Source organism: Sorex fumeus, unplaced genomic scaffold, assembly GCF_029834395.1.
Source record: "Sorex fumeus unplaced genomic scaffold, SorFum_2.1 ptg000054l, whole genome shotgun sequence".
Lineage (NCBI taxonomy): Eukaryota > Metazoa > Chordata > Mammalia > Eulipotyphla > Soricidae > Sorex > Sorex fumeus.
Genome location: NW_026606111.1, coordinates 35973667 through 37056818, shown reverse-complemented (window position 1 = coordinate 37056818; position 1083152 = coordinate 35973667). Strand labels below are relative to the sequence as shown.

At 39.3% G+C, this 1083152-nt stretch overlaps 5 protein-coding genes and 4 non-coding genes across 10 annotated transcripts; 3 read left to right on the top strand and 6 right to left on the bottom strand.

The window, feature by feature from the left end:
- Positions 1–160147: 160147 nt before the first annotated feature.
- On the bottom strand, positions 160148–692873 carry SLC35F1 (solute carrier family 35 member F1). The gene is made up of 8 exons (XM_056125018.1): positions 692489–692873; positions 380927–381102; positions 285289–285416; positions 226828–226987; positions 216333–216489; positions 214543–214595; positions 200873–201027; positions 160148–161401 (listed from the first exon to the last, which is right to left on the bottom strand). Exons 1-8 carry the CDS (start codon positions 692731–692733, stop codon positions 161177–161179), a joined length of 1299 nt encoding a protein of 432 aa, XP_055980993.1. The 5' UTR covers positions 692734–692873; the 3' UTR covers positions 160148–161176.
- Positions 188137–188347, top strand: LOC130033902 (small nucleolar RNA U3). Its single transcript, XR_008794007.1, has one exon. It is a non-coding gene; the product is annotated as a small nucleolar RNA U3 (small nucleolar RNA).
- Positions 243472–243681, top strand: LOC130033903 (small nucleolar RNA U3). The gene has a single exon (XR_008794008.1). It is a non-coding gene; the product is annotated as a small nucleolar RNA U3 (small nucleolar RNA).
- A 124903-nt stretch (positions 692874–817776) lies between the features above and the next one.
- LOC130033924 (U6 spliceosomal RNA) lies at positions 817777–817885 on the bottom strand. The gene has a single exon (XR_008794027.1). It is a non-coding gene; the product is annotated as a U6 spliceosomal RNA (small nuclear RNA).
- A 35784-nt stretch (positions 817886–853669) lies between these two features.
- Positions 853670–878283, bottom strand: NUS1 (NUS1 dehydrodolichyl diphosphate synthase subunit). The gene is made up of 5 exons (XM_056124996.1): positions 877701–878283; positions 865046–865171; positions 863901–864050; positions 857677–857776; positions 853670–854249 (listed from the first exon to the last, which is right to left on the bottom strand). Exons 1-5 carry the CDS (start codon positions 878113–878115, stop codon positions 854159–854161), a joined length of 882 nt encoding a protein of 293 aa, XP_055980971.1. The 5' UTR covers positions 878116–878283; the 3' UTR covers positions 853670–854158.
- Positions 878284–908746: 30463 nt separating this feature from the next.
- LOC130033344 (nephrocan-like) lies at positions 908747–929303 on the bottom strand. Its single transcript, XM_056124993.1, has 3 exons — positions 929115–929303; positions 918318–919219; positions 908747–909194 (listed from the first exon to the last, which is right to left on the bottom strand). Exons 1-3 carry the CDS (start codon positions 929301–929303, stop codon positions 908747–908749), a joined length of 1539 nt encoding a protein of 512 aa, XP_055980968.1.
- Positions 920439–920545, bottom strand: LOC130033915 (U6 spliceosomal RNA). Its single transcript, XR_008794019.1, has one exon. It is a non-coding gene; the product is annotated as a U6 spliceosomal RNA (small nuclear RNA).
- A 13160-nt stretch (positions 929304–942463) lies between the features above and the next one.
- GOPC (golgi associated PDZ and coiled-coil motif containing) lies at positions 942464–984844 on the top strand. Of its 2 annotated transcripts, XM_056124994.1 has the most exons (9): positions 942464–942994; positions 963843–964007; positions 965673–965696; positions 969554–969729; positions 970812–970977; positions 972251–972346; positions 973759–973923; positions 977958–978138; positions 981714–984844. In XM_056124994.1, exons 1-9 carry the CDS (start codon positions 942707–942709, stop codon positions 981833–981835), a joined length of 1383 nt encoding a protein of 460 aa, XP_055980969.1. In that variant the 5' UTR covers positions 942464–942706; the 3' UTR covers positions 981836–984844. The 2 variants fall into 2 exon arrangements, with proteins under 2 accessions (XP_055980969.1, XP_055980970.1); XM_056124995.1 differs by lacking the exon at positions 965673–965696.
- A 13700-nt stretch (positions 984845–998544) lies between these two features.
- On the bottom strand, positions 998545–1077804 carry DCBLD1 (discoidin, CUB and LCCL domain containing 1). The gene is made up of 14 exons (XM_056125218.1): positions 1077592–1077804; positions 1055863–1056075; positions 1033580–1033714; positions 1032348–1032399; positions 1027183–1027255; positions 1019799–1019932; positions 1011311–1011351; positions 1010408–1010623; positions 1009190–1009311; positions 1008401–1008560; positions 1002797–1002881; positions 1002331–1002380; positions 1001322–1001441; positions 998545–999076 (listed from the first exon to the last, which is right to left on the bottom strand). Exons 1-14 carry the CDS (start codon positions 1077701–1077703, stop codon positions 998613–998615), a joined length of 1977 nt encoding a protein of 658 aa, XP_055981193.1. The 5' UTR covers positions 1077704–1077804; the 3' UTR covers positions 998545–998612.
- Positions 1077805–1083152: the final 5348 nt, after the last annotated feature.

Below are 1083152 nucleotides of genomic sequence, written 5' to 3'. Positions count from 1 at the left end.
CACTGCATGGCAAGCTCCCTACCCCCTGTGTTATCTCTTTGCCTTGGGGTTGGGAAGTGGGAGGCCCTATTGTAATGACAGTTACTATAAGTACAAAGGTATGCCTCTATCAGTTTTAACTATTGGCTATGTGGTTCCTTTTGAATTCCCAAATTCCTATTTAAATTAAAATTCTTTTTATTATTCTGTATTATTTGTATTGCTGAATGTTTCTTGCCCTCCCTTCTAGTCAAAGGTTGAAGCTTAAACACAATAAGGCCTTGTTAAAAACTTACTCTGCAGGGAGAGGCCTTGACATCTCTGCTTTGTAGTATTCCAGCCACATCCTAAGAGTGTCTCTGTGGATAATGGCCATGTCCTTGTTCTGACATGCCCGGGGTGAAGTCTCAATATATTTAGGAACTGGGTTCATATTTGGGTTAATAAAATATATTTCCAGTTCCTCCACGTTGGCACTGCTTTATCACAATTTAAACTAGACATATAATTCAGTTAACATCTAATTCAGGTGGTAAGAAGTACCACTATGAAAAGTGCATCACAAAGTATTTGGTTGTAAGCTAATGACTTAGGCATAGCAGATAATATAAAGCAGAGTGAATAGAGTCCTAAAATATTTCTAAGGGTATGTCTAAGATTGTAAAGTTATTTCTCCTTTAAATAAAAGGATTTTTCTTTTGATCTGTTGAAAACAAATACCAACTGGAAAAAAAAGTGGTCAAGAGCTTTTAATAGGGTATATCCAGTGATCTTGCCAGCAATTTGGCTTCTTTTTATACTGACTCACTCTGCAAATACCTTATAAAATAGCAGATACTTAAAAAGTGTGAAAATGGCAGAGTGAATTCAGTAGAGCTAATATTTTACAAATGAATAGCACTCTAACATGTCATTTAAAACATTTTCTTTGATTAGAGAAGATTCTGTTTGAAGCCTAAGTTATCAGTTTCTAAAATGTTTAAATAAAGCTGTTGTCCCTGATAAAAAATTGGCATATAACAAAAGAGAAAAATCTATTTTAGCCAGCCTGGTTTTATTTGAACATGATTGTACATATATACTGATTCCCCTACAATAGAAGTTTTATGACCCAGAAATCTCACTCTCGTTGTTTTCTTGGGATAAACACAGGCATAGGCCTCAAAAATAGACTTGTAGAAGAATGCTTACAGCAGTTTTATTCATAATAACCTCAATCTTGAAATAGTTCAGATAGACATCTGTTGGTAAGAGTTCTATCTATATCCAAAGTTCTGTCTTTATTCTCTTAGTAAATTTGGGTGAAATTGTTAATTCTACATGGTTTTTGGAAAATGGCATGTTTTGATACACTACTAAGCAACAGATAATGGCTAGGGGAAAAAAGGCAATTTTATTTTCACTTACCCCAAAATATTGCTCTTTGTTATGCCGCTACATGTGATTCATGTGTCTCTATAGTCCATCCTTCTAAAACTTGGGGGGCAGAGGGGAAAGCATGCCAGGCAGTGCTCAGAGCGTACTTCTGGCTCTGCTCTTAGGGCTTATTATTGCTGGAAATCAGGCTATCATATGTGTTCTGGGGGTCAAACCTGGTTGGCCATTCACAAGGCAAGTGTCCTTTTCACTGTACTATCTTGCTGGCCTAAAATGAAATTTTATTAGAAAGGAAATTAAATTGTTTACTTGCTGGCTTCCCATCAGACTGAGCTCTTTTATGACAGACACATTATATTTTATTGAACTTTGTATTTAATGAACAACAGGGGTATACTAACTTCCAGAGTTGTGCAAATATCTGTCCTTACCTCTTGGGAGGAACAGCTCTCTCTCCAAGGAGAAAACTTGGTCTTTAAAGCAAGTTTGTTATAACAAATAAATGTGTGGTCATGTTCCAGGGGCGATAGGAAAGAGGTCGCTCTTAAGGCTATGGAACTTTTTGTAGAGCCACAATAACGTGATAGGTCCTACTTAACCAAGCTCCATTTTTCTTCCTCTTGAACTGCTTACCAATTTGTCGTGTAGCTGCACTCTTCTTTACCTTTATGGGTACAGGTTACAGAATCAGAAACAGATTCTCATCCCAGAGCTGCTGCAGCAGTGCAGTCTTATCAGACCTCAGGTTAGCTCTGTAGTTTTTTTAAGGCAAATCCATGGTCTGACTTAAAAGAGGAAATCAATGTCAGCTTGAAAACTTAGTGCAGGGGCCAGAGTGATAGTATAGCATGTAGGGCTTTTGCCTTGAACATGGCCAACCTGGGTTCGATCCCCAGCATCCTCTGAGCCTTGCCCTGGATAGACTGCAGAGTCAGGAGTAAGTCATGACTGAGAATAGCCAGGTATGACCTCAAAAGAAACAACAACAACAAAAAAATGGAATGCAATTGTGTCTAATTTAAGTATCAGAAATGCACAAATCTTAATAATGATAATTTAAACAAATGGTAAAGCTGACATCAATACCAAGATAATTTATTTTTTTATGCCTACATGGATTATTTTGACATAACACAAATAGTTAAAGTTGTTTAATGGCTTGTGATGACTATAAAGCAATGTGCAGGAAGTATATCTTCCATATTGTCATTGTTATAAATTTAAATTTGAGCACATGCCAAGTACCAGGACCTTGCAAAAATTATCTCAGTTATCTCTTAATGTAATATTCTATAACATGGCATCCCTACTCAGCCAAAATGTTTAAGGAACAGGTGTAATATCTTGACTAAGCTGAAGTTTCTTAAAAGAGATCAAACTAACGTAAGAACTAGCCAAGACCCCAAAGTCTGACTCTGATACTAGTCTTTCTTTTGTTGCAGTTTTGTGTATTTACAAAATAAACTCCTGACTCACCTGATTTCTCAGCTTCTGTAACTTTTACTTTATTTATTTATTTATTTTTAATTTATTAATTGAATCACTGTGGGAAAGGTTACAAAGCTTTCAGGTTTAGGTCTCAGTCATGCAAATATCAAACACATTTTCCTTTACCAATACTTATTTTTTACCATGAAGAACCCCAATAAAACCCCACCCCCACCCCCACCCCTCCCAGTCCCTGTGAGGCAGATGAATTCTAGTTAACACTCTATCTGCTTTGATTAGATTCACTGTTTCAATAAAAGATTCACCACTATTAATTAGAGTTTACCCCCCCCCCCAAAATCAGACATGCTGAAAAAGCATTGTGAAGTGATTTGCTTTCTACAGCTGGGTTCAAGAATTAAATGTTGGTTTTGGATTTCTGCTATTTTACCTATTGACCCTGGAAGTATTTCTACTGAAAGTCAGATAGTTAAGAAATTGGTTTCTGTGCTCTGGAGTCGTGGCTGTGCTGGAGAGCCGCTCGTGGGGGGCAACTGGTGGCCTCAGTAGGGTGTGAAGGGCAGACCGAAACGCCCCCCTTCCCATGAGGTTTTAGTCGTCCCCACACCCCCGGCTCATACCTGCTGTCCACAAAGCTCCCATGCGGCCGCCATCTTTCTTTCCAGAGAGGAGAGGGCGAATGGGGCAACACCCTTTCCCCTCCGGCAGACTTGTAACTTTTACTTTATTCCAAGGAACCTGCTGATTTTTTTCCTGAGTCACTATTCATATTGGTTTCCTATCACCTCTGGAACATTACCACACATTAATTTGTTACAACAAACTAAGTTATAAAAACAAATAAAAAACCACCTTCAGTTATCTTCCAGCTCTGCAGTTCAGAACTCTGCAGTGGTTTTTGTTTAATTTAAATGAAGGTGTTACAAGACAATTTTCTCTGGAGAATCTACCAATATATGTCTTTTCTCATTCCATCTTATAAAGGCTATCACCCTTACAGAGAGTCGCATAATGGCTTCATAGCCTATTGTCTCTTCAAAGTCAGTAGTATTGAGCCAAATTACTCTCACACTACCATTTATATTTTTCCCCCTTTCTTCCAACCTTTTTTGGGGGTAGTTAATGTGGGCCACATGTGTGTGTTCAGTCCAGCAGTGCTCAGTATCATGGTGATAGAAAGCAAGCCCACGTTACTCACATGCAAATTGCATGCTCTCACCCTTTGAGCTATCTTCCTAGCTTTTATCTGTGTATATTTCATATTATTTAAGTCTTAGGCTCTCAGTTTTGATATATTTTTAATTGAAATAACATGACATAACTTTCAGCTGATCTTTTTTAAAAAATTGTATATTTGCTACATTAAGTTCATCAATAAGTTTATTTTCTTATGCCAGTTATTTTTCCATTGTGATCTTTATATAAGAAAACCTTCAAGCATGATTTGATACTCTGGATCACACACTTATCACACTTAACTTCCCGTTAGTCGTCGATTTGCTCGAGCGGGCGCCAGTAACGTCTCCATTTGTCCCTGTCGCGTGCTAGTGTAGCCCAATGGCATCTCTTCGCTCCGGGAACATGGAGGGCCTCAAACCGATCATTCATGACCTTGACAAAGAAGTCTGACCATCTGGTAGGTGGGCGGCCACGCGGTCTCTTGACATCCCGTGGAATCCAATCAGTAACAGCTCTAGTCCAACGGTCGTCTTTAAATCTCATTACGTGACCAGCCCATCTGATTTTCGACACCTTGGCAAATGAAACAGCGTCCCTGATCCTTGATCGTCGATGGATGTCAGAACTCCGGATTCGTTCTCTCATTTGAGTGAAACGTGATATTCCAAGCATAGCTCTTTCTATTCTTCTTTGGGAGACCTGAATGGCGTTCTCATCTTGTTTGCGTAGGGCCCAGGTCTCTGAGGCATATGTTAATGCAGGAAGAACAGTGGAATCAAAGAGATGTGCCCGGAGCCGGAGGTTCTTCGTCCTCTTAGCTATTTCTTCGACGTTCTTGAAGGCGTTCCAAGCCGCTCTCTTCCTCCTGCGCAGCTCGGGTGCCAGGTCATTTGTCATGTTGACCTCTCGACCTAGGTACACATAGCTGTTGCATTCGGAGATGGTCGTTCCATTGAGAGCGAATGGGGCGTCAGGAACAAGGCTGTTTCTCATAAACATTGTCTTCGTAAGATTCAGCTGTAGTCCTACCTTTCCACACTCACGGTCAAAGTCGGCCAGCATTTGTGCCACTTGGCTGATGTTTGGTGTTATTAAAACAATGTCATCAGCAAAGCGGAGGTGGTGTAGTTGCCCACCATCTATCTTCACTCCCATTCCTTCCCATTCCAGTCGTCGCATGATGTTCTCGAGGGTGGCACTGAAGAGTTTTGGTGAAATGGTATCACCCTGCCGCACCCCTCTCTTGACATCAACGATCACTTCTTTGTAGAAGTGATCAAGTGAATCTTTTGAGCTAATTGTGCTAGTTATGCCAATGACAAATTTAAATGTTTTATAAAATAATCCAACATTATCCAGAGTACCAGTAACTACAACTGGTCTCATTCACCTGATACTCTGGATAATGTTGGATTATTTTATAAAACATTTAAATTTGTCATTGGCATAACTAGCACAATTAGCTCAAAAGATTCACTTGATCTAGAAAAATCTAAAGTAAGTCATTTTTCATGGCTTCTCTTCCTACGAAAGTTGTGATTCCCACTTTTTCCTCCTAACCCAGGAAATTATGAGCTTTGTCCTATGGGACATATCTAGAGTTTACCTGGTTTTGTAAGAAATGTTTCATTATTATACCATTATACCCATTTATTTATTTATTTATTTATTTATTTATTTATTGCTGAAGACCACTGCAATGGCGGAAGTGGTCTATTTTTAGAGATTATGTAACAGTCTATGCCAAAATTACATGTTATTTATTATTAAAATTATAATATAAATTTAAATGATGGTTCATATCATGGAAAAATTTTACTGACTTCTGTCGTAACTATAAGGATAACTGAGCTTCTCTGTTTCTGATATACTCCAGATACATCAGATATCCTGAAGTATGATAGCAGCTCCAAAACCCAGAATAACCACTTCTAGTTGATTTCTTCTTCAGGATCTTGAACTGTAAAAAAAAAAAAAAAGAATTATTGCATCATTAGCTCTCTGATGTCTTCAAGAAGATTTTTACTGAGTCTGTTTATTTTCTGTGGGATGGTGATAGGAACTTATAATTTGCCATTAATTTGCCATTACTAGAAGCAGAATTCTATACTTTGAACACATTTTGCAATCAGTTTCTAAACAAATGTAAGCTGAACCATGAGTATTCTACCATCTTTTTATTAGTTTAAGTATTGTTTTTCAGGAATATTGTTGTTTGTAATCTTAACCTTCATCTTATTATTTGCTACATTAAGGTAAGGTAGACTTACTCTGGACTTGATTTTTGTACTTAAAAGAACTGTTATCACCACACAACATTCACTTTCTAGATTTTAATGATGCATTTAAGATCTTCCTTCTTTCTAATCTATCCTACACAGAATAATATTCAAAATGGCCTCTCTAGTCAGGTGCCTCTAGACCTTTCAGTGATTCCCCATTATTTACTTTTACTTGTATTGTCTGGAACATAAACGTCAGTCAAAGGGGTTGACTCATTAATGCTCAAGAAATCCTGCCCTCCCCATGCAAACTTAATACTTCTTTCATATTTAGAAAGAAACCCTTTTATTTCCTATTTTAAAAATTAAGTTCATATGGGATTTTGTCTAATCATATCTTTATTTATGCTTGCCTCAGTTGCTTGTACTTGGTGCACATAAGCAAATGTGTTCTTCACTGGATCCAAGGTCATAAATATTTGTTTTGAGAAACTTATTTTTTTAACATTTATATTAGAGGAAATCTATAAACTTCTATTGGGAGTATGGTCAGCTGTATTTCTTCACAGTGTTTAAATCCATAAAATTAATAAAGCTATCTCTAACTTTGGAATGGCTAGGTAGTAATGACTAAATAAGGTGGTTATCAGATATGGTTTAAATAGATTCCTTGTTGATGTTCTATACTTAGTAGCAGTTGAATAATTTAAATGTTAATTCCTATTTTATTTTAATTAGCAAGATGAACTATGTGACCCGTTAGAATTGTAGTATTCTAAACATTTAATACCCATCGTCCTACTAATATTCAGGTAGTTTGTTCGTTTAACGACCATACCCAAGAATGCTCAGGACTTACTCCTGGTTCTGGGAATTAATGCTTGGGGATTACACTTGATGGGGTTTGGGGAATATATATAATATAATTAATATAATATATATGCCAGGGGTTAAACCCAGGTTAGTTGCATACCAGACAAACACCTTAACCACAGTAATATCTCTAAATATTTGTTGTCTTTTTCTTTCCAATTTTGGGGGTCACCAGCAATGTTCAGAAGGGACTTCTGGCTCTGTGCTCAGGGATCATACCTGACAGGGCTTGGAGGAACCAAATGTGGTGCTGGGGATTCGACCCAGGTTGACCTTGTGTAAGGCAAGTGCCTTACCTGCTGTACAGGTCTCTGGTCCTGTTTATTTGTTCATTTTTGTCACTATTAATGTGGTATCCATACCCATTTATGCTCAGGGAACATGTATTGCTGGGGATTAAGTCACAGACCTGGTACATTCAAGGCAAGTGTTTTTATCACTTTAGCTACATCCCTGACCTCACACTATGGACAATTTTATCTGTTATAAACACCTGTTAGAATGATTAAGAATCCAGAGGAATAGGTACATAGTGTATGCTTGAAAGAGTATATAAGCTTTAAAATTTTCTGTTCTAGGCTAAAATGACCAATTTCCTAATGAGGTCATCATCAATCTTCTTTGTAAATAACTTTTGTGGGTTATTTGAGTCATTAATGAATGGTGCTGTGAGTTTTGACCAATTCATAGTGTTATATCCACTGTATGTCATAAAAATCCTCCGTACTCCATCTATTCTTACTCCCAGAAGTCCTCTGAAGTCATAGACATTTTGACCTACACTATTGTATTAATTTTTCCAGTATGTCACATGGTTAGAATCTTATGTAACCTATTGGACTGGCTTACATTACAATGAACATTTTTTTTATTAGTGAAACACCATAAGGTACAGTTGTAGACTTACAAACTTTCATGCTTGAGTTTCAGTTAAACAAGGATCGAGCACCTATCCTTTCTCCAGTTCCCATTCTCCACTACCAATGAACCCAGAGCCCTCCCACTCCCCTACCCCATCCCCCCACCCCACCCCACCTCTGTGTTAGGGCATTCCCTTTTGTTCTCCCTTTTCTTTGGGCTGTTGTGGTTTGCAATAGAGGTATTGAGTGGCCATCATATTTGTTCTATAGTCTACATTCAGCACACGTCTCACATCTCAAGCGAGTACTCCAAACACCCTTTACTTGGTATTCCCTTCTCTATCTGAGCTGCCTTTCCCCCTAGCATCTACTGAAAGCTTCCTAGCCATGGAACCGACTTCCTGGTACTTATCTCAACTATTCTTGGGTGTTCATCTCCCATTATGTTACTTTATATTCCCCAGATGAGTGCAGACTTTCTACATCTGTCCCTCTCTCTCTGACTCATTTCACTTAGCATACTTTCCATGTGGAACCACTTGTATGCAAATTTCATGACTTCATCTTTTGTAACAGCTGCATAGTATTTTATTGTGTAGATGTACCAAAGTTTCTTTAAGCAGTCATCTGTTCTTGGGCACTTGGGTTTTTTCCAGATTTTGGCTACAATGAACATTCTTTAAACTTCCAGCACTCGATAGCTTATTTCTTTATCATTGAATATTCCATTACATGGATATACCACAGTTTTTAAATTCACTTTTCTAAAGATACTTGACTGTTTCCAGATTTGGGAAATTTTGAATAAAGCTGAAATAAATGGTGTGCAGATTAGTGTGTGGATATACATTTTCAACTACATATTGGGTAAATATGTGGATATGTAATTATTGGATCATATAAAAGTAAATAATATTTACCTTTTTAAAATGTTTTCAAATTGTCTTTCAAAATAATTTAACATAGATTCTCAACAGCAATGAATGAGACCACCTACTGCTCCATTTTTTTAAATTTTATTTTATTTATTTTTTATTAGTGAAACATCACGAGGTACAGTTATAGACTTACAAATTTTTGTGCTTGGGTTTCAGTTATACAATGATCAAGTACCCATCTCTCCACCAGCACCCATCTTCCACCACCATGGATTCCAGCATCCCTCCCACCCCCCATCCCCCGCATCACACTCTGCCACTCTCCCGCATGACTCTGTGGCAGGTCATTCCCTTTTGTTCTCTCTCTCTCTCCTTTTGGGTTCTGTGGTTTGCAAGAGAGACATTGAGTGGAAATCATGTTTGGTCTATAGTCTACTTTCAGCATGCTTCTCCCATCCTGGGAGGATCCTCCCAACAACCTTTATTTGGCGCTCCCCTCTCTTTCTGAGCTTCCTTTTCCCCTAGCACGTGTGGCTGGCCTCCAAGTCATGGAGCAAAATTTCTGGTGCCAATCTCGGTCACTCCTGGGTGTTATTCTCCCATTATGTTACTTTATGTTCCCCAGATGAATGCAGTCTTTCTGTGTCTATCCCTCTCTTTCTGACTCATTTCGCTTAACATGATACTTTCCATGTAGTACCACTTGTATGTAAATTCCATGACTTCATCTTTTCTAACAGCTACATAGTATCCATTGTGTAGATGTACCAAAGTTTCTTTAACCAGTCATCTGTTCTCGGGCACTCAGGTTTTTTCCAGATTCTGGCTATTGTAAAGACTGCTGCAATGAACAAACAGGTGCAGATGTCATTTCAACTATACTTTTTTGCCTCTCTGGGATATATTCCCAGGAGTAGTATTGCTGGGGCAAATGGGAGCTCAAATTCTAATTTTTTGAGAATCGTCCATGCTGTTTTCCAAAAGGGTTGAACCAGTTGGCATTCCCACCAGCAGTGAAGGAGGGTTTCTTTTTCACCACATCTGCACCAGCACTGGTTGCTTTTGTTCTTTTGGATGTGGGCTAGTCTCTGTGGTGTGAAATGATATCTCATTGTTGTTTTGATCTGCATCTCCCTGATGCTTAATGATGTAGAGCATTTTCTCGTGTGCCTTTTAGCCATTCGGATTTCTTCTTTGCGAAAGTTTCTTTTTATTTCCTCGCCCCATTTTTTGATGGGGTTGGGTGTTATCTTCTTGTGGAGTTCAACGAGTACTTTGTATATCCTTGATATCAACCCCTTGTTGGATGTGTGTTTGGCGAATATCCTTTCCCATTCTGTAGACTGTCTTTGTATTGAGAAGAAAGTGACATGAAGAAAACAATCCCATTCACAATTGTGCCCCAGAAAATCAAGTACCTAGGAACCAGCTTAACTAAGGAAGTAAAGGACCTATACAAAGAAAACTACAAAACGCTACTTCAGGAAATAGAAGAGGACACGAGGAAATGGAAAAATATCCCCTGCTCATGGATGGGGAGAACTAACATTATCAAAATGGCAATACTTCCCAAAGCACTGTACAAATTCAATGCGATCCCTATAAGGATACCCATGACATTCTTCAAAAAAATGGACCAAACACTCCTGAAATTCATATGGAACAATAAGTCCCTACGAATAGCTAAAGCAATTCTTGGGAAAAAGAAAATGGGAAGAATCAACCTCCCTAACTTCAAGCTCTACTACAAAGCAGTAATAACTAAAACAGCATGGTACTGGAACAATGGTAGAGTTGTAGACCAATGAAACAGAGTTGAATATATTGACATCTCCTCCCAGGCATATGATCATCTAATCTTCGATAAGGGGGCAAGAAAAGTGAAGTGAAGCAAGGAAAGCCTCTTTAACAAATGGTGCTGGCAAAACTGGATGGCTATATGCAAAAAAGTGGGCTTAGATCTCTGCCTAATGCCATGTACAAAAGTAAGGTCAAAGTGAATTAAAGAACTCAACATCAGACCGGAATCCATAAGGTACATTGAAGAAAAAGTTGGCAAAACCCTCCATGACATTGAAGCTAATGGTATCTTCAAAGATGTCACGTCACTGGCCAACCAAGTGAAAACAGAGATAGACTGCTCCATTTTTTGACTAACATTTGGTGTCACTGTTTTAGATTTTTAACGTTTTTGAATTTTAATATAGATTTTGTGTTCCTTATTACTGTTGTTTAAATTTTAAATTTTATGTTTATTAATGATGCTGAGAATTTTTTTCATATTCTCACTTGTCATCTATATAACTTCTTCAGTATGATATATACTTAGATTGCCTATTTTTTTAAATTGGGTTATTTGATTCTGTTGAATTTTAAGTTATTTATATTTTTGGATATAATTCCTTTATTTAATAGGCATTAATGTTTTCTCCCAATCTTTTTTATTCTCTTAATATTGTCTTTCTCAAAAGAGAAGTTTCCAAGTTTAATTAAATATAGCTTTTCTATTTTTTTCTTGGAGGTTATTGATGTTATTATTATCTAAGAGAGCCATCACCAAACTCAAGGTTATATAGATATTTTTCCCTATGTTATATTCTGGGCTGGAGCAATAGCACAGCGGGTAAGGCATTTGCCTTGCATGAGGCCAACATGACTGACCTGGGTTCGATTCCTCTGCCTCTCTCTGAGAGACCAGCAAGCTACCGAGAGTATCGCACCCTCACGGCAAATGCCTGGCAAGCTACTCATGAGGTGTTTGATATGCCAAAAACAGTAACAAGTTTTACAATTTGTCATGAGACGTTACTAGTGCCTGCTCGAGCAGATTGATGAATAATGGGAGGACAGTGCTATATGTTATATTCTGGAAATTTCTAGTTTTGTGTTTTACATTAGATCCAGAACCTTTCTGAGTTAATTTTTGTTAAAGCTTTAAAGTCTATATTGAGATACTTTGCATGTGGACATCCAGTTGTTCAAGAATCATATTTTGAAAATATTATTCTTTCCTCATTAAGTTGACTTTGCTCATTCTCAAAGATAGTGTTGCTTGCTATTCTATTTTTAAAATAAATGCCTTCCTCCTGGGAAAGATAGCAGGTTGAAAGTGATCAATCTTTTAGCATAAGAGAATTATTCAAAGTCAACTGCCAGCAGAAGCTGGGTTAGAGAACACTAAGTATGAAGAATAGCTATTGTGAATTGGTAGAAATTTACAGCTAAGATATACCAAATAGATAGTCACTAGTTTGTTTTCAATTTTTCTTGGGCGAGGGGGTGCAGGGTTACCTGAAGTCAGAGTTTATCTAGGTGAGTTTCTTTATCTTACAGAAACTATTAGACTAGAAGATACAGTTACAATTTACAACTGTAACATGTAAATTTTGAAGTTATTAGTAAACATGGTAGTTATTACATTGTCATTCAGTGATTATTTAAAAAAATTCCACTACCTTTGATTTCAACTTTGTTGTGATAATTCACAAAGCAAGCCAAAAGAACTCAACATTTTCTGTTGGTTACAGCCCAGGGTTTTTTTTTTTAACCTTGGAGTAGTGTTAGTTTAGAAAAACTTTCCAGGCAGAAGTAATAAAAAGTGGGGATACTATAGAAAAAATATATATTAGCTATGATTTATTTAGCAGGTTTAAATTAGACAACCAGAAAAAGTATACTCCAAACATATGTATAGATTTCTACTAAAAATACACAGTTACCATTTTTGCAAATTACAGACTTTTCTTTTATGCTACAGAGCATTTGTATCATGTCAAAGATCCTTCAGATTATTTGTCCATGAAACTCTTTCTTCTTACTGTCAATTCCATATTCTTTGATGGATTTTCATTGCAGTGCTTTAACATTAGTGGAATTCCAATCCAATGAAAAGTGATATTTAACTTTAATGCACCATCTAGTGAAAAGGCTTATTATTGTTTGGGGCTAAGAGGGTTGGGCCACTCAGGGTTCACTCCTGGTGGTGCTCAGAGGGGGTTGGCAGCAATTGAATCAGTTGGATAAGTGCAAAGTTGGATATGTCCAACGAGCTAAATCCTGGTACTCCATCTCCACAAAAGCTTATTTCAAAAATACATTAAATATCTCCTTTCTAATACTGATAGCCCAACTCACAAGAAATCTGTTGACTCTAATAATATTTTATATCTAAAATTGTTCATTTCATTTCATTTCATTTCATTTCATCATCCTGTTATTCGTCGATTGCCTCGAGCAGGCCCCAGTAACGTCTCTTTCATCCTAGCCCTGAGATTATATTCAAGGCTCTTTAGGAGAATGAGACCCATCATTGTTACTGGTATTTGGCATATTTGGTACGCCACTGGGTGTTTGCCAGACTCTGCCCTGTGGGCAGGCTACATTCGATAGCCTGCAAGTTTGTCCAAAGTAGGAATGAGACAATAAGATGTCATAAAAAAAAGTTCTGATAAGATGTCACGTGGCCGCAAATGCGGCCGCGCGGTTCCGGGATCTGAATTTTATAGTCTCTGAGTCTTGGCCGCTGATGGGATTACACGGCGCCAGGGGGCAAGGTGGTGGGTGTGACCCCCGCCTACTCCGGCAGCCGAAGACCTCCAGGACCAGCCACCACCATGCTGAGACCACTCTCCGCACACATGAAGGTACTGGCAGAGGGACAAAGCCACGCGGGTTCCGGGGCCGAGACCTCCAAGCCTACTCGGATTGGAGTCGAGCATCTTCCACTCAGATCCTCTAAAATTGTAGGCATAGCAAATAGAGTGAAGAGGATGATAGCTGCCGTACTAAGTTGGTTAGTGGCTCCTGCTCAGAACTTATTTGGAACTAGGGTCTTTGCAGATATAGTTAGTTAAGATGACTAAGATAGGTCCTGAATCTTATTTAAGAAAGGAAATAGAAAAATAGACCAGAGAGAAGAAAACCAAGCAAAAGTGGTCAGAGTAAAGTGATTTATCTCCAAGTTTTGAAGTACCAAATGTTGCTAATGATCACCAAAAGCTATGAAGAATTATGGAAAGATTGTTTAGAATGAGAGAGAAAAAGAGTGAACACAAAGGGCTCAAATACATGCTTTACATTCCAGAGACCTCTAAGGTTTTACCCCCAGAACCTCCAGGAACAACCCCACCTCACTGAGTCAGTATTCCCAAGAATCACCCAAATTTGTGGCCCCCAAATCAGAATAAAACCTTTGAAGAGAGCATGTTGCTACAGACACCTTGACTTCAGGCTTCTAGTCTCTGGAAATGTGAGATAAACCATTTCTGTTCTCTTAGGTTTCCCCTCTTTGTGGGACTTAGTAATGGTAGGCTACCAATCTAGTACAGCAGCCTTAGTCAAAATAGAGATGTGCACATACCCTGACTTCTTTGTCCCTGGCACCTCTCTTTCTTACTGTTTGCATATTACTATAAGGCTTTACATATCACATTGGGAGGCAGTTTCAAAGGAATGAAGTCCTACAGTGGCGAGGACACTGTAGCACTAGGATGTGAAGATCCTAGGTTAGGCAGAAACATTTCCAGAAGCTATGGAAGCCTCCTTTGCTCTGGAATAAGAGCTTCTCATAAGCCACACTAGGCCACCACTCCTCTTTTATCTTAAAGTAAATAGGAAGGGGTGGCAGCAGAATTGCCACCATCTGCCCTCCCTGACTGGACTGTAGCCCAGGCTTGCCCCCTCCCAGACTAGAACATCCCTGACACCCCAATGATCTCAGGCATCACAATACTGCTAAATTTGCCTGTGCCTTTGGTTCCTGTGCTGCCCCTGAGTCTCATATGTAGCATTCCTGAGTAACAGGCTGCTCAAATTCATCTAAAATGTTCAGTGCAGTTACCACACTGAAAACTTGCTCAGAACCTTACTCAGAAGCTATTAATTTCTCCTATTGATGGCTAAATTTTGGCAGAGAGTGGCATCTTCCTGTTAAGGTCTCCTGATCCTATGGATTGGTTGAAGAGTGTGAAAATGATTAGAAAAGGTAGTTCTGACTATCAAGCAGGACACTAACAGGGAAATTGGATATGATGGTGCTTGCAGTGATAGCTGTGGGTTCTGTCTCACCCAAAGACAATAGTGAAACAGAGTCCAGGCATTGTCCCCAGGCATGCAAGGGAGTTTCTCTTTGGGTCTGTGGTGTCCTTCCATCTAGTTACTTTGCTTTGAGTCATTAATTCTAGTTTATCTGTTAGAAACTACCATGGGATTTTCAGAAAGGATTTTGGAACAGAGTTTTTCCTTCCCAAAACATGTCTCTGCCATTTCTAAGTCACAGAGAGGAAAAAAAATACTCTTACTCTTTCACCAGGCTAATAGGTACTGCTCAATGCTCTGAAACAAACAAAAATTTCTTGTTACTTCTTTTAGTAGAATGATAACTTATTTCCTATTTTAGACCATAGCGATGTTTCGTCTTATTCCTGACCCTGTGCTCAGAGTTCACACCCGGAGGTTAGAGCTCAGAAGACCATGTTTGGTGCCTGAGATTAAAACAGTCTCAACAGCATGCAAAGGTAAGTGCTTTAACCCTATACTGTCTCTCCAGCACATCCACTATGACAGCACTTTCACTTTCACTGCAAACACCTTCACACTCAACCTACCTTAAAAAAGACTTTTAAAAAATGTCACCTTTCTTATTTATGTTTAGGGGGGATGAAGTGCACACCTGTCAATGTTCAGGGGTTTCTCCTGGCTCTGCACTCAGAAAAACTCCTGGAGGTGCTTGGGAGACCTAGTGATTGAACCCAGGCTGCCTGGTGCAAGGCAAGTGTCTAATCCGCTGTATTATCTCTCTGGGCCCCTCCCTTTATTTCTTAAGAGTGACCATATTTACTCAATAATCTATAATAAGCCACTTTGTAAAAAATACTTTAAATCTATGAAAGGATGATGTGTTTATTGAAGAATAATCCAAAATTTGAAAAAGCTATGTATGTGTGTGGACAGCTTTTCTAAAGTCCAATTTGGAAAGACTAGGAAAAGGCCAGACAACACTTGCCAATATGACATCCAAATCATGGCTGGAACTTTTCATTTTGGACTGAGACCAAAGCAGAGGAGCCTCCAACATCTTAAAATGTTCAAACTTGGAAAGAAATCCTACTTTTGTCTGCAGGAAGAATATTAAGTCCATAATAGCTCCCCTGATGGCAAAAGAGAGAATAGAGACACAGAAGCTCAGGAATTCTGGCTAATGCAATCATCAACCAAAGACAAAAGTGTAAAACACCAGGTGGTAGAAATCTCCAATTATGGCAGGCATCATCATAAATTTCAACATTCAAATGATTCTCCCTGATAAGGTTTCCATTAATATGCAAAAATGCAACCCATTTGCCTATCCAGCCCCCACCACTAGTTTTTACCCATTCATCTTTTCCCTATCTATTTTTTCCCTATCCATTTGTGTGTGTGTGTGGAAGTAGCACTTGGAGATTGTAGTTAAATGTCCCTGAACTAGCAGAACTTGATGAGACAATAGGTAAATTTGCTTTTGTAGTTGTGGCACAGATAATTTATGATTTAAAATGCTTGCATATCCAAGAATCCAGCTAGTAGAACTATGTAGGTTTAAAACTATACTGGTGCAAGCCTGCCTGGAGGGGAAAGGGTGTTGACCGGCCAGCCCGCTCCTCTCTGGAAAGAAAGATGGCGGCCGCACGGGAGCCTTGTGGACAGCAGGTTTGAGCCGGGGTTGGCGGGAGCGGCAGGGACCTCATGGGAAGGGGGGCTTTGTGGGCCGTCCCCCACGCCCCACTGAGGTCGCCAGCTGCCCCCCACGAGCGGCTCTCCGGCACGGCCACGACTCCAGAGCACAGAAACCAATCTCTTAACTAGCTAACTTTTAATAGAAATTCTTCCAGGGTCAATAAGTAAAATAGCAGAAATCCAAATGATGTCGGCCGCGCGACATCATTTTATTCTTAAACCAAGTTGTAGAAAGCAAATCATTTCACAACACTGTTTCAGCATGTTTGATTGTGGGGGGTGGGTCGTAAACTCTAAACAATAATTGCGCATCTTCTATCAAAACAATCTATCTAGTCAAAGTAGATAGAGTATTAACTAGAACTCATCTGCCTCACAAGAATTGGGAGGGGTGGGAGGTGGGGGTCTATTGGGGTTCGGGGTTAAAAATAAGTATTGGTAAAGGGAAATGTGTTTGATATTTACATGACTGAGACCTAAACCCGAAAGCTCTGTAACTTTTCCCACAGTGATTCAATAAATAAATAAATTATAAAAAAAAACAACTATACTGGTGCAAATGTAATATGACTGCCCACCACTGGGTTCACAAAACAGGCCATCATGGGATAAATAAATACACTTATCTAATGTGCATTTATAATAAAAGTTATAATTTTATAACTAACATAATTAAATTATAATTTAAATATAAAAACTTTACATTATAATTAAATACCTTAAGAAAATACAAATGGTACAAAAGTGTCTAAAAGTGTAGAAATACAAATGGTTTAAAAGTGTAGAAATTCTAACAATGTGACACTTGTTTATTGTATTTTTCCCCTGGTAAAATGAAAATGAAGAGCCTTTCTTTGCTTTCTTTTGTTTTCTTTCAGTGCCTAGATCAGGACCTGGTAAGAGACAGTGGTCACTAGGAATGGTTGAATAAATGGGTGCTCTATACATAATTATGCATCACTGCAAGACGACCGGTAAATACTTCTACTCATCACTAAGTACCACTTAATTAGAATATAGAAATTAAAGTCTAGGAATTATAATTTATTTTCCCTATTAAGTTAGCCTGCCCTGCCTATATCTACTTCAAAATTCATGGATTCAGACTAAACAGCATAGCATTATAATGCTTTAAGCTTTGCATCACAAAGTATGGATGAAAAACCACCTAATGCGTCACTGGGAACTTGTTAAAAAAGCAGAAACTCAGTAAACCAAAGTCTACACTTTTACAACATCTCCAGGCAATGCACATACATACTCAAATTAGAGAAGGCAGCTTCTTTAAAGACTGTGTTCAATATTGTATTAGGAGTAAAGTTACCACAATATATTATGCCATATTAAGTCCCAATATAGTATTGTGAGTAAAGGATAGTGTATCGTGACTTGAAATTGCTGAGAGTACATCTCATGTGTCTTCACAAATCCTCACCCCTGAAGATAACTTACTTATGTTGGTAATCATTTGCAATGTATATGTCTATGTTTATGATTGCTCTGTGATTTTGTGAACAATTTTTCTTTAGTTCAATGACGGACACATCATGTGTGAGTCTCATTGATAGCAGGTTATCAGCTCATCAGTTCTTATTATGTTAAGCTGATAGTTGTTAAAATATTTCAAAAATAAGAAAATATTAAAATTATTCCACAAAATAAATTCCCTCAAAAGAAGCCTGTGGGTTTTCCTCACTAAACATCAGATGATTATGATGATGAGCTACTGCTGACATTTTACTCCTCTTCAATCAGTAACAGACTATCAGGATACAACTACTTCCTTAAAGCAAATATTTATAAAGCACTATTAGATTCCTCTTCCATCCCATCTAGATTCTCTTCCATGCTTGAGCTCCAACCAGCTTTCCTAGGTGCAAGATGGCCACATTGAGTGACTCCCTGCTGTTCTGTGCCCTGGGAGCTTGAGACCTTTGCTGGTGTCCAAACTGTGCATTATGCACAACCCAGGAACGCAAGGACGCCTGCAGGAAGTTGGTTTGTGGATGGATTTTTCTTTCTTCTCTACTTAGAGGTTTATTTTGAGATGAAATTGCAGAGGTTGGTCTCCTTGGATAGAGCAAACGTTTTCATTTAGGACCCTTTTCCTTCATCTTTTCTTTTTTACTCACTGGCAAACTAGTTAAATGTAAAGTTTTTTGCCTTGGGTTCTACCTTCTGGGGACTCTAGATTAAAACAAGTACTTACTATATTCCAGGCACTTTTTGAGAATCCTGGGATATAGGAAACAAAAGCTACTAAAATGCGTTGCCTAAAGACTTTTATAATCCCTCTGAGAGCTGGGGAAATTGTCTCCTTCAATTTTTCTCTAATATTTTCCTCCAATGGTCTTGGCTGCAGCAAGGAAAAAAAGTGATCTTAGGGTTAAATAAGTTACATGTGGTATAATTGGGGTATGTACAGCTTTTTTTAGTAAAGGAGAAACAGAAAGACAGTGGCATTACAGAATATATTATACTATGTGCTGTGTCCCAATTTTTTCCCTTATATTTTGTTCCTCACCTTTTTTTTTCTAATTGCAATCATTTCCATCATGATTCCTTTGGGTCAAAGGAGCAGGTGATGTTTGGGCAACAGCCAGCGAAACTCAGGACTTACTCCCTGCTCTGTGCTCAGGGGTCACTCTTGGAGCTGCTTAGGAGAGAGATGCAAAAAAATTTAACGAAGATTGGCTGTATGTGAGGCAAGCACCTTACCCTCCATATCTCCCTTACCCCTTCTTTATTCCTGTCTTGAAACTGAACCTCTCCCTCAATGTTTCTTTATTATTTTCTCTTTAGAATGCCAACTGGTATATGTTTTCATAAGACTAACCTTTTGAGAGATTTGGTTAGCACATAGGGATGTCTTCTCAGAGTCTGTTTTAGGAAAAATGAGCATCACTTAAAATCTTTATCTCAAAATTAAAGGTGAATTTTACATACTTATTTCAAGGGAACCTCATCACAGTGCTTAGAAGTAAGTTCCACAGGCCCTTTTTGGTAGTTCTTATATAGCCTGGTTGGTGGTTCAATGCGAGAGACCTAGAATACAGTATCTGGAGGACTATGTAGCACCTAGGATTGAACTGTATGCAAAGCATGTGCTTTAACTGTAGCACTGTAGCACTGTCCTCCCGTTGTTCATCGATTTGCTCAAGCGGGCACCAGTAAGTCTCCATTGTGAGACTGTTTTTGGCATATCGAATATCCACAGGGATCTTGCCAGGCTCTGCTGTGCGGGCGGGATACTCTTGGTAGCTTGCTGGGCTCTCCGAGGGAGGTGGAGGAATCGAACCCGGGTTGGCTGCATGCAAGGCAAACGGCCTACCCACTCTGCTATCGCTCCAGTCCAAGTGCTTTAACACCTATACTATTTCTCAGGCTTCCATTTTTACATTTGTAATTCTCAGTAGCTTAACTTTCACAATGTCCAAGCTAATGACATGATAAAATTTAAAAAGAATTCACTGCATTTTGGAGTCACCCCCATACCAGGTGTGAGGTATGTACTTTTTCCTCCCTTCCTCCTGCCCTCTGTCCTTCCCTCACTCCTTTCTTCTTTCACCACTCAAATTTCAAAATAAACTGTAAAGAAGAAGTAAAATAAAATTAGTCAAAGGGAAGATACTTAAGTCTCACTGTAATCATTATGTCCAAGCATTCTACAGCTGATAATAATTGTTATTACTTGAGGTATTCCTGAAAGTCTTCCAAACCTACATACCTATATTGAGCTTTATATGGTTTATATGGTTTATATGAGCTTTATACCTATATTGAGGTTTATATGGTTTATATGGTCACTCCTACTCTCACTTTTCCCACACCCTTTTTTGCACTCTTGACTTTCCTCATTCTAACAACCTTTTGCATATTTTCTGTGGTGAACCCATATGAACGTAACAAGCCCTGTGGAGTTCCATGTAAGTATTTTCTATTTTTAAGAATTTCATTGACCTGAGATCTACTGTCAGGATGGAGAAGAACACTGGGTTCTGCTGTTATGTGGATTGCTTTTAATGAAAACAGCTCTGGTGACGATTACAAATAATCATCAATACTTTCTAATCTTGCACCTCCAAGGGCAGGAGAAAAGTCAGATGACAGAAGATGATGCAATCAGATGGACACTGCCTAAATTTTTTCTGAGGCAAGAGTAGCATTGAGGATGCAAAGAACCCCAGTGGATCCCTCATACACAGGGTCCTAATGGCACCACATTCTGGGACCCTTGAATTCAACAACATGGCTTGGCTCATCACTGGTTGTGATGCCTGGAGCCCTGAGCACTGCTTTGGAGACAAATCCCTTCCTCAAAAATGTGGCATTGATATACTAAAAATGTAAATAGCTTATCTCTAAGAAAAGCAGTGTTAATTCTTTTTACCTTCAGGTTGAGTGGATCTTAATGCCAGTGATAGATTCTGGCCTTGTAAAATAAATTAATAAGTAAATAAAAATAAAAAATAAATGACCTTGCATATAAAAATAAAATAATCAAGTGCTTCTGCTTTTCAGAAAGCTGTGGGAAAGCAGTGGGAAGTTCTATTTATAAAGAAAACGATTCAAAAAGACTAAATTGTGGTTGCCACCTTAAAGTAGGATTAAGCATTTCATGCAATCATTTTTGGCAAGAGTTTGGCTGGTTTCTTTCCCACCCAGAAATTGGGCAGCAAACCGTTATTTGCTGTGCCTGCTTTATTCTTAAGTGCTTTGTCAAGCAGAGCTCCCACTGTTTTTTTGCATCACTTGGAAAGCAGGGTTCCTATTCTCTCAGCTTCTTGAACTGAGCTGAAATTTGTGGTTTGGTACTAGGAAGTGTGTTTTCTGATTTTTTCCCCTGGGATGTATAAAAATGAAATGCAAATAAAAGTTAAAAGTACTTGGTCTTTAATACATAAACAGTTCCTACAGAAGCACTATAGGGTTTTTTTTTTTCAATTATTATTTTTTCTCTGTTGCTCAGGGCTTATTCCTGGCTATGCACTCAGGGATCACTCCTGGTGGCCACAAGGGGACATATGGGTACCAGGGATTGAACCCAGGGCAATTGAGTGCAAGGCAGATGTCCTCCTATACTATCGCTCTGGTGCCAAACAATATTGTTTTTTAGAGAATAATAGGTGACTATTGTCTCCAGTGAATTGCAGGGAAAACTGACTTCAAGAACCACATTTTTAGAAGTTTGAGGTGACTGAAGAAGAGCTGTATATTTCAGCTGAAGACCCTTTAGAAAAGTTCTGTTTGCAGACTGAGAATTGCTTTATAATTATGTTTTCCCCAACAATATAAAGTCTGATAATGACCTCATACATCCATGCGTTGCTTTTAATTCTTCCCTTTCCCAGTGATCTCCCACATTTGCATAATTTTAATCACAGTTCAGGCTTACTTCCGGTGATTGAAAGCCAATCACTGACTTTCCATATGGGATAAAACCCTAGTAAAAGTCAGTTGGCAGGACCAGAACCTGCATGCATTTGCTACCCTTTCCTGACATGAGCTCTTGGTTGTTGGTTCTCTTGTGAACACAATCTATCTTGTCTAACCCAAACTCTACCCAAATCCCATTCTTTCATTGAGAGTCTTACCAGGAATCTTATTTCCATATTGGAAGGAATATATCCCCGTTTCTCACCAGGTTAAGTATCTGGATTAGATTTTTTTTGTTTTTTTGTTTTTTTGTTTCTGGTCTCTCCATCTCTCTATTCATCCCATCTCTGAAGGGGAGAAGAAGCTAGTAATCTGGCTAGAACTTGACATCTTGAGTTTGAATTAAATTTCAGGTGGAAGACTAAGAGCCCTAAGAAGCAAGAATCCAGCCTAACCCATGCATTTATTTCCTTCCATCTATACTGCCTGAGGATATTTATACTTTCCTTTTCACTTCTGCATCCAGGTACAGGGGGTTGCTCATTTACTTTCTGTGTACAAGTTATATACACACCTGAATAGGGCTAAGGATTGGGGCATATATTCTGTGTTTCTGTTTTACAATGACTAGGTAAGATTTAAAATTGGTTCTTTGGGCATATTACAACATGAACTGCTGAGTTAAAATAGTTATCATAATGCTGTAAAAGCTTTGACATTAACAAGATGGTGCTATCCTAAAAATGGAAGTAGATGGGAATTTTGTTAAAGCCTTACTTGATTTATAAAAGTAGAATGACCTAAATAAAATATAGATATTGAAATATTGAAAATTTAACCAAAGTCCATGAGAATCACATTCTCTAAACCAATTTCCAGACTTGATTTTCATTTGTCTGTTTTGGGGTTTATTTATTTTTCTTACATATGTATAAATATATATATACATATTTATTACGTTTTGAGGTACCATGATTTACCTTATTGCTAATAAAATATGTGGTAGTTTTTGGGGCCACACCCAGTGGTGCTCAAGTATTACTCCTGACTTTGTGCTCAGGGATATTCCAGGAGGGGCTTGGGGAACCAGATGGGCTTCAGAGAATCAAACTTGAGGATCCGTTGCATGCAAGGCAAATGTTCCATCCACTATTCTATTTATCTGACCCCATTATTTTCATGCATTCATTCTTCCAACTAGAGTCACCACTTCCCTCCATGAATGTCTCAAAGACTACTCCCTTCCACCTATTATTCAGTTTTATAGACCAACTCTTCAAAAGTTCTGTCACCTTTGGGGAGCTCCAAAAATTCTGTCACCTTTGTAGCTCCCATTACTGTGTATATTTCTTTCATTTTTCTGAGGTTCTGTTTTCACTAATTTATTTTTAATTTCCAAGTATTGGAATTTTTCTCTATTTATGTTTGAGATTAATTTCCATTTTCAAAGCATCATGGTCTGAGAGGATAGTTAATTCAATTTCTATCTTCTTGATTTTATGGAGTATTTTTTATAACTCAGCATGTGGTCTATCTTGGAGAACAGCACAAATACACTGGAAAAAATGTATAGTCAACCTTTTTTTGGATGATGGTCCCTTTATATGTCTGCTAGGCCCATGTTTTCTATTTGATCCTCCAAGGACTTCAGAGTCCTTGTTGACTCGTTTTGTCTAGTTGATCTGTCCAACAGTGATATAAAAGTGTCAGAGACTCCTTCTACTGTTGTGTTGCTGTCATAATCTTCCTTCAGGTTTATTAGTGGATGTTATAAATATTTTAATGGTACATCATTCATTGCATATATTGTTAGCTGTGTGAGTTTTCTACTAATATTGATCCATTGATGATTAAGTACTAAAAATTTTTAAAAATTTTTATTAGTGAAACACCATGAAGTACAGTTGTAGACTTACAAATTTTTGTACTTGGGTTTCAATTATACAATGTTCAAGTACCAATCCCTCCACCAGTGCCCATTTCCCACCACCACTGATCCCAGTATTAATCCCATTTCCTCCCACCCCTCATCCCCCCCATCCCACCTTGCTTCTGTGGCAGGGCATTCCCTTTTGTTCTCTCTCTGATTTTGGGTGCTGTGGTTTGCAAAAGACGCATTGAGTGGAAATCATGTTCGGTCTATACTTTCAGCATGCATCCCCCAACCTGGGAGGATCCTCCCAACACCCTTTACGTGGTGCTCCCTTCTCTATCTGAGCTACCCTTTCCCCTATCATGTGTGGCTGGCCTCCAAGCCATGGAGTGAACCTCGTGGTACTTATCTTGGCTATTCTTGGACGTTAGTGTCCTATTTTGTTACTCTATGTTCCCCAGATGAATGCAATCTTTCTATATCTGTCCCTCTCTTTCTGATTCATTTCACTTAGCATGATACTTTCCATGTAGAACCACTTGTATGTAAATTTCATGACTTCATCTTTTCTAACAGCTACATAATACTCCATTGTGTAGATGTACCAAAGTTTCTTCAACCAGTCATCTCTTCTTGGGCACTCAGGTTTTTTCCAGATTCTGGCTATTGTAAAGAGTGCTGCAATGAACAAACAAGTGCTGATGTCACTTCGACTATACGTTTTTGCCTCTCTGGGATATATTCCCAGGAGTGGTATTGCTGGGTCAAATGGGAGCTCAATTTCTAATTTTTTAAAGAATTGTCCATACTGCTTTCCAAAAGGACTGAAGCAGTTGGCATTCCCACCAGCAGTGGAGGAGGGTCCCTTTCTCCCCACATCTGCGCCAACACCAATTGTGTTTGTTCTTTTGGATGTGGGCCAGTCTCTGTGGTGTGAGATGATATCTCATTGCTTTGGTCTGCATCTCCCTGAGGATTAGTGATGTAGAGCGTTTTCTCATGTGCTTTTTTGCCATCTGGATTTCTTCTTTGAGAAAGTTTCTGTTCATATTGTCACCCCATTTTTTTATGGTGTTGGATGTTTTCTTCTTATGGAGTTCAAACAGTACTTTTTATATCCTTGATATCAACCCCTTGTCAGATGTGTATTGGGCGAATATTCTTTCCCATTCTGTAGACTGTCTTTGTATTATGTTCACTGTTTCTTTGGAGGTGCAGAAGCTTCTTAGTTTAAGATAGTCCCATTTATCTATCTCTGTTTTCACTTGTTTGGCCAGTGGTGTGACATCTTTGAAGATACCATTAGCTTCAATGTCGTGGAGGGTTTTGCCAACTTTGTGTTCAATGTACCTTATGGATTTGGCTCTGATGTTTAGGTCTTTAATCCATTTTGATCTCACTTTTGTACATGGTGTTAGGCAGAGAGCTGAGGGCATTTTTCTGCATGTACCTGTCCAGTATTGCCAGCAAAATTTGTTAAAGAGGCTTTCTTTGCTCCACTTCACATTTCTTGCTCCCTTATCAAAGATTAGATAATCATATGTTTAGGGGGAGATGTCAGTATATTCTGTTCCATTGGTCTGCAGCTTTGCCTTTGTTCCAGTACCATGCTATTTTAATTATTACTGCTTTGTAATAAAGTTTGAAGTTAGGGAGGTTCGTTCCTCCCACTTTCTTTTTCCAAGAATTGCTTTAGCTATTCGTGGGGGTTTATTGTTCCATATGAATTTGAGGCATGTTTGCTCCATTTCTTTGAAGAATGTCATGTGTATCGTTATAGGGATAGCATTGAATTTGTACAGTGCTTTGGGAAGTATTGCCATTTTGAAAATTTTAAATCTCACGATCCATGAGCAGGGGATATTCCATTTTCTCATGTCCTCTTTTATTTCCTGAAATAGCGTTTTGTAGTTTTCTTTGTACAGGTCCTTTACTTCCTTAGTTAAGCTGATTCCCAGGCACTTGATTTTCTGGGGCACAATTGTGAATGGAATTTTTTTTTCATGTCACTTTATTCTCTCTCTCTGTTTGCATATAGGAAATCCATGGACTTTTGGGTATTGATTTTATAGCCTGCAACTTTACTATACAAGTGTATTGATTCTAGGAGTTTCTTGGTAGAGGTTTCAGGGTTTTCTAAGTATAGTATAATATCATCTGTGAATATGAGAGCTTGATTTCTTCCTTTCCTACTTGAATGCCCTTAATATCTTTTTCTTGCCTAACCACTATTGCAAGTACTTCCAGTACTTTATTGAACAGCAGTGGAGAGAGTGGGCATCCTTGTCTCATCCCTGATCTTAAAGGGAAGGCTCTCAGTTTTTCCCCATTGAGGATGATGCTTGCTGTAGGCTTGTGGTAGATGGCTTTAACTATACTGAGGAAAGTTCGCTCTATCCCCATTTTGGCAAAGGTGTTCATCATAAATGGGTGCTGGATCTTGTCAAATGCTTTTTATGCATCTATTGATGGTTTTTATCTTTTCTTTTGTTTATATGATTTATTATGTTGATTGATTTCCAAATGTTAAACTATCCTTGCATCTCCAGGATGTATCCTACTTGGTCATGGTATATGATATTTTTGATGATTTGTTGGATTCTTTTTTGCTAATAGTGTGTTGAGGATCTTTGCATCTGTGTGCATCAGGGATATCAGTCTGTAATTCTTTTTCTTTGTGGTATCTCTGTTTTTTGTATCAGGATGATATTTGCTTCATAGAAACTGTTCAGAAGTATTTTTGATATTTCAATTTTGTGGAAAAGTTTAAAGAGGATTGGCAGTAAGTTCTCTTTAAAGATTTGGAAGAATTCTCTAGTGAATCCATCTGGGCCAGGACTTTTGTGATTGGGGAGACTTTTTCTTACCGTTTCAATTTTCTTGATGGTGATATGGCTGTTCAGATATTCCAGGTCTTCTTGGTTCAGCCTTGGGAGGCTATAGGAATCTAGGACTTTATCCTTTTCCTCGAGGTTTTCGTGTTCCATGGCATAAACCTTCTCAAAGTACTCCCTGAGGATCCTTTGAATTTCTGTAGTTTCTGTTGTAATGACCCCCTTTTTCATTTTCATTTCTGATTCAGTTTATTAGGTTTTTCTCTCTCCCCTTCTTTGTGAGTTTTGCTAGAGGCTTATAGATCTTGTTTATTTTCTCTAAGGACCAGCTCTTGATTTCATTGATCTTTTGGATTGTTTTCTGGGTTTACAACTCAATCTCTACTCTGAGTTTTATCATTTCCTTTCTCCTATTCGAATTGGGCTCCTTTTGTTGGTCATTCTCCAAGCTCTTAAGCTGTGAGGTTAGGTACTTATGTGGGCTCTCTCCTCCTTCCTGAGCAATGCTTGTAGAGCTATAAACTTTTCTCTTAACACAGCTTTTGTTGTGTCCCATAAGTTTTGCTAACTTCTGTCCTCATTTTCGTTCATTTCCAGGAATCTATTGATTTCCTCTTTGATTTCCTTTCTAAGCCACCTGTTGTCCAAAAGTAAACTGTTTAACTTCCAGGTGTTTGATTTAGTTTTCTGTGTGTGTGCGTGATTTACTTCTAATTTCAGCGCATTATGGTCTGAGAAGATTGCTGATACAATCTCTATCCTCTTAATTTTATGGAGGTAGGTTTTGTGGCTCAGCATGTGGTCTATCTTGGAGAATGTTTCATGCACACTTGAGAAGAATGTGCATTCAGCTTTTTGAGGATAAAGTGTCCTATATATATATATATATATATATATATATATATATATAGTCCCTTTCTTCCACTTATTTTCCTCAGATGAAGTGTGTGCTTGCTAAGCTTGAGTCTGGTTGATCTATCAAGAGGTGATAAAGCAGTGTTGAAGTCTCCCACTAGTATTGTGTTGCTATCAATGTCTTTCTCCAAGTCTATGAGTAGTTGTTTTAAGTACTTTGCTGGTCCCTCATAAGGGGCATATACATTTAGTTCTTCCTGTTGTACAGATTTCTTGATCAATAAGAAATGACCTTCACTGTCTCTTGTGACCTTCTTCAGTGTGAAATCAATGTGGTCTGATACTAGGATAGCTACCCAAACTTTTTTATGGGAGTTGTTTGCCTGTAGGATTGTTTTCCAGACTTTGACTCTGAGCCTGTGTTTTCTTTGACTATTGAGATGTGTCTCTTGCAGGCAGCAGAATGTTGGGCTCAATTTTCTAATCCATCCTGCCACTCTGTTGTCTTTTAATTGGTGCGTTTAGCCCATTGATATTGAGAGAGATAATTGTTATGGGGTTTTATCCTATTTTTCTGTTGAAATTTGGTGTATTTGAAGGGCCTGTCTTGTCTTAAAGTAGGCCATTTAATTGTTCTTGTAATCATGGTTTTGAGACTATGAAGTTCCTGAACCATTGTTTGTCTGTGTAACTCTGTGTTTTTCCTTCTGTTATGAATGAGTGTCTCGCTGGGTATTTTTTTTTCGTGAGGCATTTATTTCATTGAGTTCTTTCACTATATCCCACCACTGTTTTCAAGCCATGAAGGTTTCACCAGACAAATCAACTGTGAATCTTAAGGATGCTCCTTTATAGGAAATTTCTTTCTTTGATCTTGCTGCTTTCAGAATTTTGTCTCTATCTAAGGTTTTGGTCATTTTGATCAGGATGTGTCTTGGGGTATTTTTATTCGGGTTTCTTCTATTTGGTACCCTTTGGGCCTCCTGAATGTGGTTGCATGTTTTCTTCAGCTCTGGAAACATCATAGCAATGATGTCTTCGGCAGTTTCTTCTTCATCAGAGTTTTCTTCCTGTCCCTCTGGGACTCCAGGAATTTTTATGTTACTCCTCTTGGCTTCATCTTGATCTTCTCTTGCCATCTTTTCCTGAATTGTGAGTCTCTTTTCCATTTTCTGCTCTTTTCTGGAGAGTCTCTGGACTTCATCTTCAAGGTCACTGATTCTGTCCTCATCAGCTGTTACTCTGCTGTTGAGGCCTTCCACTGAGTTTTTCAATTCGCCTACCAGGTTTTTCAGGTCTGACATTTCCGTTTCTAATTTTGTTTGCATTTTCCTCATTTCTACCTTCAAATCCTCTTGTCTTTTATTGGCATTGCTTTCCTTTGTTTCTTTTAGCTCCTTAAGCATCCTCAGTAGTTCCCTTCTAAATTCCTTGTCAGAGAGGTTGTCTAGCACTTCATTACTGTTGGTGTCTTCTGGGCTAGCATCTTTAATAAGTAAGCTTGGCGGGCTTCTGTGTTGCTTCGCATTGTTACCTGTGTAGTTTAGACCTTCACACTCACCGTTACTATTCTGCTTGAGATGCAGAATGAATTGAGATTGGCTTAATGAATTATAGGCTAATGTGTTTGTGGTGGTTAAGCTAACCTAGTGAAAGTTCCATCTAAGAGGGTAACTTATGGTTCCTATGGCATATGTAGGGGAAGAATAATGTGGCTGCGGCACTGGGAAGGGGCTTTTCTGCCGGGCAGGTACCTGGATGAATGTGGAGAGGGTGCCCGTAATGGTTCAGCTTTGCTTTCATGCAGTGTGCCTCAATTCTCATCCCCCGTAGACCAAGGGTGAAAACCAGCCATTCTCAGGGGTTCTAGTTAGCCATGCAGCCCTGGGAAGGGGCCCTGACACTGGGCGGGTACCTGGATGAATGTGTACTAACCATTTCTATCCATGAAAGCCTTTTAAAATTTGAAATTTGTTTTCTAATATAAATATGGACACTCTAGCCAATTTCAATGGAGTTTTTTTTTGCCTATATGATTGTTTTCCATCCTTTGACTTTGAGTCTGTGTTTTCTGTGAACTGTTCAGATGAGTTTCTTATAAGCAGGAGACAGTACAAGTTTCTGATCCATCTTCCATCTCTATATCTCTTGATTTGTGAATTCAGGTCATTGACAATGAGTGATATTATTGAAATGAAGAGTATATTGCCATGGTTTTATATAATTTCTGTGAGTTTGTGAAGTTTTTCTTATTTTTTAAAGAGATTCTTTTTATGCTTCTTGTAAATATAATTTGGAAACAATGAGCTTCCAGAGCTATTGCTTGTCCATGAAGCTTTGTATCGTTCATTAAAACCAGAATTACAATATAGCTGGAGAAGATTTCTTGGTAAGGGGTTCATTTAATTTTTTTCTCTGTATCCAGACATTCTCTTCTGGATTCTAGTCTCATTTACTTGTTCTACTATGAATGTTATGGAAGATTCTTTGTATGTAAGTTTCTTCTTTGTTCTTACTGTTTGTAATACTATATCTTGATTGCATAGTTTTTCTATTGTGTTATTTTGTCTGATACCCTTTAGGCCACTTGCATATGGGGGCATGTTCTCTGTATCTCTGGGAAATTCTTATTTATAATTTGTTTAACAAGTGGTTCTTTGTTGAACCACTGTGAGTTTTTGACTACTAGTTATTATTGACCAATATTTCACCTTCCTAGTCCTCAGAGATTCTGATTATTCTTATATTGTTCTTAAACTCATTCCAATTTCTCTGCTGTTCTTTAATTTTCAAACATTTTTCCCATCTAATGTTTACTAGAGGTTTCCTGCATCTCATCGTAGAGCTCACCCATTATTTTATTCAGCTGTTTTCACTCTGCTTTTTAGACTTTCTATTGAGTTTTTGATTCGCCTACCATAATTTCAGTTCTGTCACTTCTGATCACTGTTCTCATTTCTGAGTTTATACTTTTTGGTACTTTATTGATTACCTATGTTTCATTGCATGTCCTCATCATAGTCTGTCTATAGTCATTAGCTGAGAGGTTACAGAGTTAGTGACCACTGGAAGAGCCTTTTGTGCTATTATTGTTACTCACTGAGCTAGGTTGGTTTCTATGTGACTTTGCTACTGTGACTGCTGTGCTTTGAGAGTGGATCTTTGTGGAAACTCTGAGGGATTAGGTTCTGTTGCTCTTCTTCCTTACTGGTCCTCACCCACCCACAGGAGCTGTAAGTAGATCTGGTGTGGGCTACAATGGGTAGAGTTGTCCTGTGGCTGTGCCATGAAGGGTACAAGTAGAAGCCAGCAGAATTGAGTGCAGGTTGTGTCTGTGCGCCTGGAGAATTAAAGAGCAAGCTCTGGGTGTGGGCCTACAAAGACAGCAGAGGTCAGGCCCGTTTTTTCTCTTTTTAAGCTGGGAGGGCAACATATTGCACAAACATGCAATAGATCTACCACTGAATTATTGGCCCTCAAATTTGATTCTCTTAACATATTCAGAACCCCTTTAGTTAAGGATACTCTAAAAAGAAGGATACTTGAATACTAAGTTCCATAGAGTAAAAACCCAGCAACATAGAAAACATACTATAATATTCCTCCTTGACATGTCAATATATACTCTATTTCCCAAGGTGATTCCAGTGGGGTGAGGAGGATGATCAGGTGTTACTCTCATCTCATCTGGAGGCACAAGGGCTACGACTCTAATAGTCAGGATAGAGTTAATGATGCCATATAATACGCTATTGGCTCATGTTAATCTAACGATGAACCCAGGAAATTCCTGAATCCACCCTGCAACTAATTCCCTAATTCTAGATTTTATTAATAGACATATTCATCAGCCAGTAAAAGCCCCAAATTGGTCATGAGATCTTTGGAGTAAAATTGATTGTAATATGAAAATAGATACCTCTAAAAGTATTTCCACATACCAAATTAGTAATCCAACATTAATGCTGTATTCTTAGATGGACTGCAGATGTTAATGTCACCATTAAGGAGTAGGAATATTCAGGTGGTTATTTCTACTGTTTCAATTACTATGTATCTAACGAAAAAGACAGATGGATCATGGGGAATGATGGCTAATTATGATTAATTTAGTCAGATGGTGACTCAAATTACAGTTGTGGTTCCATATGTGGCTTCATTGCTAGAGCAAATCAGTGCATCCCCTGGCACCTGGCATTTAGCTATTGACATGGTGAATGCTTCTCCTTTGAAGCCTGTTATAAAATCACAGCAGTTTGGCTTCAATTGGTAGGCCTAGCAATATACTTGCAGACTTACCTCCATGCATGACAATTCATAAGATCCTAGTTAAAAATCTGACTCATGGGATTTCAACCACTATTCATAAGACCTTGATCACTGAACCTATCCATAAGACATTTTATTCATCCGTTATATAAATGATATTGCACTGAAATAGGACCAAACAAATAGGCTGTAGTAAACATTCCCAAAACCTTGATAAGACATAGATATGTGATTTAGGATGAATAATAAATTCCACAAAAATTTAAGAGTGCTGATACCCAATGTATCTTATGGTGTTCAAAGGGTCTAGAGAAGTGGGAGTTGGTGTAGATGCCTTAAGGTTGATTAAATACATGCCTTGTATTGAAGCAAATTTATGACATTGTCTATACCTTTTTTTGTGTGTGAGGGGTGGGGGGAAACACCCGCAGTGCTCAGGGATTACTCCTGACTGCACTCCTGAATCACTCCTGGCAGGCTTGGAGAACCATATAGGATTCTGGTGACAAAACCCAGCTCTGCCGTGAACAGGGAAAGTGCCCCACCTAATGTACTATTACTCTAGCCACATAGAGATACCTACTTTTACTTATATAAAAATAATTCCAGTCTTTCCCTGGAAAATAGTAAATACTTAATACTTGTCATGGATCACCAAACTACTATAAGGTCTGAGTTCCTTGCCATGAATTGGATTTTTCTTCTTGTCCCACTAAAAATATGAAGCTTGAAAGAGACAGAAGTACTCTATCATAAAATAAAAATGTTATCTATGAGACTGGGCTTGAACTGTTGATAATTAACAGTTATAAATTAATATGGGTATTCATAATCTCTGCTCTTGCTATTTCGCTTTGTTTTCTTTCAACCTTTACTAATACCTTATAGAGGGTTTTTGTAGTTAAATAACTTAGAAAAATAGACTAGTTAGTATGAAGATAATACTTCATGATATTCTGACTATATTAAAATTTATGACTTATAGTCTTATGTACCCTCTATCTCTTGAAGTACAGCAATGGACTCAAGGAGATTCTTCACTATATTCAGAAGACATGGTCAAAAGTACAGTGCAGACTATATAGACTCATAAAGGTGACTGTTATTTATATACATTGTCAAGAAATTGGAAGCAGTAGGGTTTGAAGGAGGTTTGTGATGTAAGTCTACGGAGAAATTTGTCAAAGTATGAAGGTATATAAAATTCTAATCTGTTGATAATAAGGTGAAATAAGAACAAGATCTCTTTCCAGGTTCTATCCTTAAATGCATCCAGCCAAGAGTTTAGAACCTTCTCCTAAAGTATTTTGCTTGGTTAAAGAAACTCTGGTACATTTACACAATGGAGTATTATGTAGCTGTTAGAAAAGATGAAGTCATGAAATTTACATAGAAGTGGTACTACATGGAAGGTATCATGTTAAGCGAAATGAGTCAGAAAGAACAGGATAGACACAGAAAGATTGCATTCATCTGGGGAACATAAAGTAACAAAATGGGAGACTAACACCAAGGAGTGGCTGAGATTAGTACCAGGAATTTTGCTCCATGACTTGGAGGCCAGCCACACGTGCTAGGGGAAAAGGAAGCTCAGATAGAGAAGAGCGCACCAAATAAAGGGTGTTGGGAGGATCCTCCCAGGATGGGAGAAGCATGCTGAAAGTAGACTGTAGACCAAACTGATTGCCACTCAATACCTCTCTTGCAAACCACGGGATCCAAAAGGAGAGAGAGAACAAAAGGGAATGCCCTGCCACAGAGGCAGGGTGGGATGGAGGGACGGGGGGTGGGAGGGATGCTGGAACCTGTGGTGGTGGAGGATGGGCACTGGTGGAGGGATGGATACTTGATCATTGTATAACTGAAACCCAAACACAGAAATTTGTGAGTCTATAACTGTACCTCATGGTGTTTCACTAATAAAAAAAAATAAAGGGAAAAAAGTATTTTGTTTGCCTATTATCTGAAACTTCACTTCTTCACATTAGGTAATTTTTACTTTATTTCTCTCTATCTCTGCCTCTGTCTCTCTCCATTAATCTTATTCTCCTTGGGTTGAAAAAAATCACTTCTTACAGATAGAATCGTCCTTTGTTTTACCTTTGGCACATAAAGGATTTACTAGGATTTTTCATGACTTCAGCTCAAATTTTTGGTCTATAATCTGTACCATAAAGGGCTCTTGCAAAATCTTCATAATTCTTTCCATAGAGGCTATGCTAATATTTACATACCTACCAATAGTGCATGGTGGTTTATTTTCCTCCAATAATGCATGGTGGTTTATTTTCCTCCACATCCTCCCAATATTGTTGTTTCTTGTCTTTTTTTGAGAATAATCATTCTCACAGGTGTGAGATGATAGCTGATTGTAGTTTTGATTTGCATTTCCCCGAAGAAAAGTAATAATGGGCATCTTTTTCATGTGCCTGTTGGTTGGCCATATGTGTTTTTTCTTTGGAGAAGTGTCTATTCAGATCTCCTGCCTATTTTTTAAAGGGCTGTTTATTTTGTAATTACAGAGTTACATGAGAAGAAATACCATATGCTTCTGCTATCCCACTTCTGGATAGTTATTCAAAGAATGTGAAAATATTAATTTGAAGACATATATACACCCTTCTATATTATCAGAGAATTATTTATAATAGTATAGTCAATATTTGGAAATGATCTAAGTTTCCTGGATAGAAACTTGCTTAAAAAATATGTGCTTTCAAGGACTTAATGCAGAACCCGGCAGCTTGGAGCAGAAAAGTGAACGGACTATGCGTTAATCCAGGCCATCATGTCTGTATGGAGGGGAAAGGGTGTTGCCCCATTCGCCCTCTCCTCTCTGGAAAGAAAGATGGTGGCCACATGGGAGCCTTGTGGACAGCAGGTATGAGCCGGGGGTGTGGGGACGACTAAAACCTCATGGGAAGGGGGGCGTTTCGGTCCGCCCTTCACGCCCTACTGAGGCCAGCAGTTGCCCCCCACGAGCGGCTCTCCAGCACGGCCACGACTCCAGAGCACAGAAACCAATTTCTTAACTATCTGACTTTCAGTAGAAATACTTCCAGGGTCAATAGGTAAAATAGCAGAAATCCAAAACCAACATTTAATTCTTGAACCCAGCTGTAGAAAGCAAATCACTTCACAATGCTTTTTCAGCATGTCTGATTTGGGGGTGGGGGGTAAACTCTAAATAATAGTGGTGAATCTTTTAATGAAACAATGAATCTAATCAAAGCAGATAGAGTGTTAACTAGAATTCATCTGCCTCACAGGGACTGGGAGGGGTGGGGGGTGGGGTCTTATTGGGGTTCTTCATGGTAAAAAAATAAGTAGTGGTAAAGGGAAATGTGTTTGATATTTGCATGACTGAGACCTAAACCTGAAAGCTTTGTAACCTTTCCCACAGTGATTCAATAAATAAATAAATTTAAAAAAATATGTGCTTTATATACACTATGGAATACTTCCCACATATTAAAAATGATGGAATCTTGCTATTTATGACAACATGGACACACCTGGAAGGTACTGTAATAGGTGAAATAACTCAGAATGAAAAATACTTTGTTTTCATTGTTATCAGGAAGATAAAATAAGATAAACAGGCAAAACCTTTGATGACCTTCATAGCGTAACGTATAGAAAATTCAAATTATTATGTTGTATATATAAAATCTACACAATGTTGCATATAATAATCACTTCAAAAACATAAAAATAGCACTATTTTTAACATAAGGATATGACTATTATTTGTAAAACGATTTATTTTTATTTTTACCTTTCTTTCTTATCTATTTACTGATAGTATGCTTTTCCTGCCATGGAAAGTTTATAACCACATTCAGGACTGTGGTAACATATACAGAATAAAATTGGAGCAACATGCTAGAGATGATTCTAGATACCTGTTGTGAAGTTGTCTTAGCCATCTCCCTTAAAGTTTTGTATTTATCCCTGATTATAGTTCAAAGCAAAGGTGAACAGAGTTTGGTCTCAGCATAGGGAAAGAAAAGTCACAAATAGCAAGCAGCCCCAACTACTATAATACATCTCTCTATCTTTTGACCATATCAATACCAGCCATTTTATAGACATATTCCTGATGACCATATGAATTTTAAAATGATTTTTATAAAAACATATTCTTTAACATCTTTTAATTTTACTTTTGTTTTTATTGTCATTAAATAAATTGTTATAATGGAGTTACCTTGCATGGTTTTGATGAGCAAAGTTACTGTCCCTTCACCACAATAAAAGTGCCAAAGCCTCTCTACCACTCTCTCTGTCACCCTTAGTTTGGTCTCTCCCTTTCTCTACTTCCCACTGCTTGATAATCTCCATTATATATTCAAGAACTCAGAGTTTTTCCTCATTATATATTGTCTATTTGATTATGTTTGTATATACAACAGATGAGTAAGATCTAGCATTTATTCTCCTTCTGACTTATATCACTTAACATGATACTTTCACATTCTATCCAATTTGACAAACTGCAAGTTTCATCCTTCCTTTTGACTGCATAGTATTTCACTGTTTATCTATGATGCAAGTCAAAAACTATTCTTATTTTTTTTATTAAGGAGGTGGAGTGGAAGGGCACACTGGGGGTATTCAAAGCTTATTCCTGACTCTGTGCTCAGGCATCACTCCAGAAAATTCGCAGGGGACCACATATGGTGCTAGGGAATGAACCTGGATAAGCTGCATGCAAGACAAGTGCATTACCTGCTTTATGATCATTTTGGATGGAAGGGACATTCTTTTTATTTCTACCTTCAGAGGCTCTGGTGACCCTGAGAGACAAACTTTGCCAATAGAATCAGACATGTAGCTTGGTGGGAGAAATAGATTGAATCCACAGCACTGCAAAACAAATACACAAGCCAAAAATTTGCAAGTGTTTTCTGGGCTTTGTCCTTGAAGTCCCTAAAGAAGCAAGGTCACCACTTTGGTCTGAGTTCTCAGAGACACCCTTCTTCAATATAGAAATAGATCTCTATGCACAAGAGAGATCTCATCCAGCTTGGTATTCTAGCTAAGTTATCTTGATTCCTCAACAAACCCTTTTCCTACAAACAAATTGTACTTTAAGTTACCAGGTAAAATTTTAATATTCAAATAGCAAAACTTTAATGGGACTATGACAATTCATTGCCATGAGCACCTGCCTCAGGTGATGCTCCAAAATTCTGGGTGTGGGGTCAAAAGTGAGTAGGACATTTGTCTTTCATGCGGCCAATTTGTCAATCTCCAGCACCCCATGTAGCCCCTGAGCCCACCAGGAGTGATCCCTGATCACAGAGACAGGAATAATCCCTATATACAATGGGTGTGGCCCCCCAAACAAGAAAACAATGCTGAGTTTTGCATATGGTTCTTTGCTCTTCAAATTCTACTTCCTCTTAGCAAGTTTAAGGAAGCAACTTCCTTAGCAAGTTTTCCTTGCTAAGCATATTCCAGGTTGGTAAATAGAATGTTAATCAATCAAAATTCTTTGGGTTTTAGCCAATTGATTACAGACAACAAGAAGTTAAAGTTCACCTGCCAGTAGAGTTCATCCTTGCTGACTTGGTAGCTCTGATCAGTGATGCTAGATGGTGTGCTTAGACTGAACTGGGGGTCAAGATTTCCTCCTTTCCTCCCAGTCTGGTCCTTGTCCCTATCTGTGCAGGGAACTGTTTCCATAAAGAATGCATCAATCCCTAAAATTCACACAGAAAATTATAATAGTTTATGATTCAAAACAGATAGTACTGACTAAAATATGAATATTTCAGTATTTCCTTCCTTTGCCTCACTTCACCCTGGTCATCCTTGTAAATATGTACCAGATTATTCTGTCTAATAAAGCAGATTTGTTTATTACAGTGAGGAAGAATGAGTAAAGGAGCAGAGGGAAGATACTTTTGGATCTGTCAACTTCTGCATCTCTATGGAAATGTGAAAGGGAGGCAAATGCTCCTCCAAGAGATTTTAACTGAAATGAGGACAGTGCTCTTGTTTTGACAAAAGCCTTATGCTTGATATTACTGTAGGCCAAAAAAAACTTAAAATTTTAAAAGCTTAGTTTTAGTTTTAAATTACTTTGAAAATAACCAGTGGCTTAACCCTGTTTTGCTTGTTAAGAGTATTTCTATTGCTTGGTTCTTTTGAGCCTAGAGATTTAGAAGTGGGAAAACAGGTTTGTACAGAAACAACTTTAACTTTTAAGGTCAAACAGCATACTGATGAGATAGAATTTCTTTATTTATTGAATCTGCTTTCTCTGCCTCACATCAAATAGTCTTGTCCATATGCCTTTCTCACGAAGAAAGCAGAGGGGTATTGCATAAAGTAGCTGAGTCAGCAGCACAGTATGGCTGAATGCACAGTTTTCAAAAGACTGCCTTTTTTTTTCCCTTTATTTTATTTTATTTTTTTTTAAAGTTGTAGATTTACAATTTTTTGTGCTTTGGTTTCAATTATACAATGATCAGATACCCATCCCTCCACCAGTGCCCATTTTCCACCACCATGGATAATATCCCCCCACCCCCATCCCCCCATCCCCCCCTCTCTCTGTGGCAGGGCAATCCCCTGTGTTCAAGACTGCCTTTTTATCAACAAAGATTTCCTGAGCAATTTTTTAATATAACCTATGTGAGGTTATGTGAATAAATATTACATTCCTTATCTTTTGTGTAATTTAGAGATCACATAAATATTTACTCCCTTCTATGAATTATCATATATTTACAAAAAATGTTTCCTATTGATAAGTGTAGTAGAATTCTTTTACAGAACACCTTGTTGATCTGCAGGTCTGGTTATCTTGTTATTATACAGATCAAATCACAACATAAATGTCTCTCTAACTTTAAGAAGAAATAATTAAACTCTTGAATTATGTTTGAATTATGTTTGAATATGTCATATTAGGTTGTACCAAACATAGTTCTTAAAATTTTTTTTTCTTGATCATACAGGGGAGGAAATATACTATCTGTGAAGTATGTCTAAGGGATACCTGGTTTCAGCTAAATTTCCAATAATCCCTTCTGTTTTCTGCTTCCTTTCATATATCTATCATCACATGCCTCAACTCTACATCTGCTGCTTCTAACCACAGCCAGCACCCTTTTCAAAGAACACTACTCATTTGTCTCATTTGTTCATGACTGAACCCATTACTGTATCCAGTTCTTCGGCATACTAATTGGTCAAACTCTAGATTCTATGACATATCATAAGAAAGAGATAATTTCACAGAAAAAAAGAATGATAATACAAGTGCAGGGAAAAGGGTGCTGAGTGGTGAAAACAAGAAGTATCTGGAACTCAAAAAACTTTTTAGATGGGCTCTTTTGATCTACTTAAATGTTTAAAGAACAATATTCTTAGGCTGTCATGTGGTAGTGTGCTAGGAAATACTATAAAAACAAGTTAAGGTTGGTGGTGGGTGAGTGGTGGGGAGTTCTGATAACATTTGCCATACTCAAGTAATATCCAGTTAGACTGATATTGAGCTTCTAATCTTGCATGGAGCTGGGAGGAGATGACTAGTAACACAACTTTGTATACTGTGTGTATCTCACAGATACAAGTAAACTGCAATAAGTAAATGAAAGGAAAATGTGGTAAAATAAGTAAGAAATGATAAGGTTTTGTATGATATATTCAATTGAAAATTTGTATCATTTAGCTTTCAATAATGTTAATAATAGTTCCACAGCTTCTATTTCCCTGCTCTTCTGATTTTAAATCCACATCTATAAGTCACTCTGTACCATGAGTAATTTACATTTTAACTTCTCTGGACTCAAAAAGCCCCCACCAAGAACATGGTTATTCAAGTTCTATTTCTGACAAACCAAAGTATTTTTTCCCTCTGTCCTATTTTTAAATAAAAAGCAAAGAGCTATGTTATGAACTCATAAAATCTTGCCTTCTTTGGTAATCAGTATGTCTAGCTACACAAAAATAGGGAGATAAATTTTGTTCATTGTTATCTTCTTTTAGATAGAGTTTGAAAAATCTATACAAAACCTGTTCCCACAGAGAGTAGATCAAACACAACTGTACCACTTAAATGAATAAAATACCGTCTTAGAGGAACAAAAAATAATAAAGTCACATCATCAATTTAAACCTAGGGCTCAATATAGATATGTCAATTAAATAAAAATCAAAGCAACTCACTGCAGACTACTATTCAAAATTCAAGGGAAGAACATGCAAAAGTTCAAAGCCTTGCTAACAAGCAACTCTTATTCCCTCTCTAGGGAGGAGGCCAGAAAGAGTTCAGAAAGATTTCATTTCATGTTTTGACCTATATCTAGCATAACTTCTTCTGCTGGGAAGAAGGCCTCAGAGAAAAGCTGAAAATACTCAGCAAGAAGCAACTGGATTTTCAGGTGAGTTGTTTTTGACATAACATGCTAGCATGTGTTGGGATGAAGGGGGTTTGCAGGGAAACTGTAGTGAGGATGAAAGAACTTTTTTTTCTTTTTGGGTCACACCCTGAAATGCACAGGGGTTACTCCTGGCTCTGCACTCAGGAATCACCCCTGGTGGTGCTCAGGGGACCATATGGGATGCTGGGAATCGAACCGGGTTGACCGCGTGCAAGGCAAATGCCCTACCTGCTGTGCTATTGCTCCAGCCCCGAGGATGAAAGAACTTTTTCTAGAAAATAAGTCACTTGTACTTTTATTTACACAAATTACAGGTCACATTGAATCATTTTTAGAGGCAAATTAAAAAGCATGGAGTTACTACTTGTCATTACCAATCATTTCTTTAGGGAGAAAATTCATCCATCACCTTTTCACTTTGGGGGTCAAGAGCTATCATTTGGAACATTTGTTATCAAAGAATCAGAGTAATGCCAATTGCAGCAAAAATTTTGGTGCAGAACCAGATCATGAGAATGGGGTCCTGGTTCTTCTTCCTGCTGCGGGGCAGTGTCCAAGGACTCATTCTCATTACCTGGGCAGCAAGCAGGAAGCAGAACCAGGACCCCATCCTCATGATCTGCTTGGGCACCAGCAATCAAGCTTCACCATGGTCATTTTTTTAAAAATTATAGACCAATACTTAATCTAGTTTTCCTGCAAGCTGTATGGATTTGATTTTTCCTAATGTTTAGTGGATATTTGCTCTCTGTTTATTCCTTCATTATTTTCTCGAAAAATTATCATCATTTTATTCGATTGTCTCGAACAGGCCCCAGTAACGTTTCCTTCATCCTAGCCCTGAGATTTTTAAGAAAGTACTATATTCAAGGCTCTTTAGGAGAATGAGACCCATCATTGTTACTGGTATTTGGCATATTGGGTACGCCACGGGGAGTTTGCCAGACTCTGCCGTGTGGGCAGGTTACATTCGGTAGCCTGCCAGTTTGTCCAAAGTAGGAATGAGATAATAAGATATCCTAATAAGATGTCCGGTTCCGGGAGCTGGGTTTTATAGTTTCTGAGTCTTGGTTGTTGATGGGATTACACGGTGCCAGGGGGCCAGTTGGTGGGTGTGACCCCCGCCTACTGGAATTCGGAGGATCTGGGTGGAGGATGCTCAGCCCCGATCCTAGTAGGCTTGGAGATCTCAGCCCCGGGACCCGCTTGCCTTTGTTCCTCTGCCGGTACCTTCAGGTGTGCGGAGAGTGGTCTCAGCATGGTGGTGGCTGGTCATGGAGGTCTTCGGCTTCTGGAGCCGTGGTCAGGGCGGGGAGGAAAGCTCAACCCGCTCCCCTCCAAGGGGCCCTGGCGAGGACAGCCAGACACGGGGGCAGGAGACTGCACTGTTCTCTTCCAGGAGCATTTTATGATGAAGTTATAAAGTAGCAACTACACACAAGACAGGATAAAGCAAAATGGTTTCTCACATATTAGAAAATCCTTTTGAAATGCAAATACTCTCCTAGGAGTTTGTAAAAGATGGCAACTCTATGAAACAAAATGCCTCTCTTATCATGAAGTGACATCTTCTTGAAATGAGTTTGTCTGGGCTGGAAAACTAGCTCAATGTGTTGTAAGCATGCTTTGTATGCAGGGGGTCTGGGTACACTGTACCACATGATTCCGGAAGTAATATCAGGAGTGATTCCTGAGTAGACTTTGCCCAAAATCCAAGCAAAATGAATCAAACTAATTTGCTTCGAGATGATATGTTCTAAATGTTCTTTATCACTCTAAAGTTTCTCAATTTGCATAAAATTGTTTATAGACAAAGCAGGAAAGAAGTGGGGATGAAATAGAATAGAAACAGTATCTGATTAAGTAGCTTCGTAGTCTGTTAATAAGAGCTAAGCAGAGAACAGGAAGTAAGAAATCACGCTAAAGAAGAAATGTTTAAGAAGGTGACCCATGATGGATTTAAGAGCCCTCTCATCTGTTTGGTGTGCTAGCAGGTCATAGAGATCCATGGTGAAATATTTTCATTTCCTCTTTCTTTTTTTCCTTGCTCATTTTAGCTTACAGAAGCCAGTCTGTAGTCTCACATTAGAAACCCTGGTTGGTCAAGTCAAGAGAATAAGACAAGGACTCCATGCATGTCATAAGGACCTTTGTATAGAAATAGGATCTGTTTCTGTTTTAGTAGAGATCTAAAGATGGGACCGTATATAGAACATTTTAAAAGATGGAGTTTTAATGCCATAAGGTGCAACAGTAAGTAACTCCACTGCAGGAAGTAGTTTATACCAAGGTCTGATGTGGGCTTGATGCTAAAGCAATAAATACGTGCAATGTAGCAAGAGACTTTTTTAAAAAATTAATTTTATTTTTAAAAATTTTCTTCTATAAAATCAATTTATTTATTTTATTTTTTATTAGTGAATCACTGTGAGGTACAGCTACAGACTTACAGACTTTTGTGCTTGTGTTTCAGTCATACAATGATCGAGTACCCATTGCTCTACCAGTGCCCATTCTCCACCACCAATGTTCTCAGTATCCTTCCTACCACTCCCAAACTGTCCCCCCGACCCCATCCCACCCCGCCTCTGAGGCAGGGCATTCCCTTTTGTTCTCTCTTTCCTTTTGGGTATTGTAGTTTGCACTAGAGGCATTGGGTGGCCATTGTGTTTGATCTATAGTTTACATGAGGCTCGCATCTCCCAACCGAGCAGGTCCTCCAAATGCCCTTAACTTGGTACTCCCTTCCTTATCTGAGCTCCCTTTCCCCCCAGCATTTGAGGCCGGCTTGTAGGCCATGGAGTAAACGTCCTTGTCCTTATCTCTACTATTCCTGGGTGTTAGTCTCCCATTCTGTTACTTTATATACCACAGATGAGTGCAATCTTTCTATGTCTCTCCTTTTCTGACTGATTTCACTTAACATGATACTTTCCATGTTGATCTATTTATATGCAAATTTCATGACTTCATCTTTTTAACAGCTGCATAGTATTCCATTGTGTAGATATACCAAGTTTCTTTAACCAGTCATCTTCTTGGGTACTCAGATTTTTTGCAGACTTTGGCTATTGTAGCAAGAGACTTTTATGAATTAGTAGGGTGAAGTCTTGACTGCTGGTAGTTAGCTCTTCTGATCTAGATAATATCTTCATAGATGAAGACATTCTCATAGATCTTCACGTGGTCCTCTGTGAGGCATGAGGGAGGCTTCTGAAGGTTTTTACTGACTTGTGTCAGCTAATTTACAGATTCCTAAATGTTTGTAAATATCTACAAGGTATCAAGCACTATTCTGGACACCAAGTACATAGAGCAGATACACAGGCAAACATCTCTCTGTTCTCTTACATCTCATTGGTTTGTGTCTCACTGCCGGGGAGTGACAATAAAAAAAGAAACAAGACTAGTTTAAGAATAAGCAATAAACTTTTCATCATTGTTGTTCAGAATAACATATACATGTGGTAAAACCATGAGGAACAGCAAAAGAAAACTCACCAAAAAGTTGCTGGTTTGGTAGTAAAATGAAATGAAAGTGGCACAGACCCATATGGAAGTCATTCTTAAGATTTCTCAGGCCCAAGGTGGGAGGGGTAGACCGAGGGGGTAAGCAAGGAGGGATGGAGCAGGCACCATACACTCTATTGTAAAAAAATTTTTTTTTAAAGATTTATCAGCTCGAGGCCAGGTTAGTGGTGCAGCCTATCTCATATAAAACCCACCTCAATTGTGGAACTGAAAAATATTGTGCTTCAGCTTTAGAAGCAAGCCTCATATGCTGAGAGAAAAGGCAGCTCAGCTAGAGAAGGGACCACCAAGTAAAGGGTACTAAGAGGGCCCGCTCAGGATGGGAGATGTGGGCTGAAAGTAGACTATAGACCAAACATGATTGCTACTCAATGCCTCTTTTGCAAATCACAACACCCAAAAGGAGAGAGAGCAAAAGGGAATGCCCTATCACAGAGGTGGGGTAGGGTGGAGGGGATGGGATGGGGGTGGTGGGAGGGAAGCTAGGACCATTGGTGGTGGAAAATGGGCACTGGTGGAGGGATGGGTAATCGATCATTATATGACTGAAACACAAACACGAAAGTTTGTAAGTCTGTAACTGTACCTCATGGTGATTCACTAATAAAAAATTTAAAAAAAATATTGTGCTCGTATTCTAGTAATTAAAAATATACTCCTAAAGAGAATTTGTGCATTTAGAGTTGGGAATAACCAACATCTTGGGGTAATCCAACAGTCCAACCTCTGGACAGGCTGTCCACAATCCAGGATCTGTTGTTGTGACCCATTCTTGGGATGATGTGCTCAGAGAACTAAATTCACAGACAAATAAGAGCTTGAGTCATATCATTTTTTAATCCTCTCCTTCTGAAACTTCATTATGTTGCTACTGAACTTTCAGATGAGATCCTATATCTGTACAGTTAATTCTAATTTATTTTTTACATAAATAATTTGGGCGGGGGAATTCAGCCCACACTTGGCAGTGCTTAGAGATCATTATTGACTCTGCACTCAGATATGACTCCTAGTGGTGCTTGAGTACCATATGTGGTGCCAGGGATGAAATCAGTGTCAGCTATGTGCTTGGCAAGCAGCAAGCTGTACTGTCATCCAGCCCTGTATCTCAATTTTTAAAAAGTTACCGTTAAGTACTAAAGGAAAGATAACTAATATAAAGGTATCAGCATATTTCTTGGTAACATACTCATGTGTAACAATGGTAGGTAGTTTAAAAATGTTATTCAAATATCTTTTACTTCACTTTTCCTTTGCTATTCTCTGTAGAATGTATGTATTTTATTCAGGTTTCACGAAACAGTATATTTTAAACACACTAAAATTAGAATCAAAGAATGAGTGATAGTTAATATGAATAAAAAGCTACTGTATATTTTAACTTCTTTCCAGATACTAGTTCCAACACTAGATGTTTTCTAAAGTTTTCTTGCTTAAGCTATAGAGCAACTGATGAGTTATCCATATTGCATTTGAGAAAACTGAGGCTCTTTTGTCAAAGACTGAACAATTAGTTTCTCTGGAAATAGTGCCAAGAACTTTTAAATTCCTAAACTACTTGTTTCTGCTACCCTTAATTACACAAATGTGCAAAGTACTGTGGGGAAATTCTGAGAATATCTAAGAACATTACGTGGCATTTTAATCTAGTAATGTGTTCACATCATTTAATAATAAATCTTTCTATAATCAATGCATTTTTCTTTGAACACTAAAGATTTAATTTCATAAATAGACAATGACTTGTGGTAATGGTTTTGCTCCTGAAATTACTCCAAATATCTTTTCATATACAACACAAAATATGGATGAACTTAGAATGTGGAAGAGGAACCAAATTAGTCATGTAAATGTCAATTCTGTGAAAGTCATTTTAATCAAAGCAAAATTCAAAATTCCCTTATGATTCATCACAGCATCTCTTAATTAGTAAAAGCTCTGTGCCTGTAATATGGTGTTAGAAAAGTTTGTAATTGACAGCATATAACTGAAATGTCATCAATAAAAATATCAGACTATAAAATCATTGAGAAATGTAGTCTTTGAGAAAGTTGGCTTCTATGAACAAACATCCATAGAGGTTTTATTTTTAAAACCTCCCCGGGCTTTATTTGATTTACTGGCAACCACAGGCCTTTGAGTTAGCACTGAGACATCACAAGAATAGCTTCTTTCAGGGTTTTTTCCCCCTTCTCATCATTATACTCAATTCTCCCAGACATTTCTTCATCAGAAGTCTGGTACTTGGGGTCACCAAACTTTCATAAGAAACTTTGAAACAAAGCCAAGGGCATTTAAGTAGAAAGCAAAATTTTTCTTTCAACTTTGGCAAAGTGTATTTCACATGTAAGAGCCAGTGTTTTTTGGAGGAGTGAGTCCTTTATGATGCCGAGCAGAAAGTGGATGTTCCCCATTGCCGTTGAGGATGCCATTGAAATCAGCAAGATTTATTATCGTTTTAAGAAGAAACTAACTTGTTCATGCATTCTGCAGGGTACACACTTGCTGTTCATACACTATCTCATCAGCCAGTGTCATGGTTCCTCTTTTGTAGATAGGACATTGAAGCTTAAGGTGATTGACACAGTAAAGCTGCTAAGTAACTTGCACAGTTGGTCGGCAGAGGGTTGAAGATTACAACTGATCTGCTATTATCCAAAATCTAGACTGTTTTTCATAACATTATGTTACCTCTCAGAGAAATAAATAGAATGCACAAGAAAGAATATTAGGAACTTAAGAATGACCTACGTTTTGTTACATAACACACTCCAAAGTGAGATTCAAAGGCACACACTAAAGAACTATTCTGTTTTTAAAATTAAGTATACTGGGCTGGGGAAATGATTGAAAGGGTCACATGTATGCTTTGCATGTGGGAGCAGTGGATTTGATCTCCACACTGTAATGCTGCCAAGTACTATCCTTTCTAGACCCATTTTTCATTCTTTTTTTAACATATACTTATTTTATTGGTCACGATGGTCACGATCCTCCTGTTGTTCATCGATTTGCTCGAGCGGGTCCAGTAATGTCTCCATCATGAGACTTGTTGTTGCTGTGTTTGGCATATCGAAGACGTCATGGGTAGCTTGCCAGGCTCTGGCGTGCGGGCGAGATACTCTCGGTAGCTTGCCGGGCTCTCCGAGAGGGGCGGAGGAATCGAACTCGGGTCGGCCATGTTGGCCACGTGTAAGGCAAGCGCCCTACCCACTGTGCTATCAGCACATATACTAAAATTGGAATGATACTTATTTTATTATGTATACTTATATATTCATCCCGCCAAATGGAGGAGACATTTGCTTTCTGTTTCATTGACGCTGATTTTTGTTTTGGAGTCTCACATAGTATCATAAATGTTTTACAATCATCCATGTGGAAAAGAAGTTAAAATTAGAGAAAGAGAAATAGAAGCTCTGACTTAAGATTCTGATTGTGTATCTTCTAATTATCTTCTCAATTTTTTAAAATTTATTTTTAAAATGAATCACTGTCAGATACAGTTACAAAGCTTTCGTGATCAGGTTTCAGTCATACAATGTTCCACTACCCATCCCTCCACCAGTGTACATTTCCCCCCACCAATATTTTCCATATCCTTCCTGCCACCGCCACACTCCACCTCCACCCCCAACCCAAGCCTGCCTTGGTGTTAGACACTTTTCTACTCTCTCTCTCTCTCTCTCTCTCTCTCTCTCTCTCTCTTTCTCTCTCTTTCTCTCTCTCTCTTTCTGGGCATTATAGTTTGCAATACAGAATCTAAGAGGCCATCATGCTTGATTCTTTTCCCACTTTCATCATACATCTCCCACCAAGAACAATCCCTTCCAACCATCATTGTCATAATGGCCTTTCTCTATCCCAACTTCCCTTTCCCCCCAGCCCTTGAGGCAGGCTTCCAACCATGGACCAAACCTCTTGGCACTTGTTTCTATTGTCCTTGGGGTATTAGTCTCATACTATATATTTTTTTGTTCTTTGTATATATATATATATATATATATATATATATATACACACACACATATATATCCCTCAAACGAGTGCAGTCATTCTGTATCTCTCTCATTCTGATTCATTTCACACAGCATGATACTCTCCATGTCTATTCATTTATAAGTGAATTTCATGACTTCATTTTTTTCTAACAGATTTTAGACCTGTTTTTTATTTCCTCTGGCAGGCCTCACAATCTTTAAGACAAAGTTGAGCTTTTTTTTTTTAACAGAAAAAAACTTAAAATGCATTTTCCTGATTCTTCTGTAATAGGAAGTAAGGGAAAGCTGGAGATGTTGATGGAGTATGCTCAATATTTGTAAGCAATAGCATACCTATAGAAAGTCTTTGAATAGAATTAAGTTTCTGTTTTTTAGCATGGCCTTACAAAAATGAGAAATCAGCAAGTTATTTGTGAACAGAAATGAAAATTTTAAAATTAGAAACTAATAATAAAATAATAGCAATGAATCATATTCATTCTTTTTTTTCATTAAGCAAATATGTTCCAGGGTCTTAGAATAAATCAATGAATTAAACACACAGAAATCTGAGGAGATAACACAAGGGTTAGGGTGTGTTTCCTGGTTTGATCCTTGGCACCACATAGTTCCTAACCACCACCATGCACCGATGTGCAGCCCTGGAGATTTTTGAGCACTATTGGGTGTGCCTCTCCAAATTTTAAATTATCATTTGACCATGCTTACTACCAGTGATAAACACTTGAATGTAGTTAACTAATGCAAATTACAATGTTTCTTTGAGATTTATTTCCCTTTCCAGGTTATTGAATGGTGATAATGAGAAGATTCTGGAAAAATAGGGTAGTCACTAATTTGGGACTATAAAACACCTTCTCTGGACAGTTAAAGGAGGCAACTGTAGCACTGTAGTACTGTCCTCCCATTGTTCATCAAGTTGCTTGAGCAGGCCCAGTAATGTCTCCATTGTGAGACTTCTTGTTACTGTGTTTGGCATATCCAATACGTCACGGGGAGCTTGCCAGGCTTTGCTGTGTGGGCAAGATACTCTCGGTAGCTTGCTGGGCTCTCTGAGATGGGTTAAGGAATGTAACCAGGCTCAGCTGGGCCGGCCATACACAAGACAAACGCCCTACCACTGTGCTATCGCTCCAGCGACAAAAACAAAAAATGTCATTCTTTAAGTCGCTTGATATTTTGGTACCATTTTTCACTTTGGCTTATAGAACCCATATAGCTATTTTGTTTGAACATTGTTAATTCTTCAAGGTTCACAACTTTTGAAAGCAGTAAATATCTTCTTTGATGTTGAAACAAGTTCTACCCTTTGGAATTCTAGTACATTTTCTTCAAAATAAATTTCATCACAGATCAGGGCAAGCAAGTCTTCTGGCAAGTTTCCCTGTAAATGGCTGTTTTGTAAACACAAAAATCTTTGCTCGAACTAGAAACTACCTCTCTCCTAAAATGTGCTGTATGATATTTGATATCAGTTTTTACTTCCACTGCTGCTTTTAAGATCAGAGAGATAGTGTCTTGGCAGAAATTCTCCTCAGAAAAGTTTGGTTCAATCTTCTCCTCAATTTAACCTTGCTGTCCAAACGGACTCAAAAAAATATGATGAAATGGAGGTACCTGAGGGTCACAGGATCTGAGCTGTCTTTATATTACAGCTGCACTCTAGAAGAGAGAGGAAAAGAACATGAGCAAGGGAGGGTGAGTCCATGACCTGAGTGTCAATGAGAGAATGAAAGCTTTGTGAAGAGGCATGAGGAGAAAGGTGGTAAGAAATTGAAAAGGCAGCACAGGGTTGGAAAGCTCTAGAATCAGTCCCTCCAGGGTACTTAAATTTCCACTGAAATGCATTTCTTTGTTCCCTGTGTTCCTCAGTTCCACCAGTGGGACACACTTTAGCTAATTTGTAAAAATTTCTCCTTTTCTAACCAATCCTTTCCCATGTTTCAACAGTTGCCATATACCTACCTGAACATTGCAGGTGAATATAAGGTTAATTTGTTTTTCTTTTCCTATTACAAACACTTTGATTAAATGCCTTTATTGTGACCTTATAGAAATGTGTTCCCTCTATCTACCTTAGTACAAAGTTGTCAATTCCTATCAGGAAAGCCCCTGTCACTCAGAGCTGTTTTCATGCTGGACTCCCCACCCCAGGAATGGTTACTGAAATACCACGATGAATTGCAGTATCTTAAATACACAGGGTGTTAAAGCATGGACCAATTTTCGGTTGCAAAAACTTATCACAACTTGACAACAAAGCATGTTCCACTAAATTCCTCGTTCCCCAAAATCAAACATAATTTACATGTTGGCACATTGGAGGTTCAGACAATAAAGTGACATGAACTGTCTATGCAAGAAACGTTTATAAGACTCTTCCATGGGAAAGATGGAGGGGGAGCAGGTGAGATGAGAAAATGTGAGCTGGATCAACCTGTCCATTTGCCAAAAAACTATCAGCAGAATGTCTTAAGCTGCAAATATGGGATGGAGCTTTTAACTTGCTGAGAAGGCCAGCTGTAAAAATGCCTGCTCATTTTAATCATGTCCCTTTTTTCATCCCCATGCACTCTCTTTGTTTATCTTGCTACAATTTGCTTGTCTTCTGACAAGCTGCATCGGGGTGTAAATGCTCCAAAAGATATATTAACAACACGGGTAGCTTTTCCCACTAGAATTGTCCAGCACCAAACAGAATGGGGTACCATGTCCTGTAATGGTCTGGTCTACTTTCATTAATGATAACAAAAAGCCTTTTGTGAGTGAACTGTATACACACGCACCATAGAAATGTAAGAAAAAATGAGAACATGTTTTCTAACAAAAGCCTTGGGCTTTTTACAACCAGTTCTTTCACTCAATACATCAGCAATTGAAAGCAAAATTTTGTCACTGGCCTCTACGACTTGCCCTGTCATCTTCAAAGATGGTGTTATTGATTTATATTGATTTCATACCTGACCTGAGACACCCCAAATTGTTGATTGCTTATGATTAGGATGCACAAGAGATCAGAAGGCAACAGGGAAAGAATGGATCATTTGCTTCTCTTTTCAGAATATCACAGATTGCTTGCCTGTTCCTTTGCTCCCAAGCCACAGCTGTGGAGGCAGAGAGAACCTGGGCCCGTGGGCGGCGTGGTAAAGGAGGCTGCAGCATGCTCTCCTTTGGAGAACGCTGGTCTTTTACACTCATTCAGGTGCCAGACCCGAACTGACTTTTGTATCCTCCTTCATACTTTTTCAGCAAGTGGATTCTATTTTAGGCCAAGATAGAAAAATTCTTTTAACTCATACTAAACCCAGCTTGCTGTCAAAGGTTCTTTTCTCAATTGTGTATGCCTCCAATATGCACTTTGAAAAATTCCTACTGACCTCTCCCATCTGTACAAGCAGAGGAAAGTTCTCATTTACCTTTCAATGTCAATTTGTTTGCTTCCTCCCTCCCTCCCTCCCTCCCTCCCTCCCTCCCTCCCTCCCTCCCTCCCTCCTTTCCTTCTTTCCTTGGATGCTGGGAATTGAACCTGAGTAGGCTGCATGCAAGGCAAATGCCCTCCCCTCTGTGCTATGGTTCTGATCTTGAAAAAATGAGGTACATAGCTGTAGCAAAATGGGATGAGTGCTTTGATATGAACTTTGGCTAAACTGAATTAAATGAGAATCTGAACTCTGACTCATTCTGATTATTGGAATAGCCAAGTAAGTCACTTAGTATCTGAGAGTCTGAGTTCTTAATTAAGAGATTTTAGTAATAATAACCAATATCAGATTCAGCAGGATGTATCCAGGAAAGAAAACTATGATAGCTAATGGTATGGTGAACTAAGAAAATGTAAGACTCACAGGTGGCATTGAATACTAAATATTAGGGGAAATAAGGAAAATATGTTTCTGGTCCATCTCTAGTTGCCCCAGAACGTGAAAGTACAGAATACTCATCTGGCTTAATGATAACAGTAGAAATAGATGGACAGATATTTTTGGTTTAGGCTCATACCTGGCAGGACTGGAGGCTCCTTTTGGCAGGGTGCTGGAGACTCAACCCAGGTCCCACGTGAAGAAGAACACTTCAGTCCTTTGAGACATCTCACTAATCTCTTAATACTTTTTTTAGCATAACAAAACACACATAGCTTCTAAGAGATGAACTGACCTAATTTTCAATAATTTTCCACCAGAGACTGCCCATGTGCCCCAGATCCCTGATTCCAGTATCTCTGTACCATGTTGCCTCACTCCTGATCAGACAATTTTTCATTACCAGGTTGGTTTTCCTTTTAATTCAACTTACTTTTTACTTGAATATAGCAATATAAACTTCCAAGTTCTTTTGAAGATGATGTAGTACTTAGGGCTTACTCTTGGCTCTGTGATCAGGGATCACTCCTGGTGGTACCCTGGGGACCATGTGTGGTACTAGCGATAAAATCCAGACTGGCTGCATGCAGGACAAGTGTCTATGTCTATCTCTCCAGCTCCAGCTTTGGCATAGGATTTTTAAAGAGAGGAGTAAATATTATTAAGTTTTTAAGCTATATGTGTTGCTGTTATGTATACTTCCCATTGTAGTCTGTAACCTTCAGTAAGTCAGTTTTTCATCCAAGACTTTAGAGGAGCAGTTTTGAACCCTCTGAAAGGAGTGCAGATACATTCATGATAGGTCTTGTGTGGTGGGTTGAACTCTTCACAGGCACGACCTAACTTGATCAGGTGACCCACAATGAGCCCCCCTTCTCACAGAATCCCTCGGAAACTCAGGAAACTCTTTCCAGGGGCAAAAACTCCATAGATAGTAGAGTTGGGAAATTCAGTTGTTTAGACAATCAGGTATGAGAAAAACCTGACTGATTTGATAATTAAAACATACACACATATGTATATATATATATATTTTCAAACCTTCCCCATGAAATAATAAAACCAAAATTCCAGCATCATTTCTGGAAATCTTGTACCAGAAGTTACCTGTTTCTTAGCTGTTTCTGGGACTTCAGAGAGTAGTAAGGCAGTGACAAGGAAGGAGAATAACATGATTCTTTCTCCAATCTTGGTAAAAAACTTCCTTCCTCTCCTTGGAAAATGACCACAGTATTTGAATTATTAGAGGCCCCCTTCCCACACCAAAATTTCCTCTCCTTGGTGGATCTTCCTGTTGCCATGACCGGAAATCTCACCCACGAGACTGTGGTACTCTGAGGACCACAGAGTTTAGAGCTTGCAAGTGCTCACTGGGGCTCATACTCCTTTAGTTGTGTGGCTCACACACATACTGGGTACAGTGTGTGTCAGTGACCATGCATCTGTGTTGTGTGTGATACAAGACACTTGGAACTGCTGTATGTATTGTATCACAGAGATCGATCTATTATAGTGTGTGTGATGGGTTGATGGAGTGGGGAGAATTCAGACAGCAGAAATGCTGGGATAATCCTTTGTCACATGGGCAGCAATGGGAAAAGAACCTGTGAACTCCACTTGCCAGGCCAGGACATTTGCCACCAAGTTCCGCGTGGGCCCCTGTGTGTTCCTTTGAAGCCCTGCCCTACTCATAAATGCACCTTATCTCTTGGGCCTTATCCTGTGCAATATATAAGACAGCACATGTCTCACTTCTGAGTGAATCAGTGACAAATGATTGCCGAGGGCCAAGGCTGAGGGAGAGCACACTCTCTCAAAACTTGGTTTGCATCTCTGTCAGACATATATGAAAGGTCATAATTACAGTTTTGTGGGAGCCAGCAAAGGCTCTTAGGCAATGGTTCAGGGGCCTGGGCAGCTTCAAATGACTCTTTACCAACCAGATCAGATGGTTGTACATAGGAACCCAAGAATGAGGTGCTGCTCAGGTCCTGTGGTGTTGGGGATCATCAGGGCCATCTCAAGTATGCTTGGGGACCCCTAGGGTTAGTCCTGGTTCTCAGACAATCATACAGTATTGGGGGGTCAAGCACATTCCCCTCCCCCTTGCTACTGTTCTGGTCCCTGAACACAATCTTCATAGATGAGTCTTTATGTAATATTTATTTACATTTCAACACTTTATGCAGATTTGGTAAATACTTGAAGATGATCTATATATCTGGAATATTGAGTGATAACATAGCAGGTAGGGCGTTTGCCTTGCACATGGCCAATCTGGCCAACCTGGTTTTGATTCCTCCACCCCTCTCGGAGAGCCCAGCAAGCTACCAAGAGTATCTCGCCCTCCCCGGCAAAGCCTGGCAAGCTACCTGTGATGTATTTGATATGCCAAACATAGTAACAACAGATCTCACAATGGAGACGTTATTGGGCCTGCTCGAGCAAATTGATGAGCAATGGGAGGACAGTGCGACAGTGCAACAGAAGAATTCCTTCTATCACTCCCAAAGACTAAAACTGGACCAGTTTTAGGCCTAGTCTTAAGTGAATAAGGAAAAGGATGGTGAGATATTAGAGTGGTCAGGGCACTTGCCTTGCATGCAGCTGACGTGGTTTGATCACTGGCACCATATATGATTCCCCAAGCATCACCAGGAGTGATCCCTAGGCAGAGAGGCAGGAGTAAGTCCTGAGCTGCAAGTTGTGCACCCCCCCCCAAAAAAAAAGAGAATATAACAAGGAGCAGGGAGTCTTTTCCAGCGTATGATCGAGGGATATCTGATCAGAGTTCTCTGCACAAATTTCCGCCAAATGAGAAGACTCAATCCTTGCTAATCTCCCAGGAAGGCAGAGACCCTGAAGAAAAACTCATCAGACCTCCCTGGGAATTCTGGATGCTTCCCCTGAAGGCAAAGATGCTTCCCCCGAGGGCAGCTGTGCTTGCCCTCCACAGAAGCTGGCCCCATTCTGTGGGAATGCAGAGAATCCGAGGCCCGTTCAAGTCAAGGTCAGTAGCTGACACTTCCCGCCTCCTCTACTGAGAAATTAGCCACACTCAGCCCACACAGGCCCACGCAGCGGGGCTACATGTCTTTTCTTATTCTGTGTTTGTTCTTGCCTCCTTTGGGAGGTAGCATAGAAACCCTGTGCAACGTCCCGTCCACACTCCACACCCATCCGCTGCTCTCCATCCCAACTGTTAATGGCCGCCTTCCCCTCAGGCCTGGCTTCCGGCACAAACACCCCTGGGTAGGGAGCTCTGCCCTTGGCTACCCCCACTGTTGTTTCTGTCTTCCTTGCCTGGGATGATCCAACCTACTCTTACTTCTCTGTAAATTTTTTATTCAACCATTAAGACCCCACTCTAGCACCATTTCTGACTTTCCTAAGGATAGTTATGTCAACTTTTATGTTTTCATTAACACCTTGAGCAAACTGTTAGACACTTTTTATAGTTATTTTGTTGTTGTTGTTGTTGTTATTTTCAATGCCCGATAGCACAGCGGTAGGGCGTTCGCCTTACAAGCGGCCAACATGGCCGACCCGAGTTCGATTCCTCCGCCCCTCTTGGAGAGCCCGGCAAGCTACCAAGAGTATTCGATATGCCAGACACAGTAACAAAGTCTCCAGTGGAGACGTTACTGGGCCCGCTCGAGCAAATCGACGATCAACGGGAGGGCCTTTACTTTACTTACTTACTTAATCAATTACCCCAGAACAAGACTATAATCATCTTAACAACCCCTTCCTCATACACTCAGAACAAGAGTAGTTCCTGCTTCCTAATAAGTATATATTGTTGAGTCACTAAGTTGTAATAGTTACTAAAAATCTAGTTAGAAATGCTTTTTAAAAAATTTTTTTTCTAATTAAAAAAATATTTTTTTTTTATTAGTGAAACACCATGAGGTACAGTTGTAGATTTACAAGTTGTTGTGCTTGGGTTTCACTTATGCAATGATCGAGTACCCATCCCACCACCGGTGCCCATTCTCCACCCCCACTTATCCTAGTATCCCTCCCAACCCCCCATCCCCCATTCCACCCTGCCTCTGTGTCAGGGCACTCCCTTTTGTTCTCTCTCTCCTTTTGGGTGCTGTGGTGTGCAGAAGAGACATTGGGTGGCAATCATGTTCAGTCTATAGATTACTTTCAGAAGGCATCTCCCATCCTGGGCAGATCTTCCCAGCACCCTTTATTTGGTGCTCCCTTTTCTATCTGAGCTACCTTTACCCCTAGAGTGTGAGGCTGGCCTCTAAGCCATGGAGTGAACAACCTGGTATTTATCACAGCTGTTCTCAGGTGTTAGTCTCTTATTTTGTTACTTTATGTTACCCAGATGAATGCAATCTTTCTATGTCTGTCCCTCTCTTTCTGACTCATTTTCGCTTAGCATGATATTTTCCATGTAGTACCACTTGTATGTAAACTTCATGACTTCATTTTTTCTAACTGCTACATAGTATTCCACTGTGTAGATGTACCAAAGTTTCTTTAACCAGTCATCTGCTCTTGGGCACTCAGGTTTTTTCCATATTCTAGCTATTGTAAACAGTGCTGAAATGAACAAACAAGTGCAGATGTCACTTCGACTATACTTTTTGTCCTCTCCAGGGTATATTCCCAGGAGTGGTATTGCTTGGTCAAATGGGAGCTCAATTTCTAATTTTTTGAGAGTCGTCCATATAGTTTTCCAAAAGGGTTGAACCAGTCGGCACTCCCACCAGCAGTGAAGGAGGGTCCCTTTCTTGCCACGGGACAACAAAATGAACGGAGACTTTCTCAAAGAAGAAATCTGAATGGCTAAAAGGCACATGAGAAAATGCTCTACATCATTAATCATCAGGGAGATGCAGATCAAAACAACAATGAGATATCATTTCACACCACAGAGACTGGCCCACATTCAAATGCTATTTTTTTTTTAAATTTAGAATACCTATCCCTCCACCAGTGCCTATTTCCCACCACAACGGATCCCAGTATCCCTCCCACCCCCCATCTCCCCCATCCCACCCTGCCTCTGTGGCAGGGCATTCCCCTCTGTTCTCTCTCTCCTTTTGGGTGTTGTGGTTTGTAAAAGAGTTAAGCCTGATTTTAAGGGAGAAACGTTGGATGATTTACTTTCCATTGATCACTTTGTATATAAGGAGATGTTGCGTGGCCACTTTTGTGGCCACGCGGTTTGGAAAAAATGTCCTGGTACCCACATGCAAGAGCTATGCTTGTAGTGGCTCATGGCCACTGGGGTTCCATCTGAAGAAGGCGGGATGCCGCACCTACACCATCTGGGACCTCCCGGTGATATCAGCTCTGTTTGGGACCTGGAGCATTCTCTGGGAGCTGTGGGGCCCTCCAGCCGGTTTTCTTCTTTGTTGCTGTGTGCTGTAAGATGGCGCTGGGTTGTGGGTTGTGGGTGTGACTTCCGGAATCAAAGGTTGCCTGGGAGCTGGGGCGGTCCCATTGCAGTTTGAAAAAAATGTCCTGGTACCTGCATGCCAGAGTTATGCTTGTAGAGGCTCATGGTCACCAGGGTTCCATCTTGAGAAGGCGAGTTAGAAGTGCTTTTTCCCCTCTGGAGAAGTCTGAGCTCTCTCCTAACCATCTCTCTCTCTCTCTCTCTCTCTCTCTCTCTCTCCCCCCCCCTTCACATCTCTCTAGGTTTCTTTCCTTTTTGGGGGGTGGGGTGGGTGTGGGGGTCAAATTAACCAATGCTAACAGCTTACTCCTGGCTCTGCACTCAGGAATTACTCCTGGTGATGCTCAGGGGACCATATGGATGCTGGGAATGAAACCTGGGCTGCCTGCGTGCAAGGCAAATAAATGTCCCATGCCTTGTACTGTTGTCTTCACTCATCTTTAAATTTCTTTTAATAAAAACTATTTTGCTTTACAGGAGAGAATAGTAAAGGAGGAAGGAGGGAGGGGAGGAGAGGAGAATGAGAAAAAGTAAAAGAAAAACTGGTAGCTAGCTCAAAGAACTGGAGCCAGTGTTTTGCATGAAGGAACCCTGGGTTTAATCCCCAGCACATGGCCTCTCTCACTGCTCCATGTGACCAGTACCCACCCCTGCAAGCTTTATTATATCTTTTACAGTTGAACACTAAAACTCTGCATTCATAGGTCTAATACTGCTTACTAAAATCATTCCTGGATGTTTCTTAAAGTTTTCAATGTGCTCCAAACTGAACTGCATTCATCCTCAGTCTTTTTTTTTAAACATCCAAGTTTTATTTAATTTTATTTGGTTATTTTTGGGTCACACCTGGTGATGCTCAGCTCAGGGATTGCTCCTGCCTCTGCACTCAGGAATTAATCCTGGCAGTTCTCGGGGGACCATATGGGATGCTGAGGAATCAAACCTGGGTCGGCCACATGCAAGGCAAACGCCCTCTCTGCTGTGCCATCACTCCATCCCCTTCAGTGTCTTTTATCTTCCTGTTTTTTTCCCACTGTGAGTTAGTGGTACTTGTATTCTTAGAATTGCTGATGGCAAATGTTTTAAAAGATCCTTAATTTTCCCTTACACTCACACCCAGATCACGGTCAAATACTTCAAAACAAGCATTAATACCACATCTTGGTGCAAGCCACTGAGCTTGCTTCTCTTCATTGCAACAGTTTCCTCATTGTCTTCCCTGTTTCCTTGCTTGCTGACCTTCCACCTAGAGGCACAAACTCCTTTCCACACAGAAGCTTGAGTGCTTGTTTAGATAGTAAGTCACTATCATCATTTGATTCCTTCCTGATGGCATCAATTTTCCTGCTCTGAACTTACCACTGGCATTCTGTTTCCTGCTTCCATTCACAAACAAAAAGTCCCTGGTTTATATATTGGGTAGTAAATATTTGATAATTGAACCTTAGCATAAGAAGCAGATATGAAGAGATTGCAACATGGAATGACATTGTTTGGTCACCAAATATGGCCTAGAATCTGCATATACTATGTCACTGTCACTGTCCTCCCGTTGTTCATTGATTTGCTCGAGTGGGCCCAGTAATTGGAGACTTTGTTGTTATTGTGTTTGGCATATCGAATACATCATGGGTAGCTTGCCAAGCTCTGCCGTGCGGGTGAGATACTCCCGGTAGCTTGCTGGGCTCTCTGAGGGGGCGGAGGAATCAAACTCGGGCCGGCCATGTTGGCTGCTTGCAAGGCAAATGCCCTACTGCTGTGCTATCACTCCAGCCCCAATATACTATATTTACTATATTTTCTAAAATTATTTTTAATTAAGAGCAAAATGGTCCAGAATCATCTTGAGTCCCAAAGAGCACCTCTTTCTTTTTTTTTCCCTTTTTAAAAATTGAATCACCATGAGATACAGTTACAATGGTTATAAAGTTTTCATGTTTGAGTTTCAGTCATACAATAATCAAACATCCATCCCTCCACCAGTGCACATTCTCCACCACCAATGTCCTGCCCCTTTTCCAGCCCATCCCCTGCCTCCATGGCAGAAAACTTTCCCCATACTCATTGTCTCTACTTTTGGACATGATGGTTTGCAATACAGATACTGAGAGGTTATCACATTTGGACCTTTATCTACATTCTGCACACATCTCCCATCCTGAACGATTCCTCCAACCATCATTGTCTTAGTGATCCCTTCTTTATTCCATCTGCCTTCTTCCACAGCTCTTGAGACAGGCGTCCAACTATGGGAGGAGCACCTCTTTCATAAATTAACAGCACAATAACAATTGATCCTAGCCAGTTGCTTTTCATTCAGGGGATTGGCTTCTGCAGCACTGGAAGGAATCAGATTCAAAGATGCTTATAATTTCTTACACTTGGAAATGTTTGATATTGAGGTAAGCTTCAGCTCTCTCACTTCTTGAAAATATAGATGGTTTGTCCTGCCTAAATATCCCTTCATTTAATCTAATTTCTAAACTGTACAAGTTAGTTTGCCAGAAGAAACCTATATAGAGATTTGGGAGAGGAAAGCAGACTGGTGGGTGGGACAAAAACACCCCCCCGCCCACCACCACCACACACACACACACACACACACACACATGCACACAGAAATAGAACCTAATTTGTTAGGCTGAATGGGGTGTGGAGTTGGGTGTGCAATGTATCACGGCAAAGATAAACCTTTCTGACAATCTCTGCTCCTTTTATTTCCTGATACTTGGGTCAGGGGGCTTTGGAAAGTGTCCTTTACTTTGAAAAGTAATGACAAGGAATGAATTTTCAAGTGCGGCTCATTCACACTTGTTTGAGAGATTGTGTTCATGAGAAAAACTGTTTTAACACGGCGGTTGTTTGCAGTAATTGGTTCGGAGGTATATTTAGACAGGAAGCTAATGTAAGATGAAGTCATTGGTGTCAACTCTAACAGATTTTTAAGTGATTGGGTAGAAAGGTTGCTCACCCAGCCTTCGGGTGGAAAATTATGACAACAAATCAAATATGAAAATTATAACAACTTCACCTTTCAGTATTTTAAAATTAAATTGAATTTACTTTTCAAAACATTTATGGTCTAGGTTTCAGATGCAGTTCCTTATAACCTGCAATTATTTGCGACTTTTAAATTCATCATTTAAGAATTGAAAACATTGCCTGCTTATGTAATTTTAGACTTTAATAATTTAAGCTCTTACTCAGAATCAGAAGATAGCAAATAGCATACAAAAGCAAGACAGTTCAAATTCCTTAGCTGAGCCTAGCAGCTAACCTTCATCATAAATTGTTCAGAACAATTTTCCAACTCATTGACAACATTTTCCAGTTTCTGCTGAGTGATTTTGCAAATTGCTTCCACCATCCCTGTTCCAGGTCCCCCCAAACAAAATGCTTTTGGGAGCTAAGTAAACACTTGCCGTTGGCTCCTATCATGCCCAGATCCTAAGTTAATAAAACTTCATGCACCAGTCCTTGTAAACACCAGGCCTACATAAAAATGACTTGTTTAGATATTTAATTAGTAATGCATGATAACCATTTCAAGGAATACAAATAATGTATAACTGTTTTAAAAATACAAAAATTATAGAAAAGTAGTAAGTTTTATTTGTTTTTTGCACCACACACAGTGGTGCTGGGGGCTACTATCTGTATGGTGCTCAGGTATGGTCCCTTTCTGTAGTGCTGGGAATCATATGGTGCCAAGTAGAAGTCGGGCCTCCCATTCTAGCCCCTCAGATAATCTCTTCAGTCTCTAAAAGTTCTTTTTTCTTTCTTCTCACTAACTCGAACTAACAGCTGTGTTTATAAATACAAATACATGTCGAAATATACACAGTATATATAAATATTAACTCCTTTTCTTTTTTATTCTCTTCCTTTCTTATTTCCTTCTTTCTTTCCTTTATTCCATCTGCTCTTCCTTCCTTGCTTCCATTCATCCTCCTTCATTCAACCTTCCTTCTTTTTTTCCCTTTTTGCTTCTTTTATTCTTTCCATCCTCCTTTTCATTCTTTCTAAAATGGTGATGTTGCTTTAATAATTTTCCTGCCAAATCCTAATTTAAATTCAACAATCACTTTGAGATCTTTCTGTGACAGCACATAAAAGTTTGTTTCATTGAAAAAGAAAAGTCTCTCCAAAGCATTTCAAAATGTTGTTTTGTTAACTTTCAATTGTTGGGTATTTAGGTTGCCTACATTTTTCTTGGGCCCACACCGGACAATTTTCAGGGGTTACTCCTATCACTCCTTGGGGGGATCATGGGACAATATGGGATACTGGGTATCCAACACCAACTGACTACGTGCAAGGCAAGCACCCTACCTGCTGTACTATTGCTTTAATATGCCACCATTATGTTATTGTTGTTTTAGTTTGGGGGCCAGACCTGACAGTGCTCAGGGCTTACTCCTGACTCTGCACGTAGGGATCACTCCTGGTGGTGCAGGAGGGACCATTTGTACAAGGCAAGTGCCTTACCCACTGTGCTATTGCTCTGATCCTGCCACCATGTTTTAAAGGTCACTAATAATGTTGCCAATGTGTAAAGATGGGGAAGAAAGCAGGAAAGAGAGACAGAGCAGAAACTCAATCTCTGCTATGTGATAGTTTAGGACTCAGATGCTAACTCATCATCAAGAAACCTCCTTAGCCAGGCCTTAGATAGCAGAGAACTGACATTTCAGACATCATGCTGGCAGCCATTGGTGTTTGCAGGTCGATGCCCGGTGAGTATTTAGAAGGGGAAGTGAGTCAATAGTAGCTCCGAACACATCACACACACTCACCAAATAATGCATAAAGATCCTTCCACGTTAGAGGGCTCCTTGGCCAGTCCACACCTCATCATTCTCTGATGGTCTGTTAAGAATCCTGGCTCAGAACGATGGCTCAAATTGCTGATGCATAAGCTTTGATTCGTTGGATCTGGTGTTTGATCCTTGAGTCCCCAGCACCATCGAGAGTCATCCCAAGCACCAAGTCAGGAGTGGTCCCGTAGTGTTGTCAGGTGTGGCCCCAAACTGAAATCATCATCACCACCATCACCACCATCACCACCATCATCATCATCATCATCATCATCATCATCATCATCATCATCATCATCCTGACATTGGAATTCTGAAAAGGCTGAGAGTCTCTGAGAACCTTGGGATTAATCCAGTCCTCCTGTGCTTCTCATCCTTTCCATCGACAGCCCCCAATGCAAAAACTTCTCTACTAAACCAGATTTTATGTTTTGTTTCTTGTTTCACACTCCCAGGACTGTTCTCCCTCCCAGCACTTTTCACATCTTCTTTTGCACTCACATAAATTGGCATCAGAGTTCTCTACCCCCATCACATCTTCACAGAACAGTCCCTTCTACTTCTTCCCATACTGACACCTGACTCTGAAGGAATTATTAACCTGCAGGCCTTTCAAGAACATATAGGAGCTGATTATCTTTCATCTACACTATGTTTGCACTTGGGTCTGAGAACGAAGAGATCAGCAATAAGAGAATATTTGGTATTTAAATAGCATCTTGAGCTGTAGCAATAGCACAGTCGACTGAGCAAGGGTTTTGCCTACAGGACCCTGGATTCTATCTGTGGTACTGCCTGGTCCCTTGAGCACAGCTGGAGTAATCTCAAGCACTGCTGTATATAAGCCCAGACCATAAAAAACTAAATGTGCATGGATTCTCTAATCTGTGCACTCATGTCTTTGGGTGATAGCATTCTCTTCCCTTCCTTGTCACTCTTGTGTTATAAACTCTTAAGACTGTCCCCCAAGTAATGGAAAACTTAGATTTCCATGTGCATCACTTTTATTTTAAGTCCCACCTTCATCTTAGGAGATTGCTACAACATGGGGACTCAGTGAAGATCTCGAACACCTTGACTTCCTCCGAGAGTCTGTTTCCTATGTGGCACCATTTCCACCATCCCCATTCCTGCACAGTCAGGATCCTATCAGTCAGAATCCTCCTCTCTAGGATCTGAAGTTTTTATACTCCACTTCTGACTTCCTCTCCACCACACATGCTTTACATCCTTATCAGGATCCTCACATCAATATCCTAAATCTGATTTTATTTCTTAGTCTAATAAGTCTTTGGTCAGATTCATTTTTTTTACTTTCTATTCTACTCTTCCTATCTTCTCCCTCAGCCTGTGCTCAAATGTTTGTCCAAAAGTCACATCCCATGGTAGTATTACTTTGAAGGACCCATCAGCATCTAACTTTTCCTAGTTCCGTAGGTTGCCTTAGACTTTGTACCCCTGGCCCCCCAACATTCGCCCCCCCCTCCTTTGCAGGGTACTTGTAATTTTTCTTTCTACATCTCCCACATGATAAAGGACTCTCTCAATGGTGACTTACACCACCTTCAAGTTTCAACCTTCTTGTCCTTTGTTTTATGCTCATTTGGCTTTCTCTATACTTTCCTGGGGTGATAGACTTGTCATCCTCCAACATCTTTAGTTCCCAGGCCCACAATGCCCACAATGACTGTCAGTTTCCCAAATTTATTTAAGCTAATTGCTCTCTTTTCAGAAAATAATGTCACCCAGCACCCCACTGGACACCTTCCTTATTTAAACCCATAAACAGAAAAAGCCTCCTGATATACCCAAGGCAATACCTTCATCTTACCAGCACTCCCCTAGGGAGCAGTATCACCCACTTTGGGAAAATGTCATTTTGTTTTATTTTATTTATTTACTCCGGGGGTTGGGGATGTGGAAAGGAACAGCTGACTTACTCAGGGCTTACTCCTAGCTCTGTGCTCATGGATTACTTCTGGCAATCTTGGGGTACCACATATGGTGGTCAGTGTTATAGAAGGCAGGCACTTTAACCCTTGTACTATCTCTCCTACCCCAACACTGCTTTTAAAACTGATAGTTATAATTTTGATTACAGTTATAATGTTCATGGCTTTAATATACAAAGTACTACATACCACCACCATAAGATGCCAAATATCCTCCACCAATGTTCTTATATTACTTTTAGTATCCTTCTTTATTTCTCCCCAAGTTTTACTTTTCCAAGTTTTGTAACCAAAGCCAGAGGTTAGCCAGGGTTCAGTGCTGTCTATTTCTTTGTATTGTCTCTACTACAGATGAGTGAGATCATGTCTTTTCTTCTTCCTCTGACATATTTTGCTTAACATGATGACCTTTAGTTCTATCCAAGTTGCAGCATACTGAATGTTTTAATCTTTTTTTATATCTGTGTAGTATTCTAGTGTGTATACATACACTGCTTCTTTTTCCATTCATCTGTCTTTGGGCATTTGGGTTGGGTAAGCACTTCTTTCGAGGGTATTTTCCAATTACTTTTTTAATACTTTATGTCTTGAACATTGGTATTAAAATAACTTTGGCAATTATGATTTTCAATGTACATTTGCTACAAAATAGAAAATCAAGGAACACAAATAGAATTATAATAATAATTCCTCACAGTTGTATAGTGCTTTATTATAATCATAAAAGTATTTCTGTTTGCTATCCTACTTGATCCTTATATTAATTCTTGGCACCATTGTTTTCTCTTTATAGATGGGAAACTGAAGTACAATGATGCAGAGTGATTCCTGTTCATTAAAATATTTAATTTATGAGCACAAGGTGTTATTAAGGCACATGATTCCTAAATATAAACCTCTTTCTGTCCTTTCTGACTTGTTGGCCTTTATGACAATACCTAAATATGCTCCAAAGTGGTGGTGGTGGTGGTAATAGCAGCAAGGTTTGTTTTAAAGTCCAAATCTTTGAGACCTAGAAAACCTTCTGTCCTTGGAAAGTAGTAGTCTGAGGCATTACAACTGGCCCACTGTCCTTGAACTTTCCTAAAGTTCAAGTAAAGACCTGTTTATCAAAATACAAGCTCTAATTTTAGAGTAGACAAGAGGGAGAATGGGCAAAGATGTGAAGTTTAATCAAAAGTGCTATCGTTTAGCAGTGTGAATAAACCAGTTATCAGGGTCTCAGTGGGTCTAGCACATTTGACCTCATTATCTGGGGAGCACATGATTTTGCATTTCAGCTCTTGGTCACAGGCCGATGACTCAGATGGCTGCTGAAAGCCTGTTGAAAACAGAATTCCAGGATTCAATAGAAGCCAAGAAACCCTTCGACACACTCTCTAAATAGCATGCGATAGCTACTTATAGAAGACCAGAATAGCACTTGAGTTGTTTGGGAGAGGGGGCAGAGCTGATCCGTCAAGTCCAGGTACTCTAAAGGTGGAGTGAACGCTTAATCAAGAAAATAACATTTGCCCTGCTTTCAAACTCTTCTTAAAGGTATCCTTTGAAAAAGGAGCCTATCCTGTTTTTAAGATGAAATTTGTTACCCCCAAATCCAGGCTGGGGGTAGAAACAATTTAATAACCTGATTGAACATGCAAACCTAAGTCTAAGAAGTAAGATATACAGTAATTTCTCTAGGCAGGAAATCAAAGATGACAGTGATGCTGGGGAACTGGAATTGTGACACCTTGGTCTACAGTCTTAATGAAAATATTCCAGATGGCTTCGACCATACAGTCTTTATTCATTTTCAGGAGATTTAACTATGGCAAAAGGAAACTTCAATTCCCAGAAAACATCACCACTTTTTAGGATTTTCTTGGATTTAGTCTAGTCCTGGATCTGTGGATCTAGAATGAGTAAATATTGGCATCTTCTCCAACTCAAAGGAGATGAAGCAGCCCAAATCTGAGCTGGAGAATGCTGAGGGTAGAATCAACAGTGCTGTGGTCTTCTTATTTGGCAGCAGGAAGTCCTTATGATCATTGCCTTCTTTGGTTGCCAAGGGTTTGTTTGGCTTTGGAGGAATGCAGTCACTTCTCTAGAATGACTCCAAATAGTTTTTAGATGCAGAGCTTGGTAGAGCTTCCAGGAGTGCCAGCATGCCCTTAGACATGGAACATTTGAAGAAAATGAGATGTTGTACTGCTGAAAAATCACTTCTTAAGTTCTGTGGGTTGAATTGTGCCTAAGTCATTGAGAGTTAGTGTCTGAACCTTTCCTATCAATTAACATGATAATACTCCAAGAATGCTTGAGTCTATTGAGGGTCTTCCTAAACTGAATCTGAGTGGTGTTCGAGTATTCCTTTTGGTAATCAGAGATGCCTATAACCATTTTGTTTGCTTTCTCTTAAACCCTGGCCAAGTAAAACAATCTTGATCAGTCTTGATGGCAAAGACATACACCTAGAGCATCCTACCCCTGCACCTCTCCCATACCACTGACCATCAGCTGTCTAAAATGTGGCTATTAATAGCAGGAAAACCCATACTCAGATTAGGTCTTTCTCCTAGAGCTCAAATATATACATGATACATGAGTTGCTGCCTTGTTTTCTCTGAGGAACACCCTCCTGAATCTGATAGCCTGAAATAGCCCAGGCATGTGCAACTCTTTATCTGCTTAAGAGCCAGGGCTGGGAGCACAACACAAAACAGAAACCAGGTCATTCTGTTTCACATCATAACTTCCACTATTCTACTCATCGAGGAAATGCATGTTTGAAAAGATTAAAATACTAGTGGACCAAAGGGCACAATGGCTTCCTTCTTCTCCTACATCAGCATGTCCTGTTATAAGTGCTGTAGGACAAGTGATCAGGAGTAAAGTGGAAGTGACTATGAAACAGGATCATTCCTCTGAGCTCTCTGACTTCTTGTGATTTGTAGGTGTGCAAATTGATCGCATTTAGATGTTTGACACTTTTATTGCACAGTTCGAAGAAATTAATAATTTAATTTTCATTCTTTGAAAACCATTGAGTAGATTTAGTTAAAAAATTATTTGTAGATATTTTTTAAAAAGCTAAACATATATCTAGTGTATATATTAAAAACTTCACATCTATATGCTAATTCAAAAAGGAAAACATCTATCTACAAAGTGCTTCTTATAAAAATATTTCTATCAGTTTCACTCATCATGTCCCAAAACTACAAACAATCCAGTTAGTCTCTCCAAGAGTGATACTATTCAAAGTGAATTATGGTATCACCATATAATGGGATACGAAACAGAAAGGGATAAACTGGGATAACTTAAAACAATATGGATAAATCTCCTAAAGAGTGAAAGAGTGCATGTAGTCTGACTTAAATACATTTAAATAAAATTCTAGGAAAAATCAAACGTATGATAATAAAAAATCAGAGAGTCATGAATATAGCTCATTGGTAGAGAGCACTTGCTTTCCATCTGTAAGACATTGGGTTTGAAAACAACCAGAACAATAGTTGTTTGGGGTGGTGGATGAAAGGGTGGGTGGTAAGAGACACAAAGCAAATCTCTGGGGTGAGGTAAATATTCGATAGCTTGATATTAATTCATTTTAAAGTTTAAGTGGAATAGTTATCTTATTTTTTGGTATTTTTAACCTTATAGCATGTCAGATCTATATAAATTATGGAAATGTGAACTTAGAGATTTTAGTGGGACTTTTCCCTGAAGTTATTCAAAATTGCTGTTGCAATAGTCAACATTTCTTTGAACACGAAATTGAAATGATAGGTCCCAGGAGGCACCTTATGATTCAAGCAGTCTTTCGTAGTACAGATTCAGGTATTAGTTCTTGCTACATACCCAGAACTGATCTCATCATTAAAAAAGGGCAGGTTATTATTCATATGGAGCTTATAGTCTAGTCGAAGGAGACAGGAAGGGGAAAAGCAAAAGAAAATGACCTACATTGGTTTTACATAGTGAGAACTGAGATAAGGGATAAATAAGGTAGTGTGATGAAGAGGTTTTTGAATGTGAGAAGGAAATTTGGTGTAGTGTAGTAGGCTGTTTCTACTAGGAAGTGACATTCTAAATGATCGGGAACCAGTTATGCAGAACAGTGAAGACTGAGGGAACAGTAGTTTTTCCAATTGTGCCAACTGGTTCCAGTTGTTCTGCATTCTCATTGACACTTGTTTTTATCATCACCATTTTCATCATTCTTTTTATTAATAGTCATACTAACCCATATGAGGTGAATGGATGTAAAATTTTAGTTATGCAAGGTAAGTTGTAGAGATTTTTCTGCCAGTATGGTGTGTATGCTTGATACTGTCTTGTACTCTGACAACTTTGGTTAGAGAATAGATTTCAGGATACCAACACATAGTAGATGGGTAGGAGTGAACTTTGGTATATAAATTGTACCTTAACATATTTTATTTTAATTGAGTTAATACTGGTTTATAAAAATAAAAATGTTTATATGTTTTAGGGGTACAATATTACCATGCCATATTCACCATCAAAGTGTGTATGAGCCTCTACAACTCTCCCTAGGAAACTTCCCTACCATTAACTTGTGCCCCTTGATAACTTCAGCTCTTGTTGTCAAAGTCTAAGGATTTTTTTCATGCATCATTGTCTAGTTCGTTGCTTTTATTCTATCAATAAAGATTATTTGAAGAAGTGAGTGAGTTCCCTTTGGATCTTTGTTGCTACCTTAAGTGTCTTTAAAGTCTCATATATGAGAGAGATCTTTCTGTGTATGTCCCTTTCATTCTGACTGATTTCACTCAGAATGATATCTTCTAGGAAGGGACAAACAGAATTGAGTTGGGGAGTGGTGAAAAGTGGGGTCCTCAGGGGAGGGAGATAGATACACTGATGATGGGTGTGATATTGGGACTAAGAAACCATTATTAATGGTACTGTAAACCAAAAAGTAAGTGAAAGCAAGAGAGAGAAAGGAAGGGAGAGTGGGAGAGGGATTGAGAGGGAGAGAGAATGAGAGAAAGAGAGAGAGAGAGAGAGAGAGAGAGAGAGAGAGAGAGAGAGAGAGAGAGAAAGGGGGAGAGGGAGAATAGGTTTTGAAATAAGACCAGTCCAAATTCAACGTCTACCATTTGTTACATTGTAGACTGTCTTGGGAAAATAAATTTACCTACAAAACAGAAGTAATAACACCTTACATAATATACATTGCATAGATTAATATTACTATGTATAGGTTGTTAGCAGTGTTTTGTAATTGTTCCAAAATGGTGGATTAATAATCAAAATTAATATTTTTATTTGAAGATTATACATTTATATGAATAGATTTTTACATGATGACCAAGATGGCAAAGAAAAATTTGTATTGAATGCTTGGAAAAAAATTGTATAAATGGTAAAGTTTCTGAAGGTGAGGTGCTCTTTGTTGTTCTAAGGAAAATATTTGGGACACTTTCTGATCTGAGAAAGAACTCTAGTTCTACAAATATACTACAAATAAAACTGTTGGCAACACTTCTTCCTAGTCACAGACTGTTTGCCCATTGTTGAATGGACAAAATTGTTTTGACTTCTTTTTCTGGCTGGGACATACCCCATGATTTTATTGGTTACTCCCAACTAGCTGCTCTGGGGAAGCACTTAAGGAACCACATGGTGCTAGGAATTAAATTTAGGTCTCCCACATCCCTTCCTGGTCCTGTTTTGACTTCTTTATGGAAGTCCTTAAAAGTATTGCCAGCCTATTCTCAAATCTTTAGGACTGCTGGAAAATCAGTTTACCTCAGGATATGATACCTCATGGTGATGGCTCAACATCTAGACCAAAATCTTCAATGTTTTCCTTGACAGGACTTTTCTAATGTTGTGGATGTGTTCTGATTCATGAAAAGCTATAGATCTTAGCAGGGATGTCATGTTTTCATTCATGATTGTATGTATCTGCATTCTGATCAGAGAACTAAGACAGAAAACTTCTAAATTATTGTTGAAATAGTTCCTAATTAAATGGATGTAGCACCTGCAGTGTCAACTCTATATGGACGAAAGAAGAATCCTGACAAATACCTAAAGCATTGTATGGAAAAGTACCAGAAGCTTCCATAAACATTTTATCTTAGCCCTCTCAAATTGTCACTAGGGAAAATCTCTTTCCTTAAGAAGTCACTCTTTTTGTTTTAAATTTTTTAAATTTTTTAATTTTTGTTTTCTTGTTTTATTAGTGAAACACCATGAGGTACAGTTGTAGTCTTACAAGTTGTTGGCTTGGGTTTCAGTTATACAATGATCGAGTACACATCCCACCACCCGTGCCCATTCTCCACTCCCACTAATTCCAGTATCCCTCCCACCCCCCCCCATCCCCCATCTCACCCTGCCTTTGTGGCAGGGCACTCCCATTTGTTCTATCTCTCCTTTTGGGTGTTGTGGTCTGCAGAAGAGTCATTGGGTGGCAATCATGTTCTGTCTATAGACTACTTTCAGCATGCATCTCCCATCCTGGACGGATCTTCCCAGCACCCTTTATTTGGTGCTCCCTTTTCTATCTGAGCTGCCTTTGCCCCTAGAGTGTGCGGCTGGCTTCTAAGCCATGGAGTGATCAACCTGGTATTTATCACAGCTGCTCTTGGGTGTTAGTCTCTTATTTTGTTACTTTATGTTACCCAGATGAATGCAATCTTTCTATATCTGTCCCTCTCTTTCTGACTCGTTTCGCTTAGCATGGTATTTTCCATGTAGTACCACTTGTATGTAAATTTCATGACTTCATTTTTTCTAACTGCTACATAGTACTCCATTGTGTAAATGTACCAAAGTTTCTTTAACCAGTCATCTATTCTCGGGCACTCAGGTTTTTTCCATATTCTAGCTATTGTAAACGGTGCTGCCATGAACAAACAAGTGCAGATGTCACTTCGACTATATTTTCTTCCTCTCTGGAGTATATTCCCAGGAGTGGTATTGCTGGGTCAAATGGGAGCTCAATTTCTAATTTTTTGAGAGTCGTCCATACTGTTTTCCAAAAAGGTTGAACCAGTCGGCATTCCCACCAGCAGTGTAGGAGGGTCCCTTTCTCGCCACATCCACGCCAACACAGGTTGCTTTGTTTTTTTGAATGTGGGCCAGTCTCTGTGGTGTGAAATGATATCTCATTGCTGTTATGATCTGCATCTCCCTGATGATTAATGATGTAGAGAATTTTCTCATGTGCCTTTTATTTATTTATTTTTTTAAATATTTAATAGTGAGACATCATGAGGTACAGTTGCAGACTTACGCATTTTTGTGCTTGGGTTTTAATTATTAAATGATCAAATACCCATCACTCCACCAGTGCCCATTTCCCACCACCACGGATCCCAGTATCCCTCCCACCCCCCATCCCTCCCATCCCACCCTGCCTCTGTGGCAGGGCATTCCCTTTTGTTCTCTCTCTCTTATTGGGTGTTGTGGTTTGCAAAAGAGGCAATGGGTGACAATCATGTTTGGTCTAGAGACTACTTTCTTTTTTTTTTAGAACTTTTTTTTTAATTTATTTTTTCCCTTTATTTATTTATTTATTTATTTTTACAGTTGTAGATTTACAATTTTTTGTGCTTGGGTTTCGATTATACAATGATCAAATACCCATCCCTCCATCAGTGCCCACTTTCCACCACCATGGATAATATCCCTCCACCAACCCCATCCCACCCTGCCTCTGTGGCAGGGCAATCCCCTGTGTTCTCTCTCTCCTTTTGGGTGTTGTGGTCTGCAAAAGAGGCATTGAGTGGCAAACATGTTCAGTCCATAGTCTACTTTTGACATGCATCTCCCTTCCTGGGAGGATTCTCCAAACATCCTTTATTTGGTGCTCCCTTCTCTATCTGAGCTGCCCTTTCCTCTAGGATACCCGGCTGGCCTCTAAGTTATGGAGTAATCCTCCTGGTGCTGATCTCAGCTATTCTTGGGTATTAATCTCATACTTTGTTACTTTATATCCCCCAGATGAATGCAATCTTTCTATGTCTATCCCTCTCTTTCTGACTCATTTCGCTTAGCATGATACTTTCCATATTGTACCACTTGTATGTAAATTTCATGACTTCATCTTTTCTAAGAGCTACATAGTACTCCATTGTGTAGATGTACCAAAGTTTCTTTAACCAGTCATCTGTTCTTGGGCATTCAGGTTTCTTCCAGTTTCTGGCTATTGTAAAGAGTGCTGCAATGAACAAACAGAAACTTTCTCAAAGAAGAAATCCGAATGGCAAAAAGGCACATGAGAAAATGCTCTACATCATTAATCATCAGGGAGATGCAGATCAAAACCACAATGAGATACCATCTCACACCTCAGAGACTGGCCCACATTCAAAAGAACAAAAGCAACCGATGCTGGCGTGGATGTGGTGAGAAAGGGACACTCCTTCACCGTTGGTGAGAATGTCCACTGGTTCAGCCCTTCTGGAAAACAGTATGGACGATTCTCAAAAAATTAGAAATTGAGCTCCCATTTGACCCAGCAATACCACTCCTGGGAATATATCCCAGAGAGGCAAAAATGTATAGTCGAAGTGACATCTGCACTTGTTTGTTCATTGCAGCACTCTTTACAATAGCTAGAGACTACTTTCAGCATGCTTCTCCCATCCTGGGAGAATCCTCCCAACACCTTTATTTGGTGTTCCCTTCTCTATCTGAGCTCCCTTTTCCCCTAGCATGTGTGGTTGGCCTCCAAGCCATGGAGTAAAATTCCTGGTACCAATCTCGACCATTCCTGGGTGTTAGTCTCCTATTTTGTTAATTTATGTTCCCCAGATGAATGCAATCTTTCTATGTCTATCCCTTTCTTTCTGAGTCATTTCACCTAAACATGATTCTTTGCATGTAGTACCACTTGTATGTAAATTTCATGACTTCGTCTTTTCTAATAGCTACATTGTACTCCATTGTGTAAATGTACCAAAGTTTCTTTAACTAGTCATCTGTTCTCAGGCACATAGGTTTTTTCCATATTCTATCTATTGTAAACAGTGCTGCAATGAACAAACAAGTGCAGATGTCACTTCGACTATACTATTTTGCATCTCTCTGGGGTGTATTCCCAGGAGTGGTATTGCTGGGTCAAATGGGAGCTCAATTTCTAATTTTTTGAGAATCATCCATACTGTTTTCCAAAAGGGTTGAACCAGTCTGCTTTCCCACCAGCAGTGAAGGAGGGTCCCTTTCTCGCCACATCCGCGCCAACACAGGTTGCTTTTGTTCTTTTGAATGTGGGCAAGTCTCTGTGGTTTGAAATGATATCTCATTGCTGTTTTGATCTGCATCTCCCTGATGATTAATGATGTAGAGCATTTTCTCATGTGCCTTTTAGCCATTCGGATTTCTTCTTTGAGAAAGTCTCTGTTCATTTCGTTGCCCCACTTTTTGATGGGTTTGGATATTCTCTTCTTGTGGAGTTCAACCAGTACTTTTTATATCCTTGATATCAGCCCCTTGTCAGATGTGTATTTGGAGAATATCCTTTCCCATTCTGTAGACTGTCTTTGTAGTTTGGTCACTGTTTCTTTTGAGGTGCAGAAGTTTCTTAGTTTAAGATAGTCCCATTTGTCTATCTCTGTTTTCACTTGGTTGGCCAGTGGCATGACATCTTTGAAGATACCTTTAGCTTCAATGTTATGCAGGGTTTTGCCAACTTTGTCTGCAATGTGCCTTATGGATTCTGGTCTGATGTTGAGGTCTTTAATCCATTTTGATATTACTTTTGTACATGGTGTTAGGCAGAGATCTAAGCCCAGTTTTTCGCATGTAGTCGTCCAGTTTTGTCAGCACCATTTCTTTAGAAAGGCTTTCCTTACTCCACTTCGCATTTCTTGCTCCTTTATCAAAGATTAGATGATCCTATGTTTGAGAGGAGATGTCAGTCTTTTCAACCCTGTTCCATAGGTCTGCAATTCTTGGGAAAGGAAAATGGGAGGAATCAACCTCCCGAACATCAAACTCTACTACAAAGAGGTAATAATTAAAACAGCATGGTACTGGAACAAAGGTAGAGCTGCAGACCTAAGAAGTCACTCTTGAGCTCACTTCAAACTTCATTCTCTGTAAAGTGCTGATTTGACATTCAACCTTCCACATTCTTTTACAAATACATACGGTATCTATCTGCATATTTTATGCCAAGAAAACCCTGTCCAATTGAAGACCTCATTTCATTGTTCTAACTAATATTTATGAACATCTATCAAACAGTAACATTTTTTTTTCACTTTATGCTTGAGACATTCGTATCTCGCTTCCTGAGTGTAAGGCTTGGGATCAGAAATAAAAAACAGATTTGCTTTATTACTATTAGTGAGGCAATCATTATGAACCACTGATGAAATATACCTTGTAAATTAAGCTGTTTCTGTACATGTTCCAGTGGCTAGTTTTTCTTCACCATAAATTTAGAACAAGTCCAATAAATGCCAGAAATGTTTATTAGCTCCGTGTTTAAACTACAAGTTTAATTATCAATTCAAAGAATGAGTGTGTCATCATCTTTGCTAGACAGAGAAGCATTTCTAAGGGCAGTCTCTACTTTCTTCTATTTGTTCAAGAGATTTGAAGGTGGATTTTTCAGAATATAACTCTACATGAAAGGGCTGAGATCATGATTTGGGGGCCACATCCAGCAGTGTTCAAGGTTTATTCCTAGCTCTGTACTCAAGGATTATTCCTGGAAGGGTACAGGGGACCGTATATGGTACCGGAATTGAACTTGGTCAGCCATATGCAAAACAAGTGTCCTATCCACAGTATTATCATTCCAGCCCTTGATAAAACTTTTAAAAAGAGACTTCTAAAAATATTTGCCTTCAAAAGAGAATTTTATTTCCCTCCCTCCTTCCATCCTTCCTTCCCTCCCTCCTTCCTTCCCTCCCTCCCTCCCTCCCTCCCTCCCTCCCTCCCTCCCTACCTCCCTCCCTCCCTCCCTCCCTCCTTCCCTTCCCTCCTTCCCTCCTTGTAGTGAGTGGGCTCTTGGGTACATAGCTTTTGCAAGATATTGCTTATAGAATAGTTACAGGGTTAAGAAAGGCATTTTATGAGAACAGGATGTTTGGCCAACAGGAACTAGAACATTCTTGATGTCAACCTGTGGTTTAAGGAGTAGCCTTCTGAAGAGCCCCTGATAACCTGTTATCTCCCCCATCTGTCCCATGACTACCCTTTTCTACCCTTTATTGCCTGTGCCCTGAAGCTATGAGGGACAAAGCTTAAGCTCAATGTATATAAGTGCTGTTGAGTTTATAATAAAGCAGCTTCAGCTTCTACTCACTATACTCTAATCCTGCTGTCTGTCTTTTTCTTTCACTCTCGCACCTTCTCCCTGTTACCCACATTGACTAGTCCTGCGGAAAAGGACACCTCCCTCCCTCCTTCCCTCCCTCCCTCCCTTCCTTCCTTCCTTCCTTCCTTCCTTCCTTCCTTCCTTCCTTCCCCCCGCCCTCCCTCCCTCCCTCCCTCCCTCTTTCTGTCATTCCTTCCTTCCCTCCCTCCCTCCCTCTCCCTCCCTCCTTCCTTCCTTTCTTCCTTCCCTCCCTTCCTCCCTCCTCCCCTTCCTCCTTCCCTTCCTCCTTCCTTTCCTCCTTCCCTCCTTCCCTCCTTCCTCCTTCCCTCCTTCCTCCTTCCCTCCTTCCCTCCTTCCCTCCTTCCCTCCTTCCCTCCTTCCCTCCCTCCCTCCCTCCCTCCCTCCCTCCCTTCTTTCCCTCCCCCTTCTTGAAGATTTAATTAAAATAACATCTGGGGGAATGTTCTTGGCTAATGAATGACTTTTTGAGTGGTTGTTCAGTGAAAGTGCATCCTTGGCAGAGACCTTCCTGGTTGCGGTTGACCACTTAGTTTCATCTTTCAGTTGATGCAGATTTTAGATTTTCTTTCAGTTGATGCAGTATTCAAAGGATTTTATGAAATCATGTCAAAAATCAACAAGAAAGAGGATCATAATCATCATTTTCTACACAGGTGAGAGGGAAGTGACAGGGTGAGAAAAGAGGTCTTTGTTGAAAGGAACACCAAACTGCCATAAAATATAGTGGTCCAACCCCCAGTTCACATCCTTTAATAGTTGTGTCTCTGAGTCAAGTCTCATTTTCTGTGTTTCCAGTGATTAGCCTGGTTAGAAGTTAATCAACTTTACTGATTTTTATATTAAACAGCTTTTGATTTTAGTTTTTATTATTATAAAATTTCTATTATTATAATATCGCTGTTATTTTCCTCTTTGTATTTCATTGATTTTTGTACTCTAATTTTTATTATTTCTCTTCTTTGCTTGCTTTAGGATCTCATTGCTCTTTTTTCTTCTATTTTCCTAAGCTTCCAACTGAGATTATTTGATTTCGATTTTTATTCTTTCTACTTTGTTCATCTAACACTCTCATTACAGTTCTAAACTCTTTTAGTGCATCCAACAAAATGAAGTTATTATTTCATGTACTTTAAGTATTAAATTATCTTGAGAATTATTTGACTCACTTGTTACTGTCTTCCCATTGTTCATCGATTTGCTCGAGCGGGCCCAGTAACGTCTCCATTGTGAAGCTTCTTGTTACTGTGTTTGGCATACTGAATACTCTCGGTAGCTTGCCAGGCTCTCTGAGAGGGGCGGAGGAATTGAACCTGGCTCGGCCAGGCTGGCTGCATGTAAGGCAAACGCCTTACCGCTGTGCTATCACTCCAATTATATTACTTAATCTTCAAATATTTGGATATTTTCTGTAACTTCTGTTATTCATTTATAATTTTATTTCGTTATAGTCTGAGAGCACACATTGTATAAGTTCTCTTTTAAATATTCCTAGGTGTGATTTAATTGGCTAGAATGTGGTATTTTTATGATATTCTCATAACCCTGTGTCATATACTATTGTAGTTAATTTAGAATATGAAGTTATTAAGGTAATAGTGCTGCTCAGTTGAGTCATGTTTTTTTCTGATATTCCGATAACTGAGATTCTCAGTTACTGATAAAGAGCTGTTGATATTCTAACTAATCAAGGGTTTATTTCTCCTTATAGTTTTATCAGTTTTGACACTCACCACTATCAGTCTCCAAACCTGTTTCATTATTCCAACATAACCTGTATACCTATTAAATAATAACTTTCTATTTCCACCTATTTCCCTGTGCCTTGTTACTTCTATTCCATTTTCTGTCTCTATGCATTTACTACATTCTGAGTACATTACATAAGTGGGATCATACAATTTTTCCTTTTGTGCCTGGAGTAAATTTGCATTGTATCCTGGGTATTGTGAATGTTACATTGCAGAAACTCTACTTTCAGTTAGGGTTCTAAAGAGTGTTGATGATTTGATGTAAATTGATATTGATGATTAAGTTAATTAAAGTAAAACTTGGAACTCTCCTTCTTTCCAGACTTTCTGATCTCCATTCAATTCTTTTATCCTCTCTGGTTTGCTTCCAGACTTTTCTACCCAAACCATGATTTAGGGCATAGCTAGAAATTTGTTTAAAACTTTAAATACACAATTCAAGGCATCTTTCCTTTTAGTGTATATTTTCTGTTAATCCCTCCTCTCACATTTTTTGGTTATGGTTCCCCAAACTGTCGTCCTAGAGTTTAAGAATTGTGTTTTGGTTTCTCTTTCTGGGATGTATGTAGTTGTTATGGCCACTTCTGGCTGTTGCTTGGGGAATTCCTGACTCTCTGCTCAGGAGTGACTTCTGATGGAGCTTGGAGGACAATAGGTCGTGCTGAAGGTTCAAATCAGTGTCAGTAGCATGCAAACCAAGTACTCCCAGTCCTAGAATTGTGGTAGTTTTAACTACCTTGCAAAGTAGATTCCAGCATGACAGATCTGAGGCTACACATCGCAAGAAAGAAAAAGAAATCTTTTTTTTCTTTTTTTTTATTAGTGAAACACCATGAGGTACAGTTGTAGACTTACAAATTTTTGTGCTTGGGTTTCGATTATACAATGATCAAATACCCATCCCTACTCCAGTTCCCATTTTCCACCACCTTGGATCCCAGTATTCCTCCCACCCATCCTCCCTATCCCACCCTGCCTCTGTGGCAGGGCATTCCCTTTTGTTCTCTCTCTCCTTTTGGGTATTGTGGTTTGCAAAAGAGGTGTTGAGTGGCAATCATGCTTGGTTCATAGTCTACTTTCAGCATGCATTTCCCATCCTGGGAGGATCCTCCCAACACCCTTTATTTGGTGCTCCCATCTCTATCTGAGCTGCCCTTTCCCCTAGAATGCCGGGCTGGCCTCTAAGCCATGGAGTAATGCTCCTGGTACTGATCGTGGCTATTCTTGGGTATTAATCTCCTACTTTGTTACTTTATGTCCCCCAGATGAATGCAATTTTTTTATGTCTATCCCTCTCTTTCTGACTCATTTCGCTTAGCATGATACTTTCCATGTAGTACCACTTGTATGTAAATTTCATGACTTCATCTTTTCTAACAGCTACATAATACTCCATTGTGTAAATGTACCAACGTTTCTTTAACTAGTCATCTGTTCTTGAGCACTCAGTTTTTTTCCAGATTCTGGCTATTGTAAAGAGTGCTGCAATGAACAAACAAGTGCAGATGTCACTTCGACTATACTTTTTTGTCTCTCTGGGATATATTCCCAGGAGTGGTATTGCTGGGTCAAATGGGAACTCAATTTCTAATTTTTTGAGAATCGTCCATACTGTTTTCCAAAAGGGCTGAACCAGTCGGCATTCCCGCCAGCAGTGAAGGAGGGTCCCTTTCTCGACACATCTGTGCCAGCATTGGTTGCTTTTGTTCTTCTGGATGTGGGCCAGTCTCTGAGGTGTGAGATGGTATCTCATTGTGGTTTTGATCTGCATCTTCCTGATGATTAATGATGTAGAGCATTTTCTCATGTGCCTTTTTGCCATTCGGATTTTACCATTTCCTTCTTTCAATAGTCATCTCCCTTTCAGAGTCTACTTTCTTTTATTATTTTCAAAAATCTTTAGGTTGTTATTTATTCTACTTCTTCATTATTATAATTTTGTATTGGAGGGTCAATCTGATAGAGCTTATATAGTAATTTCCCCATTGCTTTTGAGTATAGACACAATCAGAAACAGCGTCTGAGTCATTCTTTGGCTTACCTTATCTTCCTGAGGCGAACAGTCAGCTGGGATGCTTATTGTGTGTGCAGATTACCATCCTCCTCTCATGAAAAATTTGGTTCAGTAGCTTTAAGATGGGAACAAACATCCTCATAGCTGCAAAAAAACTGTAAGGGAGAAACTTGTCACTGAGCTCTAGGCTGGTGTTTCTCAAACTTTCATGCAATCAGAGTTATCTGAGCAACTTTTAATGCTCTCCAATACTGAGCCAAACAAATTTCTGGAGGTGGGTATCAGACATAAATCATTTTATAAAGCTTCAAATGATTCCCAGATACGTCCTAGTTTTGGAGTAGATGTTATACACCAATGGAGGGTAATTCAGGGTTCAGGAGAGGTCCCATTTTGGCTAAGACCTGGAGACACCAGGGAACTCCACTTCTAGAGTGGGGTCAGCAACTGCATGAACGCTGAGGACAGAATATGGATGATGTAGCAGAGGAATCAAAAGGAGGTAGTGTGGTTCTAGTATGGTATTAAGATAAAGTTTAGGCCAAAGCAATCTGAATCCCACTTAATAGGTGTTTGGTGAATACAGGTCTATCAATTTTCCTTATGTTAAAAAATTGTCAGATATGTTTTAAAATTTTAAATTAAGAGTTGCAGTGAATGATATGTAATATTGACATCAATCTAAGGTTTCTTTATTCAGCTCACAGATATTATCTAGGTTTGGTTTCACATAAAGAGTGGATTTCTTTTCTTTTACTCTACTTCTATTTTATTAGAAAATTACAACTTGTCATCAAGAATGGCAGCAAGAGCTTGATGGTTCAGATATAGATTTTTGATATTCCAATGGAACAGAGAAAGAGAGAGAGAGGAAGAGAAAGAGAGAAATTTAGGCTGATTGCTCAAGAAAGATTCACTAAAACAGAAAATTTTAATAGCAATATCCTGATCCTCATCTGGGTTATTTACTCTCTACAATTTATGTAGAGAACAGTGGTCAGTTCTATCTTATTGCAGATAATCCCCAGTTATTAATAAAAACTGAAATATTTAGAGTTTTGGGCTGCATCTATTGTTCAAATCTACACATATCCAGCTAGATGCCAGACTGAACATTGACAGTTTTTAATTTGTATACTGCCTGCTAGGTTTGTAGAGAACTGTAGTGTTAAATATCAGAGACGCTTCCCTGATTTTCTGCCACCAGTTCCCTGGAAGTTGGTGGAAATCACACGCCAGTTTCAGTGACATTCCCTCCCTTTCAAAAATATCAGAATGAGAGTTTATAAATTCCACAGGTACTTTACATTTGCTTCAGCAACTGGCTTATAACTCCCACATTTTCCCCATTTTTCTTTTGTTCTGTAGTTGAGCTTGTTGATTTGTCTAGTTTTTATGGGTACTTTTTTTTTTTTGGCTGAGGGTGTGCGGGGTGGGGATAGGGCAAAGGGTCATATTCATTTGTGTTCAGGGCTTACTCCCAGCTTCATACTCAGGGCTTACTCCTGGTCGTGCTCAGGGACCCACATGCCAGGCTGGGGATAGGAACAGAGTCAGCTGTGCGCCAGGTAAGCTCCTGCATCTTTTTACTATCTCCGTGGCCAGAGTTGAGCCTATTAAAAATATACTTCCTGAATTACAGTGTTAGTATTGAAATGATTTGATCAAAGGACATCAAATTTATTTGAAGATTCAAATCAAATTGCTGTATTTCTTTCAACAAAGGATTTTTTTGGCTAGTTTTACACTCATAGTTGTCTTTAAGTATCCATTTCACAAGTGTTACTGCAAATTTTACAATCTAGCAAATACATTTTTTTAAAAAAAATTTTTAATTTTTAAAAAAATTTATTAGTGAGACATCATGAGGTACAGTTGTAGACTTACAAATTTTTGTGCTTGGGTTTCAATTATAAAATGATCAAATACCCATCCCTCCACCAGTGCCCATTTCCCACCACCACGGATCCCAGTATCCCTCCCACCCCCCATCCCTCCCATCCCACCTTGCCTCTGTGGCAGGGCATTCCCTTTTGTTCTCTCTCTCTCTTATTGGGTGTTGTGGTTTGCAAAAGAGGCAATGGGTGACAATAATGTTTGGTCTATAGTCTACTTTCAGCATGCTTCTCCTATCCTGGGAGGATCCTCCCAACACCTCGCTTTTCCCCTAGCATGTGTGGTTGGCCTCCAAGCCATGGAGTAAAATTCCTGGTACTAATCTCGGCCATTCTTGGGTTTTAGTCTCCTATTTTGTTACTTTATGTTCCCCAGATGAATGCAATCTTTCTATGGCTATCCCTTTCTGAGTCATTTTGCTTAACATGATACTTTCCATGTAGTACCATTTGTATGTAAATTTCATGATTTCATCTTTTCTAACAGCTGTGTAATATTCCATTGTGTAGATGTACCAAAGTTTCTTTAACCAGTCATCTGTTCTCGGACACTCAGGTTTTTTCCAGATTCTGGCTATTGTAAAGAGTGCTGCAATGAACAAACAAGTGCAGATGTCACTTCTACTATACGTTTTTGCCTCTCTGGGATATATTCCCAGGAATGGCATTGCTGGGCCAAAAGAGAGCTCAATTTCTAATTTTTTGAGAATCGTCCATACTGTTTTCCAAAAGGGCTGAACCAGTCGGCATTCCCACCAACAGTGAAGAAGTGTCCCTTTCTCACCACATCATTCCCACCAACAGTGAAGGAGTGTCCCTTTCTCACCACATCCGTGCCAGCATTGGTTGCTTTTGTTCTTGTGGATATGGGCCAGTCTCTGTGGTATGAAATGGTATCTCATTGTTGTTTTGATCTGCATCTCCCTGATGATTAATGATGTGGAGTATTTTCTCATGTGCCTTTTAGCCATTCGGATTTCTTCTTTGTGAAAGTTTCTATTCATTTCATCTCCCCATTTTTGATGGGGTTGGATGTTTTCTTTTTTTGGAGTTCAACCAGTACTTTGTATATCCTTGATATCAACCCCTTGTCAGATGTGTATTTGGCAAATATCCTTTCCCATTCTGTAGACTGACTTTGCATTTTGGTCACTGTTTCTTTTGAAGTACAGAAGCTTCTTAGTTTAAGATAGTCCCATTTGTCTATCTGTGTTTTCACTTGCTTGGCCAGCGGTGTGACATCTTTGAAGATACCATTAGCTTCTATGTCATGGAGGGTTTTGCCTACCAGAGGAAATTTTTGTACTAATTTTTATTTAATCATTCTTTAGTAAGACCTTTTTTCATACTTCTTTTGTACATGTGTCCTGTGTAATTTTTTATTAATTTCTCAGATTGGTTCTTGATTTATGAGTTATTTATGCTAAAAATATCAAATGAGGGGCTGGAGCAATAGCACAGCGGGTAGGGCATTTGCCTCACACGTGGCCGACCCAGGTTTGATTCCCAGCATTCCATATGGTCCCCTGAGCACCGCCAGGAGTAATTCCTGAGTGCAGAGTCAGGAGTAACTCCTGTGCATCGCTAGGTGTGACCCAGAGAGCAAAAAATATATATATTCTTTTTAAAATAAAAAAAATCAAATGAACTATTGTTCATGTTATAAACATTTTATTTTTTGCTATTGTATCTAGCATGCTTTGGTGGTACTTATAGTGTATTGAACCTTTTAGAACAACTTTTTTTTTGTTTTGTTTCTGGGGTCACACCCAGTGATGCTCAGGGGTTGCTCCTGGCTCTGTACTCAGGAACTACCCCTCATGGTGCTTTGGGGGACCATATGAGATGCTGGGAATCAAATCCAGATCGGCCACCTGCCAGGCAAATGCCCTACCCACTGTGCTATCGCTCCAGCCTCTTTTAGAACATCTTATATAGTAAATAGTACTTCTCTTGTATACTTTTTAAATATGTGCTTAAACTGAGATATAAAGAAATATTAAAATTTCCCCCAATTTTCTTGCTTTCTTTTTATCTTTTAATTTGGTAACATAAGGAATTTTTGTAAGTAATTTCTCATATCTTTCTTCCTAAGAGAACTGTACATATTTAGTAAAGCACTTATTTAGGGTTAGAAAGATAATACAGAAAATAAGGTACTTGACTTTCATGTGACTGACTCTGGTTTGATCCTTGGTATCACAAATGATCCCTTGAATACCATAGGAAGTGACTCCTGAGGACAGAGTCAGGCATAACCCTTGAACACTTTCACGTGTGCCTTTCTCATCCACCTCCAAAAAGAGTTTGCTATCTCTACCCCTTAGTCATTTCATTATTTTTTGAAAATTTTTATTAGTGAAGCACCATGAGGTACAGTTGTAGACTTACAAATTTTTGTGCTTGGGTTTCAGTTATACAATGATCCAGTACCCAATCCCTCCACCAGTGCCCATTCTCCACCACCACTGATCCCAGTATCCCTCCCACCCCTTGTCCCACCCATCCCACCCTGCCTCTGTGGCAGGGCATTCCCCTCTGTCCTCTCTCTCCTTTTGGGTGTTGTGGTTTGAAAAAGAGGCATTGAGTGGCAATCATGTTTGGTCTATAGTCTACTTTCAGCATGCTTCTCCCATCCTGGGAGGATCCTCCAAACACCCTTTATTTGGTGCTCCCTTCTCTATCTGAGCTCCATTTCCCCTAGCATGTGTGGATGGCCTTCAAGCCATGGAGCAAACCTCCTAGTACTAATCTCGGCCTCTCTTGGGTGTTGGTCTCCTATTTTGTTACTTTAGTTATTTCCATTATTGATCTGTCTGGTTACCCCTCAAGTAGATGAGATTTTCAAAAAGACAAAAAGACATATCTAGTACTTAAATATTTTACGTAGTAGATAACAGATTGCATTATGTTTATTTTATGTCTTTCATAAATAGCATATGTAATATTTTTCATAGTATTTGCATACAGATTGTAAATCCATGTTCTTTATATATGTGCATATATATATATATATATATATATATATATATATAGTTAACACCACTTAACTGTTACAAAAGAAAGCTTTTTTTCCCTTTTGGGTGCAGTGGCCTCTTAAGAAGTGCTTGGGCACATGCAGTCTCAGAGTTGAATCCTGGTCCCTATTCATGTATGGTGGTCCTGAACACCACAGGGATAACCCAGGTCATCTATGACACCAGACATCCTCATGCCCTCACAGTGAACTCCCAGCACAGTTGACTGAGAATTGCTAGAAGGGGCCCCTGAGCTTCCTGAGCAAAATTAAAATAATTAAAAATTAAATTAAATTTAAATTTAATACTAATTTAAATATAAATAAAATAATACCATTAATAAAATTTAGTTGCTTTAATAACCCGTTTTATTAGTTCAAATATTTTTTTCAGACATAGCAATAATCTACTTGTATAATTTATGAACAATTTTGACATTGTATCCTCATGTTTAATAATTGTGCCTCTAATTTCTGTCTCCAGCAGACCAGTGGTGCTTCCAGAATGTATTAAAATAATGTGAGAGGAGGAATCTTTTTTGTGCTTCTGCTTTTCAGTGTTATGTCTCTGGTCTTGTACTAAATTTAAATGTTGGCTATTCTGAGTGGATAAAGATGTAGTTTGGATTGGAATAAAATGCTACAATGGCAGGCTGCTCCTCTGTTAGAAATGATGAAATGTTGTCTTTTGCTTTAACATGGATGGAATTGGGGGGATTATGCTAAGTGAAATAAATCAGGAGAAAGATAAATGCCAGATGATCTCACTCTAATGTGGGATATAAAGGAACAAAGCAAAGAAACAAAGGTCATTGAAATAAAACTCTTAGAGCCAGAGTTTCCCAATCCTAGGATATACTGTCCCCTTTTCATAAAAAAAAAAGAAAGAAAAAAAGAAAAATCACACAGCAATGTCTGAGATATATCTTCTATTTATTTAATTTATTCATTACTTACAGTAAAATAAACAGAAAGTACCCTCCAATTATACCTGAGGCTACTAAGACTGACCACCTCCAACCATTTTTCTTGAGGTGGGAAGGGGTGGTATTGCCCAAGTTGAAAAACACAAAACTGAGATTACTGAAGAGGGTGAAGAAGATGGCCCGAAAGGTGGAATCACTTCAGTGGATTGTGGGGTGGTGTTCATATGGTGTGGTAATACTACACTCCTAAAATATATAAACGTTTCTAATCCTATCAACCAAAGCTACTGCCATAAAATAGTATTGCTAACTGAATACCTGTACCTGTCCTCCCGTTGTTCATCGATTTGCTCAAGTGGGCCCAGTAACGTCTCCATTTTGAGACGTTGCCATAAAATAAAATAAGGAAAATTGTTGCTTATTTTTTAGAATGTTAAACTATTTCTTTCATTGTTACTTATCAGTGATTCCTTTAAAAATATCAGGGAGTTGGTGCATTTCTAATGACAACTTAGAATGGTTAAGATAAATGTATTAAGCCAAACACATTTTCTCTTATTTCATTTGTTGGTATTTTAAATGTTGATAAATAAATCGGAGATACATTAAACCTCTTCGTAAACTTATCTTTTCTCACATTTTTGTGACAAATACTACTTTATTATATTTTTCTAGTGTTTGAATCTATATTGACTATACATATATAGTATATGTATAGTCAATATAGATATATATATTGGATATATATCTATATTGACTATATTGACTATATTGAATATGTTGAATATATATATTAAATATATATGTATAAGTATATTTTAGGGAGATGCCAGGCTCTCATATAGCAAGCATGTGCTTTCACACTGAGCTACAATGCCAGTACTAAATTTATTTTTGAGCTTGCTTTCCTGGTGGTTTGAGAAAGAGTTTTACACTATGTTAAAATTTTAGAAAGTTCAAATATTGCAATAAAAGTAGTAATTTCCAGGTTTTTAGAATTTAGAATATTTTAGCTCCATAACATGTTCTGTAGAAACTTTCATCATTTTGCTTTACCTATTGCAATTAATGATTATGTGACAGTTTTAAATAGTGGCCTATAAAATAATCACTGCACAGAACCTTTGAGAATAATTTCTGGGCTGCCTTTTCTCTTTCATTTGCCTGCTCAGGTTTCCAATTTCCCGATGCAATATTGTAGATGTATATTTTCCATAAATTTCATTAATATAATGAAATTAAATATTAATATATTAAATAAAAATTAGATTTAAAGTTAAATATTAATCATTTTGTGCTTAGGATGTACTTAAAATTGCAAAATACCCCACGTTCATTGTACTGTTGTTATATCTTAAATTTTTTTCTATTTCTTTGATTTTGTAGGCAAAAGGAAAATAATGTACTATATATTTGTCTATTTTGGTTTTTTGTAGCCTCACCTAACAGTACTCAGGGTTAACTTCTGGATTTGAGCTCAGGAATCACTCCTGACAGAGCTCTGGGGGACCATATGGGGTGCCAGGGTTCAAACCCAGGTCAACTTCATGTAAGCAAAATGCTCTAACCACTGCACTATTGCTCTGGCCCCTATTTCTCTATTTTTTTGTAGAAAATCCAAGTGACGTTTATTTATTAACAATTTTATTACTCTTATTTCTATTTTTAACAGTGTGTTACTCTTTCTTCCTTCTAGCCTAGCAGAGTTAGTCTCCTCCTAATCCCCCACTCTTCATTGTAGAAATTTTGCAGGATATGTTGACCTGTGAATTCTATTCTATTTTTTTAAAACTCTGATAGTAAGTTTGTCAATATTATTCAAAATATGTAACTGACTTACACTATAGGTGAGAAAGTAAATTGGGGCAATCACTACGAAAAATTGTCTTAATAAAGTAAAACTATAGTCTTTATAAAGTAAAAACTAAAACTTTTTGATTTAGCAACTGTATTTCTATCTAAAGGCTATGAAAACACTGATTCAAAAAGATCTATGCAGCATTGAGTATGGAAGAGAGATTTGCAATAGTCAAGAACTATTCACAATACAGTTTTGTTTGTGTTTTTTCCATTTTTTAGGCAAAAGAAAAATAATGTACTATATATTTCTCTATTTATTTGTTTCTGGCAGTGTTTAGGTGTTACTCCTGGCCAGGAACTCAGGAATTACTCCTGGCAATGTCCATTAATACTTGATGAATAAAGGTTATGTAGTATATTAACACAACAGAATATTACTCAGGTCTATATAAAATTTAAACATTACCATTTGGGGTAACATAAATTAAAACCAAGAGGTTTATGCTAAGTAGAATATGTCTGAAAGAGACTGCCAGCTAATTTTTCTCATATGCAAAATACAAAGAAGTAATGCCAAAACAAAGAAAAACAAACCCTTGGATTCTGTAAATAAAACTTTATCAGAGGGAGAGGAATTGGGGAAATAGTGCCAAAGAGGGAGCTTTGAACTATGGTGTGGCGTTAGTAGAACTTTAGTGGTGAGTGTGCTGTGCTGTCATACATTAAGAGTGGTGTGAACATGAAGAACTGAATCACACCATAAGCAATGGCAACGCCATGACAGGTGGCAAAAATGAGAAAAATCAGCTAGACTTCTGGTTCATTTTCTAGAACTGAAACATTTTCATTTTCATAGAAATCAAACAATGCGTAACTAGCCAGCCTGACCCCACCTGGAAAGTTCCTGGGCCTAGCAAGTGGGCTCAAAGAATTACCATGTGCCAGAAATTATCTTTTGTTAACCGCAGAGAATGAGTAGCTTATGTAACCATATGCTATATAATGCCCTCTAAAACTAGAGTCTGGGTCCTCTTGAAGCCACTGTGTCAGTGTGGACTTGGACCCTAGATTGAGCTAGCAATAAAATTCCTTGCTTTTGCATCATGAAAGTGGTCCGTCTTCCTTATTCCAACACCCGGTAATACATTTGGTATAACAAACACACACTCCTAAAACTTATATGCTATTGTAAACCAATGGCATGTCAATTAAATTTTCTAAGTAGAGAAGAAGGGACCAGGTAGATAGCTCAAAGAACTGGAGTATGGGCTTGGCATGCTGAAGTCTCAGATTCATTCCCCAGCATAATATGATCCCCACAGCTATTGCTAGAAATGACTCCTAAACACCAACCAAAGAATAGCCCCTTAGTACATCAGATGTGACCTCCTTGAAGCTCCTCCATATAGTGATAATAAAATAGAATCACTGTAATACTATATAACTTTCATCCCATTGTTCATCTATTTACTTGAGTGGGGGCTACTAACGTCTTCATTTGTCCAAGCCCTGAGATTTTAGCAGTCTCTCCTTACTCATCTTTCCTAACGCTGCTCTATTAGAGGCTCTTTCATGGTCAGGAGAATGAGACCTGTTATTGTTACTGTTTTTGGCATATTGAATATGTCACGGGTAGCTTGCCAGGGGTCATATATATATATATATATATATATATATACATATATATATATATATATATATGGGTCCCGATGTGAAGTTCTTCAGCTGATCTTCTCGGTCCTATCTTGGCATTAAAATCACCCACAATGATCTTGTAGAAGGTTAGAAGGTGTGGTCTTCTTTATAGAACTTCTCCAGCTCCATGTAGAACTTCTCGATTTCTCTTTCATCATAATGAGATGTTGGTGCATAGACAACGAAGATAGAAACTGCTGGCAGTGAGCCACATCTATTCAAATGCAAACGTCCAATTCGGGTTGTTAGGCATTCGAATGAATCAATGCTCATGGCCAAGTTTGTGTTGACAAGGACACCCACGCCTCTGACACCTCTTTTATCGCATGTTCCAAGGAACAATTCTTCTCCAGTGTCAAAAATGGCATGATGAGATTGGTGCCTTCTTGTCTTGGTCAGACCAATGATGTCGTACTTGATCTTTCGCACTTGTACCATCAGGTCCTCAATGGATGCATCTGATGCTAGCATATCCCTGGGTGGTTGGTGGAAGCAGACAGGGCACGGTAGGGTGGGGCTCCTCATTAGAATCCCTTTGTCACCTTGGTTGGTGCGAGCAAGCAGAGAATCTCTGTCCCTGGGTCTGTTGAGCCTGGAGTGCTAGCATATTGAAAGTACAGACGATCATTTTTGTCTTCCTTCATTGTGGCAGCCTAGATTGGCCTTGAGATTTTATTGACCTCTCCTTTCTTATCCTTCTCAGGGCTGCCATGTTGGTGAAGCCTTCAGGGTCAGGTGAATGAGACCCATTGTAATTACTGGTTTTGGCATATCGAATACACAACAGATAGCTTGCCAGGCTCTGCCGTGTGGGCGGAATACTCTCGGTAGCTTGCTAGTCTTTCCGAGAGGGATAGAGGCTTTTGGGGCGACCTCTAATTGCCCTCGTAGGTGTTACCATATTTTAACCCTATTAAATATGGTACAGCAATTCTGGAAGATGGGTATTTAGTGTCTTATGATGTGTTGCGCGGCCACAAAGCGGCCGCACGAGTCCGGAAAGCGTCCTGGAGTGTAGCAGCGGCTGGGTAGTGGAGGTAGTGTCGGTAGTTGAGGTCTGCCAGTGGGGTATTTATCTGGTCCCGGTAGGGGTAGTGTGGGCCTTCTGTGCACAATCCGATCCCTGGGCCTCTGGTGGTTGGTGGAAGCACACAGGGCAGGGTAGGGTGGGGCTCCTGATTAGAATCTCTTTGTCACCTGTGGTTGGTGGGAGAAAGCAGAGAGTCTCTGTCCCTGGGTCCGTTGAGCCTGGAGTCCAAGATCTCAGAGAGTTCTGCTTATCTTATTCTGTGCATCTTCAGTTGTGCGTGAGTCTTAGCCGGAGCTGCCACGCAGGTCCGGAAAGCATCCTGGAGTGTGGCGGCGGCTGGGTAGTGGAGGTAGTGTCAGTAGTGGAGGTCTGCCAGTGGGGTATTTATCTGGTCCCGGTAGGGGTAGGGTGGGTCTACTGTGCGCAATCCGATCCCTGGGTGGTTGGTGGAAGCAGACAGGGCACGGTAGGGTGGGGCTCCTCATTAGAATCCCTTTGTCACCTGTGGTTGGTGGGAGCAAGCAGAGAATCTCTGTCCCTGGGTCTGTTGAGCCTGGAGTCCAAGGTCTCAGAGAGTTCCGCTTATCTTGTTCTGTGGGTCTTCAGTCGTGCATGAATCTTGGCCGGAGCTGCCACGTGGGTCCGGAAAGCGTCCTGGAGTGTGGTGGCGGCTATGGTTGGTGGGAGCAAGCAGAGAATCTCTGTCCCTGGGTCCGTTGAGCCTCGAGTCCAAGGTCTCAGAGAGTTCCACTTATCTTGTTCTGTGGGTCTTCAGTCGTGCGTGAGTCTTGGCCAGAGCTGCCATGCAGGTCCGGAAAGCGTCCTGGAGTGTGGCGGTGGCTGGGTAGTGGAGGTAGTGTCGGATGGCCTAGAATGGAACGAACAGGGTGAGAGACTGTCTGAGTTCATCATGTCGACCAAGACCATCCATGGTAACTCACAGATCCAGAAGGCAGAATCTAAACGATGGACATGGGAGTCTCTCGGTGGATGATTCCACAACGAAATAGACCACATCATATTCAATCAACGGTTTTGCCTGACCAATGTCGCTGTTGTCCCAAAATTCTGAACGGGATCGGACCACCATCTCCTTCGTGCAAAAGTCTACTTCACAGAGCGGGGAGAAAGGGCTGCAAAGTTTAAAAAGAGAACTCCCAGAACAACCACCAACTGGGAGCTCTTTGGCACTATTGCGGCAACATGGGAAGATGCCATTGTTGACAACATTGACGAGGAATACAATCGACTGGTTCAGCACCTCCATGAATGTGCGAGAAACGCCAAGAGAGAGATAGCCGCAAAAAAATGCCTGTCTTCGAAAACTCTTGAGCTTATTCGCCAGTGTGGTTTGGCGCATGCCTCAGGCAACCGCAAGCTAACGTCCGAGCTCGCAAAGCAGTGCAGAGATGCGATCAAGGAAGACCTCAAAGAGAGAAGAGCAGAAGTGCTGGTAGATGCGGCAGAAGCCGGGAAAAGTATTCATAATGCCCTCCTGTCCTTTGCCAAATACAAGACCAAGATGACTGCCCTCCGACGTCCTGATGGATCCATCACATCCTCCAGAACGGCAATGGAGAAGATTATCCGTTAAACATCATGATTTCTACTCAAATCTCTTTGATAGCCATGTCCACTTGCCAACATACCAAATTCCACAGGATGGATATGTCGTTCCCAACGTTCTCCTTTCCAAAACCCGACACGCCATTTCATCAGTAAAGAAACGAACAGCACCCGACCCAGACAAGGTCAGACCTGAACATCTGAAGAACCTGCCGTCAGTACTCATCAATACACTGGCTCAGCTCTTCACACACGACCTGTCTGAATGCAAGGTTCCGTCCCAATGGAAAACCAGCAGGACCGTACTACTGTTCAAGAAGGGAGACATCCATGACATTGGCAACTATCACCCGATCTGCCTATTGTCTGTCATCTACAAGTTGTTCACTCGAGTCATCCTAAATAGGATTGGCAGAACACTAGATGAAGGACAACCATGTGAGCAAGCAGGGTTCCGCAAAGGATTCAGCACCATCGACCATATCCACACGATAACCAAGCTCATTGAGGTTTCTCGGGAGTTCAAGATGCCGCTCTGTTTAACGTTCATTGATTTAAAGAAGGCCTTTGATTCTGTTGAGATGGAAGTGGTCATTGAAGCCCTAGCCAATCAGGGCATTCAAACCCAATACATCAAGATCCTCCGTGAGCTGTATTGCGGATTCACTACCAGGATCTCACCATTCTACAAAGAAGTAATCATCGATGTCAAGAGAGGGGTTCAGCAGGGTGATACCATTTCACCGAAACTCTTCAGTGCCACCCTCAAGAACATCATGTAATGACTGGAATGGGAAGGAACAGGAGTGAAGATAGATGGTCAGCAACTACACCACCTCCGCTTTGCTGATGACATTGTTTTAATAACACCAAACATCAGTCAAGCGGCACAAATGATGGCCAACTTCGACCGTGAGTGTAGAAAGGTTGGACTACAGTTGAATCTCATGAAGACAATGTTTATGAGAAACAGCCTCGTTCCTGATGCCCCATTCGCTCTCAATGGAACGACCATCTCCAAATTCAACAGCTATGTGTACCTAGGTCGAGAAGTCAACATGACAAATGACCTGGCACCCGAGCTGTGCAGGAGGAAGAGAGCGGCTTGGAACACCTTCAAGAACGTCGAAGAAATAGCTAAGAGGACAAAGAACCTCCAGCTCCGGGCACATCTCTTTGATTCCACTGTTCTTCCTGCATTAACATATGCCTCCGAAACCTGGGCCCTACGCAAACAGGATGAGAACGCTATTCAGGTCTCCCAAAGAGGAATTGAAAGAGCTATGCTTGAATATCACATTTCACTCAAATGAGAGAAAGAATCCGGAGTTCCGACATCCATCGACGATCAAGAATCAGGGACGCTGTCTCGTTTGCCAAGGTGTCAAAAATCAGTTCGGCTGGTCACGTGATGCTCAGAATTTTCTCCTGAATCCAGCTGAAGGATCACAGGATCATTACTAGTAGGACTAAGGGGACTACATGGGGTTCAGGGATGGAACCTAAGTTGGGTGTTCAAAGCAACCATCCTCCCTCCTGTACTTGTCCAAGGAATGTTATACATTTTTTCTTTAAAATGTTGTGCATCTATTATTAATTTATTTATTTGATCTTTTTTGAGGGTCCCTATGATCTTTTTGGTTACTATTATCTACAAAATATTCTTGTACTTTATAGCTTTTAATCAGGTTTCCTATGTGTTAAAATCATTAACTTATTAGATATGGGTGGGGACAGGGTTGGGGCCATGCCTTGTTGTGCTCAGGGCATTCTCCCAACTCTGTCCTCAGGGATCACTCCTGGTAGAGTTTGGGGAATTATTTGGGGTGCCAGGGATTGAAACCTGGTTGGCCACATGCAAAGCAAGGGCCTTACCACCTATGCTATTGCTCTGACCCCTAACTTATTCATTTTGCATTTCATCCTATTGGTAAATTCACTCATTATTCATAAGTTAATTCATATCTTAGGTCTTTTGGAGAAATAACTACATCATCAAATTCCGAAATTCAACACGCCATTTCATTGGTAAAGAAGCGAACGGCACCTGTTCCAGACAAGGTCAGACCCGAACACCTGAAGAATCTGCCGCCAGTACTCGTCATGGCTCGGCTCTTCACAAACTACTTGTCTGAATGCAAGGCAAAACAATTCTGTTGTACAAGAAGGGAGACATCCACAACATTGGCAACTATCACCAGATCTGCCTCTTGTCCGAAGTCTGCATGTTGTTCACTCGAGTCATCCTGAATAGAATAGGCAGAACACTACATGAAGGACAACCATATGAGCAAGTAGGGTTCTGAAATGGGTTCAGCACCATCGACCATATCCACACAGTGAACAAGCTCTTTGAGGTGTCTCGGGAGTTCAAGAAGCCACTCTGTCTAATGTTTATTGATTTGAAGAAGGCCTTTGATTCTGTTGAGACTGAAGTGGTCATTGAAGCCCTAGTCAAACAGGGCGTTCCGACTCAGTACATCAGGATCTTCCTTTGAGTTGTAATATGAATTCACTACCAGGATCTCACCATTCTACAAGGAAGTGATCATCCAAGTCAAGAGAGCAGTTTGTTGGGTTCTCTAAGTATAGAATCATATCATCTGAGAATAGTGAGAGCTTCATTTCTTCCTTTCCTACCTGAATGCCCTTAATATCTTTTTCTTGCCTAATCGCTATTGCAAGTACTTCCAGTACTATATTGAACAGCAGTGGAGAGAGTGGGCATCCTTGTCTCGTCCCTGATCTTAGAGGTAAGGCTCTCAGTTTTTTCCAGTTGAGGATGATGCTTGCTTTAGGTTTGTAGTAGACGGCATTAACTATGTTGAGGAAAGTCCCCTCTATACCCATTTTGGCTAGGGTTTTCATCATAAAGGGGTGCTGGATCTTGTCAAATGCTTTCTCTGCATCTATTGATATAATCATGATTTTTATCTTTTCTTTTGTTGATATGATGGATTATGTTGATTGATTTCCGAACATTAAACCATCCTTGCATCCCTGGGATGAATCCTACTTGGTCATGGTGTATGATCTTTTTGATGAGTAGTTGGATTCTATTTGCTAGTAGTTTGTTGAGGATCTTTGCATCTGTGTTCATCAGGGATATCAGCCTGTAATTCTCTTTCTTTGTGGTATCTCTGTCTACTTTTGGTATCAGTGTGATATTTGCTTTGTAGAAACTGTTTGGAAGAGTTTTTCATATTTCAATTTCATGGAAAAGCTTAAAGAGGATTGGGAGTAAGTAAAGTTGCAGGCTATAAAATCAATAACCAAAAGTCCATGGCTTTCCTATATGCAAACAGTGAGAGAGAGGAAAGCAACATGAAAAAAACAATCCCGTTCACAATTGTGCCCCAGAAAATCAAGTACCTAGGAATCAGCTTAACTAAGGAAGTAAAGGATGTGTACAAAGAAAACTACAAAACGCTACTTCAGGAAATAAAAGAGGACATGAGGAAATGGAAAGATATCCCCTGCTCATGGGTCAGGAGAGTTAACATTGTCAAAATTGCAATACTACCGAAAGCATTGTACAAATTCAATGCAATCCCTATAAGGATACCCATGATATTCTTCAAAGAAATGGAGCAAACACTCCTGAAATTTATATGGAACAATAAGCCCCCACGAATAGCTAAAGCAATTCTTGGGAAAAAGAAAATGGGAGGAATCAACCTCCCTCACTTCAAACTGTACTACAAAGCAGTAATAATTAAAACAGCATGGTACTGGAACAAACGCAGAACTGTAGACCAATGGAAAAGGGTTGAATACACTGACATCTCCCCTCAATCATATGATCATCTGATCTTTGCTAAAGGTGCAAGAAATGTGAAGTGGAGTAAGGAAAGCCTCTTTAACAAATGGTGCTGGCAAAATTGGACGGCTACATGCAAAAAAAATGGGCTCAGAATTCTGCCTAACACCATGTACAAAAGTAAGATCAAAATGGATTAAAGACCTCAACATCAGACCAGAAACCATAAGGTACATTGAAGACAAAGTTGGCAAAACCCTTCATGACATTGAAGCTAATGGTATTTTCAAAGATGCCACCCTACTGACCGAGCAAGTGAAAACAGAGATAGATAAATGGGACTATCCTAAACTAAGAAGCTTCTGCGCCTCCAAAGAAACAGTGACCAAAATACAAAGACATTCTACAGAATGGGAAAGGATATTAACCCAATACCCATCTGATAAGGGGTTGATATCAAGGATATACAAAGTACTGGTTGAACTCCACAAGAAGAAAACATCCAACCCCATCAAAAAATGGGGCAATGAAATGAACAGAAACTTTCTCAAAGAAGAAATCCGAATGGCAAAAAAAGCACATGAGAAAATGCTCTATATCATCAATCATCAGGGAGATGCAGATCAAAACCACAATGAGATACCATCTCACACCTCAGAGACTGGCCCACATCCAAAAGAACAAAAGCAACCGATGCTGGCGTGGATGTGGCGAGAAAGGGACACTCCTTCACTGTTGGTGGGAATGTCGACTGGTTCAGCCCTTCTGGAAAACAGTATGGACAATTCTCTAAAAATTAGAAGTTGAGCTCCCATTTGACCCAGCCATACCACTCCTGGGAATATATCCCAGAGAGTAAAAAACGTATAGTCAAAGTGACATCTGCACTTGTTTGTTCATTGCAGCACTCTTTATAATAGCCAGAAACTGGAAGAAACCTGAGTGCCCAAGAATAGATGACTGGTTAAAGAAACTTTGGTACATCTACACAATGGAGTACTATGTAGCTGTTAGAAAAGATGAAGTCATGAAATTTACATACAAGTGGTACAATATGGAAAGTATCATGCTAAGCTAAATGAGTCAGAAAGAGAGGGATAGACATAGAAATATTGCATTCATCTGGGGGATATAAAGTAACAAAATATGAGATTGATACCCAAGAATAGCTGAGATCAACACCAGGAGGATTACTCCATAGCCTAGAGGCCAGCCGGGTATTCTAGGGGAAAGGGCAATTCAGATAGAAAAGGGAGCACCAAATAAAGGGTGTCTGGAGGATCCTCCCAGGAGGGAGATGCATGTTGAAAGTAGACTATGGACTGAACATGTTTGCCATTCAATGCCTCTTTTGCAGACCACAACACCCAATAGGAGAGAGAGAACAAAAGGGAATGCCCTGCCACAGAGGCAGGATGGGATGTGGGGGATGGGGGGGAGAGATGTTATCCATGGGGTGGAATATGGGCACTGGTGCAGGAATGGGTATTTGATCATTGTTTAACCGAAACCCAAGCACAAAAATTTGTAAATCTACAACTGTACCTCATGGTGTTTCACTAATAAAAAAAAAAAGAGAGCAGTTTGGCAGGGTGATACCATTTCACCGAAACTCTTCAGTGCCACCCTCAGGAACGTCATGCAATGACTGGAATGGGTAAGAATGAGAGTGAAGATAGACTGTTAGCAACTACACCACCTCCGCTTTGCTGATGACATCGTTCTAATAACACCTAACATTAGCCAAGTGACACAAATGCTGGCCGAGTTCAACCGTGAGTGTGGAAAGCTCAGACTGAATCTCACCAAGACAATATTCATGGAAAATGGACTCGTTCCTGACGTTCCATTCATTCTCTATGGAACAAACATCTCCGAATGCAGCAGTTATGTGTACCTGGTTCAAGAGCTCAGTATGAGGAATGACTTGGTGCCAGAACTGCACAGGAGGAAGAGAGTGGCGTGGAATGCCTTCAACAGCGTCCAAGAAGTTGTTGAGAGGATGAAGAACCTCTGGCTCCAGGCACGACTTTTCTACTCCATCATTCTTCCTGCACTAACATACACCTCAGAGACCCGGGTCCTACTAAAACAGGACAAGAACACTATTCGAGTATCCTAAAAAGGAATTGAAAGAGCTATGCTTGGAATATCACATTTCACTCAAGTGAGAGAAAGAATCCGGAGTTCCAACCTCCATCGACGATCAAGAATCAGGGACGCTGTCTCATTTGCCAAGGTGTTGAAAATCAGATGGGCCGGACACATAACCTGATTTAGAAATGACTGCTGGACTAGAGCTGTTACCGACTGGACTCCACAGGATATCAAAAGTACACATGGCCTCCCACCTATGAGATGGTCAGACTTCTTCATCAAAACCCTGAACAAATGGTTTGAGGCTCTTCATGTACCTGGAGTGAGCAGATATCACTGTGCTGCACTAGCACATGACAGGGATGAATGGAGACGTTACTGGCACCTGCTCAAGCAAATCGAAGATCAATAGGATGACAAGTGATACAAGTGATTAGCTGTGCATCTATATAACCTGTTTGATATCCTTATTTTTACTTAATTCTATTAGATACCAAAATTCAAAATAATTTTATGCAATAGTGGTGGGCGTTTGCCTTGCACGCAGCCAACATGGCCGACCCGAGTTCGATTCCTCCGCCCCTCTAGGAGAGCCCGGCAAGCTACCGAGAGTATCTCGCCCGCACAGCAGGGCCTGGCAAGCTCCCCGTGACGTATTCGATATGCCAAACACAGTAACAACAAAGTCTCCAATGGAGACGTTACTGGTCCCGCTCGAGCAAATCGATGATCAACGGGAGGGCCTTTACTTTTACTTTAGTGGTGATCATACAGGTCACTTTCTCATTCCTGATGATAATGGGAATACGTCCATGCTTTTTTACTTACACCCAGTAAGTAAAATATACCTATATATTTTAATTCATGGGCATTTTTATGGGAGTCTTGGAGGTGGTTCATTTATATTTTACTTGCTACCAGTTTAATCCAAAAGCCTGATGGATTTGAAGGTGTATAAGAACTTGTCACTGAATTTATAAGTCTATAAATTGGATTTCTGAGCATAATTCTGAAAAACATGTGTTCCCTTTTTTAGGCAAAAATGGGGGCATATAAGTGAAATAGATACTCATGAAATATAAACTATGAGGCAAAAAACCCTATTTTAATTCTGTTGGGTCGAAGGAAAGTTCTCCTTGGAGAGTAGCGAGGTAAAAAATTACTCAGGCTAACAAATCGAAATATGAAAACTGGTTTTCATTTTAATGTTACATTTTTAACAAACAATATCTCCTCTTGATTGTATCCATTATGGGTGGCTAGTAGAAAAATGCCAATGACATGAATTTATTTGAATTTAGAGTTTCTTCCTTTATCATAAATCACTTCTAAATCATAGATAACTTACTATATTTATCATTATGAATGTTGATCTTGTTTTGGATGGAATGTTTTCCAAGAAAGGTAAGATACTTTATGATGTATGGGTACACATGTCATATTTTGGCTGGACCTTGCTCTTTAAATAGTGTTTCTATTTGGGGACATTCCTCTTGAGTCCTGCTACCCTAGCTGTAGGAGTTAGAATTCTGTTTCCCAGACTTTGCTGAATTAGGATGAACCCTTGGGTGTCCCTTGGATGGCAGCATGTGACCTAGCCACGCTAATGAGCATGCCCACACAAACTTTGCTCACAGAAGTGGAAGTGTGGAATTGTTTGTCAGTGAGGGCTGTTTGAGAGGAGGTAAAGAGGTAGCAGCTATTAGTGGCCCCAGTGACCGCAGTCCTAAAAGTGGGGTTCTAAACTCAGGTCTGTGCCAGAAGTCAATCACAGGTGCTGCAATTTAACACAAAGTCCCATGCCCTTGCCTTTCCAGGAAATCTGAAACATTATGTCATGTTCTTTAAGAGGTTACTTTCTGCTCAAACTAGCTGCTTACACTTCTGTGCTTTGTGACAACAGTCCTGATTAACAACTGGTCCTGATGGAAAAATGCAGCAGAGATCATTGTTCATTAAGAGCATAGTGGGCAGGCTTTCTGTGCATACGTACCCCAGGCATCCTCTAGGACCCTGGGACACTCATCATCCCTAAGCCTCTTCCTGTTCATCCCCAACTCTGTGCTGGTCTTCTTCCTCCCCCAGGTTGTATCCCCAACACACACCAAGTAGGTGGCGTGGCCTCTTCAGAAGTGGGCGTGGCTTCTGTGGAAGTGGGTGTGGACTAATTTTGGGCTGCTGGAGGCTCATGCTCAGGTAATCTACTCATACCCAGCAATCTCAAGTAACATCTCAGTCTCCATACCTCCACACCAACGTGAAGAAACAATGCAAATCCCCACCACGTGTGGATGACGATGAAAAGAGTCCAGAAGCCTCAGTAGGTGCTACTCACCTCAGCTACCTCTCTGAGAAAGAATTCAGATATGAAGTAATGAAGCTGTTCAATGAACTCAATGAAATAGTGAGGCAGATAACCAGTAAACTTAAGGAGGACATGAAAGAAATAATGGACCAGACAATCAAGAAAATCCAGGAAGAAATGAGAGCAGAAATTGGAAAGCTACGCACAGAAAAGTCATGAATAAAAGATTCTGTAGATGAAATAAAAAACTAAGTCTGTGCCCTCAACAGTAGAATGGCCACAGCTGAAGACAGAATTATTGAGCTAGAAGATCAGCTGCACCAAGCCTACAGGAAACAACAAACAATGGCAAAACACCTCAAGATAGCTCTAGAGCGAATCAGAGGTCTAGATGATTCCAAGAGGAACAACATTAGAATCATTGGAGTACCAGAAGCTCAGGGAAACAATCCCAATGAAAAAGCCACAGTTAAACAAGTCATTGCTAAAAAGTTCCCAGAGCTGGACAATGCAGCCTTTCAGAATCAAGGAGCCCGAAGGGTGCCAGCTAAAAGAGACCCACAAAAACACTCCAAGACATTCTAACATAGTTAGAATGATGGATGCCGCAGATAGAGACACAATACTGCAAGCAGCAAGGTCAAAGAAGGAAATCACATACAAAGGAGCACACCTTAGGTTCACAGCAGACCTATCAGAGGAAACCCTCCAAGCCCGAAGGCAATGGTGGGAAACAGTGAAAAAACTCACTGAAATGAATGCTTCACTGAGAATTCTCTATCTAGTTAAACTCTCACTCTACCTCGAAAGAACGGTGCACTATTTTGTGGATAAACAAAAGTTCAGGAACTTCATAGACTCAAAACCAAAACTTAAATTAGGGCCAAAGGGGCTACTGTAAGACAAGACACACCCTACAAGCACAACAGACCCTTCCAGAAAGATGACACAAACCACCATAAAAATAATCTCTCTCAAGGTCAAGGGTCTAAATTCACCAATTAAGAGACACAGAGTGGCAAAATGGATTCAGAGACAGAATCCAATGTTCTGCTGCATACAAGAAACTCATCTGAACAGTCAGAACAAAAACAGACTCAAAGTGAAAGGATGGAAAACAATGCTGCAAGCAAACAGCTTCCTCAAAAAAGCTGGGGTGGCCATACTAGTATCCAACAACACAAATTTCAGGTTGAAAAAGATTAGAAGGGACAGCAAAGGCCATTTTCTATTCATCAAGGGATATGTACAACAGGAAGAAATTACACTCTTGAATGTATACGCAACTAATGAGGGAACAGCTAAATATTTAAAACAACTACTAACAGATTTTAAGGAATACATTGCTAGCAACACAGTAGTAGCCGGAGACTTCAACATCGCCTTATCACTTCTGGATAGATCAACAAGAACAAAACTCAGCAAGGAAACATTGGATTTGAAGGAAGAAATAGAAGAGAGAGGGCTTATAGACCTATATAGGGCTTTACACCCCAAAAAGAAAGAATACACTTTCTTCTCCAGTGTACACGGAACATTTTCCAAAATTGACCATATGCTAGGACACAAAACATACCTCAATAGAATCAGGAAGATGGAAATAGTATCAACAATCAGACCACAATGCACTAAGAATAGAAATGAATCACACACATAAACGGAGAACCAAATCAAACACCTGGAAATTAAATAACTCAATCTTGAACAACGAGTGAGTCAGGAATGAAGTCAAGGATGAAATTAAAAGATACCTGGAAACAAATGAGAATGAAGACATGAACTACCAGAACCTATGGGATGTAGCTGAAGTCATGTTAAGGGGAAAATGTATAGCTCTGAAAGTGTTTCTCAGGAAGGAAGAAAGGGCCCACATAAACAACTTGACTTCACAGTTCAATATCTTAGTAAAGAATCAGTAAAAGGAGCCCAAATTAGGCAGAAGGAAAGAGATCATAAAACTTAGAGCAGAAATCAATGACATGGAAAGCAAAAAAAAAAAATACGAAAGATCAATGAAACCAAGAACTGGTTCTTCGAGAAAATAAACAAGATAGATAAACCACTAGAAAGACACAGAAAGAGAGAGAACCCTAACAAACTGAATCAGAAATGAGAAAAGGTATATCACAACAGAAACCAAAGAAATTCAAAAGATCATCAGAGACTACTTTGAAAGTCTGTATGCCATGAAACAAGAGAATATAGAAGAAATGGATAAATTCCTGGATTCCTATAATCTCCCAAGGCTGAATCAAGAAGATCTAGAGTGCCTGAATAGACCTATTAACATCAAGGAAATTGAAACTGTAATCAAAAGTCTTCCCAAAAACAAAAGCCCAGGTCCAGATGGATTCACTAGCGATTTTTCCAAACATTTAATGAGGATCTATTGCCAGTTCTTCTCAAGCTTTTCCAGGAAATTGAAGAAATAGAAACTCTCCCAAACAGTTTCTATGAAGCCCTTATATCTCTAATACCAAAAGGAAACAAAGACACCACAAGAAAAGAAAACTACAGGCAATATCTCTGATGAACATGAATGTGAAGATATTCAACAAAATACTAGCAAATAGAATTCAACAACTCATCAAAAAGATCATACACCATGACCAAGTGGGATTCATCCCGGGGATGCAGGATGGTTTAACTTTTATAAATCAATCAACATAAAATCCATCATATCAACAAAAGAAAAGATAAAAACCATATGATCATATCAATAGATACAGATAAAGCAGTTGAGCAGATCCAGCACCCACTTATGATGAAAACCCTCACCAGAATTCAATATAGTTGGAACCATTTACCAGAAACCTACAGCAAGCATCATTCTCAATGGGGAAAAACTGAGAGCCTTCCCTCTAAGATCAGGGATGAGACAAGGATGCCCACTCTCTCCACTGCTATTCAATATAGTACTGGAAGTACCTGCAATAGAGGTTAGGCAAGAAAAAGATATTAAGGGCATTCAGGTAGGAAAGGAAGAAATCAAGCTCTCACTATTCTCAGATGATATGATACTATACTTAGAGAATCCTAAAACCTCTACCAAGAAACTCCTAGAAACAATAGGCTTGTATAGTAAAGTTACAGTCCACAAAATCAATATCCAAAAGTCCATGGTTTTCCCATACACAAATAGTGAAAGAGAAGAAAGTGACATGAAAAAACAATCCTGTATACAACTGTGCCCCAGAAAATCAAGTATCTAGGAATCAGCTTAACTAAGAAAGTAAAGGACTTGTACAAAGATAACTACAAAACGCTACTTCAGGAAATAAAAGAGGACACGAGAAAATGGAAAGATATCCACTGCTCCCGGATTGGGAGAATTAACATTGTCAAAATGGCAATACTTCCCAAAGTGTTGTACAAATTCAATGCGATCCCTATAACGATACCCATGACATTCTTCAAAGAAATGGAGCAAACACGCCTGAAATTCATATGGAACAATAAGCTCCCACGAACAATTAAAGCAGTTCTTTGGAAAAAGAAAATGGGAGCAGTCAACCTCCCTAATTACAAACTCTACTACAAAGCAATAATAATTAAAACAGCATGGTACTGGAACAAAGGCAGAGCTGCAGACCAATTGAACAGGGTTGAATATACTGACATCTCCCCTCAAGCATATGATCATATAATCTTTGATGAGGGAGGAAGAAATGTGAAGTGGAGCAAGGAAAGCCTCTTTAACAAATTGTGCTGGCAAAACTACATGCAATAAAATGGGCTCAGATCTTTGCCTAACACCATGTACAAAAGTACGTTCAAAATGGATTAAAGATCTCAACATCAGACCAGAATCCATAAGGTACATTGAAGACAATGTTGGCAAAGCCCTCCATGACATTGAAGCTAATGATTTTTTCAAAGATGTCACGCCACTGGCCAAGGAAGTGAAAACACAGATAGACAAATGGGACTATCTTAAACTAAGAAGCTTCTGCATCTCCAAAAAAACAGTGAACAAAATACAAAGACTGTCTACAGAATGGGAAAGAATATTCTCCCAATACCCATTTGACAAGGGGTTGACATCAAGGATATACAAAGTACTGCTTGAACTCCATAAGAATAAAACACCTAACTCCATCAAAAAATGGGGCAACGAAATGAACAGAAACTTTCTCAAAGAAGAAATCCAAATGGCAAAAAGGCACATGAGAAAATCCTCCACATCATTAATCATCAGGGAGATGCAGATCAAACAACAATAAGATATCATCTCACACCACAGAGACTGGCCCACATCCAAAAGAACAAAAGCAACTGGTGTTGGTGTGGATGTGATGAGAAAGGGATCCTCCTTCATGCTGGTGGGAATGCTGACTGGTTCAGTCCTTTTGGAAAACGGTATAGACTATTCTCAAAAAATTAGAATTTGAGCTCCCATTTGCCCCAGCAATACTACTCCTGGGAATATATCCCAGAGAGGCAAAAAAGTATAGTCGAAGTGACATCTGCACTTGTTTGTTCATTGCAGCACTCTCTACAATAGATAGAATCTGGAAAAAACCTGAGAGCCTGAGAACATATGACTGGTTAAAGAAACTTTGGTACATCTATACAATGGAAAGTACTATGTAGCTGTTAGAAAAGATGAAGTCATGGAATTTACATACAAGTGGTACTACATGGAAAGTATGCTAAGTGAAAAGAGTCAGAAAGAGAGGGACAGACATAGAAAGGTTGCAATCATCTGGGGAATATGAAGTAACAAAATAGGACACAAACACCCAAGAATAGCTGAGATAAGTGCAGGAGGTTTACCTCATGGCTTGGAGACCAGCTGCATAGGCTAGGGGAAAGGGAAACTCAGATAGAGAAGGGAGCATCAAATAAAGGGTGTTGGGAGGATCCTCCCAGGATGGGAGATGCATGCTGAAAGTAGACTATAGACTGAACATGACTGCCTCTCAATGCATCTTTTGCAAACCACAACACCCAAAAGTAGAGCGAGAACAAAAGGGAATGCTCTACCACAGAGGCGGGGTGTGATGGGCGGGGGGATTGGTTGGGAGGGATACTGGGATCTTGGTGATGGAGAATGGGCACTGGTGGAGGGTTGAGTACTTGATTATTGTATAACTGAAACCCAAGCACAAAAATTTGTAAGTCTAAAACTGTACCTCATGGTGTTTCACTAATAAAAATTAAATAAAAAATTCAAAAAAAACCCCCCAAACAAACAAACAAAAAAAGAGCATAGTAGGCAGCTGACTTTCAGAAATAGAATGTTTTTGTTTGATACGTGGACTTTCTAGGAACATGTCAGTCTATATAATTGCTGAGCAAGTAAACTAAAGAAAACCAAGTGGCTTGCTCTATCTTTACTGGAATATAACCTACTGTATAGTTTTCTTTTCTTCTTTTCTTTTCTTTTTTTTTTTATTTTTTATTTTTATTTCTTTATTGAATCACCGTGGGAAAGGTTACAAAGCTTTCAGGTTTAGGTCTCAGTCATGCAAATATCAAACACATTTCCCTTTACCAAAACTTATTTTTTACCATGAAGAACCCCAATAAAACCCCACCCCCCACCCCTCCCAGTCCCTGTGGGGCAGATGAATTCTAGTTAACACTCTATCTGCTTTGATTAGATTCATTGTTTCAATAAAAGATTCACCACTATTATTTAGAGTTTACCCCCCCCCCCAAATCAGACATGCTGAAAAAGCATTGTGAAGTGATTTGCTTTCTACAGCTGGGTTCAAGAATTAAATGTTGGTTTTGGATTTCTGCTATTTTACTTATTGAACCTGGAAGTATTTCTACTGAAAGTCAGATAGTTAAGAAATTGGTTTCTGTGCACTGGAGACGTGGCCGTGCTGGAGAACCGCTAGTGGGGGGCAACTGGTGGCCTCGGTAGGGCGTGAAGGGCGGACCGAAACGCCCCCCTTCCCATGAGGTTTTAGTCGCCCCCACTCCCCCGGCTCATAACTGCTGTCCATAAGGCTCCCATGCGGCCGCCATCTTTCTTTCCAGGGAGGAGAAGGCGACTGGGGCAACACCCTTTCCCCTCTGGACAGACCTGATGGCCTGGATTAACGCATAGTCCATTCACTTTTCTGCTCCAAGCTGCCGGGTTCTGCATTAAGTCCTTCTGCTTCTGGGGCTGTGGCCGTGCTGGAGAGCCGCTCGCGGGGGGCAACTGGTGACCTCGGTAGGGCGTGAAGGACGGACCGGAACGCCCCCTTCCCATGAGGTTTTAGTCGCCCCCACATCCCCGGCTCATACCTGCTGTCCACAAGGCTCCCATGTGGCCGCCATCTTTCTTTCCAGAGGGAGAAGGGCGGAAGGGACCAACACCCTTTCCCCTCTGGGCAGACATGATGGCCTGGATTAATGCATAGTCCATTCACTTTTCTGCTCTAAGCTGCTGGGTTCTGCATTAAGTCCTTGTGCTTCTGGGGCTGTGGCCGTGCTGGAGAGCCGCTCATAGGGGGGCAACTGGTGACCTCGGTAGGGCGTGAAGGACAGACCGAAACGCCCCACCTTCCCATGAGGTTTTAGTCGCCCCCACACCCCCGGCTCATACCTGCTGTCCACAAGGCTCCCATGCGGCCGCCATCTTTCTTTCCAGAGAGGAGAAGGCGACTGGGGCAACACCCTTTCCCCTCCGGACAGACCTGATGGCCTGGATCAATGCATAGTCCATTCACTTTTCTGCTCCAAGCTGTCGGGTTCTGCATTAAGTCCTTGTGTTTCTGGGGCCGTGGCCGTGCTGGAGTGCCGCTCGCGGGGGGGCAACTGGTGACCTCAGTAGGACGTGAAGGACGGACCGGAACGTCCCCCTTCCCATGAGGTTTTAGTCGCCCCCACTCCCCCGGCTCATACCTGCTGTCCACAAGGCTCCCATGCAGCCGCCATCTTTCTTTCCAGAGAAGAGAGGGCGAATGGGGCAACACCCTTTCCCCTCCGACAGACTTGATGGCCTGGATTAACGCATAGTCCGTTCACTTTTCTGCTCCAAGCTGCCGGGTTCTGCATTAAGTCCTTGTGCTTCTGGGGCTGTGGCCGTGCTGAAGAACCGCTCGTGGGGGGTAACTGGTGACCTTGGTAGGGCGTGAAGGACGGACCGGAACGCCCCCCTTCCCATGAGGTTTTAGTTGCCCCCACAGCCCCGGCTCATACCTACTGTCCACAAGGCTCCCATGTGGCCGCCATCTTTCTTTCCAGAGGGAGGAGGGTGGAAGGGACCAACACCCTTTCCCCTCCGGGCAGCCATGATGGCCTGGATTAACGCATAGTCCATTCACTTTTCTGCTCCAAGCTGCTGGGTTCTGCATTAAGTCCTTGTGCTTCTGGGGCCGTGGCCGTGCTGGAGAGCCGCTCGTGGGGGGCAACTGGTGACCTCGGTAGGGCGTGAAGGACGGACCGGAACGCCCACCTTCCCATGAGGTTTTAGTCGCCCCCACACCCCCGGTTCATACCTGCTGTCCACAAGGCTCCCATGCGGCTGCCATCCTTCTTTCCAGAGAAGAGAGGGCGAATGGGGCAACCCCCTTTCCCCTCTGGCAGACTTGATGGCCTGGATTAACGCATAGTCCTTTCACTTTTCTGCTCCAAGCTGCTGGGTTCTGCATTAAGTCCTTGTGCTTCTGGGGCTGTGGCCGTGCTGGAGAGCCGCTCATGGGGGGCAACTGGTGACCTCGGTAGGGTGTGAAGGACGGACCGGAACGCTCCCCTTCCCATGAGGTTTTAGTCGCCCCCACTCCCCTGGCTCATGCCTGCTGTCCACAAGGCTCCCATGTGGCTGCCATCTTTCTTTCCAGAGAGGAGAGGGCGAATGGGGCAACACCCTTTCCCCTCTGGACAGTCATGATGGCCTGGATTAACGCATAGCCCATTCACTTTTCTGCTCCAAGCTGCTGGGTTATGCATTAAGTCCTTGTGTTTCTGGGGCTGTGGCCGTGCTCCAAACTTAACTATGATTTTCAGAGAGAAACGTTGGGTGGTTTACTTTGTATATATTGATCACTTTGTATGTAGAGAGATGTCGCGCGGCCGCACAAGCGGCTGCGCGGTTTTGAGGAAAAGTCCTAGTTCCTGCATACTCGAGCTGTGGTTGTAGAGGCTTCTGGTCACCGGGGTTCCATCTGGGGGAGGTGGGATGCGAAACCTACCCCATCTGGGGCTTCCGGATGATCTCGGCTCTTTGTGGAACCTGTTTTTTTTTTTTTTTCCCTTCGGGATCTGCGGGTCCCGCCCTCCATGTTGTCCTTCTCTTTGGCTGAATGCTGTAAATATGGCGCTGGGGGGCGGGCTGTGGGTGTGACTTCCGGAATCAGAGGTTACCTGGGAGGTGTAGTCCCGGGAGATTTGAGGAAAAGTCCTAGTTCCTGCATACTCGAGCTGTGGTTGTAGAGGCTTCTGGTCACCGGGGTTCCATCTGGGGGAGGCGGGATGCGAAACCTACCCCATCTGGGGCTTCCCGATGATCTCGGCTCTTTTTGGAACCTGTTTTTTTTTTTTTTTTTCCCTTCGGGATCTGCGGGTCCTGCCCTCCATGTTGTCCTTCTCTTTGGCTGAATGCTGTAAATATGGCCTTCTTTTCTTTTCTTTTCTTTTCTTTTCTTTTTTTCTTTTCTTTTCTCTTTTTTGCCACACCCAGCTGTACTCAGGGTTTACCCAGGGTGGGGCTCAGAGAGGATATGAGAAAGGAGGGATTGAACCCTGCTGGCCACATGCAAGACAATCACTTTATCCACTGTGCCATCACTTAAACCCTACTCTGTTTTCTAAGATGTCAAACAGTAAGCTTAGTTCATTTGTTTATGGTCATTAAATCTTCCCTTTGTTTTGGCACCTGCACAACAGAGCTTACAACAGAAAACAGACCTTTTAAATTCCTAAGTTTTTAAATCTGAGCCAGATAAAATTTTATAAATGCAGATAAACAAAACTCATCTGTTTAAATTTGCTAATATAAATACTCTTGCCTATAGGTTTCTGAAGTTTTGTGCCTGCAATGTGCTTCTTTGGATGGTGGTGGGGGAGAAATGTAACATATTTATATGATGTGCCATCCTGTTTTCAAAATTTATTTTCTTTGGAATTACCCTATGGTTAGAACATTTTCTTTGTCTCATTTCCTTAAAGATGGCATACCATTCAAATTTCCAATTTACTTAGTTATAAGTTCATTTAGATATTAGAGCAGGAATAGTAGATTAGCTAGGATTAGAATTCTTAAGGGCCTCTCAGCTGATTGAAGATAAAACTCTTCTTTGGTAGAATTTGTTATACAAGAAGAGAAGTGCTTGCTATTGAGACAGGGAGTGGAGGGGGTGGGTTAGGAGGGAAACTGGGACATTGGTGGTGGGAAATGTATACTAGTGAAGGGATGGGTATTGGAACATTATATGAACAGAAACCCAATCATGAAATAAAAAAGTTATCTATAATACAATAGATATAACTAAACCAAAAATACTTCTGACCTGAAATGGAATAACACTTAATTTACTTGGTTGAAATTCTATAAGAAAAAGTAGTCAGACCTTTTCCCAATATGGAAAGGTTAGCTACATTTTGAATAGATGAAGAGTAATCGATACTACAGAAATTTTGTAAGTTTGGTAATGAGGCCAAGCTGACAAGGGGCAGAAACAAATCATAAACTCATGTCTGCCTGACTGCAGGTGTCACTCTACAAGGCTCCCAATACCACAATTTATACCTTTACTCCTTTTTTTTGCCACGAGGGTGAGGGTTCTATGTTTGTTGTGAGAAGGGTCAAGATAACATGGATGTGAACACTGCTTCCCATGACCATCTGTTGCTCATTTAACGCTTGCATGCAAACTTGGAGCAGATTCAGCAATTTATCCTAAAAAGTAAGAGTCTGACTCTTACATCTTCAAGGATTTCTTTGAATATACCATAAACCAACCGTTCTTGTTGGATAGAGACATGCCCAGGATAGGCTTCTTAGAGAAATATTTCCTCTATTTTTTAAATAACCACAAGTGACAAGTGAAATTATCTCTAATTACATTGCTTTATAAAATTTCTACTGCAGCTTCCCCACCCACCTCATAATTTTCTTAAGATCAGGAATTTAAATGGTTCAATCACCAGGCAAGGAGAATTTTTAAGGCACAGTAGGTCTGTTTTTTGTTTGATTTTATCATTTTAGTTAAATCAGTTTTTTTCTTACCAGTTTGTTTTTCATTTTTGAAGAAAATAGTATTATTTAGGAAATATAAGGTAGGAGAGAGTCTGAGAGGAGAGAGGTAGGGAGATTAACAAAAATGAATAAAATAAAGGAGGATGTCCCATAAAGAGAGGGGAGAGAAGCTTATTCTCTGAGCTGGGATGGAGGCAACTCCAGAATGGAATGCACCTCTAGTGTTTTTATTTTAATCTCTACATATAAACAGGCAGAGATACTGTTAAATTGAACAAAAACCAGCACAGTTTCAAAGGCAATGGGCCCTGAAGACAAAAGAACTCTAAATTAAATAAACTATCTTACAAATTAATCAAATTCCAGTAACATGAACATGGCTGTTAATCAGAATGGGGGCTATTGTATCTGGGTGAATCAGGACCGTTTTATACTTTTTTTTCCCCAAAACTAAAGCATTGTTAACGTTCTGATCTAGTGGTCCAGCTATGCAACCTTCACTTCCACTGAAGATGTTTATGCCTTGGCAATTTTCAGGAGAGGCAGTTCCCCTCTTTAAGGTCACTCTTTAAGGTCACCCAGGGGCCTCTCTGTGGCCCTGACTAACTGCTATTACTAAATCTTCTTTTGTGTCTTCACAGCTTTGACTGAGACCACTTCCTTTCACTGTTCAATCTTCCTCTGCCCTTTGATGTCTGAGCTTTGCTATTTACCTTCTGTTTCCCTAGATAACCTGATCCTCTTGCCCGAGGTTGCATTTAGCATGCCACTCAGAGGCAAACAATGCCAGTTCCTGTACCTTCTGCCTCCACACCTGTAATCTCTTCTCCTCTGTCACACCCTTCACTGAGGAATTTGTCATATTTTGCCATACGTATAATAGCAGAGCTCTCAAAATGGTCTTCCTCTCCCCCCACACCCCCAGACTAATATTTGTTTTTCACTGCTACCAGGGCATTTCATGTTGGGCTCTAATGCTTTAATGGCTTTTTATAATGTCAAAGATGAAACACAAACTTGTTAATATGTCCCTGAAGGTCCTTACTTGGCCTGGCTCCTGCAGTTTCCTGGTGGCTCTTTCCTCACTCTGACTTACTCCCCCACCAGTCTTGATGTTAGAGTTCCTTCACCTCCTTTCAGGTCTTCCACTGTACTTACTCTACTGGTCTGGAGTTCTTCCTCCTCCCGCTTTACCTCAGCCTTTCCTGAGAGAGGCCGCTTTCTGTTGTGATACCAACACTCATTTATCTACCCCCCTGCAGGAATGGAGAATGAAGGCTAGTACAAGGGAGAGACCACAAGGCAGAAAGTTTAGTGTTTTTAGAAGTTTAATTTTTAGCTGATTTAACTGTATCATTCCTTAAGTACACTAAATTTCCGTCAAGGGTCCAAAAGCTTCACAGATTCCAAACAGAAACAATGGGCTGGGGTCCTACAGGGATATGATTAAGGATGCCTAATTGTGTCATGCACTCCTGCTATAATCACTTTTTCTCTCACTTCTGTAACAATTCTTTGCTGCATGTGAATTAAATGGGCACCAGGATGTGGACCCTGGTTAGCAAAAAAAGTTGTGCAGGTTTTTAGGAAAGTACTTGGGGCACCAGGATGGGACTTTTCCTAAGGAAAGGCCAGGGATTCTGCTATGAGGCTGCCACCTGGGCCTATCTGGACAGCCCCTCAACTGTGTCAACAAAGACTCCTCCAAATTCTAATTTTTGGTCTCTAGTAGTCTTTTGATGGTGATCCCACAATACAGTGTTCACCTCACCCTTGGATTCCAGAGAGCACAAAGTACATATATTCAGTGGCGTTGAATATATACATTAGAATATTTATTGGAACTCTGACCCAGGATTCCCACCTCCTGCTGTATTTTGGACTCTGTTCTTCAGGCTAAAAATCTTAGCACGCAGGCACTCAGTCACTCCTTTGGCCTCATTTAGAAATATAAAGAGAAGTCTTAAAACTCTCCCTCTTGAATTTTTCCCTTTTCCCTTGAGTTAGTAGCAAGTGACACTCTGTTTTTCAGACATTTCTAACGTGGTGTATACTTAAGAAGTTTTACTAGGTCTTTATCTTTGTATTCCCAGTGTGTAGCATAGGACTGGCTCGTAGAGAAGCCTGATCACAGTGTACAACATACTTTCACAGCACAGATGAGGGGTCTGAGGTCTGTAGAGATTACTGATTTTGAACGAAGCCAAAGTTGCTTTTTGATTTTCTCCACACTTGCTGGGATCATGTGTTGCATTTCATGATAATAGTAATCTCTGAGAGAAGCATTGAGGATTTTTCACAGTACACATGAACTGGATTTCTATGGATATCAGCCTCTGTCCTCTTACCTCACAGTTCTAAAATTCTATCCTGAAAATGTTTCCACAGAAACTTAGTACGTATGTGTTAGGCATGCTTGTCTTGGTAAAGTTTGTAAAGTCTCATCTATTTTCACTCTGCTTCTGTAATTAAGGTAGGTTAAGATGCTATGAGGACAGCAAATAATAAACGTAATAAAAGTATCTTTTTCACTCTTGAAAGTTCCATGGTTAAATATTCCCTGTAAATGGAGTGCCAGAAATTCTTTGTGTTTTTTCAGTCTGGACATTTAGCACTCTCATCTTTAAAACACAACTTATAAGTGTGTTGAATTTAAGTATCTTTTTAAATAGCTGGAAGGAGATAAACCATGGAGGAATGAAGAGAGCATGGGCTAGTCTAGGAAGTTAAGGTGATAATGTACTTGGACTGGTTTTTCCTGAATTATACTAACTTATAAAGTTCCATAACCTGGGGAAACTGCTAACTGGTTACTCTGCAGAAAAGATGTACACCTAACCTATACTCATTCCATTGGTTAAAACTCAAGTGGTCACACAAGATTTCAAGGGATGATGGAAATACAGTCTATTTGTATGCCCAGGAAACAGCCTCACAGTTAGTGAATGTTTCTTAAACACTGAGTTCAAAGAGCCAAAATTAGTTTATAGGAACAAATTGAAAAGGAACTCAGTATAAACCAGAAGGTGATGCTTGACTAAACCTTTGTTGGCAATTGCTAACCAATGTTCTAGTTCAATCTTAGCAAAGTTTAGAATGATTAAGATAAAATAAAGTTGAATTTCAAAATCTCTCCTCTCTTGACCTGTCTGTAGGTTATCAAGAATTCATTTGATATTGTAGAGGCCTAGAGAACTTAGGTATAGAGAATTTAGACAAAGTAAGCTTCCCCTGATGTTCAGCTGCATGCAGTTTTCAGGAATATGTTCCCTGCATCTGTTTTCAGAGAACCTTGCTTGCTCAATATATTCTAGCAGAAATGCTTTATCTATTGAATATTTAAACACTCTCTCTATTAATCTTGACAGCATCTTTGTAAGCAATTTATCTCCTAGGGAGTTTTTTAAATGCTTTACTTACATCATCTCATTTCATCTTCACAACACTGTAAAAGTACTTCAGTTTTTCCCTCTTAGCAAGTGAGGAAACTGAGACTGAGAAAGGCTGTGATTGGGTTGTGGTTTTATTTGCAGAATTGGGATTTATTTCTGGTTTGTCTCATTCCAGTGTCTGACAGCATATTCTATGCAAGAGAAACAACTAGGAAAGGATTATATTATTAATTTGGGGATAAACTAGAATCTACCCTAAGGATATTATGCTTCTCTGGGGTGGGATTAAAGGCTAAGAGAAATGTTCCATGCCCTAAATAGCCAAGGCTATTCTGAAAAAAAGAAGATGGGAGGTATTGCACTTCCTGACTATGTTATACCACAGGACTAGACTGATAATTCAGGAGGTCAGATATATTCTTGCATAACTCGTAGACAAAAAATAAACAAACCCTTGGCCTAAGATACAAGATATTACTGGATGGGAGGGAGGAAGTGTTTTTCACTTTGACCATAAAATAAAGGGCTAATGTCCAAGATATATAAAGCGCTCACAAAAGTCAGCAATAAAAAATAATATTCCATCTGACAAAAATAGGAAAAGGAGATTAATAGAGCCTTACCCAATGAAGACATACTGATATACAGTAATCATAAGAAAAAGAGTTCATTGTCACTTATTTTCAGGGAAATGCAAATCCAAACAACAATGAGATGTCATATCACACCAGTGAAAATGTCATGTAATTAAAAAGACTGAAAACAAGGATTGCTGTAGGGGAGGTGGTGAAAAACATTTATACTAAAAAACATAAAAATATCTACGCGAATATACATGCACACCTATGTTCATTGTAGCACTAAGTACAAAGACATATTATGAAAACCCAAATGTCCAGTATGGATAAATAGGTAAAGAAATTATAGTACACACACATACACACACACATACACACACAGAGGAGAACTATGTAGCTGTAGTATAAAGTCTTACACATTTCTGGAAGTTGGACGGGACTGGAGATTATCATATTAACTGAAATAACTCAGAGGGAAAAGGGCAAATGCTGAATTATATCACTCATCTGAGGTTATAGAGAAAAAAAACCAAGGGAACAGATAGCACTGAATGACACAAATCTTTGGTTTTGGATTATAAAACTGAGTGTAGTGTGGAAAGATAGTGGGAAAGAATAAAAAGCACAACTAGAAATAATATTGGAACAATTATGGAAGGTCTTGGGTACTTTAAGGATGCAATAACTTTGTACACCAGAACACTATATATATATATATTTACACTACTATAATTATGTTAGCTAAACTATAATAATAAGAAAGAAAAAATGCTCTAATAAAGTGTGCATTACAGTAAGTGCCATATAGTAAATATAATGAACTGCCTATTTCCTGGAACATACTCGTGTGTGTGTGTATGTGTGTGTGTGTGTTGTATGCATGCATGAGTGTATGTGTGTGAATAGTCAAGGGAAGAAACAGTCCGCAGAATCTGAGGGATACTGAAGTGTGATGCTCCAGTTCTTTCTTTCCAGAAAAGAAAGAAAGATACTTGTTGCTTCACTTTACAGGACTTTTGACAACCCTTAGCTCATATCCTCTAAAACTTTCCTTCACCTAAATATAGACAAGATGCCCAAAGTCTTTTCCCCTTCTGCTATATTCAGTATGTCTGGTAAATACAAGAGTACAGAAGTCCTGTCCTCTTGCTCTAATTTAGGACAACTCTGTGATGGTTAATTCTGTGTTAATTTGACTGGGCGAAAGGAGGTCCAGATAGTTGATCAAACATTTTTGGTATACCTATGGGTGTTTCCAGTCTATATTAGGATTTAAACTGGTGGACAGATTAAATCAATTGTTTTCACCTATCCAAGAAGGCATCAGCAATTTGCTAAGGGACTTAGCAAAAAAACAGGGCAGAGGACAGTAAAATATCCTCTCTACATACTATATATACATATGTAAGTATGTATATATATGTTCCTATTTTTTCCTCTATAAAGAGATATAGTTTGTAAAGAAATATGAGGAATTTGAGATTTTACTCTACTTGTCCTTGCATCAGCCAACCCGGGTTTGATTCCTCCATCCGTCTCGGAGAGTCTGGCAAGCTACCAAGAGTATCTCACACCCACGACAAAGCCTGGCAAGCTACCTGTGATGTATTTAATATGTCAAAAACAGTAAGAAGTTTCACAGTGGAGACATTACTGGTGTCCACTCGAGCAAATCGATGAATAACGGGAAGATAGTGACAGTGACAGTGACTCTACTTGTATGCTAGCTAACCATACTCTCATGTATGTTGGCAGAAAGCAAGAGACTCCTAGGTCAGAGAATAAACTGTTACAGCAAAAATGACATAAATGTACCCTTACACATATGTTTATGTATATAGGGAATTTAAATAGAGATAATATATTTCTAAATGTGTACATTTATATATCCATATATTCTATTTGTTCTATTTGATTGGGCCAAGGGAGATCCTGATATATTTGTTTGGTACAGATCAAACACTTTCAGTGTGCTTATGGGTATGACTGACTTACTGGTCCACTTGTTTGAATCTTTGAGTGACACTATATCATTCTGAGGACTGGTTGCTCCTAAATTTAGGCTCCCTTCATAACACAGAGTTATCATTAGAAAAAAGCACCTACATTGACAGGCTCTTTGATTTTCAGTGTGACTATATTATTTTAACTCTTGCCAATGATATGTCAAGCACAAATGATATGTAAAAGGTCTAGACTTTTAAGAAATCAGTGCATATTTCTATGCTTTATTCTCATCTCCTGTGACTGATGCAGGTAAGACACTAGGGGCTAATGGATCCAAAGATAAAGGAGGCTGAGTTTCTGAATCTCCACATAAAGGAGAACTTCTCATTGACAAGAATTTTCTACCACAACTATTACATAAATGGAAAATAATTTTATATACTCAGCAGGTAGTCCTTTCAAATTAGTAGGTTAGGGGGTATGGTGCCTCCAACAGGTTAACCTGTACCTGTGGGGCGAGTGCATCAGCAGCCTGATGGTGCCTTCAGGCTTCTTGATACCCCCAAATGGCCACTGTGCCTTTGGCCAGACCCCAACAACTTAGGACCAAGTTTACCAAGAAATTGAATGGCCAAAAGCTAGGTATGTGGGAGCCACACCCACAAACCAGCTATAAAAGCTTATTTATTGGCTTTATTTCAGAGACCAAAAGCCGCAAATAAGCTCGGACCCGCACATTGCTGAACAGACTGGGGTAAATCGGACTGGCCTGGGTTGGCCTGGTGGCCCGCCCAAGCAGAGCCCCCAGAAGCCACTTTCTTCCACAATCCAAAATTGCTACCATAATCCCACCCTGACTCCACTGTCTCAGAACGAACCTCACCAAGATACAATTGGCTGAAAATTTTAGTTTGTGGTCTAGTGACTGAAATCTCCAGGCTCTCTCAGAGTGAGGATGTGCTACCTCCCCCCACTTCCCAGTACACATGGAAGTACTGGCAGTCACCCCCATGATCCAATTCCAGCGCCACCCTGTAAGCTTTACTACTGGCCTTGCTTCAGAGACCCCTAAATAAATCTCAAAAGATATCAAAAAGCCGCAGTTAAGCTTGGATCCATGCATGGCCGAACAGACTGGGACAAATAGGAGGGAGGCCAGTTGGTCTGTACCTGCCCAAGCAGAGCCCCTGTGGAAGCAAGTGGATTCCACAATCCAAAATCGTTGACATACCCCCAGCCTGACTCCAGTCTCACGATGGACCTCACCAAGATATAATCTGCTGAAAATTTTGTAATGTGAATCTTAGTGCACCAACAGCCCTGACCCAGAGACACAGCAGTAAGTCCCGGAAGATACCACAGCACTGAAGATCTCTCTGGGCCCCATACTCACCCAGTTTCACCGAGTAATACCAGATGGAGCAGGTGCAATCTCCCCACCTACTCCAGATGGAATCCTGTTGACCACGAGCTTCCACAAGCAAGGTCCCCCATCCCGGTATACAGATTCCAGGACTGAATCTCCAGGCTGCATGGTGGCAGAGGACCCAGGCTCTTTCTCCCTGTGTCCCCGCCCACCCAGCAGACTGGCTGTCAAGCCCACAATTTGCCTCCGGGTGACATCTTGGTGCACCAACAGCCCTGGCCCAGAGACTCACGATTGAATCCCAAAATGGATCAGTGCCATACAGAGATGTCTCTGAAACCCAACCATTTACAATCTTGAAATTTACATTCACAATCATGGCCACATGAGCTCTCATGATTTTCAAAATAAGCAATGGAAAATAAATTATCTAGTGTCTGCCCCTGGTAGGTAGGCTTGAATGGTGGTGGGAAAATTCAAACAAAACATAATGCCCAAAATTAGAGAGAGAGTATTGGGGAAATTGTCTGCCATAGAGGTAGGGTGAAGACTGGAATATGGGGGGCGGAGGATACTGGGAACATTGGTGCATATAATTAGTGTTGCATTGTGGTTAACAAACCCTGCACTGGTGGAGGGATGGGTGTTCCATCATTATATGGCTGAATCTCAAATATCAAAGCTCTGTAACTCTATCTCACAGTGATACAATAAAATTAAACAAAAAACGTAATGTGGAGTTCATCCCCAATTCAAGCAGCTTAATCAGTGACTGAACAAATAAATAGCAGTATTCCTACATCATTAAAAATAAACAAATTAGTAGGTTACTCATTGCTCCTATGATAAAATTTAAATTCTGCAACACAAATTTCAAGATCCATTCATCTTATCACTGATGTTAACATCACCATCTTTGGAGTTTATCCACTTGGGTACATATCCTAGCTCCCTTATTAGCTATGTGACCTTAGATAAAGCACTTAACCTTTCTGCATTTCCATTTCCCTCAGAGAAGAAGGAGATAACATTTGTCAAGAGGGCTGAAGAGTCTGGAATTTGACTTTATTTGATAGCTAGCTTGGATGTTGTGCAGAGACCTGATATTGTTGGTTCCTAGAACAGTCTTTCTCACAGCACAACAGATGGAATTAACTTCTTGTTTACCTTGGTTTCCTTTGACCTCCAAGATGCTGCAATAACGCCTCTACACAGTCAGGTAGAAGCTGCACATAACTAGGGTTGCATTATGGTTAACAAACCCTGAGCTTAGAAATCCCGATTCCTCTGCAATGGGTTCTAAGAAAATAATAATAAATTTTGCACCTGAATCAATAATATTAAACAGCAAACAGATCTGCTCTTGGTCCAGAGGGTATACAATCTCTATCTTCCCAGGAGGTTTGTTACATCCTTGGAAAAACAGTCTAGGTTAAAATGTTGAGTGCCTTCACTCACAAGCTGAGGAAATGCAAAAGACTCAGAGAGAGATGTCTAACAACTAAGTCAGTTGTTACCTGTAATGATTTTGATGGAGCAATAGCACAGCAGTAGGGTGTTTGTCTTGCGCGCAGCCAGCCCGACCCAGCTGGGTTTGATTCCTCTGCCCCTCTTGGAGAGCCCAGCAAGCTACCGTGAGTATCTCACCTGTGATATATTCAATATGCCAAACACAGTAGCAACAAGTCTCAAAAAAAATGGAGAGAGAGAACAAAAGGGAGTGCCCTGCCACAGAGGCAGGATGGGATGGGGGGGGAGTGGGGGGTGGGAGGGATACTGAGATTAGTGGTGGTGGAGAATGGGCACTAGTGGAGGGATGGGTATTTGATCATTGTATAACTGAAACCGAAGCACAAAAACTTGTACCTCATGGTATTTCACTAATAAAAATTTTTAAAAAAAATAGAGACGTTACTGGGCCCGCTTGAGCAAATCGATGAACAGTGGAAGACAGAAACAGAACAGAACAGGTACAAAATTACAGGGACATGCAGGTACATAATAAACTTTCCATTAGGGAACTATTATTTTATTACCTCCTCATTTACCTGTTTTTCTGTGAGCCATTCTGAGTCATTTGTACTGGCTAAACTACATCATACTTACTTTTTTTTTCTTTTTATTTATTTATTGAATCACTGTGGGAAAGGTTACAAAGCTTTCAGGTTTATGTCTCAATCATGCAAATATCAAACACATTTCCCTTTACCAATACTTATTTTTTACCCTGAAGAACCCCAATAAAACCCCACCCCCCACCCCTCCCCGTCCCTGTGAGGCAGATGAAATCTAGTTAACACTCTATCTGCTTTGATTAGATTCATTGTTTCAATAAAAGATTCACCACTATTATTTAGAGTTTACCCCCCCCCCCCCAAATCAGACATGCTGAAAAAGCATTGTGAAGTGATTTGCTTTCTACAGCTGGGTTCAAGAATTAAATGTTGGTTTTGGATTTCTGCTATTTTACCTATTGACCCTGGAAGTATTTCATCATACTTACTTTTGCCTTTCAGACTCCCAACTGATCTCTGTTTCTGTAAGATTTAGTCCTGTTCCTTCCCCCATTTCAACTTTTCCCCACTTTTGACCTCAGTTATAATGCAGTTGACTGACTCTAGTCATACTCACACAATACATACACTTTCACCCTTCTCATAGAATCCTTAGCAACTCTGTGATACTTGTTTTCTATTTTATTGATTTTTAATTTATCTTTGTTAATTTTCATTGATTATAATACTCTTAATAATTGTTTCTCATGTGCATAATTTCAACACCACACCCATCACCAGTGTATCACTCCACAAGGACCCTGATGCCTCTGTCTCTCAATCCTGCTCCTCCAACTTGATTAGGTGAATTAGTTCTCTGTTATATTACTTTGGTCCAAAGAAAAACATCTCTGTGTATCTTTAAGTCCCAGATATAAGAGACTTAAAATTATACTTTATTTCTTTCCTTCTTTCCTTCAAACGTTCCTTCCAACCTACCTTCCTTCCTTCCTTCCTTCCTTCCTTCCTTCCTTCCTTCCTTCCTTCCCTCCTTCTTCCCCCTTCCTTCCTTCCTTTCTTTCTTTCTTTCTTTCTTTCTTTCTTTCTATTTTGGGGTCACACCTTTTGGAGAGCTTACTCTTAGCTCTGCACTCAGGGATCACTCCTGACTGGCATGGGAGACCATATGGGCTCCTAGGGATCGAACCTGGGTCAGCTACATGCAAGATAAGCATCTTACTTGCTGTGCTATCTCTCTGGCCTTTTTTTCTAAGTGACTTCACTTTCCATGATATTCTCTAGCTCTTAAAGTTTTCTGAATATAAAATTTGGGAGATCAGAAAAAGCATGTGTTGACAGAAACTAGTTCTGACTAGTTAAGGAAAAGAAATATTTTGAAAGATTTCTGGATTATCTCCTAAAATCAAAGCTGAAACTGAGCATGCCAAGAAGAGGGGAAGGGGAGGGTCTTATATGCTCCAGTGTTGCTCAGAGGCAGGCGGACATAGATCTTTCACTTCTTTCAACTTCAGTGATTCTTATATTTCAGGTGCTTCTTTCCCAAGTTTCCAAGTTTCAAAAAGAATCTGAATTAAACTTGCTCTTGGTTATTCCCTCAGAGGTTGCAGTTATTTTCAGAAGAGACACTTGCTTTCAGTTTGCCACTTTTCTAACAGAACTGGTCTCGTCACAGTTGGACTGCCCACCAGCAGTAGCCAAACAATGACATTCCTGCTTCCCTTAGTGAGGTCCAGGCATATTGGGACCTTCCTCTAAGCTCAGAGAAACTAACAGAGCCCCTCTGATGTGATTGGAGATTCCCAAGACATAAAGACTGCTTCCAAAGCTAGTTCAGCAGAGCTTCTTTTTTTCATTATTATTATTTTTTAATTTTTGTTTTTCATAATTTTTCCTGGTGAAGGTGTTTGATCAGCAGAGCTTCTTATATGGAGTGTAGAGTTTCATTTCTGGAGACCTTCCATCTGAGCCAGGAGAAAGCAGCACCATGGAACTGCATTTCTTCCTGAAAGCTCTATCTGAGTTTCAGCCCTATGAGCTCCTTCCCCATCATGGAAATTCCAACCTATTTTTCCTGGATCCTTCATCTGGATCCTCAACTGTAGGGATAACAATGGCTTTCTACAATTCCTGACCTTGTGATAATTTATTATTATTAGTTGTTGTCATAATCGTTGGGCTGGAGCGATAGCACAGCAGTAGGGCATTTGCCTTGCACGCAGCCAAGATGGCTGACCCGAGTTCGATTCCTCCGCCCCTCTCAGAGAGCCCGGCAAGCTACTGAGAGTATCTCGCCCGCACGGCAGAGCCTGGCAAGCTACCTGTCATATTTGATATGCCAAACACAGTAACAACAAAGTCTCCAATGGAGATGTTACTGGGCCCGCTCAAGCAAATCGATGAAAAACGGGAGGACAGTGACAGTGACAGTGATTGTCATAATTGTTAAATCACATGGAAAAGTTTATGAGAACAACTGCTTTGATGTCTGTTTCTTATTTGTATTCTGACTGATAAAAGTGGTGATATTTTGTAAAATATAAAAAAAGTATGATCCTATTATTCCTTTGCTTAAAATGCTTCAATATTTTACTTATATTAGCACAGCACTATTGAAATTGCCAAAAGGCAAAAATTATCCGTGTGTCTTTGACAGATGAATAGGAAGAAGCAAATGTGGTATAGCCACATTTCAAATTGAAAAGGAACACAATTCTGAAAGATACTGTATCATGAGTATTTAGTGTCTTATGATGTGTCTTCAAAATCTCTTGAGCTAATTCGCCAGCGTGGTTTGGCGCATGCCTCAGGCAACCACAAGCTAACGTCCGAGCTTGCAAAGCAGTGCAGAGATGCGATCAAGGAAGACCTCAAAGAGAGAAGAGCAGAAGTACTGGTAGATGTGGCAGAAGCCGGGAAAAGTATTCGCAAGGCCCGCCTGTCCTTCGCCAACTATAAGACCAAGATGACTGCCCTCCGACGTCCTGATGGATCCATCACATCCTCCAGAACGGCAATGGAGAAGATTATCCATGACTTCTACTCAAATCTCTTTGATAGCCATGTCCACTTGCCGACATACCAAATTCCACAGGATGGGTATGTCGTTCCCAACGTTCTCCCTTCTGAAATCCGACACACCATTTCGTCGGTAAAGAAACAAACAGCACCCGGCCCAGACAAGGTCAGACCTGAACACCTGAAGAACCTGCCGTCAGTACTCATCAATACACTGGCTCGGCTCTTCACTCACTACCTGTCTGAATGCAAGGTTCCGTCCCAATGGAAAACCAGCAGGACCGTACTACTGTTCAAGAAGGGAGACATCCATGACATTGGCAACTATCGCCCGATCTGCCTATTGTCTGTCATCTACAAGTTGTTCACTCGAGTCATCCTGAATAGGATTGGCAGAACACTAGATGAAGGACAACCATGCGAGCAAGCAGGGTTCCGCAAAGGATTCAGCACCATCGACCATATCCACACGATAACCAAGCTCATTGAGGTTTCTCGGGAGTTCAAGATGCCGCTCTGCTTAACGTTCATTGATTTAAAGAAGGCCTTTGATTCTGTTGAGACGGAAGCGGTCATTGAAGCCCTAGCCAATCAGGGCATTCAAGCCCAATACATCAGGATCCTCCGTGAGTTGTATTGCGGATTCACTACCAGGATCTCACCATTCTACAAAGAAGTGATCGTTGATGTCAAGAGAGGGGTGCGGCAGGGTGATACCATTTCACCGAAACTCTTCAGTGCCACCCTCGAGAACATCATGCGACGACTGGAATGGGAAGGAATGGGAGTGAAGATAGATGGTCGGCAACTACACCACCTCCGCTTTGCTGATGACATTGTTTTAATAACACCAAACATCAGCCAAGCGGCACAAATGCTGGCCGACTTTGACCGTGAGTGTGGAAAGGTAGGACTACAGCTGAATCTTACGAAGACAATGTTTATGAGAAACAGCCTTGTTCCTGACGCCCCATTCGCTCTCAATGGAACGACCATCTCCGAATGCAACAGCTATGTGTACCTAGGTCGAGAGGTCAACATGACAAATGACCTGGCACCCGAGCTGCGCAGGAGGAAGAGAGCGGCTTGGAATGCCTTCAAGAATGTTGAAGAAATAGCTAAGAGGACGAAGAACCTCCGGCTCCGGGCACATCTCTTTGATTCCACTGTTCTTCCTGCATTAACATATGCCTCAGAGACCTGGGCCCTACGCAAACAAGATGAGAATGCCATTCAGGTTTCCCAAAGAAGAATAGAAAGAGCCATGCTTGGAATATCACGTTTCACTCAAACGAGAGAACGAATCCGGAGTTCTGACATCTGTCGACGATCAAGGATCAGGGACGCTGTCTCATTTGCCAAGGTGTCGAAAATCAGATGGGCTGGTCACGTAATGAGATTTAAAGACGACCGTTGGACTAGAGCTGTTACTGATTGGATTCCACGGGATGTCAAGAGACCGCGTGGCCGCCCACCTACCAGATGGTCAGACTTCTTTGTCAAGATCATGAACGATGGGTTTGAGGCTTTTCATATTCCCGGAGCGAACAGATGCCATTGGGCTACACTAGCACGCGACAGGGACAAATGGAGACGTTACTGGCGCCCGCTCGAGCAAATCGACGACTAACGGGAAGTTAAGTGATTAAGTGATTAAGTGACTGTATCATGAATTAACATGGCAAACATGCTAGGCGAAATAAGCCAAACACAAAAAGACAAATACTGCATGAGTACCCTTTTATGAGATACCTGGAGTAAGGACATTTATAAAGACAAAGTAGAATAAAGGTTACTAGGGTCTATAGGACTGGGAGAGTGGGGAGTTATTATTCTATGGATACAGAATTTGTGTGGGATGATAAAAAAAGATACAGGAAATTGATAGTGGTGGTGATGGTTGTATAACATTGTGAATGTACTTAATGCCACTGAATTTGTTATGTGGGAAAATGATTATAATTGTCAATTTTGCATTATGTTTATTTTATAACAATAATAGAAAAATAAAGGAAAGGTGTTTGGAGGCTCACCTACCCTGAATGATGAGAAGTGTGTGAAGGCTTTTCTTTGGCAGGTTCCTGCTGTGGTGCTGCCTGGCTGATGCATTTGTTAATCACATTGGTGGGATGCCCCCTTCCATTGGGGCAATGTGTCATATGTCATGTGTGCATAATAGTTGCTGCTGCAATTGTGTGCAAGCTTCTCAGCTGACCTGTTTTTCTGTTTTCATTTTATAATCTCCTGAGATAACACCTCTCTGAGTGACTTCCTACCAGGCAATTTTTTGATTGTACTTGTTTCATCTGCTTTGGCTTTCAACCGAGCTTTAACTTTGACAATCCTTTCCCTTCATTGTGATTTAATGTATGTATAGCATTATGTAAGTTTAAAATGTTCAAGTGTTGATTTGAACAAAACTATTCCCAGAATCTGCATGGTTCTGAGGAGGATACTAAGGGCCTCCACATGCCAGGAATGTGCTATGCCACTGAAGCACACATTCACCCTCACTTTACTATTTTGGATTAAATTTGGTAATTCACTTAGAATTTCTCTTTTTGTCATATTACTTAAAGCTTACATTCCTAATGGTCAGAAAAAATCTCATCATATAAAAAAGTAGAAAGCACAGGAATGATGTAAATGAAAAATCTCCAGCCTAATGCTTTGATGGTGTTGTGTGAATACATTTTAAGACCAAAGACTTAGCATCATAAATTGCCCTAAGACTTTCAAATAATGAAAGAAAATGGAGAACAAATTGGTATTTTTCAGGCCCAGAGGAGTCTCCTTCACCTCACTTTTAATTATCTTCTTAATGCATTATTTCAACAAAGTAAGTTTTGATGGCAATAATTTGAAGTTTTCTTAACATCAAGAAATGAGGGCTGTTTTGATATCTTGCTTACTATTAAGAAAAATAATATCAACAAATGTGAAAAGAGTCTGTGACTTTCATTTTCTTGGCAAGGCATGTCAAGATATGCTCCCTAGCGGTCGTCAGACTGTGAATCGTGCTAATCTTCCTCAAAGCACTTTCTAATATTTCTTCTCAGATCCTAGAAAGCAGATTGCCCCTGCTGAATTCAATATTGAGCTAATTGGATTGACTGTGTAATATTCAAGGGAGATGATCTCCATAAAATTTATTTATGTACTGCATTGCCTAAATAGTGACAGAGTGAGAGATTTTCTGCTTTTATTTTTCTTTCTTTTTTTTTTAAATTACTACTTTGTTAATCTTCAAAAAACAAAATATTTTAGGACTCTTTGGATTTATTGTTTTTTGTTTTTGGTTTTTCTTTTTGGGTCATACCTGGCAGTGCACAGGGGTTACTCCTGGCTCATGCACTCAGGAATTACTCCTGCTGGTGCTTTGAGGACCATATGGGATGCTGGGAATCGAACCCGGGTTGGCCACGTGTACGGCAAATACCCTACCCGCTGTGCTAACACTCCAGCCCCTATTTAGATGTATTAAGGAAAGAAAACTTTAGTCACAGAACAAAACAAGGAGGAGTGAAAGGAGAGATAAATAGGGACAGTAAAGGAGATGGAGGAGGAGAAGGTAAGAGAGAGAATTAACTTCTAATGTGAGAGGTAGATATTTTGACTTCTGAGGAAATGGCATCTAGGATCCTTTCTTTTCACACACTCCTAATACCTCAAAACATGCTCATCAACACACATGGCACAATAACTGGATGAAGTACATTTTAAGCATCATATGTTCACCCAGGGTTCAGATGGGTGTTCTGTATCAAACAATGAAAAAGACTCATCCACTGTTAGTAAGAATGTCAATGGTTTAATCCTGAGAGAATCCTTTCTCTCATCTTTCTCCATCAATGCTACCACCAGCAACCCAGTTACTATGTCTGATGGCCCAGAGTCCAGACATGGAATCAGACTCCAGCTCTGTGAGAACCTGCCTTCATCATCTGTGAGATCTTAGATAAGTCACTAGCATATAAGCCTTTGGATATCTGTTTTTACCTCTTTATAAAGGAGATTAAAATAGTCTCTGAAGAAATTTCTAGGAATTAAATGAGTTAATACATGAAGATCTTAGACCATTTCCTAATATATATGAAACATTCAATAATTGATACTTTTTCCCTCTTTTATTTCTATTCATTCATTTATTTTATTGAATTACTCTGAGATAGAGTTACAAAGCTGTTCATAATTGGTTTTTAGTCATATAGTGTTCCAACATCCATTCCTCCACCAGTGTACATTTCCCTCCACTAAGGTCCCCAGTATCTCTTTTGCCACTATTCCCCTGCTTGTCTCAATGACAGGCACTATCCTGCTGCTCTTTGGGGCATTATGATTTTCAATACTGAGAGGTTAACCTGTTTGTTCCTTTACCTATTTTCAGCACACAATCTTATCTAGAGTGATCATTTCTAACTATTTTTGTCATAGTGACACCTTCTCTTTCCCAACTTCTCTCTCCTCCATCACTTGAGGCAAGCTTCCAACTGTAGACCAATCCTCCAGTCTCTTGTTTTTTTTGTCCTTGGACCTTTGTTTCTACCATCTTTGGTATAATTGCTAACTCTTTACTAGCATACTTCTGTCAAGTTAACAGCTTTGGGGGACTGGCACTGAATATAAATGCAAACAGTCCGAGAAAGTAAAAAAAGAAGAATATCAGGGCCTTAGAGTGCCTTAGAATGCCACCACTTTCCCACCTTGTGCCTATAAGTGTCCATTTCAGATAAGTTGTCCAGGCTGAGCACAACTTATCTGAGAATTATCTCTATGCATTTAGGGAGTCGGACTCTAAAGGTAAGAAAGGGGTTAGAATCTTCTCAGACCATAATGCACTGAAATTAGAAGTAAATCACACATAAAAACAGAAAACTAAATCAAACAGCTGGAAATTAAACAGTGCACTATTGAACAACGAGTGGCTTAGAAAGGAAATCAAAGAGGAAATCAAAAGATTCCTAGAAACGTATGAAAATCAGGACATGAGTTACCAAAATTTATGGGACACAGCAAAAGCTGTGTTAAGAGGAAAGTTTATAGCTCTACAAGCATTCCTCAGAAAGGAGGAGCAAGCCCACATAAATAACCTAACCTCACAGCTTAAGAGCTTGGAGAAGGACCAACAAAAGGAGCACAACCTGAACAGGAGGAAGGAAATAATAAAACTCAGAGCAGAGATAAACGAGATGGAAACCCAAAAAAACAAACCGAAAGATCAATGAAACCAAGAGCTGGTTCTTTGAGAAAATTAACAAGATCGACAAGCCTCTAGCAAAACCCACAAAGAAAGGGAGAGAGAAAACCTTAATAACCCGAATCAGAAATGAAAAGGGGGTCATTACAACAGAAACTACAGAAATTCAAAGGATCCTCAGGGAGTACTTTGAGAAGCTTTATGCCACGGAACATCAAAACCTTGAGGAAATGGATAAATTTTTAGACTTCTACAGACTCCCAAGGTTGAACCAAGAAGACCTGGAATACCTGAACACACCTATCACCATCAAGGAAATTGAAATGGTAATAAAAAGTCTCCCCAAGCACAAAAGTCCTGGCCTGGATAGATTCACTAGTGAATTCTTCCAAATCTTTAAAGAGGACTTACTCCCAATCCTCTTTAAGCTTTTCCATGAAATTGAAATATCAAAAACACTTCTGAAGAGTTTCTACGAAGCAAATATCATCCTGATACCAAAAGCAGACAGAGATACCACAAAGAAAGAGAATTACAGGTCGATATCCCTGATGAACACAGATGCAAAGATCCTCAACAAACTACTAGCAAATAGAATCCAACTACTCATCAAAAAGATCATATACCATGACCAAGTAGGATTCATCCCAGGGATGCAAGGATGGTTTAATGTTCAGAAATCAATCAATATAATCCATCATATCAACAAAAGAAAAGATAAAAAACATGATTATATCAATAGATGCAGAGAAAGCATTTAACAAGATCCAGCACCCGTTTATGATGAAAACCTTAGCCAAAATGGGTATAGAGCGGAATTTCCTCAACATTGTTAAAGCCATCTACTACAAGCCTACAGCAAACATCATCCTCAATGGGGAAAAACTGAGAGACTTCCCTCTAAGATCAGGGATGAGACAAGGATGCCCACTCTCTCCAATGCTGTTCAAAATAGTACTGGAAGTACTTGCAATAGCGATTAGCACTGTAGCACTGTCCTCCCGTTGTTCATCGATTTGCTTGAGCAGGCACCAGTAACATCTCACAACAAATTGTGAGACTTCTTGTTACTGTGTTTGGCATATCGATTATGGCACAGGTATCTTGCTAGGCTTTGCCGTGCAGGCGAGATACTCTTGGTAGCTTGCTGGGCTCTCCGAGAGGGGCGGAGGAATTGAACTCGGGTCGGCCATGTTGGTCGCGTGCAAGGCAAACGCCCTACCCGCTGTGCTATTGCTCCAGCCCGCAATAGCGATAGGACAAGAAAAATATATTAAGGGCATTAAGGTAGGAAAGGAAGAAATCAAGCTCTCACTATTTGCAGATGATATGATACTATACTTAGAGAACCCTATAAACTCCACCAAGAAACTCCTAGAAACAATAGACTTGTATAGTAAAGTTGCTGGCTATAAAATCAATACCCAAAAGTTCATGGCTTTCCTATACACAGTGAGAGAGAAGAAAATGACATGAAAAAAACAATCCCGTTCACAATTGTACCCCAGAAAATCAAGTACCTAGGAATCAGCTTAACTAAGGAAGTAAAGGACCTGTATAAAGAAAACTACAAAATGCTACTACAGGAAATAAAAGAGGGAATGAGAAAATGGAAAGATATCCCCTGCTCATGGGTCGGGAGAGTTAACATTGTCAAAATGGCAATACTTCCCAAAGCATTGTACAAATTGAATGCAATCCCTATAAGGATACCCATGACATTCTTCAAAGAAATGGAGCAAACCCTCCTGAAATTCATAGGGAACAATAAGCGCCCACGAATAGCTAAAGCAATTCTTGGGAAAAAGAAAATGGGAGGAATCAACCTCCCTAACTTCAAACTCTACTACAAAGCAGTAATAATTAAAACAGCGTGGTACTGGAACAAAGGCAGAGTTGCAGACCAATGGAACAGGGTTCAATACACTGACATCTCCCCTCAATCATATGATCATCTAATCTTTGATAAAGGTGTAAGAAATGTGAAGTGGAGTAAGGAAAGCCTCTTTAAAAAATGGTGCTGGCAAAATTGGACGGCTACATGCAAAAAATGGGCTCAGAGCTCTGCCTAGCATCATGTACAAAAGTAAGATCAAAATGGATTAAAGACCTCAACATCAGACCAGAATCCATACGGTATATTGAAGACAAAGTTGGCAAAACCCTCCATGACGTTGAAGCTAATGGTATCTTCAAAGATATCACAGCACTGACCAGCAAGTGAAAACAGAGATAGATAAATGGGACTATCTTAAACTAAGAAGCTTCTGCACCTCCAAAGAAACAGTGACCAAAATACAAAGACAGTCTACAGAATGGGAAAGGATATTTGCCGAATACACATCTGACAAGGGGTTAATATCAAGGATATATAAAGTACTGGTTGAACTCCACAAGAAGAAAACATCCAACCCCATCAAAAAATGGGGCAATGAAATGAACAGAAACTTTCTCAAAGAAGAAATCCGAATGGCAAAAAAGCACATGAGAAAATGCTTTACATCATTAATCATCAGGGAGATGCAGATCAAAACCACAATGAGATACCATCTCACACCTCAGAGACTGGCCCACATTCATAAGAACAAAAGCAACCGATGCTGGCGTGGATGTGGCAAGAAAGGGACACTCCTTCACTGTTGGTGGAAATGCCGACTGGTTCAGTCTTTTTCGAAAACAGTATGGACCAATCTCAAGAAATTAGAAATTGAGGTCCCATTTGACCCAGCAATACCACTCCTGGGAATATATCCCAGAGAGGCAAAAACGTATAGTTGAAGTGACATTAGCACTTGTTTGTTCATTGCAGCACTCTTTACAATAGCCAGAATCTGGAAAAAACCTGAGTGCCCAAGAACAGATGACTGGTTGAAGAAACTTTGGTACATCTACACAATGGAGTACTATGTAGCTGTTAGAAAAGATGAAGCCATTAATTTTACATACTAGTGGTACCACATGGAAAGTATCATCTAAGAGAAATGAGTCAGAAAGTGAGGGATAGACATAAGAAGATTGCATCCAACTGGGGGACATAAAGTAACAAAATAGGAGATTAATACCCAAGAATAGCCGAGATCAGTACCAGGAGGATTATTCCATGGTTTAGAGGCCATCCGGGCACTCTAGGGAAAAGGGCAGCTCAGATAGAGAAGGGAGAACCAAATAAAGGGTGTTTGGAGGATCCTCCCAGGAGGGGAGATACATGTTGAAAGTAGACTATGGACTGCACATGATTGCCACTCAATGCCTATTTTGCAGACCACAACACCAAAAGGGAGAGAGAGAACAAAAGGGAATGCCCTGCCACAGAGGCAGGGTGGGATGGGGGGATAGATGTGGGAGGGATACTGGGATCCATGGTGGTGGAAAATGGGCACTGGTGGAGGGATGGGTATTTGATCATTGTATAATCAAAACCCAAGCACAAAAATTTGTAAATCTACAACTGTACCTCATGGTGTTTCACTAATAAAAATTAAAAAAAAGAAAAGGGTCAGACTCAGTAGATTTGGAAAAGAATAGTCATCATTTTCAGCCTGCCTATTTAGATATACACATATAAGTTGGGGGCTAATGGAGCAGAATTGGGAGTCAAAGTGCCTGGTTTTATAACCAGTTTAAGTTCAAATTCATCAGCTATTTACTTACTATGTCTGTGCAAGAGGTAGATCTTGTGTAGAGTTAATAATTGTTTCTAATGTCTCATTGTTATGAGCATCAGAGATCTTATTTGAAGAACACTTAAAATGTTCCCTGAAACATAGTGTTGCTACAGACATCTATATTGTAATTGTCATTTCTGTGTGATTTTAACTCTACTCTGGCCTGCAACAGCAAGTTTTGGAAATAATTTTAAGCCAGAGCATCCACCAATGTAACATATTTCTGAATTACCTTGAATTTGGCTTTTTAGATTCTGTAATCATGGTGAATTATGTGCCTTCAGTGTAGATGATTTATTGGTAAATGTTCAATATGTTTGCCAAACACAGAAATGAAAATGGAAAGAAAAAGTGCATCATAGCTTAGTGAGAATGAACCAGATGCTTATGAAAACAGTGTGCTTTTAGGATGAAGAAAAGAAAGAAATATTGAAGGCAGTGAATGAGAAAGAAGGTAGGAACTGTAGGAAAGGGATAAATTTGGCAAAATATCTATCATCAGTTTTAGACACTGCAACACAAAGCATCACACCTGAGGAGGTAGTATGCACTGAATGCTGATACTTGCACTTTTTCCATTTCCAATCTTTCTGATTTTAGCCTGTGGATCTGGAATGAAGAAGCCCAAGTAGGAATTGCATTAGAAAATTTTCTTGGCAAAATGGAAGTGATGGTTGGCAGGTATTTTCTAAGATGTAAACAAATTATCCACCTTCATTAGGGAAAAATAAATATGTTATCCCTGATTCAATTCAGTATTTTCACCTGCTATCCTTTGCAGTAGAATCCTCTCCACGTCTAGTACTATAAGCTTTTGCATCATGGTGTGAAGTAAGTACTCCACTGTCTGAGAAATCTTGGGGCTGCCACTGCTAGACTCAAATAGTCAGACACACCACACAATATTAACAAATTAGGTGGGTATAGAAGAAGTGACTTAAGGGTTTGGATTTTTTTCTTGGTTATGCCACCAATTGCCCCTTCGTATATTTCTGCTTTTATAGTTATTAGAGAAAGATATGGGATTCAGTGGTATTTAAGATACTAATTCTGCTGGAGCGATAGCATAGCGGGTAGGGCATTTGTCTTGCATGTGGCCAACGCAGGTTCAGTTCCTCCACCCCTCTTGGAGAGTCTGGCAAGCTCCCCGTGGCATATTTGATATGCCAAAAGCAGTAACAACAAGTCTCACAATGGAGATGTTACTGGTGCCTGCTCGAACAAATCTATGAACAATGGGAGGGCAGTGCTACAGTGCTACTACTAGTTCTGCAGAAGGAAGTTTCTTTTTTTTTTATTTTTGGATCACACCCAGTGATGCTCAGGGGTTACTCCTGGCTCTGCACTCAGGAATTACTCCTGGAAGTGCTTGGAGGACCATATCCATATGGGATGCTGGGAATCCAACCCGGGTTGACTGCGTGCAAGGCAAACGCTCTACACGCTATGCTATCGCTTCAGCCCCAGAAGGAAGTTCTGACATTAATATTCATGATCCTCCCACCTTTAATATATACCTTTCTTCCAGATTCATGCAGAAAGTGCCTATATCATGCTTTCTAGATACTTCAGGCTTTCTACAATGGTGTGTACAGATTCTGTTTCTCACCATCCATCTCAGGCTTGCTGTGTTCAAGAGTGTATTATTTTCTTTTTTTCCATTTTTATTTTTTTAGCTTTAGAGATCACAATGGGCAATGCTCAGGGGTTACTCCTGAATTTTCACTCAGGAATTACTGTAGCAATAGCACAGTGAATAAGGTGTTTGCCTTGCACGTGGCCAACGTGGCTGACCCGGGTTCGATTCCTTCACCCCTCTCAGAGAGCCCAGCAAGTTACCAAGAGTATCTCGCCTGCACGGCAAAGCCTGGCAAGCTACCTGTGATGTGTTTGATATGCCAAACACAGTAACAACAAGTCTCACAATGTTACTGGGCCTCTTGGAGCAAATCTATGAACAACAGGAGGACAGTGCTACAATGCTAGGGGGTCCTTGAGTTCACAAAATATGCATGCTAGTGTAGCCCAGTGGTGTCTGCTCGTTCTAGGAACACAAAGAGACTCAAACTGATCATTCAGGGTCTTGACCAAGAAGTCTGACCATCTCGTAGGTGGGTGGCCATACAATCTTTTGAAATCCCATGGAATCCAATCTGTAATGGCTCTAGTCCAGCGGTCATCTCCAAATCTCATTACATGTTCAGCCCATCTAATTTTTGATGCCTTGGCAAATGAGACAGCATCCCTGACTCTTGACCATTGACAAAGGTCAGAACTCGGGATTCTTTCTCTCATTTGAGTGAAGCGTTATACTCCAAGCATAGCTCTTTCAATTCCTCTTTAAGACACCTGAATAGCATTCTCATCCTGTTTTTATAGGGCCCAGGTCTGTGAGGCATATGTTAATACAGGAATAATGTGGAATTTAAGAGATGTACCTGGAGCCAGAGGTTCTTCATCCTCTTAGCTATTTCTTCAATACTCCTGAAGGCATTCTAAGCCGCTCTCTTCCTCCTGCACAACTCAGGTGCCAGGTAATTCGTCATGTTGACTTCTCGACCTAGGTACACATTAACAGTTTCATTTGGTTATGTTTGTTCTGTTGAGAGTGAATGGAACATCAGGAACGAGACAATTTATTATAAACATTGTCTTTGTGAGATTCAGCCATGGTCCAACCTTTCCACACTCACGGTCAAAGTTGGCCAGCATTTGTGCCACTTGGCTAATACTTGGTGTTATTAGAATGATGTCATCAGCAAAGCGGAGGTGGTGTAGTTGCTGACCATCTATCTTCACTCCCATTCCTTCCCATTCCAGTTGTCACATGACATTCTCGAGGGTGGCACTGAAGAGTTTTGGTGAAATGGCATCACCCTGCCAAACCCCTCACTTGATATGGATGATCACTTCCTTGTAAAATGGTGAGATCCTGGTAGTGAATCCATAATAAAGTTCACGGAGGATCCTGATGTATTGAGTTTGAATGCCCTGTTTGGCTAGGGCTTCAATGACCACTTCTGTCTCAACAAAATCAAAGGCCTTCTATAAATCAATGAATGTTAGACAGAGCGACTTCTTGAAATCCCGAGAAACCTCAATGAGCTTGGTTGTCGTGTGGATATGGTTGATGGTGCTAAATCCTTTTCGAAACCCGGCTTGCTCACATGGTTGTCCTTCATCTAGTGTTCTGTCAATCCTATTCAGGATGACTAGAGTGAACAGCTTGTAGATGACAGACGACAGGCATATCGGGTGATAGTTACCAATGTCATGGATGTCTCCCCTTCTTGTACACTAGTACAGTCCTGCTGGTTTTCCACTGGGACAGAAACTTGCATTAAGACAGGTAGCATGTGAAGAGCCGAGCCAGTGTATTGATAAGTACTGATGGTAGGTTCTTCAAGTGTTCCGGTCTGACCTTGTCTGGGCCAGGTGCTGTTCACTTATTTACCGATGAAATGGCATGTCGGATTTCGGAAGGGACAATGCTGGGATGACATATCCATCCTATGGAATTTGGTATGTGGGCAGGTGGACATGGCTATCAAAGAGATCCAAGTAGAAGTCATGGATAATCTTCTCCATTTCCCTTCTGGAAGATGTGATAGATCCATCAGGACGTCGGAGGGCAGTCATCTTGGTCTTGTAGTTGGCAAAGGACAGGTGGGTGTTAAGAATACTTTTCCCGGCTTCTACCGCATCTACCAGCACTTCTGCACTTCTCTCTTTGAGGTCTTTCTTGATGGCATCTCTGTACTGCTTTGCAAGCTTGGACGTTTGGTTGCGGTTGCCTGAGGCATGCGCCAAGCCACGTTGGTGAACAAGCTCAAGAGTTTTTGAAGACAGGCGTCTTTTTTGTGGCTATCTCTCTCGTAGCGTTCCTTGCACAATCATGGAGGTGCTGAATCAGTCGATTGTATTCCTCGTCAATGTTGTCAATGACAGCATCTTCCCATGTTGCCGCAATAGTGCCAAAGAGCTCCCAGTTTGTGGTCATTCTGGCAGTTCTCTTCTTAAACTTTGCAGCCCTTTTTCCTGACTCCGTGAAGTAGAATTTTGCACAAAGGAGACAGTGGTCCGATCTTGTTTGGAATTTTGGGACAAAGTGACATTGGTCAGGCAAAACCATCCATTGAATATGTTGTGGTCAATTTTGGTGTGAAACCGTCCACCGGGAGACTCCCATGTCCAGCGTTTAGATTCAGCCTACTCGAATTGTGAGTTACCATGGATGGTCTTAGTCGACATGATGATCTCAGAAAGTCTCTCACTCTCTTCATTCCATTGTAGGTCATGGGTCCTTATGTGGAGTTCTTTGGCTGATCTTCTTGGTCCTATCTTGGCATTAAAATCATCAACAATGATCTTGTAGAAGGTGTGGTCTTCTTTAGAGAACTTCCCCAGCTCCATGTAGAACTTCTCAATTTCTCCTTCATCATAATTGGATGCTGGTGCATAGACAACAAAGATAGAAACTGCTGGCAGGGAGCCACATCTATTCAAGTGTAATCGCCCAATTCAGGTTGTTAGGCATTTGAGTGAATCAGTGCTTAGGGCCAGGTTCATGTTGACAAGGATACTGACACCACCAACACCTCTTTTGTTGCATGTTCCAAGGAACAGTTCTTCTCCAGTATTGAAAATGGTGTGATGTGACTGATGCCTTCTCATCTCAGTCAAACCAATGAAGTCCTACTTGATCTTTTGCGCTTGTATCATCAGGTCCTAGATGGATGCATCCTATGCCAGCATATGTGGATTGAAAGTTCAGACAGTCATTTTTGTCCTTCTTTATTTAGGGAGCCTTGTTCGGCCTTGAGATTTTATCAGCCTCTCCTTTCTCATCCTTCTTAACGCTGCTGTATTGGTGGCTCTTTCAGGGTCAGGGGAATGAGACCGATTGTATTTACTGGTTTTGGCATATCGAATACATAACGGATAGCTTGCCAGACTCTGCCATGTGGGTGGGATATTCTTGGTAACTTGCCAGGCTCTCTGAGAGGGATGAGGCTTTTAGGGCAGCCTCTAATCCCCCTGCAGGTGTTCCCATGGTTTAAACCATATTTGAACCCTATCAAATATGGTGCGGTAATCTTTTATTAAGTGTCTTATGATGTGTTGCGTGGCTGCAACGTACAGTCCAGAAAGTGTCCTGGAGCGTGTTGGTGGCTGGATATTGGAGGTAGTGGAGGTAGTGGAGCCCCACCCTACTCTGCCCTGTCTGCTTCCACCAACCTCCAGTGACCCAGGGATTACACAAGAAGACCCACCCTACTGGTACCAGGTAAATACCTCATTGGCAGACCTCTAGTTGCATAAGTTATCAATACTTGCAGTTGTTTGGATAAACAGGTAAGAGACAAGGATCCCAACAATTAATTCTCTGGGCTGAGAACAAGCAAAGCTTTTAAGCTTAGTTCTCTGGGCTCTGGGGGTGGGGTGGTCCTATCTCTTAAGCAATAACAGCTTGCATCAAGATCATGCATTTATGCTTTATAGAATGTCCCATTTTGATGCCAGGGTAGCTTTGCCACTTGCCCGGGGTCCATCTCAGTCCCACTACATGTTAGGAACTACAGCAACTGAAGCCTGAGTCAAGAAAGTATGGGGGCTGGAGTGATAGCACAGCGGGTAGGGCATTTTGCCTTGCACGCAGCCAACATGGCCGACACAGGTTCGATTCCCAGCACCCCGTATGGTGCCCTGAGCACCGCCAGGAGCAATTCCTGAGTGCATGAACCAGGAGTAACCCCTGAGCATCGCCGGGTGTGACCCAAAAAGCAAAAAAAAAAAAGAAATTATGACCAAGTAATTATGCCTAGGGTGTCAGGGAAATGAGTCCCATTGTTTTAACTGTTCTGCACTAACATATGCCTCAGAGACTGCCCGCTCCAGCAAATTAAAGATTAACGGGATGACAAGTGATGACAAGTGACAATTATGCCCAGGAATAGATATAGTTCAGAGTCAATCAACTCCCAATTATTAGGAGCATAGCATTAATGGTCTTTCTGTGTTTAACCAAAGAACACTGCTGTATAGTAAAATATAAAATGGCTATAGGGGAAATTGAAAAGCAAGTACAAATATAAAGCACTTCAAATACAAAGCAGTACAAATACAAAGTTCAGAATTACCAGAAACTTTAGGCTTATAAGTAATCAATACTGACTTGGGGTACTGAGACAATGAAAAGTAAAACACAAAGGAAAGGTTAAGGATAAGCTTTAACTAAATTAGGGCATGATAAGTTCTCTTGGAGGAGGAAAAGGGGCAGTTCACAGATGAAGTTTAAAACACTTTGGGTTATCCAAGAGAGAACCAAATAGGATGCTGGGGATTGAACCTGGATCGGCTATGGGCAAGACAAACGTCCTACCCACTATACTATCACTTCGTCCCCATAGAGTGTATTTAGTTTTGAAATATAGTGGATTGTTAGATAGTGTTAGTTTATTCAATGCTGATTCACAGTATCATTGTTACAAAAAATAAAATTTATTTCCTGCTAGAGTCACTGTTTGTGTAAACTTTGCACATAATCCTAAATCTGGGTAGGTTATTATCCATGTATAAGAGTTTTCTTTTACATCCCAAAGATGTGCAAATTAGATTCAAGTGTCTAAATTGTGTCAGAGTGCACATGTGTAAGTGTGTATATGTGAGTGTATAAGTATGTGCATACACTCATGAGAGCATCCTTCCTGAGTTGGGTCACCCCTTATTCCTGGAGCTACTAGAAGTGGTATGGTTAACAATAACTTTGTATCAGAATAAATACTGGTGCCCCCTCGAGCAAATCGACGACTAACGGGAAGTTAAGTGATTAAATGATAAGTGAAATTGACTGAAAAGGAAGGAATGAATATTCATTAATTTATATATTTTTGCTTTTTGTGGCCACATCCAGCAGTTCTTAGGGCTTGCTTTTGATATTATGCTCAGAAATCATTCCTGGTAGGGCTCAGAGGATCATATATGATAGGGAGAATTGAGCCCAGGTGTGGTGTGTGAAAGAAAAGTGCTTTACCCACTGTACTATTTCTCTGGCCCCTAAATTATTACTATTATTATTATTTTTATTTGGTTTTGGGGCCACACTTGGTGATGTTAGGGGTTATTCCTGGCCTGCACTCAGGAATTACTCCTGTCAGTGCTTGGGTGGTTATGTGGGATGCTTGGGTTGACTGCATGCAAGGAAAACACCCTATCCACTATACTTTCTCTCCAGTCCAAAATTATTACTTAATATTAGAACTATTATGGTTTCTTTAAATTTTTGTGTTTGATGATGCTTTGCTACCAGAAATATCTATAGAAACTCAACCCTTGTTTTTGTTAATTGGCTTATAATAAAGTTAACTTGATTGGACCTTTTCTTTCCTTTTAAGTTTCCAAGAACCTATTGATAATGTTAAATAAGAATTTACTATATTATCTCTCTCCTCCCTTTAACCTCATCTTTAAATTTCAAATTCACTTGTTTTGTAGCACATTTTCCTGTATCAATACTCTCACCTAAATCATTTTAAAATTATGCATGAAAATTTTCTCCATTAGGATAAGACATCAGTCTTATAATGAGGGCTGATGGAGACAGATTAACAAAAAAGAAACATGCACATTTTTGTAATGTAAGCTTTAGAAGACATAGGAGCCATCAAAAGGCAATGAAAATTTGATAGAGTGGCAAACCTGAGTACTCATGCTAGGTTATATGAAAATTAGAAGATTTGGTAGAAAAATGATATGCCAAAGGAGGTAATTTTGCTAGATATGATAATCTGAGGAAAATTAGAAAATCCTTTTTGTGTTTTTCTTCATGTCTCTTCATCTCAATATCAAGATGTTCCTTTCCTTAGGGTATGGGACTTTCTCACACGAAAGTCTTAAACATTGCTTTCAGGAGAGAAAGACAGGGCAAGGCGGCTAGTCCAGCCTATTTGGAAAACAATATGGACATTCCTCAAAAAACTAGACATTGAGCTCCCATTTGACCCAGCATCACCTCTTCTTGGGATATGTCCTGGGAGTCCAAAAACACAAAGCAGAAACACCATCTGCACTCCTTTGCTCATTGGAGCACTATTTACAATAGCCAGAATCTGGAAACAACTTGAGTGCTCAAGAACAGATGTATGGATAAAGAAACTATGGTACATCTACATGATGGAATGCTACACAGCTGTTAGGAAAAATGAGGTCATGAAATTTGTAGATATAGAATGACTGCATTTATCTGTGGGATATTAAAAAATCAGTATAAATCTAATGCCCAAGGCCAGGGAAAAAAGGTGAGGAGGACAGTTCAATGGCTGGAAAGCACCACAAAGGTGCTGAGGGTAGAGAGGAGGGTCCATTAAGTAGAGGAGGGTCTATTATGACAACACTAGTTGGAAATGAACAGTCTGGACAGGAACTGAGTGTTGAATGAAGGTAAAGGGATATTCATGATAACCTTTCAGCATCTGTATTGCAAACCATAATGCTTCAATGGGACTCCGCACCAGGCTGTTTCCACTCAGGGGGCCCCAGAGAAGGGGCGGGTGAGAGCCCTTCCTCTCCCAAGGAACCCAGCTTTGGCAGCTGACCTCCACTACCCAACAGCTGCCATGCTCCAGGCCACTTTCTGGACACATCATAAGACACTTCCTACTCATTTTGTATAATTACCAGGCCATGTTTGATGGAGTTCAGACAGTAGGCAACAGATCATAGAGAGAAATATATATATATATATATATATATATATATATATATATATATATATATATCTCGGAGAGCCCGGCAAGCTGCTAAGAGTGTCCCACTCACATGGCAGAGCTTGGCAAGCTACCCGTGTCGTATTCAATATGCCAAAACCAGTAGCTACAACGGGTCTCATTCCCTGACCCGGAAAGAGCCTTCAATCATAGGGAAAGACAAGTAAGGAGAGGCTGCTAAAATCTCAGGGCTGGAGGAATAGAGATGTTACTGGCACCTGGTTGAGTAAATTGACGAACAATGGGATGACAGTGATACAGTGATACAATGCTACAATAAGAGAGAAAGAGAAAAAGAAGATAGGTGCCTGCCATATAAGCAGGCAGTTGGGGGGAGGGTTATACTTGGAAGATTTGGAGGGAACCTAGGGTCCCCAGGGCTGGGAAATTACACTGACGGTGTTGGAACATTGTATGACTAAAACCCAATCATGAACAGCTTTGTAAATTAATTAATTAATTAATTTGAAAAAAGAAATGGGAAAAAAAGACAAGGCAAGGTCAGAGTGACCTTTCATTTCCTTAAAGTTCAGCTTAAAATACTCAGCAAACCAAGATGCCTTTTTGGTAGGTGGCATATTTCGAATATCAAAGCTGCTGCTTATCTTAAAGTAAAAATTAATGCAAAAAATAACTGAATTAATACTGGATTTTACTTGACATGGTATAAAATAGCTTTATTTAATAGTTCTTTCCAGATTTGCTTTATATTCAACACAGTGTATGTTCTAAAAACAACAATATTGGAATATGAATTGTCTTTCATGCTAAGGGACCAATTATAATAGTCCTGTCACACGAGGATTGAAATCTAGTAGTCTTAGTCTTTTCTGTAAATGGAAAAAACAAAAAGGAAAAAATCAAACAAGCAAAAACAAAAGCATAAACATCTCAGAAGTGGTAAGATTTTCTAGTTACATAAACTGAATTGAATTCCCTTCTAGTAGTATTGATGAAAAGCAATTGAGGTTTTGTCAGCTTGACTTTTGTTCTGAAATAAATGTATCCTCACACTGAGAAACAAGTTTCTGGAAAAGATTTAATGTAAATTATAAAATATGAATTCTAAAAAGCACTTTCATCACCTTAGTGATTCATCAGAGATTTCAGAGACTTTGAGACCCTTCCAGGAGATCTTCATCTTTTAGAATGCAAAGAAAAGGAATAAATTTCATAAAAACCAGGAAAGCCTGGAGATAAATAATGGGCAAACCATTCATAATTTCTAATGTCTTTCATAATGTCCCCACATTCTAAATTTGGACGCATTCTGAAATTTCCAAAATTTGAGCATAAAAGTGATGCCTCATTGCCTGTCAGCTGAGAGAAGGGATTTTGAACAGGTCAGAAAAAGTGGAGGGGGCTGGAGCGACAGCACAGTGGACAGGGCATTTGCTTTGCATGCAGCTGACCTGGGTTCGATTCCCAGCATCCCATATGGTCTCCTGAGCACCGCCAGGAGTAATTCCTAAGTGCAGAGCCAGGAGTAACCCTTGTGCATCGCCGGGTGTGACCCAAAAAGAAAAAAAAAAGAAAAAAAAGTGGAATTCACAATAGACACTAGACACCTCATGTTAGTCAATGACTTCAAGATTTTTTTTCACAAAATATTTTTCCATACACATGACAAAGTTGGCTGAAGTGAGTTTTGATTCTACTCCCTTCTTCAACCTACCACTGATAGTTCTCAGAATTCAAGGAGATGCAGGCGGTCTGCAGTTAAGAGCTGACTGTAATTTCCACATCCTCTTCTGTCTCTTGAGAGCACTTTTAAGAACACTTCATATTGCATATTAAGACATCGGATATTGCAATTCTCTCTAAGAAAATGTGGGTGCCCATTATAGTCAATCTCGTTCTTCAAGGGTAGCTCCAAGATAAAGGGAATTTATGACCTATGAAAGGAGAAGAAAGAGTGTCAGGTAATATCAGGCCTTAATATTTGAAAAAAAATGGTTTATAAGCAATGTGAATCAAAATAATAGTGGCAGGTGGGAATTAAATTCTAAAATGCTAGAGATACTGAATGAATGTCTTGCAGGCATAAATATGGAATATCTCTAGATAAAACAACCATAGAAGTAAGAGCTCATTAGAATTTATTTTTCATGCTATAAATAAAAGAATGGTAGCAGTCTTAAGAAAAGGGAAAATGAGGAGCTTTTTCTCTCTAGTTTGCCATGCAGGAAATTAAACTGAAACTTTTCACTGGGAATAACGGCAGGAAGCTGAGTAGCCCTGATCCCAGTGCTTAGTTTTGGCCTGATGCTTCTCAACACTGAGGATCTTAGGGAGAGGGAAAAGAACTTTGTCTTTCAGTCACCACTGAACCAAAAACAACACCAGCTCTTGTCAGCACTGAGGTTAGCACGGATGCCAAAAGGGACCAACTATGCTTGTGTGGATATATCAGAAACCAAGTAGCACTATAGTAGCTTAAATGGTGACCTCTTCAGAACCTGTGAAGACAATAATTATTTGAAAAAAAATCTTAAAAATTGTAATTAAAGGTAATTGAAGGTCATGAGAAGAAATCATCCTGATATACCTTAGTGGAGATAATGTCTTTTTAAGGGCAGAAGAAAAGACACAAAAAAGAGCATGTGGTAGGGGAAAAGGAAGCTCAGGTAGAGAAGGGAACACCAAGTAAAGGGTGTTGTGAGGATCCTCCCACCATGGGAGATGCATGCTGAAAGCAGACCATAGACCGAACATGATTGCCACTCAATTCCTCTTTTGCAAACCTCAGCAACCAAAAGTAGAGAGAGAACAAAAGGGAATGCCCTGCCACAGAGGCAGGATGGGATGGGGGGATGGGAGAGTGGGAGGGATACTGGGATCACTGGTGGTGGAGAATGGGCACTGGTGGAGGGATGGATCATTGTATAACTGAAACCGAAGCACAAAAACTTATAATGTCCACGACTGTACCTCATGGTGTTTAACTAATAAAAATTGAAAAAAAGAGCATGTGGAAACAAAAACATAGATGAGGATTATGCTGCCACTACAAATAATAATAAATATATGAGATAATTTTATGGAAGCTCATATTTTGAGAGATTACTCTTTGAAATTCGCAAATTAAAACCAACCCCCAAGTGGTTACTATTTGTATAGAAGAAAACTATGGTTTTTTCTCTGTCGTTCAAAGTTCTTAGATTGGATCTCTCTAACAAAAACAAATTGGGCCAGAGAGACAGCTCAATGCATGGAGTGCATGCACAGGCCTAGGTTTGATACCAAAATATCATTAGGAATCACACCCAAGAACAGAGCTGGGAATAGGCCTTGAGCATTACTGAGTGTTGCCCCCAAACCAGCCAACCAACCAACCCAAAGACAGATTAAGAGAAAAATACACAAAATTATGTAATGTAAAGTTTTTGATAACATGAGACATTTTATAGGAAATAAAAGACCAAAAGAAATGGTTTGACCTAAGTTGTTTTTGCTATGTTTGATGAAGAATGTGAAGCCATGGAAAGATGTTATGGGACAAAGGTAAGCTGAGTGGAATGAGCTGGGGCAAACTTTGCAAGGCCTGTTCATTCCTATTTCTTTGTGTCCCCAGAGATAAAAATACTTCTTTCTGGTCAGAGAGATAGTACTGTGTATAAGATGCTTGCCTTGCATGATGCTGAGAGGGATTTAATCCCCTGCACCACATATGGTCCCCCAATGCACTGGTAGGCGTAATCCCTGAATGCAGAACCAAAAATAAATCCTTAGCACCATTGGATGGAGCCCAAGAAACAAAAACAAACAAAAAACCCAATGCTCCTTTTATCCAAGTGTAAGGAGGCACTTCTCATACCAAACTTTTCTAGCTTGCTTCAGTGAAGATCAGAAAGTCCTTTGTGCATATTCCATTCTTGCACCTTAAGATATTCAATATGCTAACATGACATATTTTGGGGTAATGTTTCTGGAACTCATCGATTTGCTCGAGTGGGCCCAGTAACGTCTCCATTGGAGACTTTGTTGTTACTGTGTTTGGCATATCGAATACGTCACGGGAGCTTGCCAGGCTCTGCCATGCGGGCGAGATACTCTTGGTAGATTGCCGGGCTCTCCGAGAGGGGCAGAGGAATCGAACTCGGGTCGGCCATGTTGGCTGCGTGCAAGGCAAACGCCCTACCGCTGTGCTATCGCTCCAGCCCTGGAACTCATCAAAATATTTAATTCTATGTTTTCCACTTGATTATTAAACTTGAGTTAATTGTTTCCTCTTGGAGGTGAGTTTCTGCACCTGGGAAATGTTTGAGGACAACTGACAAAGTCAACCTCCTTTGCATCTTTCATTTTACCTTTATCACTCTACATAACAGAAGTGGCCTCTCAACTTAGATCCTGAGTAGAAACTTAATTTTGGAGGTGGGGGGAGATGAGACATGATTTAGGCTGTTTGTGGTGGTACTCAGGACTTACTCCTGGCTCCACACTCAGGAATCACTCCTGGAAGGGTTTGGAGGATCATATATGGTGCCAAAGATAAAACCTGGGTACAGAAACCCGACAATACTTCCTTAAGATTCTCATGTTATACGTATAAAGGTAAAGGTAAAAGGTAAAGGCCCTCCCGTTGATCATCGATTTGCTCGAGAGTGCCCAGTAACGTCTCCATTGGAGACTTTGTTGTTACTGTGTCTGGCATATCGAATACTCTCGGTAGCTTGCGGGCTCTCCAAGAGGGGCGGAGGAATCAAACTCGGGTCGGCCAGGTTGGCCGCTTGTAAGGCGAATGCCCTACCGCTGTGCTATCTAATAATAGCTAACTGTGGTGCATTCGATATGCCAATCTCAGTAATAAAAACAGGTCTCATTTCCAGGACCCTGAAAGAGCCACCAATATGGCAGCACTGGGAAAGACGAGTAAGGAGAGATTACTAAAATCTCAGGGCTGGGACAAATGGAGATGTTAGTGGCACCCGCTCTAGTAAATTGATGAATAACAGGATGACAGTAATACAGTGATACATTTTTAAGGCAAAATAAATTAAATATAAGCAGTTGTTAATATATAGGCATATACTTGGGGATGTGTCCACCTGCCCCATCTGTCTGAAGTCATTTTAAGAACAGAGGGCATAAATATAAGTGTAACTTCATTCACCCTGAACCCTCTAAAATTTGTTCTAGGTTGTATCAGAGCAGAAGAGAACTGAGCACTGGAACCACATTATCTTTACTTTTAGGCATTGACGTTAGTCTTCATAAATGTCGTTAATAAGAGACAGTCCATAATAATTCACTCCTATAGACCCTATGGATGGATGTGGCTCATTATATCACACATAGCCTCAGTTGCAACCCACCTGAGAGCTTTCTCTCTGATTCAAGGAAAGCTATGTGCTTTTAAACACTTGTTTTTGTTTTATGCCTTGTGGCAGGACAATGTGAATCTTGTAATGGACCCTATTTCCATGCTACACTGGCTCTGGGAGCAGTAGAATACAATTTGATGCCTGTCTCTAATGTGTTTATGGGACACCACTGCAAGGTTTCCTGTACTAACCTCGCATGTGGCTCCATCCCACTTTTCTACTCTTATGTTCTTTGACAGAATTCCATTATCTCATACTGTTGTGTTTTATGTATTTTGGTAATCCACTTTATATCATTTTATAAATAGAAATGAAATAGAAGGAAGAGAGGAAGAAAGAGGAGAGCGTGAACAAGAGTAAGAAAGCTTGTGCATGAGAGAGAAAGAGAAAGAGAGAGAGAGAGAGAGAGAGAGAGAGAGAAAGGGAGAGAGAGACAGAGATAGAGACACATAGACAGAGACCTGAAATTTTTTTACTTATCATATAGTGTTCAGTGCAGTTTACCTAGATGATAAACTTTCTAAAGTGAGGAGTATGACTTACTCAATACATACTCAAGCTTATGACTCTCAATAAAATGAATATATTATTATGAGCACAAAAGCATCATACTGTGAATTTACCCAATGCTACTGCATTATACACTTGAAAATGATTAAAGTAGTAGATTTTTATGCTACATATCTTTTACCATAATAAAGTTTTAAGTGCTCTATTAAGGTAAAAAATATTTTGCTGCGCTACTCGTGGCTGGAGCAGTAATAGCACAGTGGGTAGGGCGTTTGCCTTGCAAGCAACCGACCCTGGTTCGATTCCCAGCATCCCCTATATTCCCCTGAGAACTGCCAGGAGTAATTCCTGAGTGCATGATCCAGAAGTAACCCTTGTGCATCACCAGGTGTGACCCAAAAAGCAAAAAAAAAAAAAAAAAATTGTAGCACTACTAAATCTTAAGATCCATAGAAAAAGAGCTGTCTTATTTATTTTTGTGAAATGCCATTCATCCTACCTATGCAATAAACAATAAAATGTAAATATCTGTGTCTGATATGTTTTCTGAATCAAATTCACTAAATATCTGAGCACAAGTTAGGATTTCCAAGATTTAGGGTATTAGTAGGCCTCCATCACTCATAGTAACTGAAACCTGGGTAAAGACAGTAATAAAAGACATTCTTTTTATCCTGGATGATAAAGAGGACTTTTTTAATGTTTGATTTTTTGAAGGGTAATTGTTTTTTCACATGTCAACTACTTATTTTGAATTCACTTTATAGTTCTTTGTGGCTCTTTCACAGATCTTTTGTGCCCCAATTTTGAAGACAAAAATAATATCAAGTCATCAAGATGAAGCATTATTTGGGCCTGGAAATCTTGTGGTGCCCAAGAAAAGATGAGCTACTGAAAGACAGGCCAGGCCAGAACTCTAGGGATAGGGCAGGAATAAGAAGAACTTAGGTAGATGGGAAGGAATGGAAGAGGGGAGGAGAAACAGTGCAGATGGATCAGGAAGCCGCGGATTTTATACAGCAGAGGTGGGAAGGATCAGACGGTTTTAAGGACATTTAACAAGTGCCAGTGATGCCAGTGCCACCATGCATCTGTGTCCCAGTGTCCCCACACTTGGTTCACATACACAACTGGAGTGATGCAGTTTCAAATCATTGTACCTGTAATACAGACCAGAAGCTTCTCAAAGAGAGCATTTAGGCAATATTCTCCAGGGCACCCAGCAAAGAAGTAATAAAGAAAGAATAAAACCAGACTCTTCAAAAGAGCATGGGATGCCACTTCTGTCAGTGCGCCGGAGAGTAAGCGGTGGTAGAGTCAGGTCAGAAGGACCTTGGAATGCCGGCAGAAGCATGACCGTGGGGTGTGAAAGTCAACAGGCCTTTTGCCAATGGGGTTGGAAATTCCAACGCAGGTGCATTTGGATGCTGATGGGGTTTCTTTGACTAGTGGCTGGAACTAAGTTCTGTGACGGAGGGTTTACAGTGCCCTGTCAACTCCTTGCCCTGCAAGCTACCGAGAGTATCTCGCCCGCACGGCAGAGCCTGGCAAGCTCCCCATGACGTGTTCGATATGCCAAACACAGTAACCACAAAGTCTCCAAGGGAGACGTTACTGGGCCCGCTCGAGCAAATCGATGAACAACGGGAGGGCCTTTACCTCTAGCAATTCTTTATGACCTCAATGGAGGTCAGTCACTGAAAAAGAAGCATGCGTCTCAAAGATAGAGGAGAGAATGGGAACTGACAAGTTAGCTTCACTGAGGAATCATTATTAATTTTATGTGTGTCTTAAAAATTTATATTTTTATTTTATTGTAGTTGAGGCAATATGGTTACAATAGTGCTAAGATTATGCTTTTGATGAACAAAGTTGCTACACTTTCAACATCATCATCATGCCCAAGACCCTCCATCACTATCCTGTGTCTCTTCTAGTCAGTTTTCTGCTTTGCCACCACATATTCCTCCCCTATTACTTGGTAACCAACATGCAAGAGTCTATTATTATTCAACACTCTATATTTATTTCCTTGTTTGTTCATTCATATAACATCTAGGGGCGCTATCACCTGGTATTTGTTCTTTTTCTTTCTGCTTATTTTGCTTAACACAATACCCTCTAGCTCTCATCATATTGCAGCGAAAAGGAAGATTCCATCTATTCTTAAAGTCTCATAGTATTCTATTGTGTATATAAAGCAGAACTTCTTTTTAAAATTTTTTAGAGGGTGGTTCAGTGCACATCTGGTGGTACTCAAGTCTTACTCCTGGCTCTTCACTCAAGAATCACATTTGGAGACCAGCTGCCCCCCACGAGCGGCTCTCTGGCACGGCCACGGCCCCGGAGGCACAAGGACTTAGCACAGAGAGCCAGCCGCTTGGAGCAGAAAAGCAAATGGACTATGTGTTAAACTGCACCACCAAGCCTGCCCGGAGGGGAAAGGGTGTTGTCCCGCTCGCCCGCTCCTCTCTGGAAAGAAAGATGGCGGCCGCACGGGAGCCTTGTGGACAGCAGGTTTGAGCCGGGGGCAGGGGGCGGCAGGGGCCTCATGGGAAGGGGGGCGTTCTGGGCCGTCCTTTACGCCCGACCGAGGTCACCAGCTGCCCCCCAAGAGCGGCTCTCCAGCACGGCCACGACTCCAGAGCACAGAAACCAATCTCTTAACTATCTAACTTTTAATAGAAATACTTCCAGGGTTAATAAGTAAAACAGCAGAAATCCAAAACCGTGCGGCCGCTATGGCGGCCGCGCGACATCATTTTATTCTTAAACCAAGCTGTAGAAAGCAAATCATTTCACAACGCTGTTTCAGCATATCTGATTGCGGGGGGGGGGGGTCGTAAACTCTAAACAATAATTGTGCATCTTCTATCGAAACAATGTATCTAGTCAAAGTAGATAGAGTATTAACTAGAACTCATCTGCCTCACAGGAATTGGGAGGGGTGGAAGGTGGGGTTCTATTGGGGTTCACGGTTAAAAATAAGTATTGGTAAAGGGAAATGTGTTTGATACTTACATGACTGAGACCTAAACCCGAAAGCTCTGTAACTTTTCCCACAGTGATTCAATAAAGAAATAAACTATTAAAAAACAAAACAAAACAAAACAAAACAAAAAAAGAATCACATTTGGAAGTGCTCCAGGGAGCATGGTGCTGGGGATTGACTCTTACGTGGTGCTGGGGAATGACCCTATGTGGCCACATGCAAAGCATATGCCTTAACCCCTGTACTATCTCTCCTGCCTCATACAAAAACTTCTTTATTCATTCATCTGTCTAGACATTGGGATTATTACCATATCTTTTATTGTACTAAGTGGTGCAATGATGTTTGATTTGTATTTATATATTCTACATTAATATTTTATATATAATTAATATCTTATAGATTAAATCCATTAATATTAAACATACAGTACATTAATTTTCTGTAATAACTAATAATATTAAATATACTGTAACCTTTCATATATAATATTTTATATACATTAATGTATCTATGTTCTTAGAATAGATGCCATGGCATGGAATCATGGGATCACATGATATTTCTTTATTCTTTGAGAAGTACTTACACTGTTTTCTGTAGAGACTGACCCAGATGCCATCTCAAACAACAGTGGTTTCTTTCTTGCTGAACCCCTGTTAATACTCGTTGTTTCTGGTCTTTTTGGATATGCTATTGCCATTGGGGTGAGATGCTATTTTGCTGCTCTTTTGCTTTACATTTTTCTGATAATAAGTAACGATAAATACTTTTATTTTTAAAAATTTTGGGCTAAAAAGAAATCCTCAGTGGTGCTCAGGGATCACTCATGAATTTGCACACAGGGATTGCTCTAGGCAGGCCTCAGGGACCATGTGTGGTGTCATTATTGAATCCAAGTCAGCTGCGTGCAAGGGAAACACCTGATCCACTGCACTGTTACTCCAGCACTATGTCAAACACTCTTTTTTATATGACTACCAGACATCCACATGTTTTTCTCTGAACAAGTGTTTGCTTATTCCTTCTCTCCATTTTTTGATAAGTTTATTGTTTTATATTTTTGAATTTTTTGAGTGTTTTATAAATAATGGCTATTAACCCTTGATCTGGTGTATGCTATGAAAATACACCCATTTTATTTATTTATTATTTTTTATGTAGGAGTACTGCTATTTATTCAGCCACTTTAGCTGATTGAATTGGGCATGAACTCCACCTTACTTTTTTTTTCATTTTTTATAATTTTAATTTATTGAATCACCCTTACAGCAGTTACAAAGCTTTTGGGTTTAAGTCTCAGTCATACAATGAAACACCTGTACCTTCACCAGTGCCCATTCTCCATCACCAAAAATCCCAGTATACCCCCATCCCACACCCTCCCCCTACCTGTGGGGCAGATGATTTCCACATTACTCTCTCTCTACTGTGATCACATTCAATATTTTGACACCAGACCCACCATTATTATTTGGGATTTTACCCCAACACTCAGATCTGCCAAAAAGGCAACAGTAGACAATTTGTTTTCTATTGCTGGTTAAGAATAACATATGATGTTGCGCAGCTGCAGTAGTGGCCACATGATTTTGAAATTCCAAAAATTTAACACTTAAATCTGGAGGGGTTTCTGCCCAAATCTGCTGGGTTCTGAGATTTGTTCCTGAGTCTCTGGGATCATGGCCATTAAGCAGCTTGATCAGGAGCCAGAAAGGCTGTTCAAAGCATCAACTCGGGGTCTTGTTGGGGTGGGGAGGAAAAGGCCGGCTCCACCCCCATCCTGTGAGACCCCCATGTCTTGTCACTATGGGCCAAGACTGTCCAGTGTCCTCTGGAGGATGGCGGCCACCAGGCCGCCTGGGGGAACAGGCCAAGACACAAAACCTATCCACACCTGAGTTGGCCCAGGGCCTGTAACCTATTGCAGGGACCAGATGCACTTCTGCCAAAAGCCGCTGGGTTTCAAGATTTGTTTCTGAGTCTCTGGGATCATGGCCATTAAATGGCTTGATCAGGAGCCAGAGAGGCCGTTCATGGACAGCGACTCAAGGGCTTGTTGGGTTGGGGAGGAAAGGGCTGGCTCCACCCCCATCCCATGAGGCCCCACATGTCATATTACTGTGGGCCCAAACCTGACTGTCCAATGGCCTCTGGAGGATGGCGTTCACTGAGCCGCAAAGAGGGAACAGGTGGAGGGATAGCACCCTTTCCCCCCTGGGGTGGCCCAGTGACAGTAACCTATTGTGGGGTCCAGACACATTTCTGCCGAATGGGTTTCGAGATTTGTTTCTGAGTCTCTGGGATCATGGCCATTAAACAGCTTGATCAGAAGCCATAGAGGTCATTTCTGGGCGACAACTCAGGGTCTCGTTGGGGTGGGGAGGAAAGGGCTGGCTCCACCCCCATCCCGTGAGGACCCACGTATCTCATCACCGCGGGCCCAAACCTGACCGTCCAGTGGCCTCTGGAGGATGGCAGTCACTGGGCTGCCAGGGGGATCAGGCCAAGGCATGAAACCTATTCCCACCTGGATTAGCCCAGCACCAGTAACCTACTGCAGGGAATGGACACATCTCTGCCAAAAGCCGCTGGGTTTCGAGATTTGTTTCTGAGTCTCTGGGATCATGGCCATTAAGCAGTTCGATCAGGAACCAGAGAGGCCATGCCTCCAATTATATAGCTGACCCTGAGGTGGTTTGTGGGTGTGACTCCCACATACCTAACTTTTGGCCATTTACGTTCTTGGTAAACTTTGCCCCCAGTTTTTGGGGTCTGGCCAAAGGCACAGCAGCAATTTGGGGGTAGTTGGAAATCTGAAGGCACCATCAGGCTGCTGATGCACTCACCTCACAGGTGCAGATTGACCCGCTGGTGACACCATACCCCAAATACTCCCATTTTAGCCAGAGCAATTTGGAGAGCTGAAATATGAATGAGAAGTCACAGAGTTGCAATGACTGAGGGCAAAAGTGTCTTCAGTAAATAGGGTCAGGAATGAAATTGGTCTGCTGGAGAGACAGCTGCCTGCACACTAAGTGAGTGAGGGATGAATAGAAGAAATGTGGCTGAAAACTCAGCAGTTTTCCTTGGGAATCTATATTTTTCATATTACTTTTCAAATTTTATCATATAAAATTAAGTTTTACTAAGTAAACTTTTTTTCTAAGGATAAAGTAATGAGAAAAAAGCTTTCAGTCTGTTGTAATCAGAATATAAATTATTGCTTACTATAGGTTGTTCTTTTAAATTTATTTTTATTGAGATAACTGGATTAAGAGATTATGGATGTTTAGGCATTTTAGGGGTACAGTGATTCTACACCATTCTTACCACCATAGTTCCAATATTCCTGTACTATCTACTATACTTTGTTGGAAATCTTCCTCTGTTTCAGCCTATCCGTCTCTCTCTGTCTTTTAGTAACCTCTTTATGGACAGTATTGTCATGTAGTTCTATCTGGTCATTCTCAAGAATTAGTAAATAACAGTGTAAATTTTAAATTTTGAAAGTAAAAATGTGATAGAAAGAGGGATTAAATTATCTGATCATTCTGCTCAAAAAAAAAGTCTTGTGTGACATTATAAATGTTATGAACCAACAACAGTGTTAATACATTTTTCTGTATATCCTTAATGTGAAAGTCTTAAGGTATAATGTTGAGAGGGAAGGATGTTGCCTAAAATAATAATTTAGAATTTTTTATAAACCATAATTTGATTTTAAAATCATTGTTATTTAGGGCACAAAGTGTTTATATTTAATGAATATGCAGTGTGATATTAAAACACCTAATTGTATTCTATTTTTTAAAACAAGTGTTTTTCTAGTCAAAAGAACATATCCTTGATATGACCATTCATGTTGAGTAAATTTTTTTTCCTTTTATAAGACAGTTATAAAGGCAAGATGAAATACAGTCCAATGCTAAAAAAAGAAAACCATTTTACTAAAAAGTTCCTAGAGACAGTATCAAGAATAAACTAGTAAAGTAGAAAGGGCAAGCTAAAAAAGATGGTAGCATATTTGGAATGTTTCATGGAGCTGGACCAATTATTTCAGGAGCAATTGTCAGGAACAATCAAAATAGAGATAGCTAATACAATCTCATTGAAATTATGGGAATTATGAAACCTGAAGAAGATACTCTATTTTATCATCATAATGTAAATATTAAAAATATTATTTATATATAAAGGAACATTTCATCACAATGTGAAGAATCAAGAAGAGGAGGCTATATTACAAGAGAAGCAATCTATTCAACAACCACGGGAGAAATAGTAGAAGGATACTTGAATAAAAATTGTCCAGTAAGATTGAGGCCAAAGCAAAATAGTACAGGGGCTGGAGCAATAGCACAGCGGGTAGGGCATTTGCCTTGCACTCAGCCAACCTGGGTTCAATTCCCAGCATCGCATATGTTCCCCAAGCACCGCCAGGAGTGATTCCTAAGTGCAGAGCCAGGAGTAACCCCTGAGCATCAGCTGGGTATGACCCAAAAAAGCAAAAAAAAAGCAATAGTACAGTCGGTAGGGTGCTTACCTTGCACCCAGCCAACCCAGGATCGATTCCCAGCATCACGTATGGTCTCCTAAGTACCCACCAGACAGATACCTGAGTACAGAGCCAGAACTAATGCCCTGAGCATTTGCAGATGTTTTCCACCTCCCTTCCCCTATAAAACAAAAAGAAAAACAAACCCAAAATCCTCTAAAACAGCAGTACATGGCAATGGTCCTTAAGTACCACAGGTTCTACAACGACTCTGCTCTGAATAGCATCATGCACTACTTACAACAGACAAGGCAGGTTTTGCTTTTAAAATTTCAACTCTCCATTGATCACAGTCTCTTGATAGTTACTTTCATTTCCCTACACCCTTGATTCAAAGTGGCCACTCGACTGAGTGGTTCATGTTGATTCAATGCTCAAGAGAAACACTTCTGACTCTACTTCACCAGGAAATCAAGTGTGCTCTTTGTTCAATAGCAAAACTTTTTTGAGGTCCATGGCCTTAGGTAATAACCCAACATAACTAATAGGAAAATATAGAAATAACAGCCAGTGTGGTCTGGAGGTAGAAATCTTCTCAATGACACATGAGTTCTCAACCCTGAAACTGCAGTAAGGCATGGACCATTGTTCATTGTAGCTCTTAATGGATTTGGGGAATCTCATGGGCAACGTCAATCCCAAAGACCCATCTTATCAATGTGCATCGAAGAGGACAAGAAGAGAAAAATTCCCAAAAATTTTCCGTGGATTGATAGAATCAATCCAAATAAGTAAAGGCATTTTACCTTTCTTTTCTCTTTGGGAGTGCTCTAATGATGTTGGTCAGTGACAGGGATCCTCCTAAGGATCATGTATCCCAACTTCCAAACAAGCTACCTTTTCCCTCAATAGACATGATTTAGCTTAGCTCATTGAGTTTGATTTCTGGTGACCGAGGAACATCTGTAACTGGGAAATCACCCCCTGTGGTTATGTCCACAAAATGTTGCCAGTAGTGAACAAGTCTTCAACTTTTTCCAGGCTGTCTTTCTTTCAACAAATTCATTTCCACACTTAGAGGCTGTAAAACAACTTGGGATTTTGAGCATAATAATCTTCAATGTTCCCTCCAGCCCTCAGCTTGTGACTAAAATGAAAATGAGCTTCATTGTTGTTTGGGAGTCGTGATTATGAATTGAAAACTGATTGCCAAGTGAAGTCTCAGTTTTCAACTACGACACCAAACTCCCCATATTAAGTTGTCCTCTATGCCTGACAATTTTCTTTTTAATTAAAACACAGCCTGATAGGCATAATCTTGGGGCACGTAAAACAGTTATGTGATTCACTCAACCATTTGTATGCATGTGTGACCTATTTAGCTTTTAAAATCCTATTTAATGCCAAAAACTACATTAGAGAATTCAAACAAAAGCTCACAGGGAGTCCCATAATGAGACTGTTTTGATTATTACAGTGATTAGCCCATTTCCTCTCTCTTTAGTAATTTCATTTAGAAAAGTAGTCATTTTAAGAACAAGTCGATTTTTTAAATGCTTTTCTAGTTTGCTGAGGAATTGGCAAATAGCCAGCCATCTGTGAAACTACAATTATTACTATTACTTAAAATTTATCAAACCTTTTCAGGTACTCTGGAAAAAATTCTCCCTGATTACAAAGATGAGGCCAGAAAAAGGCATGAAGAAGACCCAAGTTTTCAGAGAACTAGTTATCACCCCAGATTTCAACCCTGGAACCCCCATCCCAGAGGTGGTATTTGTGAACACTGTAGAAAAAAGATTTGGGGTACAATTATGGAGTGGTTAAGTATTAAGATACCTGATACTTAATCAGGTATCTTACTAGCAGCCGGTGAAGTATCTTTCCCATACAAAGAATGTGTATCCATTCATAAGTGCATTTACCTGACATCCAGAATTTCTTGAAAAGTGTGTGTGTGTGTGTGTGTGTGTGTGTGTGTGTGTTTGTGTGTAATCTTCTATCTTAATTTATTTGGGAATAATTCCAGCAGCACTCTCTTTACTTGCTTCACAATTTTGTTTGTTGTTTTATTTTACTTTTTTTTTTTTTTTTTTTTTTTTTTACAAAATTCACAATGACAGCATTGAAGATGTTTGAGTGTTTGAAACAGTATCTTTGGAATGCCTCTGCCCTCATCACCACTCCAGGCTTAGCTTGTTTCCAAGGAGGACTAAAAACTAAAACGAAAAATTGATCCAGCACTGCCCTTCGGGAACAGTCCAAGAATAGCCTTGGATGGGTGGTTTTACCCAGACATTTCACCTCAGATAGTGACATCTTGTGGCAGGAAGGTACCCAGGGTGTAGCCAGCACCACTGGTGAAGGATGATTTACCTGTGAATCTCTTCAAGTCCAAAAGAGAACATATTCAGATTGGCCTAGGATAGGTTACATCTGAACCTGCTGTCCAGGCATAATTATTATTAATGTCTGTGTTCAGTCTGGAAGTGTTAAAATTTGATTATGAATTACATGACTACTTAATGCTCCATTATAGATCTACCATTTATTAGATGACTGAATTCACGGGAAAACATTTAAAGAGCTATAACTTACAGAGTTATTTTTTACTTTTTAAATGTTTTTGCTTTTTGAAAAGTCACACCCGGCGATGCACAGGGGTTACTCCTGGCTCTGCACTCAGGAATTACCCCTGGTGGTGCTCAGGGGACCATATGGGATGCTGAGATTCGAACCTGGTTCGGTCGCGTGCAAGCTAAACGCCCTTACCCACTGTGCTATTGCTCCAGTCCCTTACAGAGTTATTGATAGGTGAGTTTTAGACATCTAAATGTTCTAACATCTGTCCCATCACCAGTGTCATCTTTCCTTCACCAGTTTTCCCACATTCCCCATCCCAACTCCTCAGAATGCCACATTGACAAGAACATTAAAAAATTTGGTGAGTGAATGTGTTCTAATCCAATACCTTCACTTTGGGGAGGTGGATTCAGGAAGATTACTCCCTTTTGTGTAATATAGTTTTTATCTTTTTTTTGGCTTTTTGGGTCACATCAGCGATGCACAGGGGTTACTCCTGGCTCATGCACTCAGGAATTACTCCTGGTGGTGCTCAGGGGACCATATGGGATGCTGGAAATTGAAGCTGGATCAGCTGCATGCAAGTCAAACGCCCTACCTGCTGTGCTATCACCCCAGCCCCAGTTTTTATCTTTATATTCCTTGAAATTATCCTATAAGCACTCTGGGATTATTTCCATCTCTGAGGCTGAGACTGGGTGAACAAGCTTATTTCTCATGCTTGTGTTAATTGTGGTCTGGTCCATACCAGGCCTTTGTGGAGTGAGATGGAGGCCCCTAATTTCAGTTTATTCCTAGAGATCTCTTTCTGATCATTAGTACTCCTTGTTAATCAGTCTGTAGCAGTATTGGGTGGCAACTTATCTGGCTGTCTGCAAAATGACACATAATGGCTTGTCCTTTCAGGCGTGATGAAAGGCCATCTGGCAGGTGTGGGGCTCTCCAGCTGTATTATAATTTCTTTGAATCAAGCATTTTTGCCCATATAAAGGGCAAGACACTGACTAGGTGGCCCATAGTGACCCTTCTGCTTCCTGAGAGGGAACAGAAAAAGGAAAAAAAATCAAAGAAAAGAAGGGAAGAAAAAAAAATCAGTACACACAATTAAGAGGCAGTGTTATACATTCCAAAACACTATTTGCAAGTAAAAAGAGCTTTTCTTTGCTTTATATCCCAAGGCCAACCTGAGGGGCCCAGCATTTTAAGGGTCTATGGAAAAAAAATTCCCATGGGTGTCAGTTTAAAGTGGGCCAGTAATTTATTCCTTTCCAAGGACAATCTTCTTATGCAAAAGAATTCATATGTTGTAGAAGAAAACAGGGAACATTTTGCTGTAGAATATCTTACTCAGATGCTTTGTAGATTTGGTGTAGAAGTGAGAACCCACTTTAGAAAAAAAAAGCATGAGTTCCTTTGAAATGCAGGGTGCTGGACATGCAGAGCTCAGAGCCCCCTGTGTCTGATGTCAGAACTTGCTATTTCAGACATTCCCATTGTTTCCTATGGAACATAAAGAAAACAGAGCAAATTACAGCGATCTTGTGATCTTGTTTAATTTTCTCTTTTCATTTCTTTTACATATTCATAGTCCCAAAATCAGTCAAGTGGGGCCTCATCTTACCTTTACAAGAATTTCCTCCACCCTCCAGGTGCCAGGGATCAAACCCAGAGCCTCACAGATGTAAGGCTAGTGCTCTATCTCTTGCACTTGTTCCTCCAGCTCAGTAAGTAGGTTTGTGTATCTAGGAAACTCAGCTGTCTGAGAAAATCATTTCATGGAACAAGAAACCAAACATAACATATACATTTATTGCATAAGCTATTTGGGAACTCGTAAATTAGAATTGCTGAACATTTAGACACAGACTGGGTCAATGCTCACCTGTATTAAAGAGCTTACTAAATAAAACTAAACAACACTTGAGAAGAAATTATGCTCCTTTCAAGGAAAAATAGTTTCACTCAAAAAAAACCTCCAAATCACAGTTCAAGTAAATCATTAGTTCTGTACATGCTATTCTGTCAAAGCATATTATGAGTTTAATTTTCTCAAAGCATAAACATGTGGCTGTTTCTTGTTTACCAGAAAAAAAGTATTTTGGGGAGCAGGATGATGACTCAAAGGGGCACAGATTTTACATGAGGGCGGCCTGGGTTCAATCCCTGGCACTGCTTGATCTCCAGTACCAGCACTACAAAGGAGAGACTGCCCTATCCCCTCTCCCATCTGGAATGGCCAAAAAAAAAAAAAAAAAAGAAAACAATTTAAATCCGTGATTTTTATACAGGGACTGATATTGATTTTGTTCAATTTTTTTTTCTTTTTGAGTCACACCCAGCGATGCTCAGGAGTTACTCCTGGCTCATACACTCAGGAATTACTCCTGGCGGTGCTCGGGGGACCATATGGTATGCTGGGAATCGAACCTGGATCAGACATGTTGGCTGCGTGTAAGGCAAACGCCCTACCCACTGTGCTATTGCTCCAGCCCCCAATTTTGTTCAATTTTTGAGGTTTTATTGTGAGCACAAATAACAATTACACATACCCACAATTACTTCTAATTATCCAAGGGTTTGCAAATGATAGCAGTTAGTGAAGAAGTGACAATGACAAGATAGTATGTAAGTTTGAAGAAATATAAACAGCCCTACTTTATAGCTCTACTTTATAAATGCTGTGCTCAGGAAGAATTGTCCAGCTTTTCAACTGGGCATTATGCCAAGGGCAGCATCAATGTAGCTTCCTTCTTTATGAGAAACTATTTTGGGGGAATAAATTCATTTTGTTTTACACGTGCTTTAAATTTCAACATGGGCTGGGAGGTAATAGCTTTGAGCTCTGTAAAGTACACATACAAATTAATTTTGCAAATTATAAATGTATTCACTCTGACTTCTTGAAGCTATTGATCTGAGACAAACTGTGACCTTCCTAATTTGGAAATATTTTCTTTCTGGTTTATTTTTTGACATGTACCTGCTATTTCCTTTCATTGCTATTTCTAGCATCCCAGGGGAGCTGCTTCCATGGTTGTCATAGTGCAGACAAACACTCAAGAAAACCAAGAACTCAGTGCTTTCATAAAGCATTTATTTTTATTTGAAAACATTATACAGGCATTACATTGCCACAGCCAGTCCATTGGGGAGCATGCAAATATCAAAAAACAGAGAGTTTGTTCCACTTATCGACGTAAATTTCCTTTTTGGTTCATATGTTCCATTTGTAGTGTCTGGATTAGTGTGCTTTGTTATGTGGCCTGACAATAGCATCCTACCCATGGGGTAAAATCTGTACTGGTAGCTAACTGAGGACTACTAAGTGGTTATAAATCAAAAAACAAACTCAAAACAATACTACACACTTGTCAAAAGGTTAATAGCACAAGTTAGCAATATCTAAACTAAACATTGAAACATCTTTATGGGACACAGTGGTGCAATTTTTTCCTTGCCTCCTCCACCTGGTGGTATATTCCCGATTTTGGAGCTATGGGTTGGTGGGACTAAGGCAAGCTCTGTCCCCAGTGCAAGTTTTCATGGAAGAAAAGAGAACCCCCAGTGGTCTCTAGTGGGTTTAGGAAAGCTGTGGTTTGCTTACCCAAGCAAATGCTATGCAAATGGCAAGTGTCTCATCTGTGGAGGGGAGAGCAGTTGTGGGCTGAAACGCTGCAAATTTTGCTGGTGTCTACAGAGGTTATGAAATTTCAGAAACTAAAACAGCTAGAGTTAATATTGTCCTACTCCCACTTCCCACCCCACTCCCTAGGATCAAAGTTATTACACAGAAAAAAAAGGTTTGTTCCTGCTATTTTTTTCCCTCCAAAAGGCCAATTGGAAACCCCTGATCTCAGATAATTCAATGTATTATCAGCCTTTCTAGATGGAGATAAACTGACAAAAGGAGGTACCCCAGTGATATGAAAGTCTTATGTGCAGGACACAGAATGATAGGGGTATAATGAAGTCATTTTAGAATTTATACTTGATTTCCACACAATGGAGTTCATTAAAATATCAAAAAAAAAGTTCAGGTTGCAGCTTTTAGCCATATTTTGACTGCAAACCATTTGAAATTTAAATTAAAAAAAATTCCCAGTTCACTGAATTGACTTAGAAATACTTTCATTCACTTATCTCTCATAAGACTTTACTAAGTGCCTACAAATTAGTATCATAAAAATGAATTAAAAGAGGATAAAACATTTGGCTTAAAAATAAATACTAAAAAATGCAACAAATCAAGTAAATTATGCAAACCAAAGGAGTGTAAACACAAAATAAAACCACAGTCTTTAAAGGTCTTCAGATGTGAATGGACTAAATATTCAGAGAAAGGTATTTAATTGGTTTAAAAGGTAGCAGAGAGCACATATTGGCAAAGTTGTCAATGACTCAATATAGCTTTGACATTATTACCACTCCCTCACCCCCACCCCCTTGCCCAAGAAGAAATTTATTGTCCCCTTCTCCACTGATGCGTCTAAACGCCTGGGTAATAGGCAGGCAGAGAGGCCACATGGATGTTGACTGATAGCCTGGGACACTCTTGATTGCTGTGTTTAGGCTTTATTCAGGCTCTATGGGAATCCTGGCTGAGCTGTATTCCATCCTTCAACTTTACAGAGATACCGTCTAGAGTTTTGCCCTGCTTACTGCTTGCTTTGGATGAACTGACTTGAATTGCCAAAAGCATAAAAAATATTAATTTATTAATATAAATTCTAACTCCACACAGGATCTTTCTGAATGGTATTTAAGCCAGACTTGAACAGTATTAATATGACATGTAGGATCTATTCTAAATGATAGAGATCAGCAGTGTTTCTTGATTTACTATATTTGAAAGTAGAACTTTTAAGAGCAAAGAAGTTAGATTACTGATCCAAAGAAGGTAAAAGAAGTTAGATAAATTACCCAAAACCTTATCAGGAAAAATGATCCAAAATCTTATCAGGAATCCTGTTACATTCTCTGTTTCCATCAGAATGTCAAGCTGATATATTCTGCAATTGAACTGATGCCAACTATGACTTGCATGCCAGATTTTTCCATTGGTGACATCTTTACCACCACACTGTGGTCAGTCAGTTAGTCTCTTGCTGGTACTCAACACCAGGCACTTGACTTGTGATGAGACTATGTTCCACCAAAGATATACCACAACAACAACAACAAAAAAAGTCCATACTGCTGTGTGCCAAACAATTCACACAACTGAGAGGACAGAATGCCATGGCTTTTTTCTTTGCCTTGATTAATTATTATGTTATCACCAAAGAAATCTAAGAAAGAATGGAAAATCTGACCTTTTCTTGAATACAGGTCTAGGGAGGAGCAGAAAGATTTTTGTTTTTGTTTGTGAGTCACACTGATGTTGTTCAGGGATCACTCCTGGAAGGCTCAAGGAGCATATGGGGTGCTGTGGATCAAACCTGGGTTGGCCATGTGCAAGGTAAGTGTCCTTCCAGTTATACTATTATTCTGGCCCCACATAAAGATTTTTTAAAAATATTTATTATCCTGAACATGTATGATGTTATTTCCAGGATCTCTCATAAGACTTCCTTAATCTGCTATAACAGGGACTTGATTAGCATAATCACGTGGCATAACAGAAAGGCAACGGCCTGGAGTAATCAGAGATTTAGATATAAAAAGGCTAAAATGTTTTTTTCATATCTATTCCTAGAATAGAAAATTGTATGATCAGTTGCCCTTCCCGACAAGGGTTAGCACAGAATATTCATTGAGCAGGTAATCCAACAGGTAACAGAGAAGAAACCATTAGCTACCCGGTCCCGGGGACAAGGAAACTTCTCAGGGGTAGAGTTCCGTGGCATGCAGCACTCACGGACTGTGAGACAAACAAAGAAAGGATGATTCTTCCAAAGGGACTTGCCATAGAAAAGTGGGATTTATGTCAACTTCATGGAGATCTGGCAATAGTTCCCAACAGGAGTACAAAACATCCTCCTGAAGGTGTAATAAGAGTAACAATAATAATACAAATAATAATAATACTTGCTTTTGATTAAAAAATTTCACAGTAATTGACGTGGGGTTGGGGATGTGGTCAGGATACACGCTAACTAGATTTTTCTCCAAGTCAGGTGGATCTGAGACTCTGCCTCCTGGGACGTTTAGCTCGTGCATTCTCCAGGTTTTCAGATTTGCTACCTTGCAGTCCACCTGTGTAAACTGCACCTAAGAAATACCTTTCTCTATGTACAATACAGAGACGATGGGCAAGCACATGGCCACTGAGATGCCCTCAGTGGGCAGGGAGGGCCTTATTTAGGCCACACGCACGTGGGGCTCCTCTTCTGTCTCCTGGCCCAGGCTGGTATAGGTAACCGAAGGCTCCACCTGGGCTGTGGTTGGTAAGTCCACAACAGGTCCTGAAGAGTTGCGGAACTGCTTGTATACCCGAGGATCCTGGGCTATGTATGTGGACGTGGAGGAGTAGAGCACCAGCCCGATGAGAATGGTGAAGAAGGACAGGAGGTATAGTCCTGAAAACTAAAAAGCACAAAAACAAAGTCATTCAGCAACCACAACAGAATCACTTCTACAATAATGAAGCCCAGAAATGAGAGCAGAGCTGCTTCCGCTGGAAACAGGCAGCTTGATGAGTTGCCAGTGCACTTGATGGAAAGTGAATGTTCTCTTCCTAAACTGGCTTGGTCTTATTGATTATCCTTATCTTTTTTTCCTCCCCTGTGGCTTACACAGAAGAACACTTAGCTAATTGTCCCTAAAATGCCAGTCTGAGTACCTGATGTGGGAGAGCTAGTTAAACACAAATTAAAATACATCAAGTTAAAAGCAAAAAAAAAAAACCCTCCAATCTCACTCAACCAAGAACAGGTTGTTTGTGACTTCATTAAACCCAGAAGAAATATAGATATTCCATTTAAGTTTGTAATGAAGCCATAAAAATAGCTTCTCCCTGACATAACCGTGTTGCATGCTCTCTTTTCACCTGAATCCAATTCTCATACCATTTATGTTCCTAGGAGGAATTATTATTAACTTCAGTAACTATCTTTGGAAGATTAGCTTATCTTTGAATGAAAAACAATAGTCTGAGGCCCTATTTTGTCCCCTTTATCTAAAAACCAAACCCAACAGAGCTGTATATGGGGCATTCCAATTCTTAAAGTACTTGATAATTTGTAGAGTTTTATAGGGAACAAGAGAAATCCCAGGGCATTTCTTTGGGAATTCATATGCAGAGGAGAGCGACTCTATTCAGCTTTCACCCCTGGCACCATATGCTGATGCCTGTGCAGCACCCCATCCTTAGACTCTGGCACTGAACTGCCAATCTAGTTGACACTTGCCAAGAATTACCCTCAAATCCTCCCAAGAACCACTTGGAATGTCCTCCCTATGGTAAACACTGTGTTGAGTTTTCAATAGAGCAGGGGGTGGGGCACTATCTTCAGTTCAGTTGAAAATCTTCTCATAACTTGGACCCTCACCAAACTAAATTGCTAATAACTTGCTGTTATTAAGCATTTACTGGTTGTACAAATAGTCAATTAATATACATTTTGTATATTACATGCATTATAGAATAAACTAAGCTATAAACTGTTATTGTGGACTGGAGCTATAGCACATCAGGTAGGGTGTTTGCCTTGAACATGCCAACCCGGGTAACCCGAGTTCAATTCCTCCACCTTCAATTCCTCCGCCCCTCTTGGAGAGCCCAGCAAGCTACCGAGAATGTCCCACCTACACAGCAAAGCCTGGCAAGCTACCTGTAAAGTATTTGATATGCCAAACACAGTAACAAGTCTCACAATGTTACTGGGCCCACTCCAGCAAATCCATGAACAATGGGAGGACAGTAACAGTGACAGTGATAAAATGTTACTAACTATAAGAGAAGATATACTTACGGTAGCATACTATACTTATTAATACCATAAATGTATATTGTCTACTTACAGAAAAATCCACATGTAAGTGTACTCCCACTGCACATACCCATATTATTCAAGGATCAACTGTGGGCAATTATATACATGTCCAAGAATTTGCATATTAAAAAAATACTTCAACTTTTGTATTGTACTGAGTAGTCACACAAGGAGTAGTTGCTGGAAGAAAGAAAGGTGGCAATATGATTGTTGCCATTTCTGCTTTCACTCATTCATTCACATATACACTCCTTTAATTGTTTCTTCTATCACTTCTCTACATATACTGGAGAATGAGAAATGAAAAGCCTTCAGCCAAGCGGCACAAATGCTGGCTGACTTTGACCGTGAGTGTGGAAAGGTAGGATTACAGCTGAATCTTACGAAGACAATGTTTATGAGAAACAGCCTTGTTCCTGATGCCCCATTCGCTCTCAAAGGAACGACCATCTCCGAATGCAACAGCTATGTGTACCTAGGCCGAGAAGTCAACATGACAAATGACCTGGCACCAGAGCTGCGCAGGAGGAAGAGAGCGGCTTGGAACGCCTTCAAGAACGTCGAAGAAATAGCTAAGAGGACGAAGAACCTCCGGCTCCGGGCACATCTCTTTGATTCCACTGTTCTTCCTGCATTAACATATGCCTCAGAGACCTGGGCCCTATGCAAACATGATGAGAACGCTATTCAGGTCTCCCAAAGAAGAATAGAAAGAGCTATGCTTGGAATATCACGTTTCACTCAAATGAGAGAAAGAATCCGGAGTTCTGACATCCATCGATGATCAAGAATCAGGGACGCTGTCTCGCTTGCCAAGGTGTCAAAAATCAGATGGGCTGGTCACGTAATGAGATTTAAAGACGACCGCTGGACTAGAGCTGTTACTGACTGGATTCCACGGGATGTTAAAAGACCATGTGGCCGCCCACCTACCAGATGGTCAGACTTCTTCGTGAAGATTACGAACGATCGGTTTGAGGCTCTTCATGATCCCAGAGCGAACAGATGCCACTGGGCTACACTAGCACGCGACAGGGACAAATGGAGATGTTACTGGCGCCCGCTCGAGCAAATCGACGACTAACGGGAAGTTAAGTGATTAAGTGATTAAGTGAGAAATGAAAATGAAGTATGTGGTTTTTACCATCAAGGACTTAATAATCTCAGTGGAGAAACAGAGGTAGTAAGAGATAAAAATAATAAATAATGGCATGCAATGTCATTTTAGCCATATTGTTCCAGTCTTGACCACATTATTCATCCATGGAAAAAAGAAATACATTTAATTTTTCCATTTTATTTTGGAACAAAAATTGTTCCAGTGAGGGGGAGAGACATGAGTGAATGAAGAGAGGATTGGAATAAACTGCAACTAAGACCAAAAAAAATTGTTCCAGTGAGAGAAAAAAAGAGAGAGAAATTAATTGGCAACAGGAGATAAGAAAGAACCTAGAGGAGTCTATATAGTAACTTGTAGACTATGATTTAAAAAAAGTTAAAAGATGGCTATACATGGTAGTTCAATAATAGTAATCAATAATAATAATCAATCAATAATAATCAATAACTGGATGTGTAAAGGAGATCAGAAAGTATAGACATCCAGTTATAAAACAAATAAGTAAAAAATTAAAACAAATAAGTTATGAAGATTCAACATATAGCATGCAGAACACAGTTAATAATACTGCATTTCATATATGAATGTTGCTAAGAGAGAAAACTTTTCTCTTCATAAGATAAAGTTGGGATGTTAATTAGGATTGCTGTAAGGATTGTTTCACAATACATGAAAATACTAAATCACACTGAAGACCTGAAACTACTGTTATATGTCAATTACAACTCAATTATTAAAACAGGAGAGACAATCTTGACAATGGAATGTAGAAAAGATAATCTTGTTGCCAGAAGTTCCTGCTGTGATGGTGAGTACAGATCCTTCCTCTCTTCCCCATTCCATCTTTTCTCCATTCTTTTTCATTCTTCCTTCCCTATCTTTCTCTAGTTCCCCTCCATCTTCTTATTTTTCTTCTTTGAGTGCCGTTAACTAAGAAGATGATTTTCTCATGTTCTTTTTAGAGTACAACTCACTTGTGCTTCACTTTCTTTAGTCTTCACATTCAAACCATATGGTAATACTTTCAAAGACATATGTCTATAATACACTCAGATTGCAGCAGCTTTATTTAACTGACTAGAAATAATTCTTTTTCTGATAAAAAATAAGTTTTTTTATGTTATTTATTAGTTTTTTTTGTAAAATGAAATTGTAGAAAATGAAAATCACTAACTCAGTACTGTGGTGTATGATCTCAGAAAACTATCTCAGCTCCAAACTTGTTCAAGAGATTCTATATAAAAAAGCTTTATCTTTTACCTGAATCTTTGTCTAAGATTTTCCTAAGTTTACTATCATTTTAAATTTTTCTTTAATGAACTTCATTTCAAAATGAGAGCTGAATGCAAACCTGACTCTCCAGAAGTTGGAGGCAGAGTTAAAGAATGGTAGCACCGTCGCCCATCAGAGCTGCTTCCTTGTCCCCCATCCCCCAGGTTGGTCTTTGCGACTCCCCGCTGACCTGGGACTGGAACCCTACAGCGCAAGTGTCTGCAGGCGCCCCCCCCCCCCACTCGGAGGAAAAGGGAATCTGCATCCCTCTCTGCCTGTCCCTTTGGTTCCGCCGCCCATCAGAACTGCTTCCTTGTCCCCCACCCAGTCTTTACTTCCTGGACAAAAAGGCGGTATCTGCGGGGGCGTGGCCACTTCAGAGGTGGGCGTGGCTTTAAAAAGTGGGCGTGGCTTAATTTTCAACCAACAAATATTACCCCTCCACATACACAACAACATGAGGAAACAACGCAAATCCCCACCACAGGGAGACCATGAGGAAATCTCTCAAGAAGCCTCAGTAGGAGCTAGCCACCTTAGGGACCTCTCTGAGAAGGAATTCAGATATGAAGTCATCAAGATGTTCAATCAACTCGATGAAACAGTCACACACATATCCGCTAAACTGAAAGAGGACATGAAAGAAACAATCGATCACACAATTGACAAAATACAGCAAGAAATGAGAGCCGAAATTGGAAAGCTTCGCACAGAAATGGCATGCATCACAGATTCCATAGACGAAGTCAAAACCTCACTCACTGCCCTCAAGGACAGAACGACCACAGCTGAGGAAAGAATCAGTGACTTGGAAGATCAGCTGCACCAAGCCAACAGACAACAGCAAACGATGGCAAGGGACCTCAAAATAGCTCAAGAGTGAATCAGAGTCCTACGAGATGATTCCAGAAGAAACAACATTAGAATCACTGGACTACCAGAAGCTAAAGGAAACAATCCCAATGAAAAAAACCTGCTGAAACAAATTATTGCCGAAAAATTCCCAGCGCTCCATGATACAGCCATCCAGATTCAAGAAGCCCGAAGGGTGCCAGCTAAAAGAGACCCCAACAGAAACACCCCAAGACATATTATAGTCAGAATGATCGATGCTGCCAATAGAGACACAATACTGCAAGCAGCAAGGGCAAAAAAGGAAATCACATACAAAGGAGTACCCCTGAGATTCACAGCAGACCTCTCAGAGGAAACCCTACAAGCCCGAAGACAGTGGCGAGATATAGTCAAAAAACTCACTGAAATGAATGCTTCACCAAGAATACTCTATCCGGCTAAACTCTCACTCCAAATAGATGGAAAGCTACATTATTTTCTAGATAAACAGCAGCTCAGGAACTTCATAGACTCAAAACCAAACCTAAAACAAGGACTAAAGGGGCTACTATAAGACAAGACAAACCCTACAACCACAACACACCCGCACAGAAACATGACACAAAACCCATAACCATACTCTCTCTCAATGTCAACGGTCTCAATTCACCATTGAAGAGACACAGAGTGGCAAAATGGATACAGAGACAGAAGCCAACATTCTGCTGCCTACAAGAAACTCATCTCAACACTCAGAGCAAACACAGACTCAAAGTCAAAGGATGGAAAACAATCCTGCAAGCAAACAGCTCCTGTAAAAAAGCTGAGGTGGCCATACTAGTATCTGACAACATTAATTTCACCCTGAAAAAGGCTAGAAGGGACAGTGAAGGCCATTTTCTATTTATCAAGGGATACATACAACAGGAAGAGATCACACTCTTAAATGTATACGCACCTAATGAGGGAACAGCCAAATATTTAAAACAACTGCTAACAGACTTTAAGGAGGACATTGCAAGCAGCACAATAGTACTTGGAGACTTCAACATTGCCCTATCACCTCTGGACAGATCAACAAGAACAAAACTCAGCAAGGAATCATTGGCTTTGAAAGAAGAAATAGAAGAGAGAGGGCTTATAGACTTATACAGGGCTTTACACCCCAAAAAGAAAGAATACACATTCTTCTCCAGTGTACACGGAACATTTTCCAAAATAGACCATGTGCTAGGACACAAAACATACCTCAACAAAATAAGGAAGATAGAAATAGTATCAGCCATCTTTTCAGATCATGATGCACTGAGGATAGAAGTGAATCACACACAGACACGGAGAACCAAATCAAACACCTGGAAATTAAACAACTCGATGCTGAACAATGAATGGGTCAGGAACGAAGTCAAGGACGAAATCAAAAGATACCTGGAAACAAATGAGAATGAAGACACGAGCTACCAGAACCTATGGGATGCAGCGAAAGCTGTATTAAGGGGAAAATTTATAGCTCTGCAAGCATATCTTAGGTCTGTAGAAATGGTGCACATAAACAACTTGACGTCACAGCTCAAGTCCTTAGAAAAGGATCAACAGAAAGAACCTAAATCAGGCAGAAGGAAAGAGATCATAAAACTTAGAGCAGAAATCAATGACATGGAAACCAAAGAAACAACCCGAAAGATCAACGAAGCCAAGAGCTGGTTCTTTGAGAGAATAAACAAGATAGATAAAACCACTTGTAACACTCACAAAGAAATAGAGAGAGAGAGAGAACCCTAATAAACCGAATCAGAAATGAGAAGGGGGATATCACAACAGAAACCAAAGAAATCCAAAAGATCATCAGAGACTACTTTGAAAGTCTGTATGCCACGAAACAAGAGAACCTAGAAGAAATGGACAAATGCCTGGACTCCTATAAGCTCCCAAAGCTGAATCAAGAAGACCTGGAGTATCTGAATAGACCTATTAACATCAACGAAATAGAAACTGCAATCAAAAGCCTTCCCAAAAACAAAAGCCCGGGCCCAGATGGATTCACTAGCGAATTTTTCCAAACATTTAAAGAGGACCTGCTGCCAGTCCTTCTCAAGCTCTTTCAGGAAATTGAAAAAACGAAAACTCTCCCAAACAGTTTCTATGAAGCCCATATCTCTCTAATACCAAAAGGAAACAAAGATATCACGAGAAAAGAAAACTACAGGCCGATATCCCTGATGAACACGGATGCGAAGATTCTCAACAAAATACTAGCAAATAGAATTCAACTACTCATCAGAAAAGATCATACACCATGACCAAGTAGGATTCATCCCAGGGATGCAAGGCTGGTTTAACACTAGGAAATCTATCAACATAATCCACCACATCAACAAAAGAAAAGATAAAAATCATATGATCATATCAATAGATGCAGAGAAAGAATTTGACAAGATCCAGCACCCATTTATGATGAAAACCCTAGCCAAAATGGGGATAGAGGGGACTTTTCTAAATATAGTTAAAGCCATCTACCACAAGCCTACAGCAAGCATCGTCCTCAATGGCGAAAAACTGAGAGCCTTCCCTCTAAGATCAGGGACGAGACAAGGATGCCCACTCTCTCCACTGCTGTTCAATATAGTATTGGAAGTACTTGCAATAGCAATTAGGCAAGAAAAGGATATTAGGGGCATCCAGGTAGGAAAGGAAGAAATCAAGCTCTCACTATTCGCAGATGATATGATACCATACTTAGAAAACCCTAAAACCTCTATCAAGAAACTTCTAGAAACAATAGGCTTGTATAGTAAAGTGGCAGGTTATAAAATCAATGCCCAAAAGTCCATGGCTTTCCTATATGCAAATAGTGAAAGAGAAGAAAAAGACATGAAGAAAACAATCCCATTCACAATTGTGCCCCAGAAAATCAAGTACCTAGGAATCACCTTAACTAAGGAAATAAAGGACCTGTACAAAGAAAACTACAAAACTCTACTTCAGGAAATAAAAGAGGATATGAGGAAATGGAAAAATATCCCCTGTTCATGGATCGGGAGAATTAACATTGTCAAAATGGCAATACTTCCCAAAGCACTGTATAAATTCAACGCAATCCCTATTAGGATACCCATGACATTCTTTAAAGAATTAGAACAAACACTCCTGAAATTCATATGGAACAATAAGCCTCCACGAATAGCTAAAGCAATTCTAGGGAAAAAGAAAATGGGAGGAATCAACCTCCCTAACTTCAAACTCTACTACAAGGCAGTAATAATTAAAACAGCATGGTACTGGAACAAAGGCAGAGCTGTAGACCAATGGAACAGGGTTGAATATACTGACGTTCCCCCCCCCCCCAAGTATACGAGCATCTAATCTTCGATAAGGGGGAAAGAAAAGTGAAGTGGAGCAGGGAAAGCCTCTTTAACAAATTATGCTGGCAAAACTGGACGGCTATATGCAAAAAAATGGGCTCAGATCTCTGCCTAACTCCATGTAAAAAAGTAAGATCTAAGTGGATTAAAGACCTCAACATCAGACCGGAATCTATAAGATACATTGAGGAAAATGTTGGCAAAACCCTTCATGACATAGAAGCTAATAGTGTCTTCAAAGATGTCACACCGCTGGCCAAGCAAGTGAAAACAGAGATAGATAAATGGGACTATCTTAAACTAAGAAGCTTCTGCACCTCAAAAGAAACAGTGACCAAAATACAAAGACAGTCAACTGAATGGGAAAGAATATTCGCCAACTACACATCTGATAAGGGGTTAATTTCAAGGATATACAAAATACTGGTTCAACTCCACAAAAAGAAAACATTCAAGCCCATCAAAAAATGGGGAGATGAAATGAATAGAAACTTTGACAAAGAAGAAATCCGAATGGCTAAAAGACACATGAGAAAATATTCCACATCATTAATCATCAAGGAGATGCAGATCAAAACCACAATGAGGTATCACCTCACACCACAGAGACTGGCCCATATCCACAAGAACAAAAGCAACCGGTGCTGGCGCAGATGTGGTGAGAAAGGGACACTCCTTCACTGTTGGTGGGAATGCCGACTGGTTCAGCCCTTCTGGAAAGCAGTATGGATGATTCTCAAAAAACTAGAAATTGAGCTCCCATTTGACCCAGCAATACCACTCCTGGGAATATATCCCAGAGAGGCAAAAAAGTATAGCCGAAGTGACATCTGCAATTGTCTGTTTATTGCAGCACTCTTTACAATAGCCAGAATCTGGAAAAAACCTGAGTGCCTGAGAACAGATGACTGGTTGAAGAAACTCTGGCACATTTACACAATGGAGTACTATGTAGCTGTTAGGAAAGACGAAGTCATGAAGTTTACATACAAGTGGTACTACATGGAAAGTATCATGTTAAGCGAAATGACTCAGAAAGAAAGGGATAGACATAGAAAGATTGCATTCATCTGGGGAACATAAAGTAACAAAATAGGAAACTAACACCCAAGTATGGCAGAGATTAGTACCAGGAATTTTACTCAATGACCCAGAGGACAACCACACATGTTAGGGGAAGGGGGAGCTCAGAAAGAGAAGGGAACACCAAATAAAGGGTGTTGGGAGGATCCGCCCATGATGGGAGAGCATGCTGAGGGTAGACTGTTGACCAAGCATGGTTGCCACTCAATGCCTCTTTTGCCGACCATGGCACTCAAAAGGAGAGAGAGGGAAATGCCCTGCCACAGAGGCAGTGTGGGATAGGGGCTGGGGTGGGGAGGGGATGCTGGGATCCGAGGTGGTGGGAAATGCGCACTGGTTGAGGGATGGGTGTTTGATCATTGTATAATCGAAACCCAAGCACAAAAATGTGTAAGTCTACAACTGTACCTCATGGTGCCTCACTATTAAAAAATAAATAAATAAATAAATAAATAAATTTAATAAAAAAAACTAGAATAGATCACAGCTGTTAGAAAGTACGTAGGTACGTGTGGCAAAGAAAAATGCCTGGTTAGTTTTGTTTGGAAAAGCCAATTAAAATATTGTGTATTTCAATATTTTATATTGACAAGAAAAAATAAACATGCTGGTGTTTTGTTAGAAGAACAAGAGATCTTTAGGTGGCAACTTTTTGGTGGTTTTGTTTTTTCTTATTCCTATTTTCTTACATTAAAATTTGTTTTAAAGAATCTAAAAGAAAAAAAAAAAGAATGGTAGCACTGGGCTTATAATAGCATTCAAACCACAAGCTGGATTTGAATCTTAGCCCAAATACTTTCCAGTAGAAATTTTAGACATGTTTCCTAACCTCTCTAGTCTACATTTCCTTATCAGCAAAGTAAGGATAGCAGTGGTAACTACTAAATAAAGATAAAACATGCAAAGAACTTATCTTGGTGCCTGACTTGAAGAACATTCAATTTGCATTAATTTCATTGTTATTGTTTTGTTGTCATTATCCCAGCAGTATCTTATAATCAATGATTAAATAAGTGTTATGATACTCTCACAAAATCCTTGAACAGACTGATTTTCTCATACAGTCCCTTGATTACGGCATGTAGTCTTTCTTGACCACTGCCAAGTACAAAGACTAATAAAGGGGAAGAATCTACTAAATGCAACTTACTGTTTATTACTTACTTTTATTTTGGATGAATAAATGAATTTAGATATGTAGGAGTTTCAGACTAAAGAAACATAATAAAATGGCCTCATCAATTGTGGATTTCAGCTCCTTTTGGCTTCAAGATAGATAATCTAATGTCATCATATAAAATGAAAAGTCATTGAAGGAGAAGTCAGAGTGTATATCCTTCATTATTTCAAAAGACATCTTCAAATGGAGAGTCAATCAGAAGATAATGGAAGAGAAAAAAACTGACAGGATTTGTGTGGAAGGGCGAAGACTGAGGGCTGCTGATCACTGGACCCACATAGGAGATATCATAAACTTATAATGGACAGAATCTGGCAATTGAGATCATAAAGCAGTAGTTACAGCAAAGGGATGTAATATATGGGGGCAGGAGTGGTAGTACTGTGGGTAGGGCACTTGCCTTGCATGTGACCCACCTAGGTTTGATACCTTGCATCCCATATGGTCCCCCAAGCTCTTTCAGAATGAGCCCTGAGTGCAGAGTCAGGAATAAGCCCTGAGGACCACCAGGTGGGTCCCCCAAACAAACAAACAAACAAACAAAGGATGTGATATAGGATATTCAGCACGAAGAATGTAAATTCCTTTCAAGTTTTATTTTAGTTTCCATATTCTGATTTGATCATTCTGACAAATATTTTAAAATTCATGTTTTGGAGGCTAATGCCTTTGTCATTGTAAGAAATAATGCCTGCATCATTTCTATTTTTGGACATGGAAACTTCAAATTTATAATGGGATGATTTATCCATTACAAAGTGTTTTTTTCTGGCACATGGCCTTAGGATAACAACACGCAATCTATTGCCAATGCAGTTTCATTTAATTAATACAGGATTCACCCCAAAATTGCTTAAAATATGGATAGTGTGTAATTTTATATGACATGGACATCTTGGAAGTTACTCAAGAAGTTTTATTAAGAGTTGGCAGAAATCGTTTTTCTGAATACAAAAATCTAAACAGAGAGCAGTTTGGCAAGAATTATGGTTAATCTGGATAAATACTGGGTGATATAAATAAGATGAAAAGGTTGTTTTTTTTAAAAAAAGGAAAGTTTCATTTTCCCTCTCTCTTATAGATAAGAAAGAAGATATAATTGCAGGGGGTGGTGTGCGGGGGTACCTAATAGGATGACCCTCAGCTTTCATGCTGTCCTAATTCTGGTAGGGCATTTATTTATAAAAAAATAAAAACAAAAAAACATAATTTCTGTATATTTTTGCGTGCTTACTTATTAACTATGAAGAAATTCACATTTATATTTCAATAAAGGGAGGACTGAAATCGCACTAAAACTCAAGAGGAGGAATTCAGCCATCTCCATGTAAAGTGTGAGGCAAGTTTCAAGTCGAGGCTTGCTAGGTCTCCACTGACCAACAGGGTCTTGCTGTCTGAAATTGCCCCAAAGCATACCTTGTGATCCTTCCCCAGCCAACTAAGCCCATCTGAAAATCTGTAGCATTCTGAGATTTTTGCCCTCATTATATCTGATTTTTAGTTTTGAGAAAATGAGCAAGGTTGTGCCCTACATTAATACAGCCCAACAGCACTTCTCTTTATTTTGCTGCTATCTTTTTCTATTTTGGAAGTCTCTTTGGTAACGAAGGTCAAAAAGGACTTGTTCAAAATGAGAAGGCCTATGCATTACTTGAGTAGTCTAACTGGGACATAAACCATTGTCCAGAGGGGGTAACCTGGAAGAATGATGATAATACTCCAGTACTATACTCTATAACGTCCAAATAAGATTAATCTTAATTCTTTGTTTGGAATCAGTATAAATCACTATTCAGCTCAACATTCTTCAATTACTAGTCCAAGGGTCAGCTGATCACATGCATAGAAAGGTTGAAAAACACCAGTCTAACTCTCTTGCTTTTAACTGCTTGGTCTGTGCATGGATATGCAGGGTAGGAGTTTTCCTGAAGGCAGAAAAAGTTAAGGACACTGAATTAGCTAATTAGCATTCCGGCACACTAGTTAAGGAGAAACCTGATTTAACTGGGCCTAAATCTATTTTAGTAGAAACCCACATGCTTTGAAAGCCATCTCAAAATAAATTTATAAAAGAACCAGGGAGACTATTTCAAAAAGGCTGGAACACATGCTCTGAATGTTCAATCCCAGTGCCTCAGGGTTCCCCCAAGCACTGCCAAGAGTAACACCTGAGCCTCAAGTTGGGAGTGTTTCCCGACCATTGCTGTATGTGGACACCAATCCAACCAAGTACATTTATAAATAAATCAGCTAACGTATATCAGAGTGAGGATAGCTTTCTTTTTATAACTTGATTAAAAAGATGTCAGGGGTGTCTAGAGAGAACATGGAAACATAAGTACAGGATGAAGTGTTTCTGGGATAAAATTTTATTGTTCTTGAATGTAGATATCAAGTACTCTATATAGTGGCTCTGGTTTACACTTCTTTTCAAAATAGGGCATGCTAAAAGAGGCCTTTTATGCCATGTGCTTTCATATGTTTTTTTGTAAGTTTTTTTTTATGCTCTTTGGGTCACACCTGGTGCTGCTCAGGGATTACTCCTGGCGGTGCTCAGGGGATCTTAGGGGATGCTGGGAATCGAACCAAGGTTGGCCACATGCAAGGCAAATGCCCTACCCATTGTGCTATTGCACCAGCCCCTTGGTAAGGTTTCTTAACAATGAACTCTGCTCATGCCTACCAAATAGATTTACTAGTGATCAGAACCAATATTTAATAGATAATAAAAGATTAAAGAATGTTTTTTTTTTCTTAAAGTAGCTGTGAGGCTTCACAGAGAGGTGAATGATATGGAAATGAGCTTTGGGTAAAATCCTGGAGTTATCCACCACATTACTCAGTGATACCTGTACTTGGCATCAATCCTCAAGACAGAAAAAATAATATGCAAGGATATATGCACAACTATGTTCATTGCTGCACTGAATACAATAGACCAGGCATAAAAACAACACAAATACCAACTACTGATCAAGAAAATGCAGTACACATAACACATGTGCAGGTACACACACATACACACAGATGCTGTGTAGCTACAAGAAAAAACAAGATTGTGATTTGCAACAATATGGATGGAACTAGAGGATATCATGCTGAGTGACATCAGTCAGAAGGAAAAGGATAAATATAGAAGGATCTCTTTCACATGTGGGGCATAAAGATACCAACAAAAGGCCAAAGACAACATAACAGGAAAACTTATACAATTGTGTGGAGGGAGTGGGGTTGATAGAAAGTGGTGTTGGGGTCCTTGGGGAAAGGAAGTGATTACACTGGTAATGAGTGTGGTATTGAAATTGTGGGGTTGAGAAGCCGTTATTAATAGCATTGTAAACCACAGAATCTCAATTAATAAAAAATTTCATTTTTTCCCTTCTTTTTGGGTCATACCTGGCAATTCACAGGGGTTACTCCTGGCTCATGCACTCAGGACTTACTCCAGGCAATGTTCAGGAGACCATATGGGATGCTGGGAATTAAACTCAGGTTGGCCGCATGCTATCGCTCCAGCCCCTAAAAAATTTATTTTAATCCTGATTTTATCTGAGGAAAAACAAGGTGAATATTTTAATATAAATTATCTAATTTTGAAAGTGAAGGAAGCCTAGAAAAAGTACAGTTGTAAGAAGAAAGAAATTAAAATCAAATTAGAAATTAAAAAGCCTTAGGTAAAGAAAAATTCTACTATGTCAGAGGAAAGAGACTAAGGAACTGAATTAAAATATATACATATACATAAATGTATATATATATAGTTTTAAAAACTAAATCAGCATGTATTTGTTGTCTTTTTTTATGTGAACATATGTACACATGCATGCATACACACACATACTTTTTGCTAACCTGGTGTTATCTGCCTACTGAGCTTTTCTTGGAAAAGTTGAGTCAACTAAGAGAAAACTAGTCCAGAAGACTTCTCGTACAGGGTAGGTGAGTGCTCAAGCCCTCATTTGTTTCAAGAGCTCTGTCTATTATGAGTCACGGTAGGGAACACCAAATATCCTTGGTCATAGCTCAAAGATGATGTCAGGAATGCTAAATCTGCAAAAGACAAGTTGTCTTACCCAAGCACCAGGGTTCTGTTGGATCTGAGCCTGCCCTCAAAAGAGCCAAACAGGAAATATGATAATGGTAAATTGAAAGTGATTTTTGAGTTGCATGAGAATGATGATGACCATCCTGTTGTTCGTCGATTGCCTCGAGCGGTACCAGTAACATCTCCTTCATCCTAGCCCTGAGATTCTAAAAAGTGCCATATTCAAGGCTCTTTCAGGGTTAGAAGAATGAGACCCATTATTGTTACTGGTATTTGGCATATTGGGTATGCCACAGAGAGTTTGCCAGACTCTGCCATGTAGGCAGGTTACATTCAGTACCCTGCCAGGTTGTCCAAAGTAAGAATAGGATAATAAGATGGGAGCTGAGTTTTATAGTCTCTGCGTCTTGGCTGTTGATGGGATTACATGGTGCTGGGGGTCAGTTGGTGGGTGTGACCCCTGCCTACTGGAAGATGGAGGATCTGGGTGGAGGATGATCAGCCCCAATCCAAGCAGGCTTGGAGATCTCAGCCCCGGGACCCGCAGGCCTTTGTTCCTCTGCCTGTACCTTCATGCGTGTGGAGAGTGGTCTCAGCATGGTTGTGGCTGGTTCTGGAGGTCTTTGGCTGCCGGAGCTCTGCTCGAGGTGGGGAGGGAAACCCAACCCACGCCCCTCCAAGGGGCCCTGGCAAGGACAGCCAGGCGCGGGGGGAGGAGACTCTGCATGAGACTCTGCATGAGACTTTGCATGAGAAAGGTGCTCAGAAATGAATCCAGGGCTAGTTTTAAGTTCTTAGACTCAGTTTTTGATATCTATCTCAAGGATACAGAAGATAACTAGTAACAATAACTTGCTTTTTATTTCTTTTCAAGCTTTATCTTAAATATGTACAGGTGTAGTGATATATTTTTGTATAATTCAAAATCTATATTCTAAGACGTCTGGGTAGGGAGAGTGAAAATTTGCCCTTAGTGTTTGTTTGAGAAGTCAATACAAATGTGGGTAAGTCTTAAAATTATGACTGGTTATTCCCAGGTTATAAGTACAGAATACTAAAAATGAGCTTGAAGAGCTGCAAGGAGGACAGGAAAGATAGTACAGTGGATGAGATTCTGGTCTTGAATGCAGTCAAACCCAGACTGATTCCCGGCACAGCAAATGATTTCCTGAGCACTTCTGGAGTGATCCCTGAGCACAGAACTATGTTTAAGCCTTGTGCAAAAAACACAAAAGCAAAAACAATGAAAGTTGCCAGAAAGGATTTTCATGCAGGGGTATTAACTTGGCAAATTTTAAGAACAAGCCAGGCATTAGAAAAATCGGACTTGCAATTAAGTTTGTGAGAACTGTCCTGAATATTTGACAATGTAGAACAAAGTGTCCTTTCATTTATACTTTCATACTCTGGGCTGGAGCGATAGCACAGCGGTAGGGCGTTCGCCTTACAAGTGGCCAACATGGCCGACCCGAGTTCGATTCCTCCGCCCCTCTCCGAGAGCCCGGCAAGCTACCGAGAGTATTCGATATGCCAAACACAGTAACAACAAAGTCTCTTACTGGGCCCGCTCGAGCAAATCGACGATCAACGGGAGGGCCTTTAATTTAATTTAATTAATTACTCTGGGACACAAAGTGCACAAATGAAGAGAAATGAACAGGTGTATCTGACCATGACTTCTAGAAATAAATAGGTACAAATAAATCTAGGGTTGTTTCAAAAAGAGCAAGATCACACAATTTGGAGATCCTAGGCACCGATTTAGCTTAAAACATGATGGTAACTAGGAAGTGCAAAACGCCACTCATGCGAATGAATCATAATTAGATATAATGCACTGATAGTGGAGATTTTATGCTAAAATGTTAAGTGCAAAATCCCACTCATGCGAATGAATCATAATTAGATAAAATACATAGATAGTGGAGTTCTTATTCACAAATGTTATGGATGGATAAAAGTAGATTTTACATGTAACAGGGGAGCCTATGCCTCTTGAAATCCCAATTTAATTGTGGTTGCAGCAACAATTGTGCAAGTGCTCTGGGGGGAGGGTGGGGGGTAGGGAGAAGACATGCCAGCAGCAGCAGTATCTTCCTGGTAAAAATCAGGCAGCCTAGCGATCCTTGGGGCTCTCATACCTAGAGCCTGGGAATAGAACTTTGGGAAGCAGCACGCTAGGAAGCTGGTCAAGCCTGCTTGGGATCCTGTCACAAGGGCTATGCTTGGTCCTGATGTATTTTGTTGGGAAGGAGCCAATGACTATTCAGGGCAAGGAAACTAGGCAGACCTGGCTCCACAGAAAAGCCAACATAAATAAATTGATGCCTGACCTCCTAATTTTGGCTCTCTACTAAACAAACAAAATCATTTATATTATTATCAAGAACATAAAAATGTAAATGTTCAGCATCTGAGTTTTGTGAAATGGAAATGGGTTGCCTGGAGAGGCAGGAGGTGTTCTTTCAAATTCTTTGGAACTGTATAGCTATTGCTGTCTGTTCTTGTCTCCTCTCCTTTCTCCTAGTTCCCTCTTCCTTCTTATTTCCTATTTTTTTAAAAGAAAAACAGGACAAGGATCTCTACTCAAATATTGCAGTGATTTTTCTAAGCTATAACATAGGACTGTTCAAATGTGATATGGCACAATCACCTGCTAAATAAAGAGCACTGGCCTTCAGTGACCACAAATAATGACCCCGACCTCCCATCTTTCTCCAGCTGGGAGTGAGAAAATAATCCTAAATTCACACTAATTATAACAGAAATCAATGAGCACCTCAAGCAACATGCCAAATAATCTCTCTATTCATATCAGAAAGCCACAGTATTGCTCAAATTTAAATACTTGAAAAATGATTTATGTTCCAGCATCACAGTGTCAAAATGAGATTCAGCAGCCAGAGCCTGGTTCCTGACATGGTCACCCTGGGTAAGGCTGTGGCCCCCCACTACGCATTGCAAACCCAGTTCAGTTTCTGAGGCATTCTGTTCGGTTTGCAAAAGCAATTCATCTTGGCAGTATAATTTGTGCAGCCAATCACATCTAATGCCAGTAAGGGTTCTTTTACAGGCAAATATCTTCTCCTGTGGGTAATTTCACACATGAGTACAGCACCAGGGAGCTAAAAATAGATTTCTGACATTATCTTCTAGATGACAAACACTTTTACTTAGCTTGATGAAATGATATGAAAGGATATGAGGATACATGCAAATTTCTATTCTTTGCCATACAGCAAAAGAAGACCACATAAGTCAAAGCACTAGTGTAACAGACGGGGCCTACCCTGTGGGTGTATTTAATTATAGAATCAGTTACAACAGAGGATATGAGACAGTTCTTTTGTGTCATTCTCCCATACATCCTTCTTATCATCACTAGTCAAAAAGGAATTTGTGGGTGAAGCTCGTGGAGCGATCCCACATTCGGACTCTTGCATCTCTAGACATCTGTTTTCCCTCTACACATGCAGAGGTCACAAACTGGGCTGAGGTAATTTTGCAGTACTGGACTTGAAAGCCAGTGAAAGATAGTTTATAGAAGCAGTAGCCCTACACCTCAATCACACTTTAAATCTTTCTGTTCCATTAGAGTGGAAAAATATGTGGAAACGAAAATCACCACAAAGGTAGACCAGCAAATTTTTTTACTTCCAGTCGCTTCAATCTAATGCTCTGGAGGTCTGAAAATCTTGGTTCCAGTACCAGAATAAACAATTCAGTAAATAGAGTGCTTGCATTGCATGCAGGAGGTCCGGGTTCAATCCACAGGACTGCATAGACTCCTGAGCACAATCAGCACTGATGACCACTGTTCCCATTCCCTACATATACCCCAGCACAGAGCAGGGGTTAGCTCCCAATATCAGCAGGTGTGGCACAAAAACAAAACAAAACAAACAAACAAAACCCTCAACAACCTTAGTTCCAAAGAGAGAAACAATTCCACTAAGAATACAATGATTGCATTGAATTGCTACCATGTCCCCTTGAGGTTTCTGGTGACTCAAGAATAGACAAAGAAAGGAGTTCTTGCCCCTGTATTGATGGGGGTGATTAATCTGGGAAGTTGACTGTTATTTCCATGTATGTGATCTTATGTCATTAAAAAGCCTACCCCTTAGAGACTTGGAGAGGACTGTGACAAGCATCTTGGAGCTGAGGAAGCCTGAGAAGTGGGCAGGGTATAGTAGTGCATTTAGGATTCTGTCTTGTGACATTTGACACTATACACAGATAGAAAGAACCACCATCCACCAACTACCATTCCATATCCATTTTTTTAATTACATTGCAATGTGGTTTTTTTTTTTTGCGTCTTCTATTTTCTAAGACAACCCTTATCCATACTGCATGTGGGAAAGACTCAATTTTAATAAAAATATCTTGGGACAAGTTTAATGAAGTATTGATGAAAGTGGAAGCCATTCCTTTTCAATTCACAGAAGTGAATAATCATCAAGAAATACCATGACTGTGGGAGGGGGAACACCTTGACATGATGAAAAATGAGCTTCCTTGCAACATATTGGATTTCTTTATTTCCTTCTCTCACAGGTAACTGGAGGAGGCCAGAGATACAAAAAAAATGAAATAAGAAGACAAAAAATTATTGTAAAGAATATCTAGATATGGCAGTTGTCAAGAAAGAAATTGTATCATGGTTTTAATGGTTAATCAATTTTTTCCAAAGTAAGCAGTTTGGAACCTGATAAACAGCTGTCACCTTTTCACAAATAGCTCTCACCACTCATCTTTTTAACTCCAGAATAACATGGGAAGTATTTTCTTTGGGTTCAGACTATCTGGTTATTCAAGAACAAATCCGTCAACATCATTATTGATGATGAGCCTTTTACAACAGTATACAATCCTTGAAATCCATGGAGTCCTATAAAAAATGTGATTGAAACACTCAATCACACTTTTCACTATTTAAATTGAACTGTGAACCCATTGTAAAAGTAAAATTTAATTATACACTGTCTGAAGGCTTGAAAGTGAATTTTGGATTACGTTACTACTATATTGACAAAAAATTGAAAATCAAGATCTAGCCATTTTCCTTAAGCTTAACATCCATAAACCAAAATATCAAAAATAATTTCCCTGTCTCTCTGGATTTTTGAGGGGAATTGGGTTGATGAGACACCATCAAGCTATAAAAAAACTGTCACTTGGGAATGACATTCTTTATTGTCAAATTAGCCAGTATAATTAATAGCACTTTTCTCTGGACTCATGTGATTATAGGAAAGTTAATTGGATACTACTATTATAACCTGACATTGTTGTTATCAGATTCTGGTGTACATTCTATATAAAATATCATTCCAATCTCTTTTGAGGTGCCCTTGCTTCATCCTTCTCTCTACACTCTGGATTCAATATTCCTTCCATTTCACAGCTTAACTCTGGGCAACTGTTTTGTACCCTACTAACTCCTTTATGTAAAATGAAAACCAGTAAATCAAAGATGTTTCACTGTATTTTTAGCATGCTTCAGATAAACTTGTAATAAGCCAATGTATCCTTAGTGGTCATCAAGAATTCTGAGGAGGAAAGTTCTCTACACATTCTAAAATTATCATTATTATCCATAAAAATAAGACCCTACAGTCGAAGTATCAAGAAATTCGTAGCACTTGTGCATAACTTTTAGAGCTTTATTACTGTCACACTTCAGAAGAAATGTGGGTTTTCTGGTACTGAACACTTGAGAAAATTTCCAAAGACAGAGTCTACATCAAGGATTAGTAAGCTAACAAATGTGGCAGCTGTTTTTTTTAAAATAAAACTATTGGAAGACAGCAATATTATGACAGATTGAGTTGTGACAGATTGGTCAGCAAGGCTTGGCATATTTATAACCTAGCCTTTTATAGAACAGTTTGTTGACCCTGTGGATACAGACCCATCTACAAATAGTGACACAGAGGCATAGATAGGAAACAGTTTATGATAATAACTTGTTTTATAATTTTATTGGAGAATTACATAAGAATAAACTGCTAATATTAGGTGGTATTTGCTCTAAATAGAATAGTGACAGCAAGTTTGGGTATCCCAGTCAGTGATAGTTTTCAGCATCGTATTTTGTCTATTTCTTCATCCTATCAGGCTATAAAATGCCTGTCTACATCTCTGAATGAGATAGCGTTATTTATTTATTTATTTATTTATTTATTTATTTATTTATTCTTGGGTCATACCTAGCAATGCTCAGAGGTTACTCATGGATCTGCACTCAGGTATTACTCCTGGTGGTGCTTGGGGGACCATATGAGACGCTGGGGATTGAACCCAGGTGGGCCACGTGCAAGGAAAATGCCATACCTGTACTATCGCTGGCAAATATACTATCGCTCCGGCCCCCACATTTTTATTTTTTAAAAAAACTGTGTTAGAGCTTTAGAGATAGCTCAATGGGTCGAACTTCATGCTCTACATGCAGGAGGCCTGCATTTGATTTCCAACACTGCATGGCCCCGCAAGTACTATCAGGAGTGACCCCTAAGTAGCAAGCCAGGAATAGCCCCCTGAGCACTGCTGGTTGTGAGGACTAAAACACAACCAAATAAATCCCAAATTTATGTCAGGAAATTTTTCCCAACTATAAGCAAAAGTAAGCATTCAGAGCACACTTAAGTAAGCTAGGCTGTACTGTAATGTGTAGTGTGTCTATTAATGCATTTTCAACCTGGGTTATTTTGAATTGACAGACAATATACTGATATGTAGCTCCACTGTTAAAAAAGATTTGTGCTTACATATGAGAGACAGTTAGTCTATTTATTTAAAGATGAAATAGGTTTGTATACACAGGAAATGACAATATGATCCATAACTTCTGAGAACACCATGAAGCAATGCATATCAGCTACACTTTCTATACATAAATTTTTCATTCCATGGAGCATTAGAAAGAAATTGGATATGAAAATGGTAACCAAAATTTATGTTCAAGTTACATTTAATTATATTGCTAAATTTGAAGCACTTATAATGTATTTTTTTAAAAAAACTATGGAAAAATGCAATGACTAAGGGCTTAGCAATCTAGTGAGCAAAGAGTTTTAGGTATATAAAATTAATTAGGAAAATGAAACATTTTTAACAATGTTAGTGTTTTCAACAAAACAGAATAAACCATGAGAAGTTACTGAGAATAAACTATTTGAACTTTCTAATTAGGGTCTGATTGTGATTTTTTTTTTTTTTTGGTGGGGTAGGCCACACCTGGTGGCCTATCCTTGGCTCAGTGTTCAGGAGTCATTCCCAGGGGTGCTGGGGATCATATGGGCTGGTACCACATCAGGGTCACCTGCATACAAAGTATGTGCTTTCGTCTGTGAGCTCTCTTTTGGACTTAGTTGCAATTTTGTCCTATTTTTCAATGGCTGAGATTCACATTTAGATTTCTATTTCAAGGGGGTGCTAGACTTATGCATTTTTAAATATAAAATAACTATTGTTTCCTTCTTATAAAAATAATGTTTGAGTGGGGAAGTAGTGTCGGAGACTTGGCTGAAGTCCTTCATTTCCCAGTTGAGAACCCCTATCACTACTGCCTGTGTCCTGAGGGCTCAGAGTGCCACAGAGCAAGAGCAGCAGAAGCTCCCCTGGACCAAGCACTCAACCCTGTTGATCAAATATTGCCAGGAGTGACCTCTGGTCCCTTACACCAATTGGAAATCCCCAATAAGTAAAATGAAAAGGAAAAAAATGTTTATCTGATATTTCAGCAGTTCATACTATGTCCCACATTTGAAAGTATAAAGAACATAAGATGTAGGCATGAGATATCACAAGCTTTTACAATGCCATATTTATTGAGTGTTCATTTGTCAGGTACTGCTATAAGGCATTAATTCATTTAATTCTCTCAATTAATCCTTTTTTTGCAATTAATCTTATAAAATTGATACTATTATGGCGTTCATTTTGCTGATAGGGAATCTAGGTTGAGAGAATGTTAGTGACTTTTGTACAAGGTTTTAAAATTGATAGCAAGAGAGATTTCAGCATAAAATTTAGGGGGTGGTGGCTATAAATATGGTAAAGAAAAATGGTTATTTTTCTCTTCTTTGCACTGACCTCTGACATTTAGCATCTCTTTGACTATCAATGTAAATAATGATATTTACATTGTATTGGTGGTTCCTTAGACTTTTCACCGATAGAGCCACTATATTGTGATAACACATTCTAATTGCAACAGACCTCTTCAAATGTTGCTTATATTTATCTGCTTTGAAATTGCAGAAGTTATTAGATATGCTTCTATATTTTGTAATTTGTAAGGTGCTATTCATCACATCTAAAGATTTTGACTTTATTTCAGCTGCTTTGTAATATTATGGATTTTATTTTAGACATTTAAAAATTGCATGAAAAAGATTGTAAACTTAACTGGATTGCCAAAGGGCCCAGTGACAAAAGAAAGTTTTGTAGCTCTTTATAGGGAGTGAGTTGAAACTGACAGCCATGTGGCCTGACACCATAAATAGGCCATCTACCCATTCTGCCTGCCCCTGAGCTTGGATTCATGCTGTTGTGACTGAACTATCAGGTATCTTTTCAACCTGGAGAAACTGATCAAAATGGTGGCTAGATAAATTCTGGTAAAAGTCAGGAAAACATTTTGAGTTACAGAATTCCTTGCCCACTTTCTTATATTATCAAGGAGGCAAGAGGGGAGTTGTTATCTGAGGACTCTGTGATGAAGTAAAGTAGGGAAGCTTCAAGCTACCAAAATACATTTCTGGCAGTGGGGTAGGTCATAGGCTAAGTTACTATAAGAGTAAATGCATTGGCATTCTCTGTCTCTGTCTCTCTATCTCACACACACATACACACACACACACACACACACACACACAGAGTCTTAGTGAGAGTAAGACACTGTGCAGTCATTTAAAAAATACTCCCAATTTTATAATAATAAACCTAATCACTCATACTGGGGAGATATATCAATGAGCTAGTATTCATGATTTACATATGGGAGGCCTGGGTTCAGTCCCCCAATCCTGTGGTGTCCTCCATACCATGAGGAGTGACCCCAAACATTGTGCCAGCAGTGGTCCCTGAACACCACCAACTATAGTGCAAACAACAACAAAAAAAATTGTTTTTGTGGTCACAACTGGTGGTGCTTGTAGGCTACTCACAGTTCAGTACTTGGGGGTGACTCTAGCCTGTGATGGGGGCTATGGGGCTCCAAGGATCATTTCTGGGCCTCTCACATGCAATAAAAGTGCTCTAGCCCTTTGAGTTTTCTCCCTGGCCCAGAAAGTTATCCTTTAAGGAGCTGGAGAGATAGTACAGCCTGTAGGGTATTTGCCTTACATGCAGACAATGCAGGTGTGATCTCCACATCCCATATGGTTCCCTGAGCACTGCCAGGAGTGATTCCTGAGTGCAGAGCCAGGAGTAACCCCTGAACATCACAGGGTGTAACCCATAAAAAGCCAAAAAAGAAAAAGTTAACCTTTGAATACAATGTTTTCAAGGAAGCGAAGAATTAGAAAACACAACCCCTGTTAGGTCTTATAGACTTAACATTCAATGGCACTTTGGCATTCAATGGCACTTTGGTAACAAAGTCTCCTCTTCATCAAGGTGTTTGAATAGCATTTGCTGGGAAATATAACCTATAAATCAGCAAATATAGTTGTGCACTCAAAGCTAAACACAGCAGCCTTATTTCCTGATAATACCTATAATGAAATTTGCCTCATTAAAAGATAAGACAAAATAAAAAAATTGGAGCGAAATCTGCCTTCATTTTATAGTGTGGACAGATAGCTAAAATATCACAGGGTTCAATGTATATGGAAATAACTATTGGAATTGATAATATAAGAATAGTAAAAGTCAGGAAATATGAGAGGAACAGTAATAATTCTCTTCATATTCCCCAAAGTTTAGAGAGTTGAAAAATATTTCCTGCTGATGGTAGTCCCATGAGATGTAGCCTGGGATTCAGGCTACATGGGGTCACTGTCACTGTCACTGTCCTCCCGTTGTTCATTGATTTGCTCGAGCAGGCCCAGTAATGTCTCCATTGTGACAATTGTTACTGTGTTTGGCATATCGAATACCAGAAGTAATTTTCATTCTCCAATCTTAGTTCTTTTCCGAAGTACACCACACCAAGGCTTTCAGAGACTCTGGGTTATTGAGTATAGTCCTAGGGAGATGGAACCAGACAGGCACAAGGGTCTCCTAACAAAAGTCCAGGTGTGTAGAAAGGGGCAGAGGGTGGCCCTGGGGAAATCCATACCCCTGCAGTCAGCAGAGAGACAGTTCTACCCCTTTTCTTATTTTTCCTCCAAACACAAGTCTTTCCATTTTGAACTTCCACATCTCCAGCACATTCCACTTCCTCCTTCCAGTTTGTCCTGATGTGGGTTCAAAATTTGCTTGTGATAGAGAACTTAAGAATGAGTTTGTATACAAGGAACTTTGTGTTCTGTAATGCCAAAACAGCACACAATATATTCCCCAACTTCTTTAATTTTGTCAATCTTTCTGGTAAATGAAAAGGGCTAATATGGCAGAGTCTGGTTATTTGTTCATTAACTTATTTTCCTCTTCCTTTCTTAAGATTTAAAATTAAATTTTTACAGTAGTGTTAATGTTGTCCAACCTACTTTCCCTACCCCTTAGTTTCCCTGTAGATACCTCAGTACTGTTATAGTACCAGAAGTAATTTTTTTCTCCATTGTCCATTCCTCCCCTCTCCTCCCCTGCTCCCTTCCTCTCTCCTCCCTTCCCCTCCCCTCCTTTCTTCTGTATTTGAGTTTCAGGCATACATTGCTCCAACAACAACCCATTCACCACTGTCTTCTACCCTCCATCAATGGCCCCAGTTTCCCTCTGGCCCCCAGCCTGCCTCTGTGTCAGGCACTTTACCCCCTCCACTGTTATCCTAGTGTTCTTTTCCCTAACTTATCCCTTGTACCCACAATACCTGCCCCTGTGGCAAGTTTTCTACTGAAGACCAGTTCTCTGGCTCTATTTCTATTGCCATTGGGCATTTGACATTCACATACAAAATTTCTTTATATCCTACATATGAGAGATCATTCTGAGTTTGTTCCTCTCCCTCTGACTGTTTTCACACAATATGATCTCTCTAGCTCCATTCATATTTCAGCAAATTGCATGATTTTATCTTTTCTTATGGAATAGTATTCCATTATGTGTATGCACCACAGTTTTTTTTTTATCCAGTCATCTGCTTGTGGGTACTTGGGTTGTTTCTACATTTTGGCTATTTTATATCACTTGATCACGTGACTTCCCATTAATAAACAGGAGTGCAGGTAACTTTTCTGCTTTGTGCCTTAGGGTTCTTGGGGTGCATTTCCAGAAATGGGATTGCTGGGTCATAAGGTAGATCAATTCCTAATTTTTTGAGGAATATCCATATTATCTTTCAAATAGACTGGTCCATTCTTTTTTCTTTTTTGCAAATATTTTCTTTTTCTTCCCGTGCAAAATTAGCAAGACTACATTTTACAGCTTTCCTTGTGTGGTCACATGACTAAATTCTGGCAAATATAACGGTAAGGAGATTCTGTATACCACTCCACATGTGTTATAAAAGTCACTAGACTGGTGTCAGAGAGATAGTGTAGTGGATAGGGTTGCCTTTTCTTATACGCAGCTGGGTTTGATCCCTGGCACCCCAAATGGTTTCCTGAGCCCACCAATCAGGATCTCCCAACTACCTAAAAGAAAAGTCTCTAGACTTTCATAGAGAGTCCTGTAGAAAACTCTCCTGGTAAAGGGTTAGACAAGAAATATTTTAGGAGTGTGACCCACACAATCTCTCTCATGACTATTCAATGCTGTCATTGTAGGGAGAAAAGCAGTTTCCCCCTACAAGGATATATAAGAACGAATATATAAGTGCATAGCTGCACTACAAAAAAATAAGAAACTAGTACACAACTAATGGTCTATTGACTCCTGTCTTAAAGGACAACAAATTCACATGATGGAAGGAGCCTGGGATCTTCAGTGGTGCATGGAAAACATCTCTTTCCCATTTGTGGTAGTTTGTCCCATGAATTCCACAAAATGAAGTCCTCAAAAGATGCTGCATTGAGCTGCCATGCATGGGGAACTGAGCGGAATCATATCTCTATCAACTTGATATTTCATGCTAAACGCTTTGGGACCTCAGTGATATTAGTTTCCCCAATTCTCCACTTATCAGTGACACTTTTAAACAATGAAAATTTAAACTTTTTAAAAACTGAATATTAATTTTAAAACCTCCCATTTATAATTATGTATGGCACTAGGAACATGTCACTCAAGACATTGCAAAGGTACATTGTTATTTTGAGAAGCTTCATAAATGACTTATGAAATTATTTTCATGAATAAGATGAAACTATTTTCATGTATTAAGGCTATACTTTCAGGGATCATTTTTATCGTTCATTACTAGAGAAATTTCTCTGATCATGTAGAGCAACTGAAACCATGAGGAGGACCCAGATTCTCTTCAGATTGTGAAGCCCATTTAAGGTGCTGCTTTTGCAAGTGCCATTTACCACTGATGATTGTTCTTCTCTTCCTCTGGAAGAGTTAGAGGGAGAGGATGTAGTCTGAGTGGCTTCAGGAAAAAGAAAAAGAAAGAGATGCATAGCATTGCATTTATGCTTCCTGTTGCCACAGGTCAAAGCTTCGTGGCCTGGGTTTTAAAGGGCAGTTCTATAACTGAAATTGCTTGTGGCAGCAGAGTATCAACAGGTTGACTGGTCCAAAGCTAAAGGAATCTCCACTCACTATTAATACAAACTTCCCAAACTCCCTGCTATCCCCATTCAGAGGTTAAAGATGATTGAGACACGAGACTAGCCAATTTTCAATGGTTTGGAATCTCATACTTTGCATTCATCTGCCTAGTAATTTTGATGTTCTTGTCATCTTTATTTAGAAATAATTAAATAATAAGACACTACCTGGAATGTAAAAGGCATAGTATAGGCATAGTATAGTCAGAAAAGGATATTTGCTAAATGAAATGCTTTCAAATTTAGTGCAGCATAATATGTAGTCTCAGGTCCAGAATTATTAACTTTTCTTGTCAAATCACTTATAACAAAAACTAAACCAGTAATGGCACTTGTGGAGTGTAATTCTTAGTGACTGACAGGAGGATCAAGGAGAATCACTAAGCTCTATGCCTATTCATGTCATAGACTGAAAATAGGGTTGCTAGCATAAGCAGCTGAAATGCAATCAACTTCTCTGATTATTTGTCAAAAATAACAGCAATTATTTTTAAAAATTATCTGGTATAACTGACACTAAAAGACAAACTTTTTTATTTAATGATCTCTCACAGATGAAATTCTAAAAAATTCACATGAATCACATTTTTAGAAGTAGAATGAGGAAGGATTTACTAAGCCCCAATTACACACCGAATCAGAAAAAAAATGTAGTGCTTCAGCAACAGTTGAAGAGGTAGCCTCCTTATGCAAATAATTTTGGAATCTCTCTCCCAACTTTTTAGTAGTGAATATTTGGATAAGAAAACAATCTCCCTGATGTAAGAGTGTAAGTATTATAGAGTGTCTATTTTCCTAAATTATTTTATTTTAAATAGGATTAACTGTGGTTTCAGAGTGATCATTAGGGGATTCTAAGCCAATGAACTAAACAGAGAACTTCAAGAAGACTTAGAGAAAATTTATGTCATTTTATCAATTTCTAGTTTATTATAATTAAACTGTAAATAATCTTTTCTACATATTCCAAGGGCTGGAGCGATAGCACAGCTGTAGGGTGTTTGCCTTGCCGCGAGCCAGCCAGCCAAGCCAGGTTCGATTCCTCCGCCCCTCTCAGAGAGCCTGGCAAGCTACCGAGAGTATCTCACCCGCACGGCAAAGCCTGGCAAGCTACCCATGATGTATTCAATATGCCAAACACGGTAACAACATGTCTCATGATGGAGACATTACTGGGCCGCTCAAGCAAATCAATGAACAACGGGAGGACCATGACCGTGACATATTCCAAACTTTAGTAGAACAATTCTATAGCAATATTAAACTTTGAAAAGGCGATAGCAACTGTAGAGTAATTCTTATAGTAAATGTCACACAAGAGAGATGAATAACCTGTAATCAACTTGGTTGCAGTTCTCCTGAAGAATGTGTAGCATACGATGGCATAAATGAAATAATTTATTGGTATTTTATTATTGTTATTGAGCAGAGTAAGATAGTTTTTATTTAAACTTAGAGTGATGTGAGTGGAGAGAAAACGAGGATGTGCTCAAGAGAGAACATGGGCTTTTCCAGAATAAAAGCAAGCAAAGATACATAGAGACAAGCAAGTGAGATATGTGTTTGAAGGAGAACATGAATTGAACAACAAGCCTATTTTAATTTAACAATTTTTGTATGTTTATGCTTAACACCGAAAAATTTCATTGTAAGCAGTTAAGGAATCAAGGAATGCAGTTGGAAATTGAAACCCAATTCTTTATAATTTTGTGCATAAAATTCCAGTTTTGTTTTTTCAACTAAGGAATGAGAAAAGTTTCAGAAAATTTGTTAAAAACTGCCAATCATATAGTTTTTATGGATCCTTAAAATTAAGGTATTCTTCTTAAAAATTGAGCAATTCACTAAAGTTGATTAACAATTTATTTTAATCCCAAATCATACATTAATCAAAAAATATTTCACTGTTCTTCTCCATTTATAAATTATTTAATCCCTTCAAAAACTTCAAAAATCGAGATCTATCTCAAACAAGAATAGAACTATCATCTGATTCAGTGACATAACTATCTGGCATCTGTCCCTCAAACACAAAACACAAAAACATTAATTCCAAAGGACATACGCACAATTATGTTGATTACCATACTTCGTTCAATAGCCAAGATATAGATACCACTCAAATGTTCAACTACAGGTGAAAGAATTAATGGTATATATACATAATAGATTACTATGTAGGTATGAAAAAGAATAACATTGCACAATTTGCAGCAGCATGGATGGAACTAGAAGATATCATGCTGAATGAAGTCAGTCAGAACGAAGAAATAGATTCAGAACTATCTCCCTCATATGTAGGTATAAAAATAAACAGCAAGGCTGAAACAAAGGTCCAAAGGCAATTCAAAGGAAGAACTAACCCACACAATTGAGTTGGTAGGGATTTGAAAGGCAGGGGCACTGGGGTCCTTGGGAGGAAGGGGTTGATATACTGGTGATGGATGTGGAATTATGTGCATGAGAAACCATTATAAATCATGCAATCACAACCAAAATTTTTTAATTAAAAATTAGTGATTAAAATAAACCTCCATAAGCAAAGTCTCTGAAGGTAGGGGAAAATGTATAACTGACCCAATATAATTAAATAAATGCATAAAAAACACAGTTTATGTTTTTCTTCATTTTTTAAAAATTCCCTGTTACTGCTTAGGCCTTACTCCTGGTTCTGTGCTCAGGGATCACTGCTGGTGAGGGTAAAGGAACCATTTGGGATGCCAGGGAATGAACCCAGGTGGAACACAAGCAAGGCAAGAAGCCCATTCTCTCTCTGTACTATCGCTCTGGTCCCAGAAACCACAGTTTAGATCCAGTCTCTGTTACTAAAAACATACCACCACATTCATGTTTTGTTTGGAGAGTCTAAGGAAATTTCCCCCACCCACTTCATTCCCTCCCCAGCATAAATAGGATTGTTTTCTTTGCTAAGCAGCAAAGACTGTTTTCTTTGCTAAAATAACATAATCAGGTAACCAGAAACACTTAAAATCTGTCTGTATCTTCATTGCCCAGATGAGGTTTTTAAACAGCACATTCATGTATACCAACTCACCTGGTTTAGAGCCCAGGTAGTCCTTCTAGTCCTCCCGTGATAGGCAGAATAATGCCTCATTTCATTAAGGATGCTTAAATTTTAATCCTTGGAATATGGAATTGCTTTTTTTTAAAGCTGGTAAATGGAACTTTGCAGATGTGATTAAAGATTTTGAAAAGGGGAGATTCTTCTGGATTACCTGGTAGACATACTATAATGACAAGGGTTCTTACAAAGTTGAAGGAGACATTGTAGTCAGATTGGAAGATGCTTTACTGCTGGTTTTGAAGGTAGAAGAAGAGGGCAAAGCTCAAGGAATGTAGGATGCCTCACAGCTAGGAAAGCAACATGGTTCATTCTCCTCTAGAGCCTCCAGAAGTCACCCTGCTCTGCTAACAATTTTATCTCAGTGAAACTTCTGGCCAGTAGAACTTTAAGCTAGTAAACTTGTGTTGTTTATAGCAACCAAGAATATGGTAATTTTATTTATAAGAGTCACAAGAAATGAATACCCTTTCGATTTCAAAAGTGTCCTTGTTCAAAACCAATAAAGTCCTGACCTTGAAAAGTCAGTACACCATCAAATTCAAAAGCTTTCACAAAAATCTCTTTTTCTGTAAACTCTGTGGTACCCTCAGGAGTGGGGTAGGCCGAGTTCCTGAAACAAAACCCTGACAGTGGTACCCACATCCCACAGCTGCCACTGTGGCAATAGCACAACTCCATTGCTTTGCAGCTGAAGGAGGAAAATTCCAGGTACACTGATTTTCCAGGCTGAAAACTCTAGGGTCCTCTTGGAGTGGGAGAAGGCAGCCTCCTCACACACTTTATATTTTCAGAGGCCCCGGCAGCCACACCCACCACTCATAGTAGCCACCATGTAAACTCACTGGCCCAGTTCAAAAAATCATGGAATTCCTCGAGTACAACAACTTCAAATCCCACAATACTGATATCCCAGTAGAAGCACACCAAATTTGATGTGAAAGAAAAAGAAGCCAACTAAGCTTAATAAACAAAGGTAATAAACACAAAGGACTCAACTAGCAACAAGGAGCTTTATAACTCCTCAGATAAACAATTTTATGGTGAGATACAACAATTTTCACAAATTTACTTTTACTGAAGTGGTTTTTTTGATAGTTCCACTAGAGATTTAGTTGTAACAAACAAAATAGAACAAATTATATTGTGCCTGTTAAGGGGGAAGGCTTGGGAAGTGCTTGGAAAAATGGGGATGATGGTAGAGGGAAGGTTACTCTGGTGGTGGGACTGGTGTTACAACATTGAATACCCACAACAATTGCATTATGAATAACTTTGTAAACCACAGTGTTTAAATAAAACAAACAACAAAAAAACCCTTTCTGGTTTTTTTTTGGGGGGAGGGGTGTATGTGGCAGAAGTGTGGTGATCTCTGAGGCCCAGAAAAGGTCATTTTTTGTACTTTTTATGGGCTGCTATATATGTATTATCATGAATTCAATGTAAGGTAAAGACAGAAATATTTAACCAATTATAAGATTAGAATTTATAAGAGCATTTCCCCCCCTCTTGCCCTGCCAAGACCACGAGTTGCCCCTACCCCCAACTCCCATGTGCGGCTCTCAGGCATGGCCATGGTCCCAGAGGCACACGGACCTAATTCGGAACCCAGAGGCTTTTGGCAGAGATGTGAATGGACTATGCATTAAGCTATGGTGCTGTGTCCCACCCCCCCCGGGGCAGGGGAAAGGGTGTCTCTCTCTTCCGCTCCCCCTCACCCTGCAGCATGGTGGCCACTGCCTCAGGGCTTATTGGACAGCCAAGTATGAGCCAGCAATGGTGATGGAGCAACTGCAGCCTCGTGGGATGGGGGGCAGAACTGGCACATCTTTCTTGCCCTGCCAAGACCACGAGTTGCCCCCCATGAGCAGGCTCTCCAGCAAGGCAATGGCCCCAGAGGCACACATACTAATCTCGGAACTATGAGGTTTTGGGCAGAAATCCCTCCAGACTTAATTAGTAAAATATCAGAAATCCAAAATCTCCATAGCGGCCACGCAACATCATATGGTCTTCATAACCAGCAATAGGAAACAAATTATTTCATGATACCTTTTCAGCAGGTTTGATTGTTGGGGGAAAATTCCAAATAATAATGGTGCATCCTTTGTAGAAATAATGAATGTAATCAAAGTAGAGAAAAAGTTAAGTGGAAATCATCTGCCTCACAGGCATGGGGAGGGGTGGGATGGGGGGTATATTGGGGTTCTTGGTGGTGGAAAATATGCACCGGTGAAGGGATGGGTGTTTGATCATTGTATGACTGAGACTTAAACCTGAAAGATTTGTCACTGTTCTCACGGTGATTCAATAAATATATATATATATATATTTTAAACAAGAGCATTCCCTAAGCCTACAGATAGATAGTTTAACTCAAAATTAGGTCATTTGCTTCCCTGAAAATTGGTATTTTATTATCCAGTTCCAAAAGAACTGCAAAAGAAAAGCCGGAAATCTGCAAAAGACACAGAAAGCTTCAAAATATAAGCTAGTGGGTGAGAAAGGGAACAGATTTTCTCCCAAGTGGAAAGTGAGAAGAGTAAAAAGTCAGTGTTGGGCAGGAGAGTTTTATTTAATAATTCAGGTTCGATTAGATAACATTTATGAGTAAACAGCACTTCCATTTTCAACTTATAAACAGAGCAGCAGGTGTTTTAATGAATACATAATGATTAAGTCAAAGAGTAAAGTCTAATAGCTCAAGCCAAAGATGGTTTGAGAAGTCACTAGCAGTTTATAACCTAAAGTATGCAGCCCCACCCTCACCCACAATTCCCCAGCTCCCTCTACAACCCATCTCACACTTTAGCCAGTTTCTTGCAGGGATAGGAACTCTCCAATCTAGTCTGTTAGAAAACCAATGGTTAGCAACATTTCTTGGTATTTAGCTAGACTCTTACAACCTTCACCTTTTTTGGCCCTAGTTCCACCTACTTGCAGCCAGATAAACTAAGTCTGAACCAGTGGCCCTCAATCCTGACAGCATATTCAAGAATCATCTAAGGAACCTTTGAAGTATACATAATGCTATAGTGGCAGACCAATGAAATCAGAATCAATGAGAGTGGACATCAGTATTTCCAGAGTCATGCTGCAGGTGACTCCAGTGTGCATCATGTTTGAGGCTTATCAGCTAAAACTGGAATTCATACTATACTATTTTACGTGGAAAATCATACTTAAATCTCTTCCTTAGATGTGACTTTCAACTATTCCAAGAGTGAAAGATGTAACAGTGGAAAGGAGCAGCATTAGGAGGCACCAGGTTAGACTTGGTGAACCAGAGACCAAGGTAAGATTAACTTGGTTCATGTTTTAAAAACACATAACTGGCTAGCCTGGGAGATAGCTCAACAGGTTGGAGTGCATGCTTTGAACGCAAGAGCCTTGGGTTTTACACTTCCAGGTGTGCCATTTTTTAGTTGGTCCACACAGACAAACAGGACTACACCAAAATTTAGAACTTCACTGCTTTAAAAGGCAAGAAAATGAAATGACAACCAAGTTGGGCAAAAATTCTTTCAAATCATATATCTGATAAGGGCCCAAATACATAAAGATTGCAATCCAATCATATTATAAAAGACAAAAAGTATTAGAATAAGGTATTTAAATAGATATTTCTTCAAAGATGTATAAAAACATAACTATTTTCTCTCATTCACAAAATCTATTACCATGTAATTTCATTGTTTTTTAAAATTTTGCAAACCTTGCTGAATTTTTGCATTGATCATTATGAGCCATGGCATCTGCAGTATTACTGAAACCTGCCAGTCATAGAGAACTCTTTCTGGCTCTAGAAAGCCTCCCATCTGGGGATCCTAGGGACAATTTCAGAGGTAAATTATGAGAAAAATAAAGCTCTTGGATTTTCCAAACTGAAAATTCTTATTGTCTGGAAGATGCTTTGAAAACTTGCTTAGCAAAGGAAAGGGTTTTGTTTTTATAGGGCCTTCCTATTGAGGCCTGGTAGGTTCAGTGTGTGGGTATCCTGCAGCTCAGGGGATGGAACTTGGAGACTAGCTTAAACAAGGAATGTCCTCCCTTCCCTTTTGGTCACCTCCCGGTTCCAGGAAAATTTTTTTGCTTGTTACTTGGTTTTAATTAAGTAATTAGCTTATTTCTTTGCAGATGTTAAGTACAATTGTTCATAAAACTGTTAGACAGAAATACAAAGCAATGATTATTCAAGAATTAATTTTGAAATATTAAGAGACTAAAAGGAAAGGAGAGAGAGCATTTGTCTAAATCCTAACACTGTCTACCAGGATTTGTCGAATACTATTTATCTGAAGGAGTCATGATTGGTCAGTTGATCTTTCAAATTATTGAAAGACCTTTGAATTTTGTTTCAAAATAAAAATTTAAAAAATATGTGAGGTTTGATTTATTTAATACTGGGAATGTAGCTTAGTGGTAGATCATATTGAGGCAGGCAGGTAGAGAGATAAGAGGCTCCCATGGCAATGAATTCCTGGGAAGCAATAAAACCAATAACCCAGAGGCTGTGAAAACCCACTTTGTGGACACAGGAACTAAGGTCTGTTAAGACTTTTACCTGGTACCGGCTCAGACCCAGGGAAGGCTGGGCCCTACTCTGAGAGAAGCTCCAGCAGGAACAAAGGCCAGGAAACAAATATCAAAGACCATCAACTAATCCCAATTCTACCACTTAGCGGCAAGCTACCGAGAGTATTCGATATGCCAAACACAGTAACAACAAAGTCTCCAATGGAGACATTACTGGGCCCGCACGAGCAAATCGACGATCAACGGGTGGGCCTTTACCTTACCTTTACCACTTAGCAACCACCTTAGCAATGGACTCTTACCTAGGTAGAAAGCCCCATGTGGGACAGCCTGGGAGAAACCCTATAAAATCCAATTTGAACAAAAGAAGCATGTGCACATTCTGCATGAACCTATGTGCTGCATGTGCCCATGTTTACTACAAAGTGCATGTGTTTTCTGAGCATGTGTATTGCCCTCACCTCCCATCTTAAGTTGTGTACTTTCAGATCGAATGCTGGGATGTACTGGGGCTCCCTCTCCACCCTGAAGAAGCCCCAGTATGTTCTCTCTTGAGCACATATTCATTCTCTCTTTCACCCTGACTCCCCCTCCTCCCATACCTCCCTCCCCAAACTTCCAAATAAAATCCGTTATACTTCACTGCTCAACTTCTGAAATTCTTTTCTGAGAGAAAGGCAAAAACCTGAAAGGCTTGAAAAGGTCTAGGATTGACTTTCCTCTCCTGCAAGGAGCAAGACTAACAGTCCCTGATCTCCCCAGCCATTCCCTGGTAGCAAAGGTAGAAAGAAAATGGCAGATCCCCTTCTCAAGGCTGCTGTCTTTCTCCTTTCCACTTCACATAAGTCACCTGGGGACCCTGTTGGCCTCAATATGCTTCATATGTAAAAGGTCCTGGATTTGGTTCATAGCATCCGCAAATAATTATTTTAAAAAAAACCATATTATTGAATGTGAGCAAATGTTTAGTGCATAAAAAATAAATTATTGCATTAGCTAAGAAGAAAAATCACCTGAATGCAATTATCATAAATTGTTATGACTCTCAACAAGTAGCAGTATGTGGAGACAGACATTTTTCTTAGTTTTGGAGGTGGAGGACAGGTGGTTGGGACATACCTGGCAGAGCTCAAGGATCCCTCCTGGTGGTGCTTGGGGACCATAAGCAATTCTGGGAATCAAACTGAGGTCAGTCTCATGTTAGACAAGATAAATGCCTTAGCCCTAGTGCTACCTTTTCATACTCTTAAAGACATTTTAGAATACCTTGCTCTCAATCAAGTAAAGAGAGATTTTCTGGAGTGGGACCAGGACTTGACCATGCCTCACAATCTCTCCATATAGTTGATACGTTGGCTACAGTTGAGATTCACTGTCATGCTCACATGCTATGTTTATCTTAAGTAATAAGGAAATATTTACCTATGAAGTTTTAAAGATCATGTAACAAAATAATAGTATGCAATAAAAATGTTATTAAAATATATCTGAACTATAAGACAGATAAACCATAGAACTATATGTACTGTAAAATGGTACCAATGTATAGTAGTACTTTCAGTAATTTTTGACTTTCTACCATTATGTATTCCTTAGTAATAAAAACAATAGCTTAACCTGGAAAACAGCTTAAGTTTCTCATAAAACTAAACATGCCATGACCATAATATGATCCAGCAACGGTGTTGTTAGGTATTTATCTCAGAGAATGAATACTCTGTTCTAAGAACTTGAACATGAGTGTTTATAGCAGCTTTATTTATGATAGCCAGAAATAGAAACACCCAAAATGTCTCTCCTTGGGCTAATGGTTAAATAACCATGGCACATCAATACCATGGAACTGTGTTCAGCAATAAAAGATGAGCTAGGAATATACAGAAGAACCTAGATGACTCTCCAGAGAATTATGCTGAGGGAAAAACGTCAATCACAAAGGTCACATATTGTATAATCTCATTTACATACTGTTCTTGAAGTGGCACATTCAGAGAAATGGAGAATAAATTAGTTGTTTTTAGAGAGTGAAAGGCTGATAAGTATCTCTAAAAGGCAACATGTGCAATCCTTGGGTTGGAACTACCCTGAATGCTGATTGCATTGATGTGAAGTCCTGCTATTGGATAATAGATTTGTAATGCTAACAATGGGGGATACTAGCATAGGAGTAAATGGGCTGTCTCTGCATTCTTTCTTTCTTTTTCTGCATTATTTCTTAAAATTGCATGTGAACCAACCACTACTTTGAAAGTTTAATTTCAAGAGGGACAACTGGAATCCATTTTTAACCAGAGAAAATACCTATTGTGTTGAATCAATTGTTGCCTCTAGAAATGCATTTATTAGATAATAATAAAAAGCATGTATTTAGTTTCTTAAAACATTGGTTTAAGAAAACAAAAAAGAAATTATGGCAACTTCAGATTAGTTAATATAAGAATTTAATTTTCAGAAAACATGACTTCCCTTATGTGGGCATGATGAGAGTTACTATATGAGGGGTTGCTACATGGTTTCCTCCTAAGCAGTTACAAACCCTAAGTAATTTTACCACTAAATAATATTAATACTGAATAGAACCAGTATATTACTAGTACAAATATTATTTAGTGAATAACAGGAAATGTATTGAGAGAATTAGCATTTACCTGTTTTGATAGCTTTTTTAGTTTCTAATGTTTACAATGATGGTAAGCTCCACACAGTTAATCAAAAGTCCTTTGTAAACCTAGGGAGTGAAACTGAAACAGGGGCACTTCCCAGGTATTCCTCAGATATTTGTTCTTAGATTCAGAGAACATCAGGTTTATAGACAGGCCTGTCAGTGATGTGCTCACAGACCCTAAGATAAGTCATCAAATACAGATTCTCCCCTGGCCTAAGAGACACCGTGAACTCGACTGAATCTAGAGTGGCCAGAAAATGATCACAGTGCTAACAGAACATTAGGTTTCAGCTGTCTCCCTAAGAAGTGTAAAGGATTGTTTTAGCTGTAGCTGCAGCTCCGTGAAAGAGCACTTCTCTTACATTGTTTGAGGACCTGAGTTCAAGTCCCAGCAGAGTGGAGGAGTGGGGTGGGACTGATTTTAGTATGTGACTTATAAAAGTTCGGGAACGCATCCAGAAAACTGGGCTCAAACTTAAGAATGAACAGACTGTGGATAGTTAGCTTCAGAGAATAGAAGAAAATGATAACCACCACTCTGTATCCATGAGACCTCACCAGAGGGTCCCCAGGACTCTGGGAATAACTGAGTAGTATGCAGGTGGCTTCTGAGGAAAGCCTAAACTTCCAGCTCTGAGTTTCGAGCTTTGAGGGGAAGTGATTTTTTTTTAATCCATATGAGGAGCAGATTGCATTTAGGAAACAGCGAATGCACTATACAAACAAAATGAGGGACAATGCACCAATATTGTTCATGCACTGACCGTTTCTTTAAGCAGTTTTTTTTTTTTAACCATAATGTGGAGCAAATGGTTTCACCCAATCTAAGAACAAGAGCTCTTTATTCCCATCTGAGGCGTTGGCCCCACTTTCCACCTCTCACCTTCTAGTCCTTCCCAGATTGGTCTTTCTTGTTACCTCTTTTCAATTCTGTCTGACATCCCTGTTTCCAAAGTCTATGACTTTGACTTCTCTCAGAAATATTTTGGATTATTCCCTTCAGTTGCTTTACTTCTAGTCCTGTCAAATACATACTCTTTCCATCTCAGCATTTCTCTGGAAACCTCCCAGCCCACTTTGATCCTGATAAAGATCTTCTGTCCACCCAGATCCCCATTAGCTGACCACTTGCATGCTGTGATCTTAACTGCAGTGCCACAGGCAAAGCAAGGGACCAGAGCAAAGCAGAGTTAAAAGTCTCTTTCTTCTTTTCTTTTGCTGCTCCTAATTTGATCCCTTAGTCCAGATAGTCCTGACCTGCTCCTTTTCATGGAAGGTCATAGCCTCTTAGATCCTTATCTTATAAGACTAGTAAAGAAATATCCAGAGGGTTTCTTCTCACAAAACAATTCTGCTCAACTGTTAAGGGCTGCAGTGAGTGGATTGTTTTAAAAAAATAGCATTTAACTCCAGTGTTTCATAACCAATTAGCAATGACTGCCTAGGGCTAAGATGTGGGCAGAGTCTTGCATTGGATAAAGCCTGCCATCTTTGGATTGTATAGCTTCCTCTTTCCTTCAGGGCTGATATATTCACTGAAAATACTTTACCATACATCTGTGCATTCCTTTACTAAAAAATACACTTTTAGTAAAGAAACTATTTATAATGCATTAGCATTTTCCCTTTGTATTTGTTATAAAAATATCTGCAAAATTGCCATTGCAGGAATTGTGTCTTTTCTCCAATGAGAACATACCTGCCAGGGTCCTTGGTAGACATAGGCTTTGCAGATAGAATTTAGGAATTATAAAACCCTTCTAGCGTTAGGCTGGAAAAAAAGTAGCTTCTGGGCTGAATGGTATAATAAAAGCTGCCTCATTATTTAAAAGTCTTTCCCTCTCTTTTTGGTCTTTTCCCATTAAATGCTGGGTCTCAGTACAAAAATCTCTGTCTTAAAGATGAATAGCTGTCAATACCCAGATCATAGAAATTAGCATATGTGAGCAATTAGCAGTTAGCATAGAGTTACATTCCTACTTCTCTATATAAAATTAGGGTCATCCACAGGAAGGCATACTTTGCTGTAAGTATCGTTGGCACAAATACCCACTCAACTTACCTTGTAGTGGAAAAGAAACAATCCGCAGAACAGGCTGTACAAGTCCGCTGTGAGCAAGGAGAGGTTGACTGAAGTTGCACTGGTTTTCTTTATGACAATGGGCATAAAGCTGTAAAGACCAAACATGCAGGCACTAAAGCCTACATAGAGCAACCCTGTTGGGGAGAGAAAGAGAGTTGTTAAGAGACCCCATGGGAACCTTCATGCATACACAGTGGGAAAAGAAGTGGTAGGAACCATACCACTCATTATTCATAACGGGGGTCTTTTTTTCTATTGCATTAAATGAGGATTTGTTTTTGTATTTTGCTTTTGTTTCTTTCTTTGGGGACCACACCTGACAGTTCTGGGGTTGCATTACTTCAAGTTCAGTGCTCAGAATTGCTCCTGGAAGTGTGAGGGGGATCCTGAGGAGCAAGAGATTGAACCTGAGAGCTTGTATATGCAAATCACATGCAGTAATACTTTGAGCTACCCTTCAAGTTCTTAAGAGAGACTTATAATTGAGTAAAACAGAAAAACAGCATAAAATACAAAGCAAGATAGAAATATTATGGAACATAATATTTCTGCTTTTTATGACCTAGTTGATATCTGTTTCATCTGGGAAGGAGTGGCTAGAGTCAGATCAAAAGGACAAGGCTTTTGCATTCTATTCCCAATTGTGCTTTGGTGAACTTCCATAACCATGTATGTTAAAACTTTTGCATCTCTTAGTTTATTTTCACAATAGGGACAAAAATCAAGGTTTGGTAGCTTGTCTTGCTCAGAATGATGAATAGCTGCATGGACCTGAAAATGGAAAGGCTGACATGTCAAGAGATTTGGGCCAAAGAGTTCTAAATTGGAGTCCTAACTACATGACCTTGAGCAGACCATTTCATCACTCTGAGCATGAAATGATCTGGCAATTACTCCGAAACTGTGAATCCTGCTTAGCTCTGCCCCAGACACATAAAAGTACCCACTACACCGCTTTCCTAGCATCCTATGGCTCTTTTATAAAAGTTCTGTTGCTTTATAAATAAATAGGTAAATGCTTTATAGACAAAGCATTACGTTTTATTTTAGGAGTAAAATTAAAAGGGAAAATACCTTCTAAATCTAATGTGATCCGTTCCTCATCTTTTTATTTTCTAAAATTCTCTCCTTCCTGTACTCCTTTTTCTTATAACTAAAAACACAATTAACAATAGTAATTCCATGAGTACACAATATTGTTGACTTTCAAGTAGGAATTTATAGTTAAGTCTAGAGTTTGTTTCTCTTTTCCCAGATACTGATGCAATATAAGCGTAGGAAAAATAACATTCATTTCTCTTCCTTGGAAAACTAAGGCGTTGACTAAGCTTAAGCAATTGATTACAATGGCTCTTTTGACATTAAAGTGAAAGTAATCAGCCGTCCCAAAGTGATTTATAAATAAACGTGTGTAGTGTGGGTCTTTAGGAGATTGCTGTCCTGAATCTTGTTAATTGTGGAGAACTTGATAGGTCTTGGAAACCCAATCTCTTTGACTCTGAATATCAGTGATTCTTCCAAAGAGAAATTTTAATTTTCCATATGGAACTATTTAAGAACGCACTCCTAATTTCTGGTCCTAAGTTTAAGAAAAGCCATATCAAATATACACATATATATTTATAATTATTTTGAATATTAAGCAAATCAAGTACAATAGCCCCCTCTAGTGTGGTGGAAGTGCCCTAAAGAAAAATGAATAACCACTTCTTTAATTTGATCAAGTTTGTGGAGTCCTCTTCTAGGTATTTTGTCATACTAATATCAGGTGAATTGTGGCTCTCCATTTGAAGTAATAATACTCTAAAAACCATAAACTTCCTGTGTTTGGTTATCATGGCTCTTATAATTCATTCACTACAAACCACTAAAAATAATGTATTTTTAGTGCCATCAAATGCACTAAAAATACATTATTTGATGCAAAAGATTAATACATGAAAAGACATAAAAATACATCAGTATTTATTTAAAGAATTGGGGATTAATAAAACTATTGTCAAGATATATCCTTAAATTAATCTATTCACAGTAATAAAATTTGATCAAAGACTCCTTCCTTCCTTCCTTTCTTTCTTTCTTTCTTTCTTTCTTTCTTTCTTTCTTTCTTTGCAGCACTGATTTAGATTATGCATGGTTGAATCAGAAAGTTCCAGAGTCTACCTTTGCAAAATCTGATCTAGCACATCAGGGACCCTCATACATGGGCTCTGATGACTATTCACTGAAATATTTAAACAATTTTTAAACAAATATTTAAACAAATATTTAAACAATTCAGTGAGTACCTACTATACCTCAGGCTTTCTCCCCTGGGTTAGCAATACAATAAAAAGCTGGATGAATGGAAAATTTAGGGTTGGTATTAGACATAGAAGAAAGAAGAAAGATGTTCTTTATCTTTTTTTTAACATTTCAAGATGATTTTATTTTGTTTTATTTTATTTTTTCTAATTTTTATTAGTGAAACACCATGAAGTACAGTTGTAGACTTACAAATTTTTATGCTTGGATTTCAGTTATATAATGATCGAGTACCCATCTCTCCACCAGTGCCCATTCTCCACCACCAATGATCCCAGTATCCCTCCCACCACCAAGAAAGATATTTCTTACAGATAATAGCAGGGGATATGTTTAGGAAAAGTGAGTAGACAAAGCTTCTTCACGAAGATGGCATAATCTGAATACTGAAGGCCTAAAAGGAATTGCTATATGAAGAGCCAGAGAATATTTTAGGCAGGAGATGTGCAACTAGAAAGACCCTATAAATGGACAGGACCTGATGTGTTCCAGTAGCTGCCAGAGGTCAGAATATCTGAACAGCATGAAAAAAACTGAGCAGTGATAAGAAATGAGGCTGAAAAATTATACAGAGGATGGATCAGGTAGGGTCTTAAGGGACTTAGGAATAAATTGAAATCTTATTCTAGTTGTAATAGGAAGTCATTGGAGCAATGTAATAGGTTACTAATAACTGTTCTACAAAAAAAAAAAGTTTTGAAGGAGACTTCCCAAGCAGTGCTCAGGAGACCTAAGAGCCACTCACTGTGATTCTTAGTCAACCCATGCAATAATTCAGTGCTAAGGACTGAATATATGGTGTTCCTTGGATGTTTCAGTGCTGGTGTTGCTTGGAATCTCCAGGAGAACAAGGCAATGCTTGGAAGCCTCCAGGTCTACACCTGATGAAGATGGGAAGGCATCTGGGGCTGAGATTAAACAGGGTATATGCCTCATGACCCTCTACTATCTCCCTGGCCTCTGCTGTAATTCTTTCTTTCTTTCTTTCTTTCTTTCTTTCTTTCTTTCTTTCTTTCTTTCTTTCTTTCTTTCTTTCTTTCTTTCTTTCTTCCTCCTCCTCCCTCCCTCCCTCCCTCCCTCCCTCCCTCCCTCCCTCCCTCCCTCCCTTCCTTCCTTCCTTCCTTCCTTCCTTCCTTCCTTCCTTCCTTCCTTCCTTCCTTCCCTCCATCCTTCCTTTCTTCCACCTCTCTCCTCTCTCTCCTCTCTCTCTCTTTTGCTTGCTTGCTTCTGATTCTGTGCTCAGGGATCATGTCTGGTGAGGCTTGAAGGACCATATGAGGTGCAGATGATTAAACCTGGGTTATCTGCATGTAAGGTAAGCACTCTGCTCCTGTACCATCTCTCCAGGGCACCTGCTGAACATTTCTAAAGATTTTTTTTGGGCTGCCCAGAGAATGGCTTAGAAGCTGAAATACACGGGATGTCACCAGTTAGAATGTAATGTCATAGCACAGGCAAGACATGTTAGTGACTTTGCTGGCAGAAGCAGCAGAAACAAAAGAGGCAGTGGGTCAGTATTGGCATCAAAGATACATAAAAATTCCCAGGGGACACTGGCTAGAGTAGGAACTAGGTGAATTGTGCTATCTATTTATAGGTGGATAAAACTGAAAAAGAACCAGATTTTTAGAGAAAATTTTTAAAAATCTTCATTTTGAATGTGTTAAATTTTGGAGGCTTTTACATCATCCAAGAGAATTTGTCTAGAAGGAAATGGGATATGCAATTGGCAGTCTCAGGGAAGAGGTGTGATTTTACAAGCACAATTGGTGAGCCAAGGCAGATAGGAAAAGAGAAACAGCAGTTTAATCTACTCATCAGAGTTTCTCAAGATGCTTCAAGCCTTAACATTCTAAATATAGTTTTTTCTTCTTTTTTTTTCTGACCGCAAAAATTAAATTTAGGAGAATCAGAGTGCAATACACACGACATCACAATTAATCACTTTGTGTGGTCAACCAATTTTTTAGTGTGTGAGTATTCTGCTTTGGGAGCTAAGCAGATAACCAAATGAATACATGATTAAATTGAGAATAGGAAAGCAATATTGCTGCAGCTTGCTGATTTGATGCTCTTAGATGGACATAAGCTAGTTAATGGATGTTAGCAATGCTTCTGAAAGCTCAACTTGCTGTCCATGTAAGGTTTTTAAACAATCAATCAACATGATCAAACAAGTAAACTGAATTACTTTTTGACAGATAACTACATAATGGCTCCAGCAATTGAATTTATATGCAGAGTATGTGTACATTATCTCTCTTATTTGGAAAATTTTCTCTCTCACTAAAGATAGAATTTGGTCAGTCTTCTCCTTAGGCACTAAAAAAAAAAATCAGAAAGAATAATATCCTCTCATACAGGTAAAAAATCAGTCTTATAGGGAGACCCAAACTTTAATAACCAAATTTAAAAGGTGCCTGTCAAGATGGCAGGCTGGTGCTGGGGCTGGCGGGGATGGGTGGTAGGAGAGGAAACCTGGAAATACTGGTAGAAGGAAACTGACACTGGTAGGATACACTGGTGGAGGGACTTGTGATGGAACACTGTATGTCAAAAGCCCAACTATAAATAAATTTTAAATTTAGGGTGCTTTAACAAAACTAAATTTGGGGGAGAAAGAAACAATTTAATAGCAAAGAAACAATTCAGGGCTAAGGGTGTAGCTCAGCTGAAGACACTCACTTTGCATATGAGCCCCTTCATTCAAACCCAGAAAGAGGAGGGTGGGAGAAGGAAAGGAAAAGACAACAGAGTACCAAAACAAACAAATAAAAAAGACTCAATAGGGGAAATATAACTTGAGGCACAAGTACAGCATATTTGAGAAAACTAGTGGTGAGGCAACCCAGTGATTAACAAGGCAGTAAGTTACTCACATCCCTGGACCTAGAGAAATGTAGGGAGAAGGACTCCTTAACCGAGATCAGAGAGAAGAAAATCCAGCAGAGGTAGAATTAACAGAGCACACTCAACCATTTCTAGAGACCTGACTCCGAGTGGAGAAACCAAAAACAGTCTGATTTCTTTCTCCTGCCGTCCTCTAGTACATCCATGCTGCTTATTTTTCTGCAAAGCTGCAAGCCAGAGGGCAAGTTGCCTGGGAAGTGTAGTGTGTTTGGGCTACCTCTGCAAAGCAGAGCAAAGTAAAGCAGAGCAGAGCAAGGGCTGGAAACAGTCCTTGAATAAACAAAACAGAAAGAAGATCAGTACATCGAGAATAAGCAACTCATCCTTGGATGATTGTTTGCGCAATTGATTGTTTTGCACAATTAAACTATATCCTTAAATTACTATGGGCCTCCTCCACCCAGATCCCCCTCTTCCAGTATGTAGGCATTACACCCACCAACTGTCCCCTGTGCTGCTTAATCCCATCAACGGCCAAGACCCAGAGACTATAAAACCCAGCTCCCGCAAGTGCGTGGCCGTGACATCTTATTATCTAGTTCTAACTCTGGAGAACCTGGCTGGCTACTAAAAGTATCCTTCCCACACGGCAGAGTCTGGCAAACTCCCCGTGGCGTATTCAATATGCCAAAAACCAGCAAAAATGATGGGTCTTATTCTCCTGACCCTGAAAGAGCCTCAAATGTGGCACTTTCTAAAATCTCAGGTCTAGGATGAAGGAGATGTTACTGGTGCCTGCTCGAGGAAATTGATGAACAACAAGATGACAGAGATACAGTAATACTATACAGGAACATAAGACTCTGAAGAAGTATATATTTGACCCTAATGTGTTTCACTTTATATATGATATATAGATGAATGTGTATGATATGTGTTTATATAAAATGCATGATGTTTAAATAAGATGTATAAGATGCACAGTATGTGTTTATGTCATGGTCCTCCCGTTGTTCATCGATTTGCTCGAGCAGGGCCAGTAACGTCTCCATTGGAGACTTTGTTGTTACTGTGTTTGGCGTATTGAATACATCACAGGTAGCTTGCCAGGCTCTGCCGTGTGGGTGAGATACTCTCGGTAGCTTGCCGGGCTCTCTGAGAGGGGCGGAGGTATCGAACTCGGGTCAGCCATGTTGGCTGCGTGCAAGGCAAATGCCCTACCGCTGTGCTATCGCTCCAGCCAAGAATGTGTTTATGTATCATACATACATATATATATATATATATATATATATATATATATATTATCTCCTCACTTTCTTAAAGATCTCACTCCTGTGTCTTTTGCCTTCTTATGAATCTGGGTGTTGGTGTTTTTCTAAAATTGTTGTTTGATTTGGGGCCATATGCAGCATTGGTGACAGGGATCAAACCCATAGCTCCTACATGCAAAGCATGCATTCAGTCTGTTGAACTATTGTTGTGGTCCCATGGTATTTTTAAATTATTACTTTTAATCTTAAAAGTAGGGTGTTGGTAATATTGTTTGATAAGGAAAATCCATGTGTATATTTGTAGTTGCAATAAATCTACAAGAAAATTTTTAGTGATGTGCACAGGAACCTACCAGAAGTACCGACAAAGAGAGTTTTGATGGCAAGAAACAAAAGAATAGCATCAAGAAGTAAAGATAGAGGGAGAGAGGTAGAAATGTCCTTGGCAAGAAAGAAACCCCACCTCAGATCAATAACAAAATTAGAAAGAGCTTTCTAAGATGCTTGGCGAACAGAGTTGGGGTAATGAGGAAGTTGTGCCAATACCTGTCAACCTAATCTTACATTCTATACTTAGAACCTTGGAGCAAGAGTTAAGAAGATACAAATTATAAGCAAGAGTTGGAGTCACGGTCAGGAGCCATCTTGGCAATCTGTCTCAGTCTTCCTGGAAGCAGTACTGGTGCACAGACCATCACATTGTCCCTTACTCTTTTCAGTAATAGATACTGAGAGCAAATTCCTGAGGCCAGCTCCACTTATCTTTTAGCACAGGCCTGAGCTAGCCAGAAGCTGAGAGAAAATTATCAAGAATGTTGACTCCTAACAGGCAAATAGATCTGGCCACTGCCAGTCCACAGCTGACTGCTAGGAAGCTAGTTACACCCCTAGAGACAGAAAGCACCCTGTGGCTCTCCCAAAGCAAAGCCAGTCATTGGTGGGGTGAAGGGTGGAGGAACATGCATACTGAGCTCTACTGCTTGCTCAAGGCCAGCCATACTCTGTCCCAACCATCTCTGGATGGCTTATTTTGTAATCACCTGGAAAGAAGGCCCCAGGCACTCCCAGGTTAGAGGAGCTATGACTGCCCAGTGGCTGATGGGAAATGGTTACCTCAAATGCCTGGTCACTGACCTGGACTCCCTGAACTCAAGCCACAGCAGGTACATGTGATCTTGATTGACTGATGACTACCCAGACATACTTGAACTAAGAACACAAATACTGCAGAGGCAATCATAGCCTAGAAAGTTTGGCTGCTGCCTAGCCAGCTCAGACTTGGTGACACAGACCTTGCCAGGCACTCATGATTATGACCCTCTAGTCACTGTTGAGACCTACCTAAACATGGACACTCTAAGTCGGGTCTTTAAACAGCGTCACACATAATGAAGTGATGAGTACTAATACTGAAAATAACTCCAATTAAAACAAAGTTATGTAATTGCTGAAAAAGTTTTCAAAGCAACAGTCCTGTGACGCTCATGAAAACAAGAAGATCAATGCAAAGGAATGTCAACAGGCCAAAGAAAGTATGAGAGAAAAGTTTGGAAAAAGACCAAAAAAAATTATAGAGATGAAGAATACTGTAACTAGACTTAAAAATAGGGACTCGACAGAAGGATTGCTGAAATTGAAGACCAAATCAGTTCAAACACAAAAAGTTAATCTATGAAAATATATGCATTTCTATATTAATTGCAGTACTCTTTACAATAGCTAAAATTTGGAAACAACTCAAGTATCCAACAAATGATGATGAAACACACACACACACACACACACACACACACACACACACACACACACACACCAGAGAAAGTTCCCTGGGTTGTAGTGCATGCTTTGCATGCAGAAGGCCCAGATTTGATCCTTTCATCACATAGTTTCTTGTCCTTTTGTTAAAATGTAAATGGAACTGGAGGGTGTCATGTTAAGTGAAATAAGTTAGAAGAATAACTACCAGGTGATGTCACAAAAATGCTGGATATAAAAAAAATCAAGGGAATAGAAAACAGCCAGTGGAAACAAATATGTCAATTCTGATGACAGAATTGAGGTTACCTAACTGGAATAGAGAGGGAGAGAGTGAAAGAGAAGAGGATTATAGAGTAGTGAAGGGATAATGAAATGTTGGTGGTCAGTGTGAAATAATAACACTAAACATATAAACAACTTACATTCTTGTTTATGGAACATTGCATCAATAAAATATTTCATTTTGTACATCTTTAAAAAAAAACCCTTTCTACTATTAGATGGAATGCTGCATGACTTATGAATGATTTAATCAAATTAATTATATATATAAAATTAAAAATTCAAGTCTAGGTAAATTGTTATTTAGAATAACAACCTGGTCAGTAAAGGTTACTAGCCAGGCAGGGCTTATTCAGGTAGTCCATGGTGCTCCCAGCACACAGAACTCTGAATCTGCCCAAGTTGCTTCAAACATCATCTCTTTAATTTAATGCTGGTAAAAATACAAGATATATTACTTTTAGAGGGTTCAGAGCACAGAATTCAGGGCCTCATATATGCAAAAATGTGTTTCACAGAACTGGAGTGATAGCACAGTGGGTAGGGTATTTGCCTTGCATGCTGCCAAACCTGTGTTCGATTCCCAGCATCCCATATGGTCCCCTGAGCACCTCCAGAAGTAATTCCTAAGTGCATGACCCAGGAGTAACCCCTGTGCAACGCCAAGTGTGACCCAAAAATTAAAAAAAAATGTGTTCCGCAACTGATTCACATCCTTAACTAAAGAGGGTATATTCCCGGTTACCTTTAAGGTCTTTTCTGATCTATTGTCCCAATATTCCATTTTCAAAGAAAAGACAAGTCTCCTTCTTTGACCTCCAAGCCAAAAGCTAAAACCAATCCAAACATCACCACCAACGGGAAAAGTGAAGCCTCTCCTTATAGGTGAGCTTACATTTGTACATGTCCTTGAACACATTATAGTGAATGAGCTAAAGGGAATGTTTAAGCTATTTATTAGATTTCCAGTTGTAACTCCAACACACCACTCTAGATGTGAATTTTTCAATTCTATTAAGTTATATTTTACTTAAATTTAATGACATTTCAGCTCAATAGAGTAAAATGAATAAATAAAAACAAATAATATTTGCTATTTTCTTCCTATTAATATTTGTTTCTTCCAATTGGCCAATCATAAAACTCTTTAAGAATGCTCTCTAAATCCAGAAATCATAAAACATTTACTTTTTCTTATTATTCAGTAGAAAAAATGTTTAATTTAATAAAGAGCAGCCATATAAACTATCCGAGAAAAGTTTGAGAGAACTTACTGATGTAGAGAGACAGATGGTGGGAGATAAAGACCATTTTAGAATGCGGTTTCTTAATTCTGCACTGTGCTCTGTGATCAGAACTCAACACTTCTCAAGTAAAGCAGTGAATTTTAGGATGTTGACTCCATCCTGTCATCTCTCTGTTTCTCTGGTTCACAAGTGCCAACTGCTGATATTTTATTGCCATTCTCCAGAAAGTGCAATGTCAAGCCTTAAAGTCTTTGCCCTGGTCTCCACAGCTTCCTTTCTGTTTGTAATTTTTTTGGGAAAAGGAGGCAGGTGTGCTTATCCCTTAACTTTTGGTAAATGATATAGAAAAGAGAAACATACAAAGAGCCACATCCAGCCTGGGCAAGAACCAGAGTCAGGAGGCTGCGAAGCAGCATGTTTCAGCACACCCAGATGTGCATGCTACTGAGAAGAAAATGAAAGAACACTGGCAAGCAAGCTCCCTAGGATTGAAATCTCACAAACTGCCACTTGACAGCTTCCCACCAATTAGAACACTGACTGAAAAGTTCATTTGCATAAGAAAACTGTATAGTCCACACACTGAACCTTGCCTGCCCCCACATCTCTGTCTCTTCTGTCTGCCCCACCCTCCTCCATTCCATCCCCACCACATTAGCATGTTCCCTGCTGTGCTACTTGGGTGGCTCAAGTGTTTCCTGGGTCTCATTCTGGGACTGCAATACTGAAACCCCAATAAAGATCTGCCATCCGGCAAACAAAGAACAGCAATTCTTACACTATAACACAGTTGCTGCAACTTGACCAGGTTTCCTTCCACCGTCTTTCAACCCTTGCTTATTTAATAAATATTCATTTACTGCATTCTATGTGCTTAAAATGAACTTAAAAAATGGAAACTTGTAGGCAGTCAGGATAAGGTAATGAAGACAAATGTGACTCTGGTATAAAAAAGTTCAACCCAATCCTTCCAATGCCTCGTTACAGAACATGAATGGATACTTGGTTCCCTTTCTAGATCATTTTAGTCTCATTTCAAGTTAGGGACTAAATGGATAGCTTTACAGCATGTTCATTTTATACAGCCTTTCTGCATTCCAAACAACAGGAGATTGCTATTCTAATGGCAAAAGGAGAGCTCAGAATAGAACTGTGTTTGTATGATACATTTAACTAGCACTAAATTACAACAGGACTTTAGTGAACCTGCACAGGACATGCACATAATTAGAGAGCACATTATTTTTATGACTGCTATTGCTATTAATATAGAATTAATTTATGCTCACAGTCCACTGGATATGAAATGTTAGTGATCCAGTGAGAATAGAAGGGTGGAGTGCCAGATAAACTCATTAATCTAAGGTTAATCTAATCCAGTTTTAATCTCACCTGCTGGAAAAAGGTATCTAATCAAGAATAGATGATAGGATGACTAGGGTGAAAAATAGCAGCTGGCGAAAGGAAGTCTCAGCCAGGAAATGGGGAGAATGACAAAAATAACAACGGGATGAATTAGAAAGCTCTTTATGGTCTCTGCTTTCCTCATCAACACCCAGACAGAAGGTAAATCAAGCAGGGCTGGAATGCACAGATAGCCACAGATAAGGTACAGAGAGTACAGGGATCTCGCCCACATGACTGTGGCTGGACACTAAGGAAAACCTAGATGACAAGGAACTGCTGGGATACAGTATGAGAGAGAACCAGTGACGGGTATAGAGCGGCAAGTCCCAGCCAGGGAACATAGATGACAGGGTTCCTCTCATGTAGACAGAATCAAGATTAGGAACATGAAAACTGAAGGTGAGATTGGCATAGACAAGACCAGATCATTGTACGCTGGAGGTGACCAGAACATAGTGAGACACATCAGAGAGAGAGAGAGAGAGAGAGAGAGAGAGAGAGAGAGACAGAGAGAGAGAGACAGAGAGAGACAGAGAAAGAGGAAAGAGAGAGGAGAGAGAAAGAGGAAAGAGAAAGAAAGGGAAAGAGACAGACAGAAAGATAGACAGACAGATGAGATATGAGTGACTTGACCTGTACATGTGGGAAAGACTAGACCAACTTTTTTTTTTTGCTTTTTCTGGGTTACACCCAGTGATGCTCAGGAGTTACTCCTGGCTCATGCACTCAGAAATTACTCCTGGCAGTGCTTGGGGGACCATGTGGGATGCCGGGGATCGAACCCAGGTCGGCCACATGCAAGGCAAATGTCCTACCCGCTGTACTATCGCTCTGGTTCCAAGACTAGACCAACTTTTAGGTAGCTAACAGTCATCCAGAATTTCAGATCCCACTTGTTCCTAAAATCATTTTTCTTTAAAATTATTTAGGATGATTTAAGATGTTGGGTGATGGGACACATCTTTTGAAACTGTATAATAAACATTATCTTCTTAATGATCTGAGTTTTGTATGCAAATCTCTCAAACATTTTTCAAGTGCAGGAAAATCCACTTTTACACTAAATTTATCAGATGAGGGTGACAATTTGTTTTCTATCTTTGGGCATCACAAAGGCAAATACAGCTTTAACTTGTGGCTAATTTCTTTTCCCAGCTTCCCTCCTCTTCCACTCCATACCCTCCTCTCTATAGATTTTCATTTCATTGTAATAGTCCATAGCAAAACTTGAGAGAAATGAAATGGCAGAGTCTGTGACAGACTCGGGGCTGATCAGCACTGGAAGACACTTTGAAGTCACACATAACTGTGAAGCTCTGTATGTCTTTGTCCTGGGAGAGAATCAAGTTTTCCTTGGATACTTGGAAGTTAGGGGGAGGACAGTTATGGTGAGAGGTTGATATTATTGCCCATGCTGGTGGATGTAAAAATAAAATTTGACTAAAACTTTGAATCCATTAAAGGTCATTTAAGCAGGACCTAAGCAGATAGGGTTTGTGGGGTGTGTGTGTGTGTGTGTGTGTGTGTGTGTGTGCGCGCGTGTGCGCACATACGTGTGTGTAGACTGCCTGCATTTTTATCCACTCTCCTAATTGCATTGGTTGTGCTCCCATTTATGAAGTCCCCTCCCCCAACAGCCAAGTCCTATGTACATTGCTCAAATCCAAGTATGATGGCATAAACATGGAGGGGACAGCTTATTGGGTACAGAACTTGGACTTATTTAGAACATCATCCTAAATAATTTTAGAGAAAAATGATTTTAGAAACAGGTGATATCCAGGGGATTGCCCTGCCACAGAGGCAGGGGGGGATGGGGGGATGGGGGTGGGGGGATATTATCCATGGTGGTGGAAAATGGGCACTGGTGGAGGGATGGGTATCTGATCATTGTATAATCAAACCCAAGCACAAAAAATTGTAAATCTACAACTGTATCTCATGGTGTTTCACTAATAAAAAAAAATTTTAAAAAAAGAAATAGGTGATATCTGAAATGCCTGGATGACTGTTAGCTACCTAAAAGTCTGTCTAGTCTTTCCCACCGTGTCCATTTGGAGATCAGTCAGCCATTTCTTATGTGCAAACTGTTCCCTTCTGAAAGGTTTTATGAGTTCAAAAGCTTATTATACTGTTTGCTTTTATGCCTTTTTGTTAAGTTCAGGTTTTTCCTTTAGTAAAGTGCATTTTTTTAACGATCACATCAGTTTTGTGATTCTTGGCTAGAGCAAATTACTGTCATTTTGTCCCCCCATAGCTTCAGGGCATTTTTTTTCTTTCTGGTTGGTCTTTAACCTAATAACGTATTTTGTGTCTACACTAATGGCATCTTGATGATGATAATGGGAGAGTAAGCTCAATTAGGAAACATTAGGAAACATCCAGCTCAGATTCTTTCAGCACGAAAGAATTTCTTAAACTGACAAGGGATTTCACTTTCTTTTTGTTCTTTGCATTAAAAATCCTTTCAAACATATTTCTCAGGTTTACGAAGTTTAACATCTTAAGGTGAACACCCCTTCCTTACCTATTTGCCAGTCCCAGGGCACCTTTAACAGCTCCTTGTGCTCCATTATAGCTCTGGAAATTTAAAAAATAAAAAGTACACTGATCAACAAGATTATATCACAAATGTTAAGGTTCAAGCAGGTTCTGTGCTCAAAGCTCTAACCATTTTCTGAGTGAGTTTTCTCTATGGTAAGGATTTTCAAATTTAAAATGAATAAAAGTTAAAATGCTCAACAAAAATTTAAAATGTAAATAAATTCATCTGTAGAATGTGTTCAAAACAATGTTCTGGGCCTCCTTTTTTTACGGAATCTGGTTTTTATATGAGATTCGGGGGAGGCCCTTGGATGTGCATAAGGTCTTAGGTAATGCCAAGTGCTGTGAGAAACCATTCTTGGAGAGCCACTGCTCTGTAAGAGGATGAGGAGGGGAGGTTGGCACCATACCTCTAGAGCCTCTTTGCTTCCAGTACACTGTCAGGTTATCTCTTTCCTCCAAACACACCTACTGCTATTATTTTGGCAGCAATGTTCCCTGAAGGACTCAGTTTTTTCTAATGGACTGTAACTGACACAAATGTGTGCTAGAGTTTGGGATACGTATTTTTTGAGACAAGAATAATAATCCATAAAATGAGCTATCCATCTATATAATGTTGGTTATAAATAGTTGAATGGGACAATTTCTTTTCATTTCACCAAGCTGAGTACCAAGTTTTGAGCTTTATAATGCCATCCTACTTTTAAAATGAACCCTAATGAAATCTTTCTCTGTCTTTCCATCTCTGTGCTTTCTTTGTTAAAAGCTTTCACCTGTATCTTAGAATAATGAAATTGAAAAATATTTTTGAAACAGATTATATGTGAAAATAAGTTTAAGTTAAGGGCAAGTTGTCCTCCATAAATAACTTCGGACAGTGACACATTACACTGTACCAGTCTGCAGAAAGTGATTTGGTAAAGTTAGAATTACTTGCTTTGTAGAAAAGGATTTGGTGAAATTACACTGGTGATCATATTATTATTCTCTACTTCTTGTAAAGTTTTAACTATGGATTTTATTGATCGGAAGTATGCTTTGTTGAACACTTACTTGCACAGCAATTTCATAGGCACTAGTCAGTGATGCGCTCAAGTGTCAGAATTATTGTGAAATTGTCTGCATTTTATCTTTTTATTTAAAGAAATATGAAATTTCTAAGGATGAATTTGAAATATAGTTCACTCATGTATATGTGTATATGTGGGCAATAAAAGAACATATTTATAAAAGGGTAATTTAACCTATAATTTTTTATTAGTAAGTAGAATATTTGTTTTTAAAAAATACATCAAGAAGGCAGAAAAATAGTACAGTGGGTACAACTTGTACAGAAAGTACAGTTTGCCTTGCATGTAGTCAATTCTAACTTGATCCCCCGCATCCCATATGGTCCCCTGAGTACCATCAGGGTCAGGAGTAATTCCTGAGCACAAAGCCAGGAATAACCTCTAAGTGATGCTGGGTATGGCCCAAATCACCCCCCTCCACAAGAAAACAAATAAAAAAACCCATCAAATCATGTGTTTACACTTAGTTTTTAATTTTCTAAAAAAAATACCCTTGGTTGAATTAGAATAATCAATTACCTCTAATGATTTCCTGTAAATTATCTACAAAGTCCATATTTGTTTTAATCATAATTTGTAATAAACTTGTTAAATTTGGGATAAGTTAACTAATAAAGATAATGAATTTTCAAGATTTTATGGGGAAGGGACAGTAAGAACAAGCACTGAAAATATCTACTTCTGGATTCCTTTTACTCACAATTGAATTCCACTGAAAAATGCACCAAAGAGTCCAATCATTCCCAGGAATTCCACTCGACTGAGGGTTCGGATGATATATTCTTCCCAGACGTTAGAGATCCCATATAGAGTGGCTCCTCCTAACACCAGAAGGTCCCCTACCAACTTATTTTCCCCTAGGAACAAAAACACACAAACAAAAACAGAATAGAGAGACATTAACCATTTTCTAAAGAAAGCCAGGCACCAGCAAGTTGAACTTCTTTTGCCTATTTACATTGTGATGTATATATAAATAAATTCTATGTTTTGACAGCTGAGATTTAGTAATATTCATCCTGGTCTGTATTGTTATTATCTATATTGTTATTATATTATTATTATATTATCTATAATAATTTCTATATTGTTATTATCTATATTGTTCTGGTATAAAAATATTTCTCCATCCAGGGATCAAGAACCTTGGTTTATGTTGGCAATGTGGGAGAATGGTATAGCTACATATCCAAACCAGCATCAACCACGCTGAAAACATAAGATCCAAACTACAACGACCAAAATTTAAAAAGTGCCTGTCATATAGTCAGGCTGATGGGAGTGTGTGTGTGTGTGTGTGTGTGTGTGTGTGTGTGTGTGTGTGTGTTGGGGGTTGAGTGGCAATTTGAGAATACTGGTAGAGGGAAGTTGACACTGATGGTAGGATTGGTGCTAGAACATCACATGCCTAATATTCAACTATCAATAGCTTTGCAAATCATGGTTCTTTCATTAGAAAATACTGTTGCATATATAAAACCAGAAGTTGTTTTTCTGTGGGATAGGTGGGCTAGCCATGGCAGTGCTCAGGGGTCACTCACTCACTGGTGGCATTTGGGGGAACATATGTGGTGTCAGGGATTGAGTTGGAATTGGCCATGTACAAGGTATCCCTGTACTAACCCACACCCAGAAATTATACCTCCTGAAAAAGAGCCAAGTTTCTTCTGGATTTCTCTGCTTCCACAAAGCCCCATGTCTTCTGTACAGGGATGTGTCTATGAATATATGCTAATATGTGGACATGTTACACTTGCAGCAGGGTACTTTCCAACAGCTCAGTGAGCATGGTGTCAAACAAATGGAATGAGTCTCTATTTCCACCCTGTGCTGTATTAGGAGAAAAACGAATATAGACTCAAGAACTTGGGTGAAATGTGTATTTGTTTAGAAATTAAGACTGTTTGCTTGGAAAATAAGAGTGAAAAGAAGATGGACTGAGATTTTTGACACCCCTCGAAGCAAGTAATATAGGACTGAAATATATGTAATTCACTATACACATTTTCCTTGTTCACATTTATATATGGGTTGGAGTGATAGCATAGCGGGTAGAGCGTTTGCCTTGCATGCGGCTGACCCAGGCTTCTATGTTATATCAGCTGTAATACACTGTTTTGGTTAGATAAATTAGAAAAGTCTAGCATTGAACAGCTATGGTGCTGAAAAAGATAGGCTTTAAAATTTTCTCCATATAATTATAGACTTCTTAGATTCAAAAATAAAACTTAGTACAGCCAGGTGTTTGAAAGATGCTACAATGTGGAATTGGGGAGTCTATCAATAAATCTTCCATACTCTCTCCACTCATGAGGAAATGAGTGTGAAAATGAGGAATGAGTGGCAACATCATATTATCTGAAAGTAGTTTTGACCTTAGGTGTTCTCTGAATCATATTGAAGCTATTCACGGGTATCTGGACCACACACCAAGATACACTGGCCTAGACTTTCTGCTTCTTAAGACATCAATAATAACTTGTCTTATGACCCACCTTAACCATCACATTTGTTAACATACACTATCATTTAATTGACTAGAGAGAGGAAAACATCAACAATAACAAAAATATCTACAGAGAAACATCAGGAGTAGGGTATGTTCTGCTTTAGGAGAAATTCATAGTGAATGTTAGCATATATATATATATACATATATAAATTTAGGTCAGTTTTAGTTTATTTTTAGCTTTTTAATATTTTAATAAATGGCCCACTTGTTTACTTCCTAATAGGCAAACCATTACAAAAAATGTGAATTCTGTTAAGAAAGAAGAGCAGAAATCAATAACTGGGGATACCTCACTGGTGAGCTTGATGCTCAAGAAGTTTGTTGATTTTCTGCAGCGTAGATGAGTTGTTTCCTGCTCTGTCTTGAGCAGAGAAACTAGACAGACAAATGCAGCTCTGGGTGGAAGAGTTGCCAGATAAGAATGATATTCTCGGGATGAAACCATAGTACCTAATCTCAAATTGTGAGATTAGGCTATTTATTTGAATTCTTTTTTGTTTCCTGATATATGTCTGCATTTCTCTGAATTTTCCCCTCAGTACAGCTTTTGCTGTCCCATAGGTTCTTATAATTTATGTCCTAATTCTCATTTTTCCTGAGGATCTTATTATTTTTCCTTTGATTTCCTCTTTGACCTCCTGAAGGATTTCTCCATGGCCAGTGCCAATTTGAGGATGGATGCTGTAGAGCAGGTCTGGTAGCCGTGACTCACTCCAGGATGTCTGCTCCCTTCTCCAGCTTCTGGGGCACAATAACTCTTAATTCAGGTAATCGTGTATATATATATATATATATATATATATGTGTGTGTGTGTGTGTGTGTGTATACATACATATATATATTCTTAATTCAGGTAATTGGGTTTTATATATATATTTTTTATATATGTCACTGATTAGTAAATACAGGCAAACTTCTCTGCAATTGAATTTCCTTATTTATTCAATGTTCACATTATTTATTTATTTGGGGGCCACACCCAGCAATGCTACTCTTGGCATAATACTTAGGGTGCACACAGACAGTACATTGTGTGCCAAGGCCTCTGGCACGCAAAACATTTGCTCCAACTCTCTAAGACAGACTATTCTCTCAGTCCTTAAGTTACTTTATTTTATACATTTTGTTTTGCTTCGTTTTTTGGTTTTGGGCCACACCCGGTGATGTTCAGGGGTTATTCCTGGCTCTGCAGTCAGGAATCACTCCTGGCAGTGCTCAGAGGACCATATGGAATGCTGAGGATCAAACTCAATTCTACCATTACCATGTACAAGACAAGTAATAGCTGTATCTGCTCTCTGGCTTCGAGTTTCCTTATTTTAAAAAGATACATTTCTGAAAATAAATTGTTATATGATGTGAAATAATGTAAATAAAATAATATAAAATGTCTAATATGTGCTGTATTATCTAGTATATATTAAATATTCACTAAATGATGGCTAAAGAGAATGAATCAACCAGTCCCTTTAAAGAACCACTTGTCACTTTGGGTTGGGTATTTCTCATTTTGGATTGTATTTGGTTCTATACAATCAAGTTAAAATTGCTTTGCAAGAATTGGTTTCCTTTATTAACGTTTTTTCAAGTTCTAAAAAAACTTGAAATGTTTGGAGGTATATTTGTGTCTCTGTAACATTGGTAGGTAAAAAGGGAACATTACTTAACATTGCTACTTGACACTATATCAAGAAGCAAACAGTAAATTATACTGTTGTAGAAAGCTGAAAGACAACTAATGTGATTTATGAAAATGAATCCATCTCGTTGAAAATTTTTGAGTTTTTAAATGGAACCAATTGCCTTGCTTTTCTGGAACTTGCTGAGTTTTAGCACCAAATCCTACATCTGGGGAAAGCAGATCTGGGACATTTGTTCACTCTAATTTACCATAATAGAACAATTATACATTACTTATAAGAATCACAATTATGGAAAAATAAGTACTAAGTGGTGTAACAGAAAAAATACTGACTGAACTTCACATCTACGTCATACCATTTGCAAGTGTGTCCTTGTACAAGTTTCTTATCTTCCTTGAACTCTGATTCTTTTGGCTTCAAAACAGAGTAAAAAGATTTTCTTTGTAAAGTTTGGAGGATTAAATGAGTAATGCACGGGAAAATGTCTGGGACCTTTGAACACTCGGTAAAATTGTTAGTTTCATTGATCATATTTAATTATCTAGTCCCTTGAAATATTTGCTCTTCCATGGAATAAAGAAAAAAAGAACTCTAATCATAATTGTTGTTTTGGATATTTAACAACTCTAGGGAGAAACTGTAAGACATAATCAATGTGTAATGTTAGAAAGAGGATATTTTGAATAGCAAACATTTCTTTAAAAAGAAAAGCTATTTTATCAAAGTACTGAATAAAATTTTAAGATGGGTTGTCAACATAACATCTGAATCCTCAGGTTTATTTTCCTATAAAGCTTCTTTTATTCTTTAATGTGTCCGTGCAATTAAAATATCTCTTCCTTTAAAAAAAAAAGAAGCTATTTTTATTGAGTCGTATCTTACTAGTCTTTCTTATTTAAAGTAATTAATAATTAATTAATTAATTTAGGGGGTCAGATCACAACTGGCAATGCACAGGGCATATTTCTGGTTCAGGAGTGACCTCTGGTGGATCTCAGGGACTATATGTGAGCCAGGATTTTGAATCAGGGTCACAGCTGAGATGGCTGTACCATAGGCAAATGATTTGTTTGATGGTCTCTTCCAAGAGAATTATGAGTCTCTGGCCATTGATGAGATTATCTGGAGACAGTCAGAGGTGACATGTGGGCATGACTGCCAAGTTGCTGAAAACAGGGGGACCTCGCACTCAGGAGCAGGGCAGGTGAGGCCTCTTCTTGCCCCAAGGGACCCAGCCCAGGAGGCTGAAAACCTGCAGACCTCAACCTCTGCCATGCTCGCAGCCACTTTCCTCACTTTGCACTTTCTGGGGCTCCCTGAGTGAGGCCGAGCCTCATCCATGAGTAAACCTATCCCCGGACATCTCATACCTCACACCACTCATATTCCAAGGTAGCACAGCACACTTGATGGGGTTTAAAGCAGAAGGTAACAAATTTTAGGGGAGAAATACACTTATACATACATTACTATATATCTATATATCTCTCTCTATATATATCACTGTATCACTGTCATCCCGTTATTCGTCAATTTACTCAAGTGGGTGCCAGTAACGTCTCTATTCATCCCAGCCCTGAGATTTCAGCAGCCTCTCCTTACTAGTCTTTCCCAATAATTGGAGGTTCTTTCAGGGTCAGGGGACTGAGACTTGTTATTGTTACTGGTTTTGGCATATCGAATACACCACGGGGAGCTTGCCAGTCTCAATATTACCACACCATATTTGATGGGGTTCAGACAGTAATAAATCTCTATGATTTGTTGTCTACTGTCTGAACCCCATCAAATATGGTATGGTAATTATGGAAAATGGATAGGGAGTGTCTTATGATGTGTTGCGGCCGTGCAGTCCAGAAAGCGGCCTTGAGCATGGCGGCAGTTGGGTAGTGGAGATCAGCTAGTGGGGCTGGGTCCCTTGGGGCGGGGAGGGCTCTCACCCGCCCCTCTCTGGAGCTCCCTGAGTAAAAACAGCCTGGCACAGAGTCCAGTGGCATGGTTATGGATCCTCATTTTATGCTCCTTTCCTGGAGAAGCAGCCTTGAGTTGTATATGCACACAAGGCTCAACCTTTAACAACATGTTAGTGATCTCTTATAGAAGGGCTTAATGACCCCTGGGTGAAATACAACAATCTTTACACACTTTCCTCTAAGGAAAATTTTTTGGAACATTTTCAGCAGTTTATTCATAACAAACAATACAAAATAAGTTATTTCAGTTCTGCCTTAGGGCAGAGGTTGGGGTTCAGAATGCAAACATCCAAATTGTGGTGATGGGAAGGTGTAATGGTGGTGGAATTGGTGTTTCAATATTAAATGTAATCAAATATTGTGAACTATTTTATAAAAATAAAATAATTTTTTTTAAAAAAAAAGACACACGATTTACTTTCTGTACTGTCTCCAGCCCAATACTCTTACTTTCCAATCTTCCCTTTCATAACTACACATTTTCTGAGAAAAAGTTTAAATTCAATGGAGAGGATTGTATTAAGCAACCGTACACACCCCAACATTTACCACATTCTTAGGAGTCATTTCTATTCCTTGTCTCTTCCCCTCCTTATCTTTTCCTCTCCTCCAACAGTTAACAAAGAGATGGTCTGTATTTTTAGGAAAGCCAATAATGCTGTTATAGAGACAATGTACACATTAGGCCCATTGATTTTGACAAAGTTGGAAAAGATATCTCCCTTCAAGTGAACTCAAGCTTCCGACTGTGAGTGATCAGTTGTATTGTGACAAGCACCAAATCAAAACACAAATAATTGAGTTTTCCCATTTTGCATGCTACTCCATTGGTACAGTCTCCAAAGCCACTGGGATCCTCTTTCCACTTCTGTCCACAGTGAGTGAAGTTACTGGTAAAGTTTTTTTTTTTTTAACTAAAAACATTATTTGTGGCACATGTTCTGTGCACTGACATTTATAGTTGTATTTGGAGTACCTAATGTCATCTGAAAGGTTTCCCTCAGAAAGATTTAAAACAAAATGAAGAATTCTTAGATAGTTGATAAAAATAAGCATTCTATCACAGCAGAATTAGAGTAATTGCATCCATAAGATCAAAGTAAATTGGAACAGCCCAATCCCAATCTGCCTGAAGACAGAATTTTAAGAATCCTAAGATAAAGTGAACCAAACAATATGAAAGGATCAAGACAACTATTCTCTTTCCCTATTAAAAATCTCTTTATATGATAGCAACTTTTATTGAGTGTATGCCTGAGTAAAGTCATGGTGGATGCCTGAGTTATTTTATAAAGTTCTGTTGCTGGCAAATTAATGCAACTGAATAAACTTCTGTAAAAGTAAAAGTAAATGAAAAATATTTTATGATGATGTCTACCAAGTTGCAAATTATACTAACCTCAAAACCACAATGATATGCTTTATTTTATTTGTTTTGAGCCACACTCAGTGATACTCAGAGGTTACACTTGGCTCTCCACTCAGGAATCACTCTTGGCTGTGCTGGGAGGACCATTTGTGGTGCTGGGGATCAAACCTGGGTCAGTTGCCATGTGCAAGGCAAACACCCTACCTTCTGTACTATCACTCCAGATCTGATTTTTTCCTTTTTTATATTAGCTTATATAAACTGAAGTTTTAATTGCTACCTTATTTAATGTTTTTATAGAGATAAAATATTTCTAATCATTACACCATAAGATGATCCCTGATATCCTACCTTTGGGTTGCCCTTAAAACATTATACCATGTATATAGATCCCATTAAATTAGCTCTAAAGATACTTTACAATAATAAGCTATAATTTTTGGGGGGTGGGGATTGAGCACATCCAGCTGTACTTAGGAATTACTTTTGGGTGGGTTCTCAGGAGTCACTCCAGGTGGTATTCTGGGGAATACCATGTGGTGCTGGAGGTACCACTCCCACTGATGGTATATGCTCAACCTTTAAATTATCCCCATAGCCAAAATTTTGATTTTTTTAACTGTAGCACTGTCACTGTCCTCCCATTGTTAATCGATTTGCTTGGGCGGGCACCAGTAACGTCTCACAACAAATTGTGAGACTTGTTGTTACTGTTTTTGGCATATTGAATACACCATGGGGAGCTTGCCAGGTTTTGCTGCGTGGGTGAGATACTCTTGGTAGCTTGCCAGGCTCTCTGAAAGGGGTGGAGGAATTGAACCCAGGTTGGCCCTGTGCAAGGCAAACACCCTACCCGCTGTGCTATGGCTCCAGCCACAGGTTTCAAAAGGGATGGTGCTATGGGCCTTAAATAGATTCATAAAAAGATATAAATACCACTTCAGTACATTTTATTTTTATTTTTTATTTTTTATTTTTTTTGCTTTTTGGGGTCACACCCAGTAATGCACAGGGGTTACTCCTGGCTCTGCACTCAGGAATTACTCCTGGCTGTGCTCAGGGGACCATATGGGATGCTGGGAATTGAACCCGGGTCGGGCCGCATGCAAGGCAAACGCCCTACCTGCTGTGCTATCACTCCAGCCCTAGACTTCAGTACATTTTAGATATTTTTCATTGTTTTACAAAATGGCCACTATTGAAGGTCTGTAAAATGAATATAAATGAATTTAAACTAGTTTAAACTCTTTTCCTAAGATTCACATAAAATCCAAGAACGTTTTTTTCTCACAGGATTGATGAATACAACCAAGTAAAATCAGTTCAAGTAAGCATAAAATTATGAGCTTAAATACCCAAATCCATAAAAACAATTGTCTTCCTCGACTATGGGATTCCAGGTGATAGCCAGTATAAATGGTGAGGGTTCAGCAGAGTCTGATAAATACAGGCACATGCTTCTGCTTAGTCTGTGTTTACTCAGCTCAAACGAAGCTGATAATGTGTAACTTAATTGTGACTGAACAACAACTGGTTAATGTTATATTACATAAATATACTGGGATTTATCCAAAGAAACCATCAATATCAGAATCATCATATCCATAAAGCATAAAATTGACCCTTTCATATGATATCTACTGCTATCCCATGGAACAATATTTCCTAGAAAAGGAAAAATAAAATGCATGCATTTCAGTCTGCAGATAGATGTGGGGATTGATTTTGTCACATAAGCAGGGGGGCTGTGAAAGCCAAGGCTGCTCTTTTCTCTTTAAATCTTTAGTTTACAGCAAGAGGCAAGGAACAGAAGCCTGCCCTGGCAGCTGGAATCTCAGGTTCTGATCCTGACCCTCTCAACTCTGTGACCTTGGTTGATGCAGCTGACTTACCTTCATTTGGGATTTCTTTTGTTTCATTTTGTTCTTTGGACCACATCCTGCAGTGCAGGGAGACTACTCCAGGCTCAGTGCTCCAGAGTTGCTCCTAGCAGTGCTCAGGATCATTTGGCACTGGGGGTCAAACCTAGTGCTCCATTATGCAAACCACACACACCAGATCTTTGGGGTGGCTCCCTCAAAGTCCTTGAATGGTCCCATTTCGGCATTCTTATATGTCAAATATAAAGGACCCATGAACATGGACCTTTTAAATTATAAATGCCTATTGTACAACTTAAAGTGAATGTCACTCATTTTAGGTGCTTCTTATAATCTTATCTTATAAGAAATAAATGATCTAATTTTTACAATCATCTAATTTCCTAAAAGGATAGGTTAAAAACAAAAATTACAGAAGATTGGGGTTACTTTCTATTCTGTTCCTGATGTTAACAAAGGGGATCATACTGCTCCAATATCCCACCCCCCAGATTTTTAGCAAATGCATTTGGTGCATTTTAAATCTAAACATTATTTGTCTAGAAGCCATTTTGCATCAGGGTTTCCAGGAGATTCATAAAAAATTGATGATTAAATCTTGAAAATTTAGTTTGGAGATCCACAAACTTTGATACCAGAATTCTTCCCCACAAAACAAATAAACATCGAAAAACATAAATGAGAAGACTAAATTTAGCTCCCCTGGTAAAATCTTCAGTATTTATAATTTAGTTTTCATTCTTGGATTTGTTTTTATTTTTTAGGCCTCACCTGGCTGTGCTCAGGGCTTACTCCTATCTATGAGCTCAGGAATGACTCCTAAAGGTGCTCAGGGGACTTTATAAGGTTCCAGGGATCAAACCCAGGTCTGCCATATGCAAGGCTTTACCTTCTATACTATCTCTCAAGTTCCCTAAATATCTAAGTATTCACTCTTATAGTGTTGTATATCAGTTTTCACCCAGTAGCTTGAAAGCTTAATCTTTGTCTGAATTGGGAAGACAGAGTTGGAGGCAGAAGGTGGGGGTTGGGGGGGGAGAGTGAGAGAGAGAGAGAGAGAGAGAGAGAGAGAGAGAGAGAGAGAGAGAGAGAGAGAAGAAAGAGAGAGGGGAGACAGTGTGTGTTTTTAATGGACTAGAGCACATACTTTTCAGGTAGGAGGCCCAGGTTTTATCACAGGCCTTAAATGGTCCCTTAAACACTGCCAGATGTAGTTCATAAGCACCACTGGGTGTGGGCAAAGAAAATAATTTGGAGGAGTGGGGCATGAGGTGTTGGAGAGACCCTGGGGTTTAGGAGTGAAGCAACCCAATGACATCCTCTTTAATGAGTTGGTCCAGTTAGGTAGCTGGAGCCTCACAAACATTTTGCAAGTTGGCTCTCCTCATTTTTATTTGTAGTCTAAATGTTTCTGAATGTATGTAGAAAGGAAATAAGACCTGCATTTTGCTTTCTTCATTCACTGAAAAAGAAAGATTTATTTTTAGCTTTTGGTGGGGGTGAGGAAAAGGTCACTCCATAATCAGTCATGCTCAGGGGCTGCTTTTGACTTTGAGCTCATGAGTGACCTCTGGGGGTGTTCAGGGGACATATGCACATCCAACCAAAGCAAAAGCCTTACTTGCCTCTATTATCTTTCCATCCCAAGAAGCAAGGAGGAAGCCCTCTAATGTGTCACTGTTCTCGTGGAGAGAACCAACACTAATGTATAGTCACTGGGAAGAACATTTCCTTGTTTCTACCCACCATGAACTTTCACTTCTTGCCTTGGTCTCAGCTCTAGGAGCAAGTAATGTGGTGAATACCCAGAGACTCACCTGCTCCCTGATGCCTTCCCACAAGCACATCTGCTCCGGCCATGCAGCCCATTCCAAGGATGCAAACAACGATGCCAATGAAGTGCACAGCCTTGTACCGGATCAACAGGAAGAACCAGGACAGCAAAATCACCACCGGGATGACAAAACAGTCCAGGAGCTATTGGGAGAAAGGTAAAGAACAAAATGAGGTTCAAGGGGGAGGTTTCCAAAAAATGAAATGGAGAACTGAACTCTTTGGAAAGGGTGCTTGGTTCCTTTGACTCTCAATTTCTGTGTAGACCCAGAATGACGCAATTAAAACAAAATCTGGAACAAACACAAATTAACTTTACAAAAACACCTCCCAAGCTTAAAAGGGGAGAAGGCCAAAGGGCAAGAGCAACTGGTGAGGAAGATTCTTCTGCCTCTGGAACAGACAGCTCTATCTCACTCTTCCTTAGTACCTTGGCTGCCTTAACCTTAGTACCTCATGGAGAGGGCCAGGGGGATACTGAAGTATTTTAGATGGTCACACTCTTTAATGTATTTATATGGAAATGGGAGGTGTAGGGGACAGAGATCTTAGAATTTATTTCTTTGTATGGTTTTTTTGGGGGCCATACCTTGCAGTGCTCAGAAGTTGATTGTGGTGATTCTTGGACGGCTGTTACAGAATTGAGACTCTAGCATACAAAGCAGATGTTTCAGCCCTTTGGTCTATCACTGGGCCTTCATATTGTTTTTATTCCTTGTTACAGTTTAGACAGAAGTTAAACTTGATTTTCCCCAGACAACTGTTTACTTATTACAAGTTACTTTAGTTTATTCTAGACATTCTAATTTAAAAGAAGAAGAAAAAAAACCTTCTCTAAATATATGTACAAACATAAGTTCAAAATTTAAAATAATTTCAAGACTTTAAAAGAGAGCATTAACAACTATAGAAACAAAACCACTTTGATTTTACTCCCTGTATATTTTGTACAAATAGTGGGATTTCATCTGCCATGGTATTGGTTGATGAAATCTACCAATTGTAGATTTGGTAAAGTTTTCCCTAATTATGTAACAAGAAAACATAAGACTTCTGTGCCAAGAGTCAGATCTGAATTTTAGTGCCAGATTGATTTGATCTTTTATTAGAGAAAAATGGCCTGGGTCAAGTCACAAAAACCGGAAGCTTCAGTTTCATGCTGGTAGAACAAAATGACTCTCACCATTTGTCCCCAAAGGATATTTGGAGCTCAGAAATAAAACATGCAGAAGTGCTTATGAAGTATGAATTATGAAGGCCTTCAATGCCAGCCTTTAGTCCTGCTTTCAAAGACACTATCTGGGGTCCATAGAAATGGCTCAGTTTTTACCAATTTGGTTAGAGGCTGCAACTAACAGCTACATCATCTAAGGCAAGGGCTCTGATATCACACAGGACTTTAAAATACATATATTTTGGGATTACGGTGATAGTACCACAATTGCCTTGCACAAGATCAACTTAGTTTCAATTCTCAGCATCTCATATGGTTCTCCTCATGTGGTATCACCAGTAATGATGCCTCAGCTTAGAGCCAGAAGTAAGTCTTGAGCATAATCAGGTGTGGCCCCCAAACGAAAACAAACACAAAATCCACATGTCAAATTAGAAACTAAGCATCTTCCCCCCCCCCACTTCTCACTACAGCTCCTCTGAAATAATTCTAAATAGTCACCCCCTATATCTATATATGAGGCAGTGGTACCTAATTCTCCTTTACTCCCATCGCCTACATCCTAACTACATCTAATTCTGTCAGTTACATTTAACTCTCTCAAATCTACTTACTCCTACCACCTGCATTGTTACCAGCATTGTTACCAACCTCTCCTATTTGGTTCTTGGAACAAATACTTTCTTCTTCATTCAAGCATCTCTTCCTACACTTCACCATAATTTTTTAAAATTTTCTGGATCAATTTATTTTACCAGTTGTTGGCTGTGATTCACTGTCCCTTTATTCCTTCTGTTTTGAGTAATTTTTATTGAGTAAATATAATATTGTTTCTTTATTTGTCCTTTGTTCTTGGAAATGGGTTGGTTTAGGTTTTTTAAAATTTATTTTTTAATGGATCACCGTGGGGTACAGTTACAGACTTACAATTTTCTTTGCTTATGTTTAAGTCATACAGTGATCAAGTGCCCATTCCTCCACAAGTGCCCATGCCAGTTCTCCACCACCAATACTCCCAGTATTCCTCCCATCCCCCAATCCCCACCCCCACCGTCTCTGTGACCAGCTCATTCCCTTTTACTCTCTCTCCTTTAGGGTGTTGTGGTCCGCAATGCAAGTATTGAATGGCCATCATGTTCGGTCTATAGTTTACTTTTGGCACACATTTCCCATCCCTAGTGGGCCCTCTAAACACCCTTTACGTGGTGGTTCCTTCTCTATCTGAGCTGCCTTTTCCCCCAGCATGTCAGGCCAGCTTCCAAGCCTGGAGCAAACCTCCTGGTATTTATCTCTACTATCCTTGGTGTTAGTCTCCCATTCTGTTACTTTATATTCCACAAATGAGTGCAATCTTTCTATGTCTGTCCCTCTCTTTTTGACTCATTTCTCTTAACATGATACTTTCCATGTGGATACACTTATATGCAAATTTCATGACTTCATCTTTTCTAACAGCTACATAGTATTCCATTGTGTTTTATGTACCAAAATTTCTTTAATCAGTCATCTGTTCTCAGGCACTCAGGTTTTTTCCAGATTCTGGCAGTGCTGCAATGAACAGTACTGCAATGAATATACAAAGATACAAGTGCAGATGCCATTTCTACTATACTTTTTTTCCTTGCTTTTTGTGTCACATCCGGTGGTGCTCAGGGGTTACTCCTGGCTCATGCACTCAGGAATTACTCCTGGCGGTGATCAGGGGACTATACGGGATGCTGGAAATCGAACCCGTGTCGGCCACGTGCAAGGCAAACACCCTACCCACTGTGCTATTGCTCCAGCTCCCTCTACTATACTTTTTTGCATCTCTGGGATATATTCCCAGAAGTGGTATTGCTGGGTCAAACGGGAGCTCAATTTCTAATTTTTTGAGAAGTGTCCATACTGTTTTCCAAAAGGGCTGAACCAGTTGGTCACCATAATTTTTATATTCCTTGAATTCTTCTTCTGTATCAGGTCAGCATTGCCTCCTTGACAAAACCTTCCTATTCCAGGCTACACAGGGCCTCCTTAATTCCCTTATATTCCTCACTGCTCCTTTACAGTGTAAACTGCAATAGTACTTACTTAATATAGGATTATTGTATAATTGATGACTTTCCCATTTGACAATCCACAAGTTCAGAACTATACTCTTGGCAGCTTAAATTCTGGTAAGCTCACTAAAAATATCCAGTGAGTATTGAATAAATACATAGAGGTTTAATATATAAAGTTCATATATATACACATATATATATATATTTGTTTTGTGCCACACCCAGCTGGGTTCATGGCTTACTCCTGGTTCTACCTCTGAGCTCAGGGATCACTCCTGACAGTGCTCAGGGGACTATTTGTGATGCCAAGGATCAAATTGAGACCAACTACATGCAAGGCAAGAGAATTAGCCCCTGTACTGTCACAAGGATTTTTAATAATTAGAAATATTCAAATTGGCAGTGGGTAGACAGAGAGATAGTACAGCAGTGGGTTACTTACCTGCACACAACCAACCTGGGTTCAATCCCCAGCATCTCATATGGTCTCTTGAGCCTGCTAGGAGTGATCCCTGAGTTGAGATAGGATAAGCCCTGAGCATCACTGGATGTGGTTGCCCCAAAATAAACCAAAATGAAATATCCAAATGTTGTCTCTAAGTGTGTGTGTGTGTTTCTGGTATCAGAAATCAAACCAAGAGCCTCACACACACGAGGCATGTGCTATAACACTGGGCTTCATCCCATTCCCAAGAGTTCTTTTTTTAATTTATTTTTTTAATTTTAATTTTATCCCACAAGGAGCGATAGCACAGTGGGTAGGGCGTTTGCCTTGCACGCAGCCAACATGGCCGACCCGAGTTCGATTCCTCCGCCCCTCTCGGAGAGCCCGGCAAGCTACCGAGAGTATTCGATATGCCAGACACAGTAACAACAAAATCTCCAATGGAGACGTTACTGGGCCCGCTCGAGCAAATCGATGATCAATGGGAGGGCCTTTACTTACTTTACTTTTACTTTTTTAATTAAATAACCATGATTTATAAAGCTACTGATAGTTGAGTTTTAGGTGTACAATAATTCAAGATCAGTCCCACTACCAATGTCAGCTTCTCTCCACCAGTGTTTCCAGATTCCCTCACCACCCCAACCCCCACTCCATCCTTTCCTGTCAACTTGACAGGCACATTACAAAGTTTCAGTGGTTGCAGATTTTTCAGTTTTGTTGAGTCTGTTTTGGGTATATACCACATCACTGTTACAACTGAAACCCTAATGTTTCTTTACCCAATACTTCTCATTCTTTTCTTCTGCCCTTGATTTCCTTCCTTTTCTGTTCATCTCCTCTCTAAACACTGGGCTCCAGAATGATCTAGGCATCCCCCTTTACTATAATACATTTAAATATTTGTATATTCTCCAAGCATCCCTGACTGGTGGGGTAATTTTTTACATTGTAAAAAACTCATAGAATTCCTTAGAGATAGACTTTTTTGTGACCTGTGCAGACCCTCAAACTTTTTTTTTCTATGCATAGGTCTTCTCCTTCGCAAACTGGAAGAATTGAACCACAATTCCAAGTTATCCCCCAACAGCTGTGATGTGATAAGATGATGGAGAGCTGTGTGAATGCTAAGTGACACCATTAGCTGGAAACGGAGTCCAGAGGTCACCACACTCCTCAGGGGACTATGTGTAGGGGTGTTGGTTGGTAGCATTGTACTACAGCACAGTGGATTACTGCACAGTTAATTAGCAAGTTAATGATCCCACTTGTGGTAAAATGCTCTAAGGCAGGTTTTACAACTGGCCTCAAATGCCATTTCAGTATATTAGGAAATGTCAGGTTGCCAGTGAAAACTGTTCACTGGGCATAAAACAGTTGGTGTCTCATTTTAAAATCAGAAATGATTGAATCAATAGTTAAAATATTTTGCTGTGTTTTCCACAATTGGGATATCATTAGTTGGCTGGAAGCCCTCAGTCAGAGAAGCTGAAGGCCTCTATTCCTGAATAATTGAAAGCAAATGAAGCCATCATCCAATCTTTGGGGAGGATTGAAGTGAACCTACTTGGCTCTTGGTGTCATTAGAAACCTACAAATCACTTGAGACCTGGGATCTATTCCCTTAATGGATAGTTTAATAATTTAAAGAAATCTGTATTTGTAAATGTCAGAAAGCCTATGGGCAAGAAATAATTTTATGAAAACAAAAGAAGGGTCTATTACAAAGCCAGAATTTCTGGGACATGCTAGAGAATCCTGGTTGCTCATAAAGGAGAGATCTATAGTAGGAGGCTGAATAAAAGAATGAATGAATGAATGAATGAATGTATATGTACTTGATATCACTAATAGCAATGTCAGAAAGGACATTAGAACCAATCCATTTTGCTACTGGCATTTTAGGATGAACAATTCTTTATTGTACAAGACTGCCACATGTTCTCTTGCAGGACAGTTAGCTTTGCTGGGTCTTGACGACTTAAACAAAGCCCTTCTGTGCCTTTACAAAGGTGCCTCAGGGGCATTATTTCTCAGTTTTGAATCCCCACGATCCCTTTATTTAAAAGCTGGAGACTCAGAAGTTTCAAGAGACAAAACAATGACTCAAGGTCACTCAAATTGTTTGTTCTGTGACTATTTCTGTCATGATTTTCTTGGGAAAGAGTATTTTAATGGAGATCAATGGCAGGCATTACTACAGGTAAAAGTCTAAACACTACATCTGTAACCATAAAAACAGAAGCTATTTGATAACTGTTAATAATAAATGGGTTATTATTATTATTTTTAGTGGTTTTTGGCTCATCTTTCTCCTGTGGGCATATAACATAGAATAAACTGACAAAATAATTTTATAATTTTTTAGTAGATTAACTCCTTATGGGCTGGAGCGATAGCACAGCGGTAGGGTGTTTGCCTTGCACGCAGCCAACATGGCCGACCCGAGTTCGATTCCTCCACCCCTCTCGGAGAGCCCGGCAAGCTACCGAGAGTATTCGATATGCCAGACACAGTAACAACAAAGTCTCCAATGGAGACGTTACTGGGCCCGCTCGAGCAAATCGATGATCAACGGGAGGGCCTTTACTTTTTTTAACTCCTTATGAAGCAGTTTATAGAATAAAAAGGAAGTGAAACATGATGCTAAATTATTTCTACTGAAACTTTAAAAAAGAAAAAGAATAAAAAAGCCATCTAATTCAGTTAACCTGTTTTAACTCACTAACTTGTCTACCTTTCTTTTGCAGATTTGGCTTTCTTTGCATATATTTATCTATCCAAATGGAAATTATAAAATATCAATGGTCTCAAAATAAACAAGTCCATTATATTTTATAGTTTTCTTAAGCTTTGAAGAATTAAGAATATTGGATAGGGTCGAAGAAATGGTACAGCAGAGAAGACTCTTCTTTGCACACAGACTATCTGCATCCAATTCCTAACACTGAGTGGTCTCCACAACACTGCCAGGAGTGATCCCTGAGTCTGAGCCAGGAGTAAGCCCTGTGAACTGCTAATTGTGACCTAAAACAAACAAAGGATACTGAAAATAGTCTGGAAAGAAAAATATTCATGGGTGCCAGGGATGTGGGTTAAGTGGCACAGAACTAACTTTGTAGGCATGAGTCACAAGTTTGACACCTGGAACTGCCTCTTCTGTGGAGTTGATATTAATATCTATTGTCTGAAAAGCCATATCAGCACAAAAATTTTTGCTATCCTGTAACTTTTGGACCTTATTTGAACTCTAATTTTGGACACCAGAGGCTAATATTATAGCCCCAGTTGTGACACTAATTTGTTTTACTCCCAGACCCTCAATTTTCTTATCTGTAAAATGAGACTTAAACGAATTTTACTCCTTGGTGTCCTTAGTTCCCAGGGAAAACATGCAGGGAGCTCTAGATCCCAAGTTACTTGACTTCATTGAGGAGAGAACGTGTATGCACCAGTGAACCACATGCCTGTGGAGACCCTGGCACTGGAAAAGAAAACAAAAAATATATACCCCTATTTTTTCAAATGTAGGAGTACTGCTATTTATTCAGCCACTGATTAGCTGATTGAATTGGGCATGAACCCCCACCTTGCTTTTTTTCATAATTTTATTCATTTATTTTTCTTCTTATATTTATTTATTGAATCACTATGGGAAAAGTAACAAAGCTTTCAGGTTTAAGTCTCGGTCATACAATGATAAAACACCTTTCCCTTCACCAGTACTCATTTTTCACCACCAAGAACCCCAATATACCCCCCTCCCACCCCTTCCAATGCTTGTGAGGCAGATGATTTCTACTTAACTCTTCTCTACATTGATTACTTTCATTATTTTGACAAATGATGCACAATTATTGTTTAGAATTTCCCCCCAACAATCAGAATTGCTGAAAAGGCATTGTGAAATACTTTGTCTTCTATAGCTGGTTATGAGAATCATGTAATGTCGCGTGGCTGCTATTGCGGCCACAGGGATTTTGAATTTCTGCAAAGAGCCAGATAATTACGAGATTGGTTTCTGTGCATCTGGAGTTATGATTGTGCCAGAGAGTCGCTCATGGGGGGCAACTCATGCCCTCGGTAGAGCGTGAAGGACGTGCTGGTACCGCCCCCCTTACCATGAGACTGCAGTTGCCCCATCAACACCAGCTCATACCTGGCTTTTTAATAAGCTCTGAGGCGGTGGCCACCTTGCTGCTGGGTGGAAAAAAGGTGGAAGGGAGCAACACCCTATCCCTGCCAGGGAGGCATGGAGCCGTAGTTTAATGCATGGTCCATTCACTTTTCTGCCGCAAGCTGCCGGGCTCTGGATTAAGTCCTTTTGCCTCTGGAACCATGGATGTGCCAGAGAGTCGCTCGTGGGGGGCAACTCGTGACCTCAGTAGGGCGTGAAGGATGAGCCGGCACCATCCCCCTTCCTATGAGACTGCCGTCACCACTGGCTCATACCAGGCTTTCCTATAAGCTCTGAGGCAGCAGCCACTTTGCTGCGGGGGTGGGGGGGCAGAAGGGAGCAACACTCTTTCCCTGCCGGGGAGGCATGGCACCATAGTTTACCACATGGCCTATTCACTTTTCTGCAGCAAGCTGCCGGGCTCTGGACTAAGTCCTTTTGCCTCTGGAGCCATGACTGTGCTGGAGGGTCGCTTGTGGGAGGCAACTCATGACCATTGTAGGCATGAAGGATGAGCTTGTACCGTCCCCCTTCCCATGAGACTGCAGTTGCCCTGTCACTGCTGGCTCATATCTGGCTTTCCAAAAAGCTCTGAGGCGGTGGCCACCTTGCTGCTGGGGGCGAAAATGGTGGAAGGGAGCATCACCCTTTCCCTCCCAGGGAGGCATGGTGCCGTAGTTTAATGCACGATCCATTTACTTTTCTGCCACAAGATGCCGGGCTTGGATTAAGTCCTTTTGCCTCTGGAGCCATGGATGTGCCGGAGAGCTGCTTGTGGGGGGCAACTCGTGACCTCAGTAGGGAATGAAGGACAAGCCGTAAATCCCCAATTTTTGCTTAAAACTTTGTGATAGTTCTTTAAGGGACATATAACAATACCCATTTTACGGATAAGAAAACTGAGGGTCTAAGAGTAAAATAAATTAGTGTTACAAGTGGAGCTGTAATATTAGCCTCTGGTGTCCAAAATTAGAGTTCAAATAAGGTACAAAAAAGTTTTTGCTGACCTGGCTTTTCAAACAATAGATATCAATATCAAATTAAGAATTTTTAAGCTAAAATTATAATTTCTTTTAAAAATTAAAAAATATATATGACAGTCACTGAATCATTTAACTATTTGTTCTCTCTTTCTTTCTCTTCTCAGTTGCAGCAAATGCTTAATTCTCTCCGTCTATCTTTTTTTCTCTCATACACATACAGACACACAGACACACACAGATACAACCACATACACACACACACTCATTCCATTCCTGTTTGATAGTATTGGTTCAAGCTTCTCTTCCTTTCTTTGCTACTTCACTTACCAAGACTCCATGACCCTGTATCTGGCTTCAGACAACCAGGTGTATGAGTGTCCTTTCCCACCATGATAAGGTCCCACTACTCCTTTTTTTTAAAAAAAAAATGTAGTAGTACTGCTATTTATTCACTGTCACTGTTGTCACTGTTCTCCCGTTGTTGATAGATTTGCTCGAGCGGGCCCAGTAACGTCTCCATTGGAGACTTTGTTGTTACTGTGTTTGGCATATCAAATACATCACGGGTAGCTTGCCAGGCTCTGCTGTGTGGGCAAGATACTCTCAGTAGCTTGCCAGGCTCTCTGAGAGGGGCGGAGGAATCGAACTCGGGTCGGCTATGTTGGCTGCGTGCAAGGCAAATGCCCTACCGCTGTGCTATCGCTCCATTAAGCTGATTGAATTCTTCATGAACTCCACATTGATTTCAAAATTTTTTTTTAAAACTGGATATCCATGAGATTCAGGTAGAACAGTGGAGTCAAAGAGATGGGCCCTACAAAAACAGGATGAGAACACTATTCGGGTCTCCCAAAGAGGAATGGAAAGAGCTATGCTTGGAGTATCACACTTCACTCAAACGAGAGAAAGAATCTGGAGTTCTGACCTCCATTGATGGTGAAGAATCAGGGACACTTTCTCGTTTGCCAAGGTGTCGAAAATCAGATGGGCTGGACATGTAATGAGATTTGGAGATGACCGCTGAACTAGAGCCATTACCGAACTGGATTCCACAGGACATCAAAAGATCATGTGGCTGTTCACCTACAAGATGGTCAGACTGCTTCGTCAAGACCCTGAGTGACTCAGACTACAGTGCTCAGGCCAGGTTAATGTTCCCAGGAGAGTTGCCCTACAAGTCTCAATGTTATCTCTTATTGTGTCCATACAAAAATAGCTAGTATTGATATGCTGATAGTTATTGGACTGAGGAAAAGAAAAAATACACATTGGAGGTATTTTGCTCTTGGGCAGTCAGAAAGGGCTTTGGAATACCCCAGGTGGTGTTTTCTTTAAACCTGGTGGACCCTCAGGAAGGGCTTTCTTATGTTGATTTTGCTACCTGACTGGGTGCAGTGTAAGCCCAGATTGCAGGGAAGTTTGAGGCAAGAGAGCTGGAGAGAGGAGAGAGCAGGAAAGCAAGATGGAAGGCGGAGAGGCTCGCAAGGGGGAACATGTGTTTGAGAGAACCTGGGCCCTCCATAACATAAATTTCTTCTATGGGATAAACTTCCTTGTAATAAACTGCTACTAAGACAAAAATAAAACCCTGAACTATCGGTTTGAGGCTGTTCATGTTCCTAGAACGAGCAGACGCCTCTGGGCTACACTAGCATGCAACAGGGATGATTGGAGACGTTACTGGCACCCTCTCAAGCAAATCGAGGAGTAATGGTATGTCAAGTGATCAACTGATCCATGAGATAGACCATTAAAAAGCAGTTCATGATGGGTTTCAGTCATACTGTGATCCAGCACCCATCCCTGCACAGTGTACATTTCCCACCACCAGTGTCCCCTGTTTCCCCACCACCATTCCTCACCCTCTATCCTTCTACCCCCAGCATCCCTCTATGTGAGGCACTTTTCTTCTTGCTCTCTCTCTCTCCTTTTCCTTTTGTGCATTATAGTTTGAAATACAGGTACTAACAGGTCAGGGTGCTTGTTCAGAGCATTCGGTATTTTTATCAGGATGGTAAGGCTGGAGTAGCTTTTCAACTGGGTGGCAGCTTTGGGGTATGGATATGACTGCCGAGGCTTCTGGAAGTACAGGGAAGTGGGGGTAGGTAGCCCATCCCAACTCTGAGAACGCCTGTAGATTTCTGGCACAAAATCTGCATACCAGAATTTTCAGCAGATTATATCTTGCTGAGTTTCATCCTGAGACAGTGGAGTCAAACTGCCGGTATGGCAGCAATTTTGGATTGTGGAAGCAAGCAGCTGCCAGGGGCTCTGCTTGGGCGGGCACAGGACAACCTACTCCCCTTTGATTTACCCCAGCCTGTTCAGCCATGTGCAGGTCTAAGATTAACTGAGGCCTTTGATCTCTTTTGAGATTTATCTATGGGTCTCTGAAATAAGGCCAATAAAATGAGCTTGCATAGCTGAGCCGAAGGTGGTTTGTGGGTGTTTTGACCATTTAATTTCTTGGTGAGCCGAAGGTGGTTTGTGGGTGTTTTGACCATTTAATTTCTTGGTGGGCTGGAGCGATAGCACAGCGGGTGGGGCGTTCGCCTTACAAGCGGCCAACATGGCCGACCCGAGTTCGATTCCTCCGCCCCTCTCGGAGAGCCCAGAAAGCTACCGAGAGTATTCGATATGCCAGACACAGTAACAACAAAGTCTCCAATGGAGACGTTACTGGGCCCACTCGAGCAAATCGATGATCAACGGGAGGGCCTTTACCTTTACCTTTTAACTTTTAACTTCTTGGTAAACTGGGTCCCAAATTGTTGGGGTTCAGTCAAAGGAGCAGTGGCAATTTTGAGGTATCAGGAAGCCTGAAGGCACCATCAGGCTGCTGATGTACTCGCCCCACAGTTACAGGTTGACCTGCTGGCGACACCCTACCCCTTGTTACTAAAGTGCCTCATGGAGATTGACTTTTCCCGTGTGTCCATGACATCTGTTTTCACTGGACCTCCCAGAGCTTGTGGCTAAATGGAATGTTCGGTCCTTTTGACTTCACAATTGTAAAACAGATCTGCAGGGAAAGCATAGGCCCTACAGTAGCTGCGTGCTGCACACATTCCTTTCCCTTACAAACCCTCCCCAGCACGGCTTTCTGAAAGCCCAAAGCTGAGACATCCTGTTGGGAAGAAGGGCTATACAACTGGTAAACAAAAGTGTCAGGAGTGTGCGTGTCTGTGTGTGTGTGGGGGGGAGAAGCGTGATGTGTGTGTGTGTGTGTGTGTGTGTGTGTGTGTGTGTGTGTGTGTATGCGTAGAAGTAGCTTTAGGTAAGGAGATGCACAAGAAACGAAGATACATTGGAGAAATACTCAGGTGGCAAAATGAACTCTAGGTTTTTCATTTAAACCACTGTTGCTGGCATTAGTCACTGCTTTCCTCCTTCCCCATAGCTCTCAGCAGCCACCAGTTAATTTTGTTTCAATGGATTTGGCTATTTTGAGTATTTCAATATAAACTCGGGCCACACAATATTTGGCCTTTGTGACTTGCTTCTTTCCCTTAGCAGGATATCTTCTATTCTTCTTTGTTCTCCTCCAACCCCACAATCTGCCTGCCCACACCCAGAATTGCTTAGGGACTACTCCTGGCTTGGTATAGATTGCTGCTGGGAACTAAATCTGGGCCTCCTGCATATAAAGCATGTATCACAGTCCACTGAGGTATCTCTTCAGCCCTGGTTCATCTATATTGTGGTGTGCATCTTTTTATAACTGAATAATATTTCATTAAGTGGATAGGCTACATTTTATTTCCCTATTCCTCAGTTAATATACCTTTGTGTTGCTTCACTTTTCTGGCTATTATTGATGTAGGCAAGTAGACATGAAAGAATCCTCATGGCAATGGGATTCCTAGGATGTAATAAAACCAATAGCCCTGAAGCAGCAAAAAGCTCACCTGTGAGCATAGAAATCTGGCCTGATAAGACCTTCCTGATGCCAGTAATAGACTCAGAGAAGTCTGGTCACCACTGAGAGAAGTTTCAGCAGGAACAAAGGCCGAAAAAGGAATTTCAAAAAGGACCATTGACCACTCCCAAACCTATTCCGTTGGCAACCACATTAGCCAACTACTTTTATCTAGGTAGAAGCCTCACAAAGTAGCAGGTTGGAGAAGCCCTATAAAAGTCACATTGAACAAAGGAAGGACACGCATATGCTGCTTGAACCCGTATGCTGCTTGTGCCTACATGGCCGAGACGTGTGGTGCCTGAGCATATGTGTCTCCTGCATCTCCCCTCTTGAGATATGTACTGAGCACTCTCTGCCTCTGGAGAAGCCCACGGTCTCCCTTATACGTGTTTCTCTCTCTACCTTTGCTCTTTCACCTTCCCTTTATCCTTCCTAAAAGCCTTCAAATTGGGTAAGGCATTTGCCTTACACACAGCTGACCTGGGTCCGATTCTTCCGTCCCTCTCGGAGAGCCCGGGAAGCTACCAAGAGTATCTCACCAGCACAGCAAAGCCTGGCAAGCTACCCATGACGTATTCAATATGCCAAAAACAGTAACAAATCTCACAATTTGTTGTGAGATGTTACTGGTGCCCGCTTGAGCAGATCGATGAACAATCGGAGGACAGTGACAGTGATAGTGACTTGTCCACTCCAGAGATTCTTTTCTTCGCGATAGGACAAAGTATCTTGGAAACCGTGGGTAAGTCCTAGGACTGCCTTTTCTTTGCTGCAATGAACAATTCTTCATTCTAGCCTCAGTCCATGGCTCCCCAAGAGATCAGGTGGTAGGGATCAACTCCTGTGCTGGGAAGACACAGCAGATGTCAGCCACCTCATGGGGTCTGTGCTGTGTAGGGGAGCATTACAGATTTTATTGGTCCAAGCCTATTCATCTGGTCCCGGGTGGCAGAGGCAGATCAGGAGAAAGTGACTTGTCTCTCTTCCCCACCTCACACAAGCCACTTATGTGGGCCCACTGACTTCATTATGAAAAACCTCAATTCTATGAAGCAAGAAACTTGAGAACATATGAAGGGGAACATATGTTTTCACTTCTTTAGGTAGCTTTGGGGAAGTGGTATTGTTGTTATCTGGTAATTTTTTCAACTTTTTGAGGAACTGTCAAGTGGTTTTCTAAAGTGGCTGCACTGAATGACAGTAGGCTGACAATCCCACTAGCAATGTATAAAGGATCTAATATTTTTACAACCCTGTCAACATTTGTTATGATCTATTCTTTTGATTTTAGCTATTCTAGAGGGTGTAAAAGGGTATTTTGTTAAGATTTTAATTTGCAATTCATGTAATTTGCTGCCACAAGGATGAAACTGGAAGGTGTCATGCTGAGTGAAGTCTTTCAGAGGAGAGACAAATATAGAATGATCTCCCTCCTATGTGGAATTTAAAAAAGTACAGGGTGGTAGCAGGGGGATAGCAAAAGGTCAAGGGCAGTGAGTTTAAGATTTAGTCTACTGACCTGAACTTACTATGGCATGAGATACGGTGGAGTTGGCGGTGGAACCCTGAGTTAACAGTGGAGGGAAACAAACTCTGCTGGGGAACTGTGGGTTGGGACGTATCCTTGAAACCCTGTCATTGACAGTATTGTAAATTACAAATCACAATGACTAAAATTTGCATTTTTCTAATGACAGATGATACCACACATCTTCTAATCACCATTTCTTTGGTCTTCTCTGAAAAAATTCTATTCAAATACTTTGTCTATTTTAATCCGAAAATATTGATTCATAAAACAGTAGGTTTCAGGAATGCTTTTACACCCTTGCCACAAGTACTTTGCTTTACCGTGAAAGTGCCAAGCGCTTTCCTCCTCCATCTAAGGGCTTTCTCTATGATCTATGTCTTCTATCTTTGCCCCGTCTGCATTTGCTCATTTTAAATCTGGATACTTCTCAATATTTATTTAAAGTAGTGCTATAATTTTCCCCAGTTTTGAACCTTTTATTTATTTCAAGTACATAATTACAAATGATGCTTCAAAGGCCATACTTCATGTAAATCTCTGCCTTTTTCTATTGATGCTTCTTTAGGATAGAACCTTTAGCCAGGAAATTGCAAGGTTAAAGAGTATAAACTTTTAAAAATTCTTGCATATTGCCAATTATTGACCCAAAACCTAAGAATTTGAAAGCTATTTACTTGTCTAATTTTGGAGTATAAATATTCCAATCTTAGTGTATTTTTGCCAATGTGTGCATTATATTTTTAATACTTTATTCCAAATGTGATTATGTGATTACCAATGAAGGGAAAACAAACACAAAAAAAATCTCCAAAATACCAACATATTTATATTTATACTCTTTCTTTGGGGAAATATATATCTGGGCATTTTAAGGTCATTTCTACTGAAGTATTGATCTGGAATATTTTCTTGTATAAGTTTAGGTCAAAATATAATTTTGATAGCTAAGATAGCCAATTTTCTTACTGTATTTGTTAAATAGGCTGTTTTTTGCCATGTAGTGTTTTCCCTATAATACATCTAATATATATTAAGATGTCTTAGGACCCTCTTATATATGATAAGTAATATTATATTGCTTTAATAGCTGTAGCTCATGGTGTTCAATAAAAAATAGAAAATAGCTGTTGCTTTACAAATGCATTTTAATGTGTTCAATGACAAAGTGGTTGTCACTATTTTTTGTCTTCAAATTTAGCTATTCTTATCTACTTTTTCTCCCAGATGAAATTTATAGTCATATGTTAATTCAACTCCTCCTTCCACTTTAAAAAAAGCCCTTAATGATTTTAAAGAACTTTTACACTTTCATTTTCTCATGATCAAATATTAAATGATGCCTTTGGAGAAAATCCATATTTTTCTCCAAATTCTTAAGGAATTCTAATAAAATTTTTAATTTATAGATTTTTATTATAATTGAGAAAAAGTATTAGTTACAGACAAACTTTACTTTCTAAAAGTGGCAAAGTGATTTTATCAGAAAATGATAGAAGCTTTGTTTTTTTTAATCAAAACAAAAATGTTAGATAGCCACACAGTACTGAAAGTAAAAATATTTTAGGATTTTTTTATCTTGGAGTTGGCTATACAGAATTTCACCAATTTAATCTATAATAGTAAATTAATTATGTTATTAATATTTAGTAGAAATACATTAATATTTGGCATAAACAAAATATATTTTATTAAAAAATAGAGTAGTAGTTTTGTCAAAATATGTAGAAAAAGATCAGCAGCATGTTGCTTATTTCTGAAACACAAGATACGATTTTAAAATGTTTTCTTTATTTTAATTTTTCATGTTTTTTTGGAGGGGTTAGAGGTTCCTGGAATTGAACCTAAGGTAAGTGTCCTACTGCTGGTTCACATCCTCAACCCATGTCATCTCTTTCTAATGATCAAAATCATGTAATTAAGATTTTACCCTATTATGAGAGTTGGTTTGAATTATGAAAACAAATACCCAAGCATCATAAAGTTAGCAGATCATACTGCATGGTTTCCTGAGCACCCCACAGGTGACCTCCACCCTTTCAAACAAAAAGAAGTGGCCTGAGGGGCCCAAGAAATATAACAGTAGGCAGGAGCCTTGCCTGTGACCACTCTGATTTCAGCCCTGGCACCACATATGTTCTTCCGAGCTCTACCAAGACTGATCTCTGAGTGTAGAGTCAGGAGTTAAGCCCTGAGCATTGCCAGGTGTGCACTCCCACCCCCCCCCCAAAAAAAACACCAAATTTAGCAGATCATGACTTTTTTGTTTTCCTACTCTTATATGTTTTATTATATGGTGGAAGATGATTAGGAAATCTAACATTTGCAAATCGCTTCACAAATTAAAAATGTGTGTTAAGACTATACTTTTGGGGATCGTTTCTATAGTTCATTACTAGAGAAGTTTCTCTTATTGTGTAGAGCAACTAAAACTATAAGGAAGAGGAGCTGGAGCATCTCTCCTGAGCATGAAGCCAGTTCTAAGTTTGCTTTTGCAACTGCCTTTTACTGTTGATGAGCATTCTTCTCTTGGAAGAATGAGAGGAAGAGGATTTAGTTTGAGCGGTTTCATTTTTAAAAAAAAAGAAAAAGAAAAAATTAGGTGTTTCACTAAATCTTCAGCATACTCCCATTTTGTATGTTACAGGCTCTAAAATTTAGCATGACTTATTCTTTGTCTTCAATTTGCAGCTTTCAGATTTTTTCGTAAATGCTGAATTTAGTATGATATTTTAACTGATAGAACATCTATATTTAGAGTCTGCCTTTTATGTCTAGGAAGCTATATGCACTGTCTTCTTACTGCTGGAGGCTTATGGTCCCAATTATTTCTCTCTTCTGGATTTTATCTGGCAGAGAATAATAGCTTGATCCATTTGAATCGGCTATTTTTATAGGTCAATTAGGTTGACTACTGACAATTTCACATGGTTCCCCTATGAGAAAAGAACCAAACGGAAATCAGACCCTGGATTAACTTTAGGGGGACTGTAGAAAGGTGTGGTACCTCTTGTTTCCTCCTCCTTAGCCTAAACTTTCTTTGGCAGATATACTGGGGGACATGGTCATTAAACCTGGGTCTGTCCCAGGAACTCTGCATCAAGGGAAAGTCCTTACTATTTCATAAAGCCACATGAAGCGAAATAACTGGAGATATTTGTCTGGGTTTGGGGGGTTCACCTGGTTGTGCATGAGGGTTATTCCTAACTTGATGTTTCTCAGAGTTGCTTCCGGCAGTGTTTGGAGAACCAAGTGGTGTCAGAAATGAAACCCAGTGTCTCACACATGCAAGGCAAATGCTCTACCACTAAATACTGAAGATGTATCCCCCTTCACCCTTCACCCCTTGTTTCATGATATGACAACCCCAGCATATGGTAAAGTTTTGCACTGGAGACCTAATGAGCAATGTCTCCTTTGTGGTAGAGAAAGAGTGGAAAAAAAAAGTATTTCTTTCACTATCCCAGAGCTTGGAAGGGAATGAATATCCCCTGGGGCTCTGTCAATATCAGAGGGAGAAAGAAAGAGTCTCTTTTCATCCTTTCTCTGCCAGGCTAGGGTGGAATGACACAGTTCATGTAAAGACTCATTTAAAAGATATTTTATTTATTTCTATTTGGGTGCCACACCTGGTCGTGTTTAGAACTTACGCCTGGCTCTGTGCTCAGAGATCACTCCTGGTGGTGCTCAGAGGACCATATAAACCTGGGATGGCCTCTTGCTAGGCAAATGTTCTTCCTGCTGTCTCTATCATTCCAGTCCCAAGATTTATTTCTTAAAGATTTACATATCATCAAAGTAGGCATAAAAATCTTTGAAAGCAGGAAATCAGACTCTCTAAGAATAAAATGTTAACAACGGGTGTCTTTGAGTGGAATAACTGAATTTTCACAGCAGTACTGGTGCCAGATTCTCTGTTGTTTCTAAATTTCCTCTCCAGTGTACATACTTCCTTGAGAATACATAAAACAACACATGTTATCAGAGTATGACATCTCTACCAGCGGTAGAGCAGTGTTTCTCAGGGGACATGGGTAGTATGAGGGGAAATATGAAATGAAACAAACAAAAAAAACCCCACAACTCCACTGTTCCCAATCCAGTATAGCATAATGAGGAGGTGACCTCATTCCTCTTTCTGACTCTCTCAGCCCAAAAGAGACTCTTCCCCCAGCCTTCATCTCCTCATTAACGTTTCCCTCTGGCTATTTACAGGGAGAGAGCTCTCCTCCTGGGGCCCAGCTGTCAGAGGCTAAACCTGAGGCAACTGGTAGGTAACTCCAGGAGACAACATTTCCATACTCTCAAGTCCTCTGCTCTAATTGGCAGTTCTCCCTTGTTTCTAAAGGAATATAAATTATAAATTCATCTTCAGTGAGTAAAAGTGAACTGTGAAAAGTAAAGAATCTTAAAGAAGACAAACTATAATAGCACAGGCACAACAAAAGTCCTCTTCTGGCTGCAGTTCAACGTAAGAGAAGGAAGTTTAATATGGTAAATGCACGTTCACACCGTCACCATGTTAGTTCACTGGACTGGACCAAAATGTCAAACCAGAGGCAGTGGGAAATCCACCTAATCGAATAATTCTGGGTTGCAGCATCCCACTATCTTGAACAGACATTGGATAAACATCTCCATCCATCTAATTCTTCAGATCCCCCCACCCCAAACTCCTTTATTCAGCAATACTACCCCTCACCCTGGGTTGGAGCGATTGCACAGTGGGTAGGGCATTTGCCTTGCACGTGGCCGACCTGGCTGACCCAGGTTTGACTCCTTCACTCTTCTCTGGGAGCCCGGCAAGCTATCAAGAGTATCTCGCCCACATGGTAAAGCCTGGCAAGCTCCCCGTGACATATTCGATATGCCAAACACAGTAACAAGTGTCACAATGGAGACATTACTGGGCCTACTCGAGCAAATCGATGAACAATGGGAGGACAGTGACAGTGACCCCTCACCGCATTCCAAACTCCTTATTCCAGGACTTAAAGGTTTAGGTTTTACTGTCTTAAAATACTCATTTCAAAGAAGTCATGTTCTGCCATGTTGCCCAGAAGACCCAAACTAATCACTTATCACTTAATCACTTAACTTCCCGTTAGTCGTCGATTTGCTCGAGCGGGCGCCAGTAACGTCTCCATTTGTCCCTGTCGCGTGCTAGTGTAGCCCAATGGCATCTCTTCACTCCGGGAACATGGAGGGCCTCAAACCGATCGTTCATGATCTTGACAAAGAAGTCTGACCATCTGGTAGGTGGGCGGCCACGCGGTCTCTTGACATCCCGTGGAATCCAATCAGTAACAGCTCTAGTCCAACGGTCGTCTTTAAATCTCATTACGTGACCAGCCCATCTGATTTTCGACACCTTGGCATATGAGACAGCGTCCCTGATCCTTGATCGTCGACGGATGTCAGAACTCCGGATTCGTTCTCTCATTTGAGTGAAACGTGTTATTCCAAGCATAGCTCTTTCTATTCTTCTTTGGGAGACCTGAATGGCGTTCTCATCTTGTTTGCGTAGGGCCCAGGTCTCTGAGGCATATGTTAATGCAGGAAGAACAGTGGAATCAAAGAGATGTGCCCGGAGCCGGAGGTTCTTCGTCCTCTTAGCTATTTCTTCGACGTTCTTGAAGGCATTCCAAGCCGCTCTCTTCCTCCTGCGCAGCTCGGGTGCCAGGTCATTTGTCATGTTGACCTCTCGACCTAGGTACACATAGCTGTTGCATTCGGAGATGGTCGTTCCATTGAGAGCGAATGGGGCGTCAGGAACAAGGCTGTTTCTCATAAACATTGTCTTCGTAAGATTCAGCTGTAGTCCTACCTTTCCACACTCACGGTCAAAGTCGGCCAGCATTTGTGCCGCTTGGCTGATGTTTGGTGTTATTAAAACAATGTCATCAGCAAAGCGGAGGTGGTGTAGTTGCCGACCATCTATCTTCACTCCCATTCCTTCCCATTCCAGTCGTCGCATGATGTTCTCGAGGGTGGCACTGAAGAGTTTCGGTGAAATGGTATCACCCTGCCGCACCCCTCTCTTGACATCAACGATCACTTCTTTGTAGAATGGTGAGATCCTGGTAGTGAATCCGCAATAAAGCTCACGGAGGATCCTGATGTATTGGGCTTGAATGCCCTGATTGGCTAGGGCTTCAATGACCGCTTCCGTCTCAACAGAATCAAAGGCCTTCTTTAAATCAATGAACGTTAAGCAGAGCGGCATCTTGAACTCCCGAGAAACCTCAATGAGCTTGGTTACCGTGTGGATATGGTCGATGGTGCTGAATCCTTTGCGGAACCCTGCTTGCTCGCATGGTTGTCCTTCATCTAGTGTTCTGCCAATCCTATTCAGGATGACTCGAGTGAACAGCTTGTAGATGACAGACAATAGGCAGATCGGGCGATAGTTGCCAATGTCATGGATGTCTCCCTTCTTGAACAGTAGTACGGTCCTGCTGGTTTTCCATTGGGACGGAACCTTGCATTCAGACAGGTAGCGAGTGAAGAGCCGAGCCAGTGTATTGATGAGTACTGACGGCAGGTTCTTCAGGTGTTCAGGTCTGACCTTGTCTGGGCCGGGTGCTGTTTGCTTCTTTACCAACGAAATGGCATGTCGGATTTCGGAAGGGAGAACGTTAGGAACGACATACCCATCATGTGGTATTTGGTATGTCGGCAAGTGGACATGGCTATCGAAGAGATTTGAGTAGAAGTCATGGATAATCTTCTCCATTGCCGTTCTGGAGGATGTGATGGATCCATCAGGACGTCGGAGGGCAGTCATCTTGGTCTTATAGTTGGCGAAGGACAGGCGGGCGTTACGAATACTTTTCCCGGCTTCTGCCGCATCTATCAGTACTTCTGCTCTTCTCTCTTTGAGGTCTTCCTTGATTGCATCTCTGCATTGCTTTGCAAGCTCGGACGTTAGCTTGCGGTTGCCTGAGGCATGCGCCAAACCACGCTGGCGAATTAGCTCAAGAGTTTTCGAAGATAGGCGACTTTTTGTGGCTATCTCTCTCTTGGCGTTCCTCGCACATTCATGGAGGTGCTGAACCAGTCGATCGTATTCCTCGTCAATGTTGTCAACAATGGCATCTTCCCATGTTGCCGCAATAGTACCAAAGAGTTCCCAGTTGGTGGTCGTTCTGGGAGTTCTCTTTTTGAACTTTGCAGCCCTTTCTCCCCGCTCTGTGAAGTAGAATTTTGCACGAAGGAGACGGTGGTCCGATCCCGTTCGAAATTTTGGGACAACAGAGACATCAGTCAGGCAAAACCGTCGATTGAATATGATGTGGTCTATTTCGTTGTAGAATCGTCCACCGGGAGACTCCCATGTCCATCGTTTAGATTCTGCCTTCTGGAACTGTGAGTTACCATGAATGGTCTTGGTCGACATGATGAACTCAGACAGTCTCTCACCCTGTTCGTTCCATTCTAGGCCATGGGTCCCGATGTGAAGTTCTTCAGCTGATCTTCTCGGTCCTATCTTGGCATTAAAATCACCCACAATGATCTTGTAGAAGGTGTGGTCTTCTTTATAGAACTTCTCTAGCTCCATGTAGAACTTCTCGATTTCTCTTTCATCATAATGAGATGTTGGTGCGTAGACAACGAAGATAGAAACTGCAGGCAGTGAGCCACATCTATTCAAATGTAAACGTCCGATTCGGGTTGTTAGGCATTCGAATGAATCAATGCTCTTGGCCAAGTTTGTGTTGACAAGGAAACCGACGCCTCCAACACCTCTTTTATCGCATGTTCTGAGGAACAATTCTTCTCCGGTGTCGAAAACAGCATGGTGTCATTGTGCTGAGCATACAATAGCTATTTTATAGGAAATGTCCTATTTTCAGAATTTAGAAAAAGATTTCCATCAACTATTTTTCCTTTTTCTACAGATAGGAAATTAAGCATGTGAATTTTGAAAGTTCCCTTGTGCCAGACCATCATAACTTCCTAGTTGTTCAAGTATATTCAATTTTCTTTTATGGCTTCAATTCTCAAAAGCAAAGACGAAAGAAAGAGATGAAAAATGGACACTAGCATACACGGAAAATATGGGACAAAGACCTAGAATTCTAGGTGACCATTGGAAAACACAGATCATTAGGAGACAAGGGCTCTGGGATCTTGTATTAATCTGCCTCGAAGGAGAGTAGGGCTGTCCTGCAGGGCACATTCCTTCTGGGTAAGCTCATAGGAGCATTTGGGAGGGGGTGGAGGGTGAAGGTGGATGTGGGGGGATCTTGTGATACTCAGAGGTTACTCTTGGCTTTTCACCCAAAGATCATTCCTGGTGTCAGAGGACAATATGGATGTGGGGAGTAAACCTGGGTCAGCCACATGTAAGGCAAATGCCCTACCCGCTGCATACTGCCCTGGTCCCCCTCACTTGAATTTTAATCAGGCATAAGAACAAGTTCTGACTATCAGCAAATCAGGCTCCAAAAGTAGAAACTAAGTAATTAGGATTCTTTTAGTGTCTCTGTACCTATACCAGGCACTGAGCTCAGTTTCTTTTTCTCACATTTTACAGATAAAATAACAAAGTACTGAAAATAATAGGTAGCTTTCTGTAAGAGTCATCAGATGATCTAAGGTCAGCCACACTCCTGACACAAAGTGAGCTTAACAGCCAAGGTTCAGGTAAGGAGAGAAAATGGGCCGTTAGTTATAGTAATAATAGTCCAAGCCGGGCCAGCCTTGGCTCGGCTTCTCTCTCACTCTCATGCAGAAAAGCTCTCTGAGAAGGGAACACTAAGTAAAGGGTATTTGAAGGACTAGCTCAGGTTGGGAGAAGCTAGCCGAATGTAGACTATGGATTGAACTCAATGGCTGCTCAACGCCTCTAGTGCAAACTACAACACCCAAAAGGAAAGAGAGAACAAAATGGAATGCCCTGCCTCAGAGGTGGGGTGTGGTGGGGGGATGGGGTCGGGGTGGTGGGAGGGATACTGGGAACATTGGTGGTGGAGAATGGGCACTGGTAGAGGGATGGGTACTCCATCATTGCATGACTGAAATGCAAGCATGAAAGTTTGTAAATCTGTAACTATACCCCACGGTGATTCACTAATAAAAATTTTTTTTAAAAAAAAGCTCACTAAGTTAGATGGTAAACTTAGAGGGCACTGCAAAATAATCACTGGTTGCCCTTATTTTTTAATGTTAAAAGTAGTGGAAGTTAAAAGAAAAAGCATACAAGAATTACAATCCTTTGTTTTAATGGCAGGTCTCTGAGTGTTTCTTTTGAGGGTTTTTGGAGAAGTAGTTGTTTTAAAGGCAGCCAAGCCCACACTTGTATTACTCATTTATAGAATTCATGAACACAGGATCTTTAACAATAACAGTACAGAAAGTACACATTTTCAAAGTGCATATTGAAGGAAATGAAAGTTTTCTGATAAAATATTAATTTGACATTAATTTTGCATTACTTCTGATTCCTCCAAGCATTAAAACAGCAGGGAGAAATACTTTCAGAAGTAGAGGCAAACATCTTGTAATTTTATGGATCTGTTTCTAGTTATAACTTGACTATTCCAGGTTGTCTTTTTTTTTCCTGCGGAAAAGTCAAAGTTTCATTACCTCGAGTTGTCATTTATTCATTCGACAGGAATTTACTGAATGCCTCTTACATGTTCTCATTGTTACAGGTCCAGGAGTTCTACCAGAGTGAACAAAACACCCTGGATTTAGGTTCAAATGCACAAGCTGTGCACATATTTTTTTTTCTTTCCCTAAGGACTTACCCTAAGAACTCTGATAATAATTCTGCACTTTGTCCTTTCCATTCATTTGTCAGGTCATACCAAGACTCCCTTTGCAATCACCACCAAAACTAAATTGCACGGCCCCTTTTGACCAGGCTGTTCTGTAGCATTTGACATTATTAATCACTCTCTTCTTGAATTCTTTCCTTTCATTTTTATCTCCTTCCTCTCTTTTCTCTGCCTTCTATCTTTAGGGAGTCATTTTATTCTTCTTGACCCTCAAAGCTGGTTTATTTTGTTGCTCTTTCTGTTTCGCGTTTTACATTTCCCACCTTTGGATTCTCCCCCCACCTCTTACTTCATTCCTGACCAAAGTTTTTTATTTTGCAGTCCTGATCTCTGTGTCTTCAACATGTTGTCATGATCTCAACTCAGCAATCTTGTCTTTCTGGTGCAGTGCTCACTATAGAACTCTGCTGTGCTTGGAGGAATGTAAGGTGTCTGAAACTGAGGCTGCCCATGCACAAAGCCTGTCTCTGACTCATCCTTCTCTTTCTTTCTGAACTGATCATCTCAGATCTCCTTTTCGGATTCCTTTATGAGTTTCTGGTCTATGTGCTCCTAGATCTATTCTCATGTCTCAAATCCTATCCTCTCAGGACGCTACATAGCATCTTTTCATTGACCTCGACTGATTTCACTTACTGTTTTGGATTTGTAGGTCACGCCACCATGGGGCCAGAGTGCGCACTCAAGAGAATATATATTATCTGTGGAAGACTGAGGTTTGATCCTTAACACTTTTAGGTTTGCTTAGCATTTTTAGGTACTACTGGGAACAACTCCCAAACAACAACAAAATAATACTATGATAATCACTTATCAACCTTCATCCTTAATATGATTCATATTTTATTTTTCATTTCTTTTTTGGGGGGCCAAGAGGGTGTTGCTCCAAAGCAGGGCCCAGAAGACTTGGGTCCACTCTCAGCAGTAAGTACTCTGAGAAACTGTATGAACCTGCTGGTTCCAATGCTCAGACCATGATGCAGTGTTGCTTGTGTCTGGTGGTTCTGGGGCTCACCGAGGCCATATCTGGTGGTTTTTGGAGGTCCTCTGAGTTATGCCTAACAGTGCATACTGTTGGGTTGAGTGTGGTGCTGGGGATCAAACTTCATTCCTTAGGTACGAAAAGCATATGCTTCAGTCCTTTGATTTATTTCTCTGACTTCAATTTGTCTCTTTGCTTTATTTTAATATTTTACATTTGATCTTAAGCAGTGTAGTTTGCACTATTACTGGTATAATTTCATACATAAACGTTCCAGTATCACACGCTGTACCAGTGTCCACTTTCCTCCACCTTTGTCCTTGTGTCACCCTCACCTCCATTATCCTCATGGTAAATTTCTTACTGGAAGCCAGTTTTCAGTTTCTGTTTCCTCAGTACATATTTTAAACTTCAGAATAACAACACTATATATGTGGATGTACCAGTTTTCCATAGTTCACATAATAGACACATGCCCTATACATACTCATACCTCTGTACTCAAACAACCTCCTCAGGGAATGGAACCATGAGTTACACAGTTGCTTAGGTCGGAACCCGCAAGCCTGACATCTGGAGATCATCCCGTCCCTCTTCAAACACTTTATTGACTCGCTTCCAGAACTTCTCACATTTTCCTCAACAGACTTTCTCCAGCCTCTAAATAGTGGTGTACCCTAAGACTCAGTCTTCACATCTCTTTGCTTTTTCTTCCATCTGTAGTCACTCCATTGGTGTGATCTAATCAGATCGTGACTTTCAGTATCATCTATATGAAAATGACATGTACATTCATTATTTCAGTTTCTGACTCTCTCCTGAAGTCCTGATGCATATGCCCAGTTATCTGTGCCAAGCTATCTTAATACTTAACAGGAAGCTTGAATGCATGTGGCCAAAGCAGAACTTTTGGGTTTCTGCTTCACATCTGTTCTTCTTCACTTTCCTTCCATGTACCATATGGCATAGGTTGGCCAATTACTATAGAATTATTCTTAACATTTTTTTTCTATGAAACTCCCTCTATACTCCCAAGTAAACACAAGAAAATTCCATGGCTTTTAATTTAAATAAGTTTCAGCATCACAGCTTCTACCAGTGTCCACTTTCCTTGAAATGTATTCAAACACTTCTAAGCAGCTCCAAACCTAGATCCGTGTCGCATTTATCTTTCAGCCAGTAACTCCTACTTTTTAACCATGTCATTTCCTCTTTTTAATCAGATCCTCATGCTCACAGTAGTATGAACATCATTTCTCAGCCATGAAATGTGGGTTCCCAGTATATTCCAAAGGGGTCACAGATGGAAATCACCTAAATGAAAGCCACAGCATAACACTAAGGGGCTGACTGTAGGAGGGAGATGGGAGTGCACACAAAGAAAGCAAAGTTGGAAGGGATCATGGCTGAAAAAGGTTTATAGACACCAATACGAACATCCAAATTCATACTCTAAACAATTCCCTATTCTTCACATTCAAATGATTTACCTCAGAAGTCCAACCTCCTTTCCTTGACCTACATTGCCTAAATAATCTGATCCTCTCTCCTTATTTAATGTAATTTTTTAAAAAAATATTATTTTATTTGGGGGCCAGACCCAGCAATGCTCGGGGGTTACTCCTGACCCTGCACTCAGGAATTACTTCTGGCAGTGTTTGGGAATCGAAACCAGGTTGGCTGTTCAAGGCAAATGCCCTACCATTGCACTATCATTCCAGCTTCTAATGTCATTTTTTAATGCTAGTGACTTCATTTTCATTTCATAATTAGACCAAGTTCAGAGTTCTGGACCCTTCCACCACTCTCTATGCTTATAACTCTCTTCCCCATTACTTTGTATTGCTCACATCTTTGAGGCCAAGTGGTAGAGAGAGAAAATAAGTTAGGTATGATTTTGAAAAGAAGTTTGTGGAGGGAGATCTGTGCTGAAAGTAGATAAAGGAGCAAGCATGATAACCTCTCTGTATCTGCATTGCAAACCATGATGCTCCAAAGTAGAGAGAGATTATGGGGAATGTTATCTGACCTGAAGGAAGTGGGAGGGTAGAAAAGAGGGGGTATACTGGGGATATTGGTGGGGAATGTGCACTGGTGGAGGGATTGGTGTTTGATCATTATGTGATCGTAAGTCAAACATGAAAGCTTGTAACTATATCACGGTGATTCAATAAGATAAAAAAAAAAGTTTGAGGAGGGTACAGCACTATCCCATTTTTGCAAATATATGAGTGACTATGGCAAAAATGCATAGCATATGCATAAATATTTATTAAGTTCATAAGCAAACAAACATGAATTGATCCTTTTTTTAACTACATATCAAATAAGTGATATAGGCTCTTCTTTTTAGCTGCCTAAATTTCTTTAGTATCTCCTTGTTTGTTCTATTCTTATCCTTCACCAGGCATGTGGAAAGTCTTAAATGAAAATCTCATAATTTCATTCATCAGAAGTATTTCTTGCTGAGTTCAGTTTAGATAATAATATCTCCAGGACATCCTTTTTGACTTCCTAAGTCTGGAGTAGGTGGCCCTTTGGGAGATGCCATGGATCTCTACAAACTGACTGAAGATAGAAGGAAAATGAAAGATATAGAATGAATTCCCTCCTATGTGGGCTATAAAAAAACTAGTAAGAAAACTTTATTTTATTAATTTTTTATTGTTATTGTGTTAATTTAATGTGCCTTATTGATTTTATTTATGTTATTTTAAATTGATTAAATTCAATCATTAGTCTCTCAAGTTTATACCATTAAGGTTGGTTTCTCAAGAATTTTCATTTTCATTCATACTATTACCAGCTTTAAAGCTTATTTTGGTGGGGGTAGATTTTCTCTACTTTTCCAGTAGAAGGAACTACAACTTTTGATTAGAAATCTGTTTTGTGTTTTTCAGAATCTAAGTGTGTGAGGAGGAGAGATAATGTTAATCTATCAAGAAGTTTTCAAACAGCTATCCTTTGTGAGGAGGACCAGCCTGGGTATGAAATCCTTAATTATTCTCTCTTCTGTCACTGGTTTGTTCTCACTATCTGAGTTCAACTACTATGGTCCTAGATTCTTCCTTCATGGCCAACCATGGATATTCCTTCAGTAACTGCCTTCCTCTGTACCCATAATAGACTGGATTTCTAGGGATTGGGTGGGGCTGGGTATCTCAAACTTCTAAGCTATTAGAGTTGAAATAATTGAAATAGAGTTTAAGCCATAGGATAGGTATTTTATCCTGAGATTCTGGAGGCTCAGGAGTATCACTGATGGTGTTGGGACTGGGAACTCATTCTGTCATAATTACCCATGTTGAGAGACTAGTAGTAGCACCAGGCTTATGCTATAGAATGAGCAGTTCCCTTATTATAGCCTCACTTAGTTCCTAGAGAAATTTTGCCCTTGCCTTATCTGGTATACAACTCACACTTTGATAGGTCCAGTGTGGGTGTAAATTTTCCAGGCAGCAGAAAGATCTTTGATGTCTCTTTCCAAAATCTGTTAATACCAAGGGCTTTTAAATACATCCACCTTCAAGAATATAGGTTCTTGGATTGATTAAACATCTGATTATGGTAAATTGACATGAGTTTTATGAGCTACATATAGATGGTTTATTTCTTTTAAAAGAGAATCTTTACTGGGTCTATTTCTCTTATGTTTTATGGGTATGTTTTTGTTGAAGCAATAAATAATTTCTTTTATTATGAACTATTTATATAAACTTGTTGTCACTGAGGCAATGAGTATTGCCTAAAGGCAATAAGCAGATGATTTTGACCATGAGGAGCAGAAGGGAAGTGCCTTGTATAGAGGCTAGTTTCTGTCATTCTCCTATCAGAAGGTATCACAACTTCTGAAATAATGACAGAGCTCTCACTTATGGGAGCCAGGAAATACTCAGCCATTCTCTCTGATTTCCTGGTCAAGGGTCTTCAAACTGTAAATGACCTATAATTCATAATATGGTAATATAAATAGCTTTTGCCATTTTCACATATGTTTGAGTTCTTAGTACTTCTCATTTTCTGATTCTCAAAGGAAATCTGAAAATTTTGATCTTAAAGCAGTTCACAGACTTTTTTCTGACTTATAATTTGTAAATAAACTCATTGGCAAAACAAACAAACTTTACATCCTCAAGTGCTTTGCCAAGGACAATATACACACTTTCCTTTTCCAAGGGCACTTTTCTACTTTAATCATGTATTGTAAGTGGACTTTTTGTAGTGATTGAGCTGAAATGAGCACTTCAGCAAATACAACCAGGTTTGGCATGGAAGTATTTTCATGTATGTCTCTGTCATAGAAACACCATTTTTTTCCTTCAATGAGTTCATCTGGGCAGCATTGGGAATATTGACACGTTAGTCACTACAAAGTGAGAAGAATTGGGCTGGACTGATAGCACAGGGGGAGGGTCCTTGATGTGCATAAAGCTGAACTGGGTTTGATCCCTAACATTCCAAATGGTCTCTTGAGCACCAGAAGTACCTCTGAACATCACTATGGCCCCAAAAGAAAATAAACAAACAAACAAACAAAGCATTGGGAAGAGCTAACAAGTAGGATCCTCTTCTCAAAGGATGTAAAAACATAGATGCGGGAAGCCAGGGAGCATATCCCTTTCCCGCACCCGTGTGTGTGCCCCTTTTCCTAGTGTTGGGCCCCCACCACTGGGAAGCCAGAGGAGACTTTGGGGAACATCTGCTGGAGTTCCGCAAGACCTCCAACCCACTTCTTCAGGGTCCTGCCCTCCTTTGCAGGTCCCTAGGTTAGCATGGCCATGCGACGGGCTGAGGGCTTGGCCTGCACATAGGGAGTGTGGCCTCCTCAGAAGTAGGCGTGGTCTTATCTGAGGCCACGCAGTTATATTTCCCACTCACAGCACTCTCGACTCACATACCAGCCTTTATCACCTAATTCTGTGGAAAAAATCCTGGCTGACTCAACTACAATGCAACAATAATCCACAGGCCTATTCCAATTCTAACATAAGACCAGTACACAAGAAGCTGTACAAGCCCAATATAAAAGAGCACTTCCTGGGGCTAGAGAGATAGCAGAGTGGGTAGGGCATTTGCCTTGCACGTGGCCGACCTAGATTCCATTCCCAGCATCCCATATGGTCCCCTGAGCACTGCAAGGAGTAACTCCTGAGTGCAGAGCCAGGAGTTATTGTGCATCACCAGGTGTGACCCCAAAAGCAAAATAAATAAATAAATAAATAAAAATAAAAGAGCACTTCCTCCAACACTTTACTAGATGCACGTCATAAGCCACAGAATAATGCCTGAGAGGAAGGTCAGATTCTAGAAAGGGAGAAAGGTGACCACTATTGACTGACCTTATTCAGAGTCCTTTTCCATGATAAGAGGGAACAGTGCTAATGAATTCCAAGGTTTTACCTCTTGACAACCACAATAGCATGAAGAAACAGTGCAAATCTCCACTACAAGGAGAGGACAAAGAAAAGAAACCCGAATCCTCACAGGGGTTACCCACAAATATGCTCTCTCCAATAAAGAATTCTGAGATGAAATGCAGAGGATGTTCAAGAAACTACTCAAAGAATCAATGGAGGAGACATCTAGAAAATTAAAGAAAAAAATGAAAGAAACAGTGGAATGGATAGTCAAGAAAATACAGGAAGAAATTAAAGCATAAATAAAAAAGCTACAAAAAGAAGTGTCACAAATAAAGGATTTGGTAGATGAAATTAAAAACTCAGTGGGTGCCCTTAGCAGTAGAATGTACACAGCTGAAGACAGGATCAGTGAGCTTGAAGATGAACAACAGAAATCGGATAAGAAATAACACACAATGGGAAAAGACCTCGAAATGGCTCTAAAAAGAATCAGAGACCTAGGGGATGACTCCAAGAGGAACAACATTAGAATCATCAGAGTACCAGAAGGATGAGGAGGCAACCCCAATGAAAAAGCCACAGTCAAAGAAATCATTGCTGAAAGGTTCCCAGAGATAAATAATGCAGACATCCAGATCCAAGGTGCTAGAAGAGTGCCAGCTAAAAGAGACCCAAATAAAAACACTCCAAGGCATATCATAGTCAGAATGATGGATGCCATGGATAGAGACACAATACTGCAAGGTCAAAATGCAGCAAGGTCAAAGAAGGAAATCACATACAAAGGAGTACCCCTTAGATTTATAGCAGACCTATCAGAGGAAACCCTCCAAGCCCGAAGACAATGGTGGGATATAGTGAAAAAACTCAATGAAATAAACACCTCACCAATAATACTTTATCCAGCAAAACTCTCACTCAAACTCGATGGAACGATTCACCATTTTATAGATAAACAACAGCTCAGTAACTTCATAGTTTCAAAACTGAACGTAAAAGAAGGATTAAAGGTGCTCCTGTAAGATAAGAAGGAAAACACTTATAAACTCAACCAACCCCTAAAGAAAGATGGCACAATACTCCATGACAATAATCTCTCAATGTCAATGGTCTAAATGCACCAATCAAGAGACACAGAGTGGCAAAATGGATCCAGAAACTAAAACCAACATTCTGTTGCCTACAAGAAACTCATCTGAACAGTCAGAGAAAACACAGACTCAAAGTTAAAGGATGGAAAACAATCCTGAAAGCAAACAGCTCCTTCAAAAAAGCTGAGGTGGCCATACTAGTATCCGATAACATTAATTTCAGGCTGAAAAAGATTAGAAAGGATAACGAAGGCCATTTTCTCTTCATCAAGGGATACGTACAACAGGAAGAAATCACACTCTTAAATGTATACGCACCTAATGAAGGAACAGATACTTAAAACAACTGCTAACAGATTTTAAGGAGGACATTGCTAGCAACACAATAGTAGTTGGGGACTTCAACATCACCTTATTACTCCTAGATACATCAACAAGAACAAAACTCAGCAAAGGAAAAAATAGAAGAGAGAGGGCAAATAGACCTATACAGGGCTTTACACCCCAAAAAGAAAGACTACACATTCTTCTCCAGTGCACATGGAACATTTTCCAAAATAGACCACATGCTAGGCCACAAAATATACCTCAATAGAATCAGGAAGATGGAAGTAGTATCAACAATCTTTTCAGAACACAATGCGCTGAAGATAGAAGCGAATCACAAAAAGACACTGAGAAACAAATAAAACACCTGGAAATTAAACAACTCAATGTTGAACAACGAGTGGTTCAGGAAGGAAGTCAAGGATGAAATCAAAAGATTCCTGAAAACAAATGAGAATGAAGACATGAGCTACCAGAACCTATGGGATGCAGCTAAAGTTGTGCAAAGAGGAAAATTTATAGTGTTGCAAGCATTCCTAAGGATGGAAGAAAGGGCCTACATAGATAACCTAACCTCATAGCTCAAGATCTTAGAAAAAAGGCCAACAAAAAGAACCCAAATTTGGCCGAAGAAAAGAAATAATAAAACTTAGAGCAGAAATTAATGACATGGAAACCCAAAAAGCAATTCGAAAGGTCATTGAAATCAAGAGCTGGTTCTTTGAGAAAATAAACAAGATCGATAAACCACTAGCAAGACTTACAAAGAAAGAGAGAGAGAACCCTAATAAACCGAATCAGAAATGAAAAAATGGACATCACAACAGAAACCAAAGAAATCCAAAAGATCATCAGAGACTACTTTGAGAGTCTTTATGCCACAAAACAAGAGAACCTAGAAGAAATGGATAAATTCCTGGATTCCTATAATCTCCCAAGATTGAACCAAGAACACTTGGGATACCTGAATAGACCCATTCATATCAATGAAATTGAAATGGTAATCAAAAGTCTTCCCAAAAATAAAAGCCCAGGCTGAGACGGATTCACTAGTGAATTCTTCCAAACATTTAAGGAAGACCTTTTGCCAATTCTCCTCAAGATTTTCCAGGAAATTGAAAAAACAGGAACTCTCCCAAACAGCTTCTATGAGGCACATATCATCCTAATACCAAAAGCAAACAAAGACAGCACCAACAAAGGAAACTATAGGCCGGTATCCCTGATGAACACAGCTGCGAAGATCCTCAACAAAATATTAGCAAATAGAATCCAACAACTCATCAAAAAGATCATACACTACAACTAAGTGGGAATCATCCTGGGGATGCAAGGATGGTTTAACATTCGGAAATCAATCAACATAATCATATCAACAAAAGTAAAGATAAAAACCATATAATCATATCAATAGACGCAGAGAAAGCTTTTGACAAGATCCAGCACCCATTTATGATGAAAACTCTTACCAAAATGGGTTTTGAAGGAACTTTCCTCAAGATAGTCAAAGCCATCTATGACAAACCCATGGCAAGCATTATCCTCAATGGGGAAAAACTAAGAGCCTTTCCTCTAAGATCAGGGACAAGACAATGATGCCCACTATCACCTCTTCTGTTCAATATAGCACTGGAAGTATATTGAACAGAATATTGAACAGAATATAGCAATAGCGATTAGGCAAGAAAAAAACATTAAAGGCATTCCAATAGGAAAGGAAGAAATCAAGCTCTCACTATTCACAGATGATATACTATATCTAGAGAATCCTAAATCCTCTACCAAGTAACTCCTATAAAAAAATATACTTGTACAGTAAAGTCACAGGCTATAAAACTAATGCCCAAAAATCCATGGCCTTCTGATACACAAATAATGAGACAGAGAAAAGTGACAGTAAAAAACACTATCCTGTTCAAAATCATGCTCCAGAAGATTAAATACCTCGGAATCAGCCCAACTAAAGAGGTAAAGGACCTCCACAATTAAAATTGCAAAATGTTACTCCATGAAATAAAAGAGGACAAGAAGAAATGGAAACATATCCCCTGCTCATGGATAGGAAGAATTAACATTGTCAAAATGGCAATACTCCCAAAAGCATTATACAGATCCAATGCGATCACTATAAGGATACCCATGAAATTCTTCAAAGAAATAAATCAAGCACTCCTGAAATTCATATGGAATAACAAACGCCCACGAATAGCTAAAGCAATTCTTGCTAAAAAGACTTAGGGAGGCATTATCCTCCCCAACCTCAAACTGTACTACAAAGGGTAATAATTAAAACAGCATGGTACTGGAATGAAGGCGGGGTCATAGACCAATGGAACAGGTTGGGATATCCATACACACAACCCCAAATGTATGAAGATCTAATCTTTGATAAGACAGCAAGAAATGTGAAGTGGAAGAAGTAAAGCCTCTTCAACAAATGGTGCTGGCATAACTGGACAATCACATGCAAAAAATTGGGCTTAGACCTCGACCTAACACCATGCTCAAATGTCAGATCAAAATGGATTAAAGATCTCAACATCAGGCCAAAATCCATAAAGTACATTGAAGACAAGGTCGGAAAAATCCTCCACGATATTGAGGCTAATGGTATCGTCAAAGACAACGCTCCACTGACCATCTAAGTGGAAACAGATTTTAAAAAATGGGACTATCTTAAATTAAGAAGTTTCTGCATCTCAAAAGATGCAGTGACCAGAATACAAAGACATTCTACATAATGGGAAAGGATATTAACCCAATACCTATCTGATAAGGGGTTGATATCAAGGATATACAAAGCACTGGTTGAACTCCACAAGAAGAAAACATCCAACCCCATCAAAAAATGGGGTGATGAAATAAACAGAAACTTTCTCAAAGAAAAAATCTGAATGGCTAAAAGGCACATGAGAAAATGCTTTACATCACTAATCATCAGGGAGATGCAGATCAAGACAACAATGAGATATCACTTCACACCACAGAGACTGGCCCATATCCAAAAGAACAAAAGCAACCGGTGTTGGCATGGATGTGGTGAGAAAAGGACCTTCCTTCACTGCTGGTGGGAATGCGGACTGGTTCAGCCCTTTTGGAAAGCAGTATGGACGATTCTCAAAAAATTAGAAATTGAGCTCCCATTTTACCCAGTAATAATACTCCTGGGAATATATCTTGGAGAGGCAAAAAAGTATAATCGAAATGACATCTGCACTTCTATGTCCATTGCTGTACTGTTGTTCACAATAGCCAAAATCTGGAAAAAATCCAAGTGCCTGAGAACAGATGGCTGGTTAAAGAAATTTTAGTACATCTATAAAATGCTATACAATGGAGTACTATGCAGGTTTTAGAAAAGATGAAGTCATGAAATTTACATACAAGTGGACTACATGGAAAGTATCATGCTAAGTGAAATGAGTCAGAAAGAGAGGGGCAGACATAAAAAGTTTGCATTCATCTGGGGAATATAAAGTAACAAAATAGGAGACTAATATCCAAGAATAGTCGAGATAAGTACCAGGAGGTTCACTCCATGGCTTGAAGGCCAGCTGCACATGCTAGGGGAAAAGGCAGCTCAGATAGAGAAGGGAGCACCAAGTAAAGGGTTTTGGGAGCATCCTTCCAGGATGGGAGATGCATGCTGAAAGTAGACTATAGACCGAACATGATTGCCACTCAGTGCCTCTTTTGCAAACCTCAGCATCCAAAAGGAGAGAGAGAACAAAAGGGAATGCCCTGCCCAGAGGGGGGATGGGATGGGGGGATGGGGGGTGGGAGGGATACTGGGATCATTGGTGGTGGAGAATGGCAACTAGTGGAGGGATGGGTACTGGATCATTGTATAACTGAAACCCAAGCACAAAAACCTGTAAGTCCACAACTGTACTGTATGGTGTTTCACTAATAAAAATAAAAACACACACAAAAAAACATAACATAGATGGGAAATAGAAGCTACTTTTACTAGCTTCTATTTTGAAGAAGGCTCTCAAAATGTTAGTGCTTTCAAATCTGAAAGGAATAAGAAGTCTGACATCAGACACCATGAGGGTCATTATTCTGCTTATAAACCTAAACTAAAGCACAATGAAAGCTAGGCCTTAAAAATGAACATTTTTGGTGGGTGTACAAAGAAAACTTATTATGCATGGTGTGTATGAATTTATATACTTAATATTTAGTTATCAGAATTCATTCATCTCAAAAAAGTTTTCAAGTAGTTACTGTGGAAAATCATAAGAATATATTTTCAAAATTTATTATAGCTGTACAACAGTGTTGACACTGATGGTTTCAGTGTACATAGACACCTCACCTCGCTACCACCAAAGATTCCCCACCCTTGGGTGACCTTCAGTTCACCTTCTCCTTTCCTAATCTTATACTCACAGTTCATATTTTAATATTCAGGATTTGAAGTACTCATCATTCAAATACCTTTAGGACTCTAAAATTACCTTGGTGGCACTCACTGGTATATCTTTATTGCAAACAACTGTTCTTCTTTGAGAGTAAGGTTTACTTTTTTGTGAATAAATTAAAATATGTAATTAAACTTATAATATTCTGGATCCAAAAGAAGAATATATCATAAGAAAAACTTCATGTCAGAGAGATAGTACAAAGGTTAAGTCACTAGCTTTGTATTTACCTGTCTCCCATTTTATCTCCTGTGTCCCATGGTCCCCTTAGCACCACTTGGAGTCAACATGAGCTTAGAGGGGAAAAGGCAGCTCAGATAGAGAAGGGAAGAAAAGCCAAGAAACCACAAACACTACCAATGTGTCCCAGACCCCTTCAGCCTGCCCACACACACACAAAAAGATTGCCCCTGATGGTTTCAAATGAAATCTCCTAAATTATTTTTAAATGATAGTCAAATCTAGCAAGTGTAAAATAACAAAAGATGAGCAGTTTTGACAATTAAAATCCATTTGTATGTACAAAATTTGCTATTTAAATAAGTTACTTTTATTTTATGTATTATAAGTAATTCATATTTTACATATGTCTTAAAATACTGTATTATTTCAAGGACATTAGCACTGTCCTCCCATTGTTCATCGATTTGCTTGAGTGGGCACCAATAACATCTCCATTGAGAGACTTGTTGTTACTGTTTTGGGCATATCAAATATGCCACCATGCTCTGTGGGACGGGATACTTTCGGTAGCTTGCCGGGCTCTCCGAGAGGGGTGGAGGAATATAGTATGATACTGAAGCAATATTTCTACTGTAATCAAATCATCTTGTGAAGGGCTGGAGCCATAGCACAGTGGGTAGGGCATTTGCCTTGCACATGGCCAACCTTCCAGCATTCCATATGGTCCCCCAAGCACCGCCAGGAGATAATTCCTAAGTGCATGAGCCAGGGGTGCATTGCCGGGTGTGACCCAAAAAGCGAAAAAATAAATCATCTTATAAAAGACAAACAGACCTGGCTTTACCATGCAGCTTCCATTGGTAAAAGTTCCCTTCTCACTTGGGGAACGACCATCAACTCTCAAAAGGCTCATTATCCAGCCTACATTTTATCCACATTCCCTACTCCTCCTGACCCTAACTTTTCCTTACCAAAGTTACCCAACAGCTGTTCCTAGAAACACCCACAAATAGAAGGGCCTAATTTTCAAGACCAAGGAAAATACTCGGATTTTGTTCAGCATTCATTTTTCATTAATGCCCTGAATTCCTTTTTCCAGTTACACCTAACGTTATTATCTGGAAAATAAAGAAAACTGTAATATAGAGAGGGGATTCTAATGAAATTATTCAGAGTTTGTTTTCTCTTCATTATCATGTTATTACCTAATTATAAAAACTATTTGTAGCTATATTATTTCAATTACATTACTGGGTCACCTCAGTTTACCTATCATCCTCTCAATACTTTATAGAATGCAATATTAATTTAGTTTGGTGGGGTAGGGGCTGGGAAACACCTAGTGGTTCTCAGAAGTTATCCCTGATTCTCTGCTCTAGTGACCTCTGACAATACTCAGTGGACCACATATGGTAGCAGGGCTAAATCAGGTCAACAGCATATATGACTTTCTTACATGCTGTTGAAACTGATTTAGCAGAGAATCAGTTTTTTCAAGGGGAGCAATATTAGGTTATTATTTTTGAATCTGTAAATGTGTTCATCAGAAAAAATGTATGATTGTTTCATTTTATTAATAATCTTTAATATTTATAAAATGGAGATTAATTACTTGAAAACCTTTGAGAATGATATTAATAATGCAATTTTAAGTCAAGAAGAATGACATAAAAATATAATCATAAATTGTATAGATATGGGATAAGTTAAAATCAGAAATCATAAATTAAAATCATAATAAAATAAACAAAAATCATGTAAAGACCAAATCAGCATGTTCATTCAAAAAGCATACCTTAATTAGCTCAAGATATGGAACATGGCTAATTGAAATACCCTGATTTTTTTTTGCCTTAAATTTTTATTAGTGAAACACCATGAGGTACAGTTGTAGACTTACAAATTTTTGTGCTTGGGTTTCAGTTATACAATGATTGAATACCCATCCCTCCACCAGTGCCCATTCTCTACCACCACCAGTCCCAGTATCCCTCCCACCCTCCTTCCCCCCATCCCACCCTACCACTGTGGCAGGGCATTCCCTTTTGATATCTCCTTTTGAGTGCTGTGGTTTGCAAAAGAGATACTGAGTGGCAATATTTTTCAGACTATAGTCTATTCTCATCAAGCGTTTCCCATCCTGAGAGGAACCTCCCAAGACCCTTTATTTGGTGCTCCCTTCTCTATCTGAGCTGCCTTTTCCCCTAGCATGTGCGGCTGTCCTCAAAGCCATGGAATAATCCTCCTGGTACTTATCTCGGCTATTCTTGGGTGTTAGTCTCCTATTTTGTTACTTTATGTTCCCCAGATGAATGCAATCTTTATATGTCTGTCCCTCTCTTTCTGACTCATTTCACTTAGCATGATACTTTCCATGTAGTACCACTTGTATGTAAATTTCATGACTTCATCCATTCTGACAGCTACATAGTATTCCATTGTGTAGATGTACCAAAGCTTCTTTAACCAGTCATCTGTTCTTGGGCACTCAGTTTTTTTTCGAGATTCAAGCTATTGTAAACATTGCTGTAATGAATAGACAACTGCAGATGTCGCTTCGACTATACATTTTTGCCTCTCCGGGATATATTCCCAGGAGTGGAATTGCTGGGTCAAATGGGAGCTCAATTTCTAGGTTTTTGAAAATTGTCCATACTGCTTTCCAGAAGGGCTGAACCAGTCGGCATTCCCACCAGCAGTGAAGGAGGGTCCCTTTCTCGCACATCCACGCCAGCACCGGTTGCTTTTGTTCTTTTGGATGTGGACCAGTCTCTGTGGTGTGAAATGATCTCTCATTGTTGTTTTGATCTGCATCTCCCTGATGATTAATGATGGAAATACCCTGATTTAAAAATTTTATAAAAATTAGTTTCTAATAAGGTGCACCCACAATTTATCAGTTTCCAAAAAGAAAGGGCTGGAGAGTTGGCAAAAGGGTTAAGGCACATGTCTGGTCTCTGGCAACACCAATTGATCCCCAGCACATTTCACTCCCTGAGCACTGCCAGATGTGAACTGAAAATACAAAACCAAAAAAACACAGTAAATGTGAGTTTGAATTATCAAGTCTGATTTACTTGGGTAGTACAAACTTTTGTTTTCAGTCCTATCTTTCATATGTTTATTTAAGTTCTTCTTAAGTCTCCTCCTCTTTTTTTATGTTTCAGTGACAGGTTGTGATACTTACCCACATTAACTACAGCTCACACATTTCAGGTCAAGTCAAGGATCTTACACTGGTGGAGGGTTGGGTGTTAGAACGTTGTATCACTGAAATGGGATCTTGAGTAGATTTGTAACTAACTGTGTATGTCATGATGATTCAAAAAAGGAAAATAGATCCCCAAAAGCAGAGCTTCTGGACTTGTACTAGTGCATGTCCCACAGTATTGGAGTATTGGGGATTGAATTCCTGGTTTCAGCAGTCTCTCCAAGACTGAGGCAGATAACATTGCCCTTAGGCTATCACTACCCCCTCCCCATCTTTTTTTTTCTTTTTTGCTCCTAAATTTCTCTGTGTGCTTTATTCTCTCTCTCTCTCTCTCTCTCTCTCTCTCTCTCTCTCTCTCTCTCTTTCACACACACACACACACACACACGAGATACTTAACGAATTTATCTGCAAATTTTTTTGTGTGTGTGACTTTAAAAAGTATTTAAAAAATTGTATTGAGGGGCTGGAGCAATAGCACAGCGGTTTAGCACATCGTTTGCCTTGCACGCGGACGACCGGGGTTCGATTCCCAGCATCCCGTATGGTCCCGTGAACACTGCCAGAAATGATTCCTGGGTGCAGAGCCGGGAGTAACCCCCGGCTTCCCTTGTGGAGTAACCCCTGAGCATTATAAAAAAAATAAAAACAAGACTGGATTAGGACCCCATCCTACTGGAGCATGGCTGGGTGTGACCCAAAAATAAAAAATAAGTAATCACTTAATCACTTAACTTCCCGTTAGTCGTCGATTTGCTCGAGCGGGCGCCAGTAACGTCTCCATTTGTCCCTGTCGCGTGCTAGTGTAGCCCAATGGCATCTTTTCGCTCCGGGAACATGGAGGGCCTCAAACCGATCATTCATGATCTTGACAAAGAAGTCTGACCATCTGGTAGGTGGGCGGCCACGCGGTCCCTTGACATCCCGTGGAATCCAATCAGTAACAGCTCTAGTCCAACGGTCGTCTTTAAATCTCATTACGTGACCAGCCCATCTGATTTTCGATACCTTGGCATATGAGACAGCGTCCCTGATCCTTGATCGTCGACGGATGTCAGAACTCCGGATTCGTTCTCTCATTTGAGTGAAACGTGTTATTCCAAGCATAGCTCTTTCTATTCTTCTTTGGGAGACCTGAATGGCGTTCTCATGTGTTTGCGTAGGGCCCAGGTCTCTGAGGCATATGTTAATGCAGGAAGAACAGTGGAATCAAAGAGATGTGCCCGGAGCCAGAGGTTCTTCGTCCTCTTAGCTATTTCTTCGACGTTCTTGAAGGCGTTCCAAGCCGCTCTCTTCCTCCTGCGCAGCTCGGGTGCCAGGTCATTTCTCATGTTGACCTCTCGACCTAGGTACACATAGCTGTTGCATTCGGAGATGGTCGTTCCATTGAGAGCGAATGGGGCGTCAGGAACAAGGCTGTTTCTCATAAACATTGTCTTCGTAAGATTCAGCTGTAGTCCTACCTTTCCACACTCACGGTCAAAGTCGGCCAGCATTTGTGCCGCTTGGCTGATGTTTGGTGTTATTAAAACAATGTCATCAGCAAAGCGGAGGTGGTGTAGTTGCCGACCATCTATCTTCACTCCCATTCCTTCCCATTCCAGTCGTCGCATGATGTTCTCGAGGGTGGCACTGAAGAGTTTCGGTGAAATGGTATCACCCTGCCGCACCCCTCTCTTGACATCAACGATCACTTCTTTGTAGAATGGTGAGATCCTGGTAGTGAATCCGCAATAAAGCTCACGGAGGATCCTGATGTATTGGGCTTGAATGCCCTGATTGGCTAGGGCTTCAATGACCGCTTCCGTCTCAACAGAATCAAAGGCCTTCTTTAAATCAATGAACGTTAAGCAGAGCGGCATCTTGAACTCCCGAGAAACCTCAATGAGCTTGGTTACCGTGTGGATATGGTCGATGGTGCTGAATCCTTTGCGGAACCCTGCTTGCTCGCATGGTTGTCCTTCATCTAGTGTTCTGCCAATCCTATTTAGGATGACTCGAGTGAACAGCTTGTAGATGACAGACAATAGGCAGATGGGGCGATAGTTGCCAATGTCATGGATGTCTCCCTTCTTGAACAGTAGTATGGTCCTGCTGGTTTTCCATTGGGACGGAACCTTGCATTCAGACAGGTAGCGAGTGAAGAGCCGAGCCAGTGTATTGATGAGTACTGACGGCAGGTTCTTCAGGTGTTCAGGTCTGACCTTGTCTGGGCCGGGTGCTGTTTGCTTCTTTACCAATGAAATGGCGTGTCGGATTTCGGAAGGGAGAACGTTAGGAACGACATACCCATCCTGTGGAATTTGGTATGTCGGCAAGTGGACATGGCTATCGAAGAGATTTGAGTAGAAGTCATGGATAATCTTCTCCATTGCCGTTCTGGAGGATGTGATGGATCCATCAGGACGTCGGAGGGCAGTCATCTTGGTCTTATAGTTGGCGAAGGACAGGCGGGCGTTACGAATACTTTTCCCGGCTTCTGCCGCATCTATCAGTACTTCTGCTCTTCTCTCTTTGAGGTCTTCCTTGATCGCATCTCTGCACTGCTTTGCAAGCTCGGACGTTAGCTTGCGGTTGCCTGAGGCATGCGCCAAACCACGCTGGCGAATTAGCTCAAGAGTTTTCGAAGATAGGCGACTTTTTGTGGCTATCTCTCTCTTGGCGTTCCTCGCACATTCATGGAGGTGCTGAACCAGTCGATCGTATTCCTCGTCAATGTTGTCAACAATGGCATCTTCCCATGTTGCCGCAATAGTACCAAAGAGTTCCCAGTTGGTGGTCATTCTGGGAGTTCTCTTTTTGAACTTTGCAGCCCTTTCTCCCCGCTCTGTGAAGTAGAATTTTGCACGAAGGAGACGGTGGTCCGATCCCGTTCGAAATTTTGGGACAACAGAGACATCAGTCAGGCAAAACCGTCGATTGAATATGATGTGGTCTATTTCATTGTGGAATCGTCCACCGGGAGACTCCCATGTCCATCTTTTAGATTCTGCCTTCTGGAACTGTGAGTTACCATGAATGGTCTTGGTCGACATGATGAACTCAGACAGTCTCTCACCCTGTTCGTTCCATTCTAGGCCATGGGTCCCGATGTGAAGTTCTTCAGCTGATCTTCTCGGTCCTATCTTGGCATTAAAATCACCCACAATGATCTTGTAGAAGGTGTGGTCTTCTTTATAGAACTTCTCTATAAAGAAGACCACAAACTTGGCCAGTAAAAAATAAGTAAATAAATAAAAATTTTATTGAATCACCGTGAGATAGTTACAAGCTTTTATGTTTGGGTTACAATCACACAATGATCAAACACCCATCCCTTCACCAGTGCACATTCCCCACCACCAATATCCCCAGTATACCCCCCCTTTCCCACTCTCCTCCTGCCTCCATGGCAGACATGATTCCCCATAATCTCTCTCTGCTTTTGGGCATTATGGTTTGCAATACAGACCCTGAGAGGTTCTCATGTTTGGTCCTTTATCTACTTTTGGCACACATCTCCCATCCCAACCGGTTCCTCCAGCCATCATTTTCTTAGCGATCCCTTTTTTTTATTCCAGCTGCCTTCTCGCCTTTGCTCATGAGGCAGGCTTCCAGCTATGGAGCCATCTACCTGTCCTGTGTGTCAGCCTTATGTTATGTTGTTTTATATTCCACAAATGAGTACAGTCCTTCTATGTCTGTCCCTCTCTTTCTGACTCATTTCACTAAGCCTGAAACTCTCCATGTCTATCCATTTATAAGCAAAGTTCATGACTTCATCTCTTCTGACAGCTGCATAGTATTCCACTGTGTAGATGTACCAAAGTTTTTTTAACCAGTCATCTGTTCTAGGATCTTGGTTTGTTTCCAGATACATTGATTAAAACTGTTCATTTATACAATTTTCTGCTAATAATCGTTCTCAGCTATATTCTGCACAGTGCAACAATTTCATGTTTTGAAGGGCAAATACAGATGTATCTGCGTTGACCAAGAGATTTGGGGAGATATCTAAGGTTTGGTCTCTGGTCTTTTCCCATTTGGTCTACTTACCCTTATTTGTCAAGTATTCCAAGATTGATATAGGTATAATAACTGTATATTATATAAAACTGAAATTAATTTCTTCACAATCTATATATGGAAATCATAGCTAAGAAAGAAATTATTTTTCATAGTACATGATTATTTTTCAGCATACAGGAAATACTATGCATTTACCATTGTGTTAAGAAATATAAACTCTTTCCAAAAACTTATTTGGAAATATTATGTCACGAACATATTTATTGCAAAAAAAATGTGGTATATTGTTGATTTTACATATCAACCAACAGCATTCCAGGATTTTGAGGTTAATTTTGCCCCTAATGCTGTAAACTAGTGTGATTACTTACAGCCATACTTGGTTGTACAATTTCTCTTGATATTTTCACTCCAAATAGAGTGGGTTAGAAGACTAGTTTGTGCCTAGCAGCAATCTCATTAATCTTTATGAAATTTCACCTCTGTTGACTGGCAAATAGTCTTACTTGAAGTAACATAGCAATCAATCAGTGGTAAAAGCTAATTGGAATATGGTTTCCTAACCTTCTCCTTGTGTCTCAAGAAACTCTGTTGATCTAGAACACTGTACGCAGCAGTGAAATTTTCCACTTTAAATTTCCTGTCAAAGAATGAGAATGTGTGGGAGGATGAGATGATAAAGGCAACATGTATCTTCTTTACTTATTTCTCTTAAGTTGAATCAATACAAAGAATTGAGTTAGAAAATATATAAATAAAAGGAGCTGCCATTTATCGAATACCTATAGTATGTTGGAGGCATTGTAAAGATAGTATATATATGGTGAAGGGGAATTCCCAACTTGGCTGATTGTCACATGAATCACAGACAAACTGGGAATGTTAAAAAAAAACTTGCAGAGATACAATTGAAAGGCCTATTGCTTGCCTTACATGTGTAAAGACTTTGGGTCAATGCCCAACAACACAAAATAAACCAAAACAGAACAGTAAACAGTAGCGCATAAACAAACAAGCCAATCAACAAACAAGAAAAGTTTATTTGAAGGAAGGACAGAGGAAGTTCCCTAAAGAAGCTATGAAAGTCTATAGTATAAGGGGTAAGGGTAGGAACAACAGAACCAACAAAACTAATTATTTTTGTCTCCTAACGTAGAGACATGGTCATGGAGAGCAGTGTTCAACTGTATACCCATTATTATGTGGGAATTCTGAAGTTCAGAGGGAGAAAATATGTGTTCAATTAAAATATCCATCTAAAGGCATCTCACTTATTTATAATTTGTCAACATGAGTTGCTGGAACTGAGAATCACCAGGGAATCAGATGACTCGGCTTTACGGTCAGAATCATGTTGTCAATGAAACCTGGTTTTATAGACTCCACTCAATTGTCCTTTTGAGAATCCTTCTTGTCATCAACAAATTCAGCTACCTGCCTCTCTATAATTCCAAGGCACACTGGAAATAGTTCCGTTTACTACCTTTCACCTCACTCTGTGATTTGCTTACAGATCTGCCTTCCAATAAAATGGAATAAAATCTTGTAAATTGATTTTCCCTTTTTACATCATGACCCCTCTCGGAGAGCTTGGCAAGCTACCTAGAGTATGTCTCCTGCATGGCAAAACCTGGCAAATTACCCGTGACATGTTTGACATGCCAAACACAGTAACAACGAGTCTCACAATGGGAATGTTACTGGGCGTGCTCGAGCAAATTGAAGAACAATGGGAGAACAGTGACAGTGACAGATCATGTCCCATACAGTTTTCTATCTATAAACCATAATCATGAGAAAAAGAAAAGGTTCTTTATAGGCCACTTCCCAGAGGTATGGGCCGGAGACATAGCATAGAGTGTAGGCTGTTTGCCTTGCATGAAGCCGACCTGGGTTCGATTCCTCCGCCTCTCTGAGAGAGCCCGGCAAGCTACCGAGAGTATCCTGCCCACACAGCAAAGCCTGGTAAGCTACCCGTGATGTATTCGATATGCCAAAAACAGTAACAACAAGTCTCACAATGGAGATGTTACTGTTGCCCCCTCGAGAAAATCGATGAACAATGGGAGGACAGGGCTACAGTGCTACAGTGCCAAGAGATATAAGATAGTCCAAGGGGGGTTGGGGAGAGGGGCCCATAGGTGACAACATAAATACTGGCACAGCAAAAGACTAAGGAGCCAATCAATAGGACAAGGGTGCATATAGGAAGGAAACTAGGTCAGAAGGGGACCTAGTCAGAAACAGGCTGAGAAACACTGCTCTATAGATAGGCTTTCATACACAAAGCTGACTTTTACGACTTCTTTAGCTAGGAAATGTCCAGAGAGACAGATCCCTGCAGTGAGAAGGGAACCTAAAGTCCATAATTCTTCCACAAATAGATAAAAGTTTCATCTTACCAATTGTATATCAATTTCTTTCAAAATATCTAAGATTGCCCCATGCAGAACAAAGAAGCCTGGAATCCCAGAGAAGATGTGACTTTTGCATGAACTAGAAAGTTAGAACCACTTCCCACTCGAGGACTGTGGGAAGAGGAAAGGAAATTGACACAGGAAAAATAATGTGACATTATGTGTGTCCAGAGGGGTCCCCTCTGAAGTTCTAGAGGGGAAGAAGAATATCAAGAGTTTGAAAGGAAGTCAGAAAGCACAGTGCCACAGCAATCTGGCTAGGTCACATGGGGGAATGATAAGTGGTGACATATCGTTCGTAGAACACTCTAGCACACCAGAATCTTGCTTAGCTTCTGGATGTTGTCTAGAAGTCCAAGTGCTCCAGAAAGGGTTGTAGGCAGGTTTACAGGGATTCTGTGTAGCAGCAACCCTCAAGCCTGGAGACCAAATATCTTCACAGTTGAGCATTTGGATGTTCACAGCAGGAATGGAGGTGACTGAAAGGAGAGAGGTCATTACCGGGGTGGAGGGAACAAACCCAGTGGCAGCCCCATGTTCAGTTCAGCAGGAGCACATGCAGTAATTGACTGGCTACCCATAGAGCACACAGTGGGCCCACTAGAAACGCTCATTGAGAAATAAGCTTGGAAAAGGGAATGCTGAGAGGCTAGCCATTTTCCCAAAGAAAGTTTTTAAATGGGAAGAAATCTGTAGGCATTACTTTTTAAAAATCAGTCCTTTTACTCCACCCACTATTATTTAGCTAGCTTGAGTGGTAGAGAGGAAAGGTAGAGAGGATTAGGTTAATTATAGGATATAAAGAAGGTCTAGTTGTTTGAACATGGAGGCATAGCACAAATAAATCTGTATCTAGGCTATACCTACAACACACAAAGCCCTTGGCACTTGGGTCACTTTTTTCAACTTTACATTTCTAGAGCACTATAGAATACTTAAGAGATATTTAGAGTTCCATATGTGGTCCTGAATGAATATATACTCCTACAAAGACAAAATTGATAAAGGTCACTGGTGTTACTTCTCTAAACAGTTGGCCTTTAAAAATTTGTTCCTTCACTAACTTATTTTTTCAACTGCCCCAAACATGTTGGGCATCAATATTTAGGTAATTTGTGAAGGAAGTAAAGGTGAATTGTTTTTTGCATTTATTCTAGCATTAGAAATTTATTCAGGGCTTATTATATACCAGATACACAGTTTTCACCTGCAACATACTCAAAGGAGAGTGGAAAAATGTAAATCACATTATATAAATTAGAAAGTAACTGCTACTATTAAAAAAATAAAATATTATTCTAGTTCTGCAAGCATGGGTGTTCCAAAATGCCATGAAAATAAGGAAAAGACATTCCTCTTTTTCCCAATGACTTTAACTGGTAACATATGAAGGACATTCCCCTCCCCCCACCCACACAGAGGCCAGAGCCAATTCTTCAACATCTGTAGAAGGACAGAGGTAAAACATAACATAAAAGTTTCCTCTGTAGGAGGAAGTCCTACAAAACATATTTAATGTCAGGTTTAGGAATGGACAGAGAATAGAATAATAGGAATGTTGAATATAGTTTCAGAGTGATCCTCTGATAATGTTTAGAGTTTACAACTCATATTAGCTTATTGGAGAACTGAAGTATCTAATAAAATATTAAGATTTCTGTTCTTTTAAACTATGAGGATTGGCAGTTCAGATCGAGGAAATCTAGAAGAGATTTAGAATATCATGTTCCCTTTTAAGTTACAGAACATTGCTTTAATTTTTTTGCCTATTAATGTACTTAAAGCAGTTCATGAATAATCATCACATTGCTATCATCCTGTACCATAGATAGATGAGAACAGCAAGAATAAAGAAGGAAATATAAACTCAAGACAGTGAGCTTATAAATTTAAATTCTTTTTTTTTCTTTTTATTGAATCACCGTGAGATACAGTTACAAAACATTCATGTTTGAGTTTCAGTGATACACTGATCAAACACGCATCCTCCACCAGTGCACATTTTCCACCACCAATGTTCCCAGTATTCCCCACCCCACCCATCTCAACCCTCCCCCTGCCTCTATGGCAGATAATTTCCCCTAGGCTCTCTCTCTACTTTTGGTTATTATGGTTTGCAATATAGATACTGAAAGGCTATCACATTTGGTCCTTTGTCTACTTTAAGTACACATATCCCATCCCAAATGATCCCTTCAACCATCATTGACTTAGTGATCCCTTCCCTATAAAAGTAAATTCAAATTTATAAACCTGTTCCTAATGAACCTGGAAAATTTTCCCTCTGGACTATTCAGAGATGATAATGGAGACTGGCTACAAAAAGTTACGCTTAGTGACTTTTACTAGTGTTAGAATTTCTGGACCCAGGATCTGGAGATTACCATCAGAAGAATCCTGATGGCGGGGAGGAGGACCTCTCCTCTCTCTCTACACATCGTACTGAATGTGTAGTTCGCTTCATTCCACTACTATACTACCACATTGTACAGAGTGTTCGTGTAAGTGTTGATTGGCTCCAACCAGACTCAGGTCTACTCAGTAACTTTGTCTGTAACATCTACCCACAGCACTTGTATTTTTATTTTTTCAATTTGGGGGCCATAATTGGCCATGCTGGTGGTCCATTCCTGGCAGTGCTCAGAGGACTTAATAGTGCTAGTGACTGAACCTGGGCATTGCACATGCAAAGTATACACTTCAGCCCTTTGAGCACCTCCGTGGCCCCCACACTGGCAATTTTCAAAATCCACACACAAAAAAAGAACCATGTGCGAAGCTATTCACATGGCTTAAACTTCATACTCCAGTGATATATAAGATACAAACTTTTCAGATTTTCTCTCTATCTGATATAGCTTATATATGAGTCTAAAGAAATCCAGGAGTAAATCCAGAAAGTCTGATCGTTATGTAAAGCAACCACATGAATTATTGTATACATATGATGTTTCTATTTCCTATAAAATACTGCTGGGAGCTGCCCGAAGAATGGTCTCAGGTAAGATATTACAAAGCTCACTGAGGGTACTGATTTGCTCTCTGGAATAATTTCTCCTAATATGCAGTCAGAGGAGTTGGGTGAAAAGATAATAATCAGGGTTATTTTTCTTGGTTTTTGTTCATGATGGAAACTATTGGAGAATAGGAAGAGCTCTGACAAATGTACTCTGTGAAGGAGAGAATATGTTAGAAGCACAGACGCTTAAGCAAGGCTAGCAAGAGAATTAAGTAAGTTTCTTTCCAATGCTAGTATGTTGACTTAGTTCCAGACCCCTTGCCTTGCGTGTGTGAGAACCTGAGTTTGAATCCCAGCAACACCAATAACTAACTAAATAAATAAATTGGGTTTTACATTTGTATCTAATGTGAGATTATTTTAATTACCAAAACTATCATGTTTGAATAAATTGTTTTTTCTATCATAGAAGTACCAATTTCATCTGTTTGCATTTTTTTCTATATGGCTGAAGAAAGATAATAACAATAATTTTGAGTGAGAAGTTGTAAAGCTGGTATTTTTACAAAAATGGTTCATATAGTACAGTTATAAAGATAGTACAGCTTTTAGAATTTACCCAAATGTCATTGCTAATCTGTCTCAAAGTCACAGGAACTATCTATTTATTCTGTACAAATCATGAGATACAAATCCACAAATGTGTCTTCAGAATAAAATCCTTATGAAGCTAACATGATACTGTTACTATCTTTATTTTACATAAAAGATAACATCTGGATTCTTTCACTCCAATGTCTGCCTTTCATCATACTTTCTTTTTTCTAACTGCTAATTTTTTTCTGATGATAAAGGCAAATAAAATTTTTTTCAAAAGATATCCAACATTATTGGCCAATATAGAAATAAAAATAGAACCACACACATAACTACATGCCTTTTAGGATGGCTTAATTTAACTCTAATGATAGCACCAAGTCTTTGAGGGTCTTTCATAGTATTGCAGAAATATACAATACTCAGCCATTTCAGAAAGCCAGATAGTTATTGTATGATTTAGCAATGGAAACGTTGAGCATTTATCCCAAATAAGTTAAATCTTACATTAACACCAAAACCTCTGCTGCTTTTTTTGCAAAAGGCTAACTCTGACAATAAAATAAAATCAAATGTTCTTTAACAGGTGAATGGATAAACAAACCCCAATGAATTCATACTGTGAAATATCACTGTGAATATCACTCAATGACAAATAGGAACAAACTCTTGATATATGTTAGCAATTCAGATGGAACTAAGGTCATTAAGCTTAACAAAACAGGCTAATATCAGAAGATTAATGCTGCCCAATTAAATTTTCTATATCTCCTCAAGATCACAAAATTATATAAATGGTAAAATATTTGAAGTAACCAGATGTGAAATAGTTCTGTGTACTGGTTATAGTAGTGGTTATCAATCACATGGAAGACACACACATGCACATGCATATACACACACAAAGAAGTAAAGGGGAAAAAGCTGAATCGGGTCTTCTTTAGTTAATAGTTACCCATGTCAATATCTTTATTTCAACATTATACTAAAGTAATATAAAATGTGATGATTAAAAAACAAAACTGAATAGCTCCATAAATTAGATGTGTTTGTAAAATTCCCTGTGGATCTACATTTCAACACAATGTTTAAGTTTCACCCATCAACATGACATTATTTGGTAACTGAATTGAAAAGGCCAGAAGGTAACGCAAGGAAAGTTTCATCAAGTCTTTTTGTTCTAAACCTGTTTTGAAGAGAATCAGAAAATAAAAGTCTTCATTTCTCTAATAAACTATGAATGAAGACTCTTGCCAGAATAAAACTTTTTTTAAGGGTCTGTTGGATCTCATTGCACTATTTATTTCCTAAGATACTTTGATGCCTCCTATTTACTTAAAAAATTAAGTCATACTTTTTATACTATCATTGATGATGTCTTTAACTCCTTAAAAGTGAAGGAGTTAACTTGTTAGCTCTATCTTCCTCTTTCCCTTTATAAGCACCCCGGCTTCACTCTATTGCTCTTAACATGGATTGTGTTGTGGTGGTGGATTAGTCATGCTCTATAATAAGAGCTGAATTATAAACTGGGACTGGGAGATTGATTGTAAGGAATCAATTGTCACTAGTTACAAACAGATAGTTTGAAAACACAATGACATTACATAGATTCAATGTGATCCCTGTAAAGATACCCATGACATTCTTCAAAGAAATTGATCAAACACTCCTGGAATTCATATGGAACAACAAGCCTCCACGACTAGCTAAAGCAATTCTTGGGGGGAAAAATAAGATGGGAAGTATCACCTTCCCCAACCTCAAACTGCACTACAAAGCAGTAATAATTAAAACAGCATGATATCGGAACAAAGACAGATGTGCAGACCAATGGAATAGGGTTGAATATCCATACACACACCATCAAATATATGATTATTTAATCTTTCATAAGGGAGCAAGAAATATATAGTGGAGCAAGGAAAGCCTCTTTAACAAATGGTGCTGGCAAAAATGGACAGCTACATGCAAAAAAAAAATAGACTCAGTCAATACCTAACACCATGCACAAAAGTCAGATCAAAATGGATTAAAGATCTCAACATCAGACCAGAATCCATAAGGCACATTGAAGAAAAGGTCGGCAAAAGCCTCCTCGACATTGAAACTAAAGCTATCTTCAAAGATGAAACACCATTGACCAAGAAAGTGGAAACAGAGATAAACAAATGAGACTATCTTAAACTAAGAAGCTTCTGTACCTCAAAAGAAACAGTGACCAGAATACAAAGACAGTCTACAGAATGGGAAAGGATATTCACTCAATATCCATCTGATAAGAGATTGATATCAAGGATATACAAGACACTGGTTGAACTCTAGGAGAAGGAAACATTCAATCCCATCAGAAAATGGGGCAATAAAATAAACAGAAACTTTCTCAAAGAAAATATTCGAATGGCCAAAAGGCACAGGATAAGATGCTCTTCATCACTATCATCAGGGAGATGCAGATCAAAACAACAATGAAATATCATCTCACACCACAGAGACTGGCCCACATCCAAAAGAACAAAAACAACTGATGTTGGCATGAATGTGGGGATAAGGGGACTCTCCTTCACTGCTGGTGGGAATGCCGACTGATTCAGCCTTGTTGGAAAACAATATGGATGTTTCTCAAAAACCTGGAAATTGTGCTCCCATTTGATCCAGCAATACCACTTCTGTGAATATATCCCAGACATGTGCAGTAGAAATGACATCTGCACTTGTATGTTTACTGCAGCACTATTTACAATATCCAGAATCTGAAAAAAAACATGAGTACCCAAGAACAGATGACTGGTTAAAGAAACTCTGGTATTGGGGTATGGTGCCTCCAGCAGATCAACCTGTACCTGCAAGATGAGTGCATCATCAGCCTGATTGTGCCTTCAGACTTCCAGATACCCCAAAATTGCTCCTGTGCCTTTGGTCAGACCCTGGGGCCAAGTTTACCAAGAAATTAAATGGCCAAAAGTTAGATATGTGGGAGCCACACCTACAAACCACCTCTGGCTCAGCTATATAAGATCATTTATTGGCCTTATTTCAGAGGTCTATAAATCTTAAAAGAACTCAAAAGACACAGGGCCGGTGACATGGAGCAATGCAGGTGAGCGGCACACCCTGAAGGGCTTATGCCAATAGTTTATTTCTCTGGAGAAGATGGAAACAAAGGCCATGATCAAAATACACACAAAAGAATCTCTGAACCAACTAGCTTGCTTCAGAGATACCTCCAAACGTTAAGCAAGGCCAACTTCACTGGGGTGCCTTAGATGGGGGCAGGCGTCGTCTGTCCATCTGTCCCCTAAAACCCTGGCAGCCACCAACTTTCAGAACCCAGTGAGAAGTGCAGATACGTGGGTTCGTGACAACAAACTCCAGACCTCAAGGGATAGATGATGGTCTGGTCCCTCTGAACCCCCACCCCCCAACTCCGGTCCCCATGGAACCCTGGAGGACATAACCACAAGCTGCCTCTGGCTGCTACTTAAGCTCCTTAATGGCCATAATCCAGAGACACACAGAAGAGTCTCCAAACTGAGCAGCTCACTGCAGAGAAGCTTCTGGACTTTAAGCCAGGCTGACCTCACTGGGGTGCCTCAGACAGGGGCAGGTATCATCCCTTAGCCTGTCCCTTAAAAATCCCAGCATCCGACAGATTCCAGAACTCAAGTTCAGGCTGTCAGAATTGCAGGCTGTCTTCATTGGTGCATTTCAGAGGGGGCGAGTTGAGTTTCCCTCCCTGCCCCAAGCATAACCCTGGCAGCTGAAAACATCCAGAACCCAACCACTGCCATGCCCAAGGTCATTCTTCACCCAAGAGGGGAGGAGCCTCACCCAAGATGGGATGAACTTCACCCAAGAGCAAATTGGCAGAAAAACCCAGGCAAGCAGGAACTTGTGACTGAGATCTCCAAGTCTGCTTGGATCGGGACTGGGTCTCCTCCCTCCAAGTCCCCAGTATTCCAGTAGCTTGGCAGTCACATCCTCAAACTGCCCCAGGTGCCATGTAATCTCATCAATGGCCAAGACCCAGAGACTCTAAACTAAAGCACCCAGAAGAGAATGACACCGAATTTCTTGAACATTATATTCTATCCATAAAAAGAAATACAAAACAAATCATCTAGCATTGCCTTTTTGGCAGGTTTGAGTGGTGGTGGGACTGGTGTTGAAATATCAAATGTAACCAAAGTAGAGAGAGAGTATGGGGGAAGTTTTCTGCCACAAAGGCAGGGGAAGTATTTGAATGGGGTGGAGATGGGGGAATACTAGGGATTTTGGTGGTGGAAAATTTGCAATGGTGAAGTATTTTATGATTATATGACTGAAGCTCAAACATGAAAGCTTTGTAACTGTATCTCATGGTTAATCAATAAAAGGGGGAAATAATAATAATAAAATAAAATTAGCATTCTGAATATAAAAAAGCAATGTGGAATTTATGCCCAATTCAATCAGCTAAATAAATGGCCGAATAAATAGCAGTACTCTTACATAACAAAAAAGACAGAAACTCTGGTATATCTACAAATGGAATACTATGAAGCAGTTAAGAAAAGATAAGATAATATAATTTGCTTATAAGTGGTTCCGGGGCCGAGATTTCCAAGCCTACTCAGACTGGAGTCGAGCATCTTCCACCCAGATCCTCCAAATCCCAGTAGGTGGGGGTCACACCCACCACCTAGCCCCCTGGCGCCGTGTAATCCCATCAACGGCCAAGACCCAGAGACTATAAAATCCAGGTCCCGGATCCGCGTGGCCGCTTTCGCGGCCGTGCGATGTCTTATCAAGACATTTTTTTTTATGACATCTTATTATCTCATTCCTACTTTGGACAAACTTGCAGGCTATCGAATGTAGCCTGCCCACAGGGCAGTGTCTGGTAAACTCCCCGTGGCGTACCAAATATGCCAAATACCAGTAACAATGATGGGTCTCATTCTCCTAAAGAGCCTTGAATATAATCTCAGGGCTAGAATGAAAGAGACGTTACTGTGGCCTGCTTGAGGCAATCGACGAATAACAGGATGATGAAATGAAATGAAATGAAAGTGGATGGGAATGGAAAGTGTCGTGCTAAGTGAAATGAGTCAGAGAGAGCGGGACAGACATAGAATAACTGCACTCATATGTGGAACATAAAGTAACATAGTTGGAGACTAACACCCAAGGGTAGTAGAGATAAGGGCCAGGAGGATCATTCCATGGCTTGGAAGCTGACCTCACCTGCTGGGGAAAAAGGCATTTGGGATAGAGAAGGGACATCCAAGTAAAGGATGCTTGGAGGGCTTTCTTGGGATTGGATATGTGTGTTGAAAGTAGATTATGGACCAAACATGATGGCCACTTGGTACCAGTATTGAAAACCACAATGCCCCAAAGGAGCAAAGAGAGTAAAAGGGAATGTACCTGCCATGGGTGCAGTAGGGGGGAGCAGGGAGGGAGGGATACTGGTGGAGAATGGGCACCGGTGGAGGGATGGGTACTCGATCATTGTATGACTGAAATGTAGTCACAAAAGTTTGTAAGTCTGTAACTGTATCTCATGGTGATTCATTAAAAAAATAATAAAAAGTGTAAAGTTAAAAGAAAAACACAATGACACCAAAAAATTCTATAGAACTTAAGAAACCAACAATTGGTCAAGAATTTTCAGTGCTTAATAGAAAACAATAGACACAAGGGGAACTCTCTCTTCATGCTCCCCAGGCTTAATAACACTTTTTTGACTAGGACTATGGGCCAGGTTCTGTCATGAAGCCAAGAGTTCTCTCCCATTTCCCACTATATCTGTATAGATATCCTGGAAGCCTCTGCAATTAGGTAGGGAACTGCTGAGAATTTCTATGCTATCCTATTACTGGAAGTCAATGTGATTTAACCAACTTCTTTAAATATGTATTAATATATTTATGTGCTAGTTCTTTAACATACTAGAGATTCAGAGGTGAACAAAAAAACACACTTGTCAGTCTGGTGGCAGAGATGGGAATATTCAACCATTAGTCTCTTGGGGGAAGGAGTTAGAAAGGTATTCTTTTAAAAAATTTTATTGAATTTTATTGACTGGAGTTAAAACCAAAGGGACCTGGAAGTACAGGAAAGGTAGAGGAGTGGGACAGAGACAGAGCTGTTCTCAATGTGGGTTTGTTGAATTAATGTGGCAACCTGGCTGGATGTTACCCTAGGATCCATCCTCCATTTACTCCTCCCTTAACCATGTGGCTGCAGGCCTTAATTTGATACTGCTCCCAGGACTGAGCTCTGGTTGGTAAAAAAGTGATTCTCAATCAGTGAGTTGCTTTTTGCTGAAAGAATTCGGAAACACACAGAGGACACTTCTGCTGGTTACAAAAACTCACAAAAATGCTATTAGCATTAACAGGAAGGGGCCTAAAAGTAAGAAAAAATCATAAAAATTTTTCTCATTCAAAATGCGAGTATTTAGGGCTGGAGAGACAGTATGAGGGTTGATGTTTGTTGTATAAGTAGCAGACCAGGGTTTGATCCCCAATACCAGATCCTGGTTCTCTGAGCACATAGGCAGGAGTAAGTCGTAAGGACTATTAGGCATGACACAAGAAACCAAACCACACAAAATGTCAATAGTATTCTTGTTGAAATGCATTTTCTGAATCTATCATTCATATCACTGAACCACCCATGCATATCCCACATGTCAGAGTCTGGCAAACTCCCCGTGGCATACCCAATATGCCAAATACCAGTAACAATGATGGGTCTCATTCTCCTAACTCTGAAAGAGCCTTGAATATGGCACTTTTTAAAAAATCTCAGGGCTGGGACAAAGGAGACGTTACTAGGGCCTACTCGAAGCAATCGACGAATAACAGGATAGTCGTGATTGTGACCGTGATCATTCATATCAATATATCATATTAAAAAAATCCTACATTTATCAGAGACTCCAGGTCTAAGTACCTTAACTCATAGAAATCAGTGCGCTCTAAACAAAAGTGCTCTGTTCAGTGGTCACAGGCAAGTAACCTTTTTGTCAATCACTGGATATGCAGAAAGAAACATATATCCCATATAAAATTGGTTTGGATGCCTCACCCATCTAATCAAAATTTAATCAAGTGCTGTGTTTTCTTATTTTCTTTTCTATTATTTATTTTAGAGGGGAGGCGGACATACTCAGAGGTGCTCAGAGATTACTCCTCACTCTGTGATCAGGGTCGCTACTGGTGAGACTCTAGGTGCCAGGAACTGAACCAGAGCTGTTCAGTTATAATACAACTGCCTTCCGGATTGTATTATCTTCCCTCCCCCTCCACAGCCCCCACAATTCTTATTAGTTTTCTCCTCATTTTTTAAAAGAACTGTGATTTACAAAGTTATTGACAGGTGAATTTTAGGCATAAAATATTTAAACCCCAATTCCATCACCAGTGTCAACTTCCCTCCACCAGTGTTCTTATATTCCCTCCCCACCCCTCACCCACCCCATCCCCACCTGTCAACTTGATATACACAATGCAAAGCTTCACTGGTTGTAACTTAGGTCTCATGTTTTAGGTTTTATTGAGTCTGTGTTTTGGATTATATATTGCTATACCACTCACACTTATACCAGTATAACTGAATTCCTCATGCCTTTTTACCTATTCTTTTCTCCCACCCCTAGACTTTTTTCCTTCTCTGTCCTCCTCTCTAAACACTGGGGTCGAGGATGAGTGAGGCATCCTCCTTTTACTACAGTATATTTCCTTACCCAGTATTCCATGTTGTCTCTAAGCAAGTTATATATAGGCAATGTCAAAGTACCAAAGTATGTGAATAATATTTACATTCATCTAACAGCTTCAAAATAGCTGTAAAATTCATAATACTGTCATAAAAAGAGAAATAAGGGTAAAATAAAAATAGTCAAATATATTGTTTATTTTTATGGTACAGTAAGAAATGAGTGAAAACCTAAGCTATTTTGCAATTTGTGTGAGTATGTGTGTAATGGAATGGGAGAGAAGGGAGAGAGAGAGAAAGAGGGAGAGAGAGAGAATGAGAAAGGGAGAGGGGGAGAACATGGTAGCTATCTTTATGCATAATATTCTAAAAATTTAAGCATTGTCCCTTTAGGAAAAATTCTGTCTCTTCAGAATACAAAAATCTACACAACAAAGAAAGCTAAAAGACTATTGAGAATTGTGATACATAATCAAAGTCCATCAATATATTCCAAGACTTTTAAAGCTGTGATTAAAATAGGGTTTTGGGTTTTTTTTTTGTATTTTGGAAGACATACCCCTTGTTCATGAGGGCCACCAGAGTCACACCCACTCTACTCAGCAGTATTTCAGGGGGCCACATCGTGCTGGGTATCTAGCCTAGGGTATCACATGCCTATGCACTCTCCCACTTGAACCACATACCGAAAATAGATTTATGTTGTTGTTAATTCTCCTACTGACATAGATTATTGCCAATATTTAGAGATGAACATAATTTTACTATATTGTCAATAGTTGTTATAAATTTTAAAGAATAAATAGAAAGGAACTGGAAAGATAGTACAGTGGGCAGGGCCCTTGCCTTGTACACAGCTGACCCAGGGACCTGGGTTCAATCTCTGGCACTCCTTAATATGTCCTGAGTACTTCCAGATGTGATTCCTAAGTACAGAGCCAGGAGTAAGGCATGAGCACCACTAGGTTGGCCCAAAATTCCCCCAAAATTAATGAGAGAATTTTATATGCCTATTTTACCTGTTTTTGCAAAGCTTATAGAGCAATATTTAGGTGATTAAAATAAAAGAAACCTACATTTGAAAATTAAGGACGTTAAGAAAAGAAGATGTAGTGCATACCTGGATACTGGTTAGAGTTGTATACTGGTAAGCCTTGACCACCAGGTAATTTGCTTCCAGGTCTATAAGTCCCAAGATCATGTATTTCCACCATCTTCGTCGTAAAATTGCCAGGAGATTTTCTTCTCCTGTGATACAAAGTCAAAAATAAACAGATTAAGTTTGTGCTGTACAATAAATATATATTGAAAAGATTCTAAAGTATTGTACTATTCTATTTTTAAGCACACATTACCAGCTATTTAATCAAATAAACTGATGTTTCATAGTAATATGACATGATTTACTTAGCTAACAGTACTCATTGTAGACGTAAACCTTTTAAATTATTTGTGTTCCAGAAAAAGACAAGAATAATAGGATTTTTTTTGTTCACTATAAAAACATGTTCTCACTATTTAAAGCAAAAAGGTTATGTTATGTAATTATAAAGAAACAGAAAATTCTGCACTGACATGTTCAAAATATATGTTCATCTATATGGGTTCAAAATCACTTTTAGCTATAGGATTGTGGTATAAAATAGAGAAATGAAGATGGAATTTCAACAACAGTGGCACGAGACTTGACCCTGAGATGCCATCTAAGTACTTACTTTATTATGAAACTTAACATGCTTTAAACATCACACTCTGGTTGTCTGTGGATAGTGGAAGAGAAGTTGAGAACTTAACTCTCAAACAAAAAGGAGTACCACAGACTCATGCTCTTTATATAGCCAAAATTGTAATACTCACCATCTTGCCTCATTAACTGATCATATCAGAATAGACTTTGGCTCTCTTAGTTGTTCATCCTTAATTTTATAAAGTTCTGTAATGAAGTAAAATCTTATTTCTCAAGGTAGTACAATTCTATTATTAATAATATAGTTCCCTGGAGTCAACCTGTGAATAGAGGATGTGGAATGTGCAGAAATTCTAAAAGAATGGGGACTCTATTAATTATCTATCATTGCATTAAAATCATCCTGAAGTATGACTGCTTCAAACAACAAAAATTTTCTCATAATTTTGTTAGTTAAGAATCTGGATGCAGCTTAATTAAATGCCTTTGATTCAAGATCTCATTAAGTTGCAGTCAAGCTGTCAACCATGAATGCATTTCATCTGGAAGACTGACTGGGGATGTTCGGCTTCCAAATTCACACACGTAGTTACTGGCAAGCCAAGTTCCTCTCTTGAAAACTCCCTACCCCTCACTCATAGGACTCCCTAAGAAGTATAGCTGCTTCCCCCTAGGATGAATAATTTGAGAGACAGAGACAAGGGAAGGACAGCAGAGGGAGACTGGGAAGGAAACAGAGGAGAAAGGAGGAGAGAGAAAAGAGGAGAGAGAAGAAAGGGTAAAGAAGGAAAGAGGGACTGTGAGAAAGAGTGAGAAAGGGAGGGAGAAAAGGAGAGAGAGAAAGGGAGAGAGGGAGAGAGTGGGAATCAAAACCTTACCAGATTCCACTTCTTCGCCTATCTCTGAGCCACTCTCAGAACACTGAACTCATAATTCTCACCTTTAGTCTTATGGTAATAACTTATGCAGGATGTTATTCTCGACATGGCATTTTCAGTTTTATGAAGACATAAAAAGAAAGCTTTCTAGACACACAGATAATGTCAGAGTGTAGATTGTAACTAGTTAGTTGGCAACAAGTTTTCTTTGTGGGAAATCTGATTTTCTAGACTCATTTTAGATACCACTTTTGTCATATCCTTTGCATCAGTTATACGAAAAATTTTGTTCCAAGGAATTGTTCACTCTTATTCACTCTTAGAGTTTAGTTTTTCCTTGGCTATTTTGCCTGACCCCAACTCTCCAATTAGGCAATGTGTACCCAACTTTATATAATCTTTTCACATGATTGCGATTACTTAAAATTTGTCTCTCACCAGACTAGTGGTTTGAGGGTGGTAAGACATCAAATATCTTACCAGACTAGTGGTCTGAGGGTGGTAAAAGTAAAAGTGAAAGTAAAAGGCCCTCCCATTGATCATCGATTTGCTCGAGCGGGCCCAGTAACGTCTCCACTGGAGACTTTTGTTGTTACTGTGTTTGGCATATGGAATACGTCACGGGGAGCTTGCCAGGCTCTGCCGTGCAGGCGAGATACTCTCGGTAACTTGCCGGGCTCTCCGAGGGGGGCGGAGGAATCGAACTCGGGTTGGCCATGTTGGCTGCGTGCAAGGCAAACGCCCTATGCTGTGCTATTGCTCCAGCCCTGAGGGTGGTAAGACATCAAATATCTTAGGAAGTCACGGAACCTAATATAATGAATATTATATATTAATTCGTTTCAATGTAACTAAGTTTCAACATAACTGTTTTGGAATGAAAAATTGAATTGAAAACATATCGAATGCTAGTGAAATGAATATGTCAAGAGCCAGTTCTAGAATATGATTCATACTTCTTATGGTTTTGCACTTAAATTCACAGCTGGTGGATATAATCCCTAAGGTCCTTTATTCATAGATAGCTAATTTTGGCAATTTCCTTGCACAGCATTTCTGCCTTTCTTCCTTGCCTACATGTTCAATAAAACAACATATTTCTCAGGATTCATTTTATAAATTAGTGATCTCAACTTGACTGAACAACCATAATTTCTGGAGCTATTTTATTTTTTGTTTTTTTGGGGTCACACCCAGTGTTGCATAGGGGTTACTCCTGGCTCTGCAGTCAGGAATTACTCCTGGCAGTGCTCAGGGGACTATATGGGATGCTGGAAATAGAACACGGGCAGCTGAGTGCAAGGCAAACACCCTATCTGCTGGGATATTGCTCCAACCCTTCTGGAGCTAATTTAAAAGTTTTAGTGTTTGGGCTGAGGAGAGAGCTTCTAGGGCTAGACTGCATGTCTGGCATGCACTGGGCCCCAATTTATTTCCCAGTACTTCGTGGCTTTCCAAGCACTGCTGGGAAGGTGGCCCAATTAAAATTGAACCAAAAGATTCTGATGTTTAGTACCAATCTCCACACATTCTAACGTTTTGGGTGAAGCCCGATATTGGGCATGGTATCAAATCCAGGATTTTCAGATGTTTGATACACTTTCTCAGGATGTCTTCTGCTGATGAACTAATTCCCAAGACACATATCCACAACATACTAAGACTCTCCATAAGAAAAAAAATTTCTCAGCATTTAGTCCAAAGTATGCAATTTTTAACCTCTGAGTCTTTGACATCCATAGACACTGCAACCAGGAAATCTCCCTTGATCGTGAACTTTGGTTTTCCTTGACTTGATTAGGTCCTACCTCTAGGTTTTATTATTCATTAATTTTAGAAACAATTAAAGAGAACAGAATATTCAGTATCATCACTTTATCTGTAGGATATAATGGTGTATTGTAAACATCCCATAAATCAGGGTGACCATTTAAATACAAAACATATGCATATATACACAGGACATAAAAAAGTCAATGACACATTTATCCTCAAATCTGTAATTTCAAGTAGTAGATCATAAATTAATTTCCAAAGTGAACAAAAATTGCCAAACATGGAGTATACCAGCTAATTTCAACATGTATGACACTAAAAATCTGGGTCTGTTCACTTGACCAATCAATAACATATTTAAAGTGCAATTCATATTATAATTCAAAGGAATGATTTTTTGCCTTGCTGTTCTGTTGAAGGGGTTTGCAAAGTAAAGCATCCCAAGTTACTATTCATATTGTTTTACTCAAAGCACATGAAAAAGTTGCCTAGCAGATTTATCCAAGAAAGCATCAAAGCACTTAATTATTTTTTAAAATTTACTTTTTAGTTTTTCTTGGGGCCACACCCAGGGTGCTCAGGGGTGACTCTCATTTCTGTTCTGTGGGAAGGTCAGTCTCTGCGGCGAAGGGTGCAGCATGACATGCTGAGGTCCTAACCCAGCCTCTTGCATGGAAAGCCTGAATTCACTGAGCTATCTCTCGGGCCCTGAGAGCATTTTCTAATTTTGGCTGAGGAAATAAAAAAGCGTCTCTTAAAAGGACTGTGTAGGGATTTATCAAATGAGTCATTAACACTGATGTACAACAGTCCATTAAAATTATTTCTAGAAAAATGTAAGAACATTTTTAGAGCTTTTGTGCCAAAGTGTTCTCCAAACAGTACAAAATAGGGAAATCCATAAGCAACATAAGCACAAATGACTGTATGTTAACAATATTCTGAAGCTTAAAAAATTAACTAGGAGAACTGGAGAGATAGTAAAATGAGTAAAGTGCTTAGTTTGCATGTGGCTGACCTGGGTTTCATCCCCAGCACCTCATATGATTCCCTAAGCACCACTAAAAATGAACCCTGGGTGCAGAGTCAGGAATAAATTCTGAAAACTGCTGTGTGTGACCTAGGAACAACAACAAAATTAACTAGAAGAAGTAATAAAAATCCATTGGTGGAAACTTTGGAAGTATGATTTAGCATTTGAATGCATTCTGATAACTATTATTTTTGTGATTAATATGTTAAGATATAAATAAAAAGATAAGAAAGTAATGTAATGAAGTAGATTCCAACCTTATTTAATGTTAACACCTTGCCTTGCTCACTTCAAATGTATTTTGAAAGAGAGAATGTTACAGATAAAATTACATCCCTCTTTTTACTCTTACCAAATTCCTTTCTATTCCTCCTTCAAATCATTATCTTGATAAATTGTGTATTCTTCATATTTGTGATTTTGTTTCATATTTTCTACATATGTATTAATTCAAAATACTAATCTCTGATGTATTTAATTTTTTCCATATAGGTTGACTGTATATATGACATACTAAGTATGACATTATTAGAGAGTTATTGTTGTTGTCTTTTAAACTGATTTATCATTAGTTTAAGAATTTAATGGGGGTAGTTTAATGACCCACCTATATTTGCATAGGATTAACCACAACTACCGCCAAAATTCCAGTGCCATTTTATCACTAAAATTGGGTTCTTTATCATTAGCATTGATTTTAGAAATGCACCGACACAGTTTTATGTGCCATTAATTTGCTTATTTGAAATAGTGTGTATTATCACTCAATGTGTAGTCACAGTTTATGTATCTTTCCTATGACATACATCTAAGTTGTTTTCATTTTCTCTTTATTAGGAACAATGCAGTAAAGAATATCCTTGTACATGCGATTCTCTATTATTGGTATAGAGCTTAGTTTTGCTTTTGCTCTCTTTTTAAAGGATCATGGAGTGTGTAAGTAGAAAAAATATAAAGTTATTCTAATTTGAAGAAACAAAGCCTTCCAGCAGCAAAAGCTATATTAATAAGTGGGAAAGAGGGAAATTATTACCAATCTTGATCATGTTATCAATTCCATTAAGTATGAATAGAATGATCAGTCAGCTGATTAAAATCATTTTGCAGCAAATATTTTAATTATAATATGTATCAGGCAGTGTCTACTGTTTATAATGTTTCCATAAGCTTTACAACTATTAACTAGTTTTCATAATAATTCTATAGACAGTGCAGTGCCATTAACACTATTTACTGAAAACAAGACTGAAGAAGGGTTGAAATTGGAGTTAGTGTCATAGTACAGCAGGTTGGGTGTTTGCCTTGCATGCGGCCAACCTGGGCTTGATCCTCAGCATCACATATAGTTCCCTCAGTCTTCCAGGAGTGATCCCTGAGTGGAGAGTCAGGAGTAACCCCTGAGTGTCAAAAAGTGTGGCCCAAAAGTCAGAAAGAAAGGAAGGAAGGAAGGAAGGAAGGAAGGAAGGAAGGAAGGAAGGAAGGGAGGGAAAGAAAGAGAGAGAGAGAGAGAAAGAAAGAAAGAAAGAAAGAAAGAAAGAAAGAAAGAAAGAAAGAAAGAAGAAAGAAACTTGCCCCCAAATTCACACAGAGGAGCTGGGATTTGAGCCCATCACTATTTTATATTAGATGTCATACTCATATGTACTGCATTATTTTGACTCATTGATTTTAAATTGCACCATTGTCCTCAACAATTATTCACTTCTTAGTACATAATATTTTGTGACTTACCACCTGCAGCCTGCCCAAACTCACCTGCTGCCAACTCAGTGACAGCCCATAATATTAATGCAGTTGTGCTGGCATCCCTGGAGTTGCCATGGCCACTTGCACAGCTGTGTGCCCAACCCTGAAATGGCTTTGGGATGAAGATGGTCAATCCCATCAGTATGGTATCAATGACTTGATGTTTCCACGACTCACTGAAGTTCATGACAGTTTTCTTTATTAATAAAATATGGCTTTCCTAAAATAAATTGTATGACTTTTTGAAAGCCTAGTTACAACATTACTGTTTAAGGAAGGCAACATTACTTGTTGAACCCTTAGGTGTAACAATGGTCACACATGGGGTAAGGACTGTTGGTGGTTAATGAATGTTGAATGAAAGGACAAAAAAGTTCTGCACAAAGAACAAAATATGGTCTGTGCTCTTGACAATGAACAAAAACCAGAAATGCCCTGACTCGTAATAATCTTGTTCACATCTAGGGGTGGTTTGAATGGAAAGTTAAAATGCTGCAAGATAGCCCCTGAGATGAATTCAGCGAAGGGAACAAGATGCTGCATCATTATATTGCAGCTGGAGAGAGTGCTGCTGCATTATTCTTTGCACTGCATTTTCATTGAGGGTTCTCTTAAATGGTGTGAACTTGGATGGTGTTTTCTATGCAAGAACTGCACAGAGTTTGGGACAAGAGGGAAACCCTCAATGCTGGGGTGAGAACCTTATTGGATGGATGTTTCTTTGGCTTGCAATTTGATGCCATCTTGCATTTTGGGACCTCCAAAGGAAATATTCCCCAGTGAATGACTCCACAGATAGGTTTTAATTTGTCACCTTTAAAAATTGAAAGATCATTAGGATATTTTTAAAAAGGAGGAATTCAAAATAATTCTCTTTATTCAGAAAAGTGAATATAATTAATGTGATCATTAAAAATGAAAATGTCCATTTATTGCAAAAAGGCTGCAACCAATTGCACTTCATAACATGAACTTTAGTGTAAAAATAAAATACAAAAAAATTGAGTTTAAATTATGTTTTACACTTTTATTATCATCAGGGAAATGTGAATCAAAACAACAGTGAACTATCTATCACCAGACACCAATGAGAATAGCACGTGCATCACAAAGAACAAAAACAACAGGTGTTGGTGGGGATGTGGGGATAAGACACCCTTATCTACTACTAGTAGGAATGTCAACTGTTTTGGAAAATAGTATGGATGCTTCTCAAGAAACTGAGAATTGAACTTTCATGTGTTCCAGAAATTTTACTTCTTGGCATCTATACTACAAGTCCCAAAACTCTATTCAGAAAAGATATTCACACTTCTATGTTCATTGAAATACTTATTCCAGCTTAAGAACTTGTATACAGGTAAGAAAAATATCAGTATAATCAAACCCCAGATTCTTCCAGGTCTATATTCAAAATAAAACAATTTCCTTTCTAAGTGACTTTATACAATATGTGTTATTATCTGATATCTTAAGAGTGTCAAAATGTTATGCTCACAGCTTAATTTTCTGTCATTATCAAAGTATCATTTACAAAGGAAAATGCTATCAGTAGCTCAAAATGGTTAATGATAGGTTGCTGTGAGGGTATTGGATGCTTTTATTTGAAATTATTCAAAGCAATGATAATGAAACGATGTACTAATATAAATCTCTCTATTTTCCTGTGGTGAGCCTGCTGAGAGGAAAATGCATTTGTCCTTTCTAATGACAAGACTATTTTCCTTTTCTTCATCCCATTTTGTAAAAAGTGACCCTATTTGCCTTTTGGAGGTTTCCTGTAATTGGCTCTGATGTCTTCCAACATTAGCAGATGAATCTGTCAGTTTTGTGAATTTTGTTTTGAACAAAGTGCTGTGTAGCAGCTAATGACACGCGATGTAAGGGGAAGAGGCCAAAGCGGGTTTGCCTCTGGACTTCTGCCACTTCAAAAGACAACATGACAGAAGGTGCCAGGCTGAACTCTTGAGGGCTCACCTTGAGCTCTGACACGAGAGCATCTGTCATAATAGACACATAGGTTCGACCTAACACGGTAAATTAGCAAGAGGGTCACTAGGCCACAAGCCCTCGTAAAGCAGACAGCTGGTATACCCCTTCTTCTCTGCCTACCACCACCACCACCCCTCCCTTGCCATCTCCCACTCCTAAAGCCACACAGTGAGCCACATAAGCCCCCTAACATTACCTGACATTTATTTTTCACTGAACACCATTTGTCAGGCACTGGGCCAGTGGCACCATATATTCATTCTCTCATTTAACTGTCACCCGATACTCTAGGTTAAAAGCATTGGAGTCAGAGAGACCTGTGTTTAAGTGCTCACTCTACCACTTAGCTGGCTGTGTCACCTTGGGAAAGTTTACTCATTTATAAAGTGGGGCAAACCCTACTTGAAAATGTTGCTATAAAGATTAAAGGAGAAAATGTATGTAAAGTGCCCGACTCCCAGTAAATGCTTAGTAAATGTTAGCTTATTATTAGCAATCTTAAGAGAAAATTATTTTTCAGATTATGAAATTAGGTTTAGAAGAGGTTGAAAATTTGTCCACGATTTCTCCTGACCTTTTTTTCTCTTCTCTGGCTAAGTACTTACCACTCTTAGAATGGTGCTTTTTGTTCACAGGTATGTTTAATAAAATAAATCAGAAATATTTCTACTTATATTGTGTTTCTGAAATTAAGTTCAGTAGAAACAGGCAGCATTTCCTTAGTAATGTAACAAAAGAATAAGCTACTCTAGAAAATACCCATTATCAGCATATTATGAATATATGTGCATATTTTGCTGTGAAAACATTAAACAATCTACTTCCGGGATACAGAACTTTCCACTTTACTAACCTAGCAGAAATAAACACTATAGTCCCAGATAATCATCTTAAAATACCATTTTCCACCAAAAGAAAACATTGTTTTGGAGAAAGACGTTTGATCCTTGAGCTTAATCAGTCTGTTATACAAGCCAAGCCTCTTGTTACACCAAAGAACAGGGAAGCATTAAAAGACTACCAGGATTGTGTCAATGTGAGAACTTATCCTGAGGTTGGGTGGGGACTGAGGATTCTTTGTGGGGAGCATTAGGATAATGATGGAGGGAGATGGACATTCTTGTGGAGTGTATGATGTTAGAACATTGTAGACATGAAACACTATCATAAACAGTAAATTGGTGAGTCTCAAATTGTTTAAAAAGGGAAAAGGAGGAGAACTAAACAGGGAAGAAGCTAGAGAGATAGCTCAACTATTCAGAGAGCATATTTTGCCTGTAGCAGACCCAAATTGGCACCTGCACTGAATTTAGTCCCCTGAGTACCACTAAGAGTGACCCTGGGCAATAAGCCAAGAGTAGCAACTGAGCATCACTAGATGTAACACATGCACAAAAAAAAAGAAAAGAAAAGAAAAGAAAAGAAAGAAGGAAGGAAGTAAGGAAGGAAGGAAAGAAAGAAAGAAAGAAAGAAAGAAAGAAAGATAGATAAAAGAACTTGAGGACCACTTCAAGAGACTTTCATTTGATGATCATAACTGAATGGATTTACATGTGTCACAAATTGGCCACCAATGAAATATATTAGCAAACCAACTCATTATTTTAAATATTGATAAATAAAGGAAAATAATCAAGTATTTCCTTTAGGGATTAAGGTAGCAGTCAAGAATGGTCCTTTGGAAAACAATTTCAGAAAAATCATAAAATTTTAATGTGATTTAAAAAGGAATTATCCAGCCCAGCCCTGCATCCTTGTCCTGCTCAAGACTTTCACAATGTCCAAATTCATATTTAAGAGCATCCTGAGATTCCAATTTAAGGCCCTACTCAGTAGATAATTCATTTGGAACAAAAGTCTATGATAAGATAAAATACAAATCTCTAGAGCTCAAATTTTGTTCTCCTTGGCAAGCACCAGAAAAGAACTCTTATCTGAAGAAAATCCTAAACTGAGCAGTTAGGAATATATATTTAGTTTTCCACAACAACTTAGGGTACTTCACTCTGGGGTCTCCTGACTTCCAACTCTCAGTGCATTATCTCTCCTTTACTCCATAGCACTTGCCATTGGACTTGCCTGTGTCCTTCTGGACACAAATTTCCTTTCCTTTACCTTCGCTCTCTGCTTTCTGTCTCTGTCTCTGTCTCTGTCTCTCTCTGTCTCTCTGTCTCTGTCTCTCTCTCTCTCTCTCTCTCTCTCAGCAGAACTTTATATTCTCCTTAGAATCGGTTTCCTTCTTCAATAAAATTATTTCACTCCAGTATCTGTCTTATCCTGAAATTCTTTTCTGTGACGAGAGACTGTGATCTGTACCTGGGTGAATATTGGAACTGGTGTCTATAGAGAATAGCCTAACCTATTCTCAATCAGAGGACTATAGCTCCTCCAGAATTTGAGTCCCCACATTGTAGGTCTCAGATTAAGTAGGTCTCAGGTGCAAGCTGACAGCTCCTTTGTGGGACTGATGGGACCAGATAAAAGAGTAGACTTTATTCAGTCTGTCCACCCTAGACAAACACCTCACCCACAACAGGATATTTTTTTTAATGAACTGTACCAGTAACTAAGCATAGATAAAGGAAGGTTTGTTTTCTGATAAATTAATTTCTCTGGGTAATAACTTAATAAATGAAAGTATTCAAATGTCATCTGTTTTGTGCTCACTAATGAATTAATGAATATAGGTCCTGAATGTCAAGCAATTAGCATTACAAAAAAAAGAATCAAGGATTACTCTTTTTGTGCTTCTTGATGGAAGAACAAAACATTGTGTATAGAAGAATAAGGGTAAGAACCTAAATTTCAACAAGCCTCTGAACACAACTACTAATTTGGAAAATACAGAAATCAGAGTACTATAGTGACTGCAGACTCTTGGGTTCTTGTCCTCAAGCAGTCAAGACTGATCACACGGGAGTGGAAATCCAGTGGCCAAATTCGGAAAAGATTTTTAGAGAAAGAAAATGAAAGGAAAAAAGGCAGAAAAACTCCCAGATCATGAGAAAGATCTTAAAAAGGATTCCAGAGAAAGGCAGAAAGCTTTCTTCTTTTATATTATTTTAACAATGGTGAGTGAATGAGTGAGTGAGTGAGTGAGTACTTTTTATTGACTTAAAATCAGGCAGGTTGGTAAAATAAGGGTTAAGATACTGAGATAATTATCTTCTGGTGTCTGGTCATCTATGTTATTCAGGTTATTGGGCACATCTTGTGACATTCCATACCAGTAATTCCTTTTCTTAAGGACATATTCCTAATCCTTCTCTATTCCCCTTTGTCCCTTTCAAGAGCATAATAAAAATACCCTAGAAAGAGCCAATTTGCAATATCTACTAGCACAGCGGGTAGGGCGTTTGCCTTGCAAGCGGCCCACCTCCCGACCCAGGTTTGATTCCTCCACCCCTCTTGGAAAGCCCGGCAAGCTACCGAGAGTATGTCACCCGAACGGCAAAGCCTGGCAAGCTCCTCGTGATGTATTTGATATGCCAAACACAATAACAAGAGTCACAATGGAAACGTTACTGGGTCCACTCAAGCAAGGTGATGAACAACGGGAGGGCAGTGACAGTGACAGTGACACTGTCTAGAACATGAAGTTTCAGGAAGAATAATAAATGAGAAGTTGTCACAAATGCAGAATCTCAGGTTCATCTAAATATCTCAAATTTTTCATTTTGGTTCAAAGGAATTACATGTATTTAGTTTGAGAAGCATTGATCACATAGGTCATGAAATTGTTTCTTCAACATATTTCAATAGAGATGAGAAATCCATGGCTAACAGAACTTAAAAAAATGTTCATTTGTAACTTACAGACCTTATTTGCATTCTGATTAAACAAACTATAGGGCAGGAGAGAGATTTCCAAAAGCTAGACTTTATCTTTTGCATATGAGAGGATCATGTTTGAATTCCCCAGCATCACATGCCCCTCTGGGAAACTGTGGGATCAACTAAGAAGTAAAGCATAGGTGTGGCCCCAAACTTCAGTGCCCCCCAACCAGTACGTTCTTGCCCTGCCAAGACCACAAATTGCCCCCCACAAGCAGCTTTCCAGCACGGCCATGGCCCTAGAGGCACACAGACCTAATTCAGAACCCAGCAACTTCTGGCAGAAATGTGAATGGACTATACATTAAGCTATAGAGCTGTGCCCTGTCCCCTGGGAGGGAAAGAGTGTCTGTCTCTTCTGCCATTCTCTTCCCCCATCCACTGGCAGCACAGTGGCTGCTGCCTCAGAACTTATTGGACAACCAGGTATGAACCGGCGATGATGGGACAACTGTGACCTCATGGAATGGGGGGCGGAATCGGCACTTCCTTCTTGCCCTGCCGAGACCACAAGTTGCCCCCTACAAGCGGCTCTCTGGCACGCCCATGGACCCAGACGAACACAAACTAATCTCAGAACTATTCAGCCTTTGGCAACCTTTGGCAGAAATCCCTCCAGACATAATTGTAAAATATCAGAAATCCAAAATTGCGTGGCTGCTATCATGGCCACACGCATCATATGGTCTTCATAACCAGCAATAGAAAACAAATGATTTCATGATGCCTTTTCAGCAGGTTTGATTTTGGGGGGAAAATTCCAAATAATAATGGTGCATCCTTTGTAGAAATAATGAATGTAATAAAAGTAGAGAGAAAGTTAAGTGGAAATCATCTGCCTCACAGGCATGGGAAGGGGTGGCATGGGGAGGTATATGGGGGGTTCTTGGTGGTGGAAAATATGCCCTGATGAAGGGATGGGTGTTTGATCATTGCATGACCGAGACTTAAACCTGAAAGCTTTGTAACTGTTCTCATGGTGATTCAATAAATAAATTTTAAAAAATTCGCCCCCCCCAATAAATATCTATGAGACGACTGGAAATTTGAACACTGATAGAATGTTTGAAATTGCTGTTAATTTTAAATGGCATCATGGGAAACATGGTTATGTTAGTTTTGAGTCTTATCTTCAAGAAATACATGCTGGAATACTTACAGGTGCATTGATATAACATCTGAGATTTGATTTAAAGACAGGGAGAAGGGGGATTGGTGAGGGGGAGGATTAAAGAACTCTGACCATAATTTTAAATGTTACTGATTTGCACATTATACTATTCTATCTATTTTTTAAAATATGTTTGAAAATTTTTAGAATATTACCAGAAGAAGGACAGAAAGAAGGAAGGAAGGAAGGAAGGAAGGAAGGAAGGAAGGAAGGAAGGAAGGAAGGAAGGGAAGGAAGGAAGAAGAAAGAAGGAAAGAAAGAAAAGAACGAAAAAAGGAAGGAAGGAAGCAAGGAAGGAGGAAGGAAGGAAGGAAGGAAGGAAGGAAGGAAGGAAGGAGAGAAAGAAAGAGAGAATGAAGGAATGGAAGAACGAAATAACGAAAGAAGGAAGGAAGGAAGGAAGGAAGGAAGGAAGGAAGGAAGGAAGGGAGGGAGGGAGGGAGGGAGGGAGGGAGGGAGGGAGGAAGGGAGGGAAGGAGCGAGCAAGGGAGAGAGGGAGGGAAGGAAGGAAGGAAAGAATGAAGGAAGAAGAAAGAAGGAAAGAAAGAAAAGAAAGAAAAAAGAAAGCAAGGAAGCAAGGAAGGAGGAAGGAAGGAAGGAAGGAAGGAAGGAAGGAAGGAAGGAAGGAAGGAAGGAAGGAAGGAAGGAGAAAGAAAGAGAGAATGAAGGAATGGAAGAAAGAAAAAACAAAAGAAAGAAGAAAGGAAAGACTTAATTGTCCAGCCAGAGTAAGGCTAATAGCACCGCACTGGCAGGAACATATGAGTGATATTTTCTGTGTGTTCACAGACCTCTGAAGCATATAACTGCTGTTACGTTCCTCCATACAGTGCCCTTGAGATATCTATGATATCATCCGCTTTAGCAGAAAGCAAATGCAGAAGTTTGAATTCTATCTCTTCTATGTCCTTATTTCAACTTGAAGGTCAGGAGGAAAACTTGGCAACTTATCCAGCAGAGCTTTGGATAAATTCCTAATAGCTGAGAACTTTTCTTTTTCAGTTCCATGCATTCTGTGTTTGAGGAAGTGCCTTAACCTGGTGTTAATGGTCATCATAACTCCTTCCTTTGTTGCTGAAAAAAACTGGATAAAGCTTAACTGTTTGGCTATAAAAAGCCTTGTAGGGAAACTTTTGTTGATTGTGTAGTGTAGCATCTGTACAAACCACTTAAGGTTCATATAGTTGCTGGTAAGGAAATCACTCTTCTCAAATGTTGGGAATGCTATATTAAGGTAGATGCTTTTAAGGTTGAGAACAGTAATATCTAATACATTTTAAAGACACGGCATAATTTGAATTGTGGTTGCCAAGAACGAGGAGAGGAAATGATGGGAAATAATAATCTAAGATCTATTACAAGCTAAGGCCCTGTGTGTATGGAAAAATTTTTTAGAGACACAGATAACACTGGATAAGGCAGGCCCAAAAGGGACAGGATGCAGGGAGGTGTATCGAGTGCTGTTAACCTTATCCATATGTATAGGCCTACAATAAAGTATTCAGCAGTGCTAAAGTATTTGAACAAAACAACAAAATGATACAAATCATAGTTCCTCAGTTTCAATTTTGAACAACCACCAAAACAATTATGGGATTTGAGGTTGTTCATTTATGGGAAGAGAATTCTTAGGAGGGAAAAACTGATCAGCATAAATCATGAGATATACAATACTTTTATGTGGTCTTTAATTTCTGTGTAGAACACAGAAAAATCGTAAGAGCCTGAAGGTGAATAACATAAAATTCTTTAGCTTTCTAATTAGTAGTCAAGATAGGAAGTAAGACAGAGGCAAGGGCTAAAATTAGGATTCCTACTGTAAATCTGGAAGAAAATTCAAGCTATTCCCAAAGCAGTTTTATCAACCTTTCAGTTCTTTTCACTTCTCATATCTTGGATCTAATTCAAAGACCAAACTTGAAGTATCCACCGCCCACATCCACTAAATCCAGGCTAAATTTAGATCTGACTTCAAATGAAACAATAATTTTACTTGATTGTTAAGGCTGATGTCTGAAGGGTGCCTGAAGGTTGTGAATTTTCACCTAGCTGAGAAATAAGCTACGAACATTGCTAACTTCTTCGTAGGAAATTTGACCATGAGCAGGCAGGACCAATTCAAAGGTTTCTTTGCTCTGATCCTTTGAAGGCACAATGCTGGTAAGCACATTTTCTGCCTTCTTCTGGCTTAAATACTTCCCTGAGGGGCCTCTAAAATGCTATTTCTTCTTTGATAACCAAAAGTTAGACTCATCGATAGTCTGATGTAATTAAATTAAAATTCCAGGACTTGTATTCGAGTTCAGAAAAAAGATTGGGCAATTTGTCCATCTTGTGGAGTTGCTGATTATAACATTTATGTCCTTCCAATCTAGCCAGGACAGGAAAACTGGACTTTTCTCTTGATGCCCTAATCTGTGACTGGCCCTAAGCAAGAAAACAGATAAATAAATAATAAATTCTAGAAGGCAACAGAAAGAAACCTTTCCAGAAGGGGAAGTTATTACACTGACCTTGCAGTATCCTATCAGTTTAAATTAAAGCCAGGACTACCGTTGAAATTTTGCCTTTGAAGTCAGGCAGAGAAAAACCAGAAGGGAGCAGTTTCAAAAAGGAATAATTCAAGTGTTGAATTAGGATGAGGTAATAATCTTTCTCTTATCTGTGGTTACTATTTTATTCTGTATGTGGTAAAAATTTTCATGACATAAATTATTCTGTTGTGATAATTTTTAAATGAGCAGGTTAATGGTATTAAGTACATTGACATTGTTTAGCAGTCACTACTATTACTCATCTACAGAACATTTGTATAGTTCTGAAATTCTGTACTAGTTACATAATATCTCTCCACTCCCCTCTTCTTCAGGTATTGGAAACCTCTGTACTACTTGTTGTGTCTATGAATTTGATTATTTTAAATGGCTCATATGAACAGAATTCTATAATATTTGTTCTTTTCTGTGTGGCTTATTTCATTTGGGTAGATGTTGTTCAGGTTGTCACATGTGCCTGACTTTAATTCCTTTTTAAAATTAAACAGTCCATTCCATTACATACTCACAAATGAAGTCATTACTGGAAATCAAGGAAATCGGTGAACAATGGGATGACAGTGATACAGTGAAGAATTCTAAAGGCTATGGAGGTACAGAATAAAATCCATGATTACAAAATATTCAAAACTTAAGGATTCCTAAGTATTAATACTCCTATGATAAAACTATGATGTGAGGGCTGGAGAAATGGTTCAGTGTGTAAGGCACTTGCCTTGCATACAGCAGGCCAGAGTTTCATCCTATATGGTCCCCAAGCACCACCAGGAGTGATTCCTGAGTGCAGAGAATGGAGTAACCCCTTGGCCTCGCCAGCTGTGGCCCCCAAACAAAATCTGTAATGTAAATTACACTTTAACATTTACCATCATTTATCAAATAAAATTCAATTTTAAGTAGCAATCAAATTTTTTTCAGAGGCCAATGAAGAACTGAATTATATTATTCAGAATACAATGTATTTATCCTACTAAAATAGTCAAGCTTTGATGCTACCCATGATAGCTATCCTAAAGACTGAAATCCTGCAGCTCATTTCATTAATAAAGATATCAAATACAAACAAGAAAGTTGGAAAAATCTTTACTAGCATAAAAAGATGACTTGCGTTAACAAAAAAAATTAACTGCATCATGAAAGAATTGAATATAATGAGCAAATAAATTAAGATTCCTCACCTCACCTCAGTATGTTATATCTTTATTTTTGCCATTTCCCATTATGGGAGAAGCCTGTCAGCCTATTGTGAGAAAAGTCCACACTAAAATACTCATGAGTTCTGCTACCGTCCTGGCCCACTATTGTCTCAGTGTCCCTGTTGCCTAGCAACAAGGCCATCTTATGTATGCAGGCAAATAACCTTTAATACATATGACTTGAAAGCACTTCTTTTTTTCCAACTTTCAAAACACCCTTTTCACATGCATTTTAAATCGCATCATGATTTTGAGACATAAGACCCTAAGAGAAAAATCACTGTATAGTTTTCAGTTCTCTTCTGTTCACTTACCTCAGTGCCATGCGTTCTTACCAAATATAAAAATCCCAAGGAAGGAAACATGGCTGAAAGCTAAGGAACACGAGAGCCAACAGGTTTTTTTTTCTAATTTAGCAGTGACTTTCTGATATCAAGGCCCATTTTGTCCAATCCATATATTCCATGACCATTTCCAGGAGGGAGGCAAGAACCCTCCTTTACTTGCTAATACTAGAGAGTACACTCTCATCAAATTCCTTGGAGAAAGGTCTTTGGATGTATAAAAAATTACTGAGGCAGTGCCTAGTCAAACTCCCAGTTGATGGGATTTAAGAAAAGTGATAGGAAAGCAAAGCTAGCACTCAAAAGTCATAAATCATATAAAGAACCAAGCATGTCATTGGTTCTCTGTTTCTGCTCCCACATTGTATATTTTCCCCTTCCCTTTCATTTGCTGATACTACTGTAATGAAAAGAATCAGCTGCATACAGATATACAACTTTTTAATTGTGCTGCTTGCTAGGGTCATACCTCTTATAGAATGTCTTGGTGTGACCAGAAATTGATTGTGGTGCCAGGGATCACAGATAGAAGAGCGAAAAGCTACCAGGATCTGTCCTTCACATGCAGGTAGCAAACTTATGGTCTCACATGCATAAGGTAGGCACTTTAACTGTGGGGCTGTCTTTCAACATCTTCATCTTTATTTTTCTCTCCTTTCTCTACTTCTGGACACACAGTCTCTCTCTCTCTCTTTCTCTCTCGCTCGCTCGCTCACTCGCTCACTTGCTCTCTCACACAACATACATATTACTCAGACCGCCAGCTCTGTGATGCCTGAGTATCTTTCATTTTGAAACTTGGCTCCTCAGAGAAAAGAAACATTGAAGGATGAGCACATTGAAAGTCAGTTATTGAGAGAATGAATTCAGGACTCTGAGAACCAATCCAGTCTTTAAGAGCTGTGACCTTGTGAACTTTGGGACTCCACCCATACTCTCAGTTAGTAAGGAGTATATACTCTGCCTTTAAACTTCCTCTTGATGCCCAAGAGGGTCAATGCACATAGAATGCACATAGAATTCAACTCAGGACTTCAACACACTGAGCTTCTGTTGAAAATGCAGGTCTTGATGGACCATATCTTATACAGTACACTTGAAATCTACTAGTATGATCTAGCATCCATATAAATTCCTGCTTCTTTCACAGATTATTTTTTCTTTTCCCAATTTTCTCCGTGAAAAATGCATACTGTATTTTATATTCTGCTTCTACTTCCAAAGCTCATCCATCATCCCTTTATCAGTCAGGCAGAGGTGTGATTCTTCAGTTTCTGGGAGACAGCTTGCTTATAACTTGACTTGACATCCTTTACCTTCCTTTGCCCATGGGCTGGCATCTGCAATAATCTGCATGTTCTATCCAGTGGTCCTTATGATGTCAGCCTAAAGTGCTTCCAGCTGCTTCAAGGAGAGACAATGCAAAGGATGCCTGTCCATTGGTTTTCTACTCATGTTTAATCTAATTTATGAACCTGAATTTCAGAACAGAACAACTGTGAGGGTCTCTCTGCATGTGTCTGGGCATGGAGATACTCTGCAAGCAGGCGAAAAGCATTTGTCCTATGTTGGTTTTCCTTACTTTGGTGAGTGTATTACCTAAAATGGTGGGCATAAGGAGACTTGTAAATACCATCACATTTTATATGTGCAGGGAAGAGGCTTACAATGAATCATACTTTTAAAAAGGGAAGAATTCCCGCTTAAAGTGCCAATCACACCCTAATTTAATCTTTTGTAAGTGGTGATTTTCTCCTTATGTTTTCATGGTGTGAAGCCCACCCACATGTAACTTCATGACAACTGCAATAATTTCATATCACAAGCCTATTGAAAATGTTTCCACATTGAGGCATATCTGAGCCCACACATATTGTTTCCAAAAAGAACTTTAAAATTATAAAGCTACAAAATCCTTGAGGGTAAGACCATGTCTTCTATGCCTCTGTTGTTTCCTATTATAGCCACCATAATGCCTTCTTTAAAAGAATGAATTCTTATTGAGGTTGTATTGGCTTATAACATTTTATAAGTTATAGATACATAACATCATACTCAATAATTAAATATATTATATAACAACCATTGGCAAAATTTAAATATCTATCCAATGTCATACTATATACCCACTTTACCTACTTTACTTCTCTCCCAGCATTTCTCTCTTTAGGAGTCATCCATTTCTTTTTTATAGCTAATGGTGTGTTTTTGTTAATCATAATGTTATCTATATAAAAGCAAGTACATATAGGTACTAAACAGAATGAATAAAATATTTTCTGTCAATATGTATTATTAATGGTTTTGAGAAACTTAGTTTTATTGATTTATTTTGTTTTGTGGGCCATATCCTGTGGTGCTCAGGGGCTCCTCCTGGTTGTGCTTTGGGTATCCTGAGGTGTTGGGACAGAATCCAAGCCTTCTGCATCCACTCACTCAGCCCACTGAGCTAGCCTTGGGTCCCAAGAGGGCTAGCTAGTTTTTTCTCTATTTTTCCTTTTTAAGATTTTGGGCTGGAGTGATAGCACAGCGGTAGGGCGTTTGCCTTGCACGCAGCCAACCTGGCCGACCCGAGTTCGATTCCTCCGCCCCTCTTGGAGAGCCCAGCAAGCTACCGAGAGTATCTCACTCACACGGCAGAGCCTGGCAAGCTCCCCGTGACGTATTCGATATGCCAGACACAGTAACAACAAAATCTCCAATGGAGACGTTACTGGGCCCGCTCGAGCAAATCGACGAACAATGGGAGGGCCTTTACCTTTACCTTTAAGATTTTGGGCAACACTTGGTGGTGCTCATTCCTGGATGTGTTTAGAGGAATTCTGGGTGTTACAAATCAAACCTAGACCTCCTGCATTCAAAGAATGTGCTCCAGTCTGCTGAGCTATCTCTCTGACCCTGAAAATTAGTTTTTCAAACAATGAAAATACAGGAAGATAGTTGCCAACATCAATGTATATATAACAGAAAACAGGTAATTTTATTATTTTCTAAACTGTGTCAAAAAACTTTTTAAGAACAAAATAAGTGAAGACTGGAGAGACTCTACAGTGTATCGGGTGCTTGAATTGCACTCAGCTGACCTGGATTTGAACCCTGACATCCCAAATGGTCCCCAAGTACTACCAAGATGATTCCTGAGTGCAGAGAGAGGAGTTACCCGAGCATTGCCAGGTGTGGCCCAAAGAAACAAGCAAACAAACAATAAAAGAACAAAGTAAATGGAAAAATAAAGTACAACACATCTCTCTACAGAAACAATGACATAAACTTATACATGCCTCAAAATAACCACATGTATATGCAAATAGATCCATGTCCACAAATAACATGTTTTATAAAAGTGTTATAGTAGTTATAATATTGATAAAATACTCTGATCATTTTCTACTTGATTTTTTTCAGTTTTCACTGTGTTTATGTTATTCATGTAACATGCAAATAGATCTAGCTGTTTAAAATTATGCTGAAAAGCAGCTGTAGATTATTTTATCCTTTCCTCCCATTCCTGGACTTTTGTGCTAGTTCCAACTTTCACTATTATAAACAATGCTGCAATAAATATATTTCTATATTTGTGTAAAATCTACCAGTTCCCTAACTTACTGCTCAAAGAATCAGTACATTTGTTTTACATTTCTATCTACAACCAAATAACTCTTGACAATTTTTATACCCATTATAACTTACTGGCAGTATATAAGTTTTCTTTCTCCCCATCCTTGCCTACACAAAACACACACTTCCTGTTTGCTATTCTATCTCACAGCAGTCAAGGAAGCTTCTCTCTCAGCCCTGTTTCATTTCATGATGAAGACAATGACATTCAACTGTCCTTAAATAATTGCTCATACAGTTCCAATAATTATAACATGTCATAGATGTGTTAATTTTAATATCATGAATTCTAATTAAGAGCTAAGTAAGGGAAAAAAGCTCCGAGCAGAGAAGTGGTAACTTGCAGGAAGTGGAATGCATCTTTATGCACTGCTACTTGCCCAGATACATGCAAACTTGCCTTACTTGTATTAGCATATTTATAAAAATGGTAAAATATCCCACTTCCAAGTATTTTTTTCAATATTTATCATTTTAGCTTTTTTTAGGCAAGATCCAGGTCAGATATAAATGCCTTCTTATTTAAGTGGTGTTTCAACAATAGGAAATTCCCAAGATCAGTTATGGTATCTGTTTTGGTTAATAAAAGAAACCTAAATTAAATACGGCTCTAAATAGTTTAAAATAGAGTAACAGAGAATTTGGATGACCACTATGATACAATTTTTCTGCATCATGATTTTTATTATGAAAGTGATAGGCACCAGCTGTGACACCTGTAAGTAGAAAAGGAAATTGCTGGAGTGCAGGAGATTTGAGTTTGAAAAAATCCTTAAAGAATCTGGACTTCTAAAACATCTCTGTAATAAAAAAAAGTCTTTTAAAGATTCCTCTAATGGGATAAGTCAAGAGCAACTATTACAATAGTTTATTCCACACCATTAAAAATTCAAAGCTCACATACGGTCATAAGGTCACACACAGAATGCATACGTTAAAAAATAGTTTATTTTCAGAAATAAAAAAAGGATAATCTAGCTAGGTAGAGGCAATGGGATATTGACTGGCAAATCAAAACAATTAAGATATTACCTCACATCCGTGAGGCTAGCATACTCACAAAGAACAAAAACAGTCAGTGTTGGTATGGATGTGGGAAAAAGGGACCCTCAGTCACTGCTGGTGGGAATGTCAACCTGTCCAACCTTTTGGGAAAACAATCTGGATGGTTCTCAAAAACATAGGAACTGAGCTTCTATATGACCCAGCAATTCCATTTTTGGGTATCTACCCCAAGAGTCCAAAAACTCAATTTAGAAAAGACATCTGCAATCCTATGTTCATTGCAACATTATTCACTCCAAGTCTGAGAACAACTAATGTGTCCAAGATCAGATTCCTGAATAATGAGACTGGTACATATATACAATGGAATATTACTCAGCTATAAGACAAAATAAAATCATGAAATTTGTTGCCACATGCATGGAATTGGAAAGGATCATGCCGAATGAAGTCAGTCTGAAGAGGGACAGACATATGTGGGTTATAAATAAACAAAATAAGGGAATAACAAATACCCAAGGGCAAAATAAACTGAGACTTTGTCTTCAGTAGGAACCTTAGGGAGAGAGGGTGTATGTGTGGGGTGTGGGGAGGAGTATAAGATGAGGTTTGGGGTGAAGAGCGGGTGAGGGACATGGAGACAATGGAGGGAAGCAGACACCTGGTGGAGGGTGTGTTGCTGGAATATTTCATATATAAAATACTATCTATAAGGTTTCAACCCACAGTGTCCAAAATATATATATAGTATATATAATTATATAACTATTTTTATAAAACATTTTATGTAAAAATAACTGTGTGATCTATACACAATTATAGCCAAATAGTACTTTGTGCATTGAAATTAATTCCACAGACTTTAAGTACAAGGAAGGCAAATGGTAGAACAGACTTGCAGGAACTGGTCAGTAGAAGATAGATATAAGAAACACTCTCTAATGGGTTATCTCAGTGTTGAGGCCGTAGAAGATAAAAATCAGAGCCTCATTGGATACCTTCCACTCATAATCCGTAATAGGAAGCAAACATCTTTGCAATAAGATCCAAATATTCTCAAAAGGGATTGTTTCCCCTACTGGTTTGAGGGAGTTCCATCACAGGCAGACTTTTATTTTATATATTAAATAATATCTGCTACACATGGATTGAACACATATATGCAATATGTTATATGTATTTAATATAAAATAGGTTCATGTGATTATATGTACATATATAATAATATACTGTGCTTATGTTATTTTCAAGTTTACTATCATATTATACTATTACTCTCCCCAAAGAGAGATGGTCACTGTGCTCCAATGGGCTTGCACAAATTCTTTTGAGGCTCCAAAGATAATTTGAGCTTATTTGTATAAATTCCACCAAACTATAATTCCTTAGCATACCCAGATGTCTTCCCCCATTCCACTGAGGTATCCAAAAGCATATGTTATGAAAAAGTAAATCTATTTCTTCAAAACTGAATTCAAGCATCCTTTACCATGCAAATAATATTTTCCTGTACACTTCACATTCTTGCTAATGGCATGAACAAAATCTCAAAGCTTAGAACCATCATTTACTTTTCCCACTTCCATGACTAGTAAATTTTAAATCTTTGTTCATTTTCTTTATTTTTCTCGTTTTCAATTACCATTTCTATGATCTTGCTATGTTAATTCTAGCCAAGTATTTTACACTTCTCACCTAAGCTGTTATGCTGGTCTCCTGTCTATTGTCATTATCTCTAATTTGAAACCATTTGGTTCTACTGTAAACTAGTACTAGATTACTTGTTCTGAATGTTTTGTCTGTACAAGGAGAAGGATGAAGGTAGAGAGAAAGAATAATTTTATTTTGGGTCTAAAAGTGTCACATGCTTACTGTGATCTCCTGTTTGAAAAAGCTGCTCACATAACCTGACCAAATCTCTTCTCTTCTTTCCATTTATAGAAACATCTGCATCTAAATAAAATGCAGGTATTATTCCTCACCCCCCCTAAAATAGGAAATAATAAAATGTCTTATCCAGTTATGAGGTTAAAGTGTTATTTAAAGACTGATGCTGAAATGACCTTTATCAGCATTAAACTTGGAATACAAGTTTAGATCTAGATAAAAAATAAAACATAAATCTACATTTAGATCTACATAAAAAATACCTAGGTATGGGGTCAGAGAGATAACAGTGGTTAGGGTTCTTATCTTGCATGCATTCAACCAGGGTTTGATCTGTGGCACCTCATATGGTCCCCTGAGCACCATCAAGACTATTTTGAGTCACAATGAGAACAGTTGATTGTGACTCGAAAACAAAAAACCAAAACCCCAAACCAACATAATTAATGAACAGTCCTCTCAAAGAGACTAAAATGTGTAACGTTTAAAGTATGACAAACTATCCAGAGGCACATAAGCCAATCTCTGAACTCAGCGGCTTCTGACAGAAATGCATCTGGACCGTGAACTAAGCTATGGCCCAGTGCCACCTGGGTGGGAAAGAACCTTGACCCTTCTGCCTTTCCCCCCCCCCTCCCCCGGTTGCATGGTGACTACCATCTGAAGAGTCTATCAGACAGACAGGTAATCCTTCGGACTTAATTAGTAAAATATCAGAAATCCAAAATCGCATGGCTGCTGTTGTGGCTGTGCTCTTCAAATGCTCTTCATAATCAGCAATAGAAAGCAAATTATCTAATGATGCCTTTTCAGCAGGTCTGATTGTTGGGGGGAAATTCCAAATAATAATGGTGTGTCTTCTGTTGAAAAAATGAATGTAATCAAAGTAGAGAGAGAGTAAAGTGGAAACCATCTGCCACACCGCCAGGGAGAGGAGTGGGATGGAAGGTATACTGGGGGTCTTGGTGGTGGAAAATGTTCACTGGTGAAGGGATGGGTGTTTGATCATTGTATGACAGAGACTTAAACCTGAAAGCTTTGTTAACTGTTCTCATGGTGATTCAATAAAATAAATAAATAAACAAATAAACAAACAAATAAATAAATAAATAAAAGTAAATAAAGTGTGACAAACTTCCTCTGAATGATAACGTTCAACGTTCAATCACTCCTCTCTGGGTTACACAACAAGGGAGAAAAGCATAACTACACTGAAATTCTCATTTGAGACAGTGGATAGTTTTCTGCACTGTTATTGAAGTATTTTTGATCTGTCAAAGGAGTTCTTCTTTCTGGTTGGGGAGGGCTTCTTTTGGCCCATGCCTTTCATTTTCCTTGATGTTTCCTCGGGAGAATGTTCTTTGTCTATTTAGCTTTGCAATTACATGTGAAATGGGCATACTGGAGAGGATTTTTCTGTAACCTAAACCTCATGAATAATCTATTTCCTGAGATGTGAATTAGTATAGAAACAGACTGTAAAGACATATTACTTCTTTATGTCAGGGCTATACAAATGCTATGTGGAAACTTAAGCTTTTAATCTGTTTCGTGTTACATCCATTAACAAAGGTTCAAAAACGTAGAGAAGAGTGGTACATTCATTATATTTTGGTAATGCATCTACTCTTTGACCCCAGGACTAAAGTTCCCTGATCTAGATTGAAGACAGGGTGGATTTCCTGGCAAAAGTTGGGTTTCTGTCAGTAACAAGTTTAATGAATACTCTGAGTGAAAAAATAATTAACAACAGAAGGTTTTGCTGTATTCAGTCTTAGTTCCTTTTTATAATCTGTGACTGCCTCTGTATTAAATTTAAACAGCTAATATCCATACTTGGGAAATACAGTTATTAAGGTAATAAATCAACTAAGTTCTTAAACTCCTATCCACTTAGCTGTGAACAGATCTGGCTAAGTTAAGACAGGAATTTATCATAATTATTTATTAGCATTAGTAAAGTTCCTAGTTATACAGGGTAAGTAACATGAAAATACTTAAATGTTATAGTTAGCATGACACATTCTTTGCACTAGTTCTCTTCTTTAAAGGTCATCATGTTATTCATGGCTGCTCTTCAATTGACGATCTCTTCTTTTTATTTTTTAATTATTAATTTTTAATAATGCAGGAGTACTGCTATTTGTTCAGCCATTGATTAAGCTGATGAATTGGTCATGAACTCCACATTGCTTCTTTTAAAAATTATATTACCATGAGATAGAGTTACAAAGCTTCCATGTTTGACATTCAGCCATACAATGATGGAACCCCCATCCCTCCACCAGTGTACATTTTCCACCGCCCACATCCCAGTCCTCACCCTGCCTCTATAGCAGACAATTTTACCAGTACTCTCTAATGTTTTGCTTGAAATTTCCCACCACCATTCAAGCCTACCTGGCATGGGCAGTCTCTAGATATTTTATATTCCATTGTCAATTTTGAGTATCATGAGAGCTCAAATGGCCATGATTGTAAATGTAAATTTCTAGGTTGTAAATGATTGAGTTCTAGAGGTATCTCTGTATGGCACTAATACATTTTGGGATTCAGTTGGTAGTTTCTGGGCCAGGGTTGTTGGTGCACTAAGATGGAGCTCAGAGGCAAATTGTGGGCATGACAGCCAGTCTGCTGGGCGGGCAGTGACTCAGGGAGTGACAGCCTAGGTATTCTGCCACCATACAGCCTAGAGATTCAGTTCTGGAACCTGCATTAACATGGCCTCGCTTGTGGAATCTCTTGATCACCAGGACTCCATATGGAGTAGATGGGCAGACTGCACCTGCTCCATCTGGGGTGCCCTGGTGAAACTGGCCTGATATGGGGCTCAGAGCATCTGTTCTTTTTAGAACTGACATTCCATAAACGTTATTCTCATCACCTGCCTATTTGTGTGAGTCACATCTATTCATTTAGTTTAAAAAAAATGGAGAAGTAGTAAAATTGTGCTATACTCATGGTATATGGTAGGGGTACAATGCTTTTTGAAGAATTAATGCAATATAGGCAGAATGAAATAAATTAAATTTAGAACTTGTGCACAACAATCCCATGGTCTAGAAAGAGAGTCATAGAACAGTAATATATGCACAACTGTAATAAAAATGTAGAGAGTAAGAAATAAGAAATATAGAGAGTTCTTTCCTCAGATAGTAATCTACTTTAAAAAAAACTTAAAAATCTACTAAAAAAACTCATAAGTTTAGGAGAAAAGGGTCTTATTTGAGGGTGGTATATTAATTTTGATAGGCTATCATTATGAAGTACAACAGACTGGGAGGTTTCAATAAATTATTTTCTTACAATTATGGAGGGTAGATGTTTACGATAGACGTCAAGAGAGTTGATTTCTTGGATTGTAGATGTCTGTCTTGTTCTTGTGTGTTCACATGGTACTTCCCTCTTTGTCCCAAACCCTTATTGTATGTTTTCAGAAGGTCCTGCGTCGCTCTTTCTCTCCCACCACCTGCGTTCGGTAGTCTCAAGCCCTTTCCCCCACCCCGAGAAAATCAATGGCGATGGGCAGGTGAAGGAAGGAACGAGGGCCATGCTGGTTGGTATCAATTGTAGTTTATACCAATCTTCACTCTCACCTCTGACTCTTCCCTCTGGAGCCTGAGCTCCAGAGCTCGAGCCAGTGCCTCAGTTCAGTGTCCTTAGGAGGATCTGATCTTACAAGCTAACAGGATCTGATTAGGGAGAAAAGGTGATTAACTGGCTGGGGAGGAGAGCACAGAGAAGAGTTTACAGATAAACAGAGGAATGGGAGTGACTAGGGACCACTGTGATGGGTGTAACCCGATAAACCTAAGCTCCCTGTGGCAATGTTATCCTACACCTTATAATGATGCTTGTCAAATTATATTAAGACCATACCATCTAATTTTATGTAAATTACACCTTCAAACGTTCTGCATTAAATGTAGTCATATTCAAAGGTATGGGGTTTTAGGAATTAAAAATATAAATTGAGGGGAGGTATATAATCTAGGTGTTAAAGGTAGATTGATGACAGAAGGTAAGAAACACATAGGTTGGTTCCACTCTGATTCAGATATAGGGCAATTAATGTGCAATGCAGAGTCTCCTGCTCCTGTGCCTGGCTGTTCTCGCTGGGGCCCCTTGGAGGGGGCCGAGTTGAGTCTCCCTCCCAACCCCGAGCAGAGCTCCGGCAGCCAAAGACCTCAAGAACCAGCCACCACCATGCTGAGACCACTCTCCACACACATGAAGGTACCAGCAGAGGAACAAAGGCGTGTGGGTCCCGGGGCTGAGATCTCCAAGCCTGCTTGGATCGGAGCTGAGCATCCTCCACCCAGATCCTCCATCTTCCAGTAGGCAGGGGACACACCCACCAACTGCACACCCCCCCCACACACACACCTTGTAATCCCATCAACAACCAAGATCCAGAGACTATAAAACTCAGCTCCTGGAAGCACGCAGCCTCATTTGCAACATCTTATTATCTCATTCTTACTTTGGACAACCTGGCAAGGCTACCAAATGTAACCTGCCCACATGGCAGAGTCTAGCAAACTCCCCGTGGCGTAACCAATATGCCAAACACCAGTAATTATGATGGGTCTCATTCTTCTAACCCTGAAAGTGCCTTGAATATGTCACTTTTTAGAATCTCAGGGCTAGGACGAAGGAGACATTACTGGTGCCTGCTCGAGGCAATTGACGAACAGGATGATCGTGATTGTGAACATGCAAAAACTTCTTTCAAAATGGTTCACTTATGTTGGACACAGAATTTAAACAGAGGACGGGGGAAACAATAGATTTTCAAGTGAGTGACAAGGAAGAAGCTTTATTCTCTCCTTAAATGCTGAACTTTTAACATTTAAAACTGGAAGTCAGGTAGATTTCTTGCAATCATAAAAAGAGAAAATGCTTGCTTGAGAATTAGATCTTACTCAGGGGAAGCCTAAATAAAGAGATGTAAAATGGAACTTGAATCTTGATGCATAATTTGAAACTGCCATAAACTTTCAATATTTCTATGGATTGCATTTTGTTTTTATTCAAGCAAATTATAATCAGACTTATTTTTTTGTCTCATTGCTATATGAGTACCAAGTTGGAGTGAGCTCCAAGTAAAATTTCTCACAGATCAGGAGACAAAATCTTAGCAGAAAAACAGATCTTTAGAAGGAACAAGAAAATGAGGGAAATGGAATGTTTGAATATTCGAGGGGCATAATTTTTAATTGTTGAAAATTGTCAGAGAAAATCATAATAATCATAATGAGGTCTGATTTTAATTATAAGGAGAGGAAATAACTCAGGCAGAAAACAATAAGCCTGACACTTTTTCCCACTTTAGGCCAACCTCCTCAAGGTGGAAGAGCACATATTTGCATAATGTCTTCCTTTTGTTCTTTTACTTCCTCCAAGTTTCTGAGAATATCATTGCTACTGTTTCTAACGACATATAAAGTAGATATAACTTACTTCTCACAGTAGACCAGTGATATTCTCTTTCCAGAACAGTTTAAAATAGTGTGGGATCAATAGACCTAAAAGAGCTCCTAAGTAGATTTTCTTAGTAAATTCAAACTAGGCTCTTCCACAAAGTATCATCTTGGTATTGGGAACTAAAGGTCAATTTGAGGTAAGAGAAACTCTAGAAAACTCAGAGGAAGAAACATCCGGCACATCTCTTTGATTCCACTGTTCTTCCTGCATTAACATATGCCTCAGAGACATGGGCCCTATGCAAACAGGATGAGAATGCTATTCGGGTCTCCCAAAGAGGAATTGAAAGAGCTATGCTTGGAATATCACGTTTCACTCAAATGAGAGAAAGAATCCGGAGTTCTGACATCCGTTGACGATCAAGAATCAGGGACGCTGTCTCATTTGCCAAGGTGTCAAAAATCAGTTGGGCTGGTCACGTAATGAGATTTAAAGACGACCGTTGGACTAGAGCTGTTACTGACTGGATTCCATGGGATGTCAAAAGACCGCATGGCCACCCACCAACCAGATGGTCAGATTTCTTCATCAAGATCATGAACGATTGGTTTGAGGCTCTTCATGTTCCTAGAGCGAACAGATGCCATTGGGCTACACTAGCATGCGACAGGGACAAATGGAGACATTACTGGTGCCCGCTCGAGTAAATCAACAATTAATGGGAAGTTAAGTGATTAAGTGATGACAAGGAGCCTACACAATGAAAGGACCCGGCACCCCTTTTTTTTCCTTCAATAAGCCTGACATATATGTTAAATAATATCCTCTAGCTGTAGAACCTACATGATCTTGCACTGCCAGATTAGCCCAGCCCCTTTATGAATATTCTACACATGTGTTGATTCATCCTATACAACTGTTACTTCTCAGAGTCTGGAAAGATAGGTACAGTGGATAAGGTGTTCACTTTGTATCCCCTAACACCAAACATAGTTCCATGAGCACTTCCACGAGGAATTCCTGAATACAGAGTCAGGTGTCAGCCCAGAATACTGCTGGGTGTAGTCCCAAAATCTCCAAAAAAAGAGTTATTACCACAAATGCCAGTAGACTTGACTCTTCCCTAAGACCATCCACACCCACGCTTTAGGGTGTATTCTTAATAAATCCTTTTGATTTTTTACACTCTACCTTGTCCTTCAGGATGATGAAGACAAAGAACCTGGTGTTCAGCTTTAGTGAGTCCTTTGCTTTCATCTCCTTTGACTGTAAAGAACAGAGTAGAATCTCCCCTTATTCAAGTTCCTAGTACCACTGTGTCAGTCCTCAGCTTCAGGGTTTCAAGGACAAGCTCACAGGTCAATGCAGATCAAGCAAACTAACATATAGCCTAACAGTCTCCTCTGTGGATCTGGCTGGGTACTTGCCGTGTAGAACAGATATAAATTCCTGCCATCTCCCTGAGCCTGAGTTCTCAGGAGCAAATCTAGTCCCTATAGACCCTAAAGAGATACTACTACTCTAAATAAAAATGCTTATTAAAGAGTAGTAATTGGATGAGGAGCTGTGTTGTAATTAAACGGGGATGTCTAGATTACCCTTGACTCCCAGGGTTTAGAAAGGAGGACAGAGAAGCAAAGAAATCAATGGGGGAAGAAGTGAATGAGAAGTTATGAGTGAACAGGAATCAGGACTTCATTTATACCAGTGATATGAGTGAGGGGTACAGCCACTTGTCCAAAAAACACATTCACCAAAACTGAAAACGTGAGTTTTTGTTTTTCTAAGCTGCAACTTTGTAATGTGCCTGTCAAGTTAACAGGCCGGGGTGGAGTTGCCTTTGGGATGGGAAGGAAATATGAAGACACTGGTTGAGGGAAGGTGACACTGGTGGAGGGGTTAGTACTGACTTATTGTATGCCTAAAACTCAAGTATCAGTAACTTTATATATCATGGCTCTTGGAAACTTTTTAAAAATTAAAAAATAGTAAAAAATTTAGAGATGGGAGGGAGAAGTTTTTGTTCTTGACTTAGTCCTTTGCCTTTTCCTAATCTTAGAAACACTCATACCCACCTCCCATCCCCCAACACACACATTTTATGATCTAAAAACTTATAACTTGGTGGGGTTTCATACAGGTCTCAGTTGATGAGTAGACAGGACCTCTCCATAGGAGAAACCCTCATTTTACTCTCAGAGGAAATAAGAAACCACACAGTAACAACAAAGTCTCCAATGGAGACGTTACTGGGCCCGCTCCAGCAAATCGATGATCAACGGGAGGGCCTTTACTTTACTTTTACCCTTCTTGTAATGTAAAATCTCTCTGCTTTCTTCTTCATGTGCCAGGTTCCTGATAGGTGTAGAGTTAAAGTAAATATTCTAGGTGTGCCCCCATTTCTTCCCTAGAATTTACTGTGATACAAATTCTCCAAACATGTTATTTGTGTTTCCCTTGTTAGCCAGTCAAATGTTGTTTTGATGATATTTTCCAAGTAACCTATTTGCCTAGAATTCAGGTGGATGGGAAAATTTCCCTAAGTACCTGACCCTGCAGAACTCATGGCTGCTTCTCCTGGAAGGAGCATAAAATGAGGCCCCCATAACCATGCCACCGGACTCTGCGTCCGGCTGTTTTCACTTGTGGCTCTCCAGAGGGGAGCTGGTAAAGCCCTCTCCACCCCAAGATACCCAGCCCTCCTCCACTACCAGCCAACCTCCACTACCCAACAGCCGCCACACTCCAGGCCACTTTTCACATGCTCGGGGCGAGCCTCACATATGAGTGAACATATTCCTGGACCACATGGGTGTGAACACATCATAAGACACTCCCTGCTCATTTTCTGTAATTACCATACCATATTTGATAGGGTTAAGACAGTAGGCAACAAATAGTAGAGGGAAATATATATATATATATATATATACATATATATCTCCAAGATATATATATATATATATATATATATATATATATATATATATATATCTTGGAGAGCCTGGCAAGCTACTGAGAGTATTCTGCCTCCAAGGGAGAGTCTGGCAAGTTACCCGTGGTGTATCCTATATGCCCAAACCAGTAACAATAACTGGTCTCATTCCCCTGACCCTGAAAGAGCCTCCAATATGACAGCGTTGGGAAAGACGAGTAAGGAAAGACTGCTAAAATCTCAGGGCTGGGATGAATGGAGACGTTACTCGAGCTTGCTCGAGTAAATCAATGAACATCGGGATGACAGTGATACAATGATACTCTAACAATAGTGAAGATAAACCCAGACATTACTTTTCTTCTTCATATGGATTATTCTGGAAAGTGGAATGGAGAAGCTAGAAAAGCTAACAGATCACAAAATATTTGTGAAAACTTGAATAGGATATTGGTGGACTCAAAAAAGCAGGGAACTCTTCTGGAGGCCCAGATGGCCCTTCAGGTGATTCTCAGTCATGTGGGTTTGGTTTAATATGCTTTGCTTCTCAGGCCATGGAGCTCGGAATGGAAGCCCAATGGGACTCTGGGGAGCAGGTGATGCTGCAAATATAATCAGGATTGGCCATATACAGGGTACATCTCAACCCCTGAACTAGCTCTAATGTCCCCTTTGGAGATTATTTAATGTAATTTTATTATTCTGCTGCCCAGGGCTCAATATTTTAAAGCATTAGCGGTAGGGCGTTTGCCTTGCATGCAGCCAACATGGCCGACCCGAGTTCGATTCCTCTGCCCCTCTTGGAGAGCCTGGCAAGCTACCGAGAGTATCTCACCCACACGTCAGAGCCTGGCAAGCTCCCCATGATGTATTCGATATGCCAAACACAGTAACAACAAAATCTCCAATGGAGATGTTACTGGGCCCGCTCGAGCAAATCGATGAACAACGGGAGGGCCTTTACCTTTACCTTATCAAGGTTTCAGAAATGTTATGGTTACTAAAAAAGGGGAAAATAGATTCTGGTTCCTGTAACAATATTCAACGATTTTGACTTTTAATATTCTGTCTATCTAAACTCAATTGCTCAATTGTAACAGTAAATTTCAATATACCCACTTGCTATAATATCATAGTTATTCTTAAATGGTCATTTATAGAACAATATATCAATATGTGAACCATGGTTGCTTAAGCACAAAAATGTTCTAAAATAACATCAAATATTAAAAGAAGAGTTTGTGACTGTGTGATGTCATAATGATACTTTCCCCCGAAGTAACATGTATTTCCATTTTTTTAAATATCAGCATAACTTCTTTTATAAATAAAAAACACTTGCTACCTAAATAATTCAGTGTACTTCAAATAGTACAAGGACTATTCTAAAAACAAATTTCTCTTCACAAGTTAGAACTTCCATAATTTAAAAATGATTGATAAGAAACGAGAGAATGATTGAATAGACCATAGCAGACAAGAACTATCTGGGTCAAAAGAAAATTGCAAAGTCATTTATCATTATTTTATGATCATTGAGTACACTCAGCAGCAGGTTCTCATTTTATTACTAGGTACTTCTGGATTTGAGAGATAAAATTGCTTCCTAGGGTCACATGTGAATGGAATGTACAGACCTGCAGATCTCATCACAGCTTGGCTTCCATTTCTTCTTCTAAGGAATCTTTTGTCTCCTTTTAGGTGCCATAAGCCTTCTGCCAGGGTAGAAATTATCATTCTAATTGCCCTTATCCTTTAAACTTAATGGATTCCTTTCAGCCTGGGGCTAACTCTATTAACTATTAAAATCTTGATGTTTTTTATGCCTAACAATGAGAAGAGTCTTTATTTCCAATTAAAGAACTTCTAGATATGGTCAGTAGGTAGTTTAGATGAAGGGAGTGGATAGGGAGGGCTTTTAAGAACAAAAGCCCTTGTTCCTGAAATCAGATTACAACTTTAATTTGAAAAAAAAATCAGCATCAGCTTTTATAAGTTACCCCAGAAGGTCTGTTGATAGTTTCAATTTTCTTCCTTCTTACCCTGAACTTCACATGCCTCTCCCCATCATCCTATCCCAAATTTCTTTCTATACTTATCTCTATCACTTTGTTGCCTTTGGGCAGATCAATGGATTTTTGTGTATCATAGCTGCCCAGAACATTAAAAGAGGGCCAAGTCAAATTTGATAGAATCTATCTCTTACACCTTTAAGTTGTTATATATGAATATTTCCGGAGTATTTATTAAAATTAACCATTGAACTAATAACAAATTTACAAGTCATTTAATGAATCTATCACTGATATTAAATGCATCTTTTTATTCTAACGCATACAATAAACCTAGTTTTAATTAATGGATTCAACCATTTCTTCCCTACAAAGGCAAGCAAATACTTCTGAAGGCTGCTTATGAGGTCTGCGCTATATTCTATGGTCATATATTCTTCCTAACCTAGAAAAAATGTTTTTGCCTGGGCTTATCGTTAGTGCAAATATAGATTCTATTATTCTCAATTTCCATTTATTTCACCTTAAGGATACTTCGTTCTGCTTCTTTCTTTTCCACTTTTATTTTCTTAATTAAGAGATTCCTATTTATTAGATGCAATTCAGTCTGACTAGCCCTACATGACAAAATTTGTTATACCAATCATTTAACATTTTTAACCTTTTGAAGAAAATAGGACAATTAAATTCGTCAAAACATCTACTACACAATTGCAATAAGCAACTAAATCCTTGAATCTTAAATGCTAAGAGTTTCAATCATGAAAATAAAGGTTCAAATGTAAGTGTTGTTATCCTGCCAACTTCACTGGTAACCAAGTTCAATTTGCCTCTTGGTCTCTGTTGAAGGAGGAGAAGAGTTGGTTGGTACAGAGACAGCTTCTGTAATATAAAAGGCAGGTAACACCCCATCTTATAAGACCAAACTACATGGTGGATTATATGAGTTGTAAAAGTTAAGGTATTTTTATGTTTTTAAAACTTTTATATTTAAGTTTAGGTTTAGAGATGTTGTTCCTTTATTCACATGATGTAAGAATCCAGAAATGATTTCTAAAACTTTTCATTGAATGAAAAACTCAATTCTCCTTCTATGAATGAGATTTACTCACTTCAAATTTTGCTTTCATGTTAAACGTTTTGTCTGCAAGTGGTTCAACACTAGAGCCCTGTGCCTATGGGCCTCTCTCTGGGAGGGATGGGGGCAGGAACGATAGAGGATGATATGACCTCTAACTCTCTCCAAAGATGGGTACTTGTTAAAAAAATATTCTAAAGATTTCATGTTAAGAACACGATTAATAAGATGAGAAAAAAATATATCCAATGATTAATATTGAAGTAAGGACATCAGATATGTAGAGAAATGAATCTTTGTTTTTAAATCATGTTTATTTTATTGTGGGAGAGTCCACTCTTGATGGTGCTGAAGGCTCAGCTCAAGACCACTCGAAGTGGGCTCCAGGGGACCATATAGGAAGCCAGAGATCAAATCTGGGCCAGCCATGTGCACGGCATTTTGTCCACTGTATTATACTATCTGTCTAGCCACAATTTTCTTTACATAAGCTGTGGTAGGATACTTTAACTATTTTTTATTTCATAAGCCATTTCAACCACTTGCAAGTGCACAACTCAAAGCTTTAAAATGTTGTTTTGGGGCTGTAGTGATAGCACAGCGTGTAGGGCATTTGCCTTGCACATGTTCTATCCAGGTTCTGTCCCCATTATTCCATTTGGTGCTTTGAACACCAACAGGAGTATTTGATTCCTGAGTGCAGAGCCAGGAGTCACCCCTGAGCATTGCTGGATGTGACCCAAAATGCGAAAAACAAAGAAACAAACAAACCAAAAAAACCTTTTAAATGTTGTTAGAACCATTAGCACTATCTATATCAAAGCATGATTACTGTCCCCAACATAAAATCTGTGACCATTAACAGATACTTATCATTTTTCTCCCTTCATTCCCTAGAAATTTCCATTTCACTATCTGTCCCTATCAATTTGCCTATATTAAATATTCCATATACATAAAGACATACATTATTTGTTCTTTTGTGTCTGGCTTATTTTATTTGCTCGAGCGGGTGCCAGTAATGTCTCCATCTGTCCCTGTCGCATGCTAGTGTAGCCCAATGGCATCTGTTCACTCTGGGAACATGAAGAGCCTCAAACCGATCGTTCATGATCGTGATGAAGAAGTCTGACCATCTGGTAGGTGGGCGGCCACGCAGTCTTTTGACATCCTGTGGAATCCAGTCAGTAACAGCTCTAGTCCAACGGTCGTCTTTAAATCTCATTACGTGACCAGCCCATCTGATTTTTGACACCTTGGCAAATGAGACAGCGTCCCTGATTCTTGATCGTCGACGGATGTCAGAACTCCAGATTCTTTCTCTCATTTGAGTGAAACGTGATATTCCAAGCATAGCTCTTTCTATTCTTCTTTGGGAGACCTGAATAGCGTTCCCATCCTGTTTGCATAGGGTCCAGGTCTCTGAGGCATATGTTAATGCAGGAAGAACAGTGGAATCAAAGAAATGTGCCCAGAGCCAGAGGTTCTTCGTCCTCTTAGCTATTTCTTCGACGTTCTTGAAGGCGTTCCAAGCCGCTCTCTTCCTCCTGCGCAGCTCTGGTGCCAGGTCATTTGTCATGTTGACTTCTCGACCTAGGTACACATAGCTGTTGCATTCGGAGATGGTCGTTCCGTTGAGAGTGAATGGGGCATCAGGAACGAGGCTGTTTCTCATAAACATTGTCTTCATAAGATTCAGCTGTAGTCCTACCTTTCCACACTCACGGTCAAAGTCGGCCAGTATTTGTGCCGCTTGGCTGATGTTTGGTGTTTTAAAACAATGTCATCAGCAAAGCGGAGGTGGTGTAGTTGCGGACCAACTATCTTCACTCCCATTCCTTCCCATTCCAGTCGTCGCATGATATTCTCGAGGGTGGCACTGAAGAGTTTCGGTGAAATGATATTACCCTGCCGAACCCCTCTCTTGACATTAACGATCACTTCTTTGTAGAATGGTGAGATCCTGGTAGTGAATCCGCAATACAGCTCACGGAGGATCCTGATGTATTGGGCTTGAATGGCCTGATTGGCTAGGGCTTCAATGACCGCTTCCGTCTCAACAGAATCAAAGGCCTTCTTTAAATCAATGAACGTTAAACAGAGCGGCATCTTGAACTCCCAAGAAACCTCAATGAGCTTGGTTATCGTGTGGATATGTTCGATGGTGCTGAATCCTTTGCGGAACCCGGCTTGCTCGCATGGTTGTCCTTCATCTAGTGTTCTGCCAATCCTATTTAGGATGACTTGAGTAAACAACTTGTAGATGACAGACAATAGGCAGATCAGGCGATAGTTGCCAATGTCATGGATGTCTCCCTTCTTGAACAGTAGTACGGTCCTGCTGGTTTTCCATTGGGATGGAACCTTGCATTCAGACAGGTAGCGAGTGAAGAGCCGAGCCAGTTTACTGATGAGTACTGATGGCAGGTTCTTCAGGTGTTCAGGTCTGACCTTGTCTGGGCCGGGTGCTGTTTGCTTCTTTACCGACAAAATGGCGTGTCGGATTTCGGAAGGGAGAGCATTGGGAACGACATATCCATCCTGTGGAATTTGGTATGTCGGCAAGTGGACATGGCTATCGAAGAGATTTGAGTAGAAGTCATGGATAATCTTCTCCATTGTCATTCTGGAGCATGTGATGGATCCATCAGGACATCGGAGGGCAGTCATCTTGGTCTTGTAGTTGGCGAAGGACAGGTGGGCGTTACGAATACTTTTCCCAGTTTCTGCCGCATCTACCAGCACTTCTGCTCTTCTCTCTTTGAGGTCTTCCTTGATTGCATCTCTGCACTGCTTTGCGAGCTCGCACGTTAGCTTGCGGTTGCCTGAGGCATGCGCCAAACCACGCTGGCGAATTAGCTCAAGAGTTTTAGTTTATTTAGCATAATGTTTTATTTTATTTAGCATAATGTTTTTAAGATACCTTCATGTTTTAATGTATATAAAAATTTTGTTCTTTTTACGACTAAGTAATACCCCAGTGTATATGTATATCACATTAGTTAACTAATCAACGGATGGACATTTTAATTATGGGGACTAAATCTGCTATGGGCATTGGCATACAATTAGCTTTTCAATTATCTACCCTTGACTATATACAAAAGGGTAAAATTGCTGTCAGCTTTGTGTTTGATATCTTCACAAAATTTCTGCTCAGCTGTTTCTACAGGAACTCCATGATTTTCACATTCTCTCTAATAACTGCATGAAAGATCCAATTTATCTACATCCTTGTCAACACTTATTATTATCATTATTTTAATCATCATATAGTCATCACAGTGTATAATTTTTTTAATTGTCATATGGTCATCCTAGTATGTGTTCAGATTATAATTTTGGTTTCTGGGCTAGAGCGATAGCACAGTAGGTAAGACGTTTGCCTTGCACGCAACCGACCTGGTTGGTCCAGGTTCGATTCCTCTGCCCCCTTGGAGAGCCCAGCAAGCCACCGAGAGTATCTTGCCCACACAGCAAAGCCTGGCTAGCTACCTGTGACGTATTCGATATGCCAAACATAGTAACAACAAGTCTCACAATGGAGTCATTACTGGTGCCCACTTGAGCAAATGGATGAACAACTGGAGGACAGTGCTACAGTGCTACAGTAGTTCCCGAATAACTAGTTATTTTGCCCGTTTCCTAGGTTTATTTGCTGTATGTGTTGTATATTTTCTTTAGATTCATTCCCAACAGTTCCTGAGTCTTTTAAGATATAAAACTAAGAATTACCTCATAGTCAAAAATCAAAAGTTGGCACTTCATTGGTCTAAACATCATCAACAGACAGTGACAATTTTTTCCGCGGTATATTCGATCATTTCTTTATCCAATGTCAAACATTCCATAACTTTCCACTGCACTTACACTAAAATCTGCACTTCATACCATGGTTCAAAAGATTCCACATGGTAGCCTGCCTCATATGTTCGGGAAGAAGGCAGTTGGGGTGGAGAAAGGACCACGAAGTCAATGATGGTTAGAGGGATCACTTGGGATGGGAGATGTGTGCTGAAAGTAGAGTAAAGACCAAACATGATGGCCTCTCAGTATCTGTACTGCAAACCATAATGCCTTCCACAGAGACAGGGGGTGAGACAGGGTGGGGATGTCAGGAGGGATACTGGGGACATCGGTGGTAGGAAATGTACACTGGTGGAGGGATGAGTATTCAATCATTGTATAACTAAAACTCAACCATGAAAACTTTGTAATTGTATCTCATGGTATTCAATTTAAAAAATTTTAAAAATTAAAATGACAACAAACAAACAAACTGTCCTCCTGTTAGTCATCAATTTGCTCGAGCAGGCCCAGTGACATCTCCATTTTGAGACTTGTTGTTATTGTGTTTGACATATTGAATATGTCACAGGTAGCCTGCCAGGCTTTGTCATGCGGGTGAGATACTCTCAGTAGCTTGCCGGGCTCTCCAAGAGGGGCGGAGGAATCGAACCCGGCTCTGCTGGGCTGGCTGTGCACAAGGCAAATGCCCTACCACTGTGCTATCGCTCCAGTCCTTTGTACAAAAATTAAAATTAGAAAAAAGAATTCCACATGATCTAGCACTGGACTTTATCTTGTACCACTGGTTTCCCAAATTAAAGTGCTGTGGGATCACTGGTTTCCCCTCTGCCCCTCAAGTCTGCCCAGCCACTCTCCTCTCACTATCCACTAGTCTGGGCACTCCTTCCCTGCTTGTTCCAACTAACACACGCTATACCTCTGACACATGGAACCTTACCTCAAAGGTCACTTCCTGGATTCATAGAACGCCCAGAGGCAAAAGTGCGCATTGTGCAAGCCTGAAGTCAGTGAGTGACAGAGTTCACAGCTTCAGTGCCAGAATGCAGTTCTGGTAACTCTGCGGTTTGGGATTCCCAGGGCCACATGTGTGCACCCCCTGGAGAGCATTGCAACCAAAACATGCATGAGCGTCATAACTGAAGCTTGTGATTCCCGGGTCATAATGTGTAGGTCACACCACTAATAAGTAGGTGTGACCTCTAGGCACTGCAACAACACTAATAGTAACAGAGGGAAGGAAAACAAAATAAAAATTTTAAGGTTTTTATTTAAAAGTATAAGAGAAGTTACTTCCTTAAATGAAGTCTTCTCTGATCATCTTACCTAGAGTGGGCTCTCCCACCAATATTACTTTCTATATTTTCCACTTTTTTTCCTTTATGGCATTCATCATTGTGAGACTTGTTACTGTTTTTGGCATATCGAATAAGCCATGGGGAGCTTGCCAGGCTCTGCCGTGAGGGCAGGACACTCTCGGTAGCTTGCCGGGCTCTCCATGAGGGACAGAGGAATTGAACCTGGGTCAGCCACGAGCAAGGCAAACAAACGCCCTACCCGCTGTGCTATCGATCCAGGGACTGGAGCGATAGCGCAGTTGGGTAGGAAATTTGCCTTGCATGCAGCCAACACGTCCCACCGGAGTTCGATTCCTCCGCCCCTCTCGGAGAGCCGGGTAAGCTACCGAGAGTATCTCGCCCGCACAGCAGAGCCTGGCAAGCTCCCCGTGATGTATTCGATATGCCAAACACAGTAACAACAAAGTCTCCAATGGAGACGTTACTGGGACCGCTCGAGCAAATCAATGAACAACGGGAGGACAGTGACAGTGATGGCATTCATTATTATTAGCAATTATCTTGTTTACTTGTCTTTTCCACTAGCATAAAATCTTTCATAAAGTCCAGGACCTTGTCAGTCCTGCTTTCTACTTTATTGCCTGGATGTTTGCACCATTCAAAGCATGTAGTGCTGCACAAATGCGTGTTTGCTACATAAATAAATGAAGCCACGAATGGCTCGAAATTAATTGGTGAGAAACTGGGTCAGAGTTGGGCACAAAAAACAGCATGTCCTCCCCTAGGATGGATTCTCTAGTCCAATTTGGATTACATGGCTATTCAGTTAGGAGTAATGGAGAGTTTGTAGTTATTTCTCCTTTAACAGCTCTCTGTGGACAGGCTTGCTACAAGTCTTGGCAGGAAACAAATATATTCCTCCCAATGGTATGGTTCCCTCCACTTCACAAAGCAAGGCTTCACTCCAACAGCCTCTGATGCTTGTCTAATGCAATCAGAGACCTCAGAGAAAGACAAATTAAAGCAATGTAAAATTTTGAGGGGCCCTCTTAAAAGGTAGAAGATGGAATAAATGAATAAAATGAAGGCCAGCCACTGAGACAATAGGGTTATGAATCCCCAACATTTGTCCTACTTTGACTTAACAAGAGGTAGCCCTAAAGCAAGGCATCACAGGCTTTTGGCCACTTATTCATTCAAATGATCTTCACGAACTATCCTCTTGTTATATGCAAGAGGACACAGCTCTTCCTCAGAGCTACCATATGACCCAAAAATTGCACTCTTAGGTATATATGAAAGAGAAATGGAAATAACTGCCATTAAACACATATAAGCAAATGTCCATAGCATGATGATTATTTATAATATAAATAATCAAATAAAGCTCAAATTCTTATCAACTGATAAAATATAGGAAGTCCACACAACTACATACTGTTTGGTAATATAAATGAAAGAAGCTTGATACATATTATGACTCAAAAAAAAGTTATGTCTATTAAGATAGAAGGTAGATTTAATGGATACCTGGGACTAGAGAAGCTGGTTAGAAATAGGAAGTGACTGCTAATTAATATAGATTTTTTTTAGCAGGTAATGAAAATGTTCTGAAATTGCAGAGGATGATTGTACATATCTTTGAATATACTAGAAACTGTTGAATTGTAAGCCTTAAATGAGTAAACTGCATGATATATGAGTTACACCCAGAAAAATCTGTTTAAAAAGTCTTTGGCCATACATGATACCTGCTGTCATTCAATCTTTCAGCTTGTATTCATTACATGCCTTGTGATGTGCTCATATCTAAAGAAGGGAGATGCACAGGCAACAATTCTCAATGCTACCTTAAGGAGCAAATAATCTATTGAAATATTTTCAGTCTCTGTACCAACTTCTACCTTATTTCACATTCTGTAGGAGAAATCTGATTACAAGAAATGGTGTGCAGTAGAGACTGCTATCTGTTCAGTACAATCTACATTCACTTATTTGTCCCAGGCACAAAACTAAATTACATTTCCCAGCCTCCTTTGCAGTTGGGTGGCCTTGTAACTGAGCTTTAGCTAACAGTTTGTGAGTGGAAGCAATGTATCACTTCCAAGTCTGGCACATAAAATCTTCTTTTTCCTCCTCTTCCATACATTTCTTCCCTTCTGCCAATGGAATAAAAATAAGCATGCCGGTCTAGAAGCCAGAGTTGATGAAGATGGTAATCTTCATCAATTTGGGTTCCTGAAGTCCCTAGTTGATTCATAACAACACTGCTGTTATGCTAGGAAGAATTGATTCTCTAATACTAAGGAAAATATGATGTTAAGCTAAATAACACATCAGAGTATAAATAGAAAAGTGGAAATACTGGAGCCGAAAAGAAATTACTGAAATAAAACACTTGTCTTGCATGTGGTCAACCATGGTTCCATCTCCAGCACCCCATATAGACCTCTAGACATCACCAGGAGTGACACCTGAGCAGGAGAAAGTCAGGAGTAAGCCCTGAGCACTGCCTAATGTGGTCTCCAAACACACTCCCCCAAAGAAGGTACTGGAGGCTATGAGGCCTTGATAACCCCTTTAAAATCTAGGTACTATTTACTTTCTGATGGAAAGTGAACATTTTATCAGACATTGATTAAGCATGTATTGTTGCCTTTATTACATAAGCTGGGCTGTTTTCTCCTATTCCTTAAAGATTCTTTAGCAATAAGGTACCTAGAAGGCAAATGATAATGGGTGCATAGTTGTTGTTAAATACTATGAAAAAAAGTGGGCAGTGTTAAAACAAAGACAAACACACACAAACATCTAAACTGTTCAGAAACTACTCATGTCAAATTCATTAGCTAAATTATGATATCTGCTTCCATGTCCCTCACTTCCTCTCCTGATTTATTCCCCAATTTCACCTTTCTATACAACTTTACGTCTCACCTTGACTGTAATTTAAACCAGAATGTATTCATTTTTTCATCCCATATGGCGAAGGACACTCAATGATGAATTCTGACTCAGGGATTGCCAACAACATTTGACATTTGTTAAAATAAACGAACATGAAGAGGACAGCTCCCATAAAAATACTGAAAAAGCAAGGATGCAAACAGATCAAAAAAGAGTTCTCCTGGTGGGATTTTAGTGGAAAAAGACTGAAAATCACTTGGTCATTATTGCCAAACCCCATCTCATTACTACACAGAAGCAAGCTATAGTGCCTTTAAGCAAGCAAGGAAAAATCTTCACCTTTTACAGCTTATCGGTTATTTGGACCTGTGTCTTAAACACTAAAAGAGGGAAACTAAAGAGGGTCAAATACAGAGGGAGAAGAGCAGATGAGATAGAAAAAAGTACCTCTAAACAGTTAGACCAAAATCCTAACCCTGTACAAAGTGACAAGTTCTGTATTGAAGACTCCCATCAAAAGCTAAAGATTAAAACAAGAAGCTAGTACAGTCAGTTTAATCAGTGGCACAATAAAAAATAGCATTCCTACATTAAAAAACAAACAAACAAATGAAAAGTTCAAGAAGCTAGGGTTTGTCTCTAACCAAACTAACCAACAAAATCAAAACAAAAAACCATAGAAAAAAACAAACAAACAAGGATGCCCCAAAAACCTCAGGGGAAAACTTAAAGGACACAGAAATAAAAGAGTATCCTATCTAGCAAGCTGAAGGACTTTGTGCCATGCTAGCATCTTCATTGAGACCCTAGGAAGTTCTGCTTCTCCAAACAGAAAGGATAAAGGTGTGATTCCAGGGAGCTTAAAAAAAGATGCCATGGAGCAAAACTCCTGGTACTAATCTTGCCACTCTTGAGTGTTAGTCTCCTATTTTGTACTTTGTGTTCCCCAGATGAATGCAATCTTTCAATGTCTACCCCTCTCTTTCTGACTCATTTAGCTTAACATGATACTTTCCATGTAGTACCACTTGTATGTAAATTTCATCTTTTCTAACAGCTACATAGTACTCCACTGTGTAGCCCCAAGGCTTGGAGGCCAGCCACACATGCTAGGGGGAAAGGGAGCACCAAATAAAGGGTGTTGGGAGGATCCTCCCAGGATGGGAGAAGCATGCTGAAAGTGGACTATAAACCAAACATGATTGCCACTCAATGCCTCTTTTGCAAACCACAGCACCTAAAAGGAGAGAGAGAGAACAAAATGGAATGTCCTGCCACAGAGGCAGGGTGAGGTGGGGGTAGTTGGGGGAGGGAGGATACTGGGATCCGAGGTGGTGGAAAATGGGCACTAGTGAGGGGATGGATATTTGATCATTGTATAATTGAAATCCAAGCACAAAAATTTGTAAGTCTACAACTGTACCTCATGGTGTTTCATCAATAAAAGTTAAATAAAAAAAAAGATGCCAAATGAGCAATGAAAAAAATCTGAAGGATATATTTTTCAGAAGATTTTTAAAGCCATGTCACCATCACAAATTGAAGCAATTTATGAGTGAAATAAGTTTTGGTGGTAATTGGCAGGGTTGGGAGTGGGGGGATTGTTGAAGGTGCCTCAGCTGCCCAGTGGTGGGAGTGAAAATTGTTCAGTCTTTCTGGAGGGGATCTTAGCGTGAAGCATCATTTTTTTTAAGTGTTAGTAGTCATCTAACCATAAAACTGTTCTTTTGACCTAGTCACTTCATTTTGAGAAATTAATCACAAAGTTAAAAATTAAAGAGAATATGGATTTGATTATTAGGCTATTTGTGGTGTAAGTACTTTATTAAGTAATTTTATAAACCTCCATAGCTGGAAGCCTGCCTCATGAGCAAAGGGGAGAAGGCAGCTGGAATAGAGAAGGGATCACTAAGAAAATGATGGCTTGAGGAACCGATTGGGATGGGAGATGTGTGCTGAAAATGTGTATTGCAAACCATAATGCCCCAAAGTAGAGAGAGAGTATGGGGAATATTGTCTGCCATGGAAGCAGGGGGAGGGTTTGAAAGGGGGGATATACCGGGGATATTGGTGGTGGGGAATATGCACTGGTGGAGGGGTGGGTGTTTGATCATTGTGTGATTGTAACCCAAACATGAAAACTTGTAGCTATCTCATGGTGATTCAATAAAATAAAAAAGACAGTCTGTGTAGAAGGTCTTCATTAGAAAAGTTATAGTGATAATTGAGAACTAGAGGAAATTTCTCCCTAACCTTATAGGTTCTTCTCAGGTTAGTCATGCAAAAAAAATTCAATATCAGATTTATATGGAAAAAGATAAATTTAATTTCATACATATGGAGAATTTACACAGACATGTGGGTTATAAAATCAATGGGGCAAAATTAGGGTCAATTTTCTGAGGAACTGATTGAGATAGGTGATTAGAATTTCAAGAGAAAAGAGAGGGATTCTTGAGGAACCTGTAGGGATGGGAGATGTCTGCTGAAAGTAGATAAAGGACCAAACATGATAACCTCTCAATGTCTGTATTGCAAACCATAATGCCCCAAAGTAGAGAGAGAATATGAGGAATACTGTCTGCCATGGAGGCAGGGGGACGGCGAGAAAGGGGTGTATACCAGGGATATTGGTGTTGGGGAATGTGCACTGATGTAGGGATGGGTATTTGATCATTATGTGATTGTAACCCAAACATGAAAGCTTGTAGCTATCTCACAGTGATTCAATAAAATTAAGAGAGAGAGAGAGAGAGAGAGAGAGAGAGAGAGAGAGAGAGAGAGAGAGAGAGATTCGAAACAAAGGCCAGGGCTGGAGTGATAGTGGAGTAGGTAGGGCTTGGTAACTTGTTTTTAATCTCCAGTATCCTATGTGGTCTCATTCCTGCTGGGACTCATCCCTGAGCATTGAGCCAGTAGTAAGCCCTGAGCATTGCAGAATAGAGTCCAAAACCCAAAAATAAATAAGTAAATGAATCAAAAAAACAAAGACCAGATGTTGTATAATTAGATGTTTTTCCTACCACACAGAAGGTTGTTTCTAATTAAGACCAGAATATTGGGGTATATTCTGGATAATAATCAACTTTTATTCTTCTAGGTAGTTAAGGGAATGGTTAAAGTTTCTCAAGAATCAGCAAAGTTTCAACTTACTTCAGTTGGAAATTATCTATTTGTCAATATGATACTTCCCAGGAAGACCCATTTAGAACAACCCAGGGGAGCCCCAGCATTCATAATGCAGTAATTCCACAGAAATCAAAATGTATCTGGAGGCTTACTCTTCAAGTCTGTGTTCTCCCTTGAACACATATCATACTTGCTTGTTTGTATGTTTCTTTGCTTACTTATTTCTGCTCTGTATTCTCTCTTGAACATACACTTCTCTCTTTCTCTCTTCTCACATCTTTCTATAAATAAGTTTCAAAAAAACTTTATTACACACACACACACAATCACAATTGTATCTTGAGGGCTACAATTACAATTGACTATTTCCCTGGGTTTATGCATTTTTGTTGTTATTAAAAAATTTATTCAGCATTATTTATCTGCTATAAAGGTAAGTTAATATAACATCTTTCAAAATGGTTTTAATCTCTTATTGATTCTTTAGTAAGTTAGATAAAAAAGTCTTTGACATGTGCTCATTTATAATTTCTATGGGAGTCATGATTTTACATAAACATTGCACAATATTACATTAAGAAGCTTCTGCACTTCAAAGGAAATGAAGACTAGAGTACAAAGACATCTCACAGACTGGGAGAAATCATTTTCTCAACACTTATCTGATAAAGAGTAAACACCCAAGATATATAAAGTACTAGTAGAACTTTCCAAGAAATAAACACTCAACCCCATCAAAAAATGTGGAGAGATGAACAGAAACTTCCTCAAAGAAGAAATGAAGATAGTCAAATGGCATATGAAAAAAAATGCTTGCTATCACATCACTAATCATAAGGAAAATGCAAAAAACACCAATGAGATATCGCCTCATATCACAGAGAATGGTACACATCAAAAAGAACAACAACACTCTATTGGCATGAATATGGGAGTAGAGGATATGGAAAGGAAGCTCATTCATTGCTGGTGGAAATATCAACTGGTCCAGCCTTTTTGGAAGGCAATATGGACATTCTTAAGAAAGATTAGGAATTGAGCTTCTTTATGCCCCAGCAATTCCATTTCTTAGAATATACACTAAGGGCTCAAAAAGCGCAATGCAGAAAAGACATCTGCACTCCTATGTTCACTGCAGCACTATTCATAGTAGTCAAAATCAGGAAACAATCCAAGTGCTCTAGGACAGATGACTGAATAAAGATGGTATGGTATATATACACAATGGAATATTACTTGGCAACACACACAATGGAATACTTCACTAATTTCAGTCGTGAGTATTTTGCCTGATAAAATGCAGACATGCCCAGCTGAATTTGAATTTCTAATGAAGTAATGAATAGAATTTAGTAAAGTTACAGGACAAATTATTATATGGGACATGCTCCCCCTCTTGTCCCAAACAATAAATCCAAGTAGAATTTCAATGCAATTTGCTGCTACATGGATAAATCTGGAGAGTATAACATTGAGTGAAATTAGTTAGATGGGAGAGGGACAGATTTAGAATGATCTATGCCATTTGTAAAATATAAAGAAACTTTATAGGGGAATAGAAAGGCCCAAAGGCAGTAGAAATAAAGAGCAAGAGAACTAGTCTTCAGTAGGAAGCCTGCCTCTGGGGTGAGGTTAGAGGGCACGTGGATACATAATATAGGGAAGAGAACCCGTGGACAATGGTGGAGGGAAAACTGCCTGTCCTATAGGCAGGCTAGAAATGTGGACGGAAACTAGGGACATTGGTGGAGGGAAATGAATTGTTGTTGGAACAAAGTATGCCTGAAACAATAAGAAATAGGCTTTGGAACTCTGCAATTCATGATGTTCTAATAAAATTTTAATTAATAAATTAAAACTAAAAAATTATACCTCAATGTGATGATTAAATGAATTATGATATATTCATATGATGGAACACCATGTGATCTTTAAAGTTGCTGCCACAGAATAATATCCATTAACAAAGAACAAGTTCAGAAATATATGCACAGCATGACTTTTCTTCATAGGTTTTAGAGTATGTTACCCTAAAATACCACTGCATGATGAATATTTTAAGCTGAGGGAGTTTGCACAAATAATAGGAACAGGAAGTCCTCCTCTGTACTATGCACACAACTTTCTACTCTGAATCAAGTCAGAAATACCCTCATATGAGTGGTGCTCTACCCAGAGAAAAGGAGTACCCTTTCTTCCAAGATAGAAGGACACCAAGAAATGGAATAAACAGGGTTGGCTAATTTTTTTCTCAATTTACCACATTTTGTTCATGTTCTGCCTGATTATGTATCTTTCATGATTTTCTGTTCCCCATTAAGCCTTGTACCCCAAGCCCCTCATATTTAGCTATCGCCATCTCCTTATAAAGTCCCCATCTTGCATAAAAGTATGATATACTTTTATATGCTTTCCCCCCAGAAATCTGGTTTTGGTCAGTTTGACTTCCAAGTTCAATCTGGAACCCTAAGAGGGTAAACTAATACTTTTTCGTTTCTCCTTCTGTGCCTCTAGATATTGATTTAGTTCTAGAAAGATAAAACATGTTAATCTAGATCTAGAGAAATAATAATATATACATTTCAGGTCTGGAAAGTATGTAAATATTTCAGGACTGGAATGATACAACAAGGTAACAGCAGGAATGTTCTCTGAGTATTGAAATATATTTGTTAAATTCTTGTAATATGCATATATATATATTTCCTCATTTTTCTAAAACAATTTGCATCGGCATAGGAGATGCTTTAGTGCCAGAGAAAGAGAACAGGGGTGAAGGCATTTGTGTTTCACACTTGCTTTGTACATATACAACCCTGGTTCAATTTCTGGAACAGCGTATGGTTCCCTGAGCACATGCATGAGTCATTCCTGCACACAAAGTCAAGAGAAAAGCCTGAGCACAGCCAGGCGTGGACCAACTCCCCCTTCCCCAATTTTTTTAAAAAATAAATGCAGTGAAGCAGGAAGGAATTGTTTTTATCTTGCACTAGATTTTGCTTTTTTTAAAAAAAAAAATATTATCAAAAAAAATTCAATCCCTTATGGGTAGAGTAGTCTAGGACAGATATGGTTTCTATCTGCTTGTTCCCTCAAGACAAGCACAAACACAGGGTCAACTTCTCATCCTTAAAATAATTGTAGTTTAAAAGAAAAAAAGAAAATTATGTTTTTATGACTTCTATATCAAATCACAATATCTGAAACAAGTCATGTCCTTAGCATATGAAGTACACAATATAAAGAGAAACTAAAATGCCGGTAAATAATTTCATAATTCATCCAGTACAAAATATGGATTTTTGTTTGTTGGTTGGTTCCTTGCGCTCAGGAATCAAAAACGTCATCTGTGCTCAGTCCTTTAAATTATCTCTCTGGCCGCCAACTCTGAATTTTATCAAATCCAGATAAAGCTCCTTACAAAGGCACACAGGATACTAGCCATCACAGGTTGAACACTTTAATTTCCAGCTGGTTTAATTGTCTGAATGGATGGGGGAAAGGATCACAGAATTTCTTGTTAATTTACATTTACTGCAAATCACTTGAATATTTAAGAAGGGAGAAAATTTTCAGAAAGAATATCTATGATGTAAGAACTGCCTTAACCAAAGAAAATTTTTTTCCTCTGTAAATTTTACATAACAACTTACTGATTTTTGGACTGAAAGGGGCTTCAGATTTAAAGCAGTATTTATCTTGTCTGCAAGTTTATTAGAGTGATGCCTTTACAAATCCACTGTCAGCCCCAGCCAAGGCTCTCCCAGTGGGGAACTAGCCGTTTCAGAGTGAGCTTTTCAAATGTAAAGTAGGTTTTTCTTCCTGCCTTCTCTCCTAGAGGAGACAACATTAAGTCTTAAAAACTCAACCATGAGTTGTTACAAGGGCATCTGTGAAGGGTGATTATAGTTTGGTCTCAGGCCATGGTCTATATTAAGGTGAAAGCCTGGGGAAACTGGAAATCAATTTTTTATAAGTTCAGAGTTTGGTATTTCCCTGAATCCTCTTTTACCCTATTACTACTAGTTAGGAATCAGATAGGGAGACTTTTACTTAATCCCAGAAATAGTAGAGTTGTTCGCATCATCTCTCTAAGACATGGGAAAATAACTGCATAATTAGGTAAAACGTCCTTTTATTAAAGTATTTTGCAATAATACCAACATAGAGACTCAGTGAATTTTGCTTGCTTATTTTTGTTTTGGAGGCACATCCTGTAGTGGTCAAGGTTACTTCTGCTGGTCATGGTACCCTGGAATCCCTCATGGTACACAAGAGACCACGTGATGCCAGGAATCGAATCCTTTGCTCCTTCATGCAAAGTGAATGCTCTATCTTCTGAACTATCTTCCTGGCCCTTACTGAATTTGTTGTTATTGTTGTTTCAATAATAACAACACCACATAGGTTTTGGGCCACACCCATAGGTACTCAGGAGCTCTTTCTGACTCTTGCTCAGGTGTGACCCCTGGTGGTGTTCCAGGAACCATATGAGGTGTCTGGGATTAGGATGAGGATTATAATAAGTGAGAAAAAACTCAAACATATTTAGTTGATATATTTATATCAGTCACAGACATTTCTTAGAATCTAACAAAGACAAGGGAAGAAAGGAAGAAAAGGGATGAAGGGGGAAAAAAAGAAAAAGAAGAAGAAAAAGGAAAACAGAAAGGGGCTAATAGTTAATTGGATTACAAAGCAAAATAAAACAGGCTGGGATGTCTACCCCCAGGGCTCTGAGTTGCCAAAATTCCCTCAAGTTTTGAAGACTTCAAACAGAAGTATAATTTTTCTTGGGCTGGAGCGATAGCACAGCGGGTAAGTCATTTGCCTTGCACGTGGCCGACCTGATCAGTCAAGGTTCGATTCCTCCACCCCTCTCAGAGAGCCTGGCAAGATACCAAGAGTATCTTGCCCATACGGCAAAGCTTAGCAAGCTACCTGTGACGTATTCGATATGCCAAACACAGTAACAAGTCTCACAATGGAGATGTTACTGGGCCCACTCCAGCAAATCGATGAATAACTGGAGGACAGTGCTACAGTGCTACAGTACTACAGTACTATGATATTCTTTGGCTGGGTTTAACTAAATGAAAATGATTTGAAAGACAGTAGCAACGGAACAAATGTAAAAGGAATTTTTTCTGAATCAGAAGAACAGTCCCCAGGAGAGATTTAATCATTTTACTGAGAGCCCAGCTGGCATCCACAGTAGTAGATCTCAGGAATCTGCAAGTCTGTGTCCAGTTCTAAGTGATGCTGAGGCATTATTGCCTTAGTTAAGGATAGTTACCTCTAATGAAGTAATCAGATCCCGCACGAAGCTCTCTGGGTAAGAGCTGATTGTCACTAAGTGACTCGACAGAATGTGAATTAGATATGTTACGCTGTGGTCTTCAAGTAGCTGGGCAATTAAAATTTACTGTTACTTTTGAAATAACTCTCTCTCTCTCTGGTAGGGGGGCAGACATGGTGTTCTGTATCTCTGTCTTTTCTTTGTGGAGCTGGGGAATAATTTATTAACTAGCAGGGAGAAAAGTTTCTCCCTTGCCTGTAACGAAGATTATTTTTAACTCTCTAGTTTGAGAAAAATTCTGTTTTCTGGCTCAGGCATCTTTCAGATTAAAATGCTTCCTAAAATTGAAATGACTCATTAGGTCTGTACTTTGAGTGGGTTGGAGGTTTGTATCTCATATCTCTTCAGAGACCCTTTCAGCCAGCAGCCTGTGGAGAAGCACCTCCAGTCACCCACGCAGCAGATAGAGGGAAAACCTGATTAATAGGCAGGCAAAGGGAAAAGTCCAAACAGAGCTGAGCATTCACTCCCTTATTACAGAAGAAAGACTTTGGAGACCAAAAGGTGAAATAGTGCTCTCAAATTTCAACTTCTTTTTTTTTTCTGTTTCGTTTTACCATATACTATAGAAAACTTATTTTTTGATAAATGGGTTACAGTCCTCAGGCCTTTTCCACTTTATAGCCAGTGGAAGGGATTTGGTATTAATTGGAAAACTGGTCAACCTCAATAAAGGTACTAAAGAAGAAAGAAATTTGTAAATAAAAACATGCACCCTAGATACGAGTGCTCCCTTGGATAGAAAAGCAATGTCAGTATTGGCATTTCAAGGAAAGGGAGAGATAAAGTCTTCTTAGGCCTATCTTGTATGGGGATCAATTATCTCACTTAAATGATTCTGACTCATTGACAAAGAGCATGGGCAGTAAACAAACCCCAACTGGTACATATCAGGAAAAAAAAGAGATTTTTCCAAAATGCGACTGGTTGAGTTGGAAGAAGAGAGACAGCTGAGCACAAAAAGAGGAATTGATCTGGGAAAAAAAGAAGATGTCTGCAGGGAAAATGGAAGTTTATAGAAAGTATCTATCCAGGCCCTCACTGGAAGGTAGCCCATAGCTCTGGGCAGCTGGCTTTCGTTCAAGTTGTCTAGGAAACCTATCAGCTCATTGCAGTCAAAGGACAGGAAAACATGGGTTGTGGATAGAATCTTGCAAATTACTTTTTACCCTGCAGTGAATCACTTACAACTTCACCAAGAGAATACACACTCTGTTTCATTTACCTTTTCTCTCCTAGCATCTAGGTGAGTACCTAAGAAAATATCAACACCAGGGTCCAGAGAGATAGTACAGTGGGTTAAGTGCTAACCTTGTATGAGCCAAAACTAGATTTGGTCCCCCACACTGGATATGGTCCAGAGAATATGGCCAGAAATGTTCTCTGAGCACAGGGCCAGGAGTGAGCCCTGAGCATAGCTGGGTATGGCCAAAAGACAAATAAGCAAACAAGCAAGCAGCAGTTCAACAAATATATATTGCTAAAAACATGGTAGGTTAAACAAACTATCTATTTCTTATTTAAAGGCTGGGTAGATTGTCACAGTAAATTTAATCAATTTGGAATACTTATAGTTTAAGTGAAAAAAGATTGGAGAATGAAAGATTGGGGAAATGTGACCAAGAAGGTACAACAGGAATAAAAGCTTTTACAAAGCAGCCTTGGTTATTGTGCAAGACAAAGGAGTCGGGAGTTAAACAAAATTCTAATGCCCAAACACTATGCTTCTGAAAGAGACTGTTGGTCTATTATTTCCATTCATATGTACTGAAAGCCCTTTTCTTTATAGGGCTGGGGAGTACAGTGGAATAGGAACTCTTTTATTTTCTGGAGATTATTTTTCAGGTGTGGTGACTTGCATTATAAAATGTATCTACATTTTTAGCAAGGATATTCATGCTTGTGATAGTAGTGATGCGTGTGTGTGTGGTGTGGTGTGGTGTGTGTGCGTGCATGTGTAGGCAGAAGGTAAGATTGGTTCTGAACAGAGTGACTCAGTGAGACCAAAAAAGAGCACATGATATATTATCTAGGGTGTACACTCAGGCATGAAACCATTGCAGATAAAAGCTGCCTTATTTTGTACATTGCAGAAATGGCAGAATAGCACTGCCATGTAGACACTTCTTTTGATGGGAAAGATACAAAGTAGAACTGAATTTAAAAAATGTCAAGGGTTATCTTTTGGGTGGAAGTAATGTGATGTGATTTATTCATTCTAAATACATCTATCAACCTATACAAACTTAATACAAGGTTCATAAACTTAAGTGTTTACCAGATGATAACAGAAACTGCAACCAGCTAGAGGGTGTCATTGCGGCAGTGAGCTAGGAGGTAAACCCCAGTTTACTTCATGAGGTTTTTTCATCAACCATGACAACTCAAGTTGCCAACTCTGACAAAAACTGGAAACCCAGAGGAAAAGTCCCTGGTAAAGAATCAGTGTTTTTTATTTTACAACACCCCTTATCCGTCATTAAAATATTTATGAACCACCAGTGGACTAATGGCAATATTGTGGAGAAATCAAAGTGTAAGACACTGATATCCTCATGCCCCTGATCTCTGGATGAAAAGCCAAGGCAGACTCTCAGATTATATCCTGGCAAGAAAACTCCAAACATCATTGAAGATGTCTTCACAAGTTTTTGTGTATACTATGGCATATTTTTTCCCTTCTGCTTTTTTTCAAGTCTGCATTACACACAGTGATATTTTGTTTTGCCTGTGAGCCATACTGTTTATATGGAAAGGGATGCACTCTTTTAGATGCATCTTTAAGGTATCAAAAATACTCCCGCCTCTTTTGTCTCACACCATAACCAAAGCTGCTCTGTGCAAGCTTTCATTCCTGTTGTATACTGATGTTAGTGTTGAAAACTTGTTGCATCATAGGAAACCCTTAAAAGTTCAGAGATGAATTAAAAAACCTGTTGATTTTAATCTAACTTGGAGGGATGTAATGAGCATTCTAACTAGGTGTTGAAAAAGTGAAGAAATAGGTCGGATATTGCATTAGGCCTGGAAGTTAGCAAGTGAGCCTCATTACACAGATATTCATTTAGGTTCTATATAGAAAACCCCTGCCATTCTGGATCTAAGTTGAGACCGAAATACTAAAGGAGACATGGAAGCCATGAAACCATTCATTGCCTAACTTCTTGAGGATATGACAAAAACTATCAAGTAGACAATTAAGGAAGACAAACTTAAGGAAGCAACCCAGAATTATGATAAAGATCTAACCTTACTTCTAGTCAGTGACTTTCAAGAACTTTGCCTCACTTATTTCAATAATTTTAAAGCAAGGGTACTCTCAACCGATTTCATTCAGTAGTCAAGCTACCCATGATATTAGAAGGAAACTATAAAATGAGGAAAGGGACCTGAGATTCCCATTTCAGGTGAAGAAGACAAATAAAATTTTTTAAAAATAGGGACAGGGAGGACATGATCAGAATGGAAGAATGGATAGGTGCCTAGAGAAGCAGGTAAAATTTCTGGTTTTTAATAGGATTCTATTATGACCAAGAGAAAAGGAGAGAGGAGATGAATATTTAGAAGAAGATGAAACTCTCTTGGATACACAGCCTTCAAGAAGGAGGAAGAACACTAGACGCAGTAGTGCCCCCTTTCTCCTAAGCAAAGGTAGGGGCCAGACTCACACCATGCCCTTTTCTCATGGTCATAAACCATTAAGATTAAAGAGGCTCAGAGGTCAAGATGCTCATAAATAGTGAGATGACGGTCACTCCTCTTGACCACTGGGTCTCAGAAACAGTGGAGAGTTCAGAGATAATCTTTTTCTTCAACACAGGCAGTGCCGTTCATGTGCTGCCATTCTAAGGAGACCCTTTTAGTGTCTATACCAAGATTGAAGGAACTCCCCAATCTAACCCTTTCACCAGTTCCTTTCACATCAATGGGAGCCTGGCAAGGCATCCATGCATAAATTTTTTTTGTGTATGGGAGATAGCCTCCTCTCTCTCTCTCTCTCTCTCTCTCTCTCTCTCTCTCTCTCTCTCTCTCTATATATATATATATATATATATATATATATATATTCAGAGTCTCCTGCCCCCGTGCCTAGCTGTACTCACCAGGGCCCCTTGGAGGGGGGCGAGTTGAGTTTCCATCCCCGCCCCAACCAGAGCTACAGCAGCCGAAGACCTCCAGAACCCGCCACCACCATGCTGAGACCACTGTCCTCACGCATGAAGGTACTGGCAGAGGAACAAAGGCATGCAGGTCCCGGGGCTCAGCTCTCCAAGCCTGCTCGGATCGGGGCTGAGCATCCTCCACCCAGATCCTCTATCTTCCAGTAGGCAGGGGGCACACCCACCAACTGGCCCCCTGGTGCCGTGTAATCCCATCAATGGCCGACCCAGAGGCTATAAAACCCAGCTCCCAGAAGCACGTGGCCGGCCACATTTGCGGCTGCATGACTGGCAGGCTACCAAATGTAACTTGCCCACATGGCAGAGTCTGGCAAACTCCCTGTGGTCTACCCAGTATGCCAAATACCAGTACAATGATGGGTCTCATTCTCCTAACCCTGAAAGAGCCTTGAATATGGCACTTTTTTAAAAAATCAGGGCTAGGACTAAGGAGACATTACTGGGGCCTACTCAAGGCAATCGATGAACAGCAGGATGATCGTAATCAAATCAAATCACTGTGAGATACAGTTACAAAGCTTTCATGTTTGAGTTTTAGTCATACAGTGATCAAACACCCATCCCTCCACCAGTGCACATTTTCCACCAACAATGTCCCTAGAATATTCCCACCCCCACCCAGACTCTCCCCCTGTCTCTATGGCAGACAGTTTCCCCCATACTCTCTGTCTGCTTTTGGGCATTATGGTTTGAAATATAGATACTGAGAGGATATCACATTTGTTTCTTTATCTACTTTCAGCACACATGTCCCATCTCAAACGATCCCTCCAACCATCATTGACTTAGTGATCCCTTCTCCATTACAACTGCCTTCTACCACAGCTCATGATTCAGGCTTCAAACTATGAAGCAATATTCCTGGCCTTTGTGTCAACTGTCCTTGAGTGTCAGTTCCATATTATGCTATTTTATACTTCACAAATGAGTGCTCATTCTTTATCTGTCCCTCTCTTTTTGACTCATTTCACTTAGCATGATATTCTCCAACGCCATGCACTTATAAGCAAATTTCATGACTTCATCTTTCCTAACAGTTGCATAGTATTCCATTGTGTAGATGTACCAATGCTTATTTAACCAGTCGTCTCTTCTCAGGCACTCAGGTTGTTTCCAGATTCTGGCTATTGTGAACAGTATTCATGTATATTTAACATCCCCTTCCCAGCCTCCTTATTGAGATGAGACCTTCTTTGTCACCTCTGAGCAATAGTTTTGAGTCTACTCTAGAGAAACATCAGAGTGTATTCCTGATGGCTGACACTTTATAGACCCAGCAGATCTTGAGCCTTACCCCATGCTGAAAGAGGAGAAAACTGAAGTTTGGGAAATCTCTAGATCTTCACCAGTCCCAAAATGCTGCTACTCTAGAGAAACATCAGAGTGTATTCCTGATGGCTGACACTTTATAGACCCAGCAGATCTTGAGCCTTACCCCATGCTGAAAGAGGAGAAAACTGAAGTTTGGGAAATCTCTAGATCTTCACCAGTCCCAAAATGCTGCTACCACATCATTTTCCCTCCAGTTCAGCAAACGATATCCATCTAAGAATATTTTTTAAAGCTTGAAACCCACATAGATAATGGGAATACTAGTGCCAGCCTCACACCTGTGCAACACCCAAATTTTGCCTATTGGAAAGTAGAATTAGACTTTAGATTTCATCAGGATTTACTGCTTTATCAGTACAAGTGAACTTCTTGGCCAATGAGAAGTTGTACTTATTCACCCTGAAGTACCTAACACATATACCTTTTTGTCTCAAATAACAGGGTCAGCAGTCTTACACCCTTCTTTTATATACCACTACATTATGATTTTGTTTAATTTTTCTTTTGAGTGGCAAGACACATAAACCTGGTGACCCAACATCTCACTTCGACAATGTTATCCCAAGTGCTTAGAGATAGCTTCCATAGTTTTGAGAATGCCCTTACATCACAGACTTGGTATTTACTCAAAGTTACATTGTGAGTTCACAAAGTGTGTGGGTACTGCACAATGTGTGCATTCGGTGGGCAAGAACTACCTCCCGGTCCTCCCTGGGACTCCCCAGCAGAGAGACAAAGAAATGGGGGACCGCAGATTGATGTTGAAAATGGCCTGTTTAATGCAGGGCTGCTAGCATACTTATAGAACATTTGAAGAGGTCAGAGGTATAGGACTGAATGTCTGTGTGATTTATTGTTTACAGAGGTAAAACATTCCAGCAGAAGCAATTCTCGGCAGAGATAAACTCTAGGAGACGCTCTGTCTCCCAGAGATATCTATATTGCTTTTCTCTTTCCCTCTAGTCATATATATCAAACAATTAAGTCAAACAATTAATCAAACAATTAAGTCAACTTCTTACCAATACTTGCAGTTGTTTGGATAAACACAGGAAGAGATAAAGATCCCAAACTTAGTTCTCTGGGCTCTTAATTGTCTGAGAGCAACCAAGGCTTTTATTGTAAATCCCAGACAAAATCCTCAGGCCAATTCAGATTGTCCTTCCCCATGGGGGTCCTGTCTCTTAAGCTATAATAGTTTGCATCAAGATCATGCATTTATGATTTCTAGACTGTTCCATTTCAATGCCAGGATAGCTTTATCCTGGTGGGATAAAATCACACGGTGGGACTTCCCTTTTGGGGTGTTAGGAACTACAGCAACCGAAACTTGAGTCAAGTAATTGTGATGAATGCCCAGAGGTAGATATATTTCAGAGCCAATCAACTCCCAAGTATTAGGAGCATAACATTAAGGTCTTCCTGTGTTTAAGCTAAGAACATTGCTCTATAGTAAAATATGAAAAGGATATCGGGGAAATAGAAAAGCAAGTAATTCAGTACAAATACAAAGTCCAGAATTACCAGAAAGTTTTGGCTTATAAGTAACCCAGGAGTGACTTGGGGGACTGTGACAGTAAGGGGTAAAACATAAAAGAAAGGTTAAAAATAAACTCAGTAGATTAGGGATGCCCAGAAGAGCACTGTAAGCTTCTCTGGGAGGAGGAAAAGGGGCAACTCATAGATGAATCCTAAAAAACTTAGGGTTAATACCCAACATCACATTATCTCTTTCAATTCCTTGATACTGAGTGTCACCCCATCCCACACCCCTGCTGCTGAAAAAGCCATATCTGTAAAATCCAAGTGTCTGGGACTAATTATCAAAGCAGGAAAAATAATGCAAAAAAAAAACTCGAATTAAAGGAACTTCCATTCCATGGACCCAGAAGATGGAGACTATAAAGATCTACAGATGGACTACTACACTTGGAAGTTAATGACAGCAGTGTTTGCAGCCTGACTTCTTCCATTCAAATGTATCTCTTGGTTTGAAGAAGTAAATGCACTCTCCATGCCTGTTGTAAGGTTCGTCTTACTTCAATGGACAAAGAACCTACCAGCTTGGAAAATTTCTCACGAACAAATTGGGGACACAAAAAGAAACCTCATCATACTAGTTCTCGCCTGAGTTCTAGAGAGAGAGGAAAGGACGTGATCATCAATGTTTATACTAACTCTAAATATACTTTCCTTATCCTTCTAGTCAATACCACAATCTGGAAAGAAAGGGAAATGCTTACATCAAACATTTCCCATAAAATACAGAAGACCTCATTGTGAGGTCAATAAAACTGTTATCCATTGTTGGAGGCACCAGAAGTTTGAACCATTGTGCCATAGGGAGATTCTTGTACAGACTGAAGTCTTACAGTCCTCTTGGAGTCCCTTGTGTCCACAGTTACACCTAATATCTAAATCACATATTGGAAAAAGAATCTCAAGATTGGTTCCATACTGGGGCTGGAGCGATAGCACAGCAGGTAGGGTGTATGCCTTGCACGCGGCCAACCCGGGCTCGATTCCCAGCAGCCCATATGGTCCCCTGAGCACTGCCAGGAGTAACTCCTGAGTTCAGAGCCAGGAGTAACCCTTGTGCATTGTCAGGTGTGACCCAAACAGAAAAAGAAAAGATTGGTTCCATACTAAGATCAAGTTGTCATCTTCATAGCCTTGGTTTCAAAATCAGTGCATAACTCCTAGCAGTACTCATGTAGGCCTGTTAATTCCTGTGAGATTTGCTTCCACGACAATCCAAAAACTCATGTTCTTGAAAAACTTTAGGATTCTTATCAAGAAGATTGGTAGATTAACTGCCACTTTCCCAAGGGCTACTCACTTAATAGTTTTCATAGAACTTTTTTTGAATGGGTTGAGACTTTCCCCACTTCCTCTGAGAGATCAAATGAGGTCTGTTGAACCTCGTTATTATTTATTAATTTATTTATTTATTTGCTTTTTGGGTCACACCCAGCAATGCACAGGGGTTACTCCTGGTTTTGCACTCAGTAATTACTCCTGGTGGTGCTCAGGGGACCATATGGGATGCTGTGAGTAGAACCCGGATCGGCTACATGCAAGGCAAATGCCCTATCCCCTGCACTATCACTCCAGCCCCTCTTGGGTCTCTTTAAATGAAATTATCCCCTATTAACTCTATAAATCTTTCTAAAGTGATTTGGAAAACAACTCAGCCTCATGACACCTGTATTCTAGGAAGTAACCTGGGAATTCAGTCTCACCTACGTGCTGTGTGGTGGGCATAGTCCTCTAGAAAGGTAGATCGAACTAATAGTCAGACCCTGAAATGACATCTGGTCAAATTGTGTTAGGAAACCTATCACCACTAGATTCAGATGTTACATTTATTTTCAAATAAATTTTTTATGAGTGATTATTGGTAAATTTTTGTTTTATCCACCTATTATATTTACATATTATATTGACCTATTGTATCTCTAAATAATATATATTATAAATGGAATATATGTCTACTATATATTATATAACTATATAATATATTATAATCTATATAATACATCTGTATGCATGGAGGGTGTATAAAAATTTCTTGTACAAAAAGGGAGCCACAAGTGCAAAAGTTCAAACATCCCTGACCTATGATGAAGGCTGACACTAAGAAGGGTATTGTAGCCAAGGGGTTGGGGACGTCACAAGTGCAGAACACAAAAAAGCTTTTCTTCTCCTCAGTGGTTGATTGGTTGACTCATAAAGAATATGAAGATAAATTGTTTCCTACAAATCTGAGCACCTGGACAAAGATTACTATAGTTTGCTTATAAAAAAGCTCTTCCAGTTAGTTTTGAGGAAACAGGGACTTCCCAGGTGGTGCTCAGTCTGGTGATGCTTGGGGGACTGTGTGGTTCTGGGAACTGAATCTGAATTGGGTACATGCTGGGCATGTGTCCTAACCTCTAGACTATGTCCCAGCCCCTCCAATGCAGTTTTTAATTAGAGAATTTTCAGAAAATCTATACCATAGATGGTAAAGTCAAGATCGTCTCATACAAAAACACTTTAAGAATTGTTTTTATAATAATGGTCTCAGGACATGAGTATGTATATTGCCATATGTCCCAAAAAACCCCATGGCATACAGACTTTTCTTATTTTTCATAATTATCTCATGTTACATGTTACATTGTGAGTTGATCTTTGCATTTTGTTAGAAAAGTATCACATCCTCCTAAAAACCTGTTGGCATTTTATACTATAAATTACCATGAGAAATTTGAACCAATAACCACATAAACTGTGGTTGCCCACTCACTAGAGAGTCAGCAAAGGTCTTTTCTGTTTTAAGATTTACTTAAATACATAATATTTACTTAAATACATACTTACTCATACTGGAAGACTAGGGAAGGTGTAAAAGCTTAAATAATCGAAAAAATTTATTTCTAGTTTGTAAGAAGGAATTAAAATAAATAACCAAGAAAAGAAATAATAGAAGATTATGGTGGGAAAGAAGGCGGCTTCGCAGTAATTTTATAAAATGTTTGTGCTGGTGCCTAATTGTGGTGTAGATAGCAACCCTCTACCATGTAGATCCACTTAGGTCCAATTCTAGGAAGGCTTCTTCTAGCTAAGTTGCTCTTCTTTAATTAATTACTTCAATATCATAATTATAGAGAGCTTATTGGGAAGTACATGTTTTTAGTTCCTAGCATAATTGAAAGTGGGTGCTTCCTGATGGCCACTGTTAAGTACTGATATCTCCTATTGTCATTTCAGGGGATTGAGATGACTTTTCTCTTAAAAGCAATTTCTTCTTCCATGAATGTCTTAGTACCAAGAAAAAAATTTTTTCTCTGGCACTTTTCACCTGCCATCAATAATGACTTTTCACCATCCAAGTGGAATTCACCTTAGACCTTAACTTTAGAGTAGAGTTTTAGTTTAAATGGAACCAAAAATATACAAACTCCATCCAATTTGCTATCTGTCATGAGTTTCCAAGTTCCTTGAACATTTGAAAAAGTAAAGATTTTCACTTCTGGAAGTATTTCAAGACATACGAGTTAAAATGATAGATTGTAGTAATCTGGGCTACATAAATTTCTATTACTTTGACATAGATTTGGAGGGAATTATTTAAAGTTTTAGGGTTTAATCCAATAAAGTTTCCCAGGTAGGAACTACAGTACAGCAGCTTGGGCACCTGCCTTGCGAGTGGCCAACCTAGGTTAAATATCTGGCATCCCATTTGGTTCCCTGGGTCCTAGTAGGAATGATTCCTGAATGAAGAACCAGGAGTAAGCCCTGAGCACCACTCAGGGTATGACCCAAACTTCTAAACCCTCTCTCACACCTCTCTTTCTAGGTAAAGCATTTCCAAAGCAAAACAAGAACAAACCAAATCCAAAAACAAATCAATACATTTTATTAAAACAGAGGAATCTGGGCCTGAGAGACCGTCCAGGGCTTAAGGCACTTGCTTTGTATGTGGCACACTGCTCCAGGTATCAGAGTAGTCCTGAGCACTACAGGTGTGACCCCAAACTCTTCTTACCTACTCACATACACAAAAGCACAGAAGAATCACGAGAATTGCCTTTCTGTAAGTCTTACTGTACTAGGCTTTAAGGATTAAATTTAGTCATAAAAAAGGCATTATTATGAAATTTTACTTTGCAAGGCTAGTAAAACTATAAATCTTTAATTTTACTTAAATAAATTAATCCATAATATTTATTAATTTGCTCGAGTGGGCCCAGTAACGTCTCCATTGGAGACTTTGTTGTTACTGTGTTTGGCATATCGAATACGTCACGGGGAGCTTGCCAGGCTCTGCCGTGCGGGCGAGATACTCTCGGTAGCTTGCCGGGCTCTCTGAGAGGGGCGGAGGAATCGAACTCGGGTCAGCCATGTTGGCTGCGTGCAAGGCAAACGCCCTACCCGCTGTGCTATAGATAAATATATAAAATATAAATATGTAACGATTTTTGTGCACACACAGTATACATATGCAAATATGCATATATATGGGGGATTGAGAAATAATTGGGCTGGAGCGATAGGACAGCGGGTAGGGCGTTTGCCTTGCACGCAGCCTACATGGCTGACCCGAGATCGATTCCTCTGCTCCTCTCGGAGAGCCCAGCAAGCTACCAAGAGTGTCTCGCCCTCTCGGCAGATCCTGGCAAGCTACCCATGACATATTTGATATGCCAAACACAGTAACAGCAAAGTTTCCAATGGAGACGTTACTGGGCCCGCTCAAGAAAATCAATGAACAACGGGAGGACAGTGACAGTGACAGAAAAATAGTACAGGGGGTAAGACACTTCTCTTACATCCTTTTGGTCCCTGTTTTACTCCCAGCAACTGATATTGTCCGCTGATCACTGTTGGGGTCACTCCTGATCACAGAGCCAGAATTAGCCCCTGAGCACTACCAGATGTGGTCTCCAAACTCTCCAAAAACAAACAAAAAAACCTCATCAGTGTCATTTCATAGCAATAATACAAATCTATATCTATTTGCATATTGATTTCAAGTTACTTTTTATGTTTTGGTTTATTAAAGCCTTATGTGTATTCTATAATCTATTACATTTCTTAAGCCCCAAGAAGAATAACAAAGAAGATAATGATGATTGAGCAGAGAAAACAAGAGTTAATAGAAAACATCACCCATTTCAAAAGCTGCTTATTAAATATTTCTTTAAACTTTAAAACATTTTAGAAATATTAAAAATATTAAAAAATATGACTTGCTATAGCAATTCTTGAGAAAAATCTTAACAATCTTTCACTTTGATTACATTTTATTTTACTATTTCAAATCTTCATTACTAGGTATTTGCAAACTTAAAATTGCTTAACTTTGTTTAGCTGATGTGGGATCATATCTGGTGTTCACGGGCAACACCTGGCTTAGTGCTTGGGGGAATCACATGGTAACAGAAATTCTGCATGTAAAGCATATGCTCCAGTCCATTGAGCAGTTTATCCAACAGCTTCAGGTAAGCTAAACTTTTAATAGATAATGTGCTTTGTCATCATGAAGTAATTTTGTGTCGTAAGGATTTTTTTTTCTTTTTGGATCACACCCAACAATGCACAGGGGTTACTCCTGGCTCTGCACTCAGGAATTATTCTTGGCGGTGCTCAGGGGACCATATGGGATGCTGGGAATCGAATCCGGGTTGGCCGTGTGCAAGGCACACGCCCTACCTGCTGTGCTATCACTCCAGCCCCAAGGATTTTAATCAAATATTCTCAGTCACAGTCTTTGTATATAGTGCTTTTATGGCTTATTTTTTTTTGTTCATTTGCTTTCCATCTTTCATATATTTTCAATTTTATATGTATATATAAATATATCTCTTGTAAACACCCAACAAATAGAATTTTAAAAAATAATTATTACTTCTTTAAGTTTTAAGTGGAATGATTTATGAATTTACTTGGTTGTGATTTTTCATATCTCTACTCACTTATTCCATTTGTGTGACTATTCTACTTTTTAATTTGTTTTGTGTATTATTTCTGCTCTACTGCACGTCTTCCAATCTCTTCTTCTTATTAAATTTGTTCTTTTATTTCATTGTTTTCTTTCTAATGGTTTTTAAAATTGTGCTCTATTTTTATTTTTTCTAGTGGTTACTTAAGAAATGCAATATTCCACTCTATAAAGCTTACACTCCTTCAGATCAATACATAGACCTTTAAAGGTTTTAGTTCCAATCATGACTTCCTCACTTAATGGCTATAGTGGCTCACAAATAAACATCATCATGTTACAATCAATATTTGTATATAATTGCCTTCAGTTTATCATCTACTTACCATTCCTTTCATCTTAGTTAGCCTTACCCATTATATTTTCCTGAAGAGAATATTTTGAAAATCCCTTACTGAAGGTATCTTTTAGCAGTAACACTATTTTTCTTTGTAAGAAAATATTTTTAGAACATTATTTTTAAGTGATAATTTTATTGTGCAAATAATTGCAGGTTTTATTTTCTTTGAACACAAAGGCATTATTAAACTATTTTCTAGATGCCATTGTTATTCATTTAATTGTTATTCTTTTGTGGGTTATTTAGTTGAGTTTAATATCTTTTTTCTTTGGCACACAACAGCTCTATTACTCTGTGTAAATACATAGCTTTATTTTTATTGCCTTACTAGATATTTAGTAGAATTTCATAACTTATATAGCTTGTCTTTGATTAATTAATTATTTGCTTAATTAATAAAATAATGGTTGCCTTTTTCTCATTAATTCTTCTTTCCCTTTTTTACCACAATCTCCTTTCACGATCTCAGTTCATTCCACATCAATTAATGTTATATACTTTCATCCTTATCATTCTGTAATGCATTCTGAAATAAATCCTAGAAACTTAGTTCGGTTTACAACATGTCTCTTCAGTGGCCTTGAATCTGTTGTGTTACCTCTATAAAGAGTATGTAATTTCTATTATTAGGTTTTTCATCTCTAGAACTCTTTTCTCAAATCTACTTGATTATTTGCTGATAGTCTCTTTATCCTTTGCCATGTGGTGAAAGCTCCAGTTCAGTTCTTTAAACACTTTACACATACTCATTTAAAATTCCTGACTGGCAATTCCATTATCTGCAATTTTGCAGGTTGGTTTCTGTAATTTACTGTTATGCTGATTTTTTTCCTCAGGATGGTTTGTTTTCTTTTTTGTTTAACAGTAAAAGATCTATTTGTTTGTATAAATTGAGGGGAAAAGAAAGAAGATGAGGAAGAGAAGTACTAGGGGAGCAGAGCTGCATAGGTAATGTGGGCAATGGTGGAGCTATATATACAAACCACAGCATCAACATTATTGAAAACAAGATCCAAACTACAACAATCAAACTTTAAACTATGCTTATCATGGTGGTGGGCTGGGGATTTGGGAGTGGCTGTAGGTAACTTGAAAACACATGACACTGGTGGTGAGATTGGTGCTAGAACATTATATGTCTAAAAACGCAATTATCAACAGTTATACAAATCTGTTGGCTGCATGCAAGGCAAACAGAGCACAGCGGTAGGGCGTTTGCCTTGCATGCAAGCCAACATGGCCGACCCGAGTTCGATTCCTCCGCCCCTCTCGGAGAGCCCAGCAAGCTACCCAGAGTATCTCGCTCGCCCGCACGGCAGAGCCTGGCAAGCTCCCTGTGACGTATTCGATATTCCAGACACAGTAACAACAAAGTCTCCAATGGAGACGTTACTGGGCCCGCTCGAGCAAATCGATGATCAACGGGAGGGCCTTTACTTTACTTACTTTATACAAATCTGTAATAAACTGAAAAATTAAAATGTAAAAAATCTACTTGTTTGTATTCCTAGGGCATTTTCTGTGGTGATATTTTGAGATTTCAGAGGCTAGTAATTTCTTATGTTCAAGTAATAGGAGAACTTCTGAGATTACTATTTAATTTGTAACTGAATTTCAACCTTCATGTTCTTATTCATATGAATAAAATGATTTCTGGTCCTGAAAATATATGATTATGGACTTATGGTCAGAAATTTTCAGAGGAAAATTTATTTCTATTTCTTGCTTTTGTTTTGTAGCAAGAAAATCAAAGTTCATAAAACTTGTATCCCTCCTTCAATTCCTTCTATAGGGAAGATTCATCTGAGAAATCCACTGAAAGGAACTCCCTTGGGTTGTTCTGGATTTATTTGAAGCCTTTGTGCCTATAGTGGATGCTTGTGTTCTAGGCTTTTTTCTTTCTGAATACTGATGACCAGCAAACTCTAGATGACTAGATTCGGCCATTACATTCCCAATGAGAAGAAGCAGCAGTGAAAGTGGATTCATTCAGACAAGCTTCTAACCTTCAGTACTTGTTTAACCTGCATAAGACAGATAAATTAGCTAGGTTTCTTATGTGATCAATTATATAAATCTTAAGGGTGTTGTTCTGGCAAAAGTTTCTCAAAACATTTATACTCAATCATATTTGTAAATAAAAATATCATAAGTCCTAATTTGATCATTTTAAAACATATTTTAAAATGATCAAATTTAAATGATGAAACTCTATCCTCAGTCACCCAAAAACACTCAGGAGGAGGGCCTGAGAGATTTGTAGTACGGAAGTTAAGGTGCTTGCCTTGCATGTTGTCATATCTCTGTTCAATTCCCAGCACTGCATATGGTCCCCTGAGGACCCCTGAACACAAACCAGAAGTATCTCTTCACACTGTCAGATGTGCCCCAACATCCCCAAGGCTAGAAGGAGAGAAGGGAAAGCTCTTATTGGGGTTCTTCCCACAGATCTATGTTTAAAGAAGAAGCGTAGTAGCACCCACATCCAACAAACCTCTGAGATCAAGTGAATACAACTTTTTATTCCAAGTATGGAAAATTTTATATTTATGTAGATATAAAAAAGAAAAAAGTTCTATTGCTTTTTTGAAAAAAAAAAGATAAACCAATTTAGTCACATAAGCTCTACATTGAAAGACTTCATATAAAAATTTTAGTAATATGAACACAGTCTTGTTTATTATGGGCTGCTGTAAAGAGATTCTTGAGGGAAGTATTCAAAATTATGCTACTATTATCTAAATTTACTTTTAAGAGACTCATTTGCAGAACCACCATAGGTGAATCAGATTATGTGTCAATTACAAACTTGAGTTGTTAGAGCAGAAATCCCTTCACAGAGGTGTTGAAAGATCCTGAGAAAAAGATAAGAGTTATCTTGGGGATAAATCTTATATTTGTCTCATGATTTAGTTTTGTAATGGATGCTGTCAGTCTCTTCTAGTTGATTCTGTTTAGGAGAAGAACTTCACTAAGTTCCAGTGCAGAGAACTTTCTCTGTATCTGGGGTACAGTTGAGTAAAAAAAGCAAGTAATAGGTAAAAGATACCATGAGAAAGGAAAATAATGTGCTGGAACTGCATTTAGTACTGAAAAACCAACATTTATGAAAAATAAGTTCTCAAAAAATAAGATGAACTGTATACAGAATGGGAAATGTAAAACAGGATAGAGGCGATACTGCTGGATTAAAAGAAAAAACACTTTATTCAAGGGATTCTTTCCTCTTGCCACTGATCATAGCAGGTCTACATCATAATCTGGATTAATCTACACAGAAAATTACCAGAATCCTGGAAGAACAGAGCTTCTCCAGTAAGGACAGAGAGACAGAGTTCATGTGGAAAACAAACAGAGAAACTCTCCTTACCAAGAAAGAAACCCTACTTTGTGTAACAAGCTACAATAAGAATTTTTTTTTCCACAGTTGCAGAACTCAACTTGGGAACCAACAAATGTGTGTACTGAACAGCCTGATCCCACACTCATAGCACTGAAAGAAATTATAGGGCATAAAGGGGGCCAGAGTACCAGATAAGCACCATCTTTGATCTGTCACAAACTTGCTAAGAGCAAATACTAGCTAATGCTATATCAGAACTCACGTGGCATACTAAAGACCTTAACTGAAAAATAGCTAAGAGAACTCCACTTCCCCCACCCCCCAAGTAAAGACCTAAGAAACTGGGGCCTCAGGGACAGCTATAAAGAAGAATTATTCCTGGCAAACAAACAAATCTGGATCCCCATGTGACTTCTGGCAAATAAGCCTAATCTCTATTGCCATGAAGCACCCCATTAACTTGGCAAAGCATAGTGAAGGGACCTCATTGCCTGATCTGCTCTCTGGCCATACCACAGCCAGCAACACTGCTCCCTGCTAGCCCTCAAGTGAACTCTGTGAACAGCTTGGACTGAGACCCAGATTCCTTTCCAATTTCCCCATTGCGCATTAAACACACAGGTCAGTGCGCTGATATAGTTCCCACAGGCACTTCTGACTACAAATTTTCCTGTCATGCTCAATTCTGACATCATAGCTGTACCAGTCCTCCTAGCCTTAATTTCTATTATCTTTGAGCCCCATACTATTTTTATATCTCCCAAACAAATATAGTCATTTTATGTCCCTGTCCTGTACTGGTAAAACAAAAAAAATTGTTCATGACTGCAAATGTGTGCACTTCATTCAGAGCTCACATTCTGGCATCATTGTAGCTGCCAGATACTCGGAACCGTGTAACCTTTTTCAGTGGCCCCGTCACTGGTGCTGCAGATGCTATCAGTCATTTGCAACCTTGCCCCTTTGGTCATTGCTTGGGACTGTAAAAACATGTACATCCAGCTGACCCAAGGATAAATAAGTGGTTAAGGAAGATGTGGGATATACTCAATAAAGTATTACTAAACATTATGAGAAGGTAAAAAAAATCAATTTTTTGAGAGATTATAATTTACAATAGTGTTTATATTTATGTTTTAAGTTTATCTTGCTACTACACCACACCCATCACCAAAGCATCAGATGATGATAATCCATTCCTAAGTAAGCAGAGACCATTTATCAGAGTTCATAATATACTCTGAAGGGATTTGAAACTTACAGTAGCAAGTTAAATCACTACCTAAACAAAAGTGAGAAAAATTCTCCATAAAGTATGATCATTAAGTATTAAACATAGGACAAAGAATTCTCTGCAAGTTATAACCTATTCATCATAGATCAATAATAAAAAAATGTTTAGGGGACAATTAAAAAAAAGGAGCATATTTGGGGGCTGGAGTGATAGCACAGCAGGTAGGGCATTTGCCTTGCACACGGCTGACCCGGGTTTGATTCCCAGCATCCCATATGGTCCCTCGAGTACCACCAGGAGTAATTCCTGAGTGCAGAGCCAGGAGTGACCCCTGTGTGTGACCCTCCCCCCCCAAAAAAAAGGACCATGTAAATAAATAAGATTAGAACAGAGATAATTCACTGTTCACAATTTGAAGTTGAACTTTCAAATTCAGAGGAGGAAAATTTTATTTTTATTTACTTATTTAAGTTTTTTGGGCAACACTCAGCTGTGCTCAGAACTTACTCCTGGCTCTACGCACAGGTATTATTCTTGGTGATCTCAAGGGACTATATGGAGCTGGGGATCAAAGCCTGTGTAGGTTGTATGGAAGGCAAATGGCTATCTGATGCCTATCTGATATACTATCACACCAGGACTAGACAAGAAATGTTTCAAGTTCAGCCCAGGGCTTGGAAGCACTCTCAAAGCCTGAAGCACAAGCTTTTCATACTGGGTTTGCCGCCCAGCTTCACCAGCAATGGCTCCTGAGTAACACTGGTATAGTCTCAAAACAAAACAGCAACAAAAAATAAATTCGATTTTAATCATTTCTTATTCTGAGTTTTCATGATGAAATAACTATTTGGCAGAGCGACCATTTCACGGGAATTGTTAAGTTAGCCATTCCAGTAAGTTTTGATTTAGTAAAAGAAATTAAGTATAACAAAGTTTGTCTGAGAGCAAAAGAGTAAGAAGGCTTGTTCAAAAAGATAAACTTCTGTTAGGTATTCTATATTTAACAGTATCTAATTTAGAGTTTCATATTTTTAGGAATGTGGAGAGATCGAAGAGAATCTGGAGATACACAGTTGAAAAGCTATATGAGGCTTTGAAAATAGGATTCAAAGTGTGTTCAGTAATAAAGTAACAAAATAGGAGACTAACACCCAAGAGTGGCTGGGATTAGTACTAGGAGGTTTGCTCCATCGCTTGGAGGCCAGCTACTCATGCTAGGGTAAAAGGGAGCTCAGATAGAGAAGGGAGCACCAAATAAAGGATGTTGGGAGGATCCTCCCAGGATGGGAGAAGCATGCTGAAAGTAGACTATAGACCAAACATGATTGCCACTCAATGCTTCATTTGCAAACCACAACACCCAAGAGGAGAGAGAGAACAAAAGGGAATGCCCTGCCACAGAGGCAGGGTGAGATGGGGGATGGGGGTTGGGAGGGATACTGGGATCCATGGTGGTGGGAAATGGGCACTAGTGGAGGGATGTGTGTTTGATCATTGTATAATTGAAACCCAAGAACAAAAATTTGTAAGTCTACAATTGTACCTCATGGTGTCTCACTAATAAAAATTAAAAAAACAAACAGTGTGTTCAACAGTCCTTAATCATAGGTAGAAAAGTTTGGGTCATTTAATGTGACTTAGGGTGTCTCTTTGAGAATATAAAAGACTTTTAAAAAGAAACAATTTTATAATACAGTTGTAGAAAATTCTGCTCAAATGTTAGAAAAAATAAATTTTAGTAACTTAAAAGTTGTAGAATTCATTACTAGGGAAAATTCTTTCCTACAGTAAGGCTAGAGAAATATACAAGGAAATGAATTATATTGTCACTAAAATTTATATGTACTGTGACTATAGGAGAGTAATCAGAATAAAGAAAGGGTGACTTTTGAGGGAATGGCCATTCTTAGCCTAGAGAAGAAAAGGTCATTAAAATCTGCTTCCAAATATTTTGCAACTGTTTCATAGAAGAATAAAATACTTGTACCCAAAGGGTATATTTCTGGACAATGCAGAAAAGACATTTGCACTCCTATGTTCATTGCAGCATAATTAACTATAGTCAGACTGTGGGAGCTACCCAAGTACTCAACAACATATGCATAGATAAAGAAACTGTGATACATCTAAACAATGGAATACTACAAAGATGTTCAGAAAAAAATGAAATCATGAAGTTTGGTTTTTACATGTATGGACATGGACAGTATCATGCTGAGAGAAATGAATCAGAGTAAAAGGGACATAAAATGACTATATTTGTTTGGGAGATATAAAAATAGTATGAGAATAATGCTCAAAGATAATAGAAATCAAGGATAGGAGGACTGGTACTTAGTAGGAAGCTAGTCACAAACGGGCAGAGTGGGGGGTGTGGGGAGTTTGCTTAGGACAGAAAAAGGACCACTATGACAATGATAATAGGGAATGATCACTCTGGACAAAAATTGGGTGCTGAAAGAAGGTAAAGTGATAGGCATGATACCTTTCAGTAGTAATAGTATTACAAACCAAAGTTCCTAAAAGGTAAAAAGCAAAGAAAAAAGAAGAATAAGAAGAAGGAGGAGGAAGATAAAAAGATAAGGAGGAGGAGAGGGGGGAGGAGAAGAAGAAGAAGAAGAAGAAGAAGAAGAAGAAGAAGAAGAAGAAGAAGAAGAAGAAGAAGAAGAAGAAGAAGAAGAAGAACAAGAAGAAGAAGAACAAGAAGAACAAGAACAAGAACAAGAACAAGAAGAACAAGAAGAACAAGAACAAGAAGAACAAGAACAAGAACAAGAACAAGAAGAACAAGAAGAACAAGAAGAGAAAGAAGGAAAAAGAAAAAAGAGGGAGAAGAAGGAGGAGAAGGAGGAGGAGGAGGATAATCTAGGTGTTGGAAAATGCCCAAGGACTATGCCTATATTTTGCTTCCTAAGAAGGGTCACCGTCACTGTCACTGTCCTCCTGTTGTTCATCGGTTTGCTCGAGCCGGACCAGTAATGTCTCCATTGTGACACTTGTTACTGTGTTTGGCATATCGGATCTGTCAGGGGTAGCTTGCCAGGCTTTGCCCTGAGGGCGAGATACTCTCAGTAGCTTTCGGGCTCTCCAAGAGGGGCAGAGGAATTGAACTCGGGTCGGCCATGTTGGCTGCATGCAAGGCAAACTCCCTACTCATTGTGCTATCGCTCCAGCCCAAGAGGGGTCATTTATTTTATTATTTTTTGAATGGAAATTTGGGTTAAACTCTTGATGAACTGACTCATGTGTTTTGGTTCACATGATGTGCTAAAGTCATCATTATTATTGATGCCATTTATGTGATCATAAGCATGTTTAGATCAAGAAAGAAAGCTAGACTTGGGTGGAATTAGTAGTCCTACTAGTTACACCACTATAAAAGTTTTATGGTGATATACATTTATACATTTATTTATGACTTCAATGCACTAGAAGTGACATTCTTCCAGATGATTGCATCTCCAGGATGATTTGTTTTTCTTGAAATCATACACAAGGAGAAAGAAAAAAGACTGCGTGGAAGGGGAAAGGAAGGAGTCCATTGCACATGCCCTTAGACCAAGAATAAATGTTGTGATGGGATATTAGCATTTTCGTGTTTTTATTCTAGAATTAAAAGGTAAATTATCTTGCTATAAACATATGAAAGGATGCTCATAGCACTGGTAATTACATAATGACACTCAAAGCAATGAGGTATTTTTCACCTTTTTTAAAAAATTTTTTTAAATTTTTCACCTTTTAGGTAGAGAAAGAATAACTGGAAAATTCCAGAGTCTATAAGTGGAAAACAGATACTCTCAAATACTGTAAAGAGATGGTGTTATTTATTAATATTAAAATAACCTTGATCCAGAATTTACATTTTATAAATCTAAACTATTTTTTAAATATGCTTAAAACTGCATCACTTTTAAAATTTTTTTATTTTTTATTGTATTACTTTTTTTTGAAAATGGATAGAATTAATAGAAATTAGAAACAGTCTAAATTACCCTTAACTGTTAGTTTATCAGTACTGTAGCAGCAATTAAAAACTCTAAGGTAATGTGTATCTACTGAGACAAAATGTTTTCCATGACATATTATTAACTGAAAAGGGGGCATGTTTCAAAATAACAAGCATAGTTCCTACTATTTACATAAAATATATTTGGTTCTCTCTGTAAGTACATATGCATAGAAAATATCTTGAAAGGTGAATAACAATTTTTTTACATTTATTTGAAGAGACTGGAATTTATGTGGCAAATGAAAAACCCAACTGCTCTCCTTTTAAATGTCTATAAATATCCAGTTGAAATACATATATTTACAAAGGTGACTATATTCATGCATTACTTGGATAATTTTAAAATAAAAGTACATTTTTAAATAGATATACCATTGTCACCTCAAACATCTTAGAGTTCCTTGACTTTCCCCGGGGATCTTTCCTAGAATTTAGCAGTTTTTCTAAAGTGTAAATCTTCCCTGGAAGCAATACAACAAAGAATTTTGATCAGAGATATAGTGAGAAGGAGGTTTTCCAATTTATTTTACCTTTCATTAAAATATAATATATTGGGGGTACGGTGCCACCAGCAGGTCAATCTGTAGCTGCAGGGCAAGTGCATCAGCAGTCTGATGGTGCGTTCAGGCTTCCTAGTACCCCAAAATTGCCTCTGTGCCTTTGGCCGGACCCCAGCAACTCGGGAACAAGTTTGCAAAGAAATTAAATGGCCAAAAAATGTGGGAGCCATGCCCACAAACCACCTTTGGTTCAGCTATACAAGCTCATTTATTGGCCTTATTTCAAAGACCGATAGATAAATCTAGAGAGAGATCAAAAGCTGCCCGAGTGGCTTGTTAGACCTGGGCATGGCTGAACAGACCAGGATAAATCAAAGAGGTGGCAGGTTGGCTTGGGGAATGCCCAAGCAGAGTCCCTGGCATCCTCTTGTTTCCACAATCTAAATTGCCGCCATACCTCCGACCTGACTCCACCATCTCAGGATGGACTTCACCAAAATATAATCTACTGAAAATTCTGGTAGTAGGATTTTGTGACTGAAATCTCCAGGCTTTCTTGGGGTTGGAATGGGCTGCCTCCTCTCATCTCCCTGTACTTCCAGAAGCCTCAGCAGTCACATCCACACCCCAAAGCTGCCACCCTATTGAAAAGCTACTCCAGCCTTACTGTCCCAATAAAAATACTGAATGCCTTGAACAAACACTTTGACCTTTTAGCACCTGTGTTGCAAACCATTATGCACAAGAGGAAAAGGAGAGAGAGAGAGCAAGAAGGAAATCAAGGGAAGGGAAGAATGCAATGTGACCATCAAGGGAAGCTGTGGGTGGGGGATGGGGAGTTGGGGCATGGTGGTGGGGAAATGGGGGACATTGGTGGTGGAAAATGCACACTAGTGGAGGGATAAGTGCTGGTTCACTGTATGAGTGAAACAAATTATGAACAGCTTTGTAATAGTCTATCCAATTAGAAAATTTTTTTAAAATGTAATGTGGAGTTCATGCCTAATTCAATCAGCTTAATCAATGGCTGAATAAATAACAATACTCCTACATAAAAATATATAATATATTTTAATTGGAAATTCTATATTGATAATATTATTATTTTTAGTTTTGCAACAGTACAGTAAAAACTATAATACTCATAAAATTAGTACTTAAAATGATAAGTTAACTTTTTAGCATTAGGGTAATTAGTTCCCACTCTATAATCCAAGACAACTTGGCTTGCACTTTAGAGGAAATTCTGCTCAGTGAACAAAAATCAGAGTATTGCATAGTTGGCCTTATTTTCTTACGAAGATAGTTTAATTAGAAAGCAGGAGTTGCAATACTTTAGTATCCTAATTTTGAGTTTTTAAAAAATCTTTATTGAAAGATCTTACTTCACCTTGAAGAATGAAGCTGAAAAGTACAAGTTGATTCCATGGATGTAAAAAATAATCACCTTTATAATTAACTAACTCCTACCCAATGATTTCTTATTTGATATTTTTTTTGATTCATGACTTTATTTCTTTTTTTTCATTTTTTTTAATGAATCACCGTGAGGTACAGTTACAGACTTGCAAACTTTCATGCTTGTGTTTCAGTCATACAATGTTCGAGTACCCATCCCTCCACCTGTACCCATTCTCCACCACCAATTTTCCCAGTATCCCTCCCACAACTCTCACCTCATCCACCCCACCCCACCCAGCCTCTGAGGCCTTTTGCTCTCTCTCACTCCTTTTGGGTGTTGTGGTTTGCAAACAGAGGTATTGAGTGGCCATCATTCAATCTATAGTCTATTTTTGCAGGCATCTCCCATCCCGAGCAATCTCTCCAAGCACCCTTTACTTGGTGGTCCCTCCTCTATTTGAACTGCCTTTCTTATTTGATTTTTAATTATTTTTAAAAAAAAACTTTATTAAGAGACTATTTTTTTCTCTTTTGGTGTAGGGGAGTGTGCTTTGGGACACACCTGGTAGTAGTCATGGCTAATTCTAACTCTTTTCTCGGGACTAACCTTTGATGGTGCTCAGAGTTCAGAAGGTCACATGAGTGGGAGATTGAGTCAGGGCCCATCACATAAATGCCAAGCACTTTACCTCCTGTACTATCTCTCAGGATCCCCAACTATTTTATCAAGCACTCATTTCAACCTTAATTAAATATAAAGAACTATCATCAAGTGCATGGCGAATGATTGCACTTTAGCTTAAACCAAATAAAGTGACTGGGGCATGGGAAAGGAGGGAGGGAAACTGGAGACAGTGGTGGTAGAAAATGTACACTGGTGAAGAATGGGTGTTGAAGCATTGTAGGACTGAAACCCAGTTGTGACCAACTTTGTAACTGTATATCTCATGGTGATTTGATTTTTTTTTAGAAAAAGCAAATAAAGTGTTAAAATAGAGAATACAATGGGGAACTTGTTAAGGAGTTAGGGAGAGGAGAGGCCTAGGGGTGGTAGCAGCAGTCCATTTCAGAGGTGTAGAGTATCTTGGTTTAAGCAATGTTAGAAATGAGGGAGAATGAATGCTTTCAGAGTTCTCATACAGTATCTGACAAATAGTAACATATATATATATATATATATATATATATATATATATATATATATATGTATATTGGCTGGAGTGATAGCACAACGGGTAAGGCATTTGCCTTGCAAGCGGTCAACATGGACGACCCGAGTTCGTTTCCTCCACCCCTCTTGGAGAGCCCAGCAAGCTACCGAGAGTATCTTGCCCACACGGCAAAGCCTGGCAAGTTCCCCGTGACATATTTGATGTGCCAAATACAGTAACAACAAAGTCTCATAAGGAGACATTACTGGGACCGCTTGAGAAAATCGATGAACAACGGGAGGACAGTGACAGTGAGTATATATATATACATATATATATATATATCTGTAAAATTTAACTATGAAAAAAATTTGTATCATTATATATAACTAAATCAAACTCCAGAAGATTATGAAGTTTAATAGTGCGTAGGATGTTTTTAAATTTTCACCATAGGAGCTGTAGATTTATAGTTAATAGCTGGAGTTAGAGATATTTTTGCTAGGGTAAGTTATCCTACTTTGATGTTCAAGAGCAACCATGAATGAATAGATTTAGACACGGATTTTGCTACAGGATAAATAAGATACACTAGTGGTTTCTTCAAAGAAATCATAGTCATGATTGCATTCAACTCCAGATATTTGTGCCATTTTCTGAAATGAATTCATGCTGCAGAGAATAACACATATTGAGACTTTGGTAGAAAAGCATCATTAATTTACTCCTATAGTATACAACTATGTGATATTTTTTGTTGTTGTTGTTCACTGACAATGATTTCCTCTAAAGTAAAAACCTAATTCCTTAAAAGATATGATGTGTACCTGATAGGGAGAGCAGGCTGCATCAGAAGATATAGTGGTTGATATTTGTTCTTTTCTGTTGTTCTGTAGATGCTAATGACCCTAGTGAGTGATTAGAAGTTTACTTTCCTTTCTTAATACTGTGAAAAAATTCATGATCTCTGATACCCTTCAGTATTTTTCACTTTATAACAATAAATTATTGTTTCATAATATTTTATGTGGGTTTTGAGAATCCTGGGGACAGTTTAAGTTCATACACCGGTAAATATAAATATTTCTAAATCACAGAGAGGAATCTCTTAAAGTGATGAAAATAGAAAAGTTGAGGACTATTTGCTGCAATAAAGAAGAGTTACCTAAATCAGCTAAACAATGAAGACTTTTATAACTTATCTAGCTGCTTGTAAGAGATGAGATCTTTGATGATCTCAAAAATAATTAATGATAATAAATAAATTGGTCTAAGTCACCAAGAAGTGATCACAGTAGCTTAAGTAAAGTTTCAATAAATAATAATAATAAGCCCTCCCGTTGTTGATCGATTTGCTCGAGTGGGCCCAGTAACGTCTCCATTGGAGACTTTGTTGTTACTGTGTCTGGCATATCGAATACATCACGGGGAGCTTGCCAGGCTCTGCCGGGCGGGCGAGATACTCTTGGTAGCTTGCCAGGCTCTCCGAGAGGGGCGGAGGAATCGAACTCGGGTCGGCCATGTGGGCTGCGTGCTAGGCAAACGCCCTACCACTGTGCTATCGCTCCAGTAAAGTTTCAATAGAGGAGATTAATGATGTCTGTCGTATATTTTCCCAAGGACAGAGTAGGATTAAATGGTGCAAAAACTAGAGAAACATCTGTATCATATAAGGGAGCAAAGGGTACATATACTTTCAAAGAAAGGCAAAGGTGAAATCCATGAAACAGAACAGTATCCACTCTAACTGCATATTATGCCTTTTTCTGTGAATAATTGAGAAGGATGCTTTGGTGGAGCAGAGTGGTGTAATGGATAACAGAAGAGAAGTAAGTTTTTTAGTAAAACTTAGTGGAAAGAAAAGTGAGAACCTTGGATATCCGGTCTTTCAATTACAGGACTTTCCTTGTTGCCCTCTTCCTCTTGTCTGTGAATTGAGAAGATGTGGTAGAGGATGTGCCTCTAAATTTAGTGTTTTTAACACATTAGAGTGCACCAGAAGAAAGTTCTCAGAAAGAATTTTTCTGAATAAGTGAATGAAATAATAAAAGGTAAAGGTAAAGGTAAAGGCCCTCCCATTGATCGTCGATTTGCTCGAGCGGGCCCAGTAACGTCTCCATTGGAGACTTTGTTGTTACTGTGTCTGGCATATCGAATACTCTCGGTAGCTTGCCAGGCTCTCCAAATGGATGGATAAATACAGGAAGGGAGAAATAAGTGTGAAGGAGGCAACAGAATTTAAATTTATATAAAAGAAATTTGAATAAGATGCAATCAGGTTAGAGTATTCTAGAAAGTTCTGTATGAATTAATCTTGGGCAAACTGAAACTATAAGACTGTAGCTTGGGGAGAGGTGGCATCCTTAACTTGTGATCTGAGTTGATTTTTTTAGTGAAGAGATCCTCATTAGTATAGGGACACATTAACTGAGACATTCCCACCAAGTATCGAAATTAATGTATTTTATGCCAAAACAATAGAAATGAGAAACCTATTAAGTTTCCATATAGTAAATAACTCACTATTTTTCCTAGTGCAGCGACGGCTACATTTATGTCACTTACATAAGCTCTGCCCACACATTTCTCTGTTAAAAAGAAGTTACCAAGTTCCCTAACTTTATTTTTAGAAGTGGAGTTCTTTTCTTGCTTCTGAATGATCTGTCTTAGTTTCTTTCAGCTTGACAAAAGTTTAAAATCAATAGCTTGCTTAAAGCTCTGCTATAATGGTCCCAAGTTTAACACAGTTCAGTTGGAATTTTCTACCTCAGCAAATGACACCCACTAAGCCAAAAGTTTAAGTGTGCTTGTAGGTTACAATATGCTGCTTTGAAATTGGTAAAACCCCAGTTAGTCCACTGAGATCACCTTTGGTTTGTTCTTCTGATGAAAGATAGATGAGCAAAGGTTCCATGATCTATGACAGCAGGTCATTTCCCTATTCTGACCTATAGGCTGACAGATATACAGAGGCTACTTCCCTGCCTATTGGTCTTGAATGCTTTGTGCTCTCTAAGAATTCTGCAGTTCTTTCTTGACTTTCCTCCAACCCCTGGCCCTGATTGTATATTTAAACCTGAGTTACAAAGAATGTTCTTAACCCTTCAAAACTGGGATGGAGATTCCTTCAAATAAGAATTCAAGGACATTGCTTGTGCTCATTAATAGTAGGTTATTAATAGGACAGCTTAGCCTTTTCTTACTATGATTTCCCTGAAATGGTCTCAGGAAAATGTTGGACATTGATTACTCCAAATAACTAATGGGGATTTGCGATTCTGATGATAAAATAATAGACCCTTGGAATGCTTCTGAATAACTTTAATACTGTAATGATGGCATTTTCTAAATGGTACTGTCTCAAGAAATGATTTTTTGCTGAAAATTAAGAGGGATAGCATTACTGTCCCTTCCTGACTCTGACCAAATAACACTTCTTTTCCCTTAATTTCTCCAGCTGGCATGTGCAGCAGGTCACATTGGAATATGATTTTCCGAGCTGCTTTGGATGTGTTTGCTTTCTTTAAGTGTCTCCAGTTGGTTGCTGTTCCCAGGTGCAGTCTCTGTATTGTAGAAAATAAGCATTGTGAAAAAAGGTAGTAACGCTCAGTTTGCAACATACTAGATCTTAATTGATGTTCTTGTGCTCTGGGATTTTTCCTTGAGCAAAGAGTAGTAACTTGGAGTGGTTATTTGTAGTCAGGCTTATATTGAGGATTAAATTCAGACATTACAAATCTTCTTTGTAATGTCTGAATTTATAAGGACGGCTCTATCTCAGCAAAAATAACAAGAATGTTTTTCTTCACATTTCCTCCCATTTGTCTATCAGTTTTAACTGTATGAGAAATAAAAGGCTGTTGTGAAAAGAGGAAACAGAAGAAGAGATAGGGAACACAGCATACAAAAACAAATTCGAAAGCAATGGTGGGAAGTAATTCTGCCTTGAGATTTCATGGTATAATCAAAGTTTAGAACAAAACACTTATTTCTAGAGTAAGTACAAGCTTAAGGGACTTTCCTTTCAATTTTTTCCTTTGGCAACACTCCCATCCTCTTCCTGATTGCTTTAAGTTTGGATCAGTTAGGTGCAGTTATGCCTGAAAGTAGAAAGATAGCTTGGGCCCTCTCTGAACAGATTTGGGTGTCCACTGTTTCCCTTGGTTTGACTATCTTTAAAGAAGGACCCCATCCACTCCATACTTAAGGAAAGAGATACTTCAACAGATTCATTTTGTATTTATGAAGCCAAGAAAAGTACTATATTCTTTCATTTATAAGTGAAATTAAAACAAACAAACTGCTAAAGAGAGTGAATTCTAAGAATTCTGAGTGAATTGTAAGTAGAAATTATTTTTCTTTATTCCTTTTTTCTGCCCCTCTCCTCTCAGTTTTCAAGAGTCATGCCATAAATGGAGTTCAGTGCGTCTTTTCAAAATTATATTTATATTAGAAGATTAATGTTAGCTGATCCTACTAAGGTATCATTTTATGGTACAAGTAGATCCAACCATCATTCAATATACCTTGAGCTTGTGTAATGATATGTCAACTATCTCTTATTAAAACTGTAAAAAAAACAATTGATCACATAACAGAATAAAAGTTATAACCAATAAATATTTCATTCACATTGAATGCCATAGTAGTAAGAAAGATTTAAAATATCTCTTCATTTTGATCCCTTTCTAGGTCATATCAGTGCCTATTCAAGCATCCAGATACAAGTTAAATGAACAAATGTTGAAATATTCCAAAGAATTCCAGGGTCTTTGTAGTAGAATTTATTTAAATTAAGGATTTTATATATATTAAAAACTCACCTTGCTGGGGAGGAAGATCAATATTCATTAACAAATGTAATGCTGATGATGGCAGATCTAATTCATGAAATGTGTTCTATGTGCCTAGCACTGTATTAGGACATTTTCCATTTATTATCTCACTTACTGTCTACAAAATCTGTAAGGATAGTTTGCTCATCCTTGTTAATAAAATAAATAAAATATAATACAGACAAATTATAAAAATTTGCCAGAATGGTTTCTGAATTTTTATTTAATTTTGAAATTGAAAAGTCTAGGCCCAATTCTTTAAAATAATCTTAATTTGTTTGACATAAGATATAATTCAAAGTATTATTTATAAGGGGGCTGGAGCGATAGCACAGCGGTAGGGCGTTCGCCTTACAAACGACCAACATGGCCGACCCGAGTTCGATTCCTCCGCCCCTCTCGGAGAGCCCGGCAAGCTACCGAGAGTATTCAATATGCCAAACACAGTAACAACAAAGTCTCCAATGGAGATGTTACTGGGCCCGCTCGAGCAAATCGACGATCAATGGGAGGGCCTTTACCTTTACCTTACCTATTATTTATAAGGCTAGACATTTTCCTAGATATTACTAGTTGGCAGTTACTGGTAAATTCATGTGTAATATTTATGCTATTTTATAAGCAGAAAGGTCAAGCAGTAAAACAAGAAAAAAGATCAGAAACAAACTTCGATTCTATTTTCTTTGGAGGTCATGTCCTTTAACTCACATAGGTCCCTGAAGGGCCCACTTGCTCCAACTTATAGTCAAAACCTACCATTTGTAAGCAACATATTTAAATTTGGATAGTTATATGATATTCCTGCTACCAAAAAAATCAGATATGAAAGCCAGTGAAACCAGATGCTCAACAAATGCACAGACAGAGAATTCTGATCTGAAGAGAATAACAACATAATTCTAATACTGTGAAGGGAAAAAAAATCTTTGCTTTTTAAAATAAAAATTTCTGCAGATCTCATGCAGCAGACTGCAATAGTGTCGGCAAGATGGTTAACTGCTGAGTCTTTGATTTAATGAAAACTTCAGGAAAGCAATTCAATTCACTGCAGGGACTGCTTTGTTCTTCCATTATGATTCTTTTTTAATGAGAAAGATGATTGTAAGGATAAACTCTATTCCTCTGAATTTTTACACTAATTACATACAAAGCACTATTTTGGCAGAAGGAGACTTATCTCCTTCAGGCAATACAGTTATCATCTTGTAACCACCCTTCAATCTCCCACAAGAATGCAGTAGTGCGTGCCAAGAATGAGTATTGCTCCATGCCAGCTCTCAGCATGGGTAGATGAATGCCTAAAGATTCCCAGAATTAACAGTTAACACGGACTCCAGATCAACTAGGGAGACAGTTCTTTCTTCCAAGCTGATATGCTATTTATAATGAAAGAATCAGAAAAGCATAGATTAATGACATATCTGACATGGGAACTAAGGGAGGGTTTGATGTATAGAGTGCATGTGTCTAAGTTTATTGGAGGATTTATTAAGTAGAAAAGGTGATGTTGCATGTTCATATTTTTAGACTAGAAGTCATTTGTTGCACTAAGTGATACTGAAAGTCCTGTGTGAGTTTCATTCTCTGAGATTAATTCATTTTAGCACCAGCTGATAATGCAATAAGTTGATTTTGGGGAGAGGAAGGAATCTGGCAGTGGTCCATCTGGTGGTGCTAGGGAATACTACTGGCTCTGTACTCAGGGATCATCCTGGTGGGCTCAAGAGACCATATGGGGTGCCAGGGATTGAACCCAGGTCGACTGCATGCAAGGCAGTCTACTCACTGTCATGCTATAAGTTTGACTGAAGCTCTGAGAAAGTTGATTTGGTGCTGAATCATCCTCTAAGTACTATATTCGTGTGAAGTGGATACACTTTTGCATTATTTAAAGGAATAAAATTAATAAATTTCAGTTCATTTTCTATTAGTAACTTCTCCAATGGAGTTACTTTCTGTTGAAAACTATTCTTTTATTTTGGAGGGGGGCAGATTGAGTATTGCTCTGGAACAACTCCTAGCTCTGTTCTCAGGAGTCATTCCTGGAAGTTGTAAGGGGACCATATGTAGTGCTTTGGCTTGAACCTGGGTCTCTGGCATAGAGAGCATACTCTCAGTCCATTGAGATGTCTTCTGGCACCAAAAATTCTCCTTCTCACCATGGCACAATAAAATGAGAATTTTTAATGGTACTTTTCATATACATAGGTAACTAAGAGAAGAACAACTGATTAGAAATTAGACTTGATGATATATTATTCAACCACAGTAACTTCAGAGAAGTCAATAATTGTAATTGCTGACTCAATTTTTTGCCTTTAGTCACATATACACAAAAAATTTTATGTATGATCAAACTCTTCCTCTTAAATTGCATGGTTTAAAAAGTTTTAGCAAACGTAGTTATATAATCTCTACAACAATCAGTATACTAAATAATTCTATCACGCCCTAAGTTTTCTCTTACTTATGTGGTCAGTGTCCTTCCCAACTGCTAGGATCTGGCCACTACTAATTCTTGATCTTATAATTTTGTCTTTTCTATAACTCATTAATATGTGTTGCTTACTTGCATAGCATCAAAGCTTTTGTATCTGACTTGTTATTTTGAGCGTTTGAGATTACTCCATATATGCATATTTCATAAGATTACTATTTTATTGTATTATTATTATTTTATTATTATTATTTTATTGGCTGAATCCATAACTCCATTATATGATTCACCACACTTTGTTTAGCATTTCACTAGTAGATGAGCCTCTGGGTGACTTAACAGTTTGAGGTACTTTTGAGAAAAGCTGCGTGAACATACACATATTGTTCTTTATGTGGACTTAGACTTTATTTCTCTTGAAAGTATGTAAAAAGTATGTGTTTAATTTTGTAAGAAATTATTTCATTTTATAAATGTGGTATCATTTGATATTTTCAATAATAATACATAAAAGTTTCAGTTGCTCCATATACTAGCAGGCGGTTTTACAAGAATTGGATTCTAATTTTCTCTTATATTTTTCCCTACTAATCTTCCAGTATGGTATAACATGCCTCCACCCGGTCCTTTCTTCCATCACTGACAACATGGAGTAACTTTTACAGAGTGCCTACTGAGGATTCATCATGAATCCCAGAGGTACAACCTTTTTATATCATGGGGAATAAAACTCTCCAATCACAGTAAAGAAGTGAAAATAAACGCAACCTGACAAGGAATAAAATGAAGGCTTGCCAAGTAATTTCCCACAAGGGAGACATTAGAAGGCTCCAATGAATATTGCCTCACTAGACTTAGGTAAGTGACAGTAATATTTTCCCCATGACTCCCAAGGGAATTACAGTTCAGTATTTACATGTGCCAAGTGCTTTTTTATTCTGCCAACCCACTAGCAGCCTCTGCTCCTCAGTGATTTAGTCAGAGTTATCCAAAGGAAGTGGAAACTGAGCTATTTTTGAGTAGAATTCGACCTTATACTCTGAGAAATTTCCAAGCGCAAAACAAAAACCCAGTTTTTACTGGTTTGGTATATTTTTTTTAATTCTATGGTAAATGTCAAAGAAAATTCCAACAAAGGCCAGAACAAAGATTATGAAAGTTGTGACACTAGAAGTGAGGAAGCATGAACTCTATTGACACTAGCTACTGTGGATTGCCAGATACCTGTTTCCAAGACCCTATGGCCTTCTGAGAGATCTAGATTACTCTGTATGAAATCCTAAACTTATTTTAACAACACAGATATTTTAAATTTTGCAATATTGGTAACTAACAATTTGACCTAGGTAATTACATGTATGATGTGTAGTTTTTCTACAAAAAATAACTAGGAAGTCTACCTTGGGTTGAAAGAGGGAAAATCTATCTTTTGATTTATTTCCCTATGCAGGTCTTAAAGGAGATAGCAACTGGGAGCACCAATCATGAGAAAATCATTCATGTGTTGTTGGACCTTTGGGCCATGAATCACACTTAGTTGCTGTGTGTATAGATTGCTGTAATTTTATATGTTTCTGCCTCAACTTTTCTGCCATATTTGGGTGAAAAAAGAAGATGTTGGGTATAGGGGCTAAGAGAGAGTATGAGACTGAAATACGTGAGCAGATTTTATCTTTCAATCTCCTTACTTCAAAGTAAAATTAAACTTATGATTCATCTTCTGGAATTTAATGTGTGAAATATATGTGTTTCTCACCAAGAAAAATACACATTTATTTTCAGTATTCTCTCTTTGGAAAAAATCCAAGGGATCATATACAATGATACCTTTATGAGCTCTGCTTATTACTTTTATAGACTTGTTTCATTTTCACACTCACATAAAGAAATATGTAAATGGTTCAGTAGTTTATCTTTCAAGAATTTGCTCGAAAGCAAATGTATGCAATACACATCACACTGCTTATAGCTAGAAGCTTGTATTTTATTCAAAATTGGAAGAGTTTGTAAAAAATATAGTTCAATGAAAAAGCAAAATTTGTGAAACCACTGACCAGAAATATATCTAATCTTGCTCAATAGAGTCAACATTTTATTTTCTTTCCGGAGTCTTTGTATAAAAATGTTTTTCTCATTCTATTCACACTTCTGTTAAGGATACAGTTTTTGTTCATCACTATGAGTTGGAGAGGAAAACAAGCAATTAAAGCATTTTCCTTTTACCACAGCATCCCTGCTTTACCCCACAATACTTCTCCCATCCAGAATATATTGTTTATGGGAAAACAAAGTAATTATAGACAAGAACAGAGAAAAATTGGCAGAAAAAAGTAGAAGGAAATAATTGATTGCTTCAAAATGATATAGTTCAGACACACTCAGGAGTTAAAAATTTCCAAAAGAGTAACCACCAGTATCTATTATTTAAAAGCTCCTGGAGGTTGCTGAGAGAAGCACTAAGTATTTTATAATACTGGGTAAGAAAAACTTATAGGTGGAAAAGTTAGTGACTTTTTTTTTATTTGAAGGATTACCTATTTTCACTTTTGTTTGTAAAAGTCTGCATAGTTCTTTTTTCACATTACAGATGTATGATCTGTTTGTGTTTCAGTTGTATCTGGGCTTTTCTTCTTTCCTTTTGTTTACATTTTTTGCATTTCATTTCCCCAGCTTCCTGATTCAGCATTATATGAAATGTTAAGGAAAAAAGTAATGGCTCCGTAATCAGGAGTCACCCCTAAGTAGTACTCAGAGGACCATATAGGATACTAGGGATAATACCCAGGTTGGCTAGGTGCAAAATAGTGCCTTACCTAATAGATGTTTGTCTTCTTTTAAGAATTTTTTAGGTAATTTTCTAAGTTTTAAGGAACTCCACTGCACTTTGTTAGATATATTTTGTGAAATTATAAACATATTATATTATACAACATATATTACATTATAATTTACATATGCAAATAAGGTTTTTGCCTCTGGTTAGCTCCTAGAACTCTTCTAGTCTCACAAGATTAAATTACTCTGTGCTTCTTTTAAGTTGTGATTTGATCTTCTATTTTTGTACCCCAGTCAGAGTTACTAAACCCACTTAAATTTCCTGGGTCACAACAATGCTTTTTGTTCTAATAAGATGATTTAGGGTGGGATCTGCATCTAAGTTGGTCATCAAAAAGACCAAATCATGATTAAAAGCTTGAAATTTTCAGCACTTAACTCCTCCAATTTATTTGAGAAAGAAGATGATATGGAATTGGAATTAATGGTTAATGATGCCTCATAAAAGAATCACAGAAATGTGATGTTCAGAGTTTCCAGGTTGAGAAGCATATGGAGTGTTGGGAGAGCAGTGTATATGGAGAGGACCTGGAAACTACAGTGTGTCCAGCATACCACATACCACTTCCATTTAGATACTCATGTGTATTTTTTAGCATAGTGTTTGTTTTGTTTTATTTCAGGGATACAACTGGAGGGGCTCAAAAAAGGATAAGTGGGCTTTTCTTTACAGTTCTTAAAGCCCTACTATGTATATTCAGTTTGATTAGAGTCAATAAATTAATAAGTATAACTTACTTGCCTAAACAATTTCTCAAAATAGTTTGAATTATCTATTAAAATAATATATATCTAGATATTACCAAAATTCTCAAACTTGAAACAAAGCCAGTGGAACTTTATTGTGGTGTTGTTGGTGTTGATCTTTGTGTGTGGTGGGGGGTGGGGGGGTTGGGTTGCATCTGGCAATGTTCAGGTGTTATTGTTGGCTCCGTAATCAGGAGTCACCCCTAAGTAGTACTCAGAAGACCATATAGGATACTAGGGATAATACCCAGGTTGGCTAGGTGCAAAATAGTGCCTTACCTGCTGTGTTATTTTTTTGGCCCAAGTAGAACTACTTTTTTTTCTTTCATTTTTATAAAGTTGTTCATGATTGTTTATTACATTTAATATTCCAACATCAATCTCACCACTGTTACCCCTTCCCATTATACCCCTACACCATTATTTACAGTTTTCCCAACCACCACCCAGGCCTTTCCTAAATAATTTATTTTGTATTGCTTGTTATGAATAATTCCCTAAACATGATCAAAAAAGATTTCCTTGGAAGAAAGTGTGTGATGATTGTTGCATCTCACCCTTGCGCCATTAAGACTTTGTATAAGAAATTACTAACATGTCAATACAGGTTAATCCTTGTGTGTTAATATTTTCTTAATCAAGATTGGTTGCCTCCTACTTTACATCCATCCAGTGTGGTGTGCTACTCCTGGTCTATCAGTGGTGTCGAGTTTGAAATGTCACTGTCACACATTCCAGGAATTCTAAAATTTTGAATGGGGAGATACAGCTGGAATTAAATTTTTAATTGGATGGTGACTTTGGGATCTAGAGCCATCTCTGCAGCATGTTGATCTCTTCCAAGATTTATTTATGAGTCTCTGGATCAGGGTTGGTCAATGAGCTTATATGTTGCCAGAGCAGTTTGTGGGCTCCTAGGAGAAAAGGGTGATGCGGGGAGGACACTCATTCCAGACTCCACGAGAGCTTTGGAAATTTCAGTTACAAAACTCTCATACCTGAGTTTTTCAACAAATTCATTCCTCATCCTGACCTGTGGAGTATTCCATGGACAATTAGGTTATTGGATTATGGAGGTTTTTGGCTGCTAAAGTTCTGTTTGAGTGGGTGATGGGCTCAGCTGGATGAGAGTCAGTTTGGTAGGGGGTCTGGAGGCATCTCTGAAGCTTCAGTGGAACTAATTTTTAATGATTTATTTTATTTTTTTTTTAATTTTTATTAGTGAAACACCATGAGGTACAGTTATAGACTTACAAGTTTTTGTGCTTGGGTTTCATTCATGCAATGATTGAGTACCCATCCCTCTACCAGTGCCCATTCTCCATAACCAATGATCCCAGTATCCCTCCCACACCCACGCACTCCAACCCACATCCCATCCCGCCTCTGTAGCAGGGAATTCCCTCTTTTTCTCTCTCTCCTTTTGGGTGTTGTGGTTTGCAAAAGAGGCATGGAGTGGCAATCATGTTTGGTTTATAGTCTACTTTCAGCATGCTTCTCGCATCCTGGGAGGATCCTCCGAACACCCTTTATTTGGTGCTCCCTTCTCTATCTGAGTTCCCTTTTCCCCTAGCATGTGTGGCTGTCCTCCAAGCCATGGAACTAAATTACTGGTACTAAACTTGGCCACTCTTGGGTGTTAGTCTACTATTTTGTTACTTTATGTTCCCCAGATGAATGCAATCTTTCTATGTCTATCCCTCTCTTTCTGACTCATGTCTCTTAACATGATACTTTCCATGTAGTACCACTTGTATGTAAATTTCATGACTTCATCTTTTCTAACAGCTACATAGTACTCCATTGTGTAGATGTACCAAAGTTTCTTTAGCCAGTCATGTGTTCTTGGGCACTCAGGTTTTTTTCAGATTCTGGCTTTTGTAAAGGGGGCTGCAATGAACAAACAAGTGCAGATGTTACTTTGACTATACTTTTTTGCCTCTCTGGGATATATTCCCAGGAGTGGTATTGCTGGGTCAAATGGGAGCTCGATTTATAATTTTTTGAGAATCATCCATAGGAACTACTTTTAAAGTACATTTTCCCTACAAAATTATATTGCTAAAGATTTTCATTGTATCATTAAGATTTTTTTAAAAAAATTAGTAAATCTGGAGGAAAATATAGTTCTAACCAAGGAGAGGGCTAAACTTAAAACCCATTCAGTAAGATATAAAAATTTTAAGATGGATTGTTCTCAAAGCTTTGTTGGAATCAATATATAACCAGGAGCAAGTTCAAAACTCTATTATAAACTTAAGTTATACACAGAATTTAGTCTAGAACCTGTTGTTTCAGAGTCTGTAATGATTTGTCTGGTGCAAATTTGATAAAGATAACTTAGCTGAACTCTGGATTCAAATTTTAGCAAGGTCTTTTATAACACGACCTTTAATGTTTTTGTAACATTTATTACCTTGTGTTTATATGTAACAGTCACAACTTTTTAGAAACTGTATTTTTAAAATAACAAATATTTGCTAAAATACATACATACATACATACATACATACATACATACATACATACATATTCTTGACTTCTGCTTGCTGCTCTGCCCTTCCAGATGAAGCTTGCCTCCAGCTGACATCACTGGGCCTATTCCAGCTAGGCTCCAGCAGCCTCCACACCCGAGCAGCACAATATTAAGGGCCTACACCACAACTACAAAAGTGTTCATTCAAATCCACTCAACAAGTTACATTCTGCTCATAATTATACTTCCTATCATTCTGTGAAGATGGGCAAAGAAGAAAGAGAGAAAACCCCAGCATAATCCCCTAACATTGTCCAAGGGTCTAACTACAGACAACAGCGTTGCCTTAAAATTCATGGCCTTAAAACCAATTTTCTCCACCTGCCCCCTAAGAATTCCAGTAACTGCCAACTTCCAGAACCCAATGAGAAGTGCAGGTACAGAGGTTCAGTGACAGCAAACTCCAGGCCTCAAGGGATAGGGGATGGGTTGGTCCTTCTCATCTCCTCATCCCTATAGGACCCTGAAGGTCATGCCCACGAACTGCCTCTGACTGCTATTTAAGCTCCATTTAATGGCCATGATCCAAAGGCACACAAAGAATCTCCGAACCAAGCAGCTCACTGCAGAGATTTCTCCAGACCCTAGTAATCTAATATTTTAGAATTCCAGGAGCATGTGTCTGCTCTCTTGTGGCCATAAGACACCTTTATGCTATTCATAACTAGCAATACAAAATAAATTATCTAGCACTTACATTTTTGGCAGGTTTGAGCGATGGCAGGAAAATTCAAAATAATGGTGGTTTTAAGGTGCAATGGTGGTGAGATTGGTGTAGAAATATTGAATGTAATCCATTATTGTGAAAAACTTCATGAAAATTTAAAAAAACAATTTTGCAAGAAGTGTTTAAAGAGAGCCTTTAAAGAACAGGAGAGACTTTAAAGACTGGAAAAACTTCCCATCATGTGACATTGAGTATAGCACTCACTAGTGGTGCATATGGTTGGCCAACACTAGATTAAGAAAGGTCAATATCATATAGCAGTGATATAGGATATAGCACTGTAGCACTGTCCTCCTGTTGTCCATCAATTTGCTCGAGCAGGTCCAGTAATGTCTCCATTGTGAGACTTCTTGTTACTGCGTTTGGCATATTGAATATGTCATGGGTAGCTTGCCAGGCTTTGCCATGCAGGGCGAGATACTCTTGGTAGCTTGCCAGGCTCTTCGAGAGGGGCAGAGGAATTGAACCTGGCTCAACCAGGCTGGCCATGCACAAGGCAAATGCCCTACCACTGTGCTATTGCTCCAGCCCAATATAAAATATAGCAAAGGTTAATATCATATAGCAATCAATCATCACATAAACTGACTTTATTTATTAATTTCCTGATAAGTCTATTTGCCATTCCTTTAAGTTTTCTTGGAGCAAATCTTATGAAATAGATTTTTTATGTACCTGCCAAAGGGGCAGGCTAGGTGTGGGAGGGGACACTAGTGGAGGGAAGAGCATATTGGTGGTGGTGTGTTGTTGGAACATTGTATGTCTGAAGCAACTCTATTCTGAACACCTCTATAAATCACAGTATCTTAATAAAAATGAAATTTAAAACATTTAATTTGCAAATTAAAAAATTATATTCCCTGATGTAACATATTTTTATTATGTGATCTAAGGTGACATCAGAATCTATGGTGGTCCAGCAGGTCAGTGAGGTCTGCACCGAGAGAACTGGAAAGACAGACACCTGGTTCAGTCCTAGTCTGTGGACTTAGAGAGTGAGGTCGGGGAACACCAAGGGAGAACTATGAGAAAATCTCCCACACATATACTAGACTTTCCATCTTTTTATCTCTTTGCTCTGTTGTTCACTCCATGAAAATCCTGAGGTGCATGAGGAAAGAGATTATTATGTCTCTACACATAGTACTGAATCCGCTTACACAAAATTAATGTAATTACTATGTTGATTTCCAGATGTTAGCTTAATGCCAGCCTATTAAATTTATTTCCAAAGATGATGCTTAAAACAAACATTGTGAGTAAACACTCAAATAAAGTCATGCCAACAAATTTAGTGATAATTTGAGGTAATGGAAACAATTTCCTACTAGGGCTCTTACCCATCTCTGTGGCCCAAGTGGTGCTTATAACCACTTCTTCCCTCTTTCTTAGTAGACCACACTAGACTTTGCACCAAGGCCAGGTTCCAAATTAAAGATTTTGACATTTAAGATTTTTTTGTTTAGGGGCTGGAGCAATAGCACAGCGGGTAGGGCGTTTGCCTTGCATGCCGCTGACCCGGGTTCGATTCCCAGCATCCCATATGGTCCCCTGAGCACCGCCAGGGGTAATTCCTGAGTGCAGAGCCAGGAATAACCCCTGTGCATCGCCAGGTGTGACCCAAAAAGCAAAAAAAAAAAAAGATTTTTTTGTTTAAATTTCCTCTTCTTACCTCCTATAGACCTAAATAATGTAGGAGATGTGTGTGTGGTGGTGGTGTTGCAGGGGGTGGGGGGGAGGGTACACACACCTAGAAAGACACAGAGCCCTGGCCTAGATGGAATCTCTATACTTCCTAGGTCTCAAGAGATAGTACAATAAATTGGGTGCTTGCCTTGAGCACAGCTGGGTTGAGTCCATCAGGATGGATCCCCAAGCACAGAGCCCTAAGTATAATGAACGTAACTGAAAAACTAAAACCAAAATATACAGTAGGCTCCTAAACCTGAGTGGGGCCTCAGTTTCCTAATTTACACAAATGTGGGTAAAAACACAGTCTGTGGATTTGAAAGAAAATAAAAGATAATTCATAGACATATGCAGCCACCTTATAAAGGCTCAATAGAATTATTGATTTTGGAGTCACTCCTAGCAATGAATAGGTGTAAAAAAGTGGGGGTCATATGGTGCAGGGACTGAATAAGGACCTCCAATATGTAAAGCATGTGCTCATCCATTGAGTAATTTCTCCAGTCAAATATAAGTACTATTGTTAACTTTTATTAAAGCATTTTGTGACATTTAGTTCCCTTAGTTTTTTGTCTCAACCTGTAACCATGAAATTCTCTTTCATGGAATACTTTATTGGATGTGGGTTTTTGTCAAATCTCCAGGCTCCTAGAAAATAAAATGAATAAGAACCCAAAGATTTAATTGCAATTCACTGTACTGTAATCTAGATGGCTTGGTTTTTAAAAATCCCTAGAGATTAGCTGGAGTGATAGTACAGTGGATTTTGCATGAGACTGACCTGGGCTCAATATGTGGCATCCCATCTGGTCCTACAAGTACTGTCAGGAGTGAACTATGAGCACAGAGACAGGAGTAAGCCCTAAACACCACTAGGTATGGCTCAAAATAAAACAAAAAGTAAACATTTTTTAAAAAATGAGACTACATGAGTATAAGGAACTGCTTTTTTGTTGCTGTTCTTGCTTTCTGGATCACATTCAGCTGTGATATATAACTGCTTTGGGTCATATGCATGTGCTTTGAGTGTTGGAGGCCAGGGTTCAGTCTCTAGCACCTTATAGTCCCTTGAGCTCAACCAGGAGCAACTCCCAAGTGACCGCTCCTAGCAATGTTTAGTAGTCCCCAAAACCACTGAGTTTATTAAATTAAAAAAAAACTAAAATAATGTATTTTTATTAATTATGTCTACTGGTTCAGAAAAATAATAAGTCTAGATGTAAGGCATTTGTCTCACACACAGCCAACCCAGCTTCTATCCTTGGCACTGTATATGGTCCCCTGAGAACCTCAAAGAATGATCACAGATCACAATAACAAGCATGGTCTCTTCCAAAAACAGTACAAATTTTACTTATTTTTTTTAAAAAAGCATTAATAATACCATTTTTTGAGAATTAAATCATAGTAATTTCTCTAGAGTTTTAAACAAATTGCTACGATTCAGTCCTAACTTGCTCATATTTATTCTCCCTCAAAAATGAAACCTAAGGGCCAGGGTAATAGTACAGAGGGTAGGGTATTTGTCTTGCATGTGGTCAACCTGGGTTTGATTCCTGGCATTCCATATGATCCCCCAAGTATCACCAGGAGTAATTCCTGAGTGCAGAGCTAGGAGCAACCCCTGAGCACTGCTGGGTGTTACCCAAATAGTAAAAAAAATATTTCTTAATTAAAAAAATGAAACTAGTACTGATCAAATATTTCAGTTTAATAATATTATTGAAGATAGTTATCTAATAGGGAAATCCAAAAATTGAAACAATTTTTATAAAAGTTACCAGCATGGTATAACTATTAGAAATATATGTATCTATATATTCTTTTTTTGACTTTATAATTATTTTAAAGTCTATCATTGCTTGTTTTTTTCAAAACAAGTTTAATAGTTGACAGACACTATTTGGGTGAACTTCTTGGCTATTTCTATATGATGGATTGAGTGTTAACACCCAGTGGTACACTTATAAAGCTTTGAAGAATACATACAGGAATAAAACACAAGGTATTCAGCTATAACTGACCTTTTAAATATTTTTTGTTCAATTGACTTTGGAGAAGGACTTGTTTTATTGCTTTAGCTATATTTTTGGTGGGTGGTGGGACCTCCCAGTGTTGCACAGGGGACCCAGAAAACACTCCCAGAAATTTCCAGCCAACAAGGCTGGCAGATCAATGCTAGGGCCTGAGAATGCTAAGCTGTTCAGATCCTATTGGTATCCAGGACCACCAGAGCCATGCTAGCAGTACTCAGGTCTCTGAGATACATTTAACAATAAGAGGTTATGAGGGTATGTAATGACAGGGACTGAACTGATGCAGGTATACTCAACTTACATTCCCCTACCCTTGAAGTATCTCCCTGACCCTGCTTTATCTATTTTAAGTTTGGTCAGAATAACAGGGATAAAGGGAAACAGACAGGGCAGATTAGGAGAACATGATTTTAAGAAAGAGAGTTAGAAATATGGAATGTCAGAGGATGGGCCAGGGTGATGCCTGATAACTTGGATAACAATAATTTCATACCTGCATCAGTGGTCTACATTCTTAGAAGACAATAAAGAGGTGTGCTCCCCCAAAGCTCTTTGTTAAAAAGGTATAAAAGTGGAAAGGTTTTTGCCTTTCTCTGGGGTTCTTCTTAGGAGATCCTTCCACAATTTTGGAGCTTCCCTGCAATTCTTTCCATACCTTTCCCTTATTTAAATAAAGTCTTTTCTGAATTCAGCCACTTGATCTTTGCCCCTTGCTTTCAAAATTGACTGCATGAGGACAAGAACTTGAGTGTCTGTATCTGCTTTAACAAGAGCATCTCACCAAAGATAAGGTTTGTAGTTTTTTTTCTTTCTTCTCCCTTTTATTACTAGTGTTCTTTGTGTTGCCATTTTTGCCTTTCTAGTGTCAGTTTTCTAAAAATCATATTTTTATCTGAGATACCCTTAACCTTCTCAGGGGTGACATTATTTAGGAGAGTCAGATCAGACTGCTCCAGGTTCCAGGGGAGCATTCTATTTAGATTCACTGAGAGACTCAAGAAAATCTAACAGGAATTCAAAGAGTGAGCAATTGCACATTTCTGCCTATACATGCATTTCTTACTTCCTGCTGAATTCACACAATTTATAAATCAATCTTTGTGATTTATTCATTCATTTTTGGTTGCTGTATTACTGCAAAATAGAAAAGTGAGACTTGGGGTTTTGAATTGTCTTATAATATTGTAAGCATAAAAAGTTATCAAATTATGGCTCATCATTCTTCTAGATGTTTTAAGAAGAGAAACAAAGCCATTTACCTTGTCTGACAGCTAGTGTGGTGGTATAGACCAAGAAGAGAAGAATGTAATTGAGGAAACTCTGGAAAACTGGTGTGTTGGCATGGAAATCTTCTGACAGGTACTTGCTGGTCAAGCCAATTCCACAAATAAGGAGGGATAACACCTGGCCCAGAGCCACGGAGATTAACATCTCTCTGATAAATAAAAAGAAACATAGCAAAGATCAGCAGAAAATCCATTTAAGCAATAGCAGTTAAAATTAATTAAGCACTGATACCATTTTACTAGGCTAAGTACAATAGATAGCTTTTAAAAATCTGTCACAGTAGTCTCATGTGGAAGGTACAATTATTACAGAGATTTTATGGAGGAAACATCTAAAGCTCAGAGAGGTTAAGGAATTTACCCAGTCACATAAGAAATAGCAAAACTGGGACTTGAAACCAGATGATGGGATCCTGTTTTCTAGTCACTGACCCCTAGAGGCCAAGGTGGCAATAACAACATCCTGCTGTGCATTAAGAGAGCCCTTGAACAGTGAGCAAAACATAGTAAGAGACTAACACCCAAGTTCAGGACTAATGGTTCGCAATTGGAAGCCTGCTTCAAGGACTGAAGGATAGGGTAGTTGGGTAGTTGGAACATAGAAGGAATCATTATGACAATAATGGTTGGAATGGATGGCTCTGGATTGAAGATGTGTGCTGAAAGTGGGCAAACTATCAAATATGATGGTCTTTCACTATAAGTATGTCAAACAATAATGCCCAAAAGGAGAGAGAGAGAGAGAGAGAGAGAGAGAGAGAGAGAGAGAAGAAAGTGCCTGCTATAGAGGCAGGCTGGTGGAGGGGTTGGTGGGAGGGAAAGGCAGGAGGCAGGAGGAGGGGTTTAGTGGTGGGAAATGTATACTGGGTGTTGGAACATTGTATGATTAGAAATCATAAAAGCTCTGTAACTATTTCATGGTGACACGGTAATTCAATACAAAACATAAATAGTTTTTTAAATGAACTGAAAAATAAAAACAACTAAAATAAAAGAATAATTCTTGGTTAATAAATTCTTATTATATGTCAAGTCATGGAAACAGACTAAATATACTGTTTCTTACACATAATCTTCAAAATAACCTTATAAGGCAGATATTTTTATTTCTCCATTTCATAAATAAATTCATGCTTGCAGAGGTTAAGCAAGAAGATCAAGGTCACAGAAGTAATAAAACTTTGTATGGAAACTAGATATGACTCTAAATCACATCCTTTTAATAACTATTTTACACCATCATTATGCTGCAAAAAATATATTTTTCTTTTCCACAAAAGACACAGAACATGGTTCTAGAAGACTTAGTGACTTGTTCCAGAAATATTGTAGCTGAGGTGAGGACAAACAAAGGTTAAGGAAACACTAACTGATGGAAATCCACAGCCAAGACAACTGTAATGTATGCCTTTCAAAAAGAGGTCAGCGCATGCCTATTCTTGTTCCTTTAATGCAGTAAAATGGCAAATTTGCTGTATTCAATTTCTGCTTTTAATTAGCGTTCATGTCATTCAGTTGCTGCTGGTATGATTTGCTAGAAAATGCAAATTGTGGTTTTACTGGTCATGCCAATAAACATGGCTTGTAAAACAGGAAGAAATGGAACTTTTTTTTTCTGGTAAGTTCATCGGTTCTTTCCCCATTTCAAAAATATAGACACTATAGTCATTACAGTGTGTGCACCAATGCAATTAATAGTCACCAAAGTTTAGTATATAAAGTAAAATATAAAGTTAGAGATTGACAGTTAATTCCACCTCTCTTATTCCCCACACTTCATTTTTCCCTCATTGAATTCCCATCTTCCCCTTTATTGTCCCAAATTATTTCGGTGGTTTGTTTCACGGAATGGTCTCCTCACCACTTTCTGTCCTAGGATCTTTTAGATCATTATAGATAATTTTAGTTCATTATAGATGCTCCCCTTGACCACTTTGTACTCATTGAGACTGAATTATGTGTCCTCATCTATATGCATGCCCCTCTCTATATTCATATTCACCATACTCTTTAATTCATGAGCTCCTGAAAAGAAATACATACTCAATAAACATAGAATTAATGAAAACTAGAATTAATAAAATAGAATGAAAGAGAGGTATGTGGCTCAGAAGTACAGCATATGCCTGACCTGTGTAACGTGCTCAATATGATCCTTGGCATAGGATCAAATCGAACGAAAAAAACATATAATATATGAGTGAACCAACACTTATAAAGGTACAACATTAAGTATATAAAATAAGTCATCTTGAAAAACTTTTAGCTCTGAAAGACAAAAATCATCTTGCTTTCACTCTTAGTTAGACACCAAGTGTAATACACTATTTTCTGCTGCATTTCTCTGACCAAGCCTAGTAAGGTGCTGTCTTGCAAAAACACTAAATATGACAGGGGGTAGAATTCTTGAATTCTTCACAGGGAGCTATTTGATAGTCATGTAGTATATATAATAGCATACCAGATGCATTCTAACACAGGACACACAGTTCCTATAATTTTAGTAGCAGAAATGCAGAAGAGACTCTGATACACATTTTCATCATTGTTTGTGCATTTAAAAGGACATCCTCTCTACTTTAAATTCAGAATGACTAGACAATGAAAAATGCATGAGTCTCAGAAAAAACAGTGTGGCTAGAAGCTGAATATTATAACAGCATTTGTATTCATAAAGACTGACATTAACTATTACCAGTAGTACTTTGCTTTGTTAAAGTAATAAACTTAGAGTTCTGTGACAAAACTTGTTCCTCAAAATAGATGTTCAAAATAGATATAAAAATAAAACATAGATTATTGCTTTCTCCTTTTAATTATTATAAAAATATTTTATATAAATGATACAAAAATATTCAATATAATGGCTGGAGCGATAGCACAGCGGGTAGGGCGTTCGCCTTACAAGCGGCCAACATGGCCGACCCGAGTTCGATTCCTCCGCCCCTCTCGGAGAGCCCGGCAAGCTACCGAGAGTATTCGATATGCCAGACACAGTAACTTCATCATATACTTTGCAATTCTGTGATATGAGAATGAAGCAATGAAGTCACCGTTCTGAAATTAAACACACCAGCCTTTGTGTGGAGACATCTTCATACTGGTAATTATTCTCACCTAAGTCATGTCAGGCCTAAGATAGCATCTCCAATTTAAATAGGCATCGATGAGTCTCAAATACCACTGACTACTGAAACAAATACCACTGACTACTCTGTGATCAACTACATCCTTTGACAAGATTGTTGTTTTCAAAAGTTAGACCATTGACTTGAGGCTCTTTGCCAAAAGGTGCTTTCTTCTTTCTTTATAATTTTATTAAAGCACTATGATTTTACAAAGTTATTTAAAGTTGAGTTTTAGGCATACTTTGTTTCAGCACCAATCATAACACCTGAGTCCACTTCCTCCATAATAGTTTCTAACTAAATCACATTTGTATTAATCAGATATCCGCAAAAAGCAAAATAGAAAATACTATCTTCAGAGATTTTGCATTAATTGGAATTTCCTTACCTCAGATTTCATAGTCATAGAATTTAATGTGTTCTTTAGCTTCATGGGTTGGAGCGATAGCATAGAGGGTAGGGCGTTTGCCTTTCACACAGCCAACCCAGGTTTGATTCCTCCGCCCCTCTCGGAAACCCTGGCAAGCTACCGAGAGTATTTGCCCACATGGCAATGCCTGGCAAGGTACCCGTTGATGCATATTTGATATGCCAAAAACAGTAACAACGAGTCTCACAATAAAGATGTTACTGGTGCCTGTTTGAGCAAAATGATGAACAATGGGAGGACAGTGCTGGACAGTCCTGACAGTGCTTTAGCTTCATGGCACTGAGGTTTATTGTGTTTGTTTTTTCTCTTTGTTTAGAGGAAACTGAATCAGCAGTAAGAAGTCTTCCTAAAGACATCACTTCCTAAAGTTGAGTCTATCAAGTCTATGCTTATAAGAGATATTAAAAACCCTGCACTGAGGTAGTAAGTCACAAACACGTGTGTGTGTGTTGTGTGTGTGTGTGTGTGTGTGTGTGTGAGTGCCATTGAAGAGTGAAAATAAAAAATGTCCCTAATAGGCATTTCAATTCTACAAATTAAGCTCTAGGGTTATTTACAGTTTCTACTTTGAATATTGCATTGGTGAATAGGACACTATAACAAACATAAAATTTCTGTTTTTCCTCTCCTAGAAAGACTGTCCTGAGAAATCACATTTCTATAGAAGTCTATAGACAGTCTATAGACTGTCCTGAGAAATCACATTTCTCTGAAGATGGTCCCTTTTCACAGGCTAATTGATTGTGTACTTTGTGCTATTATGTTGGTTTTGCCTCTTCCCTACTTTACTTTTGTACCAAAGATTGCAATTCCTAATTTGTAGCACATAAACCATATTTCCTGGGGAAATTCAGACCAATACCATAAATCTAATCCTTCCCTGTGCTCCATAATTCTTATTTATTTTAATTTTACTTTAATTTAATTGCTTATTTGGATTATACCCTGCAATCAGGGGTTAATTCTGGTTCTGCGCTGAAGAACTACTCCTGGATGTGCTCGGGGACTATAAGGGATGTTGGGGATTGAGCCCTGGTCGACCTCGTGGAAAGCAAACACCTTCCCTGCTGAACTATGGCTCCAGCTCCTCTCAATTATTTTTAGAAAACACTGATATGTAATCATCAACTCTTAAAATCTGTTTCCTCAAACTTAAATTCTATTCCTGTTGTGTATTTGACTTAACTTTTTAGTAACTGAGTTAATTATTTGCTCATTTATAAAGTGTAAGCACTATGGGTTTTGGGACTAGACAAAGAAAAAAAATTAGTAACATTTTCCAAGGCCTGCTAGTGTAAATAATGAGAAAGGAATATTTGACTCCTGCATCTAATAAGCTCAAAGAGGCATAGAACATAAATAAGTAACCTATATAGGAAAACATCACCCTTCTCTATATAAATCTATATAAACATGCTAGAAGTTATTGGAAAATTTTCAGTTCTGATAATTAAGCAAAAAAAAATCTAAAAATGTTATGAAAACACAACAAAACACAGTTTTAAGTCTGTCTCTCTTTTTCTCTCTTCCTCCTTCCTCCCTTTCTCCCTTTGATGATTTTGTTATTATCTTGTCTTACCTTTTGTATAAAAGTCATTCTTAAGTAAAAGCCAATTCTTGGTGAAGTTTAATAACCAAGATGATATATATACATATATATAATTGATAATTAAATACTTTAACCTGACCCATATAAACAAGGTGAGTGATGGGCCTCCCATGAACCCCCTTTGAAAGCAGAACAACCATTCCTCTCTCAAAGAATTCTATATACCTTCAAAGATCAATAAAGACCACAAATAACATGATTTCACTTATACAAAATATTGCGAAAAGGCAAATAAATGGAGATTAGAAGTCAACAGCTGATTGTTTAGAGACAGTGGAGTTTGGAAACAGAAAAGTGACAGTTAAGGTGGTGTTATGCAGGTGATGAAATATTCTAACGCTGACTGTGATATTTGCTTCACATATTTGTAAGTCACATACTAAGACACTAAGGTGCATTGAGTTGTACACTTTAAATGAGTGTACTGTATAGTATGTGAATTATATCTTAACTACTTAATAAAAAATAGAAAGGAAGGAAGAAAGGAATAAAAGAGAAGAGGAAAAATAAAGAAAAAATTACAGGGTAGTTGAAAATTTCGTATAGAGTGTAGGGTTTGAGATGCTTGCCTTGCATGCATCCAACTCTGGTTTGATTCCTGGCATCACATATGGTTCCCTGAGCACCACTAGGAATGATCCCTGAGCATATAGCCAGGAGTAAGTCTTGAGCACAGTTGGGTGTTGCTCCCGCAAACAAGCAACACAACAGTTTGACCACCTGATCTTTAAATTAAGTGAATGTGCCACAGTTAGTTTATACATTAAAAAAAATTAGTCAAGCTGGGGTAGAGTGTTACTTCAAAAGGTTGACACATGCCTGGCTCCACATGGTCTCCTGAGCACCACTGGAGTGAACCCAAGCACTGTGCTGGGATTTGTTCTGAGCAAAACTGGGTATGGCCCCAAAGCAAAACAAAACAAACTAGAAAAGCTTCATTACTTTCTTAGTTTTGCTGTATATAAAATATAGGATTTTTTCCCCTTTCATATAGTGAAAGGGAAATAGAAAAAAAATCACTATTTTTTTCTTCATGGATCCCAAGAAGAGGAAATCCAGAAAGAATATCTTCAGAAATTGATTTATGATGATGATCCTGAATCAGGGCTAGAGACATTCTTCTATAAAATGGAGATGATAATATATGTCTTACATATATTATCATATAGTCAGGAGAACTAAATGAGAGAACTTAGACAAACTGTCTTTACAGTAACTGGTTTATTGCAAATGTTCAGAATAAAACTGCTTACTATTTTTCATTTTAGTATACTTTGTAAGTACCAACATGAACACCTTTACTGGTTATCCATATAATTACATTAATACATATAGAAAAAAATCGATAGAAAATATTTTTTAGATACTAGTCCAGATTTATTTGCACAAATTTGAATTAATATATGTACTCTCAGTTTACAAAGTTAAATGATTCCTGATCTTCAGAAATTGGGGAAAGCAAAAAGGACATGAGGAATGTTTATGAGTTTCACTTGACATGACTATTATGAAACTAACAGAAACTAGTTTTAAATAGTAATTTCTGACTTGAGTTCTCATACTTAATAACATCTTCTTAGGGAGTAGAAAAAGGTGATGACATGTTTTTTGTTGATGGTGTTGCTGTTTTCCTTATGCACTTTTAAATGACTAAGACACTTTGCATTACAAAATGCTTTTAACTTTGCATTTTGAATTATGTTAGTGAACCCTAAGGCTAAATGGCAAACATTTAACTTTCAAGTCTATTGAATAAATAAAAAACAAGGAAACTATGTAAGTGTGCCAGTGACTCACCTCTTTTCAAATTAAAACAAATGTCAAATTCCATTATTTTATCACATATTTACCAAATCTACATGAACTGCAGTGTATTTGAAGTACAGAGCAAATTGGAAAAATTAGATTCCACTAAGAGCTGAACTTTTCCACACATAATTAAAGCCTTCTTGAAAAATGTATAATCAAATAAGATAATCAATTATGCCTTTTACTTGGAAGAACATTCAGAAAACTTAATAAAAGTAAACAAGGAAGTCATGCCTCATTTTAAATGGCAATATATCTAGCTTTTGCTTTCAAGTAATAAAAGGAGGCAGGCTGACACTTTTCATTAATATTCTTTGTGTCAAAAGATGATCCCAAATGCCTCATTACAAAGATATAACAATAAAGGAGCAGTTTTATCCAAGGACCTCTAACAGACAGCACCTTGAAAAATAACTCAAAATTATATCAAAATCCAACTTGTATAGCCTGAGTTTGAACAAATTTACTTTAGAGAAAAGGATCTTCATTAAAAGTTAAAAATCTGATACATTTATCATAATCAACTGCTAAAATAATGCAGAGAAATTTGGTCTGTTGAAACTTCTAAATTTCATGTAGAAATGAGGTAATTAAGAGAAAAAATATAAAATTGAGACTCCCATTTAAAAGATAAAAGAGGAAGTGACTAAAAGAAAAAAATCTATAATTAAGACTCCCATTTGAGAGTTAAAAGAGGAAGATCATCAGATGGTTGGCATGTCTTATAAGATATCCCACATAATGTTCTTAGTTGCCTTTAAGATGGAAGATGACAGGATAGACTAATGGAAGAGAAATACTGAACCAAGGGGAAGTTTTTTCTAATTAATTAAACTTTTGTAAATGGGCCACTGCCTCTGATGCTCAGTCCAACTGCACAAGCCTGATGGCATGCTACTCCAGCTTGCTTGTGCTTGAAACCATGCAGTGCTTAGGACCAAGAGTCTGGAATACACTGGAATGTGCTTCACAACTTGAACTAACTCCTTGGCTCATCTAAAGAACATTTTTAAAGACTTGATTGGGGGCTGGAGTGACAGCACAGCAAGTAGGGCATTTGCCTTACATGCAGCTGACCTGGGTTAGATTCCCAGCATCCCATATGTTTCCCTGAGCACTGCCAAGAGTAATTCCTGAGTACAGGGCCAGGAGTAACCCCTGTGCATCTCCAGATGTGACCCAAATAGAAAAAAAAGATGATTAGGTTTGTATGGTTAGTAGAAAAGGTGAAATACAGAAAAATCAAACTTGCAGGAATTTTTTCTTTGGGGGGGTGGCGGTTAGTGTGTTTTAGTTTGGTTTGTTTTGAAGCCACACCTGGTGGTGCTCAGGGATCACTTCGTGGTGGTGTTAGGGGAACCATGGAGACCCAGGGATCAAACCCAAGTTTTCCAAACATAAAGCAGCACTGCAACTTTTTAAGTTAAATCCCTGGCCCAAAATTGGTGAAGTTTTTAAAATATTAATCAGATTGGTTCATGAGGTTCAAAATGTTCCAACTTTTAAAAACGCTATCAAGACTGATGTAGGCAAGTAGAAAGGGAAGTGCCCATGGCAATGGAATTCCTAGAATGTGAAAAAACTAACAGCCCAATGCTGCAAAGCGCACACCTTGTTAGCTCAGGCATGATAAGACTTTCATGACCTTCCATCAACAGACCCAGAGAAGGCTGAACCCCCTCTCTGAGAGAAGCTCCAGCAGGGAAAAAAAGAGACCAGGAAAGGAGTTTCTAAGAAGACCATCAATCACTCCCAATTCTAAATCCTTGGCATCCTCCCTAGCAATATACTTTTATCTAGGTAGAAGCCCAAGAGGGGGCAGTTTGGGAAAACCGTATAAAATCCACCTTGAACAAAGAGCAGGCACACACATATGCTGTCCAAGACCGTGTGTTGCTGGTGCCCATATGGACCAGCACATGTGGCACCCACATCTCCACTCTTGAGATGCGTACTTTCATGTTTTCCTGTCTAATGCTGGGGGGTGGGGAGTGGAGGGGGGAGGGGAGTGGCTCTGCATTTGGAGAAGTTCGAGTTCTCTCTTGAGCATGCTGCTACTCTCCTCTCTCACCTTTACTCCTCCTTCCCCTTCCTAAAACCCTTCAAAAATATCTGTTTTGCAGACCTATCACCATCAAGGAAATTGAAATGGTAATAAAAAGTCTCCCCAAGCACAAAAGTCCTGGCCCGGATGGATTCACTAGTGAATTCTTCCAAATCTTTAAAGAGGACTTACTCCCAATACTCTTTAAGCTTTTCCACGAAATTGAAATATCAAAAACACTTCCAAACAGTTTCTACGAAGCAAATATCACACTGATACCAAAAGCAGACAGAGATACCACAAAGAAAGAGAATTACAGGCCGATATCCCTGATGAACACAGATGCAAAGATCCTCAACAAACTACTAGCAAATAGAATCCAACTACTCATCAAAAAGATCATACACCATGACCAAGTAGGATTCATCCCAGGGATGCAAGGATGGTTCAACATTCGGAAATCAATCAACATAATCCACCATATCAACAAAAGAAAAGATAAAAAGCATATGATCATATCAATAGATGCAGAGAAAGCATTTGATAAGATCCAGCACCCCTTTATGATGAAAACCCTAGCCAAAATGGGTATAGAGGGGACCTTCCTCAACATAATTAAAGCCATCTACCACAAGCCTACAGCAAGCATCATCCTCAATGGGGAAAAACTGAGAGCCTTCCCTCTAAGATCAGGGACGAGACAGGGATGCCCACTCTCTCCACTGCTGTTCAAAATAGTACTGGAAGTACTTGCAATAGCGATTAGGCAGGAAAAAGATATTAAGGGCATTCAGGTAGGAAAGGAAGAAATCAAGCTCTCACTATTCGCAGATGATATGATACTCTACTTAGAGAACCCAATAACTTCCACCAAAAAACTCTTAGAAACAATAGACTCGTATAGTAAAGTTGCAGGTTATAAAATCAATACCCAAAAGTCCATGGCTTTCCTATACGCAAACAGTGAGAGAGAAGAAAGCAACATGAAAAAAACAATCCCATTCACAATTGTGCCCCAGAAAATCAAGTACCTAGGAATCAGCTTAACTAAGGAAGTAAAGGACCTGTACAAAGAAAACTACAAAAAGCTACTTCAGGAAATAAAAGAGGACATGAGGAAATGGAAAGATATCCCCTGCTCATGGGTCGGGAGACTTAACATTGTCAAAATGGCAATACTACCGAAAGCATTGTATAAATTCAATGCAATCCCTATAAGGATACCCATGACATTCTTCAAAGAAATGGAGCAAACACTCTTGAAATTTATATGGAACAATAAGCCCCCACGAATAGCTAAAGCAATTCTTGGGAAAAAGAAAATGGGAGGAATCAACCTCCCGAACTTCAAACTGTACTACAAAGCAGTAATAATTAAAACAGCATGGTACTGGAACAAAGGCAGAACTGCAGACCAATGGAACAGGGTTGAATACACTGACATCTCTCCTCAATCATATGCTCATCTAATCTTTGATAAAGGTGCAAGTAATGTGAAGTGGAGTAAGGAAAGCCTCTTTAATAAATTGTGTTGGCATCACTGGACGGCTACATGCAAAAAAATAGGCTCAGAACTCTGCCTAACACCATGTACAAAAGTAAGATCAAAATGGATTAAAGACCTCAACATCAGACCAGAAACCATAAGGTACATTGAAGATAAAGTTGGCAAAACCCTCCATGACATCGAAGCTAATGGTATCTTCAAAGATGCCACGCCACTGGCCGAGCAAGTGAAAACAGAGATAGATAAATGGGACTATCTTAAACTAAGAAGCTTCTGCACCTCCAAAGAAACAGTGACCAAAATACAAAGACAGTCTACAGAATGGGAAAGGATATTCACCGAATACACATCTGACAAGGGGTTGATATCCAGGATATACAAAATACTGGTTAAACTCCACAAGAAGAAAACATCCAACCCCATCCAAAAATGGGGCAATGAAATGAACAGAAACTTTCTCAAAGAAGAAATCCGAATGGCAAAAAAGCACATGAGAAAATGCTCTACATCATTAATCATCAGGGAGATGCAGATCAAAACCACAATGAGATACCATCTCACACCTCAGAGACTGGCCCAAATTCAAAAGAACAAAAGCAACCGATGCTGGCGTGGATGTGGCGAGAAAGGGACACTCCTTCACTGTTGGTGGGAATGTCCACTGGTTCAGCCCTTCTGGAAAACAGTATGGACGATTCTCAAAAAATTAGAAATTGAGCTCCCGTTTGACCCAGCAATACCACTCCTGGGAATATATCCCAGAGAGGCAAAAATGTATAGTCGAAGTGACATCTGCACTTGTTTGTTCATTGCAGCCCTCTTTACAATAGCCAGAAACTGGAAGAAACCTGAATGCCCAAGAACAGATGACTGGTTAAAGAAACTTTGGTACATCTACACAATGGAGTACTATGTAGCTCTTAGAAAAGATGAAGTCATGAAATTTACATACAAGTGGTACAATATGGAAAGTATCATGCTAAGCGAAATGAGTCAGAAAGAGAGGGATAGACATAGAAAGATTGCATTCATCTGGGGGATATAAAGTAACAAAGTATGAGATTAATACCCAAGAATAGCTGAGATCAGCACCAGGAGGATTACTCCATAACTTAGAGGCCAGCCGGGTATCCTAGAGGAAAGGGCTATTCAGATAGAGAAGGGAGCACCAAATAAAGGATGTTTGGAGGATCCTCCCAGGAGGGGAGATGCATGTCGAAAGTAGACTATGGACTGAACATGTTTGCCACTCAATGCCTCTTTTGCAGACCACAACACCCAAAAGGAGAGAGAGGACACAGGGGATTGCCCTGCCACAGAGACGGGGGGATGGGGGGATGGGGGTGGGAGGGATATTATCCATGGTGGTGGAAAATGGGCACTGGTGGAGGGATGGGTATCTGATCATTGTATAATTGAAACCAAAGCACAAAAAATTGTAAATCTACAACTTTAAAAAAAATAAAATAAAATAAAGGGGGAAAAAAAAAAGAAAAAAAAATCTGTTTTACTTCAATGATTGTCTACTCCTGAAATTCTTTTCTGGAAGAGTGAGACAAGAACTCCCAGATGCTGGTTAAGGCTTAGGACTGACTGCTTTTCTGCAAAGAGCAATTCCTTGTCCCAAAATGAATGTCCACCACCCAATTTCTTGGGTGGTGGGGATCAACTCCCATACCTAGAAGACCAAGTGGAAATCAGGTGTGGCTTGATGGCCACCTGGTGGGGCTGGCAGGGTATGGGGGTGGCGGGGGGGGGGGACTCTGCCTTGTGCAGAGCAGGGGCTCATCGCAGACTTTATCAGCCCTGATCTTCCCTCCTGGTCCTGGGGTGGCAGAGGTGGATTGGGAGAGAATGACAATCTCTTTAGCCTCTCGGGCTCTCATCAGTCACAGTGGGCCCACTGACTTCAAGACCAGACCAGTGAAATAGTACAGCAGGTAGGGTCTTTGTCTTACATGCTGTTGATCATAGGGATCCCCTATGGTCCTTTGAACACTGCCAGGAATAAGCCCTGATCATCACTGGGTGTGAACGCACAAAAAACAGAAAGCAAAAAAGAATGCATGCCAAACAAAAATATCAGGTGAATTACAAAATAAGGGAACAAAATTATTAAATTCACATTTCTTGTAAAGGAGATTAATTTGTTCTATAAATGGAGCCAAGGCAGAGGTTTACAACTGAAAATCAGCCTCCAGCCCTCAAGCTGTGGGAACCCACGACACTTTTTTTTAAGAACAAAGAAGGGGAAAAGAAAATGAAGGACCAGTTCAGTGAACATAAAATGTGTGCTCAGCATCCTATGAGCTAACTGTGAAGTGGTAATCTGTTAACACAATAAGGCATACTCTGATATACCTTGCTTGGTGGAACCCAGTTCCTGAGTTGGCAGGGATGAGACATGAGATGCCTTCCTAAATTTACCAGGGTTTCAAGCTAAACTGCCAGGGAAAGCAAGATTGCCTACCAGGATATCACCCAAATCATTTACAAACCACCTTTTTTCCCTTCTTTTTTATTTTTTTAAATGCCAAGACATTGATAAATCCATGAAGCTAGATCTTTAGCACTTCTTACCTAGTCACCTATCTTCTTTTTAAATTTTTATTAGTGAAACACCATGAGGTACAGTTGTAGACTTACAAATTTTTGTGCTTGGGTTTCAGTTATACGATGATTGAGTACCCATCTCTCTACCAGTGCCTATTCTCCACCACCATGGATCCCAGTATCCCTCCTACACTCCCATCCCCCCACCCCACCTCGCCTCTATGGCAGGGTATTCACTTTTGTTCTCTCTCTCCTTTGGGGTGTTGTGGTTTTCAATAGAGGTATTGAGTGGCAATCATATTCGTTCTATAGTCTACTTTCAGCATGATTTTTTTCAAAACTAGAGCAAACCTTGAGGGCTAAAACACATTGCATGTTAACACTCACAATATTTCCTTACCACCTTCTACAAACTCAAAACTCCCTAAATTCTTGGAACCATTTCATACTACTTATGTGCATCAGGTGAAGCAATGCTGTGTGGTAGCTGAGGATAATATGGAGTACTGTGACTTTTAACAGCATCCTGGAAATCCAAGAGAACATCAGACTCATCTTCTAGTTGTAAATGACTCAGCAACAATTTAGGCTCAAGAAAATATGGGGCAAAGACACTTCTCATTTCAGATTTCCCTTTGTTAATTAGCTCAGAAGCATACAACATGAAGGGTTTCTGCTGCTTCAAGTGATCAAGTCAACCAATAACCCAAAAGGCAGTTCCATTACTGGAAAATAAACTATTAAGTGAACATTTTCCTCTTAGAGCTTAAGTAGTACCAATGTGATTTCAGCTGTTTGAGGACTGCGCTACTAAGATAAATTATATCTTTTGTAGAATATCATATTTAACAGATATTTAACATTATAGCATATTTAACAGAAAAAAATAAATCTTTGAATTATTCCTAGAGCTTCAAACTCCATTCTTGGTTCTCATGATACTTGGATTTTTTGTTTGTTTATTTGTTTCAGGGGTATATCCTGTTGATGCTAGGGGCTACTTACAGCTCAGTATCAGTGCTAAGGGTTGTTCCCAGCAGTGCTCAGGGACCATTCAGCTCTGGAAATTGAATCCAGGGCTCCTGAATGCAAAGCACACACTCCAGTTCTTTGAGTTATATCTAGATGCCTTTTTAAAAAGGCATCCTGTTTTATTGACATAAGATCGACAAAACAATTGTATATATTTAGCTTGTATAATATGATCACTTTAAGGCACCCACATAATTACTTAAGTAGGCACTCTTAAGTATGTTTGCAATCAATTTAATTCATATATTCACCACCATGCCTAGGTACTCCATGTGTGTTCAGTGAGAAAAGTTAAGATCTATTCTTGACCATTTCAAGTATCACTGTAGTATTAACTATAACTCCATGCTGGACATTATAGCCCCAGAATTTACTCATTCTGCAACTTTTCTTTTTTAAAAAGAAAGTTTTGCCTCTGTAACCAGCATCTCCACTTTACCCATGATCCATGAGCTCTCACTTTACCCAAGGCAATCACCATTCAAACACAGTTCTACATTCTAGTTATGTATACTCAATGCTTTTTTAGATCTCACATGTAAATGAGTCATAAAGTATGTGCCTTTCTCTCTCTAGTTTGTTTCACTTAACACAACGTCCTCAAGTTTCATCCTTACTGTCATAAATGAAGAAACTTTTCCTTCTTCATGGCTCCATAATATATCACTTCTTTAACCAATCAACCACAGTCGCTTGGTTGTTTCCATACTGTATCTATTGTGAATATCACAATGACTCTGGTAGCTCAGATTTATCTTCAATATACTGATATCATTTACCCTGGATATATAAACCCTAAAGTGGGATTATTAAACTGTATGGTAGTTCTGGTTTTTATTTTCTCAAGAACCTCAGTACTCTCAGGTTTTCTTCCCAGTAACAGTATATAATACTTCCTTTTTCTCCACATCATTGCCAACACATGCTCTCTCTTGTATTTTGATAACACATATCCTATCAGGTTTAAGGCAATATGTCATCATGCTTTTGATATAAAATTCCTAATGATTAGTGATATTAGGCACCTTTCATATACCTACTTTTTTACTTTATATATATATTTTGGAAAAAAATTCTATTCAGTAACTTTACTCATTTAAAAGAAAGATGGTTGTTGATTTTTGCTACTAACTTGCATGAGCCTTGTAATTTTTGGATGGAGATTAGTCCCTTTTATCAGTTATATAATCACAAATATGTTCTTTCTATTTGTATTTGGTCTTTTCATTTTGTTTCTTTTGTTATGCAGAAGCTTTTTGTTGTTTAATATAGTTCCTTTTATTAATTTGCTTTGTGTGTGTGTGTTTGGGGGGTACACGTGTTTGCTTTGGGATTCTATGGTTTTGGATTAACACTTTAAGGTTGAGGGGTCACACCTAGATGTGCTAAAGGTTACTTTATTATTTCTGGCAGTTCTTGGGAGACTATATGTGCTGCTGGGTATCCAACCCAGTTCAGCAGCATGCAAGGCATCAACTTACCCACTGTTTAATCTCTCTGGCCCTAAGAGATTTTTTTTGGATGTATAATAAAATTGATAGTAAAGGTTCTATTTCAAAAGTGTATACCTTGCCAGAGAATAATTCGAATGAGTCATGCACAGCATGCATACTGATATACAAATTTAGTTTTCCTTTTAGTTACTAAGGACCAGTTAGCTTACACAAGGAATCACTATCTTCAGTAGAATACTGTAGAGCCAAATAATGTCACTACACCTTTAAAACAAATACAGCAAATAAATGCATCTAGGTGCGACATGTAAAATGGTGTATGGATTCTGCAAAAATTAATTAAATTCTAATGAAATTACTTGGAGCAAGATAAATTAGATTGTTTTTAAAGCAATTTTTAGATAAATGTAATGAAGTTCTATGAATGAAAAAGGCAGACTGGGTTTGGCTTAATGACTTGGTGAGTGATACCTATTCTTGGAGTAAATAAGAGGTCAGGCTGACCTTGGGTCATCTCTTCTTTGATGTTACATTAACCTTAGACCATCTGGTTTAAAAGGGACTAGAATTTACATTATGTTGTTAGTAATTTATTTGGGCATTTAGTTAGGTGTCTTTTCCCCTGTTACTTTTTTCTTTAAGTTTCCTTTCAGTTTTTGAGTTATCTGGAATCAGAACAATTTTTATTACTTTTTTTAAATATAGGAATTAAACGAATGTTCCTCTTGATTCTGGAATCTCATGGAGGGGATTATGCAGGGAGGAAAAGCAGACATTAGGTCATATAAGTATCAAGTTGGAGAAAGATGCCCTATGATCAGGATAGGTTCTTCTTTAAACATTTTTTTATTTAGACATCTTTCATTATATAGTTGTTAATAATGAATTTTCAGGCACACAATGTTCCTACCTCCACTCTACCCACATGTTCCCATCCCTCCACCACTTACTCTGGACTTCACCCACCCCTCAATCTGACTCCTTTGACTGTTACATTTTTAAAATTTTACTGTTGTAGCTTGGATCTCATGTTTACAGTAGTGTTGAATCTAGTGTTTTGTACATATACGGATGCCTTGCCTCTATGTCCCAAGGCCCCTTATCCTTACCCATATATTATTTCTAGTTCTCCTATTTTTCTTCTGCCCTCCCTTTCTCTATTTCTTTGTTAATTTTTTATCTGTCATCTAGAGCCAGTGTTCTGTCCACCTTTGATATCTATTACTCCCTAGACCACAGATTAGTGAAACCATCTAGCATTTGATCTTGTCCTTCTGATTCACTTTACTTGACATAGAATCCTTCAGTTCCATCCATGTTGCTGCAAATTGCATTTATCCGTCAGTCCTCATGGGAAAGCAGTTTTCTATTGTGCATATGTATCACAACTTCATTATCTATCAAGTGGGTTTCTTTTAAGTGATAGGGAATCAGATTCATCCCTCTTAAGACATTCTGAAGGAGAGGGTTATAGGTTTCCAGGCAGAATTACCTGCTAGATCATTTAGAGAATTTGTTGGTAGAATTTAAGTTTCCAAGTTTGTGTAAATTTCTGTATCTATATCTGGCACAAAGTCTGCAAAGCTTCTGGATTTCAGGAAACAGAATATCTTTGGAAAATATATGTATTGGCACATATATTCAATGTGCTTTGGGTTGAGGAAAGGGAACTCTCTTCCCAAATAATTTCTCCACTGAATCCATAGCTAAGAGAGCTTGGAATTAGATTTAATTTGTTTTGTTACAACTTACGAAACAAAAATGTTTTCAGTTTTTCATTTTTTCCAGCTAAGAAATCATTCATGACTAAAGGGTCTTGCTAAGTAAATTCCCTTTTTCCACTCCTTTAGGAAATTATTGACATTTTCGGATGGGCAATGAATATAGCTCCTTCAGTTTATGTAGAAGGTGATGAGAGAAGTCCGAGATATAAAATAGTCAAAAATCTTCAGGCAAAAGAATAAAGGTTAATGAAGTTAAATGGCACTTAAATGATGTGCTGAAATATTAGAGTTGATAAGAGATCACATATAATAACATCTAGAGATACAAACATATATATGAAAATAGCTTGGTCTTTTAAATTGAAGGAGAATGGGCTAAGAACTTAAAGTTATTTAGCCATGAATGAAGTGACACTGACTAATCAATATTCCAGTTCCAGAATCAGTCTTGGCAAGGTGAGAAATGAGGTACTTTGAAGAACAGAACATGATGGCTGGTGTGATACATATTTCATAAAATGTTTTCTTACAATGAGTTCTCCTCTGCACATTCTCAATACCGTATGAGATATATCAGTGAGAAAGATGAGAGGCAGAATTTTTTTCACGAGGTTTTTCACTGCCTCATATTTTTTATGTTAGGCACATAAACTTTAAATTCCATAAGCAATCTCAGGAAATATACGCAAGCATTTCCCACTTTATACTAATGGAAAATATTTATTTAAAGTTTATTACTTGACAGTGAAACAAAAGTCCTGTTTTAGAATTCTTGTAGAACAAAGTAAGAAGAGGTAAGAGTGAAGAGGTTAATGAGAAAGAAACCAAGGTCCAATCTTTAGATATAAAATTTCATTTAAGATACAAATATTATGGTACAACTATTTAAAAAATGAGACTAAAAGAATGAAAGTTTTATTTCCACCAAAGTTATGCATGTTAAAGCAGAGAACAAAAGTCCCAAACAGATATGCAAGTAAACCATGCAAGAAAGATATGCAATTTTTAAAAAATGAGCTACCTTAAATGTCTTAGGATTAGAGAGACAATTCTATATCTACTTATTTTCAGAGATAAAACAGATATAGACATATAATGGTTTTTCCAATGAGTTATTAAATACAGACTATATATAGTATAAGGACAGAGAGTTTCACAAATATTCAAAGGCAAGTGTAGACCAGTGCTAATACCAGGTGAGCTATTTTTTAAAATGCTAACCTATACAAGAGACAGATAGAAGATGTCACTGGTAAAGAAATACCAAATGCTATGGTGGGACATTGTGGCTGGAAACACCATAGGAGAATCTTATCAATTCCAACACTGCAGGTATTTGCTTATCAATTCCAACACTGCAGTCAATAAGATAGTAATGAACCAAGGTTTTGTGACCCTCTATAATTTGTTTTTTTCTAAGACCAGGTGCATGGACAGGGCACCCAGCAAGCTTAATATTTTATTAAATCTCTAGAAGAAGCAAATATATGATTCCTGGGCCTATGACAAAAGTCTAATTGAAGGTGCTACTTGCCCCAACTATGCAAGACAGGTGGTCGACACCTGGTGCTATCTCTTCCTCTACAGAAATACTTGGAGGATAATTGATAAGGGAATTATGCTGGAAAGTGTGAATTTTGAGCAGTACATATAATTGTAGTAAGTGTCAGAAATCATCCAAATGTGCTGTTTACGTGCCAACTCCCCTCACGCCGTGGGCAGTAGAAGCTATCAGTGTGTTTAGAAACCAGTAGGTGTTAAATCTGAGCATGCAGAGAAAGATACTAAAATCCAAGTGGACTGTGGTGCAGTCATTGGGAAGTTCAGCTGGTATACAGAGCAGCCAAGTCAAATTAAGGACTTAGATAGGGTCCTGCACAACAACCAGCACAGATGGCTGGCACCCTACATCAAACTGCTTCCAATAATGTAGAGCTTACTATTCCAAATCTCTCCTTATTTTTATCAAATAGTATACTTTTTATTAAATAACATAAATAACACATTAAATAAACATAATGTTTCAGGTGTAAAATAGTAACAGTATTCAAGTAGTCGGGCTGGAGCAATAGCACAGCAGGTAGGGCGATTGCCTTACAAGCGGCCAACATAGCCGACCTGAGTTCAATTCCTCCGCCCCTCTCAGAGAGCCCGGCAAGCTACCAAGAGTATCTCGCCCGCGGGGCAAAGCCTGGCAAGCTACCCGTGACTTATTCGATATGCCAAATACAGTAACAACAAGTCTCACAATGGGGACATTACTGTGCATATTCAATATGCCAAACACAGTAACAAGAAGTCTCACAATGGAGACGTTACTGGGCCCGCTCGAGCATATCGATGAACAATGGGAGGACAGTGACAGTGATTCAAGTAGTTGAAATTTCTTGACTAATACTTTTTGAAGACTACAAGGATTGGCAAAGAATTAATTAATTAGAGAATAATTCTGGAGGACACAAGGATTATTAATTTCTTGGTTTATTAGTATATTGGAAATAAAGAGTCAATTAAAATGACCTGAAGAGTCTATTTTGGGGCCAGAGAGAGATAAGAGCAGATAAAGCTTTTGCTGTATATGTAGTTGATCGGGGTTCAATCCCTGGCATCACATATGGTCCACTGAGCACTGCCAGGAATGTTCCTTGAGTGTAGATCCAGGAGTTACCCTTGAATACTTCTAGGCATGGTAAAAAAATGGAGTCAATTAGAACTTGAAATTTGGCTATTTGGATCTGTAATGACTCACTGGTAAATTTATGTCCTAAGTGTGCTTGTACCTGAGGATGGAGGTATATAATGGAATGCTTTTCAGTTTCTCACGTGGCTCATACCTATTTTATAAATTCAGATCCCATTAGAGAGAATAATTGTTTACTCCTAAACCAATAGAAAGGTGACCTTGTTCTAGACACCTTCTCCTTCACATTTTCATCTACTCATGGAGATGCCTTGTGCAGTCTGCTATGAAGTAAGTTTTTTGACATTGTCTTTTTGACTAATAATATAGGAAGTAAAAAAAATCAAAATTTATTTGCTGCTTTGATAATACAAAAATAAAAACTTGAAGAAGAAAAAGAAAAAGGAATGAAGAAGAGAAAGTAGAAGAAGTAGGGTAGAGAAGGAAAAAATAGGAAGGAAAGTGGAAGGGAAGGAAGGGTACAAGAAATAAAGATGTTCCTTTCTGCTGCTTTCTGGAGGGAAGTGACCATAAGTTTCTAAAACTGCAGTTTTCATCTCTTCACATCCAGCTGCATGAGGTCTTTGTCAGGAATTTAGAGACAGATACAAACGACCTTCATATTATGCTGTTCATATCAAATCATCTCAGTATAGAGCTCAACTTCACTTCAGGATTATATATGTTCAACTGTGCCTCACACATGGTATCATTCTGGGACACTGCACTATTTACTTACACGACACCAGCCTCCTGCATTATACTTGGAGCAGTATACTTATGACTCCAGTGCCTTCAGAATGCTACCACAGAGTTGGAGAATGTCAACAAAGTTTCTACTTTTCAATCTCCAATTGGAGTAGACAGATGATAAACCAGTGTCCCAAGGCAAGGAAGTAAAGTAATGACATAATAAGCAGTCTAACTGCATACCCCCTTGAAACACCATCCTGAACTTTTTTAACAATGTTCTTTTATAAGTCTTAACACTCATCTTAAGCAGATCGCTTTAAAATACAGTCAAGACTTGTTTTACACAGACACTTTTTTCCTGATGATGATGCAGCCCATGATTATTATTTATATATTTGTATTAATTCAGATTTCAGAGATATTTAAATTTTCAAAAGTGGACTGTTTTATTTTCTAGAAAGGAACACTCAAAGACATGACATATTAGACTACAGTGATGGTCTCAGGACATTTAGAAAAAAGAGGTTGGAAGGACAAAAAAATTTAAAAATGAGCTATTTTATTTTATTTAGAGGTTCTCCATGGATGGAAAATTCAAAGCTTTTGAAAGTAAAAGCCTTGGATTTTTTTTATATAAAAAAAATGCCACGAAGAAATGGAGCATCAAATGAGTGCCCATAGCCAAAGTCCTAGATACCAAGACTGTGGAAAAGGAGATTAAAGTCAACCAACCCATTAGGAAATAAAATAATTATTTGTATATTAAAAATCCTATTTTATATTAAAACACCATCAGTAACAACAGCAAAAACAATAGTAGAAGCAAATCATAGACTCCAGGGTCTCTATTATAGGATAGAAGCAAATGAAAAAAAAAATAAAATCAAAATTATTTTTTCTCTGAAGAGTTGACTGTTTTCTGTAATTTTAACCCAAAAATGAAAAATCAAGAGAAAATATTCTTCCTTCTGGTAATTTTAAAGATGGAAATATTTCTTTGTGGTGAAATTGGTCTATTTTATTTCATCAATTTGCTATCATTTTTATAAATATGCTCTAGGTAGAAATTCTTTTTTCCCCTAGTCATAAATGTTATCATTTGCGAATCTAAAACTTGGATTTAGTTGAGAGACCTAGTGTTTTTAGAACCTAAAAATAGTTATGTCACTTAATTCTGGAAAAACTTTCAAAGTCACTAAAATCTGTGCATTGGAACTGGATTTATTAAAAGTTCTTTTCTTTCTTTTTCTTTGCAAGCCTCTGACTGCAGACTTTTGTGGACCAATTCCTATGATTCTAAGGAAACATCATTTTGAGTGTAACCTACTGCTCATATAAATCAGATAGATCTTAAAACTGTCTTTCTAAAGTATTCAGATCCATTCTAACTCATCTAAGTTCCAAATGCAGCCTCCATGGAAGTATATGAAGCCATATGTAAACCTCCATCCCCCCATTACCCCTCTCTACTCTTCTTCTCAAGCGTTCCTCTGTAAGTACTGTGAGCACCTGAGTTACCTTTACTATTTGAGGAATCTTAATAACCATAGTGATGCTTTGGAAACATTGAGGTCATATAAATTTCAGAAGATGGATTATTTTTTAAATGGCTATATTTTTTAAATGGCTAAAATTATAGAAAACAGTCAACTCTTCAGAGAAAAAGTTTGACAAATTAGTGGAAGATCAATTTGAGGCTAAAATTTTCTAGGTATTGTTCAAATTATCCCCTAAGGGGAAATATCTTGGCGTGGCAAGAAGATAGGACACAAAATGATAGAGAAACTGTTTCCACCCACATATTCTATATTAAGAGAAATAAATCACTTAGTTCAGTTCTTATTATATAAAGATAATAATCATACTAACATTTATCAAGCAGTTACTATGAGCTAGGTACTCTAAAAGTTTTACAAGAATTAATCTTAACAATAACCTCTTGAGGTAGAAAGTTTAATTATCTCCATTTAGCCAATGAAGAAATTGAGGTTCACATGTTTATACATTGCCCAAGGCTACAGTTAGCATGCATAGAAATGTGAGATAAATTTAATTTAATATCAATTCCTGAATTTTTAACCAAACCCTTGGAGCTACACATAATAATCACATATACACACACCCTACATAGCACCACTGCTTTACTTGTATGACTACCTTAATTTGCATTCTATTTTCTTTTTTTTTTTTTTTTTTTTTTTTTTTTTTTTCCCTTTATTTTATTTTATTTTTTTTTAAAGTTGTAGATTTACAATTTTTTGTGCTTTGGTTTCAATTATACAATGATCAGATACCCATCCCTCCACCAGTGCCCATTTTCCACCACCATGGATAATATCCCTCCCACCCCCATCCCCCCATCCCCCCGTCTCTGTGGCAGGGCAATCCCCTGTGTTCTCTCTCTCCTTTTGGGTGTTGTGGTCTGCAAAAGAGGCATTGAGTGGCAAACATGTTCAGTCCATAGTCTACTTTCGACATGCATCTCCCCTCCTGGGAGGATCCTCCAAACATCCTTTATTTGGTGCTCCCTTCTCTATCTGAATAGCCCTTTCCTCTAGGATACCCGGCTGGCCTCTACGTTATGGAGTAATCCTCCTGGTGCTGATCTCAGCTATTCTTGGGTATTAATCTCATACTTTGTTACTTTATATCCCCCAGATGAATGCAATCTTTCTATGTCTATCCCTCTCTTTCTGACTCATTTCGCTTAGCATGATACTTTCCATATTGTACCACTTGTATGTAAATTTCATGACTTCATCTTTTCTAAGAGCTACATAGTACTCCATTGTGTAGATGTACCAAAGTTTCTTTAACCAGTCATCTGTTCTTGGGCATTCAGGTTTCTTCCAGTTTCTGGCTATTGTAAAGAGGGCTGCAATGAACAAACAAGTGCAGATGTCACTTCGACTATACATTTTTGCCTCTCTGGGATATATTCCCAGGAGTGGTATTGCTGGGTCAAATGGGAGCTCAATTTCTAATTTTTTGAGAATCGTCCATATGGTTTTCCAGAAGGGCTGAACCAGTCGACATTCCCACCAACAGTGAAGGAGTGTCCCTTTCTCGCCACATCCACGCCAGCATCGGTTGCTTTTGTTCTTTTGAATTTGGGCCAGTCTCTGAGGTGTGAGATGGTATCTCATTGTGGTTTTGATCTGCATCTCCCTGATGATTAATGATGTAGAGCATTTTCTCATGTGCTTTTTTGCCATTCGGATTTCTTCTTTGAGAAAGTTTCTGTTCATTTCATTGCCCCATTTTTGGATGGGGTTGGATGTTTTCTTCTTGTGGAGTTTAACCAGTATTTTGTATATCCTGGATATCAACCCCTTGTCAGATGTGTATTCGGTGAATATCCTTTCCCATTCTGTAGACTGTCTTTGTATTTTGGTCACTGTTTCTTTGGAGGTGCAGAAGCTTCTTAGTTTAAGATAGTCCCATTTATCTATCTCTGTTTTCACTTGCTCGGCCAGTGGCGTGGCATTTTTGAAGATACCATTAGCTTCAATGTCATGGAGGGTTTTGCCAACTTTATCTTCAATGTACCTTATGGTTTCTGGTCTGATGTTGAGGTCTTTAATCCATTTTGATCTTACTTTTGTACATGGTGTTAGGCAGAGTTCTGAGCCTATTTTTTTGCATGTAGCCGTCCAGTGATGCCAACACAATTTATTAAAGAGGCTTTCCTTACTCCACTTCACATTACTTGCACCTTTATCAAAGATTAGATGAGCATATGATTGAGGAGAGATGTCAGTGTATTCAACCCTGTTCCATTGGTCTGCAGTTCTGCCTTTGTTCCAGTACCATGCTGTTTTAATTATTACTGCTTTGTAGTACAGTTTGAAGTTCGGGAGGTTGATTCCTCCCATTTTCTTTTTCCCAAGAATTGCTTTAGCTATTCGTGGGGGCTTATTGTTCCATATAAATTTCAAGAGTGTTTGCTCCATTTCTTTGAAGAATGTCATGGGTATCCTTATAGGGATTGCATTGAATTTATACAATGCTTTCGGTAGTATTGCCATTTTGACAATGTTAAGTCTCCCGACCCATGAGCAGGGGATATCTTTCCATTTCCTCATGTCCTCTTTTATTTCCTGAAGTAGCGTTTTGTAGTTTTCTTTGTACAGGTCCTTTACTTCCTTAGTTAAGCTGATTCCTAGGTACTTGATTTTCTGGGGCACAATTGTGAATGGGATTGTTTTTTTCATGTTGCTTTCTTCTCTCTCACTGTTTGCGTATAGGAAAGCCATGGACTTTTGGGTATTGATTTTATAACCTGCAACTTTACTATACGAGTCTATTGTTTCTAAGAGTTTTTTGGTGGAAGATATTGGGTTCTCTAAGTAGAGTATCATATCATCTGCGAATAGTGAGAGCTTGATTTCTTCCTTTCCTACCTGAATGCCCTTAATATCTTTTTCCTGCCTAATCGCTATTGCAAGTACTTCCAGTACTATATTGAACAGCAGTGGAGAGAGTGGGCATCCCTGTCTCGTCCCTGATCTTAGAGGGAAGGCTCTCAGTTTTTCCCCATTGAGGATGATGCTTGCTGTAGGCTTGTGGTAGATGGCTTTAATTATGTTGAGGAAGGTCCCCTCTATACCCATTTTGGCTAGGGTTTTCATCATAAAGGGGTGCTGGATCTTATCAAATGCTTTCTCTGCATCTATTGATATGATCATATGCTTTTTATCTTTTCTTTTGTTGATATGGTGGATTATGTTGATTGATTTCCGAATGTTGAACCATCCTTGCATCCCTGGGATGAATCCTACTTGGTCATGGTGTATGATCTTTTTGATGAGTAGTTGGATTCTATTTGCTAGTAGTTTGTTGAGGATCTTTGCATCTGTGTTCATCAGGGATATCGGCCTGTAATTCTCTTTCTTTGTGGTATCTCTGTCTGCTTTTGGTATCAGTGTGATATTTGCTTCGTAGAAACTGTTTGGAAGTGTTTTTGATATTTCAATTTCGTGGAAAAGCTTAAAGAGTATTGGGAGTAAGTCCTCTTTAAAGATTTGGAAGAATTCACTAGTGAATCCATCCGGGCCAGGACTTTTGTGCTTGGGGAGACTTTTTATTACCATTTCAATTTCCTTGATGGTGATAGGTCTGTTCAGGTATTCCAGGTCTTCTTGGTTCAGCCTTGGGAGTCTGTAGGAGTCTAGGAATTTATCCATTTCCTCGAGGTTTTGATGTTCCGTGGCATAAAGCTTCTCAAAGTACTCCCTGAGGATCCTCTGAATTTCTGTGGTTTCTGTTGTAATGACCCCCTTTTCATTTCTGATTCGGTTTATTAGGGTTTTCTCTCTCCCTTTCTTTGTGAGTTTTGCTAGAGGCTTATCGATCTTGTTAATTTTCTCAAAGAACCAGCTCTTGGTTTCATTGATCTTTCGGATTGTTTTTTGGGTTTCCATCTCGTTGATCTCTGCTCTGAGTTTTATTATTTCCTTTCTCCTGTTCGGGTTGTGCTCCTTTTTTTGGTCCTTCTCCAAGCTCTTAAGCTGTGACGTTAGGTTACTTATGTGTGCTCGCTCCTCCTTCCTGAGGAATGCTTGTAGAGCTATAAACTTTCCTCTTAACACAGCCTTTGCTGTGTCCCATAAGTTTTGGTAACTCGTGTTCTCATTTTCATTCGTTTCTAGGAATCTTTTGATTTCCTCTTTGATTTCCTGCCTAATCCACTCGTTGTTCAATAGTGCACTGTTTAATTTCCAGGTGTTTGATTTAGTTTTCTGTTTTTGTGTGTGATTTACTTCTAATTTCAGCGCATTATGGTCTGAGAAGATTGTTGATACAATCTCTACCTTCTTAATTTTATGGAGGCATGTTTTGTGGCTCAGCATGTGGTCTATCTTGGAGAATGTTCCATGTACGCTTGAGAAGAATGTGTATTCAGCTTTTTGTGGATGAAGTGTCCTGTATATATCTACTAAGTCCCTTTCTTCCATTGTTTCCCTCAACTGAAGTATGTCCTTGCTAAGCTTGAGTCTGGTTGATCTATCAAGAGGTGACAAAGCAGTGTTGAAGTCTCCCACTAGTATTGTGTTGCTATTGATGTCTTTTTCCAAATCTATGAGTAGTTGTTTTAAGTACTTTGCTGGTCTCTCATTAGGTGCATATACATTTATTATTGTAAGTTCTTCCTGTTGTACAGATCCTCTGATCAATAAGTAATGGCCTTCACTGTCTCTTATGACCTTCCTCACTCTGAAATCAATGTGGTCTGATATAAGGATGGCTACCCCAGCTTTTTTATGGGAGCTGTTTGCCTGTAGGATTGTTTTCCAGCCTTTGACTCTGAGTCTGTGTTTGCTTTGACTATTGAGATGCGTTTCTTGCAGGCAGCAGAATGTTGGGTTCAATTTTCTAATCCATCCTGCCACTCTATGTCTTTTAATTGGTGCGTTTAGCCCATTGACATTGAGAGAGATTATTGTTATGGGATTTTGTCCCATTGTTATGTTAAAATTGGGTGTATTTGAGGGGCCTTTCTTGCCTTAAAGTAGCCCATTTAGTTGTTCTTGTAACCATGGTTTTGAGTCTATGAAGTTCCTGAGCTGTTGTTTGTCTGTGAAACTGTGTGTTGTTCCTTCTATTATGAATGAGAGTCTTGCTGGGAAAAGTATTTTGGGGGAGGCATTTATTTCATTGAGTTTTTTTACTATGTCCCACCACTGTTTTCGGGCCATGAGGGTTTCATCAGAAAAATCAGCTGTGAATTTTAAGGATGCTCCTTTGTAAGAGATTTCTTTCTTCGATCTTGCTGCTTTCAGAATTTTGTCTCTGTCTAAGGTTTTGGTCATTTTGATCAGAATGTGTCTTGGGGTATTTTTATTCGGATTTCTTCTAGCTGGTACCCTTCGGGCCTCCTGAATGTGGTCACAAGTTTTCTTCAGCTCTGGAAATGTTGTAGCAATGATGTCTTTGACAGTTTCTTCTTCATCGAGGTTTTCTTCCTGTCCCTCTGGGACTCCAATAATTCTTATGTTACCCCTCTTGGCTTCATCACGATCTTCTCTTGCCATCTGTTCCCGAATTGTGAGTCTCTTTTCCATTTTCTGCTCTTTTCGGGAGAGTCTCTGAACTTCATCTTCGAGCTCACTGATTCTGTTCTCAGCCGCTGTTACTCTGCTGCTGAGGCCTTCCACTGAGCTTTTCAATTCGCCTACGAGATTTTTCAGGTCTGACATTTCTGATTGCATTTTCCTCATTTCTGCCTTTAGATCCTCTTGTCTTCTATTGGCATTGCTTTCCATTGTTTCTTTTAATTCCCTAAGCATCCTAAGTAGCTCCCTTCTGAATTCCTTGTCAGAGAGGTTGTCTAACACTACAGTACTGTTGGTGTCATCTGGGCTAGACTCTTCAATATGAATGTTTGGTGGGCTTCTGCGTTGCTTTACCATTGTGAGAGGTGTGGTTTAGTCCTTCACGTTCAGTGTTACTATTCTGCTTGATATGCAGTGTGAGTTAAGATAGGCTTATGAGTTATTGGCAACTGTATTTCTAGTGGCTGAGCTAAAATAGAGAAGTTTCCATCTAAGAAGTTAGCTTATGGTTCCTATGGCATATGTAGTGGGAAAATATTTCGCGGCCGCGTTAGCGGCCGCGGCTCCGGAAAGAGTCCCTGGCACTGGGCGAGGAGTTGGGAATGTCTCCTGTTTGGAATTGGAGCCGTTCAGCTTTGTTGCCCAGAGCTGGGCCTCTGTGCCCGTCCCACGCGGCTCAGGGGTTGAAAACCGGCTGTCTCGGGGCTGTTTCTAGCTGCGCGTGCCCAGAGAGGAACCCAGGCCCTTGGGGGCGGGCTGTACCTGTTGGAATTGGAGCCGTTCAGCTTTGTTGCCCAGAGCTGGGCCTCTGTGCCCGTCCCACGCGGCTCAGGGGTTGAAAACCGGCTGTCTCGGGGCTGTTTCTAGCTGCGCGTGCCCAGAGAGGAACCCAGGCCCTTGGGGGCGGGCTGTACCTGTTGGAATTGGAGCCGTTCAGCTTTGTTGCCCAGAGCTGGGCCTCTGTGCCCGTCCCACGCGGCTCAGGGGTTGAAAACCGGCTGTCTCGGGGCTGTTTCTAGCTGCGCGTGCCCAGAGAGGAACCCAGGCCCTTGGGGGCGGGCTGTACCTGTTGGAATTGGAGCCGTTCAGCTTTGTTGCCCAGAGCTGGGCCTCTGTGCCCGTCCCACGCGGCTCAGGGGTTGAAAACCGGCTGTCTCGGGGCTGTTTCTAGCTGCGCGTGCCCAGAGAGGAACCCAGGCCCTTGGGGGCGGGCTGTACCTGTTGGAATTGGAGCCGTTCAGCTTTGTTGCCCAGAGCTGGGCCTCTGTGCCCGTCCCACGCGGCTCAGGGGTTGAAAACCGGCTGTCTCGGGGCTGTTTCTAGCTGCGCGTGCCCAGAGAGGAACCCAGGCCCTTGGGGGCGGGCTGTACCTGTTGGAATTGGAGCCGTTCAGCTTTGTTGCCCAGAGCTGGGCCTCTGTGCCCGTCCCACGCGGCTCAGGGGTTGAAAACCGGCTGTCTCGGGGCTGTTTCTAGCTGCGCGTGCCCAGAGAGGAACCCAGGCCCTTGGGGGCGGGCTGTACCTGTTGGAATTGGAGCCGTTCAGCTTTGTTGCCCAGAGCTGGGCCTCTGTGCCCGTCCCACGCGGCTCAGGGGTTGAAAACCGGCTGTCTCGGGGCTGTTTCTAGCTGCGCGTGCCCAGAGAGGAACCCAGGCCCTTGGGCCATTCTATTTTCTTTATTATATATTTTGTCCTCACTGTCTTCACTGTTGTAGTTACTATAGTAACTTATACATAACTCCAATCCAAAGGGCTATGAAATGATATGATATGGGATGGGAATTCAGGAAAGAGGAAAAGAGGTGTGATTCAGTCTGGAAGACCTTGATTAATCTGCCTGTGCTTATCAAAACAACAATCTCTTTCCCTTTCCCTTCTCCTTTTGTTGTTATTGCTATCATGGCTAGAAGTCACACAGTTGATTGCAGTGCTTCTGAGGGTTGTATTCTTAGTTCACACACTCTGTTGTGGTACTGCCAGTGATTGCCAACACTTTGTTGTTTTGTTTGCTCACACTTGATTGTGGGAGTGTGGGAGGACACACACTTGAGATGCCAGGAATTTCAAGGGAACTCTCACTCTGCATTGGGGGTTGATTTGGGAAATCAAACTCACTCCCTTCACCAAGGCACTCTATTTCTGAGCCATATCTCTGAGCTCCTCGAAATAACACTTAAGAATATGGATTGTCCATTAAATTATTTATAAAATATGTATGTATATAACAATTTCTTGAGAAGCTTACTATATAGAATTATAGGGGATGGAATATATAGCTGATCTTTAGAAAGTTTAATGAAAAACTTAACCAAATATATTTGGTATTATTTATTTTTAGAAAAGCCTGTTTAAGCAAAAATATTTGTCTTAGTATGAAGTTGAAATAATTCTTGAGGAAGATAATATACATTATTTATATCAGTGTATATTTATATATTTGCATATGTAGATGAGTAATAGAATGCAATATAATGTAGAGCAAATTTACCTGAATTTAAATGTAAAAATGCCAAGTTTAAAGTTATTACATTAGTAAATATAAACAAAAGGATGAGAGCACCTATGTTTAGTAAATGGGGCAAAAGTTACATTATTCTGTATTGTTGACAACAGTATGAAATGAATTCATATTTATAGACATTCCCAGTAAACTCTAGAGAATTCATTATGAGGAAATAATCCAAAAGAAGGAAAAACTGAAAACTGCATCATGAATATTATTCATAATGACAAAAATTGGGAAATGATCTAAATGTCATTATAACTTTATTAACAGATAGTGCATAAAATTGATAGACAAGCTCTATACCAAAAATTATAAAGATCAAAATATTTAAAATAAAATAAGTAAAAATCACTATAACAAAACATTTCTGTGCCTTAACTACAACTGCAGAGAATTATTATGTGCATATTGACAGTAAATTTTGCCCATTTTTTTAAACATGTGTTATGGTTACTTTTGAGTCAAATATCTGCCACTAAATCAATTATGGAGTAACTCGAGATTGCAGGAAAATATAATTGATGAGAAATTATGAGCATAGTTTTGGATAAACCAACATATATGCTCAACATTTGACATGACATTTCACATTCATGGCATGAAGATAATTTTTGCTATGCTCCCATATTCATATTTTATGGAGATTAATCATAAAACTATAAAAAATGAAATAATTGCATACAAATTCTTAGTTACAGAAATATTTTTACAATCTTTACATACTTTTCTGCTTTCTTTTTTGTTGGCTTTTGTTCTGTTACTTTTATTTAAATGATTTATGATCTCTGAGCCCTTTATTATAATCCACCTCAAATCCTTTTTGACTGTTACACAGTGTAAAAAGGTAAGAAGTAAGAGTGATGCTTTATGCATACAAAGTAGTGACTGTTCTATGCATACAAAATTGAAGATAAAATTGATAAAAAAATTAACACCCTTGAGGAATATGTTTCTCCACATTTCTGAACATTTGCTATCATGTTACTAAGTGTCATGCATTTGGTGTGATCTATGGGAAAAAAACTAATACTTTGTTCATAAATTAAAGCGTCCATAGAAGGATAGAGTCTGCTCAATAAACCAGATACTCATTTGATTTCTGAGAAAGAAAGCATCTGTATTTTGCAGATTAGAGACATGCACACATGCAAATGCTAAGAAGCCTGTCTGACTACAATACAAGCTAAAATGGACTGAAATTCTACCATGAGAGAGGCACTTTCATTGTACTTTACAGATACTAAATAATTTAGTCTTCACGATAGCCTTCTGAGGAAGGTTTTAATAAATAAGTCGCTATGGAAGGAGACTAATACTTTGCCCTTGGTTTAAAGCTAGAAAAGAAAATTGTTCTTAACACAATACTTGGAAAAGTATTTTGCAAAGACCATGAAATTTAGAGACCATAACTTGCATTATATTGGGAGGATGGAGAGTTTTGGGGTGAAGGTGGTGCATCTGAGGCAATAGGTGACCTAGCAAAGTAAAATTCATGAAACTTTGGTAGTGTTCTTATATTCATTTTCCATATGACAATATGAAATTCTCTGTTTTGCAGAATTATATGAAAATCATTTCTTAAAAAGGATATACAAGGTACTGGTTGAACTCCACAAAAAGAAAGCACCCAACCCCATCAAAAAATAGGGCGAGGAAATGAACAGAAACTTTCGCAAAGAAGAAATCCAAATGGCAAAAAAGGCACATGAGAAAATGCTCTACATAACTAATCATCAGAGAGATGCAGATCAAAACAACAATGAGATAATATTTCACACCACAGAGACTGGCCCACATCCACAAGAACAAAAGCAACTGGTGCTGGAGTGGATGTGGCAAGAAAGAGACCCTCCTTCATTGCTGGTGGGAATGCCAGCTGGTCCAACTCTTTTGGAAAACAGTATGGACAATTCTAAAAAATTAGAATTTGATCTCCCATTTGACCCAGCAATACCACTCCTGGGAATATATCCCAGAGAGGCAAAAAAAGTATAGTTGAAGTAACATCTGCACTTGGTTTGTTTATTGCAGCACTCTTTACAATAGCCAGAATCTGGAAAAAACCTGAATGCCTGACAACACATGACTGGTTAAAGAAACTTTGGTACATTTACACAATGGAGTACTATGTAGCTGTTAGAAAAGATGAAGTCATGAAATTTACATACAAGTGGTACTACATGGAAAGTATCATGTTAAGCGAAATGAGTCAGAAAGAGCGGGATAGACACAGAAAGATTGCATTCATCTGGGGAACATAAAGCAACAAAATGGGAGACTAACACCCAAGAGTGGCTGAGATTAGTGCCAGGAATTTTGCTCCATGACTTGGAGGCCAGCCACACGTGCTAGGGGAAAAGGAAGCTCAGATAGAGAAGAGAGCACCAAATAAAGGGTGTTGGGAGGATCCTCCCAGTGTGTGAGAAGCATGCTGAACGTAGACTATCGACCAAACATGATTGCCACTCAATGCCTCTCTTGCAAAACACATGATCCAAAAGAAAAGAGAGAGAACAAGGGGGAATGCCCTGTCACAGAGGCAGGGTGGGATGGGGGGGATGGGGGTTAGGAGGGATGTTGGAACCCGTGGTGGTGGTGGATGGGCGCTGGTGGAGGGATGGGTACTTGATCATTGTATAACTGAAACCCAAGCACAAAAATTTGTAAGTTTATAACTGTACCTCATGGTGTTTCACTAATAAAAAAAGTTATTTATGCTATAAGTGTTATAATTATTTTAATATTAAGAAACTTTGATTAAGCTTTTATAATGAGAAAATATTTTCTCCAGGATCTGAAGCACTAGTATAACTGGTAGTGCACTTGCCTTGTATGTAGTCCACCCCATTAAAAAACAAATGAATAAACTCAATTCAATTGAGCATTCAAAAGAAAAAAAAGTAGAGGTTGTTCTTTCAGAGTCATCAATTTTGTATTCATCAGATTTATCATCAAAGTGAAGGTAGGGAGTTTCAAGGGATAATATTCTTGATTCTTTCCTACCTTTCATATTCCAGGCCCAATCTGATTTTCCCCTTTGTTCTCACTTTTATCTCATTCTATTCTATCACTGATCTTGGCAATCCTTTAGCATTAGGGACTTTAAGTCTTCTTCCTTTGCCTACTGTTTGTAATCGCCCCACGTCTTTTGCCTTCTTCTGTTATCCCAAATATCATCACCTCAGAGAGCCAATTATAGTCTCCATAATTATCTTAAAACCATGCCAGTATCTTTTTTTTTTTTTTTTGCTTTTTTGGGTCACACCCAACGATGCACAGGGGTTACTCCTGGCACTGCACTCAGAAATCACCCCTGTCGGTGCTCAGGGTACCATATGGGATGCTGGGAATCAAACTCTGGTCGGCCGCTTGCAAGGCAAATGCCCTACTAGCTGTGCTATTGCTCTAGCCCCGACCATGCCACTATCTTGTTGGTTTCCTTTAAACACTTATAATAATCCACAATTATTTCACTCATGCATTTACTTACTGTGTGTCCTACCAGCTAGAGTTTCCCAGCTGGAAATTTCAACTCTGAAAAGTAAGGGATTGGGCTTTTTCAGTGTATGTTGCTTCTTGCTGCTTGCAATCTTATCTCTAAAATAAGAGACATGTGGGACTGGAGAGATAGCACAGCGGGTAGGGCATTTGCCTTGCATGCGGCTTACCCGGGTTCGATTCCCAGCATCCCATATGGTCCCCTTAGCACTGCCAGGAGTAACTCCTGAGTGCAGAGCCAGGAGTAACCCCTGTGCATCTCCAGGTGACTCAAAAAGCAAAATAATAATAATAATAATAATAATAATAATAGTAATAAAATAAGAGACATGTAAGAGTCAATGAATGGATAAATAACAATCCAGTGAAATATTAGAAAGGGGCAATCAAAGTGTTTTATATGTATGATGGAATTTTTAATTTTCCCAAAATTAATTTTCACAATTTTTTGACGTTAAAATACTGCAAGATTTTAAAAAGCAATCTGAGGCTGGGAGATATCTCAAATGCTAGAACATTTACTAGCATATATGAGGTCTGAGTTGGATCCCTGATACTGTATAGTCCTCAGTATATAGTCTGAGTATATAGTATATAGTCCCAAGACATGATGTTTTAGGTCTGGTTATCACCTGAATTAGGAGTGACCCTCGGTCCACTGAGCTTCACTGGAGGAGGTCCTTACTTTTAAAAGTATTCTAATGCAGCATTTATTATGTGGAAGAGTCTTTTCTAAATAATTTTACATGAATTGATTGATCTAATTTTAACAACCAGCTTCTAAGGAGGAATTATTTAACCTTGTTTTATAGGTAAGATGCCAGACCCAGAAGTCAGTGGCTACATATTAATAAGGGGGACATTGGGGATTTTATAATTGAAGCTATGACCACTATTTTGTTTCTAATGGTAAAACTATGATTATATGTGTTCTGAATATATTTTCTTAAAAGTTCTGACCCATTGTCATTTCTAACTCAGTGTTTGCATGGCCAAATGCTAGCACAAATGTCTATGTGCTAGGAATAAAGCCAAAAAAACTGGAAAAAAAGAAAAAAAAAGAATTGTGATTATGTACGGGCAATAGTCCAAGAGTCTCTCCAGGCCATGGAACTAGCCAGAACTCCATCCTTGGTCTGGCTGACTGAGAGAGAATGTAATGACATTAACAAGGTCATGTATTAAATATGTTTTTCCTCCAAAATCTCATCAAAATCACAGATGTCATCCGGCTTGGTTGGCTCATTGCTGGTGCATTAGCAAACTCTTCATCTGAGAAACATGGATGAATAGAACCAGTTTAGGGTTCAAGTTATGAAGCTGCCATTACACTGCATATCTGAGATCTCATATTGGTGAATGCTATTTAAAAAAGGATAAACTTTGGAAGAACAAGGCTGATAAGGTTTGACTTGTACTGTCCAGGTAGGTCCACCAACACTTGTGATATGTTAACAAATAAGGACAATCAGAGTCTAGTTCTTTCAACAGTCAGCATTTTCTCAAGACTTGCTAATTTTTATCTTTTATAAAAATGTTAATAACATATAATATACAAGAATAATATTATCCATGGCAAGTATTTGACCAAAAATAGTTATATTCCAATTTTGTATATATATAGTTGACATATTTTCCCAAATAACTGTTCTAAAATAGTGATAACATGGAGGGAAAATTGACATTATCCCCCATAACAGTAGGTTTTAATTTGTGGTTTAGAACTAGAAACTAGAAACAAAACCTGAGGAGTTAATTTGGAATATACATTTTTTCTCTATTATTATTGGGCACTTAATTTTTTTCTTTATTTAGTGTACATGCCCATATATACAAATGAATATATTTATGTGGTCAGAGGCATAGACATTTGTGCAAATAGTCTCCTATTCTAAAATATAAGAATAAATATAAGAAGTTAAGGACTGGAGAAATAGCATAGAGAATAAGTCTCTTTCCTTGTATACATACATGCTGATGCCAATACAGCGCCACAGATTGTTCTCTGAGTGCAAAGCCAAGAAAAGCTCTGAGCACTACTAGGTGTGGTCCCAACCTTCATCCCATCCCTGTCCCAAATTATAAGAAGTTGAGCTATCTTTTCAGCAAATTTTAGCTTATAGTTCATGTTTAACTGAGTTTACTTCATTATAATTTACTATTCATTCATCCTGCTACCATCTACTTTGCACATTGTGAAGAAAATAGAGTAGTGGAAAGAAACACTAGATGTCATAAATAATAGCATTTATAGGATAAATATCAGTCCTTTTATAGTTTAGGTTTTTAGTGATACCTTGAAAATAAATGGATATGTTAATATGTTTCTGAGACAAGATTTAAAGACAAATTTGAGTCCAAGCCAAGAAGAAAAGAGGAAAAGGTTTTATAATGTGGCTTTGGTGCTTTTGTTGGGTTCAATATCTCCTGATTATCAATAAAGATGACCTTGGGATGATAATTGACAGTGGTCAAGTCATCTGGTAATAACATGAGTTCTCGAGATACAGCCCTTACAGGGAAAGAAAGAAAGGGGAGTGCCTTTCTCCTTTCTAGCAAGATGACTGGTGGGTAATATATTCTTTCCTGTCCAATGGTGAAAAGGATATGAAAATCTAGTACCAAAGAAAGTACGTCTAGATTTCAAGACATAGAATTAAGTTCAGAGAATTATTTCCTAAGTAATTCAATGATTTTATCTTTGTTGTTATTGTTGTTTTAGAAGGGCCACTCCTGGTGGCATTCAGGCCTTACTCCTGGCTTTGTTTTCAGGGATATCTCCCAGCAGTACCTTGGCGATCATAGGCAGTGCCAGGGATTGAACCAGGGTCAGCCACACAAATGAGAAGCACCTTAACCTCTTTACTATCTCTCAGTGTCCCACAATTTTATCCTTTAAAACAAATGAAATATATTCAACAGCCCTTTTCTTTTAGACTAAATGACTATACATCAACGCAAAGTTAAAAGGATTCAGAAGATGAAACGGTCTTCAATATCATATTTCCATCTTTTTCAAATGAAGGCTGAAGAAAATAAAACTGAAAGAGACTAAAAGAATGATCCCAGGTCACTACTTGCTAGTGAGAAACTCAATTCTGAAGTTCAGATACTCTAATGCTTACTTCAGATGTAATCTCTTTTATTTTTCCAGTTTTTTTGGCCTTGAGAAAACTGCAAATACTATGAGATACAAAAACCTCAAAAATAAGTTCCACTCAAAATGCATGTTGCTTCAGTCCTGTGTCTGGGCTTGTGCTCGGGATGCATTTACAGAAACTAGTTTTCAGTGTCTAGTACTAAACTCTCCACCTTTAAAAACACAGGCAAATGTGGCCAATATTGCTTAAATCAGGAGAAAAAGTACCCTAAAAGTTCATTACAAAGGATTACTTAGGGCATTTAACAGTAAATTCTTCTTGAACTGTCATTTCCTTCAGAAGTTGCCAGAAACTCTAGGACATTAATTCAAACAAGATGACCCAGAGAATGGCAGGCTGTTTTGACAATGATAGGTGCTCACTACAATCTTCTGGGTGTCGGTCCAAAAGGGTTTTCCATTCTAAATTTGGAGTGTGGCACTCTTTTGAGAAAATAGAAGAGTTGTGGGTATTCACAGAGCATTTTCAAAAAGGATTAACATTCGGAATATGAAGGACAGAGAAATACACCTCTCTAAAAGAAGTGTACATAAGCAATTTCCTTTCAAGCCTTTTATTAAATAGCTTTTTCTGTCTGCTTCTTTGGAGCACATTCAGTAATGGTAGGATGTACTCCTGGCTCTTTACTCAGGGATCACTCCTAGCAGGGCTGAGGATCATACAGGATGTTGGAGTTGGAATATGGGTGGGCCACATGCAGGGCAAGCACCCTACCTACTGTACTATTGTTCCATCCCTAAATAACTTACATGTTTGCTAGAATACATCCCCCAGGTAACTTTGTTATACAATATAATCTGCTATTGGGTTTCTAAGAATACTCTTGCAATACCTACCAAATATTTCACTTTTAACTGAGAATTCTGGCCAATAGCAGTTAAATACTAGTGTTAAAGCAAAGCGTGAGCATGGGGTTGAATAATTATACATTAATTCAGGAAAAAATGAAATTTCTTTCCTTTAAATCTTCTGGGGAATTGCTTAACCTTTCACTTTAATTGAACCTGGAGTTTGTCAGAAATGTATTTCTCCCAGGATTTTATCTTTAGTTTATATATAGGTATTTATTCTACAACACAAATGGAACATAAAACAAGCTTTCAAAAGACCTTTTGAGAAAAAGCCCTGTTCAAAACTACCAGTTACTCACCATCTCATCATTGAAAGTAAAAACTGATCTTTTTTTCTAGCTATGAGATTAGTCTGCTGTTGCCAGCTAGACATCTTATTTCCTCTTTCCTATTTGGGGTTTGTGTTTCCATCTAACTTCCTGCACTCGCCCCATAACCTTACACTCCAACTAGGTGATAAACGTCGCACAATTTTCAATGCTCTTCCCTGTGCTCTATTCATTATCAAGCTTCTATTAGGTGCTGGGTATTTTCTTTTAAAGAAGCTCTTAATTATTTGGATGCCAATTAACCAAGGTCTGGAATTAATTTGACTCTGCTCTTTCTCCTTTTCTGTTCTGCTGCCTGCCTTTTGGCCACAGCACAGCTTGTTAGTTCCTTCATGGGGGAATGAGGGGCAGAAGAGAGATAGGAATAAAGGTCTAAAGACTCACATAAACTTATTTTTTTATTTGTTGGCAGCTCTGCTTAAAAGTTTGGCAAGGTAGAAAGTATTAAAAGCACACAATGAGAGTAAACTTTCTTTATCATGGACATCTCATTTATCATGCCCTTCTATTACATGTGTTAAATTGGGTGTTGGCAGAGGTATATGTGGTACATTTCTCTGATGGCAGAAAAAATTAAGTTCCTCTGACTTAGCAAAAGCTTATTTAATGAGCAGCTTTGCTTAGTACTATTTCCAGATCAGCAAGCACAGAGTAATCAGCAATTGGAGATCAAGCTAGCATATTATCACACACTCACCACAGCTGAGCTACAACAATCCTAGTAACAATGGAGTTTATGCTTTTGTTAAATTTTAATTTTTTCCTAAAAAGTGAAATAAAAGAAACATAATTGAGGCAATCAAAATAAAGCTGATCTGATATTGAACACACAAATATGCCATGCTAAAAATCTTCAGAGTAAATTATTGCATTATGTTGCCTCATTTGAGATAAATATAAAGATATCACCTGAATTTCAATCTAAAAGAGGGTAAAGTTTATTTTTGTCATATTGCCATTTAATGGCATGACTTCAATTCTAATGAAAATGTAAATTTGAAATGGGGACATTTCTAATAAGATTTGATTGGTAACATTGGATTATAAAAGACTCGGAAAGGAGTCAGAGAGACAGTACAGCAGGTGGGACATTTGCCTTGCAGCATCCTATCTGGGTTCAATTCCCAGAATCCTATATGGTTCCTTGAGCACCATGAGGAATGATTCCTGAGTGCAAAGCCAGGAATAAGCCCTCAGCACTTCCAGATATGGGCGCCCAAACAAACAAACAAACAAACAAAGATTAGGAGAGCTATTTTAATAACTAGATGAACTTACATAGAAAAGACCAATTGCTCTGTTATTAAATAATGTATTAATTTTATTCTATAAGTACCTAAATAACTGGGAGCAATATTTTCCCTAAGGCTACAATGTAACATGTTTTAAAGTTCTCTCAACTAAGGAAAAGTCAAAGAAGAAAGAAATCGAGAGATAATATAGAAGATAAATTAGAATGAGGGATTTTACTCCTTGGAAGAGAATGTTAAGTATACAAATGGATCATTAAATGAATAGTGGGACTGTCTTCCAAGGCAAAATAATTTCCCATTTGCATAGATATCATAAACGTGATTCAGTGCAATGAGAGGGTAGTTGGATAAAATGGTCCATAAGGGGGATGTATGGACACAGGGAAAATAGTCTGGCCCATTAGTCTTAAGTACAAATCCTATTCTACAATTTAGTGGGATGATCTTGGGCAACAAACTAACATTCTTTGGTTGCAATATTTTCAAGCAAAAAATGAATCATGGCAATTTACAGTAGCTTTGTATAGATTAGATTAGAATAAAATGTCTTCATTGTAGTTTCTGTATCATAACATGTTTTCAGAAGATAAGCAACATTTTTAAAGTGCCTAATAAAATAAAGCAGTAAACAGCTCCATATAGATGATTATTATGCTATCTGGAGACAGGAACACAAGAAAGACGCTAAAACAAATCAACTTTTGCCTGATTCATGACAATCGGAGGCTCATGGTGCTAAACCACATTCTATTTGTTTTGTTTTGCTTTTGTTTGGGGGCTATAACCCGCAAATCTTAGGGGTTATTCCTGGCTTTGCACTCAAGAATCACTCCTGACGGGTTTGAAGGGACCATATGAGATGCCAGGCATTAAACTCGAGTTGTCTCCACATGCAAAGCAAGCACCCTACTGATTGTAATGCCAATAGGCCTCTAAACCACATTTTTATTATTTTTACCTATTTTTTAAGGTAAGTCCCTAAGTCTGCTTTCATAAAAGCTTTGACATCATAAGATTAAGACCAGAGAGATAGTATAAAGGGCAAGGCACTTGCCTTGACTGTAACTGGCAGGTTGGATCCCCACCATGATTCATGGTTTCCTGTAGCCCGCCAAAGTAATCCTTAGGCACAGAACTAGAAGAAAACCCCATTCATGTGTGCACCTTAAAGACCCCAAAATATACACTAACAACACACATATTTTGTAAGTATGTATTTATGCTATTTGAATGTTCAGTTCTGTCAGTAAAATATACTATGTATAACATATAGAACTGGTTTTATGAAAAAATGTACATATATGATGTATCATTGATAAAACTGCTAAATATTTACATCAAAATTAGAGTTTAAGGGACAGCAGTTGCAAAGAAAAACACATTATGCCAGAAATGAAGCTAAGCATTGAGTTACTGCTATTGAGGGTTAAATTTAATAGTGTCTAGGCAGCCAAACAAAAGATCTCCTTTTTGCATTAAATTTCTAGACTCAGTGGAGTGGATTGTGCTTGTCTCACTTTGTTAAAGAATATTGCAGAGGAGCTGCTGCTTCCATTATAAGATTTCAATCCAGCTATCACCCTACCTCATCAACTTTTCTCCATTCAGGTCCTTTTCCTTTATGGAGTGAATTAAAGATTTGAGCCTTTGGTCATTATTTTGAATTACCTGAGGTTAAATTGTGGGTAAATACATGCATTCAGGAAACACAAGTTCACAAGTCTAGACATGGAGAAAAGCAGGATATTGGACCTGAGAGATAATAAAGGGGTTAAGGTGCTTGCACTACATGCAGCTGATTCTGGTAGATAACTGACACCATATAGTCTCCCAAGCACCTTCAGGAGCCACCCTAGAGGCTTCTGGACATCACTGGGCGTTGGCCTTGAGGTTCGCTAGCACTGTCAAGGTGATTCACCAGCTCAATGGGCCAAGAATCATCAAGGCAGGCCTTGGAAGATCCCAACTCTCACCCAAAGAAAAAGAAACTGAGTTATTTTATTTAAAGAATAATATTCCTCCTTATGCTTATATATGTAAATATAAAGAGAATACCCAGCTTTTAAATGTATTTTAGTGACCCCCTCATGCTGCGCTGATCTCGTCCGAAACCCAGGTCAGTCCATCTGCCGGTACTTGAACCCGGGACTTGTATCTCTCCCTGCAAGACCCCAGGCATTCTCCCAGACTCCTGAAGAAAAGCAGTTCTGAGCGGCTGCCTTCCCCTCTTCACTCCTCAAGCTGTGCTCATCTCCTCCCAAACCCAGATTTCTGTGGGGGCGTGGCCTCTTCACAAGAGGGCGTGGTTTCTGTAGAAGTGGGCGTGGCCTATTTTTCAGCAGGCCAATGCTCACGTGGCCACAGGTAGTTTAGCCATACTAAAGAACCTTCTTCAAAGAAATGGAGCAAACACTCCTGAAATTTATATAAAACAATAAGCCCCCACGAATAGCTAAAGCAATTCTTGGGAAAAAGAAAATGGGAGGAAGCAACCTCCCCAACTTCAAGCTCTACTACAAAGCACTAATAATGAAAACAGCACAGTACTGGAATAAAGGCAGAGCTGCAGACCAGTGGAACAGAGTTGAATATACTGACATCTCCTCCCAAGCTTATGATCATCTAATCTTCGAGAAGGAGGCAAGAAAAGTGAAATGGAGCAGGGAAAGCCACTTTAATAAATTGTGCTGGGAAAATTGGACAGCTACATGCAAAAAAGTGGGCTCAGATCTCTGCCTAACGCCATTCACAAAAGTAAGATCAAAATGGATTTATGACCTCAACATCAAACAGGAATCCATAAGGTACATTGAAGACAAAGTTGGCAAAACCCACAATGACATTGAAGCTAATGGTATCTTCAAAGATGTCACAATACTAGCCAAGCAAGTGAAAACACAGATAGACAAATGGGACTATCTTAAACTAAGAAGCTTCTGCACCTCAAAAGAAACAGTGACCAAAATACAATACAGAATGGGAAAGAATATTCGCCAAATACACATCCGACAAAGGGTTGATATCAAGGATATACAAGGTACTGGTTGAACTCCACAAGAAGAAAACACACAATCCCATCAAAAAATGGGGCGAGGAAATGAACAGAAACTTTCGCAAAGAAGAAATCCGAATGGCAAAAAGGCACGTGAGAAAATGGTCTACATTACTAATCATCAGGGAGATGCAGATCAAAACAACAATGAGATATCATTTAACACCACAGAGACTGGCCCACATCTACAAGTACAAAAGCAACCGGTGCTGGCATAGATATGGCTAGAAAGGGACCCTCCTTCACTGCTGGTGGGAATGCCTACTGGTCCAATACCACTGCTGGGAATATATCCCAGAGAGGAAAAAATGTATAGTTGAAGTGACATCTGCAATTGTTTGTTCATTGCAGCACTCTTTACAATAGCCAGAATCTGGAAAAAACATGAGTGCCTGAGAATACATGATTGGTTAAAGAAACTTTGGTACGTTTACACAATGGAGTACTATGTAGCTGTTAGAAAAGATGAAGTCATGAAATTTACATACAAGCGGTACTACATGGAAAGTATCATGTTAAGTGAAATGAGTCAGAAAGAGCAGGATAGACACAGAAAGATTGCATTCATCTGGGGAACATAAAGCAACAAAATGAAACACTAACACCCAGGAGTGGCTGAGATTAGTACCAGGAATTTTGCTCCATGACTTGGAGGCCAGCCACACGTGCTAGGGGAAAAGGCAGCTCAGATAGAGAAGAGAGCACCAAATAAAGGGTGTTGTGAGGGTCCTCCCAGGGTGAGAAAAGCATGCTGAAAGTAGACTATCGACCAAACATGATTGCCACTCAATGCTTCTCTTGCAAACCACAGGACCCAAAATGAGAGGGAGAGAGAGAACAAAAGGGAATGCCCTACCACAGAGGCAGGGTGGGATGGGGGTGATGGAGGGTGGGAGGGATACTGGGATCTGTGGTGGTGGAGGATGGGCTCTGGTGGAGGGAGGGATGAGTACTTGATCACTGTATAACTGAAACCCAAGCACAAAAATTTGTAAGTCTATAACTGTACTTCATGGTGTTTCACTAATAAAAAAAATTAAAAATTACTACTAATAAAAAATAATAATAAATGTATTTTAGTAACCGGTATCCAGGAATTGTAGTGATGGTACAACGAGCATAGGGTGCTGCTCTTGCACATAGCCAACCAGAGTTTGATTCCAGGAACACTGTAGGGTCCCCTAAATCCCACCAGAAATTATCCTTGAGCATAGAGCCAGGAGTAAGTTCTGTGCAGTGCCAGGTATAGTCCAAAATCAAGCAAAATAGATCACTATTCATCACCTCTGTCAGGAATTACAGAGCTAACTTTAAAGAACAAAAGTATCTCAATTATTCAAATAACTTAAATTTGAGTACATGTGATCCATAGATGGTTGGACTAAAAAACTAATAAAGGAGGCTCTTACACAAAAGTCAGCAGATTTTCAGAAATTATTTAGAAAGCCCAGACTTCATTTGTCTAGACTCAGAAAACTCTATTTTTAGTATCATCACTTGACAACAGATAATATATTTTTGAAATTTCTTTGAATATAATTTTTTGACTCTTTGAGAATTTCCCAGTAGCCTATCAATTTGTACCAACTGCCTGTTACCAGTCTGGCAATGTGCACTGTAGGAAACCACCTGTTTATTACTGGTGTCAAATTAGTCCAGGAAAAAAAAGGAGAAAATGCTCTTGAATTGGAGGGTCGACTGCCGCAGGCTGAAGCAAAAAATCAGAAGCTTATTACTTTTTAATACCATTTGTTTTTCCAGGTTTTCATTTCAAACACTATCCTTTTCAACAAATAGCCTTATTATTTTCACAAAACCTTCATCATACTTGTCTCACTATTTTATTTTATCTCTTGTTTTTTTCTATTCCCTGTGTGCTCAATTTATTAAGCTCAGCCATGCAACATGTAAACCATTGCTGTAATATGAATTGATAATTACAAAATATTATGTAATAGTAGTATAACTGTCCCTCAAAAATTCATCTATTATTTTCTCCCATTTAAAAATGAGCAAAATATTGAATGTTTCTAACACATCTTATGAAAACTTCTAGGATTATTTGGATTTGGCTGTGTAATTCTCATGGTTATCTCACAATATGCACAATGGTATTAAATAACATGTGATTATGACTTATTAGTACAAAATTATTAACATCATTGTATGTTGTCTAATGATATACAGATTTTCCTCTCTAAAGAAATATTTCCACTGTAGGATTGTTTTATGTCATTTTGTGTGTAAATATTCTGTGTTTAAAATTCAGAATTCCAATACTGTGTTCCTTTTTAAATTTTTTTTTATTGAATGACCATAAGATACACAGTTACAAAGCTGTTTGTGATTGTGTTTCAGTCATACAATGTTTCAACACTTGTCTCACCACCAATGTTCCCAATGCCCCTGCCACACATCCACCCCAGACTGCGTCTATGACAGATACTTTACTTCTCTCTGTCTCTGTCTGTCTGTCTGTCTGTCTCCTCTCTCTCTCTCTCTCTCTCTCTCTCTCTCTCTCTCTCTGTCTGTCTCTCTCTCTATTTCCTCCTCTTTCTTTCCACACACCCTTTGGCATTATGGTTTGCGTTATAGACACTGAAAGGTATCATGTTTCTCCCAACCTACTTTCAGACTTAGTTTTTGTACAAAGTGATCATTTTCAATGTTTTTTGTAATAAATGATTTAAATGACTACTGAAATAAAATCATTATCTTATTTTAAGAGCACCACACATTTGCTGAAGGATTAGCAGTCATAGCCACACCACACTGCTGTCACCATGCCAACGGCTGAACTCTATTGCTAACCATGAAATTTCCAGGTATCCAATGGTTAGCTGAGAATTCTGGGGTCTTCTCAGAGTGGAGGCGACAACCTTCCTCCACACGCCCTAGGCTTCCCAAAGACCTGGCAGCAATTACCAGCTCTCATAGCTGCTGCCATGTCAATTCTTTGGCATGTGTCTACAGATTCTTCAATTCATGGACTATGTAGACATCTCCAAATTTTACTATATTGAAATCCCACTAGGAGCACACCAAATTAGATGGGAAAGTAACATAGAAGTCAAGTAAAGAGGGTTGGCACGATAGTACAGTGGGTAGGGCGTTTGCCTTTCAGGGGCCAGCCGGGATTTGATTTTCAGCATCCCATATGGTCCCCCAGCATGATCAGGAGTAATTACTGATGCGAAGCCAGGAGTAATCCCTGTACATTGCTGAGTATGACCCCAAAAGAAAAAAAAGTCAAGTAACATCAAGAAACAAAAGCAGTAACAATGGTTCAACATTGTCTGAGGACAATTGGCAGATTATCAACTTCCCTATATATGCTTTACTCAATGGGCCTACTGAGAACTATGACTGAACATCCTGTCAGCTCCTTTCTCATCTCTTCCACAATCTTCCTTGCCCCACTTTTTCAGACAACTGTATACTCTAACCATCCTGCATTTCAGCATGGCAGGGAGGGTGTCTGGATAAACACTGTATTTGTGGAAACCACACAAGGGTGAATTTAGGCTGACATTAGTTGCATATCTGAATTGTTTCAAGAAGGAAGAAAAGGGTTTCTTTTATTTTCAACAGCTAAACATTAAATCTTCAAATTTAAAAAGACAGTTATTAGATGGGATTTGATGTATTAATTTATTTTTACCAAAATTATAGGGGAAACATTTTACCAACTTTAAAACATTTTAAATATTAACATTTTATTCCTTTTAAATATTCTAAATATTAGAACTTTTTTACCCACAATTACCTATTGGATACCTTTGTGTTAGTAACTGAATGACTGTTAGAAAAAAGTCAGTTGATTGATATTTTTGTCAACCAATTTATTGCTCATTTATTTCTTCTCACTATTTTTAAGATTTATCAAGCCAACAGATGTTGTAATTAGTAAGTTGTGGTTGTGGAAAATGTTCCAGAGGTAAGATTAAAACTACCTGAATTATTTCAGGTTCAAAGTGTCAACTGGTATAGTATGAAGAGAGCACTAATGTGGTGTGTTTTCAGTGTCTGTGAAATGCTTCAAAAGCTTAAGAACTTTTTTCTTGCTCTTGAGTAAACAGGAAAAAGGTGAGGTATAATCATTAAAAGTGACAAACTCATCAAAGTGGAATTATGGATAAAGTTCTACCTAAGAAATTCTTCTGGATTAGGCACAGGTTTAAAACAAAACTATTTTTCTGAACACAACATATAATAACCTCAATGAAGAGGCTAAGTTCAAGGCTAGCCTTGACAAAGAATTGCACATTCACTATAATTCTATTTCACCACAAAAGCCAGGTTATCATATGTGTGGTTTCTCTAAAGTCTTTTTTTCTCAGTTGAAAATGTAATTCCTTATAATGGCACCACAATGTTCTGCAATTTGAAGAAATACATTTCTAGCATTATAACCCACTACTTGATTAGAAAACAGAACCAAAGCACCTGTCAGGAAATGTAGTACATTTTAAATGGTATTTCTTCTTGTTTTGTATAACTGTAGAACTGGACTAGCAGTAAAAATCAGCTGATTGATGCTCAGCATTATCTAAGGCAAGAACTGAGTTTCTAAAAGAGAATTGTGAATTTTAAAGTCAACTAATAACCCAAAGTATCTGTTTGGAAGAACAGTTTGGATACCAAATTAGTATCTAAAACAAACACCTTCTGTGCCAAGTGGTTTCTATATTTATCCAGAATTATTTTTTGCATAGCTATAGGGTACTAAAGCTTATGTGTGTCTTAATCTACTATCTTTTACATTTGAATATTTGTTAGTGTAAACTTCTAAAACTGAAATTCAGAGAGAACAAAAGGGGGAAAAGACCAAACACAATATCCAAAAACTGTGTAACAGTTATGAAAGGGCTGGCATGCAAATAGAAGGAAGGAGAAGAAGAAGAAGAAGAAGAAGAAGAAGAAGAAGAAGAAGAAGAAGAAGAAGAAGAAGAAGAAGAAGAAGAAGAAGAAGAAGAAGAAGAAGAAGAAGAAGAAGGAAGAATATGAAGAAGAAGAAGAAGAAGAAGAAGAAGAAGAAGAAGAAGAAGAAGAAGAAGAAGAAGAAGAAGAAGAAGAAGGGAGAAGAAGATGAAGAACAAGAAGGAGGAGGAGGAGGAGGAAAAAGAGGAGGAGGAAGAGGTGGAGGAAGAAGGAAGGAAAAAGGAAGAGGAGGAGGAAGAGGAAGAGGAAGAAGAAAGAAGGAGGAGGAAGAGGAAGAGGAAGGAGAAGAAGGAAGAAGGAAGAGGAGGGGGAGGAGAAGAAGAAGAAGAAGAAGAAGAAGAAGAAGAAGAAGAAGAAGAAGAAGAAGAAGAAGAAGAAGAAGAAGAAGAAGAAGGAAGAAGGAGGATGAGAAGAAAATGGAGGAGGAAGAGAAGAAAATGGAGGAGGAAGAGGTAGAGGAGGAAGGAAGGAAGAAAGAAGAGGGAGAGAAAGAGGAAGAAGAAGGAAGAAGAAAGGAGGAGGGAGAGGAAGAGGAAGAGGAGGAGGAAGGGGAACGAGAAGAAGAAGAAGGAAGAGGAGGAGGAGGAGGAGGAGGAGGAGAAGAAGAAGAAGAAGAAGAAGAAGAAGAAGAAGAAGAAGAAGAAGAAGAAGAAGGAAGAAGAAGAAGAAAGAAGAAGAAGACGAAGAAGAAGAAGAAGAAGAAGAAGAAGAAGAAGAACAACAACAACAACAACAACAACAACAACAACAACAACAACAAGAACAAGAAGAAGAACAAGAAGAACAAGAACAAGAAGAAGAAGAAGAAGAAGAAATAATTCAACCCTGTTCCATTGATCTGCAGTTCTGCCTTTGTTCCAGTACCACGATGCTTTAATTATTTTCGCTTTGTAGTAGAGTTTGAGATTGGGGAGGGTGATTCTTTCCATTATCTTTTCCCCCAGAATTGCTTTAGCTATGCGTGGGGGCTTATTGTTCCATATGAATTTCAGGGGTGTTTGCTCCACTTCTTTGTAGAATGTCATGGGTATCTTTATAGGGATTGCATTGAATTTGTACAATGCTTTGGGGATTATTGCCATTTTGACAACGTTGATCCTCCCGATCCATGCGAGGGGATATCTTTCCATTTCCTCTTTTCCTCTTTTATTTCGTGAAGTAGCGTTTTGTAGTTTTCTTTGTACAAGACCTTTATCTCCTTAGTTAAGCTGATTCCACGGTATTTGATTTTCTGAGGCACGATTGTGAACGAGATTGCTTTTTTCATGTCATTTTCTTCTATCTCATTATTTGTACATAGGAAAGCCAATGGACTTCTAGTTATTGATTTTATAGCCTGCCACTTTACAAGTCTATTGTTTCTAGGAGTTTCTTGGTAGAGGTTTTAGGGTTCTCTAAGTATAGCATCATATCATCTGCGAATAGTAAGAGCTTTATTTCTTTCCTACCTGAATGCCCTTAATATCTTTTTCTTGCCTAACCACTGTTGCAAGTACTTCCAGTACTATATTGAACAGCAGTTCAAGGACATTTTTGTCTCATTCCTGATCTTAGAGAGAAGCCTCTCATTTTTGCCTCATTGAGGAGGATGCTTGCCATAGGCTTGTGGTAGATGGCTTTGACTATACTGAGGAAAGTCCCTTCTATATCCATTTTGGTAAGTGTTTTCATCATAAATTGATGGTGGATCTTGTCAAATGCTTTCTCTGCATCTGTTGATATGATCATATGTTTTTTATCTTTTCTTTTGTTGATATGATGGATTGTGTTGATTGATTTTCGAATGTTAAACCCTCCTTGCATTCCCAATATGAATCCCACTCAGTCGTGGTGTATGATCTTTTTGATGAGTTGTTGGTTTCTATTTGCTAATATTTTGTTGAGAATCTTTGCATCTATGTTCATCAGGGATATCGGCCTGTAGTTTTCTTTTTTAGTAGTGTCTTTGTTTGCTTTTTGCATTAGGGAGATATGTGCCTCATAGAAACTGTTTTGGAGAGTTTCTCTTTCTTCAATTTCCTGGAAAAGCTTGAGAAGAACTGGAAATAGTTCCTCTTTAAATGTTTGGAAAAATTCGCTAGTGTTTCCATCTGGACTTGGGTTTTTTTTATTGGGAGGGCTTTTGATTACAGTTTCAATTTCCTTGAATAGGTTGATTCAGGTATTTCAGATCTTGGTTCAACTTTGGGATATTGCAAGTATCCAGGAATTTATCCATTTCTTCTAGGTTCTCTTGTTTTGTGGCATACAGACTTCCAAAGTAATCTCTGATGATATTTTGAATTTATTTGGTTTCTGTTGTGATATCCCCTTTTCATTTCTGATTCAGGTTATTAGGGTTCTCTCTCTCTATTTCTTTGTGAGTCTTGCTAGTGGTTTATCAATCTTGTTTATTTTCTAAAAAAACAGCCCCAAATATATATTCATCTAGTCTTTGATAAGGGAGCAAGAAATGTGCAGTGGAACAAGAGCAAAGAAAGCCTCTTTAACAAATGGTGCTGCAAAACTGGACAGCTACATGCAAAAAAAATGGGCTCAAACCTCTACCTAACACCATGTACAAAAGTCATGTCAAAATGGATTATAGACCTCAACATTACACTAGAAACCATAATGTACATTGACAACAAGATCAGCAAAACCCTCCACGACATTGAAGATAACAGTTTCTTAAAAGATGACATGTCACTAGCCAAACAAGTGAAAACAGAGACAAACAAATATGACTATCTTAAACTAAGAAGTTTCTGCCCCTCAAAAGAAACAGTGACCAAAATACAGACAATCTACAGAATGGGAAAGGAAATTCACCCAATACCCATTCGATAAGGGTTTGATATCAGGATATACAAAGCACTGGTCGAACTCTACAAGAAGAAAACATCCAACACCATTAAAAAATAGGATGATGAAATGAATAGAAACTTTCTCAAAAAAGAAATCCAAATGGCTAAAAGGCACATGAGAAAATGCTCTACATCACTAATCATCAGGGAGGTACAGATAAAAACAACAATGAGATATCATCTTACACCACAGAGACAGGCCCACTCCAAAGGAACAAAAGCAGTATGGATGATCCTCAAAAAAAAAAAATTAGAAATTGATCTCCCATTTGACCCAGCAATACCACTTTTGGGAATATATCCTGGAGAGGCAAAAAATTACAGTTGAAATGACATTTCACTCATATGTTCATTGCTGCACTGTTTACAATAGCCAAAATCTAGAAAAAAATCGAGTGCCTTAGAACAGATGATTAGTTAAAGAAATTCTGGTACATCTACACAATGGAATACTATGCAACTGTTAGAAAAGATAAAGTCATGAAATTTGCATACAAGTGGTTCTACCTGGAAAGTATCATGCTAAGTGAAATGAGTCAGAAAGAGAGGGACAGACACAGAAAGACTGCACTCATCTGTGGAATATAAAGTAACAGAATGTGAGACTAACACCCAAGATTAGTTGAGATAAGTACCAGGAGGTTTGCTTCATGGCTTGGAAGCCAGCAGCACATGCTGGGGGGAAAGGCAGCTTAGAGAAGGGAATACCAAGTAAAGGGAACAGCACGCTTGGGATGAGAGATGCGTGCTAAAGTAGACTATAGAACGAATATGATGGCCACTCAATACCTCTATTGAAAACCACAACACCCTAAAAAAAAAGAGATAGTAAAAGGGAATGCTCTGCCACAGAGGTGGGGTGGGGAGGATGGAATGTAGGGGTGGGAAAGTTACTGGGATTATTGTGGTGGAGAATGGACACTTGGTGGTGGGATGGGTACTTGATCATTGTATAATTGAAACCCAAGCACGAAAGTTTGTAAGTCTACAAATGTAGCCCATGGTGTTTCACTATTAAAAATTAAATTAAAAAAATAATAAAGAACATAAAGTTAAAAGAAAGAGGCGGAGGCGGAGGAGGAGGAGGAGGAAAAAGAGGAGGAGGAGGAGGAGGAGGAGGAGGAGGAGGAGGAGGGAGCACCAGTAATGTATCCATTGTGGGACTTGTTGTTAATGTTTTTGGCATATCGAATACAACACAGGCTCTACTGTGCTGTCTGGGCGGGATACTCTCGGAAGCTTGCTGAGTTGTCTGAAAGGGATGGAGGAATCGAACCCGAGTCGGTTGCATGCAAGGCAAACACCCAACCTGCTGTGCTACCACTCCAGACCATGAGAAGAAATTAGGGGAAACAAAATCATTAAGTCACTTTTATCTAAAATACTCCAAGAACATAACATAAACGTAAGAAGCAAAACTGAAATATTGTGATATAAAGAGTTTTAACATTCATTCTTAGAATGACTATTGATAGTTGGGCTGATATCACGCATATTTGTAATTATTTTCTGTCTCCTGCCCATCTTCGTTGTCACATTTTTTATCATACACTCTTTTTATTTTTTTTTTGTTTTCCCTGGCTCTAACTGGACACTACGTAATTCTATTTTCTCTCGACATATACAAGTTATATATTTAAAACTTTTAAAATATTTTTATTATTAACATTTGGGTGGCATTTGGGAAGCAGATCATATCTGATGATATTCAGAGGTTCTTTGCTCAGGGGTCGCTCTTGGGTTCCATCCCCATAGTGTACCTGGAGCCCTGCCAGGAGTAATTCCTGAGTACAGAACCAGGAGTAAGCCCTGAGAATTGCAGGGCATGGCTCAAAGACTATGAAAAAACATATTTTTAGAAAGAATAAAGACTTAAAAGTCATTATTTTGCTTTCATGTCTTTCTTCTCTAGTGTTCTTCCTTTCTTTTTGTTATATATATATATATATATATATATATATATATATCTCCTTAAATTTAAAAGATTAACTTCCCTGGGTATAAATTCTACTTTGGTAGCCTTTTCCTTTTCAACACTTTTAAGTATTTATCTCTGTTTTCTTCTTCTTGTCATAGTTTCTGGGCAAGTCTGATGTAGTTTTTACCCTTTCTCTCTAATAGGTAAGATGTCTCTCTGTTGTATGGCTTATCAAAATATTCTCCTTGTTTTTTATTTTCTGTAATCTTAATACAAACAAACCTAGGTGACATAAGTGTAGCTTCTTATTGTTAGTGTTCTCTGAACTTCTTTGACCCATAGTTTAGTGTCTATCAATAATTCTGAAAATTTCTCAACCATAATTACTTTAGTTTTCTGTTATTTTTCCCTCCTACTTCTTCTAATATTTCCATTACATGCATACCAACCCTTTCATAATTGTTCCACAGTTCTTGGATATTATGTTTGGTCTCTCCCCCCCTTTTTTTTCTTTGAATTTCAATTTTAGAAGTTTAAGTAAAAGTAAAGGCCCTCCCGTTGATCGTGGATTTGCTCGAGCGGGCCCAGTAACGTCTCCATTGGAGACTTTGTTGTTACTGTGTTTGGCATATCGAATACTCTCGGTAGCTTGCCGGGCTCTCCGAGAGGGGCAGAGGAATCGAACTTGGGTCGGCCATGTTGGCCGCTTGTAAGGCGAACGCCCTACCGCTGTGCTATTGCCCCAGTCCCTTTAGTATTTTCTTTAGAAGTTTACACTGACGAAATCTTCAAAGTCACTTATTTTCAGCTTAGATATGCCCATATTACTAATAAACCAAACAAAACATTATCTTCATTTTAGATTTTTAATTTCTTGTGTTTTCTTTCAATCTTTTCTCAGTTTTTCTATTTCTTTGTTTACACTGTCCACTTATTCTTACATGCAATCTGCTCTTTTATTAATAGATTCCTTATGCCTATTAATCATAGCTACCTAAAATTCCCTGCCTTATCTGAATATGGTCATGATACTCGCTTTGTTTCCACAGATGCTGTTTTTTGCTTTTTTAAAATAGCTTGCAGTTTTTAATTAAAAGCTGAACATTATAGGTCTGATAAAAGGAACCTACGTAGACAGGTCTTTAGTGTGAGGCTTTATGCTTGTCTAGCTAGGAGTTAGTACTTTCTATATGCTGTAGATATAGTGTCTGATGCTAAAAGTTTTTCCAGTGTCCTTATTTTTATGTCCTCTACTGTATTCAGCTGTGCTTAGAGACTCAGTAAATAAGGTTCAAATTTGTAGTTTTCACAACTACCACCCTCTGATTTTTATGCAGAAATTCTTCTAATATACCCCCAGTACCTAAGAGTTGCTGCCAGAGCAAAGGACCTAATGTGTTAAATGAAAGACTGAAAATGTAGGCAAATATCAGATATACAGATGGATTTTCTGTAGGTTGTCAACTGTTGAACTGGGTGATGAGATCAGGTGATGAAATCTCTTTTCCCTTCTGCCTTCAAAGTTGCCTCACTCCTGACACATATGACCAGTTTTTCCTCTCAGAGGTTGAGAGTATGGAGCACCAGTTTTCCAATGGCCTTTGTAGGTTCTTTTTATGTTTTCTTATTTGTGCCTTTCTTCTAGGACATCCTGAACATCGGTACACTTCCTCAGAAAAACTAAGAAAGTTTTCATAGTTGAAGAAAAGATTCTCTAAGTCAATATTTTAGAAATCAGAGAGCTAAATAGAATTCCCATAGTCACTCCACTCCTACACACTGGGACTTTGGTCAATGTCTTGGCACAATGTTAGACCTTTACATACTGAAATTTATTCATATGCTCCGTGTACATTTACATCATCCATTTTTATTCTGAATATTAAAGCCTCTAAAATTCAATTACTTAAAATATTCAGTTTATAATGAGGCTTTGACTTACTGTTTCTCATTGCAATCTCATCTTTCCTCTGAAATCTCCTCTGAGTATCATCTTTCCTCTACTTGATTCTCTATTAATGAGGAAGTTGTTCCTACATGTCAAGTTCTAATTTAAATTAATCTGTTCTTTTGATATTCTTCTTCATTAACTTTTACTATGTTTTCTCCATTTCTTTGACTTGAGCTGTTATAATTTAGCCATCAGAAATGCCTTCAAAGGAAAATGGGCATAGAGGACTTTATTAAATTCAAAACAAAGAAAAGCTGTAAAGAATTGCAATTTAATCTCGGGAGAAGTTTAATTTCTCTGAAGTGAGAAAATAATATATCTATAAAGTGTCACTGTAAGGTAAGAAGCTAAACTTATTTCTCTTTCTACATTTTGATAAGGAAAAAATATTAATAGATAGTAACCAATATGATAGTTTCCATCATAGGAAAGACACTCTTTAAATGCATTGCAAAACAATTTCTCAACACATACTCTAGTAATAACATGGAGCAACCACAGATATGATACTTTTTTCCCCTCATAAACAACTTTTCTTCAAAAATGATTCTCTCGTAATTTCCTTTCCTTTAATTAACATGAAAGGTATCCTTATGCATGTGCATTAAAATCTATCTGTAACAATGACTTCCTAACACTTTCTGCATTTTGTTTTTGCCTCCACTTAAAGGGCTTTCTAACTTCTCCCATCAAAGTGAACGTAGACCTAAGACAACATTACCATAGCAAAACTCCACAGTGACTCCTTCAGTTTCTTTAGGATGCTTACCTGGCATAACCTAAGAATCATTGTCAATATGATGACTATGACCGACTAGTTTGATTATGTTAAAATCTCATTTTGAAGTTTCTAAATGAAAGTTTTTAAATAAAAGTACTATGGGTATAGTAAATTGGTGCAGTTAAGTGTCAAATGTCAGAGAGATATTGAACCAACACTAACACAGTGGGTTCTTTATTATTTAGAAGTAGCAGTTTTCTTTTTTCTTTCTTTTTATTAAATCAAAATAAATATAGTTACAAAGCTTCCATGTTCGAGTTTCAGTCATACAATGATCAAACACACATCCTTCCACCAGTGCACATTTTCCACCACCAATATTACCAGTATGCCACATGCCCCATCCCAACCCTCCCCCTGCTCTATTGCAGGCAATTTCTTCCAAACTCTCTCTCTACTTTGGGGCATTATGGAGTGCAATATAGATACTAAGAGGCTATCATGTTTAGACCTTTATCTACTTTCAGCACACATCTCCCATCCTGGACTACTCCTCCAACTATCATTGACTTAGTAATCCCTTCTCGATTCCACAAGAATTATGCAGATCATACATCAAAATGTTTGCACAATGCATTCTTTTTTGAATGGTTTAGAAAGTATTTTAAACCATTATGGAGTATTAGGGTAGAAGATAAAGTTTTCACTGTGCAAGAGCTGTGTAGAAGTTGGAGAATAACAAAGCCTTTTGTGGGTAAATCTGGAGGCAAAGTAGAACTTGACCCTGAAAATGTTATCACTTTTTTTCTTGATCACCAACAGCATTCAAATTATGGTTTCCATTGATCCATACCTGGTGGATAACATTGGGTTTTCCTTGCTTCTCCCACAAGAAGTTTAGGTTTATTGAGCTACTCCCATAACAGTGTCACTGAGGAAAACCCAGTTCCATAAAATATTAATAATCCTACATCACTTTTCTCTTTGCTTTATGTAATTTGCATGGCTTAACAATGTCCTTTTTGTGTAGGTAGGAAGACAGTTCATGCTATGCTTTGTAACATGAGAGTTAATTGACTCCAAAATAATACTTACTCTTGGGGATCCACATTTAACTTGACTTAAGCTTAGTTGCCCTTAGTTCCTAACACTGCAAAAGCAGAGTTCTGACGAAGGGACTGGATGGACCCAGGGAAAGCTACCCTGGCATAAAAAAAAAAAGCTAAGCTCCATAAGTATAATAAGTTAAGAGCATGGTCATGAGACAAACTCTGTAATGACACAAAATGAAGTAAATGAATAAGGACACTGCTGGGGTTAGGAAAGAGTAACCTGGTCTGAGGACTATTAGTCTGGTATATATAAAAAGATGTTCCCAGGAAGAGCCAACCTTTAAGCTTAATATATATCTTACTGTGTTCATAAAAAATGACTAGAAATATTATAAGAAGTAAATTTATTATGATTACTAGCTGAGGAATGGATAAAGTAATACACCCTGGATGGAATCCCGCCCTTGAGAGGATCTCCTAGTAATCTGTAGTGCTGAACCCCAGATGAGATTTTTGTCCTTGAGTTTATCCCCTAGAACTTCCCTGAAAAAGTGGCTTTATATCTGTATGTTGCTATGACAATGTTTAACCTCACCTATGTGTACCCCCTCAATTAATGATTTTTATATGACTGTAAAGGGAAAGCGGGGACTAAGACTAGAAAGACAAGGACTAGAGAGAACTTTGAGGTTGATGGAACTATAATGACTGGGACTAAGACCAAAACTACAACTACAATTGTGCTGTAAGGGGAGAGATCAGACAATGCATCAGACAATTGCTGGGGAAGAGAGAGAAATAAACTGACTACTGACCACCCTGGGGCCCAGGCCCTATTTCTCTGTTCCCCAAGACCTTCGTTTGTCCGTTGCTGTGGGCCGGCAAGGGAATGGCTCTCAGCCACCGAATGATTTTGTTTAGAAACTCACACATATTACCAATTCTGATCCACTCAGGAATATATGCATACATACATCTTACCCATGTGTGTACAAAGGTATGTATGTCCTTTGCACAAATCCAAAACTGGCCATGATTATTTTAAAAGACTCTGCATATGCACAAAAAGTGATCTAATCTTGCCCCAGGGAAACACACAATCTAACATTGATGGTCATGTGTTCATTTTCTAGTAAGACAATAAATAATATATTTATTGACATATAAATTATTGTAAATTCTCAGCATTCTACCTCAGGGGCAAAATATGCAAAGAAAAGGTACTTATAAGAGCTCCTCAATTCTCTCCCAAGGTGCTACATATGCAACACATAGAAGAATGAGAGGGAAAGATTTTGAAGCTCTTGGAAGGAGACTAATGCAACTTTTTGCTTGTTTGTTTCTGTTTTTCATTTGAGGAAGCACATGTGTGGCTTTAAGTATGTGTTAGAAAAAGGGCTAGAGAGATGGTAAAGCAGGTAGGGGGCTTGTCTTGCAGGCAGCTGACTAAGGTTCAATTCCCAGCATCCTATATGGACCAAGCATTATTCCACCAGGAGTAATTCCTGAGTGCAGAACAGGAGTAATCTTTGAGCATCACGGGCTATACCACCCTAATTTAAAATAAAATAAAATATAAATATATATAGGAAAGATGCAGTATGATTGCTTAGCCATTCTTTCTCTGAAAAAACATTTCTTGAGAATGTCCTATCTATCAGACACGATTATAAACACTAGAGTAAAGCAACAAATAAAATAGGCTGGTGTTCTTACTCAACTTGCAATTGTACTTAGGGAAAACAAAGCAATTTTAGTTGGTGACACATGAAAAACAATGATAATGGTGAGGTATTTGTATAGAGTGATTAGAAAAAACTTCTACAGGAGATCACATTTCAATAAAGACAAAATGATGAGAAGGAACCACTGAAAATATTATAAGACAACTTCTCAAAAGACTAGGATTGTGTTTCATATAATCCAGTAGCTCCACCTCAGAATTTATTCCATTGGCCCAAAAACCCTATTCAGAAAAGTCACTTGTGCTCCTATGTTCCTTGCAGCATTATTCACAATAGCAAAAAATCTGGAAACAACCCAAGTTCCCAGGAACAGATGATTGGACAAAGAATCTATGGTACATACGTAATGGAATGCTATGTGGCGGTAAGGAAAGATTAAATCATGCGACTTGCTGCTGCATGGTTGGATCTGAGAAGTATCGTGCTGAGTGAAGTTAATCAGGAGAGGGTTGGACTAAGAACAATCTCTCACAAATGTGGGATATAAAAAAAATATTAAAGAAACAACAAATTACCAAAGGCAAAAGGAACCAAAACTAGTTTCTAAAGGACATAAATTACATGTTGGAGGATGGGGGGAATAGAAGATTGGGAGGGGGACATGGTAGTGATAATCTAAGAAACTAGTGGAGGGTGTAGTGTTGTAATGTTTTTGCAAAAAAACTCTGTCATTATCAATATTTCAAATCATGGTGGCTAAAATAAAATTTTTGGAATGTTTCATTATGGTTGAGTCAAGAGAAAACATAAATATTACTGGTAAGAGTATGCAAACGAGGAAACTCTAAGGCAGGAATATATGACTTACTGTGTCCAAAGGGCTAAATGACAGTGAGTGAGATGAGGAAAAGTTGAACTAAAATCTGGAAGGCAGGCAAAGAGTATCAGCCATAAAAAGAGATTTCAATTTAGACGAATGTTTTTGAAACTTTCCATACCTATGAACAGTAAAAATAGAAATTTTTGTAGACCACTAAGAACTGAAAAATACATTTATAATAAGTATACTTATATGTCAAGATTTAAATAATGCTCCTACATGATCCAGGAATACCATATATTAGGCAGCAGTAACTTACTTCATGGACTGACAGGAACTTTCCATGATCTAGCAACAGTTTGCAGACCTGGGGTTGAAAACCACAGTTACTGGGGCCAGAAAAATATTACAGTGGGTGGGTGTTTACCTTGAACGCAGCTGCCCCAAATTCAATCCCTGGCATTCCCGATGGTCCCCCAAGCACCACCAGGAGTAGTTCGTGAGTGCAGAGCCACGAGTAATTTCTGAGCATTGCTGAATGTGATTAAAAAATATATAAGAATAAAACAAAATATAAAGAGAAAAGAACATTTTGTATATTAAAAATATACAAAAAAAACAATAGTAACAGAGTTTTAACAAAGATTGTGCATGTAAAAGAGACCTAACACCACACTGGTGTGTCTTATTAATGGATATAAGGCCAAAATGACTTGATAGTACACTGTACTTCCTTGAAATGAAGAACAAGGATGTCTGAGGATTCTGCCATGAGCACTGGGTGAACGAAGCTATTATGAAAATACACAAGCATCATCAGGTTGGTGTGAGGAGAGGAATCAAGAATTCTGCAGCAATTTATGAATTTCTCATTGAAAGAAATATACCAAGCATAATGAGAGAGAATAGAGAACTGAAAACTTGTGGTTCTAGAGAGAGCAGTTATAGATAGCACGTAAAGCTTAGCTGGAAGGGTCATTGCTACTTTAAGGAGGGTCGCTCTTGCATTCTGTGGCAGGAAGGGAGGAGAGGATGGTTCTCAGCAACTTAGTTGTAGGTTTGATATTTCATTCTCATAGCTATAATTTGTCTATAAAGTACGGGAAGGCAGGGACAGAGGGGTAATTAAGACGAAGAGCCTATAAGTAATCTGAAATATTAATTGTGAGGTCTGGGAGAATAAGTTGAATAGAAAAAATAGCAGGGTTGACAAGTCATGCTAAGGGTCCTTTTGTGGTTAGTGGCCAAGAATAGGTCATCATATCATCAATTTTGATTTGTAATTTTTCTTTCTCAGCATGCTACAGGACAGGCACAGGCACAAACTGAGCAGAAAAAGTGTGTTTCTGCAGAGTTCATGTTTTATCTAATGGGCATGATGAGACAGGAGGAAATCAGTGGAAGTGGCAGAGGTCCTATAAAAAACAGACTTTAGAATATAAAGATGCTATTAAAAGATGCATGGGTACAAATACAGAGGTCAAGAATCAGAAAAAAGGAAACTATCAAGCAATGGTCATAACATGAATGGTGGAGCAAATCAAATAGAATGAGATGGTTTCAAAAAAATTTAGAAAGTTTGAAATGTTTGTATTGGAGATAGTGCTGGAAATGTGCAGAGGAAGACATGGGGTCATGTCTGAGATTAATTATAGGCAAGGAAATAGGCACAGGAGATAAAATGGACATGTATTTGAACCCTAAGGTGTGCAATGAATCACATGTGCAGATAGTGAAAACATCCACCCAGTCCTCACTGGAGATGCAGATAAAAAATGAGAACAATTATCAGGCTCTTCAATGAATGAGCAGAATCACAGAGCAGATAACAGAAGGAAGGACAGGAAGAGGTGGTACCAGTATGTGGTATGTTCACAAGATAAGAAATTAGGACGTAGTTTAGTTAATAAAGCAAATAGATCAATAGATATGCAGACTCTACTTAGGAACTGCAAATATGAAATAATACTGATATACCCTTTGGAAGACTGTAAGGAAAGTGATGTTTTCAGCACAAAGTAAGATGTAGTGGAGTAAAATCCATGAGAATAGCAGTGGAAATAAGGAATGAAGAACAGCACTGGAGGCCATAGGGGAAGGAGTCAAGAAGGAAGGAACAGTAGTCCTAGACTAGTAAAAGATGAGTGGAGATGAAAAAGGCCGCACTTGCAGTGGGCTTTAGAAAGAGAAGGAAGAAAGAATAAAGTTATAGACTTAAAGGTCTTTTTTGGTGGGGAGGGGTCCCCAATACTATATGAAATCTGGTGGTATATACTGGTCTGACTATTCAATACAACAACATGGTGATTCTCAGTCCTACAGTGTTGAAGTGTGTGAGGCAAACAATGCCTGGGATGGAATAAAGCATCCTTGCACATGTCCACTCTTTTGAGCTATTTCCTTTGTTCTTTAAGAGACTTCTTTTCTTTTTTTTTAGTGAAATCATCATGAGATACAGTTACAAAGCTTTCATGATTGAGTTACAGTCATACAATGATCCAATACCTATCCTTCCACCAGTGCGCATTTTCCACCACCAACGTCTGCAGTATGACTACCACTATCCCCACTCCATCCCACACCCTGCCTCTGTCTATGGCAGGCACCTACTTTCTTACTCTCGCTCTCTACTTTGGGCATCATGGTTTGCAATACAGATATTGAAAGGCCATCATGTTTGGTCCTTAGTCTACTTTCGGCACATATCTTCCATCCTGACCACCCATCAACAATCCCTCCAACCATCATTAACTTAGTGGTATGTTCTTCATTCCAGCTGCCTCCTTCTACCCCAGCACTAGGCAGGCTTCCAAACCATGAAGCAATCCTCCTGGCCCTTGTCTTTAAGAGACTTTGAAACTTGGGAAACCACTAGCCTAAGTGGTCAAAGATCACCAGGAGATGGGTAGTGGGAATATATTGAGACTTTTCAGAATTAAACATTCATTTTATTTTCAACTATTTAAATATATATTTATATATTTTTTCACTTAGTGTTATATATATATATATATATATATATATATATATATATCCCTCTCGGGGAGCCCAGCAAGCTACCGAGAGTATTCTGCCCTCATGGCAGAGCCTGGCAAGCTCCCCATGTCATATTCAATACGCCAAAAACTGTAACAAGTCTCACAATGGAGATGTTACTGGTGCCTGCTCAAGCAAATCAATGAACAAAAGGAGGACAGTGCTACAGTGCTATAAATATATATATACACACATATATGAAGATGTATATCTTCATATATAAGCACTGTATATATACAAAGATATGTATATCTTCATATATAAGCACTGTACATATATGAAGATATGTATATCTTCATATATATATAAGCACTGTATATATATATATGAAGATAAGGTTGGACTTGGACTTGCAGTTGGGGACTTATTCTCTGGGCTCTAGAAAGAGAAGGTAGAACAGATATAGTTAGTTTTATATATATTTCATATGTGTGTGGGTGCATGTGTGTGTGTGTGTGTGTGTGTGTGTGAGTGAATGGTCACATTATTTCTCCCTTTCAACTTCCTTGGTTACATTACAACTTTCATATGTGAAGTGAACCACAAACATCAAGAATGTTACTGAGTCAAAGCAATAGTACATAGTATTAGGTACTTATTTTGCATGTGATCAGTCCAGGTTTGAGTACCAGCACTCCATGTAGTCCCCTAGGACTGCCTTTAGTCTTGAGTGATTTCTGAGCACAGAACCAAAGTAAGCCAGAATCACAGTCAGGTGTGGCCAAAAAAGTTACTAAAATTTATAAAATTCAGAAATGTCAGTAATGAATAATGAGATGAAAGTAATGAATGGAGATGAAAATGTCTGAACTTGCAGTGTGGAGTTATTCTATAGGTTTTAGAAAGATAAGGGAGAACAAATAGGCTTAGTCTTAAAAAATCTTTTGTTGTGGGGGTAAGAATAAAAAGTAGCCAACATTTACTGAGTATTCATTATGTGTTTGGCACTGTGCATCATGAATTTTTCTAACACGTGTAATTGCTCGAGCGGGCCCAGTAACGTCTCCATTGGAGACTTTGTTGTTACTGTGTCTGGCATATCGAATACGTCACGGGGAGCTTGCCAGGCTCTGCCATGCGGGCGAGATACTCTCGGTAGCTTGCCGGGCTCTCCGAGGGGGGCGGAGGAATCGAACTCGGGTCGGCCATGTTGGCTGCTTGTAAGGCGAACGCCCTACCCGCTGTGCTATTGCTCCAGCCCAACACGTGTAATATTCCTTGACATTAAACATCGTTATTTATATTACATTTAACTATGAAATAGGGGTTCAAATAATGTGCCAGGACCTTATAGTTATAAGGTAAAGCAATGATTTGGCCCTAATAAAGTCTTTTTCTAAAATATTATATTAAGCAGACTCTGAATCAAGCTACACCTGGAAACACCAAGAAAATGCTAAAAGAAAAAAATCTTTCTAAGTATCCTTATGCATAATTTGTACTATTTAACCTATCATATTTCTACATGACTTCCCATATTTTATTATACTGAGCATTAGAAAACTTCCACTTATCTGTTTCTTTATTTCCTTATGAACTCTCCTATACCAGGCAGAGCTCATATTGGTACATTTGTAAGCTCTTCTGTTAGTCTGAACTTGAAATGGAAAGACTCTTCTCATTTGTCCCTAGATGGTCCACACAAAAGGAAAGGATAAAAACTAGAACCTGAATCTGAGCTGGTCTACATGTCTTTAAAAACACTACGTGAAATGGCTAAATGACTCACTTGGTGGGGGATGAAGCTGTGTTTCAGGGTATTTACTTCCTCAGTGTAAGTTCAGGAGGAAGCAGCTGCTGAAATATCATTTAATGCATTCCTCATTTAATGCTTTTGAGAGGTTCTTGGACTTGTGACTTTAAGTGAAACAACATATATTGAAAACAAATCTTCAATTATGTTTTGTTCCATGTTGATAAAAATGGTATTTTGCTCCTCATCATAATCTATAAAAAAAAACATTGAATAAAACTACCTTACTAGTATACTGGCTATAATATACTTTAAATGTTGAGGCTGTATTTTTTAGGTGACAACCTTGGTTATAAATAATGCCGACTGAAGTGAATGATGTAAAATAAAAACACTAGAGCGATAGCACAGTGGTAGGGCGTTTGCCTTGCACGCAGCCAACATGGCCGACCCGAGTTCGATTCCTCCGCCCCTCTTGGAGAGCCCAGAAAGCTACCGAGAGTATCTCGCCTGCACGGCAGAGCCTGGCAAGCTCCCCGTGACGTATTCGATATGCCAAACACAGTAACAACAAAGTCTCCAATGGAGACGTTACTGGGCCCGCTCGAGCAAATCAATGATCAACGGGAGGGCCTTTTCTTACTTACTTACTTAATTTGAAAAGCCGAAGTTGCTAGAACAATTATCTGTGTTTGGACTAACTTTCTATAACTCATCCTACAAGGTCCACGTCACTACTGCAAGGGAACAGGAAAGGGTAGTAAGCTGGGCACTCTCAGACATCTTCCTTGCATAGATGTTGACATTTTATTGAGCAATAAACACAATTTGGATTCTTTGGCGCAATGTGGTTCCTCTCTGCCATCTCTAGGGTAGTATGTGTGGCAAAAGGATTGAATGTGCATCTTAGAATTCCCAGTCCTGGGCACAAAAGGAAATGGCGTGAGTGGGTAATCATGAGGTTCATCTGTTTCTCTCACTCCATATACCATTCTATGAAAGAACTGGCCTTCTGCTTATGCAGGAATCAAGGCTGGAAAGTCAAGGACACTACATAGAGTGAAAAGCTGACATTTGTGAAGCTGTTTGCAAAGTGGAGCTGGCAGTCATTACTGAGAAATGCTTTACCTGTCTTATTTGAAAAGGCTCAAGATCTTTGAACTGGGTTAAAGCAATTATTTTAAGACAACATCAAACAATTGTTTGAGAAGTCACCTAGATCATAAGGACTTATGATTATTAACTTCTTGCCAAATGAACAAATCATTAGCCAGTTAGCATAGCTAAGAATATTTTATTGCTGATTAATACTTGTTTTTAACTATTTCCCGAACCTTCATGTTTTCTTTCTATAAAACTCCTGACATTTGCTTTTCCTTTAGGAACATTTAAGACTTTGATCTGAATCTGTGTAATCCACATTGCAATTCTTTGATTCCAAAAATTGAACTTTGCCTGAATTCTTTTTTTTTCTTTTACCTGAATTCTTAGGTTAACACTAGTAATAAATGAGAGTTCTCAGTTAGACTGTACAAACTTTCCAAACAAGCATAAAACTAAACTGGGAGTTCATAAGATAAATCAGATATTGTAAGGTTGTTGATTTGTAATAAGAAATATATATTTGTCTTTGACCACAGTAACCAGCACATAGCTCCTACAACTTTTATAATTTCCTGAGGTAGAAGAGCTAAGGATACATCTTTTGTTCTCAGCTCCTGAAATAGCTCTAGAGCAATAAAGGTGAAATGAGTATTTATTATTATTCATAACCTCCTTTGAAGCATACCTGAGCTTAATGTTAATGAAGTAATTTTTCAAAAGCCCAAAAGGGTGGGTCCTGCTTATTAGGGGAACCTAACTTATGATTAGAGGGCTGAAACCTTCTTAGTACATTCCCTACCATCTTCGTACACCCTTCCAGGGGAAAGACTGTGGGCTGGAAGTTGAACTATTTATGAATGTCCAATTACATAATTAATCTGTGTCATAAAGTATCCCAAAAAAACCCTCAGAGGATGGGGTTCAGAAAACTGGGTTGATGAACACATGGAGATACCAAAAGGGTGGTATGCCCAGTGAAAATATGGAAGCTCTGAGCCACTCTCCCAATGCCTATATATCTCCTCCATCTGGATGTTCCTCAGTTTTCTTCATAATATCCTTTTAAAAACTGAAAAACATGAAATAGTGCTTCCTCAAGTTCTAGGAACCATTCTAACAAATGATTGAACATGGAACAAGTTTGGGCACAATTCAAATTATAGTTGATGGGTCAGAGGGACAAGTGACAAATTGAGATTTGTGTTTGATGTCTGAAGCGTGAGCAGAATTGCAGCCCCCAACTTGTGGTATTTAATGCTAATTCTGGGAAGACAATGTCAGATCTAAGTAAAATAATAGAATCCTGAACTACATCTAACTACCCTGCATCATAGTGGGCTATGTTTAATGGAAGCATCCTTTATAGTTTTGTGGATAAAGAGCCTTGCCTCCAAGAAAAACATCTTCCTTTCCTGCCAAGTATTGATCTTATCCCTGGCTGCTGGAGACAGGTTTAAGAAAGGAGATTCAGAGAGGACAGGTGGAAACTCCATGAATGAGCAATTGGGGTAACCCAGTTACAACTTTGTTCAGATATAGCCCAAATTATTTTAGAAAAAAAGCTGCAGTATCATGATGTATTTAGCATCCATTGACATTTTAAATTTCTTATTTCTCAGCAAAGACATATCATGGTGATTTAATAAAAAGATAAAATATTTTAAAACCCACAGTTGAGTATCACATCCAAATATTAGTTCATTTTTTCTTTAAACAAATGGAAAAGTGCATGCTATAAATCACTATTGTGGATAGTTGTAAATTGTGTTATTGTATAAGTTGGTGTTGTTTAAATAAGCAGCATTGAATCTGTAGTAGGTGCTCCCACAGTTCAAAAATTGCCTACCTATCAAAAACCTTATCTTTTTCAGATTTCTGGTTAATGAATGAAGTGTAGAAGGAGTCTGGCAGTGAGAACACATAAATAATCCATCTTGCATATATCCAGAATACTCAGATGTATAGAGTCAGGCCAAATTAAGTATTTCTTCAGCTTTCTTCTTCATTTTGGAAATCCTGATTTTACTCATCAGATTTGACAGGTTTCAATTTAAGAGTAAAGGTTTGAACATAATAGGAAATCCTATGTTTTGAGTGAGATATAAACATAAGGGTGTAATGTGCATATTTTTATAACAGTCAGCACCTTAAAATAAAGCCTCATCCACGCATAGCATGCTTCCCTCAGAGCTTACTCTAGCCTTCATTTATACTTCTTTGCCATTTTCTCATTTGCTTGCTCTCATTTGGAAAGACATACTTTAATGGCACACAGGCAGATTTTCATGGAAGATTGCTTCTTCTGATGTTGCACCCTCCCCTACCCCCATATGCCCCTCATTATTTTTAATTCTGGAAGTCCCTTGGAATTAGAACAACACTCTTCTCCCTCCCTATTATTTTGCAAGTACCTCAGTACAATCTTTAGTTCCTAGATAACAATTCTTTTCAAAGGTGGACTCTGTTAACACAAGCAGTTCCTCATTTACATGTGAACCAGCTCCAATTCACAAGCATTGCAATTTATATGTTGGGTGTATAAAAGATTCACAGCCACAGCACAGAGTTCTGTGGCCCTCAGTTTACATAGTAGACACTTCCTTGCTATGGAATTTCTATCTGGTTTGTCTGCCAGTTAGTTCCTTTCAAATTACTGCTGGGCTATGCACTCACAAGCAGCCTCTACCACTTAGAACTCTCCACTTCCTCCAGATCTATATTTTCTCCCATGTTATTTTTTCTGATTTATGCTTGATTATTTTCAGAAACTTCTTTCCTTTTCTGTGTTAGTAAGACCATTGTTTGGCACAGAATTAGTACTGCTGACAAAAAAATGCTATAAATTTATGTCTGAACAGGCATCTTTGTTTGAATATCTTGTGCAGTATTTTTGTGTAATAAAGTATTTAGCTGGCATTTCCCCCAGTTCCTGAGTGCCAAAACCCTTAGTGTTATTTCCCTGGTGAATGAGAATCTGTTGTTTATGGTGTGTTCCTGGACTAAACCTGACCGTTTTTGCTAAGGGTCTGACACAGATATGGAAGAGGCTGCCAATATTAGAAACTTCAATTGTATTCTAGAGGACTGACACTTGAAGTCCTCACCTCTGGGGAGTGGGGCTTCAGATTGATTCAACCATGTGACCAGTGATTAGATATGTCATACCTACACAAAGATACACCAACTAATAAAAACTCTAGGCAAATCTGTTCAAATCTACATAAGGAAGTATTTAGATGAGCTTCCCAAGTTATCAGTACTCTGTGTATTTTCACAATCAGAAATGGCAAAGGAATACCACTTGTAACTAACAACAACCAGCTCAGTAAATCCTAAGACAATAGCTTTAGTAACACCACTGTGAGATATAAAATTTTCTTAAATTGATTGTTATTGATCTATCTGTTGATAGTCCCATTTGTCTTTTTGTTGAAACAAGCAATTTTGTAGAAACAAAAGGCACTGGAAATCTTGCTAGACTTATGTGCCTATTCTAAACAGGTGTGCTTTTGCATTACTAAGATTAAGAAAAGTAATTCATAAATTTTGAGTCATTCTAGAGAATTCTTGAAAAAAATCTTGAAACAGAGGAGTATCCACATTTGGAGATTCCCCCATATGTGTAACTAACAAGACTGAGGGTAGAGAAACCACAAGGACACCGAAGCTGGTCTGGGCTGGTCAGAAATAAGAGCAGTCTTGCAGAAGGTCATGACATTGAAGTTTAGCTAATTTAAGTAGCTCTCAGGAGTTGTTTGATTCATAGAAGCAAAGAGCCATTTTTCCCAGCAGCTGCAACCCTCATTTATCACACGTTAGCATAGAAATGGCCCAGTTCCAAAACTAATCTTGAAAAAACTACAAAGCAGTTAAATTGTCCCATGTGGACTGGTCTCCAGTCTGAGAACTTTTGGGTCTTCTTTGGATTGGGGTTGATAGATTCCCCAACCACCACTACCCCCCACTCCGCCACAGGAAGGTTTAGTAGTCCCTTCCCACACTGAACATCTTACAGCATAGAAATGGCCCACCTCCACCACTAATCTTGAAAAGAACATGTTGCCATTTAATCATCCCAGGTATATCCATCCTGGCTGAAGACTCTGGGGTCTTCTCACAACAGGGATGGGCAGATTCCTCTTTCTGCATGAAGGCCTTGTAGTCACCATTCACACCCTACATTCTTTGGCAAGAAATGGCCCAGCTCCATTTCTGCACCATATCAAACTGCCAAACCATCAAATTGTCCCAGGTCCACAGCTCCTAGAGAACAAGACCATGAAATAACTCCTAATTTCTTAGCACTGATGGCCCGGTAGGAGCATAGCAAACTTGATAGGAAAGTTTCATAAGACGACCACCAAGCTCAGTGAGAGAAAACATACATATACAGGAAGCATAACTTCCAACAACCAGCTCAGTAAAATCTCAGACAATAACTTCAGTAACAACATTTTGAAATATAACAATTTTCTCAAATTGACTGTTATTGATCTATCTGTTGATAATTCCATTTGTCTTTTGTTGAAACAAACAATATAAAGTAAATTTGTCTGTGTCTGCTAAAGAGTCAAGTTTGGGTTATGGATAAGAGAGGGACTTTTGTGAAGGAAAAGTCATACTGGTGGTGGGATTGGTGTTGGAATGTTGAATGCCTGAAACAACTGTATTATGAACAACTTTGTAAATCATGCATTACAATGAAAATGCTCTAACAATTTAAAAAGAAACATTTTGCAAAGAGGCACAAAATGTCACTCTTTAAGAGATATACACAAAATCATTTGACATAATTAGTTAAAAGCCGAGGTTAGGAGGTATGGTGCCTCCAGCAGGTTAATCTGTACCTGTGAAGTGAGTGCATTAGCAGCCTGATGGCACCGTCAGACTTTCAGAAACTCCAAAATTGCTGCTGTGCCTTTGGCCAGACCCCAAAAATGTGGGGCAAAGTTTACCAAGAAAGTAAACAGCTAAAAATTAGGTATATGGGAGACACACCCACAAATCACCACCAGCTCAGCTATATAATTGGGAGCATGGCCTCTCTGGTTCCTGATCAAACTGGTTAATGGCCATGATCCCAGAGACTTAGAAATGAATCTCAGAACCCAAAGGCTTTTGGCAGAAATACATCCTGTTCCTGCAGTAGGTTACTGGCGCTGGGCCACTCCAGGTGGGAATAGGTTTTGTGCCTTGGCCTGTTCCCCCTGGCGGCCCGGTGACTGCCATCCTCCAGAGGCCACTGGACAGTCAGGTTTGGGTGCAGTGACGAGACACGCAGGGCCTCACCAGATGGGGGTGGAACCGGCCCTTCCTTCCCATCCCAACGAGACCCCGAGTTGCCACCTACAAACGGCCTCTCTGGTTCCTGATCAAGCTGATTAACAGCCCTGGTTCCAGAGACTCAGAAACAAATCTCAAAACCTAGCAGCTTTTGGCAGAAATGCATCTGGACCGTATACAAGGTGGCTGCTGCCTCAGAGTTTATAGGAAAGCCAGGTATGAGCTGGCGGTGACAGGGCAACTGCAGTCTCATGGGAAGGGGGGCAGTACCGTCTCATTCTTCACACCCTACCGAGGTCACGAGTTGCCCCCGACGAGCGGCTCTCTGGCACGGCCATGGCTCCAGAGGCAAAAGGACTTAATCCAGAGCCCGGCAGCTTACAGCATAAAAGTGAATGGCCCATGCATTAAACTAAGGTGCCATGCCTCCCCGGGAGGGAAAGGGTGTTGCTCCCTTCCACCTTTTTCCCCCCGGCAGCAAAGTGGCCATTGCCTCAGAGCTTATAGGAAAGCCAGGTATGAGCCGGCGGTGATGGGGCAACTTCAGTCTCATGGAAAAGGGGGTGGTACCGGCTTGTCCTTCACGACCTACCGAGGTCACGAGTTGCCCCCCACAAGTGGCTCTCCGGCACAGCCATAACACCAGATGCACAGAAACCCATCTCGTAATTATCTATCTCTTTGCAGAAATCCAAAATCATTATATGATTCTCATTACCAGCTATAGAAAACAAAGTATTTCACAATGCCTTTTCAGCAATTGTTGGGGGTGGAAATTCTAAACAATAATGCTGCATCTTTTGTCAAAATAATGAATATAATCAATGTAGAGAAGAGTTAAGTAGAAATCATCTACCTCACAGGCATTGGGAGGGGTGGGAGGGGGTACATTGGGATTCTTGGTGGTGAATAATGAGTACTGGTGAAGGGAAATGTATTTGATCGTTGTATGTCTGAGACTTAAACCCAAAAACTTTGTAACTTTTTCCACAGTGATTCAATAAATAAGTATAAGAAGAAAAATAAATAAATAAATAAAATTATGAAAAAAACCTGAGGTTAAGCTGTAACACTTGTCTGCCTTGGTTCAAACTATGTTTCATTATTTAGATTCTTCATTTATAGGAACAGTAAAGTAATAACAATTTCTAACGTATTGGGTAGTTTTGAGAATAAGTATTATGCATGAAAAGTGCTCTAAACTGCTCATAAATGTTTCTTATCCACAAATTAATGCATTTTCTATTATAATAATGCCAAAGTAGGTAAATTCCAATGGAATCTGATATTATTTACTACCTTATCAAATCACAGTTTCAGACATTTAGCCAGAGACTGTTTCCATTGCTATTGTTCTTTGGAAGACAAGAGAAAGAAAGTTATCTATGTCTACTTCACTCATGTGAGACTATGAGCCAAAGATACTCACGGAGTATTCTCTTCCAAAGCAGACTTATAAAGTGATATTCTGCAGGTATGGACAGCACAGATTGTTTCAAATTGTAGCTAATCTCAGATATTCCCATGTTCAGTCACACAGTGAGCCCTGCAATTGAAGAGATGTGGGGGTGTCTCCCTTCAGCTTTCTCTCTGACAATCAACTCCACTTACATGATAGACTGCGTGACTTAGCATTTCAGTCTCTGAAAATCAGTTATAACTATTGGGCAAAATAATTTTGAGGATGGAGAGAGACACATACAGATAGGGAGAGATAAAGAGAGACAGAGGCAGGAGGGGAGGAGAGAGAGGATAGAGAACACACAGTGGGTTCATCTCCTTTGTTTTCAAAGTAAAGTCACTCAACTAGTAACATCACATATACTGAATCAGATACCTCGGTTAAGTCCAGTAATCTATTTTAACAAGACTTCAGATGATTCTGTTGCCAAAGTTCAAGAACCACTCGTTTAAATGACTTTGAACATGGGTTACCACCAGCTAAGAAAATCCTGGAATGTAGTCATGTCACTGTCATGCTGACCTCTAGGAGCTACAGTTTTGTCCCTCACATCATGATCATTATTTTCTCTGAAATCTCATTCATCTCACTTCCAAAGCAGCAGTACTGTTTCTAATGCCAGTTTTTCTCTTCTATCCATGGCCCATCTCATTCATAGATAAACGTAGAAACTGCATAAGGCAGGAACCCTATAGAATAAATCAAACTCAGTGGCAAAACATGAAAACAATGAGAACCGGATAAAATTGATGACTGCTTTAAGTTACAAGAGTTACGTTCCTTCTAACTCTGTGTGCCATTAATAAAAACAATACATAAAACAAATACATTAAAAGTTTTATGTTATTTCTCCCACATCAACAGTACAATTTGTCTGATTAGCAAAAACAAAATTTTACCCAAATACAGAAGGAAGAGCCACATCCACCTGCCCACATACCAAATTCCACAGGATGGATATGTCGTTCCCAACGTTCTCCCTTCTGAAATCCGACATGCCATTTCCTCGGTAAAGAAATGAACTGAAAGTAGACTATAGACCAAACATGACTGCCACTCATTTCTCTTTTGCAAACCACAGCACCCAAAAGGAGAAAGAGAACAAAAGGGAATGCCCTGCCTCATAGGCAGGGTGGGATTGGGGGGCTGGGGGGTGGGAGAGATACTGGGATTAGTGGCGGTGAAGAATGGGCACTGGTGGATTGATGGGTACTCAATCATTGTATAACTGAAACCCAAGCATAAAAATTTGTAAGTCTACAACTGTATCTCATGGTGTTTCACTAATAAAAATATTTTTAAAAAAGAAGGAAAAAAATTAAATAAAGAAAAAGAACATACACAACAACATGAGGAAACAACGCAAATCCCCACCACAGGGAGACCATGAGGAAATCTCTCAAGAAGCCTCAGTAGGAGCTAGCCACCTTAGGGACCTCTCTGAGAAGGAATTCAGATATGAAGTCATCAAGATGTTCAATCAACTCGATGAAACAGTCACACACATATCCGCTAAACTGAAAGAGGACATGAAAGAAACAATCGATCACATAATTGACAAAATACAGCAAGAAATGAGAGCCGAAATTGGAAAGCTCCGCACAGAAATGGCACGCATCACAGATTCCATAGACGAAGTCAAAACCTCACTCACTGCCCTCAAGAACAGAACGACCACAGCTGAGGAAAGAATCAGTGACTTGGAAGATCAGCTGCACCAAGCCAACAGACAACAGCAAACGATGGCAAGGGACCTCAAAATAGCTCAAGAGCAAATCAGAGTCCTACGAGATGATTCCAGAAGAAACAACATTAGAATCATTGGACTACCAGAAGCTCAAGGAAACAATCCCAATGAAAAAAACCTGCTGACACAAATTATTGCCCCAAAATTCCCAGCGCTCCATGATACAGCCATCCAGATTCAAGAAGCCCGAAGGGTGCCAGCTAAAAGAGACCCCAACAGAAACACCCCAAGACATATTATAGTCAGAATGATCGATGCTGCCGATAGAGACACAATACTGCAAGCAGCAAGGGCAAAAAAGGAAATCACATACAAAGGAGTACCCCTGAGATTTACAGCAGACCTCTCAGAGGAAACACTACAAGCCCGAAGACAGTGGCGAGATATAGTCAAAAAACTCACTGAAATGAATGCTTCACCAAGAATACTCTATCCGGCTAAACTCTCACTCCAAATAGATCGAAAGCTACACTATTTTCTAGATAAACAGCAGCTCAGGAACTTCATAGACTCAAAACCAAACCTAAAACAAGGACTAAAGGGGCTACTATAAGACAAGACAAATCCTACAACCACAACACACCCGCACAGAAACATGACACAAAACCCCATAACCATACTCTCTCTCAATGTCAACGGTCTCAATTCACCATTGAAGAGACACAGAGTGGCAAAATGGATACAGAGACAGAACCCAACATTCTGCTGCCTACAAGAAACACATCTCAACACTCAGAGCAAACACAGACTCAAAGTCAAAGGATGGAAAACAATCCTGCAAGCAAACAGCTCCTGTAAAAAAGCTGTGGTGGCCATACTAGTATCTGACAACATTAATTTCACCCTGAAAAAAACTAGAAGGGACAGTGAAGGCCATTTTCTATTCATCGAGGGATACGTACAACAGGAAGAGATCACACTCTTAAATGTATACGCACCTAATGAGGGAACAGCCAAATATTTAAAACAACTGCTAACAGACTTTAAGGAGGACATTGCAAGCAGCACAATAGTACTTGGAGACTTCAACATTGCCCTATCACCTCTGGACAGATCAACAAGAACAAAACCCAGCAAGGAATCATTGGCTTTGAAAGAAGAAATAGAAGAGAGAGGGCTTATAGACTTATACAGGGCTTTAAACCCCAAAAAGAAAGAATACACATTCTTTTCCAGTGCACACGGAACATTTTCCAAAATAGATCATGTGCTAGGACACAAAACATACCTCAACAAAATAAGTAAAGTAAAGTAAAGGCCCTCCCGTTGATCGTCAATTTTCTCGAGCGGGCCCAGTAACGTCTCCATTGGAGACTTTGTTGTTACTGTGTCTGGCATATCGAATACTCTCGGTAGCTTGCCGGGCTCTCCGAGAGGGGCGGAGGAATCGAACTCGGGTCGGCCATGTTGGCTACGTGCAAGGCAGATGCCCTACCCGCTGTGCTACCGCTAGTATTAGCCATCTTTTCAGACCATGATGCACGGAGGATAGAAGTGAATCACACACAGACACGGAGAACCAAATCAAACACCTGAAATTAAACAACTCGATGCTGAACAATGAATGGGTCAGGAACGAAGTCAAGGACGAAATCAAAAGATACCTGGAAACAAATGATAATGAAGACAGGAGCTACCAGAACCTATGGGATGCAGCGAAAGGTGTATTAAGGGGAAAATTTATAGCTCTGCAAGCGTATCTTAGGTCTGTAGAAATGGTGCACATAAACAACTTGGCCTCACAGCTCAAGTCCTTAGAAAAGGATCAACAGAAAGAACCTAAATCAGGCAGAAGGAAAGAGATCATAAAACTTAGAGCAGAAATCAATGACATGGAAACAAAAGAAACAATCCGAAAGATCAATGAAACCAAGAGCTGGTTCTTCGAGAGAATAAACAAGATAGATAAACCACTCGCAACACTCACAAAGAAACAGAGAGAGAGAACCCTAATAAACCGAATCAGAAATGAGAAGGGGGATATCACAACAGAAACCAAAGAAACCCAAATGATCATCGGAGACTACTTTGAAAGTCTGTATGCCACGAAACAAGAGAACCTAGAAGAAATGGACAAATTCCTGGACTCCTATAAGCTCCCAAAGCTGAATCAAGAAGACCTGGAGTATCTGAATAGACCTATTAACATCAACGAAATAGAAACTGCAATCAAAAGCCTTCCCAAAAACAAAAGCCCGGGCCCAGATGAATTCACTAGCGAATTTTTCCAAACATTTAAAGAGGACCTGCTGTCAGTCCTTCTCAAGCTCTTTCAGGAAATTGAAAAAACAGGAACTCTCCCAAACAGTTTCTATGAAGCCCATATCTCTTTAATACCAAAAGGAAACAAAGATATCACGAGAAAAGAAAACTACAGGCCGATATCCCTGATGAACACAGATGCGAAGATTCTCAACAAAATACTAGCAAACAGAATTCAACTACTCATCAAAAAGATCATACACCATGACCAAGTAGGATTCATCCCGGGGATGCAAGGCTGGTTTAACACTAGGAAATCAATCAACATAATCCACCACATCAACAAAAGAAAAGATAAAAATCATATGATCATATCAATAGATGCAGAGAAAGCATTTGACAAGATCCAGCACCCATTTATGATGAAAACCCTAGCCAAAATGGGGATAGAGGGGACTTTTCTCAATATAGTTAAAGCCATCTACCACAAGCCTACAGCAAGCATCATCCTCAATGGCGAAAAACTGAGAGCCTTCCCTCTAAGATCAGGGACGAGACAAGGATGCCCACTCTCTCCACTGCTGTTCAATATAGTATTGGAAGTACTTGCAATAGCGATTAGGCAAGAAAAGGATATTAGGGGCATCCAGGTAGGAAAGGAATAAGTCAAGCTCTCACTATTCGCAGATGATATGATACTATACTTAGAAAACCCTAAAACCTCTATCAAGAAACTTCTAGAAACAATAGGCTTGTATAGTAAAATGGCAGGTTATAAAATCAATGCCCAAAAGTCCATGGCTTTCCTATATGCAAATAGTGAAAGAGAAGAAAAAGACATGAAGAAAACAATCCCATTCACAATTGTGCCCCAGAAAATCAAGTACCTAGGAATCACCTTAACTAAGGAAGTAAAGGACCTGTACAAAGAAAACTACAAAACTCTACTTCAGGAAATAAAAGAGGATACGAGGAAATGGAAAAATATCCCCTGTTCATGGATTGGGAGAATTAACATTGTCAAAATGGCAATACTTCCCAAAGCACTGTATAAATTCAACGCAATCCCTATTAGGATACCCATGACATTCTTTAAAGAATTGGAACAAACACTCCTGAAATTCATATGGAACAATAAGCCCCCACGAATAGCTAAAGCAATTCTAGGGAAAAAGAAAATGGGAGGAATCAACCTCCCTAACTTCAAACTCTACTACAAGGCAGTAATAATTAAAACAGCATGGTACTGGAACAAAGGCAGAGCTGTAGACCAATGGAACAGGGTTGAATATACTGACGTCCCCCCCCCAAGTATACGAGCATCTAATCTTCGATAAGGGGGCAGGAAAAGTGAAGTGGAGCAGGGAAAGCCTCTTTAACAAATTATGCTGGCAAAACTGGAAGGCTATATGCAAAAAAAATGGGCTCAGATCTCTGCCTAACTCCATGTACAAAAGTAAGATCTAAGTGGATTAAAGACCTCAACATCAGACCGGAATCTATAAGATACATTGAGGAAAATGTTGGCAAAACCCTTCATGACATAGAAGCTAATAGTGTCTTCAAAGATGTCACACCGCTGGCCAAGCAAGTGAAAACAGAGATAGATAAATGGGACTATCTTAAACTAAGAAGCTTCTGCACCTCAAAAGAAACAGTGACCAAAATACAAAGACAGTCAACTGAATGGGAAAGGATATTCACCAACTACACATCTGATAAGGGGTTAATTTCAAGGATATACAAAATACTGGTTCAACTCCACAAAAAGAAAACATTCAACCCCATCAAAAAATGGGGAGATGAAATGAATAGAAACTTTGACAAAGAAGAAATCCGAATGGCTAAAAGACACATGAGAAAATGTTCCACATCATTAATCATCAGGGAGATGCAGATCAAAACCACAATGAGGTATCACCTCACACCACAGAGACTGACCCATATCCACAAGAACAAAAGCAACCGGTGCTGGTGCGGATGTGGTGAGAAAGGGACACTCCTTCACTGTTGGTGGGAATGCCGACTGGTTCAGCCCTTCTGGAAAGCAGTATGGATGATTCTCAAAAAACTAGAAATTGAGCTCCCATTTGACCCAGCAATACCACTCCTGGGAATATATCCCAGAGAGGCAAAAAAGTATAGCCGAAGTGACATCTGCAATTGTCTGTTTATTGCAGCACTCTTTACAATAGCCAGAATCTGGAAAAAACCTGAGTGCCCGAGAACAGATGACTGGTTGAAGAAACTCTGGCACATTTACACAATGGAGTACTATGTAGCTGTTAGGAAAGACGAAGTCATGAAGTTTACATACAAGTGGTACTACATGGAAAGTATCATGTTAAGCGAAATGACTCAGAAAGAAAGGGATAGACATAGAAAGATTGCATTCATCTGGGGAACATAAAGTAACAAAATAGGAAACTAACACCCAAGTATGGCAGAGATTAGTACCGGGAATTTTACTCAATGACCCGGAGGACAACCACACATGTTAGGGGAAGGGGGAGCTCAAAAAGAGAAGGGAACACCAAATAAAGGGTGTTGGGAGGATCCGCCCATGATGGGAGAGCATGCTGAGGGTAGACTGTCGACCAAGCATGAATGCCATTCAATGCCTCTTTTGCTGACCATGGCACTCAAAAGGAGAGAGAGGGAAATGCCCTGCCACAGAGGCAGGGTGGGATAGGGGCTGGGGGGGGAGGGGATGCTGGGATCCGAGGTGGTGGGAAATGCGCACTGGTGGAGGGATGGGTGTTTGATCATTGTATAATCGAAACCCAAGCACAAAAATGTGTAAGTCTACAACTGTACCTCATGGTGCCTCACTATTAAAAAACAAATAAATAAATAAATAAATTTTTTAAAAAATTAAAAAAAAAAGAAAAAGAAACGAACAGCACCCAGCCCAGACAAGGTAAGACCCGAACACCTGAAAAACCTGCTGTCAGTAGTCATCAATACACTGGCTTGGCTCTTCACACTCTACCTGTCTGAATGCAAGGTTCCATCCCAATGGAAAACCAGCAGGACTGTTCTACTGTACAAGAAGGGAGACATCCACGACATTGGCAACTATCGCCCGATCTGCCTGTTGTCTATCATCTACAAGCTATTCACTCAAGTCATCCTGAATAGTATTTTAAGGACATTAGATGAAGGACAACCATGCAAGCAAGCCAGGTTCTGAAAAGGATTCAGAACGATCGACCATATCCAAACGATAACCAAGCTCATTGAGGTTTCTCAGGAGTTCAAGATGCCGCTCTGTCTAACGTTCATTGATTTAAAGAATGCCTTTGATTCTGTTGAGACTGAAGTGGTCATTGAAGCTTTAGCCACACAGGACATTCAAACTCAATACATCAGGATTCTCCATGAGCTGTATTATAGATTCACTACCAGGATCTCACCATTCTACAAGGAAATGATCATCCATGTCAAGAGAGGGTTTCTGAAGGGTGATACCATTTCACTGAAACCCTTCAGTGCCCCCATTGAGAACATCATGCAATGACTGTAATGGGAAAAAATGGGAGTGAAGGTAGATGGTCGGCAACTACACCCCCTCTGCTTCACTGATGACATCATTCTAATAGTACCAAACATTAGCCAAGTGAAGGAGATGGGGAGGAGAAGGAGGAGGAAAGAAGAAGAAGAAGAAGAAGAAGAAGAAGAAGAAGAAGAAGAAGAAGAAGAAGAAGAAGAAGAAGAGGAAGAGGAAGAGGAAGAGGAAGAGGAAGAGGAAGAAGAAGAAGAAGAAGAAGAAGAAGAAGAAGGAGGAGGAGGAGGAGGAGGAGGAGGAGGAGGAGGAGGAGGAGGAGGAGGAGGAGGAGGACGAGGACGAGGACGAGGACGAGGACGAGGAGGAGGGAGAAGGTGAAGGTAGGAGAATGAGGAGGAGGGAAAAGGAAGAGGAGGAGAAGGAGGAGGAGGAGATAGATATCATAGGAGGAACCAAAAAATTCACCTGAGATAGATAAGAGCAAGATAACAGGGGCTTCCACTCTCATGATTGGGTGCTTTATTCCCAGTATAGGCTCTCTGGCTCTAGGAACTAGATTGCCATGAGAAAAAACAACAGTAGAATCTACACTGGCACTAGCATAAGGATAACTTGAATTTGATCCTAAATGTGGCACTTACTGGCTCTGTGTTCTTGTTAAAGTCAGATATTCTGAGTTTAGTTTTTCTTAATTCAGGTAGAGGATAATAGACTTGTATACAACACTGTGAAGAGTCAATGTAGCTAGAGTGTATGTGCATGTGCTTTTCCACCTTCTTTACAATTTTTACTTTGTTAAATCTTGGAATGATTTGTATGTTATATCCTCCAACTCTAGAATCATGCTAGCATATAATACATAATGAATAGTCAATGGATCAAAGTATTGTTATTAAGAGTATAGCAGTGAGTGAGTTTTTGACTCACATTGTGTCAGAGCACAGCAGATAGATTATCTCTAGGCATAATAGATTTATTTTAGAAAAGAAGTAGTTTTGGAAAATAAATAATTTAGGGCTGGATCAATAGCACAGTGGGTAGGGCGTTTGCCTTGCATGCAGCTGACCCGGCAGACTTGAGTTCGATTCCTCTGCCCCTCTTGGAGAGTCCGGAAAGCTACCGAGAGTATCTCGCCCACTCTGCAAAGCCTGGCAAGATACCCGTGACGTATTTGATATGTCAAAAACAGTAACAAGTCTCTCAATGTTACTGGGCCCGCTGGAGCAAATCAATGTACAACAGGAGAACAGTGACAGTGACAGATGTAAATCTATTTATAAGTTGATGTACAATGAATAAGGAATATGTAAACCACACCTTCCCACTTAGCAAGACTCATAACTTCACTCTCAAATAATTGCTATGTAACTGGTAATTACTGGAATACTCTGTCTCATTTGCCAAGGCGTCGAAAATCAGATGGGCTGGACATGTAATGAGATTTGGAGATGACCGCTGGACTAGAGACGTTACCGACTGGATTCCATGGGATGTCAAAAGACTGTGTGGCCGCCCACCTACCAGATGGACAGACTTCTTCATCAAGACCCTGAATGATCGGTTTGAAGCTCTTCATGTTCCTAGAACGAACAGACCCTATTGGGCTACACTAGCACGCGACAGGGACAAATGGAGACGTTACTGGCATCCGCTCGAGCAAATCGATGATTAATGGGAAGTCAAGTGATCAAGTGATCAACTGATAATTGTTTGGGGGTGATTAGGAGCGATAGCACAGCGGTAGGGCGTTTGCCTTGCACGCAGCCAACATGGCCGACCCGAGTTCGATTCCTCTGCCCCTCTCGGAGAGCCCGGCAAGCTACCAAGAGTATCTCGCCCACATGGCAGAGCCTGGCAAGCCACCTGTGATATATTCGATATGCCAAACACAGTAACAACAAAGTCTCCAATGGAGATGTTACTGGGCCCGCTTGAGCAAATCAATGAACAACGGGAGGGCCTTTACTTACTTTACTTACATTAAGGATATAAGCTTACTTCTATTTTAATGGATTATTGTATTTTGCTAAATCAGTATAAAGAATGACCACTTGTGGCACTATTAGCTGAGGCAACTGAGATTGGGAGTAAAAATAACTCTCTAAATAAAATCTGTGATTTGAAGACTTGTTCCTGCATAAAGCAATCATCACAGAAAAATATCACTCTGTCAGGGTTACTTTTGGCCATGCACTCAAACAGTTCATTTATAATCGCTAATATTTAGACCAAAATGGCTCCCACCACCCTCTGGGTCCATCAGGAAAAGAGACAAAGATAAATGAACACCTGTGGAAACTAGTTGGCTGTAACCTTCCAAAGCAGAAGAAAAACAAGGCCTTTAATCCTCTGATCCAGGAAAACTGGAAATGCTTCTGGGGTATTTTAAAAGTGAAGGGCAAATCCTCCTGGTTTAGAACCACTTTCCCCTTAAAAGCTGACATTTTCTCCCCCATCTCTCCTTTTTCTCCTTCTCTCTCCTAATATTCCCATCTCTTTCCATCCCTCCTGATCTTTCCTTCCACATAATTTATTAAGCTATATTGTATGTGGGGCTGGAGTGATAGTGTGTAGGGTGTTTGCCTTGCATACAGCCGACCCGGGTTTGATTCCTCTGCCCCTCTAATTCCTCTGATCCCAGTATCCCTCCCACCACTTCCACCCTATTCCCCGCACCCAACCCCACCTCTGTGGAAGGGCATTCCCTTTTGTTCTCTCTCTACTTTGGGGTTTTGTGGTTTGCAATAGAGGTATTGAGTGGCCATCGTGTTTGGTCTATAATCTACTTTCGGCATGCACCTTTTGAAGAGGAAATCCTGAACTGACACAGAGAAAATGAAGACATAGAGAAGATAGAGTCAGCAATGCTAAAGAGGTAGAAGGAAGGTTCTACTACTAATTTTGTTGGAATGAAGGGGAGAGGTAAATTCTGCTTGTGTGAAGATCACGATCACGATCATGATCACGATCATCCTGTTGTTCAGCCTGGCAAGCTACCAAAAGTATCCTGCCTGCACGGCAAAGCCTGGCAAGCTCCCCGCGGCGTATTCAATATGTCAAAAACCATAACATGTCTCACAATGCAGATTTGCTTGAGCAAATTGATGAACAATGGGAGGATAGTGCTATATATGTAGATATCTATAAATATAGATATAGATATCTATAGAATATAGAGCAGAGTGGTGAGAACAAAAGATGAAATAAAGGTAGAAAGAAATAAAGCCAAAAGGAACAGGGAGGATCCAACAACAAGGGAAGACTGTGTAAGCCAGCCTGAGAGTGATCTTTTCAAGAGAAAATAGAAGCAGTTGTATAATTTCTTTAATTAATGAATCATAGTGAGGTACAGTTACATACTTACAAAATTTCATGTTTGCATTTCAGTCATAAAACAATCGAGTACCCATCCCTCTACCAGTGCCCATTCTCCACCAACAATGATCCCAGTATCCCTCCCACCACTTCCACCCCATTCCCCGCACCCAACCCCACCTCTGTGGAAGGGCATTCCCTTTTGTTCTCTCTCTACTTTGGGGTTTTGTGGTTTGCAATAGAGGTATTGAGTGGCCATCGTGTTTGGTCTATAATCTACTTTCGGCATGCACCTTTTGAAGAGGAGAGTAATACCCTTGAAAGATAACATGGATTTCTGTGAGAAAATATTAAAGGAATAGTAAAGGAGACCAATTAAGAAGTGGGACTGTAAGATTTTTGAAATCCTGAACTGACACAGAGAAAATGAAGACATAGAGAAGATAGAGTTAGCAATGCTAAAGAGGTAGAAGGAAGGTTCTACTACTAATTTTGTTGGAATGAAGGGGAGAGGTAAATTCTGCTTGTGTGAAGATCACGATCACGATCATGATCACGATCATCCTGTTGTTCATCGATTGCCTCGAGCAGGCACCAGTAACGTCTCCTTCATCCTAGCCCTGTGAACTGCTCTTTCAGGGTTAGGAGAATGAGACCCATCATTGTTACTGGTATTTGGCATATTGAGTATGCCACAGGGAGTTTGCCAGACTCTGCCCTGCGGACAGAATACATTCGGTAGCCTGCCAGGTTGTCCAAAGTAAGAATGAGATAATAAGATGTCGCATGGCTGTGGATGCAGTCACGCGCTTCTGGGGGCTGGGTTTTATAGACTCTGATCTTGGCCGCTGATGGGATTACCTGGTGCCAGGGATAGTTGGTGAGTGTGACGCCTGCCTACTGGAAGATGGGGATCTGGATGGAGGATGCTCAGCCCCAATCCGAGCAGGCTTGGAGATCTCAGTCCCGGGACCTGCGTGCCTGGGTTCCTCTGCCGTTTCCTTCATGCATGAGGTTTGTTCGGACATGTGGAGAGTGGTCTCAGCATGGCTGTGGCTGGTTCTGGAGGTCTTTGGCTGCCGCGGCTCTGCTCGGGGCAGGGAGGGAAAACTCAACCTGCCCCCTCCAAGGGGCCCCGGTGAGGACAGCCAGGTGCAGGGGCAGGAGACTCTGCGCTGTTCTCTTCCGGGAGCTGGGTTTTATGGTTGTGTGAAGATAGATAATATTATATAGTGTTGAAGGAGAATTCTATAAGAAAAAAATAGGATATGCTTCTCCTCGTGGTTCTGAATTTTTCATCAATATATCCTCATACCTACAGTTAAATATAGTATGAGTCAATAGTTAAAGAGGGAGATGATTGGTGAGTCTTCCTTGGCCCATTGAGATATTCTCAGTAGGAAAGTTCTCAAGTGAAGAGATCAAGAGATGATGTGTAATGCCTGCTTTCAACCCATAAGATATCGAGATATCATGAAGATACATCTTAAGTATATTTGAAGGCAACAAACTCAATATGTATCCAATCAGAACTTTGAAAACTTAGCCAACAGAAATATAATTACTTATAGCCCTTCCTTTTCAAAAACGATTTGAGATAATTAAAAGAGGAAGTATATCTACAAAAATTTTACAAGTTGTTTTGTTCTTTACAATTCACAAGTTCTGCCTTATGCTCAACCATAGCTAAGGAAATCAAGTGAATTTACCCATAGGGTGCAAATTTGTAAGTCAAATTATACAAAGACTTAGGTAAAATAAGTTTGTCTATATACTTCACACATATTAGTATTTTTTAATATATTATATTTGCCAACATCAAATTTAGTCCTGAATCAACAACTATAGGATTAAAGGAAAAGGATGTGATTGGGGATAGAGAAACTTCAAATAAAGTATTTCACAGCTATATTTTAGTTGTTTATTGATTCACTTGTTTTATTTTTTATTCTGTGTACAGAATACACCTCTCCCATGTGCTACTTTTTCACATCAGTTACATAGAAAAATTTGTTAATAGAAGATTCAGTCTAAAATTTGACATCCAATGATGAGAAGTTTAAGAATGATCTGAATCCTAAATTGAAATACTGAATTAAGTGTGTAAATTTCACCTATTTTACCACCTCATTCTGTCACATTTTGGTCTTTCAACCCTTTTCCTATGTCTAGTTACTCCTTTCCTCCCTAGTTCCTTCATTATAACTCCAACTCCACCCACACATCATCTCAGTTATTTATCATCAATGAAATGATACTCTATTTCTTGCGTTTTTCCTTACCCTGTTGCTAGGTGCAATTTGATCAAAGACCACCAGGATGTTCCTTTTATACACATATCAAAGTGGCAGGGCTCACTTTAGACCACACTCCAAGCTGCACAGATCATATTAATCACTGATCTGCATAGCTGTTGACACAGTAACAAACAGACTGAAGAAGATTGATTGTAAGCTTTTAGAAACATAAATCCATTGACCATGATTTTTAATTTGAAATACAAAATTATCCTGTTGGGTAGGTACAACATTAGACTATTATTTAATAATGTGCCCAAAATCAAAATGCTAAATTCTGATTCTCTACTGCCTTATGGTTTTTTCAAATACCATAGCTTTGAGTCACTGAGATATTTAATAATAAACTTGTTTTAATTAAATAGGATAGACTCATATTAAATATTATGGTCCTCTTCAAAGCATTACAGATGACCAGTAATTTTATCATTACCCTATAATATTAGTTTTCTTTCTCTTGATATATTTTCAACATCACTTTCAGCCTTCCATACACTCAAATGATGATCTTTATGCTTCACAAAAAAATTAAAAACACTTATTCATTACTTATCACACTACATCATTACTTATCACATCCTCACACACTAACTTTACTTAGACCTATTTATACACTTAGAATACATCCAATAAATACAATCCATCAACATAGCCTGACAATGCCTCCTTCAAACTCTAGCCTATTTCTAAGCACTCTGAATACCATCTTAACCAAGTTCACCATCTTCTTTTGCCTCAACAACTACAATCATCTCCTACTTAGCTTTTCTCTTTTGCTATTGCCATAGTACATTCTGAACAGAGCAAACAGAAGCATGTTTTAGAAGCATTAATTTAATCACTCAAAAATATCGATCAAATATAGTCTAAAATTCTATTTAAAAATACCCATTGATTTTTTCCATAAAAACTAAACCAATTCTTATGCTCTAGAAAGCAATGCCATCTGAATTCTGTAACCTTTACTTTATTTTTTTACCTTTGTCCTCACTCCACTAACTCCAGTTTCACCTATATTCTTTCTTTTCTTCAACTATGTCAAGTTCATTTTTACCTCAAGGTCTTTACTGTTTAGCATTTCCCCAGGTTTTATACTGAAATATCCTTCTCTTTCTCATCATCAAAGTTTCTGCTAAAAGGTTACTTCTTTGAAGATATGTATACTTATATTTTTATATTAAGAAGTATCTCACAAATTAAGCTTTATTTCCAGCATAGAACTTATTTCCATAGGAATTTGTGGATTTTTTTATTTACTAAGTTTTTGTTCCTACTGAGTGACATAAGTTCAATGAGGATTCTTTTTTATTCACAACTTAATCCCATAAATACCATAAGCACTCAAATTTGATTTGCTGTGAATAAATGATATAGGATTTTTTAGAGTTCCTCACCAGTTAAACAAGAATCACAATGAGTTTTCACATGCTAAAACACTTCTAAAATTTACACCCCATATTGGGGATAAAATATACTAACAGTTGCCCTACAGAGATGCAATCCCTGCCAGGTTTTAAATAATTATCTTGACATCTTTGGGTTCTAAACACCCACTCTTACTTTTTCATCGGTATTTCCTCATGGTGCTCAAAGACATTCTCAAAGGAATCTGGACAAAGTTTAAGGTATTCCAACTGATCAATCTGTTCCCAAGACTTTACCAGCAGTCACTTTAATCATTTATGGGAACATTTGAGTTTTTGCCTCTGAGTCAAGAATGGAGCATTGTTTTTTTGTTTTATAAAATTGGCTTACAGAAGGAAGACTGCTTCCAAGTTTGAAAAGTCAAATTGCAGGCTGATTGTTATCTGTAGAAAGCTATTGACAAAACACCTGATTATACATAGATACCCCTAGAATCTAAAACTTTGGAAAGGGTTCTTTTTTTTTTTTTTTTTTGCAAAATTGGTGTGAAAAAAAAACCCTATAAAATTATAGTACTTCAAAAAGCATGATACTGGAATAAAAACAGACATACATGTCAATGGAATAGGAGTGACAATCCGGAAAGACCGTGAAACATATGTAGGTGTCTATAACAAAGCAGTAAAAGGTGTGTTCAAGAATTTATGAAGCTGAAGTGAGAGTACAGCAAGTAGGACACTTGTTTTGCATGTAGCTGACCCAGGTTAAATCCCTGACATTTCACATGGTCTATTAAGCCCACCAAAGAGTGTTTTATCAAAGCATGAAACTTTCATCAAAATGAGCAGACATACAACAGAATAAAAAACATGTTTGCATATCATACATCTGGAGTGATAGCACAGCGGGTAGGGTGTTTGCCTTGCAAGCAGCCCACCCAGGTTTGATTTCTCCGTCCCTCTCGAAGAGGCCGGCAAGCTACTGAGAGTATCCTGCCCGCATGGCAGAGCCTAGCAAGCTCCCCGTAGCGTATTCGATATGCCAAAAACAGTAACAACAAGTCTCACAATGGAGACATTACTGATACCCACTCGAGCAAATCAATGAACAATGGGAGGACAGTGCTACAGTGCCACATCTCATAGGGGATTAGTATTCATCATATATAAAGAAATCATAAAGCTCAATAATAAAAAATAATTAATTCAATTTTAAAGTTGTCAAAAGACCTAAAAAGACTTTTCCAATTAAGACATAGATGGCCAATAGTCACATGACACTTAATTTGTCATCTCTTTCTTATTGAGAAAACTGCAAACCAAAACAATGTGTTATCACTTTACACCCATGAGAGTGCTATTATAAAAAAGACTGACAGATTGAGGGGAAAAAAAGGTGATGCTGGCTAAATGAGAAAAATGGAACAAATGTATGCTGATATCTGGAATTAGAATTTCAGCAGTACATTTAATGAAGTAAATGCCCATAACAATTTTCAATTCTGCACATCCAAAACAACATATAATGTTATAATACAGTATCACCTGTGTTGTAAAATATGAAAAATTCTCAAACAGTACCTAGTGAGACTCCTCAAAATGAAACTGCTGAATTTTCCTTGTACCTATGGTCCTAATTTCCAGTATTCTCTAAGTTAATAAATGGCAAAAATAATTATCAAATGCTCAAACTAACTTCTGTGGTCCTTCATCATCCCTCCCTCTCTTTTCTACACTTTCCATATACAATTCCTCAGAGTGTTCATCAGCTCTATATCCACTGCCACTTATTTTTGTCCTTGGAGCCAACGTTTCTTTCCAAGATTTTTTCAATGACTTGTTAAATTTTCTGCTTCCATTGTGTTCCATTATACCCTTTCATATCCAACTGGTCAATATGTGGGAGATCCATCTGCCTTGAATCTACAGGAATATTGCTATTTCACAGGCTATTTTTATATAAATTATAAAAGAGGTGCTGCCTTTAGCTGGATATAATCCTATAAATACAGACCCTGATGAATATACAGTGTAATTATGCTTGTTAGAAACAGCTTGCCTGTTTATCTGGGATAACACTTAACTTATTCCTCCTACCCAACTACCACCTTTATTCTATTCCTCTCCCCATTCCTTTACCTTTGTTATTGCTGTTGCTTCTTTTGCAATACCAGGTAGTATACACATGCTTGACTGTGAAGCTTACCCTCTAAGCCAAAGTGCTTGTCTAAGTTCACACAACACTTTAGACATGGTGCTTGCACACGGATTTGCCAAGAGCACTTTCCCTACTGCAGTGCTCAAACATGTTTTTTTAAGTGCTCATTGGAGTGACTGTGGTGCTCACACAGATGCTCACTGGAATTATACACTTTTTGTTATCTACAATCTTCATAGTTACCTACCTGCAATGTGATATTACACACGGTTCTGGCACAGCAGTTTCCAAATAGCAGAGCTGTTGATTCTACATTTGGTACATTTAGGAGCACCAGGGATCAAACCTGAACCTTCATGCTTGTGAGGCAGGCATGATTTGCCATTTAATGATCCTTGGGCCTCCATTACCACTATTCTTTTTCAAGATGTTCTGGTGCTGGAGGAACAGAGGGCAGAGCATTTGCTTTACACATGGCCAACCAGGTTCAATTCCCAGCATCCCTTATGGTCCCCTGAGCACAGCTAGGAGTAATTCCTTAGTGCAAAGCCAGGACCATCCCCTGAGCATCACCAGATGTAGCCACAAAACATTATATTTCTTTCCAAGTTTATATATATTTTGTAAGTACTATTAACTATTCCAATATAAAAGATGATGGATGAATGTTCAATAACCATCATGTGGATGAGTCAGAGTAGGAATAAAGACTACCCATTAATAAGAAGCTTCTGCACATCAAAAGAAACAGTGACTAAAATACAGAGAGGTCCCACAGAATGAGAAAGAAGATTTAAGTAATACCCATCCGATAAGGGATTAATATCCAGGATATACAAGACACTAGTAGAATTGTATAAGGAAAATCCTCCAAACCCATCAAAAAATGGGGAGAAGAACTGAACAGAAGCTTCCTCAAAAAAGAAATACAAATGGCCAAAAGGCACATGTAAAAATGCTCTATGTTGCTAATCATCAGGAAGATGCAAATCAAAACAATGAGATATCTCACACCACAGAGACTGGCACACATTCAAAAGAACAAAAGCAACCAGTGATGGCATGGATGTGAGAAAAAAGGGATGCTCTTTCAATGTTGGTGGGAATGCCAACTGATACCCAAGGACAGTAGACACAGGGCCAGGAAGATTGCTCCATAGTTGGAAGACTGCCTCATGAGCAGGAGTAGAAGGGATCACTAAGAAAATGATTGTTGGAGGGATCAGTCAGGATGGGAGATGTGTGCTGAAAGTAGAGAAAGACCAAACACGATAACCTCTCATTATCTCTATTGCAAACTATAATGCTTCAAAGTAGATAGAGAATATGGAGGAAATTGTCTGCCATGGAGGCAGGGGGACTATGGGAAAGGAGATTATACTGGGGAGATTGGTGGTGGGGAATGTGCACTGGTGGAGGGGTGGGCGTTTGACCATTGTATGATTGTAACTCAAACATGAAAGCTTGCAACTATTTCTCACAGTGACTCAATTAAAGAAAGGGGGAACAAAGACTACTAGTTAAACTATGGAAAGCTGACTGGTCACTGGACCCAATGCTTCTTTCAAATTGGTCTGTTCTCAAGATACTATTTTTTGGAGCCATAGTTAATGAGATCCCTACATAGCTAATGAGAGTAACATTCTATTCCTGTCTTGTTAGCGACTCTTTACTGTACCAGTGTCATGGGTGAAAATGACATTTACCAAGCCAATCCATCACCATTTTAATAGCAGGTACCAGGAAAAATGGAAAAAGGGACATGACATCAACAGCAAATGTAAACGATGTGCTAGGAACAAAAGTGCTTCTGAAATTCATAAGATGACATCTTGAAAAATTTATGAAAACATACTCTGTAAAACTAAATATTTCAAGTAACTGTTAAGTGTAACTATGAAAATAAGCCAACCATTATTATATTAGCCATACCAACAATTGTCATATAAAATGTAAAAATGTGCTCAACTATAAAATACAATTTATTTTTAAATAAATTTTATTTATTTATTTATTTAAAGCTTGAATGCATTATAAATCTAAAAATTCAAATCAATTTAATATCTTTTGAGTGATTGCTGGGTATAAAAATTTGTCCTTTAGGGTGCATAAAGATGAACAAGTGTGATAAAAGAGCTTCTATGAAACCCGCATCAGATATGAACAAGAAGGGCTCAATGTAAACAATATTAGCACAACAGAAGCAATCAATAACTGAAAATTTTATTCTATTAGAGCAGGGTTATGGCAGCATCGAGATGGAAACAACAATAGTGATATCTGAGTGGAGTTTGATGGAAGATGAATAGGATTTTGACAGAAGGAAATGGGCAGAGGCACATATTTGAGCTTTTTTCTGAGAAGAATAAGAGCATCAAGAAAATACAGTGCAGAAACGGGATGAACTTAGTCAAGAGCAAAGCAGTAAGGAGAATCTTGACTGTTTGCTGACATTGAGATTTCTAAAACAAAAGCAAACAAACAAAAAGGCCACAGACTATTTCTGTCTACACTAACAGTTAAAGTGGAACACAGCTCATTATAGATTGGATTTACCCATTCTCATTCATATGCTACCTCCAAGAAACTCAGAATGTAGCTGTATTTGGAAATAGCATCTTTAAAGAGGTAATCAAGTAGAGATGAGGTCATTATGGTGGGATCCCAATATAAATAGGATCCTTAGAAGGATACTAATAAGAGGGAATGGAGAGATACTATAGATGTTAGGCAGTGTACTTGTCTTGCATACAGCTGACCTGGGTTTGATCCCCAGCATCCCACAAGGTACCTGAGCACTTCCTGGAGAGATTCTTGAGTGCAAAACCAGGTGTAACCCTTGAGCATTGAGCATTGCTGGGTGTGGTCCATCCCAACCCGTAAAAAATGAAGGATACTAATTAAGGAAATTTGGGTATTGATGGTTAAAGAGGAAAACCTCTAAAGACATGGGAAACTGCTCATCTATAATTCAAGAAGTCACTGTCACTGTCCTCCCATTGTTCATCGATTTGCTCAAGTGGGCCCAGTAACATTGTGAGACTTGTTACTGTGTTTGGCATATCAAATACGCCACGGGTAGCTTACCAGACTTTTCCGTGCGGGCGAGATACTCTCAGTAGCTTGCTGGGCTCTCCAGGAGGGCCGGAGGAATCGAACTCGGGTAGGCCATGTTGGCTGTGTGCAAGGCAAACGCCCTACCCGCTGTGCTATCGCTCCAGCCCAATTCAAGGAGAAATCCCTCAAAAGAAATGAATTCTTTTGACACCATGATCTTGAACTTCTTGCCTCTAGAACTATGAGAAAAAATAACTTCAGTTGCCTCTAGAACTATGAGGAAATAACTTCAGTTCTAGTCTGCTGTACATTGGTAGAGCAGCCCCAGCACACTCAGACAAAGCTAGCTCAGCATTTCAGTTTCTGGACGGTGAAGAGCAGGAAGAATATATACATCTCTGATGAAAAGCTGTTGGTAGATGGATGAAAGTCTAAAAAAAAAAGTCAATCTTGATACACTTTCCATGTAATTCTGAGTGATTCTCTAGAGAAAGAAGGGAAGGAGATTTTAAGAGCACAATAAGTTTCCTGTGTTTCAGTGGACATGCAGAAAATGTGGAGAAAAGGACATCACTGTATCACTGTCATCCTGTTGTTCATCAATTTACTCGAGCTGGCATGAGTAACGTCTCCATTAGTCCCAGCCCTGAGATTTTAGCAGTCTCCCCTTACTCGTCTTTCCCAACACTGCCATATTGGAGGCTCTTTCAGAGTCAGGGGAATGAGACCCGTTATTGTTACTGTTTTTGGCATATCCAATATGCCATGGGTAGCTTGCCAGACTCTGCTGTGCTACTCTACCCGCTGTGCTATTGCTCGGCAAGCTACTGAGAGTATCTCGCCCGCACGGAAAAGCCTGGCAAGCTACCCATGGCAAGCTACTCTCAGTAGCTTGCCAGGCTCTCCGAGAGGCATGCATGCATATATATATATATATATATATATATATATATATAATATATACACACATATATGATATTATTATATATATATATTTCCCCCTCCCCTATGATTTGTTGTCTATTGTCTGAACCCCATCAAATATGGTGTGGTAATTGTAGAAAATGGGTAGGGTGTATCTTATGATGTGGTCCAGGAATATGTTCACTCACGTGTGAGGCTCGGCCCGAGAATGTGGAAAGTGGCTTGGAGCATGGTGACGGTTGGATAGTGGAGGTCAACTGCCAGAGCTGGGTCTCTTGGGGTTGGGAGGGCTCTACCTGCCCCCCTCTGGGGCACCCCAAATGAAAACAGCCTGGCACGGAGTCAGGTGGCATGGTTATGGGGGCTTCATTTTATGTTCCCTTCTGGAATAAGCAGCCATAAGTGTAGAAAATGTGGAAAGGACATACTCAAGGAACTGTCCTGAGAGACAAACCCATCAGGAAGTTCAGGGAAAACTGGAGACCACAGTGAACTGAAATTTCTGAAAATTAGGTAGGTCAACAATAAGAGCTTCCTAATTTGGAGACAATATTATAGTTACAGGGGAGAGCAGAGTTTGGGCTGGAAGATGATCTAATGCTAACTGCATTAGATGATCTAAATGCCAGAAGCTATTTCAGTCTTTGTCATGAGGAAATTTTGAAGGAAGAGACAGAAATGAGCCTTAGTGAAAGGGAATGGATATGCAAAGGAAGCATAGGGTGGTAAAAGAGCATATGGCTGCTTTGAGTTCAAGAATCCTGACCTTGATAAATAATATCTCGAGGTAATGGCAAAACTTGAAAATGAGAGTTAAAACTGCTGATGCTGACCTTTGTAAGAGCAGAGGGGGGGAAAGGAGTGGGAGATACAATAGGAGATGAGCATCTGCTGACCTGGTTTTCACCAAAACGAAGAAAGAGGAGTGTGAAAACTAGAAAATGGCCAGTTTGATAGCAATTTCAGGAAATAATTCTCAAAAGAAGAAATTTGATTATTAGAAGTCAACAGAGATACACTATGAAAAAAAATAATAGTTGGGGTAAGAGATATGGCTCAGTTAGTGCTGAATTCCTGACCCCATAGGTGAATCTCACAAAAATCTATGTGTAACATGTATGAGGCTCAGGATTTGATTCCTGGTACCTTGTTGCTCCTAAGCACTATGAGGGGTGGGGTGGGGGAGACCCAGATTGCAACAATAGCAACAACACAGAACTACAGAATTTCAGCATTGGAAGGGTTCTTTAGAGAATACCAGCCCAAAAATATCTATCAAAGGCTTAAACTGTCACAAGTTTGTGATCATCTTACTATTTGAATATCATCAAAGGTTAGAAATTAATGTCCCTTTCAAATGATATCATTCAGAATCACAGTGGGCATAACCCTATTAATTCAGGATAAGTGGTAAGATTGGTGTTTTAGGGTTTGGCAATGCATACCTTGAAGAAAATATAGAAAACTATTTGCTAGATAGTTTCACACGGAGGTAGATTTTACACACAGACTTATGATGCTATTCTGTGAGAAGGATTTTTTTTTGTTTAATTTGCATCAAGAAGATCTCAAGGAATTTAATTCAAACGAACAACAGGACCAGAAATATGTTGGAACCAGCTGGCGGCTCAAAAGTAGGTCACTTTTGCTACAGATTTTTTTGGAATGTTTTCCTAGACCAGAGAAACATCCTCCAAGGAAAACAAATTCCTTAAAATCTTTTTGCATGTGAACCAAAATTCTAGGAAATCGTTGATGGCTACTGAGTAGGAAAGCTGTGTGGTATGCCAGGAGCAAGGACACTGAAGAGTGACCTGGTTTCTAACTACACGTCCGGCATATGATCCCTACATAGGCTCCAGCTCTCTGACTGGAAGAGAGACAGAGCAAACAAATAAAAACACAGAGATGCTCAATAAGAAACTTCCAGTTAATGAGACACTGGCTAATGGCTGGGAAAAGAATAAAGAATGTAATCACTTTCTTTCTTTTTGGGGTTAGGAGAGGGATACTTCTGGCTCTGCATTCAGGGATCATTCCTGGTGGTACTGGATGACCAAATGTGGTGCCTGGTCAGTTATAAGCAAGACAAGCACAGAATAAAAAAAAATTAGGTCAAGAAATATATAAGATCAAGGAAAGAGGCTGTAACACATTGAAGCCACTTTAAAAAGCTGTCAAGTTCCCTGACTGACCCCCTTGGATCATCTTGACAAAAGTAATGATCTCCAAAGGAATGGAAAAGTTCCTCAATTTTCCCTAAATACCTATCCATGTTTATCCCTTCCCTAAATCTTTAGTTATTCTACTGATTCTTTAAATTACTTCTGTATTTGATCTTCCTCATCACCTAACTCAGAGGCAAGTAGAAGCCAATATTTTTGCAATGGTACCATATTTGCTTGTTCCTTAGAATATCCCATATACTGTATTAGCAGTTTCCTTTGTATCTGCCTCATCTATTCATTTAGAATTTATGAAGTAAATGTACCCCTAGACCCCCATTCATATGCTGAAGACCTAATTCCCAAAGTGATGGTATAATAAGGTACAGCCTTTAAAACTGAATTGATTGAATGAAATCATCAGAGTGGTACTTCCAAGACAGAATTATTGACTTTGTTATAGATGAATGAGACCCTAGAATGGACTTTCTCTCTCTCTCTCTCTCCTCACATTTTTCTAAATAAGTTTCAATAAAAACCTTTTTTTTTTGTAAAGGTAAAGGTAAAGGCCCTCCCGTTGATCATCGATTTGCTCGAGCGGGCCCAGTAACGTCTCCATTGGAGACTTTGTTGTTACTATGTTTGGCATATCGAATACGTCACGGGGAGCTTGCCAGGTTCTGCCGTGTGGGCGAGATACTCTCGGTAGCTTGCCGGGCTCTCCGAGAGGGGCGGAGGAATCGAACTCGGGTCGGCCATGTTGGCTGCGTGCAAGGCAAACGCCCTACTGCTGTGCTATTTTTTTTTAATTTTTAAACTTTTTTGCTTTTTGGGTCACACTCGAGGATGCTCAGGAATCACTCCTGGCGGTGCTCAGGGGACCATATGGGATGCTGGGAATCAAACCCAGGTCGGCCGCGTGCAAGGCAAATGCCCTACCCACTGTGCTATTGCTCCAGCCCCAATAAAAACCTTTTTAAAAAGTCCTCTCAGAAACTCAACCTTTCACAACATAAGTAAAAGATGAGGTCATCCCCTCAATTGTATTGTGAAGTCTCCCCCTCTTTCTTCTTCATGCTCCAGATCTCTTGATACAGAATATATTTCCCTCATCTACCCCATTTTACTTTTAAATTTATATAAATTTGTCACATGTATGTTGTTAAATCTAAGACTTTTCTCCTCCTAATCTGTCTCATGCTAATTTGTCCAGTCTCAAAAGAACCCAGATGGGGAGGAGAATTTTTCCCATTTCCTAGAAATGTGTATGTGTAAAACTAGAACTGAAATAGAAATAAACTTTTAAAGTGTCTCTCCCATACAATCTAGAGAATAAAAATTTGAGGAGCAGAGGTGATTTGTATGATAGATTACTCCACTTTAATCCTCCTCCAGCATTAAAATTTCTTCCTTCTTCTCTCATATGAAATTCTAAGAAGAAATAAAGGAAAGAAGAGAGGAAAGGGTCTGGAATAAAAAATTTGTACTTTGAAATCAGACAAAACTGGCCTGGAATCCTGTTGTGAGAATTTATAAACTGGATGACCTAGGAAAAGTTAGTTAAACTCTGTAAGATTCAGCTCTTTGTATATAAAATGGGGCAATCAGAGTATCATGTCCGGCTTTTATGAGTTAAACAAAACAGAAGTCAGGCTCAAAATATTATCTATTATGCAGATAGAGATCAAAAGTGTTGTTATTATTATGTGTCCATGTGTAGAGAAATAGCAAGCACCTAAAGGTCTTAAATTCTAAGTAGCCTCAGTATAAAGGGTGACATCCTGGGAACAGCACAGAGGGTTTGTATTTATGAAGCTGAGAAAGGTGTCTTTCTTAACTTGAATTGGGTATTAAGATTGCCCTTAAATATTGCTAATTAGTGTTAGTTAAATTGCAAATTCGTCTTTTCTGTCGCCAGAAGCCAGCCATATACTGCAAGTACCAATCAAGAGAAAACACAGAATAACTTTAAGGGCACATTATACAACAGAGATTCCAGTATAAAATTACGTTTTGACCTTGACTTCACAGTAGTGATGAGAGCATCATTGGATTTAGTAAAAAAAAAGAATTCTCCCTAATTATTTGCTCTTAATATCTAGGAGGGAAGAACCTTAGGGAAGATTTTAATGATTTTTGAATTACATATTTTTACTTTAACATCTCCTCATTATTTCTTTTACAGTTTTGGTAAGCTGTGGGTGGTTCAAGTTCAAGGTCAGTGCTTTTGTACAGGAACATATCTGCATACAAATATATTGAAATAGAAAAATCCTTATTACTTTATCACGTAGGCCAGCCCACTTATCTTGAAAAGTCTTATAAATTGCATTTTGAGTATCTGCCTACACATTTATTTACTTCATTAATTCAGTTTGATCATATAAGATAGAAGAAAATTTAGTCACCATTTCAATCACATATTTTTCCCAATAGATCATTTAATATGCACAGTAGATAAGAAACATTCTTTCCCCAGCAGTGCCTGAACCGCAACATTTCAGACTACAAAACATAGTGAATACTAGAGTTTGAGGAAGACAAAGAAACATAATTCCATTCATTCTCTAGAGAACACATACTGTTGTCACTCTCCTTCCAATAACTCTACATTGTCATTGGGGGAATCACTATTCTATCCTTAGTAGTCCTAGGAGATATGCTACCAACTCCATCTACCAAGGCTAGACTTTCAGAGTCCTCCTTCCCCAGGCCACAATGTAAATTCTGGGATGTCTGTGAAGGAGAGGCAGACCAGTCTTTTTTTGAGATAAGAACTCTAGGTACAGGAGAGAGGACTTTCCATTTGAATTTCCAGGGGATTATGTTCAGAATGGCCAGAACCACTTTCTGCCTGCCATTTGTGCTTGTGAAAAGAGAAGAAGAAAAAGAAACAAGTTTTCACAAAGAAAAAAAAGAACTAAAAAAAATGAATAAATGTTGTTCTACCACTTTTTTTTTGTTTCTAGATATAACTACACTTAAAATGCCAGTTTTTGCATTAGATTTGAATTTCTGTTACTTATAACTAAAAGATATCTGATCATGATTGTTCAAGGAAAGGACAGATATCATGGTTTTCATTATTCTTTCTTCAATTTTCTAATTTTGACTCTTTTTTTAAAATTTTTGGGTCACACCCAGCGATGCACAGGGGTTATTCCTGGCTCATGCACTCAGGAATTACTCCTGGAAGTGCTTGGGGGACCATATGGGATGCAGGTAATCGAACCCAGGTTGGCCGCATGCAAGGCAGACGCCCTACCCACTGTGCTATTGCTCCAGCCCCTCTAATTTCAATTATATCAGATATGAACCCCAGGGACTGCTTGTGCCTACGACTTTGGAAAATTTCTACATGTCCTTAAATTTTAGTTACTTCTATCACTGGTCAGGAGCTTCTTATAATAAACACATACATATAGTTTAAAACAAGACAATTCCTTTAGACATTTTAAAACAAGGCTTTATTCTCAAATACATGAAGTGGTTTTTGAGACACTGAACTATAGACAAGTACCAGTCTATAGAAATTACCTGCTGGTGCTCAAAGAGGCTATTAATGCTTATACAGTTTTGTTTGCTTTAATTTTTGTTTAGGGTCAAGCCCAGCCAAGCTCAGGACTTATTCCTGAATCTCTGCTCAGGGATCACTCCTGGCAGGGCTCATGGGACCAAGTAAGAAACCAGAGATTGAATCCCAGTCACCAAATGCAAGGAAAGCATATTACCTGCTGTATCATCCAGTTTAACACAATAGTTTTTAACCAATGGTTTGCAGGTTGCTGCTGTTTTGCAGGATTAAGCAAAGGCTGAAAATCACTGGTTTAGATCAGTGAGTTTCACCTAGAACTAGAATTTGAACTAGAATTACCATTTTAGTATCTAAGAAAAAAAATTCCCCAATCTCAATGAGCTATCTTGAAATATCAGAAATGAAGTCCTTTACATGTAGCCAAGGTTTAGGAGCCACCTACAACTGTTTTAGGTAGGTGCTTTCTAAGCCTTTCTGTTACATTGGGAGTGGAAGGGTGGGTACAAATAAGTTAGTTAATTTAATTGATTGAAATCCTACCCACTGAAAAAGTTATCTATCAAGATAGGAAATGGGATGGGTTAGAGTGGGAGATAGTATCAGATAAAAAAAAAAACACCAATCCAGGTCAGATTATCTTTGCCCTCTCACCTATGCCCAGATGGATGGTAGGCTAGCAGAGGTTCTCAGCCACATGTGATCAGAAATAAGAAAGGTCAAGGGTGCAGAGAGGCTCTTGGGTACAGTCATGGAGAATACACATGACAAATCAGAGCAACAAGCCCTCATAAGGTGACACAGATGACAGGGTTCCAGTTACAGATTCTAGACCAGAAATAAGTCATTACGGAGACTGATGTAGGGATAAGTCCAGGGCATACACTGGAATTGGGTAGATGGCTAGAGACAGACAGGACTAGCACATCATCATAAGAACCAGTCATCAAGGGACAGGATGCGTGAGATCATACCTTGGTAAAAAAGAGAGAACAGGGCCCATCTACTTAAAGTGTACAGTAAACTTTAACTTCTTAATCATCTGATTTTCATATGCAAATGTTCATATAATACTTAAGAATACACAAGTTCAGGAAAAAAAATCCATTTCTGTGGTAGCAAATTCTCTAGAGAAATGCACGAAGCTAATGAATGCCAAATCTGAAGAGTTCTACAGATTTTTGAGACAAATTTTGGGCCCCTAGGCCCCTCCCATAAAATGGAGATGACCTTATTTAAACAAAATAAATTGCATGTACACATCTTTCTGAGGGGCACCTCTCTCATCTGAAGAGGAAGGCATCCTCTCAGAATTTAAATCTGCATGTCTTTGTTTAACAGTACCTTCTCTAATAACCTTGCTCAGTGATCTTTCCCTTTCTGCTTCCTAGATTCCTGAGTTAGATAAGCTTTGTTAAAGATTGCTTTGAAGTTAAGAGAATTACTTAACTTTTCTGGGTTTCTATCATGTGTACAGGTAGTTATGGGATCATAACCTCAGGATTTAACCAGGGATCTGTTCTGAAAATAAATAACATAGATAATAAAGGGATAAAAGGGCAGAAGTTATTATTCCCTTGCAGACTTTGGAGAAGTAACTAGAATAGCACTGATGCGCTGATTCCTTCGTTAACTTTTTCTCTCCTCACTGAAGAAACTTTTTCTCTTTCCTCTACCTACTGAAGTCAGAGAAAATGCTGAACAATACAGCTCACTCTTTCCTAGCAAGGTGGTGATGCATTTAGCTCTGGAGCCACTAGAAATCCGAGCACATCAGTAAGGACTCCCACAGACTTCTCAATCACTATTTCAATCAACCTAGAAGAGCGCCTGCATATGCTACAAATGCTTTCATTTTATTTCAAACCCATCTTAGCTTCAAACAGCTTGATTATGGTCACAGTAAAGTCATTAGAAATCAATAATCACCCAAAATAGTAGTCTGAACTTCTGCAGTTCCTTTTACTATGCAACTTATCATTTTTGCCTTTATCATATTAAGACATGTGTATTAAAACTTCAGCTATGATGTTATGATCTGAGAATACTCATCTTTTTAAAAATATGCATATGCTATTGGAGAAAACTTTAAAGCAATCACAAAAGTTTGTAAGTTTGTAACTGTATCTCATGGTGATTAATTTTAAAAAAAGAGAAAGAGCAAAGAAAGAAAGAAAGAAAGAAAGAAAGAAAGGAAGGAAGAAAGGAAGGAAGAAAGGAAGGAAGGAAGAAAGAAAACAGGGGCTAGAGAGTACAGTGGGCAGAGCACTTGCCTTGCAAGTGGCCAACCTGGGTTCCATATCCACTGTACTATCTCTCTGACCCTCAAGTAAATACAAAAATGTGGTTTTATATTTAAATAATAAATATCTTTTATATAAAAAATCTGAAAATATTTTTTCTTAATTTTTGTTCAATTTTACAATTTTTAAATGATTTACTTGTTATTTATTTATATAGGGTAGCCTCAATAGAGCCTCACTATTTTTCACGTGCCTATTTTAGCTATATCTCTCCCAGTCTTTTTCATCCACCTGCTGTATATTAAACAATAATAGTACTTGCATTTTAAAGATAATACTAATAAAACAGATATAAATTTTTAAAAAAGAAAACTTTAAGGACACCATATAGAACTTATAGAGCCAAATGTGATACTATTGACTCCATACTACACAATGACCTCATCAGAGTAAGATCTTGATTGTAGACCATGAAACAGAGCAAAAGAGAGAAAATAGTGTGAAATTAACTGGATAAATGATGTTGATAATGTAATCTCAATTGGTGATAGTAATTTGGCACAGTTCATGGATGTATTTTTTTCCCTACCCTGAAATTTCCTTACATATTGAATTGAGATAACTTACTACTTCAGAATTTGGCAGATGTCATCTAGGAAATAGAAGTTCAAGCTCAGTTTTGAGTTGGAAAACTAAATGTTTTTAATGCTCACTTTGAGTTAATAGGACTGAAAACATGGCTTTGTTCAAAATAAGCAGCTTTTTTCACTCAAAAAGGATTGCTTTACATATTAAAAGCAAATTTTGGGGATGAGCACTCCTACTGTGGGAGAGGTGTGTATGGGGAATGAAGGGTCTCCTGCACAGTGTTCAGGAGGTAGAGGAGAGAGTATGGGAGGGCGAGCAACAAGCAGGGCAGGAATTCAATGAAAGAGCCCAGAGGATGCATTGCTGCTCAGACCCTGTGGTGTCAGGATACCTGAGCAATGCTGGGGGTCTCCAGAGCCACACACAGGTGCTCAGGAGCTGCAGGGCTAACCTGGCTGACCAGATGTATGGGGGTACCTTGTGGTGCCTGTAATCAAGAATCAAACCTAGTTTGGGTGCATGCAAGGGATGCACCTTAACATCCCTTAACAACTGCACTATCTCTTGGTTTTGCAATGATAATTCTTTAAAATGTACATAGAAGACAAGAAAACAAGATCATGAAAATTTTGACAAAACCATCCTTCTACTACTGGGTAAGAAGACATAGTAGAAAGGATATGAAGGGCAAGTGTTCAGATGCAAATGTCCTGACTCTCCCTCTATTAAGTCTAAAACCCTAAATTAGAGTCGTTGGAGGAAACACAGAACACAAGTTGTTCTTTTGCATAGCAAATATTGCATAGCAACATTTTAAGTCTCTACATTCACCTGGGTGAGAGAAGAACAGCAGAATAAGATTGGGGAAGGTGTCTAGGCAATTTGATTGGACAATAGCCTTACTATGTCCTGACTACTGCAACAAAAGTATAAAATAAGCAGCTGAAAGTTCTCAGATCTCCAGTGGGTACTAAAAAATACCACTAAGATAAACAGTGCACCCCTCACACTTAGGTAGCACCGTCCTCCCATTGTTCATCAATTTGCTTGAGCAAGCACCAGTAACGTCTCAGAACAAATTGTGAGACTTGCTGTTACTGTTTTTGGCATACTGAATACATCATGGGTAGCTTGACAGGCTTTGCTGTGTGAGCGAGATATGCTCGGTAGCTTGCCGAGCTCTCCGAGAGGGGCAGAGGAATCGAACCCGGGTCTGCCATGTTGGCCGCGTGCAAGAAAAATGCCTTACCTGCTGTGCTATCGCTCTGAGGTACATAGCCAAATGAGCCAAATAAAAGAACACAGAAAGATAATTATATACAAATAATAATAGTAGCATTTAACAAAGGTAAAAACTAGGGATGTCCAAGAGTCCACTAATAGCTGAATTGAAAAGCTGAATTGATTCCACTGTTCTTCCTGCATTAACATATGCATTAACATATGCCTCAGAGACCTGGGCCCTACGCAAACAGGATGAGAACGCTATTCAGGTCTCCCAAAGAAGAATTGAAAGAGCTATGCTTGGAATATCATGTTTCACTCAAATGAGAGAAAGAATCCGGAGTTCCGACATCCGTCGATGATCAAGAATCAGGGACGCTGTCTCATTTGCCAAGGTGTCAAAAATCAGATGGGCTGGTCACGTAATGAGATTTAAAGACGACCGCTGGACTAGAGCTGTTACTGACTGGATTCCACAGGATGTCAAGAGACCGCATGGCCGCCCACCTACCAGATGGTCAGACTTCTTCGTCAAGATCATGAAGGATCGATTTGAGGCTCTTCATGTTCCCAGAGCGAACAGATGCCATTGGGCTACACTAGCACGTGACAGGGACAAATGGAGACGTTACTGGCGCCCACTAGAGCAAATCAAAGACTAACGGGAAGCTAAGTGAAGTGATTAAAAGCTGAGATGTACAATTGAGTAACATGCAATCATAACATGACTAAAATTCAGATAACATACTACAAAATGGAGAATCTGTAAAGACATATGAGTAATAAAGTACAAATATTATGTGATCCTAATGACATGGGATAAGCAAATTCACAGCAACAGAAAGTAGAATAGAGGTTACCAAGAGCTGCTGGGGAGGAAACAATGAAGACTTCTTATACAACTGGCACAGAATTTGTTTAAAATGATGATAAAATTCTGGGGAAAAATAATGGTGAATATGACGCATGTAAGCAGGAAGATAGGGAAATGGATACACACACATACACCCCTTACACCCATGGCAATGAGTTCTTGGGAAAGAATTGCATTAGCCCTAAGGCTGCCAAAAGCCAACTTGTGGACACAGGAACTAAGGCTTGATAAGAACTTTAACAGATGTCTACACCGACCAAGAGAAGGCTGGAATCCCCCTCTGAGAGTTCAGCAGGAAGCAAAGTTCTGGAAATGAATGTCAAAGAAGAACATCACCTGCTCCGAATTTTCTCCTTGACAACCATCCTAGCAATGGACTTTTACAAAGGTATAAAGTGCCATGTGGGGTAGGTTGGAAGAAACCCTATATAAGCCAACTTGAACAAAGGGAGGGCATGCATATGTTGCCCGAGTACATGTATCACCAAGGCACGTATGTTGTCTCAGGACATGAGAGCCCATGTCATACACATCTCTTCTTTCAAAATGTGAAATTTCATATTTTAACACTGGATTATGTACTGGGGCTTTCTCTCTAATTAAGAAGCCTGCATTCTCTCTTGGGGGCATTATTATTCTCTCTCTCTGTCTCTGTCTCTCAGTCTCACTGTGTCTCTCTGTTTCTGTCCTTCTGTCCCTCTCTCTCTCCTGCCCCCTTCCTCAGAATTTCCAAATGAATCTTGTTCTGACTTCACTGCTTATCTCCTCTTGAAATTCTTTTCTTCAAGGAAAAAGTCCAAACCCAAAAGACCTGGGTAATGTCTAGGACTGACTTTCCTTCCCTGTTAGGAGCAAGGCTCACAGCCGATTCTTATTACCACTAGATTTTCCCCAGCTATTTCAGGATAGCAGAGGTGGATAGAGATAGAGTGGTAGACTTCCGTCTCAAGGCTGCTATTTCTCTCCATTTCACTTCACATAAGTCATCTGGGAATCTCCACCAGGAAACTTTTTATTGAACATTTTGAGTGTATTTATTTAATGTCACTGAACTGTACAATGGAAAATAAATTAAATGGTAAATTTATATTATGTATATTTTCCACTGCAAAAAATAAGTATGTTTTAAAATAAACCTTGAGTAATCTAACCAGAAGGACCAGGAGACTACACAGAATTCAAAGGCCATGATGTTTATGGTAATAAACATCAACTGTGAATACCTCTGGGGAATGGAGAGATAAATCAAGAGGTTAGGCTACTACTTCTCATGCATCTGATGCCAGTTTCAAGCACAGAAGTAATCCCTGAGCCAGGAATAATCCCTGAGTACCACTGGGTGTACTCCTTTGGGTCTCTAAAAACACAAAACAGATGAGTGAATATCCTTAAAACACACCAAAAGTCAACTCAAAAGAGATATGGCCAGTGGCAAGATGCCCAGGGTTCAGGCTGGCTGAAGGATCTTTCCATACATGTCAGCTGAGAATCAAAAATATTGTAGTTCCAGGCCCACAAAGGCATCAGAAATGTTCCCATGAAGCTGCACTGATGCTAATTCAAACACAACCTTCCTCCTATACCCTGATGTGAAGTTAGGGTGGAGAAGTGTAGAGGAGACCCTCTGAGTAACAATAAAAAATCTTAGCAGAGATTCAATTCTGAATTGATAGGGTCCGTATTGTGTAGGGCACTTGCCTTGTGTGAGACCAACCAGGGTTTGATCCGCAGACCCCATATGGCTCTTTATGCACCACCAGTGGTGAACCCTGAGTACAGAGTCAGGAATGAGCCCCAAGCACCACTCAGGTGTACCCTTGCAAAATAAACAAATTCTGAATTGATAAATTATCCCTATGCCAAAGTCACAGTAGTTTCCAAGATCAAGCTAAAACCACTATCATGGGAACATAGGTTCAATGGTGTAAAACAAGATTAGTTATATGTCTTTCTCATTTTATGATGTGAATTAATATATATCATTTTATTAAGGAAAAATAAATACTCAATTGTTGCAAGTTCCAATCTCCTACAGAACATTATATGTGAAACCTCTAGCCTCAGGCTGACATCATGAGAGACTGTATATTGTTATTTCCATCTCATTTTCAATGAATGTATTAAAGACTTTTCACAAAGAAACAAATATAACAGTTGATTCTGCCCATTTCTGTCTCCAAATTCAATCCATTCTTCTCTTGATTAGTGTCCTACAAACACGGTTCTTCCTCTCTCCTGCTTTTTCACTGCATTCAGCTCGGATGGCCTCTATGTTGGATAAACTTCAGGCTTTACAATTTTTTAATTTAATTTTTGGACAGAAAAATAGAAAGAATACAACCCTTTTATTCACCTGTGCATTGTAAAAATATTCCTCTAATTTTTTCATGTGATGACATCAGTGAAATCATTTAAATATGCATTTCCATTACTTCTGTCTTTGCATAGCATTAATTAGACACACTTTTTTCTTGACCCTTTTTTTTCAACCCCAGAAGAACCTAAACTGGCTAGCTTAAGTCTTCATTGAGAAAATCTTAGTGAGATAGAAAATTAATGGACAATCAGAGTAGAGAAAAATGGTTTCAGTAATAAAGTTATAGTGAACATCTTTGGACTGTGTCTTCTTGCTGTTTCAGAATTTTCTGGGAATTTTTTCCCTCCACTATTAAATGCAGTTTATTTCTTTTTCAGTGTGCTGATCCTGCCTGCCACTCGAACCTCTGGGGGGAGTTGCATGCTCTGCATTACTTACAAAGCTCTGAAATAAAACTATCATAAATTTTCAATCATTCATTGTTCAGCAGTTTGAGCATATGTTACTTTGTTGAAGTTGAATACTGCTTACTCCTTTTCATGTTTATGACAATTAAACTAAAATTCCCCAAACACTTGGAAGGTCAGTTAGACAAAAATTTGTCTTTAAAAATAAAGTTTGAAAGAATTTTATCCATTTCACTTTAGCAGTGATATCATAAACTTTCAGAATGGGTTCTCTGAGGGTATCTCTACCTCTCCTCTGGACAGGGTCAAACAAACAGCTATGTCTGAACCAAGCAAAGTGCTATATTGGAAAACTATGATAGACAAGAGCGTTCCATACAGATATATTGTTTTGTTTCTGTTCCTTATTTTGTACTTTCAGGCAAGAATTCTCCCCGCAGAGCCTTTCTGGAGCATCCAGGCCTTGACTGGGTTCACTCTGACCCTAGATACACTGAGCAGGATGTTACTAAGAGTCTTTCTTGTTAGTACTGTTATTTTCTTAAAATGAAGAGCATATCAATGCTTTACTTACACACATGCGAAGATAGATATCAGTTCTTCAAAGATTAACTGTCACCTCAGTAGAATTCCATTGTTGATTAGAAAAGAAGAAGCTGGGAATAGTAGTACAGGTGACGAGGAAACCAGAATAAAAAAATTACACGACTGGGGAGGTTTATTGAAGGACTAGTCAGATGTAGAAGATTTGGGTTTGATTCCCAGTATCACCTGGTGCCCTCAAGAACCTCCAGAAGGGCATTGGGAGTATCTGAGCACTGTACTAGGAGTGCCCTTGAGCACTGATGGGTGTGACCCCCAAAACAAAGTAATAGCTGCACAAAAATAAGCAAGGTTTTAAGAAAGAGAGTACCAGTCGTACATATATGATAAACTAAATCTTACAAGCCTATAGTAATGGAAATAGTACAATGAGGTTAAAAAAAAGTCTTATCCCAGGAAAGGCTGGAGGAAGGAGCAGTGAGGACTGAAAGGGGCGACCAGGAGACCGCTTCCCCGGATTCCGACTTAGAGTTCGTAGCCATCACCAAGACTCGGGTGAAGGAGTTAGAGGAAGAGGCTGAAGAAGACTTTTCAAGACCACAACCTGCGGGCCAGCCAGTAGCAGCCTCACAGCCTGATAGACGAGGCGCAGCTGCTTCCCCTGTAGTTCATGAGAAGCTCACGGAGTTTCACACCCAGATCCCGGAGGAGATGTTTCCTCGCCAAGAGCAGAGTGGGGTCTGAGGCCCCGCTGGGGGGCCTGCCCGACGGCGAGAAGAGCGAGTCAGCAGAAGGAGCATCCAGCAGTAGGGCCCCTCGGCGGAGGGGCATCACCTCCCGCCGCCTGTCATGCATGGCCAAACGGAGCTTAGAAGATGAACTGGGCCTGGAGGGTGATGGACAGTGTTGTGTGAATAGCACAGATCCTTGTCTGAACAATATGCTTCAGCCTTTAGCAGCTGAGGCAAAATGCGGTTCTCCCACCCATTCCCACCACAGCACTCTGGACCCAAATGCCAGTCTTTTTCAAAGGCAGGATGAAGTTGAAGACAGTGAATTTCCAAATTTGGATGATGTAGCTTTTATGGATAAGGAAGAATTTGAACCTTATGAATACGGAGGAAATTTCCCAAGACCTTTTGACCTGGATGCATTTTATCCTGCTGGTGACATGCCACACATAGACACTATTCATCCACCCTGCTGGGGACATGCTTTATATGGACTGTGCTGCGGCTGCCATGCCCTTCCCTTATCCAGACCCAGAGCAGAAACGAATAGAAGACAGACAGGCAGAGGAGCAGTTATGGGAATAGCAAATGAAGCAGTGCAGACTGAGGGAGGAAAAACGGCACAGCGAATGACAAGAAGCATTGGAAAAGGAACGGAAAGAACTGGAACGGCTGGAACAGGAACGGAAATTGATCGAGCAAACGCTCAATCTGAACATAGAGAAAGAAAATGAACCCAGCATGGAAGAAACGAAAGAAGAATCTGCTTGTGGTGATAACCCTCTAGAGAAATACATGAAGATCATCCAGCAAGACCAACAACAGGAGGCTGAAGATAAGAATGATAAAAAGAAGACCAAAGAATTTTCCAGAGTTGACACACCACCATCTAGTGATAAAGAAGGAAGTTTCACAGGTTTTTCTCAAGAAGATGTGGATGAGTTTTGGTAACCATTTTCAGCCTCTGTGCCTATAGTATTAACATCGTAACTAATCTGTAATAAGGTAGAACTAGCAATAAAAGCAATGCATGAGAAAAAAAAGTCTTATCTATAAAAAGAGCATAATAACAGTTCAAACCAAAAGATAGTATTTTAAATTAATTGTGACAATACTGAACAATTGAAAACAGTTTGCTGAAATCCCCACCTCATACCTCATCATATTAATTATTTTGGTTGGGGAGGAGTGGGTTCAGAGGGTCAGGACCACAACTGGAATTACTCAGGAGTGACTTGGCCTGTGGTTAGAAGTCACCCCTGGAGATCATATGTGATAATGGGAATTTAAATCAGGTTCAACTTCATGAAAAGCAAGCGCCTAAATTCCTATACTATCTCTCCCACACTTGTCCCTTAAATTTTTCTTCCTCTTCCAATTTTACTTTCATTGTTGTTCTTGTTTGGGTTTGGAGCACATCCAGGAGTGCTCAGAGATTAACTCTTGGCTCTGAGATCAGGGATTACTCCTGGCTGTGCTTGTGGGACCATATTTAGCCAAAAATTTTCCGACCATTTATATTGAACCTGGTTCAGTTACATGCAAGACAAGTGCCTTACCTGCTGTAGTATCATTTGGGACCCTTTCCCTTAAATTCATAATCTAATAAATGTCTCAACATAAAAATCAGGTATAAAAATGCTCTACAGAGCTGGAGAGATATTTCAACAGGTTGAATGCAGGCTTTATGTATAGAAAGCCTGGCATTGATCCCTGGCACTGCTGTCTGACCCCCTGAGCACTGAGCTATAAAATAGACTCTGACCACTGCCAGGTATAACCCTAAAAACAAAATTCAAATTAAAATACAACAAAAAATTATGTAATTTGGGAGTGCAAAATGTTTTCTAAGGCTAATTAATAACAAAAGCCTACAAAGCAGAAATCATCAACTCAAATATGTACAGTGACTAAAAAGATATTATAAATGAGCAATTACCAGACTCAATAATTGTTTTTCCCCCAGTAAAACTATGTTAGGCTTTGGGTAGTGAAAATGATACTCAGTTTCATTGTTGTAGATTTGGAGGGGGAGATGGGCTGTGTAAAGACCTAGAAGATATAGGCTTTATATACTGGGGTCACTGTCTGTGGATACAGAGACTTCAGTTGCCAGACGTTTTTGGCATTTAAAAAAATATTTTAATTGCTTAATACTCTGTGTGACAAAGAAAAATATTCGATATAAGTCATAAACTACTACTTTGCTGTGAAAGAAAATATTGATAGATTTTCCAATAAAACCTCAAATTTACTGCCCATAAAAGCTGTGTGCATAAATAAATAGGTATTTTTTCTGTCTACATTAAGACCACAATCATCTCCCAAAAGCCACCAGGTTGTTTCCAGCAATAAAATGATAATATATTTAAAATACTGCATTTGTGAAACAAGAATGTCCTGTAATTCAAAGACTAATGTGCAAACAAAAGCACAATGCAATTTTAAATAATATATTAGTCAAGTTTTCCTGCTATTTGTGAATCTAATTACAATATTTATCATTTTAATCTTTGCATTAGGTTTCAAAGTCCTCTTGGTTTACACCTAGGAAAGCGTTTCTGGAAGAAAAAAAAATTGTATGTGAGACCTCAAAATCTGATGAATTATTTAGTAATTCTAAAAAGATGCCAATATAAAACTAATATCTGGTTTCTTTTGAAAATCACACAGTTTCTATTTGTCATGTAGATTTAAACTCATACCATTGCTATTAATAAACCAAGACAATTAATGCTAAACCATTGAAGTAACAAAAAAATTTCCTCCAAAATGCAATTGGAAGTGATAAATGTTCTAAGTCCCAAGGATTTTCTGACCATTTATATTCTGACCAGCATATAAAGAATCTGATTGCAGATTCAAGACTTAGCTAAATGGACAAATTTAGCTAACTCTTCTGGGTGTGCCCAACTCTCACTAAATCAACACCATGTTATAAGACAAAACACACCTGTACCATCACATCATTCATTCAGACAGCACACAGAAACAAAAGGTCAGTGTGAAGAATGCCCTGGAAAGTAGAGCTTTGGCACTTAAGATGCAAGTTGAAATTCAAAGGTACCCTTACCCAAATATGTACTTCCCAAGATCCACATCTCTAAGTAACTGGCTAACTACCAAATCACTACTTGGAACTATGCAGAACCACCAGATTCTCATATTTACATTCCAATCCTGAAGAACATTCTGAATTGAAAATAGGACAAGGAAGAGAATTAATACCAGCTTAAATCCAGCTTATGCTGCTTTTATAAACATGCAGATTTAAAAAATCACCTTTATTGTGGTACTGTGATTTACAATACTTTTAACGGTTTCATGCATGCTTCATTTCACACCACACTCATCAACCAGAGTGCCCACTTCATTCTACCATGTTCCCAAAGGCTCTCCTTTCAACCTTTGAACTCCCTTTCCTTACCTCAGTTCTGTGGACCAACTCTCCAGTTTTGCTCTTTGGCCCTTTGTTACTACTCTACCATGTATCTTTATAGTCCGCATATTAGAGTGATTATTCCGTATCTGTCCCTTTCCTTTTGTGCGACTTCACTCAGCATGATACCTTCTAGTTTCATCCATGTTGTGGAAAATTGGATGATTTTTGCATAGATAGATTTTTACAGAGAAATTTTGAGACTGAAAAAAAGAAACAGTCAGCCTTCCATGCCAGTTACATTACTATGTGTTACACACTGTCACAGTCACTCCTGTTTTTCATCGATTTGCTTGAGTGGGCCCAGTAACATTGTGAGACTTGTTGTTACTGTGTTTGGCATATTATTGGTGTGTTCGGCATATCGAATATGTCACGAGCAGCTCTACAAGAGGGGTGGAGGAACCGAACTTGGGTCGGTCATGTCTGCTGTGTGCAAGGCAAGCACCCTACCCGCTGTGTTATCGCCCCAGCCCCAAGTGTGTTGCACAGCATAACCTAAAGCATTCCACATCTTCTTTGAAGACGCGTTGGGCCACACACACCTACTGGTGCTCAGGGCTTATTTCTGGCTCTGTGCTCAGGGATCACTCCTCATAGTGCTTGGGGGACAATACATGGTGCCAAGGATTCAAACCCAGGCTGACGGCATGAAAGGCAAGCACTTTACTTCCTGTAGTATTCTTGGGCCCTATTCATTTCTTTTGAACAGTTGGTAACAGTATCTGTGTAGCAGTTTAAGATAAGTGTAACAATGTAGCTGGAGCAATAGTACAGTGGGGAGGTATTTACCTTGTATGCAGCTAACCCATTTTCAATCCCTGGCATCCCATATGGTCCCTTGAGCACTGCTAGGAGTAATACCTGAGTACAGAGCCAGGAGTAACAACTGAGCACTGCTAGGGGTGACACACACAAAAAAGAGAGAGAAAAATAACTGTAATGATTCTGAAATAAATATTCACGATCACGATCACGACCATCCTGTTGTTCGTTGATTGCCTCGAGCAGGCCCCAGTAACATCTCCTTTGTCCTAGCCCTGACATTTTTTAAAAAGTGCCATATTCAAGGCTCTCTCATGGTTAGGAGAATGAGGCCCATCATTGTTGCTGGTATTTGGCATATTGGGTACGCCACGGGGAGTTTGCCAGACTCTGCCATCTGGGCAGGTTACATTCAGTAGCCTGCCAGTTTTTCCAAAGTAAAGGTAAAGGTAAAGGCCCTCCCGTTGATCGTCGATTTGCTTGAGCGGGTCCAGTAACGTCTCCATTGGAGACTTTGTTGTTACTGTGTCTGGCATACTCTCGGTAGCTTGCCGGGCTCTCCGAGAGGGGCGGAGGAATCGAACTCAGGTCGGCCATGTTGGCCGCTTGTAAGGCGAATGCCCTACCCGCTTTGCTATCGCTCCAGCCCAAAGTAAGAATGAGATAATAAGATGTTGCGTGGCCGTGAATACGGTCACACGCTTCCAGGAGCTGGGTTTTATAGTCATATATATTATAGAAATAAATATTATTGCCCTACATATATATATTTATATATCTATTTATACAGCTTTATACATTTTAGAAATCAAGATATTCCAGAGTAGTAGAACTAATTGAAGTAGGACTAGAGCTTGTTTCTCAACTTCTCTCTCAATGCTCCTTCCTTACTGCCAACCTAAATATTAAACTTGCTACAGTAAATGTAAAAAATTTAAAAACGTCGTCTATGGAGAAAAACTAAAATAATTGATTTATGTAATCAGCAGCAAAAATTTTTCAATTTTGACAAGAAGTTTTCTGGATTTGCTGACATCAGAACATTTAAAAATGGGTTATATTTCTTTCCCTACATTTTAATGTGATAAATAATTTTACATGATTTTGTTATAAATCAAATTGAAATATCCATGAACTAAATTAACAAACAAAAGACTAATTTATCATTTGTTATATAAATCATTGGATAGTAAATGGTGTTCTTAAAATATATGAGACTAAAAGTAAAAACATATATTGATCATTATTTAAATAAGAATTGCAATGTTTGCACAAGAAAAATAATAAAGGATTAAGGCATGTGCATTGCATGCAGCTGATTCAGGTTTGATCCAGAGAACTGCATAAGGACCCCTGCCAGGAGTGATTCCTGAGTATTACGAGTAAACCTTGAACACAGCTAGGTAAGGCCCACAAAACAAACAGAAAAAGGAAAGCAAAAAAAGAAAACTATGGCAATGCTGCAAACAAATGTCTAAAAGTAAAAATTTAAAATTATACGTTGAAAGAAATGTCAATATGTATCTCTATGATACTGTGACTTAATATTCCACTATCTCATTTTGATTATAAATAATACAACGAAATATGCGATATTTATCATCTTAATTCATATTCTATTTAAAGTGATAGAAAGCATTTTATTTGTTCTTTGTTCCTTACAATGAAAATGTAAGAGATAAGACTATGTTAATAAGCAACAAAAATGAATAATTATTAATTTATTATGCTCTTTTCAGGCATTATCTTATTTAATACCTTGAGGTGGTTATTATAAAGATGCACAGTTTACAGATATACTGGAACTTTGGGGGAGAATCAGCAACTTAGAAGAAGTCTGAGTTATAACCAGTAGAACTCAAATCTAGGTTTTTTGACTCCAAAACAAGAACTCCGTCATTTACATTTCAGTCATTTCCATAGTTTGGTGCTATTTTTAAACTCAAGGATACAATTAATGTTTAACTCGCTTACAGCCGAACTTGGCTTCTTTTTGTTCTCCATCTGTCAATGTATTGCCTGATCTTAGGTCAGTGATTCACAAACGTTAATGTGAAAAATTCCTCATGAGAATCTTATTAAAAACAGAGTTCAGAACTTTGGGTTAAATATGAAGATTTTTTAAAGTGCATCTATCTTTGCTTCCTCTAGAGTCATCACTTAAATAACTTTATAAAAGATTAAAGCTACACAAAATAATGAAGCAAGCAAGAGAGGGGCGCCCAGAGGACAGGGATCAAAAAATTTTTGGAGAAAGAAATTGCATGAAAGAGTAATGGTATCTGATAGGTAATAAGCAATCTACCCATTCTCAATGATATTTCCTGGAGAAAAAGTGCAATGTCACAGAGGGAAAAAAGAGATCATGAGGTTGGACCTGGAGAGAGTACAGAGGGTAAGGTGCTTGATTTGGTTCATTGCTATCTACAAAACTGCATATGGGCCCAAGTCCTGCCAGGAGTGATCCCTGAGCACAGAGTTGGGAATAAGCTGTGAGCACAGCCAGGTGTGGCCCCAAAACAAAACAAAACAAAATTATAATGTATGATTCTATATATTTAATGAAATAATTAGTGAAGAAGCTCATATTAAAAAGTCCTCTAAAAATATGTTCAACTTACATGAACAGAGCTCGAACTTGGCTTTCTAATACCTCATACACAAAATATATAAGGATAACCAGGAGATATCATGCTGAGTGAAGTCAGTCAGAATGAAAGAGAAAGATACAGAATGATCTCTCTCATGCATGGGATTAAAGATACATAGTGAGTTAGCAACAAAGATTCAAAGGGACATAAAGGGGGCCTTGGTCCACACAACTGAGTTGGGGGAATGGGAGGGGGGAGGGCTGAGGTCCTTGGAGAAGGAAAATGGGTACACTGGTGATGGATGTGGTGTTGGAAATATGTTCTCGACATGAGAAACCATTATTTATATTATTGCAAACCAAGAAATGATTTTTAACAAAATTTAAAATAAAAGAAAAAGGAGCCAGATATTATTAACAGATACTGGTTCCCAGAAAGCTAATTATAGAAGACAGTTTTCAATAGTGTAAAGAAACATTGTATTTTTAGATACATGTGTATATAAAAAGAGTATAAAAAGCAGGTGATAAGAATTAAAAAAGGGGGAAAAATCTAACTTGTATGCTCAGAGACACTTGAGTAAATATATTCAAACAGGTGATAAGAAAAAGTCTTAGAAATTAAATATTTAAACACCAGTTTAATTTATGGTAAGAATTAAAAAGTTGTGAGACAATTAAGAAAATCTTTAAGTAAAAAATATTCAGGGCTGGAAAATATTCAGAATAATGTGACATAAAAATCAGCATTAGAGGTCTACCATCCGAGCAATAAAAAAATTATAATTAAGTTTGAAAGAAAAGAGGAAAAATTAATAAAAAAGAATATATAAGAATCAGCAGAGCCTGGAAAGCTCCCTGTGGTGTATTTGATATGCCAAAAGCAGTTAGAAGTCTCACAAAGGAGATGTTACTGGTGCCCACTCAAACAAATCGATGATAAACAGGAGAACAGTGCTATAGTGCTACATTGCTACATATAAGAGTATTCCAGAACTGAACGGTAGAGTCTCCAAGTTGCAAGTGGTCACCAACGAAGAGAGGGTAGGTAGTAAGTGGGAGCCCCTGGTCAAAGTGAGAAGAAAGGTTTTGATTAAGTAGGTTTTGATTAAGACAACACAGTATATATAAAATATTCAAATATCATGCTAATAACCTGGAACCTAGATAAGTTTTATCAATAAATGATTTTTTCTTGGAGCCAGAGCAATAGTACAGTAGGTAGAGTGCTCACCTTATACATGGCCAACCCGTGTGCAATCCCTGCCAACCCATATGGTTCCCCCAAGCCTACTGGAGTAATTCCTAGCTCAGAGCCGGGAGTAAGTCCTGAGCGCTTCCAGATGTGGCCCAAATCCCTCACCAAAATAAATGGTTCTTCCATAAATATTATTTTTAAAAGAGGAGATATATAGAGCCAGAGATACAGCACAGTGGGTCAGGAACCTGCTTGATTGCATCTGGCTGACCCTGATTTAGTTCCTATCACTTCATAAGGTCCCCTAAGGCCTCCGGAAGTAAGAGTATAGAATCCAGAGCATTGCCAGTGTGGCCCAAAAGTTAAAGCAGAGAAAGGGAAGAGAAGAAGAGAGAAGATGAGAAAATTTGCAAAGAAAACAATGATATACCATATGGCGTCTGCTTAAAAACAGCAGATACTAAAAGACAATACATTTCTTGTGTTATCCAGAAAAGTAATTCTTCCCATATGATCCCCTGTACAGCCAAATTATCCATTTGATGGTGAAATAAAGAGATTTTTCAGACATGGAAAGAGTCCTGGAAATTTACTTTCATTCTGAAGATGTGCCTTGGGACAAAATCAATAAATCCATAGAAAAGGAATAAAACTGTACCAATCCAGGGATTTCAGAATGGATTTTGAATACAGAATGTAATAAAAAATTATAACAGTGGATCATGACTGTGTAGCTGACTAGCGAATATCTCTGAGCTGTAGCTGGAAGATGGTAGGGCCCAGAAAAAGGAAACTGAGTGTGGTTGTACAGGGGTTGCCATACCCAACAATGCTTAGGTGTTACTCCCAGTGGTACTGGGGACTGTGTAGTGCCAGGAATCAAATGGGGTTGGTACCTCAACCATGTACTATCTCTCTGGCTCCAAGATAGAAAATATCTGATACAATGAAACTTAAAAAAATAATAATAAAGACAAGAAAAGGGGAAGAAAAGGCAAGAAAAGTAAGAATTAGAAATTTTAAGAGAGCAAAAGTTTAAATAGAAAAGAAAATACCACCATAAAATATTGCTGTGTGAATAATATTTACAGCAGTACACAAATCAGTAATGATTAATTCAAAACAGAGGCAGACCAAATGCGCAATTCAGTGGTATGGCAGAATGCATGTCTGATATGTGTGAGGCCCATGGTTCAATCCCCAGTACTGAATAATAAGTAAGTAAGTAAGTAAAGGCCCTCCCGTTGATCATCGATTTGCTCGAGCGGGCCCAGTAACGTCTCCATTGGAGACTTTGTTGTTACTGTGTCTGGCATATCGAATACTCTCGGTAGCTTGCCGGGCTCTCGAGAGGGACGGAGGAATCGAACTCGGATTGGCCATGTTGGCTGCGTGCAAGGCAGACGCCCTACCCGCTGTACTATCACTCCAGCCCTTAATATCAATAAAAATAGTAATAACAACAATAATATTAATATGTTAAGAGGTTATAGAATGGAAGATGAGCTAGTATGAAAAAAAACAAGGCTTCATCTATTATAGCAAGAAATTAGTAGATGATATAAAATAAAAAATAAATAGCAGGAGTATATTATTTAGAAAAATGACATAACTGGGGCTAGCATAGGTGGATATGTTGCTTGCCTTGAGTGCAACATATTCAATCCCTGGCATCCCATATGGTTCTTTGAGTCTGCCAGGAGTGACCTTTGAATAAAAATAAGAAGAAGGAGAAGGAGGAGAAGAAGGAGAAGAAGAAAGAAGCAAATGAAGGAGGAGGAGGAGGAGGAGGAGGAAGAGGGGAGGAGAGGGAGGAGAAGGAAGAGGGGAGGAGGGGGAGGCAGGGGAAGAGGAGGAGGAGGAGAAGAAGAAGAAGAAGAAGAAGAAGAAGAAGAAGAAGAAGAAGAAGAAGAAGAAGAAGAAGAAGAAGAAGAAGAAGAAGAAGAAGAAGAGAAGGAGGAGGAGGAGGAGGGGGAGAGGGGGAGGAGGAGGAGGAGGAGAAGGAGAAGGAGAAGGAGAAGGAGAAGGAGAAGAAGAAGGAGGAGGAGGAGAAGAAGAAGAAGAAGAAGAAGAAGAAGAAGAAGAAGAAGAAGAAGAAGAAGAAGAAGAAGAAGAAGAAGAAGAAGAAGAAGAAGAAGAAGAGGAGGAGGAGGAGGAAGAGGAGGGGGAGGAGGAGGAGGAAGAGGAGGTGGAGGAAGAGGAGGGGGAGGAGACAGAAGGGGAGAAGGAAGGGGAGAAGGAGGGGCAGAGAGCAGAGGACACAATCGAAAAAGAAAAACAAGCACAGAGTTTAAAATGAGTTACTTAAAAAACGAATAAAAAAGAATGGAATAAGAAGCAATAAAATAGAACCATAAAAATAATTGGTCAGAGAGATAGTACGGAGGGTAAAACACTTGCTTTGCATTCAGCTAACCTGAATTTGATTCCTAACACTGCATATAATCCCTGGAACTTTGAATGGAGTGATCCCTGAATGCAGAAAGAGGATTAAGCCATGAGTACCACCAGGGAGGGTAAAAAAATGATATTATTCAATTTTTAACATATGTACATGTATGTGTTTAATTGTATTGTATCTGCACACTTTTTTCTTATAGGATAAGTATAATTCCTGGTCTGAATCCTATCCAAAAAAGATATAACATATTGTCATTATTTAAAGAAAACAAGATTCTTCAAGTAATATTTATGTTCTCATACTGTTAGGCTAAAGAAGACACAACTGATGGTTGGTAATAAAATTCTTTTTATAAAATTTAATGCAGGTTGCTGTTCCTCTGAAATTTAAATCCTTCTATTGCTCTCAAAATGGAAGCTGTTCTCTCTTTTTCACCGTGTGAGATTTCCTTAGCCTTCACTGCAAACCCATTATGCATCAATTAAATTATCTGTAATTAAATGAACATTCTTGCACAAATGATCTCTTTTTAAGTAGCTGAGTCCTGGGAATCTGTTCTTTTAGACACAGAAGGGAAGAAGGGACAGAGTTCATTTTTAGTGCTTCACATTGGGTAAACTATACTTCTCAATTGTTCAGAACTGATAAATAAGTATAATTATTCCTGCTGCAAAGAATAGCTTAATAGCTAGATATTAGCTAGAGAAGCCAACAATGAGGTTTGCTAATCACTGCTATGACAATCTTCTGCTTTATTTTTATATGTGTCTCATAAAACTGTCAAAGTTGAGTGGCAAGATAGAGCTTAGAGAAAATAACTCTACTAGCCTAGGAGGTTTGAATAAAAGAGGGAATTTTAACAGAAAATATCTTATCTCTTTATACCTTATCATTTATACACTCCAGGAAGAGGAAACTTAGCAATAAAACCCGTCTCATCTTTCTCTCTTCTCTCCTATCTCTTGCTCCTGCTCTCATCACTCTCCCTCTCTTGCAGACTCTCTCTCCCCTCTCTCTCTCTCTCTCTCTACATATATATGTGTGTGTGTGTGTATGTGTGTGTGTATTGATACATATTTGATTTATCCAATGATGACAAATTACATTACCTTGGCACTATGGGTGTATCTGTCACTGTCCTCCCGTTGTTCATTAATTTGCTCGAGTGGGCCCAGTAACGTCTCCATTGGAGACTTTGTTGTTACTGTGTGTGGCATATCGAATACATCACACGTAGCTTGCCAGGCTCTGCCGTGCAGACGAGATACTCTTGGTAGCTTGCCGGGCTCTCTGAGAGGGGCGGAGGAATCGAACTCGGGTCAGCCATGTTGGCTGCATGCAAGGCAAATGCCCTACCGCTGTGCTATCACTCCAGCCCCATATATATAACATATATATATGAACCCTTGAACTCTTTCTCTGATATTATATTCTTAGGTTTTTTTTTTTAGGATCTCCAAAGAAGCTGTTTTCCAAAGAATATGAACCAATAATAATCCTACTAGCAGTGAATAAAAGTTTCTTTTTTTTACATTTGATAGTTTGTTGCTTTTTCCTGTTGTTGAGTCTTGTGAATACTTCTGGTATGATATCCCTTCTTCTGTTATGTGACATGTGGATTCTTCCATGCAGTGGGGTGTCTTTTTATTCTAGGCTTCAGTTCCTCTGCAGTGCAGAAGTGAAATGTTCCCTTAAGACCATATTCTAAGAGAAAGATAATGAAATTGGTTTTCTATTTAGTGATACTTGTCACTCCTTTGTAAATTCTGGTCAGAGAGCAACCTTTAAAATTAAGGCCAAACTAAAAAAAACTGCTTTTCAACACTATCCCTTGAACTAAAAAGATAACATAAATCAAGTTAGTATCTCAGAGTAGGATATGAACAAGATAGAATAAGTACATTTCCTCACAAGATGATTAAGTACAATAATATATGGAGAATGCCTAACACATGACAGGTGTTCAGGAAGTAAAGATGATCTTCAATGCTGTATTTTCATTTGGAGGTAATTTACTCTATCATCTTGAAAGAATATAATGAAAAGAACGGGATTCTGAATAAATCTCATCTCCCTTACTTTTCTTTTCCTGAAAAGTGATAAAAGCATTACCAGCAGAACTTTTCCTAGTAGCAAAGGTCAGCTTTTCTGCAAAGACGGGAAAGGCTGAAAATCAAGAACATTTGCTTTCTACCAGCTGGAGAAAGTTTAAAGGAGAGCTTATTCAATCCCTATGGCCCCCAATACATATCTTAGTCCCTATTTTTAAGGCATTTAATTCCCATGAGACAGGAGAAGGAATGATATTTTCTTTGTAAGAATCTAATCTCAATAGAAACTAGCCTGGGATTTCACCCTATCTATACTTGCCTTAATAAAAAACAAACCAAGAAAAGCATAACCTCCAAATATGAATTTTAAAAAATAAATAAAATCATGTTAATCATCTTCACGAATGAATTCTTTGATTCTCATTTTCAAGCCCATCCCCCCACCCCCAAATCGAGTACATGGACTACAAAGTTCACTGTGAATATCAAAGCTACTTTCCACTTCTGAAACTAAATATGATCCAGTTCTTGAGTGCTGCACTTGTTTGGCCTTTCTAACATACAGATAAGTCTGCATTTATTGTCGTTATGTTCAGGCATCCACCTGATTATTTGCCAGCAGTGAGAGCTGAAATTGGCCTATCCATATTTGCTCTTCTAGGTCCCTCCTGTGATAATATTCTGGGGCCTTAGTGTATATAATACACACACTCCAGACTATCCATATAAGGCCTACACTATCATAGTTATGTAAGGCCTGCACTCCATCCCACTCACTAAGGCATGTACTTCAGCCCACCCATGTAAGTCACGCGTCAAACCAGGAGTCCATGGATTATTTCCTTTAAGGGAATAAAATTGATACCTTCTTCAGTGGTAAAGGTAGAACAAGTAAGTTGACACAGATATTGCCAGTTGCTCTTGTAGCCTTTTGCTGCCTACTCTTACTTTAAAAAAAAAAAACATAATTTTGTTCAAGCACCAAGCAGCAAGCAACCATGTACTGTCATAGTTGGGGTCACCTCCAACACAGCGGTTTCAAGAAGTGATCTCCTGATCACATTTGCACAAGCAACATTTGGAAATTTTTGATAAAAGCAAATCATACCCCCCCATTCCCCCCCACACACACAGTTGAAGCAGAAACTTTGGAGCCGGAAAATGCTCGGCATATATGAGAACATATTTTTGTTAAACTTTTCTGAGTCTAGCATTTCTTCCTTGTTACAATCATCTGCTCTCCAGTCTAAAACCCCTTGCCAAGATCCCTTAAGACATTCAAACTCTAAATATCCCCTCACAGCAAAACTTCTTGAAAACAGTGTATATTAATGGTGTTTAATGCACAATCCTTTATCTATAGCGTCTGTATTATCTGGTGCTATAGTCAGAATAAAGTCAAAAAGTTTCAGGTAATGGTCCTTGGAACCAGTGACTAACTTATGTTAAAGGGGATTTTGCTATTGTTTAATACTTGAGATGAAGCAATACCCTGGATTTTCTAGGTGAGCCAAACTTAACCACATGATTCTAAAATTTGATAATATTTTCTGGAGTGAAAAGAATGTAACCAAAGAAGAACAGGCAAGGGAGTGATGTTGCAGGCTTTGATGGAAGAAAGATGACTATAAGAGAAGGAGATTGTATAAGGTTCTAAAAACTCAGGTCTGTCCTAAGTCCTAGAAGCTGGAATAGGAAAAGAAACATATTTCTCCACTAAGATATTTATTTCTAAATAAAGTTCTATCAACAACTTGACTTTACCCCACTGTGACCCCTATGCTAAATCTATGACTATAAACTGCTAGAGAACAAAATTGTGCCATTTTAAAGAATTAAATTTGCAGTAATTTTTTTTATAACAGTTAAAGGAAACTTACATTAACAGGGAAATGAAAGTTCTTTGACCCTGCCTTAGACACACTGAATCAGAAACCACAGAAATCCATGTTAAATCTTCCAGGTGATTTAAACACATGCTGAAGTCTGGACACTTTCCTGCCTTCACTTCCTCACCTACCATGTAATTTTACTGTCATAATCTTAAAATCTCCCATATATGACTCACTGCACTTGCTTTCAAAAAATCACCTAACTGCCTATTGGAATCATCTGCCTCTGCCTTTGTTTCATTTAACTTTAATCACCCTCTGGGACAATTTGCCATGCCTCTCTAAACTCACTTTCTACTTGCACCCAAGACATCACTCCTACCTAGCTTGTTCATATTTCACTCCTTTTCTGTTGGTGTATCTTTAGACATCCCATAAGTGTTGGATGTTCTAATTTTCTCTCCCTCAGTACTCTCAAGTCGTCCTTCAAACCTAAACCAAAGACTAAAGTCTCCCAATATATGGTTTTTTTGCACCAGTCTCACTTGCACTCAAGCCCTTAAATTTCAAACTGCCTTCTTCATCACTAACTATATGTATGTAGAGCAACAAATTCAATATATCCCTTCCCCAATTTTAACGGGAGGGCCTATCACAACAAATCTGATAATTTTTTTTATATTTTCTACTCATTTACTGGCTGTCATTACACTGACTGATCATCTGTGCTTCTTTTCACAACTGTTCACAAATATTTTCAATTCTATTTAAACACTACAGGCTTCCTGCAGCATTCTGAAACCACGTAGCAGAATCACCTATAGAGTCTGTCAAAATTCCTGGAATCCAATCTAGACTCATTTGAATTAGGCTCCAGTGGACCAGGAATCTGGGAATCTGCTACCCAATAATGCTACTAAATTTTATGCTATCAAATTATAAGAACTTTTACCTTAGTCAATTTTCACTGCTGATCTGATTTCTCTTTCTTCATTTTTTATTTATCTTTCTCTTGCTGTTAAACTAATCATCACAAATTTGGTTGCTTAACACAACACACATTTATTATTTCATAGCTTCTGTGAGTTCAGATTACAGACAGGAATTATCTGGATTTTTTTCTCAGTGTCTCTCCAGGCTATAGTTTTTTCTTCATTTTATCATAGAAACATATAGATATACTAAGAAAGAGTAAAATCATGCAATTTGTAGCAACACGGATGGAACTAGAGAATATTACAATGAGTGAAGTCAGTCAGAAAAGAAAAATGGCATACCCAGAATAATTGCTCTTGTATGTGGGACTTAAAGATACACAGAAAGGTAGCAACAAAGGGTCAAGGGTAGTATAATTTGAGAACTAATCCACACAATTGAATTGGAGGGAGAGATTGAAATGGAGGAGAGATGGGATCCATGGGGGAGGAAGAAGGTTATACTAGTGATGAGTGTGGTGTTGCAATTATGTGCATGAGAAACTATTAATAGTATTATAAACTACAGTCTTAATTAAAAATATTTTTAAAAAATTCAAAGCTTCCTATGTTAAGACATGGAAAATGTGCTATGATGTTCTGAGGGTCAAGGACATAGTACAGAGGTCAAGGCCCTTGTCTTGCTTGATGGCAACCCTGGTTCAATTCTTAGAAGTATATATAGTCTCTGAGCATCAGTGGATGTGCTCCCTGAGCACCAAAAGTATTCCTTGAGTATTTCCAAGTATTTCTCTCCCCCCACACCTTCTCCCCCAAATTTTACAATTCTGTATTTCAATAGAACTCCATATTAATAAATGATTTAAATGTCAAAAGCAAGTCAAAATACAACAATGCCCTCTAGAAGATTATTGTATAACTTGGTTGGACTGTATATAAGTATCCTAGGAGTGCTGGTTAAAATCCACCTTCTGGAATGCCACCTCTCACATGCCTTATAAAGTAGGTCTTCATATTAACAACCCACCAACCCCAATGTAGATAATTCAGATACTTTAAGGACTACACTAGGGTAACCACTACTATTCGAAAATATTGAAAAATAACCACATATATGTTTATGTCACATTTAATATCATCAAAAGGAAAATTTGAAAATTTGTATTTTTTAAAGGTACATCCAAGAGAAAAAAATCTTCAATTACACTTCTATCAACCTATCTACTTTTAAACTAATGCAAAATGAATAGTCCAAATTAACAGCCTAAGTTTATAAGATTCTATGGTAATAGCTACCAAGCTTTTATCATATTATTCCTATTGTTATTGAAAATAAATTTGCTTTGAAATAACAACAAAATTTTATTTAATTTAACTGAAATTGTGAAAACTTATATTTTCAAAAATTTGAAAATTTCAGTAAAACTTGACAACTGAATTTGATTAAAAACTCAGCGAAAAATTTTAAATGTTTAAATAAATTTTTTAATTCATAATCAGTTCACAACTAGAGAGAGAGCTCAAAGTGCTGGAACACAAACTCTTCATGCAGGAGTCCTGGTTTTGATCCCTGGCTCCACATGATCATCCCAGAAATGATGGGAGTGATGCCTGAACATCAAGTCATCATCCAACTGCTAAACATCAGGTGAGAATAGAGTAGCCTCCAGGCACCACTGGGTATTGTGTAAAAAAATTTTGAAAGAATGTTCCCATTAATCTGTGGTATATAGAATAACATGTCTAGAGAATGGAAGGTAAAAAAATAAAGGTGACCAAAATACTGGCTCTAAATCACACAAAATATAACATCCTGGAAAAAGAGAAATGAAAATCCGAAGCAAGAAAGGTCTAGAAGTAACAGAAGGGCAAGGGGAAGAGGACTTTGGCTACACAGGTGAAGTATTAGTACATATCTAAACTAGATAAAACATAACCATAGGAATGAAACCAAACTACAATAATTAAACTTAAAAATTTAAGGGGCCAGGTTAGGGGGAGGTGGGTGGGAGAGTAATGAGATAAATGGAAAAGGGCTGGGGACTGGGGTAATGGAATTGGAAGTGGGAACATTGTATGCCTGAAAGTCGATTGTAAATAGCTATGTACGCCATGGCATCCACATAAAAAAAAATAGCACTGCACTGTAGCGCTGTCCTCCCATTGTCCATCGATTTGCTCAAGTGGGCACCAGTAATATCTCCATTGTGAGACTTATTGTTACTGTTTTTGGTATATCGAATACGCCACGAGGAGCTTGCCAGGCTCTGCCATGTGCCTGGGATACTCTCGGTAGCTTGCCAGGCAATCTGAGAGGGATGGAGGAATTGAACTCGGGTCAGCCGCATGCAAGGCAAATGCCATGCCCACTGTGCTCTCTCTCCAGACCATAAAAAAAAATCCAACCTTTTAAATAAAACAACAATACTTTTACAGTTCTCTGTTCTACATTCAAAGTGTCATCTATTGCTGCTGACGTGAGCAAGGCCTGACCAAAGCAACAAAATGCAGTCAAAATCTATCAACACACAAAATCAGTGAGCAAAAAAGCCTATGAAGTTATTTATAAAAATCAAATCAGGGGGATGGAGATATGACTTAAAAACTATATGCATGTCTTCCATTCAAAAATTTGATACCTGGATTTAATTCCCAGTACCTTCTGAATCCAGATTACCACTGGGAGTGACCCCTGAACACTAAACCACTTGCAACACAGCCTGCATGACCTAAAACAAACCAAAAAAATAAACAAACAAAATGTCAATCTAGTCTTGTATATACTTGAGTATCTTGTATATTACTGTAGAAAGAAGATTTCATAGATTATTGGGATATGAATTCATGTTCTGAGTTTCCTATCCTGCATTAAAATCTCCAAAAGCAAAAAGTTTTTTTTTCTGAGCTGTCTGCCTCAGAAGTACTATGTGGCCACATTTAGGGAATATAACACTAACCTAGAAACTGGAGACAGAATTTTTTCCCATCTTGCTGTACCTCATTATCAGCCTCTTCTGGCAGACCATACAATAATTTAGTACTCTTTCCCACAATGAACCCAATTAGTTCAAATAATATGGTGACCTTCTTTACCAGTTCCATCCCAAATTACCTATATTAGCTGTGTAATTGTTCCCTAGGCTATCACTTGGATGTGGTATAAACTTTCCTAGGTTTTCTGTGTTTGGGATAATTCAATTCACTACATGGATAACAAGTAGCCAGTAAGTACAAAACACTGAAAGTGGTATGTGTGAAAAAATATTCAAACAACATTCCTTAGTACGAAAAGTAGAAAAGTAAAAACAAACATGACAGTGATATACACAGTCATGTGATATAAAATAGAGAAAGACAAAATCCTCAGAACTGTGAAAATGTTCACAGTATGAGTTCAGAATATTTCCTTTATTATTTATGAGTCACAGAAAATTGGATCTGAAAATTAAAGGTAGCTTAGATGTCTGGCCGACTCCAAGAAGACCAGGATTTCCTAATAGAAATTTTCACTGTGCACTCAGTGGTTCTGCCAAAGTGTAGCTTGGGTCACTCATATTTACCTTCCAACTGTCATCCTGTCATCTGCACATCTACTAAGACTCTTACAGAAATACATATGAAAATTCCACACTCTGAGGAGTCCTAGAAGGTATAATAGGTATTGTAGGTGTGCAGAGGTTTTGAATTTAAGTTCTAATGAATGTGTCAGAGTACAAAACAAAAATATCTCCCAATTTGTAAAGGACCACTAAAATAAAAGTCAAATTTATTCCTGCAAAGGAACAAATATTTCAAGCATTTCTTCAGTATGGGAACATACTTTATTTACATGATTTGATCATGTCATTTCTGATTATTTTTAGACATTCTGGGTAATCAAAAAAAAGAGCTTCTGTAAGATTTCTATAAAACAATTCTACAATAATCTCAAATTTCTTTTCAAGCATTTGGTAGAGAAATCATCATACTGATTCTTAAGAATGGAACCACCAGATCTTAGGTCCGTCTGAATGAAAAATGGAAAGGATTGTGTTATGCACATTAGCTACTCACAGCACTCATTCCTCAGTGATTATTGAATAAAAGGAAGAATGACTTCACTGTATTAGAACACTGAGACTAGCAGTATATGAAGCTTTGATATTGGAGGGATAAGGGTGGAAGTAATGGAAGGTGACTTTTGACCCATTTCTGAATTTCAAAACAATTAACTTTTCATACAGAAAATAACTAAAAAGCATATTAATAAAAATATGGGAAACCCCAAAAACACATTACATAATTTCCATTTAAGACATTTTCTCCATTTTTCTAATTCTAGATCTTTAACCTTATAACACTTCCAAGAAGGAGTCTTGATGGGCAATGGGTACACCTTCACTGATAAACAAGGAAGGACATAAAATATTTGTGCAATTAAGATTTTCTCTTCTTTATTTTCATTTTATCCCCCCTAAAATACAGCAATAAATCTTTCTCCACAGAAAGTTTAGTGGGAGAAAAAAACTTAGAATACTTTATGAACATTTGATAACAAATTAAATGTAAAAATTTAGGAAAAATATAAAGCAAACAAGAATTATGTAACACATGCCCCTAAAACCTATATATTAATGAGGTCCTGAGTTTAATTTCCAGTATGCAAGTAAAAATTTCAACATCAGTGAAAGTGCCAAATATTATTTGTTTAGTGAAACATTAGGACCTGTTTTTTTCCCTTTCTAAATATTATCAATTATCTGAACATCATGAGCAATCAAATTCTTAATTAAAATCAGTACTTTTTTAGGGGATAGGCTAAGTCACCCCGAGTAGGGCCTTGAGGTCACTCCCAGCATAGTCCTCGGGGTGTTGCTCCTGGCGGCTTCTGGGTGACGACCATGTGGGGGAAAGGATTGAATTTTGGCTTTCTGTATACAGAGCAACATCCCAGCCCTTTGAACTAGCTCCCAGCCAAAAATCAAAATATTTTTAACAATTTTTATATGGTGAGGTTTGCCCACTTATTTTATAAGGTATTTCCATTATTTATAACTACTATAGCACTGTAGCACTGTCCTCCCATTGTTCATCGATTTGCTCAAGTGGGCACCAGTAATGTCTCCATTGTGAGAATTATTACTGTTTTTGGCATGTCAAATACACCACAGGGAGCTTTCCAGGCTCTGCCATGCAGGCGGATACTCTCGTGTAACTCGCCAGGCTCTCCGAAAGGGACAGAGGAATAGACCCCAGGTCAGTTGCGTGCAGGGCAAATGCCCCACCCACTGTGCTATCACTCCAGCTCTGGCAATGTACTTTTGGGAAATAATGAAACTTAACAATTGAGATTGCCTATCTCTGAAGTAGCCCAAAAGGCAAGAAGACTTTTGACATATACAAATCCTGAGCTCTGAGAAAAGGAAACCAAGGCACCACTAGAGATGATTGGACACCTCAGGAAAGGAGAAGTTAGAGAAGAATCCGGGAGATTACGAGGAGACCATCAAAAGTACAAAACTGCCCTGTGACAATGGCCAGGCTGACTTTCATCTATGCAAAACTCTAGAAAAGCGCATTTGGAAGAAAAGATTTAAAAAGCTCCTTCCAAAAGCCATTCAGGGCTTGCTGTCCAAGTCCTGTTCTCCTTTGAACAAGTATCTCACTTGCTTGTCTGTTTCTTTGCTTGCTTATTTTCACTCTGGAAAAAACTGTGTTCTCTCTCCAACACGTACTTTTCCCTCTCTGTCCTCTCACATCTTTCTAAGTAAGTTTCAAAAAAATGTTCTTGCTTCACCATTTGATCTCCTGAAATTCTTTTGTGTGAGGGAAAGGCAATGGATCCCAAATGTCTGAGCTGAGATTAGCACCTAGGCACAGCACTTCTTCAAACATCTGTTTACTTCTTTATCTTTTTCTGTGTGTCATAAAAAACACAAGTTGATGCTGCTAGTCAAGCACTATAGAGTGTATGCTAACCTTCTATCTATTTTTTTAAATTTTTTTTAATGAAACAAGTTTATTCAGGAGAGAGTGAGAGAGTGATAGAGGTGCTCAGGAGACTATGGAGGGATGGAGAGACAGTACAATGGGTAGAGAGCTTGCCCTGCACACTGGGTTCAGAATCTGGTACCCCGTATGGTCCCTTGGTGTTCTTTGAGGAGTGGTCCTGGAACGCAGAGACAGGAGGAAGCCCTGAGCACTGTCGGGTGTGTCCCTGCCTCCTCTCCCTGCAATAAAGACCGATTCTCAGCCTTGGGGAAAAAAAGAGAAAAAAATCAATCCTTTGAAATAATTTCTTTATAAAAGTCTGCCTGAATCCAAAAGAACAATGGCATTTGTCCTCATTTTGATTAGTAAGTATAAATTTAAGAGAGTACTTCGTATTTAGATTTAGATACTTAAGCACTGAAGACTACTAAGTACGGTCTTAGTACAGATCTCTGTATAATTACTATGTGCTTGAGCGAGCCCAGTAACGTCTCCATTGGAGACTTTGTTGTTACTGTGTTTGGCATATCGAATACGTCACGGGGAGCTTGCCAGGCTCTGCCGTGCGGGTGAGACACTCTTGGTAGCTTGCCGGGCTCTCCGAGAGGGGCGGAGGAATCGAACTTGGGTCGGCCATGTTGGCTGCATGCAAGGCAAACGCCCTACCGCTGTGCTATCGCTCCAGCCCATAACTACTATAGTTCATGTAAAATACATATTTTTACTCCTGTAAGAAATATTATTTTTTATTTTTGGACCACACCTGGCTATACTTGGGGCTTCTCATAGGGTGTGGATAATTGAATCTAGATTCTAACACTTGCAAGTCAATTGCTCTACCACTGAGTCACATCTCTGGCCCCCCAAATAACATATTTTCATGTTGAAAATCATGCATTTTTCAAAAGTCACATTCTGAAAAATAAGGGAGATCTTTCTTAAGACTTTCAGGTCTTTGTTCCTATTTTTAGGACAATTATGCTCAGCTAAATGAAACAGTTTTGAATTTGTTTTAGAGAGGGAATTTGAAATGGATGAAAATATAAGGCATCTCAAAACTCATTTAAAGTTGAACTCCTTTTAGATCTCATTTTGAGAATATGTAATCTCAAAAAATAATAGCCAATCAGACATGTGTTGACAACGACAACAGAATTGTTTTCTTAAACTCTGAAAGCCTTGTAACTGAAGTTTGGGTGTCTTCTCAAAGTGACAGATTTTAGAGGCTATTATTGTTATAAAACTCAGCCATTAAAGAAAATTTGGAGTTATATATGTATGCATATATATAATTGAAATGTATTTGCATGTCTTATCACATTTATATCTCTACATGAAAAGTCTTATGAGAATAATTATGTTTTTACTTTTATGATAATAGTGTTTGTTGGAAGCTATCAAGCAAACTACCTTTAGTAGATCATTTTTGTTTTCAAATTTACAAAAATAGAAACAAAACCCATCAAGACAAAAAGCAATTTTAGAGGATAGGAATTGGGGCCAAACAGGTTGTCCAATCTATTTCCTCTAAAAATAATCAACAGAAGGTCTGGCAGACTGTCTTAGTTATCAACAGCTTCCCTTCATTATATCTAATTGCTATGTGGAGGCCATTTCAATTGATGCATGTAAAAAAGCAATTTCAAGTCCATGATGGTGGCCTCCAGCTTCTCTGGGGAGTAGGTGATCCATTCTGCTCCTTTACATGCTCTCCTTAGCTTGGGAAGGCAATTAGTAAATGACTGTCCATTCTGTGGCCATCACTTGGCCTGAGTTTGTTGATAGTTTATCAAGAGGATTTGATATACGTTTGTAACAGCAAAACACAAATGATTCTTTGAGAAGGAAATGCATGCATGCATGAATGAGTGAGTAACAGAGTTAAGGGGCCTGAATTTGTGTTTAAGAACAACTGCCTGATTTCACTCTCTGCTCAACCTCTGATTCTCTGTGAAATCAACAGCAAGCTTCTTAATTTAGTGTTTCTACCTAAAATGTGCAAACAAATAGCACTAGCAGGCACTTAAAGAGTTAAGCATGTCAGCTATTTTTATTAAATGGACAGTTTCATGTTACAAAATGGAAGAATTGTGAACTATTTCTCAAAAAATACTGTCACTCTAATTCAACCTTTGTCTATTTTTTATAAGCCCATTTTTATAAGCCTTGTATAAGCATGTTTTGCGTGTGAAAGAGTCAAAATCTTGGGGCTGGAGCAATAGCACAGTGGGTAGGGTGTTTGCCTTGCACGCAGCTGACCTAGATTCGATTCCCAGCATCCCATATGGTCCCCTGAGCACCACCAGGAGTAATTCCTGAGTGCATGAACCAGGAATAATACCTGTGCATTGCCGGGTGTGACCCAAAAGCAAAAACAAAAACAAAAACAAAAACTTCTCAAGTGAGGCAAGCACTTGAGTTTTCTAACTGTTTAAAGGCAAACTAAATGATAGCTAACATGGTTACTACAGAGTGATGAGTACAATAGGAATGTGGGTATCCTTTGTGCAATGCAAAGAGCAATGTTTATATATCATTTTTAAACCTACAGTATCATTGAATTTATCTTTGTAAAACTAATGACATCAAAAGTTGATTTGGATTTATATTAACTAGAAATGAAAATTTGCTGTATGTGATAAAATTCATCTATCAATACTTAAAAACTACTTGTGTATTATGTCAAAAGTATAACATTTTGCAGAATTTCTAAAATTCATTTATGATCAAGTTTCTACTATGTAGTAGGTTCTTTTAAAAGTTGGTCACCCCAAGTAGGATTCATCCCAGGGATGCAAGGATGGTTCAACATTCGGAAATCAATCAACATAATCCACCATATCAACAAAAGAAAAGATAAAAAGCATATGATCATATCAATAGATGCAGAGAAAGCATTTGATAAGACCCAGCACCCCTTTATGATGAAAACCCTAGCCAAAATGGGTATTGAGGGGACCTTCCTCAACATAATTAAAGCCATCTACCACAAGCCTACAGCAAGCATCATCCTCAATGGGGAAAAACTGAGAGCCTTCCCTCTAAGATCAGGGACGAGACAGGGATGCCCACTCTCTCCACTGCTGTTCAATATAGTACTGGAAGTACTTGCAATAGCGATTAGGCAGGAAAAAGATATTAAGGGCATTCAGGTAGGAAAGGAAGAAATCAAGCTCTCACTATTCGCAGATGATATGATACTCTACTTAGAGAACCCAATAACTTCCACCAAAAAACTCTTAGAAACAATAGACTCGTATAGTAAAGTTGCAGGTTATAAAATCAATACCCAAAAGTCCATGGCTTTCCTATACGCAAACAGTGAGAGAGAAGAAAGCAACATGAAAAAAACAATCCCATTCACAATTGTGCCCCAGAAAATCAAGTACCTAGGAATCAGCTTAACTAAGGAAGTAAAGGACCTGTACAAAGAAAACTACAAAACGCTACTTCAGGAAATAAAAGAGGACATGAGGAAATGGAAAGATATCCCCTGCTCATGGCTCGGGAGACTTAACATTGTCAAAATGGCAATACTACCGAAAGCATTGTATAAATTCAATGCAATCCCTATAAGGATACCCATGACATTCTTCAAAGAAATGGAGCAAACACTCTTGAAATTTATATGGAACAATAAGCCCCCACGAATAGCTAAAGCAATTCTTGGGAAAAAGAAAATGGGAGGAATCAACCTCCCGAACTTCAAACTGTACTACAAAGCAGTAATAATTAAAACAGCATGGTACTGGAACAAAGGCAGAACTGCAGACCAATGGAACAGGGTTGAATACACTGACATCTCTCCTCAATCATATGCTCATCTAATCTTTGATAAAGGTGCAAGTAATGTGAAGTGGAGTAAGGAAAGCCTCTTTAATAAATTGTGTTGGCATCACTGGACGGCTACATGCAAAAAAATAGGCTCAGAACTCTGCCTAACACCATGTACAAAAGTAAGATCAAAATGGATTAAAGACCTCAACATCAGACCAGAAACCATAAGGTACATTGAAGATAAAGTTGGCAAAACCCTCCATGACATTGAAGCTAATGGTATCTTCAAAAATGCCACGCCACTGGCCGAGCAAGTGAAAACAGAGATAGATAAATGGGACTATCTTAAACTAAGAAGCTTCTGCACCTCCAAAGAAACAGTGACCAAAATACAAAGACAGTCTACAGAATGGGAAAGGATATTCACCGAATACACATCTGACAAGGGGTTGATATCCAGGATATACAAAATACTGGTTAAACTCCACAAGAAGAAAACATCCAACCCCATCCAAAAATGGGGCAATGAAATGAACAGAAACTTTCTCAAAGAAGAAATCCGAATGGCAAAAAAGCACATGAGAAAATGCTCTACATCATTAATCATCAGGGAGATGCAGATCAAAACCACAATGAGATACCATCTCACACCTCAGAGACTGGCCCACATTCAAAAGAACAAAAGCAACCGATGCTGGCGTGGATGTGGCGAGAAAGGGACACTCCTTCACTGTTGGTGGGAATGTCCACTGGTTCAGCCCTTCTGGAAAACAGTATGGACGATTCTCAAAAAATTAGAAATTGAGCTCCCATTTGACCCAGCAATACCACTCCTGGGAATATATCCCAGAGAGGCAAAAATGTATAGTCGAAGTGACATCTGCACTTGTTTGTTCATTGCAGCCCTCTTTACAATAGCCAGAAACTGGAAGAAACCTGAATGCCCAAGAACAGATGACTGGTTAAAGAAACTTTGGTACATCTACACAATGGAGTACTATGTAGCTGTTAGAAAAGATGAAGTCATGAAATTTACATACAAGTGGTACAATATGGAAAGTATCATGCTAAGCGAAATGAGTCAGAAAGAGAGGGATAGACATAGAAAGATTACATTCATCTGGGGGATATAAAGTAACAAAGGATGAGATTAATACCCAAGAATAGCTGAGATCAGCACCAGGAGGATTACTCCATAACTTAGAGGCCAGCCGGGTATCCTAGAGGAAAGGGCTATTCAGATAGAGAAGGGAGCACCAAATAAAGGATGTTTGGAGGATCCTCCCAGGAGGGGAGATGCATGTCGAAAGTAGACTATGGACTGAACATGTTTGCCACTCAATGCCTCTTTTGCAGACCACAACACCCAAAAGGAGAGAGAGAACACAGGGGATTGCCCTGCCACAGAGACGGGGGGATGGGGGGATGGGGGTGGGAGGGATATTATCCATGGTGGTGGAAAATGGGCACTGGTGGAGGGATGGGTATCTGATCATTGTATAATTGAAACCAAAGCACAAAAAATTGTAAATCTACAACTTTAAAAAAAATAAAATAAAATAAAGGGAAAAAAAAAAAAAAGTTGGTCACCATGTCTGTGGGTTCTGTAAAATAGATTCAACCAACCTTGAATCAAATATACATACTTTGTTTCCTTACCACTATTTCTAAAAAATATAGTACGAAGATCACTTACATCACACATTTACATTTTAATAGATAGCACTGTAGCACTGCCTTCCCATTGTTCATCGATTTGCTCAAGCGGACCCAGTAACATCTCCATTGTGGGACTTGTTGTTACTGTGTTTGGCATACCGAATATGACACAGGGAGCTTGCCAGGCTTTGCTGTGTGGGCTAGATACTATCAGTAGCTTGCGGGGCTGTCCAAGAGGGGCGGAGGAGTCAAACGGGGCTCAGCCGGGCTGGCCGCACGCAAGGTAAACGCCCTACCGCTGTGCTATCTCTCCAGCCCATTTTAATAGGTATTATAAATAATTTAGAGATGGTTTAAATATATATAGGAGTATGAGTGTATATAGGCTAATACAATGCCACTTTGAATTAGGAACTTGAGCATGCCAAAGGGGCCTAGAACCAATTTTTAAAAAATACTGAAAGATGAATGATTAGCCATCTTATCAATATTCACAATAACCCAATGATACAGATGTTGCTCCAGGTTTATAGACACAAGGACATTAAACCACATGGTTAGTAAGCAGGACGGAATATGTTTAAGTTCAAGTCTAGAGCACATTTTCTCCCTATTTCTTATATGGTTTTTAACTGTCAAATTTAAGTTATTTACTTCTCACTAGGTGTCTTTAATTATACATAATTATATCTTTAACTTCCCTTTTAACATACACAGTATACAATGTACTTGAGGGCATGAACAATGTTTGTTTTATATAGTTTTGGTTTGGGGGTAGCACACCCAGCTGTAGTCAGTTCTTATTCCTGGCTTTGTGCCCAGGAATAACTCCTGGCAGGACTCGGTTGGCGAGCACCTTACCCTCTGTCCTATCTCCTTAATCCCAGTGTTTATTAATAGTCCCACACAAGGCAGTGCTAAGGGGTTTACTCCTGGCTCTGTGCTCAAGGATCACTCCTGGTGGTACTTGGGAGACCATACATAGCGCCAAGGATTGAACCCTGGTTGACCACGTGCAAGGCAAGGGCACTACCTGCTGTACTCACTCCAACTCTGTGTGTTATTTTTAAGCTGCTATTACGGACAAAGCAAAAGGAATAAAGTTTTCCTCTTTGTGTTGCTACTGCTACCAAACAAGATCTAACAAGCAAAACAGTGATAAGTCATTCTTATCATTTTGCTTTCAGGTTTTTTTTTTTTTTGCCTAGCAATTGATAGACTATATTTGTACCTCATAGAAAGGAAAAAGAGTTAAGATACAAATAGAAAGTCTGACCAAATTACTCTTCATTGTGCCAGTGATATCCCCTTTTGCACTTTATGAGTGACTTTTTCCCACCTACTCACAAGTACAGGGTATTAGTAAACTTCTTTTTTTACATGATCAGTCTGACAGGTACACAATAATATGTCAACGATGTTTAAAATAGATTTTTTTCTTTTTTAAAATTTTTTATTAGTGAAACTCCATGTGGTACAATTGTTGACCTTACAAATTTTAGTGCTTGGGTTTCGGTTAAAGAAACTCTGGTACATCTACACAATGGAGTACTATACAGCTGTTAGAAAAGATGAAGTCATGAAATTTACATACGAGTGGTACTACATGAAGGTATCATGCTAAGCAAAATGAGTCAGAAAGAGAGGGACAGACAAACAAATGTTGCTTTCATCTGGGGAATATAAGTAACAAATTGGGAGACTAACACCCAAGAATAGCCGAGATAAGTACCAGGAGGTTCACGCCATGGCTTGGAGGCCAGCGGCACATGCTGAGGGAGAAGGCAGCTCAGATAGAGAAGGTAGCACCAAATAAAGGGTGTTGGAAGGACCATCCCAGGATGAGAGATGCATGCTGAAAATAGACTATAGGCCGAACATGATAACCACTCAATGCCTCTTTTGCAAACCACAGCACCCAAAAGGAGAGAGAGAACAAAAGGAAATGCCCTGCCATAGAGGTGGGGTGGGGGGTGGGAGGGATGCTGGGAGCACTGGAGGTGGGGAATGGGCACTGGTGGAGTGATAGGTACTCAGGGGTTTTTTTTAATGCAAAACAGGTACAATATAAAGACAATGCTGTACTACTCTGGGGCAACGATTATCAAGATAGTGATTATCAAGCTCAAGAAAGTCTCATAAAAAATCTTTTTATAAATACAATTTTCTCTTCCACAGTTGAATACACACACTTTTCTCAGGTTCACTGAACTAGAATACAAGGTACTAGCTTCAACATTTATTATGATAGAGTTGGCTATGGTTGTTTTGTTTGCTAAAATAGCAAACAAAACCTGGCCTCTATCAAGGCTTTCTAGATTGATTTAGTATTGGTTGAATATTTATAGATTCAAGGCACTACCCAGAATATGGAAGAGCAGTGCCTTTCTGTGGGAACTTGTGATAATTGAAGTAAAAAATCAAAATGACCCTTTAATGTGTCCTTAACTTGAAACTTTAAAGACATTAGCCAAGATATATATCTCTATATATATGTATATATAGAGATATATATCAATCTTTCTGAAGTGAATTTTTAATAAAGGCAAGAGAAAGATGTTATAGTTAAAGGATATAAATGAACAAGACTATTTTTAAGAATATTTAAACTTTTATTTTTTTAGAATATTTAAACTTTTAAATTATATAGTTTAATATATTAAATGCAAAGAATATTTTATTTTATAAGTTTTGGAAGGGTTATTTATTTTATAACTAAAAGGATATTTTATTTTTTAAGTGCTCTGGGCTTCTTCCAGCTCTGTTCTTCAGATTTGCTCCTGGTGATACTCAGGGAACCATGTGGTGATGGGGCTTGAACCTAGGTTCCTGTAAGCAAAGAGTATGTTCAGACCATTGTGCTAGCTCTCCAATTTTGCAAAGGTGATTTTAATAATATAAAGCTTCAAGATACTCTTATATGCTGGAGATAATAATGTAAAGGGGAAAATAATGACTTCTGATATATAGTGTCTGAGACAACAAACTTTAAAAAATTCCATAATTGGTTCAAACAAGCCACTGACTACTTACAATTTTATTTTCAATGGCTAGTTAATAATCTTAGTACTCCAAACTAGGGTAATCATCATTGCTAAACAGAGGATGATTAGACACAGATGATCAACAATTGATTTCAAAACACAAACTCTGAGTATAGGATTCTGGTCTCTCTACCTTCGCTCGAAGACCTCCCTGACCTTCTTCCATGCGTGGAGAAGGAAATGGTGATCTGGCCTGGTGCCAGGAAACTGACCAAACCAGGCTTTAGGAAATTCAGAAAACACATTTAGCTCATTTACATCATTCTTCCTTCTTTATTGTAGCTGGATTGAACAATACACTGGGCTAAAGGCTAAAGGCTGCTCTAGAAATAGCTTTGACTTTCTTCCTTTCTCCTTATCTATGCCTCCTTTAACGGGTCCTTAATTTGAACCCCACTGGAGCTCTCATCTAATTATCCCACTGATGATAGATCCTGAGATTTAGTGTCAGGTTTAGGAAATAAGACTACTCTTTTGGGTCTGATTTTTAAGTTTCACTTAGCCCAGTGACCTAGCATTCAACTTTTGACGATCCTCAAAAGAACTTACTACTTCAAATGAAGCATTTTCATTGTTCTCTGAAGATGTGTATCAGTTTTTCCTAGCACTATATAAATTGACTGAAATCCCGTCTCATACTGCTCAACTGGAGGCAAAAACTAAGCATACACCCCTTTAAAGCATCTTTAAGTCAGTACCTTAGGAATTTCTCTAGTTTCCATTTATAATGGAATATTCCACGTTTTCTCATAGTGCTAGTAGCACTGTAGCACTGTCCTCCACTGTTCATCGATTTGCTCAAGTGGGCCCAGTAACATTGTGAGACTTCTTGTTACTGTGTTTGGCATATAGAATACATCACAGGAAGCTTGTCAGGCTTTGCTGTGTGGACGAGATACACTCGGTAGCTTGCCAAAATCAAAAATCCATAGTTTCTCCCTTACTGTCACAGTCTGCCTATCTTCTACCCTTCTGATTAGCACCAGTTCCATCTGAAATGGCTTTGTCCTGAGCTAGTTTCCTGATCTGTCCTGTATCATTACTGGGAAAATTTTATGAAATTTCCCCATGCTCATGTGTTGACCCTAAACCCATTCTTATCTAGAATGAGACTTAAAAGAGGAATGAAAAGTTCTTGAATAACTGTGAACGCATCTCTACAAACCAGGGGATTAGGACTGATTTTTATATCTTTAAAGTCAAGGAAAGTTCCAGAGATAAGACTAGTAGTAAGAAGATAAGCCTTCCCAGAAAAAATCACACTAATTCTTCTTTCTCTGACAGTAACAAAAGTGGTTCCTATGGGTATCTTCCTGCCTCTGATTTGTGACTCTGGATACAAAGGCAAACAACCGTTGTTGGAATTGTCTCTCACCCCATATCTAGTTTGGTCATGGTGCCTGTCAACGGCCACAGAACTGCTTCGTTCAGAGACTTTCCTTTTCAAACACAGTATCTTCGCTCAAGTCTTGTCTACTATTTCCTTCTGCCTTTGCATTCTATTTTACCCCCAGTCTTGAAGTGTTCAGGTATCTAATGATTCGAGGCGTCGCCACCCAAACTAATAACATCGCATCCCATAATATCTTATTGAATTGAAGGTATCTTCTAACATTTTATTTTATTTTTTTTTATAATTTATTTCTTTATTGAATCATTGTGGGAAAAGTTACAGAGCTTTCGGGTTTAGGTCTCAGTCATGAAAATATCAAACACATTTCCCTTTACCAATATTTATTTTTAACCGCGAACCCCAATAGAACCCCACCTCCCACCCCTCCCAATTCCTGTGAGGCAGATTAGCTCTAGTTAATACTCTATCTACTTTGGCTAGATACATTGTTTCTATAGAAGATGCACAATTATTGTTTAGAGTTTACGACCCCCCCCCCAAATCAGGCATGCTGAAACAGCGTTGTCAAATGATTTGCTTTCTACAACTTAGTTTAAGAATAAAATGATGTCGCGCGGCCGCAATAGCGGCCGCGCGGTTTTGGATTTCTGCTGTTTTACTTATTAACCCTGGAAGAATTTCTATTAAAAGTTAGATAGTTAAGAGATTGGTTTCTGTGCTCTGGGGCCGTGGCCGTGCCGGAGAGCCACTCGTGGGGGGCAGCTGGTGACCTCAGTCGGGCGTGGAGGACGGCCCAGAACACCCCCCTTCCCATGAGGTCCCTGCCGCTCCCACCACCCCCGGCTCAAACCTGCTGTCCACAAGGCTCCCGTGCGGCCGCCATCTTTCTTTCCAGAGAGGAGCGGGCGAGCGGGTCAACACCCTTTCCCCTCCGGGCAGGCATGGTGGCGCGGTTTAACACATAGTCCATTTGCTTTTCTGCTCCAAGCGGGTGGCTCTCTGTGCTAAGTCCTTGTGCCTCCGGGGTCGTGGCCATGCCGGAAAGCCGCTCGTGGGGGGCAGCTGGCGACCTCGGTCGGGCGTGAAGGACGGCCCATTACGCCCCCCTTCCCATGAGGTCCCTGCTGCTCCCACCACCCCCGGCTCAAACCTGCTGTCCACAAGGCTCCCGTGCAGCCGCCATCTTTCTTTTTCTTCTAACATTTTAAAAGATAACCAATAACTACTATGAACAATGTTGCTATTCTCAACTTAGAATAATAACTGTTTTCTGTTAAACTAGCTCCTTTTTTAAATGAAAAACTCCTTTTTGAGTATGTAGGAGAGGCCAACAATGACTTCTAAGACAAACAATATCTAAGAGGTTTTTCTTCCAAATGTTCAGTACATCTGCAGAGCCGGGACTCCTAAATAAAAATATGATAAATAAAAAATTCTTACCTAAAAATAATTTTTACCAAGAATGAAGAACAATGCTTGTATTGTAAATATTTCATCAACAAATCCATTGGCATAGTACCTGGACTGCATAAAGATATTTTGCTCATTATTTAAACAAAGATCTTCAAGAATATTTCTACCTATTTACAATTTCAGATAGAATCTATTACATTTGTCACACATTGCCAGAATCTAATATATACTAATTTTCTAAACTAGCTGCTAATATTTCTATCAATAAGAGAATAATAATTTTCAAACTAGATGTGAACACTTTCAATATCCAGATATATCCAAAGACTGTTTGTAAAGAATGGGAAATTATCTTAAGCAATTCAGCAGCTGGCTTCTCTCATACCAGTGGGAAAATGGAGCTTGTGATTATGTAAAATTTTCTATCCATCAATTCTAAATAAATAGATAAATTTGTGTCAGAGAAGGAATATAGCGACAGGTAATGTAATATACAATGGTAAATGGCAAAACAACAACTGCAAATCCATATCATCTTTGGTGCCAAGATATCATAGGAAGAATCCAAAATCAAAAAAAAAAAAACTTCTCTTAGTAATATCAGGTTTAACTGTGCCAAGAAAAGGTAATTACATTCCCATATGGAAAAACTTGTTATATATTTTCTCAAAATAAAATACTTCACTCACACAATCAAAAAACATTTAATATTTCTGATATTTCAGTATGATATATGACTAAAACAGTATTTCTTTCATTTCCATTTACACAATGAACAGACATTTATAGGAGGAAATTTTATTACTATGCCCTCTTATCTCAGCCAAATAAATTCTGTTCCCAGGGCTTTCTTTCATTGAATGTCTCATTGTCTAGAAAGCACTTCTCTCCCCAAAGCCTTGCTCATTGCCAACCAACTGCAAAAAGTTATGATGAACATAAGAAATAAATTAAGACTCTAAAGATAAGTCAGTAAGTGAAACCAAAGATAAGAAGCAATCAAAAACACACGAGCAGTTTTTAGTCTTACTAACTGTAAGATATGTACGTTAACACAAAATGCCATTCAGTATATATAAATTAGGGGACATAAAGAAAATTCTTGGTGCTATCAGTGTGGTACAGTATAAAATACAATGCTAATAATGACATACTAAATTTCTCTTTTGGAACATAATCCATAAACTCATACGCAAAGTAGTCTTGCTTTTCGACCCAATATTATAGAAGTCACATTTTTTTAAAAAAAATCTCAAGCATAAAATCAATATGAACATGAAAAGATGTTTTATTACAACAAAGTCTTTACTAACAAAAAAAATAACTAAAAATAGATATCTGTGTATATAAATTCTGGTGTTTCAATTCAGAAAACTAGAATACTGTCATTGAAAGTTATAAATCTGAACATGATAAAATATTTTTATAGTTAATGGAAGGCAAGGAGAACTAAGGATGGGGTCAAAGTGGGAAAACTGTATCTGTGAAAGTAAATGGAAATTAAGCTTTTCATGATGATAATATAGTAAATATAGATGCTAAAGCATAACATTATACTTGAAATTTGTAAAATGTGATAAATTGTAATTGACTCAACTAAAAATAAAAACGTAAAAGTTACACTATTAAGTGGAAAAATTACTAAGTTATATGTTCACTGTGATTACAACTGGTGAAATATATTTACATCGGACAAAGAAGGGAGAAATATTCTAATCTTTTTAAATATTAATAAATGTGTGAGGACATGGGAGAATGTATGAAAAGGTTTATACAATATTAAGTATTAATATTGTTATATTAATATTGTGATAACTTGAAGTCAGAGTTTGAGAAAATTAAGAAGATACTTTACAAATGTTTTAGTTGTCATACTAAAGGCCAAGCTATGTTTGTTTGTTTGTTTGTTTGTTTGCTTTTTGGGTCACACCTGGAGATGCACAGGGGTTACTCCTCGCTCTACACTCAGGAGTTACTCCTGGCAGTGCTCTTAGGACCATATGGGATGCTGGGAATAGATCCCAGGTTGACTGCATGCAAGGCAAACACCCTACCCACTGTGCTATCTCTCCAGCCCCCAAGCTATGCTTTAATTCTTTCTACAAATTCTGTACCCAGTCCCTATGCCATAATTACAGACCCTCATTTTTAGAAAATACAGATTTCTTATTATTCTTCAATCCTATTATGCCTTAGAAAAAGCAAAGTAATATATTCTTGTAGGAATGACAGAGGGCACAAATCCTATAAACTGAATTTGGAGTTACTGAAAACTTTGGAATTAGTAGTTTTAAGTCCTTTATTGGAACTAAATTGGAATGCTTTTGAGTTCTTAACTTTCTTGAGTGAGTTTCCTTAAAAAAATTATTTTTACAAAATAACATCTTCACAATATTGATAAAAAAATCCAATTGGAATGCTATAGTAAAGGGTAATTATTTTTGTGCACCATTGACTTAGAAAAGATGCTCTGAGAGAACAAATATGCTTGAGTATAACGGAACTTACAAAAAAAAGTTCTAGCTCATTGAAATTTTCTATTTGCAAATGCACCATAGGAAAGAATCAGTGCCTTCCAGAAAAGATATTCATGGATATTATGTATTAATGGTGATCAAATATTTTCTCAAAAAATTATAATATTGTTCCACAACTTCATATTATGGCCTTAGTAATTTTTTATATAAATAATTTATCTCAAACTAGTAAATGTAATGGTTAGAAATATATGTAGTTGTTAATGATGATGTTTTTTATTAAACCTCATTTTTGCTTTTGTCAGTCATCAGATATAAAAGTGATCTGAAAGCAAGATGATTGATGTCCCACCACTGCTGCCACATGTAAGCTCATTTTCTGGCTCTGTTTCAGAGACTCAGAAATAAATCTCAAAAGAAATCAACTAGATACAAAAATTTCTCAGCTACTCACTCCCAGCTTATATTGCCAGGGCAGTCTCTGGAGAGAATCTGGCCAAGTTCCCACCTACTAAAGCCCTGGCAGACTCACACCCCAAAAGCTGCCACTATGTCTCCGGCAAATGGCCCACTTAAATATTCTGGATTTTCTGGAGAGATTATATCCAAACTCTATAATACTAACATTCCAGTAGGAGCACACCAGGATAGATGGAAACACAATGAAGAAGCCAACTAATCGCGACTACCAAAAACATAAACACAGGAGGCTTAACTTGCAACAACATCTAAGTAAACCTTCAGACAAAGTCTTAATGATCCCATGGTGAGTTGCAATAATTTTCACAAATTGACTTTTACTGAAGCATTTTTTGATCATTCCATTAGCCATTTAGTTGTAACAAACAATATAAGATAAATTATTGTGAGCCTGATGTGGGGGGCAGCCTTGAGGGAGGATTGAGAAAATGAAGACAATGGTGGAAGGAAAGTGATATATATATTTATATATATACACACATAAATATTCATATATACACATATATATGCATATATAATGTCAGGGCTTATTTAAAATTTGATTTTGAATGTTTTGTATTTTTAACTTACTTTTTCTTGAAGCATCCCTGTGTAACAATTAGGTATTCCATTAATTTATACATCAGAAAGAGAAACAGAGTCTTAGGGGTAATAAAATTTCAGATGAGAAACTGTTTAACTTTTTCAGTCTCCTATTAGCAGTTAGGGAATTATTTTTAATTAAATTGCTTTAGCTCCTTTTAATTTTTAATTCTGTTTTAATTCTTTTGACAATTTGAGATGACATATGAGCAACAATATCTGGGGGTAATAGTTTTTCACTGGTAGGGTTTTTTACCATAAGGTTTTAGTCAAGGCTGGTAGACTAGAGGGATGTTGTTGCAAGTTGTCATTTCTAATCATCATCTCTAGAATAGAGAAGTCAGTCTCTATTCCATAAATGGATGCCTAAGAAGAGGTTTGAAATAAAAGGAGGCAAGATTTATCTCTTGGGGTCATGAAGTATGGATGACTGGTAGTAGTTAAGTCTTGGAGTGATAATTTCTTAGTAAGATTAGCAAGTTTTGAACCAAATTATGGCAAAGTAGTACCACTAGGTTTGGGCCTGTAAAGGAAGGATAAAAAAATAAAGAATAAGGAAGTACTGTTTCTCCTAGTCAGCACTACTCTGACTCCCCTTATCACTATGATATGTATCAAGATTATTTTCAAATGCAAAAATATCTCTAACAAAATGAGCCATTATCTTTGAGGTCAATTTGCAAACTGATTCTGACATTCTTCCTTAGATAATTACTCTGGTTTTAACTGTGATCCTCTTGCTATTTCACTTTGTGGTTTCAGTCATAACCCTGAGATATTTACAATATTTGCTTTCTATTTCCCCCATTTCAATGTATAGTCTAATTCTAAAATAATATTATGAATAGTAAAGGAGTAATTCGCATTTCATATTTTTTGTGTTACCCTAGAACAGAGAAGTTGTTTAGTAGGTGAATGTCTAATTTATACTTATTATTACTAATTTATTTGTCTTCTAACTAAAAGAAGTTGGATAAATTTACTTGTCTTTAAAACCACACACACGTCCAAGCATCATGACAATGTATAATTAGAAAATTATTCAATTATTCAGTGAGGCACTGAACAATAATCAAGTGCAAAGCTGTCAACAGGGCTGGTTCTGCAATGGGTGTTCAGCAATAATGAAGCAGACTGACTAGAGGAACAAAAGAAAATATACTTGAAAATTCTTTTTAAAAAAATTAAATAACATGTTTCTAAAAGAAATGGATTTAAAATATTAATTGAATCAGTACAATTAATTCTTAAGTAGGCCATGCTTTATAAATAGTATTTAACAACTCACTAAGGAATGTACTTTGGATTAAAATTCAAATCTAGTATGCAAAAATTCTTAACATAAACAAGTCCTTTTATAGAGTATGTACACATTTTCTACATATTTGATAGGAAAGGAGACATCTTCCAGATGACAGTGATTTCATCTTCAAAGTTAATTGTATGCCAAGGGATAATCAATTCTCAGAGGTCTCATTGGCTCAAAATATTTGTCTTGCCCTACAGCTGCCAAGAGCCCTCTGCCCATTGTGTTCTCTCCCCATGTCTCTCTAGTCAAGGTCAACAAGAAATGACAGAATCACTTTCTGCCAATAATCACTATCTCCACTTGAATGCCTACCCAATCTTCTCAGGATTAGAGCCAAGCTCCAGAAACATGCTCTCTACAACAGTCTGTCTGGCCCCAACTTTTCAGCTTTCACTAATTCTGCAGCCCTCTTTCACCTTGGATTCAGCATGGAATTTCATTCAGTTTCTCAAGTCTTATACTTGTTCTTCCTCAGTCCCTTAAATATACTATTCCCACTGTCTAAAACACTTACTACCCCTTCTTCCTTTGTTCAAATAAATGTATTTTTCCTTACCTATCACTCCAAGTATTCTTCTCTGGGAATAGTTTAGGGGCTTAAAGCACCTACTTTGAAAGCATATCATCATGAGTTCAAATACCCAGTGCTCCATATATGACAAACATGATTCTTTAAATTGCTCTGTGGGATTTCTGACTCTGAAGGCAATAACTGGCTGCACCAGGTATGTATGAGCACTGCCAAAACGGTGAAGCCCTCGGGGAGCACCACAACTGAAAAAAGGATGCAGGGACCAGAGAGATGGTACAGCTGGTAGGGTGTTTACCCTGCATGAAGGCTGACCTGGGTTCAAACTTTGGCATCCCATACAGTCTGCTGAGCACTGCCAGAATCAATTTCTAAGTGCAGACCTAGAAGTAATCTCTGAGCATTGCTGGCTGTGGCCCCAAAACAAAAACAAAACAAAACAAAAAAGGCATATATATATAATCTTGGGAAAAAATTCAACCCTTCAACCTTGATGATCATATGTGCAAGCACTGTTGCTAGGGAAATGAAACCTGGATGAGCACCATCCAGGTATGTGAGCACCTTCACCAAATGAGTGTGTGAGCACCTTCACCAAATGCATGAACCCCAGCAAGCATTACAGCTAACTATGGTCATTACAAAAACAATAACCTCTACCAAGGGAGGATGTGGAAGGAAATAAAAAGAAGGATCTTCTCTAGTTCTCTTATACAGCTGAAGTTAGCTAAACTAATCTCAGAATTTCATTGACTCTGGATTTGTATTGCTGAATTTATTGCAGTATATTATTGTCAAGATTTTAAAACTTTTGTCTTGATCCTCCCCTCCCTTGCAACACACAAAATGTAGTAAATTTCATGGGGATATGCACCTCCTTGCTTACTGTTATTATTTTTGGTGCCAGCTGTAAATTTTTATTATTAGACTTACCCTTAGAAAAGGGCAAAGAAGTAGGTGATCCATAGTCACTGTAAAGATTTATGGATACTTGGATATCTATTAGTAAACTTCAGGGAGAAAGGAAACACGGGCATTCAAAGAAGCACCACGCTGTCTCTCAAGAAATGTTTTATGAAGCTAGATCAGTCAGCTTTAGTGCTCATCTAAGAGCGTATAAGAACAACCAGGAAAACTTCATAGACATCCAAAATTATTCAAATGCTTCAAATAAAACCTAATGTCCTAGAAACATTTAGTAATTGGAACCATCCCTCAAGAGCCCAAAGCCTCTACAGAGACCCAAATTTGTAAGATGAATGTGCTAGATTTATGTCTACAAACATAATTCCCTTTTGAACTTGGAGAGGATGTTATAAATTCTTTGTACCTAACATTTGTAAAAATAAGAATAGAAGAAAAGCTGCCACAACCCACCTTGACATGACAACAATAGAACTACCCATCAGTCTGAGCAAAACACAGGTTTAATAACTAAAATAGAACTTTCTTTCTTTTCTTTTTTTTTTTTTTGCAAAATCATCTTGTCTTCCTGCAAGCAGTTAGGAAGAAGAAGTCTGTGTGTAATAATTACTAGGGTCTCTGAAAGACTATCTTTTCCTAAATAATTTCAATGCTTACCTAAGAAAATATCAAGTCTCAACTTATCAAAATATCAAGTCTCTTGGTCCTAGTCGTTCTTACATCATTGGAATCCCAGTAATCTCAAAATGTTATCAGTATGTGCATGTGTGTGTATGCATGTCATGTGGGGGAGGCCAGGGGCATGAGGGTTAGATGGGGTCTAAACTTTTATTTTGAAAGTTTCTATTTTATTATAGAAAAAAAACAGAAATTTAAACTATCTGAAGGCATTTGTTTGGTTGATTTTGGTTTGGGGTGACACCAGCTATGCCCAGGGATTTCTCCTGGCTCTGTGTTCAGGGATCCTTCCTGGTGGTAATCAGGGAACCATATATGGTGACAGAGATTGAAGTCTTGCTTGGCTGTGTGTAAGGCAAGTGCCTTGCCTGCTGTACTGTCTGTCCAACTCCAGCTATCTCAAACTTTATTTTTATGTGGGACAAAGAAAGCTACTGAGATCATTTGGGTTATCATTCTCCAAACACTTCAGATCTGAGGATAAAACATGAGATCCAGGACAATGGGCCTCAGTCATTTAGATTTCTGTTTCTATTTCACCAATTAATCATTCTATGACTTAGGACAACATCTATGTTCCTCATTTTTCCTCATATTTAAAATTCAGACTAAAATGTTACTCATTTTCTTTATTGCAAAACATCTTACTTGTCTTTTCTTTTAATTTAAATTTGGTTTTTTGGGGTGGGATATTTGGGGGCCATACCTAGGAGTGCTTAGTGAGTTAGCCACATTCAAAAAAAGGCAAGGAGTAGACACTGTTAGTTAGCTGGTGTACAACCATAATCCCTCTCTGTTCCGTGCAATTTGGAAGCATACTTACAAAATTTTATTAAATCTGTCTGCCTTGAGTTTGCTCCCTATTTAGTTGCCATCACTAACTCTCTAGGCCCTTAAAAGCAATAATTCTGAAGCATATTTTAAGCAGTTCACAGAGTTCAAGGGTGATTGAATCGCAGAATAATGCTTACATTCATTAACGCAACTCAAAAAAAAAGTCTATTTTAGAACAGTTTAAGGTTCACAGCAAATTAAGCAGAAGACATAGTTTCCATATACCCCCTGCCTCCACATAATTCTTCAACATCCCCTAGCAGTGTGATAATCTACCTCGACACATCATTACCACCCAAAAGTCTATAGTTTAGAGTTTATTCTGGTGTGATAAATTCTGTGGACTTAGACATATATATAACTGTGTGTATTCACCATAATGGTATCATACAGAGTAATTTCACTTTCTTAAAGTGTCTCTTACTAATTTAGCTTTTATTAGACTTCATTTCTTCACTTTCTCTTTCCTTTTCTCTCATCATGCTTCCAGGACCAGTTCACATATAAAATGCCATACTGCAATTCTAATTACGGGAACTACTTTGGGATAAATTATTACCTCCTTTCTCCAAGTCAGCCATTACTGGAGGTTACTGAGTTTACACAGCTCTCAAAGTACCAAAGACCCCAACACTCATCACTCTTGGACAAGCATCTGAAAGCAGGTAAAGGGATATACCTGATAACTTTTCAGAACCCATGGTAAATCTTAAGTCCCTAATGGAGAGAGAGAGACAGAGACAGAGAGAGACAGAGACAGAGACAAAGAGAGAAGAAGAAGAAAAGTTCCTGTCCAGAGGGTATTAGGGTATTTGTGGTGGAAATGCACACTGGTGAAGAGATAAGTGTTGAAACATTGTAGACTAAAATAAAATCATCAACAACTTTGTAACCCTCATAGGGATTCAGTTAGAGAGAGAAAGAGAGAGAGAGAGAACAATCACCTTTCCAAGACTAACTGCATCCATTCCAATGATCTGCCTGTCTTGTGAACTACTGAACTCATTATCCAAGATAATTTTATGAAGAAACTCACGGACCACAAACACAAGCAAAGAATTATCTAATCAAATACAAGTTAAATCTGAACTAGAAGTCAAAACTTACGGCTACTACTACTCCTGGTCTCTAAAATATCAATTTTCTCTGATATAATCCTGCTGGCCACTGAATTTATTGAAGCATATGTTTCTATGTTTTTTCCTATGTTCATTCGTTGGAGAGTCTTTGCTTCATCTGCATTTAAGGTGGACAAAGTTTGAAATCCAGTGAATATTCCCAAGCAGAGAATATTGTTGAGACTCAAACAGGAAGGAGCTTTTTTTTGAGGATTAAAAAAAATTTTATTCAGGTTCAGTGGTTCCTCCAGTGGGGTGGGTGTGAGAGTGACTTGCAAGTCCTCACTTTCTCCTGAATCTTCCACCCGAAATCTCCTTCCTTCCTTCCTTCCTTCCTTCCTTCCTTCCTTCCTTTCTTCCTTCCTTCCTTCCAAGTTTTTTATTAGCATTCAAAGGCCCTCCAACCTCTTAGACTCACTGAAGTGTCATTTCTGATGAATAGCAGAATAATGAAGTATGCTAGTTAACCTCAGATACAGAACAATGAGAGAACAGATGACATTTTGGGAGTGTGGGAGAGAAGAGAGGAAAGAAACAGAGAAAAACAAATTTGCAACAAGATTATTGCTATCTCAAAATCTAATTTTACTATATGGACTAATTCAATCTAATATTTCTTAAAATTAGGAAATTTTGCAATGGAAAACTTAAGTGAGAGCCACAGTTTCCTCACTAAAGATCTGTGTAACCTTTGACAAGTAGCTTTAATACTCTGATACTTAACCACCTCCTCTGAAAAGGGTTATAACAATAACCCCTGCTTTGCTAGAGACAATATTCAGGCTATTAAAATAACCCAAATATTCAGTAACAGATGAGTGAATGAATAAGTTGTGGTATATATATACACAATGGAATACTATGCAGCTTGAAATCTTGTCGTTTGCTGCAGTGTGGATGAAATTGGAAGGTATGATGTAAAGTTGAACATGTCACAGGGAGAGAGATAGATGATCTCATCAAGTTTTTGCATATAGAGAAATAAAACAAGGGAATAGATAACATCAAATGGTGATAAATCCTTAGTCTTTGACTGAAAAACTGACGTTACGATGCAGTGGGGAAAAGCAGCTGGGATGAGGAGGAAGAAAGAGACTAGAAGTGAAATCAGGACTGAAGAAGTAGGACCTGGGCAGTTTGGTGGTGGTAAGGTGCAACAACTTTGCTTATCAAAACTGTAAATATTGACACTGTTATAACCACATTAACTAAACTACAATAAAACTAGGGAGTTTTTTAAACCCTGCTTTGGGACCATTTAGTACAGGGATTGATGTTCTTTCCTTGCATGTGATTGACCCTGATTCCATTCCCAGTCACTGCATATAGTGGCCAGGGTGATTCCTGAGCACAGATCTAGGAGGAAGTCCTAAGCATGTGGCTCACCCCAACCCCAAATAAATTCCCTAATTCCCTTATCTCATTAGGTCATCGTTAAGATCAAATAAAACTATGCTTATAATAGTTACTATATACAAATATCTGTAAAATTTCAGACACTATATAAGTTTTTCATTTTTTCATTTAGTTCTCACAATTATGAGCTTATAGATGCCACTGCTCCTTTTCTCATTTGCTGTTTGTTAGTCTGGGTGAACATGCCCTCTTGTGTTCGAGACTTACTACTGGATGTGGGCTCAGGGATCACTTGTGGAGAAGCTCAGAGATCATATGCTGTGCAGGGATCAAATATAGTATAAAATCTACAAGACAAGTACTTTATTCACTGTACTATCTCTCCATTTCCCTATTTTTCAAATAGGTAAACTGAAGCTAAATGATTGAATCGTTTACATACAGTTGTGAAGTGTCCAATGTGAAGTCCAAATGCAAACTGTTCAATTTCATAACCCATGCCCAAATTCCTATGTTGCTCTTTGAAAAAGTACTTTCCAGTAAGTTTTCTCATTATGAAACCTGCATCATCAAGTGTATTTCTTATTTTCAGAAATAGACAGGTATATAAAGAAACTTCATTAACAGTACTCATTGATTTCATGGTACCATGAACTTTGACTACCAGTACAGGTTTATTGGTGATATGCCAGTGAATTTTGAATGGGGTCACATCTTGCCAAGCCAAATTTTACTTTTTAATAAACTGAATGTGAAAATGTATTAGCTCAGTCACGTTATAAAGCTGCTAGGCTCTGCTTACAAAATTGATTTGTTTTCTAAAAGGACAGGTATCTGTAGGTCACTATATTATTTTAAGAAAATATTTACCTTTAAAAAAATCCTATGCATTTCAAGTTTTCAGTTTCAAGTAATTAAAGTAATTACTCCCCTGTCGGAGAGCCTGGCAAGCTACCGAGATTATCTCACCCGCACGGCAGAGCCTGGCAAGCTACCCGTGACATATTCGATATGCCAAACACAGTAACAACAAAGTCTCCAATGGAGATGTTACTGGGCATGCTCGAGCAAATCGATGAACAACAGGAGGACAGTGACAGACAGTGACATTATACATATTTATAACAACCATGTTGAATCATAATTCTACAGAGGAAAATGTTGTTCTGCCTATCTACCTACTTTCTTTATCCATTAACTTGTCTCAGACTTATGCCCAGAAATAACTAACAAATAAGTGGTGACAATATCCAATGAAGAGAAAAAACAATCAAGATTTTTAAGAATATTATAGCATTTTTGTCCCATAAAAATATTGTATATATATCATATATTATATATATGTAGGATAAAGCCCTCTGTATCATTTGAGAACACATGGCATGGGCTCCATGCATTGAGACACTGTCCATTTTCCCTCATTCCAGATGCTCACATTCAAGGCAGAAAAAAACCCCCACTAAATTCCAAGGAGTAGGAATCACACAGAAGGACATTTTGTAGGGGATTTATTCAGAATAAATTAAAAAGGGTGGATGCAATAACAGGCATTAGGATAAACAGTTATAGAGGGTAAATGTCCAAAGTAAATTTCTGAACTTGAAAGTTTCTATAATAGCTTATATAACTGAACACCTACCGATAAACTATGTTATATAAGTCTCTCCTGTCATCCATAAACAGTGTGTGTTTAGTAAACCTCATCTTTGAATTCATCTCAGACAACCAACAAACCGTTTTGTTCATAACTAGCAGTCTAGAAATGCTTTCTTGTAAGATTTTCCTTTCTGTTAGCAAAGCATTAATTATCTCAAAAATTCTTCTCTACAAGTAATGGACTCTGAAAAAAACCATACAATTCAGAATGCCAAAAGTACAATTATCTGTCACCACAAAGCCAGTCCTAGGACATGTAATCCCTAGAAGTTCATACTTTGCTTAAGAGCTTGCACTGTAGCACTGTCCTCCCGTTGTTCATCAATTTGCTTGAGCGGGCCCAGTAACATCTCCACTGTGAGACTTGTTGTTACTGTATTTGGCATATCAAATACGCCACGGGTAGCTTGCCAGGCTCTGCTGTGCGGGCGGGATACTCTTGGTAAGTTGCCGGGCTCTCCAAGAGGGGAGGAGGAATCGCTTATGAGTTTAATCTATGAAATATATTTTTCTAATTCTTTTGAAAATCCCTCTTCCTATCTATCCAGTATATGTAAGGCTTGATCTTGAAGTATTTATGTAGAGGAGATTTTTTTTTATTAAATAGTATAACAGCATAAAATTATCAGATGAAGAAATTTCACAACTTTCTCCAACAACATCTTATTCTTTCCTCTCTAAATTAGAATTACATTTGTGGAGAGAAAAAGTTAATGCTGCTACATAGACAAAGTGCTAAGGACAAAAATGGGAAGATTGAGAAATAAAGTGAGAAAGCAGTTTAGGAAGTAAAGAAAGTGCACAGGAACAATTGCACATGGATTTTATTTGTGCAGCTGTGCTCTAGTTTTCCCCAATCAAAACTCTTCAAAGATATGAATAATTCTCATTATTTTTTCTATTCACTGTCACTGTCCTCCCGTTGTTCATCAATTTGCTCGAGCAGGCCCAGTAACGTCTCCATTGTGACAATTGTTACTATGTTTGGCATATCGAATATGTCACAGGTAGCTTCCCAGGCTTTGCCATGAGGGCGAGATATTCTCGGTAGCTTGCCGGGATCTCTAAGAGGGGCAGAAGAATCTAACTCGGGTCGGCCATGTTGGCCGTTTGCAAGGCAAGCGCCTTACCCACTGTGCTATTGCTCCAACCCAATGGACTATCATAAGGAGAAAAAATATATAATTTACAACAATATAATTTACAATTTATACTTTAAAAAGTGGGCTGGAGCGATAGCACAGTGGTAGGGCGTTTGCCTTGCGTGCAGCCAGCCTGTTCAAACCAGGTTCGATTCCTCCCCCACTCTCGGAGAGCCTGGCAAGCTACCGAGAGTATCTTGCCAGCATGGCAAAGCCTGGCAAGCTACCCGTGACTTATTCAATATGCCAAACACAGTAACAACAAGTGTCACAATGGAGACTTTACTGGGCCCACTCGAGCAAATTGATGAACAACGGGAGGACAGTGCTACATTTTTCCTATTCAACAATGATCTTGGCTGCTGAGCTGCATATCTGACTATGCTGCCTCACTGAGGTTGAACCTTATCACACATGAGAGCATGATAAGGGCAAGAAAGAAAGCACACAAATATGGGTCCTCCCAGAAGAACCCTTCAATTTTGGGTGGGTTCAATTTTGAGAACCCTTCAGAGAACATCTTCCTGGTCCACAGGGAAGCCCCTAAAAAGAACCTCAAATCGATGTAAGAGATGTGAAGCATTCAAAGCAACGGATCAAAAATAGAGGATAAAGAGCTATTTAGGCACAGAAAAAGAAAAAGAAAATAAGGTTGGTTAGAAGGGCATGAGAGATCAAAGGACACATGTGATCCAATAAAATTTCAGTGCAGTAGACAAAGTTGATCACAGGTAAGTAAGCAGCCCATAATTGCTGTGAGAATTAAGATACACTTTAGCCTTCAATTCCTGTAGGGCTTTTCTAGGAGCTACCCAAAAACTTTCTCTTCACATTCAAACAGAGAAGGACTAGCACAATGCAAGGGTAATTATGGCATCAAGACACCTTCAGTTTCCAGGATTCATGTTAATCAAGAGACCCACAGACAGTCTTTTTTGCCCTCTTCTATCAGTAATTACAACAGACTTGTCAAAACCAGGGGGAATAGGTCATATCTTATACAGACTATAGAGAAAATTGTATTCTTTTAAAATAGTCAATGCAAAAATGGATCTGATGTATGGGCCAGAGAATGTAAACCAGTCATCATACTGACTTCTTGTTAACTGAAAAAGGCCTGAAAGTTAAGTTTTCTAAAATCATTTAAGTGAACAATAATTGTACATACTTTTCAAATAAAAAGAAATGAACAGAGGTTAAGGCACTTGCTTTACATGAGACTGACACAATTGGATCCCCACCACTAAGGACCACTCCCCAGTTCAATCTATAGATTCTACAAAAATTATATCTTTCCAGTCAAATTCAGGCCAGACCCACTGACTTTTTTTTTATAATTGTCTGCAGGCTAAGAAATTTTTTAAGTGTTGTTTATAAAAAATGACAGAAACTATATGTGTTTCAGTCTAATATATTTACTCTGACTTTACAGAAATCTGCTTTCCTTGTTAGAGACGCATATTTAGGATGTTAAGCAATTTAGATATTCTATCAGGAGGAATGTCTGCCCAGTACACAGAGGCTAGCAATTGCCTGGCCTCTTTTCTCTATTTCTTTCAAACCCTTTTGAGCGATTCATTCAACAAATACGACTGAGTCCTATTATATATTAGTCATTGTATTATGTCTACAATCTAATGATGAAAGAGAGATATCCCAGCATTCAGTGGACTGACAATTGTGTAGAATACGTCTTAATTAAAAAATATATTGTTTCACTCTAGTTTACCAGGACCTTGTGGATAACAGTTACTTGGAAGCCTAACACCTTCCTCCCTTTCTTTTCACTGCTGAGGTTTATTTTGCACTCTGCATGACATTCAATGCTTTTTAAAGATTCTTATCATTATAATAAAGATTTAACAGTACACTTCAAGATAAATTATGGAAAATCAATTAATGCATACTGATACCAATGTAAGAAATTGTAGTCATATTTTCAATTGGATGTCTCAAAATCAGTTCTTCCCTTAAATTGAAACACCTTTTAAAATCTCACATTTAATATTAAACTAACACAGCTGAATATTAGGGAAAGAAATGCCTAGGAGGTTTTGTCAATGTATCCAAAAATAACTCCCTATTTTAAAATTAATGTAAAAAAATCCTCTAAATCCAAGTATATGCATCTTAATGTGCTAAAAAGCATTAGCTAACATTTACTTAGCTACTGATAATTATTTAGGTTCTAAATCCACATGGTGTAGGAAAAATTGCCAAAAGGAATATAGGATAGCATGAATAAGGAAAGAAACTAATATGCCATTCAATAAAATACAACTGAGGATAATTATTTTGCTTAGAAACAATTATTTATCTCATGAAATAGACAAATCTGGTGGCATGAATGGGGATACACACACATCACACATACATGCAGAATGCTGAATAACATTATCATGTTTATAAGACAACACAGTGACCAAAATAGAATGATTTGGAGTTGTAGAAAAGATATCACCAAGGAGGCAAGAGAACTAAAACATCATCTGTAAGACTCAGATCCCAGGAGAAATTTGGAAAAGGTGAGGAAAGCCAAATAAGAATGATTATAAGACACAAGAACTTAATTGAAAGAGAAAAGATTTCGATTTACTTTAAATATAGATAGGAAAAATTAAGGTCAAGAAACTGAATTGAAGTAGGAACAAGGGCCAGGAGTGCTGGTTTATGGAAGCATGTCACAAGTTGGGGGGGCTGGGTGGGAATTAAGTTAGGACAGAAAAGGGACCACTACGACAATGATAATTGGAAATCATCACTCTGCACAAGATCTGAGTGCTGAAAGGAAGAAAAGTGATATACATGATAAGCTTTCAGTACCTGTATTACAAACTGTAATGCCTAAAATAAAAAATAAAGGGGGGGGGGGAGTGTTTGCCATGGAGGCAGGCTGGGTGATGGATGGTGGGAGGGAAACTGGGGACATTGGTGGTGGGAAATGTACACTGGTGAAGGGATGGATGTCGGAACATTGTATGACAGAAAATCAATCATGACCACATTGTAACTGTGTATCTCACAGTGATTCAATTTAAAAAATATTTTTTAAAAAGAAATTTGTCAGAGTTGACTGAAAGGTATTTAATAAATAAAGACCTTAAAAGTCAATATCTTTTCTATAACAGAGGAGCATAATATGACAAATTATAACCTATGAGAAGGAATAGTCTGAATAATATCAAATAGCTTCAGAAAAAAACTTTCTTACAACAATTTTTATTACACTGGAAACACTTTAAACTGTTAAATCAGTTTGAAAGAGATAAAAATCTATGTATATTTAACTTGTTTAGGGTTTGATACCTATTATTATTTCTAGATACAATGAGGGGTACAAAAAAAGACAAAAGAAAGGAGGAATGAAAAGGTGGAGAGAGACATTTGAAGCTGAAAGAATATTCACACTTTGCTTCCTTGAGTGTATAGAATGTGGCACACTCCTTTATCAAGCTCCACTGTGTCTAACATATATAAGTTCAAATCAAGATATTTAAAAGATATGCGCTTACTCCACTAATTAAGGACTGACTAATGTATTTTGCTTTGTTTTTTTATATACACAAAATGGATTTTGTTCTGACCCTTTACTTGTCCTCTAGTTTTTATTAGAAGTTCAATAAGTATAGAAGTTAGACTTAAAATATGAATCATACACTTTTCCTCTAATGAATTATAAAGATGGAATATAACAAAGGACAGAAAATGTGTTAGAATTTACTGGATAATCATCCAAGTATTACGAATTCACTACCAGCATCTCATCATTCTACAAAGAAGTGATCATCAATGTCAAGAGAAGGGTTCGGCAGGATGATACCATTTCACTGAAACTCTTCAGTGCTACCCTCGAGAGTGTCATGCGATGACTGGAATGGGAAGGAATGGGAGTGAAGATAGACGGTCGGCAACTACACCACCTCCGCTTTGCTGATGACATCGTTCTAATAACACCAAACATTAGCCAAGCGGCACAAATGTGGCTGACTTTGACCATGAACCTCCATCGATGGTCAAGAATCAGGGATGCTGTTTCATTTGCCAAGGCATCGAAAATCAGATGGGCTGGACAACGTAATGAGATTTGGAGACTACCGCTGGACTAAAGCCGTTACCAACTGAATTCCACGGGACATCAAAAGAGCATGTGGCCGCCCACCTACAAGTTGATCAGACTTCTTCGTCAAGACCCTGAAAAATTGGTTTGAGGCTCTTTGTGTTCCTAGAATGAACAGACGCCATTGGGCTACACTAGCACGTGACAGGGATGAATGGAGACATTACTGACGCCCACTCGAGCAAATCGATGATTAACGGGAAGTCAAGTGATCAAGTGATCAACCATCAAAGTTTAATATGTTATAAAATACTTTATACACTATCAAACTTTATCTCAAATGTGTTAATACATGTATTATATATATATGTGTTTACATGCCTTTATATGCATACTTTTATATAAGATCACATGTATAATATACAACATTTACATGATTATATATATGAAAATATTTTAGTTCATTTATCAAATACCCATTTTGAATCAACCTTAGATTAACACAATACAACAATAATTCTTTGGTCCAACAGAAGCTTCCAGCAATCCATCTAAATAACTAAGAACCTGGACTCCTTTTCATCTCAAAGCCTGTACTCCATCTCAGTCATGTGAACGATTTGTTAAAAGCGGTAGGGCGTTTGCCTTGCACGCAGCCAACATGGCCGACCCAAGTTCGATTCCTCCGCCCCTCTTGGAGAGCCTGGCAAGCTACCGAGAGTATCTCACCAGCGCAGCAGAGCCTGGGAAGCTCCCCGTGATGTATTTGATATGCCAAACACAGTAACAACAAAGTCTCAAATGGAGACATTACTGGGCCCGCTCAAGCAAATCGATGAACAACGGGAGGACTCATCTTTAAATCATCTGCCTATGTAGTGGATCCCAAGCCTGTCTTTGAATTTAACATTTTGTTGTATAAATAATACATTTTAAGATATATATTTATTTAAAAATTACCACTACTATTACTGTGTTTTTGGTGTAAGAGACAAGAAACCAAGCTTAAACAAAACATCAAATCATCTTCATTATAACACTCTCCCAACTGAGCTATTTCTGCTCTACATCCCTAATCATCAGGAAGATATAAATCAAAACAACAATGAGCGGGGTTGGGGGGTGGGAGGGATACTGGGATCCGTGGTGGTGGAAAATGGGCACTAGTGGAGGTATGGGTATTTGATCATTGTATAATTGAATCCCAAGTACAAAATTTGTAAGTCTACAACTGTACCTCATGGTGTCTCACTAATAAAAATTTTTAAAAAATGAGATATCATCTCACACCACAGAGACTGGCACACATTCAAAAGAACAAAAGCGATCTGTGTTGGCATGAATATGGGGAGAAAGAGACACTCTTTCACTGTTGGGGGAATGCCAACTGGTCTAGCCATTTTGGAAAAGAATATGGGCAATCCTTCAAAAACTAGAAATTGATCCAACAATACCACTCCTGGGAATATATTCTGAGGGTGCAAAAAAGCACAGTAGAAATGACATCTACACCTGTATTTCCACTGTAGTATTCACTATAGCTAGAATCTGGAAACAACCCAAGTGACTGAGAACAGATGACTGGTTAAAGAAACTTTGGTATATCTACACAAAGGAATACTATGCAGCTGTTAGGAAAGAGGAAGTTATAAAATTTGCTTGTAAGTGGATGGTCATGGAGAGTATCATACTAAGTGAAATGAGTCAGAAAGAAAGGGACAGACATAAAATGACTGCAGTCATTTGTGAAATATAAAATAACTTAATATGAGACAGACACCCAAGGTCAGTAAACACAAGGGCCAAGAATATTGCTCCATAGTTGGAAGCCCACCTCATGAGCTGGGGGAGAAGGCAGCTGGAATAGAGAAGGATCACTAAGTCAATGATGGTTGGAGGGATCTTTCAAGATGGGAGATGTGTGCTGAAAGTAGAGAAAGGATCAAACGGGATATTCTCTCAGTATCTATATTCAATCCATAATGGCCAAAAATAAAGAGAGAGTATGGGAAAAATTGTCTGCCATAGAGGCAGGAGGAGGATTGGAAAGAGGGCAGTGATAATGGAGACATTGGTGATAGAGAATGTTCACTGGTGGAGGGATAAGTGTTTGATCATTGTATGACTGAAACTCAAACATTAAAGCTTTATAACTGTATCTCACGATGATTCAATAAAATAAATAAATAAATAAATAAACATCAAGTGATTAGAGGGCATTCCAAATCACACCAGCCTTAAAAGACACCAAAATTAAAAGAAGCCTGTCAAGGTTGGGGCAGGGGAACAAGAGAAGAAGTCTGGGAAACTGATGAAGGGATTGGTGATAGAATATTGTATTACAAATCCAACTACGCATAACTTTGTAACTCACGGTGCTTTAATAAAATAAAATTTCAGGAAAAACACAGAAATAAAGTTCTCAGAAGAGAGCAACATAGAACAACACACCTCAGAGATGCCTCCAGGCCCCGTGCCAACCGGGGGGGGGGGGGGCAGGTGAGTTCCCCTCCCTACCACAATACAGTCTCAGCAGCCAAAAATCTCCGGAACTCAACCACCACCATACTCACTGCCGCACTCCACATGCTTGGACGAGCCTCATCCATGAGTGAATTTCCTCTATTTTAAAATTTTAGAATTCCTGGAGTGATATCTCATACTTTACACCAAAAGTAGCATACCACATCTAATGGGATTTAAAGTAGAAGGCAAGAGCAAGTGAAAACAGAGAGAGAAAAATGGGACTATCTTAAACTAAGAAGCTTCTGCACCTCAAAAGAAACAATGACCAAACTACAAAGACAGTCTACAGAACGGGAAAGGATATTCACCCAATACACATCCAACAAGGGGTTGATATCAAGGATGTATAAAGTACTGGTTGAACTCCACAAGAAGAAAACATCCAACCCCATCAAAAAATGGGGCGATGAAATGAACAGAAACTTTCTCAAAGAAGAAATCCAAATGGCTAAAAGGCACATAAGAAAATGCTCTACATCATTAATCATCAGGGAGATGCATATCAAAACCACAATGAGATATCATCTCACACCACAGAGAACAAGATCCCACATCCAAAAGAACAAAAGCAACCAGCACTAGCGCGGATGTGGCGAGAAAGGGACCCTCCTCCAAAGCTGCTGGGAATGCGGACTGGTTCAGCCCTTTTGGAAAATAGTATGGAAGATCCTCAAAAAATTAGAAATTGAGCTCTCATTTGACCCAGCAATACCACTCCTGGGAATATACCCCAGAGAGGCAAAAAAGTATAGTCGAAGTGACATCTGCACTTGTTTATTCATTGCAGCACTCTTTACAATAGCCAGAATCTGAAAAAAACCTGAGTGCCCAAGAACACATGACTGGCTAAAGAAACTTTGGTACATCTACACAATGGAGTACTATGTAGCTGTTGGAAAAGATGAAGTCATGAAGTTTGCATACAAGTGTTACTACATGGAAAGTATCATGCTAAGTGAAATGAGTCTGAAAGAGAGGGAAAGACATAGAAAGACTGCATTCATCTGGGAAACATAAAGTAACAAAATAGGAGACTAACACCCAAGAATAGCCGAGATAAGTACCAGGAGGTTTACTCCATGGTTTGGAGGCCAGCCACACATGCTAGGAGAAAAGGCATCACAGATAGAGAAGGGTGTACCAAATAAAGTGTGTTGGGAAGATCCTCCCAGGATGGGAGAAGCATGCTGAAAGTAGACTATAGACCGAACATGATTGCCACTCAATGCCTCTTTTGCAAACCACAGCACCCAAAAGGAGAGAGAGAACAAAAGGGAATGCCCTGCCACAGAGGCAGGGTGGGATGGGGGGATAGAGTGTGGGAGGAATACTGGGATCCGTGATGGTCAAAATGGGAACTAGTGGAGGGATGGGTACTTGATCATTGTATAATTGAAACCCAAGCACAAAAATGTATAAGTCTACAACTGTACCTCATGGTGTTTCAATAATAAAAATTTAAAAAAGAAAGAAAAATAAAGTAGAAGGCAACATATATATGTTTGTCCCCTGAGATATATGTGTTAATATATGTATATATACATATGTATATGCACACAAGGCTCAACCTTTACCAACATGTTAATAATATCTTATTTGAAGAGCTTTATGCTCCAGGGTGAAATACAACAATTTTCACACACTTTCCTCTAAGGAAAAATTTTTGGATCATTTTTAGCAAATTATTCATAACAAGCAATGCAAAATAAATTATTTCTGTTCTGCTTTGGGGCAAGGATTAGGGGTTCGGAATGAAAACATTCGAAATAAGGTGGTAGGAAGATGTAATGGTGGTGGGATTGATGTTCAAATATTAAATGTAATAACTTATTGTAAAAACTTTATAAAAGTAAAATAAAATTTTAAAAATTTCAGGTAAGGTAAAAAGGTAAAGGCCCTCCCGTTGATCATCGATTTGCTCGAGTGGGCCCAGTAACGTCTCCATTGGAGACTTTGTTGTTACTGTGTCTGGCGTATCGAATACTCTCGGTAGCTTGCCGGGCTCTCCGAGAGGGGCGGAGGAATCGAACTCGGGTCAGCCATGTTGGCCGCTTGTAAGGCGAACGCCCTACCCGCTGTGCTAAGAAAATGCCTATCATTATCCATCATTACTAGGAATATGCAAATCAAAATCACAATGAGATATTCCCAGTAGAAATTGTTCTATTGCGTAAGAATATGGCTTAATAATCAAGTAACTTCATTATCTTAAACTAGATTTTCATCCTAAATTTCCAAATTCTTCCACTGGACATACTATTTTTCTGTGCACATGGTTTGACATCTTAGAATTTATTGATAATAGCTGTTCTTATTTTCTCTGTCTCTCTATATCATATAGTTATCTTATTTAGAGCTCTCACACATTGGGGTGATAAAGGAATACTGGCTATGAAAAACAGTTTGGCATGCTTATCTAGTTAAACAGACATTTACCATATGATACAGCAATCCCACATCCTGGAATTTATCACAGATAAAAGGAAACATATGTTCAAACAAAAGCATATACATGAACATTTATGGCAGCTTTTGTACAACTGGACAAAACTAAAAACAACCTAAATGACAATCAAGTAGTGAATGAATAAAAAAGTACAGTATAATATTTATACAACAAAAAGGGTATGCTGCTCATACATGACACAGATGGATCTCAAAGCACAAGGCTAAGTAAAAAAATAATAAAGCAGCCACACCAAAAAAAACCTACAAACTTTATAGTCTTATATGTATTCTATTTATATTTCAATTCAGAAACTTCAGAGTAATCTAATCAGGGGTAGCCAGGAACTCTCATTACAAAAATGAATTGACTATAAGATGGAATCTGCAAATCATTTTGATATGATTGAAATATACTGCCTATCTGTGGTAGTGGTTTCAAAACTAAACACATTTGTCAGAATCCATTCAATTTAAGCCTAAAGAATAATTGTATTATATAATATATTTTACTTCTATAAGCCTGATTTTTTAAAAAAATTAACTCTTGTTCTAAAATCCACAAAAGACACAATTCAGATATTTTTCTCATTTCTTAATTTCCAAGCTAGCATCCTATCCTCCATTCCTTCCACACTGAAAATAATTTCTCAATTTCAATGAAATGACAAACTTTTAAATCTCTCAAATAATAAAAAGAGGTTAAAATTGGGTTTAAAACTTTCCCAAACTAATGAAACAGTTAAAAATCAACACTGTGATTCAACAACCCCGAGATTGACATAAAAAAAAATATTAACAAAATAAGAAATAGAGTAGAGCACCAGGAGTACATTATAATTTAACTAAAGTCAGAATGACTTTTTAGCATTAAAAAGTTATAAACTGCAATTGAACTCCATCTATAAATGAAATACAGCTGCCCACTTAAACTGAGTATACTATCTATAAATCCTCGGTGAAAAAAAAACTAGCAGTTCCAGTGAAACAGAACTGATTGCCTATACCCTCAGTGGCCTCTACCAGCCATCCCTCCCATCCTGCTCACTGTGTCCCTTGCTCAGGTCATGCTGTCCTCCCCACATCATCACATCTGAATCCTGTATGTCCTTCAAGTTACCCCTCAGACACTGTAATAATCAGGATCCTTTTAAACACTCGTAACTGACAGTGCTCTGCTATATGTAAACCACCTTTTTCTGAATATCTCTTGTAATTTATAAATTTGTCCTGTAGTTATTAGGGTATTAAACAATTGACCTTGTTGTAAACCATGGAGAATAGAACCCAATGTCTGTAAGTTCTCAGAACTTCCCAATGTCTGGCCTAGTGCCTTTCACTGACAGGGAGTGATGACAAAGAATTAAATTTAGAAATTATTTGACATGACCACAAAATTTTTGGCATTATCATAGAACATTTTCTGCTTGTAACTTTTACTAAGTTTGGGGGGTATGATGCCACCAATAGGTCAACCTGTACCTGCAGAGCAAGTGTATCAGTAGCCTGATAGTACCTTCAGGCTTCCTGACACTCCAAAATTGCCTCTGTACCTTTGGCAGGACCCCAACAACTTGGAACCAAGTTTACCAAGAAATTAAACAGCCAAAAGTTAGGTATGTGGGAGCCCTGCCCACAAACCACCTCCGGCTCAGCTATACGAGCTCATTTATTGGCCTTATCTCAGAGACTCATAATAAATCTCAAAAGAGACAAAAAAACCACAGTTAATCTCAGATCCATGCATGGCTGAACAGACTGGAGTAAATCAGAGGGGCCAGGTTGACCTGTGCCTGCCCAAACAGAACCCTCAGCAGCTGATTTATTTCCACAATCCAAAATTGCCACTATCCCTCTGGTTTGACTCCAATATCTCGGAATGAACCTCACCAAGATATAATCTGCTGAAAATTCAAGTATGCAGTTTTTGTGTCTGAAATCTCCAGGCTTTCATGGAGTTGGGGTGGGCTACCTCCCCCCACTTCCCAATACACATGGAAGCACTGACTTTCACCCCCAAAAACCAACTCCAGCACCACATTGTAAACTCTATTACTGGCCTTGATTCAGAGACCCATAAATAAACCTCAAAAGAGATCAAAAGCCAGAGATATTGCAGGGAGTCCTAGAAGACACCAGAGAGTCGGAGATCTCTCCAGACCCCATAACCAAGTCAATTTCACCAGGGCAACCCAGATGAGCGGTGCACCCTCCCTGCCTATTCCAGATGGAATCCTGACAACCAAAAGCTTTCACAAGCAAAGCCCAGGTATGCAGGTTCTAGGATTAAATCTCCATGCCACATGGTGGCCAAGGCGCTGGGCTGCCCGTCCCGAGCTCCCCACCCATTCATCATCCTGACTATCAACCCCACAATGTGCCTCCTGGACAAGATTTGCATGAAGTATAAGATATATCCTTATGTTTTCTTTTAATGTGCATCATATTTTTTTAAAACTCTCAGATGAAATATAAACAAATTCAATTTAAAATGTTCCCAAAGGCTAAAGCCAAAATTCTTGGAGCAACAAAATTAACAAAATCTTATGGAATTATAGCATGAAATACAAAATAATTTATCCATGAGTTCAAAGTGACAAATATTTGATTTAATAAATACACAGGAGAGAATAGCCAGTCTTTCATGCTGAAGTAATTTATATAGATACTCTATTCCCAGAAAGTGAAACATAACAACTGTACTTTAAGAGTGAGCTATTCATAGTAACTCCTTTAAAATGTATTGTGGAGTAATGAGAGAAAAATCTAACAAACATCACCTTAGTCAATTCATCAAAATATCACTGATGATAAGTAATGAGAGCAGTATGTACAGTTGATATAATTTGATGATAAGAATTGTAACTTTGCTGCCCAAAAACATATGTAAGAATAATAGGAAAATCATCAGACACTTCTCAGTAAAGATCCATCTACAATGCACCTGACCAGTTCTCTTCAAAATTGTCAGGTCATCAGATACAGCCTAAGATACTGCCACATCCAAGAAGACATTATGGAGATACACCACCACAAGAAATGTACTGTTCTAAGTAGCACTCTGTAATCATAAGAGGATGGTAGAGAAAAACAAAGAAAACCTGAAGTTTGGAATTTAATTAATACATGATCACTTTTTACTAATTGTAACAAGTTAATATGGGTGGTAGCAACAGGGAACTTGGAGGTTGATGGAAATTCTACCATTGTAACTTTCAAAAAATTTCTATGATCTTAAGACGAAAGTTTATTTTAATTTTATAAAAAAAAGTAAATATTAAAAACATCTTTAAATACAAATGATTCTGGGTAATAAGTATCTAAATTATGTCATATATGAATAACATATAAAATCAAAGGGATAGTACAGGAATTGAGGCATTTGTCATGCATGTGGCCAAACGCAGTTTGATCCCTGGTGCCTCATAAGGTTCCCTGAACCCCACAAGGAGTGATACTTGATCACCATTGGATGTGGCCCCCAAAACAAACCTCAAAATTTACATAGTAACTATGAAATATTTTTCATTCAGGGTAGAAAATTCGAGTAAATTTTTCAAGTATATATATTCATTCTTAAATGAACATTATGTTTTATGAAAATTAATATTTTAAAATACAAAATAACTATTTCTTATTTTACATGATTTTCTTTGTCTTAAGTTCACATACAAGTAGTCAACTTTTGTGCTATAGGTCCCTGGGAAATGTATGACTAAAGAAATTCACTATGTGGTCAGATTTTAGCTGAAATAAATTCCACTTTGATCAAGTTGATTAATTTTCTTCCTCCTTCCAAGTAAAGAAACATTATAATTTTCTATTAGCATGGGTAAGGGTGTGGGAGTTATGTTCTTAATTTTCACAGCTCTCTTTCCAAAACAAGTTGGAAAGATATTAAATACTGGTAAATTAAAAATAAAAATTTTATTGCTAAATTTATACACTTTTTGTCTTAAGGAGCTTCTTTGCTTCTGTGTTGGAGACAGTCTATTACATAAAACTAGAAGACAAACTGGAGCAATAGTAAGGTAGGTAGTACTTTTGCCTTGCATGTGGCCAACCTGGGTTAGATCCCTGACATCCCACATGGTTCTCCTGGCACTGCCAGAAGTAATTCCTGAGTGCAGAGCCAGAAGTAACCCATAAGCATCTCTGGGTGTTAGCCCCCTCAAAAAAAAGAACTAGAAGAGGGCTAAGCATGCATTCCAAGTGGTAAAGCAGATACCTTGTATGTGCAAGACCCTGGGCTTAGTCCCTAGCACCACATTGCCCTGTGAGCACCACCAGTATTGGTACAAGCCCCCCAAGTCCTGCCAAACGTGGCCCCCACAACAACAGAAAAAAACTGGGAATTTTTTGGCTTATTTTTGCTAGTTGGATTTTGCACTGGAAGACAGCAGAGCATACTGCAATACAGTGTCACCTGATATACCCATCTAGGTGACTGATCTGGAGCAAATCACAGCTCTGGGTTTCAGATTTCTCACTATCACTGATCCCTAAACTCATTTTGGATGTAAAAATTAAAAATCTGAATATAATTCTATATTTGACTTCCAAACAAGTATGGTGAGCTTAATTCCCCAATAACCCCACAGTCCCTCAGGTGCAAAGTCGTGAAATTAATGGAAATAAAAGGTAAAGGTAAAGGTAAAGGCCCTCCCGTTGATCGTCGATTTGCTCGAGCGGGCCCAGTAACATCTCCATTGGAGACTTTGTTGTTACTGTGTCTGGCATATCGAATACTCTCGGTAGCTTGCCGGGCTCTCCGAGAGGGGCAGAGGAATCGAACTCGGGTTCGGCCATGTTGGCCGCGTGTAAGGCGAACGCCCTACCACTGTGCTATCGCTCCAGCCCTTGGATGGGAATGGAAATAAGAATGTTTCTATCTCTACAAGAAAAATTGTGCTATGGGAGATATGACTCATGGAGGCCAGTGTGTTAACTCAACTTTGATTTTGAAATATGTTTCTTGTTTTCTTGTTTCATTTACTCTGGAAATGTTCTTCACAAATTCAAGACTAGATGCTCTATAGTACAAATAAAACCACATTCATTGAGATTCAAAGGAAAAAAATAAAGGATAAAGAATAGAGTTTCATATGTTTGTAAAAAAAACAAGAGGATTTTGGGGGGCGCCTGCCCGACTTCCACTGGGAGCACGAACCTGGCAACAACCCGCGGCCCTTTTCAACAGGTCTGTTGGTCTGGAGACTAGCATCTAGACCGGCGGAGGTTGTGGCCTCCACTGTAGGGGCGTGGCCTCCTCAAAAGTGGGCGTGGCCGTCTGTGTGACTGACAGTGCAGTTATATTTCTCTTTCCCAGCTCTCTTGACTCACATCCCAACCTTTATCACCTAATTCTGTGTAAAACATCCTGGCCACCTCAAACACAGTAAAGTAAGTAAAGTAAAGGCCCTCCCATTGATCATCGATTTGCTCAAGTGGGCCCAGTAACGTCTCCATTGGAGACTTTGTTGTTACTGTGTCTGGCATATCGAATACATCACAGGTAGCTTCCCAGGCTCTGCCACGCGGGCGAGATACTCTGGTAGCTTGCCGGGCTCTCCGAGAGGGGCGGAGGAATCGAACTCGGGTCGGCCATGTTGGCTGCGAACAAGGCAAACGCCCTACCGCTGTGCTATCGGTCCAGCCCTCAAACACAATACAGCAATAAACCAATAACTGGTTTACTTTAATTCCAACAAAAGACCAGTGTATGCAAGAAGCTATACAAGCCTGACATAAAAAAAAAAAGCACCTCCTCCAATGCTTCACTAGATGCCAATCACAGGTCACAGAATAAAGTCTGAGAGGAAGGACTTATTCTAGAAGGGGAGAAGGGTGACCAACATCAACAGACGTTATTCAGAATCCTTTCCTGCCATAAGAGGGAACAGTGATAGTGAACTTGAAAGTTTTACCTCTATACAACCACAACAGCATGAAGAAACAGTACACATCTCCACTATGAGGATAGGACAAAGAAAAGACTCACGAATCCTCAACAGGGGTTACCCACAAATATGATCTCTCCAATAAAGAATTCCAAGATGAAACGCTGAGGATATTCAAAGAAATCAAAGAATCAATGGAGCAGACACTCAGAAAATTAAAGGAAAACATGAAAGAAACAGTGGAATGGATAGTCGAAAAAATACAGGAAGAAATGAGAGATAAATAAGAAAGCTACAAAAGGAAGTGTCACAAATAAAGGATTCGGTAGATGAAATTAAAAACTTAGTGGATTCCCTCAACAGTAGAATGACTACAGCCGAAGACAGAATCAGTTGTCTGGAAGATGAACAGCAGAAATCATATAGGCTACAACAAAAAATGGGGAAAAAACTCTAAATAGCTCTAAGGTGAATCAGAGACCTAGGGGATGACTCTAAGAGGAACAAGATTAGAATCATCAGAATACCAGAAAAACAGGGAAGCAACCCCAATGAAAGAGTCACAGTTAAATAAATCATTGCTGAAAAGTTCCCAGAGCTAAAGAATGCAGATATCCAGATCAAAGGTGCCAGAAGGATGCCAGCTAAAAGAGACACTAATAAAACACTCCAAGGCATATCATAATCAGAAAGATGAATGCCATGGATAGAGACACAATACTGCAAGCAGTCAGGTCAAAGAAGGAAATCATATACAAAGGAGCACCCCTTAGATTTACAGCAGACCTATTAGAGGAAACCCTCCAAGCCCAAAGACAATGGTGGGATATAGTGAAAACACTCATTGAAATGAACACCTCACCAATAATAGTTTATCCAGCTAAACTCTCTCAAACTTGATGGAACAATATACCATTTTATAGATAAACAACAGCTCAGGAACTTCATAGACTCAAAACCAACCTAAAAGGATTAAAAGGGCTCCTGTAAGACAAGAAGGAAAACACTTATAAGCACAACAAACCCTTACAGAAAGATGGCACAAAACCCCACGACAATAATCTCTCTCAATGCCAATGGTCTAAATGCACCAATCAAGAGACACAGAGTGGAAAAATGGATCCAGAAACTGAAACCAACATTCTGGTGCCTACAAGAAACACATCTGAACAGTAAGAGCAAACACAGACTCAAAGTTGAAGGATAGAAAGCAATCCTCAAAAAAGCTGGGGTGGCCATACTAGTATCTGACTAAATAGATAACAGGTTGAAAAAGATTAGAAGGGACAGCGAAGGCCATTCTCTATTTATCAAGGGATATGCACAACAGAAAGATATCTCACTCTTAAATGTATATGCACCCAATGAGGGACCAACTAAATACTTAAAACAATTGCTAACAGATTTTAAGGAGGACATTGCTAGCAATACAATAGTAGTCAGAGACTTCAACACTAACTTACCACCTCTGGATAGATCAACAAGAACAAAACTCAGCAAGGAAACACTGGCTCTGAAGAAAGGAATAGAAGAGAAAGGACTAACAGACCTATATCGTGCTTTACGCCCCCAAAAGAAAGAATACACATTCTTTTCCAGTGCACACAGAACATTTTCTAAAATAGACCACGTGCTGGGTCACAAAACATACCTCAATAGAATCAGGAAGATAGAAATTATACCAACAACCTTTTCAGACCACGATACACTGAAGATAGAAGCTAAACACACAGATGCAGAGAACAAAATCAAACACCTGGAAATTAAATAACTCAATGTTGAACAATGAATGGGTCAGAAAGGAAGTCAAGGAAGAAATCAAAAGATGCATAGAAACAAATGAGAATGAACACACGAGCTACCAGAACCTATGGAACACAGCTAAGGCCATGTTAAGAGGAAAATCTATAGTTCTGCAAGCATTCCTCCGGAAGGAAGAAAGGGCCTACATAGATAACTTGACTTCACAGCTCAAGATCTTAGAAAAAGACCAAGAAAATGAACACAAACTCAGCTGAAGGATAGAAATAATAAAACTTAGAGCAGAAATTGAAGACATAAAAACCAAAAAAAAATATATCCAAAAGGTCAATTAAACCAAGAGCTGGTTCTTTGAGAAAATAAACAATATTGATCAAACACTAGCAAGACTCAAAGAAATAGAAAGAGAGAGAGAGTGAACCCTAATAAACCGAATCAGAAATGAAAAAGGGGACATCACAACAGAAACCAGTGAAATTCAAAGGCTCATCAGAGACTACTTTGAGAGTCTGTATGCCACAAAAAAAGAGAACCTAGAAGAAATAAATGAATTCCTGGATTCCTATAATCTCCCAAGACTGAACTAAGAAGACTTGGAATTCCTGAATAGAGCTATTAATATCAAGAAAATTGAAACTGTAATCAAAAGACTTGCCAAAAACAAAAGCCCAGGTCCAGATTGATTCACTAGTGAATTCTTCCAAACATTTAAAGTAGACCTGTTGCCAGTTCTTCTTAAGCTTTTCCAGGAAATTGAAAAAACAGGAACTCTCCAAAACAGTTTCTATGAAGCCCATATATCTCTAATACCAAACGGAAACAAAGACACCACAAGAAATGAAAACTACAGGCCGATATCCTTGATGAACATGGATGTGAAGATTCTCAACAAAATACTAGCAAATAGAATTCAACAACTCATCAAAAAGATCATACACCATGATCAAGTGGGATTCATCCTGGGGATACAAGGACGGTTTAACACTTGGAAATCAATCAACATAATCCATCATATCAACAAAATAAAAGATAAAAATCATATGATCATATGAATAGATGCAAAGAAAGCATTTGACAAGATCCAGCACCCACGTAAGATGAAAACCCTTGTGAAAATGGGGATAGAGGGGACTTTTCTCAATATAGTTAAAGCCATCTACCACAAGTCTATGGCAAGCATCATCCTCAATGGGGAAAAACTGAGAGCCTTCTCCTTAAGATCAGGGATGATACAAGGATGTCCACTCTCTCCACTGTTGCTCAATATAGTATTGGAAGTACTTGCAATAGTGAGCAGGCAAGAAAAAGACATTAAGGGCATCCAGGTAGGAAAGGAAGAAATCAAGCTCTCACTATTGGCAGATGATATGATACTATACTTAGAGAACTCTAAAACCTCTACCAAGAAACTCCTAGAAACAATAGACTCGTATAGTAAAGTGGCAGGCTATAAAATCAATACCCAAAAGTCCACGGCTTTCCTATATGCAAATAGTGAAAGAGAAGAAAGTGTCATGAAGAAAACAATCCCATTCACAATAGTGCCCCAGAAAATCAAGTACCTAGGAATCAGATTAACAAAGGAAGTAAAGGACATGTACAAAGAAAACTACAAAACACTACTTCAGGAAATAAAAGATGACACCAGGAATTGGAAAAATATCCCCTGTTTATGAATCAGGAGAGTTAACATTGTCAAAATGGCAATACTTCCCAAAGCACTGTACAAATTTAATGGGATCCCTATTACGATACCCATGACATTCTTCAAAGAAATGGAGCAAACACTCCTGAAAGTTATATGGAACAATAAGTCCCCACGTATACCTAGAGCAATTCTTGGGAAAAATAAAATGGGAGGAATCAACCTCCCTAACTTCAAACTCTACTACAAAGCAGTAATAATTAAATCAGCATGGTACTGAAACAAAGGCAGAGCTGCAGACCAATGAAACAGGGTCGAATATACTGACAACTCCCCCCAAGCATATGGTCATCTAATCTTCGATAAGGGGGCAAGAAATGTGAAGTGGAGCAAGGAAAGCCTCTTTAACAAATTGTGCTGGCAAAACTGGACAGCTACGTTCAAAAATGTGGGCTCAGATCTGTCCCTAACATCAACTACAAAAGTAAGATCAAAATGGATTAAAGACCTCAACATCAGACCGGAATCCATAAGATACATTGAAGACAAAGCTGGCAAAACTCTCCATGACATTGAAGCTAATGGTATCTTCAAAGATGTCACGCCACTGGCCAAGCAAGTGCAAACAGAGATAGATAAATGGGACTATCTTAAACTAAGAAGCTTCTACAACTCAAAAGAAACAGTGACCAAACTACAAAGACAGTCTACAGAATGGGAAAGGATATTCTCCGAATACACATCCAACAAGGGGTTGATATCAAGGATATACAAAATACTGGTTGAACTCCACAAGAAGAAAACAACCAACCCCATCAAAAAATGGGGCAATGAAATAAACAGAAATTTTCTCAAAGAAGAAATCCAAATGGCTAAAAGGCACATGAGAAAATGCTCTACAGCATTAATTATCAGGGAGATTCAGATCAAAACGACAAAGAGATATCATCTCACACCACAGAGACTGACCCACATCCAAAAGACCAAAAGCAACCAGTGCTGGCGCAGATGTAGCGAGAAAGGGACTCTCCTTCAGTGCTGGTGGGAATGCCGACTGATTCAGCCATTTTGGAAAACAGAATGGACGATCCTCAAAAAATTAAAAATTGAACTCCCATTTGACCCAGCAATACCACTCCTGGAAATATATCCCAGAGAGGCAAAAAAGTATAGTCGAAGTGACATCTGCACTTGTTTGTTCATTGCAGCACTCTTTACAATAGCTAGAATCTGGAAAAAAAACCTGAGTGCCCGAGAACAGATGACTGGTTAAAGAAACTTTGGTACATCTACACAATGGAGTACTATGCAGCTGTTAGAAAAGATGAAGTCAAGTGTACAAGTGTTACTACATGGAAAGTATGCTAAGCAAAACGAGTCAGAAAGAAAGGGACATATATAGAAAGATTGCATTCATCTGGGGAACATAAAGTAACAAAATAGGAAACTAACACCCAAGAATAGCCGAGATATGTACCAGGAGTATTACTCCATGGCTTGGAGGACAGCCGCACACGCTAGGGGAAAAGGCAGCTCAGATAGAGAAGGGAGCACCAAATAAAGGGTTTTGGGAGGTTCCTCTCAGGATGGGAAATGTGTGATGAGAGTAGACTATAGACTGAACAAGATTGCCACTCAATGTCTCTTTTGCAAACCACAGCACTCAAAAGGAGAGAGATAACAAAAGGGAATGCCCTGCCACAAAGGTAGGGTGGGATGGGGGGATGGGGTGTGGGAGGGATACTGAGACTGGTTGGTGGTGGAGAACGGGCACTGGTGGAGGGATGGGTATTAGATCATTGTATAACTGAAACCCAAGTACAAAAATTTGTAAGTCTACAACTGTACCTCATGGTGTTTCACTAATAAAAATGTAAGAAAAGAAAAAGATACCAAAAATTTTATATTTCAAAAGAAAATATTATAAATATTAAATGTTATCAATAGAAAGTAATTTCCTGTTTTTGTGATTCACTAGTCTAAGTTATATTAAATCAAATTTACCAGTCAAAGACAAGTATTATGTTTACATAATTATTATTTATAAGAAGCAAGATGTGGAAATATTAATGTCTACAAAATTAGCAGTTTTAATTTTGAAAGTATTTTATAACTTGTAAACAATTTCTTGAAATGTCATTTGAGTATGCATTACTATAAAAGGGTTTATGTTTAAATAATAAAGCTGTTACGGAAAAATTGAAACAAAAAAGAAAAGATGAAGTCATGAACTTTGCATATAAGTGGATCAACATGGAAAGTATCATGCTAAGTGAAATGAGTCAGAAAGAGAGAGACAGACATAGAAGGATTGCACTCATCTGTGGAATATGAAGTAACAGAAAGGGAGACTAACACCCAAGAATAACAAATATAAGTACCAAGGAGTTTGCTCCACGACTTGGAAGCCAGCCTCACATGCTGGAGGAGAAGGCAGATAGAGAAGGGAAAGCCAAGTATAGTGTGGTTGGAGGACATGCTGTGGATGGGAGATGCGTGCTGAAAGTAGACTATAGATCGAACAGAGTGGCCACTTAATACTTCTATTGCAAACCATAACACCCAAAGGGAGAGCGAGAACAAAAGGTAATGACCTGCCACAGAGGCAGGGTGGGTGAGGGGGGATGGGGTGGGAGGATCGTAGGTGGTGGAGGGTAGGCACTGGTGGAGGGACGGGTACCGGAGCATTGTATGACTAAAATACAAGCACTAAAATATGTAAATTTGTAAATATAGCTCACGGTGATTCTCTAATAAAAAATTAAAAAGAAAACAAAACAAAACAAAAACAGAGGATTTTGGGAAAACTGTAGATGAAATGTTAACTATTATTAGCATTGCTTGAGAACTCACCATGACTGTCATGGAGCAGACACTGATAAAGGACCTGAGGCCAAAGATGTCAACTTTTCCATTTAAATAGACATAGATGAATAGCAAGGGTCAGTTCTTAGATCATACCACCAAACTCTTTCCTTGCCCAATGCTTCCCTAGAATGCTTCACATTTATTATCATATTTATATGTTTGACAAAATAAAGGTAAGGAAAATAAGATTTATGTCCAAAGAGAAAGATCCACTGTTTTACTTTGTCATTGTATTTTCTTCGTTTTCTTGTATAGCTTTCGCGTTGTCATAAAAGCACATTGCATAGTCACACAGGGCTGTACATCTAGGTTTCTAGTCTGGCTCACGCTTTCTTGTTGCCATCTTGAATGTATTTATAATTTTGTAACAAAAGACATAGTTTCATTTAGCATTGTGCTCAGAAAATTACATATTTGTTCCTATGCATTTACTTTTAATATATCTCTTCTTTTGGCCTCAGGAAACATCCACCACACTTCCTTTTCTTACACAAAGATACATTATGAATCATTCATTACATAGCAGGAATGTTCCATACTATTCTTTGTTCCTACACAAAAATGGCAAAATATGACTGAAAAAAAAAAGTTCAACCCAGCAGCCTTGAGACACTCACATTCATGGTTTTCATTCTCTGCTCAACAGTCCTTAATTCCCTATTTTTCTAGTCCTCTGTCATCTTCACTATTTATAACACCTTTTCACTCGTTTTCTTAAGATTTATCACTTTCTCTTTTACCCTTTCTGAATAAATACTTTTACCTTTCTTTTTTTCATTATTGTCAAAAAGTGCTGTCAGTATCAACATTTTCCAAACAGTAGTCCTCACCTTATTATCATAGTCAGTTCTCATGCAATGTATCTTGTTCCAATGGCTGTCATCACTTTCCTACCCATTTAATTAAACAAGAAACTTGGTGGTCATCCTTAACACTTCTTCACATCAAACTCATTTCCAAATCTTGTCAGATTAGTATTGCTTGGATTTATTCACATTTTTCTATTTCCTCCACCACTACTTTAATACTATCCTCTGGTTTACCAAAATAACATCTTAATTAGTTTTAATGTAGCCAATCTAAATTTACTTCTTAGTAACTAAATGCATTTTCATGTTATAGTCATAAACATTTTATAATAAAAATATGGTCACATTCTATGAAACACTGCAAAAAAAGCTAAGAAATGCTTTCATTCCTGTATGCTTTACTGTATTTCATTTGTTTTAGTTCTGTTTTTGTTTGCAGACAACATTCAACTGTGCTAAAATCATACTTCTGGCTGTGTACTCAGAGATCACTCCAGCAGAAGGACCAAATGAGGTGCTGGTTGCATGCAAGGTAAGCACCCTAATTCCTGTATTTCAGCTTTAATAACCCTATCCTCACAAGAAGTTAATTTCTGCTCTTCCCCGCACACAACTCTAGGTCACCCTGGTATCTTGTTTTGACCAACATAATGTGGCAAACATATCATAGTGTAGGAGTTTGAACTCAGGTCTCCAGAGGTCACAGAGGCAATTGGGTTTCTGACATTTGGAATGCTCTGCATTCATTGCTAGAGGAATTTCTCTGTGCATGACTGTAATGCTACATGAAAAATTTCCATTAGCTCACCAGTTCCTAACGTGCTCTATCTCCCTTTTCAATAGCACATCTATAGCTCCCAGGACTAAGATATTCAGATATTCAGGATTAAGATATTTTTGACCTGTTCTTCTTTTTCCTCTAATTGAATTTCTCTAAAATCTCATCCCTAATCATTTACAAAATTATATAGTTTGTTCTTTTCACCTTAATTTCTAGTTTCAGTACCTAACAAGTTCTAGTTCCCTATCTGAATTACAACAACAATTCTTTGCTTAGTCTCCAAACTCTAGTTTTGTGCTCTCCATTAAGCTTAAGTATAATTTTGAGTAACTTTCTTAAGTTTTCTTTTATTTTATACACATACACACACACACACACAAAATCTATGCTAATCTCCTTTTATCCAGTTCTTCAAATCAATATCTTCCATTTAGTTTTCAAAGGTTCCACCATTCAATTCTATCTCCCGTCTTTCCAAACTAATCTCCTAGTATTTGTATATTTCTTCTTCATCAACTACTTCAATTTTCTCAACTATTTAGTAAATATTCAATGTTTATCTGTCTTTTGCTCTCTGTTAATAAAGATCTCTAGAACGTAAGTTCTAGAACTTCATACCCTAAATAAGAGACATGATCCTTACTCAGTCTTGCTCTTCCCAAAGTAATTGTTTTAAGCCATATAAACGACCAGTTTCTTCATCTGTACTCAAAAGGGATTTTTTCTTCCAGCTGGAACACTTGGAAATTCAAAATTTTTCTAAAACTGTGTCTGATCCAGTTCTTTCTTCCTGTGCTTCTCCCCCTCCATTCTTTGTTAGAACTTGTGTTCTAAAATTGGTTTTCGATAACTCATTTCTAAGTCTTAAGGAGTTGAGTACCATGTCATCTCCTACTCTAATTTTACTACTTATGGCTTTCATTTGAAGCATGTAGTTACAAGCAGATACAACACTACTGACACCATCCATAGGATGTGAGTGTTGTTAGGTTTAACTATAATAAATAGTGCAGCATACTACGCCCTAATAAAATTGTCTCTGAGAATAGGAGGAGAAACAGAGGTGTTATTAGAATTCATTGTGGCTATTCTATAAAAGAAAAAAATAGCATGTGTGTTTTAATTGGATCTTCAAGTTCGCCAGAGGCCAGTCTCTGAAATTGTTTCAAATGCTGTGACATTTGTCTAACACTTTTAAAAACACTCCTCAAGGTAAAAAAAAAAGAAGAAGAAGAAGCCCTCCCCAAATACACACATACACAAAAAGAAAATAAATTTAAAAAAACACATTATAGTGAATTAGATCCATCATGATAAAGGGTACAACACAAATAGGATGAGTATTTGTTGAAATGACTTTTCACTGAAGAGAAATAGCAACCAAATTGAACAATATCACTACCAACTATTACATAAAAATAGACCTACATTTCCTTCCACTGGTATTGCCCCAGGGGTTCAATGTAAAATAAGGGAGTTAAAATGGATGAGGATTGAATCATGAAATCTTTTTTATTCTGTGCACTATGTAATATAAAACTAAGCCTATATAGCTATTAGAAAGATGATTATAAGAGTAATACATATCCCAAACTAAGAAGAATATCAGATTTTTAAAAGGTTCTCTCCCTTCTCCCTCATCTCCAATTCATAGCATATATACAAGAATGATTCATTTTGGAAAACAGTATGGATGATTCTCAAAAAATTAGAATTTTATCTCCCATTAGACCCAACAATACCACTCCTGGGAATATATCCCAGAGAGGCAAAAAAGTATAGTCAAAGTGACATCTGCACTTGTTTGTTTATTGCAGCTCTCTTTACAATAGCCAGAATCTGAAAAAAATCTGAGTGCCCAAGAACAGATGAGTGATTAAAGAAACTCTGGTACATTTACACAATGGAGTACTATGTAGCTGTTAGAAAAGATGAAGTCATGAAATTTACATACAAGTGGTACTACATGGAAAGTATCTTGTTAAGCGAAATGAGTCAGAAAGAACGAGATAGACAGAAAGATTGCATTCATCTAGGGAACATAAAGTAACAAAATGGGAGACTAACACCCAGGAGTGGCCGAAATTAGACCAGGAATTTTGCTCCATGACTTGGAGGCCAACCACATGTGCTAGGGGAAAAGGAAGCTCGAATAGAGAAGGGAGCACCAAATAAAGGGTTTTGGGAGGATCCTCCCAGGATGGGAGAAGCATGCTGAAAGTAGACTATAGACCAAACCTGATTGCCACTCAATGCCTCTCTTGCAAGCCACAGGACCCAAAAGGAGAGAGAGAGAAAAAAAGGGAATGCCCTGCCACAGAGGCAGGGTGGGATGGGGGGACGAAGGGTGGGAGGGATGCTGGGACCTGTGGTGGAGAATGGGCACTGGTGGAGGGATGGGTACTTGATCATTGTATAACTGAAACCCAAGCACAAAAATTTGTAAGTCTATAACTGTACCTCATGTTGTTTCACTAATAAAAAAAATAAATTAAAAAAAGAAAAAAAAAGAATGATTCATCACAGAATTAATGCTCGATATCTTTTGATGATACTAATTGAACACAACTATGCAAAATGAAAAAAAAATCTGTTCACTAACAGTTTCTATGTTAGTAATGCATTACCTTTAATTCACACTTATACAAAGGATGCATTCAAACAGTCTATCAAAAACATATTTTGTTCTTTGGCACTAAAATATCAGTTAAGGACTTATGTACTTACTGTTTTATGCTATATGTAAATGTGGATAATCTGTTGACAAAGTAAAACATCAAATATACCATATATTTCAACATATTTATTCTAATTTCAAGATTATTTTGTTCAAATCCAATTCAAGGGAGTTCCAAAACTTATTTTGGCTTTATAGAAACCATATTATAGACATTTACATGGAAAAGTTTAAAAGCAATGTCCTTCAGCTTAGTGAACAGAGATGTGGAGACAGCAACTCCATTGTTCTTATTTCATCTGACACATTAAATTAAAAGAATGGGAATTCTTTTAAATGATTTTAAGTCTATTGTGACAGTCCTCATCAAGTACTATTGTCAAAGAGCAAACTTGAATTTTCTGTCGTGGTTTGTAATTTGGTATATCCTAAAACTGCCAAAGAAAGAGTTGGTAAAGATGATTCAAACTAGAATGTGTATAGTGTGACCTAACAATGCACATTTAAACACCAACAATGTCACCAGTTAACTCGATGAAGTAAGAACAGAACATTTTTCAGATAAAAACGTCCTGCAAAAAAAAGAATGCCCTACATAATGTTTTTCATTTATATCATTCTTATTAAAGAGTTAATAATGTTCTCTGGGGGGTGGGAGGGATACTGGGAACAGTAGGGGTGGAGAATGGGCACTGGTGGATGGATGGGTACCCAATCATTGTATAACTGAAATCCAAACACAAAAATTTGTAAGTCTACAACTGTACCTCATGGTGTATAACTAATAAAAATCTAAAAAAAGAATTAATAATGTTCTCACACTATTTCAAAAATAAATGCTAACTATATATGATAGGGATAAAGGTGGTAGTTAATACTAAGGTTATGAAAATTTTGCAACTTAAAAAAAATAAACCTAATATATTGCACACCATAAATTAATATAATTGTTATATGTTAACTTATCCTAATAAAACTCAAAAAAAGTATATACAATAAAATAGAGAATTCTTAAAAGAAATTCTCATAGAGCAATATGTCTATATATCAAAGTATATTTCTTATAGCATAAGAATATGTTTAAAATAACCTTATCTAAATCATTTTGGCATCAGTAACAACAACAATGATCCTACAAAAGTTTTATAGGTTGGAATACATTTCCAACCTATAAAAGTGCTTTGGTCATATATAATGCAATAGATATACTAATTAATTATTTAACCTAATAAAAACCTGTAAAGTAGGAGTAGTTATGCCCATTTTCAAGTAATAAGATACTTAGGGAAATTGAGGAATTTATGCACTTATTAAGTGACATAGATAAAGTCTTACCTTTGATCATAAATTTAATTCTCCTTCCACTTACATAATCCAGATTGATAATGACTATTATGAGGCACTATGTGAACCATTAATGTGGCATTTTAGGCTAAGCTAGAGAGCTTCAAAAGCAAAATATATATTAGTAAGTTCCATTGACTTCTTTATACATTTTTCAGAATGATCTTAGACCAAGTTCCCACCAACTATTTTTCTAAAGGGGCTCACAATAATCCAGAATCTCTCTTAACAGTAATCTTAGGAAATAAAGTAAAAATAAAACTTAACTTCAAGGACTTTATTTAATAAGTAGAGATTATATAAGTGTGCTGAAATAATACCCTCAAGCTGAGTTACACAAGAACCACAAAAGATCTACCACAGATGAGTGACAGAAACATAATTAGTACATGCTCATGCAGTTGCCAAGTTGCTATTATTTAGAAGAGCACTCTCTACTTCAAGTTGAGCTTTAGCTACCCACTGAATATCATAGTTACCAGAAACTGAAGAATGGTAGCATTAAGGCTGAAGTGGTATTAGAGTGGGGAGGGCATTTGCCTCACACAGCCAACCCAGGTTCTGTCCCCAGCATTATACCAAGCACCACCAGGAGTGATTTCTGAGTGCAGAGCCAGGAGTAACACCTGAGCATCACTGGGTGTGACCTAACAAGCCAAAAAAAAATATGGTATCATGAAAGTAAAGTATCCTGATATGAATTCCAGGGAAACAATGCCAAGAGGTCCTTAATAGGAAGCCACATTCCTACCATGTTCCATTTATGACTCTGTAATGTGACCAGTAAACAAAAGAAAAAAGACAAAGTTGGTATTCATTTCTTGGGAAATATAACACTAAGGAATCTAATATAATATAAACTTGCTTACTCTTTATGTCCACACTCTATAATTTACTCTAGACTCAAGGAGTTTCCAAGGATTTATCCTATTCTGGGCATTGTGCACTGCTTATGCGTACATAGGCCAATATTCACAACACCCTTAGGTTTACTCTGTTCCAGGATCAGTCAAACTAAGCCAGACACTGAGATTTTTGCCCTCTTCTATATTGGATCCTGAAGCTACTTCAATTTTTAGGAAATATTCCTAGGAGAAAAAGACAGTGAGATTCCATGGATCCTATTCCCTAGACAAGTCTGTTTGCTTTCAGATTTAGCACAGAATTGGAAAAAATATATATATCTAGCACAAAATCTTTGGTATCTTGTCCAGTCTCATATTAAGAAATAATTATGGCATTTCCCTACACAAATTTGGTTTTTGGGTGAATTTTGTTGATGTTGTCAATAAGGGTGGTAATGGAAAATAGGGATAGAATGGCTTCAAGTAGTTTCCTTTCCGAAGCATTCATTCATAGACATGCATCTTAACCTTGAAAGTGATTGTGAGCCTTTGTGAAAAAAAAGAACTCTTAGATGGAAAGAACCCAGGATACCAGCAAAGAATTCAGTGCTTATTAATTGAAGCATTAAACAAATATTAACTAACAGACACAGTGCAGGCACTGATGCCACCGAATCAATTTTACACAATAGCTTGGATCTAAAATCACCCAATAAAAATAGAAATTCTTGAACAAAGAATATTTGCTGTTAAATGTTAAAATGTTGATTCAAGAAATGAATTCTATTCCATTTCAAAGAAATAGAAGAAAAATCACATTCCTTTCCCTCCCACTTTGCTGGTGAGCTAAGTTGGACAAAATAATGTTTTAAAATATATAAAAGGCTCACAAAGTTCCTATTTCTTAACCTTTCTTTAAATTAACATTTCTATGGGAAACAATAGTGTGACAAATCTTTTTTCTTTCAGTGCTCATAATATATATTATGAAGCATAAAATAGTAAATATTAATCATGCTATCAATTCCAAAGATTAAAATGACAACAGAAACATGCAGGGTGATGGTAGTTTCTATAAAAACACTCACTCAAGTTTCAGAGAAATGGGTGCCAGTTACGCTGAAAGCTTACTTTAAAACATTCTAAGGGAGAAAACATCAATGCTGAGGTTACAGGACTCCAGCAACTCACAGGAAAATGATTCCAAGCTTACGGTGGGAAACAGCAAAGAAAGAACTAAATTCTTGAATTACAGAAATGATTACAGGGTGTATTTTCTGAAAATCAGTTATTTTCTCAAAATTCAGGATTGACCATTTATATATTGTAGAATTTTTTTCATTAAAACATTCTCAGATAATAAGGCTAGTTTTATTAAATCATCTTCAAAGTGTACAGTTAAAGATATACTTAACAAATAAGTGGGTTTCTTAGCTGGTTTGGGTGATCTGAAAGACACTGATGATTTCTGAAAATTCAGGGCAAATATAAGACTTATACCCTTTGACCTCAGGGAGCTTTTGATTTAACAGAAGCATAAACAAATATTAACTAACAGACACAGTGCAGGCACTGATGCCACCGAATCAATTTTACACAATAGCTTGGATCTAAAATCACCCAATAAAAATAGAAATTCTTGAACAAAGAATATTTGCTGTTAAATGTTAAAATGTTGATTCAAGAAATGAATTCTATTCCATTTCAAAGAAATAGAAGAAAAATCACATTCCTTTCCCTCCCACAAAGAGGGTGGGAGAACATAGAGGGTGGGAGTAGGGGAGACCTGTCTTAAAAGGATTTAAAGGTGTGATGTGATCATCCCCTGATGGGAACACAAGATCTCTCATTTAGGGCAGGTCCTTGGGAAGATACTATGTAGATACTATATTGAGAACAAGGATACCACAAATTCAGTTGGAGTTGTTGGGTAAAACCAAATGGGAACAGAAGTGGGAAGTCCTCCAACTGGTGAGCAACTAAAGGTAAGAACAGAGTTTGGTAGACCCCCACTCTAGAAAAGTTTAGTGGGAAAACTAAGATTTTGTAGTGTGGTTAATTAAAATACTAGCTGTACTCCCCCACTAGGATGGGACAAAAACAGTGCCATGTGAAGCCCTTTAAAAATCTTTCACGCCAAACTGAACGTGGCCATTTCTTTTATTGAATTGATTAAGCATTTTGCAAAAAGAACTGAACCTTCCGGAGGTGAAAATCATGTGGACACCCTTTGGGCAAGTTAGGGAATCCCGGGTGAGAGAGTGAGTGTGGTGCACACCAGTGTGAGAGGAGGACCGGTCCGAGCGAGTGTTGTCGCAGATTGCTGTGTGTGTGGTCTCTTTTCACTGCCATTTACTTGTCACTCAAATTTACTACTAGAAATCTTATTTTGGGTCAAAGGAAGGCCCAGAACATGGGCCTGGTGATGAAGAAGGATAAATTGGATACCTTCTGCTCGGTCAAGTGGCCCTCTTTTGGGAATTCAGATGATGACCACGTAGGGATTGATGCAGTGAAGGAATCCATGAGGAAGGAGGTAATCTGTGGAAAATCTGCTGTATGCTCCCTTGGAAATCTCTGTGGGGATGGGGGAGGAATGTGATAACCTCTGTGTGAATGTGTGTGTACATGAGCACCCTGATAGGTCCTCCTATGGGGCATGATTTTGTAGCTCCACGACCTTGCACTCTTAAAGTCCCTCTAAAGTCACGGAGCTTGAGTGGGCTGCCTACGATTCCACAGAGAACGTATGGTCAAGGGTGGCATTGGCATAGCTGCCAGTAGCAAGTCACAATGGTAAACCACTAAGACCAATTTCTCCACCGGTCAGGCAAGAATCTGAATGGCCTCTGCAAAGAGGCACCCCTCCTTTGTCTGTTTTGCATCACCGTCCACTATGGGAGGGACGGGAGGAAAGCCCACTAGTGAGAAGACTCTGGGAAACTAAGGCAGACCAATTTCTAGGCAGAAAATCCTTTTCCCCACCCAGGTTCAGTCTAACCTGAAGATCAGCTAGAGGTCAATTGAAATGCTAATGAAGGCAATCCAGAGGTAATGCAGAAAGAAAAAAAGGGGGGGGGGAGGGCGTAAAAGGCAGGCAGGTAAGAGGCCTGAGAAAAGCAGCAAGCCAGCAAAAAGCAGGGAAGAGGTAGCAAGCTAGGAAAGGTAGAACTGTTTTTTTAAGGAACACAGTTTTTAAGACCACAGCACTAGGTTCAGCTCGGACACACAGCTGTGAGTCTGCCCGACACCAGGCCCACCCAGGGACGCCAGATGTGTAAACTCAAAAAAACTGCAGCAGCGGCAGTCTATCTCTTCCACTGCCCGCATTCTGTTGTCTCACACCGCTTCCCCCACCTCAGGGAGGTTGATGGCTCGCGATAGGCAGGTGAAGGAAGGAAATGAGGGCCAGGCAAGTTGGTATTAGTTGCAGTTTATTGCATTCCCTTCTCCATTCTCCTCTGATTCTCCTGCTTCTTCCTCCCCCATGCTACTTCATTCTCCTCCTCTATCCCCCTTCATTCTCCTTCTTGCTCTGGAATCTGGATCCTCTTTCTCCTTCTCCTTCTGGAGTCTGGATCCTGATCCCAATTTCCTTTCTCCTCTTGCTCTGAAGTTTGGATTCTGATCCCCTTTCTTCTCCTTCTCTGGAATCTCGATTCTGATTCCCCAGTTCACTCTTACAGTCTAGTTAAATCCCAAAACCATGAGGGGTTGGGGTAACAATTACACATAGGTGTGGTCACAATCAATGGGGGTAAAGTTCTTTCCCTCGGGGAAAGCCACTTCTAAGACAGATACTCTCTCAGCCGAACAGCCCACCCTAGAATGAAATCCTCTGGCTGTGTTTCTCCTCTCCTTGTCCAACAAACCTATAAGCATACATAATATAAATCATTTTGTATGGATACAGTAAGAAATACTTAAGTTTATAGAATTGCTCTTCTAGGGCCATCTTGATCTCAGACTACAGTGCTCTAGCCAGATAGTCTTTCCAATCCCTAGCAGGGTCCTAGTCTTGTCATTACTTTTGGATCATTACAACATTTGTCTATGATCAAGCTCTTAACTTATAGGTAAGAATCGTGGCACTTTGGCCTGGCCCATTTCAATGCCAGAGTAGCTCACATCTTGCCGAGTCCATTCAGTCCCTCGTTGAGACCCTGCTTTTGGGGTGCTATGAACTAAGGGCAACTGAGGCTTAAGTCGAGAAAGCAGATGTCCGGGAGTGAATAATATTCAAAGCCAATCAAATCCTAAGTTACAAAGCCCATAATATTAACTGTCTCCATGTATTTATACAAAAAGGACATTGCATTAAACTATTCATAAGACATAAGGACAGGAGAAAGGCAGTATTAACTTACAATACAAGTTCAGTGTCCTAGAAGGATCTGACCTTACAAATTAACAGAGTCTGATTAGGAGGAAAAGCTGATTAACTGGTTGGAGAAGAAAATATAGAGAAGTGCTAACAGATAAACTAAGGAATGGGAGTGACTCGGGAGCACTGTGATGGGTGTAACCTGATAAACCTAAGCTCCTGTGACAAGGGAGAAAGGACAAAGCAATGTTATCCTACAAGCCAGTCAATTGATAAGGACATGGAAAGCCCCCGGGTTTTAAAGGATGGATGTCTAGGCAGATATCTAATGAGTGCTTGGCCATTTTAGCTACCCCAATCAACCTAATTACCATATACCTGCCAGACAATACAGATGCATCCAAAAAGAGAGCTGATATTTAAAGCATTCCAGATGCCCTCTAGATGCTGAGTCCTTTTTTTTTTTCATTTTTACTGTATTCTGACTTAACAATTGTTTCTACATCTCCACTCCTATTTCTTCAAACACAGTGTCTCTATGCCTCTCTCCTTTAATTTCATCTCCAGCTTCTGGTCTCAGAATTCTCCATAACCTCATGCCCAAGAGAAATCTAAAGCTGTTCCCTGTCCTGTTTACAAATACCCAAAAGTTTCTGAGATTTAAGATTAAATATAGGTGCAATAGGAATTTGGATTTAAAAACCTGAATATCCATTATTTCACTCTACTATTTCTGTGGTTTTGTTTTCAAACGATGTAGTGGTTAATCCTTTACAGATTTCTTGTGCATGTGAAGTCTACCTCCTCACCAGATATCAATGCTTGAATACCAAAACCCTCCTCACCAGACTCTAATGCAATGTATTTCTTCCAAAGTACTCCAATCCATAAATAAGAAACCCTTGTATAAATTCTGAGAGCCTTCAATCTGTAGTGCACATTTTGGGATCTTGGCAATAACAAGTAACACATACTAATGTCCACTTTGTGTTGAAGTGACGATATATACAATGTTGTGTTTTATCCTGATTATGCATCCATAAAGTACTTAATAGGAATATACTCATTTTATACGTGAGTAACACAGAATTCAGAGAGCAACTAACTTGTCTAAGATAATGTACCTAAGGAACATGGATTTGAACCCACTTTTAATCTAAATGCTATTTTTTCCACAGTAATAACAATGTCAAATAATAGACTTAGGTTATTTCTTTGTCTAAGATTATAAACTACTCTTTATTTTCTGAATGTATATAGTACTCAACAGAGTGTTAAGTATATTGCAGGTGCTTGATTATTTGTGCACAAAATATAGACTGTAGCTGGGAATTCTCTACATAAATGGATAAGAGAAAGTGAAAATAGTTTTCATTTTGATCCATAAACAAATGGATTTGAATGAAAACTAATATACGGTTATGTCTATAGGGTGTTAACATAGTAGTTTAGTCAGTGAGAAAAAAGTTATCTAAGTGATTCTGAGATATCACATGAATTAAAAACTGATTCTGTAAGATATTTCTTTTCAAAAATCTGGCAGTAATCAAGTACTATTCCTGGTTCTGTGCTTAGAAGTAACCCTTGGTAGTACTTGGGTGACAAAATATGGTGCCAGGGATTTGAACCAAGTTTGGTGAGATGCAAGCAAGAGGGTTATTGTATTATCTCTCCTAATGATACATTCCTATATCCACTGGCTATGCTGAACCTGACTTCATAGTTGCATTTCTTCTAAGGCATAATTTTGCCTTCTAAGGTGAGGTAAATACTGAAAAGTAAAACTATGTATTTTTATTATAGACATATGGATGGAGTCAAAGTGATAGTACCATGAGCATTTGCCTTGCTTGCAGTCAATACTGATTTAATTACCAGCAGCCAATATCCTACCTTGAGCCATCTAGGAGTGATCAATGAGCACCCTCAGGGACAGGTCCTTGAGCACAGAGCCAGGAGTAAGCTCTGAACACTGCCAGAAGTGGCCCAAAATCAAACCCAAAAAAATCTCCTTATGATGATTAAAAATAATCATCCCCAAATATATTTTTATAAGTTACTCTTTTAAACATTGTTATTGAGTCACCTGAATTGAAAATACAATAGTTTTCCCTACTCACAAAAAAGATAATAAGTCTCCTTAGGGAGAAATTCTGGCTCAATAAAAATTACGACATCTCACCCCACCTGACCTTGTAATTCATACACTATAGATCAATGTTTAAAGGCCTGCTGTTCAGTCTCCAAAGCTCCCCAAGAATGTCATCTACACAGAAAGCTGGCACCTGGATGAGCTTCAAAGTCCCCACATGGACACTGGAGTGAGCTCATCACATCAGGCAAAAAATCAGCCTCTGTTCACAGTGCCTCATCTTGCCTTAGTGGGAGATGGTTTCCTCACAATCACATTCATTCATGAGAAGAGAGCACTGGGGTCCACACTGAACAACTCTTCATTGAACTGCAGAAAATGGGGAAATAGCTGCCGTGTTTTCCCAGTGATGTTATTAATATTTAAGTGCTGTTCCCTCGGGTGGGGGGTTGGGAGGGCCCTAAGAACTCAACTCTATGAAGGCTCTGACCTATTTTCATGAAATTACTGCCTCACTAATGAACTAACTGTTCAAAAAGAAAAAAATAAGATAAATCACATCTTTCAAATTCCAAGCAACCACCAGAGAATGCTAGTGTGGGCAAAAATAAGTTTATAGATATCTAGATATATCACTTGCAAAACTTGCAGCCCCTTATGTTGGTAATATAAAAGATTTTATATCTCAGCCGAGTGCTTAATGGTTTGCAATACTAGCCCTCATTTCTATTCTGGCAATTGAACATCTTATTAATGAATGATGATATTAAGTAATAGCACCCATAAAATGGCACATAGCTCTGAATTCAGAGTTCTTACTGTATCTCACCATTTTTATTAAATTACAGAAAGCAAATAGAGTGAAGCACAGTCTCACTTCAGGGAGGTTAAGTGATTTTCCAGGAACCACTTCGCAAGCTAGCAAGTATAAATAAGGACAGAAGCTCCACAGGCTCCTTCAATAACATTGGGCCCACACATCCTGCAAGGCTTCTCAGCTCACATTTTCCAATCAAGACAAAACTCAGAAACAACAGGTGCTAGCTTGCTAATCCTGTCTGCTGCTGTTGCCATGAACACTCTCAGCTACATATCTAGACTGCCTTTGCCTTCCAACTACTGCGTTCCCTTTAGTCATTTACTGTCTGAGCATGCTGCCTCCCAGGAAAGCATCATATACAAGAGGGAGATTAATGAAATGACAGATGTTAAGTTTATTAAAAAGGAAAAATAAATATCATGTCTCCTTGAAGACAAAAGTAACTACGCATTACTTTCCTATCTTTCTCCTCTATTTTTCCATTGCCCCCATTTTTCCCTCTGCCTCCTGGTCATTAATAATATATGAACAGAATACAATGTTTTATAATACATTTTAAAATAATGATTGTTTTGTTAATCTTTTCTTCCCATGTTTTTACTTTTCTTAAAGATCTATGTATGCTATTAACACTGTTAACAACATCAAATTTATTTTTTAAAATTATTAAAAACTTATTATTAGACATGATTAAAAACATTCTGATATGTATAAAATATTTATTCTAAAAACTCAAAGCACTTTTCTTTCTCCCTTTGCTAATAAACCTATAAGAAGCAGACACAAAGATATGGAATGTATCTTGTCCTTCAGTCCAGTGTCTGATTCTATAACAAGGTTTCTCACATGGCACAATTGACAATTGGCCAGATAGTCCGGCGTTTATTGGGTTGTTCTGTACACTAATGGAGGTTTAGCAACATCCCTATCCCTATCCACTAGCTGCCAGTAATTATCACCCACCCACCACCCCTGCAAATAAGTAACAATAAAAGATGGCTCCAGACATTGTCAATCATTTGGTCTGCTGAACATTTTATCCTCGATGGAACCAAATCAGTCCCAACCCAAAGACTACTATTTAGACATTACTGCCTAGTTGTCTATCTATATGAGTTAGAGATGCACAGAGGTTATTTTGTATGCGTCTTTTTTTTTCTTTTTTTTTTTTTTTTTTGCTTTTTGGGTTACACCAAGCTATGCTCAGGGGTTACTCCTGGTTCATGCACTCAGGAATTACTCCTGGCGATGCTCAGGGGACCATATGGGATGCTGGGGATCGAACCCGGGTTGGGCCGCGTGCAAGGCCAACACCCTACCCGCTGTGCTATCACTCCAGCCACTCCAGCATACACACCAGAATGTGTGCGTCATTCTGCAGGGAGGAGTGAAGCTAGGGATCAGTAAGGTGAGAGATTCCTCTTTTTTAATAATGTCTACTTACCTCACATTGATCCTGAAAGAATTACTGCAAACACCACAAGATTGGGTAAATAATTGTGAGGGATTTTTCCAGAGTAATCTTAAACAACAACCCCACCAAAAAAATAATTTATATACATATGTGTCTGCATGCTTTGGAGAGACATATGGTTTATATAACATGATTGGAGTTTTACCAAAATATATGCATTTTCTACTATTTTGCCATGTTAAATGAATTTGAAGAGGCCTCTACTTATGAATATGATCTAATAAAATAGTAAGAAAAATTAAGAGCTAATTCTTGATATATCATAAACTACTTTTACTCTTCTCTGTGTTTATATTTATCACAAAAATGTTTACTGCTAAAATATATTGGGAAGCCTTCACAAAGAACTAATTAATCCTTAGTATATTAATACTGAAGGAATCATTGCCAGTCCTTACTGAGGAGACAAATTTAAAAATAAGCAGCATTACTTTCCTGAAATAATCCAAACTAAAAAAGGAGGCTCTTGAATAGAAGATTTATGTCCAAAAATCCTTTCAGATTTGTAGGTTCAGGATGCACAAAGAAAATGGTGACAAATCAGATTCTGGCATTTGTACTATAATTAGGAAATGTCATTCCATGTCATATAAAAATTAAATTTAATTTAAAATTGTTTTTAGTTTGTTCCTACCTAGAAGAATTCCTTTCTCTTATTATAAGATATGCCTCACACATGCATTCAGTTTCTATCTTCATGACTCAATTGTCAAACAAGCAGCCATTAATTTCTAAATTTCTAGCATACAGATTTCCATCTAACTAAAACACCAAAAGTAAAATAAAACACGTGTTTCACTGAATGTTTGACCTTAGAAAAAATTGCTCTTAATGGGTCTAGGTGGACATAAATCTATGAGAAAATATCTGAATATACAATTGAAGCAATTTGGACAAAAACATCATTTAAGAAAACCAGGACAAAATTTATCCTAAAGAACTGAGGTTTTCATTTTGAAAGCAGTTTCACAGAATGAATAATTAAAAATACACTAGAAAATGGCAGTGAGAGACAAAATAGAGGGTATTAAGATATTTTATGGGCTTGTAGTCAAAGGATGAGTGGACTTGGAGGATTTAAATTGTTTTCTTGCCTCTAATTAGCTCTATGACCCTGGTAAAAGTTACAAATCCTACAGTAGTGCAGAAACCGGAAGAATAGTACATCTATATTTCTGATTTTCTCCATTCCCATTTTATTTTCTCATTTTCTTCATATCAACTGATTTCTAAACACAACTCTACTTACTTCTCTTTAGATTTAAAAATGAGGAATAGGTGGCCAGGTTGGTGCTCTGTGGTAAAATACAAGCCGAGCTATAAAATCTGGGTTCCATCCCTGGCACAGCCACCAAAAAAGGTGGGTGGAGGAGTAATGGACCACACTGAACCAGCTAGCACTCTGGATCTCCTGGCTAACATAACTGCCCATACCCTGATTTTGGATATCCTTGGTTCTTTTGATGCACTATGATTTCAACACCTATTTAATAAGTCAAACATCTACCACTATCACTATCATCTGTTGTTCATGGATTTGCTTGAACGGGTGCCAGTAACATCTCAATTTGTCCCTGTCACATGCTAATATAGCCCGATGGCAAACTGGGGGCTCTTCCAGGGTCAGGGGAATGAGGACCATCATTGTTATTGTTTTTGGCATATCGGGTACACCACAGGTAGCTTTCCAAGCTCTGCAGTGCAGGAAGGATACTCTCTGATAGGAATGGAGGCTATGGGGGCAGCCTCTAATCACCTTTACAGGTCTTCCCAGTCAGGTATATATGCGGGCTGGATACTCTTGGTAGCCTGCTAGGTTCTCTGAGAGTGAGAACTAGACAAAAAGAGACAAAACTAGACAAAACTATTATTTTATATATATTAACTTCTGGGAGCTTGGTTTTATAGTCTCTGGATCTTGGCCGTTGACGAGATTACACAGAGATTGGTGGGTGTAACTACCTAGCTACTGGAAGATGGGGAATCTGGGTAGAAAAGGCCCAGTCCCAAACCGAGCAGACTTGGAGATCTCAGCCCAGGTCCCACACACCTGGGTTCCTCTGCCGGTTCCTTCATGAATGAGGCTTGTCCAAGAGTGTGGAGAGTGGTCTTAGCATGGCTGTGGCTGTGTCCCAGCAGTCTTTAGCTGCCGCGGCTCTGCTCAGGATGGAGAGGGGAAACTCAACTCTCTCAAACAAAAGTCAAACATCTAACATTAGAAAATTAAAAAAACAAAACTGATCTTCAGAATCTCTTTAACCTAACTAACTTCTCCACTTCCTACCATTGAAGACAGTAGATTGGTCTACCTTGTTCTCTATTGTATCCTGAGTGGGAGCTCAGTGTCTGGCACATGAGAGAAACTAAAGAAAATGGGAGCCTGAGAGATAGTACAAAGATAGGTGTTTGCTTTGCATACAGCTGGCCCGGTTTAGATCTGTGGCCCCACCGATGGCCCCTTGTAGGATAACACTGTTTTGTCCTCCCTCAGGTAGCTTAGGTTTATCGGGTCACACCCATCCCAGTGCTCCCGAGTCACTCCCATTCCTCTGTTTATCTGTACACTCTTCTCTGTGCTCTCCTCCCCAGCCAGTTAATCACCCTCATTTCGTCTTTTATCTGCCCTTGGCCAACACCCGTCCTGATTCAGGCCACACACAGTGGCTCAAGAGCACTGAATGCGGGCAGTGAGATAGAGCTGTCTAGAAAGCCCACGAACACACAAACTTCAGTGTGCTAAGATTTTACACCTGGCGTCCCTTGGGCGGGCTCAAGCTACCAAGTAAAGGTAAGAATAGCATTCGGTGCACCCCCACTATAGAAAATGAGTGGGAGAATAGGATTTTTTAGTTTGCTCAGAGTTAGAATCCTAGCAGTAATCCCCCACTAAGATGAGACAGAATCTGGGTCTTCCCAAGATCTTTCATAGTTTCTCGAGTGAGACTGAACAGGCCAAGATGTTTATGGATTTGATTCAGTGTCTCTCCCACAAAACAGGGAACCCAGAATTCTACATTTCCAGAGACCAGCTCTGGTCCTGCTTTATGAAGTAAACTCATGGTTCCCGGATGAAGGAACTCTAGAAACCAAGATTTGGGGAAAAGTTAAGAAAAATGTCTATTAGGCATCAAGGGAAGGGACTAAGATCCCCCTGGAATTCTGGATTACATGGGAGATTATTGATTTTATTCTCCTGTTTTGGAAAAAGCACAGTTGAGGAGGAGAAGAATATTAGGGATAATATGGCCTCAGCTCCTCCCATACCTAAATCTCAAAGGGGTTTTCATAGTAAAAATATTTCTCTGGCTGATGAATATAGCTCCACTTCCAGTGCATCAGATAAAAGCGATGCAGATTATGAGACTGCTGGAACTCCCTCGGATTCTGAGTCTGAGAGAAGCTCAGCAAAGCGGCCTCCAGACCACTCGAGACATGCTCCCAATCTCCCAGTTCAGGCAGAGAAGTAGCAGCCTCCATTTTATCTCAGGTTAAGAATGGATTCTCTTAGTCATTTCAAAAGGGACTGTGCCTCATACCGGCCTACATCTCCATACTGTAGGGAGTATTTTACAGACTGGAGTAAAAAGGCTTACTGGTTACCTCAAGATTTTCACATAGTTGCAAAGACGTATTTAAACTGTTCTCAGTACATTCAGTGGAGGATGTGGTTCAGTTATGAGGCCAAGACAAAGCTTCAGGGCCTAGGCCATGCTGGACAAAAATTTTCAGGGATTTAATTGATTTATGAGATGTTAATAGGTGAAGGGAAATGGCGAGACCCAAAAAGGCAAGTCACTTGCCTTGTGCTGTCTTTGCTAATGTCAGTGAAGCAGCCCTGAGTGCATGGGAGAAGATTGATGCAGATGCAGAATTTAAGGGAAGTTTTACTAAGATTGTCCAGAGGGCCTCAGAACCTTATGCAGACTTCATAGGAAAGTTGATGGAAGCTACTGAAATGCAGGTTAAGGTAAGGAAACTCAGGAGCTGTTGACTAAACAATTGGCCTTTGAAAATGATAATGAGGATTGCCAGGCCATTCTGTGCCTTATTAAAGAGAAGGAAGATATAATGGGGTATTTGAAAACATGCAGGAATGTTGGTTCTTTTAAACATATGGTGCAAAGAAAGATTTTTGTGGCCTATACTGTACAGAGACAAGCTCAGAAAAGATGTTTTAACTGTGGAAAACCAGGCCACTTTTGTAAGGACTGAAGTGCACCTCCCAAACATGCCACTGTGAGAGCACCTCCTGGGCCCTGTCCCAGGTGTAAGAAGGGAAACCACTGGGCTAGAGACTGCAGAGCCATTCTTGCACCTCCCGGGCCCTGTCCCTGGTATAAGAGGGGATATCACTGGGCCAGAGATTGTTGCTTCAATTTTGATGCAGCTATGGACCCCAATTCGGGAAACTGGCACGGGGGCCAGCCCCAGGCCCCGCAAAATCCAGGGATGTTCCCAGTTGCAGCCCCTCTCCCCAAGGTGCAGTCTCAGAGCTCCAATCAGTAGACTCACTGCAGCCAGTGACCACAGGAAGCACAGTCTTGAATATTTCCTGCCCTAATACAATTACTATAACCCCCGCCCAATGTCCCTCCAAATTAAATTCTGGTGTAAAGGGACCAATTCCACAAGGCACTATAGGCCTACTCCTAGGAAGAAACAGTTCCACTATTAAGGGAATTACTGTTCATACTGTAGTCATCGATTCTGATTATACTGGTGAAATAACAATCGTTATCACAGTGCCTACCGTTTGGACATTTGATAAGGGAGAGCACATCGCTCAGCTTCTCTTACTTCCTTTTGTTGTGCCAGGTCTATCCATTCGCCCTAGTGGGGGAGGTTTTGACAGCACTAATCGTATGATTGTCTATGTTGCCCGTCTGAGGGAAGCAACCACCCACTTCTAATTCTTGAGATTCATGGAAAGAAATTTAAGGGAATGATTGACATGGGAGCCAATGCCTCTATCATTTCCACCCAATATTGGCCCCGTAACTGGGCCATTCAGGCAATACCATATGGTTTACATGGAGTAGGCATGATACCTTCTTTCTCCATCCCACAGAGTGCCAGATGGTTAAGGTGTATTGGCCCAGAGGGCATTACAGTCACTTTTCAGCCCTATGTGGCACCTGTAACTCTGAATTAATGGGAACGAGATTTACTTGAGCAATGGCAAGCAGAGATTAGGATTCCCATTCCACTTCCACATTCCACTGTGGACTTTGGTTCTGAGGCCTCCCCTCTTTTAATTGGAACTGCTGCAGCTTCACGCCCAGCACCCCTCTGTATTCAGTGAAAATCCCATGATCCTATGTGGTCCTCCCAGTGACCCCTTAATAATGAAAAACTAAGGGTGTTAGAATCCTTGGTAAAAGAATAACTGAAGTTGGGACATATTGAAACTTCATTTTCGGAATGAAATTCCCTTGTCTTTGTTATCCAATAGAAGTAAGGAAAGTGGCATCTGTTGATTGATCTACGGAATGTTAACTCCACCATGGTTCCCATGTGGGTTCTTCAACCCAGCCTTCCTTCTCCTGCTGCCATTCCTAAGGATTGGCCACTGATTGTGTCATTGATTTAAAAGATTGTTTTTACAACATTCCCATACACCCAGATGATTGTAAGTGTTTTTGCGTTCTCTGTCCCCTCTCTTAATAATCGCGCACCTATGCGCAGATGTCAATGGACTGTTCTACCTCAGGGAATGACCAATACCACTACCATGTGTCAATATTTTGTTGACTTGACCTTGCGCCCTTCTTGTGTCAAGTTCCCTCAGGCCTATGTTATTCATTATATGGATGATATCTTACTTGCGTGTTCTCATGATGGACAGCTCCAAAGATTACATGAGGATGTTATAACTCGTTTACCTGCAGCTGAGTTACAAATAGCCATAGAAAAAATTCAGATGCTGTCTCCATATGAGTATTTAGGCTATGTTCTTGAGCGTATTACTGTGTGACCTCAAAAAATTTCTATTCACCATGATAAACTCAAAACCTTTAATGACTTTCAAAAACTGCTAGGAAACATTAGCTGGGTCTGCCCCTCTCTAGGCATTCCCAACTCAGACCTCCATAATCTATTCCTGACCCTTGAAGGCAGCTCTGCCCTGAACAGTCCTAGGCAGTTAACCCCTGACGCTCAGAAAGAATTAGAATTTTTTTCTAGACTGACTCCAGAAATCCCATCTTTCCCAGTTTGCTCCTAGAGAAAACCTGTGGCTCCTGCTTTTTGATACCCCCCAGTCACCCACTGCTGCACACTCCACAACTTTCTGACCCAACAGAATGGCTCCATTTGTACAACAAAGAGTCTCACATTCTGGTGCCTTATCTCAGTTAATAACTAAACATATAATTAAAGAGAGACTGAGAGTCCTTGCCATGCTGGGATTTGATCCTCATATCATTGCTCTCCCTGTCCCTCTGAAAGAAATTGCCTCCATCCTGCCCCTCAGTGACGCTTTGCAAAGAGCTTTAGCTGATTTTTCGGGAGAACTTTCCTCCCACTATCCAGCAGGAAAAACTTGGGATTTTTTTTCAAAAGAACTCCATTTGTCATTTCCTCCATCATTCACTCCTCACCTATTCTTGATGCTCCAGTATACTATACTGATGTTTTTCTCAAACATGAGCTAGGATGCATGTCTGTGATTGACGATGAGCCTGACCAGAGAATGGGTGCATTTCTCTGCTGAAGTACTCCTGCTAGAAGTTGTGATGCTCCTGTTCCAGTGCTCCCCAACTGATCCAGTGCTTTCTGAAATTTATCGGACTCCTAATAGCTACTTCCCTGGGACCCATTGCTGCAACTACTACTGATGCTGTTACAGGAACAACTCTTCAGTTTTGATCCAGATACTTCATTTCTTCAGGATGGGGCTAAATCACTCTCATCATTGGTGACTCTTATCATCCCTGGACAGTGCAGGACAACTGGACACTTTACTACAAGCACTGCTCTGGGTCCAGGGTTGGACTGAAATCTTAGTACAACTAAAGAGACTGTTTTGTATTTGGAATTGTTTGTCTGTTTCAAATTTTGTGTTTTTTGTAAAAAGAAAAAGGGGGCAGATGTAGGATAACACTGTTTTGTCCTCTCTCAGATAGCTTAGGTTTATTGGGTCACACCTATCCCAGGGCTCCCGAGTCACTCCCATTCCTCTGTTTATCTGTAAATTCTTCTCTGTTCTCTCATCTGCAGCCAGTTAATCACCTTTTCTCCCTAATCAGAGTCTGTTAGCTTGTAAGATCATATCCTTCTAAAGACACTGAACTTGTAAGCAATGTCCTTTCTGTATGGACATAGGAAGGCAGTTAATATTAAGCTTTGTAACTTGGGAGTTGATTGATTCTGAATAATATTTACTCCTGGCATCTGCTTTCTTGACTCAGTTGCCCTTAATTCCTAGCACCCCAAAAGCAGGGTCCCAACAAGAAACTGAATGGACGCAGGGTAAGCTGTAAGCTATCCTGGCATCGAAATGGGCCAGGCCAAAGCGCCACAATACTCAACTATAAGTTAAGGGCATGATCATGGACAAATACTGTCATGATCTAAAAGTAAGTATCGACAAGACTAGGACCCTACTGGGGCTAGGAAGACTAACCTGGCCTGAGGACTGCGGAATGTACAGTGAGAAGTTCTCAGGAAGAACCAAACTGTAAGTTTATATCTCTTACTGTGCTCATACAGAATGGTAAAGGTAAAAGGTAAAGGCCCTCCCGTTGATCGTCGATTTGCTCGAGCGGGCCCAGTAACGTCTCCATTGGAGACTTTGTTGTTACTGTGTCTGGCATATCGAATACTCTCGGTAGCTTGCCGGGCTCTCCGAGAGGGGCGGAGGAATCGAACTCGGGTCGGCCATGTTGGCCACTTGTAAGGCGAACGCCCTACCGCTGTGCTATCACTCCAGCCCTCATACAGGTGTTAGGTGTTAGGACCCAAAAGATGGTGAACTATGCCTGGGCAGGACGAAGCCAGAGGAAACTCTGGTGGAGGTCCGTAGTGGTCCTGACGTGCAAATCGGTCGTCCGACCTGGGTATAGGGGCGAAAGACTAATCGAACCATCTAGTAGCTGGTTCCCTCCGAAGTTTCCCTCAGGATAGCTGGTGCTCTCGCACGACCACCCACGCAGTTTTATCCGGTAAAGCGAATGATTAGAGGTCTTGGGGCAGAAACGATCTCAACCTATTCTCATACAGAATGACATTGCTAGAAATATTGGAAGTAGATTTACTACAACTATTTAAGTAGATTACTAGCTGAGAAAGAACACACCCTCGTTGGGATCCCACCCTTGAGCAGATTTCCTAGTAATCTGGAGTAATCTCTTTAGTTAAGATTTTATCCTCGAGTTAATCTCCTGGAAGAGTGGTTTTACCTCTCTTTGTTGATTTGTTAATGTTCAACCCACCTTTGTGTCACCACCCTAAGTAATTACTATATAAATTAAGATTGTAAGCCCAGAGGAGGCTCCGGCTCCAGAGATCCAGAGTCAGAGTGAGAGGGGCTCAGGCATGAGAGAGAGAAGCAGAAGGGGAGTGAATATGTAATAAACTACAATTGATATCGACCAGCCTGGCCCTTGTTTCTTCCTTCGTCTGCCCTTGGCCAACTGCCGTCCCAATCCAGGCCACACACAGCGACTCAAGAGCACCGAACGTGGGCAATGAGATAGAGCCGTCCAGAGAGCCCGTGAACATAAAATCTTCAGGGTGCTAAGATTTTACAGCCCCTCAAGCAATGCCAGGAGAAAACCCTAAGCACAGAGTTAGAAATAAACCTGAGTACCACTAGGTGTACCGAAAGAAACAAAACAAACACAAAAGAAACTCAAAGATATTTGCAGAATAAATGAATGAGTCTACATACCATATTGGGCACATTATACATATTTTGTATATAGTTTATGAATACATCTTTCACTGTTAATGAACCAACTATTCATATAGGAAATGATAAATAGCTCTTCAGGGTAGTGTATAAGTAATATTATAACAGATATTTCTAAATGTTATCAGGGCTTTAAATTCTCCAATGTTACATGGTTAATAATCACAATAGTACCATTTAAAAAATCATAAAGGTCTTTAGTTTCTATTAAAAGAAAGGAAAACAGGAACAGGAGACGTATAAAGAAACCAACTCCAGAGGGAATTTGGACAGTGAAAGCAAAATATTAAAGATTGTTATTCCCCACAGCAGTAGACAGACATTTTAAACTGAGGCGCTTACCATCTGCAGTTGTCACTGGCCATCTGCTTAGGTCTAATCTGGTCTGTCACTTGCATTGAATATAGGTTTAAATTCTGTTCTCCTAAGTAAATTCCAGAAAAGAGTCATCCTTTTCTGGGTTGTGAACTAAATTTTTATTCAAGGACTCTTTCATCAAAACATAAAAATGCTCCTTAATTTTAGGCCCATAGACCACCAAGCCAAACCTGTGAGTGACAAGTATGGAGGTTACATGCTCTAATCCTTTCAGGAAAATACCACGTGCCCTAGACTTTTCCTTGGTTGTAAAATGACTAGCATATACTGGCATATACTGGAAAATGATAAATATCAAAGTCAGAAAATTCCCTGCAAAGTTCAAAAAGTCTGGTGTGTACAATCTACATCATCCTCTTCCGCTGAGTGCGATGGACCCCTGTGAATATGAGAACATAGTCACTGCTCAGTTAGACAAGGGTTACATGAATTTAGCAAACTGGAAAGGATTAGAAGGCAGAGGTGCACTTTTGCTATCCCAGAAGAAAGCAGATATAAATGTTTTGAAAAAGTCTGTAAAGACCACAGGAACTTGAGTCCTCAAGTTCTGCAGAAAACATCAGTCAGAAAATAGGAATATTGATCACGGGCACTCAGTCCTACAATGGCTAAGAACTGAATTTTCTAATATGACTGAGAAGACCCTGAACTTTAGGTGAAAACTGTATCCCCTTCTAATGCAACCCTGGGCACAGGATCCAGTGAACCCATACCTGACTCCTCACTCACAGAAATGTGAGTTAATGAATGGCTGTTATTTAAGGCACCAAATTTGTGGTTATTTCTTATGCACCCAAAGAAATTCAATATGAGCAATGAATCTCAACCATATCATGAAATTATATACATCCCATATAATTAATGAGAGGGATAGTTAAATTCAATCTAGATTATGAGAAATGACAAGGTTCCAGTTTATAATGATTGAACTGCCCTTTGGTATCAGAGCTCTGTTTAATAAAACAGCAAGTAATGACCAGTACTGCTAATAATTCACTACAACTTGGGAATTAAAGCTAGATGGCAAAGCACATATTTTCTATTGTCTCAAACAATGTCTGGAAAACAGAAGGTCTGTAAACATGTGTGGTTGAATTAAAAAGTGTCCAATAAATGATTTTGTGCATTAATTTAATATTTTTCTTTAAGAATTAGTAAATGGGGCCCAGAAGAGATGTCTGGAGTACAACATTTGAGGTCTCAAGTTTGAACTCTGGTACATGTCCCCTCTCAGCACTGCTGTGTGTGGTGACCCCTAGCACCACTAGACCTGAGTAGCTCCACACTGCTACTCTAGAGCAGAAAACTGAGTTTTGAGAATCTTAGGAATAGCCCAGAACCTCCTGAAAAGTATTGTGGAGGCCTACAATAAATCAATAACATATTTTAAATAATTAATAAATTAGTGAATATATTTCTTTGATGATAATACACACTTTATAAATATTCATTATATCAAAGCTATCACCACTCTAGCACTGTAGTACTGTCCTCCCATTGTTCATCGATTTGCTTGAGCGGGCCCAGTAACATCTCCAATGTGAAACTTGTTGTTACTGTTTTTGGCATATTGAATACGTCATGGGTAGCTTGCCAGGCTTTGCCGTGCGGGTAAGATACTCTCGGTAGCTTGCCAGGCTCTCTGAGAGGGATGGAGGAATTAAACCTGGGTAGGCCGCATGCAAGGCAAATGCCCTACCCAACGTGCTATCAATCCAGCCCACAATCACCACTCTAATCAAACACAAATGATAATTTACATAACAAAGGAGAGAACCACTCATCTCCATCTCCGGAATTACCTCTAGGACTGACATTAGAAGGATGGACATGGAAAGACTTTCACTTTTCATTGTGTATACTTCACAGCCTGAAAATATTTTACAAAACATGTCAATCTTTTATTAATAAAATATAGACCTTAAAATAATGATAAAAGCATTCCTTGAATCAGACACTTGTTGAAATTTAAAATGGCAAGAGGAGTGTTTTTATTATAATATTCAATATTTTGCCAGACATTTATAGCAGTGATGATCAAACTGCTCAATTAAACTAACACTCTTTTTGAGAACCTCTTTTATAGAATATTCTAGGGACAGAAAGAAGCAATATCCTAAAAACAAACTGCAAGTGATAATAAGAATTCAAATTACAACTTATTAAATCTACTATGTGTCATGAATTTTATTAAGTGCATTCTCTTAAGTTTATGAGATTTAAGATAAATCTCATAAATTTCTGCCTTAATAGTTTGAAATGTATTAAAAGAAGTAAAATATAAACATAAAAGAATGACTTAAAATAATGATTATCATTTAGTGGAAGCATATATGGGGCAAGGTTGGGCTGGGGTGTATATTGGAGAAGTGACAAGTGAAAGTCGGAGAAAAAAGTGATCTTTATGGGGTGAACAGGAACATGAGGGGCAGAGCTGTGAAAGTCAGGAGACACCCAGGCTGGATCTGAGGATAGGTCCAGGCAGAAAAGGTGGCCATGGGTAGATGACTGGCTGATGTTACATCAGGTAAAGGAGTTTTGAGTTCACTCCAAGCCAACTCAATACATTTTTATTCTATTAGGGAGAAATAACAATAACTATAGAAGCTACCAAAGGTTTCTGATGCCAAAATAATTTAAGCAGAATAACTTGTCAGAGATAAACACACTAAACAGGCTGGAAGAAAGGAAACAGAGAGTTCAGGGGAACCCCCACAGCGGTGCTGGCATAGAGAAAATGGGCCTTTAATGAGTGCAAAAGAGTCAGATTAGGGGATATTCAAAGACATCAGGAAGAACAAATTATTAGTTGAGTTATTAAAGGATCTGGGAAAGAGCAGAGATGAAAAAACAAAGAAGACACTGGTTTTGAGTCTATGAGTGGAAGAAAAGCAGTTTCATGACAAGAACAGGGAAAACACCTACTAGTGGCCTTTAAAGTTTCTAACATCAACTGCTCGGTGTCCCACTGAAGACATCTCTGTTTCACTGCTATGTAACCTATGTGCTATAGGCCCAAGGGCAGGCACACTCCGCCATGCTATTCCTCCGTTCTCTGTCCCACTGTCATTATCTCTTTGATTCACTCTTCTGGAAACCCTTGACAGGCTTATTTATGTAGATAATCATTTTCTTATGTTAACCTGTGCACTCCTACCTCCGGTATGACTGGAATCAAGTTGCTTAATTATCATCTGTTATTCTGTTTCTCCACCCATAGACTTCGAGCTCCCTAAAAGCAAAGGTCAAATCTTATTTGATTTTTTATACTCAATAGCCAGAAATATACCTAGAACATCACAGACTCTCAATAAAATTTGTTGAAATACACAGAATTGAGTCTATCTGAATTTTAAGTAATGCTTGAACAGACTCAGAAGTCTGTTTTCAAAACTAATGGTTATCATATTTTTTAAGGATTTAAGTGAAATTTCAAGCGAAATAGTCACAATTATAAGCATATATTTTCACTTGATTTCTGTCACATAACTAACCAGAACATACTATACTTGAGTCTATGTATCCATGATGCTATCATGATAACTACAGAGCTAACTAAGCCAATAGCATTTCTAAATTAATCCACTTCTTAAAAAAAATTTTTGGTTTTACCATTATTCTGGGTTTGTTACAAGAGTTAAAACACTCAGAAAGACCTAATCACACACACACACACACACACACACACACACACACACTGAAACCCAATTCCATAATCCTGCAACAAAGGATAGACTATAATGTGATAGAGCTTCTGAAATATCATGCATACATCCTAAACCATCTTAAACTGAGATTCAACTAATATTTTATCAGATATAGTTTAAAACAGACTCTCTGCACTTCAGTGTGGTTCTGAATCCTTCTCTGTGAATCTCTGGACAGTATATGTGCTCTTTGATTTACTAGACAGAAAACAGATAATATGTGCCGAGGTGTGAGCATCGTATAAGACCAACTGCAAAGCCATGGGGAAATGTAAAGAGATGAAGCAATCTTTGTGAAAGCTTATATAACTGGAATAATACAAAATTGATCTAATAATAGCATGCTTCAAGTTATAAGACTGGCTCCCCTAGCTTTTGTAAGTTCTCAAAAATGACTCTGAGTTCCTTTTTTTCCAAAACGAAGTTTTTCTTATCTTTTATGACATTTTTTCCTTAGAAATTCTCACATCATGCAAAAGGTTAAAGTTTTGCATATGTCTAGACATTTTCTATGACAGCGGAGTCACCTGAGACAGGATCTAATAATATCTTTGAAAGTCATTAAATTGGAAAGAGAGAGTAATTATTATTTTGCTTAAATGTGCAAACTTTGGCTCTTAAACTAGTCTAATGTCCTTGAATTTTAAAAATCCATGCAGAATATTAACATTAAAAGTATTTATTATTGTCATTTACAAAATATTAACTTGGAGTTTTCAAATCCTTATTTTAAATGTGGAATTTTTTTTAAAAATCTTGTTGAATAGTTAATTACTTGTACACTAAAACTATGAAGAAAATAAATATTTATGATAGTCTCTGCAATGCTTCTTAGCACAGGATGGATTTACTTCTCCAAAGAATGGAAATGGCATTACTGCATTCTCTTACAAAGATGTTTATTTTATTTTAAATTAATTTAACATAATCTCTTTGTGAATTAATTAAAAATCAAAAAAAACCGGCCAAATAAATTTATTTGAATATTTTAATAGATTTAACATTTTGTGTTATATAGAAAAGAGAAAAATACTGAACTTTCACAGAAGGAGACTTGCAATAAAAATAGAAAAGCCTCTCAGGTTTATGACCAACAGAATAGTCAGATGACATGGTTGTATACATTAAATTTCTAAATTTATAGTAATGTGTTTGGTCAGCAATAGAAAAGAAATTCCCTTGTATTTATTCCCTATTTTTGTGGAAGGCTGGAGAGATAGCACAGCAGGTGGGCATTTGCCTTCCATGCAGCCGACCCCGATTCAATTCCTCCATCCCTCTCGGAAAGCCAGGCAAGCTACCGAGAGTATCCCGCCTGCATGACAGAGACTGGCAAGCTCCCTAAGGTGTATTTGATATGCCAAAAACAGTAATCAATCAGTCTCACAAAGGAGGCGTTATTCGTGCCACTCAAGCAAATCCACCAAAGGAGGACAGTGCTGCAGGACAGTGCTATAGTGCTTATTTTTATTGAGGTACTCTGATTCACAATACTCTTAATAACAGTTTTGTACTTAAATAATTCCAGCACCATGCCTACAGTATCTACTTCTTTCCACCAATGTCCCAAGGCCTTCTCCTATCCACCTTCCACATCAAGTAAGCTCCGAGTTTTGATCTTGATCATTTGTTACTCTCTTACTATATGTCTTTATATCCCACATATTAGAGAGATTGTTCCATATTTGCCACTCTCCAATGACTGACTTCACTCACCATGATAATCATTAATTCAATGTCTCAGAATCTATCCCCTAGTTCCCAATAAACTATTTCAATAGACATTTGTGCCATATGTGTATTCGTAATGGTTGGGATCTAAAAACAGCCCTGGTATTCAAGAACAACACTGTCACTGTCCTCCTGTTGTTCATGGATTTGCTCGAACAGGCCCAGTAACATCTTCAATTTGAGACTTGTTGTTACTGTGTTTGGCATATTGAATAAGTCACAGGTAGCTTGCCAGGCTTTGCCGTGCTGGCGAGATACTCTCAGTAGCTTGCCAGGCTCTCTGAGAGGGGGTGGAGAAATTGAACCCGGCTTGGCCAGGCTGGCTGTGCGCAAGGCAAATGCCCTACCGCTGTGTTATCGCTCCGGTCCATTCAAGAACATATGACTCTATGACTCGATAAGAAATACATTAGTGGGGCTGGAGCGATAGCACAAGGGTAGAAAGTTTGCCTTGCATGCACCGACCTGGGTTCAATTCCCAGCATCCCATATGGTCTCCTGAGCACTGTCAGGAGTAATTCCTGAGCACGAAGCCAGGAGTAACCCCTGAGCATCACCAGGTGTGACCCAAAAAGAAAAAAAAGAAAGAAATACACTAATATTTTCACTCCACTAAGAACTGAAACTCCCAACTTATTGGGTCACCATTGTTTACAGCAAACATGAACTGAAGGGTATAGTTATAGGTTAAGTACAATACAGCTAAAGAAGCAAGGAATGTATTTAAATTTAAAAAGGAGAGGACAACTGTAAAAACAAAACAAAACAGAAAAACAGCTCAGATTTTGGGTTTTTGCTGTTTCTTCAGGCTCTGGTCTAAGTTATCCTGTAATTTTAACAGATAAAAGTCAAATTATTTTTTGAAGAAAATAATAAAGTTCTCAAAGAATTAGTCCAAAGTCAATTTTACCTGAATTTTACAGAAATATATAACACTTTTTCATGTATTTTGTCAATAAAGTTATATTCACTGGACAAATTTTAGCATATTTACAATGACTGAAATTAGGAATTATTGTTAGTTTTTTCACTGAAGAGATATTTCCGTTAAAAAAAAATCTGTTTAAGGGGGGATGGTGCTGCCGGCAGGTCAACCTCTACCTGCGGGGCGAGTGTATCAGCAGCCTGATGGTGCCTTCAGACTTCCTGATACCCCCAAATTGCCACTGTGCCTTTGGACGGACCCAACAAAAGGGCTCAGTTTACCAAGAAATAATACGAAAAAAAAGTTAGGTATGTGGGATCCATAAGCACAAACCACCTCCAGCTCAGCAATATAAGCTCATTTACTGGCCTTATTTCAGAGACCCATAAATAAATCTTGAAAGAGATCAAAAGCCACAGTTAATCTTGGACCCAAGCATGGCTGAACAGATAGGGGTAAAACAGAGGGGTTCGGGTTGGCCTGGTGCCTGTACAGGCAGACCCCCCCAGGAGCCACTTGATTCCACAATCCAGAATTGCCGCCATACCCTAGCCTGACTCCATTGTTTCAGAATGGACATCACCAAGATATAATCTGCTGAAAATTCAGGTATGCGGGTTTTGTTACTGTAATCTCCAGGCTTTCTCAGGGTCAGGATGGGCTTCCTCCCCTCACTTCCTTGTACTTCTGGAAGCCTTAGCAGTCACATCCAGACCCCAAAGCTGCCACCCAATTGAAAAACTATTCCAGCCTTACCATCCCCATAACTGAATGCCCTAAACAAACATCATTACCTCTTAGTACCTATATTTCAAACCATAATGCACAAAAGGGAAAGAAGAGAGAGAGCAAGAAGGAAAGTACCATTCAGGGAGGCTGGGGGTGGGGAAATGGGAAATTGGGGGATGATGGTAAGGAAACAGAGGACATTGGTGGTGGGAGATGTACACTGGTGGAGGTATGAATGTTAGATCGTTGTATGACTGAAACCCAATTATGAACAGCTTTATATTGGTCTGTCTCACGGATATTCAGTTTTAAAAATTTTTTAAAAGATAATGTAGAGTTTATGCCCAATTCAATCAGCTTGATCAATGGCTGAATAAATACCAGTACTCCCACATTAAATTTAAAAAATTCAATTAAAAACTAAAAAAAACTAAAAGATTAAAAAAAATTTAAATAAATTTAAAAATCTATTTAAAAATGACTCTCATTTCAAAATTTTCCAGTTTTCTTTGGCTATATAAATGTTATGAAGAACATGTGGTTAAAAGTACATAAAACTGCAGGAAGTAGTAATCTCAGGGTAGGAGTATAAGGGAGAAGGTGCTGATGGAACTAAAGGCATGCTAAAGGAACTAAAGACATGTTGGATATGCACCAGCTCTGGCCAGTCCTCCATGAGGTCAGAGATCTGTTCTATGGACTGACTCTTCAGGGTAATAGATTGTTGGCACTTCTTTCCAGGAGCAATTGACTCTCCTTAGACCGACTGAGCAGGAAGAGAGTTTGCAGATCCCTGGTGATAAACAGGGTCTTCGGCTTTCTTTGCATGAATGGCTGCATTATGTGCAGATGTTCAGTATACTTCCACAAGCTTTTATGGATGAATAAGTGGCATCATTATGATGAGATTTGACCAGAAATGAAGCATGGCACAATGCCATCTGTAAAAAAAAAAATCTATCTTTCTACTATAGATTGTAGAAGGATGAAGCCAATGAGATTAAAAAACTCTTCAGAAATACTGATGACTTTTGGAAAGACTATCAATTAATCTCAAAATAAGAAATTCAATTTCTCCTCTGCACTATTCTTGCTGTGAAATCTTTCACTTCTTTCTCTTCATGGCATTTAAAAAACATCCTAAACCATTGCATTAAAAATTTCTCCCTAAAAAATAAGTGGAGCTGAATAAAAATATTTCAAATATCTACAAAAGTCAGCAATTCCTCTCAGCCAGAAATGTCTATTATATAAAGACGAACCAGACTTCTAATTTAGCTTCTCTGTGACCAAGGTCTTCCTACTGGCCTTAGCTGAAAAGTCAGAGATATAGATTTTACATTTATCAAATGGTAATTAGAAGGAGATTACAGATAAAGAGAGACATGGATACAAAGAAAGATAAAAGAACAAAGGAATATTAAAGGAGCATTTGAAAAGTTTGTACCTGTTTAATGTGCAAGAAATTTCAGAATATTCAAAAAAGGGAATGTAGTGATCATCCTTTTAGTTCATTTTTTAGATCATCCTCTCATCTTTCAAACTTAAGAATGGAACATTTAAAATATAATGTCAAACAACCAGTAGATGGAAATAAATAATATCATGTATAAAACAGAAAACATTTGTTAGATGATATGTTTTTTTAAGCTAAGAAGAAGAAATGAATGAAAAATCTTTAAAACATCAAAAAAGAGTTTTTAAAATTTTTTTTGCATGGGGGCTGGGTGGGGTTGGGCCATATTTGGTGGTGTTCAGGGCTTACCCCTGACTATGCATTCAGGGATCTCTCCTGCCAGGGCTCAGGGGACTGTATGAGATGTCAGGGAATGAACCCCCGTTGGCCACATGTAAGGCAAGAACCCTATCTGCTGTCTTCCACTCTGACTTCAAGAGAAGGGTTTCCTAAGCAAAAAGAAAAAAAAAAGAAAAAAAGAGTAATATTTACTTAAATCTCCCTATATCAACTGGGTCATAAAACTAAAAGATAAAAATAAGGAGAAAATATTTTCAGCAAACATAATTTAAAAATTTGTATCCTTAAGATAGAGATAGATTTATAAGAGTCTGATAGAAAAATCTTCAGAAGGAGAATTTTTAAAAAATGGCCAGTATGTGGAAAATATAAATTCATTTCAAAGCAAAATCTGAAACTGTACTTTCTATTCAAAGGTAAAGGTAAAGGCCCTCCCGTTGATCGTCGATTTGCTCGAGCGGGCCCAGTAACGTCTCCATTGGAGACTTTGTTGTTACTGTGTCTGGCATATCGAATACTCTCGGTAGCTTGCCAGGCTCTCCGAGAGGGGCGGAGGAATCGAACTCGGGTCGACCATGTTGGCCGCTTGTAAGGCAAACGCCCTACCCGCTGTGCTATCGCTCCAGTTTCCCCGAGAGGGGCGGAGGAATCGAACTCGGGTCGACCATGTTGGCCGCTTGTAAGGCAAACGCCCTACCCGCTGTGCTATCGCTCCACTTTCTATTCAGTGGGAAAAAATTACTGATTTTAAAGTAATATCACTCCAGATTATCTAAGGTATCAAGAGATAGATTTGTTAGTAGTATACAAATCAGATCCAGATGATTTGTACAAAATTCTAAACTGGATTAAAATCTAATGGCACATATAGCTGGATGCTGACAGAATCCTACTTACGCACGTAAAACTAGAAACACTAAAAGACTGGAGCTGGAGCGATAATACAGAAGGTAGGGCTCTTGCCTTGCACAGGGCAGACCCAGGTTTGATCCTTGGCACCCCAAATGGTTTCCTGAGCCAGACAGGAGTGATCCCTGAGTATGCCTCATGATCCTTGTGCACAGAACCAAAGTATACTCTCAGCAAGACTGGACATTACTACCAAAGCAAAAAGGTGGCAGAAGAGGCAAATATGACATGATCATGTCCAAAATTAAATTTAATTTGCTCATCCATCATCATCCATCATCCTGTTATTCGTTGATTGCCTCAAGCAGGCCCCAGTAACGTCTCTTTCATCCTAGCCCTGAGATTATATTCAAGGCTCTTTAGGAGAATGAGACCCATCATTGTTACTGGTATTTGGCATATTTGGTACACCACGGGGAGTTTGCCAGACTCTGCCCTGTGGGCAGGCTACATTCGATAGCCTGCAAGTTTGTCCAAAGTAGGAATGAGATAATAAGATGTCATAAAAAGATGTCCTGATAAGATGTCCGCGGCCGCGCGGTTCCGGGAGCTGGATTTTATAGTCTCTGAGTCTTGGCCGCTGATGGGATTACATGGCGCCAGGGGGCCAGGTGGTGGGTGTGACCCCACTCTCCGCACACATGAAGGTACTGGCAGAGGGACAAAGCCACGCGGGTTCCGGGGCCGAGATCTCCAAGCCTACTCGGATTGGAGTTGAGCATCCTCCACCCAGATCCTCCAAATTCCAGTAGGCGGGGGTCACACCCACCACCTGGCCCCCTGGTGCTGTGTAATCCCATCAGCAGCCAAGACTCAGAGACTATAAAATCCAGCTCCCGGACGAGACCAGTGCAGTCTCCTGCCCCTGCGCCTGGCTGTTCCTCGCGGGGGTCCCTTGGAGGGGAGCGGGGAGCTTTCCTCCCCGCCCCGACCAGGGCTCCGGCAGCCGAAGCCCTCCAGGACCAGCCAATTTGCTCTATGTAAAAAAATAACTATAATAGTAGATACTGTAAATGGGCTTAGTGACTGACTCTGACTTACAGAAAAGGTATCTATGAGTTTTCTCAGCAGGTGACTAAATGGCTAGGAACAAAAACAACCAACAAAAAATTACTTTAAAAAATGTCATGAATTGGGGTCGGAGCAATAGCACTGCGGGTAGGGCATTTGCCTTACACGCGGCAGACCTGGGTTCAATTCCAAGCATCCCATATGGTCCCCTGAGCAGCGCCAGGAATGATTCTTGAGTGCAGAGCCAGGAGTGACCCCTGAGCATTGCCAGGTGTGACCCAAAAAGCAAAAAAAGTCATGAATGTTTTTAACGTTAATTAGTGGTTATATAATCACCAGAAATTTTTAAAAAGACACTTGTGCTTTATATTTATTGCAATACTAGTCACAATAGCCAAAAGCTAGAAATAATCAAAGTGTCCAAGAACAGGTGACTTGATAAAGAAATTTAGAGGAAAAATGAAAAAATATACACCATGGAATACTACACATAGATAAGAAAAAATGAAGTCATGCAATTTGCTGCTACCTGGTTGGATCTGGAGAGTACAAGGAGAGGGAGATATCAAGAATGACCTCTAGAGTATGCAGAATATAAGAAACATAGTGAATGAATAACAAGTGGGCCTGAGAACTTATCTGTAGAACTGAGCTTAACAGGGAGAGGGGAGAAACGTGAGTTGAGAGAAGACACTCTGGTAGAGCATGGGTGTGGTGTTGGAACATGACTAATAGTATTATAAATCACAATGCCTAATTTTTTAATTGAAAACATTTTAAGGATTTAAAAAAAATCAGAACATGTTGGACTTATTTACATTCACTCTATTAGTTTTGTGCTCTTTATTTTGAAATGAATGTCTTTACCTGGTTGTATTTATAGGTGGGTTTTATTTAATTTTTGTATTTTCTGTCATTTTCAATAATTTATGCAATCAGTGTCCACTCAGTTTTCTAAAAGAAATTAGAAGCACCAAACTATTACGCATGTATAACCTGTTTTTAATATTTGAGCAACAGTATCATATTCCCTATAAGTTTACAAATCTTACCAAGTCCTGCTCATCTATAAAGATTTCCAGCAGCACCAGCAGGGACAGAGTACATGAGCCTGACACTTCAACTTCTGCTCATGCAGAGACACAAGTTACCCCAACTTGGTCTGGGCCTGTTTTCATCCCTTCATGAAACTACTCTGTACTTAGAATGCCAAGTTCTAGCACTTCATAAAAAGCAGGAAATGCAAAGCAAATGACAAAATTCACCTTATAACTACTTTTTCTTATGTTGTCTGATATGTAGCATAAGACACATTACACAATAGATACTTGATTAACTCAAAAACTAATATGTTGGTTTATATCTAATCAATCTGTAAACTAAAAATCATGTTGCAGAAGCAAAATTAGCATTAACTAATAAATGATGTGTGGCCATGACTGTTTCATACAACACAGATCTCATTCTTTTGTAAATTTTGAAGTCAGTATTATAAGATACTGTGTGGCGCTGTGTAATCCCATCAACGGCCAAGACTCAGAGACTATAAAAGCCAGCTCCCCGAAGAGAACAGTGCAGTCTCCTGCCCCCGAGCCTGGCTGTCCTCGTAGGGGCCCCTTGGAGGGGAGCGGGTTGAGTTTTCCTCCCCGCCCCAACCAGGGCTCCGGCAGTCGGAGACATCCAGGACCAGCCATCACCATGCTGAGACCACTCTCCACACACCTGAAGGTACCGGCAGAGGAACAAAGGCAAGCGGGTCCCGGGGCTGAGATCTCCAAGCCTACTCGGATCAGGGCTGAGCATCTTCTACCCAGATCCCAGCTCCCACACCAGCTCCCGGAACTGCGTGGCCGCATTCGCGGCACAACATCTTATTATGACATCTTATTATCTCATTCTTACTTTGGACAAACTGGCAGGCTACCGAATGTAACCTGCCCACATGGCAGAGTCTGGCAAACTCCCCGTGGCGTACCCAATATGCCAAACACCAGTAACAATGATGGGTCTCATTCTCCTAAGTCTGAAAAAGCCTTGAATATGGCACTTTTTAAAAAATCTCAGGGCTAGTATGAAGGAGACGTTACTGCGGCCTGCTCAAGGCAATCGACGAATAACAGGATGACCGTGATTCATGATTATAAGATACATTATAGGGTACTTCTTCAATTACATAACTAAACTTATCTAATGATTCCCTTGGAGATTACCCAGTTATACACTTGAGAAGTCACTCTACCATGGGGGAGGGGGGTGAAGTAGCAGCAGCAGCTGCAAACTATGTCAAGAGTAACACTATTGTCTAAATCCGATTATCTTTCCCAGGGCATCATGCAAAATGATGCAGAATCTAGTCATTTTCTAGAGGAAAGAACCCTGACAATAAAGTTCAAGATTCAGAATTATAGTAATACAATATAAGTCAATACAAGCATCTAAGAAGAAGAATCTTCCATAATGACACATTTTAAATATTCTTATTTATTTTTAATAAGTTTCCTAGTTTTTATTGAGGCACTGTGATCTGCACTACTATCAATAGTACAGATTCAAGCATGCAATATTCTAATATCACACCCACCCCCAGTGTCAGCATCTGTCCACCAATATTCCAAGGTTTTGCTCCACCTACCTCTCCCTCCCCACCTTTAGAAAACACAGTTCTGTAGACCAATTCTCAGGTCCTATTGACTTTGGCCATTTTTTATTCCATCACTAACAACTGGCCAAAGACAACAGAATCTAAGACTCTCATACATCAAAAAGAATAGAAGCAACCAGCACTGGTTGTGGAAGTGGGGGAAACGAAACTTCAGCCACTGTTAGTGGGAATGTGGACTAGTTCAGTCTCTCTGGAAAATAATATGGACACTTCTTTGAAAATTTAAAACTGAGCTTCCATAAGAGTCAGCAAATGTAAGATAAAAAAATTGCAAACCTACTTCCCCTTAGTAAATCAAAAAGGGCTTCAGAATGATCCAAAATTAAATGCTGAAGATAAAATCTGCCTCAGATGTAAACTACAAGTAAAATCAGACTAAACTTTATTTTGAGTAGGAGGCTTTTCTCCCCAGACATGTCACTCTACGTACAGAAGAATCCTGAATGATCTGACAGGCGACAAATGAGAAGCACGTCTCCTACCACTGACAGTCTTTCAGAAAGCACCATGCACTGTTTGACAGGACAATAAAGGTCTCCCATTTGGGCACGGAAGAAAGAATAAAATGTATTCAGCTAAAAATGGTACAAGAATGCTGTGCCTGTAAGTGTTCTGTCTAGAGACAGACTGTTATTTACTGAATTTCAATGCTTGAGTTACTGGTACTCCAAAGCGAGTAGAGGCTGGAGTTTGTGAATAAGTGACCCTTCCAAAGATGACCTGGAAAGGTCATGAGACATCAGACTGTAAGTCTGTATTTAGCTCCCTGCTTATTAAGAAATTCTTCTCTACCCATCTTACTGTATAGCTAGTAATATGAACTTAAAATATGACATATCCACTCAAAGAGCATATTTCATTGTGGTAAAATATACATAATATAAATTTTACCATAGTAACCACTTTTGTTTGCTTTTTATGGGGGGGGCAGTGGTAGGATCCTCTAAAGTGGTTTTCAGGCGACAAGAGGTGGAGGTGTGGGAGTGGGGGCAGGGGGTGTTACTAATTGTTCCTAATGATTCTCAGTCAACCAGGTCACAGTTCAAGGCAAGGATGTGGGTGCTGCTTAGGTACTGCAGTACTGGGAATTACTCAGAAGAGCTCAGATATGCTTAGGGCCCTTCGAGGTTAGACTTAGCAAAACTTGGGAGTCACCAGGTGGTGCTAGGGATCTAATTGCAGTCAGCCACATGCAAGGCAAATGTCTTTTCATCCTCCCAAGCTTCATCCTTCTATCCTTGCTATACTCATTAGACAATAATTCCCGATAGCACAGCGGTAGGGCGTTTGACTTGCACGCAGCCAACATGGCCGACCCCAGTTCGATTCCTCCGCCCCTCTCGGAGAGCCCAGCAAGCTACCGAGAGTATCTTGCCCGCATGGCAGAGCCTGGCAAGCTACCCGTAATGTATTCAATATGCCAAACACAGTAACAACAAAGTCTCCAATGGAGATGTTACTGGGCCCGCTCGAGCAAATCGATGAACAACGGGTGGGCCGTGACCGTGACCCCTCAATATCAGTGTAAATTTGTTATTGATAATAAAAATTAAGAAATAAATTTCACTCTGTATCATGTTTATAGATCTATCACACTATCAGTCCAACATGTTTATTTTCTCAAGGGATACCTTTATGCTGACATTTCTCAGTATCATAAAACAAATTAGAGTTTATAGTGAGACAATCTCTGTTAAGAGTCGCATCTCCCTCTGAGTTCAAATATCACTGAAATAATGTTCAGAGAGAGAGAGAGAGAAATCTATTATTTTCTAAGGAAGCAAATAGTTTTTCTTCCTTCCTATTTTCTCTTAAGAGAGGTCTCCCGTGGATCAGGATATTCACCCATTTTTATATGAATTAAATTAAGAAACACAGCATATTGAATGATGTTACATCAATCTGGACAGATTTTTCACATTGAAGATGTAAACTGCAAACAGAAAATACATCCCTCTGCATCCTATCCAGAGATAATATGAGAGTGGTGAGTAATTCATACACAGGATACTGATTGCTTCCCACTTTGTTCATGTACTTATACATTGTTGGGGCACCTTCTGCTCCTGCACTTTGCAGGGAAATTGATAACAAAAGCCTACATGATCCCCAGCTTCCTAAAATCCTTGAGGAAAGGGGGTTGTCCTCTTCCCTTCTGCGCTTCAACCTTTCTGAAGAACTAGGAATCCTAGACATTCCTTCCATGCCCCACCATTGTCTATGAAAGCAATGAATTTCCAGCTTCATATTTAGGGAGAAGGAAACACTCAGATGTACTCTGGGTTACTCTCAATTCGGTGTTTGTGCATCATTTCTGGTAGTAGTCACAGGACCATCCAGTGATAGAGAAGTGGGGTTGGCCACATACAAAGCAAGCATGTTATACCATACTATCTCTCTTGTCTTATTTTTAAAGCTTTTGAAAGCATACCTTCCAGAATACAAAATGTATACTCTTGAATTACCAGTTAAAAATTGTCAGTTATTTAAAATATATAAAATAAGCTTAAATAAAAGACCCAGGGATTGGATTATGCACAGAAGACCCACCCTACCAGTACGAGATAAATACCTCACCGGCAGACCTCCACTACCTCCACTACCTCCACTACCCAGCCACCACCATGCTCCAGGATGCTTTTCGGACGCTCAGGCCGAGACTCACGCATGAGTGAAGCCCCACAGAACAAGATAAGCAGAACTCTGAGACCTTGGACTCCAGGCTCAACGGACCTGGGGAAAGAGATCCTTTGCCTGCTCCCACCAACCACAGGTGACAAAGGGTTAAAACCAGGAGCCCCACCCTACCCTGCCCTGTCTGCTTCCACCAACCGCCTGGCGACCCAAGGATTGGATTACGCACCCTATGGGTACCAGATATATACCTCACAAGCAGACCTCCACTACCTCCACTACCTCCACTACCTCCACTACCTCCACTACCCAGCTGCTACCACACTCCAGGATGCTTTCCGGACCGCATGGCCATAAAGCAGCCATGCAACACATTGTAAGACACTTAATACCCATTTCCAGGATTGCCACACCATATTTGATAGGGTTAAAATATGGTTTGAACCATGGGAACACCTACAAGGGCAATTAGAGTCCGCCCCAAAAGTTTCTATCCCTCTCGGAGAGCCTGGCAAGCTACCGACAGTATCCCGCCTGCACAGCAGAGCACGGCAGCTATCCATGGCATATTAGTGATGTCAAAACCAGTAAATACAATGGGTATCATTCCCCTGACCCTGAAGGAGTCAGCAATACGGCAGCATCAAGAAGGATGTCGAAAGAGAGGCTGATAAAAATCTCAAGGCCAAACTTGCTGCCAAAACAAAGAAAGACAAATATGATTGTCTGTACTTTCAATGCACGTACGTTGGCATCAGATACATCCATCGAGGACCTGATGGTACAAGCGGGAAAGATCAAGTACAACATCATTGGTCTGACCGAGACAAGAAAAAAAAATAAAAGAGAGTAAAATAATAAAAATAATAAAACAATGTACTTTATAGAAATGATCCATCATAAAATGATTCACAAGTTTATATGTTTTGGAGAAAATAGACCTTCATTATCTAAGAGACTTGTATCTTCCAAGAACAATATTACTGAAGTATTTTTCTTTGTTCTATGAATTCATTCCCTGTCTCTCTTCTCCTCTACTCCCACACCATATTTACTCAGGTTTTGTGATGCCTTGCTTGAGAGATTGGAAAGTGGAACATTTTCAGATTCAAAGCTCTGATAAAATCCTAAATCCATTCAGGCCTGTACTGGATGTTCTGGATGGGACTGGAAGAGGCAGGGTCTAAACAATTTATATATACAGAAAATTCAAATGAAGCAACTTAGAGAGTTAATAAGTAAATATATCAAGATCACTACTGAACAGAATACAAAATAGTATGTTTTATTTCTTTTTTTTTTTTTTTTTGCTTTTTTGGGTCACACCCGGTGATGCACAGAGGTTACTCCTGGCTCTGCACTCAGGAATTACAACTGGATGCGCTCAGGGGACTATATGGGATGCTGGGAATCGAACCCCGGTCAGCCACATGCAAGGCAATTGCCATACCCACTGTGCTATTGCTCCAGCCCTTGTGTTTTATTTCTATAAAATAGGCAAATAGAAAAGTCTAACAAAAGATATTATTTACAGGGGACCAGTAATATGGTGAAGGATGAAACTGAACTTTTAAATATCAGTTCTAACAAACTTTACATGGAGATTCAATCGAAATCCTATTCAAGTTAGTGTGAAAATTCAAAAGCTAAACAAAAAGTTAGGTTAAAAAAAAACTAGCAAGCAAAGCAATCTTTAAAGAACAGAAAAGAGCGAGAAAAGGGAGAAGAGAATAAAGAGGTAGAGTGAAAGAAGAAAGTGTAAATGATAAAATAAAGTAGACCTGGTTTAAAGATAAATTTAGAAACTGAAGCAATTCTATAAAACATTTTATTTCTTCACTAATTGAAAGAAAGGCTTATAAGTCAAAAAAGAAATGAGTCAATGGATAGAGGTACTATTCATAGATTCTTTGACAATATTTTAACAACATATGGAGCATATGGTTCAAAGTGGATATTATAATTATAACAGGTACTCAATGTCCTCAGATGCTCCTGTGTGCTATTTCATAAACATCTTGAGACATTCCAATGTGAATGTAGAATGCAATTACCTTTTTATTGCATTTTTCTACGTTGCAAACAACTTTATACACAAGTTGAAATATTAACTTGGAGAGTGTTTCTCAATCATTTCTTCTCTCTCTGCCCATTGTAAGTGAGCTGTGATTCATCCAGCATTTGGTTTAATTAAGCAAATTACCAAGAACAGAGAATGATTTCAATCAATGCTCAGTTTTAAAAGTTCAAGTTATAGGCATCCAATTCAAAGCATTATTTTGACTCATGATATTCCCTTCTTACATTCTCTTTTTATGATTCAAGATCTTTCACTTCCAGCCTAGACTCTCACCAGTTTGTTTGTTCAGCACTTACTATTTAATATTTTTCAGGCATGTACTGAGGTGTGGAGGAAAAGTCATATCATGTATATTCTTACACATCACTTAAAAAAAATCACTTAACTTCCCGTTAGTCGTCGATTTGCTCAAGCAGGTGCCAGTAACGTCTCCATTTGTCCCTGTCGCGTGCTAGTGTAGCCCAATGGCATCTGTTCGCTCCGGGAACATGAAGGGCCTCAAACCGATCGCTCATGATCTTGACGAAGAAGTCTAACCATCTGGAAGGTGGGTGGCCACGCGGTCTTTTGACATCCCGTGGAATCCAGTCAGTAACAGCTCTAGTCCAGCGGTTGTCTTTAAATTTCATTACGTGACCAGCCCATCTGATTTTCGACACCTTGGCAAATGAGACAGCTTCCCTGATTCTTGATCGTCGACGGATGTCAGAACTCCGGATTCTTTCTCTCATTTGAGTGAAACGTGATATTCCAAGCATAGCTCTTTCTATTCTTCTTTGGGAGACCTGAATAGCGTTCTCATCTTGTTTGTGTAGGGCCCAGGTCTCTGAGGCATATGTTAATGTAGGAAGAACAGTGGAATCAAAGAGATGTGCCCGGAGCCGGAGGTTCTTCGTCCTCTTAGCTATTTCTTCGACGTTCTTGAAGGCGTTCCAAGCCACTCTCTTCCTCCTGCGCAGCTCGGGTGCCAGGTCATTTGTCATGTTGACCTCTCGACCTAGGTACACATAGCTGTTGCATTCGGAGATGGTCATTCCATTGAGAGCAAATGGGGCGTCAAGAACAAGGCTGTTTCTCATAAACATTGTCTTCGTAAGATTCAGCTGTAGTCCTACCTTTCCACACTCACGGTCAAAGTCGGCCAGCATTTGTGCGGCTTGGCTGATGTTTGGTGTTATTAAAACAATGTCATCAGCAAAGCGGAGGTGGTGTAGTTGCCGACCATCTATCTTCACTCCCATTCCTTCCCATTCCAGTCGTCGCATGATATTCTCGAGGGTGGCACTGAAGAGTTTCGGTGAAATGGTATCACCCTGCCGCACCCCTCTCTTGACATCAACGATCACTTCTTTGTAGAATGGTGAGATCCTGGTAGTGAATCCGCAATACAGCTCATGGAGGATCCTGATGTATTGGGCTTGAATGCCCTGATTGGCTAGGGCTTCAATGACCACTTCCGTCTCAACAGAATCAAAGGCCTTCTTTAAATCAATGAACGTTAAACAGAGCGGCATCTTGAACTCCCGAGAAACCTTAATGAGCTTGGTTGTTGTGTGGATATGGTCGATGGTGCTGAATCCTTTGCGGAACCCTGCTTGCTCGCATGGTTGTCCTTCATCTAGTGTTCTGCCAATCCTATTTAGGATGACTCGAGTGAACAACTTGTAGATGACAGACAATAGGCAGATCGGGCGATAGTTGCCAATGTCATGGATGTCTCCCTTCTTGAACAGTAGTATGGTCCTGCTGGTTTTCCATTGGGACGGAACCTTGCATTCAGACAGGTAGCGAGTGAAGAGCCGAGCCACTGTATTGATGAGTACTGACGGCAGGTTCTTCAGGTGTTCAGGTCTGACCTTGTCTGGGCCGGGTGCTGTTTGTTTCTTTACCGACGAAATGGCGTGTCGGATTTCGGAAGGGAGAACATTGGGAACGACATATCCATCCTGTGGAATTTGGTATGTCGGCAAGTGGACATGGCTATCGAAGAGATTTGAGTAGAAGTCATGGATAATCTTCTCCATTGCCATTCTGGAGGATGTGATGGATCCATCAGGACGTCGGAGGGCAGTCATCTTGGTCTTATAGTTGGCGAAGGACAGGCGGACGTTACGAATACTTTTCCCAGCTTCTGCCGCATCTACCAGTACTTCTGCTCTTCTCTCTTTGAGGTCTTCCTTGATCGCATCTCTGCACTGCTTTGCGAGCTCGGACGTTAGCTTGCGGTTGCCTGAGGCATGCGCCAAACCACGCTGGCGAATTAGCTCAAGAGTTTTCGAAGACAGGTGATTTTTTGTGGCTATCTCTCTCTTGGCGTTCCTTGCACATTCATGGAGGTGCTGAACCAGTCGATTGTATTCCTCGTCAATGTTGTCAACAATGGCATCTTCCCATGTTGCCGCAATAATACCAAAGAGTTCCCAGTTGGTGGTCATTCTGGGAGTTCTCTTTTTGAACTTTGCAGCCCTTTCTCCCCGCTCTGTGAAGTAGAATTTTGCACGAAGGAGACGGTGGTCCGATCCCGTTCGAAATTTTGGAACAACAGCGACATCAGTCAATATATTCTTACATATATTCTGTCATAAAAACCAGATCCCAGAACCGCGCGGCCGCGAATGTGGCCATCTTATTATAACATCTTATTATCTCATTCCTACTTTGGACAAATTGGCAGGTTACTGAATGTAGCCTGCCCACAGGGCAGAGTCTGGCAAACTCCCCTTGGCGTACCCAATATGCCAAATACCAGTAACAATGACGGGTCTCATTCTCCTAAAGAGCCTTGAATATAATCTCAGGGCTAGGATGAAGGAGATGTTACTGGGGCCTGCTCGAGGCAATCGACGAATAACAGGATGATTTATGATTTGTGATCTTCTGTCAAAAGTTTAGTCACCTACAGGGTTTAACAGATTACCTATTCAGTTAAAAAAATATTTATCAAACTGTGCTCCATATTATGCTCAATTTCACTGTGCAACAGAGTATACTTGATGACTCTTCCATTTAGTGGAGATAGAAAATATTCAGAAAAGTTGAGAAGGGACCAGAGAGATAGTACTGAGGTTGTGTCAAATGCCTTGCCTACAACTGACAGCTCTTTGAACCCTACTACCACATAGTCCTCTGAGCACTGCCAGGGTGGCCCAGGTAATTCCTGGTACTGCAGGGCCTGAGAAGCACATCTCAGGCTCTAGCATTGTCTACCAGCCTGGTTGGCCAAAAATCACAAGGAGAGGCCCAAGTGTCATATGAGCACTGTTTGGGAATTTCCCTGCCCCTCCCCCCAAAATATTAGCTGACAAAATAACAACACAGTTGTGAAAAGTATTGAGTTGTTGTACAATAATAGAAGTGGTTTAGTATATGGCAAAGGGGCAAGTACTTCCACATAGGACAAATAGGCTTACTATTTCAGTTTTGTCCTCTCCTAGTTATTTCACTCTGATCAGTTTGTATCCTTTCTGGGCTTCCATTAACTTACCTTTACAAAGATAATATCTAATGCATATACCAAGTAGCCCCATTGTGAGGCCTGAAGCTTGTAATATATCTAAAGCTTGGGTAGAGGGTTGGACCTGGCAGCATTTTCTATTCAGGACCAGATAGTAAATATTTTAGAGTTTTCAGACTGTACTGTGTTGACAGCAACTACTCAGCTTTGCTGTTTTAATGCAAAAGCAGCTGTGGATGATACATAAATGAATGAGCATGGCTGTCCTCCAAAACCTTACTTCTGGACAATGAAATTTGAATTATGTATCATTTCTACATGCCAAGAGATATTTTTATTTTCACCACTTAAAAGTTTAAAAATGATTTATTTAGTAATACAAACAAGAATAGGCAGTGATCATAACCCACAGAAAATCCTGCAAAATATTGTAAGTATTGCCATAAGAAATGCTAAAAAATAGAGGAGATATTGCATTCCTGTCTAAATAAAAAGATATCTTTGAGAAATTGCTTACTTTACCCCTACACTTTAAACTGCAGTTGAAAGACAGATTATTAAAGGAATCTTTAGATAGAGTGATTAAAAAAAATCTCAAAGGGTTAAAAAAGGAGCAGAGAAGCCCAGTCTTCCCATTGTAGCCTCTAACTTTGGCTAACCTAATTCCATGTGGCCAGACATACAGATTTATTTTATTTTATTGTTTTTGGGGAGGCTTCCAGCTGTGCTCAGGACTTACTCTTGATTCTGCTCAGAGATCATTCCTGATTGACTCAGGGGACCATATGGGGTACTAGAGATCAAACCCAGGTCAGCTGCATGCAACACACATGCACTATACTCCCGTCTCAGACATACAGGTCATAAAGTTTTTGAGCTTTACACTAAATAATCACACCAATCACAACAAAAATTATATCAATATAGAGTTTAACTGGATATAAATAATCAACTCTGTTCACTTTCTCATCAATACAATGAATTGGAGATGCTACTTAATCTTTAGATACCTTTTGGTTCAGCAGTAGGATCATAAATGTGGAAGCATTACAGACCAGTAAAAATACACTTGCCTATCTAAAAATATGGCATGAATTTATTGCTGCATCTAAATTTTCTAAGGCAGGTGAATTGAAGCCTTTGGGATTTAAGAATCCACTTTTAAAAGTTTTCTCATGTTGAATGAGCACAACCCAGATTTGCAATTAAGAAGTGACAATTCTTCCACTGTAAAAGACAGTGTAATGTCCACTTCTCCAAAGTTATGTGCTTTGGATTGATTTTCAAGCCTTAGACTCATCTATTACCACTCTGTTTCTGACTGCCTTTGAGATCAAGGGAATACAATTACAAGTCTAATGATAGAAGTTCATCAAATTTGCCTACCTTAGGTATTTGCTAACTTAGGTATTTCCTAGGCCCTTATTTCCATTTACTATACAGCTTTGTTCTCTCTGCCTTTGAGTCTCTACCAAGAGCACTGGTAGAGATGATGACTGACTTCTTTGCAATAGCAAATTATAAATAAATAGTCTTTGTTTCCAATAAATAAATAAATAAATAAATAATAAAGATAGAAGTTCAGTAAGAGGCAACATTAGCCACCTCAGTGTGTGTGTGTGTGTGTGTGTGTGTGTGTGTGTTTGAAAAAAAGTTAATTTCAGAGTAGAGACCCTGGAGGTAGAATGGAGGTTATCTCTGAAAGAAACATTTCCTTTAATGGCAGTCTCCCTGTCTCTCTAAATTAAATTTTTAGCACCTTCCTTGATAATCTTCCAAAATAACCTTCCCTTTTCTTCCTAAGGTCCGCTGTGTTAACTGCACTATTTTAAAGATGCACTATTTTAAACATCAATGCGGTGTTTCAATGTGTATAGAAGATATACATGTTATTAATAAATTTCTCTTTACTTTTGCTCTTATCGATTCATTTGATGCTTAATTGTTTACCTAGTGTCTAAAGAACCCAGATGGGTACAGGGTGATTCCTTTTGTGTCCCAGCAGAATTTTTTTAAAAGGCACATGGAGGGGCTGGAGTAATAGCACAGTGGGTAGGGTGTTTGCCTTCCACCCGGCCGACCCAGGTTCGATTCCCAGCATCCCATATGGTCCCCTGAGCATTGCCAGGAGTAATTCCTGAGTGCAGAACCAGGAGTGACCCCTGTGCATCGCCAGGTGTGACCCAAAAAGGAAAAAATAAAATAAAATAAAAGGCACATGGAAAAACTGATGAAATTTAAATGCTTCCACTACAATTAAGTGTTATTTAGGGGCTAAAATAGGATAATTAAGATCACTTATTTGAGAAACTAAACATGAAAAACAGTAAATAAATGCATTTGTAGATAATCTCCCACAATCAGAATGCTTAATTTGCTGATTTTTTTTAAAAGAATGATGAAACATAGAAAATTTGGGGGGGAAACATAGGTGTTTTGTTTCAGTTCCACATTTATTCTCTGTAGTTTTAGTTCCAGGTGCAAATCCCTTCCCTTTAAGCAGAAATATATGCTAGGTCACATCTCAATTGCTCTCCCTTTGAGAAGTTCTTACTGGTAGTAGTCACATACAATTGAGCCAAACTGAAAGTTCCATCTAGACATAGAGAAACGTTTTCTGAAATCAGCTCCTCAGTGGATCCCTTTGTCCGCCTGAACGGGAATTTTGTTCCAATTAAATGTCAATTCATAGTCAAACATTATTCGCCATCTCTTACAGTTTAGGTCCTATTCTCTGGGAAAAAGAAAATAATTTTGCCTTCCCATTTTTATAATATTTTAGGTAAAGAAAATGAAGAATAAGGCTAGAGAAAAAGAATTTCTTCAAAATAATAGTTTTCATTTTTGAAGATAAAGTTTTCAGTATTAATCTAAATCCTCAGTAAATATTGTTTCTTAGTCTCCTTTTCCTACATTTTGCATTTCAGTTACTTTCAAAGACACCCATCATATTTAAAAAAAGCTAAAAAGAAATAGATATCAAAAATGCACCAACTTGAGTAAAAATCACTTCCTTTCCTATTACATTTTTAAATCATAATAAAGTTTTAGACCATAATAAAGCTAAAAGAAATCATGCAAGGTTAATTTATTTAGAAAGGAAAATTAAAAACCTAAAAATATGTCAAATATAAATTAGCTAGAACTGATTTGAAGATTGTAATAGATCAAAGATTAAATATTTTCTAGTTTCTGTACGAACATAACAGTAGTACTGCACTGTCCTCCCGTTGTTCATCAATTTGCTCAAGCAGGCCCAGTAACGTCTCCATTATGAGACTCATTGTTACTGTGTTTGGCCTATCGAATACTTCATGGGTAGCTTGCCAGGCTTTGCCGTGCAGGCAAGATACTCTGGATAACTTGCTGGGTTTTCCGAGAGGGGCGGAGGAATCACAGAGGAATCGAACCGGACTCGGCCAGTAGGCCGCGCTCAAGGCAAATGCCCTACCGCTGTGTATCGCTCCAGCCCATACTAACATAACTAGGCCAGATAGAGCGCTTAGATGTGTAATTCTTCTACCAAAAATCTCACAATTACCCACTTCAATTACTTCCACAAAAGATGCAATGGGACAGGAAGAAGGAAGTGATATGAGGAATTGTATAAACTCTGGGGGCAGCTGAGGAGAGGCCCCTGCGGTTCTCCCCCTGGCCGCCTGAGTCTGGTGGGCTCAGGCTACTCCCTCAGCCGAGGCAGTCAGGTCCATGAGGCAGACAAAATGAGGGCCAAGCCAGTTGGTCGATCAGTTGCCGTTTATTCCATTCTCTCTACACACCTGCCCCAGTTTCTCTGAGCCCCCCCATTCTAGTCTCACACTGCTCCTCATTCCCGTCTCTTATTCCTCCTACTTGCTTCCCCATCTTAAATGTTCAAAGAATTCTGCTCTCAGTTTTTTATATTTTATTCTTTTAGGTTGATCTCTTCCATCATCATCTACATTTGCTTATAGACCATATCTCTATTTACCTCATCCTCTCTATTTTACACTCCAGACTTATATTTTTCATTATTTCTGCTGAATGTTTCCCATCCAACCCAACACACGCAAGACAGAACTAATACACTTCTTTCTCCCCTGTGAAACTTTTCTTGCCTTTAGCTTCCTATGTTATTTAACAATAATTCAAAACAACTAGTCACATTAAAATAGAACTTCTTTTCCTTAAGAACCAAGGTAAAGGTAAAAAAGAACCAAATTGTTTCCAAAATTTTCAACTATTGATATCACTCCACTGCTTAAAATTATCCATGGTTCCATTGCCTCAGAATAACTCCAAATACTTTTTCAATGTTAAAGAAAAAAATGTTTAAAGTAGCTCACCCATTTCTGTACATTCATTCATATTTCTTCCACTACCTTGACTATTCCACAGGATAACATGTTGAACCTGATTCTTTCATTTTTTACAAAATTTAATTCAAAGATCATCCATTTAAAAAAAAAAAGCCTAAATGCCCCTCCACGCATCATTAGTTAATTCCTTTACACAGACACTTCAGCACTCATAATGCTTCGTATATATTCCTATCCAGTCTTGACTTTTTCCATAAATATCTCCATTTTAAACCTTGATCTCCTAAACCTAGAGAAACAATCAACTGGATATCTGACATTGTGATATTCAACAACTAATAAGTAATTGAATGAAATGAGAAACTCTTTTCTACTGTAATTTTGCATAAATTTCATTTGTTTCTAGAAAATGAAATATACTCTACTAGAAATATAATTACTGAACCAGTCAGACAAATGAACGTATACAATATTAGAATGAATTTTTCAACCCAAGTCTTATAATACTACATTGTCACTAGGATCTCATGAAATAGTATAGACTTTCGTCAGAGGTGATAAAGGTTTCAAGGGTGTCTACAGTTCCCCCATCACCACATTTCTTAAATGATGCACCTAGTAAAAACTGAATTAGCAGGGTCTGAATTAGTAGGGCAAAATAATCTAGCTTATCTATTTGTACTTTTGTGAGAAGGTTTATTCATTTAGGGTTTTGAAGATTCCTTTAGATGTTGTTTTAAATTCAACAAAGTTGTATCTAGATCTACACTATGTTTACACAGCAATCACACGTATGAGGCTTTTAACAACCATGCAGTGTAATTAGCTCAATAGCCACCATCAATCACCAACAGAACCCCATCAGGAAATGAAAAAGAATCTGAAATTCCAGCCACAGGACAGGGATAGAAGGAAACTGAAACTAACATTAACTTGTTACCGCAGTGAAGAAAAAAAAAATCCCAACAAGTGGGACTGGAGCAATAGCACAGCTGGTAGGGTATTCGCCTTGCACGCAGCCAACCCGGGTTCAATTCCCAGCATCCCATATGGTCCCTTGAGCACCGCCAGGAGTAATTCCTGAGTGCAGAGCCAGGAGTAACCCCTGTGCATTGCCGGGTGTGAGCCAAAAAGAAAAAAAAAAAAAAAAAACAATAAGGAATACTTGAAATCAGAGTTCGGAAAGAGAAATGTGAATTAAAGTAAGAAAAACACAAATTAAATTTTTCAGAAAGAACAAAAATTTCCATCATGCTGGAAAACAAAAGGCTATAATAAGGATAGACTCATTGGGTATAAGTCAAAGGATCATCATGAGAGTGATGACCATGAGCACATTCTGGCAGAAATAGAACTGTATTCTTTTCTGCTCTCCTACTAAAGACCCTCTTACATGACCTGTGGCCAAAAGAAAAGAAATAATAGAATTTTCATGTCCCTATGCTTGAGAAAAAGTGATTTAAGTATGATTTTCTCTTTTTGACGTAAAGGCAGAACACAGCAGGAGTGTGAACAGACTGTATGCTGATTGCTACAGAATGAGCTGTGTTAGTGAAAGAAAAAAAGAGAGAGCTATTAATACAATCTGTATGCAGGTAAAGTGAAATGAAGCATCTAAAATCTACTTCTACATAAAGGTAAAACATTGTGAGGTAAAACCAGTCCTTACCTGCATCTGCTGCTATTTTCTTTACATATACAGCAAAATTTTAACAGTTTCCTAGGGATCAAAAACTCACAATATCTCATGAGAAAAATCTTCTAATGGGGAATGAATTGTTCTGACTTTTATGGGCTACACAATGAAAAGCTTACCAACCTGAGTTCTCATTCCCACACCAGCTTCTGGAACTAGAAATAGACTTTTGGCAAAGGAGGTGACGTCCAAGGAAGAAATGAGTTTCAGATGTAGGCTTTTTGTTCTTAAGTGATATTACATCTACACCCACTACCGTGACATCTACTCACACTAGGTGAGAAGATGATAACACAAGATATTGGAAACATTCGCATTATGTAGAACTAATAATACCAACTATACAGGGAAGTCACTACAGTTAGGAAACAAATTGAATTGAATTCAAGCAGGAATGGTATGGAGAGTAGGACAGTGGTAAAGAAAACATTACTCATAAAAGGAGGCAAGAGTAGTCATGAAATGATTCTAGGATGAGGCTGCCAAATAAATTAGAGACAGCTGGGAAAGGAGAGATAGTACAGCAGCTGATCTGGATTTGATCCCTGGCATCCCATCTTATCCTCCAAGCAGCACCAGGAGTAATTCCTGGGTGTACAGCCAGGTGTAAGCCCTGAGCATGGCTCTGTGTGGCCCCCAAATAAACAAAAAAAAAACAGAGAAGATCTGGTTAAATTACAATCTCAGATAAAATAATGTATAGACTGTAGCAGTAGTACAGCAGGTATAGTTTGCCTTGCACAAAGGTGACCTAGGTTTGATCCCCAACAACCAATATGGTCCCTTGAGCCAGGAGTGATCCCTGAGCACATAGCCAGGAGTAAATTCTGAACACCACTGGGTGTAGTCTAAAAACAACAACAATAACAGTAAGAATAGTAATAAGCCGGTTTTCAACCCCTGATCCGCGTGGGACGGGCACAGAGGCCCAGCTCTGGGCAACAAAGCTGAACGGCTCCAATTCCAACAGGTACAGCCCGCCCCCAAGGGCCTGGGTTCCTCTCTGGGCACGCGCAGCTAGAAACAGCCCCGAGACAGCCGGTTTTCAACCCCTGATCCGCGTGGGACGGGCACAGAGGCCCAGCTCTGGGCAACAAAGCTGAACGGCTCCAATTCCAAACAGGAGACATTCCCAACTCCTCGCCCAGTGCCAGGGACTGTTTCCGGAGCCGCGGCCGCTAACGCGGCCGCGAAATATTTTCCCACTACATATGCCATAGGAACCATATGCTAACTTCTTAGATGGAAACTTCTCTATTTTAGCTCAGCCACTAGAAATACAGTTGCCAATAACTCATAAGCCTATCTTAACTCACACTGCATATCAAGCAGAATAGTAACACTGAACGTGAAGGACTAAACCACACCTCTCACAATGGTAAAGCAACGCAAAAGCCCACCAAACATTCATATTGAAGAGTCTAGCCCAGATGACACCAACAGTACTGTAGTGTTAGACAACCTCTCTGACAAGGAATTCAGAAGGGAGCTACTTAGGATGCTTAGGGAATTAAAAGAAACAATGGAAAGCAATGCCAATAGAAGACAAGAGGATCTGAAGGCAGAAATGAGGAAAATGCTATCAGAAATGTCAGACCTGAAAAATCTCGTAGGCGAATTGAAAAGCTCAGTGGAAGGCCTCAGCAGCAGAGTAACAGTGGCTGAGAACAGAATCAGTGAGCTCGAGGATGAAGTTCAGAGACTCTCCCGAAAAGAGCAGAAAATGGAAAAGAGACTCACAATTCGGGAACAGATGGCAAGAGAAGATCGTGATGAAGCCAAGAGGGGTAACATAAGAATTATTGGAGTCCCAGAGGGACAGGAAGAAAACCTCGATGAAGAAGAAACTGTCAAAGACATCATTGCTACAACATTTCCAGAGCTGAAGAAAACTTGTGACCACATTCAGGAGGCCCGAAGGGTACCAGCTAGAAGAAATCCGAATAAAAATACCCCAAGACACATTCTGATCAAAATGACCAAAACCTTAGACAGAGACAAAATTCTGAAAGCAGCAAGATCGAAGAAAGAAATCTCTTACAAAGGAGCATCCTTAAAATTCACAGCTGATTTTTCTGAGGAAACCCTCATGGCCCGAAAACAGTGGTGGGACATAGTAAAAAAACTCAATGAAATAAATGCCTCCCCAAAAATACTTTTCCCAGCAAGACTCTCATTCATAATAGAAGGAACAACACACAGTTTCACAGACAAACAACAGCTCAGGAACTTCATAGACTCAAAACCATGGTTACAAGAACAACTAAATGGGCTACTTTAAGGCAAGAAAGGCCCCTCAAATACACCCAATTTTAACAGAACAATGGGACAAAATCCCATAACAATAATCTCTCTCAATGTCAATGGGCTAAACGCACCAATTAAAAGACATAGAGTGGCAGGATGGATTAGAAAATTGAACCCAACATTCTGCTGCCTGCAAGAAACGCATCTCAATAGTCAAAGCAAACACAGACTCAGAGTCAAAGGCTGGAAAACAATCCTACAGGCAAACAGCTCCCATAAAAAAGCTGGGGTAGCCATCCTTATATCAGACCACATTGATTTCAGAGTGAGGAAGGTCATAAGAGACAGTGAAGGCCATTACTTATTGATCAGAGGATCTGTACAACAGGAAGAACTTACAATAATAAATGTATATGCACCTAATGAGAGACCAGCAAAGTACTTAAAACAACTACTCATAGATTTGGAAAAAGACATCAATAGCAACACAATACTAGTGGGAGACTTCAACACTGCTTTGTCACCTCTTGATAGATCAACCAGACTCAAGCTTAGCAAGGACATACTTCATTTGAGGGAAAAAATGGAAGAAAGGGACTTAGTAGATATATACAGGACACTTCATCCACAAAAAGCTGAATACACATTCTTCTCAAGCGTCCATGGAACATTCTCCAAGATAGACCACATGCTGAGCCACAAAACATGCCTCCATAAAATTAAGAAGGTAGAGATTGTATCAACAATCTTCTCAGACCATAATGCGCTGAAATTAGAAGTAAATCACACACAAAAACAGAAAACTAAATCAAACACCTGGAAATTAAACAGTGCACTATTGAACAACGAGTGGATTAGACAGGAAATCAAAGAGGAAATCAAAAGATTCCTAGAAACGAATGAAAGTGAGAACACGAGTTACCAAAACTTATGGGACACAGCAAAGGCTGTGTTAAGAGGAAAGTTTATAGCTCTACAAGCATTCCTCAGGAAGGAGGAGCGAGCACACATAAGTAACCTAACCTCACAGCTTAAGAGCTTGGAGAAGGACCAAAAAAAGGAGCACAACCCGAACAGGAGAAAGGAAATAATAAAACTCAGAGCAGAGATTAACGAGATGGAAACCCAAAAAACAATCCGAAAGATCAATGAAACCAAGAGCTGGTTCTTTGAGAAAATTAACAAGATCGATAAGCCTCTAGCAAAACTCACAAAGAAAGGGAGAGAGAAAACCCTAATAAACCGAATCAGAAATGAAAAGGGGGTCATTACAACAGAAACCACAGAAATTCAGAGGATCCTCAGGGAGTACTTTGAGAAGCTTTATGCCACGGAACATCAAAACCTCGAGGAAATGGATAAATTCCTAGACTCCTACAGACTCCCAAGGCTGAACCAAGAAGACCTGGAATACCTGAACAGACCTATCACCATCAAGGAAATTGAAATGGTAATAAAAAGTCTCCCCAATTATAAATTCAATGCAATCCCTATAAGGATACCCATGACATTCTTCAAAGAAATGGAGCAAACACTCTTGAAATTTATATGGAACAATAAGCCCCCACGAATAGCTAAAGCAATTCTTGGGAAAAAGAAAATGGGAGGAATCAACCTCCCGAACTTCAAACTGTACTACAAAGCAGTAATAATTAAAACAGCATGGTACTGGAACAAAGGCAGAACTGCAGACCAATGGAACAGGGTTGAATACACTGACATCTCTCCTCAATCATATGCTCATCTAATCTTTGATAAAGGTGCAAGTAATGTGAAGTGGAGTAAGGAAAGCCTCTTTAATAAATTGTGTTGGCATCACTGGATGGCTACATGCAAAAAAATAGGCTCAGAACTCTGCCTAACACCATGTACAAAAGTAAGATCAAAATGGATTAAAGACCTCAACATCAGACCAGAAACCATAAGGTACATTGAAGATAAAGTTGGCAAAACCCTCCATGACATTGAAGCTAATGGTATCTTCAAAGATGCCACGCCACTGGCCGAGCAAGTGAAAACAGAGATAGATAAATGGGACTATCTTAAACTAAGAAGCTTCTGCACCTCCAAAGAAACAGTGACCAAAATACAAAGACAGTCTACAGAATGGGAAAGGATATTCACCGAATACACATCTGACAAGGGGTTGATATCCAGGATATACAAAATACTGGTTAAACTCCACAAGAAGAAAACATCCAACCCCATCCAAAAATGGGGCAATGAAATGAACAGAAACTTTCTCAAAGAAGAAATCCGAATGGCAAAAAAGCACATGAGAAAATGCTCTACATCATTAATCATCAGGGAGATGCAGATCAAAACCACAATGAGATACCATCTCACACCTCAGAGACTGGCCCACATTCAAAAGAACAAAAGCAACCGATGCTGGCGTGGATGTGGCGAGAAAGGGACACTCCTTCACTGTTGGTGGGAATGTCCACTGGTTCAGCCCTTCTGGAAAACAGTATGGACGATTCTCAAAAAATTAGAAATTGAGCTCCCATTTGACCCAGCAATACCACTCCTGGGAATATATCCCAGAGAGGCAAAAATGTATAGTCGAAGTGACATCTGCACTTGTTTGTTCATTGCAGCCCTCTTTACAATAGCCAGAAACTGGAAGAAACCTGAATGCCCAAGAACAGATGACTGGTTAAAGAAACTTTGGTACATCTACACAATGGAGTACTATGTAGCTCTTAGAAAAGATGAAGTCATGAAATTTACAAACAAGTGGTACAATATGGAAAGTATCATGCTAAGCGAAATGAGTCAGAAAGAGAGGGATAGACATAGAAAGATTGCATTCATCTGGGGGATATAAAGTAACAAAGTATGAGATTAATACCCAAGAATAGCTGAGATCAGCACCAGGAGGATTACTCCATAACTTAGAGGCCAGCCGGGTATCCTAGAGGAAAGGGCTATTCAGATAGAGAAGGGAGCACCAAATAAAGGATGTTTGGAAGATCCTCCCAGGAGGGGAGATGCATGTCGAAAGTAGACTATGGACTGAACATGTTTGCCACTCAATGCCTCTTTTGCAGACCACAACACCCAAAAGGAGAGAGAGAACACAGGGGATTGCCCTGCCACAGAGATGGGGGGATGGGGGGATGGGGGTGGGAGGGATATTATCCATGGTGGTGGAAAATGGGCACTGGTGGAGGGATGGGTATCTGATCATTGTATAATTGAAACCAAAGCACAAAAAATTGTAAATCTACAACTTTAAAAAAAATAAAATAAAATAAAGGGGAAAAAAAAAAAAAAAAAAGTCTCCCCAAGCACAAAAGTCCTGGCCCGGATGGATTCACTAGTGAATTCTTCCAAACCTTTAAAGAGGACTTACTCCCAATGCTCTTTAAGCTTTTCCACGAAATTGAAATATCAAAAACACTTCCGAACAGTTTCTATGAAGCAAATATCACACTGATACCAAAAGCAGACAGAGATACCACAAAGAAAGAGAATTACAGGCCGATATCCCTGATGAACACAGATGCAAAGATCCTCAACAAACTACTAGCAAATAGAATCCAACTACTCATCAAAAAGATCATACACCATGACCAAGTAGGATTCATCCCAGGGATGCAAGGATGGTTCAACATTCGGAAATCAATCAACATAATCCACCATATCAACAAAAGAAAAGATAAAAAGCATATGATCATATCAATAGATGCAGAGAAAGCATTTGATAAGATCCAGCACCCCTTTATGATGAAAACCCTAGCCAAAATGGGTATAGAGGGGACCTTCCTCAACATAATTAAAGCCATCTACCACAAGCCTACAGCAAGCATCATCCTCAATGGGGAAAAACTGAGAGCCTTCCCTCTAAGATCAGGGACGAGACAGGGATGCCCACTCTCTCCACTGCTGTTCAATATAGTACTGGAAGTACTTGCAATAGCGATTAGGCAGGAAAAAGATATTAAGGGCATTCAGGTAGGAAAGGAAGAAATCAAGCTCTCACTATTCGCAGATGATATGATACTCTACTTAGAGAACCCAATAACTTCCACCAAAAAACTCTTAGAAACAATAGACTCGTATAGTAAAGTTGCAGGTTATAAAATCAATACCCAAAAGTCCATGTCTTTCCTATACGCAAACAGTGAGAGAGAAGAAAGCAACATGAAAAAAACAATCCCATTCACAATTGTGCCCCAGAAAATCAAGTACCTAGGAATCAGCTTAACTAAGGAAGTAAAGGACCTGTACAAAGAAAACTACAAAACGCTACTTCAGGAAATAAAAGAGGACATGAGGAAATGGAAAGATATCCCCTGCTCATGGGTCGGGAGACTTAACATTGTCAAAATGGCAATACTACCGAAAGCATTGTATAAATTCAATGCAATCCCTATAAGGATACCCATGACATTCTTCAAAGAAATGGAGCAAACACTCTTGAAATTTATATGGAACAATAAGCCCCCACGAATAGCTAAAGCAATTCTTGGGAAAAAGAAAATGGGAGGAATCAACCTCCCAAACTTCAAACTGTACTACAAAGCAGTAATAATTAAAACAGCATGGTACTGGAACAAAGGCAGAACTGCAGACCAATGGAACAGGGTTGAATACACTGACATCTCTCCTCAATCATATGCTCATCTAATCTTTGATAAAGGTGCAAGTAATGTGAAGTGGAGTAAGGAAAGCCTCTTTAATAAATTGTGTTGGCATCACTGGACGGCTACATGCAAAAAAATAGGCTCAGAACTCTGCCTAACACCATGTACAAAAGTAAGATCAAAATGGATTAAAGACCTCAACATCAGACCAGAAACCATAAGGTACATTGAAGATAAAGTTGGCAAAACCCTCCATGACATTGAAGCTAATGGTATCTTCAAAGATGCCACGCCACTGGCCGAGCAAGTGAAAACAGAGATAGATAAATGGGACTATCTTAAACTAAGAAGCTTCTGCACCTCCAAAGAAACAGTGACCAAAGTACAAAGACAGTCTACAGAATGGGAAAGGATATTCACCGAATACACATCTGACAAGGGGTTGATATCCAGGATATACAAAATACTGGTTAAACTCCACAAGAAGAAAACATCCAACCCCATCCAAAAATGGGGCAATGAAATGAACAGAAACTTTCTCAAAGAAGAAATCCGAATGGCAAAAAAGCACATGAGAAAATGCTCTACATCATTAATCATCAGGGAGATGCAGATCAAAACCACAATGAGATACCATCTCACACCTCAGAGACTGGCCCACATTCAAAAGAACAAAAGCAACCGATGCTGGCGTGGATGTGGCGAGAAAGGGACACTCCTTCACTGTTGGTGGGAATGTCCACTGGTTCAGCCCTTCTGGAAAACAGTATGGACGATTCTCAAAAAGTTAGAAATTGAGCTCCCATTTGACCCAGCAATACCACTCCTGGGAATATATCCCAGAGAGGCAAAAATGTATAGTCGAAGTGACATCTGCACTTGTTTGTTCATTGCAGCCCTCTTTACAATAGCCAGAAACTGGAAGAAACCTGAATGCCCAAGAACAGATGACTGGTTAAAGAAACTTTGGTACATCTACACAATGGAGTACTATGTAGCTCTTAGAAAAGATGAAGTCATGAAATTTACATACAAGTGGTACAATATGGAAAGTATCATGCTAAGCGAAATGAGTCAGAAAGAGAGGGATAGACATAGAAAGATTGCATTCATCTGGGGGATATAAAGTAACAAAGTATGAGATTAATACCCAAGAATAGCTGAGATCAGCACCAGGAGGATTACTCCATAACTTAGAGGCCAGCCGGGTATCCTAGAGGAAAGGGCTATTCAGATAGAGAAGGGAGCACCAAATAAAGGATGTTTGGAGGATCCTCCCAGGAGGGGAGATGCATGTCGAAAGTAGACTATGGACTGAACATGTTTGCCACTCAATGCCTCTTTTGCAGACCACAACACCCAAAAGGAGAGAGAGAACACAGGGGATTGCCCTGCCACAGAGACGGGGGGATGGGGGGATGGGGGTGGGAGGGATATTACCCATGGTGGTGGAAAATGGGCACTGGTGGAGGGATGGGTATCTGATCATTGTATAATTGAAACCAAAGCACAAAAAATTGTAAATCTACAACTTTAAAAAAAATAAAATAAAATAAAGGGGAAAAATAAATAAATAAATAAATAAAAAAGTAAAAAAAAAAAATATTTCCTAGCAAAAACTTAAAAAAAAAAAAAAAAGAATAGTAATAATACTAAGTAATAATAAAGTATGCATATAAGCATATCCCAAATATTGCATGAAACATTTATAAAAAATGTCTATCTGAAATTCTAATTTAGCGATCAACTCTTATTAATATTTGTTAAATCTTGCAATCCTTAATAAGGGGAATGAATGGAAAGTGAGGACTTACATGAGAGAATGAGAGTCAGTAATCTGATTCATGTCATCCAAGTGAAGTGAGAGAATAGTATTAGGTTGATAGAGGTTAGGGACTCGGTTCAAGTACAAAATCTGATCAGACAACTGTGATTTCTGTCTAAGGAAGAGGATCTAAATCCAAACTAAACTGGAAACCAGAAAAAGGCCAAAACAAAGAGGAAGAAAACAAAACTATAAAAAGAAATGAAAATCTTTGGGAAGAGGAAAATGTACCCTAGATAAATAACTTGGAGACCCATCCGCTGTTGTTCATTGTGATAAAGATGGGAGGAGATGATTTATGTGTTGAAGATTAGTACTAAATAATTTGTAAGATAGACCTTGAATTCTGGGACAGTTTACAGTATCTGGTAAACTGGCAAGATTATTTTTATCAAATCAGAGAAAGATGGGTGGGAAGAAGGAAAGAAGAGAGGAAAGGGGAAGAAAAGAGAGTGATAAGGAAGAAAGGGAATAGAAGGGAGGGGATGACAAGGGGAAGTTCAGAAATGGAGACTAATTTTCCACAGGGGCATTCTTTGAAATGGTAATCAGAGAAGAAATAAGCTCTTGTTTTGGTAATCTGGTATTTGTAAGGAATTTTTTAAAAGACACTTGTTTACTATTCTGGATGGAAAAAAATGGTTCAATAGAATAGAGGATGAAGTTTAATGTAGATTAGCACACTAATGCAATAGAAAATTAATTAATTCTAAAAAAAATTAAGTCATTAATTGATTTTTTACTTTTCAAAATATCTTTGAGCACTCACTCTGTTCTAGGCACCATGCATCAGAAAAACAAACATAAAAGAACATTTAGTTATATAACTTGATAGAGCTTCTGATGATTGAGGTACATTTAGAAAATGTAATTTCACAAGTAAGTTGTGAAATTAGTGCTTTGAAATGCAATCATCTTTATATTAATATAGGGAAATTTAGAAAGTCTCAATGTTTTTATCAGTCTATCAGAAGTGACTGATGCGATTAAAAAATTATTCCTAAAATTCCAGAGAAATTATAATCTACTTCCAAATTAGCACAATAATAGATCAGGCATTTTTACCTCAAAGTTTATTATTTCAACTGTTTTTTCTCATTATAATATTTTATTACTAAATGGAGCTAAAATTTAAGTCATAATTTCTATAAATCTTTCCCTATTATAAAATATTTTGATGACTATATGAATATTCTTGCACAAAAAGTCAAAGACAGAAACTCATAGTCTCTGTAAACCTTTCACTAATATAAAAATATTTTGATCACTCTAAAAATCCTGTGCATTAAAAATAATCAAAGACAGCAACCTTACATTTAGTAGATTTAAATACCTAAAAACTTGAAACTGCTTTAATTATGTTTTTAAAGCTATATACAATTAAGTGGAAAAGCACAACTAGGTAATAACCCAAAAATAGCAAATAAGAATATTTTATTTTGACTCTAATGAAATAATTTGAGAAAGCAATCTTCTACATTATGAAAAATCGGCGAAAGTCATTGAAAGACAGTTCATAGAAAAGAAGCAAAAACAGATAAAGAACAATCTTTTTAAACTCCCTAGTAACCACTTTCGTACTCAAAGAAGTACTAATTACATCAATCATTAGCTAACATTTTCACCTATAAGTTTAGCTATCATTTTTAAACATTAAAATCTCCAACATTAATGAGTATAATTAGTGAGCATCAGGCATGCTACTATTACAAAACAAAACCTATCATGAGAGTATATGCCAAAAATCTTAAAAACGATCATATTTCTCTGCCAAGTCTAGAAATATGTCCTAAAGTAATAAGATACATTGTAAATGATTTATAAATATATATATCACATTGTAATTATATATTTGAGAAAGTAAACCACACAAGTTTCATTAATATGAATTATTAAAATGTAATATTGAAGAGTCATTGAAACTACATTTAAAATAATTTAAGGGGCTTGAACAAAAGTACGGCAGGTAGGACATTTGCCTTGCACGTAACCGGCCTGGGTTCAAACCCTGGCATAGTAGATGGTCCCCTGAACACTGCTAGGAGTAATTCCTGAGTGCAGAACCACTAATAATGCCTGAGCATTGCCAGGTGTGAGCCAAAAAGCCAATTAATTAATTAATTAATTAAAAATACCTTTGAAAATAATTGATGTAACACAAAACACACATACATACATACATACATATAGCAAAAAAGCAATCAACCAAAAAAAGAGTTGAACAATATACACCAAAATATCAACAGCAATGAATTCAGTTATGGGAATATGAGTAATTAATATTTACTTTTTAAAAAAAGTTTCCTATGTGTCAGAGAGATGGTACATTGAGTAGGGTGCTTGCCTTGCACATGACAGAACCAAGTTTGCTCCTCAGCACCCCAGACAGTCCCCAAATACCTCTGGAAGTGATCCCCAAGCACAAGGCCAGGAGTATGCTCAGAGCACAACTGGGTGTGGCCCAAAAACAAAGATTAAAAATTTTTCTCTACATTTCTAAATTTTCCACAATAAATGCACACATTTTGGAAAACAAAAAAAAATGAAAAGAAATAGCTTTATATAATTTTTTTTTGTTAAAATAAGAAAAACAGGAGGCTGGAGCAATAGCACAGTGGGTAGGGTGTTTGCCTTGCACGTGGCCGACCTGGGTTTGATTCCCAGCATCCCATATGGTCCCCTGAGCACTGCCATGGGTAATTCCTGAGTGAAGAGCCAGGAGTAGCCCCTGTGCATTGCCGGGTGTGACCCAAAAAAGCATAAATAAATAAATAAATAAAAATAAGCAAAACAGAAAATTAATTTTAAAATACAGAACTATATGCATTTTAGTATTTTAAATACTTGTTGTTGTTGAGACATGTTTATAGATTGCCTTATATGCTGAAACTATCAAGTTTTAATAAAACAAAAAACAAACAAATTTTTTTGTATTGAGAAAAACAAACAAAATTTTTAAAATCAATTTCCCCCCTTGAAAGTGAGTTTGCCATTATCTGACAAGAATGTGATATATTTCATTTGTTCTTTTAAACTCATAATTTGTGAAATCTGAAATTATTGGATTAAAAGAAAAGAAAGTCAGCCAGTAATTTTTTTTTTTTTTGTAGCTATGATTTCTCCAGTTAGAACATGAAGATAAATGTAGTCTTGCCACTTAAGGCATGAATATGAATTAGCGCCCTCTTGTGAACATGGAGTGAAATTTTTTAAATAAAATTTGAGATAGAGAACTTCGCTATAGTTTGCCAGAGAAATCACACTATTCACTAAAGACCACAATTCGTGAAGCAAAATCATTCCAGAATTATTCACTGTTTAGATTTTCAACTTATAGAATATAGTAAAGTGTCTGACATTCAGTGGAATGTCTTAAAAGTCCCAGAGACAATGATAATGCTCTCTTGCGCTCCAAGCATTGCTTAAGGTGACCTCAGAAGAGATTCGAGAATCTCATTTGGGATAAATACACTCCACTGTGTTCAGATATCTGGGTCAGAATGTCCTTAAAAGGATCGAAGCATTTCTGGAATGGGAGAAGATAACCATCTTCATAGATTCTTAATCAAAGAGTGAACATGATAGACGTCAGGGGGATAATAGAGTCTTGGTCCTGACTCTATCTAACTTTCAAAGCATCACAACAGAGCAGACCCAGGACACCACAGAGCCCTTGTACTGAGCATCAGTTAACCCGGAGTATATCCAGCTGGAGTATCCCCAGGATCCCTGAGCACCACTTGAAAGATGATCCACATCTCACCTCCGACCCTACCAGGTTAAAAATAAATGGTAAAATTTGAAATTGTTTAGAATAGAAACTATGACATCTTCTGCATAGTACAGAACAAACACAGGACATAATGACTTCTCCCATTACATTGAAATAATAATAATCTACCCAACCACCAAAAACTAGGAGAAAGAAAGAGAATTTGCCATCACTCAAAGTTGAAGATTATTTATTTCCCCTTCTATGGTACTAACACATCTATGTGGCAGGCTGAAATACACAATTAATTCTAACACACCACAGTGGGAAGATCATATTAAAAAGAAAATAACTTCTCAAGACACTCAATCCTATATGTCATCGACACTGCCTGACATTTCTCAGATGAGCTGCCTGCCAATCCCAGGTCAAGGTCTAATTGACTTTCCCAGTAATGGGATTCTTCATCTGAGAAAGGCGTTTAAAATGTATCCAATGCTAATCAAATTTTCTTTCTGTCAAATAATCTTAACAAAAACATTTGTTAGTTGTTTTATGTTCGCATTTATTTTAAGAAAGACATTTTCATGGAAGGGCTGTGAATGAAACTGGAAATTCATTTTAATCAACTTGCTGCTATACATCAGTAGAAGAAAGCAAATATTTGTATTTGTTGAACTCATTAGCACTGGTAAACAGGACTTCAAACTACAGACTTCTAATGATCTGGGCTTACAAAGTGAAATCTGTGTTGAGGTGGGATGTGGGGGGCATAAGATTCTAAGGTAACCACATGGTCAAACCTAATTTTATAATCATGCAAAGAAAGTTACTTGTCATTTTCACTCTCATTCTCCAACAACTTTATAAATGCAAAATTTTCAACAGATTGATGAAGAAATGGATATGTAAATTCACCTCTCCTATAAAATCAGGCATCAAAGAGATTTACAAAAATGCAAAACAATTCCAATTTACTCTGAATTTTTATTTTAGAAAGGTTATGTACCATGGGGGGAAAAAAGTACTACCTAATCCACAATAGGCTTGTTTTTATTATCTTGAACAATATTAGACTAAAATATCTCACTTTCTATTTTTAGTATGTTTAATGAGAATTGATGTTAGCCACATCTCTAACCATTTGTTAGTATTGTTCCTTAATATTTTTGAAGAGAGTGTATGGATTCTAGAGCAAAATTATAGAAAACGGCTATCAGAGACTTGTATTTTGCTTTAGCATTCAAAAAAAATTAGATTAATGTTGAACTCAGAGACACCCAATGATCTCTCTGGACTTTCACAATCAAAACAGGCTTCTGTTTGCCTCAGTTAAAAGCCATTTTTGTTTGACATTATGCTTCTCAAAATCCAAACTAAATTTCACTCCAGTGCAGAACTAATAAGAAATTTTCAAATATCACTTATGAATACACAATAAAAAGTTACTGCATTCCTATCATGTACAAATACAATGATATTGAATAAACTCGCTAGTTTGGGAAAATAATATCAGAACAGTCTGAGTGAAGTACATGACAGCCTTGCAAAAAAAGGAACTAATATTTAATAAGTACGTAATATGAGCTACACATTATTTTATGTACACACTGACACAACTAACCTACTCCTAATAAAGATGCTGGCTTATTATTAGTATTATTTCTATTTTACAGATGAGCAAATTATGGCACAGAGTTAGTTAAGCAATTTGTCCAACATTAAAGGCCTTATAATAGAAGAGCCAGGATTTAAACTAATAGAATCTCTGCCCATAACCTCCTTCTGGTACCTCCAGCATGATCTCGGAGCTAAATATACAGGCTCATTGTACATGACTTGAAGCAAATATACAAAGTAATGCCAATTACTAGAGTAAATTTGTCTTGGCAAAGTTGGAAAAAAAATCATTCCAAGATTTCATTTATTTCTTTACTCTGTATATTGGACTGAAAAATTAAACTAACTAGAAATGTTTTGCTCATTATCAATTTATTCAATTTATTTAAAAAAGCTGTGAGAAATAGACACAATAATACAAATAATTCTAAAGTTCTTATAAAACATATACTGACTTTGAAATGTGATGAGAGATCCAGAAAATATAACAGTAAAATAATTTATTCACACTCAGTGAAATCCAGTTTTAGATAAATAGATCAGTCATTGTGAATTAAATTATCTCCCCAGTCCTCAATATTCATACACTGAAGTCATATTCATAGGCTGAAGTTAAAGATCATATAGCCAGACCATAACCTAGTATGATCTTACAAATAGAAAGACATCAGGGATGTGCACAGAGGATGAACCATGTGATGGCATAGCAAAAAGAAAACCACCTGCCAGGCAAGGAGACAGTCCTCAAGAGAAACCAGTGGTACTGGCACTCTGAGCTTGGACATCCAGACTCCAGAACTCTGAGAAAAGGGATTTTGTTATTTAAGCCACCTGGTCTGTAATATTTTGTTATGATAGTTCTAACAGTTTAAAATCTCAGTCTCTCTCCCTTCCACCCCTCTCCCCACTTACTGCAATTTTTGTAAATTCATTGGTTGTAATATTCATCATAACTTTATTAAATTGTGGTACTTAGAGACTTGCCTAGGAAGAAAAGAAAAGAATCCCTAATTATTCACTGAAAATCTTGATATAGACATCTACAGATATTAGATGTACACCCAACGCAATGAATACCTTCTAGGACTAGAGTTTGTGGTTTTCTTTTGCCCTCAAAGAGCTAATGAGAAAAAATGGAGGAAAAACAAAAAGACTGACCTAAATAACAATATTTTAAAAAGTACCCGTAGAAATTCAAGTTTAAACACATCTGTTATGTTTATGATGTTATGAAAGGGTAATATCATGAACCAAACTATTTGATGAACTGTCATGAAAAAGATGAGGTCACATCTGACAGCTCAGAGAGCTGTCACAATACTATGGTGAAAATGATACTTCTTCCCACAATTATACAGACAGAGGGTTAGGGGTTGGACCTGATTGGTCAACTTTGCAAGCATGTTCAACATCAAACACTGCAATTAGCAGAGACAGCGGCATGACAACACATTGTCCAATATACTAACTAGTTCAATCTACTAATTATATACAATAATCTTAGTATCAAATAGAAAATCAGAAATAACAAAATTCAAACAAAATCACTTAAGAACTTCCTAAAAATGAAAAGTGTTATTCACACCAGTTCTTCTATTAAAAGCCACTACTTTGAATCAGTGAAGTGTGACTATCCATTTAACTGTTAGAATATCAATTAGCTCAACTTTTCTAGAAAGCAATTTAACAATTAGTATCAAAGGACCTAAAAATGTCTCTTTTTTTTGCAGGAGTTACACTTCAAAGAATTTATCCAAAAATTCTTACAGAGTTTACCATATAATAATAATTATTATTTTTATTATTATATTTTTGAAAAAGAAAAATTTAAACAAAAAATTTTAATGATCTTATTTTTTATAATTCCAATGAACTGCAATTGATACAGACCAGCCTGGCCCTCATTCCTTCCTTCACCCGCCCATCGCCAATAGCCATCTTGATCCAATCCATACACAGCGAATGAGGGCGGCAAGAGAGAGCTGCCTGGAGAGCCCACAAACACACACACACACACCATCATTCTTCAATGCAAACTACTATTATTTTTTACAACTCCCCACCCCCAACCCCCTGTACCCCCTGCCTGGCTCTTTGGCCTTTGGCAGGTGCTTTTCTTCTCTCTCTCTCTCTTTCTCTCTCTCTCTCTCTCTCTCTCTCTCTCTCTCTCTCTCTCTCTCTCTCTTTCTCTCTCCCTCTCTTACTCTCTTTCTCTCTCTGTGGATTGGTTTGCAATACTGATACTGAAAGGTTATCAAAAGTATTCCTTACCTACTTTTAACCCTTGAATGTTGTCCAGCATGATCATTCCCAGCTAGCAGTCTCTTCTCTTACCCACCCTCACCCTCAGCCCCCGCCCCACACACACACACTTGTGGTTAGTTCCAACCATTGACCAGTTCAATGGAAGCAGTATTGACATTTATTTATTTAATTTTACTTTTTAATTAAAAGAACTCTCGGAGAGCCCTGCAAGCTACCGAGAGACAGTAGCACAGGCAGAGCCTGGCAAGCTCCCCATGGCATATTCGATATACCAAATACAGTAATGACAACAGGTCTCATTCCCCTGACCCTGAAACAGCCTCTGATCATTGGGAAAAGACGAGTAAGAAGAGGCTGCTAAAATCTCAGGGCCTGGGAGGAATAGAGACATTACTGGCTCCTGCTCGAGTAATTCGATGATTAACGGGATGACAGCGATGACAGTGATGATGATGATTTTTTATAATATTGAACATACTATTGGATTTCAGATACAAACTAGGCAAATCTCTGGGTAGTTCAGAAGGAAGGGGAACCAAAAAGTATACATATTTGTATAAGTAATCTATGTTGAATTTTTCAACTATATTAGAGGAATATATAGTGAAATGTTACAAAAATATCTTTCTTAATAATGAAAGTATCAGTTTCTTACTTTAGCAAGGACCATGTCTCTCAGTTTTTTTTTCTGTCAATGAAGTAAATCCCTCCTAGACTAGGAAATGGTGGGAGTCATACTACTCTACTGAAACTATGAAATAACTTGATTTAAAAAAAAAAGGAAAAAAAAGAAATAACTTGAGTTAATAACATTACCTGGCCTATATAGGCACCATATAAAATTCTCATCATCTAAGCCCTCTTTTGAGCAAAATGGGTAGTTGTTGAACTTATAAAAGAGAAAGAAGAGATTAGTGGAAAGAATATAGCAATGCTTCTAGACTAAACTGTGAGCAGAGTTATTTTCCTAAACAATATTTTTCAGGGACTGGAACGATAGCACAGCAGGTAGGGCATTTGCCTTGCACGCTGCCAGCCAGCATCCCTTATGGTCCCCCAAGAACCGCCAGGAGTAATTCTTGAGTGCGTGAGCCAGGAGTAACCCCTGTGCATCGCCAGGTGTGACCCCAAAGGCAAATAAATAGTTAGCTAAACACCCTTTAAAAAATACTTTTCACACTTCTCATATGTGAACTGGAACTATCTGGAGACCCCTGTACAAGTTCAGGTCCTTGAATCTCACTACAGAGAATCAGATTCTCAGGAACAAAAAAAATAAAAAAAGTAGGTTTAGTGAGCACCCTAGTGTTCTAACTGTTCTGATGCAGGTAGACCAGTGTTTCCCAAAGTGTGTTATACTCTCCCAGAGAGACACTGGGTCTGGGATGGCAGGAGTGGGAAGGAAGAGTAGTACCATTGGTGCAATTGGAGACAAGCTCTTGCTTTAAGAAAGCAGATTCTTGGGGTGATACTAAGTGAATTTTTTCTACAAAGGAAACAGGAAGCCAAATAAGTTTGAAACCTCTGAAGTAGCAACTGTAGACCATATTTTCCCAAATATGCAAATCTGGAACGTACAAATTATAATATGCAAATAGTTGGCATTAGATTTCTACATAATACCACTGTCAATCCAAATCTCATTAGATTTATAAAACTCAAATTGATGTAATTTGTTAGTTATTTTGAAACACAATTTTTATTAAACTATTTGGATGAAAGTATTGGTTAAATTAAGGACTTACCCCAAATATCCTTCAAGTAAGTTTTTAACATATATTCTATTTCTTTCCTATTACTAAACTGCTGCTCCATCACACACACACACATACACACACACACATACACATACACACACATAGACACACACACAAACCTCAATGATGGAACTTCTTTCATAACATGAAATGTTATGATTCCTAATAAGATCAAATAATGTAACTTCATTCTAGACAAAGAATGCACCACACTGTAGCACTGTACTCCTGTTGTTCATCCATTTGCTCGAGCGGGCACCAGTAAAGTCTCCATTGTGAGACTTTTTGTTACTGTTTTTGGCATATCAAATATGGCACAGGGAGCTTGCCAGGTTCTGCCATGTGGGCGGGATACTCTCAGCTTGATGGGCTCTCCAAGAGGGATGGAGGAATCGAATCCAGGTTGGACACGTGCAAGGCAAATGACCTACAGTTGTGCTATCGCTCCAGCCCAGACAAAGAATAGACAATTAAAATACAGTAAGAGGCTAATATGCAAACTAATTTTGATGAAAAAGTGATGTTTTAGCCAGCTTAATGAAAATTATTATTTTTAGAAAGTAAAATAAGGTTCTAATTTCCTTAAGAAAATGAGAATAGGATACAGAAAAGGAAAACAAAGGGTCCTATCTGTAGTATATACACAAACAAATTTACTTAAGGTGATAAGAAAATAAGAGAGGCCCAAGAGGTGAAGAACAGAAGAACACAAGCACAAGTCATATCAACACATGATGATGAGACTATTGCTATAATTTATGCCTTTCCCTCAGATCGTTATGTTCAGAAATGAATATAATATTTCTCCGGGAAAATATCTAGCACCTCATTTCTCACAATATTCCATCATCATCATCATCATCATCATCATCATCACCAACATCATCATCATCTCTTACATTCATCTTTAGACCAAATAATTGACAATGCTTTGAATAAGAGAAAGTATTTTGATCATATTGTATTTAATAGCTCACTAGTTTGAACTTGCATGTGTAGGGTCTGGAGAAGAAGGGAGATACAGTATGAACAATTAACCGTTTGATACCTGCATCCATTAAGATGCGGATTTATTCAGTAAATCCATTAACTCATTCGTCACAAAAGATCTCTCAAGCTGGCTGATCTTTCTGCTTTCTACGGGTTCTTTATTAAATGGTTCTTGGCACTTAGAAATCACTGAAAGCCACCAATTAGTTTTAGAGACAAGAGTAAATAGTGGTACAAGATGTCAATTTGTCAAGTTAAGGAAATATTGTCTTAAAGTGTTAAAATCTCTTCATAAAACCAAAATAATAGACAACTACAATATAGATAAGAACAGATGTGTCAGTAGGAATGATGTGCCAATTTCCCTGTTACTGATAGATTATAACTGACATTTATAATTCTTAGATTCATAAAAATATTTCTTGTGGTGATATTCTGTTTCTATTCATAACATTTTCTAGATTTATAAAGTATATTTTCTACTGTCACTGTCCTCCCATTGTTCATCAATTTGCTCGAGCAGGCACTAGTAACATCTCCAATGTGAGACTTGTTGTTACTGTGTTTGGCATATCAAATAAGGCACGGGGAGCTTGCCAAGCATTGCCGGGCGAGCAAGATACTCTCAATAGCTTGCTGGGCTCTCTGAATGGGGCGGAGGAATCAAACCTGGGTCAGCCGAGCTGGCCTCGTGCAAGGCAAACGCCCTACTGCTGTGCTATTGCTCCAACCATATATTTTCTTACTATGGTCTCAAATGGGTCTTCAACATTTTCCTTTTTCCTCTATTTTCTTTCTCTTATTTTACCCCCTTCTTCCAGTTGCCTCATATGTTTCATAGTTAATTTTTCTTTCATTCTTTTCAGCTCCCATGTATATATTACATCAAATTTATGAGAGGCTGCTAAGAGCATAAGCTGGCACCCACAGTAGCCATGAAGTAAGAAACTGGTGAGTGAGCAGAGTGGGAAGAAGCTAATCAGGCAGACACCTAAACCTCCACATTAGAGAAAGGGGCAGCTCCAGTGGCTAGTCACTATGTAGCAATTTCCCAAGGGAACAGCAAAAGGAGAGGCCTGAGCTTCCCTCAACTACCTAAAAGACCACTACCCTCCCTTTTTATCTCTTTGAAACTAATACTAAACAGTAAAGGATAGATATGCAAACATATCAGAACCACCCCTATCTACCATCAAATCTCTTATTAGGTAACACTGGAAATCCTACTTGGGGAAAAAACAAGTTATGAATCAGAAATAAAATTAAATTTTAACCAAAATTGGATAAATGGAACCAAATAAAATTAACCAGAAAGATCAGAGATGCTTCCAGGTCATCAAGGAGTGGTTCAAGAAAAGGGTGACAGAGAACAGCTAAAAGCGGTAAATGTAAAGAACAACAAAAACCAGCCTTATTACCAACTAAAGAGAATGGCGCCATAAAATCGTATTAATGACTTCCTGGTCAAAATAGAGTCCATCTATTATTTAAAACACCAACAAATGAACCAGGAAGATGATCCAAAGGGCTGCAATGCATACTTTTCATTCAAGAGTTTAGGGTTTGATCCATGGCACTGAAAGGTTCCCAGATCACCACCACCGCCCTCCACCCCCTGCCAACCTGAATACAGAAAATACTTAACATTCCACAAAATATTTTCACATTTAAAAATTTATTTAAATGTACTTTAGAAATATAAGAAGCATGAAATAAGTTTCTTTGAAGATGCATATATTTCATATTTCAATATTCCTCTTTTCCCTCTACAGTGTTGTGTAATACACATGATTATTTCCAAGAATTAAATAAGCTGAGATTTATTTTATCTTTAGGTGTTTTAAATTATAGTGTATAATTTAAACTGGCCAAGACCCAGAGACTATAAAACCCAGCTCCTAGAAGAGAACAGCACACAGTCTCCTGCCCCGACACCTGGCTGTCCTCACCGGGGCCCCTTGGAGGGGGCAGGTTGTGTTTTCCTCCCCACCCCGAGTACAGCCCCGGCAGCTGAAGACCTCTGGCACCCACCAGCCACATCCATGCTTAAGACGACTCTCCACATATTTGGACGTGCCTCACACATGAAGGAACAGGCAGAGGATCCCAGGCATGCGGAACCGGGGCTGAAATCTCCAAGCCTGCTCGGATCAAGACTGGGCCTCCTCCACCCAGATCCCTCATCTTCTAGTAGGTAGGCGTTACACCCACAAACTGCCCCTAGCACCGTGTTATCCCATCAATGGCCAAGACCCAGAGACTATAAAACCCAGCTCCCAGAATTGTGCGACCTCTTATTATCTAGTTCTTATTCTTGGAGAACCTAGCAGGCTACAGAGAGTATCCTGCCCGCATGGCAAAGTCTGGAAAACTCCCTGTGGCGTATTCGATATGCCAAAACCCAGTAACAATGATGGGTCTCATTCTATTGACACTGAAAGAGCCTCAACTGTGGCTCTTGCTAAAATCTCAGGGCTAGTACGAAGGAGACGTTACTAGTGCCTGCTTGGAAAATCAATGAACAATGGGATGACAGTGATACAGTGATACAGTGAAAGTCTAGTAGGCTTTTTAAATGTAGTATGTAACCAAAACCAATAGCAATATTTATTTTTCACTTTTTGCTGTAGTCGGGAATTTAGAGTTCTAAAAACTTTATAGATATAGATATAGATATAGATATAGATAGATATATAGATATAGATATATACATATATTCATTAATTAAAACAATCCTACAAGGCAAATTCTCTTTTGCACTTTTACATAATAGCAGTAATAAACTTGTGCTACCTAACAAGCTTAATGTTATATATATACAGAAGTCCTGCAAGTTAACTTGAAATCACTACAGTGGTATTAGTTAAATCATGGAAATTGGGAAATGCTACAAAGCATGCTCCTAGCCTACACCCTAATCTTACTTACACACCAGAACAATTTCACTGGCAGTCACAGTATAGGGAAATTACGGATCACAGATCACAGAGCCAGAAAGTAGTGGAACCACTTTGAGAATAAAGTCCCTGGGGTGCCCAAGCACATACTCTCTCTTATGCAGTCTCTGTGTTCTCTATGCTCATATTGGTCCTTTGTGGCTCACATAACACCACTTATGAGAAGTGGACTGAGCAAGGAACCTATCACAATCAGAGTGCCTCAGCCGATCAAAGTTCCATATGTTCCGCTTTATGCAGAGTTTCTTCCCTAGCACATTATACTCTTGAAGACACTCTCTTCTTTGATCACTTAGGAAGACTTGATGTCAAGCAGTTGATATTAGCTGGCAGCGCCTCTGGGGAAGTCCAGCACCTGTGGATAGGAGAGGAGTGGTAGGCGTTCCCATCTTCTCCGCATTGTTGCCCTTTTCATCAAGCTTTGTTTGCACTGACAGAGAGCAGCATCTGCTCTCCGGGTGAGCAGATGATTATACAAGAGCCCATGGTTTGACATCAAAGAAAGAGTGAATCTTAAAATCTTTTGTGAGCTTGTATGTGTGATGGTGCTCAAGGTCCTGTACTTTTAAAAAGCAAGAAGGAGATCATTTTAGAATGCAAACACACTCAAAGATGTAATAAGAAATGATGGAATTTTTAGTAAGTTAGGGGGGAAATTCACTCTTCTACAAAACATTACACCTGTATTCTACATTAAGACACTGGCGTAATATTTCATGACTTCCTTGTCCATGCCTAGCAGTGAAGAATAGAGATTGGTAGAGGATGAAAAGTAAGATTCCTGTCTATCTGGTGCTTGTATATCATTACATCCTGGCATGACAATAGATTAATCCTGAATTCATATATATATACATATATATTCATATGTATTCATATTTGTGTATGTGCACATACATGCACAGGAACTCAAATTTCTAAATGGAAACCAAGCAAGTCAGTCTGTAATTCAAGAGTTAGTAAACTGCCAGAAACTTAACTACAGATTCCTCAATATAGTACCACAGGTACTTACAGAGATGAGTAACAGTCATGCAAACAATTTCTTTTTGTAAAAAAGCTTCTGTAACCACTACTTTACCTTATTCTGGGCAATACTTTTTCTCATATATTTATCTATAATCTGTGGGACTAGTCCATACAGGTGAGACAAATGTAAAGAAGGAGTATTAATTTAGTTATGTCAAATTAGAATTACATAAAAATGGTATAGGTAACCAATTAGTGTGTTCTGTATATAAAAGAAATGTTGCATTTTATAGTAGATTGCTGAGAAAGATTAAATTTGTCTATGTTGTTTTTGCATCTGGTATGAGACTTCAGTCTAATATTTAGGTTAAAAAAATGGAGTTGAGAAAAATCACACTTCCCTTAGAATACACTGCACACTCAGGTCCTATGCTGAGTGCAAAGGACAACAGAAAGAAAGGAACTGAGAATGAGGATGTTTGGAACAGACACAATATTGAAAATCCCTGGAAACCACTTGTCTTTTAAAAGCAAACAAAGAACTCCAGAGCCTGAGGCTGGGCTCTCTTCTATCAATTAGAATAAATATTGTACTTTGCCCCGTCTAGGTGTCAGTAGCAAAGCAAAAGATCACAAGTTTTCCATTTCTTTTACTAAATGTTCTCATCCTCTTTAGATGACCAGAATCTTGGTTTCCTTCCTGCAATATTCTGTTGTTTTTTTTAAGTATCAGTGATAAAGTAGAATAAAAATAATGTCATCATAATTTAATCTGGTAGCAGTTCCTTAGTTATGCATTCACTGGGTTCAGCTGTCTAATTTAAAAGGTTTTGGAATTTCTTATAGAAATTTCCATCATAAATGAACATAATCACCAAGTATTTAAGATAGAACAGTAAAAAAGACTGAAATTCACAATTGCTAAGAAAAAATGTAGCAGTCTGATGTTCCTTTTGCTCGTTTTCTTTTTTAATTTTTTTAAAATGTAGATCTCAGGAAGATGTTGGACTACTATACAGTGTGGTGCCAAAATATCAAAAATCTTGAACAGTAACAGTGGCAGTAAACAGTAATGGCAGTAACAGTGATCACTCTAGACAAGAACTGAGTGTTAAAAGTAGATAAAGGGATATTCATGATAACCTTTCAGTATCTGTATTGCAAACCAGAATGCCCAAAAGGAGAGAGAAAGAGAATAAACCTTGCCATAGAAGAGAAATGGGGGAGAGAAACTGGAGACATTGATGGCAGGAAATCTACAATGGTGAAGAGATGGGTGTTTGAACATTCTATGACTGAAACCCAATCATAAACTACTTTGTAACTGTGTATCTCACTGTGATTCAATTTTTAAAATTTTTAAATAGTTAAAAATGGACAACTGGAGTTAAGAGTGTCATAAGGTGCAAAACTTTCCCTTCCAGAGCTCTTGTTTGAAACTAGAGTAGATCCTACGATCTGCTACCTGAAGAAATACAAGTTTCATAGAGATGTGAATGAATGAAAGAACAATAAGAACAAAATCTTTCCTAAAATAAGCTCTAAAGCACAACATAAAGCCAATTTCTCTTCCTTTGTTTGGCACCTGACTTTTGTTCTTTCATACCTGAGCCAATAATGTGTCCCATCTCCATTAAGCATCAATGGCACATAGGTCTTTATTTCTACAAGACACTTCATCTATACCATATCTGCTCTCCTTGAGCATATATGAAAGGAATCACCTTCCAATTCTTCCTTTCCCCTTTCTGTGAGTGCTCAAAACATATCTTCTGCTTTATGTGCATCCAAGAAGGAGTAAGAAAGTTGATGTAATAAAATTTCATGTTTTTCATTCATAAATACATTGTGAATTTCATAAATACATTGTGACTTGAGAGATTATAATTCTCCCACCAATCATTTAAATAACCAAGTGAGTGACTATATTGCAAACACTCTAGTCAGTAAACTACCATGTCAGAGAACAATGTTAGGAAGCGTAGGTAAATATTCAGATGTGTCATTTCTTGTACAAATAAAGACATAATATTATTTAATAGAACATGATTCCTTACAAAAGTATTTAAACTGAGCTCTCGACAGTAGCACTGTAGCACTCTCCTCCCATTGTTCATCGATTTGCTTGAGTGGACCCAATAACTTCTCCATTGTGAGACTTTGTTGTTACTGTATTTGGTATATTGAATATTTCATGAGTAGCTTGCCAAGCTTTGCCATGTGGGCGGGATACTCTCGGTAGCTTGCCGAGCTCTCCAAGAGGGGCAGAGGAATGGAACCTGGGTCAGCTTCATGCAAGGCAAACGTCCTACCACTCTAGCCCCTCTCAACAGACAGGAGCACATAAGAGAAAGAGAGTAGTAAACAAAGAGGATGTGATAGGTGTGATCTTATCTATACTGTTGGTTTCTGGAAGATGGTGAGCATGTTATCCATTTTTCTTTGGATCCCCACTTAGTGGCTTCCAAACAACAAACAGGGACTGAAATTAATGTTTAAGGGTACTGAAATTAGTCTTGAAAGACATAAAGATTCTAATGAATAGTGTATGAATTCAGTAATAAATTACTAGATTTCAGTGCTGCCATGTCAATCATTAGCTCTACATAATTTCTAATAAATCCCTCACAAATTCATTTTTCCTCCCTCAACCTGAAGATAACCTATAACTTACAAGGAAGCTAGTGAAAACATTTAATACACAGTGACCAAAAATAATTATTTCAACTTGTAATTAATGTATACATATCTAGATGTGCCAGGTATTTCTTTATTCTTTGGATCTATTCTAATAATGTCTCCTAAAAACTTATTGTTTCAGTCAAATTGATTTATTTGAGAGAAGGGAGACTACCCAGTGGTGCTCAGAGGGACTCATGGACCACTCTTGATAATCCTTGGCTCCCTGGGCTGGGTATTCAGTGTCAAGGCCTGAGAATACAGTGTTTCTTGGTCCTTTCAGTGTTGGAGGACACACAGGGTCACCCCAGTGTTGGTCAGGAGGGCTCCAGAGATATGTCGAGGGATGCTTAAGAAACTACATGGTGCTTGGTGGGGATAGAACTCATTAAACACTGGCCCAGAGATAGGTGCATGCTAACCCCTATACTATCTTCCAGGCCCCCAGTCAACTATTCAACTGTGCACACAAGATATAGATGTACAGTCATACATTCTATTCTTATTTCTTTAATTATTTAATGAAAAAGTCTGATTATGGGATCTATTTTATATCTATGTATTTACATAGAAACACATTTTATTTACTTGTTTCCTACATCTTCAGATATGCCAGGTATATCTATTTTCAGATGCTAGAATTATTTCCTCCCCTTAGACATGACAGGCTGGAACAAAGATGGGAAACTATTATGCAACAATCCTGTCTATGAGTAAACTGGGGCCCCCACAGACAGATATTTAGTTACTAAAATGTCAAAATGCCTCTTACATACAACTATCACCTACAAGTACTGGACTTAGAGGACATCATTTGGTGTTTGGATGTAGTGCTTAAAAGAGAAGGATTCTAGACTCCTAGTTATGTGTCCCCCAAAAGAGCTATGAGGATCCTAGTCTTCCCCTTCTGCAGTTCCCTGTTCTGCTCAAAGTGCACTGCTGTATCCATCTTCAGGTTTCAGAATGTTAGAAGACTGAGAACGCCCATGGTCTTTTCCATGTGCCACGCCATTACATGAAGATTATTTGAAATAATGCATCAAATTTAAGCGATTATTCAGGACCCTAAAAGAAGCAAGTGAAAAAGCAGAATTTGAATGAAACAGATTGTCTCTGATCAGTCCAAGCTCTCATTCCACAAAATTACCCCCACAGGATATGAATGAAACATTATTTAAGGATGAAAAATTCTAGAAATGTAAGTTCTACCAAATGAATGGATGTTTTACTATGGGCTTTAACTGAAGCACTCTTTGTCACTAAAACTGTCCACAAAATGAGAGAAAAAACGTTCACTTTTAAGTACTATAAGGAGATAAATTTTAACAGCCTAAAATAAAAAATTTACAATTCCCGATATAGCCTTCCATAATCCTATAAAAGTCCTTCAAATGTCTTGATAAATATTCCAAAGGAATAATAGATTACATAACCAAATTATTTTTTCAGAAAGTTTTTTCAAAACTCCCATTTAAATTCAAGTTGTTTCAGATGCTCAACACAGCCTAGTTTTGAAAATCTAATGTATATAAAATATCCTTAAAGTACTTTACACTTTGAGGATTTCTTTTTCTCTTTAATTACTGGGGCTCTCTCCAATGTATTGTATAATTCTGTGTTCTAAACAAAAATATGACAAGATTGTTTTGATCAGAGATACAGAATGGTCAAAAAGAAATTAGGCTAAAAAATACTAAAATATTCACATGGGTAATTGGGTTCCTCTTTTTAAATATTCATTCTACCTAGAAATATGTCAGGAAAAGATGGAAGATGAAATGCTGAAGCACCAGATACAAAGGCAGAATTATCAACCATTTAAGGTATCCAATATATGCAGTGAGATGCTCACCAAACAAATCTCCAGAGAAAGACATCCCAACTACAGTCAAGGAGGAAATCACTCCCATATTCTTAGCACTTCTGCTCCATGTGCATAAGTGAGAGGAAAGAGGTGTTATCACTCATCTTTCTGTTCTTATTTTGAAAGAATTAGAACACATGCTTTTCCTTTAAGCTAAATGTTTGCTTTAAAATTCACTGAAAAATATGTGCACTTAGAAATAAGGGAGTTCCCTGAGTTCTCCACGTCTGTCTAAATGAGCTCTGTTGAAATCATAACCCGTCTACAGGGCCCTTAGTGACATTTGGCACGTTCCAAAATTTTCTAATGATAAATTTAAATTTTCACTTGGCAGGGCTTTAAAATGGCCTCTGTGCTGCTTTGGAATACTCAGCAGCTGTATCAGATGGCAAAGCTGGGCAGTAGCCCACTAATAAGGCCTGGATGCACTTACACAAAAGAATAATCATGCTTTCAGCTTTGGGTTTTATCAATGAACTGACTAGATTCCAGGCACCGTTTCCCTGTTGCCTAGTAAAAGAGCACTCAGTGAAGGTTTAATCAGTCTCCCATCCACAATGGAGAGGCCAGGATCCTTCACAGCACAAGGCAGTCAACAGCACATAAAAAAGATAGCACCAACCCTCTCTCAGCCCCATCTATGTTTTTTCTGATCACACAAAGCAAAAAGAACAGCATGTGTTTACCTTCTGACAAAGTCTGATGCCCAAGTTACATCTGTCAGTCACACTGAAGATAAAAAGAAAGTTTGATATGCTCTATGCCACTTGCTAGGTAGACACCCTATTGATGAATTGAAAAACATGGACTCAACACAGATGCCAAAGAATACATACAGGTGAGTTACATTCAGTCCTGCTGGAGACTCCTGACATTCTTTTCAAGCAGCACAGATATACCTCCCAAATGGCATTACACAAGAAGGATAGCTAGCTGATTATGTAGACACAGTTTTGATCCTTCAATGCCATTTCCCTTAATGATAATTGCTGCATTGGTAGGTGAACTTTCAGTTATAAAATATCCGTCCATATGCTTTTTATTGCTTAATTCTATTATATCTGCTTTTTAAAAATTATCTTACACACTCTCAAACGTGGTTAGGTGTCTGCCCTTGAATTCAGCTCTGAGAGTTTTAGTTGAGCAAAGTGACAAAGGCAAAAACCAAGTAAGCATAAGTATGAATGAGAGAAGGGAATTAATACTAGATCAGGGTTCCATGGGGTTTAAGATCTCACAAAGTCCCCATTGTTCTCTTATCCTCTTTAGTTCCTGAATACTCTGAGCTCTTTTCTTTAGCGTTAACCACTGGTTAAGTTATAAGGTGGGGAAAGCGCTTAGAATAGTTAGGTGTTCAGAAATGTTACCACATCTCATGATAATTGAATATCAAGACTCTCCTCGAGATCCAATAAAGCAACACAAAACATGAAGTCATAAAGAAATGCTACCAGGTAAAACACTCCCACTATATGTCAATTGTTGTACAGTAAGCTTAGGTTAAGGCAGTTTAAGTTCCAAAATATAATATTCTTCTCAGGTCACTTATCAAACAGCAAGTTCCAAATTTAGTCATAGAAATGAGATCTACTTGGAAATTCAACAAGTATTTGAAAATAACTTCAAGTATTCATTTTGTTTAAAGTATCAATTTAAAATTTTTTCAATTTCTAATAGCTGCTTCTCTGACAATAGCAATTTGAAAAACACTTAAAAATTCAGATATCACAGTGATTCAACAGCAACAAAAGAAAGAGATGAGGGTCAGAGGGTCAGAGAGATACTACTAGGTAAGGTGCTCACCTAGTACATGGCTGACCCTGATTCAATCCCTAGCGTTCAGGTAGTTCCCTGAGTCCATCGGAAGTAATCCCTGAGTGCAGAGCCAGGGATAAGTCCTGAACACAGCCAGGTGTGGCCCCTAAACAATCAAAAAGTTAGGAGATATGAGTCCTGAAATATAACAGAGGACTTCCACAATAAATGAAATGGCATAAATGCCATGTTCAATTGTTAGTCAACTTAATGCTAAAAATACATTAACTACAAGAAAGAATTTTATCCTGACAAGTTTTCAAAACTGTTAGCCCTTAGGGACATGGAATAGGTCTAGGAATGAACATGAAATTTAATCTAACATCAAAGCTCATATATAGATCAAAATAAATTATATATATAAGCTAATATTTTCAAATAATTATAAGGCAATAAAATCTGCTTAACATTCCAAATTTTCTATTGGAAATATGTTAATATTTAATGAGAATAAAATTGGAGTTGACACAATTTTTCAAAAATTTAACCAAATGCATCAATGAGAAAACAGGCACAGAATTGTGCCTGTTGTGACAAGTCACCACCAGGTCATCTGAATAGGAAGTCTGGCTCAGAATCCATCGGGTGAACATTTAGACCTACGTATTCCTAAATTTCAGAGACAGGGATGCATAAAACATACATGTATCTCATAGAATGATTCCTACCAGCCATCTGTTCTGTGCTCCACCATCTCCAGTTTCTTCTACCTCTGCTTTCTCACTTGTAATCTATTAATTCTATAGATCTTCTTCAGCAGTATTCGTCTTGTCTCTCCTTAAAAGTACCTTAACTTCTTAGTGACCATATTTATCATTGGTGGTTGCTCATGTAGTTCTTTTACTACATTACCATCAAATTCTTTTATCAAGTAAAAAACCATTATATTCAATTAAGATTACTACAAAATAAGCTGTTTCAGCAAAATTCATATTGCTTTTATTTTCTAGAGTCCTTGAGACTTCATGAATGTTTACGTAATTTTAAACTATACGTTAAAATCTGTGGGGCTAAAGATGTTTGTCATTCTCGACTCCAAGAGACACTGAGAACTCTGAGTAAGTGACCACAACCTTGGTCAATACCTCTTATTTCATCATCTTTGTCATTCAGCTCCCTTCTATTCTCAAAATTATCTTGTCACTGTCTGGAAAAAAACTTTTTAGCACTACTCCTTTCTGCCTACTTGCCCCACCCCACCACGACCAGAGCATCTACTATTGCATCTGATTTGAATGCCAGGGTTTTTTGGTTTGTTTTATTATGTTTTGTTTTTATGTCGGAGTACTACTATTTATTCAGCCACTGATTAAGCTGATTGAAGGAGGCATAAACTCTGCATTACTCTATGTTTCCATTTTTTATTTTATTATTATAAAGTTGTTCATAATAATTATTTACATTCAATATTTCAATACCAGTCCCACCACAATTGTACCTTCCCACCACTATTTTGAATCATCCCACCACCACCAACTCAGACTGTCCCTTAGGCAGATGCTAAATAATTTATTTTTTACTGCTTGCCATGAATAGTATGAGATGTCATGCAGCCACCTAAGTAGCCGTGAGCTCCTGGGTTTCTAAAATCTTTTAATATTTGGAGTCAGGAGGCATCTCCGTATCATGCTACTCTCCTCTGTGAGTCTCTGAATCATGGCAATTAATGAGTTTAAATGGCCTGTGTTTTACCTCTTTCGAGATTTATTTATGGGTCTCTGAAGCAAAACTAATAAATGAGCTTGTATAGCTGAGCTGGAGGTGGCTTGTGGGCATTACTTCCATATACCTAATTTTTGGTTATTTAATTTCTTGAAAAACTTAGTACCAAGTTGTTGGGGTATGGCCAGAGGCACAGCAGAAATTCTAGGGTACCAGGAAGCCTGAAGGCACCATCAGGCTGCTGATGCACTCACCCTACAGGTATAGTTGACCTGCTGGGAGGCACCATACCCCCATTGGATGCCAAGGTTTTAAGAACAATTTTACTTGAAATAAATGGGGTGGGGTAGGTTGTGCCACACCCAGAGATGCTCAGGTTGCTCCTGGCTTTGCACTCAGGAATTATTCCTAGGGGTACTTGGGGGAACATATGGGATGCTGGGAATTGAGCCTGGGTTTGTCCTATGCAAGACAAGGACCTACCTGCTGTACTGTTAGCTCTGGCACCCTGAAAGAATTTTTACCTAAGAAACCAGAAGTGAGATAACCTCACTAAGTTGAATACCCATTTTCAAAAGCTTTCCCCAAATTGGTTTTTCCTTCAGTTCTGTGAGGCTAATGATTATAACCACAGGATCCTTATTGAAACAAGCAAAATGGAATTTTCTTTCTCTAAGTATGACTAAAGCCAAGACCAAATCAATCTTCTCCCAGGAAAGTTTCTTATTTGTCTTTTAGGGTATTTCTTTCTCTCCTTTGTAATTAAGAAGAGAACCAACTGCTAGTCTGATGTACAACACACTAAAAAGGGATATTGATGGGGGCTCAGAGGTTTCCTCCAGTGAACAGCATCAAAAGCAGCCAAATGAATTTAAAGATGCCCACCAAAGCAAATAGTATGGAATTGATCAACCCAATGTCATGTGATTAAAAATATCTACTTACTCTTTTGCAAACCAGCACCCAAAAGGAGAGAAAGAACAAAAGGGTGTGCCCTGCCACAGAGGTAGGGTGGGATGAAGGGTTGGGGGGGGGGGTGGGAGGGATACTGGGATTGATGGGGGTGGAGAATGGGCACTGGTGGAGAGATGGGTACTTGATCATTGTATAACTGAAACCCAAGCACAAAAAAATTGTAAGTCTACAACTGTACCTCATGGTGTTTCACTAATTAAAAAAAAAGAAAAAAATCTGCTTAAATATTTTATAGACATGTACTTCACTACCATTTGCTGAAAGAAGTGACTCCACCCTTTAAGGTTTAGAGAAACTAAGAAAAGGGGGTAAACTTTGTGCAAAATACAGAGAAAAGAGCAGCCGTTGACTGAGCATCCTTCTTGACAATATATCTACATATTAACCTTCTAACTGTGCCCATCACCTGCCCATCTGAAAAGACTAAGTCCCATACCATCTCTCTTCCCATACTTCCCCCACCACCACCACTCCCAGTCCCAACACACACAGGAGTGAGCACAAGACTCAATCCATTCACTGGAATGTTGGGAAGTAGATCACACCACAGAAATTTTTGTTCTATATGTATATTAAAAAAAAAACAAGGAGAGATTCATTCATTAAAGCTGTAGCAGATGGCAGTTCTGTAGAAGGGCGCAGCATGAGACAACCACCGGCTGGTAACCACAGCACAGGCAATGTTCACTCCCAGCTGCACTTTGAGGTTTCTTTCAGAAACTCTGCATTCCACCAGCAGACACTTTGCAGGGAATTCCTTGGACTTATAGACAGCATCAGACACAGTCCATTGGCAATCAGAGTGGGATCCCTTTCCATCTCTCTTAGTCTTGTCTCCTACCAGCCCTACTTGTACCATTGTCATTCTTTGGCAGGGATCATGCATCTTTTTTTTTTTAAAGAGAATTAGTGTGGGGTCCATGAGCATTGCCCTAGGTTTGAACAGGGGTCTGTTCACAGTTTCTCATCCCAAGCATATTCTTTGACCCAAACAGCACAAAAAAGCAAGCTTGTTAACCATTCTTTCCAACAAAAAAAGAAACTTAAAGGGAAGAAAATTAGATCATACTATCGATTTGCAGAAGCCTTTTTTCTTTTTTCTTTCATAATTATTGCACCCTTTCCTATTTGACATGTATTTTTATAATAATGACAACTTTTCTATCATTTAATCCCACTAAATTTAGCAAATTTTATTTTATTTTCATTGTAAAATAAAATTACATTGCTAAAATTCTAGCAATGATTGAGGGGGGTTTTCTTCATCTTTAAATTTCATATTGTTTTCAAGACCTATCTCTCAACCTCAAACCCCGCAGAAACTCTTTAGTCCTCCTAATATTTTTGCTGTTTTTCTTCCAGAGGAAAATCAAGCTATGCTCTTCCTCCAGGCACTGGATTTCATCCATAAAACTTTAAACTTTTCTATCCTTTCTCTAAGGCTCTCTCAGTTCCAGAAAGATTCTGGGTTCTGTACAAACTCTACAAAACATCCTTTTCATAGATTTCATTCATACTATTGGAATAAATTCCTTATGAAAAGGAATGTTTCCCATTCAGGTCTAAGAATAGATCATCTAGACATAAGTGAATAAGAAAATAATTCATTCAGTTTTGTATCTCTGTGATTTTTATTTCACTTTAGACATATTTAAGAATGAATTCTTTGACTCTATGATAAAGAATTTGAAAAAAGGTATTTCAATTTCTTCAGAATGATAAATTATTTAAAATACCTCATTAAACAATATTGATAACTCTACACCTGCCTCCTTCTGCAACTTCAGTGTTGTTTAAGGACTCAGAATTCTAACACCACACTTATTCATATTAAAGGATTTAATCATGTTTCTTGCGAATTCTTAATAGTCATTTAGACTTTAAAAGTTGTTTCAAATGATTTCCCTATATCTGTCATATTAGTTCATAGTGGGTTTTACTTGGATTTGTAATTATATATGCCAGGAATGTTTGAAATAAAACAATTGCCAAAGTTGTGCATATCATTCTCTGGGTCACTCCACTGAAGAATAAGCCTACTGAAATGAGAGACCTTTCTGTGTCAAGAATATCAAATGACGTCTCACACAGAATACTCATTAAATGTTGAATAAATATTTCTTGCTAGCACTTAATGTTAAAATCTTACACGTTAACAACAAAATTACCATAAACTCTCTTTAGTATCTGACTTTAAAGGCTCAAGTCTCTTGTGTTAGCAATGTGTGCACAAAAACATTACCTATCCTTATCAAGAACCCAAAGCCTACACATTAGTAGAATCTAGAAGCACCAATTTAGTTATGTCCCTGATAGATGTCTGATCCCCAATTATTATATTGAAGTTAGGATCAAATGCCTTTCTAGAAAAGAATATTAAAGAATTTTAAGGATACATCTATACCAATATTCTACCAGGAATGTCACTTTTAAAACTGATAAATAACCTCTGGGGAAAAAATTAAACTCAGGGAATAAAAGAAAAGAAAAACTGGGTGTGTTAAATCAAGATCTGCTTTGATGGCTGTGAATAAGACTATAGTACAGAATATAAAACTACATTAAGGCAGTTATTCAAAAGCATCAGATTCTGTCCAAAAAGGGGAATTCTATTTAGATGAGCTTAATGTAAAAGCATATCATTCCATACAGCAGCAAAAAGGATGCATTATCAAGAGTAAGGACATCAAGCATACCATGGAGAAACATATGCAACTGAAGATGAATAAATGAAAAATTCCAGTGACTAAACAGCAGGTGCAGTGTCATTCTGGACCTCTGCCACCCACACTGTCATTCATAATGCATTGACTGGAAAGCAATAGAAAATAGGTTAAGAAACCAAAATCTATAGAGAGAGGTGAGCAGATAATATTTACAGCCTAAAGGCGATCATCACATGAACGAAATAAGCATATGAAGTAACAGTATGTTCCACAGATAAGAGGGAAAGATTCAAGTTTCATTTTCTGAGTCATGATCCCAATGCCTGTAGGTGATGGGCTGAAAAGGATCAGATGGCATATTATAAAAATGAAGCCTCTAGAGAAGGCTTTCCAATCTACTAAGAGACTTTAAATTCATATTTTCAGAAAGAAAAAAAAGCAATCAGAATAAATTCTAGTCAAATCTGATACAATGGAGTTCAGCAGGTATGCCACAGAGAGAAATAAATAACAATCTTTAAGGGAGGAGGTTCTTAATAATCCCATGAAGAAAATAACAAAAATAATATTAAGACTAAACAATATTCTCAGCATCTAATATAGTTACATAACTCTACTAGTAATGGACTATATAATTTTTTATTAATTTTACTGAATCACCATGAGATAGTTACAAGCTTTCATGTTTGGATTATGATCAAACAATAATCAAATACCCATCCCTCCACCAGTGTACATTCCCCAGCACCAATGACTACGTGATTTTGAGAAACCAAAATCTCTCTGTTCTTTAGAACACAAGTACCAAAATGATATTAATAGTCAATCAACCAGAGGACTGCTGTGTGATCCAGTTGATAAATACAGAAAAAGAATATTTTGGTGCACAGGACACAGAACACACTCTAACTCCAGATGCTTTGATTTTACCACCCATATATGCTTTCTAAATGCTGCACATTTTTCATATCCTTATATATACAGCTTTTCAGTTAGTTCTTCATAAACCTTTCCTTCCCTGGAAAACTCTTATAGATCCCTCAAAAAGAAGCTTCAATCTTACCGCTTCTAAGATGTACTCTTCAAGCCTTAGGAAGAAGTTGGTCTCCTGTGAGTTTCTTCTTTGAAAAAAATAAATCCCTCCTGACACTCATCTCCACATCATACCTCAACACACATCACACCACAATGTAGCTGTTCATTCACACAAGGAGAGAAAAATTCCTTTGTGTAGAGGAAACAGTTTAATTTGATACTTTACTCCAATGTGAGATGCAAACTTTGATAAAAATAGATTCTAAAGAATACTTGCTAACGAAAAGTCTAAATTTTCACCAAAACCAAAAATATTCTTATTCTCAGAATCAGAAACATATAATTGGTTGTCAAATCAGAAACAAAATTTAACCAATCTTTCAGAAGTGGATAGTATTTGCCAAGTTTTCAGACTGAAATTATCTTTCAATACCAAGTCATATAAAAATTTGGGGATTTTTCTTCTATTTTTTTTTGTTTTGTTGTTTTGCTTATTTTGGTTTGGGGGGGACACACCCAGGGATGCTCATATGTTACTCCTGACTCTGCACCAGTAATCATTTTCAGTGCTCAGGGATCATCTAGGATGCCAACGATTGAACCCAGGTCAGCCACCTGCAAGGTAAGTGCCATGTACTATCACCAGGGCCCTCTCCCTTACTTTTGGGTGAGGTATTCTTGAGTCTGTAATATTAAAAATTCATCTGTTAAAACAATGTAAAATTGTGGGGCATACTAGCTTTACACTTCCATATGCATATGACTCATGAAGCCCATGGACAAAGTTTTCATGTTTATCTCATATCATATTATCATATGAATTGATCCCTCTATCCATTTTTCCTACTTTCTTCCCCTTTCCTTCAAGTAACCAGCATAATATTTACTAAGTTTGAGTTAATTTTGTTTGTTTGTGGCATTTCAATTCTTTATTAATTTATATTGCACAGTGAAACCATCTGGCAATTGTCTTTCTCTTTGTTACTTATTTAACTTAGCAAAATCACCTCAAGATCCACCCATTTTATTCCCCAAAAGATGATCTTTTTTTCTCACATCTGAATAGTATTTATTGAGTGTATTATCCAGACATCTGTCAATGGGTATTATGCCAACTTCATGCTTTATCTATTGTAAATAATTCTAATATGTACATAGATGTGTAAATATCCTTTCAAATAAGTGTCTTCATATTTTTAGATATATCCATAGGAATGGTATTGCTGGATAATATGAAATTCACATTTTATTTTAGGAATCTCCTTTCTGTTTTACACAGAGGTTACAAGAATTTATATTCTCACCAACAGTGTACCAGAATTCCTTTTTCTTCACATTTTCACCCACATTTACTGTTCCTAATCTTATTGACATAAGATAATCTCACAACTGTTGTGAGATTATCTCCCAGTTTTCACTTGCATTTCGCTAATGGTATTTTTATTTCATGTGTCTACAGGACAACCAATGTCTTCTTTGGAAAAGTATCTATATGGGTCTTTTGACCAATTTGTGAATGGATTCGGTAAGTTTTTACTGTTGAGTTTTGACTTTTTTATGAATTTTGAATGTTAACCCCTTTTTCGATGTATGATGTGCAAATATCTTCTCCTATTAGGTAAACATTTTGTGGGGTTTTTATTTTGTTTTTCTGTATAAAAGTTATTATTTAATTTTATGTTGTCCCTTTTGTTTATTTTTGCTATTTTCCCCCATTGCCAATAGAATTGAATCTCTAAATACATATCTGAGATCAAGGTTCTGGAGTATATAATCTTTTCTTTTTGTATTTTGTGGTTTCATGTCTAACATCATAGTCTTTACTCCATTTTTTAGCCAATTCATGTGGATGATATTAAATAATAATCTATGAACAATTTGTAAATCATGTGACAAAAATAGATTTAAAATTAAAATAAGCAGTAAACTAGTTTCTTTCTTTCTTTTTCCATGTAGTTATCCAGTTTCTTCAGGATCATCTGTTGAAGAGTTTTACCTTTTTCATTTCAATGTATTGTATTCTTTCATCATAGACCAAAGGGACATAGTCATACATATGAATATATTTTTAAATTTGGGGATCACTATTCTGTTCATTGATTTCATCTACATTATTAATCATCAGGGAGATGATCAAAACAACAATGAGATATCATTTCACACCACAGAGACTGGCCCACATCCAAAAGAACAAAAGCAACGGGTGCTGACGTGTATGTGGTGAGAAAGGGACCCTCCTTCACGCTGGTGGGAATGCTGACTGGTTCAACCTTTTTGGAAAACCATATGGACGCTTCTCAAAAAATTAGAAATTGAGCTCCTATTTAACCCAGCAATACCACTTCTGGGAATATATCTCAGAGATGCAAAAAAGTATAGTAGAAATGACATCTGCACTTGTATGTCCATTGTAGTGCTGTTTACAATACCCACAATCTGGAAAGAACCCAAGTGACCAAGAACAGATGACTGGCTAAAGAAACTTTGGTACATCTACACAATGAAATAATATGTAGCTGTTAGAAAAGATGAAGTCATGAAATTTGCATATAGGTGGATCAATATGGAAAGTATCGTGTTAAGTGAAATGAGTCAGAAAGAGAGAGACAAGAAAGATTGCACTTATTTGTGGAATATAAAGTAACAGAATGTGAGACTTACAACAACAGAACCTCAATAATAATAAAGAATCAAATACAATCTGAGAAACTGCTTAGAGAGAGAGCATGTTTAAAAAGAAATTAAAAACTCATCCATCAACTCTACTAAATTTCAGAAGAGATTCAAGACAAGTCGCTAAAATTCATGAGTACAGGATCTCCTAGCTGAAAACTCTAAGGTACCCTTGGGAGGGGAATGGACTGAATTCCCACCCTGCTGAAGCCCCTGCAGCCACACCCACACCCCATAGCTGCTGCCATTCCAGCAACCCCACTGCTTCATGACTAATCTCTTCAAAGACACTAAACTGATGAAAATTCTACATTCACTATTTTTTCAGATTGAGAACGCTGGGGTCTTCTTGGAGTGGGGTTGAGCAGCCTCTTCCCACCCCCTCACCCCGATACTTCCAGAAGCCCTGACAGCCATATCTACAGCCACTGCCTTGTAAACTCATCAGTCCATTTTTACAGATACTGAAGTTCCTAGAGATACCTCCAAACTCCACAACACTGACATCTCTCTGAGTAGGAGCACACCAAATTTGGTGAGAAAGTAACATAGAAGCTAACTAAACTCAATAAGCAAAAACAACAACACAGAAGACTCACCTAGCAACAAAGAGCTTATTTGGTAAACCCTCAAACAAGTATTTAATGACCACACGGTGTTACAACCAGTTCCACAAATTTTCTTTTACTAAAATATGTTTTGATAATTTCATTTGCCATTTAGCTGTAACAAGCAATATAAAATGAATTATTTTGTGCCTACTAAGGGGACAGTTTTTGGGGGGGTGGTTGGAAAAATGGAACAATGGTGGTAGAAAGGTCACTCTAGTGGTGGGATTGGTGTTGTTACATTCAATGTTAAATTGAATGCTTGTAACAACCAAATTATGAACAATTTTGTAAACCACAGTTTGTAAATAAAGTAAAAAAATTGAAAAAAATTTTTAAGAAATTAAATATCAGAAATTAAAGATCAAAGAGGTGACAGTGTTCAAAAGATATTTGTCCCGAATTCTCTGGTAATATGACAAAGTAAAACATTTACATTTAGCTATGAATGGATTTTCTCTAAGCTAGATTGCTTTAAAACATTTACATGGAGGTTTAAAATTATTATGCTAGAAGATGCCTTGAAGGGTACATGATATATGGTTTTTCATACTTATGACAGAAAATTCAACCTAAAATGGGAAACCAAGGAGGCATTAGAAAATGTGATCTGAGTTCTTTACCTAAATCCAAACCCCCAGGAGTTCTATGAAGAGAGGCATCCTTCTCTCAAAAATCAGCTGCTCACATATGAATTCAGAAACACGATATCAGCTCATGTCATCTCAGTATTGTTGTGAGAATTTTATTTAAATGGAATTTTGTAGCTTGATTTCATAATCATCATTTTACTTGTATTTATGTCATTGCTTTCATCATAGCATCCATAATGAAGTGATAGTACAGAGTCTGTGGCACCAGAAACATCTTTATGGCAGGTTTAAAAAGTAGAGAATGGGAAATTTTTTAACTAAAAAGCAGTCATCTTAAACATCTGCAGGACTCTAAAATAATCATCATAAGTTAAATGTTATTTTTAATAAAGTATTGAATATACTCTATTGCACATATTTGTGTCAACATTTATTATATTTATACATGCACATGTTATAGATATGTGTATATACGCATAAAATGAGTTACTATTAACAAATAATAATATCCCCTTTTGTAAAGTGGGGTAATACTGTATACCTTGTACAATGTTATGAACATAAAGTGACATATATAGTCAGTACTAAATAAATAGCAAATTTGAGGCTGTATGTGAAAAAAACAACACTTAAACTAAGAAAAATATATATCCTTTATGGTAGATCTTTCTAGTTAGGACCAAATATGTCTGTATTTAACCTGATACTCAGAATATGTCCCAACTGAGTCTGGGACAGAGCGTGATTGGACAGCTGCTCAGTGATCTGTGGATAAACAGAGCTGACCCTTGGATCACTGGCAGCTTTTGCAAATGACCTGCCAAGAGGGACTTTCCAATTTTGCCATCTAACCTGAGAATCTGCAGTACCTTTTCAAACACATATACAGCTACACTTCTCAAGGATGGAGGAACATTAAGAGTAAGAATGGCTCATGTAGAAATAAGAATTTGCAAACACTGTTTACAAATTACTCTTTAAAACTGGAATTTTGTAAAGTTTACTTAAATTTGCCTTGTTTGTATGCAGGCCTTCTTCCTCTAGAACAGATGCATCCATAAAGATGGTACTAAAGTAAGTAGAAACAAATCAACAAATACTTATTATGTCCTTGCATTTAAAATATTCTCTGTCTCTCTCTCTCTCTCTCTCTCTCTCTCTCTCTCTCTCTCTCTCTCTCTGTATGTGTGTGGTGTGTGTGTATGTGCATTGGAAAAGTATGACTCTAAATTTGCAATGGAAAACTTTTTGGAAGATAAAAACATAACAGATAATTTGTTCACTTAGTAAATTAATTCATTTTTTGCTATTTTTATAGCTTCTCTGCTATTCATAGCTTTTTCCAATTGCAGCATGACTGAGTTTCTGAACCCAAAAACATGCACATTTAGGAATAAAATGGGATATCTGACTCCACAGCCTTGGCCTCAGACATGATTTGTATCTTTCCTCACCTAGTTCTTATCTTTTCCTTACTAACAATCTTTGAACTGCCAAGATGTACACGTAGAACAGAGAAAGCAAATTATAATGAGTAGAGTAGACAAACTGGATTAATTCAATTATAGAAATAATTGTTCATGTTTTGTTTTTGAAAACCATGCACAAATATAGAACAAAGCTATCACTATAATTTCAGAAAATTACCATGTGGTGGCTACTTATTTGGCTTTTCAAAAGTTAATAAGGAAAGCATCAACTTTCAGTTCTCTCACCTCTCAAGCTAGATTAGTTGTCTTTATAGAGGGACTGACTGGATCTGTGGATAGTGTTGGAACATTATCATAGTGGTTGTTGCCAGGGTTTGTGTCTCAAAGACCCATATTTTAAAATTTATACACCATCTTTATTTCACACTGTCTTTATCAGACCATAGGAGAGGGAAATAAAGGGAAAACAACTCTAGAGATGAGTAACGATCAAATAAAAGAGAGAGTGGGATAACGTAAAAATCAAACTTCTTCCAGTACCAGCAAAACAAGTGTTCTTGAAGAAAGGTTTAAGAACATGCTCAGATCTGCAAATAGGGGAAGCATTTACTTTGGTTCTATTCAGCGGTCTTCATGTTCACCGAAACAATTGAATGAAAAGATATCTCTCTGATAAAACATTGAAAACACAGCAAACTTCCTTGTCAAGGACTTAAGATAATTATAAGATGATTTCAATTATCATTGATCTATGACAGGTGTATGCTATAGCCCATAAAGAACTTTACACAAACTCCTACACTGGAATTAATGTGGAATCAATTGTTTTAATATGTGACATTAATTCAATCTGTTTGATTCTCATGTTATTTTTAATATTAAATGTTTACTTTCATCCAGTGAAAGTTGGAACAGAAAATGTTAACAGCACATCTGATAACAATATGCATTTTTCTCATGCCTAGGAGATAATTGCATCACTTGCCCAAATTCCAATCTGTAAGCTAGAATTTTATTAAAGATCTTTGCAAATTAACATATTAGAAAAATCACCACTACTTCTAAATTGGTTCAGAAAACGTATTTTTGTTCACTTCCACAGATCTGGTCCCACAATGAAATATCAAATAGCTAGTATAATCTACCAAACAATTAGGTAAAAGACACATGTAGAACATGAAAATAGAATTTGAAATAAAGGAATTCATTAGTAGAATCTACAAGACTCAATCTAAAACAAATCAATATCTAGATAGGTGGTGCACTTGACAGAAAAACTTGTCTCAGAGGCACTTTACTATTGATTGTGTTAGAACTGAAAAGACTTGAGACTAGCATGATATTTAAACAAAGGATGAACTGTGAATTGAGAGAAATTAACTATAATTTTCTCATGGTTAGCTAAGAAAGACATTAAAATGAGTAGATTTTTATTCACTTCTAAGTTAATAAATTAGCATTTAATAATTTACAAGTAACCAAAAATTCAGTATGGGTGAATTAGCTTGTTATCTTGTTCATGACAATGATAACTATAAAACTGACCTTGGAAAATCATATTTTACAGAAATAACCAACACACAATTGCTAATTGCTTAGCACTGATGAATAAATTGAAACTTCATGGTAAAATTCCAATCATGCCAACACTTGAACATAAGATTTAGGTTTCATGAAATTCCAATGAAGAAGTTATAATCATTAATATTTATTATATGACAGAAATTTAAACAATCTATGAAACTATTGTTTTTAATTATAAAAAACATAATACCCTGATAATTTTTAATGTAGGAGTACTGCTATTTATTCAGTCATTGATTAAGCTGTTTGAACTGGGCATGACTCCACATTACTTTTTTTTTATTGAATCACTGTGAGATACAGTTACAAAACTTTCATGTTCAAGATTCAGCCATACAATGATGGAACACCCATCCCTCCACCAGTGCACACTTTCCACTACCAGTATTCCCAGAGTATCACCACCCCATCCCAGTATTCACCCTGCCTCCATAGCTGGCAATTTTTCCAATACTCTATCTCTATACTTTTGGGCATTATGTTTTGCTCAAATTTTCCCACCACCATTCAAGCCTGTCTGCCAGGAGAAGATGCTAGATCATTTATTGTTCATTTCTCATTTTGAATATCTTGGGTGCCACAGCCACACACTCCTCGAATCCTAGATTGTAAATGGTTGGGTTCCAGAGACATTTCTGTAGGGCACTGATCCATTTTGGGATTAACTTGGCCATTTCTGGATGAGGGCTGTTGTTGCACTAAGATGGCACCGGGAGGCACATTGTGAGGGTGACAGCCAGGGCGACGAGCAGGTGGGGATCTAGGGGGCGGCACAGCTCAGCACCTCTGCCGCCATGCACCATAGAGATTTAGTCCTGGAACCTGCATAGCTGAACCTTGCTTTTGGAAGCTCTTGGACACCGGGATTCCATCTAGAGTAGGCAAGGAGAGAGCACCTGCTCCATCTGGGGTTCCCCAGTGAAATTGGCTAAGTATGGAGACTGGAGAGATTTCTGGCTCTGTGGTGTCTTCCGGGACTCACTGCTGTGTCTCTGGCTTTTGATCTCTTTGAAGATTTATTTGTGGGTCTCTGAAGCAAAGCCAGTAACAGAGTTTACAGGGTGGCTCTGGAGTTGGCTTTTGGGTGTGACTGCCAGTGCTTCCATGTGTATTGGGAAGTGGGGGAGGTAGCCCACCCCAACTCTGTGAAGGCCTGGATATTTCCATCACAAAACCTGCATATCCAATTTTTCAGGAGATTGTATCTTATTGAGGTCAGTCCTGAGATAGTGAAGTCAGGCCAGGAATATGGCAGCAATTTTGGATTGTGGAAGCAAGTGGCTATTGGGGGCTCTGCTTGGAAGGCAGAGGCCGACCTGCCCCCTCTATTTACCCCAGTCTGTTCAGCCATGCTTGGGTCCAAGATTAACTGTGGCTTTTGGTCTCTTTCAAGATTTATCTATGGGTTTCTGAGATAAGACCAATAAATGAGCTTATATAGCTGAGCTGGAGGTGGTTTGTGGGCATGACTCCCACATACCTAACTTTTGGTCATTTAATTTCTTGATAAATTTGGTCCCAAGTTGTTGGGGTCAGGCCAAAAGCACAATGGCAATTTGGGGGTGTCAGGTAACCTGAGGCACCATCAGGCTGCTGATTCACTCAGCCCCCAGGTACAGGTTGACCTGTTGGTGGCATCATACCCCCCCACTGATAAATTTAATTTTAGTAAGATAAAAATAGATGCAAAAATGGAATGAACTGCTCTGTATAAAATAGAATTATTTCTAGAAAAGACTATAATTAATTGGTGTTAATTGTTAAAAATTCAAGTGCACTACCATTAAGTCATGAGCATCATCAGGGTCAAAAGCATTCTGCATCAAACTGGTTCTCTTAACTACATGCAAAAAAATATTCCTCCTTCACTGAATGTTTACAATATCTACTCACACAGTCCTTATTATATATTCATAATCTATAACAACAACCAAATTAGAACAAATTCCAGAATGAGAGCAGGATTTTGTTGTTAGTGAGACTGGAGCTTAAATTTCTTTACTAAAAAATATTTTAAGTGCTGTGGTTTACAAAGCTGTTACTGGTATGGTTCCATACACAAACTTCCAGTACCAATCCTCCAATGGAGTGTCTTTTTCTCTCCACCAGACTCCCAGGGTGACCCACCTCACACATACACCCTATGGTAAGATTCTTACTCAGTTTCTGTTGCCTTGGACATTTGTTATTCCCCTACCATATTTCTTTATATCCCACAAATGAGAGTCATCATTCTTCATCAGTCCCTCTCCTTCTAACTTCACACTCCAGACTGATACTCTCCATGAGATTCTGGAGCATGATACTCTCCAGATTGAATAAAGAAACTATGGTATTTTACAATGGAATACTACATAATATAAGAAAAGATGAAACTGCTCGTCAACAAGGTGGCCAAGCAAGTCAGTGGCCAGCAACCGAGAGGGTCAAAAGCTGTATTCTTGCAGGAGACAGAGAGCTGCAGATCTGTGTGAAGACCCTGACGGACAAGACCATCACCCTCAAGTGGAGCCCCATGACACTATAGACAATGTCAAATCTAAAATACAAGACAAGAAGGGCTTCCCACCTGACCAGCAGCATCTGTGTTTTGCCAGCAAACAGCTGAATTTTGTGGGCAAACAGCTGGCCACACCCTCTTGGACATGGTAATGTCCAGAAAGAGTCAACCCAGCACCTGGTGCTGGCCTGCATGGAGGCATCATCACACCTTTGCTGTTCAGCTGACCCAGAAGTACAACTGCGAGAAGATGATCTGCCATAAATTCTACCCCCAACTGTACCCCCATGCCGTCAACTACTGCAAGAAGTGCAGGCACACCAAGAACCTGCACCCCAAGAAGATCAAATGCGCTGTGCCCTGTGGCCTCAATAAAGTTCCCCTTTGATTGACTGGAATTACAAAGATGAAATCATGCCATTTGCTGCAACATGAATGGATATGGAACTTTAGTTCTTGGGCTTGGATCACAGTTCAAAAGGGTAGAATGCATGCCTAGCATGCACAGGGCCCAGAATCTGATTCCTGGCCCTGCTTCTCTGACCAAGAGTTAGTGGATATAGCCACTACAAAGCTCTCATAAAAGGTTATCACTTTATGATATGATACTATACTTAGAGAACCCAATAACCTCCACCAAAAAACTACTAGAAACAATAGACTCATATAGTAAAGTTGCAGGCTATAAAATCAATACCCAAAAGTCCATGGCTTGCCTATACGCAAACAGTGAGAGAGAAAAAAGTGACATGAAAAAAACAATCCCGTTCACAATTGTGCCCCAGAAAATCAAGTACCTAGGAATCAGCTTAACTAAGGAAGTAAAGGACCTGTACAAAGAAAACTACAAAATGCTACTTCAGGAAATAAAAGAGGACATGAGGAAATGGAAAGATATCCCCTGCTCATGAGTCAGGAGACTTAACATTGTCAAAATGGCAATACTACCAAAAGCATTGTATAAATTCAATGCAATCCCTATAAGGATACCCATGACATTCTTCAAAGAAATGGAGCAAACACTCCTGAAATTTATATGGAACAATAAGCCCCCACGAATAGCTAAAGCAATTCTTGGGAAAAAGAAAATGGGAGGAATCAACCTCCTGAACTTCAAACTGTACTACAAAGCAGTAATAATTAAAACAGCATGGTACTGGAACAAAGGCAGAACTGCAGACCAATGGAACAGGGTTGAATACACTGACATCTCCCCTCAATCATATGATCATCTAATCTTTGATAAAGGTGCAAGTAATGTGAAGTGGAGTAAGGAAAGCCTCTTTAACAAATTGTGCTGGCATCACTGGACGGCTACATGCAAAAAAAAGGGCTCAGAACTCTGCCTAACACCATGTACAAAAGTAAGATCAAAATGGATTAAAGACCTCAACATCAGACCAGAAACCATAAGGTACATTGAAGACAAAGTTGGAAAAACCCTCCATGACATTGAAGCTAATGGTATCTTCAAAAATGCCACGCCACTGGCTGAGCAAGTGAAAACAGAGATAGATAAATGGGACTATCTTAAACTAAGAAGTTTCTGCACCTCAAAAGAAACAGTGACCAAAATACAAACAATTGCAGATGTCACTTCGACTATACATTTTTGCCTCTCTGGGATATATTCCCAGGAATGGTATTGCTGGGTCAAATGGGACCTCGATTTCTAATTTTTGGAGAATCGTCCATACTGTTTTCCAGAAGGGCTGAACCAGTCGACATTCCAACCAACAGTGAAGGAGTGTCCCTTTCTCGCCACATCCGCACCAGCATCAGTTGCTTTTGTTCTTTTGGATGTGGGCCAGTCTCTGAGGTGTGAGATGGTATCTCATTGTGGTTTTGATCTGCATCTCCCTGATGATTAATGATGTAGAGCATTTTCTCATGTGCTTTTTTGCCATTTGGATTTCTTCTTTGAGAAAGTTTCTGTTCATTTCATTGCCCCATTTTTGGATGGGTTGGATGTTTTCTTCTTGTGGAGTTCAACCAGTATTTTGTATATCCTTGATATCAACCCCTTGTCAGATGTGTGTACGGCAAATATCCTTTCCCATTCTGTAGACTGTCTTTGTATTTTGCTATCACATTTGGTCCTTAATTTACTTTCAGCACACATCTCCCATCCAGAATGATTCCTCCAATCATCATTGACTTAGTGATCCCTTCTCTATTCAAGCTGCCTTCTCCCCCAGTTCATGAGGCTGGCTTCCAACTATGGAGCAATCTTCCTCGCCCCTGTGTCTACTGTCCTTGGGTGTCAGTCTCATATTATGTTATTTTATATTCTACAAGTGGATAACCTAATTTATAAGAGATAAAAAGCAATGAGGAAAAAACTATATATTCTTAGGTATTTTCTCCACTAAACTAAACTCATTTGAGGAAAAAAACTATATATTCTTAGGTATTTTCTCCACTAAACTAAACTCATTTTGAAGTAAAAAAAATTAATTCCCAGGATACTTCCTCCATGCTACTGCCCACACTAGTAGTGGGTTAAACTGCTATTACTTACTGAACATGTAAGTAAAGTAAAGTAAAGTAAAGGCCCTCCCGTCGATCGTCGATTTGCTCGAGCGGGCCCAGTAATGTCTCCATTGGAGACTTTGTTGTTACTGTGTTTGGCATATCGAACACTCTCAGTAGCTTGCCGGGCTCTCCGAGAGGGGCGGAGGAATCGAACTTGGGTCGGCCATGTTGGCCGCTTGTAAGGCGAACACCCTACCACTGTGCTATCGCTCCAGCCCTGAACATGAAGGCTCATTAATCAGGAGAGTTTAGGGAAAAGACTGATAAGTAAGAAGAACCCACTGTATATTTATGGCTTGGTCTGAAAACAATTTAGATGGACCTTCCTTATCCCTTCTTGCTCATTTTCCCTTTCATACTAGTCTGGACCATGTAGCCATAGAATCTGAGGATGGATTTCTGAGGTTCCTCTACCACTTTCCTCCATCAAGGCTACACTCATTACAATGAGCTGTACTCAGTATTGCTAGATTCTGCCTCTCTGCACTAGCAGGTTCAGAAAGATAGTACAAGGATTTTGTTCTTTTCTTTTATTCCACCATCCTTGTTTCAATTCCTCCAACCATCTACAGCGACCCTTCGAACAGAACCAGAAATAGCCTGTGCATTGTTGGGTGTGGCCTGCCAAGACATTTAAACTGAAGTTTAAAAAAATGTTCCTTACTTTAAAGTAGAAAAAACCTTTTAGTTATTTAGTACATCTCTTATTGATCCCTTTTCCTCTTCCATAAACTCCACAGTAGGGTATTGGCTGTGCTGCTGGGTCTAAACACTTTATATCTATTCAAGTTGAAACTTTTAGTGAAATTTATCTGGACTAAGATATATTTTTGTTTACTTTGTTCAACTCCATGTCTTTATATTTGTACAGTACTCATAACTCCCACCATCAAAGTTCCAGTTCCATCCAACACCAAAAAAACTCTTATACTCAATTATCCCACCTCACTCTCTTTTTTCTTTGGTGACCCACCACAGATTTTACATAATCTTGTAGTCAGTTCTGTTGGGTTTTTCTAACTCATTGGCTATATAGTTATTCGTATTTCACATGTGAGTGAAACCAACCAGTAATTATATTTCATTTCCATACTTATTTCACTTCACACTGATTCACTTCACATTGATTCACAATCACCTTATCTCATTGATTTTGTTACAAAAGGCACAATTTTATTTTTAATGGCATATTATTCCCATGAATATATATACTTTATTACATATGTTTCTATATTACTTTATCAGAATATATCTTTATAAGTCTCATTATCCAGTCATATATCCGTAGTTACTAAGTTAATTTCAGATTTAGGCTATAGTGACTAGTCCTGCTATAAACAGAAAGACACAAATATCCTTTAGACTCTATGTTTACATACTCTTCAGATATGTCTGGGACCAAGATAGTTTGGACTAAAACTTTTTAGTAATGTTGAGTGAGCATCAGAAAATTTCAAAAATATCAAGTATTGTGGGAGATCAAGATAGTGAATTTCTTAATAATCTTAGCATACTGTAACTTACTGTTTCAATATGAAATACCAGAGAAAAAAGAAATAAATGTAAAATTTTATGGACTACTCTATGAGCTATAGTGAGACTCAAATCTGTCTGAAAGTAAAGTTAATGATACTTGCTCTCAAGAGCACCATTTGCATCCAGTAATTTACATTAAGGGCTGGCAGGTCTTTTGGTGGTGAAGATGGGAGGAAACACATTTCCATCATGTCTCTATTTAAAGAGAGAGAGAGAGAGAGAGAGAGAGAGAGAGAGTGTGTGTGTGTGTTAGAACTCTGTAAGGAAAATCAGTGGATGCCAGGATACAGAGAGAACAGTGGGAGCTGCTTACAAGAGAAAATCCACTTAAAGAGAAGTTAGAGCTAACATAATAAGTCAGATCCATTCAGACAAAGCAGGTGATATGTACAAGTTTCATGCAAGAAGAAAATTATGTGCCATCTGACAAAGTCTTTATACTAAACTGTCATCATTTGGGTGTAATAATGTATGTTCTGGAACCTTCTTTGCTGAGCACTATTAAAAGCAAGAAACTTCCTCATTCTCATTTCCCAAGAGTTGGACAGGCTGTCAGAGAAGGTCAAAGTTTGCCCAAAGACTTAATGCCTTAGCAGAAATATGCTCCTCCATCTGGGCAAATGCGAGTCAAGAGAGCAAGGTAGGAGGAGCAGAAAATCTGTGCAAAATGGAAACGGAGGCTGGCAACAGAGGGAAAAATATCTGAAAAAAAAAACGAAAGTTCACCTGAAAAAAATGGCTCGCATTGGAACAAGTCGAGATTTATAATAGTAAAGTTTAATTACTAAAGTAAACATAATCTAGTGTGGTAGTATTAACCACCTGTGAAAGAAACTTATCCAACTGAATTTCAGAGAGTTTTTAAATTATTACGTATTTATTTATCTATTTTTAATTGAATCACCGTGAGATACAGTTACAAGGTTGTTCATGATTGGGTTTCAGTCATAAAAATGTTCCAATATGAACCCTTCACCAGTATACACTTCCCACCAATGTTCCCAGTTTCTCTCCCACCACCCTCCCCACCTGACACCCCCCCGCCACACCCCTGCCTGCCTCTATGGCAGGCACTTCTCTCTCTCTCTCTCTCTCTCTCTCTCTCTCTCTCTCTCTCTCTCTCTCTCTCTCTCTCTCTCTCTTCTTCTGGGCAATATGGTTTGCGATACAGGTACTGATAGATAGGTTATCATGTATATCCCTTTACCTACTTTTAGCACTCAGTTCTTGTCCAGTGTTATCATTTCTAACTATCATTATCTTATTGTCCATTGTTAACATTTCCAACTATAATTATCTTATTGGCCCTTCTCTATTATAACTGCCCCCGCCTATGAAAAATCAGTGAGATTTTTATGTAATGTTTCTCAATAACTTAGACTAACAGATTATATTCTATGGAGGTAAGATGCTTGAGGTTTCAACAAATCATCTATTACCCTAACCCCACCAAAACCCAAAATCACTGTCACTGTCCTCCTGTTGTTCATCAATTTGCTCGAGCGGGCCCAGTAACGTCTCCATTGTGACAATTGTTACTGTGTTTGGCATAACAAATACGTCACAGGTAGCTTACCATTACCAGTCTTTGCCATGAGGGCAAGATACTCTCGGTAGCTTACCAGGCTCTCCAAGAGGGGTGGAGGAATTGAACTCGGGTCGGCCATGTTGGCTGCTTGCAAGGCAAATGCCCTACACGCTGTGCTATTGCTCTAGCCCAAAACCCAAAATACAAAAATTAAAATGGAATTCCTTAAAAATATACAGCAAATCTGCAACAAAGTTTCAAGGCAACACAGCAGAAGTGATCATCACAACTGAGTTGGTGGGTGATGGAGGTGGAGAGGCTGAATGGGGGGGACAAAAGATGGAGAGGGTGGTGGGTTCACTGGTGATGGGTATGGTAGTAGAATTTTATATACATGGAAACCATCGTCAACTATAATCATAATTAACTATAATTGCATTAACTATAAATCACAATTATAATTTCATAATTATTAAATTATAAATACCTCAATCAAAAAAAAAGTGGAGGCAAGTCCTTGCACACCAGATTCCCATTTAGATCAATTGACCATGAACTGATTTCCTTATTATTGTTTTTTGTTGGAGGTCACAGCAAGAGCTGGGACCATTCACAGCATGGTACTGAGGTATCCCAGCCAGTGGTGCTCTAGACACCATGTGATATATATAACTTAGGGCTCCTACATGTAAAGCATGTGCTCTAGCCCTTTTGAACTGTCTCCCCATCTATAGTTAATGTTTAAATGACTTTATGTCATAGAAAATTAAATTGGTCTCTAAACACAGTTCAATGACCTACAAAGAGTAAATTATGCCTTCAAGGTATGATTTTAAGATGTAATTCTTCTTTTAATCAGATCCAAAAGAAACTCAAGTGTAAGAAGAGTAGAAGCAGCAGCATGAAGCCATGGTTAGCTTTAAATTTATAGGAAATTCTCTTGAATTTGAATCTATTCAAAGTACTATCTCTATAAATAGAAGCCACAGTATTTTTCCAACAAAATTCAATTATTAAATAACTTCCCTATGTATTTTTTGCGACTCAAATTTTGAGTGAATTTTTGAGCAGCTCTGAGCTAGAGGCCTGCTATGTACAGTATTTCTTGATTTATTGTCTGTTTATTCAAATAAAAAACCCCAAAGAGAGATAAATAATTCTCCTTAAATAAATGTTTTGAGTGCTATGCCTTAAAATTGGAAAGAAATTTTTAATAGTTAATAATGGCGCTAAATTGATCACTAATTTGTTTTTAGAAAGATGAACTTTTAAGCAGTTATTTATTCTAATGTGAAAAAGAATCCAATAACAGAAGGCTGCAACATATGTCTAAATGTTTATGGCACAGTTCCCCCAATGCAGATCTAATTTCTCAGAACCCATTGCATATTTTCCTAATTTATGTGTATAAATAAATGCACTAAGACTAATAATTAGCACTGTGACAAAGTACCAATGTACCTAAGAGTGCTAGAGATTGACAAAACTGGAGTCAGAGACCTGATAGGCGGGATCTGCTACCATTTCTTAGTTGGAAACACAAGTAGCTAAGATCAATGAACCACTTTCCTCATTCCAAAAATGAGAATGACGACCATATCTTTAGAAAACCTGCATGAAAATTAAATGACATAATGAACTACATATTATAATTATTGATACAATATGTTGACATATAGAAAGTAGCTGTATAAAATGTAAATTATAAAATATTTTGAATAAGAAGATAAAATGATGTCATAACAAGTACAGCAGTAAAATAATAATTTAGGCTACCTATGTATTTTTATAGATACAAATATAGTCAGCAATAAAGGATTTCATACAAATTCTTCCTTAAAAAACAGATATAGGAGGAATTTTTTTGCCTGAAACATTTGAAAAATAGCTTTTTTTGAAAATAAACTATTCTTTCTAATTAAAATGGTAGGGAATTGAATCAAAATGACAGACTCAGCCTTCATGCCTATCTACACCCACCTCAATTTCCTAAAAATACCAGAAAATCTGTTTTTTTAATAATAAATTCACAACATTTCTGGAAAACAAGAATGGGTATATTTGACGGGTAGAAATTCTGAGAATTTCCAGAAATAATAAAGAAAGTTTGACAGAATCAGACTGATCAGAAAAACCACAACCTACAATCTATTGAGGAGGAATCCAGTGGAACACAAAGGTGAGAACAACTCTGACACTGGAAGTAACAGACAGGTTAGGAGGATGGAGACCAGAGAAAAGTCTCAGTAATTCGCTGAAAAACTGTTGACTTATCCAGTTACTCTCCCACCAACAAACCCATCAACAACCACTGCCACCAACAGTTACAGCACCACTCACCCCTAACCTCAGCATCCTGTAAACAATAGTCTGGAGAGAAGCATGGACTGTTGATACCCAAACCCAAAAACAAAAACAAAAACAAAAAACTAGAGTCCCCATATTCAGAGGAACATTTGACAGTAATGCCCAACAAATATTCTACCCAGTTCTCTCTCTCCAATAGAGATGGCAGTATTTTGCAAGCAAGTACTTTCTCATTTAAAAATGAACAAAATCAATATTACCAAATACTCTAATCAAAAAAAACTCCTGACATCACATGAGCCCCTGAAAAATCACAAGTTGCTGCCCTGGAGACCCTCAGCAATATTGGTATAAAGCTTGTAAAATGCTTGTAAATTGTAAAATGCTTGGCACCAAAGAACACAAGCATCACACTATCTTCAGGCCCTTGCATTGAACCCCTGGAAAAATTGGCTGAGAATTGTTTGGAGGAGTCCCTGGTCCTCCTGGGTACTGCTTGGAGGACCCCCAAAATGAATACATTAAAATAGAATAAATAATTTTGTTTATTGAGCAATTGACGAAGATATTTCTCAATTCACAGAAACCTAATCCTGTATTTATTTCCCCTAAAAGAAGTTGATTAATATTCACTAATCAGTTCGCTAATTCACTGATTCACAGAAACTTTTCAGAGCATAATTATGATAAGTAATAAAAATTGACTGCACAATGAATAGCCTTCTGTGAATAAGATAAGAAATGCATCAAGTAACAGGCTAGACTATGAAAAAAATTATATTTGTGCAAAGTAGTATTATAGAAAAAAATTAAATAAATAGATAAAAACAGAATGAATACCAGCTTTAGAACAAACTAGCAAGTCAGAGCAATCCAGAATATTCCTGAAGATATAGATATACTAAAGCATGTACACGCACATGCGTGTGCACACACACACACAAACACACACACACACAGACACACCCTCTCTCTTTTTTTGTGCACAACAGGTAACAAGATTGGAGATAACCTCAGCCATAGATATTATAGCATCTAACTAATCAGATATTCAGAATTAAAGAGGAGAGAACAGAACACAATTCTCAAAACCAACGACATGTCTTCAAATTTCCCGTCTATCAAAAGCTCCAAAATGGAATTTTACAGATCATATCACATGTGGACACACAAGTCAAGGATAGCAAGAGAATCCTAAAAGCTTCTGGAGAGAAACTGAGTTTCCTGCAGCAACAACAACAAAAAGACTCATTTAACCTCAGAATTCTCAGGGGCAATGCTGGATATGAAAAGAAAATGGAGCAATATCTTCAAAGTTCTGACTGAAAATAAATGTGAACGCAAAGCCTAACTCATCCAAGCTAGCAATCAAGGGGAAAAAGAATACTTTGATACAATGATTTTGAAAGTTTATTATTCACATATGTACTCCTAAAGAATTATTAATGCACTTCAACAAAATAAAAAATAAGTTCATGAGGAAGATATGACCATAACTAAGTAATGTTTTTTGAAATTATTTATATTTGCATTTTATAGACTTTTTATCACTGTCCTTTTTTAATGGTGATTTTAAAAGTATTGCAGGCTCAGTGGGCTGAAGGGGAGAAAACTTTGGGAAACAAAAAGACCAAAGGAAAAACAAATGTCATTGTTGTGTTCTGCAATGAAATACTTCATAGACTCTACTGGCCAGTGTCACCCTTGGAAAATAAGCATTGCCCTCCTCTGGGAAAAGAATGCTTTGAAATTCCAGGGCTTAAAAGTTTCAAGGAGACTGAGGGGTAGGAGGTGGAAAGAAAAAGAAAGACTTAAACATGAAAATTGTATTATCCTATTAGGCTAAAGTCAAAATACTTTAAAAAGTGACTTTTCCAAAGACAAATCAGTAATTATGAATGTCACTTGCAATTTCTAGAATTGCCAATTCTAGCTCAAACCACCTCACCTAATTAAAGTTTGAGGTAACTAACACCACAGAAGTTATAATCCTGTCACAAGTTGCTAGTTATTAAATCACACAGACATGGTGTAAAATGAGTAAATTGAGACAGGAGACACAAAAAGTAAAGCCTTTCACCAGAAGGGAATATATCTTAAAAACTCAATTCATGTACTCTATAGAACTGGGACTTCCCAGTCCTGGTTCCATTTAGACTAGATCACAGAAATCATTGTTTTCTTTTGAATTTAATAAAATTTTCGTCTACCTATTGTCATGTACCTAATTTATTTGGCAGTTTTAAGATGCCTTTAGCTCAGAAACACGTACTTCTCCAAGTTGTATTGGCTTCTGCCCTCTCAGACTTGGTAGTAGTGTTCCAAGTTGGTGTTTTCACAATGAGTACTCCCAGAAGGCTAATGCTCTGAAGGGAAGTTTCAAAGTTTCTTCCAATAGTCATGAGTTTTTACAAATAGTGAATATTTCATATATATGTGATCTTATTATTGCTCCTAAGAGTTACGTGTAATTTTTCCCAGTTAGGTATCATATAGGAAGAAAAATTCTACTGTCTTAAACACTGGAAACATTCTCAACAAAGGAACATGGGTCATATAGTAAATAGATCTTAGTTTGAATCTCAAAATGTGATATTGTTCACGTGGATTTTTTTTATTTTAACTAACTTCTCAAAATCCTATTTCCTCCTCTATTCAAATTATGTTGACAACAGACAATATGCACAAAGTTGTGGAACAGGCTAAGTCAGATGCACAGTACCATATCTACTAAGTATATGGTCGTAAGGTATTAGAGCCTGTAACTCAATAGCAGTTTAGCCCTAGTGACATGATTAGAAAAATTTGAGGAGGAAGGGATCACATGGTCTGGTTAACTTTCATCTTGCAGGGATATATGTTGAAACTCTCTATTTAGACAATATTAAGCTAAAGAAATAACTCAAGCCTAAAAGGTGTCAGTATTAATAGAGATTTAAAAATATACTTATTTTGACTTTGACCTGAGACACTGCAAGTGTTATAATTGGCCTCAAGCTTCCCTCCCTGTGACTCTAATTATATAATTCTGTCTTTCTGTCTTACAATACCCTGTGGTTAGAAGTTCTAACATTGACTAAAATACTGGGGGGAGGGGAGAAATGAGTCAAATATGTCCACTGGAATAGACAGTGGTAGGTTTTCTTAGTGGAGAATTTGTATATAAATTTTCTTATAGTGGCTAAGTGAGCTTTTATGCCATAGGATTCCACAAGCCTAAATTGGGCACTGAACTCTGATTGTTAAGTTAAACATATGTTTTGAAATTTGTTTTATACAGTATTATAAAAAATAATTGGTATTTAACTGATGATACCAAAGCAATAGTACAGCAGGAAAGGCATTTGCTTTACACGTGATCAACTGAGGTTCGATCCCAGGCATCCATATGGAGTGATCTCTGAGCACAGAGCCAGAGGAAGCCCTGAGCACCACCAGGTGTGGCTCAAAAAAGAACCAAAAAAATTGCATTTAAATGAAAGAAAACCATGCTATTTCCACTCTAATGTCTGATCATCTTAATGAAATATTAAAGTAATCATCATCTTTCATAATTAAGAAATGGGAGTCCTTTAAATGTGATGCTACTTTAAAGAAATTTTCTACTCTTGCTTTTGTCGTAATAGAAAAAGAAACAGAAAGAATAATCTAAATATTGGGAGTTTTAAACACTTAGAAAACCTTTAATATATTAAAATACCAAGTAAATCACTCCCAGTAATGTGTGCCTGTCCAGGAGGCATCATAAAGAGTGAAATTGGAAGAAAGGAAAGAATTCACCAAGAAGTGCCATTTCCCCATCTATATCTATATTTCAATACACATCATACTAATTTCAGAATAATCAATAGAAATCCAAACAACTCCAAGATAAAGCAAAGAAAGCAGAAGTCAAACAAGTCCTGAGTTTGTCCTTAGATCTTTAGTGGGATTAACACAGAAATTATTTATTCTACCACTATCATTCTGAGTGGCCTCTTCTGACAAGCCCAATAGGAAGGACTGAGAATGAGAAATGCAACGGACGGGTAATAGGCAAAATGCCTCCATGTCTAGCCTGCAATAACCATCTATACCTGTTGTCCCTTGGATCAGAAGCACCTAAGGCTTACGATTTCCAGTAGTTTACAAAAGAAAATCAGACTAGACCTCAGTCCAATTTTTTTGAAGTTCACAACAATTTTTCATTTGCCAAAAAACTTCCTATCCTTGAAATGACATTGTTTACACAGCAGTATTATATCAAAATGGTTTTAGGACAGAAAGATTGGAATGCTTCAGTGTTACAAGAGAAAGCTCTCAATCTGTCTGAACTTTGGTTCATTTAAGATTTCCCATCTTGAATTTGAGTATAAACAGCTAATTTTTCTGAGTAAAGACGACAAAAGCCTTTAAACAGTGCTCATCTGTGCCATCTTAGTAGGCCTGGTGTATTGATTAACATAAGAAACTCTAGGGGGCAAAAGAGCTAGTATAATAGCTATGGCGCTTGCACATAGCCAGCCCAGATTTGATTCCCAGTACCATATGAGCATGAAGCCAGAGTAAGCCCTGAGCACAGCAGGGTATGGTCTAACCCACTGACCATCCCCCACCCCCCGCACCCTCCTCACCACCACCACCACCACCACCAAAAAACAAACAAAATGAAAGATAGCAGACTCTAACACCAAACTGAATTCAAATCCTGGCTAGAGAATTGCTCGTTTGTCTTAACTTTTTTTATACAGTAATTCCCTTCACTGTAAAATAGAAATAATAAAATTGAAAATATATTATGCAACAAAGCAATATTCTCACTTCCATCTAGAGAAATTAAATCAACAGTTAACAATTAAACAGATAACTACTTGCAACAGTTTATTTGTCAATATTATAAATAAAAGGGCTAAAGCAATTCTCTTTCTCCCCACTGTGGAAATCCAGAAAACTCCTAAAGAGCCTTGCCACACTACTCTACCTTCCCCTTACTCACATCACTGCATCTATCTATAAAGTTGTGATATTTAGAAAAGTGTGAGTGCGCAGGACTCAAGCATTTGGTGGTTGAGAACCATTCCCCTAGCTGGCCCATGGCAACAGACAAAGGACCCAAGGAACGGAGAAACCGAGCTGCAGGTTGGTTGGTAGACAGTTTATTTCTCTCTCCTCCCCAATATAGTTCAATCGCTCCCCTTACAGCATAGTGATTTCTTCTCTTTTCCCCAGCATAGATCCTTCTCTTCCCTTGTCCCTAGCCTCCTTCTTTCTCTCCCTTTACATCATAGTAATATATGTAAATAGAAATAATTACAATAGCTGCAGTTTGTGAAATACTAACTGTGGATCCGGTGCTTATAATAAATCCTCAAAAGTTCTCCATGGGGTAAATACTACTATAATGTCCATTTGATATATGAGTATATGGAAGTTCAGAATGGGTCAAGGTAAAGGAAACTTACCCAGACCTGTGCTTTTAAATATGGCTCTGAGCTACACATCTTCAAAAATTTACCCTGAGAAAACTCTGAACGCAATACATAATATATTGTTCTATTCCATAATGATTCTGATTCATTCACTGCAACAAAAACCCATGCTAGAAACTGTAGGGAGTTATTTAAAAAAATAAGTTTGGGCCCGGCCCCTCACAGCTCACAGCTCACAGTCAAAGGAAGGGAAGATTCCTGAGATAGGATTGGAATATGTAAACAACCACATTTCAAGGAAGTCGTTGATCTGAAGTTAGGAAGGATACAGAGATATGAGAATTATGTTGTACCATTTCTTTCCCCCAACCAACCAATGACATTTAGGTTCCTTCCCTACTAGGAAGCTAATATAGCATTAAACTAAGAAAATAAGTTTGCCTACCTCCTATGCTTTGAATTGATGGAAGATTAAATTCTATATTTAAATTCTGAAGAGTTTGTGGGGTGACTTTCTTTTCAAACAGGCTGACACACTGAAAAAAATGTCCCCTTAAATGGGTTCCCAGTATGTCTAGCATGGGAAAGATAAAACTGCTGCTCTGTGCAGTCCTAGGAGGTATCTACTAGTGAGCATCTCTTCCAAGGTGTTCTCAGGTAACTGCCAGATGAAGGAGGCTTACTATGCAATATTTCTCCTTCACTCCACCTCTTTTAGTATAGCTTCCTATTATGATGACCTGGATCCCAGGACTTCAATACTCAAACCCAGAGTCCCAGGTAATGCCAAGCACAGATCACATGGTTGGACCTATGAATTAGATCAGGAACAAATACTTGATCCAAACAAGACCAAATAATCGGGGAGTTCTACAAGGTTGTAGAATAACAAGTCCCTTTCTACTGCACTGGCTGAGTCTGAGGATGTGAGTTTTTTCTTCCTATGGGGATAGTTTATGTGTAGACTAAAGTAAAAAGGACATAAGAAAAGAGAGCAAAAGATAGAGCTGGCAATATCCTCTTAGACCCTGGGTGCAGTTGTGCCAGAAGATTTCCCACTGCCAGGAGGCAATAAATTACACCAGATTAGGTTTCTATCGCTTAGAGGGTACAAAATGATATAAAAAAATAACTTCCTATATAAAATAATGCATACCATCATACACTTCAGAACCAAGTCCTGGCAATGTCACTGTATTTATGTGGATTTGGATAACTTAGCAACTTATTGATTCAATATAGTCTATAGTTCTCTTTTAAATGGAGATGAAGGTTAAAAGTATTAAACAGGATTATCCTTGGGAAGCATTTGATGGCAGTACTACATCATCACCACAGTGACCTGTGTCAGCTTTGTTGGGTTACTGAACCCAGTTATTTAGCAAACACTGGTCTAGATGTTAATAGAAAGATATTTATAAATATGATTGAGGTTTACAGTTATTTGAATTTAAGTAAATAGATCATCATTAATAATGAGAGTGGGTCTCATTTGATCAATTGAAGACCTAAGAGCGAAAATCTGAGTTTTTATGATGAAATACTGTTATAAGCCTGTATTAAAAATATACATTGAATTTGCAGCCTGTGAGCTTGTCATATATTTTTGAACTTGCCAATCGATCTCTAAACAGATGGAAATATATATACATATATTCACACATACATATGTAATTTTACATATATGTATATAAACAAATATAAACTATATTTAGAGAGATAGAGAGATAATGCAGGTAGTAAGGCACTTGCTTTGCACATTGCTGACCCATATGTGATCCCCAAAACTACATATGGTCCCCTGAGTACAACCAGTGACCTTTCAGCACAGAACCAGAAATAAATCATGATCACAGCTGGGTGCAGTGCAAAGCAACTATATACATATATGTACATATATTTATTTTTGTATATGTATATATATTTAGTAGGGTATATATGCATATATATGATGCTGACACTGATACTGACACTGGCTTCCTAGATGTTTCCTAGTCCCTTTGCAGACTAGTCTGAACATAATCCATACTGAAAACAATGCACACCTGACTGAAACAAGTCATTACTGTACTTTATCCCTTTCTGCAACTGTTTTAAAGAAGAAAGAAATTTCTAAGCTGCCTTCATCAAAGATCTAAGAATGTCATCTCACAGTGGAACATGTGAAAAATGGGGATATGAATACCATTGCCATATTTTATAGATCTTGAACACAAAACTAGTGCTTGATTAGAAATTTATCACAGCATCTGAATGTTCTGTAAGTCCTAGATTTTATCTATGAACTGTGTATTAGGCTACTTTCTTAGAGATCCATTTTTCAAGGCCTTAGATCATTGTAATTTTACCAATTGATTTAGAGGGAATGTGTTTGTTTCTAAGCAATACACAAAGAAAACAGATGGACACCTCCTTAATTAATAAACATTGACATTGAAAATTATAAGCCAGAGAAGTGGATATAAGAATTGATTCAGACTGAGTAACCTGAAAACAAAGTATAATCTTCAGTGATACAAGAAAATGTTCCTCCTGTCCAGTACAGAGTGTCTCTGGTCTGTCTTCCTTCACTCATATGTTGTGAAAGGTAGTCTCTTATTTATTGTCTATTTACTATAGGACCGAGTTCTGTGCTATCACTTCATTATTTTAATCTACTCAGAAAATATTCAACAAAGCAGTTTGTTTCTAACACTAAAGGGATCTAAGTTACATATTTTGTATGAAATCAATGTATACGGAAACCCTGCCAAATGTCTCTTAAAAGCTGCAACACCTGCTGACTAAAAATAGCTGCTTACACAGCTCTAGGGAAGAATTCGTTCTTTTCTTTGAAACTCTAGCTTGAGAAATCTATCTCCATGAATCAGTTCATCAGCCATTGATTAACTTCTCTAATGAGCCTTTCTAATGACTGCAATAGAAAATACAAGTCTGCTTTGTAGGCAGCAAGTGGGGGTGGGGAAAGTGAGAGGGGTGAACCCTGCCTTAGGCAGAAATTCTGACCCTGGAACGCTAAGCTTGGTAGAACAACCAGCTCTTCACCATTCATTTATTCATTCAATGAATACTTGTTGAATGCCATATCTACCACATGGCAGCTGTCCTCTGATTCTTTTTAAAAATACAAAAGCCCTTTCCCTAAAGTAAATACATCTGCTATCAACTAGAGCTTCAAGATTTGTCTCTGCAGAATGCTGTCACTTCAGAGGCCATTGCTCTCTTGTGAAGCCTTTCTCCAAATATCTTCCAGAGCCAGTGATTCTTCATTCCCTACCCTGTGAGATCAACACATCATTTTTTCCTTCAAAGCCCAATATAAACACACCTTCTATTTGTCTTTTTTTTGTTCCAATTCCTACTTCTACTTCTAGAATCAAGGATTATTGAAGAATGTGTTGACTGTATAAGAAATTCAAGTCCTGTTCCCAAAAAAAATACAATAGCACAAAAGTTTTACCTGCTTTGTTATTTTGATGGGACTCAATCCCAGATGATGAAGGAACTCAGAAAACTTTTCCTCTGCCTTATTCATGTGGCCCTTCCTTACATATATGTTAGGATTAATAATTACACTGGCTAGCATGTTTCAGGAAAGATGCCAAAACTATAAATATATTACCTTATTTCATCCTCCTCAATGACCCTAAGAGGTGGGTTTTCTTGTAATTTCACAGATGATAAAACAAAAGTTTAGAAAGTTTAGGTAACTTGCCAGAGACTATGCAATTGTCACACTGAATAAAACTGCCATTGTATCAACTTTCTCTTATGCATTAATTAGAATCAAAATCCATGATTCAGAAAAGACAGGTTTCATTTCTCCTCCACAATCATCTTGGGGTGTATGCCATTTGGTGCCTCTGCAGAGATTCTTCGTGAAGCCATGCCATTAGGCTGTAGGCTGTTGACATGGTGGCAGCAGTGGCAAGTAGGTGCGATTGCTGGTGCTTCCGCAGAGAGGATACTCAGCCCACCCCTCCCAAAGATACCCTAGAGTTTTCAGTCAGGGCCAGGGGTTGCGGGGAGGGACTGTGGACACACCAGTATGTCCATGAAGTTTAGCTGCTTGGCTTGTATCTCCTCAGAGATGTAGGTGGTGAAATCTGAAGAGCAGGGCAGGTGAGTGAGTCAACATAATGGAGGCTATAACAGGTGAGCATGGCGGCTAGGTCTTCAGGAAGTATAGGGGGATGTCCTCCACAACTATCCAGGTCTTCTCCAAAACAATGTTACTGTATTCAAATTCACTTTTTCTACTATGGGCAGTTAAAACTCATGAAAATGTATATCAGTTATATTATTCTTCCACTTAGAATCTCCAAAATTTCTCAGGGCTTGTCAGTAAAGCACACTAACCTAAAAACTTCCAAAGTCCTGCACAATCTGGTCCCCACCTACTCCTCTAGACTCCAATATCTCTTGCCCCTCACACACAACTACAGCCATCAAGGTCTATTTTAATTCTTAGAATGTACCACACAGTAGTCCAGTCACAACTGTCTGATGTGTTGTACCCTTTGCCTAAAATGCCATTTCATATAAACTCCACACATACACACGCACACACTCTTCCTTCCTTCCTTCCTTCCTTCCTTCCTTCCTTCCTTCCTTCCTTCCTTCCTTCTTTCCTTCCTTCTTCTGGCTAAACCCTCCTCATTTTCCCAGCTGCCACATTTTAAGAATACTCTCTCAGGAACACAGGGGATTGCCCTGCCACAGAGACAGGGGGGGATGGGGGGATGGGGGTGGGGGGATATTATCCATGGTGGTGGAAAATGGGCACTGGTGGAGGGATGGGTATCTGATCATTGTATAATCGAAACCCAAGCACAAAAAATTGTAAATCTACAACTGTAAAAAAAAATAATAATAAAAATAAAGGGGAAAAAAAAGAATACTCTCTCAGTTCCTTATATTGGAAACTAAATGGCATGCCACAATAATCAGATCTTTCTTATACCTGGTGCCTAGCACCAGCCTGGCACAAAGCTTGCTTATTGAACAAATAAATAAGCAAGCAGATAGCGTGATAGGGGAGTCTTTTACCCAGCACTCAGTATAACTACTCTAATCCAGACCAGCCCAGTATTATCTAAGATTTCAGTGACTGGTTTGGATATCTCCAAGATATCCAAACAACTACAAGTTGAAGACAACTACAATTCACAAAAGCCCATTACTACAATGTTCCATGGTACCATATCTTGAGAGAACCAGCACTGCAAAAGCACACTGGAGCAAAATTATTTCTGCTTTTTATTCTCATTATTTTTGTTTTAATTTTTAGTTTGGGGGCCATATCTTGTTGTGCTCAAGGCCATACTCCTGACTCTGTGCTCAGGGATTACTCCTGGCAGATCTCATGAGATCATATGGAGTGATGATGATCTACCCTGGGTTAGCCACCTGCATGCACGGCAAGTGTCTTAACTGCTGACTATCTCTCAGGTCCCGAGTTTTTTCTTGGCAAATACATCTTAAAGGGAATAAAAGTCCTGACTACCATTTGGAAGATCATCAGTTTCTGAGCAAAATGAGAAAGGAACACATAGCACTAAAGAAGACCTGGGCTTCAAAGCAAATCTCAACTCAATCTAGTCTCACTGGAACATTTCTTGCCCCATTTGATGCAATTTCATCGATAAAGCAAGTTTCAAATCTGTAACACTAAAGACATTTACTCAATATTACTTTCAAAAACCTAGGTACTTTCCTTAATTTCACTCTACTGTCCTCACCATTGATATTCTAAGTCTGGTTTCCTTTATCATTAAAATATGGCTGAATAACAGCCAGTAGTAAGATAGCTATTTCCCTGATTTGATTCAGCAGAGAAAGAAAACTCTCATTTTCCTACCTCAAATGGAAGCCCTTCCTTCGATCTTGCTGAGTCAGCCTGGGACTTTTTATTTGCATCCAAAATCAACAACTACCTATAGTACCCAGAGTCATGCCAGTAATTAGTTGGTATAACTATCTAAGACAAAATGGATGCAAGGCACTTCAGAGAACAAAATCTCCAATGCCAATGGTAGAAAAGAGAGGACAAACTTATTTTCATGTACCACAATTATGTTTTCCTTTTTCTGTTTGCAAGGGTTCCTGAAAACTTCTGTTCTTCAATATTCTTCTATATGTAAATACTCTATACGTGTGATTGTATTTCTTCTTGCTGACACTAGCTTCTCTTCAAGTTAATCATCTTCTGCAGTCATGCTTATGTTGAGTCAGCATTTAAAATTTAGAGTCTTCTTGCTTACAGCAACCATAGAAACTGTTTCACTCAACCCTGCACAAAGGCAATATAAATGATATCAAGAATGTAAACCAATGACTTCATTACTCTTTTTTATGAAAGGAATATCTGTGATAATATCATAAAGCAGAAGTTTTCATCACTCCACAGAGGATAAGGCATTCTGCCTTCAATGTAACAAAAACCTAAAGAAAGAAAAAGACTGTCACAGTTGGTAATCATCTGGCACTATCCCACACCTCAGTGTGCCAGTTTAAAATTCAAATAATGATTCTTTCAGAAAAAAAGTATCTATGCTAATGAACATTCTATACCAGTGTATATAAATTTTCAGGTTATCATGAGTCCATCTAGGGTGTATCTAAATGAACCGAGTTATGTAACAAGTCACTTCTAAACTCTTCAAAGGCTATCTGCACACAGCCAGTTCATATCCATCATTGTTAACATGTCTATGCCATACTTTAGTTGGAGGTACCAGCATATAGACCTATAAAGCAAAAAAAAACTTAAATGTGTTTTTTAAAGAGGATTTGTATTAATGTCTTGGGTTTGATTATCACATGTAATCATATACTATAAGAGCTGGACAAGGTTTTAGTGACCCTATATTCTATGTGGCCTGCCAAAATTGTCAGTTATCACATTGATACAGTTTCATTTATTAACCAGCATGCCTCTGAAAATCTGGTGAGTTGATATTTGATACCACTGGTGTAGAGTCCCAGATAAACTTCAAAGGTGTTTGTCTGTATCCATATTCCCAGTATGTGTTCTTCAGTAGCCGAAAATGTTTACAGATATCTCATGGCACAATTTTCCCCCAATGCAAAAAATCTAATCAGCCTACCCATCATGTCCAGTACCCCATGTTCCAAAGATGCCTTTAAGCACCAGGCTCCTTCCCTCCTGTGACTAATTTCAACTCTTAAGAAGAAAGCAATCAAACTGACTGAAATAACAAATTGACTCAGTATATCCTTGAGAGCAGAGACCTAACCTAGGTGTTTGCATGCCCTAACCACACTTAGAACTACAATTTCCTTGAAGCAGATATACAGAGGATATCAATCTAATACTGTTTAATTTTCCCAGGGCAGTGTATTTAAAGAAGAAATTCAACTCAAATTAATTTTAAACTGGAAGAAATTGTTTAGGAAAATACTTGCAAAAGGAATAATAAACACTGTTCTCCCTTCTTCTTTATTTTGAGCTATAAATTAAAACTACAATAGCTCTTTCCTACCATTCCTTCCTCAGATTACCATAAATACTCCATCAATTCATTAAACAAGCTTTGCAACATTATTATGTTCAACGCCTATGCTGGAACCTGGAAACCTTAAAGCTAGATGGATATGGGCTCAACTTTCAAGCAGTTTTCTTAGCATTTTACTTCTCTATTATCCCCTGATCTGTTCACGTAACTGATAACACTAACCACAACAACAATAACATTAATCATGTCACTGTCACTGTCCTCCCGTTGTTCATCAATTTGCTCCAGTGGGCCCAGTAACGTCTCCATTGGAGACTTTTGTTGTTACTGTGTTTGGCATATTGAATACATCACGGGTAGCTTGCCAGGCTATGCCGTGCAGGCGAGATACTCTCGGTAGCTGCCGGGCTCTCCAAGAGGGGCGAAGGAATCGAACTCGGGTAGGCCATGTTGACTGCGTGCAAGGCAAACGCCCTACCACTGTGCTATCGCTCCAGCCCAACATTAATCATATTCATAATAATTTAAGATTTTTCTATTATGTCACAAGCCACTCTGCATTAGATATTTGCATATATATCTGTAAGTGCTCTTTTAGTGTGAAACTAGACAAATTCTAGCCCTATTTTTCATATAAGAAAAATTAAGATGCCATGGTATTCAAACAGAGTTTCAGACATATAGTGTTAACACCAGTCCCGCCACCAGTGTGACCTTCCCTCCACCAATATCTTCAGGATCCCTTGCAACCCTCCCCTCCCCCCCTCGTCCAGTCTAACTCCTTAGAAAGCATATGTAGTTTGTTCTCCTTTTTGCAGAGTTATTGGTCTGGTTTGAGGTATGCATATATATGTATATGCATACCTCATTTATATCCAACCAATGTGCGAGGGGCTTTTAGTTCCTGCTCCTGTTACCTCCTGCCTTCTTCTTACTGCACTCCCACCCCCTTGATTTCTTTCCTTCTCTGTCCTTCTCAATACCTAGAGCCAAGGTAATCTATGCATCTCACCCCTTTCATACATTGCATTCCCTTTTCTTGTTATTCTGTGTACCATAGATAAGTGAGATCATCCAGTATTTATCCTCCTTCTAACTTATTTCACTTAACATGATATTCTCCAATTCCATCCAAGTTGTAGCAAACTGCATGATTTCACCATTCCTTGCACCTGTATAGAATTCAATTGTACATATCTACCACACTTTAATTTTCCACTCATCTGTCATTGAACACCTGGGTTGATTCCATATCCTAGCTATTGTGTTAAGTGCTGCAATGAATAATGGTGTGCATATGACCTTTTCAATGAATGCTTTTGTGTTTTTGCAGTGGATGTCAAGAAGAAGAATTGCTAGCTTATGTGGAAGCTCAATTTATTTTTCTGAGAAATCTCCATATTGTTTGCAATATGGAATTTGCAATATTACTTATTGCAATATGCAATAAGCAGTTGAATCAGACAACATTCCAAGAATGGCTGATAATTTCTTCACCACAGGTTTTTCTACTATGTTTTTTGGGGTGTGGCAGTGGGGAAGGGGGAGTGGGGGTGTTTGTTTTTTGACATGTGCTATTTTCAGTACTGGAAGAAGATATCTCAATGTTATCTCGATTTGGATTTCCCTGATAATAAGTGATAATGAACATCTTTTCATATGCCTATTACCACCAGTCTGTCTTCAGAAAAGTGTGTTCTTTTCCTCTCCCTATTTTTATACAGTGTTTTAGATTTTTGGTTGCTTACCTTTGTGAGTGCACTATATATCTTGGATATTGGTCCTTTTTCTCATATGTTAAGTATGAATTTCTCTTCAATTCAGTTGGTGTCTTTTAGTCTTCAGCTCATATTTCTTTCATTATGCAAAAGATTTTTAATTTGATGAATTTTGATTTGTTTTCTTTTTTTCTGTTGCCTTTCCAATAGAATCATATTGAAAACAATTTCAAGGTCCATATTTTTGAGCATTCAGTCTGTATTTCTCTTAATGTATTTTACAGATTATGATCTGGTCTCAAAGGTTTTGATGCACTTTGAATCAACGCTTGTGTAAGGTGTGAGATATGAATCCAGCCTCATTTTTTATATTCCATTATCCAGTTTTCCTAATTCCATTTGTATAAATTTACATCACACTGGAGACGTTACTGGGTCTGCTTGAGAAAATCGATGAACAATGGGAGGACAGTGACAGTGATTATGTACTGAGCTCCTTTATTTACTGAGCTCCTTCATCAAAAATTAACTGACCATAAATCTGGGAATTTTTCTTTGGGAACTAAGTTCTAGCTCATTTGTCACAAAGTCTGTTCTTATTCCAGTACCATGCTGTTTTGATTATTATAGTTTTATAATAGGTTTCAGATTAGGTAATGAGACACCTCCGAATTTCTTATTTCTTCACTGTCACTGTCCTCCTGTTGTTCATCAGTTTGCTCAAGCGGGCCCAGTAACATTGTGAGACTTGTTGTTACTGTGTGTGGCATATCAAATACGTCACGTATTATTTGACTTTGCCGTTCGGGCAAGATACTCTCAGTAGCTTGCCAGGGTCTCCAAGAGAAGCGAAAGAACTGAACTCTGGTCTACTAAGTCGGCTGCGTGCAAGGCAAACAACCTACCCACTGATATAACTTTATCTCTTCTCTAAGTTCTTGATGAATGTCGTAGAATTTGGATGGGGATTGCATTAAATATATATAATAATTAATGATAATATAATAATATATATAATATATATAACAATTTAGGTATGATAGTAATTTTGACAGTATTGATTCTTCTAATCCATGAACATGGAATATTTTTCCATTTCCTAAGATTCCTATCCCTTTTAAAAGTGACTTATAGTTTTCCTGGTATAGGTCTCTAACATCTTTTGTTAAGCTGATTCCTAGGTACTTGATGTTTGTGGACACTATTTTGAATAGGGTGAACTCTTTGATCTCTTTCTCTTCTAGTTCACTATTTGCATTTAGGAATGTTATCTTATTTTAAGGAAGAAGGTAAATAATTTAACAAAGCAGAAGTTCTAACATAGGATTACTGTGTCTTTTATTTATTAATATGTCACTTGCCTTCTGTGGCTATTTTTGTGTTTTTGTTCACGTCTTAGCATTTCTCAAAGAAGGATCAAGAATCAAGATTCATGAAACCAACTGCTGTAATAGTCAAAACAGCATAGCAATTTTAGAAATGCAAGGCTAGGTCTCTGCAAAGCTTTCCTCCACCCACATACCCTATCACAACCAACCTATAGAACATTCCATTTTCCTTACTGATTTGACTTTAATACGTCTTTATTTCTTGTATATGTCTTATCTCACGCAACCTGAATGGAAAAATTTGTGGTGAGGTAGTGAAAACTTGTTCTTAGGGGAAAAAAAGTGCATTCTTGCCTCTATTTTCTTTATCTGCCTCTTTGGTAGTAACTGAAAAAGAAAGAGAGAATTTTTGGGTTCCTAAAACCAAAAAGTTTTCTAGTTGCAACAAAGAGAATGAGGGATATGACAATTTTGTTAAAACCTATCATTGTTGGCATCACAGCTCACCAATCCATAGCTCACCTGCAGTCCCAGTACCAGGATCAATTCTACATATATTTCAAACTGCATAAGTCTCACAATCACTGTTTTCTTTGACAATTGATATACCAAATAAGCAATCTGATACCCATTGCTGGTTAGTGCTTTAATGTGTTTTTCTTCTGTCATCAACTAATGCCTATTCCCAGGTTGCAATTAACTCTAGGCCTAGCTAGATAATAATTATGGTGTCTTGTATTGGATGTAAATAAGCCCATTTATCAGCATTAGAGTTGCAAAAGACTAACTTTCTAAAACAAGTGTAAGCAAGTACCTAATTGCCTATACTTCTCTGTGCTTGAAAGTACCCAGCTTTTGCTAAGGAAGGCCAATCCAAAATGTATATATCTCATTAAACAGGAAAATATTTAGGATGCTTCGTGGTGTAGTAAATGAAATCATGTCGAGCACAAAAAATATCAGAGATTTTTATGGATTATTTATTCTATAGGAGACAGAACACTTGCTGGCATACCTAGTTCATAGGTTATTCCACGCTAATTATTTTTATTTTCTTATGTGATATTAATGCAGTATGGTTGCAAAATAAAATATATTTAAGTTAAAATATTTTTTGTAAGCCAACTCTGAGTAAATAAAAAAGCAAGGTAAGAAAACTTGAGGGCTATTTTCAAATAAAGAAAACAAATTGCTTCTCCACATAAACTGTCCTATATTCATTAGTGAAAGAGAAAACCTTAGTTTTCCCTTGTCAGCTGCTGTGGGCTTCCCCACTTTAACTGTCTCGATTGACACTTTAAACATTCCTGCAATATCATGGGCTGTTCCTGAAGAAGAAAAGTTACCAATTTTATAAGAGCTTAAATTCTGCTCCAGAACTTAGGCTCACCAGAGACTAAGAGATAATAGGTAATACCTAAGGTCAAGTCAGATAGGTAATCAAAAGACCTAAAACAGCAAAACCACTCTGTAAGATCCCTGCATTCTCTGTAATATTGTTACTCGACAAGTAACACATAGGCCCAGTTTTTCTATTAAAAACCAAAACAAAATGAGTCATATTTAATTTTGTCCAATGCTAAGCTCCTTCCTGTCTGGGGAGTTTGTTTTGTTTTTCCCTTTCTACTTCCCAATAAACTTTTCTATTTTCTAACTCTGAGTCTGAGCATCATTATTGTTCAATATTTTCATTCTTGAAAATATTGAAGAACTTGGGAACACAGAGACCTGCTGTCATTGATTCTGAATCATTAGCCTCTGTGTGTGTGAACAGCACAACAGAATAGTCAAAGGTTAAGAATAAGCAAAGATTCATTAAAATAACATCTAATTACTGAGGAAATAATAGCATAACCTAATATAGTTTTATATTGTGTTATATTTATAGAAATATATTAAATATCTGTATGTTATATATGCAAATATTTATAAATGTGTTCTATATTAAATATTTGCATATTGCCAGAAATATTCAAAAAGGAAAAGGAGCAAAGGGTCAAAATATCATAGATGGGTCATCTTTATCTGTTTTATCAGAGAATTCACTACCTCCAGAGATCATGAGAACCCTGGAAATTATAATTAAATCTAGAGGCAGAACTATGGGGCACCTGAAGGAGCTCTAGTAGCCAATCTCTGCATTGGATAGCTGGGGTCAGCCCAAGTCCACAGGCAATCGTTGTAAATACAATGTTCTTGCTATTTGCAAACTCAGCTACCCGGCAAGTCCCCTGACCCTAATTCTAGCCACAAAGGTGTTTCTGAATCCTTCCCCTCTGACACTTGGGAAGCAATTACAAACGAACCATAATATTCATTTCATTCCTGCATTCACCGAGTGAGGGTGGCTTTGGGATGTTTCGGATTTACTCCACACTTAGCTGAAAAAGGTCAGATGTTCAAGAACAAATCAACCTCCTATTGGATTAGCTTGAACACTCTTGCTTGTGTTGGTAGGGCTGGAGGGGCAAGGGTTAATTTTGTGATGCTGCAAAGGTCCAGCCTACACACACCAGAAATCCAGAACCCCTCTCCTTTCTTACCCTCCCCACCCCAACAGTTCCTACACACACACACACACACACACACACACACACACACACACACACACTCACAGACACTTCCCCCACCTCACACTCTCCCAGTTTCCAGCATCACCCCACCCTAGCCTCTCCCTCAGCCTCCCCAGCACAGCACTGTAAGAGTATCTGTAGAGGAAAAGGCCTCTCTCAGAGGGCCATGTTTCTTCAGCCCGCCACAGGGTCCAGAGAAGGACAGAGAGTCCAGCCATTCTCGGGAACTCAGCTTCACAAAGCGCTCCTCTGATCCCCCTGGCATCTGGGCTTCCCCTCATTAGCACATTAAAGCTACTCTGTCCCTTCCCTCAGTGCTGCTCTGTCAGTCCCTCAGGGGCCTCTGTGGGGCTTTTTAGGCCAGGCTCATTCTGAAACCTCCTGGGTTCAAGAGGCACTAACCCTTTCCCTGAAGCTGTCAGCAATCCTTTACAAACCCAGGTACCCTGGCAACTCCAGCACCCCAAGAGGCACAAACAGGCAGCAGGCCACCCGCTTTCTGCCAAATGTCTTCAGAAGAAAAGGCTTTCTTTAAACAAATCAGAATTAAATATACCCTGTCCCCTCCAACACACACACACACACACACACACACACACACGCACACACACACAGACACACGTTAAAGTTGTGACTTATTCACTCATATCAGTAGTGTGCTCCTCATTTCAGATTCCGTCGCATGTCATCTAAGAACCTTCATCAGTTTGACCAGACTGAGATCCATGCAAAGCCACAAAACCCAGGCTCTCCTTTTAGTTTTATGACCAGGATAACAATTTTACATAGCGCTGATTAGCATTCTAAGCCCTCCCCTAAATATTAATTTACTTAAAATACACCTCCTGCCCCCAAGGCAGGGAAGTGGCCCAGAGGTTTTGCATGTGCAAGGCTGACCCTGACAGCACAAAAACACAAACAAATCCCCCAAACTCCTTCAGAAAGGAAAGATTATTGTAATTGGTTTCCAATCAGAAAATTGAAGGCACCCCCATTTCAAAACTAAAGCATTTACTTATTATATTCTAAAGGGAATACCCTCAAGCCAGGGACCCAGACTCAAAATTTCAAGGTAACTTTCAAGTCCCTCTCTCACACTAGACTCCCAAATATAATCAGGGCCCAAATCACACAGATCCTCCAATTAAGTCCTCCATCAATACTCTTATTTCACATTTGAGTGCACTAATGGTGGCTCTTATGTTTTCAGTCCCAACCACGTTCCCCCACCAGACTGGTGCACTCAGGCTGTCATCTGCCATCTGCACCACCTCTCAGAAACCAGACTTGCCAGGAAGCCAGGCTTTCTATGTTCTGGAGTCACTCATAAATTCTTTCTTTTCCTCCAGGACACTCAGCACAGTGGAGTGCTTATGTTTTCTCTCTCTAAACATATCATCTTGGCTTCCAAATGCCATGCTATCCTACATTCCTTCCTACTTCAGATGTCTTTGATATTTTTCCGGGGCCCTTCAATTCCATTCAACTCTGAAGTTGATATGCTTCTCCTCTCTACAATAATGCAGATGATCTCATTAAGAACCACCCCCGACGACTTCTAAATGACTCCTAGCTCCATCATTTCTTCCAGTCCTAACCTCTAGGTTCTGTTCCTGACAGTATTCACTTCTCAAAAAATCCATTCTTCGGGGCTGGAGCGATAGCACAGTGGATAGGGCACTTGCCTTGCACGTGGCCGACCTGGGTTCAATTCCCAGCATTCCATAAGGTCCTCTGAGCACTGCCAGAAGAAATTCCTGATAGCAGAGCAAGGAGTGACCTCTGAGCATTGCTAGGTGTGACCCAAAAAGAAAAAAAAAACTCCATTCTCCAACAGTGGCTGATCTTTTCCCAAATATTACCCAGGTGCTTCTGTGTAAAATCTTTCCATGTTCCCTGTCCCAGTGAGATAAATAAAATAACTTTATTAGTCACTGTCACTGTCACTGTCCTCCCATTGTTCATCGATTTGCTCAAGTGGACCCAGTAATGTCTCCATTGTGAGACTTGTTGTTACTGTGTTTGGAATATCGAATACGTCGCAGGTAGCTTACCAGGCTTTGCCGTGCAGGCGAGATACTCTCGGTAGCTTTCCGGGCTCTCCAAGAGGGGCAGAGGAATTGAACTGGGATAGAAACTTTATTAATAAAATTAATAAATAAAAGGTAAAGGCCCTCCCATTGATCATCGATTTGCTTGAGCGGGCCCAGGAACGTCTCCATTGGAGACTTTGTTGTTACTGTGTCTGGCATATCGAATACGTCACGGGGAGCTTGCCAGGCTCTGCCGTGCCGGCAAGATACTCTCGGTAGCTTGCTGGGCTCTCCGAGAGGAGCAGAGGAATCGAACTCAGGTCGGCCATGTTGACTGCATGCAAGGCAAACGTCCTACCGCTGTGCTATCGCTCCAGCCCAAAATTAATAAATATTTATGATTTATAAAAAGGATGAATGGATAAGAAATAAAACCTAAGTTCCTCTCCTTACCTTCTAAGACCAGGAAAACCTCACACCCGCCCCCTTTTATCATCTTATCTCCCACTCTCTTTAGCTTCTTACATTCCAGCCTCCCATTGTCTCGATATATTCTACCTGTTTTTCTCACTGTTGCGTCTCTGCAGAGAGAACACTTGCTTCCAACCCTCTTGCAGCCAGTTCCTTGATCATATTAATCTCAGTTTCATTGTCACCAGAGAAAGAGAGGCCTCTTCTGGCCACATATGTTAAAGTGCCACCATCACTGCTAGGTTACATCTCTCCACTTTCTCTTTCTATGCAGTATTTAACAGCATTGAATATTTTAAATCTATTTGCTTATTTCCTTTCCACAGAAAAATGTAGCTTCCAAGAGAGCAGAAGTTAAGTCCTGTTCCCGGCAGTAACTCCAAAATTTAGAACATAGCATTTTCCTGAATCAGCGATTATTTGCTGACTGTCTGAATGGCTCCTAGAACTTAAAATGAAGCCATACCAGTGACACAGCTACTCATGTTAAGTCCCTTTGACCCCCCTGGACCTCCTTTCCATCTTTCAAGTCTAAACTCTGTTCTAAACTGGTTATCTCTGAAAGGTAAGCACTCTCTGCTTACAGTCCATTCCACACAACTCAGTGCTGTGCTGCCTGCCTCACCTCACAGACTCTCTACTTCCCACCTTTAAGGGGGAGTCATGACTGCCCAATTGAACTCCAGGCTATCGGGCTGAATCCTTAACACTACATGTAGCTACTACTAACCTGCTGCTTCCATCACCAACTGGGACATCCTGGACTCATACTCATATCCTATTACCATGAGGACTCTACATCACTAGCTGTACTTCGAGAACCCCAACTCATTGTTCATGGCAAATAATACCTTTCTTTAAAAAAAAAGTAATAAAAGTCAAATACAAGAAAAAAAATAGAATGGCCAAAAAAATTTAAAATATAAGATGCAGTTTTTTGAGTTATTTTTAAAAAACATGTTTAATTACAAACTTATATATGATTGAGTTTTAGGTGAGAATGAAGCCAAACCTAACTGTGCTCAGGGCATACTCCTGGATGTGCTCATACTCCTGGCAATGCTTAGGAGTTCATTTGTGCTGCTGGAAATTAAACCAGGGTTGTCCACATGGAACACAAGCAAGTCCCTTGATTGTTGTACTATCTCTAAAACCATAGACATAATTATTTTTCAGGATTTTTTAAAATATTTTTTATTACATTGAATTGCCATGTGATAAATCATTACACAGCTGTTCATAATTGGGTTTCAGTCATACAATGTTCCAATACGATCCCTCTACCAGTGTAATTTCCCAGGACCGATGTCCCCAGTATCCCTCCCACCTCCGCAAATGACCCTCACACCCCAATTTGCCTCTACAGCAGGCACTTCTCTTCTTTCTATCTCTCATTCTCTATATCTCCCTCATTTTAGGCATTATGATTTGCAAAACAGATGCTGAAAGGCCTTGACACATTTTTTAATATAAGAAGAAATAATGCACTCTGAAATTGGCACAACTGCGGATGCTTCTCTCCATTTCTTTTCTATCACACTGTTTATACAGTCTATGGATGGGCACAGGTCTCTGAGGACATGAACCAGCAGTCCTCCTGGCTGTCTGTGCCGTTCCTACACCACCCTAACTCCCCCCTGCCCTGGTGATCAGATCTCTATTCCTGTCCCTCTCCATCCCCTTATTCCATCCCTTCCACAAGAAGTGTGGATAAATGAGAATGGCCCCACTAGATCCCAAATCTTGACCCAGACTCCCCATCCTTCAACACTCTTTAAACCACCCAGCCTCTAGTAGAGCAGTCTGAGGGGTGATAACATCGTTTGGTGTCAAGTCTGGGTTCCTCTCTCTGAGTACACCTAGCATGATCCCTCCTTCCTGTGTGGTCTTACAAAAGCACTAGGCTGTTTAACTTCAGAAATTGATTTTCCAGGGTTCTGAGAATACTCACAAGCTAAAAGCCTTTGTCCTGTAAGCATGAGGACAGTTCAGCCCCTGGTATCATCTGCATGCACCAAACATGTTTCTGGGGGTCCTGTCACATGGAAACCCTGACACTGAAACAGGGTGCTTGATCTCTAGCACACAAGCACGTGTGGGAGACAGCTACAATTCAACATGTGCCAGCACTGAGGACAGGAGTGTAGCCCCAGCAAGCACATGTGTGTGTGAGCATCAGCGCCACCCACAATGAGCACCACGACTAGAATATACTCAAGCAACACAAAATGACAGAATGAGTGTGACACCTATGAACATGTCTGACAGCACTGCACCTAGTGAGCCCCAACAAGCACTGCCATAAGTGTTCGAGTAAAACAACCGAGTATGTGTGAACCTAGTGGTTACAACAACAAAGGGAATGAGAGGAAATTGGTTTGGGGGCTACATTCTGTGGTGCTCAGGATTTATTTCTCACTCTAGGCTTCTAGTTCTGGGCTCAGAATCACTACTGGTGGGCTCAGGGAAACCTATGTGGTACCAGGGATTGAACCTGGGGATTAAACCTGGGTCAGCCACATGCAAGGCAATAAACTACCCTATTTCCGTATCTTTAAAAAAATGAGAGTAAAAACTTTCGCTATTATTATAACATATGATTGAAATTCTTATTCCAAAAGGGTATTCTATCATGTAAAATTTCAGAAATGGAGGTAATGTCTAAATACTCATTTTAACTCAAATATTCTCATTACGTTGAATCAAATTATAAAAGCATCCAACTTTTCCACCAACATCCATATTCCCCAGTTACACTTTACACATATAGTCACATATGTGCTCAGCTTTCTCAATACTGCATGTGTACTATCAAAATGTCAATATTTTTTAAAAATTCTATATCTTGGCTTACATGGTGATGACATAGATGAGCTTACCCTGAACTGGCACAATAGCATTTAAAAGTGTTCTTGATTTTATTCTAATTCTGTGAAGGCAGATGGGAACATCAGAACTGTGAGTGGTCAGTGTGGTGAGACAGGTTCATTCCTGAGCACTATATGTTTGCCTAAGCAGAAGTGATCCCCAAGCAAAAGCTGGAGTAGTCCTGAAAAATGCATATGGCAGTAGTCCAACATATGACCCAAAATCAAACCAAAGATATTTTTCAAAAATACAAATAATAATATACTTAAATTACATTTGTATTACCACTAATTGAGGGATGACATTATTCTGGGGAAAAAAATTCTAAGATATATTTCTCTTACTGTTTCTATAATTTTTTTCTGAATTATCATACATTCAAGTAGTCCCTACAGATTAAAATGACAAAATAAGAAATGTAGTACAGATTTCACAGTGAAAATCTTATGATTCCAGTCTACAAACATTTGCAAACCTACAATTAGGCATTCTACATAAAAATTTAATTTGCATATTCCAATACCTCACTCTCAATAATAGGACATATGCCAAGTTACCCATTTAGATTATGACATCCTTTAGGCCAAGAATAATGTCATGCATGTGTCCTACACTAGAGGGCTCAGATCAAAGCAAACAGTTGAGAAAAATTAATTCATAAACATGAACAGTAGAAAAGAAAAGGAAACAACAGGATAGAAGAAAAATTTTGCTAATAGGAAGAGAAATGTAGTAAAGGAATTATATCAATTGCTTTACCAAGATGCTTGTTTTATCCCTAGCACCACATTAAATCTCCCAAATACTACCAGGGACCACTCCTGAGTACAGAGTCAAGAATTTAGAACTAGTCCATGAGCATCCTTGACCGTGGCCCAAAGCCCTTCATGCCCTCAACTCCACCCCCACCAAAAGAATTAGCAAACTATAAATTGGGAGGAGAGGGGAGGAGAGGGGAGGGGAGGGGAGGGGAGGGGAGGGGAGGGGAGGGGAGAGGAGAGGAGAGGAGAGGAGAGGAGAGGAGAGGAGAGGAGAGGAGAGGAGAGGAGAGGAGAGGAGAGGAGAGGAGAGGAGAGGAGATTGATAACGTTTGATTCAACGTAATGAGAATATTTGAGTTAAAATGAGTATTTAGACAGTACCTCCATTTCTGAAATTTTACATGATAGAATACCCTTTTGGAATAAGAATTTCAATCATATGTTATAAAAATAGTGAAAGTTTTTACTCTCATTTTTTAAAGATACGGAAATAGGGTAGTTTATTGCCTTGCATGTGGCTGACCCAGGTTTAATCCCGAGGAGAGGAGAGGAGGGAAGGGGAGGGGAGGGGAGGGGAGGGGAGGAGAGGAGAGGAGAGGAGAGGAGAGGAGAGGAGAGGAGAGGAGAGGAGAGGAGAGGAGAGGAGAAAGAAGAGAAGAGAAGAGAAGAGAAGAGAAGAGAAGAGAAGAGAAGAGAAGAGAAGAGAAGAGAAGAGAAGAGAAGAGGCCATCCTCTGTTATATCGGCCACAAAGAAAGATATACAATTAGCCATAAGGCCAGCAAGCATCCAAAGGATTGTTCAACACTGGGGCAGGAGAGATACCTCAAAAGGCTGCATGCCCCCCCACACACACATACACTGCTGGGAGTGGCCTATGAACAATGCAACAATGAGAGTGGTCCCTAGCACCCCCAAGTGTGACCAAAAAAATGTTCTCAAAAAGTAACCACTAAAGAAACACAAATCATAAACCATGTGAGATATCACTCCACATCTCTTAGGATGGTCACAGTCAAAACAAACAGAAAAAAAAAGGAATTGTTGACAAAGATGTGGAGAAATTGGAACCCTTGTGTATTGCTGGCAAAAGTATACAATGCTGCCACTAGTACTAAAAACAGTATGAAGAATCCCTTCAAACATTAAAAATAAAATTATTGTGTGACTTAATAATGACTTCTGGATGTTCAACACCCCAAAAGTTAAATACAAGATCTTGAATAGCAGTTTGATTATTCATTATCACTTCCAAATTATTCACAACCTAAATTTCCATCACTAGATTAATAAAGAAATAATATAGCACAAACACACAATACAGTATGATTTAGTCTTTTTTTAAATATAGGGAAGACCTGCCATTTGCTAGAATATAGAGGAAACTTAGAAACTCAGGATAGATGTTGAGGTCATTATTTTTAGTTGAAATTAAAGCGGATCGGGCGATAGTTGTCAATGTCATGGATGTCTCCCTTCCTGAACAGTAGTATCTGCCTATTGTCTGTCATCTACAAGTTGTTCACTCGAGTCATCCTAAATAGAATTGGCAGAACACTAGATGAAGGACAACCATGCGAGCAAGCCAGGTTCCGCAAAGGATTCAGCACCATCGACCATATCCACACGATAACCAAGCTCATTGAGGTTTCTTGGGAGTTCAAGATGCCGCACTGTTTAACGTTCATTGATTTAAAGAAGGCCTTTGATTCTGTTGAGACGGAAGCGGTCATTGAAGCCCTAGCCAATCAGGGCATTCAAGCCCAATACATCAGGATCCTCTGTGAGCTGTATTGCGGATTCACTACCAGGATCTCACCATTCTACAAAGAAGTGATCATTGATGTCAAGAGAGGGGTGCGGCAGGGTGATACCATTTCACCGAAACCCTTCAGTGCCACCCTCGAGAACATCATGCGACGACTGGAATGGGAAGGAATGGGAGTGAAGATAGATGGTCGGCAACTACACCACCTCCGCTTTGCTGATGACATTGTTCTAATAACACCAAACATCAGCCAAGTGGCACAAATGCTGGCCGACTTTGACCGTGAGTGTGGAAAGGTAGGACTACAGCTGAATCTTACGAAGACAATGTTTATGAGAAACAGCCTCGTTCCTGACGCCCCATTCGCTATCAACAGAACGACCATCTCCGAATGCAACAGCTATGTCTACCTAGGTCGAGAGGTCAACATGACAAATGACCTGGCACCCGAGCTGCGCAGGAGGAAGAGAGCGGCTTGGAACGCCTTCAAGAACGTCGAAGAAATAGCTAAGAGGACGAAGAACCTCTGGCTCCGGGCACATCTCTTTGATTCTACTGTTCTTCCTGCATTAACATATGCCTCAGAGACCTGGGCCCTACGCAAACAGGATGAGAACGCCATTCAGGTCTCCCAAAGAAGAATAGAAAGAGCTATGCTTGGAATATCACGTTTCACTCAAATGAGAGAAAGAATCCGGAGTTCTGACATCCGTCGACGATCAAGAATCAGGGATGCTGTCTCATTTGCCAAGGTGTCGAAAATCAGATGGGCTGGTCACGTAATGAGATTTAAAGACGACCGCTGGACTAGAGCTGTTACCGACTGGATTCCACGGGATGTCAAAAGACCGCGTGGCCGCCCACCTACCAGATGGTCAGAATTCTTCGTGAAGATCATGAACGATCCGTTTAAGGCCCTTCATGTTCCCGGAGCGAACAGATGCCATTGGGCTACACTGGCACGCGACAGGGACAAATGGAGACGATACTGGCGCCCACTCGAGCAAATCGACGACTAACGGGAAGTTAAGTGATTAAGTGATTAAGTGAAATTAAAGCAGTAACAAAAACTGCATGACTCTCCTAAAATAGAGCCAAACTCTCAGAAATAGAAAGCAGAATAGATAAGAGCAAGGTCAATGGAGAGGGGTAAAAGTAACTTGTTTCTCAGTGAATATAGAGTTTCAGTTTTGCAAGATGAAAAGTGTCTATAAAACTGTTGCATAGCAATGTTCATACTACTGTGCTGTACACCTAGAAGTGGTTAAAATTGAATTTTATATTATTCTAATCATTAATAATAAGCTTTTATAGTATGCTCATGTATTTTCATGTCACAGTCAAGAATTATGCCAAATATTTATTGGGCACTTTCCCACACATGACTGGGGTGTGGCTTCCTAAGAATACTTTTTTAGAACATAATCAAGAATTAATGTGTCTGAGTAATGTACAGTAAATACTCACTGGCCTGAACTCAAGAAAATGAGAAAACTAAACTAAAATCTGGTGGTAGTACATTACAGTATGCATTCTACTTTTATGAGAAATGGTGACTAACTAATAAATCACTTTTTGCATTAACTTTAGAACTATATAATAAGCTTCAAGCTCTATTTTCTATGTCATCTGTATCAATAGCTAGATACAATCAAAGTAAGTATCTATTACAACGATTCTTGTTGGCACTAAAAGATCTGGAGAAAGCAAAAAGGAGAAAGCAAAGAAAAATTACATAAAGATACATCCATTTTATTGTACATTAATTAATAGGAAATGCAATTTCTTTATCATAGTCTAGGCAATTCTTAAAATGTACATTCATTTCTCTAAACACTGTATATTAAAAGTGTACTGGATGCTCTCTTATTTTTATACTTCTGGCCCTTAATTAAAAACAAGTGCAAACTTCAGACATTCTTTGTTTACTACTGATTTTAGAAATGTGTTTATCATCACACCACCTGGTTACATTTGGATATTTTGTATCAATTATCCTCATCACCAGTTGATTTCCCCCTTTCATTTTGACATCTGTGAGAAGAAGCAGATTGAGAAGAGCCTCACCATCAATTTTTTTAGCAAAAGCCTTCCCACTTGATAAGAAAAGATCATCTAAATGATGACATATGTCTTCCTCATCTGTAATCGATGCTCACTCTAAGCATCACCCTGTTCCTAAACTTATCATGTTCTGTCAACCTTGATAAATAATTTTTTAAGATCTATAAAAGATAGTTACCCCACTTAGACAATAACTCCCCCACAAAAATATTGATTCTGTGTAGGCTTGTTTCAACCCTCTCATGAATTCTTGGCTTTTGATTTGAAAAATCTTCAGAATTTTGATAATTATTAAAATAAATCAAAATGTAAGTTGGAAATCAATCTGCAATCAAATGAATAAATGACCCAGGGTTACTTAGTAATTCAATCCTAATGATTAAACATCCCCTTCCCCCCCACACGACTCAAAAACGTAAAAGCCTATATATGATTTGTGATGGCACAGTGTATCTCTTAATGAGAAGAAAGTGAAAGTGAGCCAAAATCAAAAATGCACAGTGATTTTTTACTAAGGTCTAAAAATCATACTCAAATAGGAAAATATAATTAAAAGACACACATTAAAACACAAAAATAGCTATCATTTGTTTCAAAAATATTTTATTAAGTAATTTTGTGTGTGTGCATGCAAGACAAGGCTACATTTCCAACAGAAAGTAATTAGTTTTGAAAAGTCAATCTGCAGATACTGTGTGGACCAGTATCTGCTCCTGTATATTTCTTTGGGATAGAGGGAGAAATTGGTTGGGTTACACCCAGCACTGCTCAGGAACTATAAGAGTCACTTCTTGGTGTTTGTGAGATCACATGTGCTAGAGATTGAATCCTCCTGCATGCAAAGCATGCAAACTAGTCCTTTGAGCTACCTCCTCAGCCCTTCAACTGTTTGTTTCTATGAAATCTATTTGTATCAGCAATTTCTGTGACAGGGTCATTAACATTTGCCATTGAAGTATTTTCTTTTTTGTCATATCTTGCTTGTCTGTTGCAGGGTAATAAATACTATATATTCCATACTAAGAAATATGTGAGGAAGACTATGCCACTTGTTTTCCCTTCTTCCAAATCTTTGGAAATTAAAAAAAATATTATTTCAGTACTTAAATCATATTTTTTTCTGTTTTTCTCTTTGGCTTTTGGGCCAAATCCAGTGGTGCTCAGAGCTTACTCCTGCCTCTGTGCTGAGTGATAACTCCTGGCAGGCTCAGGGGAGTATATGGGGGTGCCAGGGATTGAACTCAACCCAGCATCATACAAAGCAAGCACCTTACCCACTGTATTATCTCTCTAGCCCCAAAATAACCTTATATTTCTTACATGCATCCCATTGCCAAAATAATTTTTATAGGGTGGGAGGGAAAAGTGTCATCATATTAACTGGATTAAGAAACTTATTCAGCACCCAATGCAGCAATCCAGGAACCAGAAGATAGTACAGTGGTTATGACACATCTTTACTATCTACCCAACCCTGAGTTCAATTCCTGGCACCACATGGTCCTTAGAATGTTGTCAATTGTAGTCCTGGAAGTCCTCAAATACCACGAGGTGTGACCCCTGAGCACTGACAGGATGGCCCAGGTAATCCCTGGATCTGCAGGGCCCAAACTGCATCACATTCTTAGACTCAACATTGGCCCAACCCGTTGACTGAAAGTCACTAGTGGACCAACTTAGAACCACTTGTAGTACTCCAAAATATAGGTTTCCAACTAATAAGTCAGAAAAGTAAAGGTAAGGATAAGGATCTAAATTGAGGAAATAAAATGACAGTTCAAATAATAAAATAAAAATAAAAGGATAGTGCAAAGCAGATTTTATAGGTAGCAATGTTTGCATTCTGTCTTCTAAGAAAGAGCCTGTAATAATTGCTAGATCTTCTCTTAACTTTTTCTCACTCAGGTTTCCTACAGATACTGATGTGTTTGCATTTCTTCCTTTGGATTAGCAGGTTAGTCTTGTTACAGGTTTCTTGCAGTATTGCACAGCTCACTAGGCTTGCATTGATGGGTCAAACACTCCTCATTCCAGGAGCATCCTCAGTACCTCAGCACTGCCCCTTCTGCCCATTAAGATGCTACGTGCTAACAAACAGTGGGGCCATACCTTATTCTTACTTCTCTAAAGAGACTCTACTGCCAGTTCACAGCAACAGAACACCATCAATCACATGCCAAAAGTTGGAGGGGTTCTTTTCATATTGGCTTAAAACTTTCAGATTTGCAACTTCACCTTCTGCTTGTAAATATTTTGCTGCATGCCAATGATATATAAAAGGAAAAAACCAATGCCTAAAAGAACTAAAGGGAAAATGAAGCTAAAGAAAACTGAAGTCTTAAGGAAACAGTAAGAGAAAAAAAAAGAGCAGAAAAGGAAAGCAAAAGGTGATCTAAATCTTTTAGAAAATGAACAAAGATGCATATGATTACGCCCCAGTCAACCTTTTAGCCTCCACTGCTTCATCCAACATACTTGGTGAGTTGAACCAAAAAGGAACCTAAGGCTTCGCAGGGGATCTTTAAAATTCTATTCTCAGGCCTGAGAGGTTAAGAAGGTAAAGACTACCTTTACATATAGCTGACCCAGGTTCCATTTGTGGCACTGTATAAGGTTCTCTGAGCTCCAATAGGGGTTGTTCCTGATCACAGAACCAAGAATAGTCCCTGAACACAGCATCTGGGTATGGCCCAAACCTCCACTCAGAAAGAATAATTTTGGAAAACATAAAATAAAATTCCATTATTCACCACACTCTTGGTTTTGCTTAGAGCCAGCCAGTATCTTAGAAGTCATTATTAACATTGTCTCCTGTTGACATAATCATGGTGCAAAAATACAATTCCATTGGGAGTCTCACATTTATTCTTACTTTTTTTTCAGTCCCCTTATGAAAGGTGTTATTTTTTGAAAGAAATATTTTCTTGTTATTCTTTAAGGATAATGTAAAAGCATTCACTCAGTATATAATTCGATATAATTCTATACCAAAAACTCTGAAGATATTTGAAAGTCAAAGTCTAAAGACTGCCACTTTAGAGTTCCTTCACAGATGTACCTGAAGTGAGTGTCAATGACCTTGCGCTTCCACCCAAATTCTTGCCTATAAGATAGAAATAGTACAACTCATCTCACAGATCAGATAGGACTCAGCCACAAATGTCTATCCACCACATTCCTGGGTTCCAAGCTGTGTGTCAATGCTGCTTCCACAGACCTCTGGACACAAAAACCAGATGAATAAAGGAATTCATGCAGACTTTTAAACCTTCCAATTTGTTTTTCCTTAGCATTACCTCATCTAATTCTCAAAAGCATTTTTGAGAAATATTGCAAAACATGTAACATGTGTAGAAATGGAGACCCAAGGATACAAAAATGCTTCTACTTCAAATCATGTGACTTGTTAGGGCAGAGAAAAGTCAACACCACATACCCCAAGCCCCTTCACTTCTACTGTAGTGATTTTGCTTTCCTGAACTTTAATATTCAGTATATAACAAGAATAACCCTCAAAGAATCAATGATAACTCATAATTAACAAAAATCAATTAAGTATTATGTCAGGTTTTTAGCTTGATGAGAAAAATTAAAATTAAAAGCATATTTTGAGAACTGAGACTATGACTTAAGTGCTATATTATGTGCCTTGCAAGTGTGAGACCCCATGTATAATGCTCAGCACAGATGTCCCAACACACACACACACACACACACAGACACATACACACACATATACATAACCCAAAACACATAGGCAGGTAGTAGCCCTTGGTTGGTATGGCCCAAATGCATCAAAATTTTTAAATGCATATTCTGTTTGTATATCAATACTCTGGTGTTTAAAATTTTAAATTCCACAGATATTCAAAAAGAACTGGAAACCTAGGTAAGATATACAGTGCCAGCACCTTCTTGGTTCATCCACTCAAGATCTTTTAAATACATTGCTTTGGAAGATATTATTCTAAACTACAAACCAAGGGAAAGTAAAAGTCAGACTTTCAATTACCAAGTAGTCTCACTTCAGAATGAATTTCTTTGTGTTTAATATTAAATGGGAACGTACAGAAGGTCCCACAAGTAAGCTGAAATACACAAGTCTTCACAAAGGACTCTTCAATGATTTGGGCCCCTATATAACTATAAACAAAACCTTACTCCTAAAATGAGTCCGTCCCCCAAGTCCCCCGCCCAAGATTCTATTTCTGTTCACATTTTAGTCCCCACAAGAGTTACACACCCCAGAGTGCTCCATGTGAATTCCCCGGGGAATCTCAGCTCCCCCAAACAGCGCCGCACAGAAACCTGTGTGCACAGCGGTGCCGTGCGAGTTCCCCCTACTGATGCACCGGGAAGCACACAAGCACCGCAAAATCACGGTCCACGAAACCCATTCTCCAGGGGGGTTGGGGGTCAGCTCTTCCACCATTTCAAGTTTCTGAAGTAGAACCGGTCCCTGAGACATTCTAGTGAGACTCGGGGATCCCTCTGCTTGTGCACCGGGGATTCTGATCCTAAAACGCCGCGTCCTCGCTGCCTCAACTGCGCAGATTCCAGCAGAGGAGGCGCCGGTGATGCGCGGTGGCCGGCTCGGGCTTGAAGCCGCTCAGGACCAACCCGGCGCTTCTTCCCTTCGTACAATCTTTTTCTGCACTTTGCCGGGGTCTGGTCCAGGCCTCTAGCCTCCGCTTGCCTGCCTTCCCTCCGAGCCCCACCACCCCCACCCAACCTGAAAGAGTGGGACCCGCAAGCAGGAGGGGCAGGCAAGAAAGAAAGAAAAAAAAAGTGGGTCTCCCGTCCCGCCGGGTCGTCAGCCTGAACCCCGAGGTCGGAGACTTCGGGGCGGGGCGGGCGACAGCGAGAGGCCGGCCACTTGCACGCCATCCCCGCTCCCGCGTCGGCCATCCCCGGGGTCCCCTCCGCCGTGGCTCTCCAACCCACCCACCCACCCCCGGCGCGCAAAGCTGGGATGCGAGAGCAGAAAAGGGGGAGTGGGGCGACACGCGTGGGCCAGGGTGTGAGTGCGGAACCTGGCACCCAGGCAGGCAGAATCCCGCCTCTCCCCGAACTCCCGCCTAGGACCAGCCGGGCATCCCCTCCACCACCATACACACACACACACACACACACACACACACACACACACACACAGACGCACAACGCCCCCCGAAACGCCGGGCTCCGGGACAAAGCTGCCGCGGCCTCTCGGCGAGCGCGGGGCGCGTCGTGGCGCCGTCCCCCCGCCCCGTGAGGAGCCGGCCACGACCCCGTCCTGAGGGGGACCCCGCAGCCGCCGCTCACCTGTTCAGCACTTTGCGGATCCGCTGGCGCACGCCGGCCCGGGAGGACGCGGACAGGCTGCCGCCGCCGCTGCCCTCGGCCGGCAGGTTCTCGATGGTGGTCACCACATGGTTCGGCGGGGCCGGCGGTGGCGGCTGCAGCTGCTGCTGCTGCTGTTGCTGCTGGTGCTGCTGATGCTGCTGCTGCTGCTGCTGATGCTGCTGCGGCTGCAGCTGCTGCTGCTGAGGGGGCTCGGGCGGGATCATCGCGGCTTGAGGCGGCGGCGATCAGAACGCAGCCCCGCGCATGCTGCGCCCGCACCGGGCCCGGGAACACGCAGAACACCCGGCCGGCCGCGGCGCGGGGAGGCGGCGGCGAGGCGGGAAGGTCCCCGCGGTGGTGACGGCCGCAGGCAGCCGCCGCCGCCCTGCCGGCCCCTCGCTCCGCTCCAGACCCCGGGCGCGCACCCACAGCCGGACGCCGCCTCCTCCCGGCTGCTTCCCGAGCCGCGTCCCCAAGTCTTCGCCCGGCCCGCCAAGTGGCCGCCCGGGAGAGGGGTGTCGCGTGAGGGTGCCGCGCTGCCCCGTCCGTTCGAGTCCGAAGACTCGCCGCGCGGGCGGGGTCGGGGTCCCGACTGCGCCCGCGAGCGGCAGCGGCCGTGCCGGCGTCGCCTCCCCCGGGGCCGGGCTCCCTGGGAAAGCGCCGTCTGTGGCTCACGGAGTGAGAGACGGAGAATGAACCCCGAGAGTCGGGCGGGGGCGCCGCAGCTGCGCCGGGGGGCGGGAGGGGGGCCGGGCCGGGGACTCGCGCGCTCCGTCCTCGCCAGAGGGCGCTCCCGAGGGTCTCACTGCCGCGATCCTTGTCTCCCCAGGCCCCTGGAGGCCCACCTGCAGAGTGGCGGGTCTGCTCTCCTGGATTTGGGTTTGTTTGCCTCTGCTGCTGGGGACAGCCCCCCCCCGCCCCAACACACACACACACCAGAACGTATCCCCATCCCCACCCCCGCTTCAGTGACCGGGGACTCCCGGCTCCTACAGAGACGCTGCGGAATCTAGCACCACCTGCACGGGACAGCGGCAGGATGCCAACCCAGGACCTGGCTAGGAACTCAAACCCAAAACTCCAAGTCCTCGGTCTTCTAAAGGTAATGCCACGTCTTGCTTCATGAGCTTAGAGGGAATTTGACAACTGACTTATTATTCTAGTTGACTGGAAAAGGCACATCAGACCAACCCAAAACGTCTGCTTTGCAGCACTCCGACAGGAACGTAGGCAGATTTGATTTCCATTTGTGCCTCAGAAATTTAGCAAGTTTCTTAAATTCTGAGACAGTCTCTTCTGTGCAACTGGACTTCCTCACTTGAATCTTTCTCTTCGTGGTGTTGGAACAGTTAAATGGAGTCAAATCAAGCAGCAGGGGGCTGGGACTTTCTGTACACTAATAGGAGGATCTTTAGTCCTAGAAGGGGAAAAGCTCGTATACCTACCTGACAGTTATCTTCGGCCTGAACAAGGAAACTGATCTCCGCCACAGGCAACCCTTAAACCGACTGCTCTAGATTCCAATTAATAACTCACTTAAAGATACGTTTTCACGTTTCCCTTTATTCTTATTGAGGACCCTACAGAGAAAACTAATATGCATTTTGAAAATAATATAGTTTCTATTTTAGTTTATTATATGGAATTACTTGCCCTGAATGTGTTTCTCAGGTGTGTTTACAGAAAAACAGACTCAGATTATCACTGAAATCAAAAGCACTGGAAGCCAGTAAAGCAGTGATGATAGGATTCGCAATACAAAATTCAGTTTGAGGAGAAAAAGAATATTCAAGGGGGCTGAGGGACCAGGAGATGGCTCAGTGACTAAAATACCTCTTTGCAAGCACCAGGCTGTTAATTTAATAGCCAATGCACTGTATGTGCCCAGCAAGATCCTGGCAGCGCTGGTGTTTATGCCTGGAAGCTCTGATATTTGCTCAGCTCTGCTGCCAGTGAACCCTGGCACGGCAAGCGACTTCTGACTACACTGTAGCCAGTTGTGTGAGCACCACAAAGAAAAGGTGAGACCCCAGCAAACATTGCAACTCCATTTATGTACAAGCATTATGGCCAGGGGTGCAACTCCTGGGCAAACATCAGGGACAGACTACAGCAAGCTTGATCAACATTACAACCAGTATGTATGTGAGCATTCCTAGAGTGTCACTCCCTTCCCCAACACACTTGCAAGCACCACAATCTGTGGTAAGCACTAGGTCTGAGTGTGTGACACTGTTCCTGATATGCCTCTCCCAGCAAGAACCTCAACCAAGTATTTGTGGAACTCCCCACACACCCCCTCCCCAGTCATCAATAAATGGCATCAACAGGGACAGGGAAAGCAAGAAATATTTTTAATTTTTTTAAAGAAAATAACAATTAAGAAATTACCTATGGGGAGGCAGGGAGGATAAAAAGACAATGTTTTTGTTTGTGTAAGAAACTTCCAATTTTCAAACCTTTAAATGTTTTTCAATCTAGATTTCAATTTATATAAAACTCAGTTACCACCTGAAATACCCCTGAGGTCTTTTTATACCACACAAAAAAAAATTAAGCCAAATTAGAACAGTTCCCTTTCATAATTAACACACTCCTTTGTTCTTCCCCAACAACTATCATTTGCCAAATTTCCCACTTCAGATTTGTGAAACTGAAGAATTATTACATACAAGACCAAAACTTATAACCTCATGAGCATTAAAATTCTTATAGTTCACAGTTAAGTTTGCCCTTGAGGTACCCACTAAATGTAGATGTGAATAAAAAGCACTTCAGCTGAACTTGGCAGCAAATCATGGTAGGAATTTCTCTATTAAAACAATATTTATGGTAATTTCAGGTGTCTGCCTTGACTTACTGGTTACTTCATACCCTCTTCCTTTCCTTCTGGCTTGCTTCCCTTTGAATGTTTTTGGCATGTCACAACTCTGTGCTGTGTCTCCATTTCAGTGTCTGCATTTGCATCTGGTCATTTCTCTAGAGGGATGACTGAATCCAAATGATCTAAATATTTCTCCACTGAGGGAGAAAACCAAACTGGGAGATTATCTATATGAAAGATAAAAAATTTCAATCCCACTGGTAGACTAGAAAACCCCCAGTCTCACATTTTATTATTCTACATTATTACAAAGATGCTGATCAGACCCCTTTTTATATCCACTTCCTAAAAGGTAGATAAATGGCATGTGAGAGACAGGGAAACGAGTGTCAAAAGCATAAGTGGCATAGTAATATGTCCGACATGGATTAAACAGGAGACCTATGAGGAAGGCTGGTTTTCCATTTTTTCTACTGCCCTTTAACTATAAAAATATTCTCCATCAGCTCTGAACAAAAAGGAAAAGAATAAAATGCTTCAGGTAAAGGATGACAGTGTAGCTTTTTAGTGGTGGCATGTGGAGTCCAGGATCACACTTATATTCAATTTACTTCTCCTCACCAACCATAATTAACAACATAATTGAAAATTATTCAATAAATTGAAATTTTATAGTATATTCTATGAGTCCTAGCACAGCAGTAGGGCGTTTGCCTTGCACGCAGCCAGCCCGGCTGAGCCGGGTTCAATTCCTCCGCCCCTCTCAGAGAGCCAGGCAAGCTACCGAGAGTATCTCGCCCGCACGGCAAAGCCTGGCAAGCTCCCTGTGATGTATTCGATATGCCAAACACAGTAACAACAAGTCTCAAAATGGAGACGTTACTGGGCCAAGCTCGAGTAAATCGATGAACAATGGGAGGACAGTGCTGCCATAGACTGTGCTGCCATAGTATATTTAATATATTATCCCATCTATTAGCTCATCTGAGTTTCACATGAGATATCTGCTAGTTCTGTTAAAGTCCTTTAGAAGGCAGGATCTTAGCTCCATTTCTTTTATGTTACTTATTTTGAAAACATTTCCGTGCATGTTGGAGAAAGCGCAGATTGCCTGTGTTTCAAACCTAAGAGTCAGCAGGCATTTTGACCAATCTGCTTAGCATAGACTGCACCTGGGTGTTGTACTGAATAAAAGCATCGAAGTCATGCTCCAAAAGTGACTGATGACCCTCCCCAAATGGCTGAGCAGTTACCCAGTGGCCCATGTGCTTTCCCTGTGTCATTCCCTTACTGTTTTTATCTTTTATGCCTGGTTGAGTCTGATCAACACACACCACTAAAAGCGTGGCATCTTGAATGATATAACTTCCTGGTACAGGGAATATAGCTGAGGGATAAAGTATATGACTCGCATGTATGAGACTCTGGGTTCAATCTTAGACACAGAGACACCAAATATTGAATAACAGAGTTTTGGCTCATGTATAGTAATTGAACTCATGCAGTAGAATAGAACAAAAATCTGGTAGTAAATTTGTGGAGTGGGAAAAATGAAAATGAATAGAATGAATAGCACCTAAAAGTTATGCCCAAACAGTAGATTAAAAAAAATGGAGATATTGGAAGATCAAATAGAATTTCACCCAGCAGTAGTCCAGAGATAGTAATAGTAGGTGAGAAAAAAAAGAAAGTATAGATGAGGGAAATAGATAAAAGACATCCAGTTTCAAAAACTATTTACACATTTAACAGCCTTTTTCTATTAATGTATATACATTTATAATTTAGAAATGTATTCCTTCAGAGGAAATTCAGAATATTTCTTATTATTATGACCCTTACTGATAAGAGAGCTACAGGGTTATAAAGGAGATTGTGTTGTTAACTTGTGGATATGGCTGATTTTCTAAGGTCAGACCATATTTTTATAAGTCAAAAAGTTCTAAATATTATTTTACAAGTGTTGTATTTTCAAATATATTGTGGTCTATCTTCCATGGAGACATATAAGTGCTTGTAGCCACATTCAGGGGCTAAATCAGCGGTTCAGTTTCATCTGTTATGAGCCAAGATTACTTCATTTATTAACTTATTTTTAATGTAGGGGAACTTGGAGATCACAGCCAGAGGGGTTGGAAGGTGTGGAGATGATCCTGGTTCTGGGCTCAGGAGTGACCTCTGGTGGCACTCAAGTGATAATATGCAGTGCTGGAGATTAGAACCAAGGTCTTCCTATTCAAAGGAAAGCACTTTAAGCCCTATATTATCTCTCAAACCAAAATCAAGATAATTTTAATACCCCAAGATACTAGTACAAAAATATGTGTTATTTCTAAATAAACCAGTCTGAGCTTCTATAACAAAATACCATTCACTAGGTGATATTAGCCACCAACATTTTATTTCTCACAGATCTGGAGACCAAAAGTCCAAGATGAAGATGACAGCAAATTGGATATCTTTCTTGGTTTGCATATCATAGTCACCTTCTTGCTGCACCCTCACAAGGTAAAAAAAGAATCTTGTCTCTCATTTTACTTCTTCTAAGGAAAATAATCCCATTCATGAGAGCCCTTCCTTCATGACCTAATCACGTGGCTAAGACACTCCTCCAAATACCATCAAAATGGGAAATAGGTTACACCACAAAAATTTTGAGGTAGCAGACTCAGTCCTTAGTAATAACTCAGAAAGTCTCACAATTTTAAATAGCTGTTAATTATTTGAACAGAGAACCAAAACCCAACCCCACCCCTCATAAAAACTGAATTTTTTACAGTGTATACTTCAACTTTGTCTCGCTCTAAAACTTTTGCTTTCAAAAATATTGAGGTAAAATTTCAGGGAAAAAGATTGTAGAAACTCTTACATGAAATTTATTTGCGGACTTTTTATTTGATAGATAGGGGCACATGTTTAGTAGGAACTGATCTGAAGAAATCTGTTTTTCTTCCAGTTCTACTGAAAAGCTGGGCTTATTTTAGTCAATTAAAAACTGGTTATGTATTTTTACTATTAAAACAAATCATGAATAATAACATAGTTTACCCTCCAGGACATAAGCAGACAAAAATAATTTATATAAAACATTTGTTATAAAATGTATTTAAAAATTTTAAGTGTATTTTAAAATATTGATGTAAACACTGTGGAGTAAATAGTATTAGAATTAATTTTCTTCCACAAACAAGTTCTAAAAGCTACATTAAATATTAGATGGTAGTTGGTCTAAGGCTATGATCTGTTAGAAAAAATATATATAAGAATAATGCACAATATCACATAAAATTGTCCCAAAAAACGATACCCAACTGAATGGGAGAAAATACAACACATAAGATAAAAATCTTCACGTTCCGAATGTATATTCACAAAGCTCAAGAAAAATATCCAAAAACTCTATCAATGAACGATAATAAGAAAATGAACAAATACTTCTCTGAAAGAAGACAGATAGCCAAATGCTCATGAAACAGTGCTCAGCATCACTTTTTGTTATGGAAAGACAAACCATGATGTAGAAATATCACCGCATATTTCACATAGTAAGAATGGCACATTTCAAACAATAACAGCAACAACAACACTGGAAATAATCTATATTGACAGGGATATGGCATAAAGAAACACACCTATTTCTGCCATTGCTGGTGGGCAATGTTGTATGATTGAAGTCTTATGGAAAACAGTATGGAGATTTCTCAAAATAAAAATTGAGCTGCCATATGACCCAGGTATTTCCCTCTTCTGGATATCTACTCCCAGGACACAAAAGCATTCATTCAAAAAGACATATGCACATTATTCATTGCAGTGTTGAGCACAATAGCTGAACCAATTCCCATCAGGTGACTAATAAGAGATGAAGAGATGAGTGAATAGGGAAAATATAATACACACACACACACACACACACACACACTGGAGTACTATGTAGCTACAAGCAATAACAAAATTATGCAATTTGCTGCAATTTGGACCAACATAAAATGATTTATTTAAATTATTTGCTTTAAATAAATTATTAAACTTAAATTATTTAAATCACCTATCTGGGGCAAATAAAATAACAGAATGAAGGCATGTGTCTCCTACCCACGCACCAGGCTGTCTTCACTGGGGACCTCCGGTACCCAGCCATAGTCATGCTCAAGGCCACTCTCCACATGTTCGGACGAGCCTCATTCATGAAGGAACCGGCAGAAGAACCCAGGTGCACAGGTCCCAGGGCTGAGATCTCCAAGCCTGCTCAGATTGGGACTGGGCCTCCTCCACACAAATCCCCCATTTTCCAGTAGCTAGACTGTTATGCCCACAAACTGCCCCTGGCGCCATGAACTCCCATCAACAGCCAAGATTTAGAGACTATACAACAAAGCTCCCAGAAGTGCATGGCTGCATACACGGCCCCGAGATCTCTTATAGTCTAGTTCTCCTTCTCAAAGAACCCGGCAAGCTACCGAGAGTATCCTGCCTGCACGGCAGAGCCTAGCAAACTGCCGTGGCATATTCGATATGCCAAAAACTGTAACAGTGATGTGCCTCATTCCCCTGACCCTGAAAGAGCCTCTAATGTGGCACCGTTAGGAAGGATGAATAAAGAGAGGTGGCTAAAATCTCAGGGCCAGGAGAAAGATGGAAAGAAAGAAATCTGGGAGTGGGGAATAAGAGGTAAATGGGAAGTAATGGACAAGGTCAGAAGCCTCCAGCACATCATTGAGTAGAGGTGTAGTATATGTATACATCTAAACCACAGAACCAACAATACTGAAAGCACGAGACCCAAACTACAACAACCAAACTTTAAAATGTGCCTATCAAGGAGGGTGGGAGGGACCCTCGGAACACTAGTGGACGGAAGTTGACATTGGTGGTGGGATTGGTGCTGAACATTATATACCTGAAACTCAACTATGAATAACTCTGTAAATCGTGGTACCTTTTAAATTATCCCTAAGTTTCTATCAGCATTCAGTCTGAAGGCATTTTCTTGACAATAGTGTGGGGAAAATAGTGCCTAATCAGAGAGAAGTCTCGATAACTAGAAAAGACAGAGACTTAGATTTTTAGATCTGCAAAGACCACTGGGATTCAGAGGACAGGGTTTCAGAAAGAAGGTTCCTAAAGAAGGTGCCTCGAAGAAATTGTGTACATTAGGAAAGATGAAGTCATGAAATTTGTTTATAAATGGATTGACATGAGAGTATCATGCAGAGTGAAATTAATCGGAAGGAGAGGGACAGATATAGAATGACTGCATTTATTTGTTGTATATAAAAAATAATATGTAGTATGAGACTAATATCCAAGACCAGGGAAAATAGGAGTCAGGAGGACTGGTCAATGGTTGGAAGCTTGCCATAAAAGTGTCCGGCAGAATGGAGTGCGGGGGAGAGGAAGAGAAATGGCAGTTAGGATAGGGAAGGGACCAATATGACAGTAATAGTTGAAAATTATTATTTTTGACAGGAACTGAGTGTTGAAAGTAGGTAAAGGGATATACCTGATAACCTTTCTGTATCTGTATTTATGAAACACAGTGCCCAAAAGGAGAGACAGGGATGGGGTGGGGGCGGGGGGTTGATGAGAAATAGAGGCAGGCTGGAGGCAGGGATAGAAACTGGGGATATTGGTTGTGGGAAATATATAATGGTGAAGAGATGGGTGTTGGTACATTGTATGACTGAAACCTAATCATGAACAACTTTGCAACTGTGTATCTCACCTAAGCTGTATGTATAGAGCAAAGCTCTTCACAGCCCAGGCAAACAAGATGCTGGGAAACTGAAGAACTGAATAGAGATTTCAGATGAACCACAGTGGCTGGAAAGGATAGAAATTAGTATTGGGGCACAATAATTATAAGAAGTGCTTAGTGAAACCCCAGACTTTTAGTTGTGACTGAAAAACTTTTAAAAACCATATTCTAACTATAAGGATCACACTATAGCAGTAAAAACTAAGGACAACAGAGTTTAAAACGAATCCTTAATTTGAAGGTGATGAATGCCTTTCATCTTAAAATGACACTTTTTTAAAAAAAAATTTACTATCCAAAATCTGCATATACATACAAAATTATACATATATATCATGATGTATATCATCCAGGAATTAAAAATATATACATTATATATACACATTATATAAAATGTATACACGTATATGGACTATATACATATCCATATATATGCATATACATATATAAAATAAACATTATATAAAATACATACATTATATATTCCAGTAGGCAGGGGTCACACCCACCAACTGGCCCCCTGGCGCGTGTAATCCCATCAACGGCCAAGACTCAGAGACTACAAAACCCAGCTCCCGGAAGCTTATCATCTCATTCTTACTTTGGACAAACTGGCAGGCTACCGAATGTAACCTGCCCACATGGCAGAGTCTGGCAAACTCCCCGTGGCGTACCCAATATGCCAAATACCAGTAACAATGATGGGTCTCATTCTCCTAACCCTGAAAGAGCCTTGAATGTGGCACTTTTTAAAAAATCTCAGGGTTATGATGAAGGAGACGTCACTGGGGCCTGCTCGAGGCAATCGACGAACAATAGGATGGTCGTGATATTATGATACATATCATCCAGGAATTAACAAAAATTGCTATAGATGCAAAGATGCAAAGAGCTCATATTATAGACTAATAATCTATAGCAGGGGGTAGACAAATTTACTATAAAGAATTAAATAACAAAGAGTGTGGGCTTTGTCATACCACTTCAGTTGCAAAAGTTCTGCTGTTGCAGCATTAGTGCAGCTGTAGACAATAAACAAATAATGAATGCAGCTGTGTTTCAATAAAATTGTATTTATAGATGGACACTGAAATTTGACTTTCAAATAATTTTTACATATGGAGAAATAATCTTGTTGGGTCAAAAATGTAGCTCAGTGGTAAAATACATGTCTTACAGATGTGAAAACATAGGATCCATTGCAGGAACTGCCAAAAAAATTATTCTTTTGATTTTTAAAAATCAGTTCATAGGAAATAGTAGAGCAGTTAAGGCACCTGCCTTGCATGCCGCTGACCCCTGTCAATCCCCAGAACACCATTATGAATGACCCCTGAATACAACCTGGTGTGGCCCCAAAACAGAACCAAAATAAAATCAGCAAAATCTATACCTCAGGGTCTGGAGTGATAGCACAGTGGATAGGGCATTTGCTTTGCACATTTTCTACCTGGGTTCGATCCCCAGAATCCCATGTGGTCCCCTGGGCATTGTCAGGAGTAATTCCTGAGCCAGAGCCAGGAGTAACCCTTGAGTGTCACTGGGTGTGACCCTAAAAATCCAAAAAAATTCCATATTTCAATTTACAAAATAATTGAAAATATAAAAGCTATTTTAGGCTTGGTGACTAATATAAAGTTAGATCTATACCCATCATAATTATAGATGCAAAGTTCCTCAACAAAATATTTTCAAGCCAATTGAAATACATAACAAAGATTATATACCATGATCAAATAATATTTATCCTAGGTATGCAAAGTTTAGCCTCTGATTATTAATGCAACAAACTATGCTAGTAGAATAAAAAATAAAGTTTTCATGAGCATTTGACAAAATCTAACATCTACGCATGATAAATTCTTTAAAACACTTGTAATAGAAGGGCATTTCCTGAATATAAAAGATTATTATTAAATAGCTATAGTAAAAGTCATATTTAATATTTAAAGTTGGATTGTGCCCCAGGGTCAGGACTGAGCTATGAATATCTTCTCATCAATTCTACTCAGTCCTGTGCTTGGGGATCTAGCCAGCTCAATTAGCAAGAAGAAATATATAAGGCCTTCAGACAGGAAAGGAAAAAGTAAACCTTTCTCTGTTCATAGCATGAACCTACCCGTAAAATACTAAGGAAGCTACCAAAAAAAAGAAAGAAAGAAAAACCCATAACATTGTTAAAACAACATTTTTACATAATATTGTAAATATCTCAATATTCCTCCAATATTTACAGATCAATTACAATTTCTTTTTTTTTCAACTACAATTTCTATTAAAATCTTTCCAGGTTTTTTTTGCTAAGTTGATCCTAAAATTTATATGAGAATAAAAATTAACTGTATAGACAAAATAATTGTTGAAAAGAACAAAACTGGGGGCTTTCACTTCTCACCTTTAAAACTTACTGTCAAACTATACTGACAGTATGATAACAAATAATTAATAATAGACATACAGATAAAAGAAACAGAATAGAGTGTCCAGAAAATAGGTGTTTAGATTTATGATTGAGTGATTTACCAAGTAAATTCATTTAGGAAAGATTAATTAGGTTTTGCAAAAACTAGTACTGGGACAATTGGATCACACTTAATCACTTAACTTCCCGTTAGTCGTCGATTTGCTCGAGCGGGCACCAGTAACGTCTCCATTTGTCCCTGTCGCGTGCTAGTGTAGCCCAATGGCATCTGTTCGCTCCGGGAACATGAAGGGCCTCAAACCGATCGTTCATGATCTTCAGGAAGAAGTCTGACCATCTGGTAGGTGGGCGGCCACGCGGTTTCTTGACATCCCGTGGATCCAATCAGTAACAGCTCTAGTCCAACGGTCGTCTTTAAATCTCATTACATGACCAGCCCATCTGATTTTCGACACCTTGGCAAATGAGACAGCGTCCCTGATCCTTGATCGTCGACAGATGTCAGAACTCCAGATTCTTTCTCTCATTTGAGTGAAACGTAATATTCCAAGCATAGCTCTTTCTATTCTTCTTTGGGAGACCTGAATGGCGTTCTCATCTTGTTTGCGTAGGGCCCAGGTCTCTGAGGCATATGTTAATGCAGGAAGAACAGTGGAATCAAAGAGATGTGCCCGGAGCCGGAGGTTCTTCGTCCTCTTAGCTATTTCTTCGACGTTCTTGAAGGCGTTCCAAGCCGCTCTCTTCCTCCTGCGCAGCTCGGGTGCCAGGTCATTTGTCATGTTGACCTCTCGACCTAGGTACACATAGCTGTTGCATTCGGAGATGGTCGTTCCATTGAGAGCGAATGGGGCGTCAGGAACAAGGCTGTTTCTCATAAACATTGTCTTCGTAAGATTCAGCTGTAGTCCTACCTTTCCACACTCACGGTCAAAGTCAGCCTGCATTTGTGCCGCTTGGCTGATGTTTGGTGTTATTAAAACAATATCATCAGCAAAGCGGAGGTGGTGTAATTGCTGACCATCTATCTTCACTCCCATTCCTTCCCATTCCAGTCGTCGCATGATGTTCTCGAGGGTGGCACTGAAGAGTTTCAGTGAAATGGTATCACCCTGCCGCACCCCTCTCTTGACATCAACGATCACTTCTTTGTAGAATGGTGAGATCCTGGTAGTGAATCCGTAATACAGTTCATGGAGGATCCTGATGTATTGGGCTTGAATGCCCTGATTGGCTAGGGCTTCAATGACCGCTTCCGTCTCAACAGAATCAAAGGCCTTCTTTAAATCAATGAACATTAAGCAGAGCGGCATCTTGAACTCCCGAGAAACCTCAATGAGCTTGGTTATTGTGTGGATATGGTCAATGGTGCTTAATCCTTTGCGGAACCCTGCTTGCTCACATGGTTGTCCTTCATCTAGTGTTCTGCCAATCCTATTCAGGATGACTCGAGTGAACAACTTGTAGATGACAGACAATAGGCAGATCGGGCGATAGTTGCCAATGTCATGGATGTCTCCCTTCTTGAACAGTAGTACGGTCTTGCTGGTTTTCCATTGGGACGGAACCTTGCATTCAGACAGGTAGCGAGTGAAGAGCCGAGCCAGTGTATTGATGAGTACTGACGGCAGGTTCTTCAGGTGTTCAGGTCTGACCTTGTCTGGGCCGGGTGCTGTTTGTTTCTTTACTGACGAAATGGCGTGTCGGATTTCGGAGGGGAGAACGTTGGGAACAACATACCCATCCTGTGGAATTTGGTATGTTGGCAAGTGGACATGGCTATCGAAGAGATTTGAGCCACCCTCTCCTTCGTGCAAAATTCTACTTCACAGAGCGGGGAGAAAGGGCTGCAAAGTTCAAAAAGAGAACTCCCAGAATGACCACCAACTGGGAACTCTTTGGTACTATTGCGGCAACATGGGAAGATGCCATTGTTGACAACATTGACGAGGAATACGATCGACTGGTTCAGCACCTCCATGAATGTGCGAGGAACGCCAAGAGAGAGATAGCCACAAAAAGTCGCCTATCTTCGAAAACTCTTGAGCTAATTCGCCAGCGTGGTTTGGCGCATGCCTCAGGCAACCGCAAGCTAACGTCCGAGCTTGCAAAGCAGTGCAGAGATGCGATCAAGGAAGACCTCAAAGAGAGAAGAGCAGAAGTACTGGTAGATGAGGCAGAAGCCGGGAAAAGTATTCGTAATGCCCGCCTGTCCTTCGCCAACTATAAGACCAAGATGACTGCCCTCCAACGTCCTGATGGATCCATCACATCCTCCAGAACGGCAATGGAGAAGATTATCCATGACTTCTACTCAAATCTCTTCGATAGCCATGGGACAATTGGATATCTAATGAAAAATATAGACAAGAACTTTGTGTACTTTTCATGAAGTACACAAAATGAGCTCCAAATAGATGATATATATACAAATATAAGAATAGAACCTTTCTTTTATCTTTTTTAGGTTTTAGGTCATATCATTGGTCCTCCAGGTTTTTAGGATAGCACATCAGATAATGTTTTAGAGAACTTAATTTAGGCAAAATTTTCCTTGATATGACACTGAAAGCATGGTTCGTAAACAAATTTTTAAAATGGAAATAAACTTTATCAAATTTCAAAACCTTTCTATTTGTAAAAACAGTATTAGACAACATGAATATAAAAACAATAGATCAGGAGAAAAATATTTGTCAAAAATAGATCTGATAAAGGACATGTACGCAGACTACATAATGAATTCTTGCAACTCAGGAAGAAGAACCAAGCAACTCAATAAAGATTAGAAAGATAGAATGGGGTAGGGCACTTGCCTTGCACAAAGCCAACCAGGTTCAATCCTCAGCACCTGAGATGGTGCCTTGAGTTCCTCCAGAAGTGATCTCTGAGCAACAAAGCCAGGAGTCATCCCTGGGCACAGCCAGGTATGCCCCAGCCCCACCAGCCACGACCACCCCACCCAGAAAACAGATACCTAGCACCAATAATTTTTTTGGAAATGTAAATTAAAATCACAATGAGTTGGCATTTCACACTCACTAGGATGACCTATAAATAATAAGTTTAGATGTTGGCTTCTTGTTGTTTTTAAAGGCAACAATAAGAGCACTCAAAGATTACTGCTGAGAAAATAAAATGGTGACACCACTTTGAAAAACAATTCGGCAGATTCTTAAAATGTTAATAAATTTACAACTTGATCCAGTTATCCCATGCCTAGGTACCTACTTTAGAGAAATAAAATGATATACCACAACAAAAACTTGCACACAAATATTTATAGAAGTACTGTAGCACTGTAGCACTGCCCTCCCATTGTTTATCGATTTGCTTGAGGGGACACCATTAACATCTCCATTGTGAGACTTGTTACTATTTTTGGCATATCGAATACACCACAGGCTCTGTCCTGCTGATGAGATACTCTCCGTTGCTTGCCGGGCTCTCCAAGAGGGGCAGAGGAATCAAATCCAGGTCGACAGAATGCAAGGCAAACGCCCTATCCACTGTGCTAAAGCAGTATTCATATTAACCACCAACTGAAAAAAAATATAAATCTCTAGTAACTGGCAAATGAATAATCAGAAATATGTGTGTTACAGTCATAATAAAACCTTACCAATATTAAGAAGCCAACTTCTAATATATACTATGAGATACATGAACCTCAAATACATTACACTAAGTGGAAAAAGCCAGATGCAAAGACCACCACTGTGCACATTTTCCTCTTTAGATTCCTTGATCTACACATTCCACCTTTACCTGCTTCCTTAACCAATGAAATCACCCATGACTTGAATTCCTGCTTTTCTATTCTCTGACAAAAAGATATGCTTTTCAACAACATGCTGGAAAAGCTGTCTTGCATTACAATTGGCTTGTGGGTTGCTATCTTGATTGCCCATGTTAAGTGGCAGCGATGTGAATGGCTTACAAATCTGAAGCTAAAGTATGATCTTTAATTTTCCATTTCAAACACCCGTAAAGAAAAGGCACCTTGAATATTAAAAAGTTTCAAATTCAGGCAGGTTTGCTTCTGGTAAGTGCAGGCTCTTGAGACACCTGCTATCAATGAGAGGGATAGATAAAAGACACTCACCTCCAGCCGTCGACCCTGGGGCTCCCAGCCAGCTGCTGCAACAGAAGGTCACCCAGCCAAACTGTTAACAGTCTCTTGTTAAGGAGCATCTGCTGCTAATAGCCTCTGCTGAACATTCTGGAAATGGCGAGGTGAGCATATGTCCTCCGGACCCAAAGCCGCTGTGACCGCATGAGATAAGGGTGCATGCTGGATGCTGGGTGTAGCTTAGCAGACTGCCTTCTCTCTCTCTCTCTCTCTCTCTCTCTCTCTCTCTCTCTCTCTCTCTCTCTCTCTCTCTCTCTCTTATCTGCCTTCCTCTCCCCTCCTTTTTCCTTTTTCCTAAAGCCTGTGGCGCCCTCGGCCTTGCTCTGGGCCTTGCTCTGGGCCTTGCAAGCTTTTGTACACCAGGCTTCTCTCCTAGCCCTGAGGCCACTCTTCTGGGCAGCAGGGTTCCCCTTTGGAACAGCTAGGGTAGGACTGGTCCAAATCAGTTGAGAAGAGCTAGCGAGTGAGCTCTTCCTCATCCCCACAGGGAGCTGCCCCAGGCTTCTCAGCTGTGACTCCCAGAGTTCTGCATTACTTTGGAAACTTGTTTTGTTTTTTTTGATGTTTACTTTTTTTATTGATCGAGATTCTGCAATTTACAATATTGTTAATGATGGTTTCCCAGGCACAGAATTCCAACCCCACATCCATCATCAGATGTACCCACCTCCCTACTCGATGCCCCACTCAACCCCTGCAACTCAATTGTGTAGATCAATTTTTTGGTTGTGTTGCCTTTGGCCCTTTGTTGCTCTGTGTATCTTTTAATTTTCACATATGAGAAAGATCATTCTGTATAGACCTCTTTATTTCTAACTGGTTTTATTCAGCATGATACACTCTAGTTCCATGCACATTGCTGCAAATTGCAAGACCGTGTTCTTTCTTAAAGCTGCATAGTATTCCCTACTACAACTTCTTGATCCACTCACCCACAGTTGGGCATTTGGGCTGTTTTCATATCTTGGCTGTTTTAGTAAGTGCAGCAGTGAACATAAGTGTGCACATATCCTTTCAAATTAGCAATTTTCTGTTATGGGATAGATGCCAAAAAGTGATAACTCTGGATCACATGGCAGTTGTGTGCCTATATTTTGAGAGCTCTCCATATTGCTTTCCATAAAGGACAAACTAGACAACATTCCCACAACAGAATTAGAATTGGTGGGGTTATCTTGTTTTAAATATATGATTTCACCAATCTTGAGTTGAGCATTTTAGGTGGTTATGCAGAATGTTCCACCAGGGCATGATACTGTAGTAAAAAAAGATATTTGTTTACTTTTGCTTACTACTTACTCCCAATGGTGTTGGAAATCATGTTGTCTAATTACTGGGGTTGATAGAAGCTTTTATAACCAGTCACTGCCCTCTAGATGCTGCTTCTCACCTGCTCTCCCCTCCATGTCCTCCATTGTACCACTGCAGAGATACTTCACCGCTCCTCTACCTATTGGCACAAGATTTCCAGGATGGCATCTACAAAGGAGAGAAACAACATTCCTTGGAGGATAGAGGATCTTTATTTTTACCTTTTTGGTGGGTGCCTTCTACATGGTACCTTGGAGGTCTGGAGGCCCTATTGGTGATTCTTGGTCAGCTGAGCCTGTGGATCTGTTCAAGGGCATGAGGATGCAATGCTGTTTGGGCCCTAGACCATGAGGACAGTGATGGTGATAGGAATAGGAATCGTGGGTGGGGAGAACTGTCCAAGGGCTGCACCTAATCTGGGAATTGAAATCCAATCAAATGCATACTTGGCCTGTGCCCTAACTTCTGTTCTACCTCCCGGTCCCTTGTTTTCACTTTAAAATCAAAACTTAGTCATAGTTGGGTCTGTTCATTCAACTGATAATCCTTTTTCCTTTGGTATCATATGTGGGTTATTTAAAGTTAGGGGGAGCAAGCGATCTCCGTGTACTGTCTTTCAATACTGAGTTGTCAAATATTCACCAACTCACTAACAATGCATCTTCTGTTTCCAAATTCATTATATCTTAAAGCATTGACTGGCTATTCTCTACACACACATCACCAATATATGTATGTTATTTTGGTATACCTGAAAACCCAAGTGAGCTTCTCCTTTTGCACCTGACTGCATTACAAAGCAATGTCACTCGGACTTAAACATGCCACAGCCTCTAGTTAGTAATAAACTTAATAGCGGTCAAAAACCTCACTGAAGTGTAATCTTTCCCATGGCAAATTTAGTTATAACTGAGCTTTAACAAGGTCACAAGACCCCATGAGCATTAGTTGTTTATGTATTGATTCAGTTCTAAAATAAAATAATCTCTGTCACCCAGCAACAAGGCTGATAACTCAGAAACAACAAACAGCATTAATGTTCTATTTGAAAACAGTATAAAGGCCACCAGTTGCGGATGGCTCTTTAAATATGGCCATTATCTAGTCTCTAAGCAGTTGGCACTCCTACAACACTGCTAAGCCTTGAGACCAACTAATGGTACTGAAATGATTAGAACATATCCAGCTGCTAATAGCCAAAACCCTACTATGATGGAGTTGTACACAAGGGTCTGAACTGTCTTCTATAATGAGAACTCAAGTTGAACAGGAGCCAGAGGTATTTGATACAACCTCTCAAAATGCCATCTGAGACCCAGCTTCTTCTTATCTTTCCCTACCAGTTTTAATGAGTTGGTTCTTCTCACAGCTTGGTAAGCAACCCTTTGGAGTTACTTAAAAATTACTGTGTAGGTGTTGTATCCAAAGCTACCAACACCCTGATTTTTTTTTTAAAAAATGAGTCATAAACCCTCTCCAAAAACTCTTTCTTTGTTTGTTTCTTGTATATGGGGTATTTGGGGTACACTCAGCTGAGATCAGGGATTATTTCTAGGTTGAAATTCCGGGATCACTCCTGTCAGTCTGAGGAACCTACTGTATGTCCTGCTGAGGACATCTGAGGACATATGTCTGCTGAGGATCAAACTGGTACATCTGTATTGAAGGTCAGTGCCTAATCCCTATATGATCTTCCCTCAAAAACCCTTTCTTCTGTGTCATTAACCATGAACGAGTCATATAGCAAAGGCAAGGAGGATGACGTTATCATGAATGGTTAAGACTAAGCTTCTGGAATTAACAGATGCAGGAGGTACATTGTTCACTCTCCATCACCACATGGTCCCCAAGGACTGTGCTGGGGGTAGCCTCTGAAGAATGTGTGTGTAGCCCAAATAAAAGATAATTTATTAAAATTCAAATTTTAATTTAAATTCAGTGCATAATTAATTAATGCACTGAAATTATTCATATCTCTGTGTTATAAAGCCCAATAGTGACTTGAGTGCTCCTGTTAAACTTTGACAATATTAACAAGCCACTTCTTCATTAAACAAATTCTGCCAATGAGTCCCATCATGACCCACATGTTCCTGGTTTTTCCTCTCCATCTTCTTTATCTTCTCTATATATTTGTCCTCATAAGCAGTCACCAATGTCAGAATTACTGAAAATTGGTACCAATATCTCTTCCTTGTGATTCTATGTCATACCTTGACAAGCTAACTCTGCCCATGTTACCATGTCATCACTGTCACTGACACCCCATAGTTCATCAATTTGCTCAAGCGGGCCCAGTAATGTCTCGATCATGAGACATGTTGCTACTGTGTTTGGCATATCAAATATGTCACGGGTAGCTTGCACAGCTTTGCCGTGTGGGCAAGATACTCTCAGTAGCTTGCCGGGCTCTCTGAGAGGGGTGGAGGAATCGAACTCAGGTCAGCCAAGTTGGCTACGTTCAAGGCAAACACTCTACCTGCTGTGCTATCACTCCAGCCCTACCATGTCATATCATATATATTATAGTGGGTGCATAAAAGAGAAGGTTTCTTTAACACTTGTCAGGAAACCTATGAACCCCAGGCAAGAACAGTACCCAATGACCCTATTTTAAAAAATCAAAAACTACACCTTTATCTAAAACCAAAACTATCCTCTCTCACACCTCTGATTATCCATTCCCTTCAAATTCCCAGGCTTCCTAAGTCATCAACAATCATGAGTGATAATTAGAAATCCTTTAATCTGACCTATTTCTCACCTTTCACATAAAGGTAAGGTAAAGGTAAAGGCCCTCCCGTTGATCGTCGATTTGCTCGAGCGGGCCCAGTAACGTCTCCATTGGAGACTTTGTTGTTACTGTGTCTGGCATTTCGAATACTCTCGGTAGCTTGCCGGGCTCTCCGAGAGGGGCGGAGGAATCGAACTCGGGTTGGCCATGTTGGCCGCTTGTAAGGCGAATGCCCTACCCGCTGTGCTATAGCTCCAGCCCTTTCACATGCCTTTTTTTATCATTATGCCTCCTAGAATTCATGATATTTTATCAGAATTCATGATATTTTATCAGAAATCTATTTTATATTTTAATAATCTTGCCTTTTTTGCCCTAATTTATATCCATCTATCACCCAATGACTGCACTTTTCCTGCCTCTCTCTCCAGTGGTTTCTGCTTTTTTCACTTACTCTCAATTGACTTTAATTTCCAAAAGTCAAAAGGAAAAACTCTTATGTTCTATTGCTACTTTCATGTTGTTTTTTAAAGAACTCCATCTCCTTCTAAACTCAGGACTCACACTTGATATCTTGCTAAATCCCTAATTATTACCACCATCTGATGGCCTGATAGCAATTTTCTGCATTAATGGATCTTTTTAATGTCTTCTCAGTGTTTCTGATCTACCTATTCCTATGACTACTTTAATTTCAACATCTTTATCACCATCAACTAAATACCTTGGTCTCTCTCTCCTTTTTAGTGTCCATTATTTTTTTCAGTAAACATTTCTTCACTCACCTAGTCATTATCATCACAAAAAAACTAAGTGCCTTCTGAAATGCAAATATCAAATCAACTATTCTCTCATCATCACTTCTACCTCCTCCACAACCTCTTTTGCATCCCCGTCAATCACAGATCTCCTACTTCACAGAGAAGTTATTGAGACAAATTTCCTCAAATTCACATCATTAAATATGCAAACTAATATTTTCATCTCATGATGAAATTGATAGCCCTAACCACTCTATCTAAGACTTTTCTGCTCATAACTAGTCACCAATGTCAGAATTCCTGAAACATCAGTATCAGTATCTCTCCCTTGACATTCTATACACCTTGACAAGCTCGCCATGTCATATCATATATGTTACAATGGCATAAAAGTGAAGTTTTTCCTTCTATGTTCTGATTTTTCTGTCCTTTTGCCTCCTCAATCAACTACTTCTTTATAAAGCAAGTACCTCTGTCTCTCCTGAAATATTGCTTTCTTCCCTCTATTGTCTCCTTATTATAAACACATAGACATGTTCAAATCTCTCCCTTTAAAAATAGTAAGAATGCTCCCACTGGAGTAATGTCAGAGGAATGCCTTCAAGTTCAAGGTATTTTTCTCTTTTTACAGTAAAACTTCCTGTCAATGTTGTCTACATTTGCTATTTCCTTTTCCCAGCCTCTCATCCACTTACCAATCCTACTCTACCAGCTTTCTACCCACATTGATCATACTTTCCATTTCATATGAATTTTTTTTCAGAGTCCTAATTGCTAACTCCTATAAACACTTCTCAGTATTTATTCTGCTGGCTTTTACATATAATTTAGAAAACATGTAACACAGTGAATGTTCTTGAAACAGTCTTCCTTCATTATCTGCACTCCTCAGTTTCTTCTCTATTTCTTTTGTAAGAACCTTTTATTCTCTGTGTCCCTTAAGTTTCTTCCTTGGGATTATATCCTTAGCTTGTCTCCAATTGTTCCACAACCTCTCCTTAGCATGATTATCTATTTTTCTGGGTTTGAAATTATTGTCTATATGACAATGACTGTAAAATATATCTGCAGGACAAAATCTTTTCGGAGTTCCTGGCTAGTATTGATTCCCACCTTCTGAGAATCTTCTTATTTATCCAATGGGCCTCTCAAATAAAAATTACTAAACCTGAATTCAGTATCTTAAAAGTTTGTCCCATCCATTCTGTGAGTGATGTCATTCAGTCAGGTGAATGACAGCATTTCCCTTCATCTCCAGCATCCCATCCAAACCTAAATATCTTCAAAGTCTGTTCCCTTTATCCACTCCCCACTGCCTTATTTCTTCTATGACCGCTTTACATCATCTCTCTTCAGTGGGATGAAATAGCCCCTGCCCCTGACCTGACCTGTCTGTACTCTTCTTCCCCTTTAATTCATAACCCATACTTAGAATACAGGATACAAAAATGAGCACTTGGTACTTATTTCTATTGCCAATACTTCTTAAAGTAAATCTAAATTGTTCCTACTCTGATTATATCTTTGTTGGTCTTTCTATGTTCTTATGTTGCACAGTCATCATATTTTATGTTCAAGCTACCCTGAATTGTTTCCATTTCCTTAAATGGGGCACACTCTCTTTCACTTCTCGAATTTTGACATGGTTCTTCTTCCTGAAAACTATTCTCTTCTCCTATTACTTACCTTTTAAAATAAACCATAGGCAAGCTGGAGCTATAGTAAAGCAGGTAGGGTGATTGCCTTTCACGTGGCCGACCTGGGTTTAATCCTCAGCACCCTATCTGTCAGACGTGATCCCTGAGTGGAGAGCCAGGAGTAAGCCCTGAGCACTTCTGAGTGTAGCTGAATAAAACCCAAATTAAAATTTAAAAAAATAAAACAAAACTTAAGAAACTTCTAATTTTTTTTTCTCACATATTGCAGCTGGAGCTATAGCACAGTGGGTAGGACATTTACTTTGGAGCAATAGCACAGCGGGTAGGGCTTTTGCCTTGCTCGTGACCGACCCGGGTTCGATTCCTCTGCCCCTCTCAGAGAGCCCAGCAAGCTACCGAGAGTATCTTGCCCACACGGCATAGCCTGGAAAGCTACTCCTGGCGTATTGGATATGCCAAACACAGTAACAACAAGTCTTATAATTTGTTGTAAAATGTTACTGGTGCCCTCTCGAGCAAATTGATGAACAACGGGAGGACAGTGCTACAGTGCAGTGCTACATATTGCAGCAGCTTGGCCTTTCTTAATAACCTGTGAACCATCATTTCAATCACTCTTAAAGTATTCTTTAATCTACTATGTTCCTCAATTAGCCATATCCAGCAAAATCTATGACCTGAATCAATGAAATTCTTCTTTTCCTTAGCGCCTTCCCTCAGGCTGGTATGAACTTAGAAATGACTCCCTGTGCTCCAAAGTCATAGAAATTTGGGTTTTCTGTTGGTGGTAGTGGTGGTTTTTTAAAATTTTTTATTATAACATCACAATTTATCAAGTTGTTCATACAATTGTTTCAAGTATTAAATGTTCCAACACCAATCCTACCACCTGTGTGACCTTCTCTCCACCGATATCCTCAGTCTGTGCCCTTGCAGACACAAATTTACTTCATATTGTTTGTTACAACACAAAAGCAAATAGATTATCAAAATTTACATCAATAAGAGTCAGTTTGTGATAATTATTTTATCTCATAACGATGTTACTAAAGTCATTGTCTGAGGATCTGCTGTGCTAGTTAGTGCCAGTTGAGCCTTCTGTGTTATTGTTCAGGTCCCTTGAGCTTGATGGTCTTCTATGCAACTTCCTCACCAGATTTACTGTGATCCTAATGGGGTGACATTCTATGAAATTTAAAGGTGTCACACGACCTCATATGTGTTCCCACAGTCCAGGAGTTATAGATCAGGAATAATTTGGTGGTTTGGCAGTTTGATGAGGTTCAGTTGGAAAGCTGGGCCATTTCCATGTCTGAAGGTATTTGGCATGCCTTTGGGCTACTGTGCCTTTAGGGAGAAAGGGGAATCTGCCTGCCTGCTTTCTGCTTCCTCCAGTTCCAAGAAGGTTCCAGAGTTCTCAGCCTGCACCAATCTACCTGGGAAGATTTTGTGACATCATGTTCTTTTGAAGATTAGTTGAAGTCACAGAACTTTGCCTCTCCTCTAATTTCTTCTCATGTCACCTTCCTCTTTTTCACTGAGAAAGCCAACATTATCCACTGAAAATATGCTTGGCTCCCTTTTTGCTTTACAAATGCCTTCTGAAAATATATTTCTTTCTTATACTGTGCATTGTACTCCACTACCCTAATTCCATTCCAAGGTTTATTTCTCTCCTAATGCTGAATTTTATCACCACCGGGTTATCTAGCCTAGGAATATCTTCAAATACTTTCACTTTTAAAAGCAAAGCAAAACAAAAACTGACATCTTTCTCAATCTCTTCCAAATGCTTGATAAAGGAGAACTGTGATGTTGTCTTTACTTCTATTCTGCTCTGTTCCCTCCTTGATTTGCTAAAATACACTTTCTACCATAATCACCACTAAAACAGCTTTGCTAAGGTCCCCCATATCTCCCATTATCTCTTGGTTTCCCAGAGATCAGTAAATTTCTTGATCTTAGCCTATCTGAATGTGTTTCAGCTCTTGACATACTGAACTTTCTCTTCTGTGAGCTCACTTTTTAAGCTTAAAATGGCAGAGTTAGGAAACATTTGTTTGAAAGTGTATATAAGCACAAAACTTTTACTTAATATTTTTTTAATTTTTGAAAAATATATGTAAAATGTAGTACTTTTGTGACTCAAATTATTTATGTATCATGTTTATTTTGTGTATATATGAAATTGTGTATATATCAAATTATATCTGTATGAATAAACCATGTATGAATCAAATTATCTGTAGACTCAAATTATTGTATAGCCATCACTACTTTCTTCCACCAGATCATTTCATCTCCAAAAAAAAAAAACTTCTGACTCTAAAATGTAATTTTGGGGGTTGGACAGATATCACAATATACCCAGATATCCCCATGTGCCCTACACCCTCACCAGCACTGCTTGGGTATTGCCCCCAAACAAATAAATTTCCTATTCTCCCTCATTTACTAGGAATGGTAGTTTCCATTTTGTTACTATGAATCTGAAAATTCTGGATACTTTGCATGAGTTGGAACCATATAGAACTTATCCTTCTATAGCCAGTATATTTCCTGGTTCCCTCTTAACTCTTGGTTTTTTCAGAACCTCGATTTTGGCTCTTTGATTCTCCTGGTGATCATATCCACATATCTGATTGTCACTTGTTAATACCACTCACTTTCTAATCTGTTTTTCTGTCATATTTTTCAGATAATTCCTAATCACTCCCAACATTTGATGTGCCATGGGCACATCAGATGTAGTTAATATATCCCAAGTGCCATCTATAATATCTTCCTGCTGCTATCATACCTGCCTTTGTGAATAACATCACTTCTCATCCAGGTGTCCAAACACTGAATACAGGGACAGAGCTATGGTGGGCGCATTTGCTTTGCATGCCACCAATACAGATTCGATCCCCAGCATCTCATACAGTCCCCTTTGCAATCACTGCCAGAAATAATTCTTGAGTGCAGAGCCAGGAGTAACCCCTGAGCATCTCAAGGTGTGGCTCAAAAAACAAAAGGAAAAAAAAATACCCAAAACCAACATTGAATACATTTAACTCACTGAGCCTTCCCACCCAACCTACAATCTCTCCATTCAATCCATTTTATTATCTTCTAAAAGTTTCTCCTGCCCTTCTTTATCTCTACTATCAAAAATACTTCTTCAAACTCTTGTCACTTCTCAGTTTGACCAGTGTAGTGGCCTCTGAAATGGGTTTCTTATTCAAGTCAGGCCCTCCTATGATACAGCCTCCATTTACCAGAGAATTTTGTCTAAATTTATAGAAACCTAATCTTATCATCTTCCTGCAATAAACCCAGAGAGAACTCTCATAGCTACCAGAATAAAGTTCAAATCCCATAGCCTGATAACGTCTCATTCCTGTTTTGGCCTTTTACTAACCCCCTTTAGCCTTATTTTCTCCCATTCCCCAAAATAAATGCCCTTTGAACAGTCAAACAAAATGTCTGGCTGGGGGCCTGGTTCCCTTATCAGTGCACAGTGTCCTTAAGGCTCTGTCTTGGCCCAATCAGAGCCCATGGAAAGCTGTGGAGCTAATGTTCCCAAAAAGAGGGTGTCACACCCTCTAAACTACAAGCCTCAGGCCAATCTGTTTTAACTTTTTCTAACCTCAGAGTTCTCCTGGATTTGGGGTGGAGTAAAAAGTTTGACCATTACATTAAATTGATAATATGTAATAAATGCATGTCAAATGATGGACCATAAAGAAAAGGACTTAGGAGTTTGTCTTACACGTTCTCAAAATGAAATCTTGTTCAAAAGATAAATGGAAGAGTGTTTTAGAATTCTTGGCATACACCAAGAAGTGAAATTGCTTGGTCATATGGAAATTCAGTTCTTAGTTTTTTTTTTTATAACTGCCCAAATTGTACTTCAAAACAGTTGAGCAGTTGCCATTCACACCATCTGTACATCTATGTTCATTGCAGCACTACTCATAATAGCCAACATCTGGAAAAAGCCCAAGAGTCCAAGAAAAGATAACTGGATGAAGAAATAGGGGCTTCCAGCAAGATAGTATAGCAGGTAAGGTGCTTTCTTGCCTTGCAAGTGGGTTACCTGGTTTCGATCCCTGGCAACCCATATTGTCTCCCAAGCTCTGCCAGAAGTGAATCCTCAGTGCAGAGCCAGGAGTAACCCTGAGCATCACCGAGTATGGCCCAGAAACAAACAAAAAGACAAAAACAAAAGGGAAAAGAAACTGGTATACATAGACAATGAAATACTACTCGGATATGAGAAAAGATGAAATCATTGGTGCATGTGTCACTCACATATCCTTTCTTGAGATGTGTTCTTTCATAGTTTAGCTGAATATGAAGGGACATCAGTGAAGAACTTCAAGAGAAGGAGGTAACCCTGTGAAAATCTGTGGTTCGGCCTAACGGCATAGAGGCCTTTGACACTAAAGAGACACCTTACTGGTAGAAAAGCCATGCAGAATTCCAGGCCCAAACATGGATGGATCCCTGAGAGAAGAGGCATCAGGAATGCATAGACACCTAGAAAACACTATAAGAAAAGGCCAAGAGCTTTCTAGAAAGTGATGTAACTAACTTACTATTATTCAAACAAAATTTGCTTCTGTAAATTCTGACTACCTTGCATATTTGTATTGAATTTGACATAAGCAACTGATTCATCCATATATGAATGGTTTTTGAAAACTTACTAATATTGGTATATTCTCTGTATAAATTTGTTGTCTGACCTTGATAGCAAAGCGTTATGTGGTGTTATATTTATAATGCAGGCAAAATGAAAAGTTGAACAATTACTGGTGAAGAAAATAAGTATAGACAAGATTCATATTTATTCCTTTATTTTTTTTCAATAAAGCAGGGGATTTTAGTCTGCATGATTTGAAAAATTAAACTCTCAACCTAAAAACTCTTTGGTAACAGAAGTGCAAGTTATTAAAAAATCATTTTCTTTTAGATTTTGAAACTGTGCAATGCTTTTCCTTATAGATTTAGCATCCTTATTTACTTTTGACTAACAATAAATGTAACTTATACTAAAGCTTTACTGACCTAGTATGTGGCCAAAGGCTTCATATACGATGAACACCAAAAAAAGAGGAACTGAGAGTGAGGTGCTTTAAATTGACTTCATGGTGGTAAGCTTGATTTAAAAATTGTATTATCCCTTAACACATATTTCTTAAACCCCTGCTGTGTGCCATGTACTATGTTTGACTGTAAGATAAAAAAAATGAGACAGTGTCTCTTCTCTCAAGAAATCCTCAATTCTACTAAGTTACATACACACAACCAAGTACACTATCAAGGAAGTGTTATCCTAGATGAAAAAATAACAGACATAAAGATAAAAAAGGTAGGTGCGTTGGCTTTATGAAAGAGTGGCAAAGAAGAGGAGATTGTTTTCTCCAAGGGTTGATCTAATCTCAATAGATTTCACCTCTTGAAGATCTGGGCTGTGAAGAACAGAGGGGTACTCTTTTTTAATTTTTTTTGAGGGCCACACCCAGCTATACTCAAGGCTTACTCCTGGCTCTGCTCTCAGGGACTATTTCTTGTGGGTTTAGAGAATCATATGGAGTGCCAGGAATTGAACCCAGTCCTGTTGCATGAACGGCAAGTGCCTTGTCCACATTACTATATCTCCATCCCTGAGTAAAATGACACTCTTCACAGAGGTTACCCAGAGGTTTCTCCATCAGCAATGGTCTAAGGGAGAAGTTCTCAGAATGCCCTAACTACAAGGGCCAAGAGGCCACAGAATATGACAAAAGCAATATGCATGGAAATCATATAGAATGTTTATTTAACAGATGCACTTGCCAGAGTGCAGTCATTTTTAAAAATTGATTTGTCACATCAAAGTAATACCTTTTATTATTATTTTCTTAATATTCTTTCTAATGGCTTTCTAAAATGTAAATGTCAAATTTAGTTTGAAATTAAGAAATTATATTAATGAATACACATTTGGGATGCTAATCACATTTTCCAAATTGCCATTAAAATAAAAATAAGTCATTAAAATTATAATGCTTGACAGGTAACTTCTGAAATTGCCTCTCATACCAATGGGGCACTCTTTGAGGAGTACTGCTTTGCATTAGTCAGTCACCTGAAAAGAAAAGGCTTTCGCAAACTATTCTTATTTTCCTGAGGCAAGATTTGAGGGGGGAAATGCATCTATGAAATAATTCAATAAATCATTTTGTTAAGTTCCTAGTAAAAGCAAGCAGCATTGGTTTAAAAATAATGTCAAGGGACGATAATATAGCAGGTAGGGCATTTGCTTTGCACGAGGCTGACCAGTTTGGATCCTTGGCATCCCATATGTTCCCCGAGTACAGCCAGAAGTAATTCTCTAGTCAGAGCCAGGAGTAACCCCCGAGCACCACCAGGTGTGAACCCCGCCCCCAATCCAAAATGTAGTGCTACATGCTAGGGGAAAAGGCAGCTCAGATAGAGAAGGGAGCACCAAGTAAAGGGTGTTGGGAGGATCCTCCCAGGATGGGAGATGCATGCTGATAATAGACTATAGATCGAACATGATTGCCACCCAATGCCTCTTTTACAAACCACAGCACCCAAAAGGAGAGAAGAACAAAAGGGAATGCACTGCCACAGAGGCGGGGTGGGATGTGGAGGATAGGGAGGTGGGAAGGATACTGGTGGATAGTGGGCACTGTGAGGGATGGGTTCTCGATCATTGTATAACTGAAACCCAAACACAGATATTTGTAAGTTTACAACTGTACCTCATGGTGTTTCACTAATAAAATTTTTAAAGATGTAGTGTGAAATAAAGCAGAAGTTTGGGCGATGGTATTTGTATAAAAAAATAATAATAATCTTAAGAAGGGGCCTGAACCATAGTACAGTCAGCAGGAAACTTGCCTTGTAGTGACAAACCTGGGTTCTATCCCTGGCACTATATATGGTCCCTTGGTTACCACCAGGAGTGATCCCTGGGTGCAGAGCCAGGAGTCAGCCTTGAGCACTGCTCTCTTCAAATAATAACAATGATTTAAAAAAAGTGATAAGAGAGAAAGTTATAAAATAAGATGAGAGCATGAAGGACTCAAGCAATTATAGGGAGGAAAATGTTATGTTGAAACAAGAATTCAGTAAGATGAACAGACTGATCATTAAATATATTATTTCTTTTTTGATCAGATGCAAAAGCCACGTAGTCCAGTAGGATTGCCACAATGTTGTTTGTTTTTTTAATTTGACTTGAAACTAGTTGAAGTGAAAGAAAATTACATTTCACATTAGCCACCAAGTGCTTGTAGCCATGTGCAGCTCATGATTACTGTTTAGACAAAAAAAAAATATAAATCATTATCCATCATAGTAGAAAGTTGTATCAGTATTGTATTTGGTGAAAATACTGGTCTAATTTCTGGAATTTGTATTATGAAACTATAGAATATTAAGTGGAAGATTTTTTTTAATGAAACAAAAAATACAGAATGATAAATGTTTCTCTTACCAAGTCAGTTATTAATATGAAGTATAATAATATAACAAGTCTTTGTTGGTACGTAATACATGGATTTCCATAATTAGGAATAAAGCTATTATTCTGGTAGGAGCTTTTGATGCCTGCTAAGCAAGATAGAAAATGTGATGTAATCTGAATATTTCCTAATGTCCTTATGCTGCAATTCCTTGGTGTAATTTCTTCAAAATAAAAAGAACCACCTCCCAACCCTTCAAAAAAGGGAAAAATTATGACTCTAAGTTAAATTTTAGCTATTAAGGTGTATGCTTTTAGAATTCTGGGCATTTACTGAATTCCAACTATGATCCAGGATATCTTCAATTTTCCCTAACAGTCCATATGTAATATAGCAGGTAAGGCACTTGCCTCATAAGCAGCTGGTCTGGGTTTGATCTCCAGCTCCACATATTGTCCCCCAAGCACCATCGGGAGAAACGTCTGAACTTAGAGCCAGAGTGTGACCCTAATCTTCTCCCACAATTTTTTCTCCATACATACACGTACTCTGATATTTCCTTTATGGATATCACAGTGTAGTTTCTCCTTTTCAAAAAAAAAAACTATAAATAATTATAGTCACGTAATCACTTCTCAGTCCAAATTTTTCTGGCAGTAAAAATTGATTAATAATGTCTGCACTGAAGATTAAATTAAGTAAAACAACATGCAGGAAGTGCTTACTATAAACAGAAAGCACCAATAAATATATAAAATGTATATAAATATATATTCTTTGCTTGATGGTTTGCTAATGGTTTGTAGAGCTGCGATTCATGTCTGCATTGAAGATTAAATTAAATAAAACAGCATGCAGGAAGTGCTTACTATAAACAGAAAGCACCAATAAATATATGAAATGTATATAAATATATATTCTATATATATTCTTTGCTTGATGGTTTGCTAATGGTTTGTAGAGCTGCAATTCAGTATCCCCATCCATGAAACTGATACATGACAACTTCACTCTTTATTGCAATCAGTCAACTAATGTTAATAAAGTGTCCTCTTTGTGCAGAGTCTGGAAGTGCTCTATAGTCTTCTTATAAGGAGTAAGGAATGACTCCTATAATAAAAGTGAATTAGAAGACATTCACCCCTGAGAATATGTCAGAAGTATGAATCAACTCTAGACAAACTGAAAGTCATGCCAAGGCCAACTCTATTCTCTGAAAACATATCCCAATAATGAAATGAGGGCCTCAAGGCAAAGGCATGTTTTGACAATTTACCACTGAGTTTTAAAATATCTTTTTGTGACAGAGAATTTTTAATCATGGTAGGGGAAAACTAATAATGCCAATGGCAAAAGCTAAAGCGCTAACCTTTGCCTTCAAACCAGAGATTGACACTAGTGAAATGTAGAGTGCATAAATGCAAGTGCTAGTTTTATTTATACATGAGTGTGTATATCATGTTTGGATAAAAACCAAAAACACTCTAAATCTAACTGGTATTTAAGTAATTGTTAAGCCTTATGCTAGGGCTGGAGAAATAACACAGCGGGTAGGGTGTTAGCCTTGCATGGAGCTAACCAGGGTTTGATTCCTCTGTCCCTCTCGGAAGAGCCAGCAAGCTACCGAGAGTATATTGGCAAGCTCTCCGTGGTATATTTGATATGCCAAAAACAGTAACAATAAGTCGCACAATGGAGATGTTACTGGTGCCTGCTTGAGCAAATAGATGAACAAGGGGAGAACAGTGCTACAATGCTACATGCTAGAGCCCTTAACACAATATCTTAAAATGTCCACTAGAAAGATGTAATGAGAAATCAAAAAAAGTATGATTCTCCACACAGCATCCATTAAAAAAATAAATGATGCTCAGTTGACTCCGAGGAATTTCTTTGTAGTTTACAACAGATAAAGCAAATGACATGGAGACTTCAGTGATACACTGAGAATAGGGAGTGAGACAACTTTACAGCACCCCACTGTTTAATCACTGGGTCAGAAAACTGGACAGCTTGCCAAGTGTTGCTTCTTTAGTTTGTCTTATTTTCCCTTGAAATCTCAACTGTCACTAGTTCTGTTAAAGAATGATCATGAAGAAGGACAGAGTGACAAACAGAGACTTGGTCCTAAGAAAACGATTGCTGAGAGACAGGAAGACTTAACAGCAGAATTTATGAGGATTGAAGTTCTTGTGTGTGTGTTTGATTCATTGTTAGAAATCCAGGAGGAGAGTCAGGGGAAGATCTTGTCTTATGTTTAGTTCAATAAACCTGCATTTTAAGAAAGTCTACTAAACATCTGAAATGGAACTGTGAACAAGTGTTATTCAACTGCATGTCTCAGAAGGATGTTTGGGGCTGTACCTTTTGCAAATATTAGAACTAGATTGAGTCCTCAGAAGATAAAGAAATTTCAAAAATGCCAATCAGGGTTTCTGTTGTTGTTGGCTTGATTTTGGGGGTCATAACTAACTGTGTTCTGGGCTAACTCTTGGCTCTGCACTCTGGGATCACTCTTCAAAGGACTCTGGAGACCGTACAGGGCTCGACGGATCAACCCAAGTTGGCAGCATACAGGCCACCTTTGCCTGTCTCAATTAGAGACACTTTCCTTCTCTCTCTCTCTCTCTCTCTCTCTCTCTCTCTCTCTCTCTCTCTCTCTCTCTCTCTCTCTCTCTCTCTTCCCCTCTGTTTAGGGGTTTGCAATATAGATACTGAGAGGTTATCATGTTTGTTCCTTTACCTATTTCCAGCACACAGCTCTTATCCAGAGTGATCTTTTCCAACTCTCTTTGTCATAATGGTCCCTTCTCTATCCCAAATGTTTTTATTGTCTTCTTCTCCAGACATTAAGCAAGCTTCCAACATTGGACCAATCTTCTTGGCCTTTTTTCCTACTGTCCTTTAGTATTAGTCTCATATCATATTTTTATATTCCACAAATGAATGTAATCATTCTATATCTGTCCCTCTCCTCCTAACTCATTTCACTCAGCATGATACTCTCCATATCTATCCATTTATAAGAGAATTTCATAACTTTATTTTTCCTGAGAGCTGTGTAGTATTCCATTGTACAGATGTACCATAGTTTCTTTGATCAGTCATCTGTTCTTGGGCACTCAGGTTGTTTCCAGATTCTGGCTACTGTGAATAGAGCTGTGATGAACACAGAAGTTCAGACGGCACTTTTGCTGTGTGTTTTTAGGGCCTTGGGAAATATTCCCAAAAGTGGTATTGCTGGTTCATATGGAAAAAAACTCAACTCCTAGTTTTTTTAAAAATGCCCATATTGTAAACACCTTTCTTATGTGTGGCACTTTGAGTCACTAGTGGATGCCATTCTCCCAAACAAAGTCTAGAATAAAGGCAGTACAATTGATGTTTGGGGATATGTTCTGTGAAGAGCTACTAATTGTTGCTTGACATATGACATATTATAATATATATATAACCCAGGCATGAGGGACCTGGGGGTGAGATCTCCAAGCCTGCTTGGACCAGGACTGGGCTTTCTCCACCCAGATCCCCCATCTTCCAGTAGGTAGGCATTACACCCACCAATACCCCTGGCGCAGTGTTATCCCATCAACAGCCAAGACCCAGAGACTATAAAACCCAGCTCCCAGGATTGCACGACTTCTTATTATCTAGTTCTTACTCTTGGAGAAACTGACAGACTACCGAGAGTATCCTGCCCGCACGGCAGAGTTTGGCAAACTCCCCGTGGCATATTCAATTTGCCAAAACCCAATAACAATGATGGGTCTCATTCCCCTGACCCTGAAAGAGACTCGAATGTGGAATTTTCTAAAATGTCAGGGCTAGAATGAAGGAGACATTACTGGTGCCTGCTTGAGGAAATCAATGAACAATAGGATGATAGTGATACAGTGACACAGTGATTATGATATCAACTTATTATGCTATATAATTGTAATATGGTATATATTATATATTCTACTACATATGCACATTATATATACAATAATAGACTATATACATATATTTATGTGTGCATTTAAGTGTGTGTATGTGTGTGTGTTTCTAGAGATATTTATCCAGACTTCAGAAAACATGATCCTGAGAAAGGTAATGAATTCTGGGGAAGATATCTCTAGCTATAAAATAAAGCTTCAAGAAGATGGATTTACATAAAAGTGAGTTAAAAGGTGTTTTAATGAATCATCTCATACTTATAAATGATTATCAAGATCATAAACTCCTATGCTTTTCCCCGTGAAGCAAGGGAGAAAAATACACTAAGTATAAAATTGAAAATAATTCCAAATTTATTGTGCCATTCTCTTTGGCTATGCCAAAATCTCAGCAGAATCAACATGGCTGAGCTGTAGAGTGCAGAGACAAGATGGGATAGAGTGGCCCTCTAGGCCCTCTAGTTCTCTTAGAGAGGGAGAACATTCTGTGAAAGGGATTGTGTCCATCAATTTTAGAAAGGGAATAGAAGCAAGGTGGACTATAGCTCTGGCAGGACTGGAAGCTATGGGGCTCTATATGATACAGAAGAGAAACTGTCAGATGGGGAGTTTGGGAAGTACTGAAGACACGTGCTTCCTTTCCCAATGTGCCCAGATTTTTCTCCAGGGCAACTTTTGGAATCTTGATGTGACAATTCTTCCTTTTATGAAGCTGTCCCCCACTCCACAGGGTGTTTAGCATCCCTGCTACTGCCCACTAAAGATCCATAACTAAGCATCAATCTGCCTCAAATCTTTCACTCCTAGCCACCACTTACTCACAAAAGACTTCTATAAAATTATTTTCTTCCCTGTAGGGGTTTCTCCAGTAGCAAAGAGTATGATCATCTTGTCAAAGTGTCAAACTTCTTCCCATAGCACCATTGTTTTCTTGTCAAGACCACCTAAAAAACACAGATAATCTGAAGACTGTGTGAAAACACAGATACGCTAAGGAATGGCATAACTAGGAGACAGAGGGAGGAGCACCTCAGTGAGAGCAGCCAAGTGCAGTGTGGGTGAAACTACTTTTTCTAAAGAGAAGACATCTGGATCCCAGTTAGGGAGGGCAATTATAATTTCTAAGGTGTCATCATTTTTACATCATTTGGGACTATATTTGAAGAGGGTAAAATTAAATCCTTTAAAATATATTTGTTTCTAAATGCCCCTCGATCTACAACCTAGTTTTTACCAGTTGTGGGACAGGCCCCCATGTGGTATATGTGGGGGTCAACCAAAAAATGGCAACAGAACCTTTATCAGGCCTTTCATGTCTCTTTTCTTCCCTCCAGGAATAGAAAAGTCTGCAGCTAGAACTTGCAGCAAGAAATGAGTAAAAGTGACAAGTAGCCCTTTACTGTTATAGAACTGTCACTCGATTGTGTGATGCTCATTCTCTTTATCATCAAGAAAAACATTCCCACTGTCCTCTTGAAGTCTTTTGTGTTCAGTGAAGCACAATTGGGAGTTGTAGGATAAATCAAGGGGTGACTCACCTCTCTCCTTAGAGAAAATATAAGTGCGTGAGCATCAAAAGGAAACCCAAAAACAGGCAAAAGAAAGAAAGAAAAATAGAAAAGAGCAATGAAAATACTTTGCTTCTTTATTTTAAGGAACACCTCAGCTTGCCTCTGCAGAGTAGCATTAAAGTAAGTTTCTGGGCAAGCCCCTGGGTGGTGTGTAGCCGCGCCTGTGCACCAAGATGTTTTCATCTCCCTATGGGCCCACAGGGCAAGACCCATTACAGGGAAAAGGCCCAGGGAAATTCATCTGTTCACACCATCAGATGCTGTAGAAATGAGGCTGTTTTCTAAGAATTCACCTCTAAAGTTTCTGAAAGCAGGAGAGAGGATTCAAATCAAAGTGGAAACTACTGTACTATAGAACAGAGAAAGGTTGTGGGCATAAAGAACTGAAACATGCTTGCAGGCATGCGAGCAGGTATAAGACCCTCTTTCTTCTATATTAGGTTCATAATTCTAAACTGAAATAGGAGGATTGAGTCTGGACCCTCAGCCCAATCAGGATGCCCAACCTGCAGACTCCTCTCAGAACTTGCCTCAAACATACTCCCCCACTCCCCCTCTCCCCCCATAGCCCCACCCCCACACCACCGCCCTCTCCAATAAAGCAAAAGAAAATCCCAACTCTGACACTTACACAGTATTAAGCAATTTGTCTGACAAAGGACCATTCTGGGATGGCTAATGAACAGCTCCACCATTTTGGGCCATGGGCCATTGAATTTCACACATGTAACCTGTAGTGCTCTGGGCCTCACAGATCTCAATAAGCATGCTCAAGAGCTGACCTCATTCCTGAGGGCAGTGTTTGATGGCAATAAGGGAATTACAATAAGGAACAGACACGTGCTTTCAAATATTGTGCTGGAGAGCTTCAACCCCAGCCCATGCTTGTCTGGGAGCCAGTCAAGATGCAGTGTTTTTTGTTGCCTCACCAGTGCTCAGGGACAAGTCCCCTTCCTCTGCTCCTCCATATGTCCCTTCCCTCAAGAAATTTTGCTAGGGAAAAAAGAGTTCTCATTTCTCACCAATTTCTCTTTTTTTGAGATTCAAAGAATGTGGTGTCTGTTACAAAACCACAGCAGTCTCAGAATAAGCAGTCTCAGGAATAGCCTGAATCACTTGTGTTCTCTAGTGCTCCAGACAAGTAATTTAAGGCATTTAATTCATTGAAATCTCACACAGATTTTGAACTTCCAAATTATTTGTCAATGACTTTAAGATATTTCTGGATCAACTAACACAAATTAGGACAATTTACATCACTTTCTCTTTCCACAAAAAAAAAATTTAAGTCTTTACAAATGATAGTCAATAATCTTAAACACATGACACATAACAGTCAATAATTTCTCTCTCCCTCTCTCTCCCTCTTTCCCTCTCCCTCTCTCTCTATCACTCTCTCATAGCTCAATAAGTTTTTCCTAGAAAATGAACATACATATCATGTTCAATAAGAACTTGTGTTAATGTTTTCCAGGCTATGTGAATCAAAATATGAAAATTATTTGAATACTGAGAATTAACTGATTCTTTTATTTCCAGCTAATATTGATCAGAGTTTGGTTGCACTAACTAAAGCATGGTACCACCACAACATGAAAGAAAGGAACAAAACTGTTTTTCAGAGTTTAAATTTTGGGTTGTCTGGAGGGTTGGAGGTCAAGACAGAAAGTTTTGATGAGCTTTCTGCTCCCTCCCTCATCCCCAACAAAGCATTTGGATTTTTATGCAGTTGGAACTGCAGTGGGGTCAGTCTGTGTAGAGGGGAGAAAACTTTTTGTTGCTGGACCACAACCTGTGGTACTTAAATCTTATCCTGGATCTGTGATTAGGGATTACTGATAGTGATCAGGGCACCATATGTGGTACCAGGGATCAAAAAGGGGGTGGGGTAGTACTGCAGCAAGTAAGCCTTAACCTCTATACTGATCCCTATATAGGAAAATTTTTTTCATTAAAATAATGAAACATCTGTCCTTGTCTTTAAGAGGCATATGGTAATCTTAACATCCTAGCTAAATGATAAAATTAATATTCTTAATTCAGGAGAATATCTCTTAGATAGAAACACCATAGGTATAAGGATGTGCAAATAAAGAGCAAACATTTTTGTCTCCATGGACATTTATTTAGTGCTGGTCTGTACTGCTGTTGTGTTTGGTCTGGTCTCTTAAGTAGTCTCAGCAGGAGGTTGAAATGAGAAGTGGAGAGAGGGGTGGGGGATGAAGGTTGCTGAAAAGCTACAGAGCTTTTAACAGCCAAAAAGAGAGAAGAGCTTTTTCCCTCCATATGATTAAAAAAAAAACCTTTTCAAATTCACCTCCTCTGTGCCCAGTCTTATTCCACAAAGAATCTCTAAAGCACAGTGGCATGAGAACATTTTGCTATTTTTTCCCCCAAACTCTGATCGATAAAGCTATGTCAGGTGTGTCAAACATCAACCTCTTACTTGACAAGAGGAAGTCTAGGACCTACAACTCTAAATCTTTAAATATCCCTCCCTAAGACAAATTAAGAGATTGAGAAAATGTAAATGTCTCTACTTTCCTAAGCTCTAAATATTTTTTAAATAAGGTGTTTGGCTCTAAGTATTTTCTAAATAAATTCCTCAAACAAATGAGTTTGTGTACTGTAAATATTTGAGTTGTGTTTGAATTCTGCAATTCTAGGGGTATTTTGTGTTCCAAGGAGTGTTTCAAATTTAGCTTGCAAATTAAATGTACTTCAGATTGTCATAAAATTTAAGGAAATTCACTTCTGCCTTCCCTTATCAGTTCTGTGGAAAGATTTCAAGAAAAAATTATCAGAATGGAATTACTGAATATTTTAGAACTGAATTTATTTTTCTTTCTTTTGTGGTAGGATAGTGCTTGGGGATTACTTCCAATTACTCTATGATCTGGGGTTTGTCCTAGCAGCGCTTGGGGACCATGCAGAGCCAGGGATCGACATGTAAGGTAAGTGCCTAAACCCCTAGATTTTTTTTTTCAACCACTGAATTTATTTTTGAAAAGAAAGTTCTGTATAGGGAGAAAAACAAAACATAACACTTTCTGAAACTATCGCAGTTACCACAGGAGCAATAAAATAAAGTGGAAGGATTAGAGACAGAGCAATAGATGATTCTGGCACACTTGCTATGTGGTCCTGAGTCATAAATATTTTCTGGTGGTTTGTCTCTTTTAGCTGTGTTATCCTCCAAAAAAAACACAGAAACACTTAGATCGAAAAGAACTTCATGACCATAAAAGCAACTTAAGTTGGGAAGGATATCCAACTAGCACAGACTGGAGAACAGCTTCAAAGAGAAGGAGTAGGTGTTTGGTTTTATGCCCAGCAGAGACAGTGTGATGTAACAGCTTATACTTACTCTAGCAGTTTTCAGGAAACGTATACATATTCATGAAGAGACCATGCGTAACTGAAGAGCAGACAATGAGGAAATGTAGCTTGCTTACATGTAAAATATAGTCGAGAGTGTTTTTTAGTGTAGTAATGAAGAGCAAGGAAGGACTAGAGACTCACAAGTTCCTACTGTGCAGTCATTGCTGGCCAGTATTAGTCAGCTAGGATTCTGGGTTGCTTATTAGTGCTACAATGTTCTTAAAGGTCTGTGTTCGCCCAATCAGAGTTAGTAGAATGCAAAGGGGCAGCTTCTCCCGAAGAGAGGATGCCACACGCATGAAACTACAGGCCTCAGGCCAGTCTGTTCTAGCTTTTCTTATCCAAGAGAGTAATTCTAAATGTTTAGGAGTGAAAGAAAATGGGTGAAGTTGCAGAAAAACTTTCACATCTGTAAATATAATTTCTATTTAGCACAGTATATGAAACCAACTTAAGGATACAGACCCACAAACACAAATAAAACATAGAAGTGCTAGATCAAATATAATGTTGAGTATTTTCAATATTTGAATAACATTGATGTATCACTAGTTCAAGATACATTATGGGAATCAGGCTTGCAGCCCTCAGTGATGAAATGGAAAATGAATTGTCCTAAAGAAGAAACAAAAAGCTATGCAATGTACAAATTGTCATCTCCTGCATGAGTAAAAAAATTAACAAATTTATGATTTAAAAATAAGATTAGTATGTGTTATCTTCATACACATACACCTGCCTCTGTCCTCTGAGAAGATCTAGAATATTCTAACAGCAATGGCTTTTGGTTTCTCAACATCATTATCCAATAAAAATATCCATGGGTCCTTAAAGATCTGCCTACATCAAGGTGAGGGCAGGGAAAAAATGCAAGATAGGCCTGGAGCATCTAGAAATGCCAAAAAGTTTGAAAGTGCTTGCAGAACCAAAAGGTAGGAATATATCAAAGGGACATAGGAGTACCTTCAAATGGTCAAAATCTGAAACAAAGCAAAAAGCACAAATAACATTATATCGCATTGTAACCTGAAATATTATAAGATGATTATTTGTTAATTCAGACTAATTAAATGACAGAATAAATAAATATGTGGGAAATAAGAGATAAATTTTCTTTTCTTTTTCTTGATAAACGATTCTATTGGTGCTTAGAAACTACTCCCACCTCAGTATTCACTCCTGGTGATACCTGGGAAAGCATGAGGTACCAGGGAACAAACCCATTAATCTTGCATCTGAAGCATAGACTCAGTCCATTAATATAAATGTATAGTCCAGAAATAAATATTTTTTCTCATAATATCTATATCTAAACCTATATATAAATAATATAGATGCTCCCTTGTAAGAAATAGAGCCTTATCTACCCATTCCCTGGTGTGTGGGGCAGAGCAGTGACCTCCTCTATAGTCATGTAGTAAGAGAGATAAAGAATTAAATATGGGAAAGCTGGCCAACAAGACCTTGACTATGTGATCAATATTAACAACTCCAGCAATAAGTCATATAATACTTTGCACCTCTGACATGATGTGATGAGAAATAGACTCTTCCTCTGTGCTAGTTCTCCTAAAAACGCATAAATCCAATCTATTCATAAGGATGGGTTTTTTTTTTAAGTCAGATAAACTCAAATAGGGAGCTTTCTATAAGACACTTGATCAGCACTCCAAAATTTTCAAGGTCATGAAAGATAAGAAAAGATGAAAAACTATCATAGACCAGAGGAAACGAACAAAATATGTGTTGTGGCATCTCAGCTGAGGCAAACATATTACAGCTCAAGAGATGTGCTTCCACAACTCAAGATTCAAACAATTTTCACAGAAAATAACTCCATCTATTGATGGCTAGGTCAAAAATGTGTGTGAGAAAACAAACGACCCTTGGAAGAGTCACATAAAACAAAGGGGAATATTTGTATCCCTGGAGATTCCTATTCCCAAATATTCACTACAATATTGCAAAAGAGAATTTAAAAATAAGTATAATTAAACAGGCTGGAGTAATAGCACAGCGGGTAGGGTGTTTGCCTTGCACATGGCCTACCCAGATTCGATTCCTCCACCCCTCTCGAAGAGCCCAGCAAGCTACCAAGAGTATCCCGTCACCATGGCAGAGCCTGGCAAGATACCCATGGTGTATTCGATATGACAAAAAGAGTAACAAGTCTCACAAAGGCAATATCACTGGTGCCCGCTCGAGCAAATTGATGAACAACAGGACAACAGTGCAACAGTGTTACAGTGCTATAATAAAACAAATCGAGGAGGTAAAAAAGGCAAGTACCCTACCCACTGTGCTATTGCTCCAGTCCACCATAAAATATTACATAGAATTTAGAAAGAGCTACATAAAAACTCTATAAAGATAACCATGACATTAGCATTGCAGAAGATAGACAACTAAATTGGAAACTATACAAAGATATTATTTAAATCACTTTACAATATAGCCAGGCCCTCCCATTGATCGTTGATTTGCTCGAGCGGGCCCAGTAACGTCTCCATTGGAGACTTTGTTGTTACTGTGTCTGGCATATCGAATACTCTCGGTAGCTTGCCGGGCTCTCCGAGAGGGGCGGAGGAATCGAACTCGGGTCGGCCATGTTGGCCGTTTGTAAGGCGAACGCCCTACCACTGTGCTATTGCTCTAAACACACAAAACTAGATTACTATTTAACACCATACATAAAATTATTAAAAATTGACTTTTAAATTGTGAGTATAAAACTTAAAACCATAAAATACTATAGCACTGTAGCATTGTCCTCCTGTTGTTCATCAATTTGCTTGAGCAGGCACCAGTAATGTCTCCATTGTGAGACTTGTTACTGTTTTTGGCATATTGAATATGTGACAGGTTTTGCCATGCGGGCGAGACACTCTTGGTAGCTTGCTGAGCTCTCTGAAAGGAGTGGAGGAATCAAACAAGGGTCAGCCTGGGTTGGCTGCGTGCAAGGCAAACACCCTACCCACTGTGCTATTGCTCCAGCCCACCATAAAATACATAAAAGAAAATAGGTGATATAGTACGGGACCTCAACATCAGGTACTTATTTGGAAACTCAACTGCAAAGGCACACATAAGCAAGAATAAACAAATTGTAATGCATTACACTAAAAGTATTTTATAGTAAGAAACTAGAAAAAGGAAAAATATTGCTACATGAAAACTATTACCACAAAATAGTAACCAGACATTTTGAAAAGACGTTTCTCACAGCATGCATCTGACATATGGTACTGTCCAAAATACATAAATAACTCACACAATTCAACCAAAAATAAAAGTAAGCAACCCAATTAAAACAAAATAGATGAAAATCCTGAACAGACACTTCTCCAAAATATATAGATATATAGATATATATATATGGCATACAAATACATAAACCCATGTTCAACATCCCTTATTATTAGAGAAATGCACATCAAAACCACCTCATAACAGGAGAATGGCCTAAGTCAAAAAGACTGGAAAATAAAGGAAGATATGGAAGAAAAGGAAGTGTGGCATACTGTTGGTGGGGACATAAATTGATGCGGCCTCTGTGGAAATGGTGTTGAGATTCCTTGGAAAAATAAAAATACAGGGGGACCTCGGAGTAATCATGTGCCTTACAAACATGAGACAGCAAATTTGATCTCTAGTCCTGATTACATGTGCCAGGCATGATCTTGGTAGCTCTGCTATTTGGGAATCCCATACAATAGCATAGTAACTGATGATCATGCTTTACAGTCAGATAGTTGTGAGTAACACAACAAATGTGAGAGTCAAAAAGCAAAGTTCACTTCCGCAGGGAGCGCAGGTCCATGTAATCGCCACCCGCCACAACAGATACTGCTACCATGCACTCCCCACTCCAATTCGACCCGGGACCCAGAAACCCAGCCTCCAATGCCGGCCCAGGCCAGGGGCCCCTCCAGCAGCCTGAACCACTTTCGCAGGGAGTGCAGGTCCATGTAATCGCAGCCCCCCCCCCCAACAGGTCTGTGGACTAGCATCTTGACTTGCTGGACGAGTGGTCATTACCGTAGGGCCATGGTCTCCATCGCAAGTGGGCGTGGCCTCCCCAAAGTGGGCGTGGCCTTCTTCGAACTGGGCCACTGCTTAAGGGCCGCAGTTATATTTCCCACCACCAGCACTCTGGACCCTCACCCCAGCCCTTCCCATTTAATTCTGTGGGGGGAGAATTCCGGGTACCTACACTACAATACAATAATAATCCACTGGCCTACTCCAAGTCTAACAAAAGACCAATACGCAATAAAAGCTGTATAGAACACCTCCTACAAACCTTCACTAGATGCCCGTCATAAGCCAGAGAAAAAAATGCCAGAAAAGATCCTCAGACCCTAGAAAGAGAGAAGGGTGTCCACCACAGACCAGCTTTATCCAGAATCCCTTCCCACAATAAGATTGAACAGTGCTGGTGAATTCCAGGGGTTTGCTACTAGACAAACAAAACAACATGAAGAAACAACGCAAATCTCCACTACAAGGTGAAGACAAAGAAAACATTCCTGAACCCTCAATCAGGGTTGCATACAAATATGCTCTCTCTAATAAAGAACTCCAGGACAAAATGCAGAGGATGTTCAAGGACCTACTCAAAGAATCAATGGAAGAGATAGCCAGAAAACTAAAAGAAGAAGTGAAAGAAACAAAAGAAAGGTTATTCGAGAAAATACACGAAGAAATGAGAGCAGAAACAAAAAAGCTGCAGAAAGAAGTGTCACAGATAAAGAACTCTGTAGATGTAATTAAAAACTCAGTAAGTAGAGCACACAGCCTCAGAGAAGAAAGGCCGTGGGGGTGGGGGGGCTCCACAGCTCCCGGAGAAGGCACCAGGTCCCAAAAAGAGCTGAGATCACCGGGAAGTCCCAGATGGGGTAGGTGCCGCATCCTGCCTCCTCCAGATGGAACCCCGGTGACCAGAAGCCTCTACAAGCATAGCTCCAGTATGCGAGAACTAGGACTTTTCCTCTAAAACGCACGGCCACTTATGTGGCCGCACGACATCTCTGTATATACAAAGTGATCAATGGAAAGTAAATCATCCAACGTTTCTCCCTGAAAATCAGGCTTAACTCATAATACAAACCACAACACCCAATAGGAGAGAAAGAACAAAAGGGAATGCCCTACCACAGAGACAGGGTGGGTTGTGGGGGGGGGGGGGGGGGTGGGAGGAATACTGGGATCCGTGGTGGTGGGAAATGGTCACTGATGGAGGAATGGGTATTCAAAATAAATAAATAAATTATAAAAAAAAAAAACTCAGTAAGTGCCCTTAGCAATAGGATAAGTGCAGCTGAAGAGAGGATCAGTAAGCTTGAAGATGAACAACAGAAATCCCATAGGGAAAAACAAGCAATGGAAAAAGATCTCAAAATGGCTCTTAGGAGAATCAGAGGCCTAGGGGACGCCAAGAGGAACAACATTAGAATCATTGGAGTACCAGAAGGGTAGGGAGGCAATCCCAATGAAAAAGCCACAGTCAAAGAAATCATTGCCGAAAAGTTCCCAGAGTTAAAGAATGCAGACATACAGATCCAAGGAGTCAGAAGGGTGCCAGCAAAAAGAGACCCTAATAAAAACACTCCAATGCATATCATAGTCAGAACGATGGATGCTATGGACAGAGACACAATACTACAAGCAGCAAGGTCAAAGAAGGAAATCACGTTCAAAGGAGCACCCCTTAGATTTACAGCAGATCTATCAGAGGAAATCCTCCAAGCCCGAAGGCAATGGTGGGATATAGTGAAAAAACTCAATGAAATGAATGCCTCCCCAAGAATACTTTATCCAGCTAAACTCTCACTCAAACTTGATGGAATTATACACCACTTTGTAGATAAACAACAGCTCAAGAACTTCATAGCCTCAACACCAAAACTAAAGGAAGGGTTAAAGTGGCTCCTGTAGGATAAGAAGGAAAACACTTAGAAACACAATCAGCCCCTACAGAAACATGACACAAAATCCCATGACAATAATTTCCCTTAATGTCAACGGCCTAAATGCACCAATCAAGAGACACAGAGTGGCAAAATGGATCCAGAAACAGAAACCAACATTCTGCTTTCTACAAGAAACACATCTGAACAATCAGAGCAAAAACAGACTCAAAGTAAAAGGATGGAAAACAATCCTGCAAGCAAACAACTCCCTCAAAAAAGCTGGGGTGGCCATACTGGTACCCAACAACATTAATTTGACATAAATACTTGAAACAAGTGCTAACAGACTTTAAGGAGGACATTGCTAGTAGCACAATAGTAACTGGAGACTTCAACATCACCCTATCACCTCTGGATAGATCAACAAGAACAAAACTCAGCAAGGAAACATTGGCTCTGAAAGAAGAAATAGAAGAGAAAGGACTTACAGACCTATACAGGGCTTTACATTCCAAAAAGAAAGAATACACATTCTTCTCCAGTGTGCATGGAACATTTTCCAAAATAGACCATGTGCTAGGCCACAAAACATACCTCAGTAGAATCAGGAAGATAGAAATACTACCAACAATCTTTTCAGACCACAATGCACTGAGAATAGAAATGAATCACACACAGACACGGAGAACCAAATCAAACACCTGGAAACTAAACAACTCAATGCTTAGCAATGAATGGATCAGGAAGGGTGTCAAGGACGAAATCAAAAGATACCTGGAAACAAATGAGAATGAAGACACAAGCTACCAGAACTTATGGGATGCAGCAGAAAGCCATATTAAGGGGAAAATTTATAGCTCTGCAAGCATATCTCAAGATAGAAGAAAGAATGCACATAAACAACTTGACTTCACAGCTCAAGATCCTAGAAAAGGATCAACAGAAGAGCCCAAAGTAGGCAGAAGGAAAGAGACCATAAAACGTAGAGCAGAAATCAACAACATGGAAAACAAAGAAACAATCCAAAAGATCAATGAAACTAAGAGTTGGTTCTTCGAGAAAATAAATAAGATAGATAAACCACTAGCAACACTCACAAAAAAAGAGAGAGAGAACCCTAATAAACCGAATAAGAAATGAGAATGGGGGATATCACAACAGAAACCAAAGAAATTCAAAAGATCATCAGAGGCTACTTTGAAAGTCTGTATGCCACGAAACAAGAGAACCTAGAAGAAATGGATAAATTCCTGGATTCCTATATTCTCCTGAAGCTGAATCAAGAAGATACAGAGTACCTGAATAGACCTATTAACATCAAGGAAATTGAAACTGTAATCAAAAGTCTTCCCAAAAACAAAAGCCCAGGTCCAGATGGATTCACTAGCGAATTTTTCCAAACATTTAAAGAAGACCTATTACCAGTTCTCCTCAAGCTTTTCCAGGAAATTAAAAAAACAGAAATCCTCCCAAACAGTTTCTATGAAGCCCATATTTCCCTAATACCAAAAGGAAACAAAGACACCACAAAAAAAGAAAACTACAGGCCGATATCTCTGATGAACACGGATGTGAAGATTCTCAACAAAATACTAGCAACTAGAATTCAACTACTCATCAAAAAGATCATACACCATGACCAAGTGGGATTAATCCCGGGGATGCAAGGATGGTTTAATATTCGGAAATCAATCAACATAATCCATCATATCAACAAAAGAAAAGATAAAATCATATGATCATATCAATAGATGCAGAGAAAGCATTTGACAAGATCCAGCACCAGTTAATGATGAAAACCCTGGCCAAACTGGGGATAGAGGGGACTTTCCTCAATATAGTTAAAGCTATCTACCACAAGCCTACAGCAAGCATCATCCTCAATGGGGAAAAACTAAGAGCCTTCCCCTTAAGATCAGGGACCAAACAAGGATGCCCACTCTCTCCATTACTGTTCAATATAGTACTGGAAGTACTTGCAGTAGCGATTAGACAAGAAAAAGATATTAAGGGCATCCAGGTAGGAAAGGAAGAAATTAAGCTCTCACTATTCGCAGATGATATGATACTATACTTAGAGAACCCTAAAACCTCTACCAAGAAACTCCTAAAAACAATAGATCTGTATAGTAAAGTTGCAGGCTATAAAATCAATACCCAAAAGTCCATGGCTTTCCTATATGAAAATAGTGAGAGAGAAGAAAACGACATGAAAAAAAAAGAATCCCGTTCACAACTGTGCCCCAGAAATTCAACTACCTAGGAATTAGCTTAACTAAAGAAGTAAAGGACCTGTACAAAGAAAACTACAAAACGCTGCTTCAGGAAATAAAAGAGGACACAAGGAAATGGAAAAAATATCCCCTATTCATGGATCGGGAGGATTAACATTGTCAAAATGGCAGTACTTCCCAAAGCACTGTACAAATTCAACGCGATCCCTATTAGGATACCCATGACATTCTTCAAAGAAATGGAGCAAACACTCCTGAAATTTATATGGAACAATAAGCCCCCACGTATAGCTAAAGCAATTCTTGGAAAAAAGGAATCAACCTCCCTAACTTCAAACTCTACTACAAAGCAGTAATAATTAAAACAGCATGGTACTGGAACAAAGGCAGAACAGCAGACCAATGGAACAGACTTGAATATACTGACATCTCCCCCCCCAAACATATGATCACCTAATCTTTGATAAAGGAGCAAGAAATGTGAACTGGAGTAAGGAAAACCTTTTTAACAAATGGTGCTGGCAAAACTGGACAGCTACATGCAAAACAATGGGCTCAGATCTCTGCCTAACACCGTGTACAAAAGTAAGATCAAAATGGATTAAAGACCTCAACATCAGACCGGAATCCATAAGGTACATTGAAGACAAAGTCAGCAAAACCCTCCAAGATATTGAAGCTAATGGTGTCTTCAAAGATGTCATGCCACTGGCTAAGCAAGTGAAAACAGAGATAGACAAATGGGACTATCTTAAACTAAGAAGCTTCTGCACCTCAAAAGAAACAATGACCAAAAAAACAAAGACAGCCCACAGAATGGGAAAGGATATTCGCCAAATACACATCCGACAAGGGGCTGATATCAAGGATATACAAAGTTCTGGTTGAACTCCACAAGAAACTCCACAACCCTATCAGAAAATGGGGCAAAGAAATGAACAGAAACTTCATCAAAGATGAAATTCAAATGGCTAAAAGACACATGAGAAAATGCTCTACATCATTAATCATCAGGGAGATGCAGATCAAAACAACAATGAGATATCATCTCACACCACAGAGACTGGCCCACATCCAAAAGAACAAAAGCAACCGGTGCTGGCGCAGATGTGGAGAGAAAGGGACCCTCCTTCACTGCTGGTGGGAATGCCGACTGGTTCAGCCCTTCTGGAAAACAGTATGGACGATTCTCAAAAAACCAGAAATTGAGCTCCCATTTGACCCAGCAATTTGACTCCTGGGAATATACCCTGGAGAGGCAAAAAAGTATAGTCGAAGCGACATCTGCAGTTGTCTGTTCATTGCAGCACTGTTTACAATAGCTAGTATCTGGAAAAAACCTGAGTGCCCAAGAACAGATGACTGGTTAAAGAAGCTTTGGTGCATCTACACAATGGAATACTATGTAGCTGTCAGAAAGGATGAAGTCATGAAATTTACATACAAGTGGTACTACATGGAAAGTATCATGCTAAGTGAAATGAGTCAGAAAGAGAGGGATAGACATAGAAATATTGCATTCATCTGGGTAAAATAAAGTAACAAAATAGGAGACTAACACCCAAGAATAGCCGAGATAAGTACCAGGCGGATTACTCCATGGCTTTCAGGACAACTGCACACGCTAGGGGAAAAGACAGCTCAGATAGAGAAGGGAGCACCAAATAAAGGGTGTTGGGAGGTTCCTCTCAGGATAGGAAATGCGTGATGAGAGTAGACTATAGTCCGAACAAGATTGCCACTCAATATCTCTTTTGCAAACCACAGCACTCAAAAGGAGAGAGGTAACAAAAGGGAATGCCCTGCCACAGTGGTAGGGTGGGATGGGGGATGGGGGGAAGGGGGTGGGAGGGATACTGGGACTGGTGGTGGTGGAGAATGGGCACTGGTGGAGGGATGGGTATTCAATCATTGTATAACTGAAACCCAAGCACAAAAATTTGTAAGTCTACAACTGTACCTCATGGTGTTTCACTAATAAAAATTTAAGGAAATAAAATTTCAGCACTCCCATCAGATTTGTTGCATGTTAACTGTAAAACTTCTATTTGTGATTAAACATGAGATTTTTGTACTTAGAATAAATGCTTGATGAATATAAAAAACAGAAAAAAAGCAAAGTTAAGTAAGAGACTCTGAAGTGCCTAAGTAATTCAACTGATTTAGCACAGCGGGTAGGGCGTCTGCCTTGCAGGCAGCCAACATAGCCGACCCGAGTTCAATTCCTCCGCCCCTCTCGGAGAGCCCGGCAAGCTACTGAGAGTATTCGATATGCCAGACACAGTAACAACAAAGTCTCCAATGGAGACGTTACTGGGCCCACTCGAGCAAATCGATGATCAACGGGAGGGCCTTTACTTTTACTTTACTTTACTTACTACCCACCTACTGAGCCACATAGATACCAAGGTGCCGCATTCCCATTTTCCCTTCCTATATCAAATCTCTGCTTTTCCAGAAGTCCAATTAAGTCCAATATCACAAGTTTTCTTGTATTAACCACCAAAGGTCTAGCATGCATAGAGAGACAGCATGATTTATTTTCCAAGCTAACACATTTAGAAGTGAAAGTTAACCAATGTTTATGGTCATAAGAGCCAGTAGACACAGGTATTGTCCAACCAAATCAGAATACAAGGTGTATCATCAACTAGCATGTGCATCAGGTTACTGAGTCATAGAGATGAGTTTAATACTCTTAAAAGAAAGGCCCAGTGCATTTCTGCATTTGGCATTTTTATTAACCCTCACCACCGCCACCCCATGAGTGAAACTGCTGTTTACATTTATCCTGTCTCACACTCTTAGGTTTAGCCTAAAAACTTTTTTAAGGAAAGTTTTCTGCCTGATAGAGCAAAATGCCATCCTCAATTACAGGCCCAAGGGACTGATTCTGCTACTCATTTATTTTCTGGTGAATGCTTTGTCACCGCTGTTCAATTTCATTTGCTAGAGCAAGTTGTAAATATAACACCATCTGAGAATGTCAAGCCTTTTCTCTTTCTGTTTTCTGAACCCCATCTATTTCTAGAAATCTATCTATAACCAGCAGCTTTCTGTCTTTTTAACAACCCTATGCCTGGTGTTGATGTGAAGTTCATGATAAACTGTGACTTTGTTTCAACTAGCAGTTGCACATGACTGCTGACTACAGGTATTTAGGAAAGATGGATTCAATTTTTGCAAAACCTTTGCGCTGCCTCACAAAAGAAGCATTCTTCGTCTTCAACATTTCTACTTGGTAAGAAACTCTTCTCAGATCATCTTTAAAGTTAAAAAATAGTAACATCAGAACAGCATAGCTATACTTCTACCTATTACAAGAAAAATACAATCATAATCAATCCACTCTTTTTTCATTTTTTTCATTTTAATAGATGGCAATATGGATTATGTTTACATAAATAATTATATGGGACTGGACATACTTAACTAGAGCGATATTACTCAGTTCTATGTTAACGGAAATAGCTTCCACAAGAAGTTAGCAAGACATATTAACCCACATTCCAAATGGAATAGAAACAAGAGTTAAAAGCAGAAGTTAGAGATAGAAGTATAAGTTAGAGTTAGAAGTATATGTTGTTGAAAATTATTGTCCCATGTCATCTAAAAAGTAATGATTCAGTATATTTGAAAGGAAATCATAAAAGAATGTAGAGCAATTATTATCTAATCATCAAAATAATTTTCTTTCTTAAGCCCAATACTAATATTTTGAAATATTCTTCTGTTTGATATCTTAGAAGGTTTTAATACCATAGAGGCAATGAACCAGAGTAAGACTGTGATAGAATTGGAAGCAAATCTTTCTTTTGTAAAATAAAGAAAGGAAATTAAGATGTAGATAATAGAGGAGAATCAGCTGTTTATTACAGGGCCTTTGTTACTTGTATTTTCTCCAACAGGATCATTTTAGGACAAAGATACAAGAAAGTTGGTAATATAAATAGATGTTATTTAAGTTCCCCTTACTGCACAGCGGTAGGGCATTCGCCTTACAAGCGACCAACATGGCCGACCCGAGTTCGATTCCTCCGCCCCTCTCAGAGAGCCCGGCAAGCTACCGAGAGTATTCGATATGCCAGACACAGTAACAACAAAGTCTCCAATGGAGACGTTACTGGGCCCGCTCGAGCAAATCGACGATCAACGGGAGGGCCTTTACTTTTACTTTTACTTACTGAAAACACTTGCCTCAGAGGTTCACATACCCACATATTCTAAATAAACTGATTATTTTTCACGATCTGAATTCCTTCAAGAAACTAGTAGAAGCCCACCCCCCCCCCACTTCCCCGAATATATTATATTGATATATACTCAAAAATATTGGGAAATTCACAGAAAACCTAAAATTCTACACATCAATGTTCATTTTGGAAACAATGACCAGGTCAAAGAACCTAAAAAGTTAAAAGATTGAGCAACAGTGGCAGTAAATAACAGAAGTTGAGTGGCTAGAAAGAGCATTAATAATGTAGCCCAAAAAAAGTCCCTGACCCATGCAGTTATTGAAACACAAAAGAGTTCCTTTCCTTTTTCTTCTCAAAGTCAGAAATGTATTTTGCTTTAGCAGTAAAATAAAATTGTAAATATCCTGAATTTCTATTAATTAAAAAGTGTTTTTTATGTAAAAACACTTTATTTAATTTATATACCAGCCAAATGTCTGTTTGTAAATACAACTTTGTCATTTTGCAGAAATACTTTGTAAAATTGTTTCAGTTGTAAGTATTAGAACCTTCATTATAAAAGAAAATTCTTAATATCAGTTTCGAAAGAAATGTTTGAGTCCTAAAATAATGTCTATTTTGACAGTGTATTTCAAAATTAATTATTATTTCTATGGTCACAAAACTGCAACCCTGAAGCTTTTCCAAATGGAGATCACAGAATATATCAATAAACACTGGTGACAACACAGCCCAAGGGCTGCCACACATGATTTGAGAACAGAACTCAGGTAAACAGTCATTCTTCTTTTCAGCTGCCAAGAAAAGAAGAAAATAAGTTTTTATTCCACCCCCAGGACTAGACTCCAACTGCTAAGAGTGTCCCCAGGAATTAGAATAAAAAGACTGTACGCCAAAAATGAATCACAGACAGCTGCTAGGTGAACCTCGTCGTGTTTGTTGTTTTTCTGTTGCTTCCATACCTGGTTGTTTTTGGTTTTGTATTTTGTTTTTTAACAAGCTGGAACCTAGCTCACTTCTATCTGATACACAGAAAGTCACACTTTAACAAGCAGGATAGAGGGAAAGTGGAAAGTTGCATCCATTTTACTAAAAGTCCTGATATGTTACTAGCATGCGTTTCACTGAGCACAACATATGAATGAACATTTTGTTTTTTAATATCTCGATGAATATTTTTTGTTGATTGTTTTGAAGGCTTTTATTTTTTGTGTGTTGGGGAAGATTGTTTATGTTTGGGGCTTGTTCCTGGTCATGCTCAGGGATCACTCCTTACAGTTCTCAAGGGATCACATGTTGGGGGTATGATGCCGCCAGCAGGTCAATCTGTACCTGTGAGGCATTCGCCTGTATTTTATTTAATTTTTTAACAAGCTGAAACCTAGCTCACTTCTATCTGATACACAGAAAGTCACACTTTAACAAGCAGGATAGAGGGAAAGTGGAAAGTTGCATCAGCAGCCTGATGGCACCGTCATGCCTTCAGATACTCCAAAATTGCTGCTGTGCCTATGGCCAAACCCCAAAAACTTGGGGCAAAGTTTACCAAGAAAATAAACAGCCAAAAGTTAAGTATGTGGGAGACACACCCACAAACCACCTCTGGCTCAGCTATACAATTGGAGGCATGGCCTCTCTGGTTCCTGCTTGACAGCCGTGATCCCAGAGGCTCAGAAACGAATCTCAGAACCCAAAAGCTTTGGGCAGAAATGAGTCCTGTTCCTGCGGTAGGTTACTGGTGCTGGGCCACTCCAGGTGGGAATAGATTTCATGCCTTGGCCTGTTCCCCTTGACAGCCTGGTAACTGTCATCCTCCAGAGGCCACAGGACAGTCAGGTTTGGGCCTGCAGTGAGGAGACACGTGGGGCCTTATCAGATGGGGTGGAACCGGCCCCTTCCTCCCCATCCCAGCAAGATTTCGAGTCGCTGCCTATAAACGGCCTCTCTGGCTCCTGATCAATCTGATTAATGGCCATGATCCCAGAGACTCAGAAACAAATCTCAAAATGCAGTGACTTTTGGCAGAAATGCATCTGGACCACGTACACGGCCATGGCTCCAGAGGCAAAAGGACTTAATCCAGAGCCCGGCAGCTTGCGGCAGAAAAGTGAATGGACCATGCATTAAACTACGGTACCATGCCTCCCCGGGAGGGAAAAGGTGTTGCTCCCTTCCGCCTTTCTCCCCCGGCAGCAAGGTGGTCGCCGCCTCAGAGCTTATTGGAAAGCCAGGTATGAGCCGGTGGTGACGGGGCAACTGCAGTCTCATGGGAAAGGGGACGGTATCAGCTCGTCCTTCATGCCCTACTGAGGTCACAAGTTGCACCCACAAGCGGCTCTCTGGCACAGACATGGCTCCAAATGCAAAATGACTTATTCCAGAGCCCAGCAGCTTGTGGCAGAAAAATGAATGGACCATAACACAGCCATAACACCAGACACACAGAAACCAATCTCTAAATTATCTGGCTCTTTGCAGAAATCCAAAATTGCATGGCCGCAATAGCAGCTGCCCAACATTATATGATTCTCATAACCAGCTATAGAAAACAAAGTATTTCACAATGCCTTTTGAGCAATTCTGATTGTTGGGGGGGAGGGGATTCTAAACAATAATGGTGCATCTTTTGTCGAAATGATGAATGTAATCAATGTAGAGAAGAGTAAAGTAGAAATCATCTGCCTCGCAGGCAATGGGTGAAGTGGGAGGGGAGTATATTGGAGTTCTTGGTGGTGAAATGTGAGTACTGATGAAGAGAAAGGTGTTTGATCATTGTATGACTGAGACTTAAACCTGAAAGCTTAGTAACTTTTCCCACAGTGATTCAATAAATAAATATTTAAGACTAAAAATAAATAAAACTATGAAAAAAAAAGTAAGGTGAAGTTCATGCCCAATTCAATCAGCTAACCAGTGGCTGAATAAATAGCAGTACTCCTACATTAAAAAAAAAAGAAAGAGATCACATGTAGTGGTGCCAGGGATCAAACCTAAATCAGCCACCTGCAATGCAAGTACCTAATCCCCGTACTATGTCTTCATTCCCTTGAATGTTTCTCTGTGTCTGTGTAAGGCACTGATGCCCACCTGCTGGCTTGGGATGAGGTAAGTTTTACAAACACACCTACAGAGACAGTTGGCAATGTGTGGAAACATTTTGGACTGTTAAACCTTGGGAAGATTTGTGCTGCAAGAACCTAGTTTGTAGAAGCCAGGAATACAGCGAAAACACTTCAAATCACAGGACAGCATTTATTCCATGGCAGATAATTTCCAACTCAAAATTTCAATAATGCTGAGGTTGAAGAATCCCACAGAGAAGCTCACACATGTAAATCTGTATTTTTTTCATAATTATATGTATTTTCTGTGAATTTATCATCTGTCTCTCCTCCCAAAATATAATGGATAACAGAAACAACTTACATTTTCTATGTGAAAACATTTATATCAAAAGCTCCATTAAAAGTAAATTTGTTGTTTCCAATAATTTCATGTTTATCAATGTTGTATGTGAGATACTTTTCTAATAGTTATAAGAAAGGTCATGAAAAAAGAAGGAAAAATAAAACTGTTTTGTTTTATGCTTAATTAATATGAAACCACATGTAAAATAAATAATCATATTATTAAATTAATTAGTAAATTGGGTATTTAGTGTCAATTTAGACACTAAATACCCAATTTCCGGAATTGTCGTACCATATTTGATAGGGTTCAAATATGGTAACACCTACGAGGGCGATTAGAGGTCGCCCCCAAAAGCCTCTATCCCTCTCGGAAAGACTGGCAAGCTACCAAGAGTATTCCGCCCGCATGGAAGAGCCTGGAAAGCTATCCGTTGTGTATTCGATATGCCAAAACCAGTAACTACAACTGGTCTCATTCACCTGACCCTGAAGGCTTCACCGACATGGCAGCACTGAGAAGGATGAGAAAGGAGAGGCCGATAAAATCTCAAGGCCGAACTAGGCTGCCACAACGAAGGAAGACAAAAATGATCGTTTGTACTTTCAATGTACTTACACTAGCATCAGATGCATCCATCGAGGACCTGATGGTACAAGCGCGAATGATCAAGTACGACATCATTGGTCTGACCGAGACAAGAAGGCACGAATCTCACCATGCCATTTTCGACACTGGAGAAGAATTGTTCCTCGGAACATGAGATAAAAGAGGTGTTGGAGACGTTGGTGTCCTTGTCAACACAAACTTGGTCATGAGATTGATTCATTCGAATGCCTAAGAACCCGAATCGGGCGTTTACATTTGAATAGATGTGGCTCACTGCCGGTAGTTTCTATCTTCGTTGTCTACGCACCAACATCTCATTATAACGAAAGAGAAATTGAGAAGTTCTACATGGAGCTGGAGAAGTTCTATAAAGAAGACCACACCTTCTACAAGATCATTGTGGGTGATTTTAATGCCAAGATAGCACGAGAAGATCAGCTGAAGAACTTCACATCGGGACCCATGGCCTAGAATGGAACGAACAGGGTGAGAGACTGTCTGAGTTCATCATGTTGATCAAGACCATCCATGGTAACTCACAGTTCCAGAAGGCAGAATCTAAACGTTGGACATGGGAGTCTCCCGGTAGACGATTCCACAACGAAATAGACCACATCATATTCAATCGACTGTTTTGCCTGACCGATGTCACTGTTGTCCCAAAATTCCAAATGGGATCGGACCACCGTCTCCTTCGTACAAAATTCTACCTCACACAGTGGGGAGAAAGGAATGCAAAGTTTAAAAAGAGAACTCTCGATACAGCCGAAGAGAAGGGCCACATGGAGGGCGGGATCCACAGCTCCCGGAGGAAAAAAAAAAAACAGGTTCCAAAAAGAGCCGAGATCACCGGGAAGTCCCAGATGGGGTAGGTACCACATCCCGCCTCCCCTAGATGGAACCCCGGTGACCAGAAGCCTCTACAAGCATAGCTCGAGTATGCGGGAACTAGGGCTTTTCCTCAAAACCTCTCTATATACAAAGTGGTCTCTCTATATACAAAGTGATCAATGGGAAGTAAACCACCCAACGTTTCTCCCTGAAAATCAGAGTTAAGTTTGGAGCACGGCCACAGCCTCAGAAACACAAGGACTTAATGCAGAACCCAGCAGCTTGGAGCAGAAAAGTGAACAGACTATGCGTTAATCCAGGCCATCATGTCTGCCCGGAGGGGAAAGGGTGTTGCCCCACTCGCCCTCTCTTCTCTGGAAAGAAGGATGGCGGCCGAATGGGAGCCTTGTGGACAGCAGGTATGAGCCGGGGACGTGGGGGCGACTAAAACCTCATAGGAAGGGGGGCGTTCCGGTCCGTCCTTCACGCCCTACCGAGGTCACCAGTTGCCCCCCACAAGCGGCTCTCCAGCACGGCCACAGCCCCAGAAGCACAAGGACTTAATGCAGAACCTGGCAGCTTGGAGCAGAAAAGTGAAAGGACTATGCGTTAATCCAGGCCATCATGTCTGCCCGGAGGGGAAAGGGTGTTGCTCCCTTCTGCCCTCCTCCCTCTGGAAAGAAAGATGGCGGCCACATGGGAGCCTTGTGGACAGCAGGTATGAGCCAGGGGTGTGGGGGCAACTAAAACCTCATGGGAAGGGGGGCATTTCGGTCCGCCCTTCACGCCCTACCGAGGCCACCAGTTGCCCCCCACAAGCGGCTCTCCAGCACGGCCATGACTCCAGAGCACAGAAACCAATTTCTTAACTATCTGACTTTCAGTAGAAATACTTCCAGGGTCAATAAGTAAAATAGCAGAAATCCAAAACCAACATTTAATTCTTGAACCCAGCTGTAGAAAACAAATCACTTCAAAATGCTTTTTCAGCATGTCTGATTTGGTGGGGGGGGGGGGTAAACTCTAAATAATAGTGGTGAATCTTTTATTGAAACAATGAATCTAATCAAAGCAGATAGAGTGTTAACTAGAATTCATCTGACTCACAGGGACTGGGAGGGGTTGGGGGTGGGGTTTTATTGGGGTTCTTCATGGTAAAAAATAAGTATTGGTAAAGGGAAATGTGTTTGATATTTGCATGACTGAGACCTAAGCCTGAAAACTTTGTAACCTTTCCCACAGTGATTCAATAAAGAAATTAAAAAAAAAAAGAAAAGAAATCTGTGTGAAATCAAAAAAAAAAAAAAAGAGAGAACTCCCAGAATGACCACCAACTGGGAGCTCTTTGGCACTATTGCGGCAACATGGGAAGATGCCATTGTTGACAATATTGATGAGGAATAAGATCGACTGGTACAGCACCTCCATGAATGTGCGAGGAACGCCAAGAGAGAGATAGCCACAAAAAAACGCCTGTCTTCGAAAATTCTTGAGCTTTTTCGCTAGCGTGGTTTGGCGCATGCCTCAGGCAACCGCAAGCTAATGTCCTAGCTCGCAAAGCAGTGCAGAGATGAGATCAAGGAAGACCTCAAAGAGAGAAGAGCAAAAGTGCTGGTAGATGCGGCAGAAGCCGGGAAAAGTATTCATAACGCCCATCTGTCCTTCGCCAACTACAAGACCAAGATGACTGCCCACCGACGTCCTGATGGATCCATCACATCCTCCAGAACGGCAATGGAGAAGATTATCCATGACTTCTACTCAAATCTCTTCGATAGCCATGTCCACTTGCCGACATACCAAATTCCACAGGATGGATATGTCATTCCCAATGTTCTCCCTTCCGAAATTCAACACGCCATTTCGTCGGTAAAGAAACAAACAGCACCCAGCCCAGACAAGGTCAGACCTGAACACCTGAAGAACCTGCCATCAGTACTCATCAATACACTGGCTTGGCTCTTCATACCCTACCTGTCTGAATGCAAGGTTCCATCCCAATAGAAAACCAGCAGGACCGTACTACTGTTGAAGAAGGGAGACATCCATGACATTGGCAACTATCACCCGATCTGCCTATTGTCTTGTCATCTACAAGTTGTTCACTTGAGTCATCTAAAATAGAATTGGCAGAACACTAGATGAAGGACAACTATGCGAGCAAGCCGGGTTCCACAAAGGATTCAGCACTATTGACCATATCCACACAATAACCAAGCTCATTGAGGTTTCTTGGGAGTTCAAGATGCCGCTCTGTTTAACGTTCATTGATTGAAAGAAGGCCTTTGATTCTGTTGAGACTGAAGCGGTCATTGAAGCCCTAGCCAATCAGGGCATTCAAGCCCAATACATCAAGATCCTCCGTGAGCTGTATTGCAGATTCACTACCAGGATCTCACCATTCTACAAAGAAGTAATCATTGATGTCAAGAGAGGGGTTCGGCAGGGTGATACCATTTCACCAAAACTCTTCAGTGCCACCCTCGAGAACATCATGCGATGACTGGAATGGGAAGGAATGGGAGTGAAGATAGATGGTCGGCAACTACACCACCTCCACTTTGCTGTTGACATTGTTTTAATAACACCAAACATCAGCCAAGCGGCACAAATGCTGGCCGACTTTGACCGTGAGTGTGGAAAGGTGGACTACAACTGAATCTTACGAAGACAATGTTTATGAGAAACAGCCTCGTTCCTGATGCCCCATTCGCTCGCAATGGAACGACCATCTCCGAATGCAACAGCTATGTGTACCTAGGTGGAGAAGTCAACATGACAAATGACCTGGCACCCGAGCTGCGCAGGAGGAAGAGAGCGGCTTGGAACGCCTTCAAGAACGTCGAAGAAATAGCTAAGAGGACGAAGAACCTCTGGCTCCAGGCACATCTCTTTGATTCCACTGTTCTTCCTGCATTAACATATGCCTCAGAGACCTGGGCCCTACGTAAACAGGATGAGAATGCTATTCAGGTCTCCCAAAGAGGAATTGAAAGAGCTATGCTTGGAATATCACGTTTCACTCAAATGAGAGAAAGAATCCGGAGTTCTGACATCCATCGACGATCAAGAATCAGGGACGCTGTCTCGTTTGCCAAGGTGTCAAAAATCAGATGGGCTGGTCACGTAATGAGATTTAAAGACAACCACTGGACTAGAGCTGTTACCGACTGGATTCCACAGGATGTCAAAAGACCGCGTGGCCGCCCACCTACCAGATGGTCAGACTTCTTCATCAAGATCATGAACGATCGGTTTGAGGCTCTTCATGTTCCCAGAGTGAACAGATGCCACTGGGCTACACTAGCACGCGACAGGGACAAATGGAGATGTTACTGGCGCCTGCTCGAGCAAATCGAAAACTAATGGGAAGTTAAGTGATTAAGTGATTAAGTGAATTAGTAAATTATTAATAGTAACTATAAATTATTTTTGATGCTTTAATCATATTCCACTTTAAAATGTGGCTCATTTTACTAGCCAAGTAAATATTTTAGAATTAAAGTTAAATATAATTTAAAAACATCACGATCATGATCACGACCATTCTGTTGTTCATCGACTGCCTCGAGCAGGCCCCAGTAACGTCTCCTTCATCCTAGACATAAGATTTTTTAAAAAATGCCATATTCAAGGCTCTTTCAGGGTTAGGAGAATGAGACCCATCATTGTTACTGGTATTTGGCATATTGGATACGCCAAAGGGAGTTTGCCAGACTCTGCCATGTGGGCAGGTTACATTCAGTAGCCTGCCAGTTTGTACAAAGTAAGAATGAGATAATAAGATGTCACTTCCAGGAGCTGGGTTTTATAGTCTCTGGGTCTTGGCCGTTGATGGGATTACACGGCGCTAGGGGACCAGTTGGTGGCTGTGACCCCTACCTACTGGAATATGGAGGATCTGGGTGGAGGATGCTCAGTCCCGATCCGAGCAGGCTTGGAGATCTCAGAATTTAAAAACATATCCATGTAAAATCTTTCCCTTGCTGTATCATTAGTAAAAACAAGTTTCTGTAACATTTTAAACTAAAACGTTGTCAAAATGGCAACCCAACAAATGTGTTATTAATTCAAATGAGGAAATCTTGAGTGGATTCTGAATTTAATTGTAGATTATAGAATCCACTCTAGGTACTTCATGAGGAAAATATTTTTAGAAAATATTAGGTAGGTTACAGAATATGTTAGAATTCCCAAATATTTGATTTGAATACCACATAGTCAAGAATAAAGCAATGAAGAGAAAGGAGATAGATACCACTATACCTAACTGAGGTAATGCAACTATGTTACCCCAACATCGATATCAATGACTCCAAATCAGAAACTTCATTATAGCTGACCCAAGAGATCTGGATCCCTTTGTTAACAATCATGCCATTAGGCACAATCTCTGCATTAACTCCACCTTCTCTTACTCACTTCTACCTTGAAATAAAATATAAGAGAACCCCTTCAAGAAAGTTATATTGACTATATGATTTATCGGAATTTGACAGCTACTAGGAATATAGAATTTCACACAAGAATGTAAAAAAGACTGCAATCTTTCAAGTTCTTAAAGTAAATTAAAAGGAATTTGAATAGAGCTGAGTTGAGCCAATGATGCTAAAAGTAGTCTATAGACCAAACATGATTGCCACTCAATGCCTCTCTGGCAAAACACAGTTCCCAAAAGAAGAGAGAGAGAACAAGGGGGAATGCCCTGCCACAGCGGCAGGGTGGGACGGGGGGGGGGGGGGGGGGCGGGGAATGGGGGGTGGGAGGGATGCTAGGACCGTGATGGGGGAGGATGGGCACTGGTGGAGGGATGGGTACTTGATCATTGTATAACTGAAACCCAAGCACAAAAATTTATAAGTCTATAAATGTACCTCATGGTGTTTCACTAATAAAAAAATGATCAAATAAAAAAATTTTTTAAAAAATTAAAAAAATAAAGTAAATTAAAAGGAATTTGAATAGAGCTGAGTTGAGCCAATGAAAATCTGCCATATATATCAAGTATACTTCAAGACATTTAAAAATGTTTTATAGCAATATGATTTCATTCTAAAGTTATTCATAACAATATTTGCTTTCATTCATGTTTTAATTCTCTCTACATATGGGTTCTTTTCTATAATAATAAGCTACCATATGTTTATTACTGACTTATTATTGGCTTACAATACAATGTAACTTCAGGGATTTGACTTCTCTGTGTGTATAATACATATCTATATGTATAATTTTCACCACTCCTACTTACTGCTATCCCATCACCAAAAGGCCCCACTACTCTTTTACTTCCAAACTCCATCCTCTATCCCTTTGATAATCAAAATAAATTTTACCAAGTCTAGAAGTTGGCTTTATTGTTTCTTGTCAGTTTTTTTTGTTTAGTTATTCATATTCCATACATTAGTGAAACCATATAGTAATTGCCTCTTTCTTTCTAACTTACTTGGCATAATAACTTTGAGAGTCACTGATTTTGTCCCAGAAGGCATAATTTCATCTTTTTAAATGTCAAAGTACTCCATTTTAATGCATATAGCACTGCTCTTTTATCCTGCCATCTGTTGATGGTCATTTAGGTGGATTTCAAGCTTTGGCTATTGTGAGTAATGCTGCTATGAGCGTAATTGTGCAAATACTCTTTAAAAAAGTAGTTTCCAAATTACTTGTATTTTAGGATCAAATTAATTCATTTCCTCTATATTCATTTTTGTAGAGACTGCAGCAAGTTATATTTCCACTCCGAAATAGTGGAAAAGGAAAGAGTTTCTTTTTCAGAACATTCTCCCCACAACTCAATGTTTCCAACCTCTTTTGACATAGGGCATTGTCATTGGAACAATGTGATATCTCACTATACTTTCAATTTGCATATCCCTGATAAGTGATGTTGATACGTTCACATGCTTGTGCTCCATCTGTAGGTCTTCTTTAGAGAACTGATAGTTCATGTCTTTTGCCCATTATTTTAAAACGTAGATTTATTAAGGCCAGAAAGATAGTACAGTGGGTAAGTTGCTTTCCTTGCATGTGGCTAAGTAGGGTTCATCCCTGCACTCCACATGGTCTCAGCACAGCAAAGCATCTCTAGTGGCAGTGGGCCAAGACCACTAACAGTCTACTGCTTCATTGATGCTCAACCATGCCTGATCCCTATTTGTTATAATTCTGTGTTATAATTCTTCACATCTGGATTATAGCTCAATCTTTATAGTGTTCTTTGGAGTGGGAGCAGGGGAGTGAGGGCTGGAATCTCAATAGATCCAGCTGTTGCCAACAAAAATATTAGAACTTTTCCCCCCCAAGAGTTCAGCTTTTGCCAGCATGAAAAGTTAAGTGATTTAATGAAATATTATTTCCTGTCTTGGTCATCCCCATGCAGGATCAGGTTTCTCAACAGTAATAGAGGCTGGTATTTACCCTTCTGTGCCACAAAATCTTCACTGATCAATTTCCATGCTTCCAATTCTGTAGTGTGGAGCCCCATCTTTAGGTATATGAATGCGTATGTCTCTCAATCATGTCAGATACTGACATAATATTTTCCCATAATATCTGGTTTCTCATTATTCTTTTGCTGCCACTTCTCAGCAAGTTCCTTATATACTTATTTATTCTATTGATAAATATTTATTGAACACCAAATATAAAAATATTCCTAATATAAAAAATATTCTTGTAGATGAACAGAAAATTATTACAATACCCTAGCCCTCATAGAATTCAGTAAATTAGTTAAAATTAGGATCAACCATATTCTATTGTATCCTGCTTAAGAAATGGATGTCAAACTTCAGTGAGAATGGAATGAACAATAAATAAGGAATAATAAAATAATAAAATTTTTCAGTGAGAAAAAAATTTCTATTTCAGATATATTCAGATATATTTCCTGATTTCAATCCTCAAGTGACAGCAAAAGCTAAATCAACCAACCTACTTACATCTGGAAAAAAATCTTTCTTCCTATTAGATGTTCCTTTGCTCAACAATAAAATCTATTCTCTAAGTTAATTTTTATACTTATAAAATAGATCACAATCTTTATTTCCTAATCAAGGATAACATTCCAAATATCCTCAATTTCTCTAAAATATCGAATTTTCTCAAAATAAAAAATACTACTTAGCACTACGGAAGTACCTGAAACATACTAGATACTAAATAAATATTTTAAAAGATACTAAACCAAGAGGGGAAAAGAAAATTTAACAGAAACCAGGGCTTCATGAAAATTATCTACAGATATTAGAAAATTATCTTAAGGTAAGAGAAGAGAGTAGTGAACAGGGGCAAACTTTACCACAAGAGAAACACTTCAAAAAGTCGTAACCCTGACACTGAATCACTCAGAAAAAGAGATTTAATCACAAGATTATAGAATGCTATTTCTCTTCCACATTTTATCACAATACCAACAGTTTTACTATTATAACAATGAATGACAGCTAAAAGAGATGTAGGGTACAAATTCTATCTGAGGGACAATATATATGGAAGCCTTGAAGAAATGAGACAAAATAACATGGCTTCTAAGACTCTAACACCTATAGCAAAACACAACTAAACTCTATTTCAGCTAATATAAACCCTGCAATTAAAAGTCTTTTCAACTTGTTTCCATTTTGCAGACTAAGGACATATAGCAGTTCAATAGACTGTATCCTCCTGGATAATATTCTGGGTTAAAAGAACATTTGGAAACAATTAAGTAATTATGAATAAAATGCATATTAATAATATATCAACATTGGTTTATTATTAATGATAAATATACCATGCTAACATGAGATGCTAATAACAATGGAAACTTAATAAGATACATATAATAAGTAAACTTTGTGATTTTTTCTATAAATACACAACTATTAAACAATTTTAAGATGATTTAAAATTATGACAGAAACTGGAAATCGCCAAATCTGTCACTCATTTTCTCCCTGCTTTCCCTGTGATTAAAATATCTGTATTGAATATGGAGATGATAAAATATCAATACATAGTTTTCACCAAGAGTAAGACATATTCAGAGGTAAGTGTCCTAGCAACAAAAAATATTTAATGTCTTTGTTTCAATGTCTTGCCTTTAATGGCTATGAAAAGGTTAACAGTGTAATATAAAATGGAAAACCTCCTGCTGCAATCCTAAAGACTATTTTGGTTAAGCTTAGTGAGAAAAAAAAGTAAAAAGGAAGTATTAAAATTAAAAGCCAAAGGATGGTTGGCTTTGACAGAACTTAGAGTATTCTACAACTTCACAGACAATGTTTTCTTTAGGGTAAAAGGTGGATATCTATAGTCCAGGATAGTAGGAGTGAGCTTTGATGCAGAATTATGATTTCCATACCAGGAAGTGTTATATTATTCTCTTACCTTAGTGGAAGATATCATCAGCATCCAAGACCCCAATGGTCCAATTTATCACTGTGTAGCTTATTTGTTAGGTAGAGCTAAGTATAAAGCTATAACCAAGAAAGATTAAAATTCAGCTTTATATAAGTTTGTAAACAAAAAAAATTAAGTTGTGTACTTACTACTATAACAAGTTTGTAAAATTCTGCACCACATAATGATGGATGAGGGACTATATAAAGGAATTGGGAACTATGATTCCTGAAATGTAATAGCTTCCATATTGCTTAGAGGGAAAAAAACCTCAGAGACACAGCATGTGAAAATATTTTAAATCATATTCACAGCAGAGCTGAATTTAACAGAGGGTTAGAGGGCAATAGACAACTAAGGTAGGAAGTGAACCCAATAGTCAGTGGTGAAGAGATTTGTTACTTTGGTGATAGGTATGGAGTGGTGGCATGTTTTGAATACATATAAAATTTAACCTTTAAAATATAGTCTTGAAAACCAATGTTACCTTAACCTAAAGACTCAATAAAAACTAACTAATCAATTAACTAAGTAAAACTACACTCACAAAACCTGAATTATAATTATCACAACACAAGTATTTAAAAAATATATTTCCAGAAATACAAACTGTTACCACATATGGAACCCAATTTCCTTAAGTATACACAATGAAATTGTTTAAGTTCATCTATCAATAAAGTACCTTTCCCTGGAATTCATTTTAGAATTTTAAGACCAATTCCTTTCCTCCATGTCACTCTTCATGGTCATCCAAAATGTAAGTCCTAAGTATCATTCATTTTCCCAACCCTCATTCCCATCTTGCTAATCTTCGATGTTCCTATATTCCTACTTCTGAATTACACCTTCACCTGTTTCGTTGTGTTCAATGAACTCCAATATCCTCAGTAATCAAAGCTTTTTCTAGTGTTTTCTTCTTCCAGTGTTTCCTCCACTCATTTTGTCATGAAGTCTTGGCTGGTTCTAGTCTGTTACATATTTTCTTCTCTATGGTCCTAAATCTATTTCCAAAATTTGCTCTTGATCTTGTAATTCTGTTTCTATTTATTTTTGTAATTTTCTATTCTTTATTACTTTTATGTTATAATTCTGTTTCTATTTATTTTATTAATTTTTATATTTATTGAATTTCTATCCTTGCAATTCTGTTTCTACTTATTTTTGCATTCCTACGACCTAGCAACAGAATTATTAAATGTAAATAAATGAGTCATTGAGTACAAAAGCAATATTTAGCAAATGCAAATTTGAAAGGTAGAAACTGTACATGTATATAGCTTCAAGAAAGGGTTGATTGTATTCGGGTTTGACTTAATCAAGAAAAGCTGTATCTCCCACTTAAGTGAACTGGAGGATTCATTATGAAAATATAATGCATATCCTTTATAATAAAATTAATAAAAGGTGATTTAAAAAATTCCCTTTTTCTCCCTCCAACCATACCAAATCTATAAAGAAATCCAATAAAATCGTTAGACTGATTGTTTCTCTACATAAACCATGTGGCACTAATATACATGATGACAGAAAATGATGATGTAAGAGGAAGCTGCAGTCTTCATAGCACTCACACCATCAGAAAAGACAAGCACAGGATTGAATGTATGGTCTGATCATCAGTTGCATTGTGAGTTTCACTGCTACAGTGAGACTAAAGAACCAAAATGCAAATTAATGTAAGCACTTTTTATATTTCATTAACAAGAAACTAACACATGTAAAATTTAGCCCATCATATTATTTTTTTCATCAGAACTTATCATTGCATAGTGAATATGCAGTGATAATGCAAAGAATTAAATAATTCAATTCATGCTGATGGGTATTTGTATTTTCTAACCTTTTTCTGTGGAATTGTTACATAATGTGTTTTTAAATGGAAATAAATATTCATGACAATACTACAAAAAAGAGAAAAACTCATTCATAAAGAAATTGTGAAATTTAGCATTAATAATCGTATATACAGTAAAGATCAAAAAGGAATTGGATATCAATAATTGAAACAGAACAATTTATTGACTTTTGATTCCAGCACTACTTTTACTCAGATGACAGTCCTGTAGGTAATGAAATAACAGGCAGTAATTAATTGACAATTGTGTTATCAGAATAATTCTATGTTTCTTTGTCCTCCTCTAAAGTAGAGATGCTTTAAAAGATACTTGTTATAACTAGTACATGAACTCCATAATTTACACCAGTCTCTCCCCACCGAAATAGCCCTCTGAACCATTTGGGAAATAATACAAAATAGTAAGATGGATTAGGTTTAAAATAGTACTTTTGTTATGTTTGAAGTTGATATGAAGGAATGGAGCGTTGATCTGTAGCAACAATGTGTTTCTAATATTGTACCATAGAATTAGACTCACACCCAGTCTCAGGCAGGGCTGAAATCCACAAGCCCCTCCAGAGAGCACAGCCTGCCTGGAATAATTTAACAGTGCAGAGTAGACAAGAGTATATACTTCCAGACAAGAGCAGCAACTCCCAGAAATAAAGTGGAGAAGACTATTTGTCTGTTCCTCCTTACCAAAATCTTGACGCGGGTAAGATTGCAAGGAAAGATACATGAGTTGAGCAAGAGTGATATCAAGTAAACAAGAGTGATACCAAATGCAAACTGAGAGATGTTAAATGTTACACTAACTCATGTCTTCCAACAAAAATGGAAAGGTTAGGAGTGGAGAGACAATGTCCCCCTGCCACTTTCAAAAGCTGCTTTGTTCTTCAATGGGCTCTAGCATATACTTTGTCACCATTTTCAAACCCTCTTTCTTGGCACTACACTGTAACAGGTAATGTATATTTTCTTAGAAAAAATTTATATTATTTATAAGCTCCACATAGGGCAAGGAATGCTTTTGTGCTTTTGGCCATTTTTTCAGAATCTAGTACAAAGTCTGGCATAGAATAGATGCTCAAGGATTATTCAGTGAAGGAATGAATATGTGAATATGGAGATTAGCAAGGATGATTCAGACAAATCTCAAAGGTAGTATTTTGGAATTACTACTACTACTGGCATAGAAAAATGAACTGTTCATTCTAAAAGGGCTCTTGTTAAATCTGGTTCTGTTTGGATCTAATTACTCTCTTCTTCCTTCCTCTCCCTCCTCTCTTTTCTTTTCTCTCCTCTCTCTTACACACACACACACACACATACACACACACACACACACATACACACACACACACACTGGTAGAACATTTGTGATACAAAAGCAAAGCCCTCTTTTTTAAAAAAAAAAAGTTTTTTTGTAATCACCATGAGATACAAAATTACAAAGTTGATCATGACTGGATTTCATTCATACAATTTTCCAACACTCTTCACCAGTGTTCATTGCCACTACCAATGTCCCTAGTTTCTCTCTCGCCACCTCTCCCTCCAATCCGCCTCTAAAGCAAGCATTTTTCTTCACTGTCTCTCCCTCTCTCCCTCTCCCTCTCCCTCTCTCTCTCTTTCTCTTTCTCTTTCTCTTTCTCTCTCTCTGTCTGTTTCTCTGTCTCTCTGTCTCTGTCTCTGTCTTTCTCTCTCCCCCCCTCTTCCTCTCCCTCTCCCTCCCTGCTCACCTTTGGGCAATATGATTATACAAGTCAGAGTCCCTTGTAGAATGCAACTTGTCTCGTGCACAGCTAGGAGAAAGAGGGAGAGCAACAGTAACAGCCGGACTGAAGAATAGTATGCTCTTATATGAAGTGATGGTTTACAGAAATATGAGGCATGAAGGATAATTGAGCAATAGAATAGAAAAAATTTAACCAGGCAACACATTTTCCCATATTTCCTTTTATGAAATTTTGTTTTCAAATCATAAGAGTATGTAACTCTTTAAAAGCATGATAAGGAGATGCTATATTTATTTGACATTGGGATATATTTTTATGACAGTGAGGCAATATTGTTTTTGATGACTGACTGCAGTCACACAGATCTCTGCTCTAACCTCTAACCAGTTCTATGATCTTAATTAAATTTTTTTAATCTCTCCAAGTTCAATTTCTCATCCAGAAAATGGGGAGTTATAAGAATTAAAGTAACAAAGTAGATGTAGTGTATTTTAAATGTGCCTAAAACATTTTTAGGTTACCTCCTAGAGTTATAAGAATTAAAGTAACAAGAGTTTTAAGAATTAAAGTAACAAAGTAGATGTAGTATATTTTAAATGTTCTGAAAACACACACATAATTGTGAATAAATGGTGCTCATTGTTTTTCTTTATCTTTAAACACTTTCAATGAAATCAGTTGTAAAGTGTAAACCATTCAGTAAATATAAGAGATTATTATCATTACAATTATTGTAGAAAACTTCATTGCTATTTCAGAGAAGTGCCGCAGCTAAATAGAGGATGTTTTGTTCCATATCTATTCATTACACAGAAGCTAAACAGTTGTGCCTTAATGAGTGCCTCATTCCCCTCATGGAATTTGAGCCATGTTATAATAGAGAAGGTTATATCCTCACTTAGTATATAAGGTGTGTTGCTGAGAAGAAAGGCATTATGTCAAATCTGCTCAACTGTCATCTACTACTTATCATCATGTTTTACTTGTTGTCAAGAAATACATATAAATTCATAACAATTGGCATGTTGTGATTTAATAGCTCACTTAATTTTTTTCTCTTAAAGTACATTTTGAAATTTGATAGCTCTAAGGTTAAGTGTTTAACATAGGACACTGTCATTGCTGTGTTCTTCACTATATAACCCTGTAATTAATATTTCAAGTGACTCTGATTCTGAAGTACATTGCCTCTGGTTTGCATAATGCACAATATATTCATTGTTGTGGCATCCTTTGCATAAATCAATCTTATTAATATCTTATTCATCTTCTTGCTTTCCAGAGTCTTGAGTCAAATTAATTCTCTGAAGGAGGAAGTGTCAGGACTCAGGCAGCTTTGGAGATCTGCATAATTTTAGTCTGTTTTTAATAAAATTTGTAGTACTGATGATCTCATGTCTTATTAGCAAATTTTAATTCTGCCAACTCTTTGTATCTATAGAAAATGAGAATAGATATTTGTGTTTATATATGATAGGCGAGGAATTAGAATAAGTGGATTAAAGGGGAAAAGTGGCTATCTAAGCTGTGACAATGTGTCACATGTGATTCCTCTAATGGATATTCTAGAGGAAGCCCCAGTGTGACCGAAGAAAAATGAAAGCAATGCAATTATGAATCCTGCAAACACTAAATACTGTTTTCTGTTAGTGTAAAATTAGGTGTCACCATATTCTTAGAGGTGATAGATCATCCACCGAGGAGAGGACTAGGATTGATACTGATAATTCTGACCCTAGTTGATGACAGAGAGTTGACCTGTAAGACTCAGATGCAGAATGATTCCCTCAGTGCAGTTTACTTAAACCCAGCTGGACAGTATGTGAAAGCACAAAAGATCCCTCGGGAAACAAGATGAAAATTATTGAAAAGGAGAGAAATTTGCCATCTCTTCTGTAGCTTCTTGGAAAGCTAATAATGGTATCTACAATCAAATAGGGCATTTGCCTTGCACGCTGACCGACCTGGGTTCGATTCCTCTGTCCCTCTTGGAGAGTCAGGCAAGCTACCGAGAATATTCCACCCACAAGGCAGAGCTTGGCAAGCTCCCTGTGGTGTATTCGATATGCCAAAAACAGTAACAACAAGTCTCACAATGGAGATGTTACTGGTGCCCACTCAAGCAAATCAATGAACGGGGAGGACAATGTGACAGTCAAATAAGACTTGGGTCTTTGGCAATATGCTTTTGTTTATACCCTACATAACATAAAGCTCTGTGGATTTCTTCTGATCTCAACGTGGTATTTCTCTAGCCAACTTTGCTATAGATGTTACCTTTCTCCTTACATACACAGTAATTTGAATGAATCAATGTGTCTTGGTCTTCTCCATAGTTTAAACAATAAAATACTTCCAAAATGGAAACTTTTATATTAACACGATGCACAAGATAATTAAAATTTTAAAAAGTTTTTCTACTTTAATTTACTACCTTCCTCTCGTCTGCTTTACTCTCTACTATATTTTGGTGAATGATTAATGGAGTTGGAAGGTATGTTATTGCCAAAATCTTAGAAACTGTTTACCAAACATTTATGAAGCTCCAGTTGTACCAGGAGTTACACTGAAAATTAGAACCACAAAGTCAAATTCACAATTTAACATAAAAATAAATTGAATATTGGATTTAACATAAAAATAAACTGAGTATTGGGTTTCCAATTTGGAGGTTGAGTAAATGTATTAGAATTATTTTTCCACCACTATAAATAACTGACAAATAAGTGGAATATTTTTCAGAGAACACTGGATATAATACTTGAAGGCAGGAAACACACAAAGTGAGCTCTCTATTCATCGCTGTTCTCTTTTGACATGTTCCAGACAACCAGGAATGTGGCTGCAAGAAAAGTGATCTAAGAAGACATATAGCTTTGGGCTATTGAAATAGCTGCAAATCACACATAGGTTGCTATGAAGAGGATGAAATACAGAGCAGTCCCCAGAAATCTATGTGGTAGTTTCTCTGGGGTACTTACCTGAATACTGTATATAACACAAAATTCAAAGCACTATGTAGAGAGCTATTGCTGATGGAAAAAAGTTGGATAAAATTACTAAAGACAGGCTGTTCGGGAAATCTTTAGGGCCCCAGTCAGGCCAGACCTGGAGACTTCATTGAGCATTGGGATTTCAAATAAAAGTTGTGCCTTGAGAATAAGAAGCTCTCCTGTAAATAACAATAATGACCTAAGACAAATGGCAAAACCAAAATATATTTGGCTCAGTAATACCTAAAACCAGCTAAGACAGGTTTAAGGTAATTCATCAGTATTGTGACATTTCGCAACATATTTTTTAATACTTAGCATTTATACTTTCTAATAGTAATTTTTAATATCTATAATATTACTAACAATTACTAAGTGTAAAAAAAGGAATAAAGGAAGAAAATGGCAGGAAGGTATAATCCTCAATAAAAAAAAAATTGGAATGGAGAATCCCAAGCAGTGCTGCAGTGCTTAGGGAGCCCCAGGGTCACTCACAGCAGTACTTTGTTAATTGAGCCAGATAGTTCAATGCTCAAACCTGAGATGTAGTACTGCTAAGGTACAGACTTGTTGGGGACTAGAAAGGTCAACCCAAATGTGCTCAGGGAACTGCAGGAGCACACCTGGCTGTGCTTAGAGGAATTTGTGGTAACAAAAATCAATTTTGGGTCCTTGTGCAGGCCAGGAAAGGCATGCAACTTTGACCACTGAGATACCACAATATAAATTTGTTAATGAGTAAATATGAGCTAACCCAATCATTTCTCTTTGTCGATTTTTTTAAATAATGTTAATCAAACTGAATTGTTGGAAAAAATTTTAAATAGACAAAACCACAGAAATTAAGTGCTTCCAAATGCCCATTTGCAAGGGCTGGAGCAATAGCACAGTAGGTAGGGTGTTTGCCTTGCATGCAGCTGACCCGGATTCAATTCCCAGCATCCCATATGTTCTCCTGAGTACCGCCAGGAGTAATTCCTAAGTGCAGAGCCAGGAGTAACCTCTATGCATTACTGGGTGTGACCCAAAAAGCCCCCAAAAAAAAAAAATACCTGTTTGCAGACTGACTTGTAAAAACATATTTGTTTTCTAACCATGAAGTGTGAGTATAAAGATTTTGCCATCACACTGCAGGATAGCCTAGTTTTAATGTGAAGAAGCAGGGGATAACTCATCCCTCAAAGGAGTAATCTCTGATTAGAAAATAAATTTTCTCAGAAAACAATTTGGTTTAGGAGAACACACATGATTTTTTTCATATGTTTTGTTATTTATGTGGCTTTTGCTTCTGAAACTGAAATGTTTTATTTTAAACTAATATGTATGGTGTTGGAAAATATATTTTCAAGAAAAATATATTTTCAGAAAAATATATTTTCTTCTTGTTTATTAATTTTTTTCTAGATATTTAAAAAAGTGAATACTACAAATTAATGGCTTACACCATAATTTCTAATAGCTTTAAACAACTGAAGACTGAGTCTTCTTCATAGCATAAAACATAAATACATAAAATGGGAAAAAATTAGACATGCCTTTGACTGTTCTTGGATAAGAATAAGAGTTAATTTCTTCTCTTTTACCTTCAGATATTTGTGTTCCCTTAGGTAATAAATGCATTAATAATATGTAAATTCACCAACAGCTTTTGACTTCCCTCTTACTTTGGTTTAAAATTCTAAAATTCTTTATATAAAAATTCTAAAATTCTTTATAACTCTATCCAAGAAAAAACAACTTGTTAACTTGAATAGTGAGAATAATTTACATTTAAAATGATCTTGATAGTTATACAAAGCACTTGTTGAACTCTTTAAGAAGAAAACATCCAACACCATCAAAAAATGGGGTGAAGAAATGAACAGAAACTTTCTCAAAGAAATCCAAATGGCTAAAAGACACATGAGAAAATGCTCTACATCACTAATCATCAGGGAGATGCAGATCAAACCAACAATGAGATATCATCTCACACCACAGAGACTCACCCACATCCAAAAGAACAAAAGCAACCAGTGTTGGCGCAGATGTAGCGAGAAAGGGACTCTCCTTCACTGCTGGTGGGAATGCCGACTGGTTCAGCCCTTTTGGAAAACAGTATGGACAATTCTCAAAAAATTAGAAATTTAGGGGGTTGGAGCGAAAGCACAGCGGGTAGGGCATTTGCCTTGCATGTGGCCAACCCGGGTTTGAATACCAGCATCCCATATGGTCCCCTGAGCACTGCCAGGAGTGATTCCTGAGTGCAGAGCCAGGAGTAACCCTTGTGCATCTCTGGGTGTGACGCAAAAAGAAAAAAAATTAGAAATTGAGCTGCCATTTGACCCAACAATACCACTCCTGGGAATATATCCCAGAGAGGCAAAAAAGTATAGTCAAAATGATAGCTGCACTTCTATGTTCATTGCTGCACTGTTCTTTTTAGCTAAAATCTGGAAAAAACCTGAGTGCCTGAGAACAGATGACTGGTTAAAGAAACTTTGGTACATCTACACAATGGAGTACTATGCAGCTGTTAGAAAAGATGAAGTCATGAAATTTACATACAAGTGGTACTACATGGAAAGTATCATGTTAAGTGAAATGAGTCAGAAAGAGAGGGACAGACAGGGGACTGGAGTGATAGCACAGCGAGTAGGTTGTTTGCCTTGCACGCAGCCAACCCGGGTTCAATTCCCAGCATCCCATATGGTACCCCAAGCACCACCAGGAGTAATTCCTGAGTGCATGAGCCAGGAGTAACCCCCGTGCATCTCCAGGTGTGACCCAAAAAAAAAGCAATAAAAAAAGAGGGACAGAAATAGAAAGATTGCATTCATCTGCAAATATAAAGTAACAAAATAGGATACTAACATCCAAGAATAGTCGAGATAAGTACCAGGAGGTTCACTCCATGGCTTGAAGGTCAGCCACCCATGCTAGAGGAAAAGGCAGCTCAGATAGAGAAGGGAGCACCAAGTAAAGGGTGTTGGGAGGATCCTCCCAGGATGTGATATACATCCTGAAAGTAGACTATAGACCGAACATGATTGCCACTCAATGCCTCTTTAGCAAACCACAGCACCCAAAAGGAGAGCGAGAACAAAAGGGAATGACCTGCCACAGAGGCGGGGTGGGATGGGGGGAGTTGGGGGTTGGGAGGGATACTGATATCATTGGTAGTGAAGAATGGGTACTGGTGGAGGGATGGGAACTCGATCATTGTATAACTGAAATCCAAGCACAAAAACTTGTAAGTCTACAGCTGTACCTCATGATGCTACACTAAATAAAAATTTTTTTAAATTAAAAAAAAAATCCTGATAGAATTTTCAGCAATGCACTACAGTAATATTTTTACTTTCAAAATTATTAGATCAAAAATATCTAATCTTAAAAAAAATAAAAATAAAGAGAAATAAATGGAAAAAATATCTAATCTTTATTTTTTGTTTGTTCATTTATTTTATGGCCACATTCAGCAGTGCTCAAGAATTACTCCTGGTTTTGTGTTCAGGGCTTATTTCTGGTGACCTCAGGAGACCATCTGGGGTGCTGAGGATTGAACCCAGTCAGTCACATAGAAGGCACGTGCCTACTGTACTGATCTATCACTCTGGCGCTTTAAAATAATCTTCTCTCTGAAGTTTTATATGATATGTGATCTTTCACAACATTAGTGAGCATTGTGATCTATTGGTTTTCTCTTTCTTAACGCATGGACATTGATTTAATGAGCATCTTCTATAGACGTAATATTTTCTTCCAACACATATGTTGAAAACCCATCTCCTATGTGATGATATTTTACCTGGTCCTTTGGAAGTAGCTAGCTTTAAATGAGGTCAAGAGGGTCGAGACCCTAATAATGGATTATAATTCTAATAAAAGAGGAGACTGGAATCACCCCTGCCTCAGCCCCATACATACCCTCTCTGCTATGTGACGCTACAGCAAAAGTCAGACTATCTGAAAATGGGAAAGAAGGTTCTACCAGACACTGAATCAGCTGGCATTTAATTTTAGATATCCAAAACTTCAGCACTGTGAGAAAAAAATGTCTGCTATTCATACTGCCTTTTCTCTGGAAGACTTTTGTTATAAAAAATATATATATAGCTGAGTAAAACTGTTCTAGACATCTCTCTAACTTAGTTTAATATGATACCTTCCAGCTCCACCCAAGTCTCGGCAAACAACTTAGAGCTGTGTAGTATTCCATCATGTATGTATCACAACTTCTTTATCCATTGATCTGTTGTTAAATAATTGGGTGGTTTCTATATCCTGGCTATTAGACTAAGCACTGCAATGTACATAGGTGCTTGCATATCTTCTCAAATAAATGCTTTTATGTTCTTGGGGTGACTTCCAAGAAGTGGTATTATGAGTCATCTGGAAGCTCTATTTGTTATGATGATCTTGAACCATCTATGTAGTTCAAAATTGCGTGCAATGAAGAATAATTTTCTTGCATTAAGAAATAGCTCATAATCTTTTCTGAATTTCTTTCCACACTCTTTGCAATTTCATGTTACATACATGGTTTGAGTTTGTTGGTGGAAATTGTAAATCAGGAAAGAATTCATCCTCTTATATGAAATAAAGGAAATATACAGGATAAAGTCATTACATTCAGAACAGGACTTCTTAAATTGACAGTGACAATAAGAGAACTGAGGAGCATATTCTCCTCCCCACCACCTGGCTGCCAGATTGATGTTAAGTGAAAACAAGTCAAACTAAATTGTTCCACACATACAAACATGTATTTACAAGCAGATACAAAGTCATAAACCTGTTCCTGTGGGCTTAATAAAATCTTTCCTCAAAGTACCCTGATATGGAGTGAATGTTTGTATAATTGATACTCCAATCACTCAAGTAATGGCTTTTAGAGATACGTCCTTAGGGAGATAACTATACTAAAATAAAATTAAGGAAGGTGACTTCATTCTGATTCAATTTGTATAGTCATAAAAAAAGAGGGGCACCAAAACTCTCTTTTCCTCCTCCACATTTTTTCCCTTTGTTTATGTCGCAATGACTTGGGGGTCACAAACTTTGTGTTGTGTGGTCAAGGGTCATTATGGGCAATGTCATTGCCACCAGGGTTGCAATCATTATAGGGGCCAATCCTAGGATTTGACTTACAACCTTCTTTGTGACTTCACAAAGTATTGGTAGTGTGAAAAGGATTTTTGGAGGCCTAAAATAGTCTACCCAGCCTCCCCAGGTCTCCCCAGCAGAGGAACAAAGAGATAGGTGCCATGGACTGATGATCAAAATGGCCCATTTATTGCAGAGCTGCTAGAATACTTATAGAACATCTGAAGGAGGATTGGGTATAGGACTGCATGTAAGTGTGATTGATCGTTTTCAGAGGTAAAACATTTCGACAGAGGAAATTTTCTTGGAGATATTAACTCTAGGAGATGCTCTGTCTCCCAGGGACATTAATATTGCTTTTCTCTTTCCCTATAGTTGTGGATATTAAACAATTAAGTTTACTTCTTATTAGAACTTGTAGTTATTCATGGCGATTCAATAAAATTAAAAAATAATTGCAGTTATTTTAATAAACAGAGTAAGAGATGTAGATTCCAAAACTTAATTCTCTGAGTTCTGAGGGCAAGCAAGGCTTTTACTGTAAATCCCAGAATAAATCCTCAGGCCAGTTCAGCTTGTACTTCCCCATGGGGGTCCTATCTCTTAAGTCATAACAGCTTGCATCGAGAACATGCCTTTATCCTTTCTAGACTGTCCCATTTAAATGCTGGGGTAGCGTTGCCACTCACCCTGGGACTGGATAGGGAGGATTAACATTATCAAAATTGCAATGTTACCCAAAGCACTATACAAATTTAATGTGGTACCAATCAGGATACCCATGACATTTTTCAAAGAAATAGACAAAACACTCCTGAAATTCAAATGAAACAATAAACCCCCACGAATAGCTAAAGCTATTTCCTTAGGTAAAAGAAGATGGGTGGCATCACCCTTCCCAACTTCAAACTCTACTACAAAGCAGTAGTAATTAAAGCAGCATGGTATTGGGCTAGAAACAGACCTACAGACCAATGGAACAGAGTTGAATATTCTGTCACAGACCCCCAAATATATGGCCACTTAATCTTTGACAAAGAAACGAAAAATGTGAATTGGAACAAGAAAGGCCTCTTCAACAAGTGGTGCTGGGAAAACTGGATAGCAACCTACAAAATATGAACTCTCACCTCTGTCTAATGCCAGGCACAAAAGTCATATCAAAGTGGACTAAAGAACTGAATATCAGACATGAATCCATAAGCTATATAGAGGAAAATGTAGGCAGAACCCTTCATGACATTAAAGCTAAAAATATCTTTAAGGATGAAACAGCACTGACCATGCAAGTGGAAGCAAACATAAACAAATGGGACTACATCAAACTAAGAAGCGTCTGCACTTCAAAAGAAACAGTGATCAAAATACAGAAAGCGCACACAGAATGGGAAAGAATATTTACCCAATACCCATCTGATAAGGGATTAATATCCAGGATATACAAGACACTAGGAGAATTGTACAAGAAAAAAACCTCCAACCCCATCAAAAAATGGAGAGAAGAAATGAACAGAAGTTTCCTCAAAAAGAGAAATACAAATGGCCAAAGGGCACATGAAAAATGCTCCACATTGCTAGCCATCAGGGAGATGCAAATCATAACAACAATGAGATATCATCTCATACCAGAGAGATTGGCACACATTCAAAAGAACAAAAGCAAGTGGATGTGGGGGAAAAGGGACGCTCTTTCACTGTTGGTGGGAATGCCGACTGGTCCAGCCTTTCTGGAAAACAATATGACCAGTCCTTCAAAAAGATCCCTGTCCATTCTAGCGAATCAGATATCTGGGCATAGATTTAGGTAACAATATCTATCTAGCCACGTCTGGAGTAAAGACTCCTACTAATGAGTTGAGTACTGAAGAACCACGGTTAGTCTAAGTTTTTTATACAATATAAAAACTAATTTTCCTCAAGATTAACATTTTATTAAAAATAAGAATTTTTACATTTTCTGGACACTTAAAATGATTAAATTTAATAAACCACTTGATATAAGATCTATACAATAAGCTTTGGGTTTTGAACAATAGTTGACAGTGCTCAAGGGCTACTCTGGTCTCAGTGCTTCAGCAGACCTTCTGGCAGTACTTAGGGACAGTGTGGTCCTGGGGATGAAATACAGGACTCCTTCATGCAACACATGTGCTCCAGTCTTACTATTAAACTATCACTCTAGCTCAATTATGCATCCTTGAGCGGTGTGTCTCACAGAAATGCAGAAGCAGGATATTTACTAGAAAGGAGAACTTGAAAAAAGAAACCAGACTAAATCTTGTGTTTAAAAGAACCCCAGTACTGAAACTTTTCTGACTTTCCTCCTCATCATAACATTTTAAAAAACACTTCCCATAGTGGAAATTTAACATGCTAACAACATGTGGCACATGTTGAAGTTTTTCTGTTCACTGCACTGCAGTGAACAGGCCCAACTTCCTGTATCTCCCTGGCTCTATACACTTAGATGACTTTTCTCACCAGACTCTGTCCCTTTGAAAACTTTCTATGCCCTCCAGGTGGGGAGGCAGATAAGATACATTGCCCTGTGCTATCTTCCATTTTCTCAAGTATTAGTTACTTTGGCCTTGGAATAATTTTTATTTATACTGACAGCCAAACAACCCTGGGGTCTGTGACACAAGTGGAAGCCAGTGAAAGCTGTGTTCTCTATTGAATGCTGTACCTCTCTGATAGTTGACAGCCTGGTTTGAAAATGATCAAAGTCTGAACTATGAAGACATTTGAAAATTCTGAACTATCAAAGTCTTAGCTATGAACTAGAAAGGGAGATGTCCTTCCTATGAAGAAAATTAGACTTGAGTACACAGATTCCTCCGCCCCTCTTGGAGAGCGCCGCAAGCTACAGAGAGTATCTCGCCCGCAAGGCAAAGCCTGTCCAGCTACCCGTGATGTATTCGATATGCCAAACACAGTAACAGTTGTCACAATGGAGACGTTACTGGGCCCACTCAAGCAAATTGATGAACAACGGTAGGACAGTGACAGTGACAGTGACACAGAATGACCCCTACCGTTCCTTCAACACTGTCTGAGGCCCCGATTCATTAAATCTCCAGAGCATTGAAGTTTCCCCTAAGGGGGCCGCCTAAATAAAGATTTCTGCACTTCCCACTAGGTTATGCTGTCTCCTATCTGAGACTACTTCCAGCATGTTCTAGATTCAATGTCAGAAACATGAGTGGAGGCTACTCACACAGTCAAACCCAGTATGCAACTTCCCGCATACACAACATACACCACTTTTTACCACTTATACAACTTGATTTTATCACTTATTAAAACTGATAAACTACTACCTTAAATATGTTCAGAATCAATTTGGAGATAGCAGGTAATAATGGAAAATTCCTCCCAAACTAGATGAATTTTTTTTTATTAGTTCACAAGAGGTGAGCATGTTTTCATCACTAAGGCGTTTTAATATCTTCAGTGGGTTGTTAATGAGTTGCCAATAATCAATCCCAAGTGAAGAAAACTCTTTAGGAGTTGCTAATAACTACGATTAAACTACATTAAAGTGTTAAGGGATAAATCTTTCTCACTTTATAATTACCTCTCCACATATGGCATCACTCAGAATTTTTTCTGTTTTGTTGTGTTAGTAAATAAAACAAATTGCTAGAGAATGAAAGAGAAGAAAGACTGAACAAAAATAACACAAATGAGCTTTCAGTTATCTTCCAGAGTGAAAAAAAATCTCTTCTTTAATTCTCTAAATTCCCATCTACCCTATTGATCTTGATGGTTATTATGAAGCTCTTAGTTTTGTATCTGGCTTTTGTAAAGAATTTGCCAAACAATAATGGAAAAATAATATATTTCCACTCCCTAGAACCATAGATTTTTCCTGGCATCTCTGATCTTCTGTGGGTTTCAATCAAATTCAGACATTTAACTGAATTGGCTTAAATCCAGCCAATACACAGTCACTCCCACTGCCTCCCTGTTGAGGTTTCAACCTTCAAGCTAGTAACAATGTCCTCTGACTTTATTCTCCTTTCAGAAAAGCACTTGAGAACAAATAGCAGTCCTCCTACATTATTTACAATAAATAAATAATAAAAAAATAAAAAGAAAAGCACTTGAATTTTGAATAGTTGACCTCATCAATTAACCCACTTCTTGTTGAAGTGTGTCCAGAGAGTTTATAGGAAAACATTACAAAAAAATGGATTGAATGTATTATTTTTCATGCCAGGGAGATTTGCTACTAGGGTTAAGGACAATATGCTATGTTAAATTTCCTATAAATGACAGTTGTATCTTCTAAGACATGCATTATTTGGGGTCTGTCCTCTAGTATAATATGTATGATGGATAAGAATTTTGTTTATGGATTTTAGTATTCAGTGTGTATAAAAGATTTTGAGTTTTTAGAAAATGTATTTCCTTAAATTCACTTTCTCCAACATAAATCTATGCAGTAAGACCTCCTTCAGAGGTTTCCAGTGAAGTGACAGCAATTTTGGAGAAATAGAACTAACTAAATCCATTCAATATGGCTCTTTATTAAAAGGCTAAATGGGGCACAGAGTGAATAGGTCATTAACATCAGCTATATTTTTTGAAAATTTAATTTGTCACAGAGACAAAGGTGCATGAAAAGTCCAAACTATACACTTTCAGTTAATTACGTGTGTTAATTATGTGTGTTAATTATGTGTGTTCCACATTGGCAAAGGGATATCTGTTTCATAGTCATTGTAATTTTAATCATTTTCATACATAAACCTATCATATTGATGTACTATTAATCATTTCTCCACTACTGTAAGATCATTTTCATAATGCTTATGTGACAAGAGAATATAGAGATGTGAAACTGAAAAAAAAAATTGTTGACCTTCTTGTTCAGATTTGGTTGTTATTAAACTCAATAGCTTAGAGTGCAAAATGGATTGTTGGTTTTAAAAGCTAAGCATGTAAGTCATAGTAAAAAAACAATTGATACTACTCATTGATATGTAAATTAAATAAAAATTGTTTTATTTTTCCAAGAGATAAATAAATTTGAGTTCCTACAACCTCTTCCTTTGCAAACATCCAGATTAAAGTCATAAGTGAGGAACTGAAAAATATTTTCTATTGTCTGACACTGGAATTCACAGACTATATGACTCCAAAAAAGAGACCAGAAATGCTGTTGAAATGTTCAAATGCTATTGAATCTTCACTTTAGAGCACAACATCTTTAATTGTGCTGAAAAGTGGCATATACCAGGTTTATATTTGCAGGACTTTATTCCCACAGATGTGCTGATGAAATAAACTTTCACCTTTATGCTCTGCTACAAGGAGCTCAGGAACAACTAGAAGCCTTGCTCTTTTAAAATATAACCAAGTTTTTTTCAGTGCTTGCTTTGGAGTTATGCCAAGTGTCTACACAATCTGATATGTATCCATCAAACCATTTTTTTTCTCTAGAGAAAAAGGAAATCCAGAAAAATCTATAAAGTGATAATGAACTCCCTCATCTATAGACTAATCTTTCCTACAACAGACAATAAAATTTACCTAATAAGTTGCTTTGTAGTTTATTATCAACTCTGGAACAGTAATCCTGGGGACTCTCATACATGCTTTTTCAAGAGATAAAATACCAGGCCATAAAAGTCAAAATTGGTAAAGTATTTGCATCAGTTTCTGGTTCTCTTCTGTGTTTTGTTGTGCATTAATCCATTTCATTCTCATAACTTTCTGAAGTACATTCTGTTATTATTCCCATTTTTATACCTAGGGAAACAAAAATACAGAAAACTTAAGGACTTGAATTTGCTCAAGTTCAAACAGGAAGTATAAATGTGAACATCAGTGATAACACCAACCATTCCCTACTCACTCACTGCACTGTTCTTTTTATTTATTTATTTATTTATTTATTTTTATTGCATCACTGTGAGATAGTTACAAAGCTTTCATTATTGAATTTTAATCATACAGTGATAGAACACCCATCCCTCCACCAGTGCACATTTTCTGCCACCAATGTCACCAGTATCCCTTCTGCCATCCCCACCGCATCCCACCTCTTGCCTCTGTGGCAGGCACCTTTCTTCTTACTCTCTCTCTCTACTTTAGGCATCATGGCTTGCAATACTGATACTGAGAGGCCATCATATTTGGTCCTTGGTCTATTTTCAGTACACTTCTCCCATCCTGAGCGATCCCTCCAACCATCATTGACTTAGTGATCCCTTCTCCATCCCAGTTGCTTACTTCCCCAGCAGATGAGGCAGACTTGCAAACTATAAAGTGATCCTCCTGTATCTTGTCCATACTGTCCTTGAGTTTAGTCTCATATTATGTTTTTTTTTTTTTTGCCTTTTTCGGTCACACCCAGCGATGCTCAGGGGTTACTCCTGGCTCTGCACTCAGGAATTACTCCTGGCGGTGCTTGGGGGACCATATGGGATGCCGGGGATCGAACCTGGGTCAACCGCATTCAAGGCTAATGCCCTACCCACTGTGCTATCGCTTTGGCTCCGTATGTTATTTTATATTCCACAAATGAGCACTTCACTGTTCTTATGGATTCAGATAGTGAATTTTTCTTCCTCAAATGTCCTATGCAAAGCTGTTTCAATATTTTTCTCTTCCTTTCCCCAGCCCCAACTTGAATGAAATCCTGGACAGTTCACAAAAGCCTTTCTTCAAAAGAAAAACAGTTTTCCAGTAATCTTGAGCTATCACATTACATAAATAATAAATTTATTATTTATTATTTAAATATAGTAGTATACCCGCTCCTCTCTGGAAAGAAAGATGGCGGCCGCACGGGAGCCTTGTGGAAAGCAGGTTTGAGCCGGGGCTGGCGGGAGCGGCAGGGACCTCATGGGAAGGGGGGCTTTGTGGGCCGTCCCCCACGCCCCACTGAGGTCGCCAGCTGCCCCCCACAAGCGGCTCTCCGGCACGGCCACGACTCCAGGGCACAGAAACCAATCTCTTAACTAGCTAACTTTTAATAGAAATTCTTCCAGGGTCAATAAGTAAAATAGCAGAAATTCAAAACCGCACGGCCGCTATCGCGGCCGCGCGACATCATTTTATTCTTAAACCAAGTTGTAGAAAGCAAATCATTTCACAACGCTGTTTCAGCATGTCTGATTGTGGGGGGTGGGTCTTAAACTCTAAACAATAATTGTGCATCTTCTATCGAAATAATCTATCTAGTCAAAGTAGATAGAGTATTAACTAGAACTCATCTGCCTCACAAGAATTGGGAGGGGTGGGAGGTGGGGGTCTATTGGGGTTCGGGGTTAAAAATGAGTATTGGTAAAGGGAAATGTGTTTGGTATCTACATGACTGAGACCTAAACCCAAAAGCTCTGTAACTTTTCCCACAGTGATTCAATAAATAAATAAATTATAAAAAAAAAATAAAAATAAATAAATAAATAAATAAATATAGTAGTATAATGCTAGCTTGAAAGCTTCAAACAAGCATCTCTCAGGAACTATATCTTCCCACTAACTAGCTCTTTGGGGTCTTGCATCAGCCCCATCCACAGCATCACTAGGACCTCACTAGCTTGCTGCGGCTTCTGCATTGAAGAATTTGGTGATTTGGAAGGGAAAAGAAGCTAAGGTGGATTTGGAAGAGATTCCTTTTTGTAGATTCATCAGTATCTTGCTCTCATCTCACTGGTGTTTAAATATGACTTTATCTCTGGGGTGTACCTCAGGAAGCCCTTCCAGAACCTTCAGCTCCTGAAATCACCTCCTCTGAAGGTAGGTCTCACACAGGTAATTCTTAAAATTACCTTTTGGCTGTATCCCTCGGTATTTCACTTTGTGAACTTTGATCTGAACTCCAGGCAGCCTTTTCTGCTTGGTCCTTTTTGAGGACTCCAAGTCTACTTTCTCTCAAGTCCACTTGGAAAAACAAACCCTTATAGCTCACCATTGGTGCGAATATAATTATTTCTTGAACCACAACCATGTGTTCTGCAGTTCTAAGCTGATTTCTAGTCTCCCTGTCTCCCTTTGGCAGAACTTGCTATCCATCCTTGGTCCCTGGAAGCCATTATTATTTTACTTGAAGAGAGGCATAGACAACCCCTCCCATGTCATTTATATCAGCACAAAGGTCCACTTTCTCCTGACAACTCTCCAATTTCAAATTCCTGCCTCTTGGTAATAACTGATGTTTGCAATTGGTTCACCTCATCATTTGTGAATCTTGCTCAAAGATCTGATACCATATTTTGGAATATAGTAGGAATTTACTCTTGTCTTCCAACCTCAGCTTCAAAAAAAAAAAATAAAAAATTCTTATTTTGACATCATTAGGCTTAAAAAATAATTAGAGACAACTGTACTTCATAGGTACACAGGAACATCCCAGGCCTGGAGTTCTACTTCTGATTTTGCATAGAATAATTATGTAGCCTTTGTGAAAGATGGGCTCTCTACAGTGAGGAATGCTGCTTCCAGAAATAATGGTGAAGAAAGAGAATCTACCCAAATTTTCATAAATTATTAAGCTATATCTGTCATGGTGAATGGCTAGTACTATCAGAACTGGCAGTGCTCAAGTCAGTTCCTCTAGAACTAGAGAAAATTCACAAATCTTCTACACTATTTGAAGAGAAGTAAGAGAAGAAGATACTAAAAAGAAGGGGAATGAACTGAAAAATGCAGTATATCCTGTTGTGTCAGAATGGTTTTTATTCTGTTTAAATTCTGTACAGAAATTGGCTTAATGATAAGCACAAATTATTTATCACCCGTACTTAATTAAAAGACATCTGACATGGTGCCCAAATAAAGAATCTAGGCAGGTCTGAGAGTGACTTCAGAGAGAGCTGGTTTCTGAGGATAATCAGGAAAATGTAAAATATGGTGCCAATAACATCAAAGCCCTCTAGAGCTTTGACTTAATTACAAGGCCAACTCCAAACCTGAGAACCAGATGGGAATCAAGGAGAGTACTACAAAAACAGCCTTAGGTACCTACTTTCCTGGCTCAAGAAGAGTCACAAAGCCCCCAAACTCTATCTTTCCATATGTTCAATTGAGGCACCCAAGCTGTGAGTATAGAAACAAGTAGACTGTCAACTCTCCATCCTGATCTATTTGTGGAAAACCAAAGGGGAGAGGGTGATGCTGAGTGAGCAGGTGGAATTTAGTAAAATATTTCCCTGGCTGCTTTAACTTATGCAAAATCCAAACTGAAGAAAGCAACATAATGCTAATTAAAGCTGTATCTCAGAGTTTGCCAAAACTGCTGGCTTTGATGAATGAGTCTTTCAGAGCCTTCCAAGTTTATGGATGATCTCCCAGTCAGCATGCATCTCAAAATCCCTCTCATCAAAGAAGCTTCATTAAGTCACCATAGGGTAAATCCAAAATTATTTTAAAAGAATGACTACAAAGAACTACTATTAAACTTATTTTAAATTAAAATTTTTTCTGGACACTTGTATAAAGTACTCAAAAGATATAAAACCACTCCTGAATTTCACATAAGTCACTATTCAAACCAGTCCTGATCACCTCTGCTCTCATCTGGGAACTCTGTGAAGTGAACATTTGGTCTCTGTGAAAGTACTAAAGGAATTGGATGACAGATCCAGCCATTGGAGATCTATTGAGCTAAGGACTCAGAAAGGCTGAATTATTGAGGAATTTCAGATAACAGTGAACTTATTTATTCTGGAGTCAAGTATGTTCTATCTACATTTAGTCCACATGAAAAGGATACATAAGTATTCAACAAAAGAATGTCCTTCCCAGTTCTAAAATAAATGTGTGGGTCCAAGTAACTAGTTCTAGACAATTAAATGTGAGCAGGAACAACCTATGTCATTAGTAACCTAAGGTACAAATCCTCAGTAGGTACAAATCCTTCTTGCTTGCTTATCTGTCACTATTGCAACAGAAGAGGTTTTGAGTTCTGAGAACACAATCCTGACAGAACAGTATTCCCAAATTCTGTGTCCCAAATTCTCATCATCACTGATAACTTACACTTATCTTCATATATCATTAACTTGAGATTGGTGAGGTTTCTCATACCTGTTATTATACTTTTCCTACATTTATATTTGACCATAAACACCTCATATTGTGTTTCCTTGAATACAAATTTTGAATAAAAGTATTTTGCCATTTATATAAGTATTTATGCCATTGTTCTGCTAACCTTATGTTTTTCTCATTTAGTCATGCTGTTGCATGCTGCTCTTGAACAAATCTACAATTGAGATAGCTGTTTCTTCCTACTAATGTAGGCAGTTTAACTTTTTGTTATAATATTACTGCAATGGAGACTATTATTAAGGTATCTTGAACACACATGCTAGAGTTTACACTTGAAAATTTTCTATTCAAGTGTTTAGACAATTTAGCTTTATTAGATACTAGCACATTAAAATGACTATACTTAAAGTGTATTAGCTCTCTAGGGAGACATTACTCAGTTTGATTTTCAGTTTTAGGGCCACACCAGGGATGCTTGGGCTGGAGTGATAGCACAGCGGGTAAGGCGTTTGCCTTGCACGTGGCTGACCCGAGTTCAATTCCTCTGCCCCTCTTGGAGAGCCCAGCAAGCTACCGAGAATATCTCACCTGCACGGCAAAGCCTGGCAAGCTCCTTGTGATGTATTCGATATGCCAAAAATAGTAACAAGTCTCACAATTTGTTGGAGATGTTACTGGTGCCCGCTGGAGCAAATCAATGAACAACGAGAGAACAGTGCTACAGTGCTATCAGGGGTGCTCAGTGCTCACGCCTGGCTCTGTGCTCAGAGATCAGTCCTGGCTTGAAAGACCATACACAGTGCAAAGGATAGAACTCAGGCCAGCTGCATGCTGCATACATGCTCTATCTCTCTAGCCCTTACATACTAATTCTTTTTTTTTTAAAGGTAATTGCTTTTTCTTTTTTTTTTAATTTTTATTAGTGAAACACCATGAACTACAGTTGTAGATTTACAAATTTTTGTGCTTAGGTTTCAATTATACAATGATCAAGTACCATCCCTCCACCAGTGCCCATTTTCCACCCCCACGGGTCCCAGTATCCCTTCCACCCCACATCCTCCCCATCCCATCCTGCCTCTGTGGCAGGGCATTCCCTTTTATTTTCTCTCTCCTTTTGGGTGTTGTGGTTTGCAAAAGAGGCATTGAGTGGCAATCATGTTTGGTCTATAGTCTACTTTCAGCATGCTTCTCCCATCCTGGGAGGATCCGCCCAACACCCTTTATTTGGTGCACCCTTCTCTATCTGCGATGCCTTTTCCCCTAGCATGTGTGACTGGCCTCCAAGCCATGGAGTAAACATCCTGGTACTTATCTCGGCTATTCTTGCGTGTTAGTCTCCTATTTTGTTACTTTATGTTTCCCAGATGAATTCAATCTTTCTTTGTCTATCCCTCTCTTTCTGACTCATTTTGTTTAACGTGATACTTTCCATGTAGTACCACTTTTATGTCAATTTCCAACCCCATCAAAAAATGGGGCGACGAAATGAACAGAACCTTTCTCAAAGAAGAAATCCGAATGGCTAAAAGGCACATGAGAAAATGCTCTACATCATTAATCATCAGGGAGATGCAGATCAAAATAACAATGAGATATCATTTCACACCACAGAGACTGGCCCACATCCAAAAGAACAAAAGCAACCAGTGCTGGTGCGAATGTGGCGAGAAAGGGACCCTCCTTCACTGCTGGTGGGAATGCCAGCTGGTTCAGCCCTTTTGGAAAACAGTATGGACAATTCTCAAAATATTAGAAATTGAGATCCCATTTGACCCAGCAATACCACTCCTGGGAATATATCCCAGAGAGGCAAAAATGTATAGTCGAAGTGACATCTGCACTTGTTCATTGCAGCACTCTTTACAACAGCCAGAATCTGGAAAAAAAAAAAAAAAACCTGAGTGCTGAGAACAGATGACTGGTTACAGAAACTTTGGTACATTTACACAATGGAGTACTATGTAGCAGTTAGAAAAGATGAAGTACATACTAATTCTTAACCTTAACTGTTGTTAACTGTTGCAATTATCTCTCTGACCCAGGAAGACACTATGTAAAGCTTTCACTTACTCCTCAAGTAAGGATAAGACTTAGGATAAGACCCTTTTGAATATTGGTGAGCTCTATTTGAGTTTGACTGATACTATTTGTGTCTCACACAGAAGGGAGCCAAAGCAAGAATATTTTTTTAAGTAGATTGACAGTGTCACTCCTATAGCAAGATGGAGATTTCCTCCTTGCTCTGAACACCAATGTGTCCTCCCCACAAGCTCTGAATGTCACACATAGAAGAAGAAAGTTCTTATTTTTCAAAATCTTGCAAAACTTGCTGTGATCGAGCTTTTTTATTTTTGCTGTTTTTGAATGTGTGTGTAATTTCATTAGTTTTTTTCCACTTTACTAACTACAAGTTGAGCTATTTTTCATACAAGTATTTTGTGTTCATTGAAGTATTCTGCTGCTGTAGTTCATTAATCATACATATTTTTAAAATAATTTTCAAATTAGGCTTTCAATATTAGGTTAATATTAATATTAATTAATATTCTTAGCATTTTTCCTATTTTTCTTATGCCTGTTTTCTACATTTCTTAATTACTAATAATTTTTTTCTTTTGGTTTTGGGTACCACACCTGGTGATGCTTAGGTGTTACTTACTCCAAACTCCATGCTCAAGAGTCACTCATGGGGGTACTCCTGAGGTCACACAGAGCAGGGTGACCTTTTGCAATGCAAACTGTGTGCTCCAAACCATGGCACTATCTCTCCAGCCCTTACAAACTAATTTTTTCTTTTGGCTTTTTGTGTCGCACCCGGCGATGCACAGGGGTTACTCCTGGCTTTGCACTCATGAATTACTCCTGCCAGTGCTCAGAGGACTGTATGGGATACTGGGAATTGAACCCAGGTCAATCACATGCAAGGCAATGCTGTACTATCGCTCCAGCCACACAAACTAATTCTTTGTCAATTATATTTATTTAAATGTATTTCCCAATCTGCAGATGGTATTTAAACATTCTAAATGCATTTCACAATAAAAAAAAGCTCTCAACTGAAGATAAGTTCTCTGTTTCTGTTGCCTTTGGGTATTTGTTCTGTTTCTTTATGTCTGCATATGAGAGAGATCATTCTGTGTCTGTCTTTAGTAGGAAGCTTACCTTGAGGGGTAGGTACAAGTAACCCTGGAACAATGATGAAGGACACCTAGGTTGAGGGTGTGGTGCTACTATAATTCATAAATTAAATTTTACTAATAATTTGTAAACTACAATGTCCAAAATATTTTTAAAAAAATAAAACCTAAAATTTTCATAGTGGAAGCAATCAACATTTTTGTTTATGCTTTAATTTGGGGGCAGGGGTGTGCCACACCTGGCAGTGCTCAGGGCTTACTCCTGGCTCTGCACTTAGTGATCATTCCTGGCAGGACTCAGAGGATCAGATGGGGTTCTGGGAATTGAACCCAGGTTGGCCATGTGCAAGGCCCTACTCACTATACCATCTGTCTGGCCCCTGTTTATGCTTCATATGCCTTTACACTTAAGAAATTCTTCCCTATAGATATTTTAAATAAGAAGTTCTTCCCTATAGATATTTTAAATAAGAAGTTCTTCCCTATAGATATTTTAAATATATTCATCTATATACTCATCTAAAGGCTTTAAATGCTGTCCTTCATATTTCATTTTCCAATATGCATCGCACTTATCTAATGCTATTAAATTGTACTGACACTAGTGAATAAGGCTTATCATTTCTTGACTGATTTGTGGTGGCATCCCTGGCAAATACCAAGCCCTTCTGTGAATGTAGGATTTTGCTGAGCTCTATTTTGTACTGATCTGTTCCCTTCATCTTTCTGTTTATCCCTGGGAAGAAAGCTCCACCTTGTGTTGCCATAGTTTTATAATTTATCTTCATATCTGAAGATATATAATACATCTTCATATCCTTACCTTCCTCAAAAATTAGCTTTGCTTGGCCCTTCATATGAGAAGTCCATTGACCTTTTTCATATATATTTCAAGAACAATTTGTCAAGCTCCATAAAAAAAATCCATTGAGATTTTTATGGGAATGTTATTGAATTTTTATTTTCTTGAGGAAGGGGGTTGGATTACATTCAGTGGGTTTACAGAGGGTTACTTTTGGCTCTGTACTCAGAGTTCACTCCTGAAGATGCTCAGGGAACCATAAGCAGTGCCAAGGATTGAACTAGGGTGATCCATATGCAAAGACAAACACCTTAATCTTTGTATTGAATTTCTCTAAGTTTATTTTTCTCAGGAAAATGTAAACATCAATTATGTTCTTGATTTTTTCCATCTAGTAATGTAGTATATACTTTGATTTGTTCTATTTTTCCTTAAATCCATCAGTAACACATTTTAATATTACCCACGGATAAGTTACACATATTTATTTCTAGGCTACCTTTATTTCTTTGTTGCTCATAAAATAGATGTTTTCCTCCTAACTATTTCTGTTCTTATTTGCTTATGGGTGGTATGATTTTATATATTGATCTATACAGAAACTTGCTGGGCTATTTTATCTAATTTAATTATATAATAAGCTATAAGATCATCTTGGATTTTCAATTTTTAAACAAGAGGGCGTTATACTCTGTGTAGAAAATTTTGGGGTTTCCTCATATTTACTCTTCATGTCCTTTATTTGTCTTACCAAACTAGCTAGGGTTTCCAGTTAGTGGTGGACTCACACGGATAGAAGGACATGAACCAAGTCACCTGGTTCAATAATGGCAAATAATTCAACGTTCAATACCAATATGCCATCTTCTTGTTACTATATAAATATTATGATCTGAAGAATATTTTCCCCGTAAGCCATTTGCTAGATTATTAGACCAGTTTAGGATGACTGTATAAAATTGTTATTTAAGGAGAGAGTCTGCAATCATACAAACATTAAAGTAGATTGGCAATAAAATTCTAAACTTAAGACATTACTTTTCACATTTAAGTAGTCACAGAAAATTTTCATTACATGCTTCAAGTTACTTTGAGTTATATTACTTAGCATACACCCTTTAGAAATTTCAGTTACCAATATAGTCACTAAAAAGAAAATAAGCTGCAAAACTTGTCTATGAGAGCTAGATTCATCTGTTTCTAGAATAAAAACCTAAATGAATAAATACTTATCTGTGTTTCAAAATATAGCTCCTATCCTTTTTATGTCAATTATTATTGAGGTTTTTTTTTAAAGAATAGACTTTGCCAGAATGGATCATTTGTTCACATTTTTTGTTTGTATACAGCACAATATATGTTGATAGTAGCTTGAATATTTTGATCCTTTTCAAAGTAACCAGTTTCCTTTGAATTTAAAAGTAGGTATGGGACCAGGGATTCCAGGACTTCATTTATTTTTTTTCCCTCTTTGGGTCACACCCAATGATGCACAGGTGTTACTCCTGGCTCACACATTCAGGAATTACTCCTGGTGGTGTTTGGGGAACCATATGGAATGCTGGAAATCGAACCCAGGTTGGCCACATGCAAGGCAAACACCTTACTCGCTGTGCTATCACTCCAGCCCCAAGATTTCCTTTCTTGATGTCACTTGTCTTTGGTATAATGCTAACATGTATGAAGCATTAAAAAAATTACTGTATGACAAGAGTAAAATTGCATGTCCTACTATTAAATTTAACCCCAGCTACACTTTGGAAGAGAGAAGGAGAAAAGCCAAATGGACTTGCTTTTATTACAGCTTTAATAGGTACTTTCCAGAAACAAAGCATTGGGCATAACCTGGACAGCACTTTGGCAAAGACAGAAAAAAAATGTAATGGAGGTCATAGTATGGGAGGCAGGGGAGGAATGGGGCAGAGACCAGAGACAATGTCTAGCAATATTTAACCTAGCAGTGTGGACCTGGATGGCTTAGTATTTGGATCCAGAAATGCAGTGATGCTTGGGGCCCTCAGTGCTCAGAAACCATTAAGGGCACAAGCACTGGAAGGGCCTCAGGGCTATACTTAGCCATGCTGAAAGTAGTTACTTGGTTATCTGGTCACGATAACAATCATCCTGTTGTTTGTTGATTACCTCGAGCAGGCACCAGTATTGTCTCCTTCTTCCTAGCCATGAGATTTTAAAAGAGCCATATTCAATGCTCTTTCATGGCCAGGAGAATGAGACCTATCATTGTTACTGATATTTGGCATATTGAGTACGACACAGGTTTGCCAGACTCTACCTTGCAGGCAGGATACTTTCGGTAGTCTGCTGGGTTCTCCAAAGTAAAAGTGAGATAATAAGATGTCTCCACTTCCGGGAGCTGGGTTTTATAGTCTCTGGGTCTTGGCCGTTGATGGAACCACCTGGCACCGGCGGCAGCTGGTGGGTGTAATGCCTACCTACTGGAAGATCGGGGATCTGGGTGGATAAGGCCCAGTCTTGATCTGAGCAGGCTTGGAGATCTCAGCCCGGGACCCGCATGCCTGGGTTCCTCTGCCAGTTCCTTCATGCATGAGGCTTGTCTGGACGAATATTTTGATCCGTGTGGAGAGTGGTCTCAGCATGGCTGTGGCTGGTTCTTGAGGTCTTCGACTGCTGGGGCTCTGCTCAGGGCGGGGAGGGAAACTTAACCTGGTCCCCTCCAAGGGCCCCTGGTGAGGACAGCCAGGAAACCCTGTCAGGTTATCTGGTCAGAGGGATCAAATTCAGGGTTAGGGATGTCCTCTATCAGTTGAACTATTTCCCTGATCCCTGAATTCACTTTTATTACCAAATTTCTCTCTCCCACTCCCTCTCCCTCTCCATCTCCCTCCCTCCCTCCTCCCCCTCTCTCCCCCTGTCTCCTCTTCTCTCCATCTCTCCCTCTATCCCTCTCTTTCTCTCTCTCCTTCCCTCTCTCCCTCTCCCTCCCTCTCCCTCTCTCTCCTCCCTCCCTTCTTCCCTCCCCCTCTCCCTCTCTCCCTCTCCCTCTTTTTCTCTCTCCCTCTCTCTCTTCCTCTCTCCCTCTCCATCTGTCTCTTTCTCCCTCTCCCTCCTTTTCTCTCTCCCTCTCTCCTCCTCTTTCTTTTTCTCTCTCCCTTTCTCTCTCTTCCTCCCCCCCCTCCATCAGAGAGCTAGTAGGCAGCACACCTGGCAGTATTAAGGGCTCACTGCTTACTCCAAGCTCTCTGCTCAAATATAACTCCTGGCAAAGCCAAGTGTACCATATGTAATGCCTGGGATTGAAACAGAGCTGGACACATGCAAGACAAATGCTCTACATCTTGTACTATCTTTTCTAGCCCCATAATCACATTTAATTACTATAAAAAAGTTAAATAGTTAGTACTATAACATTAACAGCTCACTGTCACTGTCCTCCTGTTGCTCATCGATTTGCTCAGTAACATTGTGAGACTTGTTACTGTGTTTGGCATATCAAATACATCACTGGTAGCTTGCCAGGCTTTGCCATGCAGGTGAGATACTCTTGGTAGCTTGCTGGGCTCTCCAAGAGGGGTGGAGGAATGGAACTCTGGTTGGCTGTGTCAGTCACATGCAAGGCAAACACCCTATAGTTATTAAATGTTTTGTAACTATATTTATAGTTACTTAATATTATAGTAGCATTATAGGCTGGAGCGATAGCACAGCGGTAAGGCGTTTGCCTTGCATGCAGCCAGCCGGACCCGCCAACCTGGGTTTGGTTCCTCTGCCCAGCAAGCTACTGAGAGTATCTCAGAGACCCAGCAAGCTACCGAGAGTATCTCGCCCGCACGGCAAAGCCTGGTAAGCTACCCATGATGTATTCAATATACCAAACACAGTAACAGCAAGTCTCAAAATGGAAACGCTAATGGGCCCACTCGAGCAAAATCGATGAACAACGGGAGGACAGTGCTACAGTGCAGTAGCATTACGTTACAAAGTAAAATAAGGGATTACAAAGATAAGGGGTTCTCCCTACCTTTTATGAGATGCAGGTTTAATAAAGGAATCAATTCCTAGAATACAGAGTTTCTAGAAAACAGACATCTAAGCTGACACTGATATAAACAGGAGAAATACCTAATTCAATATGTTTTCCCTGGAATGACTGATTGGGGCTATTTGAGTAGCCTTGGTAATCTCCCAACAATAAAGGGACTTCTCTATGCAAAACAAGTATGTGAAACAAATCTTTTCTACCTTTAATATATAAAAGCTCGTCTTATGTGAAAGATTAATCTTCCTCTCACCACCGCCCTCCACACGCATGGACCGAGCATCACCCATGAGTGAATCTCCAGAAAAACCCAGGTATGTGGGACTTTGTGACTGAGAACTCTGTCTGGGTTCAACAGGACCAGGGAACGAAGATACTCTGCCCATACTCATCTGTGTCCAGCGACTCAGCAGTAATGCCCATAAGCTACCTCTTGCCGGTGCCAAATAACCTCCTCACCAGCCACCATCCAGATTGCAGGTCCTTCTTTCCTGGTGGAAGGGAGCATAACATGACGCTTGCCATAACCATGTCACCGGACCCTGCACCAGGCTGTTTCACTCAGGGCAACCGAGAGTGGGGCGGGTGAGACCTCTCCCCACCCCAGGGACCCAGCCCCAAAAACCTCCAGGCCCCAGCCACCACCATACTCACGTCCACTCTCCACACACTCAGGCCGAGCATCACCCAGGAATAAATCTATTCCTGGACTATACGATCACATTTGCAGCCACGTGATACTTCAAACCACACACCCTATCCATACTCCAAGATTACCACACCACATTTTATAGGATTCAAAGTAGGAGGCAATCAATCTTAGAGGGAAATATACATTTTAATAGATATATATATAAAAAGTCACACAACCTTTCATAATATGTAAGTGATCTCTTATAGAAGGGCTTAATGGTCCCTGGTGAAATACAACAATCTCCACACTCACTCCTCTAAGTATACTTTTTGTAGCATTTTCAGTGGTTTTTCATAACAAACAATATAAAATATATTATTTCGGTTCTGCTTTGGGGCAGGAATTGGGGTTTGGGATGGAAACATCCAAAATATGGAGGTGGGAAGAAGGTGTAATGGTGATGGGATTGGTGTTTGAATATTAAATGTAATGAGATTTTGTGAAATACTTAAAAAAAATTTAAAGATTAATCTTCCTATTAACAGTAGGCCAAGAACATGCTGAAACAATTACCAATGTGTGAAACACAAGTAGTAATGACCAATAAAGAGTTGTTTCACCTCACTAACAAATTAAGTATTAATTATTAAGTATTAAGTATTAATTTATTAAGTATTAAGTATTAATATGAGTAATTTTTTTTAATATTTTAAGTTGAAATCAAACAAATATTACTGCTTGGCAGTGGATGTCTGAAGGGAGGTATACTCCCATTAATTGAACCTAAACTGACAAATTATTAGAACTTTCTAAACAAATCTGCCGATATTTATGAAAATTTTCAGTTTTATCCCTTTATAAAATCTTTTCACTTCCTAGAATATAGCCTCAAAATAAAATCTAGACAAGTGTGCAGGGTTTCAGATACATAGAGTCCCTATAGCATTGTTTAAAATAGTAAAAATGTTTTAAAATATTTATTTGGTGAAATAATTTATGATATGTCAACCCAGTGAACTATTATGCGTGTCTTAAAATATGAGATATGCAACTTTTGACATGGATAACTGCTCAAGATATATTTTAAAGTGACAAAAGCAGTCTATAAAATAGCATGCTGAGTAAGATACCATTTTTAAAATAAATTACGGATGAATCAGAACTAGAAATATGTTACTGTATAGTTAGCAGTGGCCTGAGAGTGTGAGCTTCCATGGAAACTTTTACATCATATATTTGAACAGTTCAACATGTAGTGTGAATGTCTGTCAGGATTATACACTAATTTATAATCAAAACAAAACCAATATATCTCTTTGATAGGGGTAGTTTCTTTATAATTTTGCAGGATACTTGTAAAATAGCATCATTGTATTACTGTCGCTGTCCTCCCATTGTTCATATGTTTACTCGAGCAGGCACCAGTAACGTCTCCATTTGGCCCAGCCCTGAGATTTTAGCACCTCTCCTTGCTCGTCTTTCCCATCAGTGCCATATTGGAGGTTCTTTCAGAGTCTGGGGAATGAGACCCATTATTTTACTGTTTTTGGAATATCGAATACGCCACGGGTAGCTTGCCAGACTCTGTCATGCAGTAAATAGTATTATTTATAAATATTAGTTTATGGAATAGTCCTGGCTTAAGGTAACCTTTTCTAAAACTCCTTATTAAACATATGTATCCAGTCAGATACTTTGAACAAAATCTCAGTAGCTTCAATGCCCATTCTTAGCTATAAAATATGTTAAGAATATTAACACAGAGAAAGTCTAAAAAAATAATTGTTTCTATGAGGGGAGTTTTTTTCTATTTTTTTCTATTTTTTTTTATTTTTCTATTTTTTTCTATTTCAGGGTGCCTTAAATATCCTTAAATATCCAACCCGCACGGCAGAGCCTGGCAAGCTATCCGTAGTCTATGCCAAATAGACCAAATTGATATGCCAAATCCAGTAATAAATGGATCTCATTTCCCTAACCCTGAATATGCAGAGTCGAGAAGGATATGGAAGGAGAGGCTGATAAAACACCAAGGCAGACATAGGCTGCCAAAACGCAGAAAAACAAAAATGATTGTCTGTACTTTTAATGCTCGTACGCTGGCATCTGCTGCATCCATTGAAGACCTTATGGTACAAGCACGAAAGATCAAGTACGACATCATTGGTCTGACCGAAACGAGAAGACATCAATCCCATCATGCTGTTTTCGACACTGAAGAAGAACTGTTCTTGGAACATGTGATAAAAGAGGCGTCGGTGGTGTCAGTATCCTTGTCAACACAAACTTAGTCACGAGCATTGATTCATTTGAATGCCTAACAACCCGAATCGGACGATTACACTTGAATAAATGTGGCTCACTACCGGCAGTTTCTATCTTTGTTGTCTATGCACCAACATCCAGTTATGGTGAAAGAGAAACTGAGAAATTCTACATGGAGCTGGAGAAGTTCTATAAAGAAGATCACACCTTCCACAAGATCATTGTCGGTGATTTTAATGCCAAGATAGGACCAAGAAGATCAGTCGATGAACTCCACATCGGAACCCATGGCCTGGAATGGAACGAACAGGGTGACAGACTGTCTGAGTTCATCATGTCAACCAAAACCTTCCATGGTAACTCACAATTCCAAAAGGCTGAATCTAAACGTTGGACATGGGAGTCTCCCGATGGACGGTTCCACAATGAAATAGACCACATCATATTCAATCGGCGGTTTTGCCTAACTGATGTTGCTGTTGTCCCAAAATTCCAAACGGGATCAGACCACCGTCTTCTTCGTGCAAAATTCTACCTCACAGAACAAGGAGAAAAGAATGCAAGGTTTAAGAAGAGGACTCCCAGAACAACCACCAACTGGGAGCTCTTTGGCTCTATTGCGGCAACATGGGAAGATGCCATCATTGACAACATTGATGAGGAATACGATCGAATGATTCAACACCTCCATGATTGTGCAAGGAATGCCAAGAGAGAGATAACCACAAAAAACCATCTTTCTTTGAACACTCTTGAACTTATTCGCCAACGTGGCTTGGCACGTGCCTCAGGCAACCACAAGCGAACGTCCGAACTGGCAAAACAATGCAGAGAAGCCATCAAGGATGACCTCAAAAACAGGAGAGCAGCAGTACTGGTAGATGCAGCAGAAGCTGGGAAAAACATTCGTAATGCCCGCCTGTCCTTCACCAACTACAAAACCAAGATGACTGCCCTCCGACATCCTGATGGATCTATCACATCTTCCAGAAGGGCAATGGAGAAGATTATTCATGACTTCTACTCAGATCTCTTTAATAGCCACATCCACTTGCCCACATACCACATACCACATGATGGAATTGTCGTTCTCAATGTTCTCTCTTTCGAAATCCAACATGCCATCTCGTCGGTAAAGAAACAAAAAGCACCTGGCCCAGACAAGATCAGACCTGAACACCTGAAGAACTTACCATCAGTACTCATCAATACATTGGCTCGACTCTTCACACGCTACCTGTCTGAATGCAAGGTTCCATCCCAATGGAAAACCAGCAGGACTGTACTACTATACAAGAAAGGAGACATCCACGACATTGGCAACTATCACCCAATCTGCCTATTGTCTGTCATCTACAAACTATTCACTCGAGTCATCCTGAATAGGATTAGCAAAACACTAGATGAAGGACAACCATGTGAACAAGCTGGATTCCGAAAAGGATTCAGTACCATCGACCATATCCACACAATAACCAAGCTCATTGAGGTATCTCAGGAGTTCAAGATGCCGCTCTGTCTAACGTTCATTGATTTAAAGAAGGCCTTTGATTCTGTTGAGATGGAAGTGGTCATGGAAGCCCTAGCCAATCAGGGCGTACAAACTCAATACATCAGGATCCTTCGTGAGCTCTATTGCGGATTCACTACCAAGATCTCACCATTCTACAAAGAAGTAATCATCCATATCAAGAGAGGGGTTCGGCAGGGTGATACCATTTCACCAAAACTCTTCAGTGCCACCCTCGAGAACATCATGCGATGACTGGAATGGGAAAACATGGGAGTGAAGATAGATGGTCGGCAACTACACCACCTCCGCTTTGCTGATGACATCGTTCTAATAACACCAAACATCAACCAAGCGGCACAAATGCTGAACGACTTTGACCGTGAATGTGGAAAGGTCAGACTACAGCTGAATCTTACGAAGACAATGTTTATGAGAAACAGCCTTGTTCCTGATGCTCCATTCGCTCTCAACGGAACCACCATCTCCGAATGCAACAGTTATATATACCTAGGTCGAGAAATCAACATGATGAATGACCTGGCACCTGAGTTGCGCAGGAGGAAGAGAGCGGCTTGGAATGCCTTCAAGAGCATTGAAGAAATAACTAAAAGGACAAAGAACCTCCAGCTACGAGCACATCTCTTTGATTCCACTATTCTTCCTGCATTAACATATGCCTCAGAAACCTGGACCCTACAAAAACAGGATGAGAACACTATTCGGGTCTCTCAAAGAGGAATCGAAAGAACTATGCTTGGAATATCACGATTCACTCAAATGAGAGATAGAATCCACAGTTCTGATCTTCGTCAACGCTCAAGAATCAGGGACGCTGTCTCATTTGCCAAGACATCAAAAATCAGATGGGCTGGACACGTAATGAGGTTTACAGACAACCGCTGGACTAGAGCCATTACTGATTGGATTCCACGAGACATCAAAAGATCACGTGGACGCCCACCTGTAAGATGGTCAGACTTCTTCGTCAAGACCCTAAATGATCGGTTTGAGGCTCTACATGTTCCTTAAACGAACAGATACCATTGGGCTACGCTAGCACGCAACCGGGATGAATGGAGACGTTACTGGCACCCGCTCGAATAAATCGATGAATAACGGGGATTAAGTGATTAAGTGATTAAGTGATGAGGGGAGTCTATTAGGGCCTTTCTACAGATTCTCCTCTATTATTGCCCAAATAATAAGGTTTAAGCCTTTTGTGGATTCATGTAACTCTATGAAATGTTTTTTATTTAGTTTGAGGCTCAGTGCATGGGTGCTTAACATCCAAACTTAAGTGCTTATCAGTACTGACTGATTTGAGACTTTTTTGAAACATGAAGATTCTAAGAATAAACAAAAAATAAAATGTCACAGAAACACTGAAAATAGGTGATATAAAATCTAAATAATGCCATGTCTCCCTGGGAGGGAGAGGGTGTTGCTTCCTTCCGCCTTTCCCCCGTCCCCCCAGCAGCAATGTGGCCGCTGCCTCAGAGCTTATTGGAAAGTCAGGTATGAGCTGGCAGTGACAGGGCAACTGCAGCCTTATGGGAAGGAGGGCAGTACCGGCTCGTCCTTCACACCCTACCGAGGTCACGAGTTGCCCCCCATGAGCAGCTCTCCGGCATGGTCATGGCTCCAATAGCAAAAGGACTTAATGCAGAGACCCGCAGCTTGCGGCAGAAAAGTAAATGGATCATGTGTTAAACTATGGCGCCATGCCTCCCCAGGAGGAAAAGGTTGTTGCTCCCTTCTGCCTTTCTACCCCCTTGGCAGTAAGGTGGCCGCCGCCTCAGAGCTTATTGGAAAGCTAGTGGTGACGGGGCAACTGCAGTCTCATGGAAAGGAGGGGTGGGGCGGTACCAGCTCATCCTTCATGCTCTACCGAGGTCATGAGTTTCCCCCCACAAGCGGCTCTCTGGCATGGCCATAACACCAGACGCACAGAAAGCAATCTTGTAATTATCTGGCTCTTTGCAAAAATCCAAAATTGCGTGGCTGCTATAGTGGCTGTGCAACATCATATGGTTCTCATAACCAGCTATAGAAAACAAATTATTTCACAATGCCTTTTCAGCAGTTCTGATTGTTGGGGGGGAATTCTAAACAATAATGGTGTATCTTTTGTCAAAATAATGAATGTAATCTAAGTAGAGAGAGAGTTAAGTGGAAATCATCTGCCTCACAGGCATTGGGAGGGGTAGGAGGGGGTATATGGGGTTCTTGGCGGTAAAAAATTAGTACTGATAAATGGAAAGGTGTTTGATCATTGTATGACCAAGACTTAAACCTGAAAGCTTTGTAACTTTTCCCACAGTGATTCAATAAATAAATGTAAGAAAAGAAAATAAATAAAATCTAAAGAAGCAATCATATACAATATTATTTTGTTTTAGAGGGAGATTTTTTTGGATTTGTCTAAAGAATCAATTAAAAGAGCAAGCATGACCCTGAGGACAACTAGTAAAGAGCTCTCAGTTAAGACATTTCAACTGGATGTCCAGCCTTTTTGGAAAACAGTATGGATGTTTCTCAAAAAACTAGAAATTAAGTTCCCATTTGACCCAGCAATACCATTTCTGAAAATATACCTTGGGGGCCCAAAAAACACAGAACAGAAACACCATCTGCATTCCTATGTTCATTACAGCACTATTCACCATAGCCAGAATCTGGAAACAACCTGAGTGCCCAAGAACATACAAAGGGATAAAGAAGCTATGGCACATCTACACGATGGAATACTATGCAGCTGTCAGGAAAAATGAAGCCATGAAATTTTCCTATAAATGGATGGACATGGAGAGTATTATGCTGAGCAAAATGAGTCATAAGGAAAGGGACAAATATAGAATGACTGTATTCATTTGTGGCATATAAAATGTATGTATAGTAGAAGAATGTCCATGACCAGGATAAACAGGGGTTAGGAGCGCTGGTCAAGGATTGGAACTAACCACAAGTGTGTGTGGGGTTGAGGTGTAGGTAAGATAGGGAAGAGACAGTTATAACAATAATAACTGGGAATTATCACACTGGATAAGATCTGAAGGTTAAAAGTAGGTAAGGGATATTCTTGATAAGCTTTCAGTATCAATACTGCAAATCACAATGCCCAAAAGGGGAGGGGGGAAAGAGAAGGAGGAGGAGGAGGAGGAGGAGGAGGAGGAGGAGGAGGAGGAGGAGGAGGAGGAAGTGGAGGAGAAGGAGAAGGAGAAGGAGAAGGAGAAGGAGAAGGAGAAGGAGAAGGAGAAGAAGAAGAAGAAGAAGAAGAAGAAGAAGAAGAAGAAGAAGAAGAAGAAGAAGAAGAAGAAGAAGAAGAAGAAGAAGAAGACCACCTGCCAAAGAGACAGGCAGTGATGGGGGGCTGATTGAAGGGAACCTGGGGTGCTGGGAAAGGTACACTGGCTAAATATGTTTCCTGAACACTGCCAGGATTGATCCCTGATCAAAGAGCCAGGAATAAGCAATAATCACATCTGGATGTGACCCAAACACCACCACAATCCCCAAAAGACGTTTCTATTGTCCCAGTATGTCAATGAACTTATTTGCCAAGAACACACCAAGGAGCATTAACTCCCTGCAAAAAAAATTTTTTACCTCTAACAGATAAGTTTTCTTTTTTCTTATTAGTGAATCACCATGGGCTACAGTCACAAACATATGAACTTTCATGTTTGCATTACAGTCATACAATGATAATTTACCCATCCCTCCACCCGTGCCCATTTTCCCCCACCAATGTTCCCAGAATCCCTCCCACCACCCCCATCCCATCCCCCACCACCCCACCCCGGCTCAGCAGCAGGGCAACAAAAGGGAACATCCTGCAAGATCTTTATACCAGTTTAATTCAGAATCATAATCTTTATACCATTTAATTCAGAATACAGAAAACATTGGCAGTATCAGATTCCTTTGTGATTTATTATAAAGCACAGTCCAAAATAGAAGGTATAATGAGAAAAATTTGAAAGTAATACTTACACAGAAATTGACTACTAGATCTTGAACTAAATTATCTTCTTGGACTCAGACTATAACAGAAAATTGCGTGCAAACTGAATCAAGATCAAAGTTGTGTTAAGTGGCTAGTTCTTTGATTATAATCTCCCTTACCAAGAAGACTGGAGTAAGCATTTCAGGGTGGCTCAATGCGTAAATGTATGTCTTGTCAGTCTCATGATCTTATGCTTTCAATAGAGCTGCAGTAGTGCCAAGCATCACTTCACACATGCAATTGCAAAGTAAGAAGTAAAACCTTTCTGAGACTCTCTTAGTTGACTTTTTATGTCATTGCCAAGTCTCCTAAACTAATCATTGAAAAAGAGAAGCAGGAATTTCTTCTTTTTTTTTTTTCTTTTCTTTAAAATGTTTATGCTTTTCTTTTTTTTAATTTTATTTATTTATTTATTTTTTATTAGTGAAACACCATGAGGTACAGTTATAGACTTACAAATTTTTGTGCTTGGATTTCAAGTGATATGAAGAATAAACTTCCCCCTGCCTTCATGAGCAGGATTAGAGTAGGATCACTAAGAAAATGATGGTTGGAAGGATCAGTCAGAATAGGAGATGTGAGCTGGAAGTAGATAAATGACCAAAAGTGATGGCATCTCGGTAACTGTATTGCAAACCATAATGCCCAAAAGTTGAGAGGAGTATGTGGGAAATTGTCTGCCATGGAGGCAAGGGGAGGGTGAAAAAGGGAGGTTATACTGGGGATATTGGTGGTGGGGAATGTGCACTGTTGAAGGGATGGGTGTATGAACATTGTATGATTGTAACTCAAACATGAAAGCTTGTAACTGTATCTCAGAGTGATTCAATAAAATAAAATTTAAAAAAAGAATAAGCTTCTCTCAGTAATAGATCAAGCAGCACTCTGTCCATCTTTGTGTTCAGATATGCTCTATATCAACCATACAAACAAATGAACTAAATAAAGCAGAAACAAACTTTTAAATGGAAAGACTAAAGATTCTGGTTGTCGGGAAGGAAGGTGGAAATAGTGGATGAATCATGCAAAAGAGGCCAATTGTAGGGCTTTTGCCTTGCACGCTGTTGTCCCGGGTTAGGTTCCCAGCATCCCATATGGTCCCCAGAGCACTGCCAAGAGTAATTCCTGAGTGCAGAGCCTGGAGTAACTTCCATGCATCGCCAGGTGTGACCCCCGCCCCCACCAAAAAAAGAGGCCAGTTGTTTGATGAGAGGTAGAACTGTAATTTTATTGGTGAAGTTTGTGTAGTATATATCCATATTGATTTCTAATGATGCACATCTGGACCTATGTCATGTTCAATGCAACATTACTTTAGTTAAATGTTGTGCAAATATCTAAATGTAAATTTAAATGTTCTTTATGAGTCCCTTCCTAATGGTCACTTATTAAACTCTGTAGGCATATCCACAGATATTTCAAAGAAAATTTCCAAAAATATTTTCATAAAACTCACAACATGTCCTCTGCTGGAGATAAAAAGGGGCGTGGGGAATGTGCGTATTCGGCAGCAGTCTTTTACCATCTTCTTTAAAATATAGGGAACATATTTGACAGTCTGTGGACAATACCAACCAGAGGCCACTGGAGCTCCTGCTGTGATGGCAGGAGGAAGCGGCTGCTCTCTCCTTCACTCCTGAAAGCAGACGTTTGAGTTTGTGCTTCTGGAGAGGAAGACAGAGTACACAGTGACACTAACAGGCTCAGACCCAGCACTCTTATCAAAGTCTGGTGGAGTTGGTGAAATTGCTGACTTGTTCCTCCTAAAAGGCACGTGAACAGGCAAAACCATGTTGCAAACAGGGGAACATAAAAGCTATTTTTCAATGAAATATTAACCTGTGCAAATCACTGAATTCTTTCTGTATATGATTTAGGTAATCTCAGTTCATCACATCATAGAATGTTTTAAGATGTATGGAGGTTCTAGCACAGGAGAATAGCTACTCAATTGAAGACTGCCCAAACCTACAAGGGTAAGGCCATACTCTGACTGAGCGCACAGCTCTGTTGGAGACACACATGGAGCAGTGAGGGATGAGGAGACAGCCATTTAGCCAGTTAGATCAACAAATCAACTCCGGTGATAGGTGGGGTGACAGATCTCCCAGAGATTGCACATCCAGAATCTTAAAAGATATTGACACATTTTATAAACTCTCCATCTGAAATTTGTAATTCTCATTCAAGTGAGAGGACAGATTGAGATTAACTTGCAGGCCATAAGCAGTGAAGTTGATTTGCTCAGATCTGATCTGTTTGACTAAAACATATTGTGTGCATATTTACCACTTTTGAGCCGGGGGAGGTGTGGGGAAGGGGTTGGTGGTGAGGGAGTCACACCCAGCAGTACTGTGAGCTATTCCTGGTTCTGTGCACAGTGATCACTTCGATGGTCAGGGGGTCAGGGAACCATGAGAGCCAGGGAATCAAACAAGATGAAGACACATTCCAAGCACATGCCTTAATTCACATCATATCTCTAGTGCATCTCATTTACTTTCAATGTATTCAATAAAATAAACACCTCCAAAGGATATCTTGCATTTGATCATTGTGGACATAAATACCCAATGAAGTAAAGCCTACAAAAAAACCCAACTTGGCTGCCCAGGTTCTTGCCAGCAACCAGCTGTCACTTAACAATCCTAGATCTCTGTTTTCCAGGTTATATTTGTGGCTCAATGGCCACAACACAATTCTAGGCCCGAGAGGGGGGTGTAAAGGTATTTTAGGGATGTAGTATTAGAGCAATGACTAAGCTTTTGAATCTTGTGCTATTTCAGACAAGGTTCAGTTGTGACAAACAAAAATCACACCAACTATTTTAAATAAAAAGTGTTCTAGAGGATGAAAGTTGATGTTTATTGAATGAGAAGAAGAGCTAAAGAGAAAGAGTGTCTAGGTAAATGCTTGAACTTAAAACAAGGATGGGTCTTTGGGGGCAGGCCTCTTTGTCACGATAGATAGTAAAATGTTAGACCAGTTTATCTTAAAAGGATAACAAAGGACTTCTCTGGATATTTCAAACTTAAAAAATAATATAGAAATTGTTTGCAGGAACCAACCTCGGAACCCAGCGGCTTTTGGCAGAAATCCCTCCAGACTTAGTTAAATTAGTAAAATATCAGAAATCCATCATATATCATACATCATATGCTCTTCATAATCAGCAATAGAAAACAAATTATCTAATGATGACTTTTCAGCAGGTCTGATTGTTGGGGGCAAATTCCAAATAATAATGGTGCATCTTTTGTCGAAATAATGAATGCAATCAAAGTAGAGAAAGAGCTAAGTGGAAATCACCTACCTCATAGGCAGCGGCAGGGGGTGGGATGTGGGGGGTATACTGGGGTTCTTGGTAGTGGAAAATGTGTACTGGTGAAGGGATGGGTGTTTGTTCATTGTATGACCGAGATTAAACCTGAAAGCTCTGTAACTATTCTCACGGTGATTCAATAAATAAATAATAACAAAAAAATTTGTTTGCAGGGGTGTTAGAAAATCTGGAAGAACAAAAGAAGAAAAACACAATTTCTCCAAATTTGTCTTGATCTGTCATACCTGGAGGAGCAAAGGAGAAATGGCTATGACCCAGAGCCAGGAGCATAGTACTGGGGTCTGTACTCTGGCCACTCTGAATGCAGTCTTAGCTACTGCCATCACTACTTTCCTGCAACTAGCCAGTAGATACGGGAAGAACAGGAGAATTCACTTGTCTCTATTTCCTGGCTTGCCAGTGTCCTAGAATTGATGGCATTGGCCAAACTAATAGGCACCAGCTGAGAGAGAATCTGAAAATGTAGTTTTTGAAATCTCTGCCCCTCTACAACCTAGAGCACAGAAAGTTGGAGAGGAGTGAAGAAAACAGGAAAATGACCAACACACTAGGAAATCAGAAAAAGAACTGAGCAGCTGTCAGCACTAATACTTCTCGCCTTGATCCCAGTACAAAGATCGCCAATCCACTGCTTCTATAATTGTTGGTTTCAGGTCCATGGTACACCTCCTTATCTAACCTGAGTGCCCTTGCCATCCTTAAATGATAGATATGTTCTTCAAAAGACACCATCCTGAGAAAAGAAAAACCATGTATCCATAAACCATATGCCCACAGAAAATATTTCCAAAACATAGATCAAATAAAGGATGCTTTTCCAAAAAATATAATGAACTTTTACAACTAAATAAGAGGATATAAATCCTTAAATCAGAATATTTCAATATTTAAATTCTAATCAGAATATTTCAATAATTTACCAAAGAAATATATGGAAGAAGTAAATAAGCACATAAAAGAATGTTTGCTAGGAATTGAGGAGGTACAGGGCCTGATGACACACTTAAACATGTTGTTGTATATGTTTGCATATAAGTAGAAGACAAGGGGCTGGAAAGACAGCACAGCAGATAGGGCGTTTGCTTTGCACACGGCCAATCTGGTTCGATTCCCAGCATCCCATTATGGTCCCCTGAGCACCGCCAGGAGTAACTCAAGAGTGCAGAGCCAGAAGTAACCCCTATGCCTCGCCAGGTGTCACCCAAAAAAAAAAAAAAAGTAGATGTGTCCCGAGATCTAATGCAGAGTACAGTTAAAATAGATAATAATACTGCAATCATCAAACTTGATAAGAGATAAAAATCTGAATTATTCCAACTGCTAAAAAGAGATGATAATTATATGACGTAACAGAAGTACTAATTATTCTCACAGTGTGATGGAGAAATCGTAATATCATTTTACTATACAAAATAGATTAGATTGCTATAGTGTACACCTCAACTTTATACAATGTTATTTTTCACATATATTTCAAATTTATGTGAAATTTGAATATCGTGGAGTGATAGCACAGCAGTAGGGCACTTGCCTTGTACGCAGCCAGCCCGGCCGAGCCAGGTTCTATTCCTCCTCCCCTCTTGGAGAGCCCGGCAAGCTACTGAGAGTATCTCTCCCACATGGCAAAGCCTGGCAAGCTACCCATGACATATTTGATATGCCAAACACAGTAACAACAAGTCTCAAAATGGAGATATTACTGGGCCCGCTCAAGCAAATTGATGAACAATACAGTGACAGTGACAAAAAAAATTTTATTACAACACATTAAGGAAATTCAAATTAAAGTATTAAAAGAATCCTCTACATATAGCTTATATAAAATTACAAAGACTGAATATAAAAGATGTTTTTATAAATTTGAAGGTATTGGAATTATTCATCAACAATCAACACTACTGGTAGAACTATTATTTAGTATAAAGGCCTTGGAAAACAATTTGGAAGTTTACCAGAATTGTTGAATATATACATATGTAATATGACCAAGACATTCCACTCCTAGTGACGCATCTAGTCCTTCAAATTAAAGTATATGTCACACAAATTCTATGGAAATGTTTACAATAACTTTGTTCATAAGAAACAACTTAGGGGCTGGAGTAATAAATAGCACAGCAGGTAGGACGTTTGCCTTGCACGTGGCCAACCTGGGTTCGATTCCCAGAATCCCATATGGTCCCCTGAGCACCCCCAGGGCTAATTCCTGAGTGCAGAGCCAGGAGTAACTCTGTGCATCGCCAAAAAGAAAAAAAAAAGAAACAAACAAATTTAATCAACAGATGAGTGAATAAAGTATACAACAGAACATTATCCAGCAATGAACTAATAAACCTGCTGACCTTCTGCTTGCTGCTCTGCCACCCCCGGGGAGACTTGCCTTTGGCTGGCATCATTAGGGCTATTCTAAACGGGAGGCAAAATCCCTCTACCAGGTGGGTCCCAGCAGCCTACACACCAAACCTGCACCATATTAAGGACCCACACCACAGTCCTTGAAGTGTGTGGCTACTTACAGTCACATGACAGATATGCTCAACAAATTACATGTTGTTCACAGTTATTCTTCCTGTCAGTCTGTAAGGACAGGCAGAGAAGACAGAAAACAATCTCCAGCATAATCCCAGAGCACCTTACATGGGGAGTTACTTCTAAGACTCACCCCCTGCACAGCAAAAACACTCAAAAAGCAATGGGGAAAACACATAGAAAACCACCAAGCTCAACAAGATCACCAAACACATAAACAACACCATGTCCTCAGACAGTATCTTTAGTGACACTGTGATTAGGATGTTCAGTGAGTTCAATGAAACAATAGCACAGGTAGTCAGCAAAGCATTAGAAAGTATGAGAGTCAAAATGAAAAAAACTGCTATACTCAGAAGTAACAGAAACTAAGATCTATGGTGGGTGATATAGAAAATCAATAGAAGGAGCTAGAGCAATAGTACAGAGAGCAGAGCATTTGCCTTCACACAGCTGACCCGGGTTCGATCCCTGGCATCCCATATGTTCCCCCAGCAGCAGCAGGAGTATTTCCTGTGAGCAGAGTCAGGAGTAACCCCTGAGCATTGTTGCTATGACCCAAAAGGCCAAAGAAAATAAAAGCCTATAGAATTTCTTTTTTTTTTTAATTAATTTATTTATTTTTTTACAGTTGTAGATTTACAATTTTTTTTGTGCTTGGGTTTCAATTATACAATGATCAGATACCCATCCCTCCACCAGTGCCCGTTTTTCACCACCATGGATAATATCCCTCCCACCCCCATCCCCCCACCCCCCCTGCCTCTGTGGCAGGGCAATCCCCTGTGTTCTCTCTCTCCTTTTGGGTGTTGTGGTCTGCAAAAGAGGCATTGAGTGGCAAACATGTTCAGTCCATAGTCTACTTTCGACATGCATCTCCCTTCCTGGAAGGATCCTCCAAACATCCTTTATTTGGTGCTCCCTTCTCTATCTGAACTGCCCTTTCCTCTAGGATACCCGGCTGGCCTCTAAGTTATGGAGTAATCCTCCTGGTGCTGATCTCAGCTATTCTTGGGTATTAATCTCATACTTTGTTACTTTATATCCCCCAGATGAATGCAATCTCTCTATGTCTATCCCTCTCTTTCTGACTCATTTCGCTTAGCATGATACTTTCCATATTGTACCACTTGTATGTAAATTTCATGACTTCATCTTTTCTAACAGCTACATAGTACTCCATTGTGTAGATGTACCAAAGTTTCTTTAGCCAGTCATCTGTTCTTGGGCATTCAGGTTTCTTCCCGTTTCTGGCTATTGTAAAGAGTGCTGCAATGAACAAACAAGTGCAGATGTCACTTCGACTATACATTTTTGCTTCTCTGGGATATATTCCCAGGAGTGGTATTGCTGGGTCAAATGGGAGCTCAATTTCTAATTTTTTGAGAATCGTCCATACTGTTATCCAGAAGGGCTGAACCAGTGGACATTCCCACCAACAGTGAAGGAGTGTCCCTTTCTCGCCACATCCACGCCAGCATCGGTTGCTTTTGTTCTTTTGAATGTGGGCCAGTCTCTGAGGTGTGAGATGGTATCTCATTGTGGTTTTGATCTGCATCTCCCTGATGATTAATGATGTAGAGCATTTTCTCATGTGCTTTTTTGCCATTCGGATTTCTTCTTTGAGAAAGTTTCTGTTCATTTCATTGCCCCATTTTTGGATGGGGTTGGATGTTTTCTTCTTGTGGAGTTTAACCAGTATTTTGTATATCCTGGATATCAACCCTTTGTCAGATGTGTATTCGGTGAATATCCTTTCCCATTCTGTAGACTGTCTTTGTATTTTGGTCACTGTTTCTTTGGAGGTGCAGAAGCTTCTTAGTTTAAGATAGTCCCATTTATCTATCTCTGTTTTCACTTGCTCGGCCAGTGTCGTGGCATCTTTGAAGATACCATTAGCTTCAATGTCATGGAGGGTTTTGCCAACTTTATCTTCAATGTACCTTATGGTTTCTGGTCTGATGTTGAGGTCTTTAATCCATTTTGATCTTACTTTTGTACATGGTGTTAGAAAAGCCTATAGAATTTCTGATCAGCAGAATAACAGAAGCTTAGCAAAAGATCAAGGAGCTCTAAAGAAGGAAACTGTTAGGAAACAGCAGAAGATGAAATACAGTCTGAAAGAAAAGCAAAGTATACTAGAGAACTGTAGGATGAGTTCAAGAAGAACAACATAAGAATCATCAGAGTCCCTGAAAAACAGGAAGGCAAATGTGATGAAGAAACAATAGTTAAAGAAATCATTGAGGGGCTGGAGTTTTAGCACAGGGGTAGGGCATTTGCCTTGCATGTGGCTGACCCTGGTTCGAATCCCAGCATCCCATATGGTCCCCTGAGCACCTCCAGGAGTAATACCTGAGTGCACAGCCAGGAGTAACCCCTGTGCATTGCCAGGTGTGACCCAAAAAAAGCAAAAAAATAAAAATGATTGATAAGAACTTCCCAGAGTTGAGGATTATAGGCACTAAGGTCTAAGAGGCATGAAGAGTCCAGTAAAAATAGACCAAATCAGTAAAATTCCAAGACACATTATATTCTAAGTGACAAAGTCCAAATATAAAGGCAGAATATTGAATACAGCAAAATTTAAGAAAGAAATATATACAAAGAAAAGCCCATAAAATATAGAGTAGATCCATCAAATGAGACTCTATGAACCAGAAGGATATCGCACAAAAACTCAACAAAATGAACACCTCACCAAGAACACTCTATCCAGCTAGATTATTATTCATATTTGAAGGAACTGTACAGAGCTTCATGGATATTTAGCTTAGGATATTTACAACCTTGAAACAAGTTTTGCAGGAAGCATTAAAAGAGACTCTTGAAAGGACAGAAGAAAATTCCCATCATGTGACATTGAGTATGGTACTCACTAATGGTGCATATTATTGCATAATACTGTTCTTCACAAGAGAAAGAAAGTTTAAAAACATATTTGTCATTCTCTTAATTCTATTGTCAGTTATATTTTATTGGACCGAGTAACATAAAATAAATTTGTTACATGCCTGCTTAGGGAACAGACTGGGGAATGGGAGGGAATCTGGGGAACACTGGTGAAGGGAATGAGACATTTGTGGTGAGATGTAGGATAACATTGGTTCGCCCTTTCTGCCTTGCCACAGAGAGCTTAGGTTTATTGGGCTATTCCCATCACAATGCTCCCATTCCTCTGTGTTTACTTCTTTCTTTGTGCTCTGTTGACTTGTAAATATTGTTTTTCTCTCCTCCTTAAGTCCTTTGCATAGTTAATTCAGAGCAATATCCTTTTTGTATGGACATAAGAAGATAGTCAATGCTATGCTTTCATAACTTGACTCGGAGTTAATTGACTCTGAATGATATTTACCTCCTGAACATCTCTCAACTTAAGCCTCAGTTGCCCTTACTTCCTAGCACCCCAAAAGCAGGGTCCCAACAAGGGACTGGATGGACCCAGGGCTAGCTGTGAGCTATTTGCTATCCTGGCATCGAAATGGGCCTGGCCAAAGCACCATAATACTTAACTATAAGTTAAGAGCATGATCATGGACAAATTCTGCCATGATCCAAAAAGTAATAACTAGATTCAGGCCCTTCTAGGGTTAGGAAAGATTAATACAGCCTGAACACTGAACTCTGAGTCTGTGGCAAAATGTCCCCAGAGAGCCACCCTACAAGCTCAATCTATCTCTTATTGTGTCCATACAAAAAAACTAATATTAAGAAGTAGAATTAAGGGGCTGGATCAATAGCACAGCGGGTAGGGTGTTTGCCTTGTACGCTGCAGACCTGGGTTCAATTCCCAGCATCCCATATGGTCCCCTGAGCACCACCAGGGGTAATTCCTGAGTGCAGAGCCAGGAGGAACCCCTGAGCATTGCCAGATGTGACCCAAAAAGAAAAAAAAAAGTAGAATTAAGATGTTCATTAATACGTTAATTAAGTTATTGGACTGAGGAAAGGAGAAAAACAGTATTTCCACCCTTGAGCCTAATGTGCAGTCAGGAAGAGCTTTCTTATGTTGATTTTGTTTTTTGTTTTTGTTTTTGTTTTTTGCTTTTTGGGTCATACCCGATGATGTACAGGGGTTACTCCTGGCTTTGCACTCAGGAATTACTCCTGGCAGTGCTCATATGGGATGCTGGGAGTCTAACTTAGGTCAGTTGCATGCAAGGTAAACACCCTACCTGCTGTGTTATCATTCCAGCCCTCTTATGTTGAGTTTGCTACCGGACTTTGTGTAGCATCTAACCCCAATGCTGGGGAGTTGGAGAGACAAGAGAGATGGAGAGAGATGAGAGAAAGAGCAGGGCAGCAAGATGAAGCGTGGAGATTAGCCAGGGGGACAGAGGGAGAATGTAGAAGGAGAAAACAGAAGCAGCACGTGGAAATAGAGAGACCAGGCTGCAAGATGGAGCGTGGAGAGATGAGTGGGAGAGACGGGAGGAGACAGGAATGAGGGGCAGTGTGAGACTAGAATGGGGAGGTTAGAGAGACTGGAACAGGCATGTGGGGAGAATGGAATAAATGGCAACTGATCAATCAACTGGCTTGACCCTCATTTCCTCCTCTGACTGCCCATGACATTGACAATCCTGGGTAGGGAAGCAGCCTGAGACCACTGAACCCAGGTGGCAAGAGGGAGATACACCAGGGCCTCCCCTGGCTGCCCTGGAGGTTATACAGTGGGAGTGGTGCTGAAATATTGTATGCCTGAAACAATTCTCTATTATGAACAACTTTGTGAATCAGTGTCTCAAAAATTCCTGAAAAAAAAATAAACCATTGTTATATCCAGAAGCCTAGTTAAATTCCAAAAAATTATGGTATCTCCTCCAACAGAACACATAATGTATGATTTAGTTTATAATAAGTCCTTGAAAATGCAAAACAATATTTTAAAAAATAGCTCAAAGTTTCCCAGGACATTGGTGGCCAGAAGGTATAAGGAGAATAAAGAAACTGACAGAAAGTTTTGGATAAAGGTTATGGTTGTGCTCATTATTTTGATAGAAATGATGGTTTTACAGGTGTACTGCGTGTGTAAAAACTCACCACACTGTACTTTAAATATAAGGTTTTTTGTTAGTTAGATGTCAACAAAGCTTAAATTGCAATTATATGTAAACATTTCTACATATGTATATGAAAAGAGTAAAACAAAGAAAAATTTAGCAATTGTTAAATCACATTGAAGAGTATAGGATTTTTACTGTTATATTGTAACTTATATTTACTAAGGATTTTTATTAATTTTTCTCATTGGAAGTTTTCCTAGTAATATACTGTGGAAGGGAGAGAAAAAGAAAAGAAAGGAACTCACACTTGTTGAGAAATCTAACTAGTAGGTGAAGTGTAATATGGTGGTTTCCCAAGGTTGCTCCTAGGATTCCTTTCTGGTTGAGTCATCTGGAAGCTTGTGGGGAGATGGCTGGAACCACCAGGGAACTTTTTATGAGGCGCGAGAGTCTCCAGAGGAAGATCACCCAGAGAAGCAGTCTTGAATTCTCAAACTCAGCTGTCTCAAACAATAGATTGTTTTCTGTTTATTTACCTTTTATTTTGACCCATTCATTATGTGACAAATACCATGGGGGGCAGGAAAGGGAGGAACTTATGCATATATATTAAGGATAATTGTCCCTTCTATATTAAGGGTAATTGTCCCTTCAGTCTTAGAATAGTGTCTTTTGGATAACGCTTGGTCTCTTAGGGGTTAAATACTCCATTTTCAGGCTTTCTTTCCTTATACAACTCTTATCTTCTTTCATTGCAACACAACTCCAGAGGCAGTCTTATCCACAGACAGACAATATCTTGAGCTCTGAGAACTTCCTGCATAGTGCTCTTCATTCTTCTCCACCACAGGGCATTTACCTGCTTACAGGGGATCTTTCTCCCATTTTCCAGTGGAGCAGCCAATTCTCTGCACTATTCTCTATCTCTAATATTGTTGGAAGAGACAAGCTACTTGGGCCCAAGGTTCCCATGCTTTTATTTTCACCTAATTGGCCTGAGGCAGCTTCCATGCTACTCCAGTACTCTGCTAGAGAATCTCCCTTGGATGGTTTGCTCAACACCATCCAAGCAAACATCTTCAACATGAGAGTTTACAAAGCAGATCTCAAGCCTCCTTGCCTAGTCACTGCTAACTTTGTCCCACTAGATCCTCCTATCAGTTTCACAAGGCTTCTGCAACAAACTGGGTGGTTTAAAACAACAGACATGTATCTTCTCATAGTCTTGGAGGCCATAACTCTAAAATTAAGGTGGTACCTCCTTTCAGGATGGTTCCATTATAAATATTTTGGCATTGTTATATATATCCCAGCACGAAAATGAAGTTTTTAAGCGAAAATTTACCCCAAAAAGAAAAACAAATAAAATCAAATAAAATTGTTGGGTTGATCCCTTCTGGAAACTTTGGTGGGTTTTTGCTCATTTGTTTGTTTGGGGGTAGGGGAGCATGCCCAGTGTTGCTCTGGGGTTACTCCTGGTTCTGCACTCAGGAATCACTCTTGGCAGAACTCTTGGAACCATATAGGATAGTGGGGATTGAACCTGGGTAAGATGCATTCAAGGCAAGCACCTTACCTGCTGTACTATAACCCCAGTCTCATCCTTCTGATAATTCTGATAGAGAAACTTCTCTAAGTTTCTGGTACTATTGGCAACTCTTGATATTCCAAAGTTTAGTGCTGCTTACCTCCATTTTCTGTTACTGTTTCTCCTGGTTTTATCTCTGTATTTCTTTTTTTCCTATTTTTTATAGGGCTGGAGCAATAGCACAGCGGTAGGGCGTTTGCCTTACAAGCGGCCGACATGGCCGACTCGAGTTCGATTCCTCCGCCCCTCTCGGAGAGCCCGGCAAGCTACTGAGAGTATCTCGCCCGCGTGGCAGAGCCTGGCAAGCTACCCGTGACGTATTCAATATGCCAAACACAGTAACAACAAGTCTCACAATGGAGATGTTACTGGGCCCACTCGAGCAAATCGATGAACAACGGGAGGACCGTGACCGTGATCTATTTCTTATAATGATTTAGGGCACAAACTAATTAGTGGCATTAGGGACCAAACTAATCCAGAATGACGTCATCTCAAGATGCCTATCTTAATTACATATGCAAAGATCTTTATGACAAAAAAGTTTACATTCTGAGTTCCAGAAAGGACATGTCTCTGGAGACTACAACCGAACCCTACACTCAGAGCTTCTTGCACCTCTCAGGACATGATCTTACAAGGGAGGGAGAAGAGGGGCCAGAGAGATAGTACAGCGGGTAGGGCATTTGTCTTTCACGTGGCTACCCCAGGTTCAATCCCCGGCATACCATATGGCTCCCTGAGCACTGCCAGGAGTGATTCCTGACTGCAAAGCCAGGAGTAACTCCTGAGCATCACTGGGTGTGACCCAAAAAGCAAAAAAAAAAAAAAAAAAAAAGACAAAAAGAAAAACAAGGGTGGGAGTGGAGGATATGTCCTTCTCAGGCATAGGTTCAAATTCAATTAAACCATCAGCTCAACTGATTTAACAATAACTATACTTGGGGTAAAGTTTACCAAGAAAGTAAAGAGCCAAAAGTTAGGTATGTGGGAAACACACCCACAAACCACCTCCTGCTCAGCTATATAATTGGAGGCATGGCCTCTCTGGTTCCTGATTGAACTGCTTTAGTGGCCATGATCCCAGAGACTCAGAAACAAATCTCGAAACCCAGTGGCTTTTGGCAGAAATGCGTCTGATCCCTGCAGTAGGTTACCGGTACTGGGCCAACCCAGATGGGAATAGGGTTGGCCTGTTTCCCCCGGCGGCCTGTTTCCCCCAGAGGCCCAGTGGCTGCCATCCTTCAGAGGCCACTGGACATTCAGGTTTGGGCCCCCAGTGACAAGACACGCAGGGCCTCATGAGATGGGGGTGGAGCCGGTCCTGTGCTCCCCACCCCAACGAGACACCAAGTCATCGCCCACAAACGGCCTCTCTGGCTCCTGATCAAGCTGCTTAATGGCCATGATCCCAGAGACTCAGAAACAAATCTTGAAACCCAGTGGCTTTTGGCAGAAATGAGTCCGGACTCCACAGTATGTTGCTGTCGCCAGGCCATCCCAGGGAGGAAAGGGTGTTGTCACTCCGCCTGCTCCCCCTTGGTGGCTCAGTGGCTGTCATCCTCCAGAGGCCATTGAACAGTCAGGCTTGGGCCCGCAGTGACAAAATTTGTTGGGCCTCAAGGGATGAGGGTGGAGCTGGGCCTGTCCTCCCCACCCCAACGAGACCCCAAGTCATTGCCCATGAATGGCCTCTCTGGCTCCTGATCAAGTTGCTCAAAGGCCATGATGCCAGAGACTCAGGAGCAGATCTCGAAACCCAGTGGCTTTTGGCAGAAATTCCTCCAGATTTAAGTGTTAAAATTTCGGAATTTCAAAATCACACGGCCCTATTGCAGCCACACGATACCACATGTTATTCATAAACAGCAATAGAAAACAAATTGTCTACTGTTGCCTTTTCAGCAGATCTGAGTGTTAGGGTAAAATCCCAAATAATAATGGTGGGTCTGGTGTCAAAATATTGAATGTGATCATAGTAGAGAGAGAGTAATGTGGAAATCATCTGCCCCACAGGTAGGGGGAGGGTGTGGAATGGGGGTATACTGGGGATTTTGGTGGTGGAGAATGGGCACTGGTGAAGGTACGGGTGTTTCATTGTATGACCGAGACTTAGACCCGAAAGCTTTGTAACTGCTCACACGGTGATTCAATAAATAAAATTATAAAAAATGAAAAAAAAACAATAGTCAATGTTTCCTCGGAATTATATTTAACAAAAACATTTAGCTTCTTTATCTTTAGAAGAAAAGGACAAAATCCTTAACAGAGATTCTCTAACTGATTTGTGGTTATTTCCCACAGTAACCAGTGATAAACAAAAAGAAAATCACTCTTTTGCTCAAATTCTGCTTATTTATTAACATATTTATAAATAATTGTTATTTAATAATTGTTATGCACCTTCCAGGACCAGGGCTCCAGCAGCCGAAGACCTCCAGGACCAGCCACCACCATGCTGAGACCACTCTCCGCACACATGAAGGTACTGGCAGAGGGACAAAGCCACGCGGGTTCCGGGGCCGAGACCTCCAAGCATTCGTGGCCACGCGACATCTTTTCAGAACTTTTTTTTTTTTATGACATCTTATTGTCTCATTCCTACTTTGGACAAACTTGCAGGCTATCGAATGTAGCCTGCCCACAGGGCAGAGTCTGGCAAACTCCCCGTGGCGTACCAAATATGCCAAATACCAGTAACAATGACGGGTCTCATTCTCCTAAAGAGCCTTGAATATAATCTCAGGGCTAGGATGAAAGAGACGTTACTGGGGCCTGCTCGAGGCAATCGACAAATAACAGGATGATGAAATGAAATGAAATGAAATGAAATGAATCTACTTTATATTTCAAGATTCCATTCCACTAGAGTAGCAGAAGTTTATCTTAGTCTATTAAAATCCTCCCTTTCCCTATGTTTTATGTAATTTTGGAAGTGAATCTTAGAGTCACTTTCAAAATTACAAAATTACTGCACTAAAAGCAAGAATGATAAGAATGGATCTTCAGGTTGTCCCTTGAGGCCCTTCAAACTATCCGTCCATACATCTGTGATCACACCTAGAATTCTATCTTATATTGACATCTTACAGTCTTCCTGAGACGTGTGCTCTCTGGCCTACCACTGTAGGTCTTTTCACATACAGCAGTTCATTTCTGTGTATTGTGTGTGAGTTGTGCTTGGTAGGAATGGGAATTATGCTACTGTGTGGTGTTCTAAGTTCACTACACTCCTATTTCTTTTACTGAGTTCTCTATCAAACTGCAGTTTCACTTCTGTTCTCTGATTTTACAAATCTACCTGGATCAGATCTTTCTGCCCCTGACTACTTCACTAAATCTTTTATTTGAAGTGGTAATCAGGAAACCTTTCATAGGGCAATTCAGGTACCCACTTGGCTTTCTTTCTGTGGTTCTATTGACATCTGGATTTATAAGGTTCTTCCCAGGCTGCCGATATGCCATAAGAAATGAAGACTGGGGGGCCAGAGAGATAGTACAGTGGGTAGGGCATTTGCCTTGCACCTGGACAACCCAGGTCTTTTTTTGTAGGAGTACTGCTATTTATTCAGCCACTGATTAGCTGATTGAATTGGGCATGAACTCCACCTTATTTTTTTTCATAATTTTATTTATTTTTTCCTTCTTATATTTATTTATTGAATCACTGTGGGAAAAGTTACTAAGCTTTCAGGTTTAAGTCTCTGTCATACAATGATAAAACCCCTCTCCCTTCACCAGTACTCAATTTTCACCACCAAGAACCCCAATATACCACCTCCCACCCCTCCCAATGCCTGTGAGGCAGATGATTTTCACTTAACTCTTCTCTACATTGATTACATTCATTGTTTTGACAAAAGATGCACCATTATTGTTTAGAATTCCGCCCCCCCAACAATCAGAATTGCTGAAAAAGCATTGTGAAATACTTTGTTTTCTATAGAGAAATGAGAATCATATAATGTTGCGCAGCCACTCTTGCGGCTACGCGATTTTGGATTTCTACAAAGAGCCAGATAATTTAGGGATTGGTTTCTGTGCATCTGATGTTATGGCTGTGCTGGAGAGCTGCTCATAGGGGACAACTTGTGACCTCAGCAGGCTGTGAAGGATGAGCCAGTACCGTGTCCCTTCTCATGAGACTGCAGTTGCCCCATCACCACTGGCTCATACCTGGCTTTCCTATAAGCTCTGAGGCAGCGGCCACCCTGCTGCTTGGGAGCGGGGGGGGGGGAGGGGGGGTGAAGCGGAAGGGAGCAACACCCTTTCCCTCCCGGGGAGGCATGGCACCGTAGTTTAACGAATGGTCCATTCACTTTTCTGCCACAAGCTGCTGGGCTCTGGACTAAGTCCTTTTGCCTCTGGAGCCATGACCGTGCCAGAGAGCCGCTTGTGGGAGGCAACTTGTGACCTCGGTAGGGCATGAAGGACAAGCCAGTACCACCCCCTTTCCCATGAGACCACAGTTGCCCTGTCACCACTGGCTCATACCTGGCTTTCCAATAAGCTCTGAGGTGACAGCCACCTTGCTGCCAGGCAGGAAAAAGGCGGAAGGGAGCAATACCCTTTCCCTCCCAGGGAGGTATGCCGCTGTAGTTTAATGCATGGTTCATTCACTTTTCTGCTGCTAGCTGCTGGGCTCTGGATTAAGTCCTTTTGCCTTGGGAGCTATGGTTGTGCCGGAGAGTCTCTCGTGGTGGGGCAACTCGTGATCTCGGTAGGGCATGAAGGACGAGCCAGTACTGTTCCCCTTCCCATGAGACTGCAGTTGCCCCATCACCGCTGGCTCATACCTGGCTTTCCAATAAGCTGTGAGGCAGCGGCCACCTTGTATGCAGTCCAGATGCATTTCTGCCAAAATCCACTGGGTTTCGAGATTTGTTTCTGAGTCTCTGGGATCATGGCCGTTAATTAGCTTGATCAGGAGCAGAGAGGCCATTTGTAGGCAGTGACTCGGGGTCTTGCTGGGATGGAGAGAAAAGGGCCTGTTCCACTCCCATCTCGTGAGGCCCCGCATGTCTTGTCACTGCAGGCCCAAACCTGACTGTCCATTGTCTTCTGGAGGATGTTGGTCCGCCAAGGGGAACAGGCCAAGACACAAAACCTATTCCCACCTAGAGTGGCCCAGCACCAGTAACCTACTGCAGGAACAGGATGCATTTATGCCAAAAGCCTTTGGGTTCCAAGATTCATTTCTGAGTCTCTGGGATCTTGGCCGTTAAGCAGTTTGATCAGGAACCAGAGAGGCCATGCCTCCAATTATATAGCTGAGCCAGAGGTGTTTTGTTGGTGTGTCTCCCACATACCTAACTTTTGGCTGTTTACTTTCTTGGTAAACTTTGCCCCAAGTTTTGGGGGTCTGGCCAAAGGCACAGCAGCAATTTTGGGGTATCTGAAAGTCTGATGATGCCATCAGGCTGCTGATGCACTCGCCTCACAGGTATAGATTGACCTGCTGGAGGCACCCCCTACAACCCAGGTTTGATCCCCAGCATCCCGTATGGTCCCCTGTGCACTGCCAGAAGTGACTCCTGAGTGCAGAGACAGGAGTAACTTCAGAATATCGCTGGGTGTGACCAATAGAGCCCAAAAATTTTTTAAAAAATGGAGACTAGGGGAATTCTTGTAAGTTGCATGTACTCCAAACATGTATGAAGCACACAATGCTTTCATCAACATTCCCTGCCTGGATCAGACCTAATTATACACTCATCTGACTAACATGGAATCTGGAAAATGTCCCCTAGCTGTATGCCCAAGAGGATAAAAACAATGGAGAAAAACTGACCCAAGAAAAGAGAAACAGTCAAGAGGGATAGACTCAGCCACTAGGAAGCATTATCAAATAACACAGTATTGTAATGGAACACAGTAACAAGTAGTGCAAACTAAGGCTAGAAGGAGATGAATTCAGATAAAGTACAAGAGTGTTTGGACGATATAAGTATTTCAAAGTTTATGTAAAGAAGCTATTTGTTGGGAACTGGAGAGATAGTACAGCAGGTAGGGCATTTGCCTTGCAAATGGCCTCCAGGTTCAATCCCTAGTACCCATATAGTCCCCTGAGCCCTACCATCAGTGATCCTTGAGAACCAGTTTTTGACCAAAGAAAAAATTTTAAGCCATTTTTTGCTGTGTATTTTGATTTTGCATGTTGTAACTCATTTTATAAACTTTCAAAAGGAAGGTATAGTAAAGTAAACATTTTCTGTAGAAATTCCTATTGGCTAAATATTCTAATGTATAAAACTTTCTAGCACAGGTCCAGGTGTGTACCTTGTAAAGAGACATAACAGCATCTGATAGGAGACACAGAGAACTATGTTGTTGTGCTGATGTTACTGTTGTTATTGCAGAGTCAGGGATTGCACCCAACTCTGCTCAGTGAAATGTTTGAGAGTGAAATGTTGGGGCTGGAGCAATAGTACAGCTGGTAGGGCATTTGACTTTCACACAGCCTACGTGGGTTTGATTCCCAGCATTCTATATGGTCCCTGAGCGTCACCAGGAGTAATTCCTGAGCGCAAAGCCTGGAGTAATCCCTGTGCATTGCCGGGTGTGACCCCAAAAGCAAAAGAAAATAAAATAGAGTAAAATGTCAATAATCAAAGAGAGGTTAGACAGACACTCAATTTTATGATACTCCCTTGTATCAGTAGGGTGTATCGAAATGATAATAGGCTTTTGGAATCAACCATAATTGGATTCAAATCCAGGTTTATCATGTTCTGTGCACTGATGATCAAATTACTTAAGTTCTCCAGTCCCAGTATACCTACCTAAAAGGATTAAAATAATCTCCTCACAACTATATTGTGGTGGGAATTAAGTGGTCTAACCTATGTAAATTACCTAGCACTGTTTTAACATATTGTATGTTACCAATAGAGTCTAACTTCTTTGTAGTCTTTAGTGATAATTTGAAATTAATAAGCAACAGCATTGCCATTTATAATATATTCCAAGACCTATGGTACTTATGCTTAGAAAGAAATCAAATGATAATGGTCTGAGACAGAAGATTAGTAAAGCCTAACAAGAAATAACAGAGGAGTAAAATTCTGATTTTTTTACTTTATTTCAGAATTTCAGCAAAATCCTGATTACCACCAATAGTATTTGTATGAGAATAATATTTCCTAATAAGCTTAAGTTATTATCTTCTAAAGAATTTGAAAAATTGGTTTTTCATGTTTTTTGATCCATCTCTCATGCAGCAATAAGAGATAAGAATGGAAAGGACAAAACGAGGGAACATTTTAATCACGATCCGAGCAATAATTTGCACAATAATTCTGAAGAAAATCCTTTACCACTGTGCTATTGATATCCTCTGTATAGCTTTGCCTCTCTGATATCTAAAGACAGTTTTTCCTGTACCATTCATAAACTGGTGTATATCCCACGTATTTACCCTCTCCCAAGGCTCCGAGACTCAGTGGCTTCTAGTCAGCACACCACCCCTTCCTAGAACTTTGCTCCAAAGGTCTATAATCCACACAGGATCCAAAACAACAAGTTAAATCACAATTTGTGTCTGGAGTTCAGATGTGATTCAATTACTGGATAATAGAGAAACAAAAATATTAATTTTACTTAGGTGAGTAAAGGTAAAGGCCCTCCCGTTGATCGTCGATTTGCTCGAGCGGGCCCAGTAACATCTCCATTGGAGACTTTGCTGTTACTGTGTCTGGCATATGGAATACTCTCGGTAGCTTGCCGGGCTCTCCGAGAGGGGCGGAGGAATCGAACTCGGGTCGGCCATGTTGGCTGCTTGTAAGGCGAACGCCCTACCCGCTGTGCTATAAGTAGTAGAATTTTTAAAAGCACAAAAAATATAAAACTAGATGTATCATAACAGTACATAGGTCCATTTTGTTACAATTCCTAGTCTATGAAAGAAAACTATTTTAAAAAGGAATAGTGGCAAATTAAACTCACTTAAAGGATATAGACTTGTTTTGGTAAAGCATAGAGAGGGGTATAGTAAGTCAGTTAAGCTTTATAAAGCACCCATGGATACCCAGAAAAGATAGCAGGTGCTCACAGAATCCTATAATAAGATTTAGATTCTCAGAAATTCTTAGGAGAGACACTTTGATAGTCTTGTTTAGCTCATTTCTCTAAAGGTCAGACAGAATTATCTGCAAGGCTAATTTCAACTCTTTTCAAATGATAATCAAAGCCCATATATCAACAATGAACAAGTCTGGTGTGTCAGGGTTCACTATGAGCAATCTTCCCAGTTTGTGCAATTCCTCTCGTTGGGTTCCTACTGTATGCCAAGCACTAATCTGGACAGTCTTTGAGAACTTTCCACTGTAGTCAATAACTAGAGAGTTAAACAGTTAAAATAACTTCTGATGGCTAAATGGAAAACCATTGTAAAATGCACTGATCCAAAATGAAAAGTAGAGAGCTCAATAAAATGTGTGAGATATCTAAATTTTAAAAGATAAGCAGGAGTTTCTCTAACAAGAGACCATTATGAATGCAGTTGATAGCAGTGGAACAGGTAGCCATGAGATGCAGTAAACAAGATCAGAATATTTGACCTATCACCTCTTCCAGAAAAATAATCACTCAGTATACCCCTGGAAACCTACTATCTTTTTTTTTTTATAAATTTATTTATTTATTTATTGGATCTCTGTGGGAAAAGTTACAAAGCTTTCAAGTTTAGGTCTCAGTCATGCAAATATCAATCACAATTCCCTTTACCAATACTTATTTTTCACCATGAATAACCCCAATAAACCCCCACCCCCAACCTCCCCCCAATGTCTGTGGGGTAGATGAATTCTAGTTAACACTCTGTCTACTTTGACTAGCTTCATTGTTTGGATAAAAGTTGCACCATTATTATTTAGACTTTACCCCCACCCCCAAACTCAGCCATGCTGAAAAGGCATTGTGAAATGATCTGCTTTCTACAGCTGGGTTCAAGAATTAAATGATGTCACGCAGCCGCTATTGCGGCCGCGTGGTTTTGGATTTCTCCTATTTTATTTATTAACCCTGCAAGTATTTCTACTGAGAGTCAGATAATTAAGAGATTGGTCTCTGTGCTTCTGGGGCCATGGCCGTGCCGGAGAGCCGCTTGTGGGAGGCAACTGGTGACCTCAGTCGGGCGTGAAGGACGGGCGGAGCGCCCCTCATCCCATGAGGGGAAACCTACTATCTTTAATGGAGCAAACAGAAAGTGCCTCCCAATTGCACCTGAGGTTACTACCACTGCCTCCCCCACATCACTCTAGTACCCCATGTGATGTAGAATAACTGAAGCTTTGGGGGAGGTATTACTAGTACAATGTTTTACATGTAGAAAGCAACTGCTTATCACACAATAGGTAGAAGGTTGAGCTATTTTCAAATCTAGTTCTCTAATTAACAAAACAATGCCCCTTCCAGCAAAGATGGTGGGACAAGAAACTAAGAGGAAGACAGTGAGTCAGACTTAAGTCATTACTGAGTCTGGAAGAGTCATCAACTCTAACAGCCTGGTAGAAGAGAAAGATGAAAGGTCATAGCCCACAAACACTGTCCACATGTGTAGTATACAGGAGTAATGGTGTACCAGTGGTGTTGGGGGTTAAAATATTGGCTGTCAGCCACTGAAATTTTTGACAGAGTACATTCATGAGTCTTATATCAATTCTTCCCTAGAGGTCCAAAAAAAGGTGTTAGTGAAATGTTATTATGTTGCTGCTAATGAAACCTAAATCCAGATTTACAGAAGGCAGAAATAATGTAAGATAGTTCCATAAACCTAACCTCCCACTGAAAGTATCTGGAGCTCACGAAAAGAGAAGGATTCAAAAGTACTTACATATTTCAGTAGGAACAAACTGTGACCATGAGAACTCCATAGGAAAATGCTTAGGGCTTTGCTTTCAATGTAAATTGTCATCATTAAATCATTAAAAGACTCTAGAATGGGAGAAGCATGCTGAAAGTAGACTATAGACCAAACATGATTGCCACTCAATGCCTCTTTTGCAAACTACAACACCCAAAAGGAGAGAGAGAACAAAAGGGAATGCCTTGCCACAGAGGCGGGGGGTGGGGGGGGGGGGAGGGGGGATGGGGGGGTGGGATGGGGGAGAGATACTGGGATCCGTGGTGGTGGGAAATGGGCACGGGTGGAGGGATGGGTATTTGATCATTGTATAATTGAAACCTAAGCACAAAAATTTGTAAGTCTACCTCATGGTTTCTCACTAATAAAAAGTAAATAAATAAAAGACTCTAGAAGGCCTTTGTGATTACCAGGGTTCTATTGAGTTCCATCTTCATAGTTCCTAAAGCCTCTGATTTTGTCTATCATGTTATATATTATTTATATTATTCACTGTGGCATAAATAGTTCATCTATCCAAGGATAATGAATAAGATTTTTAAACTTTCTGGAGAAAACAATGAAAGTTTTTATTGTACCTTGTCTTTATTTTCATATACAATCTTCTTCCTTCTGAAAACTAGAAGCCAGTTAGAGAGAATGTGCCCTGGCAGAACTAGAAGAGTCATAGCAAAACATATCCAGGAAAGAAGATCCAAACTTGACCTCCACCTGCTCACTCTGTAGAAATAACTGGGAAAAGGAATATTATGCAAAAAGAACAGGGACCCATGGTATCACCATAGACTTGGGCTCTCAGGACTACCCAAAAGTAAGGACAACTTAGAGTCCACCTTCATCATTTCACCAAAGAGAAATTGTTTGCTTTGTTGAAATAGAAATGATTTTCCAAATATCATTAAATATGACTAACAATTATTTATATATCTTTTTAAGCATACTCAGTGTCATTATATTTAATCAATTATATATATATATATATATATATCTCCTTCCCAAGATTATCCAACAGAAGTTTCCAAAACTTGTTGACATATAGTTTATTTTTGAAAATTAGAATGCATCTGTTGAGGGACCATGAAACTGAAGAAAGAATTTAATAATAAAGGTTTTTATCACTTTCAACCAACTTTCCAGTCTCTAAATATCTGGCCTACATAAATTACCACTAAATTTCAATAAACAGATACACTACAAGTCTCTTAATTCTTTTTAAAATATTATTTTTGGGACTGTAGTGATAGTCAAAGTGGTAAAGCATATGCGTGAGACCCTGGAATCCATCCTCAGCATCCCATGACTTCCCAAATACCTCCTGGAGTCTCCAAGGCCCAGAACACTGCTGGGTGTGCCCCTGCAACAACAACCAAGAAAAATATATATACATATATATGTATATATTTGCGTGTCATTCTTGCGCAGGGGCCACGCTAATCTTCTCTGTATCGTTCCAATTTTAGTATATGTGCAGCGGCAGGGCGTTTGCCTTGCACACAGCCAACATGGCCGACCCGAGTTCGATTCCTCCGCCCCTCTCAGAGAGCCCGGCAAGCTACTGAGAGTATCTCGCCCGCACGGCAGAGCCTGGCAAGTTCCCCGTGACGTATTCGATATGCCAGACACAGTAACAACAAAATCTCCAATGGAGACGTTACTGGGCCCGCTCGAGCAAATCGATGAACAACGGGAGGACAGTGACAGTATATATTTTTAAAAAATAGTTTAACAGTCAAACAGATTGTCTTTTCTCACCTGGGAGAGTAATGTGTTAAATGTGTTAATCTGCTTTCCACAGGATGCATTCAGTTATTTGACAGAATAAACTAGAGGCTATTATTCATGAAACAGACATTTATTGATGACAATCAGTATGTGCACACTGACTCCCATAGGCATATTTTCTTTCTGTTTGTTTTATAGTGTATTTGATTTCTCTGAACTAGGGTTTAGAATTTAGTAAGTATGAAAACCAGAACAAAGAATAAAGGAGAGGGGAATTTACATTGAAGAGATCGCTTGGGATGAATTTGAGGAGTTTATGTTTTATTTATAGTTAGAAGAGAGGCTTTCAGTGGGTCTTTGTATTTAAGTTCATCAAGACTATTGGCCTATTATTTTCTTCTTTAGAAATATCCCAGATTGCTTTTGGTGCTAAAGTAATGTTGGTTTAATAGAAGCTGTTAGGAAAGAGTTCAAGAGAGTAAGTAGTAAATCTCGTAGAAGGTTTACTAGAACTCCCTTTGGCTTGAGGGAGATTTTTTTTTCTTTCTTGTAATTTGCCTATTCAAATTTTATACTTCCTCCTTATTCAGTTTTTGGAGAAGTATTCATTTACATTTCATCCATTTTTTCTAGGTTCTGCAACTTAGTGACATAAGTTCACTGTAACTTCATATGACCATTTGTATTTTTGAATTGTATATTATATTTCTGCCCTTTTATCTCTGCCTCAGTTTATTAGGATTTTATCATCATGACATAGTTAAAATTATTTTTGTTTAGACTTTCAAAAAACAGTTCCTGCTTTTATTAACTCTTTGTATTGCTTTCCTGATTTAGATTTCATTTACTCTGTCTTTCATTTGTAGTTCTCCTTCTAACTTCTCAAGATGTGAGGATGGGTTAATTTTTTAAACTTTCCCCTATTTTCTTATATAATCTGAGCACAACTTTAGTATGTCCCAAACATTATAATAATGTTTAAAGGAATAATTCATAGTTTCATTATGCAGAAGCAAAGAAGACAAGTGACACCTGTCTTTGGAAAAGACATTAAATATTACCAGGACTAACTGTCTCAAAGAGATAGCAGCTGAAGAAAGACTCTTTTATCATACAGCCCTCAGAAAAAAAAAGTCCTGTTTAATAAATCTTAGAATAATATTATTTTAAAAAATTATGAAGTCCATGAAGTGGTATATGAAAAAGGACAAAAGTCTGAAAATTCATACATATTAAGGGTTTCTAATTGAAATCAAGGATGCTCAAGTCCACTTACTGTTTCTTTAAAAAAATTATGGACAGTTTTTAAAAAAATATTTCATTAGTAACACAGCCTTATACATCTGGTTCTATAACAATCTATAATGTAACTATATTATGGACATAATATTATTCTAAATATTTCATCAGTAATACTCAGCCTTGTAACTCTGTTTCCATAATTATCTATAATGTAGCTACTTCCATCTGAAAGTCCAACAACCTGCGTTAAAATAAGTGTGAAATGAATTAATCTCCCAATTTCACAAAATCCTGTAGTGTAATACTTTAAAGTCCTGTGATGCGCAGGACTATTTCTAGCTTCGCATTTAGTGTTGTTTCTGACAGTATTCAGGGTACCTATTGTGCCAGGGTTAAGCATAGGTCTTCAGCATGAAAGCATGTACCCCAGCTTTTTAGCTATCTCTCCAATCCCTCAAATACTAGTAATATTTTTAATAAGATAGTTGAAATAATATAGAAAAATTTAGACCAGCGTATAAACCATATACCTTATGAAGTATATAAGATATAATTCATTATTAATCTTTCATAAACAATACTAAACTATTCTGTTTCAAGGAGGGAGAGTATGGGAATATATGTTCCATCTGTCTTTCTGCCCTTGTACTCTCCTGACCATCTCCTGTTGCCAGAAATCAAGTCTGGTGACCTAAAAGTTCAACTGATGTAGTTAAAAGAGGTCATCTCCTAAGACATGGAGACTGCTAGGGAAATGTGGAGATTGTATCAATACTAAAAAGCAAACAAATAAGCAAGCAAACAGCAAAACCATCACAAGACCCTTTGTCTAAGTTGCATAGTTTGAACTTACAACTGTCTTCCTTTAGTTTAAGAAAAGCTAATGGCCCACTAGATTTCAATAAATCTGACCTGTGAAGTCATAAATAATGGTATTCTTAACAAGAATTTAAGTAATGCAGATCAGTTTGCCAGATTCTGAAGTGAACAAGACTAGTGAAAATAGCTAGTATTCACAAATCACTCAGCAGGTTCTAAGCAGACATTACTTTATTGTGTGTTGTGTCCTCATGTAGCCTTATGAATTAGGCACTATTATTTTTGACATATTCCCAATAAAGATGTCAAAATAAAGATGTCAAAATAAAGATGTCAAAATAAAGAACTAAAATTAATGATGATCTATAAATTTGTCTATATCACAAGCTGTTATGTATAAAATCACATTAACTGCACATCTTCGTCCCTGACTGTAGCACTATCCTCCCATTGTTCATCGATTTGCTCCAGCAGGTGCGGGCACCAGTAACGTCTCCCAACAAATTGTGAGACTTGTTACTGTTTTTGGCATATCGAATACATCACAGGTAGCTTGCCAGGCTTTGCCGTGCAGGTGAAATACTCTCAGTAGCTTGCCAGTCTCTCCAAGAGGGGCAGAGTAATTGAACCCAGGTCCGCTGCATGCAAGGCAAATGCCCTACCCGCTGTACTGTTGCTCCAGGTCCCTGACTAGAAGGAACTAATTCAAGTAGAAAAAAATGGCAACTGAAAATTAAAGAGGTTACTTATAAATGCCATATTGCAATAATTTGGGGAGGTATAAAAAAAGACAGGTAACTGAAACCATTTATCATAAAGAAAGTAGGTGGTTGTGAGAACCATTGAGAATGGGACCTCATCTTAATGACATGATATATAATTATAATATATAATATATATGCTGGTGATATATATACCATATATAATCCAGTTAATTATTATATATAATAACTATATTATAATTATTCAATTTTATTATGCTTGATTGTACAAATTTATGTATAATCTACTGCCTACCTGACTGCACATTAATATCACCTATTTAAATTTTTAGAAAAAAACATTAAAAAGTATTTAAATCATAGTTCCTGGAAATAGAGTGCTGGCATCAGTTTTCAAATCCTGCACAATGACACTTCTATGCTGCCTGAAATGGGGAAAAAAGTGTATTGCTCTAAAATGTCTTATGAATAGGAGCAGTGTCTTATTTTTTATAGCTAACATGATTTTAAAATATACTTTCCTCTCCATGCAGTTTAATATTTAATTGAACTCACTTGACTCAAATAGTTAAAATCCAGGGATAATTCCTGAATAGGAAAAATTATAAAACCAAATTTTATTATATAACTTAGAAGGACTGAGATGAAAAAAACAGAGAAGAATTTCTTTAATTAATGTTCCTTTCCCTGAATCTAGAAAGAGCATAGGACTCTTGTACTTTTCCCACGGAGTTATTGACACACACTATTTCTCATGAAGCACACATTCTTCCAAGTGTTAGGAAATTAATTGAGCTATTTCCATCGATATCCCACAAGTAGCGTGTGCATCAGAGGCAAGAAAATCGTGGAGAAGACTATATGAGAGGATATCACCAGCAGGGGAGCGTCTTGGTGGAGACACTGTGACTGAAATAATGTTAGAAGAGACCAATCAAAGTGTTCAGTCCCAAGAATGGCAGCATCACTCTGGGGGTGAAGGGGACAGGAGGAACCAGGAGCAGAGAAAATCGTGCAAGTGTGTTCTCCCCTAGGCTCTGTGGAACATTTGCTGGCTTCCCAGGTAGAATAAGGTAGAATAAACCTTTAGTGTGATCTGGGTTGAGATGAAAGGATTTCAGGAATTTAAATGAAGTAGCACATTTGCAAGCTTGATACCTATTTACATATGTTGATTTGAATGAGGAGGGAGTGGAGGGAGAGTATCTGACCAGAAAAACTTGTACTCCAGTACATGGTAAAGAAGAGGGAGGAAAGGAGAGGTCTTGAGTCTAGCACCAGATGGATAAGAATCAGAATCCAGTAGAGAAGAGCAATGCAAAGGCAAGAACCAGGCAGTGAAATTACTACTGCTGAAAGGAATAGTATTTTAAATTTAAATAATACTAACTTACCATTGCTGAAAGGAATAACTCCTCAAGAGGTTCAGGAACCTGGGTAATATTTTCGTCACAATACTCTTCAATTTAATGTAAGCATATAGAGATATATACTTTGAGATAGGTTAAATTTGGCCAAGTAAACTTGTTAAAAATTAAAATTAGTGTATGAAGAAGATGGGGTTTAAGAAAAAGTTCTAAAAAATATAAAGAGTATACAGTAATATTTAACAAGTAGGACAACCATTTAGTTCTGAACATTCTAGCAGTAGTAAATGCAAAAAAGAAAAAGAATCTGTTGTGGAAATATGTATGTTCTTAACAGAAGAATCCTCAACTACAAGTTCAGAAGTGCAAAGAATTCTTCATTCCAGAAGCCCTAATTTTACTTTTAACTAGAAATGCCAAACGAATCTGTTTTATGAAGCAATAGCATGTATGTTAACTCTGTTCTCCATGCTGAAGAATTTGTTTGTTCCTATTTTATGTAGACTATGTAACAGAAAAATGTGATTCTCCCTTAAATCATATAGCTAGTCATAAACATTAAACAAGAAATGACCACGAGTGATTTTTACCCCTAATGAAATGATAGGCATTAAGGTGATCTCAGAATTTTGTTTCAGTTGCCTAATTTGTAAATTAAAAAAAAAGTTGAGGACCAAAGAGATTGTACAGGTGTAAGTCATTTGTCTTGCATGTGATAATGCTAGTTGATTCCCTGGCACCAGATATGACCCTCTGAGCACAGTCAGGAGTAAGCTCTGAAAACAGTACAGGCGTGCCTCCCTTCCAAAGAGAATCACAGTCATGATCATGGTCCTCCCATTGTTCATCGATTTGCTTGAGCAGACCCAGTAACATCTCCATCGTGAGACTTGTTGTTACTGTGTTTGGCATATTGAATACGTCACGGGTAGCTTGCCAGGCTTTGCCATGCGGGCGAGATACTCTCGGTAGCTTGCCGGGCTCTCCGAGAGGGGCGGAGGAATTGAACCCAGCTTGGCCAGGCTGGCTGCGCGCAAGGCAAACACACTGTGCTATAACTCCAGCCCTCCAAAGAGAATAAAACTGTCATTTCAACATGATCTCACTGGAAAAATTAAAGGAAAGTCTAACATGATTTTCAGTCTGATAAAATTATTAGAAAATGAGTCTGCCTTCATCAGAGTCAAATGTGCTTAATAACTGCTTTATTAAAATCTGTTGATGGTGCAGTTCTTTTTAAGGAGTAGAATTAATATCACCAAGTCATCTATAGTAACAAGCATTTTAATATTTTTTCTTATTTTGCCTAGTTAAAATAGCTTTGAGTAATGTTAGCAAGATGACAAGAAAGGAGGTACTAATACTCCTACAATACCAGGTCCGAGGCCAGCTCCAATATCAGACTAGACCCCATAGTACAAAGCACTACACTTGCTCCTAAGTCTCAGGTTCCAGGTCTACCAAAGTGCCACATCAGTTCCTGTATGGACCCAGCCTCCACACTAAGCCCCCCACTCACTCCAACACTGTCATAAATAACTCCCAAGAAAGGAGCTGGGAACAACACTCTTGTGTGTGACCCCCAAAATAAACAAAAATTATAGATGATTAAAAAGTGGGTAGAGGACCTGAACATTTTTCCAAGAAAGGTGAAGAGAACCGACCAAGGAAGGGAAGATACACATCATTAATAATCATCAGGGAAATACAAATCTGAACCACAGTACAAACTATCAGCAAAATGGCTATTATAAAAAAAATACAAGATATGAATGTTTTATGGGTTTTGAGAGAAGGAGAACCCTTGTGAACTGTTGATGGGTATGTAAATTGGGAGATTCATGTAGAAAAACAACACGAAGATTTCTGTTCCTCCAAAAATTATAGAACGTCCATGTGGCCCAGCCATTCAACTTCTAATATTTATCTGAAGGGAACAAGAACATTAATTCGAAAAGATATAGGCACCACCATATTGAGAGGTACACTGTTTACATTGGGCAGTATATGGAAATAATCTGAGTGCTCACTAATAGATAAATGATTACGAATATGACATGAGGGGCTAGAGCAATAGCACAGTGGGTAGGGCATTTGCCTTGCACATGGCCAACCCAGGTTCGATTTCCAGCATTCCATATGGTCCCCTGAGCACTGCCAGGGGTAATTCCTGAGTGAAGAGCCAGGAGTAACCCCCGTGCATCGCCGGGTGTGACCCAAAAAGCCAAAAGGAAAAAAAAGAATATTAAATGAGGTCAATTCATAAGTTGGATATAATTTCTGTTAATCACTGTCATCATGTTGATCATTGACCAACGATGACGAAGAAGTCTGACCATCTCATAGGTGGGCGGCCATGTGATCTTTTGACGTCATGTGGAATCCAGTCGGTAATGGCTCTAGTCCAGCGGTCATCTCCAAATCTCATTACATGTCCAGTCCACCTGATTTTCGACACCTTGGCAAATGAGACAGCATCCCTGATTCTTGACCATCGAAGAAGGTCGGAACTTTGGATTCTTTCTCTCATTTGAGTGAAGCATGATACTCCAAGCATAGCTCTTTTGATTCCTCTTTGGGAGACCCCAATAGTGTTCTCAACATGTTTGTGTAGGGCCAAGGTCTCTGAGGCGTATGTTAATGTAGGAAGAACAGTAGAATCGAAGAGATGTGCCTGGAGCCGGAGGTTCTTCGTCCTCATAACTATTTCTTCGACGCTCTTGAAGGCATTCCAAGTTGCTCTTGAAAGCATTCCAAGTTGCTCTTTTTCTCCTGCACAACTCAGGTTCCAGGTCATTCGTCATGTTGACTTCTCGACCTAAGTACACATAACTGTTGCATTTGGAGATGTTTGTCCCATTGAGAGTGAATGGAACGTCAGGAACGAGACCATTTCTCATAAACATTGTCTTTGTTAGATTCAGCTGTAGTCCGACTCTTCCACACTCATGGTCGAAGTCGGCTAGCATTTGCACCGCTTAGCTGATGTTTGGTGTTATAAGAACGATGTCATCAGCGAAGTGCAGGTGGTGTAGTTGCCGACCGTCTATCTTCACTCCCATTCCTTCCCATTCCAGTCGTTGCATGACATTCTCGAGGGTGGCACTGAAGAGTTTCGGTGAAATAGTATCACCCTGCCAAACCCCTCTCTTGACATCATTGATCACCTCCCTGTAGAATGGTGAGATCCTGGTACTGAATCCGCAATACAGCTCACGGAGGATCCTGATGTATTGAGTTTGAATGCCCTGTTTGGCTAGGGCCTTGATAACCACTTCAGTCTCAACAGAATCAAAGGCCTTCTTTAAATCAATGAACATTAGACAGAGTGGCATCTTGAACTCCCGAGAAACCTCAATGAGCTTGGTTATCATGTGGATATGGTCAATTGTGCTAAATCCTTTTCAGAAACTGGCTTGCTCGCATGTTTGTTCTTCATCTAGTATTTTACTAATCCTATTCAGGATGACTCGAGTGAACAGCTTATAGATGACAGACAACAGGCAGATCAGGCGATAGTTGCCAATGTTGTGGATGTCTCCCTTCTTATACAGTAGTACAGTCCTGCTGGTTTTCCATTGGGACAGAATCTTGCATTCAGACAGGTAGTGTGTGAAGAGCTGAGCCAGTGTATTGATGAGTACTGATGACAGGTTCTTCAGGTGTTCAGGTCTGACCTTGTCTGGGCCAGGTGCTGTTCGATTCTTTACCAACAAAATGGTGTGTCGGATTTCAGAAGGGTGAACTTTGGGAATGACATATCCATCCTGCAGAATTTGGTATGTCGGCAAGTGGATGTGGTTATCAAAGAGATCCGAGTAGAAGTCATGGATAATCTTCTTCATTGCCCTTCTAGAAGATGTGATAGATCCATCAGGACATTGGAGGGCAGTCATCTTTGTCTTGTAGTTGGCAAAGGACAGGCGGGTGATGTGAATGCTTTTCCCAGCTTCTGCCACATCTGGCAGCACGGCTGCTCTTCTCTCTTTGAGGTCTTCCTTTATTGCTTCTCTGCACTGCTTTGCGAGCTTGGACGTTCACTTGTGGTTGCCTGAGGCTTGCGCCAAGCCACATTGGCAAATGAGCTCGAGAGTTTTCAACAACAGTCATCTTTTTGTGGCTATCTCTCTCTCGGTGTTCCTTGCACAATCATGGAGGTGCTGAACCAGTCGATCGTATTCCTCGTCAATGTTGTCAACAAAGCATCTCCCCATGTTTTGGCAATAGTGCCAAAGAGCTCCCAGTTGGTGGTCATTCTGGGAGTTCTCTTCTTAAACTTTGCATACTGTTCTCCCCGCTCTGTGAAGTAGAATTTTGCACGAAGGAGATGATGGTCCTATCCCATTTGGAATTTTGGGACAACAGCAACATTGGTCAGGCAAAACCACCGATTGAATATGATGTGGTCAATTTCGTTGTGGAATCATCCACCAGAAGACTCCCATGTCCAACGTTTAGATTTGGCCTTCTGGAATTGTGAGTTACCATGTATGGTCTTGGTCGACATGATGAACTCAGACAGTCTCTCACGCTGTTCATTTCATTCTAGGCCATGGTTCCCGATGTGGAGTTCCTAAGCTGATCTTCTCGGTCCTATCTTGGCATTAAAATCACTGACAATGATCTTGTAGAAGTTGTGGTCTTCTTTATAGAACTTCTCCAGCTCCATGTAGAACTTCTCAATTTCTCCTTCATTATAATTGGATGTTGGTGTATTGACAACGAAGATAGAAACTGCCGGCAGTAAGCCACATCTATTCAAGTGTAATTGTCCAATTGAGGTTGTTAGGCATTCGAATGAATCAATGTTTATAGCCAAGTTCGTGTAGACAAGAACACCGACACCACCGACGCCTCTTTTGTCACATGTTCCTTTTTGTCGCATGTTCTGAGGAACAGTTCTTCCCAGGTGTCAAAAACGGCATGATGTGATTGATGCCTTCTTGTCTCAGTCAGATCAATGATGTCATACTTGATCTTTCATGCTTGCACCATCAAGTCCTCAATGGAGTCATCCAATGCCAGCATACATGCATTGAAAATACAGACAGTCATTTTTGTCCTTCTTCGTTTTGGCAGCCTAGGTCGGCCCTGAGATTTTATGAGCCTCTCCTTCCTCATCTTTCTTAATGCTGCCATATTGGTGGCTCTTTCATGGTCAGGAGAATGGGACCCATTGCATTTACTGGTCTTGGCATATCGAATACACACGGGTAGCTTGCCAGGCTCTGCCATGTGGGCAAAACACTCTCAGTAACTTTCCAGGCTCTCCAAGAGGGATAGAGGCTTTTAGGGCGGCCTCTAATTGCCTTTGCAGGTGTTTCCTGCGTCAAACCATATGCGTCAAACCATATTTCAACGCATTCAAATATAGTGTGGTAATCTTCTATTTAGTGTTTCATGATGTGTCGCACAGCTACATTGCAACCGCGCAATCCTGGAGGTCATTCGCAGCTGGGTAGTGGAGGTAGTGGAGGTAATGGAGGTCTGCCGGACTGCTGGGAGCAGGCAGAGGATCTCTGCTCCCAGGTCCACTGAGCCTGGAGTCCGAGGTCACAGAGTTCCACTTCCTTGGTTCTCTGGGGCTTCACCCCTGCATGAGTCCAGGCCTAAGTGTCCGGAAAGCGTCCTGTAGGTCGTCCGCGGCTACGTAGTGGAGGTAATGGAGGTAATGGAGGTCTGCCGGGCTGCTGGGAGCAGGTAGAAAATCTCTGCTCCTGGGTCTGCTGAGCCTGGAGTCCGAGGTCACAGAGTTCTGCTTCCCTGGTTCTCTGTGGCTTCACCCCTGCATGAGAACTCTAATTACCCTGGGGGTTAATAAGAACTTGCTAGCTTGTCAAAATGGCTTGCTTAGAGGTTTCTGTTACTTTATACAATTTGTATTTATCAACACTGATCATTCTTTTTCAACATTCATCATTTTAAGACTGTATCTGAGAGTACACTTTCATATCTCCAAGTCAAAAGTTCTATTGGATTAATGAAGCCTGGAATAAGAAAATATGAAAACACTAAGATAAAAAACAAGAAGAAGCATTATGAATATGTAGAAACTTTCAAATTGTAAGTAACAGAAATTAATGCTAATTCTCTAAGTAAAAAGGAAATTTTTCAGATGGATATTACACAAGAATCTGTATTGGCAAAGTGACAGAGGACCAAATTGGGAATATGGGCCAACACCCCAGCAGGGCTGAGGGGAAGAAACAGGAAGTTTTTGGTAGACACAGCTGCCCCTGCTGCTGGGAATCCTGTTTAACTGTCCTCTGCCTGTTTGCAACTGAAAATTCAGAGTTGTGCATGTGAGTGCTAGATCAACTAAGCCCAAGGCACAGGACAAGTCCTGAATCTTAAGCAAAGAGGAGTGATAGGAATTGACCATTTTGAGTTCTATGGTTGCTCCAGAAAGGTCAACGGTGGATTATTCCAAACAGGAGTATAATTTAGAAGGAAAAAGAATCATAGAAGTGCTGATTGTCTGCTATTCTCGTTAAACATAACCATATGAGACTGGCATCTACCTTTATAGGTAGGCGTTCAAAAGGCAGGTTCACCAGTTGCTTGCCCATTCAATGATCTTTGAGGACAAGTCGGAAATACTTTATTGAGAAGGCCATATTCACTTTCTCTCACCTTCTAATAAACTTCCCTTTTAGGCCATCAGACTCAAAAATTCTAATTCCATACTAGCATAATAGTTTGAACCAAATTGGTACCAGATGACTGTTGAAATGATGAATGATAATATTTTAATTATGTTTGAAGATAGAATTGTAGTTGGATCTGGATATGTTGTACAATGTTGAGATTATATGGGAAAATAGCGACATATTACATAATGATCTTAAACAACTATTTACAAGGTACAACAAATTGGTTTCCTGTAAATGTATTGGACACACACATATCAGTACACACACATTAACCAATCAGGTTATTTTCTACAATAGTCATTTTAATGATAACTTTGGTAATTTTTCATCTGAACCAAGGTGTCTTTGGGTGGCATTTCAAGTCTAGATGGCAATATACTCCTTGTCTGACTCAGCATCTGGTGGCTTTGGACATTCCTTGACTTGGAGTGGCATCATGGAGATCTTGCCTCCTACTTACTTGCAATCTCTTTTGTATGTCATATAATCTCCCCCTTCTTTCTTCAAGAACACTTGGGATGGCATTTAGGGCCTACCCAATAATCTGGTAATCTTATTTCAAGAAATTTGACTTTATTGTCAATTATAAAGATTCCCTTTCAAATATTATGGCAACATTTACAAATTTCAGGGATTAAGAACTGGAGAGATAGTACAGCAGATAAGGCTTGTACATAACTGACCTGGGTTTGATGCCAATGCCTCATAAGAGTAACTTCACACAGTATATATTTCACTATCATATTATTTGTGCATGACCAGCATATTATTTTAAGCAACATTAGAGAGATCAAATAGCAAAATAAATGCATAAGCTACATATATATATAAAACTAATATAGAATCTTTTCATTTAAATCTTCAACCAAATGTTGCATATTGTCTCAAAAACTGTCACTGTGAAGAGAGTTTTAGTCGTTCTATTTCATAGAGAGTATGGGAATATGAGATAGAAATAAAACTGCTTTAGTAGTCATACAAAGAAAATTCTGGCAACCCTGAGATATAAATCAATATCGGTTGATTGTGACATGTAAAGAATTAGCCAATATGTGTGGGCTGGAAGAAAGGACAAAATTAGATAAGTAAGCAAAGTGGGCCCTTATCCATGAAAGTGATAATAAACCAAGAGAGGCACCTGAACAGTTCAGTGATACAAATAACAAACAATGGACCATAAGATGTTCAAAAACTAACTGGCTGAATAGGGAGACTCTGCACTGAACTGTCCTATGATCATGGCAAATCTAGACTGAAAATTGGGCTACATTCAAAGTTCTTGCTAAAGCAGAGTCAAAAAACACAGATGAGCTGGGTTGTCCTCCACAGAAAGAAGCCTCATAGTGAAGCCCCAAGAAAAGAGGCTATCAGGAATCAAAGGCTAAAGTGTGCAAGAATTTTCTTAGAAAGGTGGTTGGTTGAAACAGTAACCAACACTTCAGATCTCTAAGGTACATGAGGAAGTTTGCTCTGGGAGATGGGAGTAAGGTCATTAAGCCAAAACTCAGCACACCCCAATGCTACAATTCTATTACTGCAAAATCAGATTAAGAGGCAAGGTCTGGGGGTAGGGAGGGATACTGGGATTAGTGGTGGTGGAGAATGGGCACTGGTGGAGGGATGGGTATTCGATTATTGTATAACTGAAACCCAAGCACAGAAATTTGTAAATCTAAAACTGTACCTCATGGTGTTTCACTAATAAAAATCTAAATAAAAGGGGGGTGGGGGGAAGAGGCAAGGTCTAAAGAGTCTGAACAGGAGGCAGGCATCACCTTAGGGGTCTGTAATTTACAACCTTGCTAGGACAGGCTATCATTAATCTCTTGGAAACAACCTAAGGGCAAATTCCTGAGGTGAGACACACCTATCCCAAGCTTAGCATGGCAACTGGGAGGTGAGAGATAGTCCCTTAAGAAAAGGCAGCTCAGATAGAGAAGGGAGCACCAAATAAAGGGTGTTGGGAGGATACTCCCAGAATGGGAGAAGCATGCTGAAAGTAGACTCTAGCCCAAACGTGATTGCCACTCAATGCCTCTTTTGGAAACCACAGCACCCAAAAGGAGGCCCTCCCGTTGATCGTCGATTTGCTCGAGCGGGCCCAGTAACGTCTCCATTGGAGACTTTGTTGTTACTGTGTCTGGCATATCGAATACTCTCGGTAACTTGCCGGGCTCTCCGAGAGGGGCGGAGGAATCGAACTCGGGTCGGCCATGTTGGCTGCGTGCAAGGCAAACGCCCTACCACTGTTCTATTTTTTATTAAAAGGTAAAAGCCCTCCCGTTGATCGTCGATTTGCTCCAGCGGGCCCAGTAACGTCTCCATTGGAGACTTTGTTGTTACTGTGTCTGGCATATCGAATACTCTCGGTAGCTTGCCGGGCTCTCCGAGAGGGGCGGAGGAATCGAACTCAGGTCGGCCATGTTGGCCGCTTGTAAGGCGAACGCCCTACCCGCTGTGCTAGAGAGAACAAAACGGAATGCCTTGCCATATAGGCAGGGTAGGATGGGAGTCAGGAGGGATACTGGGATCCATGGTGGTGGAAAATGGCACTGGTGGAGGGATGGGTACTTGATCATTATATAATTGAAACCCAAGCACAAAAATGTGTAAGTCTACAACGTACCTCATGATGTTTCACTAATAAAAATTAAAAAATAATAAAATAAAGATCAGGCTAAACTCACTCAACTCCTCCCAGCCCACATTGGAATGATCGCAGGAAAGCCAAGAGAATGCCAGAACATTTCAGTATCTGTATTGCAAACCATAATGACAAAAAGAGAAGAGAGAGAGGTGAGAGAAAAAAAAGAAAAGTGCTTGCCATAGAGGCAGTCTGGAATGCGGGGGGAAGTTGTGGTAGGAAAACTGGAGACATTGGTGATAGGAAATGTGCACTGGTGAAGGGATAGGTGACGGAGCACTGTATGAGGAAACCCAATCATGAACAACTTTGTAACATTGTATCTCACTCTGATTCAATTACATAAATAAATAAAAGAAAAAGAAAAAGAAAGCACCTGGAAGAAATCTCAACAGTTAGTCAATAGTACGACATCCAGAGAGTGGGCAAGATCTGCAAATGAGACCTCTCCTTTTTCAACCTGCACCCTCTCATACACACATAGGTTACCTCACTATATACATGCCTGTGTGATCACAGCAGAGTAGTTTAGAGTCACCTGGAGCATGGTGCATCTGTGATTGCCATCATTTACTTGCAGCCCAGGCCTATTTTAACTTGATGTCATGGAACTTGCAAATACTGCAACACTGCACCACAGGACACTCACTTCCGATGTCTCCCTGACCAAACAATAAAATATCACCTCACACCAGCGAGAATGGCCTATAACAATAAGACCAGAAACAAAGCTGTCAAGGATGTAGAGTAAAAAGAACTCTCAGAGGGATAGACATAGAAAGATTGCATTCATCTGGGGGATATAAAGTAACAAAATATGAGATTAATACCCAAGAATAGCTGAGATCAGCACCAGGAGGATTACTCCATAACTTAGAGGCCAGCCGGGCATTCTAGAGGAAAGGGCAGCTCAGACAGAGAAGGGAACACCAAATAAAGGGTGTTTGGAGGACCCTCCCAGGAGGGGAGATGCATGTCGAAAGTGGACTGTGGACTGAACATGTTTGCCACTCAATGCCTCTTTTGCATACCACAACACCCAAAAGGAGAGAGAGAACACAGGGGATTGCCCTGCCACAGAGGCAGGGGGGGATGGGGGATGGGGGTGGGAAGGATATTATCCATGGTGGTGGAAAATGGGCACTGGTGGAGGGATGGGTATCTGATCATTGTATAATCAAACCCAAGCACAAAAAAATTGTAAATCTACAACTGTACCTCATGGTGTTTCACTAATAAAAAAAAAATTAAAAAAAAAAAGAACTCTCAGTTAATGTTGGTGGGAATAGAAACTGGTTCAGCCTCTAAGAAAAACAGTATGGAACACCTCCCACTCTCCAAAATTAAAAGTGAACATTGTAGGACTGAAAATCAATCATGAACAACTTTGTGACTATCTCACAGTGATTTAATAAGGAAAAAAATAATAATTTTTGAAAAATAAAAATAAAAGTGATCCAGCATATCCACTCCTTGTTATCCATTTCAAGAATGCAAAAGCACTATTTCAAAAAGATATCTGCATATCTACGTTTAGGTGCTATTTAGAATAATCAACATATGGGAACAACTCAAGTACTCCACAAGAGATGCGTGAATAGAGAAATTTTGATATTTAAGCCAAACAGGAGCTTGAAACTACTCAGTGGTATGATGTCTGCCTCACGTGCATGAGTTGCTGGGTTTACCCCCCTTACCCCCCACACTACACATACAATGGAATTGTCTCAGCTATGAGATAGATAGACTACTGCATTTACCTACAACACAGATCAAACTAGAAACAAAGTTAATCAAAATCAGAAAGACAAATGCTGCATGATCTCACTCACATGATATGTAAACAAAGCAGGTACCAGACAGTGGCCTACGAAAACAAGTCCTTGGGCTCGGGAGAAAGCACTTGCCTTTCATGTGCTGACTTTCTTTTGGACTGACTTTCCTTTCCTGAAAATAGCAATTCCTTTCTCCAGTCTGGGCTCTCTGAGAAACAGGGTGGCAGGGATCATCTCCCACAACTCGCAGATCAACTGGAACCCAGCTTCAGTTTGACAACAGCTTCCTGGGGTTGGTAAGATGTGAGGTCTGCACCATGAAGGTACTATTTGTTTGCCTTACACACGCTGACCCTGATTAGAACCTCAGCACTGCCAGGAATGATCCCTGAGCCCAGAGACAGGAGTAAGTCCTGAGCACCAGCATATGTGACTCCCAAAACAAAATCAATTAAAAAAATAAAATAAAACAAAAACAAAAAAGCAAACGCATAGGGCTAAAAAGATAGCTCATCAGGCTGAGTGCATGTTTGGCATGCAGCAGGTCTTGAATCAGTTCCTGGCACTGAGCACTGCCAGGAGCAACTTAAGAGCACAGAGCTGGGAGTAGCTCTGAGCACTACCCAAACCAAACAGAAAGAAACTTTTTTTTTTTAATTTTTTCCCTTTATTTTATTTTTTTTTTTACAGTTATAGATTTACAATTCTTTGTGCTTGGGTTTCGATTATACAATGATCAGATACCCATCCCTCCACCAGTACCCATTTTCCACCACCATGGATAATATCCCCCCACCCCCATCCCCACATCCCCCTTGTCTCTGTGGCAGGGCAATCCCCTGTGTTCTCTCTCTCGTTTTGGGTGTTGCGGTATGCAAAAGAGGCATTGAGTGGCAAACATGTTCAGTCCATAGTCTACTTTCGACATGCATCTCCCCTCCTGGGAGGATCCTCCAAACATCCTTTATTTGGTGCTCCCTTCTCTATCTGAACTGCCCTTTCCTCTAGGATACCCGGCTGGCCTCTAAGTTATGGAGTAATCCTCCTGGTGCTGATCTCAGCTATTCTTGGGTATTAATCTCATACTTTGTTACTTTATATCCCCCAGATGAATGCAATCTTTCTATGTCTATCCCTCTCTTTCTGACTCATTTCGCTTAGCATGATACTTTCCATATTGTACCACTTGTATGTAAATTTCATGACTTCATCTTTTCTAACAGCTACATAGTACTCCATTGTGTAGATGTACCAAAGTTTCTTTAACCAGTCATCTGTTCTTGGGCATTCAGGTTTCTTCCAGTTTCTGGCTATTGTAAAGAGTGCTGCAATGAACAAACAAATGCAGATGTCACTTCGACTATACATTTTTGCCTCTCTGGGATATATTCCCAGGAATGGTATTGCTGGGTCAAATGGGAGCTCAATTTCTAATTTTTTGAGAATCGTCCATACTGTTTTCCAGAAGGGCTGAACCAGTGGACATTCCCACCAACAGTGAAGGAGTGTCCCTTTCTCGCCACATCCACGCCAGCATTGGTTGCTTTTGTTCTTTTGAATGTGGGCCAGTCTCTGAGGTGTGAGATGGTATCTCATTGTGGTTTTGATCTGCATCTCCCTGATGATTAATGATGTAGAGCATTTTCTCATGTGCTTTTTTGCCATTCGGATTTCTTCTTTGAGAAAGTTTCTGTTCATTTCATTGCCCCATTTTTGGATGGGTTTGGATGTTTTCTTCTTGTGGAGTTTAACCAGTATTTTGTATATCCTGGATATCAACCCCTTGTCAGATGTGTATTCGGTGAATATCCTTTCCCATTCTGTAGACTGTCTTTGTATTTTGGTCACTGTTTCTTTGGAGGTGCAGAAGCTTCTTAGTTTAAGATAGTCCCATTTATCTATCTCTGTTTTCACTTGCTCGGCCAGTGGCGTGGCGTCTTTGAAGATACCATTAGCTTCAATGTCATGGAGGGTTTTGCCAACTTTATCTTCAATGTACCTTATGGTTTCTGGTCTGATGTTGAGGTCTTTAATCCATTTTGATCTTACTTTTGTACATGGTGTTAGGCAGAGTTCTGAGCCTATTTTTTTGCATGTAGTCGTCCAGTGATGCCAACACAATTTATTAAAGAGGCTTTCCTTACTCCACTTCACATTACTTGCATCTTTATCAAAGATTAGATGATCATATGATTGAGGGGAGATGTCAGTGTATTCAACCCTGTTCCATTGGTCTGCAGTTCTGCCTTTGTTCCAGTACCATGCTGTTTTAATTATTACTGCTTTGTAGTACAGTTTGAAGTTAGGGAGGTTGATTCCTCCCATTTTCTTTTTCCCAAGAATTGCTTTAGCTATTCGTGGGGGCTTATTGTTCCATATAAATTTCAGGAGTGTTTGCTCCATTTCTTTGAAGAATATCATGGGTATCCTTATAAGGATTGCATTGAATTTATACAATGCTTTCGGTAGTATTGCCATTTTGACAATGTGAAGTCTCCCGACCCATGAGCAGGGGATATCTTTCCATTTCCTCATGTCCTCTTTTATTTCCTGAAGTAGCGTTTTGTAGTTTTCTTTGTACAGGTCCTTTACTTCCTTAGTTAAGCTGATTCCTAGGTACTTGATTTTCTGGGGCACAATTGTGAACGGGATTGTTTTTTTCATGTTGCTTTCTTCTCTCTCATTGTTTGCGTATAGGAAAGCCATGGACTTTTGGGTATTGATTTTATAACCTGCAACTTTACTATACGAGTCTATTGTTTCTAGGAGTTTTTTGGTGGAGGTTATTGGGTTCTCTAAGTATAGTATCATATCATCTGCGAATAGTGAGAGCTTGATTTCTTCCTTTCCTACCTGAATGCCCTTAATATCTTTTTCCTGCCTAATCGCTATTGCAAGTACTTCCAGTACTATGTTGAACAGCAGTGGAGAGAGTGGGCATCCCTGTCTCGTCCCTGATCTTAGAGGGAAGGCTCTCAGTTTTTCCCCATTGAGGATGATGCTTGCTGTAGACTTATGGTAGATGGCTTTAATTATGTTGAGGAAGGTCCCCTCTATACCCATTTTGGCTAGGGTTTTCATCATAAAGGGGTGCTGGATCTTATCAAATGCTTTCTCTGCATCTATTGATATGATCATATGCTTTTTATCTTTTCTTTTGTTGATATGGTGGATTATGTTGATTGATTTCCGAATGTTAAACCATCCTTGCATCCCTGGGATGAATCCTACTTGGTCATGGTGTATGATCTTTTTGATGAGTAGTTGGATTCTATTTGCTAGTAGTTTGTTGAGGATCTTTGCATCTGTGTTCATCAGGGATATCGGCCTGTAATTCTCTTTCTTTGTGGTATCTCTGTCTGCTTTTGGTATCAGTGTGATATTTGCTTCGTAGAAACTATTCGGAAGTGTTTTTGATATTTTAATTTCGTGGAAAAGCTTAAAGAGCATTGGGAGTAAGTCCTCTTTAAAGATTTGGAAGAATTCACTAGTGAATCCATCCGGGCCAGGACTTTTGTGCTTGGGGAGACTTTTTATTACCATTTCAATTTCCTTGATGGTGATAGGTCTGTTCAGGTATTCCAGGTCTTCTTGGTTCAGCCTTGGGAGTCTGTAGGAGTCTAGGAATTTATCCATTTCCTCGAGGTTTTGATGTTCCGTGGCATAAAGCTTCTCAAAGTACTCCCTGAGGATCCTCTGAATTTCTGTGGTTTCTGTTGTAATGCAGAAAGAAACTTTTAAAGTCTTGTTGCTTAATATGAGACTGACACCTAAAAACAGTAAACACAAGGGCCAGGAATATTGCTCCATAGTTGGAAACCTGCCTCATGAGCTGGGAGAGAAGGCAGCCGGAATAGAGAAGGGATCACTATGTCAATGACGGTTGGAGGAATCATTTGGAATTGGAGATGTGTGTTGAAAGTAGATAAAGGACCAAACATGATAGGCTCTCAGTTTCTATATTGCAAACCATAATGCCCAAAAGAAGAGAGTATGGGGGAAATTTTCTGCCATAGAGGGAGGGGGAGGGTTGGGAAGTGTGGTTGGGGTGATACTGAGGACATTGGTGGTGGAAAATGTGCACTGGTGGTGGGATGGGTGATCAGTTATTGTGTGACTGGAACTCAAGCATGAAAGCTTTGCAACTATATTTCACAGTGATCCAATTTAAAAAAAAAAAAAGAAAGAAAGAAAAGATGTCCTCCCCCGCCCCAACGAGACCCCAAGTTGCCGCCCACGAACAGCCCCTCTGGCTACTTATTAAACTCCTTAACAACCATGATCCCAGAGACACACAAACAATCTCAGGACCCAGTGGCTTTTGGCAGAAATGCGTCCATACTTTGAATTAGGCTTTAGGCGCGGAGCCACCCAAGGTGGGAAAAGGTGTTGTCCCTCTGCCTATTTCCCCCTGGTGGCTCAATGGCTGCCATCTTCCAGAGGCCAATGGGCAGTCAGGTACAGGCCAGCAGTGACGAGACACATGGGGACTCATGGGATGGGGGTGGAGCCAGTCCTTGTCAGAAATCCAAAATAGCATATCGCGCAGCTGTGATATGCTATTCGTAATCAGCAATAGAAAACAAATTGTCTAATGTTGCCTTTTCAGCAGGTCTGAGTGTTGGGGGAAAATCCCAAATAATAATAGTGGATCTGTTGTCGAAATATTGAATGTAATCAAAGTAGAGAGAGAGAAATGTAGCAATCATCTGCCACACAGGTAGGGAGAGGGGTGGGTTGGGGGGTATACTGGGTTTTTGGTGGTGGAAAATGTGCACTGGTGATGGGACGGGTGTTTCATCATTATATGACCGAGACTTAAACCCAAAAGCTTTGTAACTGTTCTCACAGTGATTCAATAAATAAATTTATTTGAAAAATGGGAGAGCATGCGGAAAGTAGACTATAGACTAAACATGATTGTCACCCATTGACTCTTTTGCAAACAACAACACCCAATAAGAGAGAAAGAACAAAAGGGAATGCCCTGCCACAGAGGCAGGGTGGGATGGGGGGACTGGGGAGTGGGAGGGATACTGGGATCCGTGGTGGTGGGAAATGGGCACTGATGGAGGAATGGGTATTTGATCATTGTATAATTGAAACCCAAGCACAAAAATGTGTAAGTCTGCAACTGTACCTCATGATGTCTCACTATTAAAAAATTTTTTAATTAAAAAAATAGATAAAAACAACAACAACAAAATTATTTAAAAAAATAAAAAATAAATAAACTCTTGCTGCTGGTGGGAGATGTGACAGGAATGAATCAGGGAGGAGGGGCATATGTGAAGTGGGGAGGAGAGTGATGATAGGTCAAGAAGGGAGTTTACCACTCCCCTTTAACTCACCTCAGTCACGGGAGAAAGTACCTGGGAAAATCTAGTACTGATGAGAGTCATCAAATAGCACCTTCACAATTCAGATCTCACATCTTACCAAACCCAGGAGGCCATTGTTCAAACTGCACTTGGGTTTCAGTCCTTCTGCTGGGTGTGGGGCTGATCCCTGCCACTCAATTTCATGGAGGGGAGAACCCAGGCTGGAACAAGGAATTACTACTTGTTGGAAAGGAAAGTCAGTCCTAAATCTCAGACTTTCCAAATCCATGACCTTTCCCTCTCAGAAAGGAATTTCAAGAGCAGATGAAGAGTGAAGTAAAACAAGCTTGTTGGACAGATAGAAGGACGTTAAGAGGGAGATACGTGCTCAAAAGATAACAGGGACTTCTCTGTAGGGGAAATGTGCTCAAAAGTAAGAAAGTTATAGATTTAGATTATATCTAAAACATATATATATATATATATATATATATAGAGAGAGAGAGAGAGAGAGAGAGAGAGAGAGAGAGAGATGCGGGCAAATGTGCTTCTTCTGTCAAGTTAGTTTATATACAGTTTTCCCCAAAGGAGGGTAGAAAGGAAAGGGGTAGACTCCCTTCTCTCTGCCTCTTCTCACCACCTCACATAATCCTCTCCCCAATCCTGATCCTCTGCTGGTGAGTCAATCTCCCACAGACAATGTTATTATGCTCCCAGAAACTGTAGCCCCAAGAAGGGCTCTCAGAACAGAAGCCTGCTGCCCTGATCTTCCCACATGCAGAGGCACCTCCTGCTTAGTTATCACCAGGGGGAATTATTCATGCACTAATCTGTGTAAATTCTCTCACACAAGTTTGAGGTAATCCATTATCCACATCTGGCCCCAAAATCAGGTGCAGAGCCACAGGAACAGACTTATGGATAAATTTGAAATCCCTTTTGAAGAAATATCTCTAAGCCCTCCTGGTCTCAAATCTCACAGACCTGTTCCCCCAGAACTTTTTTTAAGTGATTTTGTTTGTGTGTGTGTGTGTATGTATGTATGTATGTGCATGTGTGTGTGTGTGTGTGTGTGTGTTTGTATTTCCAGGATCCCTGATGCAAAGACATGCTATGTCTTCAGCTGCACAAGGCACAAAAAAGTGCTCAGGGTAATAAGTGCCATGGAAGAGCAACAAGCCTTATGTGTAGGATTGAGTATGAGGCAAATCATAATTACACTTATCTAAGACAAGATTGTGGTCCCCATTTCCTCACCCAAATGTCCACTGACAGTGGGGAAGAGGGGGATAGTAGAGTTGACCCTTAAATAGTATTGTGGGGGGGGGGCGGAGCGATAGCACAGCAGGTTGGGCATTTGCCTTGCACGCAGCCGACCTGGGTTCAATTCCTGGCATCCCATATGGTCCCCCAAGCACCGCCAGGAGTAATTGCTGAGTGCAGAGCCAGCAGTGACCCCTGAGTCAAAAAGCAAAAAAAAAAAAAAAAAAAAAAAAGTATTGTAGGTCTGAATATTGTGGACTGATTTATAAGTGGCTTTTATTTGTGTTTTAGATATAATTGTCCTTTCAATTTTAAGGAATAACTTGTGCAGGGACTTTGGTTTCTGTTGTGGGGGTAGGAGTGGTAGTTGGGGGTTGGGAACTACCCAACCCCCCCCCCTAAGGTCACATGGTCATCCCCCTAACTATCACATGATTTAAAGGTAGATTATCTGCTGTAAATTCTGAAACTGCTCACATAGGTAAGCCCCAGAGGATTGTCACCAAGTCTGGCCAACATCTATGAAGACCCTGGCAAGGTAGTTTTCCACCCTCAGTTCAAACTGCATGTACTTGATGGGTTTTTTCAAAAGTGGCAAAGCCTCGGTTCAGCCACAGTGTTCCTTCGTTTCGTTGTTCTAAAAAATCACTGCTATACTAAAAGAAAAGCTGAAATTTGTGATAGGCTTGGGCTCCCCTTTAGTAAACCTGGACAGCCAAAATTGGGGGGGTTGTTTTATGGGGATACACCTTCTGCTGTTAAGGGATCACATCCAATGGTGCTGAGGGGATCATGTAGTGCCAGGAATCAAATTCAGGCCTCCTGCATGCAAAGCATGTTTGTGATAATCTACTGAATTCTCCCTGGCCCTGTAGATTAGTCTATATATCAAGCCTATGAAAATTATATGGACATAATATCTACCTGGACCTCTCTGTTCATTTCCTTGAGGTTTAATGAATTACTACTACATTCATTTATGAAGGTCACTACAACCAATTACCAAAAATACGGTGACTTAAAGTCACAGAAATTTATACTCAAAATTCTGCACACCAGATGTATAAAATGTTCCTTAGGATTAGGCCATGCTCCCTCCCAAGACCTTGAGGGATAATCATTTCTGGTCTTTTTTTGGCTTCTGTGGGTTAACTGACTTGCTCATTTTGTGATCACAACCCTCCAGTCTTCGATGCTGTCACATCACATGTGTTGCATGCATATATATATATATATATATATATATATATATATATATATATATATCTGTGTATCTGCACAAGAGGGGGTAACATACAGCCTGTGTTTATGTGTGCAGAGGTGGCAGCGACAACCCTCTCCTCTCCTCCCTACATTCAAAGTCCTCAGTAAAATTACCACCAAACACATGGCTCAAATTCACATCTTTGCATTTAGAGTTTCATGTTGAAACTTGAATCCTAGTTTTTACTTTTTATTTTTAATTATTCTATCATTTTTAATTAGGGGGTTTTCATTAGGCAGTACTAAGAGGCTGCTACAACCTCTTGGTGCTTGGGGTCTTTCCTGGTGGTTCTCAGGGGAACATGTGATGCTAGAGATTAATCCAAGGCCTCTTACATGCTAAGTATATACTCTAGCCAATTGAATTACCTCTCTGGCCCCTAGATTCTAGGTTTGTTTTGTGTGTGTTTTGTTCTTTGAATGGATAATCTATTAAATGATACTCTATAATTATTGACATTTTCTTAATATATAATTTTGTGACATAGGAAAATGACTTTATTCCTTGGGGATATTTGCATTGGTACTTAAGGTATTCAGAATTTTATGTCTGCAATTTATTCTCAAAGAGTTCAGAAAATAAAGATACTTGTATAAGTACACAATCACACACCTGCATAGTATATATGTAAGCATGTGTGTAAATAGGTAATATATTTCTGCATCAATGGATACATAGAAAAATCATAAACTGGAAAATAGTAATTGTTGAATCTAAGAAGAAGGTATAGAACTTTCAGTTGTGCGATTCCTTCAACGTTTTTGTAGTTAGGAAATTATGTATTTTTTAATTATTATTATAGTCCAGGAAACATGATTATAACAAACGCTAACATTGATGGTTTTGATGTAAAAAGTTACTGCAACCCACCTCCACTAAATTTCCCAAAACTCTCCCCCAAATGTCTTTATACACAGGTCCCTTCTTCATTCTCCCCATTCACCTTTTCCTGCCCTGCTTGGTCATTTCAGTTTTGTAATCCAAGGTCAAGAATTTGTCATAATTCAATACTATCTGTTCCCTTGTATTTTTCTCTGTATAACATAGATCAGTGAGATCTAGCTAGTGTTTATTCTTTTCCCATTGGTTTAGTTTGCTTAACATTATCATTCAAATTGCAGTCAAACACAAGATTTTATCTTTCTTTTTTTTTTTAAGATTTCATTTTTCTTACAGCTGTGTAGTGTCCCATTTATGTACTATGTGTTAAAGCAGTAAAAGCTTAGAAGTTGTGTCACTGTGTCATATGGAAGTTTTTTTTAATTGATTTCCTTAGAGACAACCAGACAACATTCCCACCAACAGTGAATGAGCGTTCCTTTTTCACTGTACACCCACCAAAATTTGCTGTTTTCAATCTTTTGAACGTATGCTCTTCTCTGGTGTGAAATAACAGATTTTGCTTTTCTCTGGTGAGATGAACATTTATGTGTCTATTGGCTCTCTTTATGTCCTCTTTGATTAAGTGTCGTTTATATCCTCTCCCCAGTTTTAATTTTTTTCTGCAACAAATTTGTAAGTTTCAGTCATAAGTGTTCCAATACCAAACCCACCACCTGTGTCAACTTCCCTTCCTTTCCCTATGTCCTCAGGCACCCTTCCTCTCTCCCCAACCTGATACCTTAACAAGCACCATTATTATTACTTTAAATTTTGGTTTTGCGCCACTCCAGGAAATGTTCAGGGTTTACTTCTGATTTCTGTGCTCAGGGACCACTCCCAGAAGAATTTGGGGGACTATATGGAATTCCTGTCATTGAACCTGGGCAAGCTACATGCAAGGCAAGTGCTCCACTGGCTGTACTGTCACTCTGGCTCCAGCATGCACATTTTAAAATTTGGTTATTATAGTTTGGGTGTCATGTTTAGTGTTGTTGGCCCTGGAGTTTACCACACTTCTACAACACTGGTGTGCCCGAGGCCCCAAACCCTTGGCCCTCTTACTTTCCATCTTATTTATTTTTCCCAATATTTGAAAGGGATGCTAGCTTTTTTTTTCTGTCATTGAGCTTTGTTAAATGCTTTATATATATTTAGCCCTTAATACAACATATACTGTGACAATATTTTTCTCCCATTTCATAAAGTCTTTTAATTTTAGTCTGTTTCTTTTTTATAAATTTTTTTAATTTGATGCAATTCCATTTATTTTTATTTTTGTTATCTTTACCAATGGAGTCAAATCACTAAAGACAACTTGAGGTCCATATCCTGGAGAGTTCTTCCCATGTTTTCCTCAGTGTATCTTATGGGTTATTTTCAAATTCTGAGGTCTTTTTATGTATACACATAACTTTTTTATGCATGGTGTGAGATACAGATCCAGTTTCATTATTTGGCATGTTGCTATCCAATTTTTCCAATACAATTTTTATGAGTCTTCCTTCACTTCCAGCTACTTTATCAGAAATTAACTGTCTATACATCTCAGGGGTTATCTCTGGAATTTCAATTTTATTTTATTGGTTTGTGAGTCTTCTCTTTACTGAGTACCATACCATTTACATTACTATAGCTTTATAGTACAATTTAAACTCTTATTATAACTTTATAGTAAATTTAAAGTTACAAAATGCAATTATCACCCTTTTTTTCCCCTCAGAATAATTTTGGCTTGTTCAGGGAGTTTTATGATTGCACAGAGATTTTTGTATAGCTTGTTCTAAATACTTGAAAAATGTCATCAGAATTTTGATAGAAATTGCATTGAATCTATATAATGCTTTGGGCAAGATGCTCCAACAAGACAGTCATTTTGACAATGATATTTCTTCCAACTGATGAACATGGAACAATTTCTCATTTCCTGGTGTCTTCCATTTTTTCAATAGTAGTTATAGCTTTTGATATATGTCTTTTACATCCCTTGTTAATTCCTAGGTATTAGATTTTTAAATCTAATTTTAAATGGAGACACTATTTTAAATGGTACTGTTTCTTTGTCAATTTATTTGAATATAAAAATGCAATAGATTTTTGGTATCCTGTTATTTTTCTATTGGTTTATTGTTTTTCAAAATTTTTCAGTGGAGGTTCTTCTATGTATATTATCATGTATTCTGCAAATAGTGATAGTTTAACTTTTCTAATTTTGGCAATAAGGGAAAGATGATTTATAGAGAGATAGTCAGATAAGAGTAAGATTATAACTATTTGAAAAATTGGGAAATACATCATGGATAAGTGCACCCTTGAGATGATTTTGAAAGATGAAAACATATGATAGACAGAAAAGGAAGGGGAGCTTCCAGTTAAAAACAATTTGAACAGAAGCAAGAAAGTGGGAGATCAAAAGCTAAGGAATACAAAGCCCTATCTTATCACTGATTTGGTATTTTTAAAGATGCAAATTCAATGACACAATGAATTTGCCTGGAGTCTTGTGAGTGGTATAATAAGTTACTGAGTAGAAAATATGAAACACAATGCCTGGAGTCTTGTGCAGAAATCTTGAGTGGTATAATAAGTTACTGAGTAGAAAATATGAAACTTTCAGTTAAGGGATGAAGCAAGGCTGTGCCTTATTAAATTTTTCTGCCAATAGTTTGTTAAATATATATAAAGGGAAATATGAGGCTTGATAAATGGGAGATTACTGGTAATATAACAAATATTTTAAGCATGGAGATGGAAAAAGTCATTAAGTTTGTGGAGTGAGGAAGAGAGTAAAATTGGGCAACTAAAATAATCTGGGGGCAAAGAATTATTACAATGCAATGTTGATATTTAAGAGTCAGATGACTGGGCAAATCCAGTATGAAATAGCAAAATGTCAGGTAGTCTGTTGAGGTTAGTCAATCTATTGTGGTTAGTGAGACAAACACATGAGGTGTCAAGTAAGCCCAGAATGGGAGAGAATAAACATGTAACTCACAAGAGTCTGTCAGTAGAAACATAGATGACCTCTATGTTGGTCTCTACCAACAAAGTAGTAGCTGAAGCCCCAGAAAAGGATGAGGACATATTCTTTAATAGAAGACACATGGAGATGACAGGCTCAGGTCCCGGTTTCCTTGTACTGAATTGACTCTCATTCTATAGTTCCCATCAACTCTTTTCCCATGGCTGTCAGAAAACTTGAAAGTATAATTCTCACCATTTTACCTCCCTATCTTTTAACTGTCAAGGAGAGGCTAATGCTCTAAAATTCAGTATTAAGCCCACTGAAGGCACCATTTTATACTTTTCTGCCTCACACTTTGTATTCCAATAACATCAAGTACTTGATTCCCATAGTAACTTTTTATTCTCCCTGAGATGTCTGCCTTTACTGTCTTCACTGCCCATTCAGACTACCATAATGAATTAAGTGCTTCCTTAATCCACAGTGAAGTTACTGTGATTGCACTGACTTCACTATAAAAAAATTCATATGGGCAAATGTCTATTGTGACCCTCAAAATGTCTTTGAGGATAAAGTGTTCCTCCCTATCAAAACTTAACTTCCATTGTCCATTTCTAGGTAGGGCCTCGTGTTAGTTATCTTCATATCCATGTATCTAGCACAGGGCCGGAATAACAGAAATGCTCATAATTTTAATATACTTTTTAATTAAACAACAAACTGAAGAATACAAATGGTCTTCCTGCGTCACTATTATGAAATCAACTCATAAACCCTTATTAAGCTGAACAGTGCAGAAAAGAATTCCAGAAACTAGAACATAAATAAAGAATAACAGAAGTGTAGAACCATAGCAAATTATCAGATTTGAAATTAGTAGCTTTCCGGTTGATTATTTAAGAGTAGTTTGGCAAAAGTTGGATTTTAAAAATAGCCATAAATTTGTTAGACAAATATTTATTGAGCACTTGATAAATAAATACAATGAGCAAAAATTGCTCCCCTAAAGCCAAGTCAGCTGGTCTCTAGTTCTAATTAGTTTACAGGAAATACAGGATAGAACATACTAAACAATACCATGGAACAAATTTCACAAAATCCAGAATGTGGAAAGTAGGAAATAACAAATTAATTGGTTATTTTAATAATTTAATACATTTCAAGGGTCATAAAATAAAACTTAAGAATAACAGACTTAAGGGCACATCAAATGGAATATGTGAAACTTACTTAAATAAATCAATATTAAACAGCTTCAAAATAAAGGGGAGGTGAGAGGAACAGACCTTGGTTGAGCTTACATTAAGGCAGGCTATAAAAAAAAAATGAATCAAACAATGTTCAATAAGGCGGTAAGAAAAAAAGTACCAGGGTAAGGAAAACAAAAATTTTAAGACAATAAAGTCAGAGGCAGTTAAAGGCTTTCAAGAGTTGTGTAGTGAAGGGAAGACAAGAGAGGCTGTAACTTGAGGAACTGAAAAGGTTGAAAATTTGAGAGCTTTTGTAAGTGAGGGCAAGCATTTTACAGAATTCAACTGAAAACAAGAAGTAAAATCAAGTTCTAATGAGAGAAAGAGATGCCATCAGAGGAACAGTGTTAGAATCTGCTATGACAAGAGGAAACGTCTAGTTACACAGAGCAGAAGCTAGCAATCTTGAGGTAGAGAGGAGTGAAGAATGATGCTGACACCTAGATTAGAAAAATGGTTCTATGCAATAGGCCTATTACCACGGGTTTTTTTTTTTCCTCTTTTTTTTTTTTCAGTGCTCAGGATTGAACCCATGGCCTCACACATGTGAGGGCTGTATTCTACCACTGAGCTACCTCCCCAGCCCAACTTACAAAGTCCATAGATTCATTTTGGACAAAATGTTTTTAGATAAAAGAACATAAAGCAATTCATGGGCACAATCACTAGGTTAGTCAAATAGTATTTAATACCTATTCATTTTATATCAACAAAAGCTCACATTCCAAGCACACAAGCTCCTCTTGGTAACTTCACTTCTTTTCCTGGACCCACAAGAACAGGTAGTGGGGAACTATGATTTCCTTTCTCTTAAATAAATGAAAAGAATCATAAGTTGAGATAAGATCCTGGCTGATATTATATTCTGATAAGCTGTATGGAATTTTATATTCTGCATATTTATGTACACATGAGCTTTATTTTATTTTTTTCAAATAATTCATAAATTAATATTTGATGAAATTTTACCTAGAGATATTTTGATATTTCTTTTAATCTCTTGAACATCTTACATTTAATATTACAATTCACACTCCAAACTCTGTAAGACTTGTCAAGTCTATTTTTAATTTTGGAGTTTTTGGTGGGGGGTCAGGTGGGGGTTATACCTGGCAGCGCTCAGGGTTTACTCCTAGTTCTCTGTGCTCAGGGATCATTCCTGGCAGGCCCGGGGTCCATACTGAATGCTGGAGAGTGAATCTAAGTCAGCCAGTCAATTCAAGGCAAGTGTACCGGCTGTGCTATTGCTCTGGCCTCATCAGATCTATTTTCACAAACACATATTCATCCTAAATACAACAAAAGAAGCTCTATTTCTCTATATTTATCTCTCATAAAGTTTACCTTGGGGCTGGAGTAATGGTACAGCAGATAGGGCGTTAGTCTTGCCCATGGTCTCTCTGGGTTCTATCCCCAGCATCCCTATGGTTCACCCGGCACCAGCGGGAATTAATTCCTGAGTACAAAGTCAGGAGTAACCCCTGAGCATCGTTAGGTGTGGCCCCAAACAAAAACCAAGACAATAAAAACTTATCTTTCTGCAGAACAGACCAACTTTTCAAAAACTACGTAAGGAGCACTCTCATTGCTTATACTGTCAGTAATATTCAGGGAAATCACAATGCATTGAAACCTCTTCTATCAACCTTAAAATGCTGAAAAAGGGCACCTGATGGAATACTTAAAAACGAGACAAAATTTTAGCAATGACTTACTCATTATTCTTTAGGGATATAACTAAAAGTAAGGCTAGGTTGTTAAAGACAAAATAATATAGGTGATTGCAAAGTGGAAATCAATTAAATGCAGAATAAAAACAAATTAGTGACTTGATGTTATACAGTAATTCAAAGTACAGTGTTAATAATCCAAGGTCCAGTTACTCACTGCTTGAAGGTCAATGTTCAAGTAGTAACAAGAGTTCATGCAAGGAAAACATTTCTTCAGGTGTTGGAGCCTGAGAAGATAGTGGACTTCATTTTCAAACCATCTTACAGACTGAAGCTGGAGCCCTCTCTATAGGGCTTGTGGAAGAAGCAAGTAAAAGCAAAAAATAGTAATAGGCTGGTAGAGAAGATAGGGCCCAGAGAGCAGTATCCTGTTGATTTCAGAAGTTTGAAATCATGCCAACCTGTTCTTTGTATCTTTGCTCAACATCAGCATTTATGCTCTGTGATGTCATTCAAGAGAGGGTGACTGTTTTTTTCCTCTCCTTCGTAGGGGATTCTTACTCAAATACTAATAATGGATGCCAGTATTTCTTGACATCTGGAGAGAGGCAGAAGCATAGGAGTGAAAGGTCTAAATATTCTATGAACAAGATGGACTTTCTAGTCCCTGATAACTTACAAAGGAATTTTTTTTAAACATTAGACATTACTTTCACTCAAATAAACTTAAGATCACAAGCTGACAGACTGGAGATAAAGAAAAATAAGCAACTTTTTTATTTCATACCAATATTCATGTTTATGGGGCTGGAGCGATAGCACAGTGAAGGGCATTTGCCTTGCACGCAGCCAACCAGGGTTCGATTCCCAGCATCCCATGTGGTCCCCTAAGCACCGCCAGGAGTAATTCCTGAGTGCAAAGCCAGGAGTGGCCCCTGTGCACCACCAGGTGTGACCCAAAAAGAAAAAACAAATGCGTGTTTACTTTATCTTTAAATCTCATCTATATAGATTCAAATCGAAATAAACTTTTAAAAATGATACTATTGCTTATGTTAGGCAATGATTCAAGCCTTGGCACAGTGAGCAGCATCCTCGGCTTCTTCTCATTGTATTATCTTTATTTCACGTCTTCCTGTGACAAATAAAAATATCTCTAAATTATCCACTGGGGGAGGGACATAATCACTTTAATTGACACTTTAACATTTCATTTTTCATCATCCTGTTAATCGTCGATTGCCTCGAGCAGGCCCCAGTAACGTCTCTTTCATCCTAGCCCTGAGATTATATTCAGGGCTCTTTAGGAGAATGAGACCCATCATTGTTACTGGTATTTGGCATATTTGGTACGCCACAGGGAGTTTGCCAGACTCTGCCCTGTGGGCAGGCTACATTCGATAGCCTGCAAGTTTGTCCAAAGTAGGAATGAGACAATAAGATGTCATAAAAAAAAGTTCTGATAATTCCGGGATCTGGATTTTATAGTCTCTGAGTCTTGGCCGCTGATGGGATTACACGGCGCCAGGGGGCCAGGTGGTGGGTGTGACCCCCGCCTACTGGAATTTGGAGGATCTGGGTGGAAGATGCTCGACTCCAATTCGAGTAGGCTTGGAGGTCTCGGCCCCGGAACCCGCGTGGCTTTGTCCCTCTGCCAGTACCTTCATGTGTGCGGAGAGTGGTCTCAGCATGGTGGTGGCTGGTCCTGGAGGTCTTCGGCTGCCGTAGCCCTGGTCGGGGCGGGGAGGAAAGCTCAACCCGCTCCCCTCCAAGGGACTCCGGGAAGGAACACCCAGGCGCGGGGGCAGAGACTGCACTTTTCTCGTCCGGGATCTGGATTTTATAGTCTCTGAGTCTTGGCCGCTGATGGGATTACACGGCGCCAGGGGGCCAGGTGGTGGGTGTGACCCCCGCCTACTGGAATTTGGAGGATCTGGGTGGAAGATGCTCGACTCCAATTCGAGTAGGCTTGGAGGTCTCGGCCCCGGAACCCGCGTGGCTTTGTCCCTCTGCCTCTGACACTTTAACAGCACCAGACAAATGTTGACTATCTCCATTACATACTTTTTATGTCCCATTTTCTAATTATATAAAATCTAATTAAAATACTGGTCTCAATTAAAATAAATTCCATTAAATCTAATTAAGACACTCTTCTATTGTATGGAGAAATTAGTGTTCACTATTACCCCTTAGTTCTACATTGAATTTTATTAAATATTATAGAGTTGTGATACATAGGTACTTACTGAGGAATAGCATTGTAAAACATAGTTGCTGGAATAAAGGATTCACAGAATCAAGTCCATAAGACAATGGCTGAAATATTTTTCATCAGATGCAAATTCACATATTTTACACAAGCATAACTACATGGTTAGCATGTACCTAAAACTTTGATATTTTTTCCATTCTGCTCAGACCTTTCTTTTTATTAAAGCAACTACAATTGTTATTATAATGTAATGGTGCATAAATATGACCTCGCAGAAATCAAATACTTTGATCTAAGAGTGTATTTTTCACATAATATTTAAGACACCATAATCAAATACTAAACAAAATGCAAGACTCTCCAATTGTGGTTTAAAAAGTGCTTTATTAAACCTGTACATAGAATTCACTTTTTAAGTACAAAAAATTCTAGGATTGTCATATAAAATGTGAGCAATGAGTGGTGGTATATCTTCCTTTCCTTTTGCTTTTCTAATCTAATATTTTCTATAATGAATGCTTTAAGCATTAATAAAAAAATTTCATTTTCTTATTCAAACAATTTTAGCATTGTTTATAGCCTATTAACTAGGTTTTTGTTCACTGCTAATATTAGTCTCATTTCCTGAGTTTTATAATGGTTTTTTCAAACACTTATGCCAAAATTTTCTTACACTAGGCATTTCCTATTAACCAAAGTTAAAAGTTGAAAAATTTAATTTTGTAGGAAAATTATGTATAAATCTACTATCTTATAATTAAAGTTAGAAAGTAATTATTCTAAGAAACTATAGCTCTTATCCTTCTATTTCAGTTTGACACGAACTGTCAAACTTCTTTTAAAAGAAGAACTCATATACATTTTAATTTGGCATTCCCTATTCAGTAAAAATTCAAATTTTTATTGTGGAATTTTGACAATCCTAGCATTGGCAAGATTTTACCTCATTGCTCTCTACCCCTCCCCCCAAAAAAGGAACGATTGATTCGAAAGGTTTAACCTGGTAAAAATGATATATTTTGATCAAAAAAAAACTGCATTGCTATCTAATCATATGTTTCTCATTAGACTTCTGCAGATCCTAAGTGCTGAGAATAAATGTAGCATTCATATAATACTATAGTCCTTGAAAAGATTGTATTCTTTTATTGTTTTTGTTCATACATGTTAAGTTTCAACTTTCAATAATAAAATTTAATAAATTTGATTCCTTACTCATAAAAACTTGCTTTTATACATTATTTACATAGTTGCCAAGTCCACAGCATACAAAATATCGCAAGGATTTGACTATGCATGGAGAAGGGAACTATTCAAGTAACATACATTCAAAAATTAAATTGTAGATATGCACAGTGTATTTGGCACTGTTCATTAACATCATAACACCTCCCTTTCAGAAACAAGTTCTCTTAAGCCTTAGTTACAATCTCCCTAAATTTTGCCATTCACATCATAGACAGCTTTCAAACACTGTAATAATAAATCAGTCTTAAGAAATAAAAACACAATCAAACTTGGGAATGGAAATCAAACCCTCAAACTTCTTGCTATGTTTCAAGCTGCCATCCATATAGTAGGTTTTATTTGATCATTTTTCCTTGGGGGATAAGAAACAACATAAGACAGTATTTTTTTCACACATATAAAGACAAACAACACATTTCTTTAAAAGTATCATTTCTTATTGGGAATACAAAAACAGTCCTGATGATTAAATTTGTGACTGATGATCACAATTTGTGATGACACTGCAGGAATTATTGGATGTCCAATGCCATTCAGGTGTGGAGATCATAACTGGTAAATTCATGAGAAGGCTTGAAAATGGCTCTCTGCATTTAGAATCCTTAACAACTTATTATAAAGATTTCTTCCTAGGACTGCAACAGACTTTTATACATTTATTTTGATATGTAATATGACAATGCTATGAAATGGAAAGAGGATGTAAAAGTACACAGACTTAATTAATACTCATTTGGATACTTTGGCTATATCCCAGGGAAATTTGACTAACTTCATTTTAGCAAACACCAAAATCTCGTCACTTTAAATTAGGCCCATTACATTTTATCATTAAAGCCTTACATATTCAAGAATGTTTACAAAAGACACATATCATCTTAGTAAGAGGCATGAAGTCAAGCAAACAAAAATCCTCAATAGAACATGAATTCCAGTAGAGAGGACCAGAAATCAGAAATTTTCTGGTTATGTTTAGAGATGTGTTCTACACACATGAAACTCAGCAAGAGAGCTGGAATGATAGTACAGCTGATAGAGTGTTTGCCTTGTATGCAGTTGATCCAGGCTCAATCCCTGGCAGCCTGTGTGGTACCTGAGCCCACCAGAATTTCTTAATGCAGAGCTGGGAGTAGGTCCTGAGTACTGCCAGGTATAGCGCCACCCATCCCCCCACCAAAAAAAAAAATACAAAACATTTAGCAATAAATTAAGAGTCAAAGAAAATTGCAATGTATAAAAAGAATTATGTGGTGCAAAGTAATGTCACTGGACCAAGCTTGAGTTTAATCATTTTATTTCAAGTGTATTTTTAAAATCATAAATGGGGTTTAATAATCCAGAGCAGAATCATTTCATCTTTTTTTCATAACTTGAGAATTTGATAAGTAATTTTCACTTCTTGCTTTCCAAATCCTCTTCTTTGCTAATTGAGACTTCTGAAAGCTAGTATTTAAATTAATCATTCCGATGTACAATTTTTGATCATATACTTGTTGATAAGACTTATCTGAAAACAGCCCATCAAATATAAATAATGGTTTCTGTCCAACTATCAACAGTGAGGGAAGAAATACTAAATACCTATCAAAAATCATTTATTCATTAAAAAAATAACAGAACCAGTGCTGTTCTCTGTCATGAAAGAGAACATGTAAAATTAAGCTATACTTGTAGACTTTGGTAATATTTTATTACCTATACAAGTCTCAACCATACTTTTATGCAAAGTCCCCATCAGGATTTATCAAATAAAAATCCTGGGCACTAATATGACCCTCTATGTGCTATTCCACAAAGGAACAGGTTACTTTTGAGGAAAACAGCTGCCTTGGTCACTTCCCTCAAACATTCATTTGAAATAAAAATGGTTAATGGCTATATTTTTTAAGCCAACTTTGGGTACTACCTATTTCACTGCCTACCACAAAAAAGGAAATCAAAAGTTTCCTTTTTTTTTTAAAGGAATTTTGCACTGTTGCCTTTAGGCATATGACTTTTTCCACTTTGTTCTGGCTGCCTAATATTAATGTTTTTAAGTATAAGTTCTACATTTCATATCAATAGTAAGACTTCTTTTTCAAGTCATCTTCACAGCCCTGAAGACAGCAAAGCAACAAAATCAAGTCACATTGTTTGACTATAATAAAGAGATGAGATGGGCGGATACCTAAAAGTGGATATTCTCTTGGCTCCACAGGTAAGTTTTTAACATGTGAGCAACAAAAAATCCTTCATTCCTCTGGAAATCACTTAATCCCAAAATGTTTTATTTAATAAGCCAATATATTATTCTTAAAAATTAAAGTTTGGTCACCTAGTCGCTAAGTATAACAGAACAGAAATCATTCCCACCCCCTCAAAACACTAAGCAGCACTAATCATCCCGATTCTCCCCACAAAAACAGGGCGGAGGTTGAGATTGAAGCATTTAAATCTGAAATTTCAGGTCCTAAAACAATGCTGCTATTTGCTCAAAGTTACAGGTCTATATATTTCCTTCTCCAATACTTCTACTCATACACATTCTCTCTCTCTCTCTCTCTCTCTCACACACACACACACACACACACACACTCATTCTTACTCTCAAGTAAGACACTTTTTTGTGTTTGTTGATAAATTATGAGGATTATGAACTAGGTTTGTACAGGGTTTCATAGGTGCTTTGTAAACATCAGAGTCACTTGGGTCCTTTCCTCCAAAAGTCTGACACAAATGATGCAACCATGGATGACTACTTTCCCAGACGCTGTTCACAGGCTGCATATTGACAAAGGGCAGAGAAAAAGTCCTCGTAACTGATGTTTAGGTGGGAAGGCAAAGAGCTGAAAAGAGAGCACAGGTGGGGGAGAAGCAATTAGATGATGCACTGTAACTCAATGTGGTAACCAGAAGGATGACCAAAAAGATTAAGATTAAAAAGTTATAAGCATAAAGTAGGTCAAATCTGTACTATGAAATAATTAACACAGTAAAAACAGTTAAAATCAATGATGATGTTTCCTTTCCATGAAAAAAGAGCATCAACTTGTACTGAAAGGGAGATTTGGAACCTACCACAACAGCCCACTGGTAGCACAGTTGGCTGAGGGCATGTTTTACCTGTGGAAGGCTAGGTTTGAATTCAGATACCACTTGGTCCCCTGAACTGAACTCAGGTAAGTGTAGCTCCCACAAAACAAATAAGCTAATAGAAACAGTATAAGAATACTAAATCAAAGGAAAATTGGAGATGGATATATGAAGAATATCCCTCAAATCCACTTTTAGAACTCTTTGCAAGTAAAGTCAGTTCTACTTAAAAGGTTTAATGTTGCCAGCATAGCATCCATTCAGAACTGCATGTTAATGGCATGTGGTAAACAACCAATAACCGAACAACATATAGCTCCATCATTTCCAAGTTCTCAAGCAGTCAATTTATGAGGCAAAGACAAGAGAGTGATGGAACTGGAGTGACAGTACAGTGGGTAGGGCACTTGCCTTGCACATGACTAACCGAGGCCTGATCCGCAGCACTCGTACGATGCTCCTGATCACCACTAGGAGTGATTCCTGGGTGCAGAGCCAGGAGTAAGCTCTGAGCATGGTCATGTGTCACCCAAACCCAACCATTCCCAAACTTAAAAATGAAGAGAGAATGAACACAGAAGGTTTTCCTCTAAGTACTATACACACAACACATTTTAATAATTAACATTCAAAAATTATCATTTATACAACTTTTTGTAAAATTCTAGAAACTCCCAACTCTATCGAAGTCAACCACCCGGTCAGAATACAAACATCACACTGGCAATTGCTGTCAAATGAACTACTGAAAAGAACTGAAAAGCGCACTATGACCAAACACCTCCACTCCACCACGGTTTTCCACTCCTACGCCTTCTTTATTCTTCCTTTTCCTCTCCTACATTTACTGAGAAATAACCGATCTATAATCTTTATGCCTGCTTGCTTTCACTACCAGGAATTCTGAAACAATTTACCTACAGTCCTCTATTTCCTTATCTCAGTAATCACTATCTTTCATTAACTCTACAGCAGTAATATCTACTACTAAGTAAATAATATGCTTCTTGCTAACATCTAAAATAGTCTCCTTAAAATACCTACTTTCTAAATCTTTTCCAAAAGCCTCATCTTCAATCACTCCTCAGTAAGTACTTATCAATAGAAACTCAGTACCTGGCAAGTAGCCTTGCCATTCTCTAATTTACTCCACATTTTTAAATGCCAATTTACAAATTAGAGCAGTTTTCCAAAACCATGTTATGAACTACAAAGTCAAGATTCAAATCACTATCTGTTCTCAAACTTACTCCTCCCTCCTAACCACTACCACCTGGACAAGGTATCAATGACACCTATCTCAAAGAAGGCTGAAAAGATGAGGAAAACTCATAGAGAAAAGGAGACAAGAGAAACAGGCCCCCAATAAGGACATCTGAGACCAGAAATCTGATTTCTCATTCTACTTTGGTAAAAGCCTAAGCAAAGTCTCTTCCCTTTTTTCCTCACCTACAAAATAAGGAAAGGCCAAGTAATTTACAACCCTTTCTGACTCCAACATGCTACTGATCTTTTCAACCTCTTCAGGTCATCCTTCTCTACGCTGACCCCAAGTCTCCAGAGATCTTTAAAAGGCCCTATGATACTGTGCCGATCTATGCATACTTTAGAGACGTCAACTCTATTGCTTCTACTACTGGTTCAACAATTTCTCTCCCTTGATATTGACAATCCACCAATGGCCATCTTCAGCTTTAACTTAACTCATTTACCTTCCTAAGTATTTCCATCTAAACAGACAATGACTTTAAAACCATGTTAGCTTCCAATTTCAAACCAATGCTCTCTTAGTTCAATGGTTTCTCTCATTAACATTCTAATTCAATCTGTCACTAAGACTTAAAAAAAAAAATCAGGAGTACTCTAATTTTTGCCATACTAAGTAAAGGGCTAGGTCTGCCATTATATTTAGCAAACACTTCTAAAAAGAGATAGAATTAAAGTTATTTTCTTAAGACCCAGATTTTTTTTTTCCTGAGGAGTGGAAAATTCTGGCAACACCCAGCAGTGCTAAAGGGCTATTTCTGACTTCCTGCTAAGGAGTGACACCTGGTGATGCTCAGGGGACCATATGCAGGGTCAGGTATCAAACAGAGGTCGTGGTATCAAAGGCAAGTGCCCTTAACACTTGTATAGACTATCTCTCCAACCCTATGACCCAGAATTTAAAGGCTACTGTCTCCTTTCCCACACACAAACCCCAGTTTTGAAGCTACTCCCAGTGGTGTTGGGAATCATGCAGTGTCAGGAATTGAACCCAGGGTTCCTGCATGCAGAAGATGCACCTCTTTTAGCTATTTCTCTGGCCTGTTTCATCATTTTAAATCAAGATTTGGCATATATATAGCCTATGAACTTGTCGCTTTCTTTTGACAACAATCCTGCACATTTATTTATGTATTTATTTCCGATGTTGCTTAGCTAATTAATAATATTTTACAAGAGAAGTTTGCAAGAGATTGCGTGGCCAACAATAAATTATTTATCATCTGGTCTTTTACACAAACTGTGCTGTCCCCTGCTTTAAATAAGCAATTTCATTCTCATCACTATACTCTCCCCTACATTTTAGTATGGACTTTCCACTAGTCATTTTACCTCATCTATTCCCAAGTCCAGTCACTCTAGTACACAGCTGCCAAATAAATCTTTTAAAATCACTATTCTTAAACTATGTTACTGACTATCTACACAAGTTAACACCTGAACTATGTGAGTTCACCTTATATATTACTAACTCCCTGCTTTAATGTCTGAACTGGTGCCACTTTGCTGTTTCTTTAAAACATGATGCTAATTTCATACCTCCCAGCTTACTCCACCCCCTAAAGGCTTCCTAGACCTAGACCCTATACTTCTCACCTTCTAATTACAAAAATTTTATGTTTACACAATCCTGATCAACTCCCATCTTTTCTGCAGAATCAACAACTCTGGCCCACAAGAGACTATCCCTCACTCCTTATCTATAACAACTAGTGTCAATACCAAACATCTGCACAACACCACTCTCTGTTTTACTAGAGTCAATTACATGTTTCTTTCTTGTATCACTGATACTGTGAAATACTGAGGGAAAGGATTCCATATAGACTATAAAGCTTTGGGAACTCCCACCACATTTAGTATAGCACTTTACTCAATATTTGCTGGAACCAAGGTGTGCTTTTAACTACTTACACAATCTCAGTCAATCTGATGTGCCAGGGAAGAAAGCCTAATGTGCTGTCTACAGGTCCAAACTTCAAGACTAAATCAGGATCGGGGAAACCATTTGAACCTAAGAGAGAAATATGAGTAAGTTTAACAGGTATTGCTTACAAATAAAACCACCAAGAACAAAATCTGTTGATCAAACTAGTTTCAAGCGATTTAAGTATTTTCTTTAGCAGCTTTGTTTATACGTTGCCATATCCTTACTCTTGTGCTAACCATATATTTTAAAGTATGTTCTTTTCCCAAACACGGACATTTTCTCTGAAGACTCCTTGCCCCTAACTATAAAGTAGGACTGACTGTGTCATCAAGAGGGATAAATTACCATAAACCACATAGGCAGCTCCCAAACCTCAACCATTATCCAAGAATCAATGCTTTCCTGCCACCCTGGAAACTACACTGCTTAGAATGACACAAAACTTATCCTAGCCACAGAACAAAAAACATCAATGATGGAAAGGCACTTGAATGTAATGCTGATTACAAAACTCTGGGAGGCAGAAAGGAATAATAACCAGACTACAGGACACAGGGGCAGCGGTGGAGGGTTGTGAGCACTTTGGTGGTGACTTTGTATATCGATACCACATACTTTGGTAATAATACAACTAACCCAAACTGTAATAAAATTTAAAATATGTAAACATAAAAAATAAAGGGGAAAAAAGTATCTATTCTTTCTTTCCCCATGCTCCTAATTTAATACTAAGGACCAGAAAAGACAAACTCCTAAGAATTCAGTATAAATGTATTCAGTATTTCAGGAATCCCAGTCCTTTAGGAAAGGGAATGGGAGGTACAATTGCCTCAACAAAGTATGGCTGTTTTTTTCTGTTTTTAAAATTGGTTTCTTTTCTGAGAGGGTTTTTTTTTTTGTTTTGAAGGGGACATATAGGTGATTTTTCAAATGCTTAAGCATAAAACTAAGTCTTAAAACAGTCAGTGGTATAATAGGATACTATTACCCAAGAGAACCAGCTGATAACAGCTTCTAAACTTCACAATTTTGCCACTACTTTTCTTGTCACAGACCCAGTTTGTGCTGGAAGAAGCTAACAGACCCTAAACTTTAACCTCTGAAAACTAAAGGTTTCTTTCTTTCACAGAAACTTGCCAGTGGTCTACGTGCCAGCTTTCGCTAACATAAAGGATGTTGGGTTAAAGAAAGGGAGATTATGAAGGTTTTCCAGAGGTGTGTGTGGGGGTGGGGGGCTGGGGATAGGTATCTGACCACAAACAAGGCAAGCATCTTAATCACACCCCAATACTATCTCTCTGGCACCCCAGGAAGACATTCTTAATGGAGATATAAATATTTGCCTTCTGCCTTCGGGGCCCTGAGCATGAAACTGACCTTAGCCAAAGATATATTCTAGGAGCAGACTTTTACTTCCCTGCAAAACATTATGGCCAGAAATCTAACAGGAAAATTCAGAAGTAGGGGTTCAGCTCAACTTTCCACTTACTCAGAGCTAACTGGGAAACTAAAGGTAAGAAAAGAGAGAAAACCCAATAAAAAAAATAAAAGCCAAGAAGACTTGAGAACTGGTAATAACTCTAAATGTACTTGCAAACATCACACAAAAATCATAGGAGCTTACAAACTAAAGGTGTTTGAACACAAGTATACAAACCATTGACTGACACATTAAACTACACAAACAGGAAGTCAGACTAAAAAAATTAAATTAAAAATAGAAATAATGAGCAAAACAGCGGTAGTGGTTTTCAATTATAAACAATTTTTGTAAATAGAAAATTCTAAGACTCTACCAAAAAAAAAAAATTTAGAATTACTTTAGAACTGAGTAAACTTTACAAGATGACATGATATAAAAATGTTATTTTAAAACATCAACTATATGGGCTAGAGAGACAGCACAGCGTGTAGGGTGCTTGTCTTGCATGCAGCAATCCCAGGTTCAATCCCCGACACCCCATATCCCCAAGAGCTAGCTAGAAGTAATTCCGGAGCACAGAGCCAGGAGTAACACCTGAGCATTAGAAGGTCTGACCAAAAATCCTTAAAAAAAAACAAAACTGTATTTTCATATATGATTAACAAGTAATCCAAGCACTTTTTTAAAAAATTAACCTATTAACAACAGGATAAAAAAAAGTACATTTTATTAATAAAAAGTATGTCACTGTATGTCACTGTCCTCTCGTTGTTCATCGATTTGCTTGAGCGGGCCCAGTAACATCTCCATTGGAGACTTTGTTGTTACTGTGTCTGGCATATCGCATACGTCACGGGGAGCTTGCCAGACTCTGCCGTGCGGGCGAGATACTCTCGGTAGCTTGCCGGGCTCTCCGAGAGGGGCGGAGGAATCAAACCCGGGTCGGCCATGTTGGCTGTGTGCAAGGCAAACGCCCTACCGCTGTGCTATCGCTCCAGCCCAATAAAAAGTAGAAATCCTAAATTCTAAAATTACAAAATACTGTTGAGAAAAATTAGGACCCATATAAATGGAGAGATATGTTATGTGTATGGATTGAAAGACTCATATTGTTAAATGAAATCCTCCCTAAACTGAACTACAAATCTGACTGAATCCCTATCAAAACAGAGGAGACATATTTAAGTTATGTGTGTATATGTATATGTACATATTTGTTTTTTGTTGACAAGCTGATCCTAAAATTTATACAAAAAAACTAAGGATACTGAGTAACCAAAGCACCTTTGACAAGGAAATGACAGATGGTTAGAGTAATCAAGATGGTCTGGGATTGTTAAAACATAACTTTAAAAACAAACTCAAAGATGTATGGCAAATTGATTTTCAATAAATGAAATATCACAATCATTCAAAAGGGGTAGAGAGTTCTATTAAAAATTTGCAAAAGAGGCTGCCATCCTCCAGAGGCCACTGGACAATCAGGTTTGGGCCTGCAGTGACGAGACATGTGGGGCCTCACGGGATGGGGGTGGAGCCGGCCCTTTCCTCCCCAGAGTTGCTGCCCACGAACAGCCTCTCTGGCTCCTGATCAAGCTGCTTAACAGCCATGATCCCAGGGACTTAGAAATCTCAGAACCCAGTGGCTTTTGACAGAAATGCGTCGGGACCCTGCAGTAGGTTACTGTCGCCGGGCCACCCTAGGGGGGAAAGACTGTTGTCCCTCCACCTGCTCCCCCTAGGCGGCTCGGTGGCCGCCATCCTCCAGAGGCCATTGGGCAATCAGGTTTGGCCCTCAGTGATGAGACATGCAGAGCTTTATGGGATGGGGATGGAGCTGGCCCATTCCTCCCTGTCCCAACAAGACCCCAAGTCGCCGCCCATGAATGGCCTTTCTGGCTTCTGATCAAGCTGCTTAACAGCCATGATCCCAGAGACTCAGGAACAAATGTCGGAATCCAGCAGGTTTTGGCAGAAATCCCTCCAGATTTAAGTGTTAAAATTTCGGAATTTCAAAATCACATGGCCCTATTGCAGCCACGCGATACCACATGTTATTCATAAACAGCAATAGAAAACAAATTGTCTACTGTTGCCTTTTCAGCAGATCTGAGTGTTGGGGTAAAATCCCAAATAATAATGGTGGGTCTGGTGTCAAAATATTGAATGTAATCAAAGTAGAGAGAGAGTAATGTGGAAATCATCTGCCCCACAGGTAGGGAGAAGGTATGGGATGGGGGTATACTAGGGTTGTTGGGGGTGGAGAATGGGCACTGGTGAAGGTATGGGTGTTTCACTGTATGACCGAGACTTAAATCCAAAAGTTTTGTAACTGCTCTCATGGTGATTCAATAAATAAAATTATTAAAAAAAAAATTAAAAAAAAAAGTCAGGTGGAGTTCAGCTAATCAGTGGTTGAAAAAATAGCAGTACTCCTACATAAAAAAAAAGAAAGAAAGAAAATTGTAAAAGAAAAATTGGCATCCTAATTTAGATCACAATTTACATGTAGCAAATAGGTAAAAAAATTTAGCAGAAAAGTTAGGAGATAACTGTGACACTGGGTTAAGCAAAGGCTTTTAAACTAGGGCACAAAGACAATTCATAAAAAAACTTTAATAAAATGTATTTCATAAAAATTAAACATTAGATCACTAGGAAAAAGATTAGCCATGGGATATGAGAAAAAAATGCAAATCACATACTTGATGACTAGTAAAGCACACATTACCAGAATATACAAAGACCTCTCAAAACTCACTAATGATAAAAATCCTTAGTAGGAGGCAGAATATTTTAACAGCACTTCAACAAAAAAATCAGCTGACAAATTCACACATGAAAAATGCTCAATGTTATTAGTCATCAGGAAAATGTGAACTAAAATCACAATGAAACACTTATTGTACATATCCATTTCGATGACTAAAAAGAAAAAGCAACAAAATATTATGTCTTGGAGAGACAGAAATGCTCTATATTAGCTTATGTTATATAAAATAGTATGGCCTCCTTAGGAAACTGTTGGGCAGTTCTTAAAAGAAAATATTATGCTGAGGGGCCAAAGAATAGAGTGAGTAGGGCACTTGCCTTGCATGCAGCTGACCCAGGTTCAATCCCAAGCACCGTATAGGTCCCCTGAGTCACACCAGGAATGATCCCTAAGCACAGAGCCAGGAGTAAGCCCTGAGCATGATGAGGTGTAACCACCCCACCATCACCCAAAAAAAAAAACAACCAAACCAAAAAAAACTGAGTAAACAAAGCATGACATAGCTTTGTGGCATAATTTTAATTTTACAACATTTCTTAAAAAGGCAAAAGTATATTCTGAAAGCAGATCAGTAGTTCAATTCATGTAGGAAGTAGGAATGGGATTAACTGCAGTCACAAGAAAATATCTGGAGGTTCCTGTATCCAGATTTTTTTTCTATTGGATTTACAAGCTAAGAACTGTGCATATTTTCAAGTATCATGTGTCTGTAATCCCTGATAGCATGGCCTGTGCTCAACACAGAGTTCTTCTCTGCAGGTGTCCAGAAAGGAAACTTTTGGCCTTGCATTACTTTTAGGACATCCTCATAAATTACCCTCTAGTTGGAGCCTTACAGAATCCAGGAGATAGTAAACACCAATAACCTCTGAATTTAACAGCTATTTGGGATCCATTTAAGTTCATTTAGACTGAATGCTAGGCAATGAAACAGTCAAGAATTAAAGAAATCAAGAAGTCTGTAGTCACAAAGTAGAGACATTAGTAAGACCAAAAGGCCAGACAGACTATGCTCCATAATGGGCATGTGTCAAAACAGAAAAACTAAGAGTTAAATAAATGACTGAGTCAGACAGAAAATGTGTGATTAGGGCTGGAATATTGTCCCATAGTTGGAAGCCTATATCATGAGCTGGGGGAGAAGGCAGCTGGAAAAGAGAAGCGATCACAAAGACAATGATGGTTGGTTTCTTGGGAATGCCTCCCAAATAGCTGTTAAATTCAAACAACAGAGTTCAAGTTGAAAATAAAGAGGAAGAGAAGAATGAAAGAAAACTCGAGAGGAAAGCTAACAAGCTAAAGTTCTATTTTAAAGAATATTATTGAGGGCCAGAGAAATAGTAAACAGGTTAAGGCATTTGCCTTGCATGTGGTCAACCCTGGTTCAAACCCCAGTATCATACATGTTCCCTTGAGCACCGCCAAGGGTGATTCCTGAGCACAGAGGAGTAAGCCCTAAGAACAGCTATATGTGGCCAAATAAGCATGATGATAATAATAACATTAATAATAATAATAATAATGATTTAATCCTCCTGCCAAATCCTCTCATAACCTACCCTTTTTCACTTAGTCCTCATGCTAGTGAGTTGACTACTCATCATCTCAAAAACAATTTTGGCAGTTTCACTCTCAATTCTAGAATGTTATCAGCATAAACACAGCAATAACAAAAACCAACACTTACGCTGCAAAACAAAGAGAGATTATCTTCATACCATATCCTTATGGGAGAAGACTAAAAGCTGAACAAGGGCCTGGAACTTAGTAAAGGGATTTGATCCCCGGCATCATATGACCTGCCCATCATCACCCACTGATTGTATCTCTGAAGGTGCCCTGAGGACCACTAGGAGTAGCCCTGGGGGCTCCATCACTGCCAGGCAGCAATGGTGGCCCCCAGTAGAAGGCTGGGCAGCACTGGACCTTTCAGCCCTAGTAGATCCCCCCCGAACTCAGGAGGACCACTTGGAACATCCAAAAAACAAATTAAAAACACATAAGTTACTTACTAAGTAAACTGTCTAACATATCTACATCCAAATCTGTGGATTTCTTTTGCTGCTGGGCTACTAACTGGCAAAAGTCCTGAGCAGCTCTCACGATATCCGCTTTTCCATCTTCTGGGGACAGCACCTTCACTCTGGACTGGCAATTTAAAACTAGAGGAAAAACAAAACAAGATATTAAAACAAACAAAACACTCCACCCTGTCCTATAGGTTTCAAAATCAACTTTAACTACAAGTTAGCTTACAATTACAAGCTATTAGTCTAAAATGTCATTTGCAATCATGCTATAGTTAGCAATAACATGAGAACAAAAATGAAGGCCATATGTAAAAACCCAAGATTTCAACAGAATCAGTCGAGTATGTGCTATTCCACTGGCTCCATAACAGAATCAATGTAATATGCATTTTCTATATCACTCAACTTATCAAACTGATCCCAAGGAAGTTATTTTATGATGACAGGATTCTAATCAATAGACAGCAATACCAAATTCTTATCTATAGACATGCAAATTCATTCTTGCCTGATAGAGGGTCAATTACCTTACATCTAACTCAATTTTTAAAAGTTTGCTTCCATTTACATATTCAATATTTCTGATCTGCAAATTTCTGTTCTTCAGCATCTCTTTGGAACCTGTTATAAAACCTGTTTGATTCCTGGTTATGAGTTAAATAAAATCCTTAGCATATATTCATTCTTGAGTCTGACTTCACCTTTTCCAGAAAACAATCCCTAAATAAAACAATCTCGAAATAAAAATCTCGAAATAAAAAAAATAAGTCCTATGAGTCTGACTTCACCTTTTTCAGAAAAACAATCTCTAAACAAAATGAAGGAAAAGTTTAAATGTGATAATTAGGGCAAATTAAAAGAGTAACAAAATTTTTGCTTTAAAAGGCATCTTCAGGGAGCTGGAGTGATAGCACAGTGGGCAGGGCGTTTGCCTTGCACACGGTGAACCCAGGTTCGATTCCCAGCATCCCATATGGTTCCCCGAGCAACACCAGGAGTAATTCCTGAGTGCAGAGCCAGGAGTAACCCCTGAGCATCGCTGTGTGTGACCCCTGCTCCAGAAATAAATACATAAAAATAAAAGGCATCTTCATATGTTAGAGATTCAATTTTACATTCATGCTTACCTTGATCATCTTTGTCATTACTATTTGCAAATTCTGGTGAGTACTTGGAACAATCTAAGCCCAGAAGTTCCTGTTGCTGTTTTAATATTTCATCCATCAATCTGGAATTATTTCTTTTGAAAATGCCTTAGGAAGGAAAAAAGCAAAGTAAATCCAAAGGAAGCAAATTTATTCTCTCCAATAATTGATGGCTGCTTGCTATCAATTAAAAACACTGGATTCAGAAATAAACAAATTTCAAATGAAGAGATTGTGACTAGCCATAACAACTAGGATCTAAAAGGAAAGCATGATTAACAAAACTTTAAAGAGCAGCTTCAGACTGAAGTCAAATAGAAGACAGGACAAAACTACTTGGTGTGAGTATACATATAAAATTTGTACCCAGAAAGCAAACTTCTATAGCTTATTTACTGGAAACTACAGAGACTGAGGATCAAGATTCTTAATTTAAGAATAAACTACAGTTCCTATGTTGCCGATTCCCTTCTTACTTACTCTGTGCATTCAATACTAACACCTCAATTTGATTAGTTTTTTTATCATAAAAGATACTAAAATAATGTAAAAAAAAAGTACAGAACACAAAACCAGAATCAAAATATAGTGAGAAACATGGAAATACACTACAAAAACTATTTTTGATCCCTCAACTATACACAATAATGTTCCAAGTTTTAACAAAATTGTGCCACTGACAAAGAAAAAGGAACTATTTAACATACATTTAATTATAAAACATAGAGAGTTCTAACCGAGAGACAAGATTTGCTCATCTTCAGATACATAGCTTTTAAGTGGCCACTGTTTCTGTGACCTTTCTAAATTGTTCCTATCTGACTTAAAAATGGTTCAATCTGGGGCCAGAGCGATAGTACAGCAGGTAGGGCGTTTACCTTGCACACGGCTGACCCGGGTTCAATTCCCGGCATCCCATATGGTTCCCCAACACTGCCAGGAGAAATTCCTGAGTGCAGAGCCAGGAGTAACCCCTGAGCACTGCTGGGTGTGACCCAAAAAGCAAAAAAAAAAAAAAAAAAAGGTTCAAAGGTTCAATGTAACTGGAAAAGAGAACACAGTAAACACTGATAAAATAACACACAGAACCTGATGAATATGCTGTATACAAATGCCAACTTGATAATGTATATGCAATATCAGTTCAAAGATAAAAATACAGTCTTCTTTTGGTAAGGGGAAACTATAAAATAAACAACACTTGAACTGAGCTCAACCTAGATACATAAAAAGAAGAAAACAGCATACTAAAAAAAAGTGTAAACAAAAATATTAAATACTGAAAAGACAGACAAATAATACTATTGGGGCAAAGGATTTAAGAAAGTGTGGTAAACAACTATTTCTGAGGAATGTGAAAATGAGTAGAAGAATCTATTTTTATGGAAAAAAACAGGCAATATATAGAGAACAGGAAGCAGAACATCTAAATAGTTCATACATAATTTGATGAAGCAATGAAAAAGATTCACGACAAAGAAAAATTATAGAGAATGAAGAGCATGACTTTCTTAGTGGTTAACACAGAAAATTCTAACTTTAATCCTGAAACTAGTAACTTCCTAAAGGGAAAATTCTACAAAAAGGATTGCCTGGAAGAAAAGAGAAATTTCTATCGAGTCAGTTGATGACAAAAAATGTGTGTGTGTGTATGTGTGTGTGTGTGTGTGTGTGTGTGTGTGGTGGAGGAAGGAAGTGATACACAAGTGACTAAGAGATCTGAGAAAAGGACACTCAAACAAGGTCCTCTACCACAGCATCTGGAAGAGAACTGACAATCAACAACAACAAAAAATAAATGTCAGCCTGTTAGCAAGCTAGCAACTGTCTGGGGGACTGAGAAGGGCCTCTAGGACAACAGTTTAATTCAGGAATAAAGAATGAGAAGAGGTTTTACAGAGATGGGTCTAGGAAGGCAACATGATAAAGAATTGATGATGGAGATGAAGGTATACATTTGAGGGTCATCCACTTAAGGTGGAAGCTGCAGATAACAAATGACAAATAAAATCCCCAAAGATAAGGAACTTTCATGCCACTTTTATAGATGAAGAATTAAACCCAGAAAGGTCAAGCAATTAGTCTATAGTCTTTGGCTGCCAGGAATTCTAACCATTTCCTCCTCTCTTTTTGCAATGGGGTGGGGAATTGGAATATATTTAGTTGTGCTCTGGAGCTACTCATGGCCTTGAGCTCAGGGGGGACCCCTGGCAGTGAGCAGGAGACCATATACAGTGACAGGGTTCAAAACCAAGGTATCAAGCCAAAGCTGCTGCACACAAAGTCCTTAACCTCCTTCTTGTATCATCTCCCAACCTATAATTAGTTAATTATTTATAATACTGAAAAGCAACTTCACTAAATGCACTTCATTAGTAAATTTTGAATTCCCTTCCCCAAAAAGTTGAACTTATTTAATATAAAAAACCTTAACAAATGAGCATTATCTTTTTAAAAGCTAGAATAAGAATTCTCTTTTTTAAAGGCTTTTCGGAGGGTTTAAGGGTCAAAGAGATTTAAAAGGGAATGCTTGCCTTGCACACGGCCACCCTGGATCATCTCCAGCACCACACAAGATCCTTTGCGAACTTCCAGAAATGATCCCTAACTACTGCCAGGTGTGACCCAAAACCAAACACCGAAAACAGAGAAAAGGCTTTTAGGAAGGTTTCACAGAACTAACAGATAAATTTAAATTCCTCAGGAATGATTTGGGAACCTAAAATATGACTTTGCAATAATGATTTAAAGAAGTTTTTGGTTTGGTTTGGTTTGGGGGCTTCACCTGGCTATGCTCGGGGCTTACTCCTCTTTTTATGCTCAGGGATCTTCTTGGCAGAGCTCAGGAGACCACATGGGGTGCTGGGGAGGGAACGTGCAAGGTAAGTGCCCTCCCTGCTGTACTAGTTAACTACAGCATTCCTGCTCTTGATTTAAAGAATATTATGTTTTGTTGCCTTACAAGTGTATCGGGACTATTTTTCAAATATAACCTATGGGACACACACAAACACATATTAAAAAACAAGCACACAAGAGGATTGAGAAAGGTAGCAGGTAGGGTGCTTGCCTTACAGCAGCCCAAGTTTGATCTCTGGTGCCTCATGTGGCCCCTGGAACTGCACCTGATCACAAAGTCAAGAGTAAGCCCTGAGCACAGATGGGTGTAGCCCCAAACCAAACACACAAATAACAAAATAAATAAACACAAGAAAAATGTACCAATTCTATTAAAGAGTATTATGATAGAAAAGGGGACTCCTCAAAGTTTCTGGCATTGATAATCACTGGCCATGACTTTGGGTACTAAATGCACATTTTTATTTTTTATTTTAATGTAGGAGTACTATTTATTCAGCCACTCATTAAGTTGACTGAATTGGGCATGAACTCCACGTTACAATTTTTTAAATATCTGTGAGACTGACCACTGCAAAGCTGTTCATACTTGGGTTTCAGTGATACAATGATCCAGCACCCATCCCTCCACCAGTGTGCATTTTCCACCAATGTCCCGTTTCCCTCCCACCATCCCCCCACCGCCCACCCCCAGCCTCCCTCTATAGGAGGCACTTTCCTTCTTGTTCTCTCTCTCCTTTTCTATTTGTGCATTATGACTTGCAATACAGGTGCTAAGAGGTCATGATGTGTGTCCAGGGCATTTGGTATTTTTATCAGGACAGTAAGGCTGGAGTAGCTTTTCAATTGGGTGGCAGCTTTGGGGTGCGAATGTGACTCCTAAGGTCCCCAGAAGTATAGAGAGGTGGGGGAAGGTAGCCCATCCTGACCCCAAGAAAGCCTCGAGATTTCAGTTACAAAACTCAACAAACCAGAATTTTCAGCAGATTATGTCTCGGTGGGGTCCATCCTGAAATGGTGGAGTCAGGCTGAGGGTATGGTGGTGATTTTGGATTGTGGGAGCAAGCAGCTGCTGGGGGCTCTGCTTGGGCAGGCACCAGGCTGATCCACACCTCTCCGATTTACTCCTGTCTGTTCAGCCTTGTGCAGGTCTGAGATTAGCTGCAGCTTTTGATCGCTTTCAATATTTATTTACAGGTTTCTGAAGCAAAGCCAGTAGTAGAGCTTACATGGTGGTGCTGAAGTGGGATCGTGGGGGTGACTGCCAGTACTTCCAGGAGTATTGGAAAGTGAGGGGAGATAGCCCCACTCCGAGAAAGTCTGGAGATTTCAGTCTCAAAACCCGCATACCCAAATTTTCAGCAGATTATATCTTGGTGAGGTCCGTCCTGAGACAGTGGAATTGGGCTGTGGGTATGGTTGCAATTTTGATTGTGGAAGCAAGCAGCTGCCAGGGGTTCTGTTTGGGCAGGCTCTTGGCTAACCCACCCTCCTCCAACCTACCCCAGTCTGTTCAGCCATACACGTCCAAGATTAATTGTGGCTTTTGATCTCTTTCGGTATTTTCTTATAGGTCTGTGAAATAAGGTCAATAAATGCGCTTGTATAGCTGAGCCGGAGGTTTGTGGGCATGGTTTCTACATACCTAACTTTTGGTCTTTTAATTTCTTGGTAAACTCGGTCCCAAGTTACTGGGGCCCAGCCAAAGGCACAGCAGCAATTTTGTGGTATCAGGAAGCCTGAAGGCACCATCAGGCTGCTGATGCACTCACCCCACAGGTACAGTCTGACCTACTGACGGCACCATACCCCCAATGCACACTTCTTTCATATACTCTAAGAAATGTATCTTTTTAAATTCTACTGCAATAAAGTACATAAGATATTTGAAGTTTAAATCATGTACCCCAATCACACTGACAAACCATATATCCACTAATCCACTAATATAAAACACATATCTCCAGTTCTTAGTAATTCCTTATCTTTGTCCAAGAGCATTTTTAATTCCAGCATATGGGATTATAAACATTTGTATGATCTTCCACACTTGTGTTACACGTATCCTTCCTTAGTGCTAATCTTGATAATCTTGACATCTTGACAACTGAACTATTATTATGGGGGGAAGGGCAGGTTGGTGTGTAATGACCGAACTCCTGGCTCCAAGTTCAAGGGTTGCTCCTGGTTCTTCTCTGAAGACCATGTGGTGCTGATCTCCAGTTCCAAGAACTAATTTAACAAAAAGAAAAGGTCTTTGGTTTTTGGTTATTTCTCTCTTTTTTTTTTTTTTTTTTTTTTTTTTTTTGCTTTTTGGGTCACACCCGGAGATGCACAGGGATTACTCCTGGTCCAGTACTCAGGAATTACTCCTGACAGTGCTTGGGGGGGACCATATGGGATGGTGGGACTCGAACCCGGGCTGGCCGCATGCAAGGCAAACACCCTACCCGCAGTGCATCCTTACACAGTTCTTGAAAAATGTATGGGATATAGTCTTTTCTGTAAATTAGAATCAACAAACACACTACAGGACATGGAAAGATAGTACAGAATTTAATGTGCTTATCCTGCAGGTGGTTGATCCCAGTTCAGTCGCCAGCACTGCATATGGACCCCAGATTACTGCCAAGGGGGGTTTCTGAGCACCACCAGATATGTGCAAAACAGCCTCCCCACCCCACCCACCCCACCCACCCCTAAGTACACTATGCATCTTTTACATCAAATATTAGAACTGTTAATGTGGATATTTCTTCCTCTCTACAAAAAGAATTTTTAAAGAAAAACCTAGGCCTGAGGAGATGGCACAAAGGGCTGGAGAGTATGCTTTAAAAACAGGAGCCCTGGGGCTGGAGCAATAGTATGGCAGGTAGGGCATTTGCCCGACCCGGGTTCAATTTCCAGCATCCCATATGGTCCCCTGAGCACCATATGGTCAGGAGTAATTCCCAAGTGCATGAACCAGAAGTAACTCCTGTGCATCTCCAGGTGTGACCCAAAAAAGCAAAAATAAATAAAATTAAAAAATAAAAGCAAGAGCTCTGGTTTCATTCCATTTTTACATGGAGCACAAGTACTATAGCACATGACCCAAAGAAGGAGTGGAGAGAGTGGAGAGAAGAAAGAGCAGTGAGTCAGAGGGAGATGGAAATGGAGAGGAAAGAAAGAAGGGTAGGGGAGGAAGAAGGAGGAGGAAGGAGGAAAAAGAAACATCTAATAGGAAAAAAAAATTAAGAAGGGAAGGAGAGGGATAAAAATAAGATAAACACTGAAAAAAGTCACGCTTAGTTATAAAAATGTCCAACTATCTATGGAATTAAGGTAATAATCCTTTAGACATAAATGTTTATCATCTAAAATGGTCTACCTGGTCTTTTGTAAAGCACACACCTAAGTGTATATTGCCCAGTGGTACTCTCAACCTCTGTAACAATCCAATTATAACTATCAGAAACAATCTTCAAAGAAAACATGTGCTTATGGTACAATTATTTAAATTTTTTTAAAACTATCATTAACGTTTTACATGACTTAAGTAATCATAACAAAATAAATTTTCTAAGTCATTAAAAAATTTTACTTCAAGTGAGAGTCCTAGGATAATTATAATAAAATTAAACTACTGTGAAAGAGAACAGATATATGTGTAACTGGGGCATAGTATACTGGAGTGATTACAACTCTTCAGCAGGTAAGATGCCTTCTGTCTCCAGACTGAAAATTTTTTTTTCATTTTTTATAATTTTATTTATTGAATCACCGTGAGAACAGTTACAAAGCTTTCGGGTTTAAGTCTCGGTCATACAATGAAACATTCATACAATGAAACATCCAATAGTAGTACAAATGACTGTTCCAATTATATTCTCCTACCAGGGAAAGTTAGAAAAAATGGTTACTTTCTTTAAACAAAAGGGTACTCAGAGAAAGAGATCATTTCAAAAGTTAATCAAAGCAGAATAAATCTTTTCAAAGACAAGAGTAAAAAGGATAGAACAAGGATGCCAAGAAAGTGACAGAACGGACATACAGGACCAAGGTGGCCTTCTTACCTGTAGCAAGCCCCTGGCAAAAAGAAACATTCTAGATAGCAAGATAAATGTAAAACTGTGTACAAAAGTGAACCACACAAGGGTGAAGATGAGGAGCAGATATTATCCTTCCTGAGTTTCCTCATAAGGGAAGAAAGGTAATCAGTATCTTTTGTTCAGTTTACCAAAATGTAATCATGTGGCTTTTAAATTTTGAACACTGTATTTCAACATAAGAATAGTTAATAAAGTCATTTCAATAGCATCTGTGTCAGTATGCCAAATAAGTAAACTAGGGAAAACTGTTTATTGTCCTCTGCTATGTTAAGGTCCTGGATATTAGTGCTGGGAAACAAATTACAGTTCAGTTCATAATTCCATTGGCTATAAAAAATGCCATTTTTCAATTCAAGCAATACTGACTATCCCTTATACAAAAAATACCATGCTATATACTGTGGGAGAAACAAAAATGAGGGCAGATAACATCAGTGGAGCTTAAAATCTAATATAAAAATTCAGAGATATAAACAAAAGACTGCTATTTTACAAAATGGGAACAGAAGTGCCTCTATAGGTACACAAAGCTCTGACCAAATCCAGGGACAGAACAAAATTAGCAATCAGAGAGGGTATCTAGGAGGTAACTAAGTAGATTCAATATGGATCAATGGTAGCCTTTTAACAATGATATTTGCCATGAACAGGAGAAGGGAGCATTCCAAAAAAAGGAATATAAAGTAACCTAAACATGGATGTAATAAAAGAATAATTTGTAAGAAATTAATGGATGGGGTAGGACAGTACATAGGGCAAACCTTTTTAAGATTATGAGTGAGGAACCAGTACCCAAGAGTCATCGTTATATAGCCTAGCACTGATTTACAAATTGTATTGTCTTGTTGCTGCATTCTTCCACATATAGCACTTCACTTAAAAATAATACAAAGAATCTACCATTGGCTAAGCAAACAGAAGCAAAGATAAAGAGAGCTATATTAAATTGGAAGCTTCTGCACCTCAAAGAAAATGATGTATAAAATACAAAGATACTCCACAGATTGGGAGAAAATTATTTGCCCATTATTTATCTGATAAAGCACTAATATCCAAGATACATAAAGCAGTAGAATTTTATAAGAAAATAAGATCCAATCCCATCAAAATATGAGAAGAGATGAACAGAAATTTTCTCAAAGACATAAATGGTCAAAGACATATGAAAAAATGCTCTGTATCTTGTTAGAGAAACACAAATCAAAACAAGATATCATCTGACACATCAGAGATCAGCACATATCAAAAAGAACAAAAACAACCAGTGTTGGTATGGATACAGGGAGAAAGGGACACTCATTCACTGCTGATGGGAATGCCAACTGGTCCATGCTTTCTGGAAAACAATATGGATATGCCTCAGAAAACTAGCAATTGAGTTTCCATTTGACCCAGCAATGTCACTTCTTGAAATTTACCCCAAGAGTCCCAAAACACAAGAAATGACAACTGCACTTCTAAGTTCACTGCAGCACTATTAACAATAGCCAAAACCTGGAAACAATCCAAGTGCCCAAAACAGATGACTGGATAAAGAAACTATGGTGCTTATACACAATGGAATGTTACTCAGTCTTAAGAAAAGATAAAGTCATACAATTTACTGAAACATGGCTGGACCTGGAGAGTATCATGCTGAGTGAAGTTAAGTCAGTGGAAGAGAGACAGATATAGAATGATCTCCTTTATGTGGGATATAAAGAAACATAAAAGGGGAACAACAAATGCCCCAAGGAAATAGAAACTAAGACATGAAAACTGGTTTTCAGTAGGAAGCTTTGGCGGACGGGGTAATAGGACAGGGAAGAAAACACTAACAATGGCGGAAGTGGTCAACCGGGAGAAAGATGGGGTGCTCAAAGGTGATAGTGTCATGCATTATATCCTATCAGTAACAGTGACAAAAATTTATTATAAAGTACCCATCACTGAGGCAGGCTGGTGGCTGGGAGGGAAACTGGGGACACTGGTGGAGGGAATTAGATATTAGTGAAGGGACTGATGTTGGTATTCTGTAGGCCTGAAACCCAATCATGAAAAACTCTGTAATCCATAGTGACCAACTGAAAAAAAAAAAGAAAGAAAGAAATATAGCCAGATTATTCTCATTTATAAAAATGAATGTGGAGGATAAATTATTTGATGTTAAGACAAGCAGTATTCTTTGAATTGTGTTACGGTCAAACCACAGTGCTCAGAAATAGGATGATAGTTTTTCTTTCCTTAAAATCTCTGCCAACTAGTGTCTTAAGACACTATTCCTGTGGTTCTCTATATTCCAATACTTTAGACCACAGTAGGTACTCAACAAATATGGCATGTATGTCAAGAGGACTTTTTACAACATATATATAGAAACAGGATTAAATACGTTTCTTCAGGAAACTGAAAAATGCTTAAGGATCTAAACTTCCCCTGAAAAAATATACCCACTGCACTTGTTCCCTCCCCTCTTTCAGAAGCTTTCTTTCCCTGAACACCCTATTCCACCACTGGCTTTCAACATTTCTTTTTCCCTTCTGGTTTTATTTTTCTTATTGTACTTATGATTTATTACATCACATATTTTAATCACAGGTCGATTTGCTCGAGCAGGCCCAGTAACGTCTCCATTGGAGACTGTGTTGTTACTGTGTGTATTTTAATCACAGTGTCAGATTTCCACTGACATCGAAGTTCCATGTGATTTTTGTTATATTTTTTTGTTTTGTTCACTGCTGCACCCCTATACTAGGAATACTATTAAATATTTATACTTAGGAAATAATAATTGTCACCGGTTGAATGAATGAGTGGGTATATCCAAAGTTTTGTATTTCAAACAACGCAATTATCCTTAAAAATAAATCACTGTCACTGTCACTGTCCTCCCGTTGTTCATGGATTTGTTCAAGCGGGCCCGGTAACATTGTGAGACTTGTTACTGTGTCTGGCATATCGAATACGTCACGGGTATCTTGCCAGGCTCTGCCATGCGGGCAAGATACTCTCGGTAGCTTGCCGGGCTCTCCGAGAGGGGCAGAGGAATCGAACTCGGATCGGCCATGTTGGCTGCTTACAAGGCAAACACCCTACCCGCTGTGTGATTGCTGCAGCCCTGTTTATTTATTCTTTTTCCACCATAAAAATAAAATGGGGTAAAATAAAATATAACAAGGTTCTTGCTTTGAACAAGACAAATCCCAGTGAAATCTCTGGCACCATGTACAGTTCTCTAAGCCCCTAAGAGTGAGCCCTATGCACTGCTGGGTGTGGCCAAGTAAATAAATAAATAAAACTGGAGCTGAAGAGACAATACAGATGTTAAGGGTCAGGCCTTGCACATAGTTGACCCCAACTTGATGATCCCTGACACCACATGGTCCTCCAAGTATTTCCAGATGCAGCCTTGGAGGCTCCTAAGCACCTCTAGATGGCCCCTCAGAGTGAACCTCCAGTCAAATGGGAGGATGTTCACCCAGAGGATATCCCCCGCCAACACCCCACAGCAAATATTTCACAGCAGGAGACAAAATAATCCAAATCTGTTCACTGAAAATGAACCTTAAAACTCCTTTTGGTTATCAGTCAATAAATAGTTAACTTGACTTTTTTCTTTTCATTAAAAATCACTTGTCTTTCAGTGAATGTGACACAGTACACGTCTGAATCATATCAGCAATTCAGTAACAGGAATTTCCAGAACAAGGAAGTGTGGCAATAATGAGAATTTCTGTTAGTAGGCACAGTAATCAAATTAAATGGAGTTATACAGTTTTCCTTCCCCATTTGAAGGAAAAGACTTTATTTTTAAACCAGAGATAGAGGGGTGTTACTGGGTCATACGCAGAGGTGATACTTAGGAATGAACCAGGGTTGGCTGCATGCAAGGCAAGCACCTTAATCCCAGTACTATCTTTCCAGCCCAGTTGCCTTAAAAGAATCACCTGATTAAAATGATTCAGTTCTACATCAATTAACCACACTGATTAATGGTCTTAGCTAATTTCAATTGCACTTCACTCTCCCACCCCCACCCTCGCTCTCCAGACTACATTTCCATTGCTTTGGTTTAAACAAAGATTGTGTTGCCTCCCAAGAGTCTCATGATTTCTATTAGTTTGCTGAGGTCTTTGGCAAATTCCACAAAATGCCAGCTCTGGAATATATGAAACTTTACCCTACAGGATAAATCATTTCACGGAGCAGGTTGAGTCACCAGATGCCTTATTGTTGTCAAGAAGGTGATAGGCCAATCAAAGATTATTCTATTACCCTGTAAAAGTGACTGTCTAACCTCAACTGACTCTTCCGATGAAACCCCTGGCTTAAACTTACTTAACTGATAAAGATTTCAAAGTAAAACTGAACCGACACTGGTGTTGGGATCGGTGTTGACTTATTATATACTTAAAACTCAATTATAAATAACTTTGAATGTCACAGCTCTTTAAAAAATAAAAATAAAAGTACAATTCAAGTCCTAGTTACCATGGAGTATGTCATTCATTTATGCTATTGAACAGAAAACATTTTGCTTCCATTCCGATACCCTTAAAAGTCATTGGATACCCTTAAAAGTCACGGTTATCATTTTAACCAAAGAAATACCACTGCTGTCAGAATCTGATGGAACAAATCCTGTTAAGGAGGAGGAGAAGTTACTGGTGCCTGCTCGAGGCAATCGACGAACAACAGGATAATCGTGATCAGTGAAATCCTGTTATTTCAGGCCTGTGTCCCCATATATATCTCTCTCACTCTCCAAAGTCGTGTTTAAATTTCATCTCCTCTAGGAGAACTTCTCAAGCTCCTCATTCAGAAGCTCTCTCCTCCGTTTTCATAGCTGCTACTTTCTCTGAACAGTTGTTATTAACCACACCACTTACCTGTCCACCTCCAACAGGTCTAGGAGTCCATAGCATTAAATCTAAGGTTCCAAGGAATATGCCTAGCACAGCAGTTGTGGCTCGTAGCCCCCGAGATAAGTGTTGGGTTTTGTACTCCAAAAATATACCTAAAGGCAAAATTTACTCCCGCAATCAAAACTTACAGGAAGGCAACTTGGGGGTTGCTATTGTACTGGCAGAATCCTAGCTAGCACACCACCCCCAACTTAAGATTACCTTTCAGCCTCTCCAAGTCTCACCCTTTCTTCCCAGCTCAAATGCCACCAGGGCCTCAACTACTTAGCTTGTGCATAAATGCTCCACAATCTGACTGTGACTGTTGAACACTGTTTCGAGCCGCTCCAAAGAAACACTGTGGAATAACAAGTGGAATAACAAGGGGGGGGGGGGGGGGGGCAAAGTGTGGTTCAGGCTGGCACCGGCTAAATTCGCAACCTGCTGGTTAGCACTGGCGTGGCGTCTCCGGGTAAATCAGTGCGTGACATTGATCTCGGGATCTCTTATGTGTTAAACAGATGGCTACGGGGTACAGAGGGAGGGAGCACAAGCACCACCTCACCGGGGCTCTGCGACCAGCAGGGAACACTTGCCGGGTGTCAGTGCAGTTTCTCTCCCTCCCTCGAAAGCATTAGCACCGTAAACTTGCACTTAGGGTGGCGGAACCCAGAAACTAGTGGAACCTGGAGGGCGCGCCCGGGGCACACCTGCCGGATATGGATTCCCGCGGCCGCAGACGCCCCGTGGCGGCCCGGCGCCGCCCGGGAGGGGGTGGGGGGGCCTCGCCCGCGCGAGCCTCACCTTGGTGGTCGTAGACGCTAATGTAGGAGATGCCCACGGCCATACACCACACCACGAGGCTCGCGATGTCCGTGAAGCTGGGCTCCAGCTCCTCCTCGGTGACGATCAGGCCCATGTGCACGGGCAGCTTGTCCAGGGAACGGCCGTCCGCGCGCCAGCGCAGCCGGGGGTGGGCGGCGGCCGGGCCGGGTGTCCCGCGCTGGTGCCGGTAGTGGCGGCGGTTCCTGCCGACGCCCGGGGGCTTGCGGAGCGTGAAGCCGAGCGGCGCTAGGACCGCGGCGGAGGCGGCGCGGCAGCAGCGCCGCCAGATCCAGTTCCAGACGCCGAACCGAACGCGGATCCAGGAGATGAGCGTGCGGTGCAGGCAGAGCAGAGCGTGCAGCACCCGCCACACCAGCTCAAACAGCCCCGTCATACTCTCGTGGCGCCCGGGCGCCCCCTCATCCCCTCCCTACCACAGCCGCGGCGCGACGGCTTCTTATCCGGTCCTGCGGCCGGCGCGGGCCATCGTCCCGCGTTCCCCCGCCCCCCGCGCCGAACCCCTTTCTACTGCCAACACCTCACCTCGTCCCCGCCGCCATCTTCCTCCAGCCTCGGCAGCCCCACCCCCGCTAGTACATGGACGATTCTGATTGGCCGGTGGGAATTCTGACGCGACTTCGAAGTCCGAGGATGTGGCCAAGCTCACGCGACGGGGGAGGGCCTGCGGCTGCGAACTAAAATCCTGGACAGCGCCCCCTGGTTGTCTGGAGGGCGAAGAGCAAACGGCGCTTACCCTTGGCGAGCTGGACTTCACCCATACAGGTCACCGCGGTTGGAAGGGGTGCTTTTACTGACCCAGCATCTCTGGGGCTCCTAAGGGTCTCTGGACCCAAGTGGATTGAAATGACAAACGCCAGAAGAGGTGGAGAGTAGCTGTCAACAAGAAACGATGGTAGGGAACAAACTGGGTCCTCTAAGAAAGCGTCTGCAGGGGCACCACCAATGAGCAGTGTAGGGAGGTCCTGCTACTGTTTGAACCCATCTTGCTGAAGGTAATATTTTTCAGAGATGGAATGAGGCGTCTCAGTGCTGTTCTTAAATGCACTTCAGCTCACACCATTCCCTCAATGGAATCCTCCTTGGCATCCTTTGACAATCCAGCTTTTTTGCATCTAGGAGGTAGATTCGGTGTAGTTGGATTTCAGCTACAATGCTGAGTCAACGGGAGAACTTCACTGTTTGAGTCCTGTTATGAATGTAGCATTCAATCCAAAGTTTATAGACTTGTCTCTTTTCTTTTGAAATAGATCTTATTTTGTTATTTCACAAAACGGTAAACATAATACTTTATAGGAATCTGGGGATTTCATATAATCTAAAGTTTGGGATTTCAAACCATTCATAAACTCTCAGAATGCAAATTCTACCGATGTCGTAAGAAAGAATTTTACAACCTCAAATGTTAAGTCCCAGACATTGACCTTTCTCCCTTGCCCAATGTCTGCCACCTGTTCTTTTGTAACATTTAATTGGATCATAGTCATCTCTATTCATTAATTGTCTGTAGCAGAGTTGAGAAATTATAAAGACAAGGCCCCGTTGTTTAAATAATTCACTTTATATAAAAAGATGACCAACATCTAAGATTACAATTTTTTTTATTTTGTTTTGGTTTGTTTGGGGGCCACACCAGGCTATGCTCAGAAACTCCTGGCTCTGCACTCAGGAATCACTCCTGGCAGTGCTCAGGGACCATGTGCGATGTCATGAAATCTAACCTAGTAAGGCAAGCACCTTACGTGCTCTACTGTCTGCCCAGCCCTATAGGATAACGTTGCTTTGTCCTTTCTCCCTTGCCACAGGAGCTTAGATTTAACAGGTTACACGCGTCACAGTTCTCCCGAGTCACTCCCATCCCTTCATTTATCTGTAACCACTTCTCTAGGCTCTATTCCCAAACCAGTTAATCAGCTTTCCCCCTAATCAGACTCTGTTAATTTGTAAGGTCAGACCCTTCTAGGACACTGAACTTGTATTGTAAGTTAATATTGCTTTTCTCCTCTCCTTATGTCTTATGAATAGTTTAATGCAATGTCCTTTTTGTATAGATACTGGAAAGCGTTAATATCACGCTTTGTAACTTAGGATTTAATTGGCTTTGAATTTTATTCTCTCCCAGGCATCTGCTTTCTTGACTTAAGCCTCAGTTTCCCTTGGTTCCTAACACCCCAAAAGCAGGGTCCCGACAAGGGACTGAATGGACCCAGGGCAAGCGATGAACTACCCTGGCATCGAAATGAGCCAGGCCAAAGTGCCAAGATCCGTAACTATAAGTTTAGAGTTTGATCACAGACAAATGCTGTCATGATCCAAAGGTAATGATGAGATTAGGACCCTGCTAGGGAAAGGAAAGACTTTCTGGCCTGAGCACTGCAGTCTGAGATCGAGATGGCCCTAGGAGAGCAATCCTATAAAAGTTTAAGGTATTTCTTACTGCATCCATACAAAATGATTTATATTCACTTAATCACTTAACTTCCCGTTAGTCGTCGATTTGCTCGAGCGGGCGCCGGTAACGTCTCCATTTGTCCCTGTCACGTGCTAGTGTAGCCCAATGGCATCTGTTCGCTCCAGGAACATAAAGGGCCTCAAACCGATCGTTCATGATCTTGACGAAGAAGTCTGACCATCTGGTAGGTGGGTGGCCACGCGGTCTTTTGACATCCCGTGGAATCCAGTCGGTAACAGCTCTAGTCCAGCGGTCGTCTATAAATCTCATTACGTGACCAGCCCATCTGATTTTCGACACCTTGGCAAATGAGACAGCGTCCCTGATCCTTGATCGTCGACGGATGTCAGAACTCTGGATTCATTCTCTCATTTGAGTGAAACGTGATATTCCAAGCATAGCTCTTTCTATTCTTCTTTGGGAGACCTGAATAGCGTTCTCATCTTGTTTGCATAGGGCCCAGGTCTCTGAGGCATATGTTAATGCAGGAAGAACAGTGGAATCAAAGATATGTGCCCGGAGCTGGAGGTTCTTCATCGTCTTAGCTATTTCTTCGACATTCTTGAAGGCATTCCAAGCCTCTCTTCCTCCTGCGCAGCTCGGGTGCCAGGTCATTTGTCATGTTGACCTCTCGACCTAGGTACACATAGCTGTTGCATTCGGAGATGGTAGTTCCATTGAGAGCGAATGGGGCGTCAGGAACAAGGCTGTTTCTCATAAACATTGTCTTCGAAAGATTCAGCTGTAGTCCTACCTTTCCACACTCACGGTCAAAGTCGGCCAGCATTTGTGCCACATGGCTGATGTTTGGTGTTATTAAAACAATGTCATCAGCAAAGCGGAGGTGGTGTAGTTGCCGACCATCTATCTTCACTCCCATTCCTTCCCATTCCAGTCGTCGCATGATGTTCTCGAGGGTGGCACTGAAGAGTTTCGGTGAAATGGTATCACCCTGCCGCACCCCTCTCTTGACATCAACGATCACTTCTTTGTAGAATGGTGAGATCCTGGTAGTGAATCCACAATACAGCTCACGGAGGATCCTGATGTATTGGGCTTGAATGCCCTGATTGGCTAGGGCTTCAATGACCGCTTCCATCTCAACAGAATCAAAGGCCTTCTTGAAATCAATGAACGTTAAACAGAGTGGCATCTTGAACTCCCGAGAAACCTCAATGAGCTTGGTTATCGTGTGGATATGGTCGATGGTGCTGAATCCTTTGCGGAACCCTGCTTGCTCGCATGGTTGTCCTTCATCTAGTGTTCTGCCAATCCTATTTAGGATGACTCGAGTGAACAACTTGTAGATGACAGACAATAGACAGATCGGGTGATAGTTGCCAATGTCATGGATGTCTCCCTTCTTGAACAGTAGTACGGTCCTGCTGGTTTTCCATTGAGATGGAACCTTGCATTCAGACAGGTAGCGAGTGAAGAGCCGAGCCAGTGTATTGATGAGTACTGACGGCAGGTTCTTCAGGTGTTCAGGTTTGACCTTGTCTGGGCCAGGTGCTGTTTGTTTCTTTACCGACGAAATGGCATGTCGGATTTCGGAAGGGAGAACGTTGGGAACGACATATCCATCCTGTGGAATTTGGTATGTCGGCAAGTGGACATGGCTATTGAAGAGATTTGAGTAGAAGTCATGGATAATCTTCTCCATTGCCGTTCTGGAGGATGTGATGGATCCATCAGGACGTCGGAGGGCAGTCATCTTGGTCTTATAGTTGGCGAAGGACAAGCGGGCGTTACGAATACTTTTCCCGGCTTCTGCCGCATCTACCAGTACTTCTGCTCTTCTCTCTTTGAGGTCTTCCTTGATCGCATCTCTGCACTGCTTTGCGAGCTCGGACGTTAGCTTGCGGTTGCCTGAGGCATGCGCCAAACCACGCTGGCGAATTAGCTCAAGAGTTTTCAAAGATAAGCGATTTTTTGTGGCTATCTCTCTCTTGGCGTTCCTCGCACATTCATGGAGGTGCTGAACCAGTCGATCGTATTCCTCGTCAATGTTGTCAACAATGGCATCTTCCCATGTTGCTGCAATAGTACCGAAGAGTTCCCAGTTGATGGTCATTCTGGGAGTTCTCTTTTTGAACTTTGTAGCCCTTTCTCCCCGCTCTGTGAATTAGAATTTTGCACGAAGGAGACGGTGGTCCGATCCCGTTCGAAATTTTGGGACAACAGCGACATCAGTCAGGCAAAACCGTCGATTGAATATGATGTGGTCTATTTCGTTGTGGAATCGTCCACCGGGAGACTCCCATGTCCATCGTTTAGATTCTGCCTTCTGGAACTGTGAGTTACCATGAATGGTCTTGGTCGACATGATGAACTCAGACAGTCTCTCACCCTGTTCATTCCATTCTAGGCCATGGGTCCCGATGTGAAGTTCTTCAGCTGATCTTCTCAGTCCTATCTTGGCATTAAAATCACCCACAATGATCTTGTAGAAGGTGTGGTCTTCTTTATAGAACTTCTCTAGCTCCATGTAGAACTTCTCGATTTCTCTTTCATCATAATGAGATGTTGGTGCGTAGACAACGAAGATAGAAACTGCAGGCAGTGAGCCACATCTATTCAAATGTAAACGTCCGATTCGGGTTGTTAGGCATTCGAATGAATCAATGCTCTTGGCCAAGTTTGTGTTGACAAGGACACCGATGTCTCCAACTCCTCTTTTATCGCATGTTCTGAGGAACAGTTCTTCTCCAGTGTCGAAAATGGCATGGTGAGATTCGTGCCTTCTTGTCTCGGTCAGACCAATGATGTCGTACTTGATCATTCGCGCTTGTACCATCAGGTCCTCGATGGATGCATCTGATGCTAGCGTACGTGCATTGAAAGTACAGACGATCATTTTTGTCTTCCTTTGTTGTGGCAGCCTAGGTCGGCCTTGAGATTTTGTCGGCCTCTCCTTTCTCATCCTTCTCAGTGCTGCCATGTCGGTGAAGCCTTCAGGGTTAGGTGAATGAGACCAGTTGTAGTTACTCGTTTTGGCATATCGAATACACAGCGGATAGCTTGCCAGGCTCTTCCGTGAAGGCAGAATACTCTCGGTAGCTTGCCAGTCTTTCCGAGAGGGATAGAGGCTTTTGGGGTGACCTCTAATCACCCTTGTAGGTGTTACCATATTTGAACCCTATCAAATATGGTACGACAATTCCAGAAGATGGGTATTTAGTGTCTTATGATGTGTCGTGGGTCCGGAAAGCATCCTGGAGTGTGGCGACGTCTGGGTAGTTGAAGTAGTGTCGAGAGTGGAAGTCTGCCAGTGGGGTATTTATCTGGGTAGGGTGGGTCTCCTGTGCACAATTCGATCCCTGGGTGGTTGATGGAAGCAGACAGGGCAGGGTAGGGTGGGGCTCCCGATTAGAATCCCTTTGTCACCTGTGGTGGTGGGAGCAAGCAGAGAAGCTCTGTCCCTGGGTCCGCTGAGCCTGGAGTCCAAGGTCTCAGAGAGTTCCGCTTATCTTGTTCTGTGGGTCTTCAGTCGTGCGTGGGTCTCGGCCGGAGCTGCCACGCGGGTCCGGAAAGCGTCCTGGAGTGTGGCGACGGCTGGGTAGTGGAAGTAGTGTCCACTACTTTATATTTATATAAAGATTTATATTATGTATGCTTATATGTTTGCTGGACAAGGAGAGGAGAAACACACCCAGGGGATTCTGTTCTAGGGTGGGTCGTCCTACTGAGAGAGTATCTGTCCTAGAAGCAGCTTTCCCAGAAGGAAAGAACTTTACCCCTATTGAATGCGACCACACCTATGTGTAATTGTTACCCCAACCCCTCATGCTTTGGGATTTAACTGTACTGTAAGAGTGGGCTGGGGGATCAGAATCGAGACTCCAGAGCAAGAGGAGAAAAGGAATTGGGATCAGAATCCAGACTCCAGAAGGAAAGGGAGAATCGGGATCAGGAGCCAGACTCCAGAAGGAAAAGGAGAAAGGGATCCAGATTCCAGAGCGAGAAGGAGAATGAAGGGGCATCGAGGAGGAGAATGAAGTAGCATGGGGGAGGAAGAGGCAAGAGGAGTATCAGAGGAGAACGGATATGGGATTGGAATAAACAGCAACCAAGACCTACCAGCCTGGCCCTCGTTCCTTCCTTCACCTGCCCATCGACCTCCCTGGGGTGGGGGAACCGGTGGGAGAGGTAGAGCCGCTGCTGCTGCTGTCCTTTTTGAGTTTACACATCTGGCATCCCTGTGTGAGCACGAACCTCCAACCAGTTCGCAACTAAAGGTAAGAACAGCGTTTGGTAGACCCCCATGCTAGAAAAGTTTAGTGGGAAAACTAAGATTTTGTGGTGCAGTGAATTAAAATACTAGCCATATTGCCCAATAAGATGGGACAAAAATAGAGCCGCGTGAAGTCCTTTGAAATCTTTCATGTCAAACTGAACGTGACCATTTTTTTATTGAATTGATTAAGCATTTTGCAAAGAGAGCTGGACATCGTGTTTCTCAGGACCAACTCCGGTCCTGCCTAAAAACTGTCTACAAATTTCATCCCTGGTTTCCAGATAAGGGTACTTTGGAGCCTGAGGTTTGGGAAAAGGTTATGGGTAATGTCTTCAGGGAATTTAAAGAAGGGGCTCAGATCCCTAAACAATTCTGGGAAACTTGGGAAATTGTTAATTCCATTCTTAAGGCTTTGGAAGGTACCTCCAAGGAGAAGGTTGTTAGATTTACCATGGGAAGCTTGAGTTAAACAAAGAGGATTTTAAGATTAAGGATGAAATGAAGTTCCTACTACTGAGAGAGCCTTACCCTCGGCTCCTCCCACACCCAAGCCTAGAAAAAAGCCTGATACTCAATGCTTAACTATTCCTGTACCCAAGCCCCAAAAGCAGCTCAAGGTGTTTGCAATGGAAACACGTTCTCAGAGCAAAAATCTCTCTGCCACTGATGTATTAACATTCCCTACTGATGTCAAGCCAGAGAGACCTCCACCTCCTTTGTATGACTCCACTTCCAGTGCGTCAGAGGAAAGTGATGGGTATGATGAGCCAGCTAGCACTTCCAAAGATTCTGAGTCAGAGAGCGGCTTGGTACAGAAGGCTTTTCACAAGAGCCGCCACTCCTCAGCCAAGTGGCCTCCAGGCCGCTCAGGACAGACTCCCGATAGAAGCTTACAGCTGAGATCTCTCTACTGTAAGTGGTCAATCCCACACAGACCCCATGAGCTCTGTCTCTTTTTTCCCATCCAGCTGGGGAAGAATCAATCTCCGTCTTATGAAGGGATAAGAACGGATTCACTCAGTAATTTCAAAAAGGCCTGTGCCTTGTACGGACCTACATCTTCATACTGTAGGGAGTATCTTACAGGCTGGAGTAAAAAGGCTCATTGGGTACCTCAAGATTTTCATGTGGTTGCTAAGACGTGCTTAAGCTCTTCTCAGTACATGAAGTGGAGGATGTGGTTCAATGATGAGGCCAAGGCAAAACGTCAGAGCCTAGGCCATACTGGACAGAAATTTTCAGGGATTAAATTGATTTATGAAATGTTAATGGGTGAAGGAAAATGGCACGACCTTAAAAAGCAAGTCACCTTGCCTCGTGCTGTTTTTGCTCATGTCCATGATGCTTCCCTGTGGGCCTGGGAGAGGATTGATGCAGATGCTGAATTTAAGGGAAGCTACACAAAGATTGTTCAGGGTGCCACAGAACCTTATGCAGACTTCATAGGGAGGTTGATGGAAGCCATTGAAAGGCAGATTAAGGGTAAGGAAACTCAGGAGCTTTTGTCCAAACAATTGGCCTTTGAAAATGCTAGGATGACTGTCAGACCATTCTGCACCACATTAAGGAGAAGGAGGACATAATGGGGTACTTGAAGGCATGTTCGAATGTTGGCTCTATCAAACATCAGACCTGCATTTATGCTGTTGAGGCCTATGACATACAGAGACAAATGCAGGGCAAATGTCTTAATTGTGCGAAATCAGGCCACTTCCATAAGGGCACCTCCCAAACATGCAACTGTGAGAACGCCACCTGGACCTTGTCCACAATGCCATAAGGGAAACTGTTGGGTCAGAGATTGTTGCTTCATTTCTGACGCAACTGGTGACCCCCATTCAGGAAACTTGCAGTGGGGCCAGCCCTAGGCCCCGCAAAATCAGGGAATGTTTCCATCTGCAGCCCTCCTCTCCAATATGGAATTTCAGAGCTCCAGTCAGGCCCCGCAAAATCAGGGAATGTTTCCATCTCCAACCCTCCTCTCCAATATGGAGTTTCAGAGCTTCAGTCAGTAGATTCTCTGCAATCAGCCACAGCAGGGAGCACCGCCTTGGATATTCCCTGCTCTCATACTCTCACCATTTCTCCCACCCAGAGTCCCTGCAGATTAAATTCTGGTGCAAAGGCACAAGATTTGAACCCCCATGTAGAAAGGAAGTTTGCTCAAGTTAACTTTACAAGCAGTACATCAGGTTTTCATGATTGTCTGAAGGACTACCTGACAGTGAAGGGAAAGGCATCTCCGATCCCTGACTCCATTCCTCATGGAGTGCATCTAGAGGCTCACTGACAAGCGGTTGAGTTCAGGGAACAAGGAGCCATCCCACCTATGGGATATGCAAAGCTGAGTTCTGTACCTAATGGGCATCATGTTTTGAGCCAGCATAAAAGTATGGAACTTTGGAATCAAAGAGTTGTGTCTATTGGTGAATTTGCGCTGGCAAACCGAGCAGAACTTTGTGTAAAAGGGCTTAACTACTCTGTGAGCCCTCAGTCAGGTCAGAAGTGGAGAAAGCCTTCTCTAGTTTCTAGTCTTGATTCCCAAAAACATCTGCCAGGAACTCAACTGACTCACCGGGTTTTTATCAGAACCTGTGGTGATTGTGCCAGTTCCAAAGAAGGTTATTCAAAGACTCAGGCTGGTACAGTTTTATTTTCAGGGAAGTGAACTTCTACTTCTAGTTCTTAAGATGCCACCTTTGGGAAAACGGCTTCAAGTCTGGTGGGTACATGGTTATTCTCCCACTCAGCCATTGCTTATTGACCCGGGAGGCACAGAGACACTTCATTCCTGGGTGCTCACCCACTCAACAATTACAGACGCTGAATCTGGTGAGGGACAGAAGGCATTGTCACTAGCATACTTCTGCTTGTGTGTGTGTTTATGGTTATGAATTAGGTTATTTCTGATATCAGGAAAGAGCTTCCAATGAAGGCTATAACTTCTTGCCACATTGGTTTTTTTCACTCACCCATGTGCCAGGGCATGCTAATATCATCTCAGACTCAGTTTATGTTGTTGGTCTTTTCCCTGGTATTGTGACTGAGTTTCTAAGTACAACAAATGCTATATAGAACAACAGTTGCTTCAGGAGCAACAGGCTCTTTTACAAAAGTCCTCTGAACTTGTTTTTTTTTTCCATTTATTTTATTTTTTTTTTACAGTTGTAGATTTACAATTTTTTGTGCTTTGGTTTCAATTATACAATGATCAGATACCCATCCCTCCACCAGTGCCCATTTTCCACCACCATGGATAATATCCCTCCCACCCCCATCCCCCCATCCCCCTTGTCTCTGTGGCAGGGCAATCCCCTGTGTTCTCTCTCTCCTTTTGGGTGTTGTGGTCTGCAAAAGAGGCATTGAGTAGCAAACATGTTCAGTCCATAGTCTACTTTCGACATGCATCTCCCCTCCTGGGAGGATCCTCCAAACATCCTTTATTTGGTGCTCCCTTCTCTATCTGAACTGCCCTTTCCTCTAGGATACCCGGCTGGCCTCTAAGTTATGGAGTAATCCTCCTGGTGCTGATCTCAGCTATTCTTGGGTATTAATCTCATACTTTGTTACTTTATATCCCCCAGATGAATGCAATCTTTCTATGTCTATCCCTCTCTTTCTGACTCATTTCGCTTAGCATGATACTTTCCATATTGTACCACTTGTATGTAAATTTCATGACTTCATCTTTTCTAACAGCTACATAGTACTCCATTATGTAGATGTACCAAAGTTTCTTTAACCAGTCATCTGTTCTTGGGCATTCAGGTTTCTTCCAGTTTCTGGCTATTGTAAAGAGTGCTGCAATGAACAAACAAGTGCAGATGTCACTTCGACTATACATTTTTGCCTCTCTGGGATATATTCCCAGGAGTGGTATTGCTGGGTCAAATGGGAGCTCAATTTCTAATTTTTTGAGAATCATCCATACTGTTTTCCAGAAGGGCTGAACCAGTGGACATTCCCACCAACAGTGAAGGAGTGTCCCTTTCTCGCCACTTCCATGCCAGCATCGGTTGCTTTTGTTCTTTTGAATGTGGGCCAGTCTCTGAGGTGTGAGATGGTATCTCATTGTGGTTTTGATCTGCATCTCCCTGATGATTAATGATGTAGAGCATTTTCTCATGTCCTTTTTTGCCATTCGGATTTCTTCTTTGAGAAAGTTTCTGTTCATTTCATTGCCCCATTTTTGGATGGGGTTGGATGTTTTCTTCTTGTGGAGTTTAACCAGTATTTTGTATATCCTGGATATCAACCCCTTGTCAGATGTGTATTTGGTGAATATCCTTTCCCATTCTGTAGACTGTCTTTGTATTTTGGTCACTGTTTCTTTGGAGGTGCAGAAGCTTCTTAGTTTAAGATAGTCCCATTTATCTATCTCTGTTTTCACTTGCTCGGCCAGTGGCGTGGCATCTTTGAAGATACCATTAGCTTCAATGTCATGGAGGGTTTTGCCAACTTTATCTTCAATGTACCTTATGGTTTCTGGTCTGATGTTGAGGTCTTTAATCCATTTTGATCTTACTTTTGTACATGGTGTTAGGCAGAGTTCTGAGCCTATTTTTTTGCATGTAGCCATCCAGTGATGCCAACACAATTTATTAAAGAGGCTTTCCTTACTCCACTTCACATTACTTGCACCTTTATCAAAGATTAGATGAGGATATGATTGAGGGGAGATGTCAGTGTATTCAACCCTGTTCCATTGGTCTGCAGTTCTGCCTTTGTTCCAGTACCATGCTGTTTTAATTATTACTGCTTTGTAGTACAGTTTGAAGTTCGGGAGGTTGATTCCTCCCATTTTCTTTTTCCCAAGAATTGCTTTAGCTATTCGTGGGGGCTTATTGTTCCATATAAATTTCAGGTGTGTTTGCTCCATTTCTTTGAAGAATGTCATGGGTATCCTTATAGGGATTGCATTGAATTTATACAATGCTTTCGGTAGTATTGCCATTTTGACAATGTTAAGTCTCCCGACCCATGAGCAGGGGATATCTTTCCATTTCCTCATGTCCTCTTTTATTTCCTGAAGTAGCGTTTTGTAGTTTTCTTTGTACAGGTCCTTTACTTCCTCAGTTAAGCTGATTCCTAGGTACTTGATTTTCTGGGGCACAATTGTGAACGGGATTGTTTTTTTCATGTTGCTTTCTTCTCTCTCACTGTTTGCGTATAGGAAAGCCATGGACTTTTGGGTATTGATTTTATAACCTGCAACTTTACTATACGAGTCTATTGTTTCTAGGAGTTTTTTGGTGGAAGTTATTGGGTTCTCTAAGTAGAGTATCATATCATCTGCGAATAGTGAGAGCTTGATTTCTTCCTTTCCTACCTGAATGCCCTTAATATCTTTTTCCTGCCTAATCGCTATTGCAAGTACTTCCAGTACTATATTGAACAGCAGTGGAGAGAGTGGGCATCCCTGTCTCGTCCCTGATCTTAGAGGGAAGGCTCTCAGTTTTTCCCCATTGAGGATGATGCTTGCTGTAGGCTTGTGGTAGATGGCTTTAATTATGTTGAGGAAGGTCCCCTCTATACCCATTTTGGCTAGGGTTTTCATCATAAAGGGGTGCTGGATCTTATCAAATGCTTTCTCTGCATCTATTGATATGATCATATGCTTTTTATCTTTTCTTTTGTTGATATGGTGGATTATGTTGATTGATTTCCAAATGTTAAACCATCCTTGCATCCCTGGGATGAATCCTACTTGGTCATGGTGTATGATCTTTTTGATGAGTAGTTGGATTCTATTTGCTAGTAGTTTGTTGAGGATCTTTGCATCTGTGTTCATCAGGGATATCGGCCTGTAATTCTCTTTCTTTGTGGTATCTCTGTCTGCTTTTGGTATCAGTGTGATATTTGCTTCGTAGAAACTGTTCGGAAGTGTTTTTGATATTTCAATTTCGTGGAAAAGCTTAAAGAGCATTGGGAGTAAGTCCTCTTTAAAGATTTGGAAGAATTCACTAGTGAATCCATCCGGGCCAGGACTTTTGTGCTTGGGGAGATTTTTTATTACCATTTCAATTTCCTTGATGGTGATAGGTCTGTTCAGGTATTCCAGGTCTTCTTGGTTCAGCCTTGGGAGTCTGTAGGAGTCTAGGAATTTATCCATTTCCTCGAGGTTTTGATGTTCCGTGGCATAAAGCTTCTCAAAGTACTCCCTGAGGATCCTCTGAATTTCTGTGGTTTCTGTTGTAATGACCCCCTTTTCATTTCTGATTCGGTTTATTAGGGTTTTCTCTCTCCCTTTCTTTGTGAGTTTTGCTAGAGGCTTATCGATCTTGTTAATTTTCTCAAAGAACCAGCTTTTGGTTTCATTGATCTTTCGGATTGTTTTTTGGGTTTCCATCTCATTAATCTCTGCTCTGAGTTTTATTATTTCCTTTCTCCTGTTCAGGTTGTGCTCCTTTTTTTGGTCCTTCTCCAAGCTCTTAAGCTGTGAGGTTAGGTTACTTATGTGTGCTCGCTCCTCCTTCCTGAGGAATGCTTGTAGAGCTATAAACTTTCCTCTTAACACAGCCTTTGCTGTGTCCCATAAGTTTTGGTAACTCGTGTTCTCATTTTCATTCGTTTCTAGGAATCTTTTGATTTCCTCTTTGATTTCCTGTCTAATCCACTCGTTGTTCAATAGTGCACTGTTTAATTTCCAGGTGTTTGATTTAGTTTTCTGTTTTTGTGTGTGATTTACTTCTAATTTCAGCGCATTATGGTCTGTGAAGATTGTTGATACAATCTCTACCTTCTTAATTTTATGGAGGCATGTTTTGTGGCTCAGCATGTGGTCTATCTTGGAGAATGTTCCATGTACGCTTGAGAAGAATGTGTATTCAGCTTTTTGTGGATGAAGTGTCCTGTATATATCTACTAAGTCCCTTTCTTCCATTGTTTCCCTCAAATGAAGTATGTCCTTGCTAAGCTTGAGTCTGGTTGATCTATCAAGAGGTGACAAAGCAGTGTTGAAGTCTCCCACTAGTATTGTGTTGCTATTGATGTCTTTTTCCAAATCTATGAGTAGTTGTTTTAAGTACTTTGCTGGTCTCTCATTAGGTGCATATACATTTATTATTGTAAGTTCTTCCTGTTGTACAGATCCTTTGATCAATAAGAAATGGCCTTCACTGTCTCTTATGACCTTCCTCACTCTGAAATCGATGTGGTCTGATATAAGGATGGCTACCCCAGCTTTTTTATGGGAGCTGTTTGCCTGTAGGATTGTTTTCCAGCCTTTGACTCTGAGTCTGTGTTTGCTTTGACTATTGAGATGCGTTTCTTGCAGGCAGCAGAATGTTGGGTTCAATTTTCTAATCCATCCTGCCACTCTATGTCTTTTAATTGGTGCGTTTAGCCCATTGACATTGAGAGAGATTATTGTTATGAGATTTTGTCCCATTGTTCTGTTAAAATTTGGTGTATTTGAGGGGCCTTTCTTGCCTTAAAATAGCCCATTTAGTTGTTCTTGTAACCATGGTTTTGAGTCTATGAAGTTCCTGAGCTGTTGTTTGTCTGTGAAACTGTGTGTTGTTCCTTCTATTATGAATGAGAGTCTTGCTGGGAAAAGTATTTTTGGGGAGGCATTTATTTCATTGAGTTTTTTTACTATGTCCCACCACTGTTTTCGGGCCATGAGGGTTTCCTCAGAAAAATCAGCTGTGAATTTTAAGGATGCTCCTTTGTAAGAGATTTCTTTCTTCGATCTTGCTGCTTTCAGAATTTTGTCTCTGTCTAAGGTTTTGGTCATTTTGATCAGAATGTGTCTTGGGGTATTTTTATTCGGATTTCTTCTAGCTGGTACCCTTCGGGCCTCCTGAATGTGGTCACAAGTTTTCTTCAGCTCTGGAAATGTTGTAGCAATGTCTTTGACAGTTTCTTCTTCATCGAGGTTTTCTTCCTGTCCCTCTGGGACTCCAATAATTCTTATGTTACCCCTCTTGGCTTCATCACGATCTTCTCTTGCCATCTGTTCCCGAATTGTGAGTCTCTTTTCCATTTTCTGCTCTTTTCTGGAGAGTCTCTGAACTTCATCTTCGAGCTCACTGATTCTGTTCTCAGCCGCTCTTACTCTGCTGCTGAGGCCTTCCACTGAGCTTTTCAATTCGCCTACGAGATTTTTCAGGTCTGACATTTTTGATTGCATTTTCCTCATTTCTGCCTTCAGATCCTCTTGTCTTCTATTGGCATTGGTTTCCATTGTTTCTTTTAATTCCCTAAGTATCCTAAGTAGCTCCCTTCTGAATTCCTTGTCAGAGAGGTTGTCTAACACTACAGTACTGTTGGTGTCATCTGGGCTAGACTCTTCAATATGAAAGTTTGGTGGGCTTTTGCGTTGCTTTACCATTGTGAGAGGTGTGGTTTAGTCCTTCACGTTCACTGTTACTATTCTGCTTGATATGCAGTGTGAGTTAAGATAGGCTTATGAGTTATTGGCTACAGTGTTTCTAGTGGCTGAGCTAAAATAGAGAAATTTCCATCTAAGAAGGTAGCTTATGGTTCCTATGGCATACGTAGTGGGAAAATATTTCCTGGCACTGGGTGAGGAGTTGGGAACGTCTCCTGTTTGGAATTGGAGCCGTTCAGCTTTGTTGCCCAGAGCAGGGCCTCTGTGCCCGTCCCACGCAGATCAGGGGTTGAAAACCGGCTTTCTAGGGGCTGGTTCTAGCTGCGCATGCCCAGAGAGGAACCGAGGCCCTTGGGGGCGGGCTGTACCTGTTGGAATTGGAGCCGTTCAGCTTTATTGCCCAGAGCTGGGCCTCTGTGCCTGTCCCACGCAGATCAGGGGTTGAGAACCGGCTTTCTAGGGGCTGGTTCTAGCTGCGCATGCCTAGAGAGGGACCCAGGCCCTTGGGGGCGGGCTGTACCTGTTGGAATTGGAGCCGGTCAGCTTTGTTGCCCAGAGCTGGGCCTCTGTGCCCGTCCCACGCAGATCAGGGGTTGAGAACCGGCTTTCTAGGGGCTGGTTCTAGCTGCGCATGCCCAGAGAGGGACCCAGGCCCTTGGGGGCGGGCTGTACCTGTTGGAATTGGAGCCGGTCAGCTTTGTTGCCCAGAGCTGGGCCTCTGTGCCCGTCCCACACAGATCAGGGGTTGAAAACCGGCTTTCTAGGGGCTGGTTCTAGCTGCGCATGCCCAGAGAGGGACCCAGGCCCTTGGGGGCGGGCTGTCAGAACTTGTTTTTATTACTAATATCAGATCTCATTCTGGTCTTCCTAGACCTATGAATCGGGCATAGTTTTTTTTTTTTAAGGAGGTATTCCCCGTTTAACTCCTTGTCCTTGACATTGTTCTCTTTACAATTTTTGAATCTACCTCAAGGGGAGCCATATACGGCAGCTGAAAAGCATTTTCAGGAAGATGCACAGACTCAGAAAATTATTAATTCTCCCATTTGGATTAAAATTGACAAAGAATGGCTAGCAGGGAAATTCCTCATTTCAAGGAAAAGGCTATATTTTTCTTTCAACAGATAACCCCACCAAGAAACTTTGGGTCCCATTGCATTTCATCAGGAGCTGAATTCATCTACTTGCTTTAACTTTCAGACCTTTTCAGTCTTACAGTCCTCTAAATTCCAGCCTCAAGCCATTGCCAAGCTGATTTCAGCTGGAAGCCACAAGGAAATCAGAAGAGCCAGCAACAGAAGGCCTGCAGCAAAGGCTTCTAGATCCTTTAACATATCATGAGGTGACATTAAGAACATTCCTTATACCCTTCTTTTACAGGTTGTGGATTGGGCAACTCCAGAACTCTATATTTTGGATTAACAATTCCTTCCTTTTACCCTCTCCTTGGAATTCACAGGAGTCTCAGCTCCCGAAGGAGGAAGGAATGATTTTTAATAGGAACACCTTTTAATTTCTCTCTGGGATAACTGTTTGTGTCAGAGTTCCCCCCTGTCTCTTTCTCTACCCCCAGGCATGGAGATGTACCAAACCCCAATGCTGAAAGCCTCTGATAACTTTAAAAAAGTGTTTTTTCTAAACATAAGCTAGGTTGCACATCTATGACTGCCAGTGAACCTGAACAGAGAATGGCTGCATTCCCCTGCTGAGAGCTCCTGACAGAAGTTGTGATGCTCCTGTTCCAGTGCTCCCTGCCTGATCCAGTGCCCTGAAGTTCATCAGACTCCTATTGCTGCTCCCCTGAGACTCATTGCTGTGACCACTACTTCTGCTGTTGCAGAAACAACTCTTCAAATTGTGATCCAGACAATTCATTTCTTTAAAAAGTGACTAAATAACTCTGATCACCCCTGGACAGTCAGTGCAGGAGTACTGGAGACTTTACAACATGCACTGCTCTGGGTTTCAGGGGTGGACTGAAGTTTTAGTACAACAAATGAGACTTTTGTGTTTGGAATTGTTACTCTTTCTATTTCAAATTTTTGTGTTTTTGTAAACAGAAAAGGGGGAGATGTAGGATAACATTGCTTTGTCCTTTCTCCCTTGCCACAGGAGCTTAGGTTTATCAGGTTACACCCATCACAGTGCTCCCAAGTTACTCCCATTCCTTTATTTATCTGTAACCACTTCTCTATGCTCTATTCCCCAACCAGTTAATCAGCTATCAGCTTTTCCCTCTAATTAGATTCTGTTATTTTGTAAGGTCAGATCGTTTTAGGACACTGAACTTGCTTTGTAAGTTAATACTGCCTTTCTCCTCTCCTTACGTCTTATGAATAGTTTACTTTAATGCAATGTCCTTTTTGTATAGATACAGGAAGACCGTTAATATTATGCTTTGTAACTTAGGATTTAATTGGTTTTGAATATTATTCACTCCCAGGCATCTGCTTTCTCGACTTAAGCCTCAGTTTCCCTTGGTTCTTAACACCCCAAAAGCAGGGTCCCGACAAGGGACTGAACGGGCCCAGGGCAAGCGATGAGCTACCCTGGCATCGAAATGAGCCAGGCCAGAGTGCCACGATCCGTAACTATAAGTTAAGAATTTGATCATAGACAAATGCTGTCATGATCAAATAACGATGAGACTAGGACCCCGCTAGGGAAAGGAAAGACTTTCTGGCCTGAGCACTGCAGTCTGAGATCGAGATGGTCCTAGGAGAGCAATCCTATAAAAGTTTAAGGTATTTCTTACTGCATCCATACAAAATGATTTATAGTATGTATGCTTATATGTTTGCTGGACAAGGAGAGGAGAAACACACCCAGGGGATTCTGTTCTAGGGTGGGTCGTCCTGCTGAGAGAGTATCTGTCCTAGAAGCAGCTTTCCCAGAAGGAAAGAACTTTACCCCTATTGATTGCGACCACACCTATGTGTAATTGTTACCCCAACCCCTCATGCTTTGGGATTTAACTGTACTGTAAGAGTGGGCTGGGGGATCAGAATCGAGACTCCAGAGCAAGAGGAGAAAAGGAATCGGGATCAGAATCCAGACTCCAGAAGGAAAGGGAGAATCGGGATCAGGAGCCAGACTCCAGAAGGAAAAGGAGAAAGGGATCCAGATTCCAGAGCGAGAAGGAGAATGAAGGGGCATCGAGGAGAAGAATGAAGTAGCATGGGGGAGGAAGAGGCAGGAGGAGAATCAGAGGAGAATGGAGATGGGATTGGAATAAACAGCAACCAAGACCAGCCAGCCTGTCCCTTGTTCCTTCTCTCGCCTGCCCATCGGCATCGACCTCCCCGGGGTGAGGAAACCAGTGGGAGAGATAGAGCCGCTGCTGCTGCTGTCTTTTTTGAGTTTACACACAGCCCCACATTTTTTCTAACATGAGCTTTTTTTTTTTTATTGTTTTATGGAGACTGAAAAGTGCTATGTAGATAGACTTAGAATTCACAGAAAATAAAGGAATTGACCTAGGTGTTAGCTCTGAGGGGGAAAAAAATCCTTTCTCACAGAAGCTGCTAGCTATAAACTCTTTTATACAAGACCCCCAAATCTTTGAATTGATAATTCAAGTTTTAAAAAATACACAAGCTTATATTCCCTGAATTTGTCTTCTCATATATAAATTTGAATTTTCTAAACTTATTGTACTGGGATAGTGATCAAATGTGTTTACTCCTACCATATGAATAAAGAAAAATCACAAAATTATTTGTTGAACTATTTGAAACTATTTAAATTTTTATAGATTTTTTTGAAGGCTGGAGGGATAATCCAGTAGGTAGGTAGGGTGCTTGCCTTGCCCGTACGTACCCAACCCAGATTCAACCCCTAGCCTCACACATGGTTCCCCAACCACCACCAGAAGAGATCCCTGAGCACCGAGCCAGGAATATGCCCTGACCACCAGGTATGGTCCCAAAACTAAATAAATTTTATTGGTTATTTTTAGAAATCATTAAAGCATTGTGATTTAAAAAGTTGTTTACCATTGCGTTTTAGACACAATATTGCAGCACCATTCCATCACTGAGAGGATCTCGCCCGCATGGCAGAGCCTGGCAAGTTCCCCGTGACGTATCCGATATGCTAAACACAGTAATAAGAAGTCTCACAGTGGAGACATTACTGGGCCCACTCAAGAAAATCGATGAACAACAGGAGGACAGGACAGGACTGTTCCAAGTTCCTTCCCATATTGCATCCCCTCTCCAACCTGCCCTCTTAGACAGGCACCTTTCTAAATTCGGTTGTTAAACTTTGGGTCTCTCCCATAAATAAATCTAGAAAGAGATCAATAGCTGCAGTTGATCTTGACCCACTCAAGGATGAGCAGACAGGGGTAGATCAGAGCCAGGCAGCTTTGCCTGGTACCCTTCCAAACAGCCCCTGGCAGCCACCTGCTCTGACATTCCCAAATCACTGCCATGCCCCCAGCTGGACTCCATTGTCTCAGAATGGACCTCACCAAGATATTAATCTACTGAAAATTTGAGGATTTTCTGACTGAAATTTCTATACTTTCTCGGGGTTGGGATGGGCTACCTCCCCCACCTCCTTGTACCTCCAGAAACACAAGCAGTCACATCCACACCCCAAAATCACCTTTATTTTGTTCAAAAAAAATAAAGCTACTCCAGCTGTGCCTTTCCAGTAAAAATGCTGAATGCCCTGAACAAACACTATGACCTCTTAATACCTGCAATGCAAATTATAGTGCACAAAAGGAGAAAGAGAGAAAGAAGAAAGGCACCTGTCATAGAGGCAGGTGTGGGGGAGAGGGGTGGTTGAGGTGGGTTGTGTAAGGGAAACAGGGACGTCGGTGGTGGGAAGTGCACACTGGTGGAAGGATGAGTGTTGGAATATTGTATGGCTGAGAGCAAATCATGAATAGCTTTGTAATGGTATATATCACAGTGGTTCAAATATATATATATATATATATATATATATATATATATAAAGTTTGGGTCTCTTGATTTCAGTGTTGTTGATTCTGTGGCTTGGATATTTGGCTGTATCCCAAATATTTTCTATTAAGATACAAAACACCACCTTTGCATCTTAATCCTCTGACCTGAGCCCCGTTGCTTCTTATCTGTCTCTTTTTCCCCTTCCTTCCACTCTTTCTTTTCCACTCCTCTCTGTACTCTGTGGCCAAGGTTGATCTATGCATCTTCCTCTTTAAAGCATTGCATCCCTCATCCAATTATTTTATTTTTTATTAGTAAGACACCATGAAGTACAGTTGTAGACTTACAAATTTTTGTGCTTGGGTTTCAATTATACAATGATCAAATACCCATCCCCCCACCAGTGCCCATTTCCCACCACCACGGATCCCAGTATCCCTCCTACCCCCCATCCCCCCATCACACCCCCCCATCCCCCCCATCTCACCCTGCCTCTGTGGCAGGGCATTCCCTTTTGTTCTCTCTCTCCTTTTGGGTGTTGTGGTTTGCAAAAGAGGCAATGAGTGGCAATCATGTTTGGTCTATAGTCTGCTTTCAGCATACTTCTCCCATCCTGGGAGGATCCTCCCAACACCCTTTATTTGGTGCTCCCCTCTCTATCTGAGCTCCCTTTTCCCCTAGCATGTGTGGCTGGCCTCCAAGCCATGGAGCAAAATTCCTGGTACTAATCTTGGCCATTCTTGGGTATTAGTATCCTATTTTGTTACTTTATGTTCCCCAGATGAATGCAATATTTCTGTCTATCCCTCTCTTTCTGACTCATTTTGCTTAACATGATACTTTCCATGTAGTATACCACTTATATGTAAATTTCATGACTTCGTCTTTTCTAACAGCTACATAGTACTCCATTGTGTAAATGTACCGAAGTTCCTTTAACCAGTCATCTGTTCTCAGGCACTCAGGTTTTTTCCAGACCCTGGCTATTGTAAAGAGTGCTGCAATGAACAAACAAGTGCAGATGTCACTTCGACGATACTTTTTTGCCTCTCTGGGATATATTCCCAGGAGTGGTATTGCTTCATCCTAATATTTTAAATTACCACATATAAGTGAAATTATTCTGTGTTTGTCCTTCTTCTGGCTTACTTCATTTAACACAATATCTTCCAGTTACATCCAGATTGCAGTGAATTGCATGGTTTCATCACTCCTTCCAGTTGTGTAGTATTTCATTGTGTGTGTATACCATGTCTACATAGTCCACTCATCTGTTGTTGGACATCTAAGTTGATTCCAAATCTTAGTTATTGTACAAAGTGCTGCAATGAATAATAGTGTAGATTTGTTCCTTTGAATGAATTTTTTTTCTGTTGTGGGGATAGTTTTTATTGTATTTTTTATTTATTTATTGAATCACTGTGGGAAAGGTTACAAAGCTTTCAGGTTTAGGTCTCAGTCATGCAAATATCAAACACATTTCCCTTTACCAATACTTAATTTTTACCATGAAGAACCCCAATAAAACCCTACCCCCCACCCCTCCCCGTCCCTGTGAGGCAGATGAATTCTAGTTAACACTCTATCTGCTTTGATTAGATTCATTGTTTCATTAAAAGATTCACCACTATTATTTAGAGTTTGCCCCCCCCCATCAGACATGCTGAAAAAGCATTGTGAAGTGATTTGCTTTCTACAGCTGGGTTCAAGAATTAAATGTTGGTTTTGGATTTCTGCTATTTTACCTATTGACCCTGGAAGTATTTCTACTGAAAGTCAGATAGTTAAGAAATTGGTTTCTGTGTTCTGGAGTCGTGGCCGTGCTGGAGAGCCGCTCGTGGGGGGCAACTGATGGCCTCGGTAGGGCGTGAAGGGCGGACCGAAACGCCCCCCTTCCCATGAGGTTTTAGTCGCCCCCACACCCCCGGCTCATACCTGCTGTCCACAAGGCTCCCATGCAGCCGCCATATTTCTTTCCAGAGAGGAGAGGGCGAATGGGGCAACACCCTTTCCCCTCCAGCAGACTTGATGGCCTGGATTAACGCATAGTCCGTTCACTTTTCTGCTCCAAGCTGCTGGGTTCTGCATTAAGTCCTTGTGCTTCTGGGGCCGTGGCTGTGCTGGAGAGCCGCTCGCGGGGGGCGACTGGTGACCTCGGTAGGGCGTGAAGGACGGACCGGAACGCCCCCCTTCCCATGAGGTTTTAGTCGCCCCCACACCCCCGGCTCATACCTGCTGTCCACAAGGCTCCCATGTGGCCGCCATCTTTCTTTCCAGAGGGAGGAGGGCGGAAGGGAGCAACACCCTTTCCTCTCTGGGCAGACATGATTGCCTGGATTAACGTATAGTCCTTTCACTTTTCTGCTCCAAGCTGCTGGGTTCTGCATTAAGTCCTTGTGCTTCTGGGGCTGTGGCTGTGCTGGGGAGCCGCTCGTGGGGGGCAACTGGTGACCTCGGTAGGGCATGAAGGACGGACCGGAACGCCCCCCTTCCCATGAGGTTTTAGTCGCCCCCACACCCCCGGCTCATACCTGCTGTCCACAAGGCTCCCATGCGGTCGCCATCCTTCTTTCCAGAGAAGAGAGGGCGAATGGAGCAACACCCTTTCCCCTCTGGCAGACTTGATGGCCTGGATTAATGCATAGTCCTTTCACTTTTCTGCTCCAAGCTGCTGGGTTCTGCATTAAGTCCTTGTGCTTCTGGGGCTGTGGCCATGCTGGAGAGCCGCTCGTGGGGGGCAACTGGTGGCCTCGGCAGGGCGTGAAGGATGGACCGGAATGCCCCCCTTCCCATGAGGTTTTAGTCGCCCCCACACCCCCAGCTCATACTTGCTGTCCACAAGGCTCCCATGCGGCCGTCATCTTTCTTTCAAGAGAGGAGAGGGCGAATGGGGCAACACCCTTTCCCCTCTGTACAGACATGATGGCCTGGATTAACGCATAGTCCTTTCACTTTTCTGCTCCAAGCTGCTGGGTTCTGCATTAGGTCCTTGTGCTTCTGGGGCTGTGGCTGTGCTGGGGAGCCGCTCGTGGGGGGCAACTGGTGACCTCGGTAGGGCGTGAAGGACGGACCGGAACGGCCCCCTTCCCATGAGGTTTAAGTCGCCCCCACACCCCCGGTCCATACCTGCTGTCCACAAGGCTCCCATGCGGCCGACATCCTTCTTTCCAGAGAAGAGAGGGCGAATGGGGCAACACCCTTTCCCCTCTGGGCAGAAATGATGGCCTGGATTAACGCATAGTCCTTTCACTTTTCTGCTCCAAGCTGCTGGGTTCTGCATTAAGACCTTGTGTTTCTGGAGCTGTGGCCGTGCTCCAAACTTAACTCTGATTTTCAGGGAGAAAGGTTGGGTGGTTTACTTTCCATTGATCACTTTGTATATAGAGAGATGTCGCCCGGCTGTATGTTTTAAAGATGGCGCTGGGGGGGGGGGGGGGGCGGGCTGTGGGCGTGACTTCCGGAATCAGAGGTTACCTGGTTGCTGTAGTCCGGCAGATTTGAGAAAAAGTCCTAGTTCCCGCATACTCGAGCTGTGCTTGTAGAGGCTTCTGGTCACCGGGGTTCCATCTGGGGGAGGCAGGATGCGGCACCTACCCCATCTGGGACTTGCCGGTGATCTCGGCTCTTTTTGGAACCTGTTTTTTTTTTTCCTCCGGGATCTGTGGTTCCCGCGCCCTCCATGTGGTCCTTCTCTTAGGCTGTATGTTTTAAAGATCTTTTATTGTATTTTTAAAAAATTAATTTCAACATGAGTTTGCAGTGTCATTTTAAGTGGAATTTTCAAAATCCTTAATTCTAACAATTTAAAAGAATATTAAATCAGATTAGATTAATTGATCGGTAGGCATGAGTTGTATAGATAGCTTACAGGTAATAGAATGCTAAAACAGATCATAGTTATGTCATATACTGTAGGTAATAGTATCACTGTCACTGTCCTCCCGTTCATCGATTCTGCTCGAGCAGTTCCAGTAATGTCTGCACTGTGACACTAGTTACTGTGTTTGGCATATCAAATACAACTTAGGTAGCTTGCCAGGCTTTGTCATGAGGGCAAGATACTCTCAATAGCTTGCTGGGCTCTCCAAGAGGGGTGGAGGAATCGAACCTGGATCAACTGGGTCAGCTGCATGCAAGGCAAATGCCCTACCAGGTCATAGTATATGATATGAAAATGTTTTGGTATATACATATACATGCACAGAATAGTATATACTTTATATACCAAAAATTGAACAGTTTGACTGTTTTAAGGTTAAAATTTTTCATAAGGCAAAACATATAAACAAAATCAAAAATATGACCCAGGAGAAAATGTCGGTAGTATATATGGCAAAAGAGATAAAATCTCTACTATGCAAAGAAGTCTTAGAAACATATTTTTAGAAAAGGCAAATAATTGAATTTTTTAGAAGAAGAGTCAAGCATATGGATATGTCATTCACAAAACAGGAAGTGCCAAGACTGAGAAATATTTAAAATGAGATATTGTTCTTTTACTAACAGACTGTCAAAAATAAAAATGGGGTATAAATGTTGATATCATTTACAAACAGTAACCTGCTAACAACCCAGGCTATTGAATTATCTGATATGATGTTTGGTGGAAATAATCTTTGTAAAGTGATCTGGTGGGATGAAAGGTAATTAAATACACATAGCCTTAACAGAGGCATACAATTTTGGAATTTTGCTTCATTTCTAAATGAATAATTGCTATGAGGTGCTTTTCATATATTTTATGGGTACTCTATTCAGACAGTATTATTTTCAGTGACTTTTGTGATTTTTTAGTAATTTTTAGTGTTGAGAAATCCTAAAGCAGGATTAAGTACTGTAAACCTGAATAACAAAGAACGAATTCTCAGTGTGTGGGAAGAGAATATGTGGAAAGGACTGAACATTAGTGTTTTATAAAAACAGAATAAATTGGAATAGAACAAAAACTTAATTTTATTGTTGTATTCCAATTTATCCCGGTTTCAGAAAAATACTGTGAATGTGAATGAGCATTTTGAAAGTTTAATAATGGTAATTAAAACATCTTTTATACTGGATTTATAAAAAAGTGTTTTGTGAAATCCAACAGAGTTTATTAGTATAGTACCTTGCCTTGGAAGGGAAAAGATATTTGTTTTTCATACTCATAAAACCAGATATCATCTAGAACAAACGCAATCCTAGGAATCAGAGTTATTGCCACTAGTGCTTCAAAATCAAACTGTCATTATTATTACTGGAATGACACCAGTTTTACAAAGGTCATCCTCAAAGCAACAACAAAACAAAACCCCTATGCTTTGGGACACTTTTATCATTCTTTCATGTTTCAAACAGATAAGCTACCAAAAATACATTTTTAAACACTTACTACACAATTATATGGTGAGTAAACAGTGCATTTCCAGTTCACTTGTGAAGATAGTACTTACTTCATTTGTTGTAGCAAATCTAGCTAAGAGCAAAAGATTAATCAACTAAGTTATGATTGACTTGAGTCAGTTGTAATCTCTTGGAAAGTAGGGAAAGTAGTTGGAAAAAAATTATTATTATTCAGGAGCTAGGGAGATGGCTCAAAAGTTGCAACACCTGCCTGGCATTTTCCAGACCTGAATTCTAGACCTGCCACCACATGGTCCCCTGAGCTTAACTGTCTCTTTATATTTCCCTTATGAGAAAGATCATTCTCTACCTGTCCCTCTTCTTCTGACTAACTTGACTCAGCTTGATACTCTTCAGTTTCAAGCACATAGCAGCAAGATTTTACCTTTTTTAAAATCACTGTGCTTAGAAAAGGGAAGGGGAAAAAAGACTTTGACCAGCATTCACATTAGCCAGGAACAGTCCTTAGGAGGAATGGAATTAGTCACAGCTTAGCTGGACTCTTTCTTTTCTTTTTTTGCTTTTTGAGTCACCCATGCTTTGCTTACAGGTTACTTCTGACTGTACGCTCAGGAATTACTCCTGGCATTGCTCAGGGGGACCATATGGGATGCCAGGATGCATATTACTCATCAGATACATCCAAGTGGTGGAAAACTGAGATTTTTCATCCTTTCATACAGGATTCTATTGTGAATGTATTTCATTGTATCTGATGCATATTACTCATCAGATACATCCAAGTGGTGGCAAACTGAGATTTTTCATCCTTTCATACAGCCACATGCAAGGCAAATGTCTAAGGCAAATGTTCTACCCATTGTACTATTGCTCTGGCCTCAGATTCTTTTCTCTCTCTCTCTCTCTCTCTCTCTCTCTTTAAAATTTAAAATTTTAGGCACTGTGATTTTTCAATGCTATTATTGGTAGGGCAACATTCTAACACCAGACCCTTCATCAAAATGCCTGCTTCCTTTCACAACTCTCAGTATCCCCACTAACCCATCCCCAACCTCCCACTCCCATCCTCCCACTGTTGTAAGTTCAGTTCTTTAGACCAGTTCAGTCTCTGTTTTGTTGGGCCATTTGTTATTCCCTTACTGTTTCTTTGTGTCTTACATTTGGAAGAGAGCATTTTGTATCCAACCCTCTCCTAACCTCACTCTGCATATTACTCATCAGATACATCCAAGTGGTGGCAAACTGAGATTTTTCATCCTTTCATACAGGATTCTATTGTGAATGTATTTCATTGTTTCTTTATCTAGTCATCTATTCTTGGGCATTTGGGGTTGCAGAAAGGGATGAAAAGAGCCTGGAGGAATCGGTTGGGATGGGAGATGTGTGCTGAAAGTAGATAATGGACCAAAAATGATAACCTCTCAGTATCTGTATTGCAAACCATAATGCCCAAAAGTAGAGAGAGAGTATGGGGAATATTGTCTGCCATGGAGGCAGGGGGGAGGGTGGGGAAGAGGGTTATACTGGGGATATTGGTGGTGGGGAATGTGCATTGGTGGAGGGATGGGTGTTTGATCATTGTGTGATTGTAACCCAAACATGAAAGCTTGTAACTATCTCACGGTGATTCAATAAAATGAAAGAAAGAAAGAAAGAAAGAAAGAAAGAAAGAAAGAAAGAAAGAAAGAGAGAGAGAGAGAGAGAGAGAGAGAGGGAGGGAGGGAGGGAGGGATAGAGAAAAGAGAAAGAGAAAGAAAGAAAGAAAGAAAGAAAGAAAGAAAGAAAGAAAGAAAGAAAGAAAGAGCCTTTTACTGTGGATCTGTGCTGTGCACTGAAAAACCTCAAGGGGTCACTATTTATATATTGCCAACATATGACTGGAGTCCTGTTCATTGAGCAATGTCTTCATTTGAAGGGAGAAGCAAATTACAAGTATGGGAGCAGTTAGAAAAATGTTTTTCTTGAATAAATAGCAGTACTCTTACATTAAAAAAATGTTTTTCTACCACATATTTAATTCAAAAGATCTGAGGCAATTTATTCAGTTCCAAAAAATTACCACTAGGAGAGAGAATTATAATGTCCATTATATTACAAGGAAACAGAGGCACAGAAAGCTTGCTGTTACTGTCCTCCCATTCATTGTTCATTGATTTGCTCGAGCGGGCCCGGTAACGTCTCCATCGTGAGACTTGTTGTTACTGTGTTTGGCATATCGAATATGTCACGGGTAGCTTGCCAGGCTTTGCTGTGTGGGCGAGATGCTCTCAATAGCTTGCCCGGCTCTCCAAGAGGGGTGGAGGAATCGAACATGACTCGGCCCGGCTGGCTGCATTCAAGGCAAACGCACTACCCGCTGTGCTATCGCTCCAGCCCCACAGAAAGGTAACAGAGGAAAAACATCTCAGAAATTGTATATCCCTTTTTCTTATCTACTGCTAGGTAATCTTTCTGTTCCATCATATTTAATAAATATAGCCTTATAATCCAGATGATTTCTATTCCGATGACACTCTGCACCCACCTTTCAGGATGTCAGAGTGTTATCCTGTGCTCTGTGTTTCATTCTTTCATACAGATTATATGTGCCGTCTTTAAATCCTGGTTTGTTAATGCTTTCCAGGGTGAATAACAATATATATATTTAAATATCCATATTAAAAATATATAGTTATCCCCAAAATCCATTTGTTGAAGCGCTAAGCCCCAAGGTGACTATATTTAGTAATAGGTCCTTTAGGAGGTCACTGACCTGAAATGATGTCATAACCGTTGGGTCCAAACCTCCGTCTTTATCAGAGGAGACGTGAGAGAGCTCTCCCTTTGGACCCACAGCCTCAGTACAACAGGTACGGTGCTTGGCTTGCACACAGCCAACATGAGTTTGACCCTGCACCCTACATGGTCCCCCAAGCCTGCCAGGAGTGATCCATAAATGCAGAACCAAGAGTAAGTCCTGAGCACCTTCGAGTGTGCACCTCTCATCCACCCCCTCTCCCCCACAAAACAAGCTCTTCTTCTTCCCATGTGTGCAGAGGCAGAGTAAGAGAGCACATGGAAACCAGAAGAGGCCTCACCCAAACCCAGTTATGATAATATCATCATGCTGGGTTCTACATTCCAGAAAATTGCTGTGAGGAGCAAAATGATTTCTCACAAAAATAACTGTGAGAAAATTAATTTTTCTTGTTTAAACCATCTATTCTGGTATTTTGTTACCTTCTTTCAATAAGACATATACAGAAATTTTCTATTCTAGACATAGTTTTTAAGTGGAAGGTGCTAAGTGGATCTTAAATAACCTGCAAATGCTACTGTAGAAATATTACTGGATTGAAGTAACAGTCATTTCTGACAGGAGGGAAAAAGGAGCTCACAGGTAGTGCTTTGGATAATACTCAGGGTTCCACTGATTCTTCGCCCCAGTTGGCGGTTCAGTGTAAGGGTCTAAGGATATGATTCTGCTTCTGCCCTGAGTGCAAGGGATTGCCCTGAATATCCCACAGTGCTGAGGGTCTCAAGGGTCCTATCCAGTGAGTCTAACAGGATCTTGTGTTACCAAGAATCCAAACAGGTCAGGGACATGCGAGGCATGCACCTTAATTGCTAATGAGGGTACATCTCCTGACTTGTTACAATTATTTGTAAAAACGCAAGTACAATCAAGTTCTAGAGCTGCCACTTCCTGTAGATGTGAACCTGTCACATCATTCCTATGAGCTTGAGCTCCCCTGGCTATAAAAACTAGTTTGCTTTTTTAAGCCCTTCCAGTTTAGGACTTCTGGTTATTAATATCTAGGCAATGTTAGTACACTTGGATGATTTCATATTGTGAGCTGTTAGCTTTAGAATTGTAGATCTAACACATTTTTTAAAAAGTTGAAGTTCCACACTATAACAAGGAAAATCATCTTAAGAGTTCCTTTAAAACAGTACTTCTGTGCTTTATGTATTTAGAATGTCCATGTGGCAAGGAGTACTAGAAACCACAATATACTCATAGTTTTCCTGCACTGGGAATGAAACTCCCTTACCACCTCAGTCAGCCAATCAAGTTCTCCATCAAAGAGGCCTTGTGGTGGGACGGGTGTGAGTCGGGGGGGCGGGGGGGGGGGGCGGGGGGAGGTTGATGCTGCATCTTCTTCCTAGCTCTGTGTTCAGGAATGCCTCCTAGCTATGTGCTCAGGGACTAAACCTGAAACAGTTGTGTGTAAAGCAAGTACCTTACCCTTTGTTCTATCTCTGCTGCCCCATGGAGGACCAGTTTTACAAAGACTGGGAGAAGAAAATATGGACATAAGCAGGTCATGCAAATTTTGTGTGGCATGTCTAAGTTTTAAATGGCACTCGAGAGAAAGTTTTATTTTCTGATGGGCATCTTTGCTCCTGTGCTTAATTTCTATTTCCTTTCTCTGTCACTGAGGGTGATTTTATGGATAACTTCGTAAAATACTTCAACAAGTAAATCTTACTTATCAGAACAGAAAGAATGATTTGCTTGGGATTTGTGAGTCTAGTATCTTCACAAATAGATTGACAGAAGAAAAAATGTACTACTGTCCATACCTCTATTCCAAGGGAACTCTCAATACATCAGGTTATCTAAAAGAAAGGTAGTGTAGAGATTGTGATCAACTCAAAGAAAACTCAGTATATCTCAAAGCATAGCTCTTTCCATAAGGGTTGTTGTAGGGGATATGTGTAGTCTTAAAGGTGTCAGCTTACAGTTTCCTTTTAGTTTCTCATTGTTTTTTCTAACTGTCAAATAAGATCTGCTGTCCCTTAGATCAAGGTGCACATATAATTCAAACTGGATCGATGAGCTACTCTCCCTCTGAGGATGTGACTCTTGAGTGACCCAAACATCTGATCCTAGAGAGATCACTTCATTCTGCAGGAGAGAAATTAAGTGTGTCTCTCCCTTACATCTTCTGCCTGGGATCCTGGAGCAGGTCTTATCATCTTTCTTTCCATTTTGTTCAGCTTTTCCTTTGATTCTGTGAGCTAGGCCCAGTCTTTCCAGTACTTTCTTTCTTGCTTTGTTCACAGCCAGTTTTTTGTTTTTGTTGTACTTACATAAAAGCCTGAAGATGTGGAATCTATAGGACTCCATATTTAAAAACCCAGCACTTTTTATTTGACAAAGGAACTACTGTATCTACAGGAAGTTATCAAGATGGCAGTTTTATTTGATATTATTATTTATGTAGGTTTCAGTATAAAACAAATACAAATCACATTTAAAATGGAAGGAATCATTTCTTCTTACCATTGTTTCTTCCTACTTGCCCCCCACCTCAACTGATTTTAACCCTCATTTAAAAGAAACTTAAGAAAACAAAAAGAATTTTTAAAAAGGAGAAGCATCTTGTACATCTAAATGCGTTGTATATTGCTGCTTAAGATCACTGAAGAACATCTACAGCACAGATGATTTTCAGGGAAGTGTAACTACTCTGCAAGGAAATATAATGGTGCACATATGTTTTTTATTGAACATTTATCTGAACTCATAAAACTGATAACACGAAGAGTGAAGACCTATGAGCAGTACAGATTCTCAGTGATAACGTGTCAGTAAGAGTTTGTAAGCAGAACAGGTCTGTGGAAAATTCCTCTACCTTCCACTCAGTTTTGCTGGGATCCTAAAACTGTTTGAAGAATTAAATCTATTTTTAAAAAATTAAGTAAACATTTCTAAACTATTAATGAGGCTCATATTTAATCTAGCTCATAGTCATAATAGTCATCATCCATGTTGATTTTGATGCTGGTGTGGTCTTCTGGTTTGGGTTTCTTTTTGGTGTCTTTGCTTTTCTCAGTCTGATGTAAGTGATGCTCACATTGCCTCATGATCTTCTTGGAAGACATCCAGCTCTCCCCTTGTCGTTCAGCTGGTGCTGCACATTGTCCTCCCCTCACGTCTGTGCCTTTAGCTTTCAGGACCTCTCTGGCTCTCAGGAGACTACAGGTGCAGTTCCATGGGTTTCCATCCAGATACAGGTGCCTGAGGCGAGGCAGCCCCTCCAAGGCTTTCAGGTCTAAGGCAGAGATCTTGTTGTTCCTGAGGTTTAGAACCTGAAGCTGCTTGAGATCCTTGAGCTCCCTCTCAGCAATGTCCTGAATGGCGTTGCCTTTAAGGTCCAGCCTGGCTAAGGTCTCCGGGAGCCTGGGAAGGCATGAAGCAGGATGTGAACGAGGCTGTATCGCAGTTCTTCATTACTAAAAACTCAAAATAAGCAATAGTCACCCTTTCTCTACAGTTCTGTCCTACCTGAAATTAGGGAACAAGCTTCATTTTGAAAAATTAATCCTAAGTGCAAAATTATCTTAGTTGATAGGATTTGATTGGTGTTTTGTTATTGTTGTTTATATGTTTTATGAAGGAGGGCACAGGAGCACACCTGGTGATCCTCAGGGCTTACTCCTGGCTCTGTATTCAGGAATCACTCCTGATGGTGCTCTGAGGACTATGTGGGATGCCTGGATCAAACCTGGGCAGCCACACTCAAGAAAAAAGCCTTACCCACTGTAGTATCTCTCCAGCCCCTAGGTATAGGTTTTTAAAACCCCCTAGATATAGGTTCTTAAACTATTTTCCATAGGTTTTATTTTCTCATTCTCTTATTTTTCTAGTTTCTAACCATAAAGCTCTGTTTTTCTTGTCGACTGAGATACATTAAATAAATTACAAGAAAAATATTTCCAATAATTTCACTGTCAAAAACTCTAATTCACTATTTTATATTCAAATCAAAGCAGTCAAAATGTTGTTCTTTCAGGCTAGAGTGATAGCACAGTGGGTAGGCGTTTGCCTTGCACGTGGTCGACCCGGGTTCGATTCCCAGCATCCTATATGGTCCCCCGAGCACCACCAGGAGTAATTCCTGAGTTCATAAGCCAGAAGTAACGCCTGTGCATCACCGGGTGTGACCTAAAAAGCAAAAAAAAAAAAAAAAAAAGATGATGCTCTCTATGATGTATAAGGAAAATAAATAAAAATAATCATGCATTTTCTGGACTATAGGTGGTGCTAAGGAGACCCCAAGACCCCTCTGACAATTCTAGGCCAACTAAGCGGGTACTTATGACTCAGACCCTTTTTTGGTGCTAGCAATTTCTAGGAATGCACCCAGCCATGTGCAAAGCAAGCACCTTACCTGCTATACCATCTCTCTGGCTTAGTTTAGCACATATTTTATCATATTTATAAGAGTAAAAAAAAGTAAGCCTTAGACTCTATAAACAAAAGGATCTGCAAAGTATTTTCTCTCAGTTATATTATAAATATAATTTTAATGACAAGATTTTTAAATGTTAAGTAAATATAGAATATTATTAAGAAACCAAGATTTGCATTGTTAAAGGGGAAATAGCACAGCAGTAGGGCGTTTGCCCTGCACGTCTTCACTTTAAAAAGCAAAAGTTGGAGACAAGGCTGATTCCATGTGTAGAGTGCAAACTAGAACCTCTGAGTGAGAATGTAATGAAAAGTTCTAAGATGAATGAACAGAACACTCATCAGGATGGCTACCATCCAGATACAGAATATATCAAGGACTGGAGAAAGTAAACCCTGTGCCTCATTGGTAAGAATGGAAGCTGGTGCGTTCAATATGGAAAACAGAATTGTGACCCCTCAAAATCTAACAAAAATTACTGTATGATCCAACAATTCTTCTTTTGTGTATAACTCAAAAGAGGTGGAAGCAGAGTCTCAAAGAGATACTCATATGTCCATGCCAAACACTTATGCTGAATTTACAATAGTTGAAATATGAAGCAATTTGAATGTCCAGTGACAAATTAGTGTAAAAGCAAAATATGTGTCCACAGAGAGGGAAGACTATTCAGCTCAAAAAAGGAAGAACACTGGATTAAAGAGGTATCCCAATATGCTGAGTACACGCTCCGTTCAAGTGGCCAGAGTTCAATCACTGGTAACACATGGTAAGCACCCTTAGGAGTGACCTCTGAGTACTAACAGTTGTGAAGTAAGCTCTGACATGGTTTCCAACATAGATATACCTTCAGATACTATAGTAAATGTACAAAATAGAGTAGGAAAACCTGTCACAAAGAAATAAACTACTGTATGTGAGAGTAGAATAATAGTCATCAGGGAGTTGATAGCTATCACAGACTGAGCAATAAGGAAGTGTTTGATGGGTATATACTTTCAGTTTTACAAAAGATAACATTATGGAGACTGATTGTACAACAGTGTAAAAATACTTAGTAATATTGAACTGTACACTTAAAAATGGTTAAGGTGGTCAATTTTATCTATTTTTCCCCAATATTTTGACCACAATTTTAAAAGAGAGATGGAACTATGTCATGAATATAGACATTATCTTGTAAGGGGTCTCAATTAGCTCAAGTTTGGGCCAAGTTGAATATCAAAAGAGGCTGTCACTGTCACTGTCACTGTCCTCCCGTTGTTCATCGATTTGCTCGAGCGGGCCCTGTAATGTCTCCATTGTGAGACTTGTTACTGCGTTTGGCATATTGAATACATCACGGGGAGCTGGCGAGGCTTTGCCATGCGGGCAAGATACTCTTGGTAGTTTGCCCAGCTCTCCGAGAGGGGCGGAGGAATCAAACCCAGGTCAGCCAGGTCGACCACGAGCAAGGCAAACGCCTTGCCCACTGTGCTATCACTCCAGCTGCAAAAGAGGCTAGAAACTGTAAATGATTATAATACACTAAACAAATTCCTACATCCATAATAATAATTTTAACAAATAAGGACAAAATATGGAAAAATAAAAAACAAAATGGAATGATCCCAAATACATAAAAGTAAACTATGACTAGGCCTAAATTCAGGTTGAGCACTTATAGGTGACCTTTCTCACTTTAAGCATATTAATGCTTTAGTTTTAAATAGTTCTGGCTTTATATTTGGGGAGTGGAGGAGAGCAGGGGAAATAAACTGTGGATACCAACCAATTTCAAAATGTCATGTGACTGCTGATTTAAAAAAGTACAGTGTAACTGTATGACTGAAACCTAATCATAAACAGCTTTGTAAGGGTCTATCTGACAGTGATTCAATTTTAAAAAAAATTTAAAAATACAGTATAAACTTGAAAATCCTCTGTTACTTTATATTAAGTGCTGTTCTTTTTATTTAATGAGATATAAGAATTGTGACATTTTTATAGGATGGTAGGGGATAAGAATATTCCAAAGACTCTTACTTGTTTTCTTGTAGTGTGAACACCCTGGGTATTCATTCATGTCTCTTAGTATTCAGTATAACTTAGTATAAGTTATAGTATGTAAATATAAAAAAAATTTATCATAGTGATATGATTGCTATGTCAAAGAGAAAAGAAAATAAATCCATAGTTTTTGCTTTTTCAGAAATCCATTTTTTAGTCCATTAAGTACTTTTGAACACTCGCATGTTAAAAAAGTTTATATATGTGTACTTGATACTGTTCTACTACTCTGCCTGAGATTCTGAGGTAAGTGAACCAAACAGACACAAATTTCCATCCTCATGGGATATAAATCCTAGCATTAAGTGGGGTGGGGACAGAAAAAAAGAAATATAACATATATAAAATTATCAGCACAAAGAGCAAAATTAAAGAGGGTGATAATACTTTATGAGACTATTGTAATCTGGTTTTCCATAGTACTGATTTTGTCAATTTTGGGTAAGAATTTCATTCTAGAATGCTGACTTTTTAGAATGTTACTAAACCTAAATTTTCACATGGGATTTTCATTTTTATGTATATGTTTGTCTATGTTATCTATTTGCATTCATAGTCTAACCTATATAATACATATACAGAGCTAAGTATTTGTACTTTTAAAAAATGCCTCCTGTCGCCTTCCGTTTGTTATTGTTTCTGTAGTACCTAGGATTGTACACATGTGGTTTCACACTTGGTTTTGGTGTTTGTACACGTGGTGTTTGCTGTGCTCACCAGGGATCGAACACCTTGTCACAGAGTTTGAACACCAATGTGTTCACACACACACACACACACACACACACACACTTCATTACTCTGTGCTGACTTTAGCATGCTTTATTGTGATACGGAGGATCCCAAACAACAGAGCTGTAAGGCCATGTGAGGGATTAAACTCGTGACCAGATCAGACTTACCCTTGTAAGGCAGCACTCTTTCAGTGATCCATATTCGAGGAACCAGAATTTGTGCTTTTGAATATTTTAAGTTTTTTGTTTTGGGTTGGGCCCACCCTGCAATGCTCAGGGCATACTCCTGGCACTGTGCTCAAGGAGGTTACTCCTGGTGGTGCTGAGGGAATCATAGATGGTGCCAGAGATCAAACCAAGATCAGCTGTGTTCAAGCTGTGTTAAGATCGTTAATCCCTGTACTGTCTTTCTAGCCCCATATTGTGAAGTTTTATTCATTGAAAGTTCTTTTTCAGGGACTGAGAAGATAGCCCAAAGGGCCGAAATGCATGCTTTGCTTGTGCAAGACCCCCAAGTTTAATCCTCAACACCACATGCTCCCCTCCAGCACTGCCACGTGGTCCAAGCACCAGCCCATTTCTAGGTCAGGAATTTAACCCTCATACCCAGTTGACTGAGTTTTTCCTGGATAGCACCAACTTCTTGAGCATTGCTAGCAGACTCCCTATGCACCTCCCCAAAACAAATTAAATAAATAAAATGCATCTCAGTTAAAATAAAAGTTACCTAACAACATAGATTAATCTACCAGGGAAATTCATTTCATGATTTTTAGCAGTTTGATTACTAAGTTCCATTTAAAATGAATCCAAGAATATGTAATAAGAGCTTATTAAGGTCTACATTTAAAAGGTATAGACAACATCTCTTATGTACAGGCTTTATTGATTGTCTTTCACAGAAAGGTGGACTATTAATTGTAACACTGAGCAAACTCTTCCTATTAAGAGCACAAGAAAGTATCACAAGACAATATCACCAGAGATGTAGTAGAGAACCAGAGTCCCAACTACCTAGTAAGACTTCAGTTCTAACTTGGGTGGTTCTGTTTACCAGTCTATTGATTTCAGTCCATTGGTTTAGGTAAGTTACCTAGCTTTTTAAAACTTAAAACTTCTGATTTTTTATCCTGCGGATAATAGTGCTCAGTAGCACTGCAGCACTGTCCTCCCGTTATTCATCAATTTGCTCAAGCAGGCCCAGTAACGTCTCCATTATGAGACTTGTTGTTACTGTGTTTGATATATAGAATATGTCACGGGTAGCTTGCCAGGCTTATACAGAGTAAATAAGTCACACAATAAAAGTTAATGAAAATGAGCAAGCCAAAATCTCCTAAAACAAATATAATTATTCAGTTGTGGACTGAGTATCCTAAAATTTTCCTGTTCTTGAGATTGTGTTGTTTTGTTGTTTGGGGTTCTCCCGCCACTCTTGTTTCTATAAAATTTATAGCAAGAAAGATATTGTAAGAAAAATGAGTAACAATCCTAGTATTGTGGTGTTTGGGAAGCCCCTTATTGTTTTGAAGTACGTGTGAGTTATATTAAGAAAAACATGTTTCTAGAAATGTATTATTTTCTTGAGGAATTGTCTGTTTTGAAAATAAAAAGGGAATACACCCCATTTAGCCAGCAGATGGCACTGGAGTATAAAAAAGATGAAATGTGACTTGCATTTGTTTGTAGGAAGATTCTGGATTTTTGAGTTACTCAAGAGTGCAGGAAGAAAAGGTGCTGTGACTTAGTTGACTAAGCTACCAATGAAAGAAATGTGAAGTGGAAACAAAGTGAGATCCTGCTCTTGGGTGTTAGGATTAGTGTAGTTACTGTTGATGGTAGATTATAGACTGGTGATCATGAGGGAGTTAGAATTCCTTGATGCCATAGTTAGAATACTGTATTTAATTCTGATTCTACCACTCACTAGCCATGTGACTTTGAGTAAATTTCTTAATACACTTTTTTTTTGTATCGCTGGAGCGATAGCACAGCGGTAGGGCATTCGCCTTACAAGCGGCCAACATAGCCGATCCGAGTTCGATTCCTCTGCCCCTCTCGGAGAGCCCGGCAAGCTACCGAGAGTATTCGATATGCCAAACACAGTAACAACAAAGTCTCCAATGGAGACGTTACTGGGCCCGCTCGAGCAGATCGACGATCAACGGGAGGGCCTTTACCTTTACCTTACCTTACTTTTTTTTTTACTTTTTTGGGTCACACCCAGAGATGCTCAGGGGTTCCTCCTGTCTCTGCACTCAGGGATCACTTCTGGTGTTGCTTGGGGGACCATATGGGGTGCCAGAGATGGAACCCGGGCCAGCCACATGAAAGGCAAACACCCTACCTACTGTACTATTGCTCCGGCCCCAAATTTATTAGTACTCCTAACTTTAATGTCTTCATCTGTAAAATGAAAGAATTTTATTTTACAGTAAAAGAATAGATTGTTGGGGGTGAAGCAATAGCACAGTGGGTAGGGCATTTGCCTTGTACGCGGATGACCCAGGTTCGATTCCCAGCATCCCATATGGTCCCCTGAGGAAAGCCAGAGGTACTTCCTAAGTGCAGAGCCAGGAGTAACCCCTGTGCAACCCCTGGGTGGGACCCAAAAAAATAAATTTAAAAAAAAAAGAATAGATTGTTGTAAAGAGTAACAGGGGAGAGTACATGTATTTAAGTTCACAAATGGTCTTAGTAATCACTTAGCAAATATTGGCTATTACTTTGTCTCAGCTAGCATGCTGAGGAAAATATAGGAAATATTTGAATGTATATGTATTTAAGGAGTGGGGAGATAACTCAAAGAACCAGTATGCAAATTTTTTATGTGGAATACTTGGTTTAGTCTTCAGCACTTCTTGGTCCCCTGAGTATTGCTGACTGTAGCAAAAACAAAAAAGAAAGAAAACCCCTTGCAAACCTCTTTTGCCATTATCTTCTTGATAAAATATAGCATGGAGCATAGTAGGCAAAAGAAGGAATCTGTGATAACGTTTGTGATAGGAGTAGGTTATGTTTGCATTTTGTTTATAGAAAACTGAATTTTAAAGTGCAATTTTGTGTATGAATAAGAAGCATGCAAATAAGAAGAAAGGGTATACTGTTTAAAACTTACTAATAAAAGTTTTAAAATTCAAATGCAAGCTAAAGGTTTTATTGTGTTTTAATTCTTTGTGGGTGGCGAACTACCAGAAACTGTGCTGGCTATTCCTACTTTTCCAATTAAAAGAACAGTAGGAGTAGGGAATTGTAGGGGTGGAAGTGATGGGGAAATTAAACTCACCCTGCACAATTCCTTGGCAGAACTGACTGTTGTGTTGCTTAATTTAAGCCACAAAGGAAAGTCCAAACCCACCTCTTAAACTGCTCATTGTCCTTGCTCATTAGGTTCTCAAACTGGCCGCGTATTAAACTCATCTGTAGCTCTTTTTAAAACTAGAGCTTCTGAGAGCTTTTGAAAACTAGGGATGGGTAGACCCCAACCCTGGGGTGCCTGATTTAATTAGTTTGAAGTGAGGTTTGGACATGAGTATGCTTTTTAAAAGGTATCTAGATAATTCGAATGTGAAATCAGATTTGTAAATTGCTAGCTCAGGCTTGCAATTCCATTATACACTCCACTGGGTAAAAGCATTCTGCTCTCTGTAGTCACCTATTAAAACACAAACATCCTGGCAGGAGTAAATAATTAAGTACTTTTCACTCATTAAACTTAGCAGGAATACTTAACTAAAAGCCTTCTAAAAGTCACCCAAATAGAAAAATCCACTGAGTTCATAATTTTGCCCATGGCAGTCATTGCCTTCTGAAAGTTCATATATGATATAATCCTTCCCTAACCTGCTTGATAAGTTTTTAATCTTCTGTTTTTTTTTTTCTTGGAACAGAGGCATGCAGTTATATAAAGTAAGACAGAGCATAGCAGAAAAAAATATTTTAAAAAACACTATTGAACCCTTGAAACACTGAAGGCATTCTTGCCTTAGACTCTTGTATTGGTGGTTCAATCTAGAACCGAGTTTCTTTCTTTTTTTCCGACTTTTTCTTTGCTTTCTCTTTTCTTCTTTTTAGGGGGGGTGTGTGGGTGGGGAGATGTGGTAACCCTGACAATGACCAGAGGTTACTCCTGGCTCTGCACTCAGGAATTATTCCTGGCAGTGCTAATAGGGCTTTATGGGATGCCGCTGATTGAACTCAGGTCGGTGGTGTGCAAAGCAAATGTCCTACCCCCTGTACTATTGCTCCGGCCCCAAAACTAGTTTCTTAAACTGGATAGTATAACTGAATGTAGGGCTAATGAAAAATTTGACAACACTAAAATGTTCTAAATGCACAATGATCAAAAATTCATTCCAAGTCAACCTTGTCATGATTCTGAAGTGTTTCTGGCAGTGTTCACTGTGTTGATTTCTCAGGCAAAAAAAAAAAAAAGGTGGGAAATAGAAAAATGTTCAAGAAGCCTTGGCCTAGAACATTGTCCCTGCCACAGCTAAATTCTTCACTTTCCTCCAATGCTTTCAAAAATGTAAATATTTTGATCCTACCCACAGCCCTCATTTTCCCTCATGTTCTGTTTTGTTAGTAGTCAAGCCTGGATCTAGTCTGCTTGTTGAAACCAAAACACAACCTTTTACAAGTACTAACCTTTCATTACGTTAACATGTCTCCAATGCAACTTTAAATACTTGAGATTCTATATCTCACCTGTTGTTGTCTTGTCCCACAGATGATGTTAATTAAGTCAGCATAAAATTCTGCTTGAGGGCTAGAGATGGCAAACCTCTGTGTAAAGCTTTTTTGGGGGGACGGGAAGATTTGGGGCCACACTGAGAGTGCTCAGGGATTGTTCCTGGTTCTATGCTCAGAACTGATCCCAGGTAGTACCTGGGGGACCACACGTGGTGCCGGAGACTTGAACTGGGATAGGCAGGACATAAGGCAAGCACCTTAACCCCAGTACTCACAAGTTGCAGTTTAAAGTCTTTACCTGGGAGGGGGGGGGGGGCGTGGAGTAATAATACAGCAGTAAAGTGCTTGTGTTGCATGTGGCCAACCCAGGTTTGATCCCAAGCCATTTGGTCCCACAAGTCCCTAGAAGTAATTCCTGAGCACAGAGACAGGAGTAACCCCTCAGCATTGCCAGGTGTGGTCCCCAAATCAAAATAAATAATAAAAATAAAATCATTATCCCTAAAGCCCATTTTTATATAGGTGTGTAAAGCTACATCCAAACATGTAACCCTTATCCATTAATTTGTGTCTGTTCTAATTTTCTTGCTTGGGAAAATCTTGTGGCAGTTACGGTAAGTGATCATGTACACTTACCTTAGAGGAATGGACAATAGCAGGTTCTGTTCCAGAGCCAGGTTGGACAGTTGAGAACACCTTTGCAGGGCTCCAGCTTCAAACAAGCTGACAATGTTGTTGTCCAGAAACAAGTGTTTCAAGTCTCGGAGGTCCTGAAAGTCTCGAGCTGTAACTCTTTGAATTAGATTACTGCTGATATCAAGTTTTTGTAGTCTAGCTGGTAATCTGAGAGGCAATGTCTTAAGCTGGTTTTGGGACAACTCAAGAGTGGTTAAATTGGCAAGAAGCTGTGCCCCATCAATGGAAGAAAGTGAGTTTTCTGACAGGTAAAGATGGGAAAGATTCTCCAAGTGTTTCATATCTCGAAACTTTACCACTTTGAGCTGGTTTCTCTCCATCTTTAAAGAGAGCAAGGATTTGGGCAGATTGATAGGAATTTTCATCAGAAAGTTGCCACTGAAACTGAGAAACTGCAAAGACGGAAGAGAATTAAAGAAATTGACTGGTATAAGATGTAATTTATTATTCTCTAAACTCATACGTTTCAGATGAGGAAGGATCAGTGGTCCAGCCACAGACTCAATACTGTTGCCATCCAAGATCAGATTTTGCAAGGAGACAAGGGAGGAGAGTGTACTGGCTGGAAGGAGAGAGAGGAGGTTGTTTTTAAGTTCAAGGATTTTTAATTTTTTCAGTCCTTCAAAATCAGATTCATGTAGGACATGTATTAAATTATCGTTTAGTTTTAATACTTCAAGATTACTTGGAAGAGAACCAGGAACTTGTCTTAACTTATTTTTCCAGAGTTCCAAGGTCTTCAAGGTATGAAGAGTTTTGAAAGTGTCCTTTTCTACGGTCTCTGTTCCACTGGCCAGCAGAATGAAATCTTCTAGAGCGAACATTTGGATGAAATTTGATAACTACAAGGAAGGGGGTTGGGGTAGGGAACAAAAAGCACACATTAAGATTGCTGCAGAAAAAAATATACTGTCATCATTAGATAGCAAATAAACACATTGTCAGAAACATTTGTTTAATTATTTAACGCTTTAGGATTTACCTAAAATTATCTCGAGAACAAAGGTAGAACCCAGTTTGGGGCTGTTTTTATTTATGATTGCTAACAGGATGAAATATAAAACTATTTTAAGCACTTTGGCGATTGGTGTTAGATAATCATATGTCTAAAATTTGACTATGAAAATCTGCAAATCACGGTACTTTTAATAAAATAAAATTTTAAAAATATATTTTAAGAACTTTCACACACTATAGGTGACAATATGTAAGACTGACCAACTTTGGCTGTATGTTATCTAACCCAGCTAGTTCACTTCTAGACAGAAATATTTACAAATTATGCAATGATTTATGCAATAGGATGTTGGTTGTTGCATTATTTCAGATAGCCTAAAGACTGAAACCACCTGCAAATCTTTCCTCAGGCTGTTAACAGTTACTAATTCTAGAGAGCAATTTTACAAAGCATTTTCACTATCTATAGTTTGGACTGTTTAGGTTCTTATAATAATTTGTATTTTATATTTTTGTTAATGTAAAAATGTAGAAATATTAAATGTGCCATATACTGTAAAAGCTGGCTTAACAGAGAAGTATTTTCAACTGTTAAATTTTAGAAAAGTGGCTTCCCTGTTCCTTATTTTGTAATTTGCATCTTGTGACTAAGAAAGATCCATAAAAATGTGAACAGGAGGGCCAGAGAGATAGTATAACTGGGTGTTTAGGCATCTGCCCTTGCATGTAGCTGATCTTTGATCATTCCCCAGCGTTGCATGTAGTCTTCTGAACCTGCCAGGAGTGAGTCCTGAGCACAGACTCAGGAGTCATTCCTGAGAACCACTGGATGTGACCAAAAAAAATTAATAAAAAAAATGAAATGAACAGGATACTTGTATCAGGCTCTCCTAAATTTTAAGTGTTAGATACTTACCAAATTAATATGTCTTCTCTATGCCAGTCTCTCAACTTGACATCCAACTGTATGTTAAAATGATATGATGCATAGTATTTGAACATAAGATCATGTTTAGGCAAAAAGAGAAATTGTTCACTTTTTCTTCAACTTCATAAAGTTTTTTTAAAATTTTTATTAGTGAAACACCATGAGGTACAGTTGTAAAAAATATGGAACGCTTCATGAATTTGCTTGTCATCCTTGCACAGGGGCCATGCTAATCTTCTCTGTATGGTTCCAATTTTAGTACATGTGCTGCCGAAGTGAGCATCAACTTCATAAAGTTTTCCAAAATTTCCAAGCTGCTTTAGTATTAAGTTGGAATTTTTGTTTGTTTGTTTGTGGGCCACATTCAGCTATGCTTAAGGCTTACTCCCAGTTTTGCACTCAGGGATCACTCCTGGAGGTGACCAGGAGACCATATCTGGTGCCTGGGATGGAACCAGGATTGACTGTGTTGACCGTGTACAAACTCCTAACTTGCTGTACTATTTCTTATGCCCCTAAATTTATTGTTGTTTCTTTGTTGTTTTTTTTTTTTGAACCACCTTAGCTGTGCTCTGGGCTTATTTCTGATCCATGCTCAGGAATCATTCTTTATGGGGTTAGGGTATTGGAAGATGGGTGAAGATGCTGGGAAATGAACTCAGGTCAGCTATATTCAAGACAAGGACTTCACTCACTATTTTCTGGCCCTTAAGCTGGAAATTATTTTTTTAATGTAGGAGTACTGCTATTTATTCAGCCATTTTTTAAGCTGATTGAATTGGGCATAAACTCCACATTAATTTTTAAAATTTTTTTAATTGAATATCTGTGAGATAGACCACTGCAAAGTACAGGGAGGTGGGGGAAGGTAGCCCATCCCGACTCCAAGAAAGCCTGGAGATTTCAGAAACAAAACCCCCATACAAGAATTTTCAGCAGATTATTGGTAAGGTCAGTCCTGAGATGGTGGAATGAGGCTGGGGGTATGGCTGCGATTTTGGATTGTGGGAGAAACAGTTGCTGGGGACTCTGCTTGGGTGGGCACCAGGCTGAACTGCCCTCCTCCATTTTACCCCTGTATGTTCAGCTTTGTGCAGCTTTTGATCTCTTTTGATATTGATATATGGGTCTTTGAAGCAAGCTTGGTAATACAGCTCACATGGTGGTGCTGGAGTTGGTTCGTGGAAGCACTCCAGTGCTTCCAGGAGTATTAGGAAGTGGGTAAATCTGGAATTTTTAATGCACAATTTTATAACTTCCATACTTACATTTTCTAAACCTGTGATTCAATTTTGTAGCTGAGGCCAAAGTAGATTCACATGACTTCATAGTGGGCTTATTTTTGTATCACATATTTATCATGTAGGTACTTATAGTCAAGGAAGACCATGATGTGAATTATGGTATTTTTAAAGTATTTTCTGATATAACATTAGAAAAATTTTGTGTTAAAATTTCATAAACTTAAGATATTCATAATAATAATTTTTTACCTGCCTTGGACTACATACTGCTGTTAACATTTGGTGTTTTTATTGGGTAGCATGTTTGTCCCCCCTCAGAGAGCCAGGCAAGCTACCGAGAGTGAGAGTATCCTACCTGCATGGCAGACCCTGGCAAGCTCCCTGTGGTGTATTTGATATGCCAAAAACAATAACAAGTCTCACAATGGAGACGTTACTGGTGTCCACTGGAGCAAATCAATGAACAATGGGAGGACAGTGGTACAGTGCTAGAGTGCTACATTGATTAGATCTAATTCCAATAATCATACCATTTTGTACTTTTCTTTGTTTTTCTTTGGCCACACCCATCAGTGCCCAGGACTTAATCTTGACTCTTCACTCAGGGATCACTCCTGGTGAGGCATGCATGACAAAATGAGGTGCCGGGATCAACACTGGGTTAGCCACTTGTAAGGAAAGGGCCCTATTCACTGTACTAACTCTCATGCCCTCTTTTTGTTATTGGACTTGTTGGGCTCAAAAACTTCTAAAAACTCTATTATTAATTTTCTTATTGAATATATTTCTATTATCAAACTTGAAAGTTGAGAATGTCAACATATTTTTACATTCCATGGCCCTTTCTTATACCATTTTCTAATGCATTTTCCATTGCTATTGGTCTACAATTAATGTTTTTCAAAAGAGAATCAAAATGTGGAAACTAATAATAGAAACCATCCTAGAAATGCAGAGATTTTAAAGATTATCTAGACCAAACCTCCCATTTAAAGGATAAAGAATTTCAGGTCCCCCCTCCCAAATAAAATAAATGATCTGTCCACGGCTCAGGGTTCTTATGATACTCTTACTTTTTTAAAGTGCCCTGGTGCCCCCTCGTAGGTTTTTTAAATGTGAAGTCAGAAATAACTTTATACATAGATTTTTCATTTCTTAAACAGTTGTTCTCCTCCCCCAGGAACTTTGTGATTCTAGAATTTCCACTTTTGTCTGAGACTCCACAGATCCCAAGATTGCTGAGTATCTGACAGGTCTCAGAGATGACATAGCTAAAAATAGGAAATTTATTGGGAACAAGACAAAGGATGATATCAGAGCTTCCATTGAATCTTCATTTCTCATTGGCCTTTAGGGAATGGCCTAAATAAAATATACAGTTCATATTCTTAATTGAATCCAGTGGCTAATTGTCCTATTAAGATCCAGAGAGAAGGTTTTTATTTCCTTTTAGTCAGAGTCATTCAGATACATATCATTATTATTAACCTAAAATGAGTACCATTGTCTAAGAATTTACTATGTTTAATCCTTTAAAAGGTCTAAACTTAAGCAAACTATTATTACTTTTCGAGAAAGTGAAGCTAAGATTCAAAAAGGTCACAATTCAAGTACGTTTGGCTAACAAGTAGAAAAATTAAGCTTCAAACCACAGGTTTGTCTTATTTCAACATACGTATTTTTAGCATTACAGCTACCAAAAGCATTTAGCAGAAGAACATGAAGTTAGGTGACAGATGGCAAGGAAGGCACCCACTGATTTTCAACTTCTCAGTTGAGTTTAATAGAGCTTGCAGGATTTTGCCATTTTCTCAATGCCTGTGGCAAGAGATGCTTTTGCCTAAGAGCTAACCTTGGGGCTATTGGCAGTTTTTAGTGTTGTACAGCAAATATGGAAAGGTGTTAACAATTATGCATAAAATGTTTATTATTACTCTGAGCTAAGTATCACTCCTACTACCATAGTTACATAGGTTGGTGTACCTAATCTATATGGAAATAAGCTGCAAGTTTTTTAAAAAGACAAGCAAAGTAAAGTAAAGCTCAGTGATAATTCCTACTGACTCTCCATAATAATACTTTGTTTCTGATTTCAATTGCAGTCAATCCCTGCTCCATACAATACAGGGCCTCACACCTTTCCTGAGCTCTGATAACACCCACAGATTCTGACTGCTTCAGAAACTTGTCTGAACCAAATCAAGATGATTAAAAAAAAAGGGTTAAGTTTTCCCCCCTCATAATCAAAGCAACTTTAATTTCTGTAAACCATTCAAAAATTCTCGCGAGTATAGAGAGTGTCTAAAAATAAACCGCAATCCACCTCTTTGGTGATAAGCTTATATGTATCATACCGAGGAGGAATTTGACGTAGCTTGTGATCACCCACAATCATTTCAATTGACTGCCACTGTAATAATATTCCCGTTTGTTCTCTGCCTTTGAGAGCACGTCACTTTGACATGCAGCAGTATAGATAACAGCACTGAGATTAATTTAATTATACTTTGTCTATGAGCGATAGCACAGTGGTAGGGTGTTTGCCTTGCACACAGCCAGTCTGGCCAAGGCAGGTTCGATTCCTCCACCCCTCTCGGAGAGCCTGGCAAGCTACCAAGAGTATTCAACATGCCAAACACAGTAACAAGAAGTCTCACAAAGGAGACGTTAATGGGCCCGCTCGAGCTAATCGATGAACAATGGGAGGACAGTGTTGTTTATGTGAGCACATGGGAACTGAACTGAACCTACACTCTTCAAAATAGTCGTAACCTAGGTCACTTAGCACGGGGTCCGTTGGTAGCTATGAATGGAGGGTACCCAAGAATGGAGTTAGACCCCTTCCTCACATTATACACAATACATGAGCTCACAATGGATCGTAGGCATGAATGTAAACGCCAAAAGTATGGAATTCTTAAAAGAAAAAAATAGTCATAGACTTTTATGGACTGGGATTTGTAAAACTATTTTACATATGATACCAAAAGAAGAAGCAAAAACAATTCAGATTTGTCAATGTTAAAAAACTTTTGTGCTTCAAAGGAAAATAAAGTGAAAAGACAGAATAAAAAAATAAAACCTTGTAAATAATATATCTGATAGAAGATGTGTTTAAAATAAATACCTCTTATGACTCAATAATAAGAAGGAAATAACCCAATTTGCAAAAGGGCAGAGTGGGATCTGGAGCGATTGCACCGCAGGTAGGGCATGAGGCCAACCCGGGTTCGATTCCCAGTATCCCATATGGTTCCCCAAGCACTGCCAGGAGTAATTCCTGAGTGCATGAGCTAGGAGTAATCCCTGTGCATCACCGCGTGTGACCCAAAAAACTTAAAAAAAAAAAAAAGCAGAGTGGCTGAGAGATAGGATTTAAGGTTCTTGAAGCATTATTTTAAATAAATGAAGACTATTTGATTCAAGGCCCGGCACCACGTATTGTCCCCTAAGCACTGTCAGAAGTAAGCCTTGAGCATGTCCATGTGTGGCCCAAAAACAAAAGAGAGGATTTTCATGTACAAATGACAGTAAACATAAGCTCAAAATCATTAGCTATTAGTGATGAGCAGATCAAACTATAATGAAATACCACATGACACCACTAGGGTAGCTATGAACGAGACAGCAAGCTTGGGAGGAAATTGAAACTGTCATATATTGCTATGGGAAAGTGAAAATGATGCAGTCACTTTGGAAAACAGTCTATTTTTTTTAAAATGTTAAACATATTACCCACAAAATTCTATGACTAGATAAGGTAAAGGCCCTCCCGTTGATCGTCGATTTGCTCGAGCGGGCCCAGTAACGTCTCCATTGGAGACTTTGTTGTTACTGTGTCTGGCATATCGAATACTCTCAGTAGCTTGCCGGGCTCTCCGAGAGGGGCGGAGGAATCAAACTCGGGTCGGCCATGTTGGCCGCGTGTAAGGCGAACGCCCTACCCGCTGTGCTATCACTCCAGCCCTATGACTAGATATTTACACAAGAAAAATAAAACTATGTCTATATAAAATGTTCATGAATATTCATATAAGCATTATTCATTATAGCTCAAAAGATGAAACAACATCAAAATTTTATTAATTTATGAAAAATAAGTGAAGTATTATACATTTATACAATGAAAAATTTCTTTTCAGCCTTTAAGATGAAGGGATTTTTAACACATGCTACAACATAGATGAACTTTGAAAGCATTATTTTAAATGAAAGAAGACTATCATATAAGCCCACATGTTTAGGGGGAAATTTTTATTCTTGCTGGGGAATGATATTTTGTGACCCTCTACATGTCCTTTACATGTATGTTTTCGTGAAAAGTTTTAATGGGCATCTAGACGTGTCTGAAACATAGGGGAGAGGTTCTGGATACTCTATATGAGAGCAATCACCACTTCAATAAAGTGAATTTACCAAAGAATAAAGTTTGTAGAAAATAAAGGAAATGACTGCTTTTTAGACTTCGTAGAAAAGCTCCCCAAACAAGGATAAAGTGATTGAAAAAGAAACTACAAAAAAAAAATTACAGAAAAGAAATATCCTAGAGGAATACTGAAGACATCAAAATAAGGTATCCCTGAGGAAGGCAGAGAGGAAGAATTTTAGAAAAACAGAAGTAAACCAATGTCTTAGAATAATTTCACTGGGTTGAGTAAAAACCAGATAGTGAAACATAGAATAAATAGATGAAAAAGTAGAGAGAAGAAGTGCAGACAACTCTTTCACTGAAAATTACAACTACAGGGAAATAATCACCAAACTGGAATTTAAAGAATTTTCTTTCTCTTGTAATAAAAGAAACATATGTATAAACCAGAACATAAGAGTAGTAATGAAAGAATAACTGAAGATGCAAGAGAGGAGAGAATGTTGGAACAGGGTCTGAGATGAACTGAAAAACACGGAACCAAGGGCATGCAAGAAAGAATGTCTTGACTTGGAATGGGGAATTGCTCATCCTCTGTCTGGAGAACACAGTGAAGAGGAACTAAAGGAGGAAATGTTTAAACATTTCAGTTGTGTCACAATATGCCAACGGAATAGGAGACCAAAAAGTCTGTGAGTATAAAGAAGGCAGAGATTACAAAGACAAACCAAAACTGAACTGAAGCTTTGAAAAAAGTACTGAAAAACTGTAGAACTTGATCACAGAGAAACAAAAGGATAAGTAAGTAAAAATGAACACATAGATTATCCTGAAAACCTTTAGTTTTTAGTGACTTTACAAATTTGTGATTATTTCAAATCATACATACATCTAGATGTTTATGGTTAGATTGTATTGTCCTCCCAGTAGCACTAGCTATATAGTATAGGAGAAAAAAATGGAAACTATTACCCTAACATAAAATTGAGACTTTGCTTAGATAAGTATCGAGAAAATTGATTATGAGATTAAAAAAAATAAAACAGAAGAAGTAGGGAAAGAAGATAGATAAGAAATAGGGCTATACTGGTGAAGGGATGGGTGCTCCAACATTGATTGAAATGTAATCATGAAAATTTGTAAGTCTGTAACTGTATCTCACTATGATTTGTTAAAATAGAAAGAAAGAAAAAGAAAGGAAGGAAGGAAGGAAGGAAGGAAGGGAAGAAAAGAAAGAAAGAAAGAAAGAAAGAAAGAAAGAAAGAAAGAAAAAGAAAAGAAAGAAAGAGGGCTGGAGAGATGGCTCGATGGGCTTAGTGCATGCAAAGGGATCCATGGATTGCATACTCCCCAGCACTGCTAGAAGGAACCCCTCGTCACAGAGCAGGACTAGCATTTGAGCATGGCCAAACGTGGCCCAAAAGCAAAATAAATAAATAAATAGGAGGAGGCTGAGATTCTGCAGGCAGGTACATAGCTAGAAGTCTTCGTAAAGTGTAAAGGTAACATTAGAGTCTGAGAGCTAAAAAGGAAAAGAGGCAACAACAACCAGGAAATGGTATAGAAAGTCAGGATTTTTGCTCTAGTAGTTGGAGGGATAGTGAGGATTATAATATAAGGAAGATATACATATGTTGTATATATCACAATGCACATTTACATTTTATGTATCATACCATACATTTTATATATGTAAATAAATTTCATTACTTTTAATTAAGTACAGATACCTGATTTATATTTCAGATGAAATAAAAGCATACATTGTTTTCACTAAACCCGAGCAAGACATAGCCATTAAAAGTAGGTTTTAAAATGAGTAATATTTTTTCTCAGAGTTTTTTATTTTCTTCATAAAATTCCTAGCTTCCATTGACCTACCCTTCCAAGAGACAATTAACTGAGTAAAACCAAAGAGCAAAAATATGCTCTTCACTCAACAAATGAGTTTGATGAAACATATAATTTCATCTTATTAGCTGCAAAGCAGCAGAGTGGCATCATTAGCAAGCTTAGCTAACACTTCAACTCTAGACATCTCACATCCTCAGAATAAATATTTGAGCATCTTGTCATTTAACCAGGTGTGTTCCTTGAATGCAGAGACCTGGTAGCGGTCACACTTGTCTGGCATTAGATACTCTTAGATTAGAAGAGGAAAATTAAACAGACTAGACATAAGTCTGAGCTATTGTGCTTTTGAGCTTCAAAATAAATGCCATGCCACATACTTTAAACCCTCTGTGCTTATGTAGCACCTGCATTAAAATTTCTTAACCCAGAAAGTGGGGGGGGGGATGCTCTGACCCAGTGCTTCTCTGCACCTGGATGGCAGAGAGCCATTTCCTTATCTTAGGGTTTGGATCAGTTAGGCAGAAGCAGCCACCTGTAAAGGGAAAATCAGAGAGCCATAGAATTTTCTGTCTCTTGAGGTCCTGGCAGAGCTTAACTGATCCAGCCTTCTCACTTTCTCAAGGTAAAAAGTGAGACCCAGAATTTTTTTAACTTTCCAAAGAGGGTTACCACTCTAGTGAAGACACTGGGATAAGAGTCCTACTCTGTTGATAGCTTTTAAAATTCCAATGGTCCAAATTAAAATTGCTCATGTTATAAAGGTCAGTCAAAATCTACACACTTTTTTTCAGTGCCTCTGAAGAGCTTAGCCTAAAAATACAAGTTACAATTAAAACACATGAACAAGAGCTATAGAAACATGGTCAAACAAAACATATTTCCTTCACATAAGATTCCACATAGATGCTAATACTTTACTGCTATGTTTGTATGAATAATTTCTTCTATGCTGCGTTCATCTCGATAGTCTTATAATGTTCTAAGTATCGTCTGCCTTCTGTATCATAAACAAAACTATTTTCCCTTTCTATAAGTGCTTGGTTTTTAATACTGGGGATATAAAGTGGTAGTATTCTCTCAGATTATTTCTGGTAAGAAAGAAGCAGTTTCTTACTTCTACTTTGCACCAACATTTTTTAAAGTTTTAAAATAAAAACTAACATATTATTAATGAGAGTTAACCCTTTCTTGGCTGCTTCCCTCAAAAAGAAACCTCCAGAAGCATATGCCCATCTGAGAAGTACAGAATGGCAAGGAGCTGGTATGCCTACCAAACTTGACAGCCTTTGCTTTTAAGTTCTGATCCCATAAATCATCTCTAACAACTCCTCAATTGCCAGTTTCCCTGCCTCACAAAGTAAAAACCGCAGCGGCTAGAGGGTTACCTGGAGGTGTTGAATTTTGCTGTGACTGATGTAAAGTCTCTTGGTGTTGGCAGGAATACCTGAAGGCACCTCTGTCAGTCTGTAGCATTGCACTGACGGCCCTGAGTCACAACTGCATCTTCCAGGACAGTTAGGCTGGACACCATCGCTAAGTGAGAGCAAACCCAGGAGAGCACAAAGCAGATACATCTTGCCAAGCGGTGCCTCTCAGGTAGCAGGCTAGTGGGTTGTTGGGGGATAGCTCACTCTTTATACCATGAAATCTGATAATAGAATCTAATGAATGTGTACTCTGTCGATGGAAGAAGACAGGCAAGAAAAAATTCTCAATTTACCTGGGTTAAAATGTTAGCAACCATGACAAAGAAGGGGGCTTAAACATTGATAAGCTGCCTTAATATTTGTAGGTGAGCAAAACCCTCTGTTATTTATGGCTTGGAAAGCTAATCTACAAACACCTCTATTATCTGTAGTTTCCTTGTTTTGTTAAATGTGACACTAGGGAATTAGTGGGAAAAGACAAAGGGCTGTTTTATAGTAGGCTATAAAACCTTTGAATTTTCAGTGACCCTATATTAAAACCATTTTTGTGAGACTGTGAGCAGGTGTTTTCTTCTCACATTAACTAGTGAAGGAAAATCAGCAGGCTTTCTATTTATTATTGTCGTTCTAATAACATTCTATTGTCGGATGAAACAATGGGGCGCAATGAAGAGATAGAGACACTGATAACTGGTTCTAGTCATCAATCACTTGACCCACCCAATATTACACTCAGAAAACATGTTTGTGCCTCAAAAATATTGTTGATTCAAATAAACCATTGAAATGGGTCTTAGATAGTCATCTCTTTGTAAGAATGAAAGAAAAACCCTTCCCTTTTTTAGGGAAATATCTGAGTTCTATGCTGACAAAAGACAAAGACAGAAAAACTTCACTTTACTTGGGTGCCCTTTTGTAGCTGCCTTTTGTCTCCTATGATCTTCATTGCAAGGGAACTTGAAAGCCATTTAAGCAAAAAACTTCACAGAGAAGCTCTTTCCCCACAAATGAGACACCTAAACTTCCCAATAGCTGCTTTACTTTAGATGGTGGCTCTGAGGAAATCCTTTCTAATACAGAAAAGCTTCTATCATCTCTTCCATCTTGCCTCTCTCAGTTACAATTTTCATTTTGAAGCTGACGAGTTGCTAATATTTACTAACTGCTTCATTTCCAAAGTCAGGATTTTTGTGAGCTTTTCCCAAAAGATTTCTCTGCTGTCTCTTCTGTTTTTTCTCTGTTATCTTTTATTACCAGAGACTAGGAGTGATAATGATTTTCTTTCTGTCAATATTCTGGTTTTCAGCAAAACTTATTATGTATTTCTCTCATATGTTAATGCTTTTTTCTTAATTTTGAGAAATAAAAAATGTCAAAGTAATTCTAAATTTAAAAAATGCAAGGGGGGAGAAGAGCAGGAAGGGGAAAAGTTCGATTTAAGCTTTGTTAAAAAATCAAACATTTTCCATCTGTTTCTTTGCATAAACTTTATAAAAGAGGAAAGAAATGCTTATTGAATAACAGTGGTACTAAAAAAGGTAAATTTACTTTCAGTTATTTGAAATGAAATGACTATAAATGCCTTTTCTTTTCTCTGCCTTTTATGACAGATGTGATGTGACTCTGTGATGCAAAATAGCAATGAGCTCCATTTTCTATCATCTTCTGGTCACTCAATTCTTTGATTGAGCATTGAAATTCCACTGTGTGTGTGTGTGTGTGTGTGTGTGTGTGTGTGTGTGTGTGTAAAAGAAAAAGAAAAATATATCCAAGGTTGGAACCATAGCACAGGGGTAGGGCGTTTGCCTTGCATAGAGTCGACCTGGGTTCGATTCCCAGCATCCCATATGGTCCCCCCAGCACCACCAGGAGTAATTCCTAAGTGCAAAGCCAGGAGTAACCCCTCTGTGCATCATTGGGTGTGACTCAAAAAGCAAATATATATATACATATAAGTATAAATATATATAAGTACAAATATATATATTTCTCTTTACATTGTATTCTTATATTTTTCTTGACATTTTGAAATATTATCTTAGGCATATCAAGTATAATACTATTACTGAATTATTTTATCAAAATGTAAACATGCAAAAACAATTTAATAGTATACTTTTCATTGTCATTTTATTAGTCTATATTATTTTGTAATTCCAAGTATAAGCATTTTAATGTATATATAATTGTTTATCAAATATATTCTTCAGATTTAACTTCTTTGTAATTTATTTGGTTATTTGTTTGTGGTCCACCCAGTGGTACTGGCTTGGAGATTTTTACCTGCAGTTCTTAGGGTGCCATGCAGCAGTTGGGTTTGAATCCAGGCCTCCTATAAGCAATGCATGTTCTCCATCTCATTGAGTTAAATCTCTTGCCCTTATCTACCATTTGAGTGTTTTATTTTAGGATTACTTCCTGGATCTATCCTTATAAATGTGAGGAGCTGTAATCTCAAAAATTTGAGAATGTACTTTTTAATTATTTAAGCTACATTGATGTATAACAATATAATTTGGGGGCATGACATAGTACTCTGATATTTGAATATATTCCGAAATGATGACCTGTAGCACTGTAGCACTGTCCTCCCATTGTTCATCGATTTGCTGAGTGGGCCCAGTAACACTGTGAGACTTGTTACTGTGTTTGGCATATCCAATACACCATGGGAAGCTTGCCAGGCTTTGCCATGTGAGATACTCTCGGTAGCTTGCCGGGCTCTCTGAGAGGGGCGGAGGAATCGAACTCAGGTTGGCCTGATCTGCCACGTGCAAAGCAAACGCCCTACCCACTGTGCTATTGCTCCAGCCCAAAATGATGACCACATAAATAAATCTAGTTAGCTTCTATCACCATTACTTGTCATTTTAAAAATGAGAACTTTTAAGATCTGCTATATTAGAAATTTTTAGATATGCAATACAATGTATAATAACCATGCTGTAATTGAGAATCATGAATTGTTTTATTTTATAATAGAAAGTTTATACATTTCAACCCTACTTATTCTAATAATCCAATTTAACCTAATACCATCTTTGGCAACTGCCAATATGTCTACCTATGTCTATGAGCTTGGATTTAGTTCTGGTTTTATTTTAGACTCTATATGAGTGAAATCATATATTATTTATCTCTCTGTAACCTGATATCATTTAGCATAATGCATTCAAGTTTCATTCATTTAGATGCAAATGACAAAATTTCCTTCTGTTTTATAATTGAATAACAGTCCATTGCATACATACACTGTAAACTTTTACTTAATCACATTTTAATCAATGAACTATGTATATGATGGTGAGCCCTTTGATCTATTTGTTTAATTATACTCTATATACTTGCACAATGTCAAAATCACCTACCCACATTTCTCAGAATCTGTCTTCATCTTAAAGTGACACATGACTATATGATTTACCACAAATGGATTGTTTTCATATCTGAGATGTTGTAAATAATGCTTCAGTGAACACAGGGGTGCACAATATCTTTTTTTATTAATATTTTTATTTTCTCTGAATACATATGAAGAAGAACAATCTGGGGAACAAAAGTTCCACCTGTTTATTTAGAATTAAGCTGAGAAGCCCTCTTTTTTCCCCAGGAAAAGCCTTGATGATACTAAAAACTAGAGAGAAAGTATAATACAGAAGTATAACTTGAAGCCTGAGTGCTTGAAGGACAGGCATGTTTTGTTATGCCTGCCCTAAAAGTAAAAGGCCTCGTGACAGTAATACTGTGCCAGGATGAAATCAAAGAAGCTACCACTTTCTTTTTTATATTCATAGTTTATTTTCCTAGCATGCTAGAAATTTTATACTTTTTTTTTTAATTTTTGTCCTCCCGTTGTTCATCGATTTGCTCAAGCGGGCCCAGTAACGTCTCCATTTTGAGACTTGTTACTGTGTTTGGCATACATGTTTGGCATATTGAATACATCACGGGTAGATTGCCAGGCTTTGCCGTGTGGGCAAGATATTCTCGGTAGCTTTCCGGGCTCTCCGCGAGGGGCGGAGGAATTGAACCCGGCTCGGCCGGCCGGCTGGCTGCGCGCAAGGCAAACGCCCTACCTCTGTGCTATCGCTACAGCCCCAACATACAGTATTTTTGGGGCTTGAGTTTTTAGCCCTTGTTCCTCTGGCTCCATAAGACTAAGTATAGGACATTCTGTACTTTGGTCTAAAAGAACTTAATACCATATCTGATCATTAAAGCAGGCAAATAAGATTTTTTGTTTGATGCAATTTCACTGCAACATTGATGAGGAAAATAATCCCCTGCTGTGTATAGAGTAATGTTTTCTCCAGTACCTTGCTTTCTTCCCACATTCCAAAGAGGCAAACATTGGTAGTCATTGGTATGTTTAAATTATTCTTGTCTAAAATGAGTGTGGGTGTGAATGTGTTGGAAGAGCATCTTTTAGGGTTGATTCCTGCCTTGCACACTAAGCCATCAGGACAGGCTCTGTCCACATGTGACCCCAAATTGAAATAAATAAATGACTTTGAAAAATGACTTTAATATTGGAAATGTTCTGGATCTTCATTTAGAGGTTTGAAGATATTTTTTCCGATTGCAAATATGCCACAGGAACTTTATCTGTAATATATATATATACTTATACATATATATATTTACTTAATATCAATTTTCCAGAACCTAGAGAGGTCTGAGTAAGGACTTACTGTATTTGGTTTCTTTAGGTAAGGAAAATCTAGTAAAAAAAAATAGATACTTATCTCAAGTATAAAAACTAAATGACTGGGCCAGAACAATAGTACAGCAGATATAGTATTTGTGTTGCGTGTGGCTGATCTGGGTTTGATCCTGGGCACCAAATATGCTGACTCCTTCCCCCTTATCCCAGTCCACCAGGAGTGATCCCTGAGTGCAGAGCCAAGAGGAAGCTCTGAGCATAGCCCAAAGAACAGCAACAAGAAACCCCTTCAAAAAAAAAAAAAAATGAAAGGAAAGAAACTCAATAACTCAATGACTCACCCGGCTACTGTTCAAAAATATAGTTGGAAATCTAGATTTAGTCTTTCAGCAAAAGTGAGATATTAATCTCAAGGAATATGCTTTATATTTGAATTTCCTTTGGATTAGATATGCTCTGTTATAATTTTAATTCCGGGATCCTCTTTGTCTTCCTTTTATTATTTATATCTCCCACTTCCTGTCAACCTTCAGTTCCTGTCCACTCCCTTTCCCCTCTTCCCTCTCTTCTTCTCTTTCTCTCTCTATTTCTAGAGGTTCTCCATAAGTGGCAATCTGAAAATCTTTTTTTGAATGACAACAAAAGGTGGCACTTCTACTGGCATTGAGATGATAATGGCACAGATCCTCCTGAACACCTTACAATGCACGCGATAGCCCACTGCAACAAAAAAATCAGACAGTCCAAAGTGTCAATAGTTCTATTGTTAATCAATCCTGAATTAAATACAAGTTTATGCCTCTATGCCTTTCTTGATTTATTAAAAAGCAATACAAGTTCTCACTATAGACAGAAAACTAAATTCCAGAGAAGAAACTGATCAACCTTGAACTAGCTCTAGAAACATTGGCTTTATGATTTCTATTATAAAAATGTTCATACAAGAACCAAACAGAAGGCTTTGACTTATAAAATTCTGAGATAAAAGAAAACAATTTTTAAGAATTAAAAATGTGACATGATTCCTTTTAGCTTGCCTTTTCTGGAGAATATTATGAGAGAAGACACTTTTAGTCAAATCCAAAATAGACTAGAATGTGTTGACTACTTTAATATCTGTAAACATCAATTTTTCTTCTCTAGAATGAAGAAAAATGGGTAAAATAATTTGCTTCTAACAGAAAAGAATATATTAGATGAACTAAGGTTTTACTAAATGTTAATGGTATCTGTTTGGATTATTAGTTGCAGGCAATGAAAACACATTCTGGATGACCCAAAGAAATTACTGAATGAAAATTGAGTACACAAAGTATTGTAGGAAAGCCTAGAACGACATTTAGATATGGACCAAGAATAAAAGAAAGCTATAAGCAGGTATGACCACACTTCATTTAGTATCACTTCAGAACATGGATATCCTGGACCAGAAATCACTGAACCAGAAATCCTATACTGTTGCTGGTACTTCTTGTAATTGAGAAGAATGACATTATCTATACTCCTCTTTCCACTTCCAATCCAGGACTCATTATCTCCACTAAAAAACATTCAGATGAATAAAGTTGATTTGCTGAATATTTTCTTCATTAGCTGTCACAGAATGATCAACTGACATTTTCAAATCATCATAGAAGGAGGAACCCCCCCTTTATTTGCATAAGGTAGGGAGTTCCAGAGAAAGGGGTTCAAAAATAAGCAATTCCCCATTTGTTTTGTCAGGTGTACATGACTGAAGTCATTTTATCCTTACTCCCTTAATAATTAGAGTTTTGGGCGAGTTATAGCCTATAACTCACTTATAGATTGAGTGTTCTGAAGCCAGTTTTTTGAAACAATTTTTTTGAAACCAGTTTCAAGTAACTGTTATGATTTGACATTGTAATTATTCATTCTACTATACTATTTTGACTCATTCATTTAAAAGACTGAAAATTCTAATTAGATCAAAGTATTATACTTTTTAATCTAAGTGAAAGAAAAGATAACATTAAAGGGCACTCAGGATACAATAGTTTTGTCCCCTCTTAGACCTAATCTATAAGAACATAAATGACAGAGGCTGATGAGGGCAGTCTATGTTTGAACTGTAGAGACTGACAATCTGAAAAATAAACAGTGAGTTGACAGTGGATGAAAGAAGCATAATTAATGATTAGTAAACTCTGATATCATTGATAAATGGTGGTCTTAGATAATGCTGAACTAAATTTGGAGCTGTGGGAAAGGGTAAATGAGGAATGTAGATCAGGTAACACGAGAAAAGCAGCTTAAGTAAGTCTCTGAGACTGAAAGAAATAAACACAGTTAAAGTTATCTTTAATTATTTTTGGTTATTTTTCCATTTTCAGGTTTGGGAATACCGTATAAAAATAGTATTTTGGGAAGTTCCATCTACTTGAGAATGGGCATAATAATTCTCTTCTTTTATGGAGAGGAGGCTGTTTGGGCCACACTCCTTGCAGTGCTCAGGACTTGGGCCTATTTCTGTGCTCAGGGATCACTCATGGTGGTGCTCAGGAACCATATGTGGTGAAAAGGATTGAACTCGTGCAATTGCATGCAAGGTAAGTGCCTTATCTACTGTACTATCTCTCCAGCCTTCAAGGTAAAATAATTTTCAAAGCCTGAAATATATATCATATTTATCAAATTAACCAGATCATGTTAATCAAAACTTTATCTTTAGGTTAGGAATAATATTTTTGGATTTAAAGACCATCACATATATTTATTTATTACATTTAATATTCAAACACCAATCCCACCCCCATTACACCTTCCCACCACCATATTTTGAATGCTTCCATCCCAAACTCCAAATCCTCCCCTCAAGGCAGAGCCAAAGTAATTTATTTTGTAATGCTTGTTATAAATAATCCACTAGAAATGATTCCAAAAAGGTTTCTAAGGGGAAAGTGTGTGAATATTGTTGTATTTCACCCAGGAGCCATTAAACCCTTCTATAAGTGATTACTAACATGTTATTAAAGGTTGAGCTTTGTGTGCTTATATATATGTGTATATATACATGTATATATACAGATATATACATGTATATATACACATATATACATATATATACACATATATGTATGTATAAATGTATTTCCCCTAAGATTGGTTGCCTTCTACTTTAAACCCTATCAACTGTGGTGTGCTATTCTTGGTATATCAGTGGTATAAAGTATGAGATGTCCAGGAATAGGTTCACTTGTGGGTGAGACTTAGCCCAAGTGTGTGTAGAGCGGCCGTGAATAGGGTGGCGGTTGAGTTCTGGAGATTTTTAGCTTCAAGAGCTGGCTCCATTGGGGTGGGGAGGGGAACTCAACCACCTCCCTCCTTGTTGCACCGGATGAAACAGACCTGGCATGGCATCTGGAAGCATCTCTATGGCATATCCACTACCACATATTTTTATAGAAATTCCTAACTTACATAAGTAGACTTAGCCATGCTGTTTAGCAGGTCTCAAATTTTTAGAATTTTCAAAGTAGACAATTGTAATAACTTAATTATTGAATTTATTCCACACATTTCAGCACACTCAGGTTCTGTGTTACGACCAGAAATTCAAAGAAGAAACAATAGTATAGCAGGAAGGGCTCTTGCTTTGCAGGCAGGAGACCTGGGTTCGATCCCCAGCACCCTATATGATCCCTTGAGCCCTCCAATCATGATCCCTGAGCACAGATTCAGGAATAAGTCCTGAGCACCACCATGTGTGGCCCCCAAAACAAGCAAACATAAAACAAACAAAAGAAACAATTATTGCTGAGGCATATTACAGTTATTTTTAATAGGTTTGTATAAAGAGATGATAAGAAGAATGTAGCCAATACATCATTTTGGAACGTCCAAATTTACTTGTTTAACATGAGTATTTAAAATTTCAGTCTGGGGCCACAACAGTAGTACAGTCGGTTGGGCACTAACCTTGCACATGGCTGAATCCAGTTTGATTTCCAGCATCACATATGGTCCCCCAAGCCCTACCAGGAATCAGCCCTGTGCTCAGAGTCAGAGTAAGCCCTAAGAACTGCTGGGTATAGCCCAAAAAAACAAAACAAAACAAAACAATTTTTTTTAAAATTATAAAACTTCAAATTGTTAGTGTTTGGGGATAGCATTAGGATAGAGAAGGGACCACTGTGATAATGATAGTTGGAAATTACCACTCTGGAAAAGAATTGTGTCTTAAAAGTAGGTAAAGGTATATACATGATAACCTCTCAGTACCTGTATTGTGAACCATAATACCCAGAAAGAAAGAGAGAGAGAGTGAAAGGGATAGGGGAAAAGTGCCTGCCATAGATACAGCTAAGGCAGTAGGGGGTTGGGGGCAAGTCAGGAGGGTGGCATGAGAGAAACTGGGGACCTTGGTGGGGGGAAATACACATTGGTGAAGGGATTGGTAGTGGAACATTCTATGATTGAAATCCAATCATGAACAACATTGTAACTGTGTATCTCATGGTGACTCAATTAAAGACTTGCTAGTAATCATAAATACCATAATATATTCAAATAATACTTATGAATATGATATTCTAAGACTTTACCTTGTTCAAGTGAAATGGTAGTAGACTTCCCTTTATTCAGCACACAGTTGTTTACAGTGACCAAAGTCATGTAAGGTCAGTCCTTAAGCTTTCCCTACTAGACTTAGCAGAAATTAAATGAAATACATGAAGCTTAGTATAGGACTTTGCACAAACTGTACTTCAATGCTTGGTAGTCTCCTTTTCTAATCCATGGTAGATTTTCAATGTCCATTCACCACAGTGCTTTTGCAATTAACGATGCTCTGTTAAATATTTTCATACACTTAAATATTTTCATACACTGACATCAAGCTAATTGCCTTATAGCTATCATAGAAGTCTTCAGCATCTTTCCATTTGCTATTTCTTTAGTCCCAATCTTATATATTCTTAGTAAAATCTTGAGAAACTGTAGGTAAACATTCCTATAAAAGACTCACATTTAAGTTATATTAGATAATTTGTATCACATAAGCTTGATTGTGGGCTGGAGCGATAGCACAGCAGGTAGGGCGTTTGCCTTGCATGCAGCCAACATGGCTGACCCGAGTTCAATTCCTCCGCCCCTCTCGGAGAGCCCGGCAAGCTACCGAGAGCATCTCGCCTGCACGGCAAAGCCTGGCAAGCTCCCCGTGACGTATTCGATATGCCAAACACAGTAACAACAAAGTCTCCAATGGAGACGTTTCTGGGCCCGCTCGAGCAAATCTATGAACAACGGGAGGACAGTGACAGTGACAGTGACAAGCTTGATTGTAATTACTGAGTATCACGTCTCTCTCAAATGAAAGAATCCAGAGTTCCGACCTCCGTCGACGATCAAGAATCAGGGACGCTGTCTCGTTTGCCAAGGCGTCAAAAATCAGATGGGCTGGACACGTAATGAGATTTGGAGACAGACGATCGCTGGACTAGAGCCGTTGCTGACTGGATTTCACGGGATGTCAAAAGACCCCGTGGTCGCCCACCTACAAGATGGTCAGACTTCTTTGTCAAGACCCTGAATGATCGGTTTGAGGCTCTTCGTGTTCCTAGAACGAACAGACGCCATTGGGCTACACTAGCATGCAACAGGGACGAATAGAAATGTTACTGGCACCCGCTCGAATAAATCGATGATAAACGGGAAGTCAAGTGATCAAGTGATAAGCTTGATTCAAGGAGAACTTATAGGAGGTCTTTTCCAATTATGTTGTAAATAGATATGTTAAGCATTTATTATCTCTGAGAAAATAAGTCCCTCAAATACTGGAGATGACACGACACACAATCTCAAATTCCAGACTGGTTGCAGGAATTGTAAGTGCAACACACTAACAACAGATGGCAGCACTTGAACACCCATCTTTGCTTTTCACTTCCCTGTAAGTATGTGACTTGAAGAAAAATACAACCCTAACCAATGTGGACAAAAGATAATGTCTTCTGAGACAATACCTCCTGACAATACTTTGGCAAGCACAGGATGTGGCTCTGCCTACACCATGTGGTAATGAGAAAGGACAGCTTGAGATTAAATTATTCTGAGACAGAAAGCTGTGTGTGACTTGGTGTGAACAGAAATGGAGCTGGTTTCTGTAGCCTAAAAATGGGGGATAATCACCAAGAATCAGATGAATTTAAACATATAAATACTTCAGTGCATTTCAGTCAATCCACACAAAAAGTTTTATATGTTAAAATAAAATTAATTTTTTTAGTATAAAACACATAAAGAGTAGTAAAAGAAAATGACTTATATTTCGGGTAACATTTCTTGCATGTTAAGACTGCTCTATGGAATATAACTAGAATGATTTTCTTGAAAAATATTTTTAGACTTTAGCCAACTTACTATAATTTAGCCAACAACTCGTAATTTTTACAAAGAAAGTATAGATTCCCTTATCTTTTTATATGACAGTTATCAGCCAAGAGGTTTGAGAAAAAGATAGATTGAAATTTCATCTCTACCCACTTTCACTTCATTGAGTTTACAGAGATATTTAAATTCTCCAGCTCATATATTAAAAAGGTGACAACCGGGAATGTGGTTTATACCCTGTGTGTAGGAGGCCCTGGGTTCAATTCCCAACACTGCATAAATAACAATAAATAATTAAAACACTTGTAACACCTCACAGAATTTTGTGAGGGTGAAAGAAGTAAACAACACGATGCTTAAAACAGTATACACTCAATACTCACATGCCATTATTATTATCCTGATTCCATAAAAGCAGCACTTCCCAATTTAAAATTTACTTTAAGTTCCTGAAAATGCACTAATAACTATTATATGCAGAGCAAGGAGTGAAAATTTGGTGGCTGTAGTAATGTTCTTGCAAATATTGCATATGAAAATTAATTTGGAAAGGAATGGAGAAAGATGTAAATCTACTTTTTAATGATATGTTGTGTAACCTAACCTGTCTTCAGATGTCCATTCATGCTTAAGCTGAGGACCTCATGATTAATTTTGCTTAACTCTATTTGCTGAAGTCAAAGAACTTTATTAACTGATATTTATCAGTGTGATCTGTAGTTCTGCATTGGTAAGGAGCTCACAATGACTGTGTCAGAACTGATTGCAAGAATATATAATTGGCTGTCAAATATCCTTAGGCAATGGAGGACACACAGTTCCTACCTTCCATCCTTCTCTGTTCTAATCAGATTGTTTTCTCCATCCGTTTCCAAGACCGAACTACTCTCTTAAAGTGGTTGCAAGTAAGTGGGCAGAACTGCAAAGTGCAGTTGCTAAACACTCTCAAGGGTACCGCAAAACTTAAAATTAAGTTGTAGCTATGAGGGCTAGTCATTTCGCCCACAAACTCTGTTTCAGTGCCATGTCTCATTCATTGTTTCTCTCAAAGAAGGCTCTGCATTCAAGACTCCGTGGATACAACCAATTCCTATGTTGCTCATTTAAACTTTCTGAAGTAAGCAATGCCTTTCAAAATGTATGAACTGTGCTGTGTGATAAGGAATCCCTAATGACAAGCACTGAAAGTAAGCACATCAAAATTCAAAAACTTGAAAGCTAAAGAAAAAAAAAAACCACAACAAAAAACCCCCCAACAACAAAAACAAAACACCATTTTTCCTTTTCTTTAAAAAAATTTTTAATTGAATCACCGTGAGATGAGACAGTTATAAAGCTTTCATGTCTGAGTTTCAAAGGATGATCAAACATCCATCCCTCCACCAGTGCACATTTTCCACCACCAATGTCCCCAGTATAAACCCCGCCCCCCCAACCCTCTTCCTGCCTCTATGGCAGACAATTTGCCCCATACTCTTTCTCTACTTTTTTGTTTTTGGGCCGACCCTACAGTGCTCAGAGACTTCTCCCAGCTTAGTGCTTGGGCGTCAGCCCTGGCAGTGCTCAGGGTACCACACGCTCTGCCAGAGATCAACCCAGGCCTCCCCCTATGTGCCTCCTATATTGGGCACATACTCTTGCCCAATTGAGTTGTCCCTCCTGCCCTCGTTAAGGTAAATGTTGAACACTAAGTGAGGCTACAAAGAAAAAGCAAATTGGCACGCCTAATAATGTGACGGTGCAACATTTGAACCGAAGGTCTCCCAGACTTATTCCCACAAAAGGTTCATTCAGCAAAGCTTGATCTGTTGCTGTACTTCAACGTGTGGCAGTAAGCTGGTTCCCCCTGGAATTTAGAGACCGGCATCCTAAAGAGTTAACCAAGAGGGGCCGGAGGGTCCACTCACCCCACCCATCTCATCCTAAACAGGAACAACATGGAAAAGGGAAAACGTGGCCATTGCGCATGCCCACATCACCTTTCTCCAGTCCCTAGGCGTCAGAGGAGGTAACTTTCCCTGTAGAACTCCAGAACGGCTCCCCGCCCACTATGAAGTCAAACGGGCGGAAGCCCTTCCTCCTTGCTACGTGGACACCCCGGTCTTCTACGGTCTTTCCAACTCGGAAGCCAACAGCATGTCCCTGCGTTGCCTAAGGCTCCAGCCAGGAGTTTGCCAGTTATCAATATGGCCGCTGACCGGCTGGCCCCCAGCGGACGCCTCTCATAGGCTAGTGCGGCATCCTAACCCCGCCCATTTCACCCCTCCGGGCCGCGCCCGCCCAGGTCTCTGCCACGCATGCGCAGCGGGGGCGGGCCGCGAGGTGGGATGGCCGTGTCTTCCGTGTGCCAGCGCTGCCGCCTCAGCCGCGCTGCTCCTGCCGCTGGGTTCTTGCATTGCCGGCGTTAGCCGCGCGAGGGGAAAGGAGGGCACCGTCCGAGCGTGCGTGCGCGGGGTCCCCGCAGTTCCAGCAGTTCTTCTCGCGCCTGCTGGGCGGTGCGGGGGGTCAGCAGCAGTCGAGGGAGGCCCTAGACGGCGCCATGTCGGCGGGCGGCCCGTGCCCGGCAGGAGCCGGAGGGGGCCCCGGGGGTGCCTCCTGCGCGGTGGGGGTCTCCCCCGGCGGGGTCTCCATGTTCCGGTGGTTGGAGGTGCTGGAGAAGGAGTTCGACAAGGCCTTTGTCGATGTGGATCTGCTCCTGGGCGAGATCGATCCGGATCAGGCGGACATCACTTACGAGGGGCGGCAGAAGATGACCAGCCTGAGCTCCTGCTTTGCGCAGCTCTGCCACAAAGCCCAGACCGTGTCCCAAATCAACCACAAGCTAGAGGTGAGCGGTGGGCACCGAGGTGGGTGACGTTCAACGCCAGGCAGCCTGGTGTTCATCAGGTCCCATTAAACGCATCCGTGAAACAATCCTAGAAATCTACCCTCTGCGACACCCGGACTTGAAAGGTGACGGGGGAGTGTAGTATCTGTGTTTGCAGGGAAGGGGTGAGGTGAGATTGGAGTCGAAAGGAGGGTGTAGGTCTGCATGTGTGTCTCCGGAGTACCGTCATTCACATTCCTAGTATCTATGAGAAGAGAACTGGCTCATTACACCCGCCTGCTCATACATACTGCATTAGCAAACCAAGACTTGTGCTCGGAGGTGTTCTGTCCTAGGATCAAGTTAAACTGCCTTTTAACATTTGAGTTTTTAGATTGCTTGATATTGACAAACGAGGTTTCTGTAGGTCCTGGACAGATAGCATCTTGATTATGCGGAACTACTTCAGATAAACGTCCATTGTTGCCCAGAGACATGCCATTCCTACTGTATGCATGAACTATTCAGGGGAATTTGATCAACGCTCTTAGGAAAATTTAGTGGGATAGACACGAGCATGTCAATATCATCTTTCGTTTTACATTTTGTTCTTAAAGTACAGTTATTTCCAGAATTAGCCTGCAGGAAAATGACTTCTAACACTGAGATTTTGCTTATGCTATACGGTATTTACCAAAGTCCGGGTCTTTTTGTAGAGAGCATGTGAAGGAAGAGCATTTGCTTTAGTCTCTAATCTTGGTTTAGGGACGGAATGGAGTGGAGGGGTTTGTAAAAAACAAAAACAAAAACACGGCTACCACATTGTCCAGAAAATTAGGTGAGTGTATTACAATTTTTAGAAATCATGATTAATTTTATTACGCAAGGTCATTTGTTTTAACTAGATAAGTAGGAGATGGGTCTTTTTTTGGGTAGATAAAAATGGATCATTGTGGGAAGCTCTTTAAATATTGGCTTTCCAAAGAAATCATTGTTAATCAGTTGTAATAATTGAGTGTTTTGTGTGCATGAAAAACCATTATTAATAGTATTGTAAGCCACACAATCTCAATTAAAAAATAATTGAGTACCCTTTGGATCCTAATCTATATGAATATCAGATTTGTATCATATTGTTGCTTAGTGGTTAGTATTCTTTCTGTCTCCTTCCTACTAGCCATGGAAAAGGTAACGTAATTAGTTTTTAATTCATTATTTTTATGTCTGAGATTTTGTGATTCTTCAAAAGAGCTGTTAATTTCATCCATTCTTTTTGAAAAGATTGGAATGGAAGTACTAATAAAGATGGTCATGCCTAGCTTAAGTTTATGAAAATGTCTTGATTTCTTGATTAATGATAATTTCTAAAAGTTTTTTTAGATAGGTAAATTATGTTTGGCTTTTAGAAAGAGTGCTCTAGCTATGAATCACAGCAAAAGTAGCTTTTCTGCATGCATGGAAGCTTTGATATAATTGATAACTGGAAGTATCTTCCATGATATGTAGCTTTTGAAAGTGAAACAATATCTAACTCATTTTTTATGCAACTTAAGGAAACCTTAAAACTGGTCTTTTGATGCTAGATATAAAATTAATTTTGTAGGCGGGACCATTTTGTCAGTAGGAGGTGCTTAGTTTTTTCATCTTTAAATATTTAACATTAATATGATAAGCTCTATAAATTGTACACCTTTTTTCCCCCAGAAATTATATTAATGTATTCCGACTCCATGTCCTTTCTTAGGTGGTAGTGTTCTCAAAATAAAAATTGCTAATTAGATATGAACATGTTTCTTCAACATGCTTCAACCCTTGATTTAAAAGATTGTAGAAAATGGGGGAGAGACCAATTTTTTATTTCAGTTTGATTTTTCAATTACAGTTAACTTTGCTATCAACAGTAAATTAACCTTTGAACATTAGCAGTTTTTAGGGTTTTCATGGAGTAAGTTGAGAAGAAAGGGCAGTTATCAGGAGTGCCTCTCAGAGTAGATCTGCTATTATCTACAGAATTCCAGAGATCTATATATTCTCATCATTTTTTTTTTAGATTTTAAAGTCTTAGGAAATATTTTCATACTTTCTATTCTTGTTTTGTGTCTTGGTAAATGGATTGGACAAATGTTACTGTTTTAAGGATATGCACACTAAGACAAATATTTAAAGGTATGTAAAGTTTCATGTAACAGATTCATAGCATAAATACTTAAATTCCATTACTAACACATGGGTTATTTAAATTGGTCTTGAGGATTCTTCTAGGTTGACTCTTCTGCTCAGTCATCATATCTTTAGGAAATACAAAACCACATTTGTTATTAATGTAGTAATTAGGAAAACATAAATTTTTTGTAAATAAATCACAGGTTATATAGTGAAATGAAATACAAATGGCAACCACATGATGTTTTCTTGCCATTATATTTGGGAGAGAGGGGTACCTAAAAGGAAATGGGTAGGGACAGTGTATCAGAATATTTTGAGGTGCCATTTTAATCATCACTTTTGTACATTCTAGCTGCTTTAGAATTCATGTTACAAGCTACTTAGTGGTGTCTATGCTAAGGTCACAGGCACTGACTGGAATGGCTATATTAATAGTAGTAATTTAGGCATTTGGAATAGAATAAAGGTTGAGAAACAATATTTTTGAAGAACTACCTTGAAATAATTTTCTGCTTTCTTTAGTTGGCCCCTTCTTTAAGACAATAGCTAAACACACCTACTGTCACATTCTTTAGTAAAATCCTTAAATCTTCCTTGTTTTGTTGCTTCCTTATTACCTTCTTTCATTCCTTTCCTCTCTCTACCTCACAGTGCTTAGGGATCACCAGGACCACATCCTGCAGTGCTTGGTGTTTGAAGGACCATATGGTGTGAAGAATTGAACTCAGGGAGTTGTACATGCATGTGGGCTTCTTCCACAGCTGTCTCCCTGGCCCCTCAATTAATCTCTTTTTAAACGTCATTTGATGTTTTCAGTAATCAGTGGGGAAACTTTTCCGGCATTTCTCAGTTGGAGGCCATATGGCTTCATGAGGACTCACAGGGTATCCCAAAGAGCCACAAGTGAAAAACCACATAAATGAGGGTGAGGGGGATGGGTCATACAAGACTAAGGTGCCAACCTGTTGGATAAGAAGGAAGAGGGGCATGGTTAGAAAAAGATTGAGAAACACTGGTCTAGACTTATGCTACTCATAATCAGTTGCTATGTTTATTTAAAGCAGTGATGCTACTGTGTGGCATTGACCTGGACTTTTGAGTACTTGAATTGATAGTGGAGAGCAAAAACTAACAGAAATTGATGTTATGAATCCATTGGGAAATTTGATGGAATAATTATAGAAATGTAAAATTATAGAAATGTAAAATTGCAACTTTGATCAATATTATGAAAGATGCATTGAGAGTTGAGAGCCAGTTCTGAGAGATTAAGAAAAGCTCCCTTGAAGAAGTGACTCTTTAGTTAAGTTAAAGGCTGAGTGCTGGAGAGATGGTACAGAGCTTAAGATGCCTGCCTTGCATGTAGCTGAGCCCCTCTTCTATCTTAGCACTGCAGGGTTGCTTGGTATTGCTATTATAGTCCTGGAGGCACTCCAGCACGGTGAGGTTTTTGACTCTGGAAGCATCCAGTCACTGCTGGCATCACCCCAGATAATTCCCAGTACCGCTGGGCCTCCATAGCACTTTATGCTCAGGCCCTCGAATTGAGTCACTGGTTCAGTAGCCAAGAATTGTCAGGGGATCCTCCCAGACCTTCTGAGCAGCACTTGGGAGGCCTCAAAAAAAAAAAAAAAAACCAAAAACCCAAACAAACAAAAAGCTTAAATTAAGTAGGCTAAGAGAAATAGAACTCTATGGCATTCAATAGAAAATAGGAATTGGAAGGCACTTGTAGTGGGCAAGTTCATACTACATTTGAAAAGGTGAAAGGAAGTTAGTTTGTGTTATGAGAGCAGAAGTCATGATTGACACCTGTAGTGGGTTGACTAGTGTGCCCTTGAAATTCACTTTCACTCGGAGTGTGACTTTACTTGGAAATAGTGTCTTTGTATATCAAGTTAATATAAGAATGGTGATAAAATTGTAATGGGTGTGAGTAGGCCCTAAATCTAATGTGTGCCCTATAAAGACTTAGGAAAGAAAGCGGATTGGAGTGATGTCTTCAAGAAATGCCAAGAAGAGCCACAAAGATAGATTAAAGGACCAAGAACATATTTTGCATGTAGGAGGCTCGGTTTTGATCCCTGGCTCCTCTTGGGTTCCTATGCACCTCTGGGAACAACCCCTGAGCATTAAATCAGGAGTAGGCACAGAGCACCACTGTGGGTTTTATTTATTTATTTTTTTTCAAAGAGTGAGAGAGAACAAGAGAGAGTGACAGTATAGTGGGTAGGGCACTTGCCTTGCACACAACTGACCCAGATTTGATCCCTAGCAGCACCACATATGGTTCCCGAGCCCTGCCAGGAGTGATCCCTGAGCACAGAACCAGGACTAAGCACTGCCACGTGTGCCACCCCACCCCCAAAATGATTTTTTTTTAAAGGGGTAGGGGATAAGAATAGCATTTTGGCAGCCACTAAGTAGTAGGTAATAGGCATAGGACAGTTTCTTTCACAGTGTCTCCCAACACCCTGATACCATACCACTGGCATTCTGAATTGTGGGAGAATACACTTCTGTTCTTTTATGCTCCTAAGTTTTGGGTAATTTGTTCTCACAATGCTAGGATACTCAGATCATTTGCTGAAGTAAGGAAACTAGGAGAAGAAGCAGGTCTTGTCAAATAACTATGAGTTGAGTTTAGAAGATTGTATAGAATTGTTTCCTTATTCTTCTTGTATGTTTCTTAAGGTAGTCTCTGAGTTGCTTCTTAACTCTGCAAATCTTTCATTACCAAAATAATTAGAAAATCGTCTTTTTGTTTTAGGGCCACACCTGGTTGTGCACAGGGCATAGTCCTGATTCTGTGCTCAGGGATAACCCCTAGAGGAGCTTAGGAAACTTCATATAATGCTGGGGATTGAACCTAGGTTGGCCATATGCTGGCAAGTGCCCTACCCCTGTACTCTCTCTGGGCCCCCAAATATTCCCTTTTTATGATTGGCATCTAAAAAGACTGCGATTCTTTCACTGTTTCTATACTGGCTGAAATTCAAATTGCAGTATGGAGATAGAGCCCAGTCTTTTCTTATCACCCTTTTTTTTATTTGGTTTTGACTCAGTAAAACTCATCTGTTTGCGGATCTCAAAATAAGCCTTGCTTTTCATGGCATTTCTACTTTGGCGTAGGCTTTTTTTGTACCATGACTTCTCTGTCCCTTTGTATGTCGTATCAAAAATCCACTCTTTCAAGGCATCACTTACATCACCATCTTTGTGAAGGCTTTTCTTCATGTCTCTTCTTGATGAATTTTCTCTAGGCAGAGTTTGTGTTAACATTTTGAACTCACTGGACTCTTAGGTTTGTTATATTGAACAGTAATTAGTCGTTGCTGCACCTTTGTTGGTAGAAGGTGTGTTCTTTGGTGGACCATAACTTAGGTGAAATCATCTGAACTGTCAAATATTTGTGAAAACTGATCCAAGGGAGTAGCATTTCTCCTGATGAACCCATTTTGATTTCTAGGAGGTTTTGTTTTAACCTACTTAGTACTCCTAAACCAATTTGAGTTGAGTATAGGTATCAGGTTGATTTATATGTCAGTTACAGAATTGGCACTTGGTCCCTGTTTAAAACAGGAAATTTGGAGCTTATACATTAGATCTCAGCCGTTCTGACCTGTATATATCCTCTCACCTGCTGGAGGTTTTCATGTTTCAGATCCTCCCCTTTCCCACTCTTCATATTAATTTGTTGATCTCCATTCCACTTCTAGGTGTATTCACTTTCAGAAACTTTTTTTTTTGAATTGGTGCATTTCCATACGCTCCAGAATAGGCTTAATGACACTCTTCTTTATAACTGGAAATAGATTTAATCTCTTTCTACTAGACAGAAAATTTGAAGTGCACAGTCTCTAGATCCTAGTACATAGGTTATACTTAATATACTCATTTGAGTAATTGAAAAAAAAACCTCCTAGTGCTCTGTTATGAATCTTCAAAGATTGCCAAGACTTATTCTGTAGTAACATTTTCATGACAGCTGGGATTATTTATTTTGCTGTGTCCACAGTGATGAGCTCAGTGCTTACTTTCTCATTCAGGGACTGGATGTGCAAGTTTATCTGTTACCTTGGTATGTAATTCACGGGATTTAACTTGAGGTTTATTATTTTATGATATTTCATTTTAAGAAAATTTAAAACTAGCTAAAAATAACTAAATATTATATAAGGGCGCTGGGTTTGAATTTGGCATCATTGTGACAATTGAAATATATTGGGTAGGCTGATTCTCCTCACTCCACCTCCACTTTGCTCATAGAGCAACTGAGTTTTTGAATATTCAAATGAAAGTGTAACATTTTGCATTGTTTGCAATTTCATTTTGAGGTTAACAAATAATTTAACCCTGAAAAAAGGCGTCAGAGATTTATCTGCTAGAATCTTTATTTAAACCCCTCCAGTTCAAGTTGATTCATGTTGAAATGTGTGCTGCTTAGAATTTCCCAATTACAATTTAAATGAAATTCAAACTCCTTGTGGCAGGCCGTCTCTCCAATTGACATAATGTATTGTTATTCTTTTCTCTTTTTTCTATATGGTTCAGGAATGTGGAGCTTCTTTCAGAAACTTTAACTACTCATACTTTTTGATCTAAGGAACACTTTATATTCTTTAAAGTTAAGATATCCCGAAAACTTTTAAAAATTTGTGTTTTTTTTTCTGTGTATATTGAAATGAAAGCAAAATCGAAAACAAGGTTTTGTATTAATACAAATATTTTTGAAATGAAAAATAGCTTTTTAAAAAAAATTAGAAGAGTGGTAATGTTTTGCACCTTTTTAGGTTTTCAGATTACCTGGATGTATTCTTGCATCTGCTTCTGGAGTTATTTGTGATAGGGTTTTTAGTTATAGAATAGGATTTGACCTTAGAGGTAAATAGTTGAATAAGGAAGAAATATTTTTAGATTATTGTGGATATTATTTTTTGCATTGTTTCTTGAAAGTTAAGTAGTATGGAGGCAGAAATTGTTTTAATGGACTTGTCATACAATGATATGAAGGTGCATTGGTCTGAGTTTGAGGCACAATTTTAATATCATTAGCCGATCAATCTAAAATTATTAGTTCTGAGTTTTTGTAACCCTTCCAAATATTGGCATATTTATCAATATCACTAGTTTCAGAAAAAGTTTGTCAATGTTGGGAAGCTTGTGGTTATGGTGCTAGGAGATAGTTAACGGTCTGGAATGCCCACCCTGTATATCCTATAGTCCAGGTTCAATCCCTGGCATTGATTGCATGGCTACCTAGATACTGCCAAGGTGTAGTAGTCCTGGCCCCTAGGCACCATCAGGTGGTGTCTTGGTAGCGCCCATAATCACTGCCACAAGCATCACTGATTCTGGGCCCTTACACTGAATCATTGGCCGTCTGACCTCTGGGCACTTCTTGGAAGTCCCACAAAAACAATAGAATGAAAAATAAATCTCATTTAATGACAGATGAATTTTTCAGTATTCTAATTTCTACTTGAAAGCACATTTTTACCTTTGTCAGTAAGTTTGGTCAGTTGTTCTCCTTGAAATAGCAGATTCACTTCATTTATTCTCAAGAACATGTATGCCATGTAGTAAAAGTGAAGTCAAGTAAAGGCCCTCCCGTTGATCATCGATTTGCTCGAGCGGGCCCAGTAACGTCTCCATTGGAGACTTTGTTGTTACTGTGTCTGGCATATCGAATACTCTCGGTAGCTTGCCGGGCTCTCCGAGAGGGGCGGAGGAATCGAACTCGGGTCGGCCATGTTGGCTGCGTGCAAGGCAAACGCTCTACCGCTATGCTATCGCTCCAGCCATGTAGTAATCTGACTTATTTTAATTTGTCCTTCTGTTAGATACAGTTGGTGCTCTGTTGGATAACTTGGGTTGTCCTTGCTTCTCCTGCAGGGAGCTTAGGTTTATTGAGTTACTCCCACAACAGTGCCCCTGAGGCACACCCAATTCCATCAATTACTAATAATCCTACATTGTCTTTCTCTTTCCTTTATGTCCTTTGCATGGTTTATTTAGCAATGTCCTTTTTGTGTAGATGCAGGAACACAGAAATAAACTGCCTACCAACCAGCCTGGGGCACTGTTTCCCCTTTCCCTAGCCTTTTGTCCATCTATAGCCTTGGTCTGGTTCTCAGCCACCTGATCCTAGTACATGCCTCCACATGCTTTCCTTTGAAACTCATGGAGCTCTGTTAAATATGATAAGCCTAACAACTCAAGTACTTTTGTGGTTTTTATTAAAACAACATAACTTACTATTTGGTAGAAATATTTTGTGAATACTCTTTAGTTACACAGAATATTAAAGTGATGCGTACTAAGGGTAGAAACTTTTTATTTCTGCTTTTTGAATTTTTCTTGGTGCCACATTCGCAGTCTCAGGGCTTGTTCCTGGCTCAGGAGTTATTTCTGGCAGTATTTGAGGTACCATATGTGGTGCTGGGGATTAAAGTGGGGTCAGCTGCTTGCAAGGCAAATACCTAACCTTTGTACCATCTTTCTGGCTCAGGGTTGATATTTTTCTAAAAAAATTAATAGCATCTAGCATCCAGGCATCTTTTTTTTTTTTTAAAGGGGCTAGTCCAGTGATACTGGGGGTATGGGAAGTGTCACAAGTTTTACTGAGGGGTTTGGGGGAGGACTTGTGCTAGAGAGCAAACTCAGGGCATCACACATGCTAGGGTATGTTATACCTGTTGGGCTATTTGCTTGGGCCATCATGGATGTTCATAAATGAAAAAATTTGTAAACTTTACAGTAGAGAAGTATAATTTGATGCCACTGCATTGTTTTGTACAAAAATATTAAATTTTACTCGTCACTTTTGCACCTTTAGTGCAGATATCAACACAGTGAAAAAATGCAACTAATGTATTCTTACTATTGAAGTAAGTGACTTAGAACTTGTAAATTTCCTGAAATTTTCCACATTATCTTTGAGATAGTAATTGAGATGTTCACGTGAAAGATAGCCATGTACTCCCAACCCACCAACTACTTTTAGTTTCTTTTATACAGTCTTTAGGCCCTTGCCTTGAACCATGGCCCCTATTGGCCAAGAACAGTGGGAAGGGAATTTTGGGCCAATCCTACCTTTGTTAGGGTAGGATCTGGGGGAGGAGTAAAGATTCCATGATTTTCTTTAAGTTTTAGATAGTAGGAGCAGTGGTTCTCAGGTAGAGGGGGAAAAAGAGAAAACAGAATGTTCTTTAGAAAAGGAATAGAATAAATCAAATTATCTCTGAGAATGTGTTCTCTTGGAGGGCTGGAAGGATATAGTACAGCGAATGATGGTTGACTGCCTTACATGCTGCTGACCAGGTTTGATCTCCAATACTCCAAATGGTCCCTGCAGCCCCACCAGGAGTGATCCATTAGTGCAAAGCCAGGAGTAAGTGCTGAGCAATGCTGGATGTCACCCAAAATCAAAAAATGAGTTTATTTTATTTTGTAGGAGCAGGAAAGAAAGAATAAATCAAGTGTGTTTTCTTATTTATTTCATTATCCCATTAACGGTGTCATAGGAGAAAAAGCCCAGTAAAAACTATTTCTGCTTTTGATGTCACTTATTTAGCATCTAGGTCTAAGAATCTCTGCTAATATTCTTTTAAAAGTTAGTTCCAATGGTATGGGGTGGGGATGGGGAACTTAACAGATAGAGTGGGGATACTGGTTTTTGCTTTTGCTTTTGGCTTTCAGTTACATCTGGTTGTTTTCAAAGTGTCCTCCTGACTCTGTGCTCAGGGATATCTCCCACAGGCATGGGGGAACTCTGTGTGACGCTGGGGATCAAACCAGGGTTCAGCTGCCTGTATTAATGGCAAGCACCCTACCCACTCTACTATCCCTTTAGTTCACTGACATTTGCTTTTTTAATGAAACAAGGAGAACTATATAATAGTTAAAGATTCTAATAATAAGGAACTCAGTACAGTTTTAATTCTCCAACATATTTGAATATACTTTTATAGTGATATCTTGCCATCTGTGATTTGTATCTTTTTGCATTTAATTTTTTTTGCCTTTTGATCCTTAACACATTAACACTGCATACCACGAGTGGATCATACTGAATGTGACTTAATTAACACAAATTGCAGTGTTGGCATCAATGTGCAAAAAATTTGGGGCTTCAGTTTCTTCTTGCTTAAAATAAAGACTTTGTGAGATAATTTTAGGTTCTTAGCTTGGAATTTCTATGAATTTTACTCCAAGATTAGCAAGCATGGTGAAACTAATGAGCTGGGTGAAAATCCTTTGCTGTACAATTTAGTGATCACTAATTTCTTGTCTTAATTTTTTATTACCCCACCATGTAAGTTTTCAAAGGGAGCTTAAGGTAGAATAATTGGCATTTTAATTTATAAGACAGTTTATGATATCAAAATGAGCTAAAATTTAGGAAAGTGCAACGGTTGTGTATCTTTAGATAATATTGACAGATGATTAAGATCTAGACAAAGTGGAGTGATAGGAAACAGAATTAAAAGGTTACTTTGATTTTGTTGCCACAGTAAAACCCATAGTTAAGGATTTAATTTAATTTATTTATTTATTTTTGCTTTTTGGTTCATACCCGGCGAGGCACAGGGGTTACTGGCTCAGGAATTACTCCTGGTGGTGCTCGGGAGACTATATGGGATGCTGTGAATCAAACCTGGGTCGGCTGCGTGCAAGGCAAATGCCCTACCTGCTGTGCTATCGCTCCATCCCCTAAAGATTTTATTATAGTTCCCTGAGCACAGAGTCATAAGTAAGCCCTGAGCACTGCTGGAAAACAAAGGAAAAAGGAGAATTACATTAGGAAGGAATGTTCTTGAAGGGAAAATTTTGTTGTTTTGAGAGGGTGTAAGGTAGGAATAGAATAAAAATAGAATAATAGAATAGTTTATTAAACATAAATAATGATTCTATGACGTTATTTAGGTAAACTATTTTTCTTTTTCATTCCTGTTTTGCACAGTATGCTCTTAATTTTCATCTGCCTCCCAATTCGATTTCAGCTGATAGTTGTGATACAGGGACCACGTCTTGAATAACTGCCTAGAAAAATCTCAGATTTGATAGTTCAGAGACTTTTTAGAATGAAATTTTGTCCTTAATTCTTTTCAGGGAAAAAGTGTCTTGATAAGTTCCTTTTAGGTCCCCTTTTTCTTTTTAACACATAAAATAGATATCTATTCATCCCTCCCCCACCCTCCTTTTGCTGTGGTTATCTGGCATGAGAGATTGTAAATGTAAATATCATATGGCACTGGGACTGAAACTTGGTGAACCCAAATGTGTAAGCAGGAGTTCTCTCATTTGTGCTGCTTATCCCTGAACCAAGTTGTCTTGCATTTCTTCTGTAAATGAATCTTTAAGATCAAATGTGACGTGAAAAGAATGTGTCCCAACTACCTTTAATATTTTTTATTAAGCCTTAAACAACTTTTGAGGGGATGTCATGAAAATTAGCTGTTTTTGCTAACAGGTCTCACTCTTTTCAGGGACTTGAGGGGCACATCTGATGTTGCTTAGAGCGTGTTCTGGCTCTGCACTCAGAGAGATCACTCCTGGCAGGTTTAGGGCATCTTACGGGGTGCTGGGGATTAAACCTGGGTTTTCCATGTGCAAGGTAAGTGCTTTGCTCACTGTACTCTTTCTCTCCGGCCCCAGCTTTTACTTTATACTAGTTGGGTTGTGGCTGCAGTAAGACAGTGAGGTGAAATAGCTCCAGATTTTTTCTTAATTATTTTTTTTATGGTAGTGTGAAGGCTTTCTTTACTTAGTTTGCCATTGTCTGGCATCGGATCCAGGGGCTCATAAAGGAAAGCAAGTTCTCTGCCACCCAGCTCCCAGCCTATAGGTTGTGAAGACTGTAAACAGCCTTTTAGAGGGCTGGAGCGATAGCACAGTGGGTAGGGCATTTGCCTTGCCTGTGGCCGACCCGAGTTCGATTTCTCCGTCCCTCTGGGAGAGCCCGGCAAGCAGCCGAGAGTATCTCGCCTTCAGGGCAAAACCTGGCAAGCTACCTGTGACATATTCAATATGCCAAAAACAGTAACGACAAGTCTCAATTTGTTGTGAGATGTTACTGGTGCCTGCTCAAGCAAATCGATGAACAACTGGAAGACAGTGCTACAGTGCTATTTATTTTATGGTCAAGAGGTTTTTGAGTGTTAACTATTTAGCTGTGTGATCTTAGGGGATATTGCTTAAACTCCTTTTTTTTTCTTTTTGGGTCACACCTGGCGATGCACAGGGGTTACTCCTGGCTCTGCACTCAGGGGACCATATGGGATGCTGGGAATCGAACCCGGGTCGGACGCGTGCAAGGCAAACGCCCTACCTGCTGTGCTATCTCTCCAGCCCCTTAAACTCCTTTTTTAAAGTTTCCTTAACTAAAATATGGAGAGAATGATAAGAATTAGAGATAATGTATGTGATGTACATGCCATATGGCAGGCGTATAAATGCTTGCTTTGGTGTCTGTAAATATTGTTAGTAAGTTAAACATACATGGTGTAGTATAGAACACATTTTTTCCTGTGTCTGCTAGTATAACACATGCAGGGCCTCTCTCGTTGAAAGAATTGAGCTGAGTGCTGTTTTGTTTCTTTATCAGTAAGATAACACTAGAAAGAAATACGGCCTTGATATGTCTTGTTTTTTTATTTTCTAAATACTAGTGGCATAATTATAGTCTTAATGTTCTCTAAGATCTCTTTGCATTCTAAAATTCTGTGATATTTGCAAGGTATAGTCATTAAAATATGAAAATTTTTAATCTTGTTGTAAAATTTACCAGTGACTAACTTTCTTAGCAACAGGAATGCTTCTCTTGTAGATAAGGGAAGAACAAGTTAATACTACTAAATTTCAAACATTTGTTCCAAATGTATGTAATTGGATTTTTGGATTTGGCATCTTCTCCCTCTCTTTTTAAAATTCTGGCGTGAGAACTGAGGTTACCAAAGGGGAAAGGGGAGAAAGGAGTGCATGAGAAGGTCCTACCATGAAGGTGGAGAGATTGACAATAACTGTAATGTAGTAACAGTGTACCCTGAAACTTAAGCATATTTATACTTTTATAAATCATGTTGCCTCAATAAAGAATTCTGGTATTTCTTTTTTAAAGAACAACCTCTTTGGAACTTACCTCAAGTAATGAAGAGTCCATGTTTATAATATGCTATGTTTAAAAGTCACAGGCTATCTCTCTCACTGTCAGTGTTGTTCATTGATTTGCTCAAGTGGGCAAATATCTCTCTAGTTTTTATTTTATTTTATTTTTTTATTGAATCACCGTGAGATACAGTTACAAAGCTTTCATGTTTGAGTTTCATTGTATGACTGAAATACAATGATCGAACACCCATCCTTCCACCAGTCCACATTTTCCACCACCAATGTCCCCAGTGCCCCTCCCTGCCTCTCGCTCCCAGCCCTCCCCCTGTCTCTAAGGCAGACAGTTTTCCCCCATACTCTTCCTCTACTTTTGGGCATTATGATTTGCAATATCGATACTGAGAGGCTATAATATTTGTTCCTTTATCTACTTTCAGCACATATCTCCCATCTTGAACGATTCCTCCCTTCTCTATTCTAGCTGCTTTCTCCCCCAACTCATGAGGCAGGCTTCCAACTATGGAGCAATATTCCTCGCCCTTGTGTCTATTGTCACTGGGGTGTCAGTCTGTAGTATGTTATTTTATATTAAAATGGTTATTCTTGATGTGAATAATGGTTTGCCAAATTAATGACTAACAGTGCAGAAGCTTTACTCAGTTTTTAATATCCTCTAATTTTCAGTTTGGAAAATAAATGGTAGTGAGACAACTAGACAGTATATACATGTTGATGAAGCTTTTATTTATTTATTTTTTAACACATAGGATTTCAGTGAATTTAATTAAATATTTATTTTAAGAGGACATTGTTTTATTTATTTATTTATTTATTTATTTATTTTTGCTTTTTGGGTCACACCCAGCAATGCTCAGGGGTTACTCCTGGCTTTGCACCCAGGAATCACTCCTGACGATGCTCAGGGGACCATATGGGATGCTGGGAATCAAACCCGGGTCAGCTGCGTGCAAGGCAAATGCCCTACTAGCTGTGCTATTGCTCCAGCACCTAATTAAATATTTAGATTTATTTCCAGTTTATAATAAGTGATGGAGGACTCTATTGAACAATATTACAATTAAGACAAGTAAAAAATCAAAGTCAATAAAAGGGAAAAGGAGTCGAGGGCTGTTATAGATAATGACTTGTGAACTACTTTTAGACATGTTAGCATAAACTGCTATTGCTCAAAAACGGGGCATTGTTCATTCAGATATTTTTATCTTTCATTCTTTTTAAAAATCAAGACTAGGTTATGGATATAGTTCTGTGGTAGAGCACTTTGGGATCTGTGAAGCCCTGGGTTTGATTCCTTGACTCCACAAAAAACCAAACCAACCAGGATTCAGAGGAATAGTATAGTGACTTAGAATGCCATCCGTGCAGCCTTACAACCAAGGCTTATGAGTTCACATTGTCATTGTTCAGTATGCGTTGATCATGATCTTTGAGCCTGGCAGTCCTGCTTTTTGTTCAGTTATAAGTATATAGAACCTTGTCTAGTAATAGATGAATTCAAATGTTTTGATTTTTTTTCCTGTTGAATTGGATAAAGGGGTGAAAAAAATCTGTAAAACACTTTTTTAATCATATATGTCAGTTTCTCTACCTAAATTTATTGAGTTAAGATTATTTCTGGAAATGCATAAAATCTTGCATACTCTTCTAGAAAACAATGGAAATGAAGCTTTGTTTACTTAATCTTTTGTTATCCAACACTTAACACAAAAAGTTATACAATTATATTTAAACATTAGAGTCACCTACTAGTAGTAATTTTTTTAGTAGTTAATCTTTTTTTTTTTTGTTTTGGGGCCATACCTGGCTGTGCTGGGGGCTTACCCTGGGCAGCTTGGGGACCATATGGGGTGCCAGGCATTGAATTTGGATTAACTGCATGGAAGGCAGGCTCTTTACCTGCTGTACTATGTCTGTAGCCCTGTTAGTAGTCTTAATGAATATTTTACTGCTTAAAATTTATAAGAAAAGATACAGATCTTTATTCAGTATACTAGCTACCTATCAGTCTGTGTGTCTGTGTGTGTATATATATATATATACACACACACCTCTAGATAGATAGATAGATAGATAGATATAAGAAGTGGCTTGGGCCATGCCTGGTGGTGCCCAGGACGTTCTCCTGGCTCTGTGCTCTCAAGAATCGCTTCTGGCTCTATGGCACACTTGAGGATTGAACTGGGCCAGTCGCATGCAAGGCAAGTGCCTTTTACCCACTATCTTTGTGGTACTATTTACATATGTTTGGTTAAGTAGAATTACAAAAGTATCTGTTTGCATTTCTGTAACGTAGATACTAGAAAATTTTAATATGTGACTTATATTTAAATTAGGTAGAACTAGTCTTGACTATCACAACTTTTCTATTGTAATAAAATGTGATCAGAACATTTCTGGGCTGATAAAGTTATCCATAAATGCTGTTTAAAGTTAAAAACATCTTTTCCCAAAACAGACTGAACTCAGAAAAATTGGGAAAAGTCAGTGGTAGCCTTATTGGCAAAACTAAGTAAGGCAGGCTAAAGGGATAGCTCACTGGAAATGAATGCATGTCCTTCTTGTGGGAGGCCAGGTTCAGCCTCTGTTTCAGTCTCCGATACTGTGGGGAGCAAACCCAGGACCCAGAGCTGAGAATTATTCCCAGCACTACTGGGTGTGACCCCAAAACAAAACAAAACCTCAGAATATGGGTGGGTTGGGGCAGTAGAAACCACACAGACAATTCTTAAGTAGGGCAGCACCTGTTTGCCGGAAATAGAAAAGGAGACAGAAACAGAAAAATATGGAATGCTGCTTGGATATAGGAAAAAATGAAATAATGCGGTTTGCTTCTGATGCGAGGAGGATCTGGAGAGTATCATGCTGCGTGAAGGTGGTCAGGAGGAGGGGTGCAGATACAGAGTGAGCTCTCTCATACATGGGATATAAAGAATCAAAGTAGGGGCATGACAAATGCCCACAGAAAACAAAAACTGAACTGGTCTTAAGTAGTAAGCGTACCACAGGCGATAGAAGGAGGAATAGGATGGGGCAGGAGGGGTGAGACAGCAGTGGAGGGAATTGGACATTGTGGTGGAGGGTGTGGTGCTGGAATGTGTTATATGTGAAACCCTATCATTAACAGCATTGGAAACCGTGGTGACTAAAATTAAAAAAAAAAACATAGGAAAGGATTTAAGTCCCATAAAGATCCATAAAGATATGCTGTAATGAATATAGGTGAACATTAATAGAATGATATAACAATATACATAATGAAGTTATATGAGAAAAATATAATCATAAAGCAGAGAAAAACTGGGAACTTAATAAGCTAAGGGAAAGGAATAATATTTAACTATAAGTAAACAGTGTAATTCGTAAGTAGAAAAACTCAAATAATTGAATAATAGAAGTTACTTGGACATTGGAGTAAACAGGGAAAACTCGTTTCAGAATGGAATCTAAGAAGTATGAAATCTGTGTTATTAAATTGGTAATAGAGTAAGTAGAACAAGAAAAAAGAATTTATAAGAGAAAAAAGGTTTGGAGCTGGAGTGGGGTTTACCTTGGACGCAGCTGACCCAGGTTCGATTTCCAGCATCCCGTATGGTCCCCCAAGCACCTCCAGGGGCTGTTCCTGAGTGCAGAGCCAGGAGCAACCCCTGAGCATCCCTGGGTGTGACCCTTCTCCCCCACAAAAAGCAAAAAAATAAAAAGTAATAAAAAAGAGAGAAAAAAGATTTGTGAGAAAAGTACAGATTAAAAATATTGTAACAGTAACTAGTGCTACATTAGATGCTCTGAAGAAGCATGAAGCAAAAATAAAAGATTACATATAATTACGTTTACCATCAATAAACACTCCTATAATAATGGTAATGTTAATGATTCAGTTACTGTGGAAAAATAGTTTGATGCTTTAAATTACATACAGAATTATTATATAATAATAATATATAATTATTATTATATAAGACCTCAGTAATTCACTGGGGTCTCTACTCCAGAAATTATGGAATAGCATGTGACCTTTCTGAGAAATCTACTAGATCAGCTGCGTGCAAGGCAAACTCCCTACTTGCTGTGCTGTTGCTCCAGCTATACTCTGGTTAATACATATATGAAAGGTAATCAGCCTTATTAATAATCAAGACGCTTTTATCAAATCACAACAGAAATTCATTACGTTACAACCAGAGTGACTAAAATTAGAGTGATAATGCCAAGTAACGGCCAGGGTATACAGCTCTCAGGATTTTTATATGTGGTAGGCATGTCATTTGTGGAAGTCACTTGGGAAATGATGTGTCATTTTCTGTTGGGATTTAGCATATTCTCTGTAACCTAGTAAACTAGTGTCTGTCTCAACAGACATTCAACAGAATTGTGTTTCATGTGCAGCAAAAGACAAGTTGCCCTATTTCACCACATTATGCAGCTTATTTTTTCAGTAACATGGGCACAATTGAAAAAAAAAACCTTAGTGATAGTCACGTTGGCCAACTGTTTTTCCTCTCAGTCTTCAGATGCTAATCTACATCTCTGCTCTTTTACCTAATTTATCGCTTATACTTTTTATTACGAACATTCTACAAGGTAGTTCTGGTTAATTATATCATGACTCATGTAAAAACCAACATGTCTAAAATTTAAACTTCAGCTCTTTCTCCCTGTGTCTAAATAAGCTACCATTTTATACCTGTTGGAGGCGAGGAGGGGACTCACTTGATGATGCTCAGGGGGTATTCCTGGTTCTGCTGAAGAGTGATCCCGGGTGGAGCTTGGGAGATGAATTGTGGTGCTGGGAATCAGTTTTGTGTCAATAGGTTGTGAGGCGAGCACCTGTACTATCTCTGGCCCCTATCCTGTTACTATTCAAGTAATTACTGTTTTTATTAGTGATTTTACGGTTGTTTAAAGTTGAAATATTTGAATTATTGGTGGCATAAATCTAATCTGAAATGTTGTGAACTAGGTATTTATTGATATATAGGCTTGTGATATAGAGGTATAATCTAATCCTTTTATTTCAGAATTTTCCTAAACTATATCTATTCTCTTTACACTAGTCTTTTTCTATGTCTAGACTGCTGTATGGTTTCTATTTTGTTCTTAGTTGTGGCTGTTTTTTATCAAAAGCCCTTCCAAACTTGTTCTGCCTATTTAACGTTTTTTAATTTTCACTTTAAATACCTTGAGTGTGGACCAATTCAAAATGCATCTAACTTCCAGTATTTTTTGGGGTCACACCCGGCAGTGCTCAGGGGTTACTTCTGGCTCTGCTCAAGAATTACCCCTGGCGATGCTCAGGGGATCATATGGGATGCTGGGAATCGAACCTGGGTCGGCTGCGTGCAAGGCAAATGCCCTCCCCTGCTGTGCTATCGCTCCAGCCCCGAAAAGCGTCTCAACAGCATAAATATTTATAATATTAAAAGTTTTGTTTTCTGGGACCTGAAGGAAGAATGCAGGGTCATAGAGTGCTTGCCTTGCAAATGTATGGTGAAGAATTCAAACCCCTAGTGTCCCACATGTGCTGAGCATGATTCTGGCAACTCTACTGTCTGTGGTCCTTGGCATAGTAAATGATTTCTGTCTCTCCATAGCTACATGTAGGTAAGCACAAAAAAGGGGGTATGCCCCCCCACCCCCATAAGCACACAGCTAAAACAGATATGTGTCACCACCAGGAACTGTGACCACTGGTGGGGAAGTGTGTGAGCACTGCGGTGATCCCTTGTGATCACCTCAATGATGACTTGCTGACTTCAGCTAAAAAATGTGATCCTTGTCTTATGCCAGTGCTAAAATGTGTAAGCTTCAAAGCCAGTTATTTATGCAAAATCAGGTCTTTGTGACAGCAACAAGAACCAGCAACCACAGAACTGAAGGGAAGGTGGAGGGTCGAAGGAAATAAAAAGTTTTAAAAAAGCTATTAGATGATTCACTGATTTATTTATTTATTTTAGTTTATTTATTGAATCACTGTGAGAAAAGTTACAAAGCTTTCAGGTTTAAGTCTCAGTCATACAATGATCGAACACTCTTCCCTTCACCAGTAATTATTTTTCACCACCAAGAACCCCAATATGCCCCCCCACACACACACACCTCCCAGTGCCTGTGAGGCAGATGATTTCTACTTAACTCTCTCTGTACTTTGATTACATTCATTATTTTGACAAAAGATGCACCATTATTGTTTGGAATTTCCCCCCAACAATCAGAACTGCTGAAAGGGCATTGTGAAATAATTTGTTTTCTATTGCTGGTTATGAAAACCATATGATTTTGGATTTCTGATATTTTGCTAATTTTAAGTCTGGAGGGATTTCTGCCAAGAGCCAGATAATTATGAGATTGGTTTCTGTGTGTCTGGTGCCATGGGCATGCCGGAGAGCTGCTCGTGGGGGCCAATTCGTGGCCTCGGTAGGGCGTGAAGGACGAGCCGTTTCCGTCCCCCATCCCATGAGACTGCAGTTGTCACCACAGGCTCATACCCGACTTTCCAATAAGCTCTGAGGCGGCAGCCACCATGCTGCAGGTGGTGGTGTTGGGGGGGGGGGCGGGGGAGGCGGAAGAGACAGACACCCTTTCCCTCCCAGGCGGTGGGGGGGGGGGGGGCAGGTCATGGCACCATAGTTTAACGCATAGTCCATTCACTTTTCTTCCACAAGCTGATGGGCTTTGGATTAGGTCTGTGTGCCTCTGGTGCCATGGCCCTGCCGGAGAGCCACTCATGGGGGGCCTGATTCACTAATTTAAAAAAAAATGTTTTAGAAAAATCTACAAATAAAAGCCCCCCCCCCCCCCCCGATTTTTCTTTTTGTTGGCCAAGTTCTGGGCTTCTAAATGCTTGATAAAATTCTTTTTAATTGAATAGTATTTAATAAAAAAAAAAAAACTAAGGCCTTGCCTTGAACTTTGCAGGCTAGTTGGGAAGACCAAACACAAACAAGGGATATATTCTTTGCAAAACTGTAAAACAGTGTGTCACTTGTGAAAAATGAAAAACTTCAAATTGAATGGGTAAGTGGTTGTGATGACAAGTTCTGCTATACTGTAATAGTTAACTGTAGTTTACTGTATTGTATACTACAATTAACTGTTATCTTTAGGCCCACTGTAGCCCTAGTAGCTCATACTTTAGCACCTAAAATAACTATACTAGATAGTGATTAGGCTGTTTGGGGCTAGCATATTGTGGGGTGAATACAGAACACCACTTGTTGCTCTCTTCTCTGATATACTATTAATGCTAGTGTACTGCTATAGCACATTATTTCTGTGGGAAAATGAACTGTTCCATAACCTGTGTGTTTTCATAAACTTGGTACAACAGGGGAAAACAGAAAAAGACTTCTTAAAATAAGCAAAGTGGAGTAGCAACTATTATAAGAGAGTACTATTAAAAGGCAAAGTTCTCTTGCCACTCAGGAATCTTACTTGTACCTTGATTCTCAGTCAAATAATGGGTCTCTCTCATTGATTCATTTCAAGGATAGTCTTTAGTCATTTTAAAATAGTAATTATTAGAGTCAAAATAATGAAAATTATGCCTAACCTTTTTGTTTGTTTGTTTCATAAGGCACAATTAGTGGATCTGAAATCAGAACTTACAGAAACCCAAGCAGAGAAAGTTGTACTGGAGAAAGAAGTACATGATCAGCTTTTACAGTTGCACTCTATTCAGCTTCAGCTTCATGCCAAAACTGGTCAAAGTGTTGACTCTGGTGCCATTAAGGCAAAACTGGTAAGTAATTTACTACATGTGTTTTTTGAATATGCAGAAAACGATTTTTAATGACGCTTTTTAATTACAAAAGAATGTGTATTGTGGGAGATTTAAAGAAAAATGAACAGAGAGATAGTTTAGCAGCAGGTAGGACACTTGCCTTGTATTTGGCCAACCAAGTTTGTTCCCTTGTACCACTCAAGACCCTGAGCATTGCCAGGAGTGTTTCCTGTGCACAAACCAGGTGTCACCCAATAATTCTTCTTCACCCCCTTAAAAAGCAAGAAATGTAGGAAATGTTAAGAGCATTATCATCAACAGTCTTACTTGGTAGAAGTGATCTGTGATAATATACATGGCTGTCACTTCAAATGCGATCTTTTTCCCGTTTAAGAGTATCGAAACAAACCAAAAGGAGTATTCATATAAATCACGGTCACGGTCCTCGCGTTGTTCATCGATTTGCTCAAGTGGGCCCAATAACGTCTCCATCTTGAGATTTGTTGTTCCTGTGTTTGGCATATTGAATATGTCATGGGTAACTTGCCAGGCTTTGCCACGTGGGCGAGATACTCGGTAGCTTGCCGGGCTCTCCGAGAGAGGCGGAGGAATCGAACCCGGCTCAGCCGGCTGGCTGCGTGCAAGGCAAACACCCTACTGCTGTGCTATTGCTCCAGCCCATTCGTATAAACATATTGAAAAAAATTTTTGTGATCATAACACAAAAAGAATTCATTGCTGTATTACATTGGGATTAATACAGCTGCTTATAACAAGTTCTGAGTAACACTGAGTATTTTGGTTAGTATGAACGATTGTTTCACAAACCGTTCAGAAATGATATGATCACCCACAGATATCAATGATTCAGGTTCTTTTTGTTATTGTGGCTTGCCATTTTTAGCATATCGTTTCTACAGTTTCTGCAGGAAGAAGGAAGATCCCAAGGAAAGGCAAAAAGTTGTTTCCCAGTTATAGTTACTTTATGAAATCCTCCTCAGCGTTTTACCAATCTAGCCATCTCATTGGCAATCTCTAACTGCTTGTCAGTTTTTTTTTGTTTAATCTCAGTAAGTCTCATTTTAGTTTAACCTCATATGTATTATGTACTATGTGCTAGGTACTTTGTTAACTGTAGAGGTGCAAAGTAGTATTAAGATAGCTTAGGGAGAAGCAGAAAATGAGCATGTTAACATTGGTGATAATGATAAGAGTAATATAATTTATAGTTTTACTTGTTGTCCATTAATTACATTTAATTAGTTGCTAATATAAATATTGGGATTTATTCAAATGAATGTATTCTTGTGATGTCCTTTTAAATTTAAAATTTTGTTAATTTCAGTTCTATTTAACCAAATAAGTAATTTGTAACTGTTTCTAGGAGTTTTTGACATTAACATTGAGAGACATTATACATTTTTAGTAGGAACAAAACCTTAAGTTTTAACATTAGATTTAAAACAAGGTTCTGTAGTGGACAAACAGTGATCAGAAATGATGAACTTCTTTTGATAAATTTCTTTTATTCTAATAGTTACTTTTTGTTATGGATTTGCAAATGTACTTTAGTGTTTTTTTCCTTGCATTGATTTGAGCATTTTTCTTACATTGATTATGCCACTAGCTAATGTTTATTCATGATGTTTTTCTAATTGTAAAACTTCTTTCTTATATCTTAAGTCTGTCCCCTCTGTGGAGGAACTGGTAAGTATGTCATTTCTATTTTGCTTTAATGTGTCATGCAGAAATGTTTTTAGTCTTTTATTTGCATACCACGCATCGTCACTTTCTGTCTGAAAATGATGTCTGATTAAAAACAATTTTTTTTCCCCATGCCAGTACTGGGAAAGTTTAGTGGTTGTCTCACTGCTCTTTCCGCACTACATGTTTGTAAAGATTTTTCCTTTGTTTGTGATTTATATCTATTACCTATAGAGCCCATCCGTTTTTGACAATTTTTGAACCTGAAACTTGCTCAAATTTCTGTCCCGAAAGAGCATTTAGTTTTCATATTTAAATGTTTTGAAGAATTAGCCCTAGTTTTTTTTATTTTACCTCCTTTTTAGTTTGAATTTATTCTGGGAAAAATATATGCATGTTGGTTTTTTCTTCATCACTGCATGTATTAAAATTTTTCAGCACTCTTAAGATTTATTTAAGATTTCTTTAGCTTTCAAAGAAATAAGTTCTAAAACAAGTTATAAAATAATATTGCACTTAAAACAACTGAATTCTGGAAACTTTACCAGAAATCATTGTAGAAATAAACAGTACTATATAAACGATTTTTTCCCACTACCCTTACTTGATAATTCGGTTCTAACTTGTCATAATTTTACTTCATTTGAAAATGTACTGTTCTTAAATATAATATTAATTTCTTGAATGATACTTAAAAATAGGTTAACTAAATTTTAATCAAAATTTTAAAGAAATTAAAATTTAATTTTAAATTAAAAATATAAATTTAGATATAAATCTCTTTAAATTGAAATGTGACTAACTTCAGTATTCTTAGTTCTCTTCTTGACACTCTTTATTTCAGGCCTGAGAGTTTATCAGAGTGTTAAGGATTTGAACCATTAAAATAAGTCATAGGTGGCCTAATATTTTTCTCATCTTTCATAAATACTCTATAAAAACTCATTAAAGTTTTTATAAGTGGTTAATCCTCAATATTAAGTTTATCAAGCCACAGAATTTTTAGTTTTTTAGAATACTTTAGAAAATAACAGCTTTAACGACATTGTCATAAATATTTTACTTTTGTGCTCCCAACTGTGGGTTATATTAGAAATAATTCCTACCTTTTAAAGTTCTAAAGTAGTTTAAAATTTTATTGATAATATTGAAGTTATAAAAAGTTTCTGTAATATTAATATCCTCAAATTCTTTAAGAATAATAAGCAAATTCAGAATGTTCTTTTTTTTACAGAAGTTGAAAAGGCTTGATTATTAATCATGTATTTATCAGATATAAGATACAATCTCGACTCATTTTAACTTATATATTACTTACTGCCTTGTATTTAATCATGTAATATATTGATATTAAAATAGTAGACCAAAGCATATGGCAGATTTAATATTGAAACATTACTTAAAGTTTGTTTAAATTTCACAGCTTATTAGTAGCCAGAATATAAGGGACAGACAATTATAATAATAATCAGTATACATATAATACAAGCAGGTTAACTAAATTTTAGTTAACATTTTAAATAAAAGCAGTATCATTTGCCATTTGTACAGGGGTTGTAATTTTACTGGTGCTAAGGTACATCTTATGTTTTATTAATGAAGATATTATGAGTGACTGCCATGTCTTACCAATAATTTAATCATTTTTTCACAAGATTTGTCGATTCTGCAAGTTAATAAATCAGTAAAGGTAACTTGAGATAAATATACTTTTTCAATATTTGGATGGTTTTCTCAATTCAAAAATGGCAGTTACAGGACAGAGAGATAGTACAGCACGCAGTGTGCTTGCCTTACAAGTAGTTGACCCAGGCTTCGATCCCCCCATATCCCACGTTTCTCTGGGGTGCTCAGAGCGATCCCTGAGCACCAACAGGTGTTGCCCCAAAACAAAAGTGGTGCTTAAAAAGTTATGGCCCTTACTTCGTTCTCAGAAGTGTTTTGTTTGGCAGTCCAGTTTTTGTTTGGCGATCCAGTATTTCTTAAAATTTGACTCTTTCATTCAGAATTTTGCACCTTCTATTTCTATTTTTGTCTTTTAAGTCCTTTGTGTGTGCTTGTGTGTAGTTTTGTTTTGGTTTGGGGGACATACCTGACGGTTCTCTGGGGTTACTTCTGGCTCTGCACTCTGGAGTCACTCCTGGCAGGACCATATGAGATGCCGGGGATTGAAACCTGGAAGGGTCACATGCAGAGCAAGCACCTTCCTACTGCGTTATCTCTACAGCCCCATCACATGCCTTTCTGAACTCTGCTTCGGTCCTGGAGGCATTACACACTTACAGGACTAGACATACTGTTCTTCACGTTTTTAAAGTAAATTGAGCATTCTTCTCACAGCTAAGTTTGTGATAAAAGTTTGATGGCAAAGATATTGAGGTCATACTTTTTAACACTTGTGAATTTATACACATGGGGTACTATCAGGAGGAGAGTAGAATAACATACTTTCATATAAACTAAAAACAAATGTCTACCTCAAAGTAAACAAGTATGGCCAGTATTTCCCTCAGAAAGCAATTTTTCATTCACTTTAACATATAAATAGGTGAACCAAATCCCCAAATTCAGTAGTCAGCTCTATACTACAGGTAGTGCAGTTGTTAGCAACATTTCTTCATGACAATATACATACATATTTAATTAGAAGGATATTGAAACTTTGGTGGTGTTTTTAATTAGAGGAATATTGCACTTTGTTGGGCATGGAGTGGTAATGTTGTACTTCGAAAACATAACATTTACTGTTTTGTAAATCACTGTTACCACAACAAAAACTGAAACCAAAAAAGAAAAAGAGGATTAAAGAATTTTCTCAAGTGATAAAAAACACATGCTTAGCTTGTGTGAAGTCACTTTGATCCCCCGGCACCGCTGTGTGTAGCTGTGGTGGCTCTCACACATCACTGGGGTTACCCTGGTGGGCCTCTGAGGACCTATAAAAATAAAGGCAAGAAATTGGAATATCTTTAATTCTATCATTGTAATTTCTTATTGTCCCTTTAAATTAGCTATAAAACACACCTGCATATTTCAGTGGTATTACTTTTGTAGTATGCTACACTAAGTTTAATGTAATGTTTGAGTGTAACCACCAATCCTATTGTTTCATTTGCTTGTTTCTGGGCCACACTTGGCTATGCTCAGGGGTTACTTCCGGCTCTGTGCTTAGAAATTACTCTTGGCAGTGCTCAGGGGATCATACGGAATGCCAGGGATCAGAATGGGGTCAGCCTGTGCCAGGCGAGTGCCCTACCCAATATCTTATCATTCCTGTCTCCAGCATGATTCTTTTTTACTTTAGATTTCCTTCTTGAGTCACTTTTCACACTTAAAATCAAGACAAAAGTCAGTTATCCATTGAAACTACTCATATTCCTCCGTGATAAGTCTAAATTTAGAGAACTCTTGGTATCCTCAGTCTTAAGGTCCCTCCTACCAAACGTTTATCTTACCTAGACGTGCTTCCAGTAACTTCTGCTACAAATTTAAACAAATTTCATCTAAAGGTTTGTCTTCCATTTTATTGGAAGGAAATGGAATGGGCTGGCGAGATAGTACAGGAGTACTTACCTTGTATGTGGCTGCAGTAGTCACAACCCTGATTCAGCTTCCTGGCACCACATATGGTTCCACCAAATATGAGCACCTCCAGGGCTCACTCCTGAGTATAGCCCCTGAGTACCATCAGGTGTACCACCCATTACCATCACCACTAAATGGAGTGGTAATATTTATTGTATACTTTCATTGTTGGTATCATAGACTGTGTGCTTTTTTTGTATTTTAAGGAACATGGTCTATTGCAAGAGTCTTAAAATAACCTTTGTTGCATTATATTTTTTAAAAAATTAAATAAGGAGCAAGAGCTTGAAGCAAACAAAAAAGAGAAAATGAAAGAAACACAACTTGAAGCTGAAGTCAAGTTACTGAGAAAAGAGAACGAAGCCCTTCGTAGACATATAGCTGTTCTCCAGGCTGAAGTTTATGGGGCAAGACTTGCTGCCAAATATTTGGACAAAGAACTGGCAGGAAGGTGTGTAAAAATAAAAAATAAAGGTGCTTGCCTTGCATACAGTTTCCCTGGGTTTAATCCCCGTCACCCAGTATGGTCACTGAGCCCCACCAGAAGTCACAGAGCCAGGAATAAGCCCTGACCACTGCCAGGTGTGGCCCCCAAATAAAAAACTGATACACAGCAAATAAAAATTATATTATCTTGAAGTATACATTTTTGCATTTTCTTTTGTTTTCTTTCTTTATTTTTTTGTGTAACACTTGGTGATGCTCAGGGGTTACTCCTGGCTCTGCACTCAGGAATTGGTGGTGGTCAGAGGGTCATTATGGGTTACTGGAGGTTGATCCCGGGCCAGTCACGTGCAAAGCAGAAGTCCTACGCACTGTATTATTGCTCTGTATCCTGAAGTATGTGTTTTCTAATTTAGCACATTTAAAGTAATCATCTTGTAAAACACTGCCAGAAGAAATATTTTTGTGCAGTTTTCTTTATCTAAAGACTAGCATTTACTAGTATCTAATTTATCAGCCTGTCTTGATTACAGCAAGACATGAAATGCATGTTAACACTAGTATCATAAGTTATCTTAAGATATATTTGGACTTGTCTGGATTTGACTAAAGAGTGGATTATGGAGATAGAAAGTTCAGGCACTTTCCTTGCATGTGGCCAATGCCATTTTGATCCCTGGTAGCACATATGGGAGTAAGCCCTGAGTATTACTTTTAAAAATAAAAAAGTTTTTTTTTTTTTTTATTAGTTTCTGGGTTAGAAAAATAGTACGGGAGGTAAGGTGGATAAGGTGACCTTTTCTGCTCTTGGCACCACATGTTGTCCTCTGAACACCTTTGGAGTAATCCGTGAACATAATGCCAGAAATGAGCCCTGAGCACTGCCAGATGTGGCCCAAACACCAAACATTTAATAACACAATAGTTGAAAATATGTAAAAATTGGTTTCCTTTAACAATTTGTATGTCTGTAAATTCAAGTATTTGTTAACTTAGATATATTTAAAGCTATTTGTGTTCAGTAATTCTCTTGAATTTTATTATGTATAGTGAAAAGTGAACTGAATTAAATCTTTTCCTCCTATGAAGAGTTCAGCAAATACAGTTACTAGGACGAGATATGAAGGGACCTGCTCATGACAAACTTTGGAACCAGTTGGAAGCTGAAATACATTTGCATCGTCACAAAACTGTTATCAGAGCCTGCAGAGGACGTAATGACCTAAAACGGCCAATGCAAGCACCACCAGGCCATGTATGTGTGTTTGCCACTCACTATTTTCTTTCTTTAATCAGAAATCCTTTCCATTTATTTTCATTCTATTTTTAAAACCTTTATTTTAAAAGTGGAAGTGAGATTAAACAAATACAAAGTTTCAACAACCCTTAATTCTATAGATTTACTAATTCACTGAAAGTGATATTTCTGAGGACTCTGAATTATTGCTAGCACATGCATAACGGTATTACTTTAACTCATGTTTTAGAATATTTTCTGGATCATCAAATTCGGTGTTTAAATTTTTTAATAAGCTCAGAAAGAAGTAGTCATTGATAACTTGAGGTAGTTCTTTGGGGAATTTTTGTCAGATAAATTGTACTTTCTAAACTAATATTTATACTAATATTTTCCTTTTTGTCTGGATAAACCTTAAATTTTATTACAACAGTTGCCGGATAATAGAAACCTTAATGTATGAAAAATGTGTCTACTCTTATCCAGTGACTCACACATCTTAGAACATGAAAAGGTTGGCCCAGCTTTTATACCAATTTTTTGTAGCAACCCTTGTGAAGTTTTTAAAAAACATTTTGTTATCTCCAAAACAGGGTGTGGTAAATATAGGGGGTTTTTTTGTTTGTTTGTTTGTTTGTTTGTTTTTTGCCTCTGCAGTATTGTACAAATTGTTATTGTGCATGAAATTAGTTGGAAAGAAGAAGGGAAAGGATTAAGCGTTTAAGCAATGGCCTTCTTGGGAAATCAATGTCTTCTATGTATGTTAATGGTAGTGGCTGAATGACAAGATAGTTCATACTACAAAAGGATTTTGAACTTCATGTTAATAATCATGAGATTTTCCAGAAAATAAAATAATGGGGGACCACAGAGAAAGCACAGGGGTTTGTCTTGCATGTAGTCAACCCTGTTTGATCCCCAGTACTGCATATGGTCCCTTAATCACTGTCAGGAGCTATCCTTGAGCACAGGAACTGGAGTAAGTCCTGAGCACATCTGGGTATTACTCTCAAACCAAAATAATAATGACAATACAACAACAACAAATTTAAAATTTAAGTACGATTTAATATTAAATATATTTACATAAGAGTGGATTACCTTTACATTTTCCTATATTGATAAAACAACTAGTTTTTTGTTTTATCTAATCACGTTTTTAACACTAACCTATGTATCTATTCCAGAAAATTAATAAAGATTTTTGAAAGCATATTACATATATAACATAGGGTTGCTGTATTTGTTATAATTAATTAATTCTAATCTATCTTCTTCCTCCCCCAATAAGGATCAAGACTCTTTAAAGAAAAGTCAAGGTGTTGGCCCAATTAGAAAAGTTCTCCTCCTCAAGGAAGACCATGAAGGCCTTGGCATTTCAATTACAGTAAGAAGTAGTACTTCCAGTGCCTTTTGTAGTTATCTAATTATCCAGTTATATCATTGTGCTACTTTATTGGGAAGTAAAACATTTTGGGCATTGTTTTATAAATAACTAAATTTATTCCCACGGATACCAGAATTTTTGTATCAACTTCTTATTTTCTTAGTTTAAGTCTTTTTAGTAACTATTAAGTAGTATATCTTTAGTACTATAGTATAACCTTTTCTTTATAACTCAGGTCATAGTTCTGCTCCCTATACTATAATATGCCTCTTGGAATCATTGCAGTGTTTCTGTGGAGAACACCCTGGAGTGGGGGAGGTATGAGGGGGGGCCACACCCTGCACACATACGGCCCTACTGTTGACCCTTAAAATATTCCAAAAGGACCACTGGTATAATAAATCATGTAAATGGGAGTCCATGACATGTGATTAGGGGGCCAACCTCTACTCTAGGAGGTGGGGAAGAGCCCACATGAAGGAAACAAGGCTGGAAGAGGGTCATGGTTGGAAAAAAGTTGAACAGCACTCTTACAGTCTGTATTAGTTTTCTCTTATGTCATTTCTTTATTGTCAGATTTCACTGTTAGTTCTTGGGGCCAAGATTTTTTTTTTTTCCTTTTAAAACTTGATGACTTGCCAAACAGTTGCTTTGGGCAGCATTCCTGAGAACCATCTGTCTTAAAGTACTTTGGAGTCTTGCTCTTACTCTGTGCTATATGCAGGATGAATGGATAGTATGGCTTTATTCTAACTTTGATTTGGTAATATTGAGTCATTGCATCAATACACTGGTTTTCTGGTATTGCTTAATGTAGTTTGTTGTAACAAAAATGCTTATCCAATGATATTTACTGAATACTCTCTTTAATGCACTGCCCTCAGAGCATACATTTTAATGGAAAAAATACATAAGCATTATATAAGCTAAAAAAGGATACCTTGTCTGACTTGCAGTTCTTTTGCATTTTGACCTTTTGAAACTGAAATTCATATTGCAGTCCTAGAGCTAATTTTGTGGTACATTAAATGATGTCATTTGTTGTCACAGCACAGCGGGTAGGGCATTCGCCTTACAAGCGGCCAACATGGCCGACCCGAGTTCGATTCCTCCACCCCTCTCGGAGAGCCCGGCAAGCTACCGAGAGTATTCGATATGCCAGACACAGTAACAACAAAGTCTCCAATGGAGACGTTACTGGGCCCGCTCGAGCAAATCAACGATCAACGGGAAGGCCTTTACCTTTACCTTTACCTTTATTTGTTGTCACTTATATACTGTGACTTTACTCAGTATTTATAGAAACTGTGGGTAGTCAAAAATATTTTAAAGAAATTCTTTATCACTAAAATTATCAAACTCTGAAAAAATGAATTTACTGCTTTTTTGCTTTTTATTTCCCTTTTGGTTAGGGTGGGAAAGAGCATGGTGTTCCAATCCTTATTTCTGAGATTCACCCAGGACAGCCTGCTGATAGATGTGGGGGGCTACATGTTGGAGATGCTATTTTGGCCGTTAATGGAGTTAACCTAAGGGACACAAAGCACAAAGAAGCTGTAACTATTCTTTCTCAGCAGGTAAGTTCTGTTTATGTAATTAAATTTGATTTGTCATTTGGTTCTTTTTTTGACCACTTATTTTGGGCCACCGTTGTGGTGCTCAGGGCTTACTCCTGGGTCTGCATACAGGGATCATTCCTGGTGGGGCTGGGGGCAAGAGGCAGGAGCATATTTCGTGCTGGGATAGAACCCCAGTCCACTGCATGCAAGGCAAGTCCCGTGCCTCCTGGACAACTTTGAGGTAGTTATTTGTGTCTTCTGTTTTAATTATTACGTAGATTAATTCATATGAAGTGCTTAGAAAAGGAGCTGGCACATTTAGAAAGTACAATAATCAGCAGAAACTTGATAATAATATACAGATATGAGATATTAGAGGAAATGAGGTACTAGAAGTAGATTGATTTTTTTTTTTACAGGTAGAGCTGAAGGGCCTTTAGAAGTCATATAGCACAGGGGTTGGAGCAATAGCACAGTGGGTAGAGCACTTGCCTTGCATGCGGCTGACCCGGGTTCGATTCCCAGCATCCCATATGGTCCCCTGAGCACCGCTAGGGGTGATTCCTGAGTGCAGAGCCAGGAGTAACACCTGTGCATTGTCAGGTGTGACCCAAAAAAGCAAAAAAAAAAAAAAAAAGCATATAGCTCAGTTTACTTACCTTATTTTTGAAGTTCTTTTGTTAATTTTTGGTTTACAGTACTATTAGTAATGGTTTCTTGTGGATATGATTCCTACGCCATGTTCATTACCAGTGTATCAGTCTCCCTTATACTTATTTCAAAAGACATAAACCAAGATCCTTATAGATTAAGTAATTTGTGAGGGTTGCGAGCAAATAAATTGTAATAGTTGAGTTTATATCTGGGGTGATTTTTGTGGTCTAGTGTACTTAAGATACTGTTATTTTCCCTTTAAGAATAGGATTGAGGGGATTAGAGGTACTGATAGTATATTGACATTTTAACCATCATTGTAGTCTGCCAGTGTCCAATTGAATCTCAGAGGTGAGGTGAATTTATAGTTCATTTAGTTCAGCTGTATTGCTTCATTTTTAGAGGTATACTTGTTGCTGACAAAGCCGTCTGTTTCATTGTTGTACATTGCCGATTTTTAAAAAGCTCTTTCTCATGCTAACCTCAGGACTGATTAGTGCATAATACTGCCATCTAGAACTTTATTGAAGGTTACTGTGTTGTCTGTTTTTCATAAAAGTGATATTTTAAAAGCATTTTCTGATGAGGAAAATCCAAGAATGTAACCTCACCTTACCACAGCGTGGCTGTCTTCCAGTATCATAAAAATGGCATGAATGGTAATTGTGGTAAAGATGACACAAATAGGCAGATACAAAATTTTAAGGGGTGCTACACACATACTAAAATTCTGAAGCACAATCTTAAAGTTCTGAGAAAGAGAACTTAATAGCAGGAAAAAAAATGCTGTTTACAGTAAGTAAATTTAACATAGGCTGTCTAATTTTATCATTCCAGCCACTTGCAAGGGAGATGTTTTATAATGTGTAGACTGAGATTTTGTAAGCTTCAGTAACGTGCTACAGGTCAACAGGGGAAAGGACAACTGAAAGCTGAGAGTTACCAGATGCCAAGACGTCACTATCCTGGGCCTGGCCTTGTGTGCAAGCCGTCTGTGAGCAGGGAGAAGGGTGCACAGTTTTTTTTAAGTCTCAGACGAGAGGGGCATAGCACTCTGGGAGCTAGTCGGTGGGGGGAAAACACAAAGCAAACTTATGAGAGAAGTTGGGTTGAAAAACTACTTAGGAAACAGGGATGCGGTTCAGGGCAGAGCCCTCACTCTGCATATCTGGGCTCAATTCCTGGTACTACCTGGTCCCTCAAGCACAGCCAGTAGCAATCCTGCAGCACCAAACTAGGACTAGAGGCTGTGAGCACCCAGGTGTTGCCCCAGACACAAAGGAGTCCATAAATCTCAAACTGCCTAAAGGAAACCACTGGGGGGAAAGATATGCTGTCTTCAGAGTCATAAATAGCAGACCTATATGTACCAGTTGTAATCTCTTATTGAATGGCATTTGGCAGTCGGTGGGGGAAGAGAGGATGACATCCAGCAGTACTCAGAGCTTACTCCTGGCCCTGTGCTAGAACTCTGGCAGGGCTTGGGAGGTCTGGAGTGGGTTGAGCTACTTGCAAGGTAAGTGCTTTCCCCACTGTGCCATCTCTCCTGCTACATTTGACATTTTTTTTTTTACATTTGAAATTTTTTAAAATATAAAATAATCTGTAGTTTCTTACTCAAGCATAGTTGTTATTTAAGAATAACGGTGCAGATATAGGACCAGAGAGATAGTATAGGGCTTTAGATGCTTGCCTTGCATGCATTACCACCAGGAGTGATCCTTGAGCATAGAGCCAGAAGTAAGCCCTAATCAACAGTGGTTGTGGCCCCAAAATCAAAAGACAAAAGAAAAGCTGATACGTACATTTCATTTTACTTAGTGATAGGAATGCAGGAACTTGAGTCAAATTTCTGGTTTTCTCTTTAATTTGCTTTTCTGATTTTCTCTTTTATTTCCTTTTTACTTATTCATACTGGGTGAGTTACCTGTTCTCTCCAGAATGCACTCATTTTTCTCATTTATATGAGAGAAAATGACAATATTTTATTTTATACAATAAAATAGTAATTACTATATCTGAACAAAATACCGTGATCAATATTAAATCCGCCCTGGATGAAAGTAAAGATAAAAGATTCAGTAAGAAAGAAAAGAGGGACCAGAGAGAGAGAGATAGAGAGAGAGAGAGAGAGAGAGAGAGTGAGTATAGGGATAAGACATGTACCTTGTATTTTGAATTCATTGGAAGTTTGTGTGATATTCTTTGGTGTAACTTTTATTTATCTATTTGTTTATTTATTTTTGCTTTCTGGGTCACACCTGGCGATGCACAGGGGTTACTCCTGGCTCTGAACTCAGGAGTTACTCCTGGCGGCACTCAGGGAACCATATGGGATGCTGGGAATCAAACCTGGGTAGGCCGCATGTAAGGCAAATGCCCTACCCGCTGTGCTATCTCTCCAACACCTTATTTAATATTTTTACTGATTTGCTGAACTGCTGTGTAAATTACAAAATGCCAGCATATTAAACTGAACATTTGTTCTAGCATTCTTAAAATTGCTGTGTTTTTTTTTTTTACATCAGGTCTGTTAGCAAAAATATTGGAATCGGTATAAGAGGTACTATAATACTAAAAGAAATTTATTTGTAGAGAGGGTTCTTCAATAGCGCCTGTACCTTGAAGCCTCCTTGAGCTCCAGCCGCGTCCTCCCCTGTCGCAGCGGCACCATCTTGCTCAGTAATGCAGGGGCCATGGCGGAGGACTCTGTACCAGGGGCGCCTCAGAGGGGAGCAAGTGAGCCCTCCCCGCCCCATGGGACCTAGCCCCAGTAGCCTCCACAGCCCAACCGTCCCTGAGCTCCAGGCCGCTTTCCATATGATCTGGCCAAGCCTCACGCATGGGTGAACATATTCATGTTCACTTCACAGCTGTGCAACACATCATCATAAAGAAAAAAAATACATATATATAGATATATATATATATATCTATATATGCCTCGGAGAGCCCAGTAAGCTACCGAGAGTATCCCGCCCACACAGAAGAGCCTGGCAAGCTCCCTGTGGCGTATTCGATATGCCAAATACAGTAAAAATAACGTGTCTCATTCCCCTGGCCCTGAAAGAGCCTCCAGTCATTAGAAAAGATGAGTAAGGAGAAGCTGCTAAAATCTCAGGGCTGGGATGAACGGAGACGCTACTGGCACCCACTTGAGTAAATCGATGGAAAATGGGATGAAAGTGATAGAGTGAAAGGTTCCATGGCATTGCTCTGGACATGATGGCTTCTAAGAATGCTTCTACTTTCTTAGCTTCTGAAATTGTTTTTATTGTCTTGAAGACATTGGGAATTTGATTGCTTCTACTATTTCTTACTCCTGCTCTTACCCCACAGAATTTGGAAATGTTTTTAAGATTATGATTATAATAAATTTCTCATTTTTTCCATTTTAGAGGGGAGAGATTGAGTTTGAAGTAGTATATGTGGCTCCCGAAGTGGATTCCGATGATGAAAATGTCGAGTATGAAGATGAGAGTGGACATCGCTACCGTTTGTACCTTGATGAATTAGAGGGAGGTAGTAATCCTGGTACTAGTTGCAAAGACACAAGTGGGGAAATCAAAGTGCTACAAGGTAAAAATTCGCTCTAAAAATTAATGTAGCTATTACTTATAAACTTTTAAAATTTCAGTTTCAAATTTTCTTCCGTAGCATTGCTTTTATGATGGGGAAACTGTCATCAGCAGGTTAATATCTTTCTTTTTGTGATAGCTCTTTACTGAACACTAGTAACTTTGCCAAACTTCCATTTACATGTAAATTCTTCTTTATCTTGAACTTTTAAGACAAGGGCATTACCAGTTACTGAACTACATGTCATCCTTAAAAAGTAAATTCAAGGCTCTAGATTCTAAAATAACCAATATGATTATTAGACTTTCAGATGTACTTTAGTATCATTTTGCTGTTTTAAAAATTCATAATATAGCGAGGTATAGGTTTAATATAAATAAGTAATTATATTTGTCTTATGAAACATCTGTCGCTGTCCTCCCATTTGCTCATTGATTTGCTTGAGCGGGCCCAGTAACATCTCCATCGTGAAACTTGTTACTGTGTTTGGCACATCAAATACATCACGGGTAGCTTGCCAGGCTTTGCCGTGCCGGCAAGATACTCTCAGTAGTTTGCTGGGCTCTCCGAGAGGGGCGGAAGAATCAAACTCGGGTCGGGCACGTGGGCCACGTGGGCTGCGTGCAAGGCAAACGCACTACCAGCTGTGCTATCACTATTTGTCTCCATCAGACACCAAGCTATAGGAGCTGGGGATTTCTGATTTAGTTCCTTTATTATATGTACACATATTTTAAAGAAAAATTCTCTTTTTTTCATACTGAGTCATGTTTCTTAAGTTCTGATCCCTGGTTTTGTGGGTCTCCTTTTGACCTTTTAGAGGTTCATGAAATGAAAGCTTTTTATTGTAATAGTAAGACAATGTCTCTTTTGTTTCTTGTTTTGTTTCTTGTTTTTGTTTGCTCTTTTGGTGTATTTACACTGATAGTTCAAATGTAGTGGGAGTAAAACTGTTGTTGACAGTATGAATCATGGCAGTGACAACATTGTCATTGTTGTTTTCTTTCTTGCCATATACTCAGTAAAAAAATAAGCAGAAAGAAATGCCAGTTTTTCTCCGTTATCTATGAGTGTCAGGGAGATGGTGCCATGGGGAAGGCACTTGCTTTGCATGCCACAGACCTGGGCATGCACCCCACTCTGTGGGGTGTCAAGTTTAACCCCCGACACCCCATAGAGTTCTCCCAAGGACACAGAGTCAGCAGTAAGCCCTGAGCACTGGCTGGTTTTGTCACCCCAAAGCAAAACAAGACAAAAAATATTCTCAACAAGATAATAAACTTTCCATTTTATAAAGTCTTGGGCCCTTGAGTACATGTATTTTTTCCTGCTCTGTGTGATGAGAAGTATATACATAACATGATTAGTCTGCAGGCTACACTAATATGCTTCCATTGATACTTGGGGGCCGCTCCTGATTCTGTGCTGAAATTCAGGTCTCACCTGTGGTACTTGGTGGACATGGGATACTAGGGATGGAACCGAGTCTTCTGCCAGTAAAGCACATTTGCTCTGCAGTTTGGGTTGTTTCTTTGGCACATAAGATGCTAGTCTGGAGGAAAAGCACTGAAGTGACTAAGTTGCTAGGTGAACTGATTTTTTTTTTTTTTAATGGAAGACAGTTTTTAGTTGAGAGAATAGCCGATTATGGGTAATTCAGACTGATTCAGGCAGGTATCTTAAAATGAACGAAAATAAGTTCATCACTTCAAGTAACATAACTGACGATATTTGTTGCCAGTGAAAAACTTTCAAGAGGACAGTAGAGTTTTGTAAAACATGCATCAATACCTAAGAGTTTGACAGTTTTTCAATACTGAAAATTATTTTTCGAATGGTGGTATTAATCTAATTTTTTATATAATAAAATAGTGTAAACTTTGGGGATTGCTATATAACTCTGATGTAATGTTTTCAAATGACCAAAATACAAGATTAGAAATTTAATTTATTTAAATCTGCTTCTCCTCCTTCTCCTTTTCTATTATTATTATTACTATTGTAGCACTGTAGCACTGTCCTCCCGTTGTTCATTGATTTGCTCGAGCGGGCACTAGTTATGTCTCCAATGTGAGACTTGTTGTTACTGTGTTTGGCATATCAAATATGCCACCGGTAGCTTGCCAGGCTCTGCCGTGCGGGTGGGATACTCTCGTTAGCTTGCCCAGCTCTCCGAGAGGGACGGAGAAAGCGAACCCAGGTTGGCTGCATGCAAGACAAACTCCCTACCAGCTGTTATTATTATTTATAATTTATTATTATTTTTAGCCACACCTGGTGATGGTTAGGGGTTATTTCTGGCTCTGCAATCAGGAAATACCCCTGGTAGTACTAGGGTGACTATAATGGATGCTGGGGATCAAAACCCAGTTGGCTGCATGTATAGCAGGTGCCTTCCCTGCTGTACTATCATTTTGGCCCTAAAAGAATTTTTCTAATGCAGCAGAGTGCAAAAGATTCAGTGATACAGTGTCAAATTCCATATTTTAAATTTTGGTTTAATATCAAAGAATATGGACAGTTTCCTGAAAAGACCATCCACATATATTTATCCCCTCTTCCAATGACAGGTGCATGTGGGGGAACTGTTTTTCATTGCTTGTACCAAATTGAGCAGAGGAAAATACGAGTTCTTTTATATTTTCTATTTTGGATAAAAGAAAATAGTTCTTTTATATTTTCTATTTTTTGGCGGGGGTTAGGGTGGCAGGTCTAGACATAGAAGAGAGTTGCGAAATTGTGAAATAGCACTACCGTGGGGTTTTTTTTTTTTTTCCAGTTTGTTTGACTTTTTGTTTTGGGACCACACCTGGCTATGCTCAGAGCTTACTCCTGGTGCGGCTTGGGAGACCGTCGCGGAATCCAGGGATTGACTCTGGGTTCACTGTGTGCAAGGCAGCTGCCTTACCTGATGTACTATCTCTCTAGTCCCACTTTGTGTTTTTGTTTATTTGGTTTTTTAAGTTTTTTCACTCAACAAATTTTTGTTAACATTTATTGTCATATTAGGGTTAAATCAGTTTTTAGTAACACATGTAATAGTAATCTACGTAAATAAAAGCACACTGAAGATTTGAAACCAGAAAGTTTGAGAACTGCTGACAGAACTTTACAGTAAATGGATGAACTATTTATTTACCCTTTGGTAAACTTGTGTGTTAGCAGTTGTAATTATCATTCTTCCCATGTATCTTTTTTTTTTTCTTTTTTTGGGTCATACCTGGTGATACACAGAGGTTACTCTTGGCTCCTGCACTCAGGAATTACTCCTGGTGGTGCTTGGGGGACCGTATGAGATGCTGGAAATCGAACCCGGGTTGGCCGTGTGCAGGGCAAATGCCCTACCTGCTGTGCTATCGCTCCAAAGATTATATTCAGAAAACTGTACAGTTTATTTGGTATCTGGTGTACAAGGAAGAATTCCTTTTATCAGAAGTTCTGACAAACCTGATCTAGAGTGTCTTTGATTTTTGCCTCATTATTAATTATAGTGGGTATTCCTTTGCTTTTACTCAATAAAACTATAAAAGTCTTCTTTTTAGATTAGAAGTTAATCATCTTGTTCTCTTTTTCAGGATTTAATAAGAAGACAATAACTGATGGACATGAAAACGGAGACCTAGGTGAAACTCCACTAGAAGACAGTGCTTCTAAGTTAGACGATCTGCACAATCTCTATCATAAAAAATCCTATTAAATTGACTGTCTCCAGACAAGATTGCTAATAAGACTATTCTGAATTTGGGGCACTAGGGAAGTCAGTGACAGAGACTGTATACATATATCAAGGGAGGCTGTTTATTGCCTAAATGAAAGGCGGGTACCTCAGGGCTTTGTGAGAACAATTCTAAAAAATGCATAAAACTTCCTGATTTCTGTGGTATACCCTAATTAGCTGTTGCATGTAAAATGATTTTGCTTTTCTTAAAATTGTAAAAGCACCAAAGCATGTGTTTCCCACAGGGATGTTACTAAGCTCTTAAATACCATATGAAGCACCACTGTTTAAATTTGGTTCCTTTTTCATTTAAGTAGGACAGTGTTAACTGGAGTTTTATAAGATAGCCTTTAAATGCAAGAGAATAAATGGATTCATGTTACATATACCAAAATGTTAAGTGTGGTGTTTCAAAGGACAGAATTTTCCTGAATTGCAGAAATGCAGGCTTAATTTTTTTTTAAACTGAAAGAATGATTTTAGGGGTTTTTTTTGTTTTCTTTTTTTACATTTTTATTGTGCATCCCAATATCTAAATCAGTCCTTAATGGCCATTATAATGAGTTTGCCTTTCAACTTTATTCAATGCAGTATAAAATTGTTTTCTTTAAGAAGTCCTTAATCAATGCTGCACTAGAAATAGTTTCTGAGAAGTTACTGTACTTTGTACTTCCTGGTTTTTAAAAGAAATGCAGATGTGAGTGTAAAATATCTGTTCTGAATTATGTTGATCTGTGTGCATGGTATTGGAACATTATATTATTAGTGTTTAGTTGTCTCAAGTACATTTTTTCAGGGATCCAAGAAAAGATATTTTGAGTTCATAAAGTTTGTCTTGTAGTAATCCTGGCACTTCAAGGTAAATATTTTTGGCAGAAAAAGCTCAAATTTGTGACTATCACAAAATACATGGCATTCAAACAGCAATTTTCTGTCAAAGTAAATGATTTGGCAGACTTTGTAGAGCTGAGGCACAAGTGGACCAGATGAGTTAGTTGAAGACATTTTAATACAATAATTGGTTTGGGTGACTTTTCATGATAGTGTTTGTTTGAAAGGTTTTGAAATGTGTTAATTTGCCAGAATCACTGTTTCAAAGGATATATCATAGATTGAAGGGAATATTAAATGGGGAAAGCAGAAATGACTTTTAGAATATTATGGTTATCTTCATTTTTAATATACAGATGCTATGTGATATAAAACATTTTTTTGTCTTTCTTAGATGCACTATATATTTGTTGATAGGTAAATCTGTAAAATGTATATACTTTATTTGGTGGTTTTGTTATTTATAAATTTTGTGTCTTAACTATCGCTTGTTTATAGTTTATTTTGGGTGTTTTTTTTTTTATATGTGTATCACCACATTAGTTTGTAATGGAAATGCACTTCATAGCGTATATTGTTATTGATATTGAAAAACCTTGTAGTATTGTGTTGCTTCTAAGCAAAGCAAGTGTTTGATTGTACAACTGAATTAGCAAGCTAATTACTGTTCCTGACAGGCTAGGCCTTAAAAAAAAAAGAATTCTTTTCCGTATGCATTTTTTGTTTTAAATATATACCTTCAGCCATGACATAAAATTCGCAAACTGGATCTTAGCCAGCATATGCATTTGGGAAAAAATTGAGTTTAGAAAATATTTCATTGTAGGATATCTGAACACTATTTTTGTTGTGACTTAAAATTGAAATTCTTTTTTTTTTTTTAACACCACCTGGAATGGAATGAACAAGGCATTACTATTATTTTTTTAATCAAAGAAAATATTCTCTAATTACTATGACTGAATCTTTAGAAAATATTGTTTAAAACCTTTTTATCTTCTGGGCCTGAGCATTAATACAGTGGGTAGGGTGTTTGCCTTTCACACAAACACAGCTGACCCCTGTTCAAGGGTTTGACCCCTGGCACCTCATATGATTCCCAGAGCACTGCCAGCAATGTTTCCTGGGTGCAGAGCCAGGAGTCAGTATTGAATACAGCTAGGTGTGACCCCCAAGACAACAAAAAAAGCCTTTTGATTTTCAAGAACTGCGTAATAAAGTCTATAAAGAATTTTTTAGAACCTTTAATTGGCTTTTTGTGTAATATGAAAGATAAATGGTTATGATACAAATCTCCTTCGAGGGCTCATAAACAGAATAAAATAAACTTCCCAGGTATAGGTTTTAAATTGCACACATCAATTTCTGTTCTACTCCTTTACTTTGGTCTGCAAGTCTAATCAAAGCACTGTGTTGCTCAGATGCTATGGTGAGCTTCTAGTCAGGAAGCTCCCAGGTAAAGGTTCATTTTAAATTATATGATCTTTGAGGTATGGATTTGAAATGAGAAACTTTTCCCAAGGGGCTTAATGAAAAGAAATTTTTATTTTTTCCACATTTATAGGAGAAATAGTATTCAAATTTCTAGACCCAGATTAAAAAGTACTGTTATCAGCCATTACAATTAATAAGAAAAAACAAAGATACACAAATGCAAACAGAATAGCTGAGAAGAAATTCATAAGTGTGATGATTCAGTGTATGGATTTTCATTTCTAAAATTCCCTTCTGCATTAACTAACATTTGAATATGACAGAAAAGCAATACATGGATTATTTGAGACTTGTTAAAAGAGATTTAACAGAGACGAAAATTCTGTGAGTCTTGTCCTTATGAATGAACACTTGTGAAAGTTAGCAATTTGTCCTTGGTGCTGTTTTTAATCTCTCATATTGACCCTTTTATTTTTTCATGTTAGAAGCAAAATTATTGATTCATTTTGAGGTTGCACATTATTTGACTTCATTATTATGTAATCAATTTTTCCACCTATCCAGTCCTCCACTTAAAGTCAGCTACAAATTTGTAGGATTTATGACATATATATCTAGTTGAGTTTAATATTTTTATTAGCCTGTAAATAATGATGACATCTTCTACATTAAAAAAAGTATTGATCTTGGGTTTTTTAAAAAATAAACAGTTTGTTTCATTCATGTTAAGTATTTTGGTTTATTTCTAGTAGCTTCTGTTATTTAGACCGATATGTCATTTAGTCCATATAAACTGAGGTGCAGGAGCGATAGCACAATGGGCAGGGTGTTTTCTTGCATGCAGCTCACCTGGGTTTGATTCCTGGCACCACAGAGGGTCCCCTGAGCATTGACTGGCAGCTGTGACCCCTGATTGCAAAGCCTGGAATAATACTGAGCACTGCATGGTATGACCCGCAAACAAATAAACAAAAGACTGAATCTAGTTACTTAGGGTAGAACACTGGTGGGTGGGGCATAGGTGTTAGGAGGTAACTGGTCTTAACTGTTTAATCAGACTTGGCTACAAACACACTGATGGAAAAGAACCTACAGAGCAACTGTGGGACCAGTTTTCTGTTGAAAATGAGAAGGCAAAAACTAACCTTATACACAATTTGCCAGTATTATATCTATAAGGATGAACTGAATTCTAGAAAAAAAAAGGTGCTATATAAGAGTATTTTTCTTATCTTACCATCTTACCGTCTTATGATATAATTTAGTAAGTTCCCAAATGATGTGTAAAATAATTTTTAGAAATATTTTTAGATCTTTTGCCTCAGATGCGTTTGTTCATAGTCAGTATAAGATCAAAGTTGATTGTAGGGATGCTTTTTCTTTGCTAAGGGTATTTGAGGTCAAACAGGAAGATGCGGTTACAAATGATACTTGACTCTTGAGTTTTAGTGTAATTATATTTCAGAAAATTACCTGAAGATTTAGAAATACTTTTAATCATTAACTTTCAGTTAGTGCCAATATTAATATATGCCATGTGTCATTTTAAATTCCCAATTTATTTACTAACTAGTTTTGAACAAGAAAGTTTTCCCCAGCATTTATTTCCACAGGGTCTTGGTCAGTTTGTGAGGGGGGAAAAAAAATACTAGAAGATTTGCACTTTGATTTTTAATTGTTCTGTTAGGTATTTAGCTGGTTTTATAACTAGCTTTTAAAAATTATGCTCTTCTGAATCATGCTGTTGGTGCTAAATATCTGTGTGATAATAAATCTTTTTCAGGTGTATTTTGAGAGGTCAAATGACTGTTTGGGCTGCCTTGAGAGTGCCTCTCAGGTCTCCAGAAGGAAGGAGCGTAACTGCCTGGAGGCCAGCTGCTATCATCTGAAATCCAGCCCTGCATTCATGCAGAGGCTCTACTCCCACGTGCTGCAGCCTCTGTGACTGACGATCACGGGGATAGTCTGACTCTGGGACTTTGACTTCAGGGTTCCCTGCTGGTCTTATTTAAGGTGCATTCACCCACCCTTCCTGCATCTTCTCACTCATGTGGGGTCATGCCTGCATCAGGTCTGGTTGCCTCCCAGCCCCCCACCAGTTCCAGCTCCCTCCTTATCAGCACTGCCCCTAATAAATCTGCAATTCAGCTGATTCCTTCTTGGTTTTGGTATCTGCTTCTTGGAGAACCAACACTAACATAGGTGGGCCAGCAGTGAGATCTGAGGCAGCAGGTTAGTAGACTAGAATTAGGAACCTGTTCCTCTCTCCTCCCAAAGGATAACAACAATGACGACATTGTGGTATGAGTGCAACTCAGCACAAGGTCACAGCTTAGATACCTCTTTTCTGGTATACAGTAAAGTTCATTTTGCAAGCTCCAATGAATTACCTTTACAGAGGTCTGCTTGCAGGATTCACCCTTGTCTAGTGTCTCATAGTTTGGATTTGGGGAATGATTCCACAACTGCTTAACTAATACAGATAATTAACTGTTCTTGAAATGTTTGTGTTAAAATATATATATATATATATATATATATATATATATATCTTATATGTTGAATACTTCCTTTCTTCCTTTGAGAATCTGAAGTGTTGGTACATGCCTAGTTGGCAATGTGATTAACCTGGATAAAAGTTTGGGGCTCCTTTGTTCAGGTCCAGTCAAGTTTTTCTTGTGGACAATATTTTATCGGTGTCCTGGAGACATCATTGGTGGAGGAATTAACCGTTTCCTATATAACTTCATTGGGAGAAGTATTTTGTTGCTTATGTCTGGTTTCCTCTAGACTGTGCTCATAAGCCTTTTCCTTTGCCAATTCTGCTTGATTTTCTTTCTCTAACAAACCAGAGCTTTAAAGTACAGCTCTATGCTTATTTTCTGGGGATTCTTTTAGCCCCATTACTCAGCCTGAGGGAGCTTGCAAACCTGAAGGTTGTCCTAGATGAGTGGTAAGAATTCTATCAGAACTTAATGATGTTGGCATTTGATAATTATGATGATTAACCAGCAGAATTGGCTGGTTTCTGCTAGGCTGTATTGATGGCCTAACAGAATACCTAACAGAATAGTAACGAGAAGGCCATTATTAAGCTCTTAGGCTGAAGTATGAGCTTCAGAGTTTAGGAAGAGGGCTTTTTTGCTGCCATGGGAAGGTTGAAACACTGTGTCTTCAGTCTGAAGGAGCTTCAGAGACTTGAGTAGTCAAGGCCTGTTTGGTTAAAGTTGGGGGGACTTGGTAGGAAAAACCTTGAAGCCTGAAAAATTGCACAGTGGCTTGGATGAGTACCCAATGAGGAGGTTGATGCTGCAGTCATTACCAGCCTCTGGTCTTGAAGAAGTAGTTTCCCTCACTCCCCCAACACCCGCCTTCCCTAATAAGACACCTCTGCTATTCTATGTCAGAGGATGCAGCAGAGGCTGCCACTCAGAACAACAGTGGCCTCCATCTACTATCTTGGATGCCAGTTTCTGACTACGATAAATCCAAGCAAATCCTGGTTACAGATGCCCTAGGTTTGATAAGCAAGTAGACACCAAAATATAAGAATCAATATATACTGGCAGGAACCAAGGAGAATGCTGAGATTGTATTTAGAGAGTGTGTTGAAGGACTAATTCATGTTCCCCCTTTCCCCCCACCACCTCCCAAAAAAAAGTTTGGAAAAAATTATAGCAATAAGTTATTTACAGGAAATATTCTTTCTGAAACATGAGGACACAAAAGTTCTTAAATTAGAGTAAAAAGATACACAGGGTCTTTTGTCTTTGCCTGCATTTGCCTGACAATTTGTACTTTCTGGGGAAGTGACCCACTTATCCCTGCTTGGTGTGTGTGCTTGGACTTTTTTTTTTTTTTTTTGGCTCTTTGGAGAAGCCGATGTTCTCTCCTGAGCGCACATCTCTACCATCCCTTTATGTTCTGAATAAACTTGTTTTTTTGTACAAGGAAAAAAGAAGAAAAAAGATACACGGAGCCCATGTCATTTCTAAAAGTAACCTGAGATAGTCCAGATTTGTATCAGAGAACAGAAATTCTAGGGGAGGAGGAGGATAGAGTTGACAATTATTTTAGCTATCATTTGGAGAGGTAGTACAGCAGGTAGGGCTCTTACCATGCATGTGGCCTATCCAGGTTGTATCCCTGGCATCCCACGTGGTCTGAGCATGCCAGGATTTCTGAATGCTGTCAGGAGTAATGAAATCCTGAGCTCTGCCAGGTATGGCCCCCAAACAAAACCAAAAAATTAGTTAAATTATTATCTTGTGTGTACCAATTAAAAGTCTCATATATACAGAACAAAAAATGATAGGACCCCTCCCCCCACCCCCGAAAACTATAAAATCTCTCGCAGTATAGAATTGTAGCAAAACTTCCAGAGAAATAAGGAAAGAAGGTAAACTTAACAAGCAAAAGTAACCTGACTGTTATAAGTCAATTAGAAGTTTTTGTTGTATTAAAAATGCCTTTGGCTTGCAACTAGGAATATAGGGTCAACGAAATATAAAAAGAACAATGACATATATGGAATGAAAAAAAAGACTAAAATTTGAGTTCTTTACTTTGTTAAGATAGACTGCAGTTTCGTGAAGCAACAGCAGGGGGCACCAGATTCCAGGTGTGATCCTATGCTGCTGGAAGCTTCAGTGTCACTAAATTTTAAGAGTCAGACTTATAATCTTCCTAACTCTAAATTTTTTTTAATTATAGTTTAGAAAATATGGGTACAGTAGAATTAAACTTTATAATGTTAATGCTAATTAACTCCTAATGCTACTTTAATAGGACAATTTAATGAAAGGAAAAGGGAAATGCAAATAAAAGGCTGTTTTAGATTTTCAGTTTTTTTCTCGCACTCTCCCACACCCCTTCATTACTTTTGTTTTTAAATAGTGCAAGGTTTTATTTGCACTATAAATCTGCAGCTTAAGATTTATGCAGGTTGGATTTTTAGTTTTGGGTTGAGGGACTAGAGAGAAAGTTCAGAGTTCTGGAGAGTTCTGGAGTACATGTTGTGCACATGGGAGGCCCGGGTTTGACCCTCTTATCTGGTTTCTACCAAGAGTGACCCACTGAGCACCATGCTGGAGGTAGCCCCCCCAAGCACAGCTTGTATGGCCCAAAGCCAAAAAATCTCCTTGGACTGGCTTTGAGTTACACTATTAGATGATTTTCTGTATGTGAATGTAAGAACTTAGAATTTGTCTTAGAATGACAGAACGCTTAAAGTTACATGGTAGTGCTGACTTGAACTAAGAATATAAAATTGGTAAACATAAGTCATAACTTCTAAGACATTTTTCAGGACCCCCGCACTGTTCTGCGGTCCCACAATGGGGTTGGGACCCACACTTTAAGAAGCAAGATTCATAAAATTTAAGCTATAGCTTGTATTAAAAAGTAAATTTAAAACTCCTGTCCTACCCTCACCTACCACATACACACACGAACTTTAAAAAAAAAGTGAATGTTCCTATTTTCCTTAGGAAGGAAGGCTAAAACAATATTTTCTCATTCAAAAAGGCATTGTTAATAGGCACCTTTCTACATCCTCATCATGAGAGTACGTTTACCTCCCCCTAGGACTCAAAAGCAAAAAAAAAAATGGAAACCTAATTTGTTTTTGAAAACCAAAATTCAGGGCCAGATAGTACAGCAAATAAGGTGCTTGCCTTGCATGGAGCTCCTCCCAGGAACAATCCCTGAGGCATGCTAGGAGTGGCCTAAAAACTAAAAATGAAAAAAAAAAATTAAAACCATTTGACTATATATAAAACCTTTTCAAAGAGCCGGAGCTGATGGGGCTCAGGGGACTATATACAGTGCTGGAGGTCGAACCTAGATCAGCCACTAATAAGGCAAATAACCTGCCTGTTGTACTGTCAGTTCCAGCCTCTCACATTAATTCTAACCAGTTGACCTGGTGACTACCAATCCAATCTATGGTTTAAATAAAAGAGTGGTACTGCTCCCCAACGCGGCCAACATGGCCAACCCGAGTTCGATTCCTCCGCCCCTCTCGGAGAGCCCGGCAAGCTACCGAGAGTATGCCAGACACAGTAACAACAAAGTCTCCAGTGGAGACGTTACTGGGCCCGCTCGAGCAAATCGACGATCGACGGGAGGGCCTTTACCTTACCTTACCTTACTGCTCCCCTTGAAGAGAAGATTCTGACTTTTTGGAGAAGATAAAATCATGTTTCTGGCCACTTTTACCCAGGCAGAAACTATAATTTTTATCTTTTTTAAAAAATTGTGTTTTATGTCATTTTATTTCTTATGGGAGTAAAATAGAATTAGAGATTCAGAATATATAACATGTGGGATATAATTCAAACTCATTCAACAGAATAATTAGAAAAACAAGATCCATTCTCAAAAGAAAAGTCAACCAACCCTTATTTCAGTCAAATGTTGAACTGAACAAATTAGAACAAACATTTTTAAATACATTCAGTGATGGAAAATATGATAAAAAATGAATATATGTTAGCAATATAGAAACAAAGCCAATTTTATTTTTTTTATTTTTTCCCCTTTATTTTATTTTATTTTTTTTAAAGTTGTAGATTTACAATTTTTTGTGCTTTGGTTTCAATCATACAATGATCAGATACCCATCCCTCCACCAGTGCCCATTTTCCACCACCATGGATAATATCCCTCCCACCCCCATCCCCCCATCCCCCCTGTCTCTGTGGCAGGGCAATCCCCTGTGTTCTCTCTCTCCTTTTGGGTGTTGTGGTCTGCAAAAGAGGCATTGAGTGGCAAACATGTTCAGTCCATAGTCTACTTTCGACATGCATCTCCCCTCCTGGGAGGATCCTCCAAACATCCTTTATTTGGTGCTCCCTTCTCTATCTGAACTGCCCTTTCCTCTAGGATACCCGGCTGGCCTCTAAGTTATGGAGTAATCCTCCTGGTGCTGATCTCAGCTATTCTTGGGTATTAATCTCATACTTTGTTACTTTATATCCCCCAGATGAATGCAATCTTTCTATGTCTATCCCTCTCTTTCTGACTCATTTCGCTTAACAAAGCCAATTTTAAAAGAACCAAATATAGTTTAGAAAGAAGAGCCCTCATTATTCTCTTCCACACATCAAAAAAATTATCTTGTTTTCCACATTGGGATTCTTTTCCTTGTAAAGAAATTCCTAGTATTCCAAATATTTCTTGGGAGGCCAGTTTAGTGGTTATAAATTCCTTTAGTTGTTTTTATCTGAAAAAGCTCTTTATTCTGCCTTCAAATCTGAATGATAATCTGGGTAGAGTATTATTATTTGTAATTAGTTTCCATTCAGCACTTTGTATATATTTGTTTCCCTTGAAACTTAGTTTCTGGAGAGAAACTGAAATGGGTGCTTTTTATATGTGACTCTTCTTTCCTCTTAGAAATCTAGCCTTTATTTTTTTTTCCTGCTTAAATTGTAATATGTCTTGAGTGTGTGTGTGGGGGGGGGGGGGATGGGGGGGAACTTCCAGGATATGATTGTCTTAACTCCTTGGTTTGAGAAGTTCTTAGCTATTATTTCTTCAAATCAAAATTCTATCCTTCTGGAACCCTATGATGTAAACATTATGCCTCTGCCTCATGTAATTTAGATATTATCTCCCTTTTTTTTTTCTTTTTGGGTCACACCCGCTATGCTCAGGGATTATTCCTAGCTCTGCACTCAAGAATTACTCCTGGTGGTGCTCGGGGGACCATATGGGATGCCAGGGATCGAACCCAGGTGGACCATGTGCAAGGCAAATGCCCTACCCGCTGTGCTATCGCTCCGGCCCCATCTCCCTTATTTTTTAATTCTAATTTTCAGTGGTCTTCTTCCACTTTTTAATTTTTTAGCTTACTGGTTCAATTTTCAATTTCTCCATTCTGCTGTTGAGCCCTTCTATTGTGTTTCTTTAATTCAACTATTTAACTCTGTGATTTCTGTTTGGAATTTTCTCATGCTTTCATACTTTTCTTGAAGTTCTTTCACATTGTTTCCTCATTTCAATTAGCATCTTTAAAACATTGCTTTGTGGGCTGGAGAGATAGTACAGTGGGTAGAGCTTTTGCCTTGCACATAGCCAACCTGGGTTGGATTCCCAGCATCCCATATGGTTCCCCAGGCACCCCCAGGAGTAACCCCTGTGCATTGCCAGGTGTGGCCCAAAAAGAAAAAAAAAAGGAACTATTGCTTTGAATTCTTAAAGTAGTTTTCATAGTTCTGTAGTACGAGGAGTTCTTTCCAGACTGTTGTGTTTGATCTCTCAGTGAAGGTACATAGTTCCATGAGAAGCTGGGCTCGAGCTGGGAACCTGTGTTCTAGTGGACTTGTGTAACTGCAAAGGAATTTACCAAGTGCCTCTCCACTGTGGCTTGGAGTTTTTCTTGGGCAATTATTAGAAGTTTTTGGTCTAAAGTGCCTGATGCCAGCAGTAGACCTCCCCCAGGGTTCAGGATCATGAGTGCTGAGGAGCACCTCTACACCAACTATACCAAGTATGGGCTGCAGTTAGGTGCATAAATGCCCAGTGAGCTAAGTTTGAGAGCCTGGGCAGTGTTCCCAGTGGGCTTTGAGGGTCAAGCTTCAGTGGGTCTGGAAGGCAACTAAGGGTTAAAGTATCAGTGCCTGGCAACTGCAGCATTCATACCAGGCCAGAGGTGGGGAACCCATGATACAGTGGGTATAACTGTTTCTGCAGAGCATATATCCATAGCTTGCATGGAGCACTATGACTGGCCATAGGATATACCAGGGGCGCAGAGCAGTTTTGACTGGCCTTGGTTTGGGAGGTCCCACAGGATGTTTTCTTCCTTTAGGGATGTCGCTTGCTTGGAGTCAGATGTGAATGGGCTGTTTGCCAGGAATTAGCATTCTTGATCATTGTCTCTCACCCCCTAGATAGCCCAGCTCTTTGCTCCTCTGGGAGCTCTCCTCCGGGGTTTGTTCAGTGTCCTTCCTGTAGAGGTTTAGATTCAGTATGGCGTCCACCAGCATTGCCATGTGCAAAGTTGCAAGAGCTCAGCCAGATGGTACCTGTCAGCCACTTGGACAGTTGATACACTATAGTTGCTGTAGTTTCTTGCCTCCTCCTGTGTGGAACTCGAGGACTGTAAAATTGGGGTACTATGGATTTGGCACTCCTGCTATCAGTGTAGTTTCACATCTTGAGCACTGCTTCCTAATCTCAGTTTGTTACCGTATGGGGAAGCTTTTTTCTTGGTAAGAACATGAAAGTTGACTTTTCAAGGGAGAAAGAAAACAGTACAAGGTCCACAAAGATAGTACAGGGATTAAGGGTCTTGCCTTGACAAAAACCCTGATTTAATCCCCAGTACCGCATGGTGCCCCAAGCATTGCCAAGTGCAGATTAAATAGTGGGTTATCCAAAATACCTCTCAAACTTGAATACTACTTTGTATGTGGGAGCCCTAAGTTCAATCTCTAGCATTGTACAGTTCCCCAAAGACAGCTGCAAGTCAACCCTGAGTGCCACCAGGAGTGTCCCAAAACAAAAAGAAGCTCTACAAATCAACCAAAAGCTATAGAAACTAACAGGTTCAGGGTAAGAACAGAACATGAGTATGAAAAATACAGAGAATAAAATGTATGTATATGCATAACACTGACATGGTGCTTACCACAAGTACCACATGGTGCTGTTCTAAGGGTTTTACATGTACCAACCCTTCTAATTTTCCCATGAAGATTACAGGTGTAATACTGTTACCTCCATTTGTAAGTAAGGGAATGCATTTAGAGAGAGGCAAATCATAAACCTGCTTATACAAGTAGGGCAGAATTTAAACCCAAGCAGTCTAGTTCCAAAACTTATCCTTTAAAAAAAAAAAATGCCCCTCAGACCTTCCTTGGACCTGGATAACACTAGAGAATGCGGCCATTTATAGTGGTGATAATAAGCAAAAACATGTAATCAAGTAAAGGTTTTAAAAGGGGAGAACTGAAAGAAGGTCATTTTAAACAGCCCCAAAACAATATAAAGGAAGCTGGAGTAGGGCAGAAAGTGGCTCAGTGGCTAGAGTGCTTATTGTGTAATCTGAGGCTGTGGATGCAGTGTCTGGGCTGTCACAGGTGCTTGTTGTGTAATCTGAGGCTTGGATGCAGTGTCTGGGCTGTCACAGGTGCTGCACATGATCCCAGCAGCTCTCGCTGTGACCCCTGGCCAGCTGCACTGCCACCACAAGTGAGCAAGCACAGCCACTCAAGGAGTGCAGCCCAGGTGAGCATGTGTGAAGTGCCATGACTCCCAAGAGCATCGCCACCTGCTGGGCACCCCCAGCAAGTACAACAAAATGCACAAATGCTACTATTGGGGGCAACACCCAGTCCCAGTAACGTGAACAGGGAACAGGAGTGGGAGTGGGGGGTAGGGAGTAGGTTTGAACATATGGAGCAAAATAACATGAACACATTTTACGTGAATGTACAACCGGCTGGGAAAAACAAAAACTAGAAAAAAAGAATGAGTGGGTGGTGAGGCATGGAAGTTGTCCAGCAGAGGCATGTTCTAAGAAGCAATGTTTTGGTCAATGACTGCCCCACACCTAGGGCCCACAATAGCCAACTAGTAGGCCACATCGTCTAGGCGTAACTGGAAGCACACTTGGCCATTTACTGACAGTCATCTAAGGACAAATTTCTCAGAAAACACTTGTCAAATGATTGAGTGACTGTAATGAGAAAGGTTAGGATCTATAGGATAATTTTTGAACACGGAGAGAAATTTGACAAATTCAGAGTGAAGGGAAGAGATCAGTTGAAAGGGAGAAGTTGAAGATAAGGAAAAAGGGAATCGCCAAACACCTAAGAGGAGGGAGAGGGCAATGGAATGAAGTCAAGGTGAAGGTATGAAACACTTTCACCCACCCAGGAGGGTGTGGGAGAGAAAGACAGTTTTTTTTTTATAGATTTTATTTATTTACTTTTGCTTTTTGGGTCACATCCAGTGATGCTCAGGGGTTACTCCTGGCTCTGCACTCCAGAATTACTCCTGCCAATGCTTGGGGGACCGTATGGGATGCCAGGGATAGAACTCAGGTCGGCTGCGTGCAAGGCAAACACCCTACCCACTGTACTATCACTCTGGGCCCCAAGACAGAATTTTTTACTTTTAGGATTGTTATTTGGGGTCTAATTTTAATGAGTTCTTTAGGTGAAGGAGATGGCTAGAGCCAATTAAAGATAGTGTGATGAGGGGCAGTGCTTTGGAACCGTTGCTGGAGGAAAGAAAGTGGAATTGTTGAGGGGAAAGGGCTGTCCCGTAAACTATTCCCCCTACTGCGAACAGTTGCAAACGATTGTGCTGATGTGAGGATGTGGAGCTGAATGTGGATTTATGTTGTGATTGCAAGATTTGGGGCTCTTGGAAAGAATGGAATCTCTAAAAATGCTGCTTAAAACTGTATGATGGGTAGAGGAAGAAAGAAGGGGAGAAAGAGGCATAGACAGGAATCAGGGAAGTAGGAAGAATTTAAGCAGAAATAGAAGTAGCAAGATTTCAAATCTGGAAATCTTACTGACACCAAGGATGATTTAATGGAAAAATGTCACTGGAGTAGAGGCGAAGGAGGACATTGCAATCTTTGCCTCCAGTAGGGTTTGTTAACATAGGGAAACCAGACTTAGAATAATGAATTCCATGTCCTATGAATTCATGTTGCATAACACTGAAGATCTAGTGTTTTTCTTCTCTTTTCCTCCAGTTTAAGGTAGGCAGTAGAAGGCTAATCAAACCTTTCTACTCAGCCACCCTAGTCTACAAAGTGAGACCATGAAGTCCCAAAGTGCTGGTCTCCCCTTTCTGTCAGGATTAGATGATGAGTATTTGAAAGAAATGTAACAGAGGAAGACAGCTCCTTTGTAAAGCAGCAATAGAGTCAAGCCTACTCCTATGGACTACTGGCCTAACAAAATTAAATGTACAGTATGCTGATGGCCCAGCCCAGGGACTGGAAAAGGGTCCTATCATTGAACACTGAGCTAAATATCCTGATTCTTCTCTGTAAGCTTTGGAGGAAGGTGGATTAACTTTTATACTGAGAAAAATGAAGTGAATGCTTAGATAATGGACAGGTAACACAAATGGATAATAACTGAACCACATAGGGAAAAAATAAAAAGGAATTCTGAACCACAAGGAGCCAACCCAATAGCCACATTAACCAGCAAAGAAAGCCAGCATGCTGTATGTAACTTGTAAAAAGTCAGATATCACTATTTCTGGTAACAATTCAGGAAGTCAAACATTGACAAATTGATAAACTTCCCCAGTGTGTTTTTCTGGCCACACCCAGCAGCGCTTAGGACTTACTTCTGGCTCTGTGCTCTGTGCACTTTGGCAGGACTCAGGAAATCATATGTGGTGCCTGGCATAGGATCCAGGTGGGTCGTGTGCAAGACAACTGCTTTATACACTGTGCTCTCTCTCCAGTTCTCCAATTTTTGTTCATTTCCAATTTAAGACCAACGAGAGAGAACCAACTATGCACCCCAAACAATTATCCATGATACCACATTTTCACTTAACCCCTCCTATCACTCTACTTGACAAAGGCCTGTTGGGGCACACCTGACTCCATCCCCTGCCATGTCCCCCAGTTTCCCACTCTTCTGCTGCCTCTGAATCTCTGTCACGATGCAAGTGCTGACTCCCTGCTAGAGCATGCTCTAAGCAGCAGTTACTTGTCTCCATTTGCTTGGTCTTCATGAACTTTCCAGCATTTCTTCACTCCTGTGAGGCAGACCAGGGTTTGTTACTCAGACCCAGCTGACCCCAAGCCCAGGCTCTGGCTTCTGTGCCACTTGCCAGGTCTGGAGTCTGGGCAGCAGAAACCTCCACAGTCCAGGAAGCAGGGCCCCAATGAGAAGTGAAGGCACTTTGATTTGGCATAGTTTATTACAATTATTTTACATATAAAACCATGTAAACTCTGCAAAGGAAATGGTTTACCTTCCACAATAGTTGGCCAGGACAGGACCTTCCAGCACCCTAACTATTTTAGTATTTATACATTTCACAGACAGTCATAATCATACAAACAGCCTTATAATATATTTTTTTTTTAATTTTAGAGAAAGGATCTTTTGGTCCACATTTTCTATTCAGACACACACTTTCCTCTTTGGCAAAAGAGGTTAAATCTGCTACAGTGAACTCACAAGGCAAATAGACAAAAACCACAGAACATGAGGTACGGCTGAGGTCTGTGCTACTCTGGAATGAAAGACACATACTTGAAGGGGGACATGGTTGCCTACAAAAGAAATTCACACCCACCTCAGTAGAAAAGTCCTATGTAGATTGGACCTGGCTCACTTTTCTAAGAACACACTTCAAATAATATTTTTGTGTTTCCAAGTGTGAAGAGCTATTTCTGAAGAGTCGTGACAAGTGTGTGGGCCTCTGACCTCGGCAGTAGTTTAAAATCTGAGGTACAAAAGCCTCTGACACAGGAATTCAGACTGTGCTTCTGTGCTCCCTTCATTCAGTCTGTAGGGAGAGCAGTTTGGGTGGCTGGAAGTCTCAGCATTGGGTCTGGACTTAGGAAGAGTGATTTGCATTGGAAAGACATACAGGATCTGCCAGGTCCGGTGAGGAGGAAGCAAAGTGAGATGAGGGCGGAGCCAAGGCTGAGCAGGGCCAAACGGCCAGCAGAACACAGAGTCCAGCCGGCCTGTCCATCCCCATCTCAAGGGGAGTCTTAAGGCATAGGCGGCTGCTTGTGAAAATCCACAGTCATAGTTGCTAACAACCACCCGGTATGCTTTCCATGATTCAAGTAATTCATTTCTTCCAGGAGAAGAATGTTAACAATGCTTTTTAACTCTCGTTATCAAAGGAAAGGAAATGAGCCACAATAACAACAAGATTAGGCTTAAACAGACCTGCTGCTGATACAGTATCAGATAAAGATATATTCAGAAAAGCCAACATTCTATTATAAATGATTTTTTTTTTGCAACAGCCGCATTCTCGCATGTAACCCCAGTGCAGAACTAAAATCTGATCAAAGTAAACCTAAGTTACTTCTTGCTAAATACAACTCTATACAAATTGCACGTCTTACACCAAAGCAGCTCAGTGTCACAGTCGGAGAAATGAAAATGCCGCCTGAAAAACGTTCATTTTTTTTTTCTAGCCCAACGACGACAACAACAACAAAACGAACACTCTTGCCTTAAAGGGTCAGAACAAAACCAGCTGCACGATTTTGTAAACAGTTGTAGAGGGTGGTCTCCAGGCCTCTAGGATTCCACCATAGGATCCTATTGAGAGAAACACACACATAGACCTGCAATCACGCATCAGAGTCTCACTTGCAATGCATGCCCCTGGATCCTATTGAAATACACACACACACACACACACACACACACACACACACACACTGCTCTCACACATCACTTGCAATGCATCCCCCTGGCCCCGCACAGCCTGACGCTCAGTACCACAGCAGGTTTTGTTCACATTGTGTTCACAGGAGCGCCGTCATCGCTGTCGGGTTGAGGGGTTTGATGCAGTCCCGGGGGGCTGAGTAAGCATCATCCGGCGGCGGCTCGGGGCTCCGCTGGGGCTTCTGATAGTCGGGGTCGGCGGGCGCGGCGGCGGTGGCGGCGGGGAGGGCGCCGCCGGCTTTGGGCTGGTCGTAGCCCCCGCCTGCCGACAGGGAGTGCTTGTGCGCCGGCCGCGGCCCGGGCACGCGGTAGCCGGGCACCGAGAAGGTGTGCGCGCGGGCCAGGTGCCGCTCCACGATGGGCGTGGCGTACTCGGGCTCCGGGTGCGCCAGCGGCAGCGCGTACTCGTGGCGGCCGGCCGGCAGGGGGCAGTCGTAGTGGCCCCGGCCGCTGCCCGCCGCGTCCGCCTCCGTGTCCATGGGCCGGAAGGTGGAGCCCTTCCTGGTGACCGTCCCGGTGCCGATCATGAGGGGCTGCTGGTAATCTGAAACGCAAAGGGCCAGAGGAAGGGGCGTCTGGGCGTCACATTGGAGGCTGGTGCCAGGGCCACCCACTCTCTCTTTAGGGGGCTTCAACAGGGCTCAGGACCCAGGGAAGGCAGAGATTACGTGAACCGTGCCCGGGGGGGGGCGGGGGGGGGGCAGGAAGAAAATGTTTCATGGGATGGGGGGTGGGGGTCATCTGGGTATTTTGTTTGATTTGGGGGCCACACCCAGCTTCTGCTCAGGTCTACTCCTGGCTCACAAGCCCAGAAAGAAAATGTTTCATGCGATGGGGAGGAGCGGGGGTTATTTGGGTATTTTGTTCGGTTTTTGGGCCATACCCAGCTCGGCTCAGGCCAACTCCTGGCTCAGTGCTCAGGGATCACTCCTGGCAGGATCAAAGGACCATATGGAGTGCTGAGGATGGAAGCCAGGTTGGCTGTGTGCAAGGCAAGTTTCTTACCTACTGTAATCTCTTAGACAGGCCCCCATGTCTGGTTAGGGGTATTTAAACTGGTTCTTGAGACACCAGATTTTGCAAGGGGTAGCAGAATTGTGAGGAAAGGAAAATGAATCACCATGGAAATGTGATGAACCAGAGTATGAGGGGCCTGGAGTCGTTTTTAGAGAATGAAATCATCGTAGGTTGGGGACTAACATGCACAGTGATGATAATGAGTCTTTACTCCTGCTGGGCCCCAAATCTTAAAGTATTAATTAGTTACATGCGCAAAAGAAAGTAAACGTACTATGAAGTAAAGACTATTATCCCATTTTACCAATGGAAAACTGGACTAGTGAGAGAGTAAGCTGAGTTTCCAAGATCATATCACTCATCGGCCGGCCAACAGAGCCAGAATTCAAACACAAGTCCCAAATGTGTGCTGTTTTTCAGCTGGAAAGAAGCTCAGAGTGCCTTGCTAAAGAGTTTGGCTGACTACCTCTAAATAAAATACTGGCACAGTTTAGAGGTATCTTTAGAGGCTGAGTGAAGGAGAGAAGTTAGAGAAAGAAAACAGAAGTAAGGCGGGGGTGGAGGGGGCAGCAGTGGCTTTGGAAAAGCCACACTCTGGGGACCGGAAGTGAGGAATTCATTACCAATAAGGGGAGGGGCGGGTATGAGGGAAGAGGGGAGCCAAGGACACTTCCCAGACATTAAGCATTAAGTGGAAGTCTGGGGTACAGAGTGAGGAAAGAATGCACTGGGCTTGTATGGCAAGAGGACAAAGGGCTTCATTGTGGATTCCAGAGGAACTTGACACTGGCTGGGCTGACATGCAAAGGGAGGTCCTGGGGGAGCCATGGAGTCAGGGAGACTGCTCAGGAGAGAGACAGGAATGAAAGGAGACAGGAGGCACTTAAGGAATCCAAGAGGGACCCTGTAAGTGGAAGGAGGAGTGGCTGAAACTAAAGAAGGAAAGGAAGAGGACAGTCAGGGAGCTCTCCCCTCTCTCTGCTATACCGGCCAGGTAGAATTAGAATTGCTGGCAGCAAGGAGCAAGATGGATTGGGGTGGGAGAGAGGCTCTTTTCCTTTCCCCTTCAGAAGTGGTCCAAGTGACCCTTCCCAAATTTCTGCTTCAGCAGGTCTGGCCCTGCCCTTCCCTGCCCTCCCGGGTCTCTCTTCCATTTTCCATCCCCCGTCCCCTTTCCTTCCCTTCTCACCACTCCCTTCCCTTTCCTTCCCTCTTCCCTGGAGCCCTTAGCCATTATATTATTTCTCTGGCCCCTAGGTTTGAAACAAGGGATCCGTTTCCTACAGACCAGGTGAGAAACTCTCAATAATGGCTTGTCAGGGACAGAGGCCATTCTAATGCCGGCCAGGCTCCTTTATCTCCTATCTCCTTTTTCCTCAAGGGAAAAATAATACAGTGAATTCATCTTTCTAGTTCCTCTTTCCTAGTAGTACCTTAATCAAAACCTTAGTACAAAAACCAAATAAGCAACCAAGTAAGTGCAGCGCTCATCCCCCACCCCCAACCATCCTCTCTGAGCAACAGAGATGAGAGAAAAGAGGGAAGTTGATGGATTAGCTTTGAGATTTGAGTGGTGCCACTCAGTCCTCCCCTCTGGGGCCTCAGAGAAACAGCTCAGTGTCAGTTTGTCACTCTACTCAGAAAAAAAAAATCCACTTTACTGACTGACTAGACCCCATCATCAAAACAAAGGATTTTCAGTAGCTTCACCCTCTCCCTGTCTAAAAGCTGCACCCCTTAGCCAACAGCACAACCCAGGACACAACTCTTACCTGTCATGTCATTCCTGATGAGATCTAACTTTTGGGTCATCTCCTTCTCATTATCATAGCTGATGGTAAACTCAGCTGACTGATGTCTGGCAAAGGGATATTTAATCTGCTTCCAGCAATCTGGAATAAAGAACAGGAAATGCACTTAGTATTGCAGAAGTACATGCCTGTACTCCTCAATGTGTTCACCCATGTGTGAGGCCAGGCTGCCTTTTGCTGGTGACCACATCAGTGCGAGGCTGCAAGGGCTAAAATGTCATGGAGGGCTGAGGTCACTACACCCACACAAGGAAGAGCCCAACCCTGTCTCCACTGCTCTGTGATGGGAATCTTATGTGCCCAAGGGTCCCAGGGCGTCCCTGCGCTAGACTGCCCTGGTGTGCTTTTCAGAACCTGCATTACCAGGGCATTTGTGACCCAGAGTCAACACAGCTCGCTGGTTGCAGCTGTAGAGGTGGAGTCCCGGGTGGTCACGGAGATGCAGGGGTCCTTCCCTGCTGCTCTCTCTTTGCTTTGGGTATCCTGTGTGCAGAGATCCTTTCTCTGAACCTGAAACATAAGCCCTTCCTACTCCTTCCTGCACTTTTCCAGATTGTGTACAATGGAGCCAGGACAAATGGGGCTGTGATGACTCCGACGGGAAGTGTGATGGCCTAAGTTCCAGGGCCCACACTTCCCCAACTGAATACTGGCACATGATGTAATGAGGCGGTACAGAAGCAAACTGGCTATAAAACTCTAATATAAAAAGATAGGATGCAACATATTCCTGCTTTTCTTTTCTTTTCTTTTTTTTTTTTTTTAACAATTTAATTGTGGGTCACAAACCAGAAGGAGCTTGCTTGTTTGTTGATCAACTGGCTGGTTGCAGTGCTGGGGATGAAACCCATGATCCCATATATGTAAAGCATGTGCTCTTCTGGTGAACCACATCCCTAACCTAGACCATGCTTTTAATCATCAGATCCTCAAGACAAAATAAAACTTGAGAGCCAAGTTTTTAACCAACCTGTTTTCTGAGTCTTAACTGATCCATAAGGATTTCCTTTCTTCTTCCTCCTATTGAGACAAAACATGAAAAGGTATCTAAATGACCAGCACTATTTATTTAAAGAACAACTTGCCATTGTCTACCTCTATCCAACGTAAAACAAACAAACAAACAAACCACCAAACCATAAGCTATGAGCCTGAAAGATAGTATAGAGATTAAAACACTTGCCTTGTACAAGCCCCACTCGGTTTTGCAAAATTGTCCCCCAGCTCTGCTAAGAGTGACTCCCAGAGCACAGAGACCGAAATAAGTCCTGAGCAGCACCAGGTGTGACCCTAACCCCACCCCTGCCCTAATATATAAGCTGACATTTTATCTCAGAAAAAGAAATAATGACTTCTTCACAGAAGCATCAGAATAAACTTTTTGGTTTTATGTTTATAGAATTAGAGAAGAAATTAAAAACTGTAAAGTCACATACTTTCTCAGGACTGCAAAGATCCCCATTCCAACAATCAGCAGGGCGAGCGACACCAGTAGGATAACAATAGTTGTCATACTGATTCCTAAGAAAGGGGGAAAGCCACACAATCCAATATAAATGAACTGCAACCAAGTTTGATGATCTAAAACTCAACACTGACTTTTAAACATCTTCATCACATAGGGAAAATGAAGTATCTTAGGCAAATATCGATACTGGAAAGCAAAAAGAGGAGATTCAGAATCCTGGCTAATTTTTTCTTGCCCAAAGGCAGTTTCTAAAGTTTCTTAAGAATTAACAAGTACTCTGAACTTGTAGCTGGAATATTAAATGCCACAAAACCAGACTTGACAGGTAAGTTTAAAAGCTGGTTCCAGGAGACAAGGGATGATTTAGTGGCAAATTGCCTGCCTTGCAAGTGTGAGGTCATGAGTCTGATCCCCAGCACCATCCCACATGCAGAAGATTATCCTGGTCATACACTGCTTGAGATCTCTGACACCACAATAAAATGCGTGATCTCAGATGCTCCCTAGCCAGGGAGCACCATAACCAAATATAATCAACCCAGGCCACTGTAACAACAGCAACAAAGGGACAGGGAAAAAAAGGAAGAAAAAAAACCTTAAAATTTACACCACCACGATGAAACTTGATATGATGCTATTTTTTTTTTTTTTTTTTTTTTGCTTTTTGGGTCACACCCAGTGATGCTCAGCGGTTACTCCTGGTTCTGCACTCAGGAATTACTCCTGGCGGTGCTCAGGGGACCATATGGGGTGCTGGGAATCGAACCCGGATTGACCACGTGCAAGGCAAACGCCCTACCCACTATGCTATCACTCCAGCCCCATTATGCTCCTACTTTAACTCAAAAATAAATCTTTCCTGCCCCCAGCTCAATCCTGGCTAATCAAAGTGGTGCCTTTGGTCTATACTGTAAAAGGTGCAGGGAATTCTTGATACTAAGTAGCATTCCCACTAGGATACATGAGACAACAGGCTGTTAAGCCCTTCTATTTAAAAAAAAAAAAGGGGGCAGCTGAGGACCTGGGGTTGTCTTCATGGTCCAGAGTGAGCACTGACGGAGAGTTGCATCCCTGTGTGGGGGCTAGATCCTGGCAGCTCTGCCATTTGTTTTTTTTAGGGAGAGAGAGACAGAGAGAGAGAGAGAGAGAGAGAGAGAGAGAGAGAGAGAGTGTTTGGAAGTGGGGGAGGGAGCCTCCGAGTTGTGCTTAGGAAGCGGGCGCCCTCCCTGCTATTCTCTGCCAACAGGGCTCGCGGTTCAATGCTCAGGCCCTGCAGGAACAGGAGTTCCAGGTGGTACTAGGTGCCTCTGAGCAATGTTCAGGGAACCAAGTGGTGCTGGGATCAAAGTTGTAATACTACATGCAACGCACGAGCCTTGAGCCTTGGACTGTCAGGCCCCAGGTTTGCTGTTGGAGCCTGGCAGCTCTGCTGGCTGTGATCCTGGCAGCCACGAGCAACTGCCAGTCTCACCACAACCAGGTGTGTGTGAGCGCCCTGACTAAAGGGGTGCAGTGCAGCCCCTGTTGAGCACAACAGGAAAGGAAGGGAAGGGGGGAAATAAAATGCGTCACTGTTCCCACATTTTCAATGGTTCTTTTTCATCCCCTTCTGAGATCAGATGAGATCGGGTGCATTCAGGGGCTGGAGCCATAGCACAGTGGGTAGGACGTTTGCCTTGCACGTGGCCGACCCTGGTTCAATTCCTCCACCCCTCTCGGAGAGCCCAGCAAGCTACCGAGAGTATCCCGCCTGCATGGCAGAGTCTGGTAAGCTCTCCATGGCACATTCAATATGCAAAAAACAGTAACAACAAGTCTCACAATGGAGATGTTACTGGTGCCTGCTCGAGCAAATCAATGAGCAAATCGATGAACAACGGGAGGACAGTGCTACAGTGCTAGTGTTTTTTTCTTCCCCTCTTTGCTGATCTGTTTGTGCATATTACACTACCAGGTTTTCCGACTCACCAAGTCTGTTCACTGTTTCTTCCTATTCACTGTTAAGCCAGTCTATTGTATCTTCAGTTTGGCTGTTGTATTTTAAGCCCGTTATTTCAGTCTGAAACTTCATAGAGAGTCTGTCCTTCTTACAGACCTGGCATTGGTTGTTCACTGTTTTCTGATTTGGGGAGTTTCAGGCCACACCCATCAGTGCTCAGAGCTTCAGAGCTTATTCCTAACTCTGCACTCGGGGATCACTCCTGGCAGTGCTTGGGGAACCCCATGTGTTGTCAGTGATCAAATCTCGGCTGCGTGCAAGGTAAGCACCTCACTTGCTGTACTATAGCTCTAACCCTTGTTTTCTGAATTTATTTAACATTGTTAGTTGTTCCAAACTTTTCTTTAGACAGTTTCACTACATTTGAACTTTACCGCAGGATTTTGCTTGGTTCTACCACGCAGGCAAAGCCTATTTCTTCATTTGATTAGCAAGTTGAGTGGTTGTCTTCCCTCAGTGGGAATATTTGTTTAATCAGATTTGTTGGCCGTGGGATGTAATGGAGCTTTATTTACTGTTTAGGTTTCCCCAAGGTGGCAATATCTCCAAGGGGCACTGGAAAAAGGTAGCCTTGCATACGGGTGGAGGAGAGGTTTGGAGACGGCAGGGGAGCTGGTATTGTTTGTTCACTTAAAGTTCCTGGGGGAAACTCTTGACTTTTTTTTTTCCCTGAAAAGGGGGTTGTAGGGCAAATAAATTTGGGAACCTCTGGTTTAGACGACTGGAGGTCCATGTCTGCACACCGTAGAAGCTACAGCACTGCAGGTCTGTTTGTACAGCATAGAAGCCACAGCAGTGGAAAGTAGAAAATCTACTGTTGGAGGGAGGGGACTGTCCACTTCCCCTGAAGATTCCCCCCTCCCTCTGTTCTAGCCTTTAGTTTTTATTATCATTATTATTGCTGCTATTGTTGGTTTTACTGAGTCACTGTGAGATACAGTTATAAAACTGTCCATGATCAGGTTTCAGTCATACAATGATCCAATACCCAGCCTTCCACCAGCAATGTCTATTTCCCACCACTAATGACTGCAGTTTCTCTTCTGCCACCCACCTCCCTCAGTGTTCCTCTATGGCTCTATCGCAGGCATTTTCCTTCTCTCCCTTTCTCTCCCTCCCTTCCTTCCACCTTCCTTCCCTTCTCCTACTTTCTCTGTCTCCTTCTGGGTACCATGATTTGTCACACAGATATTGTGAGGTTATCGTGTTTGTTCCTTTACCAACTTTCAGCATGCAGTTCCTATCCAGAGCGATCATTTCCAACTATCTTTGTCATAACGGTCCCTTCTCTATCCCAACTGTGCTCTGGCTTTTTAAAGTGTCCCAGACTGCTTCCCTCAGCAGTGAGCCCTCCACAGGCCTCAGCCCTGACCCCCAGCTTCTGCCTGACTCTCTGGGAGAAGCGCAAACAGCAGAGGGGCTTGGAGCTGAGGGTGGGTTTCCCTTTAGGTGTAGGTGCCAGGTTGTGGCCTTCTGAGCCATCATGGGAAGGGATGGGGAGAGTGATCTGCAATGCCTGGAGTGGTCTTCAATTGGAACACTGTATGGCTCAAACCCAATAATGAACAACTTTTAACTGTGGATCTCACGGTGATTCAATTTTTAAAATAAATTAATTTAAAAAAAATAAAATGCTTCCCTTATACCTGGAATTTAATCTCTGTGTGCTTGATTCTGGGCTGGAGTGATAACACAGCGGGAAGGGCATTTGCCTTGCACACAGCCGACCCGAGTTCAATTCCTACATCCCTCTCAGAGAGCCCAGCAAGCTACCAAGAGTACCTCGCCTGCATAGCAAAGCCTGGCAAGCTACCCATGATGTATTTGATATGCCAAAAACAGTAACAACAAGTCTCACAATGGAGACGTTACTGGGCCTGCTTGAGCAAATTGATGAAAAATGGGAGGACGGTGCTACAGTGCTTGATTCTGTTCAGAGACAGGAAGCACTTGTGGTGAACACAATCCTGGCATTGGGAGACAACCATCACTCTATGGAATCCAAGGTCATATGCAGAGGGGAGCCTTTCCTAAGAGAAGCCCCCAGACTCAGACCCAGTCCTGAAGTAGCTCCATAATAACACACACACACACACACACACACACACACACACAAACACACACACACACAGGTCAAAACTCCAGCTGCCCTCAGAAACCAGAAGGTACAAGTTAAACCATAAGTCACCACCAGGGGAGCAGGTGTCTCCCGGTCCCCCTGCTAAACCATTACTAGCCCTAAAGGTTTCCTCCAGCCCTAACCCCTCCTCTCCCAGATGCACAAAGAGCAGGCTTCTGTCTGCAGCCACCACTCTCTCCCGGGGCTGCCTGCACCTCCCGCCCTCAGGTCCATATTTAACTTCATCATGGAGCGATAGCACAGTGGGTAGGGCGTTTGCCTTGCAAGCAGCCAACATGGCCAACCTGAGTTTGATTCCTCCACCCCTCTCAGAGAGCTGGGCAAGCTACCCAGAGTATCTCGCCCGCACAGCAAAGCCTGGCAAGCTACCTGTGATGTATTCAATATGCCAAACACAGGAACAAGTCTCAAAATGGAGACGTTACTGGGTCCGCTCGAGCAAATCAATGAACAATGGGAGGACAGTGACAGTGGCAGTGACATTTAGTCGAAAATATAAAGAGGAGTCTCCAGTGCATCCAGTCATCCCCTTTCTTCCAGAAATCCCAATCTGCTGTCTTGGTTTTTTGACAGAGGTGATGGCTACATTTGGTGCTGGGGTCCAGCAATGCATAACGGGGTACTGAGGTGCTTGGGGACCAACATGTCCAAATCAGATAGCATGGGGAGCATGGGGAAGGTGTGGAGGTCCTACTCTGTGACTCACAGATGCTGGGCATATGTTCTACTACTTGAGTCATAGCCCCAAGTTCCCTTATTTGTTCTCTGTTCCTTCTTTTCACACATATGGCTAAGTACAATGTATTCTAGAGCTGACTTTTTCCCTATAAAATATTTACCTAGTGGTTGAAAGACAATACCTTTTCTGCTGATAATATTACAATGAATAGTTGTGGATACCCTCTCGGAGAGCCTGGCAAGCTACCGAGTGTATCTCTCCCGCACAGCAAAGCCTGGCAAGCTACCCGTGATGCATTTGATATGCCAAACACAGTAAAATAAGTCTCACAATGGAGACGTTACTGGGCCTGCTCGAGCAAATCGATGAACAACGGGAGGACAGTGCTACAGTGCTACAGTTGTGGACATAGATAATCTTACACATGCATAGATATCTCTGGACCAACCAGCTTCCAGATTTTTGTGACAGAGAAAAAGCTTTTGTTAAAGCTACTGTAACACTGGATGGAGTTCAAGTTCTACCCTTTAGGGTACCATGCAGTGGTAACAACTCTGATAAGTGACTTTTTTTTTTCAGAGCAGGTGGACCTCATCGTGATCTCATCTTCTTCTTTATGTGACCCAACATTGTTTGGATTTGTTTTATGCCACACCAATAAATCATCACCCGAGAGAGGAGATGCTGGAGAAATCACCTGAGAAATAGCAAGTCGTGAAAGGAGATGAATGGAATTAAATAACTTGTGACTTACCCTGAGTCCTACTTTGCGTGATTTGGCAACCAAAGAGCTCCACTTTCATGGCTATTCTCTGGTGCCACTTGCGGGGGACAACCCGCACATATCTAGCTACAATGGGAGGGATGAAATTATTCCGCACAGGATCCCGAAAATTAGAGTTTCCCTGAAATACCTACAGAAAGAAATTGCTTTTATGTGAAGGTAATATTTACTTGGTGTTTATTTATCAGCCTATTCATACCTGGTCATATGAAACCAAAACCAGCATCATCTGCCTGTGTCACTTTTAAGCCTACTATTTTTTAGTTTTGGCTTTTGGGTCACACCCACATGGCAGTAATCAGGGATTACTCTTGGCTCTGTGTTCAGGGATCATTCCTGGCAGGGCTCCGGAGACCATACCTGGTGCCAGGTACAGAACGTAGGTTCAGCTGCATGCAAGACAAATATTCTACCCACTGTATTATCTCTCCAATTCTTTGTACACACTCTTACTAATAAAGACATGGGGCGGGAGAGATAGTACAGCAGGCTAGTCACTTCCCTTGCACCCCATATGGTTCCCCAAGCCCACCAGGAGTGACCCCTGAACACAGAGCCAGGAGTAAGCCCTGGTCATAACCAGGTGTGGCCCTAAAACCAGAAATATAAAAACAAAAAATTATGATACAAGGTGTTGCAAACATGGAATGTTTTCAAACTAAAGTGGGACTGTTGATCTGATTTCTGAACACAGAACATTTCTTTTCAAATAGCTGGAGGCCTATTCTAATTAGTTCTCTCCTCCAGAATATCTCTTACCTTTTCTTCTTTATTTATTGTTCCTTTGTAGGTCCTCCATTTGGAGTTGTTTTTGAAGTTTATCACAAAACTCTTAACATAAAAGTTGAAATTTGACTGTGTGGATCCTGTGGTCCTAATTCCTTGTAAAATAATATTTATAAGTTAGTTTTCAAAATATCTTACATTTAATATATAGTATAACTTTAGATTTATCACCCCCATTTGAAATCTCAAATTATTTTATAGCCCAACTTAATCTTATTAGCATTTCAAAACTGATCAAAAAGGAGTGCTTTCATGCTGAAAATGTGTCATCACTGTATCACTGTCACCCTGTTGTTCGTCGATTTACTTGAGCAGGCGCCAGTAACGTCTCTATTCGTCCCAGTCCTGAGATTTTATTTATTTTATTTTACTCTTGCTTTTTGGGTCACACCTAGTGATGCACAGGGGTTACTCCTGGCTCTGCACTCAGGAATTACTCCTGGTGGTGCTTGGGGACGATATGGGATGCTGGGAATCGGACCCAGGTCGGCTGCGTGCAAGGCAAACACCCTACCCACTGTGCTATCACTCCAGCCCCTCAGCCCTGAGATTTTAGCAGCCTCTCTTTACTCATCTTTCCCCAACGATTGGAGGCTCTTTCGGGGTTAGGGGACTGAGACCTATTATTGTTACTGGTTTTGGCATATCGAATATGCCACGGGGAGCTTGCCAGGCTATGCCTGTGTGGGTGGGATACTCTTGGTAGCTTGCTGGGTTCTCCAAGATATATCTATATATATCTATATATATCTATATATTTCTATGATTTGTTGCCTACTGTCTGAACCCCATCAAATAAGGTGTGGTAATTATGGAAAATGGGTAGGGAGTGTCTTATGATGTGTCCGGAAAGCGGCCCGAAGCATGGCAGCGGTTGGGTAGTAGAGGTCAGCTGCCGGGGCTGAGTCCCCTGGAGCAGGGAGGGCTCTCACCCGCCCACCTCTGGAGCGCCCTGAGTGAAAACAGCCTGGCGCAGAGTCAAGTGGCACAGCTATGGGAGCCTCGTTTTATGCTCCCTTCTGGGAGAATCAGGATGAGGAAGATGTGCTATAAAGATAGTTTCACCCTTGAGATATCAGTTCTCTAATTCACACATCCATACTTATAATCTACATATAGACTCTTATGAACTGAAAACAATGTCACACAAGATTTACTTTGCTTTGTGAAGGTGCACTTGGATCTGAATACCTGTTATCTTCTTTTTCTCTCCCAAATCGATCTCCAGCCACTCTTGTTGCTCTGGGTTCTGGTTGCTTTCTGCTGAAGCCCAGGATGGACCTTGGTCCTGAAGTTGGGCCTGGCCAGGAGACCAATGAATCTGCTCTTCAATCTCATTCACCCATTTCCAAGAAGAAGAAGTTCTAATTTGCTTGTCAGGTTCCAAACTCAAGGATGTACTACAACCTGGGGTGGGGGTCAGGTGGGTAAAAGGAAACAAGAAAATAATACTGATACAGATATAAAAATGAAAGTTAAATAAAGCACCCCCATATCATCCAAATAATTGGGTAACTTCATTTTGGATATCAAATCAACCATTTACTAGCTTTTCAATGACCCAAATGCCTCTTTCCCAATAATAAAAAAATAATGACCAAATAAATGGTTCCATTATTTTGAAAACATGTGGAGTCATTTTTAGAGTGGTTTGGGGTTACAGCTATCTGTTCCCAAATCCTGTCTTTTGGTGTTCAAAAACCCAGCTTTTGGCTATTGTCTGTTCTTAGAGTCTAGCAAATCCTGGCTATCTATTATTGTGTGATCTCTGAGGAAACTGTTTAAACCATGATGAAGGTGTGAAAAAGCCTTAGTTTTATATAGTCACATTTAGTAAGTTTATTCATGAGATCCACAAAGAAAGCATTTTTCCTCTTAAAAGCAAACATAAAGAATTTATTTTAAAAGCATCGCAATTTCATATTATGTCATTCTTTTTGGCAAAAGTTTGCAAAACTTTTGCACTTTAATTCACAGCATTTTGATACTATATGATCTGAAGAAAAAAAGAAAACAAAAGCTTTTAAACTATGCAAGAATAAGTTACCACTAAACATTTCAGAATATCAACTTCTTAAGGAAAAGAATCCTTACCATTGGAGGTAAACAGAAATCGCTTGTCTGACAGGGAACCACTGAAATAACAAACACAAATAGAAAGGAAGTGAGTTGGTTAACTGGATCTTAATAAGTGAATTGACACTAAGTAAAAAGCTTATGGAGCTCCTCATACCTCAGAGTACCTGCCAAGGCTACTGGTCTTATATTTGCTGTTGGTCTATTATAGCTCACACTTATCACACTAAAGGTAAGCAAGGTCCCTACATTTCCGAGATGGCAATGATTGGAACTCTGAGAATTTGCTTTTGAATCATGATTCTGTGCTATTTCCACATGTCTCCTGGTTAGGGGAAGGACTGTGCACCTATACGGTCTCAGGAGACCCCTTAATCCCCTTAGCAATTCACAAAGGGTGGTGATGGAGACAGAAAGGACCCTGAATACTCATTCCTCCTGCTCCTATGTTCATCTTAAAGCATCCCACTTGTCACCAATCAAGGACCACCAAGGCTTCTTAGCCTGACCACTTTTAGAAAACACTAACATGTCGTTTGCCAGATGCCTTCTCCATACACTGCTCTCAGAAGGAGGATCTTATGGCCTGGCCCAGCAGTGCTGCTCCAGACAGTCTCAGCCCACACTCTGTCTAATCAGACCTTTAATTACTGCAGCAGCGAAGCCAGAAAGAAATCCTGCTTCTAGACCTCAGGGTAGAGCTGGAGGAACCTCAGAGCTTCTCAGTGAGTTCGTCTGAACTGGGCTCTCCCTAGAGGACAGTCCTACTACTGTTCTTCAGGTACTGAACCTCTAGCTTCTGGGGCCTGGAGTTCTTGCATTACTCTTCCAAGTGAATTTATCAAATGCCCTTGCTCTCCAATTGTCTCCTCTGGTGCAGAACAGATTACTAAGACCCAAGGACATATTTAACCTTTAAAATGTTCCTTTCCATGGGGGTATGGTGCCGCCGGCAGGTCAATCTGTACCTGTGAGGTGACTGCATCAGCAGCCTGATGGCAATGTCAAACTTTCAGATACCCCAAAATTGCTGCTGTCCCTTTGGCCAGACCTCAAAAACTTGGGGCAAAGTTTACTAAGAAAGTAAACGTCCAAAAGTTAGGTATGTGGGAGACACACCCACAAACCAACTTTGGCTCAGCTATATAATTGGAGGCATGGCCTCTATGGTTCCTGATCAAACTGCTTAATGGCCATGATCCCAGAGTCTCAGAAACAAATCTCGGAACCCAAAGGCTTTTGGCAGAAATGCATCCTGTTCCTGCAGTAGGTTACTGGTGCTGGGTCACTCCAGGTGGGAATAGGTTTCGTGCTTTGGCCTGTTCCCCCTGGCAGCTTGGTGACCACCATCCTCCAGAGGCCACTGGACAGTCAGGTTTGGGCCTGCAGTGACGAGACATGTGGGGCCTCACCAGATGGAGGTGAAACAGGCCCTTTCCTCCCCATCCCAGCGAGACCCCGAGTCACTGCCTACAAATGGCCTCCTTGGCTCCAGATCAAGCTGATTAATAGCCATGATACCGGAGACTCAGAAACAAATCTTGAAACCCAGTGGCTTTTGGCAGAAATGCATCTGGACTGCATACAGGGTGGCCACCGGCTCAGAGCTTACTGGAAAGCCAGGTATGAGCCAGCGGTGACGGGGCAACTGCAGTCTCATGGGAAGGGGGGTGGTACCGGCTCATCCTTCATGCCCTACCAAGGTGACGAGTTGCCCCCCACAAGCGGCTCTCTGGCACGGCCATGGCTCCAGAGGAAAAAGGACTTAATCCAGAATCCGGCAGCTTGCAGCAGAAAAGTGAATGGACCATGCATTAAACTACGGCGCCATGCCTCCCCGGGAGGGAAAGGGTGTTGCTCTCTTCCGCCTTTTCCCCCCCTGGCAGCAAGGTAGCCATCACCTCAGAGCTTACTGGAAAGCCAGGTACGAGCCGGCAGTGATGGGGCAACTGCAGTCTCATGGGAAGGGTACCGGCTCATTCTTCACGCCCTACCGAGGTCATGAGTTGCCCCCCACAAGCGGCTCTCTGGCATGGCCATGGCTCCAGAGGCAAAAGGACTTAGTCCAGAGCCCAGCAGCTTGCAGAAGAAAAGTGAACAGACCATGTTTTAAACTAAGGCACCATGCCTCCCCAGGAGGAAAAGGGTGTTGCTCCCTTCCACCTTTTTCCTCCCTGGCAGCAAGGTGGCCGCCGCCTCAGAGCTTATAGGAAAGCCAGGTACTAGCCGGCGGTGACGGGGTAATCGCAGTCTCATGGGAAGGGGGGTGGTACCGGTACGTCATTCATGCCCTACCGAGGTCACGAGTTACCCCCCACGAGTGGCTCTCTGGCATGGCCATAACACCAGACACACAGAAACCAATCTCGTAATTATCTGGCTCTTTGCAGAAATCAAAAATCGTGGCCGCGTGACATTATATGATTCTCATAACCAGCTATAGAAAAACCAGCTATAGAAAACAAAATATTTCACAATGCCTTTTCAGCAATTCTGATTGTTTGGGGGGAAATTCTAAACAATAATGGTGCATCTTTTGTCTAAATAATGAATGTAATCAATGTAGAGAAGAGTTAAGTAGAAATCATCTGCCTCACAGGCATTTGGAGGGGTTGGGGGGGTATACTGGGGTTCTTGGTGGTGAAAAATGAATACTGGTGATGGGAAAGGTGTTTGATCATTGTATGACCGAGACTTAAACCTGAAAGTTTAGTGACTTTTCCCACAGTGATTCAGTAAATAAATATAAAAATAAATAAATAAATAAATAAAATTAAGGTGGAGTTCATGCCCAATTCAATCAGCTAATCAGTGGCTGAATAAATAGCAGTACTCCTACAAAAAAAAAATGTTCCTTTCCAGTGTAATGCTGCAAAATGACATAGAATAAATGAAAACCTGGAATCATCAAGGTTAATATTATGTGCATAGGATTTACTATTTTGGATAATACAGACAGAGAACAGATGTAGAGGTCACTGCTGTGGTGAGTTATTTTATCAAGTACTGTTTATTATTTTAAATGTTTAATTCTGGATTATAATGGCAATAATGAATAGAGTACTAAACTTCAAAATTCACAAATAGCTCCCAAAGTACTTCAAACACGAGTATAAACACTTTCCCACCAAAGTTTTATTATTACTACTACTACTATTTTTGTTTTCAATATTATTGGGCTGGAGCGATAGCACAGTAGTAGGGCGTTTGCCTTGCACACAGGTGACCAGGCCAACCCAGCCAACCCGGGTTCGATTCCTCCGCCCTTCTCAGAGAGCCTGGCAAGCTACCAAGAGTATCTCGCCCGCATGGCAAATCCTGGCAAGCTACCCGTGATGTATTAGATATGCCAAAATACAGTAACAACAAGTCTCACAATGGTGATGTTACTGGGTCTACTCAAGCAAATCGATGAACAACGGGAGGACAGTGACAGTGACAGTAACTACTATTAACAATATATGATTCTGGGTCATACCCTGTGGTGTTCAGGGCTTATTCCTGGCTCTGCACTCAGGACTCAGGGTACCAGATAGGATGACAGGGATCAAAACTTGCCATGTTGGCCAAGAGCAAGGTAAGTTCCCGTTCTACTATCTCTCTGGCCCTCAAGTTTTGTTTTGTTTTAAGTGACAGATGATATGAAATGCATTTTTGTGTTTCAGTTTGTTTATTACTCTCAGGAAAAGACTCTATAGCCACATCAAGATACTTTTAAATATCTTAGTGCTAAAGACAGTACAGGCACCAAGCATTTTTCATCTGAGAAATTTTAGAAAAGTTCTAGATCTTGGGAGTTGCCCAAATTTAGTGCCAATGCTGCAATGAGGATCCAGTTGTCCTGACTCTTAAGAAAAGGTACACATAGTTGTTACTCATAATTAATTTAAATTAAGATGCATTTAGAGCCTCTCTTTGATTCATTTAGTCTTTTTTCTTTCCTATCATACTTGAAATTTGTCCTAAATAAGCCCAAAGAATTCTGCAGCAATTCTGGGGGTCAACGCTTACCTCCACTGTTATGAAACAGAAACTTTTAAAATTTTTCTCTTGTGGCTAAAAACAAGAAACTGGGCAGAAGAGGAACTGGAGTGAATCCTGAGAAGATGCTTGGGGTACTCTGCTTCTACCTGGCCTGTGCCTGGCTTTCCTGCACTGTCGGTTAAAGTATGTTTTCCTTTTGGTCTATTAAACTCAATAGACAACCAAAGAGAAGTCTACAGGTAATCATCTCTTCAAAACAAAAATTTTGTCCCTGGCACTGCATATGTGCATATGGTTCCCTGAGCACTGCTTGGAATGACCCCTGACACAGAGCCAGGAGTAGCCCCTCAGCACTATCAGGTGTGACCTCCCTCCCCCCCACCTCCCTCCCATGCCCTAAAAAGTTAATGGAGGATCAACTCAAGGCATTTACACTTTGGGGTGACTGTATTCAATCAGATAAGCGGAACTGCCAGTCTTCCCAGAAGTGAATAGAAGCAATCAAAAATAGACTGATGTAAACAGAGAGAGAAGCCTTCCTGGCCGGTGGCTCAAGCCATCATCCTCTGTATGAGGTCAGACCCGCTTCCTGATTCCATTCTGGGCTCCTCGAATCAAGGAAGTGCCCTGACCCAGGATGACTTCCAAAGAACCTTGAATATTTACTTTAGGGGCTCCTTCCTCCTCAGCTGTAATGCTTCCTTCTGTGTTTTTTCCTGAACACCAAACAATCATGTGTGGGAATAGGAGTTCAATGACCGAGTGTCCAGTGGTTCCCTAAAGCAAAACAGCAGAGATAAAAACAACTGCTCCCTGAAGAATTGGGAATCCAAATGAGTAGAACAGACTGTATGAGCATACAGTTTACTCTTTTTTTCAGTTCAAAAAGTCAGCACAAATTCACAGAAGAAACCCTTGATGTAATTTTGGACTTTCTGTCTACTCCCACCAACAAAAAAATTGGAACAATTTGTTCAAACTAAATGGTATGTGGAGCAAAGCTTTTAAAAATTCATTAACAGTTTTAGATTTCTACCCTCTTTTTTTCATTGCATCAAAGTTTAATTTTTATTTACATTGTAGTGACTTCAAATATACAAAGCCCAGTTTGATGTAGAAGTGATTGTGAGGACAATAAAAATTTATTCGATTTTTAAAAATAACTTCTCTTTAAAAGTAAAATAAAGCATCCAACCAAGTGTATCCAATCACATGCAAGAGTCTGAAAAAGATATATATTTATTTGTTTATTTATATATATAAAGGTTATTTCTTTATTTCTTCTAGGAGTTAGCAGCACTCAACAGTCTAGGCCACAATCTGTAGCTTTTAGAAACAGATTCTAATAGAAATGATTTCATACACAAAAGACAGAAAGAAAGAAATTCTTAAATGTCAAGTTCAAGCTGACAGAGTTTGCTGTACAGAAGCATTTTTACTATAAATTGAGCTACAAAATTAAATATTCCAAAGAGTTGGAAGCAAAAACATCATGAAACATGTACATACATATAATACCTATGCACACACACTATGTATTATTTATGTTAGATGAGTATGCTGTTTCCTTGAGTGAGGATTTAAATTTCTTAAAAACATCCTGCTACAATGTTTTTAGATCTTATATTCTGATACAACTTTGGGACTAATTTGTCTTTGAATATTCAGATAATAGGTGAGGAACACTTTGGGAACTCTCATGGCTAAACACCACCTCTGGAGGCGAAGTCATCAGGGAGGTCCTAGCAACAGAGGTAAGCCTGCACACTGCCTGCCTGAGCCCCTTCCTGGTGACTGAGTGCCTTTCATAGCTTATAAGCAGCATTGCTTACATTGCTGGTGAAGACTGAGGCAGAACACCCTCCTCTGGTTTAATCCCACCTGCATCCCTAAACTTGGCATTGTCAGTGGGCGCCCCACCTAGCCAGTACAGTGGCCTGGGTTTACCACTCTCCACCTCTCCTATGCCTCCTGAGGCCTAACACTACCCTCTGGGGTCTCCCAGTGGCCAGTTTCTGCTTTCCATCAAACTCAAGACTCACCTCCTCCATGACGGTGACCTAACCAAACCACTTTCAAATGTCTACTTCTGTGAACTTCGGTCAACAACCCTATTCCCAAAGTCTAAGATTTACTTGTGAGGTTATAAACTGGAATTTAAGTTGAAATTATTTGGAATTTAAATATGTGATTTGTGCTCAGGATGGATGCTGCTGTATTGGGGGGCTCTTTCAGGATCAGGGGAATAAGGCCCATTGTTTTTACTGTTTTTGGCATATTGAATATACCACAGGGAGCGTGCCAGGCTCTGCCATGCACGCGGAATACTCTAGTAGCTTGCCAGCCTCTCTGAGAGGGATGGAGGCTTTTTTTGCTTTTTGGGTCACACCTGGCGATGCACAGGGGTTACTCCTGGCTCTTGACTCAGGAATTACTCCTGGAGGTACTCGGGGGACCATATGGGAAACTTGGAATTGAACCCAGGTCGGCCGCATGCAAGGCAAACACCCTACCTCCAGTGCTATCGCTCCAGCCCCGGGATGGAGGCTTTTAGGGCACCCTCTAATTGCCTTTGCAGGTGTTCCTATGGTTCACACCATATTTGAACCCCAACAAATATGGTGGGGTAATTATGGAAAATGAGTATTAAGTGTCTTATGATGTGTCCAGAAAGTGGCCTGGAGTATGGCGGCAGCTGGGTAGTGGAGGTCGGCCTATGAGGTATTTATCTGGCACCAACAGGGTGGGTCTTACGGGTGTGATCTCTGGGTTACTAGAGATTGGGGGAACATCAAAAAGATGTGTGGCTGCCCACCTACGAGATGGTCAGACTTCTTTGTCAAAACCCTGAACAAACTGTTTGAGACTCTTCATGTTCCTGGAGCGAGCAGATGTCATTGTGTTACACTAGCACTTGACAGGGATGAATGGAGACGTTACTGGCACCCGCTCAGGCAAATCCATGATCAACGGGATGACAAGTGATACAAATGATACAAGTGCTCAGGATACACAATACTTGGATTCACAACATTTGAACATCTACAATACTTAGATCCTGTACTTGCACAACACTGTTAAAACTGTGATTCATTTAAATATAAAAAGCAGAAGGGGAGAAAAGGAAGGACTGCTTAACTTTCTCAAAATGACATCAAGTTCACTAAATAACTACGTTAACTAACTTAGGACCTATCCATCCACCACTGTGTGTGTGTACGCGAGCGCGAGCGTGTGTGTTTGTGTGTGTTTATGTTTTAACCACCTAACATGACCTACAAACCATTGTAAAAATTGGACAGCAAAATGTGGTATTTCTGCATATAAGAGGGGACCAAGGCAAAACGTGGGTGGCAGAGGGAGATCGACTCAGAGACTAGGGAAGATATAGGTCCTAACCTATTTTTTCCCCTGCCTTGGATCTTCAAATTCCTAAAGCCTCTGCCTATGCCAGGTCCTTAGGATCATGAGGCAATTAACAACAACAAATAAGAAACTAAGTTGCAACAGGGTAAAACATTTACCAAACAGAAACTGAGCAAGGGACAAACTGATGGGCCTAAGGAGCGCATTTCCTTCCCTGGCATCCATCCAAGGGGAACCTCCCTCTGGACCATCAAAACCGCATTATTTATATATATATATATATATATATATATAAAAGGTATATATATATATATATATATATAGGTTCTTCATGTTCCTGGGGCGAGCAGATGTTATATATATATATATATATATATATATATATATATATATATACATCTGCACTTCAAGGCAAGCCTATATTTAGTTCTAAGAACTCAAGTCTTTGACACTAGAAGCTGAGAAACCCTGACAGCATCAAAAGCGAAGGTTAAAACACTAATAAGTTTTTTTTTCTTACGAAGCTAAAAGAGCAATCTGATAAAGCCATTTATATGTATTTTTCTCTTGCCCACTAGTAGTCATTATGAAGAAATTGTCTCTTGGGTTCTTCTGGAGAATTTGCTGGTTCTATGTAGATTTATTTTGGTTTCCTATTTCCTATAGAATCTTTAGTCATAATGGAGAAACGAGAAAAATAAAGGAGTAAGTCATTATTATCTCTTACTAAAGCACCTGAGACTAAAATTCCTCCTTTGCTCTGTATGGTATTTTAATTATGTGCACGCATGTGTGTGGGGTGTGTGTGTGTGTGTGTGTGTGTGTGTGTGTGTGTGTGTGTGTGTATGTGTGTGTGGTGGGCAATGGGTCCTGCCCAGCAATGTTCAACCCAGTTTGGTGTTGGGAACACCAGGACCAGGCATGCATTCCAGGCCCTCGAGCTACCTCCCAGAGACCCCCTCGGTGAGCCTTTCCCTTTAATTGCTATATTTATCTTCTGCACAGAGACCATAAATGCTGCTCTAAGAACTCACTCATAGTTTTCCCAGTTGACAAATCCTTGGTATCACAGGCTTGCTGTTCTTTCACAACTGTGAACTGATTAATTATGCCTCTGGGATGACTTTCCATGCAAAACAAAAAGCAAAGTACTTACTCCCTTGACAGCACCCCATTGGCCAGGATTCCTTCGTATCGACTTATCCCTTTGCGCTGAAGCACGCTGATTTGACCACCCAGTTCATCCGCAATTACTCCTGCATGGATGGCAGCTTTGCATAACAATGAGGTCTGAAACACAGCAATATCATCATCCCTAGCGTATTGTACTTAAGAACAATGTGAAATAGTGTTTGGGGGTAGGGGAGCTAGCTCATGAGATGGTATAGCACAGGCTTAGCAGGTGTGAGGCCCCTCAGCACCCATTGGGCTCCTGAGCACTTCGGGGTATGGCACTTGTGGCCCCTATGCACTACTGGGCCTGATACTTACTGAAAAAATAAGAGTTTTCTATTTGTTGTTACTTAAGATCAAGATCTCTATTTGACGCATGACATTGTTAAACTATTGTATATTTACATCACATGAGGAGAAAAGTCATGAGATACAGTACATGTCTCAAAATGACATCAGAGTTCCCTCATCTATACTGACTAAATTGGTAGGACATTTACAATAGTTCTGGAATTACCATGTGACCCCCTGGAACTGATAACAACTTCTGACTGTGCCCCTTCAACTCTGAACTGGGCTGTGTAACTCTGTACTGTTGGGATAACACAAGGGTGTCTGTGAGGAGGCCCCTAGATGTGCCACCAACCCCTTTCCCCACTCACCTCACCCTATGTGCCACATGCCTTCAGGGGTAGTCTCAGTTTTAGGAAAGCCATATTTAACCCGTCTACCCAAACTGTTGTCTCACAAACACATCAGCAAATAGAACGGGTGCTTCTTTAAGCTACTCAGTTCTAAGGTAGAGTGTTAAGGGAACTAGATAACTGATCCTTTGCTTTACTAGGCATACATTCTAGTCCTCACTGGAAATGGTGAAACTTCCACCATGACTTCATGTTATAATTAATTTGGACATTTAGGCATCAAAATAAGGCATCAAAAACATGGAACAGACAGTTCCTTGGAGGTCTCAGAGTGATGGTGGGCTGTCCAGCATCCCCAGTTTCCATCTAATTTCCTAAACCTCTGCTGGGATGGAGGAGGAGGGTCAAATGATACCTCCTCCCCTCTCCAAGGCAACTAATTGGGTGACAAACCTTGGGTTGACAAGCTGAGTGGTAGAACAGACTGGCTCTGACTGAAACTGAGCTTTGGGGAGTGGGGCTAGGGAAAAAAAGGACTCAATGTTTCCATCGGAGCCAGGGTTTTGCAATCCCAATGAGTGAAGGACTACGTAGGATGGGGTCCCAGGCATTAACCTGGCACAGAGACGCTGGGAAGGATAACTTCCTTAATAAGCAAAAACAACGCCCCCACTTCTCCACAATAGCACATGCCCAAAAAGAGAAAAGTAAATCATGAAATCGTGTGTCTTGATATTTGGCCTCGGTGCATTTCTCTTTGTGATAATGACAATTGTTGTTTATCTTATTTACAATGAAAATTCTCTTGGACTGAAGTTACACAAAAGGAGCACAAATGAGCTGGACCATGTTTTATAATTAACCTAGCTACAATAAAATGGGGGCTGGAGCAATAGCACAGCGGGTAGGGCGTTTGCCTTGTACGCAGCCGATCCGGGTTTGATTCCTTTGCCCCTCTTGGAGAGCCCACAAGCTACCAAGAGTATTTCACCCGCACAGCAAAGTCTGGCAAGCTCCCCTTGGTGTATTCAATATGTCAAACACAGTAACAAGTCTCACAATTTGTTGTGAGAAGTTACTGGTGCCCACTCAACCACTCAATTGATGAACAGGCGGGAAGACAGTGCTTCAGTGCTACAGTGCTACTATGAAATGAAGAATTCTATGATCAGTTTAGAGAGTTCAAATTTCCCCAAGTTCGATTTGGCAAAAGGAGTCAGTTGTGTGATAACTGCAGTTATAGTCATAAAAAAGACATGACAGAGAAGAAATGTGAGAATGCTGGACTACAGATGCAACAATCTGGAGAAAAAGAGCAAAGAGAAGAATTAGAAGAGAAAAATATAGGGTCTTTTAAATAGCAGCTGGTATTTAAAATTTCCCCCCCAAGTGTTCTTTATTATAAAGCTTTTCTCAATCACTGTTAGAATTTCTGGGGTACAAAATGAAGAAGCCAGTAGTCATGGGCTGAGTTCTGGGCTTAAATTTAGTGGTTTTAGCTTGTCATCTGGCTAAGCTTTGAACTTCACTGGGTATTCTTATGCTATTCCAACTGTTCTAAATCTGGCATTCCAAATTTATCATCTATACTAGGCAAAGATTGGACTAGATGATAACCTGTGTCTTTTCTAATAGTGTCATCTTATGACTCTAAGGGCACTGTAAGTACCTATTGTAGGATCTGAGCAGACCCAGGACTCTCAGTTCCACATGCAAAGCAAACTGGTGCAGTGATCTGACTGGCAGCCATACTCCTGGGATTACCGGTCTTCCTTAGAATGTGAGCTCTGTGGTGATGATGATAGGGTGTCTGTGTAGGGAATGGGATGATCTTCATCCCAGGACACTGCTCTATATAGAATCTCATCAGACTTAATATGTCCCACTGTCTTCTTGATTACAAGCCAGGGTCACAGGGCAAGCAGTAGGCCACAGAAGCATTAATGGCCAATATATAGCTCATTTCCCTCAGGTTTCAAAAATTGAGGAAACCCAATGGTGCAAACTCTTTTTAAGGTATGTAATTGTTACTCACTTTTTTTTTTATTGTAACATTAAAAACAGGGTCAGAGAGATATTACAGAAGGTAGAGTGTTTGCCTTACAGGTGGTCAACTGAGGCCCACCAGGATTGATCCCTGAGCAGAGCCAAGAGTGATCCCTGAGCACAGAGCCAGGAGGACGCCCTAAGCACTGCTGGGTATGGCTCCAAAACAAAATAAACAAAATTTAAGAACAGGCCATAGGATATATATCCAAAGTATAATCACCATACTGGCTATCATATAATTATTGGCCATTTCCAGGATCCATCCATCTATTCTTCCATCCTTCCTTCACTGGTGACACACCTGGGGTACTCAGGGGCCATGTTTGGCTCTTTGCTCAGGGGTAATGCCTAGCAGTGCTCAAAGGATTCTAGGTGTTACTGGGAACAAATGCAGCAACATGCAAGAGAGCACCTTCACCTCTATCTTTCTGTGCCTTCCACAGTTAATTCTTTTTTAAAAAAATGACCTTATTCAGTTTGACTTTTCTTGATATCTAGTTTTAAAATTTATTTTCATTCAACTTGATTATTAAAAAGTCCCTTTTAGGTCCAGGGAGATGATGCAAAGGGCTAGAGAAGTGGAAGCTCTCGGTTCAATTCCCAGCACCTCACAGTCCCCAGTACCACTGGGAAGCAGTCTCAGGCCACTGCCTCATATAGCCCCAACAAAAGAAAAACTCCCTGTTGAATATTGGTATAAAATTCAGACTTTGGGGCTGGAGAGTGTAAAGACTAAGGCACTGGCACTGCATGTGATCTGAATGCCAGCACCAACTATGGTCCCCCGAGCACAACCAGGAGTGATCCCTGAGCACAGCCAGATGTGTCCCCCAAACAAAAATGAAATGCTAGAAAATGCAAAAAAATAAACTCCCTCATATTGCTGCTACTCAGGGTCAGGCACTAAATCATGCACTTCTCTCTGGCTTTTTGTGTCACTGTGGGATTGGTTTCTGCCTTCTAGAATAGAAGCACCGGCAAGCTACCAAGAGTATCTCGCCCGCACGGCAAAGCCTGAAAGCTCCCCGTGACGTATTCAATATGCCAAACACAGTAACAACAAAGTCTTACAACGGAGACGTTACTGGGCCCGCTTGAGAAAACAACGCTCGATGAACAATGGGAGGACAGTGACAGTGACAGAATAGAAGCACACACTATATACTGTTTTTCTTCATCTGTGTACTTCTGGGATATTTTGGAATAATACAGAACTATCCACAAAGAGTTTAAGTGGCATCTTTTACTTAAAAGCATTGGTCTGCAGTCTTCGCAGAGGGAACAAGAGTAAAACTGGTCTGATAACTTATTTCTGGCTTCCAGATGAGACAGATCTTAAAAGAAGCCTATACTACGGAAGAAGCATGGAAAGCATAAAAAGAATTCGAGAAAGTTCTCCCCTGACACCTCCAGACAGCATTTTTTTCTCCACTTCACAGTAATTGCCCACACATATGGAGGTCACCTCCAAAAAAAATGGCATGTCAGTGACAAGGGCCTCACTCTTCCTTGAACATCCTATACCATTTTGCACTGCTCAAATATTTCTTACATGCAGCTGAAATTGGTCTTCCCATAAGCTTCATCCATTGATACTAGTTCTGCTTTAGGAACAACAAACACAGGATAAACCAATTTCTTCCCTCTAACTGCTTTATAAGACAACATTTTGTTGTTGTTGTTGTGGTTTTGTTTGTCTGTTAACAGCATCCCTAGTAATTTGTCTTAAGGAATCTGTCATCCTGACCAACAGAACATGGAAAGTGTTTTGGTTTACCCTTCCAGAAAGATTAACTATATAACCAAACACATTTCCCAAGGGAAGACACCATGGAAGGCAGATTCCAACCCTCATGGCTTTAGTCTCCTGGTATTTCCTTTCCATAATCTTTCTGGGCAAGAGTAGGAGCTGACTTTTCTTCTAACTAACATGGCAAGGGTGATAGGACACCTCTCTGATAACGGTAGATTACAAACTGCCTTTCTAGGTGAGTTTCTTTGCCAGGACACTCTCCTTCACTGACTTGGGAGAAGCAAGGCGTAGTGCTAGAAGTTTCATACGGCAAGGAGCTGAAGACAGCACCCAGTCCAAATCTAGGATGAAACTGAGGCCGCTGCCAGATGATCTTGGCTGTATGCTGTATGAAGTGAAAATAAATCCATCCCCAGCTAAGGCTCAGATGAGACCCTAGCTGATGTCAGGAGTGCATTCTGGTGAGAATCTTGAGGAAAGATAAGATAAGCCATAGTCAAAGTCCTGATGCACAAAACATGAGAGATGATAAATGTGTCAGATTCACTTTTGTTATGTAGAAACAGAAAATTAATATTGCTACAATGCTCCCAACTTATATGTACAATAACAAAAAGTTAATATATAAAAAGATACTAACAGGCTTTTTGAAGAGATTAGTTCCAAAATATAAATTATCCTTCGACATAAAATAATTTCTGTGCTGCAGGGGACAATATGCAGTGCAAGGAGACCATATGCAGTGCTGAGGATCAAACCAGGGTCAGCCACAGACAAGATCTTAACCCATGTCCTATTGCTCCAGCCCCCAAAAAATCCTTTCTAAGGGCTAATCATATAAAAACAGTAAGTCAAATAGGAAAGCTGTTTGCTAGCACTTGCTAATCCGGTACTCAAATCTATCACCCAGGAAACCATTTACTAGTTAGAATGCAAAAGACCGTTGTCAGGAGGAGGAGGCACTATGACACTTGTCTTATTGTATGTTATTCTTAAGTTTCTTATACAGAACCAGAAAATGATGAAAAAAACCCTAATTAAACAAACAAACAAACAAACAAAAACAGAAAGGCTTCCTCTTGCTAGGGGGTAAATAATTATTAGTTTCCTGAAGTGATTTAGGAATAACTGAGGCAGTGTAAGATTCAAACATTTTATAGGCCATATGAATATTCTGTCCGTCTTGTATATAAGGATAATCCACCAGGGGCTGGTGCAATGCTATAGGGGTAATGTGCTTGCCTTGAACGTGGCTAGCCTTGATCCTTGGCATAGCATATTCCCGAGCATATCTAGGAGTGACTTCAGTGTACAAAGTAAAAAAGGGCCCTAAGCACTGACAGATATGACCCAATATTCCCCCCAAAAGACAATAAACAAAAAAAGGAAACAAAAGTAACAGAAATTATTGCTTTGGATCAGGGTATGCTGAAAGCAAAAACTGAAGTCAGATTTCCCCTAGATCATGTGTTTTCCCTACGAAATAATTCTTAGACTGTTTCATCTTACACATATTTCACATTTCATAAATAATACCAACAAATTCTCATGAACTGAAAAACCCATTTTAAACAGTAATGCAATTTTTTTGAGGAGAGGCATAGGGGGCACACACCAGTGTTATATAATAATCACAACTGGCAGTGCTTGGTGTTGGGGGACGATATGTATTGCAGGGAACTGATCTGCAAATGGCCATGTACAAAACAAGTATCTAAACTTCTATGCTATCTTTCTGGCTCTTATGATGTAAATTTTTAAAAATCAGGTATGAAATTTTCTAGCTAGAAATGGGTAAATAGTGAAAAAAGAATCGTGTACCTGGAACATACAATATACTTAGAAGTGCGACTTCTAAGTGTAAATTTATTCTCCTTTGAGAACAATAAATCAAGAGAATCTCATTAGACATAATGAAGTCAGACTGCAAAGAAGAGAATAATGAGATCAAAGAGATGTTTCCAGACGCAAAGTCACAACATTATGATGTCCTTGGCTTTACTTCATGGAACCAAAGCATTAACCTAATGAAATAAATGATAACAGAAAGGGTGACTTCATAAAAAATGGATGGAATTTACAAGATTTCATGTCAAAGGGGGTGCTGCCTACTATTTCATTTACGGAATTATATGCATAACTGGAAATGCTGAGTAAGAATGAATGCATAAATAATCTTGTTTTTTACACTATTTAATTTTGTTTATTCCCAGAAAAGAGAATCACACATCTAGCTACAGTTTTATACCTTTGGTTTGTTTATTTACTTGGGTCTCCCAAGTTTATCTGTTGGGTCTTCAGCAAGCCCAGAGACTCCTCAAGGCAGTTCTTGGTGAACCAGGTTAGTGGTTCAACGCAAAATCCTAAGGATGTGGTACTGCTCAGGCTTCCAGTGCTGCATTCAGCGATGCTCAAGGACCACGTGGTTCTGGTGGGTGGAACTGAGGTAGGTCACATGTAAAACATGCACATTCACCCTCTCTGGCCCCAGTTTTATATCATATTTACCCTTTAGTTTCTGCAGAACAAATAATCTTTAATTTTCCTCTCACAAAAATTACCTTCAATTACTTAAATCTTAAATCTCATCTGTGTGTGTGTGGGAGTGGGGGAGGTAGAGAAGGGAAGGAGATAAGGGAGGGAATTGGACCACACCTGACCGTACTCAGGACATACTCCAGGCTCTGCACTCCTGGTGGGGCTTATGGAATTACATGTGGTCCTGGTGATCTAACCTGGGTTGACTGCAGACAAGGGAAGTGTTTTATCCACTGTACCATCTCCCTGGCCCTGATATTTTTTTCTGTTTTCTTTATTTGGTTTTTGGGAAGCAGCAGGCTGTGCTCAGGTCTTACTCCTGGGGCTGTGCTCAGGGCTCACTCTGACAATGCTCAGGGGACCATATGTGGTGCCATACTTACATCTCTATATCCGTCTGCCACATTCCCAGAGATGTCTCCTTCTATGTCTCTACAACCAGCTGGACAAAATTTGCTGGAAAAGAAAATTTTTATTTTATTAAATTATTCTTAGAGAGTATTAACTTAAACTTAGGAGTATTTTCTCTCCTATGAAGAAATGGAAGGAATATCTTGCATTAATGAGAAACCAGACCTGATCTGTGAAGACACAGATTAAATTTAAAACATTAATCTGAATGAAAGTTTTACACAATAGCTATTTGGTTTTTTTTTACATGATTTAAGCAAATGAGTCTTCCTTATTACATCTTAATTGATCCAGAGATGTCAAAAAATGCCTTTAAGAAAAAAATAAGGTTTCTAAACACTATTTAAAAAATGGGCTGGAGCGTTAGTACTGCGGTAGGGCATTTGCCTTGCAAGCTGCCAGCCCGGCCGAGCCGGGTTTGATTCCTCCACCCCTCTCGGAGAGTCTGGCAAGCTACCGAGAGTATTTCGCCCGCACGTCAAAGCCTGGCAAGCTACCCGTGATGTATTTGGCATCAGGAATTTGGCATATTGATATCACAAATTTGGCATATCGATATCATATTTGATATGCCAAACACAGTAACAAGTCTCACAATGGAGATGTTACTGGGCGGGCCCACACGAGCAAATCAATGAACAACAGGAGGACAGTGCTACAGTGCTATTAAAAAAAACATGATTTTTTAAAGAGTCACTGTGATTTACTATACTGTTACAGACAGGGCTAGTTTAATCAATTATGTATACATATGCAAACCTAAACCCAGGCTTCCTGTATGCAAAACATGTGCTCAGTCCATTGAATTATCTCCCCAGTCCACAAATTCTGTTTTTTATGAATAAAAGAAAAATAAGGGGGCCAGAGAGATACACAGCCAGTAGCACAGCCTTGCATGTGGCCAACCCTGGTTTGATTCCCGGCACTCCATTACGGTTTCCTGAGCACTGCCAGGAATAATCCCTGAACACAGAATCAGGAGTAATCCCTGAGCAACATGGCCAAGTGTGGTCTAAAACCAAAAAAAACAAACAAAAAAAAAAAGAGAGAGAAAAGAAAAGAAAAGAAGATAAAGGAGTTATCTCTTCTTTCTGGGAGAGGATTTTGAAGAACTTCAACTCTTTACTATTTTATTCTGTTATATCTTGAATTAAACTTCTAACACTAATCCAATAAAAGCATAATGGAAGTCATAAAGGTATAAACTGAAATATTCTAATAAAGAGAATATAAAAAGAAACAGACAAAATTAATGTTACTAATATATTCATTTTAGTCAACTATTTAACCCAGTATTTCCTAATTTCATCAACTCTACATGCAATGAACAGTAAAAACTGTCACTGTCACTGTCACTGTCCTCCTGCTGTTCATTGATTTGCTTGAGCAGGCCCAGTAAAGTCTCCATTGTGATACTTGTTACTGTATTTGGCATATCGAATACATCACGGGTAGCTTGCCAGGCTGTGCAGGCAAGATACTCTTGGTAGCTTGCCAGGCTCTCCGAGAGGGGCGGAGGAATCGAACCTGGGTTGGCCAGGTCAGATGCGTGCAAGGCAAATGCCCTACCCATTTTTCTATCACTCCAGATAATTTTGAAAAACTGTCAATAAAATATTTTCAATTTTTCAAAATTATCTTCTAAATCTGTAGTATTATTTATATTTATATTCTATTTCAACATGGACTAACCATAGTTTTAGTGTGTGATAACCATACAAATCTCTATCCAAATCTCTATATAGATATCCAACATATATCCATATATTTGAATATATATACATATGTTTGGATATATATACATATAATGTATTGGATGGTAATTATCTAAATTGTTATAAATTACTTATGTGTGTGTGTATATATATATATACACAAATATATTGAGGTACAGTGAAATTAAATTATAATATAAAGAATTCATTTTGATTGTATATATACATATCAAGTGAAAGGATTCCTCTCAGCCAATGTATCACTTTACTGATATATATCTCAAATAATATATTATGTTCCTAAAAAAATTAAATAATAGAAAGGAGCTTGTCTTACATGTGACTGACCAGAGTTTAATCCCTGGTACCCCCTGTGGGTTCTTGAGCCCTGCCACGAATAAGCCCTGAGCACAGAGCCAGGAGTGAGTCCTGAGCACTCCCAGATGTGGTCCCCAAGCCAGCACTGAGGTCAGAGATAGCAGAGTAGGTAGGGCAATTGCCTTGCACAAGGTCAACTGTAGTTTGATTCCCAGCACAACATAAGGCCTCCCGAGACATCAAGAATGATTTCTGAGTGCAGTGTTAGGAGTAACTCCTTAGTGCTCCTGGGTATGGCCTAAAAACTGAAATTTTGTTTTAAAAAAGCAAAACAAGATTGAAACAACTTCATAGAAACATGTCATCGCATAAAGTATGGTGGCAGAGGTTTTGAGTTGGATATCTTAGTCTCACGTACTGCCTAAGCTACCTTGAATACTGCATTTAGTTCTCCTTAAATTGCCTTTTCTCATCTGTTGTTTCTACATATATCACATCTACATGCATAGGCTAAGCAGAACAGCTGTATATCTATTAAAATGTACAAAAAAGAAATATTCTAAGAACATCAACAACCTTGAAGTTAAATACCACGTGTCCTTGTTTATATATATAAACTATAGTACAATTATGTTTACTCAGTTTAAAAAGAATGTACTGATCCAAAAAAATTCCAATATAGCAATTACTTTTATTTAATTCTCTTTCAGCTCTCTCTTACTAACTAAACAAATTATACATATAACAAGACCTGATTACCAGAACTATCCAACAAGTGTTTCACAATTTATTCCAACAATCACTGCATTAATAATAAAAATATTAAGTAGAAATAACAGGGATCCTACCATAGCTTTATAGTTTCTTATCTTTACCCTTTCAGTCAGATATAATTCAGAATTTTTTGATTTTTAAAAAAATAAAATGGTGTCACGGATGCATGTAAGAGCCCGAATGAAATTTGCATTTAATAACCAAAAGCAATATTTTGGCATAAAAACATGAACAGAATACATCAACTACATAAAAATTAAAATGCATTTATCAATTCAGTCCAATATTATCCTCAAATGAATTAATTAGATCTTGACACTACATGAGTCACAAAAGTTTTCTGACTTTTATAGCTTTCTATGTTTCACAATAATGACTGAGGCTATATGGACCTGTTCTAGTCCCCATCCCTCATCTTTAACTGCACTGTAGCACTGTCTTGTAGCACTGTCCTCCTGTTGTTCATTGATTTGCTCGAGCGGGCACCAGTAACGTCTCCATTGTGAGACTTGTTACTGGTTTTTGGCATATCAAATATGCCACAGGGAGCTTACCAGGCTCTGCTGTGCAGGCGGGATACCCTCGGTAGCTTGCTGGGCTCTCAGAGAGGGATGGAGGAATTGAACCCAGTCCTGCCATGTGCAAGGCAAACGCCCTACCTACTGTGCTTTTGCTCCAGCCCACACCATCTTCAACTAATACAATAAAACGTGTGACAATGGTTTAGACCATCCAGCACTATACTACACATTACTCTGTAGGCACACACGGGCACTTTTCTTTCTTCAGGAGAGAAAATAGCAGCCATTGATGCCCAGAGCCTTTTCACCAGATATAGAGCTATGATCAGAGAGATCTCAGAGAGTGCTCTATATGTCTATACTGAATGAAGAGTAACTTTATAAGGTGATTTAAATATTGGTGATTTTTCTTTTCTTTTTCTCTACTTTTCTTAATATTAGTTAACTAATAATCAGTTGGTTCTGCATGTAAAAAATAATTAGATGATTAGAGTGTTCTCTCAGTTAGTTAGAAGCATCAATCTTGAGCTTGACTCTGGGGATACTGATAAAGTCTGTAGCCTTGGGCAAACTCTGTAACCATTTTGTGTCTATTTTCAGGGTATGATAGAATCAACCTATACACACATGAAAACATTCACATGAGGCGCTGGAGCAACAGTACAGCCAGTAGAGTGTTTGCCTTGCATGTGTCTGACCAGGTTTCATCCCAAGCATCCTATGTGGTCCTCCAAGTACTGCCAGAAGTGATTTCTGAGTGCAGAGCCAGGAGTAACCCCTGAGCACTGATGGGTGTGCCCACCCTCCCCCGATAAAAAATAAAATTCACATGAGCCACTTATATTCTCGCCCTGAGAGTTGAGCTAAAACCAAGAATGCATTATTAAAAAAAATGTTAGACACTACTAGTGTTGTTGAAAATAATCTCTAAACCAGTGATTCTTGACCGGGGTTGATTTTTGCCCATTGGGAGGGCTATCTGGCAGTGTTTAGAAATATTTTTGGTAATCACAACCGGCTTGTAGGAGGCCGAGGGATGCTACTAAACATCCAACAACATGGGAGTCTCCAGAGAAAAGGAGCATTCAAGCCAAAATGTCAATAGAGCCAAGGCTGAGAAACCCTCCAGTCTCTGACTTTACAGATGGGAAAATGTAAAAATGTGTATGAAAGAGATGAAGTAGTTTTTCCAGTAAAAATAGAGCTGGCATAAAAATTTCTATGTCCTTAGTCCCAGTAAGTTTCTCCTTTGTTATGACAACAATAGGAAACCTCCGAAAAGTGTAAAAAAAAAATAAAAAAGAAAAAACTCACTTTGAAATATGGGGCAAATTTAAAATACAAACAACAAAATTCCGAGACCATTTGGCTCATTGGTGGTATAATAGAACTAAGGGTCAGCAAACTGACCCAGGAGCTAAATCTGGATTGTGATGTGCCTGTATGTATGTATGTATGTATGTAAGTATGTATGTATCTATAGTTTATCAGAACACAGCAACAAGCATTGGTTAATAATTTGCAGCTGCTTTTGTACTATCATGGCAAAGCAGGAATAGATACAAAAGAGATTTGTGGTCTGCCCTGAAAATACTAGAAGCCCTAAAATATTTGCTACCTGGCCCTTATCTAAAAAATGTTTGCTGACATCTGTTGCATATAAAGGCATTTCAAATAGTTCCCATTTCACAGGATAGAGAGTGTTTGAAAAATTAAGTACAAATTAGGAACTTAATCTTGTTTGATGACCAGAAAAACAAAATGTCCAGCAACACATGCTAGCAGTACACCGAGGAACCCTCTATTTACCTGTATTCTGTCTTCAAGTAATGGCTACCTCGTTCCAAGCATGTTATTAAATCTGTCGTAAATAAAGATAACTGTGATTAGTGGACTGAATGGTAGTTAGGGCACCAATGCTCTAAATATTTCTTTTAAAATAAAAACATGTAAAGAATTTATTCATTAGTTACATCAATTTCCCTATTCAAAAATAAATCAAAAGCTGACATTCTCCAGGGCTTAATCAGTCTCCCTCATTTTTCTTTTCTACCACCAAGAATGGGTTTCTGGCAATAATCCAATGAAAGATAACAGAATCCATTTCCAACAGAAAAAGCAACACATGCTAGTTCCTTTCTACTACAGGTCTGTACAAATCAGGGCTATAACCTCCCCTGGCAGGAGGAAAATGATGTCAAAAGCCTAACGTGGTTCCACCAGAAGATTTAGGAGCTCTTTTATTTAATGATTTAGGCAGTGGCATCCAATGACCACAGAACCAGTTTACTGAGAGCAGAGCCTATCAGTTTCACTTTATTAGAACAAAGCACTGTAAATGAGTGTGTTCTTTAAATAATTCAGAACAGAAATAATTTGCATTAATGGAGACACTGAGAGATGACAAGTTTTGATGCATCTAGATCAACCTAATACAGTCCCCCAACGATCCTACATTTGCTAAATAGCTTTTTCCGAATCTTTTCAGTAATTGTTAGGGAGCAAACCATGGCAAACACTGGTGAAGTTGGGGGTGGAAGGTGGTGGTGGAAGATGAGGGCTTTTAAGACTGGAGACTGATGGCTGAGAGAAAGGATAAATAGTGCCCTCCTTCCCAGGGAATATCAGCCAGAGGAGTCTGACAATAGAAATGTTGGAAACCTCTGTGCAGACATGGAGTGATGCTGGTGTAATGACTCTGGATGGGAGACTACTTCTTTTCTCCCACTCAGGTGTCAGCTCCATGACTAAGACTCTGTGAGACAAAGTGAGTTTGTCTTGCTAATACACACAAACCTTCCATACTGGTGTGTGTATGCATGTTTTCATATGAGAGAGATGGAAGAAGTGTCACCAGCTAAAAGGCTTGCCCCCTCAGCTAAGAAAGGGCTAGAGGCCAGGACTTAGAGGCCTGAACTGTTGTGCTAACAAGGAGCCTGTGATTCTGATCCACAGATTTAACCAGTGGATCTGACCCAGTTGAATCTATGAGGAATTCTTTGATAGAGATTTACAGATTTATATTCATTCTTCTGCTATACCTGGATGGTCACTGCTGGCATAGGTCAGCAAAAATCCCCGTCCAGAAATGTGGGACCCACTCTTAAAGTGCACAGTAACTTCGCTTGTGTTCAGCAAGAGTTCTCTGGGAGCAGTCAGACCTCCACAGTAGGGACCTAAAAACAGAGCACACTTGTTGCACATGTCAGAACCAGTACAAGATTTAGAACATGGCACTTTCTGCCTTGGAGGTCAAATTTACCCAACGCAAATAAGATTCTAATCTATCCCCAACTAAAATTTCACTTAACACCAACTGATATGAGTAACTGATTAACTGATAATACAGACAAGCCTAGAGGGAATGCGGCTTCCTCCAGATAAGAAATAAGCTGGAACTAGTTTGTTGTGAGCAATCTCAGAGGTCGAAGGCAGTTGTCACTTTGCATTAGATAGCAAAGGATGTTATTTTCACAAAATCAATAGTCCAAGGGTCTCCCAAATTTGCTCAGAGAAACTCACAGACTCCCCCTTTTCAAGAAGGCTCCAGAATTCGAAGTTCAATAGATAGAAAAACCTAACCCCTGTGCACTTTACTCATGACTTCCCTTTTACAATAATTCTTGGTTCACCACGTAACTTATTTTAATGTTTAATAAAAATGTTTAATATTATTAATAATAAAAATGTTTTTTAAAAAGCATGATAATTTCTAAATGTTCTGGAAATACTGTCCTATAAACTATGTAATTAAGAGCATAGCACAGTGGTGTCAGGGCAGGCCTGTGGCTGGCTCTGGCAAAGCTCTTGCTTTGTAAGTGTGAGCCCACATGTTTGATACCTGGCACCACCCTACAGGGGCAGAGCAGGATCCTGTCACCTCTCATACTTTGGACCCCTTGCTTCACAACAAAAACTGCACAATCTTCAGCACACTGAAACCAAGTTTGGGGGGGCACCCCAAATAAAATGAATGACTCCACCAATCACCATAATTAAGTAGTGTGAACAATGTAACCAAGTGTGCACAATCTCTAGTCATTATGACAAAAACAACCATGACACAAAAGGAAATGGGAAGTGCTTGAGAATGAGTTGCTTGAAAAGCAGTAAGAAGCTCAATAAAATTTCAAAGGAGAAAATTAGATTTGGAGATTAAATAAATACGGCCATCTTAAGACCACATAAATTGCATTTTAGTTTATAAGCTATCCTTTTGAAAGTCACATGTGCAAGACACAATTTCATGAGAAAAGGAAATTTAAAAAAAGCAAAATAAATTTTTGAAGTAAAACAAAAGAAGGAAAATGTTGATTTTGATACGTGGTCAAGAGACGAAACAAGCATCTCTGGAATGGAGAGAGACAACACACATCTCACGTAGCGCTATGCAGGTCATTTGCCCTGAATGGGGAAATGGGCCTGAAGTACGAAAGTACATATCTCAAGAAGGGAGATGTGGGTGGCATGTGCACCAGAAAGCAACAAAGCAACATTTAAAAGGAATAATTTTTGACCAATTTATCCCAGAAAAAAAGTGTATGGAAATAGTCAAAAGTAAACAATAATGCTATAAGATTATGGAAGAAGTGGGGTGGAAGACCACATCAAACCAACCCAACATGAATAAAATAGTTTATAAGAAGAAAAACCAACCTAGGAACCCAACTGTTAAAGATTCAGAGGATCATCATTCCTCTCTTTTGGTTTACAAATCTCTCTGTCTCTGTCTCTCAGTCTCTCTCTCACTCTCTCTCTCTCTCTCCTTCTCAGTCTCTCCCCCCACTTTCCTCCCCCCTCCCCGCCTCTTTACTTTTGGGTTTTGGGACAAATCCAGAAGTGCTGAGAGTTTTCTTCTAGCTCCTTGCTCAGGGACCATGGCTGTGGTGTCGGAGATCAAACATAGGTAGGCTGACTGCAAGTAAATGCCTTAAATCCTGTACTATGACTCCAATCCAGTTTCTCTTCTGTCCTACCCAGGTCTCACACTCAGTAGATATGACAATAATAGAGAGAAAGTGTTGGGATCAGCAAAAAGGCCAAACAGATGTGGCAAAAATTCTGCCTGCTGAAGTATAATGAGAGATCAACTATCATTCACAGAAAAGCAAAACAGAAAACCCCAAACTTTTTGTTTGGTTTTTGGCCACATCCAGAAGTGCGTAGGGCTTATCCCTGGCTGTGTGCTCAGATATCACTGCTGGTAGGTCTCAGGAGACCTTATGGAGTGCCACAGATTGAACCCAAGTTACCCACATGCAAGGCAAGTGTCCTACCTACTGTATAGTAGCTCCAACCCTCACAGAAAATCCAGTCATAGCTGGTCTGGCATAGATAGACGAAGTAGAATAGAGAACCCAGACTAAACCCACACATATGTGGACACTGAAACTATGATAAAGGAGTCAAAATCACATGGCCACATACAAAGCACACCAAAAAAGCAAAAGATAGAAACTTCATCACTAGATCACTGTTTAATACTATATATAAAATGTTAGTTCACAATGGATTAAGGACAGAGATATCATATCAAAAACTCTAAAATAGCACTGTCCTCCCATTGTTCATCGATTTGCTTGAGCGGGTACCAGTAACATCTCCATTGTGAGACTTGTTACTGTTTTTGGCATTATGGAATACACCACGGGGAGCTTGCCAGGCTCTGCTGTGTGGCCGGGATACTCTCAGTAGCTTGCCTGGCTCTCGAGAGGGGCGGAAGAATCGAACCCGGGTCAGCCGCATGCAAGGCAAACACCCTTGCCTGCTGTGCTATCTATAAAACTATAAAACTATTTATAAAACTATAAAATACATCGATGAAAAAACAGGCAATACACTCTAATATTTCAATATCAGATATGTATTTGGAGAATCAATCTCTTAACAAGAATAAACAAATAAGATTACATCAAATTAAAAAGTTTTATATATCCAAAGAAACTATCACAAAACCAAAAAGGTTACCAACAAATTGAGGAAAGATATTTGTACATCATACATCTGGCAAGAGTTAATATCCAAATATATAAAGAACTTATTCAGCTTGACAACTACAATAGCAAGCAATGCAATTAAAAAATTGGTAAAATACATGTGGACACTTCTCCAAAGAAAACATACAGATGGCCCACAGACACATGAACAAAAACGCTCAACATCGCTTGTTGTTAGGGACATGCAAATCAAAACCATAATGAGAATTCTGTGAATCCAAAGTAAAAAGATAATCTTTCTCTTTAGAATAATATACACAATTACTTGGAGAAGCAAATAACTTGGATGAGTACACAGCCCATGAAAGCTGTAGTAAGAATTATTAAATTAATTAAAAATACAAATAAAGTTCTTCTTTCTTTCAGATTATATTCCATGGGGTCAGAAATCTTCCTATCATCATTTTATCTCCAGCAACTTGTACAGCACCTGGCATGTGGCAGCCTCCCAAATACTGTTTGAACTCAGATAAGTGTTTCATTTGCAGCATATTTTAAATAATATATCTAAATATAAAAACATGCAAAACTTTTAATACAGTCATTTCAAAATCTCAGAAGACAAAAAAGAAAATAAAATCATTACTGCAACAGATGCATTGATTTTTAATCAACTTTTCTACTGCGGTAAGCATAATACATAAGCAATTCGAAGTGAATCAATTTTTATGAACTAAAATAGAATGATACATGTGCCTTAATTAAAACAAAATAGAATGATACATGGTGCCTTAATTAAAATAAAGCATATATTTAATTTTTTTAAATAAAAGCCAAGTTCAGTATATAAGCAATGAACAAGTGAAATAAAAAAATCAATAGTCTATTATTAAAAGTTCAAGTTCAAGAATTTAACTATCTATCAATTAACACAGGTTTAAAACCTGAGTTTCCTAAGAAATTGATAAATAAATTTTGGCTTGAGATTAGAAAATAATTTTTAACATTTTCTGAAATGGCCCTAACATACTTCTGCCACTTTTGTACTATGTATTTATGCAAAGTGGTATTCTCAACATTGGCAAATATAAAAGTGCTAATCAAATCTGAAAAATGTCAAAGATGCTTTATGTCCTGCAATATCAGCTATTTAACTAATGTTTAATCCTTTATGTAAAAATAAACAAGCAACACCTATCTCTTTAGTATGAAAATTCGCTCTTGTTTTTAATAATATGGTAAAATAATATGTATTCCAAGTAATTTTTTGAAGATTTTTTTTTCTAATTTACTATCAGCAGATGTTTGCTTTGTATACCTAAATAAGTATCTTTATGGCTCTTGTAAACATGTCTCAGACAAAAAAAGAGTCTCAAATTTAAGAAGTGTAAAAAGCTCTGGCTTAGTACATGATATGCCTGAATCCTGGAGGGGAGGGGAGTGAGACAGCACTGCTTATAAAGAGTGAAGGCAGTTTAAGAGAAATGTCTGACAAAGTGCCTGCCTCTATGGGGGAGGGAGGGGGGTGATGGGAGGGAACCTGGGGACACTGGTTCTGGGAAATGTACACTGGTGGCGAGATAGGTGTATGGCTGAAACCTAATCATGAACTGCTTTGTAAGGGTCTAGTTCACAGTGATTCAATAAAAAATCTTAAAAAAAAAGAGGGTATCTGCCTATACACATCTTTTCTCCTATTCTCACTAGTCTGTGGTTGTTAAAAAGGTTGAAAATCATTGGCATATTGGCTTGTTGTTGTTTAAGATGTTCAGTGAAATATGATTGCAATTTCTTATTGTCTTTTGCTTTTTCTGTGGTTTCAGTTGTAATGTCTCCTGTTTCATTTATACATTCAACTGAATCCTCTCATCTATTTTTCCTTGGTAACTCTATAAAAGTTCATTTATGGAAAAAAAATAGAATGATAGCATTTCTGCAAAATTAAAGTCAGTCCGGTCACACTCTTGGCTTTTTCAACAGTCTGTTTTACACAGTGAAATTCACTTAATCTTTGCCTAAATGAATACAGATACTTAATTTGCAAATCCAAAATAAAATGAAATAACTAGTAACATGTTTCTATTAACAAATGACAATATTTTTCTGCCCACATTTTTTTCTTTTCTTTTTCTTTTTTTTTTCTTTTTGGGTCACACCCAGCAATACTCAGGGGTACTCCTGGCTCTGTACTCAGGAAGTACTCCTGGTGGTGCTCAGAGGACCATATGGGATGCTGGGAATCAACCCAGGTTGGCCACATGCAAGGCAAATGCCCTACCTGCTGTGTTATCGTTCCAGCCCTTTATTTTTTCTTTTCAAAAGGACACAGTAACATATATGTGTATACATACTCTCCTCCAAACAGTGATGATAATTCTGAGCCTTCCATAAATTGCTATACCATCCCAATGAAAACAGTGACAAAAGCAAGTTTAAAGTGATTCTCTGTCAGGATCTATCTGATTTTTTTTTTTTCAGATGAAGGGAAACAGTTGAAAGGATAGGTTACTAGTTAAATATTTTGACACAAACAGATAAGAGTGTCACTGTGCTATATTGGGCAACAGGTATGATTTCCTAGACCAAACACAGAGAAATATAGTAAGACTGGCTACACCCTACTAAAGTGATGAAAGGGATACAAGTATTTTGGAAGAAGTTCAGAGAGAGAAAATGTAAACACACATTCCTTTAATCACCCTACTTCACAGACACCAATCGTTCTCACATTCTTTTAGATGTGCTGCAAAAATCAAATCAAACCTGTCAGAAACTAGGATATTCCCTCTCTTTATCAATATCATTATTAAATGTTACTTGGATGGGTGCATTTTGTCACAGACAGAATAATAACAAGGATAAGTTACAGTTCAAAGTAGGGGAATGGAAGTTGAGTAATACTTGCTTCACTATTTGCCTGGGGCAAACCATCCAAATTATTGCTTGTCTGAAGGTCTGAGAGATAAAGATTCCTTTTTCACAGACTGGAAGTGAATAACTGCATTCCTGTCTTAAAAGCAAGAGATGAAAATAGAAATAGTGACTGGCAGTACAAGGGGAAAATAATGAATGAGAAACCACTGAAAGATCCACTAAGTCAATCCTAAAATATGTTCTCAGTTTTTCAGCCAAATACCCATGAGGGTATTTTTTTTTCGGAGATATGGGGGGTGCAGGGAGGCACATCTAGAAATGCTTAGGGGTGATTCCTAGGTCTGCAGTCAGGAATTACTTCTGGCAATGCTGGTAGACCATATGGGATGCTGAGAATCAAATTCTAGTAGTCTGTTTCTCTTATAAAAGTCTTTCTCTCCCCCAGGCCTGCCCAAATGATGTATTTTACTGTTAGCACTCTTCATCTGACTTGCAAATGGTCTATCTCCATATTTATACATTCACCAGAGGATCACTGGAAATGTGAGGTTGGTGGTTTCTAATTTTGACCATATGCTCTGTGATGGAGGATACTGGTAAACCCACTTCTACTGAAACAGAACCTCAACCCTGCTTCAATTCATAGTGAGTCAGAACCTTAACCCTGCCTGAGTGGTTCTTAAAAAATAAAGCTGACCTAAATGCAGGATTCCTAGTTCTCTATGGAAGTTGACATCACAGCTACAGTACTATGTGTTTCACAGCAGTTGCACTGACTTCTAACTTTCTTCCTCCCCTACCCTCTAATCTTGTCTGTGAGGTAAGTTCCTGCTTACTTGGCAATCACAAATTCCCATCAGACTGGGCATGGCTTGATGGGCTCATCAAGCAAGCAGCAAAGTCAGGAAAAACAAAATACCTCTACCTTTAGTTGAATGAAATGTGTAGCCTGGATTATAGAAAGAGTTACCAGTGATCCCAGCACAGCCAGAGTAATCCCTGAGCATTGCTGGGTGTGACCCCAAAACAACAACAACAAAGGAACAAAAGGCTAGGAGCTGCCTTCTCCAGGCAAGAGCATGATGGTAGGTGGTTCTTCTCAACACATCTATCTGAAACTACAGTTGAATGAGCAGCGGACAGAACTTTATCTTTCCATGCATGGAGAGATGAAAACCATCTTAGGAGGAATGGTGAACTGTCTGCCAAGATTCAAGCCCAGAAGTCCCCTAGATCCTCTGAGAAGCCAACAATCTACATTTTCCCTGAATGGTGTGTCTAACTCAGACTCTACATATTATAGGCTGTACTAATTTGGTTAACAAATGCTCCAAGTCATTTCAGATTGGCATACATGTTTTGGTTTTGGGCTACAACTGGCAATGCTCAAAGTGTACTCCTGGCTCTGCATTCAGGAATTACTCCTGGAGATGTTGGGGGACCATATGGGATGCTGAGGTTCGAACCCAAGTCAGCCACATGCAAGGCCCAATCCACTGTTCTATTGCTCTGGTCCAAGGATATACACTTTTTTTTTTTAATCTGGAAACTGATGAAGCTAAGTTAATTGCTCCATCTATCAAAGAGTCGTGTTTAAAACATGGTATTCCTGCTATTTACAAACAATCTTTCATCATCTAGAACCATGTTCATAGTAGTGAAAAATACAGAGCCAAATAAAAACCTTACTCATAAATCGAACATAACAGAAACCTCCTTAAGGTCTTTTTTAAACCTCTGAATGTTTACTTTTTTATGACTGAGAAGAGCGTGCTGAGTGGTATTTCCAAATGGGATGGTGGTTCAACACAAGGCATCAAGGATGCAGTGCTGCTGAGACCCCGCATTGCCAGAGATCATCTACATCTCGTGGGCCACGACACCCTCTGGAGGTCACTCAGGTCACACCTGATAGTGTCTGGGTTTTGATTGTTGGGGGGAATCTAGGGATGCTTCTGGTGGTGCTCAGGAGCATTATGGTGCTGTGAGTCAAACCAAGGTCATCTACAAGCAAAGCAGGGACCTTAACCCTCAGACTATCTCTCCAAGCACCTCAGCACCCTCTTAACCACTGCAGAGTGTTACTAGCATGGCTCAGATCTGTGGTGAGAGGCATGTTGAGAAAATAGTTTCCAAACAGGCCATGCCAAAGCTGTGTCTTTTTCCCGTTTATTTTTTCAGTGCAATCAAATGGCAAGCTTTGTCCTTATTTGCTAATTGGACTAGGAACACTGTATACAAGGGCAGAATTTTCAAGGCCATTTTCTTTGAAAAGAGGGGAAATTAACATAAAAAAGGAATATTCCTGGACTGTGACATTAAAACCATAGTCACGTAAGAATGTAAGTGGTATCCCTGGAGAGTTGTGGTCTCTGGTTTCCAGACAAAAATCAGTGACAGATGATAAATGAACCAGGCCAATTTCTAAACAAAGGTGCAGGGCTTGGGGCTATGGGACTTGGGTTAAGGAAGTGTCTTAACATTGTAGCTCACAAACCACCTAGGTTATTACTTCGCTTCTCACAAAACATGATAATTATTGAAACCAAATCACAGTGCACGGCCCTAGTATTTGGGGGTAAGCAGGAAAAGGAGTCTTTTACTCTTTGAAGCTTTTTCTCTTTGATGCTTATAGTTTGGTAAATAAAATATCCAAAGTGAAACCCTCTGGCTGATACCTTTGTGAGTTTTTGATTCTTTATGAATTTTAGTTGGCACAAAAGACCAAAGAAATCAACAAAATGTAGTCATTCTCAAGTTTTTTGCAACCAAGCAGTCCCAATCACAGAAAAGAAAAAGACTTCTAGGCTATTTGCTTTTCAAAACAATTTCATGAGTTGGAAATTTCTTCAAAGACATCTTGATCATTCTAAATAGGGGGCCACATCCCACAGTGCTCCAGGTCCACTCCTGGTGTGATACTGTGCTCTGTGTGGTGTGGAGTGTGTGTGTGTGTGTGTGTGTGTGTATGTGTGTGTGTGTGTGTGTGTGTGTGTGTGTGTTCTGATGTTGCTCAGAATATATGGTGCTAAGAATCAAACTGGGTCTCCCTCATGCAAAGCATATGCTGTTTGGTCCCTTAAAACTTTTGTTTTATCTTTAAAAGCCATTAAGAATTTTGCATTCTCCACAGTATGTCTGTGAGAAATAAAACAATTAAGTCTACCAATCTTTTTTTTTCTATCTGGAATTTTAAATAAGTCAATAAACAATGTTTAATGATTAGATCTTATTGTATGTCAGGTATGTATCATTTTAACATATTATCACAGAAATTGTGGTATAATGTGAGCCAACACATTTTGTATTATTTCCTACTTTTCTCATTTCTCTTGTTCCTAGCATAATATAAATAATAACAGTTGGCTTCACAACCCTGTACTTCTAAGCCACTGACAATGGTTATAAAAATATTGGGGGTGGAGGTGGAAATACAGGAAATGTAAGAGAACAATTCTCCTGCTTCCTGGCTTTCCAACAGTGCAAGTCATTTAGCAGAACACAACTGAACTGATTACAAAAGGCGCCTGTCATAAATTGGTTTCTACCAGTGACCATGATACCGCCTTAATCTTGAGTATGAAGCCTTTTATAAAACCTTAACCTTACACTAGTGTGCACACAGCTGCATGTGATTTCTCCAAACATCATTTTATTTTCAGATACTCCCATGGGAAGGTTTGGAGATGTTTCCATTTCTTCCCCAAAATGACAAATAAGGACACAATTTATGTTTCATACACAAACCACAGCATCAGTTTGGCTTTTGTCATATAGAATTAGGATGAATGTGGTGCCCTCTGGAGTCAAATGCCCACACTTGAATACCAGATTTAGTTAAATGACTGAGTGTCAGTTTCTCTAAGTGCAGATGTTAATAAGACATTCTCTTACAGAGTTATCGTAAAGGTCAAACGAGTGAGAATAGCATAGAGATGACTATTCAAGGCCTGGCACCTTCTGTACTAGTTCATGTTTTTTTCCCCCTACATAAAACTTTTGTAAATCAAATCTTTGTATTCTTTAAAGACATGAGATTATATCTAGAGAAAAAAATCTTTTTTTTTCTTTTTGGGTCACACCTGGCGATGCACAGGGGTTACTCCTGGCTCTACACTCAGGAATTACCCTGGCGGTGCTCAGGGGACCATATGGGATGCTGGGAATTGAACCCAGCTCGGCTGTGTGCAAGGCAAACGCCCTACCCACTGTGCTATCGCTCCAGCCCCTAGAGAAAAAATCTTACTGTGAACCTTTTTACTGCATGAACAACAGTACACCACTTATGTAAAAATCCAGTTTCTTAAACAATGCTTTCCCAAAATTACATGATGCGGTCAAATTCTTTAAATATTGATTCAATTCAATGGGCTGGAGTGATAGCACAGAGGTAGGGCGTTTGCCTTGCGCGCAGCCAACCCGGCCAATCTGGGTTAGACTCCTCTGCCCCTCTTGGAGAGCACGGCAAGCTACTGAGAGTATCCCGCCCGCACGGCAAAGCCTGGCAAGCTACCCATGACATATTCAATATGACAAACACAGTAACAAGTCTCAAAATGGAGACATTACTGGGTCTGCTTGAGCAAATCGATGAACAATGGGAGGACAGATCAGGATAATTGATTCAATAATAAATCTGTAATTGCTAGGCTGTGTGCTAAGCAATGGGAGACACTAGCAAGATGAATAAAATGCAAGGACCCCATACCTGGTAAAGAAGCTAAAATACTCAACCTGAGGTTCATTCTCAACTACAGATTTAGGAAAAAACTATGAGACCAAAAAGGAAGTAACAAAAGTTGCTGGACATCAGGGAAGGTTCTACTTTACGCAACACTGGACTTGGCTGGCTTTTACGCTATGTGCACATGTGCGCATATGTGCGTGTGTGTGAGTGTGTAAGAGATAGAGAGCGTCTGTATGTGTGGGAGTATGTATAAATGAGAGTGTGAACATGAGTGTTGTGAGGTGTGTATATATATGTGTGCGTGTTTGTGAGTTATGTGAGAGTGTGAGAGTATGCATAGGGGAACATGTGGTGTGTATAAAATGAAAGGTAGAAAAAGCAAGTGAAAGGAGAAAGATTCACACATGGAAGAAACAGCATCAACAAATGTGCTGGGAAATTAAAGTGTATGGTGAGTTTAGGAAAAGACATGAAAATAAAAAAACTAGAAATGTGGTACGGAAAGCTAACCTTAAATGCCTTACTAAGTTTCTGCAAAATAATTTTTCCCACAAAATAATTGTTGAAAAAAGAAAGTTATATTTTATAAGATAACCTCATTTAGTCAGAATGGAGATGGGCAAAAGATGGCAATATCAGGAGACCTTTCCATAAGAAACAGAAGCAAAGATGTAGATTAGCAGTGAAGGCAGTAAAAATGAATACAAAAGAAAACTGAATATACCCTAGGCTTAGAAAATGTTTTCTGCTCATCTCAAGAGGTTCTGTAGAGAAAATCTGCACCTAAAGCTGCTTCTAACAAAGCCAAATGAATGATCTGAGCAAACTTAGGTCCCAAGAATGTACCAGGACGTAGAGAGGGTGTGTTGATGCAGTTCAGCCTCCACTTGGTGGAAGGAGAGAGCTCAGAGTATTGAGAAGGAACCAATGTGTTCTCTGCCCTTACATAAAAACTTTTTCAAACAAATATGGTGATGGGGTACTGAGGCAGAATGAGAAAGGAGGAAAAGGGAGGATGATCCTAGTTAACATTTACAGAACACTTCTTTTGAGCCTATTTCTTATTTCTTTTACAGAAACTTAGAGCATAACCAGCACTTGTTATCTGAGTGTATTTTAATGAGAAATAAACTGTAGGAATTATTCTGTACACCTGCAACTGAGATTTTCTTACATACCAGGCATTGTTATCTTAAGCTGTGTGTGTAGGTGTGAGTATCTGCATGCCTCAATCACTCATAAGTGGCACACTCTAATATTTTAGACTCTTTTTTTTTTTCTTAGGTTTCTGAGCTATACTCAGGGTGATGATCAGGGCTTACTCCTGGCTCTGCACTCAAGGATCAAAGGGAAACAGGAATTGAACCTGGGTTGGCCACATGCAAGGCACGCCCCCTACCTGCTGTACTACTGCTCTGGCTCCTATTAGGCCCTTTTTTAAGATAAGAAATTAGAAATACAGAAAGATTGACTAATTGGTTCATGGTCAAGCAACCAAAAATATAAAGCAGGTCAGGAATTAGAAGTGAGGGAGGCTCATTATAGAATCTGCATTCCTTGTGCTTGTTTTTGGATCACACCTGTGTGCTCAGAGGTTGCTCCCAGCAGTGCTCAGAGAGAGATGCAGCACAATGATGAAACCCACACTAACTCACCCCACCAAGTGCTCTTTCCATTCTTAAGCACCAGTGAAAAATCCAGGCAAAAACAAAACTGCTATCAGTTGATCACTGCTGATGGTCAGCCTGGTTTTGTTGATCCATGGTGGCTCCAGAGGAGGTTGAGGAGATGCCATTACAACAAGTCCCTTGAAAACCTGAAGAGCCAGTACTTGATTCTCACCAGGAGTCTTTTGGCTGATCTTCAAAGGGTCTAAGAATGACCCTAAACTCTCCAAAATAGTTTAGGGAAAGACCACATTTCAGGGCAAATGTGTGACCCAGTCAGTCTTCTTGAAACATCAGGAAAAATACATGAAAGTTCCTCTAGGGTTGCCAAGAGCACTGGTTTCAGAAATAAACTTCAGAGCAAATTAAAATCTTCTGCTACTTTCTGGTCAATAAAAGTCGAAGTGAAAATCAATCAGGGGGAAAGTGAAGATGACAGGTCACTAAAGAATGTTCAGCTGAAAATAATGGTCTTCATTGTAAATTCATAGACCTCCCCCTCAGATGACAAGACAGTACAAGGTTTCATATTGTGAATGCAGCTATATTAGATGCACAATGTCCAAATGAGCATCTACTTTCTAAAACATCAGATATTTTATATAATTACATTCTTATTATTTTATATCATGATTATAAAAGTGATGAAAATGATAAGTACTAAAGCAATTATCTGTAGTGAAGTATAACATTTTGCATTTTAGGATATATTAAGTAGACTCCTTGTTTGAAATGGCAAACTTCTGGCTTAGAAATGGATTTGTTCAACCCTAAAATAACACTGGGTACCTTAGTCAATTTTCTAATTTATGTGAACCCAAATATAAGATGAACTACTTTTCCAAAATTTAAAAAACAAGGTGTCATTGTATATTTGGGCTCTATCTATTGGGAGGAGATATCTGAACAGCACACATCTAACAAGGGGTTAACACCCAAAATATACAAATATACTACTTAGCAACAAACAAATTTTTTTTTTTTTAATTTTTATTAGTGAAACACCATGAGGTACAGTTGCAGACTTACAAATTTCTGTGCTTGGGTTTCAGTTGTACAATGATAAAGTACCCATCCCTCCACCAGTGCCCATTCTCCACCACCGCTAATCCCAGTATCCCTCCCACCCCCCCAACCCCCATCCCACCCTGCCTCTGTGGCAGGGCATTCCCTTTTGTTCTCTCTCTCCTTTTGGGTGCCTGGTTTGCAAAAGAGGAATTGAGTGGCAATCATGTTCTGTCTATAGTCTACTTTCAGCATGCATCTCCCATCCTGGGTGGATCTTTCCAACACCCTTTATTTGGTGCTCCCTGCTCTATCTGAGCTTCCTTTACCCCGAGCATATGTGGCTGGCCTCCAAGCCATGGAGCAAACCTCCTGGTACTTATCTCGGCTATTCTTGGGTGTTAGTCTCCTATTTTGTTACTTTATATTCCCCAGATGAATGCAATCTTTCTATGTCTGTCCCTTCTTTCTGACTCATTTCGCTTAGCATGATACTTTCCATGTAGTATCACTTGTATGTAAATTTCATGACTTCATCTTTTCTCACAGCTACATAGTACTCCATTGTGTAAATGTACCAGAGTTTCTTTAACCAGTCCTCTGTTCTCAGGCACTCAGGTTTTTTCCAGAGTCTAGCTATTGTGAACAGCACTACAATGAACAAACAAGTGTAGATGTCACTTCGACTATACTTTTTTGCCTCTCTGGGATATATTCCCAGGAGTGGTATTGCTGGGTCATGTAGCCTGCCCACAGGGCAGAGTCTGGCAAACTCCCCGTGGCCTACCAAATATGCCAAATACCAGTAACAATGATGGGTCTCATTCTCCTAAAGAGCCGTGAATATAATCTCAGGGCTAGGATGAAAGAGACGTTACTGGGGCCTACTCGAGGCAATCGACGATTAACAGGATGATGAAATGAAATGAAATGGTCTGAAAAGACTGTTGACACTATTTCTATCTTCCTGATTCTATTGAGGTATGTTTTGTGTCCTAGCACATGGTCTATTTTGGAAAACATTCCATGCGCACTGGAGAAGAATGTGTATTCTTTCTTTTTTGGGGTGTAAAGCCCTGTGTAGGTCTATAAGCCCTTTCTCTTGTATTTCTTCTTTCAAAGCCAATGAACAAAGAAATGCTTTTAATGTGTGAAATATCTGAATAGATTCTTCTCCAAAGAACACATAAAGATGACCCAAAGACAGATGAACATTACTTATTATTGGGGAGCATGCAAGTCAAAATCCACCTGAAGTAGCGCTCAGACCAGTGAGAATGGTTATGTCAAAATAACTAGAACCAACAAGTGTTGGGAGAATGTAGAAGAAAAGGAACATAGGTACACTATTGATGAAAGTATAAACTGAGGCAACTTCTATGAAAAGTAAGTGGAATATAGAGTCCTAAATGAAGTAAGAATTTCACATAATTCAATACTAAATGGGCTGGAGCGATAGCATAGCGGTAGGGCGTTTGCCTTGCACGCAGCCAACATGGTCGACCTGAGTTCGATTCCTCTGCCCCTCTCGGAGAGCCCCGCAAGCTACCAAGAGTATCTGGCCCGCACGGCAGAGCCTGGCAAGTTACCCGTGATGTATTCGATATGCCAAACACAGTAACAACAAAGTCTCTAATGGAGACATTACTAGGCCCGCTCGAACAAATCGATGAACAACGGGAGGACAGTGACAGTGACAGTGACAATACTAAATAACACTTAGGCATTTATCTATTCAAAGGTTGGGAAGGTTACTTGAGGTCAGAGGCACACACCTTACATGCCTATATACAACCAAGTCAGATACCAGCTCTGCACTGCCACCCTCCCCACCCTGAATTGCCAGGTGTAGCCCTAAAGGCCCTAGGAACACTGGCATTGCTGGGTCCTATGCATTGGGCACGTGATAGCTGAGCATTACCAGAAGTGGTTCCTGTGCACCCTGACCACTGTTTGAGTGGTCACACAGTTCAAAAGAACTTTTGCACTTTTAATTCTCACTGTAGCTCTATTCCCAATATAAAAGCATCGTAAATTTTCATCAATAATGACTGGATAAAGAAGCTAAGGCATACATACACAGTAGAATACTATTCTGCTATTTAAAAAGATGAATGCCTCTTAGAATAAATTGATGAATCTTGAGTTAATTATGCTACTGTCACTGTTACTGTCCTCCTGTTGTCATCGATTTGCTGAGCAGGCCCAGTAATGTCTCCATCGATATGCCAAACACACTTGTTACTGTTTAATACTATCAAATACATCACAGGTAGCTTGCCAGGCTTTGCCATGAGTGTGAGATACTCTTGGAAGCTTGCTGGACTCTCCAAGAGGGGCAGAGGAATCGAACCTGGGTCGGCCAGGTCAGCTGTGTGCAAGGCAAACACCCTACCCACCGTGCTATCGCTAGTTAAATCAATCAGTGAGACATTATTGAATTAATAATTAACTTATATGTAGAGTATAAATTAATAAAGCAAATGAGCTAGTAAGAAAAACAAAACTAACTCAGTGAAAACTCTGGTTGAGAAGGCTGGAGAGATAGTACAGTAAGTATGATGTTTGCCTTGTAGTGGCTGATATAGTTCAATCCCTGGCACTTCATATGTCCCCTAAGCATTGCGAGATATGGTTCAAAAACAAAAAAACAAGCAAACAAAACCAAAACATTTCTTCTGGCTACCAGAAGGTAAAGGAAGAGAGAATGGAAGGTGTGATGCTAGTGGTGGGATGGTACTAAACTTTGGTGGCAGGAATGTGAACATTTACACACATATAGAGGTAAGCAGCTAAAACCCTAAAATTTCATATTGATATGAATTCCAAAATTCATACCAATGAATGATAAGTCAATGAAAAAATTAAAAAACAAAAACTAACATAAAGGAGGACACATAATTAAAACAAGTCCTCCCACCATACAGTGCACTTTGTACATTGACATCTTGAACAATAAAGAAGCACCTGGAGAACATACTTAAAATAACCTTAATGAGTTTACTTCTGAACATAAAAAGAGTTTGTTTACCTGACAAAAACACTGAAAAGGGAAGGAAGCAAGAAAACATTTTTTGCCGGGGGAGAGGCACACCGGGCAATGCTCAGGGGTAACTTCAGGCTCTGCACTCAAGAATTATGCCTGGCAGTGCTTGAGAGACCATATAGGATGTCAGGGATCAAACCCAGGTTGCTTGCATGCAAGCACGCTACTCGTTGTTCTATCACCTCAGCCTGAAGCAAAGAAAACTTAACACTGAGTTAGTTCTTATTCCAGAGTGGATGTGGGGGATTTGAGGGGGACATAGATGACTTCACAGTCATCTATTTTCTAATGTTGGAAATTTCTGCAAACAAACCTTTTCAAAGATAGCTTTTAAAAAGCGATGGTGCTATGCTTGCCAAGGATGCATAACCTGAATTTAAGTATAAAAATACATTAAACCAACCTAAATCATCTTCCAAAATAACTGCTTAATATACCTCAAAACTGTACAAGAAAGGCTGAGAAATATCCTCATTAAAGGAAAGGGAGGAGTCATGACAACAGCTTCATGATTCTGGACAAGATCCTAGACTAGAAGAGGGACATCACTGTTTTTTGGAATGGGTACCTCAGTTTCTTTGATCTCTTAAATACTCAGCATTCCTTAACTTACAATAAAAATAATCTCCTACTAAGTAAGCTATGATGTTTCTCTAGTTTGGAGTAGTTTTTGTTTTTGTTTTTTTCTGTTTTGGGCCTGGCTATTCCTCGCCAGGGCCCCTTGGAGGGAAGCGGGTTGAGCTTTCCTCCCTGCCCTGACCAGGGCCCCGGCAGCCGAAGACCTCCAGGACCAGCCACCACCATGCTGAGACCACTCTCCGCACACCTGAAGGTACCGGCAGAGGGACAAAGCCATGTGGGTTCCGGGGCCAAGATCTCCAAGCCTACTCGGATTGGAGTTGAGCATCCTCCACCCAGATCCTCCAAATTCCAGTAGGCGGGGGTCACACCCACCAACTGGCCCCCTGGCGCCGCGTAATCCCATCAGCGGCCAAGACTCAGAGACTATAAAAACCAGCTCCCGGAACCACGCGGCCGCATTTGTGGCCGCGCGACATCTTATTATGACATCTCATTCCTACTTTGACAAACTGGCAGGTTACCAAATGTAGCCTGCCCACACGGCAGAGTCTGGCAAACTCCCTGTGGCATACCCAATATGCGAAATATCAGTAACAATGATGGGTCTCATTCTCCTAAAGAGCCTTGAATATAATCTCAGGGCTAGGATGAAGGAGACGTTACTGGGGCCTGCTCGAGGCAATCGACGAATAACAGGATGATCTGTGATCTGTGATCTGTGTTTTGGGCCAGGATATCAGCATACATGATCCAAAAGTCTGCATAGATCACCCAATTTTTTATATTTAAAAATAAAACTGGCATAAAGATATCTCTCAAAAGTATTTTATTATTTATAAATCTCATTTTAGTTTACAGGGCATTCTGAAATGAGTCAGTGTCTTAATTCAAGATACTTGATACACAAGTATATCCAGTTGATGCTTGAGCCTGAAATATTAACTATTATAATAGTATACAAAGAACAGAAGAAAAATCTCACTTTGTATCAGGGTTTTTAATATCAATGAGCCTAAAAAACATTCTCCTGGTTACTATGAAAGCCAAGAATGAGTAGTGCTTATTGGTAGTGCATTTTGTGAACACGAATGTGGATTATAAGCAGGCAAAATATATGTACTAAATACTAAAACAAAGTTGGCCTGGGAGACTCATTAAAAGTGAACTGCATAATGACTGAAACTATGCAACCTCAGCATATTCACAGCAACAGATGCAATCACATTCCAAGTATGTCCACTTTTGGCAGAACTGGCAAACGCTAATGCCAGAGACCATTATTCTTTCTCCAAACATTAACTCTGTGTTTAAAACTGTGTTAATGTAATCTTAAAGCCTCTTGGCAATGGGCTTTAGTCATTAGGTGGCTAATGAAAAAAAAAAAAAGAAACAAAAACATCAGGATAAACTGAAACAAGACAGCACTTTCAATGATACATGATGCATGTAATCATTAGCATAACCAAAGATGGAAACAGGTATTTCAGGTGTTCTAGAACATAGCTTTCCTGCTGCTGCATTTCAGGAGGCACTCACTTCCTCAGGTATATTGCTGACGCTGGACTTCCCCTGAACCTTTCTCTCCTCCTCCCACCCGCACACAACCCCTCCCCCCACTGCCTTGCTGGCTCCCCAGACTACTTTTCAAGAACATGCAACAGCTCAACAGCTCAGCCCAACAGTCACACCTGTTTCCAGAGCTTGGCCACAGAACACATTTGATTCTTTTTCTTTTATTTATTTTTTTAAAATTTATTTCATACATTTTTTTGTTTTTTAATTTTATTGAATCACTGTGAGACAGTTACAAGCTTTCATATTTGGGTTATAATTACACAATGATCAAACACCCATCCCTCCACCAGTGCACATTCCCCACCACCAATATCCCCGGTATAACCCCCCTTTCCCACACGCCCCCTGCCTCCATGGCAGACAATATTCTCCATAGTCTCTCTCTACTTTTGGGCATTAACACATTTGATTCTTTCTATGCAAACATCGACCCTCTCTGGGAAGTGCAAACTGACTTAAAATATAAGTCTAGTTTAGTGTTCTTGGTCAAAGGAACTCTAGGGATTTTGTTGCTGTTATGAAACCTGTCTATTTTTAAAAATGAAAAGTAGAAAGAAGACACAATAATAGTTGAACCTTCTAAAGACCTATTTTAAAATCAGAGAGTATAGCAGGAAAGGTGCTTGCCTTTCACACAGGTTACCCCAGTTCAATACCAGGGTTCATTCTCGTATAATGGACCTTCGAGGAATGATACCTGAGCAGAGCAGGAGTAAGCCCTGAGCACTGCCAGGCTTGGCCCTCCTGCCAAATAAATAAATAAAAGATCCACTTCAGCATTTTATCATAGTTCTGTTTGTTTCCTACTGTTAAAATATTACTACTGTGTATTTATGCTTTCTATAACCACATTTCATAAGCAACTTTCCAAGTGAATAGTCTTTTAAGCAAATAGCCATTTACTATTCCACATAGTTATAGCATATTTTAATTAGCAATTTCCTTGTCATTGAACTTGTAGAATCACCTTTTGAAACAAGAATTTATTTACTGAGAACTAAACAAAAGTCACTGGCTTAAATGTTACAATATCTGAATAAGTGACTTCTAAAGAAATTTACTTAGAAAACTGAAAGATTCAGGGGCTGGAGCAATAGCACAGCAGGTAGGGCGTTTGCCTTGCATGCAGCCAACATGGCCGACACAGGTTCGATTCCCAGCACCCCATATGGTCACCTGAGCACCGCCAGGAGCAATTCCTGAGTGCATGAACCAGGAGTAACCCCTGAGCATTGCTTGGTGTGACCCAAAAAGCAAAAAAAAAAAAAAAAAAAAAAAAAAAAGAAAACTGAAAGATTCCAATTTCCTTTTTGCATAATTTTTCTTTTTTTGGTTTGGTTATTGGGCCACAGAATTACGACTGGCTCTGAGCTCAGAGATCACTCCTGGTGAAGATCAGGGGGCCATATAGGATACCAGGGATTGAACCCAGCTCAGCAAGTACCGTGCCTGCTGTACTATCTTCTGAGCCCCTTACAAAGTTTTTCTAAAAGTATCATTTTGTTTATCTTTGCTTGCAGGATGTGGCTTAGCATGACCACAAAAGAAAGAAATTTTGAGAATCATTAAACATTCTAGCTAAAGAACATCTCCAACCAGAAATATAAACCATACCCATTTTCTGATAAAATTGCTGCATGATGTAATGTTGAGTAGGCCCACCTGGGCACGGTGATGATTCACTGTGGTATGATGTGGGTGAAAGGCTGGAAGAGAAAAGACATCTGGAGACAGACATCTTTTAGAGTCAGGAAGACATAAATCTCCTCTTGGTACAAAACTTAGCTTTTTATCTTCAACATGTTACTTAAGTTACGTTGTATTTGCTTCATCATTTGTAAATAGAGTTAATGATCTTCATTATGCAGGATGAAAAATCTACATAAAAATCTATATAAGAGCCAAGTATATTTAATATACAGTAGGACTCAATATGTTTATTTCTATAAAGAGCATGCGTTTTGTTTTTAAAGGACTAACAAACTTTCTATGTTAATATTTAAAGAGAAAAAGTAATTTAATAGGATTTATTGCTATAAGTGAATTGTAGTTCATTACTATTTCCTAATGAAAAATCTCAATTTTAGAAAGTAAAGACTCCAGAATTTCCAAGGTCAACTACCATCACCATGTAACCCAACTCCTAGTATATAGTTAAGTCAATGCTTTTCTTACTTTCTGAACATTCATGAAAATGTATCAAAGATAATAAAGAGTAAACTCCTAGGCTGGAAAAGCCATGACCAGTTCATTATTTCCACCTTGTCTTCCCATTTGAGAGAGCCTGGAAGCAACAGAGGACTCAACCTGTGCACTGCAGTTAGAATGAATGGTTCAGGTTCTGGGAAAATAGATATTTCCTCCACAGATGGGTATGGCTAAGCCGGCTCCAGCCCTACACTTTATCTCAGACTCTGCACTGCAGTCTGGCCTCTCAGTGAATTGCCCCCAGTAAATTGGAACAAAATTACCTGACTAATGAGGGATTCCCTGCAGAGGACCTCCCTAAATTAATACACAATTACCAGCAGTTAACCAACAGTAAGTGTTCCCAGGGAGCCTAAAGTGTCCCTGGGGTTCTTATTTTTCCCAAATAAATTTAAACGTTGCAGACAATTATATGAAATCAACCACCCTTATCCTGTCAGTGTAATTCAGCTGTCATTAAGTAGGCATAATATTCCCTGGGAAAACACTCAGGTTTCTTGTTTGGTTTGGTTTTTTCTCTAAGAGCATTAGAAGAATCTCAGAGCTTCCTCTGGGCATCCCTGTTGGGAGGAAGCACCTGAAGTGAGGAAAGCCTTTCTCTTCTGGTGCAAAGGTAAAGACTGCCAGGATCTGTGTGTGTGTAATAAACTGCTTGTGCTACTGAAGCCAGACAGGATTTTTTTTTTCTTTTTGGTTCACACCCAGTGATACTCAAGGCTACTCCTGGTTCCGTGCTCAGAAATTACTCATGGTCGTGCTTGGGGGACCATATGGGATGCCGGAGATTGAACTTGGGTGGGCCCTGGGCAAGGCAACGCCCTACACACTATACTATCACTCCAGCCCTGCCAGACGGGATTTTATCCGAAGCATGTATCACATTTGGAGTCAATATGCACTGAGAACTTCAGAAATTACTACTCTTAAGAAGAAAAGCCAAGTTCCTTCCTTGGGCTTGGGATATAGGATCACTGTGATCCAAGGGTTAGGAATCAAGAATTTGACAAGCTAGCAGCATATCCCAAAAGAACAAACTTAATTTCTAAAGATGATTTTGGAAATTTCATAAAATGATTTCTTGCATATATTCCCTTATCCAGAAAACTCTCAATAGCAGTCATATACATGGGCCCATTCAATTCCTCACTTCATTTGGGTCTCTGTAAAAACATCCCCTTATTGGAGCAGCCTTCCAGACCATCCCATTGGAAATGGCACCAACATACTCATGTAAGTTACCTTAGGATGTCTTCTGTTTCTTATCCCTTATTTTTCTTTTTCACTACCTCTCACATTAGTTTCTCACATTGTTTATTTTCTGCCTCCCCCTTCACTTTCTCACACCAATGCACACTCCATAATAGGAGTAACTTTGCTTTATTTCAGGGCAGTAAGTCACCCAGTCTTTCCAAGTACTTGAATCACTGTTCAATAAATATTTGTCACATGAATGAATGAACTGTAGATGTTTTAGCCAAGTGCCATACATCTCCAATTGTCTTCCCAGTAAGACATAAACCCAGAAAAAGCTTCAGAGACTCACACAGGGCTAACACTAACATCTCCTTGGATGCTTCTGTTGTTAAGAAACTAGTGATTTATGTGAACTGCCCTGAAAGTTTAATATCAGCGAGTTTCTCTTCTAATCTTCCAATTTCTGTTGCTACTTAATATACCATTTGCCCTACTCCTCAAATCTCAAATAGTTTTCCTTGTTCACAAAAGCCTAAATCTTTTTTCTTACCATACTGATTGGAAGAGCTGGTGAAGAGAAGATAGTCAGAAGCACAGGTCTGAGATTCAATATCCAAATCTCCCAACTTCAGGATCAACCGCTTCCCCTTTGGTACTCTGATAGTCTTTTCACAAACAGTGTGATTGGGGTAAGTCCCTGGATAATTCTTAGATGTCATTGTGCCACTGTCCTGATAGGTCACTATGTGCCCACAGCCATCACCTGAGGGAAAAAAAAGATGAAATAAATAAGTGATATTAATACATTTATTTTTTTATTGAATCACTGTGAGATACAGAGTTATAAAGTTGTTCATGATTGGACTTCAGTCATACAATGTTTCAACATCATTCAACATCCATCCCTTCAGCTGTATACATTTCCCATCACCAATGTCCTCAGTTTCTGGGTCCCCTCTTTCATTTTAAGCACAGTGGTTTGCAATACCGTTACTGAACAGGTATCATGTATATCACACTATCTCCTTTCAGTACTCAGTTCTTGTTCAGAGTGTTTAGTGTCTGTCCTAACTGCATTCCCCTTAAACTTGTGGCTAGCTTCCAACCATGGACTCCTGGCCCTCGTTTCTATGTTTTTGGGTATCATTTTAATACTATGGTTTTTTTTCCACATTCCACAAATGATTGTGAGGAGTGAAATTAATTCTTATTGAGGATTAAGTCTAAATCATCTCTTAAATTATGCTTTTTACTTCAGTTTAAAGTGAAAATAGTTAAAAATTATGACTAAATGATTAAGCAACATCTGTTACTTCAGATGATTTTGTTTCAGATTTCCTAAATGTTGATCAAAATACTTTTTTTTTTCAATTTTTGTTAGTGAAACACCATGAGGTACAGTTGTAGATTTACAAATTTTTGTGCTTGGGTTTTGATTATACAATGATCCAATGCCCATCCCTCCACCAGTGCCCATTTTCCACCACCATGGATCCCAGTATCCCTCCCACACCCATCCCCCCATCCCACCCTGCCTCTGTGGCAGGGTATTCCTCCTTGTTCTCTCTCTCTCCTTTTGGGTGTTGCGGTCTGCAAAAGAGGCATTGACTGGCAATCATGTTCAGTCCACAGTCTACTTTCAACACGCATCTCCTCTCCTGGGAGGATCCTCCAAACACCCTTTACAAAATACTTCTTATACTGAATTGACAAACTTCACTAACACATATTTAATCATATTAGCTTTTTGTTCATCTATCTATATACCCATCCAGCACTTGCAGAGACAGTCCATAACTCTCACAGATTTGCCATTTGTATTTCTGGTTGTGGTTGTTTTGAGTTACCACAACCAGAAAGACAAATGGCAAATCTGTGAGAGTTATGAACTGTCTCTGCAAGTGCTGGATGGGTATATAGATAGATGAACAAAAAAGGGAATATAATTAAATATGTGTTAGTGAAGTTTGTCAATTCAATATAAGAAGTATTTTGATCACCATTCTACAAAGAAGTTATCCATGTCAAGAAAGGGGTTTGGCAGGGTGATACCATTTCACTGAAACTCTTCAGTGCCACCCTCGGGAACATCATGTGATGACTGGAATGGGAAGGAATGGGAGTGAAGATAGATGGTCGGCAACTACACTACCTCCGCTTTGCTGATGAGATCATTCTAATAACACCAAACATTAGCCAAGCAGCACAAATGCTGGCCGACTTCAACCGTGAGTGTGGAAAGATCGGACTACAGCTGAATCTCACGAAGACAATGTTTATGAGAAACAGTCTTGTTTCATTCACTCTCAATGGAACGAACATCTCTGAATGCAATAGTTATGTGTACCTAGGTCCAAAAGTCAACATGATGAATGACCCGGCACCTGAGTTGCGTAGGAGGAAGAGAGCGGCTTGGAACACCTTCAAGAGCGTTGAAGAAATAGCTAAGAGGACAAAGAACCTCCGGCTTCAGACACATCTCTTCGATTCCACTCGTCTTCCTACATTAACATATGCCTCAGAGACCTGTGCCCTACGCAAACAGGATGAGAACGCTATTCGGGTCTCCCAAAGAAGAATCGAAAGAGCTATGCTTGGAGTATCACGCTTCACTCAAATGAGAGATGGAGTTCTGACCTCCGTCGATGGTCAAGAATCAGGGACACTGTCTCGTTTGCCAAGGTGCCGAAAATCAGATAGGCTGGACACGTAATGAAATTTGGAGACGAAAGCTGGATTAGAGCCACCATGGACAGGATGTCAAAAGATCGCATGGCTGCCCACCTATGAGATGGTCAGACTTCTTTGTCAAGACCCTGAACGATCAGTTTGAGGCTCTTCGTGTTCCTAGATCAAGCAGAAACGCTATTGGGCTTCACTAGCACGTGACAGGGACGAATGGAGACATTACTGGCACCCACTCGAGCAAATTGATGAGTAACAGGATCAAGAGATCAAGGTCAAGTGATCAAGTGATTCAGGTTTACTCCTGGGTCTATCCCTAGGGATCACTCTCCTGGAGGGGTTTTGAAAACCATATGTGATGCTGGGGATCAAACTCAGGTTTACCAAGTGCAAGCACCTTGCCTGCTGTATTATATCTCAGGCCCCATTTTGATTTACCTATTAGCAAGTCACCCCAGAAAAGTCAATGTCAAATGAATCATTTGTAGTGGGAAAAAATATCACTTCAGAGATTTATATTGCTGGTCTAATGAGACAGTATATGCAAAAGGTAGAATCTGAGGCTTATGCTAAGAGGAATTTAAGAGCATGCTCTTCAACTGAGGACTAACAACCATTCAAAATTCATTTCTCAGTTAATGGCAGTCACAGATTTGATGGTTCCTGAGAGATTCACAACATATCATTAGAGAGCAATCAAGAATGCATAGCACTGAAAGCTTGTCACATAGCAGAGATGCTGCTATTGGAGACATAAGAAAGTAACAATGGCTATTTCACAGAACTCAGCACTGAATGGGAGACAGTCATGTCTAAAATCACTATGATGCTAGGTGCTATAAAGTGATTCAGGAGCTTAAGCTATGCCAGGAAGGCAAGAGTGATTCTATTTCAGTATTTCAGTGAATTATCAAACCCTTAGTAAAACAAGGAATCTCCTGAAGACATTTTTTCTTTTTTGCTTTTTGGGTCACACCCAGTGATGCACAGGGATTACTCCTGGCTTTGTACTCAGGAATTACATCTGGCAGTGCTCAAGGGACCATATGGGATACTGGGAATCGAACCCGAGTTGGCCACATGCAAGGCAAACACCCTCCCTGCTGTACTATCGCTCTAGCCCCCTCCTAAAGCCATTTCTAAATGGGGAAGTTCATCAACTGATCAACAAGTGGCTTCAATACATTCCTGTGACCATGTTAATAACACAAATTTAGGTGGACATTGGCTATTGTTTAGGACACAAAATGCCTGTGGTGAGAATGGCTTCAGCAAGCAAAGTTAGAATTTCTGGTGCCCACTGGGGCAGGAAGACTGAAATCCTCTGGTGAAGAAACTGGGAGTAAAAGGTTTTTACTAAAATAGGATTTCTATTTTAAAGTTCCATGGAGAAACTTGAACTTGAGATACTAGCAACCTAAAGTTCAAGGAAGCCTTCTTCCTCCTCCAGTCTCAATCCTAGCTAGCAGAGGATCCACCTGGGCTCTTTCATTTAGTTTACTTCCTTCCTTCCATGAGACTAGCAGCCAAAGGAGACCTTGTCTGCCTGTCTGTCTGTCTGTCTGTCTGTCTGTCTCTCTCTTTTTCTATATATCTCTCTGTCTCTGTCTGTCTCTGTCTCTCTGTCTCTGTCTCTCTCTCTCATACACACACACACACACACACACACACACACACACACAAACACACACAGTCAGTTGGGGGATGAGAACTCCAGAATCTATTCCATCTCAGCTCAAATGACAGAATTAGTAGAAGGACCTGGCTATTATCCAGTAACTCCCACAAGATTTCAGCCAGGAGGTTAGTCTGGGTGGAGGAGGAGAAGCAATGAGTTAGAGAATACCAGAGGGTAAATGTAGATTAGAAAACTGATATAAAATTATGAGACATAGAGATGTACACAGAAGATGTGGAATTTATATACTGGACAGCAGGGACCCAAAGATTCTTTCAAAAAAGGGAGACAGTGAAAGTAGTATCTCGATAAAGCTCAGGCATCTAGAATTCTGAGAGAACCTGAATCAAAAGGGAAATGTAAAGATTAGGAACAGAAAATCTGCAGAAAATTCACAAGTAATACACTGGGGTTAGAAAACGTAAAATAGAGGAAAGAACCAAAACTTAAAAAAAAAAAAAGGACAAAGATTTTTGAGTCCAGAAATAACTCAAACATTGAAGCTACTCTAGAAGAAAGGGAAGCCCATATTGCATGAAGGTGTAGGGCAAAGTTTAAGTCTGATTAAGTTTGAGGATCTATTTCTTGGTCTCTCTGGAAGCACAAACAAAATTGTTGAGAATCAAATGAAAACCATACTAGAGAGAATCAGTATGTAGAATCACACAGTACAACAATGTGATTTAAAATGTGAACTGCCTGCAAATAAAGACAATTACAAAGAAATACAATTGACGGATTCTCTTGAAAGTGTGAAGACATGAAAACCATCCACGAGGTATTCTTACAAGTCTAGCGGTCTGGTGGCTGTCCTCTACAAGGCACAGGGCCCTTTCTCCCCACCCGGTCTTTGTCATCCATTTCCACTACTTGCCTCACCTTTTTTAGGCACTCACTTGAGCACTCTGACACAGTAACCCAGGGGAACAAGTCTATAAATAATTGTGCACATAATACACATATAACTAACCCCCCCCCCCCGTTTTTTGCAGGGACACCTTTGGTGGTACCCTGGGATCACTCTGGCTCGGTACTCAGGGGCAATTCCTGGTAGTACTTCAGGACTACTCCTGGCTCTGTGCTTAGTGGTCACTCCTGATGGTGCTCAGAGGACCATAAGTGGCACGTGGATTTAACTGGGGTAAACTGCATGCAAGGCTTGGTCTTGTATTATCCCTCCAGCACCTGTATAACTAAACCCTCTTAAGCCACCAAGAAATCTGGTCAAACACTTGAATGCCTCTTTTCTCAATACTATGAAACGCTGCTTTAGTTGGATAGAAAAGAAAACCGCTTTTTGAGAAAACTCAGCTAAACAAGCAGCAAGTATATGTAAACCAACCTACACATGGTTACTGCTGTATTCTAAATTTTACTTAAGTGACATAACAAAGGAAAATCCCAAGATGTCATTTTTATTGAACCCTGAAATTATACTTTTTTCCAACTGCTTCTCATTCAGTGACAAAGGCAAAACATGAGAGAGTTTAAGTCTACAATACTCCCATCAGTACTTCATGTGGTAGATCTAGGTCCTCTTGGAAATGTTTTCCTTTTCCATTAACAGAAACTATGAGTCACTGTTCGGCACTAGAGTCTGAACTGCTGAGCCCTAATTTATTCAAATGCAGACTATCATCAAAGTTGAATTTCACTTTTAGATATGGCAGGAGACATATGTTTGCTATGGCTAGCAGTAATATGCTTACTTCATGGATATTATCGCTACATCAATAATATCACCCTGTTCTTCTACAGTTTTGATGATTTCACATAACTAGATTTAGTTACAATACTATAGTACCTACTTGAAATTTGTAAGAAGAGTAAGTATTAATTGTTCTCACCTTAGAAAATATATAGTAATTGTGTGAGGTAACGGAACTGTTAGATAATGGTGGTAATATCATAATTCATAAGTACCAAAGAAATGAACTGTAAACTTAAACTTTACACAAAATTGTATGTGAGTTATATTCCAATAAAGCAGGGAGGGGAAAATTGACTAAAAATATGCCAAAGGGGAAAAATTTTTAATCCATTTCTTAATTTTTTATACCACCTGGATTTTGTAATCCTGTATATTTAAATTCTTTAAAAATTAAATACTCAAAAAAGTTTACACGGACAAGATTTGCATGGAACAGCAGCCAATAAATGTTCTAAAATTTCATCTGTTCTAAAATTTCTCTATACAAACTTTGGTATTCAAGTCTCTTGTTTGTTGATTCGGAAGGAGATTCAAAATATGCACAGAAAAAAAAAATGTATATGGACTTTCCCTAAGCGTACTCAACTGATGGTAGATCTCAGACTACAAATTAACCAGGATTTAAAGAAATCCTGTATCATTTTTGAGTTTGTGACAGTTTTTTATCTTGTGAAAACTCCTAGACTGTTATCACACCTCCTTTCACACATTCTTGCATCAAAAAGACTTCCACTCTAACAAAATGAACTGACTCCCTGCTGGTCCAACCCAGAGGGACGATAAAATGGAAGAACCAGCATCTAAACTCACTCCTGCATCTCAATAAGATGATCAATAATGTGAACAAATAGTCTGGGGTACTGATAGGATAAAATGTGCTTTAATACACTACCAACCGTGAAGGACTTGCAAAAAGTAAAACATGAATCTCATCAAGTTTTAGGTTTACCTTCCAGACTGTAGAAAGTGCAGAGGGTACAGGTATATTTTCCTCATCTAAGTCAGCAGCCAAACCCAGGCTGTGACATTTTAGGCATGGTGGACTGGTTTCTTCAACAATTATTCTACAGAGGCATAAAAAATACTTTTTAATTTTAATTTCATTATTCTTTTTGTGGGTGAGTTTTGGGACCACAGTCAGCTGCTTATTAAAGAAGTCACTCCCAGCTTGGGGGGGAAATCTCAGACTCCAGCATGCAAATCATTCACTCCAGCCCTCTGAGCTATTGTTACAGTAAATGTGTTTATTAAAGATTAAAGAGAATTTAAAAGTCACAACAACCTAGTGAATCTTGTTGGATCCTGATTGGGAAAATCAACCAACTACAATCATTTAAGAAAGATAAACTGAAATATTAAATAATATCAGGAAGTATTATTTAATTTATTGGTTGTGATCATGAAATTAGGTTAAGAAAACGTCTGGGTTTTTTTTGAAGAAGGGGGATATCTACTGACATATATAGGGTTGAAATGACAAGAGAATAATCTGGGATTTGTTTTAACATACTTCAGTTAAAAGTGGGGAGAAAAGGGGCTGAGAGGAGGGGGCCCGAAGCGATAGTACAGCGGGTAGGGTATTTGCCTTGCATGCGGCTGACCATGGGTTCGATCCCCAGCATACCATATAGTCCCCCAAGCACTGCCAGGAAAAATTTCTGAGTGCAGAGCCAGAAGTAACCCCTGAGCATCTCCGGGTATGACTCAAAAAAAAAAAAAAAGAGGCTGAGGGGAGTAAATGGGAAATGCTGATGGCTGCTGAAGCTGGCAGAGGAAGATTTACCAGGTCAGAAAAAAAAAAAATCAGTGGGGCGGGGCTATTGGGCCATACCCAGAGAGCTCAGGTCTTACTCCAGATCTCGGTGCCTAGGAGTCATTTCTGATAACTACACAGTGCCAGGAATCAAAAAGAGATCAGCCACATGTGAGACAAGTAAGTGCCTTACCCCTGTACTACCCTCCTGTCCCCAAATCAATTTTTGTTTGGTCTTATTTTTGAATCACACTAGACGGTGCTCAGGACATGCTCTTGGCTCTATGCTCTGGCATAGCTCCAGGCAGGGTTTGGAGGCCCATATGGGATGCCAGGGATTGACATGGGTTGCCTGTGCACAAGGCAAGCCCCTGCTCTACCTGCTGTACTATGATTCTGGCTCTGTTAAAGTCAATCTTTTTTTTTCTTTTTGGATCACACCTGGCGATGCACAGGGGTTACTCCTGGCAGTGCTCAGGGGACCATATGGGATGCTGAGAATTGAACCCAGGTCAGCCGCATGCAAGGCAAATGCCCTACCCACTGTGCTATCTCTCCAGCCCCCTAAAGTCAATCTTTAAAGATAAAAAAACAAATGCAACCTTGGCTTATGATTAAACCCCATACCATGGTGGGAGTCCTGGGGGCCAGAGAGCCCAATGTAATGCAATAGTTCATAGTTACAGCAAGATTAAGCTGCCACCCACCTAACATCAAAGAGGAAACCTGAAAACGGGAGGGAGGCTTAGTATTTCCCCCTTTTTGTCTCCTCTTCAAAACTGGCTACACAAAATGTTTATCTTTTTCTTCCTTTGAACTGTGGTTTAATTATAAAGAACATGATGAGCAAACCATGCATCATTTCCTTCTCTCTTCAGACTGAAAGCTCCTCTCTAGCATAGACTATTTAAAGAGCAGTCCCACGAGGGGCTTAAAGTCTGGTATAAGACTGGAACCACAGCTGATTTGTGTGATGAACTTACTGCTTCCTTAAAACAAGTTAAGAATGAAAACAGACTGGTTGAAGTTTACATTTTGCAAAAAGTTACAAATGCTCATTAACACTGATTTAGGGCCAGACAGAGTATACAGTGGGTAGCGCACTTGCCTTGCATACTGTCAACCCAGGCTGGATTCCTAGCACCTTATGTGGTCCCCTGAGCCTGAGTGCAAAACTAGGAGTAAGTTCTGAGCATTGCCAGGTTCAATACCCAGCACCAACAGGAGTAATCCCAAAGCAGAAAGTCAGGAGTAAGCAATGAACACTGCCAGGTGTGGCCCCAAAATAAACAAACAAACAAAAATAGTAGAATGTGATTACAAGTTAAAGTTTAACATGCTTTTTAAGGCTTTTAAGTTCTTCGGTGGGGAGGGGTTTCTCCCCAACAGTGCCCGGGCTAGTGGGACCACATCCAATGTTACTGTGAGAGAAGGGGCGTGAAGTGCCAGAATTAAGCTTCAAAACTAGCTTGTATGCTTTGCCTAGTCCTTTCAACTATTTATTTGGTTCCAAGATGATTTTAATTTTAAAACAGTATCAAGTGTACATACAGATACAAAGAAAAATACTTAAAACTTTTATATGGTATAGGACTATAAGCATTTAAGCATTTTCACTTTCAAGATCTTTCAAACCTTTCTATAATATCAATATATAAAATCAGAAAAATATAGCAAAAATACCAAATTCACCTACTATTCTTTCTAATATATAAAGCAACTTTCACCATTAGTTATGTGATATGGATTAGAAGACTTTTCTGAAAACCAATATGCTCAAACTGTCACTGAAAATTTTATCAACAAACAGCTAAAAACTTATTTCAGGGGCTGGAGCGATAGCACAGCGGGTAGGGCGTTTGCCTTGCATGCAGCCAACATGGATGACCCGGGTTCGATTCCCAGCATCCCATATGGTCCATCAAGCACCGCCAGGAGTAATTCCTGAGCGCATGAGTCAGGAGTAACCCCTGAGCATCACCAGGTGTGACCCAAAAAGTAAAAAAAACAACAAAAACAGAACAAACAAACCTTATTTCAATGCTTTTTCCTACTTCAAAAAACTCACATCAAAGGGATGGAGAGAGATGCTAACAAGTAATGTCTGAGAGAAAAGTTTAGGTCCAAATAGAAGAGGGGGGTGGCTCAATATCTGTTCTCTGAAATGAACCGCTATATCTTTACCTTTCATCAGCCTTTAACATCGGTTGTTCCAGAAGTACAGTTTTTCAAGGAATGCTCTAAATAAACTGAAAACAACCCCTATATGCTTATCTGCACGAATCAATAGCTTATTTAGTCTACTCTAATTCTAGCCCTCAGAAAGGAAAACAATAGCTTCCTTAAAGACTACTTCCCTCTGATAAGAAATCATAGTCTTCTACAGTAGAGCAAAATAAAGATATACAGGTATGGACTAAGTTCTGCAATACTAGAAAGCATGATTAGCGCTTAAGAACCTTTCAACTGAATTGCCCTTGTTGGAAAACCGTTCAAAGTGAAATAAACAGTGCAATACCTTTGAGATTAATTATTAGCTAGTTACTAGAATAAGACAGCAGTCCTCAAACTCTCACCCTCTTTTCTGTTGTTGCAATGACTGTGGGGAGGGGGGGATCAGATACATGTCTGTGGAGTTCACCAGGGGGAACACATCAGGCTGTGGTGCTTGCACACTTGGCTATCTGCTCACACATGTACTTGCCAGGGGTCACTCTCCCCTCAGCTCCAGTGTGTGTGCATATTCTGGCTGTAATGCTCACCAGGGAGGCTGCAGAGCTCACACAATGAGCTCACCAGGAATCTCCAATGCCGCTTCACAGTGTTCACACACCTTTTTTGTTTGTTTAGTTGTAATGTTCACAGTAAGTCATATTCCTTTCATACACTCGATGGTAGTGTGGCCAGAAATTGTTTGGGGTGCAAGGAATCATAGAGAGCAGAGCTGTCAGTCACAAACATTAGAGTCCTGGGAACCGTAATACTGCATGTGGTAGCACTGGGAATTGAACCTGCAGTCTCAAGCTTACAAAGTAGGACTCTGAGCCATTGGCTTTCCCTTTCTTCTTCCTTCAGCCATTTTTTTTAATGATCCACAGAACATAGCATTTCATTAAAACAGTTACATAAATAACAAGCAAACATATACTGTATAGTATACAGTTATGTATTCTATTTTTATTCCACCTGTCATTATTGATTAATTTTGAGGTGATGTGTCCCAGGGATCAATACACTCAAGGTATGCATTCTACCAATAAACCATTATCTCTGACCTCTTCTTTTCTTTTTCTAAAATTAAAAGTCAAGCTGGCTGTGCCAATATAATTGATTTGATGGCCAACTAACGGTCACCATTTGCAATTGGGAAATAGTACCCAACAATATCCTGAGTGAGACCATTTCTAGAAACACAATTTAATGAGCGTTTTACCCATGCTTTTCTAAGTTTCAAGTAATTGCAGGTCTGAACACATGCTCCATCATCTCTGTGGGGGTGTGAGAAAATGTCTTCCCAAGTCTCAGTTCAAGTGAGTCCCCGATGACTACAATCTTTTCAACCACAAACAGGAGCTTGCAATTATCAGAGTTCTTTGTCTAATGGTAAGATGAGCCAATTTCTCAAGGTGTTACTAATTTCACTGTCAGCCACTGTCTCATAAACTTTGTTCTTCTCCCATTGCGCTTACCCTCTGACACTATGATGCCTGGGAAGGAATGCAAAAATAAGGGCAGGAGGGCCTACGTGGTGGTATGATGTAACGAATGAACTAATAAAGACGAAACTTTGCCTCAGCATATTAAAACATCTGAAAGTAACGGAAAAGGAAACAGGAAAGGAAAGACTTACTATTAAAAGTCTCTTCAAGTAAACATTACATATTTCCTATTGGCTAAAAGAATCACTTAAATCCATTTGAGGGCAGGAAAATGAGATCAATCATTTCAAGAGGTCCCCTCTATGGCTCCCTGAGTAATGTGATATATCCGTATCCTTTTGCGAAGACATCAACAATATAGATGCAGACATGTTGAAAAACATCAGTTATTCCCTGTGGGGGGAGAAAAAAATTCTCAAAATCTAATTCAATGCTGTTCTTCAATCTGCTGTAAGTAATAACTACTGCAACTGAAGAAATGATGAGTAAGGGGCCAGAACAATAGGACAGCAGATAGAGCATTTGCCTTGCATGTGTTCACCTTGGGTTGGATCCCTGGCACCTCATATGGGTTCTCAAAACCGCACCAGGAATGATTCCTGATGACAAAACCAGGAGAGAGTCCAGAGCTCTCCTGGGTGTGTCCTCCCTCCAAACAACTTTTTTTTTTTAAGTGATGAGCAAGCACTATGGCCAGTGTGGCTCCCCTCCCCACTGTCACCTGTGTGAGTACTACAATTAAGAGGATGACTCTGATGAGCCAGCAATTTCATGTAGGACCCCAAGTAAACACCATAATCAAAATGTGTGAGCAACACAAGCCTGAATATGACACCCAATCACTGCCCAGCCACAGAGGGAAGGAATGGGGTGTTAAAACACTGAAGTACAACAATCAAGTGATCAGGACTCAAAATGAGCACTGTGGACTGCTAAATCCTGAAATATATAAAGAGCTAAGTCCTCATCTCCAAGAGAGTTGTAAGACAGTTACAAGGTAAAGAAATGTTTGCAGAAGATTTCACCACACCACATGTCATACCCCTTGTCTTACTCAGGAAAACTCTCAACAGAGGACACAGCTGGCAATATACTGGTGAATTCTTCTCAATAGGCATATCCTGGGGCCACACTAGTCAACTCCCAGGGTTGGCTCTCAGAAGTGGACACAGAGAGACATCCCCTCAAAGGCCTTCTAAGATTCCTGACAACATGTGGAGAAATAGAATTTGGCTTGTAAAGGTCTCAAAATTATTCTAAAATTGAACAATGTCATGCTTTTTCGAAAGCAAATTTAGTGCCTGAAATAAAATTAAATTTATGCAGGCACACAAGTCTATTTCCACTACTGTTACAAGTGTTTTCGGGACCTCACATCAAATTGAACACATTGTTTGGAAGATGTTTCTTAATTACCCATGATAATTTATGGATAATTTTGTTGTACAGCTAAAAGCATAAATCGAAGGTAACTGATTTTATCTCTGTTGAAGAGATGCTCAGGACAAGGAAAGCACAGAAAATTGGCATGTGTATACATGTGTATGCTCAGACACACATACACAGACTTTGGGAAACACTATTAGCCTATGGTTATTTACCATTTTGCTTAAAGCTGAAGTTTCCAAGAAATTATTGGCAAGGTAAGTGACCTACTATATATCATAACTACTATCACAAATACATATCTTACTATATATCATAGATGTCATTTGCACACAAGTTCTAGAAATATTCATCAAAAATACTGAATCAAAATATGGATCTCTATACTACTGAATTTCAGTAGACGTATATGTGCATGGGTGTGTGGGGGGATTTGATAATGGGGCCATTCTCACCCATGTTTATGCCAAAAACTTTCATTGTTCTTTGTGGGACTTTGTTGGCGGACTGTGGTACATGGGTGCAATCTTACTTGTTGATATCTGTTCTTTTCCACAACTTTTCTGCTTTATAAGCATTAATGAAAATACTGGTGAAAGTTAGGAAAGAAAAACTCATACCAGGATAAATGAATTAGTTTGCAAAAACACCTATGTAGCTTTATAAAAATGGGAGGAATGGGAGGCTAAAAAGATTAGTACAGGAATTAAGGCACTTGCCTTGCATATAGCCAAACCCAGTCCAAGTCCCCCAGTTCCAGATATGTAGCACAATCATTTTTGTTGAGCAAGGCCAGGTGGGCCCCAAACACAACTCCCCACAAAAAAAAGATGGGAAAACAAAATAACAAGGAAATATTCAGCTGTTATCTTGTTTCAATGTTATTCTTTATGGATTTTTTTCCTCAAAATTCACCTAAAGTTACCATACATAAAAATATGAAAAACATTTATCCAAATACTGAGCAAACTTTAAATCTCTGGCTCCCAACAAGACAGGTTTTACTGTATAGATTAACAGACAAAGCAGACATAGCAGTACTTAAGGTATTTGTGACAATATGACTTCAAACAGTGCTAATGTCACATGTCTCCAAAAATGCCTCCAAATGATCACCCTCATGCCCTCAATGATCTCAGCAGGCCACTGAGTTGAGATCCAAAATGGTCTATTCTTACTTATTCTTAAAATCACCAGCACTCGGAGCTGGAGAGATAGTACAACAGGGAGGGTATTTGTCTTCCACGTGGCCTACCCGGGTTCAATTCCCAGCATCCCATATGGTCCCCTGAGCACTGCCAGGAGTAATTCCTGAGTGCAAAGCCAGGAGTAACCCCTGATTGCTGGGTATAACCTAAAAAGAAAAAAAAAAAAGATCACCAGCACTGACATAACTAATGGCAGGTTTCATGGTATATAGCCTGTTTGTAAAGGAGCCTCAGAGACGCCCAATCCTCTTCTGAGTTGAATTTACTTTCTTTTTTAAATTTTTATTAGTGAAACACCATGAGGTACAGTTGTAGACTTACAAATTATTGTGCTTGGGTTTCAGTTATACAACGATCAACTACCCATCCCTCCACCAGTGCCCATTCTCCACCACCACTGATCCCAGGATCCCTTCCACCCCCCATCCCCACAATCCACCCTGCCTCTGTGGCAGGGCATTTATTCCCTTTTGTTCTCTCTCTCCTTTTGGGTGCTGTGGTTTGCAAAAGAGGCACTGAGTGGCAATCATGTTCTGTCTATAGTCTACTTTCAGCATGCATCTCCCATCCTGGGCAGATCTTCCCAACACTCTTTATTTGGTATTCCCATCTCCATCTGAGCTGCCTTTTCCCCTAGCATGTGCTGATGGCCTCCAAGCCATGGATCAAACCTCCTGATACTTATCTTGGCTATTCTTGGGTGTTAGTCTCCTATTTTGTTACTTTATGTTCCCCAGATGAATGCAATCTTTCTATGTCTGTCCCTCTCTTTCTGACTCATTTCGCTTAGCATGATACTTTTCATGTAGTACCACTTGTATGTAAATTTCATGACTTCATCTTTTCTAACAGCTACATAGTACTCCATTGTGTAGATGTACCAACGTTTCTTTAACCAGTCCTCTGTTCTCAGGCACTCAGGTTTTTTCCAAATTCTAGCTATTGTGAACAGTGCTGCAATGAACAAACAAGTGCAGATGTCACTTTGACTATATTTTTTGCCTCTCCGGGATATATTCCCAGGAGTGGTATTGCTGGGTCAAATGGGAGCTCAATTTCTAATTTTTTGAGAATCATCCATACCGTTTTCCAAAAGGCTAAACCATTCGGCATTCCCACCAGCAATGAAGGAGGGTCCCTTTCTCGCCACATCCATGCCAACACCAGTTGCTTTTGTTCTTTTGGATGTGGGCCAGTCTCTGTGGTGTGAGATGATATCTCATTGTTGTTTTGATCTGCATCTTCCTGATGATTAGTGATGTATAGCATTTTCTCATGTGCCTTTTAGCCATTCGAATTTCTTCTTTGAGAAAGTTTCTGTTCATTTCGTCGCCCCATTTTTTGATGGGGTTGGATGTTTTCTTCTTGTGGAGTTCAATCAGCACTTTGACCAATGGAACAGGGTTGTATATACTGACATCTCCCCCCAAACATATGATCATCTAATCTTTGATAAGGGAGCAAGAAATGTGAAGTGGAGCAAGGAAAGCCTCTTTAACAAATTGTTCTGGCAAAACTGGACGGCCACATGCAAAAAAAAAAAAAAATGGGCTAAGAACTCTGCCTAACACCAAGTACAAAAGTAAGATCAAAATGGATTAAAGACCTCAACATCAGATCAGAATCCATAAGGCACATTGAAGACAAAGTTGGCAAAACCCTCCATGACACTGAAGCTAATGGTATCTTCAAAGATGTCAACGCCACTGGCCAAGCAAGTGAAAACAGAGATAGACAAATAGGACTATCTTAAACTAAGAAGCTTCTGAAGCTCAAAAGAAACAGTGACCAAACTACAAAGACAGTCTACAGAGTGAGAAAGGATATTCGCCCTATACACATCGAACAAGGGGTTGATATCAAGGATTTACTTAAAAAATTGTTGTTCTTGAAACACAACATATTTCCTACGACATTCAATAGTCATGTATGCAGCTTGTTTAAAACAGTGAAATAATTATTACTCTCACCACATTCTCTCAAAACTTAGCCAGCATTCCTATGCTGACTCAGGAAATAGTTATCTGAAGCTCATTATCTGCAAGGCACAGAACCAGATGCTGATGCTGAATTAAAAGGTTCTAGTTCATGTTTGTTATCATGGATCTTGGACTCCACCTTTCTCCCTCTTAACCCATTCTCCTCCCTCCCCACCTCCCTGCCAAAACCAAAAACAACAACACACTCCTCCCCTTCAATTCACACTAAAAGACAAGTCTGGCAATTCTTTCTGGATTTAGTATACTAGGGCTGACAGAATTTGTTTTCCACATCTAGTTAGAAATCAGATGTATGTTTCCCCCATTAAGTCCTTCTACTCCTTTACCTTCAAGGCAAGTAACTTGTTTATATAAAAAGCAGAAAACAAACATCTAGAAGATAGCTTCAACATGAGTCTTAGGTTGCAAAAATAAAAAGCTAAATTTCTTCATAGTCTAATGAAAATATGTGTGAAAGTTTAGCAGTAGTTTTCTTTTTGTCATAAATGTCAGATTTCTAACATATCAGAATAAGTTTCTCGGGGCTGGAGCAATAGCACAGCAGGTAGGGCGTTTGCCTCGCGCGCAGCAGACCTTGGTTCGATTCCCAGCATTCCACATGGTCCCCTGAGCACCACCAGGAGTAGTTCCTGAGTGCATGAGCCAGGAGTAACTCCTGTGCATCGCTGGGTGTGACCCAAAAAGAAAAAAAAAAGACAGAATAAGTTTCTCTATTTTAAACCAGTATTTTCAGACTATTTTCCAACAACAGTTGGGTCAGACATATAATCTTACTCCTTTACCTTGCACAAGTCTGAATTCTCAGATAGAATTAACTTTGTTAACAAGAGGGCAGGGACTGTCTTTTCACTGCACCCCCACCCATCCTCATTGAGCTCTCATCACCTCCTCTACCCCAATTTAGTACCTCTGAAGCACTGGCTACTGATCAAAGCACAAAACTACTCATGGGGGGCTGGAGTGATAGCACAGCGGGTAGGGCGTTTGCCTTGCACATGGCCAACCCAGGTTCAATTCCCAGCATCCCATATGGTTCCCCCAGCACTGCCAGGAGTAATTCCTGAGTGCAGAGCCAGAAGTAACTCCTGAGCATTGCCGGGTGTGACACCCCCCCCAAAAAAAAAACTACCCATGGGCCTTATATTATAGTAAATTTGGAAAGGAATTAAATAAAAGAATAAATTCTAAACTCTGTTGGAAGATGGTAGTGAAAAAGAAACTGAATGTAGAGTTCTGATGGACTGTGGAGGGTACAGGGACAGTCCTCATTTGAACACAGACTGACAGAGAATATCTGGGTAAGATTGGTTCAGGTAGAGAAAACAGTCATGCGAATGCTCTTTGACTGATACCTCTGAGAAATAGCAGCAAGTCGGTATGGCTGTGTATAGGAGGAAGCATGGTGCAGAATAATAAAACTGAAACAGTACTGTAAAATAATGAAGTGTAAGATACTTGGCATTCATTGAGTGCTCACTCTGTGCTAAAGGCAATTCCAGACAGGTTATGGAAAATATAATGCAAGGACTTCTGTGTTAGTTCAAAGGGCTGGGACACATCTAACTGCACACATGAGCCCTGGAGTGCTTAGTCTCCTTAGGGGTTCGCAGGAACCCCTAAGCACTGGGCTCGAAATGGCCTGAGCATCACCACGCATGACCCCAAAACTGAAAGCCAGAAGCTCTTTGAATAAAGTGGTTCTTTCCAATGCCCCATTCTATCTTAATAACTTTAAAAAGCTACTATTAGTTTAACTTTTCCATGCATCTTAAAAATAAGACTTCTTATAAATGTTGAAGGTTTGGTTTCAAAACATGGATTCAATCTGTTAAGCTATCTCTGCTTCTCATAAATTGTTGTTTAGTAAGATTTTCAAGTTTGCTCCAGTAGCACATTAAAGGGTTTAATTTCTGAGATGGAATGTTTATAGATTTTGTGACACTCCTTAAAGCTCATATTATGCTCAACAACATCCTTTGATTTGTTCAAAACGGCTTTTGATATAACCTTTCTGAGTGTTTTTGAGTGCACAAATTAAGTCGATGAGGGGCTGGAACAATAGCACAGCAGGTCAGGCACTTGCTTTGCACATGGCATAATTGAGTTTGATCCCTGGAATCCCATATGGTCCCCTGAGCAATACCAGTCATTATTCCTAAATGCAGAGCCGCAAGTAGCCCCAGAGCATCTCAGAGTGTGGCCCCAAAACAAACTTAAGTCTACAAGACCATAAACAAATCAGCACCTATTGTTCTACTTGCTGTACTCTTCCTTCTGCTGTACTTACTAAATAAAATTAGTGGGAATCTCTGCTATACCTTTATTAAAGACTTTGGTAAACACTTTTATTAGTTTCCATTCACTAGGAAATAATTAGAAAATGTCTCCTACACATACAAATACTGTTCCGTTCATATCACGAAATATTTACTGAGTACCTCTGCCACTTATGACATCCATAAGGACTAGTCCAGTTGCTGTCCCGGGAAAGTTGGAGTCAGGACTGGTTCTGTGACAGGAATGACAAAGAAACCACCAGAATACACTTGTACTTATTTTTTCAAAAGTCACTCATTCAAAATCTTAGGTAACAGTTGGACTTATGTCTAACAAAATAAGGAAGTGATGACTTAGGAATCAACTTTCCAGTAGTAACAGATTAGAATTAGACAAAGTTTTTTCAGCAACTTTTTTTTTTTGCTTTTTTGACTCACATCCAGCGATGCACAGGAGTCACTCCTGGGTTTATGCACTCAGGAATTACTCCTGGTGGTGCTCAGGGGACCATATGGGATGCTGGGAATCGAACCTAGGTCAGCTGCATGCAAGGCAAACGCCCTACCCGCTGTGCTATTGCTCCAGCCCCTACAGCAACTTTTAAGTAACCAATTTTGTATGGAGACGTTTTCTCGGGATCAACTGTTTATTTCCACTCTTGACTGACAACTGACAGAATTATAAGTAGGAATCTTAATACCAGTTCCCAATAAATTTGAAGAAAAAAACCAAGAATTTTTGGTTAGTTCAAAAGTATCACATGAATTAAGGGTTTTTGGTCTATACAAAATTTATAATCATGGTAATGACAAGACTAAATTCAAGCCTATTGATTAATCACCATTTAATCAACACAAATGATCAACTTACAAATGATCTTATATAAGATCAAAAATCATGTGAAACAATCTGCTTAAATACCTAACTTTAGTTAGGTAAATCCAGAAGATGATAAATGGGAGTAGAAATAAGCCCAAACATCACTCATAAAGTAATAGTTCTGGCAGGTGTGATGAACGAGATGTGGCCACTTAATACATATACTGAGCAAAAGCACCACATAGGCAAGCAAACATCAGCCTTACAAAGGAACCAGTATAATTCAAGTGACATACGATTCCAACATAAAGGTTGAAGAGAGGGGTTTAGGCTCAGGACTGCATGTTATAGGCCCTGGTTCCATCCAGGGTACCAACACATGGTTTCCCAAGTATCACACTGGGTACGTAGCACTAAAGATGCTCAAGCACCAATGAGTGCAGTCTTGACGACCTGGAGCACCAACCACAAGAATAGCCTGGGTATCCCGGGCATGCACTGAAGGACCCAGCAACAGATTCTTGCACACTGGCTTGAAAGATACATCCTCCCCCCTAAAAACGGTTTGAATAGTTTTGTTGACTATTCTATCACATTCAGATTAAGTGATCACATATGTTTCCTGGAATATACACAGTGAATAGAAGCCTAACATTAAATTGTCTGACTCAGATGGCAGCACTTTATCAAACCTTAACAATGTAAATTGTTTCCATCTCAAAGCTAACTGAAATCTGAGTTACCTGGGAGAGCTTCTTAAGAGTGCAAATTCTTAGGGTCAGAGAGATAGTACAGATCGGAGGGTAAGGTGTTTGCCTTGCACAAGACCAACATGAGTGTGATGTCTAGTACTCCATATGGTTCCCCAAGCCCCAGGGGAATGATCCCTGAGTGTAGAACCAGGAGTAGGTCCTGAACACTACAATGTGTATCCTCTCCCCTTCTGCCAAAGAGTGCAAATTTCTCGGTCCCATCCATTGGAAATTCTGATCCCCAGTGCAGGGTTGAGCTTTTACAGAGTTTTCAGAGTGAGTGACGATCAGGCAGTTGCAGAGCCAAGAAACATGAGACTAAGCTGACTCCAAAAATAATCAAGGCAAAATGCAATAGATGATGTCTTCTTCCCCTAAACAGACTATTAATGCTATTTATTTATTTATTTATTTTTGCTTTTTGGGTAACACCCGGTGATGCACAGGGGTTACTCCAGGCTCACACACTCAAGAATTACTTCTGGCGGTGCGCAGGGGAACATATAGGATGCTGAGAATTGAAGCTGGGTCGGCCGCGAACACCCTACCTGCTGTACTATGGTATCGCTCCAGCCCTTAAATCTATCTTTAAACAAGGGGTGCATTAATATTACTTGGGATCACCACCCAAAGTCATGGCAAGTAGCATTTCTTAAGACCTACTATGTATGTGCATATTTTTAAAAAAAGCTGAAAAAGAATAGTGATCAAAGGTTAACTGGCAAAATCACAGATGTGAAAACTATTTCAAAAATCACTGATTATGCCATTTTTGCTCAAGAGGTATCAGCACTGGTGGTATTCCTAGATTCTTTTCAGCAAATGTCCCAAATCTAAGTATTACTTTCTGTGTGATTAATGCGACATATGATCATTATAAAACCTCTATTTGTTCTTTTCCTGCCAGAACTCTCTGTTTGAGTGTTCACTGGGCCACAGCCTACGGTGCTGGGGAGGGAGGTGTTCGAGGGGGATGGAGGGGTGGGGGTGGTGGAGGGTTGGGGAATGCTATGCTGGGGTGAGGGGCAGTTTATGCTACATATGAAACCTGGCCTTTACATATTTGTAAGGCATGTGGTCTACCACTTGAGACACATTCCCAGCCCTTATTGGTTTAATAGGCTAATTTATAGAATGTTTCACAGCATACTATATAAAACAACCCTTCTCCATCAGTCAACTGAAATAAACTTTAAACTTTATTAAGATCTAAGCAATCACGGTTTCTTAGAGAACTCTTCTAGGAAACCACCCAATTACCAAGCCGATGACCATGTTAACATCTGAAAGGTCATTTGGAAATATGGGGCCAGATTAAGTCAGCACAAGACCACATTGTTGGGCCAGTTACCGATGTACAGTATTAACAGAGCCTCACCCAACAGTGAGTTACTTTTTCTTTCTTAATGCTTAAAACCCACACGATCTAAATCTTACATGTTGGATGAAAAGGTACATTTTGTGACTTCACGTTGTGCCTATACATGCTCTGCTACACTGTGGAGGCATTTTGTCTAAAGTGCAGGAACTGCAGCCAACACCATGGACACCAATATCTTCATGTGAAAATGGGTGCATGGTTCACTGATAGAACCTTGGTTTAGTTTAGTTTTTGATACTTTCTGATTAGAACACATAGAATGGGGAGAGAGAGCTGTCAAAATATTCACTACCATTAAGTTAGTTACCTAAGGGGGGGGGGGAGATTGAGAGAGAGAGAGAGAGAGAGAGAGAGAGAGAGAGAGAGAGAGAGAGAGAGAGAGAGTCCAAGGATGTTGAAGGTCAGCTGGGTTGTGGGTTAACCAAGTCCAAGACCAAGCCAAGAAAAGACCAGCGTGGTGGGGAGTCAGGTCGTTCGCTCGGACGCTCAGTAAAATGATTCCAAACTGGGGGCACCAGCAACACCCTCGCGGGAAGCGCCGGGGCTCAGCCAGCGCGGAGCACGCCGCAATTCCAGCCGCGCCACTGCAGGTCCCAGGGAGGCAGGAGGGAATCGCGGCCGCCCCCGGTCCCCTCTTCCCCTCGGCGGCGCGACCCCCACCCCCACCCCCCGGGCCGTGTCACCTGGTCCCGGGGGCCGGCGGCGCCGTCGGGTAGTGTGGGAAGCCCAGCTAGGTGGGCTGCGGGACGGCGCGGAGAGAAAGTAGGGGCGGCGCCGAGCCGCTCCCCGGGTCGGAGGCGGGGGATCGAAGGAGTTCGCGGGGGTCGGGAAGTAGGGAACGAACTTCAGATCCGAACCCCGGTGGGCCGCCCGGGCCAGGGCTCGGCGCCACCGAGCCCCCCAACCGCCCGCGCTCGGACGCCCCCAGACAGGCCCGGCGCACCGCCCCCGCCGCCCGCGTTCCACTCACCCGGCTCCTGTGCCCGCAGCTGCAGCGGGGCGGAGACCGCGAGCAGCAGCGCCAGGAGGCCGCGCCGGGCAGCCCCGTCCGGAGGGTTCCCTCGGCGGGCGCGGGCCACCATGGCCCCTCCCGGCGCCAGCTTGGCAGGCTCGGCCTCCCGCTCCGCCCGCTCCGCGCCGCCGCTGCTGCCCGGCCCGGGCACAACCTACGCGGCGGAGCGCGGCGACGGGACTGGGCGCGCCGCGGCCGGGCACCGAATCCCATTGGGGCGGCCCCGGGCCCAACCCGGCGGGGGCGGCTCCCGCCCCGCCCCGCCCGGCCCCGCGCTCGGCCCCCAGAGGAGGAAGTGGCGCTCCCGGGCCGCGGCCGGCCGCCGGGCTGCAGGCGGACCCCGGGGGTCTCCTCGAGGCACTGGGCGACCCCGGCTCACTCTTCATTTCCTGCCTCCTGTCCCAAGTGCACTTGAAGGTCGGACCCACGGGGACACTTGGCCGTGGGCCTTTCCCCTGAGTCACCCCAGGTCCAGAACCTCTCTAGGATCTTCCCTGGAGAGCTGGAGCACAGCACGCGGTGGGGGGGGGGGGGGGGGGGGGCGGGAGAGATGATTCACCTGTCACGGGTGGGCACGTCAGAGACCGTAGCCCTGGGGAGCTCCAAGGACTGTGAAGATGGAGCGAGATGGTGACATTAAGGTCCCATTCAAGTCCACTCATTCATGCGTTCGTTCCAAAGGATTCATGAAGTTCCAGCGGTGCCTGCCAGACGCCGGTGCTAAAACTCACTGACAGTTTGCTGACGATGAAGTTCTTCAGACCAATCTGTGCTGAGCGAAGAAGCGTGCTAGTGAGAAGCATGCGGAAAGATGGGATTAGGTGGCAGGTGCGGAGACTGCGGGGCAGAGGAATCAGCTCAGAAAGACCTCTTTAAAAGTGACAGCCTCACAGAGAGTGAGAGGAACTCTAAAATGCAGAAGAGGGGGAACACAGGAGATTAGACGCACTGCAAGGGCTGAGCTGTGTGAAGGGCTGGAGCAGCAGCGGGAGCACGGAGATCAGGGTGGGAGAGCGGATGTGGGTGAAAGCCTGAGCATTAAAGCAGGGATGAGAACGGAGGAGGCCTGGAAGGCCTCGCGGAAGATGTTTACATTGATCCTCAGCGCACTTAGCAGCCACTGAAGATTCTGACAGCAGGATTGACACTCTCTGATGGTCAGGGACATGGAGAAAAGCTTTGGGACATGGAGAAAAGCTTGTGGGGAGGGGGCAGGCTGGAAGAGTGGAGGATTACAAGGCTATTGTTGGAGGGAGGAAAGCAGAGAAAATGAACCAGGAAGATGAAATACTCAGTAGAACTCTGCGTTTTGCTCGTTTTATTTCTGTTTGTGTTTGGGGGCCACACAGGCGGTAATAAGGACTTACCTCCTGGCTCTGGAGTTCAGGGATCCCTCCTCGCTAGGCTACCGGGATCATATGTAATGTTGGGAATTCAACCCGCATTGGTGTGCAAGGCAAGCACCCTGCTCACTCTACTCTCTCTTGCCCTCATGAGGAGGACTCATGTCTACAGTCAGTTCTATTCCTGTACCACTCCCTTTGCAGACTGCCAAAACCTTTGCGTTTGTCCTGCTGTTTTCCTGTGTAAGACCTGCTACCATCACACAAACTGGTGCAGGGAGAAAGCAGCAATCCTCCTGAGACCCAGTATTGGCTCATCACTTAATCTTTGAATAAACCAGAGACTCCTTTTATATGTGCAGTCTTTTTTTTTTTTAGTGTATCTTTTAAAACTAAATTAAATTGTTGTTGAAAATTCAAATAAGATCCTCACTGAAGTTTGGCGTTTTGAGCAGCGCCTAGAAAAAAGATCTTGGGCTTTAGAAATGACAATAATTCAAGTCTGCAGTCAGAGTCAGTCACTGACTGGAATCAATTCTAGCTGGGGCCCAGTTTTGTAGGGAAGTAGAATATCTAAACTTCTTAACTGCCCAAGAGGTAAAATCATCAAAGTTTTATTGTATTTATTTATTTATTTATTGCTTTTTGGGTCACCCCTGGTGATGCACAGGGGTTACTCCTGGCTTTGCACTCAGGAGTTACTCCTGGCGGTGCTCAGGGGACCATATGGGATGCTGGGAATCGAACCCAGGTTGGCCGCGTGCAAGGCAAACGCCCTACCCACTGTGCTATCTCTCTAACCCCACAAAATCATCAAAGTTTTAGCAGTTTAAAATAGTTTTTTTTAAAAAAAATAAAGAGAACAAAAACCAAAATTCATGTTGTATTGAAAATAATTCACACCCATGGGAGTATTGAATTGAGGGCACAAATCGGAACAAAAATACTTCAATACTCAGAAGCATTTTCTCACTCCAACTTTGCCTACTTTTTTTTTTCCCTCTTTACTCTGAGATGGTGAGTTTGGGGAGCCAACAGGTGTGGCTCTGTGAGCTATGAATGAGAACAGACAAAGGGAGCATTGTGAGCAGGGAGGAATTCACAGGGTGAGACAGGTGGGCTCCAGCCACCTTTCAATCTCAGGTAATGCCTTGATAGGAGTGAAGTAATCTATTCCATACCAGAATTCTGAGCCAGAGCAGGAGAGAGAATTAGGATCTGATAGCAATGAGAAAAACAAAATGACAGCTGGGTGCTTTGTTTTCATTATGTCATTTATTCCTTTAAGAGAAAATCTCTAATTTAAAAAAAAGTAGATGAAAACACAACAGATGATCAGTTACATTCTTGTGTGTAATAAGTAGGCCTCTAAATAAAATATTCAAGCTACCGAGAGTATTCGATATGCCAGACACAGTAACAACAAAGTCTCCAATGGAGACGTTACTGGTCCTGCTCGAGCAAATCGATGATCAACGGGAGGGTCTTTACCTTACCTTTTACCTTATAAATATGTGTGTTAAACATGTCTCTTTCTATTCTTCAAAATATTCCACTTTGTGGGGCTGGAGAGAATGTACAGTGGGTAGGGCACTTGCCTTGCACACAGTTAACCCAGGTATAATCTACAATCTCTGGCATTCCATATGGTCCCCAAGCACTGCCAAGAGTGATACCTGTGCTCAGAGCCAGGAGTAAGCCCTGAGCACTGCCAAGTATGACTCCAAAATCAAGAGAGGAAGGTTTAAGAAAGCGAAGGGAGGAAAGGAGGGAGAGAGGGAGAGAAGAGAAGGAAGAGAGGGAAGGAGGGAGGGAGGGAGGGAGGAAGGAAGGAAGGAAGGAAGGAAGGAAGGAAGGAAGGAAGGAAAGAAGGAAGGAAGGAAGATGGGAGGGAGAGAAAGATTCTACTTTGTGTTTTATAGTTCTTTTGTATAAATACTTTAAAGTCTGAGATTCATTTAGAACTTTACAAAATTGGGCCTGGTAGATGACTTAAAGAACTGAGCACATGCTTTGTCTTCTGGAACCCTGATACCACATGGCTCCTGGACCAATGCTTCAGCACTGAGCAGGGAGGAGCCCCTGAACGCTGCTGAATGTGATCCCCAAACAAAAGCAAAACAAAAAATAAAAATTTTAAATTATTACATGCACACACTAAGATGAAATAACAGCTTGTCATGTAGAACATCTCTAGGGAAGATTCCTTCATGTGGCAGCTTCATGCAACCCTCCCCTCCTCCTATCATACAGTCCATCTACATTCTGCATCTATTACTATATTTTGTGCTGATATTTGCTAACTTCCTTAAAAATGGAAGTCATGGCTGCATAGTTTCTATATAAAATGTGTTCTAAATTGCTTAGATAAGATGGAATTTTCACAGAACTGCAAACCTTGTATATTATAGTAATACAACTATAAGTTCATTTTCACAACCTAATTAATATTATCCTTAACATTTAGAGATCCTGGTCATGACTCTATGAAGACCATCTGGAATATAATTTTGAAATCCTTTTAGGTTTTTATTTCCTGATGATCTCTCCTTTTCAGCTTAATTCGATAAATACATTTTAATCATTCTCTACATGTGAAACAATGTAGAGACATAGCTTTAAAAAATACAACTAACTTCTCCAATCATAATCTAATAACAAAAATTCAAGAATTATTTATGCAGGTTGATAATTACAACGATAGAAGAGTTTCGGGGTGTTATTGAATCACAGAGGAAGGATCTATATAATTCAGTTTCAAAAGCCAGGAAGGGTGTGGGAGGGGTGAAGATAGTAATTAGAAGAAAAATAAATGTTTATCAGATTAGAATAACTTGTGAGAAAGCACAGAAACAGAGATCACAGGATGATTATAAGGAATGGAGCTAATTCACCAGGACTGGAACAGTGAAGTTGAGACTGTTTGAAGATGGGGTACAGGGCAGGTGCAGATCTGGACACTGAGAGCCACAGGAAGCAGGTAGAGTAGAGGAATGGCTACCTCACAGTTTAGAAGGACCACCCTGACTAACGCTGGGGAAGTGAATTCAAAGAGAAAGGTCAATTAGGAATTTTTGGCTATGCTCCAGCTATAAATGATGGTGCCTGTGCCACTTGTATTCATCGTGGGGGCTCTAGACCTATAGCATTTGTAACACTTGGGAGCTTGCTAGAAGTACAGTTCCCTGTTCCCACCCACTTAGGACCTCTGAATCTTTACAAGGTCTCTATGTCAAGATAAAGCTACAAGCAGATAGGAAGTGTACTTAGAACTAGAAACACCAAATATATTGAATCTTAGGAAGTAGGCAATGAAAAGAGATTGAATTCTGAATAGCAAGTGCCCAAAATAATTTGTATTCAACCACTTTGATATCCCTATCTGTGGCTCTCTCTGTTTGCTTTACAAACATTTTGGTTACTAATGTCATTAGTCACCATGTTATCTAAGCTCCAACAGGGACCCTTCTATGTTATAGCTCAAGATGGCTAGGGTTCTTACCTGACTCTCTCATATATAGTTCCAAAAACTTCATTTTTGTCAACATACTTGACCTTGTGTATACTGATCCAAGGTAACTTAGTGACACAAGTATATAAACCAGTGTCAACGTTAGCCTCTGAGTTAACAGTGAAAATATATCAATTTCAAAACATAAGTATAATATAGTTAAAACCAATGTATCTAATGGTTAAGAATACTCTTAAATGAGAAAACAACTTTGGAAGCTAGAACATATCAGAGGTTGTTAGGTGAACAAGAAAGAAAAAGAAAGCTGATTGAGTGGTTCTAAATGTTTGAAAGACTTTTCTCTTTTTATTTTGGAGGTACTAGGGGTTGAACCCAGGACTGATTCACCCGTGTGGAGCATCCACAGCCGGGTTACATCTCTCCTGTTTGTTTTTCTTTTTGGGTCACGCCCAGCGATGCTCAAGGGTTACTCCTGGCTCTGCACTCAGGAATTACTCCTGGCAGTGCTTGGGGGATCATATGAGATGCCAGGAATCAAACCCGGGTCGGTCGCATGTAAGGCAAACGCCCTACCGGCTGTACTATCACTCTGGCCCCCTGAGTTACATCTCTGCTCTGGATGTTTCCAAAGGCAGCAAAGAGAAGTACTGGGTCTTTTCTACCCGACTTGTTAACGTGAAAATTATTAGGGCTGAAGAAATAGC

Coding starts and splice junctions, on each gene's coding strand:
- LOC130033344 (XM_056124993.1), bottom strand. CDS start 929,303: ATGTATCTGCTTTGTGCTCTCCTGGGTTTGCTCTCACTTAGCGATGGT. Junction 919,220..929,114: donor GCAAAATTCAACACCTCCAG/GTAACCCTCTAG, acceptor CCTTCCTTGTAG/TTATCAAATTTCATCCAAAT. Junction 909,195..918,317: donor CTATTGTCCATTCCTCTAAG/GTAAGTGTACAT, acceptor ATGCCTTCCCAG/GCTCCCGGAGACCTTAGCCA.
- NUS1 (XM_056124996.1), bottom strand. CDS start 878,115: ATGACGGGGCTGTTTGAGCTGGTGTGGCGGGTGCTGCACGCTCTGCTC. Junction 864,051..865,045: donor TAATGACAAAGATGATCAAG/GTAAGCATGAAT, acceptor TTTTTCCTCTAG/TTTTAAATTGCCAGTCCAGA. Junction 854,250..857,676: donor ATCAGATTGACTGAGATTGT/GTAAGTAGTTAA, acceptor CTCTCTTTTCAG/CTCTTTGCCTTCCCACCTAA.
- SLC35F1 (XM_056125018.1), bottom strand. CDS start 692,733: ATGATCCCGCCCGAGCCCCCTCAGCAGCAGCAGCTGCAGCCGCAGCAG. Junction 381,103..692,488: donor ATCCGCAAAGTGCTGAACAG/GTGAGCGGCGGC, acceptor TTTATTTATCAG/AGAGATGTTAATCTCCGTGG. Junction 161,402..200,872: donor TGTTTCTTTTCCACTACAAG/GTAAGTTGAGTG, acceptor TGTGCTTTTTAG/TTTTCAGGACTATACCTCCT.
- DCBLD1 (XM_056125218.1), bottom strand. CDS start 1,077,703: ATGGTGGCCCGCGCCCGCCGAGGGAACCCTCCGGACGGGGCTGCCCGG. Junction 1,008,561..1,009,189: donor CAATAAATAAAGAAGAAAAG/GTAAGAGATATT, acceptor TTCTTTCTGTAG/GTATTTCAGGGAAACTCTAA. Junction 1,002,381..1,002,796: donor ATCTTTGCAGTCCTGAGAAA/GTATGTGACTTT, acceptor TTGTCTCAATAG/GAGGAAGAAGAAAGGAAATC.
- GOPC (XM_056124994.1), top strand. CDS start 942,707: ATGTCGGCGGGCGGCCCGTGCCCGGCAGGAGCCGGAGGGGGCCCCGGG. Junction 942,995..963,842: donor AAATCAACCACAAGCTAGAG/GTGAGCGGTGGG, acceptor TTGTTTCATAAG/GCACAATTAGTGGATCTGAA. Junction 965,697..969,553: donor TCCCCTCTGTGGAGGAACTG/GTAAGTATGTCA, acceptor AAATTAAATAAG/GAGCAAGAGCTTGAAGCAAA.